The sequence below is a fragment of the Schistocerca cancellata genome, chromosome 1, assembly GCF_023864275.1.
Source record: "Schistocerca cancellata isolate TAMUIC-IGC-003103 chromosome 1, iqSchCanc2.1, whole genome shotgun sequence".
Classification (NCBI taxonomy): domain Eukaryota; kingdom Metazoa; phylum Arthropoda; class Insecta; order Orthoptera; family Acrididae; genus Schistocerca; species Schistocerca cancellata.
Genome location: NC_064626.1, coordinates 1,027,863,656 through 1,029,017,088, shown reverse-complemented (window position 1 = coordinate 1,029,017,088; position 1,153,433 = coordinate 1,027,863,656). Strand labels below are relative to the sequence as shown.

Here is a 1,153,433-nt window from a genome sequence, read left to right as displayed (position 1 = left end):
ATTTGTTTAGTTATTTTGAATTCCTTAGTTTCTTTAGACTTAGGATTGGTGTTCTTAGTTTGCTGTGTCTGGGATTTATTTGCTGGTTCCGGACAGTTTAGTAGTTTTCCAAAATAATTAGCAAGTAGCTTACAATTTTCCTGCCTGGTTGGTACGAGCCAAACTGCCATTTTCATTTTCGAAACAAAAACTTTGAAGTTGGTAATGGTTAGTTTTGTTTTGAATGTTTTATATAAGTTTCTTGTTCTGTTCTTTTGGAAGCCTTTTTCGATTTCTAAAAGTTCGGCATTCCGTAGTTTCTTTTAGTCTGTCGGATTAATTTCTATGTTCCTTTTCTTATACAAAGGTGTTGTACGTATTTTTAGTTCTGTTACTATTCCAATTTTTTAATGCTTCATGCCTAGACTTAAATGCTGTTTCACAATCCGCCTTCCTCCAACGGTGTTTTCGTTTCTTTCGAAGCGGAAATAAATTTTGTAGTGTTTTGATGAACTTTTCTTTTAGGATCTGCCAATTGTTGGATTTCGTTGTCAAGTTGGCTTGTTGGAGCTGGGGTTATTGTAGCAGCGTCAAATTTTGGGATAAGAATTTTTATTTTGAAGAGTTTCTGAGGTTTAAGTTTTACTTTTATTTGTGTTAAATATTTGTCATAGTCAATACTAGGCCCTTTCTTAACTCGGACATTTAATGTTTCTTCGACGTTAGATCATTGCTTCATGATCGATTTGAAATTCCCCAATAAATGCATTAGGTACCCACCAAGTTTTTATTTAGCATGGTTGTTTCTAAAATGTGTTGTGATTTTAAGGTTGAAATATTAGCACGTTTCAATAAATCTTTGGCCATTTTGATTTGTCCATTTATGGGCAGGAAATCCATTTACCTAATTGAGCATTAAAATCACCGATTAAAATTTTAACATGGTTTGCTTTAATACCTACGTAAGGTTTTTTACAGCTATTCTTATTGATTGCCATATGGACATTAACTGAAGTGTATGCTTTATTTGCCCATTTAAGAGAAATTTTCATTAGTCTATTATTAATGTGTTTTATCTCCTTTATGAAATTTAAAATTTTTTCGAGACTGCGAAAGAAACTCTCAGATGTGAGAATTCGTTTATCAATATTGCTATTAAAAAGACGATAATTGCGGAAACCCATGGTGTTATTGTACGTCATTCATGTTTCTTGACGTTCTAAAATTTGAATCTTCTGTTATTTTAATGTATCTCCCAGTTTATGAAGTTTACTTGGTTGCAAGAGTGTTTGTGTATTAAGTGTTGCAAAAAATGTACTTGTTTTGGTTTTAAGTTTGCCAGAAGACTCTGCCTTCCTCTGTTGAATCACATTGCATTTTAACCTGGCCACCCCAGCATCCTAAAGACCAAATGCGTCAGTAATACTGGCGGTGGATGACCACATGCAGGTAATATTGTGATTATCAAAATGCTCCATGATGACTGTATCTGGAACCCTGTGGGTTTAAGTTCACTCATTAAGTGAACTCAGAGTTTAAGACTGGAAGAGTTAGTTCCAGAATATAAATTTCACCACTGGTGAACAGACACTGAGCATGTTGGCGCTTGCTACTAGAGAGACGTAAAGTCGATTTGGTTTTGTTTTGCTTTGGTCCCGGAGTGCTTATTCTGCATTCGCAGCTGTCCACCATATCTGATGGAACGTTCACTATCTGCCACCTGGGACCTGTCCAATACCCTAGGAAAGGTCAACTTCTTTGACTTTTAGTTACAAAAAACTTAAAACCTGAAATATAATTAGGTAATTGGGTTGTCCAAGTACTAACAATGATCACTAAAAATTAAATCTTAGAAAATATGTATAAAATAATAAAACCCAGCAGAAAAACAAGAGTGACGTCTCAGAAAGCTATTTCCATTTCCATTTCGTTTCCGCGATTCATTTTAATATATTCACATATTGTTCAGTACTTTTTACATTGTCACAAACTAATATTTCAGTGACAGACGCTAAAAGAGATGAACTGTGCATTGGGGAAAGGGTAACTGTTAAATTTCCGAGAGCATACTTTCTATGAAGAGACAAGTAACATTAATTTCACGCGACGGGAAAATCAGATAATTCGGTTCTTATGCAGCCATTCTTCCCACTCACTACAAGTGAATGGAAGAGATGTGGAAGAAATTCTTCTGAGAGCAGAAGTACCCTCCGGCACAACCCGTACGGTGGGTTGCGGAATACAACCATATACATGTAGATTATTCGCTTAAAATACCATTAACGCATGAGGCCTTCATTGTTTTGGTTTAAAAACAAATAACTTTGATTCAGCTAATAAATAAGAGCCAAAATATTACAGAACGCTGCTATTTTTACACTTTGTTGAGATACTCTGTTCCACGAACACTTTTATGAGTCGGAATGCTAAATTTATTTAACATGGTCGCTCAGAATTTACTTTTGTACCTGTGCTTCGTCACCTATATATCCAAGTCTAACGCCTCATAACGTTCTCCGCAGGCTTTACCACAGATTCCAGGAAAGAAACCAAACTTTACAAACAGAAAGCGCTTTTCAGCGACAAACTCGATACAGACATTTCACAGTAGTTAATTACATTTATTATTCGTTTTCTAGAACTCTCGCTTAAGAATTCTTCCACGAAGCCACATAAAATTCTACAAGCGATTGCCGTAGAGGGTTCTCCGAATCTCGTAACGCTCTTTCAAAGTAATTATTCTTCAGGGTTAACTGAGGTCAGGTGAAAATATTATTCTGATTCTCCGAAACTGGGCGGAGGAACACTTTTTACGTGAACGTTATTTTCATTATGTTCTGACAAACTCAAGGAAAGAAATATTTTGCACGTATTAAAACGGCGTACATTTTATACATTTCATTTGAGAAGAGAATGACTCTTGAAAGCCAGATATTCCTCGAATCTTCGAATGTTCTTAAGCCAATCATTCTTGAAACTCGAAACACTTATTGGATCTGCTCGAAATACTCGAGACATATTTTGTATAATCTAGTCTATAGCTATCTTACTAACAATCCGCGACGGGTGACATAAGTGCTTATGAGTTTTGGTCGCATCAGTCTTTAGCATGTCGAAGGAGAAGATTAAACCACCAAAAATACGAAAGTATTTCTTATACATCGGAAGATGAGCATATGCAACCTTAGTCTATAACTGTTTGCTCAGTAACTAATTTTTGTGAAAGTATTAATAAAGTAGTTCTTTCAACATGTGATGGACTTTACCATTAATTATTGTACAACTATAAGCTTTTTAGTAATTCGTTTTAAATCTGTTTCCGTAAATAAGTTACTAAAATTTATATACCATACTGTAGTTTTGTTTTCAAATGTGATACGTCTTGAAGGCAATAACGTCAACTATTTTAAAAGTACTTTATCACTCTTTATTTCCGAAGTCCATTTCTTCTTTAAGTATATATTGTAGCTGTTTTTCGAAGGCGCTATAAATCTCAGTTTCTTCTAGAGTCTCCATTAATCTGCAATTTTTCCATCTTCGACTTTTGAAAGATATTGTGGCTGTGTGCCACCACCATCGACAACAACGACAGACATAAGAAAATCTATTATAATACGTCTTAGACAACATGGTACTAACTTCTGGGATTAAAGAGTAACCCATCAGTTTTATACAAAGGAGACTGGAGAAAATGCACTAACGTAATCGAGCAAGAGGGTTAACACAGTTGGAAGGCAAAGTTACTCTTTGTTACAATGCTAATTCAATTGTATATATAAGATGCCGGGAGTAGTGTGAATAATGTAGGAGTAGTTTTTCACAGACAGAACATCGGCTAAACACTCTTTGCTCAAGATGCAGCAGTGAACACCAAAAGACATAGGGAGGAGAGTCATTAGAGGCGGGGTCGGTAAAGGACGGCCAGTTCAAGTAGCCGTGGCATTTCTAGGTAACCATCCCCGTTATTCATCCTAAGTGATTTAGGGAAATCACGAGAAGCTTAAGTTCAGAAGGCTGGCCGTTGATTTGATTGAGTTGTTTGGGTTGGGTTGTTTCGGAAGGCAACCGGACAGAGCGGTCATCAGTCTCATTGGATTAGGGAAGGACGGGGAAGGAATTCGGCCGGGAACTTTCTACGGAACCATCCCGGCATTTGCCTGGAGCGATTTAGGGATATCACGGAAAACCTGTATGAGGATGGCCGGAAGCGGGATTGAAGCGTCGTCCTCCCGAATGCGACGCCAGTGTGCTAACCACTACGCCATCTTTTTCGGTTGTTGATTTGATCCCTGAACTCCTGAATACTAGTCTGGTGTCTTTCTTCGGCTCCACATCCCGCGGTTAAACAACAAAAATTGATTAGAACACATAAAATAATGTAATGTGTACTCGCATTTGGCTGCAATATATGCATAAAACAAAATTACCAAACGTAATGGTACGTATAGTAAGTGGATAAGCTATGAGTTTTAATGCCATATTTGAGCAAGTGACTCTACAAAATTTGAACCAATTTTGTTAACTTCTAATCAGAAAAAAATTAAAAAGGAAGATGTAGAAGAGACGCTCTAACATTTGCACAGTCAGTAACGCCTTTTGATTAAACATAACAGTTCCTAATAACCGAATATATGAATATACGAAAATAAGTTCAGAAAAACAACAATGAAAAACTGTGATTGAAGCAGAGTATTATACGATAGTCAAAAGATGACTGTGGGGATATCACTGCCATAACGATCCTCAGCTTTAATATGTTTGTATGTCCCATAAAAGCTGCCATTATATAAATATTTATTCTGCTGAATTTGTAATTTGATTAGATGGGAGAAAATCTACGGAGTTTTTAGGGAACGAGTGAATACACCGTGCAAGGGGTTAACAAAAAATCTGGACAATAAAGGACTTGATTAGTCGAAGACATATATTGGCTGCGGCTATGCTACAATGTGAGTCGTTACTGAAACTGTAGTTGAAAGGCTGCTGAAGAGAGAGACTCATAGAGATAGGTATTATAAGATGAACAATTACAGTTCGGACACAAAAATGCTAAAATCAAGTTGTCTGCTTTACAGGAGCTGATAACTGCTTCAAACAAACCTAAGAGACGAGGATGATTTTGAAACTTCTGGCAGATTAAAACTGTGTGTCGGACCGAGACTCGAACTCGGGACCTTTGCCTTTCGCGGGCAAATGCTCTACTATCTGAGCTACCCAAGAACAACTCACGGCACCTCCTCACAGGTTCAACTCTGCCAGTACCTCGTCTCCTTAATCTGTAACGAAGTTTCATATCAGCGCACTCTTCCCATTCTTAGAATAATTTTGTTATACGCAGTCGAATTGTAATCCTGCAAGAGCACCATACTACTTGTAGGAATGTACTGGCCTGCATTTACGTCTACGCACCCCGCATGTTACCGTATGGAGCATGGTGGTACAGAGTCTGATTTTCGAGTGCGCACTTTGCGATGTAACTTTATCTCTGGAGCAAACGAATCCAGAGTAGCTACACTTCAACGATAGTTTAGGGCTCTGTTCTGTTGTCAACTCCACTAGCAGGTTATCAAGAAATTCTAAAAATACTTTACCAGTAATGTCTACCACTCATTAAGGATTGACATATGTTGATGTGAGAAAGGTAAGCTGCGGTAACTATCTTGTGCAACTAAGTATTAGTAAAGAGTATTCATGGTATTATTTTACTTAGTTCCTTAGTCCTGATTTACTAAGACTGACCTGAAAAAGAAAGAACATTTTGGAAATTTTTGTTAAGGTCTTATGGGACCAAACGGCTGAGGTCAACGATCCCTAAGCTTACACACAACCTAATGTAACTTAAACTAACTTACGCTAAGGACGACACATACACCCATGCCCGAAGGAGGACTCGAACCTCCGATGGGGAAAAGGAAAGATTAAATTTACATTGTGTCGTCTGTTTGCTATTAGCTAGATTTCATGATCCTTAATTAATCTTTTGTGTAGAGACAATTGTACCTGCACTTCTGATACGAGTCCAGCACAAAGATTATCATTCAGTTAATTTTATTAAAATTTAGATTTAATGAATAAAGTTACACCTAATCGGACTAGCAGCATATGCAGCATTATAATCTGCTCGTTTAATACTGAAAGGGGTGTTGGTATTTCTCATCTTTCAGCGCCCTTTAGATAAACAGAACGCAGTCGCGCTTACATTGTTTCTCAATCATTGCCCAATATCGGCTGGTGACTGCGCATAATGCAGTGTCAACCGCTCCGAACTAATAATGGACACCGCAACAGTTGAGCCACATCGAGTTATCGTGAAATAAACTAAGGCCGTTGCAAGAGAATAGCAAAGATCATTAACTCTAGTTGTTGTCAAGGAAATGAATTTATATGGTTCTTGATATCTTACTGCGAGAGAGAAGGATTTTTTTTAATTGATTTTAAGAAGATTTCATAATAAGGTTATAATCAATTTTCTTTACTTTAACTACCAACGAGTTGTTGCCTACACGCCATTATAACAATTTGTTATTGAACATTAGTCTTTCTCCTCTTCTTAATTAGGTGACCTTAGCGACAGCACCGTAAAGATTTACTCAGTTTGTGCAACCATTTGTAATCTATGATGAACAAATGTACTTTGTAATATCATTTCTTTGCAATTCTTGATTATTATGAATATTACTTTTCTAAAGTAACTTTTCTAAATTTGCCAGTACACCTTTTAAAGGAAGGAGCATTAACGTAATTTACCACGTCATCAACCATTTTCCAATTTCTGTCGATCACTAGATAAGGTTTTACAACTACAACTTAAGATGTAGACACAGTTCGTGAACTCATTGTACACAAAGTTCACCTGTAGCTAGTCTGACGCTCAGTAAATGGGCGCGTATTTTTTAGTTGCTTTCAGTAGCAACAGGAGCGGCAGCAGTTGCAAGAGAGAAGTTCCCCGTGCGTTATTCGTTGCCACAGGTATGCCAAAAGATAGAAGCAAAAGATGACATTTCAGATTTCGAGGAACTTCGCTTCATACTACCAGAAATCAGTTCAGTTTCTGTCAAACTTCATGTCACAGAAGAAAAGAAGTATTAAACAAAGTGTTACGATGTTCGAAGATAGAATCTGGTTTTCTTTACTAGGCAACTCAGCACGCTTTCTTGGAAATCACGCACGAAAATTAATGTTCTGTTTCGATTCATTGTTTGCAATAGACACAACTTGATAGACGCAACCACGCAAACCACCACTCACACAATCCAAGCAAAGCAGTTGCCAACGCAAAATTAATAAACTGAACCTGGCAGTAAAAATAATATTTTGTTTTTCAAACAAACTTCCAATACATGGTACGATATAACGATATAAATTATTTCTATTTTCCTACATCTTCCTTTGTCGTATCGAAGGAGAACAAAATGGTTGTAGCTCTCTGTAAGCACCCTTATCTCTCTCATCTTTCCATCATTATCTATACGAACGATAACTATAATTTTTGGAAAGCGTTCTTCCAATGCTGGTACTCTAAATAAACACAAAACGATTTCGAGAGAGCTACATTGACTTTCATGCGAAGTTTCCCACTGTCGTTCCCCGAGCATTTTTACTAGCATTTTGTACACTGATGAGCCTGAACATTATGATCACTGGCCTACCGTCACCTACTATCAACCACCCGTCGAGGCGCCAGCAGTATTATCTGGCGAAGAATGACTGCTAATCAGACACACGTACGGTGCATGTAGTATCAGTGAGTGTGTTGTCCGTGTGTAGAATGGGGATGGCTTGCGATCTATCTGTTTGACCGAGAGCAGATAGTGATGGTCCAGAGGGTAAGCAAGAGCAATTCGGAAACTGCACCACTTGTCAGATGTACGAGGAGTGATTGCGGTCAGTGTCTTCAACACGTGGCGAAACCAAGGTGAAACCACGTCTGGACGTCGTGGGGTTGGGCGGCTACCCCTCATTACAGGTGTCTGACGTCGCAGGCTGAGCACAGTGTAAAACAGGGCGGGCAGCGAACTGTTGCGGAACAAAGATCATACTTTAATGCTGGGTGGAGTACAAGTGTGTCTGAACCCACAGCACACCGTACACTCCTAACGAAGAGCCTCTGGAGCCGACAACCCGCCTATGTGCCAAAGTTAATACTACGACATCGGCGACTACGACTGAAATGGGCACGTGACCATCGGCTCTGGACGCTGGCGGACTGGCAGAGCGTTGCGTAGTCTGATGAACTCTGACACCTTCTTCATCGTGCCGGTAGGAGGATGCGAATCCGACGTCTACCAGGCTTGGTTGAGCCGGGGGAGGGGACCAAAGAGCGAAGACATTGATCCCATCGGATTAGGGAAGGATGGGAAAGGAACCATCCCTGCATTTGCCTTAAGCGACTTAGGGAAATCACGGGAAACCTGAATCAGGATTTTATATAAGACATTTACGCCAGTCACTGTAACACTTTATTTATTTCAGGATTGCAATTTCGGCCTTAGGCTATTATTAAGTGAAGATGTTTTGGCTATAAATCCATGTCAACCTAAAATGAGCTGACAAAACGACATATAAATGTGTCAGCTCATTTTAGGTTGACATGGCCTGGTAGCCATAACATCTTCACCTGATAATGGCCTTAGGCCGAAGCTGCAATCGTGAAATAAGGGACGTGTAACAGTCAGTGGCGTAAATATGATGTCTTTTATAAAGTTCTACATGACTGTGAATAACAGGTATAAAAAGGCAACTAAATCCGGTTGGCCGCACGCGGGGCTGAACCGTCGTCGTCCCGAATGCGAGTCCTGAGTGTTAACCACTGTGCCACCTCGCTCGATGCCTTCGAAGGTAAAAGCCTCTTGACACCTTTACTGTTGGACAGATACAAGCTGACGATGGCTCCATTATGCTCTAGGGAACATTCTCCTGTTTCTTAACGGCAGTGGCGTTTTTCAACAAGATAATTCTCCGTTTCACAAGGCCCGGAGTATGATGGAGTGGTCCGAGGAACACAGTGGCGAGCTAGAATTGATGTGCTGGCGCCCAAACTCGTCAGATCAGAAACTGATCGAACGCATATGGCATGTGATTAAACGTGGCGTCAGAGCTGATTGTCCCCGTCCGCGGAATTTACGGTAGTAAGATGACTAGTGTGTGCAGATGTGGTTCCATTTCCCTCCAGCGATCTACCAAGGCCTCATATCTTCCATGCCACGACCCGTCGCCGCTGTTATCCGCGCCAGAGGCGGATGTACCGGCTGTTATGTAGGTGATCATAATGTTCTGGCTCATCAGTGTATGGCCTACACCGACTTGTTACGATTCTGGCGACGCATCTCTGAATTCGTGCGATGCCATTTGCCATGCCTACTTGGTTATGACTCCAAACACAAGAACAGTAAAGTTGGTCACACTAGTATCTCCTATGCGACACTTTCAAACATCCCGTCCAAGAAATCTAAGTGTTGCATTCACCTCCCCTAATTACGGTATCACTTCCACTTCTCATGTCAAATTTTTTTATCAGGATGTTTTTAACAGTCCGAAAACTGATTTGGTACAGCTCTTGGCTCTCTTCTATCTTGAGTCATTCTCCTCATTTCTGCATAAGTACTGAAATCTTAACCGATGCGAAAAAGTTTACTGTAGTCTAGTCAAAGTTTCCCACTATAGTGTTACCCTCTACATTTCACAAATTGTCGTTTCTTTGGTGTCCAAGGTAGTGTTTTATGAGTCGATCACTTCTTTTAGTCAAGTTGTGCCATAAATTTACTGTCTACCCATTTCGATTTAGGACATACTCACAAATTATCCGATCTACCCGTATCATTTCCACCGTTATCCTGTAGACCGACATATTAAAAACTTTCATTCTCTTTGTCTGAATCTGTATAAGGCTGCGTGAACTCCAGAGAAATATCTTCCAGAGACAAAGGAATTAATAACATTAGCTGCCAGGAGTTGATTTATGTCAATGGGGAAAGTTGAAAATTTGTTCAAGATTGAGCTTCGAATCTGGTTCTCCTGCTTACCGGGCAAACGCACTGACCAATACACCATCTGGACACAGTGGTCACCACAGCTGCAAGGATTGCCGTAGACCACCTAACGTGCTTTTTTTAAATAGAGGTGGAGTCCCTCCACGCCCACACCGGCATGATGGCCAACACAAAAGGTCTACTGCCATCTCTGCATAAGGGTTAGTATTCACTAAAGTGAGGTGTCGCAGGATGTGGGTACTGCGATGTTTGCGTACGTCTGGTTAGGATTAACCATTAATACGCGCTCATCTGGAGGTAGATTGGTCGAAATCTGACGAAGGGTAGCGGTTTGAAGGGCAGAAGAAAAAAAGTGCCAAAGCAAGAGCCAAGGGAAAAAAACCTCTGCGAAAGTTAGGTCGGGCGGCAAGAGCAGTAGCGGTTGTCTTGCTGCCTGAGATAGGTTGTGCAAGGATAGGCTTTGTTAGTAGTGGGTATCATGCATGTCGATACCTTGACGTTGTGCGTTTGTGCTGCTCGGCGGCTGGCGCTGGGTGCTGGTACAGAGTCCTCGTTCAGCGTCCTGCAACCTGCCACAGTTAGGTTTGTTATCGGTCTTGTGTCCGATAGGTCATATACCGGAGGCTCAGTGTGAGGGAGTGTTGGCAGATTGTTCGTGCGTCTGTGGACGAGCTCGTCGGTGTCCCTGCTGTGGCCTGTTGGTCGGCTCTAATATCAGCTGGTAGTTGCCAGTCAGTGTTGCTGATATGCAGGGGCTTACCGACGTTTGTCGCTGTTTGCGTATGTTACTTTACCATAGGTGGTTATGCCCTAGCTAGCAGTGTCTTTGGTCACTTGTGTTTCCACCTGTGGTTGTGATCGTAGTTTCCCAGAGTGAGGATGAAAGGATTGTTCGAGTGTCTCGAGTTCCTGTATAGTCGTGTGGCGTGTTTCTTGAATACTTCCTTGAGGGTATCAAGGCGGTATTCATGGTGAAGATCCACGGTGCGTGTGTAGCGTGGAGCATTGCTAATGATTCGTAGCACTTTGTTCTGTATGATCTGCAGGCGGCGCAGTCGTGTGGGAGCTGCATATCCCCAGACCGGAGCTGCGTACGTCATCAGAGGTCTAATCAGTGTCATGTATAAGGACCTCGACACCCTCCTATTCAGTGTGCTTTCCCTGTTGAGCATTGGGTAGCGCTGTTTGAGCCTCGCGTGCGCTCGGTTGGCAACGTATTCGATGTGGTCCCCCCATGTAAGTTTCCGGTCCAGCCAGACACCAAGGTATCTGACTTTCTCTCGGAAACGTATTGGGTGTGTATGTAGTGTTATCGGTTTACAGTGTTGGTGTTTGCGCAGTAGTTTCGGTCTGCGTGTGAACAGAACTGCTTCGCACTTGTCGACGTTTATTTTAATACGCCATCGCTCCAGCCAAGGCTCAGCTGTTCTGAGTGCTGTCTGTATTCGTGAGTTGATGTTCGACGGTTTCCAGTCTTGCGCGAGGATGGCTGTGTCATCCTCGTAGAAGGCTAACGTCGTGTTTCGTGTCACTGGGAAGTCATTAACGTACAGGTTAAACAAGATGGGCCCTAGGATGCTTCCTTGGGGTACTCCAGCTTGGATACCGTGTTGTGTTGCTTGTTTATCCTGCACGTTAGTGTTGAAACATCTGTTCGTGAGATATGAGTGTATGAGACGTACGAGTCCGTCCGGGAAACCAGCTTCGCTTAGTTTGCGTATGAGTCCGTTGTGCCAGAGACGATCGAAAGCCTTTTCGATGTCTAGGAACACGGCCCCTGTGGCTTTGTTCATGTTGTAGCCGTGTGACCCAAATTCTCAACTTATACCACACATGCTGATTTAGTGCCCCTGCGAATTAGCCTCATTACTCGATTCCCGTAAGAACTCGGTGTGCATCTGCACTGAAGGAATGATAGGGCGTCATGACCTTAATTATATATGTGGTGCCTGTTCTTTTTCTCTATTTGAATTTATACTCAATGTTAGTAAACTTCTCTTGCATAAATATTTTCCTTGCTATTGTCGATATGTATTTCGCATCCTCTCTAATCGGCCACCATCAGCTGTTTTACTGCCCAAGTAGGACAACTCATCTACTGCTTATATTGTTTTATTTCCTAATCTAATCGCCTGTGCATCGCCTGATTTATTTCCACCATATTCGATTTTCCATGTTTCAATTTTGTTGATGTTCAGCTCATCGCCTCGTCTCACAACCCTGTCCACACAATTTAACTGCACTTTGAAATCCTTACTCGTCTCTGATAGAATTACAATGTCATCAGCGAACCTGAATGTTTTCATTTTGTCTCTATAAAATTTTCTTTTCTTTCCAAATATTTCCTTGCTTGTCTTCAGAGCTTGCACGATTCACTCATTCAGTAACATTTGAAGTAGGCTATAAGCCTGTTATAGTTCCATTAGAACTACTGCTTTCATATGATGTCCTCCAACTCTTAAAACAACAATCTAGTTTCCGTAGATACTGTTCCGCGTCCTGTATGCTATTTCGTCTACCTTAAGAATTTCAGTGAGTGTAGACAAGCTGACACTGTGTAAAGGTTTCGCTAAATCTACAAATTCTTGATTCATAGGATTACCTTCTGAGATAAGCCTTAGTGTCAGTACTGCCTCGTATTTCCTACATTGCTCTGGTTCCTGAACTGAATCATCTCAAAGACAATATCTACCAGTTCTTCCATTCTTCTGTAAAAAATATTCTAGGCAATATTTTCCAGACTATTTCGTTGGTTTCATAGTATTCGCAGTGGGCAGAGCCTGCCTCCTCTGGAACTGGAGTTACCACTTTCTTACGGAAGTATAAGTGTGTTTTGCCTTTACAACAAGTGGAACAGTTGTGTCAAGAATGGGTCTCCCAGTGACATCAGTAATTCCAATGGAATGTCGTCTACTGTAAGGTCTTTGTTTCAGTTAAAGTGCTTCTGTGCTCTTCACAACATAGCCATCGCAGTATCTCATCTCTCATTTCATATTCGTTTACTCCCTATACCCTTTTTATGATATTGTTTATAATATTTACCACAAGTTCGTTTCCATTTATTAGACGTCTATACATTATCTCCACCTTTCAGCATTCGCTCATTTCATTAGTACTGGCTTGCAATTTGAGCTCTTAATGATGATAAATGCAGTTGCTTCTGTAAAGGTCTGTTTATTATTTCTATAAGTGCCATCTATCTTTTCCTTAGTTTTGCAGGGTTTTACAGCTTTCCATTTCTCTTCTGTCTATGACATCTTTACCATTTTGCGCTTTCTGTCAGCATCATTTCTTACACTTTCGTATTCTGTTTAACTGCTTCATTTTTATATTTTCGACTTTCGTCAGTCGGAATCACCCCTAAAATATTTACTCGATGACGTGTTCAAGACGTCCACCACCAGTCTTATAATCTGCGCCGTCTGTAACGCGCATGAAAGAACAAGTGTTTTCTCTAGTGTGTTGCAGCGATCATTAACAGTCAAAGCTTAAGTTGGTCATGTTATAAGATCAGGTGGGGTAAGTACACAACTTGTTCATAGCTTTCATGAAATATTTGGTACAGAACTGCCGCTGCGTGATCATACAGTGAACGATATGTGTTTCGTTCCGCCTTAGTTCAAGAGCGTTTGGTTTGGTTGATTTGGTTTGTGGTGTTGGAGGGACCAGACTACAAAGGCCATCGGTCTCATGTGCGTTTCTGTAATCTATCATAATCACAGGTTTATCTATAGCTTTTTTCGGTTTCAGGGGGTAAGTAAATAGTGCTGATATTTAAATTTAACAAATGAAATAGCCTTTCAGTCGTTGTCTTTGTGTCGAAAACTTAGGCCTTGGGTGTACTTATACCCCAAAATTGAATAGTAGGATATATGCACTCTAATTTGTGGGGAATGTCCACACTACTGTGCGCTTACCCACTGGTGAATTTTCATGGGGAAAGTGCACCAACAAGGCCAAAATGTTGAACAAGAAAATGAATAGCTAGTGAATAAATCCTCAGGTAATTGAACACTACTCTTGAGGCTGCTTTCAACGTTTATAATTAAAGATGCTATTTCGTGAGAAATGATGGGAAACTATGTAAGGAACACGATGAGGGGAGCTTATACTCATCTGTTACTCAGGTAGGGTTCCGAAAAGTAGAAATACACCCAGTCAAAAAGGGTGTGATTTCGGAGGATACGTTTTATTCAAAAGAACTTCCACGTTGGAAAGCAGAGCACCCACAAACCATTTCGAGAGTATCGTCCACTCATTCCACTGAAGATCTAACATCCAGTTTGGAGCCCTCAACATCTACCTCAGCTGACAGTGACGGGGGCTGAACAGTGAAGGGGGAGGCGTGTTTATAGCGGTAAGAAGTGCAAGAGTATCGAAGGAAATCGACGGAGATCCGAAATGTGAAATGATTTGGGTGAAGGTCGCGGTTAAAGCAGGCTCAGACATGGTAATTGGATGTCTCTATAGGCCCCCTGGCTCAGCAGCTGTTGTGGCTGAGCACCTGAAGGATAATTTGGAAAATATTTCGAGTAGATTTCCCCACCATGTTATAGTTCTGGGTGGAGATTTTAATTTGCCGGATATAGACTGGGAGACTCAGACGTTCATAACGGGTGGCAGGGACAAAGAATCCAGTGAAATTTTTTTAAGTGCTTTATCTGAAAACTACCTTGAGCAGTTAAACAGAGAACCGACTCGTGGCGATAACATATTAGACCTTCTGGTGACAAACAGACCCGAACTATTTGAAAAAGTTAACGCAGAACAGGGAATCAGTGATCATAAAGCGGTTACGGCATCGATGATTTCAGCCGTAAATAGGAATATTAAAAAGGGTAGGAAGATTTTTCTGTTTAGAAAAAGTGACAAAAAGCAGATTTCAGAGTACCTGTTGGCTCAACGCAAAAGTTATGTCTCAAGTACTGATAGTGTTGAGGATCAGTGGACAAAGTTCAAAACCATCGTACAATATGCGTTAGATGAGTATGTGCCAAGCAAGATCGTAAGAGATGGAAAAGAGCCACCGTGGTTCAACAACCGAGTTATAAAACTGCTGCGGAAGCAAAGGGAACTTCACAGCAAACATAAACATAGCCAAAGCCTTGCAGACAAACAAAAATTACGCGAAGCGAAATGTAGTGTGAAGAGAGCTATGCGAGAGGCGTTCAATGAATTCGAAAGTAAAGTTCTATGCACTGACTTGGCAGAAAATCCTAAGAAATTTTGGTCTTATGTCAAAGCGGTAGGTGGATCAAAACAAAATGTCCAGACACTCTGTGACCAAAATGGTACTGAAATAGAGGATGACAGACTAAAGGCCGAGATACTAAATGTCTTTTTCCAAAGTTGTTTCACAGAGGAAGATTGCACTGTAGTTCCTTCTCTAGATTGTCGCACAGATGACAAAATGGTAGATATCGAAATAGACGACAGAGGGATAGAGAAACAATTAAAATCGCTCAAAAGAGGAAAGGCCTCTGGACCTGATGGGATACCAGTTCAATTTTACACAGAGTACGCGAAGGAACTTGCCCCCCTTCTTGCAGCGGTGTACCGTAGGTCTCTAGAAGAGCGTAGCGTTCCAAAGGATTGGAAAAGGGCACAGGTCATCCTCGTTTTCAAGAAGGGACGTCGAACAGATGTGCAGAACTATAGACCTATATCTCTAACGTCGATCAGTTGTAGAATTTTGGAACACGTATTGTGTTCGAGTATAATGACTTTTCTGGAGACTAGAAATCTACTCTGTAGGAATCAGCATGGGTTTCGAAAAAGACGGTCATGTGAAACCCAGCTCGCGCTATTCGTCCACGAGACTCAGAGGGCCATAGACACGGGTTCACAGGTAGATGCCGTGTTTCTTGACTTCCGCAAGGCGTTCGATACAGTTCCCCACAGTCGTTTATTGAACAAAGTAAGAGCATATGGACTATCAGACCAATTGTGTGATTGGATTGAGGAGTTCCTAGATAACAGGACGCAGCATGTTATTCTCAATGGAGAGAAGTCTTCTGAAGTAAGAGTAATTTCAGGTGTGCCGCAGGGGAGTGTCATAGGACCGTTGCTATTCACAATATACATAAATGACCTGGTGGATGACATCGGAAGTTCTCTGAGGCTTTTTGCAGATGATGCTGTGGTGTATCGAGAGGTTGCAACAATGGAAAATTGTACTGAAATGCAGGAGGATCTGCAGCGAATTGACGCATGGTGCAGGGAATGGCAACTGAATCTCAATGTAGACAAGTGTAATGTGCTGCGAATACACAGAAAGATAGATCCTTTATCATTTAGCTACAAAATAGCAGGTCAGCAACTGGAAGCAGTTAATACCATAAATTATCTGGGAGTACGCATTAGGAGTGATTTAAAATGGAATGATCATATAATGTTGATTGTCGGTAAAGCAGATGCCAGACTGAGATTCATTGGAAGAATCCTAAGGAAATGCAATCCGAAAACAAAGGAAGTAGGTTACAGTACGCTTGTTCGCCCACTGCTTGAATACTGCTCAGCAGTGTGGGATCCGTACCAGATAGGGTTGATACAAGACATAGAGAAGATCCAACGGAGAGCAGCGCGCTTCGTTACAGGATCATTTAGTAATCGCGAAAGCGTTACGGAGATGATAGATAAACTCCAGTGGAAGACTCTGCAGGAGAGACGCTCAGTAGCTCGGTACGGACTTTTGTCAAAGTTTCGAGAACATACCTTCACCGAAGAGTGAAGCAGTATATTGCTCCCTCCTACGTATATCTCGCGAAGAGACCATGAGGATAAAATCAGAGAGATTAGAGCCCACACAGGGGCATACCGACAATCCTTCTTTCCACGAACAATACGAGACTGGAATAGAAGGGAGAACCGATAGAGGTACTGAAGGTACCCTCCGCCACACACCGTCAGGTGGCTTGCGGAGTATGGATGTAGATGTAGATGTAGATGTATTCTTTCTTTTACCAGTGAACTCGGCCTAAGCCAATCTATCAGTTCTTGGCAAAGAAAAGTATTTCAGTTCTTACTCTTAGAAACAATTCACACCCATAAGATGCGCAGTCCAGAGAAGAACAGGAGAGTGACAAAAGGATCAGAGATAATAACTTCAGATGAAAAGCATATATGCACTGTGTTTTATTTTCCGACCAGCAGGCTGCTGCGGATTTGCCGCTGGATCTGCCTTCTACTTTATGTAATGTTAAAACGAATATGTTTCGGGTGTTAAAGTTGTGTTAATTGTCCAAAATTATCCCAAATATGTAGGGAGATGGTTTTAATGCATTAACAGGGTGACTGGTTCACTCACGTTTTTTGAAAGTGGTCACTCAGTCGCAGTTCTCTGCGCTTTTCTTTTAGTTCTTCTGTGTTTTGTTTTCTCTCTGTTTTAATTCCATATATAGCTACTTTTTCTCTTTCTAAGTTATTTTAGCGCATGTGAGACAGAGTCATTGTGTGGTATTTCGAGTACATGAGAGAGTGACAATTTTAGAGATAATTTCTATATTCGTTTGTTTTAACGTGCGTAAGTGTGCCTATGACCTCACTGTTGAGCACTCGTAAGATACAAATACGCACACAAACTCTGTTGTTTCACTATAGAGCTTAAGACGACGACATTTGTTATCACTTGTAATATTTCGCTTTATTCTAAGCTGGATTATGTGGAAAGATATATATCTTTACCCTATTTAAACCCTTTATCCGATGAAGAAAGATAGTTTTCTATGGCAAATCATTAAAATATATTATTTGGCATGACAAATTTTGGTTTTAATGTTACGTTCTTTATTTAAGTTCATAAACATTGTGACACATCAAGACGCAAAAGTTATTAAGTCAAAAAGATTTAATCCAACTGTGAAGTATTAGAATAATACTGCAGTTTGACAGCCGTAAGAGTGGAGCCGTCAAACTACTGTCACACCGTAATTAATATTTTATTTTTAGTGTATTTATATCATTTACTATCTTATTAAAATAGTGATAGTTAGAAGACTGTTCACTAACCACGTAATATGGACGTTACATCAGTCTAGACATATTCGACAATGGCGATAAATGCCAAAACAGTCTGCCGTGAATGGAGATTAGTTATTATAAGCAGCTATTTTGGTGCATCTCTGCTAATAATCATGTCGTTATCTGACTTATATTACACTGCTTGACCTAAAGAAGAAACAGCGAACTGTGGAGCTTCATCCATAAAAATAAATGTCAAATATGTGCTATTCGGCACTTGCCCCAGTAGTACTGCAAACTAAAAAGAGACCTTTAATTGATATTTTTGTAGAACTATTATACTATCAACAGTAAATGCTTAGCAAAACCAGCTGCTGAATACAAATCTTAAAAAAGAACAGCTTCATTTCCAAAATTCAGGAAAACAAATGTATATAGCTATATGAAAAATTGTTGACTGCCCATCTGAAGTCGAAATTTACAAATTTACCTGCGCACTTTCCCAGCCTTACCTTGCCATTTGCATTCAAATAAAGAAAACAAAGAGAAACTCTGCTGCAAGCAGAAAGGCTGCGCCACCTGCATTGCTCGCATTTAGCAGGGACGCCAGCGATAGCGCATGCAGCAGACAGACAGCGGGAAGGAGTAGGGGGAACCCCAAGCGCAGGTGCGCCGGGCTGGCTGTTTGCGCGGTCTGATTGCTGGGACCGAAAATTAACGCGTGCGCCCTGTGCCGTCTGCACCGCCTCGCTGCCTGCAGCCGTGCTCGATCCAGCCAGCAATGAAACACGAAGCAGCCCTACGATGAATGTTATCTGCTCTACAGCAGTCTTTTTTTTTTTTTTAGTGGAACACGAGACGGCAAATATAGCCGTCGTTCGCTACTCTTCTCCAGTTCACGTGAATGGTGGTAAAAATTGTACCTGCACAAAGTGGACTGTAAGAGCAAAGGTGAGATTCTGTTGGGCAAACAGTTGGTTTTACTGAGACAAAAGTGAGATTACTTCTCAGACAAAGTTGATAATGTTGAATTCTACGAACAGTGACAATATATTAAGGGGTAAGCCATGCATACAAGAGGTGTTAAATTAAGACTGAGAAAGATGAAGTAGTTAACGGTACAAAAGTAAAGGAAAACAGTTTGTGATAATTTAGCGACTCAGAAAACCACCCACTAAATTGTACGGTACTTAAAGCATAGTGAGGCATATTGAGCTAATGAGATTTTATATGATAAGTAACCAGCGAATTTAATGAATTTATAGAGTACCCAGAACGTAAATTATTGCTGCTCAGGAAAGAGATGAGATAGTTATGAAAAGAAATCCAAACCTATGAGTAGAGAAACGACAAAATGTTTTGACATTAAATTGTGGCGTTTGAAATTAGAGAGAATCCTCTCCAATGTCGGTTGCTGTTGTGGTCCTCAGTCCGAAAATTTCTCTGATGAGAATCTCGATGTTACTCTACACTGTGCAGGCCTCTTCATCTCCGAATAACTACTGCAAGCTGCATCCTTCTCAACCTGGTTACTGTATTTGTCTCTTAGTCTCGCTGTACGACTTTTATCTCCCACACTTCCCTCGAAAACTAAAGTTTTGAGCCCTTGATGCCTCAGAATTAATCCCATTAGCCGATCCCTTCTTCTAGTTAGGTTGTGCTACAAATTTATTTCCTTATTAATTGTATTCAGTGCGTCCTCATTAGTTAAGTGATCTACCCATCTAATGTTAGGCATTCTTCTGTAGCACCACATTTAAAAAGCTTTTATTCTCTTCTTGGCTAAACTGCCTTCCATGTTCCACTTCCATACACTTCCACTTCCATACACTTCCATTACACATCCAAATACAGTACATCACTTCCCTCTATATACTGCAAATTATTTTCACAACACTCATTGTATTACATTTTCTTTCTTTTTAATTTTCTTTGACATTTGCAGTATATAAATTATATTCTCATCAACTAGGTAGTAACAAATTGTGTGGAACCATTTTAACAATTGTTAAGCATTCCATTCACTGTAACCTCAGAGAAATCTTTATATATAATATTCTGTTTATTATTTATAAAAAAAGCATTAACAACTGTATACCAATAAGATTGTAACAATGAGAAAACTTTGCTGTTAGATTCAGAAGCATCCGACCCAACTTACATTTCAAGGCGGTGGGTTACTCTGTATTGTAAATGAAATAAATAAATAAATCCATGCACATACTTTCAGAAAAGTCTTTTCTTCAGAAACGCTTTTTTGGCCATTGCCTGTCTACATTTCATATTCCACCTGTCTCGCCGACATCGTTTATCCTAGCCTAATTCCCTCTGCATCAACTGATCTCGTTCGACTACATTCCATTATCCTTCTCTTGCTTTAATTGATGTTCTTCTTGTATCCTCCTTTCAAGACCCTGTCCATTCCATTTAACTGCTCTTCCCAGTCCTTCGCTGACTCTGACAGAATTTCAATGTCATCGGCATACTGCAGAGTTTTTGTTTCTTCTCCCTGAACTTTAATTCCTGCCCCAAACTTTTCTTTGGTTTATTTTATTGCTTGCCCGTTGTACAGACTGAATAACATATAGGATAGGCTACAACCCTATCTCACTCCCTTCTCTGCCACTACTTCCCTTTCGCATCCCTTGACTCTTGTAACTATCATCTAGTTTCAGTAACAAGCTGTAAAGAGCCTTTCGTTCCTTTTCATTTACATCTGATACCTTCGGAGTTCCAAAGAGAGTGTTCCAGTTAACATCGTCAAAAGCTTTCTCTGAATCTACAAAAGCTATAAACGTAGGTTTTCCTTTCCGTAACACATCTTCCAATATCATTCGAAGGGTCAGTATTGCTTCTCATGTTCTCGTGTTTCTACTAGGCTTGGTCTTTTTACCTATATGCCCCTGTGATGTCTTCATTAGTCCATCTCTTAAAGCTACCCTTCTCTCTCCTATTGTGTTCCTTTCTCCTGTTCTAGTCATCGGTTTCCTAATGCTCCCAATGAGACTGTCAGCAATCTCTGGTTCTTTCAACTTATCTAGATCCCATCTCCTCAATTTTCTACCTCTCTGCAATTTCTTCAGCTTAATTCTAAAGTTCATCACCAATAAACTCTGATTAGTGTCCACATTTGTCCCTGGGAATGTCTTACAATTTTAACACCTGGTTCCGTAAACTCTGTCTTACCATTATAAAATCAATCTGAAAGCTTCCAGTGTCTCCAGGTCTCTTACATATATGCAACCCTCTTTCATGATTCTTAAACCAAGTACTTGCGATGTTTAAATTGCGCTCTGTGGAAAATTCTACCAGGCGGTTTTCATTTATTTCCCCCGTCCGTATTCACCTACTATTTTTCCTTCTCTTACTTTTCCTATCATCGAATTACAATCAGCAATCACAGTTAAATTTTCGTCTCTCTTAACTATTTGAATAATTTCGTTTGTCTCCTCATACATCTATTCAATCTCTTAATCATCTGCCGAGCTAGCTAGCGTCTCAACTTATGCTACTGCCGTAGATGTAGACTTTGAGTCTACGTTGGCCTCAATAATGCGTCCACTCTGCTGTTCATAGTAGCTTACAGGCAGTCCTATTTTCTTATTCATTTTTAAACCTACTCCTGCATTCCCCCTACTTGGTTTTGTATTTATAACCCTGTATTCACCTGACCAGAGGAATTGTCCCTTCCGCCACCGAACTTCACTAATTCACACTATACCTAATTTCAACTTATTCGTTTACCTTCTTAAATTTTCTGACTTGCTTGTGCGATTAAGCATCTAACATCCCACGCTCCAATCCTTAGACCCCCAGTTTATATCTCTTGATGGCGACATGTTCCTGAATAGCCCCATACTTTATACAAGAGGATGCCATCATCATTCATCCATACAGTAGGGCTGTAAGCCTTCAGGAAAAGTTATGACTGTAGTTTCGCCCTGCTTTCAGCCGTTCTCAGCACCAGCACAGCGAGGCTGTTTTGGTTTATGTTACAAGACCACATCAGTTAACCATCCAGACGGTTGCCCCTGGCTTGTCAAAGCATACCTTCCATAGTGTTTGAACCTACATTAAGGCTTTCCGTATCGCTGAGGCAGGCAGGTTACCCCACCGACGGGAAGGTCCATTGTTCATGTTGAAGATCATGAAGGTCCAACGTTTACTGACTGCCATATATCGCAACTCAAAGAAATTCTGTGCGTTAAGAGATGTTACGCAGTCGCAGCCTAATGAATAAGCAGTAAATGTTGTCATCAGAACCTATATATGTAAAGTATAATCTTTAAAGCTATTTATATGCTCATGTTAAATGAATTTATATGCTCATATTAAATGAATTTGTACTGTGTTAGACCATATCCCTTGCAGGGACGTAACAACATTGTGGCATGCAATCAGTCACAAAGTGTGATGATTGCTGGAACCCATCTGAGAAGATCACGATCTTTGTACTAACTACTATTTAGTTGCATCTTCGGATTTCAGACGAAACTGAGAAACCAAAATTCAAGAACTTTATGTATCCACGGATTCTGAAAACTGAAACATGGACCGATATAGTGAACGTATGGGCAAATGGGAGACGAATAGGTGTGAATAACTTTATTTGGATAAATTGTACTGGATCACATACAGTGTGCTTCATGGTGGACTGTTGGGTCATGTGAAATACTTTTTTGTAGTTTGTGTTTTATTTAAATAGGGTAAAACTGAAAAATAAGACGGAGGTGGTGAATAACGAACCAATCTGAAATGGCAATAGGGATCTTAATATAAGTGTTAGCGAGCCATAAATAGTTTTTAACAGTAATGACTAATTTATTCAGAATCATGACGAAGGAGAATTGTCTGTAAATGTCTGCAGTCGATTCCGAGGTTTTTATCATAGAGATCTTTTAGGACCCAGCTTCTACCTTTTTTTAAACAACGGAAGGCATATCTGAATGAACATTAGCAATGAGTAAGGACCTGAGTGGCAGAATAGAGAAGTCAAATACATAGCAGATGTTGATTGGCGAAGCAAAGATCGACCTCGGTTAGTATGGCCATCCTAGTAAGCAGTCGGTAACCGCGTGTTTTAGTGACTGAAGTCTGTAGCTGGTGATACATTCTGTTACGACCACTTCTTATAGTTTAGTTATTTATAAGATGTGAGATGGTTTAGAAATTCCTTGAAATCTGATATTTCGTGCTGCTTTATAGGTTTTGTGATTCTGGAGACTTATCATCAGACGTCCGCAAAATTATCAACCACATATCCCGAAGAAACCAAGGAGAGGTAAGACCGAGAGCTGTCGCACAGTCATCGTAATATCGCGTGCATAATAGAAATAAGAATGACAAAGGGAACAGAAGAACTGTTAGTTAAAGATAAGTTTGGTTTTTAAAGGTAAAGGCATCAGAGAGGCAGTTCTGGAGCTGTACTTGGTAATGGAAATAACACTTAAGAGAAGCTCTCTAGTAAGATACATATGAAGATGAACATTCTACTGCATACTGACACAGCCATCGACCGAAAAATATCATGTGGACGCATGTGAATGGCACAATTGAAGAAACCGGTTTAGCCAATACAGAGTGTATGCTAGCAGTAACTGTTAACCTCTGTAGTCAAATTTTGTGTGCTCACTGATGCTCTGTTTCAACATTGTGAACGAACTCCATTGTTTGTACAATGTAATGTGGACAGCGAAAAGCCGTCCGAAGGAAAATGGTCGGAACCTCTCGTTTTCGTTACGTAACCTGGGCGTCTATGTGTGGCAATGAAACTCGACTAATTTCAATGGCATAAACGTCGAAGCTGAGATTTTAATGAAGCCTTAACAATTGCTCCCAGGGGTACACGGAGTCAGCCGGTCACTCCTTCATCCCATGCTGGACGGTGTATGGTCATGTGATCAGGAAGTCACTCTCTCAGTTATTAAAGATGGCTTTCGCAGTGAGAGCCGAACCCTTTCATTCAGTTAGCTACTCTGTTGACTTACTGGTCCGATCTGAACACTCCACAAAGGAGCGGTCTGTCAGAGTATCTGGAAATTAGCTCGACTGACAGCAGATCTATTCACCACTGATTTATGGGTTTAATTGCTACTACTGAAAATGCTATATCTACGCGACTGCTACGGTCGCAGGGTCGAATCCTGCCTCGGGCATGGATGTGTGTGATGTCCTTAGGTTAGTTAGGTTTAAGTCATTCGAAGTCCTAGTGTAAGTAGGCTGTTCAGGTTCTTATATGTAGGCTGTTTAGGTTCTTATATTGGTAACGCCGCCGCCACGTAGCGCTCTCTGTATGAAAATCACTGGCTGTGCTGTGTGCAGTCTGTGGCTAGTTTGCATTGTTGTCTGCCATTGTAGTGTTTGGCAGCTGGACGTGAACAGCGCGTAGCGTTGGGCAGTAGGAGGTGAGCCGCCAGCAGTGGTGGATGTGGGGAGAGAAATGGCGGAGATTTGAAATTTGTAAGACTGGATGGCATATATAATATGATTATTAAGGTAAATACATTGTTTGTTCTCTATTAAAATCTTTCATTTGCTAACTATGCCTATCAGTAGTTAGTGCCTTCAGTAGTTTGAATCTTTTATTTAGCTGGCAGTAGTGGCGCTCGCTGTATTGCAGTAGTTCGAGTAACGAAGATTTTTGGTGAGGTAAGTGATTTGTGAAAGGTACAGGTTAATGTTAGTCAGGGCCATTCCTTTGTAGGGATTTCTGAAAGTCAGATTGCGTTGCGCTAAAAAATATTGTGTGTCAGTTTAAGCACAGTCTTGTATAATTTTTCTAAGGGGACGTTTCACTAGGCGACTGATGACCTCAGAGTCCCATAGTGCTCAGAGCCATTTGAACCATTTTGTTATACCTGCGGAATTTAACGAAGTTTCATTGGAATAATTTTATAATGCTGATACATTTTTTGTCGTCAGTGTCTATCATGTTATACAGTACGTGCACATTTCGTGAGCTATTCTGCACTCAACAAAAGAAATAATCACGTCATTTGTAACATACCTCTACTAGAAGACTAAGAATTCATAATTAAATCAAATCAGAAGTGGAATTTAATAGCCATTAATGTTAATGAAGGAAGAAGAAACAGAATGTAGCACACGTTTCCTGATATATCCCCCGCGCCTAAGATTCTTTAATTAAGAACCACTAAGAGAACTCTACTACCTGCAAAAATTATGATACAAATTTTTATAATGAAACAAGCAGCTGCTCTTTTATGAGATCACTTATTCGGCACGGATCAGAAACATTTGCAGAGTGTTTTTTTTACTGCTCCAGAGACTAGCTAATAAAGGAGGATTGTCGTTTCAGCTCAGGGTGGAGGACAGTAAATAACGCTGAGGGAGCGCTATGAACGGTTTTAGCCATGTGATTTTAAAGTTCTGTGCGTGAGGCTCAAAATGGTTCAAATGGCTCTGAGCACTATGGGACTTAACTTCTGAGGTCATCAGTCCCCTAGAAATCAGAACTACTTAAACCTAACTAACCTAAGGACATCACACACATCCATGCCCGAGGCAGGATTGGAACCTGCGACTGTAGCGGTCGCGCCGTTCCAGACTGTAGCGCATGGAACCGCTCGGCCACTTCGGCCGACCGTGAGGCTCAACTAATAAATAACTTCACTTCGCAGTACCATAGCGTCAGAAGACGTTGTAAGAATGATAACATGGCACACCCTCAGATTATTTACTTACATGCAATCATCTTGCTGTGCTTGCAGTTGGTGTCAACACATAGCAAGAAACGCAATGTGACTGTGTGATGTCATGCCAGAATCTGAGAGACAGCTGTTGGCAGCTTGTAGTTGGTTAAGGGTGCCACCAACTTTACATGATACGTAATCACAGCAAACTGCACAACTAAGTGCCTGTCAGCGTTGCTGCTGTGATTACTTGACAATCACTTATTTTTTTGATCACTGAAATTGCAATACCACAAGCTCGCATATCTCATACACCACCTTGGAGCAATAATTTTTCATTGGGTGGTAGGTCTGGTGAATGTGCTGGTCAGGACAATGATAGAGCACCCCAAATTACCAGCAGTAGTGCAGCAGCGGGCATTCTCGAGTACACTGCATTGTTGCCAGATTCTCCCATTTTCCTATGAAGCCAGATGCCTTTACCAGGTTTCTTCCTCTCCCCTTCCCCCTCCCCCTCTGATTTGTATTTGAGTCATCAGTCTTCTGACTGAGTGACGTGCCCACCACGAATTCCCCTCTTGTGCCAAACTCTTCATTTCAGAGTAGCACATGCAAGCTATATCCTCAATTATTTGCTGGATGTATCCCAATATCTGTCTTCCTCTAAAATTATCGCCTCTTGTAAATGGAAGTCATTCCCAGATGATTTAACAGATGTACCATCTTTTCCTCTCCGATTCTGGGCAGAGCCTCCTTATTACTTACCTTATCAGTCCACCTAATTTTTAACATTCATTTCTAGCACCACATCTCAAATGCTTCGTTTCTCTACCGTTCAGCTTGTCCCACAGTTCCCATTCCAAAACAACATACAAAGCTGTGCTCCAAACATACATTCTCAGAAATTCCTTCCTTAAATTAAGGAGTACGTTTGATACTAGTACACTTCTCGCAGCCAAGGATGCCCTTTTGCCAGTGCTAGTCTGATTTTCATGTCCTCCTTGCTTCGTCGTCCGTCACTGGTTGTTTTGCTGTCTAAATAGTGGAATTCCTTAACTTCATTTACTTTGTGACCATCACTCCTGATGTTGAGTTTCCCGCTGTTCTCATTTCTGCAACGTCTCATTAGTTTCATTTTCTTCGATTTACTCTCAATCCATATTCTGTAACCATTACAATGTTCATTCCATTCAGCAGATCATGTAATTCTTTTTCATTTTCGCTCAGGATGGCAATGTCACCAGCGAGTCGTACCATTGAAGTCCTTTCACCTTCCGTCACTGCTTCTTCGATGTAGAGATTGAACAGTATGAGTGAAGGACTACAACCATGCCTTACACCCTTTTAAATTGGAGTACTTCATTGTTCGTCGTCCGACACTATTATCCCCTCTTGGCTTTTTGGTCATGTTTTATATTACCCATCTCTCCTTATAGTTTACCCCTATTTCTGTCGATATTTCGAAGATCTTGCCTAATTTTACGTTGTCGAATTCTTTTTCCTTGTCGACGAATCCTATGAACGTGTCTTGCTTTTTCTTTAGTCTTGCCTCCATTATTAAACACAACGTCAGTTTTTCCTTTCGGGTCCATTTACATTAGTTAAAGCCAAAGTGATCGTCATCCATCATATCCTCAGTTTTCTTTTCCAATACTTATAACCAATTTGGATGCATGAGATGTTAAGTTGATTGTGCAATAATTCTCGCACTTGTCAGCTCTTGCAGAATTAGGAATTGTATGGATGATATTTTTCCGAAAGTGATATGGTATGTCACCAGACTCATACAGTCTACATACCAACGTGAATAGTCGTTTCGTTGCCACTACAGTGGTTTTAGTAATTCTGATGAAGTTTTATCCATCCCTTCTGCTTTATTTGATCTTAAGTTCTCCCAAGATCTCTTAATTTCTGATTTTAGTACTAGATCCCCTATCCCTTCTAAATCAAATTCTGTTTCTTCTTCTATCACGTCAGAGAAATCTTTCGAATCATAGAGGCCTTCAGTGTGCTCTTTCCACCTACCCGCTATTCCCTTTGCTTTAAAGCGGAATTCACATTAAATATTTTTTATGATCCAACTCTTGTAATCGAAAGTTTTGACTTTCCTATATGCAGTCAGTCCTTTTGATAATCAATTCTTTTTCGATTTCTTCACGTTTTTCCCGCAGCCATTTCGTCTTAGCTTCCATGCACTTACTTTTGTTTTACTCCTCTTTTCCTGAATTTCCCAAAACATTTTTGTACTCCCTTCTTTCATCAATCAAAGGAAGTATTTCTTCTGTTACCTATGGCTTTTTCGCAGTTACCTTCCTTGTACCAACGTTTTCCTTTCCATCTTCTGTGATAGCCCGTTTTAGAGATGTCCACCCCTCTTCAGTTGTACTGTCTACTGACCTATTCCTTATTGCTGTATCAATGACCTTAGAGAATTTCAGGCGTATCTCATCATTCCTTAGTACTTCAATATCCTACATCTTTGCGTACTGATTCCTCCTTTCTAATCTATTAAACTTCAGCATATTCTTCATCTCTACTAAATAGTGATATGAGTCTATGTCTGCTCTTGGGTACAATCCAGTATTTAATTTCGGAACTCCTGTCTGACCATGATGTAATCTAACTGAAATCTTTGCTTATCAGCCAGCCTTTTCAAAATATACGCCCTCCTCTTGTGATTTCTTGTACAGAGTATTCGCTATTACCAGCTGAAATTTATTACAGAAGTAGTCTTTCTCCTCTCTCATTCATTGTCCCAAGCCCATATTCTCCTGTAACCGTTTGTTCTACTCCTTTCCTGCAACTGCAATCCAGTCTCCCTATTACTATTAGTTTTTTTATCTACCTTCTGGTACTTTATCACCCTTTCACCATCACATATTTTCTCTCTCTCTTCATCTTTAGCTTGCGTTGTCGGCATGTATATATGAACTATCGTTGTCAGTGTTGGTTTGCTGTCAATTCTGATAAGAACAACACTATAACTGAACTGTTCACAGTAACACACTCTCTGCTCTACCTTCCTACTCGTAACGAATCCTACTCCCGTTATACTATATTCTGCTGCTGTTTATATTACCCTATACTCATCAGACCAGAAATCCTTGTCTTCTTTAGATTTCACTACACGACCCTTTATCTAATTTCGTCCATTGGATTTCCTTTTTCAGATTTTCTAGCTTTCTTGGCACGTTCAAGCTTCTGACATTCCGCGTCCTGACTCGTAGAACGTTATCCATTAGTTGGTTATTCCATCTTTCTCTCTTAGTCACCTCCTTCTTGACAGTCCCCTCCCAGAGATCCAAATGGAGGACCAATCTGGAATCTTTTGCCAATGGAGAGATCATCATTACATTTTTTCAATTACAGGCCACATTTCCTGTCGATACGCGTTATGTGTCTTTAATGCTGTGGTTTCCATTGCCTTTTACTTCCTTATGCTGTTGATCATTGCTGATTCAACGGCCTTTAGGGGCGATTTCCCATCCCAAGACAAGAGAGTGCCCTTAACCTCCATTCAAACCTCCTCCTTCTTTGACAAGGTCGTAGGCATAATGAGGGTGACATCTTATGCGGGAAGTCTTCGGCCGCCAATGCTAATTATTAAACAGACTTTAAGTGGTGGTGGATTTTGAACCCGTGACCGACGACGTTTTGATTACTAATTAAAGACGCTACCCCTCTGATACAGGGCAATTTCCGTATATACACCGAAGAACCAAGGAAACAGGTACACCTACCTAACATCGTATGGTGCCCCGCGAGCACGCAAAAGTGCCACAACATGACGTGGCATGGCCTCGACTAAAGTCCGGAGTAGTGCTGGAGGGAACTGAAACTATAAATCCTGCAGGACTGTCCATAAACCCTTAAGAAAACGAGGGGATGGATATCTCTTCTGAACTATACGTTGTAAGGCATCCCACATATGTTCAATAACGTTCACGTCTGGGGAGTTTGATGCCCAACAGAAGGGTTTAAACTCAGAAGAGTGTTCCTGGAGCCATGCACAATGGATATGAATAGATTTAGGTGACAAGACAGGATGGTTACGTACGTGTCACCTGACAGAGTTGTATCCTGAAGTATCAGGGATCCCATATCACTCCAAATGCACACGCCCCACACCATGACAGAGCCTCCACCGGCTTGAACATGCCCCTGCTGACACGCAGTGTTCATGGATTCATGACGTTGTCTGCATACCCGTACACGTCCATCCGCTCGATACAATTCGAAACGAGACTCGTCCGATCTGGCAACATTTTTCCAGTTATGGACAGTCCAACGTCGGTGCTGACGGGCCCAAGTGAGGAGTACATCTTTGTGTCGTGCAGTCATCAATGGTACAGGAGTGAGTCTTCAGCTCCGAAAGCCCATATCGATGATGTTTAGTTGAATGGTTTTCACGCTGACACTTCTTGGTGGTCCTGCATTGATAACTGCAGCAATTAGCAGAAGAGTTGCACTTCTGTCACGTTGAACGATTCTTTTCAGTCGTTGTGGGTCCCGTTCTTGCGGGATCTCTTTCCGGCCACAGCGTTGTCGGAGATTTGCTGTTTTATCGGATTCCTGATGTTCACGGTACACCCTTGAGCTGGTCGTGTGAGAAAATCTCTTCTTTGCTACCTCGGAGATGATGTGTCCCATCGCTCTTGCACCGACTTTAACAACACGTTGAAATTCACTTAAACTGTGATAACCTGCCATTGTAACAGCAGTAATCGATCTAACACCTGCGCAGGACACTTGTTGTCTTGTGTAGGCGTTGCCGACTGCAGCGCCGTATTCTGCATGTTTACATATATCTTTATTTAAATACTGGTGCCCACACCAGTTTCTTTGGCGCTCGTCAAGATTTGGTAGTAAAGACACAGTTTGAGTACGGATCATCATGTGTAAATGAAATAAAGAATGGAATACGTCACACTTTGTCAAGGAATCGTTAAAAATGTTATTTATTTATATCAGTTTTCGTAATTAGTAGAACTGTGCAGTACCTTGTTGGAAACAAGGTGTTTATTGGTACAGTTGCCGTACAAAATATTATTTAACACGAGTAATTTTTTAGCAGTAGTAGTACACTCCTGGAAATTGAAATAAGAACACCGTGAATTCATTGTCCCAGGAAGGGGAAACTTTATTGACACATTCCTGGGGTCAGATACATCACATGATCACACTGACAGAACCACAGGCACATAGACACAGGCAACAGAACACGCACAATGTCGGCACTAGTACAGTGTATATCCACCTTTCGCAGCAATGCAGGCTGCTGTTCTCCCATGGAGACGATCGTAGAGATGCTGGATGTAGTCCTGTGGAACGGCTTGCCATGCCATTTCCACCTGGCGCCTCAGTTGGACCAGCGTTCGTGCTGGACGTGCAGACCGCGTGAGACGACGCTTCATCCAGTCCCAAACATGCTCAATGGGGGACAGATCCGGAGATCTTGCTGGCCAGGGTAGTTGACTTACACCTTCTAGAGCACGTTGGGTGGCACGGGATACATGCGGACGTGCATTGTCCTGTTGGAACAGCAAGTTCCCTTGCCGGTCTAGGAATGGTAGAACGATGGGTTCGATGACGGTTTGGATGTACCGTGCACTATTCAGTGTCCCCTCGACGATCACCAGTGGTGTACGGCCAGTGTAGGAGATCGCTCCCCACACCATGATGCCGGGTGTTGGCCCTGTGTGCCTCGGTCGTATGCACTCCTGATTGTGGCGCTCACCTGCACGGCGCCAAACACGCACACGACCATCATTGGCACCAAGGCAGAAGCGACTCTCATCGCTGAAGACGACACGTCTCCATTCGTCCCTCCATTCACGCCTGTCGCGACACCACTGGAGGCGGGCTGCACGATGTTGGGGCGTGAGCGGAAGACGGCCTAACGGTGTGCGGGACCGTAGCCCAGCTTCATGGAGACGGTTGCGAATGGTCCTCGCCGATACCCCAGGAGCAACAGTGTCCCTAATTTGCTGGGAAGTGGCGGTGCGGTCCCCTACGGCACTGCGTAGGATCCTGCGGTCTTGGCGTGCATCCGTGCGTCGCTGCGGTCCGGTCCCAGGTCGACGGGCACGTGCACCTTCCGCCGACCACTGGCGACAACATCGATGTACTGTGGAGACCTCACGCCCCACGTGTTGAGCAATTCGGCGGTACGTCCACCCGGCCTCCCGCATGCCCACTATACGCCCTCGCTCAAAGTCCGTCAACTGCACATACGGTTCACGTCCACGCTGTCGCGGCATGCTACCAGTGTTAAAGACTGCGATGGAGCTCCGTATGCCACGGCAAACTGGCTGACACTGACGGCGGCGGTGCACAAATGCTGCGCAGCTAGCGCCACTCGACGGCCAACACCGAGGTTCCTGGTGTGTCCGCTGTGCCGTGCGTGTGATCATTGCTTGTACAGCCCTCTCGCAGTGTCCGGAGCAAGTATGGTGGGTCTGACACACCGGTGTCAATGTGTTCTTTTTTCCATTTCCAGGAGTGTATATTAATACCATTTACTTTCTGGAAGTATCCTGAAGATTTAGAGACATACGTATTTTGAAAAAGATAAGCATCAAAATATCCACGGGTGTGCTGCCGGTCTATAGTGTCCAACGGGTCAATAGTTCCCGTTGGACACTATAGACCGGCAGCAGATCCGTGGATATTTTGATTATCAAATACGCCGTGAGAAACTCAAGAATCAATTATAAGAATGTTTAATAGAAATTGTATTAAACTTGCTGTCGGGTGCTTCAACTGGTGGCCCCTGTTTCTGGTAGTTAGTGTGGTTTGTAATCACTGATGATGCCAGCACGTCCTTGGTGTTTCCCTGGTTATTATATCGTCACTTAGAGATCTGTCTTCCGCACCCGTTGCTGACGACCAAGGCACATGACGTCCTGGCGCCGGGTCCTGTTGACTGCTGATACCGATGTGGTGGCGGCGGTGGGTATCGAAGGCAGTTCTTCTACCTGTGGAGAGACAGTGTCCATTTACGACAGAGTACAGTGGGCGCAGGGCCATCTGTAGACTCACACTGTCCCAGAGGCAGCGGTACGGTACTTGGCTAGCTATCGGGAAGAGATACCGGTACGTGCGACCCTTGTTCCTTCTAGACTTGGTACGTAGCAGGAGTTCATTTGCTGTGCGTATCTAGTTTTTTTACATGTGAATCTTTAGAGAAAATTAGTGAACATTATAAATATCAGCGAGACATGTATTGTTTACACCATTGTTTAAAATAAATCATGACGCCACACATTAATAACGCAGTGGCATGTTCCTCGTAGCAACAGTTTGTTTGGTGCTCAGTCTCGTACTAGAAGTGGGTATTTGTGGAAAAATCGGCTGAAGTTGTAAATAGCAATTGTGAAGGTGGAGTGCTGACGGAATGACCAGTACAATGCTGCTAATGTGTTAATTAAGATACAACACCTGAGGACGGCCATTTTGGACCATTAATTATGATAACATTGGCTACCATTTCTAAGTATAACACCCTGCAAACCAATTCGGCCAGCGGACTAGTATTTTCCTAAACTTTGCAGTATATGCTATGATTATCGTAATTCAAGCAAACACTGTAATGTGAAAGTATCTTACCTCTAAAATTAAGTTAATATTAAAAACCGTTTTGACGAATATGTCATGACGTCACTAATTTACGTACTTCAGACACATACTGTAATATGAAAGTATCTTCTTTCATAAATTATAGTAATATTTGTCTCACTCCTTTCCCAACCACTGCTTCCCTTTCATGCCCCTCGACTCTTATAACTGCCATCTGGTTTCTGTACAAATTGTAAATAGCCTTTCGCTCCCTGTATTTTACCCCTGCCACCTTCAGAATTTGAAAGAGAGTATTCCAGTCAACATTGTCAAAAGCTTTCTCTAAGTCTACAAATGCTAGAAACGTAGGTGGGAAAGGAGTGAGACAGGGTTGTAGCCTCTCCCCGAAGTTACTCAATCTGTATATTGAGCAAGCAGTAAAGGAAACAAAAGAAAAATTCGGAGTAGGTATTAAAATTCATGGAGAAGAAGTAAAAACTTTGAGGTTCGCCGATGACATTGTAATCCTGTCAGAGACAGCTAAGGACTTGGAAGAACAGTTGAACGGAATGGACAGTGTCTTGAAAGGAGGATATAAGATGAACATCAACAAAAGTAAAACGAGGATAATGGAATGTAGTCTAATTAAATCAGCTGATGCTGAGGGAATTAGATTAGGAAATGAGACACTTAAAGTAGTAAAGGAGTTTTGCTATTTAGGGAGTAAAATAACTGATGATGGTCGAAGTAGAGAGGATATAAAATGTAGACTGGCAATGGCAAGGAAATCGTTTCTGAAGAAAAGAAATTTGTTACCATCGAGTATAGATTTAAGTGTCAGGAAGTCGTTTCTGAAAGTATTTGTATGGAGTGTAGCCATGTACGGAAGTGAGACATGGACGATAACTAGTTTGGACAAGAAGAGAATAGAAGCTTTCGAAATGTGGTGCTACAGAAGAATGCTGAAGATGAGGTGGGTAGATCACGTAACTAATGAGAAGGTATTGAATAGGATTGGGGAGAAGAGAAGTTTGTGGCACAACTTGACTAGAAGAAGGGATCGGTTGGTAGGACATGTTCTGAGGCATCGAGGGATCACAAATTTAGAATTGGAGTGCAGCGTGGAGGGTAAAAATCGTAGAGGGAGACCAAGAGATCAATACACTAAGCAGATTCAGAAGGATGTAGGTTGCAGTAGGTACTGTGAGATGAAGAAGCTTGCACAGGATAGAGCAGCATGGAGAGCTGCATCAAACCAGTCTCAGGACTGAAGACCACAACAACAACAGTAATATTTACCGGCAGTTCTTAAGCAGAAGAACCCCGTTGCTGGTAGTCATCTCACTTCGTCATATAGACCTTAACTGACGAAGCCTACGGAGTTGCTCTAGAAATTAAAAGGGGAGGAGAAATCGAAGTGTTTCCTGCCCATTTTACGCCACGTAATTGCACAAGGTGCATGGGTGTGGTATTTGGTTACATCTTGACCTTGAACGTACCACACATAAGTGCCCTACGTGTGTGGGGTGACCTTGAAGGAAACAAGCCCAGTTGCCTCAGGTATAACCTTGCAGGTCCTGTTTAATTCTATCAATGATCTTGAATCTGGGGAGAATACCGGCCCTGCTACGCTAATATTGTCCTAGCCCGTGGATTTACAGAAGACAGAGGCACATGTACAACCTGTAAGGCACTACAGAAAATAACACGATCATGATGCTGTATTTAGGTATTGGTCTCATAGCTATTATAAACAAAGCTACGGTCGCTTTGCCATCTGAGCAGCTTGACTTTGGAATGGTTTATAGTCATACTTGGTATTATGCATGATGTTTCCATGCTGTTCGACTAAGTCGACAATTATATGACTTCTCATACTGGCGAGTGCTGTCTCACCCTTATATAATTGCTGTGTTTGGTGGCTGTTCCAGTTTAGAGTCACTTTGAAACGGCCCTAATTTCTTCTTCTTTTGTTTGACTGATTTCGATTTGCTACCTCTGGTCAGTTAAGAGCGTTTATGAAAACGTTGCAGGGACTGTAATTCGGTTACCTGCTCTACAATGAATTTCACGGTGTCCTACTAGTAAATAAGCCGCTGACACTTACACCAACCTTGTTAACTGCTCGTAAAATTTGAGTGTCTTGCTGTTCGTAAAACGTGAAAGTTCTTTAGCCAAACGTTCACCAAAACACCTCTTAAACAGTTGGGATTAAAGATCCACACATCCGTCAATTTAACCCAACTCTTGTTTCTATTCTGAACTAATATGTCCCTGATATTATCAGGTAGGTAGAGTCCATCTCCAAGACCAAGCAAACTTCAATCACATACAAAGTAAACACTTGTAAATGAAACATATAAAGAGATAAAATATTTACAAATATAATTTAGTAAGATCTGCTGTAACAATAAATAATTACGGGTCGCTGTTTGCAACTGAAAACAGACACGTGGGCAGACAGTACACCATTGTTATACTGTAACGTCTTTCACATAACTAGCAACTTTGAGTATTGGCTTATTATTGATAGTAATTTGGATCTGTTAGAATTCAGAATGTCCTTGGTGGGAAACTTTAATTATTAATCAGAGCTATCAATAAACAGGTAAATGATCCCTGACTGGAATAAAGCAACGTCAGCCGTGAAGAATTAACAATGACTTGGTCTGAAATGACGCAGCTGTACACCGTTTCGAGTTCAACTAGTTGTTAACTGATCTATCTCTATTGATTCACGATCACTATATTCAACAATGTAAGCTTACGGTATCAATAGAACAAAACTATTCGATCTTTATCCTTAGAGACTGTAAGTAGGCTGTTTATGTTTTTTCTTACTGACAACGTTACGTAGCGCTCTGTATGAAAATCACTGGCTGTGCTGTGTGCAGTCTGTGGCTAGTTTGCATTGTTGTCTGCCATTGTAGTGTTGGGCAGCTGGATGTGAACAGCGCGTAGCGTTGCGCAGTTGGAGGTGAGCCGCCAGCAGTGGTGGATGTGGGGAGAGAAATGGCGGAGTTTTGAAATTTGTAAAAATGGATGTCATGAACTGCTGTATATATTATGACTTCTGATGGCTATTAAGGTAAATACATTGTTTGTTCTCTATTAAAATCTTTCATTTGCTAATTATGCCTACTAGTAGTTAGTGCCTTCCGTACTTTGAATCTGTTATTTAGCTGGCAGTAGTGGCGCTCGCTGTATTGCTGTAGCTTGAGTAACGAAGATTTTTGTGAGGTAAGTGATTTGTGAAAGGTATAGGTTAATGTTAGTCAGGGCCATTCTTTTGTAGGGATTTTTGAAAGTCAGATTGCGTTGCGCTAAAAATATTGTGTGTCAGTTTAAGCACAGTCATGTATAATTGTTCTAAGGGGACGTTCCATATGTCGACCCTTAGCCGAGGACACCTCACTGGAATCTTCTGATTTCTTCTTGTAGTTTGTCCAATTAGTGCAGCCTTTGTTTATTGCTAGCGCGTAATTGTAGAGAGAATTTTCTTTGTAGTTGTAGTTTTTCATTCTTGTACAGTAAAACAGTTGTGGCATGCATGTAGATTTGCAGCAAGTATTTCGCAGCTGCGCTTGCAATTAACTAGATATTATTTTCAGTACTATGTTAATGTGTTCCCCTATTTTTGCTCTTCAAATTGTGTTTTTCTGTGTTGTCGTGTGAAATATTGTGACAATAATGGCGTGTGAAAAACGTAATACTAGGCTCCAAAGTAAACTGAGAAATGACAGTGAAGACGAAAGCAGTGTGTTAGCGCTACCGTGTAATGAATTAACTAATGTTCAACATAGTAATTTGGTAATTGTGCATAGGGAACTGGAGCGGGCGGCAAAGAATGGCGTAGGCAGTGAAACAATTAGTGAACAGGGAAGCATTATCGATCGATCGGTCGGCAACAGCTCGCCTCAGGATTCCGAAATGACAGAACACAATCTTGCAAATACTGTAGATTCAGGTTTTGCGTCCTCACCGTTTTCTCAAATAAATCAAGACACATTTTCTGCTTTTCAAAATGCGAATATTGCCGGTTCAAATGCACTGCCGAATAGCACTGAGGAACATGTTTCAGACACCAGTGCACTGTTATTACAGTTAATGCAACAAATGGGACAAAGGCTACAAAAGTTAGACACAACGCTTGAACAAAATCAGAAACAAATGGGACAAAATCTTCAAAAGTTAGACACAATGGAACAAAATCTTAAAAAGTTAGACACAATGGAACAACACCAGAGACAAACACAGGAACATTTAGACACAATGGAACAACACCAGAGACAAACACAGCAAGAGTTACACACAATGGAACAAAATCAGAGACAAACACAGCAAAACCTTCAAAAGTTAGACTCATTGGAACACACTCTCGACCAAACACGTGAAGATTTACCTGTGAGTTACATAACATTGAATCGAAATGTCAAAAAGTCTGTAATGACGTAAAAACACAAATTTGTGAGCATTTCCAACCTATTTTTTCGCGTCATGATAATGCATTAAAGAATCACGAAGCAGCCATAAAAGAACTGCAAACTATTGTTCATGAAAATCTTGAGACCTTGCATGCTAAAATTGACTCAGTTGCATCTACCGCTTCGGTTACGCAACTTGCAAAAACTCAGGAAAACTTAAAGGACACAGTAGATACTCTGAAAACTGGTTCAGAAAGACAAATGGAGGAAATTAGTTCATTATCAGTGAAAGTAGTTGAACTTTCGGATCAGCTAAATAATTTATCTACGAAGGTAGATGAAAATCTGAATGACACCAAACCGGTAGTCTTTAATGACACAGAAGAGTGCGAACAAATTAGGAAATTCAAACAAAATCAGAATCAAATAAATACGCAACACCAAAGAGAAATCCGGGAAGTACAAGATCAGCTGACACAGGTAATACAAGAATTACGTATTTCAGAGGACACTCGCGCCCCAATACGGGAAGAGGGACATAGAAATACGGAAAAGCCACAAAATAATAACACAGGGCATTTCGGAAATTATGAAAGATATTGGCAAGGTGCACCGAATTTTGAAATGGAACCGCCGAAACGACGTAACAATGACCGATATGCGACTCGCCGACATGATGATTTTGACTATAAGCTGTTCATTACTAGACGTAAATTCAAAACATTTAAGAATTCTGACAACGACATTCATCCACAAGCTCTCATTGTTTTCCTCCCAACTGGTCATTAGAACACAGATTAGAATTTATGTGTGGCTACTTAGAGAATGAACCAGCTGTAAGAATGCGATCGGTCATTCACGATTGGCACAGTGAAGGAGAATTTTACCATGCCTTCCTCTCAGCATATTGGTCTCAAGCCACACAAGACAGAGTATCATAATGATGAAACATTTCGAACAATCTGAATTTTCCAGTCTTGTGAAATATTTTGAAGACATGTTGCACAAGAATCAGTACCTGTCAAACCCATACAGCTCCTCAGAACTCATCCGCATTTGCTTAAGGGGCTCCGGAACGCCCTATACTTGCAATGTTAAAATAATGCTTATAAATTACATCTTTCCTCACAAAGTATTTGAGGTAGGAAGTTGAACTTTCTACAGATTATTTATTGGAATATGGGCTACAACTTAAAACAGGGATTTTACAAAATTTTAGCTCAGTTATTAAAGATGATTTTTTTTTCAATTGTAATGAAAATTCACAACATTTTTTTTGCAATTTTTTATTTATATATTCAGAAATATACAGTTTTTTGGAAAAAGGCTGTGTTAAATTATGCAGAAGGTACTGTGTAACATTTACTGAAAGTTTGAAACAAATATGTTTGGAAGATCCTTAGAAAACATGTAATTAGTATGAGAAAATAAAAGTTTTGGGAATCGAGCGACAAAGATTGGATTAAATTTTTAGTGCATTCCAGGTCCATAGGATGGATTATCTTCATCCTCTGCAAACTCCTCCTCCAGTTTCCTCTTGTTCCTCCTCCTGTTTACTCTTGCTTGTATTTCTGGACTCTTTACAGCCCTGTCTGCAGCCCGAAGGCGTTCCTTGTCTAAAGCAAGCATCGCTCGTACCATGTTAGAACCTATCTTCATTGACATATTTCTAAATACCTTGCACCTTACAATGTTGCCATCATTGAAAGTCGCAACAGCATCATACACAACAAAGTGAAGTGTTTCTATTCCAACAAATACAGTCTTGGGAATTCTCGACCATATAACACTATTTACACTTTCATTGGGGTTTTGAGTTTTTCCGTGAATACACTTTTTCAACAGTTCAGGTGCTGCTAAGTCTCTGAAAATAGGTTAGCCACAACACATACTTTATCTCACATCACTAAAATGTACCTGATGAACACGGACGTTAATAATAACACCATTTGACAGCAGTTTAACAGCGCCACAGTGGGTCACGCCCACGTAGAACACATTTCGAAAAAAAATTTAAAAATAGTTGTAGCCTTCGGAATTGAATAATTTATGTATCTATTAAAAGGTAATAGTCTGCAGATTCAGAAAACGCAAAAAAGTAAAAATTGAACTTTTCATGATTTTGAGCCTTTCCGGAGCCCCTTAATCAAATTACCTGAACATTTACGACATATTATTTTGGCAGGACGTTGCAAAGACGACATTGAAGCTTTTCAGGGGCTCTTACAAGAATTAGAAATTGACACTGACAATCGCGTAACGCGAAAACAGGAACACAACAATTACAGGTCACATCCGCCGCAATTCCGCGATGAAAGAAATAATAACTGGACACGACAAGACTATTCTCACAACACGAATCGTGACCAAAACAGACACCACCCGTATGACAACCATTGGCACAGCAGTAATAATTACAGGGAAAGATCACCTCTCTGCGGTAGTGACTATCACAGAGAGAATCAGAGAAACAGACAATATGGGAACCAAAATAATTATTATCAAGGGAGACAGAATAACTTTAGACGCAACGGTCCAGCGTGTAGTTACGATTCAGGGAGAAATTCTCCACCACGTGACTGACAAGAAAGAAACTATGGAACCTACCGACATAACGACAGATGATATGATCGTAACGACAGACCTGAATTGCATCAGAACTGGCGGGATTCAAACAGAGCAGGGCCCTCTCGACTAGACGAATTTGTAGGTCTCCAAGTCCCAATAACGACGCGTGCCAACAAAGAGACAATAGGCAATGACTCATACCGCCGGCAGCCACAAAACGTACGTATGAAACTGACGACGCAGCTGCCGTAGCTAGTAATTATGTAAGAATGGAAGACATTAGAGACATCTTACTCCAGGTATACGACGTAAAACGTAACAACATTGCATATCCCTTGATTCACATTACAGTAAATGACGTAAAATTTACGGCAGTACTTGACTCAGGCAGTCCTATTTCAGTAATTAGTGAAACAGCCTTTAGCAAATGCAACAAATCGAACGATTGTCCCACACTTCCGTTACGTAAGATTAAATTACAAGGTGCAATCTTTGGAAAAAGTGTAGATGTGCGCCAACAAACCAATCTAGAATTCTTTTGTCAAAGCCACAGCTTCTCTATGAACTTTCTTATTCTTCCATTATTGTCGACGGAAATTATACTGGGAGTAGACTTTTTGAATGAATACAAAGTAATCTTAAACTTTCACGATGCTGAAATAAGTTTAGAGAAAGAAGGTAGGTCAATAGCTTTGAAATTTGAAGATTTGCTCTCAAACTATGACGAAGAAATTAATCGGCTTTACCTTCTGTTAGACAACAGTTCGGAATTTTCTACGGAACTAGACACTAACAATCACTCTGCGAGTACTGACAGGGATGATATCGACTGCATATTTGAAACTAATGAGTTAATTCAGAATAAAATTCAAACAGTTGAGAATTGTAATGACACTGATTGGCAGGACCTTTTTGAGATTTTACAAGCACATTCCACAGTTTTTACTCAGAAAACAGGAACAATCAAGGGATTTCAGTACCAATTTCGTATTCGTGAGCATACTAAATTTTGTGTTGGACCATACGTAATTCCAGCACATTATAGGGACCGTGTTAGAACAGAAATACAATCTATGCTTGACGAGGGCATTATTGAGCCTGCAGTAAGCTCATACAACAATCCGTTACATGTTGTTGAGAAGAAAAATTGATCGATCAGGCTTGTCTTAGATTCGAGACAAATCAGTACTATCATCATTCCTGAAACAGACAGGCCGCAAACGTTGGAAGAACTTCTTCAAAATTTTAATGGTGTAAAAGTGTTGTCTTCCATTGATCTCAGATGCAGCTTTTATCAGATCGAACTTCATCCAGAATGTAGAAAATACACAGCTTTCCTTTGTTTCGGCGTTTGTTATCAGTTTCGGAAACTTCCTTTTGGTTTGAATATTTCTTCAGCAGCATTCATTCGCGGGCTAAATTCTATATTACCTGAGTTCTTAAAACGTCACATCACCTTATATGTGGACGATATTCTAATAGCAGAAGCTTCATGGGAACAGCATAATCGCATCCTCAACAGTTTGTTACGTATTTTTGCAGAATCTGGAATTACAGTTAACTTGGAAAAGTCTGAAATCGGTAGGTCAAAGGTGAGGTTTTTGGGACATATTATTTCTTCTGAAGGCATTCAGCCGGATCCTGAAAAGTTAGAAGCAATCAGAGCCATTCCAGCTCCATCCACAAAAAGACAAGTCCGCAGTTTTCTAGGTCTCGGAAATTTTTACCGTCGTTTTCTGAATATGCAAATTCTTGTTACACCAAACCTTTGTTCTCTCACTGGAAAAAATACTATTTGGAACTGGGATGAACAAGCACAGTTGGAATTCAATTCTTTGAAAGAATCGCTACTTAACGCGCCAATACTAGCTCATCCATATCTGTCACAAGATATCTGCCTTAGCACGGATTCTTCTAAAGTCGGTCTTGGTGCCCATTTAATTCTAGAAGCCATAGAAAATGACACTACCGTTCAGAAAACCATTGATTTTGCTAGCCGAGTGCTAACAAAATCTGAAAAAAATTATTCCGTTACTGAATTAGAAGCTTTAGCTATCGTTTGGGCATTTAACAAATTCCGTTTCTTTCTTTCTGGTAAGCACGTAAAAGTATACAGTGATCATCGTGCATTACAATTTGATATGTCTTCAAAATTAAATCATGACAGGTTAAAACGTTGGGCATTGTTTCTGCAAGAATTCCACTTCACAGTAGTCTACATTCCCGGCAAGGACAACATTGTTGCGCACGCACTGTCACGCGCACCGGCTGGGCTTGAGAAAAGTAACACAGAAGGCAACCTCGAAAAAAATTTCAGTACTCTTTACATTCAGTAAGTCGCCTTTGAAAACTTCATCACCACATCTTTAAAGGACATTGCTCATGAACAAGATAAAGATCCGATTTGGAAAGACATCAAGAGCAAATGGCATGAAAAGACACACACACAGATTCGGCAGTATTATCTGGTTAGAAACAACATACTGTTCAAACGCTGTACTGTTGATGACAAGCTATGGGTACTCTGCATTCCTGACGATTTTGTTAATAAGCTCATTTGGTACATTCATTTCAGCTACGCACATTTTGGTCCACGAAAATGTTATCATATTCTTCGAACGACTTGTTATTTTCACAATATGAAAAGAGAATTCGAAGAGTCTTGTCTATTTGTAAACTTTGTCAAAAGGCGAAACCATCTACTATCTCACATCGTGCTCCCTTGTTTCCTATCATTCCTTCTAAATTAAAAGAATTTGCTGCTGTTGATCTCTTGGGACCCCTTGTCAGAACATCGAACGGATTTGCGTACGCTCTAGTCGCTGTTGAACTTACTTCAAAATTTGTTTCTTTCACTCCGTTACGTAAAGCCACTGGACGGTCTGTATCCAACGCCTTTGTTAAAAATTTCTTATGTGAAGTTGGCCACGTTGCTAAAGTCATTTCAGATAACGGACCGCAATTCAGATCTGCTGTTTGGTCACGCATGCTTCGGAATCATAAAATCAAACCTGTTTTTATTTCATTGTACTCACCACATTGTAACCTGTCCGAAAGGATTATGAAAGAAATCAATAAGCTTTGCAGACTTTATTGTCACAGAAAGCATCAGCATTGGGACAGATATTTACACTTATTTCAAAATGTGCTGAATGAAATGCCTCATGACTCCACTGCTTTACCACCTACTCTTGTACTGAAGAATGAAGAACCACCGAACAGAAACAGAGAGCTTGTACCTTTCCCGAATACACGTAAACTTAGACAGAAAGACATAATTGATTTGGCTTTTAAAAATATAAAATATGCAGCAGACAAAAGGAGAAAACTACACGGTAAAGCAAATGCAAAGAAATTATATATTGGTCAGAAAGTTCTCATTAAAGCTCATTCACTGTCACATAAGAAGAAACACTTGAGTCACAAATTTTTTCTAGTTTACAATGGACCTTACAGAATCCGACGTATACCACACGATAATTGCGTCAAAATTGAAACACTGCGTACTAGGAAGAGTAAAGGTTTACACCACATTTCACATGTAAAACCATTTATTGACAGATAATCTCTTTTTTAATTTAGTCTTTGCTATAAAATTTTTCACTTCACGTTACTAGTACTCTTTTTCAAACTTACAAACTGTTAACATGCAACTATGTTTTAAAGCTAACTAACTATCCAGTCAAGAACATAGGTAACTTAGACAAGTAATTGCGAATGCATTGTTATAGTGAACAGACGACACAGTGTTGTATTTATACATTCTTCCTTGTTAGTTGCACGATTACGTAATGAACATATGGCTTACATACTTAGAACATTTACTGCTAATGAGATTTTAATGCAACATTTTGGTTTGCTTGAAGATACATTCTGGATTTAAAGTACTTTCTGTGAGATACCAAATGACACAGTGGTTAGTTTATTTGACAGCTACACGATTATATCACGACGCTACTAATATGTGACACAATTTACATTGTTGCTTTTGCGGTGTATCTGTTTTATACCTGCACAGTTTTTCTGTATTATTTTGGAAAGTAAAACATGTTTTAGTAGTAACTTTTGTGGTACAGCTACAATGAGACTGCGTTTTCAGTAGCACAACAATACGTTACAGCACAGTACTTTCTTCATCACGGCAATAAGCGTAATAACTAAGATATCTATACGCAAAGCATTTCACTTTTGTTTATCATGAGGTAAGTACATTGGCTTCTGCGGAACTTAGCTTTCGGAGGACGATAACTACGACACTTCCACAGAGATTATCTTACAACAGGACGCACAGTTTAGCGCTACAGGACACGTATTTGAGTGATTAATTTTGTACTTAAAACATTTATTTTTAAAAGATTTTTGAATTACAAAGAAAGTTTTCCGTGATACATTTCATTCCATTGCTGTAATCTGTAACACCTGAGGGTAATATTGCATTAATCCTCAAGGGGGTACACGCCTACTTTGTGTACCATGTGTTTGGCAAGCACAAGGAGCCCTAGCTAATATTGTATTTGCTTATACAACTTTACACATCGGTACCATATTTCTCTAACACATAATTACACAGCTATCTGATCATTTAACTGAGAGAGACAAACATTTCTTTTTACTACATCAGTGACATGTTTACGTAATTACACCGTTGTATAACTTCACACTTATGCAATTGTATTTTGTTTGTACTTTGTGGACTGTTCATATTTTTTCAGACCCATTGTGATATTATGAGAGCTTTGAATGATATATTTGGTATGGGATCACAATTTTTAAAGTACGTTTGAGGCAGATGACACTTTTGACATGAGCAGAGAATTTTTTTTAATTATTGGAGGAAGCTACGACGATTTTGAGAGTTGACTGAGGTGTTATGATGTTATTATTACGATGACTATGTGTATTATGCTGTTGCGGTATGTTTATGATCAATAAGCTGATGCTATATGAGTTATTTTGTTATGCTACGTAGCTGTTACGATGAAATATTGAAGAAGTGTCGACAAATAAGGTAAGGAATAATGAGTAGTGTTTAGGACTCTGGTTTGTGAAAAAGGTTGTTGGAAACCAAGAATCGTACTTTAAGAGTTATGAAATGTATGTAAATGCGTGAATGTATTACGATGCCGCTGAAAATTTTTTGGACACTGTTATATCAATAGCATTTTGTTTCTCCAGATTTGTAACGCAAATTCTTGACCTGTGAAATATTTTTATATGAGACTGTAGCGGAAACTGATGTCGTAAATATTTCGGCAAGAAAGTTAAGTGACCTTCACGTAATCACGTATTACGTGGGCAGCTGCGCGACAGTCGCCTGGAAAAAAGCCATTAGTGTGTGCCTTTCAGAGACTCAGGTGGACAAAAAAAAAAGGAGGCCATTATCCTCGCTATTGACACTTCTTTGTAGAAAGCATCCTAAATACGACACACTCAAACTTGAAAATATATGATTACAGTGTGGAGCTCTTAATTTATGATATTTACTAAAATGCCTAATGAAATGATGAGGGTCATTTTACATCTATTGTCTTTCTAGTTGAGAGATTGCTCATTTTGTTTAATATCTAGTTTCTAGTTGCCCTGCTGCATTGGTTAAAGTAAAATTTTATAGATGTACTAATATAAATATTTTATGCCTGCAGACCCAGTAAAGAATAACTTTGATGTACTTAAAAAAAACGAAGGAGCGAAAAAACACATTTATCTTCACAGGAATTGCATACAGAATTTTCTTTTCAAGTATTTGGTAATTTTTTTTTGTAGAATAATTTGTGGTGCACCACTTAATTTACATAGATATTAAGATTTGAATATACATTTTCCTTGTCTGCATTATTGTCTTTAGTGTAATGTTTTTTTCTGCTTCAGCTATGTCATGTTTAGATATAAGTTATTTCATTTGCTGCTGCTGTTTGCCAGGCATAGTGTTACTGAATTTGACTTTGTGTTACTCTGCTAAGCCAGTTTACTACTGATATATTTTTCTTGTTTGCTGCTCATTGCCTTATATTAGTTGTAATATTGTTGCTTACTTTGCCAGTTTGTATTTTTTGTTGCTGTTTGTGCTAATTTGTTATGTGCTGCTGCATTGCCTCGTCCCTTGGTATATGTATCTGAGCTCAGTAGATTTATGGTAGCTTAAGAGGGGGTAGACTATGTAAGAAACTAACTATGATGAATTGGAAGAAATGCATTAAGAAGCTATAAGAAAATAGTTTGGCCAAAAAAGTAGTGCACAGTGGAGAAAAACTATTTTTGAAAGAGGATGTCAACAGAATACAGAAAGTATGCTTGGATAGGATTTTTTTGGTGGAAGCAAAGGTTGAAATAAGACGAAAGATCTATGGAATGAAGTTTAAGGTTGGACCGCAGTACCAAATGTTACACTGAAAACAAACCCTGTCCTTTCCTTTTGTGTCATCCCTCTATATGTTTGTGTACGCTTGTGTATTTGTGTTTTTCCTGTCTTTATGTGTTTAGCTGATGAGAGATATGTTGTAGAATTTTTCTAATACCATGTTATTTACTTTGTAAAGATGTTTAGACATTAATTATCTGTTCAGTTTTGTCGCTCATGTGTGAAGTTGATGTTTCAAAAGTTATTCTGATCTTTTATGTATGTACTCATGTCATAATTCCTGTAACACTGATGTATATGTTATTTCGATTCTTTTGTAAAGCCTGTATTACTACAAATGTTATCTGTATTGTTATGTTTTTAATGATGTATTTTGTACCTTTGTCATTGTATTTTTATGTTATAAAATTGTAATTGACAGCAGTTCATCAAATTAAGTAACTTGTAAGTTATATTTCACTGCACACGTTTCTGTTGGTCATAGTATATGGACAATATGTGAGAAGTAGGGACTGTTAGTGTTTGCACGTGTGTTAATAATTCGGAAAGGGACCGGATAACAGCATTGCTGGTTCTAAGGACATTTCAAAAAAATTCTTTGTGAGTGCACATGTGGTGGTTTATGGACTTGCTATATTGTCTGCAAGACTTCTAAGGACAATTCCAAAAACTTTGTGCATGCACAAGTGGTGGTTTATGGACTTGCTATATTCTCTGCAAGACTCTTCGATGGTGATTGTGCACCTGCACAGTCGCAGCAGATGGCTGCTGGCTGTCTCTACAAGGACTACAGTGGGTCTACACCTTTGATGACTCACCAATACCACAATCTCTACCAGGTCTACAGTGGGTTTACTCTGTGATGACCTACTTACCAATATTCTTGAACTTGGACTGACTCTGCTGTGGATTTGCTCTGTTGTGGCCCATTACCTGTCTGCATGTCGAGAGTCAGCACTGTCTTCCCGTTGGAAGGACAACACTACTTGTTCAAGACTGCATGGAAATCCACTACTTCCATTTACATTTTCTTTTACTGCTCAGACTTTGAGAAAAACACTGAAATATTACTGTGATGAACAATATGGACTGTCTTTATGGACTGTGAGAAAATTTTAGCTTTTGACCAACATTGTATGAATAAGTGGGTGCATTTGATATCTTTGTTATTGTAATTATGAAAAATTTTATCAAATCATTATTGGCCACTGCCCAAAACAATTTGTAAAATTTTTTGTGGGGAGCGTGGGGGCTATGTAAGTAGGCTGTTTATGTTTTCTTATTGGCAACGTTACGTAGCGCTCTGTATGAAAATCACTGGCTGTGCTGTGTGCAGTCTGTGGCTAGTTTGCATTGTTGTCTGCCATTGTAGTGTTGGGCAGCTGGATGTGAACAGCGCGTAGCGTTGCGCAGTTGGAGGTGAGCCGCCAGCAGTGGTGGATGTGGGGAGAGAAATGGCGGAGTTTTGAAATTTGTAAAAATGGATGTCATGAACTGCTGTATATATTATGACTTTTGATGACTATTAAGGTAAATACATTGTTTGTTCTCTATTAAAATCTTTCATTTGCTAATTATGCCTACTAGTAGTTAGTGCCTTCCGTACTTTGAATCTGTTATTTAGCTGGCAGTAGTGGCGCTCGCTGTATTGCTGTAGCTTGAGTAACGAAGATTTTTGTGAGGTAAGTGATTTGTGAAAGGTATAGGTTAATGTTAGTCAGGGCCATTCTTTTGTAGGGATTTTTGAAAGTCAGATTGCGTTGCGCTAAAAATATTGTGTGTCAGTTTAAGCACAGTCATGTATAATTGTTCTAAGGGGACGTTCCGACTTTAAAACATCGTTTGTTAAATTATAACCATTAGGTCAATACACATTGTTAATTAAGAACTACGTAAAGCTTTACCCATGAAATTGCCTTATCAGGAGAAATGTAATTTCAACTAGACGTGTTACTAAAGAGGAACTCTTAAAAGGTATATCCTAAACTAACCTTATCGTATGTAGCACACTTTACTAATATTTGTATGTAGGAATTTGTGTTGACGTTCCGCAGCAATGAAATGTCGGTTTACAGTCGACAGCGTGATTGCAGAGATGTGCCTTCAGCAACTTCTTACATGAGACGACTGCTGCAAGATCTCTGCCGGCCGCGGTGGTCTAGCGGTTCTAGGCGCGCAGTCCGGAACCGCCCGACTGCTACGGTCGCAGGTTCGAATCCTGCCTCGGGCATGGATGTTTGTGATGTTCTTAGGTTAGTTAGGTTTAAGTAGTTCTAAGTTATAGGGGACTGATGACCACAGATGTTAAGTCCCATAGTGCTCAGAGCCATTTGAACCATTTTTTGCAAGATCTCTGGTGCCGACGCTCCAGTCTCTGGTCAGTTGTCGGTCCGTCAGAATGCCCCGTAAATGAAACATCACTGATCCAAAAGCAGAACTGCACAAGGCCATTTGAATTAATTTAATACTAGGAACGAATATTTTCAGTAAAAACAGTGAGATTAACAGTAACAACAGTGGACAGACGGTCGAGCATCAAACCCCGACGCGCAGTCCGCTCGTTTATTTTTCAATTCAACAAAATTAAACAGTTCAGGAGCCCGACCGTTTACCAGATTCCAGTACGGGTTTGAGCATTCCAGACCTTACCATAGACAGCTGCCCCAGGCGAAGAGAGTCCGTTCCACTCGTAATATTCAGCTTAATCGTATTTGCAACGCAAAGTAGATCTCTACCGCTCCTCAACTGTCTCTCCGTAACATTATTCACAGATATAAATTTTCCTAACGGGCCAACACTCCTAAAAGTAGAACGAAATTATATACATACATGGAGTTACCATTATTAAAACATATTTATTTATCATACTTATTATTATAAAACAGAGTTTAAAACCGGACTCAACTTGATTGGCCTAACAGGTGCCGCATTTTTCAATATAAACAAATGACCAGTCGATGTTCTTTCTCCTGTTGCGGCGTCCCCAGGAGTCAGGGAGCGAGATAGTCCAGCACCGTCACCCGACGACGACCCCTGGCATCAGCCTCTGCGCCGTCATTCTCTCCAAAATCTTGTAGCTCGAACAGCAGCTCCGTAGCACGCGGGTACCGAGTGTCGCCAGCTCTCCGGGTCGGAACCCCAAGACGAGGAGGTCCCGTGCCGACGCAGGAAACCAAGCTCCCCGCCAGTTCACGATTTTGAGACTACATATAACACTAGCCTGCCGTGACACAAGCTAATGTTACCCTCTGAGAGGATTTGGGAATCTTGACCGCGTGATTATCTAATGGTTAAAAGTATACGACTGTAATATTGAATCTATTGCAATTAATACGTACTTATCAGACCTTAGTTTTGGGGTGAAGGAAAGTAGTAAAATTCATATAATAATGAAGAAAATGTACGGTCGCCAGCCCAATCAGGAACAATAATTCGGAAATATAAGTTTAAGAAAACTGAATAACAGTTATTGAAGTTACTTTCATTAGTAATCCCTTTTAATAGCACACAGGATACAAACTGACACAGGGCACTCTGAGCGGTGGGTAGCAGTAGTTACCAATAATGCACAAGCCAGTAATCACAGAAAACAGAAATATACTAATAACAGCTACAATCAAGATCATTACTTGGACTCAGTGCTGAAATGTTACTGCAGGAAGTACAGAACTAAAGCTGGACATGGAGAGGCTTCTAACGTAACTGTACCGTAACAACCAATAATAAAAGAAAACAAATAACATCACAACTGAACTGTTTGTACCACCATTTAAGGAAATATATCAGATTTTCTTAGTAGCAATAATATTTCAATCACCTTTCTAATATGAGAAGAATATGGTGGGGACCCGTAAACTAGTATAGTATCACTAGTCAAACTTTATTGTTATTTCAGCAGCAAATATTAATTCAAGTAAAGTTCACGTGGAATAAATAAACCAGAAGCAGTCTTCATTTCGTTTTGGGAGATGAAGCAGATTGCACAGGATAGAGTAGCATGGAGAGCTGCATCAAACCAATCTCAGCACTAAAGACCGCAACAACAACAACAGTTCCTATATATGAAAACAGTGATCTGTAGTCATTATAAATAAATCAGAAGCAGTCTTGATCGCTTAACTTTTTTAATATGTTGATCGGTTTCGATCTTTTTATCAGATCATCTTCCGACCATAAAAGTGTGCCGGAGACGGTGGCGCATAGGAACCCTCGTTTGTATGTGTACACCGCCAGCCACGAGCCAGAGGGTTGCCATGTGCCACCGCCTCCGGCACACATTCATGGTCGGAAGATGGTCTGATAAAAAGATCGAAACCGGTCACCATATTAAAAAAGTTAAGCGATCAAGACTGCTTCTGATTTATTTATAATGACTACAGATCACTGTTTTCATATATAGGAACTGTTGTTGTTGTTGCGGTCTTTAGTGCTGAGATTGGTTTGATGCAGCTCTCCATGCTACTCTATCCTGTGCAATCTGCTTCATCTCCCAAAACGAACTGCAGACTACATCCTTCTGAATCTGCTTAGTGTACTCATTTCTAGGTCTCCCTCTACGATTTTTACCCTCCACGCTGCCCTCCAATACTAAATTGGTGATCCCTTGATGCCTCAGAATTTGTCCTACCAACCAATCCCTTCTAATAGTCAAGTTGTGCCAAAAATTTCTCTTCTCCCCAATTCTATTCCATACCTCCTCATTAGTTATATGATCTACCCATCTAAACTTCAGCATTATTCTGTAGCACCACATTTCGAAAGCTTCTATTCTATTCTTGTCCAAACTATTGATCGTCCATGTTTCACTTCCATACATGGCTACACTCCATACAAATACTTTGAGAAACGACTTCCTGACATTTAAATCTATACTCGATGTTAACAAATTTTTCTTCTTCAGAAACGCTTTCCTTGCCATTGCCATTCTATATTTTATATCCTCTCTACTTCGACCGTCATCAGTTATTTTGCTCACCGAATAGCAAAACTCCTTTACTACTTTAAGTGTCTCATTTCCTAATCTAATTCCCTCAGCATCACCCGACTTAATTCGACTACATTCCATTATCCTCGTTTTGCTTTTGTTGATGTTCATCTTATACCCTCCTTATAAGACACTGCCCATTCCGTTCAACTGCTCTTCCAAGTCCTTTGCTGTCTCTGACAGAATTACAATGTCATCGGCGAACTTCGAAGTTTTTATTTCTTCTCCTAGGATTTTAATACCTACTCCGAATTTTTCTTTCGTTTCCTTTACTGCTTGCTCAATATACAGATTGAATATCATTGGGGAGAGGCTACAACCCTGTCTCACTCCCTTCCCAACCACTGCTTCCCTTTCGTGCCCTTCGACTCTTATAACTACCAGCTGGTTTCTGTACAGATTGTAAATACCCTTTCGCTCCTGTATTTTACCCCTGCCACCTTCAGAATTTGAAAGAGAGTATTCCAGTTAACATTGTCAAAAGCTTTCTCTAAGTCAACAAATGCTATAAACGTAGGTTTGCCTTTTCGTAATCTAGCTTCTAAGATACGTCGTAGGGTCAGTATTGCCTCACGTGTTCCAATATTTCTACGGAATTCAAACTGATCTTCCCCGTGGTCGGCTTCTACCAGTTTTTCCATTCGTCTGTAAGGAATTCGCATTACTATTTTGCAGCCGTGACTTATTAAACTGATAGTTCGGTAATTTTCACATCTGTCAACACCTGCTTTCTTTGGGATTGGAATTATTATATTCTTCTTGAAGTCTGAGGGTATTTCGCCTGTGTCATAAATTTTGCTCACCAGATGGTAAGGTTTTGTCACGACTGGCTCGCCAAAGGCTGTCAGTAGTTCTGATGGAATATTGTCTACTCCAGGGGCCTTGTTACAACTTAGGTCTTTCAGTGCTGTGGAACTATGCTATCGGAACTATGTTCTTTAAAATGTTAATCACTTGGAATAGTTTTACATTTCAAGGCAAATTGATCAACACTGACCTCAATTAACTTCAAAAAATCGTTAATGATAGTAACCAAGGCTAAATTATGTTTCACATAAGTTTAACGTATTTGCCTTTTTCGTCACCTGTGAAGCTGTTAATGTAGACGGTAATATTTACACACTCTAGCGCTGTATTTTTGTAAAAATATACTTTGCACTAAACTGAGAATACTTTGCCAAAATTCTAACTTCACTTTCGCGGTTTTAAGTTCAACTTTTGCTAATCTTTGCACATTTGACCAGCATAAATAAGTCACTAGTTCATTTGAAAGAAAATTCTTGGTTTTATACACACTTAGAAAAGGATCCTGCATAGGATCGTGATCGGGAAAGAAGATATGGTTCCAAACACAGATTTATAGCATTGTGGTTATTACTGAAATCACTCACACAAATTAACTGGTCCATACTCTGATACATATCTGTATTCATGAAGTTAGTGGAGCAATGGTGAAGTTGTGGTGGCAAGCGACATGGCGGCTACTTGTACTCACGGCTCTTGATATTTGAATGCTCTATAGAATTTCTTCTTAGTGACGGATTATTAATGTATTAGAGCCATTCCTTCTTGCCGAGAATACCAAACAACTGCCAGATCCACATCCGAGGCAAAATTCCTTGCAAAGCGGCTTCCAATTGACTCCCTTGCCACAGTCGTTGTGTACCGTGCAATGGCTATCCACTGACTGCGTACCGTTCACACCAAGGAGCCGCCCAGTTCGACCACCAAAACCACCTTTTACATCGCACCACACAACTTCCGTTGTGGAGGGACTTCACTACATCTTTTACATTTTACAATACAAGTGCCCTAAGCTTTAACCAGCTTAAAATACATTTGTTTTTCTTAAAATATACACACATTATAATAATTCTTTATTTTTAACAATCCTTTATCTTTTTCCATATAAACATCAAAAACTTTAAATTTCCTGTCACAAATCAATGATTTTAACTAACAAAGAACACACACTCCATAATCGTAAATACACAGTTACCTAACGTAAACCTGCTATTATTCGATATAAGTGTTACATACATAATACATTACATTGCATCTGTACGCAAAAAATGGTTACCATTAAAAATAAGCAATGTTAACAGAGAAAAGAGAAAAAAACACAAAAAATATATACTAACGGCATTAATGTTTTACAGAATTCTAAGAAATTAGTAGTAGGAGACGTACTATACAATAACATTACCCAAATAAGACAGTTACAAGTTACTTTACATATCCTGACCATTGGTTTTCCACTAAATTATGGAAACCAATGAGTGTAAGTAATTGGGAAGATCCACCTCAATTCCATAAAATATACAAAGACACAAAAACAACAAAATTATGTAAATTAAATAATTACATAAACAAAAAACAATATAATACGCCAGATGTAGGTGGGGGGAAGTAATATGTTGTCTGACTCCTTCCGAAGAGTGCTGTTCTGAAATTTCAATAGTAAATCTCTCCGCGATGCAAAACGCCTCTCTTGTAACGTCTGCAGCGGAGTTTGTATAACATCTCCGTACTCTCTCGCCAGCTAAACGATCCCGAGGCGAAACGCACCGTTCTTCGTTGGATCTTCTCTAAAAGTACTACCTTATAGAGATCCCAGATAGATGAACAATAAGAATCGGGCGAAGAAGCGCCTTATAAGCCACTTCCGTCGTGGATGGGTTACATTTCCTTAAGATTCTTCCGACGAATCTGAGTCTGGTGTCTGCTTTTCCCACTATCTATGTTATGTGGTCATTTCACTTAAGATCGGTGTGAATAGTAACGCCTAGATATTTTACGGCAGCCGCTATTTCCAGCTGTTTGTCATCAAAAGTATAGCTGTGCGTAGTGAATTTCTTTTGCTATGTATACGCAATATGTTACATTTATTAACGTTCAGGGTCAGCTGCCAAACTCTGCACCATTCATCAATTCTCTGCACGTCCTTTTACAAATTCTTACTATCTACTGGCGTTGGTACTTTTGTATAGACAACTGCATCATCTGCGAATAGCCTTCAGGAGAATCCGACGCTTTCTGCTAGATCATTTATTTATATTGTAAAGAGCAACGGCTCTATCACACTTTCCTGTGGTACTAAGGATATTTATTTTACATCTGTCGATTTAGTACCGTCAAGAGCGACATGTTGACTTCTGTCTGCAAGAAAGTCTTCAATCCAATGGCAGGTCTGCTCCGATACTCGGTAAGCTCGTATTTATTTCATGAAACGGCAATGCGGGACCGTGTAAAATGCCTTACTGAAATCAAGTAACACAGCACCAACCTGAGCACGTTGTCCACTACGCTGTGGATCACATGGAGGAAAAGAGCGAGCTGAGATTCGCAGAACTTCTGTTTGCGGAATCCATGTTGATTTTTATAGAGGAGACGTTCATCTTCCAAAAACGTCATAATTCTTGAGCATAAGACATGTTCCATAATTCTACAACAGATTGACGCAACGATATAGGTCTCTAACTGTCTCACGGCATTTCTTAAGACCGGGAATGACTTGCGCCTTTTTCCAGTCGTTAGGTACATTTCGTTGTTCAAGCGATCTACTATATATTACTGCTAGAACTGGAGCAAGTGCCTTCGCACTATCTTTACAGAATCTTATAGGTAGACTATGTGATCAAAAGTATTCTAAGACCTGACTGAAAATGACTTACAAATTCGTGGCGCCCTCCATCGTTTCTGCTGGAACTCCGTATGTTGCTGGGCCTCCCTTAGGCTTACTGACAGCGTCCACTCTCGCAGGCATAGGTTCAATCAGGTGCTGGAAGGTTTCTTGGGGAGTGGCAGTCAATTCTTCACGGAGTGCTACTTGTGGAGAGGTATCGATGTCGGTCGGTAGGGCTGGCACGATGTTGGCGTTCCAAAACATCCCAAAGGTGTTCTATAGGATTCAGGTCAGGACTCTGTGCGGGCCAGTCTATTACAGGTATATTATTGTCATGTAACCATTCCGCCACAGGCCATGCCTTATGAACAGGTGCTCGATCGTGTTGAAAGATGCATTCGTCATCTGCTAACTGCTCTTCAACACTGGGAACAATAATATGCTTAAAACATCAATGTAGGCCTGTGCTGTGATAATGCCACACAAAACAACAAGGGATGCAAGGCCCCTCGATTCAAAACAGGACCACACCATTTCACCACCGCCTCCGGATGTTACTGTTGGCTCTACACACGCTGGCAGATGACGTTTACCGGACTTTCGCCACACCCACACCCTGCCACCGGATTGCCACATTGTGTACCATGATTCGTCACTCCACAAAACGATTTTCCACTGTTAAATCGTCCAGTGTTTACGCTCCTTACGCCAAGCGAGGTGTCGTTTGGCATTTACCAGCTTACGAGCAGCCGCTCTGTCATGAAATCCAAGTTTTCTCTCCTCCCGCTGTAAAGACATTGCTTTCCCCAAAAGTCGATAGTATTTTTTTTCTTTTGTCCATTACCTTGTCATAGTACGTATGTATCTTTTATTTCAACTATTCTTTATTTGTTAATACGTCACATTGTTTCTTCATTCATTTTACTACTGTTTTATAGTTTATACTGTACGAATATGGATGTTCTGGTTCTATATGCTTTGTAAATCTTTGGTTAGGCTCAGAGAAGGATTGTGTCAGAGAGAGAGAGAGCGAACGACTATCGATAGAGAGCGTGCGAGTTGTTGTGGTATCGTGGGCGGTTCACAGGTGTTAACGTTGCAAATTTCGGCGTGAAAGACGGTGATATGCGGAGGAACAATTAATTACAGTGCCTCCACTATGTTAATAGGAGATTGTGCATTATTAAGTGAACAGTAAAGCCTGAATAGGATATCGAGTGTTTGCGGTGACGATTTTACAAACTGTGTGAACTTGAGACAATTAGCCATGAACCAGACACCATTGTAGTGTGGAGACACTAACTGTTAGAATTGCGCGAAAGTGTACCAAACTAAAATGTTAGGTAAAAGAACTGTGCTGTGATTTGATCAAGAAACATTTATTGTATCGTCCAAACTGTCTTAAAGACGACGCCGTAATTGAACTGATGTTTAACGGAATGTTGTAGTGAAAAAGACATTACACTGTTTTCCTGTGGTCACGCGGTGAAAGAACTGTACGAAGTTGGCATTAATCGGATATGTATCTTAAATGCTAAAGACGCTGCATAATTCCGACCTACCCGCATCGCGTGATTAATAAACTTTTAATAATAAAACGTCGCGCGCGTAACGACAACGCGCGTACTGGAACTATTATTATCGCGCCAGTGCTGCCAGCTGATTCGACTACAACGGAGACGTGGACCACCGCCGTAACTGGAATGTTAATGAAACAGGAGGATCCATCATTATCTTCACGCCACGAACCAAAATTCACTTTACACATCGCCCGCGCGGACCACCATTGACGTCATCGCACTGCCTGCAGCAACAGTTAAGACATTAAAAGAAAATTATTATGCTCTTTCTCATTTCAAAATTAAATGAAAATTGCAGTTAAATTAACTATTTTAAAAATACTGTCACAATATCTCAAGTTTGTTTAGTCCCAATAAATATTATTTCCATTATTTCGTCTTGTTGACAGTGTTGAAATCCCGCCAAATTAAAGTTCAATTAATAATTTTCTTTCCATACTCTTCTGAGACATTTCGCTGCTCATTATAACTTTATTTTAATGTTCGTTTGTAATTTCTTTTAAAGGGAGTAAATATTTTATTTTTTGTGTAGTAAAATTAGCTACCATAAAATTACCTATATTACCAGGTGATGCTGTCCGCCATTACTGCTTGAAAACTGCACCTATTTTGTCATCGGCTGTCAGCTTCAAAACAAAATTATGTATTTCGTGGGCATCTAGCAGATGCACGATGTCTATGTAGGCCCCTACTATAATTTGTTTTTACTTTTTCAGGTTTACTGGAGTTATATTGACTTCCATTGTTAATTTAGCCCCTTTTAAAGTGATTTATCGCAACTATGTAATAATTGTACTGAATTACCTAATTTATTTTTTTTTCTTTTTCGTCCTTGACAGACCGGGGTAATCAGATTCCTCGTATAGGTCATGTTTTATTGTTTAAAAGTTTTTATTTAGAAGTAGGGAAACAGTTTCTTTACATCGCTTAACTGTCATAGTACTTGCAGTAGATCCTGATGCAGTTTAAAATTCCTGTGTGATGCTCTGGATCGATGTCTGCCTATTACACATTACGACCCTATTCAACTGTCGGCGAACTCTGTCAGTCAACAGACGAGGTCGCCTGTACGCTTTTGTGCTGTACGTGTCCTTCACGTTTCCACTTCACTATCACATCATAAACAGTATACCTAGGGATGTTTAGGAGTGTGGAAATCTCGCGTACAGACGTATGACACAAGTGACACCCATTCACCTGACCACGTTCGAAGACCGTGAGTTCCGCGGAGCGCCCCATTCTGCACTCTCACGATGTCTAACGACTACTGAGGTCGCTGATATGGAGTACCTTGCAGCAGGTGGCAGCCCAATGCAGGCAATATGAAAAACGTACGTTTCTGGGGGTTTCCGGACACTTTTGATCACATAGTGTATCTCATCTGGCCCTGAAACCCTTCCACTACTAAGCGATTGTAGCTCCTTTTCAATTCTGCGATCGGTTATCTCAGTATCTGTCATTTCGATGTTCGTACGACGATTGAAAGGAGGGACAGTGTTGTGATCTTCCGCGGTGAAACAATTTCGGAAGACCGAATTCAATATTTCGGCCTTCTCTCTGTTATCTTCCGTTTCGGTGCCAGTGTAGTCACCGAGACAATGACTCGATGATTTTACTCAGTTACTGAGTTTACATACGACCAGAATCTCTTAGGGGTTTTACTGAGATCGGTTGACAACGTCTTACTTTCAAAATCATTGAACGTTTCTCTCATGGCTCTCCTTACGCCCATTTTCACTTCGTTCAGTTTTTGTGTGTCAGGTAGATTTTTACGTCTCTTGAATCTGAGATGAAGTGCTCATTGTTTATGTAGCGCTTTTCTAACACGGCTATTGAACCATGGTGTATCTTTCGCATCCCTTAAAACATTGCTCGGAGCATTCTTTAGTAGGGTATATTGAACGATGCCTTTGAATTTTTTGCATTTGTTCTCCACATCTTCGTCCTTATCATCGAAAATTTTATGCTAACTGCTAAGATATTCTGAAATGTGTATCCTGTCACCCTTGCTGAGCAGATAAATATTCCTACCATTCTTAAAATTCCTTGCAGTCCCCGTCGTCATAGATGCTGACAGAGCCTTATGATCAACGATACCTTCCTCTACGTTAACTGATTCGATAAGTTCAGGTCTTTTTGTTGCCAGGAGGTCTAAGACGTTACCCTCACGGGTTGGTTCTCTAACTATCTGCTCAAGGTAATTTTCGGACAAGGCATCCAGAACAATGCCACACGATTCCCTGCCTTTGTCACCAGTTTTGATGGCATAACACTCCCAATCTATGCCAGGTAAGTTGAAGTCACTCCCTATTACAACGGCATGATCAGGAAAATTACTGATAATATTCTGCAAGTTTTGCCTGAAGCGCTCTACAGCTACAGATCCTGACCAAGGTGGTCTATCAAACCATTCGATCACGATTTTTGACCTTTCTTTGATACTCAATTTCACCCAGATTAATTCACATTCGGAATCCGTGATAACCTCGCTAGATTTTTCTGAATTTTTTATTGCAATAAAAACGCTGGTGCCATTGGCGACTAACCTATCCTTACGATAAACATTACAGTCTGAACTTAGGATTTCATTGTCACTGACTGTAGTTTTCAACCAGCTTTCTGTTCGCAATATAAGCTGTGCATTGTAACCTTCAGTAAGAGATACTAATTCTGGGACCTTTCCTTGGATACTTCAGCAGTTTACTAAAATCATTTAAATTTTCTGTATCTCTTATCTACGAGGACCAAGATTCTCTGAGATCGCTGTGTTCGATTTAACAGACAAATTGACTTTGCTCCAAGGAATGGGTTCTCTAACCTAAAAAAGCCCCATGTGCACGCCACAAGTACTCCTCTACCACAGTAGTCACTTCCTGCGTATGTTGCACGCCTGAGATATTGAGAAGAACCCTACAATTTAGCACCCGATTACGGAGATGGAGAAATTCGTATCAGGTACCGTTGCAGAGCCGTCTGAGCATCTGGTTTAGACCTTCTACTATTCTCCAAACCAGAGGACTGCGATCAACCCTGGGTACGATTCTACATATAGCTCAGCGTGCGTTGCTAGTTGCCTTTTCCAAATCAGCCAGCCGCCGGAAGGAGCCGATGATGGCCACAGAACCCAAGAGGCAGGCGTCATTCGTCCCAACATGTGCAATTTCATGCAGCCACTTGCACCTAGTGTGCTCGATAGCCACCGGCAGGGCCTCCTCCACATCACGGATGAGACCCGGCAAACATACCGAATGCACACTGGAATTATTTCGCACCTTGCCTGCTACCTCTCTGAGGGGTTCTATTACCCGTCTAACATTGGAGCTCCCAATGACTAGCATACCCACCCTGTGTACTTGTCCAGACTGGGCAGGAAAACCGACTGCTGGCCCAACAGGAGGGGCATCCCGTACTGACTCAGAGTTATCATCAACACTGGGTAGTACCTCATACCTGTTGCTAAGACATAGGGAGTTAGCCGCACGACCTGCTCCCTCTTTCGCCTTCTGCCCAGTGACACGCGAACCCACCACTGTCTGCCATCCACTCTGGAGTGCGGTCGGACGGGTCAGATGTTGCCTATCGGAAGCCGCAGCGAAGTCCGGGTCACCAGAGGATTCCAGTGGCACCAAAAGTGTCGAAGGTCTCGTCACTGGCGCCCGACGTCACCGCAACTTTGGGCATCAGCTTGTCGACGGTCGGCAACGCAGCTTCCAGCTGTTTAAGGACCGCAGCCAATTCTCCTTGTGTCCGCTCACAACAAGCAAGTCCCCAGTCATATCGTACTGTGTATAAATACATATAAGCTCTCAATTCTCGCTTCTGAGTTTGAAAATATAGTAACACTAAAAGTTGCTGTGCAGATTTCTCACTGTACTCTGAGACCACAAGATATTAAACAGAAATAAATATCTCTACTGAAGTTGATGTATTTACAGATACCTGTTATTAGAAGGCCTGTTTGCCGAAAAGTTACTACACGAATCAAATATTCAAACTAGAATGCATTTATCTAAACTGCGTGCTGCCTACAGCACAAAATTAAAACTGAGTTTCTGGCGACGGGAAAATTTGCACTAGGAAGCCGCCCTACACCAGTATATTCACGAGACTTACGAAACAACAAAAACTACGATTGATTTTCTAACCACTAGTCTACACAGTAAAATAGTCACGTACAGCTCACTTCTTAGCAGAAGCACACGAACAAAGAAAAAGACTAAGACTAAGTTAATTTACAGTTTATCAGACAAATGCTGCTGCTGCTCTGCTGCACGTCCTCTCGGCTCAGCGGCTGACGCTACACGTCGTGGCAACGTTACAGTAGGCCTAAAGGTCTGGCCACATATTGGTTTACTTCTATGGTTTTCGAAGGAACTGCTACAACGTTAAGGTCACAAACGTATATTTCACACCCACATACATACGCACATTTTTCATCTCTGTCTTAGCCAGTGATAAATACTGTTCCTAAAAAGAAGCTGAAATTATTTATTTCAAGTTTCTGCTACCAGTCAGTTTTTATTTTGTGCTTAATCTTACATAATGCAACGCGTTTCGAGCATGCTCTGTTTATCTTCAGGTGTTTATACATACATATATACATAGAGAAATGTTACTTAAAAATAAATCAGCTTTGTGTTACGAAAAAGGTGTTAAAGGCTTTTATATGGCAGTTGATCACTTACAACTTGATCAATTGCCATATAAAAGCCTTTCACACTATTTTCATAACACGTGATTGATGCAAATCTATCTGCATCCTATACAGGCTGTGATATACATAGTCAACCACAAAGAAGAAAACCAGCAGAAGACATCACTGATTTCGATTTCTAACCATACACTGCCCCCCTCCTTCCCCCCAAATGCCACACCAGCAGCTATAGTAAAAAACATTGGCCAAAGTGTTCCAGTTTAATCTGGTTTAAGACTGTTTATTTTTAAGCAACATGTCTCTCTCTCTCTCTCTCTCTCTCTCTCTCTATATATATATATATATATATATATATATATATATATATATATATATAAGCACCTGAAGATGAACAGAGCATGTTTCAAACGCATTGCATTATGTTAGATTAAGCATAAAATAAAAAGTGACTGGTAACACAAACTTGAAATAGTTATCCTTCACAGTCCCGGTTCACAAACATAGCCATTATGGCTGAAAATAATAAATGTAAAATTACTCCCAGTCCAGCGGTTCTGATGCATGATTTCAGGAGGTATCACTTGACGTTGTAGCGCAAAACCTGACATTTCTTTACCTTGATGTTAAAGAGATACGCCCAGTGGTGGTAGTTATTTACTTGTTAGTCTTCCTCCGAAGGCGTTCCGTTGAAGCTTTCAAACTTCCTGGAAAATACATATTACAGTTTCCGTTGCTAAGTGAAGGTCATTGTATGTAAGGCCGGTGACAGACTTCTGTTTATTGGTAGGATATCGGGAAAATACAAAGAGTCTAGGAAGGCGAATGCTTACAAAACACTTGTGCGACCCATCCTAGAAGGTTTCTGAATTGAGTTGATCCACAGAATGCAGAACTAACAGTGGATATTGAATATATACTGCTGGCCGCGGGGGCCGAGTGGTTCTAGACGCTTCATCCGGAACCACGAGACTGCTACGGTAGCAGGTTCGAATCCTGCCTCGGGCATGGATGTGTGTGTGATGTCCTTAGGTTAGTTAGGTTTAAGTAGTTGTAAGTTTTAGGGGACTGACGACCTGAGATGTTAAGTCCCATAGCGCTCAGAACCATTTGAATGTATACAATGAAGGGCAGCAGAGGCAGTAATAGGTATATGTGAAATGTATCCATCGTTGCGAATATAGACAGCAACCAGCTTTATAACGGAACGACAGCAATTAAAATGTGTGCCGGATCGGGACTCAAACCAGGATTTCCCGCTTATCGTGAACGGTCGCCTTGCCATTAGGCTTTCCGAGTACTCTCCACGGCCAGGCTCAAACATCTATAAATGTTGTCAAACACGTGTCTGCAGCCTGCATTCACACGTATAATAGGAATAATTCCGTACAGGAGACATTTGAATTAAAAGTTGCTTAGCCTGTGTCGGCGAATAAATACGATACTGTAGAGTGCTGCTGTTCAGAATTACGATGCAATCCTCTTTCGGGCAAGCATGCATTGAATTATAATTATGAGCAACAAAGGCAATGCCGTATAGTAATAGATACGTTTGCCCCACGGACGAACGTCACAAAATTGGTTAAAACCAGAGCTAGCAAATGTTTGAAGATAGATGTCAATCACCCCGCACAACAATATTTTCAACGTTTCAAGAATCTTTGTTAAGTGAGGGAGGGGGGCATATATATTACAACTCTGAAGGTGCAGCTCCTACAGGTCTCGCTAAGACAGAGTTATACTGCTTAAAGAGGCATTTAAGCAGTAAATCGTCCTAAGCTCAATACTCGCGTGGCTTGGTAAGAAATGGTAATACGTGGTACAATGACAGGCAACCTTTGCCATGCATTTATTAGTGTTTTGCCCAGTTTAGATGGTTTCGAAAAAGATACTCTGTACCGAAATATCTGACTGTATGGAGAAATGGTTCAAATGGCTCTGAGCACTATGCGACTGAACATCTGAGGTCATCAGTCCCCTAGAACGTAGAACTACTTAAACCTAACTAACCTAAGGACATCACACACATCCATGCCCGAGGCAGGATTCGAACCTGAGACCATAGCAGCAGCGCGGCTCCAGACTGAAGCGCCTAGAACCGCTCGGCCATAACTGTATGAAGTGCAGACTCGCCGCTGTGTTGATTTAGCAAGATAGGGTTACCACAAAGTTATTCAACTCAAAGCCGTCCCTTTCGTATTTTTCACGAAGCTATTCACAGCTGAATTAAGCCGTAATTCATTTCATCTTTTTATTACTCAGTCTTCCGCATTCCAAACAAACTTAGTCGTAAATTCCACATGCCATATCCGTAAAATTCTTTATTTAGCATTCGGATTGCCGCTTCGGTCAGTTCTGCAACAAATTTAATAAAAACTCGTTGGACGCTTATCGACTCTCACGTTCCTTCATCCAATGCGTTCTTGAGTTTTCGACACGTCTTCGTTTGACTGCATTCCTGTTTCACCCCACCCAGCCATTTAATTAGTTAAATCAAAATACATCTAAGACGCTAGAACACTGTTTTCTGCATTATTGCTCGAGAGTATTATCAGAATTCGTCGATCTCTCTTTAGTAAAACACACAACGCAGATTCTAAAAGAAATGTTGATATGGACAACATTTACATTACTCGTTCCGTAGTTGTTTACGTATAGAACAGTGCAGGATAGGTAATTAAAAATTTACACAGCATGTAGTTTTTCCACACATTTTGCTTTCTAGGTCACGCGTTGTTTGAAAGGAAATACTATGTGATAACTTTTGCAGTGCTTAGCTGGCCGATACTCTGTAGTGAAGGTACACAGGATAGCAAGAGGATACAAAATTAATTGTGTACGCTACAAGTTTCTACTGTGACGAGGTTTTTGTTGCCATGTTACGAGTTTACGTTAATTTGATGGTGCTTTTGTCGCACTGATGAGGTACGCCCCGAGTTAATGGAATTCTCTGTTCCCTCTGGGGTGACGTACTCTGAAGGCATACACATACATTCCACTGAGTCTCGCAGCAAAGCATAAATGCCTCACACAGGAATAACAAACAGCTCCTTACTTGATGAATATTTTCCGACAACCTGCAAGACAGTAAAAACCATCCCGATGGGAGAAAAAGATCCGACGCTGCTCTACAACTACAGACCTATGAACCTGCTCCCTGCTCGAGAAAATACCAGAATCAGTTTTGCTAAAACGAATCAGGACACAACTAGAAAAAAGAAACCATCGTTAAACTGGAACAATCGGGATTTCAAATCAGTCAAACATATAAACTAATTTGAATAGAACGAACTTGCCCATAGGAGTACTTTTAGTAGCGGAGAAAGCGTTCGGCAAGGAATATATGTGTACCTTACTGTGCGGAACAGTTGTCGACGATCTGTATGTAACAGTCAGACATTATAGCAGTCTGGTCGTATAATCATAGATTCTCTGTAAGTTACTTGATAGAACCTCAACCTGGCGCCTACCCAGGTGTCGGATAGGGGAATGCCTCCTAGATGTAGGTGGCACCGACGAAATGGAATACTCCGGGCGGACCAAAATTACCAGTAGCGGCGGTACCCATAATGGGCGGTTACGAAGGGCGTCTGTATCCCATGTTAGTGGCGGCCTCACTCAACTCCTCATTTGGGAAATCAGGTTGTACTCGGCAACACTCCAAAATCCAACCACTAAACATCATGATGGATCAACGAGGAAGATTTCACTACCCTGGGCCCCAGTCAATGGACTGGACGGTCGTGAGCATCGGGTTCCGTGGGCTCATGGATTTCATAAGAATCGGAGCTTGTCAAACTCCCTCAAGACAAAACAGAAACACTACATCGCAAGACTCAACGTGAACACACTACTCAAGACGGGTAAGATGAAACAGCTCACAGATAGGTTCAAAATCAAAATTTGCGCACTACAAAACAGGTTTTCCCGGTGGATACAATTTCAACACAAGGAACTACAGAATATACAAGGGAAAACCGTCGGTACATAGGAAGAACCTCAGTCTCTATGGCACAGGATTCGCAGTACACTGGGCGATCATAAACGCAGTAATGGACTTCACATCGCCTAACAAAAGAACCAGCACACTGACAATTAAGTCGGCAAACAAGGCATACACGATCATAAACGCACACGCACACGCACCAACAAATGACCACAACAGAAAGGACCCAGACGCCATTGACTACTTTTGGACAATAATGGAGAAGACAATAATGAGAATATCTACAGACCGAACTAAAATTAGTCTAGGAGACATCAAAGCAAAACTAGGAAAAGAACAAAAATACAAATTACAGGAAGATACATACCACACTGTGACAGAGACACCTGATAGAATTCTGCGAGACCCATGACCTCAAAGTCATGTAAACGAACTTCAAGAACCCCATACAAAAATTAATCACATGGAAACCCCCAAATGGCAAGAGAGAATTACAGATCGACCAGGTCATAACACAAAGAGATGCACAGCGGGAAATCCAGATCATTAACACACGAAAGGGTTTCTTTGACTCGAATCACCACCTACTACAGATAAAGACACGCCTAACCCCTAATAGGAAACAGAATAGACCGAGAATATGTAACACTCAACCAAGAGAAAATACTGGAAAAAATTAAGACAGCAACAACGCATAACTGGGAACAGCTATCAGGAAAGCTTCAAGAAGTCATAAAATTAGCTGTAGCACCGAGAACCAGTAAACACCGCTGGTGGAACCACACATGTGACCTAGTAATCGAAAGACGAATCAACACCTGGAGGAAGTTAAATAGCAACAAGATACTAGAAAACTGGCAATAATTCCTCAGAAGACAGAAACAGACAAGTAAAATTTTCCGTAAGGAAAAACTAAACGACGACAAACAGAAACTAGAAGAGATAGAAGCAGACTTTACAAGGAACAACATGAGGAATTTCTACAGGAAGTTCAGGGAAAACATGATGAAATACCAAGCGCCAAACATCTGCTTTAGGAGACCGGACGGCGCACTAGAGACCAATACCAAGAACAACTGTAACCTCCTAGCGAAGTACTTCGAGAAATTCCTAAACGCAGAATCACTAACAGACAAACTGGACACAGGGGAACTCGCACCAAACCCAGATAGCAAATCGCTACTGATAAAAAAAGTAAGAGAAATCATCAAGTACCTCAAGAACAATAGAGCACCAGGAGAGGATGGAGTCATCGCGGAATTCTGGAAGTACAAGACCAAAACCTCACAGAACACATACACAACATCATGAAACAGATATAGGAAACAGAAGAGTACCGAAGGAATGGATGCACAACACTGATCCACCATCTACAGAAGAATGGGGATACGTCGGACCCAAACAACTCTAGGGGCATCTCGCTGTTACCCGTCACATACAAGATGAGATCAAAAGTATCCGGACACCTGGCTGAAAATGACTTACAGGTTCGTGACGTCCTACTTTGATAATGCTGGAATTCAATATGGTGTTGGCCCACTCTTAGCCTGGATGACAGCTTGCACTCTCGCAGGCATACGTACATTCAGGTGCTGGAAGGTTTCGTGGGGAATGGGAGCCCATTCTGCACGGAGTGCTGCACTGAGGTGACTCTTGGCACGAAGTCGGTGTTCCAAAACATCCCACAGGTGTTCTATAGGATTCAGGTCAGGACACTGTGCAGGCCAGTCCATCATACAGGTGTTATTGTCGTGTAACAACTCTACCACAGGCCGTGCATTATGAACAGGTGCTCGATCGTGTTGACAGATGCAATCGCTAACCCCGATTTGCCCTTCGACAGTGGGAAGCAAGAATGTGCTTAAAACATCAATGTAGGCCTGTGCTGTGATAGTTGCAGGCGAAACAACAATGGGTGCAAGCCCCCTCCATGAAAAGCACGACCACGCCATAACACCACCGCCTCCTAATTTTGCTGTTGGCACTACCCCCGCTGACAGATGACGTTCACTGGGCTTACGCCATACCCACACCCTGCCATCGGATTGCCACAATGTGTACCGTGATTCGTCACTCCATGCAATGTTTTTCCACCGTTCAATCGTTCAATGTTTACGCTCCTTACACCAAGCGAGGCGTTTGGCATTTACTGGCGCGATGTTGGGTTATGAGCAGCCGCTCGACCATGAAATGTAAGTTTTCTTACCTTTCGTCTAACTTTCATCGTACTTGCAGTGGATCTTGATGCAGTGTAGATGTCTGCCTATTACACATTACGACCCTTTTCAACAGTCGGCGGACTCTGCCAGTCAACAGAGGAAGTCGCCTGTACGATTTTATGCTGTACATGTCCCTTCACTTCATTGTCACATCGGGAACAGTGGACCTAGTGATGTTTAAGAATGTGGAAATCTCGCGTACAGACGTATTATGCGAGTGAAACCCAATCACCTGATCAAGTTCGAGGTACGTGAGTTCCGAAGAACGCCCCATTCTGCTCTCTCACGATGTCTAACGACTATTGAGGTCGTTAATATGGAGTACTTGGCAGTAGGTGGCAACCCAATGCACCTGATATGAAAAACATATGTTTTTGGCGGTGTTCGAATTCTTTTGATCACATTGTGTACTTTCGAAAACATTGCTAAATAGATTAGGGGGGCAGACAGACCACCTGATTGGCGAATACCAGGCTGGGTTTCGTTAACGTAGGTCGTGCGTTAACCTTACGATGATACTGCAATACAAACAGAACATACCATCACCTTCTTCGAATTCAAGAAGGCGTACTGCTCAATAAACATAGAAACCCTCTTTAAAATCCTGAAAGAATACGGAGTTGATAGGAAGACACTAAGCATAATTAAGCAAACACTAAGAAACACGGCATCTATAGTGAAGTTCTGTGGAGAGCTCTCAGAACAATTCGAAATCAGAACAGGAGTCAGGCAGGCGACGGCCTCTCGCCATTGCTGGTCAACATATTATTGGACAAGATAGTGAAGGAATGGGAAAAGACACAGAAAGAGGTCCTGTTAGGAAAAGTAAGAGTCAAGTGCCTAGCGTTCGCGGACGATTTAGCCATCATAACGGTACGAGAAACAGAAACAGTAAGAACCATAGAGGAACTACACGAAATAGCAGCCAAGACCGGACGACAGATATCATACGAGAAAACACAGTTCGTGAGACCCAAAAACACCCATCACTACACACAAAATATGGGACAATACACAGAATAGAAAATTTCAAGTACCGAGGAGAAACAATACAGCTTACAGGAAGAAACAAGGTATGTAATTAAGAGAGAAGAGCGAAAGTAGAGAAAGATTACAAACTGACTTGGAATTACTACAATAAGAAAGCTGTTTCACGAAAGGCCAAGCCATGACACGATGAGACGGTGATGCTACCAGAAACACTGCACGCAGCCGAGACCATATTAGTACAAGGGCAGACGTAACAGACATACAGAGAAGACGGAACGAAAAATACTCAGGAAAATATTCGAGCCGACGCAGAAAGACGGGGTATGGATAAAGGGGCCAGTTGAAGAACTACACGAACACACAGACAAAACAAAACATCAAATCAGGAAACGAAGACTACAGTTTTAAGGACACCTCAGCAGAGTGGCACCACATAGGATAACAAGACAGATCTTGGACTGGGTTAGCACAAAGAAAAGCAACAAATGGATGAATGAAGTAAGAAATGACGTGGACAACTCAACATCACACGGGAAACAATTCAAAACAAAACACTCCTTAATAACCAGATCAGAAGAAACAAACTACAAGAGACGCCACGCAAAAAACGAACACAATGGATAGCAGAGACGACAAGAACACAGCGAGAGTATGAAGGAACATTGGACGAACAGGAAAAAAGAGAAGCCGAAGAGAGCACGGGACCTAACGTGGACCGACAAAAGGAAGCAGAAACACAGTACATGAATGAGGGAAGTTTGGGCAGAACGTAAAGAGAAAACAACAGGGAAATTGACATGAAGTTTAGTCTAAATGCGCTCTCCAAGGGCATAACACACATAATAGTAATAATATAGAGTTATTATAAATGATGGACCCATTTTCAGAAATTCTTATGTATTCAAGTACAAATCCAAAATGAACAAGCTCTATAGCAATGAAAAGAGGAAGTTTCAAAGTTTTTAGCTGGCGGCGGCGGGCGGACGTTGATGGTTAGTGAGGCAAAAAAGCCGTCATTCCATTTCACTGTCAGTTCTGAGTGAGATGGCGACTGTGGAATACAAGATTTTCTGCGTTCTTGAGTTTGCGAAAAGTGAGTCGCAAATTGCAGTGCAGCGTGCATTTCGTACCAAATTCGGTATTCAGTCACCAACTCGCAAAAGCATTAGCCGTTGGCTTAAGCAAGTTAAACAGACTGGGAGCGTGTGTATAGGGAAAAGCACAGGCCGACCGCGTGTGTCAGAGGATGATGTCCGACAGATTCAAGAAGGTTTTGTGTGCAGTCCCAGTAAGTCTACCAATAGAGCCAGTCGAGAACTTGCAATACCCCAACCAGCTCTATGGAAAGTTCTGAGATGGCGTTTGCTGTAGAAGCTCTACCTACAACTCCAGTGACAAAGAGCAGCGTCTCGCATTTTGTGGTTATTTGCTAGCAAAGACAGCATGTAAATTTTAGCGATGAAGCGACGTTCACCCTTAGTGGAAAAGTCAACAGGCACAATGTTCGCATATAACATCCACATTCACCATTGCAACACGAAAGAGACTCACCGAAGGTCAACATGTTCCGAGCCGTATCCCGTACATAGGTTTGTGGACCATTTTTGTTTGCGGAAAGACCCGTAATGACAACCACATACTTAGACATGTTGGAACAGTGGTTGTTCCCTCAAGTTCTGGAATATTTCCAGGACTTCATTTTCCAACAGGATGGAACTCCGCTCCACTGGCACCGTGATGTTCGAGGCGTTTTGAAAGACTCCCTTCATCTGCGCTGGATCGGTCGCAAGGGGCTTGAGGACCTGGCTCTACACTTCTGGCCACCGAGGTCTCCTGATCTCACGTCTGCGACTCTTTCATATGGGGTTTTGTGGAGGAGGGTGTTTACATCCTGCCTATACCAACCACTTTGAACGATCTGCGGAACCGGATCACTGTTGCCGTGTAGCAGCAGATACACTTTCGCATGTATGGGACGAGTTTGACTACCGTGTCAATGTTTGCCCTGCAGCCAACGGTGGTCACATTGAACATTTATAACACTTATTACATTATAATTGTTAAAAACTGATTAATTACAAAATTATTAAGTTGATAAGAAACGTCATGAAAAATCTTTGAAACTCCCTCTTTTCATAGCCATAAAGCTTGTTCATTTTGGATTTGTACTTGAATAAATATGTAGTTGTGAAGATGGGTCCATCATTTAGAATAACCCTGTATATATAAGCTTACAATAGAGATCCGTGATATCGTATTTACATTTTAGTAAATATCCCAACGTCCAGCAAACATGTCACACATCAGCACCATCCCCTAAGGTGAAGATACGAAGTTTCTGACAATAGCAAGAGATATTCCGCAAATAACTACAGGTATGCAACGATAACTTGTCAGGTAACTTGGCAATCTTAAATCATTGGATACTGTGGTATAATAGCATCAAATGTCGAGGAAATGTACTAGACAAATGACTTTCATGTAAGACGCATGTACAGGAACGAAAGAAAAATACAACTAAGATGATCAGAGCATTGATATATTTCTTTAGTATTAAAGACCTTAACCGTGCCACAAAGCTAAGGCTTTACAGAACTACAATACAACAACAATACAATACGGGGGGACAACCCGTGCCTCCAACATTAAAGACTTACGATCATACAATCACTACAGATCAAACGCCAGACTTGATACATAGGAGACCACAGATAGAACAGAAAGCAGGAGAAAACCCATAACAGAACTGACGCAAGGGGAAGCGTTGTACATCAGCTGGAAAACGTAGGAAGAGCCATGACGCAGAAATGGACAAATACATAATACCAAGAACAGATCTTGCATACATACAGAAGCCCCAGAGTAAGGAAGCTAAAGTACTTCATATTAGAACTGGTTGAGACCAGTGTTTCAGAATGGCAACTGAGCCGTGCCTGGCTCATGTTCGTGCCATCTGTTATGTAATATCTTGTTTTACCGTACGACCGCCTCGTCATTTTAAATTTCAATTATTGGTGTCACTGAATTACTGTCTTGCCTTTCCGTGAGTGGCAGCAGCAGCGCGTATCGATCCTTTGCCCTGCCGTATTATCTTTGCTGGACGCCTATTACTTCCTGGTCGTGGTGTGTCGTACAGGGAGATCGGACATGGAGCGGTTGCAGTTGGAAGGCGGCGGAAGTGCAGTCGGGACATAGCAGCAGTCGGGGACGGAGCGCTGGGGAGGCGCGGACAGCCAGTGCTCGCCGACCGATCGCGACACAGGATGAACTGTCCGACGGTCGGAGATGGCAGCGGGATCGACTGTGTGTCGGTCGTTCAGTTGGTCGCCTCCTTGGGCGACATGTGTTTGGTCTTTTGGCCGTTTCTGGGCCTCGTCACTGGGTCATCTTACTGGACGTGGCTCGGTACCTTCTTGTGCGGAGACGTCGTGGCCAATGGGCAAGAGTTACCTCTGCATGATTGGTCCGAGTCTGTGTGCCCGGATCGCCCCGTCTCCCAATTCCCGACAGACAGCAGACGCACATGGTTTGAGTGCCAACGACCTTGGTTGGTTCTGGTCGGTCGTCTGGTCAGACGACGTGTGTTTCGTCACCGACCGCCCTTCAGGTTTGTGTGTGTGTCCGCCGGTGATTTGTTCTAATTGTTCATCAATGATTCGTTTTACGAGTGTTCGTGTTTCTTGTGGCAGTGTTTCGTGCAACACTGTGTACCCTGGGCCAGTTCAACTGAGCAATGCTTTAAATGCTGTAACGCTGTCTGCGTACTGCTGTAGCCAGTTGGTCGGCTGCGACAGAGCAACGAGTGAGTGTTTTGTACCGTGTTGATCCTGTCCGCCACGGCTTGTAGTTCCACAGCCGTTACGATGTTCATGTATGTCAGTAGTTATTGTGCCTTGGCTTATTAACTAACCAATATTTGAAGACAAGTGTTACTGGTCTCTTCGCCTCGCTGGGATTTTGGTTGTAGTGTTTTTGGTCTGGTGACCGAAATCAGGTAGTTGATTGGTTCGTCGACTGCCTGTCGGTTGGGTTGCCTTCCGATTTAGAGATTGTTGGTCAGGCTGCCTATCTCGCCTAAACGGGCGTTAGTCTTACAATTCCAGGCCTACCCTTGGAAACTTCTGAGAGCCGTTCCGTGTCTGTTACATAGTAACTTCCCCGTCTGAGTTTGAGTTATTTTGTTGATGTGTGACCTTCAGCCGAGTTTTTGTATATCCTGAATTAATGTTCCTGTCTTTGCCGGCCGCGGTGGCCAAGCAGTTCTAGGCGCTTCAGTCCGGAATCGCGCTGCTCCTACGGTCGCAGGTTCGAATCCGCCTCGGTCATGGATGTGTGTGATGTCCTCAGGTTAGTTAGGTTTAAGTAGTTCTATGTCTAGGGGACTGGTGACCTCAGATGTTAAGTCCCATAGTGCTTAGAGCCATTTGAACCATTTGTTCCTGGTTTTCACTTTAGACATAAGCCGAATTTTACATCAAATCTTTTAAGGCCTTAAGCCATTAAATTATTGTGTTGATGTGTGGCCTTAAGCCGAGTATTAATATCTCTTAAATTAATGTCCTTGTCTTGCCCTTAAGGCATGAGATGGTTATTCTTTATTTATATGAAATGTTTTAAGGTAAGGCCTTCTGCCTTTTGATTGAAACTCCTCTTATTGCTTAATATGTGACCTCCAGCCTAGTTCTATTAAAAGTAAATTGCTAAGGCCTTCAGTCGATTAGATTGAAGATTTAGGAAATATTCTTGGGTGAAACCTCCAGAAGAATCTTGTATTTCAATTTTGCTTAGGCCTTGTGTCTTGGATTTTGAATATGGCCTTCAGAGGATCTAAGGTTTATCAAAGGAGGTCAATTAAAGTTTTGTAATATTGTGTGTTGATAAATGAAGTTTTTATGTTGAGTGCAACTGACAGGAACTCATTTTGGCTCTTTTCCACACCCTAATCCGCTCTGTCCTGCTAGCCCAGGCGTTTCAGCAACATCTGGCTCCGAAGTGGCGTGTGTGAGAAGCTACGCGATGGGGTTACGTACCTTGACCAGCACAAAGTGAAGAATGCTTACACAACAAAAAATTTTTTTTTAATTATTCGAAGCTTCGCAGCTTCACCTATAGCAACTCATCGAAAGTGAGCCAGTTGCCGACCTCAGCAGGCACCAGGTTATGTATGCCGCTCAATGCTATGTTGTGGCAGTGTAGTGGCAGCTGGCGGTGAGGGCACCCTTGCTTGCCACGGCGCATTGTAGATGAATTGTCTGTCGAGTATTGTCTGCAGCACGAGGCAACTGGCTGAAACGTGCAGTCAACCTGAGTTGAACCCAAGACCATCAGAGACTCGCTGGAATGGCAGGCGGTGGCAGCCGCTATGCGACCTTCCCCAGCGGATTCAGTTTGAAGCCTGAATCAGTCAGTTTTACCTGACTTCTTGTGGAACAGCAACTTTGCATAGTTGGTGACGCTGCTCGATGAGACGATATTAGCTTAGTCGCACGTTCGTCGGATGACTGAGGAAGAGACTGCGCCGGAGGAAGGCTGTTACCGTCTGACCTGGAAACATTTGTCCTCACACCACCTGGATGTGTTTTGACAGAAGGTAGCTCCCGCCAAGCAGATGGCTGCGGAAACGCCATGTGGTGCTACAGCGTGCAGCAACCTAGTCATCCACTGATAGCAGAGGACGCATTGCTGGATTGTGCACCAGCGCTAATGCAGCTGCAGAGATGCTTTGGTAACTGGCTGGCATATCTCTGGCGTAATAGCGAAAGCCTGCAGGGGGCTCGTGGTGTGTGTACTTTAAGACCTTCAGTACACACACCATCAGATTATTTGCCTTGTCGTTCTCACGAAGTAGGCGAGTGTCAGCAATATGTCTCGTGGTCTAATTGTGGCGTGTTTATCTTCTGCCGTTAGGTCAGACGATAGAAATGTCACTTGCACGCTTAGAGTAGCCGATTGACGGTGACCAACTTTAAACAGAACTTGATTAATTTTCACACACATTTATTAAAATAATAACAAGCATAAAAATTACTTAAATTGGTTCTGAATGCTATTTACAATTGACAGTCTGAAGTTCCTTTGGTATTGGTACGTTAATCTTATTCTCACATATATCTCTGATACTTGACAAAAGTGTCTATACATTTATCTTCATGGCTATGTACAGGAATAAAGTAATCTTATTAGGCGCAGACTGAAACTTGACTATAGACTGGTACAGACAAATGTAGAACTCTTACAGATTGGTACAGACTAATGCAGAATGGTACAGACTGGTGCAGACAAATGCAGACTGACTAATCGGAGGCCTGTACACTCGTTATAATACCTCGCGCGTTCAGGTATCACTTCGCGAGTGTGATCCATGAGGAGAAAAAGTTCTACGTTAGCAGTAATCTCATTGGCTGCGTTACATATTAATACGCGGATCGGCGGAAGCAGAATTTGGTCCGTCTCTATGGCAGCGCCATCTCATAGTGCAGAGACAGACGAGTGCTGCGCCTGCGCTGTTGTGCTTAGCAGGGCGCGCTCTTGTGGGAAATTTGTGTACGCGCTGACTACGCGGAACTATGTACACAACAGGGCTAATGCTGCAGTATTTACTCGCTCCCTTGGAAGTACAGAGGGACGAATTGAGACACATCTGCGCCAAGTGATGATAGCTGTTTCAAACCTGAGAAGCATTAAAGACCCTATTCCTTTATTTATTTAAACTCTCTGCAAGTCGTTGCTCATTCAGCTGCGTGTTGGATTCTAGTCGACGTCCGTCAGCTCAGCAATTGCACCCCGACAAGAAAATGTCAATGATCCTGGTGCCTCCACGGATTCCTTGCGAGCAGACACGACCATTTCCAACAGTGAAGTGGTTCTCCCAATGGCCCCTGGAGTGTACTCTGTCTCACTCCGAATTCGACTATGACCCTTGGTGCCCCATCCGCAATGTACCTTGTGTCGGTAGTCGGGTAGTCAGTTGATCTCCTCCCTGACCCTGGCAGATTTCAGCACCCGAAGGTGCCTGTGTGTTGAACAGGAACGTCGGCTGCAGGAGGTCCTATTGGTGGTTTCCGCGTTGAAGTCTAGTTATGGCAGCACGCAATGTGGTATTTGGAAGACAGTCGGTTTCTGTATGAATTGATGGCAGGCCTATAGCCGGCGTTATTCAACCTGTACATGGAGCGGGCAGTAAAAGAATTCGAAGACAAATTTGAAGAACGAATTAACGTTCAAGGAGAAGAAATAAAAATACGTAAGGTTTACTGATGACATTGTAATTCTGTCAGAGACAGCAAAGCACTTGGAAGAGCAGCTGAACTGAACGGATAGTGGCCGCGCAAAGTGGACGTGCAGTTTGAGGCGCCATGTCACGAATTGCGCGGCCCTTCCCGCCGGAGGTCGGGTCCTCCCTCAGGCATGGGTGTGTTTGTGCTGTTCTTAACATAAGTTAGTTTAAGTTAGTTTAAGCAGTGTGTAAGTCTAAGGCCGATGACCTCAGCACTTTGGTACCTTAGGAATTCACACACATTTGAACGTATAGTGACTTGAAAGGTGGCTATCAGATGAACATCAACAAGAACTAAATCATGTTAAGCTGGGGAAATTAGATTAGGAACGAGACACTTAAATTAGTAAATGAGTTTTGTTAGTTGGGACGTAAAATAGCTGACAATGGCCGATGTAGGGAAGTTAGAAAATGTAGACTGGCAAGGGCCAGAAAAGCATTTCTGAGGAAACGAAATTCGTTAACAGCGAACATAGATTTGTTAGGAAGCCTTCTTTGAAAGCATTTGTATAGAGTGTTGCCATATATGGCTGACAAACAGTTTAGACAAGAAGAGATCGGAAGCTTTCGAAATATAGTGCTACAGAATAATGCTGGCGGGTAGATCACATAACTGATGAAGAGGTACTGAATACAACTGTGAAGAAAAGTAATTTGTGGCACAATCTGATTGAAGAAGGGAACGGTTGGTAGGTCACATTCCGAGCCATCAGGGGATCACCAATTTCGTATTGAAGGTATGCCTGTAGGGTACAAATCGTACATGGAGATCAAGAGATGAAAACAGTAAACATATTCAGAAGGATGTAAGTTGCATTAGTTATTCGGAGATGAAAAGGCTTGCACAGGATAGAGAAGCGTGGAGCGTTGCATCAAACCAGGCTTCGGACTGAAGACAACATCAGCAACAACAGATGGCAGGCAGCTAGCAGCGTGAAGTTCAGAATATATTTTCGGCGAGTTCATAGACTGTGCAGGAGTATCTAGGACATAGATTCACTACAGTATCGTAATAATCCCATCGAGTGCTATTACTGTGAATGCCATCGATCACAATGATCAACTCCTGACGGGAGTTGGCGAGCAGGAATGTTTACAAGGAACTAGCTTGAGGCTATGGCGCAAGACTCGGTTCGCAATGACTGAATGTGCCCTCCTTGTTCTGCTATATTCAGTTAACAGGCTGTTAACTGCTGTGTCGGTCCATCTTGCAGCATGTCTCACGAGCTATCTAATATGCTTGTTTCGGCTTTCTGTGGGTTTCTGTCGCAGTCTCCTTTCTGCAGACATGTCGCCATGTGTCGATGACCTGTTCCTTTGGTGACGTACTGGTTCGCTTACTGCTTCGCCCTACCTCTGGCATCACTTGAATTTGTCTGTTGCATTGTGACTGTGTTTTAATAAAAATAATTCTAACTTCCATCCCTAACTATTCTGTGCCGTAAGAGAAGCATTTTGTCCTCCCAGTTACAGTATGCCTCTGATCGTGTGAACTACGAAAACAATTATTCATCCTGAAGCTATAGGCCTCATTGGCTTATCTTTGAAATTATCTATGAAGATTTTTTAGTTAGTACTGCGTTTAAGGACTGTTAATTCTACCCCTTGTGAGCTGGCCAGGAATCCAGTTTTTTATGCCTTTCGGTGACCCCCTTGGGGCTTTCTGTCTCAATCTGGAGCTTTCTGTATGCGTCAAGCTAGTATTTTGCAATTCTAATCTTGTACTTGAAATCGTGGTTTGTCATTAATGAATATTTGACTCTGCTGATTGTAATTTCTCTTTGTTGTAGACCTCATGGCCCTTCCTGGGGCGAGTTACTGGATTTGGCCTGTAACTAATGTTACGTGCACTCAGCCTAAAGGTACGCACGTGTGTGTCATGTGTGTGTCCGTGCTTGTATTTGCACATTCTGTTACTCCGCGCTGAGGGGCCCTTCGGGTTACAGGTAAACACTTTAATCGGCCATCCGCCATTTGGTAACTAAAGTGTTTATTTGTCCCTAAGAGGCCCCAGTAAAGGTATACCTTGTTTCTTTAATATCTTGTTTGAGTTATTATGTTCAAATGGTTCAAATTTCTATGAGCACTATGGGACTTAACTTCTGAGGTCATCAGTCCCCTAGAACTTAGAACTACTTAAGCCTAAGTAACCTATGGACATCACACACATCCATGCCCGAGGCAGGATTCGAACCTACGACCGTAGCGGTCGCGCGGTTCCAGACTGTAGAGCCTAGAACCGCTCGGCCACCCTGGTCGGCCAATTATTACGTAATTACCATTTTAAATGACCTTGTGTACTGCTTCTTGTTGTTACTGGGAAGGTTAGCTTGCAATGTTATGAGTGGGACGCTCCCATTCTGAAGCAGTCGTAGTTGAAAATCATTTAAGTATTACTATGTATGTTAGTATTTTATCAAACTTGTTTTGCTGTTTGTTGTTTGGTATATGTCGACAGCCTTGTGTCAACAGCGGTTGACGCGTTGCTGTTCTGCTGGTCCGGGAGGCTTCGGCGGCTTTCCAGTCATGGCACGAGGCCTAAGGATCTCCCGTTCCAGCCTCATGTTGAGTATTTTGTTCTTATTCTTTTGTTACCATGCGGCGGGGTGCGTGCCACAGGATTAGGACGTAACTGATTAAGTATTTCTGTTATTGTAATGTCCGTGTGGGCGTGTGATGAAAGTCTTTGTGCAAATTGAGCACTGAATTTCTTGACTTCTTTAAAAAAAATTAAGCGTTTGATTGTCCTTATGATTTCAATTCAGTTTTAGGGGCCAGATGCTACATTCAAGTACTTAACGTGATTTATGTGGAAAAGGCTTGTGGCCTGTCAGTGAAGTACTACTGTTGCCTCAGTCTTACATGTGGGTAGCCTTTGGCCAGCTTGGCTGTATAGTGTCTATATGAGAGCAGGATAACCAGCAGAGATGAATGAATTTTAATGTCTTTTATTTATGTTTGTTGAAATTATATTCAAGTCCTGTTGTGGGATTACCCACATTTGTGATCTACTTGCAGGGACAGAATGCCGTAGCAGGTTAATTTAACCAATTAACTGTTTGTATTCGGACCGCCACTGTGTTGCACAGTTGACATTTTTGAGAACTATTTGTAACTTTATGTATAATGCAAATGTCCTTATACATTTTGAATTTAATTTAAAAATCTTAACTACACTCCTGGAAATTGAAATAAGAACACCGTGAATTCATTGTCCCAGGAAGGGGAAACTTTATTGACACATTCCTGGAGTCAGATACATCACATGATCACACTGACAGAACCACAGGCACATAGACACAGGCAACAGAGCATGCACAATGTCGGCACTAGTACAGTGTATATCCACCTTTCGCAGCAATGCAGGCTGCTATTCTCCCATGGAGACGATCGTAGAGATGCTGGATGTAGTCCTGTGGAACGGCTTGCCATGCCATTTCCACCTGGCGCCTCAGTTGGACCAGCGTTCGTGCTGGACGTGCAGACCGCGTGAGACGACGCTTCATCCAGTCCCAAACATGCTCAATGGGGGACAGATCCGGAGATCTTGCTGGCCAGGGTAGTTGACTTACACCTTCTAGAGCACGTTGGGTGGCACGGGATACATGCGGACGTGCATTGTCCTGTTGGAACAGCAAGTTCCCTTGCCGGTCTAGGAATGGTAGAACGATGGGTTCGATGACGGTTTGGATGTACCGTGCACTATTCAGTGTCCCCTCGACGATCACCAGTGGTGTACGGCCAGTGTAGGAGATCGCTCCCCACACCATGATGCCAGGTGTTGGCCCTGTGTGCCTCGGTCGTATGCAGTCCTGATTGTGGCGCTCACCTGCACGGCGCCAAACACGCATACGACCGTCATTGGCACCAAGGCAGAAGCGACTCTCATCGCTGAAGACGACACGTCTCCATTCGTCCCTCCATTCACGCCTGTCGCGACACCACTGGAGGCGGGCTGCACGATGTTGGGGCGTGAGCGGAAGGCGGCCTAACGGTGTGCGGGACCGTAGCCCAGCTTCATGGAGACGGTTGCGAATGGTCCTCGCCGATACCCCAGGAGCAACAGTGTTCCTAATTTGCTGGGAAGTGGCGGTGCGGTCCCCTACGGCACTGCGTAGGATCCTACGGTCTTGGCGTGCATCCGTGCGTCGCTGCGGTCCGGTCCCAGGTCGACGGGCACGTGCACCTTCCGCCGACCACTGGCGACAACATCGATTTACTGTGGAGACCTCACGCCCCACGTGTTGAGCAATTCGGCGGTACGTCCACCCGGCCTCCCGCATGCCCACTATGCGCCCTCGCTCAACGTCCGTCAACTGCACATACGGTTCATGTCCACGCTGTCGCGGCATGCTACCAGTGTTAAAGACTGCGATGGAGCTCCGTATACCACGGCAAACTGGCTGACACTGACGGCGGCGGTGCACAAATGCTGCGCAGCTAGCGCCATTCGACGGCCAACACCGCGGTTCCTGGTGTGTCCGCTGTGCCGTGCGTGTGATCATTGCTTGTACAGCCCTCTCGCAGTGTCCGGAGCAAGTATGGTGGGTCTGACACACCGGTGTCAATGTCTTCTTTTATCCATTTCCAGGAGTGTATTTATGTGGTCATTTTGGGCTGTCTCATAACTAATTAGAGTCTCTAAATATTGTACTTCTTCCAGTGTGAATTGACACCTTTCCGAACTAGCCTAAACTAAATGTTAAGTGCTGTGTGCTCTATTGCTTAAACACTTCCATTAGCCACAATATATTTCCATGTTTACCGCAAAAATTGTCGTGTAAGTACACTACATACTGTCTACGTTTCAACACCTAACACTGTTTAATAAGCGCTGAAATGTGGCTGGTGAGTTTTTCATTCCAAACGGCAAACGCCAATAGCAATAATGTTCTGATTGGACCGTAAATTCTGTCTTCGACAGATCTTCTAATGCACCTCTAACTGGTGGCTACATTTCATACAGAAAAAAATTTGCATTGACCCAGATTATTCAAGTGTTTTCTCATATTCAGGATTCGATCAGCAACAGTAACAATAAACTTGATAAGATACTGGTAGCCACAACAAAATTTACATTCATTCTTCCAATCTGCACTTTTCTTCGGGACTGACACTCCCCAGCTGCTTATTTTCTCTTCAGTAATGCCGCACTGTAGATGTAGGTTAGTAAATTCTTCACTCGCTGGTTAAAGGTAACGAGGTACACAGTACGCTTTTTGTTAAAAAGGCAGTTCTTTCCCGATTGGGATTCTATGGTGGATCACTAGAAGAGTCACAAAGAGCAAATAGATCTTCATTTTCTAACAATATCTGGTTCTTCGCCATCTTCTCTGCTGCTTCCAAGTGCGCTATATTCTCCTGTAATGCCGCTAAAAACTGGTGACTTGCTGAAGTGTAGGTTCCGAATCTCGTCTGTCTAAATCGTTTTCCTACAAATTCCCCAAATTGGGGAAAGTCAGCTACGTGGACAATTCCACGCCCGCGAACCCAAATTTATCTGTCCTTGCGGGCACTACCTTCTTACTGTCTTCCTCCTGTATGTGTACAGCACATCTGCATATGAAACATGGTGCTTTTTCTATATGCCCAGCTTTCCTGTAGCAGCTCTGCTACATACGTTGTCCTCGATGGTGAGTGTTCATTGGATGTGAGGGTATCATCTGTAGTGCGCCAGGCAAGTGTGGTAGGTCCGCTGTTGTTTTCTATCTACATAAATGATATTTTTGATAGGATGGATAGCAATGTGCGGCTATTTGCTGATGATGCTCTGGTGTACGGGAAGGTGTCATCGTTATTTGACTGTAGGAGGATACAAGATGACTTGGACAGGATTTGTGATTGGTGTAAAGAATGGCAGCTAACTCTAAATATAGATAAATGTAAATTAATGCGGTGAATAGGAAAAAGAATCCCGTAATGATTGAATACTCCATTAGTAGTGTAGCGCTTGACACACTCACGTCGATTAAATATTTGGGCGTAACATTGCAGAGCGATATGAAGTGGGACAAGCATGTAATGGCAGTTGTGGGGAAGGCGGATAGTCGTCTTAGGTTCATTGGTAGAATTTTGGGAAGATGTGGTTCATCTGTAACGTAGACCGCTTATACAACACTAATACGGCCTATTCTTGAGTACTGCTCGAGCGTTTTGGATCCCTATCAGGTCGGATTGAGGGAGGATATAGAAGCTATTCAAAGGCGGGCTGCTATATTTGTTACTGGTAGGTTTGATCATCGCGCAATTGTTATGGAAATGCTTCAGGAACTCGGGTGGGAGTCTCTAGAGGAAAGGAGGCGTTCTTTTCGTGAATCACTACTGAGGAAATTTAGAGAACCAGCATTTGAGGCTGACTGCAGTACAATTTTACTGCCGCCAACTTATATTTCGCGGAAAGACCACAAAGTTAAGATAACAGATATTAGGGCTCGTACAGAGGCATATAGGCAGTCATTTTTCCCTTGTTCTGTTTGGAAGTGGAACAGGGAGAAAAGTTGCTAGTTGTGGTACATGGTACCTTCCGCCACGCATCGTATGGTGGATTGCGGAGTATGTATGTAGATGTAGATGTAAATCATTTGCTACGCTCACCCACTATAATTTTCTCGTATCTTGCGGTATATTATCGCGCAGATTGATGCGTAGGGCCGCTGAAAGCAGTCTAAGTGGTTCCATTGCGTCAGAGATGAACCCAATGACAGTGTGACACTGCCGCCAGTTTTCTCTATATGTTCCATTTCCCATAGATCTCTGCTGTGCATCGATCAAAGTCAGTGATACTCAAGGAAAGAATGTAACCGTCGCCTATCTAAGGCAAAGCCTCATACAAATCCTGAAATTTTTTACCTAACCAGATAACTCAACAGGTATGAACCCTGCCTACAGTGAACGTCATTTCACCCATAAAAACCTATACTTTCTTCCACTCCCTAAGCAGAATTGCTCGACTGCACGCGTTTTGGATGTGCTTATATGAACAGAGAGCGCCTGTTTTTGTTTAACGTTGAGTTACTATTCCCACCCCTTGGCGACAGTTACTCTTTTGGCTACAGCCCCTTTGCGGATACTCTACTAGTGCGCATTTCTTACTCGTACGTTGAGATTCACAGCATTACCGCACCCGTTCGTCCACATCTGTAACACGTTATTCTCGAAGTGAAACCTACGTTTTTATCCTAAACTCGGGTCGCTCCGTCTTTTTCTCCTAACGCCTTCGTAGTCCCTAAGTCTTCCTGTAAGTTACGAAAGTCTACCCGACCTTTTATGATGCTTTGGGCGGCGACTCGAGGAAAAAATGTACCTTTTGCCCTCAGTTCTGCCTTAAGTCGTATCTTTTCATATTTAGGTTCCTAATCCTTTCCACGAATTTTAGAGTGAACTTCCCCTGTTTTTCCGACACATAGTTAAACTGTTCCATATAATGCCTACAAGTTCGTTTTGTTTTGTACGACTGTATCAAGCCTACCCTCAAAATTCCAAATGTCCACGTATTCCTTAAATCATTGCGATACATTGCTTAGGCCGTAGCGTCTCACAACAAACGTAATTTGGCTACATGAAAAAGCTGTTTCTCTGACAAACTTCCCAGCTTTGCTGCTGTTGTTTGTATTAACTTATTTTATATTTCATTAGGTTTTTATATATAATACGCTGGTTATGGGCACTTACATGTTCGTTTATGCCTTAGAGTAACGACAGATGCGGAAATATTTGTTTTATAACTTTATCGTACTTTTACCCTTACCTTGTGACCAACCTCAAGATATGGATACCATTATATGATCACCTCCAATTCTGGCATGATGTCCTCATTTGTTGTCTGGTTTCCTTATATTGCACCATATTTGCAGAGGCACTACGATCTACGTGTATGCATTTATGAGCTCTTTTTGCATTAACACATTTATTATTGCTTCACATATTGTATTTGTGTTTTACCATACAGTAATATGCTGCATACTACTGCTTCTTTTTTCGCTTTCTAATAATGCGATACTATAGGGCCTAAGCATACACCATATTTTTACCTCAAACTTTTTGAACTTCGCTTTCTTAAATTTTAATACAATAGAACTTCGCTGAACGAGTACCTCCCACAATGTACAATTCGCTTAACGAGCAAAACAAATTGTAATAAATGACTCGCTTAACAAGCAATGTTTCACATAATGACTGACGACGATTTAGTGTGACGTCACCAGCCGTTCGCGCGCGACAGAGGAAACGTTCAACAATATGAACACCTTTCATTTTCGGTAGCGGCATATGAATAATGTCTTTACTACGTACTGCACTCTGAGTTTAGTACTCTTTCTGCTACCATCTTAGTGCAGCTTGTGACCACGCGTTTCTCTAAACTTGTGTTCTCACAGTGTTTTTTGTGTGCAAATGTTAATAACCTTCATAGAAGTGTCCCCGAAGATAAAGCCGCAGCAAGGCCATAAGAGAAAGAAAATGATCTTAGAAATGAAACATAAAAGGACTGATAAACACAAACATGGTGTAAGCGTTGCTGATTTAACGCGCACAGGCAATCGCTCTGCATCAACTATTTGCTCTATCCCCAAGAACAAGGATAAGATTAAGGAGATAGATGCTTTAAAAGGTGTGATAAGAGTATATAAACACCGGTTTCGTATTCTGGATGATGTCGAAAGGTTGCTCCTTATATGGATAATTGGAAAGCAATTGCAAGACGACATTGTTAACGAGAACATCATTTTTGAGAAGGCGAGAACGATTTTCGATGAACTCGTTAAGAAGACGCCAGGATCATCAGCGGCCGAAGTTGTGTTAAGAGGAGCCGTGGGTGGTTCGGGAAGCTAAGAGAAGAACCGGCATCCACAACGGAGAAGCAGCCAAATCCGACACAAAGGCAACAGGAGCTCCATCAGCAACTTAAAGATGCTCGTAGATTCTGAGGGTTATCTGCCCCAATAGGTAATTGTGACGAGACGAGTCTCTTCTGGAAAAAGATGCCGAAGCGTACCTTTACAAAAGCAGAGGAGAAAGCATTCCCACTCACAAGACAATGAAAGATCGTCCCACATAGCTATTCTGTGCCAATGCTAGAGGCGATTTGAAAATTAAACCGCTGCTTGTTTACCATTCAGAAAATCCACAAGCCTTCAAGAAGAGGAAAGTCCAGAAGGGCAGGTTAAATGTGATGTGGAGGTTCAGTAACAATGCTTGACACGTGATCTTTTTAGCGATAGGATCAATGAAATGTTTGGTTCTTCGGTGAAAAAATATTTGCTTGGGATGAATCTTCCACTCCATCTCTTTCTTGTTGTGGACAACGCTCCCGCTCGTTCTCCAGGCCTACAAGACCACCTCCCTGAAGAATTTCAATTCATCAAGAACCAATTTCTGCCTTCGAGTACCACTCCGTTACTTCAGCCTATGGACCAGCAGATTATTTCTAACTTTAAGAAGCTCTACACTACAGCACTTGTATCACCATAATTCATACTGTAAATTTTTTATACTGATTAATTCTGTTCAATGTCAAGTGTGTATTTTTCACTAGGTAATCAAGTGGAAAGTTGTGTAAAACGTTTTCTCTTTACTATTTAAATTCTTTGTATTAATTGAAGGATATAATTATGTTGCTTCTGAGTCGACATGTTCATGTATTTAAATATTAAGATTTTTTTTAAAGATGTTTGTTTACAACCATGTATAAGCTGGTTCATACCTAGGGATATGCATTGTATAAAATGAAAAGCAACGGTACTTCCATTTGCAACGGAAGTGAAACTGGCGCGCGCCAACATGTGGTTGGCGCGGGCTAAAAGGTGGATGTGGCGCTCAGTCTGGGCGCTAAGCGAGAGAACACAGTCAGTCGGCAGCTGGCTACTGGACAGTCTGGTCTGAGCGGCAAGTGAGTGGACGGCGCAAGTGCCGAGGGTAGCATCCAGTACCTGGATTAATATGGAAAGCCTCGGATGTGTGTGCGGCTATAAAATGGTGCTCTATTAATGGAAAGGGCTCTAATGTTGGAAGTATCGTCGACAAGAAGAAGATGATAGAGCAAACTACATCAAGAGGAAAGACCAGGTAGCCCCCATGTACTCGCCACCAATATTGCACCATCACTTCAGCAAATCTAAGAGAGAGGTCATATTTATGTCAAAATATGAACCAGTACATTTAAGTGTTTTTTAATTTGCAGTAATCACGCAAATTATATGAAATTTGGTTCTTCTCATGATACCTCTTAGGATCCACTCCAAGGAAGTACTGACATCTGAGTACCGTGTGTGTTAAAATCTAATGAAAATAAATGGTTGATTATTTGCACAATTCTGAATGTGAAAAGATATCTAGAGATACTGTGGTTTCAAGTGAAGTTAAGGGAAGAAGTTAGCGTTGCATTAATGAGAACCTACATAGTGTTTGATTTGCTTTATTTCAAAGTGTTTGTGTTTGAAAGATTAACTGCATTAAATTCTGTCAGTGGAAATTACTGGTTGTGTTAATGGCAACAAGACAGCAGGTTGTATTGAAGTTAGTTAGAGTGTACATGCACTTAAAGTCATACTTAAAATTATATAGAGAAAATTGCCAGCATTAACTGTTTTAAAAGCCATGCAACGTGAGTGAAATTAGTGAAAAAATAATACCAAAATTTGCATCTTACAAATTGTCTCAGAAAAGTGTGTTTTGGTTTGCTTTATGGTATTGAAAAGTGTAAGGGTCCCCAATTTTAAGTTGCTTAAAATGAATAAACCTGCTTGGATAATGAATATATTAATTGCAGTTGAAGTAAATTTTGAATTTTGTGTACTTTGTGTGCTGAAAATTCGAAAGTCAGTTTGAGAGCGCCCACCAAAAATTTTGCTTATTGAAGATAAAGTTACTGTAATTGTCATTACCCATAAAAACAGAAAAATTATTACTTTTTAATGAGTGTAAAAATCCCATTTCAAGTGACTTTTAGTTACATTTATACTATTTGGAAAGTTACTGTTGAAACAGGACTACGTCTATGTCCATTTCTGGTTTAATATTGTCTTTCAAAACTTTTGGTGTTCACGTAATTCATATATAACAAAGTAATTACTGTTGAGAAGAAATAATGAGAACTTGCATATACTATTTATAACTGCTAGCATAACTGTACCACTTATTCGATTATATTAGAGTTCATTGCATTTCTTTCGGAAATAAGTAATGGTAGCTTTCCTTCATAATAACTCTATACAGATTATATAAGAGTAATGTTTCACATCACTAAGCCTAATTAGGCTGGCGACCGTTTTTATTTCATTTAAGTTTACTTGGTTACTTAAAACATTTTCCAAATTTCAATCTTTAGCTTTCTGGTTTCTTCTGTAGCAGTAAATTCAGGTTCGATAAGCCAAACCCATTAGGTAATTCATGGTCTGTTTACTAAAATCCTCCCAGAGGGTAACATTAACTGCGTAGTAATACCATAATCAGTAATACACTGTATGTTGATATTACACGAGACGCAGTATAGTGTTATATTTTGCTTTTCCTGTGACAGAACTATATGTTCTGTTGGGCAGTTAGTGTTATACACTCTTCGATAGTTGCTTTGAACTGACCGAAGCTACCAATCTCATTCTTACTTTGTTTGGAAACATCACTTCAGCATGGTTGCCGGCGTCAAGATGATCGAAAATTCGTGGGAAGGGGTTACCAAGAGAACTTTCACTTCTCTTGGAAGAAGCTTTCGCCGGAGTGAGTTGTCGAATGTGACTCTGAGGCATTTGAGCTCACCTAGGAGCGTGTAGTCAACGAGATTGTCTCTGGCCAAGAGCATAGAACTAGAAGTGGACAACAATGATATCGATGAACTTGTGGAAGATCACAGCTAAGAAATGACCATCGAAGAGCTTAGGGACTTGCTGTGTTTTTCATAGCAGGAAAATGTGCAGAAGAAATCTTCAGGGGAGGAGGAGGAGTCGGTAACATCAAGACCAAGCCAGTGGCTTTCCTGCCATACTGTGGGGCAACGAGCATCAAGTTAGGTAGTCTACAGCAGAGACATGGATTCAGACCACAAATCCGGCCCGCCTCCAGGATACGAAATATGTCGCACCCTGTTAAAGACGACATAGCTCTTCGTGTGCCCAGTGTTTATAGTGCCCTTTGAAAGTGTGGCAGCATCTATAAACGCCTGACAATTCGCACAGTTGCGGTGCATTGTACCGAACACAAGGGACGTATTAAACAAAGGGAGCTCGAAAACTAAGCGATAGCTGAGCATTGCCTCGGAAACGCTTATAAAAGAGGGGGCTTAGATTAGAATGAACACTAACCGGCCCCTCGTGCCACCAGACGTCACTCTGTCCCGCGGCGTGCTGGAGTGCTATGAGCTGCCTAACTCGCCTTCCGTGCACGCATCGTTTCGGCCCTCACTGATTGGAGTAAGTGGCTGTAATCGTTGGTATATGAGCGGGAAATAGTGCCAGTGCCGGCAGTCAGTTGTTTTACTCCTCACAACGTGTTGACACGAAGAAAGTTTCCAACCGATTTCTCACACACAATCAGCAGTTGACCGACGTTCCCTGGTGAAACGTTGTTCTGATGCCTCGTGTAAGGAGGAGAAATGCCTACCATCACGTTTCCGACTTCGATAAAGGTCGGATTGTAGCCTACCGCGATTGCGGTTTATCCTATCGCGACATTTCTGCTCGCATTGGTCGAGATCCAATGACTGTTAGCCGAATATGGAATCGGTGGGCTCAGGAGGGTAATACGGAACGCCATGCTGGATCCCAACGGCCTCGTATCACTAGCAGTCGAGATGACATGTATCTTAACTGCACGTCTGTAACGGATCGTGCAGCCACGTCTCTATCCCTGAGTCAACAGATGGGGACACTCGCAAGACAACAACCACATGCATGAACAGTTCCACGACGTTTCCAGCAGCATGCACTATCATCTCGGAGACCATGGCTGCGGTTACTCTTGACGCTGCATCACAGACAGGAGCGCCTGCGGTGGTATACTCAACGACATACCTGGCTGCACGAATGGCAAAACGTCATTTTTTCGGATGAATCCAGGTTCTGTTTACAGCATCATGATGGTCGCATCCGTGTTTGGCGACATCGCGGTGAACACACATTGGAAGCGTATATTCGTCATCGTCATACTGGTGTATCCCCTAGCGTGATGGTACGGGGTGCCATTGGTTACACATCTCGGTCACCTCTTCTCCGCATTTACGGCACTTTGAACAGTGGACGTTACATTTCAGACGAGTTACGACCCGGGGCTCTACCCTTCATTCGATCCCTGCGAAACCCTACATTTCAGCAGGATAATGCACGACCGGATGTTGCAGGTCCTGTACGGGCCTTTCTGGATACAGAAAATGTTCGACTGCTGCCCTGGCCATTTGTTAATGGAATTCTTTCCGCCATTTCAATGTCTTCCTCAGGTCCCGGATATAAAACACCTCCATCGTATTGTATAGAGCCATGGTTGCCCGTGCTTAAATACTGATTTACCCAAGACATTTTGCTGACTAAAATAAATAAATCATTGCCACCTTTTATATACATTACGTTATCGAACAGCACGTGTCGGGCAACCCTTTGCTGGCGTGGGTGCTTGCTCAGATAATTGTCCTAAATGGACAAATTATCTCGGTGGGACAGTGACGCCACCATCGCGACCTTGGGACCCCGGGGGCCCCATTTTTTTATCAGTTGCTGACCCTCATGAATCGAAAACATGACTGCGTCGTTTCATGATTCGAGGGCCCGAGTCCCAAGGTCGCGATGGCGGCGTCACTGTCCCGCCGAGATAATTTGTCCTTTTAGGACAATTATCTGAGCAAGCACCCACGCCAGCAAAAGGTTGCCCGACACGTGCTGTTTGATAACGTAATGTTTTATAAAAGATTCAGTATGTAAGGGGCATGAAATTTTTGTCTTCACAGTATGTCCTCTGAATCGACTGCGAGAACGTCTATTGTGCCTGACGAGCTGCCAGAAACAGTAAGTACATTTCTGTATAATGGACACTTTGTACAAACTTGCACGAATTGCCGTTTGTGGGAGACTTCAAAATGCCTTGGATGGTTATCAATTGGAGTTACCACAAACTATACGAGAAGATATTTTATTGGAATTCCGTTATTCAAAATTCAATTTCATGTTAAATTCATATAGACTGCCAGAATGTTATATATTTGATAGAAGTGAAAATGTTCCCATGATTAATGAAATAGTAAATGATGCAGTAGAAGCTCATTCTCCAGATCTGTCACCAATTGAAAACGCCTGGTCAATGGTGCTCGAGCAACTGGCTCGTCACAATACGCCCTCACTACTCTTGATGAACTGTGATATCGTGTTGAACCTGCATGGGCAGCTGTACCTGTACACGCCATCCAAGCTCTGTTTGACTCAATGCCCATGCGTATCAAGGCCGTTATTACGGCCAGAGGTGGTTGTTGTGGGTACTGATTTCTCAGGATCTATGCACCCAAATTGCGTGAAAATTAATCACATCTCTGTTCTAGTTTAACATATTTGTCCAAAGAATACCCGTTTATCATCTGCATTTCTTCTTGGTGTAGAAATTTAATGGCCAGTAGTGTAGAAATTAACAGTCTTCGCAATTTTTTATTTTCTTGTAGCATGAAACATTGCTTCTTGTCAAATTTCATGATTCCGGGTCAACGGGAAGTAGGCTAAAGGTCCTGATGAGTGAGTCTGTGAGTATCCAAGTATGCCTCATGAATGGCCGTATCTTTCGCTTGCACTGACTTAGAAGCTTAAATTTTTTTGAAATGCCAAGGGGCCGCATGTCTTAACTTTTAGCATAAATTTCATCATATACCTCTACACGTTCCTGACAAAAATGCGTCTTAACATACGGACAACGAAGCGATCGTATAAGGGATCCGTTTTTGCTGACTGGTACGGAACCCCAAAAATGACAGCATCGCTCCTGTGAAACGCAACTCGCCCTTTTTTCACATGATATCTTGTGAACCATTGATGAAGGGTATCAGACAGATGTCATATTCCTTGACTTCCGGAAATCGTTTGACTCGGTGCCCCACTGCAGACTCCTAACCAAGGTACGAGCATATGGGATTGGTTCCCAAGTATGTGAGTGGCTCGTAGACTTCTTAAGTAATAAAACCCATTACATTGTCCTCGTTGTGGAGCGTTCATCGGAAGTGAGGGTATCATCTGGAGTGCCCCAGGGAAGTGTGGTAGGTCCGCTGTTGTTTTCTATCTACATAAATGATCTTTTGGATAGGGTGGATAGCAATGTCCGGCTGTTTGCTGATGATGTTGTGGTGTACGGGAGGGTGTCGTCGTTGAGTGACCGTAGGAGGATACAAGATGACTTGGACAGGATTTGTGATTGGTGTAAAGAATGGCAGCTAACTCTAAACATAAAATGCAAATTAATGCAGATGAATAGGAAAAAGAATCCTGTAATGTTTGAATACTCCATTAGTAGTGTAGCGCTTGACACAGTCACGTCGGTTAAATATTTGGGCGTAACATTGCAGAGCGATATGAAGTGGAACAAGCATGTAATGGCAGTTGTGGGGAAGGCGGATGGTCCTCTTCGCCCATTGGTAGAATTTCGGGAAAATGTGGTTCATCTGTAAAGGAGACCGTTTATAAACCACTAATACGATATATTCTTGAGTACTGGTCGAGCGTTTGGAATCCCTATCGGGTCGGATTGAGGGAGGACATAGAAGCAATTCAGAGGCGGGCTGCTAGATTTCTTACTGGTAGGTTTGATCATCACGCGAGTGTTACGGAAATGCTTAAGGAACTCGGGTGGGAGTCTCTAGAGGAAAGGAGGCGTTCTTTTCGTGAATGGCTTCTCAGGAATTTTATAGAGCCAGCATTTGAGGCTGACTGCAGTACAATTTTACTGCCGCCAACTTTTATTTCGCGGAAAGACCACAAAGATAAGATAAGAGAGATTATTGCTCGTCCAGAGGCATATAGGCAGTCTTTTTCCCTCGTTCTTTTTGGGAGTGGAACAGGGAGAGAAAATGCTAGTTGTGGTACGAGGTACCCTCCGGCACGCACCGTATGGTGGAATGCGGAGTATGTATGTAGATGTAGATGAATGAACAAAGCGTGTAATCCATGTTATAGAGACGTAACAGTAGTGGTCCAAGTTTTCGCATGTTGCTATTTGGTCAAACATTATTAATAGACAGTAAAATGAAGTGACAAAAGTGATGGGATATTTCCCGATATCGCGTCGGACCTCCCTTTGCCCGGCGTAGTGCAGCATCTCGACGTGGCGTGGACCAAAATCATTGGAAGGCCCTTGAGCCATGCTGTAGACGCCCATTACTGCGATAGTATTCCCGTTGCCGGATTTCGTGCAGAATCTGATCTCTCGATTATGACCCATAAATTTTCTATTGGATTCAGGTCGTGTGATCTATGTGGCCAAATTATTCTCTTGAATTTTCCAGAATGTTCTTCAAATCAGACTCGAACATTTGTGGCCTGATGACAATGCGCATTGTCATCCATAAAAACTCCGTCGTTGTATGGAAACTTGAACTCCACGAATGACTGCAAATGATGTCCAAGTAGCCGAACACAATTATTTCCAGAGAACCCAGATCAATTCATGTAAACACAGCCAACATGATTAAGAAACCACCACCAGCATGCACGGTGCCGTGTTGATAACTTGGGTCCATGGCTTTGTGGGACCTGCGCCACACTCCAACCATATCATCAACTCTTACCAAATCAAATCAGGACTCCTCTGACCAGTCCCCAGTGTTCGAGTCGTCTAGGCAAGCGATGTCGTGCTGTTAGCAAACGTACTCGCGTCAGTCGCCTGCTGCCATCGCCCATTAACGCCCAGTGTCGTCGCAGTGCCCTAGCGAATACGTTCGTCGCACATTGACTTCTGTGGTTATTTGACGCATTGCTGTTTGTCTGTTAGCACTGACAACTCTACACAAAAGCCTTCGGCCACTGCGTTGTCCGTGGTGAGACGTGATGCATGAGATTTGCTATTCTCGGAACACTCTTGCCACTTTTGGAGCTCAGAATATTAAATTCCCTAAGCATTTTCGAAATGTATTCCTCGTTCAAAGTCTGGTAATTCCCATCGTCCGGACATAACCACGTTGGAAACCTTTTCACGTGAATCACCCGACTGCTAAATGCCTGCCCTTTTATATGAGTGCGAAATGCCTGCCCTTTTATACCTTGTATATGCGATACTACCGCCGTTTGTATATGTTGTAAGACGTTGTGGTCTCCTGACCTTCATTGCTTACACATTCCGCCCTCACAATCATATTCCCCACATCAAAACGCTTCATTCGAAACCAAATTCGATAAGATAAAGTCAATGTTGTATGAATTCATGTAAACGATATGCAAATAACAAGTAAATTGCAAGTGTGCACCGAGGTTAAAATACTCGAGGCTATTGTACACACACACATTCAAGACATGACAGTCACCAAAGCTTTTCGTTCAGGAGAGGCAAACGGCAAGGCAGGAGGCAGGTCCCTAAAGAGGACGAGTCAACCAATCTACGTTGGCTGGCGACCACCCGTAAAGCAGACAGCATTTGCCTGAGTGAAAGGGAGAATGACTCCGTGTTAGGCTTAAAAGCAAATTCCGCTACACTGTTTGGGAGCGCCCAGTCTACGCATTCTTAACAAACATAGCACACACTTTCATAGGTTTTTACAGGGAGACAGCAAACGCCAAACGCCGATGCTACAGATTTTTTGCCTTAAACGAAACGTCATTCTCCCGTTTTAGAAGAGAAATGCAGATTGGCAGACGATATTCCTGACGCTTTGAGCTGAAGGAGTAATGGAAGAAACCGGAAGATATACCCCTTCACGTCTGGCATGGAGAGGGGCCATTCCGTTGTCCCTCTTGGAGCGAGAACGCGTAACGAGAGCGTGTGCGCTCATACGTGTACTCAAACAGCGAGGGACAAGTCTCTCCTCAGTACTTCACTGGGAGAGCACCTCTGTCGAGAGTGAGTGGGAGTGCGACTCTATATTGAGTCCTTGCGATTAAGCGTTGTTCACTGTGTTGGCCACCACACTTATTGTGCTGTGTCAACGGACAGAGTTATAGTTAAACGGCAGTGAGCGAATTTTTGAGTGGCATCGCGGTGGACTGGTTATCTGACCGGTGTACCACGCCAATAGTTAGACTAGGGGCGAATAGGAGTCCTTCACTTCATCAAGGCATATTGAGAGTTTGATTAGCGAAGGTCAATCCAGATAGAACGAGAGTTATCTTATTTGTCAGCAGCGAGCGGCGCAGACAGCAGTAATCGAGCTTATGGTAATGTGCGCTACAGCATTTGTGAGCCTCATATTCCCTCCACAATAGTACACTTCACAGCATTTCACATGCGACAGCCTCGACCATACCTAGCAACATTCTAACGGATAATTATTCAAGTTGAGTAGACGCAGCTCTCAGCCATTCTGCCAAGTCAATAACAATCTTAAACTTTGTACAGAAATTTCATTAGCGAATCCTGTCTTTAAGAGGTAACTTCACATTCCGAAAAGAACCCGGAAATAACTTGCTCTGTTCATAACTAAAGGTGCCATTGTGATTTCTCAGAATTTTTGCAAAAAATAATAATTTTCGTTAGTTTCATGTTTTTCTTACACTAACTTGCACTATTCCAGTACCCAAGTATCCCACTAGTTACGTAAGAAATTTTGTCGATTTTTGTGTCATTTCCTTACAGCGGACGACTCCAGAAGATATATATCGCTGAAAGTTTTTCAGGGATTTCTCTTTAGAACGTTAGGAGCGTCTGTCTGACTTCTGTAGTAGTGTCGGGGGTGGAAATTGCATCATGCAGGAGCCACAGGGTGAAGGGTACATCTCAGATTAATCCGCTGTGCAGAATTACAGAATAGCACCCACACGTTCACCACAGAATGTGTATACCTGTATTCCACGACTTTTGTCACCTCAGTGTATTTATCGAACTTTAACACTTCATAGTTACATCTGGTGGAAAATGTGTAACATTACTTTTTCATTTAGGTTGTTTCATGAACATGAATCTAACGTTGTAGCCTATACATACTATATTCATCCAAGTTATCTTAGATTTCGTCATTCATTATCAGCAGTTTCTTGTTTTACAAATGATACTCTCCGTAAGTTTCGAGAGATTTCATCCATTAATGACGTGGGTTATTGTGTCAATGTTTTACGTGTAGTGTGTCGACACTGCGTTTATAAGTGGGTTTCATAGATACAGCAGTGCAGATCACTAGCAGACTTGACGTCACTGACAAACAATAATTTGAAATTGCCACAATCTCTTAATTTAATCAGTTTAACTGGGCTTTGTGGCAGATATAGCGTACATGTTCGTGTACGGCCATTCCCGATGGCCAAACGTGGTTTGCACGCCTGGAGTGGAGCCTGAGTTATTGTTTCAATTGACAAGCATTTTAATTGGACGTCACCGTACACACAATACTGAATTCATTTAATTTTTTCTACTGCTTGCTGTCCACGACTAGAGTTAAAAATAAACGTCGTTGGATCTGTCAAAAGCAATTCTAGTTTTCGCTCTAATGTATTTGAAAAGGTTTTCAGTGATCCTACGTAGCATTGTACGTACCGCAAATAATTAAAAAATTATTTCGCCTCTGTTAGGTTTTAGTATCTATGGAAGAAATACTCTGTAAATTAGTCAACATTTTTCTTTTCTTTGATGTACATTGCTGTCCATATTTGTACTTATTTTTCTCTTTTTTCTGTGTAGTAGTTCTGAGGGTAGTCGTTGTTGACTAATATTGACAGCATCAGGTTAATGTTTTGTAATCACAGACTATAAATAAAGAAAGAATTTCCTATACCTACTGGATCGTTGTGGGTTCAAACTTGATTATGTCTCATCTCACAGATTGCCTGAGTGCAGTAGAACATCACAGCAACGGTAATCAGGTGATGTTACCATCTTCCTTCAGAAAAATGTTCACTTCACAGGGGAAATGTGTCGTTCCGAAAGCAATAAGCAACTATTCAAAGCCGGCCTCTGTGGCCGAGCGGTTCTAGGCGCTTCAGTCCGGAACCGCGCGACTGCTACGGCCGCAGGTTCGAATCCTGCCTCGGGCATGGATGTGTGTGATGTCCTTAGGTTGGTTAGGTTTAAGTAGTTCTAAGGGACTGATGACCTCAGATGTTAAGTCCCATAGTTCTCAGAGCCATTTGAACCATTTTTTTGGCTATTCGAAAACATCAGTTTCACCATTAGTCTGCCGACAATGGTAAAAATGTAAATAGACATACTTTGTAATTATTTGATCTAGCTGCACAGATGACACAAGGTTTCCTAACAATTACTAAAATCATCCTCTGTTAATCACTACGATTATGCATGTATGACATTGTCGCACAAAATGCGGTCATACTTTTGCTGTACATCTCCTCTGGAATTCTCACAATTGCACAGAATGCGATGCTGCTTGCGGTGATATACTCTTCAATCTCGGTACAAAAGATGTTTCGCGTGACCGACAAACTGAAATCACACTGGATGCCGGCTCCGTGTCGCCTACGTAATATGATCTACGCTTATCCACGTTTCAGAAAACGTCTGACGCAGAGTTTCCGGTGTAAGGTGTTAAAGGTAGAGTTCCATCATGCGGGCAACAAATGTCCATCACACCGTACGCTATCAGATCCTAGGAAATTTACTACACTGAACGCCTTCCAACCCGTTCAGTTCGAATCTGGGGTGACAGTTCTGCCCAGCTGCAGTGTAGGGTTTCCCAACGGCCCACGCAGGGCTACAGAGACTTGTGGCATTCCATCTTCCATGAAACTGAATTCGTTCAATTGCTGCGCACGTAGAAAAGGAAGTCTTGTCTTTAAAGAGCTGCATCACCCCTTGGATCCATATACCTTTTCCGAAGTTTTCAAGTGTTAAGGCTTGTGCATTCCTTGAATGATAGAGCTGTATCTGCTTTTTATCGCATTACATTCTGCACAGAACAGTAGTGTGCAACACCCAGTCCACGAATAGCTGATGCATTGTAAGCTTCTTGCATGGGGGAGTGAATACGGCGTGCCTTATCGATGTCGGATGTCTTCAGAGTTGGTTGTCATCCTCGGACGCAGATTTGCGGCGCTCCTGGCGCTGTTTCTCTTACCACTGTAACAGTCTTGGAAACAAGCAGATCGTCGTTTACCCCTACTTGAATGTTTAACCCGATACATCCCGTCGCGTACACTTCATGTTCTGTTAGCTGATGCATAAACTAAATTGAAGCCTGCTACATGTTTCATCGGATACAATGACTTTTCACTAAGGGCAACGACCTGTTCCGCTTCACCTTGTCACAGAAATTTACATCTGGATTTTTCATTTCACTACACACATTCTAATCTGTTTTCCATCAGTAGCATTTGTACGTTACCGATTTTTACTGGCAGAATTATCCCAGAATACCTTGGGCTTCATAAACTTCATTTTACTCCATCATCTCTTAACTCTCAAACTGTCCCGTCCGAAAAAACGCTGTATATGTAAGAAAATCAAGACGTAGTAATAAAGAATAACGAGGTCGACATGGAAAACGCATTGCGCTTGAAATAACTGTCGGATACAAGAGAAAACAGATCCTATGTTTATGTGATTTTCCACCGTCATAGTCATATGTTAACGATTTACGTCTTATCCTTAATAATCATTTGCTGCCACAGCTGAATACCATTGTGGAATTACTCGACATCATCTTAACTTTCAGGGATTACACGTTGTAACGCCGGAAATGCATATCCTCCTATTTCCATCTATTGTACTATAAATTTGTTTTCCTTATTTTTGTTACCTGAATATATAACATTTCTGTGTCTTCGTGTATTGTCATTGTTTTACTATTTGTATATATATATATTTATGCATTTGTGTCGATGTATAATTGGTTTGTTTCGTAAATATTATTTGCATTTTTACGCTGGGTCTTGCCTAGGGAAAACTGCTATCGAACGATTACATCGATAGGTCGTGTGAAGAATCAAAGTGTGTAGGATCTTTGGTAGTGTTACCTCTGCCGCGTGGAGCGCGGGCAGAGGGAGTCTGGCTGGAGTAGCGAGTGGAGCAGGTGTGCTGTGTGACGCTCCCGCGAGTTGCCGCGCTTTCGGGGTTTGGCAGCATGTAATTGCGCTCGACTTGCGATGATAGTTTCTGACATGGTGTCGCGGACGGGAAGCATTAGCTGGCGCACATCAAGAGCCCGTTTCGCCTGGTGACCGTGTCGAGAAGAAGGCGCGCCAACATCCAGCTTCTGCAACAGCGACGGCCGACAATGAGTGACTGTCGCCACCTCCTCGATCGACGGCTACAAACCTTCAATCAACCAACAAGGAAGACTGGAAGCACGTAAAGTTTTAGAACTGTATGGCAGACCTCAGCTTTTCAAACTGTTAACTTTTTCTCACTAAATTACAGCAACGTAGCATGAACCTTTGTTGCTCATTGTCCCAATTGCATTACCAAGCAGGGTCCCTTCCTTTTCCGGAATGAACCCGAGTGTCGTTGAAATTCAAACGCCAGCATTAAAATAATAATATAGCATTTCACTGCTTTAATTTCAAAGTTCAGTTAAAGTATTCATAGCTGGCTACAATATTTAGATTACACAAGCACGAATTAAGAGTGCGAGTTTTGTTACCGTATTTTAGCTTACCTGTGACTGCAGCTCAGCTTGGTACGTACTAAATTTTACTATTGTTAATTGTTCAGAATCATTTAATTCAAGTTCAAAGTTAAATCTCTTATTTCTAAATTGCGTAGATTCAAGTAGCTTTTGAAATGATTGTTGAGGTAGTCCAAGACTAACCGTATTTTACTGAATTTCGATGTGCTTCAGAAAGAAAGCTCACTATTAACTTCAGTCACTAAATTAACTTTCGATTTTCCGGTTTTATTAATTCTTTTGCTAAATTAAGTCAGGGTGTAGCGAAATTTATTACTTCTGACAAACTTTCAGTTTTCACACTACACGTTTCAACCTTCAGTTGCCACGCTTCTAGTGCTAATTATATGTGTAATAACCTTTCTTTTTCAGTTGCTATAGTAATTGTCCTTAGGACTGGCGACCGTAATTTCCCCCAAATCTCAAATACCTAATTACCGCTGGTTAATTGTTAACGTAATGGCCGCACATTTACTTTCTTTATTAACTTTACCCCTTTTCAAAATTAATTTCCACCAGTTTCATTTGCATTTTTCCTTTCATTTAGATGTAACCCTTTCCTCCCTCTTTACCAACAGATTAACTTCGGTGACGATTGCTTTTCCCAAATTTCCATTAGGTACACGCGGTTTAATTTTTCACTGTCATTAAGGTCGATAAGTGAGGGGGAGGTTACAATGTGACGCCTCTTTCGTCTTCGTAGTTCAGCCTTATTTATGCCCTCTTTTCTTGGATTTATCGCGATCTCATCTTTCCATGTGATGCATATTTAATGGCCTGTATTGGTAATCGCCACTCTGACCTTCCTTCCACATTGTCACGCCGTTTCTTTCTACGTTTATTTACGTATTACATCGTTTACGGTTTCAGCTCTTATCTCTTTTCTAGTATCCGTATTTTTAAAATGTTATCTATTTTCATAAATCATTTCTCAATTCCTAGGAACGTCATTATAGATGCATGAAACCCATTGCTCTAACGTTCAGTAAGTGACCAAGTCTTGCTACCGTGTAGAGGTGCAGGAACGACGAAAGTTTTTAAAAATTTAATTTTAGTGTCTTTGCTGGGCTTACTTTTTTAAAGTACTGTTTACAGACAAAAGTTTTATATTAAAAGACACATTCAGATCCTCAGTACTTTAGCTTTCAACAATTCACGATTTACTCATCGCTAACACCGCGCAAAGATGTTCTGTAATCATTACTGACATGAACTGTAGGTTCTTTGATTTATGTCTCTTTGGGACAGTGGCACGGATTCATGTTACCTCTGGTGACTTCCATGCTCTCAGCCTGTCAGACAGCCATCGGTTAGTTGGGCCACATTCGCATATGATTTGATACATCCTTAGCTCCTGGAATCCCTTGTAGGGTAAATGCAGGTACGCTGCGACATTAGCAGTCATCAGTTTGGCGAGAACATTCCGTTTCCAGCAGTTAGCGATTTTCGTATCTAAGATCCTCACTGCACAATGAGCGAGGTGGAGCAGTGTTTAGCGCACTGAACTCACATTCCGGGGGGATGATGGTTCAAATCCGCGTCCGATCATCCAGATATAGGTTTTCCGTGATTTCCCTAAATCTCTGAAGGCAAATGCCGGGATGGTTCTTTTGAAAGGGCAGGGCCGACTTCCTTTGCCATCGTTGACGCAATGCCAGCTTGTGCCCCATCTCTAATGACCTCGATGTCGACGGGTCGTCAAACACAATTTTCCTTCCTCATTGCAGTGTCCCAACTAAACGTTAGTAACTATTACATTCTTGTAATTACCTAAAATCTTACGCGTGACTTCCACAGTGGCTAATTTTCACTTGTACAGGAAAGTTGTGTGATATTTGTGTAAACATGAGCTAGTAAATTAACGCCTTATTCTTTCCAAATTCACACTGCATTGGGGACTTGTTCTTTGCGTCATAAATGTGTTTATATCAAGGAATAGTTTCATAAAATCATGGTCCAGAGATACTACTACCATTGCTACTCCAATCTTCCAAAATATTAGCCCGCTTACACAGTGTCGTAGACATAATTACTAGAATTTTATATTTTTTATCTACTTCTTGCTCTTCTAGATAACTGTTTGTTTGCCAAGAAAGTTAACATTTTATAATTGTTCTGTTATCTCATAATAAATGAAAATATTTCCTACGATATATTCGATTCCTCTAAATGCATTATTTTATGTCTTACCAGTAGAGAATGTCAGATTACATTCTTGACACAGTAATTTCATCTTGTGGTCAGCAGATTACATTCTATAATCATTACATACACTATGAGAGGAAAGAAATGACACACCACGAAGTAATTATCCAAATGGGACAGAAATCGGTAAATGTGAAGTACATGTACTGAGAAACAAATGGTTACAATTTCAAAAAACTTGGATGATTTATTCAAAAGAAAGAGCTTCACAAATTGAGCAAGTCAGTTACGCACTGTCCCAACTCTGGCCCTCATGCACGGCTCGGCACTCATCGATGTCCTCATATCATACCAAAATCTGCGCAAATGGATCATTAGATCGCAAAAATCCCGAGATGGTTGGAGCGGCCTGCCCATAATGCTCCAAACGTTGGAAGTGTGGGAGAAATTCGCCAACCTTACTGACCAAGTCAGGGTTTGGCAAGCACGAAGGCCATGTGAGACCAGGCATTATCTTGCTGAAATGTAAGCCCAGAGTGGCTTGCCATGAAGGGCAAGCAAACGAGGCGTAGAATTTCGTCAACGTATCGCTATGTTGTAAGGGTGCTACGGATGACACCTAATGGGGGGTCCTACTACGAAAAGAAATTGCGCCCCAGACCATGTCGGACAGTATAGCGGGCGACACTCAGGGTGGTATCATAACACTGTCCGGGGCGTCTCCCGACTCATCTTCGGTGGTCATCGGGCCTCATTTCGAAGGGGGACAGGTCAACTCCAGTCAATGTGGTTCCAGGCCGAAAACGTGTCTGGAGATGTCCCAGACAGCAGTGGTATAACAACGTGACTGTCGCCCACCATACTTCCCAACAACCAGGAGTGCCATTTCCTTTCATTACAGGGGCCCTTTGTCATTTGCGGTATCCTTACAGCACAGCGGTACGTCATCGTTTTGTTGCCCTTCACGGCAAGCCATCCTGGAGTTAAATTTCAGCTTTATAATGCCAACCAGCACGTGCAGTAGGTTCCTTCTGTTTGTCTCAGTGCTTGCCAAACTCTCCCATGATCAGCATGGTGTCCTCTTCCCAACTGCGAACGTTTGGAGCGTTTTAGATAGGGCTCTCCCATCATCTCGAGTTTCTAACGATGCACCGCACCGACTGGACAGAATTTGTCGCGATATCCCTCAAGGCGACATCCAGCACTGAATGAAAAGTCGAATAACTGTATGCATAAGGGCCAGACGTGTACCAACACATTACTGACTTGCTCACTTTGTGAAGCTCTTTCGCCGGCCGCTATGGCCTAGCGGTTCTGGGCGCTTCAGTCCAGAACCGCGTTGCTGCTACGGTCGCACGTTCGAGTCCTGCCTCTCACATGGGTATGTGTGATGTCCTTAGGTTAGTTAGGTTTACGTAGTTCTACGTCTAGGGGACTGATGACCTTAGATGTCAAGTCCCATATAGTTTAGAGCCATTTGAACCTTTAGAAGCTGTTTCTCTTGCACAAATCATATCTTTTTCTGAAATTGTAATAATTTGTTTGTACATGTACATCACATGTACCGTTTTCTTTTGCATTCGGATAATTCCTTCCTGAAGAGTAACTTCTTTTTTCTCTTAGAGCATACTTCTAAAGGAACTGGTACACTACTGGCCATTAAAATTGCTACACCATGAAGATGACGTGATACAGACGCAAAATTTAACCGACAGGAAGATGATGCTGTGATATGCAAATGATTAGCTTTTCAGAGCATTCACACAATGTTGGCCCTGGTGGCGACACCTACAACGTGCTGACATGAGGAAAGTTTCCAACCGATTTCTCATACAGAAACAGCAGTTGACCGGCTTTGCCTGGTGAAACGTTGTGACGCCTCGTGTAAGGAGGAAAAATGTGTACCATCACGTTTCAGGATTTGATAAAGGTCAGGTTGTAGCCTATCGCGATTGCGGTTTTTCGTATCGCGACATTGCTGCTCTCGTTGGTCAAGATCCAATGACTGTTAGCAGAAGATGGAATCGGTGGGTTCAGGAGGGTAATACGGACGCCGTGCTGGATCCCAACGGCTTCGTATCACTAGCAGTCGAGATGACAGGCGTCTTATCCACATGGCTGTAACGGATCGTGCAGCCACGTCTCGGTCCCTGAGTCACAGATGGGGACGTTTGCAAGACAACAGCCATCTGCACGAACGTTTCGACGATGTTTGCAGCAGCGTGAACTATCATCTGGGAGACGATGGCTGCGGTCAACCTTGACGCTCCATCAAAGACCGGAGCGCCTGCGATTGTATACTCAACGACGAACCTTGGTGCACGAATGGCAAAAGGTCATTCTATCGGATGAATCCTAGTTCTGTTTACAGCATCATTATGGTCACATCCGTGTTTCGCGACATCGCGGTGAACGCACATTGGAAGCGCGTATTCGTCATCCCCATACTGGCGTATCACCCGGCGTGATGGTATGGGGTGCCATTGGTTACACATCTCGGTCTCCTCTTGTTCGCATTGACGGCACTTTGAACAGTGGACGTTACATTTCAGATGTGTTACGACCCGGGGCTCTACCCTTCATTCGATCCCTGCGAACCCCTACATTTCAGCAAGATAATGCACGACCGCATGTTGCAGGTCCTGTACGGGCCTTTCTGGATACAGAAAATGTTGGACTGCTGCCCTGGCCAGCACATTCTCCAGATCTCTCACCAACTGAAAACGTCTGGTCAATGATGGCCGAGCAACTGTCTCGTCAGAATACGTCAGTCACTACTCTTGATGAACTGTGGAATCGTGTTGAAGCTGCATGGGCAGCTGTACCTGTACACGCTATCCAAGCTCTGTTTGTCTCAATGCCCAGGCGTATCAAGGCCGTTATTACGACCAGATGTGGTTGTTCTCGGTACCGATTTCTCGGGATCTATGCACCCAAATTTCGTGAAAATGTAATCATTTGTCAGTTCTAGTATAATATATTTGTCCAATGATACTCCTTTATTATCTTCATTTCTTCTTGGTGTAGCAATTTTAATGTCCAGTAGTGTAATTTAGAGTGTAACGATGTGTCACTGTGGACTAGCGGTAGCGTAGGTACGGTGTTGTGTAAACCAGTGTAGAACATTAGCCGGTGTTGGCTGCTACAGCAGTTGGCGGAGCACGGCTTCACCCTCAGCCGGCAGCCGGCAGCGGCTGTCAGCACCGGCCCGGGACTGCGGGAGCATCCGGCCGGATATTGGCCGGTGTGCGCATCCCGCGGCAACAGGTTACGGTAAGTTAAACAAACCTGCCTGCGCCTGGTGGCGAGACGCCGCTGCCTGAGCACGGCGCGAGCTCTGGGGTGGCGCACCGAGATGGTTGCCGGAGCAGCCGCAACGGGTGGGAGGGCTCTGGTCACCGGTGACGTCTCTGCGCTCGTGCTTGCTGTGTCTGGCTGTATGAAAGTCCAACGGCAATTTTATTACTTTTATGAATACTCGTACCAGTTGTTAATCGAGCTTTATTTGTTGTTGTTGTTGTTGCGGTCTTCAGTCCTGAGACTGGTTTGACGAAGCTCTCCATGCTATCCTATCCTGTGCAAGTTTCTACATCTCCCAGTACCTACTGCAACCTACATCCTTCTGAATCTGCTTAGTGTATTCATCTCTTGGTCTCCCGCTACGATTTTTACCCTCCACGCTGCCCTCCAATGCTAAATTGGTGATCCCTTGATGCCTCAGAACATGGCCTACCAACCGGTCCCTTCTTCTCGTCAAGTTGTGCCATAAACTCCTCTTCTCCCCAATTCTATTCAATACCTCCTCATTAGTTATGTGGTCTACCCATCTGATCTTCAGCATTCTTCTGTAGCACCACATTTCGAAAGCTTCTATTCTCTTCCTGTCCAAACTCTTTATCGTCCCTGTTTCACTTCCATACATGGCTACACTCCATACAAATACTTTTAGAAACGACTTCCTGACACTTAAATCTATACTTGATGTTAACAAATTTCTCTTCTTCAGAAACACTTCCCTTGCCATTGCCAGTCTACATTTTATATCTTCTCTATTTCGACCATTATCAGTTATTTTGCACCCCAAATAGCAAACTTCCTTTACTACTTTAAGTGTCTCATTTCCTAATCTAATTCCCTCAGCATCACCCGATTTAATTTGACTACATTCCATTACCCTCGTTTTGCTTTTGTTGATGTTCATCTTATATCCTTCCAAGACACTGTCCATTCCGTTCAACTGCTCTTCCAAGTCCTTTGCTGTCTCTGACAGAATTACAATCTCATCGGCGAACCTCAAAATTTCGTCTCTATGGATTTTAATACCTACTCCGAATTTTTCCTTTGTTTCCTTCACTGCTTGCTCAATATACAGATTGAATAACTTTGGGGAGAGGCTACAACCCTGTCCCAGTCCCTTCCCTACCGTTGCTTCCCTTTCATGCCCCTCGACTCTTATAACTGCCATCTTGTTTCTGTACTAATTGTAAATACCCTGCTGCTCCCTGTATTTTACCCCTGCCACCTTTAGAATTTGAAAGAGAGTATTCCAGTCAACATTGTCAAATGCTTTCTCTAAGTCTACAAATGCTAGAAACGTAGGTTTGCCTTTCCTTATTCGAGCTTTTTTAAGCTACGTGTACTACTGAAACGTGACAAGGTCGTGACAATTTGATGTCACATACTGAAACGGGTCATGACGACCAAGGGAAACATTATTAGTAGGAATTGTCGGTATCCGTCGTGTACTGGTCCGTGAAAGGCAGTACCCAAGATCGATTGACAACGACAAGGGATTGTACTGTACCAACGTCTCTATGCCGTTATTGCGGAGTAGGTTTCAAATGGTTTAAATGGTTCTGAGCACTATGGGATTTCACATCTTAGGTCATCAGTCCCCTAGAACTTAGAACTACTTAAACCTAACTAACCTAAGGACACCACACACATCCATGCCCGAGGCAGGATTCGAACCTGCGACCGTAGCAGGCGCGCGGTTCCGGACTGGAGCGCCTAGAACCGCTCAGGCACCGCGGCCGGCTATTGCGCAAAGTACTGACGCCCCCAGTCGACCACCACACCTTTAATTAGGTACAGTTTCTTATTTTTAAATAGATGTTATGACTGCAGAACACTATCTAATTGCAGAAGATTCCAATTGGAGAGGAGCCTCTGATGACGACAAGAATCTAGCCCGCGCCGCAATCTCACTGGCAATGAACTAATCGAACACGATTTCAGCCTTAGTACAATTAATATTGCAGCCATCTCTACCACTGACCATGCAAACAGCCTCTCTGCCAAATAATGGGAACAACACCCTGCCTAGACACGACGCCGAAATCGTACCAAGCCACGAATAATCACTTAACAATATTCACACACCAATGATTACTGTAGTTAAGCAGTAGTGAATAAATGGGCCTGTTTAATGAAACACTCTCTTTGGCTATGATACTGATCTCGTCAGAGCAACAAATTACAGCCGGCCGCTATTGCGAAGAATCGACAGCATCGTTGATTATTACTCGTACATTAATTGTTAAAAGTTGGTTTGGCGTTGTGTGTTTGTTCGTTTTAAATGGTCTCTATTGTACAACGAAAAGGGTTAGTTAGTTCCCGGATAGACCTCTCACCGACCGAGTGGTGTATATCAGGGCTGATCTAAGTGACCCTTTTCGTTGTACAATAGGAACCATTTAAAACGAAGAAACACGCATCGCCACGCCAACTTTTAACAATTAATGTAATAATCATCGATGCTGTCGATTCTTAGCAATAGCGCCCGGCTGCTGCGCGTCGCTCAGGCGGCATCTCTGGACGCAGTGAGGGCGATATGGTATACCGCTGCAGTCACGCATGCTCGCCACCTGCTATTCCGTAGACGCTCTCATATCATCTAGAACACAATTTCATTTTGGTTTTACCACATCATACACGTGTATTATCGTGACCACCAGGTGTTATCATTGATTTATCACGCAGGGCGCTCAGCACCAGTAAGGGTGAACGTACCCCGTGCGTTTTGACACAGCACAGTCGATCGACAAATCACCCTAGTCTGCAAGGTCCCTGTAATGTGTAAGCTGAATATTACAGTTGAAAGGTATGTGCTAAGGTCTGATCAGTGTAGATTCAGAAAATAAAGTCGATAGTTGGCAACCACAAGGTGGAATGAGTATAATAACTTCGAGTAAGAGGATCTTTGATGGTTAACACAGCCTGGTGCGCGCAGTAAAAAACTAAGGTAGTCGCAGCTAGGTGTCCGGAGAAAGCCGTAGTTTGGTGACAGCTTTAAGGTAGGATTCGCGCTGCGCATTTTTCAGCTTGTATACTGAGCAAACTTGAGCACGTTAATGGGAGAAGCTATAAAATTATTTCAAAATGGTTTTTGTTAGATAATGTTCAGAGTTAGGATTTCTATGTCCAAGTTTAATTTGGACTAAACTACATGGCCAGTTCCTTTGGCTGCCTTCCTTGCTGCCCAAACTTCCCTCATTCGCTAGCTGTGTTTCTGTTTCCGGTCCTCTGCCCATGCTTCTTGTCGGCTTTGTGTCTTCGGCTTCATCTTGATTGCCTTTTTGGTTGCCCATTTTTCTTTCATCTTCCGGCTGTGATCTTGCTTGCGTTCTTCGGTCCATTTTACGCCTGTTCGTTCGTCACATTGTATCTCATGTAGTTTACTTTTCTTAATGATGTTTATGAATTTTACTCTGTCGTTTATTGTGTCTGCTGTTATGCTGAGTTGGTTCAGGTCGTTTTTTACCTCTGCCACCCATTTGTTGTTTCTAGTGGTTACTCAGGCAAAGATCTGTTTGTTCAGCCTGTGTGATGGCGTTCTGTACAGGTGTCCATAGAATTGTAGCCTGCGTTTTCTAATCTTTTCTGTGATTGTCTCTGTATGTTTGTATAGTTCTTCTGTAGGTTTCTTGATCCATATTCCACTGTTGTTAGTTGCGCCAAATATTTTCGTAAGTATTTTCCGTTCTACTTTTTCTAGTTGTCTGATACGTGTATGCCCTAGGATTAGTGTGGTCTCTGCTGCATATAGTGCCTCTGGGAGCACCACCGTGTCGTAGGGGCGTGATTTGGCTTTTTGTGAGATAGACTTCTTGTTGTAATGATTCCACACTACTTTGTATGCCTTGTCCAGTTTAGTCTTTCTTTCTTCGTTTGAGTCTCTGTTATGTCCACTCATTTGTAGTGTTTTACCGAGGTATTTGAAGTTTGTCGTTTTGTAAATCGTGCCATACTTTGTGTTCAGAGATTAAAGTTTCTTTGTGCTCATAAACTGTGTCTTTTCATAAGAGATCTGTAGTCCAGTTTTGGTGCAGTTTTTCAATAGCGGCTTTTGTTTCCTTTATACCTTTCGTGACAATCGCCAAATCGTCTGCAAAAGCCAGGCATTTAATCTGTAGGTTTCCTAAGGTTGTCCCCTGTTGTGATGTTTCCCATTCTTTTATTACCTTATCTAACACCAGATTGAAAAGGAGAGGTGAGAGGCCTTCGCCTTGTCAGACACCTGTGCGAATTTCAAAGGACTCTGATAGTTCCCCACAGAACTTTACTTTGGAGGTCCTGTTGGTTAAAGTTTGCTCTATGACAGCCCGTGTTTTGTTGTCTACTTTGTATTCTGCTAGAATTTTGAAGAGAATTTTCCGGTCGATAGAGTCGTACGCCTTTTTGAAGTGGACGAAGGTAATGATCAGGTTCTGTTTGTGTTGTAAAATCATTTTCAGGCTCCAAATTTGTTCCGCACAAGACCGCCCTTTACGAAAGCCTGCTTGGTATTCCCCAATCAAGCGGTCGGTCTGGCATTCTAGTCTGTTCAGTAAAGCTTTAGAGAGTATCTTGTATGTTACCAGTAGTAGGGATATTCCTCTGCAGTTGTTCGGGTCAGTCTTGTCACCTTTTTTGTGTAGTGGGTGTATCAGGGCACTTTTCCAGTCGTCAGGAATTTTCATGGTCTTCCAGAGAGAGAGAGAGGAGAGAGAGAGAGAGAGAGAGAGAGAGAGAGAGAGAGAGACAGAGAGAGAGAGAGAGACAGAGAGAGGGAGCTCAACTTTGTGTTTAAATGTAAGAGTCTGAATCATAATCCACATCCTTTGCTTGTACTGAATATAAAAATGAGTAGTAAAGTAAAGTTACCCACCAAATGAAAAAAACGTAAAGAAAAGGAGGCATCCGTGCAATATTATGTGCAGTTCATTGTTTGACATCGATTTTGGTATAACTAAAGTTATCAGAGCAAAGTTATTTCAAATTACTAATTTTATGCCATTGCACAACTGTCATTATTAAAGTCAAGATATGATTTCATTAAGTAAACATCAGGACCAAAAGTAAATTTTTCAGGCCATTGCACAAACGGCATTATTCTCTTAAACTTGATTGCTCAGTCAAATACATGTTTCATTACTGGCAAAATGGAGGAGTGCACGAAACAAGTTCGCAGACGCAGTCAGATGCCGTTATGTTGAATAATTACTTCGGAACAATTTTATCTTTGATACTTTCACAGTACTAGCGCTGCAAAAACATCACAAATTAAAAGTAAAATATAATCTTAATATTTTAGATCTTTACGATAACTTTGCTGTAATCAAATGAAACTATATGGTTGCAGAGACATTTTCGAATCTCAAACATCTATGATGTATGTATACAGACTGAAGCAACGAATGAAAATTTGTACCAATGTCAGGAGTCGAACCCAGATGTCGTGCTCACTAGGGAGATGCACTGAACACTACGCCATACTTGGTGAGGAGAGAGAGTCTTGTTATGGTAGTCAGTGCAGTTGTGCAAAGCCACTGTGCAAAGCTGCGTCTGCCTAGTGAGCAGGAAACCTGGCTTCGAATTCTGGCCTTAGAACAGTTTTTCATTCGTCGCTTCAGTCTGTATATATATATATATATATATATATATATATATATATATATATATATATATATATACGTACGTTTGAAATGCGGAGAGGACTCTGGAACCATGTAGTTCCATTTGATCAAAGCAGCTATGTCTGGGTTTCAGGGATTATCCCCTGTTCCATCTGATACTGATGTGTTATTCCAGTACTGTTGGAGGGTCTCTGCAATGCCGTGCGAATTTAGTGGGAATGCTAATTCTCTGTAACGAGTCGTCGGAGATCACAGAAAATCAGAAAATATCACTGAACTACCACCAAAATTTTGTCTGTTGGCTGAGCTAATTCTGTATATAAATAAAGAATCAGAACGCCAATGTAGAGTCTAAAATGAAAGTTAAATAATTTTATTTGTTATTAATTATCAGCTAAGCTCCACGTAACTTAGAAATTGTCTTTATGTAATACACGGTAAAAGATTTCAAATGAACACTTTTATGAGCTATAGAGACGTACAGCCAATCTGCATTTTTGGTATATTTGCCAGACCAAAGGTGAAGCACCCAGAAAACACCGTCAGATGCCAGTGTAACATCGCACATATACACACAATCTGCAGATACGTAAACAGTTGGAATTCCAGTTCATTCTTACAGGAAGAACGGCCATCAGATTCAATGAGAGTGCTATTACCTAGGCCTGGTGGGGTATATTAGTGACCTGCACAGCGTCAAACGTTAAGCGCTCATTGTGAAGGACATGGAGATGAAGTGACACGAGATATTGAGCGTCAGTGACAGAGGGGAGCAAAGGGCGTGATTTTGTCACCGATGGCGGAAGGGAAAGCGACGCTTTTGGGCGGTGGAATGAGCTTTTCCTTAGTTCAGTGGGTGAGTTGTGAGTGAAACATTGGTGGTTCCACTATCAGTCATTTATTGGCGCATTAGCCCCTTTAAAGAAACAGAGTAATACAATGTGTTTTCACTCGCCCAATTACTCGAGGCAGCGGTGCGGCGCGGAGTCGTTCAAATGGCTCTGAGCACTATGGGACTTAACTGCTCTGGTCATCAGTGCCCTAGAACTTAGAACTACTTAAACCTAACTAACCTAAGGACATCACACACATCCATGCCGGAAGCAGGATTCGAACCTGCGACCGTAGCGGCATCGCGGTACCAGACTGTAGCGCCTAGAACCGCTCGGATGACCGCTGATGCGGCGACGGTTCGTGTTGGAGCGGAGCGCCGGGCGGCGTTCTACTCCACTGCGGCGGTGGCGCGGTCTCCTGCTTGTGAATCCGCTCGTTGCGGTATTAACAAGCGGCTACGGCGTGGCGCGAAGTGCTCCCGTCCCCGAGATCTCTGTCTGGTAACAAGTAGGATGGCATCATCTGCATTGACCTATTGTATTGGCGCGGTACCTTCCTCTCTTCCTCCCTCTTCAAAAGACCACCTCATGTACGTTTACAGAGGTATTTATTTGTTATTTCCACCAATGTCGCCAAGTTTCTAGGGTGGCGATTGACTCTTCCGTCGATTATTTGTCCTTCTCACGTTGGGCAGAAACGTGACCATTGTCGACACACATGCCGACTCTTCTTGTTTTACCTCTGTGCTGGTGTGGTCGGGCTTTGCCCTGTCGTTCTCTTCCTTCTCGCCAGATACGTCACGCACGTGAGTACAGTATGATGAGCACTTACTGCGGCACCGGTCTCTGTTCTCCTTGGAAACATTGCTTATCTGCTCGGCCGTTGATCACTCGAAGCGCTGCCTGCTGCCGTGCAAATTCCGCTGGTCATGGGGCTCCTTGTTCGACTGCTGAAGCTTCCGAATATTGAGGCTTAACGTGACAAAGTCTCTAAAATGTTAACCTGTTGAAACCTGATTGGTAGGTAACCAAAGAGCGCACAGGATAAGTTTAATGTTGTGGATGAAACACGCAACTTTATTTTGTAAGAACCACTTATTTACACATTGGCTCTAAAGATCACAATTAAACAGTACGGCAAAAGACCTAGTTAAAGAAAACTTGAGACGCTTTCTGGGCTGAAGGCCCAAAACCACAAAGCTAACACCAGAACGGCTGACCTGGCTTAGAAATCAAAAGCAATTAAAAGGAGAATATAATTTAAAAGAAAAGCATGCAATGAAAACAATTAACGGCTGAAGGCCTACACTACACTCTGAAGGACAACTATAATTAAGGCATATTAATAAACAAATTTTTTCAAGCAAGAAAATTTCTTTTTAAACTACAAGAGAACGGCCGAGACCTGATTAACTTACTGCACAGCTGAAAGCCACAACAAATTTGAAACAACTGCTGAAGGCCTGAACAACAAGTCAGATAAAAAATTTATAATAAACCCCTTGCTTCTTATAAAAAAAATTTCCTTTAGAGAATACACACGGCTGAAGGCCTTATTAAGGGGTTCACGCAAATCCTCGGCTGAAGGCCACACATAACACATGGAACAACTAACTGCTTAGAACCTTGATTACAATCAATTTCAGATAGATATTCTAAAAATTATTTTTTTTCTAAAACGATGAATGCTCAAAATTTTAATTTACCACGGCTGAAGGCCTTTCTGTAAAATTAAAAAAAAACTGAATTAATACACGGCCAAAGGTCTCGCACAAAACTTCAACTAAAATGAAAATCACAATTTAAAAGAAACCGAACAACTGGTGCTCAGAAGTGTTCCCAGGGTCGGCCTGGGAGGGTAGCTCAAACGTAAGGTGAGGTGAGACAGACAGCCATGAGGTGAAGTTAGGTAATCGGATGGCAACCCAAACTAGGGACGGCCCAAGGACCGACCAACAGTTTAACCAATTCCCTTTCGCCCGACCAACGGCATGACGATGGAGAATATCGACCGAGTACGAGAATACGAAAAGCACTACGCCTGTTGTTCTGCAAATAATTACAATCGTATATCACTCAATGTTAGTTCATTGTGTACTTTATATCCTTAAAAAATATAATTTTAATTTTATAAATAACAAAAATTAGTTGAATGCGTAATTTCAGCGCTTTAATGTAACAAAAGTAATTGCTTTTAAAGCAATTACAGTTTACATGAACAAACATTAAAGAATCCGTACAGTTTTTGTTGCTATTTTGTACTCAATACAACGTTCTTCGTCATGATAAAAAACAAGAGTTCCCTATTGTTTTTCGTATGTGCTAAAGATGTTTGTGAAAACAGCCAGGGGAACAACAACTACACTAAACAAGTATGAACCAAACAACTTAAAAAGTTGTCGAACTACACGCCGTGCTGGACAGCAACAACACACTGCCTACAAACTTCACTAACGACCAGGGCAGGTAATTGGAGCGTTAACGGCCACAGGGCAGAAAATACCGATGGTGCACTTCACTGATAAGTAACAGTCAATTAAATAATTAATCACAACATAGGAAGACGGCTGCAAGGTTTTGCCGACTCCAACACTTCACACAGATGCTGCTAGCCCGAACTGTCAAGGGGGTACCAACCCGCAAACGAACGAAGAGGTGTCACAATAGCTGAGGTTTCATAGCAGGTTAACTGATCACTCAACTTCAGCGTCCAGGTTCGGTGGGCAACGAACTTGTCGCTCTCGCAGCTAGCGCCTCCCGATCCGACAGCACGTGCACACCGCCAGCGGCCCCGGCCTGGCGTCGCGCCGCGGAGACTTGCTTGCTGCTCCGTCCCAACAGACTCACTGCCTGCAGCATGGAGACAGCATTCAAATAGCTGCACAGTCAAAACCACACAAGCTACGCACGGTTCCACGGAAACTCTTCCACAGACAACTCGAACAATACTAAAGCCAGTGACTGTGGAACAACAAGGACGAATCACAAGGCAACATACACGAAGAACCCAGAAGCGGTCGGCGACCAAATACACGTCGTCCGATTAGACGACCAACCGAATGACCAACCATGGGCGTCCTCACTCAAATCGTGTGTGTCGGCAACGGTTGGGCGAGTCATAGCTGTCCAGACCTCACTGCTCCTCTGTCCCGACTCCCTTCGGACGCACGCCGACCCAGAGAGACTGGCTCAGATCCAACGATGCAGAGGGAACACTTGGCCATTGGCTACCCGACATCTCCGCACAACCGAGGATCCGACCCACGTCCCGTAAGATGACCAACTGAATGCGCCCGTAAACGGTCGGGCGAGTACTGGCTGTCCCGACCTCAATGGTGCTCAATCCCGAATGAACTCATGGCACACTACGGCCGGGAAATACTAGTGGCCGCTCCGAAGATAGTACGCCAGTGCTCGTATCGATAGCGCTGCTGCTTCCACTCACGGGCAGGCTGGCCAGCAACGTAGCGACGTCAGTAAATCGAATAAGAAACGGGACGGCAGTACCGCAAAGACAAGACGTCAAGTAATAAACGGCATTGACACGAGTCGCGCACGGCTCACCTGTAACAAGTCTTTATGTATTTTTCTGTCGGATCTCTGCTTTGAACAACCATAAATAACACATAATTATTATACATACTTATTACACGCCCTACGGAAGCGTGCTCGTGTGTAATAGTGTTATCAGAATCTGACACGATTTGAAAAGACCTTCATTTTAGGTCTCCATTTGTCATATTGCTTTTATCGTTCAATATTTATATTTGGAAGGCATTAGGATTGAGGGTGGCCCGATGTTGAACTGTGTAAAAATGTGAAGGTAGGCATTCTTGTCTTTATGGTTCCAATCGATATCATTTGACAACCACGAAGGAGTATCGCCGTATTGTGCGCAAAGCATATCGTAACCCCTCCACATCTACGTTTGCTATCCGAGAACAAGTAGTGAACTTCTTTCTAAGTTCTGTCTCAACCTCTACCATCGGCTCGAGAGTAGCAGTAGCTGGACGCGGTAATTTCCATCCCAAACATCACAAGCATAAGCTGTCGTTAATACCACATAGAAACGGCTGCATTTGGAATAGAGCAGTGACCGGAAAGCGCTAGCTGCTGATGACCGGCGTCGTATTCTGTTAAGCAGTGAATTATGTTTCTGCACTACCCCGGATGACCGTCAAAGTCGAGTGTGGTGGCCACCTGTGGATTTGTCCCATTCTTCCAAGGTTTCGCGGAGCGTCAGCGGTGCTGCACGTGGCGCCACAGCTTAGGCAGCTACCGGACCAGACGTCAGGTCACGACTCGTCGACTTCAACAGAACTCTGATGGAACAACCGTACGTCACGAACGTATCGCATCCTTGTGTTTTACCTCTAATGTAACAGTATAATGGTACCCTTTTTCAACAGGGCACTGCTCCTCCAGACATGTGATGTTGAGGTACTCCATTTGCCAGGAAGATCCCTCAATAGAACATGTGTGAGACAAACCTTGGATGTCAGTTTCGTCCCAGAGCCAGTATCCAACATATCAAGGACCAGGCGCAACAATTCTGTATTAGGTTGACTCAGAAGAGGATGTCAAAGTTTTATGACACCCTTCACAAGAGAACCGGTACATGGCTCCTGCGTCAGAGGGGTAAAACGTCATACTGATAAGCTTTGTAAATTTTTATTCGAATTTATTGTCACGTACCCTCTGAACCAGTGAACATTCATTTAGTTTCCTACAGACCTTGTGACTGCTTAAAATTTTTTGACTGACTAGCATCGTATAATCAAAGCTGACGATCTGTTTGATGGTCAGTGGATAAAGGCACCAAAGAGGCAGTTCTGCCGTTGTCCTTGAGGCTAGAAGCAAAACTTAAAATATCGTAACATGTTCATAGGAAGTTTTAAAAGAAAAACATTGTTCAAAAGTGTTCAAAACTGTGTGGATTTCTAAGGGACCGAACTGCTGAGGTCATTGGCCCCTTGACTTACACCCTGCTTAAACTAAATTAACACACACAACCACGCCGAATGGAGGACTCAAACTTCCAGAGGAGGGTCCAAATAAATGGTGCAGGATAAATTCAGGGGAAAATATGAGTAAGCTATAATGGAAAACGGATAATATGCAGTATGTATAAGAACCAAGCGTAAACAAAAAGAATGAAAGACCTAGAACGAAGAGCCTCGGATTAAAATGGGTGTAACATGGAGATGCAGTCTTTCACCCTCAACTGTTCAGTCTGTACATCGAAGAAGCAATGACGGAAAAATGAAAAATTCAAGAGCGAGATTGAAATTCAGGGTGAAAAGATACTACTGATAAGATTCTGTATGATATTGCTGTCCTCAGTGAAACTGAAGAAGAATTACAGGATCTGTGCAATGGAATGAAAAGGCTAACGTTTACAGAATAAGTACTGAGAGTAAACTGGAAAAGAGCGAAAGTAATGGGATGAACAAGAAATGAGAATAGCGAGAAACTTAACACCAAAATTGGGACTCGTGAAGTAGACGCAGTTAAGAATCTAGGAAGCAAAATGACATATGACGGCCCAAGCAAGGACATAATTGGCAGACTATCACAAGACAGGCAAAGAGATCTTTATTGGCAATCAGGAGTCTATTATCATTAAACGTAGGCCTTAATTTGATGAAGAGATTTCTGAGAATGTAGGTATGTACCACAGCATTGTATGATAGCGAATGATGGGTTGCGTGAAAACTGGAACAGAAGAGGTCGAAGCGTTTGAAATATTTTGCTTTATAAATGTGGCGCTACAGGACCTTTATCTAAATAGTCCGGAGTTATTAGGTTGGAAAAACATACAATTAATATATAACTAGTTTATTTTAACAAACAGATCTCATTTTACAAAAACATCTCCACATACGGGTTTGACAACAATTAAACCTCTTAAAACGTAATAATGTTGCATCAAAATAATTTTTTTTGTAAAAATGATAGAGCAATAATAAATCCGGACAGTTGTTTAGTCTATATCTACATTTACGTAGATATTCTAGAATCCACCATACTGTGCTTGGCGGAGGATACCCTTTACCATTACTTGTCATTTCCTTTCCTGTTCCAGTACAATTAGAACGATGGGAAAACGGCTGTCTGTATGCGTTCGTATGAACACTAATTTCTCGTATGTTTATCTTCGTAGTTCTTACGTGCAGTGTATGTTGGCGACAGTAGAATCCTTCGGCAGTCAGCTTCAAATGCCGGGTTTCCAAATTTTCTCAATAGCATTCCTCGTAAAGAACACCGCCTTCCCTCCAGGAATTCACCTTTGAATTCCCGAAGCATCTCCCTAACACTTACATGTTGTTCAAACTTACAGGTAACATATCTAGCAGCCCGTCTTTGAATTGCTTCGATGTCTTCCTTCAATCCGACCTGGTACGGATCCCAAACACTCGAGCAGTTCCCAACAATATGTAGCACCAGCTTCCTACATTCTGTCTCCTTTACAGGTGAACTACTGTTTCCTAAAATTATCCCAATAAATCGAAGACGACCACTCGCTTTATCTATCAACATCCTCACTTGCTCTTTCCACTTCATATCTGTTTGCAACGTTATGCCAACGTATTTACGTGTCTTGACTGCGTCAACCAGGACACTAGTAATACTGTACCCGAACATTACACTTTTGATCTCCATACATCGTCCGCATTAACTTATATTTTTTCACATCTAGGGCTAGCTGCCATGCAGTACACCAACTGGAAATATTGTCTAAGTCGTCTTTTGTCTTCCTACAGTCACTCAGTTTCGAAACATTACCGCACACCACGTCATCATCAGCAAACAACGGCAGATTGCTGCCCACCCAGTCAGCCAAGTCATTTATGTATACAGTGAACAACAGTGGTTCTATCACAGCTCCCTGGGGCACTCCTGACGATGACCTTGCCTCCGATTAACACTCACCGTGGGGAACAACATAGTGGGTTCTATTATTTAAGAAGTATTTGAGCCACTCACGTATCTGTGAACTTATTTCATATGCTCGTACCTTCATTAACATGTGGCACTTCATGGGTCATATAAAACGGACGCTATCTGAAAAATTTCTTAAAATTAAGTAATTCTTTAGTAGGACTAAAAACAACTTCCAATAGGACCACTGTTTAGCAACTTGACATCTACCGATTCGTGGTTCAGTTGCAATAGATAAGATTTAACGTCTTCAAAGTTTCTATTGTTAAAAAAAAAACTTGAAATGTAAACAATCGATTTGGCAAACCGCAGATATTCCCCTGAAACATTGCTCTATTAGAAAATGTAAATGTAATCGCCTTACGGTTAGGTGGCCCATCCAAGAATTACTACCTGTAGCATGTTACATTAAAAACCAATGCGCAGATAGGCGGTTGCTATCCGGCTAGCATATATCCCATACAGATACAGTGACTTTTCAAATAATCTCAAAGACCTACCATAAAATGAACATAAACAGAAGCAGGCGTATAGAGGGACCACTTTAAATACAGCTCTCACGCCAGTGGCGCACTTCGCTGATTATCCTACTCACGTGACAAAGCGCATGCTTATCATAACCCGATGCCACTTTCCTTAATCAGAGTACGCTCATCGTTCTGCGCAGCTATTAGTTAATGGCTGCTGATGCCACGCGGCTACAAGACAAACTTTTTCTCGCAGAAAGAGGTCCACTATGCCTGTATGACACAGCACTCCGTTGTACACGTTAACGCCTTTGCAATACACACCAGACGCAGCTGTTTCGGAAACGTCTCCCAATTGTCCACCAAGAACCTCAGCCTCCAGTCTTTTCATCCGGCTTTTATCTTCTAGGGACGAGCCGAGACTGACCATTCGCTTTACTTTCATGTTTGACAAAGTGCTTACGGAAGATATGACATCGCCAACGTTGGCACAGAAGGATGTTAAAAAATAGGTGGACTGAGAGCGTAAAGAATGAAAAGATTCTCTGCAGAATCGGTACGGAGAAAAGTGACAAGAAAAAGGGGCAGCGTAATGTGACATTCGTTAAGATGTCAGGAAATAACTTCCATGGTACTACAGGGAGATGTAGAGGACGAAATCTGTAGGGGAGACATATATTTAAATGTGTCCCCTACAGATTTCGTCCTCTACATAAAACTGAGTACGTAAGGTGCAAATACTACACTGAGATGAAGAGATGGTACAAGGCAACAATTAGTGTCGGGCCGCCTCAGACCAGTCTACAAGCTGATGACTCGAAAGGAATCGATCGTACAATGTTCGTCCATCACGTGTAGAGCCCTCGCTCATGCTGGATCGTAATACAGGCTCTTTACTTTATGGAGCTATAACCCTATCTTGAAGCCACTAAGTTCGACGGAATATCTAGTTGAAGCCAATATTTTGAAAGATCGCGCGCCGCAGGTACGACTGCATTGTCGCTTACCAGTGAACATAGGTTAATAGTACTCCATAGGAGACTTTGCATGTAGTATAAATTACTAACACTTTACATGAAATCTACCATTAATCTCTCTCGTAGAGTCTCGAATTCCCTAAATTCGACATTATTCCATGTTACATTGCTTCGTAAATAGAAACTAAACAGTTACATTTTCTGTGCTCGACCTTTTGAAATAATACACTGAGGTTACAAAAGTCACAGGATACTTCGTAATATTGTTTTGGATCTTGTTTTTCCCGGTGTAATGCAGCAACTCAACGTGATATGGACTAAACAAGTCGTTCGTAGCCCCCATGCAGAAGTATTGAGCCACGCTGACTCTATAGCCGTCCATAATAGCGAAAACGTTGACAGTGCAGAATTTTGTGCACGAACCTACCTCTCGATTATGCCCCATCAACACTCAGTGAGATTCATGTCGGGCAATTCGCTCCAGTTGTCCAGAATGTTGTTAAAACCAATTGCGAACAATTGTGGTCCGGTGACATTGTCGTCCATAAAAATTCCACCGTTGATTGGCTGCTAATGGTCTTCAAGTAGCCGAATACAACCATTTCCAGTCAATGATCCGTTCAGCTGGACCAGAGGTCTCAATCCATTCCATGTAAACTCAGGCCATACCACTATGGTGCCATGACCAGCTTGCACAGTGCCTTGTCGACAAACGTTGCCCATGGCTTCGTGGGGTCTACGCCACTCTAGAACCCTCCCATCTGCTCTTACCAGCTGAAATCGAGACTCATCTGACCACGTCACGGTTTTCCAGACGTCCGGGGCCCGACGGATATGGTCACGAACCTTTAGGAGATATCACGCTGTTAGTAAACGGGTTCTTCGGTCGTCTGCTGCCACAGCCCATTAAAGCCAAATTTCGTTGCACTGTCCTAACAGATACGTTCCTAGTGCGTCCCATGTTGATTTCTGATATTTCACACAGTGTTTGCTTGTCTGATAGCACTGACAAGTCCAGGCGGACGTCACTGCTCCGAAATGGAATTTTCCATGCTAGCTCCAAGTACAATTTCCCGTTCAAAGTCCGTTGATTCCCGTCATTCGGCCATAGTCAAATCGCAGTTCTTTCTACCTGAGTGTAAATGATAGCCAACACACTGCTCTTTTAAATCTAGTGTACGCGATATTACCGCCATCTGTATCAACGTATATGCGTATCGTTATCCCGTGACTTTCGTGAACTCATTGGCTGTGTGTACTCGTGATGATTTATGTGTATGGTTGTAATACCTTGTACGTTAATTAATCGATAAAACTTTTTCGTGCTTTATATCCTGTTAAGCAGAGTCAGGAGCGTTCTGGTTCAATATTATTCGAACAATAATTTTAAGTTCAAGCAATAGCTAACTTTACAGTATATAACTATAGAAATACACCAAAAGATTAAAACAAATGTTATGTTTCCACGATGAGATTTTCGCTCTGCAGCGTAGTGTGCGCTGCTATGAAACTTCCTGGCAGATTAAAACTGTGTGCCAGACCGAGACTCGAACTCAGGACCTTTGCCTCTGTTTTAATCTGCTATGAAGTTTCATATCAGCGCACACTCCGCTGCAGAATGAAAATCTCATTCTGGAAACATCCCCCAGGCTGTGGCTAAGCCGTGTCTCCGCAATATACTTTCTTTCAGGAGTGCTACTTCTGCAAGGTTCGCAGGAGAACTTCTGTAAAGTTTGGAAGGTAGGAGACGAGGTACTGGCGGAAGTAAAGCCGTGAGGACGGGCCGTGAGTCATGCTCGGGTAGCTCAGCTGGTAGAGCACTTGCCCGCGATAGGCAAAGGTCCCGAGTTCGAGTCTCAGTGCGGCACACAGTTTTAACCTGCCAGGAAGTTTCAAATGTTATGTTATTGGTAGCACTTCGATCTATGTACAAAAAATGTTGTAGTAGCTCTCCCTGCTCCCTCCGCTTTACCAAGAACCATGGATCTGGCCATGGTGGTGGGTTTAGTATGACTTTTCAATGCAGACAGGACAAGTCAGGCTGAAGAGGGACAGCAGCCTTTTCAGAAGTTGCAGCGGCTACAGTCTGGATGATTAACAGATTTGGCCTTGTAATATCTTCAGCTCAAATAAACGGCATCATGATTCATCTTTACTGGAATGTTTAGATGACTTACTTTTGAGAGCAGGTTAGATAATTTATAAAGAGAGATCGTTAGTCTGAAGGTAGCTGTAGTGGGAATTAGTGCGGTAGCATGAAGAACTGTCCTGGTCACGTCGGTACAGGCTTGTGAACACAAAATCAGATTGGGGTGTTGCAGGAGAGGCTCTAATAATGAATAAAAATAAGGATGTGAAGAAATTACAACGAACAACATAGCGAACACATTATTGGAACGATGTTCGACATAAAGTCAAAATCCACTACTGAAGAAATTTTTGCGCCTGCTACCTCCGCAGATGATGAAAGAGACTGGAAGAATGTATATTGAGATGAAAGAAATTATTTAGATAAAAGAGAAAGGGAAGTTAAATTGTGGTGGGTGAGTGCAATTCAGTAGCACCAAATTAAAGAGGACGAAAAAAAAGGAGTGCGGGAGAGGCATCAAATGGTAAGCCAATTGGTAAAATTTTTCACATTGTAAAATAATTCCGAATACATGATCCAAGAACCTCGAAAAAGGTGAAAATACGTGAAGGAGACCTCCGCCAGTACCAGTCCCATGTCCGGCGCCTGGCCTTAAGATTTGCGAGGAATGAGGAGGGAGAGGAGTAACAATCTTGTTATAAAACCAGGGTCCATACGGCCCCAGATGTTGAGGTCCCGTAACGGCACCTTACCGTGGTTGAAGGTGAAGAGGGTCAACGGTTTTGAAAGCGGAAGAAGTACAAACGTCTCAACACTGCAAAAAATCGATACTTGTCTTCATATCTTATTACCTATTGCATTTCTACTCCATAGGAGCGGTCACAAGAGGTCCCTGTTTCCCCAGTTAGCGGAAGCCTAAAGCTATGTTGTCAGTATCGAAAGTGCCTTTGGGAATGACGATCTCGTCATTATGATAGCCTACATATGGAATGGTACCTCAGAACCATACTTGGTAAAGGTTAGTTCTTGGGGCGCTGGGGAAACTGTGAGAAGTGAGCAACTAGTCACTAGCGCGTTAAAGGTGGGCATCATTTATGTGATGGCTCTGTGCACTATGGGACTTAACATCTGAGGTCATCAGTGCCCTATTAATATGATGATCCTGACTGGGAAGGCATTTATGGCAAAATGGAAGGGTGATAAGCAAGGAGACACCATGGTAGAGCAGACGAAGAAAACAGTGAAGGAAAAGTATACAGTATGACATGAGGGGAACAGATACAAAAAAGAGAAAGTAAAAGCACACAAAACTTGTTAAATAGCAAAGTGGAGAGGTAATAACACAACCAGAAAATATAAGGAAAAGATGAGAAAAGTACTTTGAGAAAGTACTAAATGTGGAAAATAGTAGGCTTGTGGAGAGAACGATTTCGACCAAAAAGAAGAGAAAGATATTACAATGCTACCAGTGAAACTAGCAGTCAGAAGAATGGAAACAGGAAAGGTAGCTGGAATAGATGAAGTAAGTATGGAAATGATAAAGGCAGCTGAGCCTGCTGTGCTACAATGGTTGTAAACATTAGTAAGATGCACACAGACTCAGAAAAGTGTAGCTGAGGAATAACAATTCCAGTGCTCAAGCAGCGAGACAAAATAATGTGACAACTATCGAAAATCACATTCATATCATGAGTACCAAAAGTAGTTGAGAGGGTACTGCAAAGCAATTTGAAGGAAAAATTGGAAAATCATAATTATTTATAATGATGAGTGATGAAATCATGAAAGAGACAAACGAAATTAGTGGAGGAAGGGAGATGAAGCTATTGCTATTTGATATGTATATAGTGTTGTGGAGAACCAACAGTAAGAATGTGCAAAAACAACTAGACATGTTAAACGAAAAAATCGAGAAATATGGCATGAAACGCAGTATGGATAAAAGCAAGACACTAGTGGTAACTAGAACAGAAAGCACAAATTAATATAAAAAGTCATGATATTGAAATTCTGGACGTATAAGTGTCCCAACGAATCCTGGTGGTAAAGGGGAAACGAATGCGACGGCTATGACCTCTGCTGGAAAGTTCTACAAACATTAAACGAAACCTATACCAGACGTGTAAATGTGAAGTGTAAGGAAAGTGCCAAGCTAAGTGTAATTCTGTCAAAGAAGACGGTAGCTAATACGACAGATAACTATAAAACCTAAAACTAGTTAATACGACTTTTAAAAATTTTAATAAAATATGCATTTCAGTATCGACGTGTAACTAGAAAACGTTAAGTCACTCTTCGGACGCCTTATCTCATTAACCTCAAAAAAAAGACTTGATGCAATATTACTTTTGTCTCTGCTGTGGATGGATTAAGTTTCTTAGATGGTCTGACGCGCTAAGTATTTGATGTACGTGTTTTCTGTTAAAAGATATGGTAAAAAGTGGATGTCTCCTGTTATTATTCTAAACGGCTCCTTTGCTGTGGAAATATTAATGTGAAAATAATTTTTATAAGTGAGTTGTGTAGAGGATTCCCATCTGGCTTTCTTGTGTCATAATGGCGCACAGGAGGCCATTACGTGGAATTTAATTAAAATATGGAATATTGGGCTTCACTCTCAAGTAAACATAATAAATGCTTTGAATATTGATAAAAATTTTCAATCATTAATATCTGCTAAGTTCAATTTATCAGAATTTTTGCAGAATTGCATGCATAGATTTTACTTACGTAGGCAACAAGGCTTAGGTTTGGTTCACAGCATCTTTGAGTTTGCAATTAAATTTATTTCTGCTCACGAAATGCATAACCTAAAATGAAGCCACTGTGATATCAGCGAAATTATTTATCTTGAGTACAAGTCATTACGATTCGTTGGTGGTTATATCGCCTGTCTCTTAGCAAAAATTAATGTAACGGGCAATAACAGTAATAGTTTCTTGCTACCTCTGATAATCTTTGAGCTAGCCTCGAGTTTAGATAGCGTAATTAAACCATTACAAGCAAAACTATACCCATTTTTACAATTATTTGTGCCTGCGCAGAAACCACAATTATCGTCGGACGTATATGTAAGTCACATTTACGAGCGTGCTGAATAAACGCGGCTCCAGCAGTGTATTAAACATTCTTTACCATTTTCCCAACAATCCTAACCACATCTTACGTTAAAATCAAAACTTTTTAATACCAAAGAAGAGAGAGAGAGAGACGATATAAGTGGCCCCCTAACATGAGACCCGAATGTACGCTAAATGTAGGGTTTAACATAAGTCATTATTTTATCGTATTCTATTGTATTTTCTTGTATTTGTAATTAATTTCTGAATGTTTGTTTTCACATGTTTATCACCTGTGTTTGATTGGATAATTAAAATCTCAAAACCTTCCTTGCATTGAAAGGAAACTATAACGACAAGGAACTAAATCACTGGACCAGGATACATAAATTACAACTTGGATATATCGCTGAATGTCACTAAAATAAGGGTACATGTGTGTGTTTCCTTCGCTTTTCTTTGCTGTTGAGTCAGGAAAGCACATTGTTACCCTATGGTACATTTTAGTATTGTGGATGTTGTTTTGTATATGTATTGTGTGTATTATAGCAAGAGGCATATTCATGTGAAGTTTTAGTTCAAATTTAACTGCATTTTGTAGCGAGTAGCACTTGCAGCCGAAAGAACAGTACTAGACAGCAATCGAGGACGAAATCAGTATTCTCATATTCCGAACCTCTCAATAATACACAAGAACTACCAGGTGAAAGCACTGAATTAACTGAACCCCAGTCAAAAGAATCTATGATAGGATCAGAATCGGAGCAGCTGATACCCAATGAATCCGATATGAATATCTTCGCTGACGATAAAAAAAAGAGGTTCAAATGGCTCTAAGCACTAAGGGACTTAATTTCTGAGGTCATCAGTCCCCTAGAACTTAAAACTACTTAAACCTAAATAACCTAAGGACATCACACACATCTATGCCCGAGGCAGGATTCGAACCTGCGACCGTAGTGGTTGCGCGGTTCCAGACTGTAGCGCCTAGAACCACTCGGCCACTTCGGCCGGCCGTTACTTTATCAGTCTACCTCATTTTCAACACCCTTAGGTTCATCATCGTTTTGTGTCCGATAGGTCATGTATCGGATGTGCAGTGTAGGGTGATGTAGACAATTTGTATCGAAAGTGCCTTTGGGAATGACGATCTCGTCATTATGATAGCCTACATATGGAATGGTACCTCAGAACCATACTTGGTAGAGGTTAGTTCTTGGGGCGCTGGGGAAACTGTGAGAAGTGAGCAACTAGTCACTAGCGCGTTAAAAGTGGGCATCATTTATGTGATGGCTCTGTGCACTATGGGACTTAACATCTGAGGTCATCAGTGCCCTACCCTGACTGGGAAGGCATTTATGGCAAAATGGAACGGTGATAAGCAAGGAGACACCATGGTAGAGCAGACGAAGAAAACAGTGAAGGAAAAGTATACAGTATGACATGAGGGGAACAGATACAAAAAAGAGAAAGCAAAAGCACACAAAACTTGTTAAATAGCAAAGTGGAGAGGTAATAACACAACCAGAAAAGATAAGGAAAAGATGAGAAAAGTACTTTGAGAAAGTACTAAATGTGGAAAATAGTAGGCTTATGGAGAGAACGATTTCGACCAAAAAGAAGAGAAAGATATTACAATGCTACCAGTGAAACTAGCAGTCAGAAGAATGGAAACAGGAAAGGCAGCTGGAATAGATGAAGTAAGTATGGAAATGATAAAGGCAGCTGAGCCTGCTGTGCTACAATGGTTGTAAACATTAGTAAGATGCGTCAGTGTCCAAGCTCGTCAGTTTCCCTGCTGTAGCCTGTTGGTCGGCTTCAATAGCAGCTGGCAAATCCAGTCAACCTTGCTGAAAAGTAGGGCTTGCCGACGTTTGTCGCTTGTTGGTGTATGTTAGCTTGCCATAGGTGGTTATGCCCTAGCTAGTAGTGTTCAAATGGTTCAAATGGCTCTGAGCACTTAACATCTGAGGTCATTAGTCCCGTAGAACTTAGAACTACTTAAACCTAACTAACCTAAGAACATCACACACATCCATACCCGAGGAAGGATTCGAACCTGCGAACGTAGCGGTAGTGCGGTTTCACACTGAAGCGCCTAGAACCGCTCGGTCACACCGGCCGGCCAGCTAGTAATGTCTTTGGCCTCTTATGCTTCCACCTACGGTTGCGATCATAGTTTCCCATAGTAAGGATGAAAGGATTGTTTGAGTGTCTCGAGTTCCTGTATAGTCGTGTGGCGTGTTTTTTGAATACTTCCTTGAGGGTTTCAAGGCAGTATTCATTGTGAACATCCACGGTGTGTGGAGTATTGTTAATGATGCGTGGCACTTTGTTATGTATGATCTGCAGGCGGCGCAGGCGTGTTGGTATGCATATCCCCAGACGGGAGCTGCTGACTTCATCAGAGCTCTAATCAGTGTCATGTATAGGGACCTCGACACCCTCCTATTTCGTGTACTTTCTCTGTTGAGCACTGGGTAGAGTTTTTTGAGCCTCGCGTGCCCTCTGTTGGCAACGTATTCGCTGTGGTCCCCCCATATTAGTTTCCGGTCCAGCCAGACACCGAGATATCTGACTTTCTCTCGAAAACGTATTGTGCTGTATGTAATGTCACCTGTTTACAGTGTTGATGTCTGCGCAGTAATTTCGGTATGTGTGTGAACAGAACTGCTTCGCACTTGTCGACGTTTACTTAAATACACTATCGTTCCAACCAAGCCTTGGAAGTTCTGAGTGCCGTTTGTATTCTTGGGGAATAATCTTCCGTGAGGATGCCTGTGTCATTCGCGTAGATGGCTAACGTCTTGTTTTGTGTTGCTGGGAAGTCGTTAATGTACAGGTTGAACAAGCTGGATTCTAGGATACTTGCCTGGCGTACTCCAGCTTGGATACCGTGTTGTGTCGATTGTTTGCCCTCACTTGTGTTGAAACATCTGTTCGTGAGATATGAGTGTATGAGACGTACTAGTCCGTCCGGGTAACCAGCTTCGCTTAGTTTTCGTATAAGGCCTTTGTACCAAAGACGGTCGAAAGCTTTCTCGATGTCCAGGAACATGGCCCCTGTGGCTTTGTTCTTGTTGTAGCGTGTTCAACTACGCGCAGGAGTTGTTATGTTGTAGAGTGGTGATTCCTAAAGCCGAATTGCTCGTCTTAGGGTGTCATAGGCGATGCAGTGCCTAGTGATGCGTTTTGGTAATGCCTTCTCAATAATCTTGCTGAGTGAGCACAGCAGACTGATGGGTCGTTAGTTCTGTGTGAGGGAGTGTCTTTCCATGGCTTCATGAACATCAGGAACTTGGCCGCCTTCCAAAACTCAGGGAAGTGTTGGTGTTTTAGGATGACATTCGTTATCTGTGCAAGGTAGTTTTCGGCTCTATCCGCGAACTCCTGGTGGACACGGTATTGAATGCCATCAGGCTCAGGGGCTTTCGAAGCGTTGATATGCCTGATAGCCCAAGTAATTTCGTTTGTACTAGTGCGTCTAATTTCGTCGCGCGAGGGTGGGCTACAAGTCGTGTAACCTCCTGGTCAGTTTCAAGTATGAATGCCGGATCTGAAGGAACCATATTCGGCATGAAAGACGCTGCAAGTGTTATAGCCATAAGCTCTGCCTTCTCCGTCGCGGAGTAAACTGGGCCATCTGGTCCTTGTAGAGTGGGAATGAATGTTTCTCTCTGGTGAAGTGTCTGGATAGCTTCCACACACCAAGACGCGTGGTATCTAGCCCTACGAGTTTCTGTCCCCACCATTAGTTTCGAAATGTTTGTATTTTGTCTCGTATGTTGTCCCATATAGAAGGTTACGTATATAACATGGAGGTATACCCACATGAGACATACTTTCGCGCTACGAAAGCGGTAACGAAGGAAATTAGGAAGACGATCGAATGGGATACAATCTAGCGTTTTTGTTCTCCGTTTAGCAATCACTATTGGCAATAGCAAAGGCAGACGGTAGTGTGGTTCTAGATACGAGAGATATTTATAGAATAACCATACCAGTACGTAACAAGGCCTTGTGAAGGACGATGTATTGCGACGACATGCAAGAAATCCGAAGTAGCCGGTTAGTGTCAGATATGGTAAGAAAGGTTTTTCGAACGACAAACCTTTCCCAGGAGCAGAGATGTACTGTGGCAATAATTCTTTCGATGTGAATTTCAGGTTAAATATGAAGAAATTGCCGAGAGTTAAGATACTAAGTATAATTTGAAAGAACCAGTGATTCATGGCAGTTTCAAATGGAAACGGGATCAAGGAATGAAACAGAAGACGAATGGTTAGCTTTCAGAAATCAAGAACGCAGCAGAAGATCTAACAGGCAAAACGGGATGGCCCAGTTGAAATACTTGCGCAACACATGGCAGATTGAGTTTAACTGACAAAGTATAAAATATAAAAGAGCAGCTAATGAAGAAAGCGAAATAGAATACAGAGGTGTAAAAAAGAGAAACAGACGAAGAGTAAAATGGCAAACCAGGACTCGCTGGAGACGATACGCAAAGCTGCAGATGCCTGCTTGGTTATGTGCGACATAGATGCCGCCTATAGTAAAATTAAATAATCATTTGCACAAAAGGAAAGCATCCGTACCAATAATAAGAGCTCAAATGGCAACCCAGTCCTAATCGAAGAGCGAAAAATAAAAATGTAGAAGGAATACGGGATCTATACAAGGAAAACGTACTTGAGGACACCATTGCAGAAAGAGAAAAAGAATAAATAATATGGGATTGGAATTTGCCAGAGTACTGAAAGACCTAAGCCGAAACAAGGCACCCTGGAACAGAGAACATTTCCTCAGAGTTATTGAAATGCCTGGGATAACCGGCCATGACGGAACTATTCCACTTGACGTACAAGTTACATGGCACAGGAGAAATATCGGCAGACTTCAAGAAGAATGTAATAAATCCAGTTCCTAAGAAGGTAGGTGCAGACACGTGTGATACTGCCGAACCATGAATTTAAGAAGTCATAGTTATACAATATTGACACGAATTGTTTACAGAAGAATGGAGAATGTGGTAGAAGCCAGTCTCGGGGAAGATCAGTTTGGCGTCCTCTTACATAATTCTCATTTATTGTTCAGTCTCAGTTGCACATTTTTTTTTATATGACACGTTTCAATCAGCAGTCAGTCTTCTTTGTTCATAACCCTACATCAGAGTACTCAGTACTGGAGAAACTTCGTAGATCTGAAGATGACCCTGTGTGACCGAAGCATCGCATGTAACTGAGACGGAACAATATATGGTAATTGTCTTAAATATGAATATAGTTGCTGATTCCCACGAGACGAATATGTCGGCTACAGGGAATTTGGGATCCATAGAAATGTAGGAAAGTGCGAAATAATACGTAGGCTTCGACTTAACGTATGTTTACAGGTTTTGTAGGATTTCTGAAAATTCATAAAATGCATAGTATGAAATGTTGCTTGCAACTATAACGGAAACCAGATTGCAGTTATGAACGAAACGACGCATAAGGGATGTAGTAATTGGGAAATGAATGAGACAGTGATATGACCTGCCCTCGATGTTTGTCAATCTGAACATTTAACAAGCAGTCGAGGAAACCGATGATAATTTTGAAATGGGAGTAAATTTCATGGAAAATAAACAAGAGCTCTTAGCTTTACAGAGGACCACGTAATTCCGCAGGGAAGACAAGCGACTTGGCCGTACATAATATAACTAAGGAGTGAGGACGAGGTAAGCGCGTACCATGGAAGTGGTCCTCCTGTAATTATCCATCTAAGTTATACATATCACCTATTGCATCTCAGACAATGCGACCAAAGTGCTGGGGGTCTCATCAAACCGTACGACCGTTTTGTATGTAGTACAGGTATGGAGGACTGTTCTCTGTAAACTCCAAGTAGATCTCTCCTGCAACACGTGCAGGAATAACGTATGGACTCGTCTGAGTTATATCACGAGGATTTGCATTCTTTAAACGTTATTACAGTACCTAACCAAATGAAATTATTTATTGGTTACGAAACTATGTCTTTGGACGAGTTTGTTTGTGTGGGGAAATATTTGTTTTGTAAATAAAAAGCGCCTCCTCTTTCTGCGCTGTATTTTATTCTGCCAGACGAGTTTCGCCTTTTTTTCATTTTAAGGCACCGTCAGTGGGATAGTGCCTCCCGCTTTTAGTTGTAATTTGCGTTTCCTATCATCTGTTCGCATGCTGGAGGTCGCACTACCGCTCTGTTTACGAAACATAAACATGATGTTTCGAACATTTTTCTTCCCACTTCTCATTTTGTTTGCACTTACGTCTTGAAGTCACAGTTTTCGATGAAATTTATGTATTAGTGACAGAAGACTCATGGTGCATCAGAGCAGCAAGAAGAAACAAAATGAAAAGTAGGAAGAAAAATGTTTGGAACATAAAAACATGCAACTGTTTCGTAAATAGACCGGTAGTACGACCTCCAGCATGTGACCAGATGAGAGGAAACGCAGATGACAACTAAAAACGCGAAGAAATATCCAACTGATGATGTCTTAATTTGAAAAAAGGCGAAACGCGTTTGGGAGAATAAAATACAGGCGTTTTTTATTTACAAAACAAATAAGTCGTTGGAATTTACCTCGAAAATAGTTAAATGTTTACTTGAAGGATTACGGTCATAGGTTGATGCGTATGCTTCCCTTGTTTTGGAGAGAGTGTTCGTTCCAAAGTTTCTGAAGGTATTTCTGAAACACCCAGCATATGTTCATAGTACCTTAATGAACGTGTGGAGAATGACCTGAAATAAAACAGAAACAAAAAAAAAAGCGAGCGACACGATGGTCAGTTGCTAGCAGTGACTTGGAAAAAGCGATCTGGTGAATAATTTTAGTTCGTAAATAGCTTCTATGGTTACAGTGCACAAAATATCTTAAATAAGATATTAAATTGGGGCAGGTTGCAAAAACGTATTCTTTTTGTGCGCTGGAAATGTCGCAATAGATTGTCAAGATGTGACTAATAGTGTCACGGGTACGATCGGTTCCTGTAATTATAATAGCCTATTACGTGACACAGTAACACAAAATCGTGCTGTTCTAGGCGCTTCAGTCTGGAACTGCGTGACCGCTACGGTCGCAGGTTCGAATACTGCCTCGGGCATGGATGTGTGTGATGTCCTTAGGTTAGTTAGGTTTAAGTAGTTCTAAGTTTTAGGGGACTGATGACCTCATATGTTAAGTCCCATAGTGCTCAGAGCCATTTGAACCATTTTTTTTATTCCAGAAATTTAACACTGTCAACCTCTTCAATCTGAATATCTTCATATGTTATACACATGCTAGAACAAATCTCTTACAGGTTATGAATTGCATATACTGGGTCTGTTCAAAGTTTAATGACTGTGAATTAGCTTTAAATCATTTATTAACATCAGTGAAAATTTTATAAGCAGCTACTTTCTAATTCTTTACTTGATTTGCTACTTATTGCAATGTTTGTATCATCTGCAAACAAAACAGACATACCATCTGGCAATGTAACAGACGAGAGGTCATTAATGTTCACAAGTAAAAGCAACGGACCCAAGAAGGAACCTTGAGGAACACCACATGTAATTAAAATCGAATCAGATGAAGACTGACTGATTACCGCACAGGTATTTCGCAATATTTTGGTTAGAAACTCGTGTCATGTTTAATGTAAAAGGATACTATACCTACTTGCTAAAACTCAAATAGAACAGTTCTCTGTATGCATTAAGTCACTGTCGCACATGAAGTCCTAAGTGTGAGGTTTTAGCGTGTCTTAGGGTGGTTGATTCATCTTTATCTTGTTCAGTAATCAACCAGTGAATTATATCTGCTATAATCTTTTAATTACTTTTGTATGTCATTATTTTCAGTCATTCTATTAAGAAATGATATAAGGACAAGTACTAACAACCATTTTGTTCACAGTCGTCTCATCACATTTTAGTATGGGTGCTAACGACCTCGGTATTCCGGGCTCTACCATGACCGTTATTGTCATAAATCAGTATGATGTCGCTGAATAGTACAAAACAATAAACTATGGGAAAATCTGTAAAGTTATTTGTTTTGTGTCATTCTGATGCAGTATGTCGTGTGGAATATGGAATTGAACAGCTAAAGAGAGGAAGAATTTAATTTTAAGACGTGAATGTCTACCCAGTGACGCGCCTGTCTTCTCCACCTTCGTCTCTTTCCACCCTTTTCGGCATAAAGACACCAAAATACCTGACTTCCAGACAAAGCGGAGCCAAAAATGAACAGGTGACAAGTGATTATCATATCTTCCCGCCTCCTTGTCGTTCAAAATTTTCGGCAGTGCGCAAAATTCTGGATAACGTCTCATTTCGTATTCACGAGAATCTCGAAACAGATTTTGAAGGCGTCCTTTCGTCACTGTGCGTTTATTGTGCTCGTCGGGGGAAGTTTTACAGCGGCAATATATCTCCGGGAGGACAACGAACGAGGGACAGAGAACGGTGTAGGGCGCAGGCCGGCGAGGCATTATGGCCGGGAGGGTGGGATGAAGGCAAAAAGGGCCAACTTTCCGAATTGGTGGCCGGATGCGTTGCGATGAGGGCGACGGCAAAATGAAAGTGGGATGAGCCGATGGCAGGCGAGGGTGTGGGTGCTATCGAACAGCCCCGGGCGCCCCACACGACACAACACGTAAACAACCCGCGATTCCTGCAGAGCGGGACCGCCGCTCCCGTGTCACCTGGGGGCGCTCCGTTCGTTCCAGCGGGTGGCAGGAAAGTTCACCTGGCACCACCAGCAGGGGAGCAGATTCGCTGTATGGTGCTGCCTGAGGTACACGCAGTTATTCGTTTTTACGTATTGATTGGTGGCTAAAACAAAATGTGGGACACGATATTATCATTTTTTGATACACCGACTGGCTTAGTGCCCACTGCTTCGCTCGTATAGACTGCATGGTCATATTTTCTTTTCCGTTAATCGACTTTTTATAATGCTCACAAATTGCAACACTTAAACGTTTCACGCTAATTAGCGCCCTAGAAGATTAGTCGTTTCCGAATGTACTTCCAACGTGTTTGTTAATCACACCTTTTTCGTTCTTCCGGTGTTATTTCCACAGAAATTTTCGTTCCCTAACATGTATTTCTTTATATCTAACGAGAACTGAAATATCAATGTTCATAGACATAGCTACTAAAATGCTTTCACGATGAAGTAACTTCATGAAACTTTTTAACCCATATTTCGTTCCCTTCGATGGCTGAAATAATAAATAACAACAAAATCAGTTTTTTTTTTATTTCTAAGTGGTCAGTCTAATAGCAATTTTCATATATGTAACTCTAATAATCATTTAGTTGTTCCTTAACAACGATTTATTAAAAAAATTTCACCCATTGTTTTACCACCTAAATAGTTGATTTTCCAAAAATGCAGAACACATATATTTTCAAAGTCTGACTGAGAAATGAAATATTACTTTGAAAGGGTACAGTACCGCCTGACATTGAAAATAGGTACAACATTCTTCGTTATTTTTGTCAGAACAACATATGTTTTGTAATAATAACTCGATTTCACTTAATACACCAAAGCCGGATACCAGTGTAGCAAAGAATGACAATTTCTTTATTTAATTGATCACATGTGCACTCCCACAAAATAAATCCCTATATCCAATTTGGTGAGATCTGTGAAATGAATGAATGTATGGTCGTCTGCCAACCACAGATAGTGAATGTGCAATATATGATCATCTTTGAGACGGTCCTTTGGTCACCTTTGGTGGAACCAAAGAGATGAAATTTACCTTAGCTCTGAGCGCCTGAAATGTGGCTGACCAATACGGTAGCAAGGTGCTCCCCCACTTCGGCAGAGGTGCGAGATGACGGGAAGAACGGCCATGTTTCAGCACTCTGGCGCTGGATCTTGTGTTGGTAAGACCAGTCTTAGGTGTGCTCCGTAAAGACAAAAGAGTGGAGAAAATGTCTTGCATGTGAAATACTTAAGAGTAGTTTGAAATAATTATTCCTCTATTTCAGGAACTTTTGGGGGGAGAATTAAATGACAGACAGGTAATGTTAAGGGGATCGTAATAATCTTCAGAAGTGACCAACGGTCACAATGAAACCACATGTAGCAATAAGTTGAAATACTTTCGAGTGCTAGTGCTAAGTTGAAATACTTCCGAGTGCTAAAGTTAAGCTGAATTACTGGCGTGTGTACTATAAGTTGGATATATTTAAGAAAAGGCGTGTGCAGGACTTGAAATTAGAAACGAGTACTTACACGTGGTGAGTACTGTGTGAGTCTCAATCTATGTATGAGACAAAGGATAAAGAGAAGTAATCGTCCATGGTATCAGTTGAGGACTCGCGTGTGTGACGAATATGTTCTTAATATTACGTTGCGTGTTACGTTCCGTGTGGCGCTGGATTCAAACTCTAATACTCTGAGAGAGAGGCAAGGTGAGTCAGCCGTCTATTCAGCAACGCCACTTGGCTTGCATTGCACAGGAAGACGTGCATATATCCTCCAGAGTTCGTAGTAGGAAAGAAAAGTTACGAAGTGGGGCAGTGTCATGTGAAACTGGGATGAATACTAATTGCAGTGGAAAAGCTGAAAGTGAAGTGATTCTAACGTTGGACTATTCTTTGTGATGTATGTTGCCAGTCTGACGTATTTCATGTAATTTAAGTATGTGTGGTTTGCATGGGAGTGTAGCAAGATAGGTTCAGAGGCAGTGGGTTATGCATGTTATTTTTTGTACCGCTCGGTCTGGAGGAAATTTTCGTGATAATGGGTGTGAGAGTCGAAGTGTGAGATATAGCAAAAGATCCACCATCCTATCCAGAAAGTGCACTGTAGCGTTAGATCATTACGAGACCATAAGATAATCACCAATGTAAAGCCATGCCCACTGTGCGGAGTTTCTCATGTGTAATTGTAGTATAAAATGTAATGGTGTGTTTAGGTTATCTGTGAATCATAATAGAAATTATCTGAAGAAAAAAGATAGTGAAAAGAAAAAGATTGGTGGCCTTGTTCTTCGAATAGTGTGTAGTCATGATATGCAGAATTTATAACGTGTGCGCCATTCATATTCAGTGTGATGGCCACGTGTTCATCAAAGCCGTTGGGTGAGAAAGAGAATGTGGTATTGCCGGTGCGTAGTGAACAATCAGAGTTCTGTAAATTACTAATAGTCAGATGTGCGTTATCCGTTTCCGTGGCGTAATATTGAAACAGGAGAGTAATTTGCAGCTTAAATGTGAGTCTAGCGCTCACAATCAGTGATTGATGTTTTGCGATAAATAAGAATAAATCCACTCGCTTGGCAGACCACTCATCTTGCAGGTCTGACTGCATGCCACAGTATGAGCAAGGCATGTGGGTGCCTCTCAACTTTTCGTAGTTCTAGCTTCAAAATCACGGCGTACCCTTTTCAAAAAGCCTTTCATCCCCTATTTCACCCTCTAGGCGCCGAATTTTCAAAAATCCCTTCTTAAACGATGCGTACAGTACAATATCCATAACCTCATCAACCACAATCAAGTTTCTATCCTTGGTGGTTTTGGCTAGGAGATGATTAGAGTGTATCAGACTGAAACTATTTTACCCGCTTAGAAGCTGAATTGCCCAAAACAGTGAAACAAATACTTTTTTTATTTCGAACCGAAAAGCCAAATGTCAATTTTCAAAGATTTAGCTATAAAAATGAATTTTCCTTCTAAAACATTTCACCCCCTACTTCAAGCCGTTAAAGGTTAAATTTACGAAAATAGTGAAACGCCTATTTTCTTATTTCTAACAGAGAAGCCGAATACAAATTTTCATATATTTGGCTTTGAAATTTTTTCATCATGAAATATTTCGATAAAATATTCCATCCCCTATTTTACCCTCATTGGGGTTGAATTTCGAAAAACGTACTTTCTCATTTGCAACCGAGACACCAGATACCAGTTGTCATAGATGTAACTTAAAAAATACTTTAGTAATTCTTTAATAATGATTTATTTTGGACGAGGCTCTCAGCCACTATTACTATACCATTGATGTAAAATCTCGACAAAAGCTGAAACACGTATTTCTTCATTTCTGATCGAGATAAAAATACCAGTTTTCCAACGCTTAGCTTAAAATTACCTTAAAACGTGACATTTTTCAAAAAATTTTCATCTCATATTTTTCCCCTTAGGGACAGAATTCGGAAAACACTTCTTAAATAATTCCTACTGTCTAAGATGAAAATCCTCTCCAAAATTTCAAGTTACTGTCCTCTGCGGTTTGCGCTTGGCGATGATGAGTCATTCAGTCGTGATGTCGCCCTCTGTATGCAAGTACATAGATCAGCCGATAAATAAGCACATCGGTCACAACGATCTTTATTAATCAGATGATTCTCGCTCAGCATTGTAGAAGTAGCATGGTATAACGCTACATTTTGAATACAATTCTAAGTACACTGGTGTACTAAACGTAAGGATCAAAGTAACTTTCACATATTGTGTCACCGCCTATCAAGATAGTTCGCGCGCCCGGTTAGCCGTGCGCTCTAGCGCACGGTTTTCCGGATTGGGAAGGAGCGCCTGGTCCCCGGCGCGAATCCTCCCGGCGGACTTGTGTCGAGGTCCGGTGAGCCGGCCAGTCAGAGGATGGTTTTTAGGCGGTTTGGTATCTGCCTCGGCGAATTTGGGCTGGTTCCCCTTATTCCGCCTCAACTATACTATGTTGGCGATTGCTGCCCAAAAAAGTTCTCCACGTACGCATGCACCACCATTACTCTACCACGCAATCATAAGGGTTACACTCGTCTGGTGCGAGACGTTCCCCTGGGGGAGGGGGGGGGCACCGGGGGCTGAACCGCACAATAACTCTGAAAGGGTGGTTCGGTATGGGCCGACGAAGGGGTGAAGTGGACTGCAGTAGTCGTCGTGGGGTTGTGGATCACTGCGGCTGCGGCGCGGATGGAGCATCTCCGTCGTTTCTAGGCCCACGGTTAACATACAGTACAAAGATAGGTAGATGAAACATTGACCACTACACAGGACGAACTACTACAGTATAATCCAGAGGGTAAGTGAAATAAACACGGAATAAGATGACGGAAATGACGCTTTTATGCAAAGACAATAATTACTCTGAAGTTACTGAAATTTTCGGTGGTACCCTGGACATTATTAAATAATGCATCTGGTGAGAGGTGCAAACACGTAATGCATCCAGGAACATTGTCAAACAGACTCTTTTTAGTGGTCCAGGTGTTACCGTGTGCAGTGTGCAACCCAACACTTCGCGTTACACAGCCTACAAGGAAAGGACAATAAACTCAGTGGTAAGGCGGAAGACTGTCTTTGGTGCCGTTAAATACCTTTTGTCGTCGGAATATTGAGATTTTTGTAGCGAAAGGTCGTAGCAGGAAAACAGTGAGCTTGGTGGCGCCTAACCGTGTAATTTGTGCCGGAAACGCAAAAAGTCACCTTTGCATGAAAATAGCAAAGAGAATCGGACTTCGTTAAAAATAATTTAACTGCCGACTCGGATGATGTACATAGTAGTTTGATTATAATGATGTGCTAATAGCTCACCATCAGTGTCACACCAGATCGACCACTTCCAACCAATTTAAGGGGCTGAATATATATAATGAAATTTATACGAAGATTGGAACTTTAACAGTGACAACTATTTATTTACAGCTCGTCCAAAATAGATACGTGCTTCAAAGTTCTACTTCCCTTCAAAGTAGTCACCAGAATTCTGTATAACCTATTGCCAGCGATGTGGAAGTCGTAGGATACTCTTAGCAGTGCCAGTTGTGTTGGCAGTTCGAACGGTTCCGCCTATTGCCCGACGAATTTGTAGCAGTACTGAAGCGAATGCCGTGAAGTGTTTCCTTCAGTTTAGAAATCGAGGTGAACGTACGATGTCAGGGTGTAGTAGGTGGTATAGTACTTAGCAGCCCCATCAGTCAAACAAATCAGTAACAGCTTGCACTGTACGTGCTTGAGCATTGTCCTGCAAAATGATGGTCAGGTCCTGAGGAAACGTCATCACGTGTGTCTCTAAGCTGGTCGTAGGTTGTGTTCCAGAAATGAACAGCATACAGATAGAAGCGATGACACTTTCTGCAGGACCTGACCATCATTTTGCCGGACAGTGCTCAAACACGTACAGTACAAGCTGTCACTGATTTGTTTGACTGATGAGGCTGCTAAGTGCTATACCACCTACTGCACTCACCTGACGTAAGCTCTTGTAAGTTCAACTCGATTTCGAAACTGAAGGAAGCACTTCACGGCATTCGCTTCAGAATTGCTACAAATTCGTCGGGCAATAGACCACGCGCTCGAACTGCCTACACAACTGGCACTGCTAAGGGTATCCTACGAGTTCCACATCGCTGGCAATGGGTTATACACAATGCTGGTGACTACTTTGAAGGTCAGTAAAACTTTGAAACACGTATCTACTTTGTACGAGCAGTAAATAAATAGTTGACCCTAGTCCCAGCCCTCATATTAGTGTTGTAGGATTTTATATACCCCTCTACAAATTGAAATATAATGCACTACAAGCATTTTATATGATCATCGTCACATAACAACTCTAAAAAATATACAGGCCTTACTCATGTGGCCACTCGAAGAAGTAATAGAGAGAGAGAGAGAGAGAGAGACAAGAGTGAGTTGTACATTGTCTTCACATGTTTTGAGACAAAAGAGAAACTAAATTCTGACCGATAGTAGAATATGCATCCGAGGTAAACTCTCGTCTGTACATTTATGTTACAGGAGGCATAATTTTGCATGGACGTAATAACCTCCATGTCTTTGTACGTGGTTCACTCAGTAGTCAGCGTTCTTGTGACAGTGTACTGGTTCCCCATGTGCGTCAATTTGCTTTTGTGGGTGACAGTGCATGACCGCTTCGAACAGCGCAGTCGAGGAGCTCTTGGAAGGGGAGGATATTCGGTAACTGTACTGGCTACCCGTTCCCCAAATTACACGCCATCGAGAACGAGTATGATGCATTGGGGAAACATGCTGCAGCACGTCCAAGTGCACCTACCGTCTTCCATCAGCTGTCAACTGCACTGATGTGGGAATGGAATGCCCTATGACAAGAATTCCTTTCCATCGTTGTGACCAACATGGAATCACGTTACAGAACGTGCACTAAAGTTCATGGTCATCACACCACTGAGAACCATGTCCCACCGTTAGTGATGTGGGGTGAACCACCATAAATCGAGAATACATGAGTGTAATTATTATCTTTGGGGAAGTGACACTGATGTTGGTCTGATTGTGTATTTCTTTCAGTTACCCTTTGTACTATACTGCAGCATTTCGAATTTTAATCGAGCTATGTTACTTCGTAATGGCACGTAATGCGAAAGTTACTGTTGTCCTTAAGTCTTCCACATCTATGTGCAACTCACCCTCTACGTATACGAGAGAGAGTCATAAAGTATTAATTATCATGTCTAAAATATAATTATTTCTTAGTTTATTTACCGCTACAAGGCTGCAGTAATGCTACATATTGAAACTGCCATCTCGTAGTATTGTAGCACTATGCTACAAGACCTAAAACAAAATGGCGCAGTCCATTTCTATGTTTATTTTATTTATTGCCAAATTATAGACCTGTTACCTGATGTTTAAAACATGTCGTACATCTTACGATTTTCGTTTTTCATCTTTTTACAGTTTTCTTTCCTTTTGTTTTATCTACAACATTTACAAAGAATGATACTTTTCAAAATAACAATAATTTAAGGTTGAAATATAAATAAAATTTTGCTGTTTTTTAAGAAGAATATAAAAAGAAGATATGATAGATGAGAGATTTGTTAGTACCATCACCGAGTGTGACTAACGGTGAATACCTCGGAATGGTTTCTTAGAGCCGTTGACCAACAGTCTCTCTCACACACACACAAATGGTTATTAGTAGACAAATAATGTTGCTTATCCTATTTGTTACAAATCCCATGTATTAACTACTTTAGGTGACCATCCATGTACAGCATTTGGTGTTTTCTTGGCTAGATTGCCAGCAATTTGCTTGTTTACTGTCACATCTCAGCTTCCTCCTCCTGTTCCACCTCATTGTCACTATTTTCCTTGTCACTGTGAGTATCGCTGTCTATCCTCTGGATATTTGTGTTACGCTGCATATAGGCATGTATGTGATGTCGTGTCCGCATATACTCTTCATGTGTTGTTCTTGAAATACTGTTTGTCAGTGCGTTTAATTGTGCCCATTGTTCTTCGTCTCTTATTGCTGTGTATACATCTATGTCTGTTTCTGTAGTGGAGTATCGATCAGTAATTCCTTTTCTGTACTTAAAAGGGAACAATTCTGTAACAACCCATACAGAGTAGGTGAAAGTGTACGGCAACACCATACGAAAGAGTATTTAGGTGAGGCGTCTTGCCAAGGTTCGCACGGCTCCCCCTGTCGGAGGTTCGAGTCCTCCCTCGGCCATGGATGTGTGTGTTGTCCTTATCCGTAAGTTAGATTAAGTAGTGAGTAAGCTTAGGGACCGTTGACCTCAGCAGTTCCGTCTCATTAAAAAAAAAAAAAAGCGTTTAACTGGTGCAGACGCTTACAGATGGTCAGAGATGTCTGAATGACAAACAACGATGTGGCAATTAATCTTTTTTCGAAGAACTGGGAGTCACAAAAAGAGGTGAATCGATTATGACGAAACAAGTCTGAATTACGAAGAAGTGGCTTTTCATCTCTGTGTTAGGAACTGGGAATTGCAAGTCAAGTGCTCGAACACTGATGTATCACAATTCAGCAACAGTGGAAATAATATAAATCAATCGTGGATCAGTTATCAGCATCATGTTTTGAATATAGAAAAGATCACCACACACAAGGTCCTGCGACAATTGTTCATACCTACCGAGAAAAGACCGCCGCATCGAGACAGCAGTGGATGTCGTACTGCCACGTCAGAACAGTTCAAATGGCTTCTTCATCCGCCTAAGATCCATGGATGGGTGTGCAATATAACTATGACCAAAAATAAAGAAGAAGAGTAAGAAGTGGAAATATGTGGATTCACCACCATCACAAAGAGAAAGACCTAACCATAGTTGGGAAAATTCATGCTTTCTTTTTTTTTTTTTTTTTTTTTTTTGCACTGTCATAACTGTACTGCTGTACGGCGGAGAGAGTCACGTATTACGTGAAAAATGTGTGGGTGACATCGTCCTTCGCAAAGAATAACGACGGGAATTGCGTTGGGAATCATGAGGACAGTGATTTGTTGATAAGTGATTAAAATATATTTAAAATACTAATGAAACGAACTGTTTTATCACTGTTACTGCGCACTAGTACACAGACATCACCATTTCAATACTGAAGAATAATTCTGTTTCTACATTAATAGCCGGCCGGTGTGGCCGTGCGGTTCTAGGCGCTTCAGTCTGGAACCGCGTGACCGCTACGGTCGCAGGTTCGATTCCTGCCTCGGGCATGGATGTGTGTGGTGTCCTTAGGTTAGTTAGGTTTAAGTAGTTCTAAGTTCTAGGGGACTGATGACCACAGATGCTAAGTCCCATAGTGCACCGAGCCATTTGAACCATTTTTTTCTACATTAATGATCATTCTCGCTGAGTGAGGGTAGAGTAACTTGCTAGTATGGCGCTTGTTCGTAGCTATGACTACCTTCTCACCATTGAGGGTCAGACGATATGATGCACATATACTACCATTATAACGAAAATATGAGGACTGCTGTTGGAGAAGACAATATCGTTTCCAGATGAAGAATACCATATATCCTAAAAGAATCGGAGCTCTGGAAGGTCTTAGAACGCGCTTTTGCTGAGCACTGACTAATAAGCGAAGAAAATCAATAACACAGCAGTAAATCCAAAGGATGGGTAGAATAATATCTGCACACATAGCCACAGATGACACCTTAGGAAACTGTGGAGGAACACGTCTCTCAATGATAAAAAGATTTTACCTGTTTTCAGTAGCACACAGACAGTCCCAACCATTAATGTACCACAACTCCAGTAGTTTAGCTTAATTTCGCTTCACTGACGCACTGCAATTTGTAATATTGAGACATGGATCTGGGTATGAGATGTAACTAAAATTCGAAGACCGTGATCTGAACTATATTTCTTCAGTATTGTAAAAGTGGTCATCACGTCCGCAGACGTGACGTATTCAGTTATGAATCTCTGCTTCAAGCAACATATTGCAACAACTTCAAAATAAAGCAGAAACCGTCTTTTGGCTGCAGCTGGCAGAAATACGCATTTAAGCCACTTATTAAATTTGTATGGTGCCTGTATACTGCTTTTATAATAGTAGTGGTCAATAAATTTCACATAAAATACTCTTCATTAAAGACACCCTCTTTATTGCGTGAATAAAGACCAAATAGGCAATTTATTACTCCGTCTGACTGCCACTCAGGTTGATTCGGCACAGACTTACATGCTGAGCCCAACGGACATACCTAGGCACCTGGCATGGTTTTCCTATAGTTAGGTCAACAGATTTCTCAGCACAGCATCTAACCTTGGATGCCACAAGCTTCATCTAGATTACGCCTAGTAGGAGAGACATGTATCACAATTATGGATTCAGTTATTGCTTACAGCACTTGACTGTTCGTATCTGATAACATATCGTTCCCACAATACGCTGTATCAATATGGCGGAAACACTGCTGATTTGGAATAGTTACCTTCTGGAATCTGAAAACAAATTATTGTAGCATCAGAACTGCTTTCTGGTTGTACAACGTGATAAGTGTATAACGCGAGAAGTGGTTCTCAACGAACTAATTACTGAGCTGAAGGCACAATATTATATCTCTTATTATTCCTGTGCAAGACACTAGAAAAGGCCTCATAGTCAATCGGTGCTGCCTTCATGAAAGATCATATTTCATTTAAATAAGCAGACGGTCGAAATTTGAACGAAAATATGAGACCTTCTTTTAAATGTGATTACTAAAGTTCAAAGAATATACACTCCTGGAAATTGAAATAAGAACACCGTGAATTAATTGTCCCAGGAAGGGGAAACTTTATTGACACATTCCTGGGGTCAGATACATCACATGATCACACTGACAGAACCACAGGCACATAGACACAGGCAACAGAGCATGCACAATGTCGGCACTAGTACAGTGTATATCCACCTTTCGCAGCAATGCAGGCTGCTATTCTCCCATGGAGACGATCGTAGAGATGCTGGATGTAGTCCTGTGGAACGGCTTGCCATGCCATTTCCACCTGGCGCCTCAGTTGGACCAGCGTTCGTGCTGGACGTGCAGACCGCGTGAGACGACGCTTCATCCAGTCCCAAACATGCTCAATGGGGGACAGATCCGGAGATCTTGCTGGCCAGGGTAGTTGACTTACACCTTCTAGAGCACGTTGGGTGGCACGGGATACATGCGGACGTGCATTGTCCTGTTGGAACAGCAAGTTCCCTTGCCGGTCTAGGAATGATAGAACGATGGGTTCGATGACGGTTTGGATGTACCGTGCACTATTCAGTGTCCCCTCGACGATCACCAGTGGTGTACGGCCAGTGTAGGAGATCGCTCCCCACACCATGATGCCGGGTGTTGGCCCTGTGTGCCTCGGTCGTATGCAGTCCTGATTGTGGCGCTCACCTGCACGGCGCCAAACACGCATACGACCATCATTGGCACCAAGGCAGAAGCGACTCTCATCGCTGAAGACGACACGTCTCCATTCGTCCCTCCATTCACGCCTGTCGCGACACCACTGGAGGCGGGCTGCACGATGTTGGGGCGTGAGCGGAAGACGGCCTAACGGTGTGCGGGACCGTAGCCCAGCTTCATGGAGACGGTTGCGAATGGTCCTCGCCGATACCCCAGGAGCAACAGTGTCCCTAATTTGCTGGGAAGTGGCGGTGCGGTCCCCTACGGGACTGCGTAGGATCCTACGGTCTTGGCGTGCATCCGTGCGTCGCTGCGGTCCAGTCCCAGGTCGACGGGCACGTGCACCTTCCGCCGACCACTGGCGACAACATCGATGTACTGTGGAGACCTCACGCCCCACGTGTTGAGCAATTCGGCGGTACGTCCACCCGGCCTCCCGCATGCCCACTATACGCCCTCGCTCAAAGTCCGTCAACTGCACATACGGTTCACGTCCACGCTGTCGTGGCATGCTACCAGTGTTAAAGACTGCGATGGAGCTCCGTATGCCACGGCAAACTGGCTGACACTGACGGCGGCGGTGCACAAATGCTGCGGAGCTAGCGCCATTCGACGGCCAACACCGCGGTTCCTGGTGTGTCCGCTGTGCCGTGCGTGTGATCATTGCTTGTACAGCCCTCTCGCAGTGTCCGGAGCAAGTATGGTGGGTCTGACACACCGGTGTCAATGTGTTCTTTTTTCCATTTCCAGGATTGTATATTTCACTTAGAACTATAAGCCATGCGGCGAGTACGCCACCATCATACAGAGACCTACGCATCACGGCAATCGAGAAGAAAAAGTAAAAAGGGCAAAAAGCCATTGATGAAAAAAAGAAATACTGGAATCCCAAAGTTGATTACGATCAAATACACCACGCAAAATGATCGGGAACTGACCAACACTAATCGTAAACACGAATACCACTATGCTCTACGTTCTGCATTAGTAACTAAGGAATATTACTTTTTCAATACGGCTCACTGAGTTCATTTATGTAGAAAAAACATTACCTTGTCTTCCACAATTGACGCTTGGAGAAATATTGTGCACAATGCTTAGTACAGCTTCATTAATATGTACTGGGCTCCTTTCATATGCATTTTCGTCTTTCTCAGTATATGCAGCCACGCTGATTAGCACACCATATCACACAAGCGTAGGTTCACCTTCACTCCAGAGTACAGTCGAACTAATTAGCATGAAGAATAACGCCTTCTTCTAACTCAAACTCGTATGCAATGCGGCCCGTAACAGCACCATCAATCCCCATTGGTTCAGCCCACTCCCACTGCAAACATCCTAGCCAAAATGAACTAGTACAGTAGAAGCAACAATGAGTATATGATAAAATCGATCAATGTGCGCAGATGTGACAGCAAAGATTGCTCGCGAGTTAGCAGACACGTAAAATGTAGTTTACAGAAGTTGCCAAGTTACAATAGACAACTTTTAAACAGCATGACTGCGAAAAAGCTCGAAATCCTTTAGGAGAGTGAGCAAAAAAGTAAATGACGCAGGTAGCTCCTTTAATTTGAAAATATTATTACGTTGACGGTATCAGATATTAGCCAAATAGCAACTGTGTTCAGACTCCTTCGAGCTATAAGAGAAAATCGACAAAGCTATTTCGATCTTCGCATAAACGCTTTGGTGTTATTCGTGTTTCATCGTACAGTATACAGAAATTAATTTTCACTTTTACTTACACCAATGACTTTAACCTTAATTTTTTAAGAACGCCGCCGGTGTTAACTGTAACTCCTGATATATTACACCGTACGTTACATAACTTTTTTTCTGTTGTATGTAGTTAGTAACCTTCGCAGTCCCGTTTCTTGTAAATGCAAAGAGTAGTTTTATAATCTCTAATAACAGCTAATTTCGATTATCACCGTAATGATTCGCTTATATCTCTCCTACACTATGGCCCTATAACAGACTAAATGACTTATCGCGTGAAGTGTTGTTAGAGATACGTATGCCCTGACTAGAGTCTACCTATCATTTCAGACTGCTGTTCAATTCATGTCATCAAATTGTTTATGAGATGGAACAGCAGTCTGCGGATAATGTTCAAAAAGGATGATTTATTAACATTTACATGAAAGCTGTCCAGATGGAAGCAATTAGAGGATAACAAGTATGTGACGCAGTTCTCACATCACGACACGAACTGTTTAAATTTTTATGCGTGAAGTGCTTTCACCTGCGTATCAGCTTAAATAGGGAGTGTTGCAATCAAAATATTGTCGATACTGAGTTTCGATGTTGTTATTCAGCGAGAATATAACATACAGACTGTGCGTTTAGAAGTGACATTAACATGAATGACAGACTTTAAATGTGTAAAACGTCCTCTCTGTGAAAGCGAAAGCGAAATTAACATGTAGCCAGATAAGTGGGCTCTGGCGAAATCCTCTCGTTCAGTTTTCCATAAAAGCGACATGGTGTCCCAGCAACGGAACTTTCGGGTAATTTAGACTGCTTCGTCATTTTCGCAAATTGTATGGGTGAAGTCGACTAGTTTTCTAATCTGAACGAATCTACACAAGATGGGAAGGGAACCAGGCACGTACTACCAAATACAAAAATGTGTAAAAATACCGAGAATTGTGTCATGCTCAACAATATCTTTTAAAAGCACAGTACATTTTTTAGCATTTGCTGAACAAATTTTTCTTTCTGCCGAACAGGAGACTTTGTTATATGGGTGATATTAAAGCATCAGTGTGTAAATAGTGTTTGTGAGGTCTGATCCGGCAGTCGGTGAATTACGTACTTCCAGTTTATGGTGAAATATTTATATGCACTCCATTTAATACCTATCGTATGTGAAATTCATTGGATTAATCAGAAAAAATTAATATCTTAGGTAAATCTTTTCTCCGACTAGAATTTTCTCCTTTATCAACCCATTACACCGTACGTTCGTGCTAGAAAACAGATCAGGTAACAGTTAACGTTATAACTCAACTCCTCATTAGACTAGAGACATTCGATGGAAAAAATGGCGGGATATCTCTGATTTGTAGTATTCCCTTTACGGCAACCTATTTAAAATCAAGTGTGTCTTCATCTTGGCAATTTATTCTCAAAATATCTGGGAGAATACATTATCGAGAGAATTTTAGCACTTGAAACTTGTACCGCCTTAAACTCCAATTGTGTAACGCTGGATCCTGTATTTATAAGCAATGCTGCAGATGACAGTTTGTATAAGTTTTATCAGTGTACGCAATTGTATCCAAAGTGCAAAAGACGCTTCCCGCTTATAGCTTCGAACGACGATGCAGCACTGGATTTCCTGTACAGAGTGGAGTATGTGAGCTCTGCTGTCATGATTAACTCCTCCCCGTACACCTTCCTTCCAACTCGTAATACACCTGCTATACCTTCTTGTTTACTTGTTCACTCGAGCAGCAGGCCACGTCACCTTTTCGTGTCTCACTCTAACCTTCTCTACCGCGATCTTTCTTGTGGGTTCTAGTACAAGATCTGTTCGTTACTTTTCCTGTGGTTTTTGGTACCACATTTGTTTTTTGGCCTTCCTTCTGGAATCGTACAGACGTGTTTTAGCCATGTTGTTCGTGTTTTTATTTTTATTTTCTTTTTGAGCTTTGCTTCTGAGTCCCGGTATCTACGTTTCTTACGTGATTTCTCAAACTGCATTCTTTGTACGTATGATTAATTTCATTTCATCGGCTTGTATACGTGTTTTGTTTTGCTTTCGTAATATCAACGAATCTGGGCTGTATGTCCAAACAAGCGCAGCCATTATTACATACAAATTTACTTTTCGTTTCTTTCCGCACTTTGTTGCCTAGTCTTCTCCTTATTATACCACTATTTACCTGAAAGCTATTTAATTTATTTTGCATTTCATTTTCAAACGAGTAGCTTACGTCGCCGCCCAGGAGCTTAAAATGGGAATCTTGTTGGGAAATTTGTTCATTTAGTATTACAGTACTATTTGGAACGTCAGTGGTCTTTTATCTTTGAAAGTCACAATACTAATCTCTCTGTCACAAACATTGAAACTGTATCATGTTTGTTGACATTGTCAACGATGGAAACAAGCGATCTGTAGTAATTTTTCTATCAAGATTGAATATCCTCGAAGTCAAGATCGCAAATAAATTTCATTTTCATTACTAGTTTCAGCTACGAACCATATTTAGGTTCAAATGGTTCAAATGGCTCTGAGCACTATGGGACTTAACTTCTGAGGTCATCAGTCCCCTAGAACTTAGAACTACTTAAACCTAACTAACCTAATGACGACACACACATCCATGCCCGAGGCAGGATTCGAACCTGCGACCGTAGCGGTCGCGCGGTTCCAGACTGTAGCGCCTAGAACCGCTCGCCAACCCCGGCCGGCTCATATTTCGATTAGTATAATGCTCCAGCACTTCGTTAAACTCCTTTTTTAAATTACATTAACCATACAGACCGTATAGGTAAAAGGACTTTAAATCGTTCAAAGACTTTATGGAGTAGAAACAATTGCGTCAGTTACTAATTTCTAACGACGTAACGTTTTAGTTTTATTTTCTTCGTTCCATTTGATTACTTGTAAACGATGTAAAACTATTCTACCTCTGTATTCTGTATGGATATCGCCATTAAAAAAAAATTAATTTTGTGGCGCCATTATAGCACTTACACTAAACAAGAATGTTTTCATAATCTCAAGATGGCTCGTGTGTAGCTGAAACGTGTTATCAAAATAAAACTCACTTGCAATTTTGACTTCGAGGATCTTCGATCTTCAATATAAAAAATATAAAAGTTTTAGTCCTTTACTGTCTTTGGCAACCTGATCGTGGTCATTCTTTTGTAAAATTTTTTGGTCGTCAACGAATATTACGCTACTCTTCCAGGCAGAACCAGTTTTCATCCACCCTGCCCTCCAATGATGTCTCGCTTGACACCACTGTAGTTGCAATTGGTGGTGGGCTGGTGTCAGTGGAATGCATGCTACAGGGCGAGTGGCTAGGAACTGTCATCGAAGTAACCGATTTGTAACGTTTCATTGTGTCACTGTGGTGCCAATTGCTGCTGACATTGCTGCTGCAGATGCAATTCAATGCGAGAGAGTCACACGCCGAACTCAGTAGTTTCCTCTGTCGGTAGTGCCACGTAGCCGTCTGGAGGCCGGTGTTCTTGTGTCTGCACATTATCGCGAGTACCGCTGCCAGCAGTCATGTACAGTGGCTTCATTTCTGCCGAGTATTTCTGCACTACCTTAGAAGGAACGTCCAGCTTCTCGTACCCTATTACGCGAACCGGTTCAAACTCAGTCAGGTGTTAATAGAGGCGTCTTTGTAGCCTTAAAGGCAATCTTGACTAACATCTCAAAGGTAACTAACGCTCATGAACGTTACAGCGTGTATTTAAAGAAAATCTGATTTGCATCCCTATATTGGAGAGAAGAGAAATTTGTGGCACAGCTTGGTAGGGCATATTCTGAGGCATCAAGGGATCACCAATTTAGTATTGGAAGGCGACGTGGAGGGTAAAAATCGTAGAGAGTGACCAAGAGATGAATACTCTAAACAGATTCTGAAGGATGTAGGTTGCAGTAGGTACTGGGAGATGAGGAAGCTTGCACAGGATAGAGTAGCATCGAGAGCTGTATCAAACCAGTCGCTGGACTGAAAACCACAAAAACAACACATTGGAGCTAATAGCGCCACTCATATACGACGGGTGCGAAATTTTAATAATCATCTTTCAGATGTAGAAACACATCTTAAAACAACTTCCGTTTATGTCGCACAACTTGTTCCTGGTTTTGCGATTTTATTTCTGTCAGCGTATTTTAATGTTTCGGGAAAGCTTTGCCTCCCACTGTCGTCCAAATAGATATAAAAAACTTGACGATTAGCTAAACCCTTTCCTCTTATCTCCACTAATTGTTGTGGTGCCAGTCTTCCTTCCACCCATGTTGATTGTGATTTTTGCTTCCTAATGAGATGGGTTTTCAGTAAATTTAATAGTTACTTGAGGCAGCCGTTTGCACTTTTGTGTTAAACGGCACCCTGTAGTAATCTGTATTCTAATACGTACAGAACTGTTAAATTCACATCCAATGAATGCTGCCAAATTTTCGGCAATATTTTTTAACTCCTTCTTGAAGCAGTTAGCAGTTATGTCCCCAGTGATGTACACAACTGGCCATTAAAATTGCTACACCACGAAGATGACGTGCTACAGACGCGAAATTTAACCGACAGGAAGAAGATGCTGTGATATACAAATGATTAGCTTTTCAGAGCTTTCACAGTAGTTGACCGACGTTGCCTGCTGAAACGTTGTTGTGATGCCTCGTGTAAGGAGGAGAAATGTGTACCATCACGTTTCCGACTTTGATAAAGGTCGGATTACAGCATATCGCGGTTGCGGTTTATCGTATCGCGACATTGCTGCTCGCGTTGCTCGAGATCCAAATACTATTAGCAGAATATGGAATCGGGGGGTTCAGGAGGGTAATACAGAACGCCGTGCTGGATCCCAACAGCCTCGTATCACTAGCAGTCGAGATGACAGGCATCTTATCCGCACGGCTGTAACGGATTAACGGATCATGCAGCCACGTCTCGATCCCTGAGTCAACAGATGGGGACGTTTGCAAGACAACAGCCATCTGCACGAACAGTTCGACGACGTTCGCAGCAGCATGGACTATCAGCTCGGAGAACATGGCTGCGGTTACCCTTGACGCTGCACCACAGGCAGGAGCGCCTGCGATGGTGTACTCAACGACGAACCTGAGTGCACGAATGGCAAAACGTCATATTTTCGGATGAATCCAGGTTCTATAAACAGCATCATGTTGATCGCATCCGTGTTTGGCGACATCGCGGTGAACGCACATTGGAAGCGTGTATTCGTCATCGCCATATTGGCGTATTACCCGGCGTGATGGTATGGGGTGCCATTGGTTACACGTCTCGGTCACCTCTGGTTTGCACTGACGGCACTTTGAACAGAGGACGTAACATTTCAGATGTGCTACGAACCGTGGCTATACCCTTCATTCGATCCTTGCGAAACCCTACATTTCAGCAGGATAATGTACGACCGCATGTTGCAGGTCCTGTACGGGCCTTTCTGGATACAGAAAATGTTCGACTGCTACGCTGGCCAGCACATTCTCCAGATCTCTCACCAATTGAAAAGCGTCTGGTCAATGGTGGCCAAGCAACCGTCTCGTCACAATACGCCAGTCACTACTTTTGAAGAACTGTGGTATCGTGTTGAAGGTGCATGGGCAGCTGTACCTGTAAACGCCATCCAAGCTCTGTTTGTCTCAATTCCCAGGCGTAACAAGGCCGTTATTATGGCCAGAGGTGGTTGTTCTGGGTACTGATTTCTCAGGATCTATGCACCCAAAATGCGTGAAGATGTAATCACATGTCAGTTCTAGTATTCTATATTTGCCCAATGAATACTCGTTTATCATCTGCATTTCTTCTTGGTGTAGCAATTATAATGACCAGTAGTGTATGATGTTTCAGTACGAATTCTAGTAGCACGGGGGAATCAAAACACTTCACTTGGTTTAACTGTTTATAGCAGTCCGCAGGATATCTATAATTTTATCTGTATCCTTCTTCGGTATCGAACAACAGATGTGTAGCCGTTTAACAGTTCTCATGACATTTGTGTGTGGTACCACTTGAAAAACTCTCGTCACAGATGACAAGTTGATAATCTCACAACTTCATTTTCGATATCCGCGCTGCAGTCTCAAAAATTTGAATTTGTTGTGCTCAAAATACTTATTCTCCTGGTAAAACCAATAGTATTAAATAAATCTCTTCTTCTTTGTACTTCATCTGAACTTTCTGTTAAACGAGCTGTGACTGAAAATATTTTGATAATTATACTTATTAGTTCATTTGCTAGAACACGAATATTAGGGGTTGCATTTGAGGAAATAGCGCCCAGCTGGCTCTCAGCACCTGTTCTCTCTACTTCTGGCAGCTTGCTTGCTGTCGGCACCTCGTCAGTTTGCCTTCCGACCGACAGCCCCTCCCACTTGCCACGGCTGGTGGCAGCCAGCAGTGTATTGGCACCTGCCGCTACCATCTGACTCCCCCAGCCGCCTCGCCTGCGCCCTATGCCTGTCAGTCGAGCCCCTTGTGCATGACGTGAAGGAGGTACGTGATATTGGATTCAGACCTGCCTGTCAGCAACCAAACAACGTGATCGCGCATTTCACGCTAAACTGATGTCTGTCATTCCTGTTACAATTCACAGAACCACCTTCAATTCGCGTCAGTTGAGGATAGGATGTATGCAGAAAAATTCAAACTCGACTAACTCGTGGCTCCCTCCGTCAGAGGTTCGAGTCCTCCTTCGGGCATGGCTGTGCGTGTTGTCCTTAGCATAAGTTGGTTTAAATTAGATTAAGTAGTGTGTAAGCCTAGGAACCGATGACCTCAGCACTTTGGTCCCATAGTAACTTACTACAAATTTCCAATTTCGTCTACCTCAGGGCGAGTGAAAATGAAAAAAAATTTTTTGAGTATCGCACTGCAATACCCATTTTAAATCCTAAATGGTTTTTGTTAAATTAACAGCTGTCACACCCTCTACTGCGTAAGGCTAAGCTATATGAATTTTATCTTTATGATCAACTCCAGCTACGGGATGATTTGTAGATGTGGAGACGCCCTTATAAAACAAAGAGAGGCAAATAGACCGGTGGAAAAACAGAAATATTTAGTCAAGTACTGTGAGATGGGACTGGGGAAAATCCTTCAGGCTGTTTTACCAACAAGGCGACCACTGTGAAACCCGCCACCATGGACGTAACTCATAATTTTCAAACTTCAGTTTGTGTGGTTGTCCATAGCCTTAACGTGTTTTGAAAACGTGGTCCAAGCGGGGGATCTCTTTATTATCCGGGCAGTTGGCCCATTTCAACCATGAGTCATTTTTGAAACCTATAATACTTTGTGTAAGCTTCACGCTGCATTTAACATTCTGTTACATCACCGTTACATATAGACAGATAATCATCGTATTTCTGAGCGTGTGTGGCAATTAGTGTACATTATTATGTCTATTAGCTAACTTTGTAGGTAGTGGACGTAATCACGTACAGTGTTCTGTTGTTTTTGTGCCACAGACGCACACTAATGCGATTTATACCTGTCCACGTGTACCAGTGATGTGGCAGAAAATGAAATGAAACGGGAAGCTTAAAGTATGTATTACAGGTGCTTAGACATGATCCACGATTGAAAATGGCCATTTGTGTGGATAATAAAGGACTTATAGCTCACTTGGACTAAGTTTTCTTCCCATAATTTTCATGCACTACTGGCGGCCTTGGAAGAGCCAGTCATGACAAAACTCTGCCATCGGGTGAGCAAGAGGTATGAGACAGGCGAAATACCCTCAGACTTCAAGAAGAATATAATAATTCCAATCCCAAAGAATACAGGTGTTGACAGATGTGAAAATTACCAAACTATCAGTTTAATAAGTCACAGCTGCAAAATACTAACGCGAATTCTTTACAGACGGATGGAAAAACTGGTAGAAGCCGACCTCGGCGAAGATCAGTTTAGATTCCGCAGAAATGTTGGGACACGTGAGGCAAAACTGACCTTACGACTTATCTTAGAAAATAGATTAAGGAAAGGCAAACCTACATTTCTAGCATTTGTAGACTTAGAGAAAGCTTTTGACAATGTTGACTGGAATACTCTCTTTCAAATTCTAAAGGTGGCAGGGGTAAAATACAGGGAGCGAAAGGCTACTTAAAATTTGTACAGGAACCAGATGGCAGTTATAAGAGTCGAGGGGCATGAAAGGCACGCAGTGGTTAAGAAGGGAGGGAGACAGGGTTGTAGCCTCTCCCCGATGCTATTCATTCTGTATATTGACCAAGCAGTAAAGGAAACAAAAGAAAAATTCGGAGTAGGTATTAAAATCCATGGAGAAGAAATAAAAACTTTGAGGTTCGCCGATGACATTGTAATTCTGTCAGAGACAGCAGAGGACTTGGAAGATCAGTTGAACGGAATGGACAGTCTTTGAAAGGAGGATATCAGATAAACATCAACAAAAGCAAAACGAGGATAATGGAATGTTGTCTAATTATGTCGGGTGATGCTGAGGGAATTAGATTAGGAAATGAGACACTTAAAGTAGTAAAGGGGTTTTGCTATTTGGGCAGCAAAGTAACTGATGATGGTCGAAGTAAAGAGGATATAATATGTAGACTGGCAATGGTAAGGAAAGCGTTTCTGAAGAAGAGAAATTTGTTAACATTCAGTATAAATTTAAGTGTCAGGAAGTCGTTTCTGAAAGTATTTGTACCTACATCTACATCTACATCTACATCCATACTCCGCAAGCCAGCTGACGGTGTGTGGCGGAGGGTACCTTCAGTACCTATATCGGTTCTCTCTTCTATTCCAGTCTCGTATTGTTCGTGGAAAGAAGGATTGTCGGTATGCCTCTGTGTGGGCTCTAATCTCTCTGATTTTATCCTCATGGTCTCTTCGCGAGATATACGTAGGAGGGAGCAATATACTGCTTGACTCTTCGGTGAAGGTATGTTCTCGAAACTTTGACAAAAGCCCGTACCGAGCTACTGAGCGTCTCTCCTGCAGAGTCTTCCACTGGAGTTTATCTAGCATCTCCGTAACGCTTTCGCGATTACTAAATGATCCTATAACAAAGCGCGCTGCTCTCCGTTGGATCTTCTCTATGTCTTGTATCAACCCTATCTGGTACGGATCCCACACTGCTGAGCAGTATTCAAACAGTGGGCGAACAAGAGTACTGTAACCTACTTCCTTTGTTTTCGGATTGCATTTCCTTAGGATTCTTCCAATGAATCTCAGTCTGGCATCTGCTTTACCAACAATCAACATTATATGATCATTCCATTTTAAATCACTCCTAATGCGTACTCCCAGATAATTTATGGTATTAACTGCTTCCAGTTGTTGACCTGCTGTTTTGTAGCTAAATGATAAAGGATCTATCTTTCTGTGTATTCGCAGCACATTACACTTGTCTACATTGAGATTCAGTTGCCATTCCCTGCACCATGCGTCAATTCGCTGCAGATCCTCCTGCATTTCAGTACAATTTTCCATTGTTACAACCTCTCGATACACCACAGCATCATCTGCAAAAAGCCTCAGTGAACTTCCGATGTCATCCACCAGGTCATTTATGTATATAGTGAATAGCAACGGTCCTATGACACTCCCCTGCGGCACACCTGAAATTACTCTTACTTCGGAAGACTTCTCTCCATTGAGAATAACATGCTGCGTCCTGTTGTGTAGGAACTCCTCAATCCAATCACACAATTGGTCTGATAGTCCATATGCTCTTACTTTGTTCATTAAACGACTGTGGGGAACTGTATCGAACGCCTTGCGGAAGTCAAGAAACACGGCATCTACCTGTGAACCCGTGTCTATGGCCCTCTGAGTCTCGTGGACGAATAGCGCGAGCTGGGTTTCACATGACCGTCTTTTTCGAAACCCATGCTGATTCCTACAGAGTAGATTTCTAGTCTCCAGAAAAGTCATTATACTCGAACACAATACGTGTTCCAAAATTCTACAACTGATCGACGTTAGAGATATAGGTCTATAGTTCTGCACATCTGTTCGAAGTCACTTCTTGAAAACGGGGATGACCTGTGCCCTTTTCCAATCCTTTGGAACGCTACGCTCTTCTAGAGACCTACGGTACACCGCTGCAAGAAGGAAGTTCCTACGAGTACTCTGTGTAAAATTGAACTGGTATCCCATCAGCTCCAGAGGCCTTTCCTCTTTTGAGCGATTTTAATTGTTTCTCTATCCCTCTGTCGTCTATTTCGATATCTACCATTTTGTCATCTGTGCGACAATCTAGAGAAGGAACTACAGTGCAATCTTCCTCTGTGACACAACTTTGGAAAAGACATTTAGTATTTCGGCCTTTAGTCTGTCATCCTCTGTTTCAGTACCATTTTGGTCACAGAGTGTCTGGACATTTTGTTTTGATCCACCTACCGCTTTGACATAAGACCAAAATTTCTTAGGATTTTCTGCCAAGTCAGTACATAGAACTTTACTTTCGAATTCATTGAACGCCTCTCGCATAGCTCTCTTCACACTACATTTCGCTTCGCGTAATTTTTGTTTGTCTGCAAGGCTTTGGCTATGTTTATGTTTGCTGTGAAGTTCCCTTTGCTTTCGCAGCAGTTTTATAACTCGGTTGTTGTACCACGGTGGCTCTTTTCCATCTCTTACGATCTTGCTTGGCACATACTCATCTAACGCATATTGTACGATGGTTTTGAACTTTGTCCACTGATCCTCAACACTATCAGTACTTGAGACAAAACTTTTGTTTTGAGCCAACAGGTACTCTGAAATGTGCTTTTTGTCACTTTTTCTAAACAGAAAAATCTTCCTACCCTTTTTAATATTCCTATTTACGGCTGAAATCATCGATGCCGTAACCACTTTATGATCGCTGATTCCCTGTTCTGCGTTAACTTTTTCAAATAGTTCGGGTCTGTTTGTCACCAGAAGGTCTAATATGTTATTGCCACGAGTCGGTTCTCTGTTTAACTGCTCAAGGTAGTTTTCAGATAAAGCACTTAAAAAAATTTCACTGGATTCTTTGTCCCTGCCACCCGTTATGAACGTCTGAGCCTCCCAGTCTATATCCGGCAAATTAAAATCTCCACCCAGAACTATAACATGGTGGGGAACCTACTCGAAATATTTTCCAAATTATCCTTCAGGTGCTCAGCCACAACAGCTGCAGAGCCAGGGGGCCTATAGAGACATCCAATTACCATGTCTGAGCCTGCTTTAACCGCGACCTTCACCCAAATCATTTCACATTTCGGAGTGTAGCCGAGTATGAAAGTGAAACATGGACGGTAAATAGTTTGGACAAGAAGAGAATAGAAGCTTTCGAAATGTGGTTCCAGAGAAGAATGGTGGAGATTAGAAGTAATGAGGAGGTATTGAATAGAATTGGGTAGAAGAGGAGTTTGTGGCACAACTTGACTAGAAGAAGGGACCGGTTGGTAGTACATGTTCTGAGGCATCAAGGGATCACAAATTTAGCAATGGAGGGCAGAGTGGAGGGTAAAAATCGTAGAGGGAGACCAAGAGATGAATACACTATGCAGATTCAGAAGGATGTAGGTTGCAGTAAGTACTGGGATATGAAGAAGCTTGCACAGTATAGAGTGGAGAGGTGCATCAAACCAGTCTCAGGACTGAAGACCACAACAACAACAACGACAACAACAACAAGTTTCATGCAGATATGGTGTCATGCGACATGAAACAGGAAAAAATTGAACGTTGCTATATTCAGTCTCGAATTGTGTCACGTTTTTTGCATTACAAGGCTAGTGCTGGATGAGGTTAGAGGATGGACTCGACGTGTTATCTAGAACATTTGTAAGTTTGTTCTACTCCCATTTTCTCATTCCCCGTACCTATAACACATTGGCTGGCGGACTTGAATCACCAAAGATTATGTATCAGTTCGAGGCCTTTTCCAGGTTTGTATAATTAGTAGATACGTGAGCTCTGAAGTTAATTTCTCCAATATCAGCCCTGCTAGGTCATGTATATAAGAACTGTGCACAACCTTTAATAACAAATCAAGAATAGTTCCCCATTTCAGACGTTTATTGTTTGGTAGAATACAGCAAAAATAATATAAATACTGAACTTGTAATACTTCAACTGGTTGAGCCGGCCGGTGTGGCCCAGGGGTTCAAGGCGCTTCAGTGTGGAACCGCGCGACCGCTACGGTTGCAGGTTCGAATCCTGCCTCGGCCATGGATGTGTGTGATGTCCTTAGGTTTTTTAGGTTCAAGTAGTTCTAAGTTCTAGTGGACTGATGACCTCTGCTGTTAAGTCCCATAGCGCTCAGAGCCATTTTTTGAACCAACTGGTCGATTTACAAATTAATAGTAGCTGTCAGAACATGACTCAGTTAATACGTTGTATGCTTTACTTTATTAGTGTGAGTAATGAAAATACGATGTAAGAACATAAACTTTTCACTCCGACAATCCTTACGTATAACTGCCATGTTTAAGAAGAGGTTGTCAGTAATTACATGGCAAATATGGGTGGGGGCGTGCGTCAACGAATTTCGGAATCAAAAGTGCATAACCTTCATCCGTAATCAGTGCATGAGGGGAAGCGACTATTTACGTCCTGCTTACGTGTCACCCAATCTGCAAACTTAACCTCAGGATCAAGATTGTCCTCGTTGAGATTAAAATTTTGCAATTTGTACGGATGCCGTTTATTTCTGACCAAACTTCTCGTTACTTATGCACTGATGATCACCTTTTCCTGTAAATTGTTGAGAGGCCTGCACTCTGCACTCATACTGAACGATGCCAGAACAGTAGCCGTTGTTGTGTCACCTAGCTCTTTTCGTTTTTTACTCCTTTCGGCTTCTCTGCGACAGTGCAAATTCCACGGAAATTTTTGAGAACTTTACCACTGTAAGGTGGATAATGGGTGGTCTGTCTGGGAGACGTTGGTTGCAGTCCTCTGCGATAACACGGGTGCTCCGTGCTCCTAATATCAGGATGAATCAATGTGTTTGGTTTATGTTAACACCAGCACTCACGTCACATGTGAAGAAGTAGTACCCGTCACATATCCGCAATGAACAAACCTCTTGAAAGTCAGCCGTTTCGATTTGTTTTAATGAGTGAAAGTGAATCCGAAAGTGAATCAGTAGGTAGCTTAATCCTGACTGTTAGAGACAAACTTCAACTGCGAGACTGCATAGATACGCTTAACTGCGATAATCTTAAGAAAGTTATGCCATGTGTGAAACTTATTGCAATCAAAAATCCGACTAGAAACTTCGGTAAAAGAAAGCTGATAACTTTGAAAGTAATGTTGGTCCATGTGAAATTTAATCTGATTTCTATATAATTTGACCCACCTCGGTGCAAAATGCTCTGGTAGCTACATGTACATCTACGGTACATCTACATGGATACTCTGGAAATAACAATCAAGTGCCTGGCAGAGGGTTCATCGAACAAGCTTCGCAATTTTCTATTATTCCAATCTCGTATAGCGCACGGAAAGAATGAACACATATCTTTCCGTCGAGCTCTAATTTCCCTTATTTTATCGTGGTGATCGTTCCTCCCTATGTAGGTCGGTGTCAACAAAATATTTTCTCATTCGGGGGAGAAAGGTTGGTGATTGGAATTTCGTGAGAAGATTCCGATGCAACGTAAAACGCCTTTCTTTTAATGATGTCCATCCCAAATCCTGTATCATTTCTGTGAACTCTCTCCCATATTTCGCGATAATACAAAACGGGCTGCCCTACTGTGAACTTTTTCAATGTACTCCATCAGTCCTATCTGGTAAGGATCCCACATCGTGTGGCAGTATTCTAAAAGAGGACGGACAAGCGAAGTGTAGGCAGTTTCCTTAGTAGGTCTGTTACATCTTCCAAGTGTCCTGCCAATAAAAGTCAGTCTTTGGCTTGCCTTCCCAACAACATTTTCTATGTGTTCCTTCCAATTTAAGCTGTTCATAATTGTGGTACCTAGGTATTTAGTTGAACTTACGGCTTTTAGATTAGACTTATTTATCGTGTAAGCGAAGTTTAACGAGTTCCTTTTAGCACTCATGTGGATGACCTCACACTTTTCGTTATTTAGGATCAACTGCCACTTTTTGCACCATTCCGGTATTGCATCTAAATCGTTTTGCAGTTTGCTTTGATCTTCTGATGACTTTGTTAGTCGATAAACCACAGCGTCATCTGCAAACAATCGAAGACGGCTCCCAAATCGTTTATATAGATAAGAAACAGCAAAGGGCCTATAACACTACATTGGGGAACGCCGGATATCACTTCTGCCTTACTCGATGACAGTTACTACGAACTGTGACCTCTCTGACATGAAAACACAAATACAGTCACATAACTGTGACGATATTCCATAAGCACGCAATTTCACTACGAGCCGTTTGTGTGGTACAGTGTCAAAAGCCTTCCGGAAGTCTAGAAATACGGAATCGATCTAAAAATCCCTTGTCAACGGCACTCAACACTTCATGTGAATAAACAGCTAGTTCTGTTTCACAGTAACGATGTTTCCTAAACCCTTGTTGACTGCGTGCCAATAGACCGTTTTCTTCGAGGTAATTCATAATGTTCTAATACAATATATATGTTGTAAAATCCTGCTGCATATCGACGTTAACGATATAGGCCTGTAATTTAGTGGATTACTCATACTACCTTTCTTGAATATTAGTGTGACCTGTGCAATTTTCCAGTATTTGGGTGCGAATCTTTCGTCCAGGGAATGTTAAGTATGGAGCTAATGCATCAGCATACCCCGAAAGGAACCTAACAGGTATACAGTCTGGTCCAGAAGACTTGCTTTTATTAAGTTATTTATGTTGCCTCACTACTCAGAGGATATTTACTTCTACGTTACTCATGTCGACAGCTGTTCTTGTTTCGAATTCTGGAATATTTACTTCGTCTTCTTTTGTGAACGCATTTCGGAAGGCTGTGTTTAGCAACTTGCTTTTGCGTCACTGGCTCTGAGCACTATGGGACTTAACATCTGTGGTCGTCAGTCCCCTAGAACTTAGAACTACTTAAACCTAACTAACCTAAGGACATCACACACATCCATGCCCGAGGCAGGATTCGAACCTGCCACCGTAGCAGTCGCGCGGTTCCGGACTGAGCGCCTAGAACCGCTAGACCACCGCGGCCGGCTTTTGCGTCACTGTCTTCGATAGTATCTCCATTGCTATCCCGCAGAGAAGGCATTGATTGTTTCTTGCCGCTAACATTCTTCATATACGACCAGAATCTCTTTGGATTTTCTGCCAGGTTTCGAGACAAAGTTTCGCTGTGGAAACTGTTACAGGCATCTCGCACTAAAGTTCGCGCTAAATTTCGAGCTTCTGTAAAAGATCGCCAATCTTCGGGATTTTTCGTCTGTCTAAATATGGTATGTTTGTTTCATTGTTTCTTCAACAGTGTTCTAACCCGTTTTGTGTACCAAGGAGGATCAGCTCTGTCGTTTGTTAATTTGTTTCGTATAAATCTCTAAATTGCTGCCGATACTATTTCTTTGAATTTAAGCCACATCTGGTCTACATTTATATTATTAATTTCGGATGAGTGGAGATTGTCTCTCAGGAAGGCGTCAAGTGAATTTTTATCTGGTTTTTTGAATATGTATATTTTCGCTTATTTTTCGAGGATTTGGGGATTACAATATTCAATCTCGCTACGACAACCCTGTGTTCACTAATCCGTGAATCGGTTTTGATGCTTGTGATTAACTCAGGATCATTTGTTGCCAAGAGGTCAAGGGTGTTTTCACAACCGTTTACTATTCGCGTGGGCTCATGAACTAACTTCTCCAAATAATATGCAGAGAATCCGTTTAGCACAATTTCGGATGACATTTTATGCGTACCTCCGGAATTAAACAAGTATTTTCGCCAACATATCGAGGGTAAATTAAAGTCACCACCGACTGTTATCGTATGAGTCGGGTATGTGTTTGAAATCAAACTCAAGTTGTCTTTGAAGCTTTCAGCAACTGTATCCTCTGAATTCGGAGGTCAGTAAAAGCATCTAACTATTATTTTATTCCGGTTGTCAACAATCATCTCTGCCCATACTAACTCACAGGAAGTATCTACTTCAGTTTCACGACAAGTTATACTTCTTCTAACAGCAACAAATACGCCTCCGCCAACCGTTTTTAGCCTATTCTTTCGGAACACCGTTAGGTTCTTCGCAAAAAGTTTGGCTGAGCTTATATCCGGCTTTAGCCAGCTTTCAGTGTCTATAACGATTTGAGCATCAGTGCTTTCTATTAGAGCTTGGTGCTCTGGTACTTTCCCAACACAGCTACTATAATTTACAACTGTTATACCAATGGTTCCTGTATCTACGTTCTTCCCGTGTTCAACCTGCACCCTTTGTGACTGAAGCCCTTCTTGTGTTTTCCCGAGACCCTCTAACCTAAAGAAACCGCCCAGTCCAAGCCACACAGCCCCTGCTACCCTTGTAGCCGCCTCCTGCGTATAGTGGACACCTGACCAATTCAGCGGAACCCGAAACCCAGCCACCCTTTGGCGCAAGTCGAGGAATCTGCAGCCTACACGGTCGCAGAACCGTCTGAGCCTCTCATTCAGACCCTCCACTCGGCTCTGTACCAGAGGTCAGCAATCGGTCCTGTCGACTATGCTGCAAATGGTCAGCTCTGCTTTCATCTTGCGAGCAAGACTGGCAGCCTTTACCACTTCCGTTAGCCGCTCGAAACCAGAGATAATCTCTTCTGATCCAAAGTGACACACATCACTGGTACCGACGTGAGCCACCATCTGCAGTGCGTCCCAATAACACAGCAGCAAAATCTAACTGCCAAATACGCACAAGTGCTAAGCGTACTCTAAAAACACTGCTACCATTCTTGGTTCGTAATTTTTTGATAATGGTTTCTAAAGAATTGAAAACTGATTGACTCTTGGGATGTGGTCAATGACTCTGGTAAATGGACTCAACTCCAATTTCATTTCCTTGGACATGCTAACATTTAATGAAACTTGAAAAATACCTAAGCTTTTCTTGAAATCACGTAACAATAATACAAGAGTTACAAAAATTGAAATTTTAAGAACTGAACCTAACATGCATAATCTCTCCTTAAACAAAATTCCAAAATCATTTTCTTGAATCCACTTATCTCTTAATGAACGGTAGACCGTAACAAAAAAATTGAAAAACAAAAAGATTTCTGATTTGGGTGTCTGAGGAACCAATAATGCTGCATTATTAAACCACTGCAACAAATAAAACAATATTAATCGTTTCCTGTAATCCAATTTGCAGAAATAATTTCGTACCAATAAAATCTCCATTGTGTGTCCCTTGCTGCTACTGAACCTAATCTCTACTGTTCACATCTGGCACAATATCCCCACTGATCCTCTACTGTCCTCCCGATCAACAAATATATCTGGCAACATCTTCGCAGAGGAAAGATCACTTCTGAGTCAGCTCTGGCCAGCGCTGCATCTCTGACGAGGCTGCGTGCGCATGTCTAAGCAATTCAGACCATATTAGCGCTATTTCAGACATTCGTAACAAGAAAAGTTTCTACAAAATTTACATACCTTTCACTATCCTCAAATGGGAGGCACTATTGTTTTTCTTCGGTAACTCCGTTTACGTTTGATATGTCAAAAAAAAAAGGCTCTGAGCACTATGGGACTTAATTTCTGAGGTAATCAGTCTCCTAGAACTTAGAACTACTTAAACCTAACGAACCTAAGTACACCACACACATCCATACCCGAGGCAGGATTCGAACCTGCGACCGTAGCGGTCCCGCGGTTCCAGACTGTAGCGCCTAGAACCGCTCGGCCACGCCGGCCGGCTTTGATATGTCACCTGACTCCCTTTCCATAGCAAATTACTTATTGCACCGACGATGCCGGCTTCCAAAATGGTGGCCGTGTTGGTAACACAGACCCTCAGCATTTCCTCCTCTCCTACTCATATTACAAATTTCAGTTTATCATGTTTTTATTGTTTTAGCGGAGAGGTTCCACACAAATGGACCATCGTGCTGCACAATTATGCACAAGAAGTGAAAGTGCTGGTGTCACGTACTATCCCAGCTAAATAATTACTTAACAACTGATATCAATTTAAATTATTGGAACTTGTCAGCATTTGACAAAAGAAAGTAGTAATAATGCACTTGACTTATCCTTCCTCTGAACGTTGAACCAACACGTTACCCAGTTTCTGCGCTATGATGAGAAGCACATACTACTAAGCCAATTATTTACATACACCCATTAACTTAATTTACGCATCGTGGTTCTCTTTATAAAGCTACAGAATGAACTAACCGTGCTTTAAAAACTTTATTTGTCTAAAGCTTTTCTACACACTGAATATTATGACTCTTTCTAGAAGTACTGTTTCAGTTAATGCTTACCTACAATCAGTTGCGCACCTTAGAGTTATTTTTTTATGTTTTCAGAAATTAGCTAGCAAACTTACCGTCACATATTCCACTTAAAATCTCTTTTCTGCATTTATAGCCGTTTTAAAAAGAAATACCTAGTCCTGCCTGCATTATAAATTTTAAATTATGATAATGTCACTGAGGTGCAGCATCGATTTATTTCCATCTTGATGCCAATGTTTAAATGCTTTAAGCTACATCATTAGTTATGAAATGTCCGCCCCCGGTAGCTGAATGGTCAGCGTGACGTATTGTCAATGCTCTGGGCCCGGGTTCGATTCCCGGCTGGGTCCGCCCAGGGACTGGGTGCTGTGCTGTCCTCTTCATCATCCTTTTAATCCTGCATCGACTGCAGGCCGCCGAAGTGGCGTCAAATCCAAAGACCGGCATCCGGCGAACGGTCTGCCCGAAGGGATGCCCTAGCCATACGATTAAATAAATAAGTTATGAAATGCATTTTAAACGCTTTGAAATCACTCACACGGTAATAACAACACTTTGTAATAGAGACGTAAATAACTTTAACTCATCGGAGTGTTTTTTTATAGTTGTAGTTTTTGGAATGTGTGCTACGATCTTTCATTATTAAAATAATGAAATGCTACACCAGTTATGTAGTCCTTCAGCCCTAGCATGACGCGTTTTTAGAATTTATTCAAAGACAAGACAAGATATATATTTACATACCTATTTGGTGTGATGATTGTATGTTGGTCAGCCTATACTGCCTTGCAGTCGTCTTTTCGTGGTTTCACTGCAATATGAAAACTGGACAAGATAATTATTATAACTGTGCCCACTAATTTCTGTTATAGTTTCTTGTTCGTTAGAAAGCTGCTTTCAATTAATGCGACATAAGTAGGATTGATATTTTTTTAAGAAATGTTGCCTACATAAGCTATCTTTGTATCGTATTTTGATGTCACAAACAAACAGTGTGACAGGCGGTTCCAGTGAGAAGGTTTCGGCTTACTGAAAGAGGCACAGTACTTGAAAATAGACAGACAACAATACTACTTTCTAACATTAACACATCAAAAGGAAAAATAAATTACAGGGTATATTCTTTCCGATTGTCCGCTTGAATTGTTGTTGTTGTTATTGTGGTCTACTGTCTGAAGACTGGTTTGATGCAGCTTTCGATGCTACTCTATCCTGTGCAAGCCCTTTCATCTGCGGATAACTACTGCAACTTATTTCCTTCTGCGTCCTCTTACTGTATTCATCGCTCGGTCTCCCTCTACGATTCTTTCCACCCCACACTTGCCTCCAGTACTAAGTTAGTGGTCTCTTGATGTCTCAGAACGTGTCCTATCAACCGACATCACCTTCTAGTCAGGTTGTGTCAAAAATTTCTTTTCTCCCCAAATATAGTCAGCAACTCCTCATTAGTTACATGATCTAACCACCTAATCTTCAGCGTTATTATATAGTACCACACTTCAAACGCTTCTATTCTCTTCTTGTATAGACTTCTTGTCGTCCATATTTCACTTCCATACATTCCTATATTCCAAACATATACTTTCAGAAAAGACTTCCTAGCATTCAAATCTACATTCGATGTTCACAAATTTCTCTCCTTCAAAACGCGTTTCTTCCAATTGCCAGTATATATTTTATATGCTCTCTACTTCGGCCAACATCTGTTATTTTATTGCCCAAATAGCAAAACTCATCTACTACTTTAAGTGTTTCGTTTCCCTCAGCTTCACCCGATTTAATTCGACTACTTTCCATTATTCTTGTTAAGCTTGTATCCACCATTCAAGACACTGTGCATTCCGTTCCACTGCTCTTACATTTTCTTTGCTATCTCTAACAGAATTACAGCGGTATCGGCAACCATGAGAGTTATTCTTTTCCCTGATGTTTAATTCCTACGCCAAATTTTTCTTTGGTTTCATTTACTGCTTCTTTAATGAACAGGTTGAAAACATCGGGGATTGGCTACAAAATTGTCTCACTTCGTTCTCAACCACTGCTTCCCTTTCATTCTCCTCGACTCTTATGACTGCCGTCTGGTTTCTGTATAAGTCGTTAATAGCTTTTCGCTCCCGGTATTTTTTAACCCCGCTAACTTCAGAACCTGAAAGAGAGTATTCCGATCCACATTATCAAAAGCTCTCTGTAGGTGGGCAAATTCTATAAATTTATGTTTTCCTTCCCTTAACCTGTGTTGTAAGGTAAGTCGTAGTGTCAGTTTTGCCTCGTGTGTGTCCACATTTCTCCGGAATCGAAACTAATTTGCCCCGAAGTGTGCTTCTACTAGTTCTTTCGTTCTTCGCTAAGGAATTCATGTTAGTATTTCTCAACCATGACTTATTAAATTGAGTCTTCGGTAATATTCACGCCTGCCAGCACTAGCTTTATTTGGAATTGGAATGTTATATTTTTCTTGAAATTTGAGGGTAATTCATCTGTCTCCTTGCACATCAGACGGAAGAGTTTTGTCGTGGCTAGCTACACCAAGATTTTCAGCAGGGCTGATGGAATATCGTCTACCCCTGGGTCCTCATTTTGTACTTAGGTCTTTCAATGCTCTGTCAAATTCTTCTGGCGGTATCTTCCATCTTACCTTCATCTACGTCCTCTTTCATTTCTGTAATATAGCCTGAAAGTGCATCGCCCTTGTATAGACACTCCGTATACTCCTCCCACCTTTCAGCTTACCCTTGTTTACTTAGTACTGGTTTTTCATATGAGCTCTTGGTATTCATACCACCGCCTGTATTTTTTTCTCGGAAGGCCTCTAAATTTTCCGATTGGCAATATGTATCTTACCGCTTCTAAATCCCTACGTTTTTCCTATGGCCATTCCTGCTTAGTCATTTCGCACTTCCTGCCATTCTTATTTTTTAGGTGTTTGTATTCCCTTTATATTGCTTCATTTACTGCATTATTTTATTTTCTTCCTTCATAAGTTGATTCCAGTATCTCTAGCCTCACCAAGGATTTCTTCTACGCCTTGCCTTTTTACTTATTTGAACCTCAGCTGCCTTCACTAGACCATTCGTCTTCTACTGTGTTCCTTTCCCCTGTTCTAGTCAATCGTTTCCTAATGCTCCCTCTGAAACTCTCTAAAACCTCTGGTCGTTTCAACTAGTCCAGGTCCCATCGCCTCAGATTCCTACATTTTTTGCAATTTATTTAGTTTTGCTCTACAGATCTGTAGATCATAACGAATTAATTGTAGTCAGAGTCCACATCTAGCCCTGGAAATATTTTAGAATTTAAAACCTGTTTCCGAAAGCTCTGTCTTACCTTTATATAATCAATATGAAACCTTCCGGTGTCTCCAGATCTCTTCCCCCGGGTACTGGGTGTTTGTGTTGTCGTCATCATTTCATCATCGTCCTCATCATTCGTGACAGTGGCTAGATTGGACTGTGAAAAAAATTGGACTGTGAAAAAATTGGGACTTCGTACTGGCGCTGATGACCGCACGGTTGAGCGCCCCACAAACCAAACATCATCATCAACAACAGGTCTCTTCCACGTATACGACATTATTTCATGATTCCTAAAGCAAGTGTTACCCATGACTGAATTATGCTCTGTGCAAAATTTTACCAGGTGTCTTCCTCTTTCATTCCTTCCCCAGTCCATATTCAACTACAATTTTTCCTCTTCTTCCTTTCTCTATTATCGAATTCCAGTCTCCCAGAACGATTAAATTTTCGCCTCCCTTAATATCTAAATAATTTCTTTTATGTCGTCATACATTTCTTCATTCTCTTCACCATCTGCGGAGCTAGTTCGCATATAAAATTCGACTACTGTGGTGAGCGTGGGCTTTGTGTCTGTCTTGGTTACGATAATGCGTTCACTACACAGTTCTTAGTAGCCTAGGCGCTTTCCTGTTTTCTAATTCATTAATAAAGATATTCCTGCATTACTTCTATTTGATTTTGCATTTATAACCTTGTATTTACCTGACCAGAGGTAATGCTCCTGTTGCTACTGAACTCCACTAATTCCCACTATATTTAACTTCAACCTATCCGTTTCCCTTTTCAAATTTTCTAAACCTACCCGATTAGGAGACCTAATGTTCCACTGTCCAATTCATAGAACTCCAGTTTTGGTTCTCCTGATGACGACATCCTCCTGAGTAGTTGCCGGCCGGAGATCCGAATGTTGAACAATTTTACCTCTAGAATATTTTATCTAAGTGGCTGCCATTATCTTTCAACAATACGCTAGAGCGGTATGCCCTCGGGAAAAATTATGGCTGTTGTTCTTCTTTCAGCTGTTCGCAGTAGCAACATAGCAGGACCATTTTGGTTCATGTTACAAAGCCAGATCAGTCAATCATCAAGACTGTAGCCCCTGCAGCTACTGAAAAGGCTGCTGCCCTTCTTCAGGAACTACACATTTGTCTGGCCTCTCAACAGATATCCCCCGCTTCCGATGTAGTTGCAGCTACGGTATGACTAGATTAAAATCACAAAAAGGCTACTGCAAGGCAAGAGAGGGAGAACAGCACACATGCAAACATCAAATTCTCAATCAGGTCAGAGGAGTGAACTGAGGTTTGGGACACGTTTTTTGGGATGGGAAACTTACACTAAAAGGCGGAACAATAAGGACTGAGCAACAGATGTTCATGAGTCTTTTGAATGGCTTGATGCAGCCACCTTCAGTTCTTCTCCTACGCCAACCTCTACATCTCAGAGTATCACTCGCTACTACATCCTCAATTACTTGTTGCATAAATTCCAGTCTCAGTCATCCGCTACCGCTTTTATCCCCTACAGCTTCCTTAAGTACCATGGAAGTTATTCCCTGACGTCTTAAAAAATGTACTATCATCCCTTCCCTTTTCACTGTCAAAGATATACATATGTCCCATTCCTCGCGTATTATACGGAAAACGTCCTAATTTTTATTTTTTTACTTTATCAATCTACCTAATTTTCAACATCCTTTTATGGCACCTCATCTCAGACTCCACGGTTTTCTTTTTTTCCTATAGTTCATAATTAACCTCCGTACAGTGCAGCTCTCCAAACATATAGTCTCAGATACTTCTTCTATACATTTAGGACGATATTTGAACGTAGTAGAATTTATTGGCCATGAAAGCCCTGTTTGCCAGATTTACTCTGAACTGATTTTCCTCATTACAACGTCAGTCACATGTTATTTTACTTGCAAAGAACAGACTCTCATAACTTCCTCTACTTCGTAGTCCCCAATTATGGTGTTAAGTTTATCGCTAAACTTGTTTCTGCTACTCCTCATTAGTTTCATCTTTATTCGGTTTACTCTCAATCCGTATTCTGTACTCATTGGACTGTTCATTCTATGCACCTGGTCCTGTAACTATGTTTCAGATTCACTGAGGACAGAAATGTCATCAGCGAATCCGATCAGTGCCATCGTTTGACCAAAGGATCAGTACCTGCCTCCACTGGAATATTTATTATCTTTGTCGCTTTTTTCGATGTGCTGATAGAAGAGGAAGGAACAAGGGACTCATCACTGTCTTCTTCTAAACCGAACACTTAGTTCTTGGTCTTCCATTCTGCTTTGTCTATCTTGGTTGTTGTACACTACATAATATTTTACCTGTTTATCCTAATAGTTTACACCTATTATACTGAGAATTCTGAACATCTTGCATGATTTAAATCGCGGAATCCTTTTTATAGGTCTACAAATAATGAAAGTGTTTTTATTTTTCTTAAGTCTTAATGTCGTTTTCAGTACCGACGTAACATCAGTTACCTTAATTTTTGAAGCCGACCTGGTCGTCTACATCGGTTCCCTTTCCTCTGTATATCATTAAGTCAGTACTTGAATGCAGGAGTTGCTAAGGTGAATATGCGATACTACTCGCACTTACCTGCGTTTATATCTTCGGGAGTATGTGTGTAGTGTTTTTACGGAAGATTAATGACATTTTTCCAGACCCTTAGACTCTACACACCAACTTGAACAATAACTGGGGTCCCACACCGTCATGCTGTTATAAATTCTGAAGGAATGGTAGCTATGGTTTTCTCTTTATTAAATCTCAGATCATTCAAATTGCCTTTAAATTCTGACTGTGCTTCTGGATCCCTTACGTCTCATTTCATTACTGACATCTCTTCTACAACACCATCAGACTGTCCATAACTCTCGCATGGGCTTCCATTGTTTTCATTCCACCGATATGCTCTTTTCTTCACTTAACTATGAAATTCATTATGTACTCGTACTGTTGACATTTTTCACGATGGGCTATTTTACCTTTCCTGTACCGAGGGAAATGGCTCAGTGGTTAGAACACTGGACTGTTGTTTCTGCAGGTATGTGAGCTGTAATGAAGCTACACCCATACACCCATGAACTCGAAAGTAACATTTTTCACTTCCCAAAGGATGTAGCTCCTGTACAAAATGGTCTGCACATGCAGTTCTTTTTTCACATGAAGTGTTGAGTGCTACTGACAAGGGATTTCAGATCGATTCCGTATTTCTGGATTTCCTGAAGGCTTTTGACACTGTAGCACATAAGCGGCCCATAGTGAAATTGCGTGCTTACGGAATATCGTCTCAGTTATGTGACTGGATTTGCGATTTCCTGTCAGAGAGGTCACAGTTCGTAGTTATCATCATCGTCAGTTATCTGCTATATTAGCAGGTCCTTTGCCTCTCCATTTTCTGCGATCCATTGCTTCCTTCTTAAGGCTGCTGCATGTTGTACCGTCCATCATATCATCCAGTATCTGGAATCTCTTCCTTCCTCGCTTCCTTTTCCCTTCTACATAACCTTCTAACACTGTTTTTATCTGTCCGTCATTCTTTGTTAATTCCAGCTGTCGTAGTAATTGACGGAAATTCATCGAGTAAAACAGAAGTGATTTCTGGCGTTCCCCAAGCTAATATTATAGGCCCTTTGCTGTTTCTAATCTATATAAACGATTTGGGAGACAATCTGAGCCGCCGTCTTCGGTTGTTTGCAGATGAAGCTGTCGTTTACCGACTAATAAAGTCATCAAAAGATCAAAACAAACAGCAAAACGATTTAGAAGAAATATCGGAATGGTGCGAAAAGTGGCAGATGACCCTAAACAACGAAAAGTGTGAGGTCATCCACATGAGTGCTAAAAGGAACTCGTTAAACTTCGGTTACACGGTAAATCAGTCTAATCTAAAAGCCGTAAATTCTACTAAATACCTAGGTATTACAATTACGAACAACTTAAATTCGGTGGAATACATAGAAAATGCTGTGGGGAAGGCTAACCAAAGACTGCGTTTTATTGGCAGGACACTTGGAAAATGTAACAGACCTGCTAAGGAGACTGCCTACACTACGATTGTCCGTCCTCTTTTAGAATACTGCTGCGCGGTGTGGGATCCTTACTAGATAGGACTGACGGAGTACATCGAAAAAGTTCATAGAAAGGCAGTACTTTTTTGTATTATCGCGAAATATGGGAGAGAGTGTCACAGAAATGTTACAGGTTTTGGGTTGGAAATCATTAAAAGAAAGGCGTTTTTCGTTGCGACGGAATCTTCTCACGAAATTCCAATCACTGACTTTCTCCTCCGAATGCGAAAGTAGTTTGTTCACACCGACCTACATAGGGAGGAACGATCACCACAATCCGTAACCTGTTTATATCAACTTACCTTTAGCCAGTTGCTACATCAAAGCTAGCAGAATATTTCCAAAAAATCTATACCTGCATTGTGATCAACTCAAGCGTAATGCACGTACTTGTAGCTGCCGTCACTAATGGCAGCACGATAGAAGAAGACACGGCAGCAGAGCTATACGAGGGACTTTGACCTAAGTTCCAACATTTAACAATTAAAAGCTGGAATGCGGTGTTTCCACGAAGTAATACCCCAGCCACAAAGTTGCCCAGTTTTACGGTATCAAAGACATTGGTGCGGTGCAGTCAGAATACCGCGGCGCCAGGGAATTTTGGGATAAAGGTATCCACGTATCCACAAGACAGCACGCAGATGACGACGCAGCCGACCTGTAAACCACACCACACGTTACGCCGACATGTGGCGCGACTCTGGTAACATGTCGACGCAGCATTGCTTCAGTCAGCTGTGCATTCCAGCAGCGTATACGAGTATCGGGTCAGACCACATGCTCCAGTCAGTCGCCGGCCACGTCCTTTGGAGTCCGACGTCCTTGGCCAGCCCAAGGAATCCAGTGCAGCCTCTCTGTGCTAAACCCAATCGCTCCTGCCTGCAAGAGTGCTCCAGGTGGCAGCATCGTCTCCTGCCGCAGCCGCCGTCGCCTGGATTACTTTCAAAGACGACCGCGTCCGACTATACCGACACGAAGACGCCGTGTGTATACTGAGGCCCGACTGCGCCCTCCGGGCGAGGGTGCACGTCTGCATCTGCTACACCCTGATTAATAATAACAATTTTGTTGAACTTCCTCTATCTTGCATGCCTACACTTCCAATGTATTCTACTAGGTCCCTCAAGACCTTTGAATTCACAACGTCCGGATGGCAGAGCAGCTACTCATCCTGACAATGGGATGAATGGCTTGCCCACACCCCCGTGGCAGTCCTAACTAGACAAGTATTAGAGTTTAACAGAGGTCCGGATGACTGGCCGCGTTGGCGAGCGGTTCTAGGCGCTTCAGTCCCGAACCACGCGGCTGCTACGGTCGCAGGTTCGAATCCTGCCTCGGGCATGGATGTGTGTGATCTCCTTAGGTTAGTTAGATTTAAGTAGTACTAATTTTAGGGGACTGATGACCTCAGCTGTTAAGTCCCATAGTGCTTAGAGCCATTTGACCCATTCGGATGACTTGCGATCAAATAAGGTGAAAGGTATAGGTAAACGCGCCTTTGGAATTTCTCAACGTATTATCAGGAAATGGGAACCAAACGACTATTGAAATGGGATTGTGATATCCGTGACACTGGAGACATATCATCAATCTTTCAGTAAAACGTTTTCCAAACGATCCCGAAGATAGGAATAGTACATGATTTCCAGGGTTATCGCCCAGTCAGTTTACTAGATCATGCATCCAAGTTGCTGATAAGAGTAACGTACAAAACAATGAAAAGGAAACAGGATTGGTCAGGTGACAATCATTTTCCCTAAGAGACAGTTCTGCCATTAGATAAGACAATAGAAGCAATTCTCAGGGCAAATCGAAAGTTGTTTATTGATTTGTTGACCTCTAAGAAGCGTTCGGCACTATAAAATAGTACAAGATGTTGAAAATTCTCAGGACAAATTGTAATCTGCAAGAGTAGACGAGCAGTATACCGTATGCGCAAGACCCATAAGAGAAAAAAATTGGAAGATGAAAAACTAAGCGTTCGGATTAGTAGTGTATACTGTGTACCACAATTAACTGCGTAAGCGCATACAGCTGAAAGTACATGATACCAATAGCATAAATGTCTCAGTAAATGTAGGTTCTCAAATGAACTGTTTGTGAGAGTACTGTGAATTTCTGGATATCAGCCGACACTTACTGGATCTTGTGTAAACATCATCCTAATTAGGAACATTAACAATACTGTATAACGTTAAGTTAGTAGATATACTTCGGTAGAAGTACAGCAATTCGCAAGTAACACTACAACAGTTACATGACTGTACTCGTAGTTAAATGTGGTATTCGATGTGTCGTCTTTGTACCTCGATGCAGGGCTTTACCCGTCGCCGCAATGAGTTTCGAATCCTTTCGTACACGCCGGAATAATTTCTAAAAACTTGACAGGCAGTGACCAGTCTCTGCCCCGTCACTTCAAACGTGTTAACCGGATGATGTACACGACACATTTAAAATGCCCGCAAACACAGGTATCGACGGAATTCGTATCAGGTGATCTTGTAGGCCACGGTACACTTCCTACTCGTCCACTTCACTTTTACTCATATTGGGGGTCGGGTGTTGTCTCACATAGCATCTAAATGTGCGGTGTTCCATCGTGCATGTAGCAGCATGATAATGCAAGGGAAACCGAAGGTCATTCTGTCTATTGAATGTTTAACATGTTCAACCCAATCAGACAATCACTTGGTACCCCAAACCACTCACTCAATCAGGAACGTCTCCGATAGGGAGATTAACCCTTTTTTTCTTTTGATTCATGAGTCCTCTGACTGGTTTGATGCGGCCCACCACGAATTCCTCTCCTGTGACAACCTCTTCATCTCAGAGTAGCGCTTGCAACCTACGTCTTCAAGTATTTGCTGGATGTATTCCAGTCTCCGCCTTTCTCCACCGTTTCTCCCTCTACAGCTTCTTCTAGTATCATAGAAGTAATTCCATAATGTCTTAACAGATGTCCTATAATACTGCCCCTTCCGCGTAGAATCTCCTCATTCCTTACCTTATCAGTCCACCTAATTTTCAACATTCATCTGTAGCACCAGATCTCCAATGCTTCGATCCTCTTCTGCTCAGGTTTTCTCACCGTCCATGTTTCACTACGTACATTCTCAGAATTTTCTTCCTCATATTAAGACCTATGTTTTATACTAGTAGTCTATTGCTTAGATAACTCCAAACATGAGAAATGTGATAATTAAACACTCCATCACGAGTGAACCTTGCTTCAGCTGTAAATAAAGTGTTATTATCAAACGTGTGGCTGTTAACTCCTCGTTGCTGCGTCGACTGGCACAACCTCTGTAAGAAACCGATTTCACTGGAGCTGGAACCGGTACATTGCGTTGCGCTGCATTATTCTCCTAACACTGATGCGGCTCATTTCAAGAATTTGTGTGGAAAGTCTCCTTGTCGCGGGCCCACTCCCGCAGGATGTGCAAAGCTCCCTTTTTCTTGAAGGCAATGATGCACCCTTGTAAACGTTCGACTCTCGGGAAGCCTTTGGGGAGGGTATGCTTCTTTGTACAAGCGTGCAGTCTCCCTGGCATTGCTGTTAGCTCTACCGTACATGAACCGCTTATCCCCATACTCTTCGTTACTTTCATGCTCCATACTCAAAGGTATCGGTTAGAATATTTGCTGTTAACACTGCTATCCTCTGCGAAACTAAGGTAGTTTTGGACGTTCTTTTAGATGGAATGAGTCGTCCAAGGAGCACACACCGTGAACCGAGAGTAAACCGGGGAAAAGAAGACAGTTACGAGGAGTAGCAGAAATAAGATTAGAGATAAACTTACATAAAAATTGGGGATCTCGATGTAGAAGAACCGAAAGATTTCTTCTACCTTGTAAGCAAAATAGCCCATGACGGACGACGTAAGAATATGAAGAGCAGACTAGAATAGGCAAAAATGGCATTTACGCCTACGGTGGAAATAATTCTACAAATATCAATCATCGATCTAAATTGCAGGAAAAAGATTCTGAGAATGTACGCTTGCAGCACAACATTGTATGGAAATGAATCATGGACTGCGGAAAAACTAGACAAGGAAAAGTCGAATTCTGTGATTTGTGGTGCTATAGAAGAATGTTCAAAAATTAAGTGGAGTGGCAAGAAACGAGGAGGCTCTCCGAAGAACCTACAAACAGAGAAACGTATGGAAAACATTGGCAAGAATGAGGGATTTAGTGATAGGACATTTGTTAAAACGTCAAGGTATAGCTTCCATGGTACTTGATGAAACTGTGTAGAGTTAAAAATTGTATAGGATGACAGAGACTGGAATGTAACCAAGAATTATGTCAATGTGTTGGTTGAAAGTCCAACTTTGAAACGATGACATTGACACAGGAGTTGAATTCCGAGTGTGCTACGTGAAACCAGTCAGAAGAATGATGAAGAAAGAACGGTTTGAAACACCTTGAAATCATTTATTGTCTTCGATCGAGTGAGATACAGTCTCATACTCATTCTAAAGGTGGCAGGGGTAAAATACAGGGAGCGAAAGGCTATTTACAATTTGTACAGAAACCAGATGGCAGTAATAAGAGTCGAGGGACATGAAAGGGAAGCAGTGGTTGGGAAAGGAGTATGACAGGGTTGTAGCCTCTCCCCGATGTTATTCAATCTGTATATTGAGCAAGCAGTAAAGGAAACAAAAGAAAAATTCGGAGTAGGTATTAAAATCCATGGAGAAGAAATAAAAACTTTGAGGTTCGCCGATGACATTGTAATTCTGTCAGAGACACCAAAGGACTTGGAAGAGCAGTTGAACGGAATGGATGGTGTCTTGAAGGGAGGATATAAGATGAACATCAACATAAGCAAAACGAGGATAATGGAATGTAGTCGAATTAAGTCGGGTGATGTTGAGGGTATTAGATTAGGAAATGAGACACTTAAAGTAGTAAAGGAGTTTTGCTATTTGGGGAGCAAAATAACTGATGATGGTCGAAGTAGAGAGGATATAAAATGTAGACTGGCAATGGCAAGGAAAGCGTTTCTGAAGAAGAGAAATTTGTTAACATCAAGTAACATGGAGTGTAGCCATGTATGGAAGTGAAACATGGACGGTAAATAGTTTGGACAAGAAGAGAATAGAAGCTTTCGAAATGTGGTGCTACAGAAGAATGCTGAAGATTAGATGGGTAGATCACATAACTAATGAGGAAGTATTGAATAGGATTGGGGAGAAGAGAAGTTTGTGGCACAACTTGACCAGAAGAAGGGATCGGTTGGTAGGACATGTTCTGAGGCATCAAGGGATCACAATTTACTATTGGAGGGCAGCGTGGAGGGAAAAAATCGTAGAGGGAGACCAAGAGATGAATACACTAAGCAGATTCAGAAGGATGTCGGTTGCAGTAGGTGCTGGGAGATGAAGAAGCTTGCACAGGATAGGATAGCATGGAGAGCTGCATCAAACCAGTCTCAGGACTGAAGACCACAACAACAACACTCGTTGACCTACCTTTTATATGTGTATCCCTTTATTGTGGGTGACCATGACAAGTTCATATGTCGCACAGGGTGAAAATCATTTCATGGATAAGTAAAGAGTGAAACAAAGGCATGAATTAAACCCGAAGCCTCCACATAGCCTACTCCTCTCGAATTAGAGCTAAGTCCTCGACGAATTAGACATTCCCACCTGACAGACCGATCTCAATCAACACTGTCAGACACCTCCTCAAGAATTTGGAGCATAGACTGGATTTTTATCTGCATTCTCTCTCCTATCGCTGTTCGTTCCTACATAAGGTTTCGAACCCTTACCTCAGATAAAATACGTAGGCTGTAGAGGCCTGAGTCAATTTTATTAAAGGCTTTCTGGGTGTGCTGCAGCGTCATCTTATAAAGTGATTAAAATACTAGAATGTGCCGACGTTTCGACGGAGTTGCAGAATACTTCCTCAGGACGTTAGCCTCGGAGTGGAATGCAACCGTAACAGTGCTCGTTAGCGATCTCGGCTGCGGAGACGGGTTCCTTTTGATCATCTCATTATTGTACGAAATTGGGTATTCTCTCTCTCACTGTAAACAATAGGGAATAATTTTCGACTGAGGGACATCGAACTGAGGTACTTGTCACTATGTGTCTCATTTTCATTTTCAAAAATGACGTGATGTAATAGCCATAGACGAATACATTAGGAAGTAGGGCATATAACAGTAACAACAAACGGAAGTCGTGATACGAGTATGGTCATTCTGACAGAAAAGCAGAAATCAAAAACTGAGAGCATTTCGGAAATACGTTCGTGGAATACTTAAACGGCCTTAATTCGGTTATGCTCGTAATTAAAGGCAAGCTCCGAGGGAGTGGAGCTAAAAAATAATTTTCTCGTGGCTTGATGAATATTCTGGACGGAACAATTTTATTACTTTTTACGCCCAAACTTATAATTAACTGAATATCTCGCTGATCGCAGCATAGCAAATTTCAACTTCAGACCGTGACGAATAATTTAATTGCTTCCAGAAGCAACACCGAAGAAGAGTTTGTAGTAAAAAAGAAGAAGTCGCCGAACATGAAAAGTGTCACAGGAGCGTTGCACTGTTCTCGCCGCGCGTAAACTGAGAGCAAATGGAAAAGTTTCGTCCTCGGTTTCCTCTTTCTGATACTTAACGTTCGATAGGCTCCTCTCTTTCTGATACAGTCCAACATCTGGACAGTCCAACGATACTGGAAACTGTTCTCAGATTCTTGTAACCGAATTTACAAATTCGCTTCCATATTACCATTGGCTAACGCTTTTAGTGAAATAGTATAATTATAGGTATATTTATTGGACACTGCAGTATTCTTTAATGAGGCATAATGAAATCGTCAAACTCTATCGGAGCTCTACAGAGGCACTTGGAGAATTTTTCACCAATTATTTTATTTTTCAGGTCCTTGCATCTCATTCTCCTTCGAAAAATATTATCAGGTTATTATTTACTATAGTCATTTCCTGCGTGAATAATTTCTCCTTACGTAAAGAGTCTCATCAATACAAATGCGTAGCATACCCGAGCTACATCATCAATTCACACTTTGTACATTGCTATGAAGTCTTATATACTGAATGAATGTTATTAAACTCATTTCCTACATCTCACCCATCTTATGTTTCAACGTAGCAAATGGAGACAAAATTTTTCTTACGATGATGGATACAACCACTGCTCGTATATTGCTAGGCGGCAAATTCCAGGACTCCGTAACATTCTTCTCGTCTTCAAAAATATATTACTTTATTCCTTGTATCGAAGGAAAGTTGTAACAAATCCTAGTTTCATCCAATGTAACAGTGCCTTTCATACGGACACGTGAAGTACTTTCGAGTTTCTAATGCATTCTGTTGTACTAAAAGACACGATGAATCTTCTTGTCTATGCAGTAAAGTGGTACCTCACTGTAAAGACCTTTGCTCACTTGTTTGTGCTATAAGTGCGGACAGGTTAAATAGTTCCAGTACCTTCGGGGTTATAACACACCAGTATTCACCAATTGCTATACTGCAGTACCATGCTGCCTATTGTCCGAAGAAAATGTTTTCTCGCTGAGCCGACATGTGCTAGACGCACGAAACAAAATTTTCATATCCTCTATTTACAAAAAAGGAGCTAAATCACAACGGCAAAATTACCAAGGAATAAGTCTCCTGTATTGCTGTTACAAACTGTGTACTAAAATTATAAATATCATATTAATGGCAGTAGGGGTGGCATTTATGTTACAGGTACAATATGGTTTTAGAAAAGGAGATAATGTTCTGATTGTCTTTTCACTTTGGCCTAAATAACTCAGAAAAGAAGGGAATTTATGTTACCAACTTATTATGTTTTTATCGATTGTGCAAAGGCATTTGACAAGGTAAAACGGAAAATACTAAGGAAATCACTAAACAAGATGAAGGTTCCTATACAACTGAATACGGCAACTCAGTCTATATACAAAAGTAATAAAATAATAATTCGTTCTGTAAAGAATGGGACAGAATTTGCAGATAATAATCACTTATTTAGACTTGGCTCTCAGCCATTTCCATGTTTGTATTGACGATATCATTCATAAATGATTGATTACATTAAACTACCGATTAGGAATAGACAGTTCCAATTTAATGACGCTGTTATATGTTGACAATCAGCTTATAGTAGTTAATCAGAAGATAAAGTCAATTAGCAGTACATAAGTTGAGTGAAAAATGTGGCTCTGAGCACTATGGGACTTAACTTCTGAGGTCATCAGTCCCCTAGAACTTAGAACTACTTAAACCTAACTAACCTAAGGATATCACACGCACCCATGCCCGAGGCAGGATTCGAACCTGCGACTGTAGCGGTCGCGCTTCCAGACTGTAGCGCCTAGAACCTCTCGGCCACCCCGGCAGGCTAGTTGAGTCAAATTACTAGTTTATGTGTAATGAAAATATCGAGGGATAAAACAAAAGAGATGATACCTCTAATACTGGAACACATTAGATCCAAAATTGTTACAGATGGATTAGTAATTGAAACAGTAAGAGAGTTTAAATTTCCAGAGCCAGATGATGTAGGGCTAAAAGTGGCCAGATTCAGATTTTTCTGTGGTGTCATTTAATGTACATTGAAACATAAAGTACGGAAAGAAATATTAAGTAGACTTACAGAGGAGCAGCCTTGCCTTTGCTGCTGTATAGAAGCGAATGTTGAACCTTAACATTAGATCAAATTCGACGACTCGAATAATCGGAGACGAAATTTTCCCCTTTTCTACTGGGATATTTATTGCTGGATCATAAGAGAAGCATCGATATTAGGCTAGAAATGAAAAAGAACCATCTAAAACTGTAAGTGAAAAGTACAAATTGAACTGGGCAAACGAGGTACAACGTATGTCTAATAATAGGTTAGCTAAAGGTGCAATATCATTTAGCTCAGTAGGAAACAGAAACGTTGTACGAGCCTGAAATAGATGGAGTGTACAACTCTGAAGACGGTGACGATGAAGAGCAAATATTATACCTCATGCATCTCGAGGTTGATACAATTCGTCTCAACTTTGCCAAGTAACGTTCCGCCACTTCTTTTTTTATTGAGACATTCCTTCCGTCTCTACTATCAATATCTAAGGAAAGAGATTAAAGCAGCATTCTGACCTATTATTGATTCGATACTTTCTGTCTACAGGATCGGACTTGAAACCAGAACCTTTACCGTTCGCGGGAAAGTGCTCTATCACTGATGTTCGTATACGTGCGAGTATGCACAAGGATGTGTTTGGGCGATTGTTCTGCATTTTCACGCGAAAAACATTTTGATATCAATATGCTAAACAATTAGTGCTATCTCAAACCCTATAATATTTATTTAAAAATGTGGAAAATAACAAACTTACCGACTAGACTTAAATGTGAACTATTCCTTCATTCACTTCAAGCAAATTTTAGCTTCCGTTCTTTCCTGATCTGTCTATTTCTAACGGTATAAACAGTTTTCACATATCATTAGGCTCTTGCTACCAAAATCTCGTGGAAACAACACCAAGACGTGAGTGTCTGCCTCATACCGTATATGTTTCCATTTATTGTCTGTGACTTCATCTGTCAGTTTACATAACACCACAATTTAATATCCTCGTTCACATATCTGCCAAATATACGTAATTTGACACTATGATTTTCTGGTCTTTTAGAACATAAATTAAGACGTTACGTCACGTAAAACACGTGTAGAATATGGTGTATGACGAGTCACGAGAGTAATAGAAAATAAGATTTCCCTAAGCTACTGACTTGAATCATCGCATTATCAATTCCATTTCTTCTATACTTTTTTTTCATTATTTAACACCGAAGTTAAAAAGGTAAAAATCATTTCCTTTAGGTTTATGTCTAATATTGGTCACGTTTCTGTAAAGAGGAAAGTATAATTAGAAACATGTCATGTATGAATTGTTAAAGTTTATAGATATGTTTTTGTCTGCCAGGATACTGAAATATTGAAGGCACGTAACTGAAGAACGTATTTTTTTCAAACCCAAAATCTCGTAATGAAAAGGATCAATAAATTGTATAACGACTGTCAGTGTTTGTAGCTACAAATTTCAGGAAAAATGACAGAGAATTACACGAAATGTATTCGCAATTGCTAATATGGACAACTATCAACTGTATGATGGAATGACGAGAGTAAAAATTTGTACCCTACTGGGACTCTAAGCCGGAATTTCCGCTTGTCACGAGTGGTCGCCTTATCATTTGGGTATCCGACCACGACTCACAGACAAACGAAAACTGCCATATGTTGGCAACGATTTATCTACAACCTGTACTCGTACATCTCTTATATATATTCCCGTAAAGGCGTGACGTTTCACTTGAAAGTAGCTTACTCGCTGTCGGCGGATCAAAACGATGTTGGTGTGTTTGTGTTATTCCGAATTACGATGCAGTGTACCTTCGAACATGCATGCATGTCCAAATGAACAGGCACTACGACACCTACAGCGGTGATGAAATGTATGAAATGTATTCGCAGTTGCGAATGTGGGCCACCGTCAGCTGTGTAGTGGAATGACGACAATTAAAATTTGTTCCGAAAGGAGCTCGAACTCAGGTTTCTTGTCTATGGCGAGCGGTTGCCTTACCATTTTTTATTGAACGGGGACGTTAACCGCTCCTATTTTTCCGGGTCTGTCTAACTCACCTTCCAGTCTCGGTAGCGTGCACCCTGCCAATTTTTAAAAGATTTGTTTTATTTGCAATTAAATTTTAAAAGGCAGTATTCCAGCATTAGAAATTCAATACTCCAGTTATGAATGCTGATAACAAAATAAATTTACGTACATAAAAGTAATAATCATAGTCCTTGCATAAAACAGCACTACCTCTAAAATCAACGTTTATCCGTTGACTAGATTTACAGTATACAGGTAACTGAGGAAACAATTTGTGTGTGGCGTTTTTAGTTATACAGTGTAAAAATAATAACAGAAAACTCCTTTATTTAGCATACGAAGCAGAAAAAAGTAATTTAAGGATGCTTGTGGTTGGCGAGACTAATCAGCGACCGGTCGTTTTGAACACGCCGGTTGGAGACATGCCTCCCGAAAGCGAACGTCGAACCTTTATTGGTCATGAAAATACGGCTTCATCTGTCAACCCCGCTCACCGTGGAGCCTCAGACTACGAGGCGGGTTGGAGAAAATTCTCCCTAGAATGTTAGCAATGGTGGCCTGGTATTTAACGTGTCGCCTCTTTACGCGGTATCGTGTCAGCGAAAACGTCGAAAAATTGATCACGTTGTTGGATCCATTTTGGAAAACATAAAGGACGGCCATACCCTTTATCGTGATGACTGCTTACGTCTTTGATGGTGGAAAATACTTCTCGTCCGGGCACTGGAACATAATGGGGATGATCATGTGCGTTGGCACCTGGAGATAAAGGGCCCGTATCTGCTGGATAAGGTATCATACGAAAACCGCCAAGCGGCAGAGGAGACGATTTTTGGCCTTGCCATCCTTATATCACCCCAGGAAGAGGGACTGTCGGCCAGAGTGATGGCATAAGAGTCTGTGTCGCGTCGGGTATTTACTGGCAACGACGATGCATCGGTGACGCTCGTTTCCATAGTAAAGCACGGGTGATGAACTGGGCGTCACACAGGCGGCCACCTAACCTGAGGGTGACGTTCTTCGACGGCATTCCTGGGATGAGTCTGCATTGTTTTTGTTGTCTTCAGTCCTGAGACTGGTTTGATGCAGCTCCCCATGCTACTCTACCCTGTGCAAGCTTCTTCATCTCCCAGTACTTACTGCAACCTACATGCTTCTGAATCTGCTTAGTGTATTCATCTCTTGGTCTCCCTCTACGATTTTTACCCTCCACGCTGCCCTCCAATGTTAAATTTGTGATCCCTTGATGCCTCAGAACATGTCCTACCAACCGGTCCCTTCTTCTTGTCAAGTTGTACCACAAACTCCTCTTCTCCCCAATTCTATTCAATACCTCCCCATTAGTTATGTGATCTACCCATCTAACCTTCACTATTCTTCTGTAGCACCACATTGCGAACGCTTCTATTCTCTTCTTGTCCAAACTATTTATCGTCCATGTTTCACTTCCATACATTACTACACTCCATACAAATACTTTCAGAAACGACTTCCTGACACTTAAATCTATACTCGATGTTAACAAATTTCTCTTCTTCAGAAACGCTTTCCTCTCCATTGCCAGTCTACATTTTATATACTCTCTACTTCGACCACCATCAGTTATTTTGCTCCCCAAATAGCAAAACTCCTTTACTACTTTAAGTGTCTCATTTCCTAATCTAATTCCCTCAGCACCACCCGACTTAATTAGACTACATTCCATTATCCTCGTTTTGCTTTTGTTGTTGTTCATCTTATATCCTCCTTTCAAGGCACTGTCCATTCCGTTCAACTGCTCTGCCAAGTCCTCTGCTGTCTCTGACAGAATTACAATGTCATCGGCGAACCTCAACGTTTTTACTTCATCTCCCTGGACTTTAATACCTACTCCGGATTTTTCTTTTGTTTCCTTTACTGCTTGCTCAATATACAGATTGAATAACATCAGGGATAGGCTACATCCCGGTCTCACTCCCTTCCCAACCACTGTTTCCCGTTCGTGCCCCTCGTCTCTTATAACTGCCATCTGGTTTCTGTACAAATTCTAAATAGGCTTTCGCTCCCTGTATTTTACCCCTGCCACCTTTAGAATTTGAAAGAGAGTATTCCAGTCAACATTGTCAAAAGCTTTCTCTAACTCTACAAATGCTAGAAATGTAGGTTTGCCTTTCCTTAATCTATTTTCTAAGACAAGTCGTAGGGTCAGTATTGCCTCACGTGTCCCAACATTTCTGCGGAATCCAAACTGATCTTCGCCGAGGTCAGCTTCTACCACTTTTTCCATTCGTCTGTAAAGAATACGCGTTAGTATTTTGCAGCCGTGGCTTATTAAACTGATAGTTCGGTAATTTTCACATCTGTCAACACCTGCATTCTTTGGGATTGGAATTATTATATTCTTCTCGAAGTCTGAGGGTATTTCGCCTGTCTCATACATCTTGCTCACCAGATGGTAGAGTTTTGTCAGGACTGGCTCTCTCAAGGCCGTCAGTAGTTCCAATGGAAAGTTGTCTACTCCCGGGGCCTTGTTTCGACTTAGGTCTTTCAGTGCTCTGCCAAACTTTTCACGCAGTATCGTATCTCCCATTTCATCTTCTTCTTCATCCTCTTCCATTTTCTTAATATTGTCCTCAAGTACATCGCCCTTGTATAGACCCTCTATATACTCCTTCCACCTTTCTGCTTTCCCTTCTTTGCTTAGAACTGGGTTTCCATCTGAGCTCTTGATATTCATACAAGTGGCTCTCTTTTCTCCGAAGGTCTCTTTAATTTACCTGTAGGCAGTATCTATCTTACCCCTAGTGAGATAAGCCTCTACATCCTTACATTTGTCCTCTAGCCATCCCTGCTTAGCCATTTTGCACTTCCTGCCAATCTTGTTTTTGAGACGTTTGTATTCCCTGTTGCCTGCTTCATTTACTGCGTTTTCAAATTTTCTCCTTTCATCAATTAAATTCAATATTTCTTCTGTTACCCAAGGATTTCTACTTGCCCTCGTTTTTTTACCTACGTGATCCTCTGCTGCCTTCACTACTTCATCCCTCAGAGCGACCCATTCTTCTTCTACTGTATTTCTTTCCCCCATTCCTGTCAAATTTTCCCTTATGCTCTCCCTGAAACTCTGTACAACCTCTGGTTTAGTCAGTTTATCCAGGTCCCATCACCTTAAATTCATTCGTTTTTGCAGTTCCTTCAGTTTTAATCTACAGTTCATAACCAATAGATTGTGGTCCACATCTGCCCCTGGAAATGTCTTACAATTTAAAACCTGGTTCCAAAATCTCTGTCTTACCATTATATTATCTATCTGATACCTTCTAGTATCTCCAGGATTCTTCCACATATACAACCTTCTTTTATGATTCTTGAACCAAGTGTTAGCTATAATTAAGTTATGCTCTGTGCAAAATTCTCCCAGATGGCTTCGTCTTTCATTTCTTAGCCCCAATCCATATTCTGCCACTATGTTTCCTTCCCTCTCTTTTCCTACTCTCGAATTCCAGTCACCCATGACTATTAAATTTTCGTCTCCCTTGACTACCTGAATAATTTCTTTTATCTCATCATACATTTCATCAATTTCTTCCTCATCTGCAGAGCTAGTTGGCATATAAACTTGTACTATTGTAGTAGGTGTGGGCTTCGTGTCTGCATTAAGAGCTGTAAATATCTCGCGCAGTGGGAGACCCTAGTACGAGGAAAGTCTGCGTGGACATAACTGTATTATAGAAAGAAAAGTTTTGTGTGTGATAGCGCTGATGCACTGTGGGCCACGGTGATCGATGGTTGGCGTGAAGTAGGTGCAAGTTCGTCGACCAAAAGTGCGGTGATACTGTCGTGGAATTCCATAACTTCAGGATCGTACGCACTTAAAGTACTGTAGAGCTTGCGTGAACATTGACCCGTGTGAGACTTCCTCTTCGCTTGGGGACTGTGAGGGTATCATACTTGTCCTCAAATATCTGATTGGTAGTGACAAAATAACCGAAGGCCGTTTGGATCCGACGCGCCATCAGTATAGAGATAGACAAAATTTGCGCGATGTGTGTTATGCGGCATGTCAAATAAGAGTCAATAAACTGTATTATCTTTTGTAATACGTCCATTACTCGCAATGACTGACTTCGAAAGCCAGTCCTCATATTCTGAAGAAGACGCCGGAAGTTGATCGCTGATTTGTAGACAGCGCAGAGCCTCCATCATCCTGAACGTAGCCATGATTCCAACGTGGAGTCCCATTCCAATGGTCATCGCGCAGGATATGGCGAGATTCATACGGCTGCCCGCACCTCTCCCGCATTGTTCAATCCGCCGTGTTGCGTCTTGCAGCTCCTCGTTGGTACGTACGATTAAGACGAGTCGTATGCATGGGCGCGACATTTGAATGTGTGTCCTCGCAGGGTGATGCCCGATAAACGCCGTCGCTGGCTGTAGAAGTGGGTGTACAGTGCGATGGCGTACATGGTGGTTGAAAGCGGACAATCCTCTCGGACTAAGCGTGCAATCGATATCAAGAGGATGAAGGCAGGTGCGAAAGCTATCCGATCCACCAGCATCGCGAGGAAGGTGTGGTTCACTCGATCGAGGGCCTGATCCAAATCGACGGAAATCATGGCTCCCTGCAATGACGATAACGTCTCTATAATCACATAGCGTCGATTGTATATTGTTTTCTCCGCCGATGGACATCTGTTCAGGCGACTGGAGCTGGTGCAGAACTACAGTACTCGTCTGAGACACATCGCTAGGAGGATCGTGAAAATCTTGCCTCCACAGTGTTTGGGTATCGGAATAATTACACCTCTGATAAAAGCCGGTGCCGGCGTCGTCGTAGGGGACAGTAATTGCAGGTACATCTCCCTCCATCGCGTCAACATTATGTCCTTGAAGGTGTTATTATAAAAAGTTATTATTATTATTAACCTGGTGAAAGTTTTATAATAAAACATTATTATTATGGCAGCAGACGTCCGGAAGTGTGTACAGCTCTGCCTCTAACAATTACATTGCTTTCTATAGTTTTTCTCTAAAAGTTACTAGGCTGTCTATTAAAACTTTATTACCGTTATTATAAACTCTGATATGTATCCATACAACCTGTATTATGAAAACCCGTATTCCGACATGTCAGTGGTCAAACATTTTCTGGAACGTCCTACTATTGGACATGTCAATGTTCTGGCAGACAACAAAAATCAGAAATTAATTACTCGTACTCTAAATCACGATAAACCAATTTTCTTGTATCAGAATGTGACATCAAAAATTTTTTCTAACATTTTTTAACAATTGTACTGTAATGCCATTGCACACAACAGACAACTTTAGTCGTCTTGCTACTGCAACTGCATGAATATTCTGCAATCCAGTAACATGCCAAAACAATTCAATAGAAGTACTGCGATTCTTTTAGAATGCAGTGTATGGTCATAACGGTTGATGTTACTACTCCCATTTTCTTTTTTTTTTTTATAGTAAGTAAATTATCAGGAGCGGTTTAGTTAACAAGCCTTAATTACAACTTTTAATTTAATATATTCTGAGAACTGACGATTCACACACTGACAAACTTTACTCACACCTGTTGTGGTGTCACCGCCAGACACCACACTTGCTAGGTGGTAGCTTTTAAATCGGCCGCGGTCCGCTAGTATATGACGGACCCGCGTGTCGCCACTGTCAGTAATTGCAGACCGAGCGCCACCACACGGCAAGTCTAGAGAGACGTACTAGCACTCGCCCCAGTTGTACAGCTGACTTTTGAAGGAACGGTTCACTGACAACTACGCTCTCATTTGCCGAGACGATAGTTAGCATAGCCTTCAGCTACATTTGCTACGACCTAGCAAGACGCCGTATTCAATTGATATTGATATTCTATTAATGTATCATAAGAGCGATGTTCTACAAATGTGGATTAAAGTTAAGTATTCCAGAAGCTACGTACTTTTCTTTATAGCATTCATTACGTATCCTGCTTCAGACCTCACGCCAGCCTGTGTGAGTTTAAGCGCGTGCCTTTCGGCTTCCTCTCATTGTGTCTAGGCTGTCTTGTCTAGACACAACATATTTGGCGACGAGGATCAAAAAGGATCTTGTTCTTTATACTTGCTTTGCCCTAATTTACTTGTGTCATGGCTTCGCCACATTCTCCAGATGTACTGTCAGAATTTTATCGCTTGCAGAATCAGCAGACGCAGGCCTTATTGGATGCCCTTGGACAGCTCATCCAGGGTCAACGTGCACTGCAAAACGATGCGGCCGCCGCCGCTTCATCGCTACCGCAGCCACAACACGCAGTTGCACCACCGTTTCGTCCGTTCAAGGCGGAATTGCAAAGCTGGACGGAGTGGTCACGCCAATTTGGACTCCATCTCGCCGCCTACAGAATTCAAGGTAATGAGCGGCAGCCTCATCTCCTTTCTTGTGTAGGTGTGTCTACCTACCGTGTGATAGTGAAATTGTTTCCCCGACGCGACGTAGCAACTCTGTCCTACGAAGAAATTTTGTCTGCATTGGATGCCTATTTCAAAGAATCAGTTAATGTAGTTGCAAAAAGGTATAAGTTCTTTCGTACAAAACGTACGGCCGGTCAAACTAATAGGGAGTGGGTTGCAACTTTGCAAGGCCTTACTAGGGATTGTGCTTTTGAGTGTGAATGTGTACTCCCTTTTTCAGATACTATGGTGCGTGATGCAATTGCACAGAACGTTTCTGATGTTCGCATAAGGGAACAGATTTTGAAACTAGTCAATCCCTCCCTTCAACAAGTGATAGACATATTGGATCGGCAAGACACACTTCACGTTGCTCAGGAATCATTTGAAACTTCGCCAGCTGTGTGTCACATTAACCGGCCCGCCGGGCGAGCTGCACGGAACTGTAAACAGCCCTCGCGCACGTCCGCGCAGCCACGTGTGCCAAGCAAGCAAGCAAGCAAATACAGTACTAAAGTCATGCCTGCGGTGTGCAACTAGACATTCGCCTGAGAATTGCCCGTCACGCCAAGCTATTTGTTTTTCCTGTAATAAGAAAGGTCATGTTCAAAGTGTTTGCCAGAAAAAGCTCCGATCGGACACTCCCAACCATTCCAGGTCTTTGCTTCGCACCAGAATCGAACCAAGAATACTCGGGCTCGTGAACCTTCGCCCATGGAAATTAATGTCGTTCATGCCATTCTGCCCAGTGCCACTCTCTCTGTGACTGTGTTCGTCCCACAAAAAGTGTGCGTCGACATCGCCGGAAATCCCGTCAGGTCGCAAGTGATTCTGTATCAGTGTCTGTTCACGTTGCACAAAACAGTCGCTCTTGTCGTCGGCAGGACAATACACTTTTTGTAGACTTGGAAATTAATGGCAACGTGATACCATTCGAGCTCCATACCGGAGCTGCAGTTTCATTGCTCAATAAAGACACATACAAACAACTGGGCACACCTCCGTTGCGTGCCGCAAATGTTAAGTTACATAGTTATTCAGGACAGCATATCCCTGTGTTAGGACAGTGCAGCATTCTTGCAACATACAAGGGACAAACAAAACTTGTGTCATTTTACGTTTTTCGTTCTTCCTCTGCAGTGAACTTGTTTGGTTTAGATTTATTTCAGTTGTTTAACTTGTCTATAGTCAATCAGGTCCTATCAGTGAACCAGACTGTGTCTTCAGCCAGTGTTTCTCGTCTATGTGAAGAATTTGCAGACATTTTTGCACCGGGCCTTGGTTGCGCTAAGAACTATGCAGCACACTTGGAACTGAAGGTAAACGCGCAACCAAAATTTTTCAGAGCGTGCAATGTTCCCCACGCATTGCGTGATGAGGTCGCAAGAACATTAAACGATTTAGAATCACAAGGTGTAATTGAACGTGTGCAGGCTTCTCTCTGGGCCTCACCCTTAGTAATTTTGACAAAACCTTCAGGAAAATTGAGACTTTGTGTGGACTTCAAGGCAACAGTGAATCCACAACTTGTGACTGCAACTTTTCCCTTGCCCCGCCCGGAAGATCTTTTTGACAAACTGTTCCTGGGTAAATATTTTTCGAAGTTGGACCTAGCAGATGCGTACTTGCAAATACCGGTGGACGACGAATCCCAGCGCGTATTGGTGGTTAACACGCATCTTGGTTTGTATTGATTCAACAGACTGCCATTCGGGTGTGCATCCGCCCCTGCATTGTTTCAGCAATATTTACAAACTGTTTGTGCGTCGGTCCCTACTGCTGCAAACTATCTGGACGATATTGTGATCTCCGGAAAGACGGAAGAAGAACATTTAGACAATCTCCGAACATTATTTCAGGTCTTGCGACAAAATGGTCTTCGCTTGCGGAAGGACAAATGTGTGTTTTTTGCTCGTGATTTGCCATATCTGGGACATGTACTCAATGCCCAAGGCATACATCCCAGTCGAGAGCACCTTCGTGCCATACAAGACTTGCCTTCGCCGCAGAATTTGAAGCAGCTACAGAGTGTGCTGGGTAAAATAAATTATTACCATCGCTATATCCCCCATGCCTCTTCCATTTCAGCTCCGCTTCATCGCTTACGCCATAAAGGTGTTCCGTTCGTCTGGACGACGGAGTGCGAACGCGCCTTTCGCCAGTTGAAATCGGCGTTACTTTCTAATACTTGCCTTACGCCTTTCGATCCCCAGAAACCCCTTTTGTTGATGGTAGATGCATCAGATTTCGAGATCGGTGCTGTGCTTGCGCACAAAGATGGTTCGCACGATCGCCCTATTGCCTTTGCGTCCAAATTGCTCTCGTCTGCGCAAAGAAATTATTCACAGATCGGGAAAGAAGCATTGCCTCTCGTATTTGGTGTTACCAAGTTTCATGATTTCTTGTATGGTCGTCACTCTACCATCATCACAACGTTTGACATCGCTTTTTCATCCGACCAAGCCTGTACCTCCACGTACAGCGCAGAAATTCATTCGCTGGTCTATTTTCCTCTCGCAGTACCGCTACGATATCTTGTATCGGTCCACTGCTAAGCACGGAAACGCCGATGCGTTGTCCCGTTTGCCTGTTGCTGAGGATAGAGCATTCGATTCTTCCGAACTTGCTTGCATGTTCATTGATGCGGAAACCGATGACGTGGTCGAATCATTTCCGATTGATTTTCGTCGTGTAGCTATAGCCACAACTGCTGACCTTGTCCTTGCTACCGTTTTTCGTTTTGCTGCTACGCAATGGCCCTTGTCAAAGTCACGGATCGAGGATCCGTTGGTTCGCCGATATTTTGCTCACAAGGAGAGAGTTTTGGTTCAATGTGGTTTTTTTGCTGTTGCGTTCTGATAATGATCAGTCCAGGGTCATGGTCCCACGTTCGTTACAGTCCTCTGTCTTAAAGCTTCTCCACAAAGGACATTGGGGTATAGTGAGAACGAAACAACTTGCTCGTCAGCACTGTACTTCGTTCGGAATCAATGCTGCGATTACGAATGTGTGCTCTTCTTGCATGGCGTGTGCCGAACAACAATCCGCGCCACCGCGGAAATTCTTTGCATGGCCAAAAGCCACTTCCCCTTGGCAACGCTTACACATCGATTTTGCTGGTCCATTCTGGAATGCTCGATGGTTGGTTCTGGTCGATTGCTTCAGTAATTTTCCTTTTGTTGTCCGGATGTCTTCCACGACGTCATCTGCCACCATCCAAGCGTTATCCGCTATCTTTTGCATTGAAGGTCTACCACAGACTATTGTTTCCGACAATGGCCCACAATTCATGTCTGCAGAATTTCAGTCATTCTGCAAGGCCAATGGTATTCAACAACTGACGTCCGCGCCGTTTTCGCCACAGTCAAACGGTGCCGCTGAACGTTTGGTCCGGACTTTCAAGTCCCAGATGTTGAAGTTAAAAGAGTCGCATTCTCGGGAGGACGCGTTATTGCTCTTTTTGTCTTCGTATCGCTCTCAGCCCCGAGATGGTCGCTCGTCGGCTGAGTTGCTCAATGGTCGTCCTCATCGAACCTTGATGTCTTTGCTACATCCGCCGCATCAGGTTCCTGTGCAGCGGCAGACACTTGCTTTTGCTCCCGGCGACGTTGTATACTATCGCACCTATCGCGGTTCACGGCGTTGGCTCGCAGGGCGCATTCTTCGCTGCCTCGGGCGCGCGATGTATTTGGTTTTGGGGGCCTCTGGTAAGGTGCGTCGGCATCTCAATCAGCTGCGCCTCTGTCGTCGCACGGGTTCTGCCGCTCCCCGTCTGCTTTCAGCGACGGTGCCGTCCGGTCAGCGCCCTGGGGACCCATCTACTGGCTCGCCTCATCCCCAGGTGTTACCGACGCTGCCTTCCATTTTGCCCCATGGCGACGCGCTGCCACCGCCGCCGCTGCCGCCTGTTCTCTCGCCGGCGCCGCCCGCAGTGGACGCGTCGCTGCAATCGCCGGGCGCCTCCCTGGGTCACGCGCCGCCGATCGCTTCCCGTGACCAGCTGTCCTCAGCCATGGAACTCTGGCCCGCTCCGGACCATCTGTCGTCTTCGCCAGTCGGGTGCTCCGACTCGATGGAGGTCGACCCTTCGGCCCCTCCTGACTATCTACGGGCGCATACACCGCATGTTGGCGTGCACCCTGGGCTAGGTTTCCAGGCGTTTCCTAGCTCCCCTCGGACCGAATGGCCGGGTGCGGGTGGCACAGCCTCGCCTGTTGTTAGGCTCCCCACCTCGTCGCATACGTCAGCATGGGGTCCTCCCCATGGCGGGCGGAAGCCTTATAACACCACCGTTCGCCGATTTGCGGGGGAGGAATGTGGTGTCACCGCCAGACACCACACTTGCTAGGTGGTAGCTTTTAAATCGGCCGCGGTCCGCTAGTATACGACGGACCCGCGTGTCGCCACTGTCAGTAATTGCAGACCGAGCGCCACCACACGGCAGGTCTAGAGAGACGTACTAGCACTCGCCCCAGTTGTACAGCCGACTTTGCAAGGAACGGTTCACTGACAACTACGCTCTCATTTGCCGAGACGATAGTTAGCATAGCCTTCAGCTACATTTGCTACGACCTAGCAAGGCGCCGTATTCAATTGATATTGATATTCTATTAATGTATCATAAGAGCGATGTTCTACAAATGTGGATTAAAGTTAAGTATTCCAGAAGCTATGTACTTTTCTTTATAGCATTCATTACGTATCCTGTTTCAGACCTCACGCCAGCCTGCGTGAGTTTAAGCGCGTGCCTTTCGGCTTCCTCTCATTGTGTCTAGGCTGTCTTGTCTAGACACAACACCTATCTTTCGCTTGAACAGTCTGATTAGCAAACAGTTTATCTATTCTACAATGTCTTTAATCAATAATCAAGTATCTGATCAAAGACACGAATATTACATTTAGTGTATGCGTACACAAATCTGACAAAGTCCCTCCATTGCGCAAACAAGCAAAAACTACGTGCAGGAAAAAAGCAAATCCCAGAATAATACAAAATTCTCCTCTGGCATCACTATCACGGTCAGCGCAGGCTGCGGCTCCCTTGACGCGCAGCTTCTCTCCACACCAGGCTGCGTCCGACTGCTCTCAATAATTGGTCGCTCGGTACCACTTGCGATATCTCAGGTTCTGAGTTTGTGTATGCACTCAACAGCATATTCAGTAGCCCACTTTCCAAAGAAAGATATGAACCCCGCATTTTCATAACATCCATCCTCACTTCTTGTCAAACATGCTGGCAAGGAGCAATCACAAAATTCTTGCATAACAAAACTAAGAAAAATACGATCAGCTAACTTAAAATGAAGCGATAAAAACGTAAACAAATCATAAGATCTTTAAAAAATTCTACATAATAAGTCAAGGAAAATACTGTACAAGTAACATCTTATGTACGTAAGCACACATATCCACAAAACACTGACAGTACTTAATTTGACAGTATAATAATATGCTACTTACAGTTCTCCAAGTGTGTAATAATGACCTTCAGTTGCGCAGATACAAATATTACATAGAACTACAAATAGCGGAAAGAGAAAATAATAAATATACAAGTATAAATAATAATTAATTGAAAACCCTCAGCTGCCGACAGTTGTTGTTGATATACCTCGATGGAGAAAGCTGAAAATGTGTGCCCCGACCGGGACTCATATCCGGGATCTCCTGCTTACATGGCAGATGCTCTATCCATCTGAGCCACCGAGGACACAGACGAATAGCGCGACTGCAGGGGCTTATCCCTTGCACACCTCCCGTGAGACCCACATTCCCAACTGTCCACAATCTACATACGTAATGATCCTTATAGATATTTGCCCATCCACTCATTACTCGCGCCAACAACGTGACGATTCCCGTTAGAGTTCGGGCAAACTGTGCGCATTCGCACAGACAAAGGTCAATGGCCGGGTAGCCTTTAACTATATATCGTAAGAACAGATACCATTCATGACCATGCAGCGTCTCTAGAGTAAATGATAATTTATTGAAAACCCTCATCTGCCGACAGGTGTTGTTGATATATCTCGATGGGGAAAGCTGAAAATGTGTGGCCCGACCGGGACTCGAATCCAGGATCTCCTGCTTACATGGCGGATGTTCCATCCATCTGAGCCACCGAGGACAAGAGAAGCTGCACGGTCATCTGTTCTTTCGAGAACAGTAACTATTTTCATATTTAGTTAAAGGCTGCCCGGCCATTGAATGTGCACAGGTTGCCCGAAGTCTTACGGGAATCATCACTTTAGTTGGCGCAAGTAATGCGTGGATGGGCAAATATCTATAATGAACATTATGTATGTAGATTGTGGACAGTTGGGAATGTGGCTCTCACGGGAGGCGTGCAAGGGACAAGTCCCTGCAATCGCGCTATTTATCTGTGTCCTCATTGGCTCAGATGGATAGAGCGTCTGCCATGTAAGCAGGAGATCCCGGGTTCGAGTCTCGGTTGAGGCACACATTTTCAGCTTTCACCATCGAGGTATATCAACAACACCTGTCGGCAGTGGAGGGTTTTCAGTCACTTATCATTTATTCTAGAGAAGCTGCACTGTAATCAGAGGTATCTGTTCTTTCGAGAACAGTTACTACCTTCGTATATACAAGTGTAATTGCGCAGGTAAGCACTTTTATCTATGTTACGTTCGTGGTAGTTTATTGACAAGGTAATCAAACATTATTTACAATTCTTCTCAGAGATGCCTCACACTAAGTGCACTCACAGTCACACCGAAAGGTTAACATATTCCGGTGAGGACACAACAGTTTGAGGTGTAAGCTGATTCAGGGACTCATTACATTCATTGTCTCTGCTGACAACCACACCAAAAAATGTTTTAGTCTGTCACTCTTTTTTTACATATCCAGATAAAGATACAGTACAGAATCAGCAGTAATAGTAAAAGCACAAGTATAGCTTGTTTAATACCAGGAAATTCATCGTAAATTCATAACATGATTGAAGTTGTATCTCTTTCAGAAAATAGGTTCTCGTAATTGATACAGAAGTTCAAATGTTCATACATTAGATAATAACAGCAACAAATTGTTGTGAATAAATAAAATAGTAAGTTATATACAGCTGAATATAAAATCTACATCAGGTAATAGGCACTTATGTTCAGTGCTGAGTAAAAGACTCAAAATATATGTGGTCACAGTTGATTACTTAAGTGTGTCAAGTTTCTTGAAGTACAGTTGCAAATGTTAAGTCCAGGGCAACCACATGGTAGAAGACTTGTTCTATAAAAATTCTTTTTCCTATGATAGAATAAACAGTATACCATGAAGTTCATGAGTCGATCCAGAGCATGGAAAACATGTGACATATGACATTATTGAATAACATACTGGTTTATCCAACAACATTAATGGCAACACATTTAAAAATGTTACAATTAATTGCAGATCCCAGTGTTGGCATGTCCATACTAATTACATCTGATTCAGATTATCATACCAATAGAAAATTAGCATTTTTTTGAAGATGCAGTCACCAAAAAAGTAAGAGTTACAGGTAAACAATCAAAAAATTAAGTTCATATAATCCCAATTCTGCGGTAGATATTTGAGAAAAAGCATATGTGAGTGTGCATGCAATTCCTTCTTATATATTAGAAGGGGCTTATGCTGAAGTTGAATTAGGTAGTTCAGTTTTCATAACAATAATTTACAAATTTAACCATTGTGTATGGGGAAATGATAATTACAAGTAAATCGTTATTATTAGAGCACATATATTTCATTTTGAAATATAATAGTAATATTTATGTGAGGATCATTAAACAGAAAATAGCAAGTAGCATCACTAAGTCAGTATCGTCAGATGTCAAATGTCGACTTGTCTCTGTGTGGAGTCAGAATTGTATGGCCATACGTAGTGAGTTACACCAGCAAAATAAAGACAACATTCAAAATGCAACACAAAAGAATTCATCCTCATAATGACCAGTAACAGCTGAAATAAATGGTTTATCAAATGAAAATGAAGCAAATAACTTCTCCTTACATTATTCAGTGTTGCTTCATGACAAAAAAGTCACCATTTTACAATCATTAACTTAATATGCTAGAATTGGCACTGCATCACTACTGTAGTCGAACCTACATCTTCATTATCACCATAAAAAAATTCCGAAATTAAATTGTCCTAATAGAAGAAAGCTAATGGATTGAAGTCATTTACTTTACACAATAATTTACATCATGCATAACAAATGTTGCAGATCAACTTGGATCAAGTTGTAAAAATACTAAAAGCTGAAAAGAAAAAAATTGTCAAAATGCATAACATACTTATATACAAGTTACTGATGAATGTTTTTGATAAGGTTGGGTAACTCTGGAAAGTCCATTTCTTCATAACAGACCACTGCAGCATTTACAAAAAGTTCAGTAAGTGTAAACGGTAATAGGTAGAGAAACAAAATTTTTCACTGAGACAATTTCAATCGACAGCTTCGCAAAGCTACTAAATTCATCCTACAAAGTGGATCACATAATTCGGCATTAGAGGAAAAAATCTTTATAAAACCGTTGATGCACTCTCAACTCCAAATAGGTTAAAAGAAAATGAAGCATCTGCAAACGCTGGTGTTTCATACAGGTAAAAGCTTCATGTTTTCTGGAGTTTACGATGTATACAGAAGGTATGATTGGCATCTAAAAATGTAATTCGTGTTCTTTTTATAATCAATACCTCTTCCACCTCATAATACATCTCATCGGTAGCAACTGTTCTCTCAGAAATCCTTTCTTGATAAAATAAATCTGCCTTGAAAATATCACTGTGACCGTATTTTCGAACAAAGTGCACATAAACAGAATTTCCATGTATGTTGTACAACTCTGGGTTGCTTCGTTTAAAGAGTTTACATTCCTTACCTTGAGTGATTTCATAAATAGTTCCATAAATGCTTACTCACTAAATTATGTATAATGCCTGGTATGTCTTCCTCAGAACAATGTATTTCGTTATCCTTCAGCATAATATCTTACAAATCGTAATCCATTTCACATTATATTCCAAAACTGCCCTATAATATAAGATCGATGCATCATAATAAATCATAATAACATCATAATCCTCATATGTCAGTCCTTAAGCAAAATTCCTCATCATATTCCGAATCCATATCACACAATATTCCATAGATTCAGCAACTTTGCTATTATCACTCTTTAAGATACTTCGTAAATAGCAGAACAAGCGTCCTTCAGATATTTTCCTAATTAAACTAGTGTCCATCAGAAATACCTTTCTCAGTTCAGAACCACTCACACAGTATCAAATTAAAAATAAATTCAGCTGATCTATATCTCTAGAACTCGCAAGTTACTTCAGAAAAAAATGTACTTACATAAAATGTTACCTCATGCACTTTACTCAAGAACAGCAAAGTATTCTGTCTGGTATAGGTAAAGCAGAAAATCCATAGGCCTTCGAAAGCCACAAAAAACTTCATTACGTGTGCAAACTATCTATCTGTAAAAAACAAATGATCATCTTAGATTTTCAAAACAACGCCTGCTCTGCTATAGCAAGATCTCAACAGAAAAATTCCAAATTCATCAAATAAGATAAAGGTTATTAGATTTCAATCAGATTCTTCACCTGTAAACTCAGAATGATACGAGCTGAATACAAATTGTTCGCAGATGGCTTAACATTCAATACTGTCATAGTGCAACTACAGATACAAAAAATTGTCTGCTTTCAGTGTTTATCACTTTGGCAGACTATGCTTAGCAAATTCGAGATACTTCTCTTCATACGACACAAATAGTAGGTAGCCACTATTTACTAATATATTGTATCAAATAGATTGACAATAAATGAAATATTAACAGATATACAGTTTAGTTAAAGAGTGTGAAGCAGTGATGAATGCTAAATTAAGAAAATGCACTGCAACAGCGGGTGAAACTATGCTCGCCACTGCACATAGTAACTACAGAATAGTAAAACCTCTAGGGTATTATTCTTTGTATCCTTTGCTTTCTGATACATGACACAGTGTGTGCGTATGGTTTCGAGTTCTATAGTATTTGAATGTGAAATTCGGCAGAAAGAATTGCTCCTTATAGAGTTTGCTTCATGCATTAAACGATGCGATTTGAGCAACACTTTCTGACCTACCTCTAAGTTTTTGATATTTATTTGTGGGTTTTGAAGCTTCATTTCCTCTGCGGCTTTCTTTATGTTTTGCAATGCTAAATTGATTACTTCATGGTGTCTTAAACGTCATTGTGCAATGAAGTGTTTTAATGTTTTTATACGACCTGATGGTGTTTTATTCTTCAATACGAAGAGTGGACGCAAAGTTACAGAATCACTTCGCAGTTTGTTAATGATATTATGAAAATCCAATAACTGCAAATCCCTATTTCTGTGTTGATGATGACAATACAGTCTTCAAAATTTATCTAATCCTTCCATAATGCGTTTAGAGGGGCTACAGGATGGCATAAAACCTGATATAAATATTGGTTTAATTTTTCTATGTCTCAGAGTTCTTAGCCATGTACGAGTATTAGAACGAAATTGTCGGCCATTATTAGAAATTACTTTGTCACCACGGCCTAATTCTTCCAGGAAGTTCCTTACGAATGTTTTGCAGTTACTTTCCGTAAAGGTGTGAATGACACAAATTGAGAGGTAAGCTCAGCAGCTACACTAACAAATGAATGGCCTCTTTTATATCTGGTAAATGGACCGAAAAAATCAATAGCAGTTGATTCTCCTTATTTCATGGGACTAATCTGAAATAGTGGTGTTCTCTACGTAATGGTATGTGGTCTTACTTTTAGGCATAGACTGCATAAGTCAAGATTGTACAAATTCGGTTTTCCATATTGTTGAAGTAACATGTATCTCGTGATATCTGAAAACATTTCTCAGCACCAGAGTGCGCGTGAGTGAGATGTGTGTACCAAATGAATTTGTTGACGAGTCCCTCTGGGCTGCAGAAAACCAAAATAGAACTGCCAAGATATCCGGATCTGAATAAAATGTTGTTAGATACAAGGTAAAGCTGAATTATTGCGTATTTGATTTGTTTTCCCATTTCTCTTTTGTGGGTATTTCCAGATTGGATCTTTCTGCTATTCATGAGCAATATTACATAATGAAGATGAAATAAGTTTTCAAAGAATACTTTTTGCGTATATAACATACTAAAACTGTTTTCCTTGCAGTCTTCCTGATTACTCTGGACTCAACGAACAGATGCACGTGAAAGTGCACCAGCAATAATATTTTCAAACCCAGTACGTGAATCACAATGAAACTGAATTCCTGAAGGTAAAGAGCCCAACGTCTAAAACAATCATGATTTAGTTTCACTGTCATAAGAAACTGGAGTACCCGATGATCAGTATATACCTTAGTGTGTTTACTCTGTAGAAAGCAACGAAATTTATCAAGTGCCCAGACGATGGCAAATGCTTCGACCTCGGTGACAGAATAGTTACATTCGGCTTTTGTTAAGACTTGGTTGGCAGAAGCTATACTTTTCCGTGTAATAATTCCCTTTTCTACAAATTCTTGAAACAAGTGGGCACCAAGACCAGATTTTGAGCTATCCATCCAAAGGCAAATATCAAAAGATAAAAAAGGATGTGTTAGTATCAGTGCTTTAAGTAGTGCTGTATTTAGATCATCATCCCAGTCCCATTCTGTATTCTTACCGATGAGTCGAAACAGTGTAGGTGTAGACACGCTCAGTATGCTGATGCAGCGTCGATGACAGTTCAAAAGGTCTAAGAACCCTCTAAGTTGTCGATAGTTTGTTGGGACAGGTATTTCTTCAATTGTTTTCATTTTTTCTGCATTGGGTAAGGTACCTTTTATAGTGACAATGTGGCCAAGAAATTTAATTTATGTTTTAACAAATTCTGATTTTTCTAGATTGACTGTAGTGCTATGCTCAAGAAATGTCTATAATAGTTCACTCAGTACTTGGTTGTGATCTGTCCACAAACTTTCAGCAATCAAAATGTCATCAACATAAGCGTAGATCCCCCCCCCCCCCCCAGGGGGTCCACAACTCTTTTGTGGATACGTGCATAGCGAGCATGGGACCCCGAGCTAATGTGGCCTTCCTTTCTTTCCAGGCTGCATACCTTCCCTTTCTGCATCCTTCCCCATCCCCCATCTTCGCCCCTCCTCCCCTCACGTCTTTCCTTCCCTTTCTCCCCATCTGGGAGTAAGGTTTGTGCCTAAGTCTGGAGACGGACGCTCGAAAATGTAACGCATTCTTCGCCTTCTTTGCTTGTATGTCTTCTTCCTTCCTTTGTCCTTTTCTTTTCCTTACCTCTTCTCTTTACCGCTGCGGCGTTTGAGACCTCTCTTCTTTCCTTTCCTTTCTCTTTCTTCCTCCCTGTGCGTGTCTGAAGGCCGACCCACGCATTTTTGTGCGTAGCCGGTGACGGGGTAACGCTTAATTCCCCGCCCCGGGTAGACAGGTAGGACACGTACGTACCCCCTGGTAACGGCCAGGCCCAGGGAGGGGTGATTACCCGAGCTGATACCTTCCGAAAGTGCCGATTGGTCCCTCCGTCCGTTTGTCGGGAGGTGTGACCTGAGGTGTGAACAATCACCTAAGGCGGGAGTGCCCTCAGAGAGGGCCCCCACAAGGGAGGAGCGCGCCATCGGATACGGCGTAATCATGGGGCATTCTTCCGCAATGGTTTCCGCACCTTCCACTATGTCTGCTCACAAGCGTAAGTATACTGAGTCTCAGCTACAGACGGTTCTTCCATCGTTGCCACAGTTCCTTGTTGTTTCTCGGTCTGACGAAGGTCATGACTTCTCCACGGTCAACCCTTTTATTATTCAGAAAGGTGTCGACGCAATTGCAGGTCCTGTAAAGTCTTGTTCCAGATTACGGAATGGCACCTTGTTGTTAGAAACAGTCAGTGCCTTCCAGGCACAAAACTTGCTGCGTACTTCACTGCTCCACACCTTCCCTGTCCGGGTTGAAGCGCACCGTCCTTTAAATTCCTCGCGTGGAGTCGTTTATACACGCTCCCTCAATGGATTGTCTGACGAAGAAATTCAGCACTACCTGTCTGACCAGGGCGTAACGGCTGTTCATAGAGTTATGAAAAGGGTTGACACGAACGTCATTCCAACCCACACTGTCTTCTTGACATTTGACAAAGTTCAACTTCCATCGAAAATCAAAGCAGGCTATGAGATAATTTCCGTTCGCCCTTACGTCCCAAACCCTACGCGTTGCTATCGGTGTCAGCGGTTCAATCACACCAGACAGTCCTGTTCCAATCCGGCCAAATGTGTTACGTGTGGCAAGGATGCCCATGAGGGTGCTTGTCCACCTCCACCCCCCGCTGCATCAACTGTATGGGTGACCACGCTGCTTCCTCTCGAGATTGCCCCGTTTTTAAGGACGAAAAGCTCATCCAGGAAATCAGAATGAAGGAAAAGGTGTCGACCTTTGCTGCTCGAAAATTATTCGCCAGTCGCCAGCCCACCGTGCCTCCGACAGGAAAATACAGCATTGTCCTTGCTTCTCCTCGGCCAACAAAGGAGGCGGCCACGCAGACTTGCGACCTCACCTTTAGTGCCACAGTCGTCAGATCGGCCAGCGCAAAGATCGCCCGTTCAACCTCACCACTTTCGCCTGCCCACTCTATGGCTCACCCTTCATCGGGTTCTGCTAAATCTCGAGCCAAAAAGTCAGACACCAAGACTTCGACAAAAGAGCATACTCGTGAAGATTTTTTACGTACCCCAACTTCACAACCATCAGTTCCTCCTTTATGTAAACATCATAATTCCAAGAAGGCTACAAAGAAACCCAGTTCATCTCCTTCTCCGCCAAGGCGTGTCCCATCTACAGTACCACCTGGCGGAAATCGCCCTCAGCCGTCTTCTGTGTCGCCGAGGCGCACTGCTGGCGGCCGATCAACCGGCCGATCGCTGGTGGCACGAGCTGCTCCTGAACAACCTATGGATCAGGATCTTCTGCCTTCGGCTGAATGCCATTCCATGCTGTCGGTCGCAAGCTCTGAGCAGTCGTTGAGTTGACAGCAACCTTGGTCACATTCCTCCATTTTCTGTTCACCCTATGTCCATTATCCACTGGAATATCCGCGGCGTTCGAGCCAATCGGGATGAATTGTCGATCCTCTTACGATCCTACTCGCCGGTCATCTTCTGTCTTTGTTCTCCCTCATTTTCAGTCCGTCCGATATGATCTCCCCTCTGTTGAAGGCACTCCAGCCCATGGAAGTCTCATGATTCTTCTCCATGATACTCTCCATTATCACCCAATCCACTTAAACACTTCCTTCCAAGCTGTCGACGTCCGTCTTTCCCTTTCTGGATACACGTTCTCTCTTTGTACTGTATACATTCCATCGTCCACACCAATGGCACGAGCTGATCTCCTTCATCTTCTTGGTCAGCTTCCACCCCCCTATTTGCTGGTTGGGGACTTCAATGCCCACCACCCGCTTTGGGGATCTCCACATCCTTGTCCACGTGGCTCACTATTGCTAGACGTCTTCCACCAAGTGGATCTAGTTTGCCTCAACACTGGGGTCCCTACATTTTTGTCTGCCTCCACGACAAATTTATCTCATTTGGACCTTGCGGTCGGTACTGTTCCGCTAGCTCGGCGCTTCGAATGGTTCGCCCTTGATGATACACACTCGAGTGACCACATTCCATGTGTCCTTAAACTGTAGCCTCAACTGCCATATATGCGCCCGAGACGCTGCAAGTTTGCCCAGGCCGACTGGACACTTTTTTCGTCTCTAGCGACATTCGATGACCGTCACTTTCCCAGCGTTGATGATGAGGTCACACACATTACCGACGTTATTCTTACAGCTGCGGAACGTTCAATACCACGCACCTCCGAATTGCCCCTGCGCCCCCCAATTCCTTGGTGGAACGAGGCATGCCGTGACGCAATACGTGAGCGGCGACGTGCTCTCCGCATTTTCCGCCACCATCCTACTTGTGCTGCGAATATACAGAAAGATAGATCCTTTATCATTTAGCTACAAAATAGCAGGTCAGCAACTGGAAGCAGTTAATACCATAAATTATCTGGGAGTACGCATTAGGAGTGATTTAAAATGGAATGATCACATAATGTTGATCGTCGGTAAAGCAGATGCCAGACTGAGATTCATTGGAAGAATCCTAAGGAAATGCAATCCGAAAACAAAGGAAGTAGGTTACAGTACGCTTGTTCGCCCACTGCTTGAATACTGCTCAGCAGTGTGGGATCCGTACCAGATAGGGTTGATAGAAGAGATGCAGAAGTTCCAACGGAGAGCAGCGCGCTTCGTTACAGGATCATTTAGTAATTGCGAAAGCGTTACGGAGATGATAGATAAACTCCAGTGGAAGACTCTGCAGGAGAGACGCTCAGTAGCTCGGTACGGGCTTTTATTGAAGTTTCGAGAACATACCTTCACCGAAGAGTCAAGCAGTATATTGCTCCCTCCTACGTATATCTCGCGAAGAGACCATGAGGATAAAATCAGAGAGATTAGAGCCCACACAGAGGCATACCGACAATCCTTCTTTCCACGAACAATACGAGACTGGAATAGAAGGGAGAACCGACAGAGGTACTGAAGGTACCCTCCGCCACACACCGTCAGGTGGCTTGCGGAGTATGGACGTAGACGTAGAAGTAGACGTACTTTGGCCAACTGTATCCACTATAAGCAGTTCCGAGCGCGATGCCGTCGTGTCATCCGCGATAGCAAGAAGGCAAGCTGGAAATTCTTTATTAGCTCATTTAACACCTTCACTCCCTCCTCGGAAGTTTGGAGTCGGCTTCGACGGTTCTCAGGCGCGCCTAGTTTCTCCCCGGTCTCTGGGCTCACTGTCGCGCATGATACATTAGTGGACCCCGTCGCAATTTCTAACTCATTGGGTCAGCACTTTGCTGAGATTTCGAGCTCTTCAAATTACCCGCCAGCGTTTCTCCCGAAGAAACGTGCAGCGGAAGTGCGACCTCTTGCTTTCTCCTCTCAAAATCGCGAAAGCTACAATACTGTTTTCTCCATGCGGGAACTCCAACATGCTCTCTCTTCTCGCTCCTCCGCCCCAGGACCGGATGGTATCCACATCCAAATGTTGCTGCAATTATCAACCCATAGTCTGCGTTACCTCCTTCGCCTTTATAATCGCTTTTGGACCGACAGTACTTTTCCCAGACGATGGCGGGAAGCTATCGTCGTTCCTGTTCCGAAACCTGGAAAGGACCAACATCTCCCCTCTAGCTATCTCTCACGAGTAGTGTGTGTAAGGTTTTGGAGCGTATGGTGAATTACCGTTTAGCTTGGTGGTTGGAATCCCGCAGTCTTTTAACACCTGCTCAATGCGGATTCCGAAAGCCTCGTTCTGCAGTTGACCATCTTGTTGCTCTCTCCACTTAGATCATGAATAATTTTCTCCGGAAACGCCAAACAGTAGCAATATTTTTTGATCTGGAGAGAGCATACGATACCTGTTGGAGGACAGGTATCCTCCGCATACTGTTGTCTTGGGGCTTTCGAGGTCGGCTGCCCCTTTTTCTTCGCGAATTTATGGCAGAGCGCACATTTAGGGTGCGGGTGAACACTACTCTCTCCCGTACTTTCTCCCAAGAAAACGGGGTACCCCAGGGCTCCGTGCTGAGTGCTGTACTGTTTGCCATTGCCATCAATCCAATTATGGATTGTCTCCTTCCTGATGTCTCGGGCTCCCTCTTTGTGGACGGATTTGCGATCTACTACAGCTCTCAACGGACCAGCCTTCTTGAACGACGTCTTCAAGGATGTCTCGATCGCCTCCACTCTTGGAGCATCGACACCGGCTTCCGTTTTTCTCCCAGTAAGACCGTTTGTGTTAATTTTTGGCGACGTAAGGAGTTTCTTCCGCCATCCTTACATCTAGGTCCTGTCAATCTTCCGTTTTCAGAAGTCGCTAAATTCTTGGGTCTTATGTTTCACAGAAAACTGTGCTGGTCCTCCCACGTTTCCTATCTTTCGGCTCGCTGTCTGCGATCCCTCAACACCCCCCGTGTCCTGAATGGTACCTCCTGGGGAGCGGACCGAGTGGTCCTTCTCCGCCTCTATCGCGCCTTAGTGCGCTCGAAATTGGACTACGGAAGCATAGTCTACTCCTCTGCTCGGCCGTCTATTCTTCGGCGTCTCGACTCTATCCACCACCGTGGATTACGGTTAGTGTCTGGAGCTTTTTACACCAGCCCTGTGGAAAGCCTTTATGCTGAGACTGCTGAACCTCCGCTGCCCAATCGGCGAGCAGTCCTTCTGAGTCGTTATGCAAGCCATCTGTCTTCCATGCCTGCTAATCCATCCCATGACATTTTTTTCGACGCCTCCTTTGATGTAGGGTATGCAGGCCGCCCCTCCTCCCTACTACCACCGGGAGTCCGCTTTCGTCAACTGCTCCATTCTCTTTCCTTCCGCTATCCTAAAACCTTCTTGACAACTTGGGGTACAGCACTGCCTTGGCTCCGTCCCGGGATCTGCCTGATCCGAGACCTTTGTCGATTTCCCAAGGATGGTACCCCTTCACTTGTTTATCGTCGGGCATTTGCTGCTCTATGTGCACAAATGACGGACGCCACATTTATTTACACCGACGGCTCGAAAACATCGTTAGGTGTAGGGAGTGCCTATATTGTTGGCGACACCCCAAATCACTTTCGGCTTCCCGACCAGTGTTCAGTTTATACTGCGGAGCTTTACGCTGTTCTCCAGGCTGTCCACTACATCCGCCGCCATCGGCGGATACAGTACGTTATCTGCTCCGATTCTCTCAGCTCTCTCCTCAGTCTCCAAGCTCTTTACCCTGTGCGCCCTCTGGTCCACCGGATTCAGGACTGTCTGCGCTTGCTCCACCTGGGGGGCGTCTCGCCGGCGTTCCTCTGGCTCCCGGGACACGCTGGTATCTACGGAAATAAGGCGGCCGACATTGCAGCCAAGTCTGCAGTCTCTCTTCTTCGGCCAGCAATTCAATCGATTCCCGTCGCCGATCTCCGGAGCGTTTTATGTCGTCGTGTTGTTCATTTATGGCACGCGCATTGGTCGACACTTCCCCAAAATAAATTGCGGGACGTGAAAACTCTTCCTTGTGCTTGGACCTCTTCCTCCCGAACGCGTCGTCGGGAGGAGGTAATTTTAACTAGACTCCGGATAGGACACTGTCTTTTTAGCCATCGACATCTTTTAAGCGGCGATCCTCCCCCACTCTGCCACCACTGCTCTCAGCTGTGGACGGTAAGACACCTTTTAATTGAGTGCCCCTATTTTAATCTGTTACGCGCCCGTCTACAGCTGTCGCCTGATATATCGTCAATTTTAGCAGATGACACGCGCTCGGCCGATCGCGTTCTAGAGTTCATTCGTGCCAGTGAAATGACGTCAGTCATTTGAAGTTTTTTTGGGACAACCAACCCCCTTCTGTAGTGGATTTTTAAGCCTTCCTTCTGCTTTTAGTTTCTCCAATTTTATGACTTTCGTTCCCGTTGCTGCTGGTTTCCGTTTTCGGTTTTTTACTGCTTCCTAAGTCACAGACCGGGCGCTAATGACCATAGCAGTTTTGCGCCCTAAAACCAAAACAAAAAAAAACAAACAAAAAAGCGTAGATCCCGTCTTTCAAATGCTTTGGTAAAATATCAGTAAGACCGTGGATAAATGAAGTTGATGAAACAATGAGACCAAACAGTAATTTTCGAAATTGGTAGCAGCTTCCAAAATAGAGAAAAGCTGTATGTTTCCTTAATTCAGGATGTAATTCGATTTGCCAAAATGTGTATCATATATCTAGAGAAGGTATTATATTTACACCACGAAATTTCTGTAATTATTCCTCTGGTGTTCGTGGTCGATCAATTTCTGGTTGCATCATAGTGCTGATCTGTCTGGAACCGAGAACAAATCAAATGAATCACCTTTCTTTTTAACAACTTGTAATGGGCTATTGCATGAACTCACAGCATTGTCGATTATCCCGTTATCTAGCATCCATTGGATCTCCTGTCTAACTTTTTCTCTGTATGTCTACGGAATAACGTAAGGTAGTACAAAAAATGTTTGCTGAATTGTTAAATAAAATTATACATAGTTCTTGTCTTGCAAGATAAACTTCAGAACGAGACATTAGGATTTCGAATAATGCATGTGTGTCTCTATCAGAATCTACTTCATCTCAGTGTACTTTCTTTTCTATTAATCGTTCTGTGCTAATAGACTGTTCAGCTTCACAATCAAATGGTGTTCTGTTATTCATGCGACTGTCAGACAAATGCAGTGAGTGTTGTGTCTCAAGCGGAGAGGGAAATCGCAGACACCTCACATCTTCATCTTCCTTTGTCAACCAGCCTTGAAATTCAAGTGTTACTGGTACATGGTTTATTTGGAACATTACTTCAGCATCGCAAGAATTTTACATCGTTTTATATTCACGTAGAAGCTCTATACCAAATATTGCTTCTGTTGACAAAAGAGGAACGATCAGACAACTCACAGGAAACTTTTGTCCCTGACACATGGAAACTAACGAAGTCTGAATACCTAGATCCACACTCTTTCCTTGAATCACTCCTTTCGATCTAGTTCTTAATAGTGACAAAGTTGGACAAACAGATGCTTGAGCACATTTACTAAACACTGTCTCACTAATCACAATAACACGGCTACCAGAAACAAGTACAGCAGAAATTTTTCAATTGGATGTACAAGACTATTTTCACAGTCGTCATTTTCTTGTAACAGTGTGTCCCTAATGTCATCGCAATCAATGAAGTTAATATGGTTCCTACGTAGACTGTCGGTAACTGCAAACGGTTCGTTTGTAGGGTGACTGCTAGTCATTGTTGTGTCGACTCGTTTTGCCTAGAATTGTTGAGTGGTTTGGGCGGTCTGATTTCTACAGAAGGATTTCTCAGAATTTGAATTTCTACGATCACGCCAAATTTAATTTGATCTGCCATCATAATTATTTCGTCTAACATATTTGTTTAGTACTACTGTCATATGCACTCCATGCCCCAATTTCCACAGCCTGAGCACTACTTTAGGAACCAGCATTTGCGCGGACACGCCGATTTCGATGTACTCCGCCAGTATCATTGCATCTGAAATTTCTTGATTGCCATAAAGTTTATGTTCAGGCGATCCGCGATCTCTATTCCTGTAGTTTTCTTTAGAGCATCTTTTTCAGGGTGCACCCTCTTCCCCTGGTTAGTTGGAGTTCTTGCAGGATACCCCTGCATTGCCTCCTTGTCTTCTCTTCGACGATTTGTAGTTGTTCTTCTCTTTTTTGTAGTTGTCATCTCGTTGCCCTGATAATTCCGACTGTCACAATAAATCAGTTCTCAAGCGTCTGTACTCCTTATTGTAGGGCTGATGTGTCACATCATGCCCGTCTACATCACGTCACTTATCAAACCGTTCACGTGAATTCCATTTACATTTCGGTTACGCCACGAACGGTCATTTTTCCAATACTGATTATTATTGTTTCTGTGTGTATGATCTTTATTGTCAAATCCAAGTTCTTCCGAAAGATATGATAACCTTCCAAGCCATCCACACAAAGTCCATTCGGATTAATTCCGACAGACTATACGGATTAGTTACATATCTGTTCATGTGCATCACGTACTCAAAGTACTGAGAAATTCGCTTGTTCATAATAATGTATCCAGATAATGTTATGTTTCAAGCGATCTTGACTTGTTTCAGACCAGTGACCGTACAAGAACGCGTGATAAAAATCGCCGTACGTGTGATATTCACGTGCTCTGGATCTCATTGTTGTCTCAGGTTTTCGTTCAAGATAACAGTAGCTGAATTCTAGTTTGTGGTCAATGGGCCGTGTTGGTGGTAAAGAATAATCAAATTGTTGCAATCACGCCCTTCGGTGAATTTTATTGCTGGCATTACGAAAAATTTTAAATTACCTTACTGTAGGAAAATGTATGGATCAAACGCATTGTTTTTCTTTCATAGCATAACTCACATTCCAGTCATTGTGTTCTGCAAACATATCACGTTCACGAGAGAAGTGATCAGCATTTCCGAAATAATTACATTCATTGTGATTCCCAACATGATAATTATTGAACCTACTAGTATTGTTACCGCGCCCCATTCTTTCTTCGATATTCGCAGTATTTTCTTGTATCCTTTGCACTTCTTCTTTATTTTGTTGATTAATTGTCATCTGATCTTCTTGAAAACGTTGCACAGAGTGAAATTCTTCAGTATATGCGAACGGAACTGGCTTAGCATCGTCTGACCTTTTATCTGCTTCACTGTTCGTTTGCGTCACCCTCTCGGATATTTGTACGACTCCTTTTGTAACTGTGATCAAATGAGTTTGCATCATTGAAACTTCAGTGTTGGTCTGTAACTATAATGACACGAACCTTTATGCTAATTCCTCCATTTGTAATTCTTGTTCTGACATCTGTTGTCTCAACTAACAGTATATCCTTTATTATGTCTGTGTATATTGTTGTAGGTATGTGCGGATATATTGTACTGAAGGTGCAATTAATCGAGAAAAAAAAACAATTAAATTTGAAGTACTTACAATTTTAAGCTAACAGAGATGCACCAATGTCTAAATCTGTCCCTAATGCTCTACGCTGAGAATTTTTTCGTCATGAATCCTGGAAAGTCTCAATTACTAGAGCACTAGTTACTGTTCCTATTGTACCTCCACAGTCTTACAGAACTTGAGCATATGTGATCCAGTCTTCGTCAGAAAGATTTTTACCTACAAAGACTCTTAAATCTCTAGTGGCGAAATCTCGTTGCAGAAGCAACTGCTGATATCCTCCGGACGCTTGTAAAACTTTTACTGTTCATAATTAGGAACTTCTAAAGGAGGCACGGATACTGATTCAGTACAACTGAGTCGACATTTGATTCTATGATGCGTAGCCGTTCACAGATTTCTGTTAAACAGGGAACACTTATAAACTACTTCGACCATCCTTGCAGATCCACCATGAAACACCTTAAGTCAAACGTATGAAGTTCGTATAGGAGTTCAGCACAATTTACTTCCACAAAATTTTCTTAGAAAATAATTGAGACCGATTCAATTACCTTTAAAAGAAATTCCATATATTCTCGCATAGGTTTGCAATGATAAAATCTCAAATATCTCTCCCTTTCTTTATACAACTCCGTACCAGTTTATTTATTAGAAAATGGTGCTCAGAAATTTCTCTGCTCAACAATTATAAGCATCTGAGTCCCATAGGTCCACACATTAACACTTCTCTATGGTGAGTCCTTTTCCATATCGCTGAATTTTTGCTACAGCCTACTACTCACTCCGGAGCAAACCTATTTTTCAGAGTAAACGCATCCCTCAAGCAGGTGAAATGCGCTAACTCGATGTTTTTTATCAATTTTAGCTTCGATGACCCGTCAGCCGCTCGGGCCAGCTTAAAAAATTTAAAAGTGGAACATAAATCGAACTAGCGCAGATTTGGCCTGGATATTACAGACTCAATACGACATTATTAATATCGGATTTGAGAGTTCCTCGTATACTTAATTTTAACCTTCCGGAAATTTCCTAGAACTAACTATTTAAATTGTCATTTATCTCGTCCGGAAACAATGTGAAGTTCTCTTCCTGTAAATTAAAATTTTGTTCCTGTTAGTTACTAGAGTCTTTCATCTCGCCACGAAGTTTCTCATTAGATCTTTTAATCTCAATATTTAATTGTCTAGTTTCGTTATTGGATTTTCTCATGAAGTAGAGCTAATATTAATTGTGTAATATTATTACTGAAAAGAGGAGGCAAAATTACTTAGCTTTGCAAAAGTTGAAAACATACCTGATTCTCTCATAACAAAATTGGATTCTGTCACGTTATTTTGATTTCTTGAACTGTATGTATTTCCCTGCAGTTCATCACACATTATTGACAAATATTAACCTACACTGTAGTTATTCACAGTATTGTTCGAAAATATCCTGACTTCATCATCCTGAGAAGAATTATCTACACTATGTCTCGAATTTTCCGGAACTTCTTTTGGAACTATTCTACAGTCTTGTCCATTCATTGTCATTGTACCAGTAAAGAAAATGACACAAAAATGCAAGACAAATGTCTTAACACAAAACTTTTAACCTCACCGTTACGAACTAAATAGGCAATTTCTGATCGAGAATTTTGAATTAATACACGGCAGTGTGCAAGCAACCAAAAACTATGCAATAACTACTGACCAACCTCCGATTACTATTGCAAAAAATTTTGCGAATTCAGTAACAGGACGAATGATCTCTAACTGAGAAATTATCCAACGAAACAAAATTCTGGCAGAATCGAGGTGAAAGTTTGACTATCAAAAATTATCATTGTTCTTAGCCTGGTAAAGCTGTTTTATCAAAAATTATTATTATGAGAACAGGCGTAAGGAAATGTGTAAAACTTTATCTCTGGAAATATTAACGTTATCTTTATTTTTTCACTAAAAGCTACTGGGCTATCTAGTGAAACTCTTATTATCGTTATCATGAACTCCAATATGTAGCCATACAGTCTGTATTATGAAAATCAGTATTGCGACATCACAGTATTCAAACATTTTCTGGAAGTTGTTATTCTGATAGAGAGCAAAAAACAGGAAATAATAATTCTTCCTACAAATAATAAGAAAATCAGTTCTCTCTAAGAAATAATCCCTCCATAAACCATGGACCTTGCCGTTGGTGGGGAGGCTTGCTTGCCTCAACGATACAGATGGACGTACCGTAGGTTCAACCACAACGGAGGGATATCTGTTGAGAGGTCAGACAACCATGTAGTTCCTGAAGAGGGTAAGCAGCCTTTTCAGTAGTTGCAGGGGCAACAGTCTGGATGATCGACTGATCCGTAACATTGACCAAAACGGCCTTTCTGTGCTGGTACTTTGAACGGCTAAAAGCAAGGGGTAACTACGGCCGAGGGCATGCAGCTTTAATGTATGGTTAAATGATGAAGGCGTCCTCTTGGGTAAAATATTCCGGAGAGTATGGATTCGGCATAGGAAATAAAAGAGGAAGCCATCTGGTAGAATTTTGCACAGAGCATAGCTTAATCATAGTTAACACTTGGTTCAAGAATCATAAAAGAAGATTGTATACATGGAAGAATCCTGGAGATACTAGAACGTATCAGCTAGATTATATAATGGTAAGACAGAGATTTAGGAACCAGGTATTTAATTGTAAGGCATTTCCAGGGGCAGATGTGGACTTTGACCACAATCTATTGGTTATGAACTGTACTTTAAAACTGAAGAAACTGCAAAAAGGTGGGAATTTTAGGAGATGGGACCTGAATAAACTGACTAAACCAGAGGTTGCACAGAGTTTGAGGGAGAGCATAAGGGAATAATTGACAGGAATGGAAGAAACAAATAGAATAGAAGAGGAATGGGTAGCTTTTAAGGATGAACTGAAGGCAGCAGGGGATCAAGCAGGTAAAAGGACAAGGTTTAGTAGAAATCCTTGGGTAACAGAAGAAATATTGAATTTAATTGATGAAAGGAGAAAATATAAAAACCCAGCAATGAAGCAGGACAAAAGGAATACAAACTTCTCAAAAATGAGATCGACAGGAAGTGCAAAATGGCTAAGCAGGGATGGCTAGACGACAAATTTAAGGATGTAGAGGCTTATCTGACTAGGGGTAAGATAGATACTGCCTACAGGAAAATTAACAAGACCTTTCAAGAAAGGAGAAACATATGCATGAATATCAAGAGCTTTGATAGAAACCCAGTTCTAAGCAAAGAAGGGAAAGCAGAAAGGTGGAAGGAGTATATAGAGGGTCTATACAAGGGCGATGTTCTTGTGGACAATATTATAGAGATGGAAGAGAATATAGATTGAGATGAAATAGGGGATATGATACTGCGTGAAGAGTTTAACAGAGCACTGAAAGACCTAAGTCGAAATAAGGCCCCAGGAGTAGACAACATTCCATTGTAACTACTGACAACCTTGGGAGAGCCAGTTGTAGGGAAGCAGCCTACTCACGCCGTATAAAATTCACATCAGTCTTTCCATTGTGTGCCAGCCAGTCCGCTGTAGCTAGCTCTGACGTCATAAACGTTGCACAATACTTTAAAAATCAAGTAAATAATCTGAAACGTTTCTAGCATGTCAGGAGTAATACTAAATCAATATGTGTTGAATATCAGTTCAACACTTTAACCATTTTCGAAATTTGGATGTTTTTTCTGTAAAAATCATTGGCGCAACAGAAAAGAGCTAGAAACTTAAAAATTTATATTTAGATTCCTTTCTCATAATAATTTAGTAGAAACAGTATTCTGGATCTCACAAATTAGAATTTTAGTTGAAATTCGTGATTTCCTGGTTTTTGTCTTAAAAATTTAGGAACCAAGATAGATTAAGTAGGCGAATAAACAAAGCTAGGATGTTTAAATTTATGTAGAAGGGAGATCCGCTATAATCATGTAGATGTGAGATGTTTCAACTGAATAACTATAAAACTATAGCGATAGCGTATCTCGAAATGGCAAGTTCAGAGCTCGTCTACTGCGTGTAGTGTAATTAAATTAATTCTCTCGCCCAAAATATTTGACTTATCCATGTCAGACTTATATTATGATTACTTACCTCTGTGCTGATTGCACATTTAAATTGAGAGCTTCATAGGCCATCAGCAAAGGAAGCAATGATTTATTCGATAACTTAAAGTGGTGCATTACTAGCCCAGCGGCTAGTCGGGAGAGCGGATTTGATCAGGCGTTCCCTTAGCCATCCGCACCGTGACTTTATGTATAAGAACGCTGCGCGAGAGAAAAAGGCCCCGGTTCTCTCCAGACGCTGAGTAGCGCTCCACCTGTGCCGGGAGTCACGTTGCGTTGGTATCATTGTTATAAACAGCCTTGGATGCTGTAATAAGTTACTCAGGATACGCGTAACCATGAAACCGTTTTCGAGTGAAGAGTTAATTCTGGGATGACTTTAATGATCTATCTTCAGTTTGCGTATGTCGTATTTTCACGTGCCGCCATGGGACAGACATTCTATCATTATTTAGCGTGGTGTTTGATGAACATTATCATCAAATTATGGCAAGCATTCACTTAAACTTTAAGTTGAACAATTATAGTTGCATCAGCGCATTAGACTCTGAACTGCTCTAGTAGTTTTTGGTCTTTTTTGGTCAGCGACTTTCAGAATATAGTGAACATTTTAGAGAGAATGGTTTTTGATTATGAATCCCAGACAATCTCCTAATTCCTCAGAGCTATAAGCTGTAGGTATAAATGTATTTCTCAGAAGAAGTGGGCACTAGGAATTCTAATTACAGGCTTCACGTTTTGCTAATCACTTTCTGGTGGCAAATATTGTAGTTAGAGAGCCAGTGTTGAGAATGGCAAACAACAGCATTAAATAAATAATAGAAACATTTAACAATTATTCCACCCGCCGCCCCACATATGGTGCACAGGCCGGGAAATACAAAACATTTTATAACAACATTAATTCCACCCGCCGCCCCACGTATGGTGCATTGGCCGGGAAAAAAACTGAGTAAAAGTGAAAGTGATTTTTAAATATTCGGATTCGGGAGTAAAATGCGACACGCAACTGAGTAATAGAACAGTGATAGTGTTACGTGTGCATGTGGACGACGCAATTGGATTAACAACGCATCTAGATTGACGGAGCTGGCACTGAGTCTAGTGGCGCTGCCGGCATCGCGAGAAGCCAGTTTCGCCTCATTGCAGTCGTACGCAGGAACAACCGGAGCTGCGCTTGCAGTTGCGGGCCACACAGCAGCCGTCGAAGTGCCGTCTGCAGTTCAACGTGCCACGTCGCATCAGTAACCCTGGTACACCGCGCCGAAAACGCCATACGTCGTGCAGAAGGAACTAAGTTAAGTGAAAAGCTGTTAAAAATTTTACTAACCTGCTTCAAAAGACTGTCGGCGATGGAACCACCAGAAGAAACTGAGGTTAAACTTAAAACAGGACCTATGTCTGTTGAAGGATCTGTAAATCCAGACAATGGTTCAAGTGTAAATATGCATGAAAATAGTAATGTTAAAGTGAAATATGAAGTATTGTCTCCAGACAGTAGTGTGAAAAGGGGTAATGATTCAATAATAGAGACCCCTGTAGTAAAGCAGAAATTAGGATTTGTTAATTTATTGGATGATAGTTTATCTGATGAGTTAAAAACGAAACAGTCATCTGAGGTGGTGGAGTTTAAAAACGATATGTTAGATATGACTGATCGATCAGAAGTTTCATTTAGTTTTGATGATTCTGGTATTTGAGCTAGTTTCTCGTCACCTGAATGTGATAAAAAACCAGCTATTGAGCAACCCGAAGATACTGGGGATATTGATTTAAATGTTATATTACAAGCAATTGCTGCCAGTAATGCAAAATTGTCAGCCAGTAATGCTGAATTAAAGTATGACATTGTGGCCAGCCAAACTAATTTTAATAAACGGTTTGAGGCAATGGACAATAAATTAGAATCCAATAAAGCTGAATTAAAATATGAGATTGTGGCCAGCAAAGCTAATCTTAATAAACGATTGGAGGTAATGGATAATACCTTCAAGGCTGGTTGCAATAAGTTGAAAGAGGATCTGGACAGTTTGAATTATAAAATTCATTACAATCATGAGGATATTAAGAAAAAGGTTGCTCAACATTTTTCTGAAATGTATAAAACAGTAAAATCCGAATTGCTGAAGTTCGCAAAGACTTCCAAATGGAAGATGCGAAGCTGGAGCACAAGTAAACAGAAAAGATCGAGGCGGAATCTGAACTGTGCTCAGATAGGTTTAAAGATGTTAATATAAAAGTAAACATATGTCAAGCAGAAGTAGGCGCAATCAAAACTGATACTACTCATATTGTGCAAAGAGTAGATAATGTTGAAATGAGAGTAGAAAATATTAGTACTAACATTGCTAACATTGAGAGAAAGTAGCTTCAGTAACTTCTGGTAATGGTAGTATGCAACAAGTTGTAGCTGCAAACGCCGCTTTTATCGGGGGTCGGCAGTTCTTGCGGTTCGATCCAGATAAAAATATCCACCCGGTAGATTTCTGTAACTATTTTGAAGATGTGATTCCACCAACTTGGTCTGAATGAGAGAAAATCTCATTTATTAGAAGCCATTTAGCAGGTGACGCCATGCGTTGGTCAGCTGATGTTATGTTGAAGTGTAAAACATTAGCGGAATTTAAAACAGTTTTCATTAATGAGTATTGGTCTAGTAATAAGCAAAATGAAGTGTTGAGAGAATTTTGGAGTGGAAAACGCTTCAATGTAGGCAAGGAATCTATTAAAGAGTTTGCCAGGTCATGGATCTCACGTTTGTCACATTTGGCCGTAAAGCTAAAACCTGAAATGATAATACTAGGTCTTGAAGCCAAACTGCCATGGTATTGGCAAACTAGAATTATATCTGCTCCTAGAGATAATCTGGATCGTTTCATTGAATATTTGGAACGTGTAGAGCTTGTTGCTGCCAATGAGGAGCAAGCACGTAATAACAGAAATGGTAATAACACTAGTAGTAATTTTAAGAACGAGCAGAATGGCAATGTAAACATTACAACAGTAGGTGTTCGCCATCCTAAGAGAGGTAGGAATTGGAAAAATAATTATCAGAACCAACAATGGCATCCAAATGATAGTAATTTTGTTCCAAACAAAATTATGCAGGTAAACAACACTGCGGAAAGCAATACTGTGCCAGTTAACTATAATGGAAATAAAGGAAACAGTAGTAGGCCGAGGCAGGAAAACTAGTGCCCGTCTATGAGGACACTGGCGCTCACCATGCGGTTATTTTTCCTAAACCAATAATTAGAATAATTGGTAAGACGGATCAGAATACTCAGACTGAACAAGTGGATGAGGGGTCGGTAGCATCTAAGGATACAGCAGAAATATTAGATCACTCACAGTATTAGATAGATACCGTGTTAGAGACGCTTTCTAAGTGGGAAGAGAAAGAGAAGGCGCAGCAGTTTAACAGTAGGGAAGAGCTACAAAATACTAAATTCTCAGGTGAAGAAGCAGAAGAAATTCATCATTATATTTACGATGAGGATGATGTGCTCTTATCTAAAGTGCTTGTGCAGGATGTTGATACTGTCCTAATAGATTTAGGACAGGAGGTAAGTGAGAGTGTAGCCTGTTGGGGTTGATGAACCCAGTAGCTATGACCAGTTGTCACTTGAGAAGGAGCCCGACGATAATAGTGAAAGTGGTTTAGCTGTAACTAGTGTTATGCCCTGTCTGGAGGCGCAGAATCGCTCAGACTACAGTAATTTGGGTCATGTTCAGCAAACTAAATGTAATGAAGTCGTGCGGTGTTTCGATTTAAAATTAATAGACAGACTGGAAAAGGCAGTGAAAATGTAATTCAGGAAACCCCTACACACTTTGACCTAAATGTAATGAAGACAGATGTCGATCACTTTAGTTGGAGACAGATCCAAAAGGAACTATTGGATGAATTTGAGGAACCACCTGTACAACCTAAAATTAGCCACCCTATAATAATAGTGTATATGTTGGGTATCAATGTACGTTGTCTCTTAGACAGTGGAAGTGAGGTGAGTGCGATATCTCAGTTCTTCTTTGATGCATTACCTAGTAAAGACAAGCTTACCGTAATGAGGGTATCAGGACTAAGAATAATTGGTGTTACTGGCAAGGTGTCAGAAACGGTAAAACAAGAAGCTCTGCTGCCCTTTAACATTAATGGTAATTTAATTGATCATCCATGCTTAATTGTAAATAATCTCAGTATTAAGGTTTTAATTGGCATAGATTTCTTGTCAAAATATCAGAGTGTTGTTGACTTTGAAAGAAGCCAGTTAAAAGTGGTCTTGCCGATAACCGGAGTAATTACGGTACCTTTTATTGATAGACATGTGGTAACTAATGATGAAACTTGGGAGCTGCCTATATGAGTTCTGAAAAATAGGAGATATTGGGACGAAGGTGTTAATCTTAGTAAAAGTAAGTTAAACACAGACGAAAAGAAGTTAAGGGCTAATATAAGAAAAAGAGCATTAGAAAGAAAGAAGCTTCATGATGCAAAAGCTGTACCCACCAGTTTTGAAATAGGTCAGTTGGTCCTTGTCGAAACCAAGGAAAAATCAAAGAAAATAAATGCAGAAACAAAGAAATTCATGTTCGTATACCAAGGACCTTTCAGGAACATAGGAAAACCACATGCAAATGCCTATAGGCTACAGTACCCTAAGAGTAAAAAGCTATTAGGTCTCAGGAACGTGATCGACCTAAAGAAGTTCATAGGTAGTGAATAAATTCTGTAGGGAGGAGGTTGTTCTATAACCTCTACACAGTGTGGCAGCTGTGCAGTCCCAGCTGTGTGAGATCTTTCCTTTTCAGGTTTCACTCATTCTTCATCTTTTCTATCCACCTAAAATTTCGACCTCTTCTTTCCAACACATTAAATTTTCCCCTATGGTTATCAAGCCAATAATAAACTAATGAATTCTGTAGGGAGGAGGTTTTTCTGTAACTTCTACACAGTGTGGCAGCTGTGCAGTCCCAGTTCTGTGAGATCTTCTTTCCTTTTCAGATTTCACTCATTCTTCATCTTTCCTATCCACCAAAATTTCGGCTCTTACTCTCAAATACTAAAATCTTCTGGAATAACTATCAAGCCAGCATTAAGCTAATGAATTCTGTAGGGAGGAGGTTGTTCTGTAACCTCTACACAGTGTGGCAGCTGTGCAGTCCCAGCTGTGTGAGATCTTCTTTCCTTTTCAGATTTCACTCATTCTTCATCTTTCCTGTCCACCAAAGTTTCGACTCCTTCTTTGCAATACAAAAATTTTCCGTCATGGCTATCAAGCCATAAGTTCTGTAATCATTCTATCCACCCATTAGTGAAAAAAAAATACATAATGTGGCAAACCCAACAGTGACATAAACAATAGAGAAGTATGACGTAATTAAGATACAAAGGTATTTGAGTAACAAGTAAGTATAGAACCCTGGTAATATTATAAGTACAAAGTTGTTGTTTTATTGGAAATGGTCCACCAACAGTAATTTAAAAAGATATGCAAATTCGTGTACAAGCAGGATCTGAAGTGGCAGTGAAACCTATTGTATGCTAATTAATAGTAAAAGAGATTGCTTAGTTTTGTGAAAAATATGCAGATAAGTTGTAAGAATGAACTCACCTAGTGTAGCAAGGAATGGCAGTGTAATAGAATTGAGTAGTGTTTGTGGTTGAGACTTGAAGGACACGTTCCTGAAGTATTTATAAGGTTGGAGCTGGCCATTATTTTGGTGTTGGGTGTGCGGTGACACACCTACACGTATTGAGGTTATGAGTTGGAGGTGTGAATGCGACCATAGGTACCCTTATGTTAGATGAGACAGAGCAGCACATGGTGTCCTATAGGTTTAAGGAATTTAGCATTACGCTCGTCCATAATTACTTAATGCACTTTAGTGGTAGGTCGAGAGAGACTACCTGTGGTTTCAGCGTCCGATCGAGTGAAAATGGATTGCCACGTGAGCAAACTGATCAGCTGCAATACACTATAGATATGAAATAAATGTGCTATCCTATGCGTTAAATATTAACAGAGTGAGTGTTAAATAAGTACATACACTAGCAACATAAATGAGTAACATAATGGCAGACGTGAAACATTATTTATAGCTCAGCATAATTACACTTCGATGAAGTAAGTACATAACTGCAGATGTGGAACTGACACAGCAGCAGAGGACCAATAAGTGGATTTAGTAGTCAACTAAACGTAGTGTGTTTTGAACACTCAGAACTGTAGTATTACCACAAGTTACTCACATGTACAAAGAAGCTGAGAAGACAACTACTAATCAAATATACTCATACTATCTCTAAGAATACGGTAATCGAAGATGAGTCAGCTAAGTAAATAAAATACAAATGTATCAGAAATGTACCGAGCATTGTTTCAGTGTTCCGCCCCAGAAATAATAAATTGAGATTAAATAGGATTTATGATTGTATGCCTTGAGCATAAATTTTATCTAGTACGTGACTAACGGCGTTTTGAGCCATTTGTTTATCGATTTTATGAGAGTTAAGTAACCGCGAGAGTAAAATTGAAAAAGTTCTGTTAACTTTGTTCCAGTAACATATTGAAAGATAAAATGTATATATCCCCATTTCATTGTGACCCACCCTTAGATATTAAGTGAACAGAGTCTGAGGCACTCTTTTTGTTTGTTCTACAGGACAAACCAGATAATGGCAGCCTGGTAGCTGCGTGAAAGCGTGGAGTGACTTGGACACAACTCAGAGTGACCCCTCCCCTTTCCCCTATGTAATTTAGAGTGAACGTGAAGGACGCACACCATAGCAACTTCCCCTACTCTACCCTTGTGAATGGAAGTATAGAACGCCAGCCAAAGCGGCTACAACCACGTGTGTAAAAATGAAATTGTCATGATTTGTGAAATTTTCTTTCAGGTTTAGATAAGACTGCTAAGATATGATTATCTGTTTATGTATCATGAATGACTGTGTTATTTTCTTTGAATTTGTTGTTATTAAAAATGTATTTAATGGGTTTGAGATTTTCACAATTTTACATATTTTATGTGTTTGTCTGTCTAAGGCAATATGTATGCCAAAGTCTTTCATTGATTTTGCTTAAATTTTAAGTGATAATGCTGCTTATTAAGCAGTGAACATCCCAGCAATTTAAATAATTGGAGTAGGAAATAAGTTTTCTTTTAATAATTCTATATGTTTACATTTAAATTTTAATTTTTCATAGGGAGTTAAGCTGTACTCTTGATTCCCTTTTTGTAATTTTTTTTTTCCATTTACATTAAACAAAATTAAGTAGAGGTTGATGTAGGCAAGCAGCCTACTCAAGCTGTATAAAATTCACATCAGTCTTCCCATTGTGTGTCAGCCAGTCCGCTGTAACTACATCTCACGTCATAAAGGTTGCGCAATACTTTAAAAATCAAGTAAATAACCTGAAACGTTTCTAGCATGTCAGGAGTAATACTAAATCAATATGTGTTGAATATCAGTTCAATAACTTTAACCATTTTCGAAATTTTGATGTTTTTCTGTAAAAATCATTGGCGCAACAGCAAAGAGCTAAAAACTTAAAAATTTATATTTAGATTCCTTTTTCATAATAATTTAGTAGAAACAGTATTCTGGATCTCACAAATTAGAATTTTAGTTGAAATTCATGATTTTCTGGTTTTTGTCTTAAAAGTTAAGGAACCAAGATAGATTAAGTAGGCGAATAAATAAAGATAGGATGTTTACATTTAAGTAGAAGGGAGATCCGCTATAATCATAAAGATGTTAGAAGTTTCAACTGAATAACTATAAAACGAAAGCGATAGCGTAACTCCAAAGGGCAAGTTCAGAGCTCGTCTTCTGCGTGTAGTGTAATTAAATTAAATCTCTCGCCCAAAATATTTGACTTAGCCGTGTCAGACTTTCATTATGATTACTTACCTCTGTGCTGATTGCACATTTAAATTGAGAGCTTCATAGGCCATCAGCAAAGGAAGCAATGATTTATTCGATAACTTAAAGTGGTACATTACTAGCCCAGCAGCTAGTCGGGTGTCCGGATTTGATCAGGCGTTCCCTTAGCCGTCTGCACCGTGGCTTTATTTATAAGAACGCTGCGCGAGAGAAAAAGGACCCAGTTCTCTCCAGACACTGATTAGCGCACCACCTGTGCCAGGAATCGCGTCGCATTCGTATCATTGCTATAAACAGCCTCGGATGCCGTAATAAGTTACTCGGGATACGCGTAACCATGAAATCGTTTTCGAGTGAAGTGTTAATTCTGGGATGACTTTAATGATCTATCTTCAGTTAGCGTATGTCGTATTTTCACGTGCCGCCGTGGGACAGACATTCTACCATTGTTTAGTGTGGCGTTTGATGAACCTTATCATTAAATTATGGCGAGCATTCACTTGAACAATTATAGTTGCATCAGCGCATTAGACTCTGAACTGCTCTGGTAGTTGGATTGTGTGGATCCTTTTTGGTCTGTGACTTTCAGAATATAGTGAACATTTTAGAGAGAATGGTTTTTGATTATGAATCCCAGACAATCTCCTAATTCCTCAGAGCTATAAGCTGTAGCTATAAATGTATTTCTCAGATGAAGTGGGAACTAGGAATTCTAATTACAGGCTTCACGTTTTGCTAATCACTTTCTGCTGGCCAATATTGTAGTTAGAGAGCCGGTGTTGAGAATGGCAAACAACGGCATTAAATAAATAAATAATACAAAACATTTTATAACAATTATTCCACCCGCCACCCCACATATGGTGCATAGGCCGGGAAATACAGAACATTTTATAACAACAATAATTCCACCCACCGCCCCACACAGTCCTGACAAAACTCTACCATCTGTTGAGCAAGATGTATGAGACAGGCGAAATACCCTCAGACTTGAAGAAGAATATAATAATTCCAATCCCAAAGAAAGCAGGTGTTGACAGATGTGAAAATTACCGAACTATCAGTTTAATAAGTCACAGCTTCCAAATACTAACGCGAATTCTTTACAGACGAATGGAAAAACTGTTAGAAGCCGACCTCAGGGAAGATCAGTTTGGATTCCGTAGAAATGTTGGAACACGTGAGGCAATACTGACCTTACGACTTATCTTAGAAGAAAGATTAACGAAAGGCAAACCTACATTTCTAGCATTTGTAGAATTAGAGAACGCTTTTGACAATGTTGACTGGAATACTCTCTTTCAAATTCTAATGGTGATAGGGGTAAAATACAGGGAGCGAAAGGCTATTTGCAATTTTTACAGGAACCAGATGGCAGTTACGAGAGTTGAGGGGCATGAAAGGGAAGCAGTGGTTGGGAAGGGAGTGACACGGTGTTGTAGCCTCTACCTGATGTTATTCAATCTGTGTATTGAGCAAGCAGTAAAGGAAACAAAAGAAAAATTTGGAGTAGGTATTAAAATCCAGGGAGAAGAAATAAAAACTTTGAGGTTCGGCGATGACATTGTAATTCTGTCAGAGATAGCAAGGGACTTGGAAGACCAGTTGAACGGAATGGACAGTGTCTTGAAAGGAGGATATAAGATGAATATCAACAAAAGCAAAACGAGGATAATGGAATGTAGTCGAATTAAGTCAGGTGATGCTGAGGGAATTAGATTAGGAAATGAGACACTTAAAGTAGGGGTTTTGCTATTTTGGGAGCAAAATAACTGATGATGGTCGAAGTAGAGAGGATATAAAATGTAGAGTGGGAATGGCAAGGAAAGTGTTTCTGAAGAAGAGAAATTTGTTAACATCGAGTATAGATTTAAGTGTCAGGAAGTCGTTTCTGAAAGTATTTGTATGGAGTGTAGCCATGTACTGAAGTTAAACATGGATGATAAATAGTTTGGAGAGAAGAGAATAGGAGCTTTCGAAGTGCGGTTCTACAGAAGAATGCTGAAGATTAGATGGGTAGATCACATAACTAATGAGGAGGTATTGAATAGAATTGGAGAGAAGAGGAGTTTGTGGCACAACTTGACAAGAAGAAGGGACCTTTTGGTAGGACATGTTCTGAGGCATCAAGGGATCACAAATTTAGCATTAGAGGGCAGCGTGGTGGGTAAAAATCGTAGAGGGAGACCAAGAGATGAATACACTAAGCAGATTCAGAAGGATGTAAGTTGCAGTAGTTACTGGGGGATGCAACCGCATGAATAATCTACATCGAGTAACATGCTAAAGTAATTCAAAAGAAACTACGAATGCTACTACTCACCTTTTCCTTTCTTTTTTAATTTTTTTTTTAATAGAAAGTAAAGATCAGACGAGTTTAGTCAACAAGCCTTAAGTGGTGTAAAGGGAATCAATAAAAAGTTTTAATTTATATATTCTGAGAACTGATGATTCACACACTGACAAACTTTACTCAGACCTCTCTTTTCCTTCGACAGTTTGATTAGCAAAAACTGTATTACTCCAAAACGTCTTAAACCAATAAACACGTATATGGTCTCGGCAAAGATACGAATATTATTTTCTGTATATGTATACACAAATCTGACAAAATCCCTTCATTGCGAAAGCAGGCAACAACTACGTGCAGCAAAAAGGAAATTACCAAAGCCCCTCGATTAATACCAAAATCTCCTCTGCGCCACTAACACTGTCAGTGCATGCTACGATCTCTCCTGAAGCGCGGCTCCTTTCCACGCCAGGCTGCGTCTCAAGAACATTTCGCTTGCTACTACTCGTGGTAATAATATCGATTCTGTGTACATGCAACATCAGAATTAATAGCCCGCTTTCCAAAAGAAATTAAAAAAAGAGACACAAACGTGCAGCTTTCATTCTTGAAGGTGATATAAAATTCAACGGCAAGCCGTCTGATCCTGGTGATCCGTTGAGAGCCTCCTTGGTGAGCGCATTAGTGATATCTGCAGTTGGAAAGTTTGCTACAAGGGAATCAGCCGCGGGTCTTCAAGGGTAAGATGAAGCGTCTGTAGTATCTCCATAACTGTGTCAACGTTAGGGTCTTCTTCACGATAGAAGTGACGATAGTCGGCTTCGAAGGCTGTTGTGATGCCTGCCAGTGATACCAACCGTAGGTCGGCACTCAAATGTAAGATACGGATCAGCTCTTGTCGACGGTGTTTGAGATCTGCGACGACATGATGGAATGAGGGCGATTCTTCGGTGATATTATCTTGGCATGGCGCTCCGTGAACTACGCCTACCAAACGGCGCTGAGTAAGGGCCAATATCGTGGCCTTCACGCGTCGAAGCTCTACCTGACATTCCGGGGGTGCTGGGTGCTCTGTAGGTTCCCGGTGAACCACGTAGTCAAATTCTGTCGTGTCTCGCTGCCACTGAATTCGTTCCTTGCCATACTGGACCAGCGATCTGCGCATGGTTGGTTTTACACATTGTACCCACCACAGGAGAATGGTCCAGGATTGTGTGATGCGTCTTTCGTAGTACTCTCATGTGGTCGTGACCATTCGTCAACGTTTCTATGGACCCTGAGTGTGCTATACTGTCTGTCGTTGTTGGTCGATCATGCAAACATAAACACTATGGTCTTAGAAGGTCGAAGGCCATCTTTCCGCGTACAGAACGACCGAAGTGAGAGGGGAAGTCATGTAGACGCTGTGCAATCGACTGGCTGAGTGGCTCATGACGTATGTGTATCCCTGGCGAGCGCCACCTACCATTTCCCAGGTGTCTACTAGAAGTAGTCGGCGTACTCAGTAACGGAGTTCGGGACAAGTGGTAAAATTTGGATGTTGGTCCTTCCTCGCCAGAAGCAGTTAAAATTTCTGCCCATAGTTACGTGCTTACACCTTCCCAGAAAAAGCGGCGTGGTTGTTTCAGAATAAAACTGCGAGCGCTCTTGTCGTTGGTCTGTGCCGGATAGTGCTTAGACAAGCGCTAGTCTGATCCCGTGTGCTGTTAGCGCTACGCCTCGTGCAGGATGCAAGTAAGTGAGGTCTTTTGCTGGAGTGATGTCGAGCACGACAATCGCTACGCCACTACCTTCGTCGGCGGATGGAGTCATTTATGCAGCATAACCATAACAATCGGACCAAGTCTCCGTCCGTAGCTCTTGGAACGGGGCAATGTCAACGTCCTCTGTTCGTATCGTGCCACGTAACAATTGAGATTTAATACAGGAACCGATCATTTTTAAATTGTTCATGATGCTGAGCAACAGTCATACAATATTTTTTAAAGGAACACATCGGCATTTGACTGTTATTGTTTATTTTAGTATGACACAGATTTCGTTCTTTTGTGCCATTATTAAGTGTTTGATATGCAAAAGACGTAAAACAAAATACTAAAAATGGCTTAAATGCCGAAGCCAGGGTTGTACTAAAGTGAACAATAAGACAGCCAAATTGCGATGTGTTCCTTTAAATGCATATTTAAGCTGATCGTGGCAATTCTGTACGCCTGCATCAGCAGCACGTTGCCGTGAGCTTTCACATCGGGAAGAACAAGTGTAGTAGGGTGTTAAACAAAGTCCTCCTGATCGTTCCCGGTTCACTGGGGAGGCCTGTGGCTTGTCTGGTGGAGGTTCAGGGACAACGTCATCCGTCCACAAAACGGGGCAGTCAGGTCCGGCCAGCGCTGTTGCAAAATGGTTCAAATGGCTCTGAACACTATGGGATCCAACATCTGAGGTCATCAGTCCCCGAGAACTTAGAAGTACTTAAACCTAACTAACCTGAGGACATCACACACATCCATGCCCGAGGCAGGATTAGAATCTGTGACCGTCGCATTCGCGTGGTTCCAGACTGAAGCGCCTAGAACCGCTCGGGCACAGCGGCCGGCAGCGCTGTTGCAGAAAGAGCCGTTGTCATCAGGGTTTCTGTGCTGCTGGCGTGTGAAACGTCGCCATTGCGGTCTTCGGGGCGTCACTGTGTTCCGGAGTCACTCAGTAAAATGTCCTGCCCTTGTTAGGGATGCATGTGACATCCTCCTGGCGCGTGTGACGATTTCATCTTGGGAGCACGATGTGACTCTTTCGTTGGTGTCATCTTCCTTCTCTCGCGTCGTTTTGATGACATTTGTTTGCGCGGATGTGTTTCAGAGTCGGACGACGGGATGGAGTACCGACTTTCAGGGACGAAGACGACATCGGGCACACCCATGACATCGACAGCCAATCGTCATCAAGTCTGTTAAGGTTATGCGACACCGTGATCTCCGGGAGAGGAGCTGGCCGTTGTATTAGACGGTCGACCACGCCCCGTCCGGTCTCTGCAGGTTGTGAAAGGTCGTGTGGATGTTGCTATGCATGCATCGGATGGGTATCAGGTCTACATCTACATGTACATGATTACTCTGCAATTCACATTTAAGTGCTTGGCAGAGGGTTCATCGAACCGCAATCATACTATCTCTCTACCATTCCACTCCCGAACAGCGCGCGGGAAAAACGAACGCCTAAACCTTTCTGTTCGAGCTCTGATTTCTCCTATTTTATTTTGATGATCATTCCTACTTATGGAGGTTGGGCTCAACAAAATATTTTCGCATTCGGAAGAGAAAGTTGGTGACTGAAATTTCGTAAATAGATCTCGCAGCGACGAAAAACGTCTTTGTTTTAATGACTTCCATCCCAACTCGCGTATCATATCTGCCACACTCTCTCCCCTATTACGTGATAATACAAAACGAGCTGCCGTTTTTTGCACCCTTTCGATGTCCTCCGTCAATCCCACCTGGTAAGGATGCCACACCGTGCAGCATTATTCTAACAGAGGACGAACGAGTGTAATGTAAGCTGTCTCTTTAGTGGACTTGTTGCATCTTCTAAGTGTCCTGCCAATGAAACGCAACTTTTGGCTCGCCTTCCCCACAATATCATCTATGTGGCATCATGCATCATGACTGATACAGGGATTAGTGATCACAAGGTCGTTGTAGTAGGCTCAGTACCGTTTCTTCCAAATCCACCAAAATCAAACGCAAAATAATTTTATTTAAAAAAGCGGATAAAGTGTCACTAGAAGCCTTCCTAAGAGACAATCTCCATTCCTTCCGAACTGACTATGCAAATGTAGACGAGATGTGGCTCAAAGATATAGTAGCAACAGCAATTGTGAGATTCATACCTCATAAGTTGGTAAGAGATGGAACTGATCCCTCATGGTACACAGAACAGGTCCGAACGCTGTTGCAGAGGCAACGGAAAGAGCATGCGAAGTTCAGAAGAACGCGAAATCCCGAAGATTGGCTAAAATTTACAGATGCGCGAAATTTGGCACGGACTTCAATGCGAGATGCCTTCAATAGGTTCCACAACGAAACATTGTCTCGAAATTTGGTAGAAAATCCGAAGAAATTCTGGTCGTATGTAAAGTACACAAGCGGCAAGACGCAGTCAATACCTTCGCTGCGCAGTGCCGATGGTACTGTTACCGACGACTGTGCCGTTAAAGCGGAGTTATTTAACGCACTTTTCCGAAATTCCTTCACCAGGGAAGACGAATTGAATGTTCCTGAATTTGAAACACGAACAGCTGCTAGCATGAGTTTCTTAGAAGTAGATACCTTAGGGGTTGAGAAGCAACTCTAATCGCTTGATACGGGCAAGTCTTCAGGTCCAGATTGTATACCAATTAGGTTCCTTTCAGATTACGCTGATACAATAGCTCCCTACTTAGCAATCATTTACAACCGCTCGCTCACCGATAGATCTGTACCTACAGATTGGAAAATTGCGCAGGTCGCACCAGTGTTTAAGAAGGCTAGTGGGAGTAATACATCAAACTACAGACCTATATCATTGACGTCGGTTTGCAGTAGGGGTTTGGAGCATATACTGTATTCAAACATTATGAATCACCTCGAAGGGAACGATCTATTGATACGTAATCAGCATGGTTTCAGAAAACATCGTTCTTGTGCAACGCAGCTAGCTCTTTATTCGCACGTGTAATGGCCGCTATCGACAGGGGATCTCAAGTTGATTCCGTATTTCTACATTTCCGGAAAGCTATTGTCACCGTTCCTCACAAGCGACTTCTAATCAAGCTGCGGGCCTATAAGGTTTCGTCTCAGTTGTGCGACTGGATTCGTGATTTCCTGTCAGGAAGGTCGCAGTTCGCAGTTATAGACGGCAAATCATCGAGTAAAACTGAAGTGATATCAGGTGTTCCCCAGGGAAGCGTCCTGGGACCTCTGCCGTTCCTGATCTATATAAATGATCTGGGTGACAATCTGAGCAGTTCTCTTAGGTTGTTCGCAGATGATGCTGTAATTTACCGTCTAGTAAGGTCATCCGAAGACCAGTGTCAGTTGTAAAGCGATTTAGAAAAGATTGCTGTATGGTGTGACAGGTGGCAGTTGACGCTAAATAACGAGAAGTGTGAGGTGATCCACATGAGTTCCAAAAGAAATCCGTTGGAATTCGATTACTCGATAAACAGTCCAATTCTCAAGGCTGTCAATTCGACTAAGTACCTGGATGCTAAAATTACGAACAATTTCAGTTGGAAAGACATCATCGATATGGGCTTTTGGAGCCGAAGGCCCACTCGTGTACCCTTGATGACTGCACGACACAAAGCTTTACGCCTCGCCTGGTCCCCTGAACACTGAAATTGGACTGTTTATGACTGGAAACACGCTTCCTGGTCGGACGAGTCTCGTTGTTTCGAGCGGATGGACGTGTGCGGGTATGGAGACAATGTCATGAATCCTTGGGCCTTGCATGTCAGCAGGGGACTGTTGAAGCTGATGGAGGCTCTATAATGGTGAGGGGCGTGTGCAGGTGATGTGATATGGGACCCCCTGATACGTCTAGGTACGACTCTGATTACCAGCATCCATTCATGTCCATTGGGCATTCCGAAGAACTTGGGCATTTCCAGCTGGACCATGCGACACCCCACACGTCCAGAATTGTTACAGAATGGCTCCAGGAACACTCTTCTGAGTTTAAACACTTCCGCTGACCACCGAATTCCCAAGACATGGACATTATTGAGCATATCCTGGATGTCTTGCAACGTGCTATCCAGAAGAGATCGGCCGGCCTGAGTGGCCGGGCGGTTCTAGGCCCTTCAGTCTGCAACCGCGCGACCGCTGCAGTCGTAGGTTCGAATCCTATCTCGGGCATGGATGCGTGCGATGTCCTTAGGTTAGTTAGGTTTAAGTAGTTCTAAGTTCTAGGGGACTGATGACCTCAGAAGTTACGTCCCATAGTGCTCAGAGCCACTTGAACCATTTTGAACCAGAAGAGATCTCCACTCGCTCGTACTGTTACAGTTTTACAGGCAGCCGTGCAGGATTCATGGTGTCAATTCCCTGCAGCACTAGTTCTGACATCAGTCGTGTCCATGCCACATCCTGTTGTGGCATTTCTGCGTGCTCGCCGGCGTTCTACACGTTTCTTTCTCTTCATTGTATATACCACATGGTGTCACATATTACTGCTAGTTTTTTTTAATGTGTAATTATTGACAACTTATGAAATCCGTATTACAGTCTAACAAAATAGTGATTTTAAAATTAATTTAGTGTCATGAATGAAACACAAATCCAATCACTTTTATCAATCAGAAAATTACATTTCTCCCCTCAGGGTGGGAGCCACTGATCTAGTCCGACGAAGGAAACAGCCTAGAAACATCTAGGCTTGCCGGCACACCGTCGCTCGTCGTTAATCCGCCGGGAAGATTCGACGTGAGATCGACACATCTCCCCAAATCCATGAAAGGGGCTGCTAAGGCCCTCGGCCATCCGGGCACATTAGAACAATAAAATTTTTGGTAGAATTTAAACGATGCTTTCAGCAAATGATTGAAAACCTCCAATTATTTGTTGTCCTTTTTGGTAAATGTAGCAACATTTAAAATAATTCTGGGTAATATGCGTCGTCGGCGCTACCAAAGCCGCTAAATTTCCAACGTTTTGACCGACTTGTTGTGGTCATCTTCGAGGAGGTAGAAGCATCATTTACCTACACAGATTTTTAAGAGAAGGAATCTGTGCTTTCTGTAGGAACAGTACTGCCGTATGAATGTGAGAGCATTACAGACAGTGAGTGGACTGTCATCCCGATATCACACGGTTTCAGTCCCGCGAGTGATTCTTCAAGCAGTCGCAGTTAGGGTGCCTTTCGAGATAATATCTTGCGCCGGTTACATTCAGGAGGGCTACTGCTACCTGAAAGCGCGCTTAATCAAATTGCGCTCCCCCGGCTATTGACAGACCTTTCGCTGGCCCCGCTCGCTCTTTTCATCGTGAATTAGAGCGGCAGACGTCCTGCAGCCGGGGACACCCCGCTGGACCGCCCCTTTGAGGGAGGCTCCGGCGCTCGGCTCCGTCTCCGCGTGTTCGGCAAAATTTCCTTCCGTCCCTCGTGCAATTCAGGTGCACCTCTTCCCGCTGGCGCACCGACCAGCGTTTCCTCTAGCTACAGTATGTGTCCTGCCCAACTTCGTTTCATTCCAATTACTCACAACTACGTGAGACTGATGAAGAATTACAGTACCTGTCGTGACGGAATCAATCGTAATGCACGTTATGAACCCTCTGAGACCACTGTGTGTAGATCATTTCATTTGTACGACAATAACACCATGAAAACTATCTGTTGTAACGTTTATCTCTAAAGTAAGATGTGATGTTTATATCTAACAAAGGACAGTTATATCAAGTGGTGTGCGGAGTGCATATTTGATTACGTGTATCAGTCTATATACCTGACTGTGTTTTAAGCAACCTGTCTACTAGCGAGAGAGAAATACCAGTAAACCCAAACTAATTAAAACCTGTGTGCGATAACAACAAATTAGAGGTAAGTACATTCAGATCTACTTGATCTTACTACGTTCCTGTAAATCTGAATAAGTTCAGAAGTGGTCTCTCTGCGAAAATCCATAAAATGTGTATTGGTGTCGCCTTGGATAACGCGCTGTTCTGCTCTCAGCATTACTAAATTAACTACAGGTGTAAAAGCCAAAATGGAAGATATTTGACAGAGACACATTTAGAATTTGTTCAAGTAAAAACGACGTGGAATTGGGAGGCGGAACGTGACTAAGGCAAATGACTGTAACATCATACTTCAAACTCTTACTAGATTATGAAACTAACTTGCAACTGTTAAGCCATATCACAAAAATTACATTTATGCAAACAAATGATTTTCACAAAAAATACAATAAAAAACGTAGGGTTACATACAAAGCTGGTCTCATTCTAATTCGTTCTACAGCAAAAGCGCATAAATACATCAATATTGATTATCTTATTGTAGGTTAATGTGACAATATGTACAACGATTCTTCATTACAATTTCATAATATTTGTAGCATTTTCTTAATTAATTTTACTTCAAATCTTATTTCTTCCATACATCAGTAATACACAATATTGAAATTATTACACTGAATATTCAATACTGAGCGGCTGCCCACTCTGGAGCATCGCAACAGACACGCCAGCCAGTGACGCGCTACTCAAGCTACTCCCAAGCAACAACTGCCAACCATTGCGCGACCTAACATAAGCTCCTTATTACACATACTCTACGTCATCGATAGCTGCCTCGCAGAGTTCTTTCAGACATACATCTTTGTAACCGATATATCGCTAATGCTTTTCGATAATATGTTAAATTTTCAATTTTCGTTACATGTACCTATTTCACTATACACAAATGTTATACACTCCCGGAAATTGAAATAAGAACACCGTGAATTCATTGTCCCAGGAAGGGGAAACTTTATTGACACATTCCTGGGGTCAGATACATCACATGATCACACTGACAGAACCACAGGCACATAGACACAGGCAACAGAGCATGCACAATGTCGGCACTAGTACAGTGTATATCCACCTTTCGCAGCAATGCAGGCTGCTATTCTCCCATGGAGACGATCGTAGAGATGCTGGATGTAGTCCTGTGGAACGGCGCCTCAGTTGGACCAGCGTTCGTGCTGGACGTGCAGACCGCGTGAGACGACGCTTCATCCAGTCCCAAACATGCTCAATGGGGGACAGATCCGGAGATCTTTCTGGCCAGGGTAGTTGACTTACACCTTCTAGAGCACGTTGGGTGGCACGGGATACATGCGGACGTGCATTGTCCTGTTGGAACAGCAAGTTCCCTTGCCGGTCTAGGAATGGTAGAATGATGGGTTCGATGACGGTTTGGATGTACCGTGCACTATTCAGTGTCCCCTCGACGATCACCAGTGGTGTCCTGCCAGTGTAGGAGATCGCTCCCCACACCATGATGCCGGGTGTTGGCCCTGTGTGCCTCGGTCGTATGCAGTCCTGATTGTGGCGCTCACCTGCACGGCGCCAAACACGCATACGACCATCATTGGCACCAAGGCAGAAGCGACTCTCATCGCTGAAGACGACGCGTCTCCATTCGTCCCTCCATTCACGCCTGTCGCGACACCACTGGAGGCGGGCTGCACGATGTTGGGGCGTGAGCGGAAGACGGCCTAACGGTGTGCGGGACCGTAGCCCAGCTTCATGGAGACGGTTGCGAATGGTCCTCGCCGATATCCCAGGAGCAACAGTGTCCCTAATTTGCTGGGAAGTGGCGGTGCGGTCCCCTACGGCACTGCGTAGGATCCTACGGTCTTGGCGTGCATCCGTGCGTCGCTGCGGTCCGGTCCCAGGTCGACGGGCACGTGCACCTTCCGCCGACCACTGGCGACAACATCGATGTACTGTGGAGACCTCACGCCCCACGTGTTGAGCAATTCGGCGGTACGTCCACCCGGCCTCCCGCATGCCCACTATACGCCCTCGCTCAAAGTCCGTCAACTGCACATACGGTTCACGTCCACGCTGTCGCGGCATGCTACCAGTGTTAAAGACTGCGATGGAGCTCCGTATGCCACGGCAAACTGGCTGACACTGACGGCGGCGGTGCACAAATGCTGCGCAGCTAGCGCCATTCGACGGCCAACACCGCAGTTCCTGGTGTGTCCGCTGTGCCGTGCGTGTGATCATTGCTTGTACAGCCCTCTCGCAGTGTCCGGACCAAGTATGGTGGGTCTGACACACCGGTGTCAATGTGTTCTTTTTTTCCATTTCCAGGAGTGTATTTAGTGCATTCTGCTTACATTCGATGTGAATATAATCATAACTAAGAAAATTTTATAAAGTAGTTTATTTTGTTAATTTTACATAAAGGATATGTATTATTCATTTTAATCACTTGTTTTCCAGCTATGTAAATAATTAGGTCGTTTGGCTACTAGTGTAATCTCTGTTTTTTCTCGGTTGGCGAGAAGAATACATAAGAAAGTATCTTACGGAGTGAGCTGAAAAAGTGAGATATGTTTTGTGCAGACTTAGTATGAATTTTCTGTCTCACGTCACAAGATGAAAATCGTATTAATGTGGAAGTTGTAAAAGTACAATGAGCCAGTCATCTGGGCGTTTTAAAATACACAATCTAAAGGGGATGAGCTATTATTATTTCACATTTAAAGTCAGTCAACGAACCGTTACAATCGTCGAAAGTTTCAGAGTTTTTCGTACAGGAAAAGTTCGTGAAAGTCATATACCGAAAAAGACAGCGACGGCAACATGAAGACCAACCAAGTAGCAGATAACAATTATTTAAATATGGACATGGGTACATTTGAAATTAAAAAAAAATAATTGGCCGTTATCAGTGCTTTGTAGGTTTGGCGTTATTATGAGAGCTATGTTACATACTTGAAGTGAATGAACAGCCCCATGAGGACATAATGCGGAATGACAGTAAATGAAAGAATGACGGAGGTAATAATGTAGAAATGAGATTAGTACCAAAATTGACACCTAAATGGAAGACAATGGCTCAACAATCATATGCCACATTTTCACAATTTCGGGTAAACTACAAAAAACTGTCCCCAAATTGCTGAAAACTTGTAGCCGGTCCTATCTTTTTCCAACCTTTATTTCAATCACCAGAATAATGCAATTATTTATTACAAGACAAAGATTTATTACGGTATGTATTGAATTATTAAGAAAGTGACTTGTATCTCTGTCTCTATCTCCCTCTTTCTCTCTATCTCTCTTGTACAAACGACTTTCTTTCATTAGTATTATTTCAACAGGATTTACAAGCAAAATAAAGATCTAACGATGGGTTGTTGCCTCCCAGGCACACTTGCCAGCATATTTTAGATAATTTAGAAAATAAATTTCTTAATGAAAAATTACAGTTAGCAAAATGATGGTACGCTACAGAAGATATGTAGCTCAAGATTAAGCTTATCCATTACGGATATTTTAGAACCCATTACTGATAACTGAGTGTAAATGCACAAAACTGCAGCTAGTCACTTTTTCGAATAGTTATTTATTTTTTCCATGGACCGGTTTCGAAACTTTTCAGGTCCATCTTCAGATGTACTCTATAAAATTTTCAATAAAATTCATAGAAAGTTCACGGATAAAATTAAGGAAAGCAATGGAATTTTCTTTTTAGTTATGAGAAAAGTAAATGCTATTGTGTAAACATGAATCCATTATATTCCCAAAAGGAAGAACTACTAACGGTATAGTATAACAATCTCCTTGCCACCCATGGATACAAAAAATAAAACCATGCTTTTTTCAGTACGATTGTCGAAAGATTAATTAAGCCCCCTCTCCATGATGAAAATAGCCGAAATGAGTTAGATATACTCGTACTAAGGTATATGTAATGTTTCAAATAGATGTATTTCTACGAATTCTCATAATTTTACATTGGTTTCACATTGTCTGTCAGTTTCTTCCATACCGTCTATTCAGTGATTTGTTAAAAGCACTTTTTGTGCATTTTTTATTCATTTTTAAATGAGTTTTAAAATAACTACAGTATGTATGTCGCCATGTCACTTATTTTAAGACATGTTGAAAACTGGTAGGCTAGACTGCCATTTGTACCTGGTTATCTGTTGATAGGTTCGTTCTGGTGCTCGGTCTCTCTACATAGGAGTTCGTGTCACTTGTTTGTTGGTCGTACATTAGACGTAACAGACTTTATAATCAGTTATGACGGATATTGATCGAAGTGAGAGATATACAGCTCTTATTTTGTAATATATTCAGATGGTTCTTTTAGGCATACATTATCTGTATCAGCTTTTTGAACCAGTGAGTTTATCCACTTGTAATGTTAAACATTGTGTCACGAAATCCACACAATTTAAGCAGCTGTTATTTTACAATGTAAAGTATTTCAGCTATCACTAACCATATCAATCTCCAATAGATGTGACTCTTAGTCTTAACATAATAACATACTCGTAGATTATTTAAAGCCCTATATACTGTCATATTAGTTTGTTTAAGTTTACTAAGCACTTCGTCTGCAGGCCACGAGTGGCCTACTGGGACCATCCGACCGCCGTGTCATCCTCAGAGGAGGATGCGGATAGGAGGGGCGTGGGGTCAGATCTCCCGGTCTTTATGATTGTATTCTTGACCGACCCCGCAACTATTCGGTCGAGTAGCTCCGCAGTTGGCATCACGAGGCTGAGTGCACCCCGAAAAATGGCAACAGCGCATGGTGGCTGGACGGTCACCCATCCAAGAGCCGGCCACGTCCAACAGCGCTTAACTTCGCTTCTCACGGGAACTGTTGTAGCCACTGCGGCAAGGCCGTTGCCACGGTTAAGTTTACTAGGTTATCAGTTTTTTGTAACCTACAATTATTGTGTTATGTATAGTGCAGAGCCGGCGTCATTCCATATATCAAATTTGCTTTCTTATTGCCCCAATGCCTGTTGGCTAAAGTAACGTTTGTCACTCAAGGTCACTGTTGGACTGGTACAGGGTACGGAAGCTGTAACTTGTTTCATACATACATGCACGAGAATGGTTTTATAACTCTGGGGAAAATGCAAGAATAATGTTTATTTCGCAATCAGCTACCCTTACCTCTCGACATAGTTTCCTTTGAGGGATATACACTTAGTCTGGCGATCCTCCAAATTTTTCATGTCATAAGAAAACTAGGTTCTGTCCAAATCTTCAAAATACTCGTTGACTGCAACTATCTCATCCATATTTGGTGAAAATATTTTCCCAGCAAGCCAAAGTTTCAGGTTAGGAAACAGCAAGGAGTCACTTGCGGTTAAATCTGCTGGACCAGGTGGATGAGGAAACAGTTCGAAGCTCGATTCACGCACTTTCGCCGTTGTGTGGGATGGTGCATTATCCTAGTGAAAGAGCACATTTTGCTTGCCAAACTTGGTCTTTTTTCAGCGAACACAAGTTTCAAATCAAGCATCATACAAGCATAAAAAGTCCAGTTATGGTTCTGCCTTTATCCATGTAACCTATTACTATTAAATCTTGGGGATCCCAAAAAACAGAGGCCTTCACCTCACCAACTTACAAAATGGCATGCGCCTTCTTCGGTGCACTTGCAGTAGCCCTTGTCAGGTGTGCAATAGGGATTCAGGTTTCATCAAAAGTCACAAGTCGGCGCTGAAATCCTTCGGAATGCGATTAAACATCGCCAGACACTGTGTTTAAATGTTGTACCGGATGCGCTTTAATCGACTTTGGATAATTGTGAGCAATCGTGATACCCATTCCGCACACAGCTTCTTCACAGCCAATTCTCCATATATCATTTTACGCAATCACTTTAGTTGAGTTGCCCAAAGTCTCAGAAATTTCTAGAATTTTTATTCGGGGGTCTTTCATTATTACATCATGGATGTAGTCAATGATTTCCTTTGCGGTCACCTCAATTACACGGCGCGAGTGCTCTTCGTCTTTGGTGTTTGCCCGACCACGTTCAAATCCATGATGGTGCAGAGTCTGTGTGAACTTCGTCCAGTTCAGTTTTGAATTGTGGGGCAGTCCATCTCGTCAAATGAAAATATTTAAAAACAGCACTAAACTCGGTTTTCCCTTTTTTCAATCGCAGTTCACGACACCCATGATCAATTCAGATGGCTGCCAGCGCAGAGCTGTACGCTGTACGTTGTTGAAATTCCTTATATTATCTTCGGAATGATAAAGCATACCAACTATAAATGTGCAACAGAAGTGTTCCATTCTTTCATGGAAATTTTCCAGATTGATCAAACCACCCCCGTATGTGTGAGGTTACTTATGTGTACCGGGTGGTCATAATTAAACTTTCTCTATTTGACACGGAAACTAATTACCGTACGAAGACCACACTTGTCAGCATTAATGTCAAGGACATGGGGAAGAGATATAATGCAGAATCAATTCAATTCCAGTCTTTTAATATGCTGCTACGGTACATCATACCGTTACATACTGGTGATATTATGGCTACAAAAGCTCAATATGGCGACCATCAGTGTCCAGAAGAGTATGAAAGCGCAGGATTGCATTCTGCACAGCAGAAAGAAGCATGTCCGTAGGTATGCTGGCTACCTCTCTTCATATGCTGTGCTTCAGGTCAGAACGTGTAAATGTTCCCCTAGTAAACCCTGTCCTTCAGGTAGTCCCACAACGAGAAATCACAAGGAGTGAGATCAGGTGATCGTGCCGGACAGGCATTTGGAAACGATCGGGCGCCATTTTGCATGAAAACTGTTGAGTTCAATGACATGCTGACATGCTGGCGAAGCACATCTCAGTAATGCTGGCTAGGTACTCTGCACGTCTTTGGTCCTTGAGCACCAACCTGTTCAAAAAGAATGGCCCTATGATGAATGTAGCCGCGAAGCCATACCGTACGGTGACACGTTCACCATACAGAGGAACTTTATGCAGAGTGACTGGGGGTGAAGATACCCACTCAAGGCCATTCTGTGTATTCACCTCACCCGTCAGGGACAAATGAACTCCGTCTGTCTATAGGATGGTCCGGGAACAGCCATCGTCAACTTAAGTCTTTGCGAGGAAGTAGAGAGCGAAGTCAACACGTCGTTGTGCGTTCTGTGGTGCAAGCTGCTGTACGATACGGGTCTTGAAGTTAAAATCTTCTGCGTTATTAGGCCGCGTCATTTTTCTCCTAAAATTATCGGCGTTTCGGCCCCTCTGCTGGGATCTTCCTCAGGATGTTCTGGTGTCCACTACTGCTAGAAGTAGTGGACACCAGAAGATCCTGAGGAAGATCCCAGCAGAGGGTTCGAAACGTCGATCATTTTAAAAGAAATGTGACAACGGCCACGAAAGCCTGCAGACTTACATGATACGGGTCTTGTACGGATACTATTTGAAAATGGTTGGAAACACCTTCCGTACAATGGACCACGGGATGTTTAATTGTAGTGACACGGCACTGCCTGGCTACCTGGAATTGCGCGGAACGTTGTCTACCATGGCTACAGCGATTTCATCAACCACCTGTGGTGCAACTTCTCGTCGGCCTCTGCCCGGAGCGACGCCCAGTTCTCGAATTGATTCGAACTTTTGCATCAGCTACCCACAGCAGATGGGGAACGAGGAGTCTTCCGTAATCTTTCATCCAGCGATATTCTCGATCTGCAGTCGCAGACTTATTGTGGTTCTGATAACAGAGCTTCACCAATAATGCCCTGCTCCGTTTGCACAAGCTCATGTTGTCACGTCAACAAGTGCACTGAGATTGGTTAGGTGTGTGCAACTATGAATCACGACCGATCATGGCATCTGGTGGCCATAGTTAGAACTGGACGGTGGCACTGTGACGCAGACGGTGGCACTGTGACGCACGGAAATCATGCACCCCATACTCTGGACATTAATTCTACCAAGTTTGGTACTCGTACGGTAACTAGTTTCCGTGTTATAACATGTAAAACAGGGAAAGTTTAATTATAGCCACCCGTATTTTGTTTCTATCACCGTAGTTGTTCTTGTAACACACGAAAGTTGCTGCTGATGCAAAGTACAGATTCTTCAACTGTTATGACTGTCACGTTTAGGAAATGAGTAATTTGTGGTAAGTTTCTATGGGACCAGATTACTGAGTTCATCGATCACTAGACTTACACACTACTTAATCTAACTTAAGTAACTTATGCTAAGAACAACACACACACCCATGCCCGATGGAGTACTCGAACTTCCGTCGGGAGGACTGCCACGTTTACTCATTATAACATATGACCCACAGCACATAAAATCGTTTGACAATAGTCCCTAGTGTCACAGCGGAGCTATCGATGTATGCAAACCTCAATATCATAATTTGTTCAAGTAGTAAGCAGTGATCAGCAGAGTAGTCGGCAGATGTAGATTGACTCAGTTCGTACCGTTAATGCTCTATGTTCACGTAACAAAATTGAGTGCAGTGGCTAGCACATTTTATGATTAACGATGTAATTTATGTTATTATGTGAGAACAGGCTACTCTGCATAAATGTGATGAGTCTGTGGTTGTGCGATATATTTGTTTATCGTCAGTTTTATTATTCTGTTCGTCGTACTTTTATTTCCAGCTACGAACTCGTCGATTTTATTACTTAACGCCATCGATTTTTTATCGTCTAATACGATGTCGTAAATGCTTTCATGTCTGTGTGTGACTTTTATTCGTATGTTCCTCGTTATCATGTACGCCAGTCATCAGAGTTATGACCGTTTAATCTTATAATGCTGTTCACACGTTCTTTCAGTTGGCATACGGTAACCAGATGACGCTCCCTGGACTGAAGCAGGTCAATCAATAAAGAAATTTTATCAGCATCTCTTGACCGTTAATTATGACCATTGTAAGAAAATGAAACGCTTGCAGTCAACCGTAGGGTGTTATTTATTGTTTAGTTGTTTATTGTGTAGCTACTGGTTTCCGCTCTTCAATGCGCCATCTTCAGGCCGTAGCTAATGCTAAACGGGCTATCACGATCCATATATACACTGCATCAGTGGCTAACTTAACTGCTTTACGCACTCTATCTGTAACGTGGTGTCAGCACTCCAAACATCAACTGAAAACAAGTTGGAGTGCTGACACAACATTCAGGTAATCTCTGTAAACTAAACTACTGGCCATTAAAATTGCTACACCACGAAGATGACGTGCTACAGACGCGAAATTTAACCGACAGGAAGAAGATGCTGTGATATGCAAATTTCCGGAGCATTCATACAAGGCAGGCGCCGTTGGCGACACATACAACGTGCTGACATGAGGAAAGTTTCCAACCGATTTCTCATACACAAACTGCAGTTGACCCGCGTTGCCTGGTGAAACGTTGTTGTGATGCCTCGTGTAAGGAGGATAAATGCGTACCATCACGTTTCCGACTTTGATAAAGGTCGGATTGTAGCCTATCACAATTGAAGTTTATCGTATCGCGACATTGCTGCTCGCGATGGACGAGAACCAATGACTGTTAGCAGAATATGGAATCGGTGGGTACAGGAGGGTAATACGGAACGCCGTGCTGGATGCCAACGGCCTCGTATCACTACCAGTCGAGATGACAAGCATCTTATCCGCATGGCTGTAACGGATCGCGGAGCCTCGTCTCGATCCATGAGTCAACAGATGGGGACGTTTGCAAGACAACCATCTGCACGAACAGTTCGACGATGTTTGCAGAACCATGGACTATCAGCTCGGAGACCATGGCTGCTGTTACCCTTGACGCTGCATCACAGACAAGGAGCGCCAGCGATGGTGTACTCAACGACGAATCTGGGTGCACGAATGGCAAAATGTCATTTTTTCTGATGAATCCAGGTTCTTTTTAGAGCATCATGATGGTTGCATCCGTGTTTGGCGACATCGCGGTGAACGCACATTGGAATCGTGTATTCGTCATCGCCATATTGGCGTATCACCCCGCGTGATGGTATGGGGTGCCATTGGTTACACGTCTCGGTTACCTCTTGTTCGCACTGACGGCACTTTGAACAGTGGACTTTACATTTCAGATGTGTTACGACCCGTGGCTGTACCCTTCATTCGATCCCTGAGAAACCCTACATTTCAGCAGGATAATGGAAGACCGCATGTTGCAGGTACTGTACGGGCCTTTCTGGATACAGAAAATGTTCGACTTTTGCCCTGGCCAGCACTTTCTCCATATCTCTCACCAACTGAAAACGTCTAGTCAATGGTGGCCGAGCAACTGGCTCGTCACAATACGCCAGTCACTACTCATGATGAACTGTGGTATCGTGTTGAAGCTACATGGGCAGCTGTACTTGTACACGCTATCCAAGCTCTGTTTGACTCAATGCCCACGCGTATCAAGGCCGTTGTTACGGCCAGAGGTGGTTATTCTGGGTACTGATATCTCAGGATCTATGCAGCCAAATTGCTTGAAAATGTAATCACATGTCAGTTCTAGTGTAATTTATTTGTCCAATGAATACCCGTTTATTATCTGCATTTCTACTTGGTTAGCGATTTTAATGGCCAGTAGTGTATTTACGTTGACCACTGATGCAGTGTACATATTGATCGTGAAATCCCTTCAGCATCAACTACGGGTCCGCGCTCGTGGTCTAGTGGCTAGCGTTGCTACCTCTGGATCACGGGGTCCCGGGTTCGATTCCCGGCCTTGTTGCGGATTTTCTGCCTTGGGCGTGGGTCTTTGTGTTGTTCTCATCATTACATCATCATTCATGGAAGCGACTAGTGTACAGATTATGAATGTGTACGGGCGCTGATGACCGCACAGTTGAGAGACCCACAAACCCAACATCATCATAATTATTATCAACTTTGGCTTGAAGATGGCGCACTGAAGCGCCGAAACTGGTAGCTACACTATAAATAAGAGCATAAGGAGGGATGTAGGCGTTTCATTTTCTTGCAGTAGTGAACGGCCGTGGTCGCCAAGGCCTCCAGCCTAAAGGTTGGACATACAAAAAGTTAATTATGTCGTTCTTGAGGTATTTATAAGCTGCGGGCCACCTCCTTCTGAAAATATACTAAAAACAGATTTTGTGTAACATCAACTACATCAACTTTTTAATTTATTTTTGTCGATTTTTTTCCATTCCCCTAGAGGATAGCAAAGCATCTTTGCGTCTTTGCTTTTCAACCAAACCGGAACTGCGAAGACGCGGTAACTAGCTGTGGCCTAGGACAGGAACTGCACGAGTTATTGTCTTGAAAGTTACTTGGATCACTTGTGTGTACAGATTGTGCATCATACTATAATTTTTGTTTGGTACATTGCAATTGTCAGTATACAGTATATTCATGCAAATGTTACATAGTTTTCAAGTACGTTATTAATGAAATCGTGCATACAGTTCTTCACTTCTATTGGCCCTTTCTTCCAATATGTGTCATTGGACATGTAGAAGTAACTGCTACCGGGTCTAGAAACTGTTTACATGCTACATTGCATACATTCAATATTGTCGTTTTTGTTTAAGCATGATATACGGTACACAGATGTCATTGCAGAATTGCCTGCTTGTTCTATTCCTTTCCAATACCAGAATGTGACTACAGTCTGGAGGAATGCCAAGACAAATCCCGGATAAATCTTGTTCTTGCCCCAAATAGACGATTTCTCAAGCTGATTCTCCATAATTTACTAAACTGGTTCCATAGGCGAGTCTCATTCTTACTTCACAGGGTAGAGCGATTTTCAAACTATGCGATGGTAGTAACATCATTTTGACCAAAATATAACGTATCTGGTTAATGCACTAACGCCTACAATTGGAAACCAAATAGAAGACGAGCATTAAAGTAGGTATCATCGTGCATTTATCCACGTTTATCTCCATTCTCTTCAATATATCACGTAGAAATACTGCCCAAGCCGCCATGGACTTATTATGATTATGCAGTGACGTTACTTTCAAATGGAAAGTAGCATCGCCAGCAGAAAACCTGAAGGCGCTACTGATCTCTTTCCACAAATCACGCAAACCATCTCAGTATCATTAACGTTAGGGATTAAGGTGCGAATCCTGCCGGCATATCCGATGCTGTCTTCGTTTCTCTCCGTATGAAGTATAGCGAAATGGTTTCTGTCAGTCAACAGTTCTTCAACCTCGGGGCTTAGTTCACGAAGAATCTTAGTTATCAGTCAACAGAATGGTACTGAAGTGGGGCAGCAGCCATTTCAGTAGTTGCAGGGGCAACAGGCTGGATGATTGACTGATCTGGCCTTGTAACACTAATCAAAACAGCCTTGTTGTGCTGGTAGTGCGAACGGTTGAAAGCAAGGGGAAACTACAGCCTTAATTTTTCCCGAGGGCATGTACTGTATGGTTAATGATGACGTCGTACTCTTCGGTAAAATATTCCGGAGGTAAAATAGTCCCCCATTCGGATTTCCGGGCGGGGACTACTCAAGAGGACGTCGTTATCAGGAGAAAGAAAACTGGCGTTCTGCGGATCGGAGCTTGGAATGTCAGATCCCTTAATCGAGCAGGTAGGTTAGAAAATTTAAAAAGGGAAATGGATAGGTTAAAGTTAGATATAGTGGGAATTACTGAAGTTCGGTGGCAGGAGGAACAAGACTTTTGGTCAGGTGAATACAGGGTTATAAATACAAAGTCAAATAGGGGTAATGCAGGAGTAGGTTTAATAATGAATAAAAAATAGGAATGCGGGTAAGCTACTACAAACAGCATAGTGAATGCATTATTGTGGCCAAGATAGACACGAAGCCCACGCCTGCTACAGTAGTACAAGTTTATATGCCAACTAGCTCTGCAGATGACGAAGAAATTGAAGAAATGTATGACGAAATAAAAGAAATTATTCAGATAGTGAAGGGAGATGAAAATTTATTAGTCATGGGTGACTGAAATTCGGTAGTAGGAAAAGGGAGAGAAGGAAACGTAGTAGGTGAATATGGATTGGGGCTAAGAAATGTAATAGTAATCCGCCTGATAGAATTTTGCACAGAGCACAACTTAATCATAGCTAACACTTGGTTCAAGAATTATAAAAGAAGGTTGTATACATTGAAGAAGCCTGGAGGTACTGACAGATTTCAGATAGAATATAGAATGGTAAGACAGAGATTAAGAAACCAGGTTTTAAATTGTAAGACATTTCCAGGGGCAGATGTGGACTCTGACCACAATCTATTTGTTATGAACTGTTGATTAAAACTGAAGAAACTGCAAAAAGGTGGGAATTCAAGGAGATGGGACCTGGATAAACTGTCTAAACCAGAGGTGGTACAGAGTTTCAGGAAGAGCGTAAGGGAACAAATGGCAGAAATGGGGGAAAGAAATACATTAGAACAAGAATGGGTAGCTTTGAGGGATGAAGTAGTGAAGGCAGCAGAGAATCAAGTAGGTAAAAAGACGAGGGCTAGTAGAAATCCTTGGGTAACAGAAGAAATATTGAACTTAACTGATAAAAGGAGCTAATACAAAAATGCAGTAAATGAAGCAGGCAAAAAGGAATATAAACTTCTCAAAAATGAGATCGACAGGAAGTGCAAAATGGCTAATCAGGGATGGCTATAGGATAAATGTAAGGATGTAGAGGCTTATCTCACTAGGGGTAAGATAGATACTGCCTACAGGAAAATTAAAGAGACCTTTGGAGAAAAGAGAACCTCTTGTATGAATATTAAGAGCTCAGGTGGAAACCCATTTCTATACAAAGAAGGGAAAGCAGAAAGGTGGAAGGAGTAAATAGAGGGTCTATACAGGGGTGATGTCTATACTAGGGCTATGTACTTGAGGACAATATTATGGAAATGGAAGATGTAGATGAAGGTGAAATGGGAGATATGATACTGCGTGATATGTTTGACAGAGCACTGAAAGACCTGAGTCGAAACGAGGTCCCGGGAGTAGACAAATTTCCAATAGAACTATTGACGGCCTTGGGAGAGCCAGTCCTGACAAATCTCTACCATCTGGTGAGCAAGATGCATGAGACAGGCAAAATACCTTGAGACTTCAAGAAGAATATAGTAATTCCAATTCCAAAGAAAGCAGGTGTTGACAGATGTGAAAATTACCGAACTATCAGTTTAATAAGTCATGGCTGCAAAATAGTAAGGCGAATTCTTTACAGACGAATGGAAAAACTAGTAGAAGCTGACATAGGGGAAGATCAATTTGGATTCCGTAGAAATATTGGAACACGTGAGGCAATACTGACCCTACAACTTATCTTAGAAGCTAGATTAAGGAAAGCAAACCTACGTTTCTAGCATTTGTAGACTTAGAGAAAGCTTTTGACAATGTTGACTGGAATACTCCCTTTCAAATTCTGAAGGTGGCAGGGGTAAAATACAGGGAGCGAAAGGCTATTTACAATTTGTACAGAAACCAGATGGCAGTTATAAGAGTTGAGGGGCATGAAAGGGAAGCAGTGGTTTGGAAGGGAGTGAAACAGGGTTGTAGCCTCTCCCCGATGTTATTCAATCTAGATATAGAGCAAGCAGTGTAGGAAACAAAGGAAAAATTCGGAGTAGATATTGAAATCCATGGAGAAGAAATAAAAACTTTGAGGTTCGCCGATGACATTGTAATTCTGTCAGGGACAGCAAAGGACTTGGAAGAGTAGTTGAATGGAGTGGATAGTCTCTTGAAAGGAGGATATAAGATGAACATCAACAAAAGCAAAACGAGAATAATGGAATGTACTCGAATTAAGTGGGGTGATGCTGAGGGTATTAGATTAGGAAATGAGACACTTAAAGTAGTACAGGAGTTTTGCTATTTGCGGAGCAAAATAACTGATTATGGTCGAAGTAGAGAGGATATAAAATGTAGACAGGAAAGCGTTTCTGAAGAAGAGAAATTTGTTAACATCGAGTATAGATTTAAGTGTCAGGAAGACGTTTCTGAAAGTATTTGTATGGAGTGTAACCATGTATGGAAGTGAAACATGGACGATAAATAGTTTGGACAAGAAGAGAATAGAAGCTTTCAAAATGTGATGCGACAGGAGGATGCTGAAGATTAGATGGGTAGATCACATAATTAATGAGGAGGTGTTGAAGGGGATTGGGGAGAAGTTTGTGGCACAACTTGACTAGAAGAAGGGATCGGTTGGTAGGACATGTCCTGAGGCATCAAGGGATCATCAATTTTAATATTGGAGGGCAGCATGGAGGGTAAAAATCGTAGAGGGAGACCAAGAGATGAATACATCAAGCAGATTCAGAAGGATGTAAGTTGCAGTAGGTACTGGGAGATGAAGAAGTTTGCACAGGATAGAGTAGCATGGAGAGCTACAACAAACCAGTCTCAGGACTGAAGATTACTACAACAACGAACAGTGTCGATAGATACGGGGTCTAGAAGATGGCTATTGAGCTCTGCAGTCACTTTAGCCGTCGTAGTTATATGTTGTTTTGATACAACTCGTGTTAACGTACGACGATCTCTGTCATTTAGTTTTGATTTGCACCCGTTATTACGTTTACGCGGTGATTCCTTTCCATGTTTTGTGTAGGCTGTCATGAGTGTTGAAACAGTTGCTCTTCAAACATAAGCCTTGGTTACTGATGCTCCAGGTACTCGGGCCCCCACAATCTACCCTCTTCGGGACTCTGTTAGGTCTCCCATTGCACGTCGACCTCGGCCTCTGCATGCAAATTCGAAGTGTACACTACTTGTAAACAACCTGCTCTGATGCCTAGTCCGTGCCGGCCGGTGTAGCCGAACGGTTCTAGGCGCTATAGTGTGGAACCGCGCGACCGCTACGGTCGAAATTTCGAATCCTGCTTCTTGCATGGATGTATGTGATGTCTTTAGGTTAGTTAGGTTTAAGTAGTTCTACGTTCTACCGGTCTGATGACCTCACAAGTTAAGTCCCATAGTGCTCAGAGCCATTTGAATAATTTTTTTCAAGCCTAGTCCGTCCTGAACACGCTCAGTCCAGCACGACACGTGCCTTACCTGCGTTGTTGACCGTCAGACAACCATCCAATTACTAACATTATTCACACACACACATGTATGTGTGTATGTATGTATGTACCAAATCTGCACCTAAACCACTGGATCGATTTCACCCAGGGGCGGTAGATGGGTTACAAACTGTGTGGAAAGAATCGCTGTCGGTGTAAGAACCACCTTTCTATCAAAGGGGTTGTGGTGGGAGTGAGAGATGGGAGTAGCCCACAACGCGCGAATACCCAGTTATTCGCACTGTACTTTATGACTTGCAAAAATCCTTACACGTAATTTCAAACCTTTACGGATTTTTTCTTGATGACAAGATCCGCAAAATAATGAAAGGTAAAAGGTTCATCGCTTACTACATTTTCGCTGTTCGTGCAGTCACACTGCCTCATCAGGCATGGCGTTTCAATTTATTACTTATTTATTACTAACTGTATTCGCGATACACTTTGTAGCCAGTGTGCACATAAGCCTCTAAATGCACCTGCCAAATGATATCATTACACGACAGAATTCTGGAGATATGACGTCATAAACACTGAGATGCGGGAAAAACTACCGGATGACGCATGGCTTTTAAATTTAGTACTTCTCTGCTATTAACTGTATTCGTAACACATGTCGCACATTGTATCCACATATGCTGTTGAATGTGCCTGCTAAATTACGTCGGCATGTGACACATATTTCAGTATATACGACGTCATAAACAATGAGTTGCATGAAAACGAAATTTCAGGGCGAAATTCACTAGGGTAACAGGAGAACTTTGTGTACAAATATGTTTTAAATATGTTAAATATGTATGAAATATATGTGACACGTACACGCTCGAGGAAAGCCACGGCTAGAAAGGTAGCCAAGCAGTGTTAGGCGCCTAGCCACGGTTTACTCGGTAGCCCCGTCGGAGGTTCGAGTCCTTCCTCGGGCAAGAGTGTGTGTGTTGTTCTTTGCGTAAGTTAGTTCAAGTTAGATTAAGTAGTGTGTAAGCCTATGAACCAATGACCTCAGCAGTTTGGTCCCATAGGAATTTACCACAAACTTCCAAGTTTAGAAAGGTCCTTCTGTACCCATGGGTCGATTTCAGCCAAACTTAGTACCCTTATTCCTTATTCTCTAGAAAGAGATATTGTGGGGTTAAGAGCCAGAAACCTCCTATTTGGGTAGTGGTGATATCGTGGAAAGAGAAGGGCATAGGAGGAGAGACACAGATAGGGGGAGGAGGAGATGGACAAAGAGGCGGAGGAGAAGCAGATGGACATAGAGGGCTAGAAGGAGATGAACAGAGAGAGGGGAAGAAGATATGGGCAAGGGAGGGGTAGGAGGAGATAGACTAGATATGAGCGTTTGGCCTCATTGGCCGAGAGGCCCCTGCGCGCCTGATAGGGATGAAATGATGGTGAAGACAACACGACACCCAGTCCCTGAGCGGAGAAAATCTCCTACACAGACGGGAATCGAACCCGGGCCCGTAGGACGGCTGACCACTCAGCTATCGGGGCGAACAGGAGATGGACTAAGACAGGTGAACGGGAAATGAACTTAGAAGGGGTGAGAATCAGATAAAGAGAAATAAGGAAGAGGTGGGAGGGAGGTAGGAGGAGGTGGACAGATGGGGGGAAGAGCAGATGGACAGAGAAGGTGCGAGGAGAAGGTGAATGGACTCGGACAACAAATAGATTGACTTATAGATTACTAAATACATACCTTGGCAACGCTGGGTACTCATCTAGCTGCTATATGTATCTGCCCGTCTGTTCTTTAATACACTGGTCTGACCTGTGTTCCTTTCCAGTCATATTCAATAGTTTGCTCTGTCTTTCGACCTACTCAGAACACGTCGTTTAGTGTAGATGTGCTGCGTTGTATTACATTCCAATTGCAATCAGCAAAACTAAAATGGTTTAAATGCCTCTGAGCACTATGGGACTCAACATTTGAGGTCATCAGTCCCCTATCACGTAGAACTACTTAAATCTAACAAACCTAAGGACATCACACACATCCATGCCAGAGGCAGGGTTCGAACCTGCGACCGTAGCGGTCACGCGATTCCAGACTGAAGCGCCTAGAACCGCTCGGCCACACCGGCCGGCAATTAGCAAAACGAAACATAGTTGCCTAAAAGAATCGCATAAGCGATCACATTTCACTTTTGTCAGCATTCGCTATATCGGTTTAGGAAGATTTATCAACAGAGGAATTGTATCTGAAGAGATCTGATATGAAAATACTGTCTGACTAGAAAAAAATATGTTTCATAAAAATTGGGTGTATGCAAGACTAACATAAAGTATAGTGTATGCTTAACATCAGTTTATCAAATTAAAATTAAAAATGTCACTTGCGGTTTTCGTATCTCTGATAATCTTACTGCAGGCGGAATGTTAAACACTTAACTAAAAAAGAGATTTCAGTACAAGTTTAACCTGACAGTTTGTAGTTTGTGGGCATGAACATTAAAATGCAGGCTTCTCATCCCATCAACGAAGTTCAATGCCGATAAAATGGTCTGCAGCAAATTAAAAAGAAATTTACAACGAACGCCTGGGGAGCCGTTTTAAAATACATCTGATTTATTGACGTGTGGCATCAGGTATCGTTGACCGTGTAACAGGAAACTTTTTCTGCAGCAAGCAAAGCATACAATAAATCAACAACGTTCGTAATAAACGAAAGTGATACGCTGGCTCCGCTGCAGTGCATCTTTCTTCCTGGAACATGATACTGCCGGTTCGTAAATCATTCTCACAACAATTGTAGACATATTCGCCTGAAACGAAACAAGGAAGCAGCGGAAGAACCTTAAAATACAGTGAATATTAAATATGGCCTTCAGATTAGACAATACTTCTAACGTACTGCATTAAAGAAAGAGAGCTGTAATAATGTTCTTTCTAAAAGGCGAACAGCCATTGGAAGACGTGAAGAAGGACGGGGTAACACTCTGAAAAAAGCCGCATCAGCTATCTTGCTCGTACCGAGGAAAGAAGAAACATATCCACTGACAAGCCAAACACAGCCTGATAAAATGTGATGTGCGCAGAAAACACGGTCAAATGATAGTGTAACTCCGTACACGTACATACCATCAGCGCATATGTAAATGATCGGAGTTGTTATTCTCTGTGACGGGTAGAGCGCCGACCACAGTGCCTTAGCCTTGATCATATTTAGCGTTGCTACATCGTCTGGCATGACACATAATAGACGCGAACAACGTGAGCTGTTGAGAGATCACTGTCAAGGACACGAGAATGCCACTTACTCATGTGAGACAGCGTTGTAAGCATCCGACAGAATTTGATGGGTCCTCGCTGTAGGTCTCAATTTGGCCGGTTGACCGAATTCTGCAGTACAGATATCTGTGAGGCATTCGAATGCGATAGTGGCTCGATGTTGGACTACGAGGGAGCTTGATGGCAGGTATACTCATCGTCAAGGTTCCACTTGACCACCACAATGGGGGACCGATCTACTGTGCACCAGACACCACACATGTGCACTAGCCATCCAAGAATAAGCACTGGACTCCTTGAAACATACTGTGTCATCCCTCAACGTTGGCCAGAGTCTATCAATGTCAGACTAGGGAATTACGGTCCCGTCCGTAGGCTGCCGGTAACAGCACAACACAAAACGGCTAGGTTTGGTGTGTTTCCACGAGCGGGAAGCATGAACTTCTCATATCTGGTGTAGCACGGCGTTTAACAAGGAGTCGCGGTTCTTAGCTACCTCGGATGAGCATCGCCGTCGAATATGGTGGCGACCTCGCCACTGTTACGGAAAGGAACAGTAGTGCTACTTCTGCCATCACGGTCACGGCTGGAAGTTCAAATGGTTTAAATGGCTCTGAGCACTATGGGACTTAACTTCGAAGGTCATCAGTCCTCTAGTACTTAGAACTACTTAAACCTAACTAACCTAAGGACATAACACACATCCATGCCCGAGGCAGGATTCGAACCTGCGACCGTAGCGGTCGCGCGGTTCCAGACTGTAGCGCCTAGAACCGCTCGGCCACTCAGGCCGGCTGGCTGGAAGTGACTGAGGGAACTCTGACGGTACAACTGCACGTCACGGACATAGTGCTTCCTCATATGTTACCTCTCAAGCGACAGTGTCGTGTTGTCATTCCTGAACAGGTCAATTTTTGTCCACACAAGTGTCTGTATGAAATGTCTGTGTTGTTTTGAGCAGGCCGGGGTGGCCGAGCGGTTCTAGGCGCTACAGTCTGGAACCGCGCGACCGCTACGGTCATAGGTTCGAATCCTGCCTCGGGCATGGATGTGTGTGATGTCCTTAGGTTAGTTAGGTTTAAGTAGTTCTAAGTTCTAGGGGACTGATGACCTCAGAAGTTAAGTCCCACAGTGCTCAGAGCCATTTTTTCTTGTTTTTGTGTTGAAGGACCTTCGCAGCCACAAAATCCCGAGCTCTATCCCGATAAAACATGTGTGCGAGCAGCTACGGAGTCACCTTCATCCCATCCGGGAGATCAAGCAAGCACATATGCGCCAACTTGTCTCAGGAGAAGATTGAGCGGACGTTCTCAAAGGAATCGGTACATGCCTCCGGGCCAGAGCATACTGATACCTAACTTCTTTGTGAATTTTATTTGATTTTATAATCACTAAAATAGTATCATATCAATCCGTTTCGTTTCGTTCTCCCCTTCTGAGTATTTCACTTTTTCTGTCGGGCACTGTGCTTTGACCAGTGCCCAGAGCGGAACTGAATGCCGCCTGATGGCTCTGCAGGCTTCTGACGCGGTTAGGAAAGTGAGTAAGCGGAGCAGAGATGAATATCATTCTAGCGACTATATAGATCGAAATTTGCTGCGATAAGCAAATTTTTTTAAAAAAAAGCATGTTTTATGGCCGTTAAAGCCTGATGTCTGGGAACTACTGTCTCGAAAGCAGTGAATCTGCTCAACTATTCACTTTCTACGTGGTGAGCGTCCCCGGAAAAGAGGAGGAACAAAGTGAAGGCGACAGAGTTTTAGACGTCCTCGCCTCATGACAGAACGTGGAGGTCAAAGGCTTGCCCCCTCTATACAAAGGAATAAGCAACAACCTGTGGCATATATTACCACAAGGTACATGTACATCTACATAGATACTCCGCAAGCGACCGGACGGTGCATAGCGGAGGGTACCTTTTACCATTACTTGTTATTTCCTTTCCTGTTCTATTCGCAAATAGAACGAGAGAAAAACGACTGTCTATGTAGCTCCGCATGAGCCCCAATTTCTCGTATCTTATTTTAATCGTCCTTGTACGCAATGTTTGTAGGCGGCAGTAGAATCGTTCGGCTGTCAGCTTCAAATGCCGGTTTTCTAAGTTTTGTCAACAGTGCTTCTCGACAAGACTGTCCCGTTCTCGCCAGGGATTTCCATTTGAGTTCCTGAAGCATCTCCCTAACTCTTACGTGTTGTTCGAACCTACTGGTAACAAATCTAGCAGTCTACCTCTGAACTACTTCGATGTCTTCCTCCATCCCGACTTGGTAAGAATCCGAAACACTTGAGCAGTACTCAAGAATAGGTCGTTCCAGAGACCTATACGCAATCTCCTACAGTTGAGCAACTCTTTCCTATAATTCTCCCAATAAACCGATGTCTACCATCCCCCTTCCCTAACACACTTCTCACATGCTCGTTTCACGTCATATCGCTTTGCAACGCTACGCCCTGATATTTAAATGACTTGATCCTGTCAAACAGGGCACCAATGGCTAGCTGCCATTCAACATACCAACTGGAAATTTTATCTAAGTCGTCTTGTGTGTTCCTACAGTCACTCAACTTCGACACCTTAAAGCACACCACGGCATCATCATCAAACAACAGCAGATCGCTGCCCACTCTGTCCGCCAAACTATTTATGTGCATAGAATATAACTGCGGTCCTATTACCACTTCCCCAGGGCACTCCTGACGAAACCCTTGTCTCTCACGATCACCCGCCGTCGAGGACAACATACCGGGCTCTATTACTCAAGAAGTCTTCGAGCCACTTACATATCGGTGAACTTATTCCATATTTACGTACCTTCGTTAACAGCGTGCAGTGGGGAACCGTGTCAAATGCTTTCCGAAAATCTAGAAATATGGAATCTGTCTGTTGCCCTTCAACTATAGTTCTCAGTACATGATGTGAGGAAAAACAAGACGAGTGACACTTTCTAGTACTTGCTGATTCGTGGACATAAGCTTTCTTATAAAAGTTTGTTACATTCGAACTGAGAATGTGTTCAACGATTCTGCAGGAAACCGAAGTTAGCTATATTGGTCTGTAATTTTTCGGGTCCGTTCTTTTACCCTTCATGTATCCTCGAGTCATCTGCGCATTTTTACATTCATTTGAGACTTTGTGCTGGACGAGAGATTCATGATAAACTCAAGTTAGGTAAGGGGCCAATACCGTGGAGTAATCTTGGTAAAATCGTACTGGGATTCCGTCCGGACCTGGTGATTTACTTTCTTTCACATCTCTCCGTTGTTTCTCTCTGCAAGATATACTTATTGCTATGTTGTCCATACGGGAGTCTGTCCTCTTCTCAAATGACGGTATACCTTTACGATTCTCTTGAGTGAAGGTACAATGCTGGTGCAGGCACAAGGGTTGCCGTGCAAACGTTTACTGCATGTGGTTGAACGTAGGGCTCCGTAACAGACGATCCGTACGTGATAGCACTTTCACCCAATGGGCATGGCATCACCGCTTTGGGACAGTGAAAAAATGGAAAAGGGGCGCCTGGTAGGATGAATCACGTTTCTTGTTATACCAGGTCGACGGTGATGTCTAAATATCCCGTCATCCAGGTGAGCAGCTGTTCGAAGCACGCACCGCGCCAAAAAGGCTGGACGGTGAAACCTGCTAAGCGAGACATCAACATTCTCATACCTCGATAAAAATGTTTTTATATTGTCCAGGCGTCGTCAGCTGGTAATAATTAAGATACTGTCTTTTTGGACTCTACATACAACAATTATTTTGTCTCCGATCTTCCGTCACTGTTCGGCAGCTAGCGCCGCAAACATAAATTTTTGAAGTATTATTTGTTATTGTTAAATGACGTAAGAGAGAATCTCGTACCGTGTTCTTTCATCATTTTTGAGAACTGAAGATGTTAATTCCCAACATGTACTCATTGCATTTTAATATGATTCACTTTAATACTTCAGATGCCGCAGTAATAGTTCACTAAACACTGTTTTGTTAATATGGTGTGATGTGATCTTTCTGAAAAAAAGAAACCCTTAGCTTACAGGACTAACGAACCAGATCTCCGCTACTGTCTGCATCTCCGCAGAGAGGAAGACAACTGAAAACCCACAAGTAGATATGCATATCGCTGTCCTGCTAAAATCGCAGAAAACGGCGTACTTAAAATAGTTCGTAAGGCGTTAAAATAAAACTGAGATATTACAGTGTCCCCATAGTACGGTTAATGTTCTCCTGTTTTTCGGCAGATATTTGAAAATTCGTTTTTTGCAAAAAGCAACAAGAAGCTAGAGTCAACCCGAAAAAGTCCTTCACATGACATCTTTCATGCAACGCCATCGTCGAGGAAAAGCGTTGGTTTGATTTTTAAAGTGGGTCTTCAAGCTCCCATTCAACAGAGGGGTCCAAACTTAGTTCAGGGCGATACTATTTTATCGCTCTGTCTTAACACGGACAGTAAAACGTGAAGAATAACCAATACAGCACTCCTCTGTCTTCCTCTTTAGTTTTTACATTCTACAGCTTCCTCTAGAACCATGGAAATTATTCCCTGATATCTCAACAGATGTCCTTTCATCCTGTCCCTTCTCCTTGTCAGAGTTTTCCACGCGTGCCTCTCCTCACCAGTTCTGTAGAGGACCTCCTCATTCCTCGCTCTAACGGTTCACCTAAATTTCAACATTCTTCTATAGCACCGCATCACAAAGGATTCGATTGTCTTCTGTTCTGGTTTTTCCACTCTCCATGTCTCACTAACGTAGAATGCCGTGCGCTCCAAACGTACCTTCTCACAACTTTTTTCCTCATTTTAAGGCCTATGTTTGAAAGGAGTTTACTGGGGCACATTTGTATGTGGCAACCGAATATGATTTTATAAATGATGTACGTCTTTGACAAGCCTTATTTCGCTGACTGTGTAAGACCGCAGATCCAGAGATACAGCTTCTGGTCTGAGATTATTGTAGTGTTGGAGTAAGAGAACGCTGTTCTCACAGTTGTAGGTAGCTGTCGGTGAGCGAAAGACGATGGAACAGGCAGTTTTTGTGGAGCCACCAAGTGTTAGATTAATGTAGGTATGCAACCAAGGAAATTATGTTAAACAATTGTCATTTTTGTTTTTTCCAGCGTGTTAGTATAGATCAGTTGGCTGATAATTGTCAATTCTTAAGTGACCCCAGAATGTACGTAAACTGATTTGATAAAAAAGGCTAGTTAGATATTTCACTTTTTAATGTTTCTATGATTTATTAAGAGAGCTATACGTAATTTGATGATTTGCATTTATGTTGGATTAGTGAGGTTAGATAATACTTGCTGTTTAAATCCCATTGACTGTGAATCAATTGTGGGTAATGTAACTTCAATTGTCAGCTGTTTTTAAAAAGAAAAACTTAACTTGCAAAATAAATTTGCTAAAGGAATCCGTGATAGTAATTCACCACAATCAGTACCGCTTCCCTGCCCAGGCCATACGTATTTCAAAGAAGTTGGATTTTCATAAACTTTTTCATTTATCAGCCAAAACACTTTCATTTTCATTTCAAAGTACTGCAGCCAGCATTGCACATCGGTGAGCCTGTAGTTAGCATATTATTTTATGAGAGACCAGAATATATCGCGTTCCATCGTTGCTGCTTTAGAGGTAAGACAATTTATTTGTTATGTGCACAGGGACCAAAGTTATTAGTTTTGAACAGAGCCATAAGATTCAGTGCTTAAGGCGTTGAATGTATTTTTCAGTGACTGTATTTCTTTGTTGGTGTTGGGAGTTGCATTGCCCAATCAGTTCGTATAAAATTTCGCTAACAATAACACAGAGTAAGCACACCACTTGCAGTTACAACACGCTACACGGTAACTCGAATTTTCTACCCATTTCACAGTTCAGGCACTCATTTAACGTAATCGTAAAGTTTATTTTATTTTTTGAAAAGAACGTTACATGTTTGATACCTGAAGACATCTCTTGGGCAAGAATGTCTTTTTCCCAGTGTTAGACCACTTTTTAGTTCCTCCATACTCCGTCCGTTATGGGTTATTTTACTGCCAAAATAGCTAGATTCCTTAGCTTCAACTACTTCGTGATCTCCCATTCTTATGTAAATTCCTCATGCTCTCATTTCTGCTGCTTGCCATTTCTTTCACCTTTCTTCGATCTATTCTCCGACTACACACTATACTCATTAGACTGTACATTCCATTCAGCAAATCTTTTGATTATTCTTCATATTCTCTGAGGATAGCAATGTCATCAGCGAATTTTATCATTGATATCCCTTTATCTTGAACCTTAATCTCATTCTTGAACTTTTATTTTATTTCTGGCATTCCTTCTCCAATGTAGAGGTTGAATAGCACTGGCGAAAGACTACATACCTGCCATACATACTTTTTAATCTGAGCACTTCGTTCCTGGTCTTCCACCCTCATTGGTACCTCTTGGCTCTAGCACATATTGTATAATACCGTCTTTCCTTATAACTTACCCTTATTTATATCAAAATTTGGAACGCATGGTACCTTTTAACATTGTCGATCTGTTTTCCTGGCCGACAAATCGTATGAACGTATCTTGACTTTTCTTCAGTCTTACTTCCATTATCAGAACTACCTCTCAGCGGCCTTTACCTTTAATCAGTCCAAACTGATTCTCATTTTTCTTTATATTATTTTCGTCAGCAAGTTAGATGTATGAGCTGTTAAGCAGATTGGGCGATGGTTCTTGTACCTGTCAGTTGTTGCTATTTTCGGAATTGTGTGGATGGTATTTTTGCGAAAGTCTGACACTATATCGCGAGTCTGATAACATACTACACACGAACGTGAGTAGTTGTTTTGTTGTCAGTTGTTCCAGTCCAGTGATTTTAGAAGTTCCGGTGCAAAGTCATCTATTCCTTCTGACTTATTTGATCTTAAGTCGTCCAAAGTTCTTTTAAACTCTGATTCCAATAATGGATTGTTTGGGCTAAGCCCAGCTAAACGTTGCCAAAACCAAATTGCAAATATCATTCGAAACACTAGAGAAAAGGAGCCTGACAACCCACAGGAGGGACCCAAGCTATATATTTTCTCTTTTATTTACACTCTATAGTATATACCTAACGGTTTTAATGCTTTCCAATGACAATCATTTTCCATCAGATCTTCGATCGAAGATTACAGAGTGTTGGAATAGTCATGTTGCACATATACACTGGAAATTACAATAATTGTTTGGGAAGAAAAGCTACAGTACACAAATATTTACGCTGAAGACAGCACAGTAGTTTCTTCATTGCTTCGATAAAGACAGTTGTTACACAATAGTTAGATTGTTGTGCAAAATTAAGTCTTTGACTGTAGTTTTACGTAATTGTTTCGTAAATAAAACCGCCTTTTCCTGCTTTACATTTGTATATAGTTATATAATCGATGTGACACTGATTAGTTTGTAGTGAATATACACGTTACATAAGTATACACGAAGGTACACACATATACATATGCGTTTTTCCTAGAGTGCACGCTGGTTTGGAAATAGGTTCAGCTTTCAATTTTAATGTCTCTCAATTTTGCTGTTGAAAGTTTAGCATAGCATAGGTATATTTATATTTGCTTTTTTATATTGTTTGGAAGTTTGCCTCACAACGTTATCTGTTCAAAAATGGTTCAAATGGCTCTGAGCACTATGGGACTCAACATCTTAGGTCATAAGTCCCCTAGAACTTAGAACTACTTAAACCTAACTAATCTAAGGACACCACACACACCCATGCCCGAGGCAGGATTCGAACCTGCGACCGTAGCAGTCCCGCGGTTCCGGACTGCAGCGCCAGAACCGCTAGACCACCGCGGCCGGCACGTTATCTGTCTTTTTATTTACAGTGTGTTCACAGAATTTGTTCTTGGCTTCTTGACTACGCGCGGTGTTGAGTGCTGAACTAACTTTATATCCTGGGCAGGATCTCCTTCTCCATGGTATTAGCCCGGAAGCTGTGGGGAAACTCTCTCCCAATACCCACAACAACGTGGCATGCGGCATCGTGGTATTGTCAGGGTACATAGCCGTTGGTACAGTTTGATATCCGGCAGACAGGACAGCTCGGAAACATAAACACGGCGTGGTGGTCGGCATTGTCAACAGGAATATTGGTCTGCTTTAGCAGATGTGATTCATTCCGTCAAACAAGCAACAGACCGTACAAGAAAATACTATTTTTTAAATGAAACCACCGCCATTTGACTGTAATGCAGTTTATTTAATTATGATCTAGGTTTCGTCCTTTTACGCCATTTTCAAGTGATTGAGTTCTACATCTACATCTACATCCATACTCCGCAAGCCACCTGACGGTGTGTGGCGGAGGGTACCTGTCTTCAGTACCTCTATCGGTTCTCCCTTCTATTCCAGTCTCGTATTGTTCGTGGAAAGAAGGATTGTCGGTATGCCTCTGTGTGGGCTCTAATCTCTCTGATTTTATCCTCATGGTCTCTTCGCGAGATATACGTAGGAGGGAGCAATATACTGCTTGACTCTTCGGTGAAGGTATGTTCTCGAAACTTTGACAAAAGCCCGTACCGAGCTACTGAGCGTCTCTCCGGCAGAGTCTTCCACTGGAGTTTATCTATCATCTCCGTAACGCTTTCGCGATTACTAAATGATCCTGTAACGAAGCGCGCTGCTCTCCGTTGGATCTTCTCTATGTCTTGTATCAACCCTATCTGGTACGGATCCCACACTGCTGAGCAGTATTCAAGCAGTGGGCGGACAAGCGTACTGTAACCTACTTCCTTTGTTTTCGGATTGCATTTCCTTAGGATTCTTCCAATGAATCTCAGTCTGGCATCTGCTTTACCGACAATCAACATTATATGATCATTCCATTTTAAATCATTCCTAATGCGTACTCCCAGATAATTTATGGTATTAACTGCTTCCAGTTGCCGACCTGATATTTTGTAGCTAAATGATAAAGGATCTATCTTTCTGTGTATTCGCAGCACATTACACTTGTCTACATTGAGATTCAGTTGCCATTCCCTGCACCATGCGTCAATTCGCTGCAGATCCTCCTGCATTTCAGTACAATTTTCCATTGTTACAACCTCTCGATACACCACAGCATCATCTGCAAAAAGCCTCAGTGAACTTCCGATGTCATCCACCAGGTCATTTATGTATATTGTGAATAGCAACGGTCCTATGACACTCCCCTGCGGCACACCTGAAATTACTCTTACTTCCGAAGACTTCTCTCCATTGAGAATAACATGCTGCGTCCTGTTATCTAGGAACTCCTCAATCCAATCACACAATTGGTCTGATAGTCCATATGCTCTTACTTTGTTCAATAAACGACTGTGGGGAACTGTATCTAACGCCTTGCGGAAGTCAAGAAACACGGCATCTACCTGTGAACCCGTGTCTATGGCCCTCTGAGTCTCGTGGACGAATAGCGCGAGCTGGGTTTCACATGACCGTCTTTTTCGAAACCCATGCTGATTCCTACAGAGTAGATTTCTAGTCTCCAGAAAAGTCATTATACTCGAACACAACACGTGTTCCAAAATTCTACAACTGATCGACGTTAGAGATATAGGTCTATAGTTCTGCACATCTGTTCGACGTCACTTCTTGAAAACGGGGATTACCTGTGCCCTTTTCCAATCCTTTGGAACGCTACGCTCTTTTAGAGACCTACGGTACACCGCTGCAAGAAGGGGGGCAAGTTCCTTCGCGTACTCTGTGTAAAATTGAACTGGTATCCCATCAGGTCCAGAGGTCTTTCCTCTTTTGAGCGATTTTAATTGTTTCTCTATCCCTCTGTCGTCTATTTCGATATCTACCATTTTGTCATCTGTGCGACAATCTAGAGAAGGAACTACAGTGCAATCTTCCTCTGTGAAACAACTTTGGAAAAAGACATTTAGTATTTCGGCCTTTAGTCTGTCATCCTCTGTTTCAGTACCATTTTGGTCACAGAGTGTCTGGACATTTTGTTTTGATCCACCTACCGCTTTGACATAAGACCAAAATTTCTTAGGATTTTCTGCCAAGTCAGTACATAGAACTTTACTTTCGAATTCATTGAACGCCTCTCGCATAGCTCTCTTCACACTACATTTCGCTTCGCGTAATTTTTGTTTGTCTGCAAGTCCTTGGCTATGTTTATGTTTGCTGTGAAGTTCCCTTTGCTTCCGCAGCAGTTTTCTAACTCGGTTGTTGAACCACGGTGGCTCTTTTCCATCTCTTACGATCTTGCTTGGCACATACTCATCTAACGCATATTGTACGATGGTTTTGAACTTTGTCCACTGATCCTCAACACTATCAGTACTTGAGACAAAACTTTTGTGTTGAGCCAACAGGTACTCTGAAATCTGCTGTTTGTCACTTTTTCTAAACAGAAAAATCTTCCTACGCTTTTTAATATTCCTATTTACGGCTGAAATCATCGATGCCGTAACCGCTTTATGATCACTGATTCCCTGTTCTGCGTCAACTTTTTCAAATAGTTCGGGTCTGTTTGTCACCAGAAGGTCTAATATGTTATCGCCACGAGTCGGTTCTCTGTTTAACTGCTCAAGGTAGTTTTCAGATAAAGCACTTAAAAAAATTTCACTGCATTCTTTGTCCCTGCCACCCGTTATGAACGTCTGAGTCTCCCAGTCTATATCCGGCAAATTAAAATCTCCACCCAGAACTATAACATGGTGGGGAAATCTACTCGAAATATGTTCCAAATTATCCTTCAGGTGCTCAGCCACAACAGCTGCTGAACCAGGGGGCCTATAGAGACATCCAGTTACCATGTCTGAGCCTGCTTTAACCGCGACCTTCACCCAAATCATTTCACATTTCGGATCTCCGTCAATTTCCTTCGATACTATTGCACTTCTTACCGCTATAAACACGCCTCTCCCTTCACTGTTCAGCCTGTCTCTGCGGTATACATTCCAATCTGAGTTTAGGATTTCGTTACTGTTTACGTCTGGTTTCAGCCAACTTTCTGTCCCTAGTACTATATGGGCGTTGTGATCGTTTATTAATGAGAGCAGTTCTGGGACCTTTCTATAGACGCTCCTGCAGTTTACTATTAGCACATTAATATTGTTATTCCCTGTTGCATTTTGCCTACTCATGTAATTAACATATATTGGAGGCCATGGGGATCAAAATTGGCCGTAACGTATGAAAAATATTGGCTCCCCAAGAGATGCCAATATATTTATTAATTTAAGGCCAATTTTGTGCTTGATGTCCTGCAACATATGTTAATGAAATAAACTCAATCACTTGAAAATGGCATGAAAGGTCGCATCCTTGATCGTAATTAAATAAACAACAACACAGTCAAATGGTAGTGTGTTCGTTTAAAAATTTTTGTATGACTGTTGATCAGTAACATCAAAAACTGTTTAAGAAAACATTAGAAGTTCTTCATCATCAGTCTACTGGTTTTGATAAGTTCTGCGGAGTTCATAGTCACTAGACTGCGGTAGTTCCGTTGTAAATATAGTCCCAAGAGGTGAGAACACAAACAAGGAATATTAATGGCATGAAAGCGGTGAATAGCCTAAAGGCATGCAATTAACATTGCCAACGTCAATACAGGATGGACACGTTTCCAAAAATGCGTTTTGAAATCAACTGAATCTGCAGCGCGCTTATGCAACATTATTTTTATCTGGAAGTTTGACTGCCTCCATGAACACGGACAGTTCAAGGCATCTCAGTGTCATTTTTAACTGCACCACGTGATGTGAGTCAACTGTTCGCCTCTCGCAGCCAATGTCTACCTGATATTAACAGCGACTGGGTAAACACTGCAGCCAGTTCGTAGAAGTAGGCAACTCAGGGCACTTTATTCACAGTATTGAAATTCAACCGTCTGTGCGTATCGCAGAATCGCGCTTATGCTGCATGGCAAGTGATTAGGTACGTCGCATTTCAAAACATTCGCTCATAGTGTGTACCTCCAGAAAATGTCCATCCACAAACCTCACACGGCGAAGCACATCGACAAAATAAGGTAAGTTTTATAAATTTTACTCTGGTAGTACAGTTAACATGTACCCTCTCTTATGACGTGAGAGGTAACGAGTAATAGTGGAAGCAAAAATCGTCGATAGAAACATTAGCCATTACGCAAGAATGATGAGTGATTACATAATATAAACAGAGGAATAACAAACCTAAATGAAACGAGCAATCAAACCGAGCCAAACTGTGATTCGAGGCATTATCTTGGCACATAGACCATTCTTTGTTAGCAGATAGGCCTCCAACAACTATCTTGATACATGTTCACAACTTAGACCTGGACAACCATGGCGTTTGCATTGGCAATGCTATCAGTCCTTCAGCCAGACTCAACACGGAGAGTGTTCTCGAAAATTAAAGAAGGAATACACTGGACAATCACGCCTGAGGGGACAAGATGGCGTACCATTCAGGAATAGATCGCAACTGCAGATGGGTGATCAACGTTGCACGCACATGAACATTACGAATAATGAAGTTACCTTATTGAACTGTATCATTCCACTACAGTACAAACACATTGCATCCCCACCAGTCCCAGACAACTACGCTCAATCCTAGCCTCATCGAAGACTATCCCTTTCTTTCAGTTTCATCCTTGCTCCTCCTACATTCATTGTTAGCAGTCTCAGATGCAAACTAGAGTAAATATCTTTCCATCTTCTTCGTGAGGATGTGTCTTTTGGTACACCATCACCACAGTCACATCATGGCACCAGTATCAGTTCGATGTAAATTCATTCGTTGTTAACTTTAAAACATCCATCAAACCACAATAATAATCTCAGTTGTTTCAGTATACAGATAAATAATAACAGGTCTTCAGTGCCCTGGTGGCAACAAGCTAGAGGTTTGAAACAGACACGGCACCTTAGTCAGAGCAATCACCAGCTATTTTACTTTTTTTAATAAAAACTGTCTATGCATTTGGCGGAAGAATGGACCTACCTGCTTATAGGGGACTGAATAAACCACACAGAAAAGAAGTCGGTATCTGCAGAGGACTGTACGTTACAGACAAAACAGAAAATTGTGGTTAAATTCAGGAAAAAGTGTAAAAAACCGACGCCTGGAGCAAGCAGGCAATTACCTGTTACTCCTCAACACAATTACAATTACACTTCTTTTGACCAATAACTAAGTTTAGATTTTTTAGGAGTCAAAGAAACGAAAACAAAAAATATAATAATATGTGTTTCGATGAATATGGGTGATGCAAATTCCGACAGGAAATAGAATAACCGGAATAAAGAAGTTACTGTGTACAGTTCAGCTACAAGGTTAGGGAAATCAACCCTACAGCAACAACAGTTGTTCAAGTATGCATCCCAATGACACAAGCGGAAGATGTCGACGTAGGGAGAGTATATTACGGAACTGAATGAGTAATGACGTATGTAAAATGAGATGAACATCTGAAAATGATGAGGCAATGGACCACAACAGTCTGGCAAGTTCAAGACGACAAAATTATGATACAATAGGGATCCATAGTAGTACGAATGACATACGAGAAATACAATTTTACTTTACAATAGATTGGAGCTAGTAACAGAAATACACAGATAAAAAAACATAGAGGATGAAGTATACTTGGAACAGGTCACGAGGCACTGGAAAATACATACTGGATTACATCATATTGAGACAAACACTGCGAAATCAGACACTGGATTGTAAGGCCTACCGAGAATGTAGACTCGTATCACAGCTGACTAATGATGAAGAAAAGGCTGAAGTTTAAGAGACTCGCCAGGGAGAATCATTGTCTCAGGAAGGAGCTATTGAGAAAGCAATGATATGTCTGAGGCTGTTAATAGTGAGATGGGAAAAACTAGTTTAGTTTGTGAGAAATGGACGCACTTGGAAAGAGTAGTAAGTAAAGTCAAACAGACAAATACTGCTATAAGAAAGGTACCTGAGAAGAAATTAGTTGCATGGGAAAGATCAGTTCATCGATAAGAAGGAAAAATAAAAATGTTCAAGCTAAGAAAAAAGTATGACAATACGTAATACTAAGAGCAGTGCAAGAGAGCAAAAGCGAAATGGCTGCGGTAGAACGGATTCAGCATGCAGGAAAAAATGTTAAGAGAAAACAAATACGTCAAAATTGTAAACGTTAATACCGATAGAGATAATGTGTACGTTGAGGACCAGATAAATGCAAAAATGGATTTCGATATGCATGACATAGGAGATATCTTTTTTCGAAATTTCTTAAATATTTCAGAGGAAATGGTTACCAAAGAACTTTGAAGTTAGTGAGTAATATCACGGCATCATGAGGGGCATACCATCAAACATAATCACGAAGGTAGTGGAGACAGGCATATGTGATAACTATTGCATAATTAGCTTTACAGGCCTTGCAATAATATTGCTGTCCAGGGTAATGAACGGAACAAGACAAGAAAGAACTGAGACTTAGATTACGAACAATTTGGCTTAAGGATAGGTAAAGGCATCAAAGGGGCGGTTGTCACCTGGAATTTAATAATGGGAGCAGAGCATGGAAACCTTAAGACACATTCATAAGCTCTACCGACATGGAAGTAACGTTGTAAAACATAAAGTGATGTAAAAGACAAATGATCAGACTAAGAAGGACGTAAGGATATTCACGGTTTTCTTCACTATCTTCCAACTTGTACATCGATGATGCAAATTATTACTATTAAAGAACAGATCAGATGTAGAAGTAAACCGTGATGACATTGCTTTCTTTTGAGAAAGTAATGATGAATTGTTAAAAATATTGGATGGGATCAGCAGCTAACTTAACACAAAATATGAACTGAAAGTAAATCAAAGAAATACGAAACATTAAAGACGACCATAACAGAGCTTAGTGACAAACTTGGCCTCAAAATTATGGAATATGTTATATACGGAATTAAGGAATCATACTATGCATAACCCTTGACCAGTGAAGTAAGGACGACATAAACTAGAAAAGCACAGGTAAGAGGTTTACTAGTATGAAACAAAATATATTATTTCCGAGCGCGTTTGGATTATAGCATTGCTAGGAAGCAAATCATGGACTGAAGGAAAGAAACAGAAAAGAGATTACAACGTTTGAGATGTGTTACTGAGGGATGTTAAAACTGCAATGGACTACTAAGGCAAGGTTTCAAGTGGATTAGCAATTGGTGCGAAAATTAATCTATAGGAAACACGAACTCGAAGAAATGACACTATGATAACACTTGCGTTAAGACGTCACTCAGGGCGAAGCAGATTGTTAGAGATGATAGAGATTTCTACATACCCAAAAAAATAACTGAGGACGCTGTAATCTTATGCTATTCTGAGAAAAAGAGACAGTTACTGGAGAGAAAATTGTGGTGGACAGCACAAAAGCTATTAATGACCAACAAAAAGAGGCGTAAGTATGAAAAAGTTTTCTGAACTAGTTGTTGATAAACAACATCACAAATATATTAACAGATTCGGTAGGAGTCAGACTGATTTACTCGTAAAATCTGAGTGAAAAGTTATTTATCAACTATGAAAATATCTTACTACGGCCTCGTTCACTAGTTGCTAAGCACTGGTCGTTGATGGTATAAATAGTATGATTAATAAAGAAAATATAAAAGATAGAAGAGCATCACAGAAACGCTTTTACGACTGTAATTGAAGGTGCTTTAAGAAAGGCAATGTGCAGCATAGGTTGCTTCTACAGTGATCATGCAGCACATAACGTCATCTCATATACACCCACGACTGAGTATTACAGACTTGTTATCCAAAGCATACTGATAAAACACATAAATACGTACATGGACTGTTCTCTTCCTTTGTACGTGGATAATCTCTCTCGTAAAAATGTGTGTGTGTTTGTGTGTGTGTGTGTGTGTGTGTGTGTGTGTGTATGTGTGTGGTTGTTTGCGTGCGTGCGTTCAGGCACTAAAAAAGTAATTATTAGCTCTCTACGTTACAAGAGGCACCGAAAAGATCGAAACATTTAATATATATTGCAACAGTAGATGTTGAAACTTCCTTCACGAGATTTCATGCACTATGTCTCCTGCGTGGTTCAGCAATGTGAAAATCTGTTTTTGTTGGCTAAATCTAAAACGAATAATCCCTGCTGCAGAGCCAAGTAACATGCGATAGCAGAGAAATTTACCATTTCAGTGCATCGCCCGTAATTAATACTCTTTGCAATTGCTGTTGCAATGTCTCAAATATACACTCACGAGCTAAAAAACCTGTTTAACAGCGAGTTGGTGCGCTGATGAAACTCAATACAGTAGCGATTGTGTGTGGCACGGAATCATCAAATCGTCGGCAGTTTTTCGGGAATATGTGGCGACACACGTGTTCTCACAGGTCGTGCAACTTCCGTGACTTACACGCCGGTGTTCCATGTGCAGCGCTGGCGTTGAATACCTTACCAGATATGTAACATTGGTTTCAGATCAACAGGATCTATTGGCCGACATATCAACGTGAATTAACTACCACACTCCTCAAATCATTGTAGCACGATTCTGGCCTTGTGACAAGAACAATTATGTTGATGAATTACGCCTTCGGCGTCAGAGAAAATACTAAGCATGGAGGGACACAGGTGTTACACAATGAATAATAATAGTGAATAATAATAATGAATGAAATGAATAACTGTCGCCATGATTCCGGATTACTACCATAATCCCATAGAATCCCAGGTTTATTATCTCAGTTTCATTTTAGCATTTCCAGCGTAAAAAGTACATCTTCCTTGCGATATATTTTGAGAAAATTCTTTTCTGAGATTTTTAGCAAGGCAGCTATTTGCACTTGTGCCCTCTGGATTTTCACATGTCTTCCACTCTGCGAAGACGCAGAAAATATCAGTGGTTAGTTCTGCTTCATTAGTCAAATAAGCTAGAAGGTTTTCCAGAAGGATCCGAAATATACACTTTACGAGTTATGAATTTTATGAAAATATAGTTTAATGAAATACTGTATTTCTTCGGTATACGAAGTTTTAACCAGAATCACATTAGAATGTATTGAGTGCATGTTGTAAGTTAACAATATCACTTCTAAAAAATTACAGAACAAGGCACGAAATGCTTTCTTTCATTATTTAACAGTAACTACTAATCTTTCAGAAATTCATTTTCGTAGATCTACCTAACGAGCAGTTGGTCAAGATCAGAGAAAAGCTAATTTTTCTCGTATCTCTTACATGATGTCCAAAGAAATAAAATAGAATATTAATTGCTTTGAGTTTTCGATGATTGGTTAGTATAAAATTTATTTTTTGCCGAGATATCAGAAATGGTGACATCGTACAACGGTCGCTGAAATTACGTTTCCTATTGACCTATTCGTCTTATATGTATTTTATTGTGGATCGAGCAACTGTTATCTTTTTTAAATTTTGTTACGCGTACAACGGATAACGGCCAGGGGTGTAAAACTCAAAATGCTAGTAAACATATCCAGAAATCCATTTACATGAAATCGGCACACAAGTTGACCAAATTTTTCTCACTTTCGTAAACTTCAAAGTAGCATATTCTGCACGGAGTATTAGCTGTATACAGTCTCTTCTGGCTCCATTAATACCTGGAAATAACTATAATTTGCAGAGTTGTAGCCTCAGTAGTAATACGCACCTTTTCTTTGACTTTGATTACATTATTTATAATACGTAGCATGAACGTAGCAATGCTGCCTGTTGTGCTACGATAAAGTTTTTCTAAATTTTATCAGCCATTGTTGTCTGCAACTAACTTTCAGGGCCAACCATGTTGTCCTGTGGCATTTAGCTAGTTACTTCAAATATCCAAGAGTAATTATTTTCAATAATTTAATGGTTTAACAAATATTTCAATTTTCACATTGGATTTGCGTAGTTCCTCTGGGTGTAAGTCGGATGAAGCGAGTACAGGAGTTTATGAACATAAAGATGCGCCAGAAAGCGCAACTGTGTAAATCACTGAACAAATAATGACTCACTTGTCAACGGAATTGGAGGACTCGCATGAATGCTGAACAATCTTGGTGAAAAAATAGACACAATTAACTCAATTCTGGAGAAAGTTAACATTTTAGATTTGGTCAATAAAGAGCAGGTCAAGACAGCAGATAAGGTTAACTGGATGGGTTCTATTCCTGAAGAACAGACGCGCATTGCGATGAAAATTAATTCTTTAGATTCCATCGCCGAAATGGTCAGCACAACTGAATCAAATAAAATTAGTTAACCTGGTCACAGTTGAGCAGAACCGCTTACCTAAAGAACAGACCATAATCAAACAACACTGTTGAAGCTTTATCTCACTGAATAGATGATATCTTGGTCTTGATAGATCGACATATCGAAGTAATGGTTGCGAGCACATTACTTCAATGCAAACGCAATTGTCTGACTGGACCGTTCACCAAAGCAAACAGAAAGGAGAGACCATCGAAGAAAAATTCTCCTCAGAAGAGCTAGCTTAAATTATGCAGTGGAGCGAACAATAGGGTAAAAAAATGAATACCGGAACCAGAAGGAACCTTGAATGCATTCACGTGATGGAGGTACGCGTTTAAGAAGTTTCATGGAAGCTTTTTTTTAAAAAAAAGGAAAAAGGACTTAATGTTGGCCACGACGATCACGTGGACAGTATACACAAATATTTTAAATCATTCAACACGTGATCTACATGGTTACTCTGCAATTCACACTTAAGTGCCTGGTAGAAGGTTCATCGAACCATTTTCATACTACTTCTCTACCATTCCACTCTCGAATGGCGCGTGGGAAAAAGGAAAACATAAATCTTTCCGTTCGAGCTCTGATTTCTCTTATTTTTTATGATGATCATTTCTCCCTACGTAGGTGGGTGTCAACAAAATATTTTCGCATTCGTAAGAGGAAGTTTGTGATTCCAATTTCGTACACAGATCTCGCCGCAAAGAAAATCGCCTTTGTTTCAGTGACTGCCACCACGACTCGCGTATCCTATCAGTGACACTCTCACCCCTTTCGCGCGATAAAAAGAAACGAGCTGCCCTTCTTTGTACTTTTTCGATGTCTTCCGTCAATGCTACCTGGTAAGGATGACACACCGCGCAGCAATATTACAGCAGAGGACGGACAAGTGTTATGTAGGCTGTCTCTTCAGTGGGTTTGTCGCACCTTCGAAGTGTTCTGCCAACAAAGCACAGCGTTTGGTTCAAATGGCTCTGAGCACAATGGGACTTAACATCTGAGGTCATCAGTCCCCTAGGACTTAGAACTACTTAAACCTAACTAACCTAAGGACATCATACACATCCATGCCCGAGGCAGGATTCGAACCTGCGACCGTAGCGATCGCGTGGTTCCAGAGCGCTCCCTTAGTTTCACCTTCCCCACAATATTATCTATGTGGTCTTTCCAATTTAAGTTGCTCGTAATTGTAATTTCTAGGTACTTAGTCAAATTGACAGCCCTTAGATTTGGTCGATTTAACGTATACCCAAAACTTATCGGATTTCCTTTAGTACCCATGTGGATGACCTCGCACTTCTCTTTGTTTAGTGCCAGTTGCCACTTTCCGCACCATACAGAAATTCTCTCTAGATCATTTTGTAATTGTAATTGATCATCTGATGATTTTACTAGACGGTAAATTACAGTGTTATCTGCAAACAATCTAAGGGGGCTGCTCAGATTATCACCTAGATCACCAGGAGCAGCAGAGGACCTATGACACCATCTTGCGGAACGCCAGATATCACTTGTGTTCTTCTCGATGATTTACCGTCTATCACTACGAACTGTGACCTCTCTGAGCGAAAATTACGAATCCAGTCGCATAACTGAGACGATACTCCATATGCACGCGATTTGATTAACAGTCGCTTGTGAGGAACGGTATCAAAAGCCTTCGGGAAAACTAGGAATATGAAATCAGTCTGAAACCCCTTGTCGACAGCACTCATTACTTCATGGGAATAAAGAGCTAGCAGTGTTGTACAAGAACGATATTTTCTGAATCCGTGTTGGTTATGTAAAAATAAGTCATTTTCTTCAAGGTGATTCGTAATGTTGCCGTACAGCATATGCTCCAAAATCCTACTGCAGATTGAGGTCATTGATATGGGTCAGTAATTCAATGGGTTACTCCCATTTCCTTTCTTGAATATTGGTGTGACCTGTGCTACTTTCCAGTCTATAGGAACAGACCTTTCGTCAAGTGATTACACACATCAAAATATGTTTCAAACTGTTGAAAGCCGGCATGTCCACATTCAATGTAGATGACGCATACAGCGTAAGCAGTTACGTCCCACAAAGAAAAACAATGTCATTCCGTGGACTGCTGTCAGACACAAAGTGGAATCAACCCTGTACGCCATGTTATAGGAACAGTTCCATGTCTGCCTACATATTTCATGGATTAAAACATTCTCTGACAGAGACAGTTTGATATTTTTTCACCAGGACGCTGTGATACACATCGGATTCCACTCATAAAGTCATTTACAGGTGAACAATGGATGCTTGGATCTTGGTGGCATGGCATTTCACTGTCGGCATTAATTACGTGAGTCGCAGATGCCGCGTTGATCGTATATCGCGTGCCAAGGTCTTTGGCCGAGGTGTGTGTATGGTTGGTTTGCCTGGGCCTCGAGAGGCAATTGGCTGGAGGGCACGTGGCTGGTGAGTTGCTGCTTTTGGGGGACTCCGGCTGTCCAGTGCGGGTTTCGAGAAGCTGTGAATGGTTAAATCAGTCGGGGGCAAGCTTTGGCGGCTCGCTTGCTGATTGGTAGCGGTGAGATGCGGGAAAGCGACAGTTGCGTGTCAGACTGTAGGAGTCAAGGGAGCATGAACAGGTGCAATTGTAGCACAGGCATGATAATTCACATTAATGGTAACGATCACGACTGCAAGAAAAAACACGTGGTGAGTGGCGTGACGATAATGGCAATGAACAGAGTTCTAGGAGTCTAAATTACGGGAGGTGGAAGAAAAATAAACGAAATGGGCGCACTGCCCCGGGAATAACAATAGTAGGAACTGCAATCAGAACGAAGAACTGAATAAATTTTCTGATGGCCAAAACATTTAACGACTAGGCAGATTAGCCCCAGTGTTCTGGTTGAGGCAGATGTGAGGGACACAGATACTGATATCAGTGTGAAACGTTACAACGATGGAATTGACATTCGAGATGATTTGAAAACCCTCCATGAAACTTGTCTTCAGATTGGCACATACAAAGGCGATCGTTTATCGTGCTAAAAGGAGATTGAATTAATACCTTCCCAATCGGCCTACTGGATTGCGATAAAAATGACCATGATCGCATATGCCTAATGAAATTTTACAGTGAGTAATGCTACGAAGCGCACGCTTACTACAGTAGTACAAGTTTATATGCCAACTAGATCTGCAGATGATGAAGAAATCGATGAAATGTATGATGAGATAGAAGAAATTATTCAGGTAGTGAAGGGAGACGAAAATTTAATAGTCATGGGTGACTGGAATTCAACAGTAGGAAAAGGAAGAGAAGGAAACGCAGTAGGTGAATATGGATTAGGATTAAGAAATGAAAGGGGAAGCCGCCTGATAGAATTTTGCACAGAGCATAACTTAATCATAGCTAACACTAGGTTCAAGAATCATGACAGAAGGTAGTACACATGGAAGAACCCTGGAGATATAAGAGGGTTTCAGACAGATTATATAATGGTAAGACAGAGATTTAGGAACCAGGTTTATACTTTAAGACATTTCCAGGGGCAGATGTGGGCTCTGACCACAATCTATTGGTTATGAACTGTAGATTAAAACTGAAGAAACTGCAAAAAGGTGGGAATTTAAGGAGATGGGACCTGGATAAACTGACTAAACCAGAGCTTGTACATAGTTCCAGGGAGAGCATAAGGGAACAATTGCCAGGAATGGGGGAAACAAATGCAGTAGAAGAAGAATGGGTAGCTTTGAGGGATGAATTAGTGAAGGCAGCAGAGGATCAAGTAGGTAAAAAGACGAGGGCTAGTAGAAATCCTTGGGTAACAGAAGAGATACTGAATTTAATTGATGAAAGGAGAAAATACAAAAATGCAGTAAATGAAGCAGGAAAAAAGGAATACAAACGTCTCAAAAATGAGATCGACAGGAAGTGCAAAATGGCTAAGCAGGGATGGCTAGAGGACAAATGTAAGGAAGTAGAGGCTTATGTCAGGAGGGTAAGATCGATACTGCCTACACGAAAATCAAAGAGACCTTAGGAGAATAGAGAACCACTTGCATGAATATCAAGAGCTCAGATGGAAACCCAGTTCTAAGCAAAGAAGGGAAAGCAGAAAGGTGGAAGGAGTATATAGAGGGTCTATACAGGGGTGACGTTCTTGAGGACAATATTATGGAGATGGAAGAGGATGTAGATGAAGATGAAATGGGAGATATGATACTGTGTGAAATGTTTGACAGAGCACTGAAAGACCTAAGTCGAAACATGGCCCCGGGAGAAGACAACATTGCATTAGAGCTACTGACAGCCTTGGGAGAGTCAGTCCTGACAAAACTCTTCCATCTGGTGACCAAGATGTATGAGACAGGCGAAATTCCCTCAGACCTCAAGAAGAATATAATAATTCCAATCCCAAAGAAAGTAGGTGTTGACAGATGTGAAAATTACCGAATTCTTTACAGACGAATGGAAAAACTGGTAGAAGCCGACCTCGGGGAAGATCAGTTTGGAGTCCGTAGAAATGCTGGAACACTTGAGACAATACTGACCCTAAGACTTATGTTAGAAAATAGACTAAGGAATGGCAAACCTACGTTCCTAAAATTTGTAGACTTAGACAAAGCTTTTGACAATGTTGACTGGAATACTCTCTTCCAAATTCTGAAGGTGGCTGGGGTAAAATACAGGGAGCGAAAGGCGATTTACAGTTTGTCTTAGAAAATAGACTAAGGAAAGGCAAACCTACGTTCCTAAAATTTGTAGACTTAGACAAAGCTTTTGACAATGTTGACTGGAATTTTCTTTTTCAAATTCTGAAGGTGGCAGGGGTAAAATACAGGTAGCGAAAGGCTATTTACAGTTTGTACAGAAAGCAGATGGCAGTTATAAGACTCGACGGACATGAAAGGGAAGCAGTGGTTGGGAAGGGAGTGAGACAGGATTGTAGCCTCTCCCCGATCTTATTCAATCTGTGTATTGAGGAAGCAGTAAAGGAAAGAAAGGAAAAGTTTAGAGTAGGCATTAAAATCCATGGAGAAGAAATGAAAACTTTGAGGTTAGTCGATGACATCTTAATTCTGTCAGAGACAGCAAAGGACTTGGAAGAGCGGTTGAACTTAATTGACAGTGTCTTGAAATGAGGATATAAGATGAACATCAACAAAAGCAAAACGAGGATAATGGAATGTAGTCGAATTGAATCGGGTGATGCTTAGGGAATTAGATTGGGAAATGCGACACTTAAAGGAGTAAAGGAGTTTTGCTATTTGCGGAGCAAAATAACTGATGTAACTGATGATGGTCGAAGTAGAGAGGATATAAAATGTAGAATGGCAATGGCAAGAAAAGCGTTTCTGAAGAAGAGTAATTTGTTAACATCGAGTGTTGATTTAAGTGTCAGAAAGTCGTTTCTGAAAGTATTTGTATGGAGTGTAGCCATGTAGGGAAGTGAAACATGGACGATAAATAGTCTAGACAAGAAGAGAATAGAATCTTTCGAAATGTGGTGCTATAGAAGAATGCTGAAGATTAGATGGGTAGGTCACATAACTAACGAGGAGGTATTGAACAGAATTGGGGAGAAGAGGAGTTTGTGGCACAACTTGACTAGAAGAAGGGATCGGTTGGTAGGACATGTTCTGAGGCATCAAGGGATCACCAATTTAGTACTGGAGGGCAGCGTGGAGGGTAAAAATCGTAGAGGGAGACCAAGAGATGAATACACTAAGCAGATTCAGAAGGATGTAGGCTGCAGTAGGTACTGGGAGATAAAGAAGCTTGCACGGGATGGAGTAGCATGGAGAGCTGCATCAAACCAGTCTCACGCCTGAAGGCCACAACAACAACAACTACAAGGCTATCGTTACCGAAGGAAAATAACACCGGTTAGTTGGACGAAAGTGTACAACAGACTCTTCGGAAGGAAGAACTTATTCTGGAATTAAGCTAAATACTGACGATAGTTTTGAAATAGGTGGAATAACATCGCAATCGCTCACGAACCGCACAGCGGGGAAAATGGTACCACTTAATGTTTACTTATAAAAATCACTGATAATAAAAGTAAAACACTGATTCCCTACAGAGAGGATAATTAAACAGTCGTCAGCCCACTAGGGCAGTGAATCTCCAGGATCTTAAGAAAGGTAATGGCAAAGAACTCACGTAAATAATCACTAGCGTGGCAACAGAAGGTTGTCACGCTTGTCCAGAGCACAACAGTTCACGAGAAAGTAAATGAATGAGAAAGCACTTAGTTTGCCGTTACTTATACTGAAATACTAAACTCTGAACGTAAAGCTAAATGGAGTTATTGGTTAAATAATTGACTGGCCTAACATGAACTCTGTTAAGTAAAAAAATTACTTTCAGTAACCTCAGCGTAACGTAATGCAAAATTTAGAAATAGGCAAGCAATTTACTTTCGGTTATTGAAAGATTGAACTGAATTTCCTTTAAGAAAACGAGCAAAATAACAACAATGAAATACATACAAAGTTGGTAGAAGTCACTCGCTAAGCTAAATACAGAATAAATGAAACTGGGAATTCTTAATTTGTGCTTTATCTTTAGTTACTTGTTTTGCCAGTGAAATCTTACTTTACTTTGAGTGAAGTTAATACTACAATTTGCCAATTGGTTTACCCTCTGTTATGTAATGCAGCAATGAACAGTTACCGAGGCAAGAAATTTAGACTAAAACTTACCACTAGCAAACAAACAAAACTGTCAATAAATAGTTAATCAATTTTCATATATTTACGACACTCGGTGATTGCATGGAAAGGAAAAGGGATCCTGCCTGGCAATAATGTCTGAGGGCAATGACAACACAGGTGCCCAATAAGCTTTAACTATTGCAACTTATTATTCAAATTAGTCATACTTTGTGAAAGAAAAGTAACTGGGTAAAGCCCCTAAATTCCTATATCTGTCAGTTAACAGTCTTACGACGTTGTAGCTATGTGGACTAGAATTGGGTAACACGATTCTTTTTCCCGATTCGATTCCTATGATTCAATCTAACATTGCGAATCGATTCCTACGATTCTTTCACGATTCATTCTAGTCTGCGATGGCACGAATCATACGGAATGCAAAAAGTTTTACTTCTTACTCACAGACGGCAGGACATGTCTGAAATTGTCAATGGGGTTAGAATCGAACTGTGTCATGATAAGATATGCCAGAAATAATTTACTTATATGAGTAAACATGCATATGAAGTTACAAGTGTGATTCTCGATTTATACGTGTAATGCCTTAATTGATGAACCGTCACGTTTGATCTGATTGAGTTTTTATTTAAAAAATTAATTTGTGTAAAATCGCGTGCTGTAAGGAAAGACACCTATATACAGATAAACATAAAAACCAAAACCTTAACTACATTCAATACGTACAAACACAGTTTTATAGAAACATGTGAAATAGCGTTTTTATAATATAAAATTGCGTTTTTACGAATGGAACTATGTAGGATATATATATTGTAAAATTGACTTTTTACGAAAGAATGGAACTATGTAGGTGAACTCAAAAAGCACAAACCAGTCTAAATACAAAATTTCATCCAAATCGTTAGGGCCGTTTTCGAGATACGCGAAATATAATACATAATCCAAGTGCTATTGCTCGTGTGTAAAGAAGGTGTGCGTGTTTTGCATTGCATCTGCAACAAATAAGAGGTACGTATTTATTCATCATACTTGGATTTCTGGATTTTAATAGTGTGTATTGGGAGCTGTGTACTCGCTGTATATCGTTTCTGTCATCACTAGTTCGTGTATTACTCGCGCAAACTAAGCTGACGTCGGCGCGGTGGCTGATGGTAGCGATAGTAAATGGGAAACGCCTTTACGCTCGTTCCCGTCAACCACCGTCAAGTGTCAGCTTGGTTTTCACAAGTAACATTACGGCCCACGAACTTCGTTTGTTCGTTCCGAGCTTCCTTTGTTCACACGCATCCTCCACTTGACTGCCATCTGGCGGTCGTAATCATTCGGTACGACTCGGCATGATTCGAAAGTTGCCATCGAAGCATAGCGTACTAAGAATCGATGAATCGTTGGAACTTGGAATCGTCACGACTCGGAAACACGCAATCGTTCTTACGATTCATTTCAACGACGATTCGTCCGTATCACAATTCGATTCTTACGATTCTTAATTTAGAGTCGTCCAAATGAACGACTCATTCACGAATCGCCACAACTCTAGTGTGGACGACGAAGAATGTAGCCGACGACAATGCTGAGCTGCCGTAGTGGCTGCCGCTGTTTGAAAACTCCGAGTAGTCTCTAGAGCCACGGTTAATTACGGGACAGGGAATAGTTTAGAGCTGCAGCTTCCTCCTTCTGTCCACTCCTACCGTGCTCTCAATGCTCGCGGGTTAGCTAATCAGATGCGTCTACACTGGCGCGAGCATAGCTGCACACTGCGTCGTCGGTAAAGCCCAACAAACACTTCCGCACTCTTTCATCGCTCAAGCTTCCTCTGCGTTCGCTACGCGACAGAGGGTCTGCATACGCATAGATATACAACGGTACAGCTACTGCATTTCGTCATTGCTATCGATACATTTAAATAAAGTTCCCTTGGCTATTACCGATAAATTTACAATATTTGCATTGTAATTACGATCATTTATATACAGTCAGAAATAAAAACACTAGTATATCGATTACTTATTAAATATAGTTTTTGTAACAAGACTTACAGCTACAGAATCAGATGTAGAGTACAAGTTATCAACTGATATTAAATACTGAAAATTTTTAGATGGTGCAGTAAGTATTTTACCTCTATTTTCAGTGTTGCATGTGCCCAACAGTCCATGAGTTTTTCCAGAAGGGAATGTCGGAAGAAATACAAACAGAACTAAAAATTCGTTAATGCATTCAGTTTTGTCTACATAAATTTTCTTAATCAATCATTAAGCTTCTGAATAATTATCATAATTATGTGTCGAAATAGCATTACAACACCGTGCCATTACAACTCATATCATCATTGTGTACCATAACATATTTCAAATAACAAAATTACATCTTTCAAAAAAGCATTACATTTGAAATGAAAATTTCAAGTCAGTACTTTACAATAAAACGTAAGTAACGTAGTTAAAGGTATACAAAAAACGAGTAAAAGAATAAGAAGCGATGAAGGAAATCAATAGTTACAATGTTTACTTTAGACAGTTGTTCACAAACATCATAGTCATTAATAGATTCCATTTCTCATTACGAGAGTTTGTGTCTACAACAAATCTTTACACTGTTTGCGGTGAAAAGAAAAACGCCACGTTCCACACGCTTATCTACAAACGACGCCGCAGCTTTCTGAGATTCGGCAGCGGCTCAGTCCTGACAGGACATTGTTTTGTGATCTACAGCCACACGCTTGTTCTCTCAGTTTGTGCAGTGGCATACCAGAACGTCCACCTGCCGTAGGTGAATCGAAAACTCACTCTCTCGTAATATCAAGGAGCCCTTATATTTCTATCACAGTGTATAACTCTACACTGCCAATATTCCCGCGCGTACACAGACCTGAAACTTACACATTTTCTGTGTGCATCGGTATTCATTTAAATAATACGTGGTATAAAATCGTTTTTACGACATATTATTTACAAAATTACAAATGATACGTACACCAAAGTGACTTTTATACACATTGGTCATGCCTTGGAGTTTCCTTTAATTTCAGTTGCTTCCACAACATTTACTCTTCAAGCTAAATTTCTCGTTATACTTCTTACAAATTCGTTGATGACAGTCTGGACCACGAAATAATTTTGGAATAAATTTTGAAAATTACACTAATAACTATGTTTTCACTTCTGATACACCTTCATGTCAACAGTGTTACGCACACAGTAAGCGTTAGTGTTAGGTGTACTGAAATCGTAGATGGTCCATTATAAATTAATTGAAATTCTGAAATCTCATTACCAATCTCGCTTGATTTCTCGTTCACTTTATCGAGAACGAGGTCGCCAATTGCAAATGTAACAAAGTAGCAAACCGCGCTTTCGTGTCATGACGTCGTTTTCGCGTCCAGGCTTTCTTTTTCATGAACGTTCTTTCTATACCTCAATGTCAATACTAACTCGCGGAGAGAAATCAGTTATCTCTTCCACCAAACTCTTAGACCTATGGTCTAAAAGGATTTCCTCGGGAGTGAATCCTGTAGATTCGTGCATCCGGGCATTCATAATCTTTTCAAAATAGTTTACATATTTGCCCCACGCTCTGCGACTGTAGTTACAATACGTTCCGCAAAGTGACCCTAGCTCACGCATGTATCGATACTCTGGACTTCCGGTCAGTCATTAGGCCGAGATGTGTATCACTTCAGACGCAATGTATTCCACACTTTCATTCCATAATTTAGAAGTTAATTGTGCCCCATTGTTGGACTAAATCGCTTTTGGTAAGCCGATATCCACAAAGTAATCGTTTGCAAGTTTATTATAAACCGCTTTAGCCCTTGCCTTTCTTATCATCTATAACTTATGAACTTTGAAGAGGATCCCAGCACTATTAATATGTAGGCGAAATTACCCGAGATTTTTGGCAGAGAGCCGTATATATATATATATATATATATATATATATATATATATATATATATATATATAAGAGAGTTGTCCAGAAAGTAAGGTCCGATAGGTCGCTAAATGCGAACCACAGTGAAAATCAGAAACATTTTATCTGGAAGAGTTAGCTACACTTTCCTGATACTTCTCTACATAGTCGCCGCTCCGACTTAGACGTTTGTTGGAGCGTTATACCCAACTTACAATACCATAGTCATAATAGGCAGCCGCCTATGCTTTCCTATAATTCTCTATGCTGGTCACAAGCCACGGCAAAATGGCAGGTGGGTCAGGAACGTCTGAAACATCTTCGGGTTTTCAACGCATATTTGACACAGACAGTAGTGGAAGTGAAAAGTTGTACCCTTTGGATCCTGACAGTGATGAATCTTGGCATCCATCGACCAGTTCCAGCTCTGATGATGTTTCGGTAAGTATATAAAACGGTTTATTTCTGGTGATTAGTTTCCTGTGGCTTGTGACTTTGTTTCTCTCAACATTGCCAACGAATTTGACAGCCATCCCGTGTTTTAATGGGCACATTTATATTACTGCTTAATGGTGCAATAATGTAGTTTCAAAGGCAAAAGATGTGTAAAAAATATTTTCTCATTAATGTGATTTTAGTGAAATTTAATGTTTTGTGTGGCTTATGACTATATCTCACGCAAATTTTTAGACTATTTTGCTCTTCACATTAGAGCTTGAAATAAGTAGAATAAATGAAGAATCACCCGAAAAACCAAAGCCTTCACGGAAAAGAAAGCGAAATATTGATCAGTGGAAGAAAAATAAAGCAAAATGTCGACGAAATACTAGTCAGCAGTATAAGTCTTTAAAAACCCACAAGACTGTTCAGGCTGCTACTATAGGAAGTCACTACACTTGTTTAAATAAATGCTTCACAAAACTGCTTGAAGAGGAAGAAAACATTTTTCATTCATTTTGGAAGATAGGAAACTTTAATGCCCAGAATACTTACATGATGAGCTGTATAAAAATGTAACCGAAAAAGCGGAGGTTTGTTCACGGTTTAAATACAAATGATTTAATATTTTGTAGATTTACTTCATTTTGTTTTATTTGTCATAATTTCTTTTAAAGCTATCCAAAAACGACCTCCAAGAAAATATCATCCAGGGATGTTACATTTTCTTACAATGTGAGGGTATGCAGAATAGAAATCATGATCTGCAAGGAAGCTTTCCTAAGGGTTCATGGCTTACAGATACATGCAAGAAGAGTGAGGAATTTGCAACATCAGATGAAGCAGGGATTTGCAGCGCCAAAAGAAGATGGAAGAGGCTTGTATGTTACTCTGTGCTATAAGTTAGGGATGGACTCAAACTGAGTACTATAAAATTTTTCTATTAGGAAGAGGATATAAGCTCATCTTTTTTTTTTCTTTCAGCATAATATGGAAACTACCCACATAAACTTCAAGACGAATCTGTACAAAGTGTTAGAGAATTTTTCAACGCCGTACCGAAATATAACAGTCATTACAGTAGGCAACAGAACGCCAATAAAGTGTATTTAGATTGTGGTCTCACAATTGCTTCCTTATTTCGAGATAAATACTCAGAATTCTGCAAGGAAAAGAAGGTTCCTGCAATATCTGAAAATAAATTCAGAGAAATTTTCGTATCTACCAAAAAGTGACACCTGTTCAAAATGAGATGGATTTCTAACTGCAATAAATTATCCAGAATTATGTACAGAAGAAGTAATAGAAAAGAAACAACAATATGAACTGCATATCAAAAAGGCTGACAGAGGACAAAATATGATTGCGTCTTTAACTGCTCTGGCTAAAGAAAATTCGAAAGAGCATCATGTGATAGCAATGGACATGCAGCAAACGATCCCCACACCTAATCTAAGAGTTTGTCCAGGATTTTACAAGAGGAAAATATGGACATACAGCTATGGTATCCATGACAGTGGATCAAATAACGGTTATATGTTTCTGCGGAGCGAGAAAGATGGAGGACGGGGTTCAGATGAGGTTGGGAACTGCTTATTGAAGTACCTGGAGATAACTAATCCTCAGACAAAACATCTCCACATAATCACAGACAACTGCAAGGGTCAGGCAAAGAATTGGACTATTATTGCTTTGGAAAGGTCCCTTGTTGCTACCAAAAGATCTGATTCCGTCCAGCATTACTTCCTTGTGGTAGGTCACACCATGCTACCCTGCGATCGTGATTTTGGTCGCATTGAACGGTATGCAAGAAACAGACGTCCAATAATGTACACTACAGATGAATGGGCAGAAGTAATAAAATCTGCGAGTCCAAAATATTGGAAAGCCTGAAGACATTGATCTCAAAACGTACAGAATCCACGTCTGGAGATCCCCATCATTAAAGTGAAGCTACTCAATTTAAGTTTGAGTCTGAAGATCCCTTCAAGCTACGTGTAAAGCACTCTTATTCAGACATAGGAGCTTTCGTGTCAGTGGATATTCGTGTCAAAAAGAAACGAAGGCTAGTAGAACAAAATCCATATCAGTTGCCAATAAAGTACAGAAAGCCACTACCAATTAAACAGGAAAAAAATGGATGATGTACTGTCTCTTATGCCATACATACCTGCAGCAAATCAAGATTTATTTCGGTCATGTACGGGAAATAACGTGTACAATGACGAGGTGGAGGAACGTCCTTTATGTAAATGTATGAATGAGAAATTAATTTATACATCTCAGATACCTGATATGTATATATTAATGTGTAAAAATTATATATTCTGCTTGCTGTGTAAGAGTAGATAAAGTAAATCCTTACAAATTCATGCTTTATGTTTTAAACAGTTTTTTGGGAGATATAGTCATAAGCCACCGTTGACTACATCTTAATTAGAATCATTCTAAAATTAATATTTTATAGCATGCAGAGAGTTGACTAATTAACAACATGCTTCGCAAGTATTAAGAAAGTGTTCGCAGTAGAAATAAGGTTTCTATTTTGTATTAAACATTTGTCAGAACTAGTTCATTGTGGCTTATGACTATATCTCTCCGACCACATCATACCTTCTATATATATATATATATATATATATATATATATACTCCTGGAAATGGAAAAAAGAACACATTGACACTGGTGTGTCAGACCCACCATACTTGCTCCGGACACTGCGAGAGGGCTGTACAAGCAATGATCACACGCACGGCACAGCGGACACACCAGGAACCGCGGTGTTGGCCGTCGAATGGCGCTAGCTGCGCAGCATTTGTGCACCGCCGCCGTCAGTGTCAGCCAGTTTGCCGTGGCATACGGAGCTCCATCGCAGTCTTTAACACTGGTAGCATGCCGCGACAGCGTGGACGTGAACCGTATGTGCAGTTGACAGACTTTGAGCGAGGGCGTATAGTGGGCATGCGGGAGGCCGGGTGGACGTACCACCGAATTGCTCAACACGTGGGGCGTGAGGTCTCCACAGTACATCGATGTTGTCGCCAGTGGTCGGCGGAAGGTGCACGTGCCCGTCGACCTGGGACCGGATCGCAGCGACGCACGGATGCACGCCAAGACCGTAGGATCCTACGCAGTGCCGTAGGGGACCGCACCGCCACTTCCCAGCAAATTAGGGGCACTGTTGCTCCTGGGGTATCGGCGAGGACCATTCGCAACCGTCTCCATGAAGCTGGGCTACGGTCCCGCACACCGTTAGGCCGTCTTCCGCTCACGCCCCAACATCGTGCAGCCCGCCTCCATGGTGTCGCGACAGGCGTGAATGGAGGGACGAATGGAGACGTGTCGTCTTCAGCGATGACAGTCGCTTCTGCCTTGGTGCCAATGATGGTCGTATGCGTGTTTGGCGCCGTGCAGGTGAGCGCCACAATCAGGACTGCATACGACCGAGGAACACAGGGCCAACACCCGGCATCATGGTGTGGGGAGCGATCTCCTACACTGGCCGTACACCACTGGTGATCGTCGAGGGGACACTGAATAGTGCACGGTACATCCAAACCGTCATCGAACCCATCGTTCTACCATTCCTAGACCGGCAAGGGAATTTGCTGTTCCAACAGGACAATGCACGTCCGCATGTATCCCGTGCCACCCAACGTGCTCTAGAAGGTGTAAGTCAACTACCCTGGCCAGCAAGATCTCCGGATCTGTCCCCCATTGAGCATGTTTGGGACTGGATGAAGCGTCGTCTCACGTGGTCTGCACGTCCAGCACGAACGCTGGTCCAACTGAGGCGCCAGGTGGAAATGGCATGGCAAGCCGTTCCACAGGACTACATCCAGCATCTCTACGATCGTCTCCATGGGAGAATAGCAGCCTGCATTGCTGCGAAAGGTGGATATACACTGTACTAGTGCCGACATTGTGCATGCTCTGTTGCCTGTGTCTATGTGCCTGTGGTTCTGTCAGTGTGATCATGTGATGTATCTGACCCCAGGAATGTGTCAATAAAGTTTCCCCTTCCTGGGGCAATGAATTCACGGTGTTCTTATTTCAATTTCCAGGAGTATATATATATATATATATATAGAAACTGGAACAAATGCCTAATATCATGTAGGACCCCCGCAAGCACGCACCAGTGCCGCAACACGGCACGTCATGTACTCCACTAATGTTTGAAGGAGGCAACTGACACCATGAATCCTACAGGGCTGTCCATAAATTCGTAAGAGTACGAGGGGATGGATCTCTCTTCTGAACAGGAATCCCAGTTATACTCAATAATGTTCACGTCTGGGGTGGCCAGCGGAATTGTTTAAACTCAGATGACTAGTCCTGGAGCCACTCTGTAGCAATTCTGGACGTGTGAGGTGTCGCATTGTCCTACTAGAGTTGCCCAAGTCCGTCGGAATGCACAATGGAATGAATGGTCGCAGATGGTAAGACAAGATGCTTACGTAGGTGTCGCCGGTCAGTGTGGTATCTAGATGTATCAGGGGTGCCACATCATTCCAACTGCACAAGGCCCCGCACCATTCCAGAGCCTCCACCAGCTTCAACAGTCCCCTGCTGACGTGAAGGTCCATGGATTCATGAGGTTTTCTCCATACCCGTACGATACAATTTGAAACGAATCTCGTCCAACATGTTTCCAGTCATCAACAGTCCAATGTGGGTGTTGACAGGTCGAGGCAGGCGTAAAGCTATGTGTTGCACAGTCATCAAGGGTACACGAGTGGGAACATATCGACGATATTTCGTTGAATGTGTTGCACGCTGACACTTGTTGATGGGCCAACATTGAAAACTGCAAGAGTCTGCGGAAGGGTAGCACTTCCGTCAAATTGAACGATTCTCTGGAGTCGTCATTGGTCCCGTTCTTGCAGTATCTTTTTTCCATCCGCAGCGATGTCAGAGATTTAATGTTTTACCAGATTCCTGATATTCACGGTACACTTGTGAAATGGTTGTACAAGAAAATCCCCACTTCATCGCTACCTCGGAGATACTGAGTCCCATCACTCTTGTGCCAACCATTACACTACGTTCATACTCACTTTAATCTTAATAATCGGTTTACATACCTCTGTATTTGAATACACGTGACTGTACATGCATTTATAGGCTCAGAATATATATATATATATATATATATATATATATATATATATATTTATATATATATATATATTTTGGGTGTTTCAAAAAGGTACGGCCAAACTTTCAGGAAACAAAGCATCAAACGAAAAAACTACAAAGAACGAAACTTGCATAGCTTGAAGGGGGAAACCAGATGGCGCTATGGTTGGCCCACTAGATGGTGCTGCCATAGGTCAAATGGATATCAACTGCGTTTTTTTAAACAGGAACCCCCATTTTTTTTACATATTCGTGTAGTATGTAAAGAAATATGAATGTTTTATTTGGACCACTTTTTCACTTTCTGATAGACCGCGCTGTAATAGTCACAAACATAAGGCTCACAATTTTAGACGAACAGTTGGTAACAGGTAGGTTTCTTAAATTAAAATACAGAATGTAGGTACGTTTAAAGATTTTGTTTCGCTTATACCAATGTGATACATGTACCTTTGTGAAGTTATCATTTCTGAGAACGCATGCTGTTACAGCGTGATTACCGGTAAATAAATACCACATTAATGCAATAAATGCTCAAAGTGATGTCCTTCAACCTCAATGCATTTGGCAATACGTATAACGACAATCCTCTCAACAGCGAGTAGTTCGCCTTCCATAATTTTCGCACATGCATTGACAATGCGCTGACGCATGTTGTTAGGCGTTGTCGGTGGATCACGATAGAAAATATCCTTCAACTTTCCCCGCAGAAAGAAATCCGGGGACGTCAGATCCGGTAAACGTGCAGGCCATGGTATGGTGCTTCGACGACCAATCCACCTGTCATGAAATATGCTGTTCAATACCGCTTCAACCGCACGTGAGCTATGTGCAGGACATCCATCATGTTGGAAGTACATCGCCATTCTGTCATGCCGAGAAACATCTTGTAGTAACATCGATAGAACATTACGTAGGAAATCGGCATACATTGCACCATTTAGATTGCCATCTATAAAATGAGGGTCAATTATCCTTCCTCCCATAATGACACACCATAAATTAACCTGCCAAGGTCGCTGATGTTCCACTTGTCGCAGCCATCGTGGATTTTCCGTTGCCCAATAGTGCATATTATGCCGGTTTTCGTTACCGCTGTTTGTGAATGACGCTTCGTCGCTAAATAGGACGCGGGCAAAAAATCTGTCATCGTCCCATAATTTCTCTTGTGCCCAGTGGCAGAACTGTACACGACGTTCAGTGCTGTCGCCATTCAATTCCTGGTACACAGAAATATGGTACGGGTGCAGTCTATGTTGATGTAGCATTCTCAACACCGAAGTTTTTGAGATTCCCGATTCTCACGCAATTTGTCTGCTACTGATGTGCAGATTAGCTGCGACAGCAGCTAAAAGCCCTACTTGGGAATCATCATTTGTTGCAGGTCGTGGTTGACGTTTCACATGTGACTGAACACACTTCCTGTTTCCTTAAATAACTAACTATCCGGCGAACGGTCCAGACACTTGGATGATGTCATCCAGGATACCGAGCAGCATACATAGCACACACCTGTGGGGCATTTTGATCACAATAGCCATACATCAACACGATATCTACCGTTTCCACTATTGGCAAACGGTCCATTTTAACGCGTGTAATGTGTCACGAAGCAAATACCGTCCGCACGGGCGGCATGTTACGTGATACCACGTACTTATACGTTTGTGACTAATACAGTGCCATCTATAATAAAGAGGAAAAAGAGGTCCAACTAAAACATTCATATTTCTTTACGTACTACACGAACATGTAATAAAAAATAGAGGTGCCTATTTAAGAAAAAAAAAACGGAGTTGATATTCGTTTGACCTATGACAGCGCCATCTAGCGGGCCAACCACAGCGCCATCTGGTTTCCCGCTTCAAGCTAGACAAGTTTTGTTCTTTGTAGTTTTTTCGTTTGATGCTTATTTCGTGAGATATTTGGCCCGGTCACTATCAATGGACCAGTAGCCTGAGTGCATCCTAATGTTCATTAGACTGGTGCGTAAAAATTTGATGTAAAACCATCAAGAACTTTTCGAGATATTTTGGTATAAAGTTAAAAGAAGAATTGTCTTCATAGTGTAGTATAGATAAGGCATCACAACTTCCTGTGTTCAATATCGCAGGGAATAACGACATGTATGTGGCGCCCGATAACACTAAACTTCCTATTATTCCCCGCTACTACTGAAGAAATTTACGTTCCGTACTGATAACGAACGAATGTCCTCATTCGCAGTAGTTGGGCCTTTCGAGACGTTTCGGAGCTCCTGAACTGGAGTTCTTAGAGCATAAAACGAGGTGGCGTAAACCCGCGGGTACCTCGCAGTTCTCAGAGAGGGGACGCTCTCGGAGGAGTTACGAGCGACAGGTAGCTCTCTGGAACAGCGGCTTTGGCGCGATCCGCGAGGCAGCTTGGAGCCCGCTTAACGAGATGTCACAAGAGCTTCATTACCAGCCGCTCGTTATGGGGTACTGGTGGGGAGCAGGTGGCAATCACCAGACCGCACCGCAGTCTGGCGTGGCTGCGCCGGCCGGGCCAGCATCAGCGCCACTGTGCAGTCTTGTTCAGACATTGTAGGGGAATGTAGAGCAAAAAGGGCTACCTTAACTTCTAAATCATACAATTTTTCTCAGTGATCAGTAAGTCTGCATATTTAGGTTATTCAAATCTTTTATATGTTCAACGATGTTACTGTAATCAGGTTTCAGCTTAAAATAAACCAGAATAAAAAGTAGGAATCTCGCTGGGTACTAAGTACCACGTTTCCCCTTACCAGTGGGATAAATAGGGTTCCCATTTAAATTTACGTGAAATCTTTAAAACATAAAGAAGTTTTATTTTACTGCATAAAATACATGAACACGTATAGAAATCTATAAAAATACCACCAATAATTACGATGAAACTATTTTAAGTATCAAAACATTTTCAAATTATTACACTAATACAGAGAAAGTTCCAAATAATTGGTCACAATCAATAATAAACAGGGTGTCCTACTCAAACCTCCATGATTTCAAGGACCTGGGAGAGAAAAATGCACCACATTGTAGAGCATCTCAAAGAATTTATATTCCCACGCCAGAAGTGCCAATTATGTCGCCAGAGTGCAGCGTGGTCGCATGAAGTGAAACTGGCGGCTCCCAAGCAGTGCGCGCAAGCAGTAGTGTGGTTTGCAGTAACAAAATCGCCGATTACTGTGCAAAGAAATTATCGTCGTGTGTATGAATGTGATCCACCTGATGTGAAAACAACTAAACAGTGGTATAGGAAGTTTCTGGCCACAGGAATTGTTATGAAGCGTTCTGGAGGGCACGTTACGGAGTTTCAGAAGAGGCAGTGGACGACATCAGACCAACGTTTCTCAGAAGCCCACGTAAGTCAGTTCGTCAAGCATCTCGACAACCTGATGTACCTAGATCAACATTGCATCGTGTAGTTCACCAGCATCTTCGTATGTGTGCTTACAAAGTGCAAATTCTGCAACATCTGACGCCGAACGACAAACCACGCCGACAACAATTTGCTGTGGATATGCTGCAGCTTATTGATATGGATGCCAGCTTCCTGGAAAGGTGTTTATTCTCAGATGAGGCAACCTTTCGTCTATCAGGTAGGGTTAATAGGCATAATGTTCGGATTTGTGGTTCGCAAAATCCGCACGTTGTCATTGAACACGTTCGTCATAGTCCTAAACTAAATCTCTGGTGTGGGGTAACGCACGAATGGATTTTTGGACGGTTCTTCTTTGCAGAACAAACAGTCAATGGGTCAGTGTATCTCGACATGTTGGAGCAGTTTGTGTACCCTCAGGTACAAGACTTGCAACACAACATCATTTTTCAACAAGATGGAGCTCCACCGCATTGGTCAACGGTTTTTCGCATGTTCCTGGATAGGACCCATTGCCTGGCCACGACGTTCACCCGACATCACACCACTTGATTTCTTCATGTGGGGATTCGTGAAGGACAGCGTCTATGCGACCGAAGTGGACGATATTCCTACATTGCAACATCGTATCACTAATACGATTGCAAAAATAAGAGACGAAATGTTACAAAGAACTAGGCAAGAAATTGAATATAGACTCGATAGTCTTCGTGCTACAAATGGTTCACATGTTGAGGTGTATTGATGATAAATAAATAAATTCTTTGAGATGCTCAACAATGTGGTGCATTTTACATTGTCGTATCTACTGTGGTTTTTTTCCCCTGGGTCTTTGAAATCAGGGATGTTTGAGTGGGACACGCTGTATTTTATCAAGGTAAGATGCAATGTGATTGCCGCTAGGACTCAGAAACGAGTTCCTGTACAATCAAGGGAGTTACGTGTTGTGGTAGCCCTCTATCCCCTATCGAAGAAGAAGGTTCCCTTTCTTAAGTAAGGAGCGTGCTTTTGAAGATATAAGGCTGGGAAGTTTCGCGCACCAGAAATTTCTAGAACATCCCAGGATATTCGAGAGTACTGGAGAGCTTTGCACAAGATTCCAGAATGTTTCGGAATGTGCTACAATGATCCGGGATGTTCTGGAATGTTCCGGAATAGTCTAGAATATTCGGGATGATTCCAGAACGTTCGGGAACATCTTGGAACGTCTCAGAGCATTATGGAATAATTCAGAATAGTCTCGAATATTGTGAAATTTTCTGGAACACTGTGGACCATTTGAAGCCTTTTTGCTATGTTGTGGACTACCCATTGGTAGGGGTTTATAAATCAAGACCCGTCGTGGGTTCGAACGTCAATTTCTTTTCAGTGACGAAGATAGGAACCGAAAACAAGAAAAACCTTTCACCGACAGAAACAACGAATTCCGTTATAAAAACCATCCAGGAAACACTAAAACTGGCCCACTAGGCCGAGTACACACCGTACATCCGAAAAACGCCAAATGTTTCTAGCTCCGGATATTGCTGCAAGAAATACAGGGACAAACAAGTTTCACAGATCTCAAGACGTACAGAGCAGCATGTTAACGCTTAGGACTACCGGAAAACGGCAATCACTGGGAATTACCACTACAATAATCCTCACTCGCACCTTCAGCTGAACAAATAAGAGACACATTCGCCATAATTCTAACGCTGAAAACATTGAATCAAAAAAAAAAAAAAACTATAAGCTTTCTTCAATGAGAGTATGAGTCATGACTTACTCTACCAAATCCGACAAGCTCATCGAACGGAAAGACGACATCTCTAATGAAGTACTCATTCGCCTAGAAGATAAATGACTAAATGTTTAGCAGCATTCAACCAGATTTTGGTACGACTTGGGATGCAAGCACCACAAAAGATGCTAACACTGTGCTAAACTTCGAAATTGCAAAGGAAAAATACTACAAAACTATGGATTATTTCAACGCATCGTTCACAACAAACCACTCCACAATGACAATCAAAAGTAAATTTATAACGTTGTTGGTGGAAATACGTGCTTGTTAAAATTATCGCCTGGGATGAATAGACAATGACACATTACAAGACTTGCGAGGAAACTCTGAAGTGATGGGAGGAATTCTACTCATACGCTCAGATTTTCGACAAACATTTCCGGTTATTCCCCAGTCAACACCAGCAGATGCGATTAATTCTTAAAAAGCTCACGTATTTGTTCGAACATACAGATACTGCGACTAAAAAAATGAGAGTTGACCTATCGAAAGCCGAAACAACAGCACATTTTGCTCAACAACATAGTTACAAATACTCGAAGGAACGTACCCTACTGACCAAACGACCGGCCACATTAAACTCAACAGTGATTTCTGCAACACAGCCACTGCTAAAAACCAACTCATCGACCAAATATACCCAAACATTGTTCACACCTATACCAGTCCAGACTGGCATTTGAAAAATCAATTTTAGCAACTAGAAATAATACTGTCGACGACATCAACTTTAATGTTCAAAAGAAAATTCCCGGTGAAGAGAGAACATACAAATCAATATACACTATGTAAAGCGTTGAAGATAGTGTGAACTTCCATACAAAATTTCTAAAATATTTGCAAGTAGCGGAAATGCCATTCACTGCCTCAGAAATCTCAACTCACCAAAACTTTGTACAAGGATGGTCTTCAAAGAGTTATCGAAAAACGTCATCGAAGTCGAACTTATAACTGAAAAGAATAGAGGACACACACTAATATCCCAAGAACACTTCTGATTTCTGCTGAAGTGCCATTTCAGTTTAAAAGCCTGCTATTCCCAATCGAATTAGCCTACAGTTTTACGATTAACAAAGCGCAGAGACAAACTTTAAAATACTGCGGCATCAACCACAAAGACTCCTGCTTCTCTCATGGTCAGCTATACGTAGCTTCCTGTCGTGTAGAAAATTCGAAAAATTTGTACACATTTAACTCGGACAACTAGAGGAAAAATGTTGTTTGTAAGTATCGTAAATAGAATGTTTTCAATAAAAATTCTTTTACCTCTTGTACTTTAAAGTAAATTTTATTCCAACTATCCCAGAATCTCGTATCAACTTCCTGACCGAAGCCAGGTATCCTAGCTAGTAAAAAGTTTAAATACAAGTTATCGAGAACAGTGAACGCAGAGGAAGTAGTTGTCTCCCTCAACTGTGGAACATTGTTCATAAGTACAGAGCGACCATATAGACACTGGATCAATCAGTCCTTCTGTAATGAGTCTGTATGTAGCCTATTACAAAATGTGAAAGTGTGTATGCTTCATCTGCGTTCATTTTGAATTTTTCTTCTTTGCCTTTCCTGGCTTTTTCTTCAGCTACCAAATCAGACTTATACGGAGAGGATTTTGATATTACTGTTTTGTCCTTGTAGGTGATTTTCTTTGTACATTCTACCAAATCAACCTTTGCTGGAGGCAATAGAAAATTTGATAACACAGAGAATGACGACGATGTAACTGAAGCACCAGCAACCGAAATCAAGTCCACACGATGTCGTTTCCGAAGTCCAGAAAGCACTTATCAGTTCATCTTGTAGTTCTGAAAGCATTTGACCAGTAGAAGATTATGAAACTTTGTCTTGGAGAAAATTGACTCCAGGGGCATCGTATTACCTTCTGATATATACCTTTGTGGAGTTTCGCTGTGTGGTTCTCTTTATTTCTTTAAAGCACGCCCTTTGTGGGGTTTCGCTGTGTGGTTCTCTTTATTTCTTTAAAGCACGGTTGACGTCGGGCTGGCCGGTTTTGTTCCATCTAGTGTAGACAATTTTTGTCACAAACAGCAAAACTGACAAAAAAAATGGCTTTGGAAAGTTAGTATTCACATTATGTGCATCATACAAACAATCAAATACAAACTTAATTGAGAAAAAGTTACTTACCTATTTCTTGTCAGTTCATGTGCCCGCCGCACGGGGTAGCCCCGAGGTGTACGGTGCCTTGTCACGGTTGGCGCGGCTCCCCTCACCGTCGGAGAGGTAGGAATTCTCCCTTGGAAATGAGTGTGTGTGTTGTCTCTTGCGTAAGTTAGTTTCACTTAGATTAAGTAGAGTGTAAGCCTAGGGACCGTCGACTGACGACCTCAGCAGTTTGGTCCCATAGGAACTTACCACCAACCAATTAGTGCATCTCTTCAACACACATCTCCAGGAAGCTCCATCATCGAAGAAACATTCAGCAAAAATCTCAAAAATGTCTATAACGGAAAGGAACAGACATCCGCTAATGACGACTATCGGCAACTCCCAGAAACGGCGGCTGCTAGTAGTTTCGACCGCTATCAGACCAATGTCAGCTCTAGGCACAGAAATCTAAAGGTACTCTGTTTGATCAAAATCTTCAGTTTTACCTTACACTCGCGTATAGCAGTTGTGTTCTATCACGCAGGTAATTTTGATTGTAGATCTTGATATCAAACTGACACTGTTTCCCCTTGACGACTGATAATGGAAGTTATCTACATAGGGAGCGCTGAAACTGTGTGAATTTCTCGTTACGATATGAAGCGCTAATTTAAATAGTGGTACAACTCTATTTTTGTTCATTTTGAGATACAGAGTTCTAAAGTTAAATGAGCGCTTAAAAATCTGCAGTTGAGATATCAGAAAAATTCAAGCATAGAGATGAAACTTTCTTTCTGCTTGTTTGCATCATTAATTTTGGAAGCATTATAGGCAGAAAAGTGGAGGTAATGGACTTGTACCACTATTGAAATAAGCCCTTCATATGACAACTGTCTAATTTCTAAATTCCAATTACAGATTCAGATCTAAAACTTGCGTAGTTGCATTGCTTTTGAACATGAACTCATTTGTGCCGCCTACTTCTTAGGAATGTTATTTTAATTCACCTGAAATGCCTCTGAGTATCTGTATTTTAAATTTCATAAAAGAATGATTCACGAGAATACTCTGAACAACTAACTGTTTCGTAATTCTGGTGTATCTGTTCAATGTACATAAAATTTACCTAAATGAAAACTGTTTCCAATATTGTGTAAAAAATGTTCCTTTAGAACCTACAATAATTTCTTACCTTGCAGCGGCTAACTTGATTACCGTCACTGCACTGTGTATGATGATCCGAAATAAACCACAATATCTTACTGATATTTCTTTTAAGTTGAAACTTGAGCCAATCAGTCTTTGATTCTCTTTCCCAAACCAGTAACTGCTGTCCAAGCGAAAGTGCGAGGCATAACAAATCAAATTTTTCCAAATATGTTGTTTTGAGCAGTGCGGATGTGCTTCGTGAGATATTTATAAAAGACAAAAGGAAGTACTTCGAAACTGAAATTCTTTTAATGACACAAACGTGCACTTCAGCTGATACGAACAATCAGCATTCTCTCCCTTTGTACTCTATACTGTCTGCTTCTACAAAATATTTCTATTACAGAATTTGTTATATTGAATTCTTAGTACAATATCATGTAACTTATCTAATACGGGAGCTAATTAAAATACTGGACGTGTCGTTGATAGTTCTCCCCGATTGCTAACATGTAGATATTATTGGACACAATGAAATCTTTGCACAGCAATAATAACTGAATTCGCACTTACCGCTATCAAACCAAAGTTTTCTCCCTTTCTCTGAAGCGCTGTTTCTTTATACAGTCATCTAAAAGTTATCCATCGCTCTCACGTTTCACATCATGGGATCTCTCAAATCCCAATCTCTGTGCGACACCCCTGCTGTCTAAGCTCCTCATTCTGCCGTAACGCAACACCTTCTCCCCAAGGCTACACATCCACTACCGTACAAGGCTGCGACTTGACTCGATTCATATCTACTAGCTTACACGCGCTTTTCTCAACAGCCCGACCTTGGTAAACCAGAGACTGCATGTCGCTCATGTATTCAGCATGCAAAGATATCTGACGTGAAAGTACTCCGAATAACCAGATAATTTAAATTATATTGGCATGAAAATATGCACATAGTGGTAATGCACCAAACTAACTGTGACTTACTACCATTGAAATGAAATGTATAAAATTTTCTACTAGCTCAAGAAATTTTCCCACGTTAATAACGGAACAACAGCATTGCTCAGGCGCAACATGTTGAAAAATTCCTTAATCGTCACCTTTGTGTTATCATCAAGAGAAAAGTAAATATGCTATTGACTCGACAAATGTTTTACTGGTGTACGGCCAGAGACTATCGTAGACAAATGGCTCAAGGAAACATTATAGAATCATAATTGTTCTGAATCTATGTAAGTGACCTCGCACATAAAGAAAACAGTACACTGAGAAACGTTAGCACTCAGTTACGTAATGTCGCCTCGTTGGGAGCTATAAACATACTGAAAATGATTTGGACATAATATCGACTTTCGTGGAATAAGTAACACACTGGTTTGAATTAGAATTTAAAGAGAACATAAATAAACTCAGTAGGTACATGAATTTATGAATATCGTTGTGAAATGTAGACTAGTAACGGCAACAAAAGTATCACTAGGAAAGAGAAATTTGTTAATACCGTTAATAAATTTAAATGTTAGGAATTCTTTCCTGAAAGTAGTTGAACGTAGCGGCGTGTTGAAGTGAAAATAGTATAATGAACTGTTGAGACAAGACAAGAATAAAGTCCTTTGAGATGTCGTGCTATACGAGAATACCGAAAATTAATTGAATACATCGGCTAACTAATGAGATGGTTTTGAACTGAGTTGGAGTGAAAGAAATAAGGGCAAAACTTGATTGAAAGAAGAAATTGGCTGATAACACACATCATCCAGCATCAATTTGTCGTCAATTCGGTAACTGAGGGAAGAATGTGGAGTAAAAATTGTAGGAGGAGAAAGTGACTGCCGTAAGCAGGTCCAAACTAATTTAGATTGTAGTAATTATGAAGAGATGAAGAGACTGGAACACGACAGCGTAGTGGAAAGTTGAATCTGCCCAGTTCTTGTACAGAGGGCTACAACTATAGTCGTTACAAAGCAACATCAAGTGTGGACGGAACATCAGTTGTATGTTCGGTTAATAACCTACTTAGACTTAGCGTGAGAAACCTATGAAACAGAAGCAGAGAATCAGTCAGGTAAAAAATGAGAATTTAGCTCGGGTTAATGAATACTGCTCGAGTGGAACTTCTTGTCAGCCCAGGAATGTGTGCTGCAACCGGACTCGACCTCCTAGTTTTATATATTCGAGAATGTTCCTATGCCATGAGTATTTTTGATGCTCTTTACAATGAGTAAGACGAATTCGTCAAAAACCATCAGACGTGACTCAGTTCGAAGTTCAGAGAGCAGATTAAGGAACTAAAAAGAAAGTAATAGGAAGAAAGACTACGTTCGTTTTCGTAAACTACGTGTATACTAGTATGTAAGCCATGTGGCATGGCAGTGAAAAAGTGACAGAAGTATAAGTTTTTGAAGAGAATGTATTGCCATTTACAGCTACGGAGTGTTTCTGTTTGATTTCAAAATCCATTTCATTTTTCTTAAACCTTACCTTCTAATACAGTGATGCTGACTGCAAAAATAGCTACAGTAGTTGCAATGTTTTCTTAAATTTAAAGAGTCAGCGTATTACGCATTTTTGATGCGTCGCTTTCCTACGTCACTTGAGTAAGATTCATTTACATAGTCGTTTTCTTAAAGTTTCAGAAGTACTTTAAATGAAGTACTGGAAGGAAGTCAATAAATAAAGTGTCGGTTTAATTCTCGTTCTGAAAAACAAGTTTTAACTGTAGCAGAAACTAAATTGAGTGACTGTTCCAAGTTAAATGAACAGTTTTAACTTCCAGATTGGTTCATTTAAAAGGGCCGACGGTGTGTTGAAAATGGTATCATCGATTGTAAGGGTGAATTTAGTCACAGTTCCTTTTCTAGTGGCGCATGCGGTCATATGTTTAGTTGAAAACAGAAATCATGGTAAGCACCGAAGTGCTTCAGATACTTGGCCGCTAAATACAACGACCCAACAGCTAAACAGAAGAAGTTCGACAGCCAAATTAACACTTAGTGTGGTAACCACGCGATCAAGAGTGGTAAAAAACACATTATAGTTAAATATAGTGTTTCAAAGCGCGATTAGTGTGGTTTGGGTTCGCGATTACGCTTGTAGGCGCTATGTAAGACAGACAAGGTCGTAGGAAGGTTGGTCTGCTCCTCAGACGCGACCAAATTCTCTAAAAAACTCACGTAATAAAATCGCTATATTTGAGAAAAAGAAAAAAGGCAACATGTGCTCTCTAGTTTACTCATAATGACATCGTCTTGGGTAACGTATTACAGAGCTGTAACAGTGCTTCATTGAGATGTCAATGCGAAGCTGGCGTGATGAGTGATACAATGACTATAGATGTATATTCATTTTGATGCATCTTAAGCATAAGTTTTTCAACAAATCAGCGCCTGGGAAGGACCATATCGGAAACGGCAAGCTGATCTGCTGTTTGGGTGTTACTGCACCTGTAAAAGTGGGGTCAAGGAATATGAAACCATGAGGAGACAACAAGGTGTTTGAGGTCCACGCCTCATCGCAGAACATGCAAGTCGGAGGCTTGCAAAGTAGGACAGGCGATCATCATTGGCGGATACGACGACAAAGTACAATACTAATAGAGGCAGAAATGTTTCGTAACTCACCCTTCAGAATACTCGATGTCTTACTCGATGGCGACGACGTCTTCAAGTCAGATCGTTATTTTGACTGCTTGGGTGTGACCTGCCTTTCCTGTGCCGATCATCTCATATCAGAATAGCTCTTGAAACCTACGTCTTCAATTATTTTCAGGATGTATCCCAATCTCTGTCTTCCTGTACAGTTTTTACCCTCTACAGCTCTCTCTAGTAACACTGAAGCTATTCCCTGATGTTTTAAAAGATGTTCGATCTTTCTATCTCCTACCTTCATGTCCCTTCTTCTTGTCAGTGTTTTCCACACATTCCTTTCCTCGCCAATTCTGCAGAGATCCTCCAAATTGATTACTTTATCGGCCTTCTAATTTTCTACATTCCTGTGTAGCACTACATCTCAAATGCTTCGATTCTCTTCTGCTCCGGTGTTCCCACCATTTTTTCACTACCATACAATGCTGTACTCCAGATACACATTCTCAGGAATTTCTTCTCGAAATTAGGGGCTACGTCGGATACCAGCAGACTTCTCTTGGCCAGGAATCCCCCTATTTCCAGTGCTGTCCGTTGTGCTCCGTCCGCCACGGGTTATTTTGCTTTGTAGGTAGCTGAATTCCTTCATCTCCTTCATGATCACCAATTTAGATGTTAAGTCTCTCTTTGTAGTCTTATCTGCTACTTCTCATTAATTACGTCCTCCTTCAATATACTCTCAGTCTATATTCTGTACTCAATACACTCTTCATTCTGTTCAACAGACTTTAGTGAATCTTACCGTTGACATCACTAGTAGAAGGATAATGGGGATTCTGGCAGTCTGCATTGTTGTCAAATTCATTCAAGATGGCGGATTCTCTCCCAATCCTGCCCACTGATGATGTCATGGGCTTTTTCCCTTCCCCTACCCTGCCTTATATAATTCACAATGTAACCAGAGTGAGCTCAAAATCGTTATGGCATGGGTGCAAACATTAGCAGGAACCAATGGCAAAGCTGCATATGGTCTTTTCAGGATACGACATGAGCATGGCTTTCATTACCCGAATGTCACCCTTCCTCTATAATGACACCACATCCTCGAAGTCAGCAGGCACTGTCTCGATCCAGTCTGGCACTGGTGATTGGACTTCATGCAGCTAAAGCTCCTGCTCTATTTCTTTCACTCACTGCAGCATCTCCTTGACTGGACTGGCATCGAACCACTGGTTCAGCTTCGATTATAATTTGCAACAACAACAACATACTGATCCAAAAAATGTATAGAGCACTATGAAAAAATTTAAAAGAAGAAATGTATTTGCAAGACATCTGCAATTCTTTGGGGCTGGCGTAACTTTACCCTAGACTTCCTTAAAATCCCCTACAATGGCAAGAACATATCGATTTAAAAATATGTAACTAATTACAACACTACAAAAAAAATTTACGTAACATGTACTTTCAAGGTGGAATCATCACTGGAGGTTGCTTCGGGGGTTGGTACAGACTCATCAGCCTGCATCCCTTTACCCCCCACTGCCGATCAAGGTCAGTCAACATTCCAGGAAACCTACTGTGGGCTGCATGAAAGCTGGAGCAAAGTCTTTTGGAACAAGTGTTGTTAACAAGAGCAACGTTCAAGAATTGTCTCTGTTGGTAGTGTTCACCAAGTCCACCCTGGAAACCAGTTGTCTGCTACATAAAAGACAATGTCAGCACCTTGGTTTTTGCCATAAAACCTTCCAAGACATCTCTTGAACGTGTGTGTGTGTGTGTGTGTGTGTGAGAGAGAGAGAGAGAGAGAGAGAGAGAGCGTGTGTGGTGAGAAGAAATACACCGATCTTTGACAGTCATTCAGCTTTGATGGCTCAAACATGCTATTAGATAGGATTGTTCACAAGAGAAAAGCATCTTTCACACAGAATACAGGAAGTACACTGGAGAGGCAAAGACCACACAGAAGTGCCACAACTGACATGCATTGACTCGACTAATGTAGTGCTGAAGAGAACTGACACCATGAACCTGCAGGGCTGTCTGTAAGAGTACGAGGGGATAGAGATCTCTTCTGAACAGCATGTTGCAAGGCATCCGAGGTATGCCCAATAATGTTCAGGTCTGGGGAGTTTGATGGCCGGTGGCAGTGTTTAAACTTAGAAGAGTTTCTGGGGACACTCTGTAGCCATTCTGGACGTGTGAGGTGTCGACTTGTCCTGCTGGAATTGCCCAAGTCCGTCGGAATGCACAATGAACGTGAATGGATGCAGGTGATCAGCCAGGAAGCTTACGTACATGTCACCTGTCAGAATCGTATGTAGATGTGTCAGGGGTCCCATATCACTCCAACAGTACATGCCCTACACCAGTACAGAGCTTCCACCAACTAGAACAATCCCCTGTTGACATGCAGCATGCATGGATTCATGAGGTTGTCTCCGTACCCATACATGCCCATACGTTGAATAGAATTTGAATCGAGACTCGTCCAACAAGGCAACATGTTTCCAGTCATCAACAGTCCAATGTCGGTTTTGATGGACCCAGGCGAGGAGTAAAGCTTTGTGTCATGCAGTCAACAAGGGTACACGAGTGGGCTCTCGGCTCTGAAAGCCTATATCGATGCTGTTTCGTTGAAACTGACACTTGTTAGTGGAGTAGCATTGAAATCTGCAGCAACGTGTGGAAGGGTTGCACTTCTGTTACATTGACCAATTCTCTTCAGTCATCATTGGTCCCGTTCTTGTAGCATCTTTTTCCCGCCGCAGAGATATCGGAGATTTGATGTTTTACTGGATTCCTGATATTCACGATGCACTCGTGACATGGTCATACGGGAAAATCCCCACTTCCTTGCTCTCTCGGAGATGCTGTGTCCCATCGCTCGTGCCCTGACTATAACACCATGTCCAAACTCACTGAAATCTTGATAACCTGCCATTGTAGCAGCAGTAACCGATCTAACAATTGCGCCAGACGCTTGCTGCTACAAGCTGACAGACCACATCAAATTGAGCCTGATCCAATGGCCTCAAGAAGCTGCTTCCATTCTGGCTGGCAGTGTGCAAGACAAGGCCTAGGTGGAGCACTGCCATCACATGTGGTGTAGCGCCATTAACACAATCTCATGCATGGTAGCTGGTGCCAGCGATGCATTTCCTTTTTTGTTAACCAAGGTATGCAAGACAACCTTAGCACTGTGTAGTGGATCTTTGGCACCGTGTATTGGATATGTTTGTAACTGGGGCCTTTAGCACTGTGTATTTCGACGCTTTTACATACATGTGTGATTTGCTGTCAATTCCTTTGCGTGTCATTATTGTCAGGTTCAGTTTCCTGCTATTATTTTTTACCTATGATGATGTTTTTAACTACTTCTTTTCGTGGTATGTGTCGTTTCTTGACAAATTCTACGCTTGTGAACCGTCCAAAGAGATGTCTGTTCAGTTTCCCATGATTTTTTTTCTTGTGATAATGTTTTTACTTAGCATGTTTTCCTTATATATATATGATTTACTGTCAGTTTCATTGTGTAATTGGAACACGACATCTTCCCAAGAGTTTTGAAACATTTTATATTGGGATAACATCATTTGTTGGGCCATGTATTGAATCATATGCTTGATGGTCTTTAAACAGCGTACAGGCGAGTATGTACTGCCAAAATTTTGAATGTTGAGTGGTATTGTGAAATAGTTCACACATAAAAGCTATAGAATTTTTGGCAGATCTGTTTCCCACAAAGAATCTGAATGTACCACCAATTTTAGCCCCAAAAAATATAAGATAAATAAAATTTTGCAAGAGGATAAATCGTTTGAACTTCTCTTCACTTTCCTTCTGTCTTGCTTCTAATATCAAGTGCAATATTGGGACTGCCTCTCTGGTGCCTTTACCTTTCTAAAGGACAAACTGATCGTCTTCTAACACATCCTCAATTTTCTTTTCCATTCTTTTGTATAACAACCTCGTCAGCAACTTGTATGCATGAGCTGCTAAGCTGATATTGCAATAATTCTCATAGTTGTTGCAGTCCTCAGAATTGTATGGCTAATGTTTTGCCAAATGTCTCATCCATTCAACACATCGATGTGAATGGTCGTTTTGTTGCCAAATCCCCCATATTTTTAGAAATTCCGAAGTAGTGTTATCTATCTGCGGTGACTTATTTGATCTTAAGGCTTGCAAAACTATTTTAAATTCTGATTCTCCGTATCAGACTTAATTGTGCGTTGATCCTTCTTGACTGGTCTCTTAAGCTTCAGCCTACTCTATATCAATAAATTGTGATCTGAGTCTTGTAAGGTCACCCTTATTTAGGCGTGCTAATTGGCCGCTGAGTATTTGTACAAGGTAAGTGAGGATTTTATGGGTAGGTCATGTAATTGCAATCACCAGTTTTGTCCTCCGATTGCGTAAACATTCTTTTGGCACCCACCAACATAGGGAGAAATGATCATCACGATAAAATAAGAGATATCATGGCTCGCACATAAAAATTTAAGTGCTCGTTTTTCCTGCGCGCCGTTCGAGAGTGGAACGGAAGAGAGTAGCTTCAAGGTGGTTCATTGAACCCTTTTCCAGGCACTTTATTGTCAATAGCAGAGTAATCACGTAGATGTAGCTGTAGAACTAATGAGGACGTACTGAATAGGATTCGTGAGAAGAGAAATTTGTGCCACAAGTTCACTAGAATAAGGGATCGGTTGGGAGATGTCCTGAGGCATCAAGGGATTACCAGTTTAGTATTGGATGGCAGTGTGGAGGTTTAAAAATCGCAGAAGGCCACCAGAAAATGGATACACTAATAAGATTCAGAAGGATGTAGGCTACAGCAGGCACTGGGAGATGAAGAAGCTTGCACAGGGTAGAGTAGCATGGAGAGGTGCAACAATCCAGTCTCTGGACTGAAGACCACAAGAACAACAAGGTGAATTTATTCTACGGCTGAATGCTAGCAAGCCCAGGATTCAGGGCGCAATGCAGCAGGTCTGGCTAGTTAACTGGTATGGGTGAGTTCAGGTACAGAGACGAACAGTGTCGCCGGATATGGGTAACTCCCAAAGTTCGAAATTTGGATGGCTGTTACTCGCATGGCCTTAATGCAGGAGATCCACGAAAACTAGCGGCCAGTCAGACAAGCTGAAAGATGGCTTTTCACAACTCTTTGAGAGTGCTTAATAGCTGAAAGGAAATCTGTAGCGCAATTTCACAAAAATGAGACGCATCCAAGGACACAATCTCAGAAAAATGAGGTGCATTCAGTGACACAATATTTTCAATATCTTTAAAACTACGGAAGTTAAAATAAACATTTTCACAATGGACGTCTGAATTAACAACATTTAAACGCTTCATACACATACAGAAAACGTTTTGCATCACCTCGGTTCCGAGAGTTCCGGAACCTGTACAGAAAATTGGAATAGAGATAAACATAAACATCATTTCCGCCCTTTTTATTGCTCATGAAAATCACACATTGCATATTGTACCACCATGCAGCGAGACCTTCAGAAGGGGTGATCCAGATTTCTGTACATACCGGTACCTCTAATACCCAGTGGCACGTGCTGTTCGACTGATGCATGCCTACGTTCTTGGTGGAATACTATCCACAAGTTTATCAAGGCGCTGTTGGTCCAGATTGTCCCAGTTCTCAACGGCGATTCGGCAAATATTCGTCAGAGTGGTTCACGTCGTCAATAAACAGCCCTTTTCAATCCATCCTAGGCATCTTCGATAGGGTTCATGTCTGGAGAACACGCTGGCCACTCTAGTTGAGCGATGTCGTTATCCTGTGGGAAGTCATTCATTGTCGTCCATGAAGACGAATGCCTCTCCAATATGTTTCCGATATGGTTGCACTATCGGTCGGAGGAAGGCTTTCACGTACTGTAAAGCCGTTACGGTGGCTTCCATGACCACCAGCGGTGTACGCCGGCCCCGTATAACGCCATCCCAAAACAGTAGGGAACCTCCACCTTGGACAGTGTGCCTAAGGCTTTCATCCTAACCGGGTTGCCTCAGACGATTATCTCGTTGAAGGCATATGTGACCCTCATCGGTGAAGAGAACGTGATGCCCATCTTGAGCGGTCCATTCGGCATGTTGTTGGCCCCATCTGTACAGCGCTGCATGGTGTCGTGGTTGCAAGGACGGACCCCGTCATGGATGTCGGGAATGAAGCTGCCCATCCTGCAGCCTACTGCGTACAGTTGAGTGGTAACAACACGTCCTGTGGCTGCATGAAAAGCATTATTTAACATGGTGGCGTTGCTGTCCGGGTTCCCCCAAGCCACAATCCGTAGGTAGCGGTCATCCACTGCAGGAGTAGCTCTTGGGTGGCCTGAGCGAGGCATGTCATCGACAGTTCCTGTCTCTCTGTCTCTCCTCCATGTCCGGACAACATCGCTTTGGTTCACTCCTAGACGCCAGGACACTTTCCTTGTTGAGAGCCCTTCCTGGCAGAAAGTAAGAATGCCGACACGATCTACCACTGGATTGACCGTCTAGGCGTGGTTGAACTACAGACAACACGAGCCGTGTACCTTCTTCCCGGTGGATTGACTGGAACTGATCAGCTTTCGGACCCCATCTGTCTAATAGACGCTACTCATGCATGGTTGTTTACATCTTTCGGCCGGTTTAGTGATATCTCTGAACAGGCAAAGGGCCTGTGTCTGTGATACAATATCCACAGTCAACGTCTATCTTCTAGGGTTCTGGGAACCAGGGTGATGCAAAACTTTTTTGGTGTGTATAATGTCATCCAACGATATCTAAGGTGATAGCATTTCACAATAGACATCATCCCAGAAACCCACCCATCTGTACTTATTTTATTTAGTCACTTATGAAATCTTTTATATCTTTATTTCTTACGCAAGAAGATTCGCTTATCTGTTTATGAACACAAGTGCATTTATATTTATTGTGAATTGGCTGATTGTCACGGAATGTTTTTAACATTTCTTTATTTAAATATTGTTGTAATATATTTGTTCAGTCCGGAAAGTGGTGAAGTAGTGGCAAATCATGTCTGTAGAACTTAAGGATGACGTATATTTGGTGGGGACGGAACATTACGAGGAACCAAGTGGAGACTGGGGCTATTCTAAAGAGGAGCTCAAGAGAATGATTCTATACACTTAAAGGTTCGTTTTGGAAGAAGGCTTCCCGCCTTTGGTAACATAAGATATTCGGTCGTTTAGATGATATACTCTGTGTGGTGAACGGCTGCTACAATAATTTCTGAAAGGGATTTTTATATCGAGGGGTCTCATTGTGTTCCAGAGTAGGACTCTAAATTTTCCGCTTGCTTTACGGAACTGAGGATAGACAGATCATGAGTCACTATTCTTTCTAATGCGTGTGCTAATTTGTAATACGTCATGTTGAAATGTGGACTGTTTTGAGATGGTGAATGTTTCGTGCAATGTGTTCACGAAATGGACTTCGTCTTAACGTATCTTTGATGAATTTTTAGCTTGGGGACTTTGCTACCATTCTCGTGACGCTGTCAGTGCTACTTTACTGCATTTGATAAGTATATCCTCTGCCAGTATTTTACTGAATATCATAGAGTTACTGCCCTTTTATTTGAGGTATCCTTTCTTGAATACACATTATTCAACATAATTTTCTGTTGTCTCCATCAAATGCAGACTTTAGAATAGAACCATTGCTATTAAATTAGTCATTTAGTTTTTATTGTTATTTCTGTGTGTTTTATTGACTCTCAATTCTAGCCAATGCGTATACCATTTAACTGCAGGATCGAAGCTACAGGTTATTGTTTGCAGAGAATTAGCTGCGGGACATGAAAGGAGACGTGTGCGGCTTGTTCGCATGACAACATCGAACGATTCTTTTTTAAGCACAGGCGCGTACAGCCCAAGTACCTAAAGTAACAGTGTTTTACTTTATCTGTATTGCGATACGAATCTGTTATTAATAATTAATTAAAGATGCAACCACTAAAACTTCATTTTGATCTTCTTTGTAAAACTTTTGTGAACTGCATCAAGTAAAACTAAATGTAAAGTGCTGAACTGTAATACGAACAGTGATGTGAGAGCTTAGCGACAGCTTTAGTCGAACAAAGATAGTCAGCGTGTGTGGTGTCTTGTGTGCGCATGTACGTTGTATAACGTGCTGGTATCGCACCGCATAAAATAACATGGAAAATTTATGGGCGAGTTCTTTTATTTCGCATATGGTTTGCATTAGATATTAACGCGAACGCTATAAAAGCAGCTGGTAGGCTGAGTACTGCAATTTTCTCAGAGTGTTATGAAGGCAGTAAAGATGCACAGGTGAGTAAATTTTGACTGTCCTCATTTAAACCAAATGGTTTATAGCTGTTCGAACTGCACAAACTTGTGTACATTAAAGCTCTAACTTTATTTGTAATTTCTTGAATCATCGCGCCAGTTGACACATTAACCGTCGCTGTGGCAACATTTCCACGATGTACCACAAGTGAAACAGGTTTGGCAAAATTGTGAATTCGTGAAGCTGTATCACACTCTAAAATGGACGAAATACCTTCGCGAACGGCAAGCCGAGGTGAATTTCACACCGTTTGAAACTGATTCTGGAATGTTACTAAGAGTATAGTGGAAGCAACGTTATAATCGTAGCTCTACGCGTATGATCTAGGAACTGTCAATAATTAATTGTGTCCGACGAGTCTTTGAGCAATGGGGATGAGACGGAGGAATACATCACCGCCAGGAGAATCATACACTAAGCTATAGGATGTTAACATCACAATACACAACTGACGGATCTACTTCTGTTACCCACCACCAACGCGGAGTGGTCGTCAACGTCGCAACTCACCGACCACACGATATGATTGAATGCATAAGTACGCAGACTACGTTTAAACCGCGTACTCATAACTGAATGCAGGTTTATTTGGCTTTCATAGTTATAATTGCGCAATATTACAGATTGTTCAGGTGTTGTTCATGAAGTGCACTTAACAAATTCTGATCCAGTTTACATCAGTAACTTCGGTACCGAAACGGATAATTTCGAGTTAAAAATACCATTTCCTTACGTTTCCAAGATAATAGATAAAGTCGCGGTGAAAAGTTCGCAAAGTAATTCTCTTAAAGGCCGTAACTCTACAAGAGGTGGAAACATAATGACAAGATGGTGGACGAATTAAGTAACTACGAACATTTTGAAACGTCCCCTTAGAACAATTATACAAGACTGTGCTTAAACTGACATACAATATTTTTAGCGCAACGCAATCTGACTTTCAAAAATCCCTACAAAAGAATGGCCCTGACTAACATTAATCTATACCTTTCACAAATCACATACCTCACCAAAAATCTCCGTTACTCGAACTACTGCAATACAGCGGGCGCCACTACTGCCAGCTAAATAAAAGATTCAAACTACGGAAAGCATAATATACACAGCAGTTCATAATATCCATTCTGTACTCAAAAATCCGCCATCTCATTTCCCACATCCACCACTGCTGGCGGCTCACCTCCAACTGCGCAACGCTACGCGCTGTTCACATCCAGCTGCCCTGCCCAACACTACAATGGCAGACAACAATGCAAACTAGCCACAGAGCGCTACGTAACGTTGCCAATAAGAAAACATAAACAGCCGACTTACATAAAGAAAACATAAACAGCCTACTTACATAAAGAAAACATAAACAGCCTACTTACATAGCCCCCATGCACCCCACAAAAAATTTTACAAATTGTTTTGGGCAGTGGCCAACAATGATTTGATAAAATTTTTCATAATTAAAATAACAAAGATATCAAATGCACACACTTATTTATACAATGTCGGTCAAAAGCTAAAATTTTCTCACAGTCCATAAAGACAGTCCAGATTGTTCATCACAGTAAAATTTCAGTGGTTTTTTTTCAAAGTCTGAGCAGTAAAAGACAATGCACACGGAAGTAGTGGATTTCCATGCAGTCTTGAAGAAGTAGTGTTGTCCTTCCAACTGAAAGACAGTGCTGACTCTTGACATGCTGACAGGTAATGGGCCACAACAGAGCAAATCCACAGCAGAGTCATTCGACGTTTTGAAGAATATTGGTAGGTAAGTCATCACAGAGCAGACCCACTGTAGTCCTGGTAGAGAGTATGGTATTGGTGGGCCACCAGAGGTGCAGACCCACTGCAGTCCTTGTAGAAATTGTGGACAGGCCCACTGTAGTACTGGTAGAGATTGTGGTATTGGTGGGCCACCAGAGGTGCAGACCCACTGTCGTCCTTGTAGAAATAATGGTATTGGTGGGTCATCAGAGATGCAGACCCACTGTAGTCCTTGTAGAGATGGCCAGTAGCCATCTGTTGTGACTGTTTGGGTGCACAATCACCATTGAAGAGTCTTGCAGTTAATATAGCAAGTCCATAATCACCACTTGTGCACTCACAAAGTTTTTGGAATTGTCCATAGAACCAGCAATGCTGTTATCCAGTCCCTTGCTGAATTATTAACACACATGTAAACACTAAGAGCCCCAACTTCTCACATATTGTCCATATAGTATGACCAACAGAAACGTGTGCAGTGAAATGGAACTTACAAGTTACTTAATTTGATGAACTGGTGTCAATTACAATTTTATAACATAAGAATACAATAACAAAGGTACAAAATACATCATTAAAAACATAACAATACAGATAACATTTGTAGTAATACAGGCTTTACAAAAGAATAGAAATAGACATATACATCAGTGTTACAGGAATTATGACATGAGTACATACATAAAAGATCAGAATTACTTTTTGAAACATCAACTTCACACATGAGCATTAAAACAAAACAGAATTAATAATGTCTAAACACCTTTACAAAGTAAATAACATATTATTAATGCCAATTATATTTGAGGATAACAGTATTCCTCATCATAGTGAATATAGCTTAGTATTAGAAGAAGAAAAACTTCTATGAAACTACACAGAGACAGGAAGAAAACTAATACACAAGGGTACACAAACACATAGTGGGATAACACCAAAAGGAAAGGACAGGGCTTGTCTTCAGTGTAACATTTGGTACTGCAGTCCAACCCAAAACTTCATTCCATAGATCTTTTGCCTTATTTCAACCTTTTCTTCCACCAAAAAATTCTATCCAAGCATGCTTTCTGTATTCTGTTCACACATTTCTTACCTCATTATTTATTTACCATTATCTTACCTCAACATTTATTTCCAAGAAAATCTTACCTAAACCTGTTGTCCCTAAACCCTACTTTTTTTGTTCATATCCTCTTTCAAAATTCTTTTTTTGGCCACACCATTTTCTTATAGCTTCTCAATGCATTTCTTCCAATTCATCATAGTTAATTTCTTGTATAGTCTACCCCCTCTTAAGCTAACTTAAATCTACTGAGCTCAGATGCTAAATTAAGGGACGAGGCAATGCAGCAGCACAAAACAACACAAACAGCAATGACAAAAAAAAATGGAAAATTGCAAAGCAAGCTACAGTAAATGTAAATTACCAAGCAATGCAACATTACAACTAATATGAGCCAATGTCAGCAACAAGAAAAATAAATCAGTAGTAAAACTAGCTTAACAGAGTAATACAATGTCAAATTCAGTAACACTATGCCTGGCAAACAGCAGTAACTTATACCTAAACAAGACATAGCTCAAGCAGAAAAAATAGTACACTAAAGACAACAATGCAGACAAGAGAAATGTCTATTCACAACTTAATGTCTATGTAATTAAAGTGGTGCACCACAACTATTTCTACAAAAGAAATTACCAAGTACTTGAAAAGAAAATTATATATGCAGTTATTGTTATTAGTCCCTTCTTATTCTTCTTTCCATTCCAGGAGCTCCTTTTTCGAAGAATGTGGATCAGAAAATAATTATTTGATAGATCTGTTGACAGAAAGCGTTCACATTAGCAAATGCATTTAATTTTATTTTATGAAACCAATGCTGCAAGAGAGCTGGAAACCAGATATTAAACAAAATGAGCAATCTCTCAACTACAAAGACAATAGCTGTAAAATGTTTCTAATCATTTCATTAGGCATTTTAGTAAATATCATAAATTACAAGCTCCACAGTATGCTTTCAACAAGGAAATGTCAATAGCGAGGACAATGGCCTCCCCTTTCTTTTTTTCTACCTGTGCCTCTGACGAGGCACTCACTAATGACTTGTTCTCCCGGCATCTGACACAGCTGGGTGCCCACGACGCATTACGTGCAGGTGGTCACTGAACTTTCTTACGGAATTATTTACGACAGCAGTTTCCGCTACAGTGACAGTCTCATATACAAAATTTCACGGGTCGAGAATTTCCGTTGCAAATGTGTAAAAACAAAATCTTATGAATATAACAGTGTCCAAAAAATTTTCGCCTGCATTGTGATACATTCACGCATTTACACACATTTCATAACTATTAAAGTACGATTCTTGGTTTCCAACATCCTTTTTCACAAATCAGAGTGCCTAACCACTACTCCTTATTCCTTACCTTGCTACACATATACATATTCGTCGACATTCTTCAATATTTCATCATTATAAATATGTAGCATAATCAAATTTCTCATATAGCATCAGCGTATTAATCATAAACATACCGCAACAGCATAATACACATAGTCATTGTAATAATATCATAACACCTCAGTCAAATCTCAAAAACGTCGTAGCTTTCTGCAATAATTTCAAAACTTAAAGAAAATTCTCTGCTCATTTCAGTAGTGTCATCTACCTCAAACGTACTTTAAAAATCATGATCTCATACCAAATACATCATTCAAAGCTCTCATAGTATCACAATGGTTCCAAAAAATATGAACAGTTCACAAAGTACAGACAAAATACAATTTCGTAAGTGTGAAGTTATCCAACGGTGTAATTACGTAAACATGTGTCACTGATGTAGTAAAAAAATGTTTATCTCTCTCAGTTAAACGATCAGATAGGTGTGTAATTTGTGTGTTAGAGAAATATGGTACATATGTGTAAAGTTATATAAGCAAATACCATATTAGCTAGGGCTCCTTGTGCTTGCCAAACACATGGTACAAGAGTAAGCGTGTACCTCCCTGAGGATTAATGTAATTATACCCTCAGGTGTTACAGATTACAGCAATGGAATGAAATGTATCACGGAAAACCTTTGTACCATTGTATTTCAAATATCTTTAAAAATAAATGTTTTCAGTACAAAATTAATCACTCAAATACATGTCCTATAGCGCTAAATGTGCGTCTTGCTGCAAGATAATCTCTGTGGAAGTGTCGTAGTTATTATCCTCCGAAAGCTAAGTTCTGCAGAAGTCAATGCACTTACCAGATGATAAACAAAAGTGAAATGCTTTTCGTATAGATATCTTAGTTATTACGCTTATTGTTGTGATGAAGAAATTACTGTGCTGTAACGTATTGTTGTGCTATGGAAAAGGCATTCTCATTGTAGCTATACCACAAAAGTTACTATTAAACATGTTTTACTTTTCAGAATAATTCAGAAAAAACTGTGCAGATATAAAACAGATACACTGCAAAAGCAACATTGTAAATTGTCACTCATTAGCAGCGTCATGATATAATCGTGTAGATGTCAAATAAACTAACCACTGTGTCGTCTGGTATCTCTCAGAAATCCAGAATGTATTTTCAAGTAAACCAAAATGTTGCATTAATATCTCATTAGCAGTGCCGGTAAATGTTCTAAGTATGTAAGCCTTATAGTCGTTACGTAATCGTGCAACTAACAAGCAAGAATGTACACACACAATATCACTGTGTCGTCTGTTCACTATAATAATGCACTCGTAAATACTGTCTAAATATGTTCCCTAGGTTCTAGACTGGATAGTGAACTTCAAAACATTGTTGCATGTTAACAGTTTCTAAGGCTGACAAAGCATACTACCGATGTAAAGTGAAAAGTTATATGGCAAAGACAAAGTTAAAAAGCAGATTATCTTTCAATAAATGGTTTCGCATGTGAAATGTGGTGTAGCCCTTTGCTCTTCCTAGTACGCAGAGTTTCAACTTTAACGCAATTATCATGTGGTATACGTCGGTAAAGAATACTGGAATTTTTCTCAAGGTTAGCGTCTATGTTATTTTTCCCTGAGCCAGTGGGCGCAAGTGGCTGCCTGCGGTGTGAGTCATTGTCTGTTCCATTGTTGGCGCGCGTCGTTATTGGTATTAGGAGACCTAGCTTCTTCAAATTCACGTTGTCGAAAGTGCCCTGCTCTGTTTGAGTCCCGCCAGTTCTGATGCAATTCAGGTCCGTCGTTACGATTATCTCGTCTGTCGTCACGTCGGTAGATTTCATAATTTCTTTCTTGTTGGTTAAGTGGTGGAGAATTTCTTCCTGAATCATAACTGCGCACTGAACTGTTGCGTCTGAAGTTATTCTGTCTCCCTTGATAATAATTGTTTTGGTTCCCATATTGTCTGTTTCTAAGGTAATCTCTGTCATATTCATTACTATGGAAGTGCGACCTTTATCTGTAACTATTACTCTGCCAGTGGTTGTCATACGGGTGGTGTCTGTTTTGGTCACGATTTACGTTGTAAGAATAGGCTTGTTGTGTCCAGTTATTGTTTCTGTCGTCACGGAATTGTGACGGATGTGACCTGTAGTGATTGTTTTCCTGTTTTCGCATCCCGCACCTGTCTGTGTCAATTTCTAATTCTTGTAAGAGTCCCTGAAAAGCTTCAATGTCGTCTTTGCAACGTCCTGCCAAAATAATATTTCTTAAATGTTCAGGCAATTTCAGTAAGCAACTGCGGGTGTGTTCTGAAGGGCTGTATGGGTTTGACAGGTACTGATTCTTGTGCAACATGTCTTCAAAATATTTCACAAGACTGGAAAATTCAGATTGTTCGAAACGTTTCATCATTATGATGCCATGTTTTACTCAGTCTTGTGTAGCTTGAGACCAATACGCTGAGAGGAAGGCATGATAAAATTCTCCTTCACTGTGACAATCGTGAATGACCGATCGCAATCTTACAGCTGGTTCATTCTCCAAGTAGCCACACATAAATTCTAATCTGTGTTCTAATGACCAGTTGGGAGGAAAACAATGAGAGAATTGATGGAGCCACGCTTGTGGATGAATGTCGTTGGCAGAATTCTTAAACGTTTTGAATTTCCGTGTACTAATGAACAGCTTATAGTCAAAATCATCATGTCGGCGAGTCGCATGTCGGTCATTGTTACGTCGTGTCGGCCGTTCCATCTCAAAATTCGGTGCACATTGCCAATTTCTTTCATAACTTCCGAAATGCCCTGTGTTATTATTTTGTGGCTGTTCCGTATTTCTATGTCCCTCTTCCCGTATTGGGGCGCGAGTGTCCTCTGAAATACGTAATTCTTGTATTACCTGTGTCAGCTGATCTTGTACTTCCCGGATTTCTCTTTGGTGTTGCATATTAATTTGATTCTGATTTTGTTTGAATTTCCTAATTTGTTCGCACTCTTCTGTGTCATTAAAGACTACTGGTTATGTGTCATTCAGATTATCATCTACCTTCGTAGATAAATTATTTAGCTGATCCGTAAGTTCAACTACTTTCTCTGATAATGAACTAATTTCCTCCACGTGTCTTTCTGAACCAATTTTCAGAGTATCTACTGTGTCCTTTAAGTTTTCTTGAGTTTTTGCAAGTTGCGTAACTGAATCGGTAGATGCAACTGAGTCAATTTTAGCTTGCAAGGTCTCATGATTTTCATGAACAATAGTTTGCAGTTCTTTTATGGCTGCTTCATGATTCTGTAATGCATTTTCATGACACGAAAAAATAGGTTGGAAATGCTCACAAATTTGTGTTTTTACGTCATTACAGACTTTCTGACATTTCGATTCAATGTTATGTAACCCAGTAGTTAAATCTTCACGTGTTTGTTCAAGTGTGGTGTCTAACTTTTGAAGCTTTTGCTGTGTTTGTCTCTGATTTTGTTCCACTGTGTCTAACTGTTGCTGTGTTTGTCTCTGATTTTGTTCCATTGTGTCTAACTTTTGAAGATTTTGTCCCATTTGTTTCTGATTTTGTTCAAGCGTTGTGTCTAACTTTTGTAGCCTTTGTCCCATTTGTTACATTAACTGTAATAACAGTGCACTGGTGTCTGAAACATGTTCCTCAGTGCTTTTCTGCAGTGAATTTGCACCGGCAACATTCACATTTTGACAAGCGGAAAATGTGTCTTGACTCATTTGAGAAAACGGTGAGAACCCAAAACCTGAGTCTACAGTATTTGCAATATTGTTTTCTGTCATTCCCGATTCCTGAGGCGAGCTGTTGCCGACCGATCGATCGATAAAGCTTCCCTGTTCACTACCTGTTTCACTGTCTACTCCATTATTTGATGCCCACTCCATTTCCCTATGCACAGTTACCAAATTACTACTTTGAATATTAGTTAATTCATTACATGGTGGCGTTAACACACTGCTTTCGTCTTCACTGTTATTTCCCAGTTTACTTTGGAGCCTAGTATTACGTTTTCAACACGCCATTATTGTCACAATATTTCACACGAGAACACAGAAAAGCACAATTTGAAGAGCAAAAATAAGAGAGCACATTATCATAGCACTGAAAATAATATCTCGTTAATTGCAAGCGCAGCTGCGAAATACTTGGTGCAAATCTACATGCATGCCACAACTGTTTTACTGTACAACAATGAAAGACTGCAACTACAAAGGAGATTCTCTCTACAATTTCGCAATAGCAATAAACAAAATCTACATTAATTACACAAACTACAAGAAAAAATCAGAAGATTCCAGTGAGGTATCCTGGCAGGGTCGCCATATGAAACGTCCCCTTAGAACAATTATACAAGACTGTGCTTAAACTGACATACAATATTTTTAGCGCAACGCAATCTGACTTTCAAAAATCCCTACAAAAGAATGGCCCTGACTAACATTAATCTATACCTTTCACAAATCACTTACCTCGCCAAAAATCTCCGTTACTCGAACTACTGCAATACAGCGAGCGCCACTACTGCCAGCTAAATAAAAGATTCAAACTATGGAAGGCACTAACTACTGATAGGCATAGTTAGCAAATGAAAGATTTTAATAGAGAACAAACAATGTATTTACCTTAATAGTGTAGAAAAAGCATAATATACATAGCAGTTCATAATATCCATTCTGTACTCAAAAACCCGCCATCTCATTTCCTACATCCACCACTGCTGGCGGCTCACCTCCAACTGCGCAACGCTACACGCTGTTCACATCCAGCTGCCGCTGCCCAACACTACAATGGCAGACAACAATGCAAACTAGCCACACTTTGCCAATAAGAAAACATAAACAGCCGACTTACATAAAGAAAACATAAACAGCCCACTTACATAAAGAAAACATAAACAGCCTACTTACAACTTATGAATCAAAATTATTATATGACTGCTATTTGGTGACTACCAAGTGTATACTGGTCTCTCTTCTCATGTTCTCAGACAAACTGTGTCAAAATAAATTGCTACCTACCAGCCTTAATTTGCTTAATCCATTCCTGATACAGAACTCATTTACCCTGCTACTAAATATTAGAAACATCAGTTATAAGCATAACCCAAGCTCCTTTTCGATGAGTAAAAGCGAAATCAAGTCTTTATTTTATTTACTGGCGGTACCCTGCATCAAACACTATACTAAGCTGTTACTGCGGTAACCACAGTGGTGGACCACAGTTTAAATTAAAACGTTTTTGGACGTGTTCCCTTAAAACTGTCATAATTGGAAGTACACTGTACCGTAACAGCAGAATCTGATATTAAATAATACTGTTTCGATGACCTAATTATTGTTGGTTCAAAATACATTTTTGCCGATTTTTGTACGTGATAAATTAATTCTACAGGGTACAGGAGTATCAGATAATGTAATTGGATACCAAATTCCATTCTAGAACACTCGATTAATACTCTAAAACTGGTAACCTTAGCATCAAGTGCGCTATTTGCTTGCACTGCATTTTTCCAGAACCCTTCCAATGACTCTAAGTCCTCCATTATCCTTCTCTGATAGGGATCTTACGTGACTGTTCTATTTTACCACGCTTTTTGATAGTATACACAAATACTTATACGATGTGGTGTGCATATGATACTGAATGTAAAATGTAACTGAAATTTCAATACGGCGTGGAGTCTTGTTCGCTTTAATACTTTTAATCATTTTTTTATTTCTGGTGGTTCCTATTATCAATAACTATCAGTTGTGGGCCTGTGCAGCCTAAAACATTAGTGCGTTGGCCTCATCTTGCGTGAATACATTTTTAAATGCGAAATTCAAGTTATCTGCTTTCTGTCTGCTGTCTTCGGTTTGAGCTCCAAACGTATCGAATATATCATGTGTATGCTATTCTGCAGCTACAAATTCTATAAAATACATTGTAGTGATATTCCACCAGGGCGGCTTTTAATATGTCTCTTTTATTTATAGCTATCGGTTTCGAACACAGTTCATTTTCTTCCAGAACTTTAATGTAATCAAGCTATAACCAGTATATATACACTTTTGTTTTCCTACTTTTGAAAATGGTCGTTATATTATCGATCTGTGTGTCAGAGGTATGGTTTGTTCTTAAATTTTTGCCATTGATGAAAATCGAGTTATGTCACATGTACAATTTAGAAGTGTGTTTTGCTTGAATTACTTGTCTCCAGTAAGAACATCGTCCAAGTTCTCAATGTGTTTCTTATTTTTGAGTTCGGCTCGATCATTCAGGGCGTTAGTTGGATGTTTTGCCAGATATGTATTTCCTCCGAAAAGTTTATGTAGCTTCCTTTTATGACTCTGAGAAGAACAGAAAGATTAGTGTTTACATCCACCTAGAGCGTTGATTTCCACTAAGATGCATAGTAAATCAACGTCTACAGTAGATATAAACACTAATCTTCCTATCCTTCACAGAGCCGAAAGACGAAGCTACACACCATTTTGGCAAGAAATACGGGGTGTTCAAAAAGTCTCTCCGCAGTGCCGTATGATTGTTAGCAACGCGTACCGTATGTCGCAGTGGATATACCGAAATGAAACTCAGTGAAATACAAGTTATTAATTTACTGAATATTCATTTTTAATTACAAATTTTCACATTAAATGTTGAACGTGTCCCCCCTGTTGTTGAATACACAATTCAATTCGTCTAATCATGTTTCTAAAGACAAGCTGTAACATTTCTTCTGTAACAGAAGCAGTGAAAGTGGATATTGAGTTTTCAATTCATCGATGGATTTAGGACGGTTTTCGCAGACAGTTGCTTTGGCTGCACCCCAAAAGAAAAAGTCACGGGAAGTTAGGTCAGGAGATCGTGGAGGCCAAAGTCCCTGTGAAATTTTGCGATCACCAAAAACGTCAGCAAGCAGTGACATTGAAACGCGAATTGTATGCGCGGCTACACCATCTTGTTGAAAACAACCGTTCAGTATTTCACTTATTCTTCTATGAATGGGTGCAGAGTACCACTGGAGTATCGTTGTGCGTTTATTGTTTTGTGGAAAGATATGGGACCCACAATCCGACGTCTAGAAATTGCAACGTAAACTCCTACTTTCAGAGAAGAAGAGGTTTCTCATGAATACACAATGGATTTGCAGTACTCCACATACGAGAATTTTGCGAGTTCATGTACCCAAATAAACGATACCACGCCTCATCAACGAAAACCGTTTCATTAAGAATATCCCTTCCATTTTGTTGAACGAAATTTCTGAACCATTGACAATAATGCAGTCTCTTGGCATGATCAGTATTTTTTAGTTCTTGCACGAGTGTCTCTTTGTATGGAAAAAGTTCTAATTTTTTCCTTACAGCTGTGTGGGCCGTTCCGACACTAACATCGATTTCCTGGGTGAGTTTTCTTACTGACTTGTTCGGACTCATCGACATTTTATCGGAAATGTCGACGCTAGGACGACCACTTCTCGGTGCATCTGTCACTGAACCCGTACTCCGGAATTTGTTAATCAAATCTCACACAGTATCATTGCGTGGGAGTGTTGTCTCCGGGAAAACAGAATTAAATGTTTGACGAACTGAAACTGTGTATTTAGCGCCAGCTTCACTTGTTCGACTAAAAACACACGTTCTTCAGTAGTTAGCATTTTAATAGTGACAAAAACAAAACAAACGAAGAAAGGAACTAAACTTAAACGTTCAAGTCAACACGTAACGACACACACCAACGATACTACTGACGCTGGCTGAGGTAAGCGAAAACAGTGAAATGTTGGGAGAGTCCACTTGAAGGGAAGTAACCCAGGCAGGCGAACAATCATACGGAACGCGCGGCTAACAGTCATACGGCACTGTGGAGAGACTTTTTTAACAACCCGTATAAATCTACACACATATGCAAACAATCCATAACATCCTAAATTAACAAACAGTACTCATAACTAAAAACATACTGAGAACTTGGACATTATTCGTGTTGGTGACAGGTAATTCTTAACTATATTTATGTGTGGTACCTCATCTTCCGGACATGTCAGACAGAACAGACGCCTCGCGGAATCAGCAGGTGTGATACATTATACGTAAATTGAAGATGGTGAGGAGTATGGAGGTAAGGGAAGGGATTACCAATGTCAGACACATCGTGGCATAAAGCGGAATCAGCAGCGACGAGTGAGAATGTGTGCCAGACTCGCATCCCCTGCTTGCTAGGCAGGTGCGTTAACAACTGCGCCATCCGGGACTCACGCCAGACCGACATTCCGACAAAGCACCGCGTTGTCGCAGTCCCTGCACGTGTCCTCCATGCTCGCTGCAGTGAGATTCCCGCAGGAGGTCAGATGTACTTGTACTTCGGCACTGAAGAAGGGGGATTCATTCCCCATGTAGGTGAATCAATTATACACTCCTGGAAATTGAAATAAGAACACCGTGAATTCATTGTCCCAGGAAGGGGAAACTTTATTGACACATTCCTGGGGTCAGATACATCACATGATCACACTGACAGAACCATAGGCACATAGACACAGGCAACAGAGCATGCACAATGTCGGCACTAGTACAGTGTATATCCACCTTTCGCAGCAATGCAGGCTGCTATTCTCCCATGGAGACGATCGTAGAGATGCTGGATGTAGTCCTGTGGAACGGCTTGCCATGCCATTTCCACCTGGCGCCTCAGTTGGACCAGCGTTCGTGCTGGACGTGCTGACCGCGTGAGACGACGCTTCATCCAGTCCCAAACATGCTCAATGGGGGACAGATCCGGAGATCTTGCTGGCCAGGGTAGTTGACTTACACCTTCTAGAGCACGTTGGGTGGTACGGGATACATGCGGACGTGCATTGTCCTGTTGGAACAGCAAGTTCCCTTGCCGGTCTAGGGATGGTAGAACGATGGGTTCGATGACGGTTTGGATGTACCGTGCACTATTCAGTGTCCCCTCGACGATCACCAGTGGTGTACGGCCAGTGTAGGAGATGGCTCCCCACACCATGATGCCGGGTGTTGGCCCTGTGTGCCTCGGTCGTATGCAGTCCTGATTGTGGCGCTCACCTGCACGGCGCCAAACACGCATACGACCATCATTGGCACCAAGGCAGAAGCGACTCTCATCGCTGAAGACGACACGTCTCCATTCGTCCCTCCATTCACGCCTGTCGCGACACCACTGGAGGCGGGCTGCACGATGTTGGGGCGTGAGCGGAAGACGGCCTAACGGTGTGCGGGACCGTAGCCCAGCTTCATGGAGACGGTTGCGAATGGTCCTCGCCGATACCCCAGGAGCAACAGTGTCCCTAATTTGCTGGGAAGTGGCGGTGCGGTCCCCTACGGCACTGCGTAGGATCCTACGGTCTTGGCGTGCATCTGTGAGTCGCTGCGGTCCGGTCCCAGGTCGACGGGCACGTGCACCTTCCGCCGACCACTGGCGACAACATCGATGTACTGTGGAGACCTCACGCCCCACGTGTTGAGCAATTCGGCGGTACGTCCACCCGGCCTCCCGCATGCCCACTACACGCCCTCGCTCAAAGTCCGTCAACTGCACATACGGTTCACGTCCACGCTGTTGCGGCATGCTACCAGTGTTAAAGACTGCGATGGAGCTCCGTATGCCACGGCAAACTGGCTGACACTGACGGCGGCGGTGCACAAATGCTGCGCAGCTAGCGCCATTCGACGGCCAACACCGCGGTTCCTGGTGTGTCCGCTGTGCCGTGCGTGTGATCATTGCTTGTACAGCCCTCTCGCAGTGTCCGGAGCAAGTATGGTGGGTCTGACACACCGGTGTCAATGTGTTCTTTTTTCCATTTCCAGGAGTGTATGCTTGTGTGGTGTCTGTTCTTTTGGAATGTCCGGAAGAAAAGACGCCGGACTGCGGATAGGTGGCCCTCGGCGGGAGTGTGGGTCGGCCGAGATAGTCCACGCAGCTGCATCAACTCTGTGTTCTGGCTGGCGCAGTGGTTGACGCAACTGCCTCGTAAAAAGAAGACCCAGGTTCGAATCCCTGTTCGTTCAAAATTTTCACTCGTCGCCGCTGATTCCGTTTAATGCCACGGTGCAGCTGACGTCAGCAATCCTTGCCCTTCCTTTTCTCCCCCCCCCCCCCCCCTCCACCTTCACCACAAAACAGAATCCTAAATTTTATGTATGATAGAAATCGATTTTCAACACAGATAACAGTTTAAAAATAAAGCAAATCTCTAACGCATAGGTCGACAATATAACGACCATGTATAAATGTAACAAAAGAAAAATACATCCTAATTGAAAATTAGCATTTACTACCTTAATGTGTAAGTAAAAATTTGTATTGCAACTAAATACGCCGTGTTTATAAATGAATATTACCGTTTTAACGCTTTATAATATTTATTATATGAAACTTACAGTTATAAATGACATGTCAAATGAAAGAGTTACTCAAACAGTTTTACCAAGAACCTTATAAATGTTCAATGTGAGCACCATTTGTCACATGGCACACATCGAGTTTTTCCCAAACTTTAACAAGTGTGTCTTCAGTGATTGTGGCAACAGCTGCTTCAATCCGGTTTCTTAATTCTTTGAGGGCTGCTGCTAGCGGAGGCACGCACACACGATCCTTGATGAAGCCCCAAAGGAAAAAATCGCAGGGCGTTAGGTCGGGTGAACGTGGAGGCTATTCAAAGCAAGCCCTGTCATTGGGCCTCTTGCGGCCTATCCATCTTCGCTAGTACCTCTGCCTAGCGGATTGCAGCGGCGGAAACATTGCGCTGCGCATGCGCACTGGTGCCAAACAACTGTTTGAGTTGTTCTTTCATTTGACATTTCATTTACAACTGTAAGTTTAATGTAATAAACATTATAAAGCGTTGAAACCCCGATATTCATTTATAAACACCATGTATTACTCATTTGTACATGTATACAACGTGTTAAGTTACAAATGCATGTATTTTTATTGGTTACTGAGGACAGTCCACTGCACAACATTATGTCAGTATTTACTTTATTTGCAGTCTAAGAAATAACACTTTCTTAGGTTGATTAGGAGACGAATTCCTGTCAGAACGGATCAAATCAAGAAGAAGAATTGTGCCTCAAAAAGAAAGAAATGCTGATTAATGCCTTTAAGTGTTTGTGGCAAGACCAAGCCATTAATGTTTGTTTTCCCTGGGCAGCGCGTCAGGTATTGAAGTGAGGATGCATGGAAGCAAAACGGGAGGTCTACACTGCCACGTGTGGTGCACTTACTGGCCCAGCTGTGACTGTATAGAAAACGTCAGCTAGTAAATTATCTGATACGTTTATGAAAAGACCTTAGACGTAGAGAATAAGCAACTAACATAGTGAAGAGGGTATACAGAAAAATACCAACGGTCACATTATCTGATCTTATACCCCTAACAATCCTTACATAAATGTATATACTGATAACAGCTTGTTTAACCTTAGATACCACTTAAAAATGAGCCATTCTTGATATTGGTAGCAACAAATAAAAAATATGTATAGAAAAGCAGCTCTAGGAGCATACCATTAAATGCATTTTATTCGACACATGTTTTCAAGAGATTGGATGGCATGTTAGGACCCGTCCGTTGGTTTACATATGACCAGATGTTATTAGGATTTTCTGGTATCACCAGGATCTGGCTGAGAAAATTACGGTGTGGAGACATGATTCAAACTCGGGTGTTATTGCTTGATTTGCGAGTATTGTACTTAGCGCTTTTTACACGCTTGTCTAGTTTCAAATGCTATAGCTACCAAACCACTGACAATTGGGGGCATACTCATGCAATAGATCTTAATATCCACCAAGTGATATCCAATCAAGAACATCAGTGTACACGATTATAAGTAAAATATGCTGTCGTTTCGCAAACGAGAGCATATTCACGCAAGTGTCAAATTTAAAAGCAGTAGTCACTAGAATACACTCCGGCCATCGTTAATGCTATAAACATGTTGCTAAAGACACATCCGTACTACAGTAACAGCCGAGGTCTCTGGCCGTCATTAAATTCACGGCTCTGAAGAAAATTATCGAGATGCTCTCTTACCAGCCGAAGCAGAGAGTAAATAAAATACACGGAGGAGCCAAAGAAACTGGTACACGTGCCTAGTACCGTTTAGGGGCCACACGAGTACACAGAAGTGTCGCAGCACGACATGGTATCAACTCCATTAATGTCTGAAGCAGTGCTGCAGGGAACTGATACCATGAATCCTGCAGCGCTCTCCATACGTCCGTAGGAGTACGAAGGGTTGGAGATCTCTTCTGAACAGCACGCTGCAAGGCATCCAAGATATGCTCAATAATGTTCATATCTGGGGAGTTTGGTGGCGTGGGAAGTATTTAAACTCAGAGGACTGTTCCTGGAGCCACTCTGTAGCAACTGTGAACGTATGGGGTGTCGCATTCTCCTTCTGGATTGACCCAAGTCCGTCGGAATGCACAGTGGATATGAAGGGATGCAGGTGATCAGACTGGATCCTTACGTACGTGTCACCTGTCAGAGTCGTATCTAGACGTAACAGGGGTCCCATCTCACTGCAACTGCACACGCCCCACACCATTACAAAGCCTCCACCAGCTTGAACAATTCCCCGCTGACGCTCAGCGTCCATGGATTCATGAGGTTCTCTCCATACCCATACAAGTTCATCGGCTCGATACAATTTGAAATCAGACTCTTCCGACCAGCAACCTGTTTCCAGTCATCAATAGACCAATGTTGGGGTTGACGGGCTGAGGTGAGGCGTAAAGCTTTGTGGCGTGCGGTCATGAGTGGGCCTTCGGCTCCAAAAGCCCATATCTATCATCATTCCTTGAATGGTTCGCATGCTGACATTTCTTGATAGCTCAGCATTGAAATCTGCAGCAGTTTGCGGAAGGATTGCACATCTGTCACGTTGACTGATTCTCTTCAGTCATCGTTGATCCCGTTCTTGTAAGATCTTTTTCCGGCCGGAGAGATTCGGAGATTTTATGTTTTACCGGATTCCTGACATTCACGGTACACTCGTGAAATGGTCCTACGGAAAAATCCTCACTCCATCGCTCGTGCGCCGATTATAACACCATGTGCAGACTCACTTCAGTCTTGATAAGCTGTCATTGTAGCAGCTGTAACCGAGCTAACACCTGCGCGGGACACTTGTTGTCTTATATAGGCGTTGCCGACCGCAAACCCGTATTCTGCCTCTTTCTGCGTCTCTGTATTTGAATACGCGAGCCTGAACCGGTTCCTTTGCTGCTTCAGTGTTCTTGCAAATAAAGCAACAGGAGATGATATGGAACCATGCCTTTGTCCTTCAATAAACTGACAACATACGAAAAAACGGTGAAAATTATCGTAGGCTTCACACACGGTCATTTTTACAGTCGTTCGAGTTGCCTTTAGCTTTTCTGCCTCACTTTGTACGCAGTCTCTTCTGCAGCGAGAGTGCAGTAGTCTCTGTTTTGACAACAGTCTGCGAAAGCTAAATGCTTGCGGCTGTCACAACGAATTTCGAAAGTTCTCTTTTTTGTGTCACTCTGTCACACCACAGTACAAAAATCCAACACTGAACAGGAGGCCACAGGAAAATTCAGTCAATCACCGTTCCGATTGATTCCACGGAGCAGCAACTGTCAGTTGTGGGAAAAGCCTTTCTGATGAGATCGCACAGGGCGGGTTAAAATAGTTTTCAGATGTGACATGTGTTTGTCATTTACATCTCCGGGACGTCTATCAGACTAATAGAAGACCTATAACGGACGAATGTCGCTCACGTAGCAGAATTTTATTGCGGCTGCAGGCTAAGTAATTTGGGTCCATTCAGTTCCAAACAGGTGGCGCACGAGGGAAACAGCAAGTGGCCTGACGGGTAGCATAGGGCTGGGTGGAGGGGGGGGGGGGGAGTGGAGGGGGGCAGGACAGCCGTTAATTCCGCAAATGGCCCCTATTTACCGACAGGACACCGAGCCGCGCACAATGGAGAGCAATTACGGACAGAGGCAGCCGGTCGCCCGCCAGTCGATACTTGTAATTTGCAGCGCGGTCAGGGCTGGCCCGGCAGCACAGGATCACACGAGCCGCCCGCCCCGAGGACCGGCGGGGGATGAAGCACGGACACTAGCGGCAGGCGAGCCACCGGGGCATCATCAGCCACGTGGGCCTGGTCGTAACTGGTCAAGCGGCAGCGAGAAAGGGACACACATGACGTCGGTCAACACTTACCCACCTCGTCACATTGGCTGAATATAGTCGGCAGTAGCGTTCAGAGGCAACTGTGGGTACTGGTTCTTACCTGTTTTGCGGTGGGATGAAGAAATTCCTCAGCCACAAAAGCGACTTTTTAAAATTAATAAATGTCTATCAAATATTGATGAGCCGTGGTAAAAACTGCTGTTTTGAAGAGCGCGCCGCAGCGCGTAGTGTGAAGCAGTCGCCCACCGTTTCTAACGATGGCGCCGTTGTGGCAATCGCAGCTTTGGTGTCTCCCTCTGGTGGGAAAGGGAGAGGTTGCCTGTTGATGTGCACTTTATGGGCGTTATGAGCTCGCCAGTGGTCAGTCTGGGTCAGTCTCTCGTCCCCAGCTTGCTAGTCTGTCTGTCGGTCGGAGTGCTAGTATGTTTCTCTTGCGGATCAACCTTTAAAGCCGGCAAAATGAGAGTCTTTCCACTCCGCCAGTAAGAGAAGTCAGTGTGTGGTCGCCCGGTCGGGGCTTAGTTCCTGCACCTGATTCTGCGCGTTAGGCCGCCAATCTGCTCGAATTTGCTCAGGCAATGGTCATTGGCGGCTGGATCGATCGGTTGGTCTGAGACACAAGATGACTTGTCCGGCTTGAGCGTCGGCGCATGTGAGGTCATGTAACATCCACGAGATAAATTTTAGCTACAGTGCGACGAGAGGAAATTATGCCTCTAACAATTATAAACGTTATCTATCCTACATATGAAAAAACAGTGAAAACGATGATAAATATTAATTATTTATATAATATTTTATGATGTAATTGGACATATCGATATGTATCATACAAAGACAATGATAATTGTAAATTCCTTTCATGATCTGCGTTTGTCTTCCTTTGTTTTTACCTTTCGGTGGTTGGGTTTTGTAGGTTGCGGACGCATATCAAACTAAGGTCTGTTAAGATATTGTGATTATTAGTTAATTATTGCTTGAGAATAGAGTTCTTTATTATTATAAATGTGAGTGATTAGTTGTTTGTAACTCATGATTTTAAACATGGCTGCGGCAGCAACTGTTAAAATTCTTCACAATAAAGGATGACAGCCAAAAACAGTTGCAGGATAAAATTTTTTATTAAAATTCTTGACCAAGGTTTCGGTACATATAAATATACCTTCATCAGAAGTAAAACTTCTAAAATTACATCATGCAACGGAGAATAATAAAAACAATTATGCCAAAGGCGTCGTCAGTAATTAAAACATCATCTCCATTTGTACAACATGTGTAATGGGCACAGGGTCAAAGCGAGCAGTATTAACAGCATTACTACCTTGGTCAAGAATTTTAATAAAAAATTTTATCCTGCAACTGTTTTTGGCTGTCATCCTTTATTGTTTGTAACTTTAATTCTTCACTCAATAAGCATTATCTGTGTTATTTCTTTCCGCTGCAAGGAGCGCAGCCATTGATGATAGCGATTTGTGTCGCATTTTTTGCCTGTGTTTTCCTTAGAAAAAAAATCAAATGTTTGTTTGATGAAGCCTAAATAGTGCACAATACGAAAGTAAAGTTTAATAAGCATTTCAAATACTTATCTTATTTGCTCTAACAATATAAAGTCTCTAACAATTTTCTGCCGCCATCTTAACAATTATCTCAGCGGCAAATTCAAATTACGCAACTCTGCAGACATAAATGCCGAACGTAATCAAATGTGTAAAAATAAATGTGCACCGGTGGACCCGAACTCATTTTAATGAAAATAATTTGAATGAGATTGGTTCTTTAAAAACAGTGCTCATAGCACGATCCTTATAAGAAACTTCTCTAGCTGATGTATGGAGCCGAAATTAATTACGCACGAGTTGCGAAGAATATTGTTTCAGGTAACATACGTCAGTGTTGTGCGCGGCTGATATTCGGTGGTTTTAATGATCATTTTGCTGAAGATAACTGTTTCCATCATAATCCATAGTTATATAGAATCTGTTGTACGAACTGTGATTTAGTGACACTTACACAACTTACAGACAACACTTTAACACAACGTTAACTTGGAGTTCTTTAGCAACTTGACCAACTCTTTAGCCAGGAGAAAAATTATTTCGTAATTACTCAATGTAATAAAATAAATTATCATTTTCATTTACAAATTAGTTAAATGCCAAACCAGTGAATAACACAGCGAACGCCACAGTCACCACGTGAGTCCAGTGGGCCGCGCCGTATAGCGAGGGGTAGTGGCTTTGCGGTCGACACGAGAGCAACAGGAGTCAACCGAAGACATCGGTCTGGCCGGTGCGAGCTGCGACGCCGCGAGACGGGAGATCGGCGCGCCTTCCTGCGTCCGTTGAAGCGGCTGGCAGCGGACGGTTCGGGAGAGCGATTTGGGGGTGCTGCGCCAGGTCTTCTCGAGAAATCGCGGTTTACTAGAAGTTAAGTGATTGGTGATATGTTGTGTGAATTACTCTTGTTAAATTCTACTTGTTTTCTTGGTCAGTCTCTCGTCCTCAGCTTGCTCGTCTGTCTCTCGTCCGCATTTGTTAGGCAGTTAGTGTCTGTCTGTCTTTAGGAGCTGCCTCCGTCATGTTTGTCGGATTTGGTGTGTTAAAGAATTTATTGCTTGTAGTGTAACGGCCTAATACCTGAAATAGGTTTTTATCTTGCCTATCTTCTTGAGAGGCGGTATCTGTGTACTGTAGAGCATCTTAAATTGTTTGGCCAACCGTGTAGAACTTTATATAAGATTGCATATCATGGGCTTTTATTTAAGTGATGATTTTAGTATATAAAGTTGCCACCATTTGACCGTAAGACTTTTGTTAGAAGTTAAAATCAAGTTGCACCTTCGGTGGCAACGTTAATATTTTAGTTGATAGTGTTTTGTACAATTTCCATCTCTCCTATGGGGGTGCACAGTTTGTCTGCTTGTGTAAATTGTTAAAACTTTTAGTTTAAAGTAATCTGGTGTGTTGCAGATTTGCAGCAGTGTAGTCTTTCAGAGGCTGTTGTGAGTGGTCGTAACTACGGCCGTGTCAAAAGGGAGCGGCAAGGTTCTCTGCCTGAAAGCTCATATAGTCAAAACTTGTTTCTTTCAGCCTCTGAATAAATTGTACCTTGATATTTAGAGGGTGCTTTCAGATTATAATTTTAAGTCTGTTTCTTAAAAAAAATTCTTTTGGCGCTATTGAAGTGATTAAAATTCCCATTTGTTAAAAGCAATTTCGTTATGATTTCATCAGTTACTCCCTGGCAACTACTTCCACGCTCACATAGTGTGATTAAATGCGTTAATGTTCGTGATGAATCGCTAATAAATAAAATAAATTCTTAAGAATATTCAATGAAATTAAATCACGGTTCAACTGAGAAACTTAAATAAAAGTGGTGAGTAAAGGTGAGTGTGAATGATGCACACGGGTTGGACAAAAGGATGGAAACACCACAGGAATGCATGTCGGAAAACGCAGACGCTAGCGAAGCCTGCAGGCTGCGCTCTTGTGCTTGACTAGGAGCGGCACATGTGCAGTGTCCTCAACACGCTGCAAGTGTCGGTCGTGGTCAGAACAGTGTTGTGTGCAGTTGTGGGTTCATTATGTCGGAGCTGTGTGTATTGGAACGTTGGCAGATTGTTGGTGCTCAGATGGTGGGTTCTTCCGTAATACATTTAGCAAGAGTGTTTGGTGTTTGACGAGGCACCGTACCGAAGATGTATACCACGTACAGGGATACTGGAGAGACGTCAACAAAAAATGGAGCTAATCACTATGGAACTTAACATCTCAGGCCATCAGTCCCCTAGACTTAGAACTAATTAAACCTAACTAACCTAAGGACATCACACACATCACACACATCCATGCTCGAGACAGAATTCGAACCTGCGACCGTAGCAACATCGCGGTTCAGGACTGAAGCGCCTAGAACCGCTCGGCCACAGAGGCCGGCTCCGAAAAGTTACAACGCTGACGAAAAACGTGTGTTGCGATTTCATGAGGGACGGTCATTGAGGAAGATTGTGACGAAAAGTAAGAGGCCGATAGTTGCGAAAGTTGCTGTAGAATTGGTGTGCCACTCCGAACCCTGTAAGCACGAAAGGAAGGGAATTTCATTAGCTGGGCGAGGTGGAATTCCAAAATCACTCTTCAGTGGTACAAACTCCCATAAAAGGAAAGCGTGGCGTCGAAGCCATAAAACCAGGAATAAGGAAGAACGTCATTTGGTCGAATGCTACTGAACTCATAATGTTTCCAGCTTCTGGCCGTGTTTACATCCAGAGAGACACAAACATGACGGAGACACGGTGATGATTTGGCCGCCACATAGTGGTAGTCCGTGGGCCCCATGGTGAACTGCAAGCTTGCATTTTTGCCAGGGATTATGTGACCCCTTTTGGTTGATCAGCTCCATCCATTGGTACAATGTTTTTTCCTCTATGGTGAAGCTGCCTCCCAAGAGGAGAGGACCCCTGCTCACACAGCTCGTATCGCCCAGGGCTGGTTTTGTGAGCACCTGCTTGAACGCAATAGTCACCAGATCGCAGTGTTTACTGAATCTTTGTTGTCTACTTCGCAGAGAACGGTGCCTGACAGCTATTTACTTCCATCATCGTTCCATGAACGTGTCACTACCTAGCAGGAAGAATGCAATCAGATTTCATCGAAAGCAATACAACACCAGCATTTATCCATTTCGTGCCGACTGGAAACTTTTTAGAGTACCAACCAGTTTCCTACACCGTGTTAGACACGGTGATGTGTTTTTGGTGTTTTTGATATCAATATTGCTGACAGTTTTATATACTGAGTGGTCCATTGATCGTGACCGTGCCAATAAGCGTCATGGGTACACATTAAATGCCTTTTATACACGGTGGTCCATTGATAGTGACCGGGCCAAACATCTCACGAAAAAACTACAAAGAACGAAACTTGTCTACCTTGAAGGGGGAAACCAGATGGGCTATGGTTGGCCCGTTAGTTGGGCTGCCATAGGTTAAACGGATATCAACTGCGTTCTTTTAAAAAATTGGAACCCCGATTTTTTATTACATATTCGTGTAGTACGTAAAGAAATATGAATGTTTTAGTTGGACCACTTTTTCGCTTTGTGATAGATCGTGCCGTAATAGTCACAAACATATAACTCACAATTTTAGACGAACAATTGGTAACAGGTGGGTTTTTTAAATCAAAATACAGAACGTGGGTACGTTTGAACATTTTATTTCGATTGTTCCAATGTGATACATGTACCTTTTTGGACTTGTCATTTCTGAGAACGCATGCTGTTACAGCGTGACTACCTATAAATACCACATTAATGCAATTAATGCTGAAAGTGATGTCCGTCAAACTCAATACATTTGGCAATACGTGTTACGACATTCCTCTCAACAGCGAGTAGTTCACCTTCCGTAATGTTCGCACATGCTTTGACAATGCGCTGACGCATATTGTCAGGTGTTGGCAGTGGATCACGATAGCAAATATCCTTTAACTTTCCCCACAGAAAGAAGTCCGGTTTCCTCATATCCGGTGAACGTGCTTCGACGGCCAATTCACCTGTCATGAAATATGCTATTCAATAGCCCTTCAATCGGACGCGAGCTATGTGCCGGACATCCATCATTTTGGAAGTACATCGCTATTCTGTCATGCAGTGAAACATCTTGTAGTAACATCGGTAGAACATTACGTAGGAAATCAGCATACATTGCACCATTTAGACTGTCATTTATAAAATAGGGGCTAATTATCCTTCCTCCCATAATGCCGCACCATACATTAACCCGCCAAGTTCGCTGATGTTCCACTTGTCGCAGCCATCGTGGATTCTCCGTTATCCAGTAGTGCATATTATGCCAGTTTACGCTACCGCTGTTGGTGAATGACGCTTCGTCGCTAAATAGAACGCATGCAAAAAATATGTCATCGTCCCGTCATTTCTCTTGTGTCCTGTTCAAAGTCGTTGCCATGCAATTCCTGGTGCATAGAAATATGGTACGGGTGCAATCGATGTTGATGTAGCATTCTCAACACCAACGTTTTTGAGATTCCCGATTCTCGAGCACTTTGTCTGCTACTGATGTGCGGATTAGCCGCGACAGCAGCTAAAACACCTAATTTGTTTCAGGTCGAGGTTGACGTTTCCCATGTGAGTGAACATTTCCTGTTTCCTTAAATAACGTAACTATCCGGCGAATGGTCCAGACACTTGGTTGATTTCGTCCAGGATACCGAGCAGCATACATAGCACACGCCCGTTCGGCATTTTGATCACAATACCATACATCAACAAGATATCGACCTCTTCCGCAAGTGGTAAACGGTCCATTTTAAGACGGGTAATGTATCGCGAAGCAGATACCGTCCGCACTGGCGGAATGTTACGTGATACCAGGTACTTACACGTTTGTGACTATTACAGCGCCATCTATCACAAAGCGAAAAAAGTGGTCCAACTAAAACATTCATATTTCTTTACGTACTACACCAATATGTAATAAAAATGGGGGTTCCTATTGAAAAAAAACCCTCAGTTGATATCCGTTTGACCTATGATAGCGGCATCTAGCGGGCCAACCATAGCACCATCTGGTTTCCCCCTTCAAGCTAGACGAGTTTCGTTACTTGTAGTTTTTTCGTGAGATATTTGGCCCGGTCACTATCAATAGACCACCCTGTATAAAAAGCATTTAATATGTACTCATAATCTGTGTGGCCTTTAAGTGAATAAGTAGCGTTACGATTTCCTCTTTGGGAATAAATACTAATAAATGCTCCATTCGGATCTCCAGCAAAGCAATGTAACGAAGGAGATGATTTACAGTTTACTTCTGTGTGTCTCTTTGTTTACTCCCAGCCCGTAGCGTGTGATTATTCACTGTTTGTTCCATTCAACAGACTGTGCAATACTTCCTAACATTCATTGAGAATAGAATTGGTATCTGCGAATCTTTTCTTCGATATTCATTTACCCTGAACGGAAGTCTACCTCTAGAGGCTCTCAATTATTTCCATCACTGCTCCTTCGATGCATAGATTGTTAAAGGTTAGAAACTGTTTGATATCCTTCCTAATACCATCATTTAATTCTCGTACTTCCATTCTAAAGTATTCCGGCACAGCGATTCTGTTAGTTCTTTTCTCGTTCCGTGCGAACTTCACAGAAGCTCTCAGGGTGAACTAGCCTCCCGGAAGAAAAAATATGGCTGAGGAATGCTTATCAGTTTCTTAAGTATTGTTATTAGGATGGAATATCAACTTTACACCAATGTGTGCGCTGTTTACTGCTAACTGGTAGAGTAAAACAATTTTCAAATTAGAAAATAGGTAAGTGACTCGTCCCTGGCTAGCTCATTGCGCTGGGATACTCCACGGAAACTATTAATCAACTGAAAATTCTATAATACAAATAACCGGGCTTGCGTCCCGTCGCTGCATTCAATATTACACTGCTATCGCTCAGTCCGTGGAGGAATAAATACGTCACTCTGTGACGAGGTCACTTGGTTGGCTAACTAGATGATCTTCTCGGTTTATATCTCTCTCTTCGAATAATACGAACTACCTACTAATCTGTTATTATTTATTTTGCGTATTTCACCAGAGAGCCGATCAGTCGTACACAACAATTATATTCGTTAGAATATTTTGAAATATTTCAGTGTCTGTAGAACAGATTTTTACAACGGACACATTTCCACAATAAGAAAATTTTCCATATAACAGTTTTTTTGCATTCAGAATCAAGATTCTGCAAGGGCAATGGATAACACGTAAAGTGAAAGAGATGAAGGATTAAGTTCTTTTTACGTCCACTTGAAGCAAACAATAGAACCACTATTCATTAAAAGAATTAGAATTACATATCAAAGTGATTAATAGTCATGCTCATTCCATATATGTTTGATACAGCCCATACAATCACTCTTCATCCAGGGCATTAGAATCATATACCGCAACAAAACAACAAAACAATTTTGAGTGAATACAGTGCGAGATAGAGAAAGCGAAAAGTGCCAACTCCTTAGAGCAGGGCTGGTAGGTGCAGTAATGTGGGTTAGAATTTATCATACAAAATGCGAATTAAGTGAAAGTGAGAATACAGACTTGTTCTAGCAATCATGTGAGTGTAGCTACCCGTGTGTGGATTCTCAATGACAATGGATTCGATGATGTTCTTGCCGCCGTAGAATTGTCAACTGATAATGCCATCAGAATCGCTGTTTAAGAGACGATTTCTATCAGATGAATGTTCCGAGCTGTATGAGCAGTTGCGTGGTGGTCAAAGACACGCCCTCGTGCAGTCTGCTTAGTAACAGAGGTCATTTTATATAGTATCTGTTGATTCCTAAAGCATTAGTTGTATCGTATCCATACTAATACACACAAACATAACTACGTGTATATATTTTTTTCCTAGGTATTTTATAAAGATTTGCACATATTATTTTACATAATTTCCAAGTCATGTAATGATTGTTAGTTGTTCTCTTACTGTTTCTCGTGTTTCTATTTAAATTTGCAGCGGTATAACTATGTAGCAATGTGTCAAAGAAATTGCTAATGTAAGAAATTATGTAGACTCGCACCACAGTTAAGATCGACGTGTATGTATCTGTAAAACGGGGATGCACTAATGGTGTGGAGAACGCGGTAAGCTCGCACGCATGCCGAAACGTCTGAGTAGCAGCAATCGTGATCGGCCTATGGAGCCAGAAAGCTTAGTTTTGTGGCAGTTGGTAGCCGTGGTCTCATTAAGGAGCTAGATGTGAACAATTTTTCAGTCAGTCGTAGTCTTCGTATGAAGTGGGCCGTAAGCATCAACATTCATATTTTCACTAACTATACAGATACTAAAAATTTGTTGTACTCGTATATTAATAGTCCAGGTTACTTTGCTAAGCCCGCCACAGAGTATAAATTTATATCTGAATGCAAAATATAGCGAATATTTTCCTTATCAACGTGTGATTACCAGTACTGCTTCAAATTATTTGTATCAATGTACATTTTCAAAGTGACTAGTTAAAATTGCTCTTTTGCGATTGACGTAAATCTTAATATATGTCAGATACGCAGTACGATAATAGTTTTGTTTAAAATCGTTGGAGTAGGAAGTATCTGTTTTAAAACAGTTGCCTCATGTTCTAACAGCAAGTACAGTAACGTATACTTTGTTAAAAAGCAGTTTGGAAGAGATATTGTTTAAGTGCACTTATGTTCATCTTCACTGCTTGTTAGAGCTCCAGCAGCTTTCAAAAATCATCAGATAATGGATAATCCGACTGTTGTTGATTTCTCTGTCTTAAAGTCTGCGTAACGGAACAATAACTCAGTGATCACAGTTTTGTAGTTGGAAATAAGTGAAATACCTTTTGATTTAATTGCTCAGCAAGTGGAAATGCATCTTGAGATTTGAATGACTACTGCCATTACTAATAAAAGAAAGGTCTCAGATTTTATTGCTAAGCATGAGTACTTTAACTAGTCACGCTAAAAAATAATTTAAGATCTAACACAGTACTAGATTTTCCACTGGGAACAGTAATTCTACTTTCTCCAATATAATGCACAATAATAGGATTAATAATTGTTAATACTTTGTTTAGTACGGTTCAAAATTAGTAATTAGAAACTACACTCAGATTCTGAAAGTTTTCAATCTAAAGCTTTCAAAGTATTTTTTAAAATCACAACATTTGATTGTTTCGTACTAAGTAATAGCTTCCGGCTCAACTGCAAGTACTGTACTGATAAAAAAGTACTTATATTAAAGTAGAATGAGCTGCAGTTCAAGAAGTTTCGTTGTTTAGCAAAAGCCATAAGTCAATGTTCCTTTGTGTCTTCCTGTACTGATTGCCTTTAACGTTGAATTAGGTCGCGGTTGAGGCACTGTCTCGGTGTTGATCGCGGTAGACACTGTGTTAAATCTGAAGTAATTGCAACTTTTTTTGCTTTTAGTAACAAATGTTTTTCCTTAAAACTAGTACTTCGTAAGGCAACCGTTCACTAAATTAAATGTCAGTAATCAACCAGTCAGTCACTTGCACAGTACTAATTACATAGGTCGTTTTGAATAGTTATTGTTACTGCAGGAACATATAGCTGAACAGTTGTTAGAAGTAAGACAGTTAGCTCCGACTTTATGATAACAGGACAACTTTATAAAGAGGTCATGAGCTAGGTATTCAGTGAGAGTGCTAGTCCATATAATTTGGAACACGTTAAAGGACCGTTACGGAGAGAGAGAGGTGAGAGAGAGATAGAGAGAGAGAGAGAGAGAGACAGCAGGGGCGTTCGAAAGTCTTAGGGTCTGAATTGTTCTGAGTCTGCAAGTCAATTTTGAACATTCGTAGCCATCAGTTAATTTGATTAAACCGAAACTCACCAGTGGACACGAAGCAGCAGAGTCCACAAGTTCAGTTGCTCCTTGATACTGATCAGATGTCTGCCCCAGAGGAATATGCATCGCCCTTGGGTTGCAGACTTATCACCAAGTTTAATGTCATCTGCACAACTGCAGAATTTTTCTAGGTCTCACTGCACGTTCTGCGCGCAGACTTAGTTAACAAAAGTTCTTAGCGAATTTTATCTGTAGGAATAGCGCTAGGAATCACTTAGCCCCCTAAAAGCCCGTGAAAGAAGACAGTTCCCTCTCCGTTTTCGCTGTTGAGTGGTGCACTCCTTAAATGATGGCACTGCTTCCTAACAGAGTGAAATGACACAGTGATGAAGAAATTGTTTCCATAATCGGAAAGATCGCGATTCGAATCCTTGTCCCGCAGTCAAAATTTGGTTTTCCCTGAATCTGTTACTGTGAAATTATAGCTACTTCCTCTGTTATAGACGCGGACGATTACCTTCCCCATCATTATCCAAGTCTAGCTTTTGCACCATCTGTTCCGTCAACGTCGTTGACAGGAAATTAATCTTACTTCTTCTGGAAAAAAAAAAGAAAAAGATCGAGGACAAAACGTTGAATACCTCCTGCATCAGGAACGAGCATACAGTAAACTGCAGCATGTAACGTATTTTTTTAAGGTAGGCCATGGGAGTCATGAGCTGTGTTAAATAACTGAATCGAGAAATTTTCATTTTGCACTAGCTGCAGCAATATTTCATGCTAAAGTCAGTGATGGCACGTAACCGCACATTCACAGCTGTCTCTTAGTGTTCCCATTTGGCGACCAACGTTTAATTGAAGGTTTTTGCTTCTATTTCGATTTTCGTTTTTATTTACTGTAAGTCTTTTGTATATATATATGTTCGTGAGATGAATATCATCCCAAGAACATGGGCTCCGGCAACAACGATCGTATGAAACCTAGCTCGCTCTGTTGGTCCACAGGATACAGAAAGCAGTAGATACAAGGCGCTCAGGTTAGATATCGTGTTCCTTGACTTCCAAAAGGCATTTTATAATGTTCCACACGGCCACCTAATGAACAAACTACGAGCGTGTGAAACATTATACCAAAGGTATGACAGGATTGAAGAATTTTTAGCAAAGAGAACACAGCTTGTTTTTCTGAACGGAAAGAAGTCCTCGAATGTAAAAGTAATCTCGGGGGTGGCCATGGGACACTTATAGGACTATTACTTTTCACAGTATGTATAAATGAGATAGTAGATAACCTCCGATGTACCATGAGGCATTTCGCAGGTGGTGCTGTTGTATACAGAGAAGATGCGACGTTAGAAAATTGTGGTGAAATGCAGAAAGACCTGCAAAGGATCGACACTTGTTGCAGGGAGTGGGAACTGACACTCACCAGAAGCAAAGTGTAACGTATTGCGAATACTCTGACAGAAAGACCCTTCACTGGATGACTATAAAATTGTGGAACAATCACTGGAAGCAGTTCCTTCCACAGAATATCTAGGAGTATGCGTACGGAGCGTTTTAAGTATAACGACCGCATAAAATTAATACCGAGTAAGGCAGAGGCCAGACCAAGATTCATTGGAAGAATCCTCAGGAAATGCAGTCCATCAACGAAGGAAATAGCTTAACAAACACTCGTTAGACCAATGCTTGAATATTGCTCGTAAGTATGAGATCCGTATCCGATGAAGAGCAGCACATTCATTTAGTAGGCACGAAAGTGTCATAGTTATGATCAACCAACTCCAGTGGCAGACGCTGGAAGACAGACGTTCTGCATCACGTTATGGTCTGCTATTAATGTTCCGAGACCATTCGTTTCTGGGAGAGTCAACCAATATATTGCTTCCCCCTACGAATATCTCGAGGAAAGACCTTTAACATAAAACTATAGAGATTCGAGAACCCCCCCCCCCAGACTTTTACCAGTAATTTCTATTCCTGCGAACCACTCGTGACGTAACCTCCGCCTCTTCCCGTACGGTAGTTTGCGAAATATAGATGTGGATTTGGATGTAGAGGGGCCCTTTATTTTCCTACGATGGTAATTAAAGCTTATTTCGTGGCAACACGCGTTTATAGAGTGCTACGTCCTTGAGCTCTGCTGGAATAAAAGAACCCTCAAATCATTTTGCATGCGATTTTTGTCGACTATTTAATACGTAATTATGTTATCAGTTTAGCTATTTTGAAAGCCAGAAAGAACTTATTTACGGACAAAAATCGAAAAGCTATATAATAGACTATGTAATCAAAAGTATCCGGAACCCACAAAAACATTAGTTTTTCATATTATGTGCATTGTGCTGCCACCTACTGCCAGGTACTCCATATCAACGACCACAGTAATCATTAGACATCGTGAGACAACAGAATGGAACGCTCCGCGAAACTCAAGGACTTCAAACGTAGACAGGTGATTGGGTGTCACTTGTGTCATACGTGTGTACGCGAGATTTTCACAGTCCTAAACATCCCTAGGTCCACAGTTTCCGATGTGATAATGACGTCACCGTACACAATGAGGCGATCCGATGGCAGGGTGTGGGTATGGCGAATGTTCAGTGAAAGTCATCTGCCAGCTGGTGTAGTGCCAACAGTAAAAGTCGAAGCCGGTGGTGTTATTACGTGGTCGTGTTTCTCATGGAGGGGGCTTGCACCTTTGTGGTTTTGCGTGGCACTATCACAGCACAGGCCGAGACTTATGTTCTAAACAACTTCTTGCTTCCCACTGTTGACGAGAAATTCGGCGAAGGCGATTGCATCTTTCAACACGAACGAGCACCTGTTCTTAATGCACGGCCTGTGGAGGAGTGGTTACACGAGAATAACATCCCTGTAATGGGCTGGCCTGCACAGAGTCCTGACATGAATCCTATAGAACGCCGATTCATGCCAAGCCTCAGCGACCGACATCGATATCTCTCCTCAGTGCAGCACTCCGTGAAGAATGGACTGCCATTTCCCAGGAAACCTTCCGGCACCTGATTAAACGTATGCCTGCAAGAGAGGAAGCTGTCGTCAAGGCTAAGGGTGGACTAACACCATACTGAATTCCCTCATTACTGATAGAGGGCGCCACGAGCTTGTGAGTAATTTTTAGCGTGTTGTCCGGATACTTTTCATCACATAGTGTATAGGTTTTTGCATTTACTACATCCTCTTTTCTCACTGTCCTAACAGATTGTATAGTGAATGGAAAACCAAAGAGTGGAGAAAACGGCGCCCATATAGAAAAATGTATGGAGTGGCACCAGACCGTGACCGCATCAGACTGCCCACCGAGCATAAAACTGAAGAGCTGAAGTAGAGGAAGAAGTGAAAAACAATAATAAGAAGAAGAAAAAGAAGAGGAGCAAGAACCTCAGTTTTCGTGTCGTGTTCATACAAAACATGTACCAACGGTAAGTTAAGACATTTACGAAGATACAACATTTCTCGTTTGTTCGATATATTCCCTTTACGGTTCTGAACAACTGCTTAATCATTCTGTAGCATCTTGTTAGTGTTTTCAATATATTATTTTATATTATTTTCCTCGATGATGCTGCGGAGAACCTGCACAATTTTTAAGGTATCAGTCCACTTAATTTTCAACACCCTTCTATAGCACCATATCTCAAACGTTCCGATTGTTATTTTTTCAGTTCTTCCCACAGCATACGATTCACTTCTATACAACGTTACACGGTCCAGTTACATTAATGTAACGACCGTCTCTTTTTCGATGTCGACGTGCAATAACCATTCACTGACGGCCGATGGTAGCACCAGAAGTGGAGGGTATATAAGAACGCGCGAAACGGTGCAGTCGTTGTAATGCCAAAAAGGAGCAATTTATCTGACATCCTAGAAGGCATAGCCATCAACTTTCGGGTCAAAGTGGAAGCATTTCCGAAACGGCTATGTTTGTAAAATGTTCGCGTGCCGCCTTGGTTAAAATATACCGTGAATGGAAAAATGGAGCTATCCGGACTTGGTGCAGAGACAACTGTGGTGCACCAAGAGCTGTAGGCGACAGGGGTGAGCGACGGCTGCGGAGATTTGTAGAGTCGAATAGACGAGCAGCTGTCGAAGAATTGGCTTTCCAGATGAACCAAGGGGCTACCAACAGCGAATGTTGCTGCAATTAAGCCTCCATAGCAGGCACCTGTTTTGTGCACCCATCATGAATACAGTTCATCACCGACAAAAACTGCAAATGGCATGCAAATACCGCCGGCCGGAGTGGCCGTGCGGTTCTAGGCGCTGCAATGTGGAGCCGAGCGACAGCTACGGTCGCAGGTTCGAATCCTGCCTCTGGCATGGATGTGTGTGATGTCCTTAGGTTAGTTAGGTTAATTAGTTCTAAGTTCTAGGCGACTAATGACCTCAGAAGTTAAATCGCATAGTGCTCAGAGCCATTTTTTTTGTAAATTCCTCAACTGGGCGTCCACTGAGTGGTGACAGGTGGGCCTTTCCGGTCTTATGTCCCATCGGTGTGAAACTCTTAAAGCAAACTATCGCCGGAAGGATCCAACAAGGAGGAGGGAGCGTTGTGTTTTGCGAATGTTTTCGTGGCATTCTCTGGGTGATCTCGTCATCTCGGAAGGCACATTCGATCAACACAAGTACGCATCTATTCTTGGGGACCATGTCAGTTTCTTCAGGCAGCTTATTTTTCCTTGGCACGGTGGCATTGTGCCAGCCGGACAGTGGAACGTGTCACACAGCTCGCAATGCACGTGCATGGATCGGAGAGCACCAGGGTAAGTCTACTGTTCGCCCCCTGGAGTCGGTATGGCTCCACATCCCCGTCGATAATTCCCCCACTGATCTCTTCCTGCACGCATAGCAGCGTTCCGCGCAGCACAAAGCTGGTTACTCCAAACGCATATTCCCAGAAATGTTTTTGCGTGGTATTTCTGGGCTCTGTGGACTGTTCATTCCATTTGGAATAGCCTTTATTTCTTCTTCGGCTTCACTGAGAACAGCAATGTCATCAGCGAATCTTAGCAGAGATATTCATCTTGAATTATTCACTTTTTTTCAGTTATCCTGTATATTCATCTTGTCAACAAATTGGATGCCTATGCTGTAAAGCTGATTATGTGCCCTTGCTATCTTCGGAACTGCGTTGGTCATATTCTTCCGAAAATCTGAAATCTGTCTCCAATCTTATAGATCCTACATACCAACTTGAGTAGTCATTCATTTGCCATCCCGCTCTCAACCCCCCCCCCCCACCTCCCTAGGGACTTTTATATTTTTAAAGGAATGTTATTTATACTTTCTCCTTGATTAAATTGCAAGTCTTCAAAGCCTCTGTAAACCTCTAAGTGTAGCAATAGATTTTTTATGTCAAATGTTTTCTATTCCAGCCTTTGATCATAATATCAATTCTTTTGACGATGACCGATTTCAGTCAGTAATGACCATCCTCAGATTTACAATATAAAAATATATACACCTAGTTTACAGTGTGTCTTTCAACACTATACAGCATTACGTATTACAATATATTATCATACAACCATGGAAATGTACAGATAAAATACGGTAAAACGTACCTTTTCTACACAATGTCCTAAAGTGATAAGGCCGTAATGGCATCGTCAAAACATACAAATACACTCAGCACAGCACCGTCACATAGACCTTAAATAAGGTGTAGAATAGACCACATCGTCCACACAGTCATTTTTGCAACTGGCTACTGAAGTACAGTAGCTACCAGAACTATGTTTGCCTATATCCTACATAGATGTCGCTACTATGGGTTTGGATGTAGTCATAATTTATGTAAGAAAAATAATCTGATAAAACATATTAGGTAAAATACATGTAGCAGACTTTTAAATATTGATAACTACTATAGAAACCAATTGTGATACAGTAAAAGACGAATACAGTTACACATAAAAAATTATTACAAGGAAATATGTAAAGATAAAAGAAATGACACTTTTGTGGTGAATTTACTGTCAAAAATTAATAAACATAAAATTAATAAACATAATAAATTGCCTCAGCAAAGCACTTGGAAGAGCAGTTGAACGGAATGGACAGTGTCTTGAAAGGAGGATGTAAGATGAACATCAACAAAAGCAAAACGAGGTTAATGGAATGTAGTCGAATTTCGTCGGGTGATGCTGAGAGCATTAGATTAGGAAATGACAGACTTAATATAGTAAAGGAGTTTTGCTATTTGGGGAGCAAAATAACTGATGATGGGCGAAGTAGAGAGGATATAAAATGTAGACTGGCATTGGCAAGGAAAGCGTTTCTGAAGAAGAGAAATTTGTTAACATCGAGTATAGATTTAAGTGTCAGGAAGTCGTTTCTGAAAGTATCTGTATGGAGTGTAGCCATGTATGGAAGTGAAACGTGGACGATAAATAGTTTGGACAAGAAGAGAATCGAAGCTTTCGAAATGTGGTGCTACAGAAGAATGCTGAAGATTAGATGGGTAGATCACATAACTAATGAGGAGGTATTGAATAGAATTGGGGAGAAGAGGAGTTTGTGGCACAATTTGACAAGAAGAACGGACCGGTTGGTAGGACATGTTCTGAGGTATCAGGGGATCACAGATTTAGCATTGGAGGGCAGTGTGGAGGGTAAAAATCGTAGAGGGAGACCAAGAGATGAATACATTAAGCAGATTCAGAAGGATGTAGGTTGCAGTAAGTACTGGGAGATGAAGAAGCTTGCACGGGATAGAGTAGCATGGAGAGCTGCATCAAACCAGTCTCAGGTCTGAAGACAACAACAACAACAATACATTGCCTGTAGCAACCTATAAATTACCTATGAAACATAGAATGTGTATATGACAGCTGAAGAAAAGATAGTTCAATAATCAGCGCCCTCTGTTGGGTCGCACGCCAGGACGTTACGTAGGCGGGCACCGATCGTAAGAACTTAACCACTAGAAGGCTTTACATACATCGTGATATGTCTGCCACAGAAAACGTTTAAACGACATATTAACAGTCAAAAAATAAAATTATGTAGTCTGGCCATACAACCCATGAATAGGTAGGACATAATCAGTTACAGGATCAGAGCGACGAATGTATGGAAGTAAGGCTAATGCCTACTGTTCTCAACATAAATCATCAAGCAAGGCTTGTTATAAATGCGCAAGGCAATATTTGGTTACCAAACAAAGCAAAGTAGGTGTTGGGCGTAAAATAGCTATGTCCATAGTGTATGCTAGTGGACTCCTACCTTTTGTAGAATACGCATACCACTCTCAATATTGCCTACAATATGACCGGGTTCTGCCAAATGTATTCCCAATGCAGTTTTGTTATGTGCCTGCAAATGCTCCCTGAATCCTATTTTAAAGGAGCGGAAAGTTTGACCGATATAAAATTTGTCACAACTACTACAAACGATCTTGTAAACCCGAGAAACGTCAAATTTATCAGAATCATTACTCAAACTATGTTTTACACGGAGTTTCAGAGTATTGTTAACTTGATAAACCACATGTAACCTTAGATTTACTCAAATACTTTTCTATTTGTTGGGTCATTTTTCCGTAAAATTTCATTGGAATAGTTTTCAGGTTTTCTTTATTATTTCTTTTGTCTATATTGTGGCGGGTCTGCATATTATTTATTTTCCTTATCACTTTAGGACATGGTGTAGAAAAGGTACGTTTTACCGTACTTTATGTGTACATTTTCCTGGTTGTATGGTAATACATTGTGATATGTAATGCTGGATTGTGTTAAAAGACACACTGCTCACTAGTTGTATATATTTTTATATTGTAGATCTGAAGATGGTCATTACTGACTAAAATCGGTCATCGCCAAAGAATTGATATTGTGATCAAAGACTGGATAGAAAAAAATCGACAGTAATGGATCACTGTTCATATACGCGTCTATGTCGCAGCTGGTGATTTTCTATGTCTTCCACGACTTCAGTTGCTTCTTGTAACCCGCCATCCTACAGCTGAACTGCCCCTCGCAGCCCTTCAGTGTCCTCTTTCCACCGCTTCGCTCTCTTTCCTCCTTTGCTTTTGATCTTATCGCATGTTTACACTTTTTGTGCACTAAACCTGTCGTTTCCGTCGACAATTTCTCTTTCGATTCCTTCTATTATTTCCTGTATGCTTTCTGCTTAGCTTCCCTGCCATTTATTCCTGACTTATATTGTTGCACTTCTGTCTCTCACTGATCTACTTTCTATTTCCTTCTTGCATCGATGAACTGAAGCATTTCTTGATTACTCAGTGTTTCCTCGCATCTACCATCCTTGTACCTATACTTGTCTGTCCAACTTCTCTGATCGCCCTTTTTGGAGATGTACATACCTCTTCAACTAAACTGCCATCGTAACCTCAGAGGACTTCAAACAGACAACTCTCCTCAGTACTTCAGTATCCCACCTTATGGATCCAGACATGTCCTTTGAATTCCAGCCCAGTTTTCATAATTACTCAATTCTGGTCTGAGTCTGTATAGCTGTGTGAGTACGTCTTATAGTCCAGTATGTCAATTCGGAATCTCTGTCACCATGATGTAATCCAGCGGATACCTGCCAGTGTCTGCAGGCCTTTTCCTGGAATACATTCTGCTCTTGTGAATTCTGAACAGTGCATTTGCTGCTACTGCTGCAGAACTCTATCGGTTCTTCTCCTCGCTCATATCTACTACGGTTCCCGTATTCTCCCGCAACTCTGTTCTCCATTCGTTCGCCTAATACAGTTCTCTAGTCCCTCATGATTATTAGATTATCGTCTCCCTTTACAAACTGATTTACTCATTCAGTGCTCTCGTGTCCTCTCTGTAACTCTATATCTTTTGTTTGTGACATCCGCATGTATACATGAATTATTATTGTTGGCATTGACTTGCTGTCTATTCTGATGAGAACTGTCAGGTAACGGGCGAGTTGCGGTGCCCTGGAAATTTTCTTCAGAGTTGGCGGCCACCACTCGGTCTGCGCGGCATCCGCTTGGTGCCTCACAACGGCCGGAACACGTGGTCCATCGACCACGTGGCTGGGAATTCCTTGGTGACGCTGGGCGCCGGGAGGGCCAAAGGTGGCGTACTTTGTCAAACCTTAATGGCAGGCGTTTCACAGTTCATTTAGAAGTTAATAGTAGCCAGAGGAATCATGATACCTCAAAAAGAAGCATGTACATTACTTTTATTTGCACGACGATTCTGATGGTCTAATCAGATTTTTAATATCTTTATTAGTTTAAAGTTTAGTATCTGACTGTAAATTAGACAAGTAACACCCAGCAATGAATTTTCCAAAATGTAAACGCTTCATCCGATTTCGTCGATCGACGGGTCTTTAGAAAGCTATTAGTGTAAACCTAAATTGGCATAAATTACAGGTATGTACCTTGAATAGTACATGCGTTATAGGAGGTCAAAGTGGAGGATTACTATCGATCCCGTCAGGCCATAAGTACTCCACAGTTACACGAATAAACGGTAGCAGCATGCTTATAAATATATTTATTCATCTATGTCTTTGTTTATATCCGATATATACTACTCATGAAGAAATTGGTTAAATATTTACTGTGTTTAGAAAGGACAGAGACATTAGGCTAGTGGCCTACCTTTTGTTCTGTTCCTTTGATATATGTTTATTTAATTTGTTTATCTATCTAATAATGTGTGTTAGAGCGTGTTTATGGTCCATCCGTAGAAATATTTATTTAAATGTAACACCAGTATTTCGTATGTTTCATTATGTTTGTGAGTCTGCATTGGCTTGGAGACAGGGCGGGAGCGCTCTAGCCTATGACAGCGATCGCGTCCGGGGAGGACACGAGGTAGTTATGAGCAGTGCGGCAGTTCTGGAGAGGACGGCACAGGACACGTGAGTGCTGGATGTATCGGCGCGACGGACGCTCGGTCGGCGGAGAGACTTGGAGTGTGTGGAGCGGTTTGCGCGTGGTCGCGGCGGATAGAAATACTTTGGAGTGCCGACTTGTGCACTTGTGAGATTTCCGTGGCTTCTGAAGTGAAGACGTAGTGTGCGTTTAGCTGTGTTCATAACTAATTACCTGCTGTAGGAATCTATTGTTTCTCTGTTATTCAACTTATATTTTATTTAATTGCTGGACCATCGACAATATATCTCATTCTCAAAAGTACTCCTCCTATCGTACTCATCATTTAAAGTCGTTAAGAGAGTAACTGAAGATTTTATTTAACTGCAATCTTCCATTTATAAATTTATATGTTACATTCGTAATTCGCGATTGTCGAGTGATAGAAACCTTAGACCATTCGATTCATGTGTGTATTCTTATCGTATACTGTAGACTAAGCAGTATTTGGGCTGTAATGCGGCAACTACGTATCCCAGCCCCTAGACAACGAAACCAGCCAAAATTTTTAATTCTGGAATCCTGAGTCTGAGGGTGCGTAGTTATTTGAAAGCCCGCAGAACAAGTCTGTCTGTGAGTCCGTAATAATAAACACACCTTCTTATTCAAAACGTATCCTCCTCCTGTTTTATCATTTTCTGCTGCTGTTGTTCCCTTACATTTGTCTGACCTTAATCCTTATCTTTTTTGTGTTGCATTTCGTTGATCTCTAATATACACTCCTGGAAATTGAAATAAGAACACCGTGAATTCATTGTCCCAGGAAGGGGAAACTTTATTGACACATTCCTGGGGTCAGATACATCACATGATCACACTGACAGAACCACAGGCACATAGACACAAGCAACAGAGCATGCACAATGTCGGCACTAGTACAGTGTATATCTACCTTTCGCAGCAATGCAGGCTGCTATTCTCCCACGGAGACGATCGTAGAGATGCTGGATGTAGGCCTGTGGAACGGCTTGCCATGCCATTTCCACCTGGCGCCTCCGTTGGACCAGCGTTCGTGCTGGACGTGCAGACCGCGTGAGACGACGCTTCATCCAGTCCCAAACATGCTCAATGGGGGACAGATCCGGAGATCTTGCTGGCCAGGGTAGTTGACTTACACCTTCAAGAGCACGTTGGGTGGCACGGGATACATGCGGACGTGCATTGTCCTGTTGGAACAGCAAGTTCCCTTGCCGGTCTAGGAATGGTAGAACGATGGGTTCGATGACGGTTTGGATGTACCGTGCACTATTCAGTGTCCCCTCGACGATCACCAGTGGTGTACGGCCAGTGTAGGAGATCGCTCCCCACACCATGATGCCGGGTGTTGGCCCTGTGTGCCTCGGTCGTATGCAGTCCTGATTGTGGCGCTCACCTGCACGGCGCCAAACACGCATACGACCATCATTGGCACCAAGGCAGAAGCGACTCTCATCGCTGAAGACGACACGTCTCCATTCGTCCCTCCATTTACGCCTGACGCGACACCACTGGAGGCGGGCTGCACGATGTTGGGGCGTGAGCGGAAGACGGCCTAATGGTGTGCGGGACCGTAGCCCAGCTTCATGGAGACGGTTGCGAATGGTCCTCGCCGATACCCCAGGAGCAACAGTGTCCCTAATTTGCTGGGAAGTGGCGGTGCGGTCCCCTACGGCACTGCGTAGGATCCTACGGTCTTGGCGTGCATCCGTGCGTCGCTGCGGTCCGGTCCCAGGTCGACGGGCACGTGCACCTTCCGCCGACCACTGGCGACAACATCGATGTACTGTGGAGACCTCACGCCCCACGTGTTGAGCAATTCGGCGGTACGTCCACCCGGCCTCCCGCATGCCCACTATACGCCCTCGCTCAAAGTCCGTCAACTGCACATACGGTTCACGTCCACGCTGTCGCGGCATGCTACCAGTGTTACAGACTGCGATGGAGCTCCGTATGCCACGGCAAACTGGCTGACACTGACGGTGGCGGTGCACAAATGCTGCGCAACTAGCGCCATTCGACGGCCAACACCGCGGTTCCTGGTGTGTCCGCTGTGCCGTGCGAGCGATCATTGCTTGTACAGCCCTCTCGCAGTGTCCGGAGCAAGTATGGTGGGTCTGACACAGCGGTGTCAATGTGTTCTTTTTTCCATTTCCAGGAGTGTATTTTGTCTCCGATCTTCCGTCACTGTTCGGCAGCTAGCTCCGCAAACATAAATTTTTGAAGTATTATTTGTTATTGTTAAATGACGTAAGAGAGAATCTCGTACCGTGTTCTTTCATCATTTTTGAGAACTGAAGATGTTAATTCCCAACATGCACTCATAGAATTTTAATATGATTGACTTTAATACTTCAGATGCCGCAGTAATAGTTCACTAAACACTGTTTTGTTAATATGGTGTGATGTGATCTTTCTGAAAAAAAGAAACCCTTAGCTTACTGGACTAACCAACCAGATCTCCGCTACTGTCTGCATCTCCGCAAAGAGGAAGACAACTGAAAACCCACAAGTAGAAATGCATATCGCTGTCCTGCTAAAATCGCAGAAAACGACGTACTTAAAATAGATCGTAAGGCGTTAAAATAAAACTGAGATATTGCAGTGTCCCCATAGTACGGTTAATGTTCTCCTGTTTTTCGGCAGATATTTGAAAATTCGTTTTTGCAAAAAGCAACAAGAAGCTAGAGTCAACCCGAAAAAGTCCTTCACATCACATCTTTCATGCAACGCCCATCGTCGAGGCAAAGCGTTTGTTTGATTTTTAAAGTGGGACTTCAAGCGCCCATTCAACAGAGGGGTCCAAACTTAGTTCAGGGCGATACTCATTTTATCGCTCTGTCTTAACACGGACAGTAAAACGTGAAGAATAACCAATACAGCACTCCTCTGTCTTCCTCTTTAGTTTTTACATTCTACAGCTTCTTCTAGAACCATGGATATTATTCCCTGATATCTCAACAGATGTCCTTTCATCCTGTCCCTTCTCCTTGTCAGAGTTTTCCACGCGTTCCTCTCCTCACCAGTTCTGTAGAGGACCTCCTCATTCCCCGCTCTGTCAGTTCACCTAAATTTCAACATTCTTCTATAGCACCGCATCACAAAGGATTCGATTGTCTTCTGTTCTGGTTTTTCCACTCTCCATGTCTCACTAACGTAGAATGCCGTGCTCCAAACGTACCTTCTCACAACTTTTTTTCTCATTTTAAGGCCTATGTTTCAAAGGAGTTTACTGGGGCACATTTGTATGTGGCAACCGAATATGATTTTATAAATGATGTATGTCTTTGACAAGCCTTATTTCGCTGACTGTGTAAGACCGAAGATCCAGAGATACAGCTTCTGGTCTGAGATTATTGTAGTGTTGGAGTAAGAGAACGCTGTTCTCACAGTTGTAGGTAGCTGTCGGTGAGCGAAAGACGATGAACAGGCAGTTTTTGTGGAGCCACCAAGTGTTAGATTAATGTAGGTATGCAACCAAGGAAATTATGTTAAATAATTGTCATTTTTGTTTTTCCCAGCGTGTTAGTATAGATGAGTTGGCTGATAATTTTCAATTCTTAAGTGACCCCAGAATGTACGGAAACTGATTTGATAAAAAGGCTAGTTAGATATTTCATTTTTTAATGTTTCTATGATTTATTAAGAGAGCTATACGTAATTTGATGATTTGCATTTATGTTGGATTAGTGAGGTTAGATAATACTTGCTGTTTAAATCCCATTGACTGTGAATCAATTGTGGGTAATGTAACTTCAATTGTCAGCTGTTTTTAAAAAGAAAAACTTAACTTGCAAAATAATTTTGCTGAAGAAATCCGTGATAGTAATTCACCACAATCAGTACCGCTTCCCTGCCCAGGTCATACGTATTTCAAAGAAGTTGGATTTTCATAAACTTTTTCATTTATCAGCCAAAACACTTTCATTTTCATTTCAAAGTACTGCAGCCAGCATTGCACATCGGTGAGCCTGTAGTTAGCATATTATTTTATGAGAGGCCAGAATATATCGCGTTCCATCGTTGCTGCTTTAGAGGTAAGACAATTTATTTGTTATGTGCACAGGGACCAAAGTTATTAGTTTTGAACAGAGCCATAAGATTCAGTGCTTAAGGCGTTGAATGTATTTTTCAGTGACTGTATTTCTTTGTTGGTGTTGGGAGTTGCATTGCCCAATCAGTTCGTATAAAATTTCGCTAACAATAACACAGAGTAAGCACACCACTTGCAGTTACAACACGCTACACGGTAACTCGAATTTTCTACCCATTCGCAGTTCAGGCACTCATTTAACGTAATAGTAAAGTTTATTTTATTTTTTGAAAAGAACGTTACATGTTTGATACCTGAAGACATCTCTTGGGCAAGAATGTCTTTTTCCCAGTGTTAGACCACTTTTTAGTTCCTCCATACTCCGTCCGTTATGGGTTATTTTACTGCCTAGATAGCTAGATTCCTTAGCTTCAACTACTTCGTGATCTCCCATTCTTATGTAAATTCCTCATGCTCTCATTTCTGCTGCTTGCCATTTCTTTCACCTTTCTTCGATCTATTCTCCGACTACACACTATACTCATTAGACTGTACATTCCATTCATCAAATCTTTTGATTATTCTTCATATTCTCTGAGGATAGCAGTGTCATCAGCGAATTTTATCATTGATATCCCTTTATCTTGAACCTTAATCTCATTCTTGAACTTTTATTTTATTTCTGGCATTCCTTCTCCAATGTAGAGATTGAATAATACTGGCGAAAGACTACATACCTGCCATACATACTTTTTAATCTGAGCACTTCGTTCCTGGTCTTCCACCCTCATTGGTACCTCTTGGCTCTAGCACATATTGTATAATACCGTCTTTCCTTATAGCTTACCCTTATTTATATCAAAATTTGGAACGCATGGTACCTTTTAACATTGTCGATCTGTTTTCCTGGCCGACAAATCGTATGAACGTATCTTGACTTTTCTTCAGTCTTACTTCCATTATCAGAACTACCTCTCGGTGGCCTTTACCTTTAATCAGTCCGAACTGATTCTCATTTAACAGATATCCAATCTTGTTCCCATTTTTCTTTATATTATTTTCGTCAGCAAGTTAGATGTATGAGCTGTTAAGCTGATTGGGCGATGGTTCTTGTACCTGTCAGTTGTTGCTATTTTCGGAATTGTGTGGATGGTATTTTTGCGAAAGTCTGACACTATATCGCGAGTCTGATAACATACTACACACGAACGTGAGTAGTTGTTTTGTTGTCAGTTGTTACAGTCCAGTGATTTTAGAAGTTCCGGTGCAAAGTCATCTATTCCTTCTGACTTATTTGATCTTAAGTCGTCCAAAGTTCTTTTAAACTCTGATTCCAATAATGGATTGTTTGGGCTAAGCCCAGCTAAACGTTGCCAAAACCAAATTGCAAATCATTCGAAACACTAGAGAAAAGGAGCCTGACAACCCACAGGAGGGACCCAAGCTATATATTTTCTCTTTTATTTACACTCTATAGTATATACCTAACGGCTTTAATGCTTTCCAATGACAATCATTTTCCATCAGATCTTCGATCGAAGATTACTGAGTGTTGGAATAGTCATGTTGCACATATACACTGAAATTACAATACTTGTTTAGGAAGAAAAGCTACAGTACACAAATATTTACGCTGAAGACAGCACTGTAGCTTTCTCACAATTTTTTCTTTACAGTACATTAAATAGTCAGTAGTTTCTTCATTGCTTCGTTAAAGACAGTTGTTACACAATAGTTAGATTGTTGTGCAAAATTAAGTCTTTGACTGTAGTTTTACGTAATTGTTTCGTAAATAAAACCGCCTTTTCCTGCTTTACATTTGTATATAGTTATATAATCGATGTGACACTGATTAGTTTGTAGTGAATATACACGTTAAATAAGTATACACGAAGGTACACACATAGACATATGCATTTGTCCTAGAGTGCATGCTGGTTTGGAAATAGATTCAGCTTTCAATTTTAATGTCTCTCAATTTTGCTGTTAGTTTAGCATAGCATAGGTATATTTATATTTGCTTTTTTATATTGTTTGGAAGTTTGCCTCACATCGTTATCTGTCTTTTTATTTACAGTGTGTTCACAGAATTTGTTCTTGGCTTCTTGACTACGCGCGGCTGTTGAGTGCTGAACTAACTTTATATCCTGGGGCAGGATCTCCTTCTCCATGGTATGAGCCCGGAAGCTGTGGGGAAACTCTCTCCGAATACCCACAACAACGTGGCATGCGGCATCGTGGTATTGTCAGGGTACATAGCCGTTGGTACAGTTTGATATCCGGCAGACAGGACAGCTCGGAAACATAAACACGGCGTGGTGGTCGGCATTGTCAACAGGAATATTGGTCTGCTTTAGCAGATGTGATTCATTCCGTCAAACAAGCAACAGACCGTACAAGAAAATACTATTTTTTTAAATGAAACCACCGCCGTTTGACTGTAATGCTGTTTATTTATTTATGATCTAGGTTTCGTCCTTTTACGCCATTTTCAAGTGATTGAGTTCATGTAATTAACATATATTGGAGGCCATGAGGATCAAAATTGGCCGTAACGTAAGAAAAATATTGGCTCCCCAAGAGATGCCAATATATTTCTTAATTTAAGGCCAATTTTGTGCTTGATGTCCTGCAACATATGTTGTGTATATAGGATTCAGCCTTTCCATTCCCTTTGCAGGTTTTCTAGCTTCCTTAGCACCTTCAGACTTCTGACATTCGACGCTCAGAAGCATAGTATGTTTCTCTTCTTTCGTTAACATCAAAATTGAGGACTATGTGGTAGAGAAATTGAAAGTCTGTTTCCATGCAGAAAGTACATAAAAAAGGAGAGAGAGCGAAAGAGTGCATTCCTGGACAAAAGAAATCTACTATTGTCAAACAGCGGCCTTCATTTGAGGAAAAAATTTCTAGGTATGTAAGTTTGAAGGACAGGATTTTATGCAAGCGAATCACGGACCTTGGGGAAATCGGAAAAGAAGAGAAACGAAGCATTTGAGATGTGATATTGTAGAAGAATGTTAGAAACTAAGTGAACCGATAAGAAATGAGGAGACTCGCCGCAGAATCTTCAGTTATACTAACACAAAACGTTAGCAAGGAAAAGAAACTGGATAACAGGATATGTTTCACAACATGAAGGAATAAATTGTAACTTTCGTGTTTCTTGAGGGAGCCGTAAAGTCTAAAATCTCTAACGGACGGCGTAGATTGAAATATATCGAACAAATAACTGATGATGTTACAAGTGATTTAGGGTACAAGCGTTACTTGAGTATGAAGAGAGTGGTACAGTAGAGGAATTCGTGGCGGTCCACATCGAACCAATCACATGACTCATAACCAAAAAAAGAGCTTCGGCGATAACAACACTGCTATCGGATTCGAGGCCCAACCCAGCACACAGCTTAAACTTATAAGACGTTTCATATCAGTATGTAGATATTCTTTAACTCTCCCAATATAACGAACTAATTTTCCATTTTATTGATCGTATGCTACACGACATAATGTAACCAATTTTAAGAGGACCTATAATTACAGCATTAATTTGGATTTCTGTTTACTTAAAATAATCTGACGTAATTGTAGCGGAGCCACAAATTAAAATTCTTACGCGGTCTTCACGCTTTCGTATTAGTGAACATTCTCTACTTATTCAGGCTTTCGCGGCGATCTGTTTACATCTCAAGATGACAGTACCACCTGATAAAGATAACGACTCACCTTGTCGAAATATTGTGCACGAATGACGCTGATATCCGGCAGAACGCTCGGCACCTCAAAATGTCAGTGAACATTCTTTTCAATTTTAATACAACTTTCTGAATTCTGAATATTTGTTTGCGTACTGTCCGTGATTGTTTATGTTATACAGCGAAATCCCAGCGGTTCAAACAGCAGTAATTTTACGGCACCCTCCATTGTCCCGTATTACATAACAAATCCAGCTGTGGGCAGTGGAAATAATCAGAAGTTGATACAGTCTGAAATGAAAACTGCGTTTCCGTTGATTCTACAACTACTCTCGGCAAAACACTGAAATGCACAGCAGAGGGTACGTCTAATTCTGCCCGTTATTAGGGCTTTCTTTCGAGACATTCATGCAAGGAGTGAGGAAAGAATGTTTGCTTGGATGGGTATTGTAATTAGTGAAACCCTGTCTTCACGATCGCTAAGGGAGCAATACGTAGCGGACTGTAATATATTACCAGGTTCATCTCTTAGTTGATTCTAGAAGTTTTCTACTTAGGTTGTCACGGGAGAGTTCACACCTCGCTTAGTGTCTGCCAGTTCAGCTTTTTCAGCGTCTTCTTGATACTCTCCCTTGGGTCGAACAGTTCGTGCCGCCCTTCTTTTTATCCTTTGTATATCCAATTTTAGTCCTATTTACCCACATAACCGAGCACCGGTGTTTTGTAAGGAGGCTTCTTCGTAGACTGCGTGATTTCCCTAACAATCTGCCATCTGCTTGACTTACTATAGAGACTAGCTGCTCACTATCATTTTAAAATATTCAGTACACTATCTTCAGCTCGTACATTTATTCACAGTGATCATTACAGTTACAGCAACAGTTACAGGGACAACAGTGCTGCCTAGGACGGCACAGTCTACTATCTGCAAAAAATGTGTCTCAATTCCTAAGGGACCAAACTTCTGAGGTCATCGGTCCCTAGAGTTACACACTACTTCAACTAACTTTTGCTAAGAACAACACGCACACCCAATGCCCGAGGTAGAACTCGAAGCTCCGGCGGGAGCGGCCACGCAATCCGTTACATGGCGCCTTTTACCGTAAGACGCCAACAGACGCGTAAGAGACTACGTGAGCGTTCCATTACAGCCCCCATAAATCCTTATGTCGCTGTATTTGTATGAGCTGATCGATCCCATCCGTGATTCACTGCTGTTATAATCTTGGAGTACAACGCTTTTTCGTTTTGATAAGTGCACAGTTTTACGTTACCAAACATTTAAAGTACGTTGGCAGCCATTTTATCAAGATATGCCTGAACGTTTGCGCAGCTTCTTTCAAACAGTACTTCTTTATAGATAGGTGCATCGTCTGCAACAAGTCTGAGCTTACTATTAATATTATGAGCACAGTTCCTCGGGGCACACCCGAATTTACTTCCATACCTGTCGATGGCTCTCCATCTTAGATTATTTAAAGCGTCCTCCCTATCAAAAAATCCTCAATACAGTGCCGGCCGGTGTGGCCGAGCGGTTCTAGGCGCTTCAGTCTGGAAACGCGCGACCGCTACGGTCGCAGGTTCGAATCCTGCCTCGGGCATGGATGTGTGTGATGTCCTTAGGTTAGTTAGGTTTAAGTAGTTCTGCGTTCTAGGAGACTGATAACCTCAGATGTTAAGTCCCATAGTGCTCAGAGCCATTTTAACCACCTCAATACAGTGACAAATTTCGCTTGATACCCCATACGAGTGTGCCTTTCATAATACGCACTGACGTGGTATTGAGCCGAATACTTTCGCGAAATCAAGGATACGTGACCTTCGGCATGTCTTGTGAAAAAGAGTGCGAGTTGGGTTTCGCTTGATCTATGTTTTCAGAATCCAAACAGGTTGGTGTTGAGGAGGTCATTCTGTTCTAGGTAGCTCAGAATGAGTTCTACAATTCTACAAAAAATGAATGTTAACGATATTGGACGATAGTTTTGTGCTACCTTTCTTGCAGACGGATATGACTTGTCCTTCCTTCTTATTGGGTACGGCTGTTTTTCGAGTGATGTATGGTAGATTATAATTAAAATAGCGGGTAACTCAGCAGCAAGTTCAGCATAGAAACTGATAGGGGCTATACAGTGCCCTAAAGTTTTGTTCAGTTTTAATTGTTAGCTGTTTCTCAACTCCACAGGCATAAAAATCAATTTCACTCATCTTTTCAGTGGTCCGAGGGTTAAATCGGGACATTAAAGTTGGGTTTTCCTTTGTAAAGGGACTTTTGGAAATGGAGTTAAAATAAAATTTACTGAATTTCCCTTGCTACCCTCAATTTCTGTTGCTATATGGTCCGTGAGTGACTGGGTACAAACTTTGGTACCCCCTAACAACACAGAGCATAAGAGCTGCAGACGAAGACGGAAACTGCAATACATCCACATCCAGCAAATAAATGATGGCGCATTACATTAATCAGAAAATAGCCTGTCTTTAAATAGGACTGTAAATTCTATGGTGTTGCTGGAGGATCATTGTACAATAATATTCTGCTGTGGTAGTTACTGAAGGCTTCACTCATTGTTCTTTTGAGAGCCAAACGGTTATCACTGAACATCTTCCCATCTATAGCTATCTGGTTTTACACCTACTGCGCAATACTCTCTTTTTTTCTTCAACAGTTCCTATAGAGTGACTGTATACCATGGAGGTTCCTTCCCATCAAGAAGTGTTCCACTGGTATCCATCTACACAGTCCACGATCAACTATTATTTCTACCTTCAGCAATAGTTCTTCCTCATGCTCCTGTCAGCTAAGAGTTTCAAATGCCTCAATGAGGGCGCTACTGCTTCTGTACCCAGTTTGACTAAGATACTTATTCCAGAGTGCCGAAATCTGTTTTGTGTCCTACAGCCTCATTTAATAACGGTTAATACGACTGACAGTTGTATTCTTTAATGTGACTATCATGCGAGTACTGGGATGAAATTTATCAATCGTTTACATATAAATTCCCTGTCGTCGAATTCAAATTCTTTACAGAGCCTCTGACAAGAGCAATACCCCTTCTCGTGACAAAAGAGAACATTACGCTAATATATTGGTTGTTTACATGTGCGAGCGTGGGCGCGTATATGGATTTGTGTGTGCGACGCGGAGAGAAAGATATGTAGACATAAGAACAAAATTACGTTCACAACTGTGGATTGTAGCTCAATTACAAAATTCAAGGAAACTTTTAACGACAGCAGTTATTACGTCGTCTTTCTAAAAAATCAGTACCAACATCGAATATGGATTTAATTAAATGTGAACCTATGACAAGCTGCTCGTCACGTCTGTGTCTGCTTAATTTCCTTTATATGAAGCGATAAAGAACATTGATCTGCTATGCTCAGACACTGTGTTATTAAATATAGCCGATTACCTCCGCCTTCAGACTGCCTCGTAAACTCAGCTCTGCCATGTCGAACACTCGTGGCCACAGTAGCAGTGGGACAGAGACTGGCAGCAGACAATTGACACGGCCTGCCTGCGAGCTCCCACTGTTGCACGTACTGCTCGTACAACTCGGTGACAATCTAGTACCGTTTTTCGCACTACTGTGACGACGGAAGAGGGCGTTCTACGAATACATCCTGCTTGTCAGACCCAAAATAAGATGGGTTAACTCCAGTTGGGAAAATTTCAAGCTACCACTCGTTTAACTTTATTAGGAATTTACGCCATTTAATGTGAGAAGAACGAGGAGCCCAAGACAATTATAACAGCATTTTCCTGATTTTCTTGGTTGTTCGTTCTCACAATAATTTGAAAATAGACTACCTAAATTTATTTTCTCATCTCTTCTAGTTTCTGAACAGCGGCATCAAACAATTCTGAAAATGTAATGTACAATGAAACGCCAAAGAAACTGGTACAGGTATGCATATTCAAATATAGTTATATGCAAACAGGCACAATACGGCCCTGCGCTCGGCAACGCCTATATAAGACAAGACGTGTCTGGCGCAGTTGTTACTGCTTCTACAATGGAAGGCTATCTAGATTTAAGTGAGTTTGAACGTGGTGTTGTAGTCGGCGTACGAGCGATGCGACACTGCTTCTCTGAGGTAGCGATGAAGAGAATTTTCCCCGTACGATCATATCACAAGTGTATCTTGAGTATCAGGCATCCGGTAAAACACCGAATCTCCGACACTGCTGCGGCCGGAAAAAGATCCTGCAAGAATAGGACCAACGACGACTGAAGAGAATCCTTCAACGTGACAGAAGTGCAAACTCTACGCAAACAGCTGCACATTTCAATTCTGGGCCATCAACAAGTGTCAGCGTGCGAACCATTGAACGAGACATCATCGATATGGGCTTTCGGAGCCGAAGGCCTACTCCTGTACCCTTGACAACTGCACGACCAAAGCATTACTCCTCGCCTGGGCACGTCAACAACGACATTGTACTCTTGATGTCTTGAAACTTGTTGTCTGGTCGGACGAGTCTCGTTTCAAATTGTATCGAGCGGATGGACGTATACTGGTATGACGACAGCCTCAAGAATCCATGGACCCTGCATGTCGGGAGGGGAATGTCGAAGCTGGTGGAGGCTCTGACATAGTGTGGGGCGTATGCAGTTGGAGTGATATAGGACCCCTGACATGTCTAACTACAACTCTTGACAGGTGACACGTATGTAAGCATCCTGTCTGATCACCTGCATCCATTCATGTCCATTGTGCCTTCCGACAGACTTGGGAAATTCCAGCAGGGTAGTGCGACCCCTCATACGTCCAGAATTGCTACGGAGTGGCTCCAGGAACAGTCTTCTGAGTTTAAACTTCCGCTGGCCACCAAACTCCCCAGACATAAATATTATTGGTTATGACTGGGATGTATTACAACGTTCTATTCAGAGGAGATCTCCACCTCCACGTTCTCTTACTGATGTATGGACAGGCGTACAGGATTCTTGGTGTCAATTCCCTCCCGCAATACTTCTGACAGTCGGCCACTGTGGCCGAGCGGTTCTAGGCGCCTCAGTTCAGAACCACGCTGCTGCTATGGACTCATGTTCGAATACTGCACCGGACATGGATGTGTTTGATGTCCTTAGATTAGTTAGGTTTAAGTAGTTCTAAGTCTAAGGGACTGATGACCTCATATGTTAAGTCCCATAGTACCTAAAGTCATTCGAACCATTTTTGAATACTTCAGACGTTAGTCAAGTCCATGCCATGTCGTATTGGACACTTTTGCGTGCTCGCGGGGGCTCTACACGATATTAGGTAGGTGTACCAGTTTCTTTGGCTCTTTAACGTACTTCTCTCGCGCAGCGTCTTATTTGACTTAGTCCACATTAATCTAAAATGCTCAATTTTGGGTGGAGCTCCAGGCAAAGCCCCAGATGTCGCATTAAATAAGTTGAAACGTAAGCTGCAACGTAAAATAAATGGTGATGCGTTTATAAGGAGCTACGGAATTCATCGAAAAATTTAAATTTGTTTCTTATTTACTCCAACAGCTATCCATCAGATTTGAAGTGGGGACTATTATGTGCATCATCAGCTCAGTATTTTCGGTCTTGAATTTTTCTTGCCCTCTGTTTTTACGTGCATTATCAGCTCAGTATTTTCGTTCTTGCATTTTTCTTGCCCTCTGTTTCCGAAAGATTTGTTTAAATTTTTTTGAAGTGGTAGGAGAATGTGATGGGAAGTTGTATTCAGCAGCACACATAATTTCTAATATTACTTTTAATTTCAGGTGCATGCTAAATGAAAGAGATAGTAGTAGTCCTGTGGGCTCCTTTAAGTGCTAGACAGAAGGATGCGAGGTGTTGTTCGTATGTTACATCTTAGAGAATTATTTTTTTATCCACTCAACACTCAAGAAAGAATAAACTCAGTAAAATTATAGGCAACAAACATTTTGCTGCTAGTCACATGTTCAAGAAACGAAACGTATGTCTGTTTTCTGATACCATTACATTAGTAGGAAAGAGAAAGCAGAGTTCAGAACTTTATTATGATGTAATTATTTTTTCATTAAGCGTGTACAGTAGTTATCATGAGTGCCGTTTTCATGCAAGCCATTCATTACCACAGTTAGCCGGTGTCCCTTCCGCAGCGATTATGCTCGAGTCACGTGGCTCATGAGCTCCTGAGCTCTCGCTACCCCACTCCCGAGCAGCTGCCACAGTTAGAGTAACGAAGAAAACCCCCACTTCTTTAAATGATCGAACTCCCAGGAAGAAAACAGCTCCAGACGTCCGATTACTTTACAACTGAATTAATGTGTAATGCGTTAAATATGTGACGTTGAGCATGTAGGCGAGGGAAACTTGGGAGAAGTTTTGAAACTATGCTTACAGTCTGTTAGGCGTCGTTAGGTGTTCTCACTTGATAAATATAGTCTGGGTAATTTGAACTTCATCTTAAGCAAGACTAGTGTTTCACTGATCCCAATGTTTATGACAGCATATCCCCTGACTTACGTCTCGTACAGTGATATTAATTTAGCTGATACATTCAGTGATATACACCGAGAACACAGAGGTTGTAGGTAGGCTGTTTAGATTTTTATGTTGGTAACGCCACGTAGTGCTCTATGAAAAATCGCTGGCAGCGCTGTGTGCATTCTGTGGCTCGTTGGACTCATTGTTGGAATATTCGCTTTCACTGTTTGTTCACTATCAAAATCTTTCATTTGCTAACTATGCCTATCAGTAGTTAGTGCCTTCATTAGTTAGAATCTTTTATTTAGCTGTCAGTATTGGCGCTCGCTGTATTGCAGTAGTTCGAGTAACGAAGATTTTTGTGAGGTAAGTGATTCATGAAAGGTATAGGTTATTGTTAGTCATGGCCATTCTTTTGTAGGGATTATTGAAAGTCAGACTGCGTTGCGCTAAAAAATATTGTGTGTCAGTTTAGTGATGATCATAGTATGTAAAGAGATAACTGAGTACATTCAGTTTTGCTCAACTGTTTGAAAATCAAATAACGTAGAAGTTTACCAGCGCAGACATTCTTAATTTTTGAAGCGGCAGTTTCAAGATAATGCAATAGCGATATACTTTATATACTAATGTCGGTAGTATTGGATACACAGGGTATAGAAGGCGGAGCGGTCTCTTGTACTCGGCTGATTCTTGTAAAAAGATTCCCGATGTACAACAAGTTTGTTTGTGTGGACATCCTCCGCAGCAAGCATATAAATACTTGTTTTGCAAATCCAATTGCCTTTTCCTGCTGCTGGTTACTTTATTTATCCCATTCGCGTTTCTCCTTCTCCTGTTCTAGGACATCATCAGTGTGATCTATAACGATACAGTTTTGTTAGTTTTAGATGATCAAACAGTTCACTTCGCGATTTGTTGTAAGAAAAAAAAGGTAATTACTTACGATTTGCTGATCAGCGTTTCCTCGCAGCTGGTCTGGAGGTCGCACTACCACTTTTATCACTGCCATACATTCACATCTTTGTGTTCTCGCCATTCACACACTGTTCACCATGTTTCTCACTATTTTTTGTGGTGGACTATCGTTCTTTTGTCACTCGATACAACTATTTCGTCGTACACTTCTTTTCACAGCGTAAATATTGCGACTCCACTACGTGTTTCATCTTCTTTGGTATGTTTAGCTGTTTGTTTTCAACCTAACGAAGTATATGTTCGTTACTAACTTCTATTAATGATGTTTATACCGTGTGTGTGTGTATGAGTGAGAGAGAGAGGGGGGATAGGGCCAAATATTTTTTTTTTTTTTTTTTGTGTGGCTGAAAACTTTGGTGACAGCTGTTTTGACTTCTCGTTTCAATATTCTGGGGAGGGGTCATGGATGAGTGAGTGTAAAGATGTTGGGTTCTATTATTATTACATTGGACAGTATTATTATATTTATCCTTTTGGCAAACATTATTATATTATTTTAACTATTAGTGTAAATAATGAATTGCTTGGCATGTGTACTTGGTCATTCAACAACAGGATTTTCCCCTCTGCTTTGGTTTTATGTATGCGGTAATTTTCTTGCATGGTCAGAAGGTGCTTTTTATTGTTGATTCTAATTATTCTCACGTCATCTTCTCTAGTGGTTGGTTTGTGGTCATTTTCTCTGAGGTGTTCTGCAAATGTGGAGTGGTTTGTCCCATATTTCGCTGCTCTCATGTTTTCCTTGTATCTGACATCAATTGTTTTCCCTGTTTACCCTATGTATGTGCCTTCACAAGTGTTACACTGTAACTGGTATATACATGCTTTCTGGTATGTGTCTCAGTTTTCTGTCAGCTTTGGGGTGTATTTTTGTATAGAATAGTCTGTTGTGTATGCTATGTTTATTCCCTATCTTTTGAAAAAGTTGGTGATTTTATGGATGAGGTTCCCGATGTGATTATGTCCGTACGACGGGAATTGACAGACTGTGAAAACGGAAAGGTGGTTGGAAGTAGACGTTTGGGATATTCCGTTTCGGAAATCATAAGGGAATTTTATATTCCAAGATCCACAGTGTAAAGAGTGTACCGAGAATACTAATTTTCGGGCATTACCTTTCACCATGGACAACGCAGTGGCCAACAGCCTTCACTTAACGAGCGATAGGGGTGATGTTTGTGTTGGGTTGGCAGTGCTAATAGAGAAGCAACAATGCCTGAAAAACCCGCACAAGTCAGTGACACGTACGACGAACGTACCCATTAGGTTAATGCGGCGAAATGTGACGTTAATGGGCGATGGCAGCAGACCGCCACTCAGTCTTTGCTAACAGCGCGATATAGTCCGAAGCGCTTCTCCTGGAATAGTGACCATATCCGTTCGACTCTAGGTGAGACTGGAAAACCGTGGCCTGGTCAGATGAGTCCCGATTTCTGTGGGTAAGAGCTGATGGCGGCGTTCGAGTGTGGTGCTGCCCCCATGTTGCCATGGACCCAGCCTGTCAAGATGGCACTGTGCAAGCTGGTAGTGGCTTCATAATGGCATGGGCTGTGTTTACATGGAATGGACTGGGTCGTCTGGTCCCACTGAACCGACCATTGACTATAAATGTTTATCTTCAGCTGTGTGGAGACCATTTGCAGCCATACATGTATTTCATAATCTCAAACAACGATCTCATGTCACCAGATTACAATTGTGCGTATTTGGTTTAAAGATCTTTCTGGACGTTTCGAGAGAATTATCTGGCCACCCAGACCGTCCGATATGAATCCCATAGAAAATTTATTAGACATTTTTGAGAGATCAATTTGTGTACAACATCCTGTGCCAGCAACATTTCCGAAAATATGGCTCAATATTTCTACAGGGGACTTACTGCGCCTTGTTGGGATCATGCCACATTGAGTCAAGTCACGTCTTGTTGCTGCACTACGTCGGGCAAAAGGAGGTCCCACACCTTCTTAGGAGGCATCTCAACACTTTTGTCACACAAGTGTATGTAGACAGAGTTTGCAAAGTGTTTTGCGAATAGAGGCGGTAATAGCGAAGTAATAAATTAAAATGTTATGTCTGATGTTGAAGTTTTATCGTACGAACGACGAAATGTAGTAAGTGATAATTTTTTTCCCTTTCTCATTTTGTGGGAGAAAAGGAATTTGTGGCACAGTCTGTTTAGAAGGAAGAATTGGACACATTTTGAGTCGTCAAGTAATAAAGAATTAATATTGGAGTGAAGCACAGGAGGTAAAAATCGTATAGGGAGACCAAGAGATGAATACAGTAACCATATACAGAAGACTGTAAGTTGCCGTTGTTATTCGCAGATGAAGAGATTTGCACAGGATGAAGTATCATAGATAACTGCATAAAATCGTTCTTCAGAATGTATACCACAACAACAACAAAGTTTTGTGGGAGGCATGAGCGAGAAACAGATTCATAAAGATACGAAATTGCGCGTAAAGTTTGTTGTAAGTCTCAAAGTGCTCTCATTCTCAAATATTGTATGAATAAAATCAGCACTTTAAATTTTTAAATTCCGTCAATAACTATGCGAAATATGGAAAATCAAATTTTTGTTGCCACCAACAGCCGCTAGATAGGTAGTCGGCAACTAGTACCTGGTTTCGGGTTCTGAGTCGCTTGATAGTCGCTTAGTAATACAAATAACAAGAACTCCTAATTGAAAACTTGATAAATACATTTTCTCGGAAATGGAAGTATTATAAACAAATTGTACCAATTACGCATTACGTTAGTTGTTATACGAATATGTCTCACATTATTGGTTCAAAATTTATTTTCTCCATTGCGAACTGCTCCGATGTTGCAACGATAAATTATGGAAATGAAACAACAGGAAGATAAATCGAGTATAGGCGATTTGTCTCGTAGGTGATACCTGTCATTTAATTGTCCTCTATTACGGTGATAATATCAAAACCAAGCCCAAAACATCTGATGGGTTTATCTGAGGAAAAGAGCTCTACATTGTTGAAGACGTGTGTACACCACCATTAATCTCAAACGTTTCATTAATTATTAATGCAGCGTAGTTCGAACAGCCTGTGAGAAACGATCTGATAATTGCCGATTTTGAGGGGCTACATCGTTATGATGCGGGGAGGCACTGCTAAATATCGAGCGAAATTTGACGTGGCTGTTCCTTCACTAGAACTTCCTCTTCGAGCCTTGCGTGATATTCCTGTCAGTAGTGTTAAATAGCAACAGCAATCTAGGATGTTCGTCAAGAATGGAAATAAGCTACGCACGTTTTATAATTTATTTTTATTCACAATTTGACATCAATTTGAACATAAATATACGTTTCACGAATATCGTTGGGTATAAAATATTATCTTCAAAGATAGGAACAATATTAGCGTATTTAAATATTTTCAGAGGTTTCTCTTTCAAACTTAATACACTCATGATAGACGTTATTTTCACTGGAAAATTATTAAATAGACATTCAAAAATTTCTTCACACCAATTACATAATAACATACACTTTAAAAAACATTTGTAATCTATATCAATGAGAGTAAAGCAGACGGTAGCTGCACTTAAAAAAAATTATCACAGTTTCAATTAACCTGTGTATATTCGTATATCATTGGTCACACATAATTTACCAGCAGCATCACATAGAACTCTTCAGCAGTAGTTTATGACTGAGAATTAGACAATGCCGTGTGAAAGATGTAAAAATGTTAATAATTAAACCAGTGAGTAAATTTCAGGTAATACTGTCACATACAAGTATCAGTTACTATGTCGAGGCAGTAATTCTGTAAGTAACAAAATAAAAGCTATATGTAACAAAAGACCCAAATGCCCAAAAGCTCATTCCCAGGACCGATAGAAGAAAATATAGTGTTTTTAAGTCGAGGGCTAACGTTTTCTTAAGAAAGACAATGAAACATCGAAAACTCTTCAAGAGATTTTCGATTTCATTAAATGCAGTTATCGTAAGTTATATTGTACCATTCAAGTTTCTTGATTTTTCTCTTGTGCCTGCGAGGTCTGTGACAACTTATCGGTGACAAGACAAATTGTGGTAGTTTCTGTAATGGTTTTTTAATCATGATTATTTATTTTACACGTACCTGTCAGAATCAATAGACACCTGTAAGAATAATTTCAACTTGTTCCGCAGTTTGATGGAAGAGATTCTCTGTCTCTCCAATAAAAATAATACAGTTGCTAAGTAACTGTAAATTTCTACAGGTATAATTTTTATTTGCTTCTTTAGATCGTAACGCGACTGCAAATAATAACACACGTCCATAAATCACCGCTGTATTTGAAGCATAATAACCGTATTTACAAAATAGCATAAAAACGTATTGCTTGATACACTTCTCACTGGTTGAACTCAAACTCAGGCACCAGAAACGTGCTCCCAACACAGACGTATAAAGAACTGTAATATCAGTGGAGTTAAGAACTAACGTCATTAGTCTGGGGAAACGTTGCACTCATCTACACTTCCACTATCGAATGACTAACTGACGAAACATTTCAATTATTTTGGTCCTGACAATCATTAGGAGACTTTTTCGTTGAGATATGTGAATCAACTCCCAACGGCTTGGCATTTTGAACGTATTGCGTTATGCATCAATACATATAAATATACCAAAAATTCTGTACGTATATCAAACAGTATGGGTTCAACTGTGCCCTTTCTGTGTTACTGAAACTACGTGTTTGAAATCAAGATGACTTTTCTCCAGCATAATATTGTTTTATTATGTAACTACAGTAACTCTCAACCTGTAGATTTAATCGCACAATAAAATAACAGCTTGTAACGACAAATACAGTCACGCAAGTAAAATTTGCTGGTACGGACCTGGATACTGAACATAACCTTACGCAAACCAAAAACAGACAGATATACAGTTGGCTGCGTGAAGAAATTTTTAATTTAGTCATTCCTCAAGAAACAGCAAACATTCTACCCTAGTTGTTGCTGTAGTCACTTCGTCATCAAATAAGGGCAGGGAAAGCAATTGCGAGCAAAGGAACAAAATGTACAAAAGTGAACCTTGTCCGATATTTTCGTCATTATTGCAGAAAAATCATCAGCACGCCGGCTGCGTAAGTACGATTATTTGAACGTTTAGCACATCTCTTTCCTGTTGATAGACCGATGAAACTTACAGCATAAAATTCTTCTACACAATAAAAAAAAACATGACGAAAATACGGTAATTGGCCGTTAACATACTGGCAGCGTCATGTAGGTACTGAATTAGATGGCATTCTTATTGCCAGAAGTAGGATTGAAAACGTTTTGTGAGGAACTGTTCACTTACGGGAATTAACTGTATACGATTTCTGAGCTTATCAGTCCAGTGACTATGGTTCACGAGAATACAGTGTCACATTGATCGAGAACCATTAAAGCAGTGGAAATGCTTTGATGACAATATCCACGTACTTGCCAGATACTAAGAGCTTCGTTCTTCTGTTGTGGTGCCTCATTTGTTTTGACATGTAGAACAAGAGGAAAGACAAGTAGTGTTCTATGGAAGAAAATGTACATTTATCATGACTGTTGTTCTTATTGTTCCAATGCAGAACGAGTTTTATTGCTGCGCTTCGCGAAACGGACCAATGGAATTTGTGAACCTAAGTATCCAGCTTTTCACTCTGCAGAGGAGTGTGCGCTGATATGAAACTTCCTGGCAGATTAAAACTGTGTGCCGGACCGAGACTCGAACTCGGGACCTTTGCATTTCGCGGGCAAGTGCTCTAGTGGAGGGTAGGAGACGAGGCACTGGCAGAAGTAAAGCTGTGAAAACGGGGCGTGAGTCGTGCTTGGGTTGCTCAGTCGGTAAGGCACCTGCCCGCGAAAGGCAAAGGTCCTGAGTACGAGTCTTGGTCCAGCACACAGTTTTAATCTGCCAGGAAGTTTCTTACGTAAGTCTCAGTTAACACTGTCGATTATGTGAGCGGCGTTTCGAGGTGCCACAACATCAACAGCCAGAAAACATTCTTGGTTGTGGAACACAACAAAACACGTCAACGGCTGGAAGACGGCCTACTCGGAGAATGAATAGTGGCAGCCGAAACCGGAAGTGTATTCACAGCCGGCAAGCGTAGAAAAATTATCTGCGGTGATGTAAACAGAAAAAGAATGTTTATCACGTTAATAAATTCAACAAAGTTTCAAAATATTCCGATGTTGTTCACAGATTATTTCCTAGGATTAATGATACATGTAAATGCGCCGGCTTGGCACTTTGAAATAGTTTTGTTATATTGGCTGTAAAAGTCTTACTCTGGGAAATGGAGTCTCCGAGATGATTTTGCTTTTCAAGTCATTATTGTGTAAGAATTCCTCTTCAGTATCGAATACACCATGAACTTTGCAAGTTTCATATGATTCATATATTGGGTAGCATGTCCATTGCTACTGATTGAATACGTTGGAACATGTGAAGTTAACGATGAAAAATTTTTGACCATAAATTTAATGTAGAGATGATTTGTTCACAAGGCAATGGGAGGGTTATATTACTGTTCGACTTCTGGAGATTGGGTTCGCATGTAAAGCCGTCTACATGGGCACAGTTTCAGGTGCACATATTTCGTAGCGCCGTAACTCTTCCAGTCTTCTTGTTAACTCCGTCGGTTGAACGAGCACTGCGGAAGTAATCACCCAGTAGCACTGGATGATCCGAGGTCTCCGCGTGCTTCAAGCGGCGTGCTTCAAGCGGCTTGCGTCACGTGCTCCCGGTGTCACGAAGGCGTGCCGGACATGCACAGCAGCAGCGCCGCTGCCAGCAAGGCGGCCGCCATAGCAAATAGCGCGGCTGGTGGCCGGGGAACCCCCGCAGCAGAGTGCAGCGAGCTGGCGGCCACGGCGAGGCAGCGGCGCAGCGCCGCGCGCTCCAGCTTGGTCGCCGAGCAGAAGTGCGCGTGCGCGCACGCCGAGTCGCACCACGCGCTGCCGCCGCCGGCGCCAGTGTACCTCACTGATGCCGCCCTGTCGTACCTGCGAAACGGCCTCACTATAAAGCGGCCCCTAGACGGACAGTAACAAAAGTTCTGACGTTCGCCCTGGACAGCTCAATAATATCTTCAAATATATTGTCAATAATATTGTACAATAATACTGTGTTTCGAGATGTTGGACGATAAATCAACTGTTGCTGCGATAACTGCTCTACTTTATTGCCAGTAGAAGGAAAAGGTGGACCAAAAATCGTATCAAGGAGGAAAACTTGACAGAAGTGGGGCTGACAGAAAACAGTTGTACGTTTTGTGAGTACATGGCCCAACATTTCAACATTATATAAGTCTGCAGTCTTTCGTGGCCATTGTCAGTGATGTTGAACTCTTCTGGGTTGTTAGGCTGCGTTATATTTCTTCAAAGAGTCGGCATTTCGACCCCTCTGCTGGATCCTTCTTCAAGATCTGGTGGTGTCGCCTTTTCTTATAAAGAAGACCTTCCTGTGCTTGTACTGGAGAAGTTGGATTAGTGGGCAAAGAATGTAAGACGTCGTGATCTCCTGACCTTCATTGCTTACATATTCCGGCCTCACAATCATATTCCACACATCAAGACGCTTCATTCGACCCTAAACTCGATGAGATAAAGTCAATGTTGTATGAATTCATGTAAACGGTACGCAAGTAACTAATAAATCGCAAGTGCGCACCGTGGTTGAAATACTCGAGGCTGGCGTACTCACATACATTCCAGACACGACGGTCACAGGAGCTTTTAGTTCGAGAGAGGCAACCGCACGCCAGGAGGCCGGTCCCAACCTATCTACGTCGGCCGGTGACCGCCCGTGGAGCAGACAGCGTTTGCCCGAGGGAAAGGATGACCCCGTGTTCAGCTTAAAGGCCGGCCGGAGTGGCCGTGCGGTTCTAGGCGCTACAGTCTGGAACCGAGCGACCGCTACGATCGCAGGTTCGAATCGTGCCTCGGGCATGGATGTGTGTGATGTCCTTAGGTTAGTTAGGTTTAATTAGTTCTACGTACTAGGCGACTGATGACCTCAGAAGTCACATAGTGCTCAGAGCCATTTGAACCTTTTTTTCAGCTTAAAAGCAAATTCCGCTACATTGTGTGGGAGTGACCAGCCTACGCATTCTTTACACAGAACATGCAGTTGCAGAGATTTTCACAGGGAGACAGCAAACGCCAAACGCCGATACTACAGATCTTGGGATTGGTTGCCTTAAATGAAACGTCATTCTCCCGTTTTAGAAGAGCAATGCTGATTGGAAGACGATATTTCTGACGCCTTGATCTGAAAGAACAATGGAAGTCCACGTTTGGTGTGGAGAGGGGCCATTCCAATATCGCTCTTGGAGCGAGGACACATAACGAGAGTGTGCACGCTCGTATGTGTACTCAAAGAGTGAGGAACAAGACTCTGCACAGTACTTCACTGGGAGTGCACCTCTGTCGAGATCGAATCAAAGTGCGACTCTATGAGTCCTTGCGATTAAGCATTGTTCACTGTGTTGGCTGCCACACTTATTGTGCGGTGTGAATGGACAGAGTTATAGTTAAACGCCTGAGAGCGAATTTTGAGTGGCATCACAGTAGACTGGTTATCTGACCGGTGTACCACGCCAATAGTTAGACTAGGGGTGAATAGGAATCCTTGACTTCATCAAGGCGTAGGGAGAATTTGATTGGCGAAGGTCAGTCCAGATAGAACGAGAGTTATCTTATTTGTCAGCAGCGAGCGGCGCAGATAGCAGTCATCGCAGCTTACGGTATTGTGCACTACAGCCCTTGCGAGACCCATATTTCCTCCACAACAGTACACTTCACTGCATTTCACATGCCAAAGCCTCGACCGTACCTAGCAACATTGTAATGGATAATTATTCAAGTTGAAGGGTGCAGCTCTTTTAAACTTTGTACAGAAATTTCATTAGCGAATCCTATCCTTGAGAGGTAACTTCACATTCCGAAAAGAACCAGGAAATAACATGTTCAGTTCATAACTAAAAGTGCCATTGTGATTTCGCAGAATTTTTGCAAAATAAATAATAATTTTCGTTAGTTTCATGTTTTTCTTACACTAACAAGCACTACTCCAGTACCCAAGTATCCCACCAGTTACATAAGAAATTTTGTGAATTTTTGTGTCATTTCCTTACAGCGGACGACTCCAGAAGTTGTTTATTGCTGAAAGTTTTTCAGGCATTTCTCTTTAGAACGTTAGGAACGTCTGTCTGACTTCTGTAGTAGTGTGGGGGTGGAAATTGCATCTTGCAGGAGTCTCAAGGTAAAGGGTACATCTCAGATTAATCTGTTGCGCAGATTGACAGAATAGCAACCTCACACGTTCATCACAAGAACCTTAGGCTGACATTGGTGTGTGCCATCGTCACTGGATAAGTAGTGAGGTTTGTGCGCGTTAAGGTCGAAGAAGGGGGTTATTGGCTTTAACTACTGTGGCTACCATTGGTGGGCCAACGTCTTTGGTTAGAAAGGAATTTTTCACGCACTTATGTTAGAAAAGAATTCCTGGTTACAATGCCCCCTGCTGCTATTGGTGGGCTCATATCATTAGTCAGAAGCGAAACCGGCAGAGCATGAGAGAGGAAATTTTCATCCAAACTATAACTGTCCGTAGAGGTGGCTTCCAGGGCGTTGTTTGTATTCCTCGTTCACAGCGGCTGCTTATTCACTTCTCTGATAGCTGAGAGCCACGATGCCGGAAACCTATAGCCGTCCTCTCTATTGAAGTTACATGCTTTCTTAGAAATTTCAATCGTTTCTCGGACTTATCTTATGCAAATGTTGGTTTCCTTAGCCAGTACACGACCGTCATTAAATCGGTGTCAAGGCCACAATTCTCGTGATGTTTCTCTGCCGCCGATATCATACATAGAGTAGCGTGTGTCGTTTGAGTTCCTTAATATGAACAACGCCCTGGAAGCCTCCTCCGCAGACAGTAATATTTTGGATGAACATCACCCTCTCATGCTCTGTTCGTCTCGCTTCTAGCCAATGATATTGGGCCTACCAATAGCAGCAGGAGGAATTTTAACCAATAACTCTTCTACAGCAAAAGAGTGGGAAAAATCCCTCTCTAACCAGCGACACTGGCCTACCAATAGCACCCACTGGACTTTTAGCCAATAAACCCCTTCTTCGGCATTAGCACAGGGACACCTCTCTTAATATTCAATGATGACGGCCTGCCAATGTAAGCCCAAGTTTTTTTACCCAGTAATCCAACTTCTCCAGTACAAGCTCCATGACAGTGCCTAATTTGCTGTAAACACCACAAGAGCCGGCCGCGGTGGTCTAGCGGTTCTGGCGCTGCCGTCCGGAACCGCGGGACTGCTACGGTCGCAGGTTCGAATCCTGCCTTGGGCATGGGTGTATGTCATGTCCTTCGGTTAGTTAGGTTTAAGTAGTTCTACGTTCTAGGGGACTTATGACCTAAGATGTTGAGTCCCATAGTGCTCAGAGCCACTTTTGAACACCACAAGATCCTGAAGAAGATCCCAGCAGAGGGGTTGAAATGTTGGCTGCCTGAAGAAATATGACGCGATCTAACAACCCAGAAGATTTTAATTTCATTTAACGCACTATTGGAAATGGTTGGAAATTGCCATCAGCTTTACACATACTGTAGGAAAAGCTTAAGGCAAATGCTGTCTTTATTGCAATTTATTTACCCACTGGTTTCAGTCTAGGAACATGTTCACGGTGCTGTACAACAACAGAACAAACACTGCAGTGAAATACAGTCAACAACATGACCTGCAAGACCAAAAAATCACGAAAACAACATTCAAATGATACTTACGTCAAATATGCAGTTATAAAACGAACATTACATAGCATACATTTTTCGAAAACCCCAGGTACATAACTGAAGTAAATCAGAAGAATTCTGAACACGATAACTGTCTGAAACGTAGGCGCTAATCACTGCAAAGGAAGACATTAAACTGGCTTAAAGTACTTAACAACTGAAACACATATAATTACAATATGATAGTCACGCACCATGGAGCACAAAGATAACACAAGGATGGAACATAATTGAAGATATCAAAGTTTACAGGGTCAAAACGTAAAACATATGTACATGAAATACTTAAAATACTATAAAGCATCTTATGTAAAATACGTAAAATATTAATATAAAAGTCAATCTTTTTTTTAACTCTAAAACTAACCACAATTGTTTTAACATTACAGAAACTGCGTAACCCATTCATAATTATGGCTACTATCACGTACAATATGTCATCACACCATATGGTAAGTTGAAATCACACTGGTTTACACGTAAAAGTAGGAAGTACACTTTATAGCTAACATCACCTATCAACAAAGTACCCAGGCTCTAGTCTCCCCCCCCCCCCTCCTTCCACCCATAAGATCATTTACTGTGGATGCACATACGCCCCATATGTCCATATCTAAAAAAAATAATAGAATGAGAGACAGTGTTACACCAATTATCTATAAGGGGCGACCAAAAAGTATCAATTTGAGGAAGTTGCTGCAGCGTATATACAATTTAGTGCGGCTGCGATGCATAATTATGCAATACTAAACTTTGTATAGCATTCGGATTTTCCCATGTGCTTGGTGTATATCCTGAAACATGGACTATAGCGAAGTTATCACAAAATGCGTCCAAACAGCACCAGTGTGCTGTTATTCTTTTCTTGACTGCTGAAGGGCAAATGGTGATAGATATCCATCAGAGAATGAAGAATGTGTATGGGGCATTTGTCTGCGGAAAACTACCACCGTGAAATGGTGTACGTACTTTTGTGCTACTGGTGATTCGCTGGTTGATCCTGTGCGGCAGGCAGTTATGGACTTCTTCACGTAGCGGGACATAGTGTTTTACCAAATGAGTATTTGCAACGCGTCAGTTTGATAGTCACATCGTAGCTCACGGCGATTTTGCCTGATTGGCATACCGATTCTGAGATGCACTGCCTTCGTATGGAAACATTTTGATTGCCCCTTATATTACAGTACTACTCCTTATTTTTGGCAAATCTTACAAGGACTTGAAATTTAAAGGCTTGTGTCACCTTACAGTATCTAAGACATAGTTACAGTCATGCAGTAATGCTCATGTTATGTTTCGATAATGTATACACTAAGATAAATATCTAAATCTTCCTGGCAGATTAAAACTGTGTGCCGGACCGAGACTCAAAATCGGGACGTTTGCCTTTCGGGGATAAGTGCTCTACCAACTTTTTTTTTCATTTTGATCGTTTTCGTTCGTTTCATCAGCTCGGGGCGGACGTCGCAAGACATCCGTTTCAGTTCGTCGTTGATCCATTCACTCAGTTATTTTTATTACAGAGGGCATGTAACCCTCTGACCTACCTTCCAAACTTTACAGAAGCTCAGGAGTTTTAATCTGCCAGGATGTTTCATATCAGCACACACTCCACTGCAGTGTGAAAATCTCATCCTGGAAATATCCCCCAGGCTGTAGGTAAGCCATGTCTCCGCAATATCCTTTCTTTCAGGAGTGCTAGTCCTGCATGGTTCACAGGAGAGCTTCTGCAAAGTTTGGAAGGTAGGACATTGGGCACTGGCAGAAGTGAAGCTGTGAGGACGGGGCGTGAGTCGTGCTTGGGTAGCTCATTTGGTAGCCGGCATTGTAGCTCAGCGTGTTCGGTCAGAGGGTTACGTGCCCTCTGTAATAAAAAAAAACTGAGTTAATCGGTCAACAACGAACTTAAACCGATGTCTTACGACGTCCGACACGAGCAGATGCAACGAACAAAAGCGACAAAAAAAAAAAAAAAAAAAAAAAAGCTGGCACGGTAACTCAGCATGTTCAGTCAGAGGGTTAGCTGCCCCCTGTAATAAAAAAACTGAGTTAATGGATTAACGACGAACTGAAACGGGTGTCTTGCGACGTCCGCCCAAAGCAGATACAACGAACGAAAACGAACAAAATGACATTGAAAAAAAAAATTGGTAGAGCACTTGCCCGCGAAAGGCAAGGGTCCCGAGTTCGAGTCTCGATCCGGCACAGAGTTTTAATCTGCCAGGAAGTTTCATATCAGCACACATGCCGCTGCAGAGTGGAAATCTCATTCTGGATGATAAATATCTATTGGGTGTATGCTTTCATTCAAAACTTCGCATTAATTAAACTTTTTAACGACGTCTTCCTTCGTGGACATTCACTTTATTTTCTGAGTAATAAAGGTAGAATAAAATATTACATAAACAGTTTGAGACATAGAAACGAGCTTTACTGGCAAATAATAGTAGACAAACACGAGAGTATTTTGCCATATGTTCAATATGCAAAACTTCAATATCTATTGCATTATTCAACACATTACAACGTTTTTCACTCAAACAGTGCAATATTTAATGGTTATCGATAGCTGGTAAACGATACTTGTTGTGGGGTTTGCAACAACGTTAATTTTTATACCAAGGATGTGCTTTCTCGTAAGCTATTAACCTGACTTTTCCACAGCATCCCAATTAATAGATAACTGTTTCAGGATTCTGTCACAACTGCGTCTGCAGTAGTATGTTAGTGAGGCAACATTGTGTAAACACTGCTGTACTTTGGCAAACACAGCAAATTTTATCATTGCACCCAGAAAACTTTAGGTTTTTAGTCGAACTTCGCTACTGATGACATTTGTCTAAAGAAGAAAGTAAGAAATCTGAGACAATTAAATCTTTCCATTTGTTGCAATTTCGTAGGAATCATGTAACCCAGTTTGTTTATAATAATTAACAGGTAATAGTGAAACTAACCAAAGAATTTTCTTTCCACACCTCAATGATCTGAGAAATATGAAAAAATTAGCACCAAATAGCACACCATCGTTTCAGTTCTATGAGTGAAGGACTAATCTTAATTACCTCAGACATCTTACAGTTCATCAAAGATACTGATCATCTATTTCAAAACAATTTTGAAAATTGTCAGAGTGACCACAGCTTCAAAGATATAAAATATATTGTCTCTACAGGAACTTCTACTCCAGAGCCAAAATGGAGAATAGTTCTACGCGTAACAGCGTGTATAATTCCATTTATGAGCTGTTATACCGTATGTTTAGCATATCAAATGAAGTGAAGCAGCTGAATAATTTTTGCTGAATGGGGATAGAAACAGTGAATTGTTCTAATTTTTCTCAGAGCACTGATAACTAGAACAAAAGTGCTTTGGTAAGTTTTAGTACCAACTGCTCATTATTAAAAACACACTAGCTTACAGAAATCCTTTGAAAATAGAACAAAAGAAACGATTTACTGTAATCTGACTTGTTAACCATTTTAATGTTCAGGAAAGTGTCATCAGTGGTGAATTTTGAGTAGAATAGTTGAAATATTAAAATCTACTTCTTAGTGCAAAAATACAAATGAGTTTACAGAATGTCACCTTAGTAACATTTTATGCAGATGTATCTGCGACAGAATCATGAAACAATTGTTTTCTAAGTGAGAGACTGACCTTATGAAAAAGCACATCGTCGGTCGAAAAGCAATATTCACTTATGCTGTAGGGAAACCCACGGCAAATCTCGTTTCATCAGTTATAAATGACCATTCAAAATGGCATTGTTTCATTGAAAAATCTGTAGTGTATCAAATAAAGCAGCAGATAATAAAGTTTTGCATATTACCCATAGAACAAAATACTCTTCTGTTTGTATGCTATCACTTCCCAAAAACTCACTACAATATTCCAAACCATATATGAAATATGAGTGATGTTATGAATCGTTCTGACACTATTGCTGGAAGCCTGATGGCAGAAGAGTGAACTAAATAAAATCAGTTTTGTCGAGGATGGTGACAGATGAGACCTGCTTCCGAAGTGAAATTCAGTATGTTACCTAAATTTCATACTCACCAAAAGGTAATGCAGCATGCTGCTATTGCAAAATCATTGCATCCCCTATTTTTCCTTGAAAGTTTTCGAATTTGGTACAGTGTCTCAGTTAAACGCAAAATCTGACAGTAACTTCATCGTTAACGAAATGATGGGCACTTCACCATGAAGCTGGCATATAAAGCCATAGCAAATTTTTTTTTTCCCAACCACTTTGCTTGAAGTCGTTCAAAGGAATTGCCGAGTGTGCACCTTCATTCTGGCAACGCAGCACATTGCCAACCGACACATTGGAAGTGAGTAGAAAATGTCGTGTACATTCTGGCTCGCAGGTAGATACGGGTCCATAACATTGTCGCTGTCACCACGTGGCCATTATGTGCTGCCACAGTAGGTAAGACGCTGGTATTGGCACATGCTGTGCAGGTAACCCACTTCCTTTCTGTGAAAATTGTTTTTACAGTAATAAATATGTAGTTACGCCCTAAAGATGGCCATTCCAATACGACCAATATGTCGGACATTTTAGTATTTTAGCGTTTTACTGTTTTATATGATGATGTGCGCTGAGATCTATTTAAATGGCGTTTTTAGAGCGTTTGAAAACTACCAAGATATTTATAGTGAATATTCAATTTTGTTTGCTGACTGTTTTAACTTAGGAACTCGTATTGTCAGCAGTAGATTGACAAACTAGGTATACAACACCTGATAGAAAGTATCCAGACACATTGACTAGCAGGTTGCCGAGCATTTGCTGTGTGCACCCGTAAGCATATATAGCTCCACTGGACCGCATGGTGAGCTGGTACACAGACAGTTCCTACACCAAGAAAATGGTTCTTAAAATGGACCTGTCCACTCAGAGATTCAATAGGCTCTGTTCACCCTTCATCTACACTCCTGGAAATGGAAAAAATAACACATTGACACCGGTGTGTCAGACCCACCATACTTGCTCCGGACACTGCGAGAGGGCTGTACAAGCAATGATCACACGCACGGCACAGCGGACACACCAGGAACCGCGGTGTTGGCCGTCGAATGGCGCTAGCTGCGCAGCATTTGTGCACCGCCGCCGTCAGTGTCAGCCAGTTTGCCGTGGCATACGGAGCTCCATCGCAGTCTTTAACACTGGTAGCATGCCGCGACAGCGTGGACGTGAACCGTATGTGCAGTTGACGGACTTTGAGCGAGGGCGTATAGTGCGCATGCGGGAGGCCGGGTGGACGTACCGCCGAATTGCTCAACACGTGTGGCGTGAGGTCTCCACAGTACATCGATGTTGTCGCCAGTGGTCGGCGGAAGGTGCACGTGCCCGTCGACCTGGGACCGGACCGCAGCGACGCACGGATGCACGCCAACACCGTAGGATCCTACGCAGTGCCGTAGGGGACCGCACCGCCACTTCCCAGCAAATTAGGGACACTGTTGCTCCTGGGGTATCGGCGAGGACCATTCGCAACCGTCTCCATGAAGCTGGGCTACGGTCCCGCACACCGTTAGGCCGTCTTCCGCTCACGCCCCAACATCGTGCAGCCCGCCTCCAGTGGTGTCGCGACAGGCGTGAATGGAGGGACGAATGGAGACGTGTCGTCTTCAGCGATGAGAGTCGCTTCTGCCTTGCTGCCAATGATGGTCGTATGCGTGTTTAGCGCCGTGCAGGTGAGCGCCACAATCAGGACTGCATACGACCGAGGCACACAGGGCCAACACCCGGCATCATGGTGTGGGGAGCGATCTCCTACACTGGCCGTACACCACTGGTGATCGTCGAGGGGACACTGAATAGTGCACGGTACATCCAAACCGTCATCGAACCCATCGTTCTACCATTCCTAGACCGGCAAGGGAACTTGCTGTTCCAACAGGACAATGCACGTCCGCATGCATCCCGTGCCACCCAACGTGCTCTAGAAGGTGTAAGTCAACTACCCTGGCCAGCAAGATCTCCGGATCTGTCCCCCATTGAGCATGTTTGGAACTGGATGAAGCGTCGTCTCACGCGGTCTGCACGTCCAGCACGAACGCTGGTCCAACTGAGGCGCCAGGTGGAAATGGCATGGCAAGCCGTTCCACAGGACTACATCCAGCATCTCTACGATCGTCTCCATGGGAGAATAGCAGCCTGTATTGCTGCGAAAGGTGGATATACACTGTACTAGTGCCGACATTGTGCATGCTCTGTTGCCTGTGTCTATGTGCCTGTGGTTCTGTCAGAGTGATCATGTGATGTATCTGACCCCAGGAATGTGTCAATAAAGTTTCCCCTTCCTGGGACAATGAATTCACGGTGTTCTTATTTCAATTTCCAGGAGTGTATATGGCGACTTGAACTCTGCTGGGGATATTTTCAATAAGGTGCCTGAATATCTCTGGAGTGATGACAACCCATTCATCCTTATTGACTGAAACCAGAGAAGGTGAAAGAGATGGAAGCTGCCGATTTCTAACTTATTGCAAAGGAGTCACATTGGGTTCAGCTCAGGAGTCTGAGTGGGCGAGGCTATTTTAAGAACCATTGTCTTGGTGTACGAACTGAAAGAAAGCCAGTAGTCTTTGTGCCGACTGACCATGCTGTCCAGTGCAGCTACACATACTTACAAGTGTACACAATGAATGCTGGAGAGCCTGCTAAACAAGTTGTAGCAGTCCCATTGTGAGTACGATGTCATGCACACTGTGTGAGCCATATACTCATTACCAAAAAATTATTTTTACGTTACGTTTAGGTATGTATATCAGCCTCATGGTGAAGTGCCAGTCTTTTGTTAATGGTCATACTTAATGTTATATTTGTTGCAAGGTGTCAAACAAATAACACAACTTACATTAAATTCCTGAAACAATTCTGGTTAATTCGATATGTCACACGACATAGTTACGTGAAAATGTATGAATTTTATTGATAGGCATAGCTAAGTGAATAAACAAACCGACGTTTCCTGAATATAAACCACTAACACTCACGCTAGTAATTACATGCAAGTAATTTTCTTGACCCGACCTTTGAGACGCAGTTCTGAGGGAAAGCGAATTTTACAATGGCATTCCGTGTCGAGAAGCTGAAACCCTCGCCACGGGACACCTAGAGGACACAATGAGACGCCACAGCCACTGTGTAGGCCGCAGGCAAAAGCAGCTCTGGTCCCTGCTTTTAACGAAGACCCTTTGGAAGGCTTGCTACAGGAACATGGCTGGAGATCACAGATAAACGTCTGGAGAACCCCAGCTCAAAACACTGGTGACTTACTGTAGCCACCTACGTTAAAACTCACATGAAAGGAAAAGCTGATTATCACAGTATTACATAGCAGAAGCTAAAATCTGCCCTACCAAAGAAACGACACCTATGATAGGCTACAAGTAATTCTAGTGGGTGGAGACATAACAAGTAAGAACACTCTGACTGGGCAGGAAGAAAACGCGTGGCCACCAGCTTTGATATAGCCAAATAGCAGACAGAGTAATTGTCTTCGTCTGTTGCAGAAAATCGTCAAGTGTTTGAGCAAGGCGACTCGCGCCATGCTGAGACGATTGCTAGAGTCATTATGTGAACACTTGCTCACAGGCTCGTCGTAAGGAGCGAGTGATTTGAGGTCAACAACGTACATGCTATTCCAGCCAAATGGCGTGTACCATGCCACTTAACTTAGCTATTGAATAAATGGGAGTCTCGGCCTCACTGAAGACTTAGAAAATTTATCAGGCTGGTATTTAACAGCCGAGAGAGATTTACATAGAACATCTTGATCCAATAATTTACCAACAGCCGTACGATTAGTAGAAGTTTATTTTATTTTATGAACCTCTATGTGCTACCAGTTTCGGAATCACATTGATGCCATCTTCAGGCCCCACTCGTCATAGTCGTAAAATAGCTATACACGGTAAGGGCCACATAACTGGATCCGTGAATCAATCGTCCTGCAGCAGCTCTTGGTGGCCAGACGACACAGACTGTAATGCCGAAACTGGTAGCAAATTGAAGTACATAAAATAAAATAAACTTCTACAAATCATACGGCTGTTGGTAAATTATTGCATCAAGATATTCATGCCAGCTGTCGTCCCACGATCCATAACGGATCAACGAAAATTACACAGCACAGTTTCTCAGACTGACACCTCATGCTGTCAGACACCACTGTCGCCGTTGACGCAAGGTAATCACGCGTACTCATGCTGCTCCAGCGAGTGATTTCAATTGATACTGAGAACTGCAGTTGTCTCCATCTCTCCTAATTTTCGTGCATTCAACCATGATCTGTAATTAAACATATTCACGATTGTCGAGCTTAACTGAAGCAGAATGCAAGGTGTCGAATCTAACGAAAATTACTGATCAGCCGCTGTTGTTGTTGTTGTCTTCAGTCCTGAGACTGGTTTGATGCAGCTCTCCATGCTACTCTATCCTGTGCAAGCTCCTTCATCTCCCAGTACTTACTGCAACCTACATCCTTCCGAATCTGCTTAGTGTATTCATCTCTTGGTCTCCCTCTACGATTTATACCCTACACGCTGCCCTCCAATGCTAAATTTGTGATCCCTTGATGCCTCAGAACATGTCCTACTACCGATCCCTTCTTCTTGTCAAGTTGTGCCACATACTCCTCTTCTCCCCAATTCTATTCAATACTTCATCATTAGTTATGTGATCTAACCATCTAATCTTCAGCATTCTTCTGTAGCACCACATTTCGCAAGCTTCTATTCTCTTATTGTCCAAACTATTTATCGTTAATGTTTCACTTCCATACATGTCTACACTCCATACAAATACTTTCAGAAACGACTTACTGACACTTAAATCTATACTGGATGTTAACAAATTTCTCTTCTTCAGAAACACTTTCCTTACCATTGCCAGTCTACATTTTATATCCTCTCTACTTCGACCATCATCAGTTATTTTGCTCCCCAAATAGCAAAACTCCTTTACTACTTTAAGTGTCTCATTTCCTAATCTAATTCCCTCAGCATCACGCAATTTAATTCGACTACATTCCATGATCCTCGTATTGCTTTCGTTGATATTCATCTTATATCCTCATTTCAAGACACTGTCCATTCTATTCCACTGCACTTCCAAGTCCTTTGCTGTCTCTGACAGAATTACAATGTCATCGGCGAACCTCAACATTTTTATTTCTTCTCCATGGATTTTAATACCTACTCCGAATTTTTCTTTTGTTTCCTTTACTGCTTGCTCAATATACAGATTGAATAACGTCGGGGACAGGTTACAACCCTGTCTCACTCCCTTCCCAACCGCTGCTTCCCTTTCATGCCCCTCGACTCTTATAACTAACATCTGGTTTCTGTACAAATTGTAAATAGCCTTTCGCTCCCTGTGTTTTACACCTGCCATCATTAGAATTTGAAAGAGCGTATTCCAGTAAACATTGTCGAAAGCTTTCGCTAAGTCTACAAATGCTAGGAACGTAGGTTTGCCTTTCCTTAATCTTTCTTCTAAGATAAGTTGTAAGGTCAGTATTGCTTCACGTGTTCCATTATTTCTACGGAATCCGAACTGATCTTCCCCGAGGTCGGCTTCTACCAGTTTTTCCATTCGTCTGTAAAGAATTCGTGTTAGGATTTTGCAGCTGTGACTTATTAAACTGATAGTTCTGTAATTTTCACATCTGTCAACACCTGCTTTCTTTGGGATTGGAATTATTATATTCTTCTTGAAGTCTCAGGGAATTTCGCCTGTCTCACACATCTTGTTCACCAGATGGTAGAGTTTTGTCAGGATTGGCTCTCCCAAGGCCGTCAGTAGTTCTAATGGAATGTTGTCTACTCCCGGGGCCTTGTTTCGACTCAGGTCTTTCAGTGCTCTGTCAAATTCTTCACGCAGTATCGTGTCTCCCATTTCATCGTCATCTACATCCTCTTCCATTTCCAGAATGTTGTCCTCAAGTACATCACCTTTGTATAGACCCTCTATATAATCCTTCCACCTTTCTGCTTTCCCTTCTTTGCTTAGAACCGTGTTTCCATCTGAGCTCTTGATATTCATACAAATGGTTCTCTTTTCTCCAAAAGGTCTCTTTAATTTTCCTGTAGGCAGTATCTATCTTGCCCCTAGTGAGATAAGCCTCTTCATCCTTACATTTGTCCTCTAGCCATCCCTGCTTAGCCATTTTGCACTTCCTGTCGATCTCATTTTTGAGACGTTTGTATTCCCTTCTGCCTGTTTCATTTACTGCGTTTTTATATTTTCTCCTTTCGTCAGTTAAATTCAATATTTCTTCTGTTACCCAAGGATTTGTACTAGTCCTTGTCTTTATACCTACTTGATCCTCTGCCACCTTCACTACTTCATCCCTCAGAGCTACCCATTCTTCTTCTACTGTATTTATTTCGCCAATTCCTGTCAATTGTTACCTTATCCTCTCCCTGAAACTGTGTACAACCTCTGCTTTAGTCAGTTTATCCAGGTCCCATCTCCTTAAATTCCCACATTTTGGCAGTTTCTTCAGTTTTAATCTACAGTTCATAACCAATAGATTGTGGTCAGAGTCCACATCTGCCCCTCGAAATGTCTTACAATTTAAAACTTGGTTCCTAAATCTCTGTCTTACCATTATATAATCTATCTGATATCTTCAGCCACTGTAGAGTTATTAATTGTCTTAACTGTGTACTTATTTTTGATCGTTCTTTACCGACCCTCATTCAGTTTTGCGTATTTTCATTCTGCATCTTTGAATAATTTATTCTTTGGCCCTAATTGTATTTAATTTGTTTTTATTTTTATCGAACCCTCAGACAATGTCATCAGTCATCTTACCATTAAAGAACATTATAATAGCTAGAAATTTCGCTTCACAGTTGTGAACACCCAGTATCAATATTGTACCATCCAGTACGTAATTTTGCAAACATTTCTATGCCATGAAGTCATACTTAGATTAAAAATAAACCTTAATAACGAAAATTTAAGACTTTAATTTTTGCTAATATATAGTTACACGTGAACACATACTCTAATTTCTGTTAACGATAATGTTACCTTTGCAGGGAGTGTAGTGGAACTGACGTTAATATGAGACACCAACAGAAACATACGTTTTTCATAGTAGGTGCAGTGTGCTGCCATCTACTTCCAGGTACTCCATATTAGCGCCCTCAGTAATTAGACTCGTGAGAGAAGAGAATGAGGCGTTCTGCGGGACTCATGGATTTCGAACGTGGTCAGGTGATTGGGTGTCACTTCTTCATACATCTGTACGCGAGATTTCCACACTCCTAAACATCCCTAGGTCCACTGTTTCCGATGTGATGGTGACGTGGAAACCTGAAGGGACACGTACAGCACACAAGCGTTCTGACAGAGACCGCCGACAGTAGAAGAGGGTCGTAATGTATAATAGGCAGACATCTATCCAGGCCATCACACAGGAATTCCATACTGCATCAGTATCCACTGCAAGTACTATGACGGTTAGGCGGGAGGGGAGAAAAGGATTTCGTGGTCGATCGGCTGCTCATAAGCCACTCGTCACGTCGGTAAATGCCAAACGACGCTTCGGTTGGTGTAAAGAGCGTAAACATTAGACGATTGAACAGTGGGCAAACCTTGTGTGTAGTGACGAAACACGATACACAATGTGGCGATCCCGTGGTTGGGTGCGGGTTTGGCGAATGCCTGGTGAACGTTATCTGCCAGCGTGTGTAGCGCCAACAGTAAAATTCGGAGGCGGTGGTGTTACAGTGTGGTCTTGTTTTTCATGGAGGGGGCTTGCACCCCTTGTTGTTTTGCATGGCACTAGCGCAGTGCCGCACGGGATTAGCCGAGCGGTCTTCGGCGCTGTAATCATGGACTGTGCGGCTGGTCCCGGCGGAGGTTCGAGTCCTCCCTCGGGCATCGGTGTGTGTGTTTGTTCTCAGGATAATTTAGGTTAAGTAGTGTGTAAGCTTAGGGACTGATGACTTTAGCAGTTCAGTCCCATAAGAATTCACGCACATTTTTTGAACACTATCACAGTACAGGCCTACATTGATGTTCTAAGCACCTTCCTGTTTCCCACTGTTGAAAAGCAATTCGGAGATGGCGATTGCATCTTTCAACAAGATCGAGCACCCGTTCATAATGCATGGCCTGTGGCGCAGTGCTTACACGACAATAAAATCCCTGTAATGGACAGGCCTGCACAGAGTCTATTACGATATGTTTACGTAATGTGTATACATAAACATACAGTTATAAATGTCCCCCTTCGTAGTCGCTAATTATAACAATATGTTTACTTTTGTGCTGTAACATATAGCTATAATCAGCGGTGGAAACATATTTGCGAACGCCGACCGTGTGCGGCTGTTTCTTGTTTTGATCGTCTGATCGGTCGGAAGTTGTATTGCAGAGGAGAGAAAATGCCTATTCAAAATATAATTATTTTTGGATAGCTCAACATGAATTTCCTAAGGGACCGTAGTTTATCATGCATTTACCAGTAGAATATGGCGCGGAGAAAATATTTCGCCGCATGCAACTTCCGTCCGAACTCGACGAAAGAATTCGTGACTCTGAACTCTCTATTTGGCAGAAACATAAAGAAAATTAAATAACTTCATGAAGGAGTGAGACATAGATACTCTATTAAATAAATAGTCCATACACGATTTCCATTTAACTCTGAATTTATGGCAATTAATAGACGAACTTACACTGCAATGAAGGATTTTACATGGATGCCGTTTTGACTGGCACTTCTCGTAATGAAAACAATTCCTTTGACGTTTTCACATACACGTCGCACAATAAATCTATTGCTAAGCACTGTTAGTATTACACATTTACTTTACACTATAACAATATTATTTTTTAATGATAATAATACGGTGGCAAGACATGCGCGTCCGACACAAGTTACAAGAGACAAGAGAAGAATGAGTAACTGTTCATCGAGAATATCTCGTACATCAAAAAAAAAAAAAAAAAAAAAAGTGTAAAAGTGTTCTTCTTCTGTCCGTTTTTCGCGCCACGGTTTTCAAAGTCAATAACTCACTGCATCTCTGACGGCGCTTCGACAATAAACAAGTTACGTCACAGGTCGTTCACCTTTTACATTCTCGCAACATTATTTGCTAACTGTAGCTGTTGCCGAGCGACTGCTCGATTAGTGAATGATTTAAAATGATAAGGCAATCACATAATGTTACAAGTCCTAACCTGAATCCTACAGTACACCTTTAGGATGTTTTGGAACGGCGAATTCGTGCCAGGCCTCACCGACCGACATCAATACCACTCCTCAGTGCAGCACTCCGTGAAGAATGGGCTTCCATTCCTCAATCACCTGATTGAACGTATGCCTGCGAGAGCGGAAGATGTCGTCAAGGGTAAGGGTGGGCCAACAGCATATTGGATTTCAGCATTACCGATCGAGGGCGCCACGAACTTGTAAGTCATTTTAAGCCGGGTGTCAGGATGCTTTTGATCACGTAGTGTGCACTCCCGACAAGACTTCCTGTAATGATGTAGAAGCAAAACCTAGCCTATCGCAGCCCTATTACACAACCTCGCTCAAACTCAGTGAGTTGTTGGTAAGGTGTCTTGATGTTGCGACATTTTTCACGTCGGTGTGTACTGGAATTTTTTCAGTAATTTTTTGTGAATACGTCACAACGTACATTACGAAAAGGAAAAATGAAGGGCAAGACACAGACTTGCATTGAGCAGTGGGAAGAAGTTATATGAGGGTAACTAATGCTGAAACCGATGGTAAAAATAAAGTGCATATGCGAATCATGACCGAAAATAGTTATACACATTTCAAAAAAAGTTTTGCGTCATCCCTGTTCCCAGGACTCCTGAAGATAGACATTAACTGTGGATATTATATCACAGACACAGTTCCTTAGACTGTTCAGAGATGTCACTAAACCCGCTGAAAGATGTAAACAACCATGCATTAGCAGCTCCTATTAAACAGAGGGGGGTCCGACAGCTGATCAACTCCAGTCATTCCACCAGGAAGTAGGTACACGGCTCGTGTTATCTGTAGCTCAACCATCCCTAGACGGTCAACATCGCGGTTCGATCGCATCCGCATTGTTACATTGTGCCAGGAAGGGCACTCAACAAGGGAAGTGTCCAGGTGTCTCAGAGTGAATCAAAGCGATGTAGTTCGGACATGGAGGAGATACAGAGAGAGAGGAACTGTCGATGACATGCCTCATTCAGGCCGCCCAAGGGCCACTACTGCAGTGGATGACCACTACCTAAGCATTATGGCCCGGAGGAAACCTGATGGCAACGCCACCATGTTGAATAACGCTTTTCGTGTAGCCACAGGACGTTGTGTTACATCTGAAACTGTGCACAATTGGCTGCATGATGGACAACTTCACTCCCAACTTCCATCGCTATCTCCAGCCTTGCAACCATGAAAGAAGGTTGTATACATAGAAGAACCCTGGAGATACTAGAAGGTATCAGATAGATTATATAATGCTAAGACAGAGATTTAGAACCAAGGTTTTAAACTGTAAGACATTTCCAGTGGCAGATGTGGACTCTGACCACAATCTGTTGGTTATGAACTGTAGAATAAAACTGAAGAAACTGCAAAAAGGTGGAAAATTAAGGAGATGGGACCTGGATAAACTGTTAAAGCAGAGGTTGTACACATTTTCAGGGAGAGGATAAGGGAACAACTGACAGGAATGGGGGAAATAAATACAGTAGAAGAAGAATGGGTAGCTCTGAGAAATGAAGTAGTGAAGGCGGCAGAGGATCAAGTAGGTAAAAAGACAAGGACTAGTAGAAATCGTTGGGTAACAGAAGAAATATTGAATTTAATTGACGAAAGGAGAAAATATAAAAACGCAGTAAATGAAACATGCAAAAGGGAATACAAACGTCTCAAAAATGAGATCGACAGGCAGTGCAAAATGGCTAAGCAGGGATGGCTAGAGGACAAATGTAATGATGTAGAGGCTTATCTCACTAGGGGTAAGATAGATACTGCCTACAGGAAACTTAAAGAGACCTTTTGGAGAAAAGAGAACCACTTGTATGAATATCAAGAGCTCAGATGAAAACCCAGTTCTAAGCAAAGAAGGGAAAGCAGAAAGTTGAAAGGTGTATGTAGAGGGTCTATACAAGGGCGATGTACTTGAGGACAATATTATGGAAATGGAAGAGGATGTAGATGAAGATGAAATGGGAGATACGATACTGCGTGAAGAGTTTGACAGAGCACTGAAAGACCTGAGTCGAAACAAGGCCCCGGGAGTAGACAACATTCCATTAGAACTACTGACGGCCTTGGGAGAGCCAATCCTGACAAAACTCTACCATCTGGTGAACAAGATGTATGAGACAGGCGAAATTCCCTCAGACTTCAAGAAGAATATAATAATTCCAATCCCAAAGAAAGCAGGTGTTGACAGATGTGAAAATTACAGAACTATCAGTTTAACAAGTCACAGCTGCAAAATACTAACACGAATTCTTTACAGACGAATGGAAAAACCGGTAGAAGCCGACCTCGGGAAAGATCAGTTAGGATTCCGTAGAAGTAATGGAACACGTGAAGCAATACTGACCTTACAACTTATCTTAGAAGAATGGCTAAGAAAAGTCAAACCTACGTTCCTAGCATTTGTAGACTTAGAGAAAGCTTTTGACAATGTTACCTGGAATAACCTCTTTCAAGTTATAAAGGTGGCAGGGGTAAAATACAGGGAGCGAAAGGCTATTTACAATTTGTACAGAAACAAGAAGGCAGTTATAAGAGTCGAAGGGCATGAAAGGGAAGCAGTGGTTGGGAAGGGAGTGAGACAGGGTTGTAGTCTCTCCCCGATGTTATTCAGTCTGTATATTGAGCAAGCAGTAAAGTAAACAAAAGAAAGATTCGGAGTAGGTATTAAAATCCATGGAGAAGAAATAAAAACTTTGAGGTTCGCCGATGACATTGTAATTTCATCAGAGACAGCAAAGGACTTGGAAGAGCAGTAGAACGGAATGGACAGTGTCTTGAAAGGAGAATATAAGTTGAACATCAACAAAAGCACGACGAGGATAATGGAAAGTAGTCTAATTAAGTCGGGTGATGCTGAGGGAATTAGACTAGGAAATGAGACACTTAAAGTAGTAAAGGAGTTTTGCTATTTGGGGAGCAAAATAACTGATGATGGTCGAAGTAGAGAAGATATAAAATGTAGACTGGCAATGGTAAGGAAAGTGTTTCTGAAGAAGAGAAATTTGTTAACATCGAGCATAGATTTAAGTGTCAGGAAGTCGTTTCTGAAAGTACTAGTATGGAGTGTAGCTATGTATGGAAGTGAAACGTGGACGATAAATAGTTTGGACAAGAAGAGGATTGAGGCTTGCGAAATGTGGTGCTACAGAAGAATACTGAAGATTAGATGGGTAGATCACATAACTAATGATGAAGTATTGAATAGAATTGGGGAGAAGAGGAGTTTGTGGCACAACTTGACAAGAAGAAGGGACCGGTTGGTAGAATATGTTCTGAGGCATCAAGGGATCACAAATTGAGCATTGGAGGGCAGCGTGGAGGGTAAAAATCGTAGAGGGAGACCAAGAGATGAATACACTAAGCAGATTCAGAAGGATGTAGGTCGCAGTAAGTACTGGGAGATGAAGAAGCTTGCACAGGATAGGGTAGCATTGAGAGCTGCATCAAACCAGTCTCAGGACTGAAGACCACAACAACAAAAACAAGTTCTAGGGGACTGATGACCTCAGATGTTAAGTCCCATAGTGCTCAGAGCCATTTGAACCATTTTGAGTGCAACAAGGTGGAGGGTCCCCGCTGTTTTGGGGTGGCATTATGTGGGGCCGACGTACGCCACTGGCGGTCATAGAAGGCGCCGCATTGGCTGTACGATACGTGAATGCCTGCCTCCGACCGAATTTTGCTTAGGCATTCGTCTTCATGGACGACATTTCCCGCCCCCATCGTGCACATCTTGTGAATGACTTCCTTCAGGATAATGACATCGCTCGACTAGTGTGGCCAGTATTTTCTCCAGGCATGAACCCTACCGGACTTGCCTGGGATAGATTGAAAAGGGCTGTTTATGGACGACCTAACGCACCGACCAGTCTGCGGGACGTACGCCGAATCACCGTTGAGGAGCAGGACAATCTTGAGCAACAGTGCCTTGATTAACTTGTGTATAGTATGCCACGGAGAATACAGGCATGCATCAAAGCAAGAGGACGAGCTACTGGGTGTTAGAGGTACCAGTGTGTACGGCAAACTGGACCACCACCTCCAAAGGTCTGACTGTGTGGTGGTACAACATGCGATGTGTGGTTTTCATGAGCTATAAACAGGGTGGAAATGATGTTTATGTTAATATCTATTTCAATTTTCTCTGCAGGTTCCGGAACAATCGGGACCGAGATGATGGAAAACTTTTTTTGATGGATGTAGTGGTACTGACACACGATGGAGACAGCAGAAACGGTATAAACTGCAGACTAGCACAGGCAAAGAGGATACTCCTCCCCAATTGAAGTCGTTTTCTACCAAACATTGGCCTTAATAGGAGGAAAAAATTTCGGAAAACTTTGTCAAGAAGAAGACACAGTATATTTGGAGATTTTTAATACTTCGAGGTACAACTTCCATGGTAAGTGAGGCAGCTGTAGAGATAAAATCTGTAGAATCTGTAGGGGAAGACAGAAACAGCTGAAAACATCGGGGGCCTGTGCTGCTCTGAGATGGAGAGACTGGCCGCGCCAAACCACGCAGAAGACTGATGAAAAAAGAGAGAGAGAGAGAGAGAGAGAGGGAAGGAGAGAGAAAGAGGGAGAAATGGTGCCATGACCCCAAATCTGGTAAAACCGATCTGGTGGCTTATTAACCCCCAGCGACCTCTTTACCTGATGATAACTCCAGCATGTCGTTGTCTGAGGCAATACTGAATGCAGTTCATTTTTCTGTGTGAGAAGGTAACGGATACCTGTGAACTTATAGCAACCATTTACTGTAGATTATTTTCCTTTTTGTAAACTAGCTTTATAAATGAGTGCAGAAGAGACTTGGAGGAAACAAAGACCATCCCTTATTGGAGGAAACATTAATGCTGATTACTGACAAAAAACTACGGAATTGTAGTGTCTGGAAGGTGCAGGAGAAGGGAGACCGAACGAGGTACTGCATATGCGACGGCTGAGGTCGCCTATGCACTGACCTGTCGTACCGAATTGTCTAAGACTTTCGCTAGTGCTTTTATTCACTGGTGTGCTTCACCAGCTGAATTACTGGCATGATCCGTGAACGCACACTGTACGATGTGGGACACCGAGCGGCACCTGCCTCACGATTAATGACATAATGGCCGTGAGCAGCCACCATCGTAGGGGCCTAGCGCAGCGTTGCTCCTCACCCCAAGCTTCAGGAACATTTTTAAGATTTAAATCGCCACCCACAAAAGCACACACAACGTTCAGGTAATCGCCCACGCAACTCAAACGCTATTTATTGGGCAACTGACGCGTTAATATCCGCATTTGGTTAAAAGCTAAAATAAATAAATTTGCCTATTTTAATGTACGTCGTTCCTTCATAAACCATGTTATCATTTTTACAATTTTTATTCATAACGACATGTTCCAAACGTTAAAACGAAAGACAAATTTTTTGTACGTATTTAAAAAAGGGTGTCTTAAGAATATTTCGGTAGAAGAACAAAATTACACTTTCTACCTGGCCAGAAAACGTTCTAAATAGCTACTTATGCAGTGCCCCTCAGCTGTCAAATGATTCAAGAATGTCACCTTCAAAAGCTGGAATTCAAAAAAAGATTGCAACAGCTTTTTGCCAATTTGAAGATGTAACTCTTGAAAAAATTGACAGCTTTGAAGCAGTGCCTGCAGAAAGTGTTCGTAAATTTCATAGTCTATTCGATGGTTTACCTACAGTGATCTTATGTCCAGCCATTAAAAATATATCTGATAGGGAATGGGGATACTATATTTCTCGTCAAATGTGTGGCCAACAGCTAATATCATCGATTGCATTTGCAGAAACAACAGCCTCTTCATTGTCGGTAATGAGTAAAACCAACCTGAAAATTAGATGTGACAATAGCACTCAACATTATGTAATATGAACAGCCTCATTTTCTATCCTTCCCATACCTTGCTCCAGTGCTATTAATATAATAGGTCACTTATATGGTGGCAGTTCCAGTTGCTCGTCAAGCACAACTGAATATGTATCTTTCTACCGTGTATCACGTATTACTGGGGCTTCATATTGCTCACTCTTCACTTTGTATTAAACAGCGCTACCCTTTATACCATTGTGTTCTGTGAAACAAGGATTCTGTGAACTCAGGCCAACGCCGTGTTGATTTGTCGCTTTTTACTTCCTACAGTATTGGCCCACGCAGGGAATATTATTGCAATGCTACAGAAATGAATTGCTAAGCAAATAAAACAACTTTTCTCCGTTTTACAATCAGACGAAAATGTGAAAATTAATTGTTTGCACTCAACAGCCAGCGAACGCACTTTCACACACTGTATTCAGTCGCAAATAGACGTATATATCTGTAAATAAAAGTAATTTTAGACAAATATATCTTACGATGGGTACTTCATTGGTTAGGCTATTTACCCACAATGATATGGATAATGATATGCCGGCCGGGCAGTGTAATTTTTTTATTTATAAAGTGGCCGAGCGGTTCTAGGCGCTACAGTCTGGATTCGCGTGACCGCTACGGTCGCAGGTTCGAATCCTGCCTCGGGCATGGATATGTGTGATGTCCTTAGGTTAGTTAGGTTTAAGTACTTCTAAGTTCTAGGGGACTGATGACCTCAGAAGTTAAGTCCCATAGTGCTCAGAGCCATTTAAACCATTTTTGATAACGATATGACTGTGGAATAGCTCCGTAAAACACCACTAATATAAACTAAATAATTTATTAATAAAACCTTTACAGTTCTATAAACTATTCACAAAATATCACGTTATGGTATGTGTTTTCCTAAATCACGTCCATTACATTCGTAGAGTTTGCCGAAGGACGAAATTATCGTTTCACTTTGATTGGTCTGTCAGACCTGTAGTTTATTAGACATACTGTATATGAATAAGTGACCTCTGTTCTTTCGGACATGTCCGAAAGAACAGGTTCCACATGGAATTTACAGCTGTGATGCATACAGGGTGAAGCGAAATTCGCGCACTCGGGCTTTCCAGCGCGACTCTTCACATGCCAGCGATAAAAAAAAAAAAAAAAAAAAAAAAAAAAAAAAAAAAAAAAAAAAAAAAAAAAAAAAAAAAAAAAAAAAAAAATTCTTCTGGCAAGTACATCCGGCAGAAAAAGGTCGTTAAAGAGTGGCAATCTGGCAACATATATGGTAACTACCTCTGTCTCCTAACATTAGACGTGCTGTACAGTTGGTGCATTGGACAGAGTTCTGGGTTAGCTTGCAGGAGGTCGAGGGCTCGATCTTGGGTTGGAGTGAACTTTTTTTATTAGCTAATTTCATTCTGACATTTCATACTGTAATATACACTATTCTTAGGCCTCATGTATCCTAAATTTAGAACATTTTGTAACGCTGAACATAAAAAATACGTGGTTAGACAAATAAAAAATAGACAGCTGAGACAAATGACCTGTCATAGTACAGAATAACTACAAAAACAATATCAGTTATGAGATGCTAAAGATGATAGCACAGTGCTATAACGCAACATCTACTTGTCATTTATACTATATGTAATACGAGTGCTCAAATGTCGCACATTAGCAACCAGTGATAATAATAATGTCCATATTAATGACCGCATGACCTTCACAACAGATTAAGTTGTCCTCAGAACAATAGATGCTCAAAGCGACCTCCATGCACGTCCAAACATTGCAAAACCCACAGGATCATACAGATCTGGACCCTTCGCAGCAAAGCTGCTTCCACAGCAACAAGAGCAGCGTGAACACGTGCTACAAATTCTTCCACATTCGTCGGCAGAGTAGAGTACACTTGTTCCTTCAGATGTCGCCACAGGAAGAAACCCAGGGGATTTAGGTCAGGTGAATGCGGTGGCCATAAAATTGAACCTCCACGTCTGAGCTATTTCCCTAGAAATGATCTGTGCAAATACTGTCGCACATTAATTCCAGAGCGTGGAGATGCACCATTATGTTGGAACCATACCACTGACGAATATGTAGTGGAACATCTTTCAGAGGAATGCATGACACTTCCGTGCAATCAATGGCTCAGGCAACTTGAAGGGTCCAAACACCTGTTGCCCAATATTCCGGCCCAGACGTTGATACCAAAGTCAACTTGGCAGCCACGGTCGTGGATGACGTACGGGTTAACCTCACACTAATGGTGGGCATTGTGCATATTCAAGACACTCTGACGAGTGAATGCTGCTTCATCCGACCATTTTACGGTGTTCACAAAGTCATCGTCGGCTTCCTGTTGTCGTTGGAACCATTCACTGAATTGCATCCACTGATGGCGATCTGCAGAATGCAGGTGTTGCATGAAAGCATAATGATAGCGGTGCAGCCCTTGCTCGTGCAGCACGTTAACGACCGCTCGTTGCGAGACACGCAGCTGCCTTGCTACGATACGTGTACTTCGCTGAAGTTCTTGGTTTATGACTGCCAGAATAGCTTGCTCAGTAGTTGGAGTACGGCGAGTCTGTAGAAGACCGCCGTCACGCGATTTTGGAAGGAGAGAACATGACTCCTTAGGGTGCAGCTCCAGATGAAGAAATACACATACATCTGGATGGCGTCGACGAGGATATTTAGCAGCATATTCACGAGTGGAAACACCAGCTCGGTTATCAGATGCACCAAAGACCAGAAACATATCCAAATATTCATCATTTGCGTATGCCACACGTCTGCCACACTGGTTTAGAGGTTTACAATGAGAAAATTCGATACGTGTACGCATGTACATAGGAATCTGTCACAGGCGCGCTACTCCGCTCGCAACTATTTCCTATCTGGTGGACAGCGCACACAGTACAAACACGCCGTCAGTCCTCCGCGCTGTTCCACCAAATGCGCATTACCCCTCTGACTGATATTGTTCTTCATGATCCATCCCGACACTGCTAATTGTGAAATGTTCGGTTTTTAATTACACTGTTTCCCTAACGATAATAGGCGTGATGTTTCCACGATCCCATCGATATAATAATAATAATAATAATAATAATAGCAATGCACTGAGACACGTACTACTAAGCGTGTGGTTAACAGACTCAATTTTGAAAGGTATAATTAGTGGGACCATGGTGATAACACATACAAATAATGACTGAGTTTGGACATTATTTGCAAAGCACGTTGCTAGTCCTACTGGTAACGTAAGGCCCTAACGAAATGTAATGGACCTCAACGAGGCAAGAATAATAGTTGGTATTAATCTATTGGACCATCGGAGGAAGGTACAAAAAAAAAAACAGGTTTCTTCACTAGTAGATGAAGTGGTGCGATTAAATTCACTCCCACGACATGGAAAGGGCTTGTTTCAAAGCTGACCAATCTTTCATTGCTATGATTGTAGTGTGTAAGTGCAAATGTTTTGTAAAGGACATGCGGTAGTCGCTGTTGACGATTAAGATGCCAGATACCATAGAACGTGGACTGCATTTATCAAATAGAAAGCTGCCGCACCCTATCAGTCAGGCTCGTAAATGAGCTGCCACGTACACCGGCAGAAGTGTACGAACATTAGATAGGATCAGAAAGTTTGCTATCTCTCATCAAGAAGAAACGCCTGGTATTCCAGGGTAGGAAAGGACCGTTTTAGTTCTAAATTTTACTGTAAAAGTGTACAGCTGTTTATATTCGACGATGTTTCCAACTAGGCAGCTGCTAGGTTGAAATTACTTTATTTTTATTTTGTTTCACTTACGAAGAGACGGAGTTATATTCAAGAAGAAGTCGACGACTTCAATGAATTAGTTATAAGGAATACCATCGCGGAGTTCTACACGCAACAAAAAGTCTAGTGTGGCAAAATTTCTTCCAGTGCTGCGTGAAAAGATATACTGGAGATGGGGCAGTAAGTCACTAAAACCTTTACTTACGTCTGTAGGATTCGTGTGGAAATCCATAAAGAACAAACGAAATATGTTATTAGAACGTGGTGACATTTCTCTTTGGCAGACTCGTTTCCTAACACAAATGAGGAGGATTAGGGAAGCTGAAGAAAATATTTTTTACTTCAATTAAAACAGTGATTTTTTCCATTTGTGCACTCTATGTCGATAGACAATAGCTGGAGAGCAGGTATACGGTGAGCCCACTTCAGCATCTGGTCCTGGGGGCTGAGTGGATGGCTGGTTAGATGGACAGCTATGTGGCTTTGACATGCTGCGGGCGGCGCTCGGAGACTCGCTTTGTGAGGCGCTAAGGGATTAGTTTGAGCATTTAGTACTTGTTTCTGTGGTTATTAAATTAAGAACTGTAATAGTGAAGGTCATAACCTCAGTGGGACCGCTGTGTAATTGAGTAAGTGTGTTTAGGTATTTGAAGATACGTTTCGTGAATGGTGATGTTAAATTGATGGCGCAATTTAGCCACCACTATAAAAAAGTAGCTGTCTGCTGCTGAAAGAAACAAAGAAAGAAAGGGGTGACCTTGCCCCAGACTTGATGGTTGAGTTCTTAGATAAGAGCAAGTGATAGTTGAATGATGTTATATGTTCGGATATTGGGGTCTCTAAACGGCGGGGCGAGATTTTTTTTTTATGTGGAGAGAAAGTGATAGTTGAATGATGCTATGTGTTCGGATATAGGAGTCTCTAAACGGCGGGACGAGATTTTTTTTATGTGGAAATTTATGCATTCTATAGATAGTGATATTCTACTGCTAGTGACAACAGTTAAGAGCGGAAAAATAGGTACAAATCGAGTGCTGGAAGAATGTTGCGGCAATGCTGATAATATTTAATTGAAGGTGAAGGTTGTAAATATTGACCAGGCTTTGAATGTTGGTGGGAGTGTGGTATGTGCCTGACGGTCTGTATAAAAGTTTGACTCTTTAATTGCGTTTGGTATTTCTGGGTGTGTGTAAAATTAATTTTACTGTTGAAAGTGCGAGAAAGATGTTTTGATTAGTGTTTAGATAGAGGCTACGTTTATAATTCGAAAAGAGGGGATGAGAATGGTAAATTGATTGCTGGAAATGGTTTGTGGGGTGATATATGAGTGTCAAGATAGGGTTGAGGACATTTGCGTATGTTGATGGTAGGACTGGTGTGAGGTTAGGTGCGGTGGGAGGTGTAAACTAGATCTTATTATTTTTTTAAAAAAGTTGTAAAGTAACAATAATATTGAGAAGGTTTTAGATGGCTGGTCACGCGACGAGGCGTGAGCAGGGATGTGTAGTTATTTTTAGTTAAAGGGCCATGTAATGTGTGAGGGGCAATGCGCAGTGTGCTACAGTGTCACAGGAGGTAAAGATATGTGCTGCTATGATGTGTCTAGCGTATGGAGGCTGCACTTTGGAAATATGCTACGTTGATATAAAGTTGACCTTCACGCAAGTTCGGTGGTCGCGGCTCGGGATTGTGACGGATCGCGGTCCTGGGCGGACGTATGTGTGTGCTTTGACCGCTGACGAGCGCGTTGACCGCGCCAACTCGCGCTTGCGGAAGCCGAGCAGGGGCTGTGCGAGGTCTGAAATCAGACGCATGGGTGATTTTACGATCCTGTGGGCAGGGTGAGGAGTGGGGGGGTGGGAGGGGGGTGTACCTGCGCACGTCTGCTGAGATACTTTGGGAGCGGATCTGCAGGCTCTGCTGTGCGTTATTAGGATAGTTTACGAGTACTGAGCGTATCTACATATCTGCGTGAGTAATTATTTAGTAGCAGTTTGCTATAGTGAGTACTGAAATTATGATTGGGTGCGTGTCTGTGGGCTGTGCAACATGGCCCAGGGCACATCTGGGTGGGTTTTTTGTGATAGCGTGATAGATATACTGTATGGTTAAATAAGTTGTTCGAAAAAATAAATAGTGTGTTGTCAATGAATGGACGCGCCTACAGCGGAGATCACAGTGATTGGTTTTGCGTCACCATCTCGGTTGCATGTGAGTAGTAAATGTTTTCCTGGCTGCGTTAATCGTGTGTGTGTGTCAACGAGTTATGAGCTATTCTGACAATAGACGTGAAGGCAGGTCCAGACCTGAGACGCCGGCGGTATACATGAGAAGAACAATGCTGCTTTCACGTGTGTGTGTGTGTGGGGGGGGGGGGGGGGGAGGCGTGCCTTTTGTCGTCGGCTGTCACGAGCGCTCGGATGCTGAATTCAGTGAAGGCTCTGGAACGCCCTCCTGCAGCCGCCCACACATGCTCGCGCGCGCTGCCTGGGCCTGCATTGGAGAGTAATCTAAGGCGCATAGACAATATCAATTTTTTTCGGTGTTAGGCGCGAATGCGACTGTGTTGAGGTCATGTTTGTGGGGAGGCCGAGCAGAGACTTTTGGTCCGTTTGGCAGCTGTGGGTGTTTGGGCGCGTCTGTTGCACTATTTTGCGAGCATGTCTGTGCACTGTGCTGTGCTGTATTTGGAGAGTTTAAGAGTACAGAGCTCGTCTGCTGATATTGTTTACTGCATTATTTAAGAGCTGTTTGGTTTTGTGTGGAGAAATTAGGAGCTGTTTACGTGTTTGTGGGCTGTGTCAGAAGACCACAGTCGAATCAGTGCGGGTGTTTTGTGACAAATATACTCCTCTACTAAATAAAAGGGCTCGAAATAAATAGAGCGCAGTCCTTCCTTACTTCCCCGAGCAACACAGCACAGTCTGAGCTGTTTTTGCGCAATAACGGCAATCTGATCAGAATGTGAGTGGGTAGACAAATAACTGGACAAATTTATCTGTAGAGGAGTTACAGGTCTAGATTAGAATGAATATCTTGATGGGTGTGGTTGTGTTTCCAGGTGTAGTGCAGTACTGGAGTTCAGAAACTGCCTTATGTCAGCCTTACATATCGAAACCTATGAGAAGTAAAAGTTTCAAAAAGATATGTTGCACATAGATAAAGTACACTCGTTCCTCCTTCCTTCAGCCTATGCACTGAATTTATTTCCGATAATTAGCAGTTTCTTGGCTATTTGGACGTAAACGTTTTGCATTATTTACGAGCGGTTCGCATGTCTGTAGGCTGGGCTATGAGTCACTTTTAACTGTTTACAATTAGCAAGCGTGTGTCTAGAACATTATAAATGAGTTATGTAGGAGTGTTTTGCAGGTCTGTATGTTGCGGCACATGTTGGTGTGATACATATACTCCATTCCTAAATAAAGTAAATTGGTTCCACCTTCCATGGGGCCTAGTGCAGGGTGAGTCCTTTTACCCAAAACGTGTACGAAGAGGTTGTGTGCTGGTGGCTTAGTTTAGCGGTGATGAGCTTGGTTTGCAACCATTTTCTTAGGTTGGTGGCGGAAGCGCCAGTGAGCTTTGTTTAATAGCAGATATCAAACTTGGCGCTGGTTCCTAGGAGGACGTGGTGGTCGGGTTGCTGAGGTTAGTACAAGAGGCCTTTATTTACAACAATTCTGTTAGGTTGGTAGAGAAAGCAGAAGTGACCTTTCTTTACTGCTAGAATTCAAACTCGGTGCTGGTTGCTAGGAAGAGGTGGCTGTCTGGTCTTCGAAAAGTAGTAGAAATTAAGTAGCTGTAGACCTTTGCATACGTATATGAAATTGTAAATTGAATTATTTAATACGATTAAAAACGAAATGGAATTAAGTACTTAGGTATTTATAGAGGACTAGGTCCGTCGTGTGTGGAGGGTGTGTGACGTAAGCGGGGCGGCGGCGCAGCGATTCTACAGTTATTAGGTGTGCACGAGAGAGAGTCAATTAGCGAGCATTCTAGTGCGGTCCCAACGTGCTGTTATATAGTCATGGCGGATTCCACTGTCGAGCAAACTTTGCCGCCAAAAGCGTAGCGCTGCGTTCTCGCTCACAGAGGGACACGTGGTGGATGGTGAGCGGTCGGCATCGACAGGTTTGAACGTGCCCAGGAAAACAAAAGTGTAGCAGGGAACAGCCGACCGTTGTGTGATTCAGCTCCGAGGCAAACAATTTTGGCGGGAAACGTGAGGAGGCGACCATTACACGTGGTGAGCGGACAAGGGACAGCTGTGATGTCAAACTCGGTAAGTTTCGACGTGTCCAGGAAAACATGTTGACGACGTGGGAGCGATCGCTGGGCTCGCCCCCAGCGTACCAGCAGTCCAGCGCGACTGGCTGCCCACCTCACGTGACAGGCGTTGGCAGTGCCTCCACACGCTGGCCAAGGGGTGGCGAGGATGTGAACTAATTCAGTTGGAGTGCGGACGTCGTGGTGACTGCACTGCAATATGAAAGATATGTGTGCTGACTGCGTTGGAGAACTAGTGATGACTGCACTGCTTGAAATGAAGTCTTCCGTCCCTTCCCCCCTGCAAAATCAATGGACATGACTTATGTTACTATAAGAGCAGTTTATTATTTGACGCGATTATGATAACCTACCAGTGAAAAAGATAAGTGACGGAGAAAGTTCGTACGTGTGATCAATTATGGTGTTGGGATTTGAACTTGTGATAGATTGTTGTTATGGATGTAAGGAAAATGGCTTTCTTGCCAAGAAAATCGGAAATCTTGAATAAATAACAAATGATAATAATAAATAGAAGTACAGATTTCGAGATGTTATCAAGTTGGTTTTTGAATTTGGCGCAATTTTCTAGTGGAGGTTGGCCTATAATAAATAATAATAATAATAAATGATAATGAATGATAATAAATGATAAATAATGATAATAGATGACAATGAATGATAATGAATGTTAATAAATGATAATGAATAACAATGAGTTTGATGTTGGAGGTAATTTTGTAGTGGAGGTAGGTCAATAATAATAAATAATAATGAATGTTATTGAATGATAATCAATAATAATAATAATAATAATTACGGTTTTTTGCATGCATTATTCTGTTGGAATTCAAACTTCCCGCCATTTTTTCTTCTGGAGTCTTAGGTTAGTGGAGATAGCCCAATTGGCCTATTTTCCCGTCAAAATTCAAAATTGCCGATATTTTTTATGGAGGTTAGGTTAGTGGACATAGCACAATTGGCCTATTTTCCCGCAAAAATCCGCCATCTTGGATGACGTCATGGGCTGTTGCCAAGTCTACATGCCGCCATCTTGGATGACGTCATCGCCGCCATCTGGAATAAATTTGGCATCAATGGAGAGTGGTGTGACACGAACCTTGCCCTACTACTCTCGTAAAGGCATGATTTTGAATGGAAACATGTGTAGCTGTGTTTCAGTATTATCTGCGTCCTGGAACGCTTCAGACCAGTCTCTGCTTCAATTCTTAGCATGTATTTCCTTGAGTTTCGCTGAATAGTTCCAGAAAACGCCAGCATTCCCCGTCAGTTCATATCAATCACGCTGCCTCTCCTTTGGAATTTGGCAAAGAGCTTGCAAATGGTTTTCACATCGGATCCTTTTGGAACATTAAATCATGCAACAATGGAGTAAGTGATTTCAACCTTATCATTCGGTACGCTAACCTTCTTTCACGTTTCAAAGGCGGAACTGGTCGCTCTGAACTGCGACACACTGTGTATGGTCACTAGGCGACTACAGCGCCACCTGATAACAGCTTTTCGAATTGTTTCGAAACTTCAATATGACTTCTGTATAAAATTTTTACTTCTTTCACAATAAACATACCGTTCGTTGCACTCTTCTGTCGCTCTTACTTTTCGAGATATTTAATTTTGAAGTAGGGACACCTTCGCTGAAAACCCTGTATATCTAGTATGAAGTTTTCCTGCGCACTGTAACAGGTCAGTTTGACTTCGAAGATGAAAAATATCTGAAATGAGTCTATTATATTAAGTTAATCAAATACAGAAATTATTCACGAAGTTTTATTCCTTCCCCTCCCCCCCCCCCCACGCCTTCTCGACCACCTTTTCTTCCCCTCAACTGTCCAGCCCCCCCCCCCCCACCCAAATCAGCCGTTGGCCATGGTGTGTCATTTTCTTCCCAACTTTTTAGTGCAGTGTTTCCAGTGAGTGTTCAGTGTTGTGTGTCTTTTCTGAAGTGTTGCGAACCGAAACCAGACTGTCACCGTGGTTTCCAATTGTTTGTCTACTAATTTAACTGTCTGTTTCCTGTGTATTTTTTACCGTCGCCAATTTTTTGTTTTATGTTTTAACTTTACACAATTTTCCGCCGTTTTACAATTTAAGTCACCGTTTTATCCTGTGCTTTTATTGTTTCCTATCTTCTTCTTATGTTTTAAAAATTCTGTAGGCTGAAGAGCAGCGTACTAAGCTGCTGCCAGCCCACTCCCTTCGGGGGGGAATTGAAATTCGATAAAGAAAGAAAAAGAACACCAAGTTTTATCCCCTGATGTGTCCAGGTCCCCCCCCCCCCTCCCAATCTGCCCTTGGCTGTGGTGTGTCATCTTCGTGCCAACCTTTTAGCGCAGTGTTTCAAGTGAGTGTTAAATGCTGTTCGTCTCTTCCGAAGAGTTGAGAACGGAAATCATACTGTCGCTGGGTGTGATTTTTATATCTCTAGCGAACAAATACCAGACTGTTGCTGTGTTTTTTTAATTGTCTCTCTACTATTTTACCTGTCTGCTTCCTGTGTCTTTTATTCGAATCGCCAACCCTTTGTTTTATGTTTTAACTTCCACAGTTTTCCGCCATTTTAACAATTTAAGCCACCGTTTTTATCACCTGCTTTTATTGTTTATTATCTTCTTCTTATGTTTAAACAATTCTGTAGGCTAAAGAGCGGCAAACTAAGCTGCTGCCAGCTCGCTCCCTTCGGGGGGAATCGAAACTCAATAAAGGAAAAAGAAACAAGTTTTAAAAGAGTAAATGAAAGACGCGGCAGATGACGACGTTACCTTTCTGGAGGATTAGTTTAGAAAGTCTGATACATCTATTGCTTGATTTCACCAAATAATCGCAGGTGAAAGTTGCGATGGTTTCTATAACAAGGTCGCGTCATTACCCAGTTACCAGACACTCAACAACTGAATAATATCCGGTGTCATTAGCTCACTGTCTCCCACTCTCAACAGACATTATGCCACCTATATCAACTTTCAAGACTATTCTTCTTCCAGGTATTTTGAAGTGGAGGCATACTGCAAAGATGCTAATTCCAAGACATCAAATACTGCTGGTATCGCAGTCTTTAGCTGGTTGAGAACCATGGACCTTGCCGTTGGTGCGGAGGCTTGCGTGCCTCAGCGATCCAGCCGTACCGTAGATGCAACCACAACGGAGGGGTATCTGTTAAGAGGCCAGACAAACGTGTGGTTCCTGAAGAGGGGCAGCAGCCTTTTCAGTAGTTGCAGGGGCAACAGTCTGGATGATTGACTGACCTGGCCTTGCAACATTAACCGAAACGGCCTTGCTGTGCTGGTACTGCGAACGGCTGAAAGCAAGGGGAAACTACGGCCGTAATTTTTCCCGAGGGCATGCAGCTTTACTGTATGGATGAATGATGATGGCGTAAAATATTCCGGAGGTAAAATAGACCCCTATTCGGATCTCCGGGCGGGGACTACTCAGGAGGACGTCGTTATCAGGAAAAGGAAACTGGCATTCTGCCCTTAACCGGGCAGGTAGATTAGAAAATTTAAAAAGGAAAATGGATAGGTTAAAGTTAGATATAGTGGGAATTAGTGACGTTCGGTGGCAGGAGGAACAAGACTTTTAGTCAGGTGAATACAGGGTTATAAACACAAAATCGAATAGGGGTAATGCAGGAGTAGGTTTAATAATGAATAAAAAAACAGGAGTGCCGGTAAGCTACTACAAACAGCATAGTGAACGCATTATTGTAGCCAAGATAGGCACGAAGCCCACGCCTACTACAGTAGTACAAGTTTATATGCCAACTAGCTCTGAAGATGATGAAGAAATGGATGATGAGATAAAAGAAATTATTGAGGTAGTGAAGGGAGACGAAAATTTAATAGTCATGAGTGACTGGAATTCGAGAGTAGGAAAAGGGAGAGAAGGAAACATAGAAGGTGAATATGGATTGGGGCTAAGAAATGAAAGAGGAAGCCGCCTGGTAGAGCTTTGCACAGAGCATAAATTAATCATAGCTAACACTTGGTTCAAGAATCATGAAAGAACGTTGTATACATGGAAGAATCCTGGAGATACTAGAAGGTATCAGATAGATTATATAATGGTAAGACAGAGATTTAGGAACCAGGTTTTCAATTCTAAGACATTTCCAGGGGAAATTCTATTGGTTATGATCTGTAGATTAAAACTTAAGAAATTGCAAAAAGGTGGGAATTTAAGGAGGTGGTACCTGTATAAACTGAAAGAACCAGAGGTTGTACAGAGTTTCAGGGAGAGCATAAGGGAACAATTGACAGGACTGGGGGAAAGAAGCACAGTAGAAGAAGAATGGGTAGCTCTAAGGGATGAAGTAGTGAAGGCAGAAGGGGATCAAATTGGTAAAAAGACGAGGGCTAGTAGAACTCCTTGGGCAACAGAAGAAATATTGAACTTAATCGATGAAAGGAGACAATATAAAAATGTAGTAAATGAAGCAGGCAAAAAGCAATACATACGTTTCAAAAATGAGATCGACAAAAAGTGCAAAATGGCTAAGCAGGGATGGCTAGAGGACAAATGTAAGGATGTAGAGGCTTATATCACTAGGGGTAAGATAGATACTGCCTACAGGAAAATTAAAGAGACCTTTGGAGGAATGAGAACCACTTGTATGAAATCAAGAGCTCAGATGGGAACCCAGTTTTAAGCAAAGAAGGGAAAGCAGAAAGGTGGAAGGAGTATATAGAGGGTCTATATAAGGGCCATGTACTTGAGGACAATATTATGGAAATGGAAGAGGATGTAGATGAAGATGAAATGGGAGATACGATACTGCGTGAAGAGTTTGACAGCGAGCTGAAAGACCTAAGTCGAAACAAGGCCCCGGGACTAGACAACATTCCATTAGAACTAGTGACGGCCTTGGGAGAGCCAGTCCTAACAAAACTCTACCATCTGGTGAGCAAGATGTATGAGACAGGCGAAATACCCTCAGACTTCAAGAAGAATGTAATAATTCCAATCCCAAAGAAAGCAGGTGTTGACAGAATCGAAAATTACCGAACTATCAGTTTAACAAGCCACAGCTGCAAAACACTAACACGAATTCTTTACAGACGAATGGAAAAACTAGTAGAAGCCGTCCTCGGGGAAGATCAGTTTGGATTCCGTAGAAATGCTGGAACACGTGAGGCAATACTGACCCTACGACTTATCTTAGAAGAAAGATTAAGGAAAGGCAAACCTACGTTTCTAGCATTTGTAGACTTAGAGAAAGCTTTTGACAATGTTGACTGGAAAACTCTCCTTCAAATTCTAAAGGTGGCAGGGGTAAAATACAGGGAGCGAAAGGCTATTTACTATTTGTACAGAAACCAGATGGCAGTTATAAGAGTCGAGGGGCATGAAGGAGAAGCAGTGGTTGGGAAGGTAGTGAGACAGGGTTGTAGCCTCTCCACGACGTTATTCAATCTGTATATTGAGCAAGCAGTACAGGAAAAATTCGGAGTAGGTATTAAAATCCATGGAGACGAAATAAAAACTTTGAGTTTCGCCGATGACATTGTAATTCTATCTGAGGCAGCAAAGGACTTTAAGAGCAGTTGAACGGAAAGGACAGTGTCTTGAAAGGAGGATATAAGATGAACATCAACAAAAGCAAAACGAGAATAATGGAATGTGGTCGAATTAAGTCAGGTGATGCTGAAGGAATTAAATTAGGAAATGAGACACTTAAAGCAGTAAAGGAGTTTTGCTATTTGGAGAGCAAAATAACTGATGGTGGTCGAAGTAGAGAAGATATAAATTGTAGACTGGCAATGGCAAGGAAAGCGTTTCTGAAGAAGAGAAATTTGTTAACATAGAGTATAGATTTAAGTGTCAGGAAGTCGTTTCTGAAAGTATTTGTATGGAGTGTGGACATGTATGGAAGTGAAACATGGACGATAAATAGTTTGGACAAGAAGAGAACAGAAGCTTTGAAATGTGGTGCTACAGAAGAATGCTGAAGATTAGATGGGTAGATCACATCACTAATGATGAAGTATTGGATAGAATTGGGGAGAAGTGGAGTATGTGGCACAACTTGACAAAAAGAAGGGATCGGTTCGTAGGACATGTTATGAGACATCGAGGGATCACCAATTTAGTGTTCGAGGGCAGCGTGGAGGGTAAAAATCGTAGAGGGAGACCAAGAGATGAATACACTAAGCAGATTCAGAAGGATGTGGATTGCAGTAGGTACTGGGAGATAAAGAAGCTTGCACAGGATAGGGTAGCATGGATAGCTGCATCAAACCAGTCTCAGGACTGAAGACCACAACAACAGCAACAGCGTAAGACAATAGAGTAAGCGAGCGGGCCTGCTTGATCTGTGCCAGTGTATCCGTTTGAAACCACGCAACGTACTCCGTTGAGCTGATTTGTCTGTTCATGTCTGCGTTTCTTGGTGGTCTTATGTCAGTGTCTCGAAGTGTTGCTTCCACGTTTGTTGCTATAGACGACTTATATAGTAATTTACGCTGAAGTTACTTTCTGATGGTCCTCATCATGCAACAAGTTAGAGAAACGTGCTGAGGTTGTCGCTCAAATCGGGCAGCTTTGGGTAATATTGCTTGCAGCATTTTCAGATCCTTAATTGCCATTAATTGAGTTCAAACTTCACGTTCGGTGTAAAGTGAAGCTCTTAGCATCCGATGCACATAGTACAGAACCGATATCTTATTAATCCATCCGAAAGGTCGGCTTGTTGAATACATCCCACTCTAGTTTATTAAAATGACTACGAATTTTTTGTGGTTCTGTTCTCTCTTATCTGATAAACCAGTATGTCACTTGTTTCATGTGTGGACAAATGTATTCTTTCTTGTATCAATGGCAATGATTTGATTCTAAATTACCCATCCATCGTTGCTTTTCATTCCGACGTCAGTGTTAGACATGATCAAAATTCTTCTGGGTGCTGCAACACGTAATTGTGTAAAATATTGGTCTTGTTCTGTGGAAGGACTTTGTAATAACGTCGGACCATTTATCTTAAGTTAATATTTAAATTATATTACACAATGACACGTTAAAACAACTAGAAGAATTTTAATCATCTTGGCGTCGACCAAGGAACCTATGCAGTAACGATAAACAAATGTCTAAAGATAAGACTATTTTCGTGGCATTGTATGCATTTTGCTCTCTGCGCTCAACTGCGAGTATGACATCTCATCTTCCTTCAACAGGAATCTTAATAATGGGCTTAACTGCAAACAATATAAACTACACTATGTGATCAAAAGAATCCGCACACCTGGCTGAAAATGATCTACAAGTTGGTGGCGCCCTCCATCGGTAATGCTGGAATTCAGTATTGTGTAGGACCTCCATTAGCCTTGACGACAGTTCCCACTCTCGCGGGCATACGTTCAATCAGGTGCTGGAAGGTTTCTTGGGGAATGGCAGCCCATTCTTCACGGAGTGCTGCAATGAGGAGAGATCTCGATGTAGGTCGGTGAGGCCTGGCACGAAGTCGGCGTTCCAAAACATCCCAAAGGTGATCTATAGGATTCAGGTCAGAACTCTGTGTAGGCCAGTTCATTATAGGGATGTCTCTCCACCACAGGCCGTGCATTATGAACAGGTGCTCGATCGTGTTGAAAGATGCAATCACTATCCCCGAGTTGTTCTTCAACTGTGGAACCAAGAAGCTGCTTATAACATCAATGTAGGCTTGTGCTGTGATAGTGTCACGCCAAACATCAAGGGGTGCAAGTCCCCTCCACGAAAAACACGACCACACCATAACACACTCTGGCAGATAACGTTCAACGGGCATTCACGATACCGGCACGCAGCCGTGGGATCGCCACATTGTGTAACGCGATTCGTCACTCCACTCAACGTTTTTCCACTGTTCAATCGCCCAATTTTTACACTCCTTACACCAAGCGAGGCGTCGTTTGGCATTTGCCGGCGTGATGTGTGGCTTATGAGCAGCCGCTCGACCATGAAATCCAAGTTTTCTCACCTTTCTCCTAACTGTCACAGTACTTGCAACGGATCCTGATGCAGTTTGGAATTCTTTTGTGATGGTCTGGATAAATGTCTGCCTATTACACTTTACGACCCTCTTCAACTGTCGGCGGTGACACAAGTATGACACAAGTGACCCCCAATCACCTGACCACGTTCGAAGTCTGTGAGTTCCGCGGAGTGCCCCGTTCTGCTTCACGATGTCTAACGAGTACTGAGGTTGCCGATATGGAGTACCTGGCAGTAGGTGGAGCACAATGCACGTAATATGAAAAACGTATGTTTTTATGGGTGTCGGGATACTTTTGATCACATTCTGTAACGATGGCCATAAAATTCACTTGTGTCCATAAGAGTCTTGCGTTGCAAGGTAAGTACTAACTACTTTTGAATATATTTTTAAAACGTAGTCACACTCCATCAAAAATTCATTTCTTGGGTCGAATGTTCGTGTAAGAACAGGCCATACGTGGCATTTTTCTAAAGACATTTTTTATTGCACTGAGAACAATACACAAAAGAGTAGTAGGCCCGTGATCTTAAAATACTACGCTCACGACATCCTACCGTGCGTGGTGCCTCTGAATACTTGCCAGAGGTTTTTAAAACTCCCGAAGAATGGTAAGATCAGTGGGTAACAGTAGCAATTCTGCACCTGTGCAAATACTACGCAGGTTCATTATTGCTACTGCTCCTCACCGACCTCCTTGCCGACATCTTCTCAGGTGCTGCTCTCCCAGCTGGATCTCGCCTATCACACAAGGCCTGGGCTGCCGTGGATCGAATGCCAAAGGGCCACGCCAGGTGGAAAGGCGCTCCCACCGGTGGGGCAAGCTGCCCGATCCACATTGTGACTGCCGAGCTGCACACCAAGCTATGTATCGCGTTGCCAGCTAGTGTTGCATTCGAGGATAACCACGTAGTGAATAGAATTACCTGTTAGCAAAACTGGAGACAGTGCACTGAAATGAAGAACTAGACGTAGTTATTAAACATATGTAACCTTTGAAAGTTCATCGTTTCTTATTCTTTTATACAGGCTCTACCATATTTAATGGCTTAAGCGTATAGAATTGACTGTACATGATAATAGGATAAAAAAGTTTCAGTAAACATAGGTCTCCAAAACACGGGTTTACGGCCTAATAGCGACTTTGTGGTTACTAACCACCACTGACGATTTTGTGTAACCGTCATCCCATTTAGGAAAATATATGAATATTGTACAACATTAACAAAAATTATTGTCGATACTTTTGTAGGCGTGTAGGTTTACTGAATGAGCACGACAATATATCATAAGAGGTTTCGGGGCAGACGGATCTCGACTTCTTGCCACAATATTTCGGCTGGCAACCGTTCAGCCATCTTCAGGTATCCGCCACTGGAGACAGTCGGCTTTATAGCAAAAATTGGCGCGGCACCACATGAGCATAGGCGGCCGTCACAGGAGCGTCGTCTATCGAAATCCACGCCCTATGAAAACAGCGTTCCATTTTTGGTTCGCAGGCGCATGCGTAAAAGTGAAACTACCTGCACGCCTTCTGGCGGCACTCTTGGTAGTGGCGCAAAAAACAAACGTAAGATGTTGCCAGATGTGAGACGTGTCATTATGAATAAAATATTTTGTATCAGAATAAATTATAGAACTCACATCGCAACGATTTGTAAGATCTTGTTCTAGACCTATTTAGACCGATTCTTTAATTAGTGAGTCCCAAAAGGATCTAGCCGAGACCAGGAGGTTTTTGTTTTCTTCTTTTTTTAAGGATCTTACAATTCGTGATGGGGGCTTTCAATTGGATAAGGCTTGGGACCCGTTGATCTCTTTAATTTCTTCTGAGGGAAAACATTTTATTCAGAACTACATGTTTGGCGACATCTGACGTTTCTTGTTAGCGTAGCGAGCGCACGTTCTGACAGCGGGCGGACATGTAGTTCCACCTTTAAGCATGAGCCTGCGCGCCACAGATGGAGCAGTATTTGCAGAGGGCGCGGATTTCGATAGAGGACGCTCCTCTGATTGCCGCCTATGCACATGCGTCGCAGCACAAATGTTTGCTATAAAGCCGACACCGTGAACTCATAGTCTCTATTGGCGAGCACCTGAAGATGGCTGAACGGTTGGCAGCCGAAATATTGTGGCAAGAAATCAATAAGATGTAGCTGAAATCCCAGGACCTCATAGAATATTCAGTACGCCGGGAAAACTTCAAGAATCACAACAGCATGACAACAGTAACATAACTGTACTCGTAATGAACGGAGGTGTTCAAAGTGTCGTCCCTATACCCGAAGGCAGGCCTGTACCGCCGACGCAATGAGTCTCGAGTCCTCCCAAATACGCCTGTTTCGATATGCTTGACAAGCACTGACGAGTTTGCTCCAATTCCTAAACCGTGTAACCGGCGTGGCCTACACTACACCTATAAGGTGGCCTCAAACACAGAAATCCATGGGGTTCAGGTCAGGTGATTTTGAAGGGCACGTTACAGGTCCTCCTCGCCCAGTCTAGCTTTGACCTATCGGCGCATTAGATGTGGTTTCACCATAGCATCAAAATGTGCCGGTGCTCCACCATGCATGTATTATATGGTCTAGCATCACTCTGAAGAAACATTCTCACGTAATCCTGCACAAGGATGCCTCAGAAACCAAAGGTAATTCCGTCCATTGAGTTTGTTTGGTAATATTCACGGCCAATCAGACGCCCATTTAGTACCATTAATCACACATTCAATGAGAGAATTATGTATAGCTTGTGAGTTGGAGCATAGATGACTCCAATTGCTACAATTATAATAATTAAATACACCATCACGAATGTACTCTGCTTTACCTGTAAATAAAATTTTACTGTGAAATGAAGGGTTGCCAACAGCTTGTTGTTTCATCCACTGACAGAGAGTTAGTCTAGGACCGAAGAACGCCTCACTAAGACGCTTAAGACTTTGGGGTTGGTACGGGTACACTGCTTTGCAATGCATTCTTCTCCAAACATTGCGATGGTTTATTCGAGGAATTTGTGTGGCCAGTGTCCCTGTCGTGATGCCTGGAGAGTTTTCATCTGTTTCTAGCACCACTTCTTCACGTACATGTGTAATTCGTGCTGCCCTACCCTCTCCCACAGCATATGCAAAGCTCTCAGTTTCTCAGACGCGATAATGCTCCCTTGTAAAGGATCCTGGTGGCTTTGAACATGGTATCCATCTTGGTACAATCGTACAGCCTCTCGTGCATTGTCATTAGCCCTAACATACATTAAATGCATACCCGAATACTCCCTTACGATCAGTGTTACCACCAAAACTCCTACAAGACAACTGACGCTCCACAAACATCTGCCATGAGTGCCACTCAAACATGTGTACTCCACTGTCGTATCCATTGTGTTTACAATTCCACGTCTCGCAAATGTAAACAAAAACTATACTACGGATCAGCACGCGGTGCTTACACAGATTCATGTCAGTGGCAACTAGTAACCACAAAGTCTCAGTTATCTCGTCAACAGTTAGTTAGCGGACCTATGTTTACTGATTCTCTTTCGCTTTTTGTACCTTCTATTTTCAACTGTATGTGTTTACGCCATTAATTAAGATACAGCCACTATGTATACACCTGTAATTATCTCCCGAGAATTATGAGTATTAGTCATATGCTAAACAACAATACATAGTGTACAAATGAATGAAAACACATTCACATTCAACAGCCTTCATATTCTTGCTGAGGAAGTAAATTAAACGTACTTCCCATCCCCCGGTACTATCCAAGGTTTTTGTGGGGTTTTTCTTTTGTTGTATGGCGATTGTAAATCTTCTCCCAAATGTTCCAAAATGGGATTCCGTCTTCCCCACTATCACCTCTCTTAGTATTTGGTTGAAGAGTCCTTTTTCTTCAATGGGTCATTGCTGGAAGAATCTATAAGAAAAATATATTTACTCTAAGAAAAATAATCTAAGAGGAATTACCCTAATTGGACGGAAGGCGGGTGAAGTGATGTACATGTGCAGACAAACAAATGATTACAGTTTCTGAAAAATTGAGTGATTTATTCGAGAGAAAGAGCGCCACAAATCAAGCAAGTCAGTAAAGGGTTGTTGGTCCACCTCAGGCCCTTATGCGAGCGGTTGTTCGGCTTCACATTGATTGACAGGATTGTTGGGTCTCCTCGTGAGCAATATCGTGCCCAACTATGTCAAATTGAAGCCATTCATCTTCAACATCCCGTGATGGCTATGGGGTCTTGCCCATAATATTCCAAACGTACACAATTGGGGAGAGATCCGGATATATGGCTGGCCTCGCCCGAAGACAAGCTGTACAAGCTCTCGCCGTGTGCGGACAGGCATTATCTAGCTGAAATGCAAGCCCTTGACGTATTTCTGTACTATAGCCATGCCATGGATGACTGATATGAAAAGAAATGGCACCCCAGACCGTCACTACTCGTTGTAAAACAGTATGATCGGCGGCAGTCGGGTTGTTATCCCATCGCTTTTCGGGGTGTTTCTATACATGTCCTCGCTGGTCATGAAAGCTCAGTTCTAAGCGGCACTCATTAATAAAGACAGTTCTAGTGTATTCAGTGATACTGCAGACTAAGCAAGTCTGGAGAGGTCTCGGACAGCGATGGGATACCAGCCTAAGTGACGCCCACTAGACGACGCGACAACAAGAATTGATGTTTTGGTCTGCCATTTCTTTTCAAGCACGGCCCCTATGGTTGTCATCCACGACACCCTTACAGCAAAGCGGTAGGTCGGCGATATTCTACGCCCTGTTCTATTGCCTGACGCAGCAAGTCATCCTGGACTTCAAATTCAGCAAAGAAAATTCCCGCCGGCACATGGCGGGATTTCCTACTACTTGTCTTCGTTCTTGCCGAACCTTACCCTGGCCGCAAGGTCACCGGATCTCTCCCCAGTTGAGAAAGTTTGGAGCATTATGGGAGGGCCCTCCAACCAGCTCGGAATTTTGACGATGTAACACGTCAGTTAGTTAAAATCTAGAAAGATATCCCTCAGGACGAAATCCAATAACTCTATGAACCAACGCAAAGCCGGATAAGAGTTAGGTTAGAATTCGTGGTGAGTGGATATCAGTAATAAAATTCGCTGATGACATTGCTATCCTTAGAAAGAAGAAGAAATATTACTGGATCGGCTGAATGGAATGAACGGTCTAATGAACAGAGCGTATTGATTGGGAGTGAATCGAAAAAAGACGGAAATTATGAGAAGGAGAATAAGTGAGAACAGCGAGAAATTTAACGTCATGTCATGATGTAGATGAAGTTAGAGATTTCTGCTTCCTAGGGAGCAACATAACTCATAGTGGATGATGCAAAGACAATATGAAAAGAAGAGCAGCACTTGGAAATAGAGCATTCCTGGCCAAGAGAATTCTACTAGTATCAAACATGCTGAGGGAATTAGATTAGGAAATGAGACACTTAAAGTAGTAAAGGAGTTTTGCTATTTGGGGATCAAAATAACTAATGATGGTCGAAGTAGAGAAGATATAAAATGTAGACTGGCAATGGCAAGGAAAGCACTTCTGAAGAAGAGAAATTTGTTAACATCGATTATAGATTTAAGTGTCAAGAAGTCGTTTCCGAAAGTATTTGTATAGAGTGTAGCCATGTATGGAAGTGAAACATGGGCGATAAATAGTTTGGACAAGAAGAGAATAGAAGCTTTTGAAATGTGGTGCTACAGAAGAATGCTGAAGATTAGATGGGTAGATCATATGACTAATGAGGAGGTATTGAATAGAATTGGGGAGAAGAGGAGTTTGTGGCGCAACTTGACAAGAAGAAGGGACCGCTTGGTAGGGCATGTTCTGAGGCATCAAGGGATCACAAATTTGGCATTGGTGGGCAGCGTGGAGGGTAAAAATCGTAGAGGGAGACCAAGAGATGAATACACTAAACAGATACAGAAGGAAGTAGGTTGCAGTAGGTACTGGGAGATGAAGAAGCTTGCACAGGATAGAATAGCATGGAGAGCTACATCAAACCTGTCTCTGGACTGAAGACCACAACAACAACAACAACAACAACATCAAACATAAGCCTTAATTTCAGGAAAAAAATATCTGAAAACGTGCGTCTGGAGTATAGTGGTATATGGTAGTGAAATATGGGTTGTGGGAAAACCTGATCAGTAGAGATCTGAAGCATTTAATACGTGGAAAATTAGGTGGTCTGATAAGATGAGTAATGAGGTTCTCTTTAGAATCGGTTCTCTGTAGAATCGGCGGGGAAAGGAATATTTGGTAAACAATGACGAGAAGCAGAAACAGCATGATAGGGCATATGTTAAGACGTCAATGAACAACACCATGGTAATAGAGGATGGTGTAGAGTGTAAAACCTATAGGGGAAGGCAGGGATTGGAATGCATCCAGCAAGTAATGGAGGGCGTAGTCTGCTATTGCTAGTTTGACATGAACAGGTTGGTGCAGAAGGGCAATTCGTGGCGGGCTGCATCCGACTAGTCAGAAGACTGGTGATTAGAAACAAAAAATTCGGATCCCCAATTTCTGACCAAGGCTCTCCTTAGTTGTAAGACTCGCCTGGTATTTGGCTGAGAAGTCAGAGACTCTACACTGGATCATTGCTCGAACAGCCTACTTTACCTTTAACGATAGGAAATGAAATATAATAATAACAATAATAATAATAAATCCAAATTATTGGAAAAACGAGCAGACTAGAAGCAGCGCTGTTACGTCTTTGTTGCTATACGTTTCATTAATTGTTGCCGTTCTGCAGTAGTAAAACCTGCACGTGGGGGAACACCGTGTGCATCGACGCCTGGGCTTACTTGTTGGCTAGTTTGGCACGTGCTGGGTCCGGGAAGGCCTCGGCGAGGCCAGCGAGAGTCTCCGGCGAGATCTCGTGGACGCCGTAGTAGGAAGTGAAGTTGTACTCGAGCTGCCATTCGTCGGCGTGTGGCGTGTGGTGGTGGTGGTGCTGGTGCTGCTGCTGCTGTTGCTGCTGCTGAACCAACGCCTCCCGCGCCGCCACCTGCTGCAGGTCCAGGAAGTACTGTGCGTAGTCCAACACCTGCAATGCGCAGTCTACTTAGTGGTGTGGTGGTCTCACGTGAGGCGTATCTGCTTCCGCAGATGTCGTTTAACAACCACCTGCAAGTCTAGGAAGCAATCAGTGCTGCCTAACACCTGAATTGCCCTCTGTATTTAATACTGTGCATTTCTATCGTTGGGTGTTTGTGCACCTTGGGCAGGTGCAATGGATGGATGACAGTCACTGTAATTCTAGGAAATGCTGAAATTCACTTTTCCCTCTATGTCTAATCCATGTGGACTACAATAATACTGTCATACATACGATGTCTCATACTGATTCATGCAACTATAAAGAATAATTCACTCTTGTGATATACATAGCTATTCTTCAAAATTTCGTATTCACTATAGTACACTAGAATGTAGTGGAACACACAGAGTGAACCACCTAAAACTTGTACGATAAATATTGCGGTAATGGAAAGTGCTATTGATGTGCGGTTTTAACAGAATGGTTTAGAGGACGGGGGCTCGTGTTTTTGGCCAATAAACAGATTGTAATAATACACACATCAACAGAAGTCTGCATCACCTCAGTTCCGAGTTCCGGAACCTGTACAAAAAATTGTAATAGAGATCAACATAAACATCATTTCTGCCCTTTTTATTGCTCATGAAAACGACACATTGCATGTTGTACCACCATACAACAAGAGCTTCAGAGGTGGTGGTCAAGAATGTGGTACACACCAGTAGAATACAGCACGTCCTCTTGCATTGGCGCATGCCTGTATTCGTCGTGGCATACTGTCCACAAGTTCATCAAGGTACTATTGGTCCAGATTGTCCGAATACTCAACGGCGATTCAGCATAAATCCCTCAGAGTGTTTGGTGGGTCACGTCGCCCACAAACATCCCTTTTCAATCTATCCCAGGCGTGTTCAATAGGGTTCATGACTGCATAACATGCTGGCCACTCTAGTCGAGCGATGTCGTTAACCTGAAGGAAGTCATTCACAAAATGTGCACGATGGGGGCGCGCATTGTCGTCCATGAAGAGGAATGCCGCGCCGATATGCTGCCGATATGGTTGCACTATCGGTCGGAGGATGGCATTCATGTATCGCACAGCCGTTACGGTGGCTTCCATGACCACCGGCGACGTACGTCGGCCCCACATAATGCCACTCCAAAACATTAGGAAACCTCCACCTTTTTGCACTCGTCTGACAGTGTGTCTAAGGCGTTCAGCCTGACCGGGTTGTCTCCAAACACGTCTCTGATGGCTGTCTGGTTGAAAGCATATGCGACACTCATCAGTGAAGAGGACTTGATGGCAATCCTGAGCAACCCATTCGGCATGTTGTTGGACCCATCTGCACCACGCTGCATGGTGTCGTGGTTGCCCTTCATGCAACCTATTGCGCTCAGTTTGAGTCGTAACACATCCTGTGGCTGCACGAAAAGCGTTATTCAACATGGTGATGTTGCTGCCAGGGTTCCTCAGAGCCATAATCCGTAGGTATCGGTCATCCATTGCAGTAGTAGCCCTTGGTTGGCCTGAGAGAGGCATGTCAGCGACAGTTCCTGTCTCTCTGTATCTCCTCCATGTCCGAATAACATCGCTTTGGTTCACTCCGAGTTGCATAGACACTTCCCTTACTGAGAGCCCTTCCTGGCACGAAGTAACAATGCGGACGCGATCGAACCGCAGTATTGACCGTCTAGGCATGGTTGAACTACAGACAACACCAACCGTGTACCTTGTGGAATGGCGGGAACTGAGCGGCTGTCGTAGCCCCTCCGTCTAATAGGTTCTGCTCATGCGTGGTTGTTTACATCTTTGGGCGGGTTTAGCGACATCTTTGAACAGTCGAAGGGACTGTGTCTGTGATAAAATATCCACAGTCGACGTCTACCTTTAGGAGTTATCGGAACCGGAGTGATGCAAAACGTTTCTTGATGTGTGTACTTAGAAAGTCTATTTTCGTCCTTACATACCCTTTTGTAAATGTAACACTGCCTAGTGACATTAACAAACTAAAAGAGGGTAAATCAGATTGTCAGTGGTGTTCATTGCAGGACTCAGTGTGAATCGCTTACCAGGTATCGTATTTTGAAATGATCCCACACCGACACTTTTACAAAACCTATGGCAACACTAAGTTAAGAACAACACAAGTGTATACACTAATTACGTGGATCCTGACCAGTAAAGAGACAGTGGACCATCACAGGTAGCATTCAAAACAACAACCAGTAGCGGCAATACACGCTTCCAGTCTGACACGGAAACACTGCTGCAAATATGACAGCATCTGATCGGAGATGTCCGCGCAGGCTGCAGTAGTACGTCGTTGCATTTCATCGGATGTCGTTGGTACGGCCTTTGTAGACAGCGTCTTTGAGCTTTGCTCACAGAGTAAAGTCTACAGGAGTCAAATCCAGAGAATGGGTGGGCAGGGTGCAGGTCCTCTGCGTCCAATACAACGATTTGGAAACAATACGCGAAGATATGCTGTAGTATTTCGTATTCTATGTGCTAGACAGCCTCAGGTTGGTACCACAGGTTCCTCCTAGTCTGCAGCGGGTTGTCTTACAGCATCATTGGAAGATGATCTATTAGGAAACGGCTATACTGGTGTGCGATATGTGTTCCGTCTACCAAAAACGTCATACCACCTGATGGTTCACCATGACACTTTTCATGGACGCTGACTTTCCACCTGACGAAGCCAACGAGTACTGTCAACAGACAAGCAGTACATGTTTAGGTGGATTTCCCTGCCTTGATGGGTAAATGTGGCTTTATCGCTAAACGAGATACATGATGTATCCGGAGTATTCTCTCTTAATTCATATGTAGAAAAGTTAACACGAGACTAATAATCGTTTCTTCGCAACTCTTGATGGAGAGATATGGGATGAGGGTTGAACCTACGTCGACGGAGAATGCATAGGACACTTGTCTGACTTATACCACCTCCTCATACATTTGCATGGGAGATAACATGCAAATCAGCTGCAACAGCAGGTATAACATTTATTTCCCACTCTCCTGTCGTCATTTGTTTCATTCTGTTACGTCGTCTAGGTATTACACTATCACTCTTCACGTAACTGCCTGAAGAGTTTGGTAAATAACTGTTGAGATGATTGACGTTTATTAGATATGTTGCCTCCTACATTATACAAGAAAGAACTGTATTCTTCCTACACTCTCCATAGACCATGAGCATGTCAACTTATTCTACACTGGTAAATACCGTTGTCCACTCACGAACTGCAGCTTGAGGCGTCACACATTAACTGACAACCAAGTCGTAATGCATTCAAATAACACACAAGCATACTGTAAGCAAACATAACAACATCGTATATAGCAACTTTACGGGTTATAGGGAAAAAACTAATGTCAGTGTAGAAACTTCCAAAATGATATCTCGTAAACGACTCGTACTAGAATCCTGCAATAAAAACTGTTTACATTGTAATTTACGCACCTTTCAGTGTGTTAGTATCAATAGGTATTGGTAGATTTAAAAAGTGTTTGTATGCACAAAAATATATTTTATAAGTATTTTTACAATATCTTTATAGGCAACAAATATAAGCACCTTACTGGCTATCCAATATGTGGAAACGGCACGTCAATATTTGTGGTACAAGCTCTATGTGATTCACCCTGTATGTCTTTCTTAACCGTCTCAGTACCTACGTATTTTCAGTAAGGTGTATTACAAGCTGGAATTTGGAGGTTAGTATGTGCCAACCCTACGAAAAATTTTAAAAATTTCTTAACGTTGTAGGCTTATATTAACAATATCTATTTTAAAGATGTACCGATGTGTAAGTGGGACCCAGAACTTAGAAATATCTATAAGCACACTCTTAGAAATACTAACATATTTCCAGAAACGCATACTCTCTACAAACGGAGGTCTTACTTAGTGGCTAAGAGGAGAAATATTTTAAAAAATGCGAATTTCAATAAATGTTCTCGACTTTTACTCACTACATGCATTTTAAAGAGATGCTGATGTGTATGTGGGGTCCTGAACCTAAAACATTGAATATGATCCTTATTGTGAAAAGTCACATCTATTGAGACATCAATTTTCGGATATAGTTTATAGCGGGGTTAATGTTTGTGCATACGCCTCAAGAAAAGCTGAAACCACTTTTTGCACCATTGGTTCAACCATTACTACTGTATGTAATTTTGCTATCTAGCGTGGTTACAGTGGATGCAATTACTCTGGACCCTTACGGGCTTCGGCGAAACCTGTCTCTCGTCATGGAGCTGTAATGGGAGATGATTCGTCAAATGGAACAAAAAAAAGCAGTTCTCAGTTGTAACAGAATACAAATAAGAAAGTTAGGCCATCCTAATGCCTAGGCTTTGGAGCCAAGTAAAGATCATTGTAATGGAGGTGTAGATTCGTATTTGCGCTAATGTTAATTCTTGCCTCCACCATCGGCTTGCTATTGCAATATTGTTGCGTACATTTTATAATTACAGATTACCTCATCTTCCACGCTCTGTGTCTCAGCTATTATCCTACCAATACGACACTGTTATATGCAATGGATGACTGTCGATTGCCACGCCTTACACGATCTTTCACATGTAAACGAGTCCGGTATCTCGTTCGACATTAACCGCTAGTAAAAGGAGAGCGAAAGTCGTTTCGATTGTGTAGGAGTAATTTTATTGCAGCGAAATACTTGCGTGACACTGTTGTGACTAATTAATCATATTGAAAAGCTCAAACACCAGTCATGGCTTTTGGTTGCAACAGAATATGTACGGAATCACTATTTAGGTGAATCTCATACCAAACATGTAAGAATCTGCTGACGGAGGACGATGTCTTTTCCATGGGGTACGATTTTATCCATCAATACAGCTCCCCGTCACTCTGAAAAACCAAAGTCGTACTACAAAGTGTCTAGGAGTCAGGTGAGTGCCAGATGACCTTACAGCGACAAAATAGTCATTTTGTTAAAATTTTTGGGTCTCGTGGATGTGATCGATGCATAACTCTGGAACACATTCTCAGAATTGAAACCCAAGTCACTGTGTCAAACGCTCAAGGTAATTCGTATTTATAGGAAATTGAGAAATTTTTTAGAAGACTCCATGATTTATTATGCAGAGTCGAAAGCATAAGCTTGTGTGTGATAACACCATCCTCGATTAAAAGTAACCAGTCTTCCAAATCCCTCTGTGCAAAAACGATATCATTAGGTTATTTATTGTACCCTCTTTTCCGTTCCGCTAAAATTATTATATTATACCATTTATAAATTTATGTTGTCTGTCTATATATGCTTGTACGATTCTTTCTTCACTCAAACGCTAGTCTTAGAAATTTTACTTCAAGCCTCCACACTATAAAGCACATTTAGCTACTGTCGAAATAATAGTATGATTCTCCCAATCTACACCTGCACCCGTACGAATTCAAACAAAGAACTTCGAATTAATTTCAATTCACTAAACGAAGTAAAAATATATGTTAGACATTCTGAGTGTTTCCAAAATAAAATTTTGACTCTGAAGCGGAGTGTGTACCTATCTTACACTTCCATAACAAATTAAAACTGTGATTCTTCAGGTACCTGATGATGGGAACGTGGTAGTTTGCCGAAATATTGTACTCGTTTAACACTAACATCTGGCAGTTCAGCCGTGAACTATTTCAACAGATTAAAACTGTCTGTCGTAACGAGACTCGAGCCTGGATCTTTGTGTTTTGCGGGCAAGTTCTCTCCCGTCCTGGTTATTCGATCAGGACTCATAGTTTCATTTTCGGCAGTACCTCACTTCCTACTCCCAAAACTTCACAAAAAGCCCAATTCACTTAGTTTTAATCTGGTAGAAAGTTTCAAATCAGCGCACACTCTACAGTGGACCGTAAATGAATTCCGGTAACTATCTTCCAGGCTGGTTCTAAACCCTTTCCCGACAATATCCTTTTTCCAAGAGTGCTACTCCCATAACGCAACCAGGTAAACGTCTGCGAATTTTTGGAACGTAGGAGAAGTGGTACTGGTAGAAGTAAAGGTATGAGCTTTACTTAAAATAAATAAATAAATAAAAAGAAAGTTAAAAACATAAAATAACACATAGCTCAGTCGGTAGGGTCCTTCGTCACGAAAGACGAAGAACCCAAGTTCAACTACCGGGCTGCACATAATTCTAATCTGCCAGAGAGTTTGACTACACTCTTTCGTATTGTCCCTTCAGTGTTTTGTATTGGTACTGTTTCTACCAAACTGCGTCACACATTGTGTTATTAAAAATAAAATAAAATAAAATAAAATAGAACGAAAACCATGACAGCGGCACAGCAGCAACTTACCTTCCCCGTGTCGGTGTCGAACTTGTAGAGGCGAAGCCCTGGGTTGGTCGCAGAGCCGTGCCCCCTGCGAGGGGATACGGCCGGAGCCACCATAATCCATGACACGGGAACACCTGTTGGCCAAGACAGTCCCCTTTATCATGCCCGCCTCGCCATCACTATAGCCGGATAAGCTTTGCGACTATCGTTGCGCGTTCAGCGGTACCCAGACGATTATCGCAGTTAAGAACAGCATGTAAAGTTCCACGACGTAAACTAAATTAAGATGTAGTTACGAGAAATCATCATCTAGAAACCCTACTCTGTAATGGTGGAAAGCAAAATCTGAACGTGATCCGAAGCAAGAAAGGGTATTTATGCTTTTTGAGCACTTGAATTACACTCCGATGCTGCTATAGCGTCTGTGTGAAGATAGCCGCTTGAAAGGTGTGTCGAAGGGTTTGCATACCCTCAGGCACTAGAGCGCCAATCAGATAACAGGGTTTCAATGTCTCTTTACATTTAAATTTTTGATGTACGCACCAAAGAGGCGCAGGTGGTACTGAAGCTGTTGCCTAACTGGGGGTCAGTTTTAGAGGAACCCTTTGCAGTATTATCATGCATGTGTCAATGTTGCGTTAGTTTATGGTCCAGCCATGCCATGTTGAAGACAAGAGTGCTCCATCTGCGGATGAACTCTTCAAGCTCGAAACTCGATCGGAACACGCTGTTTCTCACGCACCGACATAGTTAGGTTACACACCGTCACGTTACACGCTAAAATTCGGAGACCTGTAGCGGCAGACATCTGCAAATACACTCCTGGGAATGGAAAAAAGAACACATTGACACCGGTGTGTCAGACCCACCATACTTGCTCCGGACACTGCGAGAGGGCTGTACAAGCAATGATCACACGCACGGCACAGCGGACACACCAGGAGCCGCGGTGTTGGCCGTCGAATGGCGCTAGCTGCGCAGCATTTGTGCACCGCCGCCGTCAGTGTCAGCCAGTTTGCCGTGGCATACGGAGCTCCATCGCAGTCTTTAACACTGGTAGCATGCCGCGACAGCGTGGACGTGAACCGTATGTGCAGTTGACGGACTTTGAGCGAGGGCGTATAGTGGGCATGCGGGAGGCCGGGTGGACGTACCGCCGAATTGCTCAACACGTGGGGCGTGAGGTCTCCACAGTACATCGATGTTGTCGCCAGTGGTCGGCGGAAGGTGCACGTGCCCGTCGACCTGGGACCGGACCGCAGCGACGCACGGATGCGCGCCAAGACCGTAGGATCCTACGCAGTGCCGTAGGGGACCGCACCGCCACTTCCCAGCAAATTAGGGACACTGTTGCTCCTGGGGTATCGGCGAGGACCATTCGCAACCGTCTCCATGAAGCTGGGCTACGGTCCCCAACATCGTGCAGTCCGTCTCCAGTGGTGTCGCGACAGGCGTGAATGGAGGGACGAATGGAGACGTGTCGTCTTCAGCGATAAGAGTCGCTTCTGCCTTGGTGCCAATGATGGTCGTATGCGTGTTTGGCGCCGTGTAGGTGAGCGCCACAATCAGGACTGCATACGACCGAGGCACACAGGGCCAACACCCGGCATCATGGTGTGCGGAGCGATCTCCTACACTGGCCGTACACCACTGGTGATCGTCGAGGGGACACCGAATAGTGCACGGTACATCCAAACCGTCATCGAACCCATCGTTCTACCATTCCTAGACCGGCAAGGGAACTTGCTGTTCCAACAGGACAATGCACGTCCGCATGTATCCCGTGCCACCCAACGTGCTCTAGAAGGTGTAAGTCAACTACCCTGGCCAGCAAGATCTCCGGATCTGTCCCCCATTGAGCATGTTTGGGACTGGATGAAGCGTCGTCTCACGCGGTCTGCACGTCCAGCACGAACGCTGGTCCAACTGAGGCGCCACGTGGAAGTGTCATGGCAAGCCGTTCCACAGGACTACATCCAGCATCTCTACGATCGTCTCCATGGGAGAATAGCAGCCTGCATTGCTGCGAAAGGTGGATATACACTGTACTAGTGCCGACATTGTGCATGCTCTGTTGCCTGTGTCTATGTGCCTGTGGTTCTGTCAGTGTGATCATGTGATGTATCTGACCCCAGGAATGTGTCAATAAAGTTTCCCCTTCCTGGGACAATGAATTCACGGTGTTCTTATTTCAATTTCCAGGAGTGTATGTAGACATGAGAATAAATATTAAGATGTTTTGTTTTATTTAAGAAACTTTAAGAGTTGTCACATAAGAAATCGGAGGCATTACTTTCCAGCAAGCCCTCGTATTTTCTGGGTATTACGTTGTCTAAGACTTACAACACCCTTTGCCGAAGCTTCAACATTACAATAATTTCCGCTTTTAAAATTAAAATTTATGTTTCCTGTGCAGCTTGCAATGTCCATCACGTCAATACAACATCTGATATCTTCTACTGAGGTAACTATGTGATGCGCGTCAGAGGAACATCATTGTTACGTCATGATCTCCATGTCTGTTCCTAGCACTACAGGAAGCGTAGTCTCGTCTGGGAATGAGCAATCACATAATAAGTGGTCTCACTGGTTATTTCGGTATTTACACGTTACTAACCTTTCAGACGTAGACAGTATTTGACGAGAGCTCTATTTCAATAAACCAAGGTTCACCAATGATCTCTATAAATATTTCAGGGGAAAATCGTCCATCTCCTTGTCGTAGACCGCTTCGGCACCTCATGACATAGCAATTTGCAGTGATCGATGCGTAACTTGAGCCATCCCAACCCAATTTACTTTCAGAACTGTCTCACACGGCCTATTGTAATCCTGAACATTCTGTTTGTTTCTTTATAAGCGTGATTAGCTCCCAAGCACACCTCGGTGTTTCAAACGTAATAAATAACACAAACTGTATAATTTGGAATTTTGTGGTAAGGTTTTATGGGACCAAACCGCTGACATCATCGTTCCCTGAGCTTATGCACTACTTAATCTAACTTAAACTAACTTACGCCAAGGACAACACAAATACCCATCCACGAGGGAGGGCTCGGACCTCCGACGGGGGGAGCCGCGCGGGCCGTGTCAGACCTCGCGGCTACCCTGTGCGGCACAAATTTTATAAATGCATTGTTTCTTCGATTATATCTACGTGATTACTCTACCATTCACATTCAAATGCTTTGTATAAGAGTCCAAGAAACCACTTTCAACCTATGTTTTCACCGCTGCGCTATCAGTCAGCAGTTGGGAGGAATGAACGTGTCTTTCCAAGCTTGTTCCATTTTTACCTCAACTGTCCTTTCTCCCTAAGTAAGTGGGAGCACTACAATGTTTGGTCTCCCTGAAGTGGAAGTTATTAATTTACATTTTTAGTCGCTTACCATATTCGAGACAGTTTCTCCCGTATTTTGTGGTACACAAAGCAAGGCTTACTTTTTCAACGTTCCCGACGTCTTTCGTTAATGTTGTCTCATAAGGATACCACAGCGAGCAACAATTGTTTAGAAAATACAGACAGGTGAAGTGTGAAGTGTATACGTCGTGCGAGCAGACGTACAGCTGTACTTCTCAACAACGATGTTTCCTGAATGCTTATTGCATCATTATGCAATACCCTGTTGCACATTCATGTTCAGAGATGTCAAAACACCTTCAATGCAGGTTGATATTCACAGGGCATGTAACTTAGCATGTTCTGCTGAAATTATGAGCACTTCAGTCACCTCTTTTCGCATGTATCCTGTTACCTAGTAGGCAAAGTTTCCGCCATGTGCCCTGATAACTTGTTCAATGCGTGATGGCATCGAAGCCTATAAGGCGTGAATGGCGTCCTGTGATGTAGCCATCCAAGGTGCATTCAGCTGGTTCCAAAGTTGATCTATGGTGGTTGGCACTGAGTCACAGCACTGCGGCCATTGTTCACAGTATCCCGCACATTTTCGATTGGCGACAAGTCTGGTGATCTGGCGGACCAGGGCAAAAGGCTGACATCCTGTGACACCAAAAAAGCACGTGTTCGTACAGCAAAATGTGGCCATGCATTGTATTGCTGAAAAATGGTGTCTGGGGTTTTGTGCAGAAAGCGTTTGGCTACGGGTCACATGACGTAATTCATGTAGGTCACATTTGTCACAGTCCCCTGGACACGTACCAACTGTGATTTATGGTTTTACCCAATAGAACAGCTCACCATAAGGCCCTGAGTTAGCGCTGTATGTCTTGTACGAATGCAGTCGCTGTGATGCCGCTCCCCCTGTCTGCTGCGAACCAAAATTCGGCCACTATTTTCAAACAAACAGAAACACTATCTGATGCTATTCTTATCTCCAGTGACGTCGATCCACACACCACTGCAGTCTAGAATATTTCTGCACATTCGCCTAATGTAGAAAGCGACTCAGACCGTAAAAAAAGGCAACGGACTGTCACCCCTGATGGTGTACGATGTGTTCCACTGTTGCGGCAGAGCGGAGGAACGACGCAAATCTGTCCTGCAATGCCTCTCGGACGAGGTGTCAATCTTATAGGGGAGGTGGTCTGGGTGGTGCGACCTGGCCCATCTCGTCGTGTTCTACGGCCTCCCATGAACCACTCTGCACACACCCGTAGCAATGCCGAAAAACTTCGTCCCATACGAGCAGCAATTTCCAGGCGGGATGTGCCTAATTCTCTCTTGCCGCTACTGCTTTGGACCGTTGCTATTCACAATATACATAAATGACCTTATCGATGAGATCGGAAGTTCACTGAGGCTTTTTGCGGATGATGCTGTGGTGTATCGAGAGGTTGTAACAATGGAAAATTGTACTGAAATGCAGGAGTATCTGCAGCGAATTGACGCATGCAGCTGGGAATGGCGATTGAATCTCAAGTGTAATGTGCTGCGAATACATAGAAAGATCCCTTATCATTTAGCTACAATATAGCAGGTCAGCAACTGGAAGCAGTTAATACCATAAATTATCTGGGAGTATGCATTAGGAGGGATTTAAATTGGAATGATCATATAAAGTTGATCGTCGGTAAAGTAGATGCCAGACTGAGATTCATTGGAAGAATCCTAAGGAAATGCAGTCCGAAAACAAAGGAAGTAGGTTATAGTACGCTTGTTCGCCCATTGCTTGAAGACTGCTCAGCAGTGTGGGATCCGTACCAGATAAGGTTGATAGAAGACATAGAGAAGATCCAACGGAGAACAGCACGCTTCGTTACAGGATCATTTAGCAATCGCGAAAGCGTTACGGAGATGATAGATAAACTCCAGTGGAAGACTCTGCAGGAGAGACGCTCAGTAGCTCGGTACGGGCTTTTGTTGAAGTTTCGAGAACATACCTTTACCGAAGAGTCAAGTAGTATATTGCTCCCTCCTACGTATATCTCGCGAAGAGACCATGAGCATAATATCAGAGAGATTGGAGCCCACACAGAGGCATGCCGACAATCCTTCTTTCCACGAACAATACGAGACTGGAATAGAAGGAGAAACCGATAGAGGTACTCAAGGTACCCTCCACCACACACCGTCAGGTGGCTTGCGGAGTATGGATGTAGATGTAGATGCGCACTCTTTTAAACTCACTGATTTGAATGTATGGTTCGCGCATGCGTCTGCGGGGCATTTTGCACGTCTGCTCAAGTCATACTAATTCTTTACGTTCAATTTACAGCGACAACGAGAGCCTCAGGCACGTTTTACCGTGATGGTGCGCCGAGATTACGATGTTGACCTTGAACAAGCAGGCCGACATGGTTAAAACATTGATCATTTCTGCAGAAGATATTGATGTACATGTCCCTTGAATGTGAACGTGCTATCTCTGGTCGCTCGCCGAACATGAGCGTATAAGTACGAGATATGTTCCAAAACCATATTACAAGTCGTTGATTAAATATTGTACCGGGCGTCTGGACTGAGGCCTACACAAATAAATGCGCGTAAAGAAATAACTCTATATTTTATGTTGATGAGTAAATACGAAATCTATAGAGACACTTTCGAAAATATGATCGTCCCCATTTCATGAACAGTGCTGAGTCACATGGCGCGTACATCTGTCTCGACATGTTTGGCGAACTATGCACCCCCGCAGATGCCTCCCAAAGTCATCTTCCAACAGGATGGTGCCCCATTCCACTATCAAGGGAATGTTACCAAATTTCTCCATGAGATGTTTCCTGGGCGTTGGATCGGATGGGGATTGGGATTTCCCATTGCCTGGCCTCTCGGTCTCCCAATTTGACTCCGATGGATTTCAGTCCATGTGAGTTTATCAAGTAAATAGTTTACAGAAATAAGGGCAGAGTTCTGTTAAATTTGATACAATGGAGCTATTCCTCAGTAGAGGGCATAAAACCTGTTACTTTTATGAAAATGTGGCTGTGAGCCGTGGTGGCTTTAAGTTTGGATGGCGTACCACTCCACTGGCGCCACTAACTACTTGTACAGCCGATATCGAACCCGGTCATATGCCAGGGTTAGGGTCTGTGATCGAGGAGTGTGTTGTTGAGTGTGACGGGCCGTGGTAGTAGCAGTTAGCTGGAGAGCACGTGGCTCGAGAGCTATTGGTTTTGGGAACTCCTTCTGTCCGCTATGGGTTTCCAGAAGCCGCTAGAGGTTAAACTGAGGCAAACTTTGCCAACTAGATTAAGGATTGATAGCTAGGAGTTGCGGGAATAGCAGCGGACGCCGCGTGCAACATGTTCAACAAGCTCCCGGCCAACTCTGCAACCCTAAATTTTACGGCACCTGGAAGATCACCTTTACGGATTGGAGGCAATAACACCCCTGCTTGTAATTCTGGTAGTCACGGCTCCTTCACACCTGGGCGGTGTTAAGTGTTTATTTATTTTTTTATTGGTGAGCATCAAGGTCGAAGAGGCGTCAAGTAGGTTGTCTGGCCCCGAGTTGAATTATTTCGTGTATGAATGTGAGGCATTGGCCGCTGTGTTCGCCCTAGGAAAATTCCAGTTCTGTCTGGAACATAGGGAGTTCAATTTAAAGACCGATATTCATGCTCCAAGTGGGATCTGGTCAGACCCAGGAAAACGAGTAGAGTCGCGAAGAAGTGGTCTGGATTTCGGCGTTTCATTTTAAGGTGCGCCACATTAAAGGTTTCGACAATCAGGTAGCCGAAGCGCTCAGCTGCATATTTGAGTAGGAAGATACCAGTGAGAGACATCGAGCCCTTGGTTCCAGTGATCTCGCTTGTATTATTCTGAGCGAAGTGCCCTAATTATTTGATGATCTTAAAATTAAGTAGAACCGGGCCCGTTTGTGCTGACCGATTAGGAGGCAGTTGTTGTCCAGGGAGGAGGTGCCGAGGTTTTCAATGCAGAATGGGATATTGTGCAGAAACAAGTGGGCAAACTTAGGGAATTCAGGTTTGGGTTAGTCCCCTCCATCTGTCAATACTTCCGCAGTTCGTTGGTGGGAGACCATTTAGGCCTGTACAAGATCTTGGCGAAGATACGAACTCAACTCACCTGGTCGTCATTGTACGGGGATATCAGTCGACTGGTTGATGGGTGCGACTGTGTAGAAGGGGGGAACCACATAACAACCTGCCTATGGGGCTATTACAATCCCAGCACGAACAGTACCATACGGATAAAATCTTTATTGATTTTGTGTGATCCCTTCCCCATCCTAAGAAAGGAAACCGTTATGTCTTTGTGGTCGTTGACGCCATTTCCCGAATTAGTTTGGCTCGTTCTTAGCCAAAGGGCTACGGCCGCTATCATTGTTCGACAACTGGCCAACATCTTCTCCTGGTTTGGGCATACTAAGGTTCTGGTGAGCGATAACGCTCTGGCATTAGTTTCTAAGCAATTGAAACAGTTTTGTTTTCGCAATGCCATTAAGCACATCACTACCAAGACATATATGGTTCAAATGGCTCTGAGCACTATGGGACTTAACTTCTAAGGTCATCAGGACCCTAGTCATATCATCCTCAGGCGTCCTTTGTCGAAAGAATGCACCGTAAGACTAAGTTGGCCTTCATTGTATACCACAATAAGTCCCTGAGTAAATGGGATCTGCCCTCCCTTGGCTCATCTTTGCATTTATTCCGCTCAACACAAAGCATCGAAAGTGGTTCTAGCCACCATTACGTTGTCTTATACCCTCAATTCTCCAGTATCTAAATCATGGAATATTAATGACCTTATGCCCCCATCTGTCACTCCTGATGCCCTGAAGGAAAACTGGTAATGGGCTAGGAACAATATCGAAACGGCCCATCGTCGGCAGGCAAAGCGCTATAACCAGCGTAGATGTCCCTCTAAGGGAAAGGTAGGGGATAACATCTTTGTTAGAAATTACGCTGGGTGAGCACAAGGTGAAGTTTGACTTGGTAAATTCATCTCCAGCTTTACAGGCCAGTGTTCCACGATCAATGTTCTGGGGCCAGTTAACTTTCTGGTCAAAGATTTAACCACTGCCAATGGCTTCAGAGTCCACCTCAGTCAAGCTGGTTAGTTGACCTCACTGCCTCTTCCTGGAGTTGGGGTGGGGGAATATTTTAAGAGGGCGTGGCTTTAGTTTAGATAGGCCTGACGCCACTTTTAGATACGCCTGAAGGCTACTAACTACTTGTACAGCCGATATCGATCCTGGTCATATGCCAGGGCTAGGGCGTGTTGTTGGGTTTGGCGGACCCTGGTCTGAACAGTTACCTGGGGTGTACGTAGCAGGCAAGTTATTGGTATTGGGCGACTCCTGCTGTCTGGTACAGACCTTGAGAAGCTGCGAGTGGTTAAATCGTTTGGAGGCAAACTTTGCAGCTTGGATTAAGGACTGATAGCGGCGAGTTGTGGGAAGATCAGCGGATGCCACGTGCAACTTGCTCAGAAAGTACTCAGCCAATTTTGCAGGCTTAAATTTTACGATACCTGGAAGATGTTTTCGGACTGGAGGCAATAACACCCCTGCTTGGAATCCTGGAAGCAGCGGCTCCTTCACACCTGAGTGGAGTTAAGTGTTATTTTATTTATTGGTATTTGTTATCCTAAGGCCACATCTGTGTTAATGTGGAATTAGACCTGTCATATTAACGCACCGCCTAGTGATTATATGGGTGGTCATCGGTGAGTGTAACTGATAATTATTTGTTGTTCGTGGCCATATTCTGAGCAAGTGTACGAGCATTCTCTGTTGTAAATTGAATTGATGAAATTGAAATTGTGAAACGGTCTTTGCCAAAGGAGAGGTGCCTCTATTTACTTATATTACCTTGTTAATTTTCAGGAAACTTTGACGAGTGTTAAACTTGTAACCTGTATATGTATACAAATACTAGAATAAGTTAATATAGCCTACATACTAGACATTCTCGTTCGTTGCCTTAATTGGGCAGATTACTGTTCCCTCCTGATGTGTGTTGGAAGGGTAATTCTGGCAGCAGACGACGCTTTCCTGTTGCCTGGGCCCGGAGCAGACACGCGTTTCCTTTGTGCTGCAGCCAATGACGTCTATGTTGGCCCGCGATGAGGCGTATCTACCAACTGCCTCGTGTTGGCTCAAGTTAAATAAATTTGATCATTTGACACGTGCCACAGCGGAGTGTCACCAAATAATTCCAAAACTCTTGATCTATTCAATATTGTGAATTCAGCAAGCACATAAGCTTTGAACCGTTTTCTGTATGTTCTTTGTCACTATATTTGCTCTTTAACTACTTGTTATGCAATGCAGCGTTTTTGATAGTTTTCGAGCATGTTACGTTTCCAAGCCCTTTACTTATGAGTATGAACTGTTGATATTTTCCTTGTTGTCTACAGTAATAAGATAACGCCGTTCATTGTCAAATTTGCCCCCTTGTTGCGGGTTGGTTGTCACAGCCATCTGCTGAAATTTACCATCTTTCCTTATATTTTGGGCAGCTTCATATTTATTTAAGGGTTGGCTAAAAATGGCTCTGAGCACTAGGGGACTTAACTGATGAGGTCATCAGTCCCCCAAAACTTAGAACTTCTCAAACCTAACTAACCTAAGGACATCACACACATCCATGCCCGAGGCAGGATTCGAACCTGCGACCGTAGCGGTCGCGCGGTTCCAGACTGTAGCCCCTACAACCGCTCGGCCACTCCGGCCGGCTATTTAAGGGTCGTTGTCAATGTTTCTGCTGGTGTGTGCCAACTGGGAGTAACATTTAAATTGTATGTCATTTCAGCTGTTCTTGTATTTTCGGGGATCGTGTATCTTATTGTTTAAAGGATTTTATTAATGTTTGTAAACTGATAGGTGCTTCCCAACAGTCGCAATCTGTGGCATGGGCGTGTCTAATTGTTTAAAGTTTATCCGTTCTTGGGACTTACTAAGATCTTTAATGGCAGTCATTTGTAATTCATTTTACTGGTAAAACCGAGTTTGTTGAACAAGGCTCCAATCACATCTAGTAGGTGTGACTTCTTAGTTGTATTTTGGGACTTACGCATATTCCTGGTTTTAAGCCCCGTACTTACTGGTATAAATTTTTAAGGTGTTTTGTTAATGAATTGACCATGTTCAAGTTCTTTAAATTATTGTGAGCGTTGTTATTAATTTTTGAGAAGGTTTTTAATTTGTAATCATAATAAATGTTGATAATCAGTAAAATGCATTCTACGAAATAACAAATGTCGAAATTGGTGGATTCACCTTCAATGTGTTTTTCCTTAAAATTACCCCAAACCTTGATGTGAGATTTCAGGCGAGAAGTGGAGTACCGTGTCGATACCTGGCGAGCTAGAAAAGGTGCCCACATTGAACTGTATCAACATGCATAAAAATGTTTAAGCTGGGTGTTCAATGTTGGTCAAATAAAGTTATATACCCTAATAGGTACTGAAATGTAAACAAATGATTTTATGTACATCTATCACGGATATCTTGTCTATTGCTTCTATCTTGAATTTGTGTATTTAAGTGTGGTCTCACATTCTTTACGCATGAATATTTCGTTTACCGAACATCTGCTTGTGATGTCTAAAAAGTTGTACACAAAGTAGACCAGAAGACATTATTAACTGACTTTAGTTACCTCTACAGCATTGCGTGGTCGCATTCATATAATTTATTCACTTTGGTGGACAATGAATCCACCACGTTCCGTGTAGATGCACAATTATCTTAGACCTCCTGTGGGAATCTCAAAGTAGCAGGCATGGAAGACTTGGACGGGGGAGGGGGCGGCGGATATGTGGCACTAGGCGGGAAAGTGAGTCAGCCAGGAGGTGTGCCGTGATAGTCCGCGCAATTGCGATAAACATTGTATCTAAATGGCCCAGCGATTAACGCAACTGCCTAGTAACAAGGAGATCCCGGGTATGGATCCCTGTCCGGCACACATTTTCAGTCGCGTCTGCTGATTCCACATAAAGTCACGGTGCCACTGACATCAACAGTCTTTTTTCTTTCCTATGTCCATCCCCCTCCAGTCTCAGTTGATTTAATATTCAAACAGCCAACCCGTTGCACATAAAAGGTAGGTACATTGAACTAGGTTTCGACCCCTACTAGCGATGCCTTCATCAGAATGGAATGCTGCTAAATCGTAAGTCTGATGTTGTTCCCAGCTGGACGCACGTGGTAAAAGGTAGCACTTTTATTTTACTTTTGACTTGAGGATAGCTACTCCAAATTCTGACTAATGCTTTTTAGCAATGATTTATCAACATTTCATTCTGATGAAGACACCACTAGTAGGTGTCGAAACTTAGGTCAGTGTCCAGAATGGGATTTTCACTCGGCAGCGGAGTGTGCGCTGATATGTGGTACTGGCGGAAGTAAAGATGTGAGAAAGGGCGTGAGTCGTGCTTGGGTAGCTCAGTTAGTAGAGCACTTCCCAGCAAAAGGCAAAGGTCCCGAGTTCGTGTCTCGGTCTGGCACACAGTTTTAACCTGCCAGGAAGTTTCATATCAGCGCACACTCCGCTGCAGAGTGAAAATCTCATTCTGGAAACATTCCCCAGGCTACTGCTAAGCCATGTCTCCGCAATATCCTTTCTTCCAGGATTGCTAGTTCTGCAAGGTTCGCAGGAGAACTTCTGTGAAGTTTGGAAAGTAGGAGACGAGGTACTGGTGGGAGTAAAGCTGGGTCAGTGCATCCACCTTTTATGTGCAACCGGTTGGCTGTTTAATCCTAAGTTAAACTAGCATATTGTTGCCGAATAACAGGCATGTTCAAAACTGTAATATTTAGTTACTTCAATAAACCTTTCCGCCCACAGCCCCCCTTGAGCGACTCAGACGTCACAGCGTGGTGGCGCTCGGAACCTTAGTGGTAGATATTCTTCCGCTAGACCGAATTCAGACTTTGGTGACACTGAGGAAGCCACCACACAGGTCTCCTGAAAGCGAAATTGCAGCACTCGTGCGCTGCAGTACCGCTGACATTGCGTAAGGACTGGGCCCGAGGTTCAAGCCTGTAGGTAATGCGTGAACGTTTAAGAAATAGCGATTGGACAGGAGCACATAAATACTGTCTGTTTTTAACAGACAGGTTCAGTCACCACCAGGAGCAGGTTATGAGGGGAGTCTATTCCGATCAACGTTCAGAAATGGATCATCAGCTGTCGCTTCTAGATGCAATTCGCTAGCTGAAACTCTGAGTCTGAATATTGCTGACTTGCTGCCTTCCAGCCTGAGGGCCATCTGCTTGGTTACTTCCGTCTACTGCAGACAGCCTACCCCCGGTGTCCGCAGGCCGTGTCTGCGCCACTTAACTGCCAGCTTCCATCGCCCTGTGTGTGCAAATCGTTGGCTACAGTCCGTACTGGCGCCCACGGTTCGACTCTGCACACCATTACGCATCAGGCACTGGGTCGCGCTTCTGCCCAGCTAACGAGACCGACTTTTGCACCGCACACTGCTGACCACATAACCTGGCAGCCGGCTGGGCGAGGCGACGAAGCACGGGGGCTGTGACAAGAGGCTGTTTGCTGCTCCTAACACGCTTCACCAACAGAGGCCAGCGTGCCCGTTTGGGGCGCTGACAGTTTTCTGGCATCACCACTGCTTTATTTTTCGTTCGCAATAAAAGTGTGTTCTGGCAGTATATCTTTTTATGCTTGGACACCCGGATACATACCCACCCCAACGCTGCAACAACGAACAGGGCGGAAAGCTATAGGCCTTCCTGACCACTATCAGCCCAGCTCCACTACTCACTACAGAGATCAATCAAACATAACCTGTACGATGACGTCAAACGTGTTCCTTCCATGGACATCTGGATCGAGAACAACGTCGGTAGTTGCAATGTATAGCATCAAGATGCTGAGCCAGATGCTATCACCTGTCCTGTTTTAGAGGATACCACTCAGCCTGCAAGATCCGGGCAGTCATAGAGGGTGGGATTATTGGTAGTTGAGAGCTCCAACGTTAGGCGCATTATGGGGCCCCTTAGAGACTTGGCTGACAAGAAGGGTAAGACAACCAATGAGCACTCCGTGTGCATACTAGGTGAAGTGATTGCAGATGTGGAAAGGGTCATCCCGGATGCGATGAAGAGCACAGGCTGCAGATAACTGTAGGTGGTGGCTCACGTCGGTACCAATGATGTGTGTCACTTTGGATCAGAAGAGATTCTCTCTGGTTTCGAGCGGCGAAATGGGTAAAGGCTGCCAGTCTTGCTTGCAAGATGAAAGCAGAGCTGACCATTTGCAGCATAGTCGACAGGACCGATTAAGGACCTCTGGTACAGATCCGAGTGGAGGGTCTGAATCAGAGGCTCAGACGGTTCTGCGACCGTGTAGGTTGCAGATTCCTCGACTTGCGCCAAAAGGTGGTCGCGTTTCGGGTTGCGCTGAATAGGTCAGGTGTCTACTATACGCAGGAGGTGGCTACACGGGTAGCAGGGGCTGTGTGGCTTGGACTGGGCGGTTTTTTAAGTTAGAAAGGGTGCAGGCTGAACACAGGAAGAACGTAGATACAGGAACCATTGGTACAAGCGTTGTAAATTGTCGTAGCTGCATTGGGAAAGTACCAGAGCTCCAAGCGATAATAGAAAGCACTGATACTCAAATCGTTCTAGGCACTGAAAGCCGACTAAAGCCGGTTATAAACTCAGCCGAAATTTTTGCGAAGAACCTAACGGTGTTCCGAAAGGATAGGCTAAACACGGTTAGCGGTGGCGTGGTTGTTGCTGTCAGAATAAGATTAACTTGTCGCGATATTGACGTGGATACTTTCTGTGAGTTAGTATGGGCAGAGGTCACTGTTGGCAACCGGAATAAAATAATAATTGGATCCTTTTACGGCCCTCCCAATTCAGATAATACAGTTGCGGAAAGGTTCAAAGAAATCTTGAGTTTGATTTCAAACACGTGCCCGACTCATACGATAATAGTTGGTGGTAACTTTAATTTACCCTCAATATATTGGCGAAAATACATGTTTAATTCAGGGAGTACGTATAAAATATCATCCGAAATTTTGCTAAACGCATTCCCTGAAAATTATTTCGAGCAGTTAGTTCATGAGCCCACGCGAATAGTAAACGGTTGTGAAAACACACTTGACCTCTTAGCAACAAATAATTTGAGTTAATAACAAGCATCAAAACCGATTCAGGGATTAGTGAACACAGGGTTGTCGTAGCGAGATTGAATATTGTCATTCACAAATCCTCTAAAATTATCAAAAAAATTTATCTATCCAAAAAATCAGATAAAAATTCACTTGACGCCTTCCTGAAAGACAATATCCATTCATTGCAAATTAATAATATAAGTGTAGACCAGATGTGCCTTAAATTCAAAGAAATAGTGTCGGCAGCAATTGAGAGATTTACACCAAATAAATCAACAAACGACGGAGCTGCTCCTCACGGTACACAAAAAAGTATTAGAACACTGTTGCAGGAACAACGACATAAACATGCCAAATTTAAACATCCGCAAAATCCACAAGACTGTCGATATTTTACAGAAGCTCGAAATTTAGCGCGGACTTCAATGCGAGATGCTTATAGCAGTTTCCACAACGAAACTTTGCCTCGAAACCTGGCAAAAAATTCAAAGAGATTCTGGTCGTATGTGAAGTATGTTAGCGGCAAGAAACAATCAATGCAGTCTCTGCGCGATAGCAATGGAGATACTATCGAAGACAGTGCTGCCAAAGCACGGTTACTAAACACAGCCTTCCGAAATGCCTTCACAAAGGAAGGCGAAGTAAATATTCCAGAATTCAAAACTCAATAAAGGTAGTAGGAGTAATCCAATAAATTACAGGCCCATATCGTTAACGTCGATATGCAGCAGGATTTTGGAACATACATTGTTTTCGAATATTATGAATTACCTCAAAGAAAACGGTCTACTGACACACAGTCACTATGGGATTAGAAAACATCGTTCCTGTGGAAGACAACTAGGTCTTTATTCACATGAAGTGTTGACTGCTATTGACAAGGAATTTCAGATCGATTCCATATTTCTGGATTTCCAGATGGCTTTTGACACTGTACCACATAAGCAGCTCGTAGTGAAATTGCGTGCTTATGGAATATCGTCTCTGTTACATGACTGGATTTGTGATTTCCTGTCGGAGAGGTCACAGTTCGTAGTAACTGACGGAAAGTCATAGAGTAAAACAGAAGTAATTTCTGGCGTTCCCCAAGGTAGTGTTATAGGCCCTCAGCTGTTCCTTATCTATGTAAACGATTTGGAAGACAATTTGAGCAGCCGTCTTCTGTTGTTTGCAGACGACGCTGTCGTTTATCGACTAATGAAGTCATCAGAAGATCAAAACAAACTGCAAAACGATTTAGAAAAGATATCTGAATGTTGCGAAAAGTGGCAGTTGACCCTAAATAACGAAAAGTGTGTGGTAATCCGCAGGAGTGCTAAAAGAAACTCGTTAAACTTCGGTTACACGATAAATCAGTCTAATCTAAAAGCCATAAATTCAACTAAACACCTAGGTATTACAATTACGAACGAACTTAAATTAGAAGGAACACATAGAAAATGTTGTCAGGAAGGCTAACGGAAGACTGTGTTTTATTGTCAGGACACTTAGAAAATGTAACAGACCTACTAAGAAAACAGCCTACACTACGCTTGTCCATCCTCTTTTAGAACGCTGCTGCGCAGTGTGGGATCCTTACTAGATACAACTGATGGAGTACATTGAAAAAGCTCAAAGAGGGGCAGTACGTTTTCTATTATCGCGAAATATGTGAGATAGTGTGACAGAAATGATACAAGATTTGGGCTGGACATCATTAAAAGAAAGGCGTTTTATGTTGCAACGGAATCTTCTTACGAAATTCCAATCACCAACTTTCTCCTCCGAATGCGAAAATATTTTGTTGACACCGACCTACATAGGGAGGAACCATCACCATGATAAAATAAGGGAAATCAGAGCTCATACGGAAAGATATAGGAGTTCATTCTTTCCGTGAGCTATACGAGATTGGAATAATAGAAAATTGTGAAGGTGGTTCGATGAACCCTCTGCCTTGAACATAAATGTGATTTGCAAAGTATCCATGTAGATTTAGATGTAGATGTAGAGGTAAGGGGAATGCAAAAATTGCTTTCTTGTTGTAAAAATGCAGGGTCTAGCGGCATTAACATTGATTAAAAAGCTGCAGGCAAACCTCTTGACGGAGAATTTTGAGGATACTGCTTTAGACATGGCGCCATTAAAGCCTAGTTCTTTCTTTCGATGAGTTGATGACAACGACGTGAGAAACTTCACGAGTTCCTGGAACAACTCTAAGGCATAGTATTATCCAGTTCACCATAGAAGTAGGAAAAAAACCGCAATGCTACTGTTTGCGGAAGGCGGGCTGTGTGAAGCCCGATCAACAGGCAATACGTGCATTGATCAAAAATGATATTGGTATGTAATATACAAACCATATGAGTTAAGCCATTAATTGCAACTTTTTATGACATCATCTTTTTTTGATTTCTTTTAATTTTTTGCAATGAAGAATCAGTCTCCTACACATTTCAGATTCCGGTTTGGAAATGCAGTGTGTGGCATTATGGTCAGATGATAATTTGAGGGCACGTACAATAAATTTTCAGAGGAATGTATGCTAGTTTTTTCCACTCAGTATGGCAAACGTGACCGTTTTGGAGTGTGTAAGATATGGGCAGTTATTCAGGTGCGGAAGTTGTGTTAGAGCATGAAGTGTGATGATAGTGTAACATTTAAGTGTCTTTCTCGTCATTTGACTTCTTGTTCGGTTGCTGCTGTTTTGTTTTGCTGCTGTATTTTTGTGTATTCGATGGAGGTTCCATAGAGTTAAGGGATAAACTTCTATCCATGCTACCTCATAATGTTAGGGCTTACCTACATCAACTTCATTCTATATATATACACTCCTGGAAATTGAAATAAGAACACCGTGAATTCATTGTCCCAGGAAGGGGAAACTTTATTGACACATTCCTGGGGTCAGATACATCACATGATCACACTGACAGAACCACAGGCACATAGACACAAGCAACAGAGCATGCACAATGTCGGCACTAGTACAGTGTATATCCACCTTTCGCAGCAATGCAGGCTGCTATTCTCCCATGGAGACGATCGTAGAGATGCTGGATGTAGTCCTGTGGAACGGCTTGCCATGCCATTTCCGCCTGGCGCCTCAGTTGGACCAGCGTTCGTGCTGGACGTGCAGACCGCGTGAGACGACGCTTCATCCAGTCCCAAACATGCTCAATGGGGGACAGATCCGGAGATCTTGCTGGCCAGGGTAGTTGACTTACACCTTCTAGAGCACGTTGGGTGGCACGGGATACATGCGGACGTGCATAGTCCTGTTGGAACAGCAAGTTCCCTTGCCGGTCTAGGAATGGTAGAACGATGGGTTCGATGACGGTTTGGATGTACCGTGCACTATTCAGTGTCCCCTCGACGATCACCAGTGGTGTACGGCCAGTGTAGGAGATCGCTCCCCACATCATGATGCCGGGTGTTGGCCCTGTGTGCCTCGGTCGTATGCAGTCCTGATTGTGGCGCTCACCTGCACGGCGCCAAACACGCATACGACCATCATTGGCACCAAGGCAGAAGCGACTCTCATCGCTGAAGACGACACGTCTCCATTCGTCCCTCCATTCACGCCTGTCGCGACACCACTGTAGGCGGGCTGCACGATGTTGGGGCGTGAGCGGAAGACGGCCTAACGGTGTGCGGGACCGTAGCCCAGCTTCATGGAGACGGTTGCGAATGGTCCTCGCCGATATCCCAGGAGCAACAGTGTCCCTAATTTGCTGGGAAGTGGCGGTGCGGTCCCCTACGGCACTGCGTAGGATCCTACGGTCTTGGCGTGCATCCGTGCGTCGCTGCGGTCCGGTCCCAGGTCGACGGGCACGTCCACCTTCCGCCGACCACTGGCGACAACATCGATGTACTGTGGAGACCTCACGCCCCACGTGTTGAGCAATTCGGCGGTACGTCCACCCGGCCTCCCGCATGCCCACTATACGCCCTCGCTCAAAGTCCGTCAACTGCACATACGGTTCACGTCCACGCTGTCGCGGCATGCTACCAGTGTTAAAGACTGCGATGGAGCTCCGTATGCCACGGCAAACTGGCTGACACTGACGGCGGCGGTGCACAAATGCTGCGCAGCTAGCGCCATTCGACGGCCAACACCGCGGTTCCTGGTGTGTCCGCTGTGCCGTGCGTGTGATCATTGCTTGTACAGCCCTCTCGCAGTGTCCGGAGCAAGTATGGTGGGTCTGACACACCGGTGTCAATGTGTTCTTTTTTCCATTTCCAGGAGTGTGTATATATATATATTAAAGTACAGAACAGAAACGCAGCTCGAAGAAAATACTTAACGGTAATAGCATTCGGTGTCCCACAAAAGCTGCAAATATTTAGCTAACGAAGGAGGTAAGATACGCTTAAAGTTAGTCAGCGTACAAAGCCAGTTGCGTTTCGTAAAATCTGAACTTGAATTGAATACGTGGAAGAATGATTTCCACGAAGATTTCTTCGACCTAGTTACACAGATTCATGCAGTTACACAGGAAAGAAAATCGCAAGTCAAGTAAACGTGTAGAGGAGATGTGATTGATAGATAACATTATAGAAAAATTCGTAGCTGACACATAGAGGATCTTTTTATCCCTTAAAATGCTTTGTATAAAGACAATGAATCAGGTTCTACGCAACAACTGCGTGCAGACCGCTCTTCATCATTTCGAGGGAAAGAAAAATTCGCTTGTGCAGTTGATGAACGCTATGACACATTTGTTTTCAACAATGCCAATGATAAGTATCAGGGCATTACCCTTTCTGCAGCCTTACACCTGTCTTCAGGAACGTCAAGGCTAGTTAGTATCAAAAATTAAAAAAGGACTGTTTACTTGCAGAATTCGCCGTAGCAAAATCTGGATGAATGGAAGAGAATAATTTTCAGTACTATGTCCGAAACGTATTCGAAACAGCTGTAGCAAATAATTCATTGCTTTCGTAGGACTCTTGGTCTGGTCATAACATCAATTTTGTCTGCACGAGTATGAAGAGATTCATCTTCTCCATTAAGAAATTTTTCGTCATTATTAAACATTTTCTGGAAAATGTTGCAAAATATAATTTTTGTTAGAGCTTTGTAATTTCAGATTTATCAACGGAAAAGTGCTGTTAAACTTCAGTTACTTGTGCATTGTCAGGCTGCATCACCAGGTTTTACGAATTTGATGAAGTAAGCATGGTATGCAGCACTGAAAGCAGGACGACCATTTCTTACTCCATCCCAGCTCTGTCTAAATAAAACTAGTGATTGCTGTGCCTTGCCTAAATGCATTAAATTTTCTTCTCCCACGTGCACCTCATGTAGAGAAAATATTTGCTTTTGTCATCCAATAGAAACTTCGCATTTTTGTGACAACTACTAGAGGTCAACAAATTGTCTCGCTGTTAGTAAAATATACCTATTCAGAACTTATCATAAGGGTTCTGCTAGATAAACTGTTATAAAATATTTCATGTCAACATATTAAAGTCCCGAATGATAAAAGTCGTTTGTAATGTAACATCATACACTGCCTTTATTGTCTTTCCTCTTCTACTTGCTTGTGTATCAATTACATGTGCAACAGTTTACCTGACGATACGAACTGCAAGTTATTCAAAGAGTTCAAGACTTGCGCCATCTTTGGTATGGTTTAAGTGGTTAAAAGCTGCGTGCGTGCACTTACGACTTGGAGCAACGTGGCACTACGCTCTGTTCTCCCGGCTTCGTCTGCTTACTTGCCGCCTCGCGCGTCACGCAGGAAGAGCTGTACAGACAGCTGTTATGAGCGGTTCTTCGTGCGGCCGAAAACGGGTGACTAAAATTTTCTTTAAGAATTAACTGCAGTGCACCTTACTAACTAAAATCATGACAGAGAGCATTTCTTTCTTCAATTTATACAATTAAAGTTCAGATTTTACGTAACTGGCTTTGCACACTGACCACGTTTAAGCGTATCCTCCCTCCTTGCTTACCTAAAAGATTGCACCTTTTCTGTGACAACGAAAGCTACTACCGTTAAGTATTTTCTTCGAGCTAGGGAGGTACTGCGCTTTTGTTCTGCACTTTAATACTGTGTGTGTATTTCAGTGAAGTTGATGCAGGTAATCCCTAACACTATGATTTAGTATGGCTAGAAGTTATATCCCTTAACGCTGTTAAATTAGAAATTAGTTCCTTCTACCGATTCCCACGGCTCTTCATGCAATATATATTCCGGAGCACTACAAAAAATACATTTCGAATGGTTAACTGTCTCAGGCGACTGCTTAAGGTCTCAAGTTATCCTCGATACGTTGGCAAAAATTATGTATCACGTAGGAGGCAGGCAGGAAATATCGCCAGATTTACTTGCAGCTACCTGTGAAATTGCTTTTGATGAGTTAGTTCTAGAGCAGACGAGAATTGTAAACGATAACATACACGAGCTGTATGAGAAATTTCAGGTTAGGTTTCGACATGACGGGTTGGACCATTACTTTTTTAGAAACTGAAAGCACATCTATTACAGGCACCAACCTACAGCCAGAACCGAAATGACCACCTGGACGCGGAGTGCACGTATTTATCGAACATTTCTTAGTTTTGGTGTTTATAAAAACATCGAATATTTCAGAATATACAAAAATTACAGGCAAAAGATATCTGGAAAAACTTCCAGAAATGATAGGCACTAAATAACAAATAATTACTGGCGGATCGTGTTTATAGTGGCACCCCGCGGACGCCAGCCAGTGACTCCGACCGCTGCACTACACTGTATCCACTCCAGTTCTGTCTATACAGTTGCATCGAACGAAAATTTTGATGTTACGATGTCTTTACAAAAATTGTTTTCTGGAGTGTGGCCTTTATGTAAGCGGAACTTAGATGATGAAATGGGTAGATCTGTAGACGCTTCTGAAAAGTGTTGCTAAGTAATAATGCCGAAGATTAAATAAATTGTTGGGGAAACCAATGAATAGGTACTGCATCTAATATGGGCAGAAACAGGTCTATGATACGACTTAACTAAAAGATGGCTGTGTTGATAGTACATATGCTGCAACATTAAGGACAAGTTAATTTCCTTGTGGAGGGAACTGTGATGGGTAAAACTGTAGAGGGAGAACAAAGGCTTGACTAGACTACGGAGGTTCAGATTCATGTGTGTTGGAATGGTTACCCAGAGAAGGTAAAAAACCAAAACATGATGTCCAGTGCCGTCCACCATATTGTATGGAGATTGGTGGTGTTGCGTGCATGTGACGCGGTAACAGAAGTATGTAAGTGGAGCAGACACGGACGGGGATCACCCTAGCGAAGATATGGACTACAAATGTTGAAATCCATTGAGATAGGCGACTTTGGCAAAGGACAGATTATTATTACGCAGAGCCTGTGAACGAGTACCCAGAAAACGGTGGAGGTGGTTCAGTCTTTACGTGCTACTGTCGTCAGCATTTACAGAAAGAGTAGACGGACAGTGAAACTACCACTAGGTGCTAAATAGTTGGACGTCCACGACCCTTCATAGAACCTGGGATTTGGAGGCTCGTCTGCATAACGTCGCGAGTCAATACGCAGTAGCATTCATTGCACTACTTTGCAGTACGGTTCGTAGCTTTGTAGCCGTTGGCGGTGATAGAAACAGCCGCTTGTATCTTAGCGTGACTCATTCGCACCTGTCGCTAGCCTGGGAAGCGGCACCTGTGTCAATTTGAGCGACAGAATATTCTAGCCCCTAAGAATCTAAATAAACTACATTAAATATTATTCAATTTAGTTAAAAGTCAATTTACTGCCTTTTGTTATTAAAGAGAAGATTGTGTAAAAATCTCAGCATTCTAGCTGGCATACATTCGGACGTAGAGAAAATTACGTAAAACCCGCCAAACCAACACTTGTAAGATTAAAGTCAGTAAGGGTTCACAACAGTTTGTCTTTTAGTATCATTTGGATGTTCACAAAATGTTGGATGTTCACAAAATGTTAGGTCAATTTGTTTGAATTTTCATAGTAAAAAACGCAACTATTTTTCATTTTCGTAACATAAAATTCAGAAAAGATCAGTATTTATTTAATGTGTTGTTGTGTGAGTAAATGAGAATGAATGAGAGTGTGTATGTGGGACATACGCAAAACTTCAATATTATCTCACGTTAAACTTAACATAACTATGTCATGGGAAACTGTTAAGCAAGCAAGTTGCAATGAAAAATATAATTTCGTCACCGTGGTGTTGACGTATGTCCAAGGGCCCTTGCTTTTGTAAGAAGGCAGCCAAAAGAGCCATTTGCAGAGTAATAGTTTTCTAAAGTTATTTCAAGATTAGTTTTCTTTGCGTTTGGTTTTGTTAAACATTTTATTAATATTTGCATGATGAAGTGACGTAAATGCATCTGTAAATGTTGACTGGCGTATGACAGTTTTAGGGCGAGAAAGAACTCGGAGTATTGTTTTGATTTGGTGTTTATTTTGAACAACTAATCAGCGTTAAGTATTTCCCGCTCACTGCAAGTTGTTATAGGCCCTGAAAGGATCGGCAGTGAGGGAGTCGCTAGTCAGCTATCGAACGTGCAGATCATGTTGAACGCTTCCTTCTTCATTGTGCGTAAAACGAAGAAATAATTGGCTTCTCGCCTCCAGATTGTGTGGCTAGAATAGCAGTTGCATTTACGGACAGTTTCGTGAAGTTTGGATGTCTTTGAATTTTTTTTTGGGAGGAGAACCGGGTGTGAACTTTCGGCCTTTGTAAAAATTCCTCGTGGCATGTTTCGTATTCGTTTATGGAATATTTGGAGAGCAGTTTCTGTTAAAGAAATCGTCTGAAAAGGACTGGATGTGAAATTCATATATAGTAGCTGAGTATTGACTGTGAAATCGCGTATTCAATCGGGTCCGACTTCGGTGCATTTATGGCTGCTTTGCGTGTGAAACTGAGAACAGTGACCTTGTTAGTTCAGTATATTCGGGCTGATGGCAAGTGTATATTTTCGAACCTAAAGAAATAAAAGAACCTGTTGCAGAAATTTGCCATTTTTCTAAAGAGATAAAGCAATCGCCTTCCACCTGGAATTTTTTTATAAGGTATTAAGGGACAACTTGCTACCAGAGTTTACGCGGACTTCGCTAACGTAATTATTGACGGTGTTTTTCTTTAATGCTGCTTTTAACATCGTCTGGACAGTATCTACCTATGATGAGAAACGGGCTGGTGATCAGATGCCGTACTGAAGTAGGTGGAACTTTTGTAGCGAACAATACGACGAGAGTCGATGAACAAACATTACGGGCAACACGACTGTCTAACACGGCCCGCAGAATGCTCTGTAAAGTAGGACAAATGGTGATTTGTGGCATCTCTGCCGAAAGAGCGCAATGCTGGTGCACGTTCAACTGGTTCGGAGCACACCGTTCGTCGTACATTACTGAACATGGAGCTCTGCAGCAGACCACCCCAACGTGTTCACATGTTGATCCAACGACATCGTCAATTACTATTGCAGTGGACACGGGGCTAACGGGATTCGAGCGTCAATCAATGGAAACGTGTCGGCTCTTCGGGTGAATCACATTTTTGCTACACTGTGTCGATTGTCGTTCCCGCAAACGCCGTCAACGGCGGTTCGAAACACGGAGTGCGCCACAGACGCAGGCTGCTACGGGTAGTATTATGCTGTGGGAGACAGTCCTTTGCACTTGCATGGGGCCTGTGGTAGAAATCTAAGACAAGCTGACAGCTACGAACCACTGCATCCCTTCATGCGTGATGATTTCCCCGGCGGCGATGTCATCTTTCAGCAGTGTAAATGCCGTTGTCTCGGAAACAGAACCGGGCTTCAGTGGTTTGAAGTTTATAGTAAACAACGTTGAGGTCTCGGTGATCAAATTCGCCTGACGTAAATCCTACAGAGCCTGTCCGGGTCGCTATCGGGCGCCATCACTGAGTACGCAAATCAGCGGCCCGTTATTTACGCAAATTACATGACCTGTGCGTTGACGTCTGATGCCACACTCCTCCACTAACCTATGAGCAACGTGTCGGATCCGTGATACATAGAATCAGTGACGTATTTAGCTCAAAGACGGACAAACAAGCTATCAACCAGGTGGTCATAATGTTTTGGCTCGTCAATGTATATGTAGGTTGCAGAGCCGAAACCGTTAGGGGCAGTTGCAAAAAATTTGCCTTTAAATTGACAACGACAATAAGTGAATAAACTGACATTACCTCCGAACTGAAAATAAAATTAATAACATGCTTAAATGCCATTGATTCTACGTATTCTGTAAATATCGATCTTTGTGATTTAAAATTCCTGTTAGTGTAATGAGGAATAACAACGTTAATGTTGGTGAAAGTTGGCGACTCTGCTCATTTTTCATTTTATCGTACCTTAGTCATCGTCACTCTCCTTAAAAAGCGAAAGCAAAACGTAATTTAGTTCTATTACTGATTAGAGCTTTCAACTGCTTCTAGATACGATTGATTCGTGACCGATAAGAGAGTATTGATGTCTTTATTTTTTTTATCATGATTCCAGGGCTTGAAATGAAGACTATGATATAATTTCCGCAATAAAAGCTTTTGAGCTAAAAACGTATGGCATTGCAACCACTTATTACATAGCCACTCGAACTCACAAGATACTCAACGAATAAACCGCTTCCTTCGCCTCTCTGTCTCTCCTGTTCCTTTCCTCTTTAGTATTTTCTTCTCATGCTTCAACATAATGGATATAAGCCTTCTCTCTCCTTCCAAAAGATTCGTGTCTGAATATAATCAAACGATTTTGGAACGTTGCAAAAACAATTACGAGTTAGTTAGCCTTCTCCAGAACGAACAGTCTCAGTTGTAGAATTTTGGAACACGTATTGTGTTCGAGTATAATGACTTTTCTGGAGACTAGAAATCTACTCTGTAGGAATCAGCATGGGTTTCGAAAAAGACGGTCATGTGAAACCCAGCTCGCGCTATTCGTCCACGAGACTCAGAGGGCCATAGACACGGGTTCACAGGTAGATGCCGTGTTTCTTGACTTCCGCAAGGCGTTCGATACAGTTCCCCACAGTCATTTATTGAACAAAGTAAGAGCATATGGACTATCAGACCAATTGTGTGATTGGATTGAGGTGTTCCTAGAAACAGGACGCAGCATGTTATTCTCAATGGAGAGAAGTCTTCCGAAATAAGAGTAATTTCAGGTGTGCCGCAGGGGAGTGTCATAGGACCGTTGCTGTTCACAATATACATAAATGACCTGGTGGATGACATCGGAAGTTCACTGAGGCTTTTTGCAGATGATGCTGTGGTGTATCGAGAGGTTGTAACAATGGAAAATTGTACTGAAATGCAGGAGGATCTGCAGCGAATTGACGCATGGTGCACGGAATGGCAACTGAATCTCAATGTAGACAAGTGTAATGTGCTGCGGATACACAGAAAGATAGATCCTTTATCATTTAGCTACAAAATAGCAGGTCAGCAACTGTAAGCAGTTAATACCATAAATTATCTGGGAGTACGCATTAGGAGTGATTTAAAATGGAATGATCATATAATGTTGATTGTCGGTAAAGCAGATGCCAGACTGAGATTCATTGGAAGAATCCTAAGGAAATGCAATCCGAAAACAAAGGAAGTAGGTTACAGTACGCTTGTTCGCCCACTGCTTGAATACTGCTCAGCAGTGTGGGATCCGTACCAGATAGGGTTGATACAAGACATAGAGAAGATCCAACGGAGAGCAGCGCGCTTCGTTAGAGGATCATTTAGTAATCGCGAAAGCGTTACGGAGATGATAGATAAACTCCAGTGGAAGACTCTGCAGGAGAGACGCTCAGTAGCTCGGTACGGGCTTTTGTCAAAGTTTCGAGAACATACCTTCACCGAAGAGTCAAGCAGTATATTGCTCCCTCCTACGTATATCTCGCGAAGAGTCCATGAGGATAAAATCAGAGAGATTAGAGCCCACACAGAGGCATACCGACAATCCTTCTTTCCACGAACAATACGAGACTGGAATAGAAGGGAGAACCGATAGAGGTACTGAAGGTACCCTCCGCCACACACCGTCAGGTGGCTTGCGGAATATGGATGTAGATGTAGATGTAGATGTTTATGAGGAATGATATACCATCTTAAACTAAAAAACTAAACTGCGTCTGAACGGGCCATGAAGGCCCAACGGTACTGACCGGCCGCCGTGTCATCCTCCGTCTACAGGCGTCACTGGATGCGCATATGGAGGGGCAAGTGATCAACACAGCACTCTCCCGACCGTATGTCAGTTTACAAGACCGGAGCTGCTGCTTCTCAATCAAGTAGCTCCTGTTTGCCTCACAAGGGCTGAGTGCACCCCGCTTGCCAGCAGCGCTCAGCAGACCGGATGGTGACCTATCCAAGTACTAGCCCAGCACAACAGCGCTTAATTTCGTGATTTGACGGGAACAGGTGTTACCACTGCGGCAAGGGCGTTGGCGATATACCATCCTCATCACTACTGTTTCACGATATGTAAGCATAGATTTCATGTATAGTTCAGGCTGTCATGTCTGTTAATGGGTGAATAACATCAACGAAGGATCGCTTCGTCGGAATCACTTATTAGTCACCGTTGCAGTGTACAAATTTGAAGCATGGCTCGAATGTACCTCCTACCTTATTCTTTAATGGTGCAGAAGCGTGAGGCCCTTTGATGTCACCCTCTGGCTCGACACTTCAAACAGCAAGACGTCGACACGTCGGAAGAAAAGGTCAAAGATCGTCAGACCTTCTCTTACCCTCATCAGACCGTCCCATCATATCCCTTCTTCTGGCGCCTCTGTGGTGGAAGTCAGAAACGCGACGCCAAGAATTGAAGTCTCGCGTTGTCTTACGTGTGACCGAAGAAAACGATTCACATAGACCGCCGCTCAGGATCGAAATGAAATGGCCTTTGTGAGTAGCATAAATGGTGTCAATTATACCACCCTTTTTCTTGGTGCATTAAATTCCAGACAATTCACAGTCGAGTGCAATTGTTCGCAGTGTGGTGAGCAACAGGACGACGTTCTCGACACCTTTTGACCCTGCTGACACCCCCAGAAGATTGGACAATTCTCTACGCAGATCGTGCACCAGCAATACCACTGAATGTGATCACGCCACTTTGGAGCGCAATGCGACAGCTAATTTTGCTGTGGTTTACAGGTTGGAACCACTAGTGATCGTTCAAAAATATTCGACGAAATTTGAACGTGATGCAAGACAACAAAGGTTGCTTATGCTTTTTCAGTCTCGTTGTTTGGTGTCATGCTTTGGCGAGATTATAGAGGATTGAGACACTGACGCTTGCTTCTCTCTAAGATTGGTTGTTGGTTGATTTGGGAGAGGAGACCAAACAGCAAGGTCATAAGTCCCATTGGATTATGGAAGGATGGGAAAGGAAGTCAGTCATGCATTTTCACAGGAACCACAGGGAAATCACGGAAAACCAAAATCATGATGGGCGCATGCTGGTTTGAACCGTCGTTCTACCGAATGCGAGTCCAGTGTGATAACCACTGTGCCACCTCGGTCGGTCCTTCTAAGACCGGAGCAGTTTGGAAACACGCTTCGTGCCAAAGTCCCATCTTTGTTGAGCACATTAAGAATTACCAGAATGTATAGGCTGATAGCGTCCTAGACAGGCAATCCCTTGACAACTCTCTGATTCGCCACGCTTACTAGCAAGCGTTATACAAGCATCGCAGCTTCCCTGCAGGCGCCTAGGACTGTGTCCATACAGGTACATTTCTAAACAATAAAGGTGGGTAGCAGGTACCGAGAATGTTGCTGAAGTGGGTGGTCTTAAAGGGACCTTTTACCATTTTATTCGTGCATTTGTCATGTCACAGACCTGACCTCGTTGGCCCCTTCCCAATGACGTCACAACAGGGCTGAAAAAAAAAGAGGGTTGTGCACGTTTTGTTGCTTCCGATCACGTTCGGATTTCGTCGAATGTTTTTGAACTGCCCCAAGTCGTACTACCGTGTACAGCAAATTGAAAATTGGAGTCGCACTGCACTCCAGGTCGGGGCAATCACGTTCAATAGGTTCGCTGGCCTTCAAATTGTGGGCCGGCACCTCTGTTGAATGTAACCAAACCCCTTTGGACTGCATTGAGACCTCAGATACTGAATCTGGTACACACGGAGGTTAGAGAAGGTTTGAAACGTACGGGAGGGGTGTCATCAGTGTCAAAGGCTGACAAGAACATCGTCCTCTCGTTCATCTCAATGCAAACTGTCGTTTTCAACCGCGAAATGTGAAGCAATCAACGCTCCAAAGAAGGGGGTGGTTTTATTGATACCGTTTTGTGTCGCTTCTGAGCGACGGATGTGTCTGAAATGTTTACCTAGGCCACCCATACAAAAACGGTGTGATGTCAACGGTTGGCGTCGCGGATCTGACTTCCATCGAAGAGGTGTCAAAATAAGGAATAAAATTTGGGTAAGAGGGCGTGTGACGCCCTTCCCATAGTGTGATATATCCACAGATTGTGCAGAATAATACTAAAATTTGATGCCAATATGACAAAACTAATTCACCTTACACTCAGCATGAACTTCTGAGCTATAGCCATTTTTTTCATGTGTGTCGATACATCGGTGTCTGAAGCTGGCCGAACCATAAGGTGACATCGTACGGTCCCACGTTTTTGTGTCATTCTGTAATAACGCTGTAGACAATTCTCGAATAAGGCTGTAGGCACCTTCGAGCCAAGTTTCTAACTTGTACGTTGCAGTGGGGATAGTTACGTGGATTGGAAATAGTGATCCTTTATCTTTGTTGCGCAGTATATTTTATGTACAAAGTCCGAGTCCTGTTGATATCTGCCGGCCGCTGTGGCCGAGCGGTTGTAGGCGCTTCAGTCCGGAACTGCGCGACTGCTACGGTCGCAGGTTCGAATCCTGCCTCTGGCATGGATGTGTGTGATGTCCTTAGGTTAGTTAGGTTGATGTAGTTCTAAGTTCTAGGGGACTGATGACCTCAGATGTCAAGTCCAATAGTGCTCACAGCCATTTGAACCATTTTTTTGTTGATATCTACATACTGACTGCATACTGCCCGCTGTGCATCTTTATGAACAATCGGTTATTGGCAAAAGTCAGCACTGTAAAATTCCTAGAAATGAGTTAAAATCGAACGATGACAGAAAAATTGTAGGAACTGCGTCATGTATTATTTGCTGTACGGGAGTCTGGAACCAGACAGAGATTGGTTGGATGATTGTATTTCATACGCCAAAGTGGTAGCCCCTATAACGTTTTTTCGATGTGTACTTCAGTATTGCTTTTCAGTCTGGGACACTTACGAGCTACGTTAAGTTTCAAACAAGAAGTAAGCGTTTTGACACGATTTGGTTTAGTAAGTCAGAGAGTAGGCACTGAGGTAAAGGAATTGTAACACCACTAGTAGCAGAACGGAAAACCAGTCCAAAGTTGCAAAATTTGCTTTTTTATTCACTCGATGACTAGTTTCAGAGCGAGACCCATTTTCAAATCATCGTAACATAGTCGAAAATGGCATTTCCGAAGATGTGAATGCCGTGTAAAAATGGCACAACAAACAGTTACAGCGCATACAGATAACTGTATACACGTTTTTGACATTGATTTGACATATTCGGAAATGCCATTTTCGACTATGTTACAATGATTTGAAAATGGGCCTCGGTCCGAAATTAGCCATCTAGTGAATACAAATGTAAATTTTGCAGGTTTTGACTGGTTTTTCGTTCTACTGATTAACAAAAGTTGCTGACCAGCAGCTGCTCTAGCATGCTGGAAGTTCGTTTACAATACGAGTAGGCTTACGGTAATATTTCAGAAAGCGCACGTCGAACGAATAGCCGAGCACAATACAAGTCCGGCCATAACTCAGAAAGTGACCATAATACAAAAATGAGAAATATTTCAGCTATGCCATGGAGGTATAATACGTTGAGCCACCATGACATCACTAAGCAGACGTCCGCCATATTAGCAGGGTCAAGCATTAGCTTCTGGTGGTAGTGTTTAGGGAAAAAAAAGAAAAAGGGCCACATTATACCATTTACAGATGTACTGGCCATAAGGATATCACGTATTACTGTTAAGCGGACTCGTTCAAGCGATGTGTTCCTTTATGTAGTTGAATTTTAGTTGCGCTGGTTCCTTTTACTGTAGTAGTTTTGTTTCTGTAAATCGACTTCGATTTCCTATCAGTACAACTCGAAGAACGCTCTGATTGAACACATGGACACGATAGAAATTAGGAACAAGAATCAGTTTTAAACACTAGACTTCTACTGTTGAGGGTCTATTAACATGGCGGAGCCAACTTCAAAGCAATGTACAGCGCGCTTCCGTTTATTTTACCTCCATGGCTTATGCATCTCCTGCACGTCGTTTACGACCACAGTAAGGCACGCAACGATTTTGTAACTCGATGTAAGCTGCAGAACGTAACACATAGTGGCTAGCGAAAGAAAAAAAAATTAATTTAGGTATGCATATATAACTTTTTTCTCGCGCTGATTGTAAACCAGATACCAAGCGTGATGTGCTTTTTTCATTTATTTACGTTATTTTCTTACAACTGTCTAACTAAAATCTGTTTACTTTTTTCAACCGTATTTTGAAAAGCAGTTGAAATTTTTAATGTTCGAGTTATAGGATAAAGAAAATTTTAGTTCATTTTAGGTGCGGTGATACTAGTAGATTGTTTGCATCGTTCTCTGTCCATTGTTAATCATACTATACGCAATACACTGGAATATGTAGTGCATGCTAGTACCCATTTTCGACAGTATTTGCCAAATATAGGTGCCCTGTAATCCACTTGCCTGTGCGGCAAGCAACAGTGAGTTCACGCGGCATCGAGAACAGGTCTAAAGCTTCCACGTAATTACTGGACGCCATATCATATGCCGGTAAATTGCCTCCGTTGCTGATGGGGTTAGCACAGGCTAAAATCATTTGGCTCCATAAATGCAATTAATTACGAGAACAACCGTGCATCTCTGGCATCAGAGCAGGTAACGGCCTCAATAGCCTGGACGCATCTTTCACAACATTTGTTCCCTTTCTGAAAAAAAAAAAATCATTCCACGGAGATAAAACTTCATTTTCTGTAGACTGCCCTAAATCAGTCGTAAATTGGGAGAAAATATATGTGTAAGATGTGTAGTTTAAGTAACAATGTATTTGGAACTATAAAAGTGGGAGTACTACGTTTAACGAAATTATTTCTTTCCAAGTTGTTCTGAAAGAATATTTTCTTCCAATTTCCTCTATTACTTAGATTCTGAATGCAGCCTGTTAATCACTTTACGTCGAACAAAAAAAAAAAAAAAAAAAAAAAAAAAAGGAATAGAGAACTAATATAAAGGAAGCTGGTAGAAGCTCAGTGAAGTTTTCAGAACCCACCAACCAATACATTTCCCAGGAACGTAAGGGTCATTGTGATAATTAGAAACATATGTGTGACCAGCCTGTAGTCGGACAACACACAAATAATTTACACGTAGCCTGCAAGCTGCATCATTTCTGTGTACATCGTGCGAATGATATATGGAAGACAGAATTAGCAACATTTTGATAACGTAAAATTAATTTCAGAGTCTCACACGGACGTTGAGAAATGTGTTTGTACTTTCCTTCCATATTTCACAGGCGGATCTGACGTTATCTTTCACTAACATTATGGGAACTTCGACATATTGTAGAAAACGGCGAACTAATTTCACTTTAGGGAGAAATATACTAAATTACCTTCTGTTTCGTAACATAGTGGCATGTCTGAAATGGACTTTAGAGTAAATTAAAATAGCAAATTATTATTACAGCTTCTGAAAAGAAAAAAAAAGTCTCGTATATATTATTGACTGACTACTGAAATAAACATTTATTTCTCTACGTGGGTGCGTTGTACTTTGGCTCATTCTATCTCAGACAGCATATGTGCAAATAAAGGGAAAAAAATTATGCCTGTCATTTGCAGAAAATCATATACACTATTTCTACAAAACTGTTAATCATTATATACGAATGCATAGTTTCACGGCGATTTGTACTAATAAAAGTTTCTCAGTCTTCCAGCCGCGTCATGTGGTTTGAAATCTGTTGTTTTCCATTCTGGCCACATGTCCAGCCCATTGCAGTCTCCTACTTTTTAATTTCTGGATGATAGTGGGTTGCTTCATTAACTGATAAATTTCATTGTTCTTTCGAATTCTCCATACGCCATTCTCTAGCACAGGTCCCCAGATTTTTCTCATTACTTTTCTTTCAAAAACATTCAGTTTTTCTCTTTCATTCTTTGTAAGCGTCTAGCTTTCTCAACCGTACATTAGTATGGGGCAGATAATAGTGTTGTATATCTTCATCTTTATGGTGATTGACAAAGCTTTACTTTTGAGTGGGTTGATTAGTGAGTACAGACATCTTGACACTGAGGCTATTCTTTCATTTATATCCATGTTATGATATTTTTCCTGCTGAGACGTGATCCAAGGCATTTAAATTGGAGAACTTTTCTGAATCTAGAATGTTGGTCAATTTCAAAGTAAGGATTTGGGTTTATGACTCGACCTATTTCCATATATTCGCTTTTCTCTTGGTTAATTAAAAGCCCGATTTTGCTGGCACTCTGCCTGAGAGATCTGTACATGTCTTTCAGTTCTTCCTCAGTTTCACTCAGCAACACTATATCATCAGCATAAACCAGGAGCTTTACTTCACTGGGTTCGAATCGGAAACCATTGCATAGATGTAAATTACTCTCTCGAACCACTTTCTCTAATGCAACATTGAAGAGGACACATGAAAGAGCGTCTCTCTGCCGTAAGACTGTTTTAATTGGAACGGTGGAGGATATGGATCCTCTGAACTTCACTGCTGCCTGGGAACCATCCATGCACAGTTATATCACCCTAATGATTTTACTGGGTATACGAAATTCTCGCAATGTGTTGTAGAGGCTACTTCTGTGGATGCTGTCATAGGCTCGCTGGAAGTCAATGAAGAGACAGTGGAAGTTTTTGTTAAATTCCAGTATTTCTCAAAGAACTGTCGTATACTAAACAAATTATCAGTTGTGGAGCAGTTTGTTCGAAATCCAGGCTGGTAACCTTGAATAATGTTTTCCGCGCAAGGTTTAAGTTTTTCCAGAATGGGCATTGACAGGATTTTGTATGTTATGTTCAGCAAACTGATTCCTCTGTATTTTCCATGTTCCATTCTGTTTCCTTTCTTGTGTATGGGACAAATTATTTCAGTTTTCTAATATTCAGGCAGAGTTTCAGTTTTCCAGATCATTGTGATAAGGTTATATATCTCTGCTGATATCTGGTCCTCGCCTGCTGCCTTGTTGTTTTTGAGCTTTTGAATAGAGTGGATCACTTCCTGTTCTGTGATTCTACATTCGTCATTATTAATGCTGTCACTCTCAGACATTGCGAAATTGAAGGTTATGTACGGATCAGTGCAATTTAACTATCTCTTTCCATCTTTCTAGGACATCTTCCAGCTGTGTTAGCATATTTTGATTTTTATCTTTTATGAATAGGTTTTCACTTTGATAACCTCTCTTACTTTTCTTTCTGTGGTGAAACAACTTCTTTGAATTTCCATTTTTGCTTTCCACTTCTATAGATTCTAGGACTCCAGTTATATATTTCCTTTTCTCTGTTCGTAGCACTCATGCTGTTTCTCTAATAGCCGGTTGAACGTCTCCATCCTGCCCTCACTCTCCTTATTATGCAGCCATAGCATCCTGGCTTCTTTCCTCATTTCTACTGCTTTCTGACACTTTTCGTTGAACCATTTCTGTTTCTTAGTTTTCTTTAAATTCTTGCCCAGTGTTTTTTCTGCTGCATCTGTTACTACAGTATTTATTCTTTCCCAAGCCTTCTCGACACTATTTTCCTCCTCAGCTTCTTGCAATGCTGTAAATCGGTTATTTATTTCAGTCACATAGGCTTCTTTAACATACAGTTCCTTCAGTCGTTCGATGTCTAAATTAGGTTTTGGTGTGGATTTTGGTTGTTGATTCAAAATCATCTTGGTTTTCATCTTTCCTACAACTGGGAAATGATCCGAGCCAATTTCAGCTCCTGTACACGTTCTGACATCTCTTATAAACGAAGTAAAACGTTGATCTGTCATAACGTACTCAATCTGATTTACTGTTTTGCCATCTGGAGAGCACCATGTACCTTTGTGCATATCTTTGTGAGGGAACATCGTCGAGCAAATTCTCATATTCTCTGACAGTGCAAAATTGATCATTTTTAATCCATTTTCGTTTGTGGTCGAGTGCTTGCTATGTTTTCCTATTCTGGGGATGAACATATACTCTTTACCTATTTTTCCGTTAAAGTCCCCTATGATAATTCTCATATTTCTTGTTGGAATACTTTCGACTCGTCTCTCTAATTCTTCATAGTAGTCATCTTTGTCATCCTCAGTTGAATCTTCAGTCGGTGCATGGACATGTATGAATGTTATATCGTACCACTGGTGTTTGATTGTTATGTAAGACATTCTTTTGTTAATGGGATGGAATTCCTTACCTGATTAACAATCCTGTTCTTTACACCAAAACCAGTACCAAATTCATGATATTTTACATCTCCCCCATAAAAAATGACACACTTATCCTCCGTGTGTATCCCTTCTCCAAGCCACCTAACTTCCTGTAGAGCTACAATGTCTGTCTTAAATGTTTTTAGTTCATATATCAAAGTCGCTGCTGCAGGTGGTTTATTAAGACTACGAACGTTCCATGTCCCAAATGTGAAGCAGTGTTTCTTGTTAATGTACAGTAATTAAATTTCCGGAATCCATTTTTCTAGGTAAATATTTAAGTGCTTAACAGTCCAAGATCTTACGTTAAAGTAATTACGAGATAAGCCATTGCAAATGTGGAATACCGTTACCGATGTAACCGCCAGATTGTCGAATGCAAGTATGAAAACGTGCATACATTGTTTTGTACAGGTGCCGGATGTCAGTTTGTGGGATGGAGTTCCATGCCTGTTGCACTTGGTCAGTCAACACACGGACGCTTAATGCTATTTGTGGATAACGTTGGATTTGTCGTCCGATGATATTCCGTATGTACTTGATTGGAAACATATCTGGTGATCAAACAGGCCAAGGCGACTTGTCGACACTCTGAATAGCAAGTTGGGTTACAACAGCGATCCGTGGGCGAGCGTTATCCTATTGAAAAACATGCCCTGGTGTGCTGTTCACGAATGGCAGCACAACAGGTCGAATTACCATATTGACGTAGAAATTTGCAGTCAGGGTGCGTGGGATAACCACGAGACTGCTCTTTCTGCCATACGAAATCGCATCCTAGACCATAACTCCAGGCTCAGGTCCAGCGTGTCTAGCAGGCAGACGGGTCGGTTGCATGCCCTCAACTGGCCTCTTTCCGACCAACAGACGGTCATCACTGGCACCAAGACAGAACCAGCTTTAAACAGAAAACACAACAGAGATCCACCCTGCTATCGCTTGACACCTCTGAAGTAGCAAATGGCGATTATTTGGAATCGGTGGAAGGCACGTTACGGGGCGCCTGGCTCCGATTTGTCCTTGAAGTAGTCGATTTGTAACAGATCATTGTGTCACTTTGGTGATAACTGATGCTCAAAATTCTTCTGCAGATGCAGTGCAATACGTCAGAGCCATACGCTGAACACAATAGTCCTCCCACTCGATATTGCCAGATGGCTGTCCGGATCCCAGTCTTCTTGCGACCGTACATTCTCGTGACCACAGCTTCCACCAATCATGTACAGTGGCTACATTCCTGCCACGTCTTTCTGCAGTATCGCAGAAGCCACACCCAGCTTCCCGTAGCACTATTACATGATCTCGTTCAAACTGAGAGAGTTTTTGATAATGGCGTCTTTGTCGCCATAAAAGTATTTTTTACCGTCTTCCTTTTTCTTTTCAGCCATCAGTTTCTGACTGGTTTGATGCTGGCCGCTGCGAATTTATCTCCTGTGCTAACCTCTTCATGTCAACATAGCACTTGCAAACTACGTCCTCAATTATTTGCTTCATGTATTCCAATCTCTGTCTTCCTCTACAATTTTTACCCTCTACAGCTCCTCAGAGTACCATGGAAGTTACTCCCTGATTTCTTAACAGATGTCCTATCATTCTGTCCCTTCTTCTTGTCATTGTTTTCCACATTTTCCTTTCCTCTCCGATTCTGCACAGAAATTCCTCATTCCTTACCTTATTAGTCTACCAGATTTTCGACGTTCGTCCTTAGCATCTTACGTCAAAAGCTTCACCCACCATACACTGCTGTGCTCCAAGTGTACATTCTCTGAAATTTCTTCCTATGTTTGATATCAGTAGACTTCTCTTGGCCAGGAATGTCCTTTGTGCCAGTGCTAGTCTTCTTTTGATGTCATTCGTGCTCCATCTGTTACTGGCTATGACGCTACCTAGGTAGCAAGAAACCACTCGTTACTTTTGTCTTTCTTCAATTTACTCTCAATCCATATCCGTTACTCATTAGACGGTTCATTCCATTCGACAGATCCTGTAACCCATTTTCACTTTTATTGAGGACAACAATGTCATCAGCGCATCGTATCATTCGTATCCTTTCACCTTGAGTTTTGATTCCGCTCCTTAATCTTTCTTTTATTTCCATCACTGCTTCTTCGATCTATAGACTGAACAGAAGGGGCGAAAAACTGCATCCATGCTTTTTACTCTGAGCACTTCATTCTTTGTCTTCTATTGTTACTGTTTCGTCTTGGTTTTTGTGCAAATTATGTATTACCCGTCTTGCCCTATAGCTTACCCCTATTGTTTAAGGATTTCTAACATCTTGCACCATTTGGCATTGTCGAACGCTTTTTCCAGGTCGACAAATCCTGTGAAAGTGTCTTGATTTTTCTTCATCCACGTTTGCAATATCAACCGCATCGTCAGAATTGTCTCCATGCCTCTTGCTTTCCTAAAGCCAAACCGATCGTTACCTGATACATTTTCAATATGTTTTCCATTACTGTGTATATTATTCTTCTCAGTAACTGGATGCACGAGCTGTTAAGCTAATTGTGAGATAGTACTCGCACTTGTCGGCTCTTGCAATGGGAACTTTGTGGGTGATCTTCTTCCGAAAGTCTGGTGATATACCACCAGACTCATCCATTCTACACACCAACGTGAATAGTCTTTTTGTTGTCACATGCCCCAATGATTTTAGAAATTCTGATCTATCCTTCCTACCTTACCTGATCTTAAGTCTTCCAAAGTTCTTTTAATTTCTGATTTTAATACTGGATCCTCTATCTCCTGTAAATCTACTCCTGTCTCTTCCTCTATCACATCAGACAAAGTTTCCCCTCATAGAGGCGTTAAATGTACTCTTTCCACCTATCCACGCTCTTCTCTGCATATTACAGTCGAATTCCCGTTGCACTCTTAATGTTAGCAGCCTTGATTTTAATTTCACCGAAGGATGTTTCGGCTTTGCTGTGGGCTGAGTCAGTCCTTAGGTTAGTTAGGTTTAAGTCGTTCTAAGTTCTAGGGGACTGATGACCGTAGATGTTAAGTCCCATAGTGTTCAGAGCCATTAGAACCATTTGAACTAGTGCTGACAATTAGGCCATCGACAAGTCCAGATTCTTTTCCCTTGGAGCCATAATTACAATAGTGTTATCATTCGACATTGTCAATGTGGAGGAGATAGGCGACCTGTTGATTTTAAACATGTGTGGATCAAAATCCTATGTCAAGATCACACATTTTCTTTATTCATTGCCGATTTCGGATCACGGGCAAGCCATCCTCAGATCTAAAATACAGAAAATTGCATATAATGAGTGAAAAATAAAAAAGACATTCAATATTAGGATTCCAATTCTGCAATGCATACCAATCTAAAATGCTGTTCGGCATGTGAAAGTCTTTACACATCGTCGTATTCTTAGGGCTAAGTCGCCGTAGTTAAATAAAAGTAGCATACAGGCATAACGGGAAATATATTGATTTACGTAACTAACTACGATTTTTCATTGTAGGTAACGCATTTCACCACGCTCACCATATATTTTTGCGTGTTTTTATTATGTCACCTTTTAATATTTTTTACTTTATGCCAGTATAATTTTTTATTTATAAAACTTTTTCATTATATTAACATCTTTTTTTTTATTAGGGTTACTTATGTATTACGTTAGCTGGATGATGGAGCCATCTGATAGTTAATGTTTTCGTGTAGCCATGACGCTACACCTCAGAAAGTTGGCTCACATCTGATACAAAGACATTTCCTTGTCCTGTGGTGAATATTAGAAATGATATGTTGCTTGCATCCACTCAGGGGCGTTGCAACTATCATTGCTGTCGATAGTTTGTACACATGTGTAACAATAGGAGCTCTGTAACAATGTTGGATTAGTGGTTAATGCTGTCAATTTTCGTGTTTCATATCACTCACCATAAATTTTTGCATGTTTTTATAGTGCTACGTTTTAATATTTTTCCCGTTACGCCTGTAGATTTGTTATTTAACTAAGGCCACTTAGCTTAAGTATACGTCGATATGTAATGACTGTCACACACTGAACAACATTTTAGACTTGTATCTATTGCATAGTGGAAATTCTAATATTGAATGTATTTTAATTGTTCACTTTTCATATACAATTATCCGTAATTTGGATCAGAGGATGGCTGGTCAGTTAGCCGAAACCGGTAATAATAAATAAAATTTGAGATTTTGACGTAGGATTTTTTATCCACACACATTTTAATTACAATAGTATTTTCGAAAAGCAGCCGGTGGTGTCATTGCCCTTTGCAGTCTCCTCGTAGGGATACATCACAAAATTTTAAATTGGAACGTTTCAGAATGTTGGTTTAAGTCGTAAGCAGGTTGACGTACGTATGTTTGTTCGTTTACGAAACAAGGACATAGACCGTTGATTGCGTTTCTCTTAATTAAGGAGTTGCTGTCTGTAATCAGTAATCAGCGTGGACTTACAGTTCTGCTCATTGCGAATGAGCATATACTAAGACTAGTATTTCTATCTATTGTGTAGCTTGTAGCTGGATATATCTGCACTTGTCTCATTTATCCAGTTTGTGACGACATATGACTGACAAAATGTTAACATTGATCAAGAATGTCAAAAAGTTATCTGATATGCGACGCAAAGACGAGTTGTTCGAGTACGATTCTAGCTGCTGATAAAATGAAATGTCACTAATTTGCTATTACCCGGCAAAACCAACTGAAGACCTGTCCAAGGAGCAAGCACCGCCGTGTTTACATTGCAGGAACAGGGATGTGTGGTATCAGCAGCGAACCCCCCAATAGTCTTACAGTGGAGGCTGACACACGCCAAACATCTATGGACGCCCTGCGTAGCACTAACAATTAAACGTGTACCGGCTCTTTTCTTGGCAACACACCTGGGAAAATGTCAACTTAGTCAGTATTTATTCACATAATATGCTAAATAAACCACTGGACACTTTAATTGTTACACCGTAATTTTAAATTAAAATACGAGTTTAATATAGTTCATCTTTTGTTTTTAGCTATTTCGTCACGTTTGTACATGTTCACTCGTTTATTCTGACCCCGTTTGAAAGTAGATTTGACACACACAACGAGTATTAACGATGGAAAAAGGACGAGGTAAATCTACTCACAGTCTACTAAAATGACACTGGATTTCGTCGTGGTGAGACAGCTAACCTTGTATAGTGTTAGACTAACACGGTTGCGATCGTCGGTTGCATACGAGTCACATGTTAATTAGAATTGTTTTATTTGTTTAGGAGTCAGAATTCTTTGATGTATAACATAGTAGTGGAGAAGACCACTGAATTTAGGTTACAGGCTGGTTTAGTAAAATTGTCTTATTAAAAACTAATATCGCAAAATTTTAATGACGAAGTTTCCCTAAATTCATGGAAAACTAAATGTCGCTGCGACAGTGTGTCTTGTACGAAAACAGTTTACGATAGCACTGTTTCCAAGAAGTTACTATAAAAATTATAAATCGCATTTTAATAAATGAGTTTGCATGGGCATATTAAATATGAAACGATATGTCTTTTATCTCTTTGCCATCTGTTTTGTAAACATTAGCATCTATTTTGCAAACAATGTGACTGGCGGTTACCAGCTGTTATCAAAAGTGAAAGTAGACCAGATACAAAAGAAAAGAAAATTCACTTTACACCAAGAACGACCTCATTCACGTCAGTACGATAAAGTAGTAGCCTACCATTCACTCTAAGCCAACAACCTGTTCTGTAAAACAATCCTATCTTAATAGCTTCTTATTCGTTCTCTGCTTTCCGAGGTCGATATCTACTGAACGAAGTCGATCAGGGCGAGCGCCGTAAGGGCGAGACTCGCGGCACTTTAAACTCCATCTCCATTCAGTCACATGCCAAAGTTTCTTTGCTAGCTAATACACAATTCTGAGAGACAATAGGGAGTGAAGTGCTATAAAAGCATAAAAGTTTGTATTTCATTCTGTAATTTAAACTATTGCAGATGGTTGGTTGGTTGCTTCGGGGAAGGAGACCAGACAACGAGGTCATCTGTCTCATCGGATTAGGGAAGGACGGGGAAGGAAGTCGGCCGTGCCCTTTGAAAGGAACCATCCCGGCATTTGCCTGGACTGATTTAGGGAAATCACGGAAAACCTAAATCAGGATGGCCGGACGCGGGATTGAACCGTCGTCCTCCCGAATGCGAGTCCAGTGTCTAACCACTGCGCCACCTCGCTCGGTAAACTATCGCAGAAATCGATCATTTATAACACATTTATCCGTATGGTCGATGGCATACGTGTTGTATACATTCTGCAGCATTTTCATAATGGTAAATAATTCAATTACAAAATTGTGTCCTTCCTGCCGTAATTACTCAAGTCAACATTTCGCTTGAAGGTTCTGCCACATTTTCTAGATGCACTGTCAGTTCTTTCCACATCTCGTCGTCAGTGAATTTATTGACAAAAATAATTTCAGGTGGTGGTGACGCCCATATCTTACATACAGGGGACAGGGAAAATAATGAGAACAGTGGTAGTAATGGGATGATTGTTGTTTGACGGTTCATCAACGCAGGTAACACACGTGTTGCGCTGAACTGTACCTGTTCAGTACGTACTGGGCATCAGTGTAGGTTATTTACGAGTACTACACACTTATTTTCTGCATTCAGAGTCCGAGGTCGATATGCAATGAAAGACGTAACAGAGTTTCAAAGAGGGCCCCGATTAGTTGGAGCATCAGTAATCAAGACAGCCAACTTATTGAATGTTTCAATAGCAACTGTCATGACAGCCTGCACAAAACATGGAAAGAGATAATCGTGTAAACGTATTAGTTGGGGCAAATTAAAACTAAATGACAAAGATCGTCGTACGTTAACACGAAATGAGTCAACACAGCACAAAACTACGGCGGCTAAAACGACTGCAGAACTCAATAGCCATCTTCGAGACCCCGTATCCATCGACACTGTCTGCGAGAACTCCATAAAGCGAATATTCAGGGTCGAGCTGCTAGACCGAAACCTTTAGTGACGACAACCAATGCAAAGAAGCGTAAAACTTGGCGACAGAACATAAATCCTGGACGGCTGATCAGGGAAAACACGTCACACGGTCCGACTAGTCAACGTTTTCGTTGTTTCCAACATCGGGCTGGGTTTACGTCTGCAGAACGTCAAAAGAAGTTTACAATCCTGACTGCTTGATTATAATGGTTAAGCAAGTAGATGGATGTGTAGTGGTGTGGGCGGCCACATCATGGTATTCTGCTGGTCCAATCAGTGCACCCCATGATTCAAATGTTGTTTCCCAAAAATGGTGCCATATTCCAGGACGATAATGCACCCATTCACACAGCCTGGACCGTGCAATCTTGGTATTAGGAGCATGCAACTGAATTGCAGCGTCTTCCCTAGTCAGCACCGTTCGTTCCCACACTTGAACATTATCGAACCCTTGGGGTCGGCATTAGAGCGCCCAACCCCTTAGTAATAAACCATTCCCAAGGTACAGATGTTCACATTATTTTGTCTATCCCCTGTATTTGGAAAATGTCATATTATCTCTTCTAGCTCCTGCAGTGACGAGTTAGGCGAAAATGTGCTCTCCTTTGCCGCCCACAAGGGTTCGATAATGTTGAAGTCCGGGGACAGTGCTGGCCATGGAAGACGCGACTGTTCAGTTGCATGCTCATAATGCAACGATTCTACTGTTATGCCTGTGTGAATGGGTGCCTTGACGTCCTGAAATATGGCATCATTGTTGGGGAACATTTGAATCATGGGGTAAAATTCTTTATTTACATAACGAGTTTCAGTCGTCAGACCATCACCAGGCTCATAAAAGTATTCACAGCATCATATTGAGCGTTATATAAGATCACTACCGTGAGGTGACGAAACCATTAATTATACATTGTTATATCGTAACATGAATTACATTCTAAATCTATAAAAGCTGTTCTGAGTAGGGTACTCAGTTATTTTATAACTGTAATCGACGTTAACGCTGTGAATAGATTCATGACCTTCCATACTTGCACTTTTAAGTTGGGTATACACGTGGGAGTTTTTCACTATCGGAGAGCTTTAGCGATTAACATGTCTCGTGTAAACAGCCCCAAGAGTCAGCTCGCTGGCAGCGTCCGAGAGTGCGGGTACTCTCAGGTAGCCCTCACAGAGTTGTTTACATTATGAACGAATTTTCGCTGATAGTTAGTATCGCTTGTCCTTCCTGTAAGTGTCCGAGAGTCTTCGAGAGCAGATGTCGGAAGCGTTTACACGCATTAAGATGAAAGCGTCTGGAAGAGCTGAGAGATCACTCTCCGCAAATATTTTCGTCTTAGTTCTGAATGAGAAGGAAGAGATTGCGATGGAAAAGCGCCGGCCTGAAGGCTGCACTTTTAGTACTTTAGTGGCAAATAAGAAACGTAAAGGACCGTATTCACATTGGGTAAGAGAGCGGATTGGGCGGTGAGATGAGTTTGGAGCATGCAAGACTGTTATTGTAGAGCTTGTAACGGAAAACGGAAAAACAGTATTGAAATTTTACGAGAATGACAGCTGTCGAAATGGAATAGTCGCTATAATTCGACCCAAAATTGCCAGTCTGGATACTATTATGGACAAGTTTGTTAATGTTAAACAGAGACTGTTTCTAACACAAATTTTTCTGCCATCATCTACGTTTATTCTGACATCTTGGGTTGTCGGGTATTCTGCCGGATATCAGCGTCGTACTTGCACGATATTTCGGTCACGTAGCTCGTGACCTTCATCAGGTGCGACCTGAGACTGCTCCTCGAGTGCCTGCTGCTCCTTTTGTGACTTCCTCACTGTGAGGAGGTTCGTGTGGAAGTTTGTGGCCTGTTGGCCTTTACTCCCCTGGGAATCTTGTAGAGTCTTCTGTCTGTACTGTTCGTTGGATCTATTCTGGCAAGGAGTGCCGATGTCCTATTTCTTGACTTTGTCGATATGACGATTTTTCTTCTTCTTCTTACTTGGTGCTGAGGGCTCTCCCTCGGTTGGGATAGTGGATATAGTGTATCCTGCTTTCTCATACTCTCCGTGGACCAGAGCGAAGATGACGTAGCGCATTTGCCACTCTGTGAAGATAGGGAAGGAATTGATCAGATCGTAATCCTCCCTAGAAAGACCAACAAGGCCTTCTGGATACTCAACTGGTTGGTGTGGGGATGAGGGTTTAGAAAGGTTAGGTGGAACGAAAGGATAAGGGTTGTCGTGGTGGGGGTATGTACCATCGCGAAGCGAGTCAGCGATCTTCTTCGTCACAGCGCTTGCGCTGTACATGTCTGGAAGCGGCAGGAATGGGACTTCTTCCCACTCCTCTTCTTGCGCTGCTGCTTCGGTGTCCTCCTTGTGCTGTGTCGCCTTCCCTTCGGCAGGCTCGTCTGTCTGCGTGGCCACCGTCGCGAACTCCTTCTCACGCGGAGGAGTCGTCTGGGTGGCGGTGTCCTCTGTTGTGGCGGAGACTTCTTTGACTGAGCGAAGCTCCTGCGTCAGCACAGCAATCTGACGCCGAGCCTCGCCCAGTTCCGCCAGCATGGCCGCCCTCTCTTCCGCCATGGCGGATTTGAAGGCGGACATGGCTTCTTGTACGGCGTCGTTAAGGCGCCTGGTGACGACGTCTTCTGTGCAAGTGACCACCTCTTCGTGTGTGGTGGTCACTTGCTTCTGCGTCTTCTTCTCCGGTCCGCGCCAATTTCTTCTGTAGGCGCAGGAACGGGCGTTGGCCGCGTGTGCGCCACCGCAGTTGGCGCAGGTGCAGGGGGCGTCCTTCTGCTTCTTGCAGTCACGTGTGTCGTGTGCTTGCGCACACTTCAGGCACGCAAGTGCTCCGCTGCAGTGCTTGGCGACGTGGCCAAGCTTTTGGCAGCGAAAGCACTGCGCTGCAGTCTTCCTCTTCTTCTTCCCGGACGTTCCTGCTAGCGTGAGCAGCAACTCCGCCAAGGCAGCAGCTTTGCGTCCCCTTCCGCGTCCCGACATCTCGAGTAGCAACAGCGACAATCAGCTATGCGTTACTCACCGCAGCGTGAGCGGGAATGAGCGCTCCTCGAGTGGACCTGGACCAGTATTTATGCCTATGGCCTTCCCCCTCCACCAACGCCTGCAGGCGCTTCCTCTGTGGTCCGCGCCCATTCCCTGCGACCTGCTGGAGCGTTGCTGCTCCGTTTTCCGTCCGCTGCGGTTCTAGGTGTTCCGTCTGCGGTCCGCGCCCACCAAACGCGCTCCTGGGGGTTTCATCTACGGTCTGGGGTACCAAGCGTTCCCCCGCTCACCACGACCTGTTGGAGCGTTGCCGCACCGTTGCCGGTGTGTATATATTTGTATATTGTAGATCTGAGAATGGTCATTACGGACTGAAAACGGTCATCGTCTATAGAATTGATATTGTGATCAAAGTCTGGAATAAAAAACATTTGACAGTATTGGATCACTGTTTGTATACGCGACTATGTCGCAGTTGTTGAAGATAGAGGTTACCGTCTATACGAGACGTCTAAACTCGCAGAGCGCCACTATCTCAAGCTAGGTATACACGTGAGAATTTTTCAGTCTCAGAGAACTTTTGCGAGTAATTCCTCTTTGTGTGTACTGCGGGAACAGAGTCAGCTCTCTGGCAGTATCCGAAAGTGGAACAAGAATTCGTTCTACACTAAACTGTAATGTGACTGCTGCTAATCACATCAACAGGCCTACAGTTCGCTTCTTCGAGGGATAGCTAATATCTTCCACCTTTTTGTAGTTTTTCTTATTCTTGGATTGTGTTACGTCTGACAGTCACTTGTTCCGCAGTTTACGCATAAAGGTTGAGGTGGCGAAGACCTGTCAGTGCAGCGGCAACTGGTGAAGCGGCAGCGCGCGCTCTACGTACCACTCGTGTCGTAGACGACGCGGAAGCAGTCCGCATGCAGGTGTCCGAAGAACTGGCCCACGATGATGGAGCTGTAGCGGCGCACCAGCTCCAGGTAGCGAGCGTTGAAGCGCTCGCGGAAGACGGCGCGGGCCGGCGGGGTCACCAGGCCGCTCGTCCGCTCGTCGCCGCCGGGAGGCACGTGGCCCACGATGTACACCTGCGAGAAGCGCTGCTCTCACAAACGCTGCACAGCACGGCGTAATACTCACTCTGGCATAGACTGTGGTGGCAAAGACATGGGGATAACATCTGCGCATGTACAGATTGCGGTAATATCGCATACAAGAAGTACAAAAGCGAAGTGCACCGGCTTAGCCGCCATTTGTACTCAGGTAATTCGTGTGAAATGGTTTTCGACGTGATTATGGCCGCACGACGGGCTTTTGCAGACTTTGAAAGAGGAATCTCCGTTAAAGATAGATGCATGGATCATTCCATTTTGGAAATGTTAGGGGATTCAATATTTCGAGATCCACAGTGTCAAGAGAGTGTCGAGATTATCAAACTACCTCTCATCACGAACAACACAGCAGCCGTCGGCCTTCATTTAACTACCGAGCGCAGCGGTGTTTGTGTAGAGGGACAAGCAAGACAGTGTGAAATAACCGCAGAAATCAATGTGGGACGTACGACGATCGTAGAGGAATGCGGCGAAATTAGGCGTTAATAGGATATGGCAGCAAACGAACACACGAGTGCCTTTGCTAACAGCGCGAAATGGCCTTCAGCGCTTCTCAATGGCTCGTCAACATATCGGTTTGATTCTAGACAACCGGAAAACCGTGGCCTGATCGGATGAGTCCCGACTGCAGTTGGTAAGAGCTGATGGTTGGGCTCGAGTGTGACGCAGACCTCATGAAGCCATGGCCCCAGGTTGTCAACAACGCACTGCGTAAGCTGTTGGTGGCTCCGTAATGGTGTGGGCTGTGTTTACATGGAATGGACTGGGCCCTTTGATCCAACTGAACCGATCATTGACTGGAAATGATTAAGTTCGGCTACTTGGAACCATTAATGGACTTCATAAACCCAAACAGCGATGGAACACTTATTGGTGTCAACGTCTCATTCAACAGTTTTAAGAACATTCTGGACTATTACAGATAATGATTTGACCACACAGATTCCCCAACAACCATCGCAACGAACATTTATGTGATATAATCAAGGGATTAGATTGTGCACAACACCCTGCACCAGTGACAAATATACGTATCTATGGTTGGCAATAGAAGCAGGAGGCTCAGAATTTCTGCAGAGGACCTCTGAGTATTGCCACGTCAAGGTTTTGCACTACGCTGGTCAAGAGCAGGTCCAACATGATATTAGGAGGTACCCCATGACAGTAGTGGGACAAGGCCAGCATCGCCCCACTCTCCATTGTTGCCAAATTTATTCAAGATGGCTACAATGATGTCATCCAAGATGGCGGCATATAGACTTGGCAACAGCACATGACATCATCCAAGATGGCGGATTTTGGTGGGAAAATAGGGCAATTGGGCTATGTCCACTAACCTAACCCTCCAGAAAAACGGCGCGAAATTTGAATTTTCGCAGGAAAATAGGCCAATTGGGCTATGTCCACTAACCTAACCCTCCAGAAGATATTGGCGCAAAATTCAAATTTCAACAGGATAATGCCTACAAAACAATACCTGTCTTTACTATTATTCATTATCATTTATTACTATTTATTATTATACATTATCATTTAAAATCATTCATTATTATTTATTATTATTATTTATACAATGCACTTGTATTTGCTACGAGGTCCAGTTACCAATTGTGTTAGTTCATACGCCTGCCACCAGAGAGTGCCAATGTGACATCATTCAAGATGGCGGATTTTGGTGGGGAAAAAGCCAATTGGGCTACCCCCACTAACCTAACCGCCAGACGATTGGCACAAAATTTGAATTTTGGCGGAAAGATATGTCAATTGTGCTATATTCACTAACCTAACCCTCCAGAAAAAATTTGCGCCAAATTCAAATTCCAACACGATAATGGCTGCAAAAACCATACTTGTCTTTATTATTATTCATTTTTATTCATTATCATTTATTATAATTCATTATCTTTTATTATTATTTATTATTATTGGCCTACCACCACTAGAAAATTGCGCCAAATTGAAATTCCAACAGGATAATGGCTGCAAAAACTGTGCTTGTCATTATTATTATTGATTATTATTGGCCTACCTCCACTAGAAAATTGCGCCACATTCAAATTCCAACATGATAATGTCTCGAAAACTGTACTTATTATTATTATTATTATTATTATTATTATCATTTATTATTTATTCAAGATGTTCGATTCATCCATAACAAAAAATTTGTCACAAGTTCAAATTCCAATACCATAATCGGTCACATGTATGAAATAGTCCACATCCTACGAACATATGCAAATGTTCTCAACCCTCCTATATCCCAGCACAGCTGATTAATCATTCTTATTCCTTCTTATCGAATTTACCAGCCTAATTTCCTAAGGCTCCATTAAGGAAGTACGATCCTGCTTTTCTTTCTGAGTCTTTCTGTGCTTACTTTTACAGAGATTGCTAAATTACTTCCACAGCCCCCTCAAGCTATACACGCACACACGCACACACACACACACACACACACACACACACACACATGGTCATAGCAATAGTAACTTCACAATCCAATATATACAAAGCCTACACAATGTAAGCCACAGTAATTTTAGAATACGGACTATATGCCCCAATGCTCTCCATTCCTAAGGCAGCACTGTGAACCTGCTTTTTCCTTCTACACATGCGACACTCAGTGGTAATCAGCGCTCCTACATCAACGGACTGAAGTACCTCTCAGAACTGTTCCACAAATTCGGCGATCGCCTCCTTTCAACACAAATGTGTTAATGTCTCTTCTTCCTTGCCTGCTTGCGTTTTCTACAAACATCTCCAGACTCATAGACTACAAAAACACACAAAAACTTTTCGAATTACAGCATTCTGTAAACCACTGAGTAACTAGTAACAAGCAGACCAAAAAATGATATTCCCACTCTCGAATACCGAAGCTGTTGACGTCATCCTTAGACTCATAGACTGCCAGAACACATGTACTTTCTCCATAATATTACACCATATTAGCTGTACTTCTCAATATCATCCACTCTCGAATACCATTCTCAGTCATGTAACATACACTCCTGGAAATGGAAAAAAGAACACATTGACACCGGTGTGTCAGACCCACCATACTTGCTCCGGACACTGCGAGAGAGCTGCACAAGCAATGATCACACGCACGGCACAGCGGACACACCAGGAACCGCGGTGTTGGCCGTCGAATAGCGCTAGCTGCGCAGCATTTGTGCACCGCCGCCGTCAGTGTCAGCCAGTTTGCCGTGGCATACGGAGCTCCATCGCAGTCTTTAACACTGGTAGCATGCCGCGACAGCGTGGACGTGAACTGTATGTGCAGTTGACGGACTTTGAGCGAGGGCGTATAGTGGGCATGCGGGAGGCCGGGTGGACGTACCGCCGAATTGCTCAACACGTGGGGCGTGAGGTCTCCACAGTACATCGATGTTGTCGCCAGTGGTCGGCGGAAGGTGCACGTGCCCGTCGACCTGGGACCGGACAGCTGCGACGCACGGATGCACGCCAAGACCGTAGGATCCTACGCAGTGCCGTAGGGGACCGCACCGCCACTTCCCAGCAAATTAGGGACACTGTTGCTCCTGGGGTATCGGCGAGGACCATTCGCAACCGTCTCCATGAATCTGGGCTACGGTCCCGCACACCATTAGGCCGTCTTCCGCTCACGCCCCAACATCGTACAGCCCGCCTCCAGTGGTGTCGCGACAGGCGTGAATGGATGGACGAATGGAGACGTGTCGTCTTCAGCGATGAGAGTTGCTTCTGCCTTGGTGCCAATGATGCACGTCCGCATGTATCCCGTGCCACCCAACGTGCTCTAGAAGGTGTAAGTCAACTACCCTGGCCAGCAAGATCTCCGGATCTGTCCCCCATTGAGCATGTTTGGGACTGGATGAAGCGTCGTCTCACGCGGTCTACACGTCCAGCACGAACGCTGGTCCAACTGAGGCGCCAGGTGGAAATGGCATGGCAAGCCGTTCCACAGAACTACGTCCAGCATCTCTACGATCGTCTCCATGGGAGAATAGCAGCCTGCATTGCTGCGAAAGGTGGATATACACTGTACTAGTGCCGACATTGTGCATGCTCTGTTGCCTGTGTCTATGTGCCTGTGGTTCTGTCAGTGTGATCATGTGATGTATCTGACCCCAGGAATGTGTCAATAAAGTTCCCCTTCCTGGGACAATGAATTCACGGTGTTCTTATTTCAATTTCCAGGAGTGTATTTGAGATCTTCGCTATAATTTACACGTCAACTAAGGTCTGCCCCAGGTCAAGAGAACAGACAAGTGTGTATCCAACTCACCCAAACGATCTTCACTCAACTAAATAAAGGCAGCAAATAACCAAAAGTAGTCAACCAAACAAACAACATCCCATCAAATAACACTCCAACCCAAATCGATCATGTTCTCAAATTCTGACATGATCACTAAAGCCACCCAAGACATACTACTACTTTGCTATTCGGTAAGTTAACCCTTACAGATCGTTACACTGCAACAGGTCTCTGCATTCGGACAGCTGCTCCCGTTATTTACTATCATTTATTAACATGATAATTTATTATTATTTATTATCATTTATTATTATTTATATCATGTGCGGTATTCGCCACGAGGCCCGGAGTCCAACTGGGTTAGTACACATCACCACCAGCAGAGGGCTTCATTCAAGATGTCCGATTTTGGTGGAGGGTTTGAATATTGGTGGAAGATCATAAAATTCGTTTACCTAACAAAAATTGATCCAAGTTCAACTCTGTTTAGCTCCTATCACAACCACCAGAGTGCTCTGTCATCACGTCAGTTGATTATGCAATTACCGTTATTCAAGGTGGTGGCACCCAGTGCAAAATATGTCACCTTTCCCGAACCTGCATGCTACAGTAAAATTCCAACTTGGCTTTAGTCACACCCTGCACATCGTTCAGCTGATCCCATTTCCACATCTTTGCGTATCTGATGTCTGCAATTTAATTCAGAGAAAGGCATATCCATACCTTCTGCAACCTGTCTAGAAACAGAACGACCTCAGTTACTGCAACAGGACCTTGTTTTGACCATTCGCCGGAAATGCGCTCAATGTTGTACGTCCCAAACTAGATACAACAGATCCTCAACATCCTATCATCTTTATTCTCTACCTTCAAACAGTGAAAAAAAAATTACCAACTATAAAAGCTCATCATATTTACAAGTCACGAAGGCACCAATGCGATCCACCTCCAGTGTGGACAAATGGAATTCACATTACTGTCGCCGAATAACTCAGAGTGCGGCCATCCAAGAATTTCTAACAGGTCAACAACTCCAACAACTCAAACTACTGCTGTCTATGTGGACAAGATCATATTAAATATACAGACGCTGCAGGGAAACACTTTAAAGTTTTATCACCCATACTCTAAGCGAATGAGAAGCTACCTCTGACCCTTGTACAAACACTGTTTTCTATCACACTTTTGCACACTGCTGAACATTTCATCTTTCTGCTGCGACTTCGAAGTCCGTGTCTCATTCTAAATAGACATTAACACGGACTGATGCATGGCCTCGCCCAGGAAACTATACGTTGCACCTTTCAAATCATATTCTTACGGTCAATAGCGTAACACAGAATGATTTTAAATAAAGGACAACTAATATACAAGGAAACTAGAAGAGCTTGGTGGCGTTGTGGCGACTTTCCAAACTACCCCCCCCCCCCTCCCCAAAAGTGATTGACGGCCTCTACATTTAAACCCATATGTCACAGTGACCAAATAGTTGATAACTCTGCGTTCCATTTCTAGTGATTGCTCATTTTGCACACAAGTACCGGATCACAGTTTTCGGTGCTAGCAACCCCAGAAGTTGCGGTCCATCAACCAAAATTTGTTCCCCAATGCAAACAAGCATTGTCACTCAATCATTATGTGGTACCCAATGCATGGTTGGGATAGAGAAGACACCACCGATCTACTGTAACATCATCCATCACAGCTGATATCGCGAAAAATTTTACAGCAAGTCCAACACTGGCCAATCATGTGACAGCATGTTGTCCTAATTTCAGTAACATAGCTAAGCCATACCTCCTCTACTTTCAAGTATCATTTTCGAGTATTGATAGATGACTGCTCAGTATGTACATTCACACTTAATTCTCTAACTCATAAAAACAATCAAAGTATACAAGGCAACGCTATACATATTTCTAACACCTCAAACATAGTACTCGCTCAATCTCTCTGCGTATGGCGGTCACAGAACAATCTCACCATCTTATGTTAAAAGACAATCCTCACCTGGGTATTGACCAACCAACCCTGCAACATTGCTACCCAATTAATCCTTAACTGATCAGACGAATACAGCTACACTCCATCTCCCTTGACTGAACAGAGCTGTCCTAGTCCTAACCCCTCCAAGTGCACCACATTTCTCTTGGACAAGTCTTGGAGCTTATCACACCATATTGATATATACTAACAGATTTCAAAGTACCTTAATGTAATAGCATACAGTTAAGTAGAACAAGAACCGAGTGATATTTACACTCCTGGAAATTGAATTAAGAACACCGTGAATTCATTGTCCCAGGAAGGGGAAACTTTATTGACACATTCCTGGGGTCAGATACATCACATGATCACACTGACAGAACCACAGGCACATAGACACAGGCAACAGAGCATGCACAATGTCGGCACTAGTACAGTGTATATCCAACTTTCGCAGCAATGCAGGCTGCTATTCTCCCATGGAGACGATCGTAGAGATGCTGGATGTAGTCCTGTGGAACGGCTTGCCATGCCATTTCCACCTGGCGCCTCAGTTGGACCAGCGTTCGTGCTGGACGTGCAGACCGCGTGAGACGACGCTTCATCCAGTCCCAAACATGCTCAATGAGGGACAGATCCGGAGATCTTGCTGGCCAGGGTAGTTGACTTACACCTTCTAGAGCACGTTGGGTGGCACGGGATACATGCGGACGTGCATTGTCCTGTTGGAACAGCAAGTTCCCTTGCCGGTCTAGGAATGGTAGAACGATGGGTTCGATGACGGTTTGGATGTACCGTGCACTATTCAGTTTCCCCTCGACGATCACCAGTGGTGTACGGCCAGTGTAGGAGATCGCTCCCCACACCATGATGCCGGGTGTTGGCCCTGTGTGCCTCGGTCGTATGCAGTCCTGATTGTGGCGCTCACCTGCACGGTGCCAAACACGCATACGACCATCATTGGCACCAAGGCAGAAGCGACTCTCATCGCTGAAGACGACACGTCTCCATTCGTCCCTCCATTCACGCCTGTCGCGACACCACTGGAGGCGGGCTGCACGATGTTGGGGCGTGAGCGGAAGACGGCCTAACGGTGTGCGGGACCGTAGCCCAGCTTCATGGAGACGGTTGCGAATGGTCCTCGCCGATACCCCAGGAGCAACAGTGTCCCTAATTTGCTGGGAAGTGGCGGTGCGGTCCCCTACGGCACTGCGTAGGATCCTACGGTCTTGGCGTGCATCCGTGCGTCGCTGCGGTCCGGTCGCAGGTCGACGGGCACGTGCACCTTCCGCCGACCACTGGCGACAACATCGATGTACTGTGGAGACCTCACGCCCCACGTGTTGAGCAATTTGGCGGTACGTCCACCCGGCCTCCCGCATGCCCACTATACGCCCTCGCTCGAAGTCCGTCAACTGCACATACGGTTCACGTCCACGCTGTCGCGGCATGCTACCAGTGTTAAAGACTGTGATGGAGCTCAGTATGCCACGGCAAACTGGCTGACACTGACGGCGGCGGTGCACAAATGCTGCGCAGCTAGCGCCATTCGACGGCCAACACCGTGGGTCCTGGTGTGTCCGCTGTGCCGTGCGTGTGATCATTGCTTGTACAGCCCTCTCGCAGTGTCCGGAGCAAGTATGGTGGGTCTGACACACCGGTGTCAATGTGCTCTTTTTTCCATTTCCAGGAGTGTATATTCAACGTAGCTCGACACAGTTTTACGTAAATCATCCAATCTATCATGTGTAAAGTATCGTTCTAGAGTTTAGGATCGATGTCTTGAAGGTTCTGGTAAGAGATAGAGAGAGAGAGAGAGAGAGAGAGAGAGGGGAGAGAGAGAGAGAGAGAACATAAAAACGTGCACTCCTAAGACTAGAAAACTTAGCCGGCCGGAGTGGCCGTGCGGTTCTACGCGCTACAGTCTGGAATGCCTCGGGCATGGATGTGTGTGATGTCCTTAGGTTAGTTAGGTTTAATTAGTTCTAAGTTCTCGGGTACTGATGACCTAAGAAGTTGAGTCCCATAGTGCTGAGAGCCACTTGAACCATTTTTGAACTAGAAAACTTAAAAACGGGCGACAATCTTAGATCGCCTACTTTTCCGTCCTGTCAGACATACATCATTCTTCCCGGTTCCCCTACGCTGAGCTATCTTTCCCCAATCGTAAAACATTTGCCTTGTACGATACGAGCACAATATAGCCCTGCAGACACATGTAGTGCCCACCGATCACATCCGATTCCGAATCAGATATTATACTATTACTCCATCAGATCTATATAAAAATGATAGTAGCGGGCCGTACATCCTACAAGTAAACAGATGCGTGTGCAAATTACAAGTAATTCCGGCACCAACTCTGTTAAGAGCCCATCTGTCTGGTATATGTGTACACAAGGATTGCAGCGCCCTTCAAGCACCCACAGCTAACTTGGTTAAGACCCTGAAGTCTCGATTCTACACCAAGGATGCGACAGGGTGGGGATCGCGTAAATCAAAGTGCGTTTAGAGGAATGGGTCAAGTTTTATCACACATGAGATGGAAGTCCTCTGATGACCAATGGGTTCACAGTTAACGATTCCAATGTAGACATTGCTTCAAACCACATATGGAACACATAGTTGTATACAAATAGAACACAGGCTATATCACGTAACTAATGCATCCAGATAGAACACTGGAAAAAAATTGACCTTCAGCAACTTGTCCTTCTCTAGAATAAATCAGTCATCGTTTAAATCGTACCTAGTTACAGCTCTATCTCAATCGATCATCCCGTACACTCTCTGTTATCCTTTAATGCAGATGCAAGTACGTTTAGACGTGAATGTTTCTGTGTCCTCCCGAAAAGCATCAAATACAGTGGTCAGCTCGTGTGTATCACTGCTACCTCAATAGACATACACTATAATACGAACTCAAAGGGAAAAAATTGACTACCTTCCTGATACCGCTCGCTTCAATTTCATCATTTTCCCACGTTCCTCTTATTGCCGTATACTTGACTCCATGTACAAGTTGCTCTGTGCATAGCAGAAGATAAGCAAGTACTCCCTCATTTTCACCGCATTTCGGTGTACATTAGGTTAGTTTATACCTATGCCCTAATTTGTTTTCGCATTTGTTTCGATTTTATGTCAAAAACATCCACGCCACGCCGGATTAACCGAGCGGTCTTAGGCGCTGCAGTCATGGACTGTGCGGCTGGTCCCAGGGGAGGTTCGAGTCCTGGGTGTGTGTGTTTGTCCTTAGAATAATTTAGGTTAAGTAGTGTGTAAGCTTAGGGACTGATGACCTTAGCAGTTAAGTCCCATAAGATTTCACAGCCATTTGAACATTTGAACAAGATCCATCCATGCGACCACAACATAACCTACCGTTCTGTGTTCTAAAATTGCCTGTAAATGTAACACAGGCATATCCAGTCACCTCCACATTTGGAGAGCGGTTGCTCTGTTTTCTGTATGTGTGATCGATTATGTTGTTGGAATTTGAACTAGTGACAGGTTTTTTGTTATGGATGTAACGCAAATGGCTTTCTTCCCACCGAAATCTGACATCTTGAATAAATAATAAATGATAATAATAATAAACAGAAATACAGTTCTCGAGACATTATCGTGTTGGAATTTGAATATGGCGCAATTTACTAGCGGAGGTTGGCGAATAATAACAATAAATAATAATAATAATAAATGATAATAAATTGTAATAAATGATAATCGATAATAACGAATAATAATAAAGACAAGCACGGTTTTTGCAGCCATTATCCTGTTAGCATTTGAATTTGGTGCAATTTTCTAGTGATGGTAGGCCAATAATAATAATGGTTCAAATGGCTTTGAGCACTATGGGACTTAACTTCTGAGGTCATCAGTCCCTTAGAACTTAGAACTACGTAAACCTAACTAACCTAACGACATCACATACATCAATGCCCAAGGCAGGATTCGAACCTGCGACCATAGCGTTAGCGCGGTTCCAGACTGTAGCGCCTAGAACCGCTCGGCAACCCTGGCCGGTCATAATAATAAATAATAATGATTGATAACAAATGATAATGAATAATAGCTAATAATAATAAAGAATATTACAGTTTTGGCAGCCATTATCATGTAGGAATTTGATTTTAGCGCAGATTTTTTCTGGAGGGTTAGGTTAGTGGATGTAGCACAATTGACCTATTTTCCCGCCAAAATTCAAATTTCGCGCCAATTGTCTGGGGATTAGGTTAGTGGAGGTAGCCCAACTGGCTTTCTTCCCGCCAAAATCCGCCATCTTGAATAACGTCACGATGGTATTCTCTGGTGGCAGGGGTATGAACTAACACAGTTGGACTCTGGACCTCGCAGTGAGCATAAGTGCATTGTATAAATAATAATAATAAATGACAATGAATGATAATAAATGGTAATGAAAAATAATGAATACAAGTACAGTTTAGCAGGCATTATCCTGTTGGAATTTGAATTTCGCACCAATTCTTTCTAGAGGGTTGGGTTAGTGGACATAGCCGAATTGGCCTATTTTCCCGTGAAAATTCAAATTTCCCGCCATTTTCAGGAGGGTTAGGTTTGTGGACATAGCCCAGTTGCCCTATTTCCCCATCAAAATCCGCCATCTTGGATGACTTCATGCACTTCATGCACTTCATGCACTGTTGCGTTCGATACAGTTCCGCACTGTCGCCTGATAAACAAAGTAAGAGCCTACGGAATATCAGACCAGCTGTGTGGCTGGATTGAAGAGTTTTTAGCAAACAGAACACAGCATGTTGTTCTCAATGGAGAGACATCTACAGACGTTAAAGTAACCTCTGGCGTGCCACAGGGGAGTGTTATGGGACCATTGCTTTTCACAATATATATAAATGACCTAGTAGATAGAGTCGGAAGTTCCATGCGGCTTTTTGCGGATGATGCTGTAGTATACAGAGAAGTTGCAGCATTAGAAAATTGTAGCGAAATGCAGGAAGATCTGCAGCGGATAGGCACTTGGTGCAGGGAGTGGCAACTGACCCTTAACATAGACAAATGTTATGTATTGCGAATACATAGAAAGAAGGATCCTTTATTGTATGATTATATGATAGCGGAACAAACACTGGTAGCAGTTACTTCTGTAAAATATCTGGGAGTATGCGTGCGGAACGATTTGAAGTGGAATGATCATATAAAATTAATTGTTGGTAAGGTGGGTACCAGGTTGAGATTCAATTACGGAGATGTTTAACAAACTCAAGTGGCAGACCCTGCAAGAGAGGCGCTCTGCATCGCGGTGTAGCTTGCTCGCCAGGTTTCGAGAGGGTGCGTTTCTGGATGAGGTATCGAATATATTGCTTCCCCCTACTTATACCTCCCGAGGAGATCACGAATGTAAAATTAGAGAGATTAGAGCGCGCACAGAGGCTTTCAGACAGTCGTTCTTCCCGCGAACCATACGCGACTGGAACAGGAAAGGGAGATAATGACAGTGGCACGTAAAGTGCCCTCCGCCACACACCGTTGGGTGGCTTGCGGAGTATAAATGTAGATGTAGATGTAGAAAGTCTACATGCCACCATCTTTGGCTATGTCATCACTGCCATCTTGAGTACATTTGGCAACAATGGAGAGTGGGGCGACACTGGCCTTGTCCCACTACGCATGACTTTTGTCACTTAAGCGTAAACAGGTGTAATTTGAATTTATTAATTAACCTGTATCGCATTGTTGTCGATTTTCGTTATATTTTTACATTCCACTACATTACAAATTTTAACTTTTGTTGGTCCTTGTGTTGAGAAGAAACATCGGGATTCTGATTCAGAAGAGAATAGACAGTCAGATCATGTGAACATTGCAGATCCCGACTTCGTAGTGGAGGGGAATCAGTACTTTTACATCTAAAACGATATAAATGATTTGGTCAGAGTCCTAGGTCTGACCTAGTCAACTGCCGAGCTTTTGATATGAAGATTGAACCAACGAAGCGATGGGAACTGTTAGATACAAGTGCAAAATCGCAGCTAAGAGAAAGCGTTAGGAAATTTTCTCCACTTTTTTTCCTTCTAACAAAATGGTCTCTGAATTTATCATGAAATTCATCTACATCTGCATGAGTTCTCTAAAAATCACAGTTAAGTGCCTGGTAGGGGATTCATCGAACCACATTCAAAATAATTCTCTAATAATCCACTCTAGAACAGCGCGAAGAAGAAACAAACACCTATATCTTTCCGTACGACCTCTGATTCCCTAATTTTATTATAATGATCGTTTCTGTCTATGTAATTTGGCGTCCACAAAATATTCTCCCACTCGTAGGAGAAATTGAAATTTCATCAGAAGATTCCGCAACCCTTTGTCATGTTCTTGACATTTTCTCCCCTATTTCTCGATAATACAATGCGTGATGTCTTTCTCTGAACTTTCGAGATGGATTCCATTAGTCCTATCTGGCAAGGATCCCACATCGAGCAGAAGTACTCCAAAAGAGAATGGACAATAGTAGTGTAGGCAGCGTTTCTAGTAGAACTGTTGCGCTTCTAATTGTTCTGCCAATAAAACTCTGTCTTTGGTTCGCCTTCCCTACAACATTTTATGTATGTTCTTTTCAATTTAAGTAGCTCGTAATTGTTGTTCCTATGTATTTACTTAATTTTTCAGCCTTTAGATTAGACTGATTTATCGTGTAACCAGAGTCTGAGGAATTCATTTTAGGGCTCATGTGGATGAACCCACACTTCCCATTATTTTGGGTCAACTGCCAACTTTCGCACCAAACAAATATCTTTTCTAATTAGTTTTGCCATTTGTTTTGATCGTCTAGTGACTTTACTAGACGATAAACGACGTCATCAGCAAACAACCCGAGACGGCTGCTCAGATTGTCTGCTACATCGTTTCTTTAGACAAGGAACAGATAGATAAGGAACACCACCTTGGGAAACGGCAGTTTTCACTTCTGTGTTACTCGATTACTTTCCGGCCGTTACTGCGAACTGTGACCTCTCTGACCGGAATTCACCGATACAGTCACATAACTGAGATGACATTCCATAGGCAAACAACTAGATTACAAGCTGTTCGTGAGGTTCGGTGTCAAAAGCCATCTGGAAATTTAGAAATATGGAATAAAGATAAGCAGTCTATTTGACGTAACTGGAATCATATTGAATCCAAATGAGTAGTGCTCCTCATGGACAACTCATCATAGAGCCTCAAATCTGTAAAAGTACAAAATGAGAACAACTATCCATCTCTTCCTATGCCTCACTCAGTGCATCTCAAAGAGAAGTATGGAGATATTAAGATCTAGAACTACGACTGATGTACGTGGGCCATTTGGAAAGTAAGGTCCGGTCGGTCGTGTAATGGAAACCACTGTGAATATCAATAATGTTGTACTTGCAACAGTTACCTACACCTTCCAGCTACTTCTCTAAATTCTTCCCTTCGACTTAAAATTTGGTCGTAGCGTTGAACCAACTTTCCAATATCCTCGTCATAGAAGGCAGCCGCCTGTCTTTTCCGCTAGATCTCTACGCTGGTCTGCAGCTAAGTGCCTGCCAAAACGTTGTCTTCGTAGTCAGCGATTAGTGTGAGCAGACAGACAATCACAGGTAGCCACGTCTGTGCTATATGGTGGACGATGAACGACTTCTCATCAAAAACAATGCAGCAGCGGTCACATTGCCCTTGCAGCATGCTGAAGAAAATTGTCATGAAGAAGGAAATGCATGACAGTTACGTTATGTGGGCTGCATGAAATCATGGCTAACCCTCCCATATTTGGCGGGAGACACTATTTTCTTGGCTTGTTTACCTGTGCACCGTGCATGCAGAAGTGGAAAGAGCGATGTAACTCGGTCGATAAACATGCCAGAGACACTTACCAATACATCTGTGCAAAGCCTCTTAGGATTTTCCCTGTGGTTTCCATTTCGTGTCCGATTGGACCTTAATTTCCCAATAGCCCTCTACTGAAGAGTATGGGTTTGCAGTCATGGGGGGCCTAACGAGTTTCCTAGGTGCTTTTACCAAGTGTAATATGTCAAAAATATTAATTCATCACAGTTTCTAACAGGGCTGCCACATGTTAAAATTCTTTCCCAAGTCCCCCTGCACTGCAACAAGCTAATTTGGCCTCATAGGACTGATTTTTCCGAGGGGACATGTAATCTTAATTCGGAACCACTTCACGTAAATCTGGCGCTTTTGAAGCAGTTTGTACGAGCTCTACATAAAAATTTTGCAGGATTCAAATGCTTTGAAATCTTCTTTAAAAAGTTCTACGAGGCATCCGAGGCAAAGGTTAAAGAATTACAATGCAACAAAATTCCACAGTTGCTTGATAAGAAGAGGAAAGCTGCTTGGACCAGCTTTGTTGCAGTGGTTCAGGGCTTTCTGAGCAATAAAAATACCTAGACCTGTGAGCAACTGATCCAGAACTTTGTGTGAACTACATTACTGTGGGTTATAGAATGTTCCTGAAGGTCCGTGTGCTTGATGCTCATCTTCATACCTCTGAGGACACTATGGGTCCTTAACTTGGAGGAATAAGAGGTGCGCTTCCATCAGGACATGCTGCAATTTTAACACCGCTACCAGGGACAGTATAACGAATGTATGATGGGAGCCTATATTTTGGGGCTAATTCGCGACAGTGAGTTCGATAAAACAGGTGAATCTCACAGTTTTAACACGGATGCCTCTCAGCAACCGTGTAAAAGTTTCTGTAGAGGAATCACACAGCCGACCGATTGGAAATAACTGTTTGGTACACTGACCTAGGTTTCGATACCTCTAAGGATGTGTTTATCAGAATGAAGTCTTAAAAAAAGAATTCATAGAAAATTAAGTTTGACAAAATTAGTAACCAAGATGATAACTATCGTGGCATAGAGAGGTTACGTACTTAAAATTACTTTACGAGAACTAGATAGTGTTGTAAATAAAAATAAATTAATTTCAGAAGTAACAAATTCCTGCTAACAAAAACAAAGGTTGACATAAATGATTGAAATTTTACTAACTTTTCAGATATAATCAATCTGAAAATAGCATTTAATTCCCAAAGATAAAAATTGTGTGACGTAGTGTTAGTAGATCTCTGGAGGCGTGAAGACTTGAATAAACTCTCTGTCACGTAATGGGGCCGTTAGTAAGCCAGTGGTCTGATCTACCTTCGTATAGAAGATCATCGATTTTCACCGATGCCACTATGTAATTGCCATCTCTGCTGATGCACGCGTGAGTTTATTTTCAAACCGACTCTGCTCTCTACAATTACTACATCCAGTCTCACTAAACAGAGATGTTGCACCACAAATATGGAAGAAAATAAAGCCAACTGTTAAGGGAAAAGAGCCTATCGCAGAAGACTGTATCTTTTAATGAAGAAAAACCCTGCCACGAAAGTGACTAATGAGCTTAATATGAGTCCAGAGAATGAAGGACAACAAGAAAAAGAAAACATTAAAGATACAGTTGTTATTGTAAAATCGTTATAGAATATGCGCTAAGCTTGCCTGTTTTTTCAGGTCTGAGATTTACGTTTTCTAAAATTAGTCGTCAATCTATACCTCCTAATATTTGCATCTGCTTATCTGCAATCGATTGTAGTCCTGGTTTTGTATCAGCTTCTTCCATGCGTTTACCTAGATGACGAGAGTTTTAAACCGGCCACTTGATCACACTAAAATGAAAGCTAATTTTGAATGAAAATGAACCTGTTTTACTCGTAGATAACCTTATCTCTGCAACATGCCTGCCTTTACAGCTGTTTCAAGCAACGATGGAAATGATTTATACGATGTGAACGAGAGTGAAATAGCAAATTCACCATGCAATGACAATTCCCAGAATTGGTACAAAATCTTTATGGTTTGTACCGGAGTAGAATTGAAGATTTGTTTAGCTTCCAGCAGCTTATGTTCAAACATTAAGAATGACTTTCTTTGCGAGTAAAGGTATAAAATCACAGTGATTATCATGTAGGTACTGCATGCTTCTGTTCTGTATGCCTGAGAGCGTTCGATACTGTATTTGGTTGGTGTATAAGATCTTTAGCCCAAAAATTTTTCTAATGATAGGACTTACGAAGCCACAACGTTTGAACCAATACAAAATTGGTTACAATGATTAATCGTAAAATGAAAAAAATAAAATTATATATAATATATTTCCATCACTACACCGAGGTGACAAAAGTCATGGGAGATCTCCTTTAGCCCCATGCAGTGTAGCAGCTCGACATGACGTGGACTCCACAAATCGACGGAAGTTGCCTGCATAAATATTGAGCCATGTTCCCTCTATAGCCGTTCATGATTGCGAAAGTGTTCTCCATGCTACATTTTGTGCACGAACTAATCTCTCGATTATGTCCCATAAATGTTCGATGGAATTCATGTCTGGTGATATGGGTCGTCAAGTCAGTCTCTCGAACTGGCCAGAATGTTCTTCAGACTAATCGCGAACAATCATGACCTGCTGACGCGACGCATTGTTACCCATAAACTTTCCACCATTGTTTGGGTTCATGAAGTCCATTAATGGCTCCAAGTAGCCGAACATAATAATTTTCAGTCAATGATAGGTTCAGTTGGACCAGGAGACCCAGTCCATTTCATGTAATCATAGCCCGAACATATATGGCGCCATCACCAAATTGTACAGTACACTGTTGACAATTGTGTCCATGGCTTCGTGCGGTCTGCGCCGCACTCGAACCCTACCATCAGCTCTTGACAATGGAAACAGGGACTCATCTGACCAGGTCACGGTTTTCCAGCCTAGGATCAAACCCATATGGCCAAGAGCCCAGGAGAGGCTTTGCAGGCTATGTCGTGTTGTCAGCAAAGGAACTCGCGTCGTTCGTCTGCTGCCATAGTCCATTAACGCCAAATTCCGCCGCACTGTCTTACCGGATGATTCCGTCGTACGTCCCACAATGATATCTGCAGTTATTTCACGCAGTGTTGCTTGTCTGTTAGCACTAATAACACTACGCAAATGCTGCTGCTCTCAACCGTTAAGTGAAGTCCATTGGCCACTGTGTGATGAGAGGTAATGCCTGAAATCTGGTATTCTATGCACATTCTTGATACTGTCGACCTAGGAATATTGAATTATGCAAAGAGATCCGAAATGGAATTTCCAACGTGTCTTACTCAAACTACCATTCCGCGTTCAAATGATGACAATTCTCATCGTGCGGCGATAATGACGTCGGAAACCATATGTATGAATCATCTGAGTGCAAATGACGGCTGCGTCAATGCACTGCAGTTTTATATCACGTGTACGCGAGCCCATGATTTTGTCACGTCAGTGTACAATGATGGGAAGCGCTGCCCGTGAGGGAACGCACCGTCTCCCTGTTGTTGAGCGACTTCTGAAGTGTGTTCTCCAGCCACGCCCACTGACCCGCCGGGTCGTCGTCGGACCCATGGGAGGCGCCGCCCACGCCGATGTAGAGGTTGGTGTTGATCAGAATGAGTCGCAGCTTCCTCTCCTTGCGCTCAATCGTGTAGTAGCCGCCTGCAACAGAGAAATAAGTTGACACATTTGGCGCCATGCGTTACAGGAAATCTGAGTAATGAAACTGTACATGACTAGAAAGGGAAATGTCCCCCGTATGTTTGACGCGCAATAAATTAGTTAAACGCAATTTTACTTTCATAATTTTTTTACCAACGATGCAAGGCATACTGTGTCAGCAAAATTAAAAGAAAATAATTTGCCATTTTACTACTCGATTGCTTTTTTTTTTTTTGCTTCTAGAATTCTGATGGCAAGGGTATAAGAGTGGCACCATATTATTGCTGAAGTTGCACAACAATACGAAACGGGAGGATTTCATTACAAAGTTTGTAAAATACACATTGAATCCGGAAATACACTAACGGCAAAAAAAAAAAATAAATCGCAATTTGAAAGATGATTGTAAGCTACTTATGTAAGCCGCTAGTTCGCTGGTCTACAGTGGGAGCTATTTCTGTTTGTAGGTGTAAGCTACACGTCGTAACCTTATCGATGATAATGGACTCAATCGAACAATATTAAGTACCGAATTGTATCCACACTTGGCAAATATCTGCGGTTAAGCTACCATCAAAAGACAATTTTTTTACAATAAAATTTACAGGGTCGCCACCACCCCAAGACCTTCCTAACATACAAGAATGACTGAACTGGAATTAATTCAAATTTGGAATTCAATGGAAACAAGTGAAGTAGCAGGACCCACAGTATTATCCTTTACGGCATATTTATTCGTTAATAAAGATATTTGAAATAGCGTGCATATCCTATGGGTACACTTAGCTGGTGCCTGAACACGAACTACATTAATCTATTTTCGATAAGTGAAATTATATTGCACAATTTAACTGTTGTGATTAATGGAAAAGGTGAGGAAGGGGAAACTGGAAACATCCTCTCAATCATTTAATCTAGATTCACACGACAGAGAAAGATCACAGAAATAACCGACCACCTTTACAAACATGCACTGATTTGCAAAGAGGTTTATTTCCGTTGCAAGATTTGGTCAGCGTAAGTACATGAGATGAGAAGCCGTGCGCCCACGTGCAAAGAACGCAGTTCGCCACGTGGTGAATTGGGTCACACATTTATGGTTTCAAAGCAGAATCTGAGCGGAAAGCACAAATACAAGAAGCGTTTCTTTTCTTAGGGAACGACTATAAAATGAATTTGTCATTACAACGGAAAACTAAATCACCATGGCAGAAACCTTCCGATGATTCAAGGTACACGTGGTCCGTTAACAATTAAACCATTACAAAAGTTCGCCTTAATCCACAAAAGCCCGATGTTTCAACGAATTTAACGCGCACAAAACAGATTAAGTTAGCACTGGAAAAACCTATCGGTATGCGGTAGGAAGCGGTAACGTACATGGTTTACCAAACCCGTAGTACAATAGGAACACAAGCATATACTATCACCAAGAAACCACAAAAAATAGAAAAAAAATAAAACCACTCACGCAAAACACACAATTTGTCTCACTTTGGCACGAGACATAAGTTCACTAGCTTTTCCTAATCATGTTCAATAGTGGATCCTCCACACGACGACGCCCCAAACGAACAAAGCCAATTTTCTCCACAACTATTTTTAAACACGATCATGACCCATTAACCAATTGTACCACAGTCCGAGCAGAAATTCGTAAGGTTTCAGTTAGGCTGAAAGACTTAAATATTCCAACGAATTTAACATAGGAAAATCGCGATTAACACTACCTCCTACTTTGTCATTAGTACTAGAAGCCTTACTTAGGAGCTGCGAACCGTACTCACCAACAGCCTGGAGAAGAGTGCCTGCTCTGCACAAAGCTCCTAGCAACCGCTGGCTGAGACGGAAGCGACCAGAGGGATCGTTTCCGCCACCAACCTGACAAACACACAAGTCTCGGGACAAAAGGGAAGAACCTCGGATGAACCTCTTTGCACAGGTAGGGAATTCGAAGTTGGTGAGTCTGTGAACCCTGCCAAACGACAGGCACTCATCTTCTGCTCCCAGCAGAGCTCAACCAACTAGCTTCCACCACAAAATAAGCCCGAAAATATACATAAAACACCCATTCACTCACAATGAACCACACATAAGGTAACATGACGGAGGGGCATGATAAATATGGCTCATGATTTCACGTAGAACATAAAATTAGAATACAGTACATTGAAATACTAGTGCAAGGTACCATTTTCTTGCATTTTACGTTGGGTATATAGTGAATTACTTTCAGTTCCACTGCTCAGTCTTTCTGGGAGAGTTAATGAGCAAAATCGCAATTACGCAGTGGAAAAAATGAGACGTAACTGAATCATATGAGGCAAACATGTATGAAAAGACTCGACAGAGACGTTTCATGATGTCTGTTCAAATTCAGCGCCAGTAGTATAGGAGAAGCGTATGTAGCGCCATTATGAAGCTGTAAAATGGTTCAAATGGCTCTGAGCACTATGGGACTTAACATCTGTGGTCATCAGTCCCCTAGAACTTAGAACTACTTAAACCTAACTAACCTAAGGACATCACACACATCCATGCCCGAGACAGGATTCGAACCTGCGACCGTAACGGTCAGGCGGTTCCAGACTGAAGCGCCTAGAACCGCACGGCCACACCGGTCGGCTATGAAGCTGTAAATAAGGTTTGCTTTAAATACACGCTGTAGCGGTCGTGAGCGGTAGTTACTTTTGAAATTTGACGTGGCGAGTTGATGTCGGTCAGGAATGCCTTTAAGACGAAAAAGCCGCCATTATCAGCCCCTCTGTGAGTATGAACAAGGTCGTGTAACAGGTTTACGAGAAGCTGGATGTTCCTCCTGGAACAGAAAGAAGTGGCAGGAACGTAGTCATCGTGCATGACTGCTCTTCACCAGAATGTACGATCGTAAAATGACTGGGCTCTGGACGGCCACGTGGCACCTGCGAGAGGGAAGACCACAGTGTTCGTAGTATGGCTCTGGTGCATCAAACTGCATCTGCAGCGACAATTTGAGCAGCAGTTGGCACAAAAGAGACACAACGACCTGTAGTGTGCATTCCACTGACCCTAAACCACCGCCATTTGCGACTCTAGTCATGTCAGGTGAGAGCTCATTTGAGGGGAGAATGGAGGTCTGTTGTATTTTCTGATGATAACTGGTTCTGTTTCTGTGCCAGTGATGGCCGTGTGTTGCTTAGAGGCCAGTGGTAGACGCACAGGACCATGACAAGGAGTTATGGTCGGGGATGTGATTTCGTATGACAGCAGGAGCACTCTCGTATTCAACCCACGCACCCTGACTGCAAATTTGTACATCAGTCTGGGGATTAGATCTGTTGTACTGCCACTCATGAACAGCATTGCAGCGCTCGCCCACATACCGCTGTTGTAACCCAACGTGCTCTATAGAGTATCGACAAGTGGCCTTGCCCTGCACCATCACCAGATTAGTCTCCAATCGAGCGCATACGGGGACATCAACAGACGACGACTCTAGTGCCATCCACAAGGGGGATTAACCGACCAATTGCTACAGACGCGGAAAGCCAACGCACAAACTGACATCTAGAACCTGTACAACACAACGGAAGCACGTTTACTTACTTGCATTCGAAGGTCTGCCGGTTGTTTTTAATGGACCAACATTTCACATTTGCAAATGTTGGACGTGGATTTTTCTCGGAGGATCCACGCAGGCATGGCTTACATGCTTGGAAAAGATACAATGGCGACTACAGTGAACGAAATATGAGATGATCTTGCATTTTCGGGACGTTACCGACCTAACACATGTTGTTGTTGTTGTTGTCTTCAGTCCTGAGACTGGTTTGATGCAGCTCTCCATGCTACTCTATCCTGTGCAAGCTTCTTCATCTCCCAACACCTACTGCAACCTACATCCTTCTGAATCTGCTTAATGTATTCATCTCTTGGTCTCCCCCTACGATTTTTACCATCCACGCTGCCTTCCAATACTAAATTGGTGATCCCTTGATGCCTCAGAACATGTCCTACAGACCGATCCCTTCTTCTGGTCAAGTTGTGTCACAAACTTCTCTTCTCCCCAATCCTATTCAATACTTCCTCATTAGTTATGTGATCTACCCATCTAATCTTCAGCATTCTTCTGTAGCACCACATTTCAAAAGCTTCTATTCTCTTCTTGTCCAAACTATTTACCGTCCATGTTTCACTTCCATACATGGCTACACTCCACACAAATACTTTCAGAAATGACTTCCTGACACTTAAATCTATACTCGATGTTAACAAATTTCTCTTCTGCAGAAACGCTTTCCTTGCCATTGCCAGTCTACATTTTATATCCTCTCTACTTCGACCATCATCAGTTATTTTGCTCCCCAAATAGCAAAACTCCTTTACTACTTTAAGTGTCTCATTTCCTAATCTAATTCCCTCAGCATCACCCGACTTAATTCGACTACATTCCATTATCCTCGTTTTGCTTTTGTTGATGTTCATCTTATATCCTCCCTTCAAGACACCATCCATTCTGTTCAACTGCTCTTCCAAGTCCTTTGCTGTCTCTGACAGAATTACAATGTCATTCGCGAACCTCAAAGTTTTTATTTCTTCTCCATGGATTTTAATACCTACTCCAAATTTTTCTTTTGTTTCCTTTACTGCTTGCTCAATATACAGATTGAATAACATTAGGGAGAGGTTGCAACCCTGTCTCACTCCCTTCCCAACCGCTGCTTCCCTTTCATGCCCCTCAACTCTTACAACTGCCATCTGGTTTCTGTACTAATTGTAATTAGCCTTTCGCTCCCTGTATTTTACCCCTGTCACCTTTAGAATTTGAAAGAGAGTATTCCAGTCAACATTGTCAAAAGCTTTCTCTAAGTCTACAAATGCTAGAAACGTAGGTTTGCCTTTCCTTAATCTTTCTTCTAAGATAAGTCGTAAGGTCAGTATTGCCTCACGTGTTCCAGTATTTCTACGGAATCCAAACTGATCTTCCCCGAGGTCGGCTTCTACTAGTTTTTCCATTCGTCTGTAAAGAATTCGTGTTAGTATTTTGCAGCTGTGGCTTATTAAACTGATTGTTCGGTAATTTTCACATCTGTCAACACCTGCTTTCTTTGGGATTGGAATGGTTATATTCTTCTTGAAGTCTGAGGGTATTTCGCCTGTTTCATACATCTTGCTCACCAGATGGTAGAGTTTTGTCAGGACTGGCTCTCCCAAGGCCGTCAGTAGTTCTACTGGAATGTTGTCTACTCCGGGGGCCTTGTTTCGACTCAGGTCTTTCAGTGCTCTGTCAAACTCTTCACGCAGTATCGTATCTCCCATTTCATCTTTATCTACATCCTCTTCCATTTCCATAATATTGTGCTCAAGTACATCGCCCTTGTATAGACCCTCTATATACTCCTTCCACCTTTCTGCTTTCCCTTCTTTGCTTGGAACTGGGTTGCCATCTGAGCTCTTGATATTCATACAAGTGGTTCTCTTCTCTCCAAAGGTCTCTTTAATTTTCCTGTAGGCAGTATCTATCTTACCCCTAGTGAGATAAGCCTCTACATCCTTACATTTGTCCTCTAGCCATCCCTGCTTAGCCATTCTGCACTTCCTGTCGATCTCATTTTTGAGACGTTTGTATTCCTTTTTGCCTGCTTCATTTACGGCATTTTTATATTTTCTCCTTTAATCAATTAAATTCAATATTTCTACTGTTACCCAAGGATTTCTACTAGCCCTCGTCTTTTTACCTACTTGATCCTCTGCTGCCTTCACTACTTCATCCCTCAAAGCTACCCATTCTTCTTCTACTGTATTTCTTTCCCCCATTCCTGTCAATTGTTCTCTTATGCTCTCCCTGAAACTCTGTACAACCTCTGGTTCTTTCAGTTTATCCAGGTCCCATCTCCTTAAATTCCCACCTTTTTGCAGTTTCTTCAGTTTTAATCTACAGGTCATAACCAATAGATTGTGGTCAGAGTCCACATCTGCCCCTGGAAATGTCTTACAATTTAAAACCTGGTTCCTAAATCTCTGTCTTACCATTATATAATCTATCTGATACATTTAGTATCTCCAGAGTTGTCCGTGTATTCAACCTTCTATCATGATTCTTAAACCAAGTGTTAGCTATGATTAAGTTGTGCTCTGTGCAAAATTCTACCAGGCGGCTTCCTCTTTCATTTCTTAGCCCCAATCCATATTCACCTACTACGTTTCCTTCCCTCCCTTTTCCTACACTCGAATTCCAGTCACCCATGACTACTAAAATTTCGTCTCCATTCACTATCTGAATAATTTCTTTTATTTCATCATACATTTCTTCAATTTCTTCGTCATCTGCAGAGCTAGTTGGCATATAAACTTGTACTACTGTAGTAGGTGTGGGCTACGTATCTATCTTGGCCACAATAATGCGTTCACTATGCTGTTTGTAGTAGCTTACCCACATTCCTATTTTCCTATTCATTATTAAACCTACTCCTGCATTACCTCTATTTGACTTTGTGTTTATAACCCTGTAGTCACCTGACCAGAAGTCTTGTTCCTCCTGCCACCGAACTTCACTAAATCCCACTATATCTATCCATTTCCCTTTTTAAATTTTCTAACCTACCTGCCCGATTAAGGGATCTGATATTCCATGCTCCGATCCGTAGAACGCCAGTTTTCTTTCTCCTGATAACGACATCCTCTTGAGTAGTCCCCGCCCGGAGATCTGAATGGGGGACTATTTTACCTCCGGAATATTTTACCCAAGAGGACGCCATCATCATTTAATCATACAATAAAGCTGCATGCCCTCGGGAAAAATTACGGCCGTAGTTTCCCCTTGCTTTCAGCCGTTCGCAGTACCAGCAGAGCAAGGCCGTTTTGGTTATTGTTACAAGGCCAGATCAGTCAATCATCCAGACTGTTGCCCCTGCAACTACTGAAAAGGCTGCTGCCCCTCTTCAGGAACCACACGTTTGTCTGGCCTCTCAACAGATACCCCTCCGTTGTGGTTGTACCTACGGTACGGCTATCTGTATCGACTTTTTTTAACAAAATACGTTTTCAGTTCCATTTTGATCTCGGTACTTCCTTATATGACCCTAGACTTACTTCAAGTATGTCCGCCTCCGTAGTAAATTGGGTTCGATTCCCGGCAGGGCACTGGGTGTTGTGTGTCTTTATCATCATTTTCGTCATCACTGACTCGCAAGTCGCCGATGTGGCGGCACATAAGAGGACTTGCAATACGGCGGCCGAACTCCCCCGACTGGGGCCTCCCGGCTAACAATGCCATACGACCACTTCATTTTTTTTTCTTCAAATATCAAATGATGGAGAAAATGTTCCAAACATTAACTGCTAGATGTCGTATGGTCTTTGTGAAGTGCTTTCCAGTGAACTTTGCAACGTCTGATCTGAAGAACAGATGTTATAAGCAACAGAAGTTACTACTTAGATATTGTTTTCTTAAAGTTAACTATGTTATTTCCTTGTAACAGCTTGAAACAAATGTGAAATGGTTTTTGTTGACTATAGTCCTACTACTATTGACGTATTTCAGCGCTTTTAATATCATAAATAAAAAGTAGTGCTTCTCTGTTAATGGCGCATGAAAGAAGAGCTTTCTTGTTGGAACTTAGAACCAGTCAGTCTCCTGATATGGCACTTTGAAAATTCTGAATAAATTATTTATTTTCTTAACCGTTTCATTATTTTTTTTTGTAGTGATGAGGTCGGCAACATCATTTTATGGCATCAGAATACTTTCTCAGCTTTTTGGGTGTTCCATAAGAAGTATATAATTTTTTTTATTTCTCCTATTCATATGATATCTGCAAACACAACAATACATACATTTTAAATCCTGCCGCATACAGAAAGCTACAGACTATTTTATAAATAATAGATATGCAAATGTGCCACAGCTACAGATCCTACACAAGATGAAGACAGCAAACTTTACCAACTTCCTCACCTAATCATTCCAGGTAATCACTACTTATGTTAGCTATTAGATTACACTGTTATTTATGTAAGTGGACTTGAATAAAACTTGTATTAAATCTCTATGGAAGTGAGAATAATAAGTAGTACATCATTTCTATGAAAGAACCTTCTTGAAGCTGGCTAAATGTAGTAGGTCGTTTTAATGTAAACTGAATAATTGGATGTAAGCATATTCAGAAAATTTGTTGATAACTTTTGTAACACTGTATTGTTTTTCTGATTAAAGATCGCAAAACGATAGCAATAATTGTGGGTTTATTGAACTAATGTGTATATATGTGGAGACTGTTTACTTTAGAATCTTGGTGATTGTTTCAATATTTAACACGGAGACAGTAGTTTGTGATATCACATTTATATCAAGTATTCAAGATCGAGCAGCAGTGCAAACATACAGTCGTGGGTTTCGAGATTTTCGTCAGGGGAGGCTTTTGTCTTTTGGATTGGTGTTGTGTTGGCGGTTGTGCTTGACGGCCATCGAGATAGTCTGGGCGGCTAAGCAGTTGCCCTACTAAAACCAGGTTCGGGTATCAATCGTTAGAATAATTATGGTGAGAGTAAGCTAGAACTTTAACTTTTGATCGGGGGTAGAATATTTGACGGTGCTTTAGGAGAACGAATTTTAGTGCCGATACGAGCTTTATTTGTGGGACTAGAAGCAGATGAGGATTTAAAATATTTTGCTGCAGTTAATACTTAGATACGGTATAATGGGCTAAACTGCTTGATTTGCATTGGTTATTTGTGATAAAGAACATAAGTTTTACATCCCGATTAATAGTGAGCAACTGTACTGTCCGACTTTGAGTGCTTGCTTTCGAATTTCGTAATTGAAGAGCTTTTATGCGAACAATGCATGCACGTGTTCCATATATACTTCTCCGCTGCGCTGCATTACTTGTTATTTACCGTTGTTTCCAATTTAATCCGCAGTTCCGTAACGCTACCGTTCATACATGTGTGAAATATTTGCAATAGTCATTTACTGCATTTAAACGATGCTTCCACTACATTATCACACAAATGGGATTTACCTATAAAGTTTACCTATTTATGAATTATTTCGCCAACCTCCCTACTAAATTATAACAGTCTAAAAGTCAGTTCACAAGTAAATGCATGGGATTCAGAGCGCTGAAGCACGACCGACTCTTAAGACACTGAAGTGAACAAAGATGGTAGACTAAGTCGTAGATTGTTCATCACCAAGACTGCCGATGTAGTCGCAAGGGTTCCCGTACTTTGCTTTTCCGTTGTTCGATCTCAAGTGGCGCAAACGTCCTACAGATACTAATAGTGGATCATCTACGTCTTCCAAATCGACTCAAATTTCTTCTTCTGTCACGTCTGCAGACAGTTCCTTCGCCTTCTAGAGCCCTCAGTGTGCTGCTCCTACCTATCCGCTCTTTCCTCTGCGTTTAATAGTGGACTTCCTTTTTCACTCTTATGTTGACGCCTTAACTTTTAATTTCACTGAATATTTTAAATTATTTATGTTTTGAATTTATCTGTTGTAAAGATCGTTTTATTTTTCATTACTACACACTTTTGATGCTACCATATCGCTTTGGAAACCAGCACAATTCCTGTTTAATTTCATTTCCACGTAACTTACACTGATATGTTCCTATCTATTCCTGGATTTTTTGTAAATATCTTTCGTCCAGCCATAAACTGGAGTAAACCCACATTCCTTAGCTGTTAGCGTCCTCTCCAACTTCTGTACCTGCAGTATTTAAGAATGTCGATTCCTAAACTTCCTCCACTACACGAAACCAGACCACGGCCGGGAGAACGGAATTGGTTCCACGCCCCTGCATAATGCGTCAAATGACGCCGTTGACAGACTATGACTCGGCTGTCGGTCGGTACCAATGGGTCCACCAGGGCCTGTTGACGGGGTTTACGAACCATCTCCAGCTTAGCTGGCGACCGTGGTGTTCATTTTTATAGTAACTATTTTCTCGGAGAGCTCCACACACCCTCATTAATTCAGTATATCACGGATTTCCACATTGATTCTTCCTCATGATTCTCTTAAACGTCATCGTTGTTTCATTTGATGTTACGTCTGTTCTACGGTGCGACTTACAGTCGAGTATCTGGTTTCGACCTTTTTGTCTCACCGTGATATACTCCATGTTTTCTGTTTTACTCTTTTTCAGTATCTGATTTCGACCTTTTTGTCTCACCGTGATATACTTCATGTTTTCTGTTTTACTCTTTTTCTGTCTCTCTCTCTCTCTCTTCATCGTCTGTTTGTGACTTCGTAATGTCTAAACTGTTCTCTTTGACGTTAGTTTCCTGTCGTTTCGCTGAAATCACAGTAAACCACTTCGTACTATCGTCTTATACATAACGAACCCTACTCTCGTTGATTCATTCTATGCTCTTGTTGATATTATCCTATATTCTTCTGAACAGAAATCCTTACCTTCTTGTAGTCTCAATTCACTGACCCGAACTATATGTTGACAGCATCTTTGTATTTCCCATCCCTGCCACACTCAGACTTTCGAGATCCCGCGACTGAGTCGTGGAATTTTTCCCTTTCACTGATTCTTCTATACTTTTCTTATGGACTCACTCGCGTTCACAATCCTTTCCACCGGAATCCCAATGCGGAACTAATCCGTCATCTTTTCCTGACACTTCACGTTTCATGGGGATTAACAATAGGTGTATAAGCTGCGGTTTTCATTTCCGATATTCTTGTAGCCGTTACCCACCGTAAAGGGAACTGGGCACCCTGATCCCTATCCACTCACTCTCTTGGTTCTTTCACCGAGGCCGTTGACAAAATGAGACAGACTGCTCATAATTTGGTCATCTTTACCGATTAAACAATTATTTGGTTAGTTACATACTCCGCTGATCGTTCCAACAATTCTTTTATCAAAATTATATGGAACGAGTCATTTTACAAGATATGTGTACCTGATTCATTTTAATGGACTTCAAGGGGTTGATGGAATACAACTAGAATAGTTACGAGGTCACTAAAAGAAATGCGCAGTGTTATTTAAACAGTTTTCCACACCGCCCATATTTTTACGATGTCTTGATGCATTCTTATGATACACAATGTCATTTGTCTACATAATGTTCGTTACTTTCAATTAGTTAACGCCACCTGCACAGTTTGAAGCATTGTTTGCCACCTTTCAAAAGGGATTCATCATCTTCAAATCTTATTGCACAAAGCGATTTTTTTTCAGTTTACCGAACAGGTAGTGATCATTCGGTGATAGAACAGGGCTGTAGGATGTGTGTTTCAATGTCGTCCTCACAAGCTTTGTGATCTCGGCGGAATTATTCTCTGAAACCGCCTGGCGCAAGCCTTTTCCAACCTCAACTGTTTCACTATTATACACACACTCGTTTCTGCCACTGCCAGTCCGACTGTAAGTTCCTTCACTGCTATTTGTCTGTCAGCCAACACCATGGGGTGAATACGCTGCACAGGAGTCAAGGCAGTAGTCTATGAAGCGCTCGGTCTGCCGCTGTTGGGTACGTCCCGAGTATTGCCGCGCTCACTCTCGCCAGACAGACTGCTTGCCCGACCGGCAACTGTACTGCAGTCAACAGCGTCATCCCCAGACACCTCCTTCAATTTCTTGTGAATATTGGTCACTGCCCGTTCTCACATGAGGAAAACAACTATAGTATGTCCAGACGAACATTAACTGCAGCAGCCATCTAGATGTACCTGTATCACAGCACAGCTTCCAGAAACAAGTTGATTTAAATTCAAATACAAGCCGAAGCAAAGGTGTGGAACAAAAGAAGCACTTTTAGAAAAATGTTATGTATTTCTTTTAGAGTGACAGTCGTCGTATTCAAAGACGCTTCCCCTTGATCAAGGTGGTGCAGTAGTACTAAAAACAAAACAAGAAGTAAAGTACACTGTTGTGCGAAAGTGACGTTCACATGAAGTCCCACTGCCAAGTAACACAGCGCGACGAAACGTGGAGCACATACAGAAAGAACTGCTACAGTATATTGTAGAAGGTAGCTTAAATAAATATGCAACAAGACCAAAACAATGACATTTTCATTCAAAGACAATAGTTGCTCTGAAGCCAAAGGGATTTATTATGGCCCCCTGGACATTAGAATAGGTGGGACGTGTTTATTAAGGGGGGGGGGGTGATAACCACGGACGGCAATGCACTCTCTTCATCGTGCTGGCCTGCTGGCCACAAGGTTGGTAAGTACCTCTTCTCTTATCTCGTTCCATTCCTCAAACCAGCGCGTTTACAGCTGCTACATGGCCATTCATGGATGCCGATCTGCTACAATACATCCCCCACTCATCCCACATGTGCTTGGTGCGATTTAAGACTGGAGAAGGGGCTGGCCAGTCCAGTCGCCAAATACACTATGTGATCAAAAGTATCCGAACACGCCAAAAACATAATTTTTCATATTAGCTGCATTGCGCTGCCACCTACTGCCACGTACTCCATATCAGAGACCTCAGTAGTCGTTAGGCATCTTGAGAGACAGAATGGGGCGCTCCGCGTAACTCATGGACTTCGAACGTGGTCAGGTGATTGGGTGTCACTTTGTGTCACACGTCTGTACACGCGATTTCCACTCTCCTAAACATGCCTAGGTCCATTGTTTCCGATGAGATAGTGAAGTGGAAACGTGAAGGGACACGTACAGTACAAAAGCGTACAGGCCGACCTCTTATGCTGACTGACAGAGACCGCCGACAGTTGAAGAGGGTCGTAATGTGTAATAGGTGGACGTCTATACAGACCATCACACAGGAATTACAAACTGCATCAGCATCCACAGCCACACATCACGCCGGTAAACTCCATACGACGCCTCGCTTGGTGTAAGGAGCGCAAACAATGGACGACTGAACAGTGGAAAAACGTTGTGTGGAGTGAAGAATCACGGTACACAATGTGGCGATCCGAAGGCTGTGTGTGGGTATGGCGAATGCTCGGTGAACGTCGTCTGCCAGTGCGTGCAGTGCTAACAGTAACATTCGGAGGCGGTGGTGTTATGATGTGGTCATGTTTTTCGTGGAGGGGCTTTCACCCCTTGTTGTTTTGCGTGTCACTATCACAACACAGGCCTACATTTATGTTCTAAGCACCTTCTTACTTCCCATTGTTGAAGAGAAATTTGGGGATGGTGATTGCATCTTTCAACACGATCGAGCACCTTTTCGTAATGTACGGCATATGGCGGTGTGGTTACCAGACAATGACGTCCCTGTAATAGGATGGCCTGCACAGAGTCCCAACCTGAATCCTACAAAACACCTCTGGGACGTTCTGCAACGCCGACTTCGTGCCAGGCCTCACCGACCGACATCGATACCTCTGCTCAGTGCAGCACTTCGTGAAGAATGGGCTGCCATTCCCCAAGAAATCTTCCAGCACCTGACTGAACGTATACCTGCGAGTGTGGAAACTGTCATCAAGGCTAAGTGTGGGCCAACACCATGTTGAATTCCAGCATTACCGATGGAGGGCGCCACGAACTTGTAGGTCATTTTCAGCCAGGTGCCCGGATACTTTTCATCACATAGTGTAACCTCTCGTTCCAAGAGCTCCTCCATCTGCTATGTTCGATGCGGTCGCGCACTGTCATCCATAAAAATGAAGTCAGAGCCGAATGCACCCATGGAAAGATGCACGTGTGGAGGGAGTACAAGGAGTACAATGTCGCTACAACGTTTACCGGTGATTGTACCGTACTCATATATTTGGAAGTCCCATGCAACATTATGTCTCTCCACACCTAAGCACCCGGAAACTAAAACGATAATGTGTGACACTGTTTCTGGGCACCTTTAGTACCCTCACATGGCGAGAGGTTGGGACACGTAATGCTCCCAAGAGTATTGTCGAATATGTTCTGATGAGCCAGGCGTTAATGGGTGGGGAGGCATTATAGTGCGTGGCAGTACTTACTTGCAAATGTTTGAACATGGTGCTCACTGGTCAACATTATTGTAACGCTGTACTCCATCTCCACGTGCATCTTTTCAGTATGCATTGCGGAGAACTATTGCAGTACGTCGATTTGCACCAACGACCGGCAGTTGACAACCGCGCCGGTGCAGATATGGAACGGCCTACCACAAGAATTCGTTACTAACCACGTGGCCAGCATGATAGGGTATTGCTGAGCATGCATTACCATCCGCATTGATGACACACCCTGTTAAGAACCATGTCCCGCCTTCTGTAACGTCCAGGGGACGATCGTGAATTGCTGTGAGTCCAGTGTAATTACTGTCTCATTGCGTATCTCTTTCTGTTACCTTCTCTCAGTATTTCTGTAGAATTTCTTTCCATGTACGGTCCAACTTTCGCTGAGTCTTGCAGTGGTTTGTCTTGTGAGAGTTACTTTCGTTCTTAAGTTCATACCAGCGCACACTGAATTTAAGATATGTAATAAAAAAGGCTCCAAGTGCCAAAAATCATGAATTTGAGGAAAATGACGTTTAAGTATACTACGTAATTAATGGTCGTAATTGCTGTATTAATGTACTTTGTTTCAAAGTTATGGGTAGTATGGATCTAGTTTTCAAAGGATATTACAAACATAGTGTTGCAATTGTATGAACAATATACTGGATGTGGAAATACAATAATAGCTCTAAGTCATGTAGTTCATAGTAAAAATTCACTGCGTTTCGCAAAACTTTACGTGCTCATTGTTTGTTAGGTACCGTGACATTTAAATCAAATCTTTCTTCTCTTCTTCACAGACGTGGCTTGTTGCATCCAGGGCAGGTAGTTGCATATCGTAAACCTTTACTCAAAACAGAGATACCTTTCCAGGCCTAAATTCCATTTAAACTTCTCCTGGTCTTAACTGCATGAGACTAGCATTTCTCCAACCATAACCACGGTACTTTGGATTTGTTTTTTTATTTGCTGCGTTTAAATTACGATCTACTCCTTTCTTAAAATCTACGAAGTCATAAGCATTCATGCTATTAAGATAAATGGCGACATTTGTCAAATCGCCCCAGGCAAATGCCGGTATGGTTCCCTTGAAAGGGCACGGCCGCCTTCCTTCCCAGTCCTTCCCTAATCCGATGAGACTGATGACCTCGCTGTCTGGTCTCCTCCTCCAAAACAACCCAACCCTTATCATGACCTTTAAATCTTCTGGGCCAAAACACTTGGTAAACCATGAATAAATATTCTGGTGAGCTGTGATATTCGCTAGTGATCGGTAATGAAACTTACCTTCTGAGCTGGACGAGCTTTTGCAGGAATACGTTTATTACTTGAATTTACAAATTCATTCCCTCCTCATTTCATCTTTTTTCTCATTGTTGCCACAGTATCTTCGCCTTTAATTCATCTTTCTTTCCATTCAATCTATTAAAAACGTCTAAGGTGTGTCTCACATTTTACTCAACGCTGAGGAGTACCATCTTTCGATCGCATTTGGTACCGAATTTTGATTCGTGGCAGTTTGTGCCTGTTATATGTAATTTGGCTTGACATGTAGGCTCCATTTCACACAAAACCTCAAAATTCCTTACTATGGAATTTATAGCCTTTTTTATTTGAAATCTTGAAACGTCTCTATAAAAGTTGCTTCACTGACTTCCAGTGTTGATGTCCAATTCTACATTTCTTCATCGATTATGTGTTGACACTCCTATGAATTCACATTGAAAGATAGATGAGCTAATAGGAATACTGACCTTTCAATACTAAATTATCATATATCAATTATATTTCATATCTAAATCATCTTCCACATTAGGTACATGCATATTCAGATTTTCATTTAATACAAAACAGGAAATAACCATATTCTTGCATTTTCACCCTAAGTTTTCCTTGTTCCATCCCTTCGAAGTGTGTTTGTCGTGTGCTGCAGTTTCTGTTGTCATTACTAAGGTAATGGGGGCAGGAGCACAATTTTGATATCAAATAGATATGAAGATTAATGAAACTGATCAGTTAGTTATTCCCACTATCCTCCACTTCCTCCCCCCCCTGGCGCCCCCCGGGTGACGTCATGTATTATCCTCAGCCTACATGTGGCTCCATGCCAACTCTCTCTCCCAAACGATCCCCCAACCACCATCTAACCTACTGGCAGGAATTTCTAATTTTGGCCAGAAATTTTCAAAGTGGTGAGGATTTCTTTGTCCTAGGGCTGTGCTGACGTCCCCCGCCCCCCCCCCCCCCACTACCCCACACCCAGGAATTGTCGGGGAAGTAAAAATGGCGGTGCCCTTTCTGGAAGTCGAACACTGATCCCTCTGAGGTGAGCGATAGATTTCGTGGCAAAATAGTGGACATTTTTCCCAGATTTTACGCAGGTTGGACATGTATAGGTGGCGTATAGCCCTGACCTCTGCAGTCTGATCATCCGTAATCGGGGGTGGTGCAGCAGTCTTCTTCACTTTCTTGGATCGCAATATAATATGACGCGAATTGTGTCCTGCAGTCGAACGTAAAATCTATACCGATTTTGCTCATAAAACCAAAAGAAAGTGGACTGGACCTATTTTCATGCAATGATGATATTTATTGTCGTCGCAATTGTGTTTTCCTTTTTAGTAGAGAGTCACTTATGAGAGGTGCGTTGACGTTAAATACAACTGTTACAGTGAATTTTTTCCTTCTCTGAACGGCGTGCGCTTGTTGGCGGAGGTACCAGAGGTGTGGTGGGCGTGTTCCATAGGAGGTCGCAGCTGCCCTTTTAGACCAAAACGTGCGGTCAGGATAACCATCATTAACCCCACTTTTGTTCTGGGGACGACAGTGTGACCGTCTGTTTTAAGTGTAGCTTCTGTCGGCATCGATAGCGTTGACCGCCCAGTCGCATGCTCATCCGGGACGCATTGTACTGCAGAGTCCGCCACCAGATGGGCGGGAGGCTTCTCCAGGGGCTGCGGTCGGCATAGGCAGTGAGCTTCCTGTTTTCCAAGCTGCGGACGTTTGAAAAAGTGATCTAGAGATTTCTGCGAATTTTCGTTGTTGCTCCTGGAGTGATCCAGTCCTTCAAAGAAATACGTTTAATAGATTGTATGAAGCTTCTTGCTCTTGTCTTCTGCCTATCTGCGACTGATTTTTGCAGACTGGAGACTGTATATCAATGCCATCAAAAGGATTTCTTTTTGGACCATCAGCGACAAGACAGAACAGGCCTCTATCCCTACCTACATTGAGGAGAGGGACAGATGAGGGGTGGTAGGGTGGTGGGGAGTAAGACTGCCTCCAAGTTGGTCAGTTCATGACTGCCCGTCGAGGAGGACACAGCTGCAACTGCTGCCAATCTGTAATCTTCTGGGAACGGTTTTAGTGGTAGTTCTTTTATTACAATTATTTTTTTCCCAATCCCCAGTACACGTGTTTCTATATGACCGTTGATTACAAGTGCTTCATTTTTTTCACGGCAGTTCTGATACCTAATTAGAACAGTGAAGCATTTTCAATCAGCTGTGGTAGCACGTATTGGTCTTGATTACCTGGACTGCAGGGTGATTGTCGAGCAATGCAGGATGAGGTGTCTATAGCGAACTCTGACATAAAACAGCACTAGACAAAGTCCTCAGCTGTATGCTTAAGGTAATATAGTTATCAAACTCCTCTCTGTGCAACATCAGCATCTTGTCAGCTGAACACAAATAGAATCTTCCACTCCAGCCTTCTTTTCCCCTCCCAACAGCTTGCAGGTGAAGGGTAGTGTTTGAGTAAGTCTGTCGCTAATGTAGGGTAGTATTGTGAAATTTTTTCCCACCAGGATAACACCAGTTGTAATTCCCGCCAAAATTCTAAATTTATGCCAAAATTCGAAAGTGCCACCAATAGCATATATGGGGAAGTGGGAGGGTTACGGAGGGGGAGGGGCGGGGCTCTCGTGGAGGCTGAGGAAAATACATGACGTCATCTAGGGGAGTCCAGGTGGGGGTGGGGGTGGGTGCGTGAGAGTAATGAATTGATCAATTTAATTAATTTGGATATCAATTTTATATCAAAACTGCGCTGTTGCCCTCCTTACAATACTACTTATATCTCTTGACTTGGGGTAACTCTCTATGAATGTAGGGACAGCTTAGCCAACTTTTACGTTTTTCGATGGGGAACTCTTTTGGGTCAGAGGAACACCAGCGACTGATGGTCTATTGTCCTTGTTACGTTGGCACAGGTAAAATATGCATATTGTTTGTGTGCCTACTTCCGGTCCACAGTAGAGACTGTAGGTGATAAGCGAGCACTCCCACTGCTCTGAGAATCGTCGAACAGGTAGCATCTAGTTTTAGTCCTTAGCGCTGTAATTTTGTGAATGTATAAGTCTCAGCTTAATTGAGTCCTTAATTCATTTCGTAGTAGGTTTCAGCTGTTATAGAATAACTAAGAACACCTTGTGTAGGCAGGAGTTGCGAATAATTCCGCGATTTTTAGAATTTGTACCAGTGTTTCCTTTGTGTTTTCTATCTCTATGATTATGGAGCACAGGGCTACGTGGATCTATTAATGTGGTTAGCTTCCCATATAAAACGTGTAATTAATTTGAGCAGTGTGTATGGTTTTAATATCTGGTAGTCATAGTAAGCAAAAAGGCCACTGGGTTTTGTGCAGACTTGAGTGAGTTTCCTTTGAGCACCTTTATGGTTTTTTAATACATTTAACAACATTTCCCAATTTGATTCTCCTACAGAATTAATCAAGACTCACCAATAACGATTTCATTAATTTTTCCTGAATTGAGGCCTATCCGCTAATTGTTTTTTCTTTCCAAGCACACATTTAGGTTGTTGCTTGGTAGGTCAATTCAGGCGAGATATATTCTATAATTAAGTGTGAATTTAAATTCATATAATAAATAACTGACCATGGTCGAAGTAGAGAGGGTATAAAATGTAAATGGCAAGGAAAGCGTTTCCGACGAAAAGAAATTATTTTAACATCGCGTTTGTATTTAAATATCAGGAAGTCTTTTCTGAAAGTATTTGTATGGAGTATAGACATGTACGGAAGTGAAACATGGACGATAAACAGTTTGGACAATATGAGAATAGAAGCTTTTGAAACGTAATGTTACAGAAGAATGCTGAAGCTTAGATGGTTAGATCACATAACTGATGAGGAGGTACTGAACAGATTTAGGGAAAAGAAAAAATTGTGGTGCAACCTGACTAGAAGAAGGGATCGATTGGTAGGTCACACTCTGAGGCATCAAGGGATCACCAATTTAGTACTGGAGGGTAGAGGGGAGGGGGATGCGGGCAAAAAAATCGCGGTGGGAAACGAAGAGATGAACACACTAAGCAGATTCAGAAGGATACAAATTTCAGTAGTTACTCGTAGATGAAGAGACTTGCGCGGGATAGAATAGTATGGAGAACTGCATCAAACCTGTCTTTGGACTGAAGACCACGGAAACAACAACAGTAATGTACCAGACTAAGTAACACAATAGTTTTCCATCAGCCAACTTCACTATATAAAGAACCAGGTACTTTACGGACTTCAGTTAGCTCGATGCTTTACCTTTGCGCATGGTGTGCAGCGCCTCGGAGGGCAGCCAGTAGCTCCAGAGCTGGGTGAGGTTGTGGTAGGCGCCGGGCGCGTCCTCGTGCCCCAGCACGGGGAACACGAACTGGCTGCTGAACGACTGCCGCAGAAGCGCCGTGATGTTCTGCAGCGCCGACAGCTGCTGGTCCTGGCCGCGAGCGCCCACGTGCGAAGCGCCGTCCCTGCGAAGAGAGCGGCAGGAGCACTTTAATAGTGGCCAGGGCTGTACCACTAGTAGCACAGCTGTTGGTACCCCAACATCGAAAAAAGAAAAAGTCAAATTAGTCCCATACTCAGAGAATGTGTGTAGGGCAGCAGATGTTGAATCTTGAACCACTGCTCATGATAAGACAGGTACAGCTACAGGTACAGTCTTGGACAAAACGAGCGAGACCCCTCGCCTTTTCGTTATGCTGATCCGCACAGCTTTGAAGTGTGTTACACTGTTTTAGTGGCACTGTTATCAGTGACATCACCATTGTTATCGCACAGTGCAGGTATTGATTGCGTCTTGCCGCTGGTTTACTTAATATATGACCATAATCTCTTTCGGTTTTCTGCCAGATTAAGACAGAGTTTCATTGTGGAAACTATTAAAAGCATCTCGCGTTGAAGTTCGTGCTAAGTTTCGAGCTTCTATGAAACCTCGTCCATCATGCATGTTATGACGTGCCACTTGTGGATCTGCGTCATATGGATGACGGCGAGGGGTTTGTGTTGTCATGATTGAAGGGAAGAAAGGGGATGAATCCCGGAGCCGCCACATAGCCTGATTCTCTCGTATTGCACCAATGGCTCTACTGAGCGTAACGTACCCACCCTAAGGACGGATTGCTGTCAACAGTGTCACACGCTCTCACTTCATGTGACACTGCGGGGATGTTTGGAATGTAATCCAGGACACTGGAGCGAAGACTGGTGATCAGGAACTCTATTTATTACCCCTCGCCGGTCAAATATTGGCAATGAAACTTTCCCACAACTCAAACGCCACCGCATAATCGTGGGTTAGCGATCTTGACTACAGAGTTGGGTCCAACACTGCCAAACAAGTCAGAATACTCATGAACAATTGAATCAGACACATCTCCTGTTCTGGTACCTCCAAGAAGATGTAAGTGCTGGAGCAGAACTCGAACGCAGAACCTACCTGTCACAGAAAATTTCTTAACAATTGTGCTATCAATGCACGACTCATGATCCGCCCTCACAGCAAGACAGGAAATTAGGAGAGATGTTCAAGTGGACTAAAACTGTGGATTGTCATGGTTCTAGAGAGCTCAGTCGGTGAATTGATTTGTTGTGACAGACGTGGTTCTGTGTTTGAGTCATGGGCCGGCACAAAAGGTTTGATCTGCTAGAATGTTTCAAAAAACGTACGCTTCCTCATAAAAAGTATCTGCGTGCCTACTAGTGCACACTCATATGAAGTGTCAACCCTTCCTGTTTATAAGAGCTTGAACTTTGCCTGAGACACTTTCAAGGGTATCTGAATGGCTCTGGAGGAACTGCTGGCCATACTACAACAGATTAAACAAGAGAAGTTTATAATGTTGCACGCTGGGGTCTTGAACGAGGTCGACATTCCAATTCACCCCAGATGTATTCTGCGGGCTTCAGGTCTGGAATATGGGCGGGCCAGTACATTTCAGGAATGTTACTCTACACAAACGATTGCCTCATGGATGCTCCTTAATGAGAAAGTGTACTGCCATGTCGATACAAAGAATCATTGTTTCCGGGTTGTTCCTCTACTGTACGCAGTATATACTGCCACAAAATGTGTTCGTATCCTTCTTCATTTGCCGTTTTCTTAAGCAAAATAAGCCATATCGAAAAGTTACCATACCACTAAACTACAACCTTGGTGCGTCGCTGTTGGCACTACAGATGATGACAGGTAACGCTCTCAAGGTGTCTGCCGGAGCCAAACACTTCCATCGGCTATAGCGTGATACGTCAGTCCCAACCACTCGTATCCAGTCACCCATGGGCGTGACATTTTACACCACCATAAGCATCGCTTAGCACTGACTACAGGAACATCTGGCTTACGGGAAGCAGGTGGACCATTGTTGCAGCACTTTTTAACTCCCCGTGACCTCTTCTGACCGACCCATTCTTCTCTTGCTGCTTCCCTACTTCTTTCATACTAGCGAGTACACTTCTCGCGACGTCTGGCGGTCTATTCGGCACTACATATTGTGTCCCGATATTTTTGGTCAGCTAGCGTGTGTACTGCATTGCATAGTGAAAGAATCGTCGTGAACATCTCCCGTGTTTCAAAAGACATAGGTCCTGTCACCGTGGTATGTGCAACAGGTGATCTTGTCTGTCGCCGTGTGAGCCGTCAGTTTCGCCGAGAAGTGCAGGGTGGGCAAACTGTGAGATTTTCGTACATTTAATCGCTATCATATAGCGGATACTCGGTGGATGGGACACTATGCCTCGGAGTCACATAGTGAAGATGGGTGTACTCTAAGTACCGGCTGTTCGAGACAAATGCCGATGGCCGGATTGGTTCAAATGGCTCTGAGCACTGTGGAACTTAACTTCTGAGGTCATCAGTCCCCTAGAACTTAGAACTACTTAAACCTAACTAACCTAAGGACATCACACACATCCATGTCCGCGGAAGGATTCGAACCTGCTACCGTAGCGGTCGCGCGGTTCCGGGCGTAGCGCCTAGAACACTCCGGCCGGCGCCAGATTGTCTTGATGACTGAGGTCTCTTACGACTTTTGTGGATCATTGGAGCAGATAGACGGGGCAGAGGGGAGCATGTTACCAGCCTATTTATTCCGGACGACAGGGGCTATTGAGTAAGCAGGCTGCTGCTGCTGTTTCACACAAAGCATCCGATTACTGGACGACAAGGAAGTCGTGAAGCCAAGTTTGGAGCAAATTTTGAAACGAAAACAATTTTAATGGTGGTTGTCTGAGGACAAAAAAGGTGAAAATACAGAAGATTAAGAGTATTTTTTTCTCATGTTAATAGTGCGAAATGACAGTAGCAGCTTGTAACTTCTACAGACGATGCGCAAAAAAAGTGTGTTGCTAGGAAGTCTCTTTCCGATGTACGCCTGCTAAGCTGAGTGGTAACGTGCTTGCCACCCATGCAGCAGGCCCGGGTTAGATTACCGGCCGGGTTGGAGATTTTCTCCACTCGTGCACTGGGTGTTGTGTTGTCCTCATAATGAATGCATCTTTATCACCGGCACGCAAGTCGCCCCATATGGCATCTACTGAAAAAAGACTTGCACTCAGCGGCCGAACTTCCCCAGATGGCGGCCAACAATGCCATAGGATCATTTCATTTCTTTCCGATACCAGAGCATCATAAGAATTCTGTGAAAATCGTACAGATCTCAACGCGCAAACATCGGCTGAAGTTGAATACGTTTATCTATGAGCTTGCCATCAAATTTACAGAAATTAGTATGTTAACAAAATGGATTAATGTGCTTCAGGTTTTTAAAATATGCTCCAATATGGTCTACACTTATCATTCCTGCACTTACAAAATGTAGACCCCTTACGAATTATCTTCAAAATCTGATAGCCTTTGATAACTACACTCCTGGAAATGGAAAAAAGAACACATTGACACCGGTGTATCAGACCCACCATACTTGCTCCGGACACTGCGAGAGGGCTGTACAAGCAATGATCACACGCACGGCACAGCGGACACACCAGGAACCGCGGTGTTGGCCGTCGAATGGCGCTAGCTGCGCAGCATTTCTGCACCGCCGCCGTCAGTGTCAGCCAGTTTGCCGTGCCATACGGAGCTCCATCGCAGTCTTTTAACACTGGTAGCATGCCGCGACAGCGTGGACGTGAACCGTATGTGCAGTTGACGGACTTTGAGCGAGGGCGTATAGTGGGCATGCGGGAGGCCGGGTGGACGTACCGCCGAATTGCTCAACACGTGGGGCTTGAGGTCTCCACAGTACATCGATGTTGTCGCCAGTGGTCGGCGGAAGGTGCACGTGCCCGTCGACCTGGGTCGGACCGCAGCGACGCACGGATGCACGCCAAGACCGTAGGATCCTACGCAGTGCCGTAGGGGACAGCACCGCCACTTCCCAGCAAATTAGGGACACTGTTGCTCCTGGGGTATCGGCGAGGACCATTCGCAACCGTCTCCATGAAGCTGGGCTACGGTCCCGCACACCGTTAGGCCGTCTTCCGCTCACGCCCCAACATCGTGCAGCCCGCCTCCAATGGTGTCGCGACAGGCGTGAATGGAGGGACGAATGGAGACGTGTCGTCTTCAGCGATGAGAGTCGCTTCTGCCTTGGTGCCAATGATGGTCGTATGCGTGTTTGGCGCCGTGCAGGTGAGCGCCACAATCAGGACTGCATACGACCGAGGCACACAGGGCCAACACCCGGCATCATGGTGTGGGGAGCGATCTCCTACACTGGCCGTACACAACTGGTGATCGTCGAGGGGACACTGAATAGTGCACGGTACATCCAAACCGTCATCGAACCCATCGTTCTACCATTCCTAGACCGGCAAGGGAACTTGCTGTTCCAACAAGACAATGCACGTCCGTATGTATCCCGTGCCACGCAACGTGCTCTAGAAGGTGTAAGTCAACTACCCTGGCCAGCAAGATCTCCGGATCTGTCCCCCATTGAGCATGTTTGGGACTGGATGAAGCGTCGTCTCACGCGGTCTGCACGTCCAGCACGAACGCTGGTCCAACTGAGGCGCCAGGTGGAAATGGCATGGCAAGCCGTTCCACAGGACTACATTCAGCATCTCTACGATCGTCTCCATGGGAGAATAGCAGCCTGCATTGCTGTGAAAGGTGGATATACACTGTACTAGTGCCGACATTGCGCATGCTCTGTTGCCTGTGTCTATGTGCCTGTGGTTCTGTCAGTGTGATCATGTGATGTATCTGACCCCAGGAATGTGTCAATAAAGTTTCCCCTTTCTGGGACAATGAATTCACGGTGTTCTTATTTCAATTTCCAGGAGTGTATTTAAAAGAGACAGGTAAAGTAAATACCCACTGATGGTAGCATGTAGGAAAAATAGTGTTTCGCATTAGGCATAATTTCCATTATACTTTATCAACATTTTTTACGGTCATGTGCAAATTAACACAGCAAAAATATCTCAATGTATATTACGGCCTTTAGATATAGTTTTAGATTGGGTTTCAATGGAGTTCTGAGAATATATGACTGGGAAACTCAGAACCACATGTGAAGCACTAACTGCATTATTCCTATCAAATGTGTATTCACACGCCACACGACAAAAGATATCTGGAAAACTGTGAAGTGTTATGGCTAAAATTCAGTGGCACTGCCAGGCAACCTGTGTGCTCATTACACAGCAATTAGCAACAGGAATTCAATTCGAATTTCCCAACATGTTTTCGTTTAAAGTCTTGAAAATGTTTCTAATGATTTTGTATTACTGCATTAAACAAAAATTGTTCATCTCATATGGTTTGCAAACAGTAAAATTTAAAATACCTTAATGCTGAGAAACCTTCTAGCCGAAGGGTACAGGACTGCTCCCGTCTCACAGACAACAAAGATATGACTACATTGCAGAAAATAGTTACTCACATACTGCAAACAAAATGTTATTTGCACCATAGATCAAGTGGTCTGTATTCTTGCCAAAAATTAGCAATAACTTTAGTGATCATTTGTTCGAGTGCTGCAACAATGGTCCACCTGCTCCCCGTAAACCAGATGTTCCTGTAGTCAGTGCTAAGCGATGCTTATGGTGTTGTAAAATGTCACGCCCATGGGTGACTGGAAACGAGTGGTTGGGACTGACGTATCACGCTATAGCCGATCGAAGTGTTTGGCTCCGGCAAACACCTTGAGAGCGTTACCTGTCATCATGTGTAGTGCCAACAGCGACGCACCAAGGTTGTAGTTTAGCGGTATGGGAACTTTTGACATAGCATATGGTAAAAGTAGCTTGACATGGCATATGGGAAATATTAGAGAATACAGTGTTATACGTTTACTATACCGTTGGGAGGGGCGTAATGGCGCACAAGATTATAACGCCAGGCCAAATTTTGAGATGGCCATAATCTTCAATAAATGACTTGACACTCTAGAGATAGCTAAACTTTCAGTGCGATTTACGAAGCGTATCTACGTCGTTATGTGTCTGCTGGATCTCTCTAAACTCCACAGGCACCACTTTCCTTAGAAGTTCACTAAGCAGCTCTTTGCAAATCCAAAGCTACTTTATGTGGACACAGAGTGTTTCTTCTCCTGGGAGTATGGCTGCTATCTATATGAAGTAAATAATTACCTTTCCGAGGAATTCGTCAAATACGGATTCGCAGCGATAATTCTTGTGGTGTAACGTCGCAAAACAATAAGGTTAATCGCTCTGAAGAGAGACGAGACGAACGGCTCGCGCGATTGTGAATTCTGTAGTTATCTGATATAAACCGTATGTATACCCTATAGATACAGAGTGACAATTATTGAACTACATGGGAAAAAGGTAAATTAGTTACAAACTACGACGTGCGCACACTTTATTCAACATGTAAATGTCACTACAGATAATTGGATTTACGTTATGTTACGTTCGATAACCCCTACCATCATTGGCGTCGATGTGGCGCAGACGAATAGCGAACTTATGCTTGACCCTCTGAAGTATCGAACGTCGATGCTGTCGATGACCTCCGGAGTGGCTGTTTTCAGCTCTCCAATGGTTTTGAAACTATTGGTGTACACTTTGTCTTTAACATCGCCCCACAAAAAGGGGTCTCATGTGTTCAGATCCGGAGAATCGTGGCCCGAACGCGGTCCCCAAAGTGCTCTTCCAGTAAATCACTTCCCTGCTTCGATGCCGTCGAGCTTTGTCTTGCATGAACCACATCTTGTCAAAATCAAACACTTTGGGTAAAGGGGATGAAATCATCTTATAAAAGCTTCACGTACCGTTGGGTAGTCACCGTGTCATCGAGGAATATCGCACCAATTATTCCGTGACTGGACACTGCACACTACACAGTCACCCGTTGAGGGTGAAGAGACTTCTCGAACGCAAATTGCGGATTCTCAGTCCTCCCGTAATGCGCCAATTTTGCTTATTGACGAACCCATCCAAATGAAAATGGGCTTTGTTGCTAAACCAAACAACAATGCGCATACTAATTCCCATCATGTCCCGCAGCCAACCGTGCAGTTTCAACGTTATAACGCAAACCGTTCACAAATTATGACGGTTTAATTTCATATAGTTCAATAATTATCACCCTGTAATTGTCCCACCCAAAGGCGGGCTAAGGGTGTATAGCAGGCGGCCTCAATTTGGTGTTGCACCTAAGCCAATACATATGGTGCGCAAAGTAGTCTTCCGATCGGGAGGTTATGTGATCCACAACACTCGCAACCGAAAGTCTTTTTCTCACGGCATGAGAACAAGCTATTCCTCTATGAAGACGAGATTGGCGCTCTACCATTCTCACACCAGTCACCAGAATGTGATTGAATTCCTGTTGTGTGGATGAGGTATTTATTTGTGCATACAGTGATGAACATGTTTGCATCCCGAGTAGTGGCCGTGTGAGTCTGCCTGTCATAAGTACACTCCTGGAAATGGAAAAAAGAACACATTGACACCGGTGTGTCAGACCCACCATACTTGCTCCGGACACTGCGAGAGGGCTGTACAAGGAATGATCACACGCACGGCACAGCGGACACACCAGGAACCGCGGTGTTGGCCGTCGAATGGCGCTAGCTGCGCAGCATTTGTGCACCGCCGCCGTCAGTGTCAGCCAGTTTTCCGTGGCATACGGAGCTCCATCGCAGTCTTTAACACTGGTAGCATGCCGCGACAGCGTGGACGTGAACCGTATGTGCAGCTGACGGACTTTGAGCGAGGGCGTATAGTGGGCATGCGGGAGGCCGGGTGGACGTACCGCCGAATTGCTCAACACGTGGGGCGTGAGGTCTCCACAGTACATCGATGTTGTCGCCAGTGGTCGGCGGAAGGTGCACGTGCCCGTCGACATGGGACCGGACCGCTGCGACGCACGGATGCACGCCAAGACCGTAGGATCCTACGCAGTGCCGTAGGGGACCGCACCGCCACTTCCCAGCAAATTAGGGACACTGTTGCTCCTGGGGTATCGGCGAGGACCATTCGCAACCGTCTCCATGAAGCTGGGCTACGGTCCCGCACACCGTTAGGCCGTCTTCCGCTCACGCCCCAACATCGTGCAGCCCGCCTCCAGTGGTGTCGCGACAGGCGTGAATGGAGGGACGAATGGAGACGTGTCGTCTTCAGCGATGAGAGTCGCTTCTGCCTTGGTGCCAATGATGGTCGTATGCGTGTTTGGCGCCGTGCAGGTGAGCGCCACAATCAGGACTGCATACGACCGAGGCACACAGGGCCAACACCCGGCATCATGGTGTGGGGAGCGATCTCCTACACTGGCCGTACACCACTGGTGATCGTCGAGGGGACACTGAATAGTGCACGGTACATCCAAACCGTCATCGAACCCATAGTTCTACCATTCCTAGACCGGCAAGGGAACTTGCTGTTCCAACAGGACAATGCACGTCCGCATGTATCCCGTGCCACCCAACGTGCTGTAGAAGGTGTAAGTCAACTACCCTGGCCAGCAAGATCTCCGAATCTGTCCCCCATTGAGCATGTTTGGGACTGGATGAAGCGTCGTCTCACGCGGTCTGCACGTCCAGCACGAACGCTGGTCCAACTGAGGCGCCAGGTGGAAATGGCATGGCAAGCCGTTCCACAGGACTACATCCAGCATCTCTACAATCGTCTCCATGGGAGAATAGCAGCCTGCATTGCTGCGAAAGGTGGATATACACTGTACTAGTGCTGACATTGCGCATGCTCTGTTGCCTGTGTCAATGTGCCTGTGGTTCTGTCAGTGTGATCATGTGATGTATCTGACCCCAGGAATGTGTCAATAAAGTTTCCCCTTTCTGGGACAATGAATTCACGGTGTTCTTATTTCAATTTCCAGGAGTGTATTTGTGAATCTATGTGTATGTGCGTCTGTATGTGCGTGCGTTTGTGTGTGTGTGTGTGTGTGTGTGTGTGTGTGTGTGTGTGTGTGTGTTTGTGTGTGGTTCCCTACTGCTGCTGCTGCTGTTACGTCTGTAAATACTGTAAATATAATTTACATTAGAAATTTCATCTCTCTATCACTGTCTCTCTCTTTGATATTAATGAGTGTTTATTACTACATACACAATATAAATCAAAACAAATTACTAAACAATGATTTATAAATCTATGATGTAATTATGAAATGAAATTACCTAAAAATTTCTTTGTCAATATATTTTAATTAAAAGAAATGACAAAGAGCTTTTTGGGAATATATATTGTAGAAATGAATTAAAAAATGTACGTGTACGAATCCTCCTCCCATGAACCATGGACCTTGCCGTTGGTGGGGAGGCTTGCGTGCCTCATCGATACAGATGCCCTTACCGTGGGTGCAACCACAACGGAGGGGTATCTGTTGAGATGCCAGACAAACGTGTGGTTCCTAAAGAGGGGCAGCAGCCTTTTCAGTAGTTGCAGGGGCAACAGTCTGGATGATTGACTGATCTGGCCTCGTAACACTAACCAAAACGGCATTGCTGTGCTGGTACTGCGAACGGCTGAAAGCAAGGGGAAACTACAGCCCTAATTTTGCAGCTTTACCGTATGGTTAAATGAAGATAGCGTCCTCTTGGGTAAAATATTCCGGAGGTAAAATAGACTACCATTCGGATCTCCGGGCGGAGACTACTCAAGAGGACGTCGTTATCAGGAGAAAGAAAACTGGCGTTCTACGGATCGCACCGTGGAATGTCAGATCCCTTAATCGGGCAAGCAGGTTAGAAAATTTAAAAAGGGAAATGGATAGGTTAAAATTAGATATAGTGGTAATTAGTGAAGTTCGGTGGCAGGAGGAACAAAACTTTTGGTCAGGTGAATACAGGGCTATAAATACAAAATCAAATAGGGGTAATGCAGGAGTAGGTTCAATAATGAATAAAAAAATTGGAGTGCGGGTAAGCTACTACAAACAGCGTCGTGAACGCATTATTGTGGCCAAGATAGACACTAAGCCAACGCCTACTACAATAGTACAAGTTTATATGCCAACTAGCTCTGCAGATGATGAAGAAATTGATGATATGTATGATGAGATAAAAGAAATTATTCAGGTAATGAAAGGAGACGAAAATTTAATAGTCATCGGTGACTGGAATTCGATAGTAGGAAAAGGTAGGAAAGGAAACATAGTAGGTGAATATGAATTGGGGTAAGAAATGAAAGAGGAAGCCGTCTGGTAGAATTTTACACAGAGCATAACTTAGTCATAGCTAACACTTGGTTCAAGAATCATAAAAGAAGGTTGTATACATGGAATAATCCTGGAGATACTAGAAGGTATCATATAGATTATATGATGGTAAGACAGAGATTTAGGAACAAGATTTTCAATTGTAAGACATTTCCAGGGGCAGATGTGAACTCTGACCACAATCTATTGGTCACGAACTGTAGATTAAAACTGAAGAAACTGCAGAAAGGTGGGAATTTAAGGAGATGGGACCTGGATAAACTGACTAAACCAGAGGTTCCACAGAGTTTCAGGGAGAGCATAAGGGAACAATTCACAGGGATGGGGGAAAGAAATACAGTAGAAGAAGAATAGGTAGCTTTGAAGGATGAAGTAGTGAAGGCAGCAGAGGATCGTGTAGGTAAAAAGATGAGGGCTACTAGAAATCCTTGGGTAACAGAAGAAATATTGAATTTGATTGATGAAAGAAGATAATATAAAAATGCAGTAAATGAAGCAGGCAAAATGGAATACAAACGTCTCAAAAATGAGATCGGCAGGAAGTGCAAAATGGCTAAGCTGGGATGGCTAGAGGACAAATGTAAGGATGTAGAGACTTATCTCACTAGGGGTAAGAAAAATACTGCCTACAGGAAAATTAAAGTGCTCTTTGGAGAAAAGAGAACCACTTGTATGAATATCAAGAGCTCAGGTGGAAACCCAGTTCCAAGCAAAGAAGGGAAAGCAGAAAGTTTGAAGTAGTATATAATCTATACAAGGGCGATGTACTTGAGGACAATATTATGGAAATGGAAGAGGATGAAGATGAAATGGGAGATACGATACTGCATGAAGAGTCTGACAGAGCACTGAAAGACCTGAGCCGAAACAAGGCCCCGGGAGTAGACAACATTCCATTGGAACTACTGACGGCCTTGGGAGTGCCAGTCCTGACAGAACTCTACCATCTGGTGAGCAAGATGTATGAGACAGGCAAAATACCCTCAGACTTCAAGAAGAATATAATAATTCCAATCCAAAGAAAGCAGGTGTTGACAGATGTGAAAATTACTGAACTATCAGTTTAATAAGTCACAGCTGCAAAATACTAACACGAATTCTTTACAGACGAACTGGTAGAAGCCGACCTCGGGGAAGATCTGTTTGGATTCAGTAGAAATATTGTAACACGTGAGGCAATACTGACCTTACGACTTACCTTTGAAGAAAGATTAAGGAAAGGCAAACCTAAGTTTCAAGCATTTGTAGACTTAGAGAAAGCTTTTGACAATGTTGACTGGAATACCCTCTTTCAAATTCTGAAGATGGCAGGGGTAAAATACAGCGAGCGAAAGGCTATTTACAATTTGTACAGAAACCAGATGGCAGTTATAAGAGTTGAGGGACATGAAAGGTAAGCAGTGGTTGGGAATGGAGTGAGACACGTTTGTAGCCTCTTCTCGATGTTACTCAATCTGTATCTTGAGCAAGCAGTAAAGGAAACAAAAGAAAAATTCGAAGCAGGTATAAAAATCCATGGAGAAGAAATAAAAACTTTGAGGTTCACCGATGACATTGTAATTCTGTCAGAGACAGCAAAGGACTTGGAAGAGCAGTTGAACGGAATGGACACTGTCTTGAAATGAGGATATAAGATGAACATCAACAAAACCAAACGAGGATAATGGAATGTAGTCGAATTAAGTCGGGTGATGCTGAGGGAATTAGATTAGGAAATGAGACACTTAAAGTAGGAAACGAGTTTTGCTATTTGGGGAGCAAAATAACTGATGATGTTCGAAGTACAGAAGATATAAAATGTAGATTGGAGCAGTGGAAAGGAAAGCGTTTCTGAAGAAGAGAAATTTGTTAACATAGAGTATGGATTTAAGTGTCAGGAAGTCGTTTCAGGAAGTATTCGTATGGAATGTAGCCATGAATGGAATTGAAACATGGACGATAAATAGTTTGGACAAGAAGAGAATAGAAGCTTTCGAAATGTGGTGCTACAGAAGAATGCTGAATATTAGATGGGTAGATCACATAACTAATGAGGAGTTATTGAACAGAATTGGGGAGAAGAGGAGTTCGTGGCACAACTTGACAAGAAGAAGGGATTGGTTTGTAGGACATGTTCTGAGGCATCGACGGATCATAATTTATCATTGGAGGGCAGCGTGGAGGGTAAAAATAGTGGAGGGAGACCAAGAGATGAATACACTAAGCAGATTCAGTAGGATGTAAGTTGCAGTAAGTACTGGGAAATGAAGAAGCTTGCACAGGATAGGGTAACATGGAGAGCTGAATCAAACCAGTCTTAGGACTGAAGACCTCAACAATACGTGTATGAATAATAAAAACTGTTCTTCGTCTTGTTTATTTATGAAATACGCTCTCTCGAAATCTATGTATTTTTTATATAATAATGATAACGGGAGTCGCAAAGATATAAGGATGCGTGTTCTGAACATAACATTTATCGTTATTATTATTTTATAGACACCCCCCCTCCATATACAGGGTGAGTCACCTAACATTACCCCTTGATATATTTCGTAAACCACATCAAATACTGACGAATAGATTCCACAGACCGAACGTGAGGAGAGGGGCTAGTGTAAATGGTTAATGCAAACCATAAAAAAATGCACGGAAGTATGTTTTTTAACACAAACCTACCTTTTTTTAATTGGAACCCCGTTAGTTTTGTTAGCACATCTGAACATATAAACAAATAAGCAATCAGTGCCGTTTTTTGCGTTGTAAAATGTTAATTACATCCGGATATATTTTAACCTAAAGTTGACGCTTTAGTACCACTCCTGCGCTGTTCGATCGTGTGTATCGGAGAGCACCGAATTACGTAGGGATCCAAAGGGAACGGTGATGGACCTTAGGTACAGAAAAGACTGGAACAGCACATTACGTCCACATGCTAACACTTTTTTTTTGTCTTTTTCACTGACGCACATGTGCATTACCATGAGGGGTGAGGTACACGTACACACGTGGTTTCCGTTTTCAATTACGGAGTGGAATAGAGTGTGTCACGACATGTCAGGCCAATAGATGTTCAATGTGTTGGCCATCATTTGCTGCACACAATTGCAATCTCTGGCGTATTGAATGTCGTACACGCCGCAGTACATCTGGTGTATTGTCGCCGTAGGTTGCCAAAATAAGTTGTTTCATATCCTCTGGGGTTGTAGGCACATCACGGAACACATTCTCCTTTAACGTACCCCACAGAAAGAAGTCCAGAGGTGTAAAATCAGGAGAACGGGCTGTCCAATTTATGCGTCCTCCACGTCCTATGAAACGTCCGTCGAACATCCTTGCAAGGGTCAGCCTAGTGTTAATTGCGGAATGTGCAGGTGCACGATCATGCTGATACCATATACGTTGACGCGTTTCCAGTGGGACATTTTCGATCAACGTTGGCAAATCATTCTGTAGAAACGCGATGTATGTTGCAGCTGTTTGGGCCCCTGCCATGAAGTGAGGACCAATGAGGTGGTCGCCAATGATTCCGCACCATACATTTACAGTCCACTTTCGCTGTCGCTCTACCTGTCTGAGCCAGCGAGGATTGTCCACGGACCAGTAATGCATGTTCCGTAGATTCACTGCCCCGTGGTTTGTGAAACCCGCTTCATTGGTTAACAGGTCTAACTGCAACGCATTCTCTGTTAATGCCCATTGACAGAATTGCACTCGATGATTAAAGTCATCACCATGTAATTGCTGATGTAGCGACACATGAAACGGGTGAAATTGGTGACGATGCAGTATGCGCATGAAACTGCTCGCCGACCGTGGCCCGTGTTTGTTACAACACGCAACTGAACGTCGGAGGTTTCAAGCGTCAACTTTAGGTTACAAAATCTCCTGATGTAATTAACATTTTACAATGGAACAAACGGCACTGATTACGTATTTGTTTATATGTTCAGATGTGCTAACAAAACTAACGTGGTTCCATTTGAAAAAAACGTAGGTTTGTGTTAAAAAACATACTTCCGTGCATTTTTGTATGGTTTGTATTAAACAATTGCACTAGCCCCTCTCCTCACGGTCGGTCTGTGGAATCGGTTCGTCAGTATTTGATGTGGTTTACGAAATATATCCAGCGGTAACGTTAGGTGACTCACCCTGTATAAATACAGTACTGCCCGAACAGTTCAACTTTACGTGCGTTGAGTTCATCTTGGATTGCATTCAGTCCTATCAGGGCAATTACATATACTCAGATCCCCTCAGTATATTCCACATCCACACTTAAAGGATCAGCTTTTATGGATTGCGGCACAAGAAGGATACACGTTTTGATATACAGATGTAATAGGACCAACCTCACTTTTCTGGGGTGCAGATACGTAATAAAGTCGTCAAATGTTTTTCTAACATATTACAGCCAGCGACACAGTTTATCTGACACTGTCATTAAGGCGTATTACAGGTCACATAAATGCACTGCACTTGAATGTCTGATGTATCTGGCTGCACCATCACTGCAGCATTACCTCTCCATGCATGTCCACTACAACTGCTTTAGTTTCTATCATTTCGTTGTTAATTGGCGTATGCAGAGAACAGTACTGATCAATGATTTTTCTTTCATTGAATTCAGTCCTGCCGCTCAAATAGTCTAATCCTATGCACCTGTAGCTCACTTCGTTGCAACTTTGCTACACATTCTGGATGTCGATAACAGTTTCAGAGTCCTTGTCTGGCAACATTGTGCTTGTGTTAGTACTCTTTGCAGTTTCGATGCTGCTGGTACTGGCTGGGGTTGATCGATCGTCAGCAGGCCTGGGAGCTCTAACGCAGACTGTTGCAATCTTCTTATCTGGCTATTTGCTCCTGTTGAATGCGTTTCATCCTGATTATTGCTCGAAGTACTGGACGCAAGTGGCCCTGGTGCTGCACAGGCATGTGATTAGTATGAGCTACTACTCCACGTGGGGCCCATTGGCCGAAATGCATCGACACTCAAACGCTATTGGACCCCCCCCCCCAACCCACTAGACCAGGATGGTGGTATTGGGGAAAGGGGGAGGGGAGACCGAGAGGACACGAGGGCACAGAGAGAGACGTAAGAGACCAATTACACACCAATTAATTGAGTTGTGTCTGCTTGCTTAGCTGAGTGGTAACGTGCTTGCCTCCAAAGCAGCAGCGGCCCCGTGTTCGGTTCCCGTTCGGGTTGGAAATGTTCCCCGCTCTTGTGCTGAGTCGTGTGTTGTCCTCATTATCCGTTTCATTCTCAACACCGGCACGCAAGTCGCCCAATGTGGCGTCGGCTGAAATAAGACTTGCACTCGGCGGTCGAACTTCCTTGGATGGGGCTTCCCCGCCACCAATGTCAGACGATCATTTTTTTAATTGAGTTGCTATCTTGTCATGGATCAATAAATATGTAAATCTGATAAAATATTATGGAGAAGGTACTGTCATGCAACTGGTTTGTGTACATTTATGTATATCAAGATAAGGTGACAGTCATGTGAGATTCGTTCCATTACTGTTTCCTATATTTTGAAAAGATTGATTACTGCCAGAGAATAGTCGGTACATGAAATGGAACGGGTGGGGTGGAGAACAAGGAAGTCCATGTTACAGTCCTACTAGATTGATGGATATAAGATACAGGGTTGGCTTTGATTGACAGTGATAAATAATAAAGTCTAAGAAAAAAATTAAAAATTCACATACTGCTAACAAAATGTTATTTGCACCACAGATCAAGTGGTCTGTGTTCTCGCCAAAAATTAGCAATAACTTTAGTGATCATTTGTTCGAGTAGCACTTCACACATTCACCTCTCCCTGACTCACACTTAAACACCAAGTGCCTCCTCGCTTCTTGAGAGCAAAATTCGCCTTGAATCTACAGTAATGAGATATATACCGTCTAATGCGACGTAAGTCTAATTCCCCTGATGACTGAGATGCAGGACGATGAGTGGAACATGGACTCCATTAAAAATTAAGGATCCTTTACAATTAGAGACGCTCAACAGTTGGCCACAACACACGAATATTAGTGTCTCCTATACCCCAGAACCTCAGCGATTGAGATTCCAAATATGGTTAGTACCAGTGACGTAAGATGACCTGTGGCGCCACACAAACACACTCATTTTCGTAGAGTGTACATCAACCCATTCTGACACGATTTAGGAGCACTGTTTTTCTAAAGCTTTAGATTGCCTGCGGGGCGTGATAGTCATACAAGGAACGGTCATAAAATTTTAATTAACCTTCGACGAAACCGAAAGGACCATAAAAAGTGTTAGTGTGTCGTCCTGTTTACTTATTCGCCCTTCAATGTGACACATTTTTCCCCACGATAGATGACTTGGAGGAGACAGTTGCAGAATTTCGGGCTGCTCAAGAAATCTCTCACCACCAAAATCACCTCATCAGCATTCTGGAAATGCCTGTCACACAATGAAGGAAAGGGAAAGCCGTCACTGGATGGAGAATGTAGGGAATTAGGCAAAATTTGATGGACTATAGAAGCATTGTGTATGACAGTGCCTTGTGCGAAGTGAGTGGAGTTCCAGGGCAAAAACAACCTCTTGGAAATCTTCGTCTTCTCAGCCTCTCGAAATCTCCTCAGGAGATTTCGGTACAATCCTTCAGTAAGGGTTTGCGCCTAACAAACGTAATTAGTTGGCACCAAACCATATCAGTCACGAAAAACAGATTGACCACGTTCAGACGATGGTTAGATAATCGCTTTTTGTGGTGGTATAGGAACCACACATTAGGAGCCGCTGCCTGGATTGCTCCTTTGTCTCGGGGTTACAATGATCGACCTATCAGCCCGTCCATTGCCGTTGGGCATGGGGAGGGAGGAGGGGCGACGGAATAGGGAAGTCATCCTCACATACAGATGGTCTTCCATTTCGTCCTTCGTCATCCACACGTGTCACACCAAATCACCAGCATATGATGATGTATTTTTGCCATACATTTCCAGCATCTCAGCATGAACTGTTGAAGTGTTGTTAGATTTTAGGCGCAGTGTAACGACACGGGCCCATTCGAGGACGAATTCCGAATTATAGGCACTTGCTGTCACGCGCTGGCTCAGCATTACGCCAGGACAGCAGCTACACAACCACGACACAATCAAAAAATTGTTCAGGTGGCTCTGAGCACTATGGGACTTAACATCTGAGGTCACCAGTCCCATAGAACCTAGAACTAATTAAACCTAATTAACCTAAGGACGTCACACACATCCATGCCCGAGGCAGGATTCGAACCTGCAACCGTAGCAGTCGCGCGGTTCCAGACTGAAGCGCCTAGAACCGCTCGGCCACACCGGCCGGCTACGACACAGTCTCTTGGGCCATGACAAGCCTTAGAGACATCTTGGCGAGGTCTGTACGATATCTGTAGCAAGGAGTCGTATCCTATATTCAAAAATTCGTTGGCTGCGTATTCCTTGACATGGCCTGTGTTAGGTATAGATCTACTACTAAATATATAATAAAATTTCTGCTGGATGAGGACTCGAACTTGGATTTCCCATTTATCGCGATCGGTAGCGTTAACTGCTTCGACTAATCGTGCACGCTCCCCAGAAAGACACAGGCGCCCAAACGTCACTGACTACCCCCTTATATCGTAGTCCACTAAGATGGCCGAAATTTTGTTCGGTCTGGGGAGCACGCACGCATGCTCAAGTGGTGAAGACTACCGCTCACAACAAGCGGGGAATCCAAAATCGAGTACCGGTCCGGCAGAAGTTCTTGTATGTCACTATTGGGTAGCAGATCTATATCTAATACAGCTGGTGTCAAGGAATTCAGTGAGTTAATTTGGAAGTATTTCGTACAGCTGCAGATCGTCATCAGAGTTTCTTCTTCCAGATATCCTTGTAATTAAGACCTACCCTGTAGCGCCTAAAAGCTAGCCTCCGATCGGGCTAATGATGGGTGGAGCCGGGCTTCGATCAGCGTCTATCTTGTACACTCTTCCGCCGTGAGGTCGCCAACACTATTTCACCACCTATACGCTTCCGCCAGCCTGGTGATACATTCGAAGCTTAGATGGACCAGGGGTCGTGTATGGCCTCGCAGCACCGAGCCATTGGGATGCCCAACTACCTCTCTCCAGCCACCACTCGTCGATATCACTGGACAACGCCGCCGACTACCGCCGGGCGGATAGTCGGCTCGCTCCGTTCACAGTTACAAGAGATGATGTAATGATGTCTGACATAGCACTGCGAGGTAGGTTGAAAGACGCCAGCCCTCCCAGATCGGAATTTCAACCTCGCCTCACATCGGCTTCCCGTGGACGCGCAGTTTCTACGCCCGTCTAATAAAGAAGTCAGTCAATTGAATCGTTAATCACTGGCTGCCCGTAGCTTCTTCACCTGCACCCCAGCTTCACCGGAGAGCCTCACGCCCACATCGTAGAAAACGAATTAAAGCGATATAATTCGTTGTATCGGTGGGACAAGCCATTTTGTTTTTCACCTGTTGTAGGAGGATTTGATTTTGTACCGGACATACGGGCGGAAACAGACAAAATACAGGATGTTCTTAATAGACTTTTACAAACTAGGAGGACAGGTTCCTTGCAGCAGAAGACGAAAAAAGTTCATTAAAAATCGTCCGGATGTGCTTTGTTTTCGAGTTATTAATGAAAGTTTACGATTTAGGTGACTCTACCTCATCAGCGATAAATTGTGTTAATAAATGCTCAAAATTTCCTCTTTTGCTTCTAAAAGCTCATGCATTCCTCGAATTATGGACTGTTACACCCATTCAGCTACTCCTTGATGGCTTAGAAAGGTTACGCAAGCCTCCCTGACACGTCGATTAAGAGCTTCTGCTTAGACCAATTATCTACGGATCGTTTTGCGGTCTATATCCAGTTGGTACACATAAAACATCCAGATGGTGCAGCAACTGAAACCTCATGATCCACAGCAATGTTCTGAATTTGCTCTTCGGTTTCTGGCACGGATCGAAATTGATAACTTATGGCATGGTAATATTCTATGGAGTGATAATGGTTGTTGATCGTCTCCCCAGCGATAATAATCGAAAGGACTGAGGGCAGGGCAACGTGCTGGCAATAGAACTGGTCCTCCGCTACTTGTCCGTCTGTGACGGTAGATACCAGGGAGTACATTTCTAAAGCTGAGATTGAAATGTGATAGAGCTCAATCATGCATTAGCAACACGTTTCTGTTACTTTGCAAGGGCCCGTCTTATAATAGTACATGGAGGATGTTCTGAATATAGTCCCTGTAAACGTGCTAGCACAACCAGACAGTCGCCCACAATTCCAGCCCAAACATTAATCTTAGACTGACGCTGATGTCTAGTCCGTACTGCAGCATGAGGATTGCTACCGGTTCATATGTGTTGGCTGTGGAAATTGGTTATTCCATCTCCTCCAAACGTTCTTTCCTCTGTAAAAAACCAGAAGAGACAAACAACTGACGGCAGTTTGTGCCACAAACCATAGGTAAAAGCTCTTGCGTGGTGGATGATCAGCAGGCCTAAGTCCCTGCACTCGTTGAAGACGATGCGGATACGTGAGTTGTTCGTGAAGTACCCTCCTTTCTGAACTTCGAGCAAGGGTCACTTGTCTTGCGCTAATATCTGCCTGCCCGGCACATGCTTTTCTTGTTCTTCCTCGGTCAGTAATCTGTGGAGCTATGGACAACGTCTCGGTAATGTGACTGTACGCAGCACCCAAGGTTGGACAACTCGGCTATCTTCGGTCTGGAAACGACGTCTAATAAAGCCACGCAGCCTCGTGTCCATTACCATTCGTGCGACCGTACATAAATATCATGTCTGCCTGCAAACGAAATCAGGGTCCTGCCATGTTTGAACGAGACACTTTGCTTGGGACGCGTACTGAGTCTTGGCCGCCTTATCTTTGCCAGAGGAGTTAACTGGAGGCTCTCCCGACGAACGTGAGAGTGGGCGTTCGATGTTACCTGAGGCCGGAGTGGGCCTGGGGTGGAGCTGGAACCGACCACGTGTATGGGGCAGCTTGGTGGAGAGCCTTTCCTGACGCCTGTAAGGAGGCTTGCTGCTGCCCTGGGTTGCGTGCTGCCAGTTCCGGTCTCGGCTGTCTACGGTCGTCCGCTGCCTTATTTCAGCCTGCTGTACCCGACTCAGGCCATATCGGACGTCCAGCGGAAAGTGAAGTGAATCTGTCCATGATACGTGACTGCAGATTTGTGAGCAGTGCTGTAGTGCTTTAAAAGGTATCGAACATTTTTATTTGGCTTATACCATAATAAACTTCCTGTGGTGTGAATGCATTCTGTGGATCCACTATTGGGAGTATTGCTGAAACCTTGGTTGGATAAGTTCTGAAGATGTTCAGAGAGATATGCTACCTAATAATGTTAATCGAAACATAAAGTACTTGATTTTGTAAGTGGGCTGCTTCTGTGTTGGCAGGACTGTGTAGCGCTTTGCATTTGATCTCTGACTGATCTTTCTTTGTAAGAGACTCTGTGGTTGGTTGGACTCGTTGTTGGAAGTCAATTACCAGTAGTGTAGGGCAGTTGAAAGTTAGTCGCCAGCACTGATGGAAGTACTGTTGGGCAGTTGGAAGTGAACAGCCAGCAGTGATGGATGTTAGATGTGAAAAGTGAGCATTGATGACGGGTAGAGGTCTGAAGTGTTAGCGTAGGCTAACGATCTGTACATGTTCGAATGGAGATTGAATGTTATTCATGATTATGTACCTTTGTGCTGGATGTCATTGTCGATTTATATTCGAGTATGAACTTGATGTCACGTTATTAATGTAAAACAATACATTATTTGGTTTGCAACAAAAACTTACCAATGCTAACCACATGCCTATTAGTAGTTAGTGGCTTTAGTAGTTAGAATCTTTTATTTAGCTGACACTATTGACGCTCGCTGTATTGCAGTAGTTCGCGTGATGATTTTTGCGAGGTAAGTGCTTAATGAAATGTATAGGTTATTGTTAGGATTTCTTTATAGTCAGGGCCATTCTTTTGAATTAATTATTTGAAGTCAGGTTATCAATTTTTGAGCAGTCAGATTGCGATGCACTAGGATATTGTGGGTCTCAGTCATTTAGCAATTTAAGCACAGCCACACGCATTTAAATAAAGAAGTTTCAGTCTTAAAGAAGGCAGTGAGCTGTTTTATTAGTGGATAATTTAACCTGTTATTTAATATCTTTTGGTGGTTGTTTACATTGTCCCTGAGGACCTGTTCGTGCGCTTGTTAAATGTTACAGCTGGCTGGCTGGTGTTTCGGAGTAAGGGCTGCCTTTTCACCTACTGTTACCCGGGTGTGAAATCCTGGGTAGCGGGAGGTGATTCCTGGTCGAAGCTCGAGAAGTGGGTCTTGTACGAACTGCCGGCTTCCGCGTTCCGCCCTCCGCCTTGGCTTCTACAAGTTAAGTATTCGTTCCGCCTTCGAGCGACCTGGCGCCATTCCTCGCTAATTAATTCTGGTGCTAATTATGTTTACTCGGGCATTTATTACATTTATTATTTATTAAAACCGGCCGGGGTGGTCGAGCGGTTCTAGGCGCTTCAGTCTGGAACCGCGCGACCGCTACGGTAGCAGGTTCGAATCCTGCCTCGGGCATGGATATGTGTGATGTCCTTAGGTTAGTTAGGTTTTAGTAGTTTTAAGTTGTAGGGGACTGATGACGTCAGATATTAAGTCCCATAATGCTCAGAGCCATTTATTTTTATTTATTAAACTTTGCCTGAAGAGCAACATACAATTGTGTATCAATTTTAAGCCTTCAGGCGCATAATAGTTATTTTAAAGGAATTTGTTTATATGATTGTTAAATAAAACGAGTGATAACAAAAGGGGTCCAGTCCTCTCTATTTGTTTCCCTATTCCCCAGTAGATCAACGTACCAATATACCTGCAGTACATGTATGCAATGGAGACGTGGAAGACAGAAGAATGACAAATGTAAACAAGTCTCCGCCGGTAGCGCCATATAGAATACAATGAGTCTAACGCGTGTGTAGGTAAGTGAAGCTGTTGGGAGGTACCTGGAAAGCCGCTGAACCTCAGTTTTCATTAATAATTCTAAACCAAAATATTCTCGAACATATGTTGACCTGAATAATTTTTCTTTTTTTGGTTTAAGGAAACTGTTCCCGAAGTTTGTAAATGTATTTTTGAAAAACACTGTAGTAATTATGAAACTCAATTTTTAGAGGTAACAAAATAAACTTTATTGCTACTTCTCGTAGAAACGGATGCATTTTATCCGAGTTTAGGTTCTTGTAACATTCATCCCCGATATATGACGACCATCGTTCTAGGTATAGCTTTCATGCCATTTAAACCACCCCCACACGAGAATTCTTCCATTATCTGCCTAAATAGCGTGGTGCTAGAGAGTGGGCTTGCTTCACCTGTAACAGTTCTCAGTGGCCTCAGATATCGGTGTTAGCAAAAGGAATATAGTAAAGTTTTACTGGAAAGGAATGTCACTAAATTTCGTTGTTAAATCTTGAAACCATTATTAAAAATAAAAGGATTTATTCATGCGCAGAACTATGTTCTACAGCACACAACGATAATCTTCAGTTTTGTGGCGAACTTCTGTGTCGACAGGGTTTGCGAAATGTGATGCGTATGTAGCTAGTGCTGAAGAGGAAATAATTCAAAACGTCATTCATGATGCGGCTGACGAACAGCGAAAATTTAGTAAACCATAAACTTATTTGCTTGCATCATTTTGTGAATGCTGCAAGGGAGAAAAAGCTTCATGTATTTTTGAAGTAATGTGTGAATTTAGTTGCAAATCAAGGCGTCCTCTCATTCTCAATACCTGATATATACACTACGTGATCAAGAGTATCCGGACATCTCGCTGAAATTGACTTACAAGTTCGTGGCGCCCTCCATCGGTAATCCTGGAATTCAATATGCTGTTTGTCCACCCTTAGCCTTTGGGATGAAAGCTTCCACTCTCGCAGGCATATCTTCAAGCGGGTGCTGGAGGGTTTCTTGGGGAATGGCAGCCCATTCTTCACGGAGTGCTGCACTGAGGAGACGTATCGATGTCGGTCGGTGAGGCCAGGCACGAAGACGGCGATCCAAAACGTACCAAAGGTGTTCTATATTATTTCGGTCATGAGTCTGTTCAGGCCAGTCCATTATAGCGATGTTATTGTCGTCTAACCACTCCGCCGCAGCCCGTGCATTCTGAACAGGTGTTCGATGGTTTAGAAAGACGCAATCACCATCTCCGAATTGCTCTTGAGCAGTGGGAAGCAGTGGGAGGGAAGAAAGTGCTTAAAACATCGACGTAGGTCTGTGCTGTGACAGTGCCAAGCAAAACAACAAGGTGAGCAAGCCCCCTCCACGAAAAACAGGACCACACCATAACACCAACACCTCCTAATTTTAATTGTGGCACTACACACGCTGGCGGATTACCTTCACCGGACATTCGCCGTACCCACCCTGCCATCGGATAGCCATATTGTGTACCGTGATTCGTCACTCCACACAACGTTTTTCCACCGTTCAATCATCCAATGTTTACACACCTTACACCAAGCGAGGCATCGTTTTGCGTTCACCGTCGTGATGTGTGGCTTATGAGCAGCCGCTCGACCATGAAATCCATGTTTTCGCACCTCCCACCTAACTCACATAGTACATGCAATTGATCCCGATTGAGTATGGAATTCTTGTGTCATGGTCTGGATAAATGTCTGTCTATTACACATTACGACCCTCTTCAACTGTTGGTGGTCTCTGTTAGTCAACACACGAGCTCGGCCTGTAGGCTTTTGTGCTGTGCGTGTCCGTTCACATTTCCACGCCATTATCACACTGGAAACAGTGGACCTAGGGATGTTTAGGAGTGTGGAAATCTTGCGTACAGACGTCTAACACGAGTGACACCAAATCACCTGACCACATTCGAAGTCCGAGAGTTCCGCGGCCGGCCGGGGTGGCCGTGCGGTTCTAGGCGCTACAGTCTGGAACCGCGTGACCGCTACAGTCGCAGGTTCGAATCCTGCCTCGGGCATGGATGTGTGTGGTGTCCTTAGGTTAGTTAGGTTTAAGTAGTTCTAAGTTCTAGGGGACTGATGAGCTTAGAAGTTATGTCCCATAGTGCTCAGGGCCATTTTTGAACCAGAGTTCCGCGGGACGCCCCATTATGCGCTCTCACGATGTCTAGTGACTACTGAGGTAGCTGACATGGAGCACCTGGCAGTCGGTAGCAGCACAATGCAGCTAAATTGAAAAACGTGTGTTTATGGGGTGTCTGGATACTTCTGATAACATAGTGTATATTCTGGGGATCTGCGCGCATTGATTTATACTGCCTCAGTATACCTACCGGGTGGTTAAAATTAAAGTCAGCTAGTCATGGAGGTCCAGTGTGGGCTCTTAACTATTGTATGACAGCGAAACTTGGTAAATATGTTAGTGCGTTAACTTTGAACTGATTTGCTTCGAAAAATATGAGATGTCGTTTTGGCCACAAGTGCAAATCTGGCACTGTACACTGTTTGTATGACGGTATGATATCCGCGCTGTCATTTTATTTGACACTCCATAGCGTGAGAGAACAGCATAGAAATAGAGTTGGAGAACAGTACACTGGGCAACTACAGTTGTCTGAGAAGAAGCCTGATGTCATTAGTTAGTCCAAGGAAGATGGTAAGGAAATTCCAAAACAAGGATGACCTTGGCGTGGCACCTCGAAGAGGAAGCTGCGATTTATTAATGAGGTTTGCAGTTGCTGTGACTTCCAATGTAGCACGTTCCCCAGGTAGTGCTAGTACTCGTGTAGTATCACGACAACTGTGCATCCCATTGTCAGCAATACGGAACGTTTTGTGGCAGATATCCAGCTAGTATCCATACAAGATCCAGAAGGTGCAGCAAATGAAACTTCATGATCCACAGCAATGTTCTGAATTTGCTCCTCGGTTTCTGGCACGGCTCTAAGTTCGTGACCGGGCAATATGCTATGGAGTGATGAAGCATATTTTACACTACATGGTGCAGTGAATATACAGATCTGCCGAATAAGGGTACTGTGGAACGCCACTTTGTGGACAAAGAGCCACTGAACACTCCTGTGTGACCGTGTGATGTGGATTCACAAGCACCTTTATCCCAGGCCGTCCTTCTTTCAAGAGAATACACCCGAAGGGGCTGTCAAGTGTACCGTAACACCTTCAAATTACCAAGTCTACCTTGTTCAGTTCGTAATTCGCGCTCTGGAAAAACGCAACTGTGTGGAAACCACTGTTACCATGAAAGATGGTGCAACACCTCATGTCGCTCGTCCAGTAAAAGATATGCTTAATGCAGCCTTCCAGGAATGTGTACTGTAAGATCGCCTCACCTGAATCCACGTGACTTTTGGTTCTGGGGATATCTAAAGGAGTAGTTCAACAGGAACACGTTCGATCTGCAACCCGTCTGAAGGCCAGTGTACAGGAATGCGTTGTTCCGCTTTACCAAAGTGCTGCGAGCAATTGTTAGTCTCGTCGTTTTACGGATGCAGCATCTCATCGACGTCTCCGGGGCTCATACTGAACAAATCGTCTAAGCAGCGCTTAATACACTACTGGCCATTATAACTGGTACGCCACGAAGATGACGTGCTACAGACGTGAAATTTAACCGACAGGAAGAAGATGCTGTAATATTCAAATGATAAGTTTTTCAGAGCATTCACACATAGTTGGCGGCGGTGGCGACACCTACAACGTGCTAACATGAGGATAGTTTCTAACCGATTTCTCGAACACAAAAAGCAGTTGACCGGCGTTGCCTGGTGAAACGTTGTTGTGATGCGTACCATCAAGTTTCCGACTTTGATTAAGGTCGGATTGTAGCCTATCGCGATTGCGGTTTATCGTATCGCGACATTTCTGCTCGCGTTGGACGAGATCCAATGACTGTTAGAAGAATATGGAATCGGTGGGTTCAGGAGGGTAATACGGAATGCCGTGCTCTAGCAGTCGAGATGACAGGCATCTTTCCCGCATGGCTGCAAAGGATCGTGCAGCCACGACTATCAGCTCGGAGACCATGGCCAGGATCGGGCACCCCCGTCTCGATCCCTGAGTCAACAGATGGGGACGTTTGCAAGACAACAACCATCTGCACGAACAGTTCGACGACGTTTGCAGCAGCATGGACTATCAGCTCGGAGACGACGGCTGAGTTTACCTTGACGCTGCATGACAGACAGGAGCGCCTGCGATGATGTACTCAACGACGAACCTGGGTGCACGAATGGCAAAAAGACATTTTTTCGGATGAATCCAGGTTCTGTTAACAGCGTCATGATGGTCGTATCCGTATTAAGCGACAACGCGGTGAACGCACATTGGAAGCGTGTATTCGTCATCGCCGTACTGGTCTGGTGTGCCATGGGTTACACGTCTCGGTCACCTCTTCTTCGCATTGACGGCACTTTGAACAGTGGACGTTATACTTCAGATGTGTTACGACCCATGGCTCTATCCTTCATTCGATCCCTGCAAAACCCTACATTTCAGCAGGATAATGCACGACCGCATGTTGCAGGTCCAGTACGGGCCTTTCTGGATACAGAAAATGTTCGACTACTGTCCTGGCCAGCACATTCTTTAGATCTCTCACCAATTGAAAACGTCTGGTCAATGGTGTCTGAGCAACTGGCTCGTCACAATACGCCAGTCAATTCTCTTGATAAACTGTGGTATCGTGTTGAAGGTGCATGGGAAGCTGTACCTGTACACGCCGTCCAAGGTCTGTTAGACTCAATGCCCAGGCGTATCAAGGCCGTTATTACGGCCAGAGGTGGTTGGCCTGGGTACTGATTTCTCAGGACCTACGCATCCAAATTACGTGAAGATGTAATCAAATGTCAGTTCTAGTATAATATATTTGTCCAATGAATACCCGTTTATCATGTTCTGCATTTCTTCTTGGTGTAGTAATTTTAATGGCTAGTGGTGTAACTAAAGTAAGATTATACCTTTATCACTTGTTTGACCTTTTAAGCCCACGTCCAGTTCCTAAACCATTACGTATGGTAACATTTCTATGTGTCTCTCTAGCATCACAGCGCCAGATTTGCAGCGGGTGGCCCAAATTGGAACTATTTCTTTTCAGGATGAATCGGTACCGCATTAGAATGTCTAACAAGTTTCGCTGTCGTACGATAACAGCCCATATTAGTCCTCTCTGACGTTTTACAGTTTACAACTGTAATACTTTTCGTACTCTGTTAAACCATTCACATAAGATTATACCTCTTAATAAGTATATTACGTCAGCATTTTAATTTTTAGATTCGGTTATAATTCATATGACATATGGAAAATAAAATTTTTGCTGTCTCTGGAAGCCGTGCGATAGGCAGCTTGCAAATGGAACCTGTTTCGAGCCCTAGGATAATCATCAATAATACAGGACGGCGACTAAAACATAATACACATTTTCAGTACTTTCCAGACCCCGGTAGCAGCTTTAAAATCTTATCCACGATCCCCGTTTTTCCGACCAGTGGGCTAGGAACTTTGAAAATAAACATGAAGTAATTTGCTTACCAAGTGAGGTCGAATCAAATGAAGTTTATTTCCGGGGTTTATTGTAAAAATACCTAACACTTACAATTTACGGAATTCGTTACGTCACTTCCAGGGGATTCTATGTAAATTCAATTCTGCCCGTCGATTCCGTGAGAACATCTGCGGCAGAACACGATCACGCAACAGAACGAGATATGGAACCCCACGGTGCAGCGCACGCACAAAGCAAATAAAGCTCTGAAGTAAAATATTCCATTGGTGTTCTCGTCCGTAAATCTCAGTACTTGTTTTTGCGCGCACGTACGATTCAATCTAATGAACAAGCTTTGTGGAAGCATCGAAGTTATTTCAATTTCGTTGCAGTCCTTGTGTATCTGATTCTCTGTCCAGATACACGTACAAAACACGCACATACATACACACACTCACACACACACACACAAACACACACACACACACACACACACATATATTGTAACACAAATGGTTGGCAGTTTGATGAAATATATCCACATAAAAGCCATTGTAGTTGTTTAGTCAGTGTACTTATTTCGCGATATTATAAAAATCTGCTGAAGGAGCCGCTATTGCCATTTTAATCTAAGGACATCATTTTTAGAGTCTTAATGAAAGAAAGCAGGGCACAGGTGCGAATCTTTCACACTTTAAAAATTTTAAATAAAGGTGGTAATTGGAATAAGCGTAATCATTGGGATAAGGATAATTGTGGGAATGAAGAGAAAATATCTTCAAAATTGAATCGAAGGACACCAAATAATAATCATGACTTTATGATACATTCTATGTGTAAACTATTCCAATCACATCATTCAGTTATAGTAGACACTTTAGGCCGTAATAGCAATAGATAAATCACAATTCAAGGCGACAATGACAAATATACTTATCTTTTCGGAAAGTGTATTCGTTTATAAAAGCCAACTTATGCGACGGGTAGAGACAATGGACTACTGCAGTGGTCTCGGTTATTATCTGTGACAATACTGTACACTAATTAATCAGTAATTAATAACTAAAATAAATAAAACTTTGTTTTAAGTTACATAATATGAAAAGGGAGTCTCTTGTTTGTGATTAATTAGTTACCTTTGTAAAACATGGGTATGAAGGTGGACATCCGTGACGTTTTTCTTGACTTTGATAGTTAAAAGCCTCTTTTACGTAAAATTTTTCCAGCAATAGAACGTTTTAGCGCAAAATCGAGAGGCCGTGTTAGAAAACTGTTAAAAACCTTCCTAACGTTACCCCATTTATCCCTGCTGTATCAGTATGTGTTGAGAAAAAAGGATGTTGATTTGAGAAATAATATGCATTATAAGGGAATGATAAGGGAATGAGTCTGAATTTGAATTTCGTTGCCTTTTGCTACAGACGTTTCATTTGTGCGTATCTTATTGGTCTCTGCAAGCGATGTTTTCAAACGATGCTAAGTTCCCACATCATCTGCGAACAAAACTTCAGGTGGCACCTTAAACACCATCATATTACGAACTCGTCAACTGGGGGAATCAACTATTTTCTAGGACTGTGACACAGCAAGAGATCTCAGTTATCAGCAGATAACACTCACATCAAGTAAATGAACTGAAATCCGTAAAAGTTTTGTCAAAAAAAAGAAGAAATCCATAACCTTCTAAGCACATACATTTTGTCTGTTTTTCGACCTAGATTTTATTTACTTCATATGTACTCTGCAGCGCACCTGATCGTGTGTGGCGGAGCTTACTTCTGGCACCACTAACTAATCTCCCCTTCCCTGTTCGTTAATGGTGGGTGAGAAGAATGATTTGGCACAACACTGAAACACGGGAAGATCTTAAACCCACAGTATTTTATTAAGCCTACCAATACCAAGGAATTTTTTTAACGCCACCAGTGGAGGAGGGAAGGGGGTTACTTTGCGTCCACTCTGAAAAAAAAATTAGAAAATAACAAAATTCATTAGTTGTTGTCGAATTTTATTTACAGCATACTTTGTAAAGACGTACTGATGTGTAATTAGGATCCATAACTTGAAGAGATGGTTTAGTACACTGTTAGCAATAAAAAAAAATCACTTTTAATAACGTATATTAACGACTTTATGACTACCACAAGATAATTCAAATTTCGTTCATTGTTGTTGACATTTGTTCCCATCATACTTGTTAAACAGGCTGATATGTAACTAAAGCCCTGAACCTGTAAATATTGAATATGATCTTCAGTTGGAAAAGTGACATCTACTACTAAGACTTATATTAAATGTGTTAATAAGAACTGAAGAACAAAACAAAAGGCGACTGGATGCAATAATTTCAAGACACCTTGAGACTTAAATTATTGAGTAAAGTTTAAATGAGAAACTATAAACATAAATGGAATCTGGAAGAATAATTCATTAAAACCAATAAATGTTTTGTTCAAAATTTCACAATACATGAAAACTGAATGAACTGCAGCATTCGCAAAAGGTGGTGTAATGTACCCGCTCCTCCCCTGGTACTGTGAGGGTTAAGCGTAATACGTTCCAAAATTTCATCATCAGGAGAAAGCGGTGGAATAAAATGTAGAAAGGAATTACCTATAGTAGATGTATACAACGTAATTATGCATACTAGTGGTCGATATACTGAATTTTAAGGTAGCATAATACATTTGAATCAAATATCAGTAGAAAGCTCCCAAAAGCAAGAACATGGACTGAATACAATATATACTTCATATGGACATATTTGAATGCGCTATTGTCTATTTGAAGAGAACCAGAGCCAAAGTGTATGTGCAAATTAAGCTATTTAAAAAGTAACGAAGGCCATTAGGTGGCGCTAGTATTGACCGTAGAAGTGAAATCAAAGAGTAACTTCACAAAGAAACCATACATATCGGCGGACTATATGCCAGAACATCGTGGACAACTTGACAAACATACATTTATGCTACTTATGTAGAGAAGAAACTTGTACTGTCATTATATAAAATTTGCGTACCGTGAAATGTGTGCCATAAAGTACCATCGTGAAACACAGATGCTCATTAGTCTGCAATCGAAGCAGAAGACATATTTGCAACTATTAACTTGTGTAGTACAATGTAAATATAAAACCAATATAGATCATAAAATAAAATAAAATAAAATAAAATATATCGTGTGAAAAGATAAGTTTCCAATCATCATAAGGCAAAATATTACGTGGGTATGACCAAATGTAGTCATATTACAATAGTAGAACATATAATAAATGACATACAACAGAACCGCTTAGGAAAGCCTATATGAATGGCAACAACTTCAGTTAATCCAGAAGCTAATATTACAGATATAAGCATTTTTAAAGATTTTTTCAAAATCGTAATGGTATAACACTCGATCTTAATAACAGTCTAGCTTTGTCTCTCAATGGTTTTTCCTGTAATTACTAATTCTACTCACAGCCAAATAACTTAACTAACTGGGACCTGACAGAGATTTTTGTCAATCGCTAGGAAGGCACATTTTTGTAATCCCGTTCATTGTTCATATCAAAAGGAAATTCATATCATCGTTAAGCAGATGACATTGTTGTGTGCAGGATGTGATGAGAGCATTTCCAGCTTATGTACACATTTACGCTCCATACAGCGTAACATTAAATTCACCTCTGAAGTGTAAGTGAATGATTTATTAAGTTACTTAGCTATTAGGAAAGAAAATAATCTAGTTTTCAGAGTATTTAGTAAAGAAACTACCACCGATATTATAATTAGTTAGGATTCGTGTTATCTGAGCACCTAAAAACTGGTGGACGTCTGCTCCACGATATAAAGAATTCTGAGGTTAGATAAAAGGTAGGAAGCCTGGTATAAGTAGTTGCAGACGATCGTTGAGGGATGTGTAGTAAAAGGGTATAAAGCTAAAAGCATTCGTAATTTGTTTCATTCTTTACAGAAGAAGAAATCCAAAGTAATAGAGAAAAAAGAGGTTAGAACAGATCGTTTGTTAGTCTAATGTACAAATGATCCACTGCAACAAAATTACGAAAGTTGTGAATAAGACTAACGTTAATATTTCCTTTAAAAGCAGAGGTAATTTACATGTGTGATTAAGGCATGACGCAGGACAGAAACAAAAAAGTATTTTCAGTAAACCAGGTGTACAAAAGACATTGTGTGTTATTTGCAATAATTTCTATGTTGGTAAGACGGGGAGAGATTTAATTGATATAGGAGGCATTGATATCTAGTGGTCTCGGACAGCATTTGAAAACGAAGAAGCAAAGCTTGTTGCCGATAACTGATGGGCTTCAGGGTATGCCCGTCGCCTTCATAATTGACTGTTAGACATTCAGGCAGAATATAAAATATATACACATTGTCAGTCGCATCGGATACTTAATGAGAAGAAGTACTTCATTAGGAACTGTTTCTTAGATATATTTGAGGACACTATAAGAAATGTATCTCGGACTCGACTCAGTTGTATTAACATTGCATAGATTAGCCATAATTTTCTTTTTCTTGTGAGCGATAGACAATGGAATCATTACAGCTCAATTTTCCTTAATTATCTTCCGCCCTGTTACATACCGCCACCATTTTCGTGGGTCGTTCTGATGCGGCTATCTCACCAGGATTTCTCTGTAGATTCAGTCTATCCCAAGAGATGGAGCCAGTGTTCTTGCAAACCGGACGGTGATGTACCTGCCTCCATGAGCAGCGTTGAATGCACACACTACGTATCACATGGGTACTTTGCATTTCACTAACATTAGTGCTTCCTACCCGTATGTGCTACCTCTCCATTAGTTTCACTTTATGGACACGATAAATTTAAATAGTCGCCTTGAATATAACGCATGTTCATAAGACTGTAGTTAACCTTACGAACCGGAACTCAACACCACACTCCCCATAAACTCTTCTTAGGACTGAAAAGCATCGCATCGACTCGCTGGTAACAGCGCCGCACCACACTACACGCTCCTCCACAATAACCATCCCTTACCTGACAACCGGAGCAAAGATAACAACTCTGCATCCTATTTCTACGGCATCTGTTTCATATCCGATGACTCTTACTTTAGTTACTCCCTATTCTCTATTATCCATGAATGTACTGACACTACTGTCCCGTCTCTGGATCCCAGATTCCAATACTTCGAGAGAAAAGGCAACACACCAACTGGTCACGACCTCCACTAACCTTTCTAGTCACTCTTGTACCATTTATACCACTAGGCTCTCCACATGTTATTATGCTAACTGGAAAAAAACCCTAGATTTCCTCAAACCAAACAAACTTCGTAATGATACTTCCTCCTACCACGCTGTCTGCCTCACCTCCGTGGTTAGCAATTTCAATCCATACTCTTCCCACGCATCCATCAACACTTAAATGAACATCTCCTTCTTCCCATTTACCGGTGTGGTTTCCGTCCCAATTTCTCCTATGAAGACCAGCTCCTTCATCTCAGCCATCTCCTATCCCACCTACTCAACTCATGTAAACCCGCTATTTTTGTCTCCTTAATGTAGAAAAATCATACTGAAGGAGGTGTATTGGTGGGGGTTGTTTGAGTATATTAGCAGTGAAGAGGAGATAAAGGAGAGGAGAGAGGACGGAGCCTAGGGGAACTCCTCCAGCGGGGAGGAAGGCAAAGGAATTTGTGTTGTTAATAGTGACAAAGTAAAGATGAAAAATCAAGGACGATTAGGTAGGCAGGATGCGATGAGGTGGACATAGCTAGTTGAAAATGTGTATGTCTGGAGTTTGGAAAGTACAATGGACTGCCATTATTACATTAAGAATGAAAGACTGACAGATAAAAAACGAAAAAATATATATTTCAAAAACACGTCGCAGGATGGTGGCAAGAATATCCTTGTCCTTTACCCTACGCTCCATCAGAACGATTCCTCCAAATACACCATAATTAGCTTACCTCCTGCTGTAACTAATGACTCCTCAAGATCAACCATTCCAAAACCCAGGCAATAATTATACGATGAAGCACTCCCATCTTCCGCCTCCTATCCGGTTAACAAAATCACTAAAATGTCTTGCACCATCCCTCGACCTAAACCTCTCCATTACTCTCCACAACTACAAAAAACTTATCGTACCCATCATTTGCTATACAAATGTTGCATGGATCTTTGCCCCACCAAAGTTCAAGATGTCCCTCAAAATCTAATGCTATGCTGTCCCGCTATCTTTCCCCATCCGTTTACATTCTCCCACATAGATTCTCCACCATGTCATCAAATTCCCATCTCTCCTCACCAACATCAAAAACCTTTGTATCTTCTAGACTATCCTCAAACTTGATTCCCATAATCCCATTGTCTCCACTCTGATCACCAACCTTGGTATACTATCGTACTTTCACAAACACAGTCCTCCGTTCCCATAATTAGACTCCCATATCCTTTCCGTCTCCCAGACAATGAAATCCGCCAAAATATTTATCCTTCCTACCAATTTTAACTCTTCCCCACCCTTCTCCTGGGCTCCTCTCCTTTTCCTTCCCCAGCCATCCTCACCTGTTTCCTCTTGTAAGCACTAACCTACACATACACACCACACTGCTCCTTTCTCTCTGTCTTTCCCATCTCTGTCTTTCCAGCTATCCACCTCAACTTCTACTTATCATTTCTATAGTTTTCCGACCTTACAGACTCTTTACCCACACTCCTGAACCCTATGGAACGTATTCTCTCCTCCCACAGTGCTTCTGACCCAGTGCAGGCCCTTTGTATTTTAAGCGAAAGTGCCACGATTCAGAGCATTTTATCATAAGAACTTCACCATTATGTGATGTGTCTTTAAAATGCATATATTTTCGTTTTTCAAGTGACAGTCTCTGATTTTTAATTTAAAATAGGGGAAAGCATTCATGTTCGTTTCTCATTCTATATTGTTCAATTTGCTTGACTGAGGAGCGGATTATTATACCGCTGGCTGCCCAACCCCGTAGATATCGGGCGGAGGGAGTTAAATAATATACGATAAAGAGAAATATTCATATGAACATTCGGGGTTCACTACTATTTCCAAAAGGTTATTTTGTTACATTTAATTCTGTATTCCAATACTGTTATGTGCATTCGCATTGTATTACGTATAACATTTACATACGGAATCAATTACTTCCGAAACAGTATGGTCTCTATTTCAGCATTAGTCTTGCCAAGGAACCAATTTTTGACAACTAGGATAGTAGCTCTGCATCCTGAACCCAGATATGCATGGATGTTTGTTGTCTTTCCAACATTATAACATTATGATTTTTAATAAAAAAATAAAATTAGGAAACATTGTTTAAAAAATATTTTAGTTTTACTATTACCATCTACTATTTTAATTCAAGTTGCTGCCACTCATCTAGGTCGACATAAGTGGTTCTATTGTATGTCATGTATTATTATTATCTTGTAATATGACTACTGTTATCATTCTCACATAATATTTTACCTTGTGACGCTTGTAACCTAATAAAAGTTAGACTGTTATTACCATCTAATCTTATACCATTTCCATTAAAAAAAATAAAAATATGATTTTAATTGTAATATTTGCTTTTGCTTTAATTCAAAGCTTACCCAACTGGTTCTGTTACATGTCGTTTATTGTATAATCGACTTATGTAATGTGACTACATTTGGTCATACTCGTGTAACATTTCAGCTTCGAAACTTACTCTTTCACAATTTACATCTTATTTTCTTTTGTGATCGATATCGTTTCTATGTTAACAATGCACTAAACTTGTTAACGATTGAAAAATTTGTCTTCTGCTTTAATTATTGGCTAATGAGCAACTGTGTTACATTCCCATGATGTTATCTTACGACGCACATTTCATGTTGGGTAAATTTGATCTAACATCAGCATGAGTGTCTACATAAGAAGCATAAATTTATTTTTATCGAGTTGTCCACGCTGTACTGACATGTAGTTCGTCAATTAGTATAGTTTCTTGTAAGTTTCCTGTTTGACTTAATTAGTATGATCGAGGATAGCAGCATCTATCGGCCTCGTTTACTGCTTAGATAGGTTAATAGCCACTGTTAGTTCGGCACAGGTCTTCTTAGATTGGATGACGGCAGTTTCAAATATATTATATTAAATCTGTGTTATATTCAGTCTACGTGCTCACTTTCGTGAGCCTTTTACTGAAGCCTGATTTAAATGCGTTATATAAATTGAAAATTATATATATTGATGACTAATATGCTTACGTATATATTTCTTATAGTTAATTCCTTTGCATACCTTGTCCCGCAGTTTTTTTTAATGATGAAATTTTGAAACACGTAGCGCTTAATAAGACGTTTTCCGTGGAAAACCTTTCCATATTCCAAAGCTGTGCCAAATCTCGGTGTTTGCCTGCCTCTACCATGGATGTATTTCTCCATCAATTAATAGAAGAATGTCAATCAACCTCTATATTACTGATTTTCCTGCTGCAGCTTAATTTATTTTTCCCAGACGCGTTCCGCATTTTTCTTGCTCTAAGGCATTTTCAGTGGGATCTATAACGATACTTTTTTTTAATTTTTAGATTTTCAATCAGTTTACGTCGCGACTTTTTTACGTTGTTGTTGTTGTGGTCTTCAGTCCTGAGAATGGTTTGATGCAGCTCTCCATGCTACTCTATCCTGTGCAACCTTCTTCATCTCCCAGTACTTACTGCAACCTACATCCTTCTGAATCTGCTTAGTGTATTCATCTCTTGGCCTCCCTCTACGATTTTTATTAGGTGCTTAGCTCTTTCCGGGATGTACTCTCTCGGAATTTCAATAGTGTGCCTAAGCCTCTCCGTGTTACAAATCTTCTCTCATGTAGCATCTGCCACTGTAGATTGTTGACCTTCTTCGTATTGCTCTCGCAACGGCTAAATAAGCCTGTAACGAGACGCGAAGCTCGTCGTTGGATCTTGCCTATCTGTTCTATTAATCTATAGAGGAATTGGCCACAGGTTGATGAGCAATACTCAAAAATCGCTCGAACATGTATTCAACAAGCCACTTATTTCGTACATGCCCAGTGTGGCATCTGCTTTTCCTAGTGCTTTTTTTATGTGATCATTCCACTCAAAATCGCTCCTGCTGGGTAGTCCTAGATCTTTTACGGTATTTATTGACTCCAGCAATTTGCCATCAATAGTGCAGTTGTACAGTAGTGGTTCCTTCTTCTATATGCGCGCAATATCTACATTTATTTACGTCATGTCAAATGCCAGCCCCTGCACCACTCATGAGACCTCAGCACGTCTTACTGCAAATCGATACAGACCTCCACCGTTGTTACCTTCTTACAGATAACCGCATCACCTGGGAAAAACCTTAAAGAGCTTCTGACTCATTCTATTAGACCATTTATATTCGCTGTAAACAGTAGCGGTCCCATCACTCTCCTGTGGGGAACTCCTTTCGTTCCTCCCCCCCCCCCCCCCCTTCCGCCACCCGAAGTAACCATTACTTGTGCTGACTTTGCTCTGTTAAGAGCGACGTGTTGAGTTCTGTTTGCAAAGAAGTCTCGAATCTAAATGCAAATCTCGTCCGATACTCGACAAGAACGTATTTTTTTTCACTAAACGGCACCGCGGGACTGTATCAAATGTCTATCTGAAGTCAAGGAACACAACATCGACCTGAGCACCGATGTCTGCTGCGCTGTGAATCTCATGAGGAACAGAGCGAGCTGTTTCAAAACACCATTTTTTGCGGAATCTATGTTAAATTTTACAGATGGGATTATTGTTCTTCTACAATGACATGTTGCCACTGCAGTCTCTACAATCCTCTTCTATTGTCAATTGCAGTTCATCCTCCGAGGAGCCTAGAGGTATTCGAGGTTTTATTGACTTATCAAACGGGAAAAACATGTAGTGTATTATAATATATAGATGCTTCTACGAAAGTTGTGTTTCTGTAACGCTGCAATGTTTAATAACCGCCTACCATTTTCCTTCCGCTTGCCCTTTTCATCTTTCTTGTACACTAATTTGCCACCGGGTCTACATCTCATGCATTACACTATTATATTTATCTCAAAGACCGCTAGAATATTTAACAGATAGAAAAGGCCGTAAGCTTCTTGCGTATATTAACTAAGAAATCGACGTACAATGATTATATCTTATAGTGTTCGCATTCGGCACCACTATTTATTAGTTTCTTCTGGGAGGACCCCTCAGCCTCATTAAATGTATCAAATGATGCCATTTCAACAGGCTGTATTTTATTTCTACTGCTAGTTTCGGACATTGTCCCCTATAAAGTGCATCTAAAAGACATAAAACACAGGATATTAAAAGAACAGTGTAGAAGTATGTAAGTCATATAAGTACAGTGGATTCAGTGCTAAAGAAACGCAATAGTTACCTACAGAAGCAGACGTGGATACGTGGGAGGCAGTTCCACGAAAAATCGCATGCCTTGCATATTTCTGCATAGTGCGGTCGTCGATGGTCATCTTCTAAAATATAAGGTGTGTGACATGAAGGTAATTACGAAAACAATAACATTACCACGCTATTAAAACAGCATATATACCCAGAAACACAAAGGGATCACACCTCCTAATAGGTACTATAAATAATACTATGTACCCTTGTTAATATAACAGTTACATGTGCATGAATTCACGAAATAATTCTTTCAGCCAGAGTTTAAAAATAAAATGATGTTACCGTATTATCGATACAATTTCTGGGTATGTCTCTCTCTTATACTAATAGTTAAGTGGGAGACATGGATACGTAAATACGAAAATCGGTGTCACGTACAGCACATGTACTGAAATATTTGATACGATTGTCAATATATATTACGTTGATAGGACAAATATACTTATAACATATACTCGTACGTTCGGTACAGCACTGATAAGCAACACGTACAGCGCAGAATCTCGAAACTAATATGTTACTACATGAAGTTTAGCAGTGTGTGAAGTTATACCTGTGTCTTTATTGTCAGATAAAGTGTTCATAACTATAGAGCATCAGAAATTAAGTGCTGGAAAAACATACTTTTTAAGCCACATAGATAATCGACATATGCACAGAAAATATTTAATTTGAATGTAGTAAATTAAATCTCGTAATTGTGATCTACAAGAACATGCTTAGAACTGACGAATGTAACTTCAGTAATGCCTTTGATTGTTTTATGCTGTCCCACTGGTTTTTATATATTTCATTGTCTATATTTGTTGCCATGTTTTAAATGTTTATCCTATCCACTGTACTTCTTTTTATCCTTTCATCTTTCTGCCAGCTTCACTGTTTACACTGAAAAATATAAATTTTCAGTTTTTGGTATGAATGGATTCGCCAAGTGGGTGGTTTCTCGTACGCTGTATAAATTTAAGCTATTGTAGGGAATATCCCTTATTTGTTGAATACTTTCAAGTGATAGTAATATTCTACGAGATGTTTTGAGCTGTGCCTTGAGAAATGACGAATATTTCCATGCGGACATACAGTGCATTGTAAAGATATACACTGAAGCGCCAAAGAAACTAGCATAGGCATGTGTATCCAAATACAGTTGGCAACGCTGCGGTTGGCAACGTTTATATACAACAAGTGTCTTGTTAGATCGGTTGCTGCTGCTGCAATGGCAAGTTATCAAGATTTAATTGAGTTTGAACGTGGTGTTATAGTCGGCACACGAGGGATGGGATACAGTATCTCCGAGGTAGCGATGAAGTGGCGATTTTCCCGTACGACCATTTCACGAGTGTACAGTGAATACCAGGAATACAGTTAAACATAAAATGTCCGACATCGCTGCAGCCGGAAAAAATCCTGCGAGAATGGAACCAACGACGACCGAAAGAATAGTTCAACCTGTCAGAAATGAAAACCTGCCGAAAACTGCTGCAGATGTCAGTGATGGGCCATCAACAACTGTTAGTGTGAGAACCATTCAAGAAAACATGATCGATATGGGCTTTCGGAACCGAACGCCCACTCATATACCATTGACGACTGCACGACACAAAACTTCACACCTCGTCTGGGCCCGTCAGCACCGACATTCGACTGTTGACGACTGGAAACATGTTGCCTGGTCGGACGAGTCTCGTTTCAAATTGTATCGAGCGGGTGGACGTGTCCGGGTATGGAGAAAACCTCATGAATCCATGGAGCCTACATGTCAGCAGGGGACTGTTTAAGCTGGTGGAGGCTCTCTAATGGTGTGGGGCGTGTGCAGTTTTAGTGATATGGAACCCCTGATACATCTAGATACGAGTCTGACAGCTGGTACGTACGTAAGCATCCTGTCTGTTCACCTGCATCTATTCGTATCCATTGTTCATTCCGACGGGCTTGGGCAATTCCAGCAGCACAATGCAAAACCCCACACATCTAGAATTTCTACAGAGTGTTACAGGAACTATCAAAAACTGATGTATGTGCAAGAAATATTTCATGTCAGTAAATTAAATTCACGATTTGGGAAGTCGTCTGTACTGTAACATCACATACTGCCTTGGTTTATTTCCTCTGCTAGTCAGCTTTCTAATAATCACATATGCAACAGTTTAGCTGTCGATTCGAACTACCTTTCATTCGAAACATTAATGATATGTAACGTTTTTTATATGGTTTAGGTGCTTCCAATTCACTTGTGCCACTCCGGACTATGCCACTACGCGGCGCTATTCTCTCTTGTCACGGCCGCTGACATATGGTTCATATAGCGGCAAAAACGAGTTTACTTGAACAATTTTTAAAAAGTACTTCCAGTGCATTTCAGCATCTAAAATTCTGGCAGAGCATTTATTTCTTTGTATTCTTCCTGCATAACAAATTTCAGCGTGGATCCTGATATGTCGAATTGGACCGTTCTCTTGCCAGACGGCAAACAGAATGAAAAACGGGCAAGCTATGATCAAAGAGTAACATACAATATTTTATATTGGAAAACAGTTTATCTGTTTATCTTGTGGCACATATTAGGAGTCCTTGGATCACACTAATAGCTCTATCTACACAACTGCTACATAGCAATATTTAAAAACAGCTCTCCAGCTTAATATAACGCAAATGACAATAGTTACTTGCGAATATCACGGCCTTCTATATAGTTCAATATCCCATTCGTCTCTGACAGGAAATATTTGAAAGGTGTCTTGTAGACACGTGTAGGACATGTTGACGTAACAGGAGCATCTATCTGTCGTTTCGCACCACAGTTACATGAAGATGATTTACCCCACCGGCGGTACCTCTTCAGTGGCCCGTTCGGACGTCGTTCAGTGTAGTTTAGATTGCCCGAAGTTGGCCATATCCACGTCATTTTGGAGAACAGTTTTGTTGCTATCAGCGTTTCTATTCATAGATGGCTTTGCATTCATTTCCAGTAGGATTCCTGGCTGTGAAAGGAAATGGATGTATTGATATTGATCTGCTTCGCTCGGCAGAGAATACTTCCCTTTAGTATTGGAAGGTCGGGGTTGCCAACTGTCTTCTAGTAGTCACGCAGTAGCAAACTGTTCCCTCTGATATGATGAGTGGAATGAGACTCAAGACAGGTCACCAGTACGCGCACAGGTTTGTTAAGTGATACATCCAACTTTTTCAAATGTAGACTGTTAAGCAAGACAGACGAGCATTGCCCTGCTGTTGAATGAACCCATCCGAGGGCTGGTACTTGAAGAGTTTCTGCTGACGATCCGCAACTAGAGCCACAGAGCTCACGGAAAATATTATTCCAGCTTTTGAATTTAGCTGACGCTCCCGTCAAGCGCTATTTGAAAACAAATCAAAAACCGAGAAGCAGAGCAGCCGTATAATCTCAATGATCATCAGACTAAAACGAATTTGTAACAAGACAGGAAAACAGAAAATTAGGTACATGTTATTTCTCGCATGTAACGTAATTCCCATGTAATAATTTCAGTACAACTACTCATAAAAAACGTACTCTACTAATGGAAATCAGAATTCTTTTCAGATATTCTTCACAACAGAATGTGCTTTATGAAGCAAAGGCAGGAATTTATAACAACACAGGTATTGGGCAGAAGCACACTTGTTTATGCACCATTGACATAAAAGTAATAAGAATATCTTTATTTCCAGGGAAATCAGATTAAAGGATATGAGAAAAAGTACCCTTTTGGCAGTGTTGAGGCTTGAAGATTGCGGTAATGTGCCGCCGAAACTAGTCGTGTGGTAGAATAAATATATCCTCAAGATACATTTGTGATGGTACTTTTTCTCATATACCTCATCAGCAGAAGTTCCTCGTCCATGCAAGAAGACGGACATTCATAAACAGAGTAAAAGAGTTTTCTCTCTGTTTTATTACCTTGAGGGATTTGAGTGGGTAAAAACAGGTCACCTGTACTATCAGTCCTTGTGTTCAGCGTACCCTAATCGTTATTTGGTAGGACACTATGAACAAGAGCCTAAAAATATTTATGCTTCTGTCTTACACGACTATTTTAACAGCGGAGCTGATTGGCATTTTGCAGAGATTCTAATCTGCTTATTGAAAAATGGGAGAGTCAACCATCATACGATCGGATTACAGATGAGAGGCTATGCTAATCACGTGTACAGCAGAAGAAGTACTCACGCTGTTGCATTTCATAGACGTAACATGAACTTCTTACCAACGTAAATGACTTTGTTTCCTCCATGACACAGGTTGCGGTAACTCACCTGTGTCCAATGAGGTACAAAAAGCACAATAGGTAGGCTGCACTACGTAGTACGTCATAAGACGCACAATAATTCTATTCTGTACCTCTGACATCCCAGTTTATCTTCACAGAGCCGGTACGTACGCGTACGAGCAAGGGTCACTTTAGAGCAGATGTTTAAAGCGGCCGCCCTGCATTTGCAAACACATCGCTAGATCGTTCTTTGCTGGACCGTATGCAACACAACTCCGCCCACCAATGCCGAAGCGGCATGTATGTGAACTATTAGATTGTCTACATCCATGGGTAGAGTACTATAAAGTTGTTCATTTAAGTGTCCCCACAAATAAAAATCTAGTGGATTAAGGTCCAAGGAACGTGGACGCCAGAGCATTGGACATCCACGACAATTCATTTCCATGGAAACGATTAATTTATACAGTTAGTCACGCTCATTCCAAAGTGTAGTGGCGCACCATCTTGCTTGACCCTAGGTATCGCCGAACACCAAGTGGAAAGTTTTCTAACGCGTCAGTCAAAGTACTGCAAGGGAACTTATGATAAAGGGGCACATTCAAAATGTCCATTAATAGACGAAAAGCACTCCTCACACAATTTCAACTCAGATTTACGTCAAAGCGTGCCGGAAACCCATGTTCACGGGTGACATGTGGGTTGTGTTCCGATCAATAAAGGCTGTTGTAGAGATTAAAAATGCCTTCACGAGTGAAGCGAGATTCGTCAGCCCATATCACTTTATTTATCACTGATCTTTATCTTCCACTTGGTGCAATAGCCATTCACAAAACTGTACTCGTCGAATACAGGCTTCTGGCCGCTGTGCTGAGTTAACATGTAATGATATGGATGCAGTTCTCCTTTGCGCAGCACTTCAACAACTAGTGTTTGAGTTATTTGGAATTTTACTGTAGTACCATGGGTAATTCGCCAGCTGACTGGTGAACAGCTTCTAGAACCCCATCCTCTGTGTTAATAAACGAAAAAAGGATGCCAGATGTAAATGAAAGCAAAATTCCCAAGATTGGCGATCTTTTACAGAAGTTAGAGGTAGCGCGGACTTCAAAGAGCGATGCTTAAATAGTTTCCTCAACAAAACTTTGTCTTGAAACCAGTCAGAAAGTCCAAAGAGATTCTGGTCGTATGTAAAGCATGCTAGTGACAACGATACAATCAATGCCTTCTCTGTGCGATAGCAATGGAAATACAATCGATGACACTGCTGATAAATCTGGGTTACTAAACACAGCCTTCCAAAATGCCTTCACTAAACAGGACAAAGTAAATATTCCAGAATTCGAACCACTAACAGCTGCCAACATAGAAGTACACATCCTCGGAGTAGTGAAGCAACTTAGATTATTTAATAAAAGCAAGTCTTTCTGTGCACACTGTATATAAATTAAAATTAGAATTATATTAATACCTCCAGCTGCTGACGGGAGTTGATATATATCAACGGGGACAAGTGAAAATGTGTGCTCCGATCGAGACTCGAACCCAGGATCTCCCACATACATGCCAGACGCTCTATCCATTTGAGCCACAGAGGGCACAGATGATATTGCGACTTCAGGGACTATCTCGCGCACACCTCCCGTGAGGCCCACATTCACACCTCGTATATCCACACACTACATTCGTAGTTTCCCACCCAATCACACTCATTACTGGTGGAAGACCTTCTTACCAAGTCCCGTAAGAGTTCGGGGAATATGTGTGCATCCAGCACAGAAGAAGAAGGTCGTGGCCATGTCCGAAAGAACAGAAACCATATCCGTATAAGTGTATATAAATTAGGTTCCTTTCAGATTACGCTGATGCAATAGCTCCACCAATCGTATACCAACGCTCGCTCGATGAAAGATCCCCATCCAAAGACTGCACAGTCGCACAGGTCACACCAATGTTCACGAAAGGCAATAGGAATAATCATTTAAATTACAGGCCCACATAATTAAAGTCGATATGCAGCAGGATTTGGAACACCTCTAAAAGCACAGTCTATTGACACACAGTCATTATAGATTTAGGAAACACTGTTCTTGTGAAACACAACTTGCTCTTTATTCACTCGAAGTGCTGAATGCTATCGGCAAGGGATTTGAAATTGACTGGGTATTTATAGATTCCAGAAGGCTCTTGACACCGTACCTCAGAAGTGGCTTCTAATATAATTGCGTACTTATGGAATATTGCCTCAGTTATGCCACTAGATTTATGATTTCCTCTAAGGCAGGCCACAATTCGTTGTAACTGACTGAAAGTCATCAAGTAAATGAGAAGTGATTTTTGGCGTTCCCAAAAGTAGTGTTACAGGCTCTGTGATATTCCTTATGTAGATAAAGGATTTAAGAGACAATCTGAGCAGCCCCCTTAGATTGTTTGCAGGTTATTGTGTCGCTCATCGTCTAGTGAAGTCATCAGAATATCAAAACATGTTGCAAAATATTTAGAAAAGACATCAATATGACGCGAAGTGTGAGATCATCTACAGCAGTACTGAAAGGAATCCGTTAAACTTCGGTTACACGATTAATCAATCAATAGAAATGCCGTAAATTGAACTACATAACTACGAATTACGATTACGGAAAAGTTAAATTGGAAAGAACACATTGAAAATATTGTGAGGAAGGCGGACCAAAGACTGCGATTTATTCGCAGAACGCTTATAAGAACCAACAGGCCTATTAAAGAGACTGCCTACACTTCGCTTGTTGGTCCTCTTTTGGAGTACTGTTGTGCGGTGTGGGATCCTTACCAGATTGGATTCCCGTAGTACATCGAGAAAGTTCAAAGAAGGGTAGCAGGTTATGTATTACGAAGAAATAGGGGAGAGGGTATCACTGATGACATGGTACAGGGTTTGGGATGGACATCATTGAAACAAAGGCGTTTCTCGTTGCAGTGGAATCTTCTCATGAAATTTCAGTCACCAACTTCTGTCTCCGAAAGCAAAAATATTTTGTTGACACCGGCGTACATAGGGAGAAAGATCATCATAAGAAAATAATGTAAATCAGAGCTCGCTCAAAAAGGTATAAGTGTTCGTTTTTCCCAAGCACTGTTCGAGAATGGATTAATAGAGAATTATTGTGAATGAGGTTCGATGAACGCTCGGTGATATTCCTAACCGTGATTTGCAGAATATCCATGTAGATGTAGAATGATAATGATGAGATACAGATTCTGATTCAGCACCGGGATACTTTAACGCTTATAATCAACAGTTTCCTATTAATGGAAGAAAGATTTTTGAAAAAGTATGGAACACCTACGACAACATCATAGCTAACGCGAAATGCGTTCGCCTACGTTTTACTCGACATAGTCTCGATCTCAATGGAATCGAAATCGAACACACCAGGAACGTTGTTATCACTTCAACCCTTAAAAAACATGCATCTCAGCATGAATGTCATACTTGAATGGTTTACTGCATGCATGATGGTTCATAGATATTTCAATCAACAGCAGTTGCTTTATTGCACATCCCACTCAAGGTGCTAATGAGCTTCTTTGAGGTTATAAAGAAAGTTACCATGCTTGGAAGTCAGGAGCTCATTCTAGTACAATCTGCGATGGACAGTAAGGTATACATGCAGGCAGCACACTCCCATTATTTTTCTTGTCAGGAGAGCTGTATTAAGGCCCATTTCTACCAACTTCAAACAAATAGGCTTGTAGCATTAAAATTTCTCTGAAACTAGAAACGTCTCGCTACATAATGCTGTTGCTCCAGAAAGGTTGCAGAGGAAATCTGAGAAAAGGTTCGAGGGTGTTCAACAACTGTAAACTAATTAACGCAAAGGTATTTCTGAAAGGAGATTGTTTTCCATACGACAGTGATTTGGAGCTTGTCTAGAGTGATGATATGTAAGTCTGCACTTCTTACTATGAGGCAGATGATGAATATAGATGTATGCTCACCCTACGGCAGTTAATAACTCCACAAGCCGAACATCATCATCTTCATCATACTCTAAACAAAAAGCAGGACCCATTGATATTCGAATTGAATTTGAATCACCGGAAAACCTCCCACCAGTCACTGATGCATACTCATTATTATTGCACAATACTGTGTTCAATTACTCGCCTTTGACTAGCGTTGTACAGCGAGCTGTGTGAAGGTGTGTATGTGTCTCACATGTACGACATTTCGAGATGAATCCCCATTGCGCAAATATAGTGGCTGACGTGCAGGGCTTTCATAACGAGTGCAATCGTTTTGTCGCATTTACAGACTCAGGACGAGTTTTAATAGGTATCGTAGCTTCCCCCATCCATTCACAACAATAAAATGTGCAAACACTCAGAAGACTGCAGTGTGTTGGACCTGATTCTGTTATGGCAAAAGCTGGGAGGAAGGAATATGCTTGTGGGATATGCTTTGATCACGTAAAAAGCATAGTTTATAGCATGAGATTTTCACTCTGCGGTGGAGTGTGTGCTGATATGAAATCTGCCAGGAAGTTTCAGCATGGTTTAAGTCAAAAGCCGTGAAAACGCGGTTTGAATGAGTCATATTTTCAAAATGAAACTCCTACATTAGGAATCATTCAAGTTTCCGTCAATTCTATGTCTTAAGAAAGTGTGTGGTTGTGCAGAAGAAGCAAAAAGCGCAGTTTCATATGTTCTTCAGGCAACGTGCAAATGCTATTACAGTGGTTGAGCAATAAATAACACATTTTTTTCTTTTAGTAAATACCTCGTGTATTTATATAGAAATTTGGACATCATTTTTTTTCTTCGCAGATTTGTTTCCCAGGTAATTTTTTAACACATGATGTCCCTGCGCTTTGTCGGTAATTGATGAAAGAATTTTCGAAGTCTGTGCAATGCGCTGCTCAAATCGCCGGTGGTCAGCAGCTGCTTGTAGCCAGATATACCATCTCATTCTTCTCTGTACACAGCGTAATCCCAGTCGTTTAACATACGAACTACCTCTTTTGAGAAAAAACCCCGCTTCTGCTTCTTCTCCATCTTTGGTAAGTGGTACTGTGTACCAACTCGCTGATAGGTAAGTATTTGTACCGCGTAGAGCCAATACATGACACAAAAACGAAAAAAAAAAAATGTTGCTGCCGGCAGATGACATATTCCATGGTAAGTAATGATATTCGGTCTCCATAATAGTAGTAGTAGTACCGAATACATTTAAACACGCTGCAACTTGTCGCAGAATTTTATGGTTAAGTGCTTCTCGCTGGCTGTACTGTGCACGAGAAGCAGCTGCAGGGGGCAGCGATTTGAAATCTTTATCGGTGCTCGCCGCATGGCTGCCGTGTTCGGGACTATAAATAGCTCTGAGGAGCGTAATTCCAGCCGCATTCTACCTCAAATCACCACCTGGTACTGACGTCTGAAAAACGAAACATTTACCCAGTAGTAATAGTCGTGATCGCGATAATGACCACAGTAAGTAGCCATACAATCACAAGATGACAGCACCACACTGTTATCATTATTTATAAACGATGGCGTGATGGTGTACATCTTAAACGATATAGCAGAGATTGTAGATGAATGTAGGCGCGAAGTACTGTTTGTGTTTTGATGTTTATTGATGATTCTTTTGTGCTCTTTCCTTAATTTGAAGATGCTCTGGCTTTGCTGTAGAAAGTAAATCCCGTGACTGATGATGATACCTCGGTAATGCAGATGCGTGTGTAGTAGCAGTAATTCACTCATTATAGTACAATAAATTATTTGTTGTAACATGTGGTTGATGTCTTGTAGCTGAGAATATTGGCGTTCCCTCAGCACCATCGTCACCACCACCACCATCACCATACTCAGTCGTTTGTGCTGTGGCGCAAATGCATTCATTTGTCACCGACAAGATTCTCTCTGATGCATTCTCCAACTGGCACCGTACACCTCCTTCTCTTCCTACACCACTAACAATGCCAATGTTGCTGGATATTCTTCTAGCAGCTGATGATGAGCCCCCAGTTGTTGACAGGATGCTATAAGCTTATTTCTGCAATGTGGTCAGCAGTAATTTTATGCGTAATACTCGGAAATTATCATTATTATCAGTCACCACATATTACTAATTTTTATTTCTGAAGTATTAGATATTTATCAGTTTCATTCATTCCTCATCCATGCCCAATTTAACCGATGCTGGTAGGTTCTCACTGTCACCGCCGCCATTGCTTGTGCAGCGACCCCATCTGCCACCACCCTCACAGTGGTATACTCTACGTCCACACAGATATTCCCAAGCCACGGAAAGATGCGTGGCGCAGGGTAATATGTACCACTACTAATCATTTTCTTTCCTCTTCCACTCGCAAACAGAGTGAGGGAAAAACGAATGTCTATATGCCTCCGCCTGGGCACTAATTTCTTGTATCTTTCTTCGTTGTCCACATGCGCGGTATTCGATGGCGTTTACCCGTAATCTAGATGTAGCGTCTTCGATCAGTAATAAAAATTACATAGGCCCCGAATTCTAAACCCGCAACTGCTTAAATTTTGATTAATAATCAGCATTAATGGCTGAAGACTTCCAATAAAAGAAGTCACCCTCATGCTCCCAACAGCCTTGTCAAAGAAGGCGAAGGAGCGGACAAAGGTTCAGGGCACTCTCTTGTCCTTGGGGTGGAAAACTGCGCCTAAAGGCGGAAGAATCAGCAATGATCAACGGCATGAGGATGCAGAAGGCGATGGAAACCACTGCATTAAAGAAACGTGAGTGTATCCACAGGACATGTCACATGTAACTGAAAAAGTATCACGATGATCTCTCCATTGGCAAAAGATTCCAGAATAGCCCCCGTTCCTATCTTCGGGAGGGGACTGCCAAGGGGGAGGTAAAGATAGAATAATCAACGAAAGGATAACGTTCTACGTTCTAACTTGAACCTGGTAGGGAAACTAGAAAATCTGAAAAGGGAAATGCATAGGTTCGGCATAGACATAGAGGGCTCAGTGAAGCGAAATGGAAAGAAGACAACGATTTCTGGTCAGATGAGTACAGGGTAATAACAAAAGCAGCATAAAATGGCACAACGAGACTAGGATTCGTTGTGAACAGGAAGGTAGGGCAAAGAGTTCGTTCTACATCTACATCTAAGTGATTACTCTGCTGTTCACAAGAAAGTGACTGGCAGAGGGTTCAATGAACCACCTTCAAGCTGTGTCTTTCCCGTTCCACTCTCGAACGGCACGCGGGAGAAACGGGCACTTAAATTTTGCTGTGCGAGCCCCCATTTCTCTCATTTTATGGTGACGATCATTTCTCCCTATGTAGGTGAGTGCCAACAGAATGTTTTCGCAATCGAAGGAAAAAAACTGGTGATTGAAATTTCTTGAGAAGATCCCGTCGCAACGAAAAACGCCTTTGTTTTAATGATTTCCACTCCAATTCACGTATCATGTCTGTGACACTATCTCCCCTATTTCGCGATAATACAAAACGAGCTCCCCTTATTTGTACTTCTTTGATGTCATCTGTCATCCCACCTAATGCGGATCCCACACTGCACAGCAGTACTCCAGAATAGGGCAGACAAGCGTGGTGTAAGCAGTATGTATTCTTCCAATGAATCGTAGTCTTTGGTTTGCTCTACCCACAACATTATTTATGTGATCTTTCCAATTTAGGTTATTTGTAATTGTAATTTCTAAGTATTTATTTGAATTTACAGCCTTCAGATTTGTGTGACTTATCGCGTAATCGAAATTTGGAGGATATCTTTAAGTGCTCATGTGAATAACTTCACACTTTTCTTTATTCGGGGTCAACTGTGAAAAGTACAGTGACAGGTTTGGTCTTATCAGAACCGACAGCAAACCTACACCGACAGCGATAATTCAGGTATCTATTCCGATGTCACAAGCTGAAGATGAAGAGACGGAGAAAGTATATGAGGATATTGAAAGAGTAATACATTACGTAGAGGGAGATGAAAATCTAATAGTAATGGGAGACTGGAAGTTAGCTGTAGGGGAGGAAGTAGAAGAAAAGTTTGTAGGAGAATATGGGCTTGGCATAAGAAATGACAGAGGAGAAAGACTAACTGAGTTCAGTAATAAATTTGAGGTAGTGATAGGAAATACTCTGTTCAGGGAATCACAAGAAGAGGAGGTATAGTGGGATAAGGCCGGGTGATACGGAAAGATTTCAGTTAGATTACATAATGATCAGATGTTCCGGGAAACTAAGGAATAGAGAAGCATAATCCGCTGAGGATTGAAATAAATACGAAGTGCGGGGAAGCAAAATGAAATGGTTGCACGAAAACTGTGAAGAAATCGTAAAATAAATGATCGTTAGGACAGATTCAGCACACAGGAAAGTCTAAACAATCTTCGGTGACATTAAAAGCAACAGTGGTAACATTAAGAGTGCAACGGGAATTCCACTGTTAAATGCAGAAGAAAGAGCGGATAGGTGGAGAGAATACATTGAAAGCCTCTACGAGGGGGAAGATTTGTCTTATGTGACAGAAGAAGCTACAGGAGTCGGTTTAGAAGAGATGGGTGATCCAGTATTAGAATCAGAATTTCAAAGAACTTTGGAGAACTTAAGATCAAATAATACAGAAGGGATAGATAACATTCCATCAGTATTTCTAAAGTCATTGGGAGAAGTGGCAACAAAACGACAATTTACATTGATATGTAGACGGTATGAGTCTGTCGACAGCTTAACAGTTTATGCATCCATGTTGTTGACAAGAATAATATACATAAGAATGGAAAAGAAAATTGAGGAAGCACTAGATGACGATCAGTTTGGCTTGAGAAAAGGTAAAGCCTCGAGATAGGCAACTCTGACGTTGCGGTTGATAATGGAAAGTTGCACATGTCACACCAATATTCAAGAAAGGTAGTATGTGTAATCCACTAAATTACGGGCTCATATAGTTAACATCGATGTGTAGCAGGATATATTGTGTTCGAACATTATGAATTACCTCGAAGAAAACTGTCTATTGAAACACAGTCAACGTGGTTTTAGAAGACATCGATCCTGTGAAACACAACTAGCTCTTTATTCACATGAAGTGTTGAGTGCTATTGACAAGGGATTTCGGATCCATTCCGTATTTCTAGACTTCCGGAAGGCTTTTGGCACTGTACCACACAAGCAGCTCGTATTGAAATTGCGTGTTTATGGAATATCGTCTCAGTTATGTGACTGGATTTGTGATTTCCTGTCAGAGAGATCACAGTTCGTAGTAACTGACGGAAAGTCATCGAGTAAAACAAAAGTGATTTCTGGCGGTCCACAAGGTAGTGTTATAGGCCCTTTGCTGTTCCTTATCTATATAAACGATTTGGGAGACAATCTGAGCAGCCGTATTCGGTTGTTTGCAGATGACGCTGTTGATTATCGGCTAATAAAGTCATCAGATGATCAAAACAAACTGCAAAACAATTTAGAAAAAATATCTGAATCGTGCGAAAAGTGGCAGTTGACCCTAAATAACGAAAAGTGTGAGGTCATCCACATGAGTACTAAAAGGAACTCGTTAAACGTCGGTTACACGATAAATCAGTCTAATCTAAAAGCCGCAAATTCAACAAAATACCGAGGAATTACAATTACGAACAACTTAAATCGGAAGGAACACATAGAAAATGTTGTGTGAAAGGCCAACCAAAGGTGCGTTCTATTGTCAGGACACTTAGAAAATGTTATAGACCTACTAAGGGGACTGCCTACATTACGCTTGTCCATCTGTAACGCCGGAAATGCATATCCTCCTATTTCCATCTATAGTACTATAAATTTTTTTCCTTATTCTGTTACCTGAAGATATGACATTTCTGTTTCTTTCTATATTGTGATTGTTTATGCATTTATGTCGATATATAATTGTTTTGTTTTGTAAATACTATTTGTATTTTTACGCTGGGTCTTGCCTAGGGGAAAAATGCTATCGAACGATTACATCGATAGGTCGTGTGGAGAACGATAGTGTTTAGGATCTTTGGTAGTGTTGTCTCTGCTGCGTGGAGTAGGGCAATGGAGCAGGTGTGTTGAGTGACACTCCCGCGAGTTGCCGCGCTTTCGGAGTTTGGCAGGATGTAATTATGCTCGACTTGCTATGGTATGGTGTCGCGGACGGGAAATATTAGCTGGCATACATCAAGAGCCCGTTTCGCCTGGTCACCGTGTCGAGAAGAAGGCGCGCCAACATCCAGCTTCTGCAACATCTACGGTCGACAATAAGTGATTCGCCACCTCCTCGATCGACGACTTCAAACCTTCAATCAACCAACAAGGAAGACTGAAAGCACGTAAAGTTTTAGAACTGTATGGCAGACCTCAGCTTTTCAAACTGTTCCATTTGCATCACTAAAATACAGCAACTTATACTGAACCTTTGTTGCTCATTGTCCCAATTGCATTACCAAGCAGGGTCCCTTCCTATTCCGAAACGAACTCGAGTGTCATTGAAATTCAAAAGCCAGCATTAAAGTAATATCATTCCATTTCACTGCTTTAATTTCAAAGTCCAGTTAAAGTATTCATAGCTGGCTACAACATTGAGATTGCACAAGCACAAATTAAGAGTGCGAGTTTTGTTACCATATTTTAGCTTACCTGTGACTGCAGCTCAGCTCAGCACGTACTAAATTTTACTATTGTTACTTGTCCAAAATCATTTAATTCAAGTTCAAAGTTAAATCTCTTATTTCTAAATTGCGTAGATTCAAGTAGCTTTTGAGATGATTGTTGAGGTAGCCCAAGATAAACTTTATGATATTTAATTTCGTAGTGCTTCAGAAGCAAAGTTCACTATTAATTTCAGTCACAAAATTAACTTTCAATATTCCAGTTTTATTAATTATTTTGTTAAATTAAGTCAGAGTGTAGCGAAATTCATCACTTCTGACAAACATTCAGTTTTTCACACAACGCATGTCACCCTTCAGTTTCCACGCTTTTAATGCTAATTATATGTGTATTAACCTTTCTTTTTCAGTTTTTATAGTAGTTTTCCATGGGACTGACGACCGTAATTTTCCCCAAATCTCAAATGTCTAATTAACGCCAGTTAATTGTTAACATAGCGACCGCACATTTACTTTCTTCATTAACTTTACCCTTTTCAAAATTAATTTACATCAATTTCATTTGCATTTTTCTTTTCATTTAGATGTAACCCTTCCCTCCTCCTTTACTGACAGATTAACTTCGGTGGCAATTGCTTTCTCCAAATTTCCATTAGATAAGCGCGGTTTAATTTTTCACTGTCATTAAGGTCGATAAGTGAGGGGAGGTTACACGTCCTCTCTTAGAATACTTCTGCGCGGTGTACGATCCGTACCAGATAGGACAGACGGAGTACATCGAAAAAGTTCAAAGAATGGCAGCACGTTTTGTACTATCGCGAAATATGGGAGAGAGAGTCACAGAAATGACACAGGATTTGGGCTGGAAATCGTTAAAAGAAAGGCATTTTTCGTTGCGACGAAATCTTCTCACTAAATTCCAATCATCAACTTTCTCCTCCAAATGCGAAAATATTTTGTTGACACCGACCTACATAAGGAGGAACGATCAGCACGATAATGTAATGGAAAAATAAGGGAAATCAGAGCTCGTTCGGAAAAATATAGGTGTTCATTCTTTCCGCGCGCTATACGAGATTGGAATAATACAGAATTGTGAAGGTGGTTCGATGAACCCTCTTCCAGGCAGTTACATGTGATTTGCAGAGTATCCATGTAGATGTAGATGTAGATAGGACTTGTCGACCTGGAAACAGCGTTCTTCAGTGTCAAATGGTGCAAGATGTCAAAATTCTAAGAAAAATAGGGCTAAGCTATAGGGAGAGACGGGTAATGTACTTCATGTACAAGAGCCAAGAGGGTATAATAAGAGAGGACGACCAAGAACGAAGTGTTCTGCTTAAAAAAGGTCTAAGAGAGGGATGTAGTTTTTCGCTCCTATTGTTCAATCTATATATCGAAGAAGCAATGATGGAAAGAAAAGAGAGGTTCAGGCGTGGAATTAAAATTCAAAGTGAAATGATATCAATGATACGATTCGCTGATGACATAGCCATCAGTGAAAGTGAAGAAGACACATGATCTGCTGAAAGCGATGAACACTCTAATGAGTATTGCATATGGATTGAGAGTAAATCGAACAAAGATGAAAGTAATGCGAAGTAGCAGAAATAAGAACAGCGAGAATTGTAACTTCCTGATTGTTGGTCACGAAGTAGATGAAGTTAAAGAATCCAGCTACCTAGGTAGTAAAGTAACCAATAATTGACGGAGCAAGTAGGACATCAAAAGCAGTCTCGAAATGGCAAAAAGGGCATCCCTGGCCAAGATACGTCTACTAGTATTAAAGATAGGCCTTAATGTGAGGAAGACATTTCTGAGACTGTAGGACTGGAGTACCACATCGTATGGTAGTGAAACATGGACTGTGGGAAAACTGGAAGAGAAGGAAATCCAAGCATTTGAGATGTGGTGCTACTGACGAGTGTTGAAAATTAGGTGGACTGAGGAATAAGGAGGTTCTGCGCAGAATCGGAGAGGAAAGGGATATGTGGAAAACAGTGATAAGGAGAAGGGACAGGAGATAAGACATGTGTTAAGACATGAGGGAATGACTTCCATGATACCAGAGGGAGCTGTAGACAGCAAAAACTGTAGAGGAAGGCAGGAACTGGAATACATCCAATAAATAATTGAGGACGTAGGCTGCAAGTGCTACTTTGAGCTGTGAGGTTTGCACAGGAGAGGAATTCGTGGCAGGCCGCATAAAACCAGTCAGAAGACTGATGACCATAAAAAAAATGATAGCGGCTGTAGAATCGGTCGGCAGTCGGCTTAAAATGCCGGTTTTCTAAATTTTCTCAATAGTGTTTTTCGATAAGGACATCGCCTTCCCTCCAGGGATTCCCATATGAGTTTCCGAAGGATCTCCGTATCGCTTACATATTGTTCGAACCTACCAGCAACAAATCTAGCAGCCCGCCTCTGAATTGCTTCATGTCTTCCTTCAACCCGCCTGGTACAGATCCCCACCAGGCGAGCAGTATTCAAGAATAGGTCGCGCCAGCGTCCTATATGTGGTCTCCTTTAGAGGTGGATCACACTTTCCTAAAATTCTCCAGTAAACCCAAGTCGATTACTCACCTTCCCTACCACAGTTCTCACATGCTCGTTCCACCTCATATCGCTTTGCAGCCTTACGTCCAGACACTTAAATGGCTTGATTGTGTTAAGCGGGGCTCTAGTGATACCGTATCCGAACATTACAAGTTGGGTCCTCCCTACTGATCCGCATTCACTTACATTTTTCCAGAATTAGGGCTGGCTGTCATTCATCAGGCCAACTGGAAATTTTGTCGAAGTCGTCTTGTATCTTTCTACTGTCACTTAACTTCCACAACCTACCGTAAACCATGTCATCATCAGTAATGAACCACAGATTGCTGTCTACTTTGTTCGCCAAATCATTCATGTATAAAAAGAACGACAGTGATCGTGCGACACTTACCTGCGGCTCTCCTGACGATACCCCTGTCTCTGATGAACTCTCGCCATCGAGGACAACGTTCTGGATTCTATTGTTTAAAATGTCTCTGAGCCACTCACATATCTGTGAACGTATTCCATATGCTCGTACATTCACTAACAGGCTGCAATGGGGCACTGTGTCAAATGCTTCCTGGAAATCTATAAACATGGATTCCTCCTGAGTTTCACGTCACGGCACGCCGCTGCCGGCTGCAGCTGTGCTACTAACCCAACCACACAGTGAGCCGGTTCATCTCACAGGCGGCTGCCGCCCCCTCTAAACGGCTCTAAGCATTAGGGGACTTAACATCTGAGGTCATCAGTTCCCTAGACTTAGAACTACTTAAACCTAACTAACCTAAGGACATCACACAAATCCATGCCCGAGGCAGGATTCCAACCTGCGACCGTAGCAGCAGAGTGGTTTCGAACTGAAGCGCCTAGAACCGCTCGGCCACAGCAGCCGGCCATCCCTTCAACCATGCGTACAACAGACCCGAGCATCTCACTGGCGACCGTCCACATCGCCACAACCAGGTCCCCCCAATTGGCGGCCAACCCGTGTTGCCACTTTATCACCACCACCCTCTCCACGATCTGGCCATACAGGAAAGAAGCAAGATGTGCATTACCCATCATGTACTCTATGCAGCAGTTTGCCACCATCCCGTCCTGTTATTATGGACTGTCAGGTAAGTCACACAACTGTTTTAACTTTCTAAATGAATGCTGGCGCCTTCAGCAACAGGAACTCCTATACCTGCATAGATAACTCTACTGCTTCGTTAGGAACTCATCTCATTCCTCTACATCTACATCTACATTTATACTCCGCAAGCCACCCAACGGTGTGTGGCGGAGGGCACTTTACGTGCCACTGTCATTACCTCCGTTTCCTGTTCCAGTCGCGTATGGTTCGCGGGAAGAGCGACTGTCTGAAAGACTCCGTGCGCGCTCTAATCTCTCTAATTTTACATTCGTGATCTGCTCGGGAGGTATAAGTAGGGGGAAGCAATATATTCGATACCTCATCCAGAAACGCACCCTCTCGAAACCTGGCGAGCAAGCTACACCGCGATGCAGAGCGCCTCTCTTGCAGAGTCTGCCACTTGACTTTGTTAAACATCTCCGTAACGCTATCACAGTTACCAAATAACCCTGTGACGAAGCGCGACGCTCTTCTTTGGATCTTCTGTATCTCCTCCGTCAACCCGATCTGGTACGGATCCCAGACTGATGAGCAATACTCAAGTATAGGTCGAACGAGTGTTTGTAAGCCACCTCCTTTGTTGATGGACTACATTTTCTAAGGACTCTCCCAATGAATCTCAACCTGGTACCCGCCTTACCAACAATTAATTTTATATGATCATTCCACTTCAAATCGTTCCGCACGCATACTCCCAGACATTTTACAGAAGTAACTGCTACCAGTGCTTGTTCCGCTATCATATAATCATACAATAAAGGATCCTTCTTTCTATGTATTCGCAATACATTACATTTGTCTATGTTAAGGGTCAGTTGCCACTCCCTGCACCAAGTGCCTATCCGCTGCAGATCTTCCTGCATTTCGCTACAATTTTCTAATGCTGCAACTTCTCTGTATACTACAGCATCATCCTCGATGCATGTATGCCCATTTTGCAAAGAGAAATTCCTAGAATTGTTACTAGCCCCCGGTATCCCACTATCAAAAGGACATCAAACACTCCCTCGCTTCGATAGGATCGAGCTTCGTCTTGCATGAACCATATATTGCCGAAAACAGAGTCACTTTCGATAATGGGGACGAAATCGTTTTCCAAAACCTACACGTACTGTTGGGTAGTCACCGTGCCCTCAAGGAATATCGCACCCTCTCTCGAAGCCTATACGTTTCTTATATATATTAATGATGACGGGATTCAGAAAATTTTAGAGAAATATTTTCTGAACATAACGTTTATTATTATTATTCACACACACACATACACTTATATATATATATACTGCCGAAACAGTTCACCTTTACGTGCATTGCATTCAGTTTCGATTGCATTCAATCCTACCAGGGCAATTACATACACTCAGATCCCCTCAGTATATTCCACATCCGCACTCAAAGGATCGGCTTTTACGGATTGTGGCACATGAGGAATACACGTTTGGATATACAGATCTAGCTGGTCCAGATTCACTTACCTCTTGTGCAAATGCCTAATAAAGTCATCAAACGTGTCTCTAACACTTTGCAGATAGCTACACAGTTTATCTGACACAGTCATTAATGCGTGTTACAGGTCGCATAAATGCACTGCACTTGAATGTCTGATGTATATGGCTGCACCATAACTGGAGTGTTACCTCTCCATACATGTTCACTGCTAGTGCTTTACCTTCTATCATTTCGACGTTAATTGGCGTAAGCAGAGAACAGTACTCACCAGTAATTCTTCCTTTAATGTATTCAGACATGCTGCACAAGTAGTCTGATCCTATCCACGTATAGCGCACTTCACTACAACTTTGCTACACATTCTGAATGTCGATAACGATCTCAGAGTCCCCATCTGGCAGCATTCCGCTAGTAGTAGCCCTCGAGTGCAGTTCCCATGCTACTGCTGCTACTGGCTGCGGTCGATCGAACGCCAGCACGTCTGGGAGCTCTAATGCAGACTGCTGCAGTCTTTCTATCTGGCTACTTGCTGCTGGTGAATGCGCTGCATCGTGATTACTGCTTGAAGTACTGGACGCAAGTGGCCCCGGTGCTGCTCACACATTTGGAACTATGAAATACTGCTCCACGTGGAGTCCACAGTCTGACAAGCCCTTGGTCGAAATGCGTCGATACTCAAACGGCATTGGACCCCCAAACAATAGATCAGGTGTGAGCTGTGGGGAAGAGAGGGAGGGGAGACCGAGAGGGCTCAGAGAAAGACGTAATAGACCAATTATATACCAATTAATTATGTTGCTATCTTGTCAGGGAAAAATGAATTTGTAAATTGCATAAAATATTATGGAAATGGTACAGTCATCCAACTGGTTTGTCTACTGTTAAGTATATCAACAGAAGGAGACAGTCGTGTGAGATTCGTTCCGTTACTGTTTCATAAGCTTTGAAAAGATTGGTTTCTGTCGGAGAATATAAGGTTACTTGAAATAGAACAGTTGGGATGGAAACCAAGAAGGAAGTCGATGTTACTGTCATAATAGACTAACTAATATAAGATACAGGGTTGGTTGTGATTGACAGTAAGAAATAAAAAGGAGACTTAGAGAAAAATTAAAATTCGAAAACTTATTAGTTTATTGAAGTCTCTCAGCTCAGAGATTCATTACAAAATTTGCAGTTGCCACTATTGGTGCGCGCGCACGCACACACACACACACACACACTCACACACACACACGCTCACACACACACACACACACACACACACACACACACATATATATATATATATATATATATATATATATATATGGTGCTACAAAAAGGTACGGCCAAACTTTCAGGAAAAATTCCTCACACACAAATAAAGAAAAGATGTTATGTGGACGTGTGTCCGCAAACGGTTAATTTCCATGTTAGAGCTCATTTTAGTTTCGTCAGTATGTACTGTACTTCCTCGATTCACCGCCAGTTGGCCCAATTGAAGGAAGGTAATGTTGACTTCGGTGCTTGTGTTCACATGCGACTCATTGCTCTACAGTACTACCATCAAGCACATCGGTACGTAGCATCAATAGGTTAGTGTTCATCACGAACGTGGTTTTGCAGTCAGTGCAATGTTTACAAATGCGGAGTTGGCAGATGCCCATTTGATGTATGGATTAGCACGGGCCAATAGCCGTGGCGTGGTACGTTTGTATCGAGACAGATTTCCAGAACGAAGGTGTCCCGACAGGAAGACGTTCGAAGCAATCGATCGGCGTCTTAGGGAGCACGGAACATTCCAGCCTATGGCTCGCGACTGGGGAAGACCTAGAACGACGAGGACACCTCCAATGGACGAGGCAATTCTTCGTACGACACAACATGTGGTTCATGCACGATGGAGCTCCTGTACATTTCAGTCGAAGTGTTCGTACGCTTCTCAACAACAGATTCGGTGACCGATGGATTGGTAGAGGCGGACCAATCCCATGGGCTACACGCTCTCCTGACCTCAACCCTCTTGACTTTCATTTATGGGGGCATTTGAAAGCTCTTGTCTACACAACCCCGGTACCAAATGTAGAGACTCTTCGTGCTCGTATTGTGGACGGCTGTGATACAATACGCCATTCTCCAGGGCTGCATCAGCGCATCAGGGATTCCAAGCGACAGAGGATGGATGCTTGTATCCTCGCTAACGGAGTACATTTTGAACATTTCCTGTAACAAAGTGTTTGAAGTCACGCTGGTACGTTCTGTTGCTGTGTGTTTCCATTCCATTCAATGATTAATGTGATTTGAAGAGAAGTAATAAAATGAGCTCTAACATGGAAAGTAAGCGTTTCCGGACACACGTCCACATAACATATTTTCTTTCTTTGTGTGTGAGAAATGTTTCCTGAAAGTTTGGCCGTACCTTTTTGTAACACCCTGTATATATATATATATATACCCTCCAGGGTAGCCGAAAGCGTTAATGCGCTGCTTCCTGTACTCGAGTAGGCACGCCAGCGCCTGGCTGATTAACGACGAGGGCCAGTATGCCGGCCAGCCTGGATGTGGTTTGTAGCTGGTTTTCCACATCCGACTAGGTGAATACTGGGCTGGTCCCCAAGTTCCGCCTCAGTTGCAGGACTCACAGACATTTGAAAACGTTTGCGCTCTTGCATAACTCACACTAGACGCAGACAGCTGGGGTACACTACTGTCCCGGGGGGTTCAGGTGGTGTCAGGAAGGGCACCTGGCCACCCTCTGCAATTATCACTGCCAAATCTGTACTGACAAAGACGACCCCGCGTTGGAGCGGGACAAAGGCCCCGAGTAAGAAATATATACAGGGTGTCCAGAAAAGGACTCCCTGATTTCAAAAACAATGATCGATACAGGAATGCAGTAAACGGTATGTTTATTGTGAAAGCTGTAAGAAGTTTATACAGCAGTTTGAAATAATAGTTACAAAAGGCGCTGTAATCGCCATACGTAATGCCTAGTATAAATAGTGATCCGAAGCCCAGAGCGATCAGTTCGACTATTGAAACGTGAAAGGAGGTTAGCGTACCGCAGGAAGAGATTGAAACCATGTACTCCATTGAACAACGCGTTTTTCTGGTGCTAGAGCACCACAGGTTAGAAGAGAGTCCTACGGCAACAAGGCGAAGTTTTCAAGCACAATTTAATATTCCAAAAGGACCCGATGCGAAAACCATTCGTACGCTCTTCGCAAAATTTCAACGAACAGGTAGCGTAACTGATGATCTAGTGGGGCATGTTGGCCGCAAGCAAACCGCAGTTACGCCTGAAAATATCGCCACAGTTTCTGGAATTATTCAGCGAAATCCAATGTCATCTGTCCGCAGAATTGCATCTGAGACTGGTTTGAAGCGTTCCAGCACGCAGAAAATACTGAGAAAGAGCCTACACATTTTTCCATTCAAAATTCAAACGCACCAGGCCATACCCGTACGAGCTGTGCAACAAAGGGTTGTCTTTGCTAATCAGATGCTCACAATGATTGATAGTGAAGGATTTGATGTTGGCTGCATCTGGTTTACAGATGAAGCACACTTCCACCTGAATGGATACGTGAATAAGCAGAACTGGTGATTTTGTGGTTCCGATAAGCCATATTGGTGTGAAGCGAAACCCCTGTATTCTCCTAAAGTTACTGTGTGGGCTGCAGTATGCAGCAGAGGCATTATTGGCCCTTTTTTCATTCGAGAAACGGTCACTGGTGCACGTTACGTTGCAATTTTGGAACAATTTGTCGGCACACAGCAAGCGTTAGAGGATCGACGAGGTACTGAATGGTTTATGCAATATGGAGCCCGACCACATCAGACGGAACAAGCTTTCTTGAGGAATGCTTCGGGAATCGAGTCATTGCTTTGGAATATCCCAAATTTACTGGTGCAGGCATGGATTGGCCTCCATATTCGCCGGATTTGACTCCCTGTGACTTTTTTTGTGGGGCACAGTGAAAGACATGGTCTACCCGAAGCATCCCGCCACGCTGGACGAGCTTGAATCGGCGATCTCTGTGCCATGTGAATCCATTTCGGTTGAGACACTACGAAATGTGATGGCGAATTTCATTCTTCGTTTGCGCCACCTCTGTAATTACAATGGTGAACATTTTGAACACATTGTGATGTGATTGTTTGCAAAGATTGTTTTCATACGATTATTTCACTTATGTATGCTGATATGAGGTGTACAGCGTACAGCGCCATCTGTTAGCAGTTTTTGTAAGTATTATTTCAAACTGCTGTATAAACTTCTTACAGCTTTCACAATAAACATATCGTTTACTGCATTCCTCTATCGATCATTGTTTTTGAGATCAGGGAGTCCTTTTCTGCACACCATATATATATATATATATATATATATATATATATATATATATATACCAACACAAAGAGCGCATCACTCGGTGGCGTGTTGTGAAAAATACATCCGATGTCAAATTTTTAACATCGGTTCCCGTCAGGTCACCGAAGTTAAGCGCTGTAGGGCTGGGATGCATGACCATCCGGTCTACCGAGCGCTTTTGGTAAGCGGGATGCACTCAGCCCTCGTGAGGCAAACTGAGGAGCTACTTGATTGAGAAGTAGTGATTCCAGTCTCGTAAACTGACGTACGGCCGGGAGAGCGGTGTGCTGACCACATGCCCCTCCATATCAGCATTTAGTGACGCCCGTGGGTTGAGAATGACCCGGCGACCGGTCGGTACCGTTGGGCCTTCATGGCCTGTTCGGACGGAGTTTTATGTCACACTTTAGCTTTTTCCATATTTACTTCAACTATACAACGCCGTTATTAGTATGAATCAATTTGTATTGAACAAATTCTATGCGTTACCTAAAGTCACACTCAATTCACAACCAAAAAGTTTAAAGTCATCTGTTATAAGTGGTTTGTTGGCATTCTTTTCTATGACTAAGACTCTGTAGTCAGTGTCTATGTCTGCTAGTAAACATGCCTTTGACTGAGTAGTGCCAGCCATGTCTCTAGTCAGCATTTTGAATGTGGTGTCTAAACAGCCTATCATATTGCCTGGAGCCGAGACTTTGTTCTTGGTTGGGCAGCGCGGTCAGCCGGACCTTCTTCTCTCAACATCCGCCAAAAGCTGTGAAAATCGTTCTGCCTGCACCGACTTGGAAAGTAAAGACATTTGTCTTGTGACACTGACGGCGAGATGGGCATTCTGAAGTTACGTCTTCCAGGTTTATAGATGAGACAGTTTCTTGTTCGCACTGCACTGGCGTAATTCTACTTTAGGTGATTCTTCAGATTCATGTACGGGATTTATTCACATGGGAAATGATACCTGTATATTTGATTCACATCTGTATTAGGTTACTCTAGGAGCAATATCTACCTCTCTTTGGATCATCTGAGCGGATTGGTCGCTTTGTACATTACTTTCCCCCTCTTTAAATAATACTGCTGGTAATTATCATAAATAATATTGTGGGTAGTTATCATTAATAATGGGTTATCTTTCAATATTTCGTAAATGTGTTGTTACGTAGAGTCACGTGATCTGCCAGCAGACGTTTGTATATACTATTCACGAGCTTTAATGTCTGCTTCCTGGATAATAACTGAGTTTAAATTCAAGTCTCTCCTGACTAATTTTTCCCAAGAATACATATTTCAGTTCTTCGATCTTTAATGCTTAGTCGCACATGTACTCATTGCAGCTTTGTTCTTGAATGTAAAAAGTTCATGTGCAACCCATTTCAAACGTATTTCAACGGACTGGCCGCAGCAGGCAAAACATTCCTAGGAACAGCTTTCAGCAGCTATACTATTCTCCATTTATATGCAGTCTTCAGCTGCGTGGATAACGAAAGTCGCAGTGCTCTTCGAGGCACTTCCCGCAATGAGAAAAGCTTCGAGGCTTTGCTTTCATTCGTTAATTATTAGAACATTCGTGTAGAATCTGCAGTGCAAATATTTTTCCTTGAATGAAGAATAGATTGTGTCAGAACAGTTAGATGTTGTTTTCAATTTAATCTTGATTTCAGTTATGCTAAAGGCATCTTTATTATTGTGTCTCGGTATGAAAGTTGCTCCACCACATCATATTTCATGAAAAGTAGTCAGATCGTGTTGTTGTTCACTCATAAAACCAAGTTTCACAAAAATGGAAATATTTTCACGGTATTAAAATCAGTTACAGTGTGCATAGAAGGTAGTGGCGTCATTCAGAGTCAATCAAATTTAGTTCAATAAAGTTAATGTGACGCAAGTGCCAGCGCACGAACTCACAGACAGACAGACAAAAATCCATGTGTGAAGCTCTGTAGCTTGTCTAGTGTCCCTAAAACCCATTCATTATGACCATAACTATAAAATGCTATTTTTTTTTTAAGAATTTGCCTCTATTGGTGAAGTGGTTAGTATACGCAATTGTGGTGGAATTCCACTCGAAGGTATAGTACTGAAAAATATTTCGTCATCCTTAGTCGGCTAGCAATAAGGCATCACGCAGTTTTTGTTAATGACAGTGCGAGACTGAGTGGTTAATCGTCCGTCGGATGAGAAGAAGGCAAAGCGCCGACATTGACACGACTGAATGAGGAAGAGATAACACTTCGGTATTTCAAAATGATCCATGAAGCTGGATCGTAATCTCTCGACGCACTCTACTTTAAGGCGAGAGCACAGGTAAATAGGAAGAGTAAAAGTAGACCTATGTGCGTTCGGGCACTGGTCAAAAGAGGGTACATTTTTAAGTCTGTTGTTGGGAAACTGAGCTAACCGTTTTGTCCGGTCCTCCTGTTGATGATTCGACGTGGTTCGCTCCATCATTTCCAACATCACTGCCATACGCGAGTTCTACAGGATGCCAGATGTACTCTTTGATGCTGATTTGTTCACAGTCGTCCGCACCAGCGTTCCGTCAAAATCACACTATTTCGATGTTTTCGGATCTTACGAATGATGCAACCACTCAGTACAAGCCAACAAGTTCCAGCCAATAAAAGTACGTGATATAACCATACGGTATGAAACTACTTAATTTTCATGACCAGCTGAACTCAATCCATCCCAGTCTAAAGTACGTGAGGAAACATGGAAGACTGAGCTATTTTTACTGAGACATTTGTTAGAATGGCAGAGGCATTCTTGGTCTGTACAGAGTATCTCCGCTCAGTAACCTCTGCCTGCCAGTCTAGGGATTTTGCCGTTTTTACGAAGGAATTCCGTGTTGAGGAATCTGGCCATACCGCGTTCAAGTTGTCAGATTTTCCAATGGAATGTGACACCAAATCGATAAATGAAGCGGCTGTCGCGGAAAAAAATTAACAGCGTCTTTTTAAAGTAACAAGACCGAGAAATAAAAGAGGAAAACGGAACAACTCTTACCGCCACAACGCTGGCTCACTTTCACTGAAGCCTGGCATTCGGCGAATTTCATTCCTGTCGATGGAAATAAAAAGAATGCTATGTATTGTTGAAGGCAATATCGGGCCCTGAAAACTGGCTGCTGTATACGGCACTGTAACGGCCTTACACGTCGTTTGTGTGGTCCAAAAGCGAGTATCGTGGAGCAGCTGAAATTTCTGCCTTAACATAATAAAAGACTCTACTAAACTGGGATAAGCCTTATATACATGCAAGTAGGTTTTACGCCAAGCAACAGTATATCGATATCCGGGTATCATATATCTAAAAATCTAGAATGGAAGTATTGCTTTACCTAAAGTTTTCGAAACGACTCTCTGTTTAGAAGAAACATACATTTAATGATAATAAACTCGCGTGCATTACTTAAGGATGAAAGTAACTTTCGCATTGTGTCACTGCCAATTCACGTAGCTCGATGAATCTTGGACCACACATAGAAAGAATTGCTGCAATATAAAACAGAAGGTAACTGAAGGAAATTCGTAATGACACGAACAGCAGGAGAACAATTTTTGTTCCATAATAATTAAACTAAATTCATAGTGATTGATGATGTTCCCAGGGACATTACAGACGTCGGGACATGGTTCTAAACAGGGTGAGTGATCACCACGGACGGGAATTCATGCTATGCGCCGTCTTCCCATGCTGGCCACGAGGTTGACAAGGAGCAGTTGTGTGTGTGTGGGTGGGCAGGGGTGAGGGGTGAGGGGGAATAATATGTTGTCCGGCTCTTCTCAGAAAGTGCTCTCTCGACATTCCGACAGCAGATCTCTACGTGATACACAAAGCCTCTCTCTGCCAATGGAGTTTGTTGAGCATCTCCGTAACGCTTTCGCGCCGACTAAACCATCCCGTGACGAAACGCACCGCTCTTCGTTGCATCTCTCCTATCTCTTCTATCGGTCTTACATGGTAGGGATCCACGACAGATGAACAGTACTCAAGCATCAGTCGAACATGCGCTTATAACCCACTTCCTTCGTGGATGAGTCACATTTCCTTCAGCTTCTTCCCATTAAGCTGATTCTGGCATTTTATTTTCCCACTATTTGTTTTATATGGTCATTCCACTTTAGGTCACTCTGGATAGTTACTCCTACATATTTTCCGGCTCTTTGTCATCAATAGTATAGCTGTACAGTAGTGGTTTTCTTTTCGTATGTATTCGCAATACGTTACATTTATTTTCGTTCAGCGTCAACTGCCAGAGCCTGCCCCATTCATCAGTTCTCTGGAAGTCATTCTGAAAATCGTTACTATCCTCTGGCGTTGCTACTTTATTACAGACAACCCCATCATCTGCGAACACTCTTAAAAAGCATCCAACGCTTCGTATTAGACCATATATATATATATATATATATATATATATATATATATATATATATATATATATATATATATAGTATGATTATATGATAGTGGAACAAACACTGGTATCAGTTTCTTCTGTAAAATATCTGGGAGTATGCATGCGGAACGATTTGAAGTGGAATGATCATATAAAATTAATTGTTGTAAGGCGGGTACCAGGTTGGGAGAGTCCTTAGAAAATGTAGTCCATCAACAAGGGAGGTGGCTTACAAAACACTCAGTCGACGTGTACTTGAGTATTGCTCATCAGTGTGGGATCCGTACCAGGTCGGGTTGACGGAGGAGATAGAGAAGATCCAAAGAAGAGCTGCGCGTTTCGTCCCAGGGTTATATGGTAAGCGTGATAGCGTTACGGAGATGTTTAGCAAACTCAAGTGGCAGACTCTGAAACAGAGGCGCTCTGCATTGCGGTGTAGCTTGCTGCCCAGGTTTCGAGAGGGTGCGTTTCTGGATGAGGTATCGAATATATTGCTTCCCCTACTTATACCTCCCGAGGAGATCACGAATGTGAAATTAGAGAGATTCGAGCGCGCAAGGAGGCTTTCCGGCAGTCGTTCTTCCTGCGAACCATACGCGACTGGAACAGGAAAGGGAGGTAATGACAGTGGCACGTAAAGTGCCCTCCGCCACACACCGTTGGGTGGCTTGCGGAGTATAAATGTAGATGTAGATGTAGTAAACAGTAACACTTGTATCACTCTTCCTTGGGTTACACCGGATATTAATTTTACATCTGCCTATTTTGTTCCGTTAAGAGGGATGTGTTGAGATCTCTCTGCAATGATGTCTTGAATCCAGTGGCAGATCAGCTCCGATATTCGTTAAGCTCGTATATTTTTCATTAAACGGCAGTGAGGGACGGTGTCAAATGCCTTCCTGAAGTCAAAGAACACGGAATCAACCTGGACGCCATTGTCTACGGCGCTTTAGATCTCAGGAAGGATTAGAGCGAGCTGTTCCGCAGGATCTCTGTTTGCGCAATCCATGTTGACTTTTATGGAGGGGATTTTCATTCTCCAGTAACGCCATGATTTTTAAGCATAAAATATGTTCATAATTATACAAATGACTGGCATCGGCGATAAAGGTCTATAATTGTGTACATCTGTCCTGTAGCCCTTCTTAAAAAGAGGGAATGACGTCCGCTTTCTTCCAATCGCTAGATAACCTTTATTGCATAAGCCATCTACGATAAATTACTGTTAGAAGAGGAGCAAATTCTTTCGCATAATCTTTATAGAATCTTATAGGTATCACATCTGGTCCTGACTCCTTTCTACTACTAAGAAATTGTCGTCTTTCTGTTCTGCGGTGGGTTATCTCAAGATCTGCCATTTAGACGTTTGCACGACGATTGAAAGCAGGGACCGTGTTACGATCTTCCACAGTGAAACACTTTCGGAAACCCGAATTCAGTACTTCGGCCTTCTCTATGTTTCATCCGTTTCGGCGCCAGTATGTTGACTGAGTGAATGAATAGATGATTTGACCCACATACTGATTTTACATAGGACCAAACCTCTTATGGTTTCTGACCAGATCTTTTCACCAAGTTTTACTTTTCTCATTGCTCTTCTTACGCTCATTTTTGCTTCATTCAGCCTTTGTATGTCAGCTACGTTTTTATTTCTATTGAATCTGGGATGAAGTTCTCTTTGTTTATGTAGTATATTCCTAACATGGCTGTGGGTGTTAAGACCTTACTCGGAATACACTTGTTCAGGTCCTACTGCACGTTGCCTTCGATTTTTTTTTCTATTTGTTCTTCACATCTTCGTCTTCATCACCGAATATTTTATGTTCACTGCTCATATACTCTAAAATTGGAATCCTGTCACTCTTGCTAAGCTAAAATATCGTCCTACCTTTCTTATCATTCTTAAAATTCTTTGTAAGACCAATTGTCATAGATGCTATTACAGCCTTATGATGACTGATACCTTCCTCTGCATTAACTGATTCTATAAGTTCAGGTCTGTTTGGTGCCAGAAGGTCTAAGACGCTAACCTCACGAGTTGGTTCTGTAACTATCTGCGCAACGAAATTTTCGTACATGACATCCACAACAATGTCTCACAAATTCCTGTCTATGGTACTACTTTTGATAGCATGACTCTCCCAATCTATACTTGACAATTTGACGTCACCCCCTATTACAACAGCATGATCAAGAAAATTACTAACAGTATTCTGTAAGCTCTGTCTGAAGAGCTCTACCACTAGAGCTCTGATCCGAGCGTTCTAAAAAAGCATCCGATTACCATTTTTGACCGATCTTTAATACTTTACTACACCTAGATTAATTCACTATAGGAATTCGTAATAACATCGCTAGAATTTAACGAATTCTTTACTGCAATTAACACGCCGCCACCACTGGCGACTGATCTATCCGTACGATAAATATTCTGATCTGGACTTATGATTTAGTTATCATTAACGTTCGGTTTCAACCATCTTTCTGTCACTAATGCTATCTGCGCATTACAACCTTCAGTAAGGGATACTAATTCTGGGACCTTTCCTTGGATGCTCCAGCAGTTTACTAAAATCATATTATCCTTTCTATCTCTGATTTGCGAGGTCCAACATTCTCTGAGGTCACTGTGGCGCGTTTATGAAGCAAATCGTCTTTGATCGCAAAGAAGAGTTTCTCTACCCTAAACATGATTTAATGCGATTTAATGATGAAGGTTTATGATCATAATTTTGCTTTTTTGGGAATGTGCTATTTTGTAATTCCATGTAAATTTATTTCTGAACCAGAATTGCTCAAAACAGTGAGAGTACCAGTTTAAGTGAAGATAAATATGAGGATGAATTTCTACTGTGCGCGAAAAGTGACAATACAGAACAGATATTCTAATGTAAGGGCTTTTCTATGTTTAGTAGCTGCAGAAGGTCTGATGAAACCAACTTTCTCAGCATAAAACAGTTAAATAAATCCACACACCGTCGTTAACATTCTGTTTTCTTCATACTTTGACTTTTCCGTTATCATTATAGGACCGGAATGTTAAAAGATTGTTGCATTATGAGAAGTGGCAGTTTTGTCTGTGATATTGGCTAGAGTAAACACTTTTCCCGAGTACACGTGAGTATATAATAAGGGGAGATGGCGCTACACACCTACGCCGCACGGTGCTTTAAAGGCGGCGGCGTCGTTTTAGATGCCCCAAAACATTACCAGACTACTGTCTGGATTGCTTCTTCTTCCTTATTTCTGTTGGGTGCAAACAGCAGTTGTTTTAAATAGAAGATGTTAAAGTTCTTTCTTGAATAACACACTTTCAGGATAGCATTCTCAGACTTTTCCGATGTTAATTGCATGTTTCATCCAGTAACACGACGAAATTCGGCTCGATAATGTAACTCTTTTTGCTATATGTTTTGCATTCGGACTGACGAAGCTGTTGTCTGGTCTATGTTCTCTTCCCAAAAATGCTGAGAAAATATTTTGCTATGCTTGGTCTGTTACCATCCTGTCCTCACGGCGTTCACCCAGAGACTTTCCTAGATGATCGAAAATATACAGTCAAATAACAGAAGTAAAGCTACTAAAGGAAAAGTGAACAGCACAACCGAAATTCATGTAAATAAATGAAAACGTCACTCGAACGAAACTACCTATGAATAAAATGTGACTCTTTTGCACTTAACACTATAGCCAGAATGATTGGTACATATCTGCAAATGACGGAGGCCGGCAGTTTCTATCAAAACACTTTCATCAGAAGCTAATATTTGGGACAGCGAACATGGCAGGCACTAGCTTCACATTTGTGACGTCATCAAAACTCCCCTCCCTGTAAGAAAACATGTACAAAGAAGAACCTCTGGAGTCAAGAGTTGATACTGTTGTCAAGTAGCCTGTATGCGTGAGCAGAGAGTTTGGTGTCGAGCGTTACCTAAGGTAGTAGCGTGCAGTGTTACGAAAGCCTGATTTCGCATTACTGTTGCTACAGCCTGGCATTTGTAGAAGAAAGTAATTTGCCTCGTGCAATAACTTTGCAGAAAAAGGGATGACGCTTTAATTTTGGTTTGTAAATTTCGTAAATTGGATTTTTTGACTATAACAATATTGTTGTCTCAACAACCTGTAAATGCATATAAGCAGAAAAGAACCACATCACTTTTTACTCCTATATATTTTCAAATAGTGAATGTGGATTTCTTTTAAAGAATTAATTTTCATGAAAACGTTTTCTAATGAGTTACTTTTGTTAACTTACTGTTTGTTAGTAACAGTGTCATATGATGTAGGTATGTTCATACCTACTAACTTCTGCTAATGAATACAAAGTTGAAGTGCAATTAATTTTCAATTTGTTCGACACTGGATTTCCACATCCCTCTTGGTATTCAAAGGCTATTAAAAGAAAACTAATTCGGATTCAAATTGCAACTCGCTAGGTCCGACCGTTAACTGTTTATTATGTAGGCATGTAGTGCTCTTGCACTGCATATGACAAGATTTATTTAAGTATTGACAAAGCAGAGTGATTTATTTCAGGTTGTAGCAGTGCGATGCAGTGGCTTAACGGCAGCCTGATTATGCTTTAGCACACGAGCAAGCCAAAGCGGTTATTATGGCTAGAAATTGACGACTACTTTGTGCTCCTAGGAAACGTGATTGTCTATTCAGATTACATTCATTGAGACACTAATTGGTTTGACGTAAATTCGCATTTTATTTAGTTCAAAATATTGAGATTATTCACATGTAATGGGTCCAATGCGTTGTGTTCGTGTAATGTGTGTAATAATGCACGTAGCTATTTTAAACACCGAAGTTTCAGATGCAGTACATGTAACGCATACATACAGGCGCTGGCAAGCACAACATTGCACAACGTAGTGTCTGGTTAAGTCTAAAGGCTCCACTGAGAAACAAAATTAAAAATAATCATTTTAAAAAATTTGTATGGATGAAAAGACACACCGAATAGAGAAGAGAAAGCAAAAAAGTAACAGTGATAGTGGTCAAATGCCCTAGCTGACTCCCCCTTCCCACCCACCCCCCACCCCCCACCCCATGCTACCAACACATACGCATACCAAGAAAGAAATATGTGTACTCCGTCTGTCTGTGTCTGACTTTTCCAGATGTTTGCATAGCACGTATTGGAGCCAGGATTTACCAACATGGATGTCAGAAACTGCCTAGAAACCACATCCGCGGTTTTCGGGTTACCTATCCCTGCCGTTAACCCGTCGGCTGAATTCGAGCCGGGGGCGCTACACTTACCCATGTCTCGTAAGTGGGCGCTTTAAGGCACTCGGTTATTCGGGCAGGTGCGCTGTACACGTGTAAAATGCAACTAATTTATTTGCATCTTTCCGTAGGTGAGGAACGTTATACGTCAGCAAAACTCACTGTTTTGGATATAGCAGAAAGGTAGGTGATGCCGCATGTAATGCATCTTATGCCTTTTTAAGAGACAGTGTTCACTCCTTTTGATCTGATCATATAAGAGTAGAAAAACTGTGGAATGTTTTCAAAGAGATAGTATCGACAGCATTTGAGAGATACATCCCACATAAATTAATAAGTGATGGTATTGATCCCCCACGGTACACAAAAGGGTCAGATCGTTGTTGAAGAGGCAATGAAAAAACCATGCCATATTTAAAAGAACGCAAAATCCCCAAGATTGGCAAAGTTTTACAGAAGTTAGAAATATAGCGCGTACTTCAACGCGAGATGCTTTTAATAGTTTCCACAAAACGAAATTCTGTCTCGAAATCTGGCAGAAAACCCAAAGAGCTTCTTGTCATACATAAAGCACACTAGTGGCAAGACGAAATCAATACCTTCACTGCGCGATAACAACTGTGAAGTCACCGATGACAGTGCCACTAAAGTAGAGTTATTAAACACAGTTTTCCGAAACTCCTTCACCAAATAAGACGAAATAAATATTCCTGAATTCCAATCAAGAACAACTGCCAGGATGAGAAACATAGAAGTAGATATGCTCGGTGTAACAAAGCAGCTTAAATCACTTAATAAAGGAAAGGCCTCCGGTCCAGATTGTATACCAGTTAGATTCCTGTCAGAGTATGCTGATAAAATAGCTCCATATTTAGCAATTATATACAACCACTTGCTCACAGAAGGATCCGTACCTGAAGACTGGAAAATTGTTCAAGTCACACCAATACCCAAAAAGGGAAGTAGAAGTAATCCGCTGAATTACAGGCCTACATCACTAACGTCGATTTGCAGTAGGGTTTTGGAACATATACTGTATTCGAACATTATGAAGTACCTCGAAGAAAACGATTTATTGGCACTTAGTCAGCACGCACTCAGAAAATATGGTTCTTGTGAAACACTACTAGCTCGTTATACTCATGAATTAATGAGTGCTATCGACAGGGGATGTCAAATTCATTCCATGTTTTATTTTTCCAGAAGGCTTTCGACACCGTTCCTCGAAAGCGTCTTGTAATCAAACTGCGTGCTTACGGAGTATCGCCTCAGTCGTTGCGACTGGATTCGTGATTTCCTGTCACAAAGGTCACAGTCCGTAGTAACAGACGGAAAGTCATCGAGTAAAACACAAGTAAATCCGGTGTTCCCCAAGGAAGTGTTATAGGCCCTATTTAGTTCCTGATCTATATTAACGACACAGGAAACAATCTGAGTAGCCGTCTTAGATTGTTTGCAGATGATGCTGTCATTTACCGTCTTGTAATGTCATCAGGCTCAAAACGACTAGCAAAATGATTCAGATAAGATATCTGTGTGGTGTGAAAAGTGGCAATTGACACTGAATAAAGAAAAGTGTGAAGTTATTCACATGAGCACTAAAGGAAATCCGCTAAATTTCGATTACACCATAAGTCACACAAATCTGAAGACTGTAAATTCAGCTTAATACTTAGGGATTACAATTACAAATAACCTAAATTGGAACGATCACATAGATAATATTGTGTGTAGAGCAAACCAAAGACTGCGATTCATTGGTAAAACACAAAGAAGGTGCAACAGGTCTACTAAAGATACTGCTTACACCACGCTTGTCCACCCTATTCTGAAGTATTGCTGTACGGTTTGGCATCCGCATCAGGTGGGACTGACGGATAACATCGAAAAAGTACAAAGAAGGGCAGATAGTTTTGTACTATCGCGAAATAGGGGAGATAGTGTCACAGACATGATTCGTGAATTGGAGTGGCAATCATTAAACCAAAGGCGTTTTTCGTTGCTACGGGATCTTCTCATGAAATTTCAATCACCAGTTTTCACCTCCGTTTCCGAAAACATAATGTTGCCACCCACCTACACAGGGATAAATGATCATCACGATAAAATAAGAGAAATCAGGTCTCACACAGAAAATCTTAAGTGCTCGTTTTTACCGCGTGCCGTTCGAGAGTGGAACAGTACAGAGATAGCTTGAAGGTGGTTCATTGAACCCTCTGCCAGGCACTTTATTGTGAATAGCAGAGTAATCACGTAGGTGTAGATGTAGATGCATGGTCGTGAAATTACGCCAAATTTGGAACTGACAAAAATCTGTCAATTTCAGAACTACAGGAAGAAAGTGATTGTTTGGAGAAAATGTGGAGTGGGGAAGTAAAAGTAAAGTAAGGTCCATTTGGCGAAATTGGTTCGCTACGACACGGTGCGGCTGGCAGGCTTCAATCATACAAAGGATGCTACGTGGCATCAGACGGCTGCAGTGGCAGATCCTGCTGCTGACCGGCCGACTAACTGGATCGACAGATGACAGCTTGTGTTGTAGGCGGGAGCCGGCGTTCTGAGACCGGGGGGAGCAGTGTTTGAAACCCACCGCACCTCTCCCCCCCCCCCCCCCCCCATCCGTTCCCACACGTGTATACACCGCACGTCTGCTGCAGACAACGAAAGATAGGTCCAATTTATTTCGTTTGGTACTTTCTGGTGTTAAAATAATGGTCAGTACGGAAGGGAGTGATGGTGGAGAGAATAACTGCTGCATTTCAGTGTCGTTACAAGTGAAAATAGCACTCCAAATCTTTCAAGTCTAGTACAGTGATCGAATTATCCTCTTTGAAAACAGCACATTTCCTTGTACATTAGATCGACTGTAATGTCTATACGTGTAATGTAATGCTATAGAACAAGCCTTCACATATTCTGATAAACAATACACACAGTTCCTGGTTTCTCAGAAGGATGGAACTGAGCTTGAAGATTAAACTCTAATGTACAGTGGTGTGCAAAACTTAAGAACGTATCCAACTTTCGCGTGATGTGTCATTGCCACGTCAGATAGCTTGACGAAACTTGGACCATACGTAGAATGAACTGCTACAGTATAATACAGAAGGTAACAGAAAGAAAAATGCAATTAGACAAACAGAAATAAATATTTTATTTGAAGACAACGAACAAAAATTGAAACGATCGTGAGGCATTGTTGGCGGGGAAGCCCCATTCGGGGAAGTTCGGGCGTCCAATGAACGCCACACTGAGCGACTTGCATCCAGGTTATAAGGATGAAATGATGAGGAAGACAACACAACATCCAGTCCACTAGCAGAGAAAAATCCCCAACCCCTCCGGGAATGTAACCTCGGCCCGCGGCGTCGTAGACAATCAAGTTTCCACTGATCTAAGCAGGCGGACAATATTTAAACTGAAGTCACCACAATTCATTACTCTCCCCTGGACATTAGAAACAGCGGGAAATGGTTCTTAGTAGCTTAGTAGGATGTGATCGTCAGACAGCAACGTAGGCTGTGCAACGTGCACCCATGAAGGGCACGAGGTTGGTCAGGAGTTGTTATTCTCGATGGTCGTTGGTGCATGGGGTCGTGCTGCAGTAAGTCTCCTCAACAAATACACACGTGCTCGATGGGACTTATGTCTGGGCAGGTTACAACATATGCCGAATTTTCTGTCTTTTCAAGAGGTTCTCCATCTGCGCTGATCAATGCGGTCACGTACTGTCATCCAGAAACCTGAAGTCATAGCCGAGTGCACCCTGAAAAAGACGCACATGGGAAAAGACTATAGAGTTACAATAACGTTAAGTGGTAAACGTACCGTGTTCAAAAATTTTGTGGTCAGAAAATGCAACATTATCTATTTAATGATGTACGTCGGGAATTTGGAATTTGCATCATAACAAAGTGACGTTCACACACACATCACGAAAAGTATTCCATCAACCCAGCTGCCAGAACTACTGAAGATAGACGTTGACTGTGGATATTGTATCACACCCACAGTCCCTTTGACTGTTCAGAGATGTCACTAAACCCGCTCAAAGATGTAAACAACCACGTATTAGCAGCCCCTATTGGAGGATGGGATTCAACAGCCGATCAGTTCCAGTCATCCCACCAAGAAGGAGGTACACAGCTCGTGTTGTCCGTAGTTCAACCACGCCTAGACGGTCAATACCGCGGTTAGATCGCGTCCGCATTGTTACTTTGTGTCAGGAAGGGCTCTCAACAACGGAAGTGTCCAGGCGTCTCGGAGTGAACCAAAGCTATGGTGTTCGGATATGGCGGCGATACAGAGAGACAGGAATTGTCGATGACATTCCTCGCTCATGCCGCCGAAGGGTTACTACTGCAGTGGATGACCGCTACCTACGGATTATGACTCGGAGGGACCCTGACAGCAACGCCACCATTTTGAATAATGCTTTTCGTGCAGCCACAGGACGTCGTATTACGACTCAAACTGTGCGCAGTAGGCTGCATGATGCGCAACTTCACTCCCGACGTCCATGGTGAGGTCCATCTTTGCAACCACGACACCATGCAGCGCGGTACAGATGGGCCCAACAACATGTCGAATGGAAAAAATAGTTCAAATGCTTCTGAGCACTATGGGACATAACATCGGAGGTCATTAGTCCCTTAGGATTTAGAACTACTTAAACCTAAGTAACCTAAATACATCACACACATCCATGCCCGAGGCAGGATTCGAACCTGCGACCGTAGCACTCGTGCGGTTCCAGACTGAGGCGCCTAGAACCTCTCTGCCACACTGGCCGGCTGTCGAATGGACCGCTCAGGACTGGCATCACGTTCCCTTCATCGATGAGTGTCGCACATGCCTTCAACCAGACCAATCGTATGAGACGGGTTTGGAGGCAACCTGGTCAGGCTGAAAGCCTTAGACACACTGTCCATCCAGTGCAGCAAGATGGAGGTTAGCTACTGTTTTGGGGTGGCATTATGAGGGGGCGACGTACGCCGCTGGTGGTCATGGAAGAAGCTGTAACGGCTGTACGACATGTGAATTCCATCCTCTGACTGCTAGTGCAAACCATATCGACAGCATATTGACGAGGCATTGGTCTTCATGGTCGACAGTTCCCGCTCCCATCGTGTACATATTGTGAATGACTTCCTTCAGGATAACGACATCGCTCGACTAGAGTGGCCAGCATGTTTTCCAGACATTAACCCTATCGAACATGCCTGGAATAGATGGCTGTGTATGGACGACGTAACCCACCAACCACTCTGAGGGACCTACGCCGAATCGCCGTTGAGGAGTGGGACTCTCTGGACCAACAGTGCCTTGATGAACTTGTGGATAGTATGACACGACGAATATAGGATTGCATCAATGCAACAGTAAGTGCTATTGGGTGTTAGACGTACCAGTGCGTACAGCAATCTGTACCACCGCCTCTGAAGGTCTCGCATTATGGTGATACAACATGCAATGTGTGGTTGCATGAGCAATAAAAAGGGCAGAAATGATGTTTATGTTGATCTCTATTCCAATTTTCTGTACAGGTTCCGGAACTCTCGGAACCGAGGTGATACAAAACTTCTTTTGATGTGTGTAAATTAAAAGTTAATTATTTTAGAGTGCTAGTGACGGTAGTTGCAAATGCTAAACGAAGCTACAAACATCTCTGGCATATGCTTCCGTGTGTCGTGTATTTGTAGTGTCCTGTTCGACGACTGTTTACGACACGCATTCGAGAAGTTACTGTATTTGTTTGGACAATTACAGCTAGATATAATGGTAACAAAAGCTCAGAAAATTCTTTGTTCGTTGTGTACCATCTGTGATGAAAAAAAAAACTGGTGGTCGTCCAAGCGAATTCGAAAATACTGTTTGTGAAAAATACGTGCCATTACTCGCTTGTATACCTTTGTACACAAGCGAGACGAGGCACAGTCAATTGAAGTGAAAGCAGTTATTTCTATATATTTGTTGCACCACACTACCTTATTGACCTACTGCTCATTATTTACTCATACATAAAGTTACTGTAATTTATTACAAGTTTCTAATAATTCATATGAACATCCGAACTCAACACTGTTCTGAATTATTACGTTCCACTTTTACTGCGGAGTTTCAAATCGTAATGAAGTGGTAACACCCTGGAGCTTTTATTTTATTAGCGATGGCTAACCAAGGTATTACGTCCATGAAATACGAATGCAGATTTCAGATCTAGGGCACCAACTTCGTAGCGGACTGTGACAGTTTCAAAATAATGCAAATCCTCTCAATGTAACCTAAAAAGTGTTAAATAAAAATCTTTTACTGAATGAAATGTTGTGAGTGTTCATTTCCTTGATTGACTGTTGTCGAAATGGTATACTCACCGACAACGTTGGGGTGTACTGTACTCCTTTATCGTGTGCATCTTTTCAAGAGTGCTATCGGCCATGGCATCATTTTTATGGATCACAATGCTCGATCGCATCGATCAGCGAAAGAGGAGAATTTCTTGGAATTAGTGTATATTCTGTGAATGAACTGGCCTGGTGCCCGATCCCCCGATTGAAATGTGGGACGCGTTGGGCAGACGTACTGGAGGACGTTGTAACGTAGCAAATTATTACTAGTTGGCACATTTCATTGGAAAAGTAGCTCATGGAGGCGGGAGGGGAAGAAACGTTTTTTCTCTCGTTCGCGCAACTAACACTCGCTACTGGGCCAGGCGAGCGATGTGCTTGCCTAACGCTGCGTGCAAAGCGTTACACATACTCTCTGTGAATCTGAAGAAGTACTGTTAAATATTGATCGCTCTTTTCCATATTTAGTGTACCAAATTCTATTGATAGCAGAAGCATACTGCTAAAATTTCAAAGCTATAACTTAAATACTTTCGAAGTTATAAATTTTTACCTAAAACACATAATACCTTCGCTGGGATAGTGAAACCGAGTTAGGAACTGTAATGTATTGATTTATAGTATCAACTGAAACTACAACCAAGAAGGTAGGTTCATATAATCTAATTTTCGGGAATTTTCTTTAGCTTCATTGCCACAGATTTCTATTGTAATCAACAATACATTGGAAAACTATTATTTCATAGCTCTTTTTGTGTGTGAGTACTTTGGAGAGATAGAGAGTGAAAGGAGGACACATGTAATGTTAAAATGTGATATTTTATTAAAACTATGTAAATGTAACTGTGAGAAAGTTGTTGTGTAATAGAGGAATTTGTGACATCGACTGAGCATGATTTTGTAAAAGGGCAGCCAAATGGGGTGTTGAGTATTAAATTTATTAGTAATTTATTTTGTGGAAAGGAATCGTATTTCGGTTTCATTTAATTTTACCTAGTTTCGTAATTACGGAATTTCAAGTCTAAATTACGTGTGGTAATATGATTGGCTGAAATTAGAAATAAAACGAGTATACAAGTGCTCGAGATAATCTGACTGGCTGCTTAACACACCAGCCAATAGGAATTCAGCATTTACCGCTCGTCTCAGTGGGACTTGGTGCCTCTACTCTGTGAGTCGAGGCAGTCGCTCGGGAGCCGTCTACGCCTACGTTAAATCGCGCTGATCAAATTTGTACCAAAATGAAGAAACCCGCGCGTGTGAACGGTTCTCGCGTAGTCGATGAAAAGCGACTACTTTGTAGATTATTTTGAGAAAGTTTGAGCTTTTTGAGTGTTTTTTTGGGAGATTTCGCATGTGACCCTTTCAAGTCGTAAATAAATTCCGCGTGGCGTGTTTCGTACAAATTACGAGACATTATGACGAGCACTTCTGTACAATAAAACTGCTGAACAATTGACGTTGTTAACTCGCAAGAAAATTAATATATTCGAAGAATTCTGCAACTAACCGATGTTACGGTTACTGATCCGTAATTATGTCGGTCCATTCTTTTAACCTTCTTATATAAAGGAACCACTCACTCACTTGCTTTTTCCAGTCGCTTGGTATTCTGCTGTGGACGAGAGATTCGGCGATAAAGCAAGCTATGTAAGGGACCACAGCCGAAGAGCGCTCTCTGTAAAAACGAATTAGAATTTCATTCCTGTGTGGTCCTTTAAATTTTATCAACTCTTTCAGTTGTTTCTTATGGCGAGGCATGCCTTTCCCCCCTTACAGCAGCCTGCGCGACAGTCAAACGATGTCATCGATGTACGTACAAACCTTCTGCATAAATGAAATTTAGAGCATCAGCTTTCCTTTTACTGTCTTCTATTGTAACATCAAACTTGTCGACGAGTGAGTGAATAGAAGCCTTCGAACCGCTTGGTAGGTTTAATGAGGACAAAAATTCTTTCCAGTTCTCGGTGAGATCTTTCATCAAGGTTTGACTGTGAATGTTGTCTGCTTCGCGCATCGACCTTTTTATATACGCACGGGTATCTACTAAATTTTTCCTGTCAATATTTCCACTCTTCAGTACCTCCACAATCTTTTTCGAACACAGAATAAAACAATATCTGTTTCCTTAGCATTTTTCAACTTATTTATTAAAACCACGGTGAGTCTTTCCCGTCGTTAATCCTCATATTCAGCACAACCTTCCCCTACAAATGAATTTCAACTTGATCATAAATGCTCTAAATTGGTTGTTAACACCCACTTAACTGCTTTTTCCAGCATAAAATCTCCCACAGCCTTCTTGGTGGCTTTATTGATGTTAGTAGCCGTATCCCTGTCGCTACGTTGTCACTGTCATTAAGGTCAGGCCTGCTTGTAAAACTCTCCTCCCGAATAAGCCATGAAGGACCAACGTTACCGACCGGCCGCCGTGTCATCCTGAGCCCATAGGCGTCACTGGATGCGGATATGGAGAGGCATGTGGTCAGCAAACCGCTCTCCCGGTCATATGTCGGTTTCCGAGACCGGAGCCGCTGCTTCTGAATCAAGTAGCTCCTCAGTTTGCCTCCCAAGGGCTGATTGCACCCCGCTTGCCAACATGCTCGGCAGACCGTGTAGTCACCCATCCAGGTGCTAGCCCAGCCCGACAACGCTTAACTTTGGTGATCTGACGGGAACCGTTGTTACCACTGCGGCAAGGCAGTTGGCAGGCCTGCTTGTAGCTACATACATATTCTAAAGTCTAATGCCAAGTCGGGGCCACCACTTTCTTCTGTCACTATCATTTCCTTTCCCTTCCATGTAGTTCTTATATTTTATATTTTATCCTCTTCTCGGTGTCTTCCAGAAAATTCATCATCAGCCGTCTTCTTCTTTTCTGTCCCAGTGCTTCCCCTTGAAGAAAGTGAAAGAAGAAAGTGTGGTGTCTGATGACATATCCAATAAATTTTATTTTTCTGTTTCTCCATTTCTTTTAATACTCATAATCTCTTCGTTGACTTGTGTTAGGACTTCTGGTTTTTCTTTTTTTTTTTCAGCCTGTTCTTCTCACTTTCCACCATATCCACATTTCAGCAGCTTTATGTCAAATCCTTTCAAATTTACTCAAAGATCAACTTTCATTTTCATAGAGAAGTGTCCTCCATAAATATGATTTTATAACGTATTTATTTTAGTTTTCACTCTGTTAACTTTTAAATTCCATAGTATAAGAGTGTCTGATTGGGATTGCAACGTTCTATTCATTTCTGTGTCAGTGTCAGCAGCTATCCCAATGTCATCAGCAATTTTGATAAAATGGATCCATTTATAATTGTTTTAATTCTCTTTGTTTTCTTATTCGTGATCTAAATAACTTCCTCAATGGACGTATCAAATAAATATGGTGAGAGGGGACACGCTTTCAAACTCTTTTTCTATTGCTGGTCTCATCCTCTGTCTCATTTATGTTTAATATTTGCTTTCTTTCTGATACTGTGGATCAGTGTTCCGTCGTTTCAGTAAAGTTCTATTTTCTTCATAGTTCTAAAGGATAGATTAGGGTTCTTGCTGTCAAAAGCTTTTTCTAAGTCAATGAGGGTAAGATGATTTCTTCTGTCCAGTCCATCTTTCTCTTCAGTAGCATGCGCAAGGCAAAATTCCCTCTCTTGTTCCTCTGCCTTCTCCAACTCAAAATTGGTCTTCTACGCTACGCTTATCTACCTTTACTTTTAATATGATCATAAGTCTTTTATGATGCACTGAAAAAATATATATGTAAAATACAATACTGCCTCGTTAGTAAAGTTCATTTCCCTTTCTTTCTCTAAAAACATGCATGTCAAGTAATTTAACGTCTCATCTATAAATTTCACGTCACGTTCCGTTTTATACTTCACTAAATGCTTTTGTCTGTAACATTTACCAAAATACCTAAAAATATTGGCATTTCCATCTTAGGTCCACTTGAAGCAATGTCACTATTAATAGATCAACTTGAGGCAATGTTACTGCTAGCCGCGCGGGATTAGCCGAGCGGTCTAGGGCGCTGCAGTCCTGGACTGTGCGGCTGGTCCCGGCGGAGGTTTGAGCCCTCCCTCGGATATGGGTGTGAGTGTTTGTCCTTCGGATAATTTAGGTTAAGTAGTGTGTAAGCTTAGGGACTGATGACCTTAGAAGTGAAATCCCATAAGATTTCACACACATTTGAACATTTTTTTTTTGGTTACTGCTAGTACAAAGAATATTTTTTGGGTTTCAGTAATGCTTCATCTCATCAGGAAGTATTTTAAGGGGAAGAAGATACTGCATGTACTACAGAAAAGTTTAATCGTTGTTTGTTTTTATTACATTTTGTCTGGAACCTACCCTTGGTGGCATGTTTATAGACAAACATTGCGTTTTTCCGACACACAGAATACTCTTCACTCCCCTAAAATGTTCTTTATCAAACCATTTTGTGTAAAGTCTCATTTTATCGTAGGACTGTCAGCTGCCTGCTTGGACTATTATGTTACCAGCTCATATGCTTTTGTATGATTATATAATTATACGTGGAAATATCATTATGACCATTAATTAAATTCCACACTCATGTTTTGCACGTCGAATGTAAGTTACACATTAATTGGACTCGTCCAGTAGCTGACAGGCTTAGAACAGTAATTTAAACTGCCTATTTGTGTCAGCTATCTCTGCTAGCCAGCTTAGAGCAGTATTTTAGCCAACATGTGCTTTTACAGTTATATGGTTGGTCGTATTAGGATTATACATAGCTTCTTTTTTAACTAAAATGGTCAACTGCTTGGGTAGCATGTTATTTTTAGCTACAAAAATATGCGATATAAGTGATGCAACAAGTTAAAGATCTCTGCAAAACTTAACAATTTTAGTATGGTTTGTTGTTCTTTAGTATTGGAAAAAGTTCCATATGAAATCTATCAAAAACAAAATTAGCCAGAGAGTAAAAGCGATTAATTTCTTCTAGTGTAGAACTCCATGTATTATCTCCTCCCCTCCTAAAATGATATTGGGGGAGATAAGGCACTACTGAAAAACTTCCGGAAACGTCAGGTGAGGAAAGTTCGATCCTTTTACAACCAGCAACATAGCATCAAGAAGACCTGAGATCGAAATGGCAATATCTGTACATATTTTGATCAAAAAATTAAAAGAAGAGATGTGGAACATTACCCACTATGTGTGTGCGTGTGTATTTTATGTGGAAAACCTTCCCGTATTGTTTTCTATAAACAGTTCTGGTCGTATTGATACATTTGAACATGGCGCTGTCTTAGCTTATATTATCTTTGTGCTTGGACTGCAAAATTAGGCTAGTTTCTCCATCTCACATTATTTAACTTTTTGAATTTTTTAAATATCCTGCCGCATTGATCTTCACTTTTTTAATTTCATACCAAGTCCACCTTGCATTTGGTTAAATTTCCCACTGTCACCACTTTGGATTTTTTGTATTTTCTGTCGGCACGATCTTGCATTTTTGGAAATTGTTACCAAAGCCACTTGTATCGATTATCTTGGTTTGAGATATCGTTGCCATACCACGCATCTAGGCAACTAGCATGTTACTGGTGAAGCTGCCTCACCAGGTGCTGAGACAAGGATCTCTAGATCCAAACTCAGGGTTGAGTGTTGCACTGGAGTCGCTGTAGCCATACTGCTGCTGTCTGTCATACCACCTGAAACGAATCCATAGAAGCCCCGGAGTACCTCGGTAGGTAAAAGTTGCATCCAAGCAATATTGCATTACTTGTCTAGTTGCAAACTACTGAGCGTAGACTTTCTTTGAGTGATTCTACAGCAGCTGCAGCGGAATCGAGTGGCTAGCAGTCATCCGATGACTGAATGAACCTGGACCAGTTGCTGCCATCGATATAAGTCGGCAGTTAGACACTATTTCGACCTCGACACACACAATATTTTAGGCTGTTGCAATGAACTCTCTCCCTTCTATGATATTTAACCTGTCTTTTGAATATACGTTTCACACATCGTTAAATATTTTAGAGGTTTCTAATTCGGGTTCCATCCAGCTCTTTCTTCGAGTACGAGCGCGACAGCTTTTCTGGCGGGCGGCAAATTCTGTCATATAATTACGAGTGTGTGCTGCAAGCGTAATAGGATTACTGTAATGTCACAATAGGTGTCTTTACATGATTAAGATCAGTGCTAAAATAAATCTTCATGCTATCTGATATACAAAATCAGAATTAAATCGATATTTTATACAACTAATTAACTGTGAAATAATCTCAGCCCCCAACAACCTCATGCCTGTAGAAACAATATGGGTCGACGTATTTTCTTTTTAATTCTTATGTGCACGTCCTGTGTCCTTATTTCCGTTTTTTTGCCCTTCTTTAAAGTGTGTGATCATGTGTGAGTGATTTGAATGTAGTAGCATGTAGTAGCAGACGAACCAGAGTAGTGGTGGGTTTCTTAATCTTCTACCAACCTAAACGGTGTCACTGGAAGTTAGAGATCAGGGACAGGAGGGTTTGGCCAAAGATGTGTAAAGCTAAACGTTCTCCTAGCAGAGGTTGGTCATGGGCCTCCCGCACCATCTCGAGCTGCTCGGGGAGGGCTCTATGCGATGGTTAGTCGGGGAAGTGTGTTTGAAGAAAGGTAAGCGACCAGAAGTTCACTTAAAACGGCTGCGTCGAACAAGGGATAAAAGGTATTTGAATATCTTACATATTTGTTAAACTCAACAATTTTTTCTCGAAGCTATTTTTGCAATGATTTTAGGTACCGGTTATAATTTTTAGTGCAATTAATCGGGTGCAGAAAATGTGATTTCCGTTGCGCGCGATCACGCGTTCTATAAATTCAAATCTCAAGCCAGACCTTAAAGGTTACAGCTTGCCTTCTTATTTTTATTTGTGATGAACATTTTTAAATTATAGAAAAACTATGTCGACTGTACAATTTGCAAGATGAGTCAATTTGTTTCCAAGCACTTCACGCTAAAAATATGCCGCCACCAAATCCTGATCGATGCCAGCCACGAGGTGAATACAATTCTTCTGACTAAAAGTGCTGTCGACATTCGCTTGCCCGTGTGGATTTAGTGCATGTGAATGTGTTTTAAAATAGAGCAGTGACCACGTGCTCCCCAGATCTTCCCATACCCACAGGACTATGCAGATTAAAGACAACGCGGCTTGTAATTAGCAAGTGAGAAAGACATAGGATCCCTTATAAAAATATCATGAATGTTTGTCCATCTTTTAAATGCAACAAGATTACTGTTAAAAATACAAAAGATTAATCGAAAATAAAGATTTTGTCATTTGAAGCCAATTTCCGTTATCGCTAATTTATTTCTGAACATGCGGGAAAAGAGTGCCTTATTAGTAGCATTTGATGAACACGCCCCCCAAATCTAAAGTTCTTGGCACGAGATTAGTTCACAGCACGTAGTTTTCTCTGACTGCCCCCAAAAATATTATTTCGTTATCCGTTGCGACCTTATAATATCAGTACGTGAAAAGGAACACCTGGAAATAATAAAGTCAATCGGTATAAAGATTGTTCTGATAACTTAGGTGGGCCTAAACTTTAATCAAATAACGTGGAAATTACCAGCGAGGTTACGACGCCGAAAACAACAATGTGCTCAAGATGTTCTATCACAGCAGGCCTGAACAAAAAGAATAAAAGAAATTCCTGCTAGCAAAAATAAGCAGTCCCTTCGTATCCTGCCAATATAAATTCTATAATATTCAATACAGGTGTGCTGTATTACCTAAAACTGTGTTTACTTTCATTACTTTAATCGCGCGATTGTAAGCTCGGACGGATTTGGTAACAATTCTGTCTATGAAAAATAACAATACGGAACAAATATTGAATATATACATTTTTCTTCAGTTTTTAGTTTCAGCAGACCTCATGAAATCAACGAACTATCTCAGCATAAGTCAGTTAAATTAATCTGAGCACCCGGTTGACGTTTCCAGTGCACCTAATTTTTACCGTCTTTTTTATTTTATTTTTTATTTAGCTGAGGAACATCCTACGTAACTTCAGGCTAGACCATACTTTTGCAGAACTCACTAAAGAGACTACTTCCGATGTCAGTCGGAAGGCTGACGCTCACTCACCCCGTCCAGAGGATGAAGTCGATGTTGTCGCCGTGCTTGCTCTTCATAGCGCGCACAGCAGACTCGACCAGGTCCCACGGAGCGTCGCAACGGTAGTCTCCCAGCTGGCCAGGAGAGGCGCCACCTACACCTCCTGCTCGACCAGTGTCCGATCGCCAGCAGTCTGTGACAGTAAGAAATGCGGCTCTCAGATAGGTCTCTGAAATAGTGACTCAGATTCAGTCTCTTACTGTCTAAAATTGTTGGTGAAGACGGAAAGATGCAGAAAATGTATGAGGACACTGAATGTATAATTCAGTATGTAAAGTGGTTTGAAAACATAGTCAGAGGTGACTGGAAAACAGTAGCAAGGGAAGGAACAGGAGAGTTACCAGAGAACACGGCTACGGTAGTAAGCGTCAGAGAAGTCTGGGACTAATACAGTCCTGCAGCATATTTCCGCTAGTAATACTGGGGCAGATACAGACTCTGAGTTCACGGTTTTATAATAATGAAGAGTGCATCGAAGAGAAACGTCTGGAAGAGTCAGTGAGGAGACAGATGGGAAGGAGAGGTACTGAGGAATGACGAGGTGCATTTAAATTGCTGTATGTGTATAGACTTGCGATAGTAGATTACATAATAGACAGTTTAGCTGAAGAGGAATGGACATTTGTAAAAGTGGACAGACAAATACTAGTACAATGAATGTAACAGCAAAAGAACCTAAAGAAACAAAAGAAATACCCAATGATCTGACGGACGAAAGAAATACATATGTTTAGAAAAAGAATTGACTAAAGCAATATAAATCACTTAGGAATGATGTAAATATGAAGTGCAGGGAAGCTAAGGCCAAATGACACCAGGAAGATTATGAAGAAATTAAAGAAGGAGTGGTCGTCAGAAAGACTGATTCGGCATACACAAAACTCAGAACAAGTTTCGGTGAAGCTAAAAACATAGCAGTCAACATTGATAAAGCAAGCACAATTCCAGCAAAACGTTGAGGAGAGCGGATAGATAGAAAGAGAACACTGAAGATCTGTAGGAGGGAAGGACTGTCTGATAATGTGATAGAAAAAGAAATTTGAAGCGATTTAAAAGACATAGAGGATGCAAAATTAAAGTCTTAGTTTAAATGAGCTTTGCAAGAGTTGCGATCAAATAATACAGAAGGCAAAGGCAACATTCCTTCGGAAGTACTAAAATCACTGAGGGATTGGCAACCAAACACGTTTGTAGAATGCATCAATCTGGAGACATACCATCAGGCTTTCAGAAAAATTTTTATCCACACAACCTGAAGACGGCAGCAGCTGAGAGTGGAAGACTAATTGCATAAGCAACAACACCAGAGGGCAGATGTGACGTAGCTCATAATGGCAGAAGTAAGACTTACAACGAAAAAACGCTTTAATAGGATCTGCTGATCTAAAACACTGTTCGACAATGTAAAATGGTGCGATGCATTATAAATTCTGACAACAGTAGGTGTCTGGTGTACAGGACATGTTCGGAATCCCGCTCATGGTGGAAATATAATACACTACTGGGCATTAAAACAGCTACACCATGAAGATGACGTGCTACAAAGGCGAAATTTAACAGACAGAAAGAGATTGCTGTGATATGCAAATGATTAGTTTTTCAGAGCATTCACACAAGGTTGGCGCCGGTGGCGACCCTACAACGTGCTGACATTAGGAAAGTTTCCAACCGATTTCTCATACACAAACAGCAGTTGACCGGCGTTGCCTGGTGAAAGGTTGCTGGGATGACGCATGTAAGGAGGAGAAATGCGTACTATCACGGTTCCGACTTTGATAGAGGTCTGATTGTAGCCTACCGCGATTGCGGTTTATTGTATCGCGGCATTGCTGCTCGCGTTGGTCGAGATCCAATGACTGTTAGATAATATGGAATCGGTGGGTTCAGAAGGGTAATACGGAACGCCGTGCTGGATCCCAACTGCCTCGTATCACTAGCAGTCGAGATGACAGGCATCTTACCCGCATGGCTGTAACGGATTGTGCAGCCACGTCTCGATCCCTGAGTCAACAGATGGGGACGTTTGCAAGACAACAACCATCTGCACGAACAGTTCGACGACGTTTGCAGCAGCATGGTCTCTCAGCTCGGAGATCATGGCTGCGGTTACCCTTGACGCTGCTTCACAGACAGGAGCGCCGGCGATGGTGTACTCAACGACGATCCTGGGTGCACGAATGGCAAAACGTCATTTTTTCGGATGAATCCAGGTTTTATTTTACAGCATCATGATGGTCGCATCCGTGTTTGGCGACATCGTGGCGAACGCATATTGGAAGCGTGTATTCGCCATCGCCATACTGGCGTATCACCCGGCATGATGGTGTGGGGTGCCACTGGTTACACGTCTCGGTCACCTCTTGTTCGCATTGACGGCACTTTGAACAGGGGACGTCACATTTCAAATTTGTTACGACCCGTGGCTCTACCCTTCATTCGATCCCTGCTAAACCCCATATTTCAGCAGGGTAATGCACGACCGCATGTTGCAGGTCCTGTACGGGTCTTTCTGGATACAGAAAATATTCGACTGCTGCCCTGGCCAGCACATTCTCCACATCTCTCACCAATTGAAAACGTCAGGTCAACTGTGGCCGAGCAACTGGCTCGTCAAAATACTCGTCAGTACTTTTGATGAACTGTAGTATCGTGTAGAAGCTGCATGGGCAGCGCCATCCAAGCGCCATCCAAGCTCTGTTTCCGTCAATGCCCAGGCGTATCAAGGCCGTTATTACGGCCTGAGGTGGTTGTTCAGTGTACTTACTTCTCAGGAGCTATGCAGCCAAAATGCGTGAAAATGTAATCATATGTCATTTCTGGTATAATATATTTGTCCAATGAATACCCGTTTATCATCTGCATTTCTTCTTGGTGTAGCAATTTTAATAGCCAGTAGTGTATATCTGAAATCAACAAACTGACCAGATTTCTTCGAGGATAACGGTATTGGAACTGGTCTTAGTGATCATGAGGCAGTTGTAGCAACAATGAATGTCAAATCAGATGGGGCAACTAGAGGAGAAGACTAAATGAAGAGGTAGTGTTGTCGTATCTGAGTAAGTAACTCCAGACGTCTATATGTGGAGACGAGCAGCTAGAAGAAATGTGGCTCAGGTATAAAAGAATGGTTGACCATGCGCTTGATAAATATGTACCCATCAGAAGAATCTACGGTTCAATAAACACTCCGTAGTAAATATTTATTGTAAAGAAACTTGTAAAGCAATAGAGACTACAAAACGGTAGATGTAAAACAGAAGCTACAGATAAATATAGAGATTGTAAGTAAAACGCGTTTGGCTATCAACAGGGCAATGCAGAAAGCCTTGAACGAATAACATATCACAATATTATCGAAGGACCTCTCACAAAACCTAAAGCCGGCCTAGGTGGCCGTGCTGCTCTAGGCGCTACAGTCTGGAACCGCGCGACCAATACGGTCGCAGGTTCGAATCCTGCCTCGGGCATGGATGTGTGTGATGTCCTTAGGTTAGTTAGGTTTAAGTAGTTCTAAGTTCTAGGGGACTGATGACCACAGAAGTTGAGTCCCATAGTGCTCAGAGCAATTTTTGAACAAAACCTAAATAAATTAGGTTGTATGTAAAGGCCATTATTGGAAGCAAAGTTAGTGTCAAGACACTCATGGACGAGACAGGAACTGAAATTAAGGACAGCAAAGAATAACCAGAAATGCAGAACTCGTTTTTCAAACGTTACTTTACAAACGAAGATCTAGGGGAATTTCCCTAGTTTAATTCCCACACAACAGGAAAGATGAGTGAAATAGCGTAGGTGTTAGTGGTGCTGAAAGACAGTTGAAATCGCTAAAATTAAACAAAGCTCCAGGACCGGATCGAATCCCTATCAGCCTCTACATTGAGTTTTCGGAAATTAGCCTTGTTTTAACTATAATTTACCGCAAATTTCTCAAGCGGAAAACCATGCACATTAGCTGGAAGCTATTACTGGTCATATCCGTCTGCAAGGACAGCGTAAAGGATCCGGAAAACTCCCATCCAATATCCTTGACATCTACTTGTTGTAGAATCGTAAAACACATTCCACGTTCAAACGTACATAGGTATTTCGAACAGCACGACCTCCGTGCCACCAGTATGGTTTCCGTACATGTAAATCAAGTTAAATCCAACTCGCATTTTTCTCATACTACATCCTGAACCCATGGATCAAGACAGTCACGTGGACGCAGTATCTCTATTTTCGAAAAGTATTTTACTACACCCATGCTAATAGCCAAAAGTACGATTATATGAGGTATTAAGTGATATATGTGAAGTAGACGACTTCTTATATAGTGAGATATCGACAGATGTAGAAGTAACTTTGGGAGTGGCCCAGGCAAGTTTGTTGGGACCCTTCCTGTTCATGTTTCATATTAATGATCTTGTATAATATTAATAGTAACCTGAAACTTCTCGCAGATTATGCTGTTGTCTATGAAGCACTGCCGGAAAACAACTGCACAGGTATTCAGTCGAATATTGATATGATTTCAAAGTCGTGTGAAAATTGGTCACTTGCTTTAAATGTTCATAAGCGCACTGTGCACATCTCAAAACTTAAAAAAAAAAAAAAAAAAAAAAAAACTGAGTATCGTATGACTAAAGTATCAGTGAGTCACAACAGCAATGTCAACTCATACAAATACCTTCTTTGTAGGTATAAGAAATGAGATCACCACACAGGCTTAGCCTTATATGAAGCAGATGACAGGCTTCCGTTTATTGGTAGAATAATAAGCAAATGTACACCAATCTGTAAAGAAGCATGTTTAGGAATAACTGGTGCAACACGTCCTAGAGTATTCCAAAATTTCATGGAACCTGTACTAACAAGACATATTGAATGTATACATGGAAGGACAGCACTAGTGTTCACAGGTTTCTCTAACCCGTGGTAGGGTACTATAGAGGAAGAAAGTAAACTTGAAGAAAGACGCGAACTACCCGAAGACAAATTACAAAGTTTCTGTAACCAGCTATAAATGATGAATCTGTGATTAAGTATAGCCCCGAGATGCCTCTCCCATAAGCGTCATGTTGACAAGATTAGATTAATTATTGCGCGCACAGTGATATGCAGGGGGAAGCTATGCTTCTGGTAGGGAAATCGGTGTCAGTTTGGTCTGCCGGAGATAGACGACAAAGAGTAGTCCACGAAAGAGTGCCCCCTTCATAGGAACATGTGGGCGGCAACCAGATGGGCCCTGAACTATGCTTCCACTTAATTGTGACAGACAGCATATGTTTTCTTACCCATCAAAATCTGTTGGCCAACTCTTGCTTTTTCGATCCCGACAGAATTAGGTTGCGAGGTTCGATGGTGTCTTTCGTTTTCATTCTCCACTGAAGAAGATATCAACGGCTCAGACGGTCGAAGACAGTGGTATACGACATCCAACGGTAGAAGCGGCGGAAGACATCTCTTCGGGGCAGACGAAATCGAAGGCTGGGAATGGCAGTCGGCCTAGGAGAAGGAGTCAGAAATATCACGCAGCAGGCTTGGAAGCTGTGAGGTGGCAGCCCTAATCTCAAGCTTAACCTGCGCAGCTCTCGTAGCGCGACCAGGAGTCCTTATATATACTGACTCTCTTCACGATTCACGGCGTATGATGAAAAAGGATGGATCATGGAAATGTCCTACGCAAATCAAGGATGAATGATTAGGTATCATAGACAGGGTGGAAATAGCTACATGGAAACAACGAGGGGTTGGAAACAAATAAATAGAGCTCGTTCGTAAATTAAGAGGTAAACAGATTGCTATAACTATTATAACAGAAATAATAGGTGCCTAGCTCTTGCTCTGTAATGGTGCAAAAACGTCGTGCCCTGCGACGTCAGGGGTCCACGACGCTTCAGATTCGAAGGTGTCCACACATGCGGTAATGCTGTAACGTTAAGTGTAAGGTGATACTGCTTGCTGGGCTGGGTGAGAAACGATGAGACGAGGACGTCAAGCAGCCACTCCAGACGAGCCATTTGCAAGGGCATCAGTAAAGGAGCGGATGGAAACCCTAGGGACCGTCCAAAATCATTCTATGGAATTTGAACGCGATCTGAAGCAGCAAAGGCTGCTTACGCATATTCAGCTGCTTCCCCCTCCCCCCTTTACTGGACAGTTAATTCAGTTGGTAACGGGTCATAAAAATCTAATAGTCATGAGCTACTAGAATGCGGTTATAGGGGAAAGCTAAGAAGAAACGTTTACAGGAGAGTATGGGTTTTGTAGTATAATGAGAGCAGAGAAACACTAATTGTGTTCTGCAATAAATTTCAGCTGGTGACAGCGAATACTCTGTTCAAGAATCCAAAGAGGTGGAGGTATACTTGGAAAAGGCCGAAGATACGGAAAGATTCCAGTTAGGTTACATCATGGTCAGGTAGAGATTCGAAAATCAGGTATCGTATTGTAAGGCTTAAGGAGCAGATATAGACTCAGATCACCATTTAGTAGAGGTGATGAGTAGGCTGAAGCTTACGATACTAGTCAGGAAGAAAAAGAAGTTGGATACGGATGTACTAAAGTATGAAAGGACACTTTTGAATGTCTCTGAAGCTATAGATACAGCAATAACGAATGGCTCAGTAAGAAGTTCAGTTGAATAGGAGTGAACATCTCTAAAAAGGGCAACCATTAAAGTATGGAAAGGAAAACATTTGCAAGGAAGGGAAGTGCGAAGAAACCAGGGGTAACACAAGAGAATACTCCAAATGATTGACGAAAGAATTAAGCACAAAAATGTGCAAAGAATTTCAGGAATAAAGAAATACAATTCACTTAGGAATGAAATACATAGGAAGGACAGGGAAATTAAGGAGAAATGGCAGCATTAATAATGTGAAGAAACCGAGAGAGGAATGATTGTCCGGAGGACTGACTCAGCAAACAGAAAAGTCAAAACAGATTTCGGTGAAATTAAAAGCATGGCAATAACATTAAGAGCGCAATTGCAATTCCGCTGTTGAATGCAGAGGAGAGAGCAAATAGGTGGAAAGAGTACACTGAAAGCCTCTTTGAGAGGTAGGACCTGTCTGATGACGTCATACAAGAAGAAAGGAGAGTCGACAGGGAAGAGGAAAGGGATCCAATATTAGAGTGGGATTTAAAAGATCGTTGGATGACTTAAGATTAGATAAGGCAGGAGGGATGGATAATTTCGAAATCATTGGGGAGAGTGACAAAAAAAAAACGATTATTAACGTTGGTGTATAGAATGTGTGAGACTGGAGATATACCATGAGACTTTCGGAGAAACATCATCCACACAATTCCAGGGACAGCATAAGCCGACAAGTGCGAGGATAATCGTTGAATGAGCTTAACAGCTCATGCATACAAGTCGCTGACAAAATGATATAAATATGAATTGAAAAGAGAATTGAGCACCAGTTGGATGACGATAAGCTTGGCTTTAGGAACGGTAAAGGCATTAGAGAGGGAGTTCGCCCGTTGCGGTTGAAAATGGAAGCCAAACTGAGTAGAAATCAGGACATGTTAATATGATTTGTTGACACTGAAAAAGCGTTCAATAATGTAAAATGATGCAAGATCTCCGAAATTCTCAGAAAAATATGGATAAATTACAAGCAGACGGCTAACATACAATATGTACAAGAACCAAGAGGGAACAATAAGAGCGGAAGACCAAGGGCGAAGAGCTTGGATTGAAAAGGGCCTAAGACAGGGATTTATTTTTTAGTCTCTACTGTTTAATGTATTCACCGAAGAAGCTATGATGGAAATAAAGGGAAGGTTCAAAAAATGGCTCTGAGCACTATGTGATTTAACTTCTGAGGTCATCAGTCTCCTAGAACTTAGAACTACTTGAACCTAACTAACCTAAGGACATCACACACATCCATGCCCGAGGCAGGATTCGAACCTGCGACCGTAGCGGTCACGCGGTTCCAGACTGTAGCGCCTAGAACCACTCGGCCACTCCGGCCGGCAAAGGGAAGGTTCAAGAATGGGATTAAAATTCAAATTCAAATGCTATCAAGATTCGATGATGACATTATTCTCTTCGGTAAAAGTGAAGTAGAACTGCAGATTCTTTTGAATAGAATGAACTGTCTAATGAGTACAGAATATCGACAGAGACTAAACCGAAGAAAGTAACGAGAAGTAGCAGAAATGAAATCACTGAGACACTTAACATCAGAATTACGGCTCACGAAGATGACTGTCATAGTACTAGTGGAGGCTGCAGGGGAAGGCAGAGGCTGTAATACATCCGGCAAACTTAGGACGTAGGTTGCAATGCTGCTCTGAAATGCAAAGCTTGCCGCAGGACAGGAATTATTGGCGGGCCGCATCGTACCAGTCAGTAGTAAGAAGACTAAAAATAAAAATAAAATAATAAAAAAAGCTTAAACAAGGCTGTTGCCTGTAACCAACATTACTGAATGTATACATAAATGATCTAATTTATAACTGAAGATAGGACGTAAACGCGGTTTTACAGATTAACAGAAATAAATGTGTTAATATCCTCCTGTATGCAGTTGATGTTACAACTTTGGAAGAAAGTGAAGATGAGTTACAATAGCAGTGTATAAACTATATCAATTAGGAAATGAGAATATAACCTTCGAATATAAGCAAATAAAACTAAAATCATGGGAGAAACTTTCCCCTTGTCCTCGCTCCAAAATTTTGATGAATAATACGGAACCTGAGCAGGTCTCCAACTTCAATATTTAGGATGCGACGTAAGCTATGATATGGAAAACGACACATAAAATAAGGTTAACAAATATCATGCAGTATGTGGAAGGATACAGAAGGAAATGGCTGAGACCGTGTTGTTAGATAGAATCATGGATCCCCAAATAATGCGGTAAAAGTATACTACAGGCAGCAGAAATGAGGTTCCTTGGAAAAGTGAGAAGTGTTACCAGGTACGACCGTACAAGAAATGAGGATACTGGAGATGAACTAAATTTTTATAACATTAATGACATGATTAGAGAAATGAAAACATTCTGGAAACATCACCTAGAAGTAATGAGTGCAGAGAGAATCCCACGTCAGGCTATGATGTACCAGCCAAGAGGGAGAGAGGACGTAGGAAGATCTAGAATAAAGTGGCAATGAAAAGTAGAGACGGAACGGGTACAAGTTTCGAAACATTGAAGGGCAAAAGAAGAAGACAGAGGCGTTTAACAATTATTCTTCCAAAGCCTCATAAGTGAATGGAATGGGAAGATGCCCTAATAAGTGCTAGACTGGGAAGGACTTTCATTCATGCACGTCACAGCGGCTTGCCAGATATGGGTGTGGATGTAGAAGTATATGTGTACAATAAGCAAGAAGGAAATATAACAGTGGAGAAATGGGGAAATAAGAGAGAAATGCTTCCATTCAAAAGGTTGTAAGATAGGAATGCGGTCTTCCACTTCTACTGTTCAATCTGCACATCGAACAGACAATTTCGCAGATAAGGGATTAGTCGTGGAATGGGATTCTACTTCAAGACGAGACGAAGTCAGTGATGACTCGCGGATCACATAGCTATTACCAGTGAAAGTGAGTATAAATTTTATATTGTGTTGAACGGGTTGAACAGTCTACTAAACAAAGAACATGGATTAGATGTAAAGCGAAGAAAGGCAAAAGTAATGAGCATTGTCAGAAACGAGATTAATGATGATCTTTACATAAAAACTGGGGAGCACGATGTAGACTAAGTTAACGGACTCTGTTATCTCGCAAGAAAAATGACACATGATGGACGAAGGAGATATGAAGCATATTAACACTGGCATAGGAAGCATTTCTGGTCCAAGTATGTATCAAATACCGGCTTTCATTTGAGGAAGAAATTTCAAGGAATATACGTTTGGAGTACAGCATTGTACAGATGATACCAATGGTACCAGTAGTGAGAATTATAACTTTTAATGAGCGTGGATGCTTTTCGAAGTGCACAAAAACAGTAACGTGGTGATGCATTTGGCTGAACCGTAGTTTTCCAACCTCATTAATACGAGCAGTTACTTTATGATATTACGTCAAATAAGGACACCATTTTGTTCTTACCAGTGGACACGTTTATGATCTTTTATCAACTCGTCTTCCACTTCAGTTGTTCCGGGACAGCGTTGTTCTTACTTCTCGCTGTGGCTTAAAATATGACTATTTATTTATCACCTGATATGAAACAGAGAAATATGGCTCCTATTCAAAGCGAGTGAATATTTCGAACATAAGAGACAGAGAGAGAAAGAAATACTACGTCGAAATTTAAAGAAAAAATATAGGAATTATATGTGTCAGAGTGAGGCAATTTAAATAAAAATTTGGGAATTATATCTATCAGAGTGAGGCAATTTAAAGAAAAAATATAGGAATTATATCTGTCAGAGTGAGGCGGCAATGATAATAAAACAGGAGGGAATTATAAATGTAACTAAATACATATTTATGGAAAGCGTCAGTGAATGAACGAAAACCGTACTAAGATTTCGAATACTTGAATTTCTAGAGAGAAAAATTTATCACCGAAGTGTACTAGAACGGCCGTATATGTGTTTCGTATTTCGCTGAAGTCGAATATCTATCGTTCGTCTGAACCAATGCTGCTGGATGATGTTTCAGTGGGCAAAAGGCACATTCGTCTAATCTGAATAGTAAGGGTGGCGGCATGCTATGCCGTGATGAATCAGTCCCGATGTTTTGGTCATAAATCATGGTCAGGCCAGCCTAAAATTCATTCGTAGTCACTTTGCTGGCGACCACGCCTCAGAGCCACAAGGAAGCCAGGTGTAAGGAGCTTTCTCACAAGAACCGTAGCTCGCAGTTACGTCTTCATTTGGAATCTTCGTCAAAAGTATATAATGTAAATATTATTGTCAACTGCAGATGAAGTCTTTTGTAGTACTAAAATTATGTGTTCGTTGTGAGTCAAAATATCGTTCGCTGTTTAGAATAAGCAGAAAAATCGTTTCTATACTTCGGCTTCTTTGTCTATATGTGATGTTAGCTTCAACAGAAGTGCAGGCATAAGTCGCTGAAATGTGTAGATTCTAGAAGATTCCTCTGTAGTAGGAGCGTACCAGTTCTTCATTCACGTCACTTTTACACATGGATTAACGTTTGATTATGTCTTTCTAGCCCTAATTTCGATTTTATCATGCAAAAGTGTTAATGAGTGATGCAGACAGTAAATTAAACGTATGAAATGAAGTCAAAATTTGAAGTAATCTGATTACAGGTTATACGGCTGGACATTCAAAGGGAATGTAAGGTATTTTCTGGTAGAGGAGTGGGAAGCAGCGAAGTTTTTATTCATCAGTACTTACTTGATTTTGGGTCACCGTTGCGATCGTACTTTGGGTCGTAATGGATATCCGTAATATGCCAGAAGTATCCTGCAAAGGAGTAAGAAAAATCATGTTAGTCTTTCTATGTCTTGGAGTGAGCTAGTAGTGTCATACATAGGTAGAATTTATACAACACTTCCAATCACAGTGCGGAATATACATTCCATTTAATGTTCTAAGAAATTAATTTTCTAATTTACATCGATATAGTGTACACATAGAGACCTGCTGCTGCCTTCTCCAATGGCTTTCTGAAATAGGCTGACACTAATCTCCTTCTCTCAAAAATTAGCACACAAAAGCATGATTTCACCAAAAAAAAAGATTGTTCACTCTGCCACTAAATTTCGAAAAACTTGCTGATTTTCAGTTCTGAGACATATAACTACGCAGAAACAGTGCAAAACTCCAACCAACAAAACTATGCCATAACAAGACACAACTTCATTCACATACTGGATAAGACACAAATCCTCCGCGCTGTGTGACAAACAAAATCATCTCAGTTGCAAAGGCAGAAGTTGTTCTTTATAAATAGTATATACTTCGACAATACAGGAAATCTTCAGTCTTTAAAAGAGGACCAGGAAAATAATTGTTTAACCACAATCACTTCTTACTCATAAGATTAATTTCTCAAAATTCATCATGTACATGCCTTACTATGACCTCAACGATTCAGATCAAACTGAAATATTCGATGAAATATACGTCGAGTACAAGGGGCGATAAAAATATTTCCTTTCGAAGGTCACACTAACAGCTTGCCTGCATGTCAGTGCTTATATACCCATATAGGAGTCACATCGGGGTGCATACACGCTGCAGCAACACCCTCGAACGGAAAGTTTGTAATTGCCTCTTTCTCGTTTACGCTACATGTACCCTTTAGCACTAAGAGTTACTGAAAATGCACCCAGTAACTCCAATAGTAAAAAACATCTGTGTATTCCTATGAACCCCAGCATGGAGTGACTCTCGGGCCAAACGTATAACCTACACCGAAAGAATGTACTTCGCAGAAGCTAACTGGTGACAGTAATTATCATTTCATTGAAGCCTTCAACAATAATTAAATATTCGTACAAGTACAATAGGATCCTCAACAAATTACTGTAAGTCCCCACACAAAATCTTTAATTCGCCACTGCCAAAGATCAAGAATATCTAAACAGATGTAAGTCGTGTTAGACAATTATATCATGTCATGTAATCAAAGATGTTGTACACAGAATGTATCAGAGCATTAAAGCACTATTTTACTGGCAAAGAACGTAACATGAACTTCACACAATACCATACCCTTCAACAAGCGGTAGAGCTGAATAATGGAATAGTAATATCCCTTGCAAAAAGCCTCACTGTAATTACCAAGAAAATCAGATGTGCTATTTGCACTAATAGAGACACAACAGAACAAGGAAGTACTATGGTAAACTGGTAAACTTGGGAAAAATTATATGAGGGACAGAATTAGGAATAAATTATTAATCAGAAAGGTAAGAACGTAGATCTTGGGAGGTGTCAAGCACAAGCGCCATCTACCGCGTTGAGAACTAATATGATTTCATGCGTGGCTGCCCACAAGTAGGTAAATGAATTTATCAAAGTAACACACACGCTTATGTACATCAGCGCAACGGAAACTGGCAGTGTATAGCTTATGTAATTGAGCATCAAATAGTAGGTATTCCACGTAAATAAAAAAGTAAATGTTTGTTTGTTCAAAATCGTAAATCTCCGAAAGTACAATACTGGCCATTAAAATTGCCACACCAAGAAGATGACGTGCTACAGACGCGAAATTTAACCGACAGGATGAAGATGCTGTGATATGCAAATGATTAGCTTTTCAGAGCATTCACACAAGGTTGGCGCCGTTGGCGACACCTATAACGTGCTGACATGAGGAAAGTCTCCAACCGATTTCTCAAACAACAAACAGCAGTTGACCGGCGTTGCGTGGTGAAACGTTGTTGTGATGCCTCGTGCAAGGAGGAGAAATGCGTACCATCACGTTTCTGACTTTGATAAAGGTCGGATTGGAGCCTATCACGATTGCGGTTTATCGTATCGCTACACTGCTGCTCGCGTTGGTGGAGATCTAATGACTCTTAGCAGAATATGAAATCGGTTGGTTCAGAAGGGTAATACGGAATTCCCTGCTCGATCCCAACGGCCTCATATCACTAGCAGGTGAGATGACAGGCATTTTTTCCGCATCGCTGCAAAGGATCGTGCAGCCACGACTATCAGCTCGGAGACCATGGCTGCGGTTACCCTTGACCCTGCATTACAGACAAGAGAGCCTGCGATGGTGTACTCAACGACGAAACTGTGTGCACTAATGGCAAAAAGTCATTTTTTTCGAGTGAATCCAAGTTCTGTTTACAGCATCATGATGGTCGCATCCGTGTTTGGCGACATCGCGGTGAACGCACATTGGAAGCGTGTATTCGTCATCGCCATACTGGCGTATCACCCGGGGTGATACTATGGGATCCCATTGGTTACACGTCTCGTCACCTCTTGTTCGTATTGACGGCACTTTGAACAGTGGACATCACATTTCATATGTATTATGACCCGTAGCTCTACCCTTCATTCGATCCCTGCGAAACCCTACATTTCAGCATGATAAGGCACGACCGCATGTTGCAGGTCCTGTATGGGTCTTTCTGGATACAGAAAATGTTCGACTGGCGAGCACATTCTCCAGATCTTTCACCAATTGAAAACGTCTGGTCAATGGTGGCCGAGCAAATGACTCGTCACTGCCAAAGTCACTATCCACCATATTCCCCAGCAGAACGAGAATTGTGTATTTAGCAGCCTAATGCTAGTGGACATCAGTTGGGTAGGAATGAAGTATGAGCAGCCTGAATGTTTACATCGATTCACAAGATATTTTTATTAAGTACAGTCCGAAACATAGACTCCAGTATACGTTTCTCACAAACAAAAACAGTTTATCTGGTGTTAAGTAATTTAAACTTCACTACAGTACTTGACGTAACGGATAAAGCATTTGTAAAAGGAAACTTGGACGTCGAAGAGAATGAATTCGCGAACTCTTTTCATCTCAGAAAAGAATGACAGAATTTATTGCGTCAGCATCCATTTAAGGTCGAGATAATTAGTACAGGTGGAATAGACCTTTTGAGCAAGAATTGGGACAGGAAACATTTAAGTGCTGATGAAGAATTACTGATGAAGAATGTTTGATAGCTTTCGCCTTAATTCATTCAGAGAGCTCACATTAACTCTAAATAAAGATTTTTAAAGTTTCTTCGAAATGTGCTGAATTTTTTAGGGATTAAGAACGTCTCGTCAAAAGAAAAATATTTGGGATTATAATCATAATACGTGCAGCTCTCTAGCTATGGAATTCCAAAATAAACAGTATTTCTCCTTTGTTACAGTCCTAGGTAATTATTGACAGTTTACTAATGCTTACATTTCTCTATTCGCTACAAAAATTCACTTCAGCGACGAATATTTCGGTATTGTAGATCACCTGCCTATCGCAGAATTACATTTAATAACACTGTTATACAACAGTGCAAATAAAGGCATTTGTCTTCCTTTTCAGTCTCCATCTGATGTTTGTAAATCGGATTACTATTGGCTACAGTCCCGCGCAGTTTACACAAGTGCATATTAAATGTTTTACTGCTATCATGTCACGAACTTTTAATCTCTGAGTAAAAATACCGGATTATTCAGCCCTAAATGTCCTCTGAAACAGATCAGTCTATAGACGACCATCGCAAACACGGGACCTAAGTAATCCTCTTAGAGATGTATCAGGCAATGAATTTACAATTGCAGCAATAATTTCAAATCCAGTTTTTGTTTTGATTTTCCTTTTGAGTGGGCGTGAAGCAATGTGGATCGCATGTATGTGTTTAAATATTATCCTGTAACAATGTGCTAAAAGACGTGATGAAGTGCTTGTTTCAACCTCCGTTTTGCATTATTTTGTAAGCTCTTTATTGAAGCAGACCACGTTGATTGTGGTGTAAGGCATAAAGCCGAATCTCCAAACGATTTAATTTACACTTTTTTGGTATAATTCGTTGACTTTAATACACGCAGATTCTTTGGCAGTTAACTTACCTGGGAAGGCTGGTTCTCAATACCTAGAATAGTAATGCAATTGTATTCTCTGTTTCTGAAGTCACCAATCACACAAGTCATGTACTGAGACTAAACACATGCCGTAAATTACACTGTTTTTTATCACAAATCGGGCAAGAGTTTGATTAACTGCAGCTTCTTACACGTATAAATTATTAGGGTTGTTCTAACTTAAGCCTTTGGAATTAAGAGCTTTATCACTGATACTGAATTTTAAGTGACACTGTAGCTCAATAACTTTTTTTCTCTTCACAAGCTTTTAAGAGCAATGCATCAAAATCACAGGAATTTAACCGCATAACGTTTTGACTGCCAGAGAATGACGAAGTTAGCTTCTGAATTATTACAACCGTTGATTTTATACGGATTTTAGTTATAAGAAATTTTTTTTTCAATTTTAGCCGTATGTTTTATCTTCCTGGTGCAAATGCTGAAATCAATCTTTATAGTTCAAGATTTGTATCTAAGTGTTCTTAGACCTACTATTTATCACACACATTCCAATCCGTGCATCAGCTACACTGCACGCACCTGTAAGTGATACGTAAAATTAAATGAAGATCGATTGAAGAAAACCGTAGTTTCATTGAATCGAATTTTATGATAGTTTCGTTTTTAAAGAATGAGAAATATAGAACAGAGAAAGACACAAAGTGTACCAGAGAAAAGGAAGACAAGGGGCCAAACTGAGGAAGATGAATGTGGAAAAGAAGATCGATTATTGTAGTGGAGCATTAACTGTTACGAAGGAAACAGGGCTGGGAATGAAGTCACATTTTTCGTGAAGCGAATAAAAGTCAGTAACTCCTCGGAAACCATTGAACAGAGAGGAATACCTAGAAAAGGAAAAAGCGCCAAGAGATCAAAAAGTTCACACTGCCGCTCAGAGAGTAAGAGACAGTAAATAAGAAGTGGAATAACGCAATCAAGAAAGAAATAACAGCGTTGTACGATGACAGAGAAACTGCAGAAGGGAATTCGAACTGGCGGGGTATCAGTAATTATGAGACAACGATCGCATAACGTGGACTGAAAGGTCTCGTGAACACAAACAGTATTTGCAACAAACTTAGTGTAACAGCGAGCAGTGGCACGATTAAATGAATTATTCAACCTCAGTAGTAATTGGTAATACACACACACACAGCGACGTGTTAGGCGGGGAAACAGGAGCAAGGGACGAATACAGAATCATCTGTGTGTGCTATCTTCGTTGACAAACTATTACTAAGTTTTGCAAAGAAGATCACACTCTTGTTTGAGCCCGGTTTTATCAGGAAGTTGCGGATCGGGGAGGATGGATACAGTAAAGTGGCCCTGAAATAAAATGACGTAGGAAAGGGAATGGTGGAGACGACGCAAATACCGCCTCTCATCTTTAGTGTTAGCAACAAAAGTAGCGCTAATAAAACCTACACATTGAAAATTCTTAATATGATTTTACTTAAACTGAAATAACCGAGAAAGTGAAACTTGTACGTTTTTACTTAAATTGCTGAATGCTTACTGAACCTTCTTAAACTGCTGAGTGAAACTGAACGTACTGTCTCTTTATTTGTTTTTTATCTTTTCAACACTGGCCTGCAGAACTTTACCTAACAAATGTAGCTCAAATTTATTCTATTTATTTATTACCCACAATATACAAGGATACCGCAATCTGACTGCTCAAATAATTAACATAAAAGAATGGCTCTGCATTAGAAGAAACCCTAACAATAGCCTACACTTTTCCATAACACACATACCTCACAGAGAATCTTCATGACACGAACTACAGCAAATACAGCAAGCAGCAACTACAGCCAGCTAAATAAAAAGATTATAACTACGAAAGGCTCTAACTCCTCATGGGTATATGGTTAGCAAAGGAAAGACTTTGTTGCAGAGCAAACAATGTCTTTAGCAGATTTTACCTTAATCATGGGTCATCCAGTTCCAAAAATTCTATAATCGACAATAATTCCATATCTCACACATTAGCAGATACATCAATCATCATTTTAAAATCCATGTCCAACGAATACTAAATCTCCATGACGGACGCACGTCCTAATCGTCCACTCGCGCTATCACTTCCAACCTCCAACACTGCTAACTATTAACTTCTAACTATGGGTCCGACCAGCCACAGAGTCTCTTAGCGAGGGCGCAGAGCGCTGTCAGTGATATTAATGCAGTCTGTAACGCTGCCAACATACAGGGTGTTTCAAAAATGACCGGTATATTTGAAACGGCAATAAAAACGAAACGAGCAGCGATAGAAATACACCGTTTGTTGCAATATGCTTGGGACAACAGTACATTTTCAGGCAGACAAACTTTCGAAATTACAGTAGTTACAATTGTCAACAACAGATGGCGCTGCGGTCTGGGAAACTCTATAGTACGATATTTTCCACATATCCACCATGCGTAGCAATAATATGGCGTAGTCTCTGAATGAAATTACCCGAAACCTTTGACAACGTGTCTGGCGGAATGGCTTCACATGCAGATGAGATGTACTGCTTCAGCTGTTCAATTGTTTCTGGATTCTGGCGATACACCTGGTCTTTCAAGTGTCCCCACAAAAAGAAGTCACAGGGGTTCATGTCTGGCGAATAGGGAGGCCAATCCACGCCGCCTCCTGTATGTTTCGGATAGCCCAAAGCAATCACACGATCATCGAAATATTCATTCAGGAAATTAAAGACGTCGGCCGTGCGATGTGGCCGGGCACCATCTTGCATAAACCACGAGGTGTTCGCAGTGTCGTCTAAGGAAGTTTGTACCGCCACAAATTCACGAAGAATGTCCAGATAGCGTGATGCAGTAATCGTTTCGGATCTGAAAAATGGGCCAATGATTCCTTTGGAAGAAATGGCGGCCCACACCAGTACTTTTTGAGGATGCAGGGACGATGGGACTGCAACATGGGGCTTTTCGGTTCCCCATATGCGCCAGTTCTATTTATTGACGAAGCCATCCAGGTAAAAATAAGCTTCGTCAGTAAGCCAAATGCTGCCCACATGCATATCGCCGTCATCAATCCTGTGCACTACAATCGCACCAAAAAGTATTGGCACACGTGCGTATTTATCGTTGCTGGTTACAAACGCCGCACTTTCCGGTACACAGTACATGTACGTGCTACCTCACATACCAGACATTACAATTCTGCCCATAGTGCCTACCATTAACAAAGAAATGCAGTGTTATGGGCAAACACGTATCTCCTCTGCACACAAAAAGTATTGGCACAGAGCATGGCATCTCGGTATATTGCTGGGTTTTCAGGTACCGGAACGCCATCTGCTGACACATTAGACACTGCGTGTTGTTGACGGCCCGGTCGCCAGTATGTTGCTGTAGTGCGCGATAGTGGTCAGCATGGGGCCGAAGAAGAAGGAACATTCAGTGGCGTTGCGTGAGAGAGTGGTATTGCTCCATTCACAAGGGAGAAGCTATCGACAAATCGGAGCAGAGGTGTCTGTGAGCTACACCACGGTAAGAGCCATCATTCAGAAATATAAAGAGACTGGAACAACAGTGAATAAGTGTCGTCCTGGACGTCCAAAAGTGCTTACAACCCGAGAGCGTCGCCATATCATCGCACTTGCTCGGAAGGAACCTGCTACAAGTGCAGCAACTATTGCTGAGATTGTTCAGACAACGTCCGACAAGACGGTTAGTGTTCAGACTATACGAAATGTGTTGAATGAGGCTGACATGCATGGACGTTCTCCCAGGAAGAAGCCATACATTTCGGAAATTAACCGGCAGAAACGCCTGCAGTTTGCCAAGGACTACATCAGCAAGCCGATGGAGTTTTGGAACACTGTGATATTTAGCGACGAATCGAAGTTCAATGTGTTCGGATTTGATGCAAGAAAGAAAATTTGGCGCAAGCCGAATACGCACCTCGACATCAAACACATGCATCCCACAGTCAAACACGGTGGGGGCGGTATCATGGTCTGGGGCTGTATGGCGGCTTCCGGCGTTGGAAATCTAGCTGTAATTCACGGCACAATGGATCATATGAGATACATTGACGTGTTGCGAGGTAATTTACACGCTAGTGCACAGAAATTGGGCCTTACTGGGGTGTTTCAGTTCCAGCAAGACAACGACCCAAAACATACCGCCATGAAAACCCGGGAGTGGTTACTGTACAATGCCCCCAGAAGGGTTCTAACACCACCTCAGAGCCCTGATTTGAACCCCATTGAGAACCTGTGGGCTCATCTTGACACACAAGTCAGAAAAAGGCGTCCGTCCGGTAAAAACGACTTGGAGAAAGTGCTCCTGGAGGAATGGTCGAAAATTACCCCTGATATCACCCGGAATTTAATACAAAGCATTCCTAGGCGTTTACGTGCTGTTATAGATGCTAAAGGGATGCACACTAGCTATTAGATGGTGAACATCAATGAAGAAAACGAACACACTGTCCGATTCATATGCGTGTGCCAATACTTTTTTGGGTGCAGAAGAGCGATGTTTTTTTTCATGACACTGTATGTTACTTTAAGGACAGGTGATTTTGACATATTTGTAAACTATGTAATGTAAGGTGTCACATGTATGGGTTCTGTTCTGAAATATATGTTTCGTTTAACCTACAACCACTAAAATGTAACTGTGCCAATACTTTTTGGTGCGATTGTATATCGTTAGCGAATGTCTCTCGTGCAGCAATGGTAGCGGCGCTGAGGGGTTGCCGCGTTTGAATTTTGTATGGATAGAGGTGTAAACTCTGGCGCATGAGACGATACGTGGACGTTGGCGTCATTTGGACCGCAGCTGCAACACGGCGAACGGAAACCCGAGGCCGCTGTTGGATCACCTGCTGCACTAGCTGCGCGTTGCCCACTGTGGTTGCCGTACGCGGTCGCCCTACCTTTACAGCACGTTCATCCGTCACGTTCCCAGTCCGTTGAAATTTTTCAGACAGATCCTTTATTGTATCGCTTTTCGGTCCTTTGGTTACATTAAACCTCCGTTGAAAACTTCGTCTTGTTGCAACAACACTGTGTTCTAGGCGGTGGAATTCCAACACCAGAAAAATCCTCTGTTCTAAGGAATAAACCATGTTGTCTACAGCACACTTGCACGTTGTGAACAGCACACGCTTACAGCAGAAACACGACGTACAGAATGGCGCACCCACAGACTGCGTTGTCTTCTGTATCTTTCACATCACTTGCAGCGCCATCTGTTGTTGAAAATTGTAACTACTGTAATTTCGAAAGTTTGTCCGCCTGAAAATGTACTGTTGTCCCAAGCATATTGCAACAAACGGTGTATTTCTATCGCAGCTCGTTTAGTTTTTATTGCCGTTTCAAATATACCGGTCATTTTTGAAACACCCTGTACATACATATACACTTTATTTCACTGAACCAAAATGAAATATTGTAAAATGCAAGTTTTCAAACCTGATTACTGATCGTTGGGAATACTACTACATAAAGGTCCGTTAAAGTCGACCTTACGTCAAAAGAGATAGTAATATACCGTATATATCCTCGTACAAAACATCAATTTACCAAAAATCACGAAATAAAACCACAAATATCCAATAAGGGACTCAGGAGTTCCTGGCACAGTTACAGTAATTTCCCAGAGTGGTCCTACTTCCATCGGCTGCGATGATAGAAAAAAGCTCTCCGTATATGAAACAAGAAATAAAAATTATATGCTCATGTCTACCTGGAGAGGCAATATTTTTCTGTGATGGTACTGGGATTGGCATTACAAAATAAAACAGCTCGTAATATTTTCATAGACAACGTGGTGGTGGAGAGTATTCTTACACTGTCCTACATTAAATTACACCACTGGCCATTAAAATTGCTACACCAAGAAGAAATGCAGATGATAAACGGGTATTCATTGGACAAATATATTATATTAGAACTGACATGTGATAACATTTTCATGCAATTTGGGTGCATAGATCCTGAGAAATCAGTACCCAGAACAACCACCGATGGCCGTAATAACGGCTTTGATACGCCTGGGCACTGAGTCAAACAGAGCTTGGATGGCGTGTACAGGTACAGTTGTCCATGCATCTTCAACACAATGCCACAGTTCACCAAGACTAGTGACAGGCGTATTGTGACGAGCCAGTTCCTCGGCCACCACTGACCAGACGTTTTCAATCGGTGAGAGATCTGGAGAATGTGCAGGCTAGGGCAGCAGTCGAACATTTTCTGTATCCAGAAAGGCCCGTACAGGACCTATAACATGTGGTCGTGCATTATCCTGCTGAAATGTAGAGTTTCGCAGGGATCGAATGAAGGGTAGAGCCACGGGTCGTAACACATCTGAAATGTAACGTCCACTGTTCGAAATGCCGTCAATGCGAACAAGAGGGGACCGAGACGTGTAACCAATGCCACCTCAAACCATCACGCCGGATGATACGCCAGTATGGCGATGACGAATACACGCTCCCAATGTACGTTCACCGTGATGTCGCCGAATTCGGATGCGACCATCATGATGCTGTAAAACAGAACCTGGATTCAACCGAAGAAATGACGTTTTTCCATTCGTGCACCCAGGTTCGTCGTTGAGTACACCATCGCAGGCGCTTCTGTCTGTGATGCAGCCTCAGGGGTAACCGCAGCCATAGTCTCCGTGCTGATAGTCCATGCTGCTGCAAACGTCGCCGAACAGTTCGTGCAGATGGTTGTTGTCTTGCAAACGTCCCCATCTGTTGACTCAGGGATCGAGACGTGGCTGCACGATCCGTTACAGCCATGCGGATAAGATGCCTGTCATCTCGACTGCTAGTGATACGAGGCCCTTGGGATCCAGCACGACGTTCCGTATTACCCACCTGAACCCACCGATTCCATATTCTGCTAACAGTCATTGGATCTCGAGCAACGCGAGCAGCAATGTCGCGATACGATAAACCGCAATCGCGATAGGCTACAATCCGACCTTTATCAAAGTCGGAAAAGTCATGGTACGCATTTCTCTTCCTTACACGAGGTATCACAACAATGTTTCACCATGTAACGCTGGTCAAGTGCTGTTTGTGTATGAAACATCGGTTGTAAAGTCTCCTCATGTCAGCACGTTGTAGGTGTCGCTACCGGCACCAGTCTTGTGTGAATACTCTGAAAAGCTAATCATTTGCATATCACAGCATCTTCTTCCTGTCGGTTAAATTTCGCGTCTGTAGTACGTCATCTTCGTGGTGTAGCAATTTTAATGGCCAGTAGTGTACTATAGATCTTTTAGTCAGTCGTTAGTTCACGGACAATAATTTGCAGTTCACTCTCTACATGCCTATTAGACATCACGGATTTGTGAAAACATCGCAGTGTACGTTGGCCGCAGCTGAATCGATCTGCTGGCAGCCTCGAAAATGCCAATTCTCTAAATTTCGTCAGTGCTGTTCTGCGAAAAGGGCGTCGTCTTCCCTCCAGTTGCTACCGCTTTAGTTCACTAAGGATGAAACACGAAATAAAAATATATTTTCATGTTTACATGGCGTGGCAAACGTTTTTTGTCTTGGTGCTCTGTTATATTCACGTACTATTAATAAATCTGCCAGAAAGCTGCTGAAATTCTTCGACATCTTCCTTTAATGAGATATGGTGGGGATCCGAAATTCAGAAGGTCATTTCCATTCTCAATTCAATTATTTAGCACGTATTTCCCCAGAGCACGATTTTTAGAGTTTAAACTTGGCCCATGGTTCCTCTATGTCCATCATATAGGAACTAAATGGTGCTCTTTCACTGGCAATGAAGCACGCTAACAACTTCAATCTGCTCTAGCTAGCATAAAAACTCTATTAGCCTTCTTGAAGGATTCTATAGTAGTAACAGTCTATTATGCATCATGATCACTTATCCCGGTCTCTATACTGACGCCGGCCGGAGTGGTCATGCCGTTCTAGGCGCTACAGTCTGGAGCCGAGCGACCGCTACGGTCGCAGGTTCGAATCCTGCCTCGGGCATGGATGTGTGTGATGTCCTTAGGTTAGTTAGGTTTAATAAGTTATAAGTTCTAGGCGACTGATGACCTCAGAAGTTAAGTCTCATAGTGCTCAGAGCCATTTGAACCAATCTATACCGACACTATCGACCAGGTCAAGCCAGTTTGTAGTTACAAGCCCTAAATTGCTTCCACTGCTTATGGGTTGCCAAATAGCTGCTCAATACAGCTTTCGAAAGAAACTATCCTAAACTATTTTTCGAAACTCTCTGTCAGTACCACCTAATTGTTCAAATGTATCTGTGCACTATGGGACTTAACTTCTGAGGTCATCAGTCCCCTAGAACTTAGAAGTACGTAAACGTAACTAACCTAAGGACATCACACACATCCATGCCAGAGACAGGATTCGAACCTGCGACCGTAGCGGTCGCACGATCGTACCACCTCTAACGGATCCATAGACGTCCTTTTCTATACTCGGTAAGTTTAAGTTGCCTCCGACAAATGTTTTATGATCTGCGTACATTGTCGTTTCTGAGCGTAGACTTTCTTTGAAACATACTACATCTGTTGTAGCGGAATCACATGGCCGGCAAAAATCTGATGAGTAACTTCCCGTTGGCCGATTACTCGCTCCCAGAAAACTTCACAGTCAGACTCGATTTTGTCCTCGAAAGACACAATATTTTTGTTGATTGCAATGAACACTCCCCAACCAATGACGCTTAACCTCTCTCACCGATAAGCGTTCCATTGCTCGGTAAATATTACGGAGCTACTTCGCTCTCACCCAACTCTATGTTTCGAGCGTAATGTGATCGTGACAGTTGTTGGGTGGGCGGTATACGTGAGAAACTTGTTACGAATCCTTCGGCTGTTTATTGTCAGAATTTTGATATTCGAAGAGTGTTTTCTGTGAACGCGGTCTGATTTCGCTCTCTGAGTACAGACTAGCGAGCATTCCTCAGGCGAAATCAATCTATCCGTTAGCCTCAAAACCCCCCTTTTGCACTCCACTAGTACTCCGCTACCCAAGTAACTTCTTCTTCTATGTTGTGCGCCTCTACCTATCAAGGAGAGTGCTACAATTCTTTACCCTATAACGAAGGTCTTGAAATCTGCTGCCAAGATCGACAAAGAATCGACGGGATCTCTGACTGAGAGTCTCTGGTCACCTCCTATTCAAATTAACCAGATCTATTCCGAGTACGTCGTTGCAGAGTACTAGCGGCGGACACAAGGGGTTCTTTTGGCTAGCAAATTGCTTGAAGTCCTCTCATTAACAGTCGCTAGTCTATACTCGGGGAGTGAAATCAGACTGCGTAGACAGTAAACACTCTTCGAATATCAAAATTCTGAGAATAAACTGCAGAAGTATTCGTAACAGGTATCCCACGTTTACCGCCCACCCAACAGCTGTCACATGCTCGGAACGTAGAGCTGGATGAGAACGAAGTAGAATTGAAATATTTAACGAGAGGTGGAACGCTCAGCTTTGCCCCTCAAGCGAGGCTAGTACTCTTCTCCATTTCCGCGAGCCATCGGTACCGACTGAGAATGGTCTTACAGTCAAAGCAATGGGCGTCAATGGTACCCGACGTGGGTCTACAACTTGAAGATTACTACATCCTCGACAGCGGCAGACAGTGCCTTCCCATATTCTGATGAATTTCTCTTCCCCTCGGTGGAAGTAATGTGCATACGGTGGACTTCTTTCCAGACCTGAACGCTATCTCCCTAAGGAGCTCCATAATAAAACTGGAGCTGAAGATTACTAGCAATGCCACGTCATCCCGTGCACCTGTTTGGACGCTACCGAAGATGAGGCCACTTATCCACTCACAGAATGAGCGATGCCTGATAGCCAGTCCCGAGATTGACTCCTCCGACTCTAGCGAAGCGAAGTCGTTACAAGCCGCCAACCACCTGCGCTGACTGCCCCAGTTCCTCTGCCACCATTAGACCCTGAGGCACCAGTCACAGTCAGATGACAGCAACTAAAACGTCTTCAGCTGTTGTGAACTCCGGCATCTGCGCACAGCAACTACATCCCCTAACCGTCCTACGTTTTTGAGTCATCAGTCTTCTGACTGGTTTGATGTGGCCCTCTACGAATTCCTCTCCTGTGCCAACCTCTTCATCTCAGAGAAGCACTTGCAACATACGTCCTCAATTATCTGCTGGATGTTTTCGTACCTCTGTCTTCCTCTACAGGTTTCGACCCTATAGTTTCCCCTAGTACCATCAAGTCATTCCATAATGTTTTAATAGATGTCCTATGATCCTGTCGCTTTTCCTTGTCAGTGTTTTCCATATATTCGCCGGGCTCAGTGGCCGAGAGGTTCTAGGCGCTTCAGTCTGGAACCGCGCGACCGCTGCAGTCGCAGGTTCGAATCCTGCCTCGGGCATGGATGTGTGTGATGTCCTTAGGTTAGTGAGGTTTAAGTAGTTCTAAGTTCTAGGGGACTGATCACCTCAGATGTTAAGTCCCACAGTGCTCAGAGTCATATATTCCTTTCCTCTCCGACTCTGCGCAGAACCTCCTCATTCCTCACCTTATCCATCTATCTAATTTTCCACATTCGTCTATAGCTTACGTCTCAAATGCCTTGATTCCCTTCCGTTCAGGTTTTCCAACAGTCCATGTTTCACTACCATCAATGCTGTGCTCCAAACGTACATCCTCAGAAATTTCTTCGCGGAATTAAGGTCTATGTTTGATACTAGTAGAATTCCCTTGGACAGGAATGCCCTTTTTGCCAATGCTAGGCTGCTTTTGATGTCCTCCTTCATCCAACCGTCACAGGTTATTTTGCTGCCTAATTAGCAGCTCTCACCTGCTACGTGGTCACTAATCCTGTTGTTACGTTTCTCTGTGTTCTCATTCCTGCTACTTCTCAGTACTTTCGTTTCCCTTCGATTTAATCTCAGTTCCTATTCTATACTCATTAGACTGTTCGTTCCATTCAGCAGATCTTGTAATTCTTCTTTACTTTCACTGACGATCGCAATGTCATCCTGCTAATAATAATTTAAGAGTCCACACCTTCTAATAAAAACGGATGTACATGTATATGTAATAGTTACGTTCCACATCTCCCACTAAACCATTGGACCAATTTCCACTCAAAAGATGTACCCATATCACTTAATGTCCGGCGAGAATCGTGGAGGGCGGGGTAAGAATCATATACCAAAGGGGGTAGGAGTAAGATCACTTTGTGACTTTCAACAAACTTATAGTTTCAAACCTTTAGCAAACTTCTTCTCACTGACGATCCCCACAAATTAATGAGAGAAGAAAGTTTGTCGTTTACTAAATTTTCACTGTCGTTGCGGTAAATCTGCTGGATGAAGCATGACATTCGATTTATTACTTCTTTACTGCTATGTATATTCGCGACACACATTGAAGACAGTATTCACAAATACCACCGAATGTAACAGCCAAATTATATCTTAATAAGACACATAGTTCAGGTGATATGATGCTATAAACACCGAGATGCATGATAAAATATCGCATCATGCATGGCGTTTACATTATTACCTCATTACTTACAACTCTATTCACAACACAGTGGGCAGGCAGTAGTCACATTTACCAGTGGATGTGCCTGCAGAATTATATCACTCTAGAGCACATACTTCAGGAGATATGTCATAAGCATGGAGGTGCGCGTAAATCAAAATGTAGGGCGAAATTCGCTAGAACTTCAGATGAAATACGTGTACAAATACGAGTGAAATATGATAAATTTATATGATATATATTTGACATGTGCGTACACGGGCAAAGCCACGATTAAAGTGACTCATCCTAAACCACTACAACGAATTCAACCAAATTTGGTACACATATTAGTTATGATCTAAAAAGAAATACTACGGGGTTAAGATCCGCCAACCCCCTATTAGGATGAGCGTGATAACATGGAGAGAAAAGGGGGGAGTGGAAGATGGACACAGAAAGGGGGAGGAGTAAATGGATAGAGAGGGGGAGTGGGAAATGTCCAGAGGAGAGAGGAGGAGACGGACACAGACAGGAGAGGAGAAGTAGGAGATGGACTAAGAGAGGGAAGAAGAAGGGCACAGTAGGAAGGAGCAGATGTACAGAGCAAGGAGGAACCGATGGAGAGAGGGAATGAGGTGATGGACATAAGGAGAGGCAGGAGTCGCTGGCATGGGTATGGAGATGTGGACGAGTTGGACTGAGAGCGGGGGTGGAGGAGAGACGAACTAATAGAAGACTGGAACGCCAGTTACTCAGCTAGCTAAACTATAAAACTACGAAAGGAAACAGCTAAATAAATAACTCTCTACTCTCCTGGCGGTTCATGATTGGAGCCTGGCACCAGAATCAGTTATCTACAAAGGTCAGTGGTTGTTCTGGACAAGCGGCAGCGGCACTAAAGACGGCGTAACTCTCCACTACAGAGTTACTAAAACGTGGTACTATCTCTATTAAATATACAAACACTCAAGGAATTTGCCGGCCGGCGTGGCCGAGTAGTTCTAGGCGCTACAGTCTGGAACCGCGCGACCGCTACGGTCGCAGGTTCGAATCCTGCCTCGGGCATGGATGTGTGTAATGTCCTTAGGTTAGTTAGGTTTAAGTAGTTCTAAGTTCTAGGGGACGGATGACTCAGAAGTTAAGTCCCATATTGCTCAGAGCCATTTGAACTCAAGTAATTCAAAAATTAAACTATGAAATTATGCAGGAAAGAAAGTAACTCACTATTCTCCTGGTGGTTAATGATCCTAAGGTCAGTGTACCGGGACACCCAAACGGAAGAAAAATAAGCAATATCTACTTAAAATAGAGGAACAGGTAAAATTTTGCATGACCGCTTTCTTAGAGACAGTCTCCATTCCTTCAGAGCGTAGACCAGTTGTGGCTTGAATACGACGAAATAACGTCGGCAGATATTGAGAGATTTATACAAAAACAGTTAATAATAATTTGAGAAATTTTAGGAACATTGTCCTTAGGAGAAACAGCTAGCGGTAAAACTATATTAATATGCTCTTCAGTGTTCCACACACCTCCAGAGTGGCCTGCTCCACATCACAGCATCCTGCTGATGTCAAGGAGTAAGAAAATGGCCCGATAATGGATCGATAAAAGGCCAAAACCGCTCACAAAACGGAGCATATAGGCCCCTAAAACGAACACGCAATCAAGACTGTTTTATTTATAATAATGAGTGAGGTAACGTAGTGGTTAACACACTGGACTCGTATGCAGCAGGACGATGGTTCAAACTTGCATTCGGCCATCTTGATTTAGGTTTGCCGTGATTTCCCTAAATCGCTTATGGCAAATGCCAGGGTCGTTCCTTCGACAACGGAAACTCCACAACCAAATCTACCAGTACCATCTCATCCTGTAAAGGTAACTGCGTGTTGCGGATTTACGGCATCATTTATCATAGGGCCATATTTTTTCGAAGAGAGGTGCTTCCGGTGCTTTTCTGGTATGCGCTATGAGAGTCTATGGCGCAACTACGTCATTCCAGCTCTCCAACACCGTAGATATATGGATGGGATCATTTTTATGCAAGATGGTGCACCTCTTCACATTGCAAATCCAGTTAAGCAGCTGCTGAAGCACCATTTCGGAAATGCTAGAATTATCAGCCGCCGTTCCCCTACAGCCTGGCCGTCCCGATCGCCTGAACTTGATCCGTGAGACTTCTGGCTGTGGGGCTATCTGAAAGATGTTGTTTTCAGTGTTCCGACTGCAAACTTAGTTACATTAAGGGCATGCTTTGCGCAACGTATTCTGAACATGACCCCCGGAAACACTTCGATCAGTTGTGGAAACTACTATTTCTCGATTTCAAGTTGTTCCAGAAAAAGGTGGACAGCAATCTGAACATTTTTTGCGCCAGTCACAAAGAAATTAGTAATCCGATTTGATTTTGACAGATGTTTCTTATGCGGATTTTGGCCTCGGAATAGTTAATAACCGATGTGGCTGATGCTTTTTATCTTGTTTTTGGGCTCAGGACAATTAAAAACCGATTTTTCCCATCCGATGTGAAATGACCTTGGCGTGGTGGATGGGCTTACGTAAGTAACAGTAGTATACTTGTACACACATGCACACTGAATAGTACAGTTTGTTTAACGTCAAACGTACACCTTAGGCATTGTTGTATGATTCATTTGTCATTTGCAAAAACAGACATAATGTCTGAACGGATACCGCAATCACTGGTTATACAATGTAGGCTGCAGATTCCTTGACTTGCGCCATCGGGTGGTGGCTTTCCGGGTTGTCACTATTTATTTTTCTTCTGCCATACGTTTTCCCTCTTCTCCGATAAAATTCCGTTGCAGTTTGAGGTCATTCTGACCAGTGGTGTTTTTTCTACAGCGGTTTGAAAGTTTAACGTTAATTAGAATCACCCTGTAGTTTCACCAAAGAAGACGAAATTAATGTTCCAAAATACAGGCCAAGAGCAACTGCCAATACGAGTAACTTAGAAGTATATATCCTCAGTACAGCGAAACAGCTTATATAACTTAATAAAGGCAAGTCTCCCGGTCCTGACTGAATAACAAACAGGGTATTTCGGAATATGTTGATATAATAGGTCCATACTTATCAGTCACATACAACTGCTCGCTCGATAAAAGATCCGTACATAAGGACTGGGAAGTTGTACGAATGACACCAGTACTAAGGAAAGGAAATAACAATTATCTAGTGAATGACAGACCCGTACATTGTCGTAAATTAGCAGTAGGAGTCTGAAAAATATTCTACGTTCAACCATTATGATCTAACTTGAAGCAAACTGTCTAGTGATACATTGCATGGATTCATAGAATACAGTTCTTTTGAAACGCAGCTAGTTCTTTATTCGCCCGAAGTAATCAGTACTTTTGCTGGTTATATCAAACTGATCCAATATTTCTAAATTCCAGATGGCTTTTTATACTGTTCCTCATAAGCATCTTCTAATTAGAGTACTTGCCTATAGATTATCATCCCTGTTCCGGAACTTCCTTCGCCATTTCGTGTCAGAAATGACACAGTTCGTATTAATTGACGGAAAGTCATCGAGTAGTATGGAAGTGACATGTGGCGTAGTCCGAGAAAATGTTATTGACTCTCTGCTGTTACTAATTTATATAAATGGTTTAGGAGACAATCTCAGCACCCCTCTTAATTTGTTTGTGATTTTTTAGAAAATAAATCTGTATGATGTGAATAGAGGCAAATGACTCTAAATAGCCGCGCGGAGTGGCCGCATGGTTAGAGGCGCCATGTCACTGACTGCGCGGCCCCTCCCGCCGCGGTTTAGAGTTCTCCCTGGTGCATGGGTGTGTGAGTGTTATTCTTAGCATAAGTTAGTTTAAGTACTGTGTAAGTCTAGGGATCGATGACCTCAGCAGTTTGGTCCCGTGGGAATTCATACACATTTGAATACATTTGTAAGTATTTATAATCTGCCGGCCGTTGTGGCCGAGCGGTTCTATGCGTTTCAGTCCGGAACCGCGCTGCTGCTACGGTTGCAGCTTCGAATCCTGCCTCGGGCATGGTTGTGTGTGATGTCCTTAGGTTAGTTAGGTTTAAGTAGTCCAGTGGACTGATGACCTCCGATTTTAAGTCCCATGGTGCTTTGAGCCATTTGAACCATTTATAAATTGGTCAAAAACGTTCACACTTCCAAGCAGTGCAAGTAAATACACCCTCTCATGTGAAATGCACATGTTAAGTATAATTTCAGAAACATTTAAGCACGAGGCGTTGCATGCCAAACGATACCTAAGTACTCCAATGAAACATCTAACATATTATGAAGACCAACAAAATAGTACCCTAGAAGTCATACGTTATTGCACAAGAGCCAATAATGAGACTATAGGCCGCACTTAGAGCCACATGTGTACCGATCTTGTTGTTACTGGTATTATATATAAATTAGTATATTATGTGTCTCAATAGAGTATCGACAGTAAGGACGCGGTACGGCGGCCCCCAGCGCCTTGCACTAATCGTTAAAAGCCGGTACCATTCGGAACACTTCTTTTCGACTGTTCTCGGCTTCATGTTGCTGTCACCCTCACCAACACCAAAGTTGTGATACTTTCGTGCTCTCTGTGTGGCCTTATGGTTAACTGTTTCAGAACACTAACTGTATTATAGTTAAGTGCCCTATCCAACATGAAAAACGGTCGCTAATATTTATTAAATGTTTTGAATGTCATTTTCCTCCGACTAATTGCAATATCTTTAAGACCCTTAAGTTAATTTCATATTCCTTACTAAAACATGAACCGCATCTGGAGATGATCGTCTCAATAACGACATTCACTAATCCATGTTATTTTCATGTCAAAATTTATACATTCGCGCATGCACGTGAGCTGTCAGTACAGGAAGGGACAGAACAAAACACTCCCTCTCACATGCCATTAACACCGCAGGATCTGTGCTACTTTTTCTTCTACGCTATGGTAAGCTCATGGCCGAACGAACTAACATCAATTAAAATTAAGAATATTTTGAAATGTTACATGTCTCTGTAAGTATTTTTATTTATTACTGAGCATGGAATCTGCACTGTTAAGACGTTCTTGACGTTAGTTGACGTTTCTGGGGTTGCTAAAGGCACGTTATTGTAAAACACGGGCGAGAAAAGAGGGCCAAACCAATACTTGATTCGGGAATCATTGTGACGACCAGTGCTACAGAGCAACGCTGACTGGGGTGCTCATGGTTATATTTAGCTTACTGTCACTGTACGCAGCAGTGCCAACAAGTGGTGCACAGTATTGGCCCATAAAGCGTGAATATGACAAAGTAAAGGAGATATTGGGCACACCGAAGACAGAGATACTGCAAGAAAACTGATACGGGTCAGAAACGACGAGGAGACCATATCCCTTCCCTCTTAACATAAAAGAAAGATTAAGACTGTCATACTTGCTTCAAATCAGCGGACCCATAAACTACAAAACGAATTTTCACTTAGTAGCTAAGTGAGTGCTGATTTCAAAATTCGACTCGAATCTGGGATCATTGCCTTTCGTGCGCAAGTGCTGTACCTACTGAGTCATCCAAGCACGGTTCGCGACCCGCCCTGATAGCTCATCTTCCGCCAGTAGACCATCTACTACATGTCCAACTTTAAGTAAGTTCTCCTAAATACCTTGCCCAAGTAACCCTCCTAGAGGAAAACATACTGCGGATACGTGTCTCAGCCATAGCCCGGAGTATTGTTTCCAAGATAAATTTTCAGTTTTCTGATTACGCTTTAGTTGCATTTTGTTTATACACTCCTGGAAATGGAAAAAAGAACACATTGACACCAGTGTGTCAGACCCACCATACTTGCTCCGGACACTGCGAGAGGGCTGTACAAGCAATGATCACACGCACGGCACAGCGGACACACCAGGAACCGCGGTGTTGGCCGTCGAATGGCGCTAGCTGCGCAGCATTTGTGCACCGCCGCCGTCAGTGTCAGCCAGTTTGCCGTGGCATACGGAGCTCCATCGCAGTCTTTAACACTGGTAGCATGCCGCGACAGCGTGGACGTGAACCGTATGTGCAGTTGACGGACTTTGAGCGAGGGCGTATAGTGGGCATGCGGGAGGCCGGGTGGGCGTACCGCCGAATTGCTCAACATGTGGGGCGTGAGGTCTCCACAGTACATCGATGTTGTCGCCAGTGGTCGGCGGAAGGTGCACGTGTCCGTCGACCTGGGACCGGACCGCAGCGACGCACGGATGCACGCCAAGACCGTAGGATCCTACGCAGTGCCGTAGGGGACCGCACCGCCACTTCCCAGCAAATTAGGGACACTGTTGCTCCTGGGGTATCGGCGAGGACCATTCGCAACCGTCTCCATGAAGCTGGGCTACGGTCCCGCACACCGTTAGGCCGTCTTCCGCTCACGCCCCAACATGGTGCAGCCCGCCTCCAGTGGTGTCGCGACAGGCGTGAATGGAGGGACGAATGGAGACGTGTCGTCTTCAGCGATGAGAGTCGCTTCTGCCTTGGTGCCAATGATGGTCGTATGCGTGTTTGGCGCCGTGCAGGTGAGCGCCACAATCAGGACTGCATACGACCGAGGCACACAGGGCCAACACCCGGCATCATGGTGTGGGGAGCGATCTCCTACACTGGCCGTACACCACTGGTGATCGTCGAGGGGACACTGAATAGTGCACGGTACATCCAAACCGTCATCGAACCCATCGTTCTACCATTCCTAGACCGGCAAGGGAACTTGCTGTTCCAACAGGACAATGCACGTCCGCATGTATCCCGTGCCACCCAACGTGCTCTAGAAGGTGTAAGTCAACTACCCTGGCCAGCAAGATCTCCGGATCTGTCCCCCATTGAGCATGTTTGGGACTGGATGAAGCGTCGTCTCACGCGGTCTGCACGTCCAGCACTAACGCTGGTCCAACTGAGGCGCCAGGTGGAAATGGCATGGCAAGCCGTTCCACAGGACTACATCCAGCATCTCTACGATCGTCTCCATGGGAGAATAGCAGCCTGCATTGCTGCGAAAGGTGGATATACACTGTACTAGTGCCGACATTGTGCATGCTCTGTTGCCTGTGTCTATGTGCCTGTGGTTCTGTCAGTGTGATCATGTTATGTATCTGACCCCAGGAATGTGTCAATAAAGTTTCCCCTTCCTGGGACAATGAATTCACGGTGTTCTTACTTCAATTTCCAGGAGTGTAGATCAGCATGTGCATCCTTCGACTTTTTGTACAATGGAAGCAGACATAGCCGGTTCATTTAATTTTTATGCTAGTTGAAGGTGAATTTCGTATAATTCTTGATTTAATGTCTGTTTCTTTGTATATAGTGATTTAATTTCGTGTTTCTGTCAGGCATTTTTAGCGGCATGTCGGGTAACTTTAGGTGCTTTCGAACTGTTTCTGATCTTTACAATTATGTATTTTCGCATAAAATCATTATGTTTACATAAGTTATTGAATCTGATGGTTTATACAAATTAAAATGAATCTTGTTAAACTGGTAATAAAGGCCAGCTGGAAATGTTTGACAAGGCGACATTAAATTCTTCATTTGTATGGCCATACAGTCTGTAGTTGCGTTATAATTCTTGAGGGTATTTTTATTCTGTCGTTGCAACTGCAGAAATACTTGATTTTTTTCACCAAAATCGTTTCATTCCATTGTAGTAAAGCATCATAAGTGGTCTGTAATTAAGTTATATACATTTTGATTTGCCTTTAGATAGAAAGACAGTTCGTTAAGAATAAGTTCATTTGAACTTACGGTGATTTGAACAAGATCCCTCTAAACGTTTCTGATTGTCAGAAAGAGCTAGCTAGCGATTGTAAAACAAATAGCACTCAATTGGAATGACTGGCAGGATACTCGACACAAAGTATAAATAACACATCAGAGCATTTAAATACAGTACAAATCATTCAACATTTGTGTATCATCTAAACAAGAACACCGTAGACCGAGCGATATTGAAAAAGATATGAATATCATAAACATCAGTAAAGACAGACACTTCTTCCCTTTCTAAGAAACTTTCGACACACAGTAAGCATTAATACAAAATAAACAATTGCTCAGTGATCAAATATACATTGGAAATCAGACACCACATATAACAATTGATGAAATTACATGAAAAAGAAAAGAGCCTTTTCCATCCCACCGTGCGCCACGTCCACGGTGGCATTGAGCCGAATCGCAGTCATATTTGGTGCCAGTGTGACATCATTAACCCACCTTACATGTAACTTGAACTTCCGAGGTGTGGCCTTTTTTCGCATCTGGTGACAACTTGCTGTTTGAAGTGTCATCGAGACCGACGGTGGCGTCACAGGGCGACATGCTCTTTCGCCCCTACACAGAAATGATGTAGGCACCTTCGAGCCAAATTTTATACTTATGCGTTGCAATGGGACTCATTACGGGTTTTTGAAGACGTTTTGTTACGCGAGGTAGATTACACAAGCCTGCGTTTTGAAAGTGTTCTGCGAATGATTTCTCAAAGACATATAGCCTAGGATCAACACAATTCGGAAAATTATTTTCATTTTGTTTTATCACATCAGTATTTTTCACAAAATAAGATGTTCCATTTTAAACATCTACAGGGTGTTACAAAAAGGTACGGCCAAACTTTCAGGAAAAATTCCTCACACACAAATAAAGAAAAGATGTTATGTGGACAAGTGTCCGGAAACGCTTAATTTCCGTGTTAGAGCTGATTTTAGTTTCGTCAGTATGTACTGTGCTTCCTCGACTCACTGCCCGTTGGCCCAATTGAAGCAAAGTAATGTTGACTTCGGAGCTTCTGTTGACATGCGACTCATTTCTCTACAGTACTAGCATCCAGCACATCAGTACGTAGCATCAACAGGTTAGTGTTCATCACGAACGTGATTTTGCAGTCAGTGCAATGTTTACAACTGCGGAGTTGGCAGATGGCCATTTGATGTATGGATTAGCACGGGCCAATAGCCGTGGCGCGGTACGTTTGTATCGAGACAGATTTCCAGAACGAAGGTGTCCCGACAGGAAGACGTCCGAAGCAATTCATCGGCATCTTAGGGAGCACGGAACATTCCAACCTATGACTCGCGACTGGGGAAGACCTAGAACGACGAGGACACCTGCAATGAATGAGGCAATTCTTCGTGCAGTTCACGATAACCCTAATGTCAGCGTCAGAGAAGTTGCTACTGTACAAGGTAACGTTAACCACGTCACTGTATGGAGAGTGCTACGGGAGAATCAGTTGTTTCCGTACCATGTACAGCATGTGCATGCACTATCAGCAGCTGCTTGGCCTCCACGGGTACACTTCTGCGAATCGTTCATCCAACAATGTGTCAATCCTCATTTCAGTGCAAATGTTCTCTTTACGGATGAGGCTTCATTCCAACGTGATCAAATTGTAAATTTTCACAATCAAAATGTGTGCGCTGAAGAGAATCCGCACGCAATTGTGCAATCACGTCATCAACACAGATTTTCTGTGATCGTTTGGGCAGGCGTTGTTGGTGATGTCTTGATTGGCCCCCTTTTTTTTCACCTACGCTCAGTGGAGCAAGTTATCATGATTTCATACGGGATACTCTACCTGTCCTGCTAGAACATGTGCCTTCACATGTACGACACAACATGTGGTTCATGCACGATGGAGCTCCTGCACATTTCAGTCGAAGTGTTCGTACGCTTCTCAACAACAGATTCGGTGACCGATGGATTGGTAGGGGCGTACCAGTTCTCCTGAACTCAACCCTCTTGACTTTCATTTATGGGGGCATTTGAAAGCTCTTGTCTACGCAACCCCGGTACCAAATGTAGAGACTCTTCGTGCTCGTATTGTTGACGGCTGTCATACAATACGCCATTCTCCAGGGCTGCATCAGTGCATCAGGGATTCCATGCGACGGAGGGTGGATGCATGTATCCTCGCTAACGGAGGAAATTTTGAACATTTCCTGTAACAAAGTGTTTGAAGTCACGCTGGTACGTTCTGTTGCTGTGTGTTTCCATTCCATTATTAATGTGATTTGAAGAGAAGTAATAAAATCAGCTCTAACATGGAAAGTAAGCGTTTCCAGACACATGTCCACATAACATATTTTCTTTCTTTGTGTGTGAGGAATGTTTCCTGAAGATTTGGCTGTACCTTTTTGTAACACCCTGTATATTTATGTGCTGTAATATAATGTGATAAAGAAATTTTATAATATTCCTGGCGCTTTAAAGGATCACTGATTTAAACTAAGTTCCCCTAATTTTTGTTGTTATCTTGCAAACGTCCCCATGTGTTGACTCATCGATCGAGACGTGGCTGCACGATCCGTTACAGCCATGTGGATAAGATGATTGTCATCTCGACTGCTAGTGATACGAGGCCGTTGGGATCCAACACGGCGTTCTGTATTACCCACCAGACCCCTCCGATTCCATATTCTGCTAACAGTCATTAGATCTCGAACAACGCGAGCAGCAATGTCGCGATACGATAAACCGCAATCATGATAGGCTACCATCCGACCCTTATCAAAGTCGGAAACGTGATGGTACGCATTTCTCCTTCTTACACGAGGTATCACAACAACGTCTCACCAGGCAACGCCGGTCAACTGCTGTTTGTGTATGAGAAATCGGTTGGGAACTTTCCTCAAGTCAGTACGTTGTAGGTTTCGCCACCGGCACCAACCTTGTGTGAATGCTCTGAAAAGCTAATCATTTGCATATCACAGCATCTTCTTCCTGTCGGTTAAATTTCGTGTCTGTAGCACGTCATCTACGTAGTGTAGCAATTTTAATGGCCAGTAGTCTACAATCCGTCTCTAAGCGGAATGTGGGACTGCGTCGCCACAGAATGCGACACACCCCCTTGAAGCGCAGTGCACCGCCATTTTTACCTTGACGTACAAGTTGGCACCAATAAGAACCGTTCAAAATAATTTGACGGAATTTGAAAATGATCCGAAGCCGTAAAGTGTGGTAATGCTCTCCCCTTAAAATCGGAAACCCTTAACTCTCCCCTCAAAATCTAAATCCAACTAAGAACAATGGGTTGCCTATATATAGGCACTCACGATTTTTTGTTACGTATGGCTGACGTTTTGCCCTGAGAGCAATAGTCCACTCTGGCGTCAAAATGAGCAAAAGTTACTTCGTAAACAAAGTGAGTTTGTAGATTACATGAGCATGTAACATGCGATGACGTCTGCCCTTCATATTAAACCGAAAGTAACCAAATAAATAGAGCTAATACCAATCGTCAGATATCAGCACACAGCAATTTATTATAGTCCAAATACAGTTACTTTTGATCTACTACACCATCTACCGATATTTACTGAAAACTCTCCCCTCGAGTTCACTCAAACTGCACAGGCGAGTTGATTGCCTGAACACAGGCGCTTATGTCCTTTCCTTCCCGATCCGTCATGCGAAGAACGTCGGCGATAGCCACAAACTAACCTCCTTTCTTCCATCTCTCCCCTCCCCCTGTCCCTCCCACCACTGTGTACGGCGGTTGTTACTTCGTAGCGTAACAGGTTGTGGCATTAGGAAACGGATAGAGAAAGGATGAAAGCTTCTTATATACACAGTAAACTGATTGCCGCATGGCACTGCATTGGCAGCTGGAAATGATGTGTTCGGTGTTTCTCTTCGGCATTGAGGAAGTACAGGTGTTTTTCCGTCGTAGACGACAGAGGTGCTGCATGAATGTACAGTGATCAAAGCGGAGCCGAAAAATTGCACCGCGCGAGTGCTACGGTCGCAGGTTCGAATCCTGCCTCGGGCATGGATGTGTGTGATGTCCTTAGGTTAGTTAGGTTTAAGTAGTTCTAAGTTCTAGGGGACTGATGACCACAAATGTTAAGTCCCATAGTGCTCAGAGCCATTTGAACCATTTTTTTTAATGCAACGAGGAATTTTCTGCGATGCAAAGCTGTATCCCTGCAGCTTTGCTGTGCAGGGATGTGCTGCACTGTATCCGCATAATGTCTTCTCCAAAGCTGGTAAGTATAGTAGGTTCTGTTATTCCATGAGCCTGATTTACCATAATCCTGTTTAGGAAGATCTGTTTACAGAACACCGTCACACGTTTTTGTCCCTTGATGGTTTAGTCTTGTGGTACCATATGGCCTCATCGCCCATATCATTACAACTCTCTTGTTGTGACGGTGTTCTGCTAGTTAGTGCTACCGACTGCACGATTCTGTGTGAGCAGCATCAGCACTAGCTGTGAGTGAGTCAGTGAGCACTAATCTATGACAGTGAGCTCCACTCTACTCTCTATCAGTGAGCTCTGAGCTCCACTCTACTCTATCACAGTGAGCTCCACTCTATGTGGCTTTCCTAACTTGTATTTGCCGACTATTGTCTTTTCGTCGACGCATGCGTTATCAAAAGCAATTACTACTTGACCCATGAGTAGGAGAGGCAGTACGCTTGCTCTCATCCACACGAAACGCTCTGCAGATCAGTGGTCGCATATTCCAAGTGTTGTGTGTTGGAAATCATTCATTGTGAAGAAGCTGAAATTTCCATTAGCTCTGTCATGTTGGATAATAGGTTAGTGCGGCGCAGCGTATACAGGAGCTGCAGCGGAAGGCACACTCTATACGAGCCAACACAAATTAACCTTGGATCGCTATACTTCCCATTCGTCTACCACTACTGCAGGCAGAACAAACTTTTTTTTTTGTACCAGCACTACTTATTTATGAGCGTGTGAGGAAATACGTTTGCGTCCCTGGTGAGAAAAATCAGTATATCTTTCACGTGTCTATCACCATAGGAGTTAGAACAAATTCATTTTGCTTATATCAGCTTTATTTTATTTACGACTGCATTAATAATGAATCCACAAATTCAGAGCGCACACGCCATCTTCAAAGCTCGTAAGGTACAGACTGCTCTTCCGCTGTCCCCACGTGTCTTGAGTCAACGTTGTTTGCTGTACTTTCGTGTGGTTTGCAGACAGCTTCGGTGCCGCCACTTCCTGAACTTTTGTGCTTCCAGCGACCTGTACACGGCAGCGTCGTCATAGAACTCAGAGAAACCCAGGACCCTGAAAAAGAAAGTGAATATATGAGAAAAAGTTTCTTGGGAATAGTGGAGATCCTGAGTGCTAAGACTCCATGGTATCGTTCGCAGTTTCGACACAGCCATCTCAGCTTTTGCGCTTATCGTGACTGGAACACGCCGCGTTGTAATCGTCCTCTAATAGCTGCAGTGCTCTGGAAAAAAAAGAAACAAGAGGGTGAAGAAGAGTTAACTGAGTCGAGGGAGCTTTTATGTACTCAAGACACCATGGCATACCTTCGAATCGTTCGAAAATAACTTCGACGTTGCCACCTGCTCAGCTTTTGCGCTTCCAGCGACTTGCACAGGCATGATTTCTTCGTTGTAGTCAGATATCCAAGGCTCTGAAAAAAAGTAGACTACATGAGCAAAAGCATACCGAATCGTCGGAGCTCGTACGTGCTCACACACCATGGCATACCTTCGTAACGTTCGCAGACAGCATCGACGCCGCCAAATCCTCGGCATTTGCGCCTCCAGCGACTTGTGCACGGTGGCGTCGTCGTCCAAATTCGTTCGCCTTCTGCAGCATGCTGTCCGCTCTCAGCGACCTGTCTCTGACACTCTGCCTAAGATTCCCAGCGTCTTTCCTTATATAGATGTACGACAATGCTAAGCGTGGTTTCCGTGGAAATGTACTGTGACGTCATTCCTCTACCCATTGTTCATTACAGTTCCTCATGCATGTTCCGATACTACACAACAATACGTGAAATATGAAGCGGGGAAATATAGTCTAGCTTACCCACTGCTTCTATGCTGGATATACAGATTGCAAATTTAGTGATTTTAGTCCCCAGATACTTTTTGCGTAGTTTGCAGACACTATCCCGTATATTGTGCTTTTAATATCTTAATACTACCTAGACTTGTAACAATTTGTTCCTCACTTATAATAAGGATTCCTACGAGTACCATACACAATATTATGAGCTTTTCAATATTATTGAGGGAGATGAATTTTTTCTAATTTCCTCAGAGTGGTATCCGAGTAGTACTAATTTCAAGTCACCGGACAATCTCCTGTATATTATTATTTTGTGGTTTATTTTCACAGCTCAACAAGCCCGAATAGCCCTCAACCCTTTTCAGGCTTAGGATCTTGTGACTTTGCTGGCAAAGAGACACGGAATTCTAAGCGTCCTGTTTCTTAATTTTGACTGTATGTTACGAAGCTAGTCTTCAGTACAAGTATTCATCTTTATTCTGCCAGCATCCCTGTCAAAGCGGGTGGAAGACGTGAAAGAGTTTTAGTAGACTTTCTGGTCCTTTGGATGGGGAACTATCCCTAAAACGGGAATTAACTAACAACAGACATCGTTATGACGATGCAGGAGGGAATAGATACCATAGTATTAAACATACATAATCTGTATCTAAAAGAAAACTGCCTTTATATGTATGGCAGATCACACAAAGCCAGTCGGCAAACCGATATTCTCTCCCCCCACATAAGGTTGTTTGAATCATTTACGTACTAGATAACGTATGAAATTGCTAAGCGGTGGACTCTGGGTCGATACAAGTTACTGGAAAACTATTAACGCAGGTTGGGAATAGCTGCAGAGGTACGTGTCGTCGTTGCCGTACTCATATCCAGAGGCTGCTTACGCAGAGAACGAAGCTACATTCGGTCGCTGTTCAAGTGTGCTATCGGACGATAGAGCTATAGACTTCACTTTGTGAAGACAGTTCTTGCGTCGGTTTTAGGCCCGCGTCCTTACGTTGGCGTGTCACTGTGACGGGGAAGGAATTGATGCATGGCATTTCTAATGATTTTAACAAGAAGATAAACCAAGTAAATTGACTGAAGAAGAGTAAAGCAGCGGTAAGACGTGGTTGGATTTGAGTGCAACGTACGTGTGTACTCCTTCGCAGGGGATGTAAATGATTAGAGCTGCAATTCTCTGTGACTTATAAAAACCACCAGAGTGCATTAGTATTATTAGTGTTTAGTGTTTTTATGAGGTCTGGTGGGCTACATAAGTAGTGTGAACGTATCAGATGTTGAGTAATTGCTATAAAGAACTCGGAGATGCCGTGTACTCGTGTGAAACTGGGTTATTAGCAATTATCTCAAGTGGCTTCGTAGTGGGTCTCCATTCCAGTGGCTGATCGGATTGTGCATTATTCGATTTGTGTAGCATTCGGATTTGACTGTGGCCCGATGTTGGACCACATGGGAAAGTGAGAGCGGTTATACTCTTCGTCAAGGTTCCAGTTGATCACGTGCGACTACCACAATGGAGGATTATCGTATTTTGCTCCAACCGTATCATAACAGCTTCGGACATACGCCGCCTACCCGAGAACAAGCAATGGGCTTCCACAAACATTCTGTGTCATCCCAAACCATTGGGTGGAAAATAGGCAGGAGGCAGCAAGAGTAGTGTCGTTCCACGCGTAACCTGCCGACGAACGGTGTCGTATTGTGTTCAGTGATCAAAGAATGTTCTGCACTGCGCACAACGACCATCACCGACAAGTATGGCGGCGACCAGGGGTGTAGTCCGATTCTTCCAATGGGATACGCACAGTGGTTTTACTGCACATCTCCATCTAGATTCATACTCCGCTAGCCACCGTTTGGTGCGTATTGGAGTGCACTTCGTACCAGTAACAGTCATTTCCTTTCCCATGCAACTCGCAAATAGAACGACGGAAAAAGACTGTTAAAATTCCTCCGTACGAGCCCTTACTTACCTAATCTTCGTGAGACTTACGAGAAATCTATTTCGGCTGCACCTGGATCGTTCTACAGTTTTTATGCCACTGCCTGACGGCTTTAGGGTTTTTTATTTTTTTTATTATTTTTGATTGGTCTTGTATCTGAAATGTTTTCCTCCACAACTTGTAAGAAAACAGCGTGCTTTCAACGCTGAGTGTCGCCATTCTGTCGTCAAGCTGTGGCGTCAACACCAGGGGAGGCATTGTGGGTAACAGGGGGTTGTGAAGACATTCCCATCGTGTAACACGTCCACGGCGACATTGTGCCGAATCGCAGTCATATTTAGTGCCAATGTGACATCATGAACCCACCTTACACGTGAACTTCTGAGCTGTGGCCTTTTTTCGCATGTCGCGACACCTTGCCATTTAAAGCGTCATTGAGGCCACGAGTGACGTCACAGGGCGACATGTTCTTTCACTGCTACACACAAATGATGTAGGCACCTTCGAGCCAAATTTTAAACTTTCGCGTTGCAATGGGACTCAGTTACGGGTTTTCGAAGAAGTGGTCCTCTGTGTTGCGCAAGGTAGATTACACAAGCCTGCGTTTCGAAAATTTTCTGCAAATGATTACCCAAAAACATGTGTCCTACGATCAACATAATTTAGAAAATTATTTCCATTTTGGTGTTACATATCAGCATTTTTCTCAAAATAAGATGCTTCATTTTAAACACCTATATCTACGTGATGTAAAAGTACTACCTCTCGTGGTTCATTGTAATATGATGTGATAAGGAAATTTTGTAATATTACTGGCGCTTTTAAGGATCACTAATTTAAACTGAGTTTCCCTAATAGAAGCTTTCATCCTGTCTCTGCCTGCTTCCAAATGCCATAACCTGCTATGCTACGAAGTAACAACCACAATACGCAGTGGAGGGAGGGAGAGGGGTCGGAGGGAGGATAGGAAAGGAGGTAAGTTTGTGTCTGTCGCCGATGTTCTTTGCATAACGGGTCGGAAACGAAAGGTCATAAGCGCCTGTGTTTAGGCAGCAAATTCACCTGTGTAGTTTGAGTGAACTCGAGGGGACAGTTTTCATTAAATATCAGTAGTTGGTGTAGTAGATCAAAATTAACTGTATTTGGACAATACATTATTGTGTGCAGGTATTATCTGCCGATTAGCATTAGATTTATTTGGTTGCTTTCGGTTTAATAGGAAGACGTCATCACATGGTACAAACTCTTATTATCTTCAAACACCCTTTCTTTAGGAACTAACTTTTGGTCAATTCGACGGCAGAGTGTATTATTGCTCTCAGGGTAACACGTCAGCCAGATGTAATTAAAAATTGTGAGTATATGTATATGGATAGAAAGCCACAACTCTCTCCTTACAAACTAAATCTAGCTAATAAGAATGCGTTGCCTATATATAGGCTCACACGATCTTTAATTACATCTGGCTGACGTATGTAAACTGATTGCCGGATGACACTGCAGTGGCAGCTGAAAATGATATGTTCGGTGTTCTCTTCCGAAGTGCGGTCATACAGGTGTTTGTCTACATCTACAGCTACATCTACGTGATTACTCTGTTATTTACAATAAAGTGCCTGGCAGAGGGTTCAATAAACCACCTTCAAGCTGTCTCTTTACCGTTCCACTCTTGAAAGGCACGCGGGAAAAACGAGCACTTAAATTTTTGTGTACGAGCCCTAATTTCTCTTATTTTATCGTGATGATCATTTCTCCCCATGTAGGTAAGGGCCAACAGAATGTTTTCGCAATCGGAGGAGTGATTGAGATTTCATGAGAAGATCCCGTCGCAACGAAAAACGCCTTTGTTTTAATGATTGCTACTCCAAATTACGTATCATGTCTGTGACACTATCTCCCCTATTTCGCGATAATACAAAACGAGCTGTCCTTCTTCGTAATTTTTCGATGTCATCCGTCAGTCCCTCCTGACGCGGATCCCACACCGCACAGCAGTACTCCAGAATATGCGGACAAGCGTGGTGTAAGCAGTCTCTTTAGTAGACCTGTTGCACCTTCTAAGTGTTCTTCAACTTTACCCAAAATATTATCTATGTGATCGTTCCAATTTAGTTTATTTGTAATTGTAATCCCTAAGTATTTAGTTGAATTTAGAGCCTTCAGATTTGAGTGACTTATCGCGTAATCGAAATTTGGCTGATTTCTTTTAGTACTCATTTGAATAGCTTTACACTTTTCCTAATTTAGGGTCAATTGTCACTTTTCGCACCGTACAGATATCTTATCTAAATCGTTTTGCAAGTCGTTTTATCATCTGATGACTTTACAAGACGGTAAATGACAGCATCATCTGCAAACAATCTAAGACAGCTACTCAGATTTTCTCCTATGTCGTTAATATAGTTAGCGCCTGCGTCCGGAGACGGACGGTTCCACGACCTATTATTGTGGTCTTTTTCGTTTTTCACTTCTCGTTTCTTCCTTCCTTTTGTTGGTTCCTTTCTTTGCTCTTCTCCACCTCACTGTCTTCCTTACTCTTTCCCTTGACTTCTCCTTGCCTTCTCATTGCCTTCTTCTCCTTGCCTTCTCATTGCCTTCTTCTCCTTGCCTTCTCATTGCCTTCTTCTCCTTGCCTTCTCATTGCCTTCTTCTCCTTGCCTTCTCATTGCCTTCTTCTCCTTGCCTTCTCTGGTCTCCGCCTCGGCGTTTGAGACAGTCTGTCCTCTTTCTCCCTCTCTCTCTTCTTTTTCCTCTTCTTCCTTCCTCCCTGTGCGTGCCTGAAGGCCGACCCACGCGTTCGCACGCGTAGCCGGTGACGGGGTAACGCGTAATTCCCCGCCCTGGGTAGACATGTAAGGCACGCGCGTACCCCCTGGTAAAGGCCAGGCCCGGGGAGGGGTGATTGCCTGAGCTGATACCTTCTGACCATGCCGATTGGTCCCTCCGTCTGTTTCTCGGGAGGTGTGACCTGAGGTGTAAACATTCACCTAAGGCGGGAGTGCCCTCTGAGAGGGTCCCCACAAGCAAGGAGCGCGCCATCGGAGACGCTGGCAATCATGGGGGATTCCTCCGCAATGAATTCCACTCCATCCCTCTCGACTTCTGCCCAAAAACGGAAACGTGACCAGCCACCAGTGACAAAAGTACTACCGCCTGCCCCACAGTTCCTCGTCGTTTCTCGATCTGAGGACGGAAAGGATTTTTCCTCTGTCAACCCTTTCGTTATCCAGAAGGGCGTAGATGCCATAGCCGGATCTGTCAAATCTTGTACCAGGTTGCGTAACGGTACCTTATTACTAGAAACTGAGAGTGCCTTTCAGGCACAAAAACTGCTTCGGGCCACACTCATGTACACGTTCCCTGTCCGGGGGGAGGCCCACCGAACTTTGAATTCGTCTCGTGGTGTAGTCTATACTAGCTCCCTCGACGGATTGACTGACGAGGAGATTCAATCTTTCCTCGCTGAGCAGGGCGTGACGGCTGTCCATAGGGTCATGAAAAAGGTCAACAATGACCTTGTACCGACCCGGACACTTTTCTTGACCTTCGATAGTGTTAAGCTGCCATCGCGCATCAAGGCGGGCTACGAGGTTATTTCTGTTCGCCCTTATGTCCCGACACCTACGCGCTGCTACCAGTGTCAGCGTTTCAATCACACTCGACAGTCTTGTTCCAATGCGGCTAAATGTGTCACTTGTGGCAGGGATGCCCATGAGGGTGACTGTCCACCTCCGTCTCCTCGTTGTGTGAACTGTCAGGGTGACCATGCCGCATCCTCCCGCGACTGTCCTGTCTATAAGGAAGAACGCTGTATCCAAGAAATTCGGGTCAAAGAGAAAGTGTCCACCTCGGCTGCTCGCAAGCTATTGGCTAGTAGGAAGCCCGCGCTGCTCCCAGCGGGGAAATACAGTACTGTCCTCGCCTCTCCTCGGACTACCAGGGAGGTGGCAACCCAGACATGCGATCTGACCTTCAGCACCACGGTCGTCCGTTCGGCCAGTGCTAAGATCGCGCGGTCGACGTCTCCTCTTCCTCCCAACACCCCACAGACATCAGCCCCTTCATCAGCTTCTGCTAAGACGAAGACCCCGAAGTCAGATGCACGGGCCTTCAAGAAGGAACCATCCCGTGCAGACTTCCTACGTACCTCGACCTCCCAGCCTTCGACTGGTACTTCCACCAAACGTCCTTCCAAAAAGGCTCATAGGAAGCACAGTTCTCCTTCTCCGCCACGGCGCATTTCTTCTCCTGCGCCACCCAGCGGTTGCCGCCCCAGGCCGTCATCCGTTTCGCCTGGCCGCACCGCTGGTAGCCGAACATCTGGCCGTTCACCGGCGGAGGAAGCTCCCCCTCCAGGCCATCCTCCCAAGATGGCCGATGAACCTATAGACCCAATGGACGATGACTGTCCGCCTACTGATAGCGGCGGCAGTGCTCGTTCGAAGCCAGGCCCTCAGCGGCCTTCGAGGTGACCCCTTCTTTCATCTTCCTTTTCTTACGATGGCACTTATTCACTGGAATATTCGCAGCATTCGCTCCAACCGAGAGGACTTGAAGTTGCTGCTCCGCTTGCACCGTCCGCTCGTCGTCGCCCTCCAGGAAACGAAGCTACGCCCATGCGATCAAATTGCCTTGGCACACTACACCTCTGTGCGTTTTGACCTACCCTCTGTGGTAGGTATCCCAACTCATGCAGGGGTTATGTTGCTGGTCCAGGATGATATTTACTACGATCCCATCACGTTGCACACCGGCCTGCAGGCAGTTGCCATCCGCATTACTCTCCCCACTTTTACGTTTTCCATTTGTACCGTTTACACTCCATCGTCATCTGCCGTTACCAGGGCAGACATGATGCAACTTATTGCTCAGCTCCCTGCACCATTTTTGTTAATTGGAGACTTCAATGCCCACCATCCCCTTTGGGGCTCGCCAGCATCCTGCCCGAGGGGCTCCTTGTTAGCAGACCTTTTCAACCAGCTCAATCTTGTCTGCCTCAATACTGGCGCCCCTACTTTTCTTTCGGACACATCTCACACCTATTCCCATTTAGACCTCTCTATATGTACTCCCCAACTTGCACGCCGGTTTGAGTGGTATGCACTTTCTGATACGTATTCGAGCGACCACTTCCCGTGTGTTATCCATCTCCTGCAGCATACCCCCTCTCCATGCTCCTCTAGTTGGACCATCACCAAGGTAGACTGGGGGCTCTTCTCTTCCAGGGCGACCTTTCAGGATCAAACCTTCCCAAGCTGCGATCGTCAGGTCGCACACCTCACGGAAGTCATTCTCGCTGCTGCTGAATATTCCATCCCTCACCCTACTTCTTCTCCACGTCGCGTACCGGTCCCCTGGTGGTCCGCAGCATGTAGAGACGCTTTACGTGCTCGTCGACGTGCTTTACGCACCTTTAAACGCCACCCTACAGTGGCGAATTGTATCAATTATAAACGATTACGTGCTCAGTGTCATCGTATTATTAAAGAAAGCAAGAAAGCCAGCTGGGCTGCTTTCACAAGCACCTTCAACAGTTTTACTCCTTCTTCTGTTGTCTGGGGTAGCCTGCGCCGGCTATCTGGCACTAAGGTCCACTCCCCAGTTTCTGGCTTGACGGTCGCGAATGACGTCCTTGTGGCCCTGAGGCTGTCTCCAATGCCTTCGGTCGCTTTTTCGCAGAGGTTTCGGGCTCCGCTCATTACCACCCTGCCTTCCTCCCCCGCAAACAGGCAGAGGAGGCTCGGCCACCTAACTTCCGCTCCTCGAATTGTGAAAGTTATAATGCCCCATTCACCATGCGGGAACTCGAAAACGCACTTGGCCGATCACGATCCTCCGCTCCAGGGCCTGATTCTATTCATATTCAGATGCTGAAGAACCTTTCTCCTGCGGGTTTTCTTCTTCGTACATACAATCGCATCTGGATTGAGGGACATGTTCCCGCATGCTGGCGCGAGTCTATTGTTGTCCCGATTCCTAAGCCGGGGAAGGACAAGCACTTGCCTTCCAGTTATCGACTTATCTCGCTTACCAGCTGTGCCTGTAAAGTGATGGAGCGAATGGTTAACTCTCGATTGGTTTGGCTGCTCGAGTCTCGACGCCTACTTACCAATGTACAATGTGGATTTCGTAGGCGCCGCTCTGCTGTTGACCATCTGGTTACCTTGTCGACCTTCATTATGAATAACTTCTTGCGGAAGCGCCCGACCGCGGCTGTGTTCTTTGATCTGGAGAAGGCTTACGACACCTGTTGGAGGGCGGGCATTCTCCGCACCATACATACATGGGGCCTTCGCGGTCGCCTCCCTCTTTTTATTCGTTCCTTTTTAATGGATCGACAGTTCAGGGTACGTGTGGGTTCTGTCCTGTCCGACACCTTTCGCCAGGAGAATGGAGTGCCACAGGGCTCAGTTTTGAGCGTCGCTCTCTTCGCCATCGCGATCAATCCAATCATGGATTGCCTCCCAGCTGATGTATCCGGCTCCCTTTTCGTGGACGATTTTACCATCTATTGCAGCGCGCAGTGTACACGTGTCCTGGAGCGCTGTCTTCAGCGTTCTCTTGACCGTCTTTACTCCTGGAGTGTCGCCAATGGCTTCCGTTTTTCTGCCGAGAAGACGGTCTGTATTAACTTCTGGCGCTACAAAGAGTTTCTCCCACCGTCCTTACGACTCGGTCCCGTTGCTCTCCCAATCGTGGAGACAACCAAATTTTTAGGCCTTACATTTGACAGGAAACTTAGCTGGTCTCCACATGTGTCCTATTTGGCCGCCCGTTGTACACGTTCTTTAAATGTCCTCCGTGTTCTCAGTGGCATGACGTGGGGAGCGGATCGAACCGTCCTACTTCGTCTATATCGGTCAATCGTCCACTCCAAGCTGGATTATGGGAGCTTCGTCTACTCCTCTGCACGGCCATCCATCTTACGCCGCCTCATCTCCATACAACATCGGGGTTTACGACTTGCGATCGGAGCATTTTATACTAGTCCCGTAGAGAGTCTTCATGCTGACGCTGGCGAATTGCCACTCACCTACCGGCGCGATGTACTGCTTTGTCGGTATGCCTGTCGGCTACTGTCAATGCCCGACCACCCGTCTTATCGTTCCTTTTTTGACGACTCTCTCGACCGTCAATACGGGTTGTATGTCTCTGCCCTGCTACCCCCTGGAGTTCGCTTTCGTCGCCTCCTTCAACACCTTAATTTTTCACTCCCTGCAACCTTTCGAGTGGGCGAGAGCCACACGCCACCTTGGCTCCAGGCTCAAGTCCGCGTTCACCTTGACCTCAGCTCGCTCCCAAAAGAGGTTACCCCTGGTTCGGTCTACCACTCCTGTTTTGTGGAACTTCGTTCGAAGTTCATCAATATGACCTTCATTTATACAGATGGCTCTAAGACCAGTGACGGGGTCGGGTGTTCTTTTATTGTCGGGGCACAAAGTTTCAAATACCGGCTCCATGGCCATTGTTCGGTCTTCACAGCTGAGCTCTTTGCCCTCTACCAGGCTGTTCTTTACATCTGCCGCCACCGACATTCTGCATATGTCATCTGCTCCGATTCCCTGAGTGCTATCCAGAGCCTCAGTGATCCGTACCCGGTTCACCCTTTCGTACACCGGATCCAACGCTCTCTTCAGCAGCTGGTGGACGTCGGTTCTCCGGTTAGCTTTATGTGGGTTCCTGGCCATGTCGGTATCCCAGGGAACGAAGCTGCAGATGCCGCGGCCAAGACTGCGGTCCTCCAGCCTCGGACAGCTTCTTGTTGTGTCCCTTCGTCCGATTTTAGCAGGGTCATTTGTCGGCGCATTTTATCGCTGTGGCATGCCGATTGGGCTGCACTTACAGACAACAAGCTTCGGGCCTTAAAACCTCTTCCCGTGGCTTGGACGTCCTCCTCACGCCCTTCTCGGTGGGGGGAGGCAGTTTTGGCCCGGTTAAGAATTGGACACTGCCGGTTCAGCCATCGCCATCTGCTGACGGCTGCGCCGGCGCCGTTCTGCCCATGTGGGCAATTGCTGACAGTTCGACACATTTTAATGTCGTGTCCAAATTTTAACACACTGCGTCTAGATCTTAACCTGCCAAGTACCTTAGATGCCATTTTAGTGGATGACCCACGAGCAGCTGCTCGTGTTCTTCGTTTTATCAATTTGACAAACCTCTCTGACATTTGATGATGCTGTTTTTTAATCCTATGCTTGTCAGTCTGTCTTTTATCGTGTTTTCCCTTTTAATTATTGTTGTAAACTTGTGCCTCGCGGTGCATTCTTAACGTAGTCAGGGCGCTAATGACCACTGAAGTTGTGCGCCCTAAAACTACAAAAAAAAAAAACTTACTTGGGGAACGCCAGATATTACTTCTGTTTTACTCGATGACATTCCGTCTATTACTACGAACTGTGAGTTTTCTGACAGGACATCACGAATCCAGTCGCACAACTGAGGCGATACTCCGTAGGCACGCAGTTTGGTTAGAAGACGCTTGTGAGGAACGGTGTCGAAAGCCTTCTGCAACTCTAAAAATATGGAATCAATTTGACATCCCCTGTCGATGGCGTTTGTTACTTCATAAGTATAAAGTGCTAGTTGTGTTTCACAAGAACGATATTTTCTGAAACCTGAACTTTACGCACACAGAAGGTAGATAACAGTACGCAATATTAATTATGTTTGATATTTTACAAACTTTGCTTTTCTTATGTGCTTGGCAAAGGCAACTTTGTTCGTTATGTTAATTATGACCGCGCTCTTGCAGATTCACCTTTTATCTTTATATCGGACTTTGTATTTGAGATCAGCACCCGATGACGTCGATGGTTGGTACTGGACGACTATCTTTTCAATTTGCGGATCCTTTCATTGCCAAGCAAGACACTCAACAATCTTACAAACAATTAGTGACACAAAATAAAACATACATGGATTAGTAATAATTATATTCTGAGATAGAAACATAGTTTGAAAACACACATAATGTGATTACGAGTGCCGGTGATTGCAACTCGTGAATAAAATATTGAAATAATACAATGTTTATGGCGATGTGCCACACGTCCGATCTGTACAGGACCTATCAAACAGAAAGTAACTTACACTTTCGTCATCTGACGATCATAATTCTTCCTATTTTGCAGCGGCTGCAGGCAATGCTTGCACTGAATTTCATCTCTGGCTTTTTGCTGTATCTTTATTTTTCAAATTATAACCACGACTTTTTCCTAAATAATTGCTCAGCGTGCAAATGCGCCTTTAAAGAACAGTGTCGGAAACCTTTTGGAAATCTAAAAATATGGAATCAGTTTGACATCCCCTGTCAATGGCACTTACTTCATGAGTATAAAGAGCTAGTTGTGTTTCACAAGAACGGTATTTTCTGAAACCAAGCTGACGATGTGTCAATAAATCGTTATCTTCGAGGTACTTCATAATGTTCGAATACAGTATATGTTCCAAACCCTACTGCAAATCGACGTTATTGATATACGCCTGTAATTCAGCGGATTATTCCTACTTCCCTTTTTGGGTATTGGTGTGACTTGAGCTATTTTCCAGTCTTTAGGTAAGGATCTTTCTGTGAGGGAGCGTCTATATATAATTGCTAAATAAGGAGCTATTGCATCTGCATACTCTGAAAGGAACCTGACCGGTATACATTCTGGACCAGAGGCCTTGCTTTTATTAAGTAATTTAAGCTGCTTCGTTAATCCAAGGATGTCTACTTCTATGTTATCTTGGCAGTTGTTCTTGATTGGAATTCAGGAATATATACTTCGTCTTCTTTGGTGAAGGAGTTTCGCAAAACTGTGTTTAATAACTCTGCTTTAGTGGCACTGTCATCTGTGACCTCACCGTTGTTGTCGCCCCCGTGAAATTGATTGCGTCTTGCCACTGGTGTGCTTTATGTATGACCAGAATCTCTTTGGGTTTTCTGCCAGATTTCAAGACAGAATTTCGTTGTGGAAATTATTAAAAGCATCTCGCATTGAAGTACGGACCAAATTTCGAACTTCTGTAAGACTTTGCCAGTCTTGGAGATTTTGCGTTCTTTTAAATTTGGCATGCTTTTTTCGTTGCTTCTGCAACAACGATTGTCCGTCGTAGACGACAGAGGTGCTGCATGAATGTACAGTGATCAAAGCGGAGACGAAAAATTGCAACGAGGATTTTTCTGTGATGCATCAAAAGCAGTATCTTTGCTGTACAGGGATGTGTTGCACTGTATCTTCATAATGTCTTCTCCTACGCTGGTATGTATAGTAGGTGATGTTATTTCATGAGCCTAATTTACCATAATACTCTTTAGGAAGATCTGTTTACGAAACATAGCCATACGTTTTTGTCTTTTGGTGGTTAGTCTGGTGGTACCATAGTGCTTCATTACCCATATCGTTCCAACACTCTTGTCGTGACAGTGTTCTGTTACTGATACTGACTGCACGATTCTGTGTGAGCAGCAGCACTGGCTTCGAGTGAGACAGTGAGCTCCACTCAATGTGTCTTTCGTAACTTGTATTTGCCGACTATTGGGTCTTTTCTACGACGCATGCGTTGTCAAAGGCAGTTACTACTTGATCCACGAGTAGGAGGGTCTGCACGGTTGTTCTCATCCACATGAAACGAACAGTTCAGTGTTCACATATTCCATGTATTGTGTGTCAGGGATCATTCGCTGTGAAGCATAAATTTGCATTAGCTGTGTCACGTTGCGTAGGGTATACAGGAGCTGCAGAAGAATTCAAAGGCTCTACACAAGCCAGCAAAAATTATTTGACTTGGAGCGGTATACTTCCTATTCGTGTACCGCTACTGCAGACAGAACAAATGCAATTTTCTTATATGAACTTGTTTCTTGTACCAGCTCTATGTATTTATGAGGGTGTGAGGAAATACGTTTAGTCTTTCGCATGTCTATCACTATAGGAGTTAGAACAAAATCATTTTGCTTATATCAGTTTTATTTTATTTACGACTGCATTAATATTGAATCCACAGATTCAGAGCGCACACGCCATCTTCAAAGCTCGTCAGGTACAGACTGCTCCTCCATGGTCCCCACATGTCTCGAGTCTTCTAAAGGTCAAAGCCGTCAGACGCCACGATGTACTTTCGTGTCGTTTGCAGACAGCTTCGGCGCAGTCACCTCTTGAGCTTTTGTGCTTCCAGCGACCTGAACACGGCAGCGTCGTCGTCGTCGTCAAACTCAAATCCAAGACTCTGAAAAAGAAAGTGAATATATGAGCAAAAGTTTCTTAGGAATCGTGGAGCTCCTGAGGGCTCCATGGTATCGTTCGCAGTTTCGACACCGCCTCCTCCTCAGCTTTTGCGCTTATAGTGACTGGTACACGCCGCGTTGTCATCGTCCTCAAATAACTGCACAGCTCTGGAAGAAAAAAAGAAACCAGAGCGTGAAGATGAGTTAACTGAGTCGAGGGAGCTTTTATGTACTCAGACACAATGGCATGCCTTCGAATCGTTCGAAAATAACTTCGACGTCGCCACCTCCTCAGCTTTTGCGGTCCAGCGACTTGCACAGCGATGATTTCTTCGTCGTACTCAGATAAATTCAAGGCTCTGAAAAAAAAAAGTGTACATGAGCAAAAGCTTACCGAATCGTGGGAGATCGTACGTGCTCAAACACCACGCATACCTTCGTATCATTCGCAACAGCTTCCACGCCGCCATTTCCTTTGCTTTTGCGCTTCCGGTGATTTGTCACGGCGGCGTCGTCGTAATACTCAAACACATGCAAGTGTCTGAGAGAGAATACATGAGCAAGAGATCACTGCGAGTCGTGGGAGCTCGTACGTGGTCACACACCACGGCATACCTCTGTAACGTTCGCAAACAGCATCGACGCCGCCACATCCTCGGCCTTTGCTCCTCCAGCGACTTGTACTCGGCGGCGTCGTCATCCAAATTCCTTCGCCTTCTGCAGCATGCTGTCTGCTCTCAGCGACCTGTCTCTGACACTCTGCCTAAGCTTCCCAGCGTCTTTCCTTATATAGATGTACGACAATGCTAAGCGTGGTTTCCGTGGAAATGTGCTGTGACGTCATTCCTCTACCCATTGTTCATTACAGTTCCTCATTCATGTATCGATACTACACAACATTTCGTCAAATATCAAGCGAGGAAATATAGTCTGGCTTACCCACTGCTTCTATGCTGGATATATAGACTGAAAATTTAGTGATTTTAGTCCCCAAATATTTTTTACGTAGTTCGCAGACACTATCGCGTACAATGTGCTTTTAATCTTTATCTGTCTAGACTTTTAACAATTTGTTTCTCACTTCTGATAAGGATTCACACTAGTACCATACACAATATTGGGTACTGTCTAATATTATTGAGGGAAATGAAATTTTTCTTATTTCACGAGAATGATATACGAGTGGAACTAATAAGTTCAAGTCTCCGGACAGTCTCCTGTATACTCTTATTCCAATGTTTCTATTTACAGCTCAGAATGACCAAATAGCCCTCAACTCCTTTCAGGCTTAGGATCTTGTGACTTTGTTGGCAAAGAGACACGGGATTCTAAGCTTCCTGTTTCTTAATTTTGCCTGTATGTTACAAAGCTAGACTTTACCCACAAGAGATCATCGTTATTCTGCCAACATCCCTGCCAAAGCGGGCGGAGGACGTGAAACAGTTTCAGTGGACTTTCGTGTCCTTTAGCTGGGGAACTATTAAGAAAAGGAAATTAAGTAACAACAGTCATCGTTATGACGATGCAGGAGGGAATGGATACCATAGCAGTAAACATACATAATATGTAACTAAAAGAAAAGTGCCATTTTACACTCCTGGAAATGGAAAAAAGAACACATTGACACCGGTGTGTCAGACCCACCATACTTGCTCCAGACGCTGCGAGAGGGCTGTACAAGCAATGATCACACGCACGGCACAGCGGACACACCAGGAACCGCGATGTTGGCCGTCGAATGGCGCTAGCTGCGCAGCATTTGTGCACCGCCGCCGTCAGTGTCAGCCAGTTTGCCGTGGCATACGGAGCTCCATCGCAGTCTTTAACACTGGTAGCATGCCGCGACAGCGTGGACGTGAACCGTATGTGCAGTTGACGGACATTGAGCGAGGGCGTATAGTGGACATGCGGGAGGCCGGGTGGACGTACCGCCGAATTGCTCAACACGTGGGGCGTGAGGTCTCCACAGTACATCGATGTTGTCGCCAGTGGTCGGCGGAAGGTGCACGTGCCCGTCGACCTGGGACCGGACCGCAGCGACGCACGGATGCACGCCAAGACCGTAGGATCCTACGCAGTGCCGTAGGGGACCGCACCGCCACTTCCCAGCAAATTAGGGACACTGTTGCTCCTGGGGTATCGGCGAGGACCATTCGCAACCGTCTCCATGAAGCTGGGCTACGGTCCCGCACACCGTTAGGCCGTCTTCCGCTCACGCCCCAACATCGTGCAGGCCGCCTCCAGTGGTGTCGCGACAGGCGTGAATGGAGGGACGAATGGAGACGTGTCGTCTTCAGCGATGAGAGTCGCTTCTGCCTTGGTGCCAATGATGGTCGTATGCGTGTTTGGCGCCGTGCAGGTGAGCGCCACAATCAGGACTGCATACGACCGAGGCACACAGGGCCAACACCCGGCATCATGGTGTGGGGAGCGATCTCCTACACTGGCCGTACACCACTGGTGATCGTCGAGGGGACACTGAATAGTGCACGGTACATCCAAACCGTCATCGAACCCATCGTTCTACCATTCCTAGACCGGCAAGGGAACTTGCTGTTCCAACAGGACAATGCACGTCCGCATGTATCCCGTGCCACCCAACGTGCTCTAGAAGGTGTAAGTCAACTACCCTGGCCAGCAAGATCTCCGGATCTGTCCCCCATTGAGCATGTTTGGGACTGGATGAAGCGTCGTCTCACGTGGTCTGCACGTCCAGCACGAACGCTGGTCCAACTGAGGCGCCAGGTGGAAATGGCATGGCAAGCCGTTCCACAGGACTACATCCAGCATCTCTACGGTCGTCTCCATGGGAGAACAGCAGCCTGCATTGCTGCGAAAGGTGGATATACACTGTACTAGTGCCGACATTGTGCATGGTCTGTTGCCTGTGTCTATGTGCCTGTGGTTCTGTCAGTGTGATCATGTGATGTATCTGACCCCAGGAATGTGTCAATAAAGTTTACCCCTCCTGAGACAATGAATTCACGGTGTTCTTATTTCAATTTCCAGGAGTGTATATATGACGGACCACATAAAGCCAGTCGGAAAACTGATATTCTCTCCCCCCATATAAGGTAGTTTGAATCATTTACGTAGTGGGCAACATATGACATTGCTAAGCGGAGGACTTTGGTCCGATACAAGTTACTGGAAAACTATTAACGCAGGTTGGAGAGAGCTGCAGAGCTACGTGGATTCCTTGCCGTACTCGTATCCAGAGGCTACCTACGCAGAGAATGAAGCTACAGTCGGTCGCTATTCCAATATGCTATAGAACGATAGATCTGTAGACTTCACTTTATGAAGACAGTTCTTGCGTTGGTTGGTAAGCCCGCGTCCTAAGGCTCGCGTGTCACTGTAACGGGACAGGAATTGGTGTATGGCCTTGCTATTAACTTTAACAAGAAGGTAAACAAAGTAAACTGACTGAAAAAAGTTAAACACCTGGAATACATGATCGGATTTGAGGGTAATTTCGTCCGTGTGTACTCCTTTGCCGGGGATGTAAATGATTAGAGTTCCAATTCTCTGTGACTTATAACAACCACCAGAGTGCATTAGTATTATTAGTGTTTAGTGTTTTTACGAGGTCTGGTGGGCTACATAAGTAGTGCGAACAGTATCAAATGTTGAGTAATTGCTATGAAGAACACGGAGACGCCGTGTACTCGTGTGAAACAGTGTTATTGGCAGTAGTCTCAAGTGGCTTCGTAGTGGGTCTCCATTCCGTTGGATGATCGAACTGTGCATTATCTCGATTTGTGTAGCATTCGGATCTGACTGTGGCCCGATGTTGGACTACATGTGAAAGTGAGAGCGGTCATACTCTTCGTCAAGGTTCCAGTCGATCACGTGCGACCACCACACTGGAAGATTATCGTATTTTGCACCAAGCGTATCATAACAGCTTCGGACATGCGCCACCTACCGGAGAACGAGTAATGGGTTTTCCAGAAACATTCTGTGTCATCCCACGCCATTGGGTGGAAAATGGGCAGGAGGCAGCAAGAGCATTATCGTTCCACGCGTAACCTATCGTTAACACCACAACACAAACACATGCGTATTGTCTGCTGCTGTGACTGGGAAGAATGAACTGCTGACGAGCGGTTTCGTATTGTGCTCAGTGATGAACCAACGTTCTGCACTGCGCACAATGACCATCGCCGACAAGCATGGCAGCGACCAGGGGTGTAGTCATTCTTCCAATGGGATAGGCACAGTGGTTTCACTGTACATCTCCATCTAGATACATACTACGCCAGCTACGGTGTGGTGTGTATTGGAGTGCATCTCGTACCGAATAACAGCCATTTCCTTTCCCGTCCAACTCGCAAATAGAACGACGGAAAAAGACTGTTAAAATGCCTGCGTACGAGCCCTTACTTTTCTTGTCTTCTCTACGCGTGACTTATGCGGAATCTACTTTGGCTGCAGTTGAATCGTCCTACAGTCAGCTGCAAATGATTGTTCTCTAATGTTCCTCAATAGTGTCTCGCGAAAGGGACGTTGTCTACCCTCAAGGTACTCATTCCCATTTGAGTTCACGAAACATCTCTCGAACACTCGTGTGTTAAACAACCTAATAGTAACAAATTTATCAGCACGCTTCTGAATTTCTTTTACGTCTTCCTTTAATCTGATGCGGTGGGGAGCCTAAACACTTCAGCAGCACTCAAGAATGGGTACCACAAGTATTCTATACGCGGTCTTCTTCATACATGGACTACACTTTCCTAAATCTCTTTCAGTGAACCGAAATCGATCACACTACTTCCCTTTTATCGTCCTTACTTTCTCGTTCGATTTAATATCGTTTTACATCGTTATGCTGAGATAGTTAATCGACGTAACTTTGTCCACCTGCACATCATTAATACTGTACTCGAATTTTTCATTGTTGTTTTTCCTACTCATCTGTATTAATTTACAGTTTTATATGTTTAGGATAAGCTTCAACACGCCAAACAGGAAATTATCTAAGTCATCCTCGGTCCACATACAGTCAGTCAACGACGAAGCTTTTCTATAATTTATAGGGTCATAGAGGATCCGTACCCAAAGACTGGAAGGTTGCGGGGGTCACACCAATATTCAAAAAGGTAGTAAGAGTAATCCAGTAAATTACAGGCGCATATCGTTAACGTCGATATTCAGCAGGATTTTAGAACATATATTGTGTTCGAACATAATGAATTACCTCGACGAAAACGGTCTATTGACACACAGTCATCATGGGTTTCGAAAACATCGTTCTTGTGAAACACAACTAGTCCTTTATTCACATGAAGTGCTGAGTGCTATTGACAAGGGATTTGACATCGATTCCGTATTTCTGGATTTCTGGAAGGTTTTTGACACTGTACCACACAAGCGGCTCGTAGTGAAATTGCATGCTTATGGAATATCGTCTCAGTTTGTGATTTCCTTTCAGAGAGGTCACAGTTCTTAGTAATCGACGGAAAGTCATCGAGTAAAACAGATGTGATTTCGGGCATTCCCCAAGGTAGCGTTATAGTCCCTTTGCAGTTCCTTATCTATATAAACGATTTGGGAGACAATCTGAGCAGCAGTCTTCGGTTGTTTGCAGATGACGCTGTCGTTTCTCGACAAATAAAGTTATCAGAAGATCAAAGCAAACTGCAAAACGATTTAGAAGAAATATCAGAATGGTAGGAAAAGTGGCAGTAGACCTCAAATAAAGAAAAGTGTGAGGTCATCCACATGAGTGCTAAAAGGAGACTCTTCCAACTTCGGTTACACGATAAATCAGTCTAATCTAAAAGCCGTAAATTCAACTAAATACCTAGAAATGACAATTACGAACAATTGAAATTGGAAGGAACACACAGAAAATGTTGTGGGGAAGGCCAACCAAAGAGTGCGTTTTATTGGCAGGACACTTAGAAAATGCAACAGACCTACTAAGGAGACTGCCTACACTACGCTTGTCCGTACTCTTAGAATACTGCTGCGCGATGTGGGTTCCTTACCAGATAGGACTGACGGAGTACATTGAAAAAATTCAAAGAAGGGCAGCACATTTTGTATTATCGCGAAATATGGGAGAGAGTGTCACAGAAATGATACAGGATTTTGGATGGACCTCATTAAAAGAAAGGCGTTTTTTGTTGCGACGGAATCTTCTCACGAAATTTCAATCACCAATTTTCTCCTCCGAATGCGAAAATATTTTGTTGACACCGACTTACATAGGGAGGAACGATCACCACAATAAAATAAGGGAAATAAGAGCTCGTACGGAAAGATATAGGTGTTCATTCTTTCCGCGCGTCATACGGGATTGGAATAATAGAGAATTGTGAAGGTGGTACGATGAACCCTCTGCCAGGCACTTATATATGATTTGCAGAGTATCCATGTATATGTAGAGATAGATCGGCGAACAGCCGACGTTGGCTGTTCTTCCTATACGACAGTTTATTTATATTAAGAACAAGAGCGGTTCTATCACACATCCACGGGACAGTACTGATTAGGCTATACGTTGGTCCGTTGGTCTCTGCTGAACACACGCCGTCCATGGCAACTAACTGATGCTCTGGAGACTTTCGTTAACAATCTGGAGCGGGGCACCGTGTAAAACGCATCTCTGAAATAAGGAATCTGGCTATACACTTCATCTACGGTTCATAGGACAAACTGAGTTTCGCGAAAGCTATCCTTTTTTAATCCGTGCTGATCTGTGGACAAAAACTATTCTATCTCAAGGAACATTTATTCATTCGAGCTTAGAATATGCTCAAGAATTCTGCAGCAAAACGACGTTAAGATGATAAGCCTGCTATTTTTCGGGTCACGTACTGGAGAGCAAGATAGAGAGATACAGATGAGAGAGAGAGAGAAAGAGAGAGAGAGAGAGAGAGAGAGAGAGAGAGAGAGAGAGAGAGAGAAGAAATCGAACAAATGGATCAGCTATTGGGCTCGAGTGATAGCCGTAATTATTACCGTAATGAAAGTGAAATGCGGGTGGAGAGAACATGTAGCCAGACGAATGAATGGCAGTTGGAGGAAGGAAGTTTTTTATTAGGTAGTAAGAAAAGACCGAAGCTATGACATTAGGAAAGAAGGGTGCGTATAGCTTAAGACCATAACACTTGGACAAGTATAGTTGGAGAAAGAGGCCGGTAACCTCCCCCCTCACTTATCGACCTTAATAACAGTGAAAAATTAAACTGCGTGTGCCTAATAGAAATTTGGGAAAAGCAATCGTCACCTAAGTTAATCTGTCGGTAAAGAGGGAGGAAGGGTTACATCTAAAGGAAAGGAAAAATTCAAATGAAATTGGTGGAAATTAATTTTGAAAAAGAGTAAAGTTAATAAAGAAAGTAAATGTGCGGTTGTTACGTTAACAATTAACTGGCGATAATTTGATATTTGAGATTTGGGGAAAATTATGGTCGCCAGTCGTATGGACAACTATTGTAGTAACTGAAAAAGAAAGGTTATTGCACATATAATTAGCACTAAAAGCGTAGCAACTGAAGGTTGACACGTGTTGTGTGAAAACTGCAAGTTTGTCAGAAGTAATAAATTTCGCTACACTCTGAATTAATTTAGCAAAAGAATTAATAAAACCGGAATACTGAAAGTTAATTTAGTGACTGAAATTAATAGGGAACTTTGTTTCTGAAGCACTACGAATTTAAATAAAATTAGGTTAGTCTTGGGCTACCTCAACAATCATCTCAAAAGCAACTTGAATCTGCGCAATTTAGAAATAATTGATTTAACTTTGAACTTGAATTAAATGATTTTGAACAATTAACAATAGTAAAATTTACTATGTACCAATCTGAGCTGCAGTCACACGTAAGCTAAAATATGGTAACAAAACTCGCACTCTTAATTTGTGCTTGTGTAATCTAAATATAATTCTGTTTGGTTATGGTAGCCAGCTATGAATACTTTAACTGAACTTTGAAATTAAAGCAGTGAAATGTAATGATATTACTTTAATGTTGGCGTTTGAATTTCAATGACACTCGAGTTCATTTCGGGAAAGGAAGGGACCCTGCTTGGTTATGCAATTGGGACAATGAGCAACAAAGGTTCATGCTAAGTTGGTGTATTTTAGTGATGCAAATGGAACAGTTTGAAAAGATGAGGTCTGCCATACAGTTCTAAAACTTTACGTGCTTTCAGTCTTCTTGTTGGTTGATTGAAGGTTTGAAGTCGTCGATCGAGGAGGTGGCGAATCACTTATTGTCGGCCGTAGCTGTTGCAGAAGCTGGATGTTGGAGCGCCATCTTCTCGACACGGACACGAGACGAAACGGGCTCTTGATGTGTGCCAGATAATGTTTTCCGTCCGCGTCACCGTGCCGGGAACTATCATAGCAAGTCGAGCGCAATTACATACTGGCAAACCCGGAAACGCGGCAACTCGCTGTAGCGTCACTCAACACACCTGCTCCACAGCCCTACTCCAGCCAGACTGTGCTCTGCCCGCGCTCCATGCGGCAGAGTTCACACTACCAAAGATCCTAAACACTTTGGTTCTCCACACGACCTATCGATGTAATCGTTCGATAGCATATTTTTCCCTAGGCAAGACCCAGTATAAAAATACAAATAATATTTACAAAACAAACCAATTATACGTATACAGGGTGAGTCACCTAACGTTACCGCTGCATATATTTCGTAAACCACATCAAATACTGACGAATCGATACACAGACTGAACGTGAGGAGAGGGGCTAGTGTAATTGGTTAATACAAACCATAACAAAATGCACGGAAGTATGTTTTTTAACGCAAACCTACGTTTTTTCAAATGGAATCCCGTTAGTTTTGTTTGCACATCTGAACATATAAACAAATACGTAATCAGTGCCGTTTGTTGCATTGTAAAATGTTAATTACATCCGGAGATATTGTAGCCTAAAGTTGACGCTTGAGTGCCACTCCTCCGCTGTTCGATCGTGTGTATCGGAGAGCACCGAATTACGTAGGCATCCAAAGGGAATGGTGATGGACCTTAGGTACAGAAGAGACTGGAACAGCACATTACGTCCACATGCTAACACCTTTTTATTGGTCTTTTTCACTGACGCACCATTACCATGAGGGGTGAGGTACACGTACACACGTGGTTTCCGTTTTCAATTACGGAGTGGAATAGAGTGTGTCCCGACATGTCAGGCCAATAGATGTTCAATGTGGTGGCCATCATTTGCTGCACACAATTGCGATCTCTGGTGTAATGAATGTCGTACACGCCGCAGTACATCTGGTGTAGTGTCGCCGCAGGCTGCCACAATACGTTGTTTCATATCCTCTGGGATATCATGATATCACGGTACACATTCTCCTTTAACGTACCCCACAGAAAGAAGTCCAGAATTGTAAGATCAGGAGAACGGGCTGGCCAATTTATGCGTCCTCCACGTCCTATGAAACGCCCGTCGAACGTGTACCTCACCCCTCATGGTAATGTACATATGCGTCAGTGAAAAAGACCAATAAAAAGGTGTTAGCATGTAGACGTAATGTGCTGTTCCAGTCTTTTCTGTACCTAAGGTCCATCACCGTTCCCTTTGGATCCCTACGTAATTCGATGCTCTCCGATACACACGATCGAACAGCGGAGGAGTGGTACTCAAGCGTCAACTTTAGGTTACAATATCTCCGGATGTAATTAACATTTTACAATGCAACAAACGACACTGATTACGTGTTTGTTTATATGTTCAGATGTGCAAACAAAACTAACGGGATTCCATTTGAAAAAAACGTAGGTTTGTGTTAAAAAACATACTTCCGTGCATTTTGTTATGGTTTGTATTAACCAATTACACTAGCCCCTCTCCTCACGTTCGGTCTGTGGAATCGATTCGTCAGTATTTGATGTGGTTTACGAAATATATCCAGCGGTAATGTTAGGCGACTCACCCTGTAAAACAATTACAATAAATAAAGACACAGAAATGTCATATCTTCAGGTAACAAGATAAGGGAAAAATTTATAGTACAATAGATGGAAATAGGAGTATATGCATTTCCGGCGTTAGAGGCCTTTACCCATTACGATGACTTTATTATGATAACTCTATTGTGATCAATCAGTTCGAGCAAATTATATAGTGCCTGACCAAAAAAATTGAAAAAGGGGGGAAAGCACCCAGGAGGCGAAGCGGAAATTTCATGGGATGAGGGAGTATATGATGTTATTTCAGTGACTGTAAAATAGAGCAGAATTTATAATCAACTTGACAGTAAGGCGAAGCACCTGCTCTGGGCTCCACGCATGCACTAGTTCGGTTGGGAAAGGATCAGAAAGCCGTTGTATCCTCCCTGAGGCGAGCTGGACCACAACCGTTGAACTGAGGCTATTTACTGGGGCCAGGAGCCGTACAATACTGTACGACAAACAAATGTACAATATTAAGGGACACTATTTAAGCAACTACCTCCATAACTTACAATTTGCATGGTTAACATAATGAACTAAATAATGTCTGTTCTTTCGTACATTTCCGAAATAATAGACTCGTTGCATTCACATAAACAGCTGTTTGTGTTGTCGTCTTAACGGTAGCGTAGGCGTGGGACAGCAATTCCCTAGTCTGCCTGCAGCTAGTTTTTGCTAACGATGCGGAATGTTTGTAATTTAACCGTTAGCTTCCATTACGAAAGAATCTGTCGTTAATGTGAGAGCCCGCTCACACACGGACTACAGGTAGCATGTCAACCTTGACATGACTACGTTTTTGCCGTAGTAATTGGAACGTAGAAAATAAATTAACAATAGTATCACACAAAACGGTTTATATGTTACTAAAAGGAACGCTCGAAGATCGAGAAACCGCAAAATTAAAAGAAATGGTCAGCCTGTGAATCGAATACAAGTAAGTACTTCATTATAAACGTCGAAAAAAACAGTTCTTGCACACATAGAAATACTTTGTCACAGTGGTATAAAGACCTGGAATGAAAGATTAACAACTGGGCAAAGACGCATTCAGCTACCACTAAGAGCGGTAAGAACGTACCACAACAAAATCTTAGTCTTTGTTATACGCTACCGGTCGAATGAATGGCTCATAGATCCAGAAAGGTAAATATAGCACGGGCTCTTCGGCGAGCTCAGAGAACTGTACTACTGTGCCTGTCAGGCGCGTATAGAACAGTGGCCGTCAGAGGAGTTTGCTCAAAAGCCTATACTGGCATTTAGGCCGGCACCTTGGACTGTATATGTACCTCTCTTGCGATTGAATGGTAACCTACATAAATTAGTATGTTACGAACGGCCAATAGACTAGATGCAGTAAGGGTACGATAAGTTAGTACTGATCGTTGAAAGTCTGCACCATGCGAAAAACTTTGTATCGACTGTTCTCTGCTACATTTAAATGCTTTATGCAGTATGAGACACAGTCGCAGTTGTTTACTAATTGTTTTGGATGTCATTTTTGATATACTTATTGCACTATAATACCACAGCCTTACATCTTGCTACAAAGACGAACCGCATTTAAAGATGGTAGTCTCCTTAATGCGTATTCGCGAGCCCAAGTTATTTCCATGTCAAAATTTATATCATAACATCTGCTTGGTACGTTCGTGCACGCCCTTGACTTGCCAATATTGGTATTACTGGATGTGGAGAAATAAATGATTCCCTCTCTTAAAACTCTCTGTAAGTGCAGAGGCTATGCTACTTGTCCTTCTACCCCGTGGCAAACGACCAACATTAACCAGCTCATGGCGGAATGAACCAACATCAATTAAAACTAAGGACATCTTGTAATGTTACTGTCTCTGTAAGTATTTTTGTTTGTCACTCGGAATGAAATCTATGGTCTTAAGATTCTGTGAACGTTAGTTGGCGTTTTTGAATTTGGCTGTTAGTTGCTAGGTGCATATTACGAAATATGAGAGCCGGAGGCGTCACGAATAGTTGATTCGGGAGGTACGCGGCCAGCGGGCCACAGTTTGACGACTACTGTTGTAGGGGAAACCAAATGGCAATAAAATTGTAATTGTTTACAAAAAATGAGCAAATATTAACCCACTGCATGTACAAATGGGATATGTCATGAATAAAACAGCCAGACACCATAAACGTCTAAAGACACTGTAGGCTATGAAACAACAATAGTTGGCAAAGATGATAGCTGTCAGCATATATTTCATGATACATTCCGTTGAACTATTTGTTTTGTTGCTTACAGTGTCTTTATACTTAAAAACAAACAAAACTTGGTAACAGACACCATGTAATATGCTGACAAACATAATCCTAGCGAACCTTCCCTGTTTCACTGTATACGGTATGTTTATTCATTAATGGTGCTGTTATCCATAGTAAAGTTTTGTTTGCTTTATTCGTGACGCAGCCCATTTGTACATATACGTGGTTACTATTTGCTTATTTTTATGAAATGATTACAATTTTCTTCGAATGTGATCTCTCCTAGAATTCAATACCTATTACGATATTTCATTCGAGTTATTCGATGTCCTGCTTTTAGTATTTTGACACGTTACGTTGTCTTTATGCCACAATAAGCTTTATTCATGACAAGTGATGCTTGTAAGAAATTCGTGTAACTTTGAAAATACTGTCTGGGAAAAATAGAGGCGTACACTGAAAAATATGTTTACGATTATCGTTCACAAACTGTAAACTTTGTTGTGTCGGTGTGTTATGTTTTCGGACTTAGATATCAACGCCATCTGGCGCTTTCTTGAGTTTACCAGGTTCACGAGATGGCTGCCAAAGGCAGTTTAGCATGGGATGTCTCAGGGTAAACATCGTTTGAAATTGTACTGAATCTACGTCTCACATGAGCGTCTATATTTCACTTGTACTGCTTCCTAGTGTGAGCATTTTTTACAGATTTATAAGTACTTACTTTTCAGCATGTGTATCGTTTTTGCTGATACTAGAATTTACTTTGTCATATATTCTACTTGCGACTTTTGTGCTGTTCTTTTATTGCCACAGTTTTTAAAGAAGATGTTTCTAAAAGCGTTACAATGCCCTGAGGTGACAAAAGTCATGAAATGTCTCCTAATTTCGTACCGGAAATTTTGCCCGGCGTATTGCAGCAACTCGACGTGACATGGACTCAAGTTGTTGAAAGATCCTAGCAGAAATATCGAGACAAGCTGCCTCTATAGCCGTCCATAACTGCGAAGGTGTTGCCGATGCAGTATTTTGTGCACGAGCTGGCCTCTCGATTATGTCTCGTTAATGTTCGATGGGACTGATGTCGGGCGGTCTGGGTGGTCAAATCATTCGCTCGAATTGTCCACAAATTTCTACAAAGGAACCGCCGCGAACAATTGTGGCCTGGTGACATGGTTCGTTGCTTGGGAACAGGAAATCCATGAATGCCTGCAAATGGTGTCCAGTTTAGCCGGAACCAAGTTCATTCCATATAGTTCACAGCCCTCACCTTTGCGGGGCTACTACCAGATTGCAAAGTGCATTTTTGATAAATTGGGCTCATGGCTTTGTAGGCTCTGTGCCACACTCAAACCCTGCCATTATCTTTTACCAACCGAAATCGAGACTCATCTGACCAGGCAACTGTTTTCCAGTCATCTGAGGCACAACCGATATGGTCATGAGCCCAGGAGGGTGGCCACAGTCATCGTCGTGCTGTTAACAAAGGCAATTGCGTCGGCAGTCTGTTGCCGTAGCCCATAAACGCCAAATTTCGGTGCACTGTCCTGACGAATACGTTTGTCGCACGTCCCACATTGGTTTCTGCGGATATTTGACGTTGTGTTGTTTGTCTGTTAGCACTGATAACTCTACTCAAATATCTTCGGCCACTGCGTTATCCATGGTGAGAGGTAATGCCTGAAATCTGGTATTCGGAGCACATTCTTGACACTGTGGATCTCGGAATATTGAATTCCCTAACGGTTTCCGAAATGTAATGTCCCATGTGTCTGGCTCCAACTACCATTCCGCGTTCAAAGTTCGTTCATTCCCGTTGTGCGACAGTAATGATATCGGAAACCTGTTAACATGAATCATCTGTGTATAAATGACGGCGTCACCAAAGCACTGTCCTTTTATAGTTGTTTACGTGATGCTGCCGCCATCTTCATACGCGCATATCGGTGCCGTATGACTTTTGTCACCTCTTTGTAAATTCAAAAAATGGTTCAGATGGCTCTGAGCACTATGGGACTCAACATCTTCGGTCATAAGTCCCCTAAAACTTGGAACTACTTAAACCTAACCAACCTAAGGACACCACACACACACATGCCCGAGGCAGGATTCGAACCTGCGACAGTAGCAGTCCCGCGGTTCCGGACTGCAGCGCCAGAACCGCTAGACCACCGCGGCCGGCCTTTGTAAATTGCCTGCTGCAAGACGTCACTTTTATTACATGGTGACTGTGTGGTAGCGTACCTTAAACGTGGATGAATTCGACAGTCACTTGTAAAAAATCTTAAGTGTGAACTGCAGAGCAGTCATGTAGATGTAGGTATGATTAACTGAATTGGGCAGTCGATGCACTGCTGTAAGGTAGTAGCTTGTATGGATATGTACAGAGCTCTCTGTCGAGATTCAGCTGTCCCGGCCGTCTGATGTACTAAACAGCGCGATGATTTTCTCGGGCTTATTCGCAAGGCCGCCGTTAACTGGTCTGATTTTCTGACGGATATAAACGGTACAGCTATTGCAGTGGTCGGTACCTGCCGCTAGCTGTATTTGTTTGCTCAGAGCTCGAGTGCGCTTTCGTCGTGCGTGAAAGGCCCGAAGTTCACACCACTGTCCTTGAAAGTAGACGCCACCAGGTCCAAACAGAAAGTTATGCGGACGCATACCGAAGCTCATGTACGGAGAAACTGGTTCATTAAATTTCTGTCAATTCTTCCTTAGGGCAGTACACAACTGAAAAAGTGTTTTTCGTATCGCTGTCACATTTTTTTCGTCAGCCGCCGCGTATACACTGCGTATTGCTCTACTGTAGGTGCTAATTCCCGTGAGATTGAGTAAACTCTCGGATAGGGTGCCATTCAAACAGACGCAAAAACTACACAAAAATTACCATATGTAATTTTCTGTGCTACGTAACATTCTCTGCAGACCAGCTGAATAACTGATGTTGTTCTGGTCTTCAATCCTAGGCTGGTTTGCTGCATCTCTCCACGCTACTCTATCCAGCTCAAGCCTGTTCATCTCTGCCTAACTACAGCAGCCTACATCCATTTAAACTTTCTTACTGTATTCAAATCTTCGCCTTTCTCTACGGTTTCTCTCTTTAATTTTCCCTTATGTTGCATCGATCTTTGCCATTTTCTTACATGCTTCTACTTCTCTTACGTGTGTGAAGCCCAAGATTCTGTTTATATTTGTTTTGTGTCGATTTTCTGTCTCATACCGAAAACAAAAGATGTAAGAAATGCTTACAATTAATTATGAACTGCTCAAAGGATTCAACATGTGGCTTTTCGAAATACAGAGTCAACAGTGATATCATGTAATAAATGACTTAATTTTGTAGCAAGGAAACTCCATGTTGCTTCTACAGCAGAGTTGTAATGGTTAAAAATTTACATATAAATCTTTACAAGCCATCTTACACTGTGTGGCCGCGGGTACTTATAGCATCAATATCGCTCTTCCTCTTGTCTATTCCATCCGCAAATGCTGCTCTAGAAGGACAAGTAAGACTTCGTATCTGCGATCTACGAACAGTTGCAGATTGCCAAAACTTGTCGACTACGGTTTGTATAATTTCATATGGAGCATCTAAATAGCAGAAGCTCAAATTTCAGTATTTTACATTAAGTGGATATTCTGAACATCAAAATAACGCCCACAGATCAGCCTTCGTAATAGCAAACGATAGCCACGAATAAAATACAATTATGTAAAAGTACACAAAAAATTTAATGACAAAATTTAAAAAAAATTAATAATACCATGTCCATCTGCAAGAGTACGCGTAGAGTCGAGGATTGTCGGCTCACTCACATACCAAAGGGGCCAATGTAGAACAGTGTAACAACAGTAGCTCTAACTCCTTGTGTGTTTGTAGTTAGTAACCAAACTTCGAACCCATCCGACGCTGCCCTTAAGAAATCTAGTAATATAAGCTGAAAGTTGTTAAATAAGAACTTTAAATCATTTTTTTTATTTTCTGTTGCTTTTATTTGATTACATTTTCAGTACTGTATTTTGTTGTATATTAATATCAAGAATAGTAACTCTTAGTATAACTTTATATATACTGCGAGAGTCACTAACTATTGCCACCAAGAATAGCTCCGAAAGTATGATAGTAGCTGAAAATTTTGTGGGACTGGAGTTGCATGGGACAACAGGGGCCATAATATGACGTTCGTCTTTTGTTGCTAGGTGGTGTTGCATCAGAGATATTAAGGTCAACTTTTTTAATGAGATGCTATAGTTTGGTACTTATTTTCTGATAGCGGCTATCGAGGTGAATCCAATGATGTGTAACAGTAAGGGCATTGAAGATCAACGAAGGTCACAAAGATGGCATGAACGTTCATTTATGGAAGGTGTTCAAAGTGATGACCATTAGTATCAATACAGTGCTGCAATCCCCGTATCATGGATTGTGTGGTATTGCTTATCACATCGGCACTTATTGAAGCATATACTCTGACAATTCTCTCTCGTATATCTTCAGTTGTAGTTGGAACGTCTTTATAAAAAGAAATGGCTCTGAGCACTATGGGACTTACATCTATGGTCATCAGTCCCCTAGAACTTAGAACTACTTAAACCTAACTAACCTAAGGACATCACACAACACCCAGCCATCAAGAGGCAGAGAAAATCCCTGACCCCGCCGAGAATCGAACCAGGGAACCCGGGCGTGGGAAGCGAGAACGCTACCGCACGACAACGAGATGCGGGCGAACGTCTTTATAAACAATGTCTTTTACGAATCCCCACAAGAAAAAATTCAGAGGCGTCAAGTCTGGCGAACTAGCCGGCCACGACACATCTCCTCCGCGACCAATACAACAATTTGGGAACTGTCCCCACAAGAAAAAATCCAGAGTCGTCAAGTGTCGCGAAGGAGCCGGCCACGACACATCTCCTCCGCGTCCAATCCGACGATTTGGGAACTGTCTCTGCAACTCATTTCTAACCATCAGCGAAACACGTGACAGACACCCATCGCGTCGATATTACATTCTGTTCCTAAACGTATTTCTTCCAATAACAGACCTACTGTTTCTTGCAGGAATGTGGTGTACTTCCTAACATTAAGATATCCTTCGATGAAATAGGGGCCTATAATTCTGTCCTCCACACCATACATTCACCGACCACGGTTTTTGGTGTGCAAGTTGATGCAGCCTACATGGATTTTCAGTTGCCCAATAATGCATGTTATGCAAATTAATATTTCCATGGTTCGTGAATGTAGCCTCGTCAGTAAATAAAATAAAATTAATAAATGTGTCATCCCTCTGAATCTGAAGGTGAGCCCATCGGCAGAATTCAATCTGTACCAATTAATTCTTGGTGGAGACTGATGTGGTAAGGATGATATTTATGGCGATGCAGAACACAAACAACACCACTCTGGCTCATGCCAGATTCCCTTGCGATTTGACGCCAACTAACACAAGGATCTCGAACCACAGTGGCAAGAGTACCAATTTCCGTTTCCTCATTAGTAACTTAGCTTTGCCGGATATGTTTCGATGCGTTAAAGTTCTTGTTGTTCTAAATTTGACATACACATATTTAAATGTACGACGTGTTGAAAGGTCTCTGTTGGATCCCTTTTATGTTAATTTCTTAAATCTGTTGTCATTTACGGCATAAATTCCTCTTCTAAATTTACTGTGGCGTTTCTGACTATCTGGGAGGAGCCTGAGTAGTGGAACGAGTTACTTTTACACATAAACAAGAACGATCTGTCACACTACTACACTTTAAAACACAGTTTATATGTAATTCATGTCACACAGTCTCATACGGAACCTACATCCCCCTTCCTTTCTGTGTGAGAGGATGAATGAGCAAATGTATTTCTAGTTGCATGCTTGAGGGTAGCAGACAAGCCTGTCTGCTAGAGAACAGTAGGACCAACGTCGGAACAGGTAGCTACGCTTTCTGAAAACAGAGAGGTTTCTATTCTTAGTATGGTCCTGTCCGTCCCTTGTCATGTTGGTATAGGAAGCTGCCCCTCTGCTCACTTGCGTTTTGTATACGGAAGCACCCTTGGTAGGAGGCCAGGTCAGTCTGTCCGCGGCGAGCGTCTGAAGTGGTAAGATCTCCGGCTAAGCGCGTGTCTGCTACGTCCGTAGGAAAATTTAATAACCTTTATTTCAGGTTTAGCTCTAAAATATCTAATGTTAGCTTAAATTGCAACGCAGTGTGATTCGAGTGTACAGTTCAGAATATCTTCCAGTAGTTGGTTTGTCACTACTTTGTGAGTAAAGTGGAACCACGTGTTGATCAGTAACTCTAACTAAGATCATCAATCTTAAATGCGAATGTGCGTGAGATTATAACATCTCGTCTTGACAATATTTTTCAATATAGCAACTTTTCTTTATGTTCAACCCACGTGGGGTGTACTTTGTGAGACCAGTACCACGTGCTTATACAATTGTTTGACCCATCAGGTTAATAGTAAGACGTTAGTAACCAGTTCGAGGTTTTTCTTTAGTAAATTGCGTTTCGATGTAATTTATTTTAATTATCAAAATTATTGTACAGTTACACTCTTTGTATAAACCAAGTTGACCACGTGAAGCATGTGGTGTACGCATCAAAGTAGCCTTCAGCTATTCTTTTCGGGAAGATTTCACACAGAGTTAGTATGAATTTAGTATACCAGTGTGTGGTAATTTCATGACGGACAGGATTGCGCTACGAACGTAACTTCTTTTGGTGAAAATTGAATCGGTTGGTTGTAGTTAATTTCCTCTTGCATATGTTACAACGTTCATCGTGTGTTACTTTATGAATGCTGTGTTGTATGCAGTCTCCCAATCTTGGCTCCATATGTGATGTGTTCCGTAAGATTACAGTCTCACATTTTCACAATCCTAAATAAGGCACCAGTTTAGTTTTGAATCAAGTTTAAGATGCTGAAATTTCAGTGATCAATGTTAAAATAAATTTTCAAATATAAACTGATTTATTTCTTTTTATTTAAATTCTCTTTATATATATATATATATATATATATATATATATATATATATATATATATATATATATATATATATATATATATATATATATAGCAACGGTTGCCGTATGACTATTAACAGATTATAATTAATGTTAGTCTGGTTGGGAATTTGGTAAGCTAGACTGGATACCTGGTGAAACAGTTGCGCAGTAATGCAAGGTTAACTTCCCCAGACACACATGGCGACCCTGTTCTGTGATTCCGCAAGACTCTGCAATCTCTCAAACGTTAGATTGCGAGCGTTGTATAATCTTAATATTTTTCCCTGCTGCGCTCAAACAACGTTTGCGTTGTTTCTGAGCAGACTTTCAAATGATTCACGGCGTTGTTGTGTGGGGTTGTGTTGTTTGTCTTGTTGTTTTGTTTTCTTTATTTGTGTGTTTTATATGTGTGTGTGTGTTTTTTCTCGCTTGTAAATTGCACTGCTTCGACCAAAGATTTAAAATTGTTTTGCGTGTGAAAAAGTGCGTACAAGGTTGGGTACCTTTCGTGTGACTGTCGTAATTTTTGGGAGATACATTTATTCTGATTATTGTGTTGCGTACCGGGTATAAATTGCACTAATGCAGACACGTAACCGAGCTAAAAGTAGGCGGTCCAATAGCTTAAGCAACATGGACCAAGGGGGTAATTTGATTTCGAATATTAACGCGTCGGACGGTTCCGAAAATGCATTGGGGAATACTTCTAGTAAATGCAAAACAGGACGAACGGGCTCACATCAGAGCCCGAAATTAATTTGCCTCCAACTAACCAAATTGATTTGGCAGAACTCATGAAAGCCTTATTGCAACAAAATAAAGAAAACGCAGAGAAATCAGAAAAATCGTTCTGAGAACAACAAGAATCATCCGAAAAATCGATCCGAGAGCTAGGCGAACAAATGACGCAGAAATCTGAAAAATCGATCTGTGAGCTAGGCGAACAAATGACGCAGAAATCTGAAAAATCTATCCGCGAGTTAGGCGAACAAATAGACGAAAAACTAATCCAGCAGACAAATAAAGTCGACAAGTCGATGCAGAGAGTGTCCGATGATATCTCACAAAGAATAAACAATCTGGCAAGTGAAATAAAAAGTGATATTAAGACAGAAATATGCTGCACATTTGAACAAATCGATGATCGTCTGCAAGCCTTAGAACAGGGCAAGCGGAGTCGCGATGCGGAATCGAAAGAGCGCGAAGAACAGCTATTTAGGAATTTCCAAGCGCTGAGAGAAGAATGCCAAAGGGAACGGCAGCAGGTACTATCGAGAGTCCAGGAGGCGGAAACGCATTGTCCCACGTCCGTTAGCAACACAGTAGCGGACAACAGTCAAGCGATTCACGCACTTGAACAGCAAGTACAACAATTGAAGCAGACTGGGGCGGAGGACAACAGACAAATACATGATAATATTGCGGCATTAGCGGACATCGTAGGCACGATGAAGGTGACGGAAAGCGAGAACAATACTACACCGGTAGCGGTCGCAGAGACCGAAGAAGTGCGTTCGCTTCTTAGATTTCAGAAGGGACAGTTCGAAGTGAACAGGCGGCACAAAGCTGTAACAGTCGAACTACAAAGACGCGTGGCGCATCTGGAAAACCGCGTGGCGTGTGATTCCGAACTCGCCAGTAGCACTAAAAATAGCCATACGAACAGTGCAGAGAGGGACTCCGGCCACGAGGGGGATTTTGACGACAGGGAAGAATGTATTTTGAGGGGCAGACATGAGAAAAATAGAAACATTCAAGGGCCTCGCCGAAAGGAAATGCAGGGATTTGATTTCAAACATTTCCTTACGGTGAGAAAGTTTGAGATATTTCGAAATTCGCAAAAAGGAATACATCCACGAGCATGGCTCGAGCAATTTCAGTTTTGTCTTCCCCCCGACTGGGCAAGTTCACATAAGATAGAATATATGTGTGGCTATTTGGAAGGCGAACTGGCGATTCGCATGAGGTCGGCAGCGCGTCACTGCAACTCCACTCGGGAGTTTCGACAAGCCTTTCTGTCCGCCTATTGGTCGGAAGCGGCGCAAGGTAGGATCAAGCATGGCATAATTATGCTGCCAAATTTGAACCAGTCTGGTTTCGGCAGCCCAGCCCGCCTATTCGACCACATGCTGCAGGCAAATCAATTTCTATATGACCCATATGGGCCTGCGGAACTAATTAGGTTATGCATCACCAAATTGCCAATGGACTTGCGCCACGTCATTCTTGCGGGACGATGCAAAGAAGACGTGGAAACGTTTAAGACACTTCTCCAAGAGTTGGAATATAATACAGCAGAATGCCCGCCTAATCAGGCACAAAGTTATTACGGGGCACAGCAGCGCGATCGCAGTCGTGGCCGTAGTACTAATCAACGGCGTGACTGGTCGTCGCGATGCGAACGGAACTATAATCGCGACCGGCCGCATAGAACCTGGGGTAACAGTCGCGAACACAGGTGGAAAAACGGAAATGATCGAGGACGTGGACAAGATCGTGAACGCTACAGGTACGGCAACCAGAATCGATACTACGATGAATACGCTGGGAATAGGACTGTAGGCGGCGCACCTCATGATGTTGAAATTCGGCCGGCTAACCCTAGACATAATCCAGCAAATGGAAATGAACAAAACCGGCAATGACAAACGATCAGCGCAGAAGGCGCCCAATCGGAACAAATGAGAGACATGGCAAATGAGTAGAAAGGACAGTGAGAAGTAGAGAGGACGGTGAGGAGGAAGAATTGATTAGTTTAAATTTGTGGCGTATGCATTTTGAATAATATGTTGGTAAAAATAATGATAAAGATGTTTCTATGTGATTGATTAAAGTTATGTTGTTAGTTTTTTTTTTCTTTCCTTGTGCAATTAGGATTTAGGTTGGTTCAAATGTGAAGATAAAAGGTTTCTTTGTGAACGAGTGAAATGCTGTTTATAGTTTTTCTTTGTGTAAATTGAAAAGAGTCGCTTCTGAGAGAAGCAAGATCTGTGTTGAAAAACTCAAAACTCAGGGAATATCCGATTTGTGGGTATTATGGGTCTGGCAAACGCAGGTCCCCAGCTGTTAGTAGCCTTGTTTCCGATTTTCTGCTTTCAGTGCTACTATCTATCTATTACTATTCTATATCTGTCAGTATAAATAAGGATCTCTTACTATAGTATGCGTGCTGTATGAATATTTTAAGATAGGAGAACGCTGAGAAAGGAATGAGTAAGTTTAGAATCTTGAAAACAGGTTGCGATAATACGATTGTTTAACCATTGGCTTCCCAATATGCGATGATATGTTAATATTGAAGATATATGTCTTTTTTTGTTCCTTATAGCTGAGTATGTAAAGTGCTGTTTATGGATTTCGTCAGTATATTGATTCCCTTCAAGGTGAAAGAAGAATTGTGGTTTGTGTAATTTACGTGGCCCTGAAATATTATTGTGGTAGTCAAATACGAGCAGTTTTTCAGCAAATGGAGAATGGAACAGAAATATGGATCCTTTTTGTAGTCTTGACTGATGTTGAGCCAGAGCCTGAAAAATTATTCTGCTTTAATACTTGTCCTAGAAAAGTGACGTTTATGTGTTTTGCTGATGCTGTGAGCATTACGGCTTACTGTTTTCGCTGGTGCGGGATGCACTGCAGCCTATATGATTTGTACTGAGGAAATTTCCCTCTTGATGGTAGAGGAAGATTAAATAATTTTGATTATGGGACTGAAGGAAAGCTTCGTTTAAGGTAATAAGGATGAAGCAAAACATTTGTCATTTAAACTACAGGAGGATTCGGATCTTTTGTGTCTGTTGTAAGTTCAATATGATAAGATGAAACTGTTTTACAGAATAGAGGAGACCACAATTTTTCCATTCATGAGAAATGACTCCAGAATAACCACCACAGGCGAAATAACTGATTTGGAAGCGAAAGGTAACTTAAAGAAGGAACGAAATGGGTAAGAAAATGTAGTATAACCTGTATAAGGAAAATATTTTTACCCTGCTCAGAATCATCTGTGTGATTAATTCTTGTGATAACCTAATTTTAGATGAAATTTTCTTACTGTTTTATGTGTGAATATATGAGTATGATAAATGTATAATTGCGAGTCTCATATCAGGTGTGTCAACTGGTATAAATGTTTTGGCGTGTAAATAACCATTGTTCTTTTTACTGTGTATGTTTAAGGAAAGTTCTCCATATTTATCATGTGACAAGACATATGCGGCGAGCATCAGGAAGAGGATGAATTAGAACAATGTTGTAGTGGTGTAAACACTTTGGTGAAGTAGCTTTGAAGTAGCTTGTTGGATTAACTAGTAGTGGATAGGAGTAGAATTTTGAGTAATGCATGTTTATGGGTAGTTAGTTTGTAGAATAGACAACAGGTGTGCATGTCTGTGTGTGTGTAAATAACATGTGAACCCTATGCTGTGTTGACCTATACTTGCACAAGGCATAATCCTATTCATTTTAGTGAATTAATAAGTAGCGTTTGATTTATTAAAACGCAAGTGAAACACATTAGTGATGTGGATTTAGGTATTATATTGTCAGTTCATGTAATTTTATTTTTATAGTTTCAATTCATTTCACTTTTATTTTTTTATATTGTCAAGTCATTTAACTTTTATTTTTATATTGTCGATTCATCTAACTTTTTTATTTAAAAAAATTAAGTCTCACTTTTGTTCTTAAAAATTGTGAAAGACAATACTAAGTGGTATTATGTATGACATTTTGTAATCACATAACTATGATGAACAATTTCTGTGAATGCAGTTGAGAACGTCAAAGCGAACCGGCTAAACTCTCACGAGACAGCGGGAGCAGCGAGGAGGAGGACTAGTTGTAAACAGGCGGGTTTCCCAGCAGGACACGCTGTCAACCGGGCCACTTCGGGAGCGCGGTCGACAACAAAAGAAGGGCACGCGACAAACACTTTCCCTTGCACCTGGAGCTAATGGGCAGCCGCCCCAGTGCGACCCTTCGTGGAGGCGATGACCTGAGATGGGTGAGCGGTCCACCGTGCGGAAATCCGTCTGCTGGCAACGCACCATACGCACGCGACCATGGCGAGACGGGCGCGGTGAAACGACAGAAGACAGGGGATAAAGGGGCGTGGAGCCTTTTGACACATACTGTCCAGAGAAACTGGCAGACTTCAACGACGCCTATCAACATTTCCTGACGGATGCCCACTGTCAAGCGACAGTAAATCATGGTTCGATGTTCTCTGGTCGCTAAGGGTGGCACAAAGAAGAGCCATTAAGTGTCATCCTTGCCCAGGAATATTAACCTGGCGTGTCAAACGAGGATACCGCACGAATTTGACAACACAAACATGGAACCAAATCGAGATGTACGTGACACGGGCCACCAATAGAAACTTCATGAGAGGGCAGAGACGGCGGGATTGCACGCAACAGATGGACAAAAAAATCCCTACTGACAGCTGCGGCGACGGACCCCCCCCCCCATCTCCTTATATTGTGCCTCGAAACAGTGGAACTACTGAGTGTGTCAGTGAACAGTGATTATACGGTTCTTAGTTCAATGCATATACGTGTGTTTCTGTCAGAGAAACTTTGACTCATGTATTTTGCAGGGGTTCGATTTATTGGTGTTTATTAGACTGACTTTTGTATTTTGCAGGTGTGCTATTTATTGTTTTTTTTTAGACTTTGACTCCTGTATTTTGCAGGTGTTTTATTTATTGGTGTTTTTTTTAGTCGTTGACTACTGTACTTTCAGAGCTGTTTTATTGATCAATGTATGTTTTTGTGTGATGTATTAGATTTGTGATATTTTGTTTCGTAAATTCATTTCTGTGGCATTGCTTCGTTTATCAGTCAGATAGCTATTCATGCTCATTGGAATGTGATCGATTAGCCTTTGCATGGGGCATATTTATAGTGAGGACCCCCTTAAGGGTAACAATCACATAATTAATTGTAGTTTCAGTATAATGACACAGTGATCATTGTTTGCTAACTAACTGAAATATAGTAGAGTCATTGAATTAGTACCACAAACTTATTTTGATTCTACAAATTATTAGTTTTATAAGATATAGAATTTTTTTGCGATAACCACTTTGTAAAACATGGTTTTTTTCCTCTTATCATTTTTTTGCTTTTGCGGGTTGTGCATTGTAATGTTCTGCTTTATAATACTGATGTTATTTTCATGTTCTTTTTTAATTGCTGTGCCACCTTTGCTATTTTCATAAATTTTGCTTGTTAATAAACAGTCATAAATTTTCCTGTGATCAGTTGGCTCTTGCAATGAGCAAATACTGGTGAACTCCATAAGGGTAACAACCAGAAATTGTTTTCGTATTAATGACACAGGGACTATTATTTTTACTTGCTGACCAAATTAGGTCTACACGACCTTTTTAATAGGTGTCACAGATTGTGTCATTTTTCTGTTTGAAATTGGTAGATTTTAAAGATTTGTTGAAATTATTGTGTTTTAGCAAAGTGACCTTTTGCCTTTCCTTTACATTTTGGTTTAAGTAGGGTATGAGAAGCCTGCTTTGGAATGTCCTAGCATGTACAGAAAATTCCCTGCACAGTCTCTTCCAGGAGCGTTGGGGTTATCAAAGTTCTCTGTTGGATTCCTTTTACGTTAATTTCTTAAATCTGTTGTCATTTACGGCATAAATTCCTCTTCTAAATTTACTGTGGCGTTTCTGCCTATCTGGGAGGAGCCTGAGTAGTGGAACGTGTTACTTTTACACATAAACAAGAACGATCTGTCACACTACTACACTTTAAAACACAGTTTATATGTAATTCATGTCACACAGTCTCATACGGAACCTACTTCCCCCTTCCTTTCTGTGTGAGAGGATGAATGAGCAAATGTACACTCCTGGAAATGGAAAAAAGAACACATTGACACCGGTGTGTCAGACCCACCATACTTGCTCCGGACACTGCGAGAGGGCTGTACAAGCAATGATCACACGCACGGCACAGCGGACACACCAGGAACCGCGGTGTTGGCCGTCGAATGGCGCTAGCTGCGCAGCATTTGTGCACCGCCGCCGTCAGTGTCAGCCAGTTTGCCGTGGCATACGGAGCTCCATCGCAGTCTTTAACACTGGTAGCATGCCGCGACAGCGTGGGCGTGAACCGTATGTGCAGTTGACGGACTTTGAGCGAGGGCGTATAGTGGGCATGCGGGAGGCCGGGTGGACGTACCACCGAATTGCTCAACACGTGGGGCGTGAGGTCTCCACAGTACATCGATGTTGTCGCCAGTGGTCGGCGGAAGGTGCACGTGCCCGTCGACCTGGGACCGGACCGCAGCGACGCACGGATGCACGCCAAGACCGTAGGATCCTATGCAGTGCCGTAGGGGACCGCACCGCCACTTCCCAGCAAATTAGGGACACTGTTGCTCCTGGGGTATCGGCGAGGACCATTCGCAACCGTCTCCATGAAGCTGGGCTACGGTCCCGCACACCGTTAGGCCGTCTTCCGCTCACGCCCCAACATCGTGCAGCCCGCCTTCAGTGGTGTCGCGACAGGCGTGAATGGAGGGACGAATGGAGACGTGTCGTCTTCAGCGATGAGAGTCGCTTCTGCCTTGGTGCCAATGATGGTCGTATGCGTGTTTGGCGCCGTGCAGGTGAGCGCCACAATCAGGACTGCATACGACCGAGGCACACAGGGCCAACACCCGGCATCGTGGTGTGGGGAGCGATCTCCTACACTGGCTGTACACAACTGGTGATCGTCGAGGGGACACTGAATAGTGCACGGTACATCCAAACCGTCATCGAACCCATCGTTCTACCAATCCTAGACCGGCAAGGGAACTTGCTGTTCCAACAGGACAATGCACGTCCGCATGTATCCCGTGCCACCCAACGTGCTCTAGAAGGTGTAAGTCAACTACCCTGGCCAGCATGATCTCCGGATCTGTCCCCCATTGAGCATGTTTGGGACTGGATGAAGCGTCGTCTCACGCGGTCTGCACGTCCAGCACGAACGCTGGTCCAACTGAGGCGCCAGGTGGAAATGGCATGGCAAGCCGTTCCACAGGACTACATCCAGCATCTCTACGATCGTCTCCATGGGAGAATAGCAGCCTGCATTGCTGCGAAAGGTGGATATACACTGTACTAGTGCCGACATTGTGCATGCTCTGTTGCCTGTGTCTATGTGCCTGTGGTTCTGTCAGTGTGATCATGTGATGTATCTGACCCCAGGAATGTGTCAATAAAGTTTCCCCTTCCTGGGACAATGAATTCACGGAGTTCTTATTTCAATTTCCAGGAGTGTATTTCTAGCTGCATGCTTGAGGGTAGCAGACAAGCCTGTCTGCTAGAGAACAGTAGGACCAACGTCGGAACAGGTAGCTACGCTTTCTAAAAACAGAGAGGTTTCTATTCTTAGTATGGTCCTGTCCGTCCCTTGTCATGTTGGTATAGGAAGCGGCCCCTCTGCTCACTTGCGTGTTGTATACGGAAGCACCCCTGGTAGGAGGCCAGGTCAGTCTGTCCGCGGCGAGCGTCTGAAGTGGTAAGATCTCCGGCTAAGCGCGTGTCTGCTACGTCCGTAGGACAATGGATTTCTTAAGTTCAGCCTAACTGAAAATTTAATCACCTTTATTTCAGGTTTAGCTCTAAAATATCTAATGTTAGCTTAAATTGCAACGCAGTGTGATTCGAGTGTACAGTTCAGAATATTTTCCAGTAGTTGGTTTGTCACTACTTTGTGAGTAAAGTGGAACCACGTGTTCATCAGTAACTCTAACTAAGATCATCAATCTTAAATGCGAAAGTGCGAGAGATTATAGCGTCTTGTCTTGACAATATTTTTCAATATAGCAACTTTTCTTTATGTTCAACCCACGTGGGGTGTACTTTGTGAGACCAGTACCACGTGCGTATACAATTGTTTGACCCATCAGGTTAATAGTAAGACGTTAGTAACCAGTTCGAGGTTTTTCTTTAGTAAATTGCGTTTCGATGTAATTTATTTTAATTATCAAAATTATTGTACAGTTACACTCTTTGTGTAAACCAAGTTGACCACGTGAAGCATGTGGTGTACGCATCAAAGTAGCCTTCAGCTATTCTTTTCGGGAAGATTTCACACAGAGTTAGTATGAATTTAGTATACCAGTGTGTGGTAATTTCATGACGGACAGGATTGCGCTACGAAAGTAACTTCTTTTGGTGAAAATTGAATCGGTTGGTTGTAGTTAATTTCCTCTTGCATATGTTACAACGTTCATCGTGTGTTACTTTATGAATGCTGTGTTGTATGCAGTCTCCCAATCTTGGCTCCATATTTGATGTGTTCCGTAAGATTACAGTCTCACATTTTCACAATCCTAAATAAGGCACCAGTTTAGTTATGAATCAAGTTTATGATGCTGAAATTTCAATGATCAATGTTAAAATAAATTTTCAAATATAAACTGATTTATTTCTTTTTATTTAAATTTTCTTTTATCATGTATATATCACCTGTTTCCGTATGACTATTAACAGATTATAATTAATGTTAGTCTGGTTGGGAATTTGGTAAGCTAGACTGGATACCTGGTGAAACAGTTGCGCAGTAATGCAAGGTTAACTTCCCCAGACAGCTCACAGCTTTTAACTCACTTTTATGGTCGTGAATAGCAGCACCGCTTTCATAGCAAAATAAAGTAACAACGTTACAGTGTAGGGTGAGTTCGTTGAAGATATCTTCCAGCGTATACGTCTCTATCTAACCGAATTTCGTTGGTATTTTATTTAAATGAGAAGCATATCGACTTGTTCTTAGAAGGAATGGATCATTAACATTCGCTTTATTCGAAGATACTAGTCTTACCGTTCCTATTAGTGTTGTACTGCAAAATCGTCGAATGGTGTTTACATGTCAATTTCACGTTAGATGGATACGCCGTATTCGGCGAATATTTACTATTTCCACTATACAGGGTGTTACAAAAAGGTACTGCCAAACTTTCAGGAAACATTCGTCACACACAAAGAAAGAATATATGTTATGTGCACATGTGTCCGGAATCGCTTACGTTCCATGTTAAGGCTCATTTCATCACTTCTCTTCAAATAACATTAATCATGGAATGGAAACACACAGCAACAGAACGTACCAGCGTGAAGTCAAATACTTTGTTACAGGAAATGTTCGAAATGTCCTCCATTAGCGGGGACACATGCATCCACCCTCCGTCGCATGGAATCCCTGATGCGCTGATGCAGCCCTGGAGAATGGCGTATTGTATCACAGCCGTCCACAATACGAGCACGAAGAATCTCTACATTTGGTACCGAGGTTGCGTAGACAAGAGCTTTCAAATGCCCCCATAAATGAAAGTCAAGAGGGTTGAGGTCAGGAGAGCGTGGAGGCCATGGAATTGGTCCGCCTCTACCAATCCATCGGTCACCGAATCTGTTGTTGAGAAACGTACGAACACTTCGACTGAAATGTGCAGGAGCTCCATCGTGCATGAACCGCATGTTGTGTCGTACTTGTAAAGATACATGTTCTAGCTGCACAGGTAGAGTATCCCGTATGAAATCATGATAACGTGCTCCATTGAGCGTAGGTGGAAGAACATGGGGCCCAATCAAGACATCACCAACAATGCCTGCCCAAACGTTCACAGAACATCTGTGTTGATGACGTGATTGCACAATTGCGTGCGGATTCTCGTCAGCCCACACATGTTGATTGTGAAAATTTACAATTTGATCACGTTGGAATGAAGCCTCCTCTGTAAGAAGAACATTTGCACTGAAATGAGGATTGACACATTGTTGGATGAACCATTCGCAGAAGTGTACCCGTGGAGGCCAATCAGCTGCTGATAGTGCCTGCACACGCTGTACATGGTACGGAAACAACTGGTTCTCCCGTAGCACTCTCCATACAGTGACGTGGTCAACGTTACCTTGTACAGCAGCAACTTCTCTGACGCTGACATTAGGGTTATCGTCAACTGCACGAAGAATTGCCTCGTCCGTCGCAGGTGTCCTCGTCGTTCTAGGTCTTCCCCAGTCGCGAGTCATAGGCTGGAATGTTCCGTGCTCCCTAAGACGCCGATCAATTGCTTCGAAGGTCTTTCTGTCGGGACACCTTCGTTCTGAAAATCTATCTCGATACAAACGTACCGCGCCACGGCTATTGCCCCGTGATAATCCATACATCAAATGTGCATCTACCAACTCCGCATTTGTAAACATTGCACTGACTGCAAAGCCACGTTCGTGATAAACACTAACCTGTTGGTGCTACATACTGATCTGCTTGATGCTAGTACTGTAGAGCAATGAGTCGCATGTCAACAGAAGCTCCGAAGTCAACATTACCTTCCTTCAATTGGGCCAACGGGCAGTGAGTCGAAGAAGTACAGTACATACTGACGAAACTAAAATCAGCTCTAACATGGAAATTAAGCGTTTCCGGACACATGTCCACATAACATCTTTTCTTTATTTGTGTGTGAGGAATGTTTCTAGAAAGTTTGGCCGTACCTTTTTGTAACACCCTGTATACAACAGAGAATTGTCAGAGCATGTGCTTTGATAAATGCCGAAGTGATAAGGAATACCACTCAATCCATGATAAGAAGATTGCAGCACTGCATTGGTACCAATGATCATCACCTTCTCTAAATGGACGTTCATTCCACATTTTTTACTTTCGTTGACCTTAAAGTCATGTACATTATGTTTACAGAGTCTTTGAGCATTGTCAGTGCCTAAAAAATAATAACGGAAACAAGAACTGCACGGGATGAGGCCAAAACGACAGCGGGACGCAATATGGCCGCCGTGTCACCCTCTGCCAGCCACTTGTTGCGTGGAGGGGTTTGAGGTCAGCACACCGTCCTCCCGGCCGCTTTCGACTTCCGGATCTCAGAGCTGCTTCTTGTAATTCAAGAGGCCCCTCAGTTGGCGTCACAGTGCTGTGTCGTCTCCGATCCGGTCATCCGACAAGGAAATGTACCTAGCAGTTACGGGAATTGAAACCAGTTCCTTCACATGGAAATCGGACGCGCTGAGCAATCAGTTAGCGAGGTGGACCACCGTGAGTACTTTGAAAGAGTAAACAGAGCTTGATTGTTGCATATAAAATTGAGAATTACAAATGTCCAAATGCGTGTGAAATCTTATGGGACTTAGCTGCTAAGGTTATCAGTCACTAAGCTTACACACTCCTTCACTAAATTATCCTAAGGACAAACACACACACCCATGCCCGAGGGAGGACTCGAACCTCCGACGGGATCAGCCGCACAGTACATGACTACAGCGCCTCAGACCACTCGTCTAATCCCGCGTGGCTGAGAATTACAGAAATGAATGCAAATGATTACGTACAGCTGCCCACAATTCTGGGAAATCGTTGCCGGAGTCACCAATCATGACATTTACATCTAAATATATACATCCATAATCGGCGAAGCACTGTGAATTGCATGACAGAGGGTACTTCCCATTGTACAACTTGTTACAACTTCCTCCAGTTCCACTCACGTTTGGAACACTGGAGATATAATTGCTTGAAAACTTCTGTGCACTAATCTTGTCCTCCCGATCACCACTGGAGCGACAGACTTAGCCGCTTAATCAAAGTCAGTCTTCCCGTCCAGACTGTATTCCAGTTAGGTTCCTCTCAGAGTTTTCTGACGCAATAGCTCCACACTTAGCAATCGCATAGAACCGATCGCTCGACGATCCGTACCCAAGACTGAAAAGTTGCACAGGTCTTACCAATACTCAAAGTTAGAAGGAATAAGCTACTCATTACAGGCCCATATTATGAACGTCGATATGCAGCAGGATTCTGGAACATGCATTGTTTTCGAACATTACGAATCACCTCCCAGAGTCCGCCCCCGGCAGCTGAATGGGCAGTTCGGTGCTAGCGGCCGTGCGAAGCGGAGGTCCGATACTTCCACCCATGCGGCGTGTGCGAGTGTTTGTTTACTTGTGGACTTAAGTCTGCGCGCGGGCTAGTAACAACGATCATGGCAAACACGTACAGGAAAACTACATTATGATTCAATTTCTAATGGTTCAAATGGCTCTGAGCACTATGGGACTCAACATCTTAGGTCATAAGTCCCCTAGAACTTAGAACTACTTAAATCTAACTAACCTAAGGACATCACACACACCCATGCCCGAGGCAGGATTCGAACCTGCGACCGTAGCAGTCCCGCGGTTCCGGACTGCAGCGCCAGAACCGCTAGACCACCGCGGCCGGCTATTCAATTTCTGCAAAGACTACGAACGACCAAAGGCTTTAGCAGTGGAACGATTCATTCGAGAGGAAGTCAAGATACCGCCAAACGATATTGTCGGAATTCACCTGTCCATCATTAGTCCAATGGTGTATGTTAAGATGGTAAATGACGCGGCGTGTGGGAGAATTCTACAGGCGACAAAAGCAGGTCTCCGATTTAGCCACAGTGACGGGAATGTCGGCACGGTAACTGTAGAACATGCTGGTCTGGGTGTACGGACAATTCGTGTTTTTGAGCTCCCATTTGAGCTCCCGGCTGACGAAGTTATAGAGGCTTTTAAGCCATACGGCACGGTACATGGTCACACAGCAGAACGCTGGACACAATTCGCCACGTACCCCATTCTTAACGGAGTGCGACAGATCACTATTGTTCTTCTGAAACATGTACCGTCCTATCTGACAACTGGTGGTTGTCGGGCGGTGGTGATTTACGATGGTCAACCACGTTCATGTTCTGGCTGTGGCCAGGAGGGCCACCTCAGGTCGAACTGTATGCAACGAAGGATTACGCAACTGCCTTCAGATGTGCGGGAGCCGTCACCGGCGATGACAGTACTACCGATCACCTATGCCAAAACCCTCACTGCATCCGCTGACGTGATGACTGGGTGTTGTGTGCTCTTCTTAGGTTAGTTAGGTTTAAGTAGTTCTAAATTCTAGGGGACTGATGACCATAGCTGTTAAGTCCCATAGTGCTCAGAGCCATTTGAACAATTTTTTTGCGTCTGCTGATGACCGAAAGGACACAGCCCCGGTGGAAGATCAAGATGGCACTCTCCGAATCCTTGTAGCAGACGTCGGGATGACTGAGGATGCTGCTCCATCGAGCATACAATCTACGGCGACAACATCTGATGAGACCGAACTCCCACCAAGTACAACGATGGGACTCGAAACACTTCCAGTAACTAAGGATGATTTTCTATCGGCAGCCTTGATTCCCTACAATCTGAGGGCACGGAAGGAAGATCAGGCAAACAACGTTCCCTGACAAGGAGGAAACGGCGGCGCCGCACGACATCTCCTCGGGATGATTCCCCTGGCCCCGAGGACGATGTGCATGTGGGCCAAGAAGACACAACAGCCTCTAGGAAACAGGATGAGGTAATGGAAACTGTTCGATCAGACCCGCAGCGGTCTGTCACATTGACGGTACCGGGACGTGGTGATGCTGCAGAGGAATTACAACCAGTTGGCTCTCCAGACGCAGATGCTGTGGCTATGGACACGAATATATCACTGCCTGGAATGATGTGGTATAACGATATTGAGGAGGCGACGGACGTCATACAGAGGCAGCCGGCACTCACGAAGACGGCCTAATAATTACTGAAGGTGAAGGGAGAGGGGCGAGAGAACGTCTTCTAACTCAACCCCCAGCGCCGATGCAGGGAGATGTTGTTGCGCCTCGACAGAGTGGGATTCAACGCCATGCGAACCGTATTGCGACATTAAATATAAATGACGTGCGTTCACCGGCCAAAATACACCTACTGAAGGAAACGATTTGGGCATCTGATGTGGATATTGCTTTGCTGCAGGACGTCCACATAGCTGCACTCCCATACATCGCAGGCTACCAATCCTATTCGTCACATGGAGATCACAATGGGAGTGGGGTGGCAGTTTACGTGCGAGATGGCTTCCCAGTGGAAGACGTGTGTTATCTTCCGTCGGCCAGGGAAATGGCTTTAACGACGTTTGGGACACGAATCATCAATCTTTATGCACCGTCGGGAAATAATCGGCGGCGGGAAAATGCGCTTTTATGCAGAAGACATTGCCCCACTATTCCATGGACGTTTTTAATGTGTAATAATTGGTGGAGATTTCAAATGTGTTCTCAGCCAGAAAGACCAATGGCCGCAAGCAAACATCTGCCAGGAGTTGCGAATCGTTGTCAACGACCTTGTACTTAGTGACACGTGGGAATTACGACATTGAGATTCACCGGGATACACCTAAATGTCAAGTCATTCGGCGAGCAGATTAGATCGCATTTATATCTCACGGGCTCATGCAAATGATGTCCAGGACGTGGAACGCTGGCCATTGGCATTTTCAGATCACAGCGCTTACATCTGTACGGTGCTTCTTCCCCGTAGAGAGGTGTGGAACAGTAAGGCCCCGTGGAAATTAAACATTCAACATCTACATGATCTTGAATGCCGTCAACGGATCCTTGAGACATGGACGATGTACGAGCGAAGGTATGCGACGATGCTTGATTGGTAGCTGACTTGTGCTAAACCGGCGCTTCGCCGTACGTTCATCTCATATAGCAGGGAGATGGCAGAATGGCGCCGCCGTACGACCGACTTTTAATTTGCAGCACTGCGCGACCTGGCTGATGGTCCGCCGGGACAGGACATCTGGATCGAACGCAAAAGGATAAAAGCTAAACTATTGGCTTTAGCTCGGAAACATCTTCAGGGTACCGTGGTGCACGTCAGATGTCACGATACGTTAAGGCACGAGATTCCTTCCATGCACCACGTCGTGAATGAACGAAAGCACCGACGACGCGTTTTGGTACGGGAATTAATTACCCGCGAAGACCTAAGAGTGACGCGTCAAGCGGACAATGTCTCTTCATTCGTCGACCATTACCAACATATCTATCGGGAAGAAGCAGCCCCTGTCGATGACCTCGACCGTATAGACACGTACGTCTCCCGTATACTGACGGTGGAAGCCGCGGGAACCTTACTGGAAGCCATTAGCTGTGAGGACGTACATGATGCGATCGCACAAGGTGCGTTGAATCGGTCCCCAGGCATTGATGGGCTTCCTGCTGAATTTTATCGAGAATTTCGCAACGAAATGGCACCGCGATGGACGGAAATGCACAACAAGATGTTAAATTCCGATGCGCCTATCCCACCGGCTTTTATGGAAGGCCTCTTGGTGCCAGTACATAAACCGAAGCCAGGAATTACGGTCACACATTATCACCCCATCACCCTACTTAATGCCGAAATGCCGACTATAAGATCTTTGCACGGTAGCTAGCGTCCCGATGTCGTATGTTAATTCGTAGCGTTCTCTCTCCAGAACAGGCGACTCCGGGTGGATCGGTGAATGTGCAAACAGCTGATGGCGAATGCCGTGATGTGATAGCGCTGGCGGAGGAGTGCCGGCTTAAAGCGGCGATGGTGGCGGTTGATTTTGACAGTGCTTTTGATAAGGTGCGCCACAACTATCTGTACGGAACAAATGGGATTTCCAGACCGTTTTACTGGTCTCATTAGAAGGATTTATGGGGGCGTACAATCCTTGGTACAGGTTATTGGGCGTATAGCAGGGCCCATTCACATTCGACGATCCATTCGCCAGGGCTGCCCTCTTCCGAAGCAACTGTTCGCGATAGCGTTGGAACCATTAATTGGGAGGCTAACAAATTCTCTTTCTGGGATGGAACTACGGGACTACACCTTCAAATGACGTGTTTGCGCGGACGACCTCCTGCTGCTCGTTCATTCTGAGGAAGAGGTGAAAACGGTCCTTGAACTGTTGTTGGACCACAGTGTGTCTGCGGGTAGTGCAGTGAACATGAACAAATCGGCGGCAATGCCGGTTGATGGGGCCTTACGCCGGAAGAAATCAGTCCGTTTCCTTATGTGCAACGATTCCGCTATCTCGGCATAGACTTTACCTCATCTGTAAAACATACTGCGGCAGTGAACTACCGACGTATTTTACAGACAACACGTACCATGGTCCGACAACATCTCCTACGGCGCCTTGATCCTTTGCAGCGAGTCGAGTATCTGAACACTTACGTGGTTTCTCGAATGGTGCATATCCTGCCCCTGCCACTCACGCTCGGACATCGACTTCAATCAGCACTAGGCTATTTTGTGATGATTGGATCGCCCCTCAAGGTGCGATACGCAACGCTCACGCTCTCTACGGACAAGGGGGAACTCGGACTTACGAATGTTCACTGACGAGCGACGGCGCTCCTTCTAGCCACGATGTACAAGCAATGGCGTAGCGGGCATAATTCCCTTACATCCCCCCTACTGGATCTCCTGGTTCCAGTGTCCCTAACACCTCCGGTGGCAGTGGGCAACATTACGCCACATTTTGCGCATGTATCAACATTTATCGTTGAACTTAGTTATATCAGAGACGAGAGATTCCACGCACAAGACAGCCATGCGTCAAGGATTTTTATGTTTGGCTGCTACGACGGAGAAGTCGTAATGTCCTTGAACTCAAACACCTCAGGTTGCATTGGCCGAAGATTTGGAGACATGTGCACCAAAATTTCCTTCTTACTTTCGTTCGGGCACTGTGGTTCTCTGTCGCCTGTGGCAAGGTCAACACCAACCAACGGCTCCATGCAATTGGACTAGTGGACACTCCACTATGCCTGAAATGTCGCCAAGTGGATGACGACCATCACCGCTTAACTTGTCTCGCGGTAGAGGACGTATGGCTCCTAGGAAGACAGATGGTGGTTTGCTACCTCCGTGTGACCCCGCAACATATTACACCTGCTTCCTTCTTACATCCGGAGAGTGACTACTTTCCGGCGACTAAATCACAGTCGATCATCTGGGTCAAAGGTTGGACGATCGCGTACCTCTATGGGGATGCTGCCAAGTCGCGACATGACTTTTGGTATTTCTTGCAGCAAGCCCACAGTGAGGTTCATAGATGGTCACACTATCGGAAAACCTTTGCCAACCTATCTTCAGGCAGTCTTCCTCGACCCCCCCCCCCCCCCAGGCAGTTGGGATGTGCCGGGTGCAGTCGGTGTGCACATTTGACAGCTGATAATGAACCTCACGCTTCTCTTACCACTCAATATGTAATGCACATACTATACCATGAAATGATATACATGTTCCTTTTAACAGAGAGATCTTTACTGAAAATAAATAAAAAAAACAATATTCCTGTTCCTTTAAATTTGTGATTTGTTGTTACAATGATTCTTTTTTTATTTTTTTATTTTTTATTTTTTGCAGAGGATGCATTTCATTTAGTGTTTGTGAACTGCCTAATTTTGTATCCAAATAGAATACCAATAAATAAATGTTCCAAAAAAAAATAAAAAAGTGGTCAGCGCGACGGACTGTCAATCCTACGGGCCCGGGTTCGATTCCCGGCTGGGTTGGAGATTTTTCTCCGCTCAGGGACGGGGTGTTGTGTTAGGACAACACATGGTCATCATTTCATCCCCATCGACGCGCAAGTTGCCGAAGTGGCGTCAAATCGAAAGACTAGCACCAGGCGAGCGATCTACCCTACGGGAAGGCCCTCGTCACACGCCATTATTATTATTATTACCTCCCAGAGAATGATCTGTTGAGACACAGTCAACATGAATGTAGAAAATGTTGTGAAACATTACTAACTCGTTTTTGCACACACGAAGTGTTGAGTGCTGTTGACAAGGGATTGCAAATTGATTCGGTATTTTAGACGTCAAGAAGGCTTTTGACACTGTACCAGACAGGCGGCTAGTAGTGAAATTGCGTACTTACGGAATATCGTCTCAGTAATGTGACTGGATTCATGACTTTCTGTCAGAGAGATTACAGTTCGTAGTAATTGATGGGAAGTCATCGAGTGAAACAGATTTCTGGGTTTTCCCAATGTAGTGTTGTAGGCCCTCTGCTGTTTCTTATCTATATAAACGATTTTGGAGACAATCTGAGTAGCCATCGTAGGCTGCTTGCAGATGGTGCTGTCGTTTATCGTCTAGTGAAGTCATCAGAAGATCAAGACAAATTGCAAAACGATTTATAAAAGATATCTGTAATCTACTGAAATTGGCAATTGACCCTAAATAACGAAAAAGGTGAGGTCATCCATATGAGTGCTAAAAGATATCTGTTAAACCTCAGTTACACGATAAACCAGTTAGATCTAAAGGCCATCAATTCAACTAAATACAAGTACGAACAACTTAAATTGGAAGGAACACATAGAAAATGATGTGGGGAAGGCTAACCAAAGAATGCGTTTTATTGGCAGCACACTTAGAAAATGTAACAGACCTACTAAGGAGACTGCCTACACTACGCTTGTCCGTCCTCTTTTAGAATACTGCTGAGTGGTGTGGGATCCTTACCAGATAGGACTGACGGAGTACATCGAAAAAGTTCAAAGAAAGGCAGCACGATTTGTATTATCGCGAAATATGGGAGAGAGTGTCACAGAAATGATACAGGATTTGGGATGGACGTCATTAAAAGAAAGGCGTTTTTCGATGCGATGGAATTTTCACATGAAATTCCAATCACCAACTTTCTCCTCCGAATGCGAAAATATTTTGTTGACACCGACCTACGTAGGGAGGAACGACCACCATGATAAAATAAGGGAATTCAGAGCTCTTACGGAAATATATAGGTGTTCATTCTTCCCGTACGGTATAGGAGATTGGAATAATAGATAATTGTGAAGGTGATTCGATGAACCCTCTGCCAGGCACTTAAATGTGACAGAATGAGATTTTCTCTCTGCATTGGAGTGTGCGCTGATATGAAACTTCCTGGCAGATTAAAACTGTGTGCCAGACCGAGACTCGAACTTTTACTTAAATGTGATTTGCAGAGTATTCATGTACATGTAAATTTAGATGATAGCATCTATGACAACGGATCCTACAAAGAATGTTAAGAAAGATGCTTCAAATGGCTCTGAGCACCATGGGACTTAACATCTGAGGTTATCAGTCCCCTAGAACGTAGAACTACTTAAATGTAACTAACCTAACGACATCACACACATCCATGCCCGAGGCAGGATTCGAACCTTCGACAGTAGCGGTCAATCGGTTCCAGACTGAAGACCCTAGAACCGCTCGGCCACACTGGCGGGCTTTTAAGAAAGGCAGGAAGATATTTTTGCCTAGCACGAGTGACAGGAAACATATTTCACAGTATCGGAGCAGTCAGTACCAAATATTCGGTGATGAGGATGAAGATGTAGAGAACAAATGTGAAAAAGTCAAAAGAATCGTGAAATATGCCCAAGACAAGTTTGTTCCGAATAAGATGTTAAGGGATGGGAAAAACCAGCCATGGTTTAGTACCATATTAGAAAACAGCTATGTAAACAAAGAGAACTTCATCTCTGATTCAAGAGAAGTAAACATCTAGCTGAAAGAAGCTAAAATGAGCGTAAAGGGAGAGATGAGCGAGGCCTTCAACGACTCTGAAAGTAAAACTTTGTCTGCCAATCTGAGTAAAAACCCTAAGTGGTTTTGGTCGTATGTAAAATCAGTAAATGGTTCAAAATCATTCTCTCAGTGGCCATACTGCCACCGAAACGGAAGATAACAGAGAGAAGGCCGAAATACTGAATTCGGTCATCCGAAATTGTTTCACAGCGGAAGATCACAACACGGTCCCTCCTTTCAATCGTCGTAAGGATGACGAAATTACAGATATTGAGATAACTGCCTGCAGAATATGAAAACGACTACAATCGCTTAGTTCAGGAATCTTGTCAAGACCAGAGGTGATACCTAGATCGAAGAGGTACAGAAACTGGTATACCTGCCTAATGTCGTGTAGGGTCCCAGCGAGCATTTGTACACGTCCATCCACTCGATACGAGTTGGAATCTGACTTGTCCGACCAGGCAACATGTTTTGAGGCATCAACTGTCCAATGTCGGTGCTGACGGGCCCAGGCAAGACGTAAAGCTTTGTGCCGTGGAGTCGTGAAGGGCACATGGGTGGGCCTTCGGCTCCGAAAGCCCATATTTCGTTGAATGGTTCGCATGCTGACACTTGTTGTTGTATCTTCATTGAAATCTGCAGCAATTAGCGGAAGGATTGCACTTCTGTCACGTTAAACGATTCCCTTCAGTCGTCATTGGTCCCGTCCTTGCAGGATCTTTTTCGGGCACAGCGATGTCAGAGATTTGTTGTTTTACCGGATTCCTAATGTTCACGGTACACTCGTGAAATGATAGTGCGGTAACATTCCCATGTCATTGCTACCTCGTAGATGCTGTGTCCCACCGCTCGTGCGCCGACTATAACAACACATTCTGAAACGTCCCCTTAAAAAAAATTATACATGACTGTGCTTATACTGACACACAGTATTTTTAGCGCAACGCAATCTGACTCTCAGTAATCCCTACAAGAGAATTGCCCTGACTAACATTAACCTATACCTTTCACAAATCACTTACCTCACAAAAATCTTCGTTACTCAAGCTACTGCAATACAGCGAGCGCCACTACTGCCATCTAAATAAAAGATTCAAACTACTGAAGGCACTAACTACTGATAGGCATAGTTAGCAAATGAAAGATTTTGATAGAGAACAAACAATGTATTTACCTTAATAGTGTTCAAAAGTCATAATATATATAGCAGTTCATGACATCCAGTCTTACAAATTTCAAAACTCTTCCATTTCTCTCCCCACATCCACCAGTACTGGCGGCTCACCTCCAACAGCCCTAGGCTACGCGCTGTTAACAGCCAACTGCCCAACGCTACAATAGCGAGTATTACAACAATGCCAACCAGCCACAGACTGCACACAGCACAGCCAGTGATTTTCATACAGAACGCTACGTGGCGGCGGCGTTACCAATATAAGAACCTAAACAGCGTACTTACAATTCTAACTCACTTAAATCTTGATAACCTGCCATTGTAGTAGCAGTAACCGATCTAGCGACTGCGCCAGACACTTGTTGCCTTATATAAGCGTTGCCGATCGCCGATCGCAGCGCCGTATTCTACCGTTTTACATATCTCTGTATTTGAATATGCATGCCTGTAGCAGTTTATTTGGCGCTTCAGTGTATAAGATTCTAGAAAGATTATGCGAAAGAATTTACAATATTTCTAGCAGTAATATATCGTAGACTCCTTGAGCATCAAAGGGGATCTAGTGACTGGAAGAAAGCGCAGGTCATTCCCATTTTTAAGAAAGGCAGCAGGATAGATCCACACCATTATAGATCTATATCGCTAACTGTTGAAGGATTATGGAACATGTTTTATTTCAAGAATTAGGACGTTTTTAAGAATGAAAATCTCGTCTATGAAAATCATCTTGGACTCCGCAAGCAGAGCTCCTAGGAAGCTCGGTTCGATCTGCTCCTCCACCGTAAACAAGCGCGCTGTGGTTGATGCAGTGTTCTTTGACTTCGGGAGGGCGTTTGACACCGTCTTGCGTGGACGTTTAGTGAAAAAAGAAAAAGCACGAGCTTGTCGAGTATTGGAGCAGATTTACGACTGGATTGAAGGCTTCCTTGTAGGTAGAACTCAACATGCTGCTCGTAACGGCACAACATCGACACATGTAAAGGTAATTCCCGTTGGACCAAAACGAAGTGTGATAAGACGTTTACTGTTTACAATATATATAAACTATTTAGCAGAAAGCGTCGGATGCTCTCTAAGGCTGTTTGCAGATGATGTGGCTCCCCATAACAATAGAGCAATGCCAGTAGGTAGTAACGATTTGTAGAATGACCTCCAGAGAATTGATGAACGGTACAGATTCTGGCAGCTGATCCAGAACGATCTAACGTACTGTGCATACATAGGAAAAGAAACTCACTACTGTACAGCTACACTGTTGATGAAAACCGCCGGCAGCAGTACCTACCGTAAAATATCTAGGAATAACTATTCAGAGCGACCTTAAGAGGAATGACCACGTAAAACAAATAGTGGCGAAATTTGATGCCAAGCTCAGATTAATAGAAAGGATGTTAAAGAAATGTAACTAATCCACGAAGGAAGTGGTTTATAAGGTACTTGTTCGACAGATTCTTGAGTACTGTTCATCCGTCTGGAATTACTGGTGGTGGGACTGCTAGAAGAGAGAGAGAAGATCCAACGAAGAGCGGTGCGCTCTGTCACGGGAACGTTTAGCCGCCGCCAGAGCGTAACGGATATGCTGAACAAATTCCATAGGCAGATATTACAAGAGAGCCAACATTACAAGAGAGCCATTGTGCATCACGGAGAGACATTCTAGTGAAATTTCGAGAGAGCACCTTCCGAATATATTCCCTCCACCTGTGTCTATCATAATGACCACGACGAGAAAGTTCGAGAAATGAGAGCCAATACAGAGGCTTCCCGACAATCAGTCTTCCCACGCGCTGTTCGCTAGTGGAACAGGGTTGGCGGGCTCAGTTATTGGTACAAAAAGTACCCTCCACCTCACACCATTAGGTGGCTCGCCGAGTATGATGTAGATGTAGATGATAAAAGTGCGACTTGGCTTTCACGTGTCTGATGTTTTCGGAATCCATGCGGGTTGGCATGGAACAGGTCACTCTGTTCGATAAACCTCAATACAATTGAACTGCGAATATAAGATTCCACAGTATATGTGTGGCAAGGATACTGAACCGCAGTTTGTGGATCAATTTTGCTCCCCTTATTTCATTATTCTCTCACTTTTTAGGAATTACTTCACAGTGACTGAATACCATGGATGGCCCTCTCATCCTATACTGTTCTAATAGCTGCAACTACATCAACTGCGGCCGGCCGTCGTGGCCGAGCGGTTCTAGGCGCTTCAGTCCGGAACCGCGCTGCTGCTACGGTCGCAGGTTCGAATCCTGCCTTGGGCATGGATGTGTGTGATGTCCTTAGGTTAGTTAGGTGTAGTTTCTAAGTCTAGGGGACTGATGACCTCAGATGTTAAGTCCCATAGTGTTTAGAGCCATTTGAACCATTTTACATTAACTGCATCTTACAAACTTAAATCGAAATTCTCCAATATTCTCCTGTTTAGAGAGTTCAAACATGGTTCAAATGGGTCTGAGCACTATGGGACTTAACATCTAAGGTCATCAGTCCCCTAGAACTTAGAACTACTTAAACCTAACTAACCTAAGGACATCACACACATCCATGCCCGAGGCAGAATTCGATCCTGTGACCGTAGCAGTTGCGCGGTTCCGGACTGTAGCGCCTAGAACCGCTCGGCCACCACAGCCGGCTTAGAGAGTTCCTCACTGAGATATGACACCACTGCTTCTCGATCTAGTGTGCTAATCATATCAGTCCTACTTATTTTAGATATCCTTTGTACTTTGATAATAATTGTTTCATGGTTGCTTCTACTGTCTCATGGTAACTGATCCAGTTCAAGTGTGGGTACCCTCAATGGTACCAGGTCTATTTATTGCCATTAAATTCAATATGTTTGGGATCGTGAACCAAGGCATTTGTCCTAGAAGACGTCTTGTCACGCCCAGCACACACAAAATAATATCATCCCCAAGTTATTGTCGGATAACTGAAGTCTCCTGCAAGAATCACAGAATGGTTTGGAAACTTACGTAGTGGAAGACTGAGGTCTCATCTAAGGTTTTCGGTCACAGCTGGTCGTGAGTCCGGAGGTCGATAGAAATATATGCCCTGTTTAACACTAAGTATTGCCTAAACAATCTCTTTCGGCTTCATTTGTATCTCTTTTTATTTGAGTTTCTGGTCTACTGCGACGTATTTACGACCTAAACTCCCATTAGTCTATCCCTTCAAAATACACCTACTCCCCGATATATCTACCGAGCGGGATGGCGCAGTGGTTAGGCACTGGACTCGCATTCGGGAGGACGACGGTTCAATCCCGCGTCCGGCCATCCTGATTTAGGTTTTCCGTAATTTCCCTAAATCACTCCAGGCACATGCCGGGATGGTTCCTCTGAAAGGGCACGGCCGACTTCCTTCCCAATCCTTCCCTAATCCGATGAGACCGATGACCACGCTGTCTGGTCTCCTTCCCCAAACCAGCCAACCAACCAACCGATATATCTCGCTGGTATCAAATTCGGGTTTTAGCCAGCAGTCTACACCTGGTATTATGTAAGCGCCACAGTATTACAGGAGCGCTTGAAGCTCTGACACTTGGTTGCGAATTTTATGACAGTTAATCACTAGGATGCCTATAGGGGGCATTTCTTTGGTTCTTGCACTGATACTTTCCATTATTCGCCAGCTACCATTATTTGGACTGAGTAGAGAGTCACCTAATCTTAAAAAAAAGTGTATGCATCCCACACAAAGCTAGTAAACCAGCTACCTGGGTAGCAGCCTCTGATGTGTAGTACACATCTGACTCATTTACGTGGACCACACAGTTTTCATACGTATGACGCAACTCTACAAAGTCGCACACTAGCTTGTCACATAATTTTCGATGTGTGTGGTTCAATCCTACCATTCGACTCAAATCTATGGCGCCAAGATCAGTTACGGAGACAATGTTGCAAATTGTGAGCTCCGTTGAAATCCAGTGAGGGACGTTGATCTTGTCAACCTTATGTGCTGGAATGATAGAAGTATAGCATCGATGCTCAGACGTTACGCATTATTTTTCCCAACGTCGTCTGCAATTTGCAGTTGGTTGTACCATATTCTGTCAACGTGATCAGAAGTTACAACCAATTGTGTAGCACAAAATACACATTTCGTGGTATTCAGCTTACGGAAGTAATGACGATTCGTCACGTGGTTAGATACAATTCACACATAAAGCATGTTTAAATCCTATGTTAAGTCTTGGAACTAAGATTTTCGAAGCATTTATCTGCCACACGTCATATGGTTTGGAATCAGTTTTATACACTTACTTGTAAGTGCGCAGATTTAGGAACTAGCTGCTTTTGTGACAACCTCTACACCAGAGTGCCAAAGAGGAGCACTGTAATAGCAGTATATCTCACAAAAAACCACGTCATCATCGTAAGAAAATAAGTCCTCAGACCTAACTGCACTGAATACTGTAGAGAGGTCGGGAATTTTATCTACAAAACAGGCTTGAAATCTAACATTAAGACACAATTCTGCTACATCTCCTTTCTTTGCCAAGTACACATCATTGATGTTTTTATGGTCTAAGATCGATTTGGTACAACTCTCCCTGCTACTTCATACAACAAACATTCTAACACAATGATATTTGCAGGAGCCACCGTAGGTTTGCTTTACAGCGCACTGTCACGAAGGCAATTTGAAGACAGAAGGAAAACTAATATTATCATCCAGGTGCAAGAGTCATCAAGTGCAACAGCGATTTCTATCCTACATTTGTTTTCACCTGTTGAACTTATAGAATTAGTACGGCAAAAATTAACAATTAAAAGAATGGTGAAAATAGGTAGTTCGTGAAATACTGAATGAAGTGAACTATATGAACTTTTAAAAGTTATTATTCCGCAGAATTCAAAAGCTTAAAACATTGGATAATTTACTTCATTTTGTATTATGATGGCACTTGAACAAATAAAACAAAAAATACATCGGCTTTTTGCAGCCTCAAGAAACAGATCGATTTCGTTGAATAACCAGCATTGGAGAGACACATTGTAATTGATGCGACCTGCTGATAGGTACAATAATACAGCAATATGACCGCAGCTGGGTAAGCTCCATTTAGGGAAATGTGTTACACGAAAGCATTTGCAGCAGAATTGTTGTATTTAATCTGTTCTAGAGCTAGAATTTCAATAGTAATGGCTTTAATGTTTGCTAGAGCGGTTCTAAAATAGCGGTGAAATTCTAACGCACGCTAAAAACCAATCCACTAGTAATCCGATCCTATACTGTTTTGTGATATCTCATTAATAGTAAATACCCTCTCGATGACTACATTATCTCTCTTTTAAGTACATTTATTTCAGTTAATTTATTGTTCTGACATGTCTATTGGTATGTAACATAACTGGCCATATTTTATCAACCGGCAATATGTAAATGAATTTTCACAATTCACGACTCTTTACTTGTGTTAGAGAGGCAAAACGATGGAACAATAAGTACTCGTAGCAATGTTAAAATCTATGTTAATAATCTCTCACCACGTGCTGTTACAATAATCAGTTCACATGTAAGCAGGTACTTCTGTCACTTCACTGCAGTTTACTTTACCTCAGAGTAAATCACGGTCAGTCAAATTCATTCTTGATCCTATCTGGAAATCACACTCACGTGAACTTCAGCAGGCTAGAAGAAACAGCGATTTCAACTCCCGTCGACATCAGTCCATTAGAAGCGAAGAAACAAATGAGTTAGGCTGGTAAAAATCTTACAGTTTCAAACATGGTTGTGAACCAACAACAGTACAAGACTATGATCTGTGTATTATGTAGAACAAACAGGACGAACATTTGCTCTTAGGGAAAAAGGTGCAAATATATATAGCTCATCCTTTGCTGGTTATTTATTAATTACAGGCCTAAAGAATTTCTTTACATCAGTGTCCTACACGCAGAAAGAAAGGGTTCAGACTTAATATCATTGAAGAATTAGAAATCTTCAAACATCTTTCTCTTAACGATGGTTTCATTCTGAATGAACAAATGCAGTTGCGTGATAAAAATTTCTTCAGTGGTATAAAGTCCAAAAACTGTCCCCTTGTTTTTCTCAGAGCAGACTATAAAATATCTTCTTCCTCTTTCATTTTTATTTCTTACACTTTAATCGTTTTCAGACAAGATGCGTACAAAGATGAACAGTTACACTTTTTAGAACGTTTATGTGATTTAAGCAGTTGATTTGCTCTATATTGTCAACAGATGGCACGACTTAATTAGTGTACACGTTGTGGCAACTTTGGCCTGTAATCCTCTTAGTCTGACGTCACCTCCAACGCCTGTTTCCTCTTACAGCCCTTAGTGGTGTATAGTGTGCTGCGTCATGTAGCTATGATTTTACTGACAGTTACCAATTTTATGTCATTTACCATATCGGTATTGCTGTATGGTTTAAATATTATCTTCTTACGAAATATTTTATATGATGAGAACATTCCGCACTTAAATCGGTCCCATTTTTACTACATATGAGTCTTGTATATTCATAAATATGCTTGGTATAATAACTGTCTTCTCTTGGTTTTTCCATTTGTGAATGGTTCTTTAATCCATTTAGATAAAAGTTTCGGTTTTATGTTGAGGACACCCTAAGTCAATCTCGAAACCAGGTTAAAGCAAAATCTTGTTGCAACCGGTTAGCTGCGTTGTATGTATCACAAAACAGATGAGTACTAGAAAACATCTTTTGAGGGACTCCCTGTGAATATTCCGTGTTTCTTGACTTGCAGAAATTCTTCGTTACAGCCATGCTTATGAAACAATGGCGAAATCGAGCCAGTGCTAACTGTATTTCGAAATTCATTCACCTTTCTGATCTATTGTCCGTCTACTACGTTTGTGTCTCACGTAACTCAGCTTATCATTATTGTTGATTCACAACAGGATACCCTTCCCTATGGACAATTTGAAGACTTAGGTTTCTGATATGCCTTCTAACAAAAATTACAAACGCCTTTACTCACATTCTAAATACATGAAGTCGCAACACTATCCTTTCCCACAAAATCCGATTTATCTGTGTTTGTCTGTAGCTTCGAAAAGTTATTACAAGCGACAAAGTAGCCCTCTTTCATGCGAGGACAATGGCACTGTAATGTAATTACACTTGCATACATGACAACGCAACTAATAAATGAATCGAATATAATTGCAGTGGTGCACTGTACAACCCGTACTGGCAGCAGAAATTTTATGCTTCTAAAGCCCTCCCCTCCACTTCTAAGCTCTATAACCCCCATCCCTTCCATTTCATATCTAGCAATACAGCCCTCAGGTACTTCATTTTAGCAGAATAACCCTTCATGTACAAAGCGCGTCATGCAAATGGGTCTCAAACCACTTGCCATGCTCATATTCATCTCTGGAAAATTTAATTTTGTAATAAAAGCGGGAAACATGGAGCCTTTTTTGTGATTTTTTAAATTTACTGTCTTTACAAGCGAAAATTGTAAAACCGTAAGGAATTCGTTGTTATTTATTATTAAAAATTCTCTACATCTGCATCATTTTTTAAATCAACGCAGTGTTGCTTTTCATGTCTCTGACAGTTCCCTTTGTTGTTTGTGTGACGACACAAAATAATAAAAACTCCTACATCACAACGCAGAAGTCTAAATACCACTGCACTGTTGAACTCTCTGATCCTTCGGTAAATGAGGACGTCGTTGCAAAGGTGCGGTAATACACTCTTACACACACGCTTGCACCTACCCACACACACACACACACACACACACACACACACACACATAAAACGACGCACCAAGAAGGAATTATCCGAATGGGTCGGAAGTCTGTAAATGCTATGTACACTCACATATACAAAGAAACAAATAATTACAGTTTCATAAAAGCTGGATGATTTATTCAAGAAGCAGCTTCACAAATTCAGCAACTCAGTAACATGTTGGCGGACCCCTGGCCATTATGGAAGCAGTTATTCGGCTTGGGATTGATTGAGAGAGTTGTTGGAAGTCCTCCTGAGAGATATTGTGCCAAAGACTGTCCAACTGGCACGTTATATCGTCAAAATCTGGAGCTCTGGCCATAATGCTCAAACAGTTTTAGCTGGGTAAAGATCCAGCGACCTTGCTGGCCAAGGTAGGGTTTGGCAAGCACTAAGCAAGCATTAGAAACTCTCGCCTTGTGCGGGTGGATATTATCTTGCTGAAATAGTAGCCCAGGATGGCTTGCCAGGAAGGGCAAGGAAAGCGGGCGTAGAATGTCGTTGACATACCGCTACACTGTAAGGACGCCCGGATGGCAACCAAAATGGCTCTCCATACCATCTTGGTATGGCAAGCGACTGTCTGGCTGATTACCCACCGCTGTCCAGGGCGTCTCCAGACACGAATTAGCTGATTATCGCGGCTCTGTTAGAAGCGGCGCTCGTCACTGAAGGTAATTCTGTTCCACTCAATGAGATTCCAGGCCGAAAGTGCCTGACGCTATCGCAATAGGGCTTATTGATGTACTGAGGTCAACGATGGTGCAAGGAGTGCTGTGAACGTAGTTCCTTGTCTGTGAGCCGCCTATTAGTGGTCCTTGAGTTCACTGAAGTACCAGTTGCACTTCCGATCGATGATAATGATGAATCCGGGTCTCTGAGTGCCTCTTTGACAACTGCTCGGTCGTCGAGTTCTGTCGTCTCTCCAGGTCGACCGCTTCCTGCTTGTGGCTGTGTTCGTCCGTGATTCCACCATTCCTGCCAACATCGTCTAGTAGTCACATCGCTCCTATTGAAATGCCGAGTAATTCGCCGAGTACTCCCAGCGGCTTCTTTGAGCCCAACTACGCTTCCTGTGTCAAACGCTAACGTTGCGTATATTTTCTCTGCGCTTGTCTGCGAGACATACTCTGCAACTGAGTACACGGAATGAAATTCGCGAAGACTTTATGCCATGGTATCGACATGTCCCCCTATTTACCATTCTTTCCACCTACCTTAATATTTACCATAAATATTTAGTTACATAACCATGACATTACCCAAATTTCCAATGGATTGGCCTCATTTATAAATATACCATCAAACCAAAAGCTTGAACCCCTGTCAAAAAAATAGCTCTTAGCACTATGGGACTTAACATCTGAGGTCATCAGTCCCCTATAACTTAGAACTACTTAAACCTAACTAACTTAAGGACATCACACACATCCATGCCCGAGGCAGGATGCGAACCTGCGATCGTAGCGGTCTCGCGGTTCCAGATTGTAGCGCCTAGAACCGCTCGGCCGCTCCGGCCGACGAAGTCCCTGTCAGCTTGAAACCATACGTACATCAACTAACAGCACAAACTGTACATCCATCTCCATATTTTAAAGCATTAACCAAATTATTACCCCAAACTTTAATCAGTTATTACGTATAACAGATAAAATCTTAAGAACCCTCTGCTTTGTAACGTTTGCTCTCATCCAATTACCCCTTCCACTCTCTCTCTCTCTTTTTCTCTTTCTTGCCCACAGCCTACAGCCTTTTATTCCCATCTCTGAATCCCAAACAAACTTTTATTTATGTATGATTTTACCGCTGTTGGCAACATAACTACTGTACTTAAAGTTTGCAACATGTTTACTGGTTATGTAAACGATTTTGAAATTTAAGCTACATAAACTTGAGAGAATCGGATTTGTATACCACCTGAAATATTTATTTCAACACACGTATTCAGCACCTCAAGCTAAGATCTGTACATTCCTTTGAAAATAATTCTGAAATAATAATGTTATTATTTATATTGTTTGTATTTTGTGACAGTGTTTCTCTTTCGGTTTTTTATCCTTGCATCAAACAGTCTCTAGACGCCATCTTTGCTTACAAAATATGACAGTTTATACAAGGTGTTACAAAAAGGTACGGCCAAACTTTCAGGAAACATTCCTCACACACAAAGAAGGAAAATATGTTATATGGACATGTGTCCGGAAACGCTTACTTTCCATGTTAGAGCTCATTTTATTACTTCTCTTCAAATCACATTAATCATGGAATGGAAACACACAGCAACAGAACGTACCAGCGTGACTTCAAACACTTTGTTACAGGAAATGTTCAAAATGTCCTCCGTTAGCGAGGATATATGCATCCACCCTCCGTCGCATGGAATCCCTGATGCGCTGATGCAGCCCTGGAGAATGGCGTATTGTATCACAGCCGTCCACAATACGAGCACGAAGAGTCTCTACAGTTGGTACCGGGGTTGCGTAGACAAGAGCTTTCAAATGCCCCCATAAACGAAAGACAAGAGGGTTGAGGTCAGGAGAGCGTGGAGGCATGGAATTGGTCCGCCTCTACTAATCCATCGGTCACCGAATCTGTTGTTGAGAAGCGTACGAACACTTCGACTGAAATGTGCAGGAACTCCATCGTGCATGAACCACATGTTGTGTCGTACTTGTAAAGGCACATGTTCTAGCACACAGGTAGAGTATCCCGTATGAAATCATGATAACGTGCACCATTGAGCGTAGGTGGAAGAACGAAACTAAAATGAGCTCTAACATGGAAATTAAGCGTTTCCGGACACTTGTCCACGTAACATCTTTTCTTTATTTGTGTGTGAGGAATGTTTCCTGAAAGTTTGGCCGTACCTTTTTGTAACAACCTGTATATGATGTGTTACGACAGTGAAAGGAGCCTGTGACCACTGGAGGTAATCTGCTTTACTTGTTTTATTTTCACTGTTAAATATACGTTCTGTTTTTAGTATTAAAAAAAAACCATCTTCTCAAATAGTGTTTTCTTTCTTCAGTAGACAGCGTCAGTTTCTCCAAAATTGTAACACAACACACACATGCGTCATATTAACAAATGTAAATCGACCTCGTGATGGTGCTCTAAAATTTCGAAACACGTCGTGGAGGTAAATAAACAGTGAATGGTAACAGTAAACTTGTTGTTCCATTCGAAATCAACAAGGATCACGGTAAAACCTAACCTAAAATGTTCGTATTTAAAGTACGAGAATTTGTTAAAGCCAAAGTGTCAAATGGTTTTCATTTTACAAACACATACTCTTGCTTAGTAGCTATCCTAAGTATTGCGACTAGCATTCGTAAGAAATTCATATGAACGGAGAATTAACGACGGTCTCCAGTCATAACTAATAACATTAATTGCAACTGAATGGGAGACAATTATCCAGTGCAGGGCGTGTCTTTCCCTTGTCAAAGGTGGCTATGGGCAGGTGCTGCATGATTCGCACTGAATTTCAGGGAACCATGATGCTCCACGAGAGCTCAACCCACAACCAACAGAAGACGGTTGCAGTGAGAGCGAAGAAGCGTACGTCTCATTCAGTTGCGCACAAAATGAGCTCAAGCTCCTCTGTCGTGAAGAACACACAAATACCCTCACGGCTCCGGTGTACAAATTATTTGATGGATAACATCAAAGGCATAGTGGAGCAGTTCGTTGAAGATGCTGTTGTGTATAGGGAAGCAACAACGACAGAAAATTGTAGCGTAATGTGAGTTGAACTGAGAATGACCGTAGCCTTGTGTAATTTGGGGCAGCTATCCTTCAACGCGCATAAATAGGCTGAAAGAGGCAATTTTAATCGATTACAGTAAAACAAGAGCACACAACACTGATCCCCGAAATACTCATTTTTTTCTCAACAAAGCTGTAAAATTACAGAATCCGCTGGTAAAGATCTCATATCATTACACAACTCTTTCTTGGCATCGCCAGACAGTTTTGCACTAGCGCTTTTGTTTGCGAGATAAGTATGTGACCAAGGTGAGAATTTCTTTTGTTTTCTTTCAATACAATCCAAGCAGCGATTTGATGGATGTTGGACTGGTTCACTAGTCAGCTTTTGGAATTATGGCCTGGATACTTAGACATAGGAACACCAAGACGTGGAAACGTTTGTGTGTAAATTTTCGTAGGAAATTTTCTTGTATTAGATGTCTGAAATCGTGCTCGTAAGGTTTAAATCACTTATACACACGTGCACAGCATCGGCAGAGAAGCTGCGCTGCACGGAGACCAGTTAGAGGTGATCTTTGATCTGCGAAATTGCGCACCAGATTTATCTGTTGATCGCGAGGAGAGGAGATGAAACAGACAGTCGAGTATTGGTGTTACATGTGAAGAGTCGAGTTTTTGTTTAGTAGCATTATGCGGCCAGCAATGGAGGTTTGCGGATTATATTATGGATTAATGGATGATTCGTTGTGGAGGCTAAATGAATCAAGTTTTACATTGGTACGATTATACTGTTTGTGATGACTGGATTGCACGTAATGATTAAGTTTGCTTTATTCGCAGCACCGGTTTGACAATGCAGCATTCTTGGCTCGTCAGATCAAGAGTCCTTTTGACTTTGTATTCTTTTTGTTAGCATTTATCAATCATTGTCAGAGAAATGGATTTAAGAAGATTTTGCTTAAGGAAAGATTCTACAAGAGAAGTTTAATTTCTGTAATTCTTGAACTATTACGCAAGTTCAGAAAAAGACTTACTGTTATTGAACTATCATTAAATGTTATCAAGTCAAATGATATGAGATTTCTGTTGGATTCATTTAACATAGAATCATTGCCCACACCCGAAGAGTAAATTAATTTTCAATTTATTAAAAACATTATCCAAAATAATGAACCAAGAATGATATCAATGCTTTTAAAGAGTGCATTGCACCTTTTCGTATCTCAGTAGTTAGCTTTTGCATATCTGTTGTTAGAAATCAGATTATGTCGTTAATTAAGTTTCACGGGAACCAACTTTAGTTTTAAAGTAATCAGTTTTTCATCAAAGTTCATGGTCCATTTTGTAATAACAATAAGCTTCAAACAGGGCATGATTCTCCTAGAATTCTTGCAGTTATAATTGTCTACGAATTTTCACAGCTGAATTTTGTCACCATTGTTAGCGTTACGTAAGTTACCAGCTTTAATGTCCGGTGCGCACACCATTCAAAACTGGGAGGCCAAAGGTTACCATCTAACAGACAATTTAATATTAAGAACACAATTGACATAAAAGATCTACTTTCGCTAAAATAAATTTAATCAGATAACTTTAAACGTGGAAGAAGAAAAAGACAATACAGGAGTACCACCACTTGCGAGTGACAGTCAAGATGTTTCTCAATTAAAGAGACGTGAAATGTACATTTTTCTTCAGTAAATCGAAAGCAATCGCCTCCACCGAAAACATAGCCCCGAACAAAATTTAACTAAATTAAATTTCCAACAAAGTGCCTTGTTGATTTTTTTCTGTAGGACTAACAGTTCGTGCCTAGCGAGCGAAGAAGTATGAAAATCTCGCACTTGGTTTCAGAACCCGAGGTTCAGAACTGCTGGTTGCATAAAACGACATCGGTAGGGGCAACTCAATTAGCATTTTACTCTATGAGTGCCACAACCATTATTTGTTATTTTACTATTTTAAGAGCTTCTTTATTACCTTAATGAAAGAGTTTTTTTATCTCTATCCTTATGCTTGGAGGTTTGGCGGACTACGGCAGATCACTATTGTAAGAAAATGAAACATCTACAACCGTCCTTATGGTGTCACCTCTCCAACCATCAACTGTTATCTCAAAGCTGCTTTCTGGGAAACCCTCGTACAAACTGAAAACGCACAGACACGCACACACGCACACGCGGTAAAATGATCTAAAAAAATCATTCCAAAAAATGAAAAAAGGTAAAAATAAATAGACAGATTTGTGGCTGTCCGATGACGCAAATCATAGAATGAATCAACAACACAGCAACACTTCAATTGCTCCTGTCTACTACTGTACACTCGCACTCTTCCCATCGTACACTAAAAAGAGGTGCATTATTGTATTTGATACGATTTGTATATTTCAGATACTACAGTCGTCCAATTGCAATTTTATACTGCTAGCAGTCTCTCATTTACAATAGGATAGTTGCTTGAACTATGTTTCACTGATTGAAGTATGTCATAGGCCTTTCTAACGATTGGTTCCTCAAGCTGACACAGTTATCCTTACGACAAATATGCATGGCAGTAAGTTGAAAATCTCTTCTTCGTGGCCAAGTAGAGGAAGCTCTGAATCTTGTTTCGGGATTTGCGTGTTGAAGCCATAATGGTCGCCCAATCGTTGATATTCCTATATTCGCACTATATCACTCCCATATACGAAGCTTGTTAGCACTTGATGTAGAGAATTGGGTTGGAGTCATTAAATTGTATTGTAGTAGTTGCTGCTGCTGCTAGCTGGTTTACTGCTGTAGCTTGATGTTGGCTCTATATGTATTCCTCTAGGGCTAAAAAGATGAGATCCCGTGTTGTTGATGTGCTTGTTGATAAATAATGAACGACAGCATAAGTGAACTTCAACTATTTATTGGCATGGTGACATAATTTAACTGGTCGATAGACAGATTTGTCAACTTGTCAGAACAATTCTTTGTTGGAAAAAGGCCGTTTTTCAAAGGTACATCTATTGACTTCTCTCATTTGCATACATAAGTAAATAACGTGATTTATTAAAAATTACAGTGGTTCTCGTTTAAAATAGATGTGTTTACTTGGATAGTGAGTGAAAACAGTCCTAGTGAATAAATAGGTTTCACTGGGTAATTTTCATTTAAGGAGATCCAAAATACGTAAGTTGACCAATATCATTCGTATTTCATGTTAATAATTTCAGTTGAATATAGTGTTTTTACATAATGACATCTGTTGTATCAGTGTTCAATTGATGCAATCTTTTGTGTGGGTCAGTTATTAATCATATTTTAATGGATTGACTGTTTATGTAGACATGTTATGCAATCATTGCTAACATACACAATTACTTGTCTATTATCATAATCGCTAGTTAAACTGGTTGAATTGGAAGGGTATCGCATACTTCTTTATAATAAAGCCTTTAATAGGTTCCTTTACAAAGCTCACTGACTCAAAAATCTCAGTCATCTCATTCCTTCGGCCTCTGGGTGGCAGGTGTGAGCCACAAGCACCATTCACTGCTTCAACAGCTGTTTGTTTCCCTCACTCCTCCCTGCCTGTGTATTCGACTACTTTGCCTTTTTGCTATAACTTGTGAAAAGTATCTTGAATGCGCTGGAATCCTTGCTGGATACAAGTACGAGTATCGGGCTATTGGTATAGCCTTGCTCGATCACGTCTCCTCTGATCCAGTGCCTTCAGTAGGACAAGGTGCTCTGCGTCAATTGAACTCTTTCGGAAGACTAATCCTCGAACGTTGATGAGAGAACGTTTATCCCTGCTTCGATGTGCCTGTGGATGTAAATCTTAAAACTTTTATTACCTCGTAAAATATGTTTGTGGTACGAGAGTTATCGGGTTGGAGTAACCTTAAATACGGCCAGGGCCTCTTCCGTATCTAGGGAGAGGACCAGCACCAAACATCCATACTTGCTACAGCCTAAGCTTATCGCACTCTGTAAAATGCGTTTCCTGGAGGGATGTACCTAATGACTTTTCCTTTGATAACAGTCTAAGCTCTTCTTCGTTCGTGAGTCTTGTATCCGCTCGTGTTCACTGAACGTTGAGCCATTTCACTACCATGTTGACGGCTGTGTGTGAGGTGGGTGGCAGAGGTGTTGCACGACTAGTTGGAAGCCCGTTTCTGAGCCAAAACTATTCTTTGAGAATTGGAATAGTTACCTCAAAATATAATGCCATATGACGTAAGCGAATGAAAACAAGAACAGTCTTGTTGCAACCCTTGCTCACTAAAGTACGAGCAGCCCTTAGCGGCTCGCCATCTTACTTACAACTATTCATGACGTCGCCTTTCCGGCTTAGATCTTTTTTAATATGTGACTTGTAAGTACTGCATCTTTTTCCAGTCAGTACAAACTTTAATTTTATTAATGTATTATGTACTTAATGTTTTAGAACAGTTAGTCTAATTCTGAACACGACGCTCATAGAAGCTTTTGACTTAATATTTGTGACCGAGGGCTTATTTGTTCTAATATAAAGTAGACTTATTTGTGAGTCGAACGATCACTTACTTCAGATACCGTTCAAATAGTAAAAATGGCAGCATTAAATCTTTGAACGAGATCCTGAACGTGGGCTTTCCACGACAGCTTACTACCTACCTGAACACCTAGAAATTTCAACTGTTCAGTTTCACTAATCACATGCCCAGTCTGTGAAATTAAAACGTCGGGTTTTTTTCAGTTGTGTGTTAGAAACTGTACAATCTGAGTCTCATCGTGATGTAGCGTTAGTTAATTTTCTACAAGCCATGAGCTTATGAATTACAGTATTTGAAACAGAGCCAATGTTCCACACAACATCCTTTACTAAGAAGCCAGTGTCATCAGCAAACAGAAATATTCTAGAATTACCTGTAATATTACAAGACATATCATTTATAAAAATAAAGATCAGGGTCTGAACTACCGTTGCAGCGAGCTTGCGTAGACACTCACCTATCTTGGCGTGGGAAGCCGGGCAGAGCAGCACCAGTAATAGGGCTGCGCCCGCCACCAACATCGCTGCCTGCAACAGACAACTCGCGTCAGATAAACACCTCTGTGGGACACACTACCAGCGCAAAAAAGCACTCAGAAACACTCAAAAATAGCGCACCAAGAGGAGAGCATCAGACTGAAATCATATTTATTAGACATAATTATACAGATGAGAGATTCACTTTAACTCAAAATCCAGACAAGTAAACAAACATATTAAGGACAAGTAGACAAATGTAGCACAACATCAACAACGCGTTGGTTCTCCTTTTGCTGCAATAGATGCAGTAAGACGATCTGGCATTAAGTTCATTAGACATCTGATGCAGTTTTGAGACTCTGATCCACAAATCTTGAACAGCCGCCTCCGAATCATCACAGAGTGACATGGCAGCATCTGGCATTTCGCATCTGGCGTTTCAGCTGGTTCCATACATGTGCTGTAGGAACGAGTACGGGTAGCAGGCCGCCCATGACAGAGTCTGAGCATGTCGTAGAAAGTCTGGAGTAACTTGAGCTGTCTGTGCATTATCTTGCTGGAAAAATGCCTGTTTGTGGTGACCATGTAGGTAATGACCGGTTTGAGGAACGTCATCAGCATAACGCTTGCACTTCAAGGTACCATGCACCACAATTGGGGGGGGGGGGGGCACTCCTCCCCACCCATCCTCCCAGACCAGTACGACGGCTGTGCAGGCAGAGTGGCGCGCGACAGGGTGAGCGGAATTGTAAAATTCACCAGGCTACCTCGACACCAGCATGCGGTTATTACCCGTCTCCAAAACGAGTCGGAATTCATCACTGAACAACGCATTCTAACAGCCTGTGCCAGTCCACGTCGCTCTGGCTTGGCACTACTGTAGAAAGAGTTGTCGATGTGTCATGTTAACAGAAATACACGACAAGAGCGCCTGCACTGCGAATTCGCATTCGCATGGCTGTTGGAAATGGTTTGTGGAACAACTGGCACCCGTACATCTGATTGAGTCACTGTTGGATCCCTGATAGCTTGCCGCTCGATTCTTCGACCCTCTCGCCTCGTCGTCTTCCTAATCGCTCCACACACGGATCGTCGCACGTGGGTGTACCATCTCGTGTCCATATCGACAGAACACTGCCAATGATCGATCTAGCGAGCCACACTGCATGTTGACCAGATTGCGGTTTTCGTGCCAATGCTTAGGCCCTTCTCAAACCTGCATAGCTGGGACACATGCAACGCATCTATCTGCCATTCTGCTCTTTAAAGCCCTCCTTGAGTTGGGATGCGACTGTCAAGCCCATGACGTCCACTACGCTTCACTTAAATAGCGTCCACTGACCGACTGCAGCGCCAGTGCAGGGTCTGTGGGCATGTGCATTGGCACCAAACTAGGACCATTTGAGCATAGGATCTCACTATACTTATTTGCAAAGTTTCGATGTCAGATGCTGGTAAGGTCCCATGAGCTGAGCCACCTACGCAAGATCTTCAGGAACAAAGTCTATAACGTCCATGAACTAAGAGATTTCAAGCAACACAAGCCCACTGACGAGGAGCAGGAAAAGAAACTTGTTTTCTTTTCGTTCTGTGGCTCAGTGTCAGGCAAGATAAGCAGCCAGCTGAAAAGTTACAGGATTAAATCGATCTTCTGGCCTGAGCCGTGGTAATAATTGTTGTTTTGTAGAGCGCTCCGCAGCGCGTAGTGTAAAGCAGTCGCCCTCCTTTTCTGGCGGGTGGCGCCGCTGTGGCAGTCGCAGCTTTGGTGTCTCCCTCTGGTGGGAAGGGGGGAAGGTTGCCTGTTCACGTGCATTTAAGGGGCGCTATGAGCTCGCCAGTGAGTGAGTCTGGGTCAGTCACTCGTCCCCAGCTTGCTAGTATGTCTCTCGTTCGCATTTCTGAGGCAGTTAGTGTCTGTCTGTCGTCCGGAGTGCTAGTATGTCTTTCGTTCAGATCAACCTTTAAGGCCGGAAAAATGAGAGTCTTTCCACTCCGCCAGTAAGAGGAAGCGAGTGGTCGCCCGGTCGGTGCTTAGTTCCTGCATCTGAGCCTACGCGTAGGCCGCCAGTCTGCTCGAGTTTGCTCAGGCAATGGTCATTGGCGGTCGGATCGATCGGTTGGTCGGTCGCGCACTGAGACACAAGACGACTTGTCCGTCTTGAGCGTCGGGGCATGTGAGGTCGCCACGTGAGGCCAGTGGGCCGCGCCGTGTTGCGAGGGGCAGTGGCTTGGCGGTCGACACGAGAGCAACAGGAGTCAACCCAAGACATCGGTCTGGCCGGTGCGAGCTGCGACGGTGTGAGACGGGAGATCGGCGCGCCTTCCTGCGTCCGTTGAAGCGGCTGGCAGCGGACGGTTCGGAAGAGCGATTTGGGGGTGCTGCGCCAGGTCTTCTCGAGAAATCGCAGTCTATTAGAAGTTAAGTGATTGGTGATACGTTGCTTGATTTACTCTTGTTAAATTCTACTTGTTTTCTTGGTCAGTCTCTCGTCCCCAGCTTGCTCGTCTGTTTCTCGTCCGCATTTGTTGGGCAGTTAGTGTATGTCTGTCGTTCGGAGCTGCCTCTGTCATGTTTGTCGGATTTGTTGTTTTAACGAATTTATTGCTTGGAGTGTAACGGCCTAATTCCTGAAATACGTTTTGATCTTCCCTATCATCTTGAAAGGCGGAATCTGTGTACTGTAGAGTATCTTAACTTGTTTGGCCAATCTTGTAGAATTTTATATAAGATTGCATTTCATGGGCTTTTATTTAAATGATCCTTTTAGTATATAAAGTTGCCACCATTTGACCGTAAGACATTTCTTAGAAGTTAAAATCAAGTTGCACCTTCGGTGGCAAAGTTAATATTTTAATTTTTAGTGTTTTGTACCATTTCCATCCCTCCTACGAGCGTGTATAGTTTGTGTGCTTGGTAAATTGTTAAAACCTTTAGTTTAAAGTAATCTGGTGTGTTCCAGATTTGCACCAGTGTAGTCTTACAGAGGCTGTGGTGAGCGGTCGTAACTACGGCCGTGTGAAAAGGGAGCGGTAAGGTTCTCTACCCAAAAGCTCATACAGTCAAACTTGTTTCTTTCTGCCTCTGAATAAATTGTAACTTGATATTTAGATGGTGCTTTCTGATTATAATTTGTTTCTTTTAAAAAATGCTTTTAGGCACTATTAGAGTGAATAAAATTCCCATTTGTTAAAAGGAATTTGCTTGTGATTTCGTCATTTACTCCCTGGCAACTACTTCCATGCTAACATAGTGTGATTAAAAGTGTTAATGTTATTGATGAATCGCTAGTAAATAAAATAAATTCTTAAGAAAATTCTTTGAAAATAAAACACGGTTCAAGGCCTGCGACAAAAATCCGTCAATTACTGAGACCAGTTGAACACGCAGCACGTCTCAGATCACCTAGGGTCTACAAGAAACCTTGCGAGTGTGCCCAGTCTTCCGTCAGAAAGCTGTACGCACTGTGGAAGAATGCAGGAAGGGACATGAGAGGTTTCATCGCCTACGCTACCCTGAGAAATCTGCTTTAACTGAGCTTACTTTGGAATACAGACACAGGATAAAATCCGACGAAACATCCGTCCTGACTCGCACAGAGGGCTTCTGTGGTTGTGTAATTAAAGAACCCATTGAAATAAAATCATCGATTACGCTCTAGAGACGGCGGCCTGCTACTCTGCACGGCGTGCCATCCGGCGATCCCACGGTTGGAGCGGGCGCTTCGAAGAACGAGTCAAGATATGCGATACCGAGGGCACCAGTGGCGTCACAGCCGGAGCTGATGAATGTAAGGGGCGTACCAGCAGCCCACTGACGGACATACCACTTGTCAACATCCAAGGAGTGCTAGGTCGAAAGCTCGTGTACTTTTAATTACTTCAAAAATGGTTCAAATGGCTCTGAGCACTATGGGACTCAACTTCTGAGGTCATCAGTCCCCTAGAACTTAGAACTACTTAAACCTAACTAACCTACTAAGGACATCACACACATCCATGCCCGAGGCAGAATTCGAACCTGCGACCGAAGCGGTCTCGCGGTTCCAGGGTGTAGCGCCTAGAACCGCACGGCCACTGCGGCCGGCCTTTAATTAATTACGCGACTGGAAACCCGAGAACACTTTATTCAGCTAACAAATTTATTTGCATGGCCTTTATGCGCAGTAAATGCATACATTTTGGTTTTACAAATTCAAACGCCATTTCCTTGATGAAATGTACATATTTTCAGTTAAAGATGAGATTCTTCTTTCACATCAATGGATTTAAAAGTTATTCGTTTTTCCGGACGAAATCTGTGTTTCTCTCATCTGATGAAGTGACATTGCAACATCTAACCTACTGTCAGATTACAGGAAATGCAGATTTCGGCCATCAGAAGAGGTAACTACTATGAATATGGCTTAACGTAAAAGTGAAACGCATGTGGAACTTACATACATATAAATTACAGCAATAACATGGAGTTTTAATATATAAAACGAATACAAACCAGTTCGGATAGCGGCGCGTGCAAACACATTGCTCCCGGTGTTTGGGGGAGATGAGCTGGCCCCCGATCGAATCCTACTGGTGGATTAAGGAGGGCGCTGCGCTGTCACGCTGGTACATAAGTCCCGCCTCTGTTATACGATTCGCAAACATTTAGAAAACATTCCCATAGTCTCATATAAATGGTTGAAATGGCTCTGAAGACTATGGGACTTAAATTCTGAGGTCATCAGTCCCATAGAACTTAGAACTACTTAAACCTACCTAACCTAAGGACATCACACACATCCATGCCCGAGGCAGGATTCGAACCTGCGACCGTAGCGGTCACGCGGTTCCAAACTGAAGCGCCTAGAACCGCACGGCCACACCGGCCGGCTCTCACATAAATAAAGTAAGCGTCATGGTGTGGGCGGTGGTGATAGGAAGAGCGTCGGCCGACCCTATACCACTATTATTGCCAAGTACAGATTAACACACAGACCCCTCGAAGATACAAGAAAAAGACCAGGAAAAAGGAGAGGTTGTTAATAGAAATTGGTCAGCAGTTACCAGGTGTTATTACTACACAAATTTTTATTGCACTCAGTGTAAAACGGCTATAGTTACTGCAACAGAAACGTGTATATTCGATGATTGAAGAGCAAAATTAATGAGCGACTAATTTTCATTTGTGGATTAGAACTCTCAAACATAACCGGTCCTTATAACATAATTTGTTAACCGGTAGACTTACTGCATCGTGACTGCGATTAGAATCTCTTTCCTTTAGAGCAGAAACGGGTCATGGTGGAGCTGTCACATTTATAAGGAATTACTATGTATGTAACAAACTGGCTATCGGGCACATAAACCTTCCTGCTTCTTAAAATTTCTGCCATTTGTCAATATTTCTTTGAAGAAAGAAACAAAGCCAAACAGATAATTGCAGCATCCAAGAAGAAATCGTGGGAAGACTTTGGAAACAGGTTGGAGACTATGTGTCAAGCTGCTGGAAAACCATTCTGGAGTGTAATTAGCAGTCTTCGAAAGGGAGGTAAGAAGGAAATGACAAGTATTTTGGACAGGTCAGGAAAACTGCTGGTGAATCCTGTGGATGCCTTGGGCAGATAGAGGGAATATTTTGAAGAGTTGTTCAATGTAGGTGAAAATGCGATCAGTAATGTTTCAGATTTCGAGGTAGAATGGGATAGGAGTGATAATGGAAATAGGATCACATTTCAGGAAGTGGAAAAAATGGTCAATAGATTGCAGTGCAATAAAGCGGCTGGGGTGGATGAAATTAAGTCGGAACTCATCAAATACGGTGGAATGTCAGGTCTGAAATGGCTACACAGGATAATTGAAATGGCCTGGGAGTCGGGACAGGTGCCATCAGACTGGACAAAAGCAGTAATCACACCAGTCTTTAAACATGGAAACAGAAAAGATTGTAACGACAACAGAGGTATCTCTTTAATCAGCATTGTTGGTAAATCTTCTCAGGTATTGTTGAAAGGAAAGTGCGAGTATTAGTTGAGGACCAACTGGATGAAAATCAGTGTGGGTTTAGGCCTCTTAGAGGTTGTCAGGACCAGATCTTTAGCTTACGGCAAATAATGGAGAAGTGTTATGAGTGGAACAGGGAATTGTATCTATGCTTCGTAGATCTAGAAAAGGCATATGACCGGGTTCCTAGGAGGAAGTTATTGTCTGTTCTACAAGATTATGGAATAGGAGGCAAACTTTTGCAAGCAATTAAAGGTCTTTACATGGATAGTCGGGCAGCAGTTAGAGTTGACGGTAAATTGAGTTCATGGTTCAGAGTAGTTTCAGGGGTAAGACAAGGCTGCAACCTGTCTCCACTGTTGTTCATATTATTTATGGATAATATGTTGAAAACAATAGACTGGCTGGGTGAGATTAAGATATGTGAACACAAAATAAGCAGTCTTGCATATGCGGATGACTTAGTTGTGATGGCAGATTCGATCGAAAGTTTGCAAAGTAATATTTCAGAGCTAGATCAGAAATGTAAGGACTATGGTATGAAGATTAGCATCTCCAAAACGAAAGTAATGTCAGTGGGAAAGAAATATAAACGGATTGAGTGCCAAATAGGAGGAACAAAGTTAGAACAGGTGGACGGTTTCAAGTACTTAGGATGCATATTCTCACAGGATGGCAACATAGTGAAAGAACTGGAAGCGAGGTGTAGCAAAGCTAATGCAGTGAGCGCTCAGCTACGATCTATTCTCTTCTGCAAGAAGGACGTCAGTACCAAGACTAAGTTATCTGTGCACCGTTCAATCTTTCGACCAACTTTGTTGTATGGGAGCGAAAGCTGGGTGGATTCAGGTTACCTTATCAACAAGGTTGAGGTTACGGATATGAAAGTAGCTAGGATGATTGCAGGTACTAGTAGATGGGAACAATGGCAGGAGGGTGTCCACAATGAGGAAATCAAAGAAAAACTGGGAATGAACTCTATAGATGTAGCAGTCAGGGCGAACAGGCTTAGATGGTGGGCTCATGTTACACGAATGGGAGAAGCAAGGTTACCCAAGAGACTCATGGATTCAGCAGTAGAGGGTTGGAGGAGTCGGGGCAGACCGAGGTGAAGGTACCTGGATTCGGTTAAGAATGATTTTGAAGTAATAGGATTAACATCAGAAGAGGCACCAATGTTAGCACTGAATAGGGGATCATGGAGGAACTGTATAAGGGGGGAAATGCTCCAGACTGAACGCTGAAAGGCATAATCAGTCTTAAATGATGATGATGATGATGATGATAAGAAGAAAAGCTAACATTTAACTATGAAAGGCAGAAACTTCTGTTGGATTACTTTTACCGCTTCTTTGAATCTTTAGTTTTGTTTCCTAGTATTTTTAATGAAAGTTAGGGTTTGGAAAAAATATAGAAGTTTACCAAAGTCAAATTAATTGATGTTTACCATTCTATTCCAGTATTATACTTTCAGTAATTGAGAACTTCTAACCTAGAAACACAGTTATAAATTGTAAAGTGTTACACTTTTCTTCAAATACTATAACATTTTTCAGTGGTACCCCTTTGTCTTGGCCACCTGTCATTGTTGTCAGGAATTATAGTTTGTAGTTCTACATTCATCAAAGAATCACTATAGTCATTTTCGGGACCTATAATAAAAAAAGAAGTATTTCATGGTTCATAAAACGACAAAAAATCAGAAAATATCGTAAAAAATTGTCTCAAGAAACTTAATGAAACGAGAATTTGATGGAACTTGTCTTCATAAAGTCAGTATCATCAGCTGAATCAACACTATCGTCATCCGCACTGGCATTGTTAACAAAATGTCTCTCCAATTCAGGCCCTACGAAAACCGGAAGCCACGTCTTTCATTCCTTTACGTACCGGTATTGAACGAGCAGTTCCCGCTACTATCGGCTGTTTGAGAAAATACGTGCCCTTCGCAACACAATGAAGATCGATACACGATCGACTGTCTACCGAAATTTTCGCTTCCTGTCAATTGAAGGGACTGGTAGTTAAAGCGTTAAAAAAATCGGTACTAACAAATCTTTCTTACAACAGCACCTGGAAACATGAGCATTAGAATAATTATTTCATAAGAAAGGCTTTGATAATAGTAATTGTAAACTGAGCAACTGTACGAAATTTTTTTAAAGAAGTTTATGCTGTTGAACTGAACGCACATTTTCTTAAAAAGTCTTAAGTCAGGGAGTAACATTATTCTTCAATAAAATTGATAACGTAAAATTGCTTTAAATCAACATAAATGAAATCTTTATAAACAGCTACTGGACAAATGTGACATAAATTCCGAAGCCAGTGGTCAATGGTCTCTGAAACCATGACTAGCAGTTTCATGTGTTCATTGTTAAATGGTGTAAAAACTATAAAATCTGATTTCGGTAGGGTAATCAATAAGCCAAATTTTATTACCGGCCGGAGTGGCCGAGCGCTTCTAGGCGCTACAGTCTGGAACCGCGCGACAGCTAAGTCGCAGGTTCGAATCCTGCCTCGGGCATGGATGTGTGTGGTGTCCTTAGGTTAGTTAGGTTTAAGTAGCTCTAAGTTCTAGGGGACTGATGACCTCAGAAATTAAGTCCCATAGTGCTCAGAACCATTTGAACCATATTTTATTACTTTAGGAAATTAGTCATAAACATGAAACGGCAATTTAACGCATTTATTAACGGATCACAGACATTCAAAAACTGTTTCTTCAAAAGTTTACACCCATATCTACAAAAAGTCATTGGATACTCCACGAATACAGATATTTTGTGTGACGAAACGGTAATCGCATGCTTGTCAGACATATCTCTGATGTTAGCGCTTCATCGTAACATATTAAAGCAGTGATACATACATCATAGCAGATGGATTATGAGAAAAATATAAACACATAAACTAACAAGAGAAAGACAGTATCGAAAAAGGGGAAGCAGAGAACTGATAGATCCAGAAATGAGGAAGAGGTAGGATCTTTTAGATTGAATGGTACTTTAGTAGAATACGTGTGCAGTGTTACTAAAATTGTAGTATTTGAACATGCATATTACAGCTTTTACTAGGAAGATGAGGTTGTCAGGCTCATTAAATACTGCCATGGAATACCTCTGATCAGCAATTATAAATAGTTTCAGTAAAATGAACTGGACGTTCATTATGCCTGATTAAGTAATGTCCATCATAAAATGTGTAAAATAACAAAAAAATTAATTTTATGACAAATAAGATAACAACAACGAGCATTATTCGGTAAAATATCATATTCTTATCTCTGGTGCATATCCAGTTTTGCTGAAATATGAAGTTAAGCTACCATTTAGGAAAGGAGACAAAGAAACAACGTCACACTTCCATCGCATTCCTTTTTTATGAGAAATCTCAAAAAATTATAGGGAAGTTAATATACAAGCTGCTTCCTCGCTACAATCACAGTTGAGATTTGGAGATTTGTAAAGCTTTTCGACATTAAGAACAATAGTTGTTTAGAAGGCATAACTTTCTCTCCGTCCGAACAGGCCTTGGAGGGCCAACGCGCCGACCGAGCGCCGTGTCATCCTCAGCCCATAGGCGTCACCGGATGCGGACGTGGATGGGCATGTGGTCAGCACACCGCTTTCCCGCTCGTTGTCAGTTTTCGTGGCCGGAGCCGCTACTCCCCAGTCAAAGAGTTCCTCAGTTGGCCTCATAAGGGCTCACTGCATCCCGCTTGCCAACAGAGCTTGGCAGATCCCGATGGTGCTAGCCAAGAACGACATGGCATAACTTCTGTAATCTGCCGAGAGCCGGTAATAATAATGCGGCAACGCCTTTGGCTGAGTGCATAAGGCCTGCAGAAATGAAAAGGAGACTGCAGTTATATCTAACGAAATTTTAACAACAACATTATAAAAACAATTCATGTAAAACAGTGCAACCATACATAATTGCCATTGATACTGTTACACTGATCCCAGCGCGTGTAGGTAGGAAGGGAGTAGTTTGGCTTCGGTGTAGAAACACCTGGGTGGCTGATGGACCCAGTTATCGGTGCTCGGCACTTGATTGTCACAGGTGAACCTCTGACCTTTCAGAGATTGTTTTAAGGCGCCGAAGATACGCGATTCACACGGGGAGATATCGGGGCGGTGGGAGGACGTTCGGGACCTCTAATCGAAGTTTTTGAGGGAGTCGAGGGTTTTCTTGGCCGCACATCTGCCTCATAACTCTGAAACCCCTGGAATACTGTGCACCGTGTGAGACACTGCTCTCCGTAAACCTGTCGCATCTTGCGACCAATTTGTGAAGTATGCTACCCTTCTGAGCGAAGAAATTGGATAACCGCACGTTGTGCTGATCTTCAGGAGTCCATCATGCAACGAACTGCGGAAACATCTCTCCAGAACTGAGGAAACTGCTACGAAGCCGTTAACTCCGTTCGTCCAACTGGGAATACCAGTTGGGGCTCTCCTTTCCAAGATCTGGAAAATTTCATTCGATTAACAATCGTCAGGGTAACCTAAGTGAGGGGAGTTGTGTGCGTGCTCTGTTTATAAATCGTGTTAAACAGTTCTGTCTGTTACCGCATTTCAACTGTTTGTGTATGTCATATTCTCTGAGATGCAATTACGGGGCCAAGTCAGGTTTTCCCTAAACGAGCGAAGCATATCACCCAAAAACCACATTCAGATGGGCCACTCTACCGCCACACTGTCGTTAATCCGTTGCGTATCTGCGATGCGCCTCTCGCTCAGTGCCCTCCCTCACGAAGTATCACGCTGCGGATTACGCTGTGCGAACAGGTCTCCAGTTTATAAAGACTTACGGGATAATATTTGGAGGGATCTAGCCCAGCTAAAGCTTCGCCCGTACATAAGCATGTAATCCACATTATTGTTAGTGTGAAATCAAGCACCTACTGCAAAGGACCGTTCAGGGAACTATAGGATTACGCACTACTACTGACGAGTATTATTCAGAACAGAGAGTTTGACTGAAAAATACACTTTTCTCCATGATCATCCACTGCAGAGGACCCGTGGTTGTGTGGTAGGCTAGCTCTTGGTCTCCTGCAGCTATGGTTCGCGCAGGGTAAGGTGACCGATGAACTGCGGCCGATTTTCGTCCAAAGCGCTGGGCGAGTTCATTCGTTTGTTCGGTAGGGGAGGCTAACAATTGTTAGGCCTGTCGGCGATGACACAATCGAGGTGCACGTCCTGCAATATTTCTCAAACGATTTTGCAGGAACTATTCAGTAAAAAAAAAAAATAAAAAAAAATTTAAAAAATTTGTGTTACTTATAGCTTTATATGTCAGGTTCATGACGATTGCCCGTCATTTCTTTAATGGTCAAAGTTATTGTGATAATTACATGGAACTAACACACTGCGCGAAATTCGAAAACGTTTGCAATAAAAATGGGGGTCGCAATGACTTTGCGTTTTGTGCAAATTACGTAATATGTTGCTGAGTATGAAATTTAGCTAACATATCGAATTTTTCTTTAGACTTTGATGGAGTTCTCTATCTGTTACCAATTTCGAGGAAATTGATGTGATGTAGCACACTCATTTGCGATCGCATCGCACTGGCGATGAATCCAAAATGAAATACCCACAACATTCCTCATATTTGATAAACAGTTTGAGACATCGAAATGAGATTTTGGCAAACGATGGCACACAAAGAACGGAACATTTTACCATACAGTTATCGTACAAAGTTTCATTATCTACCGTGTTAGTCCACTTTCTCGATGCAACATAGTAATTTTTAGGGGTCATCGATAGTGATGACACGAGAAATGATGTAAGTTTTAGAACAACTTAAGTGAAGACACTACACGTTTATTTTGTACCGAGGATGTGTTTATCTGATAAGCTGCTGCCCTCACTATTTCTCAGTTCCTCAATTAATAAACACTGTTTCAAATATCTCTCGCAGCTGCTTCTGTACAACATGTTAGAGACCTGTCAATGAGTAAACTCCGCTGTGTTTTGGCAAAAGTAGCACATTTTAACATGGCAACAGAAATGTGTAGGTTATACTCAAAATTCGCCACTTATGACGCTTCTCTGAAAGTTACAAATAGTTAACAAGCCAACCGAAAATACACCGTTGCATTTTCACTAACCAAAGGGAGTTGACAGATTTTTCTCAATGGTTACCATGCAACCATGCAAGCGTGAACTTGGAGAGGGGGTACTCCACTTACTGTTTACAAAACACGTAGGCGTAGGCTTCAGTTTAGAACAGCACTTCCCCTCGACTTTTCCGCTACAGTGCCTGCTCGTAACCCTCACCACTACCGCTCACTCTGCGCGTATCCTGCCGACCGCTCGTATACCGGCCACGGAATATAGCGCCTCACGCAATGTGTTTACGAATAGTGTCTAAATCAGTTTTAATATCAATAACTACAATAATTATTAATGATTATAATTGTTAAAAACAGCTATTAATAGGATTTTATAGGTGTATCGGTTGTCCCAAACCTTTCAGGTCAAACTGAAGCTGGTTGCAATGGTCGCAAAAATTATTATATTAAGACAGGGAATCAAAGGATGGGAACACTTATTTATTGTGTTAGGAATGTACACAGCATACACCGCATAACAATGCCATAGCTCATAGTAAGTGTTCAAATCGATTACCGTCTGTCTCAACGGTACATGCACTCCTGCAGCATTCTCGCGAAGTTTCCGGGTGCCTGTTTCACACTGGGACAGGTAGTGGTTGATAAACAATGCACACACTTGACAACTGAACAGACATACTATATGCAGCTTAGCTCTTAGCGCGTGTTATGTGACGATAGCATGCATCGCCATTTCGCATTAACCTGTGTGGCCTACACATCCCTGCTGTCACTTGTCCATTACACAGACGGCCCGTGATGTGTACACGGTGAAGTGTGTTAGGGTGTACGGTACATGGCGCGTATTTAAAGACGGGACGTTAATCGTCACGAGAGTAGACAAACATCAATTTAAAGTACGGTGTGGAAGCATGTAGTGCACGCAAAGCAGCACGAATGTACAAGGAACTTTCCCAAAAAGGGTAACCCTAAAAGGAAGGAATTTACCTCCCTGGATACCAGCTAAGGAGAGACGGGGTCGTTCACGCCACCGAGAGTCGGCCAAGGTTTCTGCCAAAGACATGTCCGAACACCAGACGTTAAGGAGATGAAGTTGGATCGTGTGGCCGACCACCCAGCAATAAGCACCCATCAGCTAGCCTATGAAACGCACACTTGCAAGGATACAGCGTGGAGAGTGCTGCTAGAAATAGTATATCACGCATATCAAAATAACATGTGAAAGCACTGGGACTAACGGATTTTGAATCCCACGTTCAGTTCCGGTAATGGAATATCCACCGCGGAGATGTTGTGCCAAAGTTCGTACAGTTCTTGTTGCTCACGGATGTGGCCTCATACACCCGTGATGGTCTTTCCAACAACCGCAACAGCAGTGTCTGGTGTGAATACAAACCCCACGCCACCCACTTCGGTGGCCACCAGCGACGATTCTCTGTCAGCATTTGGGTGGGAACTCTCTGGGGTCACGTAGAAGGTCCTCATTTGCTGCCTTCCTATTTGACTGATCCACTTTACCTGATGTTCGCCCGAGATGTGCTGCCACAGTTCTTGGAAACTGTACCACTTGCTGTCCGCGAAAGGATGGGGCTTCAACGCGACCGTGCACCAGCTCACTTCGACTTTAACGTCCGCGAGCACCTGAACACGTATCCTCGTCGTTGGAGTGGAAAAGGAGGTCCTGTCCCGTGGCCAGCACCATCGCCGGATATCGCAATTCTGGACTTTTTCCTCAGGGATTACGTCAAGATTTCGGTGTACGAAGGCCCCGTAGAAACGGATAAAAACCTGTATGCTATGGTCAAAGCTGCCTGTCTCCTGGTACAATTGTCACTATAGATCTTTGAGAGAGTGCAGCAGAACTTTCTGTGCCGTTGCCATTGAGATTTGCGGGCTTCACTTTGAACAATTACTGCGCCCTACGCTGTTGTTACTCGGTGTATGCTGTGTATGTCCATAAGCAATAAATACGGATTTCGGAATACTGGTTTCCTATCTCAATGTGATCAGTTGTCGACCACCTGTAACGTGTTTCAATTTAATCCAAAAGATTTGAGACGCCCTTAACAGTTTTTTTTAATTGTGTTTGAAACCTTCTACAATTCTTTAAATCGTTTTAGAATTTTCTAGCAACTTCCAAAATTTACTCTCTCAGAAAATTCTAAAATGTTCAACAAAATTCATATTTCCAAAGACGATATGTGAGACTAAATTCACCAATTTCTTCAATTTGGGAAATCAAGTATATTGTAATGTTACAGAATACATAAATCAAATACTTTAAATTTTGACCGTCGCTATAAGTCGCTCCTCAGCGCGTTTTCATCGGTCACATTTTAACAGCGATCAAGAGAGGATCAAGGAGAAAAATATCAAAAAATAAAAACTGATTATTCGAATGGTAATCAGAAAAAAATTATTTTGAGTATTCAAACGGCAAAGAGAATTCGAAAAAAATAAACTGGTCATTTTTTCTTTGTATTCAGTCGTTTTCTTAAAATTTGTTACCAAATGAATGTAAAAATTCTTTAATTTTATTATTTGCTGGTAATACAACTGGGAATTCAGTCACCTCAACAAAGTCAGTTTGATGCTACAAACTGTCAGTTACTGAGGGAAAAAGTTACAATATCGTTTAACTGCGTTGCTCCGTCCAACATAATAAGGGTGTGTTATGGTGGATATTGTATGGAGCAACGCAATTGAGAAACAAAGACAGCCAGATGACATAAGAACGGATTATTGTAAAAAAAAAAAAATAGCAGGAGGGCACAGTACTTCTTGATGCACCTTGCGGTACCGGTAAAACGTTTTTAATTAATTTAGTAGAAGCTGAAATTTGCACAAACAAAGAAATAATACTCAGCCTGGCATCATTAAGAACAGCGAACACACTCATGGATTGCGGACGAACAGGACAATCTGCACTATAATATCCTTTAAATGTAGCTGAACATGAACTTCGGGTATGTGACATAACAAAATTATCAGCACGTCAACAAATATTGAGACAGTGAAATGGGAAGAAAGCACAATGGCCAACAGAAAGTGTTTGAAAGCACTGAATCGATCTCTCCTGGACTTAAGAAACAAAGCGAATTTAATGGGAACTGTACTACTAATAGTGTCAGCCGATTTTCGTCAAAAGCTACCTGTCATTCCGAAACAGACACTAGCGGATATAATAAACGCCTGCTTAGTAAGTCATATGGCAGCACGTATAAATAATAAGGTCAACCACAAATATGAGATTACAGATGTCGGTAGACTAAAGAGGGCAGGAGTTTGCCGAACACCTTTTACAAATACGAGATTACACCTATCCTGTAGATAAAGATTCTGAACAAATAATACTGACAAATGAATTTTGTAATATCGTTGAAACACCTGAACAACTTAGAAGCAAAATATACCAGGATACCGTCGATAATTATACCAGTTCAGAATGCTTAAGTAACCAAGTTATTCTGGCGACGAAACATAAAGCTGTAAACGGCACCAACTATACCTTCCAGGAGATGATTCCGGAGACAGAGAAAATTTAGATGTCGATCGATACCACGACTGATGAAAATGAAACTGCGAAGTTTCGTACTGAATTTTTAAATTCGTTGATTGTTCCAACAATGCCATTACAGTGCCTCAAATGCAAGGTTGGGCCGGCAGTCATTTTATTGTGGAATCTGAATTCGCAAATAACGTGTAATGGTAGAAGACTGCAGCAAACTACTGCAGAATAACATCATCTAAACCAGTGTAACGACTGGAAAACAAGAAGGGTAGACAGTATTTATACCGCGAATACCATTAATATCAGTTGGATTGCCCTTAAGTTTAAAGTGACAACAATTTCCAATAACGTTGGCTTTTAGCATGACCATCAACCAAGCACAGTGCCAAACATTTCCAAATTTTAGCGTCAAGTTAAAGGAATCTTGCTTTTCTCACGACCAATTGTACGTCGCGTGCTTACGACTTGGATAACCTCACAATTTGTTCATTTCAGTTTCGAAGTACAAAACTGCAAACATAGTGTACAGTGAAAAATATTAATATCAGTATTAATTAAAATTTGTATTTTCTATTAATTTAAGTAAATTTTGATTTTGACAGCTTTGATTTAGATAGCAATATTTTATCGTATTGTTAATTAATTAATTTAGTGTACGCTGGATACATCGTATGTGTAATGGAGTATACATCTGTATTTATCTGATGGGGAGAATGGTCTTCTTACGATCAATAGTACACTACATTCTGATCGCGGCAGCGCCGACTATTGCAACTAGTATTAGAATAAAAAAAAACTACATACAGGTTTAAAACCGCTTCCTTAGGTCCAGAATGACGTCCATTATTCAGCAATTTACCAGCAGCCATACCAATAAAGTGCATTTTGAAGCAAGCTCAAAAGATTTTTCAGTAGCAAACCTCTTTACTCCATTGATGAATGTGTTAATAGAATCAACTGATGTATACACACTGCTGGAAAGAAATAGTATCTCTAGAATGACGACATCGAGTTTGATTCGATGATAGCATATTCCACCTGGGGGATAGTAGATGTACTGAAAAACTTTTGTGTCATCCCTCAATAGACAGAGTAGTTGCATAGCTTCCATAGCGCCATCTGTTTCTACACATTAATAAGGAATGCTCACAGCTACAAGGATCAGTGTGGTGCAAACGTGTGAAGCAAGCAGGCAACCATGCCAGCAAGACGCACTTGTGCTTCCTGCAGCCAACTGATCAAATATACGAGGGTTGGAACTTTAATAATGGCAACTACACTCCTGGAAATTGAAATAAGAACACCGTGAATTCATTGCCCCAGGAAGGGGAAACTTTATTGACACATTCCTCGGGTCAGATACATCACATGATCACACTGGCAGAACCACAGGCACATAGACACAGGCAACAGAGCATGCACAATGTCGGCACTAGTACAGTGTATATCCACCTTTCGCAGCAATGCAGGCTGCTATTCTCCCATGGAGACGATCGTAGAGATGCTGGATGTAGTCCTGTGGAATGGCTTGCCATGCCATTTCCACCTGGCGCCTCAGTTGGACCAGCGTTCGTGCTGGACGTGCAGACCGCGTGAGACGACGCTTCATCCAGTCCCAAACATGCTCAATGGGGGGCAGATCCGGAGATATTGCTGGTCAGGGTAGTTGACGTACACCTTCTAGAGCACGTTGGGTGGCACGGGATACATGCGGACGTGCATTGTCCTGTTGGAACAGCAAGTTCCCTTGCCGGTCTAGGAATGGTAGAACGATGGGTTCGATGACGGTTTGGATGTACCGTGCACTATTCAGTGTCCCCTCGACAATCACCAGTGGTGTACGGCCAGTGTACGAGATCGCTCCCCACACCATGATGCCGGGTGTTGGCCCTGTGTGCCTCGGTCGTATGCAGTCCTGATTGTGGCGCTCACCTGCACGGCGCCAAACACGCATACGACCATCATTGGCACCAAGGCAGAAGCGACTCTCATCGCTGAAGACGACACGTCTCCATTCGTCCCTCCATTCACGCCTGTCGCGACACCACTGGAGGCGGGCTGCACGATGTTGGGGCGTGAGCGGAAGACGGCCTAACGGTGTGCGGGACCGTAGCCCAGCTTCATGGAGACGGTTGCGAATGGTCCTCGCCGATACCCCAGGAGCAACAGTGTCCCTAATTTGCTGGGAAGTGGCGGTGCGGTCCCCTACGGCACTGCGTAGGATCCTACGGTCTTGGCGTGCATCCGTGCGTCGCTGCGGTCCGGTCCCAGGTCGACGGGCACGTGCACCTTCCGCCGACCACTGGCGACAACATCGATGTACTGTGGAGACCTCACGCCCCACGTGTTGAGCAATTCGGCGGTACGTCCACCCGGCCACCCGCATGCCCACTATACGCCCTCGCTCAAAGCCCGTCAACTGCACATACGGTTCACGTCCACGCTGTCGCGGCATGCTACCAGTGTTAAAGACTGCGATGGAGCTCCGTATGCCACGGCAAACTGGCTGACACTGACGGCGGCGGTGCACAAATGCTGCGCAGCTAGCGCCATTCGACGGCCAACACCGCGGTTCCTGGTGTGTCCGCCGTGCCGTGCGTGTGATCATTGCTTGTACAGCCCTCTCGCAGTGTCCGGAGCAAGTATGGTGGGTCTGACACACCGGTGTCAATGTGTTCTTTTTTCCATTTCCAGGAGTGTATTTATTTACTGCTTGTACAAAATAGATACTTGTTTCAAAGTTTTACTGACATTCGAAGTAGTAACCAGCATTGTGTATAACCCGTTGCCAGCGATGTGGAAGTCGTAGGATACTCTTAGCAGCCAGTTGTGTTGGCAGTTCGAGCGGCGCTGTCTATTGCCCGAAGAATTCGTAGCAGTTTTGAAACGAATGACGTGAAGTGTTTCCTTCTGTTTAGAAATCGAGTTGAACTCACAAGGGCTTAAGTCAGAGGAGTGCTATAGGTGGTATAGCACTTAGCACACCAATCAGTCAAACAAATCAGTAACAGCTTGCACTGTACTTGCTTGAGCTTGTCCTGCAAAATGATGGTCAGGTCCTGCAGAAAGTGTCATCACTTCTGTTTCTATGCTGTTCTATTCTGGAACACAACCTACGATCAGCTTACAGATAGACGTGATGACATGTTCTGCAGGACCTGGCCATCATTTTGCAGGTAAGTGCTCAAGTACGTACAATGCAAGCTGTTACTCATTTGTTTGACTGATGGGGCTGCGAAGTGCTGTACCACTTACTGCACTCCCCTGACTTAAGCCCTCGTGAGTTTAGCTCGATTTCTAAACTGAAGGAAACACTGCACGGCATTCGCTTCAAAACTGCTACAAATTCGTCGGGCAATAGGCCGCGCCGCTCGAACTGTCAACACAACTGGCAGTATTAAGAGTATCCTACGACTTCCACATCGCTGCAAAGGTTTATACACAATGCTGGTGACTACTTTGAAGGTCAGTAAAACTTTGAAACACGTATCTATTTTGTACGAGCTGTAAATAAATAGTTGCCACTAATAAAGTTCCAACTCTCGTAAAAGGGGCCAAATTGTGGCTTCCGGATGACATGATGGTCCTTTCGGAATTGCCACACAACTTGGACGGTTTGGGTCAGTCTTGCAACTATGCTGGTATCAGTGGTCATGGGAACATTCTCACCTACGCAGACGATGTTCTGGACGTCCACGCAGCATCGACGCCCGCTGGGATTGTCGTACTGTAAGAGCAGTAACAGATCAGCTGCCAGAGCACAGACAAGAGGGCTTGTGAGCTCAGACGTGTCAACACGAACTGTTGAGAAGCGGTTGTTAGCGGTGGGGCTACAGTCACGCACATCTCTACCCCGTGCTTAAATCACGCCACAGCATCGACGTGCGAGGCTCGGCATGTGCCATAAGAGGATCACTTGGAAGATGGAATGGCGCTTCTATTCGCTTCACTCCGGAACCGCCTTGCTGCTGCGGTCGCAGGTTCTAATCCTGCCTCAGGCTTGGATGTGTGTGATATACTGCACTTATGTTTAAGTAGTTCTAAGTCTAGGGGACTGATGACCTCAGATGTCAAGTCCTATAGTGCTCAGAGCCATTTGAATCATTTTAGTCGGCAACTGTGGCCGAGCGGTTCTAGGCGCTTCAGTCAGGAACCGCGCTGCTGCTACGGTCGCAGGTTCGAAACCTGCCTCGGACATGGATGTATGTGATGCCCTTAGGTTAGTTAGGTTTAAGTAGTTCTAAGTTCTAGGGGACTGATGACCATAGATGTTAAGTCCCACAGTGCTCAGAGCCATTTCAACCATTTTTGTTAAGTTCCACAGTGCTTAGAGCCATTTGAACCATTTTGAACCAAGATGGAATGGCGTGTCGTGGTCTTCATCAATGAAAGAACATTCTCTTTGCAAGTGATGGTCGTTTGCACGTAGATGTGGTGAGTAGTGTCTCATAGAGCGCATTCTTCCAAGATAAAATGCGATAACTCTCATTTGTCCTGGTGTTTCTAGAGGGGACGCTAAGCAGCGTTCGGTACTTGCATAATGTTATTGCACCCGTTCGTCAGGTGTTCTTCCAACAAGAAGGTTTTATCGCGAAATAGGGGAGAGAGTATCACTGAAATAATACAGGATGTGGGTTGGACATCATTAAAACAAAGTCGTTTTTCGTTGCGGCGGAATCTTGTCACGAAATTCCAGTCACCAACTGTCTCCTCTGAATGCGAAAATATATTGTTGACACCGACCTACATAGGGAGAAACCATAACCACGATAAAATAAGGGAAATCAGAGCTGCTACGGAAAGGTATAGGTATTCGTTCTTTCCGCACGCTATACGAGACTGGAATACTAGAGAATTGTGAAGGTGGTTCGATGAGCCCTCTGCCAGGCACGTAAATGTGACTTGTAGAGTACCCATGTAGATGTAGACATGTAGAGGTAGATGAGGTAGTTGCAGCAGGATAATGCTCTCCAACACTGCCTGTGTAACTCAATGTGCTCTACAAGACGTTTAGCAACTTCCCTGGTCATCACGATACCCGAATTTGTCTGACTTATCTCCTGTCTACCACATGTGGGGTATGACGCATGTAAATCGTCATCCAACAACAGGTGACGCAGTTTTGTCATAAGTTATGCCAGGACACTATTCGCCACCTACACTACCGACAGAATCAATGGAAGATCAGCCCTTGCGTACTAATATGGCTGCTTGAGCACCGGATGGTAACAGGTACCTCGTGCTATTGATCTGTAACTGTAATCATTTCACGTACTCCAGATGCACTATTGCAACAATAAATCTTGAATGATCTGTAAACTTCTAAAAGGAAGTACTAATTTTTTTTGCAGCAATGTATTACTGATAATATGCAACAAAAATATTACATTCAATCTGATATCTTCGCACCCTGCTTGCAAGATTATGGTGTCTCAACTAAGGTTGTAAAATTACCTGATACCCTACACTTGACACGCATTTGAATGTTTTTGACAAATTTGGTATTCACATTGAAACGAAAATAAGTTTCACATTTTTCATTTGTTCCATTTTCTTGAAGACTATCTCGCTGAGGATCTGTGGAATAAATAGCAGCACATCTCTTCTTTTTTTTTTTTTTTTTTTGTAAATATGTATTATGTGTGGTTTTAAGGCAAGTTCTACATTCTTGAGAATTTAATTTTTAGGAATGTATGGAACAATTCATCGGTCTGCCCTGACTGTAGCAGCCTAACTCAATTACCTTCAAACCTGGTTGCTCAAATAGCTCAAATCAACGTTATGAATTTTTCTTGAGGAGAAATTTTGATGCATTTCCACATTATGTTTGAAATGTTTAGTATGTTGTTAGTTTTGAAAACTAGATTTTGTTCAGCCACTTGTGTGCACTGACTACTTCCGACTGCTTCTATGGTAATGCTCTCGATTATTGCATCATTCTTTAGCTGACGCCTGCAATTGTCATTTGTCTGACCTCGTGGTTGCTTACACTTCGGTGTGCTGTGTTAATCGGATCTTGTTGGACGTATGTAAGCGAGACAACGCTTGGTACTAGTCGCTGTTAACGTAGAATCGACGAAGGAAATGGACGTGGAATTCGGGATAAGCTTCAGAAGCGCACTGTTTCTTGGGGATGCCTGGCTCGGCTCCTTGGCAGACAATGACACGCCGGGCCTGCGAGCGGAGGGCGGCCCGCCATTATGAAAGTTAATCGGTGCGCGTGGCGCCAGCAATTTGCATAAGCCGCGTCCCGACCCTGGCCGTGCGATTAATTAACTGCGGCAAGGACGTGCGCGGCCCGATGTGCGTGCGACGCAATTACACAGCGGCTTAATCACGATCTATTACGGGTGACCGTTAACAATTCGCATAGCCTGAGGCGCGCTGTCGATTATGCATTATGCAAGTGATTATACGCATCCAGTACGGAGCACAGAAGCCGGCCCCTAGCAGGTCTGAAGTGAGATGAGACCATGAATAAGCCGGCGGGTTACTTTGCGATCTGAATAATTCATCGCACTTCAGACGTCCATCACTTGCAGACGCAATGAGCCCTCTTGTAGCGGACAAGGAAAGGTATTCTTGTCTTTGTAAAAGAGTTTTCAGGTTATTTCTTATCAAAGTTGTTTATGAAATATCACGTGTGAAGAATTTAATTACCTCTTAACTGACAAAATAACGAAATAATTCATTTTACCACCAGAAGCCAGTGTAAATAACATTTATTTACGGGATTACTGGTGCGTATGATCTAAATCCAAGAGCCTTGTTCCAGTTTAGCGCCTGTTTGTGTTTTCAGCAATTTAGAGTGTATATACGGCATGGAAAGTTCTGACAGAAAGTAAATAATTCAACAGTGACGTAACTACACACAGAGTGGAAGAGCCTCTAAATCGTCGACAAGTTCACAAAAGAGAGTGAAAATTTCGCCAGCTTTCGGGCGAATTCTGTTTCGATCTAGAGTAAGCAAAGACAGAGTAAGCAAAGACACAAACACAAACACACACACACTCACACATAAACACACGCAGTGTTGGTACATTGTATATATATATGTATGTATGTGTGTATGTATGTGTGTGTGTGTGTGTGTGTGTGTGTGTGTGTGTGTGTACACAAATACACACACGTAGTAGTACAGGTACAAGTGTATGTGTGTGCGTGTACGTGTACTCTAGCTCGAAAAAAGCTACAAAAGTTTTCATTCCTTTCTACGAACCTCTCGATAACTCACCGCTTTAGCTACTTTGTGAGCTATTATTTCACTCTTTCCGCTACATAAAAATACACTAAACTGGTGAAAAACCAAGCTAGAGCTAATCTATGAAAATGTTTTATTATGTAGACTGTAAGCACCAGTAATCTCATAAATTAATGGCATTTACACTGACTCCTGAGGGTAAAATGAGTACGCCTTACTTCTGTTATTTCGTCCGTTAACAGAAAATTAGATCGTTAACACGTGACCGTCCATACAGAGGGAACAGTTAGAACCGCTAGAGAGACGAGCATCTTTAATATGAAATAAGCTAGAAACTCTATGATACAGAAAAGAAATAAGTTGAAAACTACTATAAAAAATAATGACATATCCTTTGTTTGTCCTTTGCGAGAGTGCTCATTATATTGTCATGGGTGTCTGAACTGCGATGAATTACTCAAATCACAGTGTAACTGGGTGACTTACTCATGATCTCTCCTCACTTCAAACATATTAGTGGACGGCTTCTGTATTGGATGCTTATGGACGTATGTATCACGCATAGTCGATAGCATGTCTTTATACTTCTTGACTAAAAAAGTGAAGCACGCAGAAGTGGAGGTGGAAACGAAATGAAACTTCACTGCTTGTTAGGGTATGCAATGTTATTTCAATGACTACAAAATCCTTTCAAAGTTACAAAGAATTAGACAGTATGAACCGACTCATTAGTATAACGGCGCACCCCATCTAGCCTGGAGGCATGCACACGTACAGTTAGAAGGGTGTCATAATGCCGTAAGCCGTTATATCATCTCCTGAGGCAGGCTGGTAGAGAACTTCTGTAAATAGTCCGAGACGGAACTGACGCCCGAGCTGGTCCCGCACATGTTCTGTAGGGACAGATCTGGGGATCTTGATAACCAAGAATATACCTCAGTATCAGACTCTCAGTTGATAGAGACAAGTGCCATGTACACCGTCGTGTTTAAAAATTGTATCACTATATTGTCGCCTGAGAGGCAACACAAGAGGAGGCAGAATATCCGTGATGTACCGTTGAGGCTTCACTGTTCGCTCAACCCCTACCATCCGTCACCTCAAGTCATATCCAATGGTTCCCCTCAGCAGCAGTAGCATCGCTCTTCCGCTCCAAAGCATTGGAAGAATGGGACCCCTCCTCACTACCCAGATCGCCGCCATACTCACCGACTATGGTCATCCAGAATGGTGCAGAAACGCCACTCATAACTCAATACAATAAGAGGCCATTCATCAGCAATCCATGCTTCCCGGTACCGGCATCACTCCAGACGTAGTGGTGTTACCGGCAGCTACACTTGGGACGATGAATCCTCAGTCCAGCAGCTGTTAGTCTCTGTCCAATGCTAAAGGATAACACCGACTGTTGCAGGAAGTCCATTATTAATTTTTGTTGGTAGGCGCAGATACGAAAGGGTTACGATATGCTTGGTAGCTAGATGCGGAGAGTCGGCCCTCACAGTCGCATACATTTCTTCTTCAGGCCACTGACACTTCCAAACGCTCCACAAATCTAGATACTGCACTATTCGACAAGCCGGCCAAAAGGGGACCAACAATGAGGACCCCGTAAAAGGCTGACAACGATGTCTCACGCTTGTACATGGCATCTCCGTTTCTTCCTTAATGATCACACAATTGACACTGTTCACAACCCTTATATACCATATCGGTCCTTGTAACAATACTAAACGCGAGCAACACTAATGTTCCCTGGCAGCCGTTCTACCTGTCACAGAGGATTGCATGTCTACTGCCGATGGTTCATACGTGTATGAGCTTATGTTGACATCTAATGATGACTTGGTAATAAGTCAAAACCACTACCACCTGTGTGAGCTGAGGTTGAAATATATAATAGAAAGAATTACAGGACGTCCACCGTGTTTCACTAAGACAATGTGCCTAGCATGTTAAAAAGGAATCGTTTCGTCCAATAGTACGAGAAAAACAGCAAGAAAAATAAATAATTCTGAATCGCCTCAGACCACACGAACTGGTAAACAAGGTAAACAAGTGGTAAGTTTCCTCGTATTCATAGCCTGTCAGTCCACGAGAGTTTTTCCGCTTTGAAATATGTCCTTACGGAAAATATTCACCTTGTTAGACTAACTCAGAATCAATGGAAGGTCAGATCTCCAAATCGTCGCAAAAAGTTAATCATGACATTCTACGCAAAACATAAAAGATTGAGCTTCTGAATTTGTGTTCTTAAAAACGTTATGTTCATCTACACCTGAATCGCTTCTTTCACCTCTCAGTATACTTCTGAATGGAGTTTTCCGCGAGGTTGCACAAGAACACCGTCTTGCCGAAGTAACGTAAGAAGTCTTGTTCTCTTGCTGTAAGACTAAGTATTACGTACTTCCTCAGATAAATTGTGAGTTAATCTAGTTCATGGAGTACTTCACTTAGTTAGTTAGTTAGTTAGTTAGTTTCTTATTCATCTATGAATCATTTACAAAATTATATCACAAATCTCGTTTTAACTGCACAGGACTCAGAGGATTTTTCATCCTTTTGGTTTTCTGTACACACTTCAGCCCAGCTTCGTGTTGATAAAGCCCTCGAAAAATCTTGATTTTTGGGCTTGGAAAAACTTTTTTATTAGTCCTGAAATTTGATCAGCTTCTGCACTGAAGCTACTTTCATTAACTGGCAAAAATTTTCAGAGTCCAAGAACCCTTAAATGCACAATACAGTGTTCCCTCCGATAGATTACTGATGCTGAGGTTTTTGTTATCCTTGTCGTGGTGTTCAGCAAATTTGAGACGCCAAAATAATGAGGCATATTTATAAGACTTGAAAGCTGTCTGCTACGAACTTCTTTCATGTTATCTATCTACAAGCGAGCTGCGAATTTTTCATATGAGTCACTTTATACTCTTTTATTCGTCCGTTAGTGTAGTCTTACCTTTGACCGAGTGGTGAAAAGCATGTCCTGAAGCAATAATTTTATCGTGGAGCCTAACCAGCCAATCAGGTTGCTTGCTGCCCAGTTTCGTGTTCGACAGGGCCGTGTGGACAGACACATACCACACTTGGTCTCCGCCTGAAGCTGTTACTATTGTGCTGCCAAGTTCAGACAATTGTCTTGTGTAGGACTGAGGTGGGGGTTTCGAAGTTAAGGCGTACAGGATTATTGGTGTGATCACTGTTTGCTTCTTTGTGTATTACATGATTCAACACACAATGGAAGTTATTTATTGATCCTTGTGAGCCGCAGCCACGTCCGGCTGAAGCTATCTATTCACATCGAATTCTAACCCATTTGATGTTCTTACTAACACTGAGCACACAACAGCAGTGCACACCGTTACCATGACAAAAACTTGAAACACTTGGTCCTCTCGAGGACATACAATATGTGAAGAAGTATTGAGAGTTACAGTTTAATTTCCAGGTATAATACTTCATACACAGAGCTTAAGCACAGAACATGGATGAGACGGGAAAACGGTTACGTTCTTCTTGAAGGACGCATCCCACAATTCGTCAAAAGTAAATATCAGAGCCAATGTTGATGACTGACCGTGAATTTGAGTACTCTCATCCAATAGGACACAATTGTTTTATTTTCTGTTTTACTTTGGTGGTGTCACCGTCAACACCAGCTCTCTCTTACCATGAATATGAACTGTACCTGTCCCTATTTTGGTGACGGATCGCTAAGCACAACCGTCAGTATATTGTTTTACTCTTCGAATTGTAAAGTTACTCTATTTTGTCCGTAAAAACTGCCAAGCGCCCAGGCATATTATAAGCAGGGAGATGTATTAGTGCTAATCTGTGCATACAACTGTTAGAAAAGGCTACTTTGTGTAACGATGTCGTGTATTTTCCAGAGGAGCTTGAGGAAATCCAGCCAACGATGCGTGGGCGGTGACAGCTGGCTGACAGCACGAGCGCTTGACCAGTCACTGTGTGTTGGGCGTCAATGCTGCTACACGAATATGCTGAAACGATTATTTGAGACACAGTTGCTTACAAGTGTTACGTACGGCCAGAAGTATTTTATTTTGTGCTAGGCCAAGAGTTTTACTGATTATTAAAAACTGAGTAAGAATTACATGAAATATTAAGAGGGGGCCGACCGCGGTGGCCACGGTGTTTAGGCGCTGCAGTCCGGAACCGCGTGACTGCTACGGTCGCAGGTTCGAATCCTGCCTCGGGCATGGATGTGTGTGATGTCCTTAGGTTAGTTAGGTTTAAGTAGTTCTAAGTTCTAGGGGACTGATGACCACAGCAGTTAAGTCCCATAGTGCTCAGAGCCATTTGAACCATTAAGAGGCGGCTAGAAAAATACAAAGTGCAGTGAATGTGTTTTCACAATATACCAGCTTGAGTTAGCGAAAAACTGGTTCTTTCTTCGTAGCAATTGGAAGTAATTGTGTATTGAATCAGAACTATGTCTTTAATGTATTGGTTAATACACTCCGAAGCAGTTGATTTTACTTAAAAGCAAACTCGAACAGTTTAAGATGTTTACTCGTTGGAGCTAATATAAGAGGAATTAAAAAGTTTCCGTTCGAATCTCTATGCCAGTCAGGTAAAATAGCGGTGAACACTGAGGCAAACCGAGCGAGGTGGCACAGTTGTTAGCACACTGGACTCGGATTCGGGAGGACGATGGTTCAAACCCGCGTCGGGCCTTCTTGATTTAAGTTTCTCGCGATTTCCCTAAGTCGCTTCAGGCAAATGCCGGGATGGTTCCTCCGAAAGGGCACGGCCGACTTCTTTCTCCATCCATCTGTAATCCGATGAGACCGACGACCCCGCTGTTTGTTCCCCTCCAAAAAATGAACCAATCAACCATGTAGGCAATCATACCACCGACACACCAAGTTGAAGAGTTATGTTATGTTAAAACACCGTGTCCCGCTGGGAGAAGTAGTCCATAACTGCCTGCTACACATTCTCGCTCAACAGGAACTGTGCAACATTCAAGACCTTTCTTAACGGACAGAAGACGTGAGAATCGCGTGGGGAGAGTTCTGGACTATGAGGCAGGTGCCTGAGTGTCTCCCACTTAAGTTGGCGTAACATCTGCTGTACGAATTTTTGCTATATGGGGAAGTGCGTTCTCATGAAGCAGCCGTACCCTCAGTCTAAGTTTCCCGGAAGCTTCGTCTTAATTGCAAACCATAATTTCCCCAGATTGCGCAGCACAGTTCCCCAGTGGTGGAGATATAGGTTCCTTGAATTCAATAAGCTATTGGACATGGTAATCCCGCATTACCATGAAATTCTTGGGACAAGGTGACGATGGATTAGACCACTGCATTGTCGATGCTTTCGACTTCGGTTTCCACTGGCGGCGCCAGCTTTCGTCGCCTGCAGAAATGCTCTCAAGGAGCATGTAGCAGCCAACATTGCAGCGCATCAGGTGCTTCAGGCAAACAACCGTCCACTTTGCTTTTTCTCTAGTTCCATCTTGTGCGAGTGAAATGGGATTTCAGCTGGTCAGAGACTTGCACACTTGGCTATCGCTATTTGTTTTATTCAAAACTTGTTTTTTGTTCGGTATTCTGTGCCTGGCCTATCCACTTGCTGCAGACCATACGGAAGCTTAACTCTTTCTGATTAATGTGTTGCACGCTACCGAAGCTGATTCGATATTCTTCGCTAGCGCACGAATTGTTTTGTATTGAACAGCCAATGACATCTTCGATCTCCTCCATTGTTGCCGTTCGTAATGGATGAGGCTGGCCTCCCAGATCGACTGGTGTCTTGTGTCGAATCGCGACCAGCACCGAACTTGAAATGCCATTCCACAACGGTCGTTTTCTACAGATACACACGTTCTTCCTTTTCCGATGGATGACATTTTCGCATTTACCGCACGCACGTCGGAAAGACAAATGCCACACTAATACCTTGCATACATGTCGATGATTCCATACCTGGAACGGAGTCTCGCTAACGGGCATATCTGCTGCAGGAATGCTCTCAAACAGAAACTTTTCGTCGTCCTTGATACTTATTAGCAGAGATTTGCAAATTTCACAGATCGCGTGCAGAGCTAAATATTTTGAGAACGAAGTTTTTCGCGGCGGCACTTATGTATAAAATATTCTCGGTATTCTTGCCGCGTCAGTTCTAGATAAAATCTCGAGCTTTCGACGATTACCTCCATCGTCATCGTCAGGAGCTGACTGTCTCTACTGCTGCTATGGTAGCCTATATATAGCCCGAAGACGGCTTCTGATTGGTCGGATTCTGATTGGTCGGAGATTACGTGCTGCTGTCTCGGACGGTGTCACTGTGTGCGCCGGTGGCGCCACCGCTTCCGTTTAAACGTAAACCTTGGAAGGAACGTCTCTGCTGCTTCTCTGCATCAAGCGCTCGTTTCCACGAACAGCTCAGATGGTATCCGCTATCGCGGTTAAAGTTCTTTTGGCTCATTCTGTTATTAAGGAGGCTGTTGAAATCAGAATGAGCCAAAAGAACTTTAACCGCGATAGCGGATACCATCTGAGCTGTGCGTGGAAACGAGCGCTTGATGCAGAGAAGCAGCAGAGACGTTCCTTCCAAGGTTTACGTTTAAACGGAAGCGGTGGCGCCACCAGCGCACACAGTGACACCGTCCGAGACAGCAGCACGTAATCGCCGACCAATCAGAATCCGACCAATCAGAAGCCGTCTTCGGGCTATATATAGGCTACCATAGCAGCAGTAGAGACAGTCAGCTCCTGACGATGACGATGGAGGTAATCGTCGAAAGCTCGAGATTTTATCTAGAACTGACGCGGCAAGAATACCGAGAATATTCTAAATATTTTGACTTTTAGAGAGTCAGCGCCAACAACTTAGCTGACCATCGCGCTTTAGTAAGGGTATTTTTTTGACGTCCCTACCCCTGGACCGAACTTAACAGCTTTTTAGCGGCCATGATCTGGAAGATGCGAAGTTAGCCGAAATTTTTACAACACCACCGAATAAATCGCCCCCCCACCGCCAGATCGACACAAATTATTACGCTATACTGTGTAAAATTTCAGCACCATTACTTGACACCTCCTAGTGACCTCTCTTATGACAAAAGAGGAATATAGACTGAAAGCGTGCGCATTGCAAAATCGATACTGGTTTCATCGGAGATAGCTATCTGGGTAGCTAGCTTATCCAGCCCCGAACAAAAGAAGCGGCAGCACTAATGCGGTGTTCCGCACGGAAAGCCGATAAGACTGAAGAAGTTGTTGCGGTGCTGTGGCGTGGCAGGCCTGGTCGTGCCGCTTGCAGATAGCGCCGGCGCCGCGGGGCTGCACCTTTAACGAGCAGCCAGGCGTGCCAACCTGATAAACTGGTCACGGGCACGCGACGCCACGGTCAGATTGCCCGCGGGCGCGCCGAGATGAGGCGCGCTGTGTGGCTGTCCAGCTGTGCGGGTGGCACTAACTGACGCCACGCCATCTGCATTCCTGATAGCGCTACCCGAGTCCCGAAGGGAACCCCCTAATGCGGATACTGGTGCCTTCCCCATCCTATAGGTATTTGTCACTCGTTAACTGGAACTGATATACCCATAGCGCGCACTGTTCTACGTCAGACCAACAATGACCTATATTGATCCGCTCGCACAGGACAAAAAAAAAGAAAAACACTTCGTTAGACAGCGTGACTGACCACACCCAAATGGAATATGCACAACGGGCTTAAGACAGCTTGTCATGTAATCCAACTAACCAGGTATTCATGCCTTTTAGGCAATGCAGGTACAGCAAACCAAAAGCTTAGGTGCTATAATGTATTTACCTTTTTATTTTATCTGACTTCACTATGGCGAGGATGTTTTGTCTTATAAATGATCAAGCACGTTTTAAGTTCTGCTAATATGAGATATCGCACTAGATATTGTTTAACGCAAATAATATTCATGATGAAGAGCCTGAAACAAATACACTGGTGTACAAAATTTAAGGATGAAAGCAGGTTTCACATGATGTATTAATGTCAAATAATATAGCTCAATGAAACTTGGACAATATTTAGAAAGAGCTGCTACAGTATAGTACAGAAGGTAACTGAAAGAAATATGTAAAGAAACGATCAGAAATGGGACTTTTATCGAAAGACAATAATTACAGCCGCGCGGGATTAGCCAAACGGTCTTAGGCGCTGCAGTCATGGACTGTGCGGCTGATCCCGGTGGAGGTTCGTGTCCTCCCTCGGGCATGAGTGTGTGTGTTTGTCCTCAGGATAATTTAGGTTCAGTAGTGTGTAAGCTTAGGGACTGATGACCTTAGCAGTTTAGTCCCATAAGATTTCACATACATTTCAACATTAGAACAATAATCACAGTGAAGTCACCTCGATATATGATGGTCATTTGGCTATCAGGTGGAGCATGGTTTTTAATCGGGTGCGTGATGAGTGCGGGCAGCAATGCAATGTACTCCCATGCTGGCCGCAAGGTCAGCAGCGAGTTATTCTGGTAGGACGTTCCAGTCCTCCACCATCGTGATTGAAAACTGTCGGATGGTCTTCGGTCCTTGTGATCGTGCTGCAGACGAGAATTACACTGTAGATCTCTTAATTCCATTTTCAAAATGGGATGAACGTCTCGCTAAAGCATCCCACACCTTGCTCTGATTTTGCCCTGTGGGATTTAAGTAGGAGAAACGGACATGCTAGTCCATTCGCCGAATGTCATTTCGGTCCAAGAACTCCTCCGCCTATGCTGTTCAATGTGATCATGCATTGTCATCCACAGCAATCAATTCAAGGCGTAATTCACTCATGAACAGGCGCACATTGGGAAGGAGTACACTAAGCATTGGCGGGCAGGAATCCTGCACGTGTGCGGTGCACGTGCTCGTGAGCACTTAATAGGTGTTCTTCTTGCACACAGGGGCAAGCTGGCCACCCGCTTCTCTCCCCTCCCCTCAATACCGTCTCTCCGCTCCGTCCTCTGTAATGCGATTTGTTTCCTAGCTTGCTTTACAGAATGAAGGCATAAGTTTAGTAGGAGTGCTTGAAAAAAATCATGCTTTGAAAGAGTACCTGTCACCTACGATACGTTTCATTTACTTATCACAGGTGGAGTTTACAATACGTTTAATGTCTGGAAAAAATTTCTACATACAGACAAACGCAAACAGTTACGTAAATTTTCATAACTGATGTTTGCTCTTAACCGAGACTTATTAATTTTCATAACAGAAGAAAATCTCTCACAAACGTATGTCGAACCAAACATTGACATTATCTTCGCGGCTTCACGATGGAGACGAGGAAACTCTTGCTGTGGAAAGTCTTGATAAGAGTCTATTACACGTCTTGCCAAAAGGAACTTGTCTCTCAGACGAGAATTACACTGTAGATCTATTAATTCCATTTTCAAATTGGGATGAATATCATCTACAGAAACAGCAAATGTTCTCGAGAACCATTCAGAAGCTTGGGATAAATATGATATATCCCCAAGTCGCTTGAGAAATTCCTCTTTTATTGCACTAAGTACGGAAACATTCTTTGCAATTCTATTCTCACACAGTAGACAGAGTAGGGAAATGCAGTGCGTTCCATGACGAGAGCTGTCGTTCCCACAGCACAAGCTTGCTAGTGAAAGCTTGCACCTTTTCAGCTATTTCACGAATTAGCTAATTTTCTCATTGCAACGTGTGTTCAAAGCATTCATGTATCCGGTAATGTTCACTAAAAATGCAAGGTCGGCAACCCACTCTAGATCTTCTAACTTGAAATCGTATCTTCCTTTTCCCTATAAAAACTGATTTGTTGGTATTCTCAGCTCAAAAAATTCGAGGCTAAGCCAGCGGCCTTCACTGTAATATTGTATGGCACCGTACTCTTCCCCAATTTCAGCTAAATACGTGTGAAACTATGTGTAAGCCCGTGGGATCTCAAATAATTAACTGCCTGAATAACCACTTGCATGACGTCCCCCAGTTTTGCTGCTTTTGCACAGAGTACTTCTTGGTTCAACATGCAGAGGCCGCTGTACAATGATTCTTCGGTACGCTGAGGCTTTTTCCTTAGTAATCCAACAAATTCCATTTGTTCCCCTTTAATTTCAGGTGCTCCGTTTGTTGTCACGGACACCAAACGTTCCCAGTTTAAGCCAGCTGAATCGACAGCTTCTTCAACGGCTTTTAGGATGTTCACGCCGGCGGTCGTGCATTTTAAAGACAACATATCTAAAAAAATCCATGCCACGGACATAAATCACTGTTTGTGCGCTGTCTGAAGTATATGTGGACTCATCAAGTGCGATGGAAAATGCAATATACTTCTGCACTTCACTCCTTAATTGACGGTAAACGTCACCTGCCGTGTTACTTATGCGACGACTTACAGTCCGCCGAGAAAGAGTGATAGCTCGAAACTGATTTGCATTCAGTGGGCAAAGTAAATCAGCAGCGTTATTGATGCACTCCTTCATAAACTAACCTTCAGCAAATGGTTTTCCAGCTCTCGCTATATTAAGCACAATCTTAAACTTGCAAGTACCGCTGGGCTATCAATGTTGTCGTCCTGAAAAATTGAAAACAGTGGTCCATAAAATGTTAAATCAGTTACATGAGAGACAAGACGAAAGAAAGTCGCAGATCTCTCGTGACAATAGCAACTTACGTCAGATTCATCTAGTATCGTCAGATACCTGTTAATGTTATTGTGACGCTGTACTCCTTCCACATGTGCGTCTTTTCAGGGACGCGTGCGGCACAGACTTCATTCTCGTGGACGACAACGCGCGACCGCATCGAATTGTGCTGATGTGAACAAGCACAGTCTGTCTGCTATGTGCAAAGAAACAATACACACACAGTTACTGAATTTGCGTCATGCAGATTTCTTCGAGGTCGTTGTCTTAATATGTACCCTGAACATTTCATTATGAGCTGCCTTTCTCTTCATGGTCTACGTGTACTGATTGTCCCTCGCAACGAGAAGTTACAGCTTGTAATACAGGACAAATAATCCCGAAATATACAACTTTCGAAGCCGTCTGAAAGTGAAAGTCACAGTAGCCCACGCTGACAACAGTCCAGGAAAGTAATCGGCAGGTAACTCCTCGACAGGGGAGGGGAGTTGGCTCTCTCCTCGTGAATTTGCCTGGAAGAGCTTCAATTGTGACGGCAGCGTATCGAAGGTGACCTGAATGGAGGAGGGATATTTCCATCTCCGCTCACGTTGCGCTCAAAAGGACCAGCAGAGGGGGAGAACAGGACAGCAATACATGGCTCTGACGTAGAAGAGATATTGCTTCCCGCCTGTTCCCTTCCGCTCGAGCGATCCCATAGTACGAGCACGATTTTAAGATGGAGAGGGATAATACCCTACATATATTGATATTGCCCACTGAGTGGCTCGCACGGATCTTTTATCATTCGCGGAGAAAAAGTTCGAAGCCTTCCGAAGTAGCTTATGTCGCTAGAAGACAATCCATTTTATTTCGGTTGTTCCAATGTGATACATGTACCTTTGCGAACTTATCATTTCTGAGAACACATGCTGTTACAGCATGATTACCTGTAAATACCACATTAATGCAATAAATGCGAAAATGATGTCCGTCAACCTCTATGCATTTGGCAATACGTATAACGACATTCCTCTCAACAGCGAGTAGTTCGCCTTCCGTAATGTTCGCATATGCATTGACAATGCGCTGACGAATGTTGTCGGGCGTTGTCGGTGGATCACGATAGCAAATATCCTTCAACTTTCCCCACAGAAAGAAATCCAGGGACGTCAGATCTGGTGAACGTGCGGGCCATGGTATGGTGCTTTTGCATCATCTGCAAAAAATCTGAGGTTGCTACTGATATGCTATGTGGCACATCTGAAGTACATCTTTATGTGTCGATGACTTTCCATCTAAGATAACATGCATATATCATTTTCCACCTTAACAAAAAACTCATAACACATCCGTAAATTTCATTTTATACTCCATGTGGTCGTACTTTCGTTAGTAAGCGCTGGTGTGATGTCCTGTAAAACGGTGTTCGAAAGTCACAAATTACTACACACCCCAGACTGGCTTCTCCCGTAACTTTCAGGATGTAATGTAAGGAAAGCGCGATTTAGGTTTCGGATAACTAATGTTTTCGGGGTCCATGTTAGCTGCCATGGAGGATGTCATTAGATGGAGAACGGAATTGTGTTCTTTGCCTCATTGCGTTTGAGCTCAGAATATGATATAACTATCGAAACAGATGGACGCACAGTCATTATATGGTTTCTACGTAAGCGGCTGTGATACTGTAGTTAAAATGCCGACTAAATAAGTAGAAACTATTCATAAAATCTAATAAGAACTGCGTTAGGTTCTGAGGCTTTGTGAAATTTTAGCGAATTTAGCTCTTTTTCACACATCACACATCTTTGCAGTAGTGTGAGAATTTAACTGGGACGGTAATCCTGGATCTTGCTTCGCAAAGCAACAACTGAAAAAGGAATTCGGCATTTTTGCTTTTACTTTGCTACGCTCAATGTCATTCATTGTGTTATCCAAGAGCGTTGGGGCACTTTGGTGGCACTGACACCCTTGACATACGTCCAGAAGTTCTTTGGGATTTGTTGGAGGTTTTTAGTAAGATCTCACTAGAATTATCGTTGAGGGCTTCATGCACTGCTCTTTTGACAGTCAGATACGTTTCATTTATGGCCAGCCGGTGTGGCCGAGCTGTTCTAGGCGCTACAGTCTGGAACCTCGCGGGCGCTACAGTCGCAGGTTCTAGTCCTGCCTCGGGCATGGATGTGTGTGTTGTCCTTAGTTAGGTATAAGTAGTTTCTAGGGGACTGCTGACCTCAGATGTTCAGGCCTATAGTGCTCAGACACATTGGACCATTTGGATCATTTGTTTCATTTATCATTTCTCTATCTGGACGAGAAAATCACAATATAGCAGTTACTGAAGGCAAATATGCTGCAGACATTAGATCGTAATGGTCAGTAAGCTGTTACTACGACTACTGTTAGTATAAGACCACTATTAATGCTGCTGTTACGCAGTTTTAACAGCGTCCTACCGAATGTGAAGACAGTTTATTACCCTAGCGCCCATCTTGCGCGTTAGTAATAGTAGTAGTAGTAGCAGGTCTCGTAGTGGCAGTGGTAGTAGTGATTATAATGGTAATAACAATGAAGTTAATCCGGTAACATAGTATTACGGTACAAGCTTTTCTTGTCTGTTACAGTCCCAGGTTCGTAACTTGCTGTTTTTAAGACACTGTTGACAGAGAATACTGGAATGGAAGCATACAAAAAATCGTAAGGTCGCTCGATGGATGTAAATCTGAACAACATCAAGATTTGCATTTTCATTTTTCAGCACAAAAGAAAAGACGACAGAAAGGTAAGGGTTTAATGGACGTCAGCGTCGTTAGAGAAGAAAGGCAAGTTGGCTGTGGATGGAAATGGTCCTCGTCCTTTTGAAAGGAACTTTTCCGGCATTTGTCTTAAGCGGGTTAGGGAAATAACGGAAAATCAGCGTCTGGAATTCATGATTGGGACCTTAAACGGCGTTCTCTGGAATGTGAGGACAGCTTGTTACCAGAGCGCCATCTCGCATGGATTTCCAGAATCTGCTTGTTGAGGAACCCGCGTCCCAAGTGGAATTATCACTCAGAGCTGTTCATTTCCATGTATTGTTATTTCCATATATACTCCCTTATACCAGAGTACTGGAAACAGGTATTCAGTGCTATACGATGATCTCTGTTTCCCGAAGTTATTAACAGTTCTCTCGCCGATCATAATGGAAAGCACATCAAAGTCGCTGTACGAGGATCAGTGGATTGCATGTACATTTATTGACCCTTTACGCTGTTTCGATATGTAATCGAAAGCACGGTATAACCTCTTTGCCTCTAGCTAAGCAACGGCCCGTTTCGAGGAGCACGTCGCTCGGATTTGGTGGGTGAGGTTCCTGTAATATACTACTTATGGCTACGGAATCCACGAGCAAATTGGAGTTATCAAGCTTTCTGTCTGTTCATCGCATAGTCATTTTCGCTTAACAGGTTTCAGCCTGTTTTCAGTTTAAGGCTCACAGTCATGACTGTGATTTTAAATCAGACACACCACTTTTGTGCAAGGAGGCATGTTTGGTTCTGCACATGTTTACCTACGATGATGGATAGCCATATTGAATTGACATGCTATGACATATGGTTATTATTGGAACTTTTATACCATGATGATAGTGTGAACCAAAGTTGGTAGTTTTGCAAGAGCGTGCTGAAAAGTAATGCCTCAGAATATTCTGTGCAAAAACTCTTAACGCTTTACAAATAAAACAAACGTTGTTAACGTTATGCGTCTTAATTCTTGGTGCCTACATATTTACTTCTGTCAACATAATCACCGTGGCGGAGAACGCAAGAGAGACCAGCTTGTTTGTAGCGCCATTGTGGAATGACTTTGTTGATAAGAGTCATAACTTAACCTATCTTCGCACCGCTTCATCACTATCACAGTAAAGTACTCGAAGGTGTTCCTTAAGTTCTGGAAACAAATGAAAATCGGATGGCGACAAATCGGGACTGTATGGAGAACGATCGACGACAGTGAACCCAAGGTGTTGGGTTGTTGCAGATGTGGCTAGGCTAATGTGTGTGGACTGGCATTGTCACGCTGAGGGACAGTGTGTTCTATGTGTTGGCGACCTCTTCGAACTCGAAACTCAATTACAGTACGTTGTTCCTCACGGACTGACATAGTTGCGTTACACACCGCTGTTTTACATCCTAAAATTCTGAGTCCTGTAGTGGCAGAGGGCTTGCAAATAACTAGGATGTAGAATGTTGATACCGTTTGTTTTATTTAAAAACCTTGAACAGTTTTCACACAAAAAATTCGATGGCGTTACTCTTCAGCACGCCCTCTTACAAAAGATAGTTGAACAGCTGCATGCCGGGCTTTTAAAATAGTACGTGACAGATATTGTTATTCATCTTCAAAATACGAGGGTTCGAACATAAATAGTGGCTACTATTTATTCACAACCGATACAAAAGAGTTACATGTTTGCACCTGTTACTGTCCTTCAAAGCAGTCACCAGCGTTGTGTAGAATCTGCTGCCAGCGATGTAGAAGGCTTAGTATACCGTTAGCAAAGCCTGTTCTGTTGATGGGGCTAATGGAGTGGTCTACTGCCTGTCGAATCTCTGGAACAGTTCTGAAGCGAATGCCACGAAGTTGTTCCTTCATCTTCGGAATAAAATCAAAGTCACACGGACTTAAGTCTGGGGAGTATTGTGGATGGTACAATACTTCCCAGTCCCATCGACTGAACAGAGACCAGTTTGCTGTATGCGCAATGTGCGCCCGTGCTTTGTCGAGAAAAATGATGGGTGGGTTGCGCAGAAAGTGTCGCCGCTTCTTCCGAAAAGCTGGCCGCAGGTGATGCTCCAAAAACGAATAGTAATAATGTCCACTGACGGACTGCCGAGGAGGAACGTAATACGTTAGGATAACACCATCACAGTCATAACGGGAATCACCTTAACTATCACCATACTGGAGCTCTGACCCACTTTCTACTTTCGCGGCGATCCATAATTTCTCCATTCGCTGGACTGGTGTTTCAGTTTTGGCTTCGTGGCATTCGCTTTAGTACTGTTCCAGAGATACGACATCGTACAATCAACAGAACAGCTCTGCTAACAGTATACTACGCCTTCCACATCGCTGGCTACGGATTCTACACAACGCTGGTGACTACTTTGAAGGACAGTAACAGGTGCAAATATGTAACTCTTTTGTATCGGTTGTGAATAAATAGTTGCCACTATTTAAGTTCCAACTCTCGTGTTTTCATTTTTTTCACTTTAATGCCACACCCCATACGGTTACAAAATTTTCTTTAATGCAGTGTTCTCCACTCTATTCTGCATACTCATGTCGTTGATTACAGCTGATTCTTCCGTTTTTAAAGGCAGTGTCTCATCCAAAGGGCCAGAGGCGTATCCTGAAACTCTTTCCGCTCCAAGCCCTTTTTGACAAGGCTGTTGGCACGCCTAGAACGACTTCTTGTGGTTGAAATTCTCGTCCACCATTGCTGGTGATTTTTATTCATAAATTGACACGTGCCTAAGTTCGAACCGGAGACCCACGATGATTTGATTGCCAGTCCAGGACGCTACTGGTATACCAGACTGAAGACTGCTAGTCTCAAACATGGGCATCGGATTAAATTCCTGAGAATGCACTGGGCACAGGATAACATAAACGTAAATCATAAACAGTGGGAAAATCGAGAAGGAAGAGAATCGTAGCTTTTCATATGTAGTGCAATATATGGACGTTTAAATTTAGGTAGACTGATCATAAATATGCAGATTTTATGCAGAATATTTGAGAAGAGGAACCGTTAAGCTTTGCCGTCGCTTGACGTAAAGTACCTGTGGACAAGAAAGAGCAGGATGATATGTCATATGTTAGGACATCTAAGAACAACTTCCATGAAAAATGAGGGAACTATTGAAGATAAAAGCTATAAAGGAAGAAATATTTTGATATATATCCAACAACTAATTAAGGAAGTAAAGCGCCAGTGCTACTATGAGAAAAGAGGTTGCCACAGAAGAGGAAGTCAAGGAATGCTGCATCAAAATAGTCAGATGAACAGTAAAAAATATGGATATCTGTGTACAGATATACAGGTTGAATCAAAAATTACTCTGCAATTTTGTAATAAATCAGAAATTTGTTGACATAACTTACAGAATCGGTTGATGCGTCATTTTGTAGCAAACAACGGCAAATTTGATTCACGAACAGCATCAGTGCCTGATTCATCCACCAGGAGCGCCGGCGAAGTGCATAGTTAAATGGCTACTTTCACTGGCGTGGAACGTGCTCGCTGTGTGCTTTGGCCTCATGAAACCAAGCCTGCAACAATTGATCGTCGTAATTTCTCACCGAATACGGTAGAAAAACCTCCAAGCAGGCTTACAAACTTGGCACAAGAATTTTGCTGAGGTTGGTCGTTCACTGCGACATGACAAATCACAAGGTCTCCCGCGTGTTGATGATTATGTCGAACAGTTTAGCGAGAGCCTTGCCTGTAGTCCACAAAAATCAACTGGACGTGCGTCTCGCGAGACTGGCATCGCACAAAAGAGTGGCGAGTACTGCACTGACGTTTACGCTAGTAACCGTAGAGTTCACAAGGGCACAGCACATTAGTGTTGCAGATAGGGATACCCGGGGGCAATTCTGTGCGGCACTGCTGCATTGGATAGAGCACGACGAGACATTCGTGAACACAATAATCCTCAGCGACGAGTAAACGTTTCGCATCAATGTCATGGTGAAAACCTACAACAGCAGAATAAGGGGCAGCGAAAATCCACACGCAACCTAGGAACACGTTCGTGACAGCCTCAAAGTTGACTTGTTTCGTGCCTTTAGCAAATTGAAAGTGTGGCCCTTTCTTCTGCATGGAGAAAACTGTCATTGGTACTGTTCTGTATCTGGATATTCCTGAAAACTTTTTAATTCCACAGATGATTATCTAGATGGGACGGTTTACTACAACCATGACGGCGCACCACCTCAATTTCTCAAAGAAGTTTAGTGGTTTCCTCGATAATCGCTTCCCAAGTAGGTGGATTGGCTGTGAAGGGCCAGTCGAATGGCCACCTCGTTCTTTAGACCTGACACGACTGTATTTCTTTCATTGGGGCTTCATTAATTTAAGCGACGTGAAAAATCGAACCTATGCTGCCTACAAGTAGATTTGCTGCAATGAGCATAAGAAGATATTGATTACCGGTGGAATCTTTGCCGCTTAACAACCGGTGGTTACATGGAACCAAAATGACACTTGACACTTTTACCTGAAACTTAAGGCTGTTTGCTACGAAGTGAACCATCTACCGATTGATTCCGTAATTTAATAAATTTCAATATCATTCCAAGGGTCTGAAGTCCTTTTCCACTCACCCTTGACTTTGTAGAAAGGAAACGATATCGGGCATTTCCAGCTAGCACCATGAACGTTTTGCCGCATTTGTTGACGCTTCACGTGACAAAGCTCCGTGTGACGGTTGTGCGGAGAGCGACCGCCGCTGGCGCCCCTAGCGGGAACCGAGCCAAGATGACGCCCGCAGAGGGCGCGCCGGCGCCAGCGGCGCGCTTTGCCAGTTGGCTCGGCCCCTCCCCTTTAATCTCTGTCAGCCGTTCCCCGCTCCTCGCCTTCATAACTCTTGTTTGAAAAGTTCTCCTTACGCGACGAGAGAGTTCACCAATGACTGTCAAGTGACTGCGGCCCGAAACCCCTCTCTGCGCTCTTCATAAGACCAGCCAGCCTTGCTCTGGAAGTACAGCAACAGGCTGGAGCGCTACCGCTCTAATGCAGACGATTCTGCGCTTGGGAATCTTAAATTTCCCCGGGCGTTGGTCCTAAATTCAACTACTGGTGGTGAACAACCAGGCGACTTAACCATAGACTTTAAGTTTGGACCAGACGAAGCTCATTTATAACTGTTAATGCGCTAACAATCTGCTTAAGAGCCTGCGTTCTACTCCTCCGTTTCCACTTATAAATAATACGTTTGCCCACTTAGGGTTGCGCTACCACACCTAAACTGCCACTAAACCGGTACGCCACTGAGATCTCAAGTTATTATTCTACCCACTGATCTGAATTGATCCTGGGGTGAAGGTAGTAGAAATCGCAACACAAATAAAAGATTTAGGAACTAACACAAAGACGTATATTCTGAAATTAGCACAGAATAACGTACTCTTAACCGAGGCTAGCCTCCACTGACATACACACATTAACAGAATCACCTTTAGAAAGACGAGGCGTGCTCGGTCGGTCTCAAAATAGAAAACACTGTAAAAATCAAAAATGTTTTATTTGAAACATTTAGCTACATGTTCCAGCAGCTTCTCTGCATAGTCGCCGCTCCGATTTACACATTTTTCGTTGCGTTGTACCAACTTTCCAAGATTCTCCTCATAGAAGGCAGCCTGTTGCGCTTCCTGCCAATTCTCTATGTTGGTCTGCAGCTTGTTATCTGCGTCAGACAACTGTCTTCATAGACAGCGGTTCATGTGAGCAGAGATGAATCTCAGGGATAGTCAATTACGGGCCCTATGGTGCGTGATCAAACACTTCCCATCGAAAACGCTGCAGGAGCATATTCATTGCCCCTACAGAGTGTGGGGCAAGTATCAAACATCCCGCGCTCAACAGCTCATAAGAGGCCACATTAACTACTGCCCTTGCACGCTTCCAAAGTTCAAACCGCGCAAGTATTGAAGCGAAACGCAGCTTCGCCAACAATTTGCTACGCAGACGTTGGACTGAATGGGACAAAACCCCCTGTATCACGGATATGTCGTTTTCTCTGATGAAGAACCCTTTCACATACGAATATGTGTGAAGGTTAATCGGCGTCTGTACTTCGGAAAACTCGTGCAGTTTCGGGAACGTATCAGAGACAGCGAAAGTGTGAATGTATGGTGTGCACTGCTGAAAGACAGCATGGACCGCGTTTTTGTCATCGAATAAATGGCAACAGGAACCGTTTGTCACCACATGTTTGAGCAGTTTCTTGTCCCTCAGCTTCTTCCCCTTCAACTGTGTGTGATATCCCGGCGGGTTTGTGCGCAATCCTACTGGAGCTTACATGGTCGAGAATTCTTGGACCGAAAATTTCAACAGCAACGGAAATGACAATATGGACCTACGAAGTGGCTACCAACATCTCTGACGTAACCCATCCCGGTTTTTCCTGCGGTATTGTGTAAAAGACATTGTGTATCCTCGCCGGTACGAGATCTTAGCGATCACCGTAGAAGAACTCTAGTTCAAACGCTTCCATCACCGCAGATATGCTTTCACGCACGTGAATTAAGGTGGAGAAGTGTCTAGACATTTTATGGGTTACGAAAGCAGGCCATGTTGAAGTGAGTAACTTTTTTGTATCAAACGTTTCGAGTTACTTTCCTTGGTGCTGTAAACCACAAGAATATATCCGGTTTATATCGACATCCTGCACGAGCCATTTAAAACATGAGAACATTATATTAAATACCAGTTAGTTCAGTGTTCTTTTCAGCACTTAGTGTAGCTTCTTGTCAAACAGACCCAAAATATCGCAAGTTAAAATAAAAATGTCGGTAGGTCCACTATAACAAAGGGAGCGTATAGAATGAACACTACTTACTCCTGTGGTGCGTATACGTATATTCAGAGCGACGTCACTAAACAACGAGCAGCTGGGCCAGGTGGGACTTTCTAGATTTATGCAAATCTCATTCATTCAGCCATATTGATTTTCCGTTCTTCTAAGAAAGAAGGTTGATTCTAACAAGTTTCTCTGAAGAAATGAGAGTGACTTTAAACACTCACAGACGTCTGATAAAAGAGCATTAATGTTACCTTGTACTGAAAATTATTCGCAGGTGAAACTTTGTTCTCAACAATGTACTTGAATTTTGGATTAATACACAGCATATCCCCCACAAGGGTGGTCGGGCGTACTTTCTCTGTTCTTTCAACAGATATTTGAAAATTCGTTTCTGCAATGTATAATTGCATTCAGAACAAAGAAATACTTCTAATCACATGTTTTATACGACGCCTAATGTGAACAAAAAACGTTGGGTTCCTTCCACTTACGAACACAACGATTTTCAAAGCGAAATTTTTAAAGCCCTTTAGATCGGGCGGGCTCAGATTAGTGTAATGCGGTATTCGGTTTAGCCATATGTATTAACAGGGACACTAAAACAATATGTATAACCTGTACGTCACCAGTGGCTGACAATCAGTAGCGCTGTTGCATGACTGTACCAGTTAGTGCAGATGAAGACGGTGTTAATTCTGCTGCAGTACTTCGTGTTTTACTGTCCCTGTTAATACATATCGATAAAATCTAATATCGCCCAACGCTAATGTGGGAGAACTCTATCGAATGGGCAAGTAAAATAAAGGTATAAAAAAGATTTTGTTTGTAACGGGAAATAAATCGACACTTTTCGTTAACACTAAGCTTCACATGAAACATGTGGTGAGCATTATTTGTTTGGGCTGATTTCAGCTATAAATTCCAAAAAGAAAAATGCAAATATCTGCCGAAACAGTAGTGGAGATGTGCTTGACAGCTCTTACCAGGGACATCCGCATGTATTCACAAAATTAATAGTAAATGGAATTCTAGCCTAGCCTCTGGCGAATCTAGTTTTGTCAAGTAAAGAGTTATATTTACAGTTATAAAAACCTTTGATAATTTGTTCAGCGAAATAAACGTGTGACATCAATAGTAGTTTTAAATTCAGATATTTTCAATATGCGGTGCACGACACCTGTAACGTATTTTACGGAAATTATGTTGGATAACTTGGAACCGCGCGACCGCTACGGTAGCAGGTTCGAATCCTGCCTCGGGCATGGATGTGTGTTATGTCCTTAGGTTAGTTAGGTTTAAATAGTTCTAAGTTCTATGGGACTGATGACCTCAGAAGTAAAGTCCCATAGTGCTGAGAGCCATTTGACCCATGTTGTTGGAGAACGCCGACACTTACTAAGCTGATGTCTTTATTCTTCTACCAACTGCGACCTGCATAACCATCATCAGGTCACGAATTAGGATGCGTTTGTGTAATACATCACGATATTATAGACAGAAATTTAGGACCATTTTAATCTTACGTATCTTAAAGATAGATTAGAGTTTTTCGATAGCATGATAAGAGTATAAAATTATTTGACAAGATTATGGATTGTAGCCTCACGATGATATAACAGATTGAAACAGAAGCAGAATAAAAACATTAACTTGAAAGCGGTCGGTATATTTTACATTGAATTTTATAGCATAAGGATACCTTTCTCCTCAACAATCCCTTATTGACTGTAGAGAAATTGTTAAATAATAAGTGATTTACGAATTCGTCTGTCGTGCACCTCTTACATAATGTTCTTACAACTCATTTTCTCAATTTTTCGAGAAGTAAGACTTGTATTTGGTAGTATTTCGCTGTGTCTCCAAAGAACTTTCACCGTGTCAAACGTCAGATGCTTAAATTTCTTAACATATGTGATTGTTTAACGGGATGAAACGGTGGCATATGAAAGGAAATTGGAGCTTAACGTTCTATCTGCGCTGATGTCATTTAAGACCTTTCCTAAAGCTAAACTAATTGACATCTAAAAGATTCTCAACTTTCTTTTCCATTCTTCTGCATATTATTCTTGTCGGCAACCTGGGTGCATGAGCTATTAAGCTATTTGTGGAATAATTCTTGCACTTGTCGGCACTTTCAATCGTTGAATTTGTGTAGATGTAGCTTTTCCGAAAGTCTGAAGATAAATCGCAACTCTCATACATTCTACTCACCAACGTAAACAATCGCTTTGTCGCCACTTCCCTCAACGGTTTTAGAAATTTCAGTGGAATGTTATCTATCCTTTCTGCCTTATTTGATTTAAAGTGTACTGAAGATCTTCTAAATTTTCATTCTAATGTCGGATCCCCTGTCTCAACTACTGTTTACCCTTCTATCTCGTCATCAGAAAAGTCCTCCACCTAATAAAGACCCTCTTTCCACCTATCCACCTATCTGCTCTCTCCTCCTCATTTAATAGTGCAACCTATATTGCACTCTTAATGTTAACACCCTTGCTTTAGATTTCTCCGAAGGTTATTTGGACTTTTCTGTATGCTTTTCAGACCTTCCAGACAATATTTCTTTTGCGAGTTCTTCACATGTTTCATGTGGCCATTTCGCCCTTGCTTCCCTGCGCTTCCTGTTTATTTCAGTCCTAACTGTCTTGTATTTCTGTATTCCTGAACTTCCCTGAACATTTTCGTACTTCCTTCTTCTGTCAATCAGCTGCAATATTTCTTCTATTACCCAGGGTTTCTTTGTAGTTACCCTCTTTGTATCTACGTTTTTCTCTCCTCCTTCTCTGTGTGCCCTTTTTAGAGATGTCCATTCATCTTCAATTGAACTTCCTGCTGAGATATGCACTACCGCAGTATCTATAAGCCTGAGAGAACTTCAAGCGGATCTCTTCATCCCTTGGTAATTCCGTATCGCACTTCTTTGCGCTTTGATTCTTCCTGCAGAATTTGTTAAACTTCATCCTACTCTTTATCGTTAGCAAACTGTGATTTGAATCTATAACTGCCCCTAGGTACGCCATACAAACCAACTTCTGATTTCGGAATCTCTGTCTGCCCATGATGTAATGTGACTGAAATATTCCCGTGTCTCCCAAACCTTTACAAGTACAGCTCCTCCGCTTACGATTCTTGATTAGGGTATTCGCTTTTACCATCTAAAATTTATTTCAGAACTCGAGTGGTTTTTCTTCTCTCTCAAGCTTAATACCAATCCCATATTCTTCCGTATCACTTTCTTCTACTTTTTCCCCCATAACCACATTCCAATCCACAATGGCTATTAGATTTTGACCTCTGTTTACTAATCGAATTACCCGTTCAATTTCCTCATATACTTTCCCTATCTCTTAATCGTCTGCCTGCGACGTCGGCTTGTATATCTGAACTACTGTTGTCGGTGTTGGTTTGATGTCGTTTCTGACGAGAACAACCCCATCACTGAATTCTTTCCACTAACTCAGTCTCAGTCTTAACTTCTTGTTCATAACAAATCCTACTCCCATTATATCATTTCGGCTGCTGTTAATATTACCCTATACTCGTCTGACCAGAAATCATTGTTTTCTTTCCTTTTCACTTCACTGACGGTCACTATATCTAGATTGAGCCTTAGTATTTCCATTTTCATATTTTCTAGTTTCCCTACCATGTTCAAGCTTCTGACATTCCGCGCCCCCGACTCTGACCGTTATTCTTTCGTTGGTTATTCAGTCGTTTCCTCATAATCACCTCCCCCTTGATAATGATCTGTCTATTTAGTCACATGACGTTTCCTAGACCTAGCACGATATTTACCTACATTGAAATAGAAAAATCCCGGGATATTGTGTAACGATAATACGATGTTTCAGTACGAATTCTAAAAGCACACCGGCTGCTGTGGCAGAGCGGTTCTAGGCGCTTCATTCGGGAACCACGTTGCTGCTACGGTCGCAGGTTCGAGTCCTGCCTCGGGCATGGATGTGTGTGATGTCCTTAGGTTAGTTAGGTTTCAGTAGTTCTAAGTCTAGGGGACTGATGACCTCCAATGTTAAGTCCCAAAGTGCTTCGAGCCATTTTTTACTAAAAGCATGGGCGAATCAAAAGACTTCACTAGGTTTCACTATTTATAATAGTCCGCAGGAGATTTTATCTGAAACATACAAGAGTCTTTTGTACGTATGCAATTTCACTTATCTCTCTTTCAGTGTAGAAATTGGTGTCGACCTTTATTGTAAGAATACGATGACTGAATTTATTTAACGGGTAAAAAAATACTAATAAAAATTGGAAAAATGCTTCAGATGCCAACATGTGGCCGTGATTTTCTTACGTTGATAATATAACAATTATTTTTTGGTGTTTCTTAATTTCTTTTAAACATACTATAACAGGAATTTTTTCATGTCATAAAGTTTCAGATTTTAAGCACAAACTATTCATGATTCACCTAAGGTTGCTTGTTTCATTAAAAGCTTAAATGCGACCTCTTTCTCGACGGGATGTTACACCATGTGCGGATAGTAACAACTGTAAGCGTTGTAGCAAAAAGAGTGAGCTCTAACAAGCACACACGTGAGCCTGTGCGTGAGTTGCACAGGTGTTTGCCACGAACGGCGCCCTTTGGCCTTTCATATAATCTCCTCGCTAAAATGGCTGCCGCAAGCATTCAGAACGCGGCCTTTTGATTTACGCAGTGAAAAAGAGTGAGCTGACTGTAAGATTCGACAGTCAACCTTAATGACCATCATTCTCTCTCCTCTGCAAACCGTTTCAGTATTTACATGCTATAACTAAGGATACTAAAAAGACGTACACAGTCCGTCATAAGCTGTGGTTACGACACTGCATTCAGGTTTACATGCAGAGTGCCTTCGAAAGACCTCTGTTTTGCATTGAAAACAGTTTCACGTTTGCTGGGTGACCTCTTTAATATCTCCAACATGTAACGACGAGAATGTTTTGCTATGCTGTCGAACTTAAGAACAAGAAATTGTTGCTTCGTTGAATTTACTGTTCCTAGTGACTATAATTCTATAGTTATGCAACATGTTTCGAATCACTCCATACGGCACCTGTAACGTCGCGAATCAACACGCAGTAGCATTTATTTCATTACTTTGCAATATGGCTCGTAGCTTTGGAAACGTTGGCGGTGATAGAAACAGCCACATGTATCTTAGTGTGACTCATTCGCACCTAGCCGTGGGAAGCAGTACCTGTGCCAATTCGAGTGACAGAATATTCAAGCCCTAAGAATCTAAATAAACTGTATGAAATATTATTCAATTTAGTTAGAAGTCGATAAGCTCCCCTTTGTTATTAAAAAGAAGATTGTGTAAAAATTTCAGCTGTCTATCTTTCATTGTTTCAGAGTTAGAGAAAATTACTTAAAACACACCAAACTGACACTTGTGAGATTAAATTCAGTTAGGATTAATAACAGTTTGTCTTTTAGTATCATTTCGAATCATTACTGAAGTTCACAAAATGGCACAACATTTTATTTGGATTTTCATAATTAAAAATAGTTAACTACTTTTCATTTTTCGTAATATAAAATGCAGAAAAGATTATTATTTAGTTAATATGCTGTTGTGTGAGTAAATGAGAGTGAGTGAGAGTGTGTATGTTGGACATACGTAAAAATTCTATATTATCTCATGTTAAATATTACGTAACTATGTCATAGGAAAGTGTTAAGCAAGCAAGTTGAAATGAAACATGTAGTTTCCCCATCGTGCTGATGACGTATGTCCAAGGGTGCTTGCTTTTGTAAGAAAGCAGCCAGAATAGCCACTTGCTGAGTAATAGTTTTCTAAATTTATTTCAAGATTAGTTTTCTTATCGTTTTGTTTTGTGAAACATTTGATTAATATTTGCATGATGAAGTGACGTAAAAGAATCTGGGAGTGGTGACTGGCGTAGGACAGTTTTGGCACCAGAATAATCTCTAAGGATAGTTCTGATTGGCTTATCATTTTGATCAACCAGTCAGAGTTAAGCAGTTCCTGCGCACTGCTAGGTAGTTACATTGGGGGAAAAGAAGACTGAACAGGTGTCGCTGGATAGCTATCGGGTGTGCAGGTCATGTTGGACGTGTTCTTCTAAATTATGAGTAAAATTAAGAAATTACTGGTTTCTCGCGTCCGGCTTGTACTGCCGTGGAAGCAGTTGCATATATGGACAGATTGTGAAAATCTGAGCCTTGTGAAGTGATCTTTTGGACAGATAAACGCGTGTGAACTTTCGGCCTATACAGAATTCCGTGTGGCACGTTTCATCCCCGTTTATGGAATAGTTGGCGAGCGGTTTCTTTATTAGAAATCCACTGAAAAGGACTGAATGTGAAACTCGTACATTGTAGCAGAGTAATGACTGTAAATCGCGTTATAATTCGGGTCGGGCTGAAGTGTACCTCTGGCTCCCTTGCGTGTGTACTGAGTTATCTGAACTGTGAGCTGAGGACAGTGTTATAGTTCGTTAATTAAATACGGACTGATGGCAAGTGTTTATTTACAACCTAAAAAAAAACAAAAGAACTCGTTTGCTTAATTTTGACAATTTTCTAATGAGATGAAGCAATCGTCCTCCACGTGAAATTTGTTATTACAGGATAGCTTGCTACCAGAGTTTATGCGGACTTTGCGAACGTAAATATTGACGGTGTTTTTCTTCAACGCTGTTTTTAACATCGTCTGGACAGCATCTACGTATGCAGGTAAACGGGCAGGTGATCAGACGCCTAACTGGGGTAGGTGGAACTTTGGTAGTGCACCGTACGACAAGAGACAGTGATCAAACAAGCACGCCACTCAACTAAACGCACCCCGCCGGACACCGTTATGTTATCTCAATGTTTTATAAGGTTACTGCTTGTAAAAATCAGACAACTGAGTCATAAATTCAAAAAACAAAATAAAATAAAAACGCTTTATGATTTGTTATTTCCTAGAGAAGGATTATTTTCCCAGAACAACAGCTTCTTTCATGGGCATTTCAAATACAAGAAACACTTAGACGCAATATATGCCTGAAAACTTCATAAGCACTTATATTACAGAAGTAATTTCCGACTCAGTACAGTAGAGAACACATTCTTACGCTAAAGTAACGATCTGTTATTGCTTACAATATGAATAAATATATTTTTTTGTTAACACAGTTATCGGTATTACTAAAGTTCAGAATTCATTTGACTCATTAGATTTAAATTCTTATGGCTACCTGTCTTAAGATGTCGTCAAACTCTACTCTTTGCTCTGCTGATATCTCTCTTACTCGTCTACTTACTTGGCTCAGTTTTCTCAAAAACGAGTGATGTCGACTTTAATCTGTTCCTCACTAACAGGCAGATCTCATTCTATTTTGAGCTCGTGACAAACAGTTCTCACTTCTTATTCATTCTAACCTCATCTCATTTCGTTTTATTATTTATTCTTTACAAAAATATATTAACGTAAAATTTCAAATGTTACCAATTTCATATATAGACTGCCCACTGCCCACATTTATTTTTGTACAGTTATAGACTCCAAAGCTATAGTTACAGAATTGTTTACCTCGTTATAAGGTAGTAAATGTGTTCCACTTTACCTACATTAAAAATAAAAAAGAGGATGCAAAAAGGATGTAATAAAATATTTACTTTTTCCTGACTTTTATTCTGTTCAGATTAGCGTGTTCAGTCGGCAGACTTAAAATTTTCTTAATGTCTTCCTCACTTCAAGTGACAAGAGCTGTTTCAACTACAAACCGCTGCATTTGCGTTGAATCATCTTGCTCTTTCATTCATTTTCGAAGTTTTCTATGATGTGTAAGAGACTTCCGGCATTATAAATAAACCTCATTATGTCGTTGTCAAAGATGGCAGAGGCATCTGGGCAACCTCTTACTCGTGGAATGTGAAGAAAAAGCATGCATGAGCAGGCAGACTACAATGAAAATCACTGCATTAATGTGAGTCCGCAAGACATGTGACCTGTAATCGAAGATGTGTCATGATTATCTCCCCATCTGCAAAAGATTCTGGATTATCGCAATCGGATTCCGAGGGAGCGGAAGAGAGAGAGAGAGAGAGAGAAAGAGAGAGAGAGAGAGAGAGAGAGACTGCCAGAAAGGACGTGAACATCAGGAGTACATTGAGAAACCAACGAAAGGGTAACGTTCTACGAATTGGAGCGTATAGGGAAGTAGTAGGGAAACTAGAAAGTATGAAAAGAGAAACGTGCTGTGTAGATATAGCAGGGGTCAGTGAAGCGAACTGGAAATATATTTTTTTCAAAGACTACATGTTTACGCCAGTGACTGTTAAATATTTTATATGCGCTATTGAAATTTCGGCCTTAGGCTATTACACTTGCAGATGTTTTGGCTTAAAGCCAAAGCCTAAACATCTGCAAGTGATAATGGCCTAAGGCCGAAATTGCAATAGTGGAAATAAAAAGTTTAACAGTCACTGGCGTAAACATGATGTCTTTCAAAAAAATTTACATGACTGTGAATCCCAGTTATGAAAAGTTAATGGAAACAAAATGATTTCTCCTCAGAGGAGTACAGAGTGTTATCAGCAGCAGTAGGAAATGCTGTAACGGGAGCAGGATTCGTTATGACTAGAAGAGGAGGGCAGAGAGTGAGTTGCAGTGAACAGTTCGGTAATACGGCTTTTGCTAGAATCGTGTTACTGCGAACAGTTCATTGAAGCGGCTTTTATCAGAATCGACAGTAAACAACTCCTACACTAATAGTTCTCGGATACATGCCGACAAGATAAGCAGAGTGAAAAGACAGAGAAAGAGTATGAACCGGTAATACAGTATGTATGGGATACTGAAACACTGTAGTAGAAGAAGGAACAGAAGGAAGAGTTACTACAGAATATGGATTTGATAATAGGAATAAGAAGACGGAAGGCTAACTGAGATCTACAATAAATTTAATCTAGTAATGGAGAATACACTGTTCTAAAATCACAAGAGGAGAAAGTATACTTATAAAAGGCCTGGAAACACGGGAATATTTATTTTTTAATATCATCCAAGGATCATCTCACAATGATAAGGAAGTGGTCACGTTAATACAGTAAAAGTCAGTAGTTGATAATATAGATATACACTGAGTACTTAAGCACAAGGATAAGACAGGTGGTCGGCCATAGGCTTGATGAAGGAACAGTTCATGCCTTTTGCCAGAAGCGGTCTAGGAAAAACAACGGAAAACTCAAATCAGTATGGACCGACAGTGCGAACTCCATACTTCAGAATATAAGGTCCGTACTGTAACAGCTGCACCGCCTCATATGACTCGATCTTATTGTACAATGTTCTTTATTTACGCAAAAAAACTTTTGATAAGTAATACTATAAAAACATAGTTTTGTTCTTCTTCGTCACACATACTAAAGATTCCCGCTGATGATAACTGGGTCATGAAGATGCCGCAATACCCCTTGCATAGCTCCAGCCTGTTCACACAACCAATTCCTGGAAATTGCGTCAGCAAGACATTACTACCATATATTACATCACATACGACCTTCTTGCAAAAGTGGTAAATCGTGACCATGTATTAAAATATGACAGGGCTTCGCAGTTAATTCGTTATTACACACAACTCTTGAATCTTTCATGAAATTTTTAATTGTGTGGTTTGCATCTGTTACGAAGCACGATTTAGCTGCATTTTTGAAAATATGTGATTTATTGATGTCTTTCATTTGATTGGACAGTTCATTATACCATTTTATTCCCTGAAAGAATACCCCTTGCCCCGGTTTGAGACTGTTTGTTTTCCGTTGGTAAATTTAAGTCCATACTGGCTCTTGATTCTTGAGTATGCATACAGCTGTTAATGATTACTTAGCAATGTTATCCCTGACATACACCACAAATTGGTAGGTGTAATCTCTTGGCACAGTAAAATAGGCTTTTGCAACGAGCCGACTACTGCTTATCGTCATTATTCTAACGGCTCTTTCCTATAGTTTAAAGACTGTATCCACGTTTGAAGCCTTCGATCCGTTTCCTGACTCCGATCCCCAGAAAAGTATCCCATAGCTAAGAGTTGAGCGTATGTGTGAATGGTATGTCACCATAAGACATTGGCTGTTACAAACTGATGGTAAATCCCTAAGATATAACATGCTCACAACAACCTTTTTGCCAGTATCCTTGTGTGCTCATTCCACTGTAAATGATAACTGATATTCATTACTAGAAGGTTTCTGTTTGTTACACAATCTATGGATTTATCGTCTATGCCTAGAAAGCCACAGTTGTTTGGAAATATCTCCTCAAAAATTAATTTAAACAATGTAAAGAATCTAGAGAACTCCGCATCTACGTTGTCATTGTTTTCCATATATGCTTCAACTTAAGTATGATTTACCACTGTTCTACAAAAAAATATTTATTTTACTTTCCGAGAAGATCCATTTGCACTTCTGCAGTTTTGTGTGATCTAACAAGCTGGATTTGATCATCTTGATATAGAGATTCGAAACCAGATATTACATTCTAAGGCGTACCCAGGAGAAGATTGACTACGGCCGCAATTTCGTAATGATGAAGAGTAGGTTGAAGCTTAAGAGAACCGTCAGGAGGAATCGATATGTAATGACGTGTTATACTGATGTGTTGAAAAATGATGAGATGTGTTCTGATGCTATAAATACTGCTTTAGTGAATAGCGAGGGGTTGAAGAGGAATGGCCATCTCTAAAAAATCGAGCACGGAACTTGGACAGATATAGTTACAAGGAAGGTAAAGGTGAAGAATGCTAATAGACGAATTACTTCAACTGAAAGACGAAAGACAAAAGTATAACCGCACGAAGTGGCCGCTCGGTTTGAGGCGCCATGTCACGGATTGCGCGGCCCCTCCCGCCGAAGGTTCGAGTTCTCCTTCGGGCAAGGGTGTCTGTGTTGTTCTTAGCATAAGTTAGTTTAAGCAGTGTGTAATTCTAGGGACCGATGACCTCCACAGTTTGGCCCCTTAGGGACTCACACATATTTGAACAAAAGCATAAAAAAAAGTTTAGGGATAGACAAGAACACAGTACAATAAGTCACTTAGGAGAGAAATCTATACAGGTAAAGCAGATAAGACAAGGGGAAATGTTTGAAAAGATAAAAAAGAGCACTGTGGCCAGACTGATTTAGCATATGTAGAAATACCAAATAACCTTCGAAAAAATTAAATTAGAAGCGAGAGCGGCGAGATTAAGCGTACAAAGGGAATTTCACGGTTACACTCAGAGGAAAGAGCGTATAGATGGAAAGAGTACGTTGAAGGCCTCTATGATCGGAGGATTTGTGTGATGAGGTAATAGAGGAACAGATAGGAATCAACATCGAAGACATCAGAAATCAGTGTTAGCATCAGAATTTAACAAGACTTTGCAAGACTTGCGGTTAAAAACACAGACGCTCTAAAACCATTGGCGGATGTGACGGTCAAACGACTATTCATATTGGTGAGTAAAAACCTGTGATCATGGAGGCATATTATAAAACTTATCAAAGAACATCATCCACACATGGCCAAAGACAGCAACAGCAGGTAAGTGTGACAACTCTGGTACGATCAGCTTGACAGCTCGTTTATCCAAGTTGCCGGCAAGAATAATTTACAAAAGAACGGAAAAGAAAATTAAGCATTTGTTAGCTGCCGATTAGTTTGGCTTCAGGAAAGATAAAGGCACCAAAAAGGAATTTCTAATGTTGCATTTATTAATGGAAACAAGGCTTAAGAAGGATCAAGACAGCTTCACAGGATTCGTCGACCTAGAAAAACTGGTCGATAATGTAAAGTCAAGCTATATGTTTAAAATTAAGAGAAAAACTGGAGTAAGTTATAGAAAAAGATGCGTAATATATAATATTTACAAGAAGCGAGAGGGAACAATGTGAATAGAAGTCAAGACTGTAATAATCGGAGTATAAAGGGTGTAAGATAGGAATGCAGTCGTCCGTCCCCTATTGACAATCTACAAATCTGAGAAGTAATGACAGAAATAAAAGAGAGGATGAAGACAGAGAAAAAAATTCAGGGCGAGAATATATCGATGGTAAGATGCACTGATCACAATGCCGCTGTCAGTGACAGTGAAGAAGAATTACAGGAAGCTTTAAAAGTAATAAACAGTGTAATGAGGATATGGACTGAGAGAAAACAGGAGAAAGACGAAAGCAATGAGGAGCAGCAGCAATGAGATTAGTGAAAAAATTAACGAGATTGGTGTCGACAAAGTATAGAAAAGAATTATACGACGTAAGGGAGTAAGACCTGAGGGAGTAACTTTTATGGTACTAGAGGAAACTGCAGAGGGTGAAAAAGTAGAGGCAGACAAAGACTGAAACACATCCAACGACTAATTCAGAACGTAGGGTGCAAATGCTACTCAGAGATGAAGAGGTTGGAACAGGAGAGGAATTCGTGCCGAACAGCATCAGGCAAGTCAGAAGACCGATGACTCAAAAATAAAATAAATAAATAAGTAGAATAAAAAGAAACTATCACTATATTTTAGAATCATGCCTCAGGATTCTTTTAGCATGGACTTGTTTTCCTTGATCGTTTTTTTAAACAATTTCGTTTTAATACGTGGTTGTCTTACGCACAAATTCTAAAGCCTGGATGTCTAATCCGTGACGTGCAACAATACAAAGAAGTAAAGTATTCGATCTATCTTTCCATAACACCCGGTGAATTTTCTTATCTACTCAGGCAAATATACATTCACTATATTTCTTCATTTTTCTATACTTTTAATAGTCATAACAGACTATGGCATGTTAAGAGATATTTCGGGGCCCTGCTTATATTAGAAACATCGTGTTTCTGTTCAAAGCGATGAAATCTCACATTTCAACAGCCGCATCAGGTAGAAGGATGCGTTTCCTGCTCTAGAACTTTCAGCTCTGCAGTGGAAGGGATCCGGAACACATTACCTGAACGAATAAACAGCTCAATATTAATGAGCTGTGGAAGTGACGTTACATTGAAATTCTTGCACTACTCTCTGAAAAACACGACATTTAATAATTACTAATGTAGTAAAATATGACAAGCTACAGTAGAACAGTTGAAAGAAGTGTTGCATCTAACAAAAGTAGAACTTGGTTCAAATGGCTCTGAGCACTATGGGACGCAACTTCTGAGGTCATTAGTCCCTAGAACTTAGAACTAGTTAAACCTAACTAACCTAAGGACATCACACATATCCATGCCCGAGGCAGGATTCGAACCTGCGACCGTAGCGGCCTCGCGGTTCCAGACTGCAGCGCCTATAACCGCACGGCCACTTCGGCCGGCAAAGTGGAACTGTCATGTGAAGGTGACATTTCGTCAATCGTTTGCTGCATTAAACATAATTGTAAACCATTTCCTGTATTTATTGCCTCTTCAAACACTGTTATTTTTACAAAATAAGCCAATGGACATTATCGGCCATTAGCATAATAAGGCCATTTTTGCGGGCCATTGCGTTATTTCGCTGATGTAATTTTGTCGATAAAGTCCGAAACCTGCTAACATGCTAACATACTATGTGAAATGCTGACGTCAAGTCGTCTTCGGCTTACAGTTGGATGGAGTAAATACTCCAGCAAAGGACGTGGATGAGCAGTCAGCCCCTAAGTGAAGAAGTTCACTAGTTTGAAGTTCCCTTAGTGCTTGGAGGGGGGGGGGGCGATACATTGTTAAGTACACTCAAAATGGTTCTAATGGCTCTGAGCACTGTGGGACTTAACTGCTAAGGTCATCAGTCCCCTATAACTTAGAACCAGTTAAACCTAAGGACGTCACACACATCCATGCCCGAGGCAGGATTCGAACCTGCTACCTTATTTCTGATTTCTACTTCTGCAGACTTCACACCAATCGTAGAACAATAATAAGGAATGTATTGCTAAATATTCTTCTAATCTCCTCCGCAGAGTCCTATCGTCAATTTGAGGTTTGGGATGTTTGTTCTGATTTGTATTGCTTCCGTGAGTTGCTTAGGTATTTGTTGTCTGTAGAAGTAAACATGTGTATGTGTGGTCCAGTATAGCTCTGGAACGCGGGGAGCAATGTTATACGAACGTGCAACACGTATGACTTAGTACCTGGAGGGATATATACGAGGTGTGTCCGAAGTGAACGTAGAAAATGAGAGGGCTGATAGAGTGGCTCACAAAAAGCATATTTCAGATAGCAACCCACATCCCCATCCCTTGGCATATGGCGCTAGGCGTTGTGGAACAGCGTCACGCGCCGCCTCGAGGGTAGGCACACAACATGCCGTTCGAGCCCTCTTGGTAACAGGTCTGCAAGGCAACGTTTTCAATCTATTTGTGACATCAGGGTAAATGAGAAGTCGGATTGAAGTGTTATAGCTTTTATTCGGAAACAGTTACAAATAGTGTTTGAAATTACTCCCTCCTACTTGACTTCAGGCCTTGGAACGACGCTGGAGTGACTATCACTCTCTTTCAAGCACTCCTGGCAACGCGAAAATTACATCGTAGGCTGCCATAATAAGCGCTATCAGCTGTTCATTAGTCTCAATGGGTGTTTCATACCAACTGATTTCAGGTGGCCCCAGAAGAAAAGAACGTGGGCGCCAAGTATGCGGAAAGTGCAGCCCATGTAACGAGCCCATCGCACGTGTGAAGTGTGCAGGTGAGCCATCATGATGGTACCACATTCTTGGTCGCAAATTGAGTGGAACATGTTTCAACAATTCTGGCAGAGTTTCTCATAAAAAGATTAAATATCTGTTTGCTTTCAGTCAGCGGGGAAATATGCATAGAACGACCTGATCATTGCCTTCGAAGCCGGCCCAGGTGATGGCAGCGAAGCGATCTTAGTGACAACACCTGTTAACTATGCCTATTGCCCATATCCTCTCGTGTAGAGGATGCCTGATCCGTAACACAGTTCGGAATGTCCGGTTGAATGGCACACTTTTGTAAAAAACACTGGCAGACTTCAATTCGTCACGGAAAATCGCGTGAGTTAAGGGCGGTAAGTATGTAAATCATATACATCCCATACATGCCAAATTGTGGACTGATTTACACCCATTTCACGTGCAACACACCGCGAGCTTGTTAAAGGTGTGTTCTCAAGCAGTGCTAACACCTAGTCTCCAATCCCTAGTATATACGCTGCGCGTTGACGACTGCGACCTTCAGGCCTTCGCACCTGTAACACGAAGTGAATTCATAAGGTTTCGAAGTAGTCCTTAAATGCACACATTCCCTACGAGAATGCGCTAGTGAAAAATGTATCTCAAGTGAACCTGTCTCTAGAAGCGATCTGCGGACGGCAGTACACTTGCGCTGATCTAGTATTCGACGACTAGGAAACTTCCTATTGCACTAACGTTGGGCAGCATGAGCATTTCCATCCACCGTCCCATACACACTGCATGTCTGTCCTTTTCTCCCAAGAATCGGGCTTTATTTCCTGTCCGCTCCGCACAATACCAAACACAAGTATGTCACCGTTTGAAGACAAACTGACGCAGGGCGAACCAGACTCTACACTGTACACAGGTGTTGCCCTCTACGCAACACCAATCAAACACGCAAGTCCACAGTCAAAAGCAATGCGTACACGTCCCATTAAGAGGCGCAATAAAGGTCATGAAACTTAAGCCCTATGTTTCTTTCAGCCATGTCACAAATAAATGGAAATCGTTGGCCCACAGACCTACTACCACGACGTCTCGGATGACATGTTGTGTGCTTATCCTCTCGGCGGCGAGCGACGCTGTTGAACAAAGTGTGGTTCCCTACGCTAAGGCATAACGACATACTATGTGAAAAATGTTTGGTCGACCCACCGTACCAGCCCTCTCATTTTCTGCATTCATTTCAGATACATCCTGTATATGTAATAAACAGCTTGAGTCACCAACTATTGCCACCTAGAATAACTCTTAAAGTATGATAGGAGCTGAAAAATTTGTGGGACAAATGTTGCATGGTACAACGGGGGCCATAATATGACGCTGGTCTTTTCTTGCTAGGTGGGGTCGCTTCAAAAATATGAAGGTCAACTTTGCTTTTTTTTTAAAAAAAATGGGATGTTGTAATTTGGTCCTCATTTTCTGATAGCGGCTATCGAGACGAATCCAATGATGTGGAACAGTAAGGTCTTTGAAGGTCGACGGAGGTCACAAAGGTGGCATGAACGTCCATTTACATAAGGTTTCGAAGTGATTACCACTGGTATCAATGCAGTGCTGCAGTCTTCTTATCATGAATTGAGTGGTATTCCTTATCACATCGTCCCTTATCGAAGCACATGCTCTGACAATTCTCTCTCGCATATCTTCAGGTGTAGTTGGAACGTCTTTATAAACAATGTCTTTTACGAATCTCCTCAAGAAAAAATCCAGAGGCTTGAAGTCTGGCGAACGAGCCGACCACGACATACCTCCTCCGCGCCAGTCCAACGATTTGGGAATTGTCTCTGCAACTCATTCCAAGCCATCAGCGAAAAATGTGCCAAACACCCATCGTGTTGATACCACATTCTGTTCCTTGTTCCTAAAGGTAATTTTTCCAATTACAGACGTAATGTTTCTTGCAGGAATGAGGTGTACTTCCTACCGTTAAGATTTCCTTCGATGAAATAGGGGCCTATTATTCTGCCCTCCAGAATACCACACCACAGTTTTTGGTGTGCAACTAGCCGCAGCCACAATGGATTTTCAGTCGCCGAATAATGCATGTTACACAAATTAACATTTCCATGGTTCGTGAATGCAGCCTCGTTAGTAAATCAAATCAAATTAATAAATATGTCATCTCTCTGAATCTGAAGTTGAACCCATCGGCAGAATTCAATGTGATGCATACAATCCGTACCAGTTAATTCTTTGTGGAGACCGATATGGTAAGGATGATATTTATGGCGATGCAGAACAATCCTACTCTAGCTCATGCCAGATTCCCTTGCTAATTGACGCGAACACAAGGATCTCGAACCACAGTGGCAAGAGTACCAATTTCCGTTTCCTTGTTAGTAACTTTCCTATGCCGGATGTATTTCCGACGCGTTAAAGATCCAATTGTTCTCAATTTATCATACACATATTTAAATGTACGACGTGCAGAGTGAGTACGTTGAGGCTATCGTTCAGCGTACAAGTCTCTAGCTCTCATTGAATTTCGTTGGCATTCTCCGTAAATGAGAAGGATATGGACTTGTTCTTCGAAGGACTACATCATTTACATACGCTTGATTCGACGATTTTTTACTATTTGCACTATATACAAGATAGAATTGTCAGAGCATTTGCTTCGATAAGTGGTGAAGTGATAAGGAATACCACTCACTTCATGATAAGAAGATTGCAGCACTGAATTGATACCAATGGTCATCACTTCGAACACCTTCTGTAAATGGACGTTCATGCGACCTCTTTGACCTTCGTTGTCCTTCAAAGTCCTTACTGTTACACATCATTGGATTCGTCTCGAAAGCCGCTATCAGAAAGTAAGTACCAAACTAAAGCATCCCCTTAAAAAATACTAAGTTGACCTTCATGTTTCTGACGCGACCCCACCTAGTAACAAAAAACCAACGTCATATTATGGCCCCCGTTGTCCCATGCAGCATTTTTCCCACAAACTTTTCAGCTGCTATCATACTTTCGGAATTATTCTAGGTTTAGTTTACTATTTTGTAAGTATATCTCTTGGTTCATATAGCTGTCTGCCGTGGCTGCTTTCCTGAAGGAAACGAGATGGGTTACGAAGAACTCTGAGGCATCAGCTGGCGGTTTATGGGCGGTTGTATATCAAAGACCTTCGTTTCTACAATGTGAGATCTTTCCTGCATCTCATTCCATAGAGGCATCTTAGACTGATGATATTGTCTCTACAAATAAGTTCAAAAAAGTGGCGTTTCCTCATTTCTACCAGCAGTTTCCTTCAGGTAACTTCTGTAATGCAGATCTGTAATAAAAAAAGGAAAGTACCGGGTAACATGCCTAGAAGGTACTCTGCAGAAGACTAGATGTATTCTGAAACAACGCTTCAGTTACACGGATCCTATACAGAGGCTACCCGTTCTCAATATGCAGTAATACACTACCTTCCTGACTGTTCAGCTCCGAGTATTGCACTCAGTATTCATTTATTTTGATGGAGGAGTAGCATTTACAGTCATGTGTCCAATATTACCTAAAACGCTCGTCCAAAATAGAATCCTTTTAAGAATGACGAAGTTTCTGAATACGGAAAACAGTTCACTCGTTAGGCGGTAATACTCCTCACTTGTTGGCTAGGGGCGTAGCCTTTATCTGTCAGAGCTGATGGCGGACGGAACATTTGCCTTTAGTGTTCCAGCGGCTGCGTCCACGACCAGCAACTGCTGCCCACGTGATCAACTTAATCGCTCATAGCGTTCCCATCTGGGACTCCACTATGGTTTCAATATTTTATATCATTTGGTTTTCTATGCCTGAACCAATCACAGACGATAGTTAATAGCAGTACAATTTTTCTTAAAGAGTCAACACGGTTGCTAACAGCTCAGAAAAGAATCAAAAGCAACTTCATTATTTTATGTCAATCCAAAACCATACAGGAGTATCGACACAGTACAACGTATACAAAGTTACTAAACGGAGAGAGCAAAAATATAGCTTCTTAAAAAATCTAATGTAAATCATTTATAACACCATAACTTCGTCAAAATAGAAGCCAGGTCTAAATTTTCATAGGCTGGGTTTCGCGCACAATGGTTACACGCTACGACTGAATTAAAGTGTCCTAACGCCATTTTGAGCCAGCCATAAATACACTGACGGGAAATAATCGCGAAACCAAAAAATAATTAATGTATAGTAATAGCACTTCGGTAATACATATGTTTAGATAACAAATTTAAATGACTAACACTGCACACGTTAATGTAAGCGCGAGATACGCCATTGCAAATGCGAAATTCTGGTACATTAATAACCTCCACTGGCTTGTCCCTAACCACCACACGGCCGTCACGTGCACCGAGGCAGAACCAGCTTTCATCAGATTAGATTAGATTTACTTTCATTCCAATTGATCCGTAGTGAGGAGGTCCTCCAGGATGTAGAATATGTCAGAAAAACAACAATATATGACAACTCAAGCAAATGAGCTAATGCACCATTCCATAGGTCCCAAGTGGCATGGTCGTCATTTCTTAATAAACTTTATATGAAAGAATCATTTTACAAATACTAATGCACTGAATTTAAAATAACAAAAGATTTTTATTTATTTACAAGGTTCAAAGGGTTCAAATGGCTCTGAGCACTATGGGACTTAACTTCTGAGATCATCAATCCCCTACTTAAACCTAACTAACAAGGACATCACACACATCCATGCCCGAGGCAGGATTCGAACCTGCGACCGTAGCGATCGCGCGGTTCCAGACTGTAGCCCCTAGAACCGCTTGGCCACCCCGGCCGGCTATTTATAAGGTAATAAACGTGTAATGCAACTACTAAATACTTACTTACAATGAACACAACACTGCACTGAACTGGTGCAGAAGTTAGATTATATATATATGTTCTACTGAGAAATTCATCAATGGAGTAGAAGGAGTTGGCCACCAATAAATCCTTTGAAAGGGTACAGTACCGCCCGACATTGAAAATAGGTACAACATACTTCATTATTCTTGTCAGTACATCATATTTTTTCTAATAATAACTCAATTTCAATTAATACAGCGAAGCCGGATACCAGTGTGGGAAAGAATGATAATTTATTTATTTAAATGATCACATGTGCACTCCCATAAAATAAATCCCTACATCCAGTTTGGTGAGATCTATGAAATGAATGAATGTATGGTCGTCTGCTAACTGCAGATAGTGAATGTGAATATATGATCATCTTTGAGACGTTCTTTTGGTCACCTTTGGTGGAACCAAAGAGATGAAACTTACCGGAGCTTTGAGCGCCTGAAATGTGGCTGACCAATACGGTAGCAAGGTGCTCCCCCACTTCGTCAGAGATGCGAGAGGACCTGAAGAACGGCCATGTTTCAGCACTCTGCCGCGGGATCTAGTGTTGGTAAGACCTGTCTTAGGTGTGCTCCGTAAAGACAAAAGAGTGGGGACATGGTATGCATGCGAAATACTTAAGAGTAGTTTGGAATAATAATTTCTCTATTTCAGGAACTTTTGTGGGGAGAATTAAATGTCAGGCAGGTAATATTAAGGGGATTGTAGTAATCTTCGGAAGTGACCAACGGTCACAATGAAACCACGTGTAGCAATAAGTTGAAATACTTCCGAGTGCTTAAGTTAAGCTGAATTACTAGCGTGTCTACTATCAGTTGGAAATATTTAAGAAATGGTGTGTGCAGGACTTGAAATTAGAGACGAGTACTTCCACGTGGTGAGTACTGTATGAGTCTCAATCTGTGTATGAGACAAAGGATAAAGAGAAGTACTCGTTCATGGTATCAGTTGAGGACTCGCGTGTCTGATGAATATGTTCTTAATATTACTTTGCGTGTTATGTTTCCGTGTGACGCTTGATTCAAACTATAATACTCTGAGAGAGAAGCAAGGTGAGTCAGCCGTCTATCCAACAACGCCACTTGGCTTGCATTGCACAGGAAGACGTGCATATATCCTTCAGAGTTTATAGTAGGAAAGAAAAATTACGAAGTGGGGCAGTGTCGTGTGAAACTGGGATAAATACTAATTGAAGTGGGAAAGCTTAAAGTGATGTGATTATAACGTTGTGACTATTCTTTGTATTGTATGTTGCCAGTGTGATGTATTTCATGAAATTTAAGTATGTGTGGTTGGCATGGGAGAGTAACAAGATAGTTTCAGAGGCAGTGGGTTATGCATGTTCCTTTTTGTACCGCTCAGTCTGGAGGAAATTTTCGTAATGATGGGTGTGAGAGTCGAAGTGTGAGATATAGAAAAAGATCCACCATCCTATCCAGAAAGTGCACTGTAGCGTTAAAGAATTACAAGACCATAAGATAGAGAATCACCAATGTAAAACCATGCCCTCTGTCGGAATTTCTCATGTGTTATTGTTGTAGGTTATAGAATTTGTGTAAGGTTATAAAATTTATCGGAATAAATAAGATGGTGAAAAGAAAAAGATTGGTGGCCTTTTCCTTCGAATTGTATGTTGCCATGAAATCCAGAATTTATAATGTGTGCGCCATTCATATTCAGTGCGATGGCCACGTGTTGATCAAAGCCGTTATAAAAAAAAAAAAAAAAGTTGTGTAAATTACTAATAGTCAGATGTGCGTTTCCGTTGCGTAATATTCATACAGGAGAATAATTTTTAACTTAATTGTGAGTACTAGCGTTCATGTTACTCGATAAATAAGAATGAATCCACTCGCTTGGCAGCCCACTCATCTTGCAGGCCTGACTGCTTGATGCCACAGTATGAGCAAGCCATGTGGGTGCCTCTCACCTTAAATCCTTTAGGGTTCTCTTAAACTGAATTTCATTAGTTGTTAAGCTTTTTATGGCTGCTGGCAAGTTATTGGAAATGTGTGTTCCTGAATAAAGCACATCTTTTTGTACAAGACTAAGTGACTTTAAATCCTTGTGAAGATTATTCTTATTTCTAGTATTGATTCCATGAATTGAGCTGTTGGTTTGAAAAAGTGATCAGAAAATACAACAGACTTCCTCCCTGTCCTACAATGAGCCCTCGTTTGTTACCTCTAAAGTCGTAAATACCGGTCATTAGGGGTCAGTGGAAAGTGCGCTACAGCGCGTCTGGCTCGGTGCTACCCTTGAAGTAACCGATTTGTAACAGTTCGTTGTGCCACTGTGGTGCCAACAGCTGATATAATTGCTGCTGCAAATGCAGTACAATGCGTCAGAGCCATGCGTAGAACAGGATGGTTTTCCCTCTCGGTAGTGACATGTAGCCGTCCGAATCCGGTCTTCTTGCGACGATACGTTCTGGTGACCGCCACTGCATAAATTATGAGCAGTGGCTACATCCCTGCCAAGTATTACTGCAGTATCGCAGAAGGAACATCCAGCTGTTCGTAGCCCTGTTATTCAACCTCGTTCAAACTCAGTGAGTTGTTGATAATGGCGTCTTTCCCGACCGAAAGGCATCCTTGACTAACATCAACTCACCACGTCCAATTTCAATGTTGTGTTTGTGTTATCTTTCTCGTCAGTGTAGAGAGAAAACAAGCAATATCTACAAAAGCCTAATCTTCAAGCAACTTTGCGTGATTACTCAGTACTTTCTTTGCATCGACAAAATTGAATTTACTGCATAATCTGCCTTGAGTTGTAGAATTTTGGAACACGTATTATGTTTGAGTATAATGACTTCTCTGGAGACTAGAAATCTACTCGGTAGGAATCAGCATGGGTTTCGAAAAAGACGATCGTGTGAAACCCAGCTCGCGCTATTCATCCACGAGACTCAGATGGCCATAGACACGGGTTCCCAGGTAGTTGCCGTGTTTCTTGACATCCGCAAGGCGTTCGATACAGTTCCCCACAGTCGTTTAATGAATAAAGTTAGAGCATATGGACTGTCAGACGAATTGTGTGATTGGATTGATGAGTTCCTAGATAACAGAACGCAGCATGTAATTTTCAATGAAGAGAAGTCTTCCGAAGTAAGAGTGATTTCAGGTGTGCCGCAGGGGAGTGTCGTAGGACCGTTGCTATTCACAATATACGTAAATGACCTTGTGGATGACATCGGAAGTTCACTGAGGCTTTTTGCGGATGATGCTGTGGTATATCGAGAGCTGTAACAATGGAAAATTGTACTGAAATGCAGGAGGATCTGCAGCGAATTGACGCATGGTGCAGGGAATGGCAATTGAATCTCAATGTAGACAATTGTAATGTGCTGCGAATACATAGAAAGAAAGATCCCTTATCATTTAGCTACAATATAGCAGGTCAGCAACTGGAAGCAGTTAATTCCATAAATTATCTGGGAGTACGCATTAGGAGTGATTTAAAATGGAATGATCATACAAAGTTGATCGTCAGTAAAGCAGATGCCAGACTGAGATTCATTGGAAGAATCCTAAGGAAATGCATTCCGAAAACAATGGAAGTAGGTTACAGTACGCTTGTTCGCCCACTGCTTGAATACTGCTCAGCAGTGTGGGATCCTTACCAGATAAGTTTGATAGAAGATATAGAGAAGATCCAACGGAGAGCAGCGCGCTTCGTTACAGGATCATTTAGTAATCGCGAAAGCGTTACGGAGATGATAGATAAACTCCAGTAGAAGACTCTGCAGGAGAGAACATACCTTCACCGAAGAGTCAAGCAGTATATTGCTCCCTCCTACGTATATCTCGCGAAGAGACCATGAGGATAAAATCAGAGAGATTAGAGCCCACACAGAGGCATACCGACAATCCTTCTTTCCACGAACAATACGAGACTGGAATAGAAGGGAGAACCGATAGAGGTACTCAAGGTACCCTCTGCCACACACCGTCAGGTGGCTTGCGGAGTATGGATGTAGATGTAGATGGAGATGTAGAGTAGGTAAATTAGTTGCGCAAGAGGTTGTGCGCCACCGTTGGCGCTGGGCGCGCGTGACTGAGGTTGCACAGGGGAGAAAGCCTTACTTGTTTTCCCATATACCGTGACTAATAATTTCACTCAGGCACACAGGAGAAAAAAATTTTCACCTGAAGGAGAAATTCGACTGTAACCCTACCTCCAGCCTTGATAACGGTCTCAATTTGGCGAGAAACGAAGTCCACAAGCGATAGAGGCCTGTTGACATTTTGAAAGACGGGGCTCACAGTATTCTCATCATGAACATGCAGAGGAAAAGGAAGCATGTCGTCACCGGAACTGGTTATGCGCCGCCGTGAACGAAGGACTGTTGCAAAGCACCCGACTCAAGTTCCCTCTTCAATACTAGGTCGCAAACCGTTTGACATGAAGCTTCATCACTGTCAGTTCCAGTTTTGCTCGGATTGTAAGCTAATTGTCATTGACAAGACGTAACACTCGTGTCCAGTCGTGCTGGTAGCACGTCTTTACAAGCAATGTTCTTGGGCCGTTTTACGTGGCTGCTTGAGGAATGTCTTTCCTTGCAGACAAGCTGCACGGTTCGCCTTCGACGTACGAATGAAACTGGATAACTTCACTCGCAGTGTGGTCATGGGCACATCCAAACACGATAGCTCCTTTCTGCCATTCTGCCACGTCTCCTCGTCGATCCATCTCACAACTCTGATCCATACAACGGATTGGTACATGCACACTACAGTACCTCATTGCCACGAATTACGCCTGCTGTGTACGGCCAGATGCTCGCTTTGTACCACTTGATCGCAATACGCAGCGCTCCAAAGCGTCCAGTGTGCTCATTTCAGGGGGTGACGTATATTTTACGTGGTGAGCTACGCGACGTGAATGCACTCCAAATACTTCATACACTTAATGATCAATAAAAACCACCTTAGCTGTATTATTACACTTTTATTGAGTTACGACAAGTTCCGTTCGTAGAACATCTTTACTTTGTCAGTTTTAGTTTTGTCCTTTGAACAGCAAAGGCGCCCGGTTTTCCTTGGTCAGGAATTCAAAAAATAATCGTCAGTTTGTCCATCCTTCCAAGCAGGGGCGACAGAGTGACAGCCTTTATTATATTCCACAGCCCACCGGTTTCGACATTGCTGGCCGTTGTGACCGAGCGGTTCTAGGCGTTTCAGTCCGGAATTGCACTGCTGCTACGGTCGCAGGTTCGAATCCTGACTCGGGCATGGATGTGTGTGTGTTGCCCTTAGGTTAGTTAGGTTTAAGTAGTTCTAAGTTTAGGGAACTGCTGACCTCAGATGTTTAGTGCCATTGTTCTTAGAGTCATTTGAACCATTTTGTTTCGACATTCCATTGTGTCATCATAGGATCCTCTATGCTAACATAGTGGTTGAGCTTATATTGCCAGACAAAATATCATGCAAAATTGAAGTATGATATATTGTCGCAATATCATAGAGCGCCTGATGTTCGCATAATACACTGGTGAAACTGGTTGCCTCTGGAATAAAACACTGTTGAAAATGCAGCTGCAAATAATCTTGGTGACTCTGAGTACCGTAGCTGACACTAGTCTGAATAATAATGAAAACCACCTCAGCTGTGTTACTTATATATACTGCATATCGCATTATTAGGTAGCTGGATGTACATCGTTGCTGTATTTTGACTCTTGATGCTAAGGGGAAAGCTTGTAATTAAAGAAAAAATGTCTTCAAAGTACTTTGATATGAACTGGCTTCAGAGGAACCTCTTTGCATGTTGTAACTTCCCAAAAACTTTTTAAGTGAATTTATTCCTTAGCTTTATTCAAATTATATTCTGATATATCAGATATCAAGCTTAATCTAAGATCCGGACTAGAATCAATAACTGTTCCCCGTTTTTCGAGGAAAGTGCAGTAACTGGTTGTGCACCATCCACGAAAGGTGGTATTGAAATCCAACTCCGACAGTTCAAACCCATCATGAAAATACACCCTTCGTTGATTGTTTCGAAACATTGAACAAGTTGTGAAATATTGGAGTAGTGGTCTTGTAACGTTTCCTTGAGTAACACTGGAGCTTACCTCTGGTGAATTCTCGTGCATTGTGTACTAATTTGACGAAAGATACAGGGTGTTAAAGACGTCGTTTTGTAGATGTCCATATTGAAAAGAATATCAAAGACATCGCAAACAATGACAGCCGTTCAAAGCGCATAAATTTAATTAAAACATTTAAGATGGAGAAATTTTGCATCTTTCCGTTTATTATAGTCGTACTGCAACCTTTTCTGATAAAACTCATCACTTACGAAGAAAATATTGTTAGCACTAAAACGATTAGTGAGAATGATACAAGGAATATACAGTTTTCCTTCTAGTACGTTTTCTGTAATCCGATATTCTAACGACACTTTTTATGCGCTATTGATATTAGTCGTGAATGAGCTTATGCAGTCTGAAAAGAATAGTAACGCCCACAACCACACACTTCGACACTCACCACTGACCCTGTCAGTGGCCGTAGTGGGCATTTAATTACGAAGCAGCTCAAATCTTTCATCACTGTCTCGGTGACACAAAGTACATGACAGATGAAAAGAAATTTTAAAACTAATCTGAAATTATTCCCTCCGGAAAACTCATTACATTCTGTCGACTAACATTTAATGAAATACAGTGTGTCATATGTGTCGTATAATATAAAAATATGTTTACTTTATTTATTTCGTACGTAACATGAGTAGAGACAAAGATTAACATGTTCACTCTGTTGTTGACTAATTTTTTAATGTATCAGTATCTGAACACACATAAATAAATTTGTCTGAACAGCCTTCAAACTGACGCTTTTCCTCATAATTTCAATAGAAATCTTGCAAAAGATCTACGGAATGTGTAACATAATAGCGTGTGAAGCACGTGATATTTGTTTCTTATATGGTGATGGGAATAGAAAGTGTTGCACTATAAAGTACCAGTCGGATGTTTCTCAAACATCTTGGAGCTGATCAACTCATAACTTGTATTAAACGATTAAATGTTTTTTTTTTTTTCATCCGGAACTGATGTCCGTCATCAACATCAGTACGAGGACAAGAAGACATTATGCACATTCTTCAAGGCGTTGTGGTGTGGCGTCTCACATCATCTTTCAAAAGTGTGCCCTTTGGAATCGGGGTCATGAAACGAGTGAAACAGGGTTTACAATTACAGCCACATACTGGCGAGCAGTAAGGCTCCCTTAAACAACTACCAAGTCCGTCCTGCTGTTATATGCTATAGGGCCGCACATAGTGCTTCAAGGAGTTGATGAGGTGTATGTCCCAAGAATCGATAGCTCCTGTGACCTACCATCACGTGGTCTACAGAGACTGGTAACGATCTGACTGCCACAAAGAGAGGCGAGAATCGTCACTGAACACCAAAGAAGGTAACCCAATGGTTCAATTGGCTCTGTCTCTTCAACATGCCTCTGTTCTCAGCTTCATGGTAACACACATTAAATAATAAACTGCATCGAATATGTGATGTTTATACAAAAGACCATAGTAATTACGAATAAAAATGAAGATAATTGTAAGTTTGTACCTAGTGAAATACAAGGCAATAATTATAAAACACGACCGGACATCTAATCACCATAAATAAAATATAGATATACAGATACAAAATAAACTACGCAAATAGTGGTGTAGCTAAAAATTGCAGGAATTACAATGATATTCTTCATAAAAATTTTGCTAAGAATTTTAAAAATATCTGTTGTGTTGAGACGACAGCCGATGGGAACGGGAACGCGAATCAGATCATAAGATTGTTGTAGAAAGCTACCGAAGATAATCAGCATACTTTATTTGTATAGTGAAAATTGAGGTTTAGGCATTAAAATGAATGTTATTAAAAATTGATAAATTAGGTTGAGACCGCTGTCTCCATCTTGACCATGTAAGGCTTCACTAAACGTAGTACAAAGTCAAGGTATATTTACATACAACATAGTAGAAAATGATAAAATTTTAAGTTTATTTAAAAATAAACGACTATCACCCTGTAGTTAACGGCCATGGTTTAATGATTCTGATTGTAGAACCATCTGTCCAGGATTATAACCTCTTTAACATTAGTTCCAGTTACATGCTGTTTAAGCTTCTTCAGATAGGTCAAGGTTATAACATGAACTCGATAAATGGCAAAAGTAACGTCAGTGTGTGTGTGTGTGTGTGTGTGTGTGTGTGTGTCTTTGTATGTGTAGTGTAGTGATTAGATTAGATTAATACTTGTTCCATAGATCATGAATACGACACTTCGTAATGATGTGGAACGTGTCAGGTTAATAAAATATGTCTGTTCAAGATATTACATTACACAAAATATTGCATGACACAAATGTTTAAGTTGGTTTTTTCCCCCTCCCTTAATTTACATCTAAAAATTCAGCCAATGAGTAGAAGGAGTTGCCATCTAGAAATTCTTTTAATTTATTTTTAAATGTTGGTTGGCTATCTGTCAGGCTTTTGATGCTGTTTGGTAGGTGACCAAACACTTTTGTGGCAGCATAATTTACCCCTTTCTGTGTCAAAGTCAGATTTAACCCTGTATAGTGAAGATCATCCTTTCTCCTGGTGTTATAGCTATGCACACCCCTATTACTTTTGAACTGGGTTGGATTATTAACAACAAATTTCATAAGTGAATATATATACTGTGAGGTTACTGTGAGAATCCCTAGATCCTTAAATAGATGTCTGCAGGATGACTGTGGGTGGGCACCAGCAATTATTCTGATTACACGTTTTTGAGCAATGAATACTTTTCTACTCAAAGATGAATTACCCCAGAATATGTTGTCATACGAAAGCAGTGAATGGAAGTAGGCATAGTAAGCTAGTTTACTGAGATTCTTACCACTAAAATTTGCAATAACCCTAATAGGATACGTAGCTGAACTCAGACGTTTCAGCAGACCATCAATGTGTTGCTTCCAGTTTAACCTCTCATCAATGGACACACCTAAAAATTTTGAAAATTCTACCTTAGCTACAGACTTCTGTTCAAAGTCTATATTTATTACTGGAGTTGTGCCATTTACTGTACGGAACTGTATATACTGTGTTTTATCAAAATTTAAAGAGGGTCTGTTTACTGAGAACCACTTAATAATTTTGTGAAAAACATCATTTACAATTACATCACTTAGTTCTTGGTTTTTGGATGTTATTACTATACTTGTATCATCAGCAAAAAGAACTAACTTAGCATCTTCATCAATGTGGAATGTTAAGTCATTATTGTATATCAAGAACAGTAAAGGACCTAAGACAGAACCCTGTGGCACCCCGTATCTGATAGCCCCCCAGTTTGAGGTATCAGCTGTTGTTTTAACATTACATGAACCACTTATTTCAACTTTCTGCATTCTTCCAGTTAAGTATGAATTAAACTATTTGTGCACTGCCCCCCTCAAACCATAATTATTTAGCTTATCTAAAAGAATTCGATGATTTACACAATAAAAGGCCTTTGAGAGATCACAAAAAATACCAATGAGTGATGTCCCGTTATTCAGAGCATTTAATATTTGATCAGTGAAAGTGTATATAGCATTTTCTGTTGAAAAGCCTTTCTGAAAACCAAACTGACATTTTGTTAGTACTTTATTTTTACAAATATCGGAGGCTACTCTTGAATACATTACTTTCTCAAAAATTTTTGATAGAGCTGTCAGAAGAGAGATTGGGCGGTAGTTGTTGACATCCGACGTATCCCCCTTTTTATGCAATGGTTTTTCAATGGCATATTTCAGTCTATCGGGGAAAACACCCTGCTCCAAAGAGCTATTACATACGTGGCTGAGAATCCTACTTATCTGTCGGAAACAAGCTTTAAGTACCTTGCTGGAAATGCCATCAATTCCTTAAGAGCTTTTACTTTTCAGTTAGTTTATTATTTTACTGGTTTTTGAGGGAGAGGTTGGTGGAAATAGAGTTGTTTCAAACTGCACAGGTATGGCCTCTTCTATTAGTAGCCTTGCCTCTTCGAGAGAAGATGTAGATCCTATTTTCTAGACAACATTTAAAAAATGATTATTGAAAATATTTTCAATTTCTGATTGTTTGTTAGTACACTTGTCATTCAGTTTTATGGCACTAAAGTCTTCCTGTGCAGTGTATCTCCAATTTTTTTGCTCCTTGTGCTTCCATTGCTCCGTTCATTTGCTTAACAGTGTTTACATCTCTTGCCACAATTGCAAATTTTTTGTATATACACATATCGGCTTGGATTTCTTCACAGTTGTATTTCTCTTGTCTATTCTTTGCATGAGACTAGTGTTCAGTGAAACAGGAATGCAGAGATACCATAAACCTGTTTCACTCCGTCTGCGTAGTTACTGGTCTTGGTGGTTTTGTCACTACTTACTTTCGAATTTTTGTCCTTCATTGTTAACGCAACTTACCTCCTAAGCTTGTCTCATACACTCAATTATTTTAGTGCTTCACACAGTATTGTAGGACAAAGGAAGTCGAAATCTATGACACAGTCATAAAACTTTTCCACTGCTTGTCTAATAACAAGCGACTGTTCAGACGTCCCTCCTTTTGGCCGGAACCCACACTGGTGTTATTTGAGGATATTTTCGCTTGAGTTGTTTATCCTTGCGTTAACCAACACTTAAAATACATATGTTGTAGACTGTCTTCATGAAATTTGTGCTTCTATAGGTTTATAAGGCTTTTCTCCTTTCTTACATACACGGCATGTCATATGAGATTATCATTTTATTTCTCTAAACGAATAAAAGACAAAATATATGTAATGTTCAGTTGTAAGGCTAGAAAACACCACGTAATCTGTAGGTGTATAGTAACCGTTTTGAAGCTGTTAGCTGCTTCCACTATCCAGGTGTCCTTTTAACCAGCGATAACAATATGATAAAATGTATTAGATAGAGGATTCAAACAGAAAGTAGAGCCTCTTATGCAGACGCACATATATTTAGAGATCTCTAATGATGAGAGAAGCAAAGTTAAGAGTACACTATTCTGCTGCAGATGTTGATGCATATGGATCAGAAATGAAGACGATGACAGAAACAGACGTAAATAATCTAAGGGAATTTGGAAGTAAAATCATGGGAAAATTACAGGCCTGAGAGAGGAAAAGAGACAGAGGGTTGGAGGCAACAATGAAATGCAGCTTATACAGGGATAAAATGTAATAATATTTTCTAAATCTCAAAGAAAACATTAGCTGGAGCACCTGAAGGGGGTGATAGGTGACAGGATGCTCAAACGAATAATTAAACGTACTGTTTTTCACCAGAAGGAGACGCCACCCAACATCTACACCGGTGACCCGAAACACTATTACCACCTGTTTAATAACGTGTTTCTCCGTCTTTGGAACGAAATATGTCGCTGATTCTGCTTATCAGGAATCCTAGGGTTTGTTGGAAGATTTGTGGAGATATGAGGCATAGATGTCTACGCGCAGGTCATGCAATTTGCTTAAATAACGGGTTGCTGATCTCCATACTCGGTGCCCGATAGCGAACTAGATAGAATCCATAGGATTTACATCAGTCGAATTTGGCCCCCAAGACATCAAGAGGAGTTCACTATAATGCTCTTTAAATAACTGTAGCACGGTTGTGGCACCGAGACACGGACAATTACACTGCTAGAAGATGACATCGCAGTCGGGAAAGGCATCAACGCATAAAGGGATGCAGGTGGTTTGCGGCTGTCTGTCTCCTATGACGATCACAGGTCCTATGCAAGAACAGGAAAACGTCTCCCAAAAGCCTATGGCTCGCTGCACGAGGGAGGGAGGGAGGGTGGCATCTTTGGAGAGGAACAGCGATCTAGCGTAGCAAAAATGTGATTCGCCTGAAGAGCCGACACGTTTCCGTTGATCGACCGTAGAAACCCGACGGTCCCGTGTCCACTGTAATCGTAACTGACAACGTCGTTGGGACAACATGTGAACACGTAGAGGTGGTCTGCTGCTGAGCTCCATGTTCAACAGTACGCTCCGAACCACTTGTGCATGCACCAACATTGTGCAGTTTCCGTAGCGATGCCAGAGATAACTATCTAACCTACTTTACAGAGTGTACAAGCCTCCAAATCCCACGTTCTATGAAGAGTCGAGGACGTCCAACTATTAAGCCCTAGAGGTAGTTTTACTGTTCTTCGACCAGGTTCACCGTTTTCGACATACTGGTTCACAGGCTTTGCATAATAATAATTTACCTTTTGTAAAAGCCGCTTAGCTCGATGTATTTCCCCATTTGTTGCACCCATCTTCGCTAGGGCGATTCCCCGTCCGTGTGTGCTCCACTTACATACTTTCATTACCGCGTCACGTGGCCGTAACGCCACCAGGCGGCATCCAATGTCGTGGTAGGCAGTGGTCACATTGTTTTGGCTGATCATTCTATAAGGTTGGATAAAGTGCTGGCTGAGGACAGAAAAGAAAAGCAGACGTGTGTGGAGGCTGCCTGTTGAGACGCCTTGGGCCGTCAAGAAGGTTGTGCTTATTGTATGGGCAATGACCTGTGATATGATGAAATGAGTGGTGTGAAAGTACACTACTGGCCATTAAAATTGCTACACCAAGAGGAAATGCAGTTGATAAACGAATATTGAATGGGGAAATATATTATACTAGAACTGACAGGTGATTACATTTTCACGCAATTTGGGTGCACAGATCCTGTGAAATCAGTACCCAGAACGACCACCTCTGGCCATAATAACGGCCTTGATACGCCTGCGCATTGAGTCTAACAGAGCTTGTATGGCGTGTACAGGTACAGCTGCCCATGCAGAATCAACACGATACCACAGTTCATCAAGAGTAGTGACTGGCGTATTGCGACGAGTCAGTTGCTCGGCCACCATTGACCAGACGTATTCAATTGGTGAGAGGTCTGGAGAATGTACTGGCCAGGGCAGCAGTCGAACATTTTCTGTTTCCAGAAAGGCCCGTACAGGACCTGCAACATGCGGTCGTGCATTATCCTGCTAAAGTGTAGGGTTTCGTAGGGATCGAATGAAGGGTAGAGCCACTGGTCGTAACACATCTGAAATGTAACGTCCACTGTTCAAAGTGCCGACAATGCGAACAAGAGGTGACCGAGACGTGTAACCAATGGCACCCCATACCATCACGCCGAGTGATATGCCAGTATGGCGATGACGAATACACGCTTCCAATGTGCATTCACCGCGATGTCGCCAAACACGGATGCGACCATCATGATGCTGTAAACAGAACTTCATTCATCCGAAAAAATGACGTTTTGCTGTTCGTGCACCCAGGTTCGTCGTTGAGTACACCATCGCAGGCGCTCTTGTCTGTGATGCAGCGTCAGGGGTAACGGCAGCCATCGTCTCCGAACTGATAGTTCATGCTGCTGCAAACGTCGTCGACATGTTCGTGCAGATGGTTGTTGTCTTGCAAACGTCCCCATCTATTGACTCAGGGATCGAGACATGGCTGCACGATCCGTTACAGCCATGTGGATAAGATGCCTATCATCTCGACTGCTAGTGAGACGAGGCCGTTGGGATCCAGCACAGCGTTCCGTATTACCCTCCTGAACCCACCGATTCCATATTCTGCTAAAAGTCATTGGATCTCGACCAACGCGAGCAGCAATGTCGCGATACGGTAAACCGCAATCGCGGTAAGCTACAGTCCGACCTTTATCAAAGTCGGACACATGATGGTACGCATTTCTTCTCCTTGCACGAGGCATCACAACAACGTTTCACCAGGCAACGCCGGTCAGCTGCTGTTTGTGTATGAAAAATCGGTTGGAAACTTTCCTTATATCAGCACATGGTAATTGTCGCCACCGGAGCCAAACTTGTGTGAATGCTCTGAAAAGCTAATAATTTGTATATCACAGCATCTTCTTCCCATCGGTTACATTTCGGGTTTGTAGCACGTCATCTTCTTGGTGTAGCAATATTAATTGTCATTAGTGTATATCTGGATACATTAATTTTACTATTTGCCTGAATGAATCTTTTTTAAATGTTACCGTTTGAAGTTGACGTGACTCATATCATTTTGCAAATGATCCATAGACGCATAAGCAACTGAACCAAGAGCACCGCCTAGGGCTTATGTCGTATAGTGTGTTTACTAGTTTATTCTTTGAGAATCTTGAGACGGGCGGTCCGTGTCACTCCCTCCCATCGCTCCAGAGAGCCGGTCGTGCGCGGTCAGCGACGGCTGACGGAGTCTGCGCGTGGCCGCCACTTTTTTTGCTGCCTACCTCCTGGCTGCTGCTCCCGCTGACTGCTGACTCCTCCCCAGCGGCCGGCCAGACCGCCGCCGTGAGCACGGTCCGCCAAATCCCAACTGATACCGGTAGCCGGTACGGCGCGCCGCGGCCCGCCAATAACATATTTCCGCTTACCGCGCGCTACCAGGATTACCCGGGGATCTGATCCCCGCGCAAACATCCTTCCGTCCCTTTCCTCCGCCGCTGCTCGGCTGCCTCCTGAGCTCTGTATATTTCGCCGGTATCTGACTTTTCCCGTTCCCTCGGCGGCTCTATCCATCGCTTCGAGGATTTGCTCGTCTGCACCCCTGTGCAGCTGCGGATAATAGTGCTCCCGCGTACAGGGAGATCGGGCGAATCGTGAGAAACGGCCCTGTTTCGATGAAACCGATATTTCGTGATCGCACTCTCGAAGGAATCCGTTTAAGGCCGAATGCAAATTCACATTCGACTATGCTCAGGGATCACGCAAACTCGCAGGCCTGAAATGACCCAGGCTGGTTGAAATGTCCAACGCATGAAAATATTTTTTTTCTGTCCAAGCACATAAAACGCAAAAGATAAAAATTTTATTGAAATCATAATTTTCCAGAGTGAATATTATAACAATATATTTACTTTTTTACGTTAAAATATAGCTATAATTGGCTCCGGCCGGAGTTGCCGAGCGGTTCTAGGTGCTACAGTCTGGAGCCGCGCAACCGCTACGGTTGCAGGTTCGAATCCTATCTCGGGCATGGATGTGGTGTGATGTCCTTAGGTTAGTTAGGTTTAAGTAATTCTAAGTTCTAGGGGACTGATGACCTCAGAAGTTAAAGTGCCATAGTGCTCAGAACCATTTGAACCATTTTTATAATTGGCGATGGAAATACATTTACAGAGAATTGCACATAATGATACGTATTGTATTTTAGGCCAATAGACACAACCAGTTATTGTAGTGGTTTTTAATACCTTTACTGGTCAGGGCTAAATGACTATTGAAAATATAGTTGTTTTTGCATAGATCAACATGAATTTCCTAACGGACCGAAGTTTATCATGCATTTACCAGTGGAATAAGGTGCGGACAAACTATTTCGCCGTATGCAACTTCCGTCCGATTTCGACAAAACAATTTGTGACTGTGAACCATCAAAATTTGCAGAAACATAAAAGAAAATTAAATACGTATGGCCATGAAGTAGTGAGACATGGGTTCTACCATATAGTAAATAATTAGTCCATACACAAGTTCCATTTAACTTGGCATTTATGGCAGTCGATATATAACGAACTTAAATCTTTTAACATTTCCAGATACACGTCGCACAGTATAGCTTCTCACATGAATCTACTGCTATGCAGTATGGCACTTTCACATTACACTAAAATAATATTTATTAAACAATAATAATACGGTGGCACGACATGCGTGTCCGATACCAATTACGAGAGAAAGAAGAATGAGTAACTGTTCATCGAGAATATCTCGTACATCAAAAGAATGTGTAAAAAATGTTCTTCTTTTGACCGCCTTCCGCTCAGCGGCTTTCAACGTCAATAGCTCACTGTATCTCTGACGGCGCTTCCACAATAAACACGTCACGTCACAGGACGTTATTTGCTAACTGTAGCTGTTGCCGAGCGACTGCTCCGTTAGTGAATGATTTAAAATGTTACAATATATAAATATCCGTTTCTGAACAGAAAGCCTAATGCTTGCTGGAATGCTGGTTTAGCTTTTCCCATAAAATGATTTCTGGAGTAGTAGACTCACAATTTATTTATAAAAAAAATAATTTTTGACAGTTTTAATTCTGATTGGTATATTTAGATGAACCGCATACTGTTCTAGAAGAACACTGGATATGCATTTCATAAGAGGCGAAATCTACCTTCAAACATAATTACCAATTTTGCAGCAAGCGAAAGACGTTTTGTTTGTATATGAGTAATTACACATTATATGTTGCTATTTATATGTAGGTGTTTTACAATTAAGTGAAAAAAGTCATGGGTACTTCATAATATCGCGTCGGACAGCAACTCAAATGGCTGTAAGCACTATGGGACTTAACATCTGAGGTCATCAGTCCCCTAGACTATTTAAACCTAACTAACCTAAGGACCTCGCACACATCCATGCCCGAGGCAAGATTCGAACCTGCGACCGCAGCAGCAGCGCGGTTCCGGACTGAAGCGACACCAACTCGACGTGGCATAAACTCAACAAGCCGCAGGTTGCCCTCACAGAAATAATGAGCCAAGCTGCATCTGTAGCTGTCCATGATTGCGAAAGTGTTGCCAGTGTAGGATTTTGTGCACAGAGTGAACTGTCGATTGTGTCCCATAAATCATACTCTCGAATTGTCCAGAATGTTCTTCAAACCAATCGCGAACAATTGTTGTCCGGTGACATGACATCGTTGTTTGGGAACATGAAATCCATGAATGGCTGCATATGATATCCTAACATAACCATATACAGTCAGCGATTGGCACAGTTGGACCAGTGATCCAGTCCATCCCATATAACCACACCCCACAGCTCACAGCACAGTCATCGGATCAGCTGGACCAGAGGACGCAGTCCATTCCAAGCAAACGCAGCCCACACCATTATGGAGCCATCACCACCTCCAAGCTGCATTGTTAACAACTTGGATAAATGATTTCGTGGGGTCTACGCCACACTCGAACCCTAACATCAGCTCTTAACAACTGAAATCGTGAATCATCTGACCAGGCTACAGTCTTCCAGTATTATAACGTCCAACCCATATGGTTACGATTCCAGGAGAGGCGCTGCAGGTGGTGCTGCGCTGTTAGCGAAGGGGCCGGCCGGGTTGGCTGAGCGCTTCTAGGCGCTACAGTCTGGAACCGCGCGTCCGCTCTACAGTCGCAGGTTCGAATCCTGCCTCGGGCATGGATGTGTGTGATGTCCTTAGGTTAGTTAGGTTTAAGTAGTTCTAAGTTCTAGGGGGCTGATGACCTCAGAAGTTAAGTCTCATAAAGCTCAGAGCCATTTTTTGTTAGCGAAGGCACTCGCGTAGGTCGTCTGCTGCCATAGTCCATTAACCACAAATTTGGCCGCAGTGTCGTAACGAATACGTTCAACTTACGTCCCACAATGATTTCTCCGTTATTTCACTTTGTACTGCTTTTATATTAGCACTGACAACTCTGTGCAAACTTCGCTGCTCTCAGTCGTTAAGTGGAGGCTGTTCGCCACTCCGTTGTCCAGGATGAGAGGCAGTGCCCGAAGTGTGCTATTCTTGGAACACACCTGACAAAATAGTTCAAATGGCTCTGACCACTATGGACTTCTGAGGTCATCAGTCCCGTAGAACTTAGAACTACTTAAACCTAACTAACCTAAGGACACCACACACATCCATGCCCGAGGCATGATCCGAACCTACGACCGTAGCGGTCGCGATATTCCGGACTGAAGCGCCTATAACCGCTCGGCCACTCCGCACACCTGACACTGTGCATTCCATAACGATTTCCGAAACGGAATCTCCATTCGAATGTCCACTGCGTCTAGCTAGGAACTACCATTCCGCGTTCGAAGTCTGTTAATTCCTGTCGTGCGGTCATAATCACATCAGGAACCTTTTCACATAAATCACCTGAGTACAAATGACAGTTCCGTCAATGCACGCTCTTTTGTAAGTTGTGTACGAAATACTACCATCATCTGTATGTATGCATACCGCTATCGCATGACATTTGTGACCTCAGTGTGTATGTTACTTCAAGCAGAAGTCCTAGAGTGTAATATACTTTGCTTGTCTGTTACATTAAACTTTATTTCCGTTCGAATCATAGCTCCTCCGTAAATTAAAGCTATAGTAGTGAGGCATATAAGTCATATTAGACACATTGTCTCACTCGACAGTCCAATTCGTCAATGCTTCCTTTAATCAAATTTGTTATATATTATGACTTATAATTTTTATCCTTATTTCCTATGTGTGTGTATGTGTTTTGTGACCCAAATGACAGGCTCCGAAATTCTACTCGTAGATTCAACACAATCTAATACCGTGTAATTATGGGACGACACGTGGACGGAATTAATAATTTGCTATCGCTCTTTTCATATGTTCACATTCACTCAAGAACTAATATGAGGATAGATATAAAAATTATTGTTTTCTTATTATAAAAAGATTCTCTAATTTTAAACTTTTGTGTAGAACTGCCAACGCCTTTTTCTGACGTACATTAATTACGATTTTCCAATATTTCATTAGCAATTAGCATGAATTCAGCAAGTGCGTGACTGTTTATGCCGTTGGTGGTTCTATAACGTCCATTTCCTCCATCTGTCGGAAGATAAACGGTCTGGGAACTTGACTAACATTTCTGAATAGTTTGCAAAAGCTTGTAATACCTGTAGGTTTGTAATGTACCATCACTGAAAATTAAGTAAATTAGCGTAGCTAGTTTTAGCTATTAGCACCTCACCAACATACTGTAGTATTGTAGCTTTATTCTGACGTTTTATTATAAATGTCTGTGTGACCTGCGTAACTTTAGAGATTACAAGATGACCTCACATTTCACGTTCCTAATAGTAAATGGCTCGAAATTAAGAGTAAGATTGAAAACATTTCTGGAAATTGTTGCCAGTAGTATGAAACGAATTTCACAGAAGTACTTGGAAAAACGTTTCGTGACAAAACTTATTGTTTCACTAGTTGCATTTTTAGCGCTATGTGTGTTGTCAAATATCGTTATTGTAATCTAGTTGGTGTTTCTAGAGATAGACTAATGCAAACATTGAGAAGTCAGATTTTCCTCTAGCCATTGTGATATTCGCTATTTTTGACTTCATTAAAACAGCAAATACGAGTAGTTAATACTTTCAGCCAGAAGGCAAATACTTGTTTATAAATAATGATTAATGTATAATGAGGCGTCGCATGGCGACGGTGGAATTTTCTAAATAATGTAATTCGTCGTCTTTGGGCGGCAATATAATCAGAAAAATACGGATAGATATGCGATCCTTCACTATTTTGTTCGCTGGAGAACAAATGAAGCCTTGAGCGCTAAAAAGACTTGTACTGTTTTTCTCGAGTAAGACGGACGCAGATTTGTGGTAGTCTGATCTAATTTTTACTAAATGTATATAAACGTGTTATGTCTAAGTTTGGGTGAAGTGTAAAGACCTGTTATAACTTACCGTGACGACGCACGAGCGACTCAAAGAAGACAATGGCTATATAAAAGAGCGCTCAATGGACAGGATATGGACATAAAAATCTACCGTCATTGTAGTATTAAGCTTAAGGTACGATATATGTTTTAGTTATAATAAATATTTGTTCTGGGAATACTGAATCATTTAGCAGTGCTCATTTCTATTATCTCCTCAGTATTATTTTCATTTTAATTATGCATTTTTCTAATATTACAGACACCAAGATCCGCAGTCCAATGTGCGTGTTACATTGATGAAAAGAAAACTGTTTTATCGTTTTCTTGCATCAGCTTTAATATTGAATTTCCCTTTTGTGTGATGTTACAGTTGTTTTTTGCGCCCTTAAGAACTTTCTGGTCCCTTAGGAAATTGTTTTGTCATAACAATAACTTCACAACCGGGTATGATCGTATCTACGATCATGAAGTAATTAGAAAGACGATAACGCAATTTCTTAATCAATAGCACGCTAGTTGTGACTGCCTCAAGCCACGCGAAACTGCAAGTAAAAACTATTCACTTCTCATAATGCAATATTTTATGACGATGGTCAATCCATGATTCTTACGCCAATTGTGATTGATAAAACAGTAAGCTAAATCTCAATTTCCAACTTTCCATTGAATAACAACATCACTTTTATTTTGTAACATCACACCGTGTAAATTTATGTACACGTTATCCGTCGATACATTCTCTTTTACCGTAAGACATGTCGCTTTCAAGAGATGAAGCTCAGCTAAAGCTACAATGTCGGAAATGAATAACGTGAAACGCAGCATGTGCTACCGTCGTTACTGAAATCTATGGTGAACAGTTTGAAAAAAAAATTATATGTTCGAAAGCATGTGCATAAAGTGGGAAACTCATAGACATGCTGAAGTCTGACACCAGTAGCACCTCCGCATATGAGGAAGACATTGTGCGTAAAGGTGCGTTTACACCTGTGCGCTTTGCGGCTAGTCGCCGTGCGGTTGTGCTCGCCCGGCGTTCAAGTAGAGGCGTCCAGTGCGAACACAAGTGTGAATGGAATCACTTGTGGGCACTTGTTGTAGAAAAGGCGTCCACCTGCGTGTGCCTCTCCTTGCGTATGGGGCAAATACAGTCGCAAGGTGCACAGGTGTAAACGCTCCGTTAGGGACCAAATAAAATAATATTACGGCATTATTGACAGAAAGACCCCATCTGCGCTTTTCCGGACTGCTCGTACAAGTACTTCTGGCTGATGCCTCTTCGACGTCTTGGGTTCTTTGAGATGAAGATGAAACGAAACAATTAGTGCAACGCAAACACGTAGTCCCGTAGAGAAGAAAACCACGAACCTCGGACGGGAATGTAACGCATTACCCCGCGACGTGGGACAGCGACACTAGGCATTAGATTACGAGCAGCAGATCGCGTCTTCATTCCAAAAAATCTGACACACTTTACGATACTCTGTGACGATAGCGTGGCACCATTCACCAGATTTAACTTTACAAGTCATCAAATGCCATCGGATATCCAGATATGACTCAAATTTCTGAAAGGGAATCTACTACAAAGTTTCTACTACAAATGCGAAATAATGCGGGTCGTGTCTGAAACGTCATGTGTATGCGATGAAGGCCTTTCACTTAAAATGAGTGCACATGTTCATAGCTGCCGACATCTGGACCACTAAGGGCTAACATCCAATTGTGATATCACATATGACCATCAATATTACTAGAACATGTTCTCATTTCAAAGGCAATAAATTCTCATAACAGGGAAAAGCTACTGTCCTCAAAGCAGCTAGGTTCTAGAAAGCAATGGTCGTCCGAAACTCAGCTTGCACTTTTCTTAAATGTTATTCTGCATATCATGGATGAAGGGCTGCAGGTAGATTCCATATTCCCAGATCTCCGGTAAGTGTTTGACTCGGTTCCCAACCGCAGACATTAATTGAAATACGTGCATACGGAATAAGTTTCCAGAAACGTTAATTACTTGAGGACTTGTTAAGTAATAGAATCCAGTACGTTGTCCTCGACGGCTAGTGTTCATCAGAGACAAGAGTATCGTCGGGAATGCCCCAGGGAAGTGTGATAGGACCGGGCTTATTCTTTGTATACGTAAATGTTGTGGGATACGATAACAACCAATCTGCAAGTGTTAGCTGGTGAAGCTGTGGTGTACGGGAAGGTATCGAAGTTGAGTGACGGTAGGAGGATACAAGATGAAACTTCCTGGCAGATTAAAACTGTGTGCCCGACCGAGACTCGAACTCGGGACCTTTGCCTTTCGCGGGCAAGCGCTCTACCATCTGAGCTACCGAAGCACGACTCACGCCCGGTACTCACCGCTTCAATTCTGCCAGTACCTCGTCTCCTACCTTCCAAACTTTACAGAAGTTTGGAAGGTAGGAGACGAGGTACTGGCAGAATTGAAGCTGTGAGTACCGGGCGTGAGTCGTGCTTCGGTAGCTCAGATGGCAGAGCGCTTGCCCGCGAAAGGCAAAGGTCCCGAGTTCGAGTCTCGGTCGGGCACACAGTTTTAATCTGCCAGGAAGTTTCATATCAGCGCACACTCCGTTGCAGAGTGAAAATCTCATTCAGGATACAAGATGGCTTAGACAACATTTCTATTTCGTGTGATGCATGGCAGATAGCTCTAAACGTACAGAATGTAACTTAATGCAGATGACTAGGAAAGACCATCTCTTAAAGTTAGAATGCGGCATTAGCAGTGTGCTCCGTAAAACAGTCACTTCAACTGAATAACTAGGCGTAATGTTGTGACATGAAATGGAACGAGTGTAAGGACGGTAGCAAGGAAAGCGAAAGGTCGACGTTGGTTTACTGGGATAGCGTGGTTCGTCCGTTAAGGAGACCGTGTATAGAACACAAGTGTTTGGGAGCTCCACAAGCTCCGATTAAAGGAAGTCATCGAAGGAGTTGAACGGTGGGCTTCTAAAATTACCGGTAGCATTGAACAACACCAAAGTATTACGGTGATACTTCGAGAACTCAAATGGGAATCTCTGGAGGAAAGACGACGTTCTTTTCGGGAAACGCCTTTGAGAAAGTTTAGAGAATCTGCATTTGAAGCTAAATGTAGAACTAATCTACTGCCACCAACGTAAATTTCAAGTAAGGACCAGGAGGATTAGCGACATTTGGGATCGTGCAGACGTATATATACAACAGTTTCTCCCTCGTTCTATTTGCGAGAGAAACACGACAGGCGACGAGTAGTAGTAGTAGCAGTAGTAGTACAAGGTCCCCTCCGCCACGCACCGTACCGTGGTTTGCAGAGTATGTGTGTAGATGTAGATGTTAAGTCTTGACAACTTGGTTGTTTTTCAGGAGGTGTTGTACTGTTTTCCCATTCTCTTGGAGGATGTCACAGGAGGTGAATTCCAAGCTGTATCATTTAAACTTGAGCAGCATTTCATGACTTTGAGGTACAGCGAGCGATTTCACAGCACGTTCCTCTGAACATCAGACGACCAGTCTGCATTAAGGTTATGCTTTTTCCTGAGACTGCCGCCTCCATTCGAATATAATTCACCACGTTTCGAAACTTCCTCTCCCTTCTCTCTCTAGGCGCTTCAGTCTGGAACCACGCGACCGCTACGGTCGCAGGGTCTAATCCTGCCTCGGGCATAGATGTGTGTGATGTCTTTAGGTTAGTTAGGTTTAAGTAGTTCTAAGTTATATGGGACTGAGCAACGGGATTGTTGTATCGATCAGCATATTCAGACTGACAGCAGATTTCCTTGAATGGGACCTCAGATGTTAAGTCCCATAGTGCTCAGAGCCATTTCAACCGTTTTTTATCCTCATAGCGGAGCTACTAGTGGCACTTTTATGCGACTGATGTGTAATTTGAATAGACATCATCTTTCAGATATAGAAAAATAACTTCCAATTTTCGTATGTGTTTGTGTTGCAGTTCTTTTTCGTCTGTGTTGAGAGAAAACAAGGAATACCTCCAAAAGCATTTATCTGATCTCTCATACATCTCACTTTCACGCATACAGACACATACATACACACTGAAATACTCATGCCATGGTCGAGTGGATTTCCCCATCCACAGAGGACATTTTCAAGGGGGCTCTTAGGTCCTTTCACACCATATCTCGCTACTGACTGCAGTAAAATTACATTATTTTTTATTGATGCAGGCAGTAGCGAGCCGGGGTCTGAAAGAAGCTACGATCCCCCATGAAAATACCCTCTGCGGACGAGACGGAACTTTGGGTTTTAAAGTGAAATCCATTCGACCACAGCATCATAGCCCGGAACATTTTATTAATTGTTAATTTTTTATTTAATTTGCCACCAAACAATATTTTCCGCTTGACAAGAAGTGTTGTTTCGAAGCAACCATGATGGAAAACGGCACTAAGCGCGTACTATAATAAATTGATCCTGTAACGTGGGAAATAGTGTTTACCTTTATGGTGGCTCGCAGGTTTCCATACAGGTTTTAGTTAAAACTGAAGAGATGTATTTCCATTCTAGGAAATCTGCTGTCAGTCTGAATATGCTGATCGATACAACAATCCCGTTGCTGACGGTGGTGTGTTAGATATGGCAGCTCGTACTCCTGTTCAAAGATGTATGAGCAAACACTGAATGGTATAGATTATCTCGACACACTGAGAGGGAGACAATGGCTGCTTTGTTAGAGTAAATCAACTAAATGGGACTAGCCTGACGGGCTGTCAGTGGCATCCAGATGAGATGTGCTTCATTAATATTTTATAGTCTAAAGTCGACATTACCTCGCATAACCTACTTGACAGAATAACTCTCTAACAATGTGTTAGGGATTGTTAGTCATGTATCAGATAAGACTTGCAAGTGGTAGGGCCGGCTGCAGTGGCCAACTGGTTCTAGGCGCACGCAAAACGATCGTAGTTGTCTCATAGCGGCACCGAAGGTATGTGATGTACTTGACAACGACGTCAACAACTGGACAGTTTCATGTGTCTTGTACGACGTGCAGAGAAACTCCTATTATTCTGTCTTATTCTACCCAAAACTACAGCTTCTGACAAGTTCGCCAGCAGCTCGTGGTCGTGCGGTAGCGTTCTCGCTTCCCACGCCCGGGTTCCCGGGTTCGATTCCCGGCGGGGTCAGGGATTTTCTCTTCCTCGTGATGGCTGGGTGTTGTGTGATGTCCTTAGGTTAGTTAGGTTTAAGTAGTTCTAAGTTCTAGGGGACTGATGACCATAGATGTTAAGTCCCATAGTGCTCAGAGCCATTTTTTTCTGACAAGTTTAATTACAACGTGCTCCGGTTTCATAGCAATAACTGCAGAGATTTTGCCAGGCTTCCAGTGACAATGCATCGAGATGTGTGCGGAAAAGGCCTATTCTTGTCAGAATAAATGTAGGAAAGTATAATTTTTTTTTAAGATGACGATGGTGATAGCCAGATATCAGCCAAGCAGCTTGCCAATTGCCAACTGCAGTTTAAGTACGGGAGTGTCATGGACACGAAAATGGTATGAATGACGGGTAGTGTTAGTGGGATCAGTCGTACCAAGGTATACTTAACTCGAAAATTTGAGTTTGAAAAAAGAAGTGGTTGGAGAGATATGTGATAGGTGTGCCTCATGGGTAGGATTGCGTAATCTGAGAAGGGGAGCGGATCTGACAGTGTAACAGAAATCATCGAAGAGTGCAGTGTGCCGTACGAAAACAGACTTAACGATGGAAGACTACGTCATTAAAAATGGAAAACCATTTCTACTGTAATATCATTCTTATGTTCGTACTACGTAAAGGTTTGTTTATTGCACAAAATCTGCTGCAAATGGTTCAAATGGCTCTGAGCACTATGGGACTTAACATCTGAGGTCATTAGTCCCCCAGAACTTAGAACTACTTAAACCTAACTAACCTCAGAACATCACACACATCCATGCCCGAGGCAGGATTCGAACCTGCGACCGTAGCGGTCGCACGGTTCCAGACTGAAGCGACCAGAACCGCTCGGCCACCACTGCCGGCAAAATCTGCTGCGACTGCTGTACAATCCTACTATAGCACTTCATCATCCGAGAACTGAAATCTCCTTATCCTCGTCGCTTAACACATTATCCACTGCATTTCTCGGATTGCGCAGCAAAATGATGCTGAATGACGATACTTGAAGTGCATGCCATTGCGGCATAGCAGGCTAAACGATATGTGTTACACATGTTTCACCGAAAATATGTACTGGATGCAATTTCTTCAGGGATTTTCGCATATCTGTCAAGACTCGCGAATTCTTGTTCACTCTTATTTGAATTGCTTGTTTCCAGGAAGGCTATCACTTTTTAATTATCATTTAAGTTTTATCTAATTTCCGTCATGAATCTGAAATGTTAATAAACGCTTACTTTCTTTTATAAAAGCTCTATGTCTCAACTTTTCTTGTGGCTTTTGAATTTCTGTATAAGTCTGTGTAAGTCGCACGTCATTTTATGTGTGTTTGTGACATTTAATACCCACCCGACGATGGCCTAAGAAGCCATAATACTGACAGTGATCAAATACATAATACTTTGCAGGACGTAAGAAAACTTTTTTCTACTTGCGAGGACAACACGGCAAGTACAACGACCCGATTTCACAGAATCTTCACCTAATGGAAGAGGGGTCAAAATAAGCAAATACATGTCTCGGCTTATCAGTAGATAATTGGCTCTTCCTGAGAAAACTAAGGTAACCTTAGAAGCCTTTTAGTAAGTTCAACCGAAGCGGTGGCACAGTGGATGGCATCGCCATTGTCCACTTTACAGCCCCGTTATTTTTTCCGTTTATCTACCTACGTCTGTAGAAGATTGCTACACAAATGCGAAAAAACATTAAATGAATACACCAAATCTTCCTGAAGAATAAACAGAAAAATGAAGTATAAGAATTAATATAGGAATTGGTATCAGGACAAAATATAATAATATGAAAATTTAAAAATATTGTAATAACTGAAAATACTATACACATATACTGTATTTAACAGATGCATAACACTTATTGTGAAACCAAGTTGTAATTTTCCAATTAATGTAACGCCCTTGTATTCTCTAACTCAATAAGAAATATTAGCGCACTAATATTCTACGGACATGAGTAGATGAACTAAAAAAATTAAAAAAAAACAATAATCGGGTATCGAACACGGGTCACGAACGCGCGAAGCCGCGGCGCTAGTCGCCGTGCCACCACTTCGGTGGAACATACACCCCGCTAAATGGCATATAAACTGCACCCAAAATTTTGTTCGTCATTCTCTCAGAAAAGGTCGAGTATCTACGAATAAGCTGAGACATGGGCTTGGTTACTTTGACCTCTCTTCCACCGGCCGAAGTTTCTGGGAAATCGGTTTCTGGCACTTTCCTCGTTCTCCTCGTTTGTATGAAATGGGATAATGATTCGAAATGAAGACATACATTTGACAGAAGAGAGAGAGAAGAGAAGAGTCCTGTAAAGACATTGATGGCAGCTTTTCATGATATATAAGTTAAACTAGACATCCCATACGTCCCTTACATGTTGAAAATGGCTTTATAGTCTCTTTTTCAGCAGACTTATATAACGATTCGTTTTCTATGCCTTACAAAAATGTTCTGTGTTGTATAAGAGCCAAGATACGATAATTCTGACTTTACAACTGGTTTCGTTAAAATCAGATGTAATCCCTCCGGCAGTATTGTCAGAGCCGGCCGCTGTGCCTGAGTGGGTCTAGGCGCTTCAGTCCGGAACCGCGCTGCTGCAACGGTTGCAGGTTCGAATCCTGCCTCAGCCATGGATGTGTGTGATGTCCTTAGGTTAGTTAGGTTTAAGTAATTCTAAGTCTAGGACGACGGTTCAATCCCGCGTCCGGCCATCCTGATTTAGGTTTTCCGTGATTTCCCTAAATCACTTGAGGCAAATGCCTGGATGTTTCCTTTGATAGGGCACGGCCGACTTCCTTCCCCGTCCTTTTCTAATCCGATGAGACCGATGACCTCGCTGTCTGGTCTCCTTCCCTAAACTATCCAATCTAATCTAAGTCTATGGCACTGATTACCTTAGATATTAAGTCCCATAGTGCTCAGAGATATTTTAACGATGTGAACAATATTGTCAGAGTCACTGCGCCTCCTGAAAACTGAGATAAGACTGACATAACAGAACTTATATGCGATGCCCGTCAACATATGTCGTCTCGAGACCGCACGACGCACTGAATATCTACTGTTTCAACAGGTTGTATTATACGAAATGTTGTGCTGTGAACTTCTATCTGGAGATCGGACTGATCCATCAACTCTATCGGTGTGGCGTACCATCTCCGTATTGCTGCGTTAACCTACATCTATCTGAACCAGAATACTTTATCCAAGTCTTGGTCTCACTATGAAATGTTAACTCCCGTCAGTTCCATACCCCACTCAATTAGCTATTTCTTTCCATCTCAGGCTGCGCCACGTCAACAAATATCGTCCTTTAGTCACGTTGTGAAATTGTACTACATATTTTGTTTTTTCCCAATGTGACTCCCTATCCGTTAGTTGCCCGTTATAGTGCTCTAAATGGCATCTGAAACTCACTTTAAAGTTGGACTGTAATTGGTTTTCTGTTTTCTACTTGTCTACATTATTGCTGTTTTTCAGAAACAATTTTCTCACTATTGCTAGCTTGTACGTCCTCTCCACTTTCACAATGTCTATTATTTTTCTACTTAGATATTAGGGTAAATACATGGTACAAGGTCGCCTAATAAGATTACCGACGCGGAATGTAATTCGGTAACAACATTACAAATTTTAAGCTGTGTATGGTAATACTGCTGCAAGAATCGAAGCTGATATCAACTCTTTGAGATTTTCGGATGTGACAGGAGCGAAACGTGAGGGTAGTCGTAATCGTCGTCACAGTTCCGGTCGATCTCGTCTTGACAATCACAAGGGAGAATCGCTGTTTGACCACCTGGCTCATCGTAACCTCTTTAAATGTTCTCCTGCCATCAGAGAACAAGTAGTGGACTTCCTGAAACATTGTGTCATCCCACACCACTGGTCGGAGACTAGCGGTAACCGGAGTTCAGAATTATTGTCCCATGGATAGGTTGCCGTTACAGTACAGCACAAATAGTTGCGTTTGGAGTGGTGGAGCAACTGAAAAACACGGACTGCAGATAAATGGAGTCGCATTATGTTCAGCGATTAATGGCGTGTGACGAGGGCCTCCCATCGGGTAGACCACTCGCCTGGTGCAAGTCTCTCGATGTGACGCCACTTTGGCGACTTGCGCGTCGATGGGGATGAAATGATGATGATTAGGACAACACAACACCCAGTCCCTGAGCGGAGAAAATCTCCGACCCAGCCGGGAATCGAATCCGGGCCTTTAGGATTGACAGTCTGTCGCGCTGACTACTCAGCTACCGGGGGCGGGCTGTTCAGAGATGAATAGCAGTTCTGCACATCACCGGATGACCAGCACTGTGAAACCTGCGGATATGTCACGTTCCTCCGTGTCATGGAGAGGCACAGGAGCGTCATTGTATGCGGAACAATAGAGCATGACTTTACTTCGCAGCCAGTAGTGACTGAGGGGACTAACAGCACGAGGGTTCGTCACGGACATCCCACGTCCTCAGTATCGTAGTGCCATTTTTCAACGGAACAATGCCAGTCAATACATGGCACGTTATGTCTACGAACTGCCTTCGTGATGCCAAGGGACTCCCGTGCTAGTAAAAATCACGGTTCTGTCCCCGACAGGCCATGTGTGGGACCGTTCCAACCCAGCGCCAGTACGCAGGACATAAAGGACCAGATACGTGACTTGCTGTCCACTGTGCCTCAGGAGAGTCTACAACGGCTTTGTGACATCTTTGTCAACCGAATCAGTGCATGAATTCGGGCCAGAAGTGGTGCAACGTCATACTGAAAAATGGACTCACATTACCAAGTTCTTCGTAAACTTTACTCGATTTTGTAATCAATGAAATAACGTACCCTATCAACTCGCATAGTATCGATTTGTTTCCTTCTGCCCTTCTGTGTGCTTCACTACTTTTGTCAGGCAGTGTATTTGGAAGTTCCATACGTAAGGTGCGTCATCACGCACGTTCAAATACACTTCTGATACGTGTCTTTCGTTTAGTTGAGTTGTACTGTCTTGTCAGTCATGGTCTACATACTCTAAGATCACTGTCGCTGTCACAATCTGCATGTCATTACAGAATCTTACAACCATGCTACAACGTTTAAAATATGTTTATATTGAGTTACGAGTCTTTGTTTTCATTTTTCGTGTCTTGTGCTAGTTTTTCCATCCTGTATAACTACCGTACACAACATGAGCTACGGTGTGTTCTGAGTGTCATATTTTTTTTATCAGCCCCCATTATTTTTCTTCTCTTCTTCTCGACTGAGCGTCACATTAACAATTCCCAGATTCCGTAGTAGACGTCCCACTAAAGGGTCGTTGGTAAACGCCCTTTGTAAGCTATTCTTGGTAGTATTTCTTTCATTTCGTACTTTATATGTCCGTTTGACTTTCAACACTGTTCCACGGTACCACATTTCAGATGCTTTCAATTTCTCTGGATGTCTGGCGATCCATGCTACCAGTTCGATTTTACAGATAGTAGTCTTCGGCATTGTTCTCGTACCTAACTTGCATTTATTGCGAATGTCTCGTCCAGCGGAGAGATCCAATCGATTGGAGGCAAGCGCCGATGACTACAATAGTACACAAGAAAGATAAAAGAACGGAACTGAGAAATTATAGACCAATACTGCAGAGTTCTTGAGGATATTTTAAGCTCTCGTATGATACATTTCCTTGAGGGAGAATACGCAAAAAAATTTGGGTGTAGCTCGTTCGAAATTCAGCTTTCTGTTTGCGTGCCATAGATGAAGGGAACATGCTAATTCGATATTCCTAGGTTTACGAGAGGTGTTTGGCACAGTGATGCACTGTAGACTATTAACAAAGTTGAGAACACACGGAATAGTTTCATATATTTGTGAGTGGTTCGGAGATTTAAGTAGTATGAGCTAGAACGTTGTCCTCGAAGTGTTCATCAGAGACAAAGGCATCGTCAGGAGTGATCCACCGAAGTATGACTGGACTGCTCTTGTTCTTATATATGTAAACAATCTGACGGATAGAACGAGCAGCAATTTGCTATTGTTCGCTGATGACGCTGTAGCGTACGGGACTGTGACATATTAAGATGACTAAAGGAGGATAAAGGATGACGCGGCTAAATTTTCTATTTGGTATCACGAGTGACTGTTTACTCTAAATCTGGAAAACTGTAAGTTAAAGCAGATGAGTAGAAAAAAATCCTGTAATGTGATAGCACGACATCAGTGCTGTGCTGCATACAGGACGATTAAATGAGCAACGAGGGAAATCGACATGTAACAAAACCAGCGCATTACGTCGCTCGTAGAGAAGGTCAAAGCTCGACTTCGGCTTGGTAGGAGATTACTTGGAAAGTGTAGTTCATACATAAAGGAGTTGACGTAGAGAAAACTTGTGCAACCCATTCCTTATTACTGCTCCGATCTTGGTATGTCCATCAGTTGAAATTAAGCAGTTCAGAGGCGTGGTGCTACATTTGATACCGGACGTTTTGTCAACACGTGAGTAATATGGAAATGCTCCAAGAACTCAAACGGAAATTCCTGGAGAGAAGAAGACGTTCTTTTCGCGAAACACTGTTGAAATAATTCAGGGAAATGGTATTTGCGCAATACTTCAGAATGTCGCTACTGTCAATAACATGCATCTCGCGTAAGGAACAGATAAGAAAAGTTAGAGCTCGTGCGGAAGCATACAGACAGTCGCGTATTCCTCGCTCCTTTTGCAAGTGGAACAGGAAAGAGAATAACTAGCAGTGGTAGAAGCTACCCTACCTCATGAACCTTATGGTGGTGATTTGTGAACTACAGATAACAGATGTAGACGGATTTTTCTGTTCTATATATTACTGTGGTCCACAGGCATACGTTCAGAGCACTCGCCTACATCAATATACCGCATGTAATCATTAGATGTCTTTGATATAAGCAATCTGTTTCATGTGCTTATGCTATCTTTCTTGCGTCTGCATTCCTGCGCAGTTTTTCTTCTAAGAATTTTTCTGTTTTTTCCTATTGTGCGTCGTTTCCGCATCTGATGTCAAGCAAGCTATTCCCCTACTACTATTTCAAGAACTTTTGCTACGCTTTTTTTATTCTTACAACACATTATTTGCGAAGTAAACTCAGTATTTCGCTCAAAAGTTCTTATCAGTCCAACGCGAAGCCAGAAGGGCTACGTCGTGCTCGAACGTCAGCATTGAAAACTTTTGCTCCTTTTTTTTATTCCTCTAATTGGAATTTTAGTACCTAGATACGTACACGTTCTGATCAAAGGTACCTGGACACCTGTTAGTGGACTTCATTATAGAGTGTATCCACTCTTCACGTTTGTGATGGCTGGAGACACTTTCAAGGAGGTGTCTGAATATCTGTGGAGAAATGGAAGCACATTTCTTCCTGAAGAGAACAAACCAAAGAAGGCAGTGATGCAGAACGCTCGGGTCTCACTCCGCCTAGCCCCGCTTAACACAGACTGTGGAAATGTGTAGGCTGTTAGGACCTACTCGAAAACTGTATCCTCTTCTTTATAACTCCTTTCGCTATCTAGACTGCTGGCAGCACTTTCGAAATGAAAATGGATTCTTTCCACTGATTTCATGCGATTTCTTACACCTACCCTTCGCATTGCTGGACGGTCCGTGTACATGACTTTTCCCTGGTCTCGCTTTAGCTGCGATTGTTCCTTCACGTTTCCACTTCACAGTCACATCAGAAACAGTCGACTGGGACAGCATTAGAAGGATTGAAAATTGCCTGATGAATTTATTACTCAGGTGGGATCCAATGTCTAGCCCGCATTGGAAGTCACTGAACTGCTCTCAGTGCTTCTCTACTGACAACAAAATACTCTCTGCCCTCTTCCACGTCGGCGGGTCCACCTCTTATAATATCTATTGGCAGATTCCTCAAAAATGGTTCAAATGGCTCTGAGCACTATGGGACTTAACATCTGAGGTCATCAGTTCCCTAAACTTAGAACTACTTAAACCTAAATAACCTAAGGACATCACACACATCCAAGCCCGAGGCAGGATTCGAACCTGCGACCGTAGTGGTCACGCGTTTCCAGACTGAAGCGCCTACAACCGCTCGGCCACACAGTCCGGCGCAGATTCCTCATTACATGGGGATGTACCGATATTTTTGAGCAGCTTGTGTACATGTCATGTGATAGGAACTGTCACCGCTTGTGTGAAATTAGTTGAGGCAGGCAGATGACAGGAAAGACGACAGAAAATTTTGTTCATTTGTGCAGTGCCAGGTTCTGCCGTTAAGGGAGAGAAAAACAGTTTGGCGACAGACTGAAATTTCTTGCCGATGTTATTCTTTTGGGGAAACGTAAAGGATTAAGCAAACAGAAGGCCATTCAGGCCGTCCACATATCGCGACGTTGCTGATAGATCTGCACACAGTCGGACCGGCGCGCGCCTCCTCTTCGGGAAACACTCCACAGCCCTTGTCAGTGGGGCTGCGTGAGGGGTCGTTCGGAGCGGCCGGGCGCGCGGCGTGTTTGCACAGGCGGCCGGACCCTTGTAATTGCGCAGGCGCAAACACCGTTTTGCCTGTCAGAGGTTTATCGGCGCGATTCTGCGGCGTCGGGAGCCGCCGGTTATCAAGGGGGGCCTCAGTCAACACGCGACCCGTGGCGGGGCGGCGATTTGCCAGTTAGGCGCCTCGGCCGTTGCTGACTCACAGCTTGTTGCTGGCTCGCTGAGGCGTTACGCGCACGCATCTTGTTTGCCACTTACCCCTCCGTTCGCTGCACAATGATGCTTTATCGACAGTTAAATGTCGTATGTATTTTGAAAGTCCATTTGTCAGCGAAAACGAGATTAATTGTTATGTCGATCATCTCCGTCACGGCTTTGTCGATATATCATGGATCTATAATGCTATTGAAACTAAAGAAGTGCAGTATAGGAATCTCGCTACCATCTTACAGTCATATCTGAAACCGTCTAAAGTAATGTGTTGTAAAGGGTCCATGACTAAGGAATTTATTGCTAGCGCACTGGAGCAGATGTAATTTCGATGGATTGCTCACGCGCTGCCTGCGATATGCAAGCAATAAGAGAATCTCAGACTAGAGAGCAGTGTTGAATGCAGTAGGAACTGTGTCGCTGTAGGAGTAAGCAGTAGCTAGCAGTCTGGTGTATCGAGTTGGCTGGGCCGGTCGTGGGGAGCGATGGCGTGGCCTGAGCGTTGTAGTATAAGGTAAAAGCAGCCTGGCGCATGTGTACAATTCTTATATCAAGTCCCATGTAAATGTTTTAAAAATATCTTAATAATAATCTTTCTTATAAAAATTAACTTTTGACAATCATTCATCTCATTAAAGAATTTACTAATTCCTCCAATCCATGGTCATCCCGATTATTGTAAAGTAAAATCAGTGGTTCCTTTCTATACATGACAAATCTATCGGCCAGCATTGCACTGGTCTGTGCCAGAAAAATTTCTTATAGGATCAGATAATAGCTGACTAATTCTCAGAAATTCACAAAAATAAGATCCTGGCCAGTTGTCGCCAAGTGTGATCTCCCAACAGATAAAATATAATTATTTGATTCTCATTTAGCGTAACCTACCAATAGATAATTTCCGTAACTTATCAATAACAAAATGTGACTAATCTGTCAATAAAATTGTGGCTTACTTAAAACCTTTCAATAATTAACTGACTGTGAATCTAAACTGGTAAATTTTAGACGTCAGCAGTGCTGCGTCATGGCCCTGAAAGATCATACTGAATAAATTGAAAACTCTTACCTCAATAAGATCGGCGGATAACGCATATATATCTGTTCCTATAAGAAACTTTTCTGGCGCAGCCCAGTGCAATGCTGGCCGATAGATTTGTCATGTATAAAAAGGAACCACTGATTTTTCTTCACAATAATCGGGATGACCATGGATTGGAGAAATTAGTAAATTCTTTAAATTGAGATGAATGATTGTCAAAAGTTAATTTTTATAAGAAACAATATTATTATGATATTTCTAAAACATTTACATGGGACTTGATACAACAATTGTATATATGCGCGAGGCTGCTTTTACCTTTTACTACATCACTCAGGCACCGCCATCTCTCCCCACGACCCGCCCAGCCAACTCGATACACCAGACTGCTCGCTACTACTTACTCCTACAGCCACACAGTTCCTACTGCATACAACACTGCTCTCTGGTCTGAGATTCTCTTATAGCTTACATATCGCAGGCATTGCGTTAGCAATCCATCGAAATTACATCTGCTCGAGTGCGCTAGCAAATACATTCCTTAGTCATGGACCTCTTACAGTGTCTCTCTGTGTTCGTTTGCATTCCACGGGACCGTTTATTGGTAGAGGATAACGGAAAGTTGCTTTTTCGAATGAAGTAAAGCTCTCTACCTGAAATAAGTTCCGTCCCAGTATGCGACATTGCTTCTGTCAAATATGGTCCTGTCGTTCTTCTCTCTCTCTCTCTCTCTCTCTCTCTCTCTCTTTCTCTCTCTCTCCCTCTCAAAGGCCGACGGTGACTGTATGTATCTGTGTCAGTATAGGAGGGGGGGTGGAGGGGGGGAGGGGGAGGTCGTTCCAGTGAACAGGTCGCTGGCTGTTATTTGAGACTAACTTAGGCTTCATGTACATCGAATGAATGAGATTCTGCTTTCTCCTTTGAAGACTGCCAGAGGGAATATAACGATCATTTTGTGATACGAAACCACATATGCTAAAGTGGGTGAGTCACAAGAGTTTATAATACCAATACTCAGGTCAGTTATAATTTTCAAACAACGAGCAAGTTGCGGCGGCGCGGTTCCTTCCGTCCCTTTACGACGAACCTGCACCTACCTGTGAACATTGTCTCAGCATATCATCAGCAGGGAAACCGAGCGAAACTTACTGTACTTCGACGTGAACCAGGCTGCAATTAAAGTCACTAATCTACGTTTCGGGAGAAAGTTTTCACACGAAATGAAAGGTTGGAAATTTTGTCCCCCATTAAGATATTCTGAAACTCAGGTGAACAGGTATCACTGCCAGGCCCGTGCTAGTCTTAATACAGTCACTCACAATCCCTTCCACTCACGTTAGCAAGTTTATGGTGTTGCATTTCCCGAAAACGTAATAGCTACAAAAATACTGATTGTGTTTGATTGAGAATGCTCGCCAAATATTAAGTCTGTCGGTACCAAATGTAGTCACAGTTTTTAGCCACCGACCTGCTCAATACGCCACGCGGAATATACACTCCTGGAAATTGAAATAAGAACACCGTGAATTCATTGTCCCAGGAAGGGGAAACTTTATTGACACATTCCTGGGGTCAGATACATCACATGATCACACTGACAGAACCACAGGCACATAGACACAGGCAACAGAGCATGCACAATGTCGGCACTAGTACAGTGTATATCCACCTTTCGCAGCAATGCAGGCTGCTATTCTCCCATGGAGACGATCGTAGAGATGCTGAATGTAGTCCTGTGGAACGGCTTGCCATGCCATTTCCACCTGGCGCCTCAGTTGGACCAGCGTTCGTGCTGGACGTGCAGACCGCGTGAGACGACGCTTCATCCAGTCCCAAACATGCTCAATGGGGGACAGATCCGGAGATCTTGCTGGCCAGGGTAGTTGACTTACACCTTCTAGAGCACGTTGGGTGGCACGGGATACATGCGGACGTGCATTGTCCTGTTGGAACAGCACGTTCCCTTGCCGGTCTAGGAAGGGTAGAACGATGGGTTCGATGACGGTTTGGATGTACCGTGCACTATTCAGTGTCCCCTCGACGATCACCAGTGGTGTACGGCCAGTGTAGGAGATCGCTCCCCACACCATGATGCCGGGTGTTGGCCCTTTGTGCCTCGGTCGTATGCAGTCCTGATTGTGGCGCTCACCTGCACGGCGCCAAACACGCATACGACCATCATTGGCACCAAGGCAGAAGCGACTCTCATCGCTGAAGACGACACGTCTCCATTCGTCCTTCCATTCACGCCTGTCGCGACCCCACTGGAGGCGGGCTGCACGATGTTGGGGCGTGAGCGGAAGACGGCCTAACGGTGTGCGGGACCGTAGCCCAGCTTCATGGAGACGGTTGCGAATGGTCCTCGCCGATACCCCAGGAGCAACAGGGTGCCTAATTTGCTGGGAAGTGGCGGTGCGGTCCCCTACGGCACTGCGTAGGATCCTACGGTCTTGGCGTGCATCCGTGCGTCGCTGCGGTCCGGTCCCAGGTCGACGGGCACGTGCACCTTCCGCCGACCACTGGCGACAACATCGATGTACTGTGGAGACCTCACGCCCCACGTGTTGAGCAATTCGGCGGTACGTCCACCCGGCCTCCCGCATGCCCACTATACGCCCTCGCTCAAAGTCCGTCAACTGCACATACGGTTCACGTCCACGCTGTCGCGGCATGCTACCAGTGTTAAAGACTGCGATGGAGCTCCGTATGCCACGGCAAACTGGCTGACACTGACGGCGGCGGTGCACAAATGCTGCGCAGCTAGCGCCATTCGACGGCCAACACCGCGGTTCCTGGTGTGTCCGCTGTGCCGTGCGTGTGATCATTGCTTGTACAGCCCTCTCGCAGTGTCCGGAGCAAGTATGGTGGGTCTGACACACCGGTGTCAATGTGTTCTTTTTTCCATTTCCAGGAGTGTATGTCTATTCTCGTCACAAAATTCACTTAAAAATTCTGAAATTTCTACATGCAACTTATCGTTTCCATCGGAACTACTACTACACACGTCCGAACTGTTTCATGGCTAAGCTCCCACTCTTCTCTAGAATGCTCTAAGTCTTCTCTCCGAGCAGAAAAAGGCGCGCGAAGAATATTGCTTTACCAATGGTCAGTTTACTCAGCAGCCAATAGCAAAACTACATTCTCCCGCATCAATCCGCGCTTTTCATCAATAACCAATCGCAAAATAGTAAACCTAACGACTGCACTTTTTAGCGACGTAATTATCTAATATGCTGAAGTTTTGCTTTTGCATAAAGTTATTTACTATTGTTATTTGTACCTGAATTAACTTTCCCTTTACCATAAACTTACTTTACAAATCTATTCTACAAAAATCCCCTTTGTCCATATCCATACTTCTTCGAAATGTTCTCACACTAAATCCTACTACATAACTAGTTAAACAATTGTCTTCATATTAACGTTAAACCATACTCACGCATCATTCATACTGCTAAAACACATTTATAACAGAATGAGATTTTCACTCTGCAGCGGAGTGTGCGCTGATATGAAACTTCCTGGCAGATTAAAACTCTCGGTCGGGCACACAGTTTTAATCTGCCAGGAAGTTTCATATTTATAACATTTTACCTACACAAAAAGACATAATAACACTTTATGAAAATACTAGAACAGTTTATGAAAAACATTCTATTAATTTAGTGCACTCTAGTGGGCACAATCGAAACTATAATCACAGTACCCCTATCCAATATTGTCCTATATCGGCTGATACATAAACTACGTGCGCGTCCACTCTCGCGTCACCATCTGTCACTATCCAGCTCTGAGACACATCTCCTACTTAACCGCCTCCGAGGCAGGATCATCATATGGCGCCACGCTTCAAAGTCAGTCGGATTTATTGAAGGCCTTGTGGGGAATTACCACAAGAAGTAGAACTCAACGACGGGCACCCACGTATATTACTCGCACTCTTAAAATCGTAACGGTAATTGTAGAAAAACTCCCAAATGAAAGAAATTCACCACGAAAAAAGTTATGGGAGAACTACAGAAAGAATCAGTCCACACAACAATCAGCCAAATAAAAGACAAAGATCTCAACTGAAAGCTAGTGTGACCTAACTTTTCAGATGCGACTACAAGTTCAACACTGTGCCCGGCCGCCTACTGGTACTTAAACGATCTGTTCCCGACAGGCATTATGGCGACACCAGATGAGACTCACGGGAAACGCTTACTGTGACCATTGTGGCTTGACTGACAGAGCGCTGCACCGAACGGTAGGCTCTACGCTAAACCTAGGCTTGTGAAAGAGGATTAAATTTAAATGTCCAATGTTATTAACGACAACAACGGCTGAACTTAACACCAAGAAGATAAAGTGCCCACCTTGAAAGATAAGAATATCACGTGGCTTATATATTTTTTTACAAACTAAGTTATCAATGATGAAGGGTAATCTGTAACCGAACTCAAATTATGCACCAAGGAAGGGACAGAAGTATCAGAAGCGACTGGGAAAAGAAAAAATATGGCTCATTCACACACTTTTTTTATAAAAATAAGGATGTTTAAAAAAGGAAAACACCAAACAATTACATTTAAAAGGAAATCTCGAGTTCATGTAGATGTGTAGCTTAGTTCCCTTAAGTCAAATACAGCCGCACGGGGTAGCCGCACGGTCTTGGGGACATAGTGACGGTTCGCGGGGCTCCCCCCCCCCATCGGAGGTTCGAGTCCTCCCTCGGACATGGATGTGTGAGTTGTCCTTAGCGTAAGTTTGGTTCCTATTTCTTTTAAGAAATGTTGTAACCAACATATAAACATATATCTTACTAAGCGTAATTATTAGTTAAATACTCTTGGAATAAAAATTGATTTCCTCATAGGATGTTATGTAACTCGTCTCGTTTTACAAGAATTGAATTTTTGTTTTGACTGCACAAGTATTCCACTGAACACCCGAACACGAACCGCCGAACCAACCAGCTATCCAAATTCAGGTTTCAGGGTCAGTCGCGATAGAGTGACGAATAGATAAACGCGGGTAATTTGCTGCATACGTCATCAGAACTGACAAGAGATACGTATACGTGCCTTTCGAAGTGCCAGTCTGTTCTGCGACTCACAGCGGTATAACCACCATTGTTGCAACCTACTTCTTCTTTGTGTATTTCAAGGGGAGTTCGTGTTACCTCGAGGTCAGTAAGATGAGGCAACCAATCTTACCATTACGCAAGTTTTGGTTGGATTGTGTATTTGTTAACATGTTTGAGTTGATAATAATTTCGTGTGATATTTGACTAATAATTACACGTACTAAGGTATATGTTTATATGGTGGTTACAACAAAAATGGTTCAAATGGCTCTGACCACTATGGGACTTAACATCTAAGGTCATCAGTCTCCTACAACTTAGAAATACTTAAACCTAACTGACCTATGGACATCACGCACATCCATGCCCGAGGCAGGATTCGAACCTGCGACCGTAGCTGTCGCGCGGTTCCAGACTGAAGCACCTAGAACCGCTCGGCCACACCGGCCGGCTTGGTTACAACATTTAAAAAAAAAACACTATATGGTAATGCCGGTAAGAAAAACTGTTATGCAAACTTAAAGAAATTATTAGTGGCTGATAAAATGTCAACCATTTTTGTAAATGCCACGTACGTACGAGAAGAAGAGTTTTCGCTCAGACAAATGGGAGCCCGAGTGGATTGAAGGGGCAGTGGAAGCCGTAAGAGAAGACCCAATGTCCCACGTGCTTGCTGTAAGCGTTCAATGCGCTACGTCTAATGAAACGCCACGGCGCCACGTGTTTCGCTCTAAGAAATACAAAACGACGCCAAATATAGAAATAAAAGCTGTTTTCACAAACAAGCAGGAAAGTGCTATGGCATACAGGCTTCAAGAAGTGGCGAAGAGGGGTTTTCCTCTAACCACTCAGCCTTAAGTACGCAGAACGTCTGAAACTTCGAAATTCTTTCAGCGAAAAAGAGAAAATAGCTGGGTGAGACTTTTTCCAGAGTGTTAAGCGTCGACACAGGGATCTGTTCCTAACAAGGGAACCTCCCTATCGCACCCCCCTCTGTTTCAGTTATAAGTTGGCACAGTGGATAGGCCTTGAAAAACTGAACACAGATCAATCGAGAAAACAGGAAGAAGTTGTGTGGAACTATGAAAAAAATGAGTAAAATATACAAACTGAGTAGTCCATCCGAAGATAGGCAACATTAAGGACAATGAGAGTCCAGGAGCGCCGTGGTCCCGTGGTTAGCGAGAGCAGTTACGGAACGACAGTTCCTAGGTTCAAGTCTTCCCTCGAGGGAAGGGTTGGATTTTTATATTTCAGTTTATGTGACAAACTCTAATGTTTTCATCACTTTTTTGGGAGTGATTATCACATCCACAAGAAAACCTAAATCGGGCAAGGTAGAAGAATCGTTTTACCCATTCGCTAAGTGTACAAGTTAGGTCGGCCGACAACATATTCCTGTCACGTGACGCTCATGCCGTCACCAGTGTCGTATAGAATATATCAGACGTGTTTTCTTGTGGAGGAATCGGTTGACCTATGACCTTGCGATCAAATGTTTTCGGTTCCCATTGGAGAGGCACGTCCTTTCGCCTACTAATCGCACGGTTTTGCGGTGCGATCGCAAAACACAGACACTAAACTACAGTGAACAGAGACGTCAAAGAACGAACGGACAGATCATAACTTTGCGAAAATAAACAAAGTAAAATTTTCAGTCGAAGGAGGACTTTTTTATTTTTGGTTTTTGTTTTTCTATTTTTTATTTTTTTTGTTCTTTTTAATTTTTACTTTTTTTATCTTTATTTTTTTAAATAAAGAAAGAAAATTACCTCTTCCACTTCAGGTGTTGGCCCCTATCACCCATACTACCCCCAAAAACCTATCTAGCCTAAAAACAAAAACAAAGCCAGTGCCACCGCCACTTTCATCCTAAAGCTAACTAGGACGGCTGTTCGCCACCACTTCATGTTCCGCCAACGAACAAAAATTAAATACGCCTCTGAACTTTGTATAAAAAAAAAATAAAATAAAAGGAAAAGAAAAGGGTATAATACTTTATTATATTGTATTTGTTGTTCATTTTGTTCTTATTTTGTTCTTGTGTATTTATTTGGATACGAACGTAGGTCTCCTGCCCACTTTGTTTAATGTTTTTTTTTATTTATATAGATATCAATGTGCGAACAGTCATAGTTAATCAAGCCTGGAAAACTAAAACAGAATGAAGACGCCATCGAGGATATGAAACATAAATAACATGAAAAGAAAGCTACCACGTCGTAGTGAGGCTTCCCAGCGACTGCGCTCACTGATAAGGATTGTTCAATATATGCTCGTTTGCGGTTCGATCTGACCTCATCTGCCACTGCCTGTACATTTAAAATGTGGAACGCTGCACGATTTTGCGTGCCATCCTTGCGCAGGGGCCATGCTAATCTTATCTGTATCGTTCCAATTTTAGTATATGTACCGCCGAAGCGAGTACGACTTGAACCAATGACCTCTCATTCCGCAGCTACTCACGGTAACCACGAGACCACGATGCTCCTGCGCTGACATTCTCCTTGATGTCGCCTATGTTCGTATGGTCTACTCAATTTGTATATTTTATTAATTTTTTTCATAGTTCCACACAACTTCTTCCTGTTTTCTCGATTGATCTGTGTTCAGTTTTTCAAGACCTATCCACTGTGCCAGCTTATAACTAAATCTGAGGAGTGTGCGATGGGGAGAACAACTACGGGTATTTCACAGTGTAGCGTTTCTGGATTGACAAGGGTAACGCTCTCTGTATTGTACGACATATTGTAATCAATATTGGTCGGTTGACTAGAACATGTGGGATAAAGGCGAAAGCATTACGTTGATGAGACTGGCCTTCCTCTCAATAGCTATTCTCTTGCTCGAGTTGCTACTAAAGGGCAAAGGCACGTTATTAGCATAACGAGTGAGGAGAGGTGAGAAAATGTCACTATAGTGGTCTGCTACATTGCTACACTAATGTTCATTCTTCCTAAAATGATATATATAGTGGATGCTGACAAGTTATGATTTCCGCATGAAGAAGCATTGTATTAATATTTTTCGACATTCAAGCCATTAGTGCTTTTGCTGACGGTCAGTTATTGTGTAAGGATTGTGGCGTTTTGTTTCCCCAGCCTTACGATGCATACACTCCACCCTTGTTACAAGGCAGCTTTTAAATCCCTGAACACCTTCTCCAGGCACGTGTGGCATGAACAAGTGTTAAGCATCCACATGAGACCATAACGCAATTTGGTTCTCTCTTGAAAGAAACGAGGGGAAAATCAGCTACAATCCTGAAGGCCGTAGGAGGATTCAGAGGGACGGGAATTTTCTCTCTGAATCGGCTGGAAATTCCGGAAGAAAAGTTTTTTCTGAAACTGCACAGGAAGCATTCAGTGAGCAACTTCTGCAGCTAGCTATGGTAGGTGAAAACAGAGAGGAGTCGGTGTAGTAAGAAGCATACTGCCGTCTCTCAAGGAAGCATGGTCATATGGCTAAGTGACGAGATGGAATTAAGAGGTACAAGGCAGGAATATTGTCAACTCTTCAAAGAATACAAAACGTTAGGGTCATGAAAAGACAGTGTTCTTCCTAACCCTTCTGAAGAGGATGAGGTACCTGAACGAACAAACTTTTATACAAATGTCTGTGTATTTTGTCGCATGTCCTTCTTTGAACAAAGTGGCATTTGATTTTACGATTAGGATAATTTGAAGAGAAATGAGGCAGATGGCACCACAACTGTCGGAGCAGGAATGAGAAAAACTTCGTCTGTGGTAAATGCGGTTAGTACCCAGTTCACCGAAAGAATCTGTTATTCGCTTTACCCCACATATTGCGGTGATGTTAGCAAAACCCACACCAGAATTTTAACTGCTTGAAATGTTTTCTGTGTGCACACAATTACGATTCTTATTTATGGTCTCGTTGATGTTTAAAACAGATTCTCAAAAGATATATCATATCATTTGCTTTGTAAATGTGTCTTAAAATGTAAAGCAGTCACTTAACTCTGAGCTACTCAGTATAGATTTTGAACATCAACCTCCAAATAAAATATAGTTTCGGTAGAATGAAAACTGTTTCAACTCTGACGATTGCAGTTCAGAAGGACGAGATGAGTTATGTTTGATATGTAGTCTTCAATCTAATCACAAAGCTGGCCCGCAATTTTATTTACGTGAAAGTGTGGAACTGTATAGAATATTTCAAGGAAGTTCTGTAGCGCGAAATCAACTTGAGCGTCGCTAGCTACAGTCTTGTCAATCTAATGGGCGAGAAGAGTAAATTTCACTCAGCTTCTGTTCAGCGAGTATGTTGATTACTATAAACGAGATATTCCCCCAACTACTAAAAGTTTTCTATAGAGCAACAGTTGATTGATGTCTGATACATTAACCTGTTGGCGCGTCCGAACAACAACCCTTCTGGAAAACACCAATGATCTGCACCTTTTTCAATCGAAATGCGGATTTTTTCAGAAGCAGGTGAAATAAAATAAAGGTAATGTAGTTCGCTTACTTTCACGAGATGATGTCATACGGGCTAACAGTGTACTGAACTTACGTTTTCCGAGTCTAGGAGCATGTGTTACGGATAATTTGCGGTGTGAAATCAAGAACGTCCTATCAGTGTCTATTCGAGGAATTAGAGATTATTATTGCTGCTTCCCAGTTTATTTATTTCTTACTGTAATTCGTCATTAAAAACACGTTTTTCAAACCAACAGACACGTAATCAAAACCAAAAATATTATTAAATTTAGTACTGATTTGAAGTCACTTTCTTTGATCCAGAGGTCCAATATTCAGGATGAAGCATTTTCAGTAATTTACCAGCAGCCACAAAAAGTTCAATTCAGTTGGAGCCTGTAGGATGTCCTGGTGGCTAACTCCATCTACTCACCTCCTGCTGGCCAACTCAGTGTATCCCATTTAAGCCAGTGAGGTTTCTGTTATTAATAATATGAGTGCCACATTGTAATACATATATATGCCACCGGTTATGGCGCTTTCATGTTACCTGTACATACAGTAATATCTGTGTTTTTAAATTATTTTAATTAAAACGTATGGCAATAATTTTTCTTATTCTATAACCTTACGTAGCTGGAAATATTTTTGTGCATGTCCTTTTCAAAACTCTGTTCTTTCGTGGTGTATATAATGTGTGTGTGTGTGTGTGTGTGTGTGTGTGTGTGTGTATGTGTGTGTGTAACTCGTTCATGTTTAGGGACTTTAGGAGTGTATACATTGTAAAAGCCGCAGGGAAATCCTTCTGCAAAGAAAAGGCTTAGACGGGAGTGAAAGTTGGTTTAGCGCGAAGTGGAGCGAGAAGCCTTCGTGGAATATGTAGCCTGTAGCCAGCATCAAACTAGCGAAAATCCCGAGTACTTAGCGAAGCTAGGATTGCAGTACAAGGGGATGAAATATGCTTTGGACTTGGATTATTATTTCCTGTAATATCACGGAATTTCTTGGTTTGCTCCTAAACGTGATATTCCGATACTGAGAAGGTAATTTACAGAGCGTGTTACATGACGAGCCATGATTCCATAAAGCGGCTTTGTTGTGATGTCACAAGAGAGCGCCACTGCTACCGCATTAAGACTAAGTAAATATTAATTTTATGTTTACCTGAGTGGACGAGAAGTTTGCCAAAATAAGAAATATAAATATTTCAGTTTTAACTCTGTGTCGTGTACCCTCATCTATCCTTAATCATCTACCTTGATAGCGTCATTTCCAGTTACCGAGATAGGCCGGGTTTTCTTTTTCAAAGCTGATAAACTATACACTCAATGTCGTTAAAAAGCTTTTCTAATTATCGTGGAGTAATACCGCTCTTAACGTATTAATTAGCACTTCTCTATGAGGTGTTCCACATTAAAGTGGCTACATTGAAGCACAGCAAAAGAATAAGTGCTTAAAAAGTTTTAATTTCAGTAATAAATTTCATTTATTGTTATAATCATAGTGCAGAACTTAAATTTTGCATAGTAAAACACTGGTCACTAAAACTATGTATAGGCCACAGAATTTCGAATACGTACAACTGGATTATTTACATAACAGGTCTGTAACAGTGCTTTTGTTTATGTATCTGTTTTTATGTATATATTGTTACTTGTCATGCTAGACGTAGCAATACAAACAGACAGGAAAGTGCTGAGTCAGCGGGTTAGTTATTCTACGCCGAAAATTTGTGCATAGTCCATTAATTCTTCTAGAAATATTTATTGACTTCAAAATACAGCTGGCAGTGATTTCAGGGTACCCATACATCACTTAAGCTCTGACAAGGGGAGGCCGCCAATTGTGAAATTCAGATTCAATTCATACTGTGCATAATAAAAGCTCATGGCCAGAGTTGTAATGTGGCAAAGCACCAAGATGCACTTCTCATCCATTGTCGAGAAAATCGACAGTTAAAAGAAACTGTTCCGGTGAAATACTCTCCACGATTTATAGGTTTCTACAGCGTCGTGGCGCAGCGGTAAACGCTCGCGTTCGTAATCCGAAGGTCGCCGGATCGAATCTCGCGCCAGCAAGATATTTTTTTTTTTAGTATTTGTTTTTTGTAGTCCAAATGTGTGTGTATATACACACACACACACACACACATATATATATATATATATATATATATATATATATATATATATATATATATAAAATTCCCGGTAATCAGTTGCAACAATTATGCATATAATAAGTTGTTGAAAGTCGTTTATCGTGGAAAACCTGGCGTCTTCGAACATCATTATGTTTTCCGCGAACAAAGTTGTATTTCACAAATGTTATTAATTGTCTTCATAATGTTAACCACGTATAGTTAACGGAAGACGTACAAACGATATTCCGAAACGAATACGTATAGCGTAAGTCAAACGTTCGAATTAGAATAGAAACCCCTCGAACACAAATTTGCTGTGGCAGCTATGAAATATAATCTCCGTTACTCGCTCGTTACACTTGAAGGACAGATGTTGAATGGGCCGAAACGAGCCACCGCATAACAGCGTAGTTGCCTGCTAACTTCGAAAGAAGGTAGATGCGGTCCCTAGCGCAACTTATAACATCGTCGAAAATCAGTGCGGACGTGAGAGCATTGGTCCACCCTGTTAAACAAACGCAAAAATGGAAGCGGTACAACTGCAGAGCGATCCGCCTTCACCAACATGCATAAGCAATTCATTAATAGTTTATATATATATATATATATATATATATATATATATATATATATATATATATATATTTGAGTTACAAAAAACTAATAATAAAAAAATGTTGCATGGCGCGAGATTCGATCCGGCGACCTTCGGATTACGAACCCGAGCGCTTACCGCTGCGCAACGACGCTGTAGAATACTTTTAATCGTAGAGAGTATTTCACCGCAACGGTTTCTTTTAACTGTCGATTTTCTCGACAACGGCTGAGAAGTGCATCTTGGTGCTTTGCCACATTACACCTCTGGCCATGAGCTTTTATTATGCGCAGTATGAATCGAATCGGAATTTCACAATTGCCGGCCTCCCCTTGTGAGTAAAACAAAAGCTTGTATACATTCTACGAAAGCTATTGTTTTTCATCTTAGTTAAAATAACAATTTACTCACTATTTCAAAATTACTGTCCTTCAGCAGTAAAGACTTGAGAGCCACATTATATTCAGATCTTTAGCAGGCCTACATTTCTTCTGTTGAGTGGTTCATTATAATTTACATTATCCTTTATACTCTAAAGCAGGCAGTGTGCGTTAGTGCGAAGCATTTTCATTAACACAGCTCTACTTTTCAACTATAATACCGACGGCTCGATTCTCACGAGAATAACGATCGCTTTCTTTCAATACGAAACCTTTCAGGTGACGAAATCGCATCCTATTAACTTTCATTAGCACACGATCACCGTCCCATTAAATCATATCAAAGGTCTACCATTGTAGGATGAAATTGCTGTAACATTAATATCTTTGCGCGTACATTACGTACATCCGATTTCTTTACCTACCTATAGATAAGTGTTGTAAATTTTCAACAAGTACGCGAAAACCTCATGAATGAATTGAGCGGTGTCGGCTCGTATCGATTACAATTACGGTCGACTTCGTCTCCTTGGTTTCTCCTCTGGTCGTCCGGTGGCGCTGCCGCCGCAACGTAGCCATAGGGCCGAGTGTTCACGATATCCGAGCCTCGTTTGTTCAAAGCTAGGACAACGCTGGGGCTCCGAGCTGAAGCGGTCGGGACGACGGTTGCAAGAAGTGCGAGAGGGTGATGGCTATTGGTTTTCCATCGAATGTGTGTTGCCGCCGCCGCCGCGCCATTGGGTTGCCATCAGTCGAAGTGACTTCTTGGTAACAAGCTGCCAGTTGGCGAATCCTTTGTAACCTTTTCCCTCGCCTGTGATTTCACCGGAAACGACCGTTGGTTGCTCGGTCGCTCGTCTCAGTGGACGTTGTGTATTGGGTCTTCTGGTCATTCCTGGGCTGTGTGAGCTCCTGATTACTTGCTGTTCGTCCCTGTTGCTGCACAGTGACTGGTTTTAGTATTGTTTGACCTGCTTGTGGTATGGTTTTTTAGGTAGATCTGTGAAATGGCCCAAATAACAGGAGTCCTACCGAGACAGGCAGGGCAGTTATTGCGGCGAATTGTTAAACTCTTTATTTTATTGTGTTTTAGAATTACATTGGCCATCCAATGAGATGTCCATTAGCCCTAGCCGTACAGGGAGATGGCTGTTATGTAGCGGACACTGTGAACTGTTGATGAATGCCCTACATTGCTAAGGCGCAGTATTTGTATCTAGTGAAATTTTTGAGTGATAAGTCAGTCTGAACGCTGTCCAAGTTCTGGATTGTGGAGACAACTTGTTGTAATTAGCTTTGATTCATTTGTATTTAAATATTGCCCTCTTGTTTAAATGTTTGTCAGTATATATGTATATTCAGCGTTCTGTGGGACAAATATTAGTTTAGTTTTACTGAAGTTGATTATATATATTTGGAACTGCTGCCAATTTACCAACGTTTAAGGCCTGCAGGCCTGCTCGCTGTTTTTACATTTGTTGTATTCCTTGTAGGCTGCACCGTGGTCTAGTTGGTTTGGAGCGGGGCAATTACTCTCTTAAATTGTTTTAGAAGGATTGTGAAATATCATACTCTATTTCTGTTACAGTGTTTTCTTTTTAGTTTTTGAAACGGAATGTTTATAAGCCATCTGGGTCTCTGTATTGATCTCCACCTTGCTGGAATACTTCAAAATTTCAAGGTAATTTCTAAGCCTTCTGGCACTTGGTGATTATTGATTTTGATCTCGTTGTAAAGTTTCAAGCCAGAATTTTAAAAGAAATTAGAAGCCTGCTGGCGCTCTACGATTATTGATGTGGATTTTGTTGTAATTTTTTTTTTTTCAGAAAAAGGGTAAATTTCAGAGCAACTTTTTAAGCCCATCTAGTGCTCTGTGATTGTTGGTTGTTGTTGTCTGGCTTTTTTTTGTTTCATTCCACTGTAAAGGAAAATTTTAAATGTTTTCAGGAAATAAATCTGGATGTTGACAACCACATGTGAGTTTGGATCTGGGGCTTGGCACTTCCATGAATGCCTCCCGCCACCAGTGAAAAGAACACTTCATGAACATGTAACTTTTTAAGTTGACCCACTTTCGTGAGATTCATTTTACCTAGAATATGTGGAAAGGAAATTATCATGGGTCCCTTTTGGTAGTTTTTTTTTTAATACATGATATGCGGCCTTGTGTTATGAGATTTCCAATATCTTCGAGGTCAGTATAGATCTATGACACAAAAGAATACCTAATTTTGGAGCACTTTGTTCCTACGATAAATCGCTGTTAAATTGGGAGGGGGTAACGCATTTACCGCACGCATGTCGGAAACACACTGTGGCAACATGTCGGCGCTTATATACCCGCATCGCATTCGCGCTACGTTGCGTATTCGCTGCAGCAGCGCCTTCAGACGGAAACTTTTTGATCACCCCTCATACATGCAAACATCTTTGAATATCACATGAGCTAGAAACAATTCGTGGACGACAGGTATAGAAGCCCGGGCAGCAAATACTGTAGCACGTCTTGGTGATACTCTACCCTTCCGCAAAAGATTCGTGTGAGAAGCAGTTGACAAAAAAGTCAATTCGAAAGTTAGACCACACAGACTGAATACAAGTTAAGTATAATTCACAGAATTTATCGCCTACACATTTATTATACATTCATTTACTTACACGTTGTGCACTTATTATACTCTCGGATACGGGGAAAAAGAGAAGACCTGTCTTCCCTTGTTAGTTGTGTCCCATTCTGACTGCCATGTGTCAGTTGTCCATTCGTCTTGTCCAGTAACTTCCCATATTTTGTCACGTCTTCTCCTCATCAGACAGTAGGCCACTGCACTGTGGCATATTGTAATATCTATAGAAAAACTTCCAGCACCAAACACAAGGCCTCAACCTAGGTCATGCCAAAAGCTCCCGACATTCTGGCCGCGCCTCGCAATGGTTTTAAGGGTGCCTAAGCGTAGTGCCGCATGCGTACCTACATACCAGTACTCATATCTAGGGCGATTCCATACAGATCTGTCCGGAAGGAAATACTTGTTGGTATATGGACTATTCTGTCTTGTGGTAGCCATAGGAAGCCTTACAGTTTTGGCCATTAATACCCACAGGACACTGTTTCGAATACCTTGTAAGTCTGATTACACAATGCACGCTTTCACGGTACCTACATGCATTAGGGCGTGGTCTAATTGCTATATAACTGAAATTACTCTTCATGTCCGTTGAGGCCCTCAGTGCAGCTACCATTCATTTTCAAACATCCTTCTGCCCTCCTCAAAGATTCACGAAGTCGGTGCTGCCCATCAGTGCATGGGTGACACGCGCCTGTAATGTACGCATGTTGACAAAGTGTCTCCGTGGCCAGAAACCTAATAGGTGAAGAAGTTGCGAGAACGTCGAGTTTATGCTATTGGACCTCAATGACTAGTCGATCTCTCACAACAATTATCTTAGATACAGCAGTACAAGCCGTAAATCATCCATAGCTTTCTTGTCAGGGCAACGTGGCTACTAACGCGGGTACAGATAAAAACATCAACAGAAAGAAACATCAACAAGAAGACAATATGCACCCCTGAATAATGACAGATCATGAACCAAGCAAAATACCCTTTTTGAACAAATATTTGTTCCCGGACAAATGTTTACCACAATTCTTTGCTTGTTTCGACCTGTAATATCTCCTACATTGAAGAGCCAAAGAAACTGGTACTCCTGCCTAATACCGTGTAGGGCCAACGAGAGAACGCAGAAGTGCCGCTACATGACTTGCCATGGACCCAGAAAATGTGTGACGTAATTCTGGAGTGAACTGACACCATGAATCCAGCAGGGATGTCCACAGATCCGTAACAGTACGACGGGGTGGAGATCTCTTCTGAACACCACGTTGCATCACAGATATACTCAACAATGTTCTTGTCTGGGGAGTCTGGTGGCCATCGGAAGTGTTTAAACCCAGAAGAATGTTCCTGGAGTCACTCTGTATCAATCCTGGACCTATAGGGTGTCGTATTGTCAAGCTGGAATTGCCCAAGTCCTTCGGAATGCACAATGGACGTGAATGGATTCAGGTGATCAGACAGCATGCATACGTACGTGTCACCAGTCAGAGTCGTATCTGGACGATTCAGGGTCCTGTATCACTCCAACTGCACATGCCCCACACCATTAAAAAGCCTGCACAAACTTGAACAGCCCCTGCTGACATGCAGAGTCCATGGATTCACGAGGTTGTCTCCATACTCTTACACTTTCATCCGCTGTATACAATTTGAAACGAGACTCGTCCGAACATGTTTCCAGACATCAGCAGTCCAGTGTCGGTGTTGACGGGTCCAGGCGAGGCGTAAATGTTTGTGTCGTGCATTTATCAAGTGTACGCGAGTGGGCCATCGGCTCCGAAAGGCAGTATCGATGATGTTTCGTCGAACGTTTCTCACGCTGACACTTGTTGATGGCCCAACATTGAAATCTGCAGAAATTTTCGGAAGGGTTGCAGTTCTGTCACGCTGAATGAGTCTCTTCAGTCATCGTTATTCCCTTTCTTGCAGGATGTTTTTCCGACCGCACCGATGTCGGATAGTTGATGTTTTACCGGATTCCTGATATTCACGGTACACTCGTGAAATGATCATACAGGAAAATCCCCACTTCCTAACTATCTTGTAGATGGAACTAACAATTGCGCCAGACACTTGTTTTCTTGTGTAGGTTCTGTCGAGCGCAGCGCCGTATTCTGCCTGTTTACATATTTCTGTATTAGAATACGCATGCCTATACAACTTTCTTCGGCGCTTCAGTGTATAAGAATATAGAACACTTTATGTAAACACTCTGCATAACAGACGCGTCGTTTTGGTAACATTGGTTGTGCTTTTTTGCTCCCTCAGTTATTCGTGAGCGTGTGTCCAAGTTGAAATGTGTGCAGGTGACAACAACGACGTTCGAGGATGCTCTTTGGCGGTGCTCAGAGACTTTTCTGCCTGGTGATATTGCCAATTATTTACATACCTATTCGCGTAGAGACAGTGACGTCATGCTGCGATGTGAGAGTATGACTCACATACCTTATTCCTTGACTTGTTCACTACTGAAAAAGTGTGGCATTCGGCTGGTAGACCTGTTCTAGTAACGAAGTACGTGCAGTTAATATACGAGAGACCTATCTTGCTCTACAAGGCAAATTCTGAAATGTTGAGTGTTTGCGGTATAGTAGGGAGAATACGTACTGTTTCGTCACCTGTTCCCGAATTTTTCCACTGGTGCAGTATGTGTCTAAACCTTCCCCCCCCCTCCCCCCCTCCACACACACAGGTATAAATTACAGGATGCATCAAAAAGAATCATCCGATCTGGTACGTCCATATTGCTCAAAGTAATAAACATATACAATGAATTTTGTTTTTTCATGAACGGGAAATTGAAAAAAAAAATTTCACAGCTTTCCATATGTTTTCATACGGCCCCCTTGTGATGCACGGCGTATGGCAATGCGGCACTCATATTGTTCCCATACTGCAGCGAGCATGTTTTGAGTTGTAGTACAACTTTCTGTGGTTGTCCCATACCCCATGTTCTCAGATTGCGACGGTTCACCTTTAGATTTAAATGGAATGTTGCCTCTCACGAAACACTAAGCGTGGAAAAAACTGTCATCCTTCATGTTGCCACAAACGACACTGCAGAGCTCCGCAGGTTGTTGTGTGTCACTTTAACGATGTGCTTGCAGTAGTTTCGTGTATAAGCGTCTACGCAACACATGCCATACAGACATCGGGGGCATGCTGAGCTGTCGAGCTGCACTTCGACGGATTTCTGCGGACTCCATGTTAAACTATGGCATAAGCGTTCGACGGATGTGTCAATCACTCGTGGATGTCCCGGAGATTTGTTTTTACGCAAACAATCTGTTTCTCGGGATTGTTCATGCCATTGTCTAATGTTCTGTGTTGTAGGAGGACCCACACCATACCTAGTACGAAAGTCATGTTGAGCAGTTATTACTGGCCCGCACTGAGCAAAACGTAGAACACAAAATGCTGTGTGTTGTCCCAGCACTATTTTTACTACAACTGAAGTGGGCGCACACTACTGCTACCTAGGGACCCATGTAAAACTGGAGAGTTTGCTCTCTCCAACAGTACGTAGTTCACCCACATAACACAAATAGCGTAATAATTAAGATTTTTTAAAATCGGAAAAGTCTTTTTGATACACCCTGTAGTTACGCAGAACATCTGGAGCTATATACATCTGACTATTACAACAAACATGCGCATAATTCCATTTATTCGTCGGGTATATCCCGATGTTTTGACCAGTGTAACAAGTGAGGAATCTGTTTCGAAATTTATGTCGTGGGCAGCATACAGGAAACAAAGTACGAGGGCAGTTCAATAAGTAATGCAACACATTTTTTTTCTCGGCCAATTTTGGTTGAAAAAACCGGAAATTTCTTGTGGAATATTTTCAAACATTCCCGCTTCGTCTCGTATAGTTTCATTGACTTCCGACATGTGGCAGCGCTGTACGGAGCTGTTAAAATGGCGTCTGTAACGGATGTGCGTTGCAAACAACGGGCAGTGATCGAGTTTCTTTTGGCGGAAAACCAGGGCATCTCAGATATTCATAGGCGCTTGCAGAATGTCTACGGTGATCTGGCAGTGGACAAAAGCACGGTGAGTCGTTGGGCAAAGCGTGTGTCATCATCGCCGCAAGGTCAAGCAAGACTGTCTGATCTCCCGCGTGCGGGCCGGCCGTGCACAGCTGTGACTCCTGCAATGGCGGAGCGTGCGAACACACTCGTTCGAGATGATCGACGGATCACCATCAAACAACTCAGTGCTCAACTTGACATCTCTGTTGGTAGTGCTGTCACAATTGTTCACCAGTTGCGATATTCAAAGGTTTGTTGCCGCTGGGTCCCTCGTTGTGTAACCGAACACCATAAAGAGCAAAGGAGAACCATATGTGCGGAATTGCTTGCTCGTCATGTGGCTGAGGGTGACAATTTCTTGTCAAAGATTGTTACAGGCGATGAAACATGGGTTCATCACTTCGAACCTGAAACAAAACGGCAATCAATGGAGTGGCGCCACACCCACTCCCCTACCAAGAAAAAGTTTAAAGCCATACCCTCAGCCGGTAAAGTCATGGTTACAGTCTTCTGGGACGCTGAAGGGGTTATTCTGTTCGATGTCCTTCCCCATGGTCAAACGATCAACTCTGAAGTGTATTGTGCTACTCTTCAGAAATTGAAGAAACGAATTCAGCGTGTTCGTACGCACAAAAATCTGAACGAACTTCTCCTTCTTCATGGCAACGCAAGACCTCACACAAGTCTTCGCACCCAAGAGGAGCTCACAAAACTTCAGTGGACTGTTCTTCCTCATGCACCCTACAGCCCCGATCTCGCACCGTCGGATTTCCATATGTTTGGCCCAATGAAGGACGCAATCCGTGGGAGGCACTACGCGGATGATGAAGAAGTTATTGATGCAGTACGACGTTGGCTCCGACATCGACCAGTGGAATGGTACCGTGCAGGCATACAGGCCCTCATTTCAAGGTGGCGTAAGGTCGTAGCATTGAATGGAGATTACGTTGAAAAATAGTGTTGTGTAGCTAAAAGATTGGGGAATAACCTGGTGTATTTCAATGCTCAATAAAACAACCCCTGTTTCAGAAAAAAAAAGTGTTGCATTACTTATTGAACTGCCCTCGTACATACGCATCGCCCTTAACACGCAGGTGAAAATAAACGGCAGTAATGAAATATTAATTCATAGTTACGTTAATCAACACTTCAAAGCAGTCTTTGCCTGGTGTTCTATCAATGCTTATTACTAGAAAAATTACGAAACTAATGCTTTCCATTTATTTTCAGGGAAGCTGAAACAGATGCAGAAAGCACAATAACGCGGTTACATAGCGAACGGTTTTAGCTACATACTGCCACTTTTCCACGTACCGAATAGTTATAATTAAACTGCAGCTATTCACGGAAGTGCAGTATGGGCTGTAATTATAGTACATTATGTGATCAAAAGCCTACGGATACCCCCAAAAACATACGTTTTTCATATTAGGTGCATTGTGCTGCCACCTACTGCCAGGTATTCCTTATCAGCAACCTCAGTAGTCATTAGACATCGTGAGAGAGCAGAATGAGGCGCTCCGCGGAACTCACGGACTTCGAATGTGGTCAGGTGATTGGGTGCCACTTATGTCATACGTCTGTACGCGAGGTTTCCACAGTCCTAAACATCCCTAGGTCGAATGTTTCCGATGTGATAATTAAGTGGAAATATGAAGGGACGCACGCAGCACAAAAGTGTACTGGCCGACCTCGACTGTTGATTGACAGAGACCGCCGACAGTTGAAGAGGGTCGTAATGTGTAATAAGCACACATCTATCCAGACCATCACACGGGAATTCCAAACTGCATCATATCCGTTGCAAGTACTATGGCAGTTAGGCGGAGGATGAGAAAACTCGGATTTCATGGTCGAGCGGCTGCTCATAAGCCACACATCACGCCGGTAAATGCCACACGGCGCCTCACTTGGTGTAAGCAGCGTAAACAAACATTGGACGATTGAACAGTGGGAAAACATTGTGTGGAGTGACGAAACACGGTACACAATGTGGCGATCCGATGGCAGGGTGTTAGTATGCCGAATGCCCTGTGAACGTCATATGCCAGTGTATGTAAAATTCGGAGGCGGTGGTATTATGGTGTTTTTCATGGAGGAGGCTTGCACCCTTTGCTGTTTTGCTTGCCACTATCACAGTACATGCCGACATTGATGTTTTGATCACCTTCTTGCTTCCCACTGTTGAAGAGGGGGGGGGGATGGCGATTGCATCTTTCAACACGATCGAGCACCTTTTGCGGAGTGGTTACACGACACGTAGTGGATTGGCCTGCACAGCGTCCTCACCTGAATCCTATAGAATACCTTCGGGATGTTTTGGGACGCCGACTTCGTGCCATGCATCACCGACCGACATCGATACCTCTCCTCAGTGAAGCACTCCGTGAAGAATGGATTGCCATTTCCCAAGAAACCTTCCACCGCCTGATTGAACGTATGTCTGCGAGAGTGGAAGCTGTCATCAAGGCTGAGGGAAGGCCAACATCATATTGAATTTCAGCATTACCGATGGAGGGCTACGAGTTTGTAAGTCATTTTCAGCGAGGTGTCTGGATGCTTTTGATCACAGAATGTATATCTGCGAAACTTTGGAGATATGCTAATACATTAATACGGAACCAAATCACGAAAAAACTTAGTTCCAATTCTCGCTACCATGTGGGCTGTACACAAGGTATGACGTCTACAGTGCCGTCTGACATGAATCAACAGTATGGCTACCAAGAAGAGAGACCGTGCGCTGCTAGTGAAACGTTTCATATGAACGGCAGCAGTTACAGTGCTGGATAGAGAGAGTATCTGAAGAAAAGCCCGATGTCATTAAATCGTTTACAGAAGCTTGTTGTGGGACCTGGAAAAGGACTACGTCCTATCCCGGGGGAACTTATCGACGCGGTTGTTGTTACTGTAACTGAGCAGCAGCACGGGTAGTGCTCGCGCTCGTGCAGTATCACGAGAATTGTCCCATCCGAGCTTTGCGGCCTATTTTGCACTGGTACCTGTACAACGTCAGGTGCAACAATTGAAATCTCGTGATCCGCAGCAACGTTCTGAGTCTGATCTTCGGTTCTGGCACGGGTCTAAGTTGATGGTGTGTGACCGAGCAATATTCTGAAGGGCGACGAGGAGCATTTCAAACTACAGGGTGCAGTGAAAACTCAGAACTTCCGAATTTGAGGTATTGCTAAACGGTGTGTTGTGCACGATGAGAAATTGCACTCGCAGTACGTGACTGTGTGGTGGGGATTCTCAAGCACCTTTATTCTCAGTCAATTTTTCTCTGAACAGAATACACCCAGAGGGCCCACCGGTAGTACCGTGATGTTTGCACGTTATCGAAACGTCCTTTTGCAGCACGTGATTCCTGCTTCGGAGCGGCGCAACTGTGTGAAAACTACTGTTTCTATGCAAGATGGTGCAAGATGTCATGCAGCTCACCCAATAAAAAATCTTCCGGATGTGTCATCTCCAAAGGTTTTCTAGATGTTTGGTCTCCAAGATCACCTGAATTGAAACCCTCTGATTTTTGGCTCTGTGGATATGTACAGGAAAGTGTTTACCAAGGACACATTCGTTCTCTACTTGATCTGAAGGCAACTATACAGGAATATGTTGCTCAATTCCACCAGAACTGCTGCGAGCAGCTGTTGATCACGCCACTTTACGCATTCGGCATCTCGTCGATGTCTCAGGTGCGCATATTGAATCAACTGTGTAAACGGCACTTTATAATAAAATCAACATTCTGTCTTTCTCACTTGTTTGACCTCTTCTGCTCGCATCACGATACTACTCGTAATTCATTACGTATGGAAAAATTTCTGTCTTTCTTTCATTCATTCACAGCGTGGATATCATACCGTAATACAAACAGTGTACAGCGCCAGATTTGTACATGGAGGCCAAAATTGGAAATACTTATTTCACAGCGTATATTGGTTCCGCATTAACGCATTAGAACATTTACCAAGTTCCGCTGCGGTACGATACTTACAGCCCATTATGGGCCTCCTTTACAACCACCCGGTAGTCACCAGTATTTGTTATGCACGTTTACCAAGAATGTGAGGCTTGGCATTGTCTGACATCTTTGATGACAGCATCTAGATCTGAAATATGTTCGTCACGTCGTAAGCCCGAAGAAATGTACAATGTAGCGTACATGGACGGACAATCCAGGCAAATATGGCAATGAGTTCTATGGCCGCTAAACATTTACGGGACGTCGTGCTAGCGTTTTTCAGGCGAAAGTTTTACTCTTTCGCTTGCCTGACTGTGGTTATTAGAGCATTCAGACTAGCCACTGTCGCCTTATTGCTTTTAGAGTTGACAGCTTCTTTACGCTCCAAGACTTTTTAAAGAACCATTCTCTACCTATAGCAGAAGATAATACAGATTAGTTTGCCTGCAGATTGCTGTATCTTATTGTTATTCTGTTTTGTAGAATTCGCATGTCACCACTTTATGGACTGTCCTTTGGATTTCGGCTCGCAGTTGTGACGAAATCGTTTCATCTCCGATGATGTGAGGCTCACAAAATTGTAACTTGCACCCTCATATTGGTCCAGCATATCCCGACAAATTTCCACTTGATTATGTTTATAGCCTGATGCAACCAAACGTCGGCTCTATGTCGTACAAACTTCGCGATGGACAATATAGTGTGACAACTTGTCTAAGGTCACCGACATTTCACTGTGCACACAATTTCGCGGCCGTAGCCTGCTGTTCGTCACTGATGATTCGATGAGAAGCTGTTCATCTACACCTACATGTATACTCCACAAACCACCGTACGGTGCATGGCAGAAGGTACCCTGTACTACTACTACTACTACTCATTGCCTTTCCTATTCCACTCGCAAACCGAGCGAGGGAGGAACAACTGTATATATGCCTCTGTACGAGCCCTAATTTCTCTTACCCTTAAAGTCTTTACGCGAAATTTACATTAACGGTAGTAGAATCGTTCTGCAGTCAGCTTCAAATGCCGTTTTCTAAACCTTCTCAATAGTGTTGCTCGATAAGAACGCCGCATTCCCTCCAGGGATTCCAGTTTGAATTCTCCAGGCATCTCCGTAGTACTTGTGTGTCTTTCGAACCTACCTGTAACAAATCCAGCAGCCCATTCTCTGAACTGCTTCGGTGTATCGCTCTAATCCGACCTGGTGTCGATCCCAAACATCCGAGCAGCACTGAAGAATGGGTTGCACTAGTGTCCCATACGCAGTTTCCCTTACAGATGAACTACAGTGTCCTAAAACTCTTACAATAAAAGACGCGTATTTTCGGTTCCAACGGTTGTAACAAAATAGTCAATTGTAGCCTTGCTGTTTTCTCCCTCAACTGTTCGCAAATTTATTTCGAATCTGTTGATCGACATGTAACCACACCACATTCAGGAACGTGCACCCATGTAGGAGTGTTGGCAAGACCCAACAGTGGTGGCCATGCCTACCCTACTACAATTCTTACATGCTCGTTCAACATTATGGAGTCGTCTAGTGCGTGGCTTGTCGTGCACATCCATTTTCACCATACTGATACGTGATATCTGCACTCGCGTAACTCACATATACGCATCGTCTCCACATAACTGACGTAAGTGCCGATGAATTTCCCGTGTCGTAGTTTCTTCAGTAGTGACAAATTCGCTCATTCATTTCGGTTTCATGCGCACCTCGATATCAGACGGTATTTGCTGCTGTCATCTGTCGCAGCAGAACAAGACGAAAAGGACGTTAACTGAAGGTTAAAAACTTAAAACTACACGAACATAATTTAGCTTGGACACTGGAAGTCCGCTAATATAAATGGAGGTATTACTTTCGGAATAATATTCAGCAGGAAACAACAAAAGACGTCCAGGTTTCCGCCCACGAAATAATGGGAGCGATCTCTGAGGATCAGATCTCGCCATCTCAGCGGCGGCAGCAAGAGTGAGTCTCCACGCCACCGTTCGAAAAATTGACCGTTTGTCTTCACTCTTACTAACGGTACCCCGTACAAGCAACGAGGGCGGTTCTGTGAATCCATCCTACGAAAATTTTAGCCAAAAGGCTAGCGTAGTGAGGGTGGCAACTCATAAAGTGTCATGTCGCTGGCCACGGCTCACCAGAAATGGGAGGACTGATTGTATCACTGATCACAATCCATCTCTTCAACGTGCGAAATGTTAATGTTGCCATCGGAAGCGCGTAGTTATTGAATAGACAATGCAAATAAACCTCAGTAATCCAATAAAATATGATGAGGCAATACACAGGGAGTTGTGCCATGGGGTGATGACTGCGAGACAGAAAGGATATCCGGCCACAAAATTAAATAAAGTAGATTTTTCAAATCTTGGGTGCAGCTGACCCAGTACTAGACGGTGTTAACACGATGAAGAAGCAGCAGTAATCAAAGAACGCTTTGATACGTTTTTTTGGAGCTTTTTGGGTAGTGTGGAGTGTGAGGGAGAGAGGAGAGACTACTCTAGCCAATTACAACCAGGAGTTGAGATTCGGTAGTTGGCGTAGGAAGTCCTTTGACAATGTCGAACCAGTTACGATTGTTCAACCAGCATATGCTTACGGCCTCCTAGACGTTTTAAGATATTTCCTCAATAGTGGCACAAGACGAAAGGAGCTGGCAGGATAGATCAGCAGAGCACAGATCTTTTCTTCCAATCCATATGTGGCTTACAGCAGACCACTGCTTAACAGTATTGGTTAAAAACAGCCTTGGTTGCAACCAAGACTGTTTTAAACCAACACAGAGCAGGAATTAAGCGCTACTAAGGATAATGCTGGAATACTTTAAGAGAGGACCTCTTTTAGCGTGCGTCATTTAGCATCGGAGAGATGACTTTATGGAACAAGAATAATAGATTTTGGAGATCCAGCGACAATTAAAAAGTTTTGGCAGACTCTGTCTCAAACCAAGATTACCTGTATACTGGAAGCAGCAACTGACTAGGCCTCAAAGGATAATTCCGATTACTGCTGCTGATTCCTCTTATGATTTCAGAACTCTAGTAACAGAAGTTCTGCTATGGAGAATATGGGTTAAGGAGGCTACTTGCTAAAACTAGGATCGCCAGGTTCGTGTCACAGACTAGCACAGATTTTCAATTCTCACGACGTATTCATTACTAGCACATTTATATATGTGAACGGATTCATATTCAAATGGCTTTGAGAACTATGGGACTTAACATCTGAGGTCGTCAGTCCCCTAGACTTAGAACCTCTTAAACCTAACTAACCTAAGGACATCACACACATCCATGCCCGAGGCAGGATTCGAACCTCCGACCGTAGCAACAGCGCGGTTCCGGACTGAAGCTCCTAGAACCTGTGAACGGATTGAGCTGATATTATTTCGCGTTGGCTTCACATTCAACCGCCCATTCATTTTATTTCAGTGCATTTCCTTCATTTGTAAACAAATTTACTGGGCAGGCGAATTGGGCATTAAGATGGGTGGCGTGCCGTACAGGACTTCGCAGATCTCATAGGGGCCAGATCTGTAGAGACTGCTTACGCTACACTTGCCGACACTCATCTGGAGTACTCCTTCAGTACCAAATAGGACTGACAGAGGACATTGAAAAAGCTGAAAGAAAGGAGCCTCGTTTGGTACTATTGGGAAATTGGGGAGATACAGGAATTGGAGTGGATTTCAATGAAACAAAGGCATTTTTCGGTGCTGCAGGATCTTCTCATGATTTTTCAGTCACCAACTTTCTCTTTACAGTGCGAAAGTGTTTTGTTGGCGCTGACCTACATACATGATAGTCCTATTAAAATAAGAGAAATCGCAGTTCCCACAGAAAGATTTAAGTGTTCGTTTTTCCCGGGCACTTTTCTAGATTGGAACAACATGTAGATTTGTATATAGATGTATACCATCTTACTGTGTGACACTTCACTGTTAAATTTAAGAAGATACGCTTTGATGCGAAATTTAGTAAGACAGACTTCGTTGGTAGGCCTCATATGAGGCAATTCAAGGTTTACTGGGAGATCACGCAGAACTTTGCTTGCGCAAGGCCGAGTAAAACCTAGGTACTGCTGCTGTACCCTGCGGGCACTGATCGCAGAACTATTCTCCGGAGCACAAGAACAAAGCCAACAAGATTCTCGTCAAGGGAGTGCAGAAATGTCATTGATTTTAAAACCTTCTAATAAATCTTCTATAAAACAATTTGCCTGTCGGAAGAAAGTACTAACAGAGCCATTTCTCCTGAACAGAATTCAGTCATTTCACCTACAATTCAGTCAGATTATTGTTGCCAGAGACTTCATCAATGGTGGGATCAAACATACACTCCCAGTGGCTCAATCAGAACGACGAGTGCCAGCCGAGCATCCCAACGATAGGTGTCCCAACAAAATCTGCCAACTTGAGTAACGTAAAAAATTGCTTCGTTACATCTCTGAAGAGTATAAACATTTCATGTCGTTTGTGCATGCGAAGTAGGTAAAGATGAAACGACTAGTGCTTTTGGACATAACTCAAAATTTATACAATTAATTAGAAATTACGAATTTGAGATCATTTAAGTAACGAAAGAGCTACCCATTATGTTTTATGAGGAAACTATTATTTAACTGTAACATCTAAAATACATGGTATGTAAATTGAAGGGGATCTCTGCTGACAGCTGCAGTGGAACATTATCAAATATACAGAAAATACATGGCACTGGGTTTTCTTTCCTATTAGCTGTCAATGTGCGTGAGCCCGCACTTCTGGATCTCGGAGGTATTAATGTTTATTGTGATGGAAACACGGTTGAAAGTTTAAAAAAAAAAGTATCAAAACATGTCATCCAGAAAGGGCTTGAATCCATTGTCTTATTTTCATCACTCAAACTATGCTAAGACTTAAATGATAAGTACTGCCACGAAATAGTATTAAGCACACTCGTGGCTACAACAGTGGGTGACGTTTTAAAACTTGAGCAGACGTTAAATACTACTTTTCATTATTTTATTCAGAAGGCACTCAATTTCACTGAGGCTCTTTCAGTATTGACCGCTACATATGGACTTAAGCGCTTCCATCACAGTGCACCTGTCAATTTTTTATTTGTCATATAGCAAAAGAGAAATGTAGGGAGAACAAAACCGAGATATTCGTTAATGCAGTGAGTTTAAGAGATTTTTGTTCTAGTGGAAGTGGTAAGATATTCATGTTTTCGTAACGGTGTTTTGTCTAGCGTAACTGAAATTGAACAGCTGTGAACATGAAACGCCTGTAACGTACTCTGTTTACATTTCTGTCACTGACGAACCTAATACTTTCATTTATTATTAATTGCAATTTCGAAATTATTTATAATATAAAACTGAAATTAATATTTATTGCCTCACTAACGTGGTTTTCAACTAAATTCCACACTACCCAACTGGCATCTAATGTGGGACTTGATACAAGACGTTAAAATTAGGTGGTATCCTCTCGTTTCCCTCTGATCTTCGAACTGGCATTCCCTGTTATTTTAAGGCGGAACTACAGTTGGGCGTGGTCTATGAACCGCGGTGCAATTGGAAATTTTTTTCGCAGAAAAATCATTGCCATAAGTGAAAATCAATGAATTAAAATTACATGGTACACTTTTTTTAAATTCCTTTATTGTTCGTCGTCTCAAACAGCTTTGATCGACGACCGACCACCAGCATTACATAACATTCTTGATGTGAGCTATTATTCAAAATGACTGAATCTTTATAAACTTTCTCGATGTTCGGATACAATGACGTTGACGATAATTCGTCTAAAAAAGTTTTATAACGACTTTGTGTTTGACGTTACACAAATGATGTGAACACATACGAGACGACTACTTTCTACATCTCAATATAGAAAATAAATATGCAACATTACTAATAAATATCTGCTATTTTGAAAATGAATATTTATGATACCCTCGTTATACAAGCAATATATACATCACATCGGTACACACATATTGAAGTGAGACGCCATATGTCGTGTCATCAAATCATCGGCGAATGTGTTCATGTTCAAAACAACATGTATGACCCATATCAGTAATTCACCGCAGTTTAGTAATGGATCTTGGGTGCACCATTTGTCACGTAAATATATTCCATATTCATTCACGGATCAAGATGTGGGACATATAAATTATTTAAGGACGAGGACTTGCGCCTTGTTTCGTCCAATGTTTCAGCTTAACGCACATATAATTTCGTCGTAGGTTCACCACTGTTGGTTGCTTTATACAGCAGATTCCATTCCAAATGATTAATTGACAATTCGTTAATTTCTGAAATATTTTCAAGCAGTTACAGACATGGAACCAGATATGAAGACAGCATGGGTCTGCTAAGAATTTCAATGAGGAGAGACTGAATGTCTTTTGAGATTTACAGAACTTATATTCCCAACATAGTCACGTTTTTATTTTTGCTACCCAGGCAGGTGACAAATAATCGTGTTGTCACATTGCAGTTTGTGATAATTTCTAAAAGTTGAGTGCAAATTCAACAGATAATGCAGAGAACAGTGTGTGCTCTGATTCATTACTTGGTCACGATAGGGTCAGCATCGAGGTGTATTATTGAAGTCACTATGAGAAAACCTTGTGGAATATTAAAAAAGAAGACAGATTTTAATGTTTTTTTCACAGAACCTTACTAAGATGCTTCTCTCGGATATGGAAAATTTAAACATTAAGATCCTTACCTCTGACATGAGTGTACATGCGTAAGTACTATTGTAGTCAATAGTCATCAAATCGAAAAAAAATCGCGCTATTGCACTTTAGCTACGGTAATGTCAGACGTATTTGTAGAATGTGATATGGTTGATATATACAGTAACTGATTTTGCTAAGGAATTTGTCAGCGGAGCAGAAGGATTTTATTAAAAATGTGGATGTCTTTTCTGGATCAAACTATGTGACTAAGAGTTTGTGAAGAGCGTTATTACTCTTAGTATTTATTCAGTGAACTGAAATGCTGTTTCGAATGAGAACTATGTTACTTGTGATAAATGTCTTTGAAGTAGGACCAAGGAAGTCATCGTAAATCGCAAAATACAGTTTGTCACGAAGGAAGTGTGTCTAATTTTGTTGTAGTTCCGAGAGATCGGTTTAATGCACACTTGACGATGAATTTTTGCCACCACTATTTGAGTTAATAAAAAGACAACTCCTTTCGTCACCATTCTCGATGTCGACTCTTACGAAGAACTTTACTTGCGCACTTTTTTCGTAAATGTAGGGATGTAGTGCCTGGAGCGAAGACAGTATGTTACAGTTAATTTCTCATCAGTACTGCTGCGAAGTCCAGTTGCCGCCGTAGCCCTAACTTTCACGCACCATTTAGCAACATTATGCGGTGCGCAACCTAGAAATTTTATTGTCATCGACACCGGGTGAGAAAGCCTACGAAACTACAAAACTAGATGTACTGTGAAATGAGAGTGGATCACCGTTCATGCTGGGTCTGTTCAGGGACGGTTAATTTAAATTTTTTAAATTTAAGACATTCACTTGTGATGTGTCTACATTCTGTGAAATTCAAACGACTGTGACTACCACATTGCTGTGATCTATTAACACAAGTACCTGACAGAGTAAGGGGTTGGGTTTCCCATTAGTGTCCCTAGACACTGTTCGTTGCAGAGATAAGAGGCTAATCTATATGACAATAATATCATGTCTACTCACAACTGCCGCCAGAACAGAAGACATCCATACTCCCCAAGATCTATGTCACAATACACTCACAAGGATATTCCTTACTCATATAGGTATTTGTGTCGACCCACAAACAAACAAATGTTCACAGTACTGGAACCAGTGGTTCTTTGTTAACTAGCAATTCGATTTTGTAAGTACATCGAATGAATCGGGAATGCATATTATTCATCGAGACGAAATACGCATTTACACCTGCAGCGCGGAGCTGAACAAACGCACGGAAACGCGGTTTGATGTTGGTGCGTCACGTCGTCATTAGCACAAAAATCAATTCGCGGCCACAGAAACATGACAAATATTTATACAGGAAATTATTCGTGATGCATAATCATAGGCGAACATGCGTGGCATTAAAACTTTCGCAATTATGTAGTATGCAGGGGATGGACTCAAATAACGGACACACACTGCTCCAAGCTGCAGGAAACCAGTGGTTGTTTACCGTGCGAGGAAACAATGAGAATTTGTTCACAACCCTACCAAAACGCCATGATTTAGGGTCTCTTCGGTTTCTCAAAATTATTTAAGACGGATGTTGCGCATTCTTCGCCACTTCACACGCAACTAATGCAGTGCCCAACCCATGATAATCTTCTATACTCTGCAAGCCATCTTATGGTCTGTGACAGAGGGTATTTCACGTTCACTATTTTTTCCTAGCGTTCGAGAACAGCATGTGGGAAAATATTGATTGGTAAACCTCTGCATGGACTTTACTTACTCTGATTTTCGCGCCGTTGTCATTTAGAGAGGCGTATTCAATTGCACGATTTTCCTGGAAAGCACGATCTCGGAATTTCAACAGTAATCTCTCCACGATACGAAACACCTGTCTTGTAGCGCCAGCCTCTGCAGTTCGTAGAGCATCTCCATAACGGTCTCACGTTAAATGCACAATCCTGTGTCGGAAAGAGTCACTCTTGGTCGTATTGTCTATCCCGTCTATTAATCTAACGTGGTAACTGTCTCAGACTGATGAACAGTACCCACGAATCGGTCTTACAATTGTTTTGCAAGTAACTTCGTTCGTGAATGAATTGAATTTTCTTCAGATGGTCCAAATGCGTCTCAGCAAAAGGCGCTGTTCCTAGTTCGACCTTCTTTAACTGTTCTGTTACTCATAATTCGTAGGGGTCTCAGGTTGATGAACAATACACAAAAATCGGTCTTATACTTGTTTTGTAAATTATTTCTTTCGTGAATGAAATACATTTTCTTCACATTGCCCCAATGAGTCTCAGCAAAACTCGCCATTCTTAGTTAGATCTCTTTTATGTCTTCTGTTACTCGAAATTCGTAAGGGTCCCAGGCTGATCACAATACCCAAGGATCGGTCTTGTTTCAGAAGTCATTTCTACATCGACATCTACATGGATAGTCTGCAAATCACATTCAAGTGCTGGCAGAGGTTTCATTGAACCACCTTCACAATTATCTATTATTCCAATCTCGTATAGCGCGCGGAAAGAATGAACACCTATATCTTTCCGTACGAGCTATGATTTCCCTTATTATCTCGTGCTAATCGTTCCTCCCTATGTAGGTCGGTGTCAACAAAATATTTTTGCATTCGGAGAAGAAAGTTGGTGACTCCAATTTCGTGATAAGATTCCGTCGCAACGAAAAACGCCTTTCTTTTAATGATTTCCAGCCCAAATCCTATATCATTTCTGTGACACTCTCTCCCATATTTCGCGATAATACAAAACGTGTTGCCTTTCTTTGAACTTTTTCGATGTACTCCGTCTGTTCTATCTGGTAAGGATCCCACACCACGCAGCAGTATTCTAAAAGAGGACGGACAAGCGTAGAGCAGGCTGTCTCCTTATTAGATATGTTACATAGGTATGTTTTCTATGTGCCCTGCCAATAAAAGGCAGTCTTGGTTAGCCGTCCCCACAACATTTTCTATGTGTTCCTTCCAAAAAAAAAAAAAATGGTTCAAATGGCTCTGAGCACTATGGGACTCAACTGCTGTGGTCATAAGTCCCCTAGAACTTAGAACTACTTAAACCTAACTAACCTTAGGACATCACACACATCCATGCCCGAGGCAGGATTCGAACCTGCGACCTTAGCGGTCGTGCAGTTCCAGACTGTAGCGCCTTTAACCGCTCGGCCACTCCGTTCCTTCCAATTTAAGTTGTTCGTAACTGTAATACCTAGGTATTTAGCTTAATTTACGGCTTTTAGATTGCACTGATTTATCGTGTAACCGCAGGTTAACGAGTTCCTTTTAGCACTCATTGAACTCACACTTTTCGTTATTTAGTGTCAACTGCCACTTTTCGCAACATACCGATATTTCTTCTAAATCGTTTTGCAGTTTGTTTTGACCTGCTGAGGACTTTATTAGTCGACAAACGACTAAACGGCAGTGTCATCTGCAAACAACCGAATACGGCTGCTCAGATTGTCTCCCAAATCGTTTATATAGATAAAGTCCAGCAAAGGGCCTATAACACCACCTTGGGGAACGCCAGAAATCACTTCTGTTTTACTGGATCACTTTCCGTTATTTACTACGAATTGTGACCTCTCTGACAGGAAATCACAATTCCAGTCACATAACTGAGACGATATTCCATAAGCACGCAATTTCACTAGGAGCCGCTTGTGTGGTACAGTGTCAGAAGCCTTCCGGAAATCCATAAATACGGAATCGATCTGAAATACCTTGTCAATAGCACTCAACACTTCATCCGAATAAAGAGCTAGTTGTGTTTCACAGGAACGATGTTTTGTAAACCCATGTTGACTGTGTGTCAATAGACCGTTTCTTTCTTGGATGAATTGAATCTCATAGTGATTCTACCGACTAATATAAGCAAAACGAACCGCTCTTGGTTGGATCTTCTACATTCTTCTATTAATCCAGCCCGGCAAGATTTCTGACTGATGAACAGTACACAAGAACTGGTTTCGCAAGTTTCTTTCGTGGATGAAAAATATTTTCTTGAGATTGCCTACTAAATTTCGGCCCGATTCCTGGTTTTCCTACACTTCATTTGTTTACAACACTTTATTTATTTGTTTATGCAGTTGGCAAGAGTAGGTTCTTCAGGCACTCTTTTATATCTAGCCATAAATTATAAACTGTATAGTATATGGACAGTATAGTGGATGTTCGGTGTATAAGTGAAAATATTTCTATTGATGACTGAGGACAGTTTGCTGAGCAACATTAAATCAGTATTTACTTCATTTGCAGTGTAATTATAGTTGCTATTACGACTAGTATGTTTCTAGTTTGGTAAGTACCTTCAAGTGAGCGTGGTACCAGCCAGCTCTCAATACTTATTTTAGGCTGTGCAGCAAGTCAGGTATTGAAGTGAGGACGCAAGGACACATGGTAGGCTACACTGACAGGTCATTTTATGGTGCATTTACGACACTGCAGAATACAGTGGAATACGTTACTCTTCGCCACGCATCTTACGGTGGCTTGAGGAATATCTATGTAAACGTAGATAACATCAGGTGACGAATTATTAAACCCTCTTTAATAATGATAGAAACGGTAATATACAAAATTTAAGAAATGTCAGTCTCATTAACACTGTGTTAAGCAATATACTCGTTACGTATTTTTGAATGTGAGTGAGAAAAACAAACAAAAATATGTGTCAGCAACACAGAAAAAGTCTGCGTGGAGAAGGCGTTCACTTGTCAGTGGAAGGTAGAGAGATAATAGAGTGCGATTAGCAGATGAGATGGAAGGAAGAGAGAAATAGGGATAGAAAAACATGAACAGTTTATAATGTGACACGGGTACTGTGACTATAGATCTCTCCATGTGGTCACTCCTAAGTATTATTCGATACATGCAGTTTGTAGTTATTTATCGCCGACACTGTAATGAAACAGTAATGGAGCTTACGCCCAGAAATTGGACCTAGAAGCTATGAATCTTTTTAGGCATGTCTTGAGGTCGATACATTTTGTTTTCGACGTTGCTTACTACGAGTAGACGGAAGGTGCAGCCAAGGGAAACCCGCTTTCCAATTGTCGCCGGCCTCGGTGTGGAAAATTTCAAGACGAAAGCCCTGGAATTATTCCTGTGGAAACAAACCTGTTCTTTTCTTTTTTGGTATGTCGACACCAGGTTCGTCATTTAACCAGGTGGAAAAGATGAACTGAATGATATCCTAATACCTCTCAATTCCATACACCATGACATCAGTTTTACCACGGACGTCGAAACGGGTGGTGCGCTTCTCTTTCTGTATGACCTGGTAAAAGAGAAGATCTGACGACGCATTGAACCACAGCGCATACGAGAGAATACGAACACCGAGGTATACCAGCACGTTGACAGTTATCACTACCCTGCCCTCAAAACTAATATGCTGATACGTAGGGTTCGCAACCTTCCTGACGAAAAGGTTCTCTACGAAGAATTAGAACATCTGAGGAGGGTGTTCCAGATGGACGGCTACATAGACAAATTCGTAGAGCCTTACGATCTAAAAACACTGTACAACAGACTGGAAGAGAGGTGGGGAAACCGTTTACTGAATAGTGTACCTCTTCACCAACATAAGCACGATACGCTCCACGTATTTACGTTCAGATTTCACTGCCAGTCCCTCGACCAAACGTATCTTCTTTGTAGGTCGTCATGCTCTTCACTGCAATCTTCGAGAGGAACCATCATACTGATAGCAACGTCGTGAGCGAAAAACCTCAAGCAGACCAACGTCATTCACTACGTCATTAATATATAGTGAAAACAGCAATGTCTCTGTCACACTCGCTTCTGGTAGTTATAAAATGTCCTTTAAATACGTCGGTTATTTTCCGTTAAGAATGAAGCATAGCCTTCTACGGTGGTATATCTGCAAGGAACCGCTGGATATGATGACAAATCTGTCGTGATAACTCTGTAAGCCCGTATTTTGTTCGTTAAATGACAATGCGGAACTACGTCGAACGCCTTCATCTCTGTAAAGCATTATACAGTAGCACTCCCATCCTGAACGATCGTTTATAATGTCAATTGGCTATTAATGGAATATTCTGTACGTGGCGGTAAAATAAAAAAGTTATGTCATTAAGCGAGTTCAGTAACACAACCATGTTAACTATACTATAGTTTCAGCAGTACAGAATGTAGCAGAAACTTAAGCAAAACCTTCAGGACACATGCTTTACGTTTAGGAAAAGAAAATGCCTTGTATGCATCGCGTCAGAAAACGCATTGTCATCTTCGCAGAAAAGCATCCGCTTGCTTGATGAAGTTCATCACAAACAAACATCTCTGTCATTGTTTGGGCCAGCAAATTTGGTAATCTTCCCATTTGATATTTTAGTTTAGTTAAACTGGTATTTCAACATGGTAACGGAACAACGAAAGTTGAAGCATACAGACTGAGCTCTTTCGCAGTTGACTTTTCTTTAGTGTGTGTAGTTATCTTTGTTTGAAATGTCGCACTAGTTTCAGAGCCCTGATTACTAGAGGAGATAGGGGAGACAGAGACAGACCAGCGTCTTGGAGATAAACAGTGAGTGCACGAACTCGGAGTGCGCGTGGAGCAACCGCTGACTGAACGCTCTTCCCTGCTGAGAGTAGAGGTGGAGCCACCGAGCCGCCCACAGTAACGCTGTGGAGCTTTTTATTGCGTCCAGTGAGGAGTCGCTTTTGTAGGTGCGGTGTTGCGCTCTGCCCGGCGGAACGAAGTACGCAGTGTCTCCGAGTCTGCCAGTCGCTGTGTGCTATCTTGGCTTAGTTGGAAGCCTGAATCGCTGCTCTCGGTAAATGTGATTGCAGCTGTTTCCCTACTGAAGGCGCCTCTGCAGATTCAGCTTGTGAAAGAAGTTATTGCCGTGAGTGGGAGCAACGCGGCCAGCTCTGGATGGCCTCTAAGTGTGTTGTAATCTGTGGGAGTAGAGCAACTGCCCTAACGCTGGATGATGCAGTGAGAGTTTGACACTTAGAAAGCACTTGCTTTGTTCTAAATACACGTGTTGTAGTTTACTTATGCGAGAATAGCAATCCTGGTTCCATCTTGCAATATTTTTTTTTTCAGATAAGTGATTGTTTCAGCGTTCTCGTAGAAACGCAACAAAACGACCATTTATTAATTTTAAACAGGACAGTACACCAAGTGGTTTAGGTGCTATATAGAAATATTGTAATTTACTAATTGTTACAGTTTCTCCGTTTTGTGTATTAACCCTGTTTACTATCGATAGTAAACTGTGGTGTCATCCATTGTCTGTTGCTGACGTGTTATTTGCGGTTTCTATTGCTTTTCGGTGCAACTTTTGATTAAAGCACAGGTATCGCACAAGGTACTTCTGGCAATTAAATTTATCATTATACTTAATTCTTTGCTCCTTTTCATATTATTTAAAATTGTTGTTGGTGACTTAAATTCTTTGTTCAAAATCAAAGGAAGAAAACTTCAGTTAATTATGTCAAACGCTGGTGGTTTTAAGTATTAAAAGATTAAATCTACTTTCAAGTTTCCTTATTATTGTCCAGTAATATTACTATTATTTAGGTTACAGGAGAAATTGGTAGAATGAAATTGATGTAAGGCCCAAATTTTAGGCATAGATGTGGCACCAATGATGTGAGCAGGACGTTGCAGTTACTGTCAAAGTAGTTGATATAGTTTTGAGATTTTATTGCTTACCTTTCAAGTAATTTTCTTATTATAAATTTTGAAATATCTTTCTGTTTTCTTAGTTCATTATGTAGTTTTACTTAAAGAATTTTAAAGTTACGAAAGCTTTTGAAGTTTTTATTCATCTCAAGGCCTCGTTAAATTTAGAAAGATTAATTAAACTGTCATGGTTTTGTACTTAAAGTGAATGAATGCTTTACTTAAATTACAATAGACTTCAGGAAGTTGTAATATTGATTTCACAGTTTTTGGTGTTTAGTACAATAAATCTCTTTTTAAGTAGCAGTTGAACATTTCTTGTCCCAGCATCTGTCTTACATCACAAGCTTATAACTGCCAGTTTGGTCCAAATCCATTAAAACCTACTTTCTTAAAAGTTATTTCAAAACATGTGCTGAGGATAGTGACCACATACGTCAGACAGCTGAACGCACCACACAGGAAGTTGCTGAAATAATTCACGATGTAGTGAGAAAAGACTGCATAATGAATACGAGAGAGGTAGCTATTGAGGTTTTGGTTTCAAATAGAAGTTTATGATACATTCTGGATCTGGAAATGCCCCATGGGCTGGGTGACACGATTGTTGGATTCATGCTTAGAAGAGACCTGGAATAACATTTTACGTCAGATTCTGGAAGAGGGGAATTAGAGTTTAACTTCTCGTCAACGACGTGGTCATTATGGACGGGGTACACACTCAAACGGCGGACACGTGAGGACGGAAGCGGGTCATGTCCTTTTCAAAGGAATTATTTCAACTGATTAAGCTTACGGAATTAAAATGTAGGCCACCCTTCTTTATCACAAAATTTACTCTTCATTGCATTTCGACTGACGCCATTTCTGATGCAAGCCTTTGGACTTAAGGATACAGAACTCACAGTGATAAGCGTTTCTTAACTGGTGTTGTACTTAATTACTCAGTTGAGTCTGAACTCTATGTCTTTAAGTTGAAAGACTTTCGTCGAAAGATGGGATAAGCCGAAATGTGTGAAGCACAGTTATAAATTCATTTTGTGACCTAAATGGAAAGTGAATTTTAATATGCACACTGATCACAGAGTGGTGTAACCGGTTTCTTTCCTCCATTCACAAGTTACGGAAACCACTAAACGTGTAAGTGTTTGCCGGCCGGAGTGGCCGAGCGGTTCTAGGCGCTACAGTCTAGAGCCGTGCGATCGCTGCGGTCGCAGGTTCGAATCCTGCCTCGGGCATGGATGTGTGTGATGTCCTTAGGTTAGTTTGGTTTAAGTAGTTCTACGTTCTAGGGGACTGATGACCTCAGAAGTTAAGCCCATAGTGCTCAGAGCCATTTTTGTAAGTGTTTACTAGTAAACATGCACGTGTTTACTACTGGACGTCGCTTATAACCACCGTTCTCTCAAATGCGAGTTCAGAGTTTCAGCATTGCCCGCCTCTCTCCATACGTCAGAAATGGGTAAAGTTGACGCACATTTCACATGTTCTTATAGACAGAGCGGTTACTTTTCCATTCATCACGTTATTCATGAGTCGAAGTAATTACAAATGTAAAAAGAAAACCTTGTGAGGGTTCACCAAACAACGCCAAAACTGTTTAATCAAACAGTACATTTCGCCACACTGCTACACATGCTACCTGTTACCGTTTCTTTACAACAAAATTCTAATCAGTCAATAGGCGCTCCACATGCATCAGATTATACTTCTTGCGTTGGTCATCAGCTACATTCGTCGGATGCCAGCTGATCGTCATTGTGACAGCACAGTGCTGACAAGTCACTCTAAAAAAAAAAAAAAAATGGTTCAAATGGCTCTGAGCACTATCGGACTTAACATCTGAGCTCATCAGTCCCCTACATCTTAGAGCTACTTAAGCTAACTAACCTAAGGACATCACACAGATCCATGCCCGAGGCAGGATTCGAACCTGCGACCATAACAGTCCCGCAGTTCCGGACTGAAGCGCCTAGAACCGCTCGGCCACCGCGGCCGGTTCAAGTCACTCTGTTCAATAAAAAACCATATCTCTTCTTTATAGTGCTTTACAATCGCTTAAAACGAAAGTTAACAGGAAAACAATGAGAAAGTGGTCTTTACCAGAACCACGATTCAGCCAACAATAAAAATAGCGAACATTCATCAACTCCTATTCAAAGAGCGGTCTTTACTACAGATTCTCAGTGCTTAACCCAAAACGATTACTTCATATTCCTTATCTTGAATGTTTAGATTCTGAGACCACAGAAGGTACAGGTAATTGCCTTCATAACGTCTAGGAATAGTTAACGCTGTGAATTGTACGAAAAAGAAAAATGGTAACGGTAGACAGGGTCTACAATCTGTACAACACGCTATTTCTGGTACTGGATGTAGTCGTCGCATAGAGATGGAAAGATTAGCACAAGATACAGAAAGATGGAGAAGAGCAGCGATCTAGCAAAACGGGAAACGTTTTTCAGCATCATTCAATCATTGTTGTCAACTTATTCGTGAATACTCGTATGAGTTTATTTACGATCTAGCAAAACGGGAAACGTTTTTAAGCATCATTCAATCATTGTTGTCAACTTATTCGTGAATACTCGTATGAGTTTATTTACATCATAAGAACTTATATAGATTTTTTATATTATCAGTGTAACGGTGGTGAATGCGAAACATATCTGCCTGACAAAAGTGAGAGACACACTAGAAAGGTGAGGGGGGGGGGGGGGGAAACAAAATGAAACTTAACAAAGTTTACAAAAAAGCTTGGCAGTACGAGTCCACTTACGGAATTAGCCGAGCGGTCTCAGGCGCTACAGTCATGGACTGTACGGCTGGTCCCGGCGGAGGTTCGAGTCCTCCCTCGGACATGGGTGTGTGTGTTTGTCCTTAGGATAATTTAGGTTAAGCAGTGTGTAAGCTGAGGGACTTATGAACTTAGTAGTTAAGTCCCTTAAGATTTCACACACAACACTTTTTAGCCCACTTACCAGTAAGACGTTGCATCCACTTTGCCCTGGATGCATTAAGTGATTTCGTTGGTTAGGCTATCATGAATTCACTGTATTCTCTCCTGAGCCAAGCAGATCACAGTTCTTGTGGCCGGAGCGTGATGTCATGGATACAGGCAATGGAACGGAGCTTACGTTCGAGCAGGTCCCACATGTGATCTATCAGAGACAGATCTTCTTGCCCACGAGAGTACCTTAACATAACGCTGGCAGTTCATAAAGATACGTAGCATGTGTGGAGAACATTTGTCGCATGAGAGTTAAGACATGAAGACGCGGGATGTCCTTGACGTAATCTTGTCCGTCAGAGTTCCCTCACTAACTTCATCCCTGAGCTGAAGTCATGCCCGATGCGAGGAGTAAGACGACTGCACCTCACATTAGGAGAACGGGACGTTGCCCCAGGACCGGCGATACTCGCCGGCGATGCTTATCCGGGGTATTGCACAACCGCGATTTGTCCCTGAAACTGTGCGACGCCGTTCAGCAGAATTCCATGCTTACCGCTAACGGCACCACTCCAAGCGCAGCCATTTGATTTGCAGTGTGAACGACAACCTACGCATGGGACTGAAGTACCATAACCCAGCTGTTTGCTAATCTCTGACCAGTGGTTCAGGACCACGCCAAATGTTGCTGAGAGTCAATTGTGGAACCTATTACTTGTTTGCAGATGGCAAGCGCAAATGTACAGTGGTTAGGATGTGCTTGGCGCACAATGCAGTGATCCTCACTTGTCTTCGTCATACGTGGTAGAGGGGAACTTTGATGACGAATAAGCCTGCTCTCTGCGTTCCCACGCGGTCCAACGTCGGGCCACTGCCACATCCAAATGACCTAACAATCTGGATATTAAACAATTCGACTAGTCGGCAGAATGGAGACCCACAAAGTGGTCTCTTTAAAACACTTGCTGATTACGCTATATCACATGGATATACAGCATCTCCATGTGCTTCGTAATGACATCTGACGCTGTTCACGTCCCTCATATATCCTACATACCTGGCACCAATACTAAGCCAAATGGCACTAATTTATTCTGGCGGCGTTCCTGTCACACGGAATTGCAATATGTGTGTTGATGGAGCGTACATGTACGAAGTTACATTGACATCAGACCATGTCTTCTGACTGCTTTACTTTTTTGTCAGCTTGTGTTTTTACTGTTACGGGGACGGAAGAACAATTTAGTGATTGGATGGTATAATAATAGTTTACATGTGACTACCTCTATATAAAATTGAGAGCCATGATTGCCTAAGAAAACGATTTGCACTATTGTATTGCAGCTACTATTAAAATCTTAATTGATAGTATAAACTCATGAAACGTTCAAGTTATCAGTTTTCTCATATGGCACTGATAAAGTCACAAAAACTACATGAAATACAATAACCCAGCTGTTTACCAGTCGTTCAGGACCACGCGAAATGTTGTGCATGCATTGTATAAAGACGCAAATCCACCAAGAAACACTGGCGTGAGTATTAATTTGTGGTAGATACGAGGCCAGCTCAAAAAATTCCAAAACTTTTTCTACAAAATTTTTCTGAGCTTATCTTTTACTTACAGTGCTTGGTCTCCGAAATACGTCCTTCACAGTTGATACGTTACTCCCAAATCCGTTTCCACTTCCGGAAGCAATCTTGGTATGCATCTTGTTGCATCGCGCGAAGTGCCGTCTGCGAATTTCCTTTTATATCGTCTATCGTTCAAAATCTTCGTCCTTTCAAATTTGGAAATAAAAAAAGTTCGCGGGGGCCTGGTCTTGGGAGTATGGAGGATGAGGCAGGACAGTGATTTCGTCTTTCGAGCAATAGTGACGCACCAGCAGGAATGAATGTTCGGATGCGTTATAGTGCTGCAAGAGCCATGAATTGTCTCGCCGCATTTCAGGTCGTTTCCTTCTCACAATTCGGCCGGCCGTTGTGGCCGAGTGGTTCTAGGCGCTTCAGTCCGGAACCGCTCTGCTGCTACGGCCGCTGGTTCGAATACTGCCCGGGCATGGATGTGTATGATGTGTTTAGGTTAGTTAGGTTTAAGTAGTTCTAAGTCTAGAGTAATGATGACCTCAGATGTTAAGCCCAATAGTGCTTAGAGCCATTTGAACCTTCGCACATTTCCTCGAAGATGTTGCAACACGTCCCAATAATACCACCGATTAATAGTTTGTTACAGTGTCACTAATTCATGATGAACTAATCCTTCGGTAGATGTCGAAGGGCGTCCTGAACAAAGGTGATCTTTAACTCCAGTCCGCCCATTTCTAAACCGTCTGAACCATTCGTAACACCGAGGACGGCTTGAACACTCATCACCGTAGGCTTCCTCCATCATTTGGTGGGTCTCTGTAAACGTTTTCTTACGTTTTACGCAAAATTTAATGCAGATGCGTTGCTTCTCTAGCTCTGCCATCTCGAAATTCGCAAACTGTGCGACGCAACGTGCTACTCAATACAGCACTGAACAATAACTAACAGACATACAACAATAAAACTTCTGGCACTTACACGTTAAACACAGGTGTGTGCAGCGATGTTAACCGTATTTTGCTCCAACACACCATTGGCGCGAAATTTTCTGGAATTTTTTGAACTGACCTCGTAGAGTGCCAACGCATTATCGTGTGCTGTATGCTTCAGCGATTTCTTGGAAGGGTATCTTCTCCGTCTACAGTATCATTGGCCCATATACACTGTCAACCACAACTCTATAGAGAAAGTTTCGGCGGTGATTCAGGGATGTTTTCAAAGTATTTTGCTATAAGAACCTTTTAGTCTCCGGTGGCTCTTTATAGGATAATTAAAGTAGATTTTGTGTGTCAAAACAGGTTTTTTTTGTTTTGTTTTTTTTTGTTTTTACAATGGAAAACAGCTGCGCCAGATTACCTTCACACTGCGGGCGTCTATGAAACAACCTTTGGCTGCGGCAAAGTGTATGTAGGCGAAATGGGAAGGAGTGTTAAAAAGGTATGGAGAAACACGAACACCACACGCGCATAAAACAAACTGAGACGTCTATGGTGGCGGATAATCTAGAGAAATGTGGCATTGACATGATTAAATAACATAGGTGTGCAGCCTAAGGAAACCAGCAATGATAGAGGAAGAGTCCGAAAAGCACCTGATATTTCTAAGAACGTATGAAACTACAATTGAGAGGACGGCTACAGGCGTCCGGCTTCGTGGAACCCCGCCATCCGTAGTGAATACGCGGCCGCGCTATGCGAGCAATAAAAACAAGCCACCGGCGTGGACAATACTATTTTTAGGAAACGTTCCCCCTCTCTTGTTCCGATCGATTCGCTTCTCCCCAATGGCGGTAGCCTACCAATAGCAGCGGGAAGAAATTTAACCAATAACTTTTCTCCGGCGCAAGAGCTGGAATACTTAATCCAGTGACGATGGACCTACAGTGGTAGCCACAGGAATTTCACTCAATAACACCCAATAATCCACAGTAATTGACGACGTAGGTTGCAAGTGCTACTCTGAGATGAAGAGGTTGACACTCGAAAGGAATTCGTTAGCGGGCCGCATAAAACCAGTCAGATGCCTCACCCCCCCCCCCCCCCGCCCTTCCCCCTCCCCCAAAAAAATCACTTCTCCAGCATAAACGCGGCAAAACTACCCCTTTAGGAGAGAACGCGGCACTGATATTTGACGCGGGTCCGTCAACCGTGGACAATCCAAGGTCAAGAAGAAATTCGTGTAGAAGAAGTAAGACGCGGCTTCATAACCCAGAAGATATTACCTTCAGTGACAACGGCCACGTAAGCCTGCAGACGTACATAATACCATTTCGTTTGATTTCTTACCCCTTGTGTCGATACTGCATTGAAAATATCTGCACAACAGTGTGCATGTCGACGGTACGTGCTCTGTGTCTCGTTTGGAAGGAAACGTGTTCCACTCAGTCACGGTAGTTGCTGTAAACAACAGTAAGGCCTACATTACTTTTGGCTCTCAAGCACGCATTGAGTACTGCTCGATTCTGTCTCGAGTTTTCTTCAGGCAGTGTTAGTTCGATAACAGCGATGCATAGCAGTATGAATACGGCACTGGCGAATAACCAGACCAAATACATCTCGTCTAGGGTTTCACTGAATGCAAGGGGAAAATGGTATGACAACGCTATTCGCGGAACTGGTGATTGCCTGTTACAGGCTTTTTCACAGTTGTGAAAGTGTTTCCACAGAAAGAAAGGCAATTGTGGTAACAAATGGAGAAACTCATAATGACCTTTTTACTCTCTACTGAGCTACCGAAGACCGCATCTGCCATATACGGAAATAGCCAGAAAATGCCCCTCAACAACCTCCGAAAAGTTGTCGGTCGAGTTCTGGTTCATCCGGTATTCAACAAAGAATAATATATAATTCTGCTTTCTGTTATTCACGATTCTTTTTTCTTTAATCTCTACAAGGGAGCCCGCCAGAGGGAGCTGGTTCAGCACTTTATTCGTACCAGCCTCACTCTTTGCCATTATTTTGTTCAACCACTGCACACGTATACAACCAGTGCTGCGAGTCCGCATTTACGCAGGTTTACTGGCGCTTTTGTGCAGCACGAACGGACACAAGAGTATTATGTGAGCGAAGTGCGGCCGTTGCCCGCTTAAGGGCACCGGCTGGGATCCCCGGCTGCTGGAATAACGTTGCAGCGCAATGTTAATTCACGCGCCCCGCAGCCGCGCGCGTACAGCGTACTCGCGCCATCGAATTGAACGCTCCGCTGGCCCAGTCATTTCGTTTGTCGGGCGGCGCCGCAGGTTAAAGTATCAGAGGACGTGCAGCGCTAATGGCTGACCGGCGACTGTCAGAAGGTTTGTTAGGGGCGACAGAGTGGCGACAACGCAGCTGCTCGGCGGCTGCGCTCAAAGGTGCGTATGAATCTCGCGCCTCGCAGAACCGCCCGTGCACGTACACTCTGCGGATTAGCATTATGCGACAGGCCTGTATACGTCACAGCGCCAGAGAGAGGTTTTGGCGGTGGTGGGCGTGGGGGAGGGGGGCATAGCAGAGTGCTGCGCTCCCGTGAGCCAGGCGGCAGCCACACAATCAGAATCCGGTGTCGCGCGCCGACGGAATGCCGCGAACAATGCGCCGGCACTCAGCGCCGCCAAGCCGCCGGCCTCTGGCGCCATTATTAAGCGGCAGGCCAATAACGAAAACAATGAGCGGCGCCAGTGTCGCAACGCTGAGGAATAACAGTCCTCCGCGGGAGGCGGCGCGCCTCCGCTGACTTCAGACACTTTCCTGCTTTTGCCCGCCATAACTACACTACAAGCCATTAAAATTGCTACACCAAGAAGAAATGCAGATGATTGGACAAATATATTATACTAGAACTGACATGTGATTATATTTTCACGCAGTTCGGGTTCATAGATCCTGAGAAATCAGTACCCAGAACAACCACCTCTGGCCGTAATAACGGCCTTGATACGCCTCGGCATTGAATTAAACAGAGCTTCGATGGCGTGTACAGGTACAGGTGCCCATGCAGCTTCAGCACGACACCACAGTTCATCAAGAGTAGTGACTGGTGTATTGTGACGAGCCAGTTGCTCGGCCACCATTGACCAGACGTTTTCAATTGGTGAGAGATCTGGGGAATGTGCTGGCCAGGGCAGCAGTCGAACATTTTCTGTATCCAGAATTACCAGTACAGGACCTGCAACATTCGGGCGTGCATTATCCTGCTGAAATGTAGGGTTTTGCAAGGATCGAATGAAGGGTAGAGCCACAGGTCGCAACACATCTGAAACGTAACGTCCACTGTTCAAAGTGCTGTCAATGCGAACAAGAGGTGGCCGAGGTGTGTAACCAATAGCACCCCATACCATCACGCCAGGTGATACGGCAGTGTGCCGGTGACGAATATACACTTCCTATGGGCGTTCACCGCGATGTTGCGAAACACGGATAATACCATGTTGGTGCTGTAAACAGAACCTGGATTCATCCGAGAAAATGACGTTTACCATTCGTGCACCCAGGTTCGTCGTTGAGTACACCATCGCAGGCACTCCTGTCTGTGATGCAGCAGCGTCAAGTGTAACCGCAGCCATGGTCTCCGCGGTGATAGTCCATGCTGTAGCAAACGTCGTCGACATGTTCGTGCAGATGGTTGTTGTCTTCCAAACGTTCCCCATCTGTTGACTCAGGGATCGAGACGTGGCTGCACGATCCCTTACAGCCATGCGGATAAGATGCCTGTTATCTCGACTGCTAGTGATACGAGGCCGTTGGGTTCCAGCACGGCGTTCCATATTACCCTCCTGAACCCACCGATTCCATTTTCTTCTAACAGTCATTGGATCTCGACCAACGCGAGCAGCAATGTCGCGATACGATAAACCGCAATCGCGATAGGCTACAATCCGACCTTTATCAAAGTCGGAAACGTGATGGTACGCATTTCTCCTCCTTACACGAGGCATCACAACAATGTTTCACAAGGCAATGCCGGTCAAATGCTGTTTGTGTATAAGAAATCTGTTGGAAACTGCCCTCATGTCAGCACGTTCTAGGTGTCGCCACCGGCACCAACCTTGTGTGAATGCTCTGAAAAGCTAATCATTTGTATATCACAGCATCAACTTTCTGTCGATTAAATTTCGCGTCTGTAGCACGTCATCTTCGTGGTGTAGCATTATTAATGACCGGTAGTGTACACTTGTGATAGACTTCTGTTGAATTCATGACCCTTTTCAACATTCCGAATGTCAGTCCGTAAAAACATAAATCCTAAAGGATCAATTTGTTGTCCGTCTGTCTGTCAGTCCGACTATTAAAAACACTTTTTCTCAGGAACGGGTAGAGGCCTCAAGAAATTTATATCACATTTCAATATGGGTGGTCCCTTGGCGGTGTAATAAACATGAGCATCTAAGATAACGTTCTACGAGTCGGGGCGTGTAATGCCAGAAGCTTGAACGTGGTAGGGAAACTAGAAAATCTGAAAAGGTAAATGCAAAGGCTCAGTCTAGATATAGTAGGGGTCAGTGAAGTGAAGTGGAAGGAAGACAAGGATTTCTGGTCAGATGAGTATCGGGTAATATCAACAGCAGCAGAAAATGGTATAACAGGTGTAGGATTCAAATGAATAGGAAGGTAGGGTAGAGGGTGTGTTACTGTGAACAGTTCAGTGACCGGGTTGTTCTAATCAGAATCGACAGCAGACCAACACCGACAACGATAGTTCAGGTATACATGCCGACGTCGCAAGCTGAAGATGAACAGATAGAGAAAGTGTATGAGGATATTGAAAGGGTAATGCAGTATGTAAAGGGGGACGAAAATTTAATAGTCATGGGCGACTGGAATGCAGTTGTAGGGGAAGGAGTAAAAGAAGAGGTTACAGGAAAATATGGGCTTGGGACAAAGAATGAAAGAGGAGAAAGACTAATTGAGTTCTGTAACAAGTTTCAGCTAGTAATAGCGAATACCCTGTTCAAGAATCACAAGAGGAGGAGGTATACTTGGAAAAGGCTGGGAGATACGGGAAGATTTCAATTAGATTACATCATGGTCAGACAGAGATTCCGAAATCAGATACTGGATTGTAAGGCGCACCCAGGAGCAGATATAGACTCAGATCACAATATAGTAGTGATGAAGAGTAGGCTGAAGTTCAAGAAATTAGTCAGGAAGAATCAATACGCAAAGAAGTGGGATACGGAAGTACTAAGGAATGACGAGATAAGTTTGAAGTTCTCTAACGCTATAGATACAGCAATAAGGAATAGCGCAGTAGGCAGTACAGTTGAAGAGGAATGGGCATCTCTAAAAAGGGCCATCACAAAAGTTGGGAAGGAAAACATAAGTACAAAGAAGGTAGCTGCGAAGAAACCATGGGTAACAGAAGAAATACTTCAGTTGACTGATGAAAGGAGGAAGTACAAACATGTTCCGGGAAAATCAGGAATACAGACATACAAGTCGCTGAGGAATGAAATAAATAGGAAGTACAGGGAAGGTAAGACGAACTGGCTGCAGGAAAAATGTGAAGACATCGAAAAAGATATGATTGTCGGAAGGACAGACTCAGCATACAGGAAAGTCAAAACAACCTTTGGTGACGTTAAAAGCAACGGTGGTAACATTAAGAGTTCAACGGGAATTCCACTGTTAAATGCAGAGGAGAGAGCAGATACGTGGAAAGAATAGATTGAAAGCCTCTATGAGGGTGAAGATTTGTCTGATGTGATAGAAGAAGAAACAGGAGTCGATTTAGAAAAGAGAGGGGATCCAGTATTAGAATCGGAATTTAAAAGAGCTTTGGAGGACTTACGGTCAAATAAGGCAGAAGGGATAGATAACATTCCATCAGAATTTCTAAAATCATTGGGGGAAGTGGCAACAAAACGACTATTCACTTTGGTGTGTAGAATATATGAGTCTGGCGATATACCATCTGACTTTCGGAAAAACATCATCCACACAATTCCGAAGATGGCAAGAGTTGACAAGTGCGAGAATTATCGCACAATCAGCTTAACAGCTCATGCATCGAAGCTGCTTACAAGAATAATATACAGAAGAATGGAAAAGAAAATTGAGAATGCGCTAGGTGACGATCAGTTTGGCTTTAGGAAAAGTAAAGGGACGAGAGAGGCAATTCTGACGTTACGGCTAATAATGGAAGCAAGGCTAATGAAAAATCAAGACACTTTCATAGGATTTGTTGACCTGGAAAAAGCGTTCGACAATATAAAATGGTGCAAGCTGTTCGAGATTCTGAAAAAAGTAGGGGTAAGCTATAGGGAGAGACGGGTCATATGCAATATGTACAACAACCAAGAGGGAATAATAAGAGTAGATGATCAAGAACGATGTGCTCGTATTAAGAAGGGTGTAAGACAAGGCTGTAGCCTTTCGCCCCTACTCTTCAATCTGTACATCGAGGACGCAATGACGGAAATAAAAGAAAGGTTCAGGAGTCGAATTAAAATACAAGGTGAAAGGATATCAATGATACGATTCGCTGATGACATTGCTATCCTGAGTGAAAGTGAAGAAGAATTAAATGATCTGCTGAACGGAATGAACAGTCTAATGAGTACACAGTATGGTTTGAGAGTAAATCGGAGAAAGACGAAGGTAATGAGAAGTAGTAGAAATGAGAACAGCGAGAAACTTAACATCAGGATTGATGGTCACGAAGTCAATGATGTTAAGAAATTCTGCTACCTAGGCAGTAAAATAACCAATGACGGACGGAGGAAGGAGGACATCAAAATCAGACTCGCTATGGCAAAAAAGGCATTTCTGGCCAAGAGAAGTCTACTAATATCAAATACCGGCCTTAATTTGTGGAAGAAATTTCTAAGGATGTACGTCTGGAGTACAGAATTGTATGGTAGTGAAACATGGACTGTGGGAAAACCGGAACAGAAGAGAATCGAAGCATTTGAGATGTGGTGCTATAGACGAATGTTGAAAATTAGGTGGACTGATAAGGTAAGGAATGAGGAGGTTCTACGCAGAATCGGAGAGGAAAGGAATATGTGGAAAACACTGATAAGGAGAAGGGACAGGATGATAGGACATCTGCTAAGACATGAGGAAATGGCTTCCATGGTACTAGAGGGAGCTGTAGAGGGCAAAAACTGTGGAGGAAGACAGAGATTGGAATACGTCAAGCAAATAATTGAGAACGTAGGTTGCAAGTGCGAGATGAAGAGGTTAGCACAGGAAAGGAATTCGTGGCGAGCCGCATCAAACCAGTCAGTAGAGTGACAAAAGATACGCTTGCTGCGATTTGTGTCACACCTTAGCCGCTCCTACGGTGTTACCGCAATTAAACACTTATTTATAAAGAAGTATTATTAATTGAGAAGATGGGACAAGCTGACATAATACCTGTCGCTCACAATTCACTCGTTTACTTAAGGAAAAAAATATAGGTGAAGGAGTAGCGAATTACGAAATGTGCCAAGAAGGGAGCAAATCATTTCATCTACATCTACATCTACATCTATACTCCGCGAGCCACCTTACGGTGTGTGGCGGAGGGTACTTATTGTACCACTATCTGATCCCCCCTTCCCTGTTCCATTCACGAATTGTGCGTGGGAAGAACGACTGCTTGTAAGTCTCCGTATTTGCTCTAATTTCTCGGATCTTTTCGTTGTGATCATTACGCGAGATATATGTGGGCGGTAGTAATATGTTGCCCATCTCTTCCCGGAATGTGCTCTCTCGTAATTTCGATAATAAACCTCTCCGTATTGCGTAACGCCTTTCTTGAAGTGTCCGCTACTGGAGCTTGTTCAGCATCTCCGTAACGCTCTCGCGCTGACTAAATGTCCCCATGACGAATCGCGCTGCTTTTCGCTGGATCATGTCTATCTCTTCTATTAATCCAACCTGGTAAGGGTCCCATACTGATGAGCAATACTCAAGAATCGGACGAACAAGCGTTTTGTAAGCTACTTCTTTCGTCAATGAGTCACATTTTCTTAGAATTCTTCCTATGAATCTCAACCTGGCGCCTGCTTTTCCCACTATTTGTTTTATGTGATCATTCCACTTCAGATCGCTCCGGATAGTAACTCCTAAGTATTTTACGGTCGTTACCGCTTCCAATGATTTACCACCTATGGCATAATCGTACTGGAATGGATTTCTGCCCCTATGTATGCGCATTATATTACATTTATCTACGTTTAGGGAAAGCTGCCAGCTGTCGCACCATGCATTAATCCTCTGCAGGTCTTCCTGGAGTACGTACGAGTCTTCTGATGTTGCTACTTTCTTGTAGACAACCGTGTCATCTGCAAATAGCCTCACGGAGCTACCGATGTTCTCAACTAAGTCATTTATGTATATTGTAAACAATAAAGGTCCTTGCGGTACTCCCGAAATTACCTCTACATCTGCAGATTTTGAACCGTTAAGAATGACATGTTGTGTTCTTTCTTCTAGGAAATCCTGAATCCAATCACAAACCTGGTCCGATATTCCGTAAGCTCGTATTTTTTTCACTAATCGTAAGTGCGGAACCGTATCAAATGCCTTCCTGAAGTCCAGGAATACGGCATCAATCTGCTCGCCAGTGTCTACGGCACTGTGAATTTCTTGGGCAAATAGGGCGAGCTGAGTTTCACATGATCTCTGTTTGCGGAATCCATGTTGGTTATGATGAAGGAGATTTGTATTATCTAAGAACGTCATAATACGAGAACACAAAACATGTTCCATTATTCTACAACAGATTGACGTAAGCGAAATAGGCCTATAATTATTCGCATCTGATTTATGACCCTTCTTGAAAATGGGAACGACCTGCGCTTTCTTCCAGTCGCTAGGTACTTTACGTTCTTCCAGCGATCTACGATAAATTGCTGATAGAAAGGGGGCAAGTTCTTTAGCATAATCACTGTAGAATCTTAAGGGTATCTCGTCTGGTCCGGATGCTTTTCCGCTACTAAGTGATAGCAGTTGTTTTTCAATTCCGATATCGTTTATTTCAATATTTTCCATTTTGGCGTCCGTGCGACGGCTGAAGTCAGGGACCGTGTTACGATTTTCCGCAGTGAAACAGTTTCGGAACACTGAATTCAGTATTTCTGCCTTTCTTCGGTCGTCCTCTGTTTCGGTGCCATCGTGGTCAACGAGTGACTGAATAGGGGATTTAGATCCGCTTACCGATTTTACATATGACCAAAACTTTTTAGGGTTCTTGTTTAGATTGTTTGCCAATGTTTTATGTTCGAATTCGATGAATGCTTCTCTCATTGCTCTCTTTACGCTCTTTTTCGCTTCGTTCAGCTTTTCCTTATCAGCTATGATTCGACTACTCTTAAACCTATGATGAAGCTTTCTTTGTTTCCGTAGTACCTTTCGTACATGATTGTTATACCACGGCGGATCTATCCCCTCGCTTTGGACCTTAGTCGGTACGAACTTATCTAAGGCGTACTGGACGATGTTTCTGAATTTTTTCCATTTTTGTTCCACATCCTCTTCCTCAGAAATGAACGTTTGATGGTGGTCACTCAGATATTCTGCGATTTGTGCCCTATCACTCTTGTTAAGCAAATATATTTTCCTTCCTTTCTTGGCATTTCTTATTACACTTGTAGTCATTGATGCAACCACTGACTTATGATCACTGATACCCTCTTCTACATTCACGGAGTCGAAAAGTTCCGGTCTATTTGTTGCTATGAGGTCTAAAACGTTAGCATCACGAGTTGGTTCTCTAACTATCTGCTCGAAGTAATTCTCGGACAAGGCAGTCAGGATAATGTCACAAGAGTCTCTGTCCCTGGCTCCAGTTCTGATTGTGTGACTATCCCATTCTATACCTGGTAGATTGAAGTCTCCCCCTATTACAATAGTATGATCACGAAACTCCTTCACGACGTTCTGCAGGTTCTCTCTGAGGCGCTCAACTACTACGGTTGCTGATGCAGGTGGTCTATAGAAGCATCCGACTATCATATCTGACCCACCTTCGATAATTAGCTTAACCCAGATTATTTCACATTCGCATTCGCTAATAACTTCACTGGATATTATTGAATTCTTTACTGCTATAAATACTCCTCCACCATTGGCGTTTATCCTATCCTTGCGGTATATATTCCATTCTGTGTCTAGGATTTCGTTACTGTTCACTTCCGGTTTTAACCAACTTTCCGTTCCTAATACTATATGCGCACTATTTCCTTCAATAAGAGATACTAATTCAGGAACCTTGCCCTGGATACTCCTGCAGTTTACCAATATTACGTTAACTTTTCCTGTTTTTGGTCTCTGAGGACGGACGTTCTTTATCAACGATGATAATGTCCTCTCTGGTAAGCCGTCAGGTATTTTATCGTTTCGCCCAAGGGGGGGTCCCTCTAACCTAAAAAACCCCCGTGTGCACGCCACACGTACTCTGCTACCCTAGTAGCTGCTTCCGGTGTGTAGTGCACGCCTGAACTGTCTAGGGGGGCCCTACAGTTCTCCACCCAATAACGGAGGTCGATGAATTTGCAACCATTATAGTCGCAGAGTCGTCTGAGCCTCTGGTTTAGACCCTCCACACGGCTCCAAGCCAGAGGACCGCGATCGACTCTGGGCACTATGCTGCAGATATTAAGCTCAGCTTGCACTCCGCGTGCGATGCTGGTTGTCTTCACCAAATCAGCCAGCCGCCGGAAGGAACCAAGGATGGCCTCAGAACCCAAGCGGCAGGCGTCATTCGTTCCGACATGTGCTACTATCTGCAGCCGGTCACACCCAGTGCGTTCAATAGCTGCCGGAAGGGCCTCCTCCACATTACGGACGAGACCCCCCGGCAACCACACCGAGTGCACACTGGCATTCTTCCCCGACCTACCCGCTATTTTCCTGAGGGGCTCCATAACCCGCCTAACGTTGGAGCTCCCTATAACTAATAGGCCCGCCCTCTGTGACTGTCGGGACCTTGCCGGAGAATCGGCCACTGGCCCAACAGGCGAGGCATCCTGTGGTGGCTCGGAAACGATGTCATCACCACTAGGAAGCACCCCGTACCTGTTGGAAAGGGGTAAGGCAGCTGCCACGCGGCCAGATCCCACCTTCGCCTTTCGGCCAGGCACGCGCGAGCCCACCACTGTCCGCCATTCACCCTGGAGTGATGGCTGACCGGTAAGATGCTCACTGCCGGAAGACGCAGCGACATCAGGGGCTCCATGTGATTCCAAGGTCACCGAAGTAGGCATAGGTCTCACCACAGTTGCCCCAACGCCACTACGAGCCGACGCCTGCGCCTCGAGCTCGATGAGCCTAACAGACAAAGCCTCCACCTGCCCCCGAAGAGTGGCCAATTCTCCTTGCGTCCGCTCACAACAACCACAGTCCCTACACATGACTATGTTTACCCTACCCTATACGGTGACAAATTCCCAAGATAATCTTCTGATGAGCTACTCTGATAATCAAGAAACACTCACTGAAATACGAGACGCGAAAACTACGCTAGGTTTTCCCAGAAAAACTATTTAAAAGCTAAGCGCAGCAAATAAGTACAAAAACGCTTTATACAAACACTACTCGCTGCTGCTGGTGCTCTCGCTCTGGCTGTCACAAGACAACTGCTGATTCAAGTGACTAGTGGCTAACGGCCGCGAAACAAACAAAGACGGTTTTAGAGCGCTTTCTGTTCCAAATGATCAAGAAAACACTAAGAAATCTAACACGAAAACTACGTAAAGTTTTATCAAGAACTGTTAGTTACTATGCAGAGCAGATAAACACAAATAGAATCCCTTCCTTAGTGGAAGGTCGTAACCAAAATGCAAAATAAACGCTTTATACAAACAGTACTCGCTGCTGCTGGTGCTCTCGCTCTGGCTGTCACAAGACAGCTGTTTGCGACATGCCTAACGCGGAAAAGATCATAATTGTCTTAGTGTGTATGGAGAGCCATAAATCTACTGTGATATGCGTCTGTAAACAACGTTGCGAGACTACTTGTTACCGGCCTCTGTGGCCGAGCGGTTCTAGGCGCTTTAGTCTGGAACCGCGCTGCTGCTACAATCGCAGGTTCGAATTCTCCCTCGGGGCATGGATTTGTGTGATGTCCTTAGGTTGGTTAGGTTTAAGTAGTTCTACTTCTAGCGGACTGATGACTCAGATGTTAAGTCCCATACTGTTTAGAGCCATTTGAACCATCTGACCACTTGCTTTCAGCGTATATGCTGAGATTTCACGCGAGCAGACAATGTAGAGCTGTACGTGTGAAAAGCATGGTGTACCCACATGAATACTTCTAATCCTTGTCGTTTTATTTATAGTGGTCGAGAAGGCCGATTTCAAGGGGAACTGCAGGCGTTTGAACTGGAAAGACAACTTCGTTGGGAAGATAGGAGTTCTTGATATCAATAATTTCGTTTGTCAAAACAGCTAAAACTAATGTTTAGGCTAAACGTAATGCATCCATTTGGTATTTAACTTCTGTGGATGACTTTACAGTCATCTGCCCACAGAACAGTACTCACGTTGATCATCCCACGGGAACCATGATTTTCTTCAGAGTAAGAAGCAGCCTATGTGTTAACTCAAGGTATAGCTTATCTCCGTGACAAAGTTCATCCCAACCCTTTCAGCTGCCTCTTCGTGAAGGAAAAGCAAACATACTAACTTTACGGTTAAAGAAATGAACGGAACTTACAGTTCGATGCAGCGCAAATTTTTAATATTTGTAGGCGCTATGACGTCATGCGCCCTCACGTGTGTCCCCTGTTACGAGCGGATACGTTCACGTATCATAATCAAATGCAGCCTCATTAAAAGCCTGCCGTGTTCTACATGTAAGAGCACAATGTCTCTCTGTGGTATGGCGTTTAAATCATACGGTCGTTGCGAATCTTGACGTGTCTCAGGAGCTATAAGATACGCCTCAGACTCAGCAGTTAAAAGGCAGCGGGCTTATGCGGAAGAACGGATTAAGCATTTTGTGCATTGTATAAGCATTGAATACATTACATTGAATCATATTATGTAGGAAACACTAACCAGTAAAAGCATTTTCACAAATGCGATACTGTTCAAAAGATAAATGAGTAGAGTTTCTCAGGGTCATTATTGGTCCACATTTCGTGGTATGTTCTTCAAATCAATGAATATCGTCTACTGCACACTTTAAAAACTAGCCTGTGTGTTTATTCAGTACCTATATAGGCCCTAAGCCAATTCCTTTCCAAAGTTCTCTAAATCAGTCCAGCCGTTTCAGCTTGAAGGAGTAACAAACATACCAAATTTTGCATTTATCATATACAGGGTGAGTCACCTAACGTTACCGCTGGATATATTTCGTAAACCACATCAAATACTGACAAACCGATTCCACAGACCGAACGTGAGGAGAGGGGCTAGTGTAATTGTTTAATACAAACCATACAAAAATGCACGGAAGTATGTTTTTAACACAAACCTAAGTTTTCTTTAAATGGAACCCCGTTAGTATTGTTAGCACATCTGAACATATAAACAAATACGTAATCAGTGCCGTTTGTTGCATTGTAAAATGTTAATTACATCCGTAGATATTGTAACCTAAAGTTGACGCTTGAGTACTACTCTCCGCTGTTGGATCGTGTGTATCGGAGAGCACTGCAACATACATCGCGTTTCTACAGAATGATCTGCCAACGTTACTCGAAAATGTCCCACTGGAAACGCGTCGACGTATGTGGTATCAGCATGATGGTGCACCTGCACATTTCGCAATTAACACTAGGCTGACCCTTGACAGGATGTTCGACGGGCGTTTCATAGAACGTGGAGGACGCATAAATTGGCCAGCCCGTTCTCCTGATCTTACACGTCTAGACTTCTTTCTGTGGGGTACGTTAAAGGAGAATGTGTACCGTGATGTGCCTACATTCCAGAGGATATGAAACAACGTATTGTGGCAGCCTGCGGCGACAATACACCAGATGTACTGCGGCGTATACGACATTCATTACGCCAGAGATTGCAATTGTGTGCAGCAAATGATGGTCACCTCATTGAACATCTATTGGCCTGACATGTCGGGACACACTCTATTCCACTCCGTAATTGAAAACGGAAACCACGTGTGTACGTCTATCTCACCCCTCATGGTAATGTACATGTGCGTCAGTGAAAAATACCAATAAAAAGGTGTTAGCATGTGGACGTAATGTGCTGTTCCAGTCTCTTCTGTACCTAAGGTCCATCACCGTTCCCTTTGGGTCCCTACGGAATTCGGTGCTCTCTGATACACACGATCCAACAGCGGAGGAGTGGTACTCAAGCGTCAACTTTAGGTTACAATATCTACGGATGTAATTAACATTTTACAATGCAACAAACGGCACTGATTACGTATTTGTTTATATGTTCAGATGTGTTAACAATACTAACGGGGTTCCATTTAAAAAAAACGTAGATTTGTGTTAAAAAACATACTTCCGTGTATTTTTGTATGGTTTGTATTAACCAATTACACTAGCCCCTCTCCTCACGTTCGGTCTGTGGAATTGGTTCGTCAGTATTTGATGTGGTTTACGAAATATATCCAGCGGTAACGTTAGGTGACTCACCCTGTATAGTAAGTTATTTAAAAGAATCCTCCTGTCTAGGGAAATAACTTTTTGGAATTCGGTTTCCCATTATGTCATATATGTGAATGTTTAACAAACTTGGGAACATACAGCAGTACACCTTTGTTACTTGGTATGTCACTAACATTCTTCCGTTTGGATGCAAAGTGGTAGTCCCGTTCTGAGATTAACTTTTTATCTCATTTAATAGATGTTTCGGATATCGTCAATTCCTACTGAAATTGGCAAAAACTTTTTTCCTTTTTCTTTTAATCGACAAAAGCAATATACGTTTCTTTATTATATTATCTGCATTTTAGTACTGTTTGTTGTAAAGTAAAATCTGTATCTATCATATAGCGCCCTTTCCTAAAGCCAAATTGTTCCTCGCGCAGTAATACTTCCGTTACGTTTTTAGGTCTTGTGTTTCAAATTTTAACATATGTCTTGTATGTTGAGCCCAGTAAACTTATTCCTTTGTAGTTAATGCATGGGCTTCTATGCCCTCTTTTAAAAACTGATATTACTTTGGCGGTACTCTTGTTCTGCCAACATTCGTTTAAAAGATGTACCAGTCGCATATGTAACATCATTACTCCATATTTTAGCAGTTCAGCATGAATATCATATCTTGCTGTCGCTTTTCTGTTCTTAAGTGATGTTATGTCTGACGTTATATCATCCAATCCCTTCTCATTTATTAGTTCTGTTTCAGTTTCTTTTGCTGTGTCATTATACCATTATCTTTTGTTATAATTTGCCCATTGTTCTTCTTTGATGCTGTTTATCAATTGAAGACATAAAGTCTGAAAATGAGTCCGTGATCATATTTATTTTATAGGTCCGTCACTGTAAAATAAAGTGTCAATGCTGTGCATTTGTATCCTGTCATTTTATGTTGCTTTTAACGCCTTTAACGCTGATAGACCATTTCTGTCTCCCGTGGACATAATTCTCGATATTAGAAATAAATCTATCGAAATTTTCTTGCCGCGCGGGATTAGCCGAGCAGTCCAAGACGCTGCAGTCCTGGACTGTGAGGCTGGTCCCGGCAGAGGTTCGAGTCCTCCCTCGGGCAGGTGTGTGTGTGTTTGTCCTTAGGATAATTTAGGTTAAGTAGTGTGTAAGTTTAGGGACTGATGACCTTAGCAGTTAAGTCCCATAAGATTTCACACACATTTGAACATTTTTTTTAAATTTTCAAGGTGTGCTTTTCTTACCACATATTAATCAATATTTTTTCTCTCCTTATAGGACTGCTTCTGCCCAGCTGCGCAGCTATTCAAGTATTTTATATATGCGTCCTGTTTTTCTCCAACAACTCTCGTTCTATCCTCAGTCCTAATTAGTAGACCCTTTCTTCTCTTTGTTTTTGTTTGTTTGTTTCTTTTTTTTTTCTTTCTTTCACCGAAAACTTGTCCTGCTGCTCTATAGATCGCATGCCTTAGATTTTGCCATTATTCTTCTATATTATCAAGTTCTATATTGCAAGTTTGATAAATTTTTGTTCAACCTACTTTGATAAAAGTGTGTGATGCTATCCTCTTTAAGCTAGTGTACTTGATAAACAGTTTGATCGCATTTGTTGCTTATTCGCTTTGTAATTTTCTTCCATTCCGCAAAACGATCTATTCTGAAAATTGTTAGATAATGATCTGGTCCTACATCTTGTCCTCTGAAAACTCTTGTTTCCCTTACTTCACCGGCTAGTTTATCATTTACCAAAATGTGGTCAATTAATGATCTAAGTCTTCCACTAGCCCAAGTATACATATGTATATCTCTTCTCTTAAAAAGTGAGCTTGTTTCGTGTAATTTTCCTAATCGCTAAATGTGAATATCGAGGATATTCCTCTGAAATGTAGTAACTTTCATTTGACCAATCCAAGCTTCTGCATCTTCTTCGTCTCTAACGACATTTAAGTCTAATCATGACAGTGATGTGTTGGATGTATGGATGGAGAGGGTTTTAAGGGCGCACAACTGTAAGGTCTTCAGCGCCCGCTCAGTAACAGATTGAGACGGGAGTCAAGAAAAGACTCAGAACAATAAGATAACACAGAACGTAAGACACAGGAAACAAGCTTGGAAAAATATGTGCCTACCCACACCGAAGCGTTGGGTGAAGCATGCCGCCAGCAATAAAACATGGACAGCCCAGGAAGTAAAGTCCCGAGCGACTGGAAAAAAGCGCAGGTGGCGCCTGTATATAAGAAGGGTAGAAGGACGGATCCTCAAAATTACAAACCAAAATCCTTAACATATTCTCAGTTTCAATATAATGAATTTCCTTGAAACAGAGAAGTTGCTGCCCATGCATCAGCACGGCTTTAGAAAGCATTGCTCCTGCGAAACGCAACTCGCCCTTTTTTCATATGATATCTTGCGAACCATGGATGAAGGGTATCAGACGGATGCCTTCCGGAAAGCGTTTGACTCGGTGCCCCACTGCAGACTCCTAACTAAGGTACGAGCATTTGGGATTGGTTCCATAATATGTGAGTGGCTCGAAGACTTCTTAAGTAATAGAACCCAGTACGTTGTCCTCGATGGTGAGTGTTCATCGGAGGTGAGGGTATCATCTGGAGTGCCCCAGGGAAGTGTGGTAGGTCCGCTGTTGTTTTCTATTTACATAAATGATCTTTTGGATAGGGTGGATAGCAATGTGCGGCTGTTTGCTGATGATGCTGTGGTGTACGGGAAGGTGCCGTCGTTGAGTGACTGTAGCAGTATACAAGGTGACTTGGACAGGATTTGTGATTGGTGTAAAGAATGGCAGCTAACTCTAAATATAGATAAATGTAAATTAATGCAGATGAATAGGAAAAAGAATCCCGTAATGTTTGAATACTCCATTAGTAGTGTAGCGCTTGACACAGTGGCTTCGATTAAATATTTGGCCGTAACACTGCAGAGCGATATGAAGTGGGACAAGCATGTAATGGCAGTTGTGGGGAAGGCGGATAGTCGTCTTCGGTTCATTGGGAGAATTTTTGGAAGATGCGGTTCATCTGTAAAGGAGACCGCATATAAAACACTAATACGACCTATTCTTGAGTACTGCTCGAGCGTTTGGGATCCCTATCAGGTCGGATTGAGGAAGGACATAGAAGCAATTCAGAGGCGGGCTGCTAGATTTGTTACTGGTAGGTTTGATCATCATCGAGTGTTACGGAAATGCTTCAGGAACTCGGATGGGAGTCTCTGGAGGAAAGGAGGCGTTCTTTTCGTGAATTGCTACTGAGGAAATTTAGAGAACCAGCACTTGAGGCTGACTGCAGTACAATTTTACTGCCGCCAACTTATATTTCGCGGAAAGACCACAAAGATAAGATAAGAGAGATTAGGTCTCGTACAGAGGCATATAGGCAATAATTTTTTCCTCTTCCTGTTTGGGAGTGGAGCAGGGAGAGAAGATGCTAGTTGTGGTACGAGGTACCATCCGCCACGCGCCGTATGGTGGATTGCGGAGGATGTCTTAAAAAAAAAGTATGCTTGTAGATGTATCTTTTCATTTTATGTTCTTTATAACGTTTCTAACGCTGATGGACCATTTCTGTCTCCCACGGACATCATTCTCGATAGTAGAAATAAATCTATCGAAATCTTCTTGTTGTGCTTTTCTTACTACATATTTATCAATATTTCTTCTCTCCTTATAAGACTGCTTCTGTCCAGCTGCGCAGCTGTTCAAGTATTTATATATGCGTCCTGTTTTTCTCCAACAACTCTCGTTATATCTTCAGCCCAAACTTTAGGCCCTTTCTTGTCCTTGTTTTTTTTTTCTTTCTTTCACCGAGAACTGCTCCATAGATCGCATGCTTTGGATTTTGCCATTATCAAGTTCTATATTGCAAGTTCTGTAACTCTTTGTTCAACCTACCTTTGATAAAAGTGCGTGATGCTATCCCCTTCAAGCAAGCATACTTTATAAACGGTTCAATCGCGTTTGTTGCTTATTCATTTTGTAATTTTCTTCTATTGCGCAAAACGATCTGTTCTGAAGATTGCTAGATAATGATCTGATCCTACATATTGTCCTCTCAAAAGTGGTGTTTCCGTTACTTGACCGGCTAGCTTATCATTTACCAAAATGTGGTCAAATATTGATCTAAGAGTTCCACTAGCCCAAGTATACATATGTATCATCATCATCATCATCATCATTATGCTTTTTAGCGTTCAGTCTGGAGCATAGCCCCAATTATACAGTTCCTCCATGATCCCCTATTCAGTGCTAACTTTGGTGCCTCTTCTGATGTTAAACCTATTACTTCAAAATCATTCTTAACCGAATCCAGGTACCTTCTCCTCGGGCTGCCCCGACTCCTCCTACCCTCTACTGCTGAATCCATGAGTCTCTTGGGTAACCTTGCTTCTCCCATGCGTGTAACATGACCCCACCATCTAAGCCTGTTCGCCCTGACTGCTACATCTATAGAGTTCATTCCCAGTTTTTCTTTGATTTCCTCATTGTGGACACCCTCCTGCCATTGTTCCCACCTACTAGTACCTGCAATCATCCTAGCTACTTTCATATCCGTAACCTCAACTTTGTTGATAAGGTAGCCTGAATCCACCCAGCTTTCGCTCCCATACAACAAAGTTGGTCGAACGATTGAACGGTGCACAGATAACTTAGTCTTGGTACTGACTTCCTTCTTGCAGACCAGAGTAGATCGTAGCTGAGCGCTAACTGCATTAGCTTTGCTACACCTCGCTTCCAGTTCTTTCACTATGTTGCCATCCTGTGAGAATATGCACCCTAAGTACTTGAAACCGTCCACCTGTTCTAACTTTGTTCCTCCTATTTGGCACTCAATCCGTTTATATTTCTTTCCCACTGACATTACTTTCGTTTTGGAGGTGCTAATCTTCATACCATAGTTCTTACATTTCTGATCTAGCTCTGAAATATTACTTTCCAAACTTTCAATCGAATCTGCCATCACAACTAAGTCATCCGCATATGCAAGACTGCTTATTTTGTGTTCACATATCTTAATCTCACCCAGCCAGTCTATTGTTTTCAACATATGATCCATAAATAATATGAACAACAGTGGAGACAGGTTGCAGCCTTGTCTTACCCCTGAAACTACTCTGAGCCATGAACTCAATTTACCGTCAACTCTAACTGCTGCCTGACTATCCTTGTAAAGACCTTTAATTGCTTGCAAAAGTTTGCCTCCTATTCCATAATCTTGTAGAACAGACAATAACTTCCTCCTAGGAACCCGGTCATATGCCTTTTCTAGATCTATAAAGCATAGATGCAATTCCCTGTTCCACTCATAACACTTCTCCATTATTTGCCGTAAGCTTAAGATCTGGTCCTGACAACCTCTAAGAGGCCTAAACCCACACTGATTTTCATCCAATTGGTCTTCAACTAATGAAGTTGTATACATATGTATATCTCTTTTTTTAGAGTGACCCTGTTTCGTGTAATTTTCCTAAGCCGCTAAAGGTGAATATCGAGGGTATCCCTTTGAAATGTACTAACGTTCTGCTTCGTCTCGAACGACATTTAAGTCTAATCATTACAGTGATCACATCACCTATTCTCACCAGAAGTGACCTGTGGTTTGAGAATAGTGACAGTCAGACGGCGCCCACAGAGCGCCCAGAGGAAGCTCGTGGCAGGCCGCCACGCCTCGGACGCACGTCGGCGGCTCGTCGAGACCGCCCGCGGAGTGGGCCGGCTCTTAATCTCTCCGCGGCGCCTGTCGCGGAAATGAGAGCTTCCGGCCCTGCCCGGCCCACTGCGCTGCGGCCTCCCCACACGTTATTACGGCCCGATATTAAGTTGGGCAAGAAGATGGCAGCAGACGCCAGCGCCATACATGTCACTCAGTCTTTTACCTCCAGCAAAGAAAACCCGCCGCCCGTTTACTCTGCTCTTTTATTTTCAGCGCCTTTGTGGCAGTTCGCTTCAGTCTTCCTTTGTTGCCCCTCTCATGACATCAGAATCTCTTTTTATCACCTACGAATGAAAATTTCTAGTTTTTATTTGAGCCCACCCCAGAACTTCGTGTCTGCCTTTTCCTCGTCATCTAATTTTATTACTTTCACGTTTCTTTACAAAATGTGGCTACCTTAATTTTTTGGTAGGCACGCACGTGTTGATTTCAGGAACTGATAATCGAGAGAATAACATCCCACGGCCAACTGGTATAACGAATTTTTCAACTTCAAATGAAGTTGTATTAATAAAGCCGACAAGAGGAATTGACTGCAAGGGTAAAATCCTTCAGAACTATTTGCATGTACACTATATTTTTCGGGTGAGTGGAAGATTAATGAATTTCTCGGACTTAACAAGAGACGCACTTCATCGCCTCCACACTGCCTATGTTTATAATGTGACGCATGGACAGTACTGGAATCGATTAAAGAGCACGAACACCACACCCGTTTAAAGCTTGCTGTGAAATCTGCTGTAGCGGAACAGTATGAACACTATGGCCACCGAGTAGGTTGTAATAGTGTATGATTGCTGGCCGAAGAATCTATCATTCATAGACGGAAAACTTAACAAGCAAGTGAGATCTCCAGAAATGAAAATAGTTTCAATTAGAGATTCGCTTCGATTTGTCATAAAGAAAGTAACCACCCACCTACCTCGTCGGCATGACAAATTAATTACCGAGCGAGGTGGCGCAGTGGTTAGACACTGGACTCCCATTCGGGAGGACGACGGTTCAATCCCGCGTCCGGCCATCCTGATTTAGGTTTTCCGTGATTTCCCTAAATCACTCCAGGCAAATGCCGGGATGGTTCCTTTGAAAGGGCACGGCCGACTTCCTTCCCCGTCCTTCTCTAATCCGATGAGACCGATGACCTCGCTGTCAGGTCTCCTTCCCCAAAATAACCAACCAACCAACAAATTAATTTCCTAACATTACCCCTCCATCATCTTTGGTGTCGGCTATAGCTACCTATCCAATCACGATGGCTAGCAACTGCGCACGCTAGCGTGCATCCACCCGGTGACATTCCTCAGAATCAACTCAGCAAAGGGGTGGAAACGTCGAGTGTCGAGAAATATGATGCGGCCCAATCACCTTCATTTCCCTAGATTAGTTGGTGGGTGACCTGTTAGGTAACAATCTGATGTTTTACACAGTGAGCTCAGGAAACTACTTTCATCCTAAGTCAATAGTCAAGAAAGAGTTCGCTCCTCTCGGATGCGGTGAAACGACGATTGTCTGGAAAATCCTGTGGATGAAGAAAGTGAATAAGATATTAAATTTGCCTCTACCTGCTACATTAATTAGAAAGTATGTTGTGTGTGATCACGACTACACGTATTTGTGCTATGTTTATATCGAATGACTTCCTTCATACTAAATGAATGACTTCGGAAAATGCTAGTTTGATATTGAAAGTGGAAAGCTCGTATTTTTATATGGAGAAAATAATAATAAACAAGTATCCATTTCTTCTTAGGCTACAAATTTGTCTTATTTCAAAAACTTACCTATTTTTAATCGACTTAATTAGAGCTTTAACAGCTGATGTGAGATGGGATCTAGGGAGTACGGGTGGCGTCCGTAGCTAAACCGTCACCTTCTATCCCCTCCCCCCGCAGCCTGCTCAAAGGATTTTCAACCACGGTGTCCTTGTGTGTAATAATTTTCTTTTTCTGTCCTTCACGTCTTGTTCATTTTGTTTTCGAACTGCCCACTTAGCCTTGGTTGGCATTGATTTGATAGAGCCCGTTCTCTCTAATCGTTTCTTAGGATACAGCGGAAATAGAGATAGTCGCACTCGAGTCTAGTTTTAGTTTATACCGTGTAGCCTAATGCAAGGTGTTTGCGTTGAAGAACTTCCAGTGTAACCTTGGAAGCACGTCCGCGGACTTTTTACGCCTTGGTTTAGTCCCTCATTCTCATGGAATTGAGTGGCTTTGCACGCGGTCGACATCGGCTATATTTAGTAGGGTTTTGCTTTGATCCAACGTGTCTGACCGCACTGACATTACTGACGCTTTTGGCAATTGCAAGGATGTCACTTTGTTGGTTGTTTTGTTAACACAACTGTCCGAAATGCAGTAATTGAGTAGTGGCAGCATTTTGGAAAGTTTTTTTTTGTAACTGGTCGTTAACTGTGAGTTGAACCATGGTATTATATGTTGCTCACGTACATGGCTCACTCTTGTGTATCAAAAAGGCTTTAAACCCAACTATAGCGACATAGATTGCTCAGCCAAATCATTATGACCACCTGCTTCATAGTGTCTTCGTCTATCTTTGGAATGCAATACAGCAGAAATTGTTCTTTGTTTGACTAATCCTTGCTGGGTTCCTGGAGGTATTTTGCACCAGATGTCTCTGAGCCGCAGTCCGAAAGCACCCCATACTTTTTTTCTTTTTTTTTTAATACTGTGAAATGCTGTCTTCGCTGATGGTCTCACAATCATTTTAGCATTTGTCGAATGTTTACAGGACTTTGTGCTCTAGCCCTATTGCCCTGCTGTCCTTTTGGCTATACTTTGTTCCTATATGGGATCTTCTGTTATTGCTCGTGGAACGTTTACCTGATGCCATCGTTCGGGATTGACAATTCGAGTGTATTCTATATGTCGAGAAGCTGGGCTAGATTTTCAACATTCTCAAGCAGTTTCTCGGTATGTTATTTAATCAGCTCGCCTATCATGACTACGTTACTTTCATTATGCAATTTTTGTTTTTCGTCCATCGCGGTGTTTTCAAAATGAATCTGAAGCATCTGTTTTTAATCACTTCAAGAGTTTTCAGGCACGCTGTACCTCAGGAAGAACGTCCGTATGTCATGGTCATGGTGCTTTATAAAGTCTTAATTTTGTGTTGACGTTCATGTTCTCGGTTAGTAGAAAGGGATACAGAACATGAATTAATGTGATCATGTTCTTCAAAAATGGTACAAATGGCTCTAAGCACTATGGGACTTAACATCTGAGGTCATCAGTCCCCTAGACTTAGAATTAATTAAACCTAGCTAACCTAACGACATCACACATCCATGCCCGAGGCAGGATTCGAACCTGCGACCGTAGCAGCAACGCTGTTCTGTACTGAAGCACCAAGAACCTCTCGGCCACAGCGGCCGGCTGATCGTGTTCTTCTCCTTCGCTTGTATGTGTGACTTGAATATAAGTTTAATGTCTAGTTAGAAGGTATCTGACCTGGTTGGTCCACTGGATTTCTATGATGATAATTCGCAGTCTCTCTCAGTTCTGGTCTTCTAGTAAAAATGATTGCGCATGACTTGTCTGCGTTTAGTCGTACTACTCTAGTGGGGCAGTGTCGTCCGCTACATTTTCTGGCACAGTGGGCCGGTCATCGACACATAAAATGAACAGGATGGACGATGGAGGATTCCTTTAGCAATATACATCGTATTTGAACTTTTGCTGTAGATATTCACGGAAAACATTATCTCCGAAAGATGTCTATCAGGTTGATTAAGTAATTTGGGCTGCAATATTTTATATTTGTTTGGCCTTCCACACTCTTATATGCCTTCTCCTGCAGCGTAATGGGCACGGCTCATATAATACGCTATATATTCTGTCACTCTCAGTAGCTATAACTACGAGGGTAAGTGCGTCTTGAATGCAAGTCTTATAATGTCATTTTACTCAAGCATCTGCCTTAATCGGTACAGTATTATCCATTATAAGACCTTAGACATTGTTGGCAGGGGGCTGATCTGTCTGTGGTCTCCTGGCTGTCTTGGACTTTTCTGCAGTTTGCGAACTGGTACCACTCTTGATATCCTCATATGTGTTCTATCGGATACAGATCAGGTTAATTTGGTAAACAACGCATCAATGTGAGTTCACTACCATGCTCCTGAAATCCCTGTAGCAATTATCCAGCTGGAAGATGCCATGGCCGTCGGAGAGCACAACAGGCATCAAGGAATGCAGTGTGCTCGCAATGATGCTGACGTAGTCGACGGTTGCCATGGAGCCTATGATAACTACTAAAGCTCCAATGGAAGTTCAGGTGAATCTCCCATATAGCAGTATACCGTCATCACAGACTTGTGTTTGTAGCGTGGTCCATTCTTCAGGCAGCTGTTCGCCTTGGTGATTGGGTATCCGGGTACGACTTTTGACCAGGTATAATTAGAAACGTGATTCGTCCGACCACGTGGAACGTTTCCATTTACGTAAGCTCCGATCTCTGTGATACCATGCCCACTGCAATCGTTATTCACGATGCTATTTGGTAAATACGGGAATACATAGGCTGCGAAGGCGTATGTACAACAATGTTCACTGAACGATGTGCTCCGAAACACATGTGCCTGATCAACATTTGATCTACCGCAGATCCCCTCTATCTTGCTGTACAGCACACTCAAGCCTTCGACCTCCACCTTTTGTGATTTGCGTGTTAGGGGGCGGCGGAGGGGCTGGGTGGATACATCGCTGTCGCCTTTCCGTGGTTTTGCTGTCCTTCAACAACTTTCCATAGACGCACACGACAGTAGCACGTGAACAGCCAAGTAGCCTCCTCGTTTCCTAGATGCTCGGCGACCGTAGGCATCCGCCAATTTGTCAAAATCGTTTATGTAAGTGAAGTGACCCACTTTGGCCCGCATCATCGCTAGAATGATTCGCCATTCGTCTCAGTTCCACTTATATCCTTTCCTTGCCGCGTCACACCCTCTAATGCCACCAGGAGACAGTCAGTCTCGCGGAGGAGAGTGGTCACAATATTCCTGCTCATTAGTGTATGATGATGCACGTTCCTTTAAGTCTACATCTACATCTACATCTACGTCCATAATCCACAAGCCACCTGACGGTGTGTGGAGCAGGGTACCTTGAGTACCTCTATCGGTTCTCCCTTCTATTTCAGTCTCGCATTGTTCGTGGAAAGAAAGACTGTCGCTATGCCTCTGTGTGGGCTCTAATCTCTCTGAATTTATCCTCATGGTCTCTTCGCGAGATATACGTAGGAGGGAGCAATATACTGCTTGACTCATCACTAAAGGTACGTTCTCGAAACTTCAACAAATGCCCATGCCTAGCTACTGAGCGTCTCTTTTGCGAAGTCTTCCACTGGAGTTTATGCATCATCTCCGTAGCGCTTTCGCGATTACTAAACGATCCTGTAAAGAAGCGCGCTGCTCTCCGTTTGGTCTTCTCTATCTCTTCTATCAACCCTATCTGGTACGGATCCCACACCGGTGAGCAGTATTCAAGCAGTGGGCGAACAAGTGTACTGTAACCTAATTCCTTTGTTTTCGGACTGCATTTCCTTAGGATTCTTCCAATGGATCTTAGTCTGGCGTCTGCTTTACCGACGATTAATTTTATATGGTCATTCCATTTTAAATCACTCTTAATGCCTACTACCAGATAATTTATGGAATTAACTGCTTCCAGTTGCTGACCTACTGCATTGTAGCTAAATAATAAAGGATCTTTCTTTCTGTGTATTCGCAGCGCATTACACTTGTCTACACTGAGATTCAATTGCCATTCCATGCACCATGCGTCAATTTGTTGCAGATCCTCCTGCATTCCAGTACAATTTTCCATTGTTACAACCTCTTGATATACTACAGCATCATCCGCAAAAAGCCTCAGTGAACTTCCGATGTTATCTACAAGGTCATTTATATATATTGTGAATAGCAACGGTCCTACGACACTCCCCTGCGGCACACCTGAAACCACTCTTGCTTCCGGAGACTCCTCTTCATTGAGAATGACATGCTGCGTTCTGTTACCTAGGAACTTTTCAATCCAGTCACACAATTGGTCTGATAGTCCATATGCTCTTACTTTGTTCATTAAACGACTGTGGGGAACTGTATCAATCGCCTTGTGGAACTCAAGAAACACGGCATCTACCTGGGAACCCGTGTCTATGGCCCTCTGAGTCTCGTGGATGAATAGCGCGAGCTGGGTTTCACACGATCGTCTTTTTCGAAACCCATGCTGTTTCCTACGTAGTAGATTTCTAGTCTCCAGAAAAGTCGTTATCCTCGAACATAATACGTGTTCCAAAATTCTACAAGTCTGACCAGTTAATTCGGACGACAGTACATGCACTATCAACCTACCAGTTTAATAAAACATTCCTGCAAAATGCTAAGACGAATTATTTGCAGAAGAATGGAAAAACTGGCAAAAGCCGATCTCGGGCAAAGTCAGTTTGGATTCTGGAGAAATGCAGATATACACGAGGCCATACTGACCCTACAACTTGCCTTAGAACAAGGGCTAACCAAAGGTAAGCCTACGTTTATAGTATTTGTAGACTTAGAGACAGTTTTGACGGTGTTGACTGGAATACTCCTTTTCAAATTCTGAAGGTAAAAGGACTAAAATACTGGGAGCGAGAAGCTATTTAAAACACAATCCAGACCGTAGTTATAAGAGAGGTGGGGCATAAAAGGGAAGCACCGCTTGGAAAGGGAGTGAGACAAGTTTCCAGCCTACCCTTGATGCTATTCAATCTGTACATCCAGCAAGCAGAAAAAGAAGGCAAGGAAAAATTTGGAGTAGGAACTAAACTTCAAGAACAATAAATAAAAGCGCTGAGATTCGGTAATAACGATATAATTCTGTTAGAGACAGCAAAAGCCTTTGAAGAGCAGCTGGGCGGAACTGACGGCTTCTTGAAGGGAGGATATAAGATAAACATCATCAAAAGAAAAACGAATTAAATCAGATGATACTGGGGGGGAGGGATTGGATTGGGAACCGAGACACTAGAAATAGTAGATGAGTTTCGCTGTGTAGCCAGCAAAATAACTGTTGATATCTGAAGTAGAAAGGACATAAAATGTAGACTGGCAAAGGCAAAAGAAGATTTTCTGAAGAAGAGAATTTTCTTGGCAGGTAATGTTGATTTAAGTATTAGGAAGTCTTTTCAGGTGATATTTGTCTGGAGTGTAGCTTCTGAAATGTAAAGAATGCGAAGATTAGATGACCGCGTAACTAATGAGAGGGTACTGAATAGAATTGGGCAGACAAGACATTTGTGGTACAACTTCACTAAAACAAGAAAGTAGTTGGCAGGACGCGTTCCGAAACAGAAAGTGATCACCAGGTTAGTGTTGGAGGGAAGTATGGGAGGCTAAAAACGTAGAGGGAGACCAAGAGATGAATACAGTAAGCAGGTTCAGAAGGATGTAGGATATAGAGCTATTCGGAGATGAAGAGGCTTGCGCAGGATAGAGTGACACGGAGAGCTGCATCAAAGCAGTCTTCGGCCTGAAGACCACAACAGCATGCGTATATCACAGTGTTGTGCCTTCTGCCACGTTCCCCCTGGAATTATTAGAGAAGTATCTTAGGGCTTCATTCGTTGTTCAAGCCTTTCATAAGGTGACGTGCGAGGCGGAGTGTGTACACTACCTTCACGCACTCCAAAACCTGCTGCAGTGATTGTTACTTAACAAATTTCAGCGTCTTGATGAACTCAGTAGGCTGTTTCGCTCGATGTCCTAAAACACATTTCCTCATCAATTAATCAGACATAATTTCTGTTTGCTTTGATTTCTTAATCAAAAGCCAACACTTCGTAATTTTTCAATTTCATCCGCTAAGCAGCTATTTGTTTCGCTAATTCTAGGCAGCAACTAGCAATACGCTACACCGAAGTGGACTGTACATCTGCGGATGAGTCTGTAGCTAATAAGGAAGTGTGCACTCACTGTTCCGTAGACAGTAAACGTCACACCGCGCGGCAGGAAGTAAGCTGACCAACACGTATGCTCTATCCGTCCGCCAAAGCGACGCTGCATTTGCCCGTTGAAGGACGCCTCTGTGTTTCATATAAATTCATAAAAGTATCCACTGATTTGTTGGTAAGTTACGGCGTTTTTCCGCTGTTGCTTTGCAAATGTGAAGGGACAACACCTACATCTAAGTGTTGGGCATACGTGAAAGAGCATGGAGAATATTGGATGCTACAGGACTGAAGACCACAACAACAACAACAACAGTGGCGTGTCTGGAAATTCTAATGTTGAGGTCTAGTTTTTAATAGTAGATAAAAATCTTGAACTGAGAAAAATAGGTCACGTTTTGATTTATTAGGCCTATTTTAAACGTCAATGTTTTTAAGATGAGTATTATGATATCGGTGCTCAGTTTCTTAGAGTTTATTGATGCTCTTACTCTTTGGCCGTTTGCTCTCAAATTTCTCATCCAGTTCTCTTTTCCTCGGTGGTTTTGCACTAACATCATAAGTTCAGGTTTTCTCTTACATTTCTTCTCGCAGTGGTATCCTCTTTTTCCGACAATTTAGAAAGATAAACTCTTCGAATAACTTCTAATAGACCGTATGTACTGACTGAAAGCCATATGTTTTGAATAAAAAGAAACGGAAGAATAATAATGCTCCATAATTAATATTAAAAAATTAATTTGTATCAAAGTTTCCGCGAGAATGTAGATTCATTTTAGAGGTCACTAAAGGGATCTAACAACGTGTAAATGAAGTTTAACTTTTGATCTTGCATGTAATGACTACATCACAATGATCTGGGTAACTCGATGCCTCTCACCACCACCGCTAACGTCGGCAAATAATGTCATATAGAATGAAAAGTTGGCGCATGAAGCCAAGTTCTGTGGTGCAGGATGCGAGTTACCAGTACAACATCACAAAACATAATACAGCTGTGTTTTTCCGTCTTAATGTTGCTGCAGTTGAAGCGTATTTTCGACCAGACGCGTCTCGCTGTTATTTTTAAAGCATCTTCTGCGCCCATTCCGAGAACTTGATATACATAATGTCTCTACATTTTAGAATTTATAAAAAATATTTTTATAAAATGTGTATTGTTGCCTCTTGTGTACGTATTGTGAGGTCCAGTGTTTTTTTCTTTGTTGTTGTCGGAGGTTGAAGCAGAAACAGTTTTGTATCACATCCATTCTTCGCAAATTTTCCTCGTCTTTGAACCCACTGTTTCTTACACTATATTTTTGTTCTATTGTCATCCGTGAATGCACTTCCCTTAGTCGGGTGTCTTGGGGAGGGGGGGAAGGGGGAGACAGTCAATTGAAGAACTGATGTTAAGTAGGTAAGCGAGGGACGTGGGGGTGGGTGAGGATGATGTATAGGCTTTTGGAGTGGGAAGGGGGGAGGGGGGGAAGTGGTAGTGGTGAATGGGAACTGAATGGTTGGTTGGTTTGGGGGATGAAAGGGACCAGACTGCTACGGTCATCGGTCCCTTGGAACTGAATGGATGACCTTGGTGGGGGGTAGGGGGAAAGCAGCTGTCTCTGTCAGAACAGGCCTCGGAAGACCCGACAGTACTGGCCGACCACCGTGTCGTCCTCAGTCGATAGGCGTCATCTGGTGTCGGTAAGGATGGGCATGTGGTCAGCATACCACCTTCCCGACGGTTGTCAGTTTTCGTGACCGGAGCCGCTGCTTCTAAGTCACGTAGCTCCTCGATTGGCGTCACAAGGTCTGAGTGCACTCCCCTCCACCCATCCTCCCCCTCTTGCCAACAGCGCTCGGCAGACCCGGATGGTCACCTGTTCAAGTTCTAACCCAACCCGACAGCGCTTAACTTCGGACATCTGACGGGAACTGGTGTTACCTGCGGTAGGGCCATTGGCGTATTTGAAATTATACTGTCTATTAATTTAAATAGTGTGTTTTTTGATGTCTTGGTGAGATCATTTGTTTGTGAGATGATTCTTTTCTGTTGTGGCCTTATGAACGTAGCAGAAGAGAACCTGTTTTTTGTTGTGTTAACTCTATGAGCTCTATGTGATTTCCTCTGGTGGTAATTTTATGTTGGTGTTGTTTGTGTTGAACAAAAATCGAGTGACCTAGCCTCTACTTCCATGCCCCTACATACTCTATGTTCTTGTGTTAAATGATCTACTGGTTTGACCGCTATAGTTTCGTTGTCATGTATTACATTTTAGTTGCTAGGTTCCGGATTTCGAATACAGATCTGCTCTTTCTATTGGTTTTGGAAAGTGTTTTTTGAAGTGAATTGGTTTGTGAGCTATTTTTATACCTTGTAACCAGTATTGTTACTGGCGTACGCAATCAATGAAAATAATTCCAGTTCAAGTTCTGGAATGAATAGTGCTCCAGTACATTCACACCTCGCTTAAAAATAGCCTATTAGGATAGCAGAAAAAGTAGGAAGACGAAAACTTAATAATTTCTGGACGACGATTAGACATGTTTGTAAAAGGTCAAGGTAGTTTTCGTAACGGCGCTGGCCAGCGCACGCCACGTTACCTTAACCGCGCTGATTGCATCAAGCACCTGTCGCAGCATTTCATTATCACAGCCGTTCTCAGTATGCTGGTACGACGATGTAGTCGGTAAACAGCGGAATTCCTGAGGTCTGAGAGCACTTGCGGAATTGCGACAGGGAGCACCTGCATTTCAGTACGCCTGACCCTGACACATGTAAATACTGGCTGCCAAGCCGACGAGGTGCCTCGATCCGGCAACAGCTGTGGCGCGGGCTCCCATCGTATGGCCCAGTCTGCTGATGCGACATGAGAGCCCATCATCCATCGAAACCGTCCGTCGTATAGTCAGCATCAGCTCCGATGGACTGAGAGTCGAACTAAGAATCCTTTAGCCACAGACTCGGTTAGCGATCACAGTCGCTAGGCGCCACCAGCCAGACGTTGAAGGCAGGGGTTCGCTCCCTGGATAGCACCGGCTACCCCTTCCGTGGTCGCTGGATCTGCAACCAACGTCGCACGGCCGCTTAAACTGTGAGGCAGGATGGCTTGGCCATCAGCACCAGCCGCGGTAGGTGCGTGCCTAGCAAGGACTCGCCACTGTTTGCATCTGCTGGCAGTCGTGAATGCAGATACAGTACATTTAGGGACAATAACGGCTCAGCAAACCCCGATGGGTGACGGGCCAGCCGGATCTTGATATCACCGGCATCTAACGTATTGTTCGGTTGTCGAGTTGTTACAGTACCTTTGCTGTTAATATCGTTTATTACCGACGTCGCAGACAAAGTTAGTAGTAACCTCATTTCCATAATGAATAAGCCTACTATCACAAGAAAATACATATAAATCCAATAAGATCTTGGTAACATTTGAATGTGGTGCAGTACTAACAACTTGCTTCAAATGCTCAGAAATATAGAACTGTGCTCTTCTTAAAACGAAGGAAAGTATTATCCTCCAATACCAACGAGTCAGAACTGGAATATGAATCTGGATATAACAGTTTTAAGGACCATAAAATGGAATCAATGCTTAGGCCCAGTTGTCGGGAAAACAAGTGACGGACTTCTATTCGTTGGTAGGATACTGGGAAAATGTGGCCAGCCCACAAATGACATTTCTTTTTGTTGCGTGACTGACCCTACCACAATGCCCTTGTGTGCGAGACCCATGGCAGAGAGGACTACTAGGGGATGTTGAAGATATAAATAGGTCAGCTGGCATGGTTACAGGTTTGTTTGACCCAGAGGAAAACATCACGGAAGTGTTGACATACGTAAACCGACAGACTCATCAAGACAAATCCCAATCATTTGTTGATAACCTAATATTAAACGTTAGGAATTTAGGACCATAATACAGCCTCCTACGTATTGCTCCCTTGGAGACGGCGAAGAAATGATTAGAATAATTGCAGATAGCACAGAGGCCTTATGCAGTCATTAATCCCAAGTTCCATACGCGACTTCCATTACAAGTGTCCGTAATACAACATACAATGGGGAGTACCCTCTGACATGCACTTCCCAGAAGATTGCAGAGTACAGATGTAGATTTAGATGGTCATATAGAAGTAGATAATTGGTTTGGTTTGGTGGTAGAAAAACGAAACAGGGGAAAATTGAGAGGATGGACAAAACTATTGTTTAACGCACATTTTAATATGCACATCAGATTGTCAGAGAAGACGTAGACGTGGGAACGGTAACGAAAGCAATGTACATCATCATGAATGTAGTGCACAATGAGTATTTTTGTCCACAAATTTATGTGTCCTTTAAAATGGAACCTTTAGAGGTGGTAGCGGTGCACGACACAAAGAAAGTGTCTCTTATTTGGCAGCTTGTTATTTGGTTCATTGATATGAAGCACAGTATCCGTTTCTAGAAATAAATTCCCTTGTTACGCATGTTTACTTTACTTCAAAGTCAATCAGTACTCAGGTTACTACACGTTCGGATTTGATAGATGTTGATGCAATGACGGCAGTATAGCTCCTCACGGTACTCAAATACCTCCAATTTCCACTCTTGATGTGCTCGTGTTGCTAGAGATCGAGTTGCAGAAAACGATGCTGGCACATAGCACACTTCTCTGCCATAGCTACAGGGGCTCTCGTTCCTCCATCCAACTGAAGCAGCACTACCTCACGAGGTATCATAGGTTTGGAAACGGATCCATAACACTAGTGCTGAGCCAGGAGTGTAAACAGTGCTCCCCTAATTGCAATAACCGGAATCAGCAGTTCAAATTACGTACCACACCGACACAGTGCACGGAATATTTCTGTCACACTCAGTGTCTTTGTAGAGATGTAGTGCCCCTTAACATGGTGGTCGCTGATATCGTCAGAGTAATGATATTTATACCACACTTAAGGAAATTCGGCATTCGTAACTTTAGGGGCTGGGTGATTGCCTAGTGACATTCTTTTTATCCCGAAAAATCTATTACACCTGAAATTCTCCAAGGTCTCTTCGGTACATTTCAAAATTTTTATAATCCCCACACAATTTCTCTCTACTTACCAGGAAGAAGTTAACTATTGTTGATAGACTTCTTTGTGTAGACTTTCGACGCACTTCTTGTCTTCTCTATCTTCTCATTATCCCTTCATTCCGAACACTTCTAGTTCCTTCAACTCCAGATTTCTCTTGTTTAAAGTTTCACTGCCAAATAGTACTGTGCAGATTTTCAGGAAGTTCTTCCTCATTCCAACATTAAAGTTTGATATCAGTGGATCTCTTTTGTTGAAGAAAGCTTTCTTCTCTTGCACAAATCTATATCTGATACCTTCCTTCCTAGACAGGAAAGGTAGTTGATTTATTCTGTTAGTGTATTACCCAAATCTGATGCTAAAGTATACTGATTCCTACTGCTCCACCTCATTAATACCTTTGCTATTTTCATATTTAATCATAATTCTGCTCAAACTATATTATCTACTTCATTCAACAGGTCCTCCAATACACACCTGAATTCATATACTTTGTCTGTTGCTTCTGCTCAGTTTCGCACTACCAGATTGATTTCCTTCAGAAATGTATTTGCCTCCTTTTACAATGCCAGATTCCTCTCGTCCCAGAAATTCTATGAAAGTAATCTTCTCTATTTCTCTTACCTTTCTGAAACTTAGACTGATATTTAGCTTTTCATTTTCTTGTTATGCATGGTGTTCTAGTCAGCAATACCATGTACAGCAAGTGACTAAAGTAATTAATTCAGTTCATGTTAGCAATGCCGAAATTTCGACGTATTTAGATTCGAAGCAAAGCATCATTCTGTAACTTACCCTGCACTGCTTTAACTTATCATTCTGCTTCTTTTCATATTATTCTGACTTCCACAAATCAAAGCTGCGGTTAAATATCTTATGTCGAGTCACTCGCTACAACTTGGAAAAATCAATAACAGCGACTGCATCTTCCAACACATATTCAGTGCTTCTACAATTCTCTCACGAATATCCTCAAGGGGCACATGTGTGTACGTAACTGAGATTATCTCTGTAATGGAATATCTATGACTGTCAGTTAAATTTTAGAAAATCAGTATTACCCATAAGCTGAGGTGTCTGATACAGTAATGAGCCAAGACGAATTTTATTTTCTAATGCTAATGACCTAGACGGCTAATAGATAATTATGTGAACGGGGTGAACTCGAACTCCGACGAACAAATTTCGGAGGTAAAATTCTCTAGATCATTACGTGGCGTAATATTCCTCTTCTTCTTCTTACACAACCGACGTTTCAACCGCTCTGTTCAACTAACTTGGAACATCATAAGAGCCTGAAGAATATCGCAGTACGGGGTCCAAATGTCGACAGTGTCAGAAGAATTTGAAGAGGAACATCTCGCGGCCTAACCACTTAGAAGGTTTTACCTTCAATGACAACGGCCTCGAGAGCCTGCAGACTTAAACTAAATTTCGGACGTTGTTAAGCGATAGTCTCTGAGTCATCCAGGGACACCTGTCGAATTACGAAGAACATATGAAAATAGCGAGCGACTCGTCGTTCATTGAAGGAATTTGAAGAGGAATATCACGCAGCCCGACGAATCAGATTTTATCACAAGTTACTTTTTTTTTAGTAGTTTCGTTAAAGGAACCAGTGGCCTCCAGTGGTTCGTTTGGGAGTAATAATGCAATTATGATTTGTTCAATTTGCTCCTATAATTCACTTTGCTTCTGCGAAAATATAGTCACAACAGCGGAAAGAGGCCTTCAAATTCCTGTCACCAAGACGTACAACATGAAACGCAGTGTGAAGAAACTTTATTCACAAGTTGCTACCACCCCTGCGGTAGCCGGGTGTGAATGGAACAAGCTTTTGTTTCTTTATTTTTCATGTTTCGTCTTTTTTCCAGCAAGACACATAGCGCATACTGAAGACTTTTGCTGTGTTGTGAAGACATTTTCAGTGCAATACAGATATGAAGATAAATGTGGGGCAAGAAATAAAACGAAATACAATTGCTCTGTCAGAACCACCGCGGGTCTCCTATAGCAAAACTGTCAGAAATATGAGTGATAAGCCTCCAAAACTGTGTCGATGAAGTTCGGATTCAGGTTGTATAATAAAACTTCTTGTGGTCAGCTAATATATTTCGTGTACATAATGTCTCACTTGAATTGACGTAACGTTACAGTGAATGAGTGTTCATTGAGGTGTATCACAGACTAGCTCGCCAAGTTACGCGAATAAAATACTTTACGGTTTAGAAACGTGTGACAACGTAAATAGTAGCGATTACGAGACTATTGTTCAATAAATGAACTATAACAATTATTCATATCTTGACGATACTTTTATTTAGATAAATACTTTACACACCTTAAAAACATCTTTCAAGTACAAATGCCTCTGCCTGTTACAAAATCATTCGAGAGATCGATCATTAAGAGAGAGCGATCGACAAGAGTGGAGACATCAATACAGAGCAGGCCTCAGGAGAGAGAGAGAGAGAGAGAGAGAGAGAGAGAGAGAGCCAGACGCCGCTCGTGTTTTTATACGACAACTAAAGGCAACTTTACTGTCATTTATCCTCAGTCTCTTCATTTTCCGGAACACTCTTGCGAGGAAAAAATGTTCGAGCAACTTCGCTGCGCTCCTCTCCGGAGCGGCTTATCTCATAGAATTTAAGTACTGATGCCGCTTGCGCTGCCTCTTATGCATTAGTTACCAATTACAAAATACAGTTGTTCTCTTTCTGTAATTTTAACATCTTTACGCTGTCTCACATTTAAGAATTAATTACAACTTTACATTATAATATAATTAAAGACAATACACGGAATTAATACAAAAATAGCGTTTCTTTCGTAGGTTTACTAAAATTATTTTAGTTTTTCGGCTTAAATTTATTTACACATAGAAAGAAGCGTTTCAAACGGAAGAGGTGTTCCTACACTGTAAAGAGATGAGGCGAACTCATCCACAAGCAGACGAGAGATCGCAAGAGACGTGGGTTTACTCAAATCTCCATCTGGAGAGCACTCCTTCAGGAAGGGCTACATCCATTCCACTTGCAAGAGATACAGGCCATTAGATCAAATGACTATGAGCCACGCACTCTACTCTGACAGTGATTTATGCAGCAATGCACCGCCGAGCCACAGTTTGTATTGTGTGTGTTTCTTGTAGACGATGCATGTTTCACGAGAGATCGATACGTGAACATCCATGACAGCCACGTGTGGTCGGAAGATACCCCACGTGCGGAGGAGGCCATACGTCACTAACAACAGTTTTGAGAAAACGTATGGGCTGGCATCGTTGATGAACATATCATTGGCACCTTTTCCTTCCACTTCATCTGTAGACCCAGATATATCACAATTTCCTGGCTAATGATCTACTCACGCTGCTAGAAGGTATTCGCTGAATGCACGAGCGCACTTGTGATTTCAGCATGATGGCGCATCACCAGATGTTACTCGTCATGTGCGAAAGAGAGATACTGACACATTACAAGTCTATTGGATTGGATAGACGGCTCTGTGCTGCGACCATTTTAGGCACCAGAACTCACGTCAGTCGATTTCTTCTTGTGGGGTCTCATCAAAAGTAACGTGTGTACTGTGCCTGCCGAAAAACATTGTTTTCGAACGAATGTAGGCAGCATGTAATTCCATTCAGATGACTCCTGGCATCTTCGAAAAGAGTCCTCCAGGCAATGTATCTGCAACTCCTACTCGTATAATCTCATGGGAGGTCGCCAGTTTGAACACCTTCTTTAGTTTCTTGTGTGGACTTGTTAATGTAACAAGACCTACATAGCCTACGTTTATAGTAAAATACTGGACTGAACCTTTTTGTAAATAAACATGAAACTTACTTACTCTTAATTGTTTTCAGTTTCACGTATGTTTCTTTCTTAAAAGAAGTAGGGATTACATTACCTGTGACTGACTTGAAATTGCATACACTTTTTTATTTTTTCTAGAAATTATTTTGTTCGTGAGCATCGTTTAGTTTAACGCGTTCACGTCGGCGCTGTGAATTGTATCTCACTCAGAAACGGCCAGCGTATACATGCTCTGGCGTGACTGCTTTACCTGTTTCTCTGAAGGGGCTGCGGTCATACTCAAATGCCTTAGGCTACTCTTGTAATATATCGATACACTATTAATATTTAGATATTAAATGTACGAAATGGAACAATCAGGAACACAACAAGCAGAATACACAAATTCAAATCATTTACAGTGAAACGTAGAGATTTTTGGCCGTCCGCAACATTCTGTCTAGTTGTATTGAAGTGTCCTTAAAGGGGAAGGTAGTCAGATTCCGAGTGGCGGAATCAAGTAACCCCGTGCTTGTTCTCGCAGTGACACGCCGGCTGCATACACAAAGACCCACAATTTTTCATCGTTGTGTCTATTTTCTTTTCCTTGCCACTCCTTTTATTTTTCGCCTGACTTATTTCTTCATAGGTACATGTATTTCACTACATTAGTTCTTGAGTAGTAAGGGGCAATCTCCAATAATAACTTGACAGAAGGTGAGCCGGCCTGAGTGGCCGAGCGGTTCTAGGCGCTACAGGTGCTACGGTCACAGGTTTGAATCCTGCCTCGGGCATGGATGTGTGTGATGTCCTTAGGTTAGTTAGGTTTACGTAGTTCTGAGTTCTAGGCGACTGATGACCTCAGAAGTTAAGTCCCATAGTGCTCACAGCCATTTGAACCATTTTTGACAGAAGGTGAACTTCATAACCAAGAACGCTTATAATAAAAGTCTATTGTTAATTACCAGTTTCGGTAAGCATGGTTATCAAACTAAATCCATCTGGTATAAAAGACATACAACAACCTTTTACCGAGATTTGAAGATAGCAACCATGCATACCGAAAGCGGTTATCGAAGTAAACTTTGTTTCCAAGTGATCGTAGTTAAGAAGTTCACTTTCTCTCAAGTATTTCACTAAAGATTATACGATTTTAGCACTTTCATAGCACCGTCCATTTCGTGGACCTACACGATAATATGGTCATTTTCCTCCGGATGAGCATGATACAACAGACTTTTACGAGTCTATCCATTCCTTGGTCCGCTTGATATACTTATATCATCGTCCATGTTTCTGTCTATAAGTTGAAGCATTTGTCGTGACTGTCTCCTTATTCTACCACTCGTAATTTGACTACCGTTCTTTTTAAGGACGTTTTATTACAACCGGACTGAGGATGAGGTGAGCGTCCAATAATTCTGTGTTTCGCTGTAAATGATTGCAATGTGAGTATTCTGCTTATCATGTAGCCGATTCTTTTGAGGGTTATGGTCCAGTTCGTATCTTTAGTATCTTAACATCATTGACGTTAAATATTGATTACACCGGAGTTCTTGCAAATAATAATAATAATAATAATAATAATAATAATTTTTCCTCCAATTGTTTTCTCTCCGTTCAAATTTAGGTTGCGAAACCGGTTGTATTATATTATTCTACTGCTGCAGCGGTTCTGTTTTACAAGAATGCTATTGAGTAAGCTGCTAATTCGGAAGGTGCTTCTGTTATTGAAGTGAATGGGAGAGTTTGACGCATCACATGACTGGAACGAGGCCGAGTATTGACCCTGGCTTGATAGTTCAGAGTGTGATGGGATAGACGCACGATATCTGAGTATTTAACCGCGGCTATACCGTGCGTGCCCGGCGCATGTAACACTTCATCTTCGAGATCACGCAGACGGTGGACTTTTCACGCGCTACTGTGTCAAGGGCGTATCGTGAGTGCTTCAAATCAGTGAAATTCGCTGCTCCCATAGTCAACAGCAACGGGCGGTAGCGCGTTGGAAATGTACGTCACCACTGACTGACTGACGGGTCTCAGCTCTTCAGATTGGTCGCCAATTCACCGCTTGACAACCACAACAACTAGGGAGCGTACGTAGCGATTAGACGTATCTCCTCCGAACGTGACTCTGTACGAGATTGAAGTGTAGGTGTTGCAACACGGTCACTGTACAAGCGAAACATGGTGAGTAATGGGCCGTATTGATTCACGTCGACGGCCGAGCACGGGCAAACAGAAAATCACGAGCTGATACAACAGGACACGGTCTACGCAGGTGGTGGAGGTGTAACAATGTGAGGGCATCTTTAAACGGAACAAGACTGCGACACTTAATGTGCGCCCCTTTGTTCAAGTACAGCGGCAGTAAGAAAATGCGCTACACTACATCCAGCATTGTTTCACAGTAGCTTGAAGAACGCTGTGGTATAGTAGTTTACGTAACTGCTCACGCCTTTGCCTGAGGCTAAGTTAAAGTGATGGAAGTAGAATATAATTTTTTTTACTATTATCACATGTTACAATGTACAGTTTGTATGGCAGTGACTCAAAGTCAAGAAAAATTTAATGTCACTGTAGATGTTTTCTGAAACTCATTGGTCGACTTACTTGTTAATGCGATCGTCACAGATCTTTCCTGAACCTGGCGTTATAGGATACTACCACTAAAGTTTTAAGGTTCGCTGGCTAAATATACCACGCATAACTAAAAGGACAATAATCATACCTAGTGACTCCGTGATAACGCAAAAGACTTTCGGGGATAACGGACAAGGGTACTATTCCAACGTGAGATAAACGACCCACATCTGTAACGACCGAGTCGAAAGCTATAAGAGAAAAAATCTTTCTGATACCTCTGACGGAAGAATACATCCACCGGTACCATTGTTGTTAGAACTTTAGGAGAAGCAACTTTCAGACATGGTAGTCTACTAAACATGGGCTCAAAAATGCATACTTGAAGAGCTATGAGCACTTGCTCACCTTCGATATTGTAAAACACATCTTCTGAGCGAGTGCCCATAGCTCTTAAGGTATACATTTTAGAGCCCGTATTTACTTAACCTTTTTTTTCTTGTTTGGGTGCATACTACCAGCTCTGCAGTTGTCTGTCTTTACTTCAAATTATCCTTCTTCACCACCTCTGAAAGTTTGCCATATCGTCACAGAATCACTCTGTATATTCCACAATGCGAAGGCTAGTTTGATGCGGATGTCTGTGCTATTTTATGCTACTCAAATATGTGTATAACTACTACAACCCCCAATGAGGAGCCAAAACAGCCGTTGTCCACCTTTCGTACACAATACAGAAACTATTCAACGTGGCATGGATCCGAGAAGTAGTTGCTATTTTTCTGGAGACGTGTGGCACGATATGCATATGCAAAGGCCACGCAGTTCCCGTGAATTACGGAGAATGGTTTGTGGGCGCGGAGCTGGCGTCGACTTAGTGTAACAATAAACGTAATTCATCGGACCAACTGACACCCAGTAGCGTCTGAGATATGTTCCGTCGGATTCAGAACAGGCAAATTTGGCGGACAAGGCACTGAAGTGTGTTTAGTTACTCCTCAAAGCATTGCATCAGGGTACTAGACATGTGACAGGGACAGTTGTCTTCCTGGAAGATGTAATCGCCGCTGGGAAAACATCTATCACGAAGGAATGTAGGTGGTCGACAGTATTGGTTAAGTAATCCACAACTTTCATGGTGCCTTCGATTACTACCACAGGTCTCATGGAAACCCAGGTGAATGTTCCTCGAAGCAAAATACCGCTCCAACTTGTTTGCATCCGTGACGTGGTTGTTAAAGCAAGCTTTCAGCTGGATGACTGAGTGTCCGCACATTGGCAGTCGACTTGGTGTAACAATAAACGTAATTCATCTGAGCAACTGATGGGGTTAACAAGGAAACACTTAGGGAACGTGCTGCGGTGTCTGACGTTCAGACAAGTGTCCTGCACGGTGAGCTTCGAGGCACATGCGCCTACAGCTGCGTTGTACTCTGTCGTCAGGCCTGCCGCAGATCTGTAATTATCCAGCTTTATAGAGCGGACAAGCTTCTTCAAATGGTTCAAATGGCTCTGAGCACTATGGGACTCAACTGCTGTGGTCATAAGTCCCCTAGAACTTAGAACCACGTAAACCTAACTAACCTAAGGACATCAAAAACATCCATGCCCGAGGCAGGATTCGAACCTGCGACCGTAGCGGTAGTGCGGTTCCATACTGTAGCGCCTTTAACCGCTCGGCCACTCCGGCCGGCCTCCATGTTCTTTGATACGCTGCAGTTGCCCAAGAACTCGTGGCTTCACCTCCCATCAACCATTTCACATAGGAACTCCCAACAGTGACTTACGAACAGCTCACCAGCTTTAACGTTCCGACACCCTCGTTCGTAGGTACCGAGCCATAACAATCTTCAGTTTGTGAACGTCGCTTACGTCAGTATATTTCTACATTTGCAGTTCGCATCGACGATAGAACGATTCCCCATCCACTCCTTCTATTTTATTTGTTTCCTACAATCATTAAATTTGCTCTGATGTGTGTCTGAATCATTCCTACAGCAGACCAGTATATAACACTACCCGCTTTTTTTAAATTCCCACCTTGTAGAAGCAGGACAGACTACTGTAGAACTTAGTTCTTTTCAGCCAAATATACCAAAAGACTGGGAGCGGGGATTTTCGCGAGGGAATTTCCAGTTCCGGCATCCGCCTGATGACCGATGGGAACCTCCCGAAAACCGTGGTCGGACTGTATCCTCCGCCTATATCCGAGGGCTTTACTGAAAGTCATGAGCAACCCATTATTAAACCCAGTACCGCCAACGTTACAAAAATGACAGCAGGATCCTAATCTACACACTTCACACCGCATGTTGCCATACTGTGACGTGATAAGCGTCTATAACGTGACCACAGGCAGTTCTGCCAAAATGGCCGACATCAATATTTCGTTTTGCCAGCGTGCTGTCACTGAATTTCTCGTCAGAAAGGGCAAATGTGCTGCTGAAATTCACTTCAAGGTGGCTATGGAGATGTCTGTGTTGGCATCAGCTATATTTGGAGAAGAAAGAAGCATCTGAAAGATGGAAACACGATTATCCAAGCTCAACCTTGTAGCGATTATCAACGAAACACAACAAGAAAAATTTTTTGATTGATTTTCTAGAACCTGGACAAACCACAAACGTTGCCACTACGCAGTTTGTAACTCAATTCCCTTTAGAGACGTTGATGAGTTGTAGTGGAGACAAGGACTGTTAAGTTTGGCATAGTAACTCACGTTCGGAAGCATTTCATTTACCTACTACACTAAAAATACCGAACACACGTTCAGATAACCTGCATTCTCGGCGCCACAGACTAGGGTACTGTGTTCGTCATTCAACTACCACCTTACGTCGCATGCCCCCTACAGGTTTGTTTACATGTCATTCAGTTGTGTTCATGATCTGCCCAAAGAGGTTCGTCTCTGCTGTTGTGCTTGTGGTCTTTGTTCATAATGCACTACTTGTGCGGTGTCAGTTGAGCTGTTAAGCATACCCCTAAAGTGCTACACATCTGATCCTCGGTGACCAACAGGGAAACGAAGCTCCCCATAAGATCATGCAAATTTAAGAGAAATACTGTCACGATATGCTTAACGTATGTTGAAAGAAAATTATTAGGGGTGGACCAATTTAGCATGAAAGTGTAGGTACAACACTCACACGACGTATTAGCTACGGAATTGTTCGCAGCTCGTGATCGTGTGGCAGCGTTCTCGCTTCCCACGCCCGGGTTCCCGGGTTCGATTCCCGGCGGGGTCAGGGATTTTCTCCGCCTCTTGATGACTGGGTGTTGTGTGAGGTTAGTTAGGTTTAAGTAGTTCTAATTTCAAGGGGACTGATGACCATAGATGTTAAGACCCATAGTGCTCAGAGCCATTTGAACCAAGTTACGGGACTCATCAAACTACAAAACTAAGCCGGTGGTCAAAATAACAATCCGGTTTATTGCATAAAAAATGAAACAAAAAGATTTACTCACTGAATGAAGCATATGGACATTTAGTTATTGGACAATAGAATGCAACAACGAACTATAGCCTTGCCGCAACTGGGTGAATACATGAACATATAATACAAAATTATATCGTGAGTACAGTTAATGGCTGAAAAAATGGTTAGTGATTTGAAGAAAGGTCCCTGGAAAAGTAAGAACGAAAACCAATACTGTCTTGAAAACAAATCACAAACAGCTTTTCTGTGATCCGTTAGTAGCAATGCCAGTTCCTCGATGTTAGTGCTGGTCTTCAAGCACATTTATTTTCAGATAATTCACAGGAAAAATTTGAACACATTGCACATCCCATCATTCGTAGTCAAACTAAATTACTCCTGAACAGGCCATGAAGGCCCAACGGTACGACCGGCCGCCGTGTCATCCTGAGCCCATAGGCGTCACCGGAGGCGGGTATGGAGGGGCATGTGGTCACCACACCACTCTCCCGGCCGTACGTCATTTCGGAGACCGGAGCTTCTACTTCTCAGTCACGATGGTTCTGAGACTGCCTCACAATGGCTGAGTGCACCCCGTGTGCCAACTGCGTTCGACAGACTGGATGGTCACCCATCCAAGTGCTAGCCCAGCCCGACAGCGCTTCACTTCGGTGATCTGACGGGAACCGGAGTTACAACTGCGGCAAGGACGTTGGATTAATTCCCAGTCAGGCTTTAATAAAGTCACTAAAATAGTGAATAGTACTAAAAGGATTAAACAACAGCTGTTTTGCGGTCTATTTTCAAGAACGCATACCTTCAGCTGCGAATGACCACATTTTTAAGTTTGCTGTTACCAATGTATTCGCGAAAGCGCATGATGGATGCAACTAACTAACCTTGAGTGTTAAATCTACGTAATGAAACCATGATGCAGATTAACTAGATTCGCTTTCCCCTCGACTCGATGGCTGCATCAATTGTAGTTACCACTTTTAAACAGTGCCAGTACAGAGGAGGGCTGCAGTAGCGGCTAGAAATCAGAGTCCAGCTCGGCCTCCGTACTTTTCTACCATTGTCGACCACGACCTGGAGCAAGTCTCCCCTTGATTTCCCTGCAGCAAGTGTGCTCTTCGATGTCTCTCCTGCAAGTACGTTCTGACTTCACGCCATGAAACTTAGTAGGTTCTGCCAGTGCCGGAATCCCTCTGGTCAATTACAACAGACCTTGAGAGCTTCTACCAATAATAATTTTATAAACAACTGTTACAAATTCCTGCTTTTGCAGATTTTTTGATGAGAGAATAGACAATCTTTGCCACTACGTGACAGATTTCTAGTCATAACACAGCAAAAGTTTTGCACATAGGCATGTGCACGAAAACATGTCTTCTATGAAAATGTCTATTGTGAGCCAAACGCAGAAATGTTACTCAGGCTTAAACGATTATCCCTACTCAGAACAGCAGCATCCAACGGCTGGTCCATTGTTCTGTAGTTCTGTGTTTTCACCTGTCCTTTTGAACTTGTCTGGTTAGAAAAGGATTCCCTTTAGTCCCTCGCACAACACAGTTTTTATGGAACGCAATCCATGATCTTTTGCGCTCCAGCTATGTACACGTGGGAAACCGCCATTTCGTTGTTTTATACCGAGATGGCTTTCATCACCAAACAGCTTACCACACTCTGGAACGTCTAAGTTAACGTCCCTGTCATGTGCCAGCTAAAAAAAAAAACCCTAAGGCTGTGCAGAAATAACCAGTCTCCATCACTGAGGTAAAAGGAAAGGAAAAGGAGCCATTAACAGTGCCGTCATTGGCAACAGTGAACATTGTCTACAGTTTTCATGCAGCATTATATAACTGACTGTTCTGACTATTGGGTTGCGTTTTACATATTACATTATACAAATGGTATATGTGACAGTCTGGGCATATACTGCCACGTAATACACCGTGCAGTAGTAATCATTCACTACAGCACAGTATGCAAGCTATATGTAAATCTCATTTTAAATATTTTTGTGTTGACTGTGGTGAACTACACATTTGCAGAATACGCCGAAATGATGTTATAGTACAGCGAAGGTCGGTTCAATGGGAGGGCCACTCGTCAGCACACCTTATTTAAGAGGCTGTACTCCAAGCATCTGAAGTGGATGTTCCAACGACTATCAGAATCATAGCAGGTAGCCAGAATGTGGATCACCAAACTGTCTAGCATGTTCTGCATGAGCAGCAACTACACCCATACGACCCGCAGAAGGTGCAGGTAATGCAGCCACAGGATTTCATTAAATAAATAAATACATTGTCTGTTGTAGGCTAAAACGTAAATGTCGTGTAACTAGGGCCTCACGTCGGGTAGACCGTTGGCCGAGTGCAAGTGTTTCGATTTGACGCCACTTCGGCGATTTTCGCGTCGATGGGAGTGAAATGATGATGATTAGGACAACACAACACCCAGTCGCTGAGCGGAGAAAATCTCCTACCCAGCCGGGAATCGAACCCGAGCCCTTAGGATTGACATTCTGTCGCGCTGACCACTTTTTTTTCAGTTTGTTTCTTATTGTTCTTTGTCTTTGGTCGTAGCGGACGTCACATGACATCCGTTGAAGTTAGTTGTTGATCCCTTCGCCAGGTTTTTTTATTACAGAGATCAGCCTGCTCTCTGACCGAACACGCTAAGCAACCGTGCCGGCGACCACTCAGCTAATGGGGGCGGACTGTTGTAGGCTGTAGTATGCTTATTAAAATCGTGATTCACATTATAAATCGTCACCGCCAATAATACAAAACCGACAGCTTTCAGCTGCATTGAAAAGTGACAGAATAATTGTGAATGTTGAAGCTATTGTCCTATATATATGGCATTCTCTTTTCTTGGAAAACAAAATTAAAAATAGGAGGAATTACGTTTTGATTGACCCTCGTATAACCTGCTTTCATGTTTCTGAATCTTATGCTCTGTGCAAAATTCTATGATGTGGTTTCCTCTTTCTTTCCTTTCCTCCTATCCATATTCTCCTACTGTATTTCCTGCTCTTCTTTTTCCTACTATCGAAATCGAGTCCTCCATCACATTAAAGTTTCGTCTCCATTAATCATCTGAATAGTTCCTTTTATCTCATCCTATACATTTTTCTATCTTATCATAATTTGCGGAGCTAGTAGTTGTGTATTCTTATTGCACCATGATGGGTTGTGTCTTTGCATATTTATCTTCGTTATGACGATCATTCGCTATGCTGTTTCTAGCAGTAATTCCTATTTTTTTGCTTCTGATTTTTGGCATAATCCTATCTCAACTGATCAAAATCACTGTTCCACGTGCCATCGCAATTCACTATTTCCCAGTACACCTAATATAAAACTTTCCAGTCCTGTTTTAAATTACTGTAAACTAGCGACACAATGAATCCATCATTCGCCAAATGGTTCAAATGGCTCTGAGCACTATGGGACTTACCTTCTGAGGTCATCAGTCCCCTAGAACCTAGAAGAACTTAAACCTAACTAACCTAAGGACACCACACACATCCATGCCCGAGGCAGGATTCGAACCTGCGCCTGTAGCGGTCACGCGGTTCCAGACTGTAGCGCCTAGAACCGCACGGCCACACCGGCCGGCCCCATCAATCATCAGTCGATTGGTTATTTCTGGTGAAGGCATCTTCCTGTGCAGTCTCCCCTCCTCCCTCTCACCCTCTCTCGGGAGACCCAATTTTTCGAACCACACATCCGCTGTTCCTTAGAACCATGTGAGATTTCCAACAGTATGGCTGTTTGTATCCTCAAGGCAAGCAAGTTACCCTTCCGCAGCTGGATCCAAAAAATGTTCAAATGTGTGTGAATTCCTAAGGGACCAAACTGCCCCGCGGCAGCTGGATTCAAGGTTCATTGGGCGTGGAGTAGAGTGGATGTTAGGGGAGTGTGAGATCCACACGCTTAATCGTATAAAATTTTACTTTAATTTCCCGTCTGGATTAACAGAAAAGAGGAGGCCGACGGCGTATTTGATTGGCTCAAGAATCTGATCCGCCACGACAGGCACTCATCACAATGAACGGTAAAGCTGAGTGTTGCTCACCACGTGCAATTTGACGGGAATGCTGATACTGTCAACACAAGTACACGTAAATTGTTCATTGACAATATGTTCCTGTAAGATGTACTGATGTAAGCGGATGGGCTACCGCTGAATAACTGTAAGAGTCAGCAGAACTAGTAATATTCGTTTTGCAGCAGATGAAATCTCTTTAATACGTGCAAATTAAGGATCATCTAAAGTTTCAAATGGCTCTGAGCACTATGGGAATTAACATCTGAGGTCCGTTTAGACTTAGAACTACTTAAACCTAACTAACCTAAGGACATCACACACATCCATGGCCGTGACAGGATTCGAACCCGCGACCGTACTAGTAGCGCGGTTCCGGACCGAGGTGCCTAGAACCCCTCGGCCACAGCTCAAGGAGAATCTTCCGTAATGTATAGTGAGAATTCTCTACATATCATCACATCGATTACGAGGAACATTAAGAGCTCTGTAGAGAATGAAAGCGCAAAACCAATCGTTGGGAGGGTTAGTGACAGACTTTGATTTATTGGAAGAATTTTGGGCAAGTGTAATGTTGACACACTAGTTTCTTTTATAGCCCACTACTGGACAAAGTTTCCAGGTACGTGGAAAACGGCCAGAATAAAACGTCAAAAGACGTGTTGCTACTGTTATACCCAATTGTTTCAGACTGTACAAATATATTATGATTTAGGACGGGTAACTTTTACTGTAGGAAATCATAAATTGTCTTGAGTGGGCTGCTAAACCAACTAAACTTCATTATTTCAGGAGCAATGTAAAACAACTATGCATCGTACATTCATATTCAGCGTAGAAAATGTAGGTAGAGAAGAGCCATGAGTGAAATACATGTAGCCGGTACGGCGCATGGGAAAGGGGAACGTAAATGTCTTACTTAACAGCAGCGGTGATTACTTGAATATGTATGCTACCAGCCAAGAAAGGTCTTTGGGTATCATATTGCTACGCAAAATATTGCAGACTAATATATTTAGGTAAACACAGTACATTGATATGATGCAAGTCATCAGACACATCCTAAAATCGTGTCGGACCTCCTTTTGCCCGTAGGAGTGCAGCAACTCGACATGCAGCCATTGATTAAACAAGTCGCTGGAACTTCGCTGCAGAAATATTAAGCCATGCTGCCTCTACAGCCGTCCATAATTACGAAACTGTTGCTGGTGAAGGATTTTGTGCATGAAATGACCTATGGGCATTGTCCCATAAATGTTGTATCAGATTCTTGTCAGGCGATCTGGGTGGCGGAATCATTCGCTCGAATTGCCCAGAATGTTCTATCCAATAACGAACTTCTTTGAGCCGGTCGGTGTGGCCGTGCGGTTCTAGGCGCTTCAGTCTGGAACCGCGTGACCGCTACGGTTGCAGGTTCGAATCCTGCCTCGGGCATGGATGTGTGTGATGTCCTTAGGTTCTGCTTAAGTAGTTCTAAGTTCTAGGGGACTGATGACCTCAGATGTTAAGTCCCATAGTGCTCAGAGCCATTTGAACCATTTTTTGAACTTCTTTGCCGCGCGACCGCTATGGTCACGGTTTCGAATCCTGCCTCGGGCATGCATGTGTGTGATGTCCTTAGGTTCTGCTTAAGTAGTTCTAAGTTCTAGGGGACTGATGACCTCAGATGTTAAGTCCCATAGTGCTCAGAGCCATTTGAACCATTTGAAATTGAACATCTGTGGCCCGGTAACACGGCGCATTGTCGTCTGTAAAAATTCCATCTCTGTGTGGGTAGTAGCCGAACATAACCATTTCCAGTCAGTGGTCGGTTCAATTGGAAACACAGCCATTATGGTGCCACCACGAGCTTTCACAGTGCCTTGTTGACAACCTGTGTCCATGGCTCCGTGGGGTATGCGCCACTCTCGAACTCTACCGTCAGCTCTTACCAACTGAAACCGGGACTCACCTGACCAGGGTACAGTTTCCCAGTTGTCTAGGGTCCAACCGATATGGTCACGAGCCCAGGAGAGGCGCAGCTTGCGATGTCGTTCTGTTAACAAACGCACTCGCGCCTGTCGCCTGCTACCATAGCCCACTGATGCCAAATTTCGTCGCACTGTCCTAACGGATTCGTTCTTCGTACGTCCCATATTGATTTGCGATTATTTTGCGCAGTACTGCATGTCTGTAGCACTGACAACTTCACGCCAGCGCCGGTGCCTCCGTTAATTGAAGGCCATCGACCGCTGCGTTGCCTCTCGTGAGAAAAAATGTCTGAAATATGGTATTCTTGGTATGCTCTTGACACGGTGGATCTCGGAACACTGAATTCCCTAACAAGTTTCGAAATGGAATGTCGCATGCGCCTAGCTCCAAGTACTATTCCGCGTTAAGACTGTTAATTCCCGTAGAGCGGTCATAATCACGTCGGAAACCTTTTCACGTGAATCACCTGAGTACAAATGATAGCTCCGCCAAACTGCTGCCCTTTTATACCTTGTGTACGCTATACCACCACCATCTTGATTATGTGCAGTTCGGTGTCCCATGACTCTGGTGATGAAGGCAAAATGTACGTAATAAAAACAGGAAGAACATTTCGGCTGTTTAGTGAATGATGAAAATATGTTAGAACCATCGAAGTTATGTATGAAAATAGGAGAGGAGACGGACCAATTAGTACCAATCGCATTAGATCAGCCAAAGTCAGTCCATCAGTTGATGAACAAGGTGCTTGGTGAGGATGCTCTTGAGGCATAACTATTAAAATGTGTGTACTAAATACTGAAACACATTATCCATCTAATAATATCTGTGACATGAAGAAATTTCTGAAAGCATCCAAAACTGTAACCACGGTACATTGAAAATAGTGAATATAGACGTTCGAAAGCGAAAGCTAACAGTCAGTCTATACGATGCAATATTTTTGTTAAAAGTAGAGAGAAAGTGTTACTATGCTGCACTCTTGTCCATAACAATAGGTATTGCGGCAAATGAAATAATTTTACATACCGCGTTTGGGAGTAGACAGAGTGTGAAATTTACTGCTCAGAGCCCCCACTACGGAGGCAGTAACAACGGCTGTAACCTGACTCTGCATCAGGTGTAAATGACCGATATGGGTACTTCTTTCCATCTTGTTTCAAATCTATGGGGGATTTCTTCAGTAGTAGCGGCTGGTAAGCGACAGATTGGCAGTGACTCGAAAACGCGATAAACAGTCTTCAACGTTCCGGCCAGGGCAACAGTCGGACACCCTACTGAGATAAGGCAGGGCAGCACGTGCATCAGGTCTTGCGTTATCTTGTTGGAAGGTGACGTCACGAAGATATCTAACACAGGACAAAGCCACCAGCCTTAGTATTTCAGAACTTGCCTTATACCTTCCGTCCACATGACCGCCTATGTGAACCTGAAGCAATCGCGTGCTGTACTCAATGGCACGGCACACGATAGCGCGAGGTGCTGGCATGTATGACGGTGATGAATTCAATCTGGCAACGTCCGTTCTCCTCAGGTCTTCCGCATATTGATAAGCCTATTGTGATCCTATCTGCAGAATCACGACTCATCTGGAAAAATGACGTTGCACAGTGTTGTCGTTGCTCCACTTATGGCGCGTCTCTCTCCTCGGCCGCGTTAAGGGAAGCCACAACAGTGGTCTCTCTGCCGGCGCTCTATGGGCCCATGGAAACTTGTGTCCTGTAGAAAATAGCCCACTTTCTGACTGAACGTAGGTGGCGCACCTGTTTGCAAAAACGAGTGAACTGTATGTACTGTACATTCTCTTGCTCATTAGTTACGTGTGGCCTTTGAAATCTAACATGGTATCGAATATTGGTCTGCTGAATCACATATTCGCTTGGCAGTCGTGAGATCCTGCCCAGCGAGTGCAGCAACATAGCGAAATGATAAATCTAAGACTCCATAGGCCATGGTCTTTCCGCTTTCGATTCCGACAAGTGCTGGTAGCCGTTTTCACATTTTACACTCGATCTCGTAAACAATCAAGAACAAATGGCTATTTCACAATGAGAAAGTGAGCTACTCGCTGCGTTGTCTTTCCTTATACGCAGAACGTAGATGGCATTATTCCTACCTACTTTTCGTGATTACGCTGAACTGCTAACTGTTTGCACATCCAAGCACGTAGTGTAAGGCAAGATAAAGTTACGCGTTCTCGCCCTGGATGGACCAAGCGGGACCGACCAATCGCCGTGTCACCCTCGGCCAGTGGCGGTATGGAGGGGCAATTGTTCAGCACACTCATCTACGGGGCGTTGTCGGATTTGTTATCCTTTGAATCACTACTAATCAGTCGAGTAGATCCTCACTTGACCTCATGAGGCTGAGAGCATCACGTACAATTCCTCCCACCACAGAAAATTCCCTGGCAGTACTGGGAATCGAAGTCGGGTCTCCCCTTACGATAGTAAGCCGCAGCTAACCGCGTAGGTACGGAGACAGACAAACATGTAGTGTACTTCCCGACAAATCGACGTCTGTGGCATGCTATCTTAATGCTGTCGCAATTTTAATGGCTAGCAGTATATGGTAAACTTAATACTTCCTTCTTGGTTAATTTGAAGCAGGCGGTATGCCTGTTGAGCATATGTTGCAATGAATAAACTGAACATAACAAAAAGCTGCTCACTTTAAAATAAATGTGCGCGCATCTGTCGATAACGTCAAAGATGTATGTTGAGACTTCTGGAAGATATAAAGTGGAATACGGTTAACGAAGAGTGATGCACAGTGCCAGATTTCATTCAGTCTAGTCTATTAGACACGCAGATAAGACTAGGGTACAGCGAGGCTGTTTCGTTCACGGCACTAGCCTCCCTGAAATAATAAATGTTGTAACAATGTGCGTCAGTTTCTCACAGAGTAAACCACGTTTTGCCTTAAGTTTGTGCCAGTATTTCTGTGTCGCCGCATGTGACTGTAGTAAGGGTGTTTTCTGTTACTTTATCGACAGGACAGAAGAACATACTCTAGAGATAAACGGAATTGTGATGAATTATTGCCACAGTTAAAGAATACAACCTAACAAATTAAGGTGTACCATACAAGAAAAACCGAAGTTTTAAACACTCATTGTTACTTGTATCTACATCTACATCTACATCTACATTTATACTCCGCAAGCCACCCAACGGTGTGTGGCGGAGGGCACTTTACGTGCCACTGTCATTACCTCCCTTTCATGTTCCAGTCGCGTATGGTTCGCGGGAAGAACGACTGTCTGAAAGCCTCCGTGCGCGCTCTAATCTCTCTAATTTTACATTCGTGATCTCCTCGGGAGGTATAAGTAGGGGGAAACAATATATTCGATACCTCATCCAGAAACGCACCCTCACGAAACCTGGCGAGCAAGCTACACCCGCGATGCAGAGCGCCTCTCTTGCAGAATCTGCCACTTGAGTCTGTTAAACATCTCCGTAACGCTATCACGATTACCAAATAACCCTGTGACGAAACGCGCCGCTCTTCTTAGGATCTTCTCTATTTCCTCCGTGAACCCGATCTGGTACGGATCCCACACTGATGAGCAATACTCAAGTATAGGTCGAACGAGTGTTTTGTAAGCCACCTCCTTTGTTGATGGACTACAACGTGGCTTTTTCTTTTTCCACAAAGGTCTGATTTACCGTGCCATTCGAAATGTCTGCATATGGTGCTATTTCATCCTCAACGCGTGGGAATATTTCGCTCAGTCAAATTATTAGTTTAATTAATGCTTTACTGCGAAATTCTAAAGAACTCGTTTTCTTGGTTACTTTTGAGACGGTCCATGCAACCAAAGGGAAGAAGCTAGGCGATTCATGGTCCGAGGAAGAAATGAAACAAGCAGCAACGAGTGTTGTAGGCAGCTTCTCTTGGACAAAGTGCCAGCAATGTGCGACATGGTTTCATGAAGTGTATGAGGGTGCATAAGGGTGAAAAATGTTTACTTATGATAAATACTTATGGTTTTGACACTTGAATAGGCCGAGCGGGATAACCTCCTGACTGGGTGGAAGAGCCCCCACCATTTTTATATACCGTCTTCTTCAAATACTTGTTTAATATTTTGTTAGTGTAAAGAAATTTCAACCTTTGATATACTGGAATATGTTCACAGTTAACGTACCATAATTGCAAAACATTGACAGATTTTGAGAAGGTTTCATGACATATTATATACGCCTTATAGTTCAAATGAGCGGAATAGCCCCGCAGTATCCTGTGGTTTGGTGACAACTGAACAGACAACGCCAAATCACCCAGGTGACATTGCCTTGATAACTCAAGACAAAGACGTGTAGGAAATTGTAGCAGAAAGCAAAAGGCAATGAAAACACTACGCATAGCTATGGAATGAATAAGAAATATATATTGATGTCAAGGCTGCAGCACGGTCATTCCCCGATATCTACATATGAATTAATTTCCAAATCATTGGAGGCATTCACGCACATTCAAGTACATGAAAGGAATTACCTTCCATGTCAAGTATTCAATTAAGCCACCACATGAAACAGAAGAAGGAGGCAAACAAACATTTCTTTAGCTCCTAAATATGGAAAATTCTGAGTCTTACAATACATCAAGTTCTACAACACCATTCCGTGACTTCAGCTGTAAATAACTATCTGTATGGAGATAAGAAAATGTTGGACCTGGTGAAATCAGCAGTGAGAGAAAATAGTGGATATGCGGAATTATACGTTGTGATCGGAACAAGCCATTACAAATAAGTGCATTCCGTAAGAAAACCTAACCCATTTCTCTATAAAAGCATTAAGGTGGATAATACACAGCTAGAGACAATTGGTCAAGGCATCAAATGATCATAAGAGCCTATGACCATTTGATGATTCATATGACGATTCTTGTATTATTAAATTTGTCCTCAGAGAGGCTAGCAGATACAAGAGCTTACAAGAAAGTTGCCATTGTCCCTTCTTACACACCCGGATGTGTAAGCAGAGGGGCTGCACTTGTCTGCTCTGGCGTGGCGTCTCAGGTAATAAATCGTACTATAGTTGTTGCCTACTGAATGCCCGTAATAGAGAGAATAAAATCATTACATAGAGATATCAGTCATAAATGGTAATTGCAACATTTCGTATTCCTCATATTTTTCTATGCACTCTAGAAAATAGGCTTGCAAATCGCATGTTGAACAAATGAAAACAGCATTTCGTCCCCAGGGAGGACACATCCGAATAACTGTGACACATTTTAGACACGGAGTAAAAAATAAAAAATAGATCTCTCGCTCTAATAAAACTAAAAATTGACGTTTCACAGAAATAAATATTAGTTATGAGTAAAGTTATACAGATATGCAACACACGACGCATTAAGCATTAGGTTTACTAGTAGGCCCTACATCGAATGATCGTGTTACATACTTTACATAGCCCACTCAAGGTATTTCACGGCATTTCTTTTCCTATCCTACATTCTGAATGACTGTTTACGGAGCTCTGCGATGTACCGGATTCACTGCTCAGAATTAACAACTGGTTTCTTATTGCCGTAAAGTACAAGCATAGTGATGGGCAATTAAATAATCAGTATAGATTTATCCAGCCGTTTCCCCATTCTTGACTAATATAAACTGCACCTATGTTTGGCCCTTTACATGTAAACAGAAACGCTAAATTCATCAGTTCACTAGTGTCAGAGTTAATATTTGTGTATCTCAGTCCAGTATTATGGACTGGTGGATGTTAGTCTGCTTTATGAACTACATAAGATAAAGTCTATGGCGGGGAGCTTCATGCGTAACATCTTTAATTTAAAGTAGAGGGAAGAAACGCAAGGCATGGCTTGATCCATAGTGTTGGCCGGTTGAAGAGAGAATGTCAAGTATGGATGAAGTCGAAGAACCGGTTTAATCACTTTAAAAGGATCCATCTTATCCCAAGTGACTGTAGACACACGACTTTTGACGAAAGCTATTTCAGACCTCTAGTTCACGACGAATTACGTATATCAGTCAAGGACTGGGTGGATGAATAATCACTAATCATGTGAAACCAGCCCCAGGAGAACGTTTCGATGTTTGTACTGTGGTTATCACAGACGTGGAACAAATTCATCGAATGTTCACCGTAATAGTTGTCACCTATACATTCTATTTCGAACTGTTGTTGGTTCATGAATAACATCGACAACGGTCTTCGATATTGTTATTGTTGACGAGAAAGTGGTGTCTCTATACCAAAATTGTAAACTAAGTGTGGAGAAAGCGTGTGTCTAAGCACTAACGTTAGGACCTAGACATGGAACCCACCAATTAATGTCTAAGGCAAACAAGTAGTGTCTATCCTTCGTAATATGCTTCCAAAGATTTCGCTGTAACTGTTAATATGTGTTGCTATCTAATATGCCTAACGTTATTTGATGTATTTTATTATTTGATTTTATTATTTTATACTTTATCATTTTATTACCTATTGCACACAGATTACAAACTACGTTCGCTCGTTCTTAAAAGATATAACAGACTCTGGAAGGCTTTTCCGCATGGACTACTTACTCACACAAATTTCTACTGTCCATCTGCCTCCTGTGGTTGAATTACCATATTTTTCTTTCCCTGTTTAATATTTTCATCATGAAAATTCTCCTGTCTTACTCGTTTCGCAAAACACTGTCAGACGAAGATTCGTTGATTCGTCTTTATAGTACTTGTGCATGTAAAACCGTGAAAAGTTAAGTATAATGTGTGATGTACATGCTATAGAATTATAGATTTTACCTGAATATTTACAAATGTAATATTTTTCTCGTATCTGACTGTTATGAAATCAGTTCGTGATAGGCATATACAGTATATACCGAGGACAAATACCGCAAGCTTTGCGCTACTATGCGCTTAAGACGGGAAGAAGAGAGGAAAATGTGACACATACATCCAGCCCCTTAGATCCAGACGAAGTTTTGTGGATACAATAGAGATTGGATAATTTTTTAAATTTTCTTAGATTCAAAAAATGATAACTAATATGACATCAACCTAATTGGACCCTAAATGCTCGTCGAAATAAAGAACTTATGGTAGCAGTACGAACCAAGAAGGATGTTATTAACGCATGAACTGCTATTCGCTGAAGGAAGTTAACGGTAGGTTCGCCATTTCTATGTAATGGAGTAACATTCTCTGTTACTTTACTGTTTGAGCGACTAGGGTGGACGGGCATTTGAGTACAGAACTAATACACTCAGTTCAAGACGTACGAAATACAAGGGTTGTCCAGAAAGCAAGTTCTGATCGGTCTCGAAATGGAAACCACAGTGGAAATCATAAATGTTTTATTTGCAACAGTTAGGTACACCTTCCACCCACTTCTCTACATAGTCGCCGCTCCAACTTCGACTTTTGTCGTAGAGTTGTATTGACTTTTCAATATTCTCGTCACTTCCGGCCAGTTATCTGCACAGGTCTGCAGCTCGTTGTCTGTGGAAAAATTTTGTCTTCATAGCCAGCGATTCTTGTGAGCAGAGATGAGACTCAGGGGGAGCCAATTACGGACTGTATTGTGGGTGGACAAACACTTCTCATCGGAAACGTTGCAGGAGCGTCTTCAGTGCCCCTGCAGTGTGCGGCCGAGAATTGGCATGAAGAAGGAACTGCTCGACAGTTGCGTTACGTGGGCTGCATGAGACAGGCGAAATCTCTAACCCTGCCCTCATACTTGGCGCGAGGCGCTATTCCCTACTCGTTTTTACGTGCTCTCTGTTCACTCAAAACTGAAAAGAGCGTCGCGACACGATCGACGGGCATACTAGAGACACTGCCCAACACATCTGTGCAAAACTTTACCGGATTTTCCCAATGGTTTCCATTTCGCGAGCGATCGGAACTTACTTTCTGGACAACCCTCGTACCTCATCACGCACAAATGGCGAAGAGCAACTAAATTATCGGTATGAATTTCATTCTCGTTACAAACCTGAAGTAGCGCAGCTGGCAAATTTTTAAAAATAAATTTTTTCTTCAACGCAAGGAAAAATCCTCTACACTCATATCGGAGTGACGCTCGAAGGTAGGAGCATCTCAAGCGGAAGGAGCTATTACAAAACTGTAGAAGTACACAAATGATTCAAGTAAGTGAAGTACGATGACTTCCAAGGAAAGCGACGAGAGGACCTTAACAAATTCTCGTCGTAAATTATTCTCGGAAGATTGTATTAAATATTCTAAGAACCTGTGGCGGATGAAGACAAAAACTGTTCGACCACGAGTGCGTGTAAAGAAATCTCCCTCACCTTGCTTCCAGGTATGTGTTCTGCACACATCGCTCGCAGATTCACGGCGAATCCTATACCGTTACTGGTGCTGAGTATTAGATAAATATTGGAAAGAAAATAAAGCGTCTCATGTGTCATGAGTTTCTTAATCTGTGCTGTGAAACGGAATCGATTTACCTATATCTTATGCATAACAATACCTTGAAGGAGATCTTTTGTCAAACTAATATCACCAGAGCGTGATGTACACAGAAAAAAGGACACGGAATGGAACAAAGATTTCGAAACTTGATGTTACTCTAATGAGATGAAAGGTTTTTTTTTTCCCTTAGACTATGAAGACTGGCCTTAAAGTAACGGTAATGCTCCTCAGTTGCTTCGACTACCGGAAGCTAATGACACTCTACGCGTGATTTATTGACAGCCATCAGTCATGTCAAACTGATGTATCCTCTGTCTATCGATTTCTGGAGACCACACAGAATAATTCCTGTTTAGTGAGGAAAACCTCTCCCGAACTGGTACTTCATTGTGTCGCAGGAATCCTGTGATCTACGTGGACGAGAAACCATCACTGAATAAAGAATGAGCATGACGTACACACTCACACACACACACACACACACACACACACACACACACACACACACACACACACGCACACACACACACATATTACGAAGTTGGCTCATAGTGGTGTTTGACGGGAGGAAGAGGAACTTACTGTACCGGAAGAGGTGGAGCGTAATGGTCCTTAGACAACTAGCTGAAGAGATACTTGGGCCTACTGCATCACCACCCTGGGGCTGCTCGAATAGATTTTCTCTGTTATTCCTATGGTGATCACACACAGGTCTGCCTCATGTTTTATGTTTTCCACACTTCTATATACCGTACCTGACGAATTCCAAAATCGTATCTTCAGCAGTTCTACGAACGAATTCTTTCCACGACATTTGTCAAATCCCATCTTCTCTCCCTTCTATCATGATACTGATATAAGCAGGTTACATCTCTCCCTTGATTCTGTCGTATTTGATTATCTCACAATTCCAGTCGGGCATCCATTGACAGGGAATGCAGGACATTGTTGACGGTTTCGATTACACAGCTGATATACATTGACCACGAATTCGTTTTTTTCCATGTAGTAAGCAATTATATTTAATCAATAAAGAATTCGTGAAAATAAATTTACGGGGCTCATCAAACCCTTAACGTCGAAGACTGGTCTGTACTTTGCTCACAATTGCTCCTGTGTATGACACCAAAATCTTATCAAATGCGCTGAGTTCCTTTACAATACGAACGAGTTACAACTACAAGTAGTGAGGTGATACAGTGGTTACGACACCAGATGCGTCCTGTGAGAAACGAAATACTGTTTCTGTCACATTATCCTGAATCAAATTTACTTTAAACATTTATAGTTAGTTCTAGGAGAGTTACTTCAGCAGTGCTAAAGGCGATTTCTTCCTCATGTTTTTCCCGCTGAGCCAGTATTATTTTTATAATCGGCTCCATGTTGCTATTTAATGGAATTACTTATATATAAAGATAACTATTTTGCAATGTAGTTTGTTATTTTCATATTGATTCAACAAATACAGAAAGGATTTATGTGGCACTCAGAGATAGTGCGAGATACATACGTCGTGTTTTATATATAACACTCCGTATTTCTTTTTCTCTAGTTTATTACATTTTATTTCGAGCTGACATTTCCATCTTCAGGGAAAGTGAGTTTCAATCAAGACTTTTCATCACGGGCTCGAAATATATTTTACTATTAGTTCTTCGTTAGTTCCTCTATATTCTTAGAATCTCATTATAAGGATATCATCATAACTGATGCATGAAAACACAGCAGTTTTACTTTAGTCAATGTAGTAAACACAACAAAAGAAAACAACGTAACGATGCCGAATACTTTGAATACACTATGGCACGATGAAAGCGAAACTCTTGAATGCACTTGGAAATCGCGAGGAGACATTACACAGAGGAGAATATAGAGGAACTAACGAAGAACTAATAGTAAAATATATTTCGAGCCCGTGATGAAAAGTCTTGATTGAAACTCACTTTCCCTGAAGATGGAAATGTCAGCTCGAAATAAAAAATCAGGTACGTATACTGACGAATAAGGCGAGGATAGCAACTGTGAGATATTTTTGCTGACAATCTGTGATAAACAAATAATAAGAAATTCGCAAAAAATTGGACAATAGTTGCCACCTAGTGCTTCACAAGTTTGCATAAATGCACACAACTGTATAATCGCAGCGCTTTCGACTGTATTTTCGCGGTGCTAAAGCAGCGTCTATGAGACCTATTTAGTAGTCTCGGCGTCATGCATATGTACTTTTATGCACGTTTAACGTATCCAGTTATCGCAAAGCAACAGATTCTCCACGAATATCGATTTTCCAGAATTAATCACGATAAAGTAAGGCCAGAAAATGGGGTTTCTGTTTGCGGTTTATCTTTCTCGATGGATAAACAGATTCTTTGTGTACATATTACGTAGAAGTCCTAGTGCGACATAAAGAGGGAACCTGGCGGATCGTTAATGCTGTTTTTGATGTAAACAAATTGATTCCAAGCGGTCAAGCAGCGAGTAGATACAGTTTGTTAGCGCTTCATACGTCACTGTCAAGCGACTGATACGAAAATAAGGGGAGTGGGGACCAATACTGCGCGAACTATAGTGCTAGAGCAATGCAATGATGTACTTAACAGCCACGCGAAGAAAAATGAAAGTGTTTACAGTATCATGTTGTCTGGTACATAATCTGCATGGATACGATCGTCGACAGCCGAGAAGGTAAATATCGTCTAACTACCAGCTTAAAAGACGACTTTAGTTTTGAAGCCACCTCTGCGTCTAGCTGGCTGGCACTTGTTATCGTAGGGGATTTTCATTCGCTGTACCAATACGCCAGGTAACTCCGTGTAAGCAGCTTCAGTTAAGTATTGTCAAACAGACACTGCTAAGATGTTATCAGCGAACTAAATACTTGAAGAACGTGAGAAATAAAAGTGAAACTTTAGCTGTAAGAGAATCGGTGACACTCCTACATAATGTAAAAATGCAGAAGCCGGGTTATTCTACTGTGTCTCATTCGTGCTATTTTGTAAGAAACTGGATACCCTTTAAGAGTTATACATTGGTCGCCGAAAGGAGACTGTGTTACAGTTGCAGCGAATGTCATATGAAAGCGATTAACGACATAAAATTTTAATTAGTACCAACAAAGTATCGTATTATATCTCTACGCAATTCTACTGCATTCACGAATAAGTCAGAGTTTGTTACATATTTCCATTCCTGTGCCAGTTTACGGTATGTTTGCATTATTTCAGAGTCACTTATATGCTGCCATTCTCGTAATTTTCCACACTCCATTTTCAATTTTCACTTCTTTCATTCTATGTCGCCCAATAAACAACGTAAAACTTAGCCACAAACCGTAAATCTCTAACTTTTCGGAATTTGAATTAGCTTGTTGTTTAAAATTATTTTGTAGAATCGCGTGTCGTCGTCACTGTGAGTATGAATTCTACGATAGAACTTCATAATTCTCTCTGTTAGACTTACCGAACGAGGTGGTGCAATTTTTAGCACACTACACTCGCGTTCGAAGAACGACGGTTCAGATGCCTGTCTAACAATCCAGGTTTAAACTGTTCGTGATTTTCCTAAATCTCTTCAGGCAGATCCCGGGATGGCGGCCAACTTTCCCAATTCCTGAAATATTTACAGCATTTGTTCTGTTTCCAATGACCTCATTTCCTAATGAACGCGAACCTCTCATCTTCGTTTTCTCCCTTCTTTCATGCTTACGAGAAGACCGTAAGAACTTCCTCTCAGCGATCTGATTCATATTGACAGGATGTGTAGAGATGACTATGACATTAACGTATGTAAACAGGAAGATCCAACTCTCAACTGTTTTCGAGAAAATAGAGTTTGAAAAATTAAGGCGTCCTTATAGGAAACTTCCTTGCAGATTAAAACAGTGTGCCGTCTCATTCTGGACACGTCCTTGTAGGCTGGTCGCGAGAATTCAGGGGTTCCGCAGCCGAACGAGTAAGCGCTTACTTTCGTAAACGCCAGCTCTGCGGGGCAAATCTCGCTGCCGGTATTTTTTTTCTCATTTTCACGTAATTATAACAACAAATATGCGTAGAACGCCACGAAATTGTATGATAACCGAAAACGGTTTACGAATGTTAACGCAGACATTTTGCAATAGATACAACGAAAAACCCATGGACATGCAAAACTTCGGCGTTTATTACATGCGCTGTACATCACAATTACTATTGTTTCCCGTGTTTCCATGATCAGTATAATCCGGATCCGCGCAGTAGTCCATATTTTACACATAATACTTGTCAGAAATGTTGATGTAATAGTATCAATAAAACGACTATACTGATTTGATCGGAACTTCTCGTGAATACTTTTTTCTATATCCAATCTCCTTAAGAATTTCCTTTTTCCTTTTCACAGTATAAAGGTTACGAAAAAAGAAATGAATCATTAAACACTGATATTCTGCACAGTCATAATAAATCTTTTGTTAGAATTACGCAGGAGTGAGAAAAAGGAAGTTCCAGCAGCGAGATTATTTCCACAGACTTTACAATATGTAATAACTACAAATCGGAATATTTTAAGCGAATAATATCAAAGAATCCGGTTCGCACAATGCTACAGAAAAGCGTCATTATTAATGGAGTGTTGCTCATTCAATTTACAGTGAGTTGTGATCTATCAGACTGTACCATTCATCCATTCATTTATTTACAGGTTCAGGTGTCAGGCAACAGAAACTAAATATGCATTGCGCGAGTCGATTTTCTCTTAAAACATTAAAGTTACATTGATACAATTCTTTTATCTTTCGTTTGTAGTCAACGTTTCACATATCAGTTAAGCCATTACAATTCAAATGTTACAATTTGGTCTGCACAATAAAATTTTCCGTATCATTTTGCAAAATATTTTAAAAATTTCATTTTCTTCTTTTTACAAAATTTATCGTGCGCAGGGAAAACATGTTATGAAATATGTGCACCATTGTGCCTGCTACTTTCGAAAAACCGCAGTGGAAAATACACTCAAATAGATCTTAACACAGAAGGGAAATAGAAATGTTGACAATCGATCGTGTTACAATATGAATTACACAAGTTCAATGTTAACAGAACTGTTGGTTTTTGACATTAGAAATCAACTCCTTTTTCTTCCCTCTTTTAGACATAAACATCATTTGTCACTTTTTGTGAGATATATAGTCGCCGTCTTGCATAAAATATGCAATATTACAATCTTTATAAACAGCTTTTTCACAGTTAGCCACATCCATCCAATGGTTTAATCTTAAATTATTAAATACCTTCATCCACTGACCCAGTTAACATTTATTGCTTTCAAATACTGCGAAAGATACGCTGTTAACATTCTGTTACCATATGAAAACTCAAATATCAATTGTCAGTTTCCCAATCGACGATTGCAAAATAAGCAGATCATTGCAACATATCTTCCCTGTTTCACCACATACCATACGAGGAAATCATTGGCAGCTAAACACCAAGGCGACAGAGTTTGCTACTTATGTCATCTTCATTTCTGTGAACCAAAAGTAATCACTACTAGCATACTAGAGAGAATTCAGCCGTCAAAAGCAGTCAGCAGATACACAGCAGGAGTAAATAGAGCCTACTATGCAACTACCAATAACATTGCCCCCTCCTTCCCCCCCCCCCCTTTCCCGCAGATTCTTTAAAGAATGTAACTCCCTCGTATAAAACAAGTTTCACCCATCTCGACGTTTGTTACATCATTATCTTCTGACCTATGTGTCGCATACTGGCTACATGGAGAATGTATTGCGAGTAGAGTTAGTAATAAAGAAGTAATACATTAAACCGTCGTAGTGAAGTTTTACAAAGAGAACAGTGAAAATAAACTACGCGATCAATTACTTTTCTTTCATTGCTTTATGGGAGATATCAGCGACAAAATGATTTTAAAGGGCTGAAATTATATGGAAGGTTTGTTGGGAGCCGCTAACTCCTCTTATTCCCAAATACTAAATGAATATATTCCGTGTAATTTGCGCACCGTGAGTTACGTTGACTCAAGATGTATACAGATTCTAACTGCAACACTGTGTGTTCAACCTATGACATACTCTTAATGAGTTCATTATGACAGCAAATAAAATTTTTAAATTCAATCAGTTGTCATATGAAATACTGAAAATCAAATTTTTTTATCCAGGAGGCAACTTACAACTGGGACTCACCGGGTTAGTCGTTTAGTAATACAGATAATGTGGCACACTTTTAGTTTAACGCTTTTTTCAATGAACGACAATGCAGTCGCGTTTCTTAAGGATCTGTCAGTGAGTTAAATCTAGTTAGATGAGGAATTACATGATTGGTCTCAAAATGGCATGTTTCATTCTCCAACGTATTTTTCACAACACTGTATCCTTATAAGCGCTTCAAAGTTTCAGAAACTTTCATTGCGATGTGAGTCCGATGGAAACGCGATTCGCCTTCGAGAGACCTTTCTTGCGATGTCAACGCGATGAAAATGCTGTTCAGTGGACGAGTTGACTTCTCGTATCATACAAAATCTCCGTATAGATTCCACCTCACGTTATTTTTCACTTACATACACAGCAAGCATGTGTTGTAGAGTACAGTCTTTTGTGTGTTAAACTTTGCTAGTACCAGAAAAAAAATATTAGCTATGTCGGATGAGAGGACACAGCAAGCACTTGACCTACCGTTCCTTCTGATGGACGCAATGAGAGAAAAATTTCAATAGTAAAACGAAGACCTGATGATGAAGCTGTGTGTCGAAACGAACCAAAAGCAGTAAATTACACAGTTATACAATAGTAAACTTTATCTGTCACTTATTTGGTGGAATTCTTGGCCACATTGTGTAGTGAGACGGAGAATATGCAAGACTAAAATTTGGAAAAAAAATGTACGGTACAAAAAAATAATAAGTATAAACTATGACAACGAAGGAATGAAACTTTGTCCGTTCAGCTCCAGACTTACCTGTTGTGTTTCTAATGGAATCCCCTCGGAGCGAAGCACTAGACGATGGACGGCATTGTCTTGTTTAGGAGCTTGTCCTGCCGGCACACTCGTCAGATTTTTTTAAATATTTCAGGAGGCTACAATTACTTCTCTCTAGTAAATACGAGCAACACGCTACGTAAAATATGAAAGTAAGCGATAGAAGCTACCTGAGATTCGAAAGTTACGGATCCAGTGGTTACAGATTCATTGCATAGAGCCCGTACGGCCTCTTTCTGGCACGTTAGTTTCTCAACGTTGAACTTCAGTTAACAGTAGCAGTTCGAGAACCAGCTGGTTTAATTTCCGGTGAAGATCCTCATTTGGGAGGGGAATCAGAAAGTTGTGTGTTTAAATGGAGAGTGAATTCCGGTGTTTTTCTAGTCCCGTGAAGGGGGTGTAACGCCAGCAGTCGGGGCCACCTGTGACCTTTCCCAGTTGACGTCCGACAGCCACTGTGCCGCAGCGTGTTCCGGCTGGAGACGCTCGCGGCGGCCACCTGTCGCGGGCGCTCTGGCCGGCCGTGTAACTTCGCGAGCGCGCGCGGGACCAGCGACCCGCTGTGGAGCGCGGGGCGATGTGGAGCGAGCGAGCGAGCACGAGCGCCGTCCGGCCGTGGCTGTCTCCGGCAGCCGACTCGCGCGTCGCAGACCGCCGCGCCGCCGCTGCCGCCCCGCTTCACTAGCGGCGTCGCCGCAGAGCGCATGCGCGCGCGCCGCTTCGCTTACTCTGGGAAACGTCACTGGTGATCGCCTGATTGTCGCCGGGGTAACGGCTGTTGCGCCGCTGTCGTGCGATTAAACGCACGGTGGATTGGCTTACGTACGCTGGTCACCGAGTTTACACGTAGTTAAAGAGACTGAACTGCTTGAGAGACCGAAGGTTAATTCAGTGACACTAGGTTCATTCCTAGATTTGTATTTTTTGAAGCTTACCTACATACATTGAAGGATATTAAAACAACAACTCGACGAAGGCGGCATATAAGAAAACATGAACGTACCGGGTGATCAAAAAGTCAGTATAAATTTTAAAACTGAATAAATCACGGAATAATGTAGATAGAGAGGTACAAATTGACACACATGCTTGGAATGACATGGGGTTTTATTAGAACCAAAAAAGTACAAAAGTTCAAAAAATGTCCGACAGATGGCGCTTCATCTGATCAGAATAGCAATAATTAGCATCCTGAAGTAAGACAAAGCAAAGATGATGTTCTTTACAGGAAATGCTCAATATGTCCACCATCATTCCTCAACAATAGCTGTAGTCGAGGAATATGTTGTAAACAGCACTGTAAAGCACGTCCGGAGTTATGGTGAGCATTGGCGTCGGATGTTGTCACTCAGCATCCCTAGAGATGTCTGTCGATCACGATACACTTGCGACTTCAGGTAGCCCCAAAGCCAATAATCGCAAGGACTGGGGTATGGGGACCTGGAAGGCCAAGCATGACGAAACTGGCGGTTCAGCACACGATCATCACCAAACAACGCGCGCAAGAGATCTTACACGCGTCTAGCAACATGGGGTGGAGCGCCATCCTGCATAAACATCGTACGTTCCAGCAGGTGGTTATCACCCAGGCTGGGGATGATGCGATTCTGTAACATATTTGAGTACCTCTCACCCGTCACGGTAGCATTAAAAAAACCAGAATCACGCATTTCCTCGAAGAAAAAAGGCCCTATAATGGTAAATGTGGTGAATCCAACCCATACCGTGACTTTCTCGTCGTGCAATGGAGTTTCCACCACAGTTCTAGGATTTTCGGTAGCCCAATTTCTGCAGTTGTGGGCGTTGACGGTCCCTCGGAGCGTGAAATGAGCTTCGTCGGTCCACAACACGTTACTCAACCAATCGTCACCTTCCGCCATCTTTTTAAACGCCCATACCGCAAATGCCCTCCGCTTCACTAAATCTCCAGGTAAAAGTTCATGATGCCGATGGATTTTGTACGGATAGCATCGGAGGGTACGCCTCAGTGCTAACCAAACAGTAGTGTATGGATTGTCAGTGCGACGTGCGACTGCACGAGCTCTGACTTCCCTGTGCATAGACGAACACGCTACATTCTCCATTTCTTCCCGAACTGTCTCAGCAGTATTACGCCTTGTGCTCGGTCGGCCACTACGGGGTCTATCGTCTAAACAACCCGTGGCTTCGAACTTCGAAATCATTCTCGCCACAGCTGCATTTGTCAACGGACCTTTGCCCATTCGAATCCCCGTCCAATGGCGATAGAATCGTAAAGCTGAACTAGCACCAAATAATTAAAGAGCCCCAACATAAAACGTTGCCGAATCCGTGACGACAATTTTTTAAAAATTTTAAAGCGGTACTGGTTGAAAATGAAAAGAAACTTTTTGTACCGTACTTATGGCTTGTTGCTATATACGTGTCATAATCCCTGTATGACACTGAATTCAACATATTACATTAAATTCTGCCTCTGGTTAGAGACTGGCCGAGAGAAAAACATTAAAGAAAAAGGAAAAATAAAACACATTCACCGTGGCGGAATATAGGATTTTAAAGAGCTGCTAATGGGCGAAAAGCTTTCAGAACACGGTTAAACCTCAGTCAATGTCAAGGGCAATCAGCTTATCCAGATTCGATCTGCAGACCCACTTAGGACATTATTAATATCTCTTCCATTGCTCGTCCTTTTTCGCGCACAAGTGGATTATCACATGGCGAGGCAAGCATAAATCACAGCGAAGTGTCCAGTTGTGATTTTTAAAACAACAATAATTAAGTAAGAATGCATCGAAGTAAAAAATTATTTTTTATTTCCATCTACATATACTCCCGTTTAAGTGTGGAAAATTATATTAGGTGTATGTCTACGTTCTCTGTGTCGGCAGGCAGTTGCTTGTTCTATGAAGTTCTTGCTGAGCCTGTCACAAACGTCTCTGTTCACAGCTATATTGATCGATATTCATTTATAAAAATTAACCTTTGTAAAATTGTGCATAAATGGTAAATGAAAAGATTTGTTCTTTATTAGTAATAGGCCAATTATGAACGTTCTGGGGAACATTCTTAATGGTGGAAGCATGTATGACACCTGCTCTTTGCGTACTTGGATGCTCTATGAATTCAATTCCATCAATTAACAACTGTACTGCTCCTGACTTTCTCAGTGTAGTTCAGTTAAGTTTTCTTCCACGTTCAAAAATCAATATCAGTTATTAACGTCGAAACTGTTACGGATCCTGTCACACAGACTCCGACTGAAGACCAAATGTGACATTAGAAGCATTGAGGAATGAGTCAGTGATTGATTTGTCAGTCTTGTCATTCTAAGAATGGAATATGCATTGTCAGAGAGCGATAGAAGGTTTTATAATGAACGATCTCTAGATAAAGATTCTGATAAGCTTCCTCTGCCTCTAATATCATTCATTCTGCACATTCACCCACCTATTAGCGAAAGAAACAGGGGCCGTCAGGTTATACCTCGGGTTAATTCACAGTGAAACTTCTTCTGTTAGTCAGTGTATCATGCCAATTGGCATAGAGAGTGAGAATACCTGGAAACTGACATTACGAAAATATTTTGCTGTAGGAGGTCGAGTTGCATTTCAGTTAAGTGCTACGATGTACTGGCACTGACGAATTGATTACAACTGAAATTCTTGTTATTTGTAAAACGCATTAAAATATATAATTTTTGAAAATAGAATTTACTGATGAAAGATACAAATTAAATTTACAAGTTTTACATGTCTTTAGAAATCCTGAAGGCAGATAAAGCCGATAAATACAACTGATGAATCCTCACAGAATTCTTGAATGCTACACTAAAGGCTGTGACGCCGCTCCAGTTATATTGACCACAAATTGTCGCTGTGTGGCTACACCGGCACAGTTACGTCAGCAGGAGTCCATTACACCCACAGCGTCGCACTGCGCTGCGACAACTCACTAAATTCGCAAATTCTCTTCGAAACAGGGTAGTGGGCTACCCAACGGCCGATTCGTTTTGTAGTTTCATGATGGCCTCTCCCGAAAGGTCAAAACGCGACGAAAATATCTTTCAGGCAGACTTCGCAATGTAAATTACTGGCCATTAAAATTGCTACACCAAGAAGAAATGCAGATGATAAACGGGTATTCATTGGACAGATATATTATGCTAGAACTGACACGTGATTACATTTTCACGCAATTTGTGTGCATAGATCCTGAGAAATCAGTACCCAGAAAACCACTTCTGGCCGTAATACGCCTGGGAATCGAGTCAAACAGAGCTTGGATGGCGTGTACAGGTATAGCTGCCCATGCAGCTTCAACACGATACCACAGTTCATCAAGAGTAGTGACTGGCGTATTGTGATGAGCCAGTTGCTCGGCCACCGTTGACCAGACGTTTTCAGTTGATGAGAGATCTGGAGAATGTACTGGCCAGGGCAGCAGTCTAACATTTTCTGTATCCAGAAAGGCCCATACAGGACCTGCAACATGCGGTCGTGCATTATCCTGCTGAAATGTAGGTTTTCGCAGGGATCGAATGAAGGGTAGAGCCACGGGTCGTAACACATCTGAAATGTAACGTCCACTGTTCAAAGTGCCGTCAAGAGGTGACCGAGACGTGTAACCAATGGCACCCCATACCATCACACCGAGTGATACGCCAATATGGCGATGACGAATACACGCTTTCAATGTGCGTTCACCGCGATGTCGCCAAACACGGATGCGACCATCATAATGCTGTACACAAAACCTGGATTCATCCGAAAAAATGACGTTATGCCATTCGTGCACCCAGGTTCGTCGTTGAGTACACCATCGCAGGCGCTCCTGTCTGTGATGCAGCGTCAAAGGTAACCGCAGCCATGGTCTCCGAGCTTATATTCCATGCTGCTGCAAACGTCGTCGAACTGTTCGTGCAGATGGTTGTTGTCTTGCAAACGTCCTCATCTGTTGACTCAGGGATCGAGACGTGGCTGCACGATCCGTTACAGCCATGCGGATAAGATGCCTGTCATCTCGACTGCTAGTGATACGAGGCCGTTGGGATCCAGCACGGCGTTCCGTATTACCCTCTCGTACCCACCGATTCCATACTCTGCTAACAGTCATTGGATCCCGACCAACGCGAGCAGCAATGTCGCGATACGATAAACCGCAATCGCGATAGGCTACAATCCTACCTTTATCAAAGTCGGAAACGTAATGGTACGCATTTCTCGTCCTTACAACAGGCATCACAACAACGTTTCAGCAGGCAACGCCGGTCAGCTGCTGTTTGTGTATGAGAAATCGGTTGGAAACTTTCATCATGTCAGCACGTTGTAGGTATTCCACTGAATGTACACTGTTGTGCAGAACGTAAGGACGAAAGTAACTTTTGCATGATGTGTCACTGCAGAGTAACACAGCTAGATGGAACTGTTACAGTATAGTAGAGAAGGTAGCTGAAAGATATACGCTATGAGACTAACAGAAATGACACTTTTATCCACAGACATTAATTGCACTTAGATTACAGCGGTTTATGAATGTCCCCTAGATACTATAAAAGACTGGGCGTGTTTCCTAATAGGGTGTGTGATTACCAGGATAGCAATCAATCCTCTGCAACGTGTTCCCATGCTGGCCGGGTAAGGCGATCCATTCCTCCACCACCGCTGTTGACAAGTCGTACATATGAAGTTGCTGCAAAACGTCTCCTCAACGCACACGTGCTGAATAAGATCTGCGTCGTGGGTACGGGCAGCGCAGTTCATTCACCGAAGATCTTCTCGTCCCACGAGCTCCTCTACCTGCACTGTTCGAAGAAGTGGCGATTATCGTACGTAAACATGGGCCGTATGCACCCCTGAGAAGACGCTCATGGAGAAGGAGTACAGTATCACGATAACGTTGACACATGAGCGTACCTTCTTCAAAGGTCAGCACGCCCATGCAGCATTATGACAGCCCACACCACAGCATCTGGAACACCAATACGACATGTTCCCCAGTGTTCCTGGGGGCATTTCGTCTTCTCATCGCACGACTCGTCTGATTAATCCGTGGACAGGATGGTCCATGGATAGTGACCGGGCAAAATATCTCACAGATAAGCATCAAACGAAAAAACTACAAAGAACGAAACTCGTCTAGCTTTAAGGGGGAAACCAGATGGCGCTATGGTTGGCACGCTAGATGGCGCTGCCATAGGTCAAAAGGATATCAACTGCGTTTTTTTAAAAATAGGAAGCCCCATTTTTTATTACAAATTCGTGTGGTACGTAAAGAAATATGAAGATTTTTGTGGGACCACTTTTTCGCTTTGTGACAGATGGCGCTGTAATAGTCACAAACGTAAAAGTACGTGATATCACGCTACATTCCGCCAGTGCTGACGGTATTTGCTTCGTGATACATTGCCCCTGTTAAATTGGACCATTTACCAATTGCGGAAAAGGTCAGTATCGTGTTGATGTATGGCTATTGTGATCAAAATGCCCAACGGGCGTGTGCTCTGTATGCTGCTCGGTATCTTGGACGACATCATCCAAGTGTCCGTACCGTTCCCCGGATGGTTACGTTATTTAAGGAAACAGGAGTTCAGCCACATGTGAAACGTCAGCCACGACCTGCAACAAATGATGATGCCCAAGTAGGTGTTTTAGCTGCTGTCGCGGCTAATCCGCACATCAGTACCACACAGATTGTGCGAGAATCGGGAATCCCAAAAACGTCAGTGTTGAGAGTGCTACATCAACATCGATTGCACCCGTACCATATTTCTACGCACCAGTAATTGCATGGCGACGACTTTGAACGTCGTGTACGGTTCTGCCACTGGGCACAAGAGAAATTACGGGACGATGACAGATTTTTTGCACGCGTGCTATTTATCGACGAAGCGTCATTCACCATCAGCGGTAACGTAAACCAGTATAATATGCACTATTGGCAAACGGAAAATCCACGATGGCTGTGACAAGTGGAACATCAGCGACCTTGGCTGGTTAATGTATGGTGCGGCATTATGGGAGGAAGGATAATCAGCCCCTATTTTATCAATGACAATCTAAATGGTGCAATGTATGCAGATTTCCTACGTAATGCTCTACCGATGTTACTACAAGATGTTTAACTGCATGACAGCATAGTGATGTACTTCCAACATGATGGATGTCCGGCACATAGCTCGCGTCCGGTTGAAGCGGTATTGAAAGCATATTTCATCACAGGTGGATTGTTCGTCGAAGCACCATACCGTGGCCCGCATGTTCACCGGATCTGACGTCCCGGGATTTCTTTCTGTGGGGAAAGTTGAAGGATAATTGCTATCGCGATCCACCGAAAACGCCTGACAACATTCGTCAGCGCATTGTCAATGCTTGTGCAAACATTACGGAAGGCGAACTATTCGCTGTTGAGAGGAATGTCGTTACACGTATTGCCAAATGCATTGAGGTTAACGGACATCATTTTGAGCATTTACTGCATTAATGTGGTATTTACAGGCTAACACTCTGCAGCAGCATGCGTTCTCAGAAATGCTAAGTTCCCAAAGGTACTTGTATCACATTGGAACAACCGAAACAAATTTTTCAAACGTACCTACGTTCTGTATTTTAATTCAAAAAACCTACCTGTTACCATCTGTTCGTCTAAAATTGTGAGCCACATGTTTGTGACTATTGCATCGCCATCTATCATAATGCGAAAACAGTGGCCCAACGAAAACATTAATATTTCTTAAAACACTGTTTATGTGTCAATATACTGGTCCTGATTTCGTTTACCTTGTCCGTACAAGTTTTAAATGGTAAATACGCAAATACGATTCAGCTTGTAGAAAATTGCAACTATATATACTGAAACAAGGAGCAAATTTGGGAAGGCAATTAGAGTCCATACAGTGTAAATCAAACCAGCTCATTTCGTGGAAGGTACCAACTCAGTGCTTCCGTGAACCAGTTTCTCACATTACGAGGTGCATTCAAGTTCTAAGGCCTCCGATTTTTTTTTCTCCGGACTGGAAAGAGATAGAAACATGCGCATTGTTTTAAAATGAGGCCGCGTTCATTGTCAATACGTCCCAGAGATGGCAGCACCGTACGGCAGATGGAATTTTACCGCCAGAAGCGAGAATGAGAACTGTTTTAAATACTTAAAATGGCGACGTTTTCCTTACTTGAACAGCGTGCAATCATTCGTTTTCTGAATTTGCGTGGTGTGAAACCAATTTAAATTCATCGACAGTTGAAGGAGACATGTGGTGATGGAGTTATGGATGTGTCAAAAGTGAGTTCGTGGGTGCGACAGTTTAATGAAGGCAGAACATCGTGTGACGACAAACCGAAACAACCTCGGGCTCGCACAAGCCGGTCTGACGACATGATCGAGAAAGTGGAGAGAATTGTTTTGGGGGATCGCCGAAAGACTGTTGAACAGATCGCCTCCAGAGTTGGCATTTCTGTGGGTTCTGTGCACACAATCCTGCATGACGACCTGAAAATGCGAAAAGTGTCATCCAGGTGGGTGCCACGAATGCTGATGGACGACCACACGGCTGCCCGTGTGGCATGTTGCCAAGCAATGTTGACGCGCAACGACAGCATGAATGGGACTTTCTTTTCGTCGGTTGTGACAATGGATGAGACGTGGATGCCATTTTTCAATCCAGAAACAAAGCGCCGTCAGCTCAATGGAAGCACACAGATTCATCGACACCAAAAATATTTCGGGTAACCGCCAGTGCTGAAAAAATGATGGTGTCCATGTTCTGGGACAGCGAGGGCGTAATCCTTACCCATTGCGTTCCAAAGGGCACTACGGTAACAGGTGCATCCTACGGAAATGTTTTGAAGAACAAATTCCTTCCTGCACTGCAACAAAAACGTCCGGGAAGGGCTGCGCGTGTGCTGTTTCACCAAGGCAACGCACCCGCACATCGAGTTAACGTTACGCAACAGTTTCTTCGTGATAACAACTTTGAAATGATTCCTCATGCTCCCTACTCACCTGACCTGGCTCCTAGTGACTTTTGGCTTTTTCCAACAATGAAAGACACTCTCCGTGGCCGCACATTCACCAGCCGTGGTGCTATTGCCTCAGCGATTTTCCAGTGGTCAAAACAGACTCCTAAAGAAGCCTTCGCCGCTGCCATGGAATCATGGCGTCAGCGTTGTCAAAAATGTGTACGTCTGCGGGGCGATTACGTCGAGAAGTAACGCCAGTTTCATCGATTTCGGGTGAGTAGTTAATTAGAAAAAAAAAAAAAAATCGGAGGCCTTAGAACTTGAATGCACCTCGTATCTGGTCTTTGCACCTGAAGACGGACTTGTAGACGAAATCGCTTATCAAAATTGAAACTAAATATTTTGATGCGATCTACATTGCTTCTTATTTTCCAAAATTATATTTACTGAGAATCTATGACGATACGATTATAAGCTCTTCTGATATCATCCTTCAGTTCGATTTTGTGTCGATCTCTAAAGTCTGTAACAGTTTTAGAGTTCGTTGCTCGATAATGGACGCTTTGGATAAGCAAAATCGGTACACAGATTTGTCCGGAATGAAGTGGTCCAGTGCTAAGACAATTCAGAAAGAATAAACCTCCAATAATCCTCATTTCAGTTCGTTGCCCTTTCTACTCAGAGTAGCATGTGAATGCTGTATGATAGCTTTTGTATACGCTTACTGTGTTACAGACGACTGCAGGCTACAGTCATTCTTTTCCAAGTATGTTTTTCATTCAAAGACGTTTCCTTGGTCCGATCCTTTATACTTTGTGTTCTTAGCAATTTACGGCTAGTGTGGCTACCCATCAGAAAATAAGAATGCCCGTTTCACAACCATTTCAAATTACCAATTGAATATTTCATCGACAACGAAATACCTATATTCGAAGCTTATTCAAATACTGGGTGATAATTGTGATAAGGTATCAGGCGAGGTGGCTTGAAGAGCCTGTACGTCTTTTTTCCAAAATAGAATAACGAGCCCGTGAAAAACGTATCGCATAATGGGAGCTATTAGCATGCTTTTCGTCCACAACACAAAACTGTTTTAAGCCAACTGATTCGCTTGTGCCCAGTTTCATACACCACGTTTACCTGGCGTCTACCATGAAATATACAGATTTCTGAGTTCTGTCGGGAATATTCTGTGATTTATTTACTTTTGCGTATGACGTTTTCCGGGAAGGACAGTTGCTCAAATTTATCCTAATATTTTCCGTCTCCCTTCGCTTGCTACAGGAGCGCCACTGTCAGCGTCCGCAAACATAAGACGTTTATTTGGGAAGAAGAGTACGCTTTTGTGCGGCTCTTGTGGTCTAAATCCGCTCTGAAGCAGCAACGCCAGTTATGTCAGTATCAGAGGCGACTGCCTTGCTCGGGGAGTACGTAAGGAGGATATTTCCGGCCACGTGTATCGTCTTGAGAGGGCATCTCGGACAGCAGAGTAGCGTCTCCGACAAGAGAGCAGAGAGCAACAACCGAGAAGTCAAGTGAAGCTCTTCGAAGTGCTCTTGCATGTAATTTCAGGAACAGCAGAAGCCACAGACGACTGATATCACAGGACTCGAAGGTGGATAGTGTGCAGGTGCACAAGATGGCGTACCACAGCGAAGCTGAAGTTGTAACCTTAAAATCAATTTTGCTATATGACTTTGACTATATAAAAACACAAACATTTGCTTTCTTAATTCCAAATGGTTCATTCTACTATTAATGACATCATTTTATTTACCAAATAATAACATTTTGAACGAGAAATGATCACGTTCTTTTGTTCTCCCTCGTGTATTGTGGATATCACAAAATTCTTTTGAAAGAATTAAAATTTAATTCTATCAAAGGCACAAGTAAGTATTTCATACCGAATTTATAGAAAACAGACGATTAGTTACCTTAATTGCATTACATAAGCAGTCATATGTTGGGCGACAAATAATGTCTGGCGTGCTACAACCTGTAATTTAACGTGTAGTACTTGAGCCGTTGTGCCGTTGAGTTAGTAGACTGTTCTGTCTGGCGCCACTGCCTCATGTGCAGTATCGACTATCCCTCTTGCGACCCCATCGCCAGTATCTATGAGGAAGATTTGGCATCTGTGGATTGTGTCCTTAGAATGTCTTTGCTTTCCCATGTATATACGGGGTTCGCTGACCCGAGGGAGGGGGGGGGGGCACGAAGTTTGGTGATTGGCGGTAGCGTCGCACGAGAGGTGGTGTCGAGGTCCGAGCGGCCGAAGCCACGAGGTGCGCAAGGAGGGCCTGCGCAGAGCGAAGGTACCGGTGTACAGCGTCGGCTACATGCTGCCGGCCGACATCCCGTCGGTTGGTTAGCAACATTCTTGTCGTACGACCGCTCGTGGCTTGGCTGCCCTCTTCTGCCTGGCTTTCATCAGCACCACCGTGGATCCATGGAACTGCTTGTTGATAATGGGGACTAACATTCTGTAATCCTCGTTCTGATTTGTGTCATTGTCTACCAGCCATCCTTATTGTTTTCTCGTTTGTATCCGACCCTCAGAGTTTTATTCGGTATGCTCTTTGGTCGTAAATATAGGCCGTAGTATTGTACTAAGACACTGGTTGTCGTTTGAAAATTCGTCCCACTATTATATTGCCTTTCCTTTCTGGTTTGTACCCGATCATTAATGTTCTAATTAATCAGCTCCTAGTCGCAAATACAGACGGAACAGTTGTACTACGGCAGCTTTATCATTGTCATATTGTTTGTTAATCTGTTTAACTTTTAAGCACAGGTACGCAGCTTAACACCGAACATTTCGACATATAGCTTTCAATTTAAAAGTTAAGTCACCTTTTTCGAGTACGTCTATCGCTATTGTCATCGATGGTACTTATATACGAGGGTAATTCAATTATTATCCGAAAAGTAGTAATAACATTTTATTGTATTCAAATATGAAGCTTACAAGAACATCATTTTTCAACGCACTTGGTCCATCGTTGTACAAGCTTCCTGATGTCCTCATAAAAGAAGATTCTCGGTTGAGCTGCGAGCCATGAATGCACCGCTTCTTTCACTGCTTCGTCCGAGACAAATTGATGGTCCTTTAATGCCTGTTTGAGTGGACCAAACATATGATAGTCACAAGGGGCAAGATCGGGACTATATGGAGGATGATCCAGTACTTCAAATTTGTGTTTCTGGAGCGTTTCAGCAGTGTGGGCAGCAATACGCGGACGGGCATTGTCCTGCAACAACACAACACCTTTTGACAGCAATCCTCGGTGTTTGCTTCGAATTGTAGACTTTAGCCTGACATACAATGAAGGCTTTCACGACTGGATGGTACTGTTGTTGATAATTCTTCCGGGTTATATGGTCGTGGTCCATGGAATCCTTCTATTCCTAATGTTTCATCCAATACTACGTTGGACACACTCAGAGGTATTGCTGGTCCTGCTGAGTCCTGCCGACTGACGAGGCGGGCATCGGAGAGCGGCCTAAATACCGAGGAAAGTGGGCGTGGTCTAGCTTGCACATAGTAGCAAGGAGAAAACTAGTCAAAGATAAAATGTAACAGCGATAATAGTCCGTCATAGATAAAAATCACTTATCGATTCTGTAACGCCACTGTCCATATCTCGCTTAATTTCAAGGCCTCTTCTTTTCTATTAAAATTATCTTTATGTTTATAAATTTCAGTAGCCTCCCTATACAGTCGTGGGTAATAGTTCGTGGTAGCACTTAAAACTGTAGTTTCAGAAAACTTAACTACATGGTCATCGGACTGAAGTGCATGTTCCGCAACGGCCGATTTATCTATTTTTCCCAGTCGGCAAAGACTTTTACGCTCCTTTATCCTCGTATTCACACTTCTTTTCGTACTACCAATATAGACCTTGCCAAAAGTACAAGGAATTCTATACACACCGCTAGATGATAATGATGGCCTTCTATCTTTAACAGAACTAAGTACTTGTCCTATTTTTTTGGTAGGTTTAAATACCGGTTTCACTTTATGTTTCAGCAAAGTTTTGCCGATTAGATCTGTAACCTTACAAATGAAAGGTAATGACACATTGTTCTTCCATTGCTGTGTACCATCCTTGTCCTTTGGCCTCCTGTAATTAGGTCTTAAAACTCTATTAATTTCTTTGTTTGAGTACCCATTCTTTTCGAAGGCCTGTTTCAGATGATTCAGTTCCGTATCTAAAGTTTAGTGGACAGGGTTCAAATGGTTCAAATGGCTCTGAGCACTATGGGACATAACATCTATGGTCATCAGTCCCCTAGAACTTAGAACTGCTTAAACATAACTAACCTAAGGACATCACACAACACCCAGTCATCACGAGGCAGAGAAAATCCCTGACCCCGCCGGGAATTTAGTGGACAGGGCAAAACGGATTTGTGCGCCGGAACATCTGGATACGGATAAGTGATTTTTATCTATGACGGACTATTATCTATAGTTACATGTTTTCTTTGACTAATTTTCTCTCTGCTACTATGTGCAAGCTAGACCACGCCCACTTTCCTCGGTATTTAGGCCTCTCTCCGACGCCCGACTCGTCAGTCGGCAGGACTCAGCAGAACCAGCCATACCTCTGAGGATGTCCAACGTAGTATTGGACGAAACATTAACAATAGAAGAATTCCATGGACCACGACCATATAACCCGGAAGAATTTAGCCTGACAGTAAGCATCTCACTGTAACTTACACCGTTTATTATTGTGCCCCTTTCCCCATAATGTTACAGTACTGGATCTTGTGCTTCCCAAAAAAAGTATCAGTTTTCCTGCGGACGGTTGGTTCTTGAACTTTTTCTTGCACGGCGAATTTCGATGTTTCCATTCCATACTATGCTGTTTCCGGCTTGTAATGATGGATCCATGTTTCGTCACTAGTAATGATCCTGTCTAAGAAGTTGTCTCCTTCGTTAACATAGCGATCCAAATGTTTTTGCAGATGTTCAAGCGGTTTTGTTTATGCATCTGTGTGAGTTGTTTTGGGACCCATCATCCACAAACTTTATGGAACCCAAGTCTGTTGTTGATGATTTCGTACGCAGAACCGTGACTACTTTGCAGACGATGTGCCACTTCGTCAACAGTTAACCGTCTTTCTAAGAGAATCATTTCACGTGAACGCTCAACGGTTTCTTCATTTGTGGCGGTAAACGGTCGTCCAGCTCCTTCATAGTGCGTAACACTAGTGCGACCATTTCGGAATTTTTCAATCCATTCGAAGACACTCCGTTGTGGCAAAACACTGTTCCCGTAATGTAGCGAAAGTCTTCGATGAGTTTCGGCCCCTGATACGTCTTCCGACCACAAACAACGGATCACTGAACGTTGCTCCTCTTTGGTGCAAATAGACAGTGTAGCAGCGATGATTAACAACACGGCAACGATAACGTAAATAACCTAGCAGGTTGAAAATTGCAAAGATACAACAACAAATAAACAAAGCAAGCGTCATCAACGTAAAACGACAGTATTACCAAAATAAACAAGAATGTAACTAAATTGCATATAATAATTGACTTACGCTCTTAGTTTCCATGTGTTTCAGAAAGGCATTTAATAAGACAAACTGTGTCCATCGTGATAGTAAACACCGATGTTTCGCCCGGTAACGTGCGGGCTTAAAGTGCAGCCGTCTTATAATCATTATCATATTGTTTGCCGTTTTGAATTATTTTGCAAAGGTTTACTCATCTTAAGGTTTAAGGTCAAACGAATTTAGCAAATTTGTTCATTTTGTAAAAAAAGTGATTATATATATTGTTAAATGAACAGGTTGTGTGAAAAGAAAGTAATATTGGTGGGTCCTCTCTTCCACGTTTTCCTTAAATCCAGTAAGTAACACGTGTCAGTACTATTCGTATTACGTACGTAAATAATCTTTCTCCTTGCACAGGTAAAATGAAAATAATCCTCGCAGTCTTTAATGTTTCTGTGAAAGCACATACACACAAGCTTGAGTTACAAATAACATATCGGAGATCTTAAACTTTAAAATCTAGCAAATTTATCTCTATGTATTGTTGCCTAATGATGAAAAGGGAACAGGTTTGACATTTCCATTATTTTTTATTAATCCCATATTCATAGGAAATTTGACTATAAGCGCAAGCATAACGTAATAATGATAAAATGAAAGGAATTATATATGTATACGTTGGGCAACTTAAACGATCTGCAAGAAAATGTTTAAGGGAGTCGGCATATAAACAGTTTCACAGTACATTTATATCCCTACGAAGTTGGTAACAAAGGACAGTTTGAAACTACCTGTAATACATCTAAAAATATGCTCATACTGCAGGACTAAGACGTAACCTGACTCTGCCACAGAAAATTATGTAGGCGACGAAGTGGTCCACTACCACTCTGGTGGTTGTGGTCCTATCATCCTGTCCCTTCTTGTAATCATTGCTTTACATAGTCAGTGTTTTCGATGTGTTCCTTTCCTCGTTGATTTTGCAGAGAACCTTCTTATTCCTTTCTTCGATTGAATCTCAGTCCATTTTCTGTACTAGTGTTCATTCCGTTCGACATTTCCTACATATATTCTTCACTTTCACTGAGGTTGGTAATGTCATCAGCGAAACTTATGATTGATATCCTCTCACCGTGGATTTTAATCCCACTCTCGAACCGTTCTTTTATTTGTGTCATTGCTTCTTCGATGTACAGATTGAACAGTAGGAGCGAAAACATCCCCGCCTTACGCCCTTTTGAATTCGAGCGCTTCCTTCTTGGTCTTCCAATCTTATTCTTCCCTCTTAATTCTTAGACATATTGTATGTTACCCGCATTTCCTATAGTTTACCCCTATTTTTTATTGTACCAGCTTACATTGTCAAACGCTTTTTCCAGGTTGACATATTCAATGAACATGTTTTGAGTTTTCTTCACTCTTCCTACCATTATCAAATGCAACGCCAGGACTGCCTCTCTGGTGTCTTCACCGTTCCTAAAGCCAAACTGACAGCCATTTAACGGATCTTTAGTTTTCTTTTACTCTCTTCTGTATTTTATTCTTCGTCAGAAACTTTGATGCATGAGCTGTTAAGCCGATTGTGCGGTAATTCTCGTACTTTCAGACTCTTGCAATTTTCGGAATTGTTTGTATGATGTTTTTCCGAAAGTCTGGCGGGATGTCGCCGATCTCATACATTCTACATACCAAGGTGATTAATCGTCTTTTTGCCACTTCCGCCAATGATTTTAGAAATTCCAATGGGATTTTATCTCTCTCTTCTGCCTTATTTCATATTTGTCGTCCAAAGCTCTTTTAAATCACGGTTTTAATACTGGATCCCCTATCTCTTCCATGTCGACTTTTGTGTTTTCTTCTATCACGTCACCAGAAAAGTTCTCCCCATCATAGAAACTTTCCTTATACTCTTTCTGCCTATCCTCTCTCTCCTGTCCGTTTAACAGTGGAATTCCTGTCGCATTCATAATGTCAGCTCCTTTTCTTTTCATTTTCCCTAAAGTCGTTTTGACTTATCCGTATGCTGAGTCAGTTCTTCAGACAATGATTTCTTCTTCTGTCTGTTCTCATTTCTCACGCCGCCGTTTCGCCTAAGCTTCCCTACACTTCCTGTTTATTTCATTCCCAAGTGACCTCTGTATTCGTCAATATCTCTGAACATTTTGTGCTTTCTTCTTTCTTCGATCAAAGCATGTCTGCAGTAGCTTTTCCCACTTATCTACCATGCACTTACGTTTTTATTTTCAGCATACATGATTGCCCTTTTTAGAGACACCCATTCCTCTCCAATTGAACTGCCTACTGACCCATTCATTATCGCAGTATCTATAGCCTCAGAGAATTTCAAGCGTGTATCTTCTTTCCCACTTCTCTGCTATATGATCCTTACTGACTAGTTTCTTAAACAACAGCCTACCCATCATATTTTCTAAACGGTGATCAGAATCTGTATCTGTTCCTGGTTACGCAATACAATCCAGTATCCGATTTCTGAATTTCTGCCCAACTGTTATGTAATCTAACTGGAATCTGCTCATATCTCGCCGGCCGGAGTGGCCGAGCAGTTCTAGGCGATACAGTCTGGAACTGCGTGACAGCTAGGGTCGCTGGTTCGAATCCTGCCTCGGGCATGGGTATGTGTGATGTCCTTAGGTTAGTTATGTTTAAGTAGTTCTAAGTTCTACGGGACTGATGACCTCAGAAGTTATGTCCCATAGTGCCCAGAGCCATTTTTTGCTCGTATCTCCCTGCCTTTTCCAAGTATACCTCCTCCTCTTATGATTCTTGAAAGGTGCATTCGCCATTACTAAATGAAATTTATTGCAGAACTCCATTAATGTTTCTACTCTCTCATTCCTACTACGAAGCACATATTCTTCCATAATCTTTTCTTCTACTAATTTCCCTACAACCGCGTTCCACTGCCCCCGTGGTTAGCGACTTCGGCATGTATACCTGAAATTCCTTTATCGGTGTTCCTTTGCTATCGTTTCTGATGAGAACAGCAATAACACTGAACTGTTAACAACAACTCACTCTGTGTCCTTACAATTTCCTGCAACTATTGATATTACCCTACACTCAACTGACCAGAAATTCTTGCCTGCTTTCCGTTTCACTTCATAGAACCCACTATATCTAGGCTGAGCCTTTGCATTTCCCTTTTCAGATTTTATGACTTCCCTACCAAGTTCAACTTCCTGACATTCTACACCACGACTTTCGTCAGCTTTTCAGTCTTTTTCTCAAGATCGCCGGACCCTTCACAGTCCTCTCCCGGAGATCCGATTGGGAACTAGCCCAGAATCTTTCATCATTGGAGAAATCATCATGACACTTCTTCAATTAATAAACACCACCTGTCCTTGGATACACATTGTGTCTTTAAGGCAATGGTTTCCATTGCCTTTTACATCATAATGCCGTTTATCATTGCTGAATCTTCCACCTTTTAGTGGTAATTTCGCATCCCAAGGTTAAGAGAGACCTCTGAACCTCTGTTTCTCCTCCACTCTCTTTTTCTCTTTTACGAAGCCGTTGGCAGAATAAGGGTGACTTATTATGCCGGAATTTTTCGGTTGCCATCGCTCATTACTTTTATTCAGAACTGAAGCAGTTACGAAGTTTGAATTCGATACCGAGAACGTTCAGATTACTAGCTAAAGACAATACCGTTTCTTTCCTTCGTTATTTTCGTCGTCATTGGTATGATCATTTGGTCTCGGCGTACGACCCATGACACTCCTTTGGTTCGTCTTTGAATACATCACTCAGTTTTTTATTTATCTTACACAGTATACCACATGTTTACCAGTTATTAGAAGTAAAAACTGCTTCGTGGACGGCGATGTATACGTTGTGACAGCACCGGACCGTGTGATATGCTATCCCAGGAGCAACAGGACAGGACAGTTTTCCTGAAAGCGAGTTCTATTTAACACCAAATGATTACAATAAAGAAACCTTTACAGAATACATTGTAGCTCAGCAGATGAGTGCTGAATTTAAATTTCTTGTCAGATTGAAACTGAGTGTCAGACAGGGACAAGAATCTGTCCTGTTCCAATACGCTGTTGTATTGAAGTTTTAAATAAACCTTCACTTGCTGCCAGTTTCAAGCTACCTACGTAATCATTATCACGCAACATAAAAGTCGTTATTGTAGTCTAAATGTCACCATTAAACATAAATTTATAAGAACCCATTTAGACCACAGACCAATTTTTACGTTACCTGATGATGACCGGATAGACTGAAGCTGGTAACTCACAGACCAAGTGAAGAAGTGATTATCGACAAAAAGCGAAGATTTTTGGCAAGCCAAGTGAGAAGACTCAGTCTTATGGTAAATTGTACCAATACAGAGAAAGATATATTTGACAACCAACCACTTCTCTGTGAGAAGGGGTTTACACAGTGGCTTCTCCTTTAATGCACCTAGCTCATCTATTTCAATATTTGTATAATTTACCAAATAAATCGCAGAATGTGAAAATCCCTTACTCCTATTGTGAAGAAGACGTGTATTGGCGAATAATTAGCTCATTACGGGCCTTCAGAAATTAAATATGAAGTTCGCAAAATGTTCCTAAATAGGATGAATGACACAACAATTGTTAATCATGAACATGAATAGCCACACAGTTAACAGACCAGTAAGAGGCCGAAATAGGGCTCAGCAGCCTGTCTGTCACCCAACTACTCCTGCTAAAGACATGTGTGCGTTTGACATGCGTTACCCCCTCTACGTGTCTCATATCTTCGAAAATAGTGCTTGACCACTGCTCGAAATATTAGCAAACTAAAACAAAATCAGTCTAAAATCCGGGTGACTAGCGTTTTATTGGAAGTCTGCGCAAGAGGCAGAAGTGAATTAGATTTCATGTCTCTACAGTTCGCAAGATGAATATAAAGGGATCAAATATTTGATTCAGATAACTAAGCATTCAAGATGGCCAACCAAAAGAGTGAAATTTAAGCTACTCGAAAGATAGATTACTCCATGTCTTAAGGAAACTTGTAGTCTTAAAGTACAGCATGAGAACACCAGTCAGACCAGACACCGGGAGACAGAAACATAAAGTTCCCATTTAAAGCTTGTAAAAACGTCGTTGCGATTCATGAGGTTGGTACTGGTTTCCTATAGTCGCACTCCATCGTTAAGCACTGCTCACATCGCGTCTGGTGGTGGGGGCGTTATTTGATTGGGGAACTCGGTAGTTTTAGAGGGGAGCAACGAACTTTCTCATTCCAGGGAAAAGCCGGTAGGCGGCTGTTTATGTGGAGACAGAAAGGCAAATTTTATCCATCACGACTGGTGGTACTATGCCCTTGTCAAGTAGATTCGCACCAGGAACTGCCCACAATAAGTATTTCGAGAAACAGGACCATTTCGGTGAAAACTCGCTGCCACCCAGCGAGTGCTCGTTCCTGCTTTTGGGACACCGCGGGAAACCTACTCCTGACCTTACGGACAGCTGAGCCTTCCAGAACCAATCCCTTTTGACAAGAAATCGAATACTTTCCACACCCATGAATATGTACCAAAGTGACAAAATTATCACGTAATTGTAACAGAGCTGAAACAAAATCGCAAAGCGATGTGTGGCAGTGATATTACAAGTGCTGTAATAGCTAAGGTAAGCTATGTTACTGATAATGGTCATATTGCAACGTATATTTCACCTACATTGCACGTAGAATTCTTAGCAGATTTGTATCTTTGCCGACAAGTGAACGAGTGCACCGAAATACACAAACGGCTCTAACCTCTATGGGAGTTAACATATGAGGTCATCAGTCTTTCATTTTTTCTGAGTGTCATTATTGTAGAGCTGTTACGCTAATTTTAAGGGGGTAGCGTTGTTATTGATACGATTTTATTGTACTTGACTGATTAGTCCGGTACACTAAATATATTTAACAGAGTAATGATTCTGCACCGGAGAGCCACTGACCCTCGATCACTGTCAACCTGAGAATCTAGGATTCAGCAATATTAAAAAGGACGATTGTTCTGATATGATGGATCAGACTGTGCAAAGGAAGCAAATGGACGTAACCTAAAAAATTCACGGAAGCAGAAGTGAACTGAGCACCTGCAAATGTCAAGATTACTAAAGTTGCCACCAGAAGGTATGATATCCGTCTAATCACTGAAAGGCTGTAATTGATATCGACTCATATCTCCGTTTAACATACTTTCTGTAATCAGTCTGATTGTTTTTGACGAAAAATATTTATCTTGTACTCCTTTTTATCTTAATGGAATCACAGAAGACTATTCGGTTACTAAGTGCCGATCGAAGTAATGTCCATAAGTGAATTGTTCATGTCACTGCACTTACTGTTAGGAAAGGAGAAGAATAAAGTTGAAATTAACTGTCCAGCATGAAAGTGACATACATCAATTTTTTTAAGCGTCACAAAATAAATTTGTAAGATCATCAGAATAATTTAAAGTGAGAACAGATGTGTAGATTTCCCTGGCTACTCTTATATGCGCGCTATCAACAAGGAATATCTTAGTCAACGATATTATTGGCTTCGTTGACGTATTTACCAGTTCATAAGAAAACGGTTTAGATGCTAATCACTGGCTTGAGAGTAATATGGATGTGATACTCAACAACGGATCCACTTTAAGGTAAGCTTCAACAGTTTTTTCCTGACACTCAGTCATTGTCCGACCACTCATTCAGTCGTAGGACCAAATGGAAATATTGGTAAATCCTACCAATATCTGTTGTCTAAATACCATTAACCCATATTACAGTTCTTTTCCGTCTTAGTCATCCCGACAAGACTACGTCTTGGATCCATACTTTGATGATACTCGATTTAATAAATAAAATTATTTTCCATCCATTTAGCTGCTTTCGAGACCGTAGGTACGTCAATAGTCTCTGCGTTGTAGATTCATTGAACAGTTTATCTCCCTCTCTCCCTCTCTCTCTCTCTCTCTCTTTTTCTCTCCCTCCCTTCCTCTCTCTCCCTCCCTCTCTCTCTCTCTCTCTCTTTTTCTGTGTGTGTGTGTGTGTGTGTGTGTGTGTGTTCGTGTCCATTCGCGTCTGGGTTTCAAGTAATCAGATTGGAATCAGATGAGACGTGTGAAAATATAATTTAAATGTTTAGACTACAGGCGTATTTACAACGGGGAAATATGGAAACGGCTACCCATTCCACATCACGTGACATTTCCAGAATCACATATGGAACATAAAACGGTAAGTAAGATGCTGTTTTCTCAGGAAGAGTTACAATGAGTGGTATTGATGTCTATGGTGGTTGTAAAACGGCACGGTAAATAGAACACAAACAAAACAGTTCTAATTCAATGAGATACAGCTTATTTCCAAAATGCTTTCTTTAACGAAAAGATTGTAACCAACAGCCTACATGCTGATTAACAATACCTCTCCTGAATATACACGACAAAATCCATATTAATATTTCATTTTACTGAATATTTGTGGCGCTCTCCCATTGTTCTGTTCGTACGGTGGGATGAGCTGGACTAGCTGGTTCATTCTTTCCTTCAATTTTCCCAATAAACCATAGGATTTACTTTCCTTTGGACAAAAGGTTGTACGCTTCTGTAAATGAAGTCTTCATTTCTTCTTCTCTTAATTCACATGCTGGCGTAACCGGCAGCAGTAAGAAAATGAAGACTTTGATACAACATTTGACCCAGGCTTTCTGTCAGACGGCTCTGGGTTTTAGTTCAGAGGGTCATATCGCAGTGAAATCACATCGGGCACGTGACATGACTTATCAAGATATCAGTGTTCTTTAAATTAGTTTTTCCCACTCCAAAATACACTTTTCTCTGCAACACATCGACCTAACTCTCCCTCTGTAAGCCTATTACATCATAATGACGCCAGCTTCTTTACACCAGCTGTGACATCCTTGAATGAAACAATCTAGAAAGTGTAGAATAAATATCTTTCCTTTTCGTCAGAGATAACAAAAAATAGTTGTTTGTTCTCTGACTATCAGTTTCGGTCAACGGTGGACATCTTCAAACCTGCAGAAAAATGATAAACTGAATACCATTAACAGACAGTCTACACGGTAAAACAATAAATTAACGAATGATGAAAAATATTGCATTCATACGAGTGGAACACATGCGCTTGAAGTACGAGATACACCAAGCCTTTTGTGTCGCAGGGTGATGATCATAATGAATTGGTCTGTAACTAAATTTATAGAATTTCCTGTATTCGTAAACCTTACATAGTCTGTGGGCTCACCATACTGTTAGTTCAGAACTGCTTTTCAAGAGTTTTTGGCGAAATTATTTAACTATCTTTAAGCCATTTTTCACTTAATCCACCGACTTTTCTTCTTAAGTTTTAAAACTGAAGTGTTTTTAAGTTTGGTAAGATCAGATTTTAATCTACAGCCAAACGGGTCAGGCAATATAAGAATGTGGACGGCGGTTGTCTCTCTGCTAACACTGTACATATTGGATGCAACCTCTTTAACAATTTCATATTCAATAGGGCTATTCCAGATGTAAAAATCGTCACTCTTGTGAAATGCTGATGTAGTAATGAGTACTCTTCCTGACAATGTAACTTGAAAGCTCCAAATAACTTAAGGGAAGGCAACCGGGTGACGTCATCGAAAACAGCCGATATATCGATGGCGGGACAGCCTGCCACTTTCAGGGCAAAACTGTAGCAAATAAAAGCTGTGCAAGTGAATCGAAACTTTGGTTTTCAGAGCAGTTCCGGAAAAACAACACACACACACACACACACACACACACACACACAGACGGTAAACACCGGCAACACACAACCGAAGATGAACGACGCCGTAACTTATTGACAGTGAAAGTTCCGGAACAATGGGTGAGGTAGAAACTATTCTCCTGGTGGCAGGACAATGTTCTGCAAACGCCCATTTATTTGGCTGTTGTGTGTGTGTGTGTGTGTGTGTGTTGTGACGCAGGTGATAAGTACACGGTCCTCCACGGTTGTGGCAGTCTGACCAATATACGACATGCCACAGCCGCAAAGAATACAACAGATATCCGTCTAACGCGACGTAGAAGGACCCTGATCTTAGACAGAGACCGGAAAAATCATTTTACATTATATCTCCGCAAAATACTTATCTTGTAGGAGACACTACCTGTGTAAGGAAGAAAAGCCGTAGACCCTGGTGCTTTCTCGGTACTGTCATCATTCATCCGGATCACAGTTGGTCTATAGCCCAACGCACGTTTGATTCGTCTTTCAATATATCCATTGTAACGCGAGGTGCCCTCAGGATGGGTTAACTCAGCTGAGAAACACTCAGGGTCTGAAATGAAGTGGGCCCTTGAACTAAGGTACGAAGTGCCCCTTCACGCTGAGCCGGGTGGTGACAACTATGAGCCTTTAGGTACAAGTCAGTGTGACTTAGATGCCTATAAATAACGTGACGTGTCCCAACGTACCGTCAACTTTCTTCCTAACTAATACATCAAGGACGGTAAGGCGTCCATTCCTTCCCACCTCCATCGTGAAACGAATATTCGCGTGGATTGAGTTCTGGGTTTCTCAAAGATTGCCATGAGACCAAACAGCAAAAGTATCGTCTGCATATCTGAAAAACCACGCAGGTTTCAACCAACGACTTCCTCGAAGTCTTCTAAAATGAAAATTTGCATTAATATATGACGACGGGCTTTCCACCGCTACTCCTTCTGTCTGCTCATAGTACTAGTCATTGAAAAAAATTAAGTGGAATTTAACACATGTCGAAATTGGTTTGTTAATTCAGCACCAAACCTTACCTCAGTTAAGCGTAAAGAAAGACAGAGAAACACAAGTGAAGTGAGACACATTGAAATTTACAAGACTATCTGATTCGTTTTAACGAATTCCCTCGAAACGACGTACGAAATCCGTCGAGTTATTAATGTGGTGCTGACCTACTCTAGGGGATCAACAGAGTAGTTCAAAAATCAAATGTGTGTGATATCTTATGGGACTAAATTGCTAAGGTCATCAGTCCCTAAGCTTACTCACTACTTAACCTAAATTATCCTAAGGACAAACACACACACCCATGCCCGGGGGAGGACTCGAACAGATTAGTAAGATGGTTTGTTACAAGGTATATCGGAACATCAGTGTTACTGACAAACAAACGAAGAGGAGCCCCCTTCTTCGTGGATCCACGGAAGGCCATATTACCTAGCGAAACAGCGCAATAAGTATTACGAGTCTTGATAGTCTTCTGTGACAAGGAACTTTTCCTCAGGAAGCTGTTAACTTTTCTCAACAGATATTGTGGGGTCACCACCGGTCCTGCTATATGCTGAATCACACTGTAAACACTGCAAATTTTGAACGCAATGCTGCTTGTCCAGAACGACTGTAGCGTTGCTCTTGTCAACGGGTAAAATATTTATAACCGGATCAACTCTAAGTGGACGTAAAGCAGCCCTCTGTGCTCTTATTATATTACTACTTGGTTCGGTTAAGGATGATGTTGGTTTGTGTAAGACGGGAGTGTATCTTCTTCCTTGCAGTTGTGACACGTCATATATTGGTCAGTCCGTCAGGACCTTGATGGACCGGTGTACCGAGCACAAGCGTCAGACACGCTTGCAGCAGCCTGGCCTATCGGCTACTGCAGAACATCGTCTTGCCAACGGTCATTATAAGGGACAGAAAAACGTGGAGATTCTGGAATTCCAGCTGTTAGGTCACTGTTATTAAGGAAGCCGCTGAGATTGATCAGCAAGTGACTTTCTAAATAGAATGGAAGTTCTTGCTTAAATGCAGTGCGTAGTTCTGCTTTCTCTCTTGTGAATTGATGTTGTCTCTGTTGTTGTTTATCAGTTTTCACTATCGACAACTTCTGCTCGTTATCTTTCCGGAATTGCTCTGCAAACCTAAGCTACAAATTCACTTGCACAGCGCTAATTGGCTGCATTTTTGCTTTCAAAATTACACGTTCTGCACTTGTCGAAATACCAGCCACTGTCGACGACGTCACGCGGTTGCATTCCCGTAAATTATTCGAACACTGTATACCCCTCGAGGAATTCAGCTTTCACAATTTGAAATCTTATAATTTACCAGTGTGTTGTCAGCTGTTACATCTCGTGATACTTTGATGCTCATTCAATCAGCCCCGTATAACAGAAATTAAGTGAACTGTTAGGGAAAGTTGCGATTTAAAGAAAATGGAAATGAAAAGCGTTTAAATTAGAATGTAATTATAAAAGAGACACGATTTATTAAAATGTTATTCATTTTGACAGAACCAGGTCATACGGGAAATTGCCTATCATTTACAATTGAAACTACAGCAATAACGAAGTTTGCCCTATGTAATTCCCTGCAGAAGGTGAGACTCCTATGCTACGCATCATATCCAGTTTCAGTGCCGCGCTGAATAATTGAAGCCGCGTGCCAATTACAGAAGAGTTTGTAACGAGGATAATAACTGCTGCGTGTCAGCTTTGAACATTAATTACTTATCTGCATGTAGGTGTTTGAATTTAGTCCAAGCCACCATTTTTTTTTCGTTTCACCTTACGCAACTACACCATAGTTCCAAGAGTAAACAATGTCCTTTAGCATTGGCCTCAGCCTCTTAGTAATTTCATCTTTCGGTTTACAATCCACCTCAGCTACCACTTTCAGTTTCAGCTGACATATTGTCTCAAGATTTGCGTTTTTATACGCTGTCTGTAGAGCATTATTAGAGGATATTCAAAAAGCTTATTAACGCTTCCTAGCGTGCTCACCAAAATAAAGGAAACCTATCGCTACTTTGAAAGAGGTGTTCTTAAACAAAGACGCTTCTCATCGAACTATGTTTACTGTAATACAGACAAATAAAGATACACTACTGGCCATTAAAAGTGCTACACCACGAAGATGACGTGGCTATAGAAGAAAAATTTAACCGAAAGGAAGAAGATCCTGTGATATGCAAATGATTAGCTTTTCAGTGCTTTCAATCAAGTTTGGCGCCAGTGGTGACACCTACAACGTGCTGACATGAGGAAAGTTTCCAACCGATTTCTCATACGCAAACAGCAGTTGACCAGCGTTGCCTGGTGAAACGTTATTGTGATGCCTCATGTAAGGTGGAGAAACGCGTACCATCATGTTTCCGACTTTGATAAAGGTCGTATTGTAGCATATCGCGATTGCGGTTTATCGTATCGCGACATTGCTGCTCGCGTTGGTCGAGATCCAATGACTGTTAGCAGAATATGGTATCGGTGAGTTCTGGAGGGTAATACGGAACGCCGTGCTGGATCCCATCGGCCTCGTATCACTAGCAGTCGAGATGACAGGCATCTTATCCGCATGGCTGTAACAGATCGTGCAGCCACGTCTTGATCCCTGAGTCAACATATGGGGACGTTTGCAAGACAACAAGCATCTGCACGAACAGTTCGACGACGTTTGCAGCACCATGGACTATCAACTCGGAGACCATGGCTGCGGTTCCCTTTACGCTGCATCACAGTCAGGAGCGTTTGTGTTGGTGTACTCAACGACGAACCTGGGTGCACAAATGGCAAAACGTCATTTTTTCTAATGAATCCAGGTTCTTTTTACAGCATCATGTTGGTCGCATTCGTGTTTGGTGACATCGTCGTGAACGCACATTGGAAGCGTGTATTCGTCATCGCCATACTGGCCTATCACACGGTGTGATGGTATGGGGTGCCATTGGTCACACGTGCCAGCCACCTCTTGTTCGCATTGATGGCACTTTGAACAGTGGACGTTACATTTCAGATGTGTTACGACCCGTGGCTCAACCTTTCATTCGATCCCTGCGAAACCCTTCATTTCAGCAGGACAATGCACGACCTCATGTTGGAGGTCCTGTACGGGCCTTTCAGGATACAGAAAATGTTCGACTGCTGCCCTGGCCAGCACATTCTCCAGATCTCTCACCAACTGAAAATGTCTGGTCAATTGTGGCCGAGCAACTGGCTCATTACAATGCACCAGTCACTACTCTTGATGAACTGTAGTATCGTGTTAAAGCTGCATGGGCAGCTGCACCTGTACACGCCATCCAAGCTCTATTTGAGTCAATTCCCAGGCGTATTAAGGCCGTTATTACGGTCAGAGGTGGTTGTTCTGGGTACTGATTTCTCAGGATCTGTGCACCCAAACTGTTTGAAAATGTAATCACCTGTAAGTTCTAGTATAATATGTTTGTCCAATGAATAACCGTTTATCATCTGCGATTCTTCTTGGTGTAGCAATTTCAATGGCCAGTAGTGTAAGTGTTAGACTAAGTAAAATTCCAGAGTATTTATCTGTAGCGAACCTGAACGGTCGAAATTGAGTACTCCAATGACGAGAATACATCACGCGTATCGGCGAAAGATCGCTGAGATACTGAAATGAAACATAGATACGAAATGACAAAGTAGTGCAAATGTTACATGACATTTTGGAGGAGGGGAAGAACAAGATTGCACTGTGGCGATAGTATTGGCTCTTATTCCCAAGGAGCGGGTTTTATTAAAATGTTATTTATTTTGACAGAACCAAGTCATACGGAAAATTGTCTATCATTTAGAATTGAAACTGCAGCAATAACGAAGTTTGCTCTATATAATTTTCTGTAGAATGTGAGACTCCTATGCTACGCATCATATCCGAATGCAAGAGTGATTATTTCAACTGACTTAATGTTTCTCTCGTGAAGATAGTCTTCGGTGACCGCAGTTTCTAGTAGCTATTAAACTCTTGACTTGCCTTCAGGACATGCACTCTTGACACTGTGTATCTCGGAATATTAAAATCACTAGCGATTTCCGAAATGGACCTTGGAAAACAAGCACAACCTAATGACTCTTTGTTAAGCTTGTGGTGAGGATGAACATTAGAGAATTTCTGTACTCCCTGGCTGTAATTACCCCGCTGGTTCATGAAAATGTTCTCCAAAGTTAGTTCTTTGTAGTTAATTTGCGGCAAAATATAGCGGTGGAAGATTACTTGGGAAAAAAAACAATACAAATTGGACAGTTTTACGTACGTGGTTCGCAGAAAAGAAATTACGAAGTAATTTGACACTAAATCCTCGTTCAAACGAATTCAGGAACGTTGTTTGTCGTTCTTGGATCTTTACCTAGATGGATTATCTCGTAAGGGATAAAGAAAATATTCAAAGAAGAGATATAAGATTTGTAGTCTATTCTTGTCCATCTTCATTTCTGGGGAGGGGGGTGAGTAAGAGTGTTACTAGGACGCTCAACACTACACCGTACACCACAAATTGTGCTGCGGCTTGCAGAGAACAGTCCTAGATGCAGAGGAGTGGCGTGCAGTAAACATTTGCAGTGTAATTGCCTTATCCTTGCCTTGTCGCTTCCACGACGTAATTGCTAAGCATTACAGCAGACGGCTGTCACTTGAGAACAACTCATGTCACTACGTTTCTAGTGCACGAGTAATCATTATATACATCCATCAATGTTATCTATGCATCACGGTAGGTGATATGTTAATGAATATCGACGGAACTCAGTGGCGACTAAATGGTGAGGGAGAGCTGTAGAGAAGGGTTTAGGGAAAGTGCCGTGGATCGATAACTCGCAACAGCACAACACGATTGCAAGCAGTGATATTCATTGCGTTTGTGCCTGGATTAGCAACCATTTGAAGTAAATTACAGTTAAACTTTATTGTAATGAGGAATGCAACAGTGACTCTCGTATGGAACGCAAAGAAGTCAGTAGCAGTTCTGAGAGAAGGCAGTTCAGTCTACATAAACGTAATGTATGTGCTCTACTAGCCATGATATAGTATATTGCGGAGGGCACTCCGTACAGTATTATCAATTCACTTTCCTCTTCCAGTCGTGTAATCATCAGAAAAGAAAATGAGATTTTATGCCTCTGTAAGCGTTCAAATCTCACTTGCCTTATTTTCATGATCAGTGCACGAAATGTACAGCTGTCGCTTTGAATACAGGCTTTTAGAGTTTCGTGTCAACATCGTCGTCTTTAGAATGAGATTTTCACTCTGCAGCGGAGTGTGCGCTGATATGAAACTTCCTGGCAGATTAAAACTGTGTGCCCGACCGAGACTCGAACTCGGGACCTTTGCCTTTCGCGGGCAAGTGCTCCACCAACTGAGCTACCGAAGCACGACTCACGCCCGGTCTCACAGCTTTACTTCTGCCAGTATCTCGTCTCCTACCTTCCAAACTTTACAGAAGCTCTTCTGCGAACCTTGCAGAACTAGCACTCCTGAAAGAAAGGATATTGCGGAGACATGGCTTAGCCACAGCCTGGGGGATGTTTCCAGAATGAGATTTTCACTCTGCAGCGGAGTGTGCGCTGATATGAAACTTCCTGGCAGATTAAAACTGTGTGCCCGACCGAGACTCGAACTCGGGACCTTTGCCTTTCATGGGCAAGTGCTCTACCAACTGAGCTACCGAAGCACGACTCACGCCCGGTCTCACAGCTTTACTTCTGCCAGTATCTCGTCTCCTACCTTCCAAACTTTACAGAAGCTCTTCTGCGAACCTTGCAGAACTAGCACTCCTGAAAGAAAGGATATTGCGGAGACATGGCTTAGCCACAGCCTGGGGGATGTTTCCAGAATGAGATTTTCACTCTGCAGCGGAGTGTGCGCTGATATGAAACTTCCTGGCAGATTAAAACTGTGTGCCCGACCGAGACTCGAACTCGGGACCTTTGCCTTTCACGGGCAAGTGCTCTACCAACTGAGCTACCGAAGCACGACTCACGCCCGGTCTCACAGCATTACTTCTGCCAGTATCTCGTCTCCTACCTTCCAAACTTTACAGAAGCTCTTCTGCGAACCTTGCAGAACTAGCACTCCTGAAAGAAAGGATATTGCGGAGACATGGCTTAGCCACAGCCTGGGGGATGTTTCCAGAATGAGATTTTCACTCTGCAGCGGAGTGTGCGCTGATATGAAACTTCCTGGCAGATTAAAACTGTGTGCCCGACCGAGACTCGAACTCGGGAGTCCCGAGTTCGAGTCTCGGTCGGGCACACAGTTTTAATCTGCCAGGAAGTTTCATCGTCGTCTTTGTTCCAGGAGTTAGCGTTTAAGTTTCTGAGCATTTACGTTATAGTTTTGGACGGGTGTACCGACGCACTATGATCCTAGCATAAAATCTCTGAATCCATTCGAAATCTGTTGTCACATCCACCTTGATAAGGACTCTTATCACTTGAACACTACTTATACGATGTGACGTTGTCATGATATTCATCCATGTAACTGTAGTGAGATTCTACCAGATCCTTTCTCTTTCTTATAAATATCTGCTTAGAATTTTGTCGTAGTGGCCCCTTGTCAGTTAGAGGACCCGCACAACAGACAAGTAAGGTCGGCTGCCGTCCTCCCTTCAAGAGCTCAGAATGAAACATCGCCAGTGGATGTAAACAACACTATTTCCACATGAACACGGAACTACTTCGTGAAAATCCATGTGACGGAGATCCCGAATTGCAACTAATGTGACTAAGTGCAGCACTCCTCCGAATCGGCGTTATAAGCACGCCAGCATATCAGATCGGCAATGTGTACCTACAGCTAGGACACCTCCGGCCAATACCTACGCCGGCTCTAGCACATTAGAACGTTGTATATTTGTAATTGTGTTCAAATGGCTCTGAGCACTATGGGACTTAACTTCTGAGGTCATCAGTCGCCTAGAACTTAGAACTACTTAAACCTAACTAACCTAAGGACATCACAAACATCCATGCCCGCGGCAGGATTCGAACATGCCACCGTAGAGGTCGCGCGGTTCCAGACTGTAGCGCGTAGAGCCGCTCGGCCACTCCGGCCGGCTTGTAATTTTGTAGAGTAGTATTTTGATAACTATTTTCTTTTCATTGTCATTATCTGGTATTTGCCACCACAAGAATTGTTGTGCTTCTTTTTGCTCTTGCGTTTGAAAATTAGTGCACGCCAAGAAGGCTTTTTAGTTATAATAAAGTGTATTCAAACTGGATCGTTAGCTCTTTCCTGCCGAGCGCAGATCACTACAATTTGTCCACATTCAGACAAAGCTGCCATCAATTATACTATCGTTGCCACTGTACAGTTTTACAGTGCTGCCAATATTATATGTGAAAGTAGTATCTATTCCTGAAAGAACATGAGGAAAGATGACCGTGAGGCTTGTCTATAATGAAATGATAATTAAATCGACACCCTAGTTGCATTGATACGCATCATTGGGGGGGATGTTGATAATGTACGTACATAAGGTTTCAAAGGGCGGTACATTGGCGGTGCTGTCATTTGTACTCAGGTGATTCATGTGAAAAGGTTTGCGACGTGATTAAGGCCGCACGACGGGAATTAACTTCCTTTGAACGTGGAGTGGTAGTTGTAACAAGATACATGGGACTTTCCATTTCCACACTGCAAAGCGTGCGCCGAGAATACCAAGTTTTACCATGGAGTGGGAAACTGACCTTCAATGCAGAAGAATCAGCAATGATCAACGGCATAGAATGCTGAACGTAGTAAAAACCACAGCATTAAAGACACACAGCGTGGATCCACAGGACGTGAGGTCCGTAACTGAAAAAGTTTCTTGGTGATCTCTCTAGTGGGAAAATATTCTGAATTAGTGTCCCATTTGGCCCTACGCTAGGTATCTGCCAATGGGGATGTCACCGTGAGAAAAGAATTAACCAAAAAATTTAAGGGTAACATATTGCAAGTCGTAACTTGGAATGTTTGAACTTTGAGCTTGCTAGGAAAACTAGAAAAGCTGAAAAGGAAAATGCGAAGATCATTCCAGACGTAAGAGGGGCCAGTGAACTGGAATGGATAGAGGATACGGAATTCTGGTCAGACAGGACAGCGTAAAATCATCGGCAAAATATGATATAAAGGAAGTAGGATTCGTCACGAGTAGGACAACAGGACAGAGAGAAGTTGCATCTCAGCCTTGTCTGAAGTAATGAATTGCGTAGCACGAATGCAACAAAAAGGCCTAGAAGAGAGGTTCCATCATTTTGTTTACCGAGTACTATGGAGTAGTGACACATATTCAAAGTGCGCGAATACTTATTCAGTAGACCTGCTCTTCAAATTATTCCTGCTTCTGAAAAGTGAAGCTACGATATCTTTCAGCTAGCACATACAGAATGGATTGCAGATTTCGCATTTTAATTGAAATTCACTGCACATCGCCCAGAGTAAGACGATGGAAGGTAACTTCTTTCTGTTTTAATGGGGATTTATCTGAAAAGTAAATTGCTTTGTGGAAGGGACTCATTCTAACAAAGAGGGACCACTTCTCTAAAGTCACTGATGTTGAAGAAAATGCCAGGTTTTAATTATTCATTGTGGCCTTTAAAGAATTTCAAGGTTAGTTTCATAAAGATTTGAGGACACTGTCGATCTTATACCTGTTTCAGTTGAAAGCACAATTGTCCATCTGCAGATGGAACTCCAAGTTAATTCCAGTTTTAATGAAAAAACCTTTTTACGTTAAAAGTGTCCAGGACATCTATGCTACTTTCCACAGGTTTCCAAGTCTCCATAATGAGCTGCAAAAGAGCTACAGTATTTCGATCGACATATTTGTTCAAAATGGTTCAAATGACTCTGAGCACTATGTGACTTATCAGGGTAGTCAGTCCCTTACACCTAAACCTAACTAACCTAAGGACAGCACACACATCCATGCCCGAGGCAGGATTCGAACCTGCGACCTTAGCAGCAGCGCGGTTCCGAATTGAAGCGCCTAGAACCGCTAGCCACAACGGCCGGCAAGACATATTTGTGTGAAAGACCTATTTTCGATTCTGAATCTAAGTGAAACAGGATTACGTGACTGTCTGTCCTTACAGCAACAGTTATTAAAGGATAAAAATTATATTGCATACTTAGTGCGCCAAAGATAATTACATAATTCTAAAAAGTGTTTTGTTTGTAATCTGTGTTGTTCAGAAATATGAAATGTAAAACCAAGTCGTATGTAATGTGGTTGCACCGGCCTTAAAATGCGCCAATTTTGCGGTTTTCCCCAGGTCCCGTCTTTGCGCTCAGACAGCGTTGTGTGGTGGTGGGTGTAATATACAGCGAGGCTGAACGCCTCAGCACTCCTGCTCAGGCATGGTAGACGGCCCAAAATCTTGTCCATCACCCTGATGGAGAGCTCCCACCGCTGTAGGTGACCTTTACGAACAGTCGCTGAGGCCTGTGCTGCTAACAGCCTTGCTGAGCGACTTGCAACACAAGAAAGTAGGTTGGTGGAAGGATGTACATCTGACAGGGGCAGCTGTTGGACTCAACAATGTTGTGATACTAGCATTTTTTTTTCTCTGAATCATCAGTCTCTTCTCTTAACAGGACATATGTCCTGAAACCATGTAGTGTTTTCGTTTTCATAAATAAATAAATAATTTTTGCAACTGTAATGGATTTTATCACTGACATCAGTCTTTGATTGATGCGAGCCACCTTGAATTCCTCTCTTGTGGCAGCCTCTTCATCTCGTCGTCTCAAAGTAACACTAGAACCCTATGTCGTCAGTTATTTGTTTGATGTAATTCAAACACTCTTCCTCTACAGCTTTTGTTCTCCATACTCCACTATAATACAATGAACGTTATTCCCTTTTGTTTTAACACATGTCCTATCATCTTCTTCATGTCAGTGGTTTCTTTATGTTCCTGTCTTCATTGATTCTACAGAGAAGCCCTCATTCTGAATTAGTCCAGCTTATTTTCAGCACCTTCTATAGCACCAGATCTCGAACCATTCGAATCATCTCATTTACGTTGGTCCCATTGTCGATACAATGCTGCACTCCAAACTTAATTCTCAGAAACCTTTTCCTCTGATTAAGATCATTATTTGATACTAGGAGACTTCTGTTGGCCAAGAATGCCAATTTTGCCCTGCCCACCTAGTACAGCGTTCTTGTCCTCCTTTCTTCATCCATCACATTTTTTTTATGATTATTATTCAGACGCAATAGAATTTCTTAACTTCGTCTACTTCATGGTCACCACTTCTGATTTTGAGTTTATCGCAATTCTCAATCCTGCCACTTGTCATTACCTTCCTCTTTCTTTGGTTTATTCTCAACCCATATTCTGTACTCATTAGATCTCCTGTAATACTTCTTCACTTTGACTCAGCACAGCAATGTCATCATCGAATCTTCTCTTCGATAGCCTTCCACTCTGATTTTTGAACTTTTCTTTTATTTCAGCCATTGCTTTTTTTATCAATAGAAGGGTAGGGGTAAAAGACTGCTTCCCTCTCTCCTCCCTTTTTAATCTGAGCACTTCGTTCTTGTTCTTTCATTGTTCCCTCTTGTTTCCTGTTCTTATCGCATATTATGTATCTTTTCCTACAGATTACACCTATGCCGGCCGCTGTGGCCGAGCGGTTCTAGGCGTTTCAGTCCGGAACCGCAAGACTGCTGCGGTCGCAGGTTCGAATCCTGCCTCGGGCATGGATGTGAGTGATGTCCTTAGGTTAGTAAGGTGTAAGTAGTTCTAAGTTCTAAGGGACTGATGACCTTAGATGTTAAGTCCCGTAGTGCTCAGAGCCATTTTTGATTACACCTATTTCGCTGGATTTCGAACATCTTGCTCCATTTTACATTGTTGACAAATTCTATGAATGTGTCTTCATTTTTCTTCTGTGATGCTTCCACTATCCATCACAACGTGAGAACTGAGTTTGCGGTTCCCTTGTCTAAAGCCAATGGTAAATTGATAGTCATTTAACAGAGCCTCAATTGTTTTCTATTCTTCTGTAAATTATTCTTTACAGAAACTTGGATGCATCAGTCATTAAGCTGATTGTGCGATAGTTCTCGAGCTTTCGGTCCTTGTTATTTTCGGAATTGTGTGAATGACGTTTTCACGAAAGTCTGACAGTACGTTTCCAAACACATAGATTGTATATACCAACTTAAATAATTGCTTGATTGCCACTTTGCCCAGTGATTTCAGAAATTCCAAAGGAATTTTATGTATTCGCTTTGCCTTATTTGTTCACAAGTCTTCCAAAGTTATATTAAACCCTTAATCCAGTACTAGATACCCTAAGTCTCCACATCGACATCCATTTATTCCTTAGTTGCATTTCAGCACATCAGTCCTCCCTTCTTAGAAGCTTTCAGTGTACCCTTTCCACTTATCCGCGATTCTGTTCCGCTTAATACTGGATTTCAAAGTTTGCTCTTAATGTTGATGTTCCTGCTATTAATTTAACAGAAACATGGTTTTCTTCTCTACGTATAGGCCAATGTTGAATCAGTCTTTAGGACGATCATTTCTTTTTCTGTATCGTAATACTTTTCTTGCAGAGATTTCACCATCGTTTCCATGCACTATCTGTCTTATTTTTAAGTGATTAATATTTCTGCATTGCTGTCTTTCTTTGAACACTTCTGCACCTCTTTCTTTCGTCGAATAATTTATTTCTTCTGTTTCCCAAGATTTCTTCCTTGTGTCTATGTTTGTCTGCCCAACATTGTGATTGCCATTTTAAGGGATATTCATTCCTCTTCAACTGAACTTTCTACTGTGGGGTTATTTATCGCCGTCCTATAGTGTCGGGGAACTTCAAACGCGTATCATTTTCCTTTGTTTCAGTATTTCACTGCTTTCCACATTTATCCTTCCTCAGAGCTCTCTTAAAATTCAGCGTATCTTCTACCGTTGATATATTGTGATCTGGGTATATATTTGCTCCTGCTACCTTACAATGCGATATCTAATTTGGGAATCTGTCTGTCCATAATGTAATACCCCTGGAATTTTCCGTTATCTCCAGACGTTTTCCAAGTACTGCTACTCCTCCTACGAGTTTTGAAAAGTGTATTCGCTGTTACTAGCTGCAGTTTACTGCAGAACTCAGTGAGTACATCTCATTCATACTACCAAAGCAGTTTTCTTCTATAACTCTACAACCATTCCTCCACAAGATTATCGTCTCCTTTCACATACTGAATTACACGTTCTATATCCTCACACACTATGGCTCTTCATCCACTGCTTTTGGCTTCGATATGTATATCTGAACCATCGTTACTGAAAGACGGAAAGAAGGAAGATCAGGTTCTAATATCCCATCGGTAACCAATTCATTAGAGACGGTAGTGTTATTTGCGTTGGTTTGCTGCCAATTCTTATCTGCTCGCAGAAATTCACAACGCTAGGTCTAGAAGGCGAGCCCAGCTCTAGCGGATTAATTAGCTTTCTTGAATGTCACGATAAAGCACCACTTCCTTCTCCTGGACGTGGGTTGAGATGTGTGATAACTGGAACTTGGCAACAGTCCACTTGTACGGCATCCCTGGCTGAGTTAGTCCTTTATTCATGTTAGGTAGAGAAGTGAGATCCCCACTTCAGAGGGGGAAAGTGATCCTGCGATGACGTAATGGGTCACAGAAGCTCGGTATTCTGATGTCTGCAGTGCCGCCAGGGAGGCAGATTGCTTGAGGAGTGTCGTCCGCCGATGTCAGTAAGACTGCAGAAGCTGGCAGAAACCGCGCGCCGCCTGTGGCGTGTGGCAACCTCGACCAGGCTTCCTGCCTGCCTCAGGTGCTTGGAATACAACACCGGGAAGGACGGCACTCAGACCATAACCTCCAGAAAGTGCGACGTCGAAGTTGTACACCTGAACTGGGTGGCGATCAGTGACAAGATGGTCCACCATGACCGGCATGCAGTGATGGGGTAGCCAGGCAGCTGTCAACCTGGGCTCGACACACGTTCCACCAGGAATGCGGATGCCCTCAGTAGGAAGTGACAAAGCAGGTGGACCGTCAGTGCGAATACGCCCAGTGGCCTGTGAGTTGAGACCTGCTGGCTCTCATCTACAGTGGTTTTCCACTATTATCTGTAGCAGTACGCAGAAACGGTTCGACCACATCCCTGTCCGCCTGCGAGGCTTTTACAAACGTCGCTTTTCTCAAGCTGGAATCCTTTCTGTTTCAGACTACGGACTGTAGTCGTTAGGCAAGAAGGACCGCGTAATAGGGCTCTGCAGACTCGCAAAAGGATGTGAAAGTGCCGGAAAGGCTCCAATATTTGGTACCCCGAGAGCACCGTCTAACAGCTGGTAGAGGCTGGACGACTGAGGAAACTGCTGCTGTGAACTGCATCTCAAGTATGAGCTGCTGTTAAAATCGGTGAGAGCGTTTTTGAACATTTCCTACCCAAGTTTTGCGTTCTTTAAACCGTGCCTGTTGATCTCATCCTGACCAGTTTTGCTTGGGCTGTCAACTGTCATCACCTGCTGTGAAGCGTGATCTTGATATTGTATTGTCTATATCTTTGTTCTGGTTATAGGAGAGGCTTGTGAGAATTTTCTCAGGGCTATTCTGTGTTTTGGAGCTTGAGAAACTGATTAACTTTGCATTCTATTGAGACTACGCAGGCTTTCCCGCCATAATAACTGATAATATTCTTGTCTGGTCTGTTTATTCAGTGACAAAGTTTTTGAACAAACTGACGCACTGTCTATGGGGTGCCCCTTGTATTCAGTACTCGCCAGTTTATGGAAGATTTTGAAGACACGGCGCTGAGGACGGCGTTTTCAAAACCTACTTGTTTCTGGAGGTAAGAGGACAATATGTTCATCTTATGGCCACATGGGAGAGACGCTCTTAACTGTTCCCTAGATCACTTTAGTTGCCCGATGGAGACTGAAAGGGATAGAAACCTTCTGTTTTTAGATGTCTTGGTTTACTTAAAGGGTGGAGATAAGAAGGACACAGTGTATATCGAAAGCCCTCGCCCACGGATCTTTACCTGTTTGCACCGAGCTGTCATCCATCGTTCCATTGCACGGGTGTCCTCCGTACTTCTGGCGAGACGAACTTACGTCATTTCAGACGCAGAAAGCCTGACACAAGAGCTGGATCTTCTTATAGTTAAGTTCAAGCAGAATGGTCATACGGACAAAAAGGTCGGTCGTGCTTTACAGTGTGGACCTTCGAGGAACCATTAGAGGATACAGGTAAATTTGTGGCTTTCCTTCCTTTTACTGTGTTCATGTCTTCGAAAATAGGAAGAATTTTGAGAAGATGTGAGATCGAAAGTGTTTCTTGCCCGCCAGCCAACTCAGAGTGCTCCTAGGCCCTGTAAAGTATGGCTTGGGATTGAGGAAGCCCTGTGAGTACAAAATTCACTGACATTTGTCAAACAAATCGTGCAATTCAGAATCAATGTGTTGGGCACCAGCGCCACACAAATTTGTTTTCAGCCTGAGAAATATTCATTACCTGAGCGCTGCTTACCGAAGACATTAAAATTTTGTATGAAGAAACACAAATGGTTTTCCCTGCATCTCGCTATTGAAACTGTGATTTAAAAGAACCCACTGAAATTGTTATAAATAGACACAAAGGTTACCCTTTAAGTAAGATCTGCTCCTTTCTCCCTACCTTTCACATGTAATCTTCTGCTCAGGCGGATGATTGTAGCTTCCGGAGCCAAAATCCGGATTAGGTGACACGCTATATCTTCGTGCGAAGCGAATGGGCCTCGTCTGGTGTTGACTGCTTCGATGAGCATCACAATACGCCTGATAAGTGACCGTGAACATGTAGGCACGCCTGAGCATATCTAAGGGAGAGGAAGGTCTGACTCGAATCGTATTTATAACCACTGCGCGGAAAAAAATTTTCTTCTTGACCGGAAACTAAACCAAGTTGGCGTGCAAGAGAGCCACCGTGGAACATTGGTGACTACATACCGCCTGATTTTTTCATTACACTCTGCCATAAGTGAAAGATGTCTCAACTTCACTTTTCAGAAGCGGTGGCAGGAGTATTTTGCAGAGTCGGTATACTGAATAAGTACCCATGCACTCTGAATTTGTCTTATTACTTCACAGTGTTCGGCCAACAAAATGATGGTACCTCCTTTCCACGTAGTTTTGCTGCATTGGCACCAGGCAGTTCGTTACTCCAGAGGAGGTTGAGGCGCAGTAGCTCAGCTTTCTGTCCTGCCTTCCTATTCATAACTAATCCTACTCACGTTATATCACTTTTTGCTGCTCTTGATTTTACGGTATGTTCGTCTGACCAGAAATCCTTGTCTTCTATCCATTTCAGTTCACTGGCCTTCACTATGTCTAGACTGACCTTTGCATTTTCCTTTTCAGCATAGCACATTCAAACTGTTGTCATTCCCAGTTGCGACTCATTCTTCTACCTTAATAAATTAAACAACAATGAGTTTCAAATCAAAACATCGTTCCAGGCATTCCTATTGAATTGACAAACGTACTCTGCAGTAATATGTGACGTCTCCACAGTATTCGTCCATTTGTCCGCAGCTCGTGGTCTATTGTCTAGCGATTCTACCTCTGGATCACGGAGTCCCGGGTTCGAATCACGGCCGGTTTGGGGATTTTCTCTGCCCAGGGATTGGGTGTTTGTGTTGTCCTCATCATTCCATCGTCATTCATGGAAGTGGCTAGATTGGACTGTGTACGGAGTGGGACTTTGTACGGGTGTGATGACCGCGCAGTTGAGCGCCTCACAAACACACAAACCAAAACATCATCATCGTCCATTTCGAATGAAAACTGTCGCATCTGACAATGGAATAATGAGTGCGGCTTCAGAAATCTCTTCACTTGGTCCAAACCTGCACATTTAATACAAAGTGCTTCTTGGTAGACAGAACGATGAATCCGTGTGTCGGTCGTTGTAATTTTTTGCTCTTCCATTGTCAACAATCTTTCTGCACGATATTGTAGTCTAATGTTGTTTCATAGCAAATACGCAGTGCTCGTCGTTTATGCGATTTGAGGCTTATTCTTCTCCTCTGTCATCCTCTGTCATTCCCATCCATTTTAAAGGAGTGTGACGACTGAGCGCTACACCGCCTCCTTTTGTGCAAACAGCCACTGGAACTGTGAACGCCCTTCAGACCCCGAACAAATAGCGAAGAGTAAACAGGGCTGACACAACGATTCTGCCGAACTCAGACATTTATGCCGACTGGAAAATGCCGCATCGAAACGCTAAATGAAACGTCGCGGTTTTCCGAGTACTTCCGAGAAGTACCGAGCAAAGCCAGGTGACACTCCGGACGCAGGGTCGGACGCAGCCCGCACACACCGCACGACGTGACCTGCCCTGCTCTACCACAACCACCACGTATAGCAAAGACACATTACGATGACATCATCAGATCAAGAGACCCAATGGGCGAGAAGCTCATTATCTTCGACAGCGGCAGCCAATCGTACTCGTCCAATGTAGCAATCCGCGTCGTATTATAGCTTGTGGCCCGAGTACAGATCGAGTTACTGCCGCAAGTACGAAGTTACTATCTGATGCCGCTGATACCTTGTCACAGGCTGAGTGTTCGTCTGTGTTGAATACTTGTATACCATAGTTCACGTCAAAGTATTTTGTGGTTTATGACGAACAAGAGTTCCTGTACTTGGACCTAATTAATTTGCGTAGTAGTTCCACAATTTGCATTGGCACAGTGATTAATAGTGGTGCAGCCCAGCAATAGTAGAGAGCAGGTTACAGCAATGAAACAATGAGGCCAAACTGCAATTCTGAGATTAAAAAAAACTCGTGGCAGAAAACAGTTCAAATGTTCAAAAGTGTGCGAAATCTTATAGGACTTAACTGCTAAGGCTATCAGTCCCTAAGGTTACACACTACTTAACCTAAATTATCCTAAAGACAAACACACACACCAGGACTCGAACCTCTGCCGGGATCAGCCGCACAGTCCATGACTGCAGCGCCTTAGACCGCTCGGCAGAAAACAGTAAAATCGCATCAGCGATTTAACAAAAAGTATATTACTTTCTCCTTGGTAAGTATTTCCAGGAGCTGACAAGACATAGGTGTTTGCAGCCAAAGTGTTTGTTTGTACAACAGTTTTCATATTCCCTTATTTCTCAAAGTAGTGTTGAATTAAATGCTTAATTCTAGCCCTTGCAATACGATTTAAACCCACCTGAGCAACACATATTCCGACCTGTCAGTCGTAACGACAGAGGACGGGCGTGGAGACACCTGATAAGATTTAGGAATACGTTTTTTGTCCCCCATTGGCTCTTCCCAGTATGCCCCTAAAAGGAAGCGTGGCCTTTCCTGTTTTCTGGTGTGCTACAAGTGCAGAAGACAGAATATCCCAACATTGTGTTCGTGGCGTGGCTTCAGTTTTCTGAGTTAAGTTTAGAAGTTCATTTTTGGAAGATAGTTGGCCACCTAGGGATTGTATAAGGTGTCTAGAGTAACAAACTGAGGAACATCGTCTAATGACGCTACTGTGCGTCAGTATTATTAAGACTAACGCTTGCTCCTAGACCAACTTTTCAGCGGAGAGTATGTAAATGGTCTGGACGCGATGAACTTCATCTTACTTCCTGAATACTGTCAGGACCATTCAAGATAGATCATCTGGCGGTCCATCAGCATTATAGCTGGAAAACTAATGACAAAATTTTGTACTGCAGTCTTTGGCATTAGCGAGACACATACCTGTTACAACGTATTCGATACGAATCCTTTTGTTACTGAATTAGTGTCCATACGCACAAATGTTTTTCGAAATTTGTTGCGACACGTGTCTGACAGTTTGCTTGATTTCCTTACTCTTCCCTGAAGGAAATCACACAGTTTACTTCTTTTCCACTACACGGTCACTACAACACACAATTAGAAAATGTACTGCATTACCATTCATGTGGACAATAAGATTAGCTGACTAGTTGATGTAACTCGGGACTAATCTATCCATTCACGCTAACAGTCGAACACATTGCCAGAAACGAATATAGGCCAAACTACTTGACGTCTGCGACATACAGTGCGAGACACTCACGCCATCGATTAGTCGCGAACGGCATTGGTAATTCCTAGGTCTGAATGGCAAGGTGCGGTGACACACCGTCACCAGACGGCAGTACGTACACATTGCCCCCTGTAGCCCGCATCTCGTGGTCGTGCGGTAGCGTTCTCGCTTCCCACGCCCGGGTTCCCGGGTTCGATTCCCGGCGGGGTCAGGGATTTTCTCTGCCTCGTGATGGCTGGGTGTTGTGTGCTGTCCTTAGGTTCGTTAGGTTTAAGTAGTTTTAAGTTCTAGGGGACTTATGACCACAGCAGTTGAGTCCCATAGTGCTCAGAGCCACATTGCCCCCTGTAGCGACGACTCTCTCTGGCTTCATTGGATTCGGACAGAGGTTCCCGTATCCGATCTGTTCCCCACCAAGCCCTTTGATTCCCTCGTAGTTTTTCAGCATTGTTTTGTTACATCCTGCATATAACTGTCCTAGAATCTCGGTAGAGACCGCGAAACTAAAAGTACGCAATGTTCAGTCTTCGTGTGTGGCTCCCTGCAACCTCGACGTATAAATTCCGAAACCATTTTAGATACCCACCGTAAGGTGTCAAGAGTTCTTTTTCAGTGCACGTGTAACTTAACAGTATTATGTCAAGTGTAGCGTTTCTATTAATTGGTTGAGGAGGGGGGGGGGATATGTGGGGTCCTGCCACTCGTCACGTATAGGGTGCCTAAGGGATGCTGCGTTCTCGGAATGCTATACAATAATTCAAGCAAAATCGTATTTATAGTTTTTGTTACAAATAATAAGACTGACAATACTTAACTTGTATTTACAAATGTGTCGCAAGCAATGGGCGACATCCAACCAAGTCAGTCCTTTGCTATGTACAGTGTTCATGGAAGTTTGTCACACAGTTTGTGGATCACTAATAACTGCTATTGTAACACTCTGTGCTAATTCTGTCTGTATACTGTCCTAATTGTCAATTCTGAGCCGATTCTGAGCGGCAGAGGCTGGCAGGAGCGGCGTTTATATTCTCCTCTTGTAGAGGACGTTCCTGTCGTGGTGCGGTCCTAATCAGCGCACCATTGGCCGACGTCATTTCACCGCCTTCTCTTCTCTTGCGTTCTTCATCTTCATTCCGGCGCTTGTGGTTACGCCAGAAGAGGATAGCTGTTATGAGTTACTCCTGGACATTGTCCATGGGCAGATAAGCGATCTGTAGATTTGAAACACGGGTGCGTAAAAATGCTACGTCAAGATCGCAAATTTTCTTTATTGATAGCCAGTTTCGGCTCATAGATGAGCCATTTTCAGATCAATCTAGAATGTTGTTCAGTGTGTTACAATCATTACTCAACGTCGTATTCTTAGAGCTTAGTAGTCCCAAAATGAAATATCGGGTACTGTTACAGTGAATACACATGTGGCAATTTGGAAGCGAAGCTGATTTTACGAGTGAAGAACGCGCGGAACCACCAGACGCCTGTAGTTCACCGCTGGCGATTCACTGTCTGGCAGACATGACGGCTCGTTTTTCAACATCAACTGAGTTCAAGTAATAAGCATTTATTTATTACGGGTTCTTTTTAATCCTGTGAACTTATTATTGAAAGGAAGGTGGCCTACACCGTCCCACAAAAAAAAAATTGAACACATGGCCGGGTGTCAATGTAACTTCGTACACGTACAAGATTTTATTGACTTCTCTATAAGCTGAGTCAGTCATTCCGAGCGTCCATTTCCTTTCATTTTCTTCTCATTTTTCATGCAGCCGTTTCGCCTTTGTTTCCATGCACTTCCTATTTACACCTCAGCTACTTGTATTTCTGCATTCCTTAATTGTCCTGAAGATTTTTGTACTTCCGTCTTTCTTCGATCAACTGAAATATTTCTTCCGTTACCGATGGTATTTCGCAGTTACCTTCTTCGTATCTATGTTTTTCTTTCCAACTTCTGTGATTGTTCTTTTTGGAGAGCCCATTCCTCTTCAGCTAAACTATCTACTCAGCCTACTGAGCTGTTCCATATCGCCTCAGAGAGCTTCAAGCAAATCTCTTTACTCGCTAGTATTTTCGTATCGCACTTCCTTACGCACTGATTCTTTCTGAGTTGTCTGTCAAACTTCAGCCTATTCCTCACCGTTACGAAATTTTGAACTCAGTGTACATCTGCTCCCGGGTACGCCTTGCTACCCAGTATCCGATTTCGAATCTCTGCCTGGCCATGATATAATCTAACTAAAATCTTTTTCAAGTATATCTCCTCCTCTTATGATTCTTAAACAGAGTATTACCCATTACTAACTGAAATTTACTGCAGAAATCAATTAGTCGTCCTCTCCTCTCACTGCTACTATGAAGCGTATATTGACCCGTAATCCTTTCTTCTACTCTTTCCCCTACCCCTTACAACCATATTCATTCCCCCCTCACCCACCCCATAGCGAATCCTACTCCAGTTACAGCATTTCCTGCTGCTTTCGTTGGTTATTCAACCTTTTTCTCATGGTCATGTCCCTCTTGGCAGTTTCTTCCCGTAGAGCCAAATGAGGAGTATCCCGGGACATGCCCTATGGGAGCCATCGTCGTACCCGCACAACAGTGTACAAAACCATAGAAAACATTGAACTTACAACAACATCAGGAGACAAGAAAAATCGCATTCCAGTGAAGAGTGTTGCAGCCCACGACCTTGCAGCGGACGTCCCATGACACCCGTGCTAGTTCATTGTTGATCCATTCACTCACTTTTTTATTTTTTTTATTTTTATTATAGAGCACAGGTAACCCTCTGGGCGAACACGCTGAGCTACCGTGCCGGCATCCTAGACCACGGCTGCCTGTCTCTTCCGTAGAGATCACATAATACGTTTTGTAACTGCGTTAAGAGAAGTAGGAAGTGCTTGTACCCCAGTACATTCCCCGTTCCCCAAGCCTCCACATTTACTGCACCTATTCCCGATTACATGATGCGGTCAAAGTCAACTGATAAAACGATAATCATCATTTAGTTGCTTTTCTACAGTGTTATATCCACTTAGGAAATGGCCTTCTGTGAAGGCCGAACGCGGTGGTGCACTTAATAAAGTTCCTATTAACAACTGAGCGGCTTTCCATTAGTTTAACTATTTCATTGTCACAGAAGCGTCTTATAGTAATAGATTATCTACACGTAATAGAACAGTATTGTTAAACATGGGAGCGACTGTCTTGTATTTTCCGAAAATTAAATCTGTACAATTGGGATACATCAGTAGATGTACTGGTATCTGGGCAGCGCAACAGCAGTGTGAGATTAGAATTAATTCCAACGCCTCACTGAACCATAGGATGCATCTAAATTTTTAAACAAGTGCAATATAAATACAGGAGGGCAAGTTAAGTGAAACAAATAAACACTTTTTATCGCCTTCGCCAGAGAGTGGGCGTGTTGTTTTTTTATGTTCGTGGGAATAGTAGCTAGATGCACCTAAACAAGTATGTTTTTCATATCTGATTAGCTGCGGTATCCTACATACATCCGAACGTAGTTGTTGTACTGAAGCCTTACATTTAAAGTATCAGTGAGCACTATATATCGTAGCTTACTAGTTCACCGGTCAACCCCTAGCTGAATGTCGGCACGCAGCGGTCAGTGTCCTGATGCGTGACCTAGTCGCACCTACTGTTCCCCAGACGCTGCCACCGTCCCAGTGGTGCCGTCTAGCGGAAGTACCGCCATAAGTGGGTCACACAGCAGCCGCCAGCATCAATATCCCTTATCTCGAGCGCGCCGCACTGCAGCCGTCTACAACGCATTCAGGCATCGCACAAGCTCTTCATTCTACAGGGAAAGAGGTTGTCGTGCCAGCTATCTCTCTCGCTCGATCGCCAACGACGTATTTCGGAGTCGTTTGCCTCCCTTGCTGTAACGTCTCAGGGGTCATTACCACGGGTTGTCATCTGTTAGACGATGGAACGATCAGTATTGCCCCGTTTCTCGATCTTCTTCTACATCTACGTTTATGCTCGTCACGTCACCTTACAGCGTACTCGGACTACACTTCTAACACCATATAACACTGCAACTGTATTTACATAGCTTGTGTAATCAGATACCAAATTTGGTTTGTTACGTACCATGCCCCAACACAACAAATAGTCCTGTCACGGAAAAGCCACGTATAACACTTCAGTCCGCTACTACCATACCATAACCTTAAGTTGGAGGCAGGTCGTGAAATAAAACTATCTTGTTAAAGTAATTATGGTATAAAGCAATAGAGCAGTGTTACCCCCTGAGAAGAATATTGTTATGTTGACCGTGTTGTACCTAACGGAGGTGGCTCATCGGAAGTGGGAGTCAGAATTACGTAAATATTTAAACAGTAACAAACAATATTTTACCTATCTCCACTGTTCAAAGAATAAGGAAAAGGGTCGCCAGCCTAATTAGGCAAGAGAATGATTGACATCCTTGTTCAAGAAAATAAGTATGAGTGACTTTAATGGACAAACTCAGCCTATACTTTGCCACAAGCGAGTGCAGCGAACTCTGGCACCTGAATACAGTATGTTCACGTTAAGGTTGAAACTACCAGATCAGAACAAACTATTTGCATAAATATAACAGATAACTAAACACACTATTACCTTGAGGACTTAGTCGAACTGAATGGTCTCAATAACTTTACTATTAATATTCACTGTAGAATCATAAATTGGACATAGTTTCAGTAATACTTATCAAACATTTTCCTAGCTGACATAAAATTGTAATGTAATTCCCTGCAAAATTATGAACTGGTCACAGGATAAGTCTCTCTCGGCTAAATACATTTCTATTTAGAATGAAAATTAAATTGAATTCACTAACAGGCTACTACTCACTGTCTTTTGAATAAAGAAATTATTGTTTTCATAAATAATGGTCTTTCTATTAATCGTTATACAGCATGAGCACAATAGACAAACTGTTGGTCCTGTTACGCCATTAATATGCGCTTTTAATACACAAGAGGAGCCCAATATTGTACAGAATTTGACTTGAATAGCAAGAGTAATTAAAACTTTCTATAATTAAGTAACTTTGTGCATTTGAACTACTTTCAATGGAGGTGGTCCCTTAATCTTGACGACTGTAGCAGAGCAAATGGCTCTCAGCACTATGGGACTTAACTTCTGAGGTCATCAGTCCCCTAGAACTTAGAACTACTTAAACCTAACTAACCTAAGGACATCACACACATCCATGCCCAAGGCAGGATTCGAACCAGCGACTGGAGCGGTCGCGCGGTTCCAGACTGTGGCGCTTAGAACCGATCGGCCACCCCGACCGGCTGTAGCAGAGCAAACTAAACACACTTTCATTACAGTAGAGAAACAAGTACTTAGCAAGCATGAACATATACCTCTCAATAGTTACAGATCTGAACTTTTACTGCAGTGGAACAGAAATTTGAGATATTCGTAAGATCCTTTCAACAAACAGCATTAATGTTAGCATACTCTAATGCCATATTAATTTTAATATGCCAACAATCACTTTAGTTCAAACGGAGAGAAACCTGAGAGGTGTTATGATAAGGAAAAAATCAAGGTGGGTACATAAATTCATTTATAAATTACCTTATATTTGAGTACACTATAACATACTGTGAGCTGATCCTTCACTGTACATTACTGAAGTGTTAGATTACAGTGACTTCGCAGTGCGGTGGAAATTGCATGTTGGTAGGTGGATTTGCAGGTAGAATTGCTGGACTCTGTCATTTCTTGGTGGTGATGATAGATACCAATTTCAGAATAGTTCCAGCTCTTTATCCATCCATCCGAGGCATTGGAAAGCGTCAGGAAAAGCGTCTCTCGGAACCAGCACAATACTCAACTTTTACATGGGTAGTTGATAGTTTGGTAGCTCGTCCCCGACTGACTCTCAATTCCACCGTTTCTACCTAGGCCAACCACAACTTGCGCACGCTGCCTGCATCCGTTCCCGAAGGGAACCACAACACCTGTTACGTACATAATAACTAAGAACCCTAAGTGAGGATCAGCAATTACATAACAACAGCCAAACATATTAATTAAAACAGAAATTTTGCATATATTGGTGTTTCTACAAAAATTATTTAAACAAAATTATCAATCTCAAGGATAACCAAAGACATTAAGTGAGAAATGCAAACACATCCTTTGCTCATATCTTACATATTACATAGATCACACTTCCCACATTCTAAAAGTTATCAAAGATTTTAACAGAGAAAAGAATAAACACTCTCATGGTATGGATTCAATCCAACAGCATTTACAGAAGTTCAGCGATATAACATTAAATAAAACAAGAGGCAAAAGAAATCAGTAGAGCTATGGTGTCACAACCAGTATCCTCAGTTTTGTTTGATTCGCGATGCGTGGGAAGAAAAACTATCAGTAAGCAAACCTTTACATGACTTATCTGCGATTTTATCGTTTTGGTCATTTCGTGAGACTCGTATGTGAAGAATTAAAATACAGGGCAACTCAAAATAAGTGTAGTGATTTCGGTCGGCTGTAGATATTCCTTACGGGGTAAGCCGGGCACAGAACCAGGATCCAGTTGCACGTAGCCTATCTGACAGCTTCCAGGGGCCAAAAATATGAGGTTCAATATCTCCTTTAAATAGTGACCGAATTTAAAAAATTTAAATGCTGACACAATGTGTTCATTAAGAGGCATGACCTTACGTGAAAGTTTCAACACAGTAAGTCTAGTAATACAGTTAAAAATTTTGTAGTCTTATATGTCTTGAGGGAGCATTACACATCGCACATAAATACCCACACAAATTTTTCCTTTTGGGGGGGGGGGGGGTAGACGCGTGACCCTAAACTTTTCTGTTTGCAAAGTAGACTACTGGTCATTAAAATTGCTACCCACAAAGATGACGTGCTCCAGACGCGAAATTTAACCGACAGGAAGAAGGCACTGTGATATGCAAATGATTAGCTTTTCAGAGCATTAACACCTACAACATGCTGACATGAGGAAAGTTTCCAACCGATTTCTCATACACAAACACAGTTGACCGGTGTTTCCTGGTGAAACGTTGTTGTGATGCCTCGTGTTAGGAGGAGAAATGCGTACTATCACGTTTCCGACTTTGATAAAGGTGGGATTGTAGCCTATCACGATTGCGGTTTATCGTTTCGCGACATTGCTGCTCGCGTTGGTCGAGATCCAATGACTGTTAGCAGAATATGGAATCGGTGGGTACAGGAGGGTAATACGGAACGCGGTGCTGGATCCCAGCGACCTCGAATCACTAGTAGTCGAGATGACAGGCATCCTATCCGCATGGCTGTAACGGATCGTGCAGCCACGTCTCGATCCCTGAGTCAACAGATGAGGACGTTTGCAAGACAACAACCATCTGCACGAACAGTTCGACGACGTTTGCAGCAGCATGGACTATCAGCTCAGAGACCACGCCTGCTGTTACCCTTGACGCTACATCACAGACAGGAGCGCCTGCGTTGGTGTACTCAACGACGAACATGGGTGCACGAACAGCAAAACGAATTTTTTTCCGATGAATCCAGGTTCTGTTTACAGCACATGATGGTAGCATCCGTGTTTGGTGACATCGCGGTGAACGCACATTGTAAGCGTGTATTCGTCATCGCCATACTGGCGTATCACCCCGCGTGATGGTATGGTGTGCCATTGCTTACACTTCTCGGTCACCTCTTGTTCGCATTGACGGCACTTTGAACAGTGGACGTTACATTTCAGATTTGTTACGACCGGTGGCTGTACCCTTCATTCGATCCCTGCGAAACACTACATTTCAGCAGGATAATGCACGAACGCACGCTGCAGGTCCTGTACGGGCCTTTCTGGATACAGAAAATGTTCGACTGCTGCCCTGGCCACCACATTCTCCAGATCTCTCACCAACTGAAAATGTCTGGTCAATGGTGGCCGAGGAACTGTCTCGTCAAATACGCCAGTCACTACTCTTGATGAACTGTGGTATCGTGTTGAAGTTGCATGAGCAGCTGTACCTGTACACGCCATCCAAGCTCTGTTTAACTCAATGTCCTGGCTTATCAAGGCCGTTATTACGGCCAGAGGTGGTTGTTCTGGGTACTAATTTCTCAGGCTCTATACACCAAACTCGGGTGGAAATGTAATCACATGTCAGTTCTAGTACATTTTTTCCAATGAATACCCGTTTATTAACTGCATTTCTTCTTGGTGTAGCTATGTTAATGACCCGTAGTGTAGCTCCTTTTTAATCCTGGAGGGGGAGAAAGTTTGCGAACGATTTATTTCACGGACGTAAATCTGATGTATTTCATTTTGTCATGTTCTTAATCAATTTCTGAACGATGCCACAACTTTTCTTGACAGCTGAATCGGTTGCCTCCAGTCAGCGAGTCTACTATTTTGTTATGTGAATGAGCCGACGTACTGAACAGTATGTTCCGATACATTTACAGTTCCCTTCTTGATGGATGTATGAGTGACTTATTGTTGCCTTGAACCTAAGGAGCTAAACTGGCCAATAATTCTTCCACAATTGAATAGTCAGGAACTTCGACGTTGTTAGGGGATGATAAAAGTGAAAATGTGAAACTGAACATTGAAACCAGTTGCAAAAATACAATTATCGAACGTCTGTACGATATCAAGTCAAATTATTTTAAGGATTTTTGGACATTGGATGAAGAAATCGCATATTGTGAGAAAAACGACTGGTTAATCATTTCGAACAAAAAAACAGTTACAAAAGTTCCAAAGAAATACGGTATCTTCGCGTAGAAAGAAATAAAGGAGGCATGACCAGTACACAACCTAAGGCTTTAATGTACCTGTGTTATCTTCGGGTGATTCAAGAATGGCTTTCAAACACGACCGAAGTTCTGTTCGTCAAGCTGCTACCCAAATAATACTTTGTGCTACAGAGAAAACTTTGGAAAATGCTTGCACAAGGACGTTTCAAAATGAGCAGAAGGTGACAGCAAAGATGCTTTTAAAATCTCCATTAAGAACCAACCAATCAGTGCTAGGTAGTGTTAACTACAATGTAGTTTTATTATGAAGTAAGTAATCGTCTTTTTTTTTTTTTAGAGATAGAGCAATGGTCTTCACTATATTCGTCCAGTATATGAGAATGACAGTACGTACTGACATTTAACAAATTTTGAACATAATGTCGAGCCCTTAAGAAACTTTTTCTCGCAGATACCACCGACAAAATGATGAAACGAAAAGACTTTGTCTTTTAAATCTTCGTTGTTCACGCAGTAAAATTACCCCTTCAGTCACAACGTTTTTTATTTATTTCTCCTTCGCTAATAGCCGTATTGCTAATACATTTTGCAGACCATGTAGATGTATAACACTGAATGTGCCTGCAACATTATAACATTGTTCATGAGATGTGATGTCATAAATATTGAAATGCGTGAAAGACTACCTTTTGCACAAAACGGAGCACGTATTACCCAGAACACACTCATCCAGTGTTTGATTATGAGAGCAATTAGTGACTTCTACAATTTTTTTAACATACTTTCGATCCTCTTCTAAACGTTTTTTCACTTACATGCTTAATGTCAAATATATAGCCCTTAAACACACTTGCAAAGTAATCAAAAGTTTTAAGCTGTTTTATACAAGGGAGTACAAGTACTCAAGGAATGGGCGTTTTACTGCTATCTATAAAAGGTACATCGGTAAGAATTGCAGAGTGGGGGAGTTGATTTGGGGGAAGAGGCCAAACTGCGAGGTCATCGGTCTCATCGGATTAGGGAAGGATGGGAAAGTAAGTCGGCGGTGCTCCTTCAAAGGAATCATCCCGGCATTTGCCTGAAGCGATTTAGGTAAATCACGGGAAACCTAAAACAGGATGGCCGGACGCGGGATGGAACCGTCGTCCTCCCGAATATGAGTCCATTGTGCTAACCACTGCGCCACCCCGTGGTGAACTACAGAGAATGTAAAAAAGAGTGTTCGAAATTTCTATCCGTGATGAAACACAGTGAATCAGAAGAAGGCATATATGCGATGATGTATAAATGGAAGAAGTGGCAGGTTAAAATGGCAGTGCCCGTACATGCGATTTTCTTCATGTGTAACAACTTTACAATTGTCTTTCTTTCATCATAGAGCAGAGATGGTTCTGTTAGCGAAATAACTGAGCACCGATAAATGCCAACAATCAGTAGTTCGAGAAAAGAGGAAATCTGCCAAAGGGGAGAGTACCGTTTTGCCACGTGAATCTGCACATAATGTTGAATGAATTCTCCTTTTGTTTGAATGTAATCGACCTACGGAACCAAACAGGAGCTAGAAATGCAGCAAGCAACAGTTTGGTGTGTTCTCAAAACGAAGATGGAAATGAAACCGTACACAATTCAGATTTTACCGAATTCAAACAGGAAGACTACTTAAGACGTCCGAATAATGCAACGCCAATGTTGGAAGCCATGGAGCGACAAGCCATGGCTACCGGTCTCGTTTGAAACGATGAGGCTATCTTTGACATGAGTGACAAGGTTATCCAATACAATACTGCAAGAGAGGTTGCAGAACAGCCCTGGCGTATAACTGAAAAACAGCCTGACTCTTCGAAAGTTAATGTGTTCCGTGCAATCTCAGCATCAAAATTCTATGGTCCACTTTTCTTCACTGGGTTCAGTCCTTCAGCATGATTTACTTGGGAATCCTTGAACAATGGCTAATTCCACAGCTCGATACGGATTCCGCAGATTATAAACTCCGCAGTCACATTAATCCGATCACCGGTCAAAAATCTGAATTGCCACCTTTTGCAGAGGGGACCGCTGCGAGACTTGGAAGAAGAGAGTCAGAGAGGTCCTGGGAGGTACCGATAGGCTATGTCGATTACAGTGCCCTAGTTAGCTGCTCTAGCTTTCTCAGTTGAGAATCCATAGCCCGATTGAGGTGGTCCTACAGGATTTAGATTGGGTTTAAATTAGGAGACTTTCGTAGCTATGGGAGTATGCTAAACACATCCTGTTGCTTTTCGAAGCACTCATGTACACTGTGTGACACGTTGCACTGTTATGCTGGTAGATGGCATGTTGTTGTTGTTGTTGTGGTCATCAGTCCTGAGACTGGTTTGATGCAGCTCTCCATGCTACTCTATCCTGTGCAAGCTTCTTCATCTCCCAGTATCTACTGCAACCTACATCCTTCTGAATCTGCTTAGTGTATTCATCTCTTGGTCTCCCTCTACGATTTTTACCCTCCACACTGCCCTCCAATGCTAAATTTGTGATCCCTTGATGCCTCAAAACATGTCCTACCAACCGATCCCTTCTTCTAGTCAAGTTGTGCCACAAACTTCTCTTCTCCCCAATCCTATTCAATACCACCTCATTAGTTACGTGATCTACCCACCTTATCTTCAGCATTCTTCTGTAGCACCACATTTCGAAAGCTTCTATTCTCTTCTTGTCCAAACTAGTTATCGTCCATGTTTCACTTCCATATATGGCTACACTCCATACAAATACTTTCAGAAACGACTTCCTGACACTTAAATCTATACTCGATGTTAACAAATTCCTCTTCTTGAGAAACGCTTTCCTTGCCATTGCCAGTCTACATTTTATACCCTCTCTACTCCGACCATCATCGGTTATTTTACTCCCTAAATAGCAAAACTCCTTTACTACTTTAAGTGTCTCATTTCCTAATCTAATTCCCTCAGCATCACCCGACTTAATTTGACTACATTCCATTATCCTCGTTTTGCTTTTGTTGATGTTCATCTTATATCCTCCTTTCAAGACACTGTCCATTCCGTTCAACTGCTCTTCCAAGTCCTTTGCTGTCTCTGACAGAATTACAATGTCATCGGCGAACCTCAAAGTTTTTACTTCTTCTCCATGAATTTTAATACCTACTCCGAATTTTTCTTTTGTTTCCTTTACTGCTTGCTCAATATACAGATTGAATAACATCGGGGAGAGGCTACAACCATGTCTTACTCCTTTGCCAACCACTGCTCCCTTTCATGCCCCTCGACTCTTATAACTGCCATCTGGTTTCTGTACAAACTGTAAATAGCCTTTCGCTCCCTGTATTTTACTCCTGCCACCTTCAGAATTTGAAAGAGAGTATTCCAGTCAACATTGTGAAAAGCTTTCTCTAAGTCTACAAATGCTAGAAACGTAGGTTTGCCTTTCCTTAACCTTTCTTCTAAGATAAGTCGTAAGGTCAGTATTGCCTCACGTGTTCCAACATTTCTACAGAATCCAAACTCATCTTCCCCGAGGTCGGCTTCTACCAGTTTTTCCATTCTCCCGAGGCCATCAGTAGTTCAAATGGAATGTTGTCTACTCCCGGGGCCTTGTTTCGACTCAGGTCTTTCAGTGCTCTGTCAAACTCTTCACGCAGTATCGTATCTCCCATTTCGTCTTCATCTACATCCTCTTCCATTTCCATAATATTGTCCTCAAGTACATCGCCCTTGTATAAACCCTCTATATACTCCTTCCACCTTTCTGCCTTCCCTTCTTTGTTTAGAACTGGGTTGCCATCTGAGCTCTTGATATTCATACAAGTGGTTCTCTTCTCTCCAAAGGTTTCTTTAATTTTCCTGTAGGCAGTATCTATCTTACCCCTAGTGAGAAAAGCCTCTACATCCTTACATTTGTCCTCTAGCCATCCCTGCTTAGCCATTTTGCACTTCCTGTCGATATCATTTTTGAGACGTTTGTATTCCTTTTTGCCTGCTTCATTTACTGCATTTTTATATTTTCTCCTTTCATCAATTAAACTCAATATTTCTTCTGTTACCCAAGGATTTCTATTAGCCCTCGTCTTTTTACCTACTTGATCCTCTGCTGCCTTCACTACTTCATCCCTCAGAGCTACCCATTCTTCTTCTACTGTATTTCTTTCCCCCATTCCTGTCAATTGTTCCCTTATGCTCTCCCTGAAACTCTTTACAACCTCTGGTTCTTTCAGTTTATCCAGGTCCCATCTCCTTAAATTCCCACCTTTTTGCAGTTTCTTCAGTTTCAATCTGCAGTCCATAACCAATAGATTGTGGTCAGAATCCACATCTGCCCCAGGAAATGTCTTACAATTTAAAACCTGGTTCCTAAATCTCTGTCTTACCATTATATAATCTATCTGATACCTTTTAGTATCTCCAGGATTCTTCCAGGTATACAACCTTCTTTTATGATGGCATAGTGCGTGCTAAAAATAAACTGCATGTAAGTGTGGTCAGCTCACTAAGGACAGATGCATACTAGTGTTGATAAAATGTGTGTTCCAGAATGACAAGAGCGTGAAATGCCACGAAAATTTTCCACAGATCAGAACTCTTCAGGTTGTTTGCTTACAGATGTTTCACGCCATGCACGCCAACGGCCATCTGTCCGATGGAACATAAAATGTGATTCTTGTGAAGAGGCCACCTGCCGCTACACAGTGGACGCCACAGTGGCGTACAGATTCCAGCCTTCGTCACCGATGAGCAGAAGTCATGAACCAGGCACCTTTTGCGGAGGCCCCTGCACAGCCAGTTCGCTGAATGCTCAGTGAAGAGACCCTGTTCGTTTCCCCTTGGCTCATCTGAGTGGTCAGTTGCTCAAAAGTTGGGCGTCTATTTACCCGTATTCCTCGCCGCAGCCACCGTTCACATCTACAGGCCTTGGTGCAGTTGCCTCGGCGCTGTTCTCGGATAGCGCCTTTTTGTTTTGCATGTCATACTTGAACCAGGAAGGCATGCGAACTGTTTATCGACCTAGATATTTCGGAAATGTTTCCACCTTGGCACGAAAGCCTACGATCATGCCCTTTGGAACATCAGATGAATCAACATGTTTCCTCATTACAACAACTGCACTGTTTTCCGAGATCCACCGCCATGCTTTAATGCTCTCTGCTGCCAGTGCCGCAATTTGCTGTCTTTCAGTGGTAACTGCACACTGACATCGAACATATACGTTGGTAACATTAGTGTGACTGGACTGATAATGTTTCAGCTAAAAGAAGTACCCCTGCATTGTGGCATGTAGATCTGCACATATTTAAATCAATAACTCCGAAATCTTTGGGTTAGACGTGCTAGACATGACGATGTATATTCAGCTATAGGCTACCTAGCTCTCCAGACCTAACGCCCATGGCCTTCTTTTTAAAGGGTTATGTGAAAGAACTTAAAATGTCATCATTCATCTCCCATACGACATTGGCGGGACAACAATGGTCAGTACTGAAGATGAATAACAATTAATATTACTTAAACGTGCTCATTTACCTAGCTGAACAAAGTCAGAGTTCAGGGTAAAACAATAAGTTGTATTGAATACAACAATCTACCAATCACAGTAAATCAGAAATTTTTTGTAGCAATTCCATCTGATGCATACTCTTATGTTCATCCAAAACACTGTGATTTTTGCAGAAATATGATATCTTTTACAGACCAAACCCACATTCCCATTTTCTGGCCAATGCATTCTCTACAACTGAACACTTTAGCATTATTCTATGAAAGGCATTTTCTCTCATTGATTGATTGCAACTATCCTACATGCATCGTCTATGACTTTGCCTGTATTATCTCCCTACAAATTGGTACATACAGGTATTTATATGAGTTGGATCATTCTGTACTCTGCCATCCTGCTAATGAGGAATCGCCACCATTGCAAGAAACCTTAGAAAAGATCTAAAATTTTTTAAACAGACACAGACACAGACACACACACACACACACACACACATATATATATATATATATATATATATACACTCCTGGAAATGGAAAAAAGAACACATTGACACCGGTGTGTCAGACCCACCATACTTGCTCCGGACACTGCGAGAGGGCTGTACAAGCAATGATCACACGCACGGCACAGCGGACACACCAGGAACCGCGGTGTTGGCCGTCGAATGGCGCTAGCTGCGCAGCATTTGTGCACCGCCGCCGTCAGTGTCAGCCAGTTTGCCGTGGCATACGGAGCTCCATCGCAGTCTTTAACACTGGTAGCATGCCGCGACAGCGTGGACGTGAACCGTATGTGCAGTTGACGGACTTTGAGCGAGGGCGTATAGTGGGCATGCGGGAGGCCGGGTGGACGTACCGCCGAATTGCTCAACATGTGGGGCGTGAGGTCTCCACAGTACATCGATGTTGTCGCCAGTGGTCGGCGGAAGGTGCACGTGCCCGTCGACCTGGGACCGGACCGCAGCGACGCACGGATGCACGCCGAGACCGTAGGATCCTGCGCAGTGCCGTAGGGGACCGCACCGCCACTTCCCAGCAAATTAGGGACACTGTTGCTCCTGGGGTATCGGCGAGGACCATTCGCAACCGTCTCCATGAAGCTGGGCTACGGTCCCGCACACCGTTAGGCCGTCTTCCGCTCACGCCCCAACATCGTGCAGCCCGCCTCCAGTGGTGTCGCGACAGGCGTGAATGGAGGGACGAATGGAGACGTGTCGTCTTCAGCGATGAGAGTCGCTTCTGCCTTGGTGCCAATGATGATCGTATGCGTGTTTGGCGCCGTGCAGGTGAGCGCCACAATCAGGACTGCATACGACCGAGGCACACAGGGCCAACACCCGGCATCATGGTGTGGGGAGCGATCTCCTACACTGGCCGTACACCACTGGTGATCGTCGAGGGGACACTGAATAGTGCACGGTACATCCAAACCGTCATCGAACCCATCGTTCTACCATTCCTAGACCGGCAAGGGAACTTGCTGTTCCAACAGGACAATGCACGTCCGCATGTATCCCGTGCCACCCAACGTGCTCTAGAAGGTGTAGGTCAACTACCCTGGCCAGCAAGATCTCCGGATCTGTCCCCCATTGAGCATGTTTGGGACTGGATGAAGCGTCGTCTCACGCGGTCTGCACGTCCAGCACGAACGCTGGTCCAACTGAGGCGCCAGGTGGAAATGGCATGGCAAGCCGTTCCACAGGACTACATCCAGCATCTCTACGATCGTCTCCATGGGAGAATAGCAGCCTGCATTGCTGCGAAAGTTGGATATACACTGTACTAGTGTCGACATTGTGCATGCTCTGTTGCCTGTGTCTATGTGCCTGTGGTTCTGTCAGTGTGATCGCTCCTCACACCATGATGCCGGGTGTTGGCCCTGTGTGCCTCGGTCGTATGCAGTCCTGATTGTGGCGCTCACCTGCACGGCGCCAAACACGCATACGATCATCATTGGCACAAAGGCAGAAGCGACTCTCATCGCTGAAGACGACACGTCTCCATTCGTCCCTCCATTCACGCCTGTCGCGACACCACTGGAGGCGGGCTGCACGATGTTGGGGCGTGAGCGGAAGACGGCCTAACGGTGTGCGGGACCGTAGCCCAGCTTCATGGAGACGGTTGCGAATGGTCCTCACCGATACCCCAGGAGCAACAGTGTCCCTAATTTGCTGGGAAGTGGCGGTGCGGTCCCCTACGGCACTGCGTAGGATCCTACGGCCTTGGCGTGCATCCGTACGTCGCTGCGGTCCGGTCCCAGGTCGACGGGCACGTGCACCTTCCGCCGACCACTGGCGACAACATCGATGTACTGTGGAGACCTCACGCCCCACGTGTTGAGCAATTCGGCGGTACGTCCACCCGGCCTCCCGCATGCCCACTATACGCCCTCGCTCAAAGTCCGTCAACTGCACATACGGTTCACGTCCACGCTGTCGCGGCATGCTACCAGTGTTAAAGACTGCGATGGAGCTCCGTATGCCACGGCAAACTGGCTGACACTGACGGCGGCGGTGCACAAATGCTGCGCAGCTAGCGCCATTCGACGGCCAACACCGCGGTTCCTGGTGTGTCCGCTGTGCCGTGCGTGTGATCATTGCTTGTACAGCCCTCTCGCAGTGTCCGGAGCAAGTATGGTTGGTCTGACACACCGGTGTCAATGTGTTCTTTTTTCCATTTCCAGGAGTATATATATATATATATATATCCAGTTGGTGTTCAACTGAACAGCCCCAATATATGAAATCCAATCATCTGAAAAGGTTTAGATACCTTGTGCCTTTCTTCGATTAACTCTCAAACCATATTTTATGATGATTACACAGTTCATTCCATTCAACATATCGTTTAATTCTTTGTCTGTTTCACTGAGCAATACCATCAGCGAATATTATCACTGACATCTTTTCACCTTAAATTTTATTCCCACTCTTGAATCTTTTTTTTTATTTCCCTTATTGCTTCTTTGATATAGAGATTGAATAGTAGGAGTAAAAGACGACATCCCTGTATCACAACATTTTTAATCAGAGAACTTACCTCTTGATCTTCCACTCTTATTGCTCCCTCCTTCTTCTTGTACATCTTCGTTCTCTCTTGTATTATCAACTGCGAAGTGACAACTTCATCTCAGGTGCATTTAACTTTTTTAAAGCCACTCGATTGTCACATAACATATCCTAAATTTTCTTTTCAATCCTTTATCCTTTCATTTTCAAACTCAGTATCTGTGGTTTTGTTAAGACTGACAGAATGGTAGGACGGCGGTGTGCGTTCTCTAGCTCCAAAATCACCAAGCTTGTGTCTGCGATGTGGTGGATCTAAGTGTATGAGGAAGTCTGCGCCCATTTATTGGTCTTGTCAGCACACCTTGCCCCACTGTAGTGGTTCAGTAATTATCCTGGATCAATGAGCTTTGGGAGCTCCGAGTGTTACTTCATATTGCATAGTTATGATGTATTGTCGTGTTTGCTCGTTTGCTTCCCTCGCCTGGACATTGTGTGGCATTGCTTGTGTCACCTCTCACTTCATTGACGATATGCCATGTTGACATTCTGACTGACATACTGGCCCTGAGTTGGCCTCTTTTGCTCTGAGTTCATTGAGAAAAACTTAGAAAATTTAGCCATGCACACAGAATTTATTCTGGAGTGCAACAGTATCAGTGGAGAGTAGCTCTGTGTTGGAGTTATTGCAGAAAAAAAGTATATTAAAGGATATACAATACATCTATTTGCAAACAGCCAATCTCCTTAGTATGTACGAGGGCATTTCAAAAAGTAAAGATACAATGGCTCGCAGTCCTTAAATAGAACATTTATTTAGAAAACGTCAGTTATATCTTATTAACTGGATTATTTGTTATTTTTCGACATAATCACCCCCGTTATCCAAACATTAGTTAAGCTTTTGTATCCCACAGTCATAGAAGGTTGTTCCGATAAACAGAAACAATTTCTTTGTTAATATCCGCTGGTCGCTGACCTTTTGCATGAAGAAAACGTATGACACTTCACATTTGGCGGGATTCTGAATCGGCGCAGCCATTTTAAACACGACCTACTCCAACCAGAAGCAACGTTCAACTGCCGAACAACCACTATGAGAAAGCTAGCGGTTCAAGGTTAATAACAGTGTTGCCAAATTGCTCGCCAAAACTCTTCTGTTCCTCTGACATACGGTGTATTTTTACTTTCCGAAATACCCTCGTACTTGGAAAGGCTGCTTGTATTCTATCAAAATGTGGTGAACTGGGCATTATAAACCTAGCAACAGAAGATACGTTAGCAGAATTCAAAACTGATGGAATAACAGCATTTAACAATCTTTCATTTGCTAACATTGCAGACTTAGTTCTATATGGAAATTCCGCAAGAATGTGGAGAGGAAGAGTTGCCCACATACAGCCAAGAAGAAGCAGAATGCTTCACAGTAGCTTAATGCAGGAAATAAAAAGTAAAATAAAAATCCATGAACGCTCTCAGCTGGACGAATTGCAAGAAAGAATGGAGCTTATTGTTAAAACCCCAAAATATTCAGTTTATAGGGAGTAAACTAAATATGTACTAGAATTCTAAAACATGCCTTCTGCATATTTATCCAGCTATGGGCTGTAGTGAGACTTAGATGCGTTGTCTGTAGATTTAAGTTATTAATTAAAAATTAAGCAGGCTGTTATTAGAACAACGCCAACAAAAACAGAGAGTAGTTATCTGTATGTTATGTGTGAAATTAATAAAAATTTTGTTCAAGGATATTTGTTTTTTATTCGCTACCCTGCCAAAAATTGAAAAGAAGTATCCCATTTATGATGAAATAAACTTGTGTTTTGGACAGCGATCTTGTTAAGCAGTCGAAAGTGGGTAATGGGGTGAGCTTGAGAAGAACCTATTAACCTACAATTTATTTGAAGTGTTACCAATAAGCATACCGCATGTATATTAATAAGTGATACCGGAAATTTAGATGTGCAACTATTAATTTGAAGGTCCACTGTGCTTTAAATGTGAGAAATACTATTATATGTAATATCTTCCTCAAATTTTTGTAAAAGTGCTGTATATTATGTTAAGCATACTATCTCCATGTATATTAATAAATTATATAGACGGTTTAGTTGAGGAAACATTCAGTTTGGAAGTCCAATAGCTTGCAAGTGTGATACGCCTATTTAGTCAGTAGTGCTAATATGTGAGCTGCACGCATTTTAATAAATAATAAGACAATTTAGCTGCGGGAATATTTAGTTTCAAGCTTCACTGTGCTTGTTAATACTATCATTAATAAATAATTTTATTTACTTTTGAGATATTAAATCTGTCTTTGTCTTTGGTGATTTCACGTCTCTGTCACAGTCTTTGGTCGTCTCTTGACTGCAGGCAAACAATATATGTCGTTCTGAAGTTTAAGTTATGTATCGTAATAAAACAGCATCGTCTGTCTGAAAATCGAAATGATAAAAATGCCTTCTTCCTTCCTAAAATCGTGTTGTGTCTTTAGAGAGCCTTAGTTCCGACTGCAATAGTTAGCTGAATCATTTGTAATTCTTGCCATCGATGTGTGATGTCTTATGAGCAGAATTTACATATTTAAATAATGCTGTAACGTAAACATTACACTTTCTTGCACTGCTGCAGCATTTTAGCGCATTGTGATGTTTAACAAGCATCACAGATTTGGAAAACAATTAATTAAAGGATCTGTTGTGTCTTACACCAAGGGCGGTTATAGATCGCATTTAGAAAGCTGGCATTTGTGGACAAAGGCAAGCCACAGGAGCTTAAACCAGGAGTTCATTTTATCTAGCAGTTTTGAAATTTTGTGGATCGGTATTTGATATTTGAGGTAAAGCTTATCTACATATTACTAATTCGTTAGTTATATTGCAGAAGCATGTATTGGTTTTAACTGTTTATACACTGCCTGTTTTTACACTCACTTTCATATCAAATTGCATAAGCATACATTTGTTTTTAACATTTTACTGAAATTATGTTTTATAATAGTTCTCATATTCCATAAAGAAGCTGCCTACTTGCTTTTAGGAGTGAAAACAGCATTAGGACACTTAATTGAGAGATATAAATAGTGGAATTGATACCAATAAGACATAAACATTGCGCTTTTTTTTGTTGTTAATTCATTTTTGCAGACCTGGAAAAATGTTGCAATATTTGACGAGTTAGATAGATATGGAAAATATTTTATTCACGACTATTTTGTTAGGCACCAATCGTAGTACATAGATTTAACTTACGTTTTTACAAAGGAGACATTTGTGGTGACAGTAAGCAGCTGGGGCATAAATCAGCAACTTAGTTCATTTCGCGTTTCCCAGGGTTTGCAGAATGGTATTTAGAGTAAAACACGTCCTCAGCAGCTAAACAGTACTAGTTCATTAATTACAACGGATAAGCAAATGTTGATTTTTAACGATTTATGGGAAGTATGTTACATTCTCTCCAATAATCCGTAGCGAAAGATACACAGCATTCGATGAAATTCATCTACATCTACATCTACATCAATACTCCGCAAGCCACCTGACGGTGTGTGGCGGAGGGTACCTTCACTACCTTTATCGGTTCTCCCTTCTATTCCAGTCTCGTATTGTTCGTGGAAAGAAGGATTGTCGTTATGCTTCTGTGTGGGCTCTAATCTCTCTGATTTTATCCTCATGGTCTCTTCGCGAGGTATACGTAGGAGGGAGCAATATACTGCTTGACTCTTCGGTGTAGGTATGTTCTCGAAACTTCAACAAAAGCCCGTACCGAGCTGCTGAGCATCTCTCCTGCAGAGTCTTCCACTGGAGTTTATCTATCATCTCCGTAACGCTTTCGCGATTACAAAATGATCCTGTAACGAAGCGCGCTGCTCTCCGTTGGATCTTATCTACCTCTTCTATCAACCCTATCTGGTACGGATCCCACACTGCTGAGCAATATTCAAGCAGTGGGCGAACAAGCGTACCGTAACCCACTTCCTTTGTTTTCGGATTGCATTTCCTTAGGATTCTTCCAATGAATCTCAGTCTGGCATCTGCTTTACCGACGATCAACTTTATATGATCATTCCATTTTAAATCACTCCTAATGCGTACTCCCAGATAATTTATAAAATTAACTGCTTCCAGTTGCTGACCTGCTATTTTGTACCTAAATGATAAGGGACCTATCTATCTATGTATCCACATCACATTACACTTGTCTACATTGAGATTCAATTGCCATTCCCTGCACCATGCGTCAATTCGCTGCAGATCCTCCTGCATTTCAGTACAATTTTCCATTGTTACAACCTCTCGATATACTACAGCATCATCCGCAAAAAACCTCAGTGAACTTCCGATGTCATCCACAATGTCATTTATGTATATTGTGAACACCAACGGTCCCACGACACTCCCCTGTGGAACATCTGAAATCACTCTTACTTCGGAAGACGTCTCTCAGTTGAGAATGACATGCTGCGTTCTGTTATCTAGGAACACTTCAATCCAATCACACAATTGGTCTGACAGTCCATATGCTCTTACTTTGTTCATTAAATTTCTCCGCCTCGTGATGAATGGGTGTTGTGTGCTGTCCTTAGGTTAGTTAGGTTTAAGTAGTTCTAAGTTCTAGGGGACTGATGACCATAGATGTTAAGTCCCATAGTGCTCAGAGCCATTTGAACCATTTGTTCATTAAATGACTGTGGGGAACTGTATCGAACGCCTTGCGGAAGTCAAGAAACACGACATCTATCTGCGAACCCGTGTCTATGGCCCTCTGAGTCTCGTGGACGAATAGCCCGAGCTGGGATTCACACGACCGTCTTTTTCGAAACCCATGCTGATTCCTACAGAGTAGATTTCTAGTCTCCAGAAAAGTCATTCTACTCGATCATAATACGTGTTCCAAAATTCTACAACTGATCGACGTTAGAGATATAGGTCTATAGTTCTGCACATCTGTTCGACGTCCCTTCTTGAAAACGGGGATGACCTATGCCCTTTTCCAATCCTTTGGAACGCTACGCTCTTCTAGAGACCTACGGTACACCGCTGCAAGAAGGGGGGCAAGTTCATTCGCGTACTCTGTGTAAAATTGAACTGTTATCCCATCAGGTCCAGCGGCCTTTCCTCTTTTGAGCGATTCTAATTGTTTCTCTATCCCTCTGTCGTCTATGTCGATATCTACCATTTTGTCATCTGTGCGACAATCTAGAGAAGGAACTACAGTGCAGTCTTCCTCTGTGAAACAGCTTTGGAAAAAGACATTTAGTATTTCGGCCTTTAGTCTGTCATCCTCTGTTTCAGTATCGTATTGGTCACAGAGTGTCTGGACATTTTGTTTTGATCCAACCACCGCTTTGACGTAAGACCAAAATTTCTTAGGATTTTCTGCCAAGTCAGTACATAGAACTTTACTTTCTAATTCATTTAATGCCCTCCTCACACTACATTTCGCTTCGCGTAATATTTGTTTGTCTGCTAGGCTTTGGCTATGTTTATGTTTGCTTCGAAGTTCCCTATGCTTTCGCAGCAGTTTCTAACTGGGTTGTAGTACCACGGTGGCACTTTTCCATCTCTTACGACCTTGCTTGGCACATACGCATATTGTACGATGGTTTTGAGCTTTGTCCACTGATCCTCAACACTATCTGTACTTGAGACAAAACTTTTGTGTTGAGCCGTCGGGTACTCTGTAATCTGCTTTTTGTCACTTCTGCTAAACTGAAAAATCTTCCTACCTTTTTTCATATTTCTATTTACGGCTGAAATAATCGATGCAGTAACGGCTTTATGATCGCTGATTCCCTGTCCTACGTTAACTGTTTCAAATAGTTCGGGTCTGTTTGTCACCAGAAGGTCTAATATGTTATCGCCACGAGTCGGTTCTCTGCTCTGTTTAAATGCTCAAGGTAGTTTTCAGATAAAGCAATGGATTCTTTGTCCCTGCCACCCGTTGTGAACATTTGAGTCGCCCAGTCTATATCCGGCAAATTAAAATCTCCACCCAGAACTATAACATGGTGGGGAAATATACTTGAAATATTTTCCAGATTATCCTTCAGGTGCTCAGCCACAACAGCTGCTGAGCCAGGGGGCCTATAGAGACATCCAATTACCAAGTACGAGCCTGTTGTAACCGTGACCTTCACCCAAATTATTTCACATTTCCGATCTCCGTCAATTTCCTTCGATATTATTGCACTTCTTATCGCTGTAAACACGCCTCCGCCTTCACTGTCCAGCCTGTCTCTGCGGTATACATTCCAATCTGAGTTTAGGATTTCATTACTGTTCACGTCTGGTTGCAGCCAACTTTCTGTCCCTAGTTCTATATGGGCATTGTGATCGTTTATTAATGAGAGCAGTTCTGGGACCTTTCTATAGACGCTCCTGCAGTTTACTATTAGCACATTATTATTGTTGTTCCCCGATGAATTTTGCCTACTCCTACCTTGCCGCGTCTCAGGAGGCGTCTTGTCGGGCCTAGGGAGGGAATTCTCTAACCTAAAAACCCACATGTGCACTACACACGTAGTCCGCTACCCTTGTAGCCGCTTCCGGCGTGTAGTGCATGCTTGATCTATTCAGGGGGACCCTACATTTCTCCGCCCGATAGCGGAGGTCGAGAAATTTGCACCCCAGATCTCTGCAGAGTCGTCTGAGCCTCTGGTTTAAGCCTTCCACTCGGCTCCAAACCAGAGGACCGCGATCGGTTCTGGGAACGATGCTACAAATAGTTAGCTCAGATTCCACCCCGCGAGCGAGGCTTCCCGCCTCACCAATTCCGCCAACCGCATGTACGAACTGAGAATGACCTCTGAAGCCAGACGGCAGGAGTCATTGGTGCCGACATGAGCAACAATTTGCGGTTGGGTGCACCCAGTGCTGTCTGTCACCGCCGGCAGGGCCTCCTCCACATCTCGGATGAGACCCACCACCAAGCAGACAGAGTGAACACTGGCCTTCTTCCCCGACCTTTCCGCTATTTTTCTAAGGGTCTCCATCACCCACCTAATGTTGGAGCTCAAATAACTAATAAACCCCTCCCCCCGTGTGCCTGCTCGGACCTTGCTGAAGGAGCGGCCACATGTCCACTCACAGGCAAAGCGGGCGATGCCACACGGCCAGCTTACACATTGACCCTCCGCCTCGTGCGCCGCGAACGCCGCTGAACCCGCCACTCCCCTTGGAGAGAGGGTGGCCCAATCGCGCCCGGTACCCGCGAAGATGTCTCGACAGCAGGGACAGTGGGTGAAGCACGTAACACCTGGGGTGTATCATGCGACGCACTAGACTCCCCACTGCCGCTACACTCCGAGGCAGCAGCCTGAAGACGGCTGACCGCGGCCATCAACACGCTCAGCTGTTCGCGAACAGTGCGTCCGTACACAGCAGTCACACATCCTATCCATCCTAAGAAATCAATTTACTGTAGAGAGTTAACTAACTTTTAACTAGACTGCTAATTCACTAAAGGTGGCTGATAGTTGACTAAACTGTGGTTGCTAGACACTTCTTGTATAAAACAATGAAAATAGCGCTACCTGTCTCTGGACTGTATCGAAAACAAACGCTAGCACTACTGGCACTATGGTTGACTAAAGGGACTCTCTCTGACTGTATTCAAAACAAAACGAAATCTATGGAACACTATTACTAGCACTCGAGCAAGCTTCCTAAAACCAAAAACACACGGAAGAAGAAGTGACAAGTAAGAAAAATACAGTTAATACTGAAATTAATGTAGCTCGCTGCACGGCAGACGTGAAGCAGACAACAGTTACGACGACACTGACACTACTGGCACTATGGCTGATTGCAATTGATGAGCCAGTTCACAAAAGATTGTTTGAAGACAATAGTAAGGACATATTTCCGAATATTAACATCACTATAAGCAATTCAGAAATATTTTTAAGTGGATAATTTACTTTTTGCGAATAATTCAGATCGTTATGTTACTTCTCATCACCGCCGAGATGAAGCTACCGTACAATTGGCTCATTAATTTTAATGGCGACTAAATTACTATCCTCAAAATGGAGGTGAGAAGAAGGGATGTGGTACATTTCATGGTGTGTGTTTACACAATTTTACGTAAATATTACAGAAACAATGGTACCTGGTGTCGTTGTTACTCATAATTTTAATGCTACACTCTGGTTGGCTGGAAAGAGGAGTGGGCTGGGGCATGGGATTATAAAGATCAAGCGTGCTAGGTCTCCATCTTGGATTTACTATTGGCTGTTCCATTTTTAATACTTCCCTGCGATTGGTGGGAGATGGAGACAAAGGGGGACCATAAAACACAACTGAACTAGTCCCCCATCCCAAAATTTTCGTTAGGTGTTTCGTTTTCAACATTGCAGAATGACTGGTTACAAACAGGAGGTGGGGAGGAGGAAGGAAGAGAGTGTTTTGTTTTCCATTCGCACAATTGGATTAACCAAGTCTGATTCCATCAGAACACCTGTGGACGGCAGTTGTAGTATATTTCAAAAAAGGAAAAGGGATTCCGCAATCAGTCGCAGATCCAATAACAAAGCTTGTCATAGCTTGACGAGCCATATGACTCGATTTAAACGCACTGAAGATGGCTGTTCAATAACTGTAATCAGGATTTCGGCTGATTGCTGAATCCCTTTTCCTTTTTTTAGACGTCTTCCACTTCAGCATTTTTATGGTTGGTTCTTTCATTTTGAACACTATGTGATTAGCTGGAAATAGGCGAGCGGTGGTGAGAGGGACGGAGGGAGGCAAAAATGGAGCATGGCTTCCCACTAATAAGGATAATGACATCACTGGTAAGAGATATGTCACCGTTGACGTCATTGTCGAGGAAATTGGGTGTAGGCTGTACTAACGGAAAGGTCAAAGTGTCCTGGATAGAGTCTGATCCTATTACTCACCATTATAGCGTGAATTGCACAGAAGCGACAGTATCGTCATTTAGAGCTATGACATTTCAGAGCGGGTCATACTGTGTAAGCCGGCCGCGGTGGTCTAGCGGTTGTAGGCGCTTCACTCTGGAACCGCCCGACCGCTACGGTCGCAGTTTCGAATCCTGCCTCGGGCATGGATGTGTGTGATGTCCTTAGGTTAGTTAGGTTTAAGTAGTTCTACGTTCTAGGGGCTGATGACCACAGCTGTTAAGTCCCATAGTGCTCAGAGCCATTTGAACCATACTGTGTATCTGATTTTCGGCAACTGTACAGATACGATATCAGGACACGGGCCGGTTGTGTTATCGACGTGCTTACAGAACATAGTCCTTAGCTAGGCTCTTTGCTTGCTAAGGGAGTGATCATAGAAAGGCGCGCGCGATATTCGTGATAAACAGTTTGAGCGAGACTAGATTACTCATCGGATGAGCGACGTAGCCGCGTCGGCCGGCGCTGCTACCTGCGTCAACAACCTCACCTCCGTGATTACACGGTGTACCTCGGAGCACTTCTTCGTAATTGAATTTCGCTGTTTTCTATCACCTCGTCGACTAAGGTAATCGGTCGATGGAGATACGACGAGTCTGTGCCTAAACCCTGCCTTTGGTAATTTTCGCTATAGCTGGCGATAAACGAATCAACCTTCCGTCTGCACATCACTCAAACTCTATAATTGTATTTTGCTAGACTGCGGCGAAAGGGACAAGAATAATTGTAGTGTTTCTATAGCAAGGCTACAGAGTTGCGCAAACCACAACTTCAAAGGAAACGGTAGAAGCGACAACAGTGAGCTTACTCAAGAGAAGGCGAAAATTAATTTCGCTTCCGAGTAAAGGCATAGTCGAGAAACGTGAACTCGAGAGAGGAGGAAGCCAGCTTCTCTTTAAGTGCTGGTAATTAATTTGTTTTGTCTTCCACATTTATTTCATTAATGTAATGCGCAACGAATTGTAGCTGTTAATGCAAAATTAAATTAAAAGTTTCAAGTGTACTTTGTGACAAATTCTGAGGGAGGTTAGGATCTGTAGCCGCGTACGATAGCTTTATTGAACAGTCAGAATTGTTATCTTTCCTTTTGTGTTCTACTGGGCATACTGATATGACAAAGACGCATGATGTGTTGAGAGAACTTCGGTGAGCCGCTGTCATTTGATAAACATATGTAGAACGTCGAAACAACTATCGATAATTTTTAGCTTAAATCGTACAATACTTCAGTTTCCTACACACATAGATAAGAGCGTACTAAACTGCATCAAGATTCTACGTTTTGACTGTCTGGACTATTCTTTTAATGTGAATACATAAACGGCCGGAACAGTTGCCGTGAGATTTATTGATCTCATGTTGGTACGTAAATACACACATCAAAAAGTTTTGCATCACCTCAATTCCAAGAGTTCCGGAACCTTTACAGAAAAATGGAATATAGATCAACATAAACATCATTTCCACCCTTTCTATTGCTCATGATAATCAAAAAATGGTTCAAATGGCTCTAAGCACTATGGGACTTAACATCTGAGGTCATCAGTCCCCTAGAACTTAGAACTACTTAACCTAACTAACCTAAGAACATCACACACATCCATGCCCGAGACAGGATTAGAATCTGCGACCGTAGCAGTCGCACGGTTCCGGACTGAAGCGCCTAGAACCGCTCGGCCACAGTGGCCGGCCATGAAAATCAAACATTGAATGTTGTAACACCATACAGCGAGACCTTCAGAGGCGGTGGTCCAGATTGCTGTACACAGGTACCTCTAATACCTAGTAGCACGTCCTCTTGCACTGATGCAAGGCTGTATTCGTCGTGGCATACTATCCACAATTTCATCAAGGCACTGTTGCTCGAGATTGACTCACTCCTCAACGGCGATTCTGCGTAGATATCTCAGAGTGGTTGGTGGCTCACGTCGTCCATAAACAGCCCTTTTCAATCTAGGACATGTTCGATAGCGATCTTGACTGGAGATTATGCTGGCCGCTCTAGTCGAGCGATATCGTTGTCCTACAGGAAGTCATTCACAAGATGTGCACGATGGGGCAGCTAATTTTCGTTCATAGAGACGAATGCCTCGCCAATATGCTGCCGATATGGTTGCACTATCGGCCAGAGGATGGTATTCACGTATCGTACAGCCGTTACAGCGCCTTCTATGACCACCAGCGGCGTACGTCGGCCCCACATAATGCTACTCCAAAACAGCAGCGAATCTCCACCTCTCTGCGCTCTCTGCACAGTGTGTCTAAGGTGTTCAGCCTGACCGAGTTGTCTCCAAACATGTCTCCGACGATTGTCTGGTTGAAGATTGTGTGGTTGAAAGCACATGAGACACTCATCGTCGAAGAAACGTGATGCCAGTCAAGAGTGGTCCATTCGGCATGTTGTTGGGAGTGAATGTGCGCATTATACAACCAATTGCGACAGTTTGAGGCGTCACACGACTTCCAGTGGCTGCACGAAAAGCATTATTCAACATGGTGGCGTTGTTGTCAGGGTTCCTCAGAGCCATAATCAGTAGGTAGCGGTCTTCCACTGCAATAGTAGCCCTTGGGCGGCCTGAGAGAGGCATGTCATCGACAGTTCCTGTCTCTGTGTATCTGCTCCATGTCCGAACAATATCGCTTTGGTTCACTCCGAGACGCCTGGACAGTTCCCTTGTTGAGAACCCTTCCTGGCACAAAGTAACGACGCGGGCGCGATCGAACAGCGGTGTTGACCGTCTAGGCATGGTTGAACTACAGACAACATGAGCCGTGTACCTCTTTTGGTGGAATGATTGGAACTGATCGGCTGTCAACGCCATCCGTGTAATAGGCGCTGCTCATGCATGGTTGTTTACATCTTTAAACGGGTTTAGTAACATCTCTGAAGAGTCGAAGGGAATGTGCCTGTGATACAATATCCAAAGTCAACGTCTATCTTCCAGAGTTCCGGGAACCGGGGTGATGCAAAACTTTTTTGGTATGCGTATTTTCTTATGAAGTCATATCCTCAGGTGCCAAACAATTGACCTAGTGAAGATGCAAAACGGGCTTTTATTGACCGACGTAGAATAAACTGTGAGCCAAAATTCTTAATTATCTCATAAATATAAAGAAATACCATAGAACTTTTTAGACATGGTAGCCGTTCTTCAATTAAACATAGGTGTCCACTATTCTGATCCTAATCACAGCGTAAAAACGCAACCGTCAAAAAACTTGAAACTGAACTACATGCAAGATGTAAACTGCAACAAACAGGGGTGTTAAGAATGTAATTAAATTATAAATAAATCATGATTTGATAATGGTACCCAAAGGAAATTCATTCTATGAATTGTCAAAAAATAAAATTTACACAAGCAGCGGTGAGAGGACGTGAGTGGAGCAGATCAGTACACAGCAGAACATGTACTTACGTATCGGGAGAAGTACACGAAAATACCACCCTACGGCATAAGCGCAGAAGGGAAGGCCAGATTAAGCCAAGTTGTAGAGTCGGTAGTTATAAAATGCAGTACAGCTCCTATTTAATCTAAATCAAGTCGAAAATTAGAATGACTGCTAGCAAGGAAATAGGGTAATGCCTGCACAATGAATCGCTGATACAGAGAATATATTAATTAAGGAACTATGTAAATTTTTCTAACACTAACGGCATTCTTTGTACACAAATTAATATTCACAGTGATGTACCTTTATGCAGGAAACTAAATAGCACGGGAACAGGTACATATCATTGAAGACGTGTTACTGGAACAGGCTGTCTCCCAATAAAATGAAAATAGAAATAAAATAACAGTACCTTATCCAGCTCATGTGCCCATAAAATAATGAATTCTAAATCCAAGCAGTTGCAGTATATGAACATGTGTCAGTATCATTACGTGGGCACCATGGTAAGTATTGCTTGTTGAAGAAAATTATAGGTATCAGTTCGTTTAAAGTCATACTGAAGGAAAAATTTTCAGCTCGTTTTTCATTATTTATTTCTTGCGGCCCGCCATGAATTCTTCTCTCGTGCCAAAATCTTTATTTCATAGTAGCATTTGTACACTACGTCCTCAAGTACTTGTTTACATCCTCTACTTTTCCTTATAGTACCAAGGAAGTTATTGCCTGAAGTCTTACGACCTACTAATACGTCCATTCTTCTTGTCACTGTTTATCATACGTTCCTTTCGGTGTAGGTTCTGCAGAAAAGTTCCTAACACCCTGTTGCCATAATCCAACTGATTATCAACGTCATTCTGTAGAACCACAACTGAAACGCTTCGATTCTCTATTTCTCCGGAGTTCCCACAGTCCATTATCCATTAACACACAATTTTGTGCTCTAGATATACAGTTTCAGAAACTTCTTCCTCAAATTAAGCACATCATATGATACTACACTGAAGAGCCAAAGAAACTGGTACACTTGCCTAATATCGTGTAGGGCCTCCGCAAGAACGCAGAAGTGCCACAACATGACGTGGCATGGAGTTGACTAATGTCAGAAGTAGCGCTGGAGGGATGTGACATCATGAATCCTGTAGGGCTGTCCATAAATCTGTATTTGTACGAGGCGGTGGAGATCTCTTCTGAACAGGCCGTTGCAAAGCATCCGAGATATGCACATTAGTGTCATATGTCTGGGTATTTTGGTGACCAGCGGAAGTGATTGAACTCAGACCCTTGAGCCACTCTGTAGCAATTCTGGACATAAGGGTTGTCGCAGTGACCTGCTGGAATTGCCCAAGTCCGTCGGAATGCATAATGGACATGAAGGGATGCAGGTGATCAGACAGAATGCGTGTCACCTCGTCCGATCTAGCAACATGTTTCCAATCATGATCAGTTTAATGTCGGTGCTGATGGGCCCAGCCGATTCGTGAAGCTTTGTGTCGTGCAGTCATCAAGGGTACACGAGCGGGCCTTCGGCTCCGAAAGTCCATATCGATGATGTTGCGTTCAATTGTTCACACGCTAACGCTGTGTTGATGACCCAGTATTGAAATCTGCAGAAATATGTGGAAGCGTTGCACTTCTGTCGCGTTGAACGATTCTCTCGTCGTTGGTCCAGTTCTTGCAGGAGCTTTTTCTAGCGGCAGCGATGTCGGAGATTTGATGTTTTACTGGATTCCTCATATTCGCGGTACACTCGTGGATTTTTCGCACGGGAAATTCCTCACTTCATCGTTACCTCAGAGATGCTGTGTCCCATCGCTCGTGCGCCGACTATAACACCACATTCAAAATCAATTGAATTTTGTTGTGCATTTTCAACTTACCGAGGCATAATGAACAGTCCAGTAAATTTCGGACATGCAGCCGCGCAAGTAAAAATTTCTTCCAATGATATTTCGGCCTCTATAATCTGACCATCCTCAGGGTCGCAAGTCTTGCGGCTACAGGCCCGAAATTTAATGGAATCACTTAAATCTTGATAACGTGTCATTGCAGCTGAAGTAACCGATCTAACAACTGCAGCAGACCCTTCTTGTCTTATGTGGGCGTTACCGAGCGCAGCGCCGTATTTTGCCTGTTTACGTATCTCTGTATTTGAATACGCATCCCTATACCAGTTTCTTTGGCGGTTCAGTGCAGTAGACTTCGTTTTCCCCGAGATCCCCTCCTTTCCTGTGCTGGTCTCCTTGCTTCGTCCGTCATGTGTTATTTTGTTTCCAAGATAGGAGAATCCCTAACTTCAACCATTTCGTGACTCTCAGTTTTCATGTTAAGTTTATAGGTAATCCCGTTTCTGCTGTTCTTCATTATTTTCGTTTTTCATCGGTTTACTCTAAATTCATATTCCATACTCATTTGACTGTTGATTGCTTTCAACTGGTTCCGTAATTCTTTTTCATTTTCAATGAAGACAGCAATGTCAGCAGTTAATATTAACACTGATATCCGTTCTTTTGTATATTGCTCTTGTCTTGTAGTGTTTTTCGAACATATAATTTAGGGCTTGGCATTCGCATAAGATTGGATTATTGCAGAAAATGAGAGGGCTGGTAGAGAGGGTCATAACAAGCATATTTCACATAGTAGTCCATGTCCGATCCATTAGTGCACGGCGTTAGGCGTCGTTGAGCAGCTTCGCGCGCCGCCAAAAAGGTAGGCACACAGCATACCATCCGAGCCGTCATGGTAGCAGGTCTCTTGGGCAAAGTACTTCATGGCATCAAGGTGAATGAGAAATAGTGGTGAAGTTTTATTTCTTTGTTTGAAAAGTTACAAAAGTGCTCGAAATTACGCCCTTCTGTTCGAATATTCGCTGTGCAATGATGGTGGAGTGTCTGTAGCACTCAAACACTCTAGGCACAGCGAAAAATGGGTCGGAGGCTGCCATAATGCACGCTATCAGCTCTTCATAAGTCTCAGCAGGTATTTCATAGACAACAGATTTCAGCTTGCCCCAGAACAAAAAAATCTCTTAGCGTCAAGTCGAGGGGAAGATGCAGGTCCCCGCATCCTGTCCAGTTCTCACCGAAGGTTTCGTCCAAATGCATTCGCACTGCACGAGCGATGTGTACGCAGATGTACCGTCGTGCGGGTACCACATTCACCGTCACACGTTGAGTGCAATTTGTTCCAACAACTCTGACAGAGTTTCCAGTAAAAAGATTAAGTATTCGGTTGCGTTCAGTCAGCGGGGGACCATGTATGGAACCACCAGATTATCGCCTACCAGGCCGGCCCAAGTGCTTACAGGGAAGGGATCTTGGTGACTATGAACAAAGGCGGCGTGTGGATTTTCCTGTGCCAACACGTGTTGACTGTGGCTGTTGAAACCTCTCGTGTAAAGGATGCGTCATCCGTAAATATTAGATGGTTCTGTAACTCAGGTTGAATGGCACTGCAAAAATCACTAGAAGAATTCTCTTCTACGTGGAAAATCGACTCTGTTATGGGCGTGAACTTTCTGAAGGCAGTACGTGTACAAATCATCTTCATGCCACACATTCCAAATTGTGGAATGGTTTACGCCCACTTCCTACGCAACACCTCGCGAGCTTGTTGAGGGCGTGTCTTCCAGCAGAGCCAACTCACGCCTCCTCTTCAAGCCCTGGTGCACGTACTGTGTGTTGACACCCGAACCCGTCAGGCCTTCAAACCTGTAACACAAAATGAATACACCGTGTTTCGAGGTAGGCCCTAAATGCGCATGTGGCACAACGAGAACGTGCCAGTGGAAAGCGTAACCCAGATTAACCTGTCCGGACAGCAGTAAACGCGTATGTATGTGGCACTCGGTGATTCGGAAACCGCCGAACGTACAAACGTTGGGCAGCGTGAGAATTTGCATCTGCCGGCCCGTGAGCGCAGTGTATGTGTGCCCTTTCCTCTCAACAATAACGTTGCATTTCCTAATAGTAACAAACCAAGAGTTTCCTCGTTTGATGACAAAATGACGCAGACTCGACAGTGTGCACAGATACCGCCCTGTATGCAGCACCTATCTTACAGGTATTTGTACAGCCAAAAGCATAGCTTTGAATTCCAAGTTAGAGGCGGAAAACCCGTCGTGTTTTCCCGCCGGAAACATCCGCAACTGTGTCGACAGCAGTGTTTGCAGATAAAGGTCATAAAACCAGAGGTATCTTTTACCGTAGCGTCTGCTGGAACATCCTATACAAATTAAATTAAATTGATAGTAGGAGTGTAAACGTGAAGTATAAATAAAGTATAAAACTGAGTTTATTTCTATCGACAATAATCGTAGCTAATACGACAGATAATTACTAAACCTACAGCTCGTTAATAAAATGTTTTTGTGCTAAAATATTACTAAAACTTGTACTTTAGTATAGAAGAGTAACTATACAATGTAAAGACATTCTTTGTAACCATGGACATCTAATCTTATTAAGGTTAAAAAGGACTTGGTCCAAAGATGGTATACTACTTTTGTCTCCACTGTTGAAGGAAGTCGCTTAGCTGTTTTGACACACCAAGTATTTTATGCACATATTTTCTGTTACAATATATGGTAAAAAGTGAATTACTCCTGCTCTTGTTCAAAACCTCTCGCTCCCAGTGGAAGTGTTCAAGTGAAAATAACTGTTTTAAGTGAGCTGTGTAAAAGATAGCCATCTGACTTTCTTTTGCCATAATGGCGCACAGGCGGCCATTGTGTGGAATTTCATTAAAATATTCAAGGTTGGCCTTACCCTTAGGTTAACACAACAAATACTTAAAATATTGACAGTAATTTTCAAGAATTAAAATATGCAAAATTCATTTTATCAGAATTTTTATGGGATTGCGTTTACAGATTTACCTGCAGTGGGCAACAAGGCTTAGGTTATCTTTGAATTTGCAATATATCTTAGAGTTTGCAATTAAATTTATTACTGTCAAGGGAATGCTTAACCTATAACGACGCCAGTGTGACACAAATGAAAGTATTTATCGTGGGTTCAAATCCTTACTCTACGTAGGTGGTTACATCGCCTCTCTATTCGCAACATTTAATTTAACGGACAATAGCAGTAACAGTTTAATACTACTTCTGATTATCTTTGAGCTATCCGCGAGATTAGATAACGTAATTAAATTATTACAAACAAATCTGTGCCGATTTTTACTAATATTTGTGGCTGCGTAGCAACCTTGATTATCGTCTGCGTATGTGTAAGTCGCATTTACGAGCGTGCAGAATATACTCGACACCAGCGGTGTATTAAATATCCCTTACCTTTTTCCCAACAATCCCGACCACATTTTACATTAAAATCAAAACATTTTAATAGCAAAGAAGAGAGAAGGACGATATAATCCCGTAAATACATTGAAATCGTTGCTCTGCAGACGTGCTACCATTACGGCTCCGATAGCATGTTGTATGCCTACTCTCTTGGCGACGCGCGACGCTGTTCAACAACTAGCGCCGTACGATAAGGAATGCGGGTTTCTATGTGAAATAAGCTTGTTATGATCCACTTTACCAGCGCTCTACATTCATTTCAGATACGTCCTGTGCGACGACCAGTGACCCATTCTTTCAGTGTGGATGCACACCAATTCCGAACTCTTGCTGCAATCCGAAATGGCGAGTGGGGGTTCATGGTTGCTATGCTGGTAGTGTGTAACAGGCTGGGAAAATTTAGGTCGGATGGGAAGCGTGCTCAGATGGCCGAGGCGGTTAAGGCGAGTGGGCCGTTGTGGCCGAGCGGTTCAAGGAGCTTCATTCCTGAACCGCGCTGCTGCTACGGTTGCAGGTTCGAATCCCGCCTAGGGCATGGATGTGTGTGATCCTTAGGTTAGTTAGGTTTCAGTAGTTATAAGTCTAGGGGACTGATGACTTCAAATGTTAAGTACCATAGTGCTCAGAGCCATTTGAGGCATTTTTGGTTAAGGCGATAGATGCGTGAGGCGGACGAGGCAAATTCGAGTCCCCGTGTGGTAGAAATTTTCACCTGTTACCATCGACATGACTAAAGTCATTGAAAACTTTTGAAATAAATCGTTACCATAATTTGGACTGCGAGCTGTAAACCTACACCACTGTAAGTTCTGTAATTGTAAAATTGTAATTTTCCATTCATTAAGGCAACGATCAGAAGCATTTCACGAATTCTGAAGCAACGAACTAAATAAAATACGTGACTCTTTGCAATCATTGGGTGTTCCCATTAGTGCCTTTCGGTTCCATTATTAAAATTTTTAATCGCTTCCCTGTTTCTTTCCCCTTACAGAAAAAAAATCCAGTACTAATATTTCTGGATTCACTTGGATTCTGCCTCCCGACAGACGTGTATGTTCAATCTGAATCAAATTGCAGCAGTAACTCAGCTTCGAAAAAATGCAACTTGTCTAGTTTTTTTCCGTGCCATACATATGTTAATATGACGCTTCTTGGTCGGAATCACTAACAGTATCACGCCTCAAAACGTGTACATTTATTCCTGAATCTCGTTGTCTATCCTTTATTTTTCCGTTGAGTTGCTCACTAGTACACAATATGACTAGTTTCGATCACATGCGATTAACTTCAGATCTACATACTTGCGTGAGCCACGAACCATGTCATGCTGAAAGTACACACAAGAATACGGACATCTGACGACACAAAACATGGCTACCATCGCTCACTGCATCACTGCACGCCACCTGGTGGGGCTGCGGGCAGGTGTCTAGGTAAGGAAACATGTCTCGGCAAAGAAACAATAAAAGCCAAGCAAAGTAGCTAGCCCGTGGGAATAATTCGCACTCTACCATGATAAGTCACCGAGAGGTAAAACAGTGAAGAAGAAATAAGTAAACGCGAATATTTGTTAATAAATCTACTAAATTTTTAGTAGTGATAACAAATACTAGTCTCACTGTAAAAATGCTGCTTCATTACAGTATAGTTAACTACGAAGTATTTAAAAACGAGATATTATGTTTATCTGATTAATTTTATATTTTAAGACTTCTTTATTTTACAAAACGTTTTTGAAAACAATCTCAGCAGTTACATTGTGATCATCGTTTACTTTCTGATTGCATGTTTCTGTAGCACTAACGTGTCACTGTATGTGTAAACTCGCCAAAAAGCCGCGTGTAACAGCCCATGAGCAAAAACATATTATTGTAATTAAAAAATCGTTCTTTGAAGCTTCTGACCTTGTGCTTTATTAATCGGTAGTGCGAAGGTTACTTTTATTCGCACGTGTATTCTTATCATTGGGAAAGTCATTGCTGGATCACAAGGTGTGAGTTTAATGCGGAGTATGAGCACAGTTTTTTGGTTCAAAATGGTTCAAATGGCTCTGAGCACTAAGGGACTTAGCATTGAGGTCATCAGTCCCCTAGAACTTAGAACTACTTAAACCTAACTAACCGAAGGACATCACACACATCCATGCCTGAGGCTGGACTCGAACGTGAGACCGTAGCGGTTGGGCGGTTCCAGAGTGAAGCGCCTAGAACCGCTGGGCTACACTGCCCGGCAGTTTTTTGGGAATCAATAAGTTTAGCAGTGATGATGTCCTGGCATGTGTGAGTAACTACTAATGCTGAAACATAATTAGTCCATTATTATTATTAAGATTCCTGATTAATGTAGTATTAGTATTTTCTTTAAAATCAATTAATGACGTGGTATACTGGGCGGATTTAAGGAGTTCAAGACTTCTGCTGAGTACAGCTGAACGTTGTTTATTTCTTCAAGTTGGAGAAAATCAGAACTGAGACAAAACTTTATCTAGACAAGTAAAAAACAGGAACAATTAATAGCTGTGCAATCCTTTTTTGGCATAGAACGGCCGTTGATTAGAACTGCGAAACATTTTGTTCATTGATTTCTGCGGCACTGTATATGGTGCTAATAAAACGATGTAATTAAAAAAAACATTAAGAATTTTGATCGCTTCATTGAGGTAGAAGCGTAACGTAACGTAGCAAGCGCTGTAAACTAATGAAGAATTGAGTTATAAAAACAAATACGCAGATTAATTGTACTGCGGTCAGTAGAAACATAACACAATGCTGCAAACGCTGTAAACTAAAAACGAATTAAAAGTTAAATAAATCAAGTTATAAAAGTAAACAGTTTTTATCTGTTGCGATGAACGTTTATATAGTTCAGCTTATTCGCGCATATGCAACGCGTGCTTAAAGAAATTAAACAACTCGCAACGTATGCTTAAAGGAAATAAACAACTCTAACCACCTGTTGTGCATAATAGTAAAATTACATTTTCGATAGGTTGTGCCTTCTAAATTCCTTAACGTGATATATGTAACTGAAATCGCGTGGTGGACTATGCTTGTGCAAAAAATTTGAACAACTTCAACAACTCTCGTCAAAGAGCTTAGATTTAATGCATATTAGTTAAACAGATTGTCAATAGATGCCACTTACTATTTTATTATTAAAATGTTCTCAGAATTAACTTTATTAACGTGAAATATAATTTTAAATTATTTATTTTTCGTCATAAGTGAGGAACGAAATCTTGAATATGATATCTCGGTGATTAATTTTGATTAATTTGTACGACAGATATAACGTAATGCCTAAAAAAACCCTTGAAAAACAATATTTATGACTCTAGCGACAATATGGGCCGCAGATGGGGAAAAATCCACCGATACCAGCAGATGTGGCAAAGGCCAGATTCTTACTGTTGAGCGCATGGGAACAATGCCGTGGGAAACGTAGTTCTTCAACTCGTGGAATGCTATACCGTGAGCAACTTAGGAAGGTGGTTTCACTGTGAAATCGTGAGTAGGTGACAAGTTGTTGGATGTCTACGGCACCTCACAGATCGTGAAAGTCTAGGGCTCGTCTCCTGTGTGAAGCACGATAAGAGGCGGCCTTCAGGATAAGTGGCTATCTCTCCCAGATCTGACGACACCAGACGCTGCTCTCGCAGGCCCAAGTGCTTCGTAGCACACAATGTTTAACACCGGGATCCGCACTGGTCAATCCATGCCTCTTTCCATTTTGACCCAGCTACAATGTCAATAACGACTGCAGTGGGGATGAGACATTTAAGACTGGACCGAGGAACTACGCAGACGTGTTGCCTGGTCGGATGAATTCCTTTTTTATATACAATAGATAGATGGTCATGTCTGAATACTTTCTGACCTGCACTTTGCATGTTATTGCGTCGTCTGTTCAAAGCCGATTCTGAAACTGTAATATAAACACTTTATTACATGTATAAAGTCACAACAGAGTTGTCTAAAAACAGCAACTCCCAAGTAAACAACTGAAAGATCGAGCGCGATCACTGAATTAACAAACACAAAGTGTTCTGTTGTGGTAACCGATCCGCAGGTACCATCATCCTGTATGGCTACAAGGAGGCGTCTGTGAGGGACCGAGCTGCATGGAGGAGCGTAGGCACAACGACGGAGCGAAGCAGAGCAGAATGTCCTGGCTCGCCTCAGCGACTGCAGTGCACCGTGCTGGAATTCGTAATACATCTCGCACTGGCCTGCTGGACGCTGTGCCTCTCTTGAGTAACCAGCAGGCGGAAGGAAGTTTCCGTCCACGTGATGTGCGGACGATGTTTGTTGTTTGATAGCAGCGCTACCGGTTCGGAAGCGGAGCCTGGAACAAACGGCCTAAAACAAACAGTATGTGTACAGCACGTTGTCATGACATGTAGGCACAACTTGTATGAATACACAGTCGCCAGAAAGAGAAATTTGCGAGTGACGGGTAGGCAACTCCCTATGATGGAAACGTCGGCCTGGCAGCGGACATATGCGGCCTACTGCCGATATACACTCATGCTCATAAATTAAAGATAATTGCAGATGTGGTGCCACACAACGTGGCACCTAACAAAACTGGCGCTAATAGCATAGGCACATAGGGAACACACACGACACAGATCTTTATGTCCACGGTATAGGTGATAAGTTGAGAAAACCGTCCCGAAAAAGATGTCCTACCAAACGCCACTGTTTCCTGCGCATGTGCCCCGATATCAGTATGGGATGTGATCACCATGCACACGTACACAGGCCGCACAACGGGTTGGCCTACTCTGGATCAGGTGGTCGAGCAGCTGCCGGTGTATAGCATCCCATTCTTGCACCAGCGCCTGTCGGAGCTCCTGAAGTGTCGTAGGGATTTGAAGACGTGCAGCGATACATCGACCGAGAGCATCCCAGACGAGCTCAATGGGGTTTAGGTCTGGAGAACGGCCAGGCCACTCCATTCGCCTGGTATCTTCTGTTTCAAGGTACTCCTCCACGATGGCAGCTAAGTGGGGCCGTGATTTATCATCCAACAGAAGGAAGGTGGGACCCACTGAACCCTTGAAAGGGCGGACATACTGTTGTAGAATGAAGTCAAAGACATGCAGGGGTGTACGTGCACCAATCATAATCCCATCCCAAACCAACAAACCACGACCTCCATACAGGTCGCTTTCAAGGACATTAAGCGGTTAGTACCTGGTTTCTGGATCACGCCAGATGGAAACCAGGCGAGAATCACTGTCCAGACTATATCTGGACTCGTCCGTGAACATAATCTGGGACCACTGTTCCAATGACCATGTACTGTGTTCTTGATTCCAGACTTTACGGGCTCTCCTGTGACCAGGAGTCAGTGGAATGCACCTTGCAGGTCTCCGGGCGAATAAACCATGCGCCTTCAGTCGTCTGTAGACTGTGTGTCTGGAGACAACTGTTTCAGTGGCTGCGGTAAGGTCCCGAGTAAGGCTACCTGCAGTATTCCGTGGCCGTCTGCGGGCACTGATGGTGAGATATCGGTCTTCTTGTGGTGTTGTACACTGTGGACGTCCCGTACTGTAGCGCCTGGACACGTTTCCTTCTGCTGGAATCGTTGCCATAATCCTGAGATCACACTTTGTGGCACACGGAGGGCCCTTGCTACGACGTACTGTGTTTGACCAGCCTCCAGTCGCCCTAGTATTCTACCCCACATAACATAATCAATATGTGTTCTTTGAGCTCTTTTCAACTCACAATCATCATTAGCACGTTTGAAAACGTCTGCACACTTACTCGCTGAACTGTACTCTGACATGCACCAACACACCTCTGCGTATGTGAACTGCTGCCAGCGCACCGTGCGACGGGCGCAGGTCAAATGCACCGCATGGTCGTACTCTGAGGTGCTTTAAAGCCGCAAACCGCCCACCAGAGCGTTGTTTCACCTTGTACCAGTAATATCCTTAATTTATGAGCTTGAGTGTACAACAGAATACGCCTTCACCGGGCGAACAGCTGTTGGAAACACGCATTCCACGGCGAATGTAGACCAGTGGTGCCAGTATTATTCTGTGGGTGAAATTTAACCACGATTCCACTCAAACTGTCGCAGTAACGGAGGGCACCACAGCTGCCGTGTATCACGTGATCACTGGCACCCCTTCAGGAATGGTGCCTCCCCAATGGCAATAATCTCTTCTGGTAGCTATTTCATAAATCGGAATTTAAAGAACATGATAACGAACTTATTGGCCACAAAATTCAGGTCATTTGCGCGAGATGGAATACATACGGTGGCAACGCCTCAGACACAAAGAACTGTTCCAAAAATTAACGGAACTGCCTGACCTACGCACAGTACTCTGGTTTCACATACCTCTGGGCACCTCACAAAGACCTGTGATTCCACGACGTAGGGAGTCACTGATGTATTGTGTCCCAAAGCAAGTTCAATAAACTATTAAATAGATGGTCATAATTGACGTGGGAAATCCAAATGTAATGATAGTTTTTTGAAAGAGGGCCAAGAGAAAACATCTTTCACCCTTTAGTCTCCATACTTTACATATTATTTAAATAAGACCACAAATTTTTCAGTAAGAAAGCATTTCCGGTATTTTAACAAATTTAAGGATTTAAATAAAAGACACATAGCGTAAACTGCAGACGTACTCAAGCGCTCGAGAAAGGTTTACGGTTTCCCAATTGTTAAAAAAAGAGTTAACCACTTAAGAGGAAAAAAATTTAAGAGATGCCCCAAAAATGTATTTTCAACTCGAATCAGCAGATGTGTATAAAATCATTTAACATCTTAAACTACCAGTGAGTCGAGAATATTTGCGAAAATCTTGCATTTTCCCTCGTTTAAACAGTCAACAGGAATTTTTTCAAAAAAAAGGTATTAAACATTTAAAGAAAACGACGATTTAAGAGACAACGCAACAACATGCTGCCAATCCAAGCCTCCAGTTACGTATGAATGCTTTAAAGTATTAAGCCCTCAGTGATCCCACCGTACTTAACAGAGTTTTACAATATCTATCAGTTAACCAAACAACAGGAAAATTATTAAGGTGTTAACCATTTAAGAAAAACAATCATTTGAGAAACACCCCTAAAATGTGGTTTCAAGACAAACTTCCTATTATGTGTAATTGCTTTATGTGATTGTAGATAAGGTAAGACATTTTCAGAGCCGCCGTCCTTCGGTTGTCGCAGGTCCGGGCGTCCTTCCAACACATTAGAAATGAGTCGCCTTCTCCAAGGCGTGGCCCTCACGCCGGTGAAACTAGAACACAGTAAGGCGTGAGTTGACGGACTGTTCCATACCACTTGCCGATAAGTAGTTTTAGGAAACAAATCCGGGAGGGGAATGTAAGTCTGGTGGGAAATAGCAAAATGCCTTTGTGACGCCACTGTTTTCCTCAGGAGTTCCGTCCCTGGCGCCGCCATCTGTTCTCATGCATTCGGCCGACAACGAGGCCGGACTCGGGCCGCGATGTTCGCATCCGATGGCCGCAGCCTGTCAGCAGTCGAAACAGCTGACCGTGGGGAGAACCGGCCGCTGAATAAACTACGTACGCTCCGGAGACACGGGGCAGCAGGTCAGGTCCTGCAGCTGACACCGGTCGACTCCCGCCATCTATCGCACACACTTGCGTGACACAGACCACGGTGGAGCAATCTCAATAAAATCGTTCAGCATGTACTGCCGCCTGATCGTATAAAATACATAATATGTGAATATACTAAAATATTAAATCTCCGACCTATCGCCCACGATGCAGCGACCTACCTCAGGTCATATACTACTGACATAGTGTGTGCTTCAGTATATTGCATTATTAACGGTACCATAAAACCACCGACATTACAGTTCCTAGAATTTTATAGGCCCTAGAATGACAATGGTCGATGTTAGGAGAGTATTAGTTGATAATGTATCAGGTTATTTGTGTGTTACATAGTTATTGCTTATAGGTAGTCAGCTACGAGTGAGCGCAAAGCTTCCGCAGGCTGTGTTTTCCGGCCGCTAGTTGCGGAGAAATGACGTCATTGTGCATGCAGTTTCAAATGGCTCAAATGGCTCTGAGCACTATGGGACTTAACATCTGAGGTCATCAGTCCCCTAGAACTTAGAACTACTTAAACCTAACTAACCTAAGGACATCACACACATCCATGCCCGAGACAGGATTCGAAACTGCGACCGTAGCGGTCGGGCGGTTCCAGAGTGAAGCGCCTAGAACCGCTCGGGCACTCCGGCCGGCACGCTTGCAGTTTGTTTAGTTGCTTGCGGCAGTGCCCAGCGACGTCGCTTTCCTCGAATCACAGACGTTCTATTGGGATTGCTGACAACCAGAAGGGCGGTCCCCTGTAGCCGTCTTCTCTGCTGAAGCTGTCTAGCTGCCTCAGGATTTCAGTTGCTTTATTTAGTCAACGAGCATCCACAGCTGTCTTGCTATTATTCCTTTCTTGGAACTTATTAGCTGGGCCCACAATCGACGCAGTCCCGCTACTCTCGATCTATTGTGCTGTTCCAACCGAACGTAGTATTAGTATGCGGATGATGTCACGCCTTCCGGAAAAAGGTTTTCATCCGTCCCCTGGGAAGCACCTTACCTCTTCGATCACTGACGCTCTCGACGTAAGGTAATCGCACCATTGGCAGGTATTATTTTATTTCATTATCTGTATCAGGCTCTATTGAACTTCGCCGCTTTTGTTATTGTTTTATTGCTGTCTGTTGGTTAGGTATGATTTAGGCAACTTTTTCAGTGTTTTTTCGATACTGTTACTATCAGCAATGAGTATGCTCGGATCATCAGCTTGTGTAGGACTTCTGAGCTGGATGATGGCAGGTTGCGACGTATAGACACTGGGTGCTGGGGGCACATTTCGGATAGACCTTGTGTCGCAGTTTCCCATTGGTTCTGTAGATCTCCACGTCCAGGAACGGAACTGAATGATTAATGATTAATGATCATAGCATCAAACGGATGTTCTAATGCTGACCGCTGATACGAATATGTTGCTGGAATTTATGCTGTTCCGTTTCTTCATGCACCCGAACGACGGGTGTGTCGTCCAAGTACGCATACAACTGGGTATGTAGAAGAGAGTATGCACAAAAGCTTGTCTGAAATTGTTCACTGCAATCGACGAGAGAGGGGGTGTCATTGGCACTCCATTAGATTGTTCGTAACATTTACCACGCGACGTGAAATAGACTGATGACAAATATAGCCGCACTAGGTGACAGATACGAGGCGGTACGTGCCCGGACCAGTTTGGCACATTAGACGAAGGTACAAATCCGCGTCCGCCATCTAGAACTAAGTTCACTGTGGTTTCCATAATCAATCCACATAAACGCCGGTTCGGTTCCTTTGAAAGCGCATGGCCGAATTCTTTGCCCACTCTCGGAACATTCCCAGCTTTTGCACCCTCTCTAAAAACCTCGATGTCGACGACGGAATATTATAGCGCTACCTTCCTCCCTCCTTTTCTCCTAAATGCTTCTTCTATGCATATGTTGGCGAAGAGAGACATCGCCAAAGCTGAAAATTATATCAGCTGCTGCTCTATAAGTTGATATAAATTTTGTCGAATCCTTTACTGAGGGCATAGCTTTAAAGCTAGAAGCTTCGCAGGAAACACTAGCCTTTGGAGGTGGTACTTAATAAGATGGCGAGGCGGTGCACACGAAAGGATCTTATTGCAACCGGCACTTATCGTGAATTTATAAGTGTGTACATCACGGCAGAACTGTACACGTTGACAAAATGAAAAATGTGAAGGAGCGGCCACGTCACCGCAGAAAGCAAAGAAGTAGACACAACAACGCTAACAAGAGCGCACGAAAATAGAACAGTTTCGTAACGGACGGAGGAGTGCGAGAACATCAATACCGGACGAAAGCTCCCGAGGAATTCAGGAGACATGACGTTTCTTTCTGTCTGCAGCTAGCCAGAACCTGCAACACAGAGAGCTGCGATTCCTGAGACCCTGAGCAAGATCCTCAGCTACTGTCGCGTGTCCTGATGGGCTACACGCTAAACTTTAAGGAAAAGAAAACCGCACTGCCCACACACAACTTAAACTATGGACGCTAGTACATACATAATTTGTTAGCTGTCTCCTGGGTTCCTCTTTCCGTGTGTTGGAGACGAACATAAACTGCAAAGCTGGGCGCAAGAGCGAAAATATAAATAAATGCAAAATAACAGAGGATGCTGATCGTTTAGTAGCACCACTGTCACTGGTTTTTTTCAGTGATATACTTCTGAGGCCGAGGAAACAGGTCAGGATAGGAAAGGATGAAACATCAACACGTGTAAATGAGACCCATCAGATAGTTCATCGTTGTCACCAAATTAACATTTATTTAAGAAAAACTTACTGATCAGTTAAATTCCAGATTAATAACAATCATGAAATCCATCTGAATCATAGTGACATACAAACTGACAAACTACTTAAATTAACCAATATATGCAAAAGGAAACACTATTCAATGAACAGAAAGCACCTGAGTTTATAACAGTAAGAATGAAATTTAATCCTAATTTACAAAATTCGTGAGTTAATCCCACCAACCTCCACCGCCTACAACCCTGTTGGCAGTCGCTCAACACAGGTTTGGCTGTAAGGAACTTCTCAGCTTTTGCTGGGTATGACAGGCGACGGGGCAAAGCGCTCCCGCGGCAATAACTTACTTGTTAGACGTCGGGCGTTGGTTAGGATGCCGGCAGGGTACCGGCCCGGAAGTCACAGCTTCAAACACCAATATAGACTCGCGTGTTTTGCAATCAACTGTGAACATAAATCACCACGAGGCAGCACTCTCAAACAATAACACAATATACACTCACAAATTATGAGACTCGCTTTAGCAGCGTAAACGCGACTCCTAACCTTAGATAAAACAAACCCAAACTTATATATATATTCCCCAGGAAGGGGAAACTTTATTTACACATTCCTGGGGTCAGATACATCACATAATCACACTGACAGAACCACAGGCACATAGACACAGGCAACAGAGCATGCACAATGTCGGCACTAGTACAGTGTATATCCACCTTTCGCAGCAATGCAGGCTGCTATTCTCCCATGGAGACGATCGTAGAGATGCTGGATGTAGTCCTGTGGAACGGCTTGCCATGCCATTTCCACCTGGCGCCTCAGTTGGACCAGCGTTCGTGCTGGACGTGCAGACCGCGTGAGACGACGCTTCATCCAGTCCCAAACATGCTCAATGGGGGACAGATCCTGAGATCTTGCTGGCCAGGGTAGTTGACTTACACCTTCTAGAGCACGTTGGGTGGCACGGGATACATGCGGACGTGCATTGTCCTGTTGGAACAGCAAGTTCCCTTGCCGGTCTAGGAATGGTAGAACGATGGGTTCAATGACGGTTTGGATGTACCGTGCACTATTCAGTGTCCCCTCGACGATCACCAGTGGTGTACGGCCAGTGTAGGAGATCGCTCCCCACACCATGATGCCGGGTGTTGGCCCTGTGTGCCTCGGTCGTATGCAGTCCTGATTGTGGCGCTCACCTGCACGGCGCCAAACACGCATACGACCATCATTGGCACCAAGGCAGAAGCGACTCTCATCGCTGAAGACGACACGTCTCCACGTCTCCATTCGTCCCTCCATTCACGCCTGTCGCGACACCACTGGAGGCGGGCTGCACGATGTTGGGGCGTGAGCGGAAGACGGCCTAACGGTGTGCGGGACCGTAGCCCAGCTTCATGGAGACGGTTGCGAATGGTCCTCGCCGATACCCCAGGAGCAACAGTGTCCCTAATTTGCTGGGAAGTGGCGGTGCGGTCCCCTACGGCACTGCGTAGGATCCTACGGTCTTGGCGTGCATCCGTGCGTCGCTGCGGTCCGGTCACAGGTCGACGGGCACGTGCACCTTCCGCCGACCACTGGCGACAACATCGATGTACTGTGGAGACCTCACGCCCCACGTGTTGAGCAATTCGGCGGTACGTCCACCCGGCCTCCCGCATGCCCACTATACGCCCTCGCTCAAAGTCCGTCAACTGCACATACGGTTCACGTCCACGCTGTCGCGGCATGCTACCAGTGTTAAAGACTGCGATGGAGCTCCGTATGCCACGGCAAACTGGCTGACACTGACGGCGGCGGTGCACAAATGCTGCGCAGCTAGCGCCATTCGACGGCAAACACCGCGGTTCCTGGTGTGTCCGCTGTGCCGTGCGTGTGATCATTGCTTGTACAGCCCTCTCGCAGTGTCCGGAGCAAGTATGGTGGGTCTGACACACCGGTGTCAATGTGTTTTTTTTCCATTTCCAGGAGTATATATATATATATATATATATATATTTATTTATTTATTTTGTCGTACACAAATATATATGCTTCTGTGTAGGTAACATGATAAGCGAATACATGTAACTGACAAGGTGCAGGTACTAACAGAGCTTTTACAGTTAAACCCTTAAGCAAGGCCGAAAAATTCTCTCAGCAGTAGCCCTACGTAATTCAATTATGACTAAAACACATCAACGTAGATTAGAATAAATACACTGTACTACGTCACAATTAGATTTCAAATTCATAATCAGTACCTCACACAGTACCACGGCATTGCCACTGGATACAGTGTCAGTCCCCTGTGTTACCACATCAATTCATAACATCGCACCCGAAGCGGGTGTACACAAGCGGTTTCCCAATTAACAGAACCACGTGGCTTCAAAGAAGACGCACTAGCAACCATTGGCTATTCTTAAGCCAATGCACACTGCAGAACAAACAATTACATATTATTCACTGAACACGCCACAATAATATTATGCCAATTTTCCTTTAAACAGTAACACCACAGGGCCAGATTGCCCATAGGCAGTATGTTATGGTGCAATCTCCCCACTGGCAATTTTCCTTTCAACTCCTATTGAAAAAAAAAAACAGGAGGAGGCCCCGTCACCAGAGCTCCAGAGCGAGACCTTCATCACCTTCTTTAGCGGCTGTCCAACAGTCGACAAGTCGCTAGGCAATCCGGCTGGGTACATACGTTGTCCATCCCAAATTGGCCCAACCAAACCTAGCCGCCGGGCACTGCTGCTCCAGCCATTCTCCTTCCGTCACGTGCCACTCACCACTCACTCCGCCGCGCCGAGCCTCTTCCTCAACCAGGAGAACCAAAGATAAGTCACAAGGGAGGTGACTATTGACACCGGTGCCACACGTAGTTAGACCATCAAACCGGGCCGCCACGGCTCAACTTCTACTAAACTTTTTAAATTAATCATTTCAGATTGCTATACTTAACTTTCCTAAGTACTTAACATTCCTCAGGTCATTGTGTTCATATTAATTGCATATTAAATGTTAGAAGCACCCCACATGTTACATTTTAGCTAGATCTGATGTGTCTGGAGACAGGACGGTTCCGTCCAGAGAACCTCAGGTTAAGTGTTCTGGAAATCAGACATAATTATGCTGGCAGCTTAAGAAGGTCACATATTGTTAACAAGTTGTGTTTTGCCAGTGTAAAGTTTGAAACAGACTCAAATGTGGGGACCATTCAAAGCGCAATTGAACGGAATGGATAGTGTCTTCAAAAGACGTTATAATATTAACACAAACTATTGGTGTAAGGTTGCGAAGGAGTGGAAGGGCTAGGCAAAATAATGATTTAACATCTCTCGTATCAACATTTTTATTAACAACCCTCAGGAAAAAAGCTTTACCAGTTAGATGAAAAAGACTTTGACATATTAAGACAAAAGCACACAGTTATATAAGACAGTTGAAGCACAACTGCTGACAATCGATAACACAATGTCTTCATAGGTTCTTAAAGTTTAAGTACAAAACTTAAGAATGGCCCAGTGCTGTAAGTATTACATCTTCAAAACAGGCAGCATTAAACATCTCTAGAATATTGTGACTAAAATAAAACAAATAATTCAGGATTTCTTAAGAGGGAGTTAATTAAATGGAATGAAAAACAATTAAAGCTGAAACTTCCTGGCAGATTAAAACTGTGTGCCGGACCGAGACTTGACCTCGGGACCTTTGCCTTTCTTGAACAATTGCAAAGGTCACGATAGTCGACAACGGGTCTGAAACCTCCCCGTTATTCTTGAGGACCAAAAATATCGGTGATTCATTTGGCGAGGTGGACGATGTTGTAACCCCTCAGTGAGCATTTTATCCACCAACTCACACAGTACCTTCATCTTAGGTGGAGATAGCTGGTAGAGGGATTACCCGACTAGAAGATGGTGGAAAAGTAAAATACAATATTTAGTGCGCTTAGTCACTCCTACTTTATCAAAAATCAAATGGCTCTGAACACTATGGGACTAAACACCTCAGGTCATCAGTCCCCTAGAACTTAGAACTACTTAAACCGAACTATCGTAAGGACATCACACACATCCATGCCCGAGGCAGGATTTGAACCTGCGACCGTAGCAGTTGCGCGGTTCCGGACTGAAGCGCCTAGAGCCGATCGGCCACAGCAGCCGGCCCTAATTTATCTGTCAACACTTCCGCGAAACCACACAACATCTGAAGGAGAGCATCAGCCTGACCGGGAGGTAAGTGCGCAACGTCGAAATCCTGCCCACCTATTTTGGCGGCACAAGCGAAACTTCACCTGAAGCCGAAATATTGAATTACATTTCCCAAGTGCATAATCCAATGCTAATCCCGTTTTACTTACAAAATGACACCTCAAATACCTTGACGGGTAAAGAAAATTCACCGACACTACAAGAAATGCACGTGGATCCTATCAGAGGAAGAGTTTGACCATTAGCAGTTCTACATGATCTACAGCGGACTGCAAATTGGGAAACTTGCAAATGATCCGGTATCTGGAGTAGCAGTTACAGCTTACGATGAAAACACTTCTGCCAGAATTTAATAGCGCCCTCGTAATAGAGAGCAAAATGTCCCTACTGACGACAGTGATAACACCTACCTTGGGAGAACCTCATCGTACTAGCGGAGATGGCGCCCTGAGTGCATTTGGCGTTGGTATGAGATGACACCTTCTCACAGCCGCTCATTTGGTCAGCTTGTTTAATCCCCTGCGCAAGGGTAAGTCACGATAGGTAGCTGCCCTCTTGACAAACAAGATTCTAGCACGATACTTCGGTTCAATCCCTTGTAAAATAACGGCAAAAGTCTCCTGCTCACCCCCGTCTATATCAAAGGCCACGTCTGCTATGCGTACTTCACGAAAATACTCAACCAGGTTCTCGTAATTATGTTGGGCACAAGAAAATAGACTAAAGAGATCGCTCTTAATTTTGGCACATTGGCGCTCCCTCAGAACGCGGGCAAGCAGTTCCGTTAAACAGCCCTTCCTCGCTAAGACCTCACCGACCATTTAGGCCAAGAACCCTTGACACAAAGCAGACGTCAACTGAAAAATATTTTGGAAAAACAGACATAATGTCTCATGGGATACCGCAATCACTGTTTATACAATGTTACTTATAATCCGTCTTGATTGCAAAAATGGTTATTCACATGACCGGTTTCGCTTCCCTTAGAACCATCTTCAGATTTGCAATTTCGGTTACAGGAGTAACCCGTCCACACGCAGCAACCTTCACATGCTGTAAGGGAAATTGCAAATTTGAAGATGGTTCCAGAGGAACCGAAACCGGTCAAGTAAATAAACATTTTTTCAATCAACACGGATTATAAGTAAAACTGAAAAATAGTTTTCCCCATATTTCAAAAACGTTAACTTGTGCTTATAACCACAAAAATTTACCAACTCCTGTTGAATATCGATAGCAAGGCATTCTATCTCACACAACACGTTGATGAAGTTAATTATCGCATAAAACACTTCTTTATTTAAGACTACCGGTTTCAATAGGCTATGCCTGAAGATGACTGCATATTTCTTTATTTAAGACAACCGGTTTCAACAGGCTATGCAGTCATCTTCAGGTATAGTCTATTGAAACCGGTAGTCTTAAATAAAGAAATATTTTATGCGATCTTAGCTGCTGAATGGTTTTCAACAATAAAACAAACCGCCCTTCAGTTGAAAAATGAGAAAATTCAATCACATTCAAGAAGGTATTAGGTAACTTAGTAAAAATGGACTGCTAATGCTCTCTACCGTAATTTCTGGGTCCTGGAGAAACGGTTTTTGCAGTTCACTAAGCCCTTGGTCACTCTGCTATTCTGTCCGCCCCCGGTAGCTGAGTGGTCAGCGCGACAGACTGTCAATCCAAAGGGCCCGGGTTCGATTCCCGGCTGGGTCGGAGATTATCTCCGCTCAGGGACTGGGTGTTGTGTTGTCCTAATCATCATCATTTCATCCCCATCGACGCGCAAGTCGCCGAAGTGGCGTGAAATCGAAAGATTTGCACCAGGCGAACGGTCTACCCGACGGGAGGCCCTCGTCACACGACATTTCATTTCATTTCACTCTGCTATTCTGAGTTTCTCAAACTAATTTGCAAATTTATCATTCTGTTATGGAGTTGGCGAGTCTCAGATTTGAACGGGGAATCCGTGACTGCTAAAGCCAAGTGCTCAACGCTACACAACCATTACGTAATTTGCGCCTGCAAAAACCCAAGAAACTTTAAGGTCTGCTCTGAGAGGGAAACGACACAGTGCTAGATGGTTATGCTCACCTGCACCAGAGAAGACACGCCGATAGCTCTGCGCTGTCCCCCATCCTCTGCCAAACCTCGGATTATATTATTGTACCTCAACAGGTCCTTGCGAAGGCATTGCACACCCCCCCCCCCCCCCCCCGACGACTCGAGGTGCCGTAACAGACGAATGCAATGAAATCCAAAGCCAAAAACAACAGTTTGTGCCTAAGCAGACACGATACAAGTATTAAGGTGTAATTAAATATGTATACAGGGTGTTTCCGTATAAGCGTGCAAACATTTAACAAGACATAGAGTTTGCTCCACAGAACAATATGAGGTAGGGAACCGGGGTCGGAGAAACCAACTTAAAGAGATAGTATTAATAAAATCAGATTATTGTGTATTTTTTATTTATATTAGTTACAGTTAACTGCAAATACCATCACTGACACAATGAATGTACTCTGTGTACTGTACCTTACATAATGAGACTAAACTGACGGCTATAAACCTCAATGCAAGCATGACATCGGCGAACAAGATTCTGACGCAACCTGGCAAAGATCCCTGGTGTGTTTCGAATCACCTTATAGGCAGTTGCAATTCTGGCAACTAATTCCATCTCAGTATCCACTGAGGCGTCGTATACAAGTGACTTTAGACATCCCCATAGGAAATAATCAAGTGGATTCAGGTCGGTGGCCTCGCAGGCCGTGGAATAGGATCTCCCCTTCCAATCCAACGACGAGGGAATACAGCATTGAGACGGTTACAAACATCCAAACCGAAGTGAGGCGGTGTACCGTCATGTTGTATCCACATCCTCTCATGAACAGCACGTTCTCCAACAACTCAGGTACAACTCTTTGCACGAATTTCAAATACAGGTGGCCATTCAGACAGGCAGGTGGAAAATATGGTTCAATGAGACTGTCGCCCACAATGCCGGTCCGGATATTCACAGCAAAACGTACTTGATGGTATGACTCCACTACAGCGTGAGGGTCATCCTCATCCCACACATGGCTATTCCTGTTGTTAGAAATACCATCGGAATCAAATGAGGCTTAGTCAGTAAACAGCAGGATTTGGAGGAAATCTGGCCGATTAATCCACTGTTGGAACAACCACTGACACAGTGCGACCCTTGGTGCAAAGTCAGTCACAAGCACTGCTTAGACTCGTAGTCGGTGATATGGGTGTACGAGATTGTTGTTCATGGAGTGCTCGCACACGCTAGTATGTTCAGCGCCCGCTTCACTTGCTATAGGACAAGCACTGGTAGTGGGGTCCGCTGCAACACGTTCCTGCACCTCCTCTTCAAAATCGGCTGTGCGAGTGGTCCTCAGGTTGCCAGGATATTAGTTCCTTCTTTCCAATGGGTCGGTCTCGCGCATTCGTCGAGCGAGAGAAATAAACATTTGTCGTAACGCTCGATGCCTGTTAGGAAATAGTTCCCTGTACAGCCCTTCAACAGCGAGAGCATTGCAAGATACTTTGCCATACAGAAGGTGCATGTCAATGAGTTCTGCAAAATGGTACCGGTACCGCTCCATCGTATTGTGCTGTACGTCTGTGAACAGCACTGAGTGACAAATGGGCCTGTCGTTGATTCGTAGCACGTGATGTCATGGAAAAATGTAAATACGATACAACAGAGCCACTTTATGGACAAGTAAAGTAAACGAAACCTGCATCCTGAATTGCTACTAATCAGGCTCAATTTTTTTTTATTTGCGTATCAAGTTCTGTAGAAACAAATTAAAGAGGAAATCTCCAAAGTCATGAAACGTGTCAGTACATGAAATTAAAACATAACAGTACTAACAGATAAAAATAAATGACACCAAAAAAGTCAATCCATAAGTTTAAGTAAACGCAATCAACAATACAGCAAGACCTCCTCGATAAAATAGGAGTGACACATGAGGAAACTCTTTAACTTCGATTTGAAAGCGCTTGGAATACTGCAACGAATTCTGAATTCGAGTGGTAGCTTATTAAAAATGGATGCAGCAGTATACTGCACACGTTTCTGCACAAGAGTTAAGAAAGTCGGATCCAAATACAGGTTTGATTTCTACCGAGTATTACCTGAGTGGGAGCTGCTTATTCTTGGGAATAAGCTAATACTGTTAACAAGAAATGACAGTAAGGAATATATATACTTATAGGCCAATGTCAAAATATCCAGACTCATGAACAGGTATCAATTAGAGGTTCGTGAACTTACACCACATATTGCCCAAACCGCCCGTTTCTGAGCCAAAAATACCCTTTTAGAATGGGACGAGTTACCCCAAAATAAAATACCTTACGACACAAGCGAACGAAAATACGCAACGTAGACTAATTTTCGTGTCGAATACTAATTTTAGTGTCGAATAATCACTCACTTCAGATACCGTACGAATAGTAAAAATGGCAGCATTAAGTCTTTGAACAACATCCTGAACGTGGGCTTTCTGCGACAGTTTACCTTCTTTGACCTCGAGACACTGCCGTGTGAAGACTCTCGTCCAACTCAAGAAGAATTGGCACGATTAGTGCAAGTGACACAGCAAGCCATTTCAAAACGTCTCGAGGCTATGGGCATGATTCAGAAAGAAGGAACTTGGTTGAGTCCCGTGTGAGCTGAAACCAAGAGACGTTGAACGGCATTTGTGTGTGTTGTGAGCAGTTGCTTCAGAGGCAAGAACGGAAGGGATTTCTACATCGCATTGTGACCGGGGACGAAAAATGGGTTCATTACGATAACCCTAAACGGAAAAAATCATGGGGATTATCCCGGACATGCTTCCAAGTCGATGGCCAAACCGAATATTCAGTCATCCAAGATCATGCTCTGCATTTGGTGGGACCAGCTCGACGTCGTGTACTACGATGTGTTAAATTCTTGTGAAACAATCACAGGTGCTCGTTATGGAACGAAATTAATGCGTTTGAGCAGAGCATGAAAAGATAAACGGCCGCAATACAGCGGGAGGGACGATGAAGTGATTTTGCAGCACTACAACGCTTGACCCCACGTTGCAAAAGAGGCCAGAACAGACTTGGAAACGTCAAAAAGGGAAGTCCTACCCCACCAGCCGTGTTGTCCAGTCATTGCTCCCTTTGAATATCACCTCTTTAGATCAATGATGCATTGGCTGGCTGAACAACACTTCCGATCTCATGAAGAAGTCACAAATAGGATCGATTCGTGGATCGCTTCAAAAGATGAACAATTTTTTCGACGCTGGATTCGTACACTGGCCGAAAGATGGGAGAAAGTAGTGACCAGCGATGAAAAATACTTTGAATGATACATGTGCAACCAGTTTGTTACATTAAAGCCTCAAATGTTGTGGTAAAAACGGTGGAAGCAAACTTATACATCTTGTATATATCTGGAGTGCAACCTTGTATGATTTGTGGACGATAAGAAGTTAAGGCCAGAAGAGAATAGAAGCTTGTGAAATCTGGTGGTACAGGTGAATGCTGAAGACTAAATGTGTAGATTGAATAACTAATGAGAGGGTTCTGAATCGAAGAGCCACAAAAAGAAATTTATAGCAGAATTTGTCTAACAGGAGGGAATGGTTTAGACGGGGACAAGGCCTTGGTAGAGGAAGCGGATTGAAATGAACGTAAGATATGGGGGTTATGCAGGAATGAAGGGGCTTGCATGAAGAGGTGCATCAGACCAGTTTCAGATTGAAGACGATAACAAAGACATTTTTGCTTTGAGCGCATTGCGTCAGAAAAATTTTCTATTCCCCGGGTCATATCAATGTTTTCGGATGTATCGCTTGGCTGTAAAGCAAATGTTAACAATTAGTTATCCGCGGCGAATTAATAACCGTAATAGAAAACTCTTCTAATCTATTTCTGGCTTTGTAGCTCTACAATAGGTTGACCTCAAACAGTCCACTATACTTCATGTTAGGGAATTAAAAGTAAAAAGACTCTAAGTGCTATGTCTCTCACAAACGTGTCTGGTTAGCGTTACCCAATTATCTTTACTGAGATAGTTAATCGTTCCCGGAAGTTATTTCTGTGTCTGTACCTTACGCGCGGTGCATCACAAAATGAATGGACCTACGTAATTTCCAGAGGATGAGACCATCACTCGAATACAGATTTTTATATTCACTCAAGTCTGAGCTGAGCTAAAGTCCAGGAACGCGCAACGCCGCTTCTCTTCAGTACCTGCAGTTTCATGGCACTACATGTGTGGAGAGCGTACTAACTTTCACAAGCTACGATGCTTCAGGAGTATGAACTTCACCCGCATCTTGACGCTCCGTCCTCCATTTCACGGATTACGTTTTGAATCATGTGACAATGTCGGTGATTGGGAATGACATGACTGGAACCTTGCTTTTAACTGATTTTATATTGCTTTTGAAGAAAGTGTTAGACCTCTTCCCAGCGAAGAAGCTGAAGAGATAGTGCGTGATATGTGACGTCCGCGTACGAGAGTTCTGCCTCAGGAGAATAATGTTTCGTCCACGCTAGTTAGGAAAAAATTGAGTAAATAAAAGTTCAGGGAGATTTATAAAGACCCTACAGGGAGTGTAAAAAGAAAAAGTCAGCGTTGTTGACTTTCTTCTTTTCTTCATAAAGAATCTGTGAAAAGATGATGATCTCATAGCTTTAGTGTACTAGTGTTATGTGGTCTTCCATTAACTCATAAAGGTCTACTATTACATAGTATTGCGAGAATATCGTCACACTGACTTATGACTTAGCTACAGACATCACTTCGTTACTGAAACCATTCGTGGAAATTTGCTCGCATCGTATACGCAAACTCTGATGACATGTGATAAGTTTCGATGTCACCTCGCTCTTCACTAGGATCCCTCTAATAGATTCGTTGTCACTCATCGACAGTAAGTTCAAATTCGATATAAGAGCGCTGTTTTATTATGACCTTCTCTCAACTTACTTTTCATTCAACAGTGAGTATTTTGAGCAAATTGACGGTGCAGTCATGAGTAATCCTCTTCCCTCCTGGTGGTGACTTTAGAGAAAGCGCATTCGATTCGGTGCAAACTAAACCGAAAGTCTTCTGACGATAAGTAAATGCTACTTTGGTGGCGTGTACTTACTGTGAAGACTTACTGTCACGATTTTTCGAGCATCTGAATTCGGTCGACGAAACATTCATTCTACGATGGAAGTTGGTAATGGCAGCTGTCTGCCACATCTTGCATCTGACGGAAACTGCCTTGAAAGAAGCTGGGTCCTACAGTCTGTAGTGAAAGATAACTTATAGTCAACACATCAAGAGAAGAAGCAGCGTTTCAAGACCAGGGCACCCGTCTACATCTACATCTACATTTATACTCCACGAGCCACCAACGGTGTGTGGCGGAGGGCACTTTTCGTGCCACTGTCATTGCCTCCCTTTCCTGTTCCAGTCGCATATGGTTCGCGGGAAGAACGACTGCCGGAAAGCCTCTGTGCGCTCTCGAATCTCTCTAATTTTACATTCGTGATCTCCTCGGGAGGTGTCAGTAGGGGGAAGCAATATATTCGATACCTCATCCAGAAACGCACCCTCTCGAAACCTGGACGGCAAGCTACACCGCGATGCAGAGCGCCTCTCCTTCTGCCACTTGAGTTTGCTAAACACCTCCGTAACGCTATCACGCTTACCAAATAACCCTGTGACGACACGCGCCGTTCTTCTTTGGATCTTCTCTATCTCCTCTGTCAAGCCGACCTGGTACCGATCCCACACTGATGAGCAATACTCAAGTATAGGTCTAACGAGTGTTTTGTAAGCCACCTCCTTCGTTGAAGAACTACATTTTCTAAGGACTCTCCCAATGAATCTCAACCTGGCACCCGCCTCACCAACAATTATTCAAATCGCTCCGTACGCATACTTCCAGATATTTTACAGAAGTGCCTGCTATCAGTGTTTGTTCCGTTATCATATAATCATACAGTAAAGGAGCCTTTTCTCTATGTATTCGCAATACATAACGTTTGTCTATGTTGAGGGCCAGTTTCCACTCCCTGCACCAAGTGCCTATCCGCTGCAGATCTTCCTGCATTTCGCTGCAATTTTCTAATGCTGCAACTTCTCTGTATACTACAGCATCATCCGCGAAAAGCCGCATGCAACTTCCTAAACTGTCTACTAGGCAATTTATATATATTGCGAAAAGCAATGGTCCCATAACACTCCCCTGTGGCACGCCAGAGGTTACTTTAACGTCTGCAGACGTCTCTCCATTGAGAACAACATGCTGTGTTCTGTTTGCTAAAAACTCTTCAATCCAGCCACACAGCTGGTCTGATATTCCGTAGGCTCTTACTTTGTTTATCAGGTGACAGTGCGGAAATATATCGAACGCCTTCCCGAAGTCAAGGAAAATGGCATCGACCTGGGAACCTGTATCTAATATTTTTTGGGTCTCATGAACAAATAAAGCGAGTTGGATCTCACACGATCGCTGTTTCTGGAATCCATGTTGATTCCTACAGAGCAGATTCTGGGTTTCCAGAAATGACATGATAAGCGAGCAAAAAACATGTTCTAAAATTCTACAACAGATCGATGTAAGAGATATAGGCCTATAGTTTTGTGCATCTGCTCGACGACCCTTCTAGAAAACTAGAACTACCTGTGGTCTTTTCCAATCATTTGGAACCTTCCGTTCCTCTAGAGGCGTGCGGTACACGACTGCAAGAAGGGGGCAAGTTCTTTCTTCTTGGTAACCCGACAGGTCCAATGGACTTTCCTCTGTTGCTTTTCTATTCCTTGGACACTTATTTAGATGTCAGTCATTTTTTTCTTTCGTACGGTGATTTAGAGAAGGAACTGCAGTGCGGTCTTCCTCTGTGAAGCAGCTTTGGAAAAAGGTGTTTAGTATTTCAGCTTTACGGGTGTCATCCTCTGTCATTCTTTGTTTCAGTGCCATTATCATCCCAGAATGTCTGGATATGCTGTTTCGATCCACTTACTGATTTAACGTAAGACCAGAACTTCCTAGGATTTTCTGTCAAGTCGGTACATAGAACTTTACTTTCGAATTCTCTGAACGCTTGAACGCTTCACACATAGCCCTTCTTACGCCAACTTCGACATCGTTTAGCTTCTGTTTGTCTGAGAGGTTTTGGCTGCGTTTAAATTTGCAGTGAAGCTCTCTTTGCTTTCGCAGTAGGTAGTATTTCGTCGAAATTAAGCAGAGTCCGAAAAAAAGATTATATTTAAGTGTTCAGGCAGAACGTAACACAGTACGTGAAACCTGCGTTGAACATTATTGCAACAGCACAATATTTCAGCCATAGCCCAACACTGTATTTCCGCAGAGCATTCCACGGATTACTCTGCCCCGATAAGATCCTTCTTGGATTTAGTTTTAAGGAAAGTGTGGCAATACAATTGGCGAAATATCTTTGTAGTAGCGATGGTAACATTTTAGACGTGGAAACAGTTGATTTCTTTCTTATCTTCAGAAAGAAAATATTTTCACCCAGAGACACGTTACGCGAAAGTTAATTTTAGTAATTCGACGTGAGAACTGTAATTTTGCGGGCTCGCGTTCCGCATCCTTGCAGTATCATCTTTGGCACGGTCCTGTGAGCCATAGATGAGCAATTTTCGTACACAAATATACTTTGTACCGTCGTTTGCATTCAGTGAGCCCGTATCCGTGCGAACAAGCGTTTGGTTTCATAAGCAAGTTGTCTCAGTATCGAATCTCGCTTATGGTACTTTTTTCCGCCCCTTGTACCTCTAACATCGCATTTATGATGACTGTGTAAATGGGTAATTTATTATTTCCATAAACTTTACACGGACTTACTGGATTCCTTCCTACAGTTTTGGAAGTAGTTTCCCATTATAACAAAGAACCATTTACGAATGTAAACCAAGTTTATTTTGCAATAGAAACATTGAAGAAACATGCACGTGCAACGTTACATGTGCTGTATGTCGCAATAACTATTGCTTTCCACGTTTCTACGATCAGTATCAAAAAACCGATACGTCTGTTGCCCCATAGGTAATTAACTCTATTTGTCACAAATGTAGTTACAATATATAAATAAAATGACTATACGGATCTGACTGAGTGTTCTCACGTATTTATTTCCTGTCTTCTTACGAAAAAATCCAGTTCCTCCTTTTTCAAGACAGTGATCGTAAAATTAATAATCAACTATTGATAAACTGCACAGTCATATTAACTCTGATGCTTTAATTTCGTGAGAAAGAAAAAAAAGTACTGGCAGTGAGATTCGATCCATTGCCTCCACCACCACTTCTGAAACTAAGCGCTGATTCACTCTGATGCTGACTCCCTGAATAACAATCACATTACGAAAAGTATAAGCACGACCGAAATTTTCAAATTACATTTTCGTCTAAGACGTTTGAGAATTGTGGCTTGCTGTTGACATTTGTTGAAATCGTAGTCGTACCCTACACATCTTGAATACACGAACCACATCGGCCAAGGGAAGTTCGTACGGTCTTCACGTTAGGAGTACTCCAGATATCTCTAGTATAAAACGATCACTCGAAAATGACTGAATTGTTATCAGCCGGAATATTGTGACAAGTTGTCGGCGTCATTCGGCTCCAATCCCGAAACTTCATGGAGCACTTGCGCATTTTCTGAAAGTGTACGATCAAATGTGCTACGTCCAAGACAACGACAAGGAACGCTCTTCTCTCTAGCTAACGACGCTACATGACAGTGATAGCTATATTTTGCTTTTAAATTCTTGTTATTCGCCTACGATTACCGACACAGTTCTGTGTATTGCATTATAGTGTCGACTACATCCTTCATATTGTAGTAAAAATGTTTGTGTTTTTTAGAATTTTTAGCAATATAATTAAAGGAAAAATGTTTTTATGAGAATATATTTAAATTTGAAATAAATGCAAACACAGAGTGCCTCACAAAGTGGTTTACACTGCTGAAACTTTTAATAACTCGAACAAAAACAACAACAAAATCTGAATTTTTTGAGTCACATACACGGTATCGACATTGATGATGTTTTACTGTTGAAGGCGTCCAGAATGTCATCGATCGGAAGTAACACAGCGTTAGCAACGTTGCGGAACAGATCGACCCACATTTGTTACACTTGCCGTTGGAATGGATTCACAGCCCAGTGTCCTGTCATCCATCTCACGTGGGCTTCTGGCCTAGACGGTGCCCTCTAGAGTTCCCCAAAGAAAGAAATCTAACGGCGTTAGATCGGGAGCTCTGAGTGGAAACTCAACTTATTCTTGTCGCCCTATCCACCTCTCAACAAATGTTTCATCCAGGAATTCCGCGCGTCACGATGGTCGTGTGACAGTCCAACGCCCTGTTGAAGGAAGCAATCTTGCTATAGTTGGTGAACTGCTAGTACAATTCGTTTTTGCAACAAGGTAAGGCTTTTTTTTTAAACCTGTCACTGTTCCTTAAAAAAACGAGTGGCTCTTCAGGTCCTCTGATAGACATACCACGCCACACTTACAACTCACGGAGATTAACAGCTCATTTTTCCGTAAAATGGTAAATATCTCTTCCCCAGCCCACACAGTTGTGGTGTTATGGTGACTGATGGCTCCATTCAGCATACACGTCGCCCCACCAGACCAAACATTGACATCAGTCAACTGTTCATTATCGCAAATCCATTCATAAAATTCAAGCCGCCTATCTGGATCCTCCTCATGAAGCTTGCCTTATGGACTTCTTTGGGGATCTTGTGAATGCTTGCACCTCTGCACTCCGATCTCTTTGTCCGCATTTCGTACCTTCCTGCCTCACCGTTCCTTCTTCAGATCACGCATACGTTCTTCCCTCTCAAATTTGTCGCGTAATTCCGTTATTGTTACAAGTGATGCTGACGCAGTATCAAACTCCGCCGGCCATCATATCTGCACTTCATTCATGCTTCGTTATTTCCAATAACACTTTAAAATCCTTATCCTTGCGCCAAGGACAGGTTTTGAGCCATACTGCCATCTACGTGCAGTTACTAGCAACTGAAAATGAACAAAACAAAAACAAATAAATGGCTGTACACACTAGTCATGAAGGCACCGTTTAATCATAATTATATGAGGTTTTCATTAATACCTCCTGACTTGTTAAGGGTCAAGCAGAGAAAATCCTTTGTGGCACACCTACTAATTACACTACAAGCCAAAGAACGAGAAAAAAGACCCTACGCATACGCACCACGAAGGAATTATCCGACTGGGACGGAAAACGATTTGCGTCTACATCTACATTTACATTCATACTTTGCAAATCAGATTTAAGTGGCTGGCAGAGGATTCATCGAACCACCATCACATTTCTATATCATTCAAATCTCGTATGGCGCGCGGAAAGAACGAACACCTATATCTTTCAGTACGAGCTCTGATTTCGCTTATTTTATTGTGGGGATCGTTTCTCCCTATATAGGTCGGTGTCAACAAATTATTTTCGCACACAGAGGAGAAAGTTCGTGATTGGAATTTCGTGAGAAGATTCCGCCGCAACGAAAAACGCCTTTCTTTTAATGATTTCCAGCCCAAATCATGTATCATTTCAGATACACTCTCTCCCGTATTTCGAGATAATACAAAACGTGGTACCCTTCTTAAAATTTTTTCGATGTACTCCGTCAGTCTTATACCATAAGGATCCCACAAGGCGCAGCCGTGTTCTAAAAGAAGACGGACAAGCGTAGTATAGACAGTCTCCTTAGTAGATCTGTTACATTTTCTAAGTGTCCTGTCAATAAAACGCAGTCTTTGTTTAGCCTTCCTCACAACATTTTCTGTGTGTTCCCTCCAATTTAAGTTGTTCGTAACTGTAACTCCTAGGTATTTAGTTGAACTCACGGCCTTTATATTTGACTGATTTATCATGTAACCAAAGTTTAACGAATTCCTTTTAGCACTCATATGGATGAGCTCCCGTTTTTCGTTTTTAGTGTCAACTAACAATTTTCGCACCATTCAGGTATCTTTTCTAAATCGTTTTGCAGTTTGTTATCATCTTCTGACGACCTTATTAGTCGATAAACGACAGCGCATCTGCAAGCAACCTAAGACCGTTGCTCAGATTGTCTCCCAAATGGTTTATATAGATAAGGAACAGCAAAGGGCCTGTAACACCACCTTGGGGAAGATAGAAATCACTTCTGTTTCACTCGATGACTTTCTGTCTATTACTACGAACAGTAAACTCTCTGGCAGGAAGTCATAAATCCAGTCACATACCTGAGACAATATTTCAAAAGCACGCAATTTCGATACAAGTCGCTTGTGTGGTACAGTGTCAAAAGCCTTCCGGAAATCCAGAAATACGGAATCGATCTGAAATCCCTTGTCAAAAGCACTCAACACTTCATGTGAATAAAGAGCTAGTTGTGTTTCACAGGAACGATGTTTTCTAAACGCATGATGACCGTGTGTCAATAGACCGTTTTCTTCGGGATAATTCATAATTTTCGAACACAATATATGTTCCAGAATCCTGCTGCATTTCTACGTTAATGATATGGGCCTGCAATTAAGTGGATTACTCCTACTACCTTTCTTGAATACTAATATGAATTTCTTTGCCTCGTGATGACTGGGTGTTGTGTGATGTCCTTAGGTTAGTTAGGTTTAAGTACTTCTAAGTTCTAGGGGACGGATGACCATAGATGTTAAGTCCTATAGTGCTCAGAGCCATTTGAACCATTTGAACTAATTTGAACTGTGCAACTTTCCAGTCTTTGAGTACGGATCTTTCGTCGAGCGAACGGTTATATATTATTGTTAAGTATGGAGCTAATGCATCAACATATTCTGAAAGGAACCTAATTGGTTTATAATCTGGACCAGAAGACTTGCTTTTATTAAGTGATTTAAGTTGCTTGACTACTATTAGGATATTTACTTCTTCATTACTCATGTTGGCAGCTATTCATCAACATATTCTGAAAGGAACCTAATTGGTTTATAATCTGGACCAGAAGACTTGCTTTTATTAAGTGATTTAAGTTGCTTGACTACTATTAGTATATTTACTTCTTCATTACTCATGTTGGCAGCTATTCTTGATGAGAGTTCTGGAATTTTTACTTCGTCTTCTTTTGTGAAGGTATTCGGATGGCTGTGTTTAGTAACTCTGCTTTCGTAACACTGTCTTCGATAGGATCTCCATTGCTATCGGGCAGAGAAGTCATTGATTGTTTCTCGCCGCTAACAGACTTCACATACGATTAGAATATCTTTGAATTTTCTGCCAAGTTTCGAGACAAAGTTTAGCTGTGGGAACTATTATAAGCATCTCGGATTGAAGTCCGCGCTAAATTTCGAGCTCCTGTAAAAAATCGCGAATCTTGAGGATTTTGCTCCTGTTTAAATTTGGCATGTTCGTTTCGTTGTTTCTGCAACAGTGGTCTGACCCGTTTTGTGTACCAAGGAGGATCAGCTCTGTCGTTTGTTAATTTATTTGTTATAAATCTCTCGATTGCTACCGATTTTATTACTTTGAATTCAAGCCAAGTCTGGTCTACACTTATATTATTAATTTGGAATGAGTCAAGATTGTCTCTCAGGAAGGCGTCAAGTGAATTTTTATCTGCTTTTTTGAATAGGTATAATTTTCGTTTACATTTGGAAGATTTGTGGGTTGCAATATTCAATTTCGTAGCTGTATTCACTAAACCGTGATCCTTTTTGATGCTCGTTAATAACTCAGGATTATTTATTGCTCAGAAGTCAAGTGTGTTTTCACAACCGTTTACTATTCACGTGGGCTCATGAACTAACTGCTCGAAATAATTTTCAGAGAATGCGTTTAGCACAATGCGTACCTCCGCAATTAAACATGTATTTTCGCCAACATATCGAGGGTACCACCAACTATAATCGTATGAGTCGGGTACGTGTTTGAAGTCAAACTCAAGTTTTGGTTCAAATGGCTCTGAGCACTATGGGACTCAACTGCTGTGGTCATAAGTCCCCTAGAACTTAGAACTACTTAAACCTAACTAACCTAAGGACAGCACACAACACCCAGCCATCACGAGGCAGAGAAAATCCCTGACCCCGCCGGGAATCGAACCCGGGAACCCGGGCGTGGGAAGCGAGAACGCTACCGCACGACCACGAGATGCGGGCAAACTCAAGTTTTCTTCGGACCTTTCAGCAACTGCATCATCTGAACTGGGAGATCGCTAAAAGGATCCAATTATTATTTTATTCCGGTTACCAACCATGATCTCTGCTCATACTCACTCACATGAACTATGTGCTTAAATTTCGCCACAAGGTAAACTACTTCTAACAGTAAGAAACACGCCGCCGCCAACCAAGTTTAGCCTATCCTTTCGGAACACCGTTAGGTTCATCGCAAATATTTCGGCTTAGCATATCTCTGGCTTTAGCCAGCTTTCAGTGCATATAATAATTTGAGCATTAGTGCTTTCTATTAGCTGTTGGAGCTCTGGTACTTTCTCGTTCCACATCTGGAATGACTCCATCCGGTATGCACACAGGCTGCACATTGGTTTTCTTTCCTTTCTTGGCAGCCATTTCCCTAAGGGGCCCGACAACGCCCCTAACGTTGGAGCTTCCAATTATCAATAATCCCACCCTCTGTGATTGTCCGGAACTTGCAGGCATGAGAGGTTTCCTCTGAAACAGGACGGGCGACAGCACCTGGCTCTTCGACGTTGACAGCCACAGACAGCACCTGGAACCTGTTTGTCAGACAAGCCGGGGAAGCCTTACGTGAGGCCGCTGGGAAGTCTTTCGCTGCACGCTACGCCCTGGGGCGACCTCCCACTCGACCACAGGTGAGGGGTAAACCTCAGTGCGCGCAGTTTACTGGACTGGCTACCCGTGAGGACCGATCAGAGGACTCGGAGGCGCTGGAAGTCCGCTGGATCCCCATGGTCGGCCCAGAACAGTGCTGCCTCAAGCTATGTAACCGAAGCTATCACAGCCGAAGCTGAGGGCGAAGTGTTGCCAACTCGGCTCGCATCCGCTCACAACAATCGCAGTCACTATCCATACTAAAGACCGTGGAAAACTAAACCATGCAAATACACGGACCATCGGCACGTGCTGCGCAACTCTACTGACGAAAACGCAGGACCTGTGTCTAATAAATTAGATTAATGCACAGAGATTCAAAAACCTAACTACCGAAGCACTCAGGTGAAACTAAATAATTCGCCCCTGATTAGGAACTTGTAATATGTCACAAAATCGGTTTACTGTCCGACGTAAACGAAAACGCGAGAAGTGTGCCAATTGGATATTATATTAACACGCAGAAACTCAAGAAACTCAACTATTAAAGCATACAGATCATATTATAAAATTCGCTCCTGGTTAGGAATACGTAAAAGTCACAAAATCGGTTACTTCCCAGTTGCTGCTTGTGTCTCGGCCGGCTACTGCTGTTATATGATTTACATATACAGACAAACAAATAATTACAATTTCAGAAAAACTGGTTAATTTATTCAACCCCAAAGAGTTTCATAAATTGAGAAAGTCAATAACGTTTCGGTCGATCTATGGCCTTTATACGAATAGTTATTATTCGGCTTGGCACTGATGAAGAGAGTTGTTAGATGTCCCCCGAGGGATATCGTGCCTAATTCTAATTGGTGAGTTAGATCTTCAAAATCCCGAGATGGTTGGAGGGCCCTGACCATAATGTTCCAAACGTTCTCAACTGGGGAGAGGTCCAGCTTCTTTTTCGGCCTTACGCTTAACGGCTTGTGAAGACTGGCCATCCAGTAACTAAAGACACAAATAACACTCAACACTCTTTCAAAGACGAAACTGCTGGGAAAAGGAGGTTAGTCTTTTACTTAAACATCACAACGGCAGTCTCAGAAAAAAAGCCTACAGGAACTTCTTACAGCAGCACTCTTGGGTACAGTAAAGAAAACGAATAAATTCTAGAACCTTACAGAAGACATTGTATTACACCTAGTTTGAAAATATGTTTCGTCTGATTTAATGCTTTTCCCAGTTTTGTTCGAGTTGGTTCGATTATTTTTAGAAGGGAATTTTTTGGCAACTATTTTTCTAACTCCGAAATTTTAAAGAAAAATTTACTCACGATAATTTTTAACTGCATTTTCTAAGAGTAAAATTTAAATGATGTATAACGTTATGAAGTATTCACTACATTCATTGAAACATAAATTTGTAATGTTTTCTATACTTTAAAAATATAAAAGACATGGGTGTCCAGTTTGGGTGTTTTCTCTTAACAATAGTTGTTTACATTACAGATAATACACGTGACTTCAATCAAAAGAAACTCTAGCCCAGTTAGCTTCAATACTACACGGTTCTGGTGGACCATTTGTTGCAGTACACGCTAACATGACTTTCTCATGATTAATTCTTACACAGGACGAGGATTTTTTTCACGTTTTGTTTATCGATGAGTCGTATCCCAGTAGGTAACCTTATTTCATGACTTTCAACTGATACTACAAATACTTTCATCATTATGAACTCGAAGTAGCACAAAGATAACTACTGAAATTTAATTAACTAAGCCAATGTTAGATTGTATCGAGGCATACAGAGATTTCTCTCTGTCAGTGCCTCTTCATCAAAGTTTGGAGGCCACCTTTTGTTTCCCCCCACCATGCTGATAAAACGTAAAGCTTCTAATTGAAATTGCTTTTAATTCCTTAATTCCAGCAATTCCCGAGGGTTATAAGGCGCTTAGGAGTAAATTTTAATTAAAAAACTTGAGTCCGGTTGTTTCAGATACAAAGTACTTTTCCGGTTCCGGTAATAAAGAAAGAGATTTTACAATGGGTCACTTGTTGAATCTGCAAGCTACTTCCTACACTTTCTTCAAATACGTATATCAAGTAAGTAAGAATTACATGTTTATGTCTCGTCTGTCACATGACAGTTATTACGTCTTGCTGATTTTTGTGAAGTATTTACTGATGATTTAGTGCACTCCATGTTGGTAAGTTTGATTTCAGGTGCTTGATAATGACGTGATTGTCGAAACCTGTCTGTGGCACCACTGATTACAAATAAAAAAAAACATACAGCCCACTATGGCACTATGTACTTTGCTTTCCTTCATAAATAGAAGTTACTACTGGAACACATGAATGAGCTAAGTGCGGCCACACGTTGATAAAGAGAAATTACAAGACTGTTAAAAATATCTTGTTAAGCAACCTAGCAATAAGGAACATAGTAAAAGCTTTCGTCTTGATAGACACGTAAGGAATATGGAAATACATAAATGTGGTGAGGCGATAATAAGTAGTAAATTGTACGAACGGCTTTAGCATACTATCAGCCAACGTCATTTTCATCTAAGTCTTGAATTAAACACACACAACACTGGTGTAATATTCAACAATGTTTATTATTTTCACGCAAACCGGTTTTCGGCTGTTATGCCATCATTAGGCACAAATATAAATATGTGGTGCAGAGAAATTTTGTTGCGCCAAGGATTTGAAACTAGTGCATATATAGAGCCTCTCCATTTCCAGAGATGAAAATATTAATATTATAATTTGGAATAAAACAACAGGAGTTATTTCAGTGTAGATGCCATATAAGATCATTTAACTAAAATAAAATATGTCACACACTAAGTGTTGGACTATAGACAAATTACAAAAATTGTACATAGAAGAAAATAACAGAACAGAAAACTTAGGTGTTATATTCCAAAGACATTGCTGAACAATTTAATCTTGTCTTTAATAGGTCCTAATTTATAGACAGATAAGATATAACAGTAATATTAAACAGGTGAGTGAAGCAGCTATGATTATACTAAGCAAATTTTTTTAACCCAACGAGATAAATTATTGTAACTGACATAAAGGAAAAGGGGAATGTGAATAAGACGGGTAATTTACAACGTGGTCTGGATGGAATTACGATTAGCATCTGCAGTTACAAGAGGGGAGTAAGGGAACTGTTCATTTAGTACAAAGCTTGGGTTGATGGACATTCGTTTATTAATTCACGTTATCTGTGCTCTTCTTTAAGCAGATGGCCTGCAAAAGTTGAGTTTCCAACTTCTATGGTGTTCCTTCAAGCGGTTATATTTTGCCCTGCCTGGATGACCTTTATAGAATTTGACACAGGTACAAGTAATATTACGAAACAGTCGATCATTTTCATCTCTTACGGTTATTGTGCCGCTGTTAACTGGAATGGCAGGTCCCTTTGCAATAAAATCATATGTCAAGAGCCTCTACACCTCGTCACTATTTGTTATAAAACATTCATACATCTTATTCTCGTCTGCAGTAGCTCAATTGACAAAAGGAAATTTTTATTTATGAGCTAAATGAGATAAATTTTTCCTCTGTAGCATTTTTCGTTGTATGTGGTGTGATATATCGTATAATGAGATTCTCTCTCTAAATCAGAGGGACTGACCTACGATGAAAATACCCCAGCGGATATTACTCGCAGCTTAATTAAATTACGACGGAAGTCGAGGAATAATAGTGACCGCGCTTTATACGTCTACACGATTTAAATTTAAATAAACTGGTGGCTTGCGAACTTTTCCTGTAGGGAAAACAAACAGTTGCGGTAAACATCTCTGCAAATTTCTCCAATAAAAAAAAAGTAGGCGAATTCGTTTTTCTTCCGTAATGGGCCCATCGGTGATTAATTCTCTAACTACTCCTCTTAATTAAAGCTTTGTTTAAATTTAGAACGTGATAACTGCCTCAAGGTTTAAGGTTTAAAGTTTTAATGGAGATAAACTGCTATTAGGCTGCGGGCATGCGCCGGTGAAAGGGGGGAGAGTGGGGGTAGGGGAGATACGGGAGAGGGAGGAATGGAGAGGTGCCGTGCTGTAAATAGCGTGGGGTAGCTTTACTGTCGTGGTGTAGTAGGGGGTGCAGCAGGGAGGGGTCAGCTTCGCTATGGTGTGAATTCCTGTCGGACATGTGAGTTTTGGATGAGCACCACACCATCTTAGTTGACAGTTAGGAGTTTGCTGACTGGCCATGTGATCATAAGCGAAGTAACTCTCTTATCTTTGAAGTGTCTCCTTCTTGGGCGCGACTTGCCATGGCGAAATGTCTGTCACGCCTTTGTACATGTTATGCGAGTATGCGAGATGTGAGTACATCGCGGAGAGATTTTCTCAGTGATGCCAATATAAGATAAAGTAAAAACATTACACTCCTTTATGTAAGCAGCTTATCGAGGGACAGTCGACAGCAACGCACTTGTTGAAGTACAGGGTGTTTCAAAAACATTCTCCCGATTTTAGGAGGCTAACCCCCGTCTGAATTATGATAAACATTTGTGGTAACTTTTAACGTAAGCAGAGAGCCTAAAAGCTATTATTTTTAAATAATTATCCGATTTTCCAACACTACATTTTTATATTCATGCTCATACTTCCTTGGTGTAATTTTTACGAAATGTTTCAGTAAGGGACGAGCTAGAAGCGCTAAGATGCCAGACCACAAAAAAATAACACTCTATCCAGAAAAAGGGCACATTTATAAAATAACAAATTTGTTTTCCATCTGAAATTAGCAAGTTCAGATAAATGCAGGGAATGACCCAAAAGTATTTAACATTTGAATTTTAAATGGCCATTACAAATGGTAGGATGGTGTAAACCGCGACGCCTCTTAGATGGTTCTCCCACTAGATAAATCAAGGATACAGAAGGAGAAGCGTTACTTCTAAAACTGGCAAAAACATTTTATGCCATTTAGAGTAATTGTGTTTTACGGTATGTTATGGAATGTCTGAAGGAACGTTGCATCGTATGTCTGAAAAACACAGGCACTACAATATCGTATTTATACGTGAACTCTCGGCAAGCGCCTTTCAATTAAAATATCTCCCCTGTACCAGATTATACATGGTGGATGTACGAGTCCAAGTTGTAGACACATGGCTGACGACGTATGAATGTCTGGATTTAGCTTTGACACGTGATCGGATAGCCAAATGGTAAGGCGACTACTGCTCGCGATAAACTGGAAATCTGGGTCATTCCACTATGCAGTTGATGGTTGTCCGTATTCGCAAATTCGAACACATTTCACGAATTAATTATCATTTTTTCTGCCTGTCTAGGCATGTAACACTGTTTACAATGTCCGTGTTTTACGTCCGCCGGCCGGTGTGGCCGAGCGGTTCTAGGCGCTTCGGTCTGGAACCGCGCGACCGCTACGGTGGCAGGTTCGAATCCTACCTCGGGCATGGATGTGTGTGATGTCCTTAGGTTAGTTAGGTTTAAGTAGTTCTAAGTTCTGGGGTACTGATGACCTCAGATGTTAAGTCCCACAGTGCTCAGAGCCATTTTTACGTTCCAATGTCCATCAGGCGTGCTCGTATGTTGCTGAAGATTGTAGCAGTGCCTGTTCTTTCTGGCATACATGCAAGCCTGGAGGTGTGCCCGGATAGCCGAATGGTTAACGCGACCGCTCGCGTAAGGCCGAAAATCCAGGTTCGGTTCCCGGTCCAGCATAAATTTTCACGTATCACCAACAAATAGTGACGCTGAAGTCTGAACGTATTCGCTATTTCGATAAAATATGTTTTATTTCGTATAGCTGTAGATCGTAGCAGTGTGTATTCCTTCAGATATGCATTTGTATCTGTAGGACGCTGCATGGTAAAACACAGACACTTCACACAGTATTTACTGGACAGGCCGTGACAATAATAATAGATTCCTTCCTTGTGTGGGAATCACTGCATTGTGCGAGTGTAGGACGAGGACACTCAGTGACAAATGGTGGTCTGGATGGGTCCTGGAGGCGTGGTCGGATAGATGGAGTGGTTAAGGTCACCGCTCGCCTAAGGCCTGAAATTGGGGTTCAAGTCCCGGTCAGACACATATTTTGATTGCCGCTTATCCATTGTGCAGCTGAAGTCTAATCATATTAGAAGTTACGAATACATTTTTTCCACAGACCTTTTAATTGACTCATGATCCCAAAAATATACATCAGGTATCAAAAAAGAATTACCGATTCAGTTAAAACCTATAAAGACAGTAAATGAGAACAGACATGGAATGACCATTGAACAATGGAAATGGAATAGCCGTGTGGCTAGGGCCTCCCGTCAGGTAGACCGTTCGCCTGGTGCTAGTCTGTCGATTTGACGCCACTTCGGCGACTTGCGTGTCGATGGGGATGAAATGCTGATGATAGGGACACCACAACACCCAGTTCCTGAGCGGAGAAAATCTCCTACCCAGCCGGGAATCGAGTCCGGGCCGTTAGGCAAGATATTCCGTCACGCTGACCACTTAGCAACCAGGAGCGTACTATTGAACAATATAAACTATAGTTAAGAGGAACATTATCTGACTGCTCATAAATAATCAAGTAAAATACAAATACAGACCAAGGACCAAGTAGCTGTGTTGACAGCTTGATTATTAAATTGAAATAGCTCGAGCTAGTTTGATAAAAGACTGCATAAATGAAATTTAAACAAGAAAGTACTCAATGCTTCACGTAAATCAGAAATCAATAAAATTAATTTTGAATATGAAAATCAATTGCACAAAGGAAGGAAAAATGATTTTTTATAAATTATGAACGAGACCCAGTCCTGATAGACGTAACAGTAACATAATCAGAGTAAATTAGAGCAGCAGATAAATTCACTAAATCAAACCAAGATGAACTCTGACGTAAATCACATCTTACGAATAACCTTACGACAGAGTGAATAGCTCCGAATAGCAGCTCATACTGTCTACACATGACGGAGCTCACCGAACAAGTTTATGCGCCTCAGCGATTCCACTTTGCCTGGGATTTCTGCGGGCACAGCGTACAGACCTAGCTCCAATGCTGTCTTGCACCAAACCCGAGCGATTTGCTTTTGGGGCATGCAAGTTCATAAATTAGCAGACAGTGACTCGCTTAAAATGATAATCAGTTTCAGCAGTTGTTCGTAGCGTCCGAGTCCCACGTAACTGCCAGCGCTTCTTCTTGGATGGCTGTCCTAGAATTACCGGTGGTAAATGACTGAGTGCATGCACATCCGCACCATTATGAAGTCGGAGTGACCGAGTGCGTGTATGCCCCTTACAGTGACACGAAGGATTCGAATGCTTTGCTACAAGCAAAATGTTATACAGGTTCGTAGGTTCCCACGATCGGTGTGATTTCGGATAAAATAGTTTTGGGTTTTGGGCCGTGTCGTCGTAAAATACTAAAACAACTAAGTTGTCGACATTTCGACCATCTAACTACGGTCCTCTTCAGGACGGTTCACTTTATACAGAATAAAATAGTGCTGGCCGCGGTGGCTGTGCGGTTCTAGGCGCACCAGTCCGGAGCCGCGCTGCTGCTACGGTCGCAGGTTCGAATCCTGCCTCGGGCATGGATGTGTGTGATGTCCTTAGGTTAGTTAGGTTTAAGTAGTTCTAAGTTCTAGGGGACTGATGACCACAGCAGTTGAGTCCCATAGTGCTCAGAGCAATTTGAACCATTTATTCAGAATAAAATAGTGAATCGCCCTGAAGAGAACCGCACCAAGTCCGTCGAAACGTCAGAAGTTTAGTTGTTCTAGTGGTTTACAACGACGCGGTCCGCAACTTCAAAATTATTTTATCCAAACGGTTACAAGGTGCTTTCGATTTGATATCGAAACTGCCCACTACTCACTTTACCATTACATTTACACTACTGGCCATTAAAATTGCTACACCAAGAAGAAATTCAGATGATAACGGGTATTCATTGGACAAATATATTATACTAGAACTGACATGTGATTACATTTTCACGCAATTTGGGTGCGTAGATCCTGAGAAATCAGTACCCACAACAACCACCCCTGGACGTAATAACGGCCTTGATACGCCTGGGCAGTGAGTCAAACAGAGCTTGGATGGCGTGGGCCTTGATACGCCTGGGCAGTGAGTCAAACAGAGCTTGGATGGCGTGTACAGGTAAAGCTGCCCATGCAGCTTCAACATGATACCACAGTTCATCAAGAGTAGTGACTGGTGTAATGTGACGAGCCAGTTGCTAGGCCACCATTGACCAGACGTTTCCAATTGGTGAGGGATCTGGAGAATGTGCTGGCCAGGGCAGCAGTCGAACATTTTCTGTATCCAGAAAGGCCCGTACAGGATCTGCAACATGCGGTCGTCCATTATCCTGCTGAAGGGAGGCAACGCCGGTTAACTGCTGTTTCTGCATGATAAAATCGGTTGGAAACTTTCCTCTTGTCAGCACGTTGTAGGTGTGGCCACCGACGCAAACCTTGTGTGAATGCTCTGAAAAGCTAATCATTTGCATATCACAGCATCTTCTTCCTGTCGGTTAAATTTCGCGTCTGTAGCACGTCATCTTCGTTGTGTAGTAATTTTAATGGCCAGTAGTGTAGGAGCAAAGGTTTTATTTACGTTTCACCAATGTACCATGACATCTGGCGGTCTCGGAGGCCAATGCTGCAATGCGAGATTCGTACCCATCTTACAAAAGCACCATCGTTGTATCAGCTCATTGTTGAGGACAGCGGCCTCCTCTCAAATACAGGCACGGTGCGGTGCGACTCGACGATGAGTTTTCTACACTTTCTCGCAAGTGTGGAAAAATCCACATCTCCAACGTATCGATGTATGTGTATCCTGTAAGTGTTTTTTTTTAGAAATAAAGAACGATCCGTAAGTGTTCTCGCGAGAGACGGCGGTAAATGTATGACGCTGTGAAGAGTCAGTTTCGGATACGACTGTGGTGTAAGGCTGCTGTGTTCCTCATATTATCACGTTGTGATGGTTCATTTTTCCACATAAATAGCACTTAGTCTTATCTTTGAATATAAAACCTGAAATTCCTTTGCCCTTTGCTAACTTCCACCTCCAAGCCCAGAATGATTTCTTATAACTCTACTGGTTGTTACAATGAAATGAATACCCTTCGTTGCATACAGGCGTTGAAATAAGTCAACGGGGACAGTTGAAAATGTGTGCCCCGACCGGGACTCGAACCCGGGATCTCCTGCCTTACATGGCAGACGCTCTATCCATCTTTTTTTCCATTTTGTTCGTTATGGTTTGTTGTATTTCGTCATAGCGGACGTCACGTGACATCCGTTGAAGTTCGTCGTTGATCTTATCATTCAGTTTTTTATTACAGAGGCCAGCCAACTCTATGACCGAACACGCTGAGCTACCGTGTCGGCATCACCGAGGACACAGAGGGTAGTGCGGCTGCAGGGACGTATCTGTGACACGCCTCCCGTGAGAACCACATTCGCAAGTTATCGTCCCGCACTATATTATTAGTGCCCCTGCCCATCATACTCATTACTCGCGGCTTTACTGCCGATTCCCGCAAGAATTCGGACACTGTTCGTGCATCCGCACAGAAGAAGATGGTCAAATGGCCGGTGACCTATTGTATTTAAAACACAAACACCGTCACGAAGCAAAACAGACAAAAGAGGAATGGCTAACTCTCGACTGGCATGACTTATTTTACTTTATTGTCATTTCATTTCCCTTCTTCCCATATGGGTGGGGGGCGGGCTGTCAGTGGATACTTGTCCCCGTTCTTCGGTCATACGACAGTAAAAGTACTATAAAATTGGACACGAATGGTTGACAAGGTTAATGTTCGACATAAAGGACACATATATTAAGTTGCATAATTTAAAATATATAAAAGAGTGAGCTGTTGATTAAGCAAAAGATAGACACAGATGAAATGGCAAATGAATCGTTCACAAAATTTAAAAAAAGACAGGGTCAATTACATAAATTAAAAAGTAAAATTCCGGTATGTTGATTAACATAGAGACATATATAGGTGAAATGATGAGTGGGCCGGGACTGCCAGGAAGAGGGGTGTGATGAGAACTTAACAGGTGTGGTAGCGCATAAGGGACTGATTGTGTGGACGGATGTTTGGAGGAGGAATGCGGGAGAGTGAAAAGGGGTGTCGTTCAGAATTAAGCCTTACGACGTGGGTGGAGAGGAGTGGAGAGGAAAGGAAGCCTGACTGGGGAGAGGTGCAGAGGGTTCAGATTAGATCTGGTAGGACAAGTGTATATTAGGAAGCATTTCACAGTCAGGTAAGGAAGACGATTAAATCTCCGCTGGTAGAGAATGTGGAGAGTGTGGTAGTCTGGCACGACTTCTGCAGCCTACACCAAATACTGCGTTGGATGCGACGTCTCAAAAGAGCACACGGAGGTAAACTGTTAATTTTTCCTTGCATAGACAAGAGGTAACTGGAAATTGTCATTTCAATCATCGAGTGATTTGAATTGTGAGATGTGCAGTGTCTTCACCCCACGTGGCGGTAACTGATGTGCACACTTTCAAACAGAGAACGTAAAACGCCGTAAGTAGTGTAGGAAAGAACTGAAGGTCCAAGTGTAGAATGAGCTCCGTTTGTAACGACTCTGAACCTGTGGTGAGAGCCTTCAGTGCGTTGTGCAAACATGAATGTGCGGCATAAACGTATTACACATACTTGCAAATCTTCTTACAGTTATTTATTTCGATATTATGAAATTCACTACGAGCATAACAATGTGACTCATAATAATACTTCAGCAATTCATGTAAGAGGTCCGTTCATTGCATCCAGCATTATTTCAAGTCAGAAATGCATTAATAACAGTGTAGAGCGGAGTAGGACTGCACATTATCTATTGATCTTACGTGGGGAGAAGTAAGTTTGAAAAGAGTGAGTAAAATTACGAGATATACGTAGGATGTCTCAGACGATACAGAAAGAAAATGAAATGATCCTAACATCACCAAAAAGGAACGTCAAACACAAAAGAATGCAGTTTTTGCACAAGAAATATTTGGTACGTTTTAATAGTTTTCATCTTATATCAGATATCGTTCCACAGTTTGCGGGTATGTTCAGTAAAAGTATTTTGTTTCGTCATTCAATTGTGCAACACTTTGCATTATCCTTCTGTTGAGTCTCATTGTTGTAGACAGAAGTTTTTAAGAAAATATTTTCATTAAAGCCTGAATATTACACTAAGCTAGAATGACAATTAAGTTAAAGGTGAAGAGGAAAACTGCAAGCCAGCATCTCTTTCAAAATAATGGCAAATATTCCGCTAGTACAATTTAGGAGCCTCTAGGGCGAAAAAAGTTATGTGTCGAAAGTGTGATGTATTTCATTTGCTTACCGATAACCGGAAGCTTTGAAGGAAGATCTTAACGATTATTTACAGAGAAGGGATCTGGTTCGATAGAAGAACAATGGGGACAACGTGGTAGGACAGAACGACCAAGTTTTAGCTTTAAATTGTGACATAAATCCTTGGGGCCAACAAGCATACTGCCTGAGAAAACTGGCAGTGTATAGCTTCACCTCACACAGACTAGGATGTCAAGACGGCAGGCGTTATTTGTGGAATAAGAGAGACAGTGAAGGAAGATCGATTAAAGTCGCCACAGATAGTAACGGTTGCATCACTGCATCATGGTGCTGCCAGGAATTAGATAAGTGAGGATGAAGTCATGTGCCTCTGCAAGAGCAATCCAAACTTACAGTCAACTGATAACGCATTTTTCTGAAACATGTAACACAAGAAATGGCTTGCGACTCTCTTCATTCCAAAATAAAAGGTTAATATCCCTGACAGAAGAAGGCTGAGTGGATCTGGGGCTGTCCTGCAGGGACTGGAATGAGGAAAAAGTCCCTATTCCTTCCTGGGATTGAAATCAGGACCGCACGATCCAGCATTTCTCACTCCACCTGCTAGATCACGGTCACTATTCATTCCAGCATAGATAAGAAAACTTGTTGTGGTTGTGGTCTTCAGTCCTGAGACTGGTTTGATGCAGCTCTCCATGCTACTCTATCCTGTGCAAGCTTCTTCATCTACCAGTACCTACTGCAACCTACATCCTTCTGAATCTGCTTGGTGTATTCATCTCTTGGTCTCCCTCTACCATTTTTACCCTCCACGCTGCCCTCCAATACTAAATTGGAGATCCCTTGATGCCTCAGAACATGTCCTACCAACCGATCCCTTCTTCTAGTCAAGTTGTGCCACAAATTTCTCTTCTCCCCAATCCTATTCAACACCTCCTCATTAGTTATGTGATCTACCTATCTAATCTTCAGCATTCTTCTGTAGCACCACATTTCGAAAGCTTCTACTCTCTTCTTGTCTAAACTATCTATCGTCCATATTTCACTTCCATACATAGCTACACTCCATACAAATACTTTCAGAAACGACTTCCTAACACTTAAATCTATACTCGATGTTAACAAATTTCTCTTCTTCAGAAACGATTTCCTTCCCATTGCCAGTCTAAATTTTATTTCCTCTCTAATTCGACCATCATCAGTTATTTTGCTCCCCAAATAGCAAAACTCCTTTACTACTTTAAGTGTCTCATTTCCTAATCTAATACCCTCAGCATCGCCCGACTTAATTCGACTACATTCCATTATCCTCGTTTTGTTTTTGTTGATGTTCTTCATATATCCTCCTTTCAAGACACTATCCATTCCGTTCAACTGCTCTTGAAAGTCCTCTGCTGTCTCTGACAGAATTACAATGTCATCGGCGAACCTCAAAGTTTTTATTTCTTCTCCATGCATTTTAATACCTACTCCGAATTTTTCTTTTGTTTCCTTCACTGCTTGTTCAATATACAGATTGAATAACATCGGGGAGAGGCTACAACCCTGTCTCACTCCTTTCCCAACCACTGCTTCCCTTTCATGCCCCTCAACTCTTTTAACTGCCATTTGGTTTCTACACAAACTGTAAATAGCCTTTCGCTCCATATATTTTACCCCTGCCACCTTTAGAATTTGGAAGAGAGTATTCCAGTCAACATTGTCAAAAGCTTTCTCTAAGTCTCCAAATGCTAGAAACGTAGGTTTGCCTTTCCTTAATCTAGCTTCTAAGATAAGTCGTAGGGTCAGTATTGCTTCATGTGTTCCAATATTTCTACGGAATCCAAACTGATCTTCCCCGTCGGCTTCTACTAGTTTTCCATTCGTCTGTATAGAATTCGCGTTAGTATTTTGCAGCCGTTACTTATTAAACTGATAGTTTGGTAATTTTCACATCTGTCAACACCTGCTTTCTTTGGGATTGGAATAATTATATTCTTCATGAAGTCAGAGGGTATTTCGCCTGTCTCATACATCTTGCTCACCAGTTGGCTCTCCCAAGGCCATCAGTAGTTCGAATAGAATATTGTCTACTCCCGGGGCCTTGTTTCGACTCAGGTCTTTCAGTGCTCTGGCAAACTCTTCACGCAGTATCATATCTCCCATTTCATCTTCATCTACATCCTCTTCCATTTCCATAATATTGTCCTCAAGTACATCGCTCTTGTATAGACCCTCTATATACTCCTTCCACCTTTCTGCTTTCCCTTCTTTGCTTAGAACTGGGTTTCCATCTGAGCTCTTAATATTCATACAAGTGGTACTCATTTGTCCAAATGGCTCTTTAATTTTCCTGTAGGCAGTATCTATCTTACCCCTAGTGAGATAAGCCTCTACATCCTTACATTTATCCTCTAGCCATCCCTGCTTAGCCATTTTGCATTTCCTTTCGATCTCATTTTTAAGACGTTTGTATTCCTTTTTGCCTGCTTCATTTACTGCATTTTTATATTTTCTTTTTCATCAATTAAATTCAATATTTCTACTAGCCCTTGTCTTTTTACCTACTTGATCCTATGCTTCCTTCACTACTTCATCCCTCAAAGCTACCCATTCTTCTTCTACTGTATTTCTTTCCCCCATTCCTGCCATTTCTTCTCTTACGCTCTCCCTGAAACTCTGTACAACCTCTGGTTTAGTCAGTGTAGTCAGTTTATCCAGGTCCCATAAGAAAAGTAGCTACGTGATACTGTACCATCCTGAAAGACAGACACAAATTATTCGAAGCCCCAAGTGGAATCCTTGTCCTTCCGTCATCCGAATTATGCTGTATGATGATTCTCTAAATTTTAAAAATAATTAGAAATACATCCCCCAGATTCCAAAGAACAATTAAACCGACGGTAATCAGAGTGCTGCAGTGGGGCCTGCGTACATCGCAGGACGTTAAAACGTCGTATGTATTTTCATTATTTGTGTGTATTATTGACATGTGACAAGTCAAAACGGTCCATTAGGCCAGAATCTGCGACTTTTCCGACCGAATCATATGACACGTCTCACGGATCGCAACATTCTTGATTCCTTTCCATGCATCAAAGACGACACACAGTGTCACCCACGACGCTGCAGACATTTTCTAGAAAACCGGCATTGGAGAGGTTGACATCACGGAAGACTCATGGACGTTACTGAATCGGGCCTTGGACCATTTACGAGTGCCTCACTCACATGAGAGAAGCGCTGTCCTCTTAAGGCATGTGTCAAGTTTTGAAACACTTCCAGTCACACGTGTTGTCCGCCCCCGGTAGCTGAATGGTCAGCGTGACGGATTGTCAATCCTCTGGACCCGGGTTCGATTCCCGGCTGAGTCGCGGAATTTTCTCCGCCCAGGGACTGGGTGTTGTGCTGTCCTCATCATCATACTATCATCCTCATCGACTGCAGGTCGCCGAAATGGCGTCAAATTGAAAGACCGGCACCCGGCGAACGGCCTGCCCGACGGGGGGCCCTAGCCATACGATTAGATTAGAGTCACACGTGTTTATCGTGTCACAGATGGATTACTGTTGATCAGGAGCTGTTGACTTGAATCCATGGCGACCCAGAGCTGTTCACAATAAATGCTAGTGAAAAAATGTGTGAACATGTGCTGCGCTGAATAATATTATTCGTCAGTCCGTACGCGTGCTTCCTGAAGATCTATGAAAGAAGAAAAATATTTGGGTCGGATCGAATTTCAAGGTTCTGTATACTGTATTTTTCGATTTTAGTCGTGTGAACCATGTTACATCTTCGCTGCAACTCGTATTGTCAGCTGGAAGTGCCAACTGAAATTTCTATGCGATTTGAACGTAACACTTCCAACCTAACGTCATTGTATTTGAGGATGCATTTGTTGGAAACTGCTCCGCGATAATATATATGTTCACAACTGCTTCTTCGTAAATTTTAGGCAAGTAAAATATTATTATGAATCAGTCTCGTGATGCGCAACCTATGGCCACTATTCAAAAGATGGAAACCACTACGAAGGGCAATGTTTTGCTAACACTGAAGAAAGGAACTCTTAATCACCGTCGAACCTAACTGTGAGACCATCGGCATTCCAGAGGAACCCTTATCATTTAGCTACAATACAGAAGGTCAGCAACTGGAAGCAGTTAATTCCATAAATTATCTGGGAATACGCATTAGAAGTGATTTAAAATGGAATGATCATATAAAGTTGATCGTCGGTAAAGCAGATGCCAGACTGAGATTCATTGGAAGAATCCTAAAGAAATGCAATCCGAAAACAAAGGAAGCAGGTTACAGTACGCTTGTTCGGTCACTGCTTGACTACTGCTCAGCAGTGTGGGATCCGTACCAGATAGGGTTGATAGAAGAGATAGAGAAGATCCAACGGAGAGCAGAGCGCTTCATTACAGGATCATTTGTAATCGCGAAAGCGTTCCGGAGATGATAGATAAACTCCAGTGGAAGACTCTGCAGGAGAGACGCTCAGTAGCTCTGTAGGGGCTTCTGTTGAAGTTTCGAGAACATAACTTCACCGAGGAGTCAAGCAGTATATTGGTCCCTCCTACGTATTTCTCGCGAGGATACCATGAGGATAAAATCAGAGAGATTAGAGCCCACACAAAGGCATACCGACAATCCTTCTTTCCACGGACAATACGAGACCGGAATAGAAGGGAGAACCGATAGAGGTACTCAAGGTACCCACCCGCCACGCACCGTCGGGTCGCTTGCTGAGTATGGATGTAGATGTAGATGTAGATGTAGATGTAGATGAAAATGGAGAAAAGCGCTTGTCCAGACATATACCTTCAGATGGACATTACTTTGAATAGGAAACATTTTGAGGATGAAAAAATTATTTCTGTTATACTTTTGCGTACTTCTTTTTTACCAACCTTCGAATGATCACTTTTCAAGTCCTGTCTCGCGTTTAAATTATCCACGGTGCACTAAAGGTAATATAAAACATCAGCGGTCCATATTATTTAGTATTTTCCTAAATTACTGGTAAAACGTGCCTCCAACATTTTAACCTCATAAGATAATCCTTCCAAACTGAACCATGTGAAGAAGCGTTAATAGGTATTGTAACGCTGGTGCGTAGGGGCACACGTTACTCTTTAAAGCCTGTACTATGGTAAGTTAACGGGCTTCACCTTATGAGAAAGGATTTTAGTATAGATATTGACTGCGTGTACCTGAATGGAGGCAAATCAAACTTACACCCACTCTGTAACAACAATGGTACGTCAAGCTAGTCCGAAATGCAACTACACACCAGGACGGACAAAAAAACAACACAGAAGATGCTACCAGTTTGTATCGATGCGGCGGTTGGCAGGCGGCGAGATGGTGAGGCACAGAGCACACATACAACCACAGCTATGACTCTTGACGTACCGGCACTTTATTTCTTCATAGCGTCGCAATACTTTTCCGGTTAGTGCCTATGGAATTTTGCCATGCTGTATGGGCATTGGAATGGCATACCCGAGGCTCAATGAAACTACGTCTTCCAGGAGAGCCTCCTCGATCCAGAACGTGTGGCTCAGACCAATGCCCAACTCCGACTACTACTGCTGAGCCCGTTATGCCGTGCAGCGCCCGTGCGCATTTTCCCGCGCTCGCCTGCCATCCACCTTTTACCGCTTCCTTACAGGCCGGGTATTCACCCAAGGTTTTGCATTCTACATATCCTAACACATTGCCTACGTATGTACCAGACGCACAGTTACAATTTTAAACATGTTACAACAGTTTGAACATTTGTTACATTTCAATTCTATTACAATATTACTTGACATTTGGCATAAACATTAATATTCACATTGAAACTTGTTTACAGTTTTCTTAACACAATGACATGAATCAAAAAAGAAATGAAATCAGAACATCGATTACACTAATTTATCGAAAAATCAGATGGAAAAAATTTACTTGTATGTACAATAGTACAGCGTTGTTGTTGTTACACATGCCCCTGTTTCCAGTAAATTTCACTAAGTGCAAATTTGATGGGAACACTAAACTTTATATTTATACAGTGGTTCTGAATCTTTGAGTGAATGTACCATCATAAATTTTTGTATCACTAAACTTCCTTTCTCGCACATTATAGAGGTTTATACTTTTTAATATATCGAGAACATTTACCTATCATTTACTTAAGTGCCTTTGGCACAGTCCAACCTCCTATCACAGCATACTTTAAATGGCAAATTACTTATCATTATTAAATTTCTTAGAGAAATAAAAATTAAAATCTGGAACACTAACACTTAACTACAAAGCAGATACAAATACCTATATACACTATAAAACAATTTGTTGCTGCTTGCATTGAATGGCAGTCCATTTCCTTATTTACTAATAAACACACAATACTATTTAGAAAAATTACTACACGTATTTGCTGCCTATTATTCAGATTTGGGCAGTCCATTTCGCATCATTTTATCACATCACCTGTACCACACTTACAATTCTCCTTTGACTATTTATCTGCCCTCTTTGATTTTTGGCAGTCCTTTATATTATGACTCATATACTGCCCACTTTGATTTTTGGCAGTCCCATCTTTTATTTGGCTTGCAGCATTTACCCTTTCCTTTCAGCTCGTTTTTCCATACATCTCTACATTTATAGTACATTTGGTAGTCTGAAACTCACATAAGTACATCAGCACACTGATATTGGTATACAATTATATTTACAAAGATTTGTTACATTTGGAATAAAATAGTTTCAGCATAAGATACAGCACATTTAATGCAAATTGCTTTCTGATTGTACTTAGGTCACTCACTCCTAGGAACATACAGTTTCAGGTCCACAACGTTTCTTACACGTAAAGGTCTCTTGGATTTTGGGTAGATCAGGTGGTAAGCATTATCATGTGGAATGTTCTGTATTATATACGGTCCATTATAAATTATAAATATTTAAATTTGGAAATTTCATGGTTCAGTTCACTAGATTTTTTGTGGGTTTTTAAAAGAACATAATCTCCAATGTTAAATTTTGAAACTTTCAGATTTTTATCATGTCTTTTAGATCTCGATTCAGCTTTTTGCTTCGCCCTTTTTCTGACTAATTCTTTCTTTTGACTCAACCCCAAGCTTGTACAAGGTGGAAACTCAAGTTTTTCCTCAATTAAACTTTTACTTCTGCTGCCTAACAAAATTTCTTCCGGTGCGAATCCAGTAGATTCATGATGTAAGGTGTTCATGTCATTCTCAAAGTCCGATATAAATCTGCCCCAGACTCTAATTCATGCCCCTTCCCGTTTTTTCCACAACACACCTTGGTCGACTGTGACATCGTCCCAAGATACGTTCCTGACCTGTGGATCATTTATATCTGGTGGCTTTCTAGGTTTATGGAGTTCAAAGTCTTTACTTACTTGAACTCTTTGCAAAATAAACACTGAGTCGTCCGGTGGCTCCTTTTTTTCTGTGTTCAGTCTCAACATCTGGGTTTTGTTTCGAAATTTCGTCATTAGTAGGTACATTATCGCAATTAACTACATTCCCATTATTTTCACTAGTACCAAAATACTCGTCATCTGAACTATCGTCCGAATCCGACCATTCTGGATCGCTTTCAGGTTCTAACATAAAAGCTTTTCTGAGACAGGCACTAAGTTATTCCTCTGCATTTTCGTTAAGGTTTGATTTTAACTCAGTATCCTCTTTTGGCAAAACGGCTTCATTATCAGCTTTACTCACATCCACTGTTACTTCATATTTAGTGTAATCCTCGTGGACTTCAATTACTTTTAGGTAATTACCTGCCCTTTCCCCATGGTGCATTTTGGTGACAGCGTGTACTATTGGCTGATCGTTAACAGAAGTTACTTCCTCGTCAATGCTTAGGATTTCATCCTCCAATTCCTTCCTATCTTCAACCATCGTTCTATCGGCAGCACGCGTACTTTGCGCGGCGCTATTTACTCTCTCCTCTTTAAATTCGGGCCACGTCACCTTATCGACGTCCCTACTATCTCCTTTTTCACTAATTAATCTCCTTGCCTCATACTGCTTCTTAAAATCCTCCCACTCACATTGCTTGAGGCCCTTGTACAGATCGTCGATCTGCACATACCAATCAGTTACTTCTGCTAATTCATTCTCGCCATTTACTTCATTGCTAACACTATTCACCGCACCTCTCTGTGTATCCACTGTTCCATCTATTATCTCCTTCGCCACGGAATTACCACTCGTAATGTATTCACCAGCTCTTGCGGCAATGTTCGTACCTAATGTTGCCGCCTTGCTAGTGGCTTCTCTCTGAACAGCTGTTCTGCTAGGCTGGGCCGTTGCCCTCTGATGCTCCACTCGCCTGTTAACATGTATCACTCTGCGCAACGAAGATGCGTCATCTGCGCTCGCACCTGACGCTTGTACCGCAACAACACGTCGCGTCGTTCCACGCCTGTCTCTAACCTGTCTCATAACTTTATTGTCAGTCTGGTAATGTTTCTTAAATCAGGGCCGGTATGTCCTGTCCGCTTCCGTTAGGCCCGCAACGTTCGCGGAAATCAGTTTCCCGCATCGTTACTATATTGCGCGGTGTACCCTCCACCGCGACCTAGATAACTCCCTCTTCCTCTTCCTCTGCCTCTACCTCTCTGTATCACGTTGACGCGAAACCCATCGCCGTCATTTCTCTCGTCATTATTACGGTTATTATTGTTATTAAAATTCTGATAATTGGCACGATTTTCGCGCCAGCGGTCTTCATCTTCGACACTTTCGAGAAACGCTTGGAAGCTACGATGATTGCTTCCCACATATCTCTTTGAATCTTCTGGAAGTTTTTTATATAGCTCCCATATGATTTCAGAATCGGATCTTCTCCCCCTTAAGTGTGTCAACCTTCGGTACCAATATTCGCAGAAATCTTTCAAAGAATTCCTGCCCCTGTTATCATGAAGTTTGGCCATGATAAACCCACGCCACAAATGATCCTGTTTTTGTTCGGACCAATATTCTTCCGTAAACTTTTGCTTAAACTCTTCGAACGTCATTAGGTCGGTATTCAAGTTAATTCCCCAGCAATTAGCGTCACCTGCTAAGGCGCTAATTACTACGTTTATCTTTTCCTGACCAGACAAGTGTTCAGGAAACATCCTCTCGCAATTTTTGATGAAATCCAACGGATGCCATCCATTATGTTTCTTGGCGGAATCGAAGCGCTCCTCACCTTCCAACAGCTTCGTAAGTGGCGTGCCATTACAGACAACACCAGGCCTATCTTTGATTTTACTCTCGAGATCGAAAATTTTGCTTTGAATTTTCGATGTATTTTGTTCACACTTTTGTACACATCCGGTAACTTTTTCGCCTAAATATCTTTCAGTGTCTGAGACTGCCTTTTTCAAGTGTGAGATTTCGTGTTGACATTCGTTTACGATCTCAGTCTTAAGACCGAAAATTTTTTCGTCTACTTTTGTTTCAACTAGAGGCTCTACTTTGTCTTGGATGTTGAGAATTTCAACATCAAACCTACTGTTAATGTTATCAATTTCCCCCTGCATAGTATCCATTGTTTCATTAATTGTGTCAGTTTCAAACTTCAGAGTATTTACTACAGAGCTTAAATTACCCACTTTTTGTTCTACCTGTTCTATTTGTTTACTCATTTTAATTCCTTGTTCTTCGACCTGTGCTTTAAGCTGATCATTCTGTGTTTTGAGCTGATTACTTTGTGTTTTGAGCTGCTGATCAACGTGTGTTTCAAGCTGATAATTTTGTGTTTTGAGCTGCTCATCAACGTGTTTGTTTGGTTAATTGTTCAAATAAATGGTTCATGCTTAAAATTTTCACGCTGTTTTGTTCTACGAAATCGGTGTGTTCCGATCCTACATCAAAATTTTCTTTCGGTTCTTTCTTTATCTGTGGTGAATCAAACATCTCAGTGGATTCGTTCACATACCCACTATCATCTACAAAGTCATCCTCCACCTCCTGTCTTATTCCTTGCTGTGTCCGAGACAATCTCGACATTTCAATCTATTCGTTAATATGTTCGTGATATTTTATGTACGCCAATTGCCTTCCGCTAACGCCATTTGTTATCTGGCAGCGTAAACTTCTGTTATTGCCAGCCGCATTTTCCATTACGCTCGTCCCATCCACTGTGTCTACGTTCTTGTCCATACTGAACGCAACTTACACCTCTCCACCGTACCTGACATTCACTGCTATTTACTTTACTAAATATTATTGCAATTCGTGCCACTGAACATCCACTGTTCGGTATTCACGTTAATTTGTGACCGACAACAACCGGATGTCCTGTCACGGTCGCCACTTGTAACGCTGGTGCGTAGGGGCACACGTTACTCTTTAAAGCCTGTACTATGGTAAGTTAACGGGCTTCACCTTATGAGAAAGGATTTTAGTGTAGATATTGACTGCGTGTACCTGAATGGAGGCAAATCAAACTTACACCCACTCTGTAACAACAATGGTACGTCAAGCAAGTCCGAAATGCAACTACACGCCAGGACGGACAAAAAAACAACACAGAAGATGCTACCAGTTGTTAATAATACGGTCACCAGCCTAATTAGGCATTAACTGAGTTTCTTCTCTGTGCAAGTTGGCAGATATTCGTGCAAAGCAACAAGTAGTAACACTGCATAATATGGTAAATTTTAGAACTAGAAAATCTATTGAACTGATAGTTTCACTTCCTGTACTGATAGGAAAAAAAACCATAAATACATAACACTACACTATAATGGTTACTACAAAACTTCTTACAGTCTATTGGTCTGATTAAAATCGGGCATAGGTTACCCTAGAAATAGTAATTTCGAGCCACAAACAAAATGTCAATTTTAATAAAGATAAAACACTGATCAATTTTGGCTTTTATATTGACTTTAACTTTTGCTGGTCAAATCAATTTAGAACACTTCACAATTCAAATGAATAAAAAATAAAGGTGGAGGACCTTGAAACTGTTATGATCATTGTATTAAAAAAATTAATTACTGACGCCATTATGCGCTCAAGATTTCCAATCAATGAGTTACTACTCTCTTTATCTCATTTCCTACTCTTTTAAATACCTTTATATCTGTCTCTAAATAATTAAACTTCATTACTAAATCAGTATTAAAGTTATCTTCCAACTTTGTCAGACCTTCGTTATTCATTTACTGGTTCATTAACAAAACAATTCTTTAAACACCACTCTAACATAGTTGGGTCTGCAGGTAATTATTATTGTCACAAACTTTAATTTTTCATCTCGGGACGCTCGGATTGCACAACATTCGGAAAGGACCCTATCTAGGTTAGTTGAGCGGATAATTAAATGATAGGAAAGTTCTGGTAAAATTTAAGTTGTTATTGAACAGTATGGAACAAATTAACACTGGTCCATACGAATACAGTACTAAAAGTTTCAACCTGTTTGTATCGATGCGGCGGTTGGCAGGCGGCGAGATGGTGAGGCACAGAGCACACATACAACCACAGCTATGACTCTTGACGTACCGGCACTTTATTTCTTCATAGCGTCGCAATACTTTTCCGGTTAGTGCCTATGGAATTTTGCCATGCTGTATGGGCGTTGGAACGGCATACCCGAGGCTCAATGAAACTACGTCTTCCAGGAGAGCCTCCTCGATCCAGAACGGGTTGCTCAGACCAATGCCCAACTCCAACTGCTACTGCTGAGCCCGTTATGCCGTGCAGCGCTCGTGCGCATTTTCCCGCGCTCGCCTGCCATCCACCTTTTACCGCTTCCTTACAGGCCGGGTATTCACCCAAGGTTTTGCATTCTACATATCCTAACACATTGCCTATGTATGGACCAGACGCACAGTTACAATTTTAAACATGTTACAACAGTTTGAACATTTGTTACATTTCAATTCTATTACAATATTGCTTGACATTTGACATAAACGTTAATATTCACATTGAAACTTGTTTTCAGTTTTCTTAACACAATGACATGAATCAAAAAAGAAATGAAATTAGAACATCGATTACACTAATTTATCGAAAAATGAGATGCAAAAAGAAATTTACTTGTATGTAAAATAGTACAGCGTTGTTGTTGTTACAGTATTAATTACTTCGGAGGGATTATTTCGGAAGATCTTAGGTGAAATTCAAAATATTTATTCAAGTAACTGCATCATCATACTGACCGACGATTCGGCCTCTGTCTAACTGTCCATGAGCAAAGTAGGAGTTCGAAACTTGCGTGAATATTACAGTGTAAAACTCGATTTCATATACCGAAATTTTTGTTCGAATGTCTCATATAAATCAGTTTCTACACTGCAGAAGGCACAGTTCAGAGAGTACATAGTGTATTCCATACGCGTGTTGTACACGGGAAGAAGGACTGTCTTCACCATCCTGTATAAGAGCGAGTACCCCTGATCCTCCTATAGCTCGTTGCGGGCACGAATGATATCGATAATTTCCTCTCATTTAATCGCAGAAATAAATAAATATGTGTTGCTGAATCGTTTCACATTAGTCAATTTTTGTAATAGCCACAGATAAACAAACACACACGTGAATTACAGGTGACTTCTTTTTCGCATTTGGTCTACACTTACATGATTCTTCCAATATATTTCTGTTGTTTACCTTTGCACCGCTAATTTTATATCGTCGATTCTGTACCGTGAATCAGTTTTGGAAGACGGAATTTAACATTACAGCTTTCCTGAGACCGTAGCGGTCGCGCGGTTCCACACTATAGCGCCTAGAACTGCTCGGCCACTCCGGCCGGCCATGATGCATTCCGGTGCTATTACGAAGAACAAGCATCTTAACTGATGAGATTGTTCCACTGACTATGTCTGCATTATTCCAAGAGTGAATTGATTTTTTTTGGCAACATGGCAGGTAAGGTCTTCCTAGTTCATTGAATCCTTTGCACACAACTGTCCTAATACGTATTTTACTTCACTCTTGATTTGACTGTCTGTATGGATTGCGCTCCATGCGGCTCTCTCAGATTCCATAGTACCTTTCTTGTACTGCCTCAATTTTATTCCTTAGTTCCCCAATTCTTGCTTCGATTGTAAAAGCTAAAAAGGAGGCATGTAACTCCTCTCAGAAGTAGTTACTATTATATTTCTCAGATACACGATTTCGTAAGCAATAATAGAAGGGCATCGTCTGCAAAAAGCGTCACAGTTAATTCATATATACGGATACAACTATGTAAAGACTGTTTTTGGAGACGTACTACCTGTGGCACGATTCCTAATCTTTATTTCTGCTACCGGTTCCAGAATACACACATTACACTTTGAAATGAATGAACGGCATACAGCTTCAGGGCTTTAAGGGCCAAAAAGAAAATCTCGCATGATTTTGGGTCTTGTTTTACACAATATGGCGAATATTTGATGGAAAAAGAAATAAAATGATTGCCAAAACCGGTTTACAGAATAAGTAAACAACTATTTCAAAAACGTGATTGGTTGAAGTTTTATGTATTTACATTAAATAAATCGACACGGGTTCTAAAACATCCGTAATGGGTAAGCATAATCATTTTCATGTGAGGTTTGTCCAGAAACTTTGAAGACGTACGTTAGCTCCTAGTTGAGAAATATCTTACTAAGTGCGAAAGTGAAAGTGTTACCTACATGCGTACATGCTGCAAGAGTACTGTGTCAACAATTCATAGCTCTGAAATTATGTATTTTTGACTTTCAAGAGGTAATTCAAATTTAATCTATCTTATATCAATGTAACCTAAATGTTTACGCTTTTACGTAAGGTATTTCGGCTCCGTCACTGTAAGCACTAAATATACGTATTTATTCTGTTATACGCGCTTCGCTTTACTCTCTTAAAACAGCGTCTGTGGTCTGCAGATAAATATATTTAGAATCATAGATTTGGTTATAGATTTGAGAACATACTATAGAGTGGTTTTTACTTAGAGTGTAATCTCCTGGTTTCTATTGAAATTTCCCAGGTGGTCTTATGGTTGGCACCGATGTTTCCGGTTGTGTTTTGCCATTAACTTGCAGCAGCACACATTTATTGACGTAAAACGCGATTACATAATGCATCACTAATATTTGTGCATGCTATTTGATGAGACATTTTGTAATTGAGATAGAGCTTCTTGGGTTACTGGACTGCGAAAGCGAGCGGGTGAGCCGATACATTTTGCCTTTGTAATCTAAATGTATAGTGTTCCGAACGTTTCCTACATTCACTTCTTCTTTTATCTAAAACGATATTTAGTTCTGTTATTTGTCATACGTGGACTATATCGTTTTACTTAATTCCAACTGTGCATATTCAGTTATGTGAATAGGGTGACAGGATGTGCAGTTAATGACTTAGATGCAGAGCACGAGAAAGGCTGGAGGGTTAAAAAAGAATACAAGGTGGCCAATAGTGAACACAAAAGTAGAAGGAAAGCGGGATGATATTGAGACACCCAAGTGGGCTGTGCTCAGGTAGAGATGAAATGGAGGGTAGTGGTAAAGGAAGGAATAAGATGTCTTACTGTCCATACTTTTCTAACTTTGAATACCTGTTTTTCATTATTAATCTTATTCAGGTGACATGTCAAATAATTCGTATAGAATTTAGTTTTCATTGTTAAACTGATCTTCAAGCAGCTCTTTGTTAAGTGTTTTCAGTCTGAGTTTGTGGTAGTTTTCTAAAATGTGAGGGGATGTTGTTTTTACTTGATTTTACGAGTGATAACCTCGTAGAAGGTGGTCTATAAAAACTGAGTGTCCTGTACTTGTACTTCCATGTCTTGATGTGTTCCTTCTTTTACATACCATCTCCAAGTTCTGTGACCAGAAATTCATGTCGAAACGTTGTACAAGTATGACGTAAAGCAATCGTCTAGAAGCAATCAGTTAGTCAATAGATGCTACAAAATGCAATGTAAAGCGATATGATGTGTATCAGATGGCAGTGGCTCAGGTTGCTCCAAGTCTTCTACATCTACATCTACATCTATACTCCGCGAGCCACCTTACGGTGTGTGGCGGAGGGTACTTATTGTACCACTATCTGATCCCCCCTTCCCTGTTCCATTCACGAATTGTGCGTGGGAAGAACGACTGCTTGTAAGTCTCCGTATTTGCTCTAATTTCTCGGATCTTTTCGTTGTGATCATTACGCGAGATATATGTGGGCGGTAGTAATATGTTGCCCATCTCTTCCCGGAATGTGCTCTCTCGTAATTTCGATAATAAACCTCTCTGTATTGCGTAACGCCTTTCTTGAAGTGTCCGCCACTGGAGCTTGTTCAGCATCTCTGTAACGCTCTCGCGCTGACTTAATGTCCCCATGACGAATCGCGCTGCTTTTCGCTGGATCGTGTCTATCTCTTCTATTAATCCAACCTGGTAAGGGTCCCATACTGATGAGCAGTACTCAAGAATCGGACGAACAAGCGTTTTGTAAGCTACTTCTTTCGTCGATGAGTCACATTTTCTTAGAATTCTTCCTATGAATCTCAACCTGGCGCCTGCTTTTCCCACTATTTGTTTTATGTGATCATTCCACTTCAGATCGCTCCGGATAGTAACTCCTAAGTATTTTACGGTCGTTACCGCTTCCAATGATTTACCACCTATGGCATAATCGTACTGGAATGGATTTCTGCCCCTATGTATGCGCATTATATTACATTTATCTACGTTTAGGGAAAGCTGCCAGCTGTCGCACCATGCATTAATCCTCTGCAGGTCTTCCTGGAGTACGTACGAGACTTCTGATGTTGCTACTTTCTTGTAGACAACCGTGTCATCTGCAAATAGCCTCACGGAGCTACCGATGTTGTCAACTAAGTCATTTATGTATATTGTAAACAATAAAGGTCCTATCACGCTTCCTTGCGGTACTCCCGAAATTACCTCTACATCTGCAGATTTTGTCTTAAAGAGACAACCCGTCTACAGTCTTCGGTATTCAGCTCAACTGAAATCTTCTTTCACAAGAAATAAAGGTACCAAAAAAAAAAAATGCTACAGTCGAAACTCAAATTTCCATTCATGCTATGTAGTAGTAAATAAATTTTCCTTGTGGAATACAGAGTAAAATTATGTAGGCATGTGTGTGTTTGCATGTGTGTGTGTGTGTGTGTGTGTGTGTGTGTGTGTGTGTGTGTGTGTGTTTGACTGAAAAACCTACATAACCTACATATTCTTAACATTTCATACAAATGACACACTGCATAAAAATATGTAAGGGCACCAGCGCCGTCTGATTGATATATTTATAGAACTGGAAAAGGCACATGATGCAATGTTTTCGTGTCGTCGAATGTACATGGCTAACATAGACATTAGCGATGTCTCACAGCAATCCACATGACGAATGGGAGAGGATGAAGAAGACACGTCTTCTCTCTCTCAACACAGCAGTGCCCTCACACGGAGGTCAATATATAGACGAGTTTGGAAGTGCTCTGCCGAGTTCGTGACCTCAACTAAGGAAGCCATCATCATCATCGTTAATAGCAACTAGTAGGACTAAAGATTTATTCAAGCCTCAGATGGAAATGTTCTTTTGTAAATGTTGAACAATGTACTTCAAAAGAACACTTCGATAATTAGTGCATCAAGTTATGCTTTAATAATTAATAACTGTTGTAAATTATCAAGCACTCCTGCGCCAAAGGACTGTGTCAACTTAAGTCAATTTTTTATCATTCTTGCAACCAAGTAAACTATTATCTCCTCTGTTGTAGCTCCAATGAGCCACCTCCATCAGCAATCAAAGAACCCACAGTTACGACCAGACGACTGCATCTTCTTCTGGCCGCAACAAATAAGGTGGAGTTAATAAAAGAACAACGACAATAACTGCCAGGACGTAGAAGGGGAAAGAGCACATACCAGAATTTCTTGGTACCATAGTTGGTTAGATGGCATATGAAAAGCAGATTTTCAGGGAGAATGTATGGTTAGAATATCATTTACTTTTATTTCTTCCCGTCCGAAACTCTTAGCGTTTGTATCGTACGCGTAATTCACATGCCTTGAGAATAAACGACCTTCAAGAAATAGTGAACGATAAAAACACAGTTGGTGCAGTGAATATCGTGGTTGAGGTGGTAACAGTGCGCATTGTACACTATGTGAAAAGTGATGAAGAATGTTAGAGTAATTTTATAGAGATTGTTGTTGTTTGGATTATCACAAAAATGGCTCTGAGTTTTATGGGACTTAACATCTGAGGTCATCAGTCCCCTAGAACTCAGAACTACTTAAACCTAACTAACCTAATTACATCACACACATCCATGCCCGAGGCAGGATTCGAACCTGTGACCGTAGCGGTCGCGCGGTTGCAGACTGAAGCGCCTAGAACGACTCGGCCACTGCGGTCGGCCGAATATCACAGACACTGGTACATGTACATGATATTAGATTTAAAAATTGACCTTATTACTGCGTTGCTGTGTTCCCCGTGATTTCCACTATAATGTTGTATTAGTGATTGTATTGTTGTGGAGAATTACAAAAGTCGTAATCCTTTGGTTTTTGATGGTCTCACTGCAGCTGTGTTCGCAGTTCAAGTTACGAGAATTTAATCTTGTTCGTTTACAGAATCACCAGAGTGTTTAATTATTTTCCTTGCCCAAATATGTTCCAGCAGACTCGTGCCATTATCCGTTCGGTTGTATTTTATTGGTGCCTAAAGTAAGAGTTGTTCAGGCCTTTTGGTGCCTTTATTAACAGCTCAGATAGCTTCTCATGCTTTGTACCATTGACCTTTACATGTCGCAAATGGTCCTGCTATTTACAGTAACAATGCTCACAAAGTCTAACCATAAAATTTCCCAACACAGTGTTTATTGTTCATATCTGTACTGTAAGCGTCGTCCTGTTCTACGTGCAAGGATTTCAATCTCCAAGAAAATAATATGTGCATTCATCTTTGAATTCTGCTCCTGCACACGATCGCTAATACCAGGATGGTCTCAAACATTTTAGTAGTATATCTGATACACACCCACGTCACTTATTTAGAGGGCATCTAGTCAGAAGGCGTGTCAGATACTTTACTGGACGGCAACAACTGTAACGTGCCACAGCAGTCGACATATACAGCAGGATGAGGTATTGCATATGTAGTATTCAGGAGATCCAAATCAGAACCATACGAAGGGGTTCGCTAAGAGAAAAACTTGTGAATTTATCGAAATTGCCTTCAGTTTTGCAGTAACAACCATTGCATCATGTTTTTTCATACCCAGTCAAGGAATCACCAGATCTACGTAATGTGTGCGACCTGCTGAACAGTCGATTTTCTGATTCCATTCTTATGCACAATATTGCGACAACCGACCTAGTCGTCTTCATCATGTGTGTCGAGCTGCTTACTCCGTGCAACAGTCTGTTTAGAGTCCAGTCCTGGATATAAAGAACACAACTTGCAGCACCTGAAGAATGAGACTGAACCTGTCGTCGGAATATTGCGTATGAAACTGGAACCAACTTATCAGCGTAACACCCGAAGGCACACTATCTCTCAATCACGCTGAGAAAAGCCGAGAGATCTTAATTCCGTATCTAATGCTGAATTTAATTCACTAATCTCGAATAGGCCATGTCTGAAGCTGTGTAGCACAGGAAATGAGCGCATCCCTACTGGCTTCTCATAGGAAATCGTCTATCATAAAAAAAAATATTGCATCACTTCTGTTGTTGAAACCATTAACTATATACTAACATTGCCTAACCCAATCTTCCGCTTCCCGACGTCCCTCATCTGATATCTTTGCAGTATATGATTAGATACTGACCGAGGATGTCATTTGTCAAGATTTATATTATTGTCTGGAGTGACCTAATTCACAACGGAAACATTCTCGCTTAAAATTGCAGTCATATTAGTTCTTCTGAATATCCCTAGCGTACAGAGACAAAATTACGTGGTGCTGGTCTGCCAGTGACTTTCGCTTCTTACGTCTGGATTACTAATTATATGTATCAGAAAAGTTTTAGACCGTAGTCTGTCGCCTGTTGTGACCACGCCGTCTGGCAGAGGTCCCTCCCTTATCAGTTATCGATCTTACAAGCCAGTTCACTACGGGCTGGAGCTCTGAATTTAGCACACTCACAGCTACACAACATTTCATCAAGTGTGAAATAAGCCGTGGCACAACTTACTCTACTGTCGGAGTCTCACCTTTCTCAGTGTGCTCTTGCCTGTTGTGACGATTAATCTCTGTCGCACTTTGACGACAAAGTGGGACTCTTGAAAAAACTGCCCACGTGTCACTAGGGAGATTTCGACAATGACATAATTTTCAAAATAAAAGTTGTTACAGCTGTATACAGGGTGAATCACTAACTATTGCCACCAAGAAAAACTCCGAAAGTATGATAGCAGCTGAAAAGTTTGTGGGACAAAAGTTGCATGCAACAACGGGGGCCATAATATGACGTTGGTTTTTGTTGCTAGGTGGGGTCGCTTCAGAGATATGAAGGTCAACTTTGTCTTTTTAAAAGGGATGCTATAGTTTGGTACTTATTTTCTCATAGCGGCTATCGAGACGAACCCAATGTGTGTAACAGTAAAATCTTTGAACGTCAACGAAGGTCACAAAGATGAGAAGAACGTCCACTTACAGAAGATGCTCGAAGTGATGATCATTGGTATCAATGCAGTGCCGCTATCTTATTATAATGGTTTGAGTGGTATTCCTTACCACATTCGCATTTATCGAAGCACATGCTCTGACAATTCTCTCTCGCACATCTTCAGGTGTAGTTCGAACGTCTCTATAAACAATGTCTATTACGAATTCCCACAAGAAAAAATCCAGACACGCCAAGTCTGGCGACGTCTGGCGAACACATCTCCTCCGTGTCCAATTCAACGATTTGGAAATTGTCTTTGCAAGTCATTTCAAGCCATGAGTGAAAAACGTGCCGGGCACCAAGCGGTTGGTACCACATTCTGTTCCTTGTTCCTAAAGGTATTTCTTCCAATAACAGACCGAATGTTTATCGCAGGAATGTGATGCACTTCCTAACATTAAGATTTCATTCGATGAAATAGGGGCCTATAATTCTGTCCTCCAGAATCCCACACCATACAGTCACGGACCACGGTTTTTGGTGTGCAACTTGCGCAGCCATCGTGGATTTTCAATTGGCCAATAATGCATGTTATACAAATTAAAATTTCCATGGTTCATGAATGTAGCCTTGTTAGTAAATAAAATGTGTCATCCCTCTTAATCTGAAGTTGAGCCCGTCGGCAAAATTCAGTGCGACGCATACAATCCATACCAATTAATACTTGGTGGAGACTGATACGTTAAGTATGTTATTTATGGCGATGCAGAACACGAACAACAGTACTCTGGCTAATGCCAGATACCCTTGTGATTTGACTCGACCTAACAAAAGAATCTCGAAACACAGTAGCAAGAATACCAATACCCGTACTTTCCTTAGTAAGTTTCCTTTTCGGGATATGTTTCCGATGCGTTAATGGTCCAGTTGTTCTCAATTTATCATACACATATCTAATTGTACGACGCGTAAGTTGAGTACGTTGAGGATTTCTTTCAGCGAATAAGTCTCTAGCTCTCATTGAATTTCGTTGGCATTCTCCGTATATGAGCAGCATATCGACTTGTTCTTCGAAGAAATACTTCATTCACATTCGCTTGATTCGACGATACTAGTCTTACCGTTCCTATTAGAGTCGTATTGCGAAACCGTCGAATGGTGTTTACATGTCAATGGCACATTATAGTATGAAGGCTTTCACGACCGGATGACATATCTTCTGGTAAACCTTCCGGGATGTAAGGTCGTGGTCCATGAAACTCTTCAGCTCCTAACGTTTCGTCCAGAGCTGCGCTGGACATCTTCAGAGGGGTGTTTCTCCTCCGGTGAGTCTTGCCGACTGAGATGGCAAGACTCACCGGAGGAGAAACACCCCTCTGAAGATGTCCAGCGCAGCTCTGGACGAAACGTTAGGAGCTGAAGAGTTTCATGGACCACGACCTTACATCCCGGAAGGTTTACCAGAAGATATGGCACATTAGATGGATACGCCATATTCGGTGAATGTTTACTATTTCGACCATATGCGAGAGAGAATTGTCAGAGCACGTGCTTCGATAAGTGCCAAAGTGATAAGAAATGACACTCAATCCATAATAAAAAGATTGCAGCACTGCATTGTTACCAATGGTCATCACTTCTGTAAATGGATGTTAATTACACATTCTGGACTCCATTGACCTTCAAAGACCGTAGTGTTACACATCACTGTATTCGTCTCGATAGCCGCTATCAGAAAATAAGTACCAAACTATAAGACCACATTTAAAATACAACTCTGATTCGACACCACCGAGCAACAAAAAACCAACATCATATTATGGTCTCTCCTATTACCATCCAACATTTGTCCCACAAACTTTCAGCTACTACCACACTTTCGGAGTTATCCTAAGTAACTCACCCTGTATATCATGATCCAGCTCGTGATAGTGATATACTCACTGGATTCGCATTGGGGAGGACGACGGTTCAATCTCGCGTCCGGCCATCCTGGTTTTGGTTCAAATGGTTCAAATGGCTCTGAGCACTATGGGACTTAACATCTATAGTCATCAGTCCCCTATAACTTAGAACTACTTAAACCTAACTAACCTAAGGACATTACGCAACACCCAGCCTTCACGAGGCAGAGAAAATCCCTGACCCCGCCGGGAATCGAACCCGGGAACCCGGGCGTGAGAAGCGAGAACGCTACCGCACGACCACGAGATGCGGGCGGTTTTGGTTTTCCGTGATTTCCCTAAATCGCTCCACGCAAATGCCGAGATGGTTCCTTTGGTAGGGCACAGCGGACTTCCTTCCCCGTCCTTCCCTGATCCTATGAGACCGAAGACCTCACAGTTTGATCTCTTCCCCCAAATAACCCAACCAACCACAACGATGTACTTTTCAGGACTCCGTTGCTTATTTCCCATTTTGCTGGGACATGTAGGGAATACCATGTAACATGCAGCGTTTTCTCTACGTTTTTTGCTATATTTGGAGCATAGTTCATAACCAATTTTTGGAACATCAATAAATTTAGATTCTTATTTCCGTTAAACTTCGTAGGAAACTGTTAATAGTCTGTGGAGAAAGCATACTGCAAGTTCTTTTTAATTCTTTTATTTTTTATTCTTTTTAATTATAGTTTTTACTTTATTTTATAATTTTTTAATAGATGAAAAGCTTCACCTGAGCTTTGTACTTTCAATTTTCTACCTGGTGCCCGTTCTCGACGTCGTTGCTGGTGCTGTTCGACTTACGTTGTCGGTGATTCAAATTATAATGACAAAAGAAGTCTGGTATTTCATCACGAAACCTTACGTCACCGAATTTGATTTGAGGAAATATTGATCGAATGACGGTAATTCATTAGCTTAAACGGGAAATTTACCGGTTTGGACGCGTGTTACGAATGAGTGTGGGTTTGACGAGAAAGTACTAGACGAACTCTTCGCTTGCATTTAACATAAATGGTTAGTGATTAGGTAATATGTTGGACTCGAGCCCATGACCAGAAGATGACAGTTTTAAAACGTGTTGATAACGCGATCACTTTTATAAGTAATTAACAGGCGTGACCCACCACTTGTTTTACATTTCCAGTAATTAATAGCCAAATTAATTGCTCGTGTATCCGTTGACGGGTTTTTTTCAACGTGATGCAGTACAGTCTTTTCCAGTGCGGGTGTGCGGCGTCTCCCTGGAGCACCACAGTCAAGCCTGCTGACAGTGAAGTTACTCTTTCTCGAGGCCGTTCCGTAGTTGTTGCAGAAAGGGTGTATGTTGCAGTCGGACGCTGTGGAGAACGACCTTGATAAAAGCTACGAGCAGTTCTTCCATTACAGTGATCACCACCAATCAGAAATGAAATGTCTCAATACTCTGCAAACGTGTATTCAAGCGTGTTGTCCTAACACTCATAGACCAATGAGTGAGGCCCTAACAAGGTCAGAAAGGTAGGGTAGATGCTAAATTAAATTAGCCGCAATCCTCTCCCCCCCCCCCCCCCCACTCCCGCACCTCGCTCCTCCCTGTAGCATACCTCCATAACAAACATGTTTTCAAACGGCTGTATTACGGGATAGCTAAGTCTCTTGATATGGGTTCCTACTCAAAATATGGTGTACGTACTCTCCTCTACAAGTCCTGGAAGCCTGTAACGCGAATTTTTGGACACGCTCTACATTTTTCTAAAGAGTGCTGTATAACTGCAATGGGCAGACGGGATCGTCGAGATTGGAAAGCAGTTAAATGAGAACACGTCGCCCGGTCGGAAGAACTACGTTCTTTGCTACACTAGGTCGAAGGTCGCTTCCAGGTACGCCATCATCCAGGCGAACGGCTACTAGAAACGAGGACGGCGCTATAGTGGCCAGCCGGTGATGGCATTGTTATGCTAAGGGGGACATTCACCTAGGATTCCATGAGACATATGGTATTAATCTAAGGCAGCTTGACAGCAGCGGAACACAATTCTGACCACCTGCATCCACGTCTGCTTGATGTGTTCACCGACAGTGATGGCGGAATAAATCTCCGCGTCGTAAGCCCAGAGTCATCCTGAGGTGATTCGCCGTACATGATAGTGAAGGCACGTTGAAGAATTGGCCACCAAATTTGGCTGATCTTAATCCGTCGGAACGCATCTGTGACGCTATCGAGCGCCTTTTCCACGCCCCATACCACCCACATGTAATTTACCGGAACTGCATTTCATGCGTGTAGAGTACTGGTGCCACATACCTTCGAAAACTTTCCAAGGACTTGTCGAATACATGCTACAAAGAAGCGCTGCTACACTGCGTTCCACAATTGGACCAATATGATATTAAGCAGGTGGTCTTGATATTCGACTCATCATAATAAGTTCTCCTTATACAGGGTATTACAAAAAGGTACGGCCAAACTTTCAGGAAACATTCCTCACACACAAAGAAAGAAAATATGTTATGTGTACATGTGTCCGGAAACGCTTACTTTCCATGTTAGAGCTCATTTTATTACTTCTCTTCAAATCACATTAATCATGGAATGGAAACACACGGCAACAGAACGTACCAGCGTGACTTCAAACACTTTGTTACAGGAAATGTTCAAAATGTCCTCCGTTAGCGAGGATACATGCATCCACGCTCCGTCGCATGGAATCCCTGATGCGCTGATGCAGCCCTGGCGATTGGCGTGTTGTATCACAGGCGTCCACAATACGAGCACGAAGAGTCTCTACATTTGGTACCGGAGTTGCGTAGACAAGAGCTTTCAAATGCCCCATAAATGAAAGTCAAGAGGGTTGAGGTCAGGAGAGCGTGGAGGACATGGAATTGGTCCGCCTCTACCAATCCATCGGTCACCGAATCTGTTGTTGAGAAGTGTACGAACACTTCGACTGAAATGTGCAGGAGCTCCATCGTGCATGAACCACAGGTTGTGTCGTACTTGTGAAGGCACATGTTCTAGCAGCACAGGTAGAGTATCCCGTATGAAATCATGATAACGTGCTCTATTGAGCGTAGGTGGAAGAACACGGGGCCCAATCAAGACATCACCAACAATGCCTGCCCAAACGTTCTCAGAAAATCTGTGTTGATGGCGTGATTGCACAATTGCGTGCGGATTCTCGTCAGCCGACACATGTTGACTGAAAAAATTTACAATTTGATCACGTCGGAATGAAGCCTCATCCGTAAGAAGAACATTTGCACTGAAATGAGGATTGATACATTGTTGGATGAACCATTCGTAGAAGTGTACCCGTGGAGGCCAATCAGCTGCTGATAGTGCCTGTACACACTGTACATGGTACGGAAACAACTGGTTCTCCCGTAGCACTCTCCATACAGTGACGTGGTCAACGTTACCTTGTGCAGCAGCAACTTCCCTGGCGCTGACATTAGGGTTATCGTCAACTGCACAAAGAATTGCCTCGTCCATTGCAGGTGTCCTCGTCGTTCTAGGTCTTCCCCAGTCGCGAGTCATAGGCTGGAATGTTCCGTGCTCCCTAAGAATCCAATCAATTGCTTCGAACGTCTTCCTATCGGGACACCTTCGTTCTGGAAATCTGTCTCGATACAAACGTACCACGCCACGGTTGTTGCCCCGTGCTAACCCATACATCAAATGGCCATCTGCCAACTCCGCATTTGTAAACATTGCACTGACTGCAAAACCACGTTCGTGATGAGCACTAACCTGTTGATGCTACGTACTGATGTGCTTGATGCTAGTACTGTACAGCAACGAGTCGCATGTCAACACAAGCACCGAAGTCAACGTTACCTTCCTTCAATTGAGCCAACTGGCGGTGTATCGAGGACGTACAGTACATACTGACGAAACTAAAATGAGCTCTAACAGGGAAATTAAGCGTTTCCGGACACATGTCCACTTAACATCTTTTCTTTATTTGTGTGTGAGGAATGTTTCCTGAAAGTTTGGCCGTACCTTTTTGTAACACCCTGTATATGACTAAGACGGGAATACGAAGAACACATGGACTAGAAGGATTGCAGAATACTTGTGAAGTAACTTCTTTGGCACTTGACGAAAACGTATACAGCTGACGGGAAAGAGATGCATTGGAATGTATCCACTAAGTTATCGAGGACGAAGACTGTAAGTGCAACTTCGACATGAAGAGGCTGACAGAGGGCAGTCAGCCGTGGCGAGCCAAATGAGACCAACCAAAATATCGACGACTGCCCCTTGACAAAAGCAAAAGGCCAGGTGCAAGTAGGATTCGTACACTGTGGATTCCCTGTGAACCTAATAATGTGCAGTCGTGAACAAAACGAGCGAGACCCCTCACCTTTTCGTTATGCTAACCCGCACAGCTTTAAAATCTGGTACACAGCATAACAGGCAAGGCGACGAAGTGCTACCAACATACTATGCACAGGCGTGAAATTGAAAAACTGTCCGAACTTTGTTAGTCTGTTTTCAGTCATGTGTAACACTACATTATTGCTGATTAGTGTGTTAAACACAACACATAAATATAAGATATAACTGAAAGAAGAAACGCTAATTATTATGAACTGTACCAATGAAAATCAATTTCAGCTTATTGAGATAACTGTTTTAACAAAATATTATGCGCATTCGGCGGCGAAACGGTCTGCATCAACCTTCAGACCAGTCATACCGGATTATCGTTGATGACTTACCATGACAGTGTTCAAATTTAGCAATGCTTGAAGATTCATAACGAAATTCAGTGAAAAATCCTTCAGTGCTACCCTTAAGTCAATTCAATTATTGACGGAAGCGGAAAAAGTAAGCAGTAACAAGTATGAAATTGTACAAGAACTTCATATTGACATCCACATGGCGCCGGTACAGAATAAAGGTGGCAATAAAACGTATTGGGAACGCGAGAATTTCTTAAAATTGCTTTACTGATAGTCTATCTACCTCCATCCAGATTAGAACCGAAAACAAACCAGACCTCCCTTGCAGCAGCAAAACACCTTTCACTATGCCAGCAGACAAGCCAGGCAAACTGACCTCTATTATTACCTCAGACATGAATAAGCCGGCAATATCACAATGTAAATGACAATACGATCTGCAGTTTCTGTTGCATAGAGCTTTCTGGATGCAAAAACATGAATTTTCTACGTTTATGTCACCACTTATGGGACAATCATTCGGCATGTTTAGCGAAATAATAAAATACTGTTATTTCGATAAACATCCCGAATGATTGTCACATAAGCGGTGACATAAAGGTAGAAAATCCATGTTTTTGAGTCCAGAAAACTCTAGGCAACAGAAACTGCAGATCATTTTGTCATTTACATTGTGAAATTGACGGTTTATTCATGCCTGGGGTAATAACAGAGGTCTGTGGATGTCAATATGAAGCTCTTGTAGAATTTCATACTTGATACTGCTTACTTTTTCCGCTTCTGTCAATAACTGAATTGACTTAAGGGTGGCAGTGAATGATTTTTCACTGTATTTCTTTATGAATCTTCAAGCATTGCTGAATTTGAACACTGTCATGGTCAGTCAGCAACGGTAATCCAGTATGACTGGCCTGAACATTGATACAGACCGTTTCTCGGCCGAATGCGAAAAATATTTTCCTAATTCGTAACGATATGGAGCACTTTGTCATACTAAAACAGTTATGTTCTCGCGATGAGCTGAAATTAATTTTTATTAATACAGTTGATAAAAATTAACGTTTCTTCTTTCATTTATATCTTCTTTTTACATGTTGTGTTTAACACACTAATCAGCGTTAATGTAGTCTTAAACATGATTGAAAACAGTCTGACAGAGTTCGGATGGTTTTTAAATTTCACGCATGTGCATAGTATGTTGGTAGCACTTCGTCGTCTTGCCTGTTATGCTGTGTAGCAGACTTTAAAGCTGTGCGGATCAGCATAACGAAAAGGTGAGGGTTCTCGCTCGTTTTGTCCACGATTGTACATGGGTAGTTCTTCCAATCAGGGCATCGAGCATCTCGAAGTTTATTGCTTGTTACTGATACTGGAAAGATATCGGTCACAGAGATTCCAAGACATTCGAGAGTATAAGAAATGACAAAAGAATCCTTTTTTTCCTGTTATATAACAACAAATTAAAAGATGTTCTGATTTTTATTTTCTTTACTTGCTCTGTGACACCTTTCTTCTTTCCAAATTCCACGATTCCAGGATAAGTGTAAGTACCCTATAGGTTATGATGGAGTTTGCCAGTATCAAAATATGTGACTTAAATGGAGTTTTCTCTTGATTACACTGACTTAGAGATTAACGTTTATTATACCGCCAAGGGACTGTAGATGTTAGTATATAACGTAAATTTCAACATGGTATGTATACCAGTTAATGAAAACAAAGGTGTCTTATCATACAATGAAGGCTTTCACGGCCGGATGTTTCAGCTGCCAAGCACATCCTCCCATTAAGGATAAACGTCCACCTCCGTCTGCAAGTGATGTATACAAGATCCCGTGTACATGTGGTAGGGTCTACACTGGAACTACAAAGAGAAGGTGAATAAAAGCTTGAAGGAACGTAAAACTCCTTGCCGACTAGGGAAAACAGACAAGTCAGCCGTGGCGGAACACGCTCTCCAGTCGGGTGATCACAGAGTGCAATTTTCGGAAACTGAAGTTTTATGTACTATGACGAACTATTTTACACGGATATGTAGAGAAGCCATCGAAATGTATAAAAATGTGGATAATTTCAACGGAAAAGAGAACGCTATGAAACTCAGCGGTATATGGACAGTGGCGCTGCAGAATCGATGAGAAGTTTTGTTCAAAAAAATAGTTCAAATGGCTCTGAGCACTATGGGACTTAACGTCTATGGTCATCAGTCCCCTAGAACTTAAAACTACTTAAACCTAACTAACCTAAGGACATCACACAACACTCAGTTATCACGAGGCAGAGAAAATCCCTGACCCCGCCGGGAATCGAACCCGGGAACCCGGGCGCGGGAAGCGAGTACGCTACCGCACGACCACGAACTGCGGACAGAAGTTTTATCTTTGACGTACAATGATCGAAGATTTATATCTGCTATCACGTGAAATCCAGACCACGCCCACTTTCCACAGTATTTAGGCCGTTCTTCGACGTCTGACTCGTCAGTCGACAAGGCTCAGCACAACCAGGAGCACCTTCGAAGATGTCGAACGTAGCTTTGGACGAAACGTCAGGGATAGAAGGGTCCCATGGGCACAGCCATACAACCCGGAAGAATCTCGGCGCCTGAAAGGTGTCTTAACAGAGGGACAGAGACAGCATGATAACAAATGAAATAAAAGTTTTTGTTTTGTGGTATAATTAAAAATAAACAATTTTCAAATTTTTCATTTCTTTGTAGTTTAAAACCTTACATCATGGCTAATTTCATGATTGTAGGTCAATGGGAGTACCCTGTAGGTTTTTATGACTGAGTTTGCGCCCATCAAAAATGTGACATAAATTGGCGTATTTTTTGATTGCATTGACTTAGAAGCTTCAGTTTTCTACATTTCCAATTAACTGTAGACCTTAATGTGTCACAAAAATTTCAAATTGATGTCTGCCTCTTCCTGAGTAAAAGGGTTTTGAACTGACAGGCAGACAACAGACAGAAGGACAACAAAGTAATCCTGTATGGCTTACGTTTTTACCGAGTGGGACACACAACCCTACAAAATATGGGGTATCTAGTGTGGAATGCCTCTGCTGGAACTGAACTGAGGCACCCGAACGTTTTGCGGTTCTAGGCGCTCAGTCCGGAACCGTGCTGGTGCTACGTTCGCAGGTTCGAATCCTGCCTCGAGAATGGATGTGTGTGATGTCCTTAGGTTGGTTAGGTTTAAGTAGTTACAAGTCTAGGGGACTGATGACCTCAGATGTTAAGTCCCATAGTGCTTAGAGCCATATTGACCACTTGAACTTTCGCTGGGAGGTCGCTCAAGCGTGTTGTCACGGTTGTAGGCGCTGACCGACTATTGGAGCTATTGGTTCTGCGGGGTCACACCATAGCTATGAAACTACGTACATTTTGGTACAGTCGTTCAGTTTATCGGGCCATTAGTCAACAACCGTCTACGGGCTACGGCATCTAATTCAAAGTGTGCCTACTAATGTTCTACATGTCTGAAACCAACATCTTGGCACGTTACCCTTCTTCCTTCGAGAAAGCAGCTTTGATTGTCGTTCAGTGCGATTAACACGGAAAGGAGGCGACGTTTTCCGGGTAGTCGCTCGAGTGGAGGAAGGCACCTGTGGATCCGCTCAGGGACATGTGAGTCCGACTTCGAAAGCGGCAAAGATTCGCAGCAACACGAGCAAATGTGTGGCAGCACTGCTAATAAAGTGAGTCACCATGTGTGGGTGTCGGAAGTGACCTACGGCACGGAGTGTTTAGGGAGGCAACTTCATCAATGAGAAGCCCTATTTACGACGTATCTCGAAAGCTGAAGTAACCAAACACATTTCTCATAGGACGAGGACAAAACTGCTTGAATTCGCTGCTCACGGTTCCGTTCACGCACGCAGCGCCACCATTGATGAAGCCTGTAACTTGTTAGTTAACGCAGCTTTCGTGTTAATGGTGGTACTTAGGAGAGTTCTGAAACTTTAACGTCTCTCCAACAGGGCGATAACTATCTGAAGACGCTTTCCTCTGTGTAGAATGAAACTATTAATAAAGAAAGTCTTAAGCTACCGCAGCTGTTTGCCCGTACTTTAACTACGCTACTGTACATTAAATTTGCTACACCAAGAAGAAATCCAGATGAGAAACGGGTATTCATTGGACAAATAGATTATGCTAGAACTGACACGTGATAACATTTTCACGCAATTTGGGTGCATAGATCCGGAGAAATCAGTACCCAAAACAACAACCTCTGGCCGTAATAACGGCCTTGATACGCCTGGGCATAGAGTGAAACAGAGCATGGATAGCGTGTACAATTACTGCTGCCCATGCAGCTTCAACACGATACCAATGTGCGTTCACCGCGATGTCGTCAAACACGGATGCGATCATCATGATGCTGTAAACAGAACCTGGATTCATCCGAAAAAATGACGTTTTCCCATTCGTGCACCCAGGTTCGTCATTGAGTACACCATCGCAGGCGCTCCTGTCTGTGATGCAACGTCAAGGGTAACCGCAGCCATGGTCTCCGAGCTGATAGTCCATGCTGCTGCAAACGTCGTCGAACTGTTCGTGCAGATGGTTGTTGTCTTGTAAACGTTCTCATCTGTTGACTCAGGGAGCAAGACGTGGCTGCACGATCCGTTACAGCCATGCGGATAAGACGCCTGTCATCTCGACTGCTAGTGATACGAGGCCGTTGGGACCAAGCACAGCGTTCCGTATTACCTTCTGAGCCAAACCAATTCCATATACTGCTAACAGTCATTGGATCTCGAACAATTCTAGCAGCAATTTCGCGATACGATAAACCGCAATCGCGATAGGCTACAATCTGACCTATATCAAAGTCGGAAACGTGATGGTACGCACTCCTCCTCCTTACATGAGGCATCACAACAACGTTTCACCTGGCAACGCCGGTCAACTGCTGTTTGTGTATGAGAAATCGGTTGGGAACTTTCCTCACGTCGCGTTGTAGGCGTCGTCTCCGGCGCCAACCTTGAGTGAATACTCTGAAAAGCTAATCATTTGCATATCACAGCATCTTCTTCTTCTCTGTTAAATTTAGCGTCTGTAGCACGTCATCTTCGTGGTGTAGTAATTTTAATTGCCAGTAGTGTAAAAAGATGGAAATTCCTATCTCTAATGGTTATTGGACCTACTACTCATTAGTAAATATTGGTAGTTTCGTTGTGTTATGTCCATGCGGTTGACTGATAGTCGCGATGGAAGGTTAGCTCAGACCATATTACTTATATCCCACAGACATGCAGTCAGGCGGAGTCCCTGACTTCCTCCCGCTTATCAACTGTGTCGTTCTCCGAGACGTGTGTTGCTGAGAAGAGTTTGTGTTGCAACCGGAGCACCCACGATCGTACGTCGCGGCCTAATTCCGGCGAATGACGTCACGTTTACTGCTCGCGAGGGTGTCGTCAATAGCGAGTGCGGTGGAGACGGCCCTCGTTACGCAGGCGGCGCATCCCGCACCTGTCTGCTCGGCGCCCAGGGTCGCAAGGAGCCACACAGAAAACTAAACTTTTGCAACAAAGTCGTACCGGCACTCTCACAAATGAAGCTACAAATGAAACTTGCTGCGTGTTGCCAGATTTCGTTTAAAGTGTTTTCCTCCCAGTCTCTCAACCTTAGATAGACAGTTTTGTTTCAGCACAGTAGTAGGGGTGGTGTTGATTTTAAACTATATCTACGAAGATGATAGCTAGGACCCCAGTAAGTGGTAACGTGCCAGGAAATCAGCACCAAGATTTATTAGCTTAGTATGGGACTTATCATTTTTCATTGAGGACAATTCGACTCCTGCCAATGAGATACCAGGTCGAATGAGCCTGACACAATGGCATACGATCTCTGCAAGTCCATCTTTCTACGGATGTTTGAGGGACCTCAGCTGTTCTGAATAAAATGTCTAAATTTCCAGTTGTTATTTTATTTGAGGAACGAGTTTCAGCACTAATTACGCCATCTTCAGGCCCCGAGACCGACGTCTAGGAAGAACCCTACCTCTGGTCCAGTGAAAACAGGAGCCAGTATTCGGAGACTGGTATCCGTAGACATTCTCTCCGATGTTACGATCCAAGGGGTAGCTCAAAAATCTACGGATAACAGCCGCTGAATACTAGCTCTATTTTGACTGGACCATGGGTGGGATTCTCCCTACACGTCGGTCATGGGGCCTGAAGATGTCGTAATATAGCGCTGAAACTGGTTGCTCAAGCAAAATAACAAATGGAAATTTAGGCGGCTGAGGGTGTTTTGATTTGAAATTTGTTTGCGTTTCATAAAGGCTGGTTGCTTTACAGAGGTCAAGGGGCACCGTCAGACCAGCCACCTTTCTGTGGTCCTTGTGAGTACTCAAGCACCAGTTGCACGTCGGATCGATAAAAATGATGAATCCGCTGCAGTGATTGATTGACGGTTGCTCGGTCCTCTCATTATGCCGTCTTTATAAGTGGACCGCTACAGTCTTAACACTGTTCTCGACAATGGTTCACATATCCCAGCCAACATCCTTAAGTAGTGACAACGCTCCTATTCAAACGTCGAGTGATTTTCCGGTTTCTCCAACTGCCTTCTGTGCGCCTAGCTACATGTCCTATTTCAAATGCTGACATATGCGTTTACTATCCATGACAGCTGTGCGGTGAAACTGGGTTACAGCGTCTCACTTTCATCCATTGCCACTGAAGTCTACAGTTTTGTATTTTCTGTCGATACCTGTACCAGTATCACTTTTTGATCAGTTTCCATATATCCTTCATGGTGTGTCCATTTTTTCTTAGAGTACAGCATGAGTTACTGTTTTTTAGTCTGATCTCCGTTGTACTTGACTGGCCATCTAATAATCAACTGTGAATGCAGTCATCTGTTGCGCGACTGAATATCTTGATTTCTATTTATAATATGTCAATTTCACTTCTATTTCCAAAAAAAAAAAAAGATCAGTACCCTTCGCTTGATAATACTAACGCAAACGAAAATCAGTAATAGGAAATGTACTAGATGCAAGGTGATTCGATTTTTATCGAAATCCACTGAGAAACTTCAAATTTCTTTCAACAATGAAGAAATATTTGCTAGTATGGTTTCATTTTCCACCGTAAGTGTATCCGGCGGTCCCAGGCACGTCAGTTAAACAAATTTACTGGTTGTAGTGAGTGGAAAATAAGGTATCCTGGCTACTAAATGTTCTCTTAATTGCTGGATGCGGTTTCGTTACTTTACCATAGCTCCTACTCTATAAGCTGTCCCTTACGCGAAAACTCTATGGCGACAGTAATATTTATTCCCATTAGTAATATAAATCCCACAGTTCTTTACACCATTTTAAAAAGTGAAAACACTCTTCATTATTAGTAATACTTTATAATTTTTATTTTAAACTTTTGATGCTGTGTTTAGCAAATCAAGTCTTTGAAATTTTTCCCCAGAATCTAAAATGATCTTTGTATGAAGCACTTGCCTTCACAGATAATAACTTTCCAATACCGAAATGTTCCGTCTGATAGTATGAGTCTATGCGTCCGTAGGTTTTGGCTAAAGGATCGTGACTTCCAGTGAAAACTTTACGCCACTTGTCAAATCGGATTATATGCCTTCGAATGCGTCATGGACGCAAATGTAAATAAAAAAGATAATTACTTGCATTGTTGTGGCTGACCGATCGGGGGCACATGATGTCTTACAAATAACGAAGCGTGTGTTACATAACAAAGATTTTAGTGTTTTCTCTTTCACTGAAGAGGTAGTTGAGTTGCTTTTATCTCGTTGCTGTGATATACCTAAAAACAACATGTTTACTTTTAATTTACACGGCTTAAGTCGCAGCAATCTGCATGTCTCCTAAGTCAAAAACGATTGCCAATATTTTTTAGCCATTTCTTATTTTTCACCAACCCATTCGTTATCCGATCTTGCACGGTGTTTTTTTTGATTTCCAAGAAAACTCAAAAGACAAATGAAAATTTTCTATATAACGATTATTTGTAGATGGTGGCATCCTTTAGCAAATAGCCGTTGGTTCGGGGAGTGAGAATAGGCATTGTTTGTAACTACTGAAATAAAGTTTATTCTCAGGTGGTTCCGCTTAATATTTACTGCAGCACGTAATATCATAATTAGTTTCCACCAAAAATCTTTTCTCAGATCCGTATTTACTGTTTCTCCTTTAATTTGTCAAGATAAAATGCAGCTTAACTTTTATAACTACCAGATCGTCGTCTTTCTCAGAACTGTGTCAATAGAAGCTTAAATAAGAAATTTATTCTAAAAATATGTAGATGGAAACACAAAGAAACGAGCGTATTGGCAGCAAATAGAAGGCGACATCCACTAGCAAATGACCTTTGTTTCTGGGAATATACGTTGTCTCAATTGTTTTTAACTAGTGAAATAGAAGTTACTTATTTTAAAGATAACTCTGGTCGTTCTGCTGTGGCAAAGGTTCAGTACAACGAATATGATCCTAAAATTTACTGCGGTATGTAATTTGATAATTAATTTTCACGGAAAACTTTTTGTCAGTTCAGTATATGCTTCACAAAATGGAACAAAGTTTTTCCTTTAATTTATCAAAGTCAAGTATAGCTCAACTGTTATAGCACACTTGTAAAGTCTGTCAGAAGTAAAATAGTGGTTTACGTAAATGTTTGTTTGCACAACATTGAGCTTTAGCCGACGTGTTCACGTTCGAAATGGTATAACCTTACCTTCCACCACTCCTAGATGGATGTGGAGAAAGCTGGAAATGACAAAGTTTTCGGTTTTTGGCGATTAGACAAAGACTTGTTGCGGTGGAAGGACCATGCCTATGATTGCCGTCGGGCATTCCTAGCTCAGATTTTCTGACCTGCTACGTCTGAATGCCATCAAGACCAAGGATGTCTCGTTATCCTAGCCTCTACAGTCTCCGATGTTGATTGAAGATTCACTCCAGAATCCGATAACTTAATCGTTTTCCCAATGACTATCAATGCCAAATAGTAGAACTATAACTACTTCGCACAAAGTATTGCATACGTTATTAGGTGAAAGGGCTGTGGATCGTTGCGCCTAATAGGCAGAAGCCTTCGTCGCTAACACCTGTTAACGTGTATGAGGTGAATTCCTACTTTCAAAAGACTTTCTTTTTTATCAGGTTCACTCTTACATAGAGACATGTGTCACAGGGAGCAGAACATATATTATAGCTTCCCGCAAAAAACTATTTCCTTGAGTTAGGTGCTTTTGCAGCGAGGGTGCCGCAAGTTTTTGAATATAAATCGACATGCTTCTGCAAACAGGTACCGCGAATCTTAGAACTTTGTAATCAACATACGTAACAGCTGCTACACTACCGTGATCACAACAATGACTAACTTTTTTTATCAAAAAGTATTTTAAGAAATTCTTGGTACGTGTATTGTGACGTTTGATATTCCAATGTCAACAAGAGCCTTGTGTGTCATTTTATTTTAATTTTTCTGTGCTTTTCAGAAGAACTGTAAATTCCAGTGCACTCCCTCTCCCTCCCTCCCTCTCTCTCTCTCTCTCTCTGTCATTTTTCAGCGGACATTATTCCCGAAATACGAATACGTATAAGGAGAAAAAATGGCAGCATAATTCCATATTTCCTAGTCTCCATTCTTCATTTGAAATGAATACTTATCACTGGAGCTGATTTAGTGATAACCGGTTTAGTCATTATTGTATTATTTTCTTAGAGGAATTGTATTTTTTCGTCTCAGAAGTCATGTATCAACGAAATAAAGTTAACCAAAATCATTAGGTTCCAGATTATGGAAGAGTCTTTACTGATATAACGTTATTCTGCTGAATAATGTTATCATCTCACTTTGTCCGAGACGACTGGTTATAAACATAAAAACATTTAAATAGTGAGCACGATTCTATTAATAGAAGCGTTCACCTTCCAAGACGAAAATTTTCCTGTTCACACGATAGCTGTTACTAATAATTTGTTGTCAAACGAAAGCAGGGAGTAATGCGTAGGCTCTGATATTGTGTAAAGTGAGGCCAATATACCCGCTAAGATTTTGACGTAGTACTTCGAAATAGTTTGAAAGCTACTTCATAAACATGTTTTCTGCGGAAGTGAAAAGTCGCCTGTGAAGTATGTGCTCTCCTGAGTGTTGTAGGGATCAATCCTGTTCCACCATTGTTCTCGTTGTAGGCCGATGACATCTCGTCGGTACTGTCCTTCTGAAAATATCATTTCTGTGATTGAAGTCCAACTGCAACCAAGTGACAGGCCTGAAGGCATTAATTCCGCCATCGTGAGACGAAAGACGACCTGTTTCATAGGCCAAAGAGTACTACAAACTAAATCGGAAGACGTCCCATTTAATGCTGGTGTTCGGAAAGTTGCTGTGCGATCCAACGTATGTTGTAAATGACATCCACGGGCGGCTGTTCAAGTCTGCACCCGCAAAATGTTATTAGAAAGAGCTTTCTCCAGATTTGACTGTGATATGCTTCTCACATATGCTGTGATATCAGTTTTTAAGTCACAATGCGTGAATGTGCAACTACACTATACTACAGATCTTGGTGTTCTACAAAGAAGAAACGTCAGGTGGCGGGAGCAATAGGTTTCTGAGATGAGATGTTCCCCAAAAATTTTTTCAAAGACACATGGTATTATGTGCTGAAATACTAAACACCATTTTCCAAAGCTGTTTCACAGAGGAGGACCGCACTGCAGTTCCTTCTATAAATCCTCGCACAAACGAAAAAATGGCTGACATCGAAATAAGTGTCCAGGGAATAGAAAAGCAACTGGAATCACTCAACAGAGGAAAGTCCACTGGACCTGACGAGATACCAATTCGATTCTACACAGAGTACGCGAAAGAACTTGCCCCCCTTCTAACAGCCGTGTACCGCAAGTCTCTAGAGGAACGGAAGGTTCCACATGATTGGAAAAGAGCACAGGTAGTCACAGTCTTCAAGAAGGGTCGTCGAGCAGATGCACAAAACTATAGACCTATATCTCTGACGTCGATCTGTTGTAGAATTTTAGAACATGTTTTTCGCTCGAGTATCATGTCGTTTTTGGAAACCCAGAATCTACTATGTAGGAATCTACATGGATTCCGGGAACAGCGATCGTGTGAGACCCAACTCGCTTTATTTGTTCATGAGACCCCGAAAATATTAGATACAGGCTCCCAGGTAGATGCTATTTTTCTTGACTTCCGGAAGGCGTTCGATACAGTTCCGCACTGTCGCCTGATAAACAAAGTAAGAGCCTACGGAATATCAGACCAGCTGTGTGGCTGAAGAGTTTTTAGCAAACAGAACACAGCATGTTGTTATCAATGGAGAGACGTCTACAGACGCTAAAGTAACCTCTAGCGTGCCACAGGGGAGTGTTATGGGACCATTGCTTTTCACAATATATATAAATGACCTAGTAGATAGTATCAGAAGTTCCATGCGGCTTTTCGCGGATGATGCTGTAATATACAGAGAAGTTGCAGCATTAGAAAATTGTAGTGAAATGCAGGAAGATCTGCAGCGGATAGGCACTTGGTACAGGGAGTGGCAACTGACCCTTAACATAGACAAATGTAATGTATTGCGAATACATAGAAAGAAGGATCCTTTATTGTATGATTATATGATAGCGGAACAAACACTGGTAGCAGTTACTTCTGTAAAATATCTGGGAGTATGCGTGCGGAAGGATTTGAAGTGGAATGATCATATAAAATTAATTGTTGGTAAGGCGGGTACCAGGTTGAGATTCATTGGGAGAGTCCTTAGAAAATGTAGTCCATCAACAAAGGAGGTGGCTTACAAAACACTCGTTCGTCCTATACTTGAGTATTGCTCATCAGTGTGGGATCCGTACCAGATCGAGTTGACGGAGGAGATAGAGAAGATCCAAAGAAGAGCGGCGCGTTTCGTCACAGGGTTATTTGGTAACCGTGATAGCGTTACGGAGATGTTTATCAAACTCAAGTGGCAGACTCTGCAAGAGAGGCGCTCTGCATCGCGGTGTAGCTTGCTCACCAGGTTTCGAGAGGGTGCGTTTCTGGATGAGGTATCGAATATATTGCTTCCCCCTACTTATACCTCCCGAGGAGATCACGAATGTAAAATTAGAGAGATTAGAGCGCGCACGGAGACTTTCAGACAGTCGTTTTTCCCGCGAACCATACGCGACTGGAACAGGAAAGGGAGGTAATGACAGTGGCACGTAAAGTTCCCTCCGCCACACACCGTTGGGTGGCTTGCGGAGTACAAATGTAGATGTAGATGTAGATTACCTGTGCTCTTAGTAACCAGCTGGTGAAACGATGAGTTACCACTTCGCGCAAAGGTGGCCTCATCTGTGAATACGATGGAGGACAAATCACGGAATCGTTGTTGACTGGTGAAGAAAGCAGTGACAAAACTGCTCCCAATGTGGAAAGTCTGTCGCTAGTAAGCCCTCCACACACAGTAAGTGATAAGGGTAGCAACAATTGTCATGGAGAATGTTCCACATGGTCGTCTGGCTTACCCTGTACCGACGGACAAACTGCCTTGTACTGACATGACGGTCGCCTTCCACAGTGTCAATCACATTAGCCTCCAAGTCTGGTGTTCGAACATTTCGGGTACGACCTTCATGATTTCCTGCTTCCTGAAACGGACCTGTCTCAGACGAACGGCGAAACACTGTTGCAAACATCGAATGCTGTAGTTGTTGTCGGCAGGGATAGATCTTTTGATGCAACCTTGCTGACCGTCGCCCGTTGTCATTTGCCTTTCAGTAAGTAAACACCATTTCGGCAAGCTCTCGCTGCAATACAGAATCTTGTGTACAACGCTGTATTACATCCACTACAGGGCGAATCAGCAAGAGAAGTGGTAAGGTTATATGGGGCCAAACTGCTGAGGTCATCGGTCCCTAGGGTTACACATTAGTTAAACTAACTTAAACTAACTCACACTAAGGACAACACACATACTCATGCCCGTGGGAGGATGCGAACATCCGTCATGGGGAACCGCGCGAGCCGTCACAGGGCGCACGAGACCGCACGGCTACCCCGCGACAACAAGAGGAGTGAATCGGTGACAATATTACCAATTACTGTGGCTGAAGAGGGTGGTAGGGCATGATGTATGAGGAACAGTACAACACTCCAGGAGAAAACCATGCATACTGTAACTGTGGCTGCATGGCACAGCGCGTATTAGACCACAGTCTCTGTAAGAAAGTATGACTGAATAAATAGCGTCTATCATGGAGACCATGCATTTCCGGACGTAAGTTCATTAGACCTTATTTCATCCGGATCCTCTCATTGATCAGTCCCCAGGGTTTGTACACGGTGGAAAAGATCACCCTGTATATCACATAAAAAATCTGAATTTTAAGGGATTTTTTTGTATTAAAGATTGACAGAACTGCAAAAAAAACCGTTATGATAAGTAACTTTCGAAAGATCTGTTTGCGAACGAGGTATTGTTTCACGGTTTTAGTGGGATGACGTGATACGTTTGAAGCTGTATTCTGGACAAGGATGTTTATTCGTTTCACAAAACGTAGGTCTGTCCCTAACTATAAATGAAAACAGAGCTTTACGTGCGTAGTGTGGTAACTCGCGTGATGTCGAGGCTCACGCTGGGTGCCTGATATATCTTAACTCTTATTAGATCGAGCCCTCGCTGGATAGTGAACTGCGGTGAATGGGAGTTTGTAGCAGGGCTCTAAGGCAAAATTCCCTCACTCTTATTTCCTGAGTGCCCGGCTTAATCATAACTACTCAAACCAAAAGTCACCACTTTACTGGATGTGTGCAAGATTTCGGAAAACTGGAGAGTTACATAGTGACATCAAATCGTTTCATTAGAACACTAAAGAAAAATGGAAGAATTAGCATTGAATAAAGATTCTCAAGGCGCTTGGACTGGGCAGACATGTCACAAGTGCATTCTTTGAGGAACTGGGTCGTCAGGTAGGTCCCATGAAAGTCTTGTATTGGTCATCGGCATTGCAGAATTGGTCGTCGGCGTGCATATATCTGCAGCAGCGTGTGTCTGGGGCATTGCGTGGCGGATAACTGACAGATTTTGCCCTATTGACTCCCTCTGCGGAGGTCGGGAGCAACAGCGCTGGATTCCAGTGACGATCGCCAAACGGCCGGCGTGTTTACCTTTCACGTATTGGCGTTACGATGGGTTGGTTCCTCAAATTTTGTATGTGGACAGATTACAGGCGCAACACCCAATCAATGACATTTGAACTGGGTCAAGTGGTCATGAGGATGTTTACTTTACCAGCAGAGTCAGATCTGGGATCAGAATTTCAATCAGGCTGCAAAAGTACCATCAGGTATAGGGCTTGGAATCACAAAACAGAAGGAAGTCGAATTATCATGGGAATAAGCGTCGGATCAGAATCGTATCCAGCAAAGACAGGAAAAATGTCAAAACAGTATGAAATAGATTGAAGTCATCACGGGGTCGGATCAGCACTGAGCACAAGTGCAGACCAAATCTCCTAACTACTAAGTATATAGATGAATTCACAACACAAAGAATTAAAAGAATCATCACAAAATTTCACCCATGGCTCTACTGAAAAAAAAAGTAGTTCACTCTCCGGTTCTCTTCAACATAAAATTTAGTTATCAAATGTTATCATTGGCTGACGATGTATTAGTGCCAACGAACAGATGATTTTTCCTGCGTAGTTCTCCTTTCGATTCCCATTTCCAGGGTGCCAACTTTCCGCTGTTGTGGATGCCACGCGCATCCAGCAAGAGTTCTTACAATACAGGAAATATGTTCACAGATGTGAATATGAAACACCATAGGCTACATATCGAAATATCGACAGTGAAAATTTGTGCCAGACCGGGATTCTAAGCCGGATTTCCCGCTTTGTGTGAGCGGTAGACTTAACAACTTCAGCCCTCAGTGAACGAATCATGGTCAGACTCAATCTTTCATGCGTCATCATCCACGTGTCACAGTCTGCACTCGTACGTTCCGTATTCTCCCTCCAGGAAGGACATAATTACTGAGAGTCGAGGGACTGTTATTGGCGAATAAATACGAAAGGAACATTCTACCATACTTCTTAACAACACGGGTATTGCTATTTCTCATTCTTACAGTCTCGTTCCATAGGATAATGGCTTGCAGCGTGTCTTAATTAAGCTTAACCCCTCGATGCTCATCCATGGGGTTGCAGAGTGGAAAAAAGGTTATCACCTCGGTCACGTTTCTCTCAGAGATGCAGATTTAGCAAAATAAGCGTTTTCCTTGTGGAGTAAACCGTCTCGCGATGAGTCCCGTCAGTCATAAGCCTTCCACAGTAAGCAATCATATACACCCGCTCACTTGACGAAAGGTCTGTTCCTAAAGACTGGATAGTAGCATAGGTCCCACAGATATTCAAGAAAGGAAATAGGAGTAACCTATTGAATTACAGACCCATATCACTGACCTCAATTTGCAGTAGGATTTTGGAGCATATATTGTATTCGAATATTATGAATCACCTTGAAGAAAATGACTTATTGATACATAACCAACACGGATTTAGAAAATATCGTTCTTGTGCAACACAGCTAGCTCTTTATTCCCATGAAGTATGAGTGCTGTCGACAAGGGATCTCAGATCGATTCCATATTCCTAGATTTCCATAAGGCTTTTGAAACCGTTCCTCACAAGCGACTATTAATCAAATTGTGTGCATATAGAGCGTCGTCTCAGTTGTGTGACTGGATTCGTGATTTCCTCTCAGAGAAGTCACAATTCGTAGTGATAGACGGTAAATTATCGAGTAAATCAGAAGTGGTATCTGGCGTTCCACAAGGTAGTGTCATAGGCTCTCTGCTGTTCCTGGTTTACATAAATGGTCTAGATGATGATCTGAGCAGCCCCCTTAGATTGTTTGCAGATGATGCTGTAATTTACCGTCAAGTAAAATCATCAGACGATCAATTCCAATTACAAAATGATCTAGAAAAGCGTCAATTGGCACTAAACAAAGAAAAGTGCGAGGTCATCCACATGGATACTAAAAGAAATCCGATAAATTTTGGGTATACGATAAATCTCACAAATCGAAGGGCTTTCAATTCGATTAAATACCTAGGAATTGCAATGACGAGCAACTTAAATTGGTAAGACCACATAGATAATATTGTGGGAAAGGCGAAACAAAGACTGCGCCTCGTTGGCAGAACACTTAGAAGATGCGACAAACCCACTAAAGAGACAGCCTACATTACACTTGTCCGTCCCCAGCTGGAATATTGCTGTGCGGTGTGGGATCCTTACCAGGTAAGATTGACGGAGGACATCGAAAAAGTGCAAAGAAGGGCAGCCCGTTTCGTGTTATCGCGCAATAGGGATGAGAGTTTTATTGATATGACACCCGAGTTGGGGTGGCAGTCACTGAAACAAAAGCGGTTTTCTTTGTGGCGAGATCTATTTACGAAATTTCAATCACCAACTTTCTCATCTCAGTGAGAAAATATTCTGTTGATACCCACCTACGTAGGGTAAATGATCATCATAATAAAATAAGAGAAAGCAGAGCTCAAACGGAAAGATTTTGGTGTGCTTTTTTCCCACGCGCCATTCGATAGTGGAATGGTAGAGAAGTAGTATGAAGATGGTTCGATGAACCCTCTGCGAAGCACTTAAGTGTGAACTGCAGAGTAACCAAGTAGGTGTACATGTATATAGAAGAAATCTCCAGTTGGAAACGATACTCTTCTCGGCCCATCCGCCTTGCACATCGCTCGTGTTTCAAGGAGTAATTTCCAAAGACTTCCTACAAGCACTTAACGATTCTTCTCGTGTGTAAAGCTTGTGCGTCCCAGCAACTGGCTGTCTGTCATAGTAAGCTACAGTTGGGAACTGTATCGTAAGCGACTTCAGAATTTTTATGTTTGCTGTATTGCTGCGGAGAGTGGAGCTCAGTGGTAATTGTCGCAGAAAGGGCTTGTCAGAAAACTTCGCAACTTTGGGCCAGAAATGTCAGATGGTAAGTAATTTAAATGAGACCATTGCACAGTGGTTTCTTTAGTAAGTCATTCGTAACTAATTCAAATTTGTGAAATAGATTACGTTCTCTTGAGAAGCAAGAATTTCAAGTAGGTGTGATGTTCGCACACTTACATGTCGTACATACACTCCTGGAAATTGAAATAAGGACACCGTGAATTCATTGTCCCAGGAAGGGGAAACTTTATTGACACATTCCTGGGGTCAGATACATCACATGATCACACTGACAGAACCACAGGGACATAGACACAGGCAACAGAGCAAGCACAATGTCGGCACTAGTACAGTGTATATCCACCTTTCGCAGCAATGCAGGCTGCTATTCTCCCATGGAGACGATCGTAGAGATGCTGGATGTAGTCCTGTGGAACGGCTTGCCATGCCATTTCCACCTGGCGCCTCAGTTGGACCAGCGTTCGTGCTGGACGTGCAGACCGCGTGAGACGACGCTTCATCCAGTCCCAAACATTCTCAATGGGGGACAGATCCGGAGATCTTGCTGGCCAGGGTAGTTGACTTACACCTTCTAGAGCACGTTGGGTGGCACGGGATACATGCGGACGTGCATTGTCCTGTTGGAACAGCAAGTTCCCTTGCCGGTCTAGGAATGGTAGAACGATGGGTTCGATGACGGTTTGGATGTACCGTGCACTATTCAGTGTCCCCTCGACGATCACCAGTGGTGTACGGCCAGTGTAGGAGATCGCTCCCCACACCATGATGCCGGGTGTTGGCCCTGTGTGCCTCGGTCGTATGCAGTCCTGATTGTGGTGCTCACCTGCACGGCGCCAAACACGCATACGACCATCATTGGCACCAAGGCAGAAGCGACTCTCATCGCTGAAGACGACACGTCTCCATTCGTCCCTCCATTCACGCCTGTCGCGACACCACTGGAGGCGGGCTGCACGATGTTGGGGCGTGAGCGAAAGACGGCCTAACGGTGTGCGGGACCGTAGCCCAGCTTCATGGAGACGGTTGCGAATGGTCCTCGCCGATACCCCAGGAGCAACAGTGTCCCTAATTTGCTGGGAAGTGGCAGTGCGGTCCCCTACGGCACTGCGTAGGATCCTACGGTCTTGGCGTGCATCCGTGCGTCGCTGCGGTCCGGTCCCAGGTCGACGGGCACGTGCACCTTCCGCCGACCACTGGCGACAACATCGATGTACTGTGGAGACCTCACGCCCCACGTGTTGAGCAATTCGGCGGTACGTCCACCCGGCCTCCCCCATGCCCACTATACGCCCTCGCTCAAAGTCCGTCAACTGCACATACGGTTCACGTCCACGCTGTCGCGGCATGCTACCAGTGTTAAAGACTGCGATGGAGCTCCGTATGCCACGGCAAACTGGCTGACACTGACGGCGGCGGTGCACAAATGCTGCGCAGCTAGCGCCATTCGACGGCCAACACCGCGGTTCCTGGTGTGTCCGCTGTGCCGTGCGTGTGATCATTGCTTGTACAGCCCTCTCGCAGTGTCCGGAGCAAGTATGGTGGGTCTGACACACCGGTGTCAATGTGTTCTTTTTTCCATTTCCAGGAGTGTATATTCTCGTATTACTCCTGGATTTTCCGAGAATAGTGGTGGAGTAAGCTTAGTAGCTCACGATGTTGCTCGGCGCTTAGTAATCTGATTCCGCTGCTTTAGCCTGCGCTAAATTATCCACTTTACGTGCTTCTTCGTTTTGGGCAACATTTGTGTCGCAATGACCTATCTCTTGTCGGTTTTTGTTGAAAATAAAACATTCAGTCGTACTCATTTCACCTCGACACATGGCAATACCTACCGCTAATAATTTTTCTTACAATATGCAGTACAATCTTTTCTCCATGGTCTATTTTGCAAATAAGTCCGCTTGAGAGGCCTATCTGTGGTTTCTCTCACGCATAAAGTCCCATCCCAGCATTACAGGAACTGCCAAATTATTTACTAATAGGAACGTGCAACAATGGCTGTTTTTCTGACAATGACGTCAGCCTGGACCTGGTGTTTAATCACTTTCAGCATAAATAGCCCCCACAACCATACAATTTTGCATAGGGGAAATAAGCAAACTCTTGACCTGATTGATACGTTTGAAAAAGCTCCACTCTATAACTGAAGTAGACGCTCCTGTGTCCATAGCTAATTGCATAGAGACACCGTTGGTAGACCCGTTAACAGCGGCTTATATCACTTCCTCTTGGTCTTTCGTACATCAACGTGTTTCCTGAGACAACTCCTGTCTCAGGTCACCTCCATCATTGTACCGCATCATAGCTGAGTGGTGTTGTGCCTTCATTCTGTGCCGCAGCCGACTGATGAAAGCCTACAGGGACCGCCCACCGTTTGACGCCTGCGAGTGTGTACTCTGCTCAGCCTCGTCACATCTACAATGCGTACACTGTGTGACTGCGTCTGATTCGGTGCTGGACATGTTAGCGGCGGTTGCCTGTGTTTCACTGACCACTGTCTCGCATCGATATCACCAACATCTGATTAATACGCACGTTTTGGGGCTGCTGTGGTGCGGCGCTGTATTTTGCATCCAACCACTGGTTCCGGGATTCTGCCACGACCCATTTGCAGTACTCATATTTTACTATGATGTTATCAAAATCGTTATTATTTCGTCTTTTTCTATGATAGTTATTGTTGCTACCGTTCTGGTATTTTCCATTGTTGCTACTGGGAGCCTGGTAGTTATCATTGCACTAGGTTTTGGCCTACCGTTATTGTTCTGACTGTTGTTTCTGGTGTTATTTTGTCTGAAACGGCCGTTTCTGCGGTTATCATCACTACGGTAACTATTATTGTTGCAGTTGTTGTCGTTCGACTTCTTGGCGTCCTCCTGTCTGAGGTCCAAGGAATCAATTACTGATTGCACATTCTCCAGGTCAGTACCAGGAACACTGACTAATTCCTCCCATATATTTATGGGAAAACGAGCTTTTAATATTCTCAGAAGGTCTTTAAGAGAGATCGGTTCATCCCAGTATCTGATCATGTTAGTATATTTCTCGAAGTATTTTCTGAGATTTCCCGCTTTGGGATTGTATAATTCCGGGTTGTATACAAGCTTCCTAAGACGTTCCTGTACCCATGTAGACCAGAACCGTCCTAAAAAGCATTTGTCAAAATCTAGAAATGTGCTGCACGACTCTGCAACTTCGAGTGCCCATAGTGATGCATCTCCAATTGTATGTGAGATGACAAACTGAATTGTCTGCCTTTCTGTCATGATCTTGGTGGAACACTTCGGAAATTCTTTGTGAGTACTACAGGATGCATATTCTTTTTGCTATCATTGAAAGTTGGAAACTGGCGATGTTTGATCGAACTTTCCTCCTGCATTAAGATTATCAAAGTTAGTATGCCTGGTTCCGTGTAAGACATACTTCGATTTCTCCCTTAGCCTGTGTTATTACGCGGCACTATTTCATACATATTCACGGAGTCATACATCGGCAGTGCTATTGGTGTATTATCATACTGAGGAACAGTGTGACTTATATCATTTCTCTGTTCGTTGTCTTCTTCTGCGACCTGCGTCTGTCGGTTACCTTGTCACATGGAGAGTTAGACTGTATAATTTCGCTAATACTAGTTAGCTGCTTACGTAAGCATCGGCAAATTTCACCTTCGCCAAAAGCTGCCTCTATCGTGGCATTTTCTACCTCTTTCGTTGCCTCCCTCCGCTCCTTCATCTGTGTACTCATTTCGTCCACAGTTGAAGTGCCTTTTTCACTTGACCTTCTAAAGCGTCATGAGATACTTTTATTCCCTCCAGGTCTTCCGTCAGTTTTTTCTCTTCATCTGGCAAGTATTTGCAGTTAGTCTGCAACGTAGTGATGCGTTCATGAATACTATCTAGATCCTCCTTCACGTTCTTTACGATAGCTTAATTGCGAGCGTCTAAGACTACGTTTAGTGGTGATACTAACACCTCGTCCCGAGCAATTAGTGCATGATTTAGTTGTTTGTTCATTTCCTTCTCCATAGCTCCTGTTTAGCATCTCGTTCTTTTTCTGAGGCAGCCTGTTTGGCTTCGCGTTCTTTTTCTAATAAAGCCAGCTTCCTATCTCGTTCCTTTTCAAACTCGATCAGGCGTTGTTTTCCCCTCAGAGCCTGTCGCTCTTGACTCTCTTTCTTTAATAAAGCCTGTTTGGCTTCACGATATTTTCCTCTTACATCCACTTTTCGTAACAGGATGGTGATTAAATCTCTTCCTGGTATGTTCTATGTTTACAGGATCAGTTGACGCTGCCTCCTGTACAGAAATACCGATAACATTTTCGCTGCTGGATGTAGTAAACATATTTCCTTTGTTTACTACATCCTGCTCCGAATCCACAATACGTTTCATCTATACCTTCGGTTTCTGCTTCCCGTGTGGGAACTGCAGTTGTCAGTAAGGTCTTCATCATTCTCGTATCTGTTTCCTGAACGCTGTCATTCTGCTCAACGTCAGGGATTTCCCTTCGCTTTGGCCTAATCATTGTGCTAAGCTATTATTAAATATCACACGTAATGCACAAAAAATACACAAAATACAAAAAAGAACTTACAACTATACACACAAATATTCACCCAAAATTGTTAACCAGCTGCTCTTAAAGTCGCAGCAACAATCGAAGACTGTCTCGCATCTGACATTTCGCACATAACTCGTGCTACGATTATCAATAGCCAGTTCAAAAACATGCTGTGCGCGAAAAGCGTAACCTTACTGCTGAACGACTTAAAGTAATCACTTGCCCATATGTCCTTACCTGTGATAGCTTCTGTCAGTAATACTGTGATACAGTTTAGTATAAGCAGCGAACTCCAATTCAGTAGATAATTTGATTCTGTTTCCTTTACTTTTATTCCTCTCAATTCATTTAGAAGTCGAAGTACATGAATAGAAAATGCGTTTCATTCGTATGAGACAACTTATAACTATGTAAATACAATATGTAGATAAAATTTATTTATCAGGCCCCACAATATGGAATGCCAGGATAGCGCAATTGCATGTCTTTATTTATATGTGTGTAGTGTAATTGTAGCGTGTTGTATGAAATTGCCCTTTAAACAGATAATGGATAGTTATTTTTATCACCTAATTTGATCTCAGTGGTCGAAACTTTAGGATTCGTATGTATGTATATTATTAGTAGAACATTGGTTTGTTATTCTTAATTGTGTGAAGCATATTTAGTTAAAGCTTTCTTTGTAATGGTGCTTACGTGAAAAATAGCGTACACGACATTAGTGGCGCAGTACGGCAAGATTTGTATCAGAAAACGAAAATGATGTTTGAGATACGTTAATGCTTTCATAAATGCATAAAGTAAATTTGTTAGCTCGATAATTATTGTCCCGACCCTAGCGGACAACGATAGGGTAATCTCATAACTAACAAAACTTTTAACAACTGCAGGAAAGGCCACAATTCTCCTGTAAATAAAAGATAGATTCAATAGTAACAAATAACGTTTTGTATTCTGGAAACGATTTAGATAAGTTAACGATTATTACACTTATTACAGCCCTCTTCATATGGAACGTAGGAAGAGTGCGTCTTTATAGGTCAGCGATACTACTCAAAAAGGTAAAATGTCTTCTCTTTTATCAGACAAATGAAAATTAGCATATATTGTCTTCTTTAATCATTGTCTACACCATAATAAATTGTACTTATTGTGACTGTTCTTTTCACTCGATGCTCTTCACAGGAAGAAAGTCAATGTTTCTCATACATTACAGAAAAATGTTATGTCCTTTTTTCAGGTATATTCACAGGTAAAAATGTGCTAGGCGACGGCATAGAACTCATGAAGTTTCTGTGCGGCTGTGTCTTACCCAACACTTTCGCCACAAGGAGCGCCGTGTGAACTATGTCCTAAAAATAGCTTCCGTCCAGTAGGAAGCTCAGCGTGTTGTGTTACTAGGAGGAACAAATACACCGATTACTGTTCAACCAAAGTTTTTGTCCCATTATGGAAAGAAAGAACCTGATGCCAAATTAATCAGAACATGGATGGAAAAATTTTTAGCAACGGGATCGGTTCAAAATCGGACACGCAGCGGTGCACAACCTGTTTCGGAGGAGACCGTGCATGCGGTTCAGACTGCAATCACGAGGCCGCCACAGAAATCGATTAGACAAGCTTCGCGAGAGCTTCAGGTGATAAAAAGTACAGTGCATAAAGTGGTTCGGGAACGTCTTAAATTGTACGTGTACAAGTTCCAAACTGTTCAGGCATTACAACCAGATAATCGCCCAAAACGTGAACAATTTATAGTGGATATGCTGAACCGTTTAGTTGAGGACAATGATTTCTTGAAGTGTGCGTGAATTCTGATGAGGCTAAATCTCATGTTTGTGGCTTAATTGACAGCCATGATGTTCGGAAATGGAGATCAGAAAATCCTCGTTTTGTACGACAACACATTCGGGACAGTCCAGAGGTTAATGCGTGGTGTGGCTTAATGTGTGATTGAGTGACTGGCCCACTTATCTTCCTTGAAAGCAATGTAAGCAGATGAGTTATATCTGAAAGATATTGTGTACAAAACAGCAGTTCCTGATGCTGTCTCATTGCAACAGGGCATCAGAGACACCAACTGCACAATCACATCAAGTATGTTGAAGAATGTATGTGCAAGAGATTGATTTTTTGGGTGTTACCATGGGTTCACAGGTTGAAGTGATTTAAATGTTGAAGTGTATTATCTGTATTAAACGATTACGTAACGTTGAAAACTTAAGGCGTAGAGGCATATGTAACACAATGCATGTTTCATTTGCTGTATCCAATAAAGATCTACATTATATTGTTAGAAATTTATGGACATTCCATACATTTCTGTTGTTGTTACCTTGTGGCTATGTAGTATTAAATTTTACTTTGCGTGTGTTCTAGCTTACCCAGTCCCAACTCAATGAAGTTAACGAACCATGTCTAGGCATACCTCAACCTGGTTGCCTAATGACAATAGATGTTTAATGCCCGGAAGTATAAGTTTCAGGTCCTCGAACAGTGATTAATGTTTCACTGTTTAACTTTGTTGATACTGATTTCCTCCCTGTTTACCATCTCTAAAAGCGATATGTACAACATTTACAATTTTCTTTAAATGTTATGGCACTTTCATTGTTGGAATCATTAACTAATTTATGGTGGCTGCTATAACATCTGCTTTACATTGTTAATTTTGTTCATGTTAAAATGCTGCTGATGCTAGTAGATGTTGTTAAAAGTCTTTTGTATTTTGGGTTCGGCAACTTACGTTTCCCAGCTCCATGCTGCCTCTAATTTCACGTCCGTATGTTTCACTCACTTCTGTGAATTAACATAAGGGAGAGTGTTCTATGGTGAACTGGATGTTGTTGTGTGAATTATTGAATCTGAGAAATATAACAAAATTAATTTTCTAGACCAAACCCTAAATATGAATGTATACAGAAAACCAACATGCACAGACACAGTCATTAATAAATCTTCCACACATCCCAACTTACATAAACAAGCTGCATTCAGACCCTTCTTAAACAGAGCACATAATTTCCCACTTAATGCTGTCGACTATGAGACAGAAATGAACGCTATCAAATACATTGCACGTAATAATGGCTATCACGAACATGAAATAGAAACACTATAACAACGCATAACTAAAAATAACAACAAACAATGTGACACAGCTTCCTCGCATAACATCCAAAATCCCAAATACATAACGTTACCATATTTAGGTGCCATACCAAACAAAATAGCCAAGCTTTTCACAACAAATCAGACAACAGGATTATCTTTGCGACCAACAACAACTTAAAAAGAAACTGATACATGATGTCTCACATCCCACAGAGAAACTTAACAAAGGTGGAATCTATAAAACTACATGCAGTCGTTGCAACAAATATTACATTGGCCAAACGGAAAGAAATTTTAAAACTCACTTTAAAGAACACATTGTTGTTTCAGACCTGACAAGCCGAATAAATCAGCTATAGCGAAACACGTAAATGAAACAGGACACAGTGTTACAATAGACAACGATCTCTACTACATAATTTAGAAAAAACCTGGAAAATGGACATCTTGGAAGAAATGGAAATATTCATCCTTGGCCACATGGGAAATAACGAGATCCTGAATGAAATGACAGCCTTCAAAAATTTACAATTCTTTTCCAATTTCACTCCTAGTATATAAGATTCATAACATGACAGTCGTTTGACTGTAGCCCCAGCAATAGCTTAGAAATTTGTAATACAAATAGTTTATATCATGTGTTCAATATTATTGTAACAGGTGCTCAATTTATAATGTATTTCGTCAACCTACATCTGTAATACGATAAGAAGACGTGCAGAAGACATGTAAACATCTAACACCACATTGATCGACAAACTGATAGTCAAATCGAAACCAGCTGGATTTCGACCGCCACCTTGTCCACTGCACTACAGAACTGTTTGTGATCGTGTTTCCAAGTTACTGCTATGTTAGTGAGAATTTGTGAACAGTGACCAAGAGAGCCAAGGAAATAGAAACACCGTAAGGCATCACAACGAGACTGCCATGTCAGAAGAACAAAGTAAGTGACAGCTACAAAACATTTTCGTGCAAACATCACTCCAGATTCCAAAGTGACATCGCCTCTTTTTAAGTTTTCTCTTTTTCCACAGGATAACCAGAGCATCTACGAAAAGACTATGTAACATCAGTATGACCTTATCGTTTTTGTAATGCCATTCAGTCTGAAGATGAGGTATTCCCTCGAAACATTTTGATAAATAATTAAGTAATACAATAGTCAACAAAGTTTGTGACTGGTAGCGGTAATTAAAAAAACGTGACATAGTCTTCATTGTATAAGTTGTTTGTTCTCTATTAGATCTTGAAATATCTTTTTATGTCAGCTGCTGACCAGCTCTTCCTTCATGCAGGCTTGCCTGTGAGATATTCTGTCGATGTTATCTCAGTCATTCACTGGTAACTTTGATGACAACCATAAATGATTACTGCGCAGCTGCAGTCTATGAAGCTCTAGAGTTGTTGTATCCTTTCTCTTCATAATGCATTGCTGGCTAGATGGTAAATGGTTCTTCCCTTTCTGCTGTTGCTGTCTATGGTATGGTTCAAAATAGCTCTGAACACTGTTGTTGTGGTCTTCAGTCCTGAGACTGGTTTGATGCAGCTCTCCATGCTACTCTATCCTGTGCAAGCTTCTTCATCTCCCAGTACCTACTGCAACCTACATCCTTCTGAATCTGCTTAGTGTATTGATCTCTTGGTCTCCCTCTACGATTTTTACCCTCCACGCTGCCCTCCAATGCTAAATTTGTGATCCCTCGATGCCTCAGAATATGTCCTACCAACCGATCCCTTCTTCTAGTCAAGTTGTGCCACAAACTTCTCTTCTCCCCAATCCTATTCAATACCTCCTCATTAGTTACGTGATCTACCCACTTTATCTTCAGCATTCTTCTGTAGCACCACATTTCGAAAGCTTCTATTCTCTTCTTGTCCAAACTAGTTATCGTCCATGTCTCACTTCCATACATGGCTACACTCCATACAAATACTTTCAGAAACGACTTCCTGACACCTAAATCTATATTTGATGTTAACAAATTTCTCTTTTTCAGAAACGCTTTCCTTGCCATTGCCAGTCTACATTTTATATCCTCTCTACTTCGACCATCATCGGTTATTTTACTCCCTAAATAGCAAAACTCCTTTACTACTTTAAGTGTCTCATTTCCTAATCTAATTCCCTCAGCATCACCCGACTTAATTTGACTACTTTCCATTATCCTCGTTTTGTTTTTGTTGATGTTCATCTTATATCCTCCTTTCAAGACACTGTCCATTCCGTTCAACTGCTCTTCCAAGTCCTTTGCTGTCTCTGACAGAATTACAATGTCATCGGCGAACCTCAAAGTTTTTACTTCTTCTCCATGAATTTTAATACCTACTCCGAATTTTTCTTTTGTTTCCTTTACTGCTTGCTCAATATACAGATTGAATAACATCGGGGAGAGGCTACAACCCTGTCTCACTCCTTTCCCAACCACTGCTTCCCTTTCATGCCCCTCGACTCTTATAACTGCCATCTGGTTTCTGTACAAATTGTAAATAGCCTTTCGCTCCCTGTATTTTACCCCTGCCACCTTCAGAATTTGAAAGAGAGTATTCCAGTCAACATTGTCAAAAGCTTTCTCTAAGTCTACAAATGCTAGAAATGTAGGTTTGCCTTTTCTTAATCTTTCTTCTAAGATAAGTCGTAAGGTCACTATTGCCTCACGTGTTCCAACATTTCTACGGAATCCAAACTGATCTTCCCCGAGGTCAGCTTCTACCAGTTTTTCCATTCGTCTGTAAAGAATTCGCGTTAGTATTTTGCAGCTGTGACTTATTAAACTGATAGTTCGGTAACTTTCACATCTGTCAACACCTGCTTTCTTTGGGATTGGAATTATTATATTCTTCTTAAAGTCTGAGGGTATTTCGCCTGTCTCATACATCGTGCTCACCAGATGGTAGAGTTTTGTCATGACTGGCTCTCCCGAGGCCATCAGTAGTTCTAATGGAATGTTGTCTACTCCCGGGGCCTTGTTTTGTCTCAGGTCTTTCAGTGCTCTGTCAAACTCTTCACGCAGTATCTTATCTCCCATTTCATCTTCATCTACATCCTCTTCCATTTCCATAATATTGTCCTCAAGTACATCGCCCTTGTATAAACCCTCTATATACTCCTTCCACCTATCTGCTTTCCCTTCTTTGCTTAGAACTGGGTTGCCATCTGAGCTCTTGATATTCATACAAGTGGTTCTCTTCTCTCCAAAGGTCTCTTTAATTTTCCTGTAGGCAGTATCTATCTTACCCCTAGTGAGACAAGCCTCTACATCCTTACATTTGTCCTCTAGCCATCCCTGCTTAGCCATTTTGCATTTCCTGTCGATTTCATTTTTGAGACGTTTGTATTCCTTTTTGCCTGCTTCATTTACTGCATTTTTATATTTTCTCCTTTCATCAATTAAATTCAATATTTCTTCTGTTACCCAAGGATTTCTATTAGCCCGCGTCTTTTTACCTACTTGATCGTCTGCTGCCTTCACCACTTCATCCCTCAGAGCTACTCATTCTTCTTCTACTGTATTTCTTTCCCCCATTCCTGTCAATTGTTCCCTAATGCTCTCCCTGAAACTCTCTACAACCTCTGGTTCTTTCAGTTTATCCAGGTCCCATCTCCTTAAATTCCCACCTTTTTGCAGTTTCTTCAGTTTCAATCTGCAGTTCATAACCAATAGATTGTGGTCAGAATCTACATCTGCCCCTGGAAATGTCTTACAATTTAAAACCTGGTTCCTAAATCTCTGTCTTACCATTATATAATCTATCTGAAACCTGTCAGTATCTCCAGGCTTCTTCCATGTATACAGCCTCCTTTCATGATTCTTGAACCAAATGTTAGCTATGATTAAGTTATGCTCTGTGCAAAATTCTACCAGACGGCTTCCTCTGAACACTATGGGACTTGATATCTGAGGTCATCAGTCCCCTAGAACTTAGAACTACTCAAAAACATAACTAACATAAGGACATCGCACATATCCATGCCCGAGGCAGGATTCGAACCTGTGACCGTAGTTGTCGCGCGGTTCCAGGCTGAAGCGCCTAGAACCGCTCGGCCACACCGGCAATGGCCGCCGCCGACTGATCCTCTTGTCTCTTCTATGCAGGCTGCTCCGCCTGTGCAGAGTAGTTCACATACTCCTGCAGTACTTAGTTTGTTGACTGCATCCTTAGTGGAACCTATGACGTTGGGTATCCTGTGGCTACTGCGGAAAATCGGTTTGAAACCTCGTCGGCGTAGATCCCTCAGAGTGGTTGGTGGGTCACACGTCCAATAATAGTCCTTTCGAATCGTTCGACAGGATTCATGTCTGGAGAACATGTAGTCGAGCGAAGTCGTTATCCTGATGGAAATCATTCACAAGATGTGACGATGGTAGCACGAATTGCTGTCCATGAAGATGAATGCCTAGCCAATATGCTGCCCATATGGTTTGCACTATCGTACAGCTGTTGCGGCGTCTTTCATGACCACCAGCGGCGTACGTCGGTCCCGCATAATGCCACCCAAAAACAGCAGGAAACCTCAACCTAGCAGTACTCGCTAGACAGCCTGATCGGTTTGTCTCCAAACACGTCTCCAACGATTGTCTGGTTGAAAGCATATGCGACACTCATCGGTGAAGAGAATGTGATGCCAATCCCGAGCGGTCCATTCGGTATGTTTTTGGGCCCATTTGTATCGCGCTGCGTGGTGTCGTGGTTACAAAGATGGACTTCGCCATGTACGTCCTGAGTGAAGTTGCACATCATGCATCCTATTGCGCACAGTTTGAGTCGTAACATGAAGTCCTGTGGCTGCATAAAAACCTTTACTCAACATGGTGGCGTTACTGTCAGGGTCCCTCCGAGCCGTAATCCTTAGGTAGCGGTCATCCACTGCAGTAGCAGCCCTTGGGCAGCCTGAGCGAGGCATGTCATCGACAGTTCCTGCCTCTCTGTATCTTCTCCGTGTTCGAACAACATCGCTTTGGTTCAGTCCTAGACGCCTGGACACTTCGCTTGTTGAGAGCCCTTCCTGGCACAAAGAAACAATGTGTACGCGATCGAACCGCGGTATTGACCGTCTAGGCATGGTTGAACTACAGACAACACGAGTCATGTACCTCCTTCCTGGTGGAATGACTGGGACTAGTGGGCTGTCGGAATCCCCCAACCCCCACCACATCTAATAGGCACTGCTTATGAATGGTTGTTTACATCTTTGGGCGGGTTTAGTAACATCACTGAACAGTCAAAGGGACCGAGTCTGTGACACAATATCCACAGTCAACGTCTATGTACAGGAGTTCTGGGAACCAAGATGATGCAAAACGTTTTTTAATGAGTGTATATGTAAACTGTGTCATTGAAAGGCTAGGCAATGGCCGCCGCCGACTAGGTTTCAAACCGATTTTCCGCAGTAGCCACAGGATACCCAACATCATAGGTTCCACCAAGGATGCAGTCAACAAATTAAATACTGCCGGAGTATATGAACTACTCTGGACATGCGGGGCTGCCTGCATAGAAGAGACAAGGGGATCAGTTAACATACTAGTAGCACAACATGGAAACTACGTGCGATTAGCACAAGGTAATAAATCGGCTATAGCGCAACACCATTTTGAGTGTTGAACAGCGTATCTTGTTCCAGGAAGTCCATATGCTGACGGAAGAGTAGTGGACACGCCAACGGAAAACTCGGGAGGCGATTGAAATTATTAATCAGCCGGACAACATCATGGCTACAAACTTCCGGTGTCCTGGCTGCTAGCTATCCCAGTCCAATTGACCCTGAGCGATTGCGGTGCAGAAGGTGGACCGACGTGACAGCCTAAACCAACATCTGTATGGGAACTGTCGGTGCATTCCACTCACACCAGGAGGAAAACGTGCCCACCAGAGCACCAATCACTGAGAAGCCGGCTAGGCCACCAACAGCTTGCTTTCTACTCTCCCCCTCCCCTGCCCACTTTTTTTCATTACTAGCCTATTATGTTCTATGGAAAATAAGCGTTTCCAAAAAGTGAGATTGTCACCGATCGTCTGCGATAAGTAGTGCTACCTCTCCTGCGACAAAACCAGTGGTGCCCTGAGGATGGCCGTTGTAATACGGTCGAAACGTTGGTTTTATGTTTGAAATTAATTTTATACAGTGCCGCGGTAAGGCACGCAGAAGAATTTTTGTCATGATTCTAAAAACATTCTTATACTGGTTTCTATTTTACATGTAAGTACATAGCATGTATTCCAAGCCAAAACTATTTTTCGATGGTGCACGCACAAAATGGCAGCCAAATTCCAGCGTTAAAAGGATTCACAGCGGATATTGGAGTTTGTAGACAGCAACTGTTATCGTATAATAATGCGTGAAAACATTAATGGAAACTTTATCGTGCATCGAAGTTTTTACTATGCTTCATAGAGTGTGATATTCCCAGAAACTCTGGGTCCTTCTGCAGCATAGATGCATCTGTTTTTGTCATAGCTTGGTCCTAGTGAATGCACTACTTATTTCACGCTAGGACAGCAATTGCAGAAGCTGTCATACACTCAACTACTGTAAATACCACAGAGATAGAATGTTTAACTTGCCCAGCTCAGCCAGGAGAGGTACCACAAACATTAGCTAGCGCTGTCGGTAAACATCCCGGCAGAAATATGCGTTCTTCACTTCACGCACGCACGCACGCACACACACACACACACACACACACACACACACACGCACGCACATACACACATAACCCTATTCGAATACTTGCTTCTGGTATCCCGAGGACAGAAGCGCATAATTAGCTGTCTGTTAGAATAACTGACATAAGGCCGATACTGAAAGTGACCAAAAGTGTTACATCACAAAGAACTGAAGGCCCATTTTCTGAGCTGGACGTCGACAGCGCAATAAAACAAGCCATGCTTTCAACAAATATATGTTTTAAAGATATCTGGAAACAATCTATTGGAACTGTAATGTTACCGCGTTTCGACTCTAGTGGTGTGTCGAGTGTGGTCCCTCGGTCAAGGTTGCAACTTACTGTCACAAACACATTACTTACACCCTGTTTTTCTGGAAAGGAATTCTCTTAAGATGAGACTCACATTGCAACCACAGTTGTAGTAAGTGTGCCTTGAAACATCGTTCCACTGTTTTGGTGACGGTTTCGAAACGCATGCAGTGCTTCTCGCGGGCCAAAACAAGCACTACCGTGAGAAAATATTCTGTTTTCTGGACTGATACCTACCGTCAGATTGCACGGCAAAGTCAGTTGATGCTTCCATGAGAAAGTCGGTGCAACTTTCATTTGGTTCAGGATAGCAGAATTCTAAAACACAGAATAATAATAGTTGCTCTGTATTCTAGGCGTAACGTGCATTATAGTATAGATGCAAGTCCATCTTCTTGTGGAGTGAATAGTATTGAATGTGGATGGCAATGATTGGAAGAACATGGTAGACACATGGGAGTGAGGTAAAAGAGCTATTCTTTCAGGACGTTTGTCCCGAAACAACTCATCTCTCAGGGGACAAAATACGGAACTTCTTCATCCCCATATTTATTCATTACTTATAGAAGGTGCGGCAGATCATGTTTTACATCTATATCTACATGACTATTCTATAGCCCACAGTTAAGTGCCTGGCAGAGGGTTCATCGAATCTTCAAACTGTCTGTCTGTAGCGATCCACTCCCTGATGGCGCGTGGAAAAATGAGCTCTGATTTTTCTTATTTTATTATGATGATAGTTTCTCCCTATGCCAACTGGCGTCAATAAAATACTTTAGCGTTTAGAGGTGAGAGTTGGTGACTGAAATTTCATAATAAGATCTGGCAGTAATGAAAAATATTTGCTACGCCAACTCATTTATCATATTCGTGACACTCCCTCCCCAGTTCGCGATAATACAGAACGAACTGCCAGTCCTTGGACTTCTCGATCTCCTCCGTTTGTCCTATATTGCAAAGATCCCATATCCTACATTACTACTCCAGCAGTGCACAGACAAACGTAATGCAGGCAATCTCCTTAGTAGAGATATTTTACCTCCTACATGTTTTGTCAGTTAACTCAATCTTTGTTTTGTCTTCCCACAACATTAGTCATGTGATCGGTCCAATTTAAGTCGTTTGTAATTGTAATTCCTAGGTATTCAGTCGAATTCATATCCCTTAGATTTCTGTGGTTTACCGTGTAACTGAAATTTAACGGATTTCTTCTTGTACCTATGTGGATGAGTTCACACATTTCCTTATTTCATGTTAACTGTCACTTTTCGCACTACAGGGATATAGTATCTCAGTCACTTTGCAATTGGTTTCGATCTTCTGATGACTTTACTAGAAGGCTAATGGCTGTATTATCTGCAAACAATCTAAGAAGGCTGCTCAGTTTGTCTCCTAAATCATTTCTACAGACTGGAAACAGCAGATGGCCTATGACACTCCCTTGATGACCTTCTGTCAGGTACTACTAACTAGGATGTTTCTGACAGGAAATCACGAGCCCTGTAGCATAACTGAAGAGACACTCCTTAGCCTCGCAATTTTAATACATGTCGCTTTTGAGAAACCGTGTCAAAAGCCGTCTAGAAAGCTAGAAATGTGGAAACAATATAAAATTCCCTGTAGGTGTCACTCATTGTCCGTGCGTATGAGGAGCTTGTTGTGTTCCACAAGAACACATTTTCTAAATCCGTGCGGCATATGTGTCAATAGCCCGTTTTCTTCAAGATAATTCATAATGTTCGAATACACTATTTGTTCCGAAATCCTATTGCAAATCAACGTTAGTAATATAGATCCTTAATTCGTCGGATTACACAATTTTCTTTCTTCAGTATTAATGAAACCTGTGTAATTATTCAGTGTTTAGGCAAGGATCTTTCGTCGGACGAGCGGTTGTATTTGAGTGCTAAGAATATAGCTATTGTACGAGCATATTCTGGAAGGAATCTAGCTGGTACACATTGTGGAATGAAAGCTTTGCCTTTATTAAGTGATTCATGCTGTTTCGCCACACCGAGGATATTTACTTTTAAATTATTCATGTTGGAACTGTTCGTTGATCACATTCAGAACAATTTTATTTGTTGAAAGAATTTCGAAAAATATGTTCTGCAACTTCGCTTTAGAGGCACTGTCATCGGTAATATTACCATTGCTATGGCGCAGTTAAGTGCATATTGTGTCTTGCCGCTGATGTGTTTTAAATATGACCAGATGTTTGGATTTTCTGCCAGATTTTGAGGCATAGTTTCTTTGTCTAAAGTATTGAAAGCATCCCGCATTGAAGCAAAGGCTTCAGTAAAACGTGTTCCATTGTTAGTTAGTACCCCATGCGATGTTGTCCTTATGGTGAATGGCATATTACATAGATTTGTTAACTGTGGTTTGTTAATCCGTAAAAGGTGCAATGTAGAGTAAAATGCACATTTGTACATGTGTTTACGTTTGTCTGACTTGTTACTTTAACATGTTACGAAGTAAACGGTAGAGAAACTGAAGACCAGAACGTGCCAGTTACAACTGTTGATACATGTTAGCATCAATAGAAACTAACTGATGTGATCTTGGCTATTGAAAGTTTTTGCCTAAGTAACACATAAATTGCTCTTTCTCAATTCCCAACATTAGAAAATTCAGCTAATAGTAGCTTCAGGTGTTAATGTTCGTAAACGGTAGAGATGTTACTAGGGAGAAATAACATTTAGTAAAGTTGTTCATTTGTACAGTTAATCATGGATAGTTGAGGTATGTATTGGCAATTTTTTTCAGCAGCTTCTGTAAACTGTAGCATATTTTTGACACTTTCTAAAAATCGATTTGGCGTAAAATATTTTTTTTACTGTTGGCCACGGGGCACGTGCAGAGTGCGCGTTATCTTAAGACGAGGAGTGTGGCTGGAACGTAGCTCGCGCGCTTAGAGAACGAAATTTTATTTCAATCTAGTTAAAGTATGATTTTATTCTATGTTTTGGCACACAATATGCTCGTTTGTGTTGCTTTATCAAAATATGTTTCATTGATGTTGGCCGTTTAGTAAATTGACGCGGCCAAGGTAAGAAAAATTCACCTTTCAAGTAACAACGTTAAGTAATTGTCGTCCGCACCCGTCAGCTTACATTCATGTTGATAACCATACTTAAAGAAATTTTATAATAACGATGAAACCAACCTTAGTTATTAGGGCACTAGCAGAGAGTATCTTACGCGGAGTGTTGAAGTAGCTGAAGTTCCTTTTGCACTCGACGATTTATCCTATGTAACTCATCATATATATATATATATATATATATATATATATATATATATATATATATATATATATATATATATATATGATGAGTTTTGAACACTGTTAAGGTAAATACATTGTTTGTTCACTGTCAAAATCTTTCATTTGCTAACTATGCCTATCAGTAGTTAGTGCCTTCAGTAGTTAGAATCTTTTATTTAGCTGCCAGTAGTGGCGCTCGCTGTATTGCAGTAGTTCGAGTAACGAAGATTTTTGTGAGGTAAGTGATTCATGAAAGGTATAGGTTATTGTTAGTCAGGGCCATTCTTTTGTAGGGATTTTTGGAAGTCAGATTGCGTTGCTCTAAAAATATTGTTTGTCAGTTTAGTGTTGATCAGAATAATTAAAGGGAGAAATGTCTGAGTACGTACAATTCTGCTCAGCTGTTTGAAAATCAAATAACGTAGAGGTATCGTTTATGAACTTTCATTATTTAAGAAATAATAGACAAAAACGTTTTCTTTCATTTCTATTTTGTAACTTCAGAAACAACAAAGTAAGGAAAAGATAGATCGCTACTTACCGTAAAGAGGAAACATTAAATTGCAGACAGTGTCAGTTAAAAGACACTTACACATTAGGTTTCGACACAGAGATCCCCAAGAAAAGAAAGAGAAACACACACACATCCATTCACTCAAGCAACCACACCTCACACAAGCCATCTGTGAGTGAGGTTGGTTTGCTTGTGTGAATGAATGTGTGTGTATTTCTCTTTCTTTTCTTGGGGATCTCTGTGTCCGAAACCTAATGTGTAAGTGTCTTTTAGCTGTCACTGTCTGCATTTTAATGTTTCCTCTTTACGGTAAGTAGCGATCTATCTTTTTCCTACATTGCTAATATTCCAACCTGGAGTTTCCATTTTCAATTTGAATAACACTTATCTTCAGCACAGCCAACTAATCTCTTATGACGTAATTAACAATTTAAACGTAAGTTTCCCCATTTGATTTATACAGAACGGGACAAAGTGCGAGAATTTTTCAGTTGTTTCGAGACACTGAACTGTAGAATTGTGTGAATAACACATTCTTCGTTTGTTATTATGGATTGTGTTCTACATTTGGTTCTATGGCCATGTACAAGTAAATCTTCAGTCGACATAGGCATTGCTGAATTTTTATCTTATCGCACCATTCCGATATACAGGGTGTTACAAAAAGGTACGGCCAAACTTTCAGGAAACATTCCTCACACACAAAGAAAGAAAATATGTTATGTAGACATGTGTCCGGAAACGCTTACTTTCCATGTTAGAGCTCATTTTATTACTTCTCTTGAAATCACATTGATCATGGAATGGAAACACACAGTAACAGAACGTACCAGCGTGACTTTAAACACTTTGTTACAGGAAATGTTCAAAATGTCCTCCGTTAGCGAGGATACATGCATCCACCCTCCGTCGCATGGAATCCCTGATGTGCTGATGCAGCCCTGGAGAGTGGCGTATTGTATCACAGCCGTCCACAATACGAGCACGAAGAGTCTCTACATTTGGTACCGGGGTTGCGTAGACAAGAGCTTTCAAATGCCCCCATAAATGAAAGTCAAGAGGGTTGAGGTCAGGAGAGCCTGGAGGCCACGGAATTGGTCCGCCTCTACCAATCCATCGGTCACCGAATCTGTTGTTGAGAAGCGTACGAACACTTAGACTGAAATGTGCAGGAGCTCCATCGCGCGTGAACCACATGTTGTGTCGTACTTGTAAAGGCACATGTTCTAGCAGCCCAGGTAGAGTATCCCGTATGAAATCATGATAACGTGCTCCATTGAGCGTTGGTGGACGAAACTAACATGAGCTCTAACATGGAAATAAAGCGTTTCCGGACACATGTCCACATAACATCTTTTCTTTATTTGTGTGTGAGGAATGTTTCCTGAAAGTTTGGCCGTACCTTTTTGTAACACCCTGTTTATACGGTGCCACTCATGTCCACACGTAGCTGACAAGGTGGTATTTTGCGGTGGGTATCTGAAGTGGTAGACGCAGAACATTGTGACATGTACTCTAAAGCTACATAAAAGCTTCATCTGAAATCAGGTGGGTGACCTGTTACCGAAGATTGTACACTCCTGGAATTGGAAAAAGAACACATTGACACCGGTGTGTCAGACCCACCATACTTGCTACGGACACTGCGAGAGGGCTGTACAAGCAATGATCACACGCACGGCACAGCGGACACACCAGGAACCGCGGTGTTGGCCGTCGAATGGCGCTAGCTGCGCAGCATTTGTGCACCGCCACCGTCAGTGTCAGCCAGTTTGCCGTGGCATACGGAGCTCCATCGCAGTCTTTAACACTGGTAGCATGCCGCGACAGCGTGGACGTGAACCGTATGTGCAGTTGACGGACTTTGAGCGAGGGCGTATAGTGGGCATGCGGGAGGCTGGGTGGACGTACCGCCGAATTGCTCAACACGTGGGGCGTGAGGTCTCCACAGTACATCGATGTTGTCGCCAGTGGTCGGCGGAAGGTGCACGTGCCCGTCGACCTGGGACCGGACCGCAGCGACGCACGGATGCACGCCAACACCGTAGAATCCTACGCAGTGCCGTAGGGGACCGCACCGCCACTTCCCAGCAAATTAGGGACACTGTTGCTCCTGGGATATCGGCGAGGACCATTCGCAACCGTCTCCATGAAGCTGGGCTACGGTCCCGCACACCGTTAGGCCGTCTTCCGCTCACGCCCCAACATCGTGCAGCCCACCTCCAGTGGTGTCGCGACAGGCGTGAATGGAGGGACGAATGGAGACGTGTCGTCTTCAGCGATGAGAGTCGCTTCTGCCTTGGTGCCAATGATGGTCGTATGCGTGTTTGGCGCCGTGCAGGTGAGCGCCACAATCAGGACTGCATACGACCGAGGCACACAGGGCCAACACCCGGCATCATGGTGTGGGGAGCGATTTCCTACACTGGCCGTACACCACTGGTGATCGTCGAGGGGACACTGAATAGTGCACGGTACATCCAAACCGTCATCGAACCCATGGTTCTACCATTCCTAGACTGGCAAGGTAACTTGCTGTTCCAACAGGACAATGCACGTCCGCATGTATCCCGTGCCACCCAACGTGCTCTAGAAGGTGTAAGTCAACTACCCTGGCCAGCAAGATCTCCGGATCTGTCCCCCTTTGAGCATGTTTGGGACTGGATGAAGCGTCGTCTCACGCGGTCTGCAGGTCCAGCACGAACGCTGGTCCAACTGAGGCGCCAGGTGGAAATGGCATGGCAAGCCGTTCCACAGGACTACATCCAGCATCTCTACGATCGTCTCCATTGGAGAATAGCAGCCTGCATTACTGCGAAAGGTGTATATACACTGTACTAGTGCCGACATTGTGCATGCTCTGTTGCCTGTGTCTATGTGCCTGTGGTTCTGTCAGTGTGATCATGTGATGTATCTGACCCCAGGAATGTGTCAATAAAGTTTCCCCTTCCTGGGACAATGAATTCACGGAGTTCTTATTTCTATTTCCAGGAGTGTATTAGCTCACAGATTAACGTCGTTCTTCTTTCCCTTTGAACTAGGTGTTGTTCACAAATACTAAAATCCCTAATATTCTGGCCATAGGAAAATAAAATAAAATTAATTTTACTAGAATGCTGTAATTTTTTAAGATTTTTACTTAATTTATACATGATTTTCTAATATCGATTTATGTCACAATAATTCATTCTTTTAACACTGGTAATAATTAACAACGCAGGTGCCCTAGGAAAAACGCAACAACGTTTCTCAAGAATCCATTCATACATGTTTTGAAAATAATACGATGATTCACCTATCTATTATGATTGTCACGGCACTTACTGTTTTTGTTGTCGACGGGACATTAAACACGAATATCCTCCTCCTCCTTACTGTTTTTAACTTGTGCCAGCTATACCTAACGTTAGTGACGTTATGGTGGTCGGTGTGAAAAGGGAAGAATACGTGGTATTTGTTCTAGGAGAATTCCCTGACCAACTAATTGTACCGGTGGTCCTACAGTAGCGTCTGTAGCTAGTTCAAAACGTCAGTGTTTTAGGTACACACCAAACCACTATTTAAATTTGTAATAAAATTCCTCAACGCTGTCGCCCGAGGATTTCAGGTGTAAGAAGTCGCCTTCATTCTACCAACGGCGTTTTCAAAGACGATGGAGAAACTGACTGAATTTGAAGTTACTCCTTTGCTATTAGGGTGCGAAACTGGTTCTAAAAGTTGGAAGAATCAGTAATTATTATCGTCCTGAGGATGCAAAAGGCAACAGAAACCACTGCAATAAAGGCACATAAAGTGTATCCTCAGGAAATATGGTCTGCAATTGGAAAGTATCATAGAGATCTCTCCAGTGGTAAAAGATTCTGGGTTGGTCCTCCTTTCGGATAACCGGGAACGGACTACCAAGGGGAAAGAGGCCATGAGAAAAAGATGAAATAACACACGACGGGATAAGGTTCTTCCAGTCGGACCATGGACTGTCGAAAGTCTGAACGCAGTAGGAAAGCTGGAAAATCTGAAAAATGATGTGCAAAGGCCCCAACTAGATATAGTGAGCATCAGTGAAGTGAAATGGAAAAAAGATAAAAGTTTCTGGTCATACGAAATAGGGTAATGTCAACAGCAGCAGAAGTTGGTACAACGGCAGGATTCCTTTTGAATATGAAAGTAGCGCAGAGAGTGAGTTGCTGTGAACAGTTCAGTAACAGAGTTGCTCTTACTAGATTCGACAACGATAGTTCAGTTACACCTGAGAAGCAAAAGATGAAAAGATACAGAAAGTGAATGAGGATATTGAACAGGTCATTCAGTATGTAAAAGGATATGAAAATCTGATAATCATGGGAGATTGGAACGCGGGAGAAGCGCAAAGTAGAGACGACAGGGTTACAAGAGAAAATGAGCTTGACAATAAGAATGAAACAGGAGAAAGGTTAATTGAGTTTTGCAAGAAATTTAAGATACGGTTATATCAAAAGAAAGATCTGTTCAACACTCACAAAATGAATAGGTATACTTGGACAAGATCGTAAGACACGGGAATATTGTAGGTCGATTACGTCATGGCCAGACTGTAAGGCGTACCCAGGTGCATACGTAGTCTCAGATTGGAATTTGGTTATGCTGAACAGTAGACGAACGATTAAGAGGGTCGCCCAGAAATATAGAAGTGGAAAGAAGTGGAAGACTGAAGTACTGACCGATGATGAGAGGCGTTTGAAGTTCTCTGAGTACCGGTATGTGATTACTGAGATACTGCATATCAGAGTGGGCAGAGACATCCCTTGAGAGGGAAATTACAGACAAACGTAGGTACAAGAAAGGCAACTGCGAGGAGGCCTTTGATAACAGAAGAAATACTTCGCTCGATAGACGAACGAAATAAGTGTAAAAAATGTTCAGGGGAAGACAGGAAAACAGATACACTATGTGATAAAAAGTATCTGGACACCTGGCTGAAAATAATTTACAAGTTAGTAGCGCCCTCCATCGGTAACGCTGGAGATCAATATGGTGCAGAGCCACCCTAAGCCTTGACGACAGCTTCCACTCCCGCAGGCATACATTCAGTCAGGTGCTGGAAGGTTTCTTGGGGAATGTAAGCCCATTTTGTTACGGAGTGCTGCACTGAGGAGAGGTATCGATATCGGTGGGTGAGGCCTGGCACGAAGTTGCGTTCCAAAACATCCTAAAGGTGTTATATACGATTCAGTCAGGACTCTGTGCGGGCCAGTGCATTACAGGAATTTTACTGTCGTGTAACCACTCTGCCACAGGCCGTGCATTATGAGCAGGTGCTCGAACGTGTTGAAAGATGCAATCGCCATCCACGAATTGCTCTTCAATAGTGGGAAGCAAGAAGGTGCTTAAAACATCAATGTATGCCTGCGCTGTGCAGGCATACATAACACCACCGCATACGAATTTTACTGTTGGCAGTAAACACGCTGGCAGATGACGTTCATCGGGCATTCGCCATTCCCACGCCCTGCCATCGGATCGCCACACTGTGTATCGTGATTCGTCACTCTACACAACGTTTTTCCACTGTTCACTCGTCCAATGTTTACGCTCATTACACCAAGCGAGGCGCCGTTTGGCATTTATCGGCGTGAAGTGTGGCTTATGAGCAGCCACTCGACCATGAGATCCAAGTTTTCTCATCTCCTGCCTACCTGTCATAAAATTTGCCATGGTTCCTGATGCAGTTTGCAATTCCTATGTGATAGTCCATATAGATGTCTGTTTATTACACATTACGACCCTCTTCAACTGTCGGCGGTCTCTGTCTGTCAACAGACGAGTTCGGCCTGTACGCTTTTGTGCTGTACGTGTACCATCATGTTTCCACTTCACTATCACATCGGAACCGGTGGACCCAGGGATTTTTAGAAGTGAGGAAATTTCGCGTACAGACGTATGAAACAAGTGACATCCAATCACCTGACCAGTGAGTTCAGCGGAGCGCCCCATCCTGCTCTCTACCATGTCTGATGCCTACTAGGTCTCTGATATGGAATACCTGGCAGTAGATGGCAGCACAATGCACCTAATATGAAAACGTATGTTCTGGGGGGTGTCCGGATACTTTTGGTCACGTAGTGTATATAAATCCTTTGGGAATGAAATAAATGAGAAATACACGGCAACCAATGTCAATTGACTGCAAGAGAAATGAGAAGAAACCGAAAAGGAATCGATAAAAAAAATAAACTGTAGGTGGAATTAAGAGCATGGATGGTAACATTAACAGCGCAGTGGGTATTACACTGCTAAGCACGGAGGAGAGAGCTGATTTTGACGAAAAAGTACAATTAATACCTCTATGAGGAGGAAAACTCGCCTGATGACAGTGGCGGGTACATATGCGTAGCGCCCCCCCCCCTCCCCCCCACGCGGGGCTGCCGGCATTCCTAGCCGCTCCGCCCCTGCTAGTCTGCCCGGACGCTATTCGTACGTTTCTTCCGTCAGGCGACTCGACTGAGTCGAGTTATCCAATAGTTGTACGTTCCTATGTAGCACGCGCGACCGCGTCATCGTATTTTATACGTTTCTGTCTGGCACATAAAAAACTAACACACACCTGCGAGAAAAGTCGCGGCCATTCTAGTGATCTCGATACGTTATTCTGTCTGGCATTTGTTCGAGAAAAGCCCCGAATATTCTACTGTTTTGTGATTAATAAGAGACTAATGGGAGGGATTCTTCAATACATATTGAGCAAACGAGCATGAACACCCTCAACGATCGTGATTCTGTTACGCAAGCGTTGTCTGTTTGTCCTATATCCGACTATTCTACTTTGCAGACGTCGTACAAAATATTTGCTTGTCTACCTGCATCTACTGCTACACTAGAAAGAAGTTTTTCAACATAGCATACAAAGACATGGCTAAGGTCGACAATGAAGGAAGACTTTATTGTTTAGATCTGCTGAACCGTCATCCTGACATTGATCTATTGATGAATTTAATCAATTTGCCAGGAAGAAAAGGTGCATTGAATTCATAATTTAAGGAAGAGAACCACAACTGTAACTTTTTTATATCATAACATGGTATTGTCTTTTATATGTGTATAACAAGTTTAAATAAAACTTCCTTAAACTCTGCATGTGACTCGATTATTTTTTATTACGGTAAAAATATTTTTTTAAAAAATTTTTTATTACGGTAAAAATAAAGGTAGCACAAAAAAATTTTTTATTACGGTAAAAATAAAGGTAGCACAAGATATCTTTAGCGCCCTTCCTTGAGGTTTTTCTGTGTGCGCCACTGCCTGATGAGCGATAGAAGAAGAAACTGGAATCGGAAAGAAAGACACTGGAGATCTAGTATTAAAGCCAGAATTTAAGAGAGCTCTGGAAGATTTGAGACTAAATATGGCAGATGGGATAGATGACATCCTATTAGGATCTCTAAAATCATTGGGGAAAGTGGTAGACAAACGACTATTCAAATTAGTGGGTAGAATCTATGAGACTGGTGACTTAAGATTAGACTTTCGGAAAAATATTATCCACACAATTCCGAAGATAATAAAGGAATGCCAGTGGGGGAACAATCGCACTGTCAGATTAACATGTCATGCATACAAGCTGCTGACAAGAATAACACACAAAAGAATAGGAAACAAAACTGACGATATGTCTGACTACAATCAATTTGGCCTTAGGATTCTGTACTATAAAATGGAAACAAGACTGAGAAAAATAGACAGGCTGATAAGATTTCTCGACTTAGAAATTGCGTTCGACAATGTACAATGGTGGAAGATGTCAGAAGTTCTGAGAAAAATAGTAGTAAGCTGTAGGGAAATATACAGTATGTACAACAACCAACAGTCCAGAAGAATGAATGCCCAATAACTAAGTGCTCTGATGAAAAAAGTTGTAAGACAGGGCTGCAGCCTTTCGCCCCTACTGTTCAATCCGTAAATAAAGAAACAGTGATGGAGATGAAAGAAAGGTTCAAGAATGAGGTTAAAATTGAAAGAGAAAGGATATCAGTACAAGACTCGGGGATGACAGTGCTGTTATCAGCGACAGTGAAGAAAAATTACAGAATCCGTTGAGTGACATTAACAGCCTAATGAGTACAGATATAGGGATTCAGAGTAAATGTGAAAAAGACAAAACTAATGAGAAGTAGCAGAAATGGGAACAGCGAGGAACTTAACATCAAAGTATGTGATCACGGAGCAGACTGAGTTAAGGAATTCTGCTACATTGGGAGTATAAGGCATGATCAAAAACTTTACGTTTGAGGGCATTGCTGCGATGAAGCGCGATTCCGATGAGGGTATTGTAACACGTCCGAGGTTACAACTGGCGGGTGACCCTTAAACTAGTCTCACTTTGACGGTGCGCCCCGTCCACACCACGAACCTGATACTTCCGCGGCGGTCCTACTGTTCTGCTCCACACTGCTGCTGGCTTGCGTGAAATTATGTATCTAAATATGCAAGTGGGTTTACGAGAGCCTCTCAACATTAAACACAACACTGTCTTACGTCTGGTATTGTATTCTGAGACGAAAAGAAGGTCACAGGTTGCACTGATTACACTGTCATAAGCGTTGATGCTAATTAACATTCTTGATGATTATCCGGCCACAATTATCACTTGGAAGAGCGTACGCGTAACCGACACGACGCGTGTGATGGTTGATGATGAGGAAGCCGAATAGTCGAACGAAAGTTCTTACGCTCGTCACGTATACACAGATATCTGGTACCAATCCTTCTTGAAACTTGTAATAATATAACGCTATTCATAAAGGTTAATTTACAGTTCTCAATTGCACGAGCGTGCGCGTAACCGTCGCGACACGGCTGATTGTTAATAATGTGGAAACCCGAAGACCGAACGCTTGTTCTTACGCTCGCTACAAGGCACTGGCACTTGATTGCACTCCGCCGTGGTAACTAGTTTTACTGATTCACATTAGTTCATTCTGAGAGGCGAGCACGGTGCGAATTATTGATATTGAACGGTACGTCACGCAACGGGCTGATACTCAAACACCTCATCGACGGCATTGCTCATATTTAATTACTTCTTTACGCACATTTCTCTGAATCCACTTCCGTATCTCATTACTTCACTATAATAGCACTTGTAGCAACACTTGAACTTCTATAATAATGCCTTTACATGTAGAGCTACCCACAGAACAACACACCAGCTCCGTGTCCCGTGTTCGACTCTGCTAACCCAGCTGCTCGCAAAGATACTCCGCAGCTAAAACCAGCGATATGACAATACGCTTACAGTATGTAAGCACAGACTTGTAGGCAAGGGATCGGTGTTGCATTCGTGTCCTTTCGACGTATATGTAGCAAATGCGAAGTGTGTACTACGGCGACGTCGCGTCCAAGCAGGACCAATGTGCTATTATTCCTTTCGTGTCTTCCAAAGGACAAAAACCGGTACATATCCATCGGAGAATGATGCAGCATGTCTATAGAAAACTGTGGCATGGGGTGTTGCAGCTTCATGATAACGCACGTCCTAATGTCGCGACGGACGTTACATAGAAGTTACACCAATTAAAGTGCGAGACACTCGAGCGCCCATCCAGTAGTCCTGATCTCTTCCCATGTGATTATCACGTCATCGGTACCTTAATAAATGCCTTGAATAGTCGACATTCCTGTCCAACAAGGATGTGCAGCAGGCTCGACTGTTTTGCCCAAATGGCATACCGATATTCGAGCAGAATATTTTTGATCGCCCTTATACGTCTACAACACCCTATGTCGGACGAAACGAGGAGGACATACAAGGTAGACTAGCACAAACAAAGAGGAAATTCCTAGCCACGGGAAGTCTGCTAATATCAAACATACGCCTTAATTTGAGAAGGACGTTTTTGAGAATGTATATTTGAAGCACGTCATTGTGTGGCAGTGAATCGTAGACATTGGAAAAACCGGATAAGAAGAAAATCGAAACGTTTGGTGCTACAAAAGAATGTTGAAAATGAGGTTCACTGATGAGACGAGGAGTGAGGAGATTCTCCACAGAGTCGGTGCTCCTTTGAACATATGGAAACCAATGACAAGAAAAATAAAGGAGGGGGCACAATGATAGGCCAAGTGTTAATATACTGGAGAATAACCTTCACGAATATAGAGGGAACTGTAGGGAGCAAAAATTGTAGCGGAAAATATTTTGAACTCCATCGACCAAATAAGTGTGGAAGCTGAGGAGAAGAACTCGGCGTAGGAGATAAATTTTACATCTGCATCTACATCTATACATCCATAGTCCGCAAGCCACCTGACAGTGTGTGGCGGAGGATGTTTTGAGTACCTCTATGGGCTCTCACTTCTATTCCAGTCTCGTATATTTCGTGGAAAGAAAGATTGTCGGTATGCATCTGTGTGGGTTCTAATTTCTCTAATTTTATCCTCATGGTCTCTTCGCGAGATATACTTAGGCGGGAGCATTATACTGCTTGATCCCTCGGTGAAGGTATGTTCTCGAAACTTCAACAAAAGCCCGTACCGAGCTACTGAGCGTCTCTCCTGCAAAGTCTTCCACTGGAGTTCATCTATCACCTCCGGAACGCTTTCGCGATTACTAAATGATCCTATAACGAAGCGCGCTGCTCTCCGTTGGAACTTCTCTATCTCTTCTATCAATCCTACCTGGTACGGATCCCACACTGGTGAGCAATATTCAAGCAGTGGGCGAACAAGTGTACTGTAACCTACTTCCTTTGTTTTCGGATTGCATTTCCTTAAGATTCTTCCAATGAATCACAGTCTGGCATCTGCATTACCGACGATCAACTTTGTATGATCGTTCCATTTTAAATCACTCCTAATGACTACTCCCAGATAAATTATGGAATTAACTGCTTCCAGTTGCTGACCTGCTATATTGTAAATAAATGATAAAGGATCTTTCATTCTATGTATTTGCAGCACATTACACTTGTCTACATTGAGATTCAATTGCCATTCCCTGCAGCATGCGTCAATTCGCTGCAGATCCTCCTGCATTTCAATACAATTTTCCATTGTTGCAACCTCTCGATATACTACAGCATCATCCGCAAGAAGCCTCAGTGAACCTCCGATGTTATCTATAAGGTTATTTATGTATATTGTGAATAGCAACGGTCCTACGACACTCCCCTACGGCAAACCTGATATCACTCTTACTTCGGAAGACTTCTCTCCATTGAGAATTCGTGGCATGCCGTATCAGCCAGTCAGAACACAGATGTCTGTGCGAGTGAGAGAGAGAGAGAGAGAGAGAGAGAGAGAGAAACAGGAAGAGGAAGAGAGGTATGTTCGTTTTTGAGAGCAAAGGAAAATTTGATGTGACGCTCGAGTCTTTTCAGTAATTGTTGAAAGACTTTCTAACTGCAAGCGCATGTTGCACATCAACAGACATTCCCCCACTTTCGAGAACCTCTGCACGTTGGATGTCATACACTTCAATAGCTCTACGATGGCTATATCATTTTCGTACATCTTCAAAAAATGAGCAGTCTTATAGAAAAACATAGCGATTTTAAATAAATCATCTTTTTCTTAATTTCGGGTACTATGGCCAACAAAATTTTTCATTACTCTTGTTCATTTTATAACTACGTAAGTTTTGTATAATTTTTACTCTTATTTCATCGATATTTTCAAGCCATATATTGACAATTTCCACGTAACATACCCATTAACACCTACGTGATAAATTTTGCCTGCAGAGAATTTCCAAATCCAGTCACAAAGACTTTCCATTATTAGGTACGCCGGACTTTGTTCATACAATCATAGTGTGGAAATCTATGGAGCGCTTTCCAGAAAAGTGTCAGTTTGCACCATGTAGACTTCTGTAGAGGAGATTATTTGTCGAAAAAGGTCGTAACATGCGAGCAAAAAATGGGTGCCATAATCCCAAGCCAGGGATGTAGGAGTGTAGTGACGTGGGTCTGTGCGACGACCATTCTCAAAAGAGGAGAATATCCCGCGTCAGTCTTCAATCACTTATAACCCTTCATTGCCAGAGCGACTTACGAGGAAGTGCTACTAGAAGAGAGCCATTTTACAACAGGCTTTGCTAAAATTAATATCTTACGCCTAAAGTTTATATGACATCCACCTTTTCACTACAGGATGTCTGTTGGTCAGCTGAAGATACTACAAATAGTTCAAATGGCTCTGACCACTATGGAACTTAACTTCTGAGGTCATCAGTACCCTAGAACTTAGAATTACTTAAACCTAACTAAGCTAAGGACATTACACATATCCATACCCGAGGCAGGACTCGAACCTGCGACCGTAGCGGTCGCCCGGTTCCAGACTGTAGCTCCCAGAACCAAGATACTACAGTAATTTCATTTACTTCGGTTATAAGTTATAAGTGATGGCAGGCAGATGAAGCCACGATTATTTATAATCGTTTCATTAACCCAACTAAGATGTCTTGACAGCACGTTATAAACATAGCAGCAAGGAATTCGCCGTCCCCGTTGCGCTAAAGCCGATGGTCATGTCCTTATGCAACTTCGATAATCCTCTGGCTTCTGTCTCGAGAGCTCTGTAGAGGTGCTTAATACACAGAATGCTGATATACTAACTTAATCCTTATACATGGCGAGACTTAGAAAAGCCATGGATTAGCGATACGCAGATACAAAGATGGCGCTAATGTCACATACACAAATTATAAAAGGGGCAATGTATTGGTGGAGCTATAAATTGTACTCAGATCATTCATCTGAAGAGTTTTCCGACGTGATTATGGCCGCACGACGGAAATTAACAGACTCTGAACGCGGAATGGTAGTTGCAGCTATATACATGATGTATCACAGTTCAGAAATCGAAAGGCAATTCAAAATTTCGAGCATTCACAGAGTCAAGAACGTGGCAAGAATACCAGATTTCAAGCCAAATCTCTCACCACGGAGAACACAGTGGCCGACAGCCTTTACCTAACGACTGAGAACAGCGGCGTTTGCGTAGAGACGTCAGTGCTAACAGACAAGCAAAGCTGCATGAAGTAACCACAGAAACTAATGTGTGACATACGACCAACGTATCTCGTCTGGACAGTGAGCCGAAATTAATAATCAGTATTGGTGGCCGAAGACTTCCGGTATAAGAAGTCACCCTCATTTTCCCAATGGCCTTGTCAAAAAGTTTGCAGGAGCGAAAAGTGGTTTACGGTACTCTCTTGTCCTTCAGGTGGGAAGTTGCACCTAAAGGCAGAAGAATCATCAATGGTTAACGGCATGAGGATGCAGAAGGAAATCTAAACCACTGCATTACAGACACATAATGCATATCCACAGGACATGTGGCCTGTAATTGAAAAAAATGTAATGATGATCTTTCCATTGGCAAAAGATTCCGGAATAGCCCTCCATTCGCATCTCCGGGAGGGTTCTGGCAAGGGGATAGTGACCATTAGAAAAAGATTGGATAATCAACGAAAGGATAACGTTCTGCGAGTCGGGACGTGGATTGTCAGAAGCTTGAATGTGGTAGCGAAGCTGGAAAATGTGAAAAGAGAAATGCAAAGGCTCAATTAGATATAATAGGGGTCAGTTAAGTGAAATGGAAAAAAGACAGGGATTCCTGGTCAGATGAGTGTAGGGTAATACGAACAGCAGCGGAAAGTGGTATCAAGGGAGTACGATTCGTTATGAATACGAAGGTAGGGCAATGACTCTGTTACGGTGAACAATTCAGTGATAAGGTTGCTCTAGTCAGAGTTGGCAGCAAACTAACAACGACAGCGATAGTTCAAGTATACATTCCGACATCGCAATCTGAAGATAAAGAGATAGAAAAAGTATATGAGGATATTGAAAAGGTAATGTAACAGTCATGGAGGACTGGAAAGCAATTGTAGGGGAAGGAGTAGGTTACATAAGAATAAGGGCTTGGGACAGGAAATGAGAGAGGAGAAAGAGTTTTGTAATAAATTGCAGCTAGTAATAGGGAATACTCTCTTCAAGAATCACTAGAAGAGGAGGTATGCTTGGAAAGACTGGGTGATACGGGAATATTTCAGTTAGATTACATCATGGTCAGACAGAGATTCCAAACTCAGATACTGGATTGTAAGGCGCACCCAGGAGAAGATTACAGTCAGATGTAGTAGAGATGTAGTAGTCACAATATAGTAGTGATGTAGAGTAGGCAGAAGTTCTAGAGAATAGTCAGGAAGAATCAATATGCAAAGAAGAGGGATACAGAAGTACTAAGGGCTCAGGAGATACGCATCTCTAAGGCTATAGATAAAGCAATAAGGAATAGCTCAGTAGAGAGTACAGTTGAAAAGGAATGGACATCTCTAAAAAGGGCCATAGCGGAAGTTGGACAGAAAACCATAAGTATAAAGAAGGTGACTGTGAAGAAACCATGGGTAGCCGAAGAAATACTTCAGTTGATCGATGACAGTTGGAAGTACAGAATTGCTCAGGGAAATTCCGGAATGCAGCAATACAAGTCGCTGAGGAATGAAATAAATCGGAAGAGCACGGAAGCTAAGACAAAATGGCTGCATGAAAAATGTGAAGAAATCGAACAAGAAATGTTTATCGCAAGGACTAATGCAGCATACAGAAAAGTCAAATCAACCTCAGGTGACATTAAATGCTAGGGGGTAACATTAAGAGTGCATCGGGGAATTCCACCGTTAAATATAGACGAGACAGCGGATTGGCGGAAAGAGTATATTGAAGGCCTTTATGAAGGGTAAGATTTGTCTGAAGTGATAGACGAAGACACGGGAGTCTTTTTAGAAGAGATATGGGAGCCAGTATTAGAAACAGAATTTAAGAGAGCTTTGGAGGACTTAAGGTCAAATAAGGCAGAAGGCATAGATACCATTTCATCAGAATTTCTAAAATCATAGGGGGAATCAGCAATAAAACGACTATTCACGTTGGTGTGTAGAATGTATGAGTCTGACTTCCGGAAAAGCATCATCCACACAATTCCGAAGAAGGCAAGAGCTGCTAAGTGCGAGATTTATCGCACAATCAGCTTAACTGCTCATGCATCCAAGTTGCTTACAAGAATAATATACAGAAGAAAGGTAAAGAAAATTGAGGATGCGCTAGATGACGATGTTTCGTTTTAGAAAAGGTAAAGGCACCAGAGACGCAATTATGAAGTTGCGGTTAATAATGGACCCAAAACTAAAAAAAGTCAAGACACGTTCATAAGGATTGTCGATCTAGAAAAAAGCGTTCGACAACGTAAAATTGTGCGATATGTTCGAAATTCTGAAAAAAGCAGAGGTACGCTATAGGAAGAGACGGATCATATACAATATGTACAACATCCAAGGGGGAATAATAAGAGTGGACGACCAAGAACGAAGCACTCGTATTAAAAAGGGTGCAAGACAAGGATGTAGCCTTTCGCCGCCACTGTTCAATCTGTACATCGAAGAACGAATGACGGAAATAAGAGAGAAGCTCAGGAGAGAGATTAAAATTCAACATGAAAGGGTATCAATGATACATTGTTATCCTGAGTGAAAGTGCAGAAGAATTACATGATATGCTGATTGGAATCAACAATCTAATGAGTACAGAATGTGGATTGAGAGTAAATGAGTAAGTAATGGTAAGTAGAAGAAATGAGAACCGCGCGGAACTTAACATCTGGATTGACGGTCACGAAGTAGATGAAGCTAAGGAATTCTGCTATCTAGTCAGCAGAATAATCAATGACTGACGGAGCAAGGAGGACATCAAAAGCAGAGCAGCACTGGCTAAAAGGTCAATCCTGAACAAGAGAAGTCTGCTAGTGTCAAACATAGGGTTTAATTTGAGAAAGAAATTCTTGAGAACGTACGTCTCACTGAACGGTAGCGAAACATGGACTGTGGGAAAACCAGAACAGAAGAGAATCGAAACATTTGAGATGTGGTGCTACAGGCGAATGTTGAAAATTACAAGGACTGGTAAGATAAGGAACGAGGAGGTTCTGCGAAGAATGGGAGAGGAAAGGAACATGTGAAAACACTGACAAGGGGAAGGGACAGGATGATAGGACATCTTGTTAAGACATCAGGGAATTCCTTCCTTGGTACTAGAGGGCACTGTAGAGGACAAAAGGTGTAAAGGAAGACAAAGATTGGCATACGTCCAGCAAATAACTGAGGACGTAGGTTGCAAGTATTACTCTGAGATGAAGAGGTTGACACAGGAGGGGAATTCGTGGCGGGCAACATCGAATTAGTCAGAAGACTGATGACCTAAAAAACAGAGACAACAGGCTATGGCAGCCGACTACTGGGGCCAGTGCCTGTGCTGACAGTACCCGATATCGGCTGCAGCGGCACTCCTAGGCTCGTTGGACCCTAGAGAACTGAAGAACTGTGGTCTCATTAGATGAGTCCCTGTTTCAGTTGGTAGGAAATTGGGAAATTTGTGGTAAGGTCTCATGGACCAAACTGCTGAGATCATCGGTCCCTAAGCTTACACACTGCTTAATCTAACTTAAACTAACTTACGCTAAGGACAACACACACACCAATGCCCGAGAGAGGACTCGAACCTCCGACGGGGCGAGCCGCGCGGACTGTGACAAGGCGCCTCAGACCGCTCGGCTACCCCGTGTGGCTTTCAATTGGTAAGAGCTAATTTGAGGGTTCAAGTGTGACGCAAACCGCACGAAGGAATGGACGTAAGTTGTCAACAAGTCACAGTGCAAGTTGATGGTGGTCGCATAATGGTGTGAACTGTGTTCACATGCAATGAACAGGTTCCAAGTTATGTTCGGATACTTGGAGACCGTTTGCAGTCATTCGTGGTCTTAATTTTCCCAAAAAATAAAAAAACAATGACACTTTTATGCATGACAAAGCGCCACGTCACTGAGCCATAGTGGTTCGCGATTGGTTTCAAGAACATTCTGGGGAATTCGAGCGAAGGAACTGGCCACCCCAGTCTCCCAACGTGTATCATCGGACATTTACGGGACATAATGGAGAAAAATAGGGGTAAGCTATAGGGAGAGAGGCGGGTCATATACAACAGCCAAGAGGGAATAATAAGAGTGGACAACCAAGAACGAAGTCCTCGTATAAAAAAGGGTGTAAGACAAGGATGTAGTCTTTCGCCCCTACTGTTTAATCTGTACATCGAGGAAGCAATGCTGGAAATAAAAGAAAGGTTCAAGAGTGGAATTAAAATTCAGGGTGAGAGGATATCAGTGATACGATTCGCTGCTAACGTTGCTATCCTGAGTGAAAGTGAAGAAGAACTACATGATCTGCTGAATGGAATGCACAGTCTAATGAGTACAGAGTATGGATTAAGAGTAAATCGAAGGAAGACGAAAGTAATGAGAAGTAGTAGAAATGAGAACAGCGAGAAACTTAACAACAGGATAGATGTTAAGGAATTCTACTACCTAGGCAGCGAAATAACGAATGACGGCCGGAGCAACGAGGACATCAAAAGCAGACTATCTATGGCAAAAACGGCATTCATGGCTAAGAGTAATCTACTAATATGAAATATCGGCCTCAATTTGTGGAAGAAATTTCTGAGAATGTACGTCTGTAGTATAGCATTGCATGGTAGTGAAACATGGACTGTGGGAAAACCTGAACAGAAGAGAATCGTAGCGTTTGAGATGTGCTGCTACAGACGAGTGTTGAAAATTAGGTGGACTCTGATAAGGTAAGGAATGAGGAGGTTCTGTGCACAATCGGAGAGGAAAGGAATATGTGGAAAAGACTGATAAAGGGAAGAGACAGGATGATGGGACATCTGCTAAGACATGAGGCAATGACTTCTATGGTACTAGAAGGAACTGTAGAAGGCGCAAACTGTAGAGGAAGACAGCGATTGGAATACATTCAGCAACTAATGGAGGACGTAGTTTGCGAGTGCTACTCTGAGATGAAGAGGACAGGAATTCGTGGCGGGCCGCATGAAACCAGTCAGAAGACTGTTGACCCAAGAAGAAATCTAGAAGTCAGTTCGTGTACAAAATCCTGCACCAGCAACACCTTCGCAATTACTGGACGCTGTACAGACAGCATGGCTCATTATTTCTGCGGGAGTGTCAACGACCTGTTGAGGCCATGCCACGTCGGATTATTGCATTTTGCCGGACAAAAGAAAGTCCTACACCATAAATGCTTCAAATGGCTCTGAGCACTATGCGACTTAACTTCTGAGGTCATCAGTCGCCTAGAACTTAGAACAAATTTAACCTAACTAACCTAAGGACATCACACACATCCATGGCCGAGGCAGGATTCGAACCTGCGACCATAGCGGTCTCGCGGTTCCAAACTGTAGCGCCTAGAACCGCACGGCCACTCCGACCGGCTGACTACACCATATTACGAGGTAACCCACGACTGTTTTCACCTCAGCACCAAGTACGTCGCGTTATTTGCATAATAGTGAGACTTAACAGGGAACATGTAGATGTAAATATTCATCATTTAGTTAATCGCTGGATCGTGGTGTTTCTTGTTGCAATGACTGTGCGATTTACGCGAAAAAAGAGTACTCAGTGCTAACATGCAGCGGTGTCAGTAAGTGCTTCCGAGGTTTCAGAAAACGACTGCGCAAAACTAACAAGACGTACAGAAAAATGACACAAATCAGTAGATACAGCATCTCGGCAAGTTTCGATTCGTAATTTGTGACGTAGTTTCACTAGGTCTCAAACCTCAGAAAATACTGGTAAATCATCGCAACGAAACTGTCACATCGAATTACTTCGCGCCTGCAGGCAGACAACCCAGTGCAGTTCGTTTCTGCGACTTCAATGAAGTGGTGTCGTTTGCCGCGACGCAAAGTGCCCAAAAGAAGCACATGTAATCACTTACCGACGATATGTGTCTATTTTCTGTATCCCTCGTAGCTCACTAGCAGTCGTCTTTTAAAAGAACGAAGGTACTTAACGAATAATCTAGTAGTGTAGGCGCATTAAGCTGTTTACGGTTGAGCTCATGTTATTTACATTAATGCCTACCTCTCTCAACATCATTATACAATATCCTCCTACATTTTTCATGAGCTAGTAGTGACTCTTAATTGCAGGTGTTTTCCGCAGTGCTCTGTAAACAGACGTGTTACATAAATATTCCTTCAACACTCAGAATCAGCGTTTAATGTGCATCTCTAATTGAGTACTCGTCCACTCGCTGCGCACGCCAGTGACGACTGTTTCGTAATCGACGTTGGCGCTTTATTTCGAAATGCTGAATTACTAATGCAATTTCACATGAGTGCATTATGGCGAATGTACGATTAAGAACTTTATTACTCGGATAAATTTCTCCCAAATGGCTACGCGTGACTGCGAAATGAGAGCGCAATATGCAGCATGCTGATGCCATGTGGTAATTGAAGACATGAATAATTCTGTTGGTTAATGTACAAATGGTGTGCTCTGAGAGCTTAAAGAACACGGGGTGCTGACGGTCACGTCGCTGCAAAAAAGCTGATTACGACAGTCGAGCGACTGGCAGGAAAATGGCACTGCGTATAATCAACTAATTCGCAGAAACAAGAAAAATTGCGGGATGCATTCATCTATAAATTGTCATCCGATAGCGTTCTATGTTTTTAGTATACCGGAAAAATGCATTTTCTGTCGTTTACTGCAGTAGTCGATGGGAATGTTCATCTACATCAACATCTACATTTATACTACGCAAGCCACCCAACGGTGTGTTGCGGAGGGCACTTTACGTGCCACTGTCATCACCTCCCTTTCCTGATCCAGTCGCGTATGGCTCGCGGGAAGAACGACTGCCGGAAAGCCTCCGTGCGCGCCCTAATTCTCTAATTTTACATTAGTGATTTCTTCGGGAGGCATAGGTAGGGGGAAGCAATATATTCGATACCTCATCCAGAAACGCACCCTCTCGAAACCTGGACAGCATGCTACACCGCGATGCAGAACGCCTCTCTTGCAGAGTCTGCCACTTGAGTTTGCTAAACATCTCCGTAACGCTATCACACTTCCAAATAACCCTGTGACGAAACGCACCGCTCTCCTTTGGATCTTCTCTGTCTCCTCCGTCAACCCGACCTGGTACGGATCCCACACTGATGAGCAATACTCAAGTATAGGTCGAACGAGTGTTTTGTAAGCCACCTCCTTTGTTGATTGACTACATTTTCTAAGGACTTTCCCAATGAATCTCAACCTGGCACCCGCCTTACCAACAATTAATTTTATATGATCATTCCACTTCAAATCATTGCGTACGCACACTCCCAGATATTTTACAGAAGTAACTGCTACCAGTGTTTGTTCCACTACCATATAATCATAAAATAAAAGATTCTTCATTGTATGTACTCACAATACATTACATTTGTCTATGTTATAGGCCAGTTGCCACTCCCTGCACCAAGTGCCTATCCGCTGCTTATCTTCCTGCATTTCGCTGCAATTTTTTAATGCTGCAACTTCTCTGTATACTGCAGCATCATCCGCGAAAGGCCGCATGGAACATCCGACATTATCTACTAGGTCATTTATGTATATGTTGTGAAAAGCAATGGTCCCATAACACTCCCCTGTGGCACGCCAGAGGTTGCTTTAACATCTGTAGACGTCTCTCCATTGAGAACAACATGCTGTGTTCTGTTTGCTAAAAACTCTTCAATCCAGCCACACAGCTGGTCTGATATTCCGTAGGCTCTTACTTTGTTTATCAGGCGACAGTGCGGAACTACACTCCTGGAAATTGAAATAAGAACACCGTGAATTCATTGTCCCAGGAAGGGGAAACTTTATTGACACATTCCTGGGGTCAGATACATCACATGATCACACTGACAGAACCACAGGCACATAGACACAGGCAACAGAGCATGCACAATGTCGGCACTAGTACAGTGTATATCCACCTTTCGCAGCAATGCAGGCTGCTATTCTCCCATGGAGACGATCGTAGAGATGCTGGATGTAGTCCTGTGGAATGGCTTGCCATGCCATTTCCACCTGGCGCCTCAGTTGGACCAGCGTTCGTGCTGGACGTGCAGACCGCGTGAGACGACGCTTCATCCAGTCCCAAACATGCTCAAAGGGGGACACATCCGGAGATCTTGCTGGCCAGGGTAGTTGACGTACACCTTCTAGAGCACGTTGGGTGGAACGGGATACATGCGGACGTGCATTGTCCTGTTGGAACAGCAAGTTCCCTTGCCGGTCTAGGAATGGTAGAACGATGGGTTCGATGACGGTTTGGATGTACCGTGCACTATTCAGTGTCCCCTCGACGATCACCAGTGGTGTACGGCCAGTGTAGGAGATCGCTCCCCACACCATGATGCCGGGTGTTGGCCCTGTGTGCCTTGGTCGTATGCATTCCTGATTGTGGCGCTCACCTGCACGGCGCCAAACACGCATACGACCATCATTGGCACCAAGGCAGAAGCGACTCTCATCGCTGAAGACGACACGTCTCCATTCGTCCCTCCATTCACGCCTGTCGCGACACCACTGGAGGTGGGCTGCACGATGTTGGGGCGTGAGCGGAAGACGGCCTAACGGTGTGCGGGACCGTAGCCCAGCTACATGGAGACGGTTGCGAATGGTCCTCGCCGATACCCCAGGAGCAACAGTGTCCCTAATTTGCTGGGAAGTGGCGGTGCGGTCCCCTACGGCACTGCGTAGGATCCTACGGTCTTGGCGTGCATCCGTGCGTCGCTGCGGTCTGGTGCCAGGTCGACGGGCACGTGCACCTTCCGCCGACCACTGGCGACAACATCGATGTACTGTGGAGACCTCACGCCCCACGTGTTGAGCAATTCGGCGGTACGTCCACCCGGCCTCCCGCATGCCCACTATACGCCCTCGCTCAAAGTCCGTCAACTGCACATACGGTTCACGTCCACGCTGTCGCGGCATGCTACCAGTGTTAAAGACTGCGATGGAGCTCCGTATGCCACGGCAAACTGGCTGACACTGGCGGCGGCGGTGCACAAATGCTGCGCAGCTAGCGCCATTCGACGGCCAACACCGCGGTTCCTGGTGTCCGCTGTGCCGTGCGTGTGATCATTGCTTGTACAGCCCTCTCGCAGTGTCCGGAGCAAGTATGGTGGGTCTGACACACCGGTGTCAATGTGTTCTTTTTTCCATTTCCAGGAGTGTATATCGAACGCCTTCCGGAAGTCAAGGAAAATGGCATCTACCTGGGAGCCTGTATCTAATATTTTCTAGGTCGCATGTACAAATAAAGCGAGTTAAAACAACATTTGTTGTCATGGTAGTATTTAAACAACTTCGAAGTCTTGGCTTGACTTTTGGCACAAATGAAAATGTATAATCACTAGATTATCAGTAATCACAAGCACATGTTTCAGTCGCATTTATGCAGCCACCACCTGTGTTCGACGTCAACGTTCAATCACCACTCATAGACGGCAGTTGGCAGCACTAGTAGTGGAGAATATGTGAAAGTTTTGGGGGGGATGCGGAAGAAAGTGCACTATGCTGTACATGGGAAAATGGTTGTATAGAAGAGGGCGCCGAGGCAACAGTTCTGCACCACGGACCACTAACGACGCGGGAAGAAGTGCACTATACTGAACATGGGGAAATGGTTCTGTAGATGAGGGCGCCGTGGCAACTGTTCTGCACCGAGGGCCACAAACGACAGGGGTGAACGGCGTCCGCAGAGATGTGTACGGGCTATGAGATGTTTAGTTGTTGAGCAACTCACCACTCACTTAAATCAACAGGGTCTCCTCAAGAAAATTTCGCGAACGTTGCTGCGTCTGTGCCCCCGCAGCCGGCTCCTGGATCACGCACCCATGCTGACTGCTATTTATCTGCGACGAAGGCTGAAATTTCCACCCCAGTATCGCAAAGAGATACCCACTGACTTGTGGCAAGTGTCCGCTTCAGACGAATCACGTTTTATACTCCATCGGACAGATGGCCAACACCTTGCAACGATCGGGAAGGGTCCAGGTCCGAGGAGGGAGCGTTATGGTCTAGGGAATTTCTTCGATGCGTACCCCTAGTAATCTCGTCATTCTGAAAGACACACTGGATCAACACAAGTAAGTATCTATCGATGGGGACGATATCCACCAATACATGCAGTTTTCCTTCCTCGGTATGAACAATTCTGAAAAACACAATGCATTAACACAAGTAAGCATCTATCCTTGGAGACCATATCCACCACTACACGCAGTTTGTTCTTCCTCGGTACGAACAATTCTGAAAGACACAATGGATCAACACAAGTAAGCATCTATCCTTGGGGACCATATCCATCACTATATGCAGTTTGTTCTTCCTCGGTACGAACAATCTTCCTCGGTAGAAACAATCAATGTCTTCTCCACGCGATAGCAATGGAGATTCTATCGAAGACAGTGCTGCCAAAGCAGAGCTACTAAACACAGCCTTCTGAAATGCCTTCCAAAAACAAGACAAAGTAAATATTTTACAATTCGAATTGAAAACACATGCCAACATGAGTAATGTAGAAGTAAATATCCATGGAGTAGTGAAGCAACTTAAATCACTTAATAAAAGAAAGTCTTCTGGTCCAGACTGTGTACCAATTAGGTTTCTTTCGCAGTATGCTGATGCCTTATCTCCTGTTATGACAGATGGCCACTTGTTACGAATTCTGCACCACTTGTTAGCAACAGACAGAGTGGCTGCGCCAAAGACAGAGACGGCGTCAAGTTTTACAATTATCTATTGAACTTTCTTTACAATTTCTCCCTCATCCTCTCTGCCCAGCCCTACAGATTCCTCCGCCTGGCTGCTGCTATGTAGATTCTCCGACAATACGCGCAATGCGCGCCGCCGATCGCACACGGAGCCTCAAGCCACCAGTGCTCCGCTGAAGTCAGGATGCCCTGTGGTTGAGATGAACTCAGCGCCGCTTGGCAGCCGCGTCGCCGTGAGATCAGCTGTCAATGCCTCCTGCACCGGTGGCTGGGAAGTTGTCAGTCGCGATGTCCGCGAGGTCCCGTCATGGACGGAGCACGCTGCATGGCCGGGTTGCCGTGAAGCCCGGGCGTCAGTCCCCGGCGGTGCCTGTGACTAAGATCACGCTGTGGCCGGTCTTGCTGGAAGTTATCGCTGTAGTTAGTCAGCCATGGTGCCGACTGAACTCGGGCCGACTCCCAGAGCTGCAGTTGACATCTGGCAGCGAACGGATGACTCCTGCGAGCTGGAACAGAATTCCGGAATCGTTACCTACGAAGATTGAACATTCGGAGATTCAGATCCGAACTGCTTCCTAATAGCTTCTGTCAGTTGCTGCCTGCGCTCCACTGTTTGTATCCGGCAGGAGGACGCTTTTTAGCCTCGGTGGTAGCTTTTGTTATTACTCCCGCAGTATATTGCAGCGTAAATTAGGCCACTGGCCTTACTTCTCCTTACTCAGCACTCTCCAGGCTTCGCTCGGCGCTCGGTCTGTGTGTGTCCTTGCGTCAGCTTGTTGGTAGACCGCAATTGTCAGCAAGGCTATCTGTGCCACGCTTACTTCGCAATGCCACGATCGCTGGCTGCCTCTGTTTTGCCATTCTCCACCGCGTGAAGAAACACTTACTACTTGTGACTGCAACATTCCATACTTAAAAATCATATACAACCGTTCACTCGATGAAAGATGCGTAGCCAAAGACTGGAAAGTTGCACAGGTCACACCAATATTCATGAAAGGTATTAGAAGTAATGCTCTACATTACATGCCCATATCGTTAACGTCGATATGTAGCAGGATTTATGGACAAACATTGTGTTCGAACATTATGAATTACCTAGAAGGAAACAATCTATTGACACACATTCAACATGGGTTTAGAAAACATCGTTCCTGTGAAAATCAACTTGCTCTTTATTCACGTGAAGTGCTGAGTCCTACTGACAAGGGATTTCTGATCGATTCCCTATTACTGGATTTCCGGAAGGCTTCTGACACTGTACCACACAAGCGGTTCATATTGAAATTGCGTGCTTATGGAATATCGTCTGAGTCATGTGACTGGATTTGTGATTTCTCAGAGAGGTCACAGTTCGTAGTAACTGACGGAAAGTCATCATGTAAAACAGAAGTGATTTCTGGCGTTCCCCAAGGTAGTGTTATAGGCCCTTTGATGGTCCTTATCTATATAAACGATTTGGGAGACAATCTGAGCAGCCGTCTTCGGTTGTTTGCACATGACGCTGTCATTTATCTACTACTAAAGTCATCAGAAGATTTACAAAAGATACTGAACGATGGTAAAAGTGGCAGTTGACCATAAATAACGAAAAGCGAGAGGTCATCCACAAGAGTGCTAAAAGGAGCTCGTTAAATTTCGGTTACACGATAAATCAGTCTAATCTAAAAACCGTAAATTCAACTAAATACCTAGGTATTACAATTACGAACAACTTAAACTGGAAGGAACACATTGAAAATGTTGTGGGGAAGGCTAACCAAAGACTGCGTTTTATTGGCTGGACACTTAGAAAATGTAGCACAGCTACTAAGGAATATGCCTACACTACGATTGTCTATCCTCTATTAGAATACTGCTGCGCGGTGTGGGATCCTCACTGGCGGAGTACATCGAAAAAGTTCAAAGAAAGGCAGCACGTTTTGTATTATCGCGAAATATGGGAGAGAGTGTCACAGAAATGATACAGGATTTGGGCTGGAAATCATTTAAAAAGAAAGGCGTATTTCGTTGCGACGGAATCTTCTCACGAAATTCCAATCAGCAACTTTCTCCTCCAAATGCGAAAATATTTTGTTGATACCGACCTACATAGGGAGGAACGATCACTACGATATAATAAGGGAAATCAGAGCTCGTACGGAAAGATGTAGATGTTCATTCTTTCCGCGCGCTATACCTAATTGGGATAATAGAGAATTGTGAAGATGCTTCGATGGACCCTCTGCCAGGCATTTGAACGTGATTTGCAGAGTATCCAAGTAGATGTAGATGTAGATGTACACTATTGGCCATTAAAATTGCTACACCAAGAAGAAATGCAGATGATAAATGGGTATTCATTGGACAAATACATTATACTAGAATGGATATGTGATTACATTTTCACGCAATTTGGGTGCATAGATCCTGAGAAATCAGTACCCAGAACAACACCCTCTGGACGTAATAAGGGCCTTGATATGCCTGGGCATTCAGTCAAACAGAGCTTGGATGTCGAGGACAGGTACAGCTGCCCATGCAGCTTCAACACGATACCACAGTTGATCAAGAGTTGTGACTGGCGTATTGTGAAGAGCCAGTTGCTCGGCCACCATTGACCAAACGTTTTCAATTGGTGAGAGATCTGGAGAATGTGCTCGCCAGGCCAGCAGTCGAATATTTTCTGTATCCAGGAAGGCCCCTGCAGGACCTGCAACATGCGGTCGTGCATTATCCTGCTGAAATGTAGGGATTCGCAGGGATCGAATGAAAGGTAGAGCCACGGGTCGCAACACATCTGAAATGTAACGTCCACTGTTCAAAGTGCCGTCAATGCGAACATGAGGTGACCGAGACGTGTAACCAATCGCACCCATGCCGTCACGCTGGGTGATACGTCTGTATGGCGATGATGAACACACGCTTCCATCATTATGCTGCAAACAGAACCTGGACTCATCCAAAAAAATGACGTTTTGCCATTCGTGCACCCAGGTTCGTCGTTGAGTACACCATCGCAGGCGCTCCTGTCTGTGATGCAGCGTCAAGGGTAACCGCACCCATGGTTTCCGAGCTGATAATCCATGCTGCTGCAAACGTCGTCTAACTATTCGTGCAGATGGTTGTTGTCTTGCAAACGTCCCCATGTGTAGACTCAGGGATCGAGACGTGGCTGCACGATCCGTTACAGCCATGCGGATAAGATGCCTGTCTTCTCGACTGCTAGTGATACGAGGCCGTTGGGATCCAGCACGGCGTTCTTTATTACCCTCCTGAAACCACCGATTCCATATTATGCTAACAGTCATTGGATCTCGACGAACGCGAGTAGCAAAGTCGCGATACGATAAACCGCAATCGCGATAGGCTATAATCCGACCTTTTTCAAAGTCGGAAACGTGATGGTACGTATTTCTCCACCTTACACGAGGCATCACAACAACGTTTCACCAGGCAACGCCGGTCAACTGCTGTTTGTGTATGAGAAATCGGTCGGCAAATTTTCTCTCGGTCAGCAACTTTTTGTGAATGCTCTGAAAAGCTTATCATTTACATATCACAGCATCTTCTTCCCGTCGATTAAATTTCACGTTTGTCCCACGCTATCTTCGTGGTGCAGCAATTTTAATGGCCAGTAGTGTACCAGTGCCTTTAGAAGTGTGCTCTAAGATATAAATAAAATACTCATCACGAAGGAATTATCCGAATGGAAAAGAAAAAGGTACATGTGATATACATGTACAGACAAACAAATTATTACAATTTCAGAAAAAAAATTATGATTTGTGCAAGAGAAACAGCTTCAAATGGTTCAAATCGCTCTAAGCACTGTGGGACTTAGCATGTGAGGTCATCAGTCCCCTACACTTAGAACTACTTAAACCTAACCAACCTAAGAACATCACACACATCCATGTCCGAGGCAGGATTCGAACCTGCGACCGTAGCAGCAGCGCGATTCTGGACTGAAGCGCCCAGAACCGCACGGTCACAGAGGCCGGCGAAACAGCTGCACAAACTGAGCAAGTCGATCATGTGTTGGTAAACCTCTGGCCCTCATGCATGCAGTTACTCGGCTGGAATCGTTCCTCATGTCAGGACGTTGTAGGTTTCGCCACAGGCGCCAACCCTGTGTGAATGCTCTGAAAAGGTAATCATTTGCATATCACAGCATCTTCTTCCTATCGGTTAAATTTCGCGTGTGTAGCACGTCATCTTCGTGGTGTAGCAATTTTAATGGCCTGTAGTGTAGATGGCATCTTCCAGTAGGACAACGCAATGTGTCAAGCAGCGCACAGTTTACGTGCGTGGTTCGAAGAGCACCAGAATGCGTCTACCGTACTACTGTGGCCACCAAACTTCACGTATTTAAAGCAAGTCGAGAATCTCGGACACTTTCTTGATCGGGCTGTTCGTGCCATGGATCCTGGGCCGAGACACCTAGCGCAGCTGACCACGACAGCACATCCCTGTCGTTATCTCCACAACGTCACTGACTCTCTTACTGCACGTCTCAGAGCAGCCGCACTGCAAAAGGTGGCTATGCAAGCTTCTGACCGGTGGTCTCTTTACTGTAACTGGGCAGTGTATAAAACGGTTGTTCATTGGTGACGACGAGGATTAGCATTACATTTTAAATTGTAGCGAGAATTTACGATACCGTTAAGGCAACTTAAGTGAAAATTACTACAGACTCTTGCATCAAATACCTTTCTTTGTGACTGAAAGTTACTAGTCCTACGAGAAATGTGACTCTTTACTCCATCAGTCCCTATTGCTTTAAACAGAACACAGCGGGTAGGCCAGTACCGCAAGTTAAACTGCGCAGCGCCCATACCTCAGTTCCAATGCACCTGCAGGTGGCTACCCGACTGGGCGCGAAATGCCTTCTGTACAGTTCTCCATGGCAGTGGTCGCCAAACTGCGGCTCGTGACCAGCAAGCGACACAATCGGTATTCCCGCGGGTCGTGGTTCTCAGCCGTATTTTATAATAATGTGCTTCTACCAACAAGCAGCCGCATCGAAAATCGTCAGACATGGTTAAAAGCTTCTGAAGTGTAGTTTTCCTACTCAGTAACATACAACAATGGTTACTAATGTAATAATCGTTAAGTTGTGCTTAACTGTAAATCAGGTTGGTGAATTCGGCCGTGAGCTGAGTAAAGTTGGTCACCTACCTCGGGGACAAAAGGTTAAGTAGCGTCCACTGCCGGCTTAGAAGATGTAAGAGTGGGAGTATTTCATTGTTTGCCTTCGAGTGCTGACAGGTCACTCATACCAGTCAGCTGCTATGGTATAATTTTTGACACTGAACTAACATCTTCAAATGTTTTACATTAAATTAACTAACAAAACTATCCTTTATTGGGGCAACCACAGTTCAAGTAATACACGATTGGTAAGATCGGAACTTTCGTACCACAATATTAAATGATAATCCATAATTCCATCTGATTGCATTAGTGTTTCTGTTAGTTCTAAAATTACCATAGGCTACCGAAGACAATCATAAGTAAGTGTAGATGGCGGTAGTTTTCCTAGTAACTTTGTTAATTTAAGGTCATAACTGCATTACCTGTACGTTAGGTGTGTTGCATACCACGATCAGTGTCTTACTACACTCCTCTAAATTCCGGAGGCCGTGAACTCTTTACATACTGAGTGAACAATTATAAAGGGCCAGGTAACCTATAGAATGTTTTTGTTTTACATAATTATCCTCCTGTTTGTTACTTAGAAATAGACAGCATTTATAGGAAATTGGGGTCCCGGGTTCGATTCCCGGCGGGGTAAGGGATTTTCACCTGCCTCGAGATGACTGGGTGTTTGTGTTGTCCTCATCATTTCATCATCATCCAGGAAAGTGACGAAATTGGACTGAGCAAAGATTGGATAATTGTACGGGCGCTGATAACCACGCAGTTGAGCGCCCCACAAACCAAACATCATCATCATCTATAGGAAATTGAAATTGTCAATGTTTAATTCAGCGTTTATTCGGAAATTGTTGATTTGTAACGAGAAACAGAGGGATGCTGTAGTAAAAATAAAGAAAACAATACAGATTTATCACATAGCGCTACACAAAGTAATTTCCTAACAAAAAGGTACAATAAAAAACATGCGTAACAAAAATACTGTGTATCAAGCATCGCTCAATACGTCGTCGAACTTATATAAAACAAGTTTATGGTATTCATAAAAATATTTCACATTTATCAATACACAAAGGACTAACACTGGACGATGTGCTTTTCTAATTATGTGTAAAATACACAACCAAACAAACAAAAAACAAAGAGAAGTCGTCCGCTCCCAGTTTCTCTCTTACACATTTGTTTATGTTCCTGTCCCTACCGGTGCTACTAATACTAGCGGTAATCCTAGGACTTACTACGTCATTTACATAATGTACCGAAACTACAGAACCGTAGAGCAAAACTCTAAATGCACTCCTTTCAAATAGCCACGACTGGTTTGGCGCCTTAGAGGTGCAGCCTCAGGTGCATTTAAGAAACCACTTCATGCTTGACGAGAATTACGATGTTCCCAGGTGCAGCACCAAGGTATCAACCACAAATTAATTAAGTCTGTTAGTTGTCGACGACATCTCATATTCAACACTGAATTTAAATATAAGTACGAATATTATTTCTTTTGTTTTTTTACTTATTTTTTTCTTAATTCATCGGTCCTGACTGCACTGATGTGGCCCGGTACGAATTCCTCTCCTGTGCCAACCTCTTCATCTAGGAGTAGCTACATACGACCTCCAGAACTGTTATTAATCAATTAATCATTGGGTCACATAGGCAACACAAGACTTCTTCAGGCCGTTACCGTGTCAAACGTTGGGGGTGTTGAGGCAGCAATCTGAAACACAGAAGAGTTGACACGAGGTGTTCCGAATGATGCTGGCTTTTAACCATCATTATTTGAAGCTCTCAGGCCAACTTAGAGCCTGGCCAAACAGAATGTTTGTTATTCCCGTTGTTGTTATCATGTCAGCCAGACAGAGCGCGACTCAGACGCGGCGGCCATCTGACCTGTCGCAGCGGCCAGCGCCTAGTGTCTCAGGATACAGAATCGCCGCCGGACGCAGCAGTCCCTACGCATAGCCGTGGCCAGAGTCACAACTTAAAATAGCATTCTGTCTGGCCAGCTTTTCACCGTCCACTTGGTAGAGCTAGTCTATTGCGGACTCAGTACACACTAATTTATGTAGATTACCTACCTTCTACATTAATAAAAAATTTGTAAAACTTCCATGACTCTCTGTCTTCAAACACGCTAATCTCCAAACTATAAGACGAATTTTCAAGTGGTTTCGCAGTTAACTTGAGCTCAGATGGTGCATCGTATAGGCTTTTGTTCACAGAATCGCATCACGGAGGAAAAGATACTCATACATGTTATACACTGAAGAGTCAAAGAAAATGTTACAATTACCTAATATCGTGTAGGCCCTCCCTGCGAACACGCAAAAGTGCCGCCACACGACGTATTGAAGTATTGCTGGAGGAAATTGACACCATGATTCCTGCAAGGCTGTCCATAAATCCGTAAGGGTACGAGGAAGTCTCTTCTAAATATCACGTTGAAAGGCATCATGGATATGCTCAATAATGATCATGTCTGTGGAGTTTGGTGGCTAGCGGAAGTGTTTAAACTCGGAAGAGTGTTCCTGGAGCCACTCTCTAGTACGTCTGGACGTGTGGGGTGTCGCATCGACGTGCTGGAGTTGCCCAAGTCCGTCGGAATGCAAAATGGATAAGAAGGGATTCAGGTGATCAGACAGGATGCTTACATACGTGTCACCTGTCAGAGTCGTATCTAGACGTATCAGGGGTCCCGTATCACTCCAACGCCCTCCCCCTCCCCCACATGCCGTTACAGAGCCTCCACCAGCTTGAACAGTCTCCTGTTGACATGCAGGCTCCATGGATTCATGAGCTTTTCTGTATCGCCTGCTGACATGCGGGGTCCATGGATTAATGAGGTTGTCTGCGTACCAGTACACATCCATCCGCTCGTTACAATTTGAAACGAGACTCGTTCGACCAGGCAACATGTTTCCAGTCATCTACAGTCCAATGTTGGTGTTGACGGGCCCAGGCGACACGTAAAGCTTTGTGTCGTGTAGTCATCAATGGTACATGAGTGGGCCTTCGGCTCCGAAAGCCCATATCAATGATATTTCGCTGAATGGTTCGCACACTTACCCTTGTCGATGGCCCAACACTGAAATCTGCAGCAATTTGCGGAAAGGTTACACTTCAGTCACTTTGAACGATTCTCTTCACTCGTCATTGGTCCCATTCTTGCAGGATCTTTTCCCGCCCGCAGCGATGTCGGAGATTTGATGTTTTACCAGATTCGTGATATTCACGGTACACTCGTGAAACGGTCGTACGGGAAAATCCGCATTTCATCGCTACCTCGGACATGGTGTGTCCGACTATAACACCACGTTATAACTCACTTAACTCTTGTTAAAATGCCACTGTAGCTGCAGTAACCTATGTAACAACTGCGCTAGACGTTTGTTCTCTTATACAGGCGTTGCCGACCGCAGTTCTCTTTTCTACCTGTCACATTCCTCTGTATTAGAATACGCTTGCCTTTACCAGATCTTTTCCACTTCATTGGAAAAATGTGTATATGTGTATGTGTATGTTTGTGTGTATGCATGTTCTACAGCTCCTCCAAACCAATTGTACCGGTTTCAACCAAACCTGGTGGACATATAATTTACAGTCTGATAAGAATCTTTGTGTCGGTAAGATCCACCAGCCTATCAAAGCGTTGGAGGTGAGGATCAAGGAGTGTTGGCCACGATGCACGAATACCCAAATTTTATTCTTCCAATATTTTAGAACGAGAGCATTTCGTGGTCTGCAACAATCTTTAGACAAAATTTCAAACCCTTACGAATTCGTTTTCTCTCTGAAAACCCCAAAAAATTATGAAAGGAAAAACTATATCGCTTACCATATTTTGCTGTTCATGCAGTAAAACTGTCGCGTGCTGAATGTCGCTTACTTTTATTGCTTTTTTTTCTAGTAATACTATTCACAACACGTTTAGCAGACAGTATCTGCATGAGCTATAACCCTGGGTTTGGTGTGGGATAAGTAGGGTGGGTGGACTGCTGTGGCCTGTTGTGCGTTGTGAACCACCGAGGGCTAAGCGGGACGAAGCCTCTCCGTCGTTTCTAGGTCCTCGGTTTAATACACAACGCACAAACAATTCACATTAGCTGCTGAATGTACATACAAGATTGTATTTTTGCAAGACGCATAGTTCAGCAGATAAGGGGAAAAGGATATGAACAAAGAAGAGAAGGTGGAAGATATGGGCAGAGAAAAGAGATAGGATACAAACAGAGAGGGGATAAGAGGAGATGGTTCAAATGGATATGAGCACTATGGGACTTAACAGCTGAGGACATCAGTCCCCTACAACTTAGAACTACTTAAACATAACTAACCTAAGGACATCACACATAACCATGCCCGAGGCAGGATTAGAACCTGCGACCGTAACGGTCGCGCGGTTCCAGACTGTAGCGACTAGAACTTAGAACTACTGAATCCTAACTAACCTAAGGACATCACACACATCCATGCCCGAGACTGATGCGCCTAGAACCGCTCGGCCACCCCGGCCGCCAGGAAGAAGTAACGGAAGAGGAGGGCGAAGTGAGCGGTCTGCCCGGCGAGAAAGGAGAGCTTTGGACACGGAGACGACGAGCGGTTGATGGGCATATTTCTGACTGACTCGCATCCGTGGCTGAATTCGAGTGCCGTCTCGTGCGTAGCCTGGCCAGCCAGCTCTGGGACGTACCACACCGATGGGAGGCGTTTAACCGTAGTGAAAACTAGAAGTGATACTAGTTTAATTGTCTTGGCTAGCACGACATAGCGGATTACGTTGTGGAAAGGGGCCAAAATGAGTCTCTTTCAGTTTCACTCAACATACAAACTTTATTTATCAACACACAATATTACAACAAGGATGCAAACACTCAAAACTTTAATCTCTCTCCTTTAATTAACTTTAGATCGTTGAAGCCAGTTTCGCTGGGCTGAATACTGGGTCCCCTTTGCAAACATCAAGCTTCGGCTTTGATTCCTGAACTTCATTAAGTTTTGGATTTTGAGGACTTAACTTTTTTTTGCTTATTGATATCTATAGGTCTGTCGGCCAAGTGACTTTGCGAGAGTAGTACCTTACTGTTACTCGCGGAAGTAACGTTGGGCGGCTCGGGCCCAACAAGATAATGTGTTAATGGCGGGTGTCCGTGGGTGCATCGTTGCTTTGCAGCTATTGCACTGTGGATTCTGAACGATTTCTTTCAATTGTTGCTTACATTGTTTGGCTTACCTGCAATAATGACTCACGTGATTGCAAAAAATAGCTCAAAATGGAGTAACACGATAACATGACTCAGCCGTGCAGGGCTCGTGTTCCTGCCATTTATTGTTTGTCATCTTCTATTACGGTACTGCCGCCTCGTTTTCTTATTCCATTTGCAGGTGTCGCTAACTGCCTGCCTTACTTGTCCGTGAGCGGCAGCAGCAGCGCGTATCGATAAGTGCACTGTCGTACGATCTCTGGAGCCATCTGTGGCCGAGTGGTTCTAGGCGCTACAGTCTGGAACCGCGAGACCGCTACGGTCGCAGGTTCGTACCCTGCCTCGGACATGGATGTGTGTGATGTTCTTAGGTTAGTTAGGTTTAAGTAGTTCTAAGTTCTAGGGGACTGATGACTTCAGATGTTATTTCCCATAGTGCCCAGAGCCATTAGAGCCATCTGGAGCCAACGATTGTATTTTCGGGTCTTCGTGTGTCTGGTAGTCATTGGGAGATGGGCCAGCAGGGCGGTCGGGACGCAGCACCAGTGTAGTCGGGCACGGAGCCCCAGTGAGGTCTCCACAGCCAGTACCAGTGGGGACGACCGTTGGTTGGTCGTTCGGTCGGTCGTCGCATCGACGACGTCTATTTGGGTCGGTTCCTTCCTGTGCAGAGATGTCGGTTGTGTTCCCTCTGCATGGTTGGGTCAGAGCCAGTGTCTTCGGGACGGCGTTCGTTCGAAGAAAGTCAGTGAGTTGGAGAGATCGGACCTGGAGTAGTTGGAACGCGGGAGAAGGGCGTGTTTTTGGTATTTTGACCGTTTCTGGGCCTCGTCACTAGCTCATCTTGCTGGACGGGGCTCGGTTCCTTCTTTTGCGGAGCTGTCGCGGCTAATGGACAAGAGTTACCTGTGCATGATTGGGTCCGAACCATTGTGTCCAGATTGCCGTGTCCCCCAGTTCCGGACAGACATCAGGTTGGAGTCGGTTGGAGCTGCAGTGAGCTTTGGATAGTTAAGACTCGCTCAGCCGATACTGAGACACGTGGTTTGAGTGACAACGAGCTTTGTTGGTTGTTGCTCGGTCGTCTGGTCAGACGACCAATATTTGAGGACCAGTGCTACTGGTCTCTTTGGCATTTTGGTTGTAGTGTTTTTGGTCTGGTGACCGAAATCAGGTAGTTGGTTGGTTCGTCGGCTGTCTGTCTGTTGGGTTGCCTTCCCATTTAGAAGTTACTGTTCAGGTTGCCTGTCTCGCATAAACAGACGTTAGTCTTACAATTCCAGGCCAACCCTTGGAAACTTCTGAGTGCCGTTCCATGTCTGTTATGTAGTAACTTCCCTGATTGAGTTTAGTTATTTGGTTGATGTGTGGCCTTCAGCCGAGTTTTAATATCTCTTAATGTTCTTGTCTTGCCCTTAAGGCATAAGAATGTGATGCTTTTGTATGGTCCTTCAGCCGAATTTTGCATTCAATGTTTTAAGATAAGGCCTTCTGCCTTTTGTATGAAACTCTTCTTATTGCTTAATATGCGACATCCAGACAAGTTCCATTAAAATTAAACTGCTAAGGCCTTCGGCCAATTAGATGGAAGATTAAGAAAATATTCTTGGGTGAAACCTGCAGAAGAACACTGTATTTCAGTTGTTGCTTAGGCCTTGTGTGGCCTTCAGCCAATTTAAGGTTAATTAAGGAGGTCGATTAAAGTTTTGAGTGTTTTGCATTCATGTTGTAATATTGTGCTGAATAAATTAAGTTTGTATGTTGAGTGCAACTGACAGGAACTCATTTTGGCCCCTTTCCACAACCTAACACACTCTGGCCTGCTAGCCCAGGCATTTCAATGACGGTTTACTTTAAATCGGGGAAAACGGCGGTGGAGTCTCATGGAGCAATAGTGCTAGTGTGCGGTGTTGAAGCAGAGAGAAAATGATATGTCTTTGAGTGGATTAAGCCGTTCAGAGACGGAAGGGACGGTATCAATAACGAGCCGCGTTTGGGACAATACGTACGATCCCAGACATCAAGCGAGTGCGACGGATGCTTGCGGATGATCAGCAGAAGAGTTGAAGATAAGCAAAGACACCGTAAGAGCTACTGCTCACAAACATTCGCAGACACTGCGGATAAGCAACTTCGAGTGGCCGCAGTGCTTCGAGCGGTTTCAGAAGAAGCGTTTGCTGACCAGTTTCCAGCAGCTTCACAACCGATGTCAGAAGTCTGTTGTAGCTAAAGGTAATTATTTTGAAGACCAGTAAAGGTATGCGCTCCTCTGATTTCATACTTTACTCACTTCTGTTCGCATTTCCTTTTAACACATTGCGAACTACAAATTTCTTAACTTTAACTTGGCATATTTGGGAATCAACACCACTCAAGATACAATGCTTGTTGAATACGATTTTGAGCTGGTTAACCATATTCTCCTTTTCGCTAAGTACGAATTTCTAGCGTCCTGTAAACACCAGCATTGCACAACAAATTGGAATTGTGACGTAAAATCACGCAGGATAAGTGCTACAAAATTGATGAAAGTGTCGCCAGTAACGGTACTTCGTTTGTAACTTTTGTTTCCTTTTATTTTCTGAGACCATTAACCTTGTAGTTACTAATCTTCAGCCTGTTTGCGGTGGAGATGTTGGTCGTGAAATGCTCTTTTTTATGGTGAAACTCGACTGCGTTCGTCGGGGTACACAAATTCTCAGAGCAGTCGACATTGGAATATAGAAAATCGTCATCTGTTCCATCAAGATTGTAAGCATCATGCTGAAACAGGGCCTCCAGTGTGCAATTACTGCAGCATGAAACTGACTGATTTCTTTCCTTCAAATCTTAGCTCCTGATACGCAGGTACTGCGAACTCTTTTTTCAGAAAATGAGCAACGGAAAGAGCCACAGTTCTTTCACGCAGGACGACGCAAGAGCACATCATGCATTCAGCTTCACACGATACGTAGACCTTTGCCTAAATGTGGTAACCATTCATTAATAATCTTACAAGTACTTGAATCATATAGTTGTAGTACTGTGGAGGAATCGTAAAAGCGGAGAATCTAAGCGTTTGCTGCTAGAGGAAGTTGTTGAAAGGTGGACTAGTAACAAATTGGGTTCTCAGTAGAATCGACGAGGAAAAGAATATGTCGAAACACTGACAAGAAGAAGAGACAGGATGATAGGACATGTGTTAAGACTTCAGGAAACTCTGCCCGTGGTACTAGAGGAAGGTGCAGAGGGTAAAGCCGGATGATGTCCAACAAATAATGGAGGACATTGGGTGCGAGTTTTAGACGAAGAGGTCAGCTTTGGAGAGGACGTTGTGGCGGACCGCATCAATTCAATCACTGGGCTGATGACAGTAAAAAGCGACTAGTAGTGTGCGTCAGACACTTGTGAAACCTTTTACGGTGCATCAACAGCCCTACTACTCTCATGCCATCCAATTTTTGTCACATCCCTACTAGTTAGGACTCTCAGTATATCCATGTGTTTAGTTGAAAACGTGTCACAAAAAAAATCGTCTTTGGTTCTTCAAGTGATGTTGGCCACGGACCACGACATTACAAATTTCGTTCTTTTATTTGTGATTCTTGTGTGCGTGCATTTCAGTTAACGGGGCTGCATATTCCAACAACAGGATGCAGCTGTTGCTATTCAAAGGTATAGATGAACGCATTGTACAACTTAGGGGTTTTAAGTAACAAACCGATCAGTCCGTGTGATCCTAACGTCCACTAAAGAGACTGCCTATACTACACTTGTCCGTCCTCTTCTGCAGTACCTCTACTCGGTGTGGGATTCTTACCTGATAGGATCCACGTGTACATCGAGAAAGATCAAAGAAGAGCAACGTGTTTTGTATTATGGAGAAATGGGGGAGAGAGGTCACGGACATTACACACGATTTGTGGTAGACATAATCAAAACAAAGGCGTTTCTCGTTGCAAGGTGGTCTTCTCAAGAAATTTCAATGACCAACTTCTTCTCCGAATACGAAAATATTTTGTTGACACCCAACTACATAGGAAGAAACGATCATCATAATAAGATAAGGGAAATCAGAGCTCACACTGCTGTTCGTTTTCTCGGCGCGCTGTTCGATTATGGAATAATAGAGAATTATTGTTAAGGTTGTTCGATTAACCTTGTGTCAGGCACTTAAGTGTGATCTGAAAGCCGACCGTTGTGGCCGAGCGGTTCTAGGCGCTTCATTCCGGCACCACGCGGCTGCTACGATCGCAGGTTCGAATCCTGCATCGAGCATGGATGTGTATTATGTCCTTAGGTTAGTTAGGTTTAAGAAGTTCTAAGTCTAGGGGACTAATGACCTCGGATGTTAAGTCCCATAGTGCTTGGATTCGTTTGAACCATTTGATTATTTCGTCAAGAAAGCTATAGAGACGAAGCAGCTCTCATTTATACCTTTTACGATTAAATTCAGATTCGGAAAGAGGCTACGCTGAAACATACAGGGTTATTACAAATGACTGAAGCGATTTCACAGCTCTACAATAACTTTATTATTTGAGATATTTTCAAAATGCTTTGCACACACATACAAAAAATCAAAAAGTTTCTTTAGGCATTCACAAAAGTTCGATATGTGCCCCTTTAGTGATTCGGCAGACATCAAGCCGATAATCAAGTTCCTCCCACACTCGGCGCAGCATGTCCCCATCAATGAGTTCGAAAGCATCGTTGATGCGAGCTCGCAGTTCTGGCACGTTTCTTGGTAGAGGAGGTTTAAACACTGAATCTTTCACATAACCCCACAGAAAGAAATCGCATGGGGTTAAGTCGGGAGGGCGTGGAGGCCATGACACGAATTGCTGATCATGATCTCCACCACGACCGATCCATCGGTTTTCCAATCTCCTGTTTAAGAAATGCCGAACATCATGATGGAAGTGCGGTGGAGCACCATCCTGTTTAAAGATGAAGTCGGCGCTCTCGGTCTCCAGTTGTGGCATGAGCCAATTTTCCGCGGGCTACGCGTGAAACTTGCCCGCACGCGTTCAACCGTTTCTTCGCTCACTGCAGGCCGACCCGTTGATTTCCTCTTACAGAGGCATCCAGAAGCTTTAAACTGCGCATACCATCGCCGAATGGAGTTAGCAGTTGGTGGGTCTCTGTTGAACTTCGTCCTGAAGTGTCGTTGCACTGTTATGACTGACTGATGTGAGTGCATTTCAAGCACGACATACGCTTTCTCGGCTCCTGTCGCCATTTTGTCTCACTGCGCTCTCGAGCGCTCTGACGGCAGAAACCTGAAGTGCGGCTTCAGCCGAACAAAACTATATGACTTATTCTACGTATCTGTAGTGTGTCGTGACCATATGTCAATGAATGGAGTTACAGTGAATTTATGAAATCGCTTCAATCATTTGTAATAGCCCTGTATTGGTCAGTGACAAATTAGGAGTCATTTTTATTTGGTACCACGATGAATAGATGCTTCATTTGCAACTGGTGGCTGCTCCACTGCGTATTTAATGCACGTATCTCCTACTGCTTTACCCCTGTGGGTTATGTGCATTATGGACCCAATGTAACCAACAGTGCACTCACTTTTTGCAATTTCTTCACATTGTTTCAATTTTTGTGACCGATAGTCTATCTTCCGCTTAAGTTTTAGTGTATCAGCACAGGATCCAGAGAAAGCTGGGGGCCTTCAGCGTTACGCACAAAATCTTTCGGGTAGCTCTATTCACGAATGTAACAAATAAACTGTATAGAACAATACTACTGAAAGCTCTCTAATTCTAGTCGAAATAACTCTTCTAAAATTACACGTCATACGAAGTCCTTATCACAAGTTATCGATGGCGATGAGTCATTGGTTATTACACATCACTGGCACTCAGAAATAGCGAGTTTCAAGTCCCAGTCTGGTCACTTCGTGATTTGCAGAGTACCCATGTAGATGTAGATGCAGATGTAGATTCTGTGGTTTTAAGTTAGCATGGACCCACCCGGATGCCATGACTGTGTTTTCTATAATTTACCAGGCTTTTTCTTAATAGCCTGGCTTTGAGGAACAATTATTCATGACTAAGTTAGGTGCAGAAAAATGAGAACAACAGATAGCTTTCACAACGCGCACTGCCGTTATACAGTGTGCAACAAATTTAAAACCTCTTTATGTAATGGTGTAGCGCACTCTTCAGATGCGCCCTCGGTATGTCTTACTAGAGAGTTCAGCTAAGACTTCCCGGCTAATCTTAACATTCACATCTGTGTCAAGGTATTGCTCCGTACAACTTCAACTGATGGACTGGTGGTACAGTAATTCGGCGTCTGGTTGTTCCGCGAGCCCTGTACAGCGTGCTAGACCTACTGAGTATCAACTATGAGAGCATCCTGGAACTTGGGACGCCAGAGTAGCTTAACACCAGTTCGGGTGCTGAAGCCGGTAACTTGGGCGCGTCTGGAGCCGGCCGCCTTTGCCTCTGCTGTGGCCGACCTCCAGTGCGAACTCGGCTGCTAACGCAGTTAGGAGAGCTTCGCTGAGTGCTTGACACTCTGGGGCAGCCCGGGGTCGTCTGGGATAGACGCCTCGCCGACCGGTATTCATTCCGACCTTGTCCCCATTTAAAGGGACCCTCTGGCCCCAATCTCCGTACATACTTTACAGAAAAGTGTTTGAAGCGTTACGAGTCCTACAATGAGCACGGACTATATCTTAGAGCCAAGAGGAATAAGATTATTATTTAAGGAGACTTATATGGGTATTCTCTATTAAAAAGCTTCGTCGGATGCAAATATGACTAACAGATGTGAGTCGGAGTTGGTAACCTGCGTTCAGTGAATGACGTGACCAGTTCAAGCTTTCTGATTAAAATAATTGAACTGCCTACTTTTCGAGCAACTTTGAAGCGTTCCTCTTCGTAGCGGTTAAGCTGATTTAGTGTTTAACGGCGGGCGTTCAGTAAGTATAGAACACATTATTTTTCTCTGCCAATTTTTGTCAAATGAGGTAATTGTTGCGGGACGCCATGAAATAGTCTCTTTCAGCCACTATAGTTTCGTCTGATCACAACGCTATATGAGGCCTTCAAAAGGAGGTCTGTTACGGAGTTTCGTTCCAGACAGAAAGCTATCATTGAATTTCTTTTAGCGGTAAATCAGAAAATCGTAGGGGCTTGCAGAATATCCACGGAGACATGGCAACGACCAAAAGCACGGTGAGTCGTTGGACGAGGCGTCTGAACAACCGTAACAAGATCGCGCAAACCTGTCAGATCTCCTGTGTGCCGGACAGTCGCACACAGTTGTGCAGTGTTGGAACGTGCGGACACTCTCACTGCTGGATGTCTATGTTGTTAGTGCTGACTCACCCGTCCATCAGCTGGGGTGCTCAAAGGTTGGTGTCAGGGAATTTCCTCTTCGTCTAACAGGAGACCATAAAGAGAAACAAAGGACCATCTGGGTGGAATTGCTTGCGGGCTACGAGGTTGATCGTGACAATTTTTTGTTGACCATTGTCACAGGCGATGAAACATGGGTTCATCACTTCAAACCGTTAAGAAATGGCAGTCCCTGTAATGGCGCCACAGTACCTCTTCTCCGAACAATAAGTTCAAAGCCGCATCCTCAGCCGGTAGAATCATGGCGATGACCTTCTGGGACTTTGAAAACGTTATTCTCTTTGATGTCCCCTCTCACAGTCCAACGATCAGCTCGCAGATGTATTGCGCAACCTTCTGGTAACTGAAGAAATGACTTCAGCTTGTTCGTCGCCGCAAAAATGCAAACGAAGTTCTTCTCCACGATAATGCAAGGCCTCACACAAGTCTGCACATCCGAGAGGAACTCACAAAACTTCATGGGTCTGTTCTTCCTCATCCACCTTACTGCCTTGGTCTCACACCTTCCAACTTACATCTTTTTTAGCCCAATGAAGGATGTACTGCGCGGGAAGCAGTAGGTGGATGATGGAGAGGTTATTGAAGTAGCAAGACTTTGCTCCGACGTCGACTAGTAGAGTGGCACCGTGCGGCTTAAAGCCTTCCAAGTAAGGCGGTGTAAGCAAGTCGCACAGAACGGAAAAATAATGTTGAAATAAATGTGAATTCATAAGGGACCAAAGTACTGAGGTCATCGGTTCCTAGACTTACACACTACTTAAACTACTTTTTGCTAGAAACAACAGACACACCCATAACAGAGGGAGGGCTCGAACCTCCGGCGGGAGAGGCAGCGCAGTCCGGAACATGGCGACTCTAGCCCCGCGGGCACTCCGCGCGGCACGCTGAACGGAGATTTTGTTGAAATGTAGGGATTTTGTAGCCGGAAGAGCGGGGTATAATATGGTGTATCGGAATCCTTAATACAACGAACCCGTTTTCCGAGAAAAGAAAAGGAATGTTGCATTACTTATTGAACGTTCATCGTATAATGATGCAGCTAAATACACAAAGTTATATTATTATTAAGTGACACTAGCTGTGAAAATCTACGAACCTATATAAACTCAAGCAATTTAAAGTGCACAACGGAAATGAAATCAACCACTTTAATAAATTAATAGTGGTAAGTGATCGCATCGGCCACTGTCGGAAATGGTTTTCCTCAGGAGTAGACACAACACCTTCAGGAAGGTTATTTGCAACAGTGGTCCAAACGTTGGTGAATTTTACATATTGACAATGCTTTCACATACCCTGAAGAATTACAGTGAAAACGGCCGCGGTACCTGTGTTTACGTCTTCCGAATGAAATTTATAAGATATTGTGGCATTCTGATCGGCTTTTTGGTGTACCGAACGTCATGCTGATGGTTAGACGTATGTTACATTTGTCTACACGGAAAAAGGAAGTAATAGCACCTGAAAATTAGGAGAGAATAAGGAATTAAGAAATCTGTCATTTAGTCATCATCATCTTATTATGACCATGCCTGAGATTATATGTTAAGCATCCAGGAGAGGAGCACGAAACGAAAGAAAACATCACGAATCTAGGGTCTGTGACGTTATTTCAGTGTTTACGAAGTAGAGTCAGATTTACTAAGAGCACACTTACCAGTATAAATTTTACCTCCTCTGTCCTGGATGAATGCACTGATTCTGTTAGAAAGGGTATCATAAAGAAGTTTTATCCTGCCGTGCGGAAACTGGGCCATAACCCTTGTAACTGGCCTTTGATATTGCAACTGCTACTTGAAGTCGAGCATGAGCCATGTGACCATTACGACTAATCCAATAAAAATATGCATCCTAATTGCTCACTAATAACAAATCTTGGATGTTCCACAGAAGCAGAAACTGGATTCAGTGAAAGATTTCTATGTAATATCCAAGATCTTTTATTAGCGGCCAATCAGCAGTATGTATATTAATTGGCCTTTGATATTCTGGGTATTGTTACTGGATCGGAACTTACCTTCGAGCTGGTTCCAAATATATTCTGTCAGGGACAGATCTGGAGATCTTATTGGCCACGACAGTGCGTCAACATCGTGGCGACATTTCATAGAGGCACGAGCCATGCGCTGACGCGATGTACTGTTGAAAAATGGCATATGATACTGTCGCTTGAGAGATAACACATGAGAGATAACACGCAGGTTGTACGCAACGTTGTGCTGTCCGAGTGCCCTCTTTCACTGCGAGCCGTGCCGTGAAGTCGTACCCGATGGCAAACAATAACGCTACGGAAAACATCGATGTGCTTCACCATGACATTGGAAGAATGGAACGTCTCACAGGCCGCCACGTTATTCACCGTCTAGGATCACCCACGGTAGTGCAGAACTGCAATTCATCGTTGAACACAATACGACACTGCACATCAGTAGTCCATCCTTTCCGGCCACGGCACCGACGTTTGTTTTATGATGTTAACAACGGCTTCGGCATGGGATAGTAATACCACAGTCCGGTTGTTGCTGGTCTCCGACCAATTTTGCAACATGACACATATTGTTGCAGAGACTCTGTCACATGTTGTCGGTTGACAGGCAAAGATATGAAGAGTTCACAATGTGTTCGGTGCACAATACGCCGATCCTCTCTTGTGATGGTCAGACATGTCCGACCGGAACCTTGGAACCTTGAAGATGAGTAAACTTGCTCTCACGTTCTTAGGAGAACTGGCGCATCTACATACTCCACAGATCAGGATTTTGCGGAGTCGACCATTTTATCAAATGGAGTTCCACAATGCGGGCCCATTTCGACTCTTGTCAGGTGCTGCTAGCACTGTCTCACACGAAGATGTGGCATCTCTCTTTCCTTCATAGTAATTACTTACCATATTTTTATGCTCTACCAGGCATAGTGGGTTTTTTATTTTTTTTTTTTTCATCAGTCTTCTGAGGGATTTGGTGTGGCCCAACCCGCCACGAACCTTTCCATGTCAGACTGGCAGTTGCAACCCATACCGTCAATCATTTGCTGAATGTATTCCAATTCCTGTCTTCCTCTACACCTTTTACCCTCTATAGTTCCCTTAGTACCAAAGCAGTTGTTCCCTGATGTCTTAAAAGATGTCCTGTCATTTTCCCTTCTACTTCTCGGTGTTTTCTTCGCCAATTCTGCAGACAACCTCCTTATTCCTTACCCTATAAGTCCACCTGATTTTCAACATACTTCTAAGCATCACGTCTGAAACGCTTCGATTCTCTTCTTTCTGGTTTTTCCACAGTCCACGTCTCACTATTATACAATACTGTGCTCCAGACAAACATTCTCAAAAATTTCTTCCTCAAATTGAGACCCATATTTAATACTAGCAGACTTATCTTGGCCAGAAATGCCGTTTCTACCAGTATTTGTCTGCTTTTAATGACCTCATTGCCCCGTTCATCATGGGTTATTTTGCAACCTTGGTAGCAGAATTCCTTAACTTCGTCTACTTCACGGTTCCCAGTTAGGATGTCAAGTTTCTCGCCGTTCTCCTTTTTTGCTGTTTGTCATTACTCTTGCCTTTCTTCGATTCACTCTCAACCCATATTCTGTACTCATTAGGCTGTTCTTTCCATTCAACAAATGGTTCAAATGGCTCTGAGCACTATGGGACTTAGCATCTGAGGTCATCAGTCCTCTAGAACTTAGAACTACTTAAACCTAACTAACCTAAGGACATCACACACATCCATGCCCGAAGCAGGATTCGAACCTGTCGCGCCGTTCCAGACTGTAGCGCCTAGAACCGCTCGGCCAGCCCGGCCGACCTATTCAACAGGTCTTGCAATTCTTCTTCACTTTCACTGAGGATAGCAATGTCATCAGCGAATCGTATCAATGATTTCCTTTCACACTGATATTTAATTTCACTCTTGAATCATTCTTCTAGTTCTATCATAACGTCTTCGATGTGTAGATAGAACAGTCGTGGCGAAGTCTTCACCCTTTCTTTACATTCTTTTTAAACCGAGCACTTCATTCTTGGTCTTCCACTCTTATTGTTCCCTCTTGGTTCTCGCAAATATTGTATATTACCCGTCTTTTCCTATACTTTAACCCTATTTTACTCACAATTTAGAACATCTGACATCTTTTGACATTATCAAATGCTTATTCCAGTTCGGCTAACTGAATAAACGTGTCTCGATTTTCTCTTTAGTCTTGCTTCCAGTATCAACCTCAACGTCAGAATTGCATCTGCGATGCGTTTGCCTATCCTAACGAATCTGATCGTCATTTAACAGATCTTCAATTTACTTTTCCATTCTTCTGTAAATTATTCTTGTCAGCAACTTAGATCCATGAGCTGTTTGTACGGCAATTCTCACACTTGTAGGCTCTTTATATCTTCGGAATTGTGTTGTTGACGTTTTTCCGACGTCGTCCAAAGTTCTTATGGTTCTGATTCTAATGTGGGCTCCCTTATCTCCCCCAGTCAACTCCTGCTTCCTCTTCTTTCACGTCATCAGACACGTCTTCCCCTTCGTAGAGGCTTCAATGTACTCTTTCCGCCTGTCCGGTCTCTCCTCTGTTTTTAACAGCGGAATTCTCGCTGCACTCTTAATGTCATGGACCTTCCTTTAAGGTTGTTTTGACATTTCTATATGCAGAATCCGTCCTTCCGACAATAATTCCTTCTGCGACTTCTTCACGTTTATTATGCACCCATTTCGCCTTAGCTCCCTGAACTAACTATTTAGTCCACTGCTCGTGTTCTAGTGGCTAGCGTCGCTGCCTCTGGATCATGGGGACCCGGCTTCGATTCCCGGACGGGTTGGGGATTTTCTCTGTGCGGGGGCTGCGTGTTTGTGTTGTCCTCATTATTTCATCATCATCGTCGTTTGTCAAAGTGACTAAAATTGGACTGTGAAAAGATTAGAACTTTGCACTGGCGCTGATGACAGCGCAGTTGAGCGCATCACAAACCAACCATCACCACAAATCAACTATCGTCACTAACTATGTATTTCGTTGCTAAGTGACTTGTATTTTTGTACTCGTGAATTTCCCTGAACATTTTTGTACTTCCTCCTTTCGTCGATCAACTGACTTCTTTCTTTTGTTCTCCACGGTTCCTTCACAGTTACCTTCCTTGTACCTACGGTGTTGTTTCCAACTTTCGCAATGGTCCTCTTTAGAGAAAAGCATTCTTCTTCAACTGATCTGCCTACTGAGCTATTCCTTATCGCAATATCTGTAGCTACAGAGAAATTCAAGCCTGCCTCTTCATTCCTTAGTATTCCCATATCCCACTTCTCCTCGCATTGACGTTTCCTGAGTAGTCTCTTAAGCTTCAGCCTGCTCTTCGTCGTCACTAAATTGCGACCTGTATCTATACTACTCCAGGGTATGTGTTACAGTCTAGTATCTGATATCGGCATTTCTGTCTGACCATGATGTATTCTAACAGAAATCTTCCTGTAGCTGCCTCCGACCTTTACCACGTATACCTCCTCCTCTTATGATATCTTATGATATGCTAATACGAACTGATATGTGTTGCAAAACTCAATTAGTCTTTCTTCCCTCTCGTTCCTACTACGAAATACATATCCACACGTAACCCTTTCTTCTGCTTCCTCCACTACATCTTTGTTCCAACCGCCATGACCATTAGATTTTCATTTCCCTTTACGCACTGAATTAGCCGTTCAGGATCCCAAAAATACTTTCTCTACCTCTTCATTCTCTGCTTGCAATATCGGCATGTATAGCTGATTATTGTTGTGGTGTTGGTTTGCTGACGATTGTGAAGATAATAACCCTATCACTGAACCTTACCTTGCTAGTCATAACGAATGCTACTCCCATTATACTATTTTATCTTATACTCGTTTGCCTCTTTCCATCTCAGTTTACCAATCATCACTATATACAGACTGAGCCTCTGCATTTCACTTTTCATATTTGCTAGCTTCCTTACCACATTCAGACTTCTAACATTCCAAGCCCCAGCTCGAAGAATGTTTTTCTCATGGTCTCCTTCTCCTCGACGAACCCCACACGGAGATCCGAATTACTGCCTAGTAACAACACTAAGCATAAACAACACTAATGCATTGTGGTGGCCGCTCTACCTGTCACAGAAAATTGCAACTATAATCAATTATCCCCCACCCCCCCCCCACCCCTTCCACTCCAGTGACCCCAGTGAACCATGGACCTTGCCTTCGGCAGGATAGCTTACGTGCCACAGAGATACAGAGAGCCATACAACAGGTACAACCACAACGGAGGGGTGTCTGTGGAGAGGCCAACGAAACGTGAGGTTCCTGAAGAGTGGCAGGTATCTTTTCAGTAGTTGCAAGAGCAACAGTCTGCATGATTGACTTATCTGGCTTTGTACCATCAACCACAACTGCTTTGCTGTGCTTGTACTGCGAACAGCTGAAAGCAAGAGGAAACTACAGCCCCAACTTTTCCGAGGACGTGCAGCTCTGCTAGATGGTTAAATGGTGATGGCATGCCCGCCAGGCTAGCCAAACGGTCTAACGCGCCGCTTCTCGACCGCGAAGGCGTGCCAGTCTCCGGCACTAATCCTCCCGGAGGATTAGTGTCAAGGTCTGGCATGCCAGCCAACCTGTGGATAGTTTTTTAGGCGGTTTTCCATCTGCTGGTTCCCCTTATTCCGCCTCAGTTACACTATATCGGCGATTGCTGCGCAGGAACTGTCTGCACGTACGCGTACACCGTAATTACTCTACAACGCCAACATTTGGGGTTACACTCGTCTGGTATGAGACGTTCCTGGGGGAGTCCACTGGGGGCCAGACCGCGCAATAACCCTGGGTTCAGTGTGGGGCGGCGGTGGGGTTGGTGGACTGTTGTGGCTTGTTGTGGGGTTGTGAACCACTGAGGGCTACGGCAGGACGAAGCCTCTCCGTCGTTTCTAGGTCCCTGGTTCAATAAACAATACATACAATGATGGCGTCCTCTTGGTTAAAATATTCCGAAGGTACAATAGTCCCCCATTCGGATCTCCGGGAGGCGACTACTCAGAAGGATGTCATCAGGAGAAACAAAACTGGAATTCTACAGATAGGAGCGTGGAATGAGAGATCACTTAATCGGGGTGGTCGGTTAGAAAATTTAGAAAAAAAAAGACAGGATCAACAGATGTTAGATATAGCGCCAAATAGTGACGTTTGGTCGCAGGAGAAACAGGAATTCTGGTCAGGTAAATACAGGGTTATAAATGCAAAATCAAGTAGTTGTAATGCAGGAGTAGATTTAATGATGAAAAAGAAAATGGGAATGCGGGAAAGCTATTGTGAACAGCAGAGTGTGCGCATTATCGTAACCAAGGTAGACATGAATCCTACGCCCACACAGTAATACATGTTTACATGCCAACTATCTCCTCAGACGATGAGTTGACTGAAGAAGTATATAATGATATGAAGTATATAATGATATAAATTATTCAGATAGTTACAGGAGATTATAATTTTGTCGTGATGGGGAACAACTACTCGGTAGTAGGAAAAGGAAGAGAAGGAAAAATAGTATATTTTTTATAAAGGAATGAAACAGGAAGCCGCCTGGTAGAATTTTTCACAGTACATAACTAAATATTAGCTAACACATGATTAAGAATTATATAAGAAGGTTGTATACGCGGAGGAGACGTGGAGATACCAGGAGGTTCCACATTGATTATGACATAGTTAGACAAACATTTAAGAAGCATATTTTAAACAGTAAGGCATTTCTAGGGGCAAATGTAGACTCCGACCACAATTTGTAGGTTATGAAGTACAGATTAGAATTGAATAAATTGAAAAAAGGTAGAAAATTAAGGATAAGCTGAAAGAGCCACAGGCTGTTGATAGCTTCTAAGAAAGCAATACACAATGGATGACTAGAACATGGGAAAGGAATACAGTACAAGACGAATGGATAGCTTCAAGAGATAAAGAAGTGATGGCAGCAGAGGATGATACAGGTAAAAAGACAAGGCCTATTGGAAATCCTTGGATAACGAGAGAAATGTAGAATTTAATTGATGAAATGAGGAAATTTAAAAATGCAGCAAATAAAGCAAGCGAAAGAGAACCAAAGGTTTAAAAAATGAGATTGACAGGTAGTACAGAGTTGCTAAGCAGGAATGGCTGAAGGGCAAATGTAAGGATTTATAAGTATATTTTACTAGTGTAAACATAGATACCGTCTACAGGAAAGTTAAAGAGGCCTTTGGGGGAAGGAGAAGCAGATGTGTGAATATCCTAAGCAAAGAATGGAACGCTGAAAGATGATAGGAGTATAGAGAGTTCTTATACAAGGGATATGAACTTGAAAGCTATATTACAGAAAGGGAAGTGAACGTACGTGAAGATGAGATTGGAGATATGATACTGCGAGAAGAATTTTACAAAGCTTTGGGAGATCTAAATCGAAGCAAAGGTCTTGGAGTACATGATATTCCATCAGAACTATTGATAGCCTTGGGAGAGGCAGCCATGACAAAATTTTTCCTTCTGGTGTTCAAAGATGTATGAAACAGGCGAAATACCCTCAGACCAAGAATAATGTAGTAATTACAATTCCGAAGACACTAGGTGTTCACAGGTGTGAAGTATACCGAACTATCAGTTTAGTAAGTCATGGTTGCAAAATACCAACACGAATTCATTACAGGAGAGTGGAGAAACTGGTTCAATCCGGCTACGGGGAAGGTCATTTTGGATTCCAAAGAAATGCAGGAACACACGAGGCAGTACTTGCCCTATGACGTATCTTACAAGAGAGCTTAAGGAAAGACAAGCCTGCATTTATAGTGTCTGAGGGCTTAGAGAAAGTTTATGGTAGTGTTGACCGGAATACACCCTTTCAAATTCTGAAGATACCAGGGGTAAAATACAAGGCGCTAAACGCTATTTACAACTTGTATAAAAACCAGACAGCAGGTACAGGAGGCATGAAAGGTAAGCAGTGGTTAGAATGGAATGAGACAAGATCGTAGCCTATACCCAATGTTATTGAATCTGTACATTCAACAAGCAGGAAAGGAAAGGGAAGAAACATTTGAGGTAGGAATTGAAGTTCAGAAAATGAAATTAGAACTTTGAGATTTGCCGCTGACATTGTAATACTATCAGAGATAGCAAAGGATTTGGAAGAGCGGTTGAACGGAATTGACAGTGTTTTGAAAAGATATAAGATGAACATCAACAAAAGCAAAACAAGGGTAATAGAATGTAGTCGATTTAAATTAGAGAATTAGATTTTCCAGACAATTAAAGTAGTAGATAGATTTGCTATTTTGGCAGCAAAATAACTGATAATGGTCGAAGTAGAGAGGGTATAAAGTGTAGACTGGCAATGACAAGAAAAGCATTTGTGTAGAAGAGAATTTTCTTAAAGTCGAATATAATGTGTTAGGAAGTCTTTTCTGAAGATATTTGTCTGGAGTGTAATCATGTATTGAATTAAAACATGGATGATGAACATTGTAGATAAAAAGCGAATAGAAGCTTTCGAATTGTGGTGCTACAGAAAAGAATGCTGAAGGTAGATGGGCATACCACGTAACTAACGAGAAGGTACAGAATAGAATTTGTGAAACAAGAAATTTTTGGCGAAACTTCACGAGAAGAAGGGATCGGCTGATAGGACACATTATGAGATATCAAGGATCACCAGTTTTGTATTGGAGGGAAGTGTGGATGGTAAAAACCGTTGAGGTAGACCAAGAGATGAATACAGTAAGGAGATTCAGAAAGATGTAGGTTACAGTAGTTATTCGGAGATGAAGAGGCTTGCATTAGCTAGAGGAGCATGGAGAGCTGCGTAAAACCAGTCTTTGGACTGAAAACCACAACAACAACATCAATCATTTACATACCTGACGATGTCGCGTACGTGTATGATGTTGCATTGAGATCTGACCATGTCATCCGGACGCTTCACTTTTGTTGTCCGGCAGTGTATTTCGTTCACAATGGAACCATTTTCTAGGTCTCCAAATAAATAAATTTTGCATCATTCAGTATTTTATCAGGTATTTACTTTTATCATATTACTGATTATATTTTTCAAACAGTGTTCTAATTGGTTTGATGTGGCACACCACGATTTCCTATCCTCTGCTGGCAACTTCATTTCAGCGTAGTACTATACCTTTCGTCCATAATTATTTCTCAAGTGTATTTTGATCCAACCGAATAATGTTCATCATCTACCGTAATTTTTACCTTATCATGACATCTTTACTGTATTTAGTTTCTTCACCGTTTCTACTGAGAATTTTCTCGTTTCTTATGAATCCACATAATTCCAGTTTATATCCTAAAATGTATTACTGAGTATTACTCTGTAGTCAACGGTGTGAGCAAAGGGTATGAGATGTCTTTTGTTGGCGATAACGTTGTGACATTAAATTCAGCGGTGAATATTGGTACACGCTGTAACGTACACTTTTTCACACCGTTACGGATGTATCGGTGTGAAATGTATGGAGTTTATTGTTCAACACAGATTTTAGTGAGGAGAATAATTTCACGTACGTACAGACACTGTCGACGAGACGGACGTGAGCCGCTTCTCAATTGTCGGAATGCTTTTCGAAATGTGCGTCATCGGAAAAATTCCCTTTATTGACAGCTACAAAGGGAAAGGGATTTTTCCGAATACCGGGAATTACATGGCACTCGGGTACGCTTTCACTGAACGAAGCATGCCGTATTTCTCATGACATTATAGGAATTTTTCTGGTCTTTCTTTTTTTATTCGAGGGAAGGGGACTATGGGGCCTAAATTGCGGAAAGTTCAGATTTTCGAAGGTGGGCTTCATCAATTAAGAGGAGGCATGCGGGGTGGTACTGTAACACCTTTTATTTATTAATAATGGATAGCCAGTTGTGATTCTCCAGGGCGAATGAACATTGGTATAGTTAAAGTAGATATAATTCGGCAGTAGTTTTGTGTAGGGTCACCGAGCGAGTAGTTAGCTTGAAGAAGCGCCTTTTATTGTTATGCCGATGGCACTATTTTTCTGAGATTCACGAGGATTTTGCACAGTGGCATTTGAAAATTAAATCCTTACTAATCTGTACGTATCCTCACCTTTCTTATTCTCATCACCACTACGCAAAATATATAGTGCTGGCAGCGCAATGTTTATACTCACTTATTTGTTTACAAGTTCTACTACCCATCTGAGCTTCGCGAGAACTAGGTCGTAAGTTTCTCAACCATTTTGTCAGATTTCTATAAGGACAGTACCGACCTGTTACGATCGTAAGAGCACGTCTCTGAAGTCATTCTATATCCGTTGTCATGCCTGCCGACACTGGAACAAAAATCTGCTATTGATCACTATAGCGAGTCTGCAGTACCCTTTAAAGCTGCGTTTTCCTGCAATCCTTTCCACAAACCTAAGTTTTCCATTCCGTTTGTGTGATTGTCCTTTCTCACAATGCTTCTTTACTGTCATTCTTAAATACACGCGCAGCATGCTGAGTTAAAGACGTTGACCATGTATATTGTAATCGTATATCGTCAGGTTATTTTTCTATTTTGTACACATTACGAATATCAGTAATGAAAGAAAACCAAATGGAAATTTGGCCCAAGTCTTCCCGCAATTATTTATTGTCTTCCAGTAACGGTACTGTCCACAAATGCATCGTAAAGTGCTGTCGATCATATCTAATAGATTTATGGGATGTATGCTGAAAACATTAGAGATCCTATTGTGTTTGCTTGAGGCACAACCACTGTTATACCCGTATCTGTGGAAGAAATAGTGGCTCCAGTACATTAGGACATGTTTTTATAAAAGCAGATCTGAAGATGGTCAATATAGACCGAAACCGTTAGTCTGATGACAAAACATTTGTGACGGTAGGCGTGAAGTAAAGGAAATTTAGTCAATGTTCGGGTTATTTTTCAATTCGTGACCATGTCGCAGCTTGTGGAAGTGTGTTAGAGTAACAGAGGAGGAAGAGGACTTGACTGCAGAAACTAGGGGTGATTCAGCAACACAGTTATGGTTTAACACGGTTTTAACGATCCGAGGTCAAATAGGTTAACACTAGTCGATATATACGCGAAGATACAGGAACCTGTGGGAGGGATCTGGAACAATGTGGTAATTACAGCTGTTATCTAAAATCTCTCAGATTGGCAAGTTATTATCAGATTTCCAAAACAGAGTTACCGCATTGCTGAAGAATCCACGAGGGCACAAATGCGAAATGTGTCAAGTTACACTGTCGAAAAATCGTAATTATTTCCCATTACGACGTAGAACTTGGAAATTTGGTTCGAAGGTGCCTAGAAACTGTCTGTAGTCGTGCTAAGGCGTGGCTCCTCGTAACGACGCCCTCTGGCTCTCCGACGCTTCAGACACCAAATTGTCGACTGACGCGAAAAAATGGTCAGAGCTCATAAGTTCATGTGAGGTGTAACATGAGCAGACGGTGTCACCTTGGTACCAAATTTCACCACAATTCAGCACAGCGCCACCGTGAACGTGGACGTGCCACATGATGGAAAGGCCGTCAACACCCTCCTACTCACATTTCAACCCCTTCTGTTGACGCCTCTGCGATGGTCAAAAATGCGATGCCCAGTTTTGAAATCACGTAGTTGTCTTACGTGTGGCCGAGAAAACGTTTCATATATGCTGCCACTAGTATAGACACGAAAAGGCCTTGGGGAGTGAGATAAGGACATCAATGAAATCACTCCTTCCTTTGTGCTGCTGATTCCCAGACATTTCGCCGACAGAAACGAAAGCTCGCAGCGCGACGAGCCGCAGAAGTACGTTCTTGACAACCTTTGACGTTACTCATATCCCTCGGGCGTCTGAACCCTTCTCTAAGAATATCCTGAGCCCGCAACCCCATTCATCGTGACTGTACCCCTTCGGAGTGCAGTGCGGCCACAGTTTATGTTCTGATGTACAGGGTGGAACCACAAGACAACACTGAAAGCCATTAGACAAAATTAGAATGCGATCCAAAGCAGTAAAACGTGCTTAGGTTAATACCAGCCCACCTGTTTCTCATCCTCCTGTGACATATCCGTGATTAAAGCCTCCTCCCCTTCATCTCGGTGTCCCTGCGCACCTGTGCAAAGCACTTTAAAAATGTACCTGCACAGGAGCAAACTGTGACGAGAACCCTAGGACTTGTTGGCAGTCAACGCTGCTGTACTTGGGCCCTCTAGTAGGCATGAGGAGTGACAGGGACGTAAAAGGGTTGCCATTCTGCAAGCACCTGGAACTCGCTCACAGTTTGTCTCTGTACAGATACATTTTTAAAGTGCTCAGAAGAGGTATGCAGGTGGTACAAAGGCTGTTGCTGAGCTAGGCAAGTCTTAGAGGGAACGTTCGCTGTGATATACATGTTTTGTCAGTATCATACCCTTCTGTGATCACGTCAGATGGGATCGTGAAACAAGTGGGCTGAATAAGCATAAGCACCCTTTGTTGCATCCAATCATGTTCCTATTTAGTCGAATGGTTCCGAACATTCCTTAGCGGTTCCGCCCAGGACACTAGACAAACCTTCAGTCACAATGTATTCCAAAGGGGTGCGATCGCACTCAGTGGTACTCCTGGTCTGGTAGATTAGGTTTGAATCGTCTGAGGAATGTCAGCTGTGTCAACGATTGTCAAGAACGTAATCCCGTGCCTCAACACACCTTACATCATCGTTTTCGACCACGAAATGTGGGAATCAATGTCATGAGGAGAGGAGTGGATTCATTGGCGCATTTTATGCCATCCCATAAAACCTTTTCGTGCCGATTCTGAGAGGTGGTACATCTGACACTTTTTTCTCGGCGCCCATAAAATTGCGTGATTTCAACTCCGGGCGGAGTAGTTTCGACCACCAACGCAGAAGCGTCTAAAGAAGAAGCAAAATGTGGATAAGAGGGGCTATGACAAACTTCCCATCCTGTGACACATCTATGATGGCATTGGGGAGGATTACGATGAAGTTTGGTGGCATAATTAACCTACGTCAATCCTCACATGAATTGTGTCCGCATGTGTCGACAACTTACTATTTGAAACGTCGCCGAGCCAGAGGGTGACGTCACAGGACACTGCGTTTTTGCGTCGTTACAGAGGAAGGTTGTCACCACCTTAGAACCAATTTTCAAACATCTACGTTGCTGTGGAAAATTGTTACAACCTTTCCAAAAAGTAATTCTGTAACTATGTTGCACAATTCATTACCTAGACATGTCATGCCTGTAAACTGCGGTCGATAATGTATGCAGGAGAATGAAAACGAGATGTAACGGACAGAAACCAGTTTAGTTTCACAGAAGGAAACGCATCATTGGAGCCGTCCTGATGTTAGGCGTCTACAGGCATACTCTTCAAGCCACCATACGGTGCCTGGCTGAGGGTATTTTGTTACAATGCTCATTACCCCCTTTCCTGTTCCATTCTCAAACGGAGAGAGGCGAATACGACTGTCTACATGCTTCCTTACGAGCCCTGATTCTTCTTATCCTCTGTTCGCAGTTCTTACGTGAGCTAGTGCCAACAGAATCATTCTACTGTCTGGGGTAAACGCTGATTCCGTAAACTTGCACCATACTGTTTCGCAAAAAGAATGTCGTCTTCCCCCACTGGATTACTGTTTAAGCCATGGATCATTTCCGTAATAATACCGTGTTTGTCAAATCTACAGCTAACAAATCTAGCAGTACGCTTCCGAATGGCTTCGATGTCTTGCTTTAATTCTACCAATCCCAAACACCTCTAGTAGTAGTCAAGAATGGATCACACTAGTGTACTAGATTTGGTGTGTTTTAAATATTAGCTATACTTCCCCAGAAGTCTCCCAATAAACACAAGTCGATCATTCGCCTTGAATGGTACCAATGTTACACGCTCGTTACATTTCATACGGCTTGGCAACGTTTTACCGAAATATTTCATCGACTTGACTTTGTCAAGCGGCACGCCACTAATATTGTATTCGAACATTACGGGATTGATTTTCCCGTTAATCTGCGTTAACTTACATTTTCCTTCATTTAGAGCAAGCTGTCATATATCAAACCAAAGAGAAATTCTGTTTAATTGATCCCGTGTTCCCCTACAGGCACTCAACTAAGATGCCATATATCATGAGTAAACAGTCGCAAATTGCTGCTCAGTCAGTCCGCTAGATCGTTGATCACGTATGCATATAGGGAACTAGAAAGTCCTTTTAAATTTAGTGAAACATTGCCTAATCAGTACATGGTAGGGATGTACGAAAATTATCAGTATATCAAGATATCGATATTTCTCATAGGAAAGTTGTTATAAATAGACGCCATCTAAGTTATCAATGTATCGATTAACTGATATTAAAATTTGAGTAGCGAAAGCGACGTCTATTATTGTCTGTCTTTTCTTGACTCATAGGCAAATTTGTTGTTAATTCTAGCTACTATCAATCTTTGCAATGTAACAGTGAATGACTACAATGAACTCAATTTAATTTCATGTTCAGTAATACAGACGAGCGCCAGATTTGTGCATGAATATACCTGTACTGCAAATTCCCCATGAGGTGCAAAACAAACACGTTTGGTAACAGCACTGTATGAGAATGGTGGTAATTACCACCCCCGGCTCCCACCTATGTGGCAGAATGGGCGCTCTCCCTACCCCCTGAGTGTCAGGATCAAGAAAACAGAGACGCATTGTAAAAGTAACGCAGAAACGGCACAAAATTCACACCCATTACAACACTGGTATTTAATAGAAAAAGAACTCTTATTGCCCTAAACGTTTATTTTATATCAAATGTTTGATGCGCAGAACACAAAGCAGAAGTGTTTGACTCGCGAAACTTCTCAACTGAGATCGACAAAAAATATCGATATTTCACAACTTACCAATACTTTAGTCTCGGTGATATCGACAGCTATCAAAACATAGATGCAATAAATATCGATATTTTTATATATTTACCCCTCCCTAGGACATGGGGAAGGTACTCCACTACCAACGAACCGGTATCCTAGTACTGAAGACAGCTGAATGCATTTGATTTGTGAGACAGTGTCTACAAAAACAAGAAATCCCAAAAGACGTGTATATGAACATCAAATGTCTTTGAAAAATAACGTTATATCTGTGGAAATGTAGTGAAATATTGTTGATTAAGAGGGATATCAAGAATATTTTTAAGTGTTAAAAGATATTTAATTGGCATTTACATGTTGTGCATTTCCATATGGGCAAAGAGCTGTCCCCACTACAAGTTAAATTGGCCCTGCAGGTGATGACAGATCATATGTCCTGTGATAGTGACAGATGCAAACAGCCAGCGCAAGAAACTGATGAAACTTTTGAATAAAATGTATGCGAATATTGACGTAGAACAGAAGATGCTAGATATCATAAACGACAATTTTAAAATCTTTAGAAACATAGAAAACCGTATGGACATCTGCTTTACGGAGCTAGAGTGGGAATTACCAAATAAAGGCCTGAAGGGCAACATAAATTCCGACTTAGTGTAGTTAAAAATGCAAATGAAAAGGTGGAAGCAGCCTAGATATAGCTCAGTTACCATTAATGGAACAAGATGTAATAGCGTGTAAAATCATCGAAATAATTTCAGAAAATTTTAATTGTAGTAGGAAGAGGACGCATCAGAATAAAGAGGAAACACATTCTGTATTTGGTATAAACAGTAAACTAGAGTTAAATAAAGCGATAACTGGAAGGTCAATGAAGGCAACAAAATGGTAATTGCAGATGAAGATAACTGTAGTAAGAAAAACCATGAGTTCTGTAAGAAAAATTATAAAAATTATACAAGGGCAAATTATAAACTTCGGTGACTTAATCCAAAGGAGTATACAAAAATGCAGTTTTCTCTGTCACATGGAAGCAAGACAGTTTACAGCAAAGAATTTTACAGCTCTTGTACACTGAGTGCAGCATAAATGTCATAAAGAGGTTGTGTCAAATGAACCAATCGTAAATTGTATCGAGATCTCGGCATATGCACTGGCGTGGTGATACAGCAACCATTATGTAGAACGAGGAGAAAAAAACAGTCTTAGTTGCGATATAGAAATCACTGTTTATTTATTCTTGAATGACTTGCGTTTCATCTTACTGATGGCATCTTCCATTTGGCTGCTAAACGTTTATTAGCAAATTATAGATATCACTGATAAAACATCCGAGAATAAATTGCACTCTTCAGGAGCAAGAAAAATAATAGAGGCTAATCTATGCGCAATACCCGAGAACCCTGGCGGTATGCGTAAAGTGGTCCAGTGAACAGAAGTCAGGATCAGGTCTGTGCAATTTTTCAAGTGATAAATGTGGTGTCACCGCCAGACACCACACTTGCTAGGTGGTAACCTTTAAATCGGCCGCGGTCCGTTAGTATACGTCGGACCCGCGTGTCGCAACTATCAGTGATTGCAGACCGAGCGCCGCCACACGGCAGGTCTAGACAGACTTCCTAGCACTCGCCCCAGTTGTACAACCGACTTTGCTAGCGATGGTTCACTGACAAAATACGCTCTCATTTGCTGAGACGATAGTTAGCATAGCCTTCAGCTATGTCATTTGCTACGACCTAGCAAGGCGCCATTACCAGTTACTATTGATACTGTGAATAATTTACCATCCAGAGCGACGTTCACCATTAATGGATTAAAGTTAAGTATTCCACCAGCTACGTTCGTTTTTTCTAAATTCTAATTTCCTTGTCCTGTTCCAGACCTCACGCCAGCCTGCGTGAGCTAAAATGCGTGCCTTTCGGCTTCCTCTAGTAACACTGTGTTGGCTCTCCTGCCAACCACAACATTGGCGACGAGGCAATACCGCGTTCTTAACTATACTGCCTTGATTTACTTGTGTAATGGCTTCGCCACCATCTCCAGATGCACTGTCCGAATTTTATCGCTTACAGAATCAGCAGACGCTGGCCTTACTGGATGCCCTTGGACAGCTCGTCCAGGGTCAACGCGTGATGCAAAACGATGCGGCAGCTGCCGCTCCACCGCTAGCGCAGCCACAACACGCAGTTGCATCAACTTTTCGTCCTTTTGATGCTGCACTGGAAAGCTAGACGGAGTGGCCACGCCAATTTGGATTCCATCTCGCCGCCTACAGGATTCAAGGTAACGAGCCAAATCCCTTTGTGTTGTCTTCAGTCGGCGTACAAACGTACTGTGTGATTGTCAAATTATTTCCCTGACGCGACGTAGCAACTCTGTCCTACGACGAAATTTTGTCTGCATTAGATGCACATTTCAAAGAATCAGTCAATGTAGTTGCCAAACGGTATACCTTCTTTCATACAAAAAGTATGGCAGGTCAGGCTAATCGGGAGTGGGTTGCATCCTTGCTAGGCCTTACTTGGGATTGTGCTTTTGAGTTTCACTGTGGACTCCCTTATTCAGATACTATGGTATGTGATGCAATTGCACAGAACGTTTCTGATGTTGGTATAAGGGAACAGATTTTGAAACTAGTCAATCCCTCCCTTCAACAAGTGATGGACATATTGGATAAGCAGGACACACTTGACTTTGCTCAGGAATCATTTAAAACTTCGCCACCCATGTGTCAGGTTAACCGGCCCACCGGGCGAGCTGCATGGAACAGTAAACAGCCCTCGTGCCCGGCCGCGTCACTGCCACCAGGCTCTCAGCCACGTGTACCGCACCGGCAAGCAAATGCAGTGCTAAAATCATGCCCGTGGTGTGCTACTAGACATTCGCGTGAGAATTGCCCGTCACGCCAATCTCTTTGCTTTTACTGTAATAAAAAAGGACATGTTCAAAGTGTTTGCCAGGAAAAGCTCAGATCGGAAACTCAAAATCATTCCAGGCCCTTTGCTTCGCGCCGGAAAAGGAATCGAACCAAGGATACTCAGGCTCGCGAAACTTCACCCATGGAAATTCATATAGTCCATTCCACTCCGCCCAGTGCCACTCTTTCTAACAGTGACGATGTTCGTCCCACAAATAGTGTGCGTCGACATCGCCAGAACTCCCGTCAAGTCGCAAGTGATTTTGTACCAGTGTCAGTTCACGTTGCACGAGACAGTCGCTCTTGTCGCCAGCAGGGCAATAAACTTTTTGTGGACTTGGACATTAACGGCGAAGTGATATCATTCCAGCTCGATACCGGGGCTGTAGTTTCACTGATCAATCAAGACACATACAAACTGCTGGGCACCCCTTTGTTGTGTGCCGCAACTGTTAAGTTAACTAGCTATTCAGGTCAAGAGATCCCTGTGTTAGGACAGTGCAGCCTTCTTGCAACATACAAGGGACAAAGAAAACTTGTGTCATTTTACGTCCTTCGTTCTTCTTCTGCAGTGAACTTGTTTGGTTTCGATTTATTTCAGTTGCTTAACTTGTCTATAGTAAATCAGGTCCTATCAGTGAACCAGACTGTGCCTTGCGACAGTGTTTCTCGTCTATGTGAAGAATTTGCAGACATTTTTGCACTGGGCCTCGGTTGCGCTAAGAACTATAAAGCACATTTGGAACTGAAAGTAAACGCTCAACCGAAATTTTTCAGAGCACGCAATGTTCCCCACAGATTGCGTAATGAGGTCGCAAAAACATTACACGATTTGGAATTACAAGGTGTAATTGAACGTGTTGCAGGCTTCTCTCTGGGCATCACCCTTAGTAATTTTGCCAAAACCTTCCGGAAAATTGAGACTTTGTGTGGACTTCAAGGCAACAGTGAATCCACAACTAGTGATTGCAACTTTTCCTTTACCCCTCCCGGAAGATCTTTTTGACAAACTGTGCCCGGGTAAATATTTTCCGAAGTTGGACCTAGCAGATGCGTACTTACAAATACCGGTGGACGAAGAATCCCAGCGCGTTTTGGTGGTTAACACGCATCTTGGGTTGTATTGATTCAAACGACTGCCATTCGGGTGTGCATCCGCCCCTGCATTGTTGCAGCAATATCTACAAACTCTTTGTGCGTCGGTCCCTACTGCAGCAAACTATCTGGACGATATTGTGATCACCGGAAAGACGGAAGAAGAACATGTAGCCAATCTCAGAACATTATTTCAGGTCTTGCGACAAAATGGTCTTCGCTTGTGGAAGGACAAATGTGTGTTTTTTGCTCGTGACTTGCCCTACCTGGGACATGTACTCAATGCCCAAGGCATACATCCCAGTCCCGAGCACCTCGGTGCCATACAAGACTTGCCTTCGCCGCAGAATTTGAAGCAGCTACAGAGTGTGCTGGGAAAAATTAACTATTATCACAGATATGTGCCGCATGCCTCTTCCATTTCAGCTCCGCTTCATCGCTTACGCCGCAAAGGTGTTCCGTTCATCTTGACGACAGAATGCGAACGCGCCTTTCGCCAGTTGAAATCGGCGTTGCTTTCCAATACTTGCCTTACGCCATTCGATCCCCGGAAGCCTCTTTTGTTGATGGTGGATGCATCGGATTTCGGGATCGGTGCTGTGCTTGCGCACAAAGATGGATCGCATGGTCGCCCTATTGCCTTTGCGTCCAAATTGCTCTCGTCTGCGCAAAGAAATTATTCACAGATCGAGAAAGAAGCATTGGCTCTTGTATTTGGTGTTACAAAGTTTCATGATTTCTTGTGTGGTCGTCACTTTAGCATCATCACAGACCACAAACCCTTGACATCGCTTTTTCATCCGACCAAGCCTGTACCTCCACGTACAGCGCAGAAATTCATTCGCTGGTCTATTTTCCTCTCGCAGTACCGCTACGATGTCTTATATCGGTCCACTGCTAAGCACGGAAACGCCGATGCGTTGTCCCGTTTGCCTGTTGCTGAGGGTAGAGCATTCAATTCCTCCGAACTTGCTTGCATGTTCATTGATTCGGAAACCGATGACGTGGTCGAATCGTTTCCGATTCATTTTCGTCGTGTAGCTACAGCCACAGCTGCTGACCCTGTCCTTGCTACCGTTCTGCGTTTTGTTGCTACGCAGTGGCCCTTGTCAAAGTTACGGATCTGGGATCCGTTGGTTCGCCGATTTTTTAGCACAAGGAGAGACTTTGTACGACGTGGTGTTTTGCTGTTGCGTTCTGATAATAATCAGTCCAGGGTCGTGGTCCCACGTTCGTTACAGTCCTCTGTCTAACAGTTTCTCCTCCAAGGACATTGGGGTATAGTGAGAACGAAACAACTTGCTCGTCAGCAATGTACTTGGTTCGGAATCGATGCCGCGATTACGAATATGTACTCTTCTTGCATGGTGTGTGTCGAACAACAATCAGCACCGCCGCGGAAATTCTTTGCATGGCCAAAAGCCACTTCCCCTTGGCAACGCTTACACATCGATTTTGCTGGTCCATTCTGGAATGCTCGATGGTTGGTTGTGGTAGATTCATTCAGTAATTTTCCTTTTGTTGTCCGGATGTCTTCCACGATGTCATCTGCCACCATCCAAGCGTTATCTGCTATCGTTTGCATTGAAGGTCTTCCACAGACTATTGTTTCCGACAATGGCCCACAATTCCTGTTCGCAGAATTTCAGTCATTCTGCGAGGCCAATGGTATTCAACATCTGACGTCCGCGCCGTTTTCGCCACAGTCAAACGGTGTCGCTGAATGATTGGTCAGGACTTTCAAGTCACAGATGTTGAAGCTGAAAGAGTCGCATTCTCGGGAGGACGCGTTATTGCTCTTTTTGTCCTCGTATCGCTCTCAGCCCCGAGATGGTCGCTCGCCGGCTGAGTTGCTCCACGGTCGCCCTCATCGAACCTTGATGTCTTTGCTACATCCGACGCATCAGGTACCTGTGCAGCGGCAGACACCTGCTTTTGCCCCAGGCGACGTTGTCTACTACCGCCACTATCGAGGTTCACGGCGTTGGCTCGAAGGGCGCATTCTTCGCCGCCTCGGCCACCCTATGTATCTGGTTTTGGGGGCCTCTGGTGAGGTGCGTCGGCATCTCAATCAGCTGCACCTCTGTCGTCGCACGGGATCTGCCGCTTCCCGTCTGCTTTCAGCGACGGTGCCGTCCGGTCAGCGCTCTGCGGACCCATCTACTGGCTCGCCTCGGCCCCAGGTGTTACCGACCCTGCCTTCCATTTTGCCCCATGGCGACGCGCCGCCGCCGCCGCCGCCGCCGCCGCCTGTTCTGCCGCCGGCGACGCCCGCAGTGGACGCGTCGCTGCAACCGCCGGGCGTCTCTCTGGGTCACGCGCCGCCGGTCGCTTCCCGGGACCAGTTGTCCTCTGACATGGAACTCTTGCCCGCTCCGGACCATAAGTCGTCTTCTCCCGTCGGGTGCCCCGGCCCGATGGAGGTCGATCCTTCGGACCCTCCTGTCTCTCTGCGGGCGCATCCATCGCATGTTGGTGTGCACCCTGGAGAAGGTTTTCAGGCGTTTCCTAGCTCCCCGCGGTCCAAATGGCAGGTTGCGGGTGGCACAGCCTCGCCTGTTGTTAGGCTCCCCACCTCGTCGCATACGTCAACATGGTGTCCTCCCCACGGCGGGCGGAAGCCTTATGCCACAACCGTACGCCGATTTGCGGGGGAGGAATGTGGTGTCACCGCCAGACACCACACTTGCTAGGTGGTAACCTTTAAATCGGCCGCGGTCCGTTAGTATACGTCGGACCCGCGTGTCGCCACTATCAGTGATTGCAGACCGAGCGCCGCCACACGGCAGGTCTAGAGAGATTTCCTAGCACTCGCCCCAGTTGTACAACCGACTTTGTTAGCGATGGTTCACTGACAAAATACGCTCTCATTTGCCGAGACGATAGTTAGCATAGCCTTCAGCTACGTCATTTGCTACGACCTAGCAAGGCGCCATTACCAGTTACTATTGATACTGTGAATAATGTACCGCCCAGAGCGACGTTCCCCATTAATGGTTTAAATTTAAGTATTCCACCAGCTACGTCCGTTTTTTTGTAAATTCTAATTTCCTTGTCCTGTTCCAGACCTCACGCCAGCCTGCGTGAGCTAAAACGCGTGCCTTTCGGTTTCCTCTAGTAAACCGGTGTTGGCTCTCCTGCCAACCACAACAATAAACATGCTTGAATTGTCGTTCTACATTCTGCGACCACACGACAGTACACTTGCCTAGATAGCCACTGAAGAGCCAAAGAAACTGATATAGGCATGTGTATTCATATACAGAGATATGCAAAGAAGCAAAATACGGCGTTGCTGTCGGCAACGTCTATATAAGACAACAAATATCGGGCGCAGTTCTTACATTGGTAACTGCTGCTACAGTGGCAGGTTATTAAGATTTAAGTGAGTTAGAACGTGGTGTTATAGTCGGCTCACGAGCGATGGGACAGGATTTCCGAGGTAGCGATGAAGTGGTGATTTTTCCGTGCGACCATTTCACGGGTATACCGTGAATATCAGGAGTCATGTGTGTATTCTTATCGTATACTGAAGTCTCAGCAGTATTTGGCTTGTAATGCAGCAACTACGTATCCCAGACCTTAGACAACGAAACCGACATCGCTACCGCCGAAAAGATCCTGCAAAGAAAGGGACCAATGACGGCTGAAGAGAATCGTTCAGCTTGAAACAAGTGCAACCTTTCTTCAAACTGCTGCAGATATCAATGCAGGGCCATAAACAAGCATCGGCTTGCCAACCATTCAACGAAACATCATAGATATTGGCTTTCGGAGCCGAAGGCTCAGTAGTAAACCTTGATGAGTGCACGAAACATAGCTTTACGCCTCGGCTGGGCCCGTCAACACCGACATTGCACTGTTGATGACTGGAAATATGTTGCCTGGTCGGACGAGTCTCGTTTCGCATTGTATCTAGTGGACGGACGTGTACGGTTGTGGAGAGAACCTCATGAATCCATAGACCCTGCATGTCAGCAGCGGACTGTTCAAGCAGGTGGATGCATCGTAATGACGTGGGGAGTGTGTAGTTGGAGTAATATGGGCCCCTGACCCGTCTAGATACAACTCTTGACAAGTGACACGCATGTAAGCATCCTGTCTGATCATGTGCATCCTTATATGTCCATTGTTTCTTCCGACGGACTTCGGAAATTCCAACAGAACAATGCTGCACCCCACACGTCCAGAATTTCTACAGACTTCCAAAACAGTACTTCAGTGCTGGAGACTAGTCACTGGAAATAAAGTGGACAAAGGGCACTGAGCTGAAGGTGGACAACATTAAAATATTTGTGTTTTCACGTAAACCAGAGCATCGCTTACAGCTAGGGTGGGAAAAAATCGGTTTCTTCGCTTAGATAATTTGTTCAGCGGGTTTTATTACTCAGGACCAGTTAATTGTGGCATCAGACTGGTGGCAATATAATAAATTAAAATAAAGGACAGACTTTTCTGTTTAATGTTGGGAGTTAACGGGCGAATTGTGGCGCCCTGAAAATATTCTAAGTTGGCGTGGTCGCACGAGCCGTTCGGCCAGTCGGGGCCCGGCAACAAACACGTGGTGGCGAACTTTAGCCGGACAAGATGGGTAGCCCCAGCGCATGGTCCAGCCGCGTGGCTGGGAATTCCACTGCGACGAGGACGGTGCTTTGTGTCGATGAAGGAGAGCCAAAGATGGCTGACTTTGTGAAACCTTAACGGCAGACATTTTACAGTTCGTATAGAAATTAATAGTAGTCAGATGAATCATGATACCTCAAAAAGAAATGTCTACATCATCATTAACTGCACGACGATTCTGATGGTGTAATCCGATTTTCAATGTCTTTGCTAGTTTAAAGTTCAGTATGTGACGGTAAATTACACAAATAACACCCAGCTACGAATTTCCATAATATAAACACTTCATCCGATTTCTTCGATCGCCATGTCTTTAGAAAGCTATTAGTGTAAACCTAAATTGGTACAAATTGCAGGCATGTAACTTCAATAGTACATGAGTTATTGGAGGTCAAAGTGGACGATTACTATAGATCACGTCATGCCATAAGTACTCCACAGTTACACGAGGAAAACGGTAGCAGCATGCTTATAAATATATTTATTCATCTATGTCTTCGTTTATCTCAGATTTGTTGCCATTCATGAAGAAATTGGTAAAATAATTACTGTATTTTAGAAGGCACAGAGACATTAGGCTACCTTTTGTTCTATTCCTTTGGTATATGTTTATTTAATTGACGTTTAGATTTAGACTTGGAGAGGGTGGAGCGGTTTGTGCATGGTCGCCGCAGATATAAATACTTTGGAGTGCCGACTTAGGCACTTGTGGGATTTCCGTGGCTTCTACAGTGAAGATGTAGTGTGCGTTTAGAAGTGAGTATCTCGCGAGCTGCGTTGTTGTTCATAACTAATTACTTACTGTAGGAATATATTGTTTCCCTGTTATTCAAGTTTCATTTTATTTAATTGTTGGACCATCAATAAGTGTTTTGCAGAAATATACCGCATTGTCAAAAGTACTTCTACTATCGTACTCATCATTTAAAGTCGTTAAGATAGTACCTGCATATTTTATTTTATTGCAATCTTTCATTTATATGTTACAGTCATAATTCGCAATTGCCGAGTGACAGAAACGTTTGACCATTCGAGTCATGTGTGTATTCTTATCGTATACTGTAGTCTCAGCAGTATTTGGCTTGTAATGCAGCAACTACGTATCCCAGACCTTAGACAACGAAACCAGCCAAAACTTTTAATGTCGCAACCCTTAGTCGGAGGGTACGTAGTTGAGGGCCACCTCATTTCATTCATCATTATTGTTTGAAAGCCCGCAATGTTGTGTAATGATTTTCAGTGTATTTCATTTGTGACTGAATGGACATGGTTGAATATAGTCTCGTTTGCCCGCTCGCACCTACTGCGAGGTCGTTCCCACTATTTCAGTTTACCGGAGCGGGCTGTACTTCCGTTGGTTAGCAGTGTCAGGCGCTAATAGCCGTCTAGCCTGCCAGCGACTACAGTGAAATTATACCAGCAGCAAGCAACTCTTATCCACTAACCTTGGACTGACGGCACATTGCAGCACCTTTCGCTTGCAGCCACTCACCCACATCGCCTGGCAGGGCTCAACTCAATCACAATTCAGGTTGTCTCGCTGGCATGGCGTGGCGTGTTGTGAGGACGTGTTCAGCGAGCCCTCCGCTTTTTTTGATTTTATAGTAGGAAAACGTTGTTGGCATATTGTGCAAGCTTCTGCGCGGACGGTGAGAGGTGTGATCTATCATGTGACATAGTAATAATTAATTCGGGACTGGACTTGCCGCGAGAAGTTTTTCTGCCATAGGGATGTGAAATAAAAGTTTAAAAGCAGGAATTCTGGAGTGTAAATTTGTTTAGTGTGCTGGTGTGGACTCCGTGCGTGTGCAACAGTGGTCTAGTGTGTGACAATACGAGAACACACATCAAGTTGTGGCTGCATTCTCGCCAGCCATGTGATAAGTTTTCTTCGATGGAGCGGGAGACCATTGTCCTCTGCGCCGGCGATGGAGCATGGCGCCCTGTGCTTGTGCGGTGTGTGGCGTCATGTGCTTACGCGGCGTCCGCTCAGTTTAGTGACGTCAGCAGCGGGTGCTGCTCTGACGACAGTCACGAGCCGTCGAGGCGTACGAGAAAGACAGGCCGCGACGCGTACATCACAGCTCGTAACACTGCACGTCTTAGAGTGTCAGTAGCAGACTCTGGCTGGGAGCGAATAACTGTTTCACACGAGTTTAATGATTTTTATCTGCAAGCACGCTCTCGATGACACACGAAGTAGCTAAGAGCTTTAGCGGGTACCTTTTCATTGACATACTGATTTCCTGTCTGCCCTACGCTGTGACCAGTGTGACGTTACAACTTCGTTACGAGGCCCGTATTTTTCGTGGGCACGCTGAGCTGTTTGGTCGTGTCAGAAGTAAATGTTTGCAGTGCCATTCGCTCAGGAACGCCAGCTAAGGCAGCGGGATAGTACAACAGAACTTACGCGTAAACTACATTGTGAAAGTGGCACAAAGCAGGGATCTTCACAGTAGGATGACCCACGGGATGATGACTGCTCATCCTCTGAAGATGGCTCTGGTTGGACGACACCACAGTCATCTTACAAGAAAAAGTTCCAGAAAACGCACTTTCATTTAAGTTAATCAGTGAGTTGAAACTCAAAATGTATAAATGTACTCTGTTTAAAGAGCTTAAAGGGAGGGACGAGGAGCTTCAAAAAGAGAATTGTCACTCATGTGGAAAAGCAAACTGACGCTCTGGTGTTAAAAGCATATGTTGATTAACTAGGAAGAGGGAATCAGAAATTAAAGTATATGGGGAACAATGTCGATCTCACGTTTGACAACAGTCGCATCGCAGAAACAGGTATTAACAGCTGCTGTTCTAGATCCAACAGAAACTTAACACACACAAAAATGGTTCTAATGGCTCTGAGCACTATGGGACTTAACATGTGAGGTCATCAGTCCCCTAGAACTTAGAACTACTTAAACCTAAGTAACCTAAGGACGTCACACTCATCCAAGCCCGAGGCAGAATTCGAACCTGCGACCGTAGCGGTCGCGCGGTTCCAGACTGAAGCGCCTAGAACGCCTCGGCCACACCGCCGGCAACACACAAACAGACACTTTATTCGGTAAACCTGCGGGAAAAAAAGACGCCAAGGAAGTAAAAAAGGGATTAACAAACGCTAGTCGCACAGGGTAGCCGAGCGGTCTAGGGCGCCTTGC

The 1,153,433-nt window shown here is 42.5% G+C and overlaps 1 protein-coding gene and 3 non-coding genes across 4 annotated transcripts; all 4 read right to left on the bottom strand.

Annotated features, from left to right (window-relative positions):
• Nucleotides 1–365,784: 365,784 nt before the first annotated feature.
• LOC126122489 (acid sphingomyelinase-like phosphodiesterase 3a) lies at nucleotides 365,785–904,167 on the bottom strand. Its single transcript, XM_049915090.1, has 10 exons — nucleotides 903,965–904,167; nucleotides 699,615–699,684; nucleotides 599,839–599,907; nucleotides 588,482–588,644; nucleotides 501,779–501,984; nucleotides 482,140–482,309; nucleotides 464,320–464,518; nucleotides 418,408–418,520; nucleotides 411,834–412,075; nucleotides 365,785–366,040 (listed from the first exon to the last, which is right to left on the bottom strand). The coding sequence occupies exons 2-10, from the start codon at nucleotides 699,676–699,678 to the stop codon at nucleotides 365,785–365,787; spliced, it is 1,482 nt and encodes a 493-aa protein (XP_049771047.1). The 5' UTR covers nucleotides 699,679–699,684; nucleotides 903,965–904,167.
• Nucleotides 803,812–803,918, bottom strand: LOC126096926 (U6 spliceosomal RNA). Its single transcript, XR_007522076.1, has one exon. It is a non-coding gene; the product is annotated as a U6 spliceosomal RNA (small nuclear RNA).
• Nucleotides 904,168–933,802: 29,635 nt separating the features above from the next.
• Nucleotides 933,803–933,877, bottom strand: Trnas-uga (transfer RNA serine (anticodon UGA)). Its single transcript has one exon. It is a non-coding gene; the product is annotated as a tRNA-Ser (tRNA).
• A 225-nt stretch (nucleotides 933,878–934,102) lies between these two features.
• On the bottom strand, nucleotides 934,103–934,177 carry Trnas-uga (transfer RNA serine (anticodon UGA)). The gene has a single exon. It is a non-coding gene; the product is annotated as a tRNA-Ser (tRNA).
• Nucleotides 934,178–1,153,433: the final 219,256 nt, after the last annotated feature.

Coding starts and splice junctions, on each gene's coding strand:
- LOC126122489 (XM_049915090.1), bottom strand. CDS start 699,678: ATGTTGGTGGCGGGCGCAGCCCTATTACTGGTGCTGCTCTGCCCGGCT. Junction 464,519..482,139: donor CGCTCAACAACAGGGAGACG/GTGCGTTCCCTC, acceptor CGCTTCTCGCAG/GTGTACATCGTGGGCCACGT. Junction 366,041..411,833: donor CGTGCCAAACTAGCCAACAA/GTAAGCCCAGGC, acceptor GCCGTTTCGCAG/GTACGACAGGGCGGCATCAG.